This window comes from Sus scrofa, chromosome 13 (genome assembly GCF_054392235.1).
Source record: "Sus scrofa isolate SSC_HxYL_T2T_F1_AM1 chromosome 13, Sscrofa_HxYL_maternal_Yorkshire_Landrace_v2.0, whole genome shotgun sequence".
NCBI lineage: Eukaryota > Metazoa > Chordata > Mammalia > Artiodactyla > Suidae > Sus > Sus scrofa.
Window position 1 is genome coordinate 105974212 of NC_139395.1, and position 1153433 is coordinate 107127644.

Consider the following 1153433-nt stretch of genomic DNA (forward strand, 5'->3'; position numbering starts at 1 on the left):
ACCAGAGAAGTCTATGAGCAGAGTAACCTTCCCAGGCTGTAACCATGGGGAATGGCAGACACCAATTCTCTTGGCCACTTTGGGGCCAGATAAATCCCCTCTCCACACAGCCCTATCATCCTTGTCTACTCCTCAGGTCTAATCCCTTCTGCTCATCAGTCTCTGTCCATCCTACTCTGGCCTTCTCCCTCATACTTCTTTCTGCAACCTCTGCAACCCTGTTCCACAGTTAATAGCCACCACCACTCCCTTTCCCACCCATATCCTTAAATGTGTCCCAAAGATCCCATCCCTTGTCCACAATATAGCTTCATTCCAAAGGATGCTACTTGCCCCCAGGCTGCAGCCTATCTAGTAGAGACTGCCCATCTTCCAAGCCCCCAGAGCCCCTACACCATTCATCTCCACCTTCAGGGAAGTTGGGCCCACCCTAAACCTTTGAGCCTCTTGACATTTACTCTCTGGCCACACTTTACCCCCTCACTAGCCACTTTTTCACTATCTCTCACTAAAGAATGTTTCACCCAGACGTGGTTTGTATTTTTTTTTTTTTTCTATTTATGGCTGCACCTGCAGCACATGGAAGTTCCCAGGCTAGGGGTTGAATCAGAACTTCAGCTGCCAGCCTACGCCACAGCCACAGCAACACTGGATCCCAGCTGCATCTGCGACCTCTGCCGCAACTTGCAGCAATGCTAGATCCTTAACCCACTGAGCGAGGCCGGGCATTGATCCCAAATTCTCACGGTCACTGTGTTGGGTTCTTAACCTGCTGAGCCACCACAGGAACTCCTAAACAGAGTTTTATTTCCACCCTTCAGCATGTATTCAACCTGGGTGGCTTCACATCCAAATGGGTGACACTCTGATCTTGGTCACAAACTCTTCTGATTGATCACTAGCTCTACTTCCCATTTTTCCTAGACACGCATTTCCCTGCTCCCTGGCACATGGGTGTGTCCACGTGACAGAGTTCTAGCCACTGGGACTTGGGCATATATAAGCCATATAAGCTGCTTTCTTTCTGGCTTGGGGCACAAAACCTGTCTCCCACGATGCCCAGGCCTCTCCCCTCTTTTGCTGACTAGCGGGGAGATGCTCAGGGTGGCCTTGGGACCCACTGGTACAAGATTTCAGAGGCACGGGTGAAAGCAGCATGGGTCCTTGAGTGAAAAGTCACAAATTTCCCTCTTCATCTCAACCTTCTCTTACCAATATCATCAACCCTTTGGACATTTTTCTTTCGCTGGAAAAGCCTCTAGCCTGTTTGAGACCAGTTATCCACCTTTTCTGCCTTTTTACCTGGGGCTGGTGATATTGAAGAGACTCAGCCCTCATACGCCCATTATTTTGTGGGCAGTAACCGGAGCAGGCATCAGGGCCGAGTCCTGCTTTGTTTTGTTAGTCACTTCTATGCTCTGATCTCCTCAAATCTCTGACTTCGTGCCCAACCTAACCCCAGCAGTGAGGCCCCAAGCCCACACGATGTCTTCATCCTGTCCTTTTTGCCGCCTCACCACCACCTCCAAGGAAGAGCTGAGACGCCTTCTACCAAAGGCCAGTCCCTTCACTGAAGCTCCTTTTCCTCTCCTCCAGCCTCCCAGACACCCCTTCCTCTGCAATGCCCTTCCTCTGAGCTGCAAGAATTCCTTCTCTATGGGTCTCTTCCTGTTACCATGGACCAGGCTCTCCCTCCCTCCCTCTCCCCATCCTGCTCTTTATTGCTTTCTCCTTACTTCACAAGGTAAACTTCCTGCAAGGGTGCCCTCCCTCATTACCTCCCCTCCCTCGCCTCTCACTCCCTGGCCGCTGAGATCTGCCTTCACCATATCAGTGAGACTGTTATTGAGATCACCCACCTCCTACTTGTTGAGTCCAGCTTGTCAGTTCTTGTCTTATTGACCCCTCAGCAGCATTCTGAAGTGCTGGCCATTTCCTCCCTTTGAAACACTCTTTTCCCTTGGGTTCAGTGATTTCTTACTCTTCTGGTTTTCCTTTTACCTCTCTGGCTATACCTTCTCTGTTTACGTCTCCCATTAGCATCTTCTTTCATTAGATGTTCCTTTTGCCTTAAGCATTTGTATGTCTCTCTCCCTGTACAATCTTATCCACTGGACAATCTTACCCACTGCTGTATCTTCAAGGAATCTTTTATCTGATGATCCCTAAGTGAGAATATCCATCCTAGATTCTTCTTCTGAGCTAGGGGTTTGTTTTGGTCCATGTGGGCTGCTCTAATAAGATTGCTGTAGACCACACACATTTATTCTCACAGTTCTGGGTGCTGGAAGTCCAAGGTCAAGGCACCAGCAGACTGGCTGGTGAGAACCCTCTTCCTGGTTCATAGACAGCCCTGTTCTTGTGTAACCTCACGCAGTGGAAGAAGCAAGTGTGCTCTCTTGGGTCTCTTTTATAAGGATAACCCATTCATGAGGACTCTGCCCTCATGACCTTGTCACCTCCGAAGGCCCTGTTTCCAGGAGTTCCCATTGTGGCTCAGTGGTAATGAACCTGTCTAATATCCATGAGGATGCATGTTTGATCCCTGGCCTCACTCAGTGGGTTGGGGATCCAGTGTTACTGTGAGCTGTGGTATAGGTCACAGATGCAGCTCAGATCCCACGTTGCTGTGGCTGTTGTGTAGGCTGGCAGCTGCAGCTCCAATTCAACCCCTAGCCTGGGAATTTCCATATGCCCCACCCCTAAAAAAGGCTACATTTCCAAATGTCATCACATTGGGGGTTAGGATTTCAGCACATACTGGGTGGGGGGGTGCAGTCTATAGCAGAATTCATATTTACAACTTTATATGGAACATCTGTCTCCACTTGGATGTACCTATGGCACTTTCATCTCAAATTTTCCAAAGCCAAACTCATGATCTACCCTTTCTATGCCCCATAGCCTTTTATCTTTTGCTGTATCTGTCCCAGGAAACAGGCCTTTCCATCAACTCAGGACCCAGAAATTCAAGAGTTAACCTTGACTCTCCTCTCTCCCTCAGCCCCCACATCCATCTGACAGTCAGCTCTGTAGATTCTCCTCTTAAACTGCTCTTGAGTCTGTTCACATATTTCAACTCCCACTGCAACTACTCTAGTCCAGTCACCATGATATCCTGTCCTGAGTAGCCTGGCACCTTCTTAACTAGCCTTAGGGCTCTCATTTCCCCCCCTTAATAATCCATTACCCACATGGTAGAGTGATCACTTTCTCAGATATGAACATGGTGATCTCAGAGCCCCACTTAAAAGACTTCTTCCTTCCCTGAGGACCATAGTCAGTTCCTAGGCCCGACTCTGGACCAGAAAAGTTCATAAAAACTCTCATGATAGTGTTTACCTGGGGCACTTGCTAAATTAGCAGTTTCTTGGACCCATCTGGACATTCCAGTTCAGTGAGCTTGAGGTGGTTACACTGAAATGTGTGGGGGTTTTTTGTTTTGTTTTGTTTTGTTTTGTTTTTTGTTGTTGTTGGGTTTTTTTGTTTGGTTTTGGTTTTGGTTTTGGTTTCCTTCATAGGGCCGCACCCATGTCATATGGAAATTCCCAAGCTAGCGGTCTAATTGGAGCTGTAGCCTTGGGCCTACGGCGGCGCAGCCACAGCAAAGCCAGATCCGAACAGCATCTAAAACCTACACCACAGCTCACGGCAATGCCGGATCCTTAACCCACTGAGTGAGTCCAGGGATTAAACCCTCAACCTCACGGATCCTAGTTGGGTTCATTATCACTGAGCCAGGACAAGAACTCCCCAAAATGTGTGTTTTAACAAGCCCCCCACGTACTGTTGATGACCAGGAGCATTTGGAAAATACTACTCAGGCAGGTAAGTTCATAAAGGCAGGGATCCTTCCTATCCCTTAACCGTATTTGTATCTATTACATTTAGGCCCTAGCGTAATGCTGTGTGTGTTAATAGATGGGAGGAAGGAAGAGAGGGAGTGATAGACAAAATGAACATTACTTTTATAGTCATATAGTCAACTTACTGAGTTTGTAGTACAGCTTCCTGAGAGTTCAACTAGTAAAATTCAAGGCAAAAGGGATAATTAATCTACCTCCATTGGTAACCCAAATGTGTTGCTAGTAGAGAATCAAATCAAGGTAATCACTTTTTAAATGCAATTGAAATCAGCTATACCCAGTGTTTCTCAAATTTGAGTAACACGTGGAGTCCTAAACGGAAACTTTCTGATGGACCCTAGGGTTGATTGTTATTGTTTTTTTAAAATAGCCTGTCTTAAATACATGTTAAGCTATATATAAATGCTTATGCTTATAAAGTGTATATCATTATAAACCCAAATAAACAAATGAAACACAAACAAAATTGCAAAACCAATAAAATCTGTTAACAGCATTAATTTGAGGTGGCGGCTGAAATGAAATTGCTTCTGACCATATGACTATCTCAGCACCTCCTGTAGAGCAGCCTCAGTGTTTGGTTGGCCTTTTCTATCCTGTATATGATTCAGTTCTTCTGCACCTCTCACTTGTAAGGTCGCCACCCAGCTGCAACAGGATATGCTCATATTTCATTTTTTTTTTAGATTATCATCAAAATGAGAAAGTTTTAATAGAGAAAGATCCCAGCCCATAAAAGGCACCCATGGATTCCCCTTTTAGAAACACTTCTGTAAATGATGGACTGCTTTGCTGGCCTTGCCCAAACAGTGATTGTTCACACTCATGCTCCCCTACTGAACAGAAAGCTGTGAGACACCTTGGATTATCTTCTATTCCCAGAACCTAGAACAGTACTTTTCATCAGTCACTGTTTGAGTCAAATGAGTTGATTCTAGAATTGGAGAGTCCAAAATGCGAGCATGTTGGAGGGTGGGCAACCTCTGTCCAGGATACTGACCCACAGGCCTAGTGGGCTGTGCACACTTGGCTCACTAGCTTCCTGACTCTCCCCAGGAAGAGTTCTCTTGGCTGTGATTATACCAAGTATCCCTCTTTGAGTGCCCTGGCTTTCCCCAGGGGATTTGCTTCCAACAGGAGAGGATGTGCTAACCACCTCAGCCTCCTGGTAGTTTTAGTTCTCAGTCAAATTAATATATTGGCCATCTGGTGTGTGTGTGTGTGTGTGTGTGTGTGTGTGTGTGTGTGTGTGTGTGTGTTTGTGTGTGTCCCCCTTGAGAATTGAGATAACATAAATCTAACCTCAAAGGCTTCACCACCTCTGAATGGAGATAACTGTACTGCCTGCTATCGAAAGGATTAAACAAGATAGTGTTTGCACAGTGTCCATTATGCCTAAAGCAATCTCAGTGATTGGGATGTGCAGCAACCAGATCCCTCACCCTAGGCGAAAATGGCCTTTGGAGGAGAGACAGGGTTGAAGGAACAGGGCTGAGTTTATATCAATGTGTTACATAAATTTTAATTCATCTCTACTGCATTTTTAATGTGTTGGTTTTTTTTTAAAGTATACTTGGAGTCATTATTTTGTTTTTTTGGGAGAAGGCATAGAGAACAGAAAAGCATTTCAGCAGTCCCTGAGTCCTAACACCAAGCTTCAGTGGCTGCTGCCTCTGCCTACTCTCCACTGGTCCTTGGGAGCATCCTTTGGAGTTGGAAATAATTTTCCAGAAGGCCTAGACCACATGTAAGGATGCTTGACAAAACTACTCATTGAATCATAATGTTTATGTGGCAGCTGACAACAAGAAACATCAACAGTGATGCCATTTTTGTGTCATCCCTCTCCTGAGACTATCAGGAAATATATGGAATATATGCAAAGATAGAGAGTAAAGAACAAGACCTCTTTGCCTGGTTAATAATCATATTTTTCCCTGAACATCCTTACACTGTAGTATTTATAACACCTAAAACATCTAACTCTCCACAGATCATGGGAATGTTATTGTTTAAAATTTTTGCCAAAATAATTTCTAAGATATTTTCCAAGATTTTAAGGAATACCTCAAAATGCAAGCTGGGTCCAACTCTCTGCATTTTTTTTTCCCCTAGGAGCACAAATTTGCTTAGAACATCGCACACATTCTGGCCGACTCACTCTGAGCCCTTGTCATTGTTTTTCAGAGCAATTTAGCAGTCAAGGAGGACTAGCCTCCTCCTATTAGGAGAGCATGGAACCCATCCTTGGTGGTTTCCCCCCTGCACCTCTATTCAAAGTGTGTTTGCAAGATAGGCTATCAGTTCATTATTGTTTTTGTTGCTTGACTGGCAGCCCATGCTCTGAAATCAAAAGAGCTGAGGGCAAACAACAGAAGTGCACATACACACACACACTTACACAAACACATAGGAGGACAATTAATCCCATTTCTTCTCTTGTGTTCACTGTTGTTCAGTACCCACAATGTTGTGTTAGTGATCATATCCAAGTATCATATTGTAAGCTTCACTTTTTTTAGAGGCTGATGAGAACTGCTGGGAGATTTTGACTCCCATTTACTCTAGGATGCCTAGACTCAGATAAAGACCATCCCAACAGGCAGTTCAATACTGAGCACATTTAGTATCCTGTATACAGGAGATTGAATGGAGATAACAGAAGGTCAGGAGGCTTTGAGAGTTCACCAATTTTGTCAGTTGTGGAAATTCATCATTATCTTTGAGGCATGAAGCCAGTATGGGTTCACTCCATTAAGACTCACATTTGATTTGTGATCTCACTGACCCAGGGAACCAGCATGTGATCATAGGAAATACATATATGATGGAATCATTAAGATACACCATAATAAGGACTCCAATAGAGTGAGTACAAGGTGCTACAGAAGGAGAGTGGACAGAAGTGAGTGGTGTGAGTAGAGAGACAGCAAGTGGGATGAGCATTCAGTTCGCATCTGCTCATGAAATGAGCATGAGGTGATATTCTAGCTGGGCTCTACAGGACAAAGAGGAGTTGGCTAGGCAAAAGAGGGGAGAAAGCACACTTAGAGGGGAGGAAGTCTTTCAGGCCAAGACCACCTTGATGTGTAAGCTTGCATAATTCTAAGAGATGATAGAGACAAAATGGTAGAATCAAAGAGGTGAAAGGAGCTTAGATACTACCTAATCCCACCCCAATCTCCGCACTGATTTACTTGAGAACTGGAGAGGATGAACAAATTGCTCAACTCTGGAAGATCTAGGATTCCAAATCTTATGCTGAAGAGTGGTAAGTAAATGGAAATAATCAAGTTTTCATCCTGCTTTTACTAGAAAACCACACTTTAGGCATATTTATGAAACAATTGCAATATATAGATCTTGGTTAGATACTGATTTGAGCAAAATACAAAGAAAAAACAGGGTAATTTGACTCTGATTCTAATATTTGATGTTATTAACGGGTTGTTAAATTTTTGGAGTGATACTGATATTTGGTTATGTTTACAAGAAAGAATCTCATCTCTTCAAAATTTTAAAAAATGAAACTATATGCTATCTGGTATTTGCTTCAAATATTCCAGTGTGAGACAAGAAGGGGAAATTTAGATGAAACAAGTTTGACCATGAGTTGAGAACTGCTGAACCTGGGTACATAGGAGTTCATCAAACTTCCTTTACTTCTGTGCGTTTAAAATTGTCTATTATAAAATGTTAAACAAACAAACATTCAAAAGCCTGCCTGAACAATAAAAAGTCAGGACTGAAATCTCATCTTATTCCAGGGCTTTTTGCCTCTAGAACTTATAGCTACTGAGATTTATATTTATAACTAAAGTAGTTGGATTTTAAGAATTTTTACCTACTTAAAGAATACTGATGTGGACAAACAAGATCCTACTGTATAGCCCAGAGAACAATGATCAATATCCTGTGCTGAACCATAATGGGAAAGAATATGAAAGAGAATGTACATATATGTGTATAACTGTAGGAGTTCCCATTGTGGCTTAGCGGTAATGAACCTGACTGGTGTCCATGAGGGCTGTGGTTCATCCTTGGCCTTGCTCAGTGGGTGAAAGATCTGGTGTTGCCCTGAACTGCAGTGTAGTTCACAGACATGGCTCAGATTCTGTGTTGCTATGGCTCTGGTGTAGGCCGGCAGCTACAACTAGCCTGGGAACTTCCATTTGCCACAGGTGCAGCCCTAAAAAGACAAAACAATAATAATAAATGAAAAATAAAAAAATAAAAATATATGTATAACTGCATCACTCTGCTATACAGCAGAAATTAACATTTTAAATCAACTATACATCAATCAAATAAATTTTAAAGAAAAGAACACTGATGAAATAATAGCTAACATTAAGAGTATACCTGTACTTCAGAATGTTTCTGAGTGCTTTGTATGTATCAACTCATTTAATCCTCACAACAATCCTATAAGATAGTTCATTATTATTATTCCCATTTTACAGATGAGAAAAATGAGAGATATGTAAATAATTCACCCAGAGTCTCATGGGAAGGAAATGGCTAATAAATGTCTGGTTCCTGAGTCCAACACTCAATGTCTGCAGTTGTGCTTCTCAATGACATGTACATGTGGAAGAAAAAAATCCATTGGTTTTAGCTACATGTTGTATAGCTCACCTATTGTTGCACAACAAGCCACTCCAAAACCTAGTGGTTCGAAACAACAACTTTCTATTATAGCTCACAATTCTGTCAGTTGGCCAGGCATTTCTGTGTTTCACCTGGGTTATTCACAAGCCTGCATTTAGCTGGAGAGTCAGCTGGGGCTGAGCTCAACTAGGGTGGCTAGTTCTCCATGACAGAAGTTGAAAGTTCTCAGGGGGAGAAAAAAGAAAAGAAAATTCCAGAGAGCTGGGAGGTCAATGAAAGGAGAGACACTATAGATTGGATCTGATGCTTTTTAAAGCATTAATTTTAAGTTTATCAATGTTTACATGCAAATAGATTTTTAAAGATAATTACCTCTAAAAAGTTTATAATAAACCTACATGCCCTCAGTCCCTCCTTTCCCCACCAACCATTCAGCTCCCTGGAGGCAAATACTTTCAACTCTGTTAGCCTTGTCTTGTGGTTCCCCCTAGTTTTGTTTTGTTGGGGATTTTAACGGCTGCACCAGCAGCATATGAAAGTTCCTGGGCCAGGGATTGACTCTGAGCCCCAGCTGTGACCTACGGCAAAGCTGTGGCAGCACTGGATCCTTAACACATTGTGCCAGCCTGGGGATCAAACCCTTGCCTAAGCAATAACCCAAGCCACTGTAGAGAACACCAGATCCTTAACCCACTGCACCACAGCAGAAACTCCTCCCCCTAGCTTTTATTATTATTATTATTATTATTAATTTATTTATTTATTTTGTCTTTTTAGAACCGCACCCGCATATGGAGGTTCCTGGGCTAGGGGTTGAATCAGAGCTGTAGCTGCCAGCCACAGCCACAGCCACAGCAACGAGGAATCTGAGCCATGTCTACAACCTACACCACAGTTCACAGCAATGGTGGATCCTTAACTCACTGATTGAGGCCAGGGATTGAACCCCAGTCCTCATGGATACTAGTCGTGTTCGTTAACCGCTGAGGCACGACAGGAGCTCCCCCTCACCCCAGTTTTTAACATGTTCACATACACCTTCTCTTGCCTGCCCACCACTCTCATAATATAACCATATCTCTGTTTTTTAAATTGAAGCCTCACGTAGCGTTTTTACTTGTATTTTTAGCTCTTGAGCCAAGTATTGTAGTAAGATTGTACTTTCTTTCTTAAATTACTATTTTCCCAATATATAAAAATTATCTTATTTTTAAATTAATTTTCTTTTTAAAAAGTATTTGATGTCTTCCTACACATTGTAATCACATTATAAAACACCCCTTAGTAACTCTTTTCTACACAGATGAATCTGTTAGAAAATTTCTCATTCCTCCTCCTCTATTTTGTTTTGGTTTTAGTTTTTGTTGAAGAATTTCTTCCAAAGCCCTCTGTTCTGCTCTAAGTTGGGCTGATTGCTCTTTGGGTCTGTTGCCCGGCTGTAGTCCAGGGGCTTCCTTTGCCAGCATCTTGGGAATTTTCTTTGCTTCTTTGTTGCATTCTTTCCTGTTTATTTCCTCATTGCACAAGGGTGGATGTGGGTGTGTGTGTGTGTGGTGGGGATATATCCAACAGCACTGTGAGAAAGGGTGAACAAGAGAGTTTTGGCTTTGAAACTCTGTAAATCCAAAAATGTCTTTTATTCCATCCTTTTGTTTGATAGCCGGGTACAGAGTTCTAGGTTGGCAATTGTTTTTGCCTTAGTAATTTAAAACCTTCTTTCTATTCTTTGTAAACTTCTAGTCTTGCACTTGAGAGGAAAAATAATACTGTGATTCCCGACTCTTTGAATGTGGCCTATTTTTCCAGAATCTTTTAAATTCTGGTTTTCTGAAATTTCTCAATAATGTGCATCAGTATAGGTCTTTGATCATTCATTGTGTTGGGCACATGAATGGGGATTTTCTAGTCCTTAAGTTCTTTTGCTAATATCCCACCTTCCTTTCTTCTTTTCTCTTTTTCTGGAACTCCTATTATTCAGATATTCAATGTTTTAAAATGATCTTTGGATATTCTTACCTTCTCTTTCGAGTTGCACTATTCTTTTTCACCACTTTCTGGGAGATTTCCTAGACTTCATCTTTTAAGCCATATGTTAATTTTTTCTTTTCTGTGAATATGTCTTTAATTTATAAAACATTCTTATTTTCTGATTACTTCTTTTTATGGAATATTCTTATTTTATGGAAGAGTTTCTTATATCTCTCTGAGAATATTTATTGTATTTATTTTTGAGTTTCCTTCTCCTTTGAGTTTCCTCTAGATTCTTTTTCTCTTTTTAGGGCCTCAACTGCCACACATGGAAGTTCCCAGGCTAGGGGTCGAATCAGAGCTGTAGCTGCCGGCCTACACCACAGCCACAGCAATGCTAGATCTGAGGTGCATCTGTGACCTACACCACAGCTCAGGGCAATGCTGGATCCTTAACCCACTGAGTGAGGCCAGGGATCAAACCCACATCCTCATGGATGCTAGTCAGGTTTGTTACCACTGAGCCACAACAGGATCTTGTTTTTTTTTTCTTTTCCTTAATTTGTTTTGGTCTTTGTCTGTAAAAATGTCTGATGATCCTTAGCTCTGTTTTATGTTAAAGAGTCTAGCAGTTCCCCAGTGGCTCAGTGGGTTAAGGATCCAGCATTGTCCTTGCCATGGCTTGGATTGCCACTGTGGTGTGGATTCCAGCCCTGGCCCAGGAACTTCCACATGCCATGGACATGCCCCCCTCCCAAAAGGCATTTAGCAGTAGAAAAACCTGACTGGAATCTCTTGTGTATAAGTGGGAAATGACCACTGGTGAGCTTTCTACAGATGTGGGCAGGAGGTAAGCTGGAATTTTCATTGGGGAACCCTAAATATCAGTAACAGTAGTGTTTTTCACCTTCATTTATCTTGAATTCTTGAGCTTTTCTGAGACTTCCATCAAATAAATTGGCCTGTTTCTCTACCAACACTAAGGGATTTACAATTCTTCTGTCTACCTTCTCTATTCATATATTATGATAGGAAAGATGTTAACGTGGTTTAATTTTAAAAAATGGAGTTTGTGTTTCATTTTATTCTCTCTCTCTCTCTCTTTTTTTTTTTTTTTTTTTTTTTTTTTTTTTGGATGCACCTGCAGCATATAAAGGTTCCCAGGCCAGGGATCGAACCTGAGCCACAGCAATGACCTGAGCCACAGTAGTGACAATGCCACATAATTAATCCACTGAGCCACCAGGGTACTTCTCGGTTTCTTCTTCTTCTTCTTGTAGTTTGGAAGTAATTTTAAAGAGGAAAGAGGAGGGAAAACATCTTTCTCCAGAACCTAGAATTGGATTTTAGAGAAATTTTTGTGAGAGGTATAAGAAAGAGATTTTGGTGTATGGTGGGCAGGATTCTAAAGCTGTCCTCCCTAGATCCTTGTTTTCTGTTCATTTAATCAAACACTAATCTAAGTATTGCTGTGAAGGAATCTTGTAAATGGAATTAAGGATACTCATAGGGAGATTATCCTGGATTTTCTGCCTGGGCCCAATGTAATAACCTGAACAATTGAAGTCAAAAGAACCAGAGAGATGTGGCAGATGAGAAGAAGGAGAGAATAGAGAGATGTGACGCTTGAGAAGGACTTGATGCTCAGCTGTTGGCTTTGAAGACATAGGAGACCTAGAGTTAAGGAATTCAGTCACTCCTAGAACAACCCCATGTCAACCGTCATCAAAGAAACAGGGACCTCTCTCTGATAGCTCTGGAAATGAATGCTGCCAACAATCTGAATGAACCTGGAAGCAGATTCTGATCCAGACCTTCCTGATAAGATCTCAGACCAGATGACACTTTGATTTCAACCTTGTTCCCAACAAAGTACCCAGCCAAGCCTGCTGGGCTTTGGACTTTCAGCCATATGTGGCCTAAAAAACTCACTAGGTTTGTGGTCATTTGTTACAGCAGCAATAGAAAACAAATACAGGGAGATTGCTGCAGTGCAAGTGAAAGAAGCAAAAGGAAAGTTGGGAAAAATAGATACTAGGAGCTTTTGCTGTGTATTGTGAGTGGAAAACCACTTGGGTTTTTCTGGGAAGACTTCACTTAGCATGAAATGAGCCATAATAATACTCTGTGAATTTCGCCTTTGAGTTAGGAGAATGGACATTATTACCAAAGAGAAATAGTTATATTTTTTCATCTTGTGTTGAAGAGCATTATGTTAGCTGAATGACACTGCTCCCTTTCTGCCCTGCAGTTCCCCTCCCTCATTGGCTGTGGGCGTGGCCATGTGACTTGATTTGGCCAATGATAAACTAGCAAATGTGATGCAAGCACAGATTTGATGAGCTCTTGTGCTTTGGGGTTTGCCTCGTTGAAATGCTGCTGACACCTTGTGAGGAAACCTGCTGCTAGATGGATGGGGGGAGGGGAGGCCTGAGGGGCTGCAGGTAGATGATAACTCTTTAGAAATCATTGTCCTTTGATTCTGTTTTGCGTTGATATTTTAGAGGTTAATACTTTAAAAAGCACAAAATGCAGTGCACCGGACCTCTTCTTTCATTTGCCTCCCAACTCCCTGAGATTTTTGACTCTGCCCCTTGTCGCCATTATCATCACAAAAGACCCAGACTCCTCTTTAATAGACACAGCAGGGTGAGAAGGAAGATGGAGAACTTATCACATGCATATTAATTTCTCTTCTTTTATTCTGTCTCATAAGTACAAAAAATGATTCTCATTGTGGTTGAGTGAGTGGTGGTGGTTCACTTATCCATGTCTAATTTCACAAATATGTGCTTCAATTAGCTTCTGCAAATGGAATAACTAAGTCCTCATTCAATTTTCTATTTTAGAAGGACCATTAATCTGGAAAACAAATAAAAATAAATTAATTTTTAATGGCTAATGTATATTTTCTCAAAATGAGACTTATAGCATTAATAGAGCTTTAAATAGAAACTGTAAGACCTCAAACTCTTGTTTTCTAACTAGGCTAATTCTTTCATGCAGCATATCTAAGGGTCAAAGTCAAAACTAGTGAGAAGCATTCAAGGAGAAGATATGGTTTTATATTTGTCTTTTGTTTTGAAGACTGAGAGCAATCTAACCTTCCCTAAGCAGCCTGACTCTAGGATTACCTCTTTCCACCAGAAGCTATTAATAGGGAGTACCTGGACAAGAACTTTAGAAATCAAAGTGCAATCAGACCTTATTTAATGGGAATGTTCAGGGGATGCGTCAATCTGGGTAATTAAATTTTCTGGTTAACTAAAAATTTACCTGACACTCTTTGTTCAAATTTTTTCATAGAAAAATCTTTCTAAAATGCATTAGCTCCTTTAATGCTTTAGGAAGTGTAGGGTGGTAAATATAATTGAATCTTTGTTTGATGATTGAAGTCCTTGCCGTGTCCCAGAAAGATCATTATGAACATAAATACTCATTGAACTCTATGATGGATGTAGCCAGTCCAGGAGCTTGTGTTGAATGGATAATCAGCTTGAGATGAGATCTGAAAGGAAGAGAGAGAGAGAGAGAGAGAGAGAGAGAGAGAGTGTGTGTGTGTGATACATATCACATGTATTCCATTTATGTCTATGTACTTTTGTGCTTTTCTTTTGAAATAAAAATAAAAAATGATCCCACTAATCAAGTGTCTTAGTTATTTGATTTGTTATTTGTTTTTTTTTCTATATGATCATAATTATACTGCTGACAACCAACTTTAAAAGGATATGAGTGTAGGGACTTTCTGTTGTGGCTTAGTAGAAACAAATCTGACTATCCATGAGGACGCAGGTTTGATCTCTGGCCTTGCTCAGTGGGTTAAGCATTGCTGTGAGCTGTGGTGTGGGTCGCAGACGCTGCTCAGATCTGGCATAGCTGTGGCTGTGGCGTAGGCTGGCGGCTACAGCTCCAATTGCACCCCTAGCCTCGGAACCTCCATATGCTGCGGGTGTGGCCCTAAAAAAAAAAAGGCAAAAGTAAAAGGGTATGAGTGTGGTGCCCCACATTATAGAGTTGTGACACAACTGTTATTTTTCTCTAGGAAATCTTTATCTTCGCCTTTCTAGTTTTGCCTTATAAAAAGACAGTGTAACAAGTTTACAGACAGTATAACGGTACAATTATTTTCAGTTCTACACATTACCCTCTGGTCTTCACCATGTGCATGTATATTTCCACAAAGTTGTGATCGTAGTGTAGTGTAATTTTATGTCTTGCTTTATTTAATTAATGGCATATAAGAAATACTTTCAATATTGCCATACAATCTTCATATTCATTCATTTATTCATTCATTCGACAAACATTTATTGACTGCCTAAGATGTCCCAGGCACTGTTCAAGTTGCTGGGTACATGGCAGAGGGCAAAAATGACAAAAATCCCTGTCATAGAGTTTACATTGTTGAGGATTATCATTTTAAATAGCTGCATAGTTCCCTTTTGCTTTCAATGTATTTTTATACTCATTGGTGGCACCCTTTAGTCTCAGGGCCATTTGTTGTCACTATAATATTCTGTATGAAAACTAGCTCTTAGGCTTTTAGGATGCAGTGAACTCACTCACTCTAAGGTGAAAAAATAATAACAGCTAATAAAGCACTTGAACACTTCACCCTATGCCACACATCATGCTGAGCACTGTATTACACATTCGGATTGTACAGCTACCTTATGAGGTAGGTACTACAAACAGTACCATTTTTCAGAAGAGGAAATTGAGGCATAATTTAGCAAAGATATAAAGCAATATATTTGAGAAACATAATGCAATTGTTCTGGATAATAATAGCCATGGAACCTAACTTTTCTTTTGTTCCACTCAGTTTATTTCATTTTTTTGTTGAAGTATAGTTGATTTACAATATCGTGTTAGTTTTAGGTATACAGCACAGTGATTCAGTTACATGTTTGTCTATGTGTGTATATATATATATATATATATATATATATATATATTCTTTTTTATTCTTTCCAATTATAGTTTATTACAAGATATTGAATATAGTTCCCTATGCTATACAGTAAATTCTTTTTTTATCTATTTTATGCATAGTGATGTGCATCTGTTAATCCCATGTTCCTAATTTATCCCCCTTCCTTTTCCCCTTTGGTAACCATAAGTTTGTTTTCTATATCTGTGAGTCTGTTTCTTTTTTGTAAATTAGTTCATTTGTACTATTTTTTAGATTCTGCATATGTGATATCATATAATATTTGTCTTTGTCTGATTTCACCTATTATGATAATCTCTAAGTCCATCCATATTGCTGTAAATGGCATTGTTTTGTTCTTTTATGGCTAATATTCCATTGTGTATATTGATATATATATTTATCTCATATCATCACATCTTTATCCATTCATCTGTTGATGAACATTTAGTGGAATCTAATTTTCATTGAGTGGTCATTATGATCCAAGTATTGTTCTGAACTTATTAACTCATTTAATCCTCATAATAGTCTTATTTTAAAGTGAGGACTGAGGCACAATTTAGTAAATAACCTGTAAAAGTCACACAGCTAATAAATGGCAGAGATGAGGTTTGAATCCTGGCAGCCCTGCAGAGTATATGTGCTTAATTACTTGCCTCTCACAAGTCTTATTCTTCCACAGGGTGTTTGTATTATAAGAGTAGAAAGGAAAAACTATCACGTCTCTAATGTCTGACTTCTGAAGCAGGAAATTATGATCCTTCTCCATTGACAGTACCATTTGGACTCTGCTGTTTTTACCCCAAGGACAATTTGACCAGATCACTACAAACATTAGGCTTGGGAAAAATAACCAACTGACAGTGGCTAATGCTGCTCACAAAGAACATTTGTTAGAAAAGCACAAACCTAGCTGAGGAATGAGATCTTTTTAATGATACTGAAAACTGAAAATTGATGTGGAAGATTAGACTCTGAGATTATCATCACAAAATTAAAACTCCAGGATTTAGACCTTCTCATTCTGTCTAATTTAACCAATATAAAATTGGAATCAGTGAAAACTGGGCAACAAAAGAAAACACAGTGTAATAAAAATATAATCAGTAAAGTGTGATATGGATGAAAACTTGAATGGTGAATGAAACCTCTGCTGGAAAATTTTACATAGAGGACAACTGATCCCAAAGAAAATAATTTCAATGAAATAGAGATGAGAGTATCAAACAAAAATGGAAATGTTTTCACCACAATGTATAGAAAATTGATCAAACATTTACATTAGCATAATGGCATTTGCTCTGGAAAATGTGTACCAGCCTTTTCAAGGTGGAAATTCATTAATGGGAATGTCATTCTTATGACAGTATCTTATTCAAATACTTTGAGACAAAATATTCTCAGTGTTGAACGGTGGAAGCCAATCATCCTATACTAGAAATATGTTGGAGATATGGCTGAGCTTATTGGGTATCTACTCAGAATCCATTCCCCCCTTTTTGTTCAGGTATCCACTGCCAATAGCCTATGTTATACATCACTTTAAATCAGTTTAGTTCTTATAAACATTCTGGAGAAATTAGTTTGAACCTCAAACTCAATTTGCCATTTAGACGTAGAAGCAATAAACAAACACTTATTGATCATCTACTATCTGCTTCTGCTTTGTTAGCAGCTGTGGGCCTCCATCCAAGAAGACACAACCCTTGATTTCAAAGAACTCAAAAGCAAATTGGAGAATAGAGACACATGACGGCACCATTGAGAAGACAAGAGAGTGTGTGATAGATAATAAATGAGCAGCAATTCAGAATAGTGAAAACGCTCTTCTAATGGCTGCTCAGCAATCAGCCTAGGGCTGAGCCTTCAGTGAGCACTTGGCAAGTGTCTGTTAAAGGGGGTCAATGCTTGGAATTGTTTGGTTTTGAAAAATGAAAATGCTTTATGTCAGAGAGATGAGGGAAGACATTTGAGGATAAGGAGAAAAACAAGTTCCGAATTAAATGCTTCCTGCTTTGTGCTTTCATAGCACTTTCTGTCTTTCATAGCAGCTTTCCCATTGCATTATAAATACTGATATAGATAGCTGCCTCTTATCTTTGACCCACTTTGAGAGTAGAGGCTGTGTCTTACATTTCTTTGGAATCCCAGCCCTTATCCCAATACCCTCAGTGGGTACTCAATGTATATTTGATAAATTAATGAAAGACTGAATGAGTGAGGAGACAAATAGGAAAGCCCAATGGATATTCAGGGTTAGTGAATATACTAGTCTGAGATGGAAGAGGAACTAATTTGGAGGTGGTTGTCAGTCTACACTGGACTTTCTTCAGCATATAATGGAGAAACATGCTAAATTTTCAGCATGGTAATTATGAAGTGTTAAAGTGACCCTGCAAACAATAACAGCAACCCTTTATTGACTGGACTAAGTGCTCTGGGTGTGTTAACATGTTTACTCCTCTTCATTCTAAAGATTAGCTACTATTAGCTGCATTTGTGTTAACTGAATCTCTAAGAGGCTAAGGAACTTATTTAGAATCACACAGCTAGCAAACAACCTCGGCAAGATTTGAACCCTGGTGTGTTTTATTCCAATTCCCACGCCTCCTGCTATGCTGTAGTCCCTCGCTTGGAGATTCACTGGTGGTGACAGGAAGCATGGACAGGATAACACTGGACCATTTGCAGCTTGTACACTTGGGTCTCTGAAGTATAAAAAAGCAGATCTGTCATGGTGTGACTCCTGCAGAGATTCAGTGATGAAAAGAGATGGACTTTTTCTATCGTATGCTTTAAACAGTGTTTCTCCAAGCCTGGTACCTCTCCTCAGATGAATTGCTATGAATACAGGGACAGAAAATGAAGTGTCCTGTCTGTAAGATCAAGTCTGTCTTCTGTCAATTATCCTCAATCAGATAACTGTTAGGGTTTGCTCAGTGAGCCCCAAAGGAAAATTTCTGTTCCTCATCCTCTTCTGACCCTATTTAATTATCTGAATAGTTGCATTTAGTGTTTGACAGATGTTAACATCTAACTGTTGGGTGTTCATGATAGTAAACCCACAGATTCTTTCCGTCTTAAGAAAAATGAATTACTGTGAATTAATTTCAACTCTTTTCAATAGTGATGATAATATAACATTCATCTGCTGTTCTAGTAGTTATTGCCTGTATCTTGACACAGACTACTTTCTAACTCAGTCTTTATTTTCTGGTTGCCTGAAATAATAGCCTCAGTAGGTGAGCCCTTCTTCAAGAAACTGCTCCCATAAATTCTATGTTCTGATGCCAGTATATTTTCTTTGAAGCAGAATTTTAGGGGACTCATGGAAGATTTAAAAATCTCACTGGCGTGCAATGCCTCCTTGGAGAAGCTGCTAAACTCTTCAGTCCTCAGTTTCCATATCTATAAAATGGGAAAAAAAATACATCCCTCTTAGGGTTAAAATTAAGATTAAAATGGAATGTTTCCAAAGCATCCAGTAGAATGCCTGATCATGTCCATCTACTGCTGAAGTCCCAGGAACAATAATAAATGGCCATTTTTGGTAGATGATTAAAGAACAAACTGCAGCTGAGGCATTTCGTAATCACCAGGCCTAAATCATGCTATTAAATGCATTCTCAGACTGTGGGGGAAATCTTTTTCATACACAGGAAGAAAGGAGGTGAAAGAAACCAGCCTTTCATAGCCTCATGCCACAGAATAACTGTGACTGTTATCTTCCTGGGGGATCATTGACATCCTATCAAGGCTGAATTGCTGGCTTAGCTGAATGGGCCTAGGATGATGAATCCAAAATCAAATGCTGGCTGAAGAGCACAATCTATGAAGAAAAAGGTAGATGCAGTTAAACAATCAGACATGAAGGGATAGAAGTTTGGTTTATTCAGAGTTGAGAGTGACTGAATCTCCTGGTCATTTAGTGATCAATACATATTCTAGGAAAAACCATCCTGTTTCTGGTGCCTTCCAGCCTGAGGATTCAGCAAAAAATGCTCTTTTTCATATAAGCTCACCTTCTCTTACCAGCTGTCTCTAATGGAAAACTGATTCTCTACATATCTGCAAAATTTGGGGCTTAACCTTCCTGTCAATGCCAATACATTGAGGGAAACTGCTTTCCTTTAAATAATCAAGTTGTGGGTAATCCTCTTTGAATGTTCATCTTTGTGGCTCTTTGATTGCAACTCATGAACATTTCATGTTGGACCTGTCGCATTTGGAGTTGTTGTGTTGGAAGGTCTTGGGATCTGGATTCAGGCTCAGTTCTCTGGCATCTTGCATGTCCCTGGACTGGACCAGCAGCATCAGCCCCTTATAGGAGCTTATAAGACATGCAGGATCTCGGGCCCCATTCCAGCCTTACTAAATCAGAATCTGCCTTTTAACAGGATTCCCAGATGAGTCATGTGCACATGCAAATTTGAGAAGTGTTGCACTAAGCGAGGCGGGGGTGGGGTGGGATGGAGGGAATGTTGCAGGATGACTGAGGGAACATCCCAGCTCACTGGTGGGAAGATTTAGTGCAGGAAGGAAAGGAAATGTGGAACACTAGCCTGGAAACTGGGAGAAAATATTTCTCAGAAGCCAAAAAGAGAAATCCAATATGGAAAGGGCTAGAGCCTAAGGTCAAATATTACAGAAGGTTTAGGGAAGGTATATCTTGAGAACCCTACTGGTTTTGGCATGAGAGAGCTTCTTGGAGCAAAAGAGCAGTCAAATTGTGGGAAATACGATGGAGAAATAGCAACTGGAGGGTTTTCCTTGTTTGAGAAGTTAGATAGCTTCGGTGTTGAAACGAGGTGGAAAAAATGCTTTGGGGGCTAGGAGTGCCTGGTCAAGGCAAAGGGAAGGCAATGGTAAGGGAGGGATCGAAGATGCTTTTACTGAAGAGGAATCTTTCCAGTGCCGAGTGGTGGTGGGATTCACAGTACAGGTCGGGGAGAGCCTTTAACTGGAGGAGAACATGTCTTCGAGGCACAGAGGAGAGAGGCTGTGGATGGTGAGAAGATAGATGGGGAGCCTTACATTAACATAATAAGAAATCTTCTCAGTTCAGAAGGAGGGGAAAGTTCCTGTTGAGAACAGATAGGAGAACACAGAGAAGGCTGAAAAAGCTAAACAATTAATGTTTTGCTCTTTAAGGAACTCATATAGTGATGAAGGGAAACTTTACATTTAACCTCTACTTGAGGTTACAAAATATCTTTAATAAACAGTAAATTGGGCACTCGGTTAGATGCCTGGATTTTGGATTTCAGCAGGTTGGGAGCTATTGCTATGGTTGGCATATGCCATGTGTGAGCCAGCATCTGGTGTTCATGCATCCAAAGCAGCCCATTTTGTGCTACATGTCAAGTATTCCCTTCTCACATCCCAACAATTTGGTTTCTGAATCCGAGTCTATTGAATTTTTAATCTTGAATCTTCTAGTCACCCCCAATTGGACAGACCCAATGGCTTTTCTTCCAGTTATATCCTCCCTGCCTTTCTGCAACATTTGAAAGTATTGACTAGTCCCGTTTCAATCAAACTAACTAGTTTGATTTGCAATGTTGTGTTAATTTCTGCTGGACAGCAAAGTGACTCACTTATATATATGTTCTTTTTTAATATTCTTTTCTATTATGATTTATCACAGGATATTGATACAGTTCCCTGTGCTTTACAGTAGGACCTTGTTGTTTACCCACTCTATATGTACTAGGTTGCATCTGCTAACCCCAAATTCCCACTCCATCCTTCCCTGCACCCACCCCTCAGCAACCACAAGTCTGTTCTCCATGTCTGTGAGTCTGTTTCTATTCTTTTTTTTTTTTTTTACACCAAAAAGGTCTTCTTTTTTTTTTTTTTTTTTTTTTTTTTTTGTCTTTTTTTTGCTATATCTTGGGCCACTCCCGCGGCATATGGAGGTTCCCAGGCTAGGGATCTAATCGGAACTGAAGCTGCCAGCCTACGCCAGAGCCACAGCAACGCAGGATCCGAGCCGCGTCTGCGACCTACACCACAGCTCACAGCAACACCGGATCGTTAACCCACTGAGCAAGGGCAGGGATCGAACCCGCAACCTCATGGTTCCTAGTAGGATTCGTTAACCGCTGCGCCACGACGGGAACCCCCCTGTTTCTATTCTGTAGATAGTTCATTTGAGTCATATTTTAGATTTCCACCTATAAGTGATATCATATGGTATTTGTCTTTCTCTTTCTGACCTAATTCACTTAGTGTGATAATCTTTAGGTCCATCCATGTTGCTGCAAATGACAATATTTCATTCTTTTTCATGGCTGAATAACATTCATTGTATATATGTACAACATCTTTATCCATCCCTCTGTTAATGGACATTTAGGTTGCTTCCATGTCTTGGCTATTGTAAATAGTGCTGCAAAGAATCTTGAAGTGCATGTATCTTTTCAAATTATGGTTTTCTCTCAATAGATGCCCAGGAGTGAGATTGTTGGATAACATGATAGTTCTATATTTAATTTTTTAAGGAACCTCCATATTGTCCTCTATAGTGGTTGCACCAATTTATATTCCCACCAACATTGTAGGAAGGTTCCCTATTCTCCACACCCTCTCCAGCATTTATTGTTTATAGACTTTTTGATGATGGCCATTCTGACTGGTATGAGGTGAGAACTCGTAGTTTTGATTTGCATTTCTCCAATAATAACTGATGTCTAGGATCTTTTCATATAGTTTTTTTGTTTGTTTGTTTGTTTTTTGTTTTTGTTTTTGTTTTTGTTTTTTTGCCCATCTGTCTGTCTTCTTTGAAGAAATGTCTGTTTAGATCTTCTTTCTATTTTTTTGTGGGCCCTAAAAAGCAAAAAGCAAAAAAAAAAAAATCATTAATCATGAATATGAAGAACTCTCTGAGGGGCACATTCCCATGGGCTGGTCAAGTGTCAGTCATGGTTCCTTTGGAGACAGCAAGGAATAAGCAATCATACCTACTATGTTCACTCTTTTCTCCACAGGTAGCTTCTTTAAAAAATCACTTTTCCTTATTTGTAAAATGGGAAAATAAATTCATAGGGCCCTTAGGGTTGTTGTGAGAAGTAAATGAGATTTTACATGTAAAGCTTTCAGCATTATTCTTGGTACTTAGTTATGACTCAATAACTACTAGCTATTATTGGAGCATTTTCCTTTTCTGTCATATAAGGATCACAGTACCTGTGTCACTGGGTGGTTGTGTGAGAATAAAATACAAGCCTGGTAGGACATTCGCTTACACATTGGCTCTTAAATCCTCACTAACCTTGGTGCCTTCTATATCCCCATTCTCCAGAAGAAACTAGAATCAACATTTTGTTAAATATGCCTTCCACTCAACTTACTGACAATTCATTTACACTGCTTGTTCAATAAAGCAGTGAAAAAATTAACACCCTTTTCAAATCAGACATACAGAATTGTCTCCTAAATGGGTGATGACAGCAGAGTCTGTGGCAGCTGCAGTGCCTGAAGTGACTGGGAGGCTACAGCAAATTCTGGAAGGTTTACAGGTGTCGTGGCCACATGAAGCAGGGCCATCGCTCAGCCGTCCCTTTCCCCCCCCACCCCCGGGAGCATGCTTCTAAAATTAGGGTCTGTGAACATGAACCCCCTTAATTTTTACTCTTTCATTCAATGAATAGTATTTACCTTCTGGGTAGCAAACACAAGTCTAGGCACTATGGAATGAGATCCACGGAGCCTCTGCACTGTGTCTCCTGCTTTTCCTGTATTTTATGTGAAAACACTTGTTTTAAATGAAGTGCCTTTTCATTGCTAAGGGTGTTTTCAGAATATACCCCTACTGCCAAAAATTGGATATGAATAAATGACTCTTGTCTTTTACCTCAGAGTTTTTCTCTTATGTAGTTTGTATGCAACATTCCGTCATGTCCCCACCACCACTTCCAGTCTCAATTATGATTTTTCCATGTGATTAAAGTTTTGTCATAGATGTTTAGATAATTTTGCTGCAGTAGAGCAGGGATTTCTCAAACTCGTGTGGCCTCCTCTTGGTTGGTGGCTTTCCATCTTTTTGGACCGTAATCCATGGAAAGAAAGAAAAAACATTGTACACTGTGACCAAGTACTTACACGCATACCCCTAAAACAGAAGTTTCATGAAATCATATTTACTAAAATGCTATGTGGTTAGTAAATGCTATATGCTTACTAAATGCTATGTGCTGTGTTTCTCCTGGCTTTTCCCTTATGGTCCTCAAATGGCCAGTAGAGCTTGAGCCATCATCGCAGTGATGAAGATAGCTGGGTCCAAGAAGCAATCCAGGTGCTTAGAAGTCTCACCCAAGGATTTATACTTTTATCTTATTTGCCCTCTTATCTATGGAGAAGGCTGTGAAATGCAGTGTTTTAGTGAGGTACATCACTAGCCTCTATAATAGAGGGTCTTGCTAATGACAGAGGAGAATGAAAATTGCACAGCCAACCCATCTCTGCCACAGCATCGTATGGGGTAATATTTTATTTAACTGATTTCCTATGGAGGAGTACTAATTTTTTCCCCCAATTTTCACAGTTATACCAATTGCCACGGTAAGCATCTTTGTACAAACATCTCTACATATCTCTTATTACTTTTGTATGATAAATTCCCAGATGGAATTAATCATCAAATCATAGAATGAAAAATTACTTTCCAGAAAGGTTCTACCAATTATACTCTCAACAGCAACATATAAAACTGTTGGGCAGTCTTTCTGAGACTCATTCATTGAATACTTGCTTTCCATCCAACTCCAGATGGTCCCTTGTGATTCTTTTTCTGAATATTAATATCATTCACAAATGTTAGAAAATGCAATCAATCCTTAAATAGAATATGTCAAAATGGCAGTAGCTGAGCACTATGCCTTTTATTTAATTAAATGTATACCAGAAGAAAATGTCCTCGAAGGGTGAGCCTACAAGGTGACAGAGACATTTTAGTCTTATATGTTTTTGTATTTTGATTTTTGAAGAAATCCCTGAGATGGTTTTGAATCCAATAATGACATGGGGCCACAGGAGAAAGGATGACAAGGAAAAGACCCATCTCAGAAACTATCAAGATAACTAAATCAATTTAGGATCTTCAATATTAGACGCTATTATGGAATATATGAATCTTAACACAACTATAGCTATTCTGCAAACCAATGCAATTTTAGAAAAGTTCTGAGACCCCATCTATTGAATTGCATTCTAATGGAACTAATGTTAGAAACAACGTACAGCTAAGTCATTGAGCTGGATTCCCGCACAGTCCCAAGCAAGAGCCAACATTTGACATATTTAGAGGTATATATAGTTAACATGTTCCCAAAAATTTATGCTTGGAATAAATTTCTAATAAATTAAACTGAAGTTTTAAATGCACTCTGGGACTTAAATGAAAAGAACTCACAATAGTCTCTGTTCAGGTTAATGCAGTAAAATTAAAAAGCAATTGCAGCAAAACCTTTAGGAAAGAAGATCACTTTTCAAATAAGAATAAAAGTTTGATTTTGTACTTCAGTTCTTTAGAGCAAGGCTGGGCTTTAAGTCCTGTCGAAATTTCCCTGGCCTTTAGTTTTCTTGCTCAAGCAAAGATGAAAAGCTTTGGAAAAAGTGTTATTCACATGTGTGATGTTAGAATTTACAGTCTCTGAAGGTTTTGTTTGTTTGTTTGTTTGTTTGTTTGTTTTGCTTTGTTTTATTTTGTTTTTAGGGCCACACTTACAGCATATGGAAGTTCCCAGGCTAGAAGTCAAATTGGAGCTACAGATCAGCTGTCAGCCTACACCACAGCCACAGCCATAGCAACAGCAATTTGGGATCCGAGCCCTACACCACAGATTACTTGCCATAAGTAAGGATCCTTAACCCACTGAGCAAGGCCAGGGATTAAAGTGACGCCCTCATGGATACTAGTCAGGTTCGTTACCACTGGGCCACAACCCTAACTCCCAGTCTTGTGTTGTAAATAGCGCTGTGCACTAGGTCCCTGGAATGTCCCACACTTGGCTTTTTCATGTGTAATCTAGTCATTGGAGTAGATTTTTCAGGCTATGTCTTGAACCCAAGGGGCAGAAGCCACTGTTCACTCAAGTGGGCAGAGACCATACCACAAAGATGCTTCCCACTCCCTGGGGGACAGGCAGTCCCAGGGCTTAAAACTATACCTGGCACATAGTCAGAGGTCCATAAATATTTGTTGAATTTTTTTTGAATATGATGTGATCCAAATATGATTTATATCTAAATGGTAGATTACATGTGAATTTTCTCCTCTTTTGCTTTTCTATATTTTATGAATTTTCCCCAAGGCATAGCTGGGACATTTGTAATCAGGTAAAATAAAACATATGTAATTTCTTTCTTTCTTCCTTTCTTTCTTTCCTTCCTTCTTTTTTTTTTTTTTTTTTTTTTGCCTCAGTTTGTGGAAGTTCCTGGGCCAGGGATCCAACCCACACCACAGCAGTGACATCGCCAGATCCTTAATTGGTAGGCCACCAGAGAACTCCCAGATGTGTTTTCTTATAGTTGTATACAGAGCTGCACTCCAGATCATGGTTCCTAGAACATTTTTGCTAATTTTTTTAACTAGAGGAGGTAGATTATATAGTATCATGGTGAATTGAGCATCTTTATCATGTTTAACTATTTTATATTTTAAATTGGACATGAGCAACGAATTCATCTTTTATTTAGCAGTATATATTAGGTGGCAAACAGGAAAAAAAATTAGTAAATGAGTCAATCAGTTGAACTATACAATTCCCTGAATGAAGTCTTTAAAACCATCAATGGATGACAATAATGTATGAACTCTCTACCATTTTGCATTTTTTTTTTTTTTTTGTCTTTTGTCTTTTGTTGTTGTTGTTGTTGTTGTGGTTGTTGCTATTTCTTGGGCCGCTCCCACGGCATATGGAGGTTCCCAGGCTAGGGGTCGAATCGGAGCTGTAGCCACTGGCCTACACCAGAGCCACAGCAACGCGGGATCCGAGCCGCGTCTGCAACCTACACCACAGCTCACGGCAATGCCGCATCCTTAATCCACTGAGCAAGGGCAGGGACCGAACCCGCAACCTCATGGTTCCTAGTCGGATTCGTTAACCACTGCGCCACGATGGGAACTCCCCATTTTGCATTTTATACTAATATTTACATAATTAACAATTCAGAATATCACAGTTTTGTCTATATCTGTGATTTTACTATTTCTTAAGCATTTAGTTTTAGTTCATCAATATACTGCATATCATTTAAACATTTTTGATAACTTAATCATAATAAAATTTAAATTCAACTAAAATTTAATTTTTTACATATATACACATACACACTACCAAAACACTCTGTAAATTCCTCTGTCACTTTTGTTACTATAATTACAATCATTTTATTTATTAGTATTATTAGTTACTGTTTATTGTATGTTTACTGTTTACCAGGAATAATGTTAGTGGTTTTCATATAATAACTAATGTAGTTCTATAATAACTCTATGAGGTGCTTATTATTATTTTTATCTTAAGAAATAGAGACAGAAAGAGTAACCCACCCCTTGTTGAAATGACAATGTCAGAATTTGAACTTAAGCCTGCATTATCTCCTAATCCATATTTTAATCACTATCTTCTACTCTCTACCAAGTAATTTCACGTCTGTTTTCCCACTAAGATGTGCGCTAATTAATAGCAAGGACTGTGTTTCTTACTCTGGTGCCTGATCCACAGGGAGGACTCAGCAAATATTGAAATAAACTAAACTTAGACTTGAACTTTGGTCTCCAACATAAGGATAAACAACAACAACAAAAAGCCCTACAAAACTGTTTCTTCACAAGTAGTTTGCAGTTGTAGCTAACCTATAATTTTCCTGCTCTAAGTTGCTTAAGAACTTATTTTATAGCCTTATAGAAAAAGGTACAAAAGATATGAACAATTTATTTTAAAAAATAATTAAAAATACAGGGGTTCCCTTCGTGGTCGGTGGTTAACGAACCCAACTAGGATACAGGAAGACGCGGGTTCGATCCCTGGCTCACTCAGTGGGTTAAGGATCTGGCATCTAGGTCGCAGATGAGGTTCGGATCCTGGTTGCTGTGGGTGTGGTGTAGGCCTGCAGCTATAGCTCCAATTCGACCCCTAGCCTGGGAACTTTCATATGCCGTGTGTGTAGCCCTGAAAAGCAAAATAATAGTAATAGTAATAGTAATAATAATAATAATAATGACTAAACATATAAAAAGATGTTCAACTTTACTACTAACAAAATAAATTTAAATTGAAATGGCAATGAGGTGAGATTTCACAATTACGTTGACAAAAAATGAAAAGTTTGGCAACACACTTTGCTATACAGTTTGTAAGACAATAACAGGGTACTCTCATACATTGTTGGTGAAAATGCAGAATGATAAACCCCTACGAATATAAATTTGTCAAAATCTAGCAAAAGTTGTATTTACCGTTTGACTCACAAATCCAACTTGTAAGAATTTACCCCAGGAACCTCTCACTTCAGTTTTACCCCTCAGTACCTGCTCTGTGATCATGGGCTGGACTCCAGGCATTTCTATCAGACAGCATGGTGTTAAGCTTTGTCAGTAGAGGGTGCTGAAAGGACGCTGCAGGAGGAAGGGGGCTCTAGTTCTGGGATGCTTGCTTCTGCTGCAGAGTCCTTCAGTGGTATGGAGGGAGATGGGGAGAGAGGGGAGAGGGAGATGGAATCGGATGGTACAGAGTGCACCAGCCTAGGCCTTGTGACCAGCTGTGGACCTTTTGGTAGGACACCAAGTGCTCCAGGAGCACTACTCCTGTGCGCTTGCTTGTATGTCAGAAGACTGTTTCCAGAAAGTTCCCGTAGTGGCTCAGTGGAAACGAATCCGACTAGGAACCATGAGGTTTCAGGTTCAATCCCTGGCCTTGTTCAGTGGGTTAAGGATCCTGCGTTGCCATGAGCTGTTGTGTAGGCCGCAGATGTGGCTCGCATCCCGCGTTGCTGTGGCTGTGGTGTAGGCCAGCGGCTACAGCTCCGATTAGACCCCTAGCCTGGGAACCTCCATATGCCGCAGGTGCGGCCAGGAAAAGACAAAAGACAAAGAAAAGAAGAAGAAGAAGATTGTTTCCTGCTGTGGAAAATTTTGGTGCAAAGAAACAAGCAAACATGCTGCCATCTAGCAGTCTCCAACCACATCATCTCTACCTAGGTTTTAACCTCATGGGAAGGGTTAAATTTTTGTTCTTGCTTGGGTCCTCTCTCTTAGTCTTAGGGCCTCCTTTAGAGCAAGGGTTAGCAAGCTATGGTCTGCTGGCCAAATCCAGCTCACCACCTGTTTTGTAAATAAAATTTTATTGAAACACAGCCATGCCCATTTGTTTATGTATTATCTATACAATGTTGAATGATTGTGACAGAAATAGTAAGATATATGAAACCTAAAATATTTATTATTTGTCTCTTTATAGAAAAAGTTTGCTAATCCTACTTTAAAGTTCTCTTTGCATCTTTATATCATTCTCTTATCATAATTGTTAGTAGTAAACTTTCCCTATTTAAATTACTATGTGGTTTCTATTGTCAGGCAGATAATCCCTCCTACAATACAAAAATACCTGTGCACAAGGTTATTTATTGCAGCCTTACTCATAATTGCACACACACACAAAAACAATCTAAATGCCTTAACATGGAGATTGGTTTAATGAACTGTTATATCCATACAAAAAAGGGGCTCTGTAACTGAAAATAATTATGTCTCTATGAACTGGTATGGAATAAACTTTAGGGTATGATGTTAGTGGGAAAAAAAAGCACAAAAGACTATGTAAAGTATACTGTATCAGTAAGACAGTGTCTTCCTTAAAAGAAACATGGGAAAGATAAGCCAAAAATTAATAACATCATTACCTACAGATGGTGGTGGAATAGAATGAAAGGAATAAAAGAGGAACCAACACTTCTCTGCAGATACCTTTTGGTATAGTTTTGATTTTAAAAACTTCTTAATGTTTTACACATTCAAAACTGAAATTAAATCAACAAGTATGAGAAAAGAAAGAAAACTGAATGCAAACATGAAACCAATTAACAATATTTTATTTTATTTTATTTTATTTATTTATTTATTTATGTCTTTTTGCTATTTCTTGGGCCGCTCCCGCGGCATATGGAGGTTCCCAGGCTAGGGGTCGAATTGAAGCTGTAGCCACCGACCTATGCCAGAGCCACAGCAACGCGGGATCCGAGCCGTGTCTGCAACCTACACAACAGCTCACGGCAATGCCGCATCCTTAACCCACTGAGTAAGGGCAGGGACCGAACCCGCAACCTCATGGTTCCTAGTTGGATTCGTTAACCACTGCGCCACAACGGGAACTCCGCAATTAACAATATTTTAAATTAATAGCAAGACCACATGGAAGAAAAAGAAAATAATTCATTCACCCAATATCATTGATGAATATAGATGCAAAAATTCTCAACAAAATCTTAGCCAACCGAATCCAACAACATACAAAAAAAATTATACACCATGACCAGGTTGGGTTCATCCCAGGTTCACAAGGATGGTTCAACATACGCAAATCAATCAGCATCATACACCACATTAACAAAAAAAAGTCAAAAATCATATGATCATCTCAATAGATGCAGAAAAAGCATTTGACAAAGTCCAACATCCATTCATGATCAAGACCCTCGCCAAAGTGGGTATAGAGGGAACATTCCTGAATATAATCAAAGCCATTTATGAGAAACCCACAGCAAATATAATCCTCAATGGGGAAAAACTGAAAGCCTTCCCACTCAAATCTGGAACAAGACAGGGATGCCCACTCTCACCACTGCTCTTCAACATAGTTTTGGAAGTCTTAGCCACAGCAATTAGACAAACAAAAGAAATAAAAGGCATCCATATAGGAAGAGAAGAGATCAAACTGTCACTGTATGCAGATGACATGATACTATACATAGAAAACCCTAAGGACTCAACCCCAAAACTCCTTGAACTGATGAATAAATTCAGCAAAGTGGCAGGATATAAGATTAACATTCAGAAGTCAGTTGCATTTCTGTATACCAGCAATGAAACATTAGAAAAGGAATACAAAAATACGATACCTTTTAAAATTGCACCTCACAAAATCAAATACCTTGGAATACACCTGACCAAAGAGGTAAAGGACCTATATGCCGAGAACTATAAAACTTTAATCAAAGAAATCAAAGAAGATGTAAAGAAATGGAAAGATATTCCATGCTCCTGGATTGGGAAAATCAATATTGTAAAAATGGCCATACTACCCAAAGCAATCTAGATTCAATGCAATCCCTATCAGATTACCCATGACATTTTTCACAAACAATCCAAACATTTATATGGAACCACAAAAGACCCAGAATCGCCAAAGCAATCCTGAGAAACCAAAACCAAGCAGGAGGCATAACTCTCCCAGACCTCAAGAAATACTACAAAGCCACAGTCATCAAAACAGTGTGGTACTGGTATCAAAACAGACAGACAGACCAATGGAACAGAATAGAGAATCCGGAAATAAACCCTGACACCTATGGTCAATTAATCTTTGACAAGGGAGGCAAGAACATAAAATGGGAAAAAGAAAGTCTATTCAGCAAGCATTGCTGGGAAACCTGGACAGCTGCATGCAAAGCAATGAAACTAGAACACACCCTCACACCATGCACAAAAATAAACTCCAAATGGCTGAAAGACTTAAATATACGACAGGACACCATCAAACTCCTAGAAGAGAACAGAGGCAAAACACTCTCTGACATCAACATCATGAATATTTTCTCAGGTCAGTCTCCCAAAGCAATAGAAATTAGAGCAAAAATAAACCCATGGGACCTCATCAAACTGAAAAGCTTTTGCACAGCAAAGGAAACTCAAAAGAAAACAAAAAGACAACTTTCAGAATGGGAGAAAACAGCTTCAAATGATGCAACTGACAAGGGCTTAATCTCTAGAATATATAAACAACTTATACAACCCAACAGCAAAAAAGCCAATCAATCAATGGAAAAATGGGCAAAAGACCTGAATAGACATTTCTCCAAAGAAGATATACAGATGGGCAGCAAACACATGAAAAAATGCTCAACATCGCGGATTATAAGAGAAATGCAAATCAAAACTACCATGAGATATCACCTCACACCAGTCAGAATGGCCATCATTAATAAATCCACAAATAACAAGCGCTGGAGGGGCTGTGGAGAAAAGGGAACCCTCCTGCACTGTTGGTGGGAATGTCAACTGGTACAGCCACTATGGAGAACAGTTTGGAGATACCTTAGAAATCTATACATAGAACTTCCATATGACCCCACAATCCCACTCTTGGGCATCTATCCGGACAAAACTCTGCTTAAAAGAGACACATGCACCCGCATGTTCATTGCAGCACTATTCACAATAGCCAGGACATGGAAACAACCCAAATGTCCATCGACAGATGATTGGATTCGGAAGAGGTGGTATATATACACAATGGAATACTACGCAGCCATAAAAAAATGACATAATGCCATTTGCAGCAACATGGAAGAAACTAGAGAATCTCATACTGAGTGAAATGAGCCAGAAAGACAAAGACAAATACCATATGATATCACTTATAACTGGAATCTAATATCCAGCACAAATGAACATCTCCTCAGAAAAGAAAATCATGGACTTGGAGAAGAGACTTGTGGCTGCCTGATGGGAGGGGGAGGGAGTGGGAGGGATCGAGAGCTTGGGCTTATCAGACACAACCTAGAATAGATTTACAAGGAGATCCTGCTGAATAGCATTGAGAACTATGTCTAGATACTCATGTTGCAACAGAAGAAAGGGTGGGGGGAAAAATGTAATTGTAATGTATACATGTAGGAATAACCTGACCCCCTTGCTGTACAGTGGGAAAATAAAAAAAAATATTTTAAAAAAATAAATTAATTAAAAAAAAAGAAAAATAAAAAAAAGAAAGAAAATAATTCGTGTAACACTTGAACCAATACTTGGACTAAATACCTTTAGTCGCCCCCCAAAATAGTAAAAAAGATATCTTAAACTCTGCTTGATAGGTTTTTTTGGGGGGGAGGGATAAATTAGAAGTTTGGGATTAACATATACACAGTACTATTTATATAAAATAGCTAATCAACAAAGACCTACTGTGTAGCACAGGCAACTCTACCCAATATTCTGTAATAACCTATACGGGAAAAGAATCTCAAAAAGAATGGATATATTATAACTGAGTCACTTTGCTGTATACCTGAAACTAACACAACATTGTAAATCAACTGTACTTAATATAAAATAAAAATTAAACTAAAAAAATAGGTTTGGGGGTAGATTCCTCTTATAGCAATACTGCATCTATTTTGGTATACTGTAGAGTTGAGCAAATGAATAAATACATTGATGTTTTGGAAGCCAAGCTCTCACGTGGGAGAGGACTAAAAAGGGATTTGAAGCATTGGAATAAGAGTAATCCAGATAGACAGATAGACTGGTAGGTAGACAGATAAACAGAAGTAATAATACCCCAATAGCAAGAAGAAACCTATTACTCAGCTCTTAGTTTTTAAATATCACTATACTAGAAGGAACAAGGAATCCTTGAAAAGTTTGATTCCAGGGCAGGAGCTGTTAAAGTACAAGATGAGCCAGGATCATGTTATTGTGTCAGAAGATAAAAATGTGCTACAAAATCTGAGGATCTGTCTAAAGGACATGGAGCTGGTTTGGAAGGGCTTCTGCTGGTCAAACTAGAACAATGGGAGCATCAGATGAACAACAATCTTAATACATTATAGTACCATTAAGTAAGCAGATAATTCATTTATGGAATTGAAAGTAAGAGCTAAAAGAATAAAACTTCTAAAAGAAAATATTGAAGGTATTAGACTAAACAAATATTTCTCATATAGGACAAAAAAAAAAAGAGAGAAATCCCAAATGACAACTAAATGTGATCCTGGATTAGAAGGAAAATTCTGTCAAGGACACAATTGGGACAATTGGCAGATTTGAATATAGACTGTGTAGTAAGTAATAATATGATATCACTGTTAAATTCCCTAACACTGATCATTTTACTTTGGAAAAGAATACTTTTTCAGAGTTCCCTCTGTGGCACAGTGAGTTAAGAATCCAACTGCAGTGGCTCAGGTTGCTGCAGAGGCACAGGTTTGAACCCATGCCCGGCACAGTGGGTTAAAGGATCCAGCATTGCCACATCTGTGGCATAGGTCGCAGCTGTGGCTTGGATTCAATAGGATTCAGTCCTTTGCCTGGGAACTTTCATATGGCACAGGTTTGGCCACTAAAAAAAAAAAAAAAAAAAAAAGTCTTGGAGTTCCTGTCGTGGCTCAGCAGTTAACAAAACTGACTGGCATCCATGAGGATGCAGGTTCCATCCCTGGCCTCACTCAGTGGGTTAAGGATCCGGCGTTGCCGTGAGCTGTGGTGTAGATTGCAGACATGGCTCAGATCCAGAGTTGCTTCGGCTGTGGTGTAGGCCAGTAGCTACAGCTCTGAATGGACCCCCTAGCCTGGGAACCTCCATATGCCATGGGTGTGGCTCTAAAAAGAGAGAAAGACAAAAAAGAGGAAAAAAAAAAGTCTTTGCTATTAGAGGACACATACTAATGAATTTAAGAGTAAAGAGTCATAAAGACTGCAGTTTATTCTCAAATGTTTCTGCCCAAAACTGCTGCTGCTGCTGCTACAGCCAATAATAATAATAATAATAATATACATCAAATGTGTCAGAATGTTAATTGGTCGATCTAGTGAAGAAGTGTCTATGGTTCCTTTTCATTGGCTGTTTTCCACATTGTGCGCTTGCCGAGTCCTGTGACCTGTCAGGGACTCTTACATTAATCAGCCCTTGCATTTATTAGCTATGTATGAACTTATCCATTCCTTTATTTTCATCTTCTCAGGCGCTGAGCTAAGGTACCACCCAATGTTACTCTGTTTAATCTTCGCAAAAATCCCGTGAAGTAGAAATTATTTTCTTCATTTAAACAGATGAGACAGCTGAAGTTCAAAGAGGTTAAATGAGTTGCCTGAGGTCATGGTTAGTAAATTATAATGTAGTAATTCAAACCCAAGGCTCCAGGTCCAGTGTTCATTTCACCTCAGTTCAGGCCCCTGGGGCCCAACATTGTGACCATCAGCAGATGGGGCAGAATCAGGAGGACAAACAGCAGCTCTGTGAGGTTAGAAGGGAGACCTTAGAACACTGACTCTGTGGAAATTCAGTAATGAGAAACCATAACTTAATAACATGAAGACAAATGACTGTCTACAGATTTATCGTTCATATTTTTACTTCCTTAAAGGACCTGCAATTTAGGATTCTTTTCTGTTCGTCAGACTACAGGTTAGCCACACACATGCACCATTATTATTATTTCCTGAGATATATAAATGTCCTTTTCAAAATATTAATAGATATCAGGTTTTATGTATTTCCATGCTTTTAAACTTCCTGCTATATAGAAACAGAAAGAAAGAATAAAACAAAAAGTAATTCCTCTGACATGAAAAAAAGAAATATGTATATATGGTTAAAATATCTAAGTATCTTCTTCCATTTAAAATATACTTACGGAGTTCCTGTCGTGGTGCAGCATAAACGAATCTGACTAGGAACAATGAGGTTGTGGGTTTGATCCCTGGCCTCGCTCAGTGCGTTAAGGATCTGGCATTGACATGAGCTGTGGTGTAGGTCAAAGAAGAGGCTCAGATCTGGTGTTGTTGTGGCTGTGGTGTAGGCCAGAAGCTGTAGCTCTGATTGGACCTCTAGCCTGGAAACCTCCATATGCCGCGGGTAGGGCCCTGAAAAGACAAAAGACAAAAAAATAAATTAATAAATTAAATTAAATTAAATATACTTCGAACATACAGTTGGGTACCTTCTTTTTTAGCAGTTATAGGGAATTCCACTGTAATGTCGTCGTATGGGTTCACATGTGCATATGAGTGTTTATATGTGCACACATGGATGTAGATATGTCTGGATGGATTTGTGTGTGTGTAGGTTTATATCTGTGACCATCAGTGTGTGTGTTTGTACTTGCACATGGCTGTGTGTGTATGTTTATAATCACTGCCTCCTCCTGGTGACTGTCTCTTCCATGAGCTAATAAACTCCTGGAAATATAAAGATCTTATCTGATTGACTTTCAGTTCTCAGCATCTGAGCAAAGGGGCTAGAAGTCATGTTTGTCGAGACAAAATTTTATTGGCACATAGCAAATTCTTTCTATATGAAAAACAGTGGCAAAGAGCACAGGGTCAGGCTACCCAGGTTCAAATCCTGCTTGTACAACTTTCTGTGAGGACTGGGATGGTTCCTGGGAAAGTTCCTTGGCCTCCCTTTCCCTGTTTCCTCACTGGAGGTGGCATATCTATAGCACATTCCCTCGCAGCAGAATCAGAGAAAAGGCTCCGGGGGCTTGTGACTTACTCAGTCCTCTCAGGGGCCAGGCACGGAGGACAGTGGGCTAGGGCAGGGCCAAGTCAGGGTGCAATCTTAGCAGGGATCTTACTTCAGTCTGATCCCCAGGGAGCTCAAGAATTGAACCACAGAGTTAGTCCCACCTTAAGGCATGTGGCTAGATTTTTACTCCCTGTGTCCTTGTCACTGGCTGCTGAAAGTCACCCAGGGTTGGTGTGCAGTGTAACCTCCTATAGCAGCTCCTCTTGATGGAAAACAAGTCTTTGGAGAAAAAGGAGAGCTGCAAACCTTTAGCAAACCTCCCTCCCTGCAGTCGGGCCGTGGATGTGCCCACCTGGTCATAGGGTTGAGGGTACCAACCGCTGCTACTGGTCATCACCTCACCAGGTCATGATGCAGATTAAACATGATATGGCACATAAAGCACTGAGAACAATAAGAACAGGTAACTTGTATTGAGTACTTAAGTATTGTTCTAAGTGCTTTGACCCTAGAAAACTGCATCATATAAAGGAAACCCTCAGAGTTCCTGTCGTGGCTCAGTGGTAATGAGGCCGACTAGTGTCCATGAGGACGTGGGTTCAATCCCTGGCCTCACTCAGTGGGTTAAGGATCCAGCATTGATGTGAGTTGTGGAGTAGGCTGGCAGCTGCAGCTCTGATTGAACCCCTGGCCTGGGAACTTCCATATGCCACAGGTTCAGCCCTGGGAAACCAAAGAAAAGAAAAAAAAAGGAAACTCTCAAATATCAGCTAATTTTATTACCTCATTTAATAACTGACTTCCTAACACATATTAAGTATTTAATAAATAAGAGATAAAACACGTGTGGGGGAGGTGGTCTTCTCATCTCTTGGATTAGCTTCTGTGTTCCTCCCTGTTCTTATTTCATTAAGTTTTAATACAGTGTTTTGGACATTGTGTATCCTGTGGGTATTGTGTTAACATAAGATATTAGGGCATTTTAAGGACTTCCATACTTCTATTTTTATTGATGGACAAGGGGCACTGGAATAAATGTGGATGAAGTTACAGTGAGGGCCCAGGAGTGCCTGGGCCTACTTGCTAATTATCCCCATCCCCCCTGCTGTGACTCCTGAGGTGGCTGGGCAAACAGGGAAAACTAAGAGAGGACAATCATCAAGCCCTTTTAGCAGTATCTTTGTGCATCAGTCAGGGTTGGATCAGAGAAGCAGAAGCATACGAGTGCTGCTTAGTAAGGGATTTACGGAAAGGACTTGACCTGACCTAGCAGTGGAGCTGGGTCACCTGTGTGTGCTGAGGCCTTTGGCTCTGCATCTTGTGCTGAGGACAGAAACTGCAGGGCAGGCCTCAGGGAAGGGAAATTGGATGTGGAGTGGGGGAAGCCAGGAGGAGCTGGAAACCGACTAGTTTCCTGATGGCCCTAAACCTCCAAATTTGATGACAGGAGCCCTGCAGGAGCAGCTGGTTCCTGTCTCAGAGCCAAACAAGCCCCTGACTCAGGAGTCAGAGGAGTGAAGGGGGTGGGCGGCAGCTGAAGTTGCTGTGCGAGGGGCTGCGGCTCCAGGCCAACCTTGTGAGCCTCCCCACACAAGGTCTCAATAGGGTGGCTGCTGCCAAGGCATGCTCAGAGTGCACTCCCACCTTCTAAATCTTGCACAGTGTGTCTCTTTAGATCCAGGTGGACTCAGGTATGCAGGGGAATCTGGGCAACACAATTCCAGTTGAAACAGTGCAAATCGCCACACTTGTTGACAACATCAAAATGAGCTCTGCTAGAACACTGGCAGCCTAAGTGGACTTTCTTTCTATCTCTCCATCACAAACCTCTAAATCAAAGTCCTGGGAGCCTTAGAGGGAGAAGAGAGACAGAGAAAAAGAAGGAATAGGAAAGGCTCAAAGTCCATAGACCCCTGAGCTGACCTAAGGCCTAGGCCGTGTCTAACTCTGCTTAACACACTGAGAAAAGAAGTTAAATACAAGCCAGAGGGAGGGGAAATCTGTGCATGTGCTTTTATGACGTGCCCAGGAATGCCCTGGAATGCTGAAAGAGGAGCTAATAAGCTGGACTAATAAATTGGGCTGCTTATTAAGCATGTCCCCTTCTCTGCCATGCTGGAAGACATTTCTAGAGGCTTTTTGTGCTTTACAGGAAATTAGTACACTTTACATGGATGGTGCATGATTCCAGCCTCCAGGGGTTACACGGGTGTGGATGTAGCCCTATACTGTGTCTGGTTTGAAGTGTCACCTTTGAGGTCTTTTTCTGTTTGGTTGGTTGGTTGGGGTTTTATTGGCTTTTTAGGACTGCACCTGCAGCATATGGAGGTTCCCAGGCTAGGGGTCGAATCAGAACTATAACTGCCGGCCTGTGCCACAGCCACAGCAATGCAGGATCTGAGCTGCTTCTGTGACCTACACCACAGGTCATGGCAATACCAATCCTTAACCCACTGAGCGAGGCCATTGATGGAACCCGCAACCTCATGGTTCCTAGTTGGATTCATTACCACTTCACCATGACGGGAACTCCACCTTTGGGATTTTTTTAAAGTATTTGTCCTGGCTCTGGAGCCCTCAAAGACTCCTGGCCGGAAAGGAAGGTTTTAATGCCTACTGGAAGTCATCAATTACTCGTTAAGAAAAACAGAGAAGGAAAGAGGGAAGGAGATGTTTTGGTCAGAATAGGCAAGGCTGAGTTCTGGTCAGGACCCCCGAATTCAGTGGCTTTAAACTAGTGTTCTACCCCATTCAGTTTCCTTGTCTTTCACAAGACACTGGTGAGGTCTCTGCTGCTCAAGACCTCTCAAGAATCCAGGCTGAGGGAATACCACCATCATGGGGTCACCGGATGTAGTGGATGGTTACAGCAATGGCCCCAGTGTGATCACCTCCCACCACCACCACCACCACCACCACCTCCACCACATACTCACAGTTGTGTAGTTCCCTGCCATGTTCACTCATCACACCAGAAGGAAAGAGAGTCCTGAAAGGTCTCACATCTGCAATCAAAGTCATCTCTCACTACACTTGTCACCTCTTACTACCATTCTTGGGCCACAACTGGTCATACAATGCCACCTAATCAGAGAAGCTATGAATTGATCCTAACAGGTGCCCAGAAAGTCAAATATTCAGAGGGAACAACGGACTCCCACAGAGATAGGGGTGGGGAGCAGAATTCTGATTAATCAGGACCTTTGAGGTACAAATTACAATGACCAGGTTACCCTGGAGTCCTCATCATGTCGCATTCTGTACATGACAATAAATACCTCTCCCTAATGCAATGGTTCTTCAAGACAGCCTCACAGTCCAAAGTCTTCACTTGCTCCTCATCACCCACAGGATAAAATCCAAACTGCTTATGTTTGGCCATTCTAGCTGCTGCTCTAATTGTGCCCGCAGGAGGATTCAGACATTTCAGATCATGCCAGGGATACAGGTAGTGGTAGAGGCCTTGGGCCTTAGGGAGTATAAGAAGAGACATTGAGGAATTCCTGTTGTGGTTCAGTGGGTTAGGAATCCAACTAGTATCCATGAGGATGAGGGTTCAATCCTCGACTTCACTCAGTGGGTTAAGGATCCAGTGTTGCTGTGAGCTGTGGTGTAAGTCACAGATGTGGCTCAGATCTGGTGTTGCTGTGGCTGTGGTATAGGATGGCAGCCATAGCTCCAATTCAACCCCTAGCCTAGGAACTTCCATATGCTGCAGGTGGGGCCCTAAAAAGACAAAAGACAAAAAAAAAAAAAAAAGACAGAGAGAAAGGAGAGACATTGAGAGCCTTGTTAAAAGTTGGACAGTGGAAAAAAGACAACCCATGGAAGCTTGGTCCAATGTCATTGCCTAGGCACAGTACTATGCCTGTCACTGAGGTGGGCTCAGGCCAGATTTCTAGGCAAGGGGGCTGACTGCAAAGATAAGGGTTATTTTTATAAAAAACAAGCAAACAAACATATAGATGTGGGTAATACAAAGGGTGGGGAAAGAGATTGTCTTCTCCTAAAGTGGGGAACCCAGCTAGGCCTATTTGCACTGCTGTGTTATCAGGATCAATGGTAGGGCAGGCTTGGCCCCTGACGAACAAACTTGGTGCAGTGTGGTTTTGGCAGATATGAGTTGGAGATGGCACTGGGCATTTTGATAGCAAATGAAGCACCCATGGCTTGGCAGTAGTGGTGGATGTCAGAGGTGGTAGAAAGATAGAGCAGGTGAAGAGGAAAATGGGCATTCCACAAGGCAGCCAGGGAACTAGGTTCCTAGGTACACAGAAGACCGACTCTGAGAACATCCAAAAGTAAGTGATTCATCTATTCAATAGTTACTGGACACCGGCTATTTAGGTAGTATAAAAAATAAACAGAGTTCCTGACATTGTGGAGATTGTATTCCAATGGGAGATACTGGCAAAAAAAAAACGAAAAAATAATTTAACAAATATCTAAAGAGTTTAACAAATCTATAGTTTCAAATAGTATACAACATAGAGATGTATACATATATATAGATAAATATATAAATATATACGCACTTTTTTTTTTTTTTTGGTCATGCTACAGCATGCGGAAGTTCCCAGGCCAGGAATTGAACCCATACTGCAGCAGAAACCAGAGCCACAACAGTAATGATGCCAGATTCTTAACCGACTGAGCCACCAGGAAAAGTCCTACATGCACTATTTTAGTATTTGATTTTAGATAATGTATTGGGTGAAAGTCAGTTTTTCTCCAATTGTGAATCAGAGTAAAATTACATTACTGTAATCCTAATTTTTACTCCAGGGCTGTTGCAGCTAGGAGAACTTCAAGGTCATCTGCAATATGGCCACAACTCTCATAGACTCCACAGGCCTTGTGATGGATGACCAGTCCTCAGCTGATGAAGAGGGGGAGGTAGGCTGAGTTGGAGCAGGTCTAGGTCAGGGGACTAATTGCTGTTGTCACTAACAAAGGGATACAGACGCCACCACTGCAGTGGCTAAAGGGGATTTTTTTTTCATTTTTAAAATTGTTATTAAAGTGTAGTTGATTTACAATGTTTCATCCAGTTCTGATGTTCAATAAAGTGCCCCAATCATACATGTTTCCCTGTGCTGTACAGTAGGATCCCATTGCCCATCCATTCCAGATATAACAGTTTGCATCCCCCAAAACTCCCAAAATGTCCATCCCTCCCACTCCCTCTCCCCTGCCCCCCGGGGAACCCCAAGTCTGCTCTTCTTGGCCATGCTGTTTCTGTTTGTTATTTTTATATAGGATCATCTGTTCCATATTTTAGATTCCATAAATAGGTGATATCATATGGTATTTGTCTTTTTCTTTCTGGTAAAGGGACATTTGAAATCTGGTCCTAGTCCAGATTGGCATTGGTGTTCAAAGATCTATGCAGGTGTCTAACACTGGGAATCTCTGTTCACAGGTGCTCTCAGTGACAAGGGGATGAAAGGTCTTGGTTCCACGAGGGTCCATTCTGGAAGAAGAGGACCGTGCCAATGGCAGGTACCCACAGAAGCATCCAAGTTACCTGGAGGTGGGTGAGGGCTGGGTTATCACTGATCCATGATTCAGTGAATATTTACTAAGATCCGGAGCTCCCATCATGGCTCAGTGGTTAACGAGTCTGACTGGGAACCATGAGGTTGCAGGTTCAATCCCTGGCCTTCTCAGTGGGTTAAGGATCCGGCATTGCCGTGCACTGTGGTGTAGGTCGCAGATGTGGCTCAGATCTCGAGTTGCTGTGGCTCTGGTGTAGGCCGGTGACTACAGCTCCAATTTGACCCCTAGCCTGGGAACCTCTGTATGCCCCGGGAATGGCCCAAGAAATGGCAAAAAAAAAAAAAAAAAGATCCTATTGTGTGACAGGCTCAGTGCTATGCTTTAGGAATATAGTGATAAACTCTCAAAGACCTTCCCTTATGGAGCTTATATTCTGCTAGGTCTCAGCCCAGAGAGTTTTAGCTTCTAGTCCTTGCTGAGCACTATGTTGCAAACTATGAATCAGATCTCATGGTAGAGATGGGCCAGATATCCAGGGTGATATCTACAGTTTTATGGCCCCACAGAGAGATGCTGAAAACTCCATCCAGGTAAAAGAATTGAGGCAGGAGGTGAGGCTGGAGTCCTAACACCATCAGAATTGGTTTTCACTAACTCAGAGCAAGAATGGTGTGCAGGGAGTTCCCATTGTGGCTCAGTAGTAATGAACCCAACTAATATCCATGAAGTTGCGGGTTTGATCCCTGGCCTCACTCAGTGGGTTAAGGATCTGGGGTTGCCATGAGCTGTGGTGTAGGTTGCAGACATGGCTCAGAACCCCCCCCCCCCCATTGCTGTGGCTGTGATATAGACCAGTAGCTGCAGGTCTGATTCAACCCCTAGCCTGGGAACTTCCATATGCCATAGCTGAGGTGGCCCTGAAAAGAAAAAGAAAAAGAAAAGAATGGTATGCAGTCTTCAGAAAGTCTGAAATGAAAGGCCATCTACCCATGGCTGACCTGGGGGCAGTCACCGTCCTCCCAGGGTCCCTGAATATTGCAGCTCAGCCAATGCATCTGCAGCCAGTAGCCAGTGAAAAGGAATCACAGTTGCTCAGCCCCTTTGACTTTGGCTTCTTCCCTTACCCTCACGACTAGCCCCTTCTCCTCTCAAATCCACCATGGAAATGTCCCTTACTCTTGGTGACTGAATCATGCTTCTTCTGTTGGACTACTGAGGCTCTGTTGGATTTAGCTTATACTCATTCTCAGACTCTTCAGACTTTTGACCATTTGGGTTAAGTTCCTACCCTCAGTATTCTTGGCTCCAGGCTTTCATGTCCGCCCACCTGGCCTGCATCCTGGGCAAACACACAGCAGCAACCTTTAAAATAGGCCTGATCATTTTGCCATGAACCCACGGCTCCAGGGGCAAGCCTGTTGCCATAGCAACGTGGATGATCTGCCAGGCACATGCTGTCACTCTGCTTTGGGACTCTGAGGGCTCAGGGAGGGGAATACCAGCCTCCTGAGGGACATAACCACCCTTGTGGGCCAATTACCAGAGGAGAGAGCAAAATGCCTCTCCCATCCAGCCCTGGCAGGCCCTGTGGCCCACAGGCCCCAGGGCTGCTTCTATTCATGCCCCTGGAGAGATTGGAGGGAATCCAGAGAAATCTGCAGGTTTCATTATGCAGCTTTGAACCTGCATGTGGGTTCTCTAGAGATGCTGAAAGGGTGACGTTTCTCTTTCTTTGCCTAACTGAGGATGTGGAAAGGTGATGGCACCACTCACATACCTGGTGATCCCTCCAGGAAGGTAACACATGCTTTTGCCCTCAAAGAGTCTGGGAGATCAAATCCATCATGCCTCTCATTTCTGTTTTCACTGGTCAAGGTCTAAAGGGTAACCTCCACCTCCACGCCTACACAGTCATTTGATCATCATTCTCAAGAAGCTTTGTACATCCTTCTGTCCTAGGCTTCCACGCCATCTCTCCTTCTTCTTCTCCTCCACTTTGGCCTCTGGAATCCTTTCTCCATGACTAGCAAATTGCCCTACCTGCCTAATTTCTTTATACTTCTCCCTTCCCTCCTCCCTCCTCTCTTGCCGAAACTGTCCCCATCCCTGAAAACATTACTTCTCCTACAGCCCTCTCATATATCTACTTTTTCTTACCTAATTTATTGTAAATACTAGAAACTTGACTAACACTTACTTAATGAATTAGGGTTTCAAATTTCTTCATATAATCAGAAATCTGAATGTAGATGGCTGCTGGTATTAGTTTAGTGACCAGTCGTAAGACTCACAGGAGTTCCCTGGTAGCCTATGGTGAAGGATCTGGTGTCATCACTGCTGTGGCTCAGGTTACTGCTATGCTGTGGGTTTGATCCCTGGCCTGAGAGCTTACACATGCCACAGGTATAGCCAAAAAAGATAACAAGGCTCATAGCTCCGGAGTTCCCATTGAGGCTCAGAGGTAACGAACCTGACTAGTATCCGTAAGGACGTGGGTTCAATCCCTGGCCCTGCTCAGTGGGTTAAGGATCTGGCACTGCCGTCTGCTGTGGTGTGGGTCACAGATGAGGCTTGGATCTGGTGGGTGTGGCCCTAAAGAAGCAGAAAAAAAAAAAAGACTCACAGTTCTGTGATTATCTTTGCCTTTTCCTCATATTTATAATCTCTCACTCACAATATGGCTGCTTCAGCCTGGCCGTCATGTCTGAATTCCAGGCATGAAGAAAAGAGGAGTAAAGAGCTGGTACCTTCATCAGGAAAGCAAAAACATTCTCAGATTCCCTAGTGAAATTAGGTTTAAGTCCCATTGGCTGGAAGTGTGCCACATGGCTACCCTTTGATGCAAGGGAATCTAGGAAGGGAATTTATACTTGCTGGCATACTGCACTCCAGAACAATATCAGGATTTTGTTAGTAAGGAAGAAAAAGAATCAAGATATCAGTCAGAGAAAAAGCAGTGTCTGTCACAGTGTCTCTCTTACTTCTCAACATTGTATTTCCACTCTCTCGTTAAAACCCTGCTTCTTTGCACTCATGCCATTTAGATATTCTGGGCTTCACCCTCTGCTGTTGCTGTCATCTACTGGGGTGGGGGAGGCAGTCCTCTCATTCATTTTCTACATTGGCAATGGAAAGCAAGCCCACCACTCCATGGGACAAGCTAGTTACTTGCCCCCAACCTCAAGCCTTGATCAGTCTGCAAAATGACAAAGTCCAGATGGGTGCCTGTCCAGCACCATGGCCACTCAGGTGCTCACCTTCCTTTCACCTGCAGTGATTTTTTTCCACTGAGCCACCCACTCCCATGGAAAGTCCCTGGATATTATCATTACTTGTAATTCTGTTCCTCCAAAAATGCTAATTTGAAAACTCCTCTGATAACTGTAACTTCCCTTGCTTCCAGGTGTTTATTCAGTGGCTTTCCCACCAGCTCTTGTTTAGCATCCTTGGCACTGTCTGTCCTCTGCTCTCTCCCAGTTCATCAACTTTCCTCTCTCTCCTTGCTTCCTTTATGATGCAATTTCATGAGCAGTACTTTTTCTTTTCTTTCTTCTTCTTCTTCTTCTTTTTTTTTTTTTTAGAGTTGCACCCATGGTACATGGAAGTTCCCAGGCTATGGGTTGAATCAGAGCCGTAGCTGCCAGCGATGCCACAGCCACCGCAGCACCAGATCCGAGCTGCATCTGCAACCTACACCACAACTCATGGCAATGCCAGATCCCCATCCCAATGAGCAAGGCCAGGGATAAAACCTGAGTCCTCATGGATACTAGTCAGGTTTGTTAGCACTGAGCCACAACAGGAACTCCCATGAGCAGTATTTTATGATCCTCTCTCTGCCTAATGTTTCTCTACTTCCATCTCTACTCCCCTAGACCTACTTGTTCCTCTGCTGTACATTTGCCCAAGCTTCTGAACCCCGCTGTCTGTTTCTCTGTGCCTGCATCCAAGCCACTGAGCATTACCCAATGCAGCAGATTGATTCTACTGTAAGTTCAAGGTCATTAACTTGAAACGGGTCTTCACACTATGCAAAAACTTACTGCAGTTCTAGCTCTCATTTTCCAATTTTCCACAGTGACTGTCTCAAATCTTTCTCCTTTACTGAAGTCTCCAATCTCCCTTCTTTCCTTCTCTAAGCAGATACCTCCTTGTATTATGTTAGAGAGAAGGCGGGAGTTCTCACATAGAAACTTTCTTAACCTTGTGAGCATTTCTGCAGCTATACTGTGGGTCCTTCTTTCCCGTTCTAACAGCAGAGCTATTTACCTCCCATCTAAGGAGAATCCCCTTCTGCCTACCAGGAATCTTACACTATCTACTCTTTGTTTTTTCCTTCTTGTATATTCCTTTTTCTCTCACCTAAATCTTTCCTATTTTTATTTTATATATTTTATTTAAAAACAAAATAATAATCATAACAATCAGTTACTATATGACCTCACTTCTCATCTTCAGAGGCCAAATTCTGTAGAAAATTATATTTTCAGTCCCCATTTCTGTATCTTCCAGCCTCAATCTGTCTGTCTTCCAGTCCAGCCATAAGCTTTTGCTGGAATTGTAAGCTACTTTCCCACTAAAACCAGCATTTCAGTATTGCTCTTACTTGACTCTTCCCTGCCTTGGGGAAACACAATTCAGGTTTCTTCTGGCTTTCTTCCCACCTCTGCAGATGTTCCTTTTCTATCACCTTTGCAAACTCATCTATCTCTACTTGGCCAGTACATTATGGAGATCCTCAAGACATGTTTCAATAATCTCTTCTTCATTTCACACTTTCTTTTTATACCTTTAGTCTAGACTTTTCTGTGCTTCTGACCTATAACATCTAATTTTCAACTTAACATATGTTTATACAAAATACTTATCCATTTAAGTCACCTGTATAATTATCTATGGCTGTGTAACAAATTCTCCCCAAACCACAAACTACTTAAAACCACACACATGTATTATCTCACAGTGTCTGTGGGTCAGGAATCCAGGTGTGGTAGAGTGAGATCCTCTAGCTCAGACCCTCTCAAGAGGCTGGAATCAAGGTGTCAGCCACATGACTTCATATGCATTACTGTGTCTGAAATTAAATTCTTGTTCTGGGGTTTCCATTGTGACTCAGTGGTAACAAACCCGACTAGTATCCACGAGGATGCAGGTTTGATCCCTGGCCCCTCCCAATGGGCGAAGGATTGGATTGGGCTGCAGTGTGAGTGGAAAGCTCATGGCCTAGGCCAGCAGCTGTGGCTCGGATTCAACCCCTAGCCTGGGAATTTTTACTTGCAGCAGGTGCTGCTCAGAAGACCAAAAAACAAAACAAAACAGAACAAAACAAAACAAAAAAAAAAAAAAAAAAAAGGAAAACAAAAAGAAAGAAAGAAAAAGGAAGAAAGAAAGAAAGAAAAAACTTCTTGTTCTACCTACCATCCAACTCCCAACACCAGAAACGGCTCTTTCCAGTTTCTCTTTCTCAGTGACTGACACCACCATGGATCCCGTTCGGCAACCCAGAAACCTAGGAATCATTCTGGGCTACCACTTCAGTCGCACCCTCTATATCTGAGCATAACTAAATTCTGTCAGTTTATGTCTCCAATATCACTCAAATCTGATCGCATATCTCCTCCACTACCACTGTCAGCCTGATAGAAGCAACCACCATTTCCTGCTTGGACTTGCAATTACCTACTGACTGGTCCTCCCTCATCCACACTGATCACTTCCCTTCCAATGTGTGTTCAGTGTTGCCAACAAAGCGATCACTTTACCACATAAATCTGATTGTGACACTCTCCTGCTTAAAACCATTAAACAGCTTCCTGTTTCCTATTGAAGAAAGATATAACTTCTCGGTAACCTTCACTGTTCTCTATGCTCGGGTCCTCTCTAACCCCCAGCCTCCCCTTACCCTGGGCTTCCCTCTCTTTCCTCTCTCCAGGCACAGGCCTTCTTTCAGTCCTACAAGCCACAGGATCTTTGTGTATACTGTTCCTGCTTAAAATACTTTTCCCTCCTTTTTGCCTAATTAATTCTTATTCAGTTTTAGATTTCAACTCAAGCATTGCTTCTATGGGATATCCCCCTTCTAGAACCTCAGGACTCATATCCTTCTCCTTGAAGCTCAGTCACTATTGCAATTTTACACTAGTTTGCATGGTTATTTGATTATCTACCTCTTCTCTACTCTGCAAATGCCATCTACAGTCATATCATTGTTGTAGTCCCAGCATGTAGAGTACCTGGTGCCTAGTAGATACTCAATAAATCTGTGTTAAGAAAATGGAGTTTTTTGACCATAAGTCTCCCCATAGGGATGCAGCCAAAGATTTACTGGCTTGGCCTTGTGGGGAGAATGGAGCCAGTATGTGATTTGATTCCACCTGATTATTCGGGTTTCTAAAATACTCTGAGCTATAGGTCCAGATCCAGGAAAGTCTCCATACAGATTTAGAGAGGAACTGGCCCAGATCACTGATCTTGGCAGCTGAGCCCACTTAACTGACCTTTGCATCCAATTAGAGACAAAGAAGCACAGGCTATTTGGCCATACCTTCTTGCTTCCTGGACATGGCTGGATGTGGTTTGTTGTGAATGGGCCACTGGGGCTTGTTGCTTCCTTCTTTCATCATTAGGTGGGAGCAACTATGGGTCTACTGTGGCAAATATGACTATTTCCTTGTTTCATGATTTCTTTCCCCAGAAATGCCACAGCAGCTAGTAATGGGGGATTCTGGCTTTGTCCATCAATCTTGTCTGTAGCTCCTTGTAAGAATAAGGAACTCAGGCTCCGCCAGGACTGTGATGGTCCATTGTGGTGCAGATATGAAAATCCTTCTTATTCTCGCTCCTCTCTACCTATTGGTTTGTCCCAGAATGAATCAGAACATTCCAACACCCCATCTCTGGGCATCCACAATTTCATTTAAGTACAAGAGGTTGTGGAGTTTAAAGTGTCTTTTTGGTCATACTGGTTTAGACAGCTCCACATTTAGTGTATGCCCCCGCAGTCCTTCCATTGCTCAGGAATGGAATCTTCTACAACTTTAGAGAAGAGATAAAAACATCACTGGACCATAGTTCAACTGACTTCCCAAACTTAGCCCACACCAGCCCCATCCTATCAGCACATGATGGGAAAAAACCTTGATTTTTAGACTGAGAAGTCTAAATTTTATATTTAAAGTAGCAGGAATTTAGCAAAGTGGTTTTTTTTGCTTTTTTTTTTTTTAACAAGGAATGGTATCATGAAACAAGGATGTTTGAAAAATTAAACTGATAACCTTGTGCATTAGGTTTCAAAAAGAGATGTAACTGGGGCAGGGAGCCAGGTTGGGTTATATGGATAATCCAAAGCAAGGAATGTTCAGGGCTTGGAGTAAAGCTGTAGCTGAGGGATTATTGGGGACTGGGTGAATATGAGTGATTTGGGCAAGAAAGAATCATTAAGCCTTAAATGTGAATAAAGATAGAAAATAATTCTACATGGAAAAGTTGGGAAATGTCTGCCCTCTATTTGAAGGGGTACCCAAGTGCCCTGGTCTCCCACGTTTATCACACCACTTCCAATCCCCTGGACCAACAGTTCCCAACTCCTCCAAGCTTCCTTGCTTATTTGACACATTTCCATCTTCATTTGCAACTCCACACACTGCAACCATAGCCAAGAGGAGTTCTCCCTTCTCTCCTGACTGGAACCTCAGCCATCTGGTCCTGGCCTGCAAGAAGGAAACAGGAGCCAGCTAGGGATGGAGTGATGAACAAGGAAGACATTAATCTTGAGTTTGAGGAGACAGAAAAGTTCTTTTTGAGCATCAGTAAATGGAGGCTGGAGAGGCAGGCTATGAGCAGAGTCGATTGTAAAGGAGGACAAGAATTGAGATTAGCAGGTAAGGATGAAAGCAGAGAGGGAGAAGAGGGGAGGATCAAGTTTAACCAAGTTTAAGTACACAGGGGAGGCAGGAGTAGTGGACTGAGCCATTGACTTTAATTGCTTGTGGTCAGTTCTAGACTACTCAAGCCCTGGTTTTCCTGTTGGAAGACTAAGCAAGCTGCTTCTTTTCTTCTATATTCTTGCTGACATTTTTTGGCTGATTGACAGCAATTCTGCCAGAGGGTGAGCAGAAGAAATGAAGGAAGATGAAAATCAAATTGCTAAATTTTAATGTTTGTTCACAGCTTTGGGAAAAGGCACAGTGGTGAGAATGTTGGCCGATGGTTTAGCAATATTAATTTTAAAATGCTATTATATAAAGGATTCATGTAATTGATTTGTGCATGACTATTCCCCAAATGCTACTGAGACCAAAAAGTTGGCAGCATTTACTTTTTATTGCTTTGAATTTAAACTTTAGATTTAGCAAACAGTAGATACCAAACTGTCTTTGATATGTCCAGTAGATAGGGGAAGAGTTTATTCTTATATCAAATTTGATCCTGTTAATTTAGTTCATCATTTAAATCTGTCAAGACATTTTATTTCATTTATTATTATTGTGTTTTGTTTGTTTTTTAGGGCCATACCTGCAGCATACGGAAGTTGCCAGGCTAGGGGTCAAATCAGAGCTGTAGCTGCTGGCCTACACCACAGCCACAACAACACGAGGTCTGAGCCACATCTGCCACCTACACCACAGCTCCTGGCAACGCCAGATCCTTAACCCACTGAGCGAGGCCAGGGATCGAACCCACGTCCTTATGGATCTTTGTCAGGTTCATTTCCACTGAGCCACAAGGGGAACTCCCAAGATATTTTAGTAATATGCAGATTCTGCCATAGAATCTGTTTTCCATGCTTTCTTGCTCTGTGTGACTGTAGAAGGTATATAAGGAAATGCAAGAGGACATGTCTAGAACTGGGAAAAGAAAGAATTCTCTGAGAACTGAAATATTTCATAATTGATAAATATAGGTTTATAAGATTCACTTTCATCAGATGTAAGCCATCTTACATCTTATAACAGATGAGCTATAATCTGTAACTAACAAACTATGAGGACTGGATCCATGACTAATTAACAGTCAGTAACCAAATAATCATGTAATTGAACATGAATCTCTCTTTTTGTGTCTCTCTTAGCAGGAAAGTCTAAAGCCAGGCCTGTTTGGCAGAGGTCCCCATATAATAGCAGTCTCACTCATGAGCTGCAGGAACCAGGCAAGCAAGCTACCCTCTGAGGAGAGCTGCTCAGCTGGGGCTATGACCACAGGCCACACTTAAAAGGGCAGGTCTGTCTCAGCTCCTACAGATTGGTGTCCCTGGAGTATGCGGACCCAGTTCAGGCAGGTTTTTCTAGAGTCTGAAAGTGACTGTGCAAGCCCAACACAAAACCAACCAATCTAAGAAAACACGGTTGTGGACTGCCGGGAACCTCTGCTTTAAGGGTAGATGAATCTGGACAGTAACAACCTGCCCAAGGCACCACTGGGCCAAAGCGTGGCATGTGTCCTGTTCCTGTCACAAGGGAGATGAGTTCTACTGTGGGACAATTGGAGTGAACATTCCCCAGAGATTATCTAAATTTCCTTACTTTAATTTTATGCTTACCAAAAAAAAAAAAAAAAACACTTATGCTTACTAATTCGGTTTTACAACAAACTTGAAAACTTGCCAAGGGTGGGAGTGGGGGTGGGGGTGATCTGGATAAGGCACTATACCTATTTCAGTCCTTGGAAAGGACTATTCCTGTGTGTTGAATTTTCTACTGAATTCTCTCTCATGAGTGTGTTTAGCATTTGTCTGCCTTGTGGGGCTTTGAACAGCTCTGGGTAAATGAACAAAATAAGATTCTGGTGCTGAAAAAGCTGAGTATGTGACCCCGATTGACATTGCTCTGCATTTGTGTGCGGTGATCCCTCTCCAGAAATCAACCAGCCATCCTTCTTTTTGTAAATGTGGCGACACCACTTTGCTGGTGAATGAGGTTAAATCTTTAGCCTTGTCATTTTTCAGCTTTGGAACTCAAAACTCTCTTATCTCATCCTTTGATTTTCAGTCCCCAGAATTTTGTTTTCATGTCCATGTCCCCTAGCACTTCTGTCAAGCTACCAAGAGCTTTTGGGGTATCCACTGTCTTCCCAAGTTGTCTTTTCTTCTTTCTTTCTTCATCTTTCTCCTGTTTTACTCCTCTCATTACTTTTTGTTCTTTTCATTTGGAAACTCATCTGCTTCCTCAGTGATTTTTATTAAGATTCTATATGTTAGAGGTTCACTAGGACCGAAGCATCCCGGCAGAACTGAGCTGACCAATATGGTAGCCACTAGCCATGTGCCATGTCTGAACACATGAATCTTGACTGGTCTGAAATAAGATGTACTTTAAGTGTGAAATGCACATCAGATTTCCAAGACTGAGTATTAAAAAAAGAATGTAAAATACCTCATCAATACATTTTAAAAAATAGGCCACATGTTGATTTTTTGGTTATATTGGGTTAAACAAAAGTATTACTAAAATTAATTTCACCTATTTCTTTTTACCTTTTTAATGTGGCTACTAGAAAATCTAAAAGTACATATTTAGCTAGCAATATCATTCCATTGTCAATGCTGCTTTAGGGAGTCCCAATATTTTTTTTTTTTTTTTTTTTTTTTTTAGGGCTGTACCTGCAGCATATGGAAGTTCCCAGGCTAGGGGTCGAATTGGAGCTGCAGCCACAGCAATGCCAGATCCAGCTGCATCTGTGACCTATACCACAGTTCACGGCAATGCCAAATCCTTAACCTGCTGAGCAAGGCCAAGAATCAAAACTACATCCTCATGTGTACTAGTTGGGTTCGTTTCTGCTGAGCCACTACCGGAACTCCTGAATATCTGTATTCTTCACGTTTCCCTAAGCAGCCTAAAGACTATATTAAAAAATTCCATTTGGTTGGAATGTCCCCAGATGAATCCTCTGTTTTTCTTTTCTCTGTTTTGATTCCTTCTCCATCGTTCTCAACCCTTCTCCCCCTTTTTGAAAAAAGGTCTAGAATAAAGGGGGAATTTTTTATTTTTTGATCCAGAAGTAGGCACAGGACAAATACATTTGAATATAACAGGGTATAAGAAAAACTGAAAGTAAGCAAGCCTGCCTGTAGACAATCTGTTAACAAAACACAGTAATACATACACCTGGACAAGCATCAGTCCCACGGGGAAACCCAGCAACTTTAATTACTTCACCTAAAGGCACTACACTGAGAATTGTTTCTTTCCACTTGAGTGGAAGTGTGCTCTATGGCAGAGTGAGCTGTCGGGCGTTTTGCTTCTCTTATGCCAGACCTGTCTTCTAAGGTTCACTTTTATAAGTGCTATGTAAATGATAATTAATACACATAGCACACTGACAATAATGAGCATAAGTTGGAGAATCAGAGGGTTCTAGATTTGATCCCGGCTTTGCCACTTGCTCACTCAGTGGCCTTGTGCCAGTTACTTCACCTGTGGAGGCTCATGTGCTAATCGGTAAGATAGGGGATAATAGGACCTTTGCTTCTGAAGGGTCAACACTTTGTTTCTGCTCCTAGTCATTCTCTACTCTCATGTTTTGAAATCTGTTCAGCAAATATGATTGTGCCTCTGCCTTTTTCTGGAGAAAATGTATTCTCCACCTCAAACCTCATGAAAAGAGTTTTGAGGGAACCAATGGCCTGGGCACTTAACCTCTGTCTGCTGCAGTTAACATGAACCTGACCCAGACTTGAGACCTGTCAGGGTGAAGAGCCGTGGCCTGCAGAATGTGTCCATGGTGGGCCAGGAGAGATGGCTGGTGAGAAAAGGCCTGCACCAGAGTATGTGCAGGCAAAGGACATCTGTGAATTTCCTACTGACAAAACATAGGAAGAGAAAGCCAGCTGTGAGCTGTCTTAAAGGGACTTTGTCCAAGAGCACAAAAGGGGTCCCAATGATGAGAGGCTCCTTGTAGAATTTTGAAAGCCAAGGCTTGCTGACAGAACATAAGCAGCTAGGGGGGGTTCTTGTTGCGGAGGGATCTTTGAGGAGTCCTTGGGTATGAAGGACCCTAAGAAAAAGGGTCGCACCTCTTTCTACAAGCTTTTAATCACTTGTCAACCCACAAAACTGCCCTAGAGATTTAGCTCCATACTTGGAGGATAAAGTCCTAGATGCTTTAAATGGTTTAAGACTTCCTCCTTCTCTGGCTACATTTGAATCCCTTTCCCTCACCATCTGTAGTAAACTTCCATGGGTGCTTAACTCATCTCTTTTTACTGGGCTGAGGTCTAAGCTAGGGCCTCTCTGGGGAGCCTCTGGTGTTCTCTGAGTAATTTATGTTCTATGCAAACTGTTTCCAGGCCCAGGAGTGGAAGGGCAGAGAAAGTCATTAGACAGGTAAAGATAAGATGCCCCTTGTAGGCACAGTAGCAAATGAGACTCACATTACTCCATGAGAATTTAGGCCTATCTGCTGTATTAACCAGCGCTGTGAAGGAAATTCAGGCACAGCAGAGAACACGTGGCTTTATGTTAAGCTCACCATGTTAATTGGCCTTAGTGAGCTTAGAGACAGCTCTGAAATGGAAGGAGAGAAAGAGGATAAAGTGGGGATGGGGAACAAGACTATTCAGTGGGGCAAGTTTGAATGCCTGCTTATAAATGATGAGGTATTAAAAGAAGAGAGTGAACATTTCTGGAAAGATAGCCAGAGGAACCAAAAACACTAATTTGAAAAGATAACTGTACCCCCATATTCACAGCAGCACTATTTACAATAGTCAAGATATGGAGACAACCCAAGTATCCACTAATGGATGAATGGATAAAGATGTTGTAGAATATTATTCGACCATAAAAAAATGAGGAAATCCTACCATTTGTGACAATATGGATGGCCCTTGAAGGCATTTTGCTAAGTAAAATAAATCAGACAGAAAAAGACAAATAGTGTGTGATCTCACTTATATGTGGAATCTAATAACAAAAGCAAAATCAAAACAAAACCAAGCTCACAGAAAAAGATCAGACTTGTGGTTACCGGAGGCAGAGGATGAGGGACGGGGGAAATGGAGAAAGGTAGCCAAAAGATATAACTTTTGGTCATAAGATAAATTAATATAGGATGTAATGTTCAAAATGATGACTGCAGTTAACACTGCTGTATGATATATAGGAAAGTTGTTAAGAGAGTAAATCCTAAGACTTCTTATGACAAAAAGACAACATTCTTTCCTTTTTCCTTTCCTTCTTTCTTTTTATTGTATCTGTATGTGAAGATGGATGTTAGGTGAAACTATTTCAGTAACAATATTTGTAAGTGGAACCATCTTGCTGTATACCTAAACTTGTACAGTGATGGGTGTCAATTATTTCCCAATAAAACTGGTGAGAAAAAAATAAGAGAATGAAAATTAAGTGCTAAGAGTTCTAAAAGAACAAAAGGATGCTTTTGTGCCTCAAGAGTTTTTTGTGGGCTTCATTACAGAGTCCGGACTCTAAGGAATGTCCTTAGGTGGCTATCAGAAAAAAAAGGGCCTGGGAATTTCATATTTGGAAACAGGAGTGAAAGCGAACTGGGGTGAGGCATTAAGGCAAGTCGGGTTGGTAGATGATGGTGGGTTGTGAAGAGGGCAAATGCCAGGGTGAGGGAGGCAAACCCCTGGGAAGTCTAGGTAGTAAAAAGATGATTTCTGAGGAATTGTCTCAGCATACTCAAAATGTCACTTTTTCTTTTTAAATGATGAGAGGGAAAAAAATCCATGCTAGAGTGTCTCAGAACAAGGGAGGGGATTTCCTGTTGTGGCTCAGCAGTTTCCATCCCTCGCTCTTGCTCAGTGAGTTAAGGATCCCACATTGCCTCAAGATGCGGTGTAGGTCTCAGCTGCAGCTCTGATTCCACCCCTAGCTTGGGAATTTCCATATGCTGCAGGTGCTGCCTTAAAAAAAAAAAAAAAAAAGGTAGGGAATTAAGAAGGGAGACCAGCAGAAAACTGTCTTTCACTTTTACCCAAACAGTAGACACACTGCTAACTCATTTTGATTTTAAAGTCTTTATAGTTAGATAGCATTTTGAGTCCTTTACAAGTTTTTTCCTTTGTGGAGGACAATTGGAGGCCAAGATATTCTAAAGGAAGAATTTAGGTTACATCTCCCTACCAGATTTGTGTATCAGCACAAGGCATACCCAAGGTACCATCAGTGATCAATCTATCCACACACCTACTCACCCACCTAGCATCCATGCCACCAGCCAACAAGCATTTTTTTGAGAGCTCGCTATAGGCCAGGTTCCATGTTAAGTAACTATGTTGCAGCAGTGAACAATTACTGTCCCCTCCAGTGTATGTCACTGTTTCGGGGGGTGGGTGGAATTAAAAGAGAATGGCAAAACCTTGGTAATTGTCACAGATGGGAGATGAAATCTTGGGGGTTCACTATGCCATTTTTTCTGTGTAGTGTTCTGATGTATTGACAATTTTCCTAATAAAATTAGGTAACTGTCTAATTGCTGTTTCTCAAGCAAGGAATCTCGATTTGATGGATGCTTATACCCCAAGCGCAAGTTCAGCTTTGAAGTTACACCTAGGGTATAAATGGAAGAGAAATCCTTGGGGGAGGGTGCGGAGAGCTGTCAGGAAATGCCTCTTGGTGGAAGTAACTGTTTTCTAAAAGTACTTGCTCAGACTGAGTAAAGATTTCAAAAACTACAGGCCTGACTTGGCTTCAGGGAAGTGCTTTGGGAAGTGCTAATAGGTCAGAGTCGGGAATGAGGAACTAGCCTCCTACAAAGTTGCCATGCCTTATCTACCCTTTTCTCACCCCTCCCCTCCATCCTTTGCTCAAAGTCGGCAGTGTTAAGTAGATCATTAGGGTTAGCCAGCATCTCCTGAGCACCTACTATGTTCCAGGCACTGTGCAAAGGCTTTGGGTTAGATTCTGCTTCCATCATCTTATAGAGGATGGAACTAGGAGTCTGAGAAATTCCTTAAGGTGGGAGAACCTGACCTTATCGGGCAAGGGCATTTCAGGCCTTCCAATTCCAAGTCGTGGAGAACTGATCAGAAACTTAGGATCCGGCAGAGTTTGCTTTGTGGCTTTGAGCAAGCCACCAGGTCTCCCTAAGCTGACTTGATTTCTCTATCTATAAAAAGAGTACAGTAAAGCCTTGTAATTTTAAAAATTTATTTTATTTTATTTTTTTTAAGGATCAGAGACCTTTACTGCCAAGACCCTGGCACGAAGCAAGGGCTCCATAAATGGCAGCCATCATTCTTGGCCGAGCGCATCCTCCCAGGCGCGCCTCCCGTGAGGTCCCTCGGGACAGACTGGGCCCGCCTCCGCGGCTCCGGTCTAGCAGTGCTCGCGGCAGGTGGCCCAGCATCTGGGTGCCCACGCCCCAAAGCGAGCGGGGAGCGCAGGCGGATTGGATGACCAAGGTCTCCCCTGGAGGATCCCTTCCCTCCCTCCGCAAGCCCGGCGCAGGTGAGGTTTCCGGCTCAGGCCGAGGGGACAGCGACTTTAGGAAAGGTCGAGGAGGATGGCGCAGGCTGCGGCCGGGAAAGGGATCCTGGGGGCGCCCTCTCCCTTGCCCAGTTTCACCCCAGGGCCAGCTCCGTCGCCCCGGCCCGCGGGCTGCGCGCTCTGCGGCTGTGAAAACCCGGAGAGGCGGATCGGAGCGCGCTCGCAGCCAACTCCTCCGCGGTCCGGCAGCCGAGCTGGGCATGCTCAGTGCGGCCGCCGCGCCGCCGTCCGCCAACTCGGAAGCTCGCGCTCCCGGGCCGTGGGGGCGAGAACGCCGGCGGCGGCGAGCCGGCGTCGCCAGCCGCCCCCAGACAGTGGCAAACTTCGCGGCGTCCCTGGAGCTCTCCTGGCCGAGACCGATACCTTACAAATCAGATCAAAGCCAGTCCTCCCCCCATCCCAGCCCGAATCATGGAGGCTGCGGCCGCCCAAGTGCCGCCGCTGTCGGCGGCCCCTGCCCACTAGCCGGGGACCAACAGGTAAACTGTTGGGGGCGGGGGTTGGGAGGGAGGAGGAGCTGCGGCTGGGAAGAGGGCGGCTGGCAGGAGGAGCTCGAGACGCCCGCGGACTAGCTGCCCCCGTCGGCTCTCGCTGCCAATCCTCAACCCCCCTCCTTCCCCAGCCCCTGGAGGGGCAGCAAAGGGTTAAGTCGGCCCCGAGCCACCGTGAGCACGGCCCCCTCCAGCCGCCGCGACCGCCAGCAGTGCGCCTCGGCGCCTTCCCAGAGCCGCCGAGGGGACCCGAGCCGCGGATGCGCCACCGGAGCCCTGTGGGCGTCTAGGAGGCTTTGACCGCTTCCTCACCGTCCGCATCCCTGACTCCCTCATTCCCTCCAGGCCTCTCTCCTAGGCTTCCCTCCTTCCTAGCCAGGTCCGCGCCCAGGTGGCGAGGTCTGCGGGGCGCGTGGTGGCGGGGGAAGGTCTCAGCCGAAGAGCGGGGCAGGGGCGGGCCGCTCCGCATTCTCTCCCTCGGGTAGGAGGGCCACCCTTTCCTTGGGCGAGCACTTGAGCCACCCGCCTGGGGCGCCAAGAAAAGTTTTTTTTTTTTTTTCCCCCCGTGCCCTTCCCCCACCCTGCGCCGGGCTGGGTTGTGTTTGGGTCCATTGGTGAAAAAAGTCACACGTTCCCATCAGCTGCTCCTCCCCCTGGGGACTGGGTGGAGGGGACCGGGGGCGGGCGCCGCGGAGGACCCTGGCAGACCTCCAAGCCCCTCCGGTAGCGGTATGTCCCAGGGGCTCCAGCGCAGCGGGGTGCCAGCCTAAGGCTGCCCCCATCAGTGCGTGTCTGCGTGCCGGGCAGCGGCAGCATCCAACCTGCTTTATTCCTGCCTGCAGCGCCACAGCGAGCGAGCAAGGAGGGGGAGAGAGGGAGTCTGTCTGCAAAGTGCTGCTCCCTGGTGCTCAGAGGCGGCTGCTCCAGCTCCAACTCTCATTCATTTCGCCGGTTAACATGAGAGATCATGGCCGCCTTCGGGCTTCTCAGCTATGAGCAGAGACCGCTGAAACGCCCCCGGCTCGGGCCGCCCGACGTCTACCCGCAGGACCCCAAGCAGAAGGAGGTAAGGGCGCCGGCGGCCTCTCCCGCAACTGGAGCCGCGCTCCGCAGCGCTGACCCGGGGCCAAGTTGGCCCAGCGGGGCATCGCCGGCGCTGCGGGGGAAGGGTCGGCAAGCGGACTGGCGGCGGGGTCTGGGCTGGGGGCCTGGGGGACCCCCGGCAATGGAGACGGAGCAGTTGTCAGTCTCCGCGCTCCACTAGGGCGCTAGCTAGCTCTCCGGGTGCCGGGTCGCTTCCCTGTTCCCGGGCCTTGCACAGCGCAGCCGGGCGCTTCACCCGGTTCTTCCTTGCGGAAACCCTCCAGCTCCCTTTCCCCCGCTTCAGCCTGCTTTATTTTTCTCCCCGCCGCTTCGGTAAATCCTCGTAAACTTTTTGAAAAATGTTGGAATGCGGTGCATCCGACACAGGTCTTGGGATTTGCGCCAGCTGAGCAGGGAAGGGGGTGGGGTGGGAGGAAGATCCTTTCTGTTCGAATTTTCCAATTTAGAGTGGAAGTCGTTTTTATCGAAGTGATGGAATATTTACTCTTTGGACGCACTTCTGTTTCCCCTCTCCCCATAAAAAATCAATGTAAAAGGGAAACACTGATTTTCATCGCCGGGCAACTGGCTTAATTACTGGAGGCTGTTTTGTATATGTAAAAGCAGTCGGGTTACCTTGGAAGGGACTAGGTTCCTGAGCTGTTAATTTCTTTGAATGAAATTAATTGGAGAAACCTGACTCTTGCTCTAGATACACTAGCTTCAATGGCTAGAGTAACCATGACATTTTGTAGCCATGTATATGTTTGTAGTTAACAAGTAATTATGTAACAACTCTTCAGTTATAATGATCACCCCTGGCTACACAATTTGCCCAGGGATTTGCCTTTTTTTTTTTTTTTTTTTTTTTTTGAAGATCACCTGCTACCCAGCTGTGCTTTCTGAGTTTGCCAGCTGCAGCCCACCCATCCTCTGTTTTCTTGAGCTACACATGAAGTGAGCCTATTTCAGAACTTCTATTTCTGGGAATCTAAAAACCTTCTGTTAAAAGTTAACAGGCTCACTGACATCGTAGAACCAGCTTTCTGAAGAAGGCCAGGAAGGGTCCCTAAGACTTCCTGTTTGATAAATGTGTCTATTTCAATACTAGAGGAAAAATGCTTGTTTTGGTTAAACTTGGTTAATGTTTCTGAAAGATAAGGAGTGACAACTTTCAGAAGTTTAGTACATTAAACATGTTTGGGCATCTGTAGAGTAATTCAAATTGAAGCTGGGAGGGTTTTACAGGTGGTTCTCAGTGGAGCCTTCACCTAAGGATAGGAGTTTGATGAGATTTTGCAGATTTCTTCCCCATCCATTTCTCTCCCTAATACCCTGACCAAGAAAAAAGTTAATTGTTCCAGATGAAATAACACTAACAAACAAGTATAAAGAAAGTTAATAATTTAAAAATTTGTGGTAGAAAAATTCTGAAAGTTTTCCTTTGGACAGGGACATAGGCCTGTCTTTATCATCTTGTAATTAATTTCTTGTCACATCTTTCCAGAGGGTAGCATAATTGATAGCATCTTCCCAGTTAAGGGATAGTGGCCTGGGGGGCCATGTGGGATTATTTAGTATTTACTGTCATGTTGACAGTCATTTAGGATTGGGGCCTCTATGATTCTGAGAAAAAATAATTTTGGATTTCAAGGTCTTATGACATTTTCTGGAACTTTAAAGGCAAAAGTGACCTAGAGCCCACTTTCCATAACTTCCTTATGACAAACTGAAAGTGAGGCCTAGGAAAGCTTACTTAAGGTGTGTGGTAAATAAGCAGAGGAGTTGGGCTATCAAACCAGTGTCTATGTCAAGACCAATACAGTGTGAAGGATGATTTATGTTAAATTGTGTTGTTCTGATGTTATTCCATTTTCCCCGAGGCAACCAGCATTTTATCTCTCTGGAGCAGAGTCAGAGTTGTGTGTAGCTGTAGCCAAATTTGAGTACTATATGAAACAGGTGCTTGGCTGTTCTTGGGCCGTGCTGTGGTGAGCTGTATTTTATCACCTTTAGTCATTCATTGCCTCGGGATTTCTCTCCTATCTCTGCCTCACCTGTACTTTTATTCTAATGTTTCTTTAAAAATTTTTAATTTTTAAAAATTTTATTGGAGTATACTTGACTTAGAGCTAATGCTTTCTTTAAATTAACTTTTAGGAAACTTTTTATTTCCTAGGCAGTAATACACAAGATGTCATGTATTTGAGAAGGTATACACATATACACTTACATAGGTACATATATATAAATTTATATCAAATCATGTATATGTCTCATTTAAAATATTTATTTATTTGATATTATACACACACACACAATTATTTGTATTAAAACAAGACCATAGCTGCTAAAGCTAAAAAATTCACCTAAAACCACTGGTGTAGTCTGTCAGAGAGATGTGTTTCACCTTGTGGGAAATGCTGATAATGGAGGAAGTGTGGCTTCCAAGTTGGGCAGACCTGAATTTGGATTCTGGTTCAGTCTCTTTGCATTTGTGTGGCCTTGGGCAAGCTGCATAACTTCTCATTTGTAAATGAGTGTAATTGTGCTGTTCAGAAAAATTTGAGAACCCTGATTCTAAATGCATTACATTTTTGTGCTCAAAACTCCCCTCCTGGTAGAAGCTATTCTCATTAGTGTCGCTATAGCTTTTGTTGTTGTTACCCCTGTGCTAATAGTGTTCTGGAAAATAGTTCTCAGGGGATAGGTTGGAACCCTTGAATAGAGACCCCCTGCAGAGAAGTGGGGATGGGGTGGGAATTGGAAGCTTTAACCTGCTTGATTGATGAGTCTATTTGAGAGCTTACAGTGCCTCTGTGCCTCAAGGACTTGAGTATATCTTGTGTTATAATACTTTACCCTCTGTCTTCAAGACTTGACAACAGGACATCAGAAAACTGGGAGCTTTCCTTGACTCCTTCTCCCTTACATCCCGTAATACATCTATTAGCACATCTTGTCCAGTTCAGTTCCCAAATAGCCTCCCAATCCATTCACTACTTTCCTGTTTCACCAATATGCTCAACTTCCTTTCTTCCCTCTGCCCCAGGGCTCTTACACATGCTGCTCTGTCTGCCTGGACACCTGTCTGCCTCCCCCTCGTTACCACCTCGATCTTCTCATCAAAGCCTGTGGTTAGGAGGGTAGGCTGTGGAGCCTGTGTGTGTGTTTGGGTTGAATCCTGGCTTGGCCATTTGCATATGCTTTTTCTCCCTATGTCTTATTATTCCCTCCTGTAGAGTGGGGATGAGAATGTCATTTGCCCCTTAGGGCTATGGGAAGATTACATGGATAATACACGTAAAACACCTAGACCAGTGTATGGCATGGATTCAGGATCCAGGTATTTGCTGTTATAAACTACTGCCAGTAGTTTCTGCTTCTTCATCATTCACATCTCAGCCCAGTGACCTCCCCAGAGGCCTTTCTAACATAAGTATATAGTTTTAATTACATACACAGTTACATGTTCCCCCCTGCCCCGACACCCCCCACTAATGGGTTAGTTTTGAGAGGGTGGGAATGAGAACCATTTAGGAATCACTTCAATACCTGGCACCCAGTGCAGTTAGGATGCTGGGGTTATGGATATTTGTAGGAATGTATGAATGAAAGTGGGAATGGATGAATAAAGAGAGATCTGGTGACCGAGGGGTGTTAGGGAAGGTCTAGGTTAAGGCAGAAATTATCCTTGCTGTCCACCTCAGAGGACGTGAAAGCAGAATTAAACTCTAGAAGCAGGAAGGAAGAGGAGTTTTACTTCCGGGGTTGAAGCGGCCTAGACAGCTGAGTAGTAAATGTTTTCAGGAAACCAAAGTAGTTAGACAAATAGGTTGGGGCAATAGTGAGATTTCTAGGTATGAAGAGCTGGAGAACCCTATCAGCAGGGCTCTGGGGGAGGATGTCCTGGTGTGCACTGCAGAGGCTGCCCAAGGACAAGTAGAGCACAACTCGGGTGGGGGTGGGGGTGTCTGCCTGTGTATAATTGACACACCTGTAGGGCTTGTTAAAAACAGATGGCTGGGTTTTTCTGATTCAGTAGGGAGGTGGGGCCCCCATCATTTGCATTTCTAACAAGATCCAGGGTGATCTGATGCTGGTGGTCCAAGGCTTCACTTTTTGAGATCCTGACCTAGGGAGAAGGTGGCATTCAGTTCCTCAGGGGCTGGAGAGTTCTTTCTGATGCTGGCAGGGCAGGAGGAGACATTTCTATGTGGCTGAAGTTGCAGTAGTTTGGTCTAGCATCCAGCCAGGCTAGTGTTTGGTAGGTTCCCCCAGAAGTTGTGCTCTCTTTGAGCTCAGATCTAAGGGAATGAGTGGGAAGTCTAGTCCCCTCTCTATTGGCTTTCTATTACGCTGGGACTAAAACTCAAACTCCTTACCTAGGCCTTTGAGGCCCTGCTCCTCTGGCCCTTGCCCACTTCTGCAAGCACTGCCTGTAGCCAGATCACCTGGCTTTGTGCTCTGGCTGCATCCCTTACTGCCTATTTGACTCGGATCTGACAGATCTGGAATGGGGTTCTTATTTGTTCCTACTTCACAGGGTTGCTGGGAAGATAAAATGAGATTTGAAGGGTGCCTGGCTTGCAGATGGTGCCCAGTGCAGGTCAGCTACTATTAGTATAACGTCTCCTTCATTAAATGGTCCCCAGGCTTCATCGTATTTAGAATAACATCCCTAAGACCTGCCTTTGGAGATGTGGCCCCTTCCTGACCTGCTCAGCCCCTCCTGGCAGGATGGGTGGGACCAATGGCCACCTCTCTCTCCTAGCAGGCCAGCTCTTTCGTGTCTAGGTTCCTGTCCCTTGCTGCCCTTGCAGTCATGTTTCCTGTCATTTACTTGTGGAGACTCCCTGGAAAGGAGGCCTCCCTTTACCCCATCTTCTTTCATCCTTGCTAGTTCATTATCTTGTGTTAATGTGTTTTGTAGTGCTTGTCACTGTCTGAAATTCCCTTATTAGGATCTTGATTCTGTCCCTGGTCTTCCTCCCACACCAGGATGTAAGCTAAATGAGAGCAAGGGCTTGTCTGTGGCGTGCACAGTTGTGAACTGCCTAGTGTGTGGGATGAGACTAGGTGCTCAGTAAATAGTTCTCGAGCAAATTAATAAAATGCAGAAAGAACTCCTAACCAGCAATTGTGAGTATTTATAACACTTAACTGTCCCAATGCTGGTTTAACTTTGGTAATGTCTGTTTTCTTGTTAGCATCTAAAATTCTTTTTTTTTTTTTTTTTTGGCTTTGCTATTTCTTTGGGCTGCTTCCATGGCATATGGAGATTCCCAGGCTAGGAGTCGAATCAGAGCTGTAGCCACTGGCCTACGCCACAGCCACGCAGGATCCGAGCCGCGTCTGCAACCTACACCACAGCTCACGGCAACGCCGGATCGTTAACCCACTGAGCAAGGGCAGGGACCGAACCTGCAACCTCATGGTTCCTAGTCGGATTCGTTAACCACTGCACCACGACGGGAACTCCAGCATCTAAAATTCTTAACATATTAAATGCTTGTTTTAGCAACAGCTGGGGAGGTAGGGTGAGAGGACGTGAAATTTTGTTTCTTAATAAATTTTGAGAGTGTGGATATTGATAAAGTTGGCTGGGAAGAGAGGACAGTTTGACCAATTGTCCCAGGGACCAAAAGTCAGAGATGGTTAGGGAGAAAGCTGCTTCCTGAGATGAATTGGCTGGCCTCAGGGCCCCATCAGAGATCCCCCTGAATACCAGTGTTCAGGAGGGTCATTTGTATATTTAACTTATGCCTCCTGAGAATCTTAGGCCAGAACCAGTGTAAGAACCACTGGGTCAGAGGCCCTGCTTCTTCCACTGCTCACAAGAGTGTTGCCCAAACTGTGGCTGAGGCAGAGGAACTCAAGGGGTTGTCATCTCTCAGGGACTGCCAACACCTGCAGCAGCACTGTCAAAGATGCTTGTTAAAAATGCACCCATGCTACCCTGCCTCCACCCTAGACCTGCTGAATCGCAATTTCTGGGAAAGAAGTTGGGAAATTTGCATTTTGAACACACTTTGGAGGTGATTCCTAAACACATGAAGTTTTGAGAACCACTGCTTTAGTTTGTGTCTTTACTTGTAGAGACCATTGTGAATCCCCCTTATTTCACCTGCTCTTTAATATTTGATGTGTTGGAGTCTTTAGACAAATACACTACTCAAAGTATTAGTATATTCCAAATGCATTTAGCTACTTTCTCTGCTGAAGTTCTGTTCTGATACCCATAGTTCCCAGCATAGGCTTTTTTTCTGTCAGCAGTACGTGTTTTATGACAGAATAGAATTCCATGCTTGAAATATTCACAGCTCCCTTCTGCAAGCACTTCGCCGAACTGGGGTACAGGGGAGCAGTTCTTGCTTTGTCCCATGAGCATGTCCTTTGAACTTATTGGAGGCTATAGAGGTTATGTTTCACTGTGGGCCTGGGTTCTCAACCAAGCTCTTTCAGAACTCAGGTAAAACTGTTAACTTGGAGTGCAGCCACCATCCTTTAGCCTGTTGGATATTTCACTTAGACTGGCACCTGTAGAGATACAATGCGATTCTTAAGAAAATGGACGGCGAAGAAGTGAGGTCTGGAGGGCAGACTGCCTTGGGTGAGCACTGAGTGGGAGAAGATGAGGATAAAGAATCCTAGGATTTTAGTTGAACCACTTAGCAGTCATGTCATGTGTCCAGATGAGAACAAAGCAGAAGTAAAAGAATGGAGTGAGTGGAAGTTGGAAACTCCAAAGATGTTTTTCTTCTGAAACTCACTTTCTTTCTTTTTTTTTTTTTTTTTTTTTTTTTTGGTCTTTTTAGTGCTGCACCCACAGCATATGGAGGTTCCCAGGCTGGGGGTCTAATCAGAGCTGTAGCCGCCGGCCTACGCCACAGTCACAGCAGCACCACATCTGAGCTGCCTCTGTGACCTACACCACAGCTCACGGCAACACTGGATCTTTGACCCACTGAGCGAGGCCAGGGATCGAACCCACAACCTCATCGTTCCTAGTCAGATCTGTTTCCGCTGTCCCACAATGGGAACTTCTGAAACTCATGTTTAATGAGGTTCTGAACCCCAGTTGTGAGGCTTCTTAAAAGATTAGGGAGAAATTAGAGAAGGTGGAAGTGTCCATAAGAAGAGTGAACATGATTAAAGGTTCCCTTTCCTAGTGTACTCCAAGCAGTGGTGAAAGGAGCTGGTTGACTTAGCCTGGATGAGGGTCTGAGTGGGGAAAGCTAGTTGGGGGCAGAAATCCAAGGGAAGTGCAGAGAAGGTACCTGCCTCCTATGCATTCCAGTCTGAGAAGGGAACATCAAAATGCTTGGGCTTTTTACTGTCTTGAGATGATTTCTGAAGTTGGGCAATGATGGTGACAAGGGAGTTTCTTACATTATCCTGTTTTCGAAATTTTGCATTAAAAAGAAAACTGTCACTATGTTACACAGTAGCAGGATTTCTACTTTTCATATATAAAATATACATATACACATAATCTGGAAGGATTATTTACCCACATGTAAGACAATTACTATCTCGAGGATGGGTTTAGGGGTGACTTTTATTTCCTTTTTTGTACTATATTCTACACTGGAACAATAAATGTGCACACCATTGTTATTGGTAGAAATAACTTGAAGAAAAACTATTAGGTAAGTCTGATTGGGTTTACCCGAATGCATCTTTGTTGTTGATTCCAAACCAAGCTAGAGCCCTTTTAGCCAAGGATTAGGCAGAGGGACCTTGAGGGTGTAAATATAGTCACGTATGACCTGCCAAAGGTGTGACGAGGTTGGGTTAGGCTGTTCTGTGAGCATCCCACCTCTGCCACTTTGCAGTGTGATTTGGGGCACTGTGCCATTTTCCTCAGCTAGGACCTGGAGAGAATAATGCCTAATCATCTAGTGTTTTAAATGGGAAGGGTACTGTAAACTTAATTGATACCAGATGTTGAGGTATAAATTTGGTGGTGTGCTAGAGTAGGCTTGTACCAGCTGTTATTAAAATTTCAGGAATTTGGTGAGCTAATTAATAGCATGATGGTAGCTTGAAGTCTGGCATTGTGGTGTATTTACACCAAGGAAACTGCAAATGCTACAATTTTGTTTTAGCTTTTTTGAGAGCTGGTTGTTAAATATTTACCAGTGTAGTGCTAGGTATAGCTGTATGGGCCAGAGGCCTTGTTGCCTACTTCACCATCATTCTTATCCCTGCTTTCCCCTGCCTGCTTCCCATACACACACAAATTTTATTTTATTTTATTTTTGGGAGTTCCCTGGTAGTCTAGCGGGTTAATGATCTGGCGTTGTTACTGCTATGGTGCAGATTAGATTCCTGGCTGGAAAACTTATGCATGCTGCAGGCATGGCAAAAAAACCCCCAAAAAAACAAAACCAAAAAAAAAAAAAAAACCCCAAAAAACAAAACCCAAAACTTTTTGTTGTTGTTGTTGTTTAAAACCAGATCTTCACTTTCTTAGCCTCTCTTGCAGCTTGGAGTGAGCATATGACTGAGTTCTGGCTGGAGAGATTTAATGGAAATCTGCTTTGTGACTTCTGGAGAAGAATATTCCTTGCTGAAAATAGTACAGGTGCAGGGGAGAGTGCCTTCTCAATGCCCTGATAGCTCCTTAGTTTCCTGTCTTTGGAAAATTAAAAAGAGGATATGATAGTTGGAGCTAGGGCACCTGTCGTGTGACCATGAGGCAACAAGCCTGTGGATGGAAGGTGGAGATGACTGAGTGGCTTTATAAAGTTGTTAAACTACTGAACTGGCCTCAGGACTGCACCCCCCTGCCTCCCCCGACTCCTTGTTAAATAAACCAGAGAGGTCCACATGGTTTAAACCATCGTTGGACCAGTTGTCCATTTCTTGTAGCTGAAAGCTTTCTAATGTTGTCATGGTACTTCCCATTTACATTTTGGCCCCTCCAGATGATCACATAACCAGCCAGAGTTCTCCTAATCTCTGGCTTCATGGTAGGAGACCACCTGCATCTTGTCTGTTTGTCCAGCGCCTATCAGAAGCTGAGGGGAAGTGGAAACGGCTTCTTTATTTATTTCCATTTCTGGCAGAAAGAATTTTGGTGGGAGGGGAGGAAGAGAGCCCTCTTCTGTTTTATGTGGAGAGGGAGATTCTGTGGGTCAGGACTGTTTTTGGGGAGGGGGGCGTGGAAACGGGTGTGTTCTAGAGCTAGAAGGGAACTTAGAGGTGAGTTCTTCCTTCTCATTCGATATGAGCAAAAGTTTAGTCCCAGAGAGGTTAAAGTGACTGGTTAAGGCTGATCTTGGCCAAGCACTTTTGTGCACTGATTCATTCTTGCAACTTTACTTGGCGTGCCCTCTGTACACAGCCTCTGCTTCTGGTAAACACCCTCATGTTGCCTTGGCAATGGGAACTACTCATTAGGGCACCCCGTGCCTCTGTGAGGTCTAGGGACTGTTCAGCTTGCCATTTATTTGATCTTCTCAGAGCTTGCCAGACTCTTGTGTAGTGTCTCCCGGGCAGAGGGAAGAATACTCTGGAAGCTCAGGCACTCTTGGCTTCCTGTTTTGGGGTGGAAGGTTCCCAGCCCTGTCTATATCCTCTGATGTGGATAGTTCTGGCACTGGCTTGTGTGGGCTGTGTGGGGATCGAGCCTAATTTTCATTTTTTTGGTTGAGCTTCTCTTTTGTTTATGGGTAGTTCTCTTGGAGATACAAACGTACAAGCTGTGCCAGTTGTCCACTTGCAGGGAGCAGCACTTACATGGCGTTCTGTGTAAAGGGATCCCCCCTTAGATAGGAAATGCTAGGGCCTGAGAGGGGAGAAAAATTTTAGCCCCTGGGGTTTTATTTTCCATATTCTGATGGAATCATTACTATATATGTGTGTGTCTATGCCAAATAGATTCTGTCATTCAATCATGGTTATTGAGCACCTTGTTGGCACTTTGCCAGCTGTGGCTTCATGAGGACAGGGTCCAAGACTCATATTTCCTACTCTATCCCTGGCTTTGAGCACAGTGCCTGGCCCAGTCTTTCATGAATGAATGTTAAGAACATTGGGGTCCTGAACCCCCAGAGGCTTCAGTACAAAGCAGCGGTTTTCATCTGGGGTGATTCCCCCTCCCCAGGGACACTGGCAGTGTTGGAAGATATTTTGGGTTGTTACAGATATGTGCATGTGTGTGTACAGGTGTAGTGGTTGCTCCTGGCATCTAGGAGCCAGAAGCTGAGGATGTTGCTAATATTTTCCAATGCTTCAGATAGCCCTCCACAGCAAAGGATGATCTGGCCTCAAATGTCAGTGGTTCCCAGGTTGAGAAATCCTTGTCTAGAAGGAGTGACAGACCTGTAAATAAAGAATATGTGTTTCAGATATTCTTTGAGGGGAATGTATAAAGTGCCATGAAGACGAGGGAGTGACCTACCTTTTGACAGGACCTAGTGGAGGAGGAGATTTTTGAGTCTTGGGCTTGGAGGATGTGTAGAGCAGATGGGGCTGAGGATGTGGGATAAAGGGTCCCAGGCCAGGAGGAACATGGGGTGTGGTGTGGGCCTGAGGCCTGGTGTGGGGCATGCAGGTTGGAGTGGGAAGAAAGGTGGGATCAAGATACGGGGGCCCTTGCATGCTATGCCGAAGCATTTGGACACTGGTGGAGGCTGCAAGGTACCTTTCAAGGGTGTTAAGGGAATGAGATTTAAGATGACCGAGGTTTGAGGTGGCAGAGCCTTTGAGGGTCACCGTTGGTGGGCACTGACATTCCGGGCAGGGGGGTGGGTGTATTAGTTTTTCGTGGCTGCCTAACAAGGTACCACCAGGTGGCCTAAGACAATGGAGATTTATTCTCTCCTAGCTCTGGAGGCCTGATGTCACAAGGGAGCATAGGTGGGTTTGCACTCCATCTGGAGCTCAGGAGAGAATGATTCCTTTCCTCCCCTGGCCTCTTCTTTGTGGCCACTTCTGCCTCATTTCTGCCTCCATCTTTACATGGCCTTCTTCTCTGTCTGTTCTTTTCTGGGTGTGCCCTATAAGGACACTTATTGGATTTGGGGCCCACGTGAATAATCCAGGATGATCTCATCTCCAGAACTTTAACTTAATTATCTCTGCAAAGCCCCTTTTCCAAGTTAGGTAACACTCACAGCCTCCAGGATTTGATAGAGATTTCTTTGGTGGGTCCTTTTGTCCTACCAGGCTTAGGAAGAAATTGCAGGAGAGGATTTAAGACAAAGGTTACTGGGATGGCAGAATTGGCTAAGTGGATGTGTAAGGTGAGAAGGACAAGTACAAGGTTATAGGGACATTTTTAGCTTAGGTCAGCGGTTCCCAAACTTTCTGATCTTGGGACCCCTTTGTGATAAGCCTTTTTGAGGATTCCACAGGGCTTTTATGTAAGTTTATACCTCAGTATTTATCATGTTAGAAATTAGACCTGAGAAATTTTAGAAACACGTATTTATTCATTTAAAAATAATAGCCTGATTTCGTGTTTAAAATGTTTTTTATGAACAATAATTATTTTTCCAGACTCCCCCAAAAAATTAGTAGAAAGAGTGATGTTACATTTTTGCCAATTTCTTTAATGTCTGGATTCTCATCTCTAGTTCTACATTTAGTTCGTTAAAGTATGTTGTTCTGAATGAAGGAACTCCTGGGAACCACTGAGGTCTTGGAAATGGAGAAGACTGGCTTACAGGGTTCAGTAGGTGGGTGATTGATGGTGGCCCCCAAACTAACATGCCGTAGGGAACAAAAGAACTTGTTAATTTTTTAAGGTTGGGAAGGTGGGGGAGAGAAGGGTGGAGAGAATGAGCTCATTTTGTAGTAATACTTTCAATTTGAGATGCCTCTGGGGAATCCAGATTGAACTGTATACGAATAGTACAGTACAAATCTGGATTGGGGTGTGATTTGTGCATGGCTGGTTGAAGTCTGGCTATGGTCACCTGTGGAGAGTATGCGGAGAGATGGGGGAGCAGGCAGACTCTGAGGATGGAACTTTCCAGAGCTGGGCTTCCTGGACCATGGCAGCAGGAGGAAAGTTGTTAGGGAGATGGGTGTGGGGGTGACGAATGGTCCACAGGGAGAGTTAACATCTCCATTGGTCTCCGAGTTTAGCAGTTTCCCTCCCCAGGATCTCTGCATGTGGGCTTCCAGCTGCCAGGCTGCCTTCTCTTTATCACTGCACTGTGATGATTTGTTCCTCAGCACTCAGCACAATTTGTATTTGATTTCTTTGTTATCTGCTTTGTCCTCTAACCAGTGTAATTTCCATGAAGCAGGGACCATGTCCTTTTTATTACTCACTGATAACCAGAGGCAAGGAAGGGGTCTGGGATATGGTAGGGGTTAAGTTAATATTTGTTGACTGGATCTGGAAACAGGGTAGTCATTGTTAGCAAATGGTTCTTAGAAGCCCTGTACGGGGCATGGGGATGCAAGATATGGTTCTTACTCTAGAGGAACTCTGAGTAGATGGCAGGCCTTTGTGCAGGGCACCGAGTCATTAAAGGGTTCAGTGGGGGTGGTGGGAACCAATGAAGGTGGAGTCAGCTCTCTTGAGGATTAGAAAAGTCCTCAGAATTGTGGGCATTTTTCAGGTGACAAGGCCTTCTGGGCAGAGGGTATAAGCAAAGGTACAGGGATGGGAAATGGGACATAATCTTTAGAGGGATTGCAAGTAGCTCAGTAAAGCGAGAGTGTATTGAATCATAAACTTGAGCATGTCTATAGACTTTGGGGACAGTAGAGAGAGAGGAAGAGGTGGAAATTGCTGGAGCAAGGCTGACTTGTTCCTAGGGCCAGAGGACTGAGGTCTCACGGGGAGTAACATCTTGTGTATAGTATTACAGATTGCTGCCTCTGAGAAAGGATGGGAAGCAGGATGTACACAGGACTCCCTGTTTACCTTTAATTTTCTAAAAGCATTTCCAGAGTCAGTTTGAATGTACAAAGATTTTCCTCGGTAAGACTAAATTCAGCCTTCAACCCCCATCCAGTGTGCCACAGCTCAGCTATGCAAATGCCACCTTTCTGTCAATTAAAATTTGGTGGAATTTGCTGCTTTCCTTTCCCAGCCATTTCATTTATGGATTAATCTAATGAGGTTGTTGAGATTAGGATCATTTAAGGCATTGACAGCAGTGAAGAAATAATAATGTATTTTGTCTGAAATGTCATTGGAATTTGTTGCTAAGATGCTGGTTTGCATAAAGGTATAGAGGCTCTATCAAAACTATGTCCAAGGCAGTGCTAAATAATTTATATTTCTCCTGAGTTTGGAAAGGAAGGTTAATATTGACATTGCTTAGGTGGTTTTTTTTTTTTTTTTTTTTTTTTTTTAAGGTCTACACAGTACTGCTAGTAGTCAGCATGGAAAAAATATTTTTGGAGTCACAGCTGCTTTTACTCTTTGGTCAGTTTGAAACTAAGTGTCAACTCCTTGAAAAACAAAATGATTGTGAATTGGAGGGTACTATTTACATTTCGACTATTCACATGAGATCTGCTTTTAAGTCATTATTAAACAATCAACATGTTTTCGAAGTTATATTTTCATTGACTTGGCACTTGATATGTGCCTCCCACTGTCCTCGATGCTGTGGGGGTGTAGAAAAGAAATAGAAGTCTGCTTCTGTCCCCTCTGAACAGTGCTTCTCAAAATATCCGTGGTGAAGGACCAGTTTTTTAAAATTAATTTTCAATCTGTTGCAGACTGATAAAAATGTATGATAAAAATAAATTACTAGAAAAATGAAATGCTGCTTGAATGTAGCAGCAGTATCAGGTTGCTATGAAAGTTTCCAAGCACTTAACTCTCAATTTTTGCATATTCTTCTTGATGGCCGGTGGCAGTTTCAGACCACACTCTGAGTAGCACTGCTGTAGAAATTAACATCTGGTTCACTGATGCACAGAGAACAATTTTAAAGAGATGAATAATGTATTGGGTTTTGTTTATTTTAAAACTGAGGTGTGTCCTATACATTCAGTAGGGTGCTTTAAGTGCCACATTACAATCAAGACAGCCAGTGTTAATTGTGTTGGTTTTTCTGAGTGTGTTACAGGTTTGGTTTATGCCAGGCTCACAAACACCTCTTCAGTGGGTACTGTTATCTCCTTTTTTTTTACAGCTGAAGAAACTGAGGCCCAGGGCAGGCAGGGTGGGGGTTGGAGGTGGTCACTTCACTTGCTGCGTAATGATGGAGTCGGAGTTAGACTTCTGATCTCGTGCTGTAACCATTCTGCTCTATATATAGTGAGGCTAAAAATGCTGTGTGAGTTCAGAAAAGAGCAGGCTGAATACTTGGAGGTCTCCCTGGAGGATGTAGGGTGTGAGGGGGCAGGATCCGAGTGAGGGGGTACAGGTTGTACCCTTTCTTTCCTAAGAAAGAGCTGAAGGGGGGATAAGGGAGGCATGGGGGGAGGGGGCAGTGCCTGTGCAGGTTGAGCTTAGAGTCCTGGAGTCCTGGTGGGTTGGGGCGTGGGGGGCGGTGATGAGCTCATGAGGTCCTGCTGTCAGATTTATCTCACTAGCTCATGCCTGATAAATCCGGATGGCAAGAGAGTGGAGTCAGGGAGGCTGTGAGGGAGGCGGCTCTAGTAACCAAAGCTTGAGGAAAAAGAGCCTGACTGATCAGGGCTTTAAATAGGACTGGAGAAGAAGAATTGGCCGTTGGTAACAAACTGGTCAAAGGAAGTAGGAGAGGAGTGTGGAAGTGCTTTGATTTCTTGGACACTGTTCTCTTGGGATGGTAGTAGGTTCAACTCCTTAAGGATCTCAAAGCGACACAGTTTTGGTGCTCAGTCTTTAGCGATGTGACTGACAGGTATCTAGAATTACTTGATTGCTGAATTGGAAAGAATGTTTGGACCCCCTCCTCACTCACCTCTCCCTGCCCACCCCACTCACCCTGTGGTTACTTGAAGGTCTGATGACTCAAAGGGCTTTGGTTTATATCACTCGTCCCATGCTTTCAACCTTGCCTCCAAGTACCTGTCACTCCAGTACCTGCCACCTTGGTGGTGGTTAACTGTCAGGATTGCTTGGAAGGTTGGCCATGCTCCTTGGAAGAGGTGGGAATGAGGAAGTCTCCTGAAAATATAAAGGGTGGGGGTTGAGCATTGTTAACAGAAGTTGACTTTCAGTCTACATTTTCAGAGGTGGACATTTGTTTTCTTGGCTCAAAATTGCAGGTTTAGCCTCTCTATTCTGATAAACAAATGAACAACATCACTGCTACCACCAACAAAAAGGATTCCCTCTCCCAGGCAGGAAGAAGGGTGTTGTGCACTTTTACAAGATTACATCCATATCACCCAAGTTTTCCTTTTTTGTGAGTTTACAGCTCATTTGGTGGAAATCCCTCCACACACCTTCCCACAGGTGTGTGCGTCTAGCACGGGGTCAGGAATGCAGGTAGGTGCAGGTAAGAAGTAAACAGAAGGAGCCCCATTGGTTAGGGGGCAGAGTGAGTCAGTTCACCGGACAGTTCACTTCAGGGGACAGAAACCATGGCTTGAGTTTGTTTTTTCTGCCCTCAAATCACTGAGCCCTGTGGGAGGTAGATTCAGTGCTAAGTGAAAAATATGATTTACAGGAAGAGTTTACATTAAGATGTGATTGCAATGCAAGAATTGTGGGGGCAGTGACTTACCTGAGCAATGGGGGCTCCAAAGAGAAAACTGCCTTCTGAGGCTGCCTTAAATAGAGTTCTGGGCAGGATCTATTGGCTATGGACACCTTAAAGTCTCCTTTCCTGCTTTATGTTTATGCAAATCTAAAAGTTCAAGTATTTTTCTCTGGCATTTTCCTGACAGTTTTTCTGAGAGCCACATCCAGGTGTTTGATATCAAGGGTGACATGCATCTGAATGTGATTTGAATGTGAATTAATGGGCTACAATTATTTAGATAAGAGTGGAATAAATGCTAAGTATATTTGGATATAATTTGAATCAAAGTCTCTCCCACCTTCTGATGGGGGGAGGGCCCGCCTGTCTCCTGGTTAAGGATGAGGGAGGTTCTAATGGGGAATCAGTCTCTCCCCCACCCCACCCCTACCCCAAGAGCTGTGTGTGTTCAGCATGTCGTCTTTGGTGGACATTTCCATCCGCTTCAGTGGAGAGTGACTGAGTCCCTGGACGTGTGCATGGTGTGGGCCTGGATATGCTGGCTGTGCAAAAGGTCCTAATGATAATGACCATGGTGAGCGCATTTTAAAGTGCCTAGTGGAGTTCCCCTCGTGGCTCAGTGGTTGACGAATCCGACTAGTAACCATGAGAACGCAGGTTCTATCCCTGGCCCCGCTCAGTGGGTTAAGGATCCGGCATTGCCGTGACCTGTGGTGTAGGTCGCAGATGTGGTTGGATCTGGTATTGCTGTAGCTGTGGTGTAGGCCGGTGGCTACAGCTCTGATTGGACCTCTATGTGCTGCCGGTATGGCCTTAAAAAGACAAAAAGAAATTAAGAATAAAGTGCCTAGTGTGTACCTGTTACCATGCTGAGTGCCTCACATATGGTTTTCTCTTATTATTTACAATAGGCACATGAGGAATGTGGAGGTATTTCACAGAAAAGATTGGGGATCTCAGTGTAGGTTGATTGACATCATTCTGATTCCTCCAAGATCTCACCATTTTGGAGAACACACTGGACCTTCGGGGGCCTGATTCTCACATGGCCTCTTAACCAGTTCACTCTGCCCAATTCAGCCTCAGTTTCTCACCCTGTAAGTGGAGATCCATCCTGCCTGAGCCGTTTGGCTCTTACCAGGAATGGTATTCTTGTGACCATGATTTTCTTTTCTTCTCTTTTTGCCTGCCGCTCGGTACAGATGTGAAGATAGGACTTGCTGTTTTGTGTCGAGCTCATATCCTTTGGGTTGTGTCTGGGTCCCCACCGTTAGTGACTGACGGACGGCCTGCAGGTGTGGTGTGGATAGGGGTGAATATTAATAGCCATGTAGACGAGGGTGGATGTGTAAAGAGCTGAGTTTCAGATGTGGCCTTGATGCAAATGTAGCCCTGGTATGAAAGGTGTTAGTGGGGGCAGGGGAAATGCTAGGTTGCCTTTTCTTTGGAGAGTCCTGCCTCCTCCACATCAGACTGGCTGCTTCCCTTGGCTCTCTCTGCAGGAGGCTGATGGCAGTGCCTTCTCTTATCAGCATTTTGGCTGCCCCGGGGAAACAGCCCACTCCCCCGCCTCTCCCCCTGCCTTTTCTTTCTAAACTTTTCAAACATCTATTAAGTGACCTAATCAATTAGAAGAGATCCGAACAGAAATCAGCCCCTACTGCTATGATGCAGAGGGCTGGGTGTCCCCTTATACAGAGCCAGGTGATGCTGCTTTTCTCTGCCACTGTAGACTGTGCAGTGATGGTTCTCTTGCTGCTGCCAGATGGCCTGGATCCTGATTTTGGAGGGTGGTCTTGCCATGCAGGAAAGAGCAGAGCTCCTCCCTTCCCGCCTCCATGTATGCTTTACTTTCCCAGGGGTGCCTAAACAAAATACCATACCTTGGATGGCTTAAAACAATGAAAAGGTATTTTCCCACAGTTCTGGAATTAAGGCCACATCCAGACGCCCTCCTTTCCTCCTCCAGTTTCTGGTAGCCACGGGCTTTCCTGGGTTATGGCAACATAACTCCAATCTCCGCCTCCATCTTCCCCTCTGTGTCTTTTCTCTTATATGGACACTAGTTCAGCATGACCTTAACTTGGTTATATCTGATGGACCGTATTTCCAATAAAGAAGGCCACAGATGTAGAGGTTAGGACTTTGACCTATCTTTTTGGGGTGCACAATTCAGTGCCTGCAGGGTCCATCTGTAGACCCTCCTCCACATGTCTCTGGTTGGGTCTGGTACTAGACTTTGCCCTCTGGGTCCCCTCCTGTTTTCTCTGCATCTTCAAGCCATCCACCATCTCCCTTACCACCTGTTACCTAAATTCCTTCCTTCACTGAATTTCTTCTGTGCCATTAAAACATGCACTTGGCTTTCACATGTTAGGTCTCCCTCTTCCCTTTGACCCCATTTTCGCATTTCTCTCCACCTTGTTCTCCAAGCCTTCCCCCAAAGCATCTTATATGCTCACTGTCTCTTTCACCTCCCACTTCTTCCTCTGCCCCTGCCTTTTGGGCTTCTGCCCTCACCATCCCACCAAGACACCTCTCACTCAGGGTGTTTACATTTAAAACTGAACCTGTGATCTGCTTCTCTTTCCTCTAAAATACCCCCAACACTACTGTACCCTATCTTAAGTGATCTTGCTATCCCAGAAATCTGGGGGACATTCTTTTTTTTTTTTTTCTCCACTCAATGAATTTTATTGCATTTATTGTTGTACAACGATCATCACAACCCAAATGTATAGCATTTCCATCCCAAACCCGGAGGACATCCCTGATAGCCTCACTCCTTGTCATTCCATCGAGCACGTCACCAAAAGCCCTAGTGAGTGGCCTCCCTAAATATCTCTCCATGCTTCCCCTTCTGTCCTTCTATCACTGTCACTACTGTCTTGGTCCTACCTACCATCATCTGATGCCTCATCTCTTAAGAGAGCCTCTCATTGGTCCTAATCCTCTTGCCCCTGGGCCTCCTCTTTGGTCTGATTTCTCAATCCAGTGTCCACACTGTGGATTTATTAAATTTAGATCATGCCCCACTGCATAAAACCCTCTACTGTTCTTGCAAAGGCAGAGGTCCTTCATTTGGTCCACGAGACCCTCTGTATTCTGTCCCCACCCACTGCTCAGTCTGATCTTGCACCTGTGTCTCACTCTTGCTTTCATTTTCCCAGGTCCACAGCCCTTACACAGGCCCTTCCTATCTCTTTGCTTATTGGGCACATATGTGCCCATGTTGTTGTTATGTCTTCTTGATGAATTGACCCTTTCATCATTATGAAATACCCCTCTTTATCTTTGATAGTGCTCTTTATCTTGAAGTTTACTTTATCCAATATTAATATAGCCACTGCAGCCCTCTTATGTTCATCCTTTGCATGGTATATATCTCTTTCCATCCATTTACTGTCACCTTATCTGTCTTAATATATTTAATATATCAAAAGTACAGCAGGGGAGTTCCTGTTGTGGCTCAGCTGAAATGAACCCGACTAGTGTCCATGAGTTTCAATCCCTGGCCTCGCTCAATGATTTAAGGATCTGGCATTGCCATAAGCTGTGGTGTAGGTCACAGATGCGGCTCGGATCTGGTGTTGCTGAGGTGTAGGTAGGCAGCTGCAGCTCCGATTGGACCCTTAGCCTGGGAACTTCCATATGCCGCAGGTAAGGACAAAAAAAAAAAAAAAAGTACAGCGTATAGCTGGGTTTGCTTCTTTATCCTGACAATTCCTGTCTTTTTTTATTTGGATAGGCAAGAAATAGATTTATTAAGATAGGACACTTGTGAGGGATGCAAGCAGGCAGGCAAGGAGGCTCTGCCTGACAATTCCTGTCTTTTAATTGGAATCTTAGCCCATTAACATTTAATTAGCATTTAATGTAATTATTGATATGGTTGGATTTATTTACCATTTTCTGTTTTTATTAAGCTACATTAAAAGCAATTTAAATTTACCTACTGATATCTTAGTTTACCTCTTCATTTTCTCCCTTCCTTCCTTCCTAGGAGTTAGTTACATCTCTAATTTTTCAGTCTTGGTAGAGTTAATATTGTATCACTTCATGCAAAATATCAACCTTGTTGTTTTCAGGATGCTTCTCTTGATTTATAGTTAACTCCTATTTGGGACTCAGAGCTCAGCTTAAAGGCTACTTCTTCTGGGAATTTTTTCCTGACTTTTCAAATTAGGTTAAGCCCCTATCATGTGCATTCTGAGCAGATAGTACTTCTTCTTGGGGCATTTATCACACTTTTGACTTGCTCACTATGGAATTCCCAGTACTCAGCACAGTGCTGTATACTTAGTTACTAGTTCATTAAATGAAGGGTAGCCCTGAGTTGTGGTTTGAAGAAGGCAAAAGATATTACGATGTACTCCAGGGGATGGAAATGGCATTATGCAAGGCTTAGAGGTTGAAAAGACAGTGTATGTGGGAAGGAATATAATAGGTAGATTGAATGAAAGTTAAAATATAAAAATTTGAAAAAAGCTCTATTTTTTTTTTTTTAATATCAGTAGCAATCATTTATAGAGCCCTAATATGGGGCCAGGCACTGTGCCATAAACTCTGTACATTTTACCTTATGTAACCTCAGCCATGTGAGTTATTCTCCTCTCATTTCAGTAAAGAAACTGAGGTGCAGAGAGGTCAGTTACCTTGTTCCCTATCATAGGTCAGGGCTTGGCTTTCAAACTCAGATCTCCATGATTCTAACGCTTAGAGTGGAAGTGAGACAGAGCATTTAATACCCATCCTAGGTAAGTGTGTTTTGATTCAAGGCTGGAGTTAGGTGTGCAGAAGGCCCACAGATGTTATTGAGGATCTGTAGACTGTTGTGCTAGATGCTTCTATTCTTTATCTCCTTGGGGATGAGGGGGAAGCCCCTGAGCCTTTTGAATAGGGAAATGCAGAAAAGAAGCTGTTTCAGGAAGATCCATCAGGGGCCAGTGGTCAGACTGGGCTTAGACGAAGATTGGCTGGAACAGAGGAGGGGAGGTGTGTGAGGAACAGTGGCCCGGGCCTGTGGTGACAGTGGCTGCAGTTTAGAGAGATGGCTGTCTTCTTTTAAAGGAAGAACTAGCTGTGAGAAGTTTGGATAGAACTGGTTAATGATGAAGTATGAGGTCTTTTGTGTCTGCTAAGTCTGTCTTGCCTAAAGACTCTTGGATAGATCCATGATGGGTGTTATCAGAACCTTACTTCTCAAAAGGGATTTACAGACATCCTCAGGGGTCTCAGTATTCTTCTGGCAGAGGGGTGGACAAGCCTAGGAAAATAGTATGAGGCTGTTTTTAGAAGTTTTGTTTGGGGTAAGAACCTATCTAACACAGCCTATCGGGCTAGTGCGTAGAGGGACCCTTTTCTTCATCTGTGGCACCGTCATCCCTGGAGAATGTTTCTGTCCAGTCCGTTGATAGTTACTGAGTTAGTTCATTAGATTTAGCAAGTAGGTGAGTGAGGATATAGGGTACTTCTGCATGTGTTCTCTGCGGTAGCTGAGAGGTCTGGAGATTAAGTGTGTGTGTACATGCATGTGTGCACTTGTGTGTGTGTATTATCTGCTTATGAGATGGTCAGTGAAAATTGTGCTAAACTGACTCCCCCCACCCAACTTTGAGTGAGAGAGAGTTTAACCACTTTCCAAGCTAGCATCAAAATGTTTTCACTTTCCTGATGAAACACTTTATTGAAATTAAAAGATGGCTTTGAAAGTGATCCAAAACATAACATCATTTTCTGAAGTTCAGGGTAAATGTGCAAGATTTATGGAAGCATTTGGAGTTCACCCAAAGTATGGAAGGTCTGATTTTTGTATTGGTATAAAATACGAAAATCCAGGGTGAGCACTGGCCTTCTGTATGAACACAGGCCAGTTTCTAGGCTTTTGTTTCTGTTTGTCTCTGTGTACCTGTCTCCCTAAAATTGCTCTAAGGCTTATTATGTTAGTTGAAGCCAATGACAAGAGGTAGGAGAGTCCTCTTTTCTCTGTATTGAGGTTACTTTGGGATGAATTCTGTTTTAAACCAGTTGGGATCCAAATGCAGCCTGGCCTGTTGTACCGCTGCCCCAGGCCACCAGGCTAGACCATGAATTCACATTCTCAGCTAGCACCATCTCTTGGCTGAGCTGATATTAGGCTTCATGCATGTATAGTGTTTTGCCCTGTAAGCTGTTAGTGATAAACAAAAACATTTAAAACTCTCCAAGTTCATGGTTGGCACTTTTCTTTTATTCCCCACATTGTGCAATGGGAAAATCTTCAGCCTTCAATGAGGAGTTCTTTTACTGGAAAAGGTTTGGCACTAAGAACCTGATTAATGATTGGGTGTGTCCCCAAGATTTGGGGGTTTGTCTCATCTTTGTGAATAGGTGAAGTAGCAACTGATGGTTCTATTTCTTATAAGAATTGTTTACTAGGTGTTGCAAAACACATTTAAATCTCTGTAATGATTTTGATGGTTTTCCTCATTTATTTAGAAAAGTCTTTGAAAAGATTCAAGGCTAGTGAAAGAGGAAGCAATCTGTGTCCCCTGGCTTGGGGATTTAAGAGGCATGCTGTTTTAAAATCTGGACCTCTCCTTTCTATTTTTTGCTTGATTAGATGTGGCAAAAGGCCTTCAGTGCAAAGTGTCACACAAGTTTGTAGTTTGAGTTCATGTAACACGTTACATCTTGCTCTGAATCTCTTATTGCTGCCTAATGCCATTAAATACCCATGTCCTACCTCATGTCCCCAAATTGGGTTCTTCACAGGTCCTGGGGTTAGAGAAAATGTTTTTCTTTTAAAAGGGACCTGTTGGTGCATTACTGAAGTTTGAAAGACACTATCTAAACAACAGTAGTAAATACTGGAATTTGAATCTCACTCAACTCATTGTTTGGATTCTGGCCATTGACTTCTGCTGTTTTCAGAAACTTCATGAGAAAAACCATCAGGGTGCATGTTTTGGTTGTGACCCTCTGGTTTTTACTCCCTTTCCACTTAGTATCTCTTGGAGGCCGACCTAAAGTTTTGTACGAGTAAACTTGAGCAGAAGTGCCTTTCAGGCTTCTACTTTAGCTCTGTGCTTTTCTGAATAAAAAACACCTGTGGCCCTGGTGTTTTTTATTCATGGGCTTATGAGAAGTTGAAGGGGTTAAAGAGAAACCTAATGACTTGTTTTCTTCCTTGTTTGTGTGCATGCATGTAGCTTTATATTTGTGCCTGTGGAGTAGCGGTAAGGGGTGTGGCAGAAAATTATGACCAGGCTTTTCTTCTTAGGATCTCCTGTTCCTGAGCTAAAATGGAGCATCCAGTTTCCTCCAGTGAGTGGATGGGCATAGAAGCCCTGGTTTTCTAGAAAGCTACATACTCCAAATCAGTGGTTCTCAAAGTGTGGTCCCTGGATCAGCATCACCAATCTGGAAGGTTGTTAGAAATTCAAATTCTTGGGCACCACCCCCTCCTACTGAAGTGGAAACTCTAGGGAAGGGTTCCCTGGGGCTGTGTTTTAACAAACCCTTCAGGAGATTCTGATGCATGTGAAAGTTTGAGAACCAGGGCTCAAGACCAAGGTCTTTTCAATTTCTGAAGCAGACCTATTGTATTTCTGAGTGCTTATAGGAGCTCCAGGTTCTCACTTTCCTGAACCAGAAATAGGACACAAACAATAGTAGTAATGCTAATTGCTGGCCATGTTCATAGAGCGTTGGGGTTAGGAATTTGGTTTCTTTGGAGTTCTTTACCGCCGTTTGACCTTGAATACGTTAATTAACCTCTGCTCTTTTATTTCATCAACTGGGATATGGAGATAATAGTAGAAACCATGATTATCTCTGTTTCACAGATGAGGAAACTGAGGCCCAGGAATAGTTTCAGAATTTGCTTTGAGTCGCTCTTAAAATGGAGCCAGAGATTCAAGTTCCGACAGTCTGATTGCAGAGCCTGGGCCCTCTTGTCCCTCTTGTGTGCATTGTGTGACGTAGTCATCCTGACACTGGGGTCACCATGGCCTCTATCTATAACCTCAGCTGCAAGCCATAAGGGCCCTGGAGTAGCTGGAGTTGGACCCATTGTCATGGGGATACAGCAGGAGCAGGGTCCTGACAGTGCGAAGCTCAGTGTTTCTTCAGCCTGAAATCCCCTTTCCAGAAGCAGGGCTTTAAAAGGTAAAAGCAGCCCCTCTCAGTAAACTTTGGTTTTCAGGGGAGTGTTGAGGGACCCTGGGGGCAGGCGTTGGCTGTCACTGTGATTGGGGCACCACTGGTATTTAGTGGTCAGGTTCAGGTGTGTAGATGACTTCAGTAGTAGACAGCAGGGCTCAGTGAAGAATTGTCCTGCGTCCCACTGGACAGGCAAATGTACCACCAAACCTTCAATGTCATTTTCTCTCCATCCTGGGTAGGAACCTAACTCATTAAAGATCTCAAGTATTTTTTTTTTTTTTGGCGTTATTTTAATACACATTTAATATACACTGAGTCCCTGAGGAATATAGTTATTGTGTTTTAATATATGGGGGACGATTTTATTTTGTTAGTTTGATACTTTTCCCAAGAGTTTTTACCATTCAGAAAGTTCACGCCATGCTGTGCCCGGTAATTTGAAATGGCAATATAGCATGCCTGTATCAGTCTGCATTTTGCAGTGACTGCATTATGCTAATTCTAGGTATTGGAACAAACATTTACCAATTTCTTCATAACTCCTAGGGCCGCACTTCTCAAAGGTTGATGTGTAGAATTTGTTAAGTTGCAGATTGTGATTGGGGGAGGGACTGAGGTTCTGTGGCTTCTAATAAGCTCCCAGATGATGCTGGCACTGCTGGCTCATGAACCACAGTTTGTGAGTAATGGCAGTCCAGTGGTGTATGCCTGAGGGGTTTCTTTTCAAGTACGTATATTGTTATAATTTACTTTGATTTAAAAGAAATTTTAGAGTGAGGGGATTATATTGATTTAAAAAAAATCATGGTGAGTTATGGTCTATGAACTTCATTTCAGACTTGGAAAAAGGGCATTTAAAAAGATTTGCTTTTAGGGGTGCCTTGAGCTTGATGGGGTGCAAGCAAGCCATAGCTCTGAGAGTGAAGTGATTCTAGTCGTAAACCCAAACAGAATTAGGGACCCCAAAGTCCTGGGGCAGTGATTCAGAGTATGCTTATTATGTTAATTGTTCCAACCAGGTTGCCAGTCACTTATTTATTCTTTAAAAAATATTTATTGAATACCTCTGTGTGCTTTGTTCCAGCCACTGCTCCATGTTCTTGGCATGCATCTGTGAACAAAGTGAAGACCTCTTTTCTCACAGACATTACCTTCTAGGAGAGACAGGACACATTTTAAGTAAATTACATGGGGTTTTAGGTGATAAGTGCTATGTATTATTGGAAGATAGGAATGCGAGGGTGAAGGGAACGGAGTGAGCAGTTCCAATTTCGAATAGGGTCATCAGATTTCTCATTGAGAACATGAAATTTGAGCAAGGCCTTAAGGTGGTCAGGGAGTTGGCCATGTGGAAACTGGGAGAAAGGGCAATTCAGGCAGAGGGACAGACAGGGCAAGGGCCCTGAAGCTGAAGACTGTCCAGCTGGCTCTCCTGAGGAGCTGAGGGGAGGGAGACGCAGAAGGCCAGGGGGGAGTGAACCAAGGGGAGTGTGGTCAGGGATGAAGTCAGAAAAGTGTCAGGGGCCAGATCACTCAGGGACCTGGAGGACATCCTAGGGCCACTGCTTGTCTTCTCCGACGAGGAGTTACCTTGGGTTTTGAAGAATGACATGATTCACTCAGGTTTTACAAAGCTCCTTGTGGCTGCTGTGTTGAATGTGGCCCTCAGAGGGCAAAGGTAGAAGCCAGGAGGAGACCAGAGAAGAGTCAGTGCAGTGTCCAAGCAGGGGACGATGGTGGCCTTGACCCAGGGAGGGCAATCGGTGGTGGTGAGAAGTGGCCTGATTCCAGATGAATTTTCGTGAAACTTGTAGTATAAGATTGGAAAGTTTTGAGAAGTCAAGGCTCCTAGCCGTACCTGTGTGGATCCTAGTTTGAGGAAAATCTGATATGGCTGACAGACATGTAACTGTGGGTCCATGTCATTTTCCTTGGGGGAGAGACAGAGAGAGAGACAGAGGGAGAGAGAGAGACAGAGAGAGAGAGAGAGAGTGTGTGTGTTTGGGGGGGGAGCGTGTGTCTGTCCAGGCCAGTGGCTAGCAGTGAGTTATAACAAGTGGCTAGCTGAACTGCCGTTAGCTTAGAATAAAGAGTGAAGCCAGCACTAAGTGGAACTAACAGGCCTGAAAGTTTCACACATTTCCTCTTGATTAAGCCAAGGTGTATTTTTAGTAAAAACATATGCTATTACTCAATTAATGTTTCTTATATTACTCTGATGGTAAAGCAGAGATAAAAATTCAATTTTCTTGTCCCATTCCCCTCATGACCCCATGTGTTCGCCTTCTTAGACCCTGAGACTACAAAAGTTTCCTTAGCACGCTTGCTTTATTTCCACTGATTGACACCTTTCTGACTTAAAATATGCATTATGTAGTTTTGCCCTAGATTTCCCAATAATTAATTTGAAAATTCGGGAGCAGTTTGAGATGTCTTCTGATATGTGCATGCAGCTCATTTTCTGTGCAGATCATGATTCCTGTGACCTTCCGTGCTGGGAGGAGACTTGATTACCGAAGAGCTGAGTTTCCTGTAGTGGGGTCTTTTGAAAGCCCACTGAAAAACAGTGGCTCTTGAGGTATGGGGAGAGCACACGACTTTTTTTTTTTTTTTTTTTTGGGGGGTCTTTTTAGGGCTACACCCGAAGCATATGGAAGTTCCCAGGCTAGGGGTCGAATCGCAGCTGTAGCTCCTCGCCTATACCACAGCTCACGGCAATGCCAGATCCTTAACCCACCGAGCGAGGCCAGGGATGGAACCTGCGTTCTCCTGGATGCTAGTCATATTTGTTTCCTCTGAGCCATGATGGGAACTCCAAGAGAGAGGACACAATTAAGTAAAGTTACCTGGCCAGACTCCAGGAGACCCCAGTTCTCAGCCAAGCTACCCTTTCAGGTGCTCTCTGTCATTAATGATTTTGACCAAAGGCTTCTTGCCTAATCATAGCTGTGATTTGATCAGTTGATTTTTAAATTTTTCTTATTCATTTTACATTTAGAGCATATTACTTGTGAGGAATAAGTGTATATTCTTATTCTTGTGCTATGGCTACCACTATCCCGGCTGTCGCTAAGACCATTGCTCAACCTGAAGTGCAGGGAGCAGAAGGTAGTTTCATTTACTCAAACCTTTTCCTTTTATTCTTTTAAGTCTGTATCTTGGGAACTCTGACTTAGTTCTATAACTCAATGATCTGGGCAGGGCAAGGTCTTTTTTTTTTTTTTTTTTTAATGCCTTGGGCTATTTTTGATGTGACGTGACCTTGGTAAGGAGAGTTTTCCTATATCTATCCACTAGGAGGTCTTTTTAAGGAGGATAAGAATTGTGGCTATGTATTTTTAGACCACATTTTCATGTGGCATTTATACTCTGGTGCCTAGTGTCATGGAAATTTCTCTTTCTAGCCCAGGATTGAAAAGATGGTATTTCAGTGCTGGCTTTGCCCAGTTACTCTACTAGCTTCGTGACCCTCACTCTTCTCATCTGGAAACAGGCATCTGCCTCAGAATTGGTAAAGATGAAGTGAGCCAAGATATGTAAAAGAACTTGACAAGTTCTAAGCTTCCTTTCAGTTGCAGGCCGTGGTGTGTGGTTATCACAAGGCTTGTGTCCAGGAACCCTTCTTCATTTCTGACCATGACTTGCTGTGGGGTCTTGGGTAAATTGAGTGATCCAGTTCTCTTGAGCATAAACTAGAGATGTGTACAGGGCTGGCACAAAAGGGGGTGTCAAGCTGTGGGATCTTTAGAAACAGTTCTAGTTTACAAATTCTATGATTTTCTGAGGGGGGTTGCTGATTTTTTGTTTGCTTTTTGCTTTTTTTGTTCCCCCCCCTCCCCCCAGTTTATTAGTAAAGGTTTTCACCTACAGGTAAGAGTTAACAGTTTGCCACATTTGCTTTTTCTCTCTCTCCACATTTGTATATTGCTTTTTAAACCTCTATTTCTGCTTTCCTTGGTGAGCATTCAATAGTTCTTTTCTAGAGTAGAGCAAAGCTTGTCATTCCTCAGGCTGCAGGACGCTGGCTTCAGTTGGAGCTTTTACATCCTTCTGACTAATCAGTACCTTTTCTCCAACAGGATGAACTTACTGCTGTGAATGTAAAGCAAGGCTTCAACAATCAGCCAGCCTTTACTGGAGATGAACATGGCTCGGCCAGAAATATTGTAATTAACCCATCAAAGGTAATGCTAATGGTTTCCTAAAACTTCTGAAAGTATCTGTATGTGAGACCCTTGGTAGCTAATGTTGATAAATTAGTGTTATTTAAACTGCAATCCATATGCAAAATTCCCCCAAAGAGCCTTTCTGCTATCCTGCCCCAGGGTCCAGTTAAGGATCCTGCACTGCTTTTGACTGGCATGATTCTTTAGCCTATTTTAACTTAGTGCAGATTCCCTCATTTTGTTTTCATTGTCGTTGTTTTTGGGGGGAGAGGCACCCTCATAACTGCCATTTTATAAGAGTCCAGTCCAATTATTGGTCTTAGAGTCTAGTCCTATACTATAGATTTGTTTGATTGTTTCCTCACGACAGGACTGAGGTTAAATATTTTTGGTAAGAAAATTATATTGCTTATCAGGAAACATGCAGTGTTAGTTTGCCCGATTATTGGTTATTCCAAGTTTGACTGCCTGGGTGGTGACTACCATCTCTTTACATTGCAAAGATAGCAATCTTTTCTGTGCACTAATCTCTATGGGGTGATACTTTGAGACCAGAATGTCCTGTTCTCTAATAAAATCTTATCCTATGATTTTAGCATCAATTGGTAATTTCTGCCAAGTGATTTATTTTGCCGGGGGGTGCAAAACACTAGTTTTTTTTTTTTCCTGTGCGTGTGTCTTTTTTGCAAAACACTAGTTTTGCAGTTATTATTCCTCACACATTTATTACAAGGCATTTAAAAAGAAATTGTTTTTTTGTCCATACCCATGGCATGTGAAAGTTCCCAGGCCAGGGAGCAAACCCTTGCCATAGCAGTAACAAATGCTGGATGCTTAACCCTGTGCCTCCAGGGAACTCCAAGTTAGCATTTTTTGGAAAGGACACCCTACCTTTAAGTGTTACTTTGAGCTCCTGAACTGTTGTATTATCTTCACTTATTTATTTATTTATCATCACATTGTCTCACATTTTGCCAGTGGGGGCAACTTTAACCTGGTTCTTGGGTCTCTTTTTTTGGAGGGGGGGCTGCACCCAAGGCACATGGTGGTTCCCAGTCTGGAGTTGAATTGGAACTGTAGCTGCTGGCCTACACCACAGCCATAGTAACACCAGATCTTTAACCCACTGAGGGAGGCTAGGGATCGAACCCACATCCTCATGGATACTAGTCAGATTCGTTTCCACTTTGCCACGATGGGAATTCCTGGTTCTTGGGTCTTTTTGACGTCCTCACTGTTCTTTGAGCATGTCCTCACTTTTGATACAATGACATAGTCCGGGGCCATCTTGTTCTTTTCCTGCCCAATCCAGATCTGGCTGCCTTGCTTGCTCACGGCTACTCATGTCTTATAACTTCTAGGCCCTTTCAGTGGACAGAGAGGGGAGACATATTTAAGTTTCTTTTCTGTTTTATCTTCTTTCTTTTCTTTCTTCCTTCCTTCCATCCATCCGTTCTAACTTAATACCACAGGGTTTTTCTCTTACTTTTTCCTTTTCCACCATTCTATCTCCTTTCTCTCAAGGCCAGAAAGAACCCTGGGAGTTCCCGTAGTGGCTCAGTGGGTTAAGAACCTGACATAGTCTCAGTGAGGACGTGGGTGTGATCCCTGGCCTCGCCCAGTGGTTTAAGGATCAAAGCTGTGGCGTAGGTCACAGATGTGGCTCAGATCTGGTGTTGCTATGCCTGTGGTGTAGGCCAGCAGCTGCAGCTTTGATTCTACTCCTAGCCCAGGAATGTCCATATGCCACAGGTGTGGCCGTTAAAAAACAAACAAAACAGAAAGTAAAAAAAAAGCAAGAACCCTGAATCCCAACAATATCAACATATTTGTTCCTTTGCTCTAAATTAAAATATACATAAAAAGTTCCAGAATAAACTATACCAGTGCTATCCCATCAACACAATTACTATATAAAATTTACAATTATTCTACCATACTTTCTTTTTTTTGTGGGGGGGGGTGTCTTTTTGCCATTTCTTGGGCCACTCCCATGGCATATGGAAGTTCCCAGGCTAGAGGTCAAATTGGAGCTGTAGCCACTGGCCTCCGCCAGAGCCACAGCAACGCGGGATCCAAGCTGCGTCTGCAACCTATACCACAGCTCACTGCCAACCCCAGATCCTTAACCCACTGAGCAAGGCCAGGGAACGGACCCGCAACCTCATAGTTCCTAGTTGGATTCGCTTACCTCATGGTTCCTAGTTGGATTCGCTAACCACTGAGCTCCTATTCTACCATACTTTTTGTCTTTCAACTAACTTTCATTAAGAATATGTAATCAGAGGAGTTCTCGTTGTGGCTCAGTGGATTAAGAACCTGACTAGTATTCATGAGGATGTGGGTTGAGGATGCGGGTTCCATAACTGGCCCTCACTCACTGGGTTAAGGATCTGGCGTTGCCACAAGCTGTGGCGTGGAACACAGACACTGCTTGGATCTGCTGCCAGCATTTGCAGCTCTGATTTGACTTATAGCCCTGGAACTTTGATATGCCGCAGGTGCCGCCCTAAAAAAACCAGAAAAAGAAAAAAAATAGAGTTTGTAGTCAGAGCGGTCAGAGTGTTGTGTGGAAAAGTTTCTTGAATTAAGTTTTTTTCTGTGTGGTTATATTAACAATTAGAAATTGATGAAATTAGCTCTTTCTGTTTGTATTCTCTTAAGCCTTGTTTTTTTCATCCTTTTTGAGTTACAGAATTTGAATATTAAAATACTTTTACTTACTGTAAAAGGTAAAAATCATGCATACAGATAAAAAGAAATCAGACATATGTATAAGTTTCTATACTTATTTTTTTCTTCCCCAGATATAACCATTGTTAAAAGTTTGTGTAGCACTTCAGATCTCTTTTTTTGTGCACACATATCTACACAATACATGTAATTGACAATTTGCTAAACTATCAACTGAAACATTAGCTAAGTGACGTGAAAGAAAACAGCATTTTCTACAGCTTGTCCTATTGACCACCTACAGTGTTTTTAGTGTCTTTTTCCAATCATAATACCTTCTTTTAAATTTCACAACTACAATTATGTATGTGTTGTAATTTGTGGTCTACTTTTTAAAAAATTATGGTAAAATATGCATAACATAAAATTTACCATTCAAACTTCTTTAGTTCTTTGGCATTAAGTATGTTCACATTGTTGTGCAAACATTACCACCATTGATCTCTAAAACTTTAAATCTTCCTTGTATACTTAAAAAAGTAACATCATTTTGTATGTACTTTTTCTCGAGTCTGAAGTATTATATTAAAGGTAATTAATGGATAGATAACCCTACATCATTTATGTGCTGTAATAGAGTGAAACTGCTACTATATAGCAATTAGCTTATTGCCAATTTCTTCTAGTTATTTATAAAGAGGCCATAGTTGTATTTGAACACATAGCTTTTGTTCTTCAGGATAAATTCCTAGTGGCATATTACTTGGTTAGAACTCACATTAATTAGTCTACTAGGGCTTCTATGACAGAATACCCCAAACTGAATGGCTTTAACAACAGAAATGTGGTTTTCCGAGACAGTTTATTTTCTCAGGGTTCTGGAGGCTGGAAGTCCACATCAAGGTGTCAGCAGGTCTGGTTTCTCCTGAGGCCTCTCTCTTTGACGTGCAAGCCATTGCTCTCTCACTGTGACCTCACATGAGCTTTCCTCTGTGTGCAAGTACTTCTGGAGTTCTTCTTAGAGTGTCTTATTTATGACACTAGTTGTACTGGATTAGGCCCCACCCTTATGACCTCATTTAACCTTAATTACCTCGTAAAGGTTCTGTCTCCAAATAGTCACATTGGGAGTTAGAGCTTCAATATCTGAATTTTGGGGATGCAAAATTCAGCTTGTAAGAGAAAGTATGAATGTTTTATGTCTCTTGACAGGAACTACCAAAATCGGTCTCAGTTCTCTTAAGTTTTTTTATCAATTTAAATAACAGAATAAATGGAAATAGCCCCTGGTACCACTTCTGATGCTCTCACACATCCCTCCCTCCCGCCCCCATGAGATTAACTCAAGGATTCACACCTTCTGAGGGGAATTTGATCTAAGTAAATATGATATACATGAACTATAGTGTAGCCCCTAAACTTTTAAAAAAATTTTCTTACCAAATATTTGGTTTGGATGAACGGAAACAAGTTTTAATTTAAACATTTCTCAAACCTTGTCTGAGGGAGTGCAAACTGGTATAAACCTTAATGGAGAGCAGTTTGACCATGCCGATTAAAATCACAGAAGCATTGGGTTCTTGTGTGGCTCAGCGGGTTAAGGATCTGGCGTGGTCACTGCAACAGTTTGGGTCACTGCTGTGATGTGGATTCGATTCCTGGCCTGGGAACTTCTACCTTCCTCCAGCATGCCCCCTGGGCCACCACCCAAAATTGGAGTTCTTGGTGTGGCTCAGTAGGTTAAGAACCTGACTTAGTCTCTGTGAGGATGTGGGTTTGATCCCTGGCCTCATTCAGTGGGTTAAGGATCTGGCATTGATGCAAGCTGTGGCATGGGTTGCAAATGTGGCTCGGATCTGGTGTAGCTGTGGCTGTGGCTAGCAGCTGCAACTCTGATTCGACTCTCAGTCTGGAAACTTTTTAGGACCACAGGTATGGCCTAAAAAAAAAAAAAAAAAAATCACAGAAACATTGGGAGTTCCCTTGTGGCTCAGTGGGTTAAGGATCCAGTGTTGTCACTGTTATGACTCAGGTTGCTGTTGTGGCGCAGGTTCAGTCCTTGGCCCTGGAACTTCCACATGTCACAGGCATGGCCACCCATCCCCACCCCCTGAATTATAGAAGCATACAATCCGAATTCTGGAAATTTATCTGAAAACTATAGCTCTACATGTATGAAATAACAAATAGGAAAGGCTGTTCATTTTAAGGTGACTAGTAATAGCAAAAGTTTGAGACAAACACTCCAAATGTCCATTAACAGAGGCCTCATTAAATAAAATGTGGTACGTCTACATGGTACATTACTAGGTCTATAAAAATGAGTGAGGAAGCTCTCACTATGCTGATATGGAAGGCTCTCAGACATTTACTCAATGTATAATGAGGTATAGATATAAGAAAGAGAAAGATAGTATATTCATGCTTGTTCATGTGTATTCACATGAAGATACACTGTAAAGACACGTAAACTAATCAAGGCTGTTAGTTGGGGGTAGGCACTGGGGCTTGGGAATAAGGCTCATACCTTTTTTTTTTTTTTTTTTCTTTTTATGGCTGCACCCACGGCTTAATGGAAGTTCCCAGGCTAGGAGCTGAATCTGAAATGCAGCTACCAGGCTTTGCCACAGCCACAGCAATACCAGATCTGAGCTGCACCTGTGACCTATGCTGTAGCTTGCTGCAAATTGAGGCACTGCTGGATCCTTAACCTGCTGAGAAAGGCCAGGGAATGAACCTGCATCCTCACGGATACTGTGTTGGGTTCTTAACCTGCTGAGCCACAGTGGGAACTTTCGAGGCTTTTACTTTATTGATTTTGGAATAATGTGAATATATTGCTGTTATAGTAAAATTAAATGTATAATCATATTTTTATTTTATTTTTTTTGAGTCCTAATGTGCATTTTCTCTGCTCTTGCTCTTTGGGGAACTTTGTCTTTGTTTACAGTTACGTAGTTGTTCACAAAGTTTGTTGGGAAGTAAAACACATATACAGTTACTATGTTCCATTGCCATTATTCACAGAAAAGAATATAATTGAAGGGAGTTCCCATTGTGGCTCACTGGGTTATGAACCTGAATAGCATCCATGAGGATGTGGATTCAATCAGTGGGTTAAAGATCCTGCTTTGCCATGAACTGTGATGTAGGTCGCAGCCATGGCTCAGATCCCACATTGCTGTGGTTGTGGCATAGGGGTCTGATTCGACCCCTAGCCTGGGAAATTTTTAGGGCCACAAGTGTGGCCCTAAAAAGCAAAAAAAAAAAAAGAATATAATTGAAAAAGACATTGCCCAGACCTTTTTTTAAAAACAATTTTTATAAATCTCTTTAATGATTGGTTTGATTTAATTGAATAATCTTTTCAGATCACTGAGGATATTCTTCTTCTGATAGTACTCAGAGTAGGTAAAACTTTTTTTTTCTCATTTTAGGGCCGTACCTGTGGCATATGGAAGTTCCCTGGCTAGGGGTCAAATCGGAGCTGCAGCAATGGGAGAACCGAGCCTCATCCTTGACCTACACCAAGCTCATGGCAACACCAATCCCTAACCCACTGATTGAGGCCAGGGATTGAACCCTCATCCTCATGGATACTAGTCAGGTTCATTTCCACTGAACCACAATGGGAACTCCCTAAAAATTATTTTATACCGTTTTTATTATGATTAAAATTGTCACTCGTGCATAGTTGCTAGTAAGAGACCTTTAAAATATATCTACACAGGTAAGTGTTTTGTGCCGTTGGTGCAAAGACCAAATATTGATAGAGGAATTTAAAATTAAGCAATTCGTTACTCTTGGCTGCTTGTTTTCAAGCAGCTATTTTGGGCTGGATTTTTGTATTTAATTTATTCTCTGGACATTCTTCAAACTTTGCTTAAAAAAGCGTAACTATGAAGATGTTTAGGAGTTCCCTGGTGACCTGGCAGATAAGGACTTGGTGTTGTCATTGCTGTGGCTTGGGTTTCATCCCTAGCCTGGGAACTTATGCATGCCATGGGTATGGCCAAAAAAAAAAAAAAAAAAAAAAAAAAAGTACTATGAAGTTGTTTAAAAAAATAAGGCTCAGACTTCTTTTTTTCTCATTTTTATTACCACATTACAGCAACACAGCAAAACAGGCTTTTTTTTTACTTGTACGTCAATCACAAACAAGGATCAAGGAATGCCGATTCACACTAAAAAAGAAGCTTTTTACCCTGGTAGATAAACTTGGCTAATTGCTTACAACTGTGTTCCAACCTGTAGACTAATTGTTTATTGACTCATGACCATTAACTAAGGTAGTGGTTCTTATTTTGCTTCAGCGGGGTAGGTATTTTATTTTAATCATGGTTGCCATCGTCTGCTAACTTTACCGAAGATACTTATTAGAAATTGTTGTCCACGTGTGGCCAAAAAAAAAAAAAAAAGAAAAAAGAAATTGTCTACATCCTGTTATTAAAGAATTCCCAGGGGACAAAATGTGATCCTGTGAGAGGATTCTTGGAAATTCCAACAGGTTTTCTGTGGATTCATTTAATTTTCAGATATTACTCAATCCCCATCCTTCTTGTCCCTTTTCTTTCCTTTCTTCTCTTTTAATTCGGTTTGTATGAAAATGCTAGTCATTCGCAGAAGCTCCCTTTGCTAGTCTGCTCCATTCAGAGCAAGCAACTCTAGCTTTCTCTTGAAACACTTGTAACACTGGCAGCCCAATCAAAAATGTTGAATACTTAATTTAATTGAACCTTTTGTAATTTGCCATTTAAATAAATTAGATTTCTCCAGACTCTTTTTTTTTTTTTTTTTTTTTTTAAAGCACCGGGTGTAAATACTGAGCTTCCTTTCCAAAAATATGTGCTGTTAAGATGAAATGAGAAAAAGAATGATTACTGTGTGATTACTAGGCTCTGTTCTTATATGCAAAACCTCGAAGGAAAAAGATTCTCTCCAAGTGGGTGTGTACTGTGAAAAAGAGGTATAGCTGAAGATGAAAGCAGAATCCAGTCTCTTGAAATTTATTAGGGATGTAATTAATTTTGTCTTACAGAGATTTTCAAAGGCTCTTCTTTTTTCCTTGAACTACTTGTTAATCGTGAAACAAAGGTGCCGTGGGAGCTTTTGCCTTATGTTAGTGTAAGGAAATCACAACTCTTGGCTTCCAGGACTTAAATTCCCGTTTTATTTTTGGTGGGCTCTTTGAAGATTTTCAACTAAATCCACAATAAAAAAAAATAAAATACTGATATGCAGATTACTAACATAATTTGCTTATTGTCTTGCACCTTTTTTTTTTCTTTTCCTTTTTTTGTTTCCACAGATTGGCGCTTATTTCAGCAGCATATTAGCTGAGAAACTAAAGCTTAACACTTTCCAGGACACCGGGAAGAAGAAACCACAAGTTAACACTAAAGATAATTACTGGCTGGTTCCTGCTCGATCCCAGAGTGCGATTCATAGTTGGTTCTCTGACTTAGCAGGAAATAAACCACTTGCTATTTTGGCAAAAAAGGTATTAAGAATTTCTTGCATTGTTTTAATTGAGGCCTTATAGAAATGAAGACATTTGAGATGATGTTCAAGTACATATTTCTTTTCCCCAATTCTTTCCAAAACTGAAAAGTCTCATTGGCAGGTATCCCGTACCAGGTGTGTGCTGCCCATAGCTGCCTGCCCTCATTTTGGCGGCATGTGGTACTGCAACATCTAGAGACCTAACATTCCACACAGGAGGCTGCTTATGCGGATATTAGGTAGACAAGATTTTAAAATCAAGAACAGACAGTGAGACTTCAGTTATTTCTGTTGCAGGTTCAGTTTTCTTGGGCCAGGATGTCCAAAATGTGTTAAATAGAAATCCTTGCTTTAATTTATTTCCTTCCCTTGAAAAGTATTCTTCCAAATTCTCAGACCAAGTCTCCTTCTGAACAAGTGAGATAAAGGTAGTGATTCTGTGTGTGCTTGGAAAAAACGTCTTTGAAAAAGTTTCAGAGCAAACTGGGCAGGCTTATTCATAGCCCCCAGCTTTTTTAAGAGTGGGGGTGGGGGGAGGGAAGGGAAGGTTCTTCTAAAATCTTTGCCTTTGATCATTTTCCTCAAGTGGGAAATACTACACAGATTCAACAATCTTATAGCCCCCCCAATATGAAATGTCTTTTGAAATTTAGATGAGAGCTAGAAACCTCCCTCTTAATCTTGATCTCTGACTTCTTATACACATTTCAAACAATCCCCCAGGTCTTTCTCATCTCCCCTGAAACTAAAGGATTTCCGGGGCGCCCATCTTCTGTTCTTAAGTTTTCATTAGTGGCTTGATGCAGGCCCAGTTTAGAGGAGAGCTCCTTTGTGTTTATTTGCACGTTTGTTTTCTAAAGCAATTCTTTGAAAATAGTGCCTGTAGCTCCCAAGTGGCTTTATTTTGCCCTAGAATCAGCATTGCATTGCCTTTTTGTAGATTTTTATGATTAAAAGCAACAGCCTAACCCTCTCTTGCTACTAAGGTAGTGCTTCTGTCTGGCTGGACCGAATGGCATTTCTTTTCCAACAGCGAACGTTTAGCATGTGGGCCTGCCCTGGCCTTTGAATTGTATCTGAGGGCTGTGGACGGCAAAGGCTTTTAGTGTCCGGTGGCTTTCTGCCAGAAGTTCATACTGTCCATGTTGGCTAGAACCTTCAAACTCCTATGTAGCCAGCCTGGCATCTTTCTTTTCAGGTTCTCCTTTTTCATAAGCTTTTAGAATGCATTGTTTGGGGTGTTTTCTGAAAGCAAGCACTGGTGAGGAATTGCCGCCCTTGCTTTAGGGATGTAATGGTCTGTCATCTTCCAGGAGGGAGGTGAGTTTCAGTGCAGTGTATTAGCCAGTATTCTTCTCTCTTTATAAGGAGCTGCCTCTGGCCAAGTCAGGTGTCCCTCTGGGAAGCCCTGACATTAATTCTTTGCAAAGTTAAAGATGTTTTCTTCATAATGCCATTGAATATACTTGGAAGTATTCCCTTCTTAGGCATTCCAAGAGTCACTCATTCCCATCCCTTGCTCAGCATTTCATCTTGAGACGGCTAGAGCTCTTCTGAGTTGGGTAAAAGGTTGCATTCTCTGCATGTTCTTCATATTAGAAAGTTTAAAGACTTCTTTAAAAATGTCTGGTATTTATCTGTGAGGTGGCTTAATGCAGAACATCTTCATTTTCTTGCTAAGATCCTGAGTTATCTTCCAGCTCTGATCTAGAATTCAAAATAGTTTCCTGTGTGGGATGGATCAGGTTTCTGGACCTGGTTTCTGTGACTGTAAAGCTCCATGGTGCCCCAAGTATTTAGCCACAGAGAGGTCAACAATGGCCCGTGAAAAGGCCTTGTAATTCAATCACGGTCTTCACTAGGTTTGGAAAAGGAAAATTCTTGCTCCTAGGGATGTACTTCCCGCTCTTGAACAGTTCACTAGGAGTGACGTGTTCACCTCAGGTGACTTTGATGATTGTGGTCTCTGGAATTTCTCTTTGCCTCTACTGCCACTTACTCAACAGAGGATGGCTGAGGGTAATGATGGCAGGACAAGGGCAGCCCTTTTGTGGATGGAAAATCATCACATGCTAGGTGTCTTAGTTTTCTTTTGGTAGTTAGATGCAGTTCCAGCTTGATTTAGAAACCAAACAGCTGCCCGTTGGTTGCCTAGATTCAGCTACAAGTTGAAGTCTGATGGTTTCTTGGCTGAAAATGGAATCCATCACTATAGGAAGTCATACTTCAGTGTAAACATAGTTTCCGTCCTGAGTTGGCCCAAACTATAAATTTGACAAAACTGTCAAAATGTGTCTTTTTCTTTTAATTAAATAATTTTCTTCACATATGTCCTTCTGAATTCTAAAGTCTTTGATCCAAGCCAACCATTTCTCTTAGTGGTCTGCTAGTAGGGGCAGTGAACTAGAGGTTTGCCTTGTGCTGTTAATGTGAGACTCAGTTTTACATGTTCAGAATGTCTCCCTGACCCCTTCAGTTACTGTTCAAAAGAAATTCTTGGAGTTCCTGTCGTGGCGCAGTGGTTAACGAATCCGACTAGAAACCATGAGGTTGTGGGTTCGATCCCTGCCCTTGCTCAGTGGGTTAACAATCCGGCGTTGCCGTGAGCTGTGGTGTAGGTTACAGACACGGCTCGGATCCCGCGTTGCTGTGGCTCTGGCGTAGGCTAGTGGCTACAGCTCCGATTAGACCCCTAGCCTGGGAACCTCCATATGCCGCGGGAGCAGCCCAAGAAATAGCAAAAAGACAAAAAAAAAAAAAGAAAAAGAAATCTTTAGGTATCTATAAAGATGCTATGAGTAATGTTTCTTTGGAGATGCTAACTTTAGTTTTTGCATGTGCCTATTTTTTAGGCCTTGATCTTACATATAGTCTTTTGGTACCTCTGAATGAAAGGCAACCTGAACTTGCTAGCTAAGGTTCAACCCCTCGATACTAGACTTGCTGTTCTGGTGAAAAGCAGCAGCCCCAGTCTTCAACTGAACATACAAGTCTGCACTTTTCTTATCCCTGGGCCCAAACGGATAGTAAATCCAGAGCCTTGTACTCCATGAAAGATTGGGCCTTGTAAGCTAAATTTTCAGGACACTTTCATGTTAAAATGTATCACTATGGTCCACAGAGAGGAAGTTTTACAGCCTTAGCCTATGTTACTTTCACCTCCCTTTTAGTTTTGTGTGTGCATTGTAGTTGTCTCTGTCTAGGTTATGTTCTAAAGTCAGCAAGCAAGGCAGGAACTGCACATGATCAAAAGTCTATTAAGTTGCCTGTAAAAAACAGTATATGGACACACTGCATTGAAGTGTCCAACCAGGCAGCTTTCCTTCATCATTGGAGCAGCTTGATATTTCTTTGGGAAGAAATAGCCTGTTTTAAAGGGTGAGCCATGTACAAAAAAATGCTTGCTTTTTTTTGGCTCATTGCTGGTGTGGGGGGTGTGCCTCTTTCTCAGTCTCACTTTTCCCATCCTGCTGCATTGCAGCCAACATAGACTTTGTCCACTGTGTTACTCTGTATTCATAAATTGAGTGGATCATATATAGATGAATGGGCTATTCCTAGGCTATTTATAAGGAATTCTAGCAGAGTGGATTAACTGTTTCAAGCGGTTCTGCAGTACATTGGGATACTAATTGCTAAATAGTACCTTTGTGGTCTGGAAGAAATAATTAACTGCCTCAAGTGCCTACTTTCAACCAGTGGATTAATTACCCAGCTATTTCTAGCTCAGTGTTTATTAGCAGATTCACTGATCCATCATTTTAGCCTCTATTTTAAATATAGGGCTAACGGCACCTTTAGAAGCTCTGTGGAAATTGTTACTCTTATGAAATGTTATGGTCAGAAAGTTTTCACTTGATCTGTCCCTTCTAATTTTGAGTAAACTCCTTGGAGGACTATCATGAAATTATTTTCCCTATTTTGTTGATGAGTAGCTTTTGGCATCTGAAGGTTTGAAAATAATTTGTTTTTATAAATGAAAAGGTGCAGCTGATAAAACTGGGTTGCCAAGATGCTAAACATAAGTTTTGATTCTTTTTTCTTAAAATTTGCATAAAATGTTTTCTTGTAAACTGCACGTTCTGATTGAAAATCCAAGACGGATGTATTTTCTCATAGCCAGCCAGAACATGCAATCTTTTTTGTCTCTCCCCTTTAGGTTAGCCTAGCCACGAACATAATATGTGACTATTATACATACGTTATTTGTTTCTAGGTTCCCATCCTTAGTAAAAAAGAAGATGTTTTTGCGTATTTAGCTAAATATTCAGTGCCAATGGTTCGAGCAACGTGGCTGATCAAGATGACTTGTGCCTATTATTCTGCTATTTCTGAAGCAAAAATTAAGAAGCGCCAGACTACCGATCCCAATTTGGGTAAGTGAGACAATATGATATTTAAAAATTTTTTTATGTTAATTTTTTCTTTCTCGGCCACACCTGCAGCATATGGAAGTTCATAGGCCAGGGATTGAATCCTAGCCACAGCTGTGATTTACGTCACAGTTGCAGCAACGCCAGATCCTTTAACCCACTGTACCAGGCCAAGGATTGAACCTGCACTGACACAGACAACTCTGGGTCTTTAACCCACTGTGCCACAGCAGGAACTCTGACATATTGTATATTTGTCATTGATAACGTAAGTAGTTGTTGTCTGTGCATTCTGTACGCAGCCTAGCGAGGTGAGTACTGAGAAGGTCCATTAATGAGGCCAGAAGTCACTTGTGGTGTTTGGATGAGGGGCATGCTGGTCCTGTTCCCTCAGGCACAGATTCCTGATTCTGTCAGCAAGTCCTGTCGCTCTAACCCCCAAATGTGTCCTGTGTCTGAACACTTGACCACCACAGTGACTGACATGCTGCTTCAAGCCACTCCATCTCTTGGCTGGAGACAGTGGCAGCCTCCTAACTGGTCTCCCCATCTTTATTTCTGCTTCTAACGTTCTAGTCTCTCTACAACCGCCACCCTGATCGATAAGCCTAAATCAAATCGTGTCTCTGTTTATAGCTTTATACTAGTTTCTCATTATAATTAGAATAAAGATCCAGATTCTTTTCCACAGGTGTCGGTGCTGTCCGCGATCTGCCCCTTCTTCCTGGGGTGTTCTGGCTGCATGGCCTTCCTTGTGTCCCTTCAACATGCCACACTCCTTCCCTTCCAGGGACCTCTGCATTTCTTGTCTCTGTCCTTGGGTTGCTCTTCTTCAGGGTGTTTGCAGCCTTCTTCTCTTCACTGTGGCTTTGGCTCAAGTGTCATTTCCCCAGGAGATTTTCCCTGGCCACCTCGCTAAAATTGCATTCTCTCTCTTTCTCACCTTCTTTCCAGTTATGTTCTTAGGTATTGCTGTTTTATTCACAGCACATTTCTCTAACTGAAATTATCATTTAAAATTTTTGTCTGTCATCTCCTGCCAATATGTTGACCTGGGTAGGTATATATTTATTTGTTAAATGAACTGAAGGGGAACTTTTTTCAGTCAGTCTTTGCTCTTTTAGTGACTAGACAGTGACTCCTTGAGGCAGTGCTAAAATGTGCTTTGGGAAAGGTTGATGCTACTTAGAAATGTGCACAGAAAATTATATATGAAGATGTCTACTTAAGGATTAGGTTTGCAAATAATTCTTTGTGAAATGAAGACATACTTAAGATTTTATTTATTTATTTATTTTTAGGGCTGCACCTGTGGCATATGGAAGTTCCCAGGCTAGGGGTCGAATTGGAGCTGTAGCTGCCAGCCTGTGCCACAGCAATGAGGGATCCAAGCTACGTCTGCGACCTACACCATAGACCACGGCAGTGTCGGATCCTTAACCCACTGAATGAGGCCAGGGATCGAACCTTCATCCTCATGGATCCTAGTCCGGATCATTAACCACTGAGCCATGAAGGGAACTCCCCATACTTAGCATATTCTAAGGGAGACCCCCCCAATTGCAAAACTCTGAGGTACAGGGATGGAAAGTGAAAATGTCCTCAGGTACCAGTCACCATCCTAGATGAGTGAATTGGGGGTGAAGTGTTTGGGAGCAGAAGCAGGTGGGGGGGGGCAGTGACTTAAAGAACTGGACAGTTGAAAAAAAAAAAAAAGGAGTTCCCGTCATGGCGCAGTGGTTAACGAATCCGACTAGGAACCATGAGATTGCGGGTTCGGTCCCTGCCCTTGCTCAGTGAGTTAACGATCCGGCGTTGCCGTGAGCTGTGGTGTAGGTTGCAGACGCGGCTCGGATCCAGCATTGCTGTGACTCTGGCGTAGGCCAGTGGCTGCAGCTCCAATTCAACCCCTAGCCTGGGAACCTCCATATGCCGTGGGAGTGGCCCAAAGAAATAGCAAAAAGAAAAAAAGAACTGGAGAGTGGAGACACTCTTAAAAGCATGAGAATGTAAATTCAAAACAAAATAATGGTCTAATTCCACAGCTGCTACCTTTGAGTGGAGCATTGTCTCATGTGTGTTAGAACTAGCAAAAATGAACTGTACTTAAGAAAAAAACGAAACTGTGTAGTGTACATATGTAAATGTCAAGAAAAAAGTGGAAGGAAATAATCCACAAAGTTAACAGTGGTTATCTCCGAGTGCTGTTTTCATAGTAGTCTTTTATTAATTCTATATGCCTAATTTTTTTCATCAGCTTATTATTTTTTGGGGGGAAACAAAAGAAATGCTCCCTTTTTTAATTAAAGTAGTATACTCTCATTACAATATTTTCAAATGGTGCTAAAGTAGATACAGTACAGTGTTCGTTTCTTTTTCCCCTTTTCCACGTTTTCCTTCTTGAACTCTCCTTCATTCATTCACAGATGCATATGTGTGATTCTTCTCTATGTCTGTCTGTCTGTCTATCTATCTATCTATCTACATGTCTCTATTGCATTTACTAATATTTCTCCCCACAACCTGGATATCTAGTTGTTTACTAGCTCCCCTACTTTGATGAGGAATAGGCATTGGAAACCTGATATCTATCATATCAAAGTCCTCATTTCTCACCATCCCTAAACTTGCTCCATCCTCAGACTTCTCCTTAGCAAATGTTACAAGTAGTCACCAGGTAGACAAGGTTAAGAGATGTATGATCATTCTGGGCCTTTATTTTTTTCTCAAAATTCTGCATTTACTCCCTCAGCAACCCTGTTAACTTTACTTTCTTTCTTTCTTTCTTTTTTTTTTTTTTTTTTGTATGTGTGTCTTTTTAGGGCCGTGCCTGTGGCATATGGAATTTCCCAGACTAGGGGTTGAATCAGAGCTGCAGCTGCTGTCTGACACCGCCACAGCAATGCCGGATCCAAGTCATGTCTGTGACCTACGCTGCAGCTCATGGCAATGCCTGATCTTTAACCCACTGAACAGTTCTAGGGATCAAACCCACGTCCTCATAGATACTAGGCAGGTTCATTGCCACTGAGCCACAAGGGAAACTCCATAACTTTACTTTCAGAATGTAATCAGGATCCTCCTTCCACTGCCGCTACCCTGGCCCAGGGCATTATCACCACCACCACCGCCACCATTGCCTGTGCTCTTTATTGCAGGGCCTGTACCTGATCTTGTTTTTGTTTTTGCTCCTTTGATGACAACTTTCTATTTTGCAGCCAGAGTGATCTTGTTAGAACATTAAATCAAGGTCCATGCCTAGGCTCAGCATCCACTCATGGCTGCCTATCTCTCTCAGCCCAGTACCTCAGCCAGCACCAGCAACCTGTTCCTGTAGCAACTTCAGGCACTGACTTGTGGGTGCTGCTCTCCCTCCTACCCTCAGATTTCCCCTGGCCTGCTCCCTCTCCCCACAACCACTGTAGCTCAGAGCACACTTCCCAGGAGAAGCTTTCTTAACCACTCTAGCCAAAGTATCATCTCCCTGTCACTCTGTCATCTTGGCCTACTTCATTTTTCTTCATAGCTCTTAATGCCATCTGGTGTTACATTTCAATTTATTGGTCACCTATCTGTACTGACTCTCAACTATAGTGTTTCTTCATGAGAAATTTTGTCAGATTTGTTCTATGCTGGATGTCCTAGGACAGTACTTGACATACAGAAGATGCTTAGTAATTTTTAAGACAAATAAATGAATAATTAGGCTTGAAGCATTTGTGTGTGTGTGTATGTGTGCATGTATGATTTTTATTTTTTTAAATGGCCACACCCGTAGCATATGGAAGTTCCTGGCCAAGAATTGACTCCAAGCCACAGCTGTGGCAATGCCAGATCCTTTAACACACTGAACCTGGCCAGGGATCAAACCTGAGCCTCCTCAGCAACCTGAGCCTCTGCAGTTGGATTCTTAACCCACTGTGTCCTAGTGGGAACCGTGATCCCCTTCCCCCCCGCCTCCCGCTACAACCAATTTGCCCCAATTTGTAATCCTTGAAACTTAAAGCAGCACCAGCTATAATGGTGGGACTGTTCCTCCATTTCTTAGATGCTCTTCGTGTATTTTGGTAACTTGTTCCCGTTCATGTTTTCCTTAACGTTCAGTTTAATCTGATTTTCACTGTCACCAAAAGGCAAAAAAAAAAAAAAAAAAAAAAAGAGATGATACAGGAATAATTCTGCCAAATGTAAAACAATGTTAGGACAAACAGAAGTCTGATAGGCTCTCACTATTTGTGAAAATCATGTATTTAGCATTTTTAGGCATCCCGGATACGAATATATCACCAGGACCATATGATTTCCTCTACCAAACAGAGGGAAGCCTAGCTCCAGTGTCTAGACCAGAACATTGTGGGCTTCTTGTTGGATTCCTTACTCTTTGAGGGGATTACTTTCTAACCCCTGACCTCCCCTCAGCTAAAATTTCTATTATTTGCACACCCACAGCAGATGGTTGATTATCTTCACTCACTAGCTGTGTTTTCTCTTCTTTCATAAGCCATATAACATACATGATTCTGTTATTCTGCTCAGTTTTTTACAAAGTATTACATGGTCTTGATGATTATTCCTACTAAAAAGTATTAAATCCCTGAAGGTCATTTGCCTTCTACCCTTGTCTGACCTAAAAAATGCTCAAGGCTGAGAATACTTTTTTTTTTTTTTTTTTTTTTTGGCTTTTAAGGGCCACACCTGCAGCATATGGAGGTTCCCAGGCTAGGGGTTGAATGGAGCTGTAGCCGCCGGCTGGCCTACACCATAGCCACAGCACGAGGGATCTGAGCCACGTCTGCGACCTACACCATAGCTCACAGCAATGCCGGATCCTTAACCCACTGAGCAAGTCCAGGGATCAAACCTGCATCCTCGTGGATACTAGTCAGATCTGTTCCCGTCGTGCTGAGTTCCCGTCACGACGGGAACTCCCAAGGCTGATCATACTTTAAAAATGCATGAATTTTAGGAACTCACCCCTAACCTCTTAGGTCTGGCGTCTGGGCTGTACTCTTCCAGGCTCTGCCGCTGTGTGGCTGAGTGACTGAAAGCAAGTCTTTAGTCTCTCCAGACATGGTCTCCTCAACCTTAATCCACATGGCCTTTAATTATCATGTTCTTTAGCCTTTCTTTATCTTGATTTTGATGTTTTTGAAGGGAGCAAGCCAGTTCTTTTGTAGAATGTCCTTTGATTTGTGTTTGTCCAGTTGCTCCTGATTGGACTCACACTGCTCACTTGCTGGGAGGATCACAGAAATGAGGCTGTCTGTGAGCATCTCAGTACCGACCATCACGTTGTCCCATCATCAGCGGTGATAACCTTGAGCTTTTGGGTAAGGTGGCACCTACCCGATTTCTCTACTGCAAAGTTACTGTTTCACCCTTCGTAATGAATAGGTAATTTAACTTGGTAATATCCAACTGCTCTGCCTCTATTCTTATATATTTTTAAAATGCAGTTGTCGTGTACTGTTTTTACTGCCTGAAAAGAGCACGTGGTTGGTTTCAAATGTCCGATCTTGGTTTGCTAGCACTCTCTTACACCTGATCAGTCTCACTTTTTACTTTGCCTTCAGCACCTTCTTCAGCATCTTGAAGCAAATGATACAGTGCATTTGGAAGCATTTGGCTGTGTAGACACAGCCATAATGTAGCAAATTTCACACTCCAAGCAAGCTATACAGCCAAGCAAGTACACTCATATATATGTGTTGAATTGGATTAAACTGCATACACTTCAGAAGATTAACTTGCAGTAATAGTTTCTATGTTCTGGCTTTGATAGTGAAAAAGTATCATTCAGCATGTTTGGGGCAAGATTGACTATCGAGTGTCACCATTTTCTGGCATTGGTTTTATGGCTTCCATTGTCTTGATGATCGTTCTTAGGATTTGTAAAGTGTTTTCAGGAGAAATGGCCTTTATTCCTTTGTAATAGAAACATATGTTTTATTTTCAGTTCTCACATTCAGCCTTGGAACAGAGCTATAAAGCACTGCTGTTTGATTTTATTGAAGAGAGTTTTTCCTAAAGTTAAGTGGGCTAACAGCAACAAGGGAACAGACCTGTCGTGTAAATTCTTTAAATGTAGCAGCACAGAAACTCTCGCTGTCATTTTGCAGAGTTACAGATCTCAAATGGAGATTAAATGTTTTGCTGCCCTGGGGAGCTTGCAGCAGGCAAAGATGTTCCTGTGCCATGTGTATCCCAAAAATCAGAGGGGCCTTGAGTTTCTGGGTGAGGTTTCACGTGTAATTCTGCGCGGGGGGCTGGGGGGTGGGGGGAGCGCAAACAAATATTTGACTTGGATAAATCCTAACAGCAGAGTTTTAAATAGAGGTGAATTAGGGAAGCTTGGAAGATACTGTAATTCTCTATCTTCATGAGACTGAAAAAATTAAGAGGTTACAGGTGGATGTGATGTTTTGAAAATGCTGTCTAATAAGTGAGCCTTACAGACTGGCAGGAAAGAACAGCAGACCTAGTACAGAATTTGCTTTCTGATATTTTTTAGAATTGAATGAAGTTTCGGTTTAACTGAATAATTTCGAGCTCACCAGAGAAAAGCATTTAAAATGGGCTAGCTAATACTTAAAAATAGGTGAAACTTACACGAGAGTTATATAATTAAAATCTTTGAACTGATTGGGAAACAGGACTTGGTAGTGAGTGACACAGGACGTTGTAGGAATTTCCCCTGCAATAAGGAGGCTTATTGTTGCTGAGTTAACGCATTGTATCACCTCTTATGCTTGCTACCATTACTGCTATCACTGCATCAGTGAACATTTCTTGACCAGTGGTGGGATTTCCCCCTCCCTCCACCACTAGGGGGATTTGGGTGCTCCTTACACGCCTAGACTGAATCAGTTCCTGCTATGTGCAGTGAAAATGAGCTCTCCAGTCTTGGGGAGATGTCCTCCGTTTGCTGTTGGACCCTAAGGCGGGGTTTGCTGTCGTGAGAGCAGATGGCCCCTCCCCAGAGCTCCCATTTCTTAGCACTGGCCAGGCTCTATGTCTGTTTTGTCCACTCTGATTTATTATTCAGGAGCTCTATGAGGGAGATACATTGTCCCCAGTTCTCAGATGAGGACACTGATGCACAGGTGGGTGCATGGAGCCCCTCAACACTTGTGTTCAAAGTAGGCTCTGGAGCCTGTGCCAGGTGCTGTACTGGTTGGTGGGGATGGAGCGGGAGAATGCAGTCACTGCCCGCTCATGTTCACCAGCGGGGGGAGGGGGGTCTAGCCAAACAGACTAGACATCTGGGGAGGAAGGAAGAGTGAACAGTAAAGAGAATAAGATATGGAGGGAGTCCCAGGGGGCCTTGGGAAGCCCAGGCAAGTCACAGAGGAAGTGACAGTTGAACACAATTTTGGAAGAAGCAGCATTTCCTAGGAGGCCAGAGTCGGGAGCTACTGGGAGGAAAGGGCATTTCCACCAGACGAATGGTGTCTGCAGAGAAACAGGGTCATCAAGCAGTTTGACGTAGAACTGCCAGGGTTAATTTTCACCTGACACAACAGTCAGCAGTGGGGCAATGATGAAAGGCTGTGAGGAGGCTTGTCTGCCAGAGTAGGGTGTGAGGTTCTGTCTGGTGAAGGATGGGGAGCCGTGCAAGGACGTTCTGTTACTCTCATTGCTGTTACAACACTGCCCTCAGCTTCCTGTCTGTCAGATGGGTATAATCGACAGTATCTTCTGAGGATGAAATAAGCCAGTACTTCTAAAGTGTTGACAGCAGTGCCCACCACACAGTAAGTGGCCCGTAAATACAGACTGCTAATAGTATGCTCCAGCTGCTGCTAGGACTCTCTGTTAATTATGGTACGCCTTGTGCTGGACCTCTACAGACATTATTTGTAATCATCATAACATGCTTGCAGGGAAGGTTTTATTATTTCACTTTGAACATGAGAGACTTGAGCCTCAGAAGTTAAGTGACTCACTGGCACCAGTGGAGGGGGCTTACTAGAAGGGCTTTGCCCTTTCCTTCCTGCTGTGGCATGGTGGCGGCTGGGGGGATGTGCCTGTCATGGGTCAAGGCCGGGGAGGCAGGGGGGCATCGTTAGGGAGAAGGTGCTGGGAGGGAACAGGCTGCAGGACTAAGGGGCTGTGAGCAGCATCGGAGGAGCTAGATCTCTTGTTCTCACAGGTACCATGGGAAGCAGGCAGATCATAGCAGAGTGTAGGGTGCCAGAGAAAAGAGAGACAGATGAAATTGCTTGCAAGGTGAGCCACTCTAACGCTGGCTAGGAATTGCTGGGTGTTCAGTGTGGTGAAAAGTGACAAGACATATCATGGGCATGAGGCCTTTTTTCGGACAGATAGATTAGAAGAAGCTTAAAATGCTTCATGTTAAACTGCCTGGGAACTGCTATGTTTACCCACAGTGGTTTCTTCTGGACCCCTGAGGTCGCATTCAGTTGGATGAGAGACTTCTCTTGGTTGACTGTCCTCTTGGAACCACCATCCTTATCGCCCCCCAAATACATGGAAGAAACAGCTACCCTTCTTGCATAATCAGTAATTAATTTGTGACATATTCACTGAGCCATTCAGGCTGCAAAAATAAGCCCCGCCAAACACGTAATTGACAGCTCGGTTTCTTATCTAAGCCAACCAGCTTACTTTCAGTTCGGGTCCCTGAAGATGGTGCCTTCTAACATTTTTTTTGACTTCAGGACAAGCTTTTGGTTTCAAGTCAAGATTGCCTCCACATTTTCACATGTTCCTTTTATCTCATTTGTCATAAAGGAGCTATCTGCCTTGCTTACTATGAACATAACCCTGAAGGCTGGACAGATGAGCTTGTATAAGCATAATTTAAATGCATGCTTTACTTAGCCATGACATATGTAGGTTTTTAATTGGTGAGGTAACTCTGGCTACCTGGTAAAAATTACTCTCTAATAGAAGGGATAGGGCATATGGGTACAATTTTGGTGCCTACAGCAGTCCCATTGCTGAATCTTTCACTTAAAAGTTTTAGCATCTACTGATGAACCAAGTTCCAAAGTGTTATTTCACTGGGAATGTCTAGATGTTGTCATTATTCTGTAAAAATGGACTTTCCCTCATCAACTGTGATAAATCATAATTCTTTCTAAAAAGGCAGAGTAAATGCTAATTTTTTTCCTTTGATTATTGGTTTTCAGAGTAAAAATTTCTGTAATTGCAATTTTTGGCTATTGTTATAGACCATAGATATTTATTAATTCATTATTTTACAACCAGTTACACTCATTATTCATTTCAGGGTTCAAATTGACCCACGGGTGGCCAGAGAAGATGTTTCAAGCTCTTTTGTATCCTTTCCTACAACAACATCATTTGACTTAGAGCATCTCTGCTTTTGGCACAGAAAGATGTCCCAGGCTCATCTTACATTTTTTCTGCCCCAGGTCTGCAGTCAGCAGATGGACCTTGTCCATGGAACCTATTTCTTTCTTGTAGTGAATGGTATTTAGAAAGCAAGACCTGGATGCTGAAGGGGCTCAGTGCTACTAGGATGTCATGGCATCTAAGCCCTGTCAGTGGATGGATGGATATGTATATATCTGTATGTGATATATTCCAGTTTATGTTAAATGGAAATGTTAGAGATAAAGTTTTCTTATTAATTTCTTTTACGTTTATCTCACATCTGTTACATGGACAATGAAATGATTTCTGGTAATAAGGACATGGTTACTTATTTGTTTTACCCTGCCAGAGATATATACTAGCTTCAGAATTAAAATCTGCTGAATGTTAGGAAGAAAGGAAATACATAAGCACATAACCCTTTGGTGGGAGGTGAAAGAGAGCTGAGTATTGTCTTCCATGGTGGGAAGCCAGTAGATAATGCCTAAAATCAGGAAATACAACTTCAAGTATATTATTTAGAGTTAAAGAGGTAGACAAAAGAAACACCATGAATGAAAGAGTTGAAAATAATGACTTTTGGAGAATGGGAAATTGGGGGGGGGGGTGTTATGGAGAGTGGGCTGCTATTTTCATAATAAGTTACATAGAGCTATTGGTCTCTAAGACACCACAGATGTAGCATTGATATAAATAAAACATTAGCTATAAGTCTGACCTCAGCCCCAAAGTATTACTTTCTCTCTCTTATTTTTTGGTACCTTTTCTGGAAGACACCTTGCTGTTAAATGTGCTTTATGCAAAAGATTTGAAGGAATTTCAGAGAATGCATTAAAATTTTGGTTCTAAGATAATATTATAAGAGCTTACTTTTCTCTAAGTCAAGTACTTGCTACTTGGGCCTTAACAAAAATTAGAAAAATTTTACTGTTCTTCCAGGTGTATAGCTGTTCGGTTAATTGAATATGTAAAATTTACAGAGACTAAAAAATCATGGTAAAAAACACATAAAATTTATCATCTTAACCATTTTATGTATACCATACAGTCATGTTAACTATCTACACATTTTTCGGTAACAGATCTCCAGAATTTTTTTATCTTGCAAAATTGAAGCTTTATACTCATTGAATAAACTTCCCTTTCCTTCTCTCTCCTCATTGAATAAACTTCCCTTTCTCTCTCTCTCCTCCCCCAACCTCTGTCAACTGCTATTGTACTTTCCTGATTTCCATAAACTCTTAAAAGTCCTATCAAATGATATGCTGCACTCTAACTCTGTATTCCACATTGTTATCTTTTGGAAACATTTCAGCCTTTTCTAAAGTAAAAATGTTGGAGTTCCCACTGTGGCGCACTGTGATGGGCAGAGTCTTGGGAGCACTGGGATGTAGGTTTGATCCCCGGCCCCTACACAGTGGGTTAAAGATCCAGTGTTGCCAAAGCTGCAGCTTAGACTGCAGCTCGGATCTGATTCCTGGCCTGGGAACTCCATATGCTGTGGGGCAACCAAAAATGAAAAGGAAAAAAAAAAAAAAACCACAAAGTAAAAATATTATAGCCTGTTGCATGTTAGAATGCTAGAATGTGGTAGTAGTGGTGGTTGTTAGGTGTGGGTGTGTGTGTGTGTGTGAGAGAGTTTATGATTAAATTTTTAATGAAATCAAGGGTAATGTCTGCTTATGACTGCCTTTGAATTTCTTAGAGAAATGCATTCAGAAAACTTATAATATACTTCACTTGAATAAAGAGTGATTTAGTTAGAAAAAGATATATTGAGATTCTCTGCATTGGAGTAGAAGCTGTGAAGAATTCTAACCAAATGAAGACTGTGCTCTCTGCCTTCAAGGGGGCTACCTTAACGACATTTTTGTGGAAACGAGATGCATACCTAATTATGTACTGTCATTGCTTGTTTTATCTGTTATCATTTAGGAAATGGTGGGGAGACTGGAAAAATTGAGGGAGGTTTTCTGTCAGAGTTAAATATGAGCTGGGTCCTAAAGAAATTTAGTCTTTAAGTAAAAATTGGGAATTTTTTTTTTTATCTAAAAAATATTTCTTGGCCTTAAATTAGCTAATTATCCTCCTTGCTGGTAAACTGAGAGCAAAGGAGTTACGTTTATAGTTCTCTTAAGAGTACTGTATTTTGGAATTTGTTTTGGTCTTTGCCATTGTCATTTCTTCTGGTCTTGTTGGTTTGGATGAATTACCTAGTCTTGAATTTCCTGTTCAGAACCCATTGCCATTCAACAGTTTTCTCTGTTTCCTAGTCATTTTTAGTTTTGACTCCAGATTGAAGTAAGTAAGCATCTATGCTTAAATACTAATCAGAATCTCAATGTAATTAAAATTGTAGTTCTTTGCTGTTCATATCTATCAGTACATACTTGTATGTCTACACCTGGGACCTGTCAGACAACAGAAATAACCGTTTGTTAGGAGTTTTTGTAGTCTGCAGACTGGTTATATATATATACTGTTACTTGGGGGAGTCCTCATGAAATCCCTGTGAAGTAGCTGGGTATCTCCATTTTACACATGAGAGTGAGAAAATCCATGGCAATTGGGAGAACTGAGAATTCCATCCTGGGCTTTCTTGTCTGGGTCCTGTTTGCCTTACAGAGTTTGCAAGCTGCTCATGTTAGAGGAGTGCCTGTGAGACTGGGATGAAGGAGTGATGTTGGGGTGCGGTAGAAAGGGTGTTTCAAAAACTTCAGTGTAGAATGAGTTTTTATTTATCATGCATCTTGTAGACCTGTTGCTTAATGTACCAACAGGAGGGTTTTGAGAAAAGACAGCTGCTTGTGTGACTTAAACTTTCCAAAAAGTAGGTAACACATATCCATGGTAGAAAAACACAAAATATTCAGAAGGGCGTAATGAGGTTTCATCTCACTGTGCTCTCCCCACAGGACCCCTCATCACACACTTCAGAAGGAACTGCTGTTACCAGTTTCTTGTGCATCTTCTGAAAGGTGTTTTTATGTATGTCGTTAGTGCATTTTTTTTTTTTTTTTGTCTTTTTGCCATTTCTTGGGCCGCTTCCGCGGCATATGGAGGTTCCCAGGCCAGGGGTCAAATTGGAGCTGTAGCTGCCAGCCTCTGCCAGAGCCACAGCAACTCGGGATCCGAGCCGTGTCTGCAATCTACACTACAGTTCACGGCAATGCCAGATCCTTAACCCACTGAGCAAAGCCAGGGATCGAACCTCAACCTCATGGTTCCTAGTCGGATTCGTTAGCATGTTTTTATGCTTTTAGAACATTGGTACTGGCTTATACTGGGCACAGAGTGCCTTGTTCTTATAAGGGGCTCTAAGCTACTAACTTCTTAATGCCTTATAAAAACTGGACCCCTTTGCAATTTGCACTAGAATGTTAATTCCATGATGAATAGAAATCTTTTTTTTTTTTAATTAAAAAAGACCTATTCTACGTTTTAGAGTCATTTTCAAAGTCTGCATAATCTTCCAAATAAAATCCCTGTGACAAGTAAGTAGTTCTTAATGCCTGTTTCAGCTCACCATGATTTTGGATTTGAGGAATATACAGACTATATTGGCAGGATAGAAAGCACATTAAGGGTCAATAAATGGTCAGTTGGACTGTCTTTGTGAAAGTAACATGACTGAATAATAAACGCTAATAAATGAATATGTCAGTTTATTAGCCTTGGGTCTCCTGGAAAGTAAAGCCAGGTTTATTGGGAGGAGGATAAAGGGGAGGGGTCCACATGGTCTGTAATGTGTAAGCCTTTTTATGTTTTATAGCCTTTTGGTCTAGAGTTACTTGCATGGCAACACCATGTAGTATTTGTATTCATGTCCTGGTGAAAGACTTGTTTAGAATCACAAACGTCACAGCAACTGTCTTTAGGACCTAAGTGGTAAACATAGTGCTGCTTTTTAAATTTAATTTAATTTTATTTTATTTTATTTCCTTTTTAGGCCACCCACAGCATATGGAGTTCTTGGGCCAGGGATCAGATCTGACCTGCAGTTACGGTAACCTGTGTGCAGCTGTGGCAACACTGGATCCCTTTAACACACTGTCCTGGGTTGGGGATCAAACCTGTGCCCCAGTGCTGCAGAGACACAGCCAATCCTGTTGTGCCACAGCGGGAACTCCAACACTATGCTGCTTTTAGTGTAGAACTTTTACACAAAGCACAACTGGCCGTGGAATTAAATTCCACCGCAACGTGTAAAAAGAAAGTATTGTCTATTTTTGCTCTGCAAATGGCTGGGGCTTTCTTAAGCTTCCTCTGGAGGAGAAGCTGAAGGAGGAGTGAGGGTAACCAAGTGACCAAGTGGCCGGTGTAGTCATTTCAGAAGCTCTGCTGTCTCCAGTGGTTGCCTGTTTCCCCACCCTCTGCCGAGTTCCTCAGGAGAGGCCTGCCCTTTGTTCCTGAGGCTTCCAGAGTCACAGAGGTACTGTTCTGCTCACAGGGAGGCAAAGCTGTGGTCTCAGCCGCAGTCTCTTGTCTTGCCGTAGCTCTCCTCTCCAGGGGCAATGAAATCCTCAGCCTGGTCTCAGATGTGGAAGGCAGTGGGGACTTGTCCTAAGGGGTTAATTAAATGCACCAGTTTAATATTTGGAAAAATAACATCCCTGTTAGTCTGTGAGAGCAATATCTCAGCAGGGCCAAGGCCGTTGCTCACTCAGGTATGTACACAGGTCAGGAGATTTGAGAAACTTACTGTGTGATAATTTTAACATTAATTTCAAACAGCCACCTCAGCCCCCGAGAGTGGGTTGGGCCTGTTGTGGCAGGTGTTTCATATGTGCCCCCCTGTCAGGAGGATGCCCTGAAGCTGTGCTCATGCCGAGAAGATGGTGGTATGATTGATGGGCTGAATAAGAAATTCTTATTCCAGGGGCTAAAATTGAGTCCTGTGGTTGCCAAGAGCCTCGGCTTCAGATGCATTTCTGGGGTTGATAGGGGAAAAGCACATCTGGAAAAAAAAAAAAAAATCCCTAAATACAACAGTTAGCATTTATCTGCATAAGCCTGGGAGCAGGAATCAGAGACCTGACAGTGAGAAGGAAAGACCAAGGCAAGTGTCAGATGCTGTCCTCAGGTATCAGGTGCTGCCGGTACCTAGAGGGTGGGACTCTGGAGTCTCTTTTGCTCCCTCCCCATCAACCCTTCTTTCTCCTTTTACTGCCTGAGACCTTGCCACTCATTTCCTTGGTTGGCCACTTTGGTCTCTTTTTACTCTGAAATCCTTCAGCATCAACTATTTGTCAGATGATCGTACAGTTATTTATGTATTGACAGGTGAGGGCCCTTCCTTAGCTTTGGGGGTATTGTTCCTCCCTCCTCACAGGGGCTGGTGGGATCTTCATCTCTCTCCAGACTCCTCTCTGTGCCCCACCACCCTTCCCTTAAGTTCTTCAGAGAGGGGCAGACTCTGTCAGTCTCCCTCGGCCATCTGTTTGCTTCCACCACGTCAGATACCTGTACAGACCTACCTGCAGCAGCCAGTCCTCACCTGTCTTGGCCATTGGATCCTACTTTCAGCTAAGGCTGCTCGCTTCCCATCTGTGGGTGCCTACCTGCCTCACCTGCCCTGTAAACCATGCAAGTTTGCTTCCTTCTGGCCATGCCTTTCAGTTCTAAGCATCTTATGTCTCATTTAATTCTCACACTAACCCTATAGACTAGGTACACTTCTCAGCCCTGTTTTCTAGACCAATATCTGAGGCATCCAAAGGCTGAGTGACTTGCTCAAGACTCCAGAGCTTGAGCAAGTCACCAGGCCATCTGGCTTCTGAACCTGTGTTTTTCACCACCAAGCGAGTTAACGTCTGCTGAGGGCACAGGAGAGGACTGAATTAGTGCGTAGCCCATACTCTCTGCAGAATAAACCTGCCTCCACTTGGGACCATGTCTGCTGGGTATTTCTGTGGTCCTAATCCCATTGCTCAGGGCATCCAACGCACACAGGATGAAGGTGCCCATGTCTGTGTCTTCATGCTGACCTGTCTTGGAGTGTCAGACCTGTGTAGCCACTTGCCTCTGGCCTTATTTCCCCATCAGTTTCTTTGACACCTCAAAGTCAGGTGCTCAAAACTGAGCTCGAAGCTGGGAAACCTCAATAAGATCAGTGGTTTGTGTCCCTGTCAATGGGATTGTCTTAGAGTTTTGCAGGATGTTAACATTCCCAAAAAGTAGGTAAAGGGCATGTGGGGTCTCTTGTATATTATTTCTTACAACTGCATGTGAATCTATGATTATCTCCAAATGAAGTTTAATTAAAACAATAAGTTAATAAAAACACAGTGAATTTGGCCCCTTCACTCCCCCCTCCCCCCTTGCCCTCCATGCTACGTTTCATTTGATGGCACCATGACCTGCTCAGCTACTCTTACACCCCTGGGAAATCTAGAAGCTGCCTGTTCTCTCATTTTCTCTCCATTATCTGGGGAGCTGGTTACAATTCTTACCAGCCTCTCTTTTGTCCTTTCCTTAGTCACCTCCCCACTGGACTTTGCAGCCTCCTTTCAATTTGTCTCCCCCAGCCTTCTGAGAGATAGTCTTAATTTGTTTGTCATTCCTTTGCTTGAAATCCTTCAGTGGCTTTGAATCATCTGTGGCAAAACTCCATAGGTTGTCACTGCCAGGGCTACTGGTTATAATAAATGCAGATTCTGGACCCGATTTCAGACTTGCAGGGTGGAAATCTCCAAGTTGAAGCTGGATCTGCCGTGTTTAACCAGCGCCCTCTGGTGATCCTTCTGTGCACTCGCATTTGAGGACCTCTGGTCTGGGCCACCTACCAGAGGTAGGGATGCTCCACACTGCTCTTTCTCTGTGCAAGTCCTTTGTACCTCCCCTGAAGACTTGACTAAAACATCCCCTTTCTTCCTCTCCTGTGTCAGAGCACTGTCAGTCCTGTCAACATCTGTATCTCTTTGTGTCTCTCTACATCGAGGATGAGTTGCTTCAGGTGGGGACTGCTCTCTCCTCACTTTTGTAGCACCAGACCCCAGGAGAGCTTCTGGCCTATGCTCTGCTGCCAATACCCTTGTTGTTTTATTTTATCAAGTTGTTACCTTGATCCCCAAGTAACAGTACTTAGTGTCACTGCCAGTAATAAAACCCGAGAGAAATGGCTAGTTAAAAATAACGTGGTAAAATTACTCATCCAGACAAAAACAGATATTTGATATCTGCCACCGGACACCAGTGTTCCACAGGTAATTCTAAATGAGAGGAAAACCTTTTTAAAGCATAAAAAAGTTTGAGTAATTTGTAGCACCGTAGCACTCCCACCCCACCCCCATTCCCCCCTCTCCACCCTGTCCTGTTCCCCCACCCCAGCCATTTTTTCTGCTTTTCAGCCAGAGGGCCTAATTTCACTAACTGACCTTTCAGCAGAACTAACATTCCAGCCAGTGGGCTGACTTTCCATTGGTCTCATGTCGCCCCTGAGGCAGCAGTTTTCACTGGGGCTATTCTTTATCCAGGCTGCCAATCAGCACACTGATTTCCCCCTTTCATTCCCCAAGTGAGCAGTGGCTGAATAGGGGATTTCAGATTTTCCGTGAATCATTTTATAGTATATGACTGATTAACTTTTTAAAGCCTTTTATTATGGACATTTCAAACATATACAAATATGGAAGAGTGTGATAAAGTCCCTATTACCCATCACTCAGGTTTCACCCATCACTCTTGGCCACATTTGTTTCTGTCCCTTAATCTTCTCCCCAGCCACCTCTTTGTCCCCCACCTCTCAAAGTTATATTGTATCGTATTGGTTACTTTTGATCAGTGTGGGATAGTCTTTTCTTTTACTTCATGAAATGCTGATGATTTTTTATTGGTAGTGAAGTATTTTAAGAAAACATTTAAAAATCATAATAGCTTTATTGAGATATAATTCACGTTTTACAGTTCATTTTAAGTATACAATTTAGTGGGTTTTCATGTGTTCACAGAGCTGTGAAACCATCACTGCATTTTAGAGTTTCCTATCACCCTGAGGAGGATTTTGTACCCATTAGCAGTCACTCCCCATTTCTGCTCAGTCCCCCTCAGCCCTGCGGATTTGCCTATTCTGGACATTTCGTCTAGGTGGATTTATAACATGTTTGGTTCTTTGATATAAGTCTACTTTAGTTAACAAAATGTTTTCAAAGTTCATCTGTGTTGTACTCTGTATCAGTAGTTCCTGACTAATGGCAGAATAGCATTCAATTATATGCCTGTAAGACCTTTTATTTACCTATTCATCTGTTGATGGACATTTGAGTTGCTTTCACTTTGTGGCTATCATGAACCATGCTGCGACAAACATTTGTGTACAAATCTTTGTGTGGACACGTGTTTTCACTTCTCATGGGTATATAACTAGTTGTGGAATTGATGGATTATACGGTACCTCTGTGTTCAACCTTTTGAGACACTGCCAAACTGTTTTCCACAGTGGCTACATCATTCCCATCAACAATGCACAAAGATTCTAGTTCCACACATCCTCACAAAAAAAGTTGTTATTATCTGTCCTTTTGTTTATAACTGTCCTGGTGATACTTTGTTGTGGTTCTGATTTGCATTTCCCTTGTGGCTAAGGATGTTGAGCATCTTTTCATGTGCTTACTGGCCACGCGTTTATATTCTTTGGAGAAATGTCTTTTCAGATCCTTTGCCCATTTTAAAAAATGGATTATTTGTCTTTTTGTTATTGAGTTGTAATCATTCATTAGAAATTCTAGATCCAAGTCCCTTATCAGATAAATGATTTGCAGATGTTTTCTCTCAATTTGTGAGTCGTCTTTGCACATTGTTGCTGGTATCTTTTGATCAAGGAAGCATTTTAACAACAGAAAACATGAGGAAAATGGTAAAAACCATTTTGTTGGGAGTTCAGAAATGGAGGGGCAGCATCTTACATATAATGAACTCCTGCCTGCCATCGGTCTGCACCAAAGTCAGGCTGGTTAAATCCCCTACATTCTGCAGTTTTGAGAAGCAGTCTGTCCTATTGTGGCAAGGCAAGCACTTTTTATTGTAGTGGTGGTGGTGTAGTGTCAGGGGGAATTTTTGAGGATATGTTTTTCTATCAAGGAGCCTGCTTAAAGTGCTGATTCAAATGGATTACTTGAAAGATGGGCACCTTCATTTCTGGACTTGGTTGGAGGTTTTGAAAAGCAATCTTTGTTGTATCTATTTTACATAGTAGGTTACTGCTGGTTTTGAAAAAATTTAACAAGGAAAACAAGCCTTCACAAAATTAAAGGCTGTATCTCTCTATATAAGGTGTGTGTGTGTGAAATTTATATTTACACTTATATTTACTGGAGGTTGCATTGGTTATAATAAAGATAGTGTATGGGAGTTCCCTGGTGGCCGAGTGGGTTAAGGATCCAGCATTGTTACTGATGTGGCTTGAGCCACTGCTGTGGCATGGGTTCAACCCCTGGCCTAGGAACTTTCTCATGCCAAGGATGTGGCCCCCCCCCCCCCCAAAAAAAAGAGATGGACTGTATTAGAGAGGGAGTTTGGCATTTTCCATAAAGTGGTGTTTGAAACTTTTTAGGTCTGCAGTGATGAGTTTACACTAGAAAGCGAAGATGTTTGAATGAAGATTTGAGAGGCAGAATAATTGGGGAGGAACTTGATTTAATAATTTAATTTTGGAAAGATGTTATAGTGTATTGATTCAGGTCAATACTTAGATATTGAGTATGTCAGGCATAGTTTTATGGGGATGAAAGAGATGGAGGAGATTCTAATATCTCAGTCAGAGGAGAGAGAGAGATCCCTGCTAGGTGGGGTGTGGGTGTCCAGAAACTAGAGGAGGCTAAATGTGAGACATGACATTTGAATTGTGCCCCCAAATATGCCCACATATGAGCACAGGTGAGTAGGAAGGTCCCGTTGGTAGAGCATCATAGGCAGAAGAGTCAGAGAAAGCGTCTTGACTTAGTGGAGTATGTAACGGTAGACAGTATTTGACATGATTTTAATTGCCAGCTAAGGAATTTGTCCTTAATTCATTAAGGACTGCAGATTCCTTGAAGGTTTTGGAACCATTAAATTGGCATCGATTCTGTAAATACTTACTCAGAGCATTATGTTGGGCTTTGCAGCTCAGCTGAGGCAGAAGCAGGGTCTGACATCAGGGACAGACAAGGTCTAATCTTTATGCCGATATTATTGATGAAAGTGACCAGTTATTGATTGGCTTCTGCTTTGCATGCCCCAAGCTAAGGAACTCATCCTTACCATAACTCTGGCTTGTGTGTCTTGTTGATCCAAGCTGCGGAGAGGAGGAGATTGAGATGTAGTGGAGGCTAGGTACTTTGCTCATGACTGAGTGGCAGAGGTAGGATGTGGATCCAGGGTCATCATCTTCCATAGTCCATTCTGCCAGTAGCACTCAGCATGGCCCTGCATTCATTGCTTCTATGCTGTGTCACGCTGCCAGGGCGCCTTCTTCTTGAGCATTGGTGCACTTGGGGTGCTGTGAGTTTGCCCCCAGGGCAACACATCTCTGCTGAGTTCCTGTTCTCTTATTAATCCTGCAAGTATTTCAGGCCCCCAAGGGAATCATCTGTTAATGTAACTTAGCACATCTCTGTTCTCACCTATTATGTGTTTTTCAATTTCCATATTTTCATGCCCTAGAGTGGGGCATCTCACACCTGTCTGTGTACTTCTCATTTACCTCTGTGACCTTGAGTTACACCTCCAGTACCTGGATCTCTCATGTAGAGCTGCATGACCTCTGAAATTCCTTCTTTTTGAGGGCTTAGGAATTAGCAAAGAAGACTAGTGGCTACAGGATTCTCAGATGCCAGGGAGGGTGCTGCCAACGGGACCACTCCTTCTTTTTAATGCTGACCCCTGATGCCACTCTCAGTAAAATTCAGGTTCTTAACCTCCCTTGTAGTCTTTGTGGACCTTGAGTTCTCCTTGGCATCAGGGAACTAGAGATGTGACCATAGCCTATGAGTTGCCTCTGAGCTTTAGAACCCACCACTTTCAAAGCAGCCCCTTCACTTTCTGCATCAATTTCTCATCACTTTCTGCATCCTTTCTACCTTTGAACCTCCCTGCCTGCCATCTTCCCTAAACTCTCCAGCCATTTTATCACTTGGAACTGTGTCCCCACTCCAGACCATTTCAGTCAGAATCTGGTGGGGTGGGTGGTGTTTGATGAAAGCTCCCTGGGTGATCACATTTGTGTTCAGGGCTGAGAACCACTGCTTGTCTTGTCTCTGCTGCCTTCATTTCTCCCTTTTGATGACTGGTCCTAACTCAGCATGAGAGGAACCAATAAATCCTGATAATTTTAAGGAGTGGCCATTTGTTGTTTTTTGATTTTAGTTTTGACTGAGCACTTTGTGTGCATCCTAATTTTTATGTCATTTCACACTAGACTGTCCTAAGTACCAAGCTTCTGAATCAGTCTGATGGATTACTTAATGTCAGTTAAATACAGTTAAAGTTAAAATACACTCCCAAGAGGTTCTACATTTGAATTCTATTTGAATTTTAAAAAGAATTCAGAATGTAGATTTATATATTCAGTGAGTTTGTAAAAAGATATGCATATGTTTATTATATAAACAGCCAAGGACACAGAAGGAAAAAAAATGAAAAGATATAAAAAATATCTAGTGATTATGAGATTTTTTTCCCGTGTCATATCTGCATTAGAAATTTTCTATAGTGAATGTGTATTTCTTCTTTGCTTTAAAAAAGTTTTGAAAAGAAAATACACCCTAGACAAAGTAGGGGGTGTGTGAATGTGGGTGTTTATTTTTAGCTCTGGAGGCTAAAATATTCTGAGGGGGTATTGAGAATAGTACCATACTGAGAGTGAGTTAATAGCAAGGCTTGGCACACAAAAGCTCGGATTTGGATCCTTGTTATTTTTGTTTTTGCTTATTATAGCGAAGCTAAACTCGTCTCATCTGATGGCTGGCATTTTGCTTTGTTGAACAAGCGAGAGTCATGAGACCATTAGTCCATATTGGGGGCACCAGAAAATGATGACATTGATAATTCATTGTTTTGTTTGTAATGCCAATGGAGTAGTTTTAATGATGATACCTCTTATTGGTGGGTCTTTCTGAAACACGATTATACTGGGAACAAAATGTTGACCTAGTATCTGTTTATCTTCTTGGGTTGGTTTATTACTGGAGCAGTGCTTGACATGTGCATTTGGATTTCAGTTTTAACTAAGACACAATTAGAATAAGTGGTTTAGACCATAACTTAACAGTAGTTAACTCTGGGTACTGTTGTCAAGTAATTTTGGCAGTACTTAAATACAAACAGAACAATTTCTAACAGATGTTGAGTTTCTACTCTTGCTTTATCAAAATAGGTTCCTTTAAAAAAAGAAGATAGGAGAACCTATTGCTGAAGTTATGGGAAGCAGCATTGTATGGAAGTGTTTCAGTAGGATGATGTATTCTGAAACGCTTTTTCACTAATCCTTGGGGAAATTTGGCTGTGAGCATGCAATTATTGCATTTTTATCCACGGAATGGGCTAAAGTTGGCATCAGATCCCTCATGGTTGCCAAAGGCAACACACTGATTTAATTTGTGCCCCCATGGCAGATACTTTTGCATAATTTCAGTGATTTTTTTTTTTAATGCTACTTTTTCTGTTTCCTTTCCAGCCTCCTACTTTTTGTCGCTTACTCCTCTTTCTCTTGAGTTCTGAGGTATCTTGTGTTGGTTGAGGAGAGCAGAATAATAGAAGGTCCTGATGGCTATCCCCTGGCAGGGCCCGGGGAGTGCAGCTCGGAACACTGTCTGGGGTCAGCCCTGGGGGAAGCCAGCCCTCTCACAGATTGACCAAAACAGCACACATCCTAATTGGGCATGTTTGAACCCTGACTTGGAGCCTGAAAACTTTACCCTAAAAGAGGTGCATTTGGAGGGATTTTGAATTATTTTACGCTAGAATCGTGGTTTCTTGACGTGCTCACCTCCATTGTTCTATTTCCTGCTTGTGCCTCTGATGCTGTCATTACTTTTAATTGTTGTTTAACATACGGATGGGATTACCAGGTACACCTGATTCTAGTGTGGGGATCTCTTCTCTTTGGTTAGGGGTCCCAGAGGCTCCAGGGGAGGGCCGGCTGGCATCCCTACCGACTGACTGATGGATGGGGCAGACCCCGTTACAACAGTGCACATGATGGAAGGGCTCTGGGGTGGGCGTGCCTTTCTGAGTAGTGCTTGGATCTGTGTGCCAAAACCATTTTTGGGTCATAGATGTTTGTTTTAGAAATATATCCTTGCAATAAATGAAAAGAGGGAGAAAAGGTTAATTCATATATTTATCGTGTCTGGAAATGGTTTTTTTTTTTTTTTAATGCAGAGTGGACACAGATATCTACCAGGTATCTTCGAGAGCAGCTGGCTAAGATTTCCGACTTTTACCACATGGCTTCCAGCACAGGCGATGGCCCTGTCCCCGTGCCGCCAGATGTGGAACAAGCTATGCGGCAGTGGGAGTACAACGAGAAGTTGGCATTTCACATGTTTCAGGTAACCTTCCCGTGAGTCTCAAGGCTGTTTGCATGCTTTTGAGAAGAGAAGAAATTCCTTAGTTAGGTTTTGGAGGGTTAAATTATATCTTTATACGACTTAATACATTCAAAGAAAGCCATCTGACATTTCTCACATTAAATTATATTAAAGATAGCACCTTTGCCCTAGGATGACAGCTTCCTGTTATGTATATTGATCAATGATGTCAGCTGTTTTCATACCATTAATGCTTTGTAATTGCACTATTAAATAAATCCTTCCAAGCCTTTTATTTAGCAAAAATTAGAGATATTTATTCAGAAAAGTTTTTGTGCTGCTGCCTTCTGTCTTATATTAGATCTCCTTTAGAGCCTAATTATTCCAAAGAAAGGTCATCTTAATTTTGTTCTCCTCTCAACAGGGGAGGAGGGATAAGGAAGGATATTGAAGAATAATGACTAAATTCCCCTCCTGACACACTGGTGTACATCATATTGACCAGAAGAGGGCGCTTGTGCTGTTATTTGCCTCCATCTTTACTCCCTGCCAGAGGCAGGGACAAATGTACTCAGCTGAAGTTGTGTTACTAGCCTAGACTTTCACAGCCTGCTATCTTGATCCAAGAAAAAGGTGGTAGAAAGGATGTGTGGTTTCTAAATTTCCCCCTGAGAACTTTAATTATAATTTCCAGGTGGTAAGCAACCTTTCCTAGCACTCAAGGTAGGAATCGACCTCCTCCTCCTTTGGGAAGTAGCCTTGTTAGTGTTAAGTCAGTAAAAACAACTCATTTAACAGAGAACTATTTTGGTGCTTGCTCCAAGCTTTTACGACTTTTATTGAGCTGAGGATTTAGTCTGCATCTTTGAAGAAGTGTCTCTCAGCATGTTTAATATTTTTTGGAGGGATTACTTTATATAAAGAACATTGAAATTTGTGTCTCTTTTATAGGAAGCATTTAGGTTCTAAAGTGATGATTCAAACTGGGACGTTAATGTTAAAATTAAAAAATCTATTGTATTTTGGAGTTCCTGCTGTGGTGCACTGGGTTAATGATCTGGCTCGGCTCTGGTGTTGCCAGTTTGATCCCTGGCCTGGAGCAGTGGGTTAATAAAGATTCATACATTGTTGCAGCTGTGGCACAGGTTGCAGATACGGCTCAGATTTGATCCCTGGATGGGAACTTCCATATGCTGCGGGTGGGGCAGAAAAAGAAAAAAAAATACTATATTTTAATTCACCGTATTCTGAAATGTGAAACTAGTATGTTCGTGGGCAGACATGCGTGTGCAGAATTAAGGGTACAGATACGTAATAAAAGAATCTTGAGGATGGACACTGTGTAGTCCTTAGAAGTCATGCTTATGAAGATTCTCTTTTTTGGAACCTTATATTCACTATCTCTTAATCGTTAATAAAAGTTCAATTTTATTGATTTCTTTAACTTAGAATTTATGGGTCTGAAATTTTTATATTGCACTTTTTCTGTGAATTTCCCTTTTTTTTGACTATACATTTTAAAAGTTAGAAATTAGCAATAAGTAAATACTTTGCTATTATGGCATGTTGATGTAGTGTTACTGTAATATTTTAAATATAGAAACTAATTTTTTTTTTATGGCCACATCCGAGGCTTACAGAAGTTCTCAGGAAAGGGGTCAAATTGGAGCTGCAGCTGCTGGCCTACACCACAGCAACAAAGGATCCGAGCTGCATCTGCTCAGCTTTCAGCAACACTGAATCCTTAACCCACTGAGTGAGGCCAAGGATTGAACCTGCATCCTCATGGATAGCAGTCAGGTTTTTAACCCACTGAGCCATGATGGGAACTCCTAGAAATTATAATTTAGAAGTATATTTTTACAAGAATCGTTGATAACCATGCTTGTGGACCACTGGTCATACATAGCTACATCAGAGTTGCTGGGTATAAGGTAGGATTTCATATTAAATCCTAAGGTTATTATCAGAATGACCAGAAAAGTCTCAGTAGCTTTTCCAGAAAACATAGCCTTGTGTGTGTGTGTGTGTGTGTGTGTGGTTCTTTTTTTTTTTTTTTATTTAAGCTTTTTATTTATTTATTTATTTTTGTCTTTTTACTTATTTCTTGGGCCGCTCCTGCAGCATATGGAGGTTCCCAGGCTAGGGGTCAAATCGGAGCTGTAGCCACTGGCCTACACCAGAGCCACAGCAACGCGGAATCTGAGCCGCGTCTGCAACCTACACCACAGCTCACGGCAATGCCAGATTGTTAACCCACTGAGCAAGGGCAGGGACCGAACCCGCAACTCATGGTTCCCAGTCGGATTCGTTAACCACTGCGCCACGATGGGAATTCCCCTTTTTAAGCTTTTTAGAGCCACACCTGCAGCACATGGAGTTTCCCAGGCTAGTGCTCGAATCGGAGCTGTAGCTGCCAGCCACAGCCACAGCAACTCCAGATCCGGGCCTCATCTGTGACCTACACCATAGCTCATAGCAACACCGGACCCTTAACCCACTGAACGAGGCCAGGGATTGAACCTGTGTCCTCATGGATGCTAGTCAAACTCATCTCTGCTGAGCCAGGATGGGAATTCCCATAGCCTTTTGTTTTAAGATTAAAGATTCTTTTATGATGTGACTCGTGATAGAAAACTATAATATGACATTAAATATGTATGCACCTAGAATGTCGTAAAGAGTGTGTGTACTTACATGTACATATATGTATGAAGGGAAAAGATAAAAATGTTAATAGTGCTTATGTCAAGAGGGGCTATACCAAGCCTGTGGGCGGAGCATTTTGGAAATTTATGGGCATGTTACTGTTCTTAGTGTAGTTGTGTCGAGATACTTAGATATTATTTTACTATAAATTCCTTCATTTGTTTGTATTACGGTTAATTAGACCATTATATTGATTTTTAAGGTTACATTTTGTAGGTAGCTTATGGCATCTGAAATTCATTTTAGGATAGAGAAGGAGGTTACTAGGTTACTTTTTCAACCTCTTTGCAGGATGATGGCATGATGGGTGTTTTTGTTCTTTTTTCTTATTGCCGTTGGTCAGGTTCCCTCCTGTGAGTATGAGTTCATAGTACCCTGAAATCTAGCCAGGCACTTGACATGCCCTGAGAGTCTGAAAGCCTCTGAATTTTCTTTCTTATAGAAATTAAATATTTATCAATTTGGAGGGAAGCATATATGCAGAAACCATGAACAACAGCCCCAAACTCTCCAAAGCAACCATACCAAATGGCATCAGTTCTTTGCTTTGCTTAGAATTTGAACTTTGATCAATGAGACAATGTTTTACGACAATAACAAAAACATTAGTCAAAATACACTTAAGCATAAAAATAGCAGTGCTCTTTTTTGAGTTTTAGTTGGTTTTGCTTTAACACTATTAGTGTAATTTTTCTTTGTTCATTGAAGGAAGGAATGCTAGAAAAACACGAATATTTGACATGGATCTTGGACGTGTTAGAAAAGATCAGACCAATGGATGATGATCTTCTTAAACTCTTATTACCACTAATGCTGCAGGTACAGTACATGTGACCATGAGCCTTTTGACTCTGTGGGTGAGAAGTGAGTCTGATAAGAGTGAGGAGGTAAGTAGAGGAGGAGGAGGGGAAAATTCCTTTTTGAAATGGAAGGAACAGTGGTCCTGATGCCATAACACACAAGAGACTTCTCATAAGCTGTTGGGGCTTGATCCTGGCCATGTTCATAGTTTCTATCCCCATGTCCTTTTCAGGTATTCTCGCCACATCGACTCCCCCATCCCTGAGCTGAGCAAACTGCTCTTTAAATACCGTCTCCTTGTTCACACAGATTTCTGTGAAAACAAGACCAATCATCTCTTTTTAAGGCTATAGAGGGCCTTCTACATTCTTTTGATATTCTTTGAGCCACTAGGGATGGGAACTTCCTATTTTCATGATTGGTCTCAGATCTGTTATATTTTAGGCTACCTGGATGAAATTTATTTAAAAAAAAATTTTTGGAGTTCCTGTCGTGGCTCCGTGGAAATGAATCTGACTAGCAACCATGAGGTTGTGGGTTTCATCCCTGGCCTCGATCAGTGGGTTAAGTAACTTGCATTGCCACGAGCTGTGGTGTAGGTCTCAGACGAGGCTTGGATCCCACGTTGCTGTGGTTGTGGTGTAGGCCGACAGCTGTGGCTCTGATTAGACCTCTTGCCTGGGAACCTACATATGCCTCGAGTGCAGCCCTAAAAAGCAAAAAAAAAAAAAAAAAAAAAAAAAATTTCCTGGAAAGGTGATTTATCCGTTTAATGACCTAAACAATAAAAAAGCCTAGCTGGTGAAAAATAATTCTGTCTCTCACCTAGTACCCTCCCAGAGACCACACCCTACTGGAGTCCTATGTCCTTCCTGTGCTGTCCACTGTAGTAGCCACTAGGGAAATGAGACTGCTAAGCCCTTGAAATGTGACAAGTACATGTTTTGCCATATGCTCTTAGTGTAAAGTGCATGCCAGGCTTCAGACTTGGTACAGGAAAAGGAGCGGATAACATCTCATTAATGCTGTCCATGTTGTTGATACCACGTTGAAATGATAGCGGTTTTTGTTTTTTTTTACTGCGGCATGCAGCAGCTTGATGTGGGGGCTCAGTTCCCAGACCAGGGATTGAACCCTGGTCGTGCATGTTGGAAGTGCTAAATCCTAACCACTAGGCCACCAGAGAACTTTTAAAATGATAGTGTTTTAGATTTAGTTATAATAAGCCAAATATGTCATTCTCTTAATTTTGGCTGTGATTTTTTTTTTTTTTTTTTTTTAGATGGCTACTAGAAAGTTTAAAATTATGTATGTAGCTTACATTATATTCCCATCGGACAGTACCTTTGAAGTTTTGTTTGTTTGTTTGTTTATTTTTTTTCATGAGGAAAAGCCTCTGTGACAGTAGCTGCCTCATGGAGTAGCCCAAGATGGGGCTGAGGTCTCTGTCCTTGTGCTTCTCAGTATTCAGATGAGTTTGTCCAGTCGGCTTACCTGTCCCGGCGTCTCGCCTACTTCTGTGCCCGGCGTCTTGCCTTGCTGCTGAGCGACAGCCCCGGCCTCCTCGCTGCCCACTCGCCCCACGTGATGATAGGACCAAACAACGCAAGCATCGGGGCCCCCAGCCCCGGCCCCCCCGGCCCCGGAATGAGCCCCGTGCAGCTGGCCTTCTCCGACTTTCTTTCCTGTGCACAGCACGGCCCCTTGGTTTATGGACTCAGTTGTATGTTGCAGGTAAGTCCTGGCCCATCCTCTTTTATGGGAACATGCAGTGCAGGAGACAATTGAGTTGGGAATTGCATCTTATTTATTTTTTTAGCCATGCTGGCAGCATGAGGAAGTTCCTGGGCCAGGGATCAAACTTGTGCCACAGTAGTGACAACACTGGTTGGATCCTTTAACCACTAGGCCATCAGGGAACTCCGGGAGTTGCATCCTCAACTTTTTTTTAAAGGGCCAGACGCATGGCATAATGGAGGTTCCCAGGCTAGGGTTTGATTTGGAGCTATAGCTCCTAGCCTATGCAACAACCATAGCAACGAGGAATCCGAGCCGTGTCTCTGACCTACACCACAGCTCCTGGCAATGAAAGTTCTTTAACCCACTGAGTGAGGCCAGGGATCGAACCTGCAACATCATGGTTACTAGTTGGATTCATTTCTGCTGCACTGCAATGGGAACCTTGCATCTTCAACTTTCATGTCACAATTCTAATTCTTTCCAAGTAGGTGATAGATTGAAGTTTCATGTTTTCATCTCCCTATGTTGGATCAAGCCAGGGGAATTGTTTATTGCTTCTTCTAGCAGAGGGATATAGTGGTTGTTTTTTATTAGGTCTGTTAGGTAGTTCTGTGATTAGAAGTCGTTCAGGGAACCCGCAAAATAGGTCGGCTGCATTACTGGTCTTGGGGAAAGACAGCTTCTCCAGACAGCATTCTGTAACTTCCTCAGTCCGCAGCTTTACTTGGTTGCCTTCTCCCTCTGTTTAACATTCAAAAAGCTTACCAGGCTCTGCTCATCTGCCAGGTGTCCTATGCTTGGATTTCAGGGAGTGTGTAGGCTGCTGGCTGATGCTTCTGGGGTGTGAGAGACGGTCCTGCCCTCGAGGAGCTCAGAGGTCAGGGTTCGGGTCATGTTTCTTGGGCTCCTTATGTGTCCTCGTTATGGAGGGGCTTTGGGACAGGGCTGGCCATGGAGCATGGTCTCCACTCTTGTCAGGAGGATGGAACAGGCTCCTAAAAGGGCAATTCCCCTGTGCTGTGACAGGGGGCTGCCTTGTCCCCTTGGAGGGACACTCAGGGGGCTGAGGGAGCAGAGAAGTGGAATTTGTAGTCTAACTGGGAATTTAGGGGGGTTCTCTGAAGGACATGGTCCTGACTAGCTCGTGTAATATGGGTTAAAAGATAAAAAAGTGATCAGAGTGTTTGAGGCAGAGGGAACAGCGCGGGAGGAGGCCCAGAGGGTGGATCAGCCATCTCGTTGGCAGATTGGTTTTAATGGAACGTAAAGTGTGAACTCTGTTGGGGATCAGGGCCCAGAGGGGCCCCTGTGTGCCGTATGATTAGGATGTCAATGGAGGGTTTTACGTGGTCAGTTGTGTGGCTTCATTAGATTGTTTTGGCCACAGAACAGGGAAGAATTAGGGGAGTGGGAAGGTAGGGAGAAAGAGAGATGAGGCAAGAAGTCAGTTTGGAAGAGTCTAGGTGAGTTTGGACTGTTTTATCCCTTGGGATCTCCAGGTGGGTCTGTCCAAGAGGTGCTTATGTGTCTGATTCTGAAGGTGAGGGCAGACGGGGCCAGATGTGGGACACTCAGGGCCACCAGGCTGGTCAGGATCTCGGGAGGGGGTGATTACCTAAAAAGTAGTGAGAGCTGACCTGTGGAGTCTGGGGCACAAGTGGTTAAGAGGTAGTAGAGGAGAAGGTCACAGAGGTGACCAGGAAAGTGGCCAGACTGGAGAGAGAAGAACCGGCGAGAGTGTTGTACAGAACCAAAGACGATGAGAATAATATTGTCATCGTTTGATTATCATCGTATTTGTAGCATTTAGTGTGTGCTGGCCACTGTGCTAAGTTTTGGCATACCTTGAGTCCTTTAGTTCTCAGAACCATCCGGTGGAACACGAGTAATGAAAAGGGTGGCATAGGTCACACAGAAAATAAGGGGCAAAGCTGGAAATCTCACCCAGTCTGGATGCAGAGTCCACACTCTTAACCACCATGCTGGACGGCTTCTCCAGGTCCTGCAGGAAGTTTCCAGGAGGAGTTAGTAGTGGGTGGTGTCCAGTAGATTGGGGTGATCTTATAAGCAAGTGGCTGAGACTGTCTTTTTTTTTTTTTTTTTTTTTTTTTTGTCTTTTCTAAGGCCGTACCCGCAGCACATGGAGGTTCCCAGGCTAGGGGTTGAATCAGAGCTGTAGCCACTGGCCTACGCCACAGCCATAGTAACGCGGGATCCAAGACCAGACTGCAATCTACACCACAGCTCAGGGCAACGCTGGATCCTCAACCCACTGAGTGAGGCCAGGGGTCGAACCTGCAACCTCATGGTTCCTAGTTGGATTTGTTAACCACTGAGCCACGATGGGAACTTCGAGACTCTCTTTGACAACGTGGTGGTCACAGTTGATCAGTGGAAGTGAGTGAGAAGCCATATTAAGGGGCTTTGAGGAACAATGAAGAATGAGGAAAAATAATGCTACCTCTTTTGAGAAATATGCCTGTGAAGGGAAGAGATAGAAGTTACTGCTAGATGAGTGGGGATTTTAAAAAAATAAATTTCTTATTTTTTGCTGGGCAGACTTGAACATATTTCCAAGCTCAGAGTAAACTGAGAGGGGGTGAGTCTGAGCTGAGGAGTGGAGGGTGTTTGATGAATTAGTGCCCTGGGTATTGGAGGTTCTGGAATCGAGAACAGTAGGAGTTGAGAACTACACCTGCTCATGGATGGGAGGAAGGAGATGGGGATTTGGGCCAGCAGAGACGGATGCACTGGTGGGGCTCAGGGACTCATGTTCATCTCTGCCAGCTGGTTTCAATGAAGGTATCTCCAGGACCTCAGAGTCTAGTTTTTTAATACATAATTTTGCTTTTTAGAAAAGAACTATTGCATCCATCTTCTAAGCTGATATGGTTTGTGGTCAGGTGGCCCCATAGCGTCATGGGGAAGACTTCTTCTTTAGAATCATTACAGCCCTGACCTCAGTCTCCTCTCTGCCACATGGTAACTTTAACCTTGAGCCTCTGCTTCCCCATGTGTGGATGGGGGATGGTGACAGTTCTACTTCCTTATCATAAAGCGTTAAGGCAGTGATGGCTAAAAGTTTCCAGAACCATGTGCAGCGCAGAGTAAGTGTTTAATTAAATGGCAGCCATAAGAGTCATTCTGCCTTTAGGAGGCAGTGGTTCCAGGCCTGGGTGCTGAGGTCGCCTTGCGCTGCCTTGCCCGTCTCCCATGGCTCACATCCCTCTTTGGTACAGCTGGGGAACCCCACTCCTACCTCATGGGCTGGGATGGATAAGTAAGACGGTCACAGAAAGTACTGTGTACAAGCTGGTTGAATAAAAAGTTATCTACAAGGGTCCAAGGTTAGGGTAGGCATGCAGCAGCCTGTGGGTCAAGGCCAGCCCACAAGCTAAGAATAGATTTTCCATTTTCAATGCTTTATTAAATAAAAAAAGAAAGAGTATGTGACAGGAACTGTGGGTGACCTGAAGGGCTTGAGACATTTACTAACTGGCTTTTTATAGAAAAATTTGCCACCCCGGGATCCAAGGTTACTGCCTGTCCAGCATTTATGAGGCAACTCACTGCACCATTATTTGAGAGATTAAAAAAAAAAGTTCCTCTTTAGATTTTACAGCCTTAGGAATTACTATATATTCTGATTCACTCATTTTTTTTTTTTTTAATTGCATGGATATACTTGTTTTAAGTGACAGTTTTTAAGTGGTGATTACTGCATTTTTACCAACTTTTCTAGGTTTCTCGTGCTGGAATTTAGCTTATAAATTATAGCATTCCTTAATTCCTCAGTAGGTGTGTTCCCTCCTCTTCAAATGAATAATTCTTAGTTTTGTCCTGTTATTTGAGAATGGGGTAAGATAATCACATTTTAAACTTAGTGGTAAGAAGCTATAATTTAGTTATAACAAGGTGTCACTTTTTACCCTTTAGCTGTTGTTTAATCAAGATTTTCTTGCTTTATTTCCAGACTGTTACTCTCTGTTGCCCAAGTGCCTTGGTGTGGAATTATTCCACAAACGACAATAAGAGCGCGAACCCAGGCTCGCCTTTGGATCTGCTGCAAGTAGCCCCCTCCAGCCTCCCCATGCCAGGCGGGAACACGGCTTTCAACCAGCAGGTAGCCTTTCGTTATGGTGGTTTGGTGGCTCTTTTCATTCTTGAGAGGCATCACGGCACACTGGGCCAAACCTAGATTTCAGCAACCTTAGATTGTCAGGGACCATTCCCAGCTCTGCCCCCCTTTCTTCAGGTTAGATCTTGGGGAAGGATGTAGCCTCTTTGAACCACAGAAGTTCTTCACGTTGCTCCTTTTCTTCTCACCCCCTTGCTGGGCCATCCTTGCAGAGAGTTCCGCCCCATAACAGTCAATATTATGATGGTGGTTATAACACACGACCACAACACCCAGAGTTAGTAGTTTATATATTAGTACAGTATTACACTATAGTAATATACTACATCATTAGTAGTATACTAATAATATACTAGTGTATATAGTATACTAGTATAATATATGCTATACTATATATAGTATATATACTATAATACAATACCACACGATACTATAGTATATGTACTATAATAATAGTATAATAGTATATATAGTATAATATACTATAGTACTGTAGTATTAGTAGTATATATTAGTACAATATTATACTATGGAATTAGTAGTCTAGATCTTAGTATAGTCCTGTATTACAGAGTTAGTAGTCTAGGTATTTAGTAACCATTGTGTGTTTTTATTAGTGATGAGTTATTTGATTCAAAGACTGAGGAAACTTGAACTATAAGATCGTGACTAGTATTTAGAATAAGAGCTATTTTTTTTAACAAAGTAGTTTTCTTGAATTAGTAAAATGTGGCTAGTTGCTTTCATACATAGCAAAATGGCTCAAAGGTGATGCTTTAGAACTTTCGCCTTTCTGTATAGTTTCCTAAAACTATTTCACTGTAAAGATTGTTTTGATAAGCATTTATTTTTTTGTCAGCATTTTTTATTGAAAACTGGCATTGGATCAGCACTTGTAAATTTTAAAATGCACTTCTTGAGCAACAGGCTGAATTTCCTGCAATGCAGTCAATATTGTAATTCACTGTAGGGGTGCTCTGCTCATGTGGAAAAACCTGACATGATTTAGACAGCCACCGTGGCTTTCCAAGCACAAGTTAATTGGAAGCGATTATCTTTCAGGTTCGAGCAAGGATTTATGAGGTAGAACAGCAGATAAAACAAAGAGGCCGTGCAGTCGAAGTTCGGTGGTCTTTTGACAAGTGCCAAGAGTCAACAGCAGGTACAGAACGCAACAGAAGGGGCGCTTTTGAATGCTAGACTTTTTGTCGTGTTTCTGATTCTTCCAAATCAGTCCTCATACTGAATAAGGATCTTTTGGGCAGGGCTACCTCGTGAATTTTGAGGACATTCTTCAGTCTACCCCTTTTAGATCCTGGCTGTCTAGAATGTCCGGTTTGGTTTTGTTGGCAATTCTTTTATGCTAAGAATGATAAATGTCTTAAATTCCCTTTGTGCCAAAGGGTGATGATTTCACACTATGCTGTTCTGACTGTGTTTGGCTTCTTTAACTGCCTGCTTACTTTCCGCATCCAGGGGTGACCATTAGTCGGGTTTTGCACACGTTGGAGGTATTGGATCGACACTGTTTTGACCGAACTGATTCCAGCAATTCAATGGAAACACTTTATCATAAGATTTTCTGGGCAAACCAAAACAAAGATAATCAAGAGGTAGTTAATATTTCTTTTCTTCTTTTCATTTTCTATTTTCTTTGCATATTTTCTTTTTTATTCAGTGAATTCTGGCAGACCCTTTTCTATGAAGTATAATATCTTGTGAAGGCATCTATATCCTGAAGTCATTCCATTGTTGGACTAAAATAACCTGCCATTATTAAAATGAAATGTCCATTGGACTGGTCAATGTGTATGTACATATGTACATTTGTCTTTTTGGGGCCGTACCTGGGGCATATGGAGGTTCCCAGGCTAGGGGCTAAATTGGGGCTGTAACTGCTGGCCTACACCACAGCCACAGCAATGCAGGATCTGAGCCCCATCTGCGACCACACCACAGCTCACGACAACGCTGGATCCTTAACCCCACTGAGTAAGGCCAGGGATCGAACCTGTATCCTCATGGATGTTAGATTCTTTTTCACTGAGCCACAGTGAGAAATCCAAGTCTAAGTATATTGATTGAAAATTTTTTTTCTTAGTCCTTTTACCATCCATCACTCCCCACTTTTAGTTTTAGCAGAATATCCTTCATCTAGTGATTGGACTTTATATATCTATATGTTTGGCTTTAACTTGGGAATATATTTTAATATTTAGCATATCAGAAAGCAGTGAATGAATACTTGTGGTCATGGTCTTTGAAAAAAATCCATGGACAATATATTAGAATTCTCCAGAGAAACAGAACCAGTAGGGGAAAACATTACATATATATGAATGAAAACAATGAAAACATTACATATATATGAATGAAAACAAGAGAGAAGTTTATTTTAAGGAATTGGTTACATGATCGTGGGGACTGGCAAGTCTGAAATGTGCAGGGAAGGCTGGAGACCTAGGGAAAAGTTGATGTTGCAGCTTGAATCTGGAGGCAAATTCCTTCTTCCTCAGCCTTGAGGAGGTATGGGGGAGAGCAGGGAGGGAAACCTATGTTTTCGCTTAAGGCCTTCAACTGATTGGATGAGGCCCACCCACATTATGGAGGATGATCAGCTTTACTCAAAGTTTACTGATTAAAATGTTATTCATGGAATTCCCACAGTGGCTCAGCAGAAATAAATCCAACTAGTAACCATGAGGTTGTGGGTTTGATCCCTGGCCTCGCTCAGTGGGTTAAAGATCTGGTGTTGCTGTGAGCTGTGCTGTAGGTTCCAGACATGGCTGAGATCCATTATTACTGTGGCTGTGGTATAGACTGGTGGCTACAGCTCCAATTTGACCCCTAGCCTGGGAACCTCCGTATGCCATGGGTGTAGCCATAAAAAAAAAAAAAAAAAAGTTATTCACATTAAAAAAAGAAAACCACCTTTACAGCAGTATCTAGACTAGAGTTTGACCAGAAAACTGGGTACCATAACCTAATCATGTTAATGAAATAAAATTAACCATCATATTTTTTTTTCTTATGCTTTCGTAGAAGTGTTTCATTATTGAACTGTTCTGTTAACATAGAATTTTCAGTAGTACTTTCTCAGCCTTATTTTGGGAGAAATAAAAAGTTTCTCTTCTATAGCTAATCCTTGGGATAGACCATGATTAAAAATAATGTAACAAAAAAAGAGAATATGTATATATGTGTGTGTGTATGTGTGCGCGCGCGCGCACGTGTATGACTGGGTCACTGCACAGCAGAAATCGTCATAACATTGTAAATCAACTATAATCAAAAAAAATTTTTTTAAGTTTCTCTTCTTTTTACAATGGAAAGTATGTATGGTGTATCCTAGTTGTGCTAGGCACCAAGAATGCAGAGGTAATAAGTTTTAACACATATGGTACCCATTTTTGAAGGAACATTTTTATTTATTTATTTATTTATTGAAGTAGAGTTGATTGCTAATGTTAGTTTCAGGTGTACAGCACAGTGATTTAGTATTTTTATAGATTATTCTCCTTTTAAGGTTATTACAAAATAATGGCTGCTGAGACCAGCTCAGCAGGATGGGGCTGAAGAACAGGTGCTATGGAACTTAAGGAAAAAAAGTTAACATAAAACAAGACACAGAGACATTTATCTTAAGTAAAGGTGGGAACCGGGGGACTCAAGGTCTCAGGGACCAAGAGCCCTGCCTCAAGAAACCACACTGCTTTTATTGTGCTCTTGAGGATTACTTCAAGAGAAAAGGGGGTTGTAGGTGCAGGATATAGGTTTTTTTCTTATTATTTTAAAAGTCACTTAGCTGGTAAATAGTTAAACTTTTTACTATAAACTTTAGGCATTTAAGAATCATTAGCGTTTTAGTTAGCTATCTATGCATAACATTTCAGAGAATCCTCACTGGGCTTCTGTAAAGGGCATGCCTATTTGTGGTGACCCTGTGTGCATAGGTTTGCACCTTGGTTCTCTTTTCTAAAACATATTCTGTTAACGACCACTCATAAACCACTTGGTCATGAGGTTTCTCTTTCTCTTATTTAGAGGACATATCGTGCTTGTGCAAATGGTGTGCCAATCTGCACAGGCCCAGTGTGCCTAGACCATTGTATTATGTCCTCATTCAGCTGACCCCATGAATAACCCATGCCCTTAGGTCTTTGTTCTTAAGCTTAAGTCATTTACCATCACCGTGACTGTTTCTCAAGCAGGAAGATGGGACAAAGTAAGGAAGGACAAGATGGAGTTTTCAGCAAAGAGGCTAAGAAAATATTATAAAAACATGTCTTGCAACAAATGGCTGTATTTCCCTGTACTGCATAAAGGAACACTGTAGAGTTAACTGATTTTTCTTTTCAGCCACACCCCCTGGCAAGTGGAAGTTCCTAGGCCAGGGATCAAACCCACACCACAGCAGTAACCAGATTCATGGCAGTGACAGTGAGCCACTGGGGAACTCCATTAACTGATGTAAACTGTCTTTGATTTTCATACTGGCCTTGGGGAATGCATAGGTGGAAAGAAAAGATAAAATGACCGCCCCAAACCATTCCTTCTACCTTTATGTGAGCCTGTTGTGAACTTGTTCCAGGTTATTCTTTTTAAGATAATTTGTAAGTTAGCACCTTGCTTCTCAAAGATAAGGTTCAAGATTATCTATCTATATATCTGAATCACTTTGCTGTACACTTGAAACTAACAAAACATTGTAAATTAACTACACTTCAATTTAAAAAAATCAGAAAAAAAAAAAAAAAAAGATGAGGTTCGAGAGTGTTGATGCCAAATAGGAGATCAGGATGTTGAGTGAGGTACAGACTCTGAATGTGTTTTCTTATGGTGAGTCTCAGTAGAAATGCTTTGTATTTCTGTTGAGCTCATTGATTATAAGCCTACCTAATTCTTTGTGTATTGATGCAGGTTAGTGTGTTGCTGTGTTCTTTAGTGGTAGAAACCTTACAGTCTTTCTATTTGTAATAGAGACTTGCTTAGATAAAAGGCCTTAAGAGCATGAAGATTTCTTAATACGTAAATGCGAGATATCTGGAAGGACAGTAGGGGCACCCAGAATTCAAGGTGTCCCCTTGGACTGCTAAGCTCCTTACACTAAGTGTGCAGTCAAGGCAGCATGGTACCCTGGTGAGAGGTCCACCAAAGCCACTTCAGTTTACATTTGACCTGGCTGTTTAACTTCCTAGTGGATGAACTGGCCAACTTTAGGATTATTTGCTTCATTCACCCACCGAGACTGAAGTTGCTTACCAGCACCCCAAAAGGAAAACGATGAGTGTCAGGGGCAGAAACCAGATCTGATATTTTTGAATAAAATCCCACTGTGAGGTTCTCTCTAAGGCACAGTTGCCCTCAAAGTGGGTGCTTGAGATGAGACATTGGGGGAGGGCAAGAAGAAAGTATTAGAATTTATATTTAGATAACATTTCAAAAAAATATTTTACACTGTAAGCAGTTCTGTTGTGTCTAGGTTTTATAACGATCATCATTATTATGGTATTTTAGGCACAGAAGGTATAACTCAATATGTGTAGATTGAGAGTATTTACTAAAAGAAAAATAGCAAACTAAGCTGAGAGGGTTTAAGCATTGTTTGGAGCTCACTGTTCAAAGCTCCTTTAAAAGAACTTCTCGGCCGGGGCTGCAGGGAGGTGTTTGCCACTAGAGGGCGCCATGTGCCCAGGGCTGAGAGTCCTCGGTGCTCTAGTCACAGACTTCACTGGAGAAAATGTCCGTGTAGCCCATTCAAGAGTAATTATATTGAATGTTGACTCAACTCTGGAAAGATTTGATGTAAGTGAGTGGTTGCTTTGTGGTTACTATGCCTTTTTATGAGTAAGACAAAAACCACATTTTTAAACCTGTAATTCAGACTGGTCACCTTTTCTTAATCTGTCAGGAAGAGTAACTGGACATATCTTTCTGAAATATTTAACATAAGTAATTTTTACAATATTTCTGGAATTCGCTTATGAGCTGCAGAGCTGTTTTGATTCCTAATCAGTCATTCGATTTTGAGCAGGTTACAGACAAGTTACTCGTGCCTAAGTGTCCTTTCTTGTCACATTGGCATAGAACACATACTTGCCCTCTCTATCTCTAAGGAGACATGAGCACTTTGAGAATTCTAAAGCCCTATATACGTAAGTCTTAAAGAATTGTTACTGTTAATGATAATAACGTGGCAAGCATTATTAGTATTATTGTGGAAGAACCAGTCTGAGGGCATAATTCTCTGATAAGGAGTTCTATAAAGTGGTGTGGTTAGGATTCAGAAACAGCTCACTTCTTTTTAATGCACTTCCCCTTTTTTGGTTTCATAATTTGTGTTAGGACTTAGACAACACAGTAGGTAGTAGAAAAACTGACCAACCCCTGCAGTTGCAATAAGGTTGAGGTTTGTGCTTGCTGAAGACATGTTTAGGTATGCTTGGGCCCCAGACTGCAGAGTGCTTCCCACGTCTGTTTGGGAAATTTGACCTTTACCCCCTGGGTTCCCTTTTCTCTGGATAGCTAAGGGAAATCCAGTTCCCTCCATTCTCTGGTAGGGAGTGGGGAAAGCAGCTGTCTAGAGGACTCAGAAATCTAAGGTTCAGGCTGGTGTGTGTGATCATTCTCGGTATTTGGTGAAAGCCTGCTAAAACCATTGTGCATGGGCATGAAGGCATTTGAGGGCTTGGTCCTGCCCTGTGGTTGGACTGTGGCCAGCGTGAGAATAGGAGCTGGCAGTGTGCCCCCTGTGGGGTGTGCCAGGCATGCGTTCACAGCTAGCCATGGAGAATGTTATTCCATTACCTGCCCCCCCCCCCCCCCCCGAGCCAGCTACTGCTTCCAAGTGATGGGTAAGGTAGAAAGTATACATCTCAACATCCTCGATGTTTACTTATTCTAGATTTATGCTACTTGGGTTTCCATTCAGTATATGTGAGATATCAAAGTCTGTAACACTTAGAATGGGGCTCAGAGACTCCTGTCACCAGTGGCCAGGCAGGCGATATAAACTAGAGGTGGGCTGCTGTATACAGTTCCCCCAGAGGGTGAGGCCAAGGTCACTGGGAAAGGGGGCTGCCCTTTCTGCACCGGGTAGCCTTTCTTGGCTTCTGCTTGGTTTTGCAGACCCACTGTTGCCTGACCTTCCAGAATTTCAGGAGAACTTGAATGTCAGCTTTCCCAGTCTTAAACCACTCTGCCAGCCAAGCAGTGTGTCTGTGGGCCATGTCCACTCAGATGCCTGTCACTCTCCAGCTCCTGGGAGTGTTTTATGCAGCACTCACTCACGATTGGCCCGTTCAGTGTTTCAGAACCATGTCTACTCTGCGTACTAGAGGCAGAGAAGCCCAGAATCCTCATGGGGGCCTTACAGTGGGGGCCGTGGGGACCTCCGGATTCCAATCCCTGCCTGAGTCTGTTGCCTGGGACCCACAGGCAGGGGTCACCTTGCTGACCTCCTCTCTGAGCAGCAAGCCAGGGAGGTGCCCCCTCCACCTTCCAGAGCCCCCAGACCACTTCCTTCTGCTTGGCTTCTCTCCTGGTTTGTGCTGTGCTGGGCAGGAGGGAGGAAGCAGCTGTGGCTTTGGGTGCTCCCCAGGGGCATGGATAGAAGGGAAAGTTGAAAGGAAGCAGGAAGAGCTGCCTTTTCACTTCTCCCTCTGGTGCCGGAGGAGGCAGACTTTCTCCTGAGTAACAAAGGGAAAGGCCAGCCCAACTGTGCTGGTAACAGTGTGTGCCCAAACAGTGGCAGGTGTGCATTTCCTCTTTCCCTGACGGCAGATCCCAGCCACCACACACCAGACACCAGAATACCGACTGTTTATTGTTTGCATTTATTTTCTGCATAGACCATTCACAGAGTACTCCCTGGACAGGTGCAATGAGTTCATGTGAGATTTTTGACTGGAAAGTCCGGAGCAGGCCTTTCTTCCACTCTGGCCCAGGCCTCCAAGGCCAGACTAGCTCTACACCATTGTGGCCGGGGAACTCTGACCACATGATCCGCCAGGCCAAACCTCAGTTTCTTCACTGCCTCCAGCATTGAGCTGGGCCTAATGTGTCTTCCAGAGATGTTCACTGAATTGGTTTTTGGAGGCTCTTAAAAAAGCATCTGGGGAGTTCCTGTTGTCGCTCAGAGCAATGAACCCGACTAGTATTGATGAAGATGAGGATTCGATCCCTGGCTTCACTCAGTGGGTTAAGCATCCGGGATTACTGTGAGCTGTGGTGTAGGTCGAAGGTGTGGCTCGGATCCCACAGCGTTGCTGTAGCTGTGGTGTAGGCCAGCAGCTCTAGCTCTGATTGGATCCCTAGCCTGAGAACTTCCACATGCTGCAGGTGCAACCGTAAAAAGGAAGAAAAAAAAAAAAATGACTGGGTCCCTGAACTGGAAGGGGCAACCCTTCTGAAAGATCTGCCTCAGAAGGGTTGGGGTGAAGGCAGGGATGAGCTCTGTGTAATATGTCAGTTTTACCAGTGGATCAGGTCCAGATGTATAAGAGGATCTGTGCAGGTGGAAGTGGGAGGGCAGCTGACAGGAGAGGTCTTGGCAGGCAAGTCAGCAGGTTAGTGCATTTCTTGGTGGTGTTACAGACGATTCAGTCACCTGGATGAGTCTCAGTTTCTTCCTTTGTGCATGGGGCATCCTATCTCCTGATGTGGAAATGGCAGGAAACTATATGGATAAAGCATTTCAAAATTAATAGTGCCTGGCTTTAAATGGTTCTCAGTAAACACTAACTGCTACCCTTCCTGACTGATGGGTTTAGGAAGGCAGTGAGACCCTGGAGAGATGGCAGGAATGTGATCCTTTGGTTCCCTTCGGACTACTGTGGGGACACACATACATATCACACAGTCTGGTAATCCATAAAGCACAGCCTGGACCTATCAGACGTTTTACTTTCTTGGATTTTCACAGAGGCTTTACCCCCAGTAGGGGGCGGTTGGATGGGACTGGCCCACCCCAGGCCCGCTGGCTGCTACCATGTTGTAAGAGCGATCACCCTCATTTCAGTGCTTAGGTCTTTTCTGTTCTTTTTAAACATGTTTAAGAAAAAAAGAAGTCATTTTATTTTATTTTATTTTATTTTTTTTGGTTTTTACTTCTAACTTTTGAGACTTTTTTTTTTTTATTTTTTATTTTCCCACTGTACAGCAAGGGGGTCAGGTTATCCTTAGATGTATACATTGCAGTTATAGTTTTTTCCCCCACCCTTTCTTCTGTTGCGATATGAGTATCTAGACATAGTTCTTAATGCTATTCAGCAGGATCTCCTTGTAAATCTATTCTAGGTTGTGTCTGATAAGCCCAAGCTCCCGATCCCTCCCACTCCCTCCCCCTCCCATCAGGCAACCACAAGTCTCATCTCCACGTCCATGATTTTCTTTTCTGAGGAGATGTTCATTTGTGCTGGATATTAGATTCCAGTTATAAGTGATATCATATGGTATTTGTCTTTGTCTTTCTGGCTCATTTCACTCAGGATGAGATTCTCTAGTTCCATCCATGTTGCTGCAAATGGTATTATGTCCTTCTTTTTTATGGCTGAGTAGTAGTCCATTGTGTATATATACCACATCTTCCGAATCCAATCCTCTGTCGATGGACATTTGGATTGTTTCCATGTTCTGGCTATTGTGAATAGTGCTGCAATGAACATGCGGGTGCATGTGTCTCTTTTAAGCAGAGTTTTGTCCGGATAGATGCCCAAGAGTGGGATAGTGGGGTCATATGGAAGTTCTATGTATAGATTTCTAAGGTATCTCCAAACTGTTCTCCATAGTGGCTGTACCAGTTGACATTCCCACCAGCAGTGCAGGAGGGTTCCCTTTTCTCCACAGCCCCTCCAGCACTTGCCATTTGTGGATTTATTAATGATGGCCATTCTGACTGGTGTGAGGTGGTATCTCATGGTAGTTTTGATTTGCATTTCTCTTATAATCAGCGATGTTGAGCATTTTTTCATGTGTTTGTTGGGCATCTGTATATCTTCAGTCATTTTATTTTTATTGCTTTTTTTTTTTTAAGGGCTATACCCCAGGCATATGAAGATTCCCAGGCAAGGGTTCGAATCAGAACTGTAGCTGCTGGCCTACACCACAGCCACAGCAATAATACAGATCTTTAACCCACTGAGCGAAGTCTGGGATAGAACCTGCATCTTCATGGATGCTAGTCAGATTCGTTTCCACTGCACCACAATGGGAACTCCAAAAAAGTCACTCTTTAAAATGGGACTCAAGATAAGAGGGTCAAATGAGGCAGAAGTCAAGGAAACTAGGAAAGCACCCATAAGTGTCTTCCCATTGTGGTGCCTGTGAAGTTATTAATGCCGATCACAGCCCCGCCTGAGCTTCTTAGGCCTCGTGTTACTCATTTCCCCGCTGGACACCAGAGGAAGCCTTGCTAACCTTTTACAACTACTGTTTTCTTCTTTCTTAAAATAACTCTATTAGTAAAAGGGCAGTTATATTAACATGGTTGAGGGAGAAAGTGGTATGTCCAGACATTTAGACTTTGCTGTGATTGAGAAGGGCCAGTAATGAGTCCATTTCTATCATGGGTGGGCCTTTGAGTTTGTTTTTTCCTTCTTCAGCCTTTCCTTGAGTACTTCCTAGCACTAGGCCTTGTTTCAAGAAATTTTCCCTGGCTGATGAGACACACGTTTAAAAAGAGATTTTTTTGGGAGTTCATGTTATGGCTCAGCGTGTTGTGAACCAACTAGTATCTTTGAGGATGCAGGTTTGATCCCTGGCCTTGCTCAGTGGGTATGAGGATCTGGCGTTGCTGTGAACTGTGGTGTAGGTTGCAGATGTGGCTTGGATCCTGAGTTGCTGTGGCTGTGGTGTAGGCTGGCAGCTGCAGCACAGATTCAACCCCCAGCTTGGGACCGTCCATATGCTACAGGTGTGGCCCTAAAAAAAAGAAGATAGGAGAGTGTTTTAAAATATTCTACTTCACAGATGAGGAAACCAAGGTTTTGGTAGGATGAGAAAATTGTCTAAGCCTTACTAGTAGGATCTGCTTCATATGGTGGCATATGGTAAACACCAAGTAAATGCCAATTAAGTTCTTGGCTGGGCAGCTTTGGTTATCAAGTGAGAGGAACCTAGCTCCATGTTTTAGAAATTTATATTTTTCTTCTTTTCCTCTGTCTGTTTCCTTCATTCACCCTAAAGAGGCAAGCAGTCAAATTTATTGTATTATACAGCGATGACTCTTGGAAATTAAGGCTGGTGTTTTAGTTACTTTCCATATGAAAGACATGGCACTTTTCAAGGACTTTGGAGGGGTTTACTTTGTGGTTCTAATTCATCTCATAAAATGACTTCTGTTATCATGCAATTACGTATTTCTCAGAACTTTTTTACTTATTGTTGGAATGTTGATGAACTAACTGAGAGTTAAATTAATTTTTGGGCACAGTGCGAATTAATGGCAGTTGACTTAAATACGCAGAGGAATTGTTTTAATTTTTTATCTACCTCCTTTCCCTACTCAGAACTTAGAGTTGTGCTATTTTTAACTGCTGCTTTAAAGAAGAAAAGAACAAAAAATGGCAAGTCTTTTCTGCTTTCTTGGTGTATGTTTTGTTTCTTTGATGTCGTGAGACCTAAAGACCATCAACGTTGATTCTAAGGATGTGAGACAGGAAGCTGCCCTTTTACCTGTCAAAAATCAGCTGTCTCAAATATCTTTTGGAAATGTACATACGGAAACATTCGTATATACATATAAAGATTTTTTTTTTTAAGTAAGAATACTATTTATATTTAAATACTAAGTCTTCTGAGTGTGTACTTAATAAGTCATAGGCGTATTACCTTATATGGGGATTCTGCGTGTTGGAAATAGTATTTATGACTGTGTACAACAGGATTATGTTCTGTTAGCAAGTTTAGAGCAGTTTTTACCTTGCGCAACTCTTGAAGTTCATCCAGGTCTCCGCACTGTGCCTCAGGTTGCAAACCATATGACTTGCTAATATCACTACTCTACGTATTATCATATTATTTATTGGTGCTGTAATATGAATGTGTTTTATCCAGATAGGGCCATTTTGTTTAATGTTGATCAGGAATGATTAATTACATTTATAAACATGTCCTTTTAGTCTCAGATTAAAAAGCTATTGAAGAGTTTTATTCAGTATCTGATCGCAAGTCTTCTTCATTTGCTGTTGTTTACAGTAATGAGTCATTGATTTTTTCTCATCCCTTTTATGGTACTGTTTTATAATGTAGTGTACTAAGACATTTCTTCTTTTAAAATAACAAGCAGTCTCACCACGTACCTTCTAATTTCTAAAGGAAGCCTGCTTCTCAGATGTAGTTGCCAATTATTTTTCCTTCTTTATTTGTTAAAGAATAGACCCGCATTTAGTTTCTAGAGATCATTGGGTTATTGAGCAAATGAAGAAGAAATGAATTAGACATAACCTCGTTTGTGCCCACCTTCTCCTAGATAAGAAAAGTGTAACAAATGCCCCTTGTGTTGAGAATCTTTTTTTCATGTTTGGAATATCTTTATTACAGATGTATGGTAGCACCATTAATGGTGATCTGCAGGAGAATTAATAATGATTTTAGTTTACTCACTGCGGGTGGGTCCCTGTTCATGAGGTCAGATGGGCAGTGCTGGCAGTTGAAGGATCCTTCTGATTTTTGAATTTTGGGTCCATTCATCCTCTTTCCTTTGTTCTCATCTTAGAAGTTATTTTTTTCTTGTGATTTTCATACACGTAGTACATGAACACATTCCTGATATCAGGAATTCTCTATCAGCCCACAGCTCGGACCCTGTCCCACTCTTCTGCGCAGAAGAGGGCATTTTGGCACGTGTCTCTGCTGTGGGGCCAGATAGCTTAGATTTGACTCTCGGGTCTGTGACTAGTGTCTTTGACATTTAACAAGTTATTTAACTTTTGGCGTCAATTTGCTTATCAATCATAGGATTGCTGTGAAAGCATCACAATAGGGCAGACCAGATTACAAACACTCATTGTGTGTATGTGAGCAGTGATCTCTGTGCATTGTGCTCCATATACTTTGGAACACTTTCCTGGGCATTTATGTGCATATATATGAACATGTAACAACTGCAACAGGTTGGAGGACATAAATGCGATTGCCTTCTACAAAATGTTCAGCATGTTTTTTGTTTGTTTTTTTGCTGTGACTGAGGCATGTGGAAGTTCCTGGGCTAGGAATCAGACCTGCAGCACAGCAGTGACCCAAGCCCCTATAGTGACACTGCCTGATCCTTAACCCACTGGGCCACAGGAAAACTACAGTTTTTTTTGTTTTTTTTTTATGATTACTTGATATTATTCATCACTTTTTAGGTGTTTATTTTCTTTCAAGTCGTGGTATTTTCTGATTCTCTGGATTGGTAGGGTGAGATAATAATTTTATGCACACTGCAGTAATCTTGCCATAGCCATTCAAGAGTTTTTCTTTCCAGTGGCTACATCTTTCAGATTCATCCTAAATAATGGCGTTGTGACCAGCCCCTTTGATTCATTAAATTAGACCGGGGAATTCTTTTTTTCGTGTTTTTCCCTTAATCAACTGTTAGGTTTGTTGGATTAAATCAGTTGTTTTTTCCATATTAAGTAAGTGCATGTGTATGTTGGAACAAAATGTAAATCACCCCTCCCCCGTCCACCTCATTTTAACTTTTGGTTTCATGTAACTCGATATTCCTGTTACTCTTTGATTGAAAATATCTATTGAATCTACTATGTGCCAGGCACTGTAGTAGATGCTGAAAATAAAACCATGGAAAACACAGATCCCTGCTTTATATGAGCATTTGACCTAAGAAGTGTTAGAGGAGCAGGGAAATCTTTGGTGATTCACTCCTGTGGTTTCTTTTTCTGCATGTCAATTAGATTAGAAGTCTGGCTTTCCCTAGAGAGGTAGAAGTCGGGGCCACAACAGTGGGTGGCAGTAGCTGGGTGGAGTGGCACTGGGCTTTAGGCATCCTGGGATGAATGTGAATCACTTCAGAGATTTCCGTATAATCATTTAGCTCCTTGTGCTTCCAGTGATCTTGATTCGCCCATGGTTGGAGGAGCGGAAAGTATTAGGTCTCCCAATTCTGCTACTTTTTTTTTTTTTTTTTTTGTCTTTTTAAGGCTGAACCTAGGCACATGGAGGTTCCCAGGCTAGCTGTCTAATCGGAGCTATAGCTGCCGGCCTATACCACAGCCACAGCAACGCGGCATCTGAGCTGCTGTCTGTGACGTACACCACAGCTTACGGCAATGCCGGATCCTCGAACCCACGACCTCGTGGATACCAGTTGGATTCGTTTCCACTGAGCCATAATGGGAACTCCCCAGTTCTGCTCATTTTGATCACTGTGCCCTGGGCTATCTTACTTCACCTCTGAATCTCAGTTTTCCTCTCTATAAAATGGAAATAGCCACACCTCCTTCAAAGTTGGTTGTTGAGATTAGAGGTGATATATGTAAAACACTTAGTATCTGCTCAATAAGTATTTTCAGTTATTACTACTGCTATCACTGTGGTCGAGAATTTACAATTGTTAATATTATTAATACCATGCTTATGTTTTAATTTTTCTCAGGGCTAAACCCCACATTGTTGACCTCTTGGGTGGTTTGGTGCTTTTTCTCCATGCCAGGACTCAATTTCTCTCTCTTCCTCTCTGTCTCTCCTGTTCTGGTATATCCCATTTGCCTGTGTGTGTAGTTATAGGCTGGGGGGTGCATGCTGTGGATGTTCACCCACTTCTTGCTGTCTGTAATAAAGCACCGACATGAAGAGCTGCCGGTTATTGCCCCTGAAGAGTCCAGCTCTCACAGTGTTTGGGATGGTGAAGTACTTTCCTTTAATTGCTCAGGGATGTGCCTCCCTTTCCTAATGGATATTTAAAGCCGATACCTGTGAGCTAAGTTGTGAAAGATGGAAATAAGTATTACAGTGCCATGGAGGAGAATGCTTTGATGCCAGGAGCCTTGAGAGAGGAGGCAGAAGAGCTCAGAGCCTCTTGGGACCCCGTGTAGCCTGGGGGAGGATCAAGAATACCTTACAGGTTCTTTGACCTCAGGGTTGTTCTACTTCTTTAGTTCATTTCTCAAGATTTATCCTGTGGCTCAATTTCCATGAATTAGTTGGGTGATCTTGGACAAGTTATTTAACATGTCTATGCCTTGTAAAGTGGGGATAATAACAACTTAGCTCATAGGTAGTGAAAATTAAGTAATTCTGGAAACACATTTATCATAGTGTCTGACTGTAAATTGAGCAAGCAGTCAATAAATAAATGGTAATTCTCTGTATTACTATCACTTGCAGATTTGTCAGCCTTTCTTTCTTAGTGATTTTGAGAGTAATTAAGTTCAAACGAAGTTAGTTTGTCTTTTATATTTTCCATTAGAAGCAGCCGAAAAGATTTACATTTAAGGTCAGGTACTTTCAACCTTGTGTTTTGTCTGCTTCGACCAGTTAAAAGTGATAAGACTTGAGTAATGACTAGAACAAGCAGTGCATATCACAGAAAAACTATTCTGGAAAATATATTTTTGATCAGAATAGAAACAGATTGTTTTATTTGGTCAGGGCTTGTCTCTTCTATCATCCAAAATGTTTTACCAGGCTGAACATAGAGCGTGTAACACGTACCCGAAAGAGTGATTTGTTTTACCCCTTGGTTTAAAGACTTGCCCAAGGTCTTTACTGCCTGTCAGAGACCCACCTCCAGAATGGCACAGTGAAGCTGAGAGGACGGGGCACTGCAGTTAGTAACACCAGCCTTGAACCACTGGGGTGTTACCCCAGAAGAAGTAGAGCTGCTGTTCTCGGAAGAAGGGAAGGACAGTGGGTGGACAGAGCAGGCCTGTCTGAGGGTGGAGAACTTCCCTTCTTGAGAGGATTTGAGCTTTGCTGACTTCCCCTTTTCCAGGTGTGGCGAGCCTGTCCTGTCTGCCTTTCCTATTTCATTTTTTTGGGTTTTGTTTTGTTTTTAGGGCCACACCATCGGCCTATGGAAGTTCCCAGGCTAGGGGTTGAATTGGAGCTGCAGCTGCTGGCTTACACCACAGCCACAGCAATGGGGGATCCGAGCCGCATCTGTGACCTACACCACAGCTCATGGCAATGCTGGATCCTTAACCCACTGAGCGAGGCCAGGGATTGAACCCACATCCTCATGGATACTAGTCGGGTTCCTCACTGTTGAGCCACAGTGGGACCTCCTAATGCCTTTCCTTTTGCATCTTTAATTCGATATTGAAATATCACTCTTGGCCTGTAGAAAAATAGGAATAAAAACCCAGCAACCATCCCCCAAATTCCCATGGTTCCATTGCTGAAGACAGATTTTCTGGCCTAAGAATCATCTGTGTGAAAGACCTTTCTTTCCTTGTAAGGTCACCTGGTTTTCTCTGATTTGATCCTTTATGTGCCTCTTTGAACTTTCAGGAAGAGGTGCTTTGTCAGTTCTTGGGGCTGGGGGCAGTGAAGAGAGTGTCTTGGTATCATGCTCCACTGACACCTGGAAAACTCATCTTTTTATTTCAACATAATTTCCTTGGGCTATAGTCTCACTAAATTATTGGAGCAAATAACATGGACATTTTAAAGACTCTTGTTATATAGTAGAAATTACCTCCAAAAGGGAAATACAATTTTTATTTCTGCAAAGTAATGCATGAAACTGTATCTAATACCTGAAGAAGGCCTGGTGGCATTGCATATTTATTGATGAATTAATAAGTTAATGGATGAATGAAGCTACTTCCTGTTTTGTGGTACTTTGCTTCAGTGAGTTATCATTGAACTTTTCTCCTCACATTTTTTTTTTTTTTTTGTCTTTTTAGGGCCGCACCTGCGGCCTATGGAAGTTCCTAGGCTAGGGGTCTAATCTGAGATATATCTGCTGGCTTGCACCACAGCCGCATCAACATGGGATCGGAGCTGCATCTGTGACCTACACCACAGCTCTGGGCAACGCTGGATCCTTAACCCAGCAAGGCCAAGGATTGAACCTGAGTCCTCCTGGATCCTAGTCGATTTTGTTACCGCTGAGCCATGGCAGAAACTACTTTCGCCTTTTTTTTTTTTTTCTTTTTTTTTTTTTTGTGGGGGGGGGCTTTTTAGATCTCTGCTGGGGCATATGGATGTTCCCAAGCTAGGGATCAAATCGGAGCTACAGCTGCTAGCCTGTGCCACAGCCACAGCAATGTAGGATACGTGCTGCGTCTGCGACCTACACCACAGCTCATGGCAGCGCCAGATCCTTAACTCACTGAGCGAGGCCAGGGATTGAACCCGAAACTTCATGGTTACTAGTTGGATTCATTTCTGCTGCACCACAATGGGAACTCCTCTCCAGGTTTTTAATCTTGTTTTGTAGCCCTCCTATATTTTATCATTTAACCAAGCACTCCTTTGCCGTTGTATTCCTTGAAGCTCAACCACGTGTTCTGCTTTTGACGTGTTTAAAACTCCTTCAAATTAATTTCCTGTTGCTGCTGTAACAAGTTATTAGAAATTTAGTGGCTTAAAACAGTACAGATTTATGCTCCTATGGTTCTGGAGGTTATCTGGATCCTATTGGGGTATAATCAAGAGAACGTTTGGGTTGCCTTCCTTCCCCGGGCTCCAGGGAGATTTTGTTTCCTTGTATTTTCCAGCTGCCAGAGCTCGCCTACATTCTTTGGCTTGTGTCCTCTTGCTCCATCCTCACAGTCCACAGCATACCATCGTCAGATCTCTCCCTGACTCCTGCTTCCTTTGTCACATCTCTTCCTCTGACTCTCCTGCCTTCCCCTTCCCCTGATCAGCATCCCTGTGATTACATTGGGCCTTCCCCGATCCAGGGTAACCCCCCTTTCTCAAGATCCTCATGACACTCACACCTCCCACACAGTTCCTTTTGTCATTTAAAGTAACAAAATAAGAGGTCCTGGGATTAGGATGTGGATATCTTGGGGGGGAGCATAAGTCTGCCTGCCATATACTTATTTCTCCTTTTGTTCATCTCAGTCTTGAAATTTAACTCATTCTGCAACATTTTTCTTGAAAGGCACCTTCTAAAAGAAACATGTAATAATTCCCTTTAGTTGTCTCTCTCTGTTCCTCTTAAATGTTGTTGGCTTCCTGAGATCATCTTCATTTTCTTTCTTTAATGCATCCAGCTGATTTATAAACATGTATGTCTGCCCCACTTAACTGCCATCCCTGCTGTATTTCATATCTTGAGGTACTAAATGACCTTAAATTTTTACCTTGAAGTTATTTTGTTTTAAAATAATATTTATTAAATTCTGCTTAACAGTTGTTGTTTTAAAGAAAAGGAGCTTCATATTTTTAGAAATTTGTTTACAGGATGGGAATGCATTTCACCTTCCACATTTGAAGTCAGGATCTCCTGTTGACAGATATTTGAATTAATGTGTAAGATACCATCTGGCAGGCAAGTGGAAGTCATCCTTGAATAATTTTCGAAAACTTATTTAGGGCAGAGCAGTGGTAGGGAGCCGGGGGGAGGGTATGAGGCATCTGTGTGTGGGTGTCTCTGCCTGTTGAACGTGTCTGATGGGTGTACTCTGGAGGTGGTGTTTAGAGTGAAGTAAGTAGGGGATCCTCCTTAGTTTTGATGATTAGTGGAATCTAGAAAAGATCTCAGTAAAACCACTTGAAATGTGAACCAAAATTTTATAGTAAATGTAGGGGAAGGGGGAGGAGGTTTGAATGGGAAGTCATCTCAGAAATAGTGCCAAAATGGTACAAATTTACATGATAACATAATAATAAAATGCTTTATGACTCATATATATATGTGTATATATGTGTAGTTTCTCACATTGCAGATACAGTTTGCTTTGAGTTTAATGTAATCATCTGGGAAGTTATAAATGGAAAACAGCCAACTAATGTAATATCTTACTATTTCTTTTAAAATAGACACTGAACCTGTCCATTCCTCCATCCCCACCGCACCAGTACCCTAAGGAAAGAGTGGCATCATTTGGCAGGCTATTTGAGTCCACTCAGAAAGGAGTGGACTTTTGCTCTTTGGGAATCTGTCGTATTGGAAAATACTTACTGGTTGAAAATAGATTTTGAAATGTATAGCCTTTTTTTTTTTTTGGATGGGGGGAGCATGCCCACAGCATGCAGAAGTTCTCTGGTTAGAGATTGAACCTGAGCCTTATCAGTGACAATGCAGAATCCTTAACCACTAGGCCACCAGGGAACTCCTGAAAGTTTTTATAATTAATTTCGTGTATCATAACTGATATGAAGACAAGATTTCTCTGATTAAATTTTTTTTAATGATTTTTATTTTTTCCATTATAGTTGGTTTACAGTGTTCTGTCAAGATTAAAATTTTGTATTTCAAAAACTCAGTCTTTTAAGCCTTGTTTTCTTGTGTTTTTCTGCTTTCTTTCTCTCTCTCTTTTCTTTTCTTATCTTTAGGGCTGCATCTATGGCATATGGAAATTCCCAGGCTAGGGGTCTAATTGGAGCTGCAGCTGTCATCACAGCCACAGCAACAGTGGATCCTTAACCCACTGAGCGAGGCCTGGGATTGAACCCACATCCTCATGGATACTAGTCTGGTTCCTTACTACTGTGTCATGATGGGAATGCCTCTCCTGATTTTCTTAATTCACTTAATTCCTAATAATTACAAATTGAGACCACCACAACTCTAACGGGTAGACTGCAGGCCTGTCTGTCTTCAGGCTAAGATCTCGGGTGTGTATAAGCTGAGGGTAGTCAGTTCCTTATCACTTGTGTGACATGGAAGGTGCAGATGCCTAGGCTTACTTTCTCCTCTACACCTTGAGCACATCTTGTTGCTCTATGATCAGTTGACCTTTCTGCTTTTCCCTCTAGAAGGTGAACTATTTGAGAACAAGGGCCAGATCTTTAAAATGTTTGTTTCCTCAATGCCTGGCATATACTTGGTGCTTAATAAGTGCTTTTGGAAGTGAACTCTCTTTCCTAAGACTTATGTTCTGGCACATTGCTACCCAAATGAGTGGTCATATCTGGATGTGTTAAAAAGAAGTCTTTTCCTTATTCTTTTCTATGCATTTCTAGGTCAAGCAGAGCCTATTACCTAAGTTGGGTGAGTCAGTTATTCTTTGTGGCATATTTTATTTTTTATTTTTTTGATGATGCAGAGGTAATTTAAAAAAACTTTGTAAGTGTAAATGTGATGCACATTGCTGACTAATTATTAAAAACTCATGGCAGTATTTTTAAGGTAACTCCTTTTTTTCTCTTTAATATTCTAAATCTAAGCATGTGGTCTTTCACTGGACTGACTTGTATTTTAGTTTTTCTCAGGATTAGATCGCATCTAGGCACAAACTCCTCCCAGTTTGCTTTCTTTTTTAAATGTTATGTTCAGTGTTTATACATTTTCATTAAATTATTTTTCTTGTTTTAAATTGAGACCCAGAGCACCTTTTAAGATATCTGCTCCAGGTAACATTTCTTTGTTTTATCATTTAGTGGTGTTAATTTTTTCCTTTTTTTGACTGCACCTGCTGCATATGAAAGTTCCCAGGCTAGGGGTCGAATCAGAGCTGTAGCTGCCGGCCTACACCACAGCCATAGCAGCGCTAGATCTGAGCCATATTTGTGACCTATATGGCTGGATCTTTAACCCACTGAGGGAGGCCAGGATAGAACCAATATCCTCAGAGAGACAGCATTGGATTCTTAACCTGCTGAGCCACAATGAGAACTCCTGATTTATTTTTTTTAATTTTTAAAATTTATTTTTTTGGCCAAACCTGCGGCACACGGAAGTTCCCGGGTCAGATTGAACCCTCACCACAGCAGCGATCCAAGTCACAGCAATGACATTACCTGATCCTTAACCTGCTGAGCCACCATGGGGAATTCCCAACATTTCTTTGTTTTAAATCAGCATGTGTTTAACCAAAGTTAGGGTTGGAATAAACTGATTTTCATGTCTGAATTGTCTGCTGATCAGGGGGTCTTATTCCTGGAATTCTTGAATGTCTTCTGAGACTCCACAAACCTTGTGAAGTGCTGTGGTAAATGTATGTGTGTCTGTATATATTTTTTTCTGAGAGTATGCAAATAGCTGTCATAATCTTAATGGAGCTTATGGATTCTAAAAAGTTAAGAACTTCTCACATAGTGTATAAATGCCAGTACTGTGATTATCCAGTTCTTCTGGCATAATGTTTATGCAACTGGGAAGACATTAAAAACTTGGAGTTGATATTCCAGTGTTTGGCATAGATCCTCTGCAAGAAGAGGTAAGATTGCATAAAAGGACAGTCTCCTTGCTTATTTACTTCCCCAATTCATGTGGCTTGGTTTCCTGTGACCTTTCTTTGGCTAGTCCCATCCTGTCAGTGGTACCCATTTCTAGGCCATGGTAGCCACAGCCAGTGCTTTTGGGGCAGTGCTGAGCTCTACATAGACCTAGGCTACCGCCCTTTGTTAATTGGGTCAACTTGTAAGTTTTTTTTTTTCCTTCTTTAATTTAAATTATTTATTTTATTAAAGTATAGTTGATTTTACAATGTTGTGCCAATTTCTTCTGTACAGTAGAATGACTCAGATATATGTTTTCTTTGTTTATATTCTTCCCCATCACAGTCTGTCCCAGGAGATTGGATATAGTTCCCTGTGCGATACAGTAGGACCTCACTGCTTACCCTTTTTAAATGTAATAGTTTGCATCTACTAACCCCAAACTCCCAGTCCATCCCACTCCCTCTTCCCTCCCTCTGCTTGTAAGTTTTGATGGTTGGCTGTCGTTTCTCATGGGCAGTGGGTTTTGATCAGCATCCCAGCCTCCCCTCTGGTTTGTTACTTCCAATTCCTCCTTGGACTGGGCAGTTTGATAGCCTGGCTTGTTAGAATTAAGTATTGACAGAGGCTGTGAGTGGGAGCCCGAGGGGTCAGCAGTGGAGTGAAATACTTGGGCTTTGTAACAGCTGTTCTTGATATTTCGTGGTCGGTTTCCCTTTCTGTTTCCTTTGCAATTGAGTTCTGGAGGATTGATGGAGCTAGGTTATGATCCTGTGTAAGTGAAACTCAGTTCTCTTGGAATTGCTACAGGTTCAGCTGTTCTAAGTAAGTGATTCCTTTCCTTATGACTAAAGTTTTACTCTTTTATGCCTTAATTAAAATAGATTTGGGAGCACTTTCTAAAATGATAGTGATAAAATATGAGAAGAAAGCTTTAAAGCTTGACCTATTCTGTTGCTTGCATCCTAAGTCTCATTGGGTGAAGGTTGCACATGAAATGGCTGGTACCCTTTCTGCTGGTCTTTAGGTTGCCCCCAACGATGAAGCTGTGGTGACACTTCTGTGTGAATGGGCTGTGAGCTGTAAACGGTCAGGCAAGCACCGGGCGATGGCTGTGGCAAAACTTTTGGAGAAGAGGCAAGCGGAGATCGAGGCAGAGGTAGGCTTGGTTTTCTTTCTGCTTGTCGAATGCCATTACTTAAAACTTCTTCTTTGGGTAGCCTTCTGTTTGTTACATTATGTTTTTTTTCCTTGTGAAGGAAAAAGGAAGAATGTGCAGATTCACATAAGGATTCCATAGTAGGATGCCTCTAAGTGATGAAGCCAATAATTTGTATTCTGGACTAATTTGAAATTGTATCTTTGGGAGTTCCCGTCGTGGTGCAGTGGTTAACGAATCCGACTAGGAACCATGAGGTTGCAGGTTCGATCCCTGGCCTTGCTCAGTGGGTTAATGATCCGGCATTGCCATGCGCTGTGGTGTAGGTCGCAGACGCTGCTCGGATCCTGCGTTGCTGTGGTTCTGGTGTAGGCCAGTGGCTACAGCTCCGATTCGACCCCTAGCCTGGGAACCTCCCATATGCCGCGGGAGTGGCCCAAGAAATGGCAAAAAGACAAAAAAAAAAAAAAAAAAAAAGAAATTGTATCTTTAAAAATAAAACTTCAATATCTGATTTAGAACAGAAATCTCCCTTTGTGAGGTTAAGGTGCACGCACACACATACTTACATACATTTGGAGTTATATACATTCGTGTACATATATACACACAGGTAATGGATCTGGAAAAACTTCTTGAGGTGGTTGTGACTGTGAGGTTATGGATGCCAATTTGTATTTGTTTTTGAGTTTGGGTTCTAGCCCCAGAGAGAGCAGTCAAAGCCTCTAGAGTAGATTATAAAGGAATAAACAGAGCTAACCTTGTCAACATTAGCTTTGTTGAAGGAAAACTTTTTTTTTTTGGTCTTTTTAGGGCCCCACCTGGGACCTATGGAGGTTCCTAGGCTAGGGGTGAAATTCAAGCTGTAGCTACCAGCCTACACCACAGCTACAGCAATGTGGGATCCAAGCTGTGTCTGCAACCTACACCACAGCTTGTGGCAATGCTGGATCCTTAACCCACTGAGTGAGGCTAGGGATCGAACCTGCATCTTCATGGATACTAGTCAGATTCATTACCGCTGAACTACGACAGGAACTCCCGAAGGAAAATTCCTAAGTGACCTGCCTTTCTGCCTGTGGGGTCTGTTGGGTGGCTCTGGAACAGGTGTGTTAGGTGATCTGACCGGGCCTGTCACCCATCGCCTCGACCACTCAGGGGCCTCCTGGCTTGCCTCTCTGCTCCACATGGCAGCCAGAACCATATTTTCAAAATGGGAAGGGAGCATGTTGTCCCCTTCCTGAACTCCTGATGGTACCTTCCTATGACCCCCAGAGCCTCACGAGAGCTGCGCACCTGCCCTTCGCACCTCTGCTTGGCCTTCCTCCCCTGGTCACACACAGCCCCAGCTGTCCTGGTCCTCTGTCCCTACACACAACCACACTTTTCTCCTGGGGCCTTTGCTCCTGCTGTTCCTTCCAGGTGGTGTACTCTGTTCCCCCGTCTTCACTTGGCCATTCCTATTTCCGGGGATGTCACTTCCTGTCTGGTGTTCCTGGCTCAGCATGGGCTACCTCCTCAGGAAGCTCCTCCATCACCACCTTGTCTACAGTTGGCAGCACCTGCCCCTCAGCCACTCTTCCTCACATCACTCTCCTTTACTCTCCTCACTGTCGTCTTTTTTAATGTCTGTTCCCCTCTGGAATGTAAGCTTGACAGCAAGAGCCTTGCTCACCCTGTTCAGTGGTGTGTCCTTAACACCCACACTAGTGCTCAGTGCATAATAGAAGCTCAAGAAATGTCTCTTGCATGCATGGTTGAGCACTTAGCTGGCTCTCACTGATAATACACCTATTTCCTATGACACTGTGAAAAAATGAAAAGGGAAGAATATTTTCATAGACATCGCCTATTGGGAAAGTATTGTTCACCAAATACAGAAGATCATGTTGTTGACATAGGGGCTTGAAGATACTGGTGCTAAGGTGTAAATCACATGGCCCCTTTTACAGTGGGTGAATTAGGAAGAGCATTTCATTGCTCTTTTTCTATGTATTTATGAAGAGAATATTCAACAGTGAATTTCAGTGATTAAAAAATTTATTAACTAAAGTTAAATTCTTCAAATTCATTCTTCAAATCCTCCCACCTATGTGTTGCAGAATACACACACACACACAGAAACACATGTATTTACACTCAGAAGAGGTTCCCACATAGATTACTTTGTGATTTTAATAGGTGTAAATATATCTGTATCTAAAAATGTGTTTTCTCAGAGATGTTTAAGAAACTTGATTTCTGTTAATCACTCACTACTTTCAAAATTTGACCTTCTTTATAAAGAGAGAATGGATTGAGGATATATTCTATTTATATAAAGAGAATAATATTTTAATATTAAACATAGATAATGAAAATGGGATATCAAAAAGGATATCGAAAAGGGAGAGCAAAGGGATCAAAGGGATATCAAAAAGAATAGAAAATGAGGTTCTGATTGCTTCTAAACTGTTTTGGTCCTGGTCTTCTAGTAAGTTCTGACATTAAGAATGTAGAAGTTGGAGTTCCCATCGTGGCTCAGTGGTTAACGAATCCGACTAGGAACCATGAGGTTGTGGGTTCGATCCCTGGCCTTGCTCAGTGGGTCAAGGATCTGGCATTGCTGTGAGCTGTGGTGTAGGTTGGAGACTCGGCTCAGATCCCCCATTGCTGTGGTTCTGGTGTAGGCCAGAGGCTACAGGTCCGATTGGACCCCTAGCCTGGGAACCTCCATATGCTGTGGGAGCAGCCCAAGAAATGGCAAAAAAGACAAAAAAAAAAAAAAAAAAAAGAATGTAGAAGTTAAATGGCTTCTTTTGATGTGTTTCCCGAACTATGGAGATTCCAGGAGTTTCTGAGAGAGCTTATTGTTGAAGTGTGATAAGTGAAAGAATCTTGTTAGAGGAATAATGTTAGTTTTCTCATTCATACCACGCTTACCCAAACATACTCATAAATTCATTGCCTGACAAAAAGAAACACAAAAGAATCAAGCTCAGTAATACATGCCCAAATATTTCTAGGAGGGAATGCCATTAAACATGAACTATTTAAAAATGAAGACAACCTCAAATTATTTTTAGCAATTTTGCATAAGGATAATGAGTATTTATTGTACCGTGCTGCTCATTCAGTGGATATTCATACTGTGCTGTGCCGAGTTTGAATAATGTTTTTTTTTTTTTTTTTTTTTTTGTCTTTTTTTGCCATTTCTTGGGCCGCTCCCGCGGCATATGGAGGTTCCCAGGCTAGGGGTCGAATCGGAGCTGTAGCCACTGGCCTACACCAGAGCCACAGCAACGTGGGATCCGAGCCGAGTCTGCGACCTACACCACAGCTCATGGCAACGCCAGATCCTTAACCCACTGAGCAAGGCCAGGGATCGAACCCGCAACCTCATGGTTCCTAGTCGGATTCGTTAACCACTACGCCACAACAGGAACTCCTGAATAATGTTTTTTACAGATGTTTTTGAAATCATTTGAATTGTTTCGGGGCAGTTTCCCTCAACTTTTAGAAATTATATTCATCTATGATGCGTGGCCCTCTAATAAGTACAGAAATCTCAACTAAGTTTTGCATGTTTTATCCAAGAACATAAATGTTAATAAAAAACTAACATATTTCATGATCCATTGTGACTGTTCTTGTCCTCTGTAATTAATTTTGCTTGTTTATTTTTAATCTTAGAGATGTGGTGAATCAGAGGTCTTAGATGAGAAGGAGTCCATTTCTTCAGCCTCTCTTGCTGGATCTAGCTTGCCTGTTTTCCAGAATGTTCTGCTAAGGTTTTTAGATACACAGGCTCCCTCATTGTGTAAGTAAAGCTTTTCTTTTTCTTTTTAGGGCCATGCCTGTGACATATGGAGTCCCCAGGCTAGGAGTCACATCAGCGCATACTATAGCCACAGCAACATCAATACAGGATCTGAGCTTCATCTTCAACCTATAACACAGTTGTGGCAACGCCAAATCCTTAAGCAAGGTGAGGGATAGAACCCGCATCCTCATGGATACTAGTTGGGTTCTTAACCTGCTGAGCCACAACAGGAACTCTAAGCTTTTTGCTTCTACATTTTAAATAAGGGTATTGACCTTTTTAGAACTGATTCACCTCCCCCCTTATCTGTAATTTTTTCAGAAGTTCTTGGCACTGAATATAAGGCAGATTTTAGTGAGCAAAATTTTGTAGCCAATTTTGAATGGAGACTTTTTAGACAATTTTAGAATCAAACAGTCTTTATGGACTAAAAATTTCCAGAGTTATAATAATTAAAACAATAAGTCACCTGATTTCCTAGTAGTTGGTGGACTAATTTTTCCTTTCTAGATTTTTTTTACCAAAACAGGAGCTAAGATCCTTTGATGTTTACTCTAAATACATTGTGATTCTGAATTTTCTCTTTTTGTGCTGTTTTCTAAATTTCTGATTTTCTACCTTCTGATATTAAAAGGGAGGGGAAAAAAAAGTCCCTTTTAACCAGGTCTCTGATACTATTTCCTTGTAACAACAGTAAGCTGCTTGCCTACACTTTCTTGGATGTTTGTGTGCTATCAGCCCTTTTTGGGTCTTTTACTCCATTGCTTGGGGGAAGGAGAGTGGGGGGCTTGCAGAGTAAGCAGCCACCCAGTGGATGCATATTGTGGGTGGGAACTTAAAAAAATCATTTTATGTAAGCTAAGTGGGCTTGAGAGATTTTTCATATGCCAAAGTATAGCACGATAGAGGGTGATGAAACAACAGAAAAATGGCATTAAGTGAAAAATGATGGGAAGGGGAGAAAAAGAGTGAAAGGTAGAGAAGGGAGATGTCTGAGGAGAAGAGAGAGGTAAAGCAGTAGGAAATAGTGCTGCTTTGCTTCCTCTGAGGAGGGAAAGCCTTGTCTTGGACTGAGTGATTCCCGAAGTGAGGTTCTTGGCTGGTCTAGGCTAGAGGGAGAACAAGAGCCACAGCCAAACTGGTGGTTGGAGTGTAGAGAGCTGTGATGAAACTTGGAGAAAGGAGCAGGAAGAAGAAAGGACAGAAGAGATTCCAGAGAGGAGAACATACATTGTCAGGAGTGACTCATGTGGGTCCTGGGAGAGATGCCTTTTGCTTCCCTCTTCTTGTTCCCATGTCTGCTTTCTTTGGGGAAAACCTCCTCCTCCTATGCCTCGCTTGCTTTGGATCCCATTTACTGCTCTGTCAGAGAAAGCTCTTCTGCTTCTCTGCGTCGAGTCTGCTCCTCACTGAGTTTGGGGGCGGGAGAGAGCACACTAGTGGGCTTAAGGTCTAGGGCACTGAGCATAGCGTTCCCTGGATCTGTCATTTGTCTTTATCAGTGTTTGTGAGTGTGGTGGTTCCAGGGACTGAGCTTTGTAGGGTTAGTCTTAGTAGTTTAGTCTTTTTTTAACCTTCTGTCAAAGATACAGATAGAAAGTTTGAGTTTAATATTGAAGTTGCAATATTAAAAGTTGTAACATGAATTAAATAGACTGGCTATGAATTTTAAGCGATGGCAGAGCTCTGTCTTGGCGCCCTCCCCCCTTTTGTCTTTCTGTCTTTTTAGGGCTGCACCTTCGGAATATGGAGGTTCCAAGGCTAGGGGTCTAATTGGAGCTGCAGCCTCTGGCCTATACCACAGCCAGAGCAACGTCTGAGCCACGTCTGTGACCTACACCATAGCTCATGGCAATGCCGGATCCTTAACCCATCGAGCAAGGCCAGGGATTAAACCAGAAACCTCATGGTTCCTAGTTGGATTTGTTTCCGTTGTGCCACGATGGTAACTCCTTGGTGCCCTTTTCATTCCACTGTCCCCTTTTCTTTTCAGTGGATCCCACTTTCTAGTATTTTCAAATGCCACTTGAATTATGGTTTTATTGTGAAGAGTCCTTTGGAAAATGTGCCCCTCACCCCCCAGATACACAGATACAGTGTGGAGCAAACAGTCATGAGTCTTGACTCATGAACTGCTGTAATAGTAAAACCGGAGGAAAGTAGTCTAGCCCTGCTTTTTTTTTTTTTCCCTTCCCTGAAATTTTGTGTGTTTTCCTGATTATTTAAACGGTCATTCATTTGCCAGGGAGCCATGTCTTTAAACTTGAAATGTTGCTTAGGACATCAGATGCTATTTTTCAATTACAGTGGGACAATCAAAACTAGTGCCAGTTCTGCCCAAAAGCTAGAGGCTCATAGCAGGTTTTCCAATAAATCCCTTATTTTGTTAAATAAGAAAACAGAGAAAGAAAATATAGTTGAAAATTTTGTTAGGCCCTAGTCATTGGTTTTTTTCCCTACCTGGTGAAGGAAACTGAATTCTTTCTTTCTTTTTTCTTTTTTTTTTTTTTTTAAGATTTTTATTTTTTCTGTTATAGTTGAATTACGATGTTCTGTCAATTTCTGCTGTATAGCAAAGTTACCCAGTCATACACACGTATGTATACATTCTTTTACTCACATTTTCCTCCGTCATGCTCCGTCACAAGTGACTAGATGTAGTTCCCTGTGCTATACAGCAAGATCTCATTGCTTATCCACTCCAGATGCAATAGTTTGCATCTACTAACCCCAAACCTCCAGTCCATCCCACTCCCTCCCCCTCCTCCTTGGCAACCACAAGTCTGTCCCCCAAGTCCATGAATTTGAGGACACTGAATTCTTGATTTAATTTGTTTCTCTTTTTAAAAAATTTTTTTTGGTCTTTTGAGGGCCGCACCTGTAGCACATGGAGTTTCCGAGGCTAGGGGTCAAATCAGAGCTGTAGCTGCCAGCCTAAATCACAGCCACACAACACTAGATCTGAGCCATGTCTGTGACTTACACCACAGCTCACAGCAACACTGGATCCATAACCCATTGATCGAGGCCAGAGATTGAACCTGCATGACTTACACCACAGCTCACAGCAACACTGGATCCATAACCCACCGATCGAGGCCAGAGATGGAACCTGCATCCTTATGGATGCTAGTTAGATTTGTTTCTGCTGAGCCACGATGGGAACTCCCTGAATTTTTTTTTTTTTTTTTTTTTTTAACAGCGGATCCCAACAGTGAGTGTGAGAAGGTGGAATTTGTGAATCTGGTGCTGCTTTTCTGTGAGTTTATCCGACACGACGTCTTCTCCCATGATGCATACATGTGCACCCTCATCTCCCGGGGAGACCTGTCTGTCACCGCCTCTACCCGGCCACGGTCACCAGCAGGAGAAAATGCAGATGAAAACTATCCAAAGGACCATGATGTGAAAATGGAGGTATGGCCCTGGGAGGGGGGCTCCAACCCCGAGAAACTCAAACTCTGCTAGGGAACCACTTTCAGAAGGATGATGTGGTGGTACATGGGTTGTCACTTTTCAGTCATATTCTCTTGTTTCAGAGCTTTTTCGGCTCTGCTGCTCACTCACAAAGAAATTCTGGACTATAGTTTATATATCTTCTAGAATTTTCTTTTGGCTATGCTAAAACTATTAATGAAAAGATTTGACAGGTCATTATCACATTTTACATTGGACTGGAACTATATACTTCCAATTTTGTGTATTTCTAAATTTACAGTTTTCCTTTAATGCGGAGCCTCAAAATTGGGCCTGTTTTGGCCCCAAAGTCCTGACTATTTTCATTCTAAGGAGCATCTTTTCTCCAATATATCATTCATTAACATATCACTCTTTTATGCTTATGTTTTAGTCATAACACATTGTATTTTCATTTCAGTTTAGTTAAAACTTTAATGTCTGTCTCTCAAATGTTGTAGAACTGATCTTTTCAAGAAGTTACTTTATACTCTGAGTATGACTTTATAATTTTCTGCCAATTTCTGATATTTTGGACATTGTTGTAGATACTTATGGAAATTTTCAGGGCAAAAAACATGAATTTGATGATGGGAAATAATAGGAAATGGTGAGAGATTGTGACAAATTCTTACAAATAAAGCCTCATATTAGTTTTTTGAGAGTTTAACCCTATACTGTTGTGATATTTTAAAAAGAGTGGCTATACTTGTAATTTGAAAACCTGCCATTAGTTTTCATGGTTGTACTCTTAAGATTTAAAAAAATTATTTCTTTAATGTAAATACTTTTGTTTCTAAATTTGTCCTCAGTAGAACTTATAAAGAGTGAAAAATAAAGTTACTTTACCTGTTTATGCTTTTTCTATGTTTCTGCTTTTTCTTTTCTATTCCTGGAATTAAGGTGTCTTAATATCTTAAATATACTCTCAGATTTTTCTTACTAAGGAAAGTTGGTGAGTATGTGACTGGGAATAGCCCAAAGAAAGAAATTATGGTCATTTTCTTTTTAATCAGGAAGTTTGTTAAATATTTTTCATCATGAAGACAAAGCATGTGACTTTGCAAAAGCAGTACATGTCTTAACTTCCTTTTCTTTTATTGGGGAAAAAAGGACATTAAAGGGAAAAAGGACATAAGACAGTTTAAAATGTCACTGTCATGTTTTAGTTTCAGTTTCTTAATGGCCTATAGCATTTACAATGTGACTTTCTTTCTCTGGCAATTATCAGGAACAGACTCTTATGGCGCATATGGGGATTGACTCAGGAACTACTAATATTTTTGATGAAGTAGACAAGAGTGACTTTAAAACTGACTTTGGTTCGGAATTTCCAGTAGGTTCAGCCTTCAAATTTTTATTGATCATTAACCCCACCCCCACCTCCGACCCAACTCCTCTCCATCCTTCCGCCCTTGGCCCCATGTACCGAATGACCTGTGTACTTGTGATGTAAAGTCATCCTCTCCCATTCCAATCTAGGGCACAATTAATCATCTCATGCTGTTTCCTCATTTCAGCTCATCCACAGTTTTGGCTGCATTGCCTCCTTTTGAAAATTATAACATTCCAATCCTCCTGGTTGACTGTGACTCTTTTATTCATTTAGAGATCATTATCTCTCAGGAATACATGAACGTCATTTCATCAGGGGAGCCCAGGTTGTTTTTCTACATATGTGTTCAACTTCTGAATGACAGCTTTCCTGGCTTTGGACTTGTTATACATTCCTTCACTTTATCTCAGTATAAATACAAAGTGTTCTTCCTCATGGATCTCAGTGTGTGACTCTGAAACAGACTAAAATTTTTGTATCTATTACTCATTAGCTTTAGTAAGGAATTATTTCTGTGTATATGTTTTTGTAAGATAAATAGTTCTATGAGGAAAACACTTCCTTATGAGTCTGATTGCATCTCTGATCCTCTAGGGAATGTAGCTGTGCACATGTCTTACAAGAGTGTGTGGTAGTCACTTTCTCATCTTCAGAATGGGGGCTGATGCTACTGATCTGAATATGAAATTTGTAGAAATTAACACAGCTTCTTTGTTATTTTGCCCAGTGGTTAAATAAAGAAAGGATATGGCTGTGATTGTCTTGTGTGTTTGAAGTTCTATGTTTTGGTTTTGCTCTCTCTCATTTACAATCTCCAACATTTGTTTTACATGACTTAGATTTTTTCTCCCATGCCTGGAGAGTCCTGTGAGAATGCCAACCCTTCCTTGGGCAGAAGAATGTCAGTTAACGGTGAGAAGCTATTGAAGAGAGAAAAACCACGGGAGTTAATTTTTCCATCTAATTATGACCTCCTACGACACCTGCAGTATGCAACCCATTTCCCCATACCTCTGGTAAGTTGCTGCCTGTCATTGTAGGGTCACTGACCATTGATTATTTAGCGGCTTGACTGAGTAATACACGTGATAGCAGGTGAGTTTTTGCATTTGCTACTTTTGTTACAGTTCTCATCATATGACTTGAGTGCTCATGTAGTCCAAGTTTGTGGTGTGATACTACTGACTGGATAGATTTAACAGAATTTTCTCTATTAGTGCCCTTTTATCAAGAGCATTTAGGTTGCTGCAAATGATGTCTGAATGTGTTTTCTTACCTCTGTTTGCAACTCATGTACTGAGTGGCTTTTATGTGCACTGTATTGCGGTAGGTACTTTTGGTGTTATACAGACGAGTAAGAATTTTCAGGCACAGGAAAGATGAATAAGATAGAAGGGAGACAAATGTCTGCAAAATGACAAGCACCAAAATAAATGCAATAACCGAGTAAAAACCTGCTGTCTGCTGGAAGGTGACCCGTTTGACATTCCTGGGTCTCTACTACTCTTAAAGGATAAATGTTTGAGGGGAGAGAACATCTGGTTGAGAAATTGGTAAAGGCTTCCTAGGAGAGGTTGTATATGAGATGATTGGATTTTGGATTTTGGCCTGTTGAATTTAAGAACAAGATAGCACTTAGGAAATAGTTACCAGGTAATTTAGTGTTTGCGTCATAACAAGTGATGTGCTTTATTCTGAAGGAAAATGAGATTTGTATTTTGACATTTGTAATGAAAATTGCGCCAAAATCTGTAAATATTTTTTTTTTCAATTCTTAGGTTTTCTGTCTATTTTCCTGGAGTTTTAAGTGTAATTTTAATGATTTTTTTAATTGAGGATCATTATTACTATTATTTTAACAAAAATGTAATTGTAAAGTATGTATTATGTTATTTTCTGGATATCTTTGAGGAGTTTTGATCTCTAAATAGTTTCTTAAATTTTTTCTATTTTTTGGTTATTTTTGAACATCCACTGAAATGGCTTTCAAAATATCTATACCCATCTATTTTTTTCTTATTACAGTTAAGAACCCCTTGTTAATTTTTCTATGTTCAGGGGAATATCAAAAGTAGCCAAAATTTTTTTTCTTGTTCATCATTGGCTGAATATATCATTGCTTTTCAGCCACTACCTAAAGACATCACTCATTTCCCACATAATGGAATAACTTCAGAGTTTATTGAGGGCAGTAGAAAGAGTAGCCTGATGTTTTAGAGCTGTATCCTGGAGGATTCATGCGTGAGTGATTATGATGGCTGTGATTTGTTTTAAAATACAGTGAAAAAGGCTCCATATTGAAGTCCAGAGTTAATAGTAAGACCGCAGGGTTAATTTCCTAGTTTTGACAAATGTGTCAGGGTTTGTAAGGCATTAGCTTTAGGGCAAACAAGATTATTGTAGTAGTACTGTCTTAATACGTTTTCTATAAGTTTTAAATTATTCCACAATGAAAAGTTTATTTTAAAACAATGGACGGGGGAAATGACGTGAATATGGCAGAAAGTTGAAAATGGTTGCGACTGGTTAAGGGTACTGTGCTCTTTTCTTGGGTAAGCAGAACTTTATAGGTTTCCCTCACCCAGGTGTAGGTGTGAGAGCAGGAGCTGCCCAAGCCTGGACCTCTTGCTTCTGTTGTTCACGTGACCTTTGGCTACACAGTTGCATTAGCACTTAGCACTCTCAGCACTGTTCACTTCCTTAGAGGAAAGAGCATGAATGAGTCCCAGGGACTAAATAAGTCTCATGGTGAGTTATGACATAATTCAACTGTAATGTGCATTTTTTTTTTTTTTTTTTGGTCTTTTGTCTTGTTTTAGGGCTGCACTCTCAGCATATGGAGGTTCCCAGGCTAGGGATCGAATCTGAGCTATAGCTGCCAGCCTACGCCACAGCCACAGCAACTCGGGATCTGAGCCGTGTCTGTGACCTACACCACACCTCATGGCAACACTGGATCCTTAACCCACTGAGCAAGGCCAGAGATTGAACCTGCATCCTCATGGATACTGGTCGGGTTTGTTAACCACTGAGCTACAATGGGAACTCCATTGTGTGCATTCTTAAAAGAACTGCTAGAAAATTCATGTTGTGGGATACAGTTTAATAGCCTTCTCTCACCAGTTGTCCAGAAGCCCCTTCACTGTGAGTGTAATTTGGAATAAGCCATCAAAAATGGGATGTTCCCACAATGGGAACTCCCTAGAATTTTTTTTTTTTAAAGGTTTTTTTTTTTTCCCATCTTTTGTCTCTAAAATGTAGCTTTAGTAAATGAAGGCCTAGGAGAGAGGACTAAAGGGGACTGAAAGATTCAGGAAAATAAACTAGTTTTATAATGCTCTTATATGTATAATGTCTTGATCTACCCATCAGTAAAAACATGTTCTTAGACTGTCAGCAAGCACAAGTTCTAGTGTGTAGGCATTCTGCCAGCCTGTGCCACAGGTAAGTCATCTAGACCCTGTCCGTGCCAGATATATGATACCAACTTGGGGTTCGTACTGTTACTGCTAGCTAGCTGGAGTTTGTTCAGTACCTGCTGTGTTGTAAGTATAAGAGGCGCTTTCTTTGTGCATTTTCTCACTTATTCTCTTCGAACTCAGAGAATGTATTGTGAAATTGTAGATAGGAGTTGTCTTGGGTTCAAATGTCAGAAAAATGTTTTCAGGCTCAAGCTAAAAATGAGGCTGGAATCAGACCTCTTAGTTTCCAGGAACACCATTTCTTTCCCTTTCCATTTGAGATAATTTATTTATTTTTATTGTGGTAACATTGATTTATAACAGTATATAAGCTTCATGTGCCCATAACATTTCTATGTCTGTATACTCTATAGCATGGCCACCACCAGAAATTTAGTTTCCCTCTGTCACCATACAGTCAATCCCCTTTACCCATTTCATCCCTTCCTCAACCTTCTGGTAACCACTACTCTGTACTCTGTGTAATGTGTTTATTTTTGTTTGAAGAACACTATGTCATAGTCATTGCAGCTAATGCAAATGCATTACCCTTTTTTTTTTTTTTAAAGCTTTTTAGGGCTTTTCCCAAGGCATGTGGAGGTTCCCAAGGTAGGGGTTGAATTGGAGCTGTAGCTGCTGGCCTACACCACAGCCATAGCAATGCTGGATCTGAGCCAAGCGGTATTTTCAACCTACACCACAGCTCATGGCAATGCCAGATCCTTAACCCACTGAGCAAGGCCAGGGATTGAGCCTGAGTCCTCATGGATGCTAGTCAGATTTGTTTCCACTGAGCCACGATGGGAAATCCCCCACTGTTTTAATGTGGGCTTTTATTATCGAATTGAAAAAAAAATATCCATTATCTCATACATGTTTATGCAAACTCTTCCATTTTCTGTTGCCCAGATAAGTCTTTTACTTAATGCCATCTATTGACTCCTTTCTGCATTATCGGCACTCGAGAGAATGCCATCAAAGGGTTGTGATCTGGAGAGTAGAGTCACTACACTTTAAACTTCGGGGCCCCCATGGAGGTCAGACTCATCTTCAGGATGTGAGGGGTACCAGTTAGCCCAACATATGCTGAGTTTCTGCAAGGTCTTACTATGTGCAATCCTCATGTCTATTTTAAGACCATTTGGCTGGTACTGTTTTTCCATACCTTTGATGTGAGTTTATAGTTCCAAAATACTACTCTTGGCAGTTAGTATAATCTAACAACCTACCTCCCACCAAAAAAATGTTATGGGGTCTACTCCATATTACTACAAAATAAAAATAAAAACTCACTGGATCTGTCATTCCTGATGTAGAAAATCTTTATTTTTAACCTTCAGGTAGAATATAAGGATATATAGCACAATCAAAACTGTCCATGGATCTCCAAGCCTTTTTAGGAGTAAAAATTTTTAAGCTCTTGTGTTAGGAAACATTGAGATGTTAAAAATTGGAGTAGTGAGCAAAAAGCTTACCCTTTTTGAAGTGATGGATTAAAAATAAATCAGGTACATGTGGTTTCATGTAAAAAAAAAAATCATCTGGCTTTTTTTTTTTTTTTTTTTTTGGAAAGCAATCTGAAGGGCTTTAAGTTGTGTTGCTGAAGGGCTTTCTGGCAATTTACAGAGATTATTTTGCCTGTTTGTGTCAGGAAGTCAGTTCCAGGCCTTTAAATGACTACCTCTGAGTCTGTGTCTTAGAACTCATTTTACATTTCAAGGATATTGCAGGGTTATATATTGGTCCAATAAGACTTCAGCTCTTTGTACAAACAATTGGGTTAAGGAGCATCAGCAACCACAAGAGTACTTCTTGGCTTGCATTTAGAAACAGAGTTCTCAGTAAACCAAGCCACATTTGTTAGCTATCTGCATTTTTACTTACTTGAGGCACTTTTCTTCCTCCTTTCAGTAGTTTTGTACTTAATTGTCCAGTAGGGCAAGACATAATCGCATGAAAAATCCATACTTCATGCATTGTTTTCACAACTTGATTTTTCTTTCTGCACTTTGCTTTCCTTATGTGAGGCAAAAGTCTCATTGACCCTTAAACGGAAAGCTCTTGAGAGATGATAGTACAGGATCGGGTCGAAACACAGGTTGGACACAGCCAGGAGCAGTGTGGCCTCTTTGGCTCTGAAGAGTGAAATCCTGGTTGGACAGTCAGATATGACCTCTGTCTGGCTGAGGGTGTATGGGATTCGGACACTGTGATAAGGAACAAAACATATGATGTAGCCCGTTGTCACTAAAAGTATATTGATGAGAGTGCTTTTCACGTTTGGATAATTTTCATTATCCTTGTTTCTGTAGAGTTGTCGAATTACAAGGCAGTTAGATATTAAGATGATGCCTGAGAAATTTAAGAATATTGCTATGCATATGAAATTTGTCAGCAAATGCCAGTTTTTTCCAAACTCCGTTTTGAATTCCATACAACCCACGGTGGGCTTTTCCTTGATTTCTTTGATGGGAATTACCATGTTTGGCACCATTATAACAAGGACCATTAGCCACACAACGGCCGAGATCATTTTGGCAAATCCAGGTTCCTGTATTCGATAAATCTTGCAGCTATAAGTCAACTGAAGACAGCGATCAATGCTAACAAATGCTAAGAAGATAATTGATAAGTACATATTAATGTAGATGAGGCAGGCTGTTACTTGGCAGTGGAATATCTTCAACTTCCAGGGAGCCACGCCCAAGTCGACAATGATTTTCACCGGTAAGGCCAGAGTAAGCAGGAAATCTGCGGTTAGCAAATTAATCAAGTATATGCTTACACACCTATGATTTGCATTTTTCTGTAGGAAAGCCCAGGTTGCAAAACAACTGCCAATAATTCCAACAAGGAAAACCAAATAAAAAAAATACGTGAATGGCTCCAGGTCTCTGTAAACTGGGCAGAAGATAGAACTGTTTGTCATCTTGAGGGAAAGTAAGGATTACTCTTTCCAAAAAAAAAAAAAAAAAAAATCCAAAGAATCTGTTGGAAAAAAAAAAAAAAAGGAAACAGCAATTATTTTCTGTAAACACATTTGTACTCACGAAACTATAGTCCCAGTCTCTCTGCTTCTTAGAAATTCATTGAGGGACTTACTAGATCATGTGGATGGGTGGAAACATCTTATATTGTGAGGAAGCCTGGGTTTTCCATGGTCTGATTTTGTGATTTTGGGAAATCCCACATAGGTTGCTTCTAGAAGGCATATTTTTGATCTCACGGTTTTGTCTTCTGATAGCTCTTTTGTTACCAGTTGGGTTGGAAGTTAGTTTGCAGAGGAGATAAGTGAACTGAAATTCTGAGAAAAAGAGGAGAAAAGAAGTGGTTTGGCTGTGTGGCCCAGCCTGAAGACCTTTCAACGAGGCTTCCTGGCTTTCTGTTTTCATAGCGTGATAGAACTCTTCCTGCTAGAGAAGCCTGGCCTGAGAGGGGAGGTAAAGGGTGACAGAAAATTGTACTAAAATTTAAAAGCTCTTTTAAATCTTTATTGTGTAACCTACTAGAACACTTTCCAAATCAGAATTTCATTTTCTTTTTCCTTTTTTTTGGGGTGTCTTTTTAGGACCCCATTTGTGGCCTTTGGAGGTTTCCAGGCTAGGGGTCGATTTGGAGCCACAACCACAACCACAGCAACTCGGGATGCAAGCAGCATCTGTGACTTACACCACAGCTCACAGCAATGCCAGATCCTTTAATCCACTGAGCGAGGCCAGGGATTGAACCTATGTCCTCATGGATGCTAGTCAGATTCACTTCCCCTGAGCCATGACGGGAACTCCAGTTTTTCCTTTTTTAGCAGAAAATAGTTTTAGGACTGGAGTCTGATCTTGCCTTCTTGCTCTAGATTCCTGATAGTATAGACCTGCGCTATCCAGCATTGTAGACTGCAGTCGCCTGTGACCACTCATCCCTTGAAATGTGGCCAATCCAAATTGACATGTGCGCTCTAAGTGCAAAATACATGCTGGGTTTTAAAGATGTAGTGTAAAATATTGTAAAGAATAGTGCAAGGAGTAAAATTGTACTTTTTATGTAAGTAGTACAACAGTAAAATAGCTCATTAATTTTTACATTGAAGTGGGTTTGTGTGTGTGTGTGTGTGTGTGTGTGCGCTTTTTAGGGTTGCACGGGCGGCATATGAAAGCTCCCAGGCTAGGGTTCAAATGGGAGCCATAGCAACTTGGATCTGAACTGCATCTGTGACCTACACCACAGCTAACAGCAACACTGGGTCTTTAACCCAGTGAGTAAGGACAGGATCGAACCTGCATCCTTGTTACTGCTGAGCCACAAAGGGAACTCCTGAAGTGATATTTTTGATATATTATGTTAAACATATTAAAATGAATTTCTCCTGTTTCTTTTTGCTTTTTTTTTGTCTTTTTGCCTTTTCTAGGGCCACTCTCCGGCATATGGAGGTTCCCAGGCTAGAGGTCTAATCGGAGCTGTAGCCACCAGCCTACACCAGAGCCACAGCAATGCGGGATCCAAGCTGCATCTGCAACCTACAGCACAGCTCACGGCAACACAGATCCTTAACCCACTGAGCAAGGCCAGGGATTGAACCCGCAACCCCATGGTTCCTAGTTGGATTTGTTAACCACTGTGCCACGATGGGAACTCCTTTTTTTTTTTTTTTTTTTTTTTTTGTCATTTTTGCTTTTTTAAGTGTAGATGCTAGATAACTTTAAAGTACCTTTGTGGTTTACTTTATATTTCTATTGAGCAGGGCTTGTCTAGATGTTTCCATGTCAGTGTTGGTAAGAAAATTGACCAAGAATGTATTATAAGGCTTCTAGGGCAAGAATGTATGATCATTGGTTACAGAATTCTCAAAGGGAAGCTCAGTTATATAAAGAGGTAAAGTTTAACACTTGAGGGTTTTTGTTGTTGTTTCTTCTCTCATTGTGGGTTTTGGGGCTGTCACAGCCAGAAATATAAGACGCACCCTTAGAACCATTGAGATCGACAGAGATAGTGACAGAATCTCATCAGGTCCCCTCCCAATCTGGAACATGGGGTGACTTGTAGCACAAGTTAGGAGAACTGGGCTTCACTTACTTCCTTTGACCTGGTCTGGTCAAACTCATGTTCTTAGGCCCACAGGTGTTCTTCCTGGTGCTACTTCCTGACGTGCACGTCCCTCATGCCTATTAAACATCTTTCTTCTTTTAATGATCAGAAGATTGTTTTTGTGGTTTAGCAAGAAAAAATTGAAAGGAAGCTTTTTTTTTTCCTTTTTCATTACTTTTTATGACCACACCCACGGCATATGGAAGTTCCAGTGCTAGGGGTCGAATCGGAGCTGAAGCTGCCTATACCACAGTCACAGCAACACCAGATCCGAGCTATATCTGTGACTTAATGCTGCGGCTTTCGGCAACGCCAGATCCTTAACCCACTTAGTGAAGCCAGGGATTAAATCCACGTCCTCACAGAGATGATGTTGGGTCCTTAACCCACTGAGCCACAGTGGGAACTCTGAAATGCAGCTTTTAAAAATAGCAAATAGTAAATATAGTGGCTGAGAAGGCCAAACAAGCTCATTCTTTGAAACCTCCCTTTAAAAAACAAAACTTCAGAAGCCATTCTGAATCTTAGTTTTTTAAATTATTTCAGGATCCATTGTGTACATTTTAGGGTGAAACAAAATGCAAGTGTACAGATAAGTCAGATGTACATAAAGCTTTCTAAATTGAAGTGACATTTAAAGGATACATGTCCTTCCCTTTCTCCTACTTGAAGTAGGACTTCAGGGTCCATGAATAATATAATTCTGTGCTGAACTCAGTGAAAACAATCAAGCACTTACTTCATGTCTAGCACTGTGCCAAGTACTTTACATGTACTTATTGAACGTTTCATCATTCCTATCACGTGGGCATTGCTATCTCTATTTTACAGATGAGAAAACTGAGGCACCATGAGGTTAAGTAACACTCAGGATTATACAGCTGCTAAGTTATGAGACAGAATTCCCAGCCAGACAGCCTGATCTCAGGTGCTGTGTTCACGACCACTTCAAAACTTTGTCTCAGTGATAATAATAGTATAATGATGGCAGTGATTGTTATTATTACTATAGCAGCCAGCCTTCGCTAAGTGCCTACTACGTGGTAGAAACTAGATTTTAAGCAATTTTCATGTAAAAGAACAGAAATAAAATATTCATTCTTAATTTTTTTCCTGAATACTAATACAAGGTGTTTCTGCTCCATGTGTTTTAATATTTCATTTTACAATACATATATTTAAAACCCAAACCTAGCTTCTACCTTTTAAGCCTAAACCTCCTTTACTTTCAAAATTCCTGTGACCCGGTCCCTCCATGTCACCTGCACTGTCGTCCCAATTCTCTACTTTAGGTTGGTGGCATCATGACTGTTCCATGAGCTCTTCTTCCTAGCTTGGTGCTTTTCCAGGTGATAGAATTTGGGGATCATAGGACTCTATAAGGATGGAGGGGACTTTTATTAATAGCATCTGGTCCAATCTGCAGATCAGTTGAGGAGTCTGAGTTCTGGCACGTGGGTGTTGGTCAAGGTTTCTCGGCTTGTTAGATCAGGCTAGGATCGGACCTTGTCGATCATTTTCTAGACTCTCTGCCTTTCCCCTTACCCCAGTCCTGCTGATCCTAAATTCCTGGAGGGGGCTCTTCATGCCTGCAGTCTACTCCAGGCTTTACTGACTTCTCTTTGACTTGACTTTTGATGATAACCATTTATTTGGTATCTGGGCACTATGAATGTCCTTTTTTCCCTCTGGATCAGAAGCTGGTATTGGTGTAGATAGACCCTCATCTCCCACCTTTGCTCACTGTTCCTTTGCAGAGTGCTAGGAGTTTGGCCTATGCTCTTGTATTTCAGATGTAACCTTATTAGAGCCTTATTTTATAGATGAATATATGGTAAAGAGAAGGATTAGAGAATAATGTGTTTCAATCAATGAATATTTTCTGTAACTAGAACTGACCATATATACCTCCCATGGGTAATTTATTTGAAAATAGTTGCAGTGTAACTATTCATTCAATAATGCTTGAGAACCATGCAGTGCCTTGCAGTTGCTTTTCTTGAACCTCAGTCTAGATAGCAAAGAAACACACATTTCTTCATTTAAAATTTTTGGTCATGTCAGGGAGAGGTTAAATTATACTGTAATAGCAGTCTGTGTTCTCTATCATGAATTTAAAAACCGAGTGATTGATGGATATCTTTTTAACCAATTATTCGCCTGTGGAAATCTGAGGTACCCCAAAGTACTCCAGCAAAATCAAGAGATTTCAAACATCTCCTTTGTTTGTAAGGCATGTCTGTTGTTTTTTTCTGAATAAACTCATTAGTTATTTTTAATGGAAGTCACAGTGGAATTTCCTTAAAATTAACTCTCATGATTGCAGAGAAAAGTCACTTTAAGACCTGTTGCACCCTGTTGTGAAGATCTACACCATGGCCTTTATCCATCCAGTTATAAAATCAAGTTACTGAATAGTTAAGCTTACCTCCAAGGAAGTAGTAGTCAGTCTTGTGTGAATTAAGCTGTCTTTTTTGAGAAGAATGGAAGGGGTCATCAGGTAGAAGAAAATTACAGTGTAGTTCACGGTGAGAATCTATTTGAAATTTAATAATCAGTGCCTTCTTAACACAGCAACCTTATTACATGTTGGCATTTTCAACTTACATGATTTCAACACTGAAAATCATAGATTTCCCTTCCATGGAAAGACATTTGAATATATTAAAAGTACTGAAAAAGACATACCTGGGGGATATATTCTCTGAGCCTCAGTGGGCCCGGCTCCAAATCGTCAGAGAAGCATGAGCTGTTCAGCAGCTACAGCAGTAGCAGCCCCATTGCAGGACTGCCGGCTGCACTAAAAATTTCCTTTCCTTTTTGTGTGGTTTTAATAGTTTGCATATTGACGTAGGTGAAACTGTGGTTTGCAAATAGTTTAACTGTATGAAGGCTCCTCTAGAAGTTCTTTTCAATTTTTTGTAAGCTTTCTTAAATAATTCAGATTTGTCTATTATTTTAGAGGAAAGGTTTTTATTCGTCCATTGTAATACATAGTTGTTCTTTGTTTTTAAGCACCTAACATGTTTTTCATCATAATGATTTTAAAGAACATCAGTATTTTGTGCCCTGAAAGGTATTATGAATTAAAATATTGGGTGTTTAAGGAAAATTTTCTTAGTGTGCATAATGATGCTCATTAGCTTTTCAAAGTTATAACTTAAAAAATTGTTGCAATTTGTATCCTGCTGAGACATCTAACCAACAAACAAGATATGATCCAGCACAGTCTGGTAGAGTGCCGGTTTTATCTTTATCCTTTTGGTTTCATTTTAGAGAAATCTGGAGGTAGAAGAGAAAAATCATAATGTAGAGAGATAGTTACTATTAACCTTTTTTGGTGCATGTGCTTTAAAATTTTTCTATGAGTATGTATACCCCCTTAAGAATGTTACTCTGTTGTGCATACTGTTTATAGTTTGCTGTGTTTTCATTCAAGAATATATTGGATCTCTTTTTTCTAAGCCAGAGAGTAAACCTGCAATGCGCATTGGTCAATTTGGTACCGTCAGGTTAATGAATTGAGATAGATATTTAGTAATGAATTGGTTGTATATGAAGGGACCCTCTAGTGTACATTTAAATCATCAGGGCAAGTGTTCATCCTCCTGTGGGGGAGTAACTGTTGATTGAGTGTCTGATTGAGGGACCCAACAGAAAGTCACTGCCTCATCCCCTTCATCAGTCAGCTTTGTTAAGTTAGATTTCTTTTTTGTCTTTTTGTCCTTTTTAGGGCCGCACCTGTGGCATATGGAGGTTCCCGGGCTAGGGCTTGAGCCGAAACTATAGCTACCAGGCTATACCACAACCACAGCCAGGCCAGATCCGATCCACGTCTGAGTCCTAAACCATAGCTCACGGCAACACCGGATCCTTAACCCACTGAGCGAGGCCAGGGATTGAACCTGAATCCTCATGGGTCCTAGTTGGGTTCGTTAACCACTGAGCCACAACAGGAACTCCAGGTTAGATTGCTTATAGGAGGGTAGCTTTCATAAAAGGGAACATGAGCTCACATCCTAAGAATATTCTTGGGAGTTCCACGCCTGCTGGCCCAGAATTGATTTCCAAAGTTGATTTTACCTACAAGCGCAAAACCATCAGCTGGGTCAGTCAGGATCTGAGTTTTTCTATTGCTTCATTGGCCTGGTGGGTGCTTTGGTTTCATGTCTTTCTCCTAATAATTCTCCAAACAATAAAGAAAAAAGAAGAAATCTCTCCAGAATCGAAAATGCTTTTGGTATTTACTTTTTGGTATTTACTTTTCAAAAGAAAAATCTCTCCAAAGACTAGATGAGAAATGTCAACCTGGAGGGAATTTAGGGAGGATCTGGGGAACTTCTGAAAACAACAGTGTTATGATACTTATGATGCCAATATCTATTTGTTTCAGATACTCTGGTATTCTCGCTGATTTGAGTAATTACTATTATTTTGCAAAAGAAAAAAAATTTATATATTCACTTATAAATTGGAGGAGGAAAACCCAAATCTTTCTCAAACTGTATTTGATTCGAGTTAAGAACCAGTGTTAATGTTTCATCATAATAGTGCTGGGAAATGCTCTTTCTTTTAAGATTAGTGTGCCTCAAGATTTGTGATATTAGCTAGGACTCACCAAAAAATGCACTTCAGAAAAGACATGCTTGCAGACAGTCAAGTAAGTGAGCAGTTATGATCAGGTTTACATTCACTGGGGGATGAAGAGGCTGAGATGGAAGGAATTGGCTGAGATGCAGTTGGATACCACGTGAGTGGTAACTGGTTTTCAAATGATATGAAAGCACACTAGAATCAAAAGTTTTTGGTAAAATGTCTTTTTTCTTTTTTTAAGTAGGCATATTATATGTATTTTCCTGTCCACTTTGCAGTATAGGTAGAATTAAGAAATAAATTCAGGAGTTCTCTTGAGGCTCAGTGGGTTAAGGGTCTTGCATTGTCACTGCAGTGGCCTTGGTCACTGCTGTGGTGTGGGTTTGATCCCTGGCCTAGGAACTTTCACATGCCACAGGTGCAGCCAAGGGGAAAAAAAAGAAAAAGAAAAAAAAAAAAAGAAAAAAGAAAAGAAAAAAAACCCCCAAAAAAAAACAAAAAAAAGAAAAAGAAGGTAAAGAAATATATTCAACTGTTCTTAAAAATCTATGATAGCCACAGTTTTTTGCGTCTAGATTGTCAAATATAAAGAGCTAAAGTCTCCTAGTTCTCTGTGTTCTATTTCCTTTTTTTGAAGAGTGAAAAACCAGTCTTTTAATAGTGAAACTGAACCACGTTCTTCCTTCTGAGAATGAACTTGAGACAAGCTGGCGTTTTGTGGAAGTTTATTCGTGGTGGAAACAAGCTTTTTTTTTGTTTGTTTTTGGGCTACCCTCCCTCTTGTGTTTTTAACGTGAGTTCTATTTTAATTTCCGTAAGTCACTTCTTTCTGTTTCATTAAGGACAAATGTTTTTCAGAGGGTATTTTCTAAGTGTTCTAGGAAATTATACGTCACCACTAGCCTAGTATTTTAGAAACCCAAGTGGGAAGAAGTAAGGTGAAGTTGGTTTTTCGGTTTTTTTTTGGTTTTTTGTTTTTTGTTTTATCATACCTTGGTCATGGCGGTACTTTTTATTTAAGAAATGACATATTAGTTACTTTAATGGATATTTTGTATGTTTGAGAATTAAAGCTAAATTGCCCCATGAATTGAGAAAGGAAATCTTTTTTACTCAACCCCTATCCACACAAATCATGCTTTTGATTTTATTGAACACAAATACCAAACAACAGTATTTCAGAGGAATCCTTTTTAATGGGTAACATTCTTAAAATTCACTTTAAAAACATAGCACGGTAGCCCTTTGGAACTGATGAGGAAGAGGAAAATAAATGTTAGGGTAGGTAGCCCCTGCACAGCCAGAAACACAGGTCTGAGAATTTATTTTCTTTAAAGAAATCCATGAGATGGAGGAGATTCTGCTCTTTATGGGTGGGGAAACTAAGGCATGGGGGCATTGAAACCTTACCCAAAGCTGCGCAGTAAGACTCCCGGGATCCCAGTACTTAATTATGCTTCTTAAAATGAAAGTGTTGGGCAAGAACTGTGGTTATAAAGGAGGCCAGCAGATCAGTCCAGCACCCCCCTGCTCCACTCCCCTCCAGCCAACACATATACACTTAGCGTTTGCCGCTGTTTGAAATTGAGTGCCACTGGGTGGTGGGACAGTGCACCACCGTGTCCACTTTTCTCATGGAGTTTGCAACTCAGGATGCCTACAGCTCAAAATCAAAATCGTTTGCATCCTGAAGTTGTTTTGTTGTTGTTGTTGTTGTTATTGTTGTTTGTTTTTTATGGTCTTTAGTCAGGGAGCTGTCCTTTGGTCAATGAATGCAGGTGATCAGAACATTTCTCTAGCAGCTTGTGTGGCTCCAGGTCAGCCTTCTTTCTGGAGCCCTTGTGCTTTAAATTTTATGCTTTGGAAGTATTTTAGGGCACGTCATCCCCTTTCTCACCCGAATTATCCCCAAGACGTTTTTTCCAGACTGACTGAGGTTGATAGCTTAAATCTGACAGTGACTGATATGATTAGGCAGAGTAGTTTTAAAGTGAGGTCTAAACAGAGCTTCCAAGAGGTTGCTGTTTCTGCATCATTTAAACTCTTCTTAAATTTTTTCTTTTCAGTGAAACAGAGTAGAGATTTGGAAATATTTTTGAGGGCAAAGGTGTTTTGCACATTCTTGGAATATGAACTCAGCTGTAAAAGTGGCTGAGTCTTTTCTGTCGTTCTCTTGGTTAGCGCTTTTGGTTTTTGGCCTTTTTATTGATTGTACAGTGTTATCAAGTCAACATACAATGCATCTCACCTATCATTTGTGAGGTGTGACTGTGCTGTTTGATCCATGGTTGTAAAATAACTAATAGTGGGGAAATCCCTTAAAAAGAACTTTTAGAATTTATCTTTTCAAGTCTCTTTCTTCCCCCCACTTGAACGAAGAAGTTCATTTTCTTCCCCCCACTTGAGCGGTTATGGTCCATTTCTTTTGAAGTCTGAGTAACACATTTTCATAGCGTAGGACACATTTTACAAACTCTGTTGTTACTTTCCAGAAGAAAGCTTGTTTTTTGATCAAGTGGTTAAGAAAAATTCTAACGACAAAAACTTCTTGACTGCAGGCTGCCTCCTGAGTTCCCATCTTAGAGAAAATTTTTGTTGCTTTTAGAAGAATACAGCTCAGAAGGGGTGCTAAGGAGTTTGAATGACCTGCAGGATGAAGGTGAACTCTGGGCTGTTAGAGCCTGTGGGGATCCAGGAAGTGCAGTCTTCTGACCCAAGTGGGTGAAGAGCTGCTTCTAAGAGGTGAGGGAGTGGTCGAAGGCTTAGGGCCAGATGCACATAACTGGGCTGTGGGAAGGGTGTGTGGGGCCTCTCAGTCTGGCTGTGTGGAGTATGTATGCAGGATCTGTGTGACGAAAGGCAGAGACTGAATCTTAGATCCTTCTGGTCAACCTTGGATGCTTTAGTTAGTAAGCAGTGGAGAGCTCAGGAAAGTAGCTTGAGGAGAGACGCCACCGAATCTGCAGGCCTTGGAGTGTGTTGGGTTGGGAGAGAAAGCAGAAGACAAAAACCCAGTTTGGGGATAAGTGCAGTCTCCTTAGGTGAGAGGCCGTGAGGATCTGAACTTGGCTGGGAAGAGATGGGCTGTTGGGAACCACTGCAGATATAAAGTTGCTGGGCTGTGGTGTGGGGCCGGCAGGGAGCAGACTGTGGGCTTGGTTCTGGGAAGGGACGTCTGAGGAGAGAATCTGGTCTGACAGGGAAGAAGGCCAATTTGATCTATTGGCTTCTTGTGTTTTTAGAGCTCCCTCACTATTTGATATAGCATAGATTGCTTTTTACTTTATCCAAATTTCCCTACCACAAAAGGAGAGCTGACAGCTTCCTTTTATGGGTTAAAACTAACACCATAGAATACCACTAGAGAAATAATAGTACAAACCCAGCCCTGGTTATATCAGCTGAAGCTCTGCATCAGCGCTTTAACTGAAGCCACACCTGCAACTTTGAACATTCAGTCTGTCAGCTGGTAAATCTCTTTTATTGCACAAGCCCAATTTTAATTGTATTTCTTGTCATCTATAAATGAGAACATCTAGATGCATTGGCTTCACCTAAAAGATTAATCCAGAGATTCTAAAAAACACCCTTAAACTAAGCTTTGTTTCTCCTTGATGATGTTAGTAAAGGATGTGCCATTAGATTAGCTCTGTATTATGTCCTTAACCCTAGTGCTGCTACCTGTGTTGCTTTGAATATGGAGAAGAGGGGAAAAAGGAAACTGTATTAATACAGACAGTATCTATAACATCATAGAAATTATAAACATAACAGATCACCTCCGCAGAATGACACATGTTTCCTTTTGGGTAAACAGTGCCGTGAAGGTTTGTATCTTGGGGTAGGAGAGATCCGGTACTGTGTGGTCTTGAGCAGTGAAAGCTGCTGCTTCTTTTTGGTCTCCTAGGTTCCAGTGGCAAGTGGATGACCACTTCATGACAGGACAACCCCCCAGAAGAACCACTTTAACAAATACAGCTTTCCTTTCCATATGCCAGTTTTCAAAATGTTCTAACCGTTTCATAGCACTGCTTGTACAAAATGATTACATGTATTACTTGTAGCAAATATATATTACAAACCTTATTATAAACTAGCTGTAGAAAAGAAACAAATTATTCCACAAAATAATTTTAATAAATAGTACTGGTGATCTCAGAGAAGTTTCTGGATTAATCCACTCTTGCTGTTGCTCTACTATATTTTTTGTTGTGGCCCTGGACCTTAGCAAAATTTTGTTTAATGTCCATTGCTTTCATTTACTTAACTTTCCAATGTTTACATAAACTTGTTACGATGTGATTTCCAACTCTAATACCTTACTGAAATTCCTCTCACTGAAGTCTTTAAATGATCTTCAAAAATTAAATCCAAAGATTTGTTTGTAATCTTAATCCTTTTTTTAATTGAAGTATAATTGACTTATATTGTTTTCAGGTGTACAACATAGTGATGCAATGTTTATATACATTGTAAGGTGTTCACCTTGATTAGTTACTGTCTGTCACCATACCAAGTTTTTACAATATTATTGATTAGGTTCTCTATTACATTATATGCCTATGATTTATTTACTTTATGAATGAATGTTTGTACCTCTTAATCTCTCTAACCTATTTTACTGATACCCTTGTCTTCCTCCCCTCTGGAAGCCATCAGTTTGCCTTCTGTATATATGTATGTCTGTATGTGAGTATGTGTGTGTGTGTTATATGTATGTATATATCTCACATCTTCTTTATCCATTCATCTATTGATGAACATTTAGGTTGCTTCCATATCTTGACTATTGTAAATAATACTGCAATGAACATTGGGATGCATGTATTGTTTTGAATTAGTGCTTTCGTCTTAGGAAAAAATATCCAGAAGTAAAATTGCTGGAGCATATGGTATTTGTAATTTTAATTTTTTGAAGCACCTTCATGCATAATGGCTGCACCAATTTACATTCCTACCTACAATGTATAAGGGTTCCCTTTTCTCTACCTCTTCTTCAACACTTGTTATTTTCTAGTCTTTTTGGTGATAGCTTTTCTGAAAAATGTGAGGTGGTATCTCATTGTGGTTTTGATTTGCGTTTCCCTGGAGTTCCCACTGTGGCACAGTGGAAACAAATCTGACTAGGAACCGTGAGGTTGTGGGTTCGATCCCTGGCTCGCTCAGTGGATTAAGGATCTGGTGTTGCCATGAGCTGTGGTGTAGGTTGCGGACGCAGCTCAGATCTGGCATTACTGTGGCTGTGACATAGGTCGGCAGCTGTAGCTCTAATTGGACCCCTAGCCTGGGAACCTCCATATGCCATGGGTGCGGTTCTAAAAAAATAAAAAACCAAAAAAACCCACAAAACAACAACAACAAAAATCACTTGATTGTGTTTTCCTAATAATCAGTGATGTTGAACATTTTTTCTTCTGCCCATGGGCCATCTGTATGTCTTCTTTGGGAAAATGTCTATTCAGGCCTTCCGTCCATTTTTTTTTTTTTTTTTGTCTTTTTTGTCTTTTGGTCTGTTGTTGTTGTTGTTGCTATTTCTTGGGCCGCTCCTGCGGCATATGGAGGTTCCCAGGCTAGGGGCTGAATCGGAGCTATAGCCACCGGCCTACGCCAGAGCCACAGCAACGCGGGATCCGAGCCGTGTCTGCAACCTACACCACAGCTCACGGCAACGCCGGATCGTTAACCCACTGAGCAAGGGCAGGGATCGAACCCACAACCTCATGGTTCCTAGTCGGATTCGTTAACCACTGCGCCACGACGGGAACTCCCCGTCCATTTTTAAATTGAGTTTTTTGGTTTTTTTTTTTTTTTTAAGTTGAATTATATGACTTCTTTGTATATTTTGGATATTGACCCCCTTATCATATGTATTGTTTGTAGATATATTTTCCCATTCAGTAGGTGGCCTTTTAGCTTTGTGGTTACTTTCTTTAGTCGTACAAAAGCTTTTTAGTTTGATATAGCCCATTTGTTTTTTTTTTTTCTTTTGTTTCCCCTCCCTTGAGGAGACATGTCAAAAAAAAAGAAAAAGAAAAAAAATTTAAGACCACTGTCAAAGAGCATACTGTCTGTGTTTTCTTCTAGGAATTTTATGGTTTCAGGCTTTACATTTAAGTATTTAATCCATTTGAGTTTATTTTTGTATGAGAAAGTAGTCCAATTTCATTCCTTTTCATATAGCTGTCCAGTTTTCTCAATACTATTCATTGAAGAGGCTGTCTTTTCCCCATTGTATATTCTTGCCTCCTTTGTTGTAGCTTAATTGAATCTACAGGCATAAGTTCCTTTCTGGTCTCTCTGTTCTGTTCTCTTGATCTATGTGTCTTTTTTTGTGCCAGTACCATACTGTAGCTTTGTAGCATAGTCTGAGGTCAGGGAGCATGATAGTCTGAGGTCAGGGAGCATGATAGTCTGAGGTCAGGGAGCATGATACCTCTGGCTTTGTTCTTTTCTTCCTCAAGATTGTTTTGGCTCTTCAGAGTCTTTTTTTTTTTTTTTTTTTTTTTTTTTTTTTAATGAGAGTTGCAGTGTTCATTTCAGGTTCTCTCTTGTTTTCTTTTCTTTTTTTTTTTTTTTTGTATTTTTCTTTTTTGCCACACAGGCAGTGTGTGGGAATTCCCCGGTCAGGGATTCAACCCATGCCGCACAGCAGCAACCAGAGCCACCGTGGTGAGAACGCAGGAGCCTCAACCCACTAGGCCATTGGAGAACTCCCCAGAGCCTTTGTGTTTCCATACACATTTTTGAATTAATTGTTCTAGTTCTGTGAAAAATGCCATTGGTATTTTGATATGGATTCCATTGAACTTGTTGATTGCCTTGGGTAGTATGATCTCTTTAAGAATATTAGTTCTTCCAGTTAGTGAGCACCATATATCTTTCTATTTGTTTATGTCATCTTACAGTATCTTGTAGTTTTCCAAGTATGGGTCTCTTACCTTAAAAGTTCTGATATGTAGTAACTATTGCTCAGATCTTGCTTCATAATATCCGTATTTGCATTGCATGTTATTTCCTGAAAAATTTTGCTTTTCATATTTCTGATTTGCTTTGACACAGTGTTTACAAAGGCATTTCTTGGTGCTTCTCAATTTCTTCTGTACTTTCAGTTTCTCCCGTGGCCCATTAGGGGGCATATAAAACATCAGTTTTTACTAATTTGTCCTGGCCAATGAAAACTGAATAAACACAGTCACTTTCTTTTGCAAATATATTTAGTCAAACAAATGCTGTAGCTTAGTTTTGCCAAGCATGTTTATCATAGCTTGGTGAAATTTTTTTTTTTGGAGAGGATATCTGTCCCAGAGTTGGGGGCAGGGAGCTTTTATGAGGGTGGAAGGTGAACTTCCCAGCTCTTATTCAGTTTAAGATGTGTTTTCTGAGTTTTGCCTAAAATCTGATGAGGGCCTAGAACATGTGAAATAATCTGTTTTTAAAAGTCAGTGGCCAAGTACAATTAAAAAAAAAATTTTATGCCTTCTTTCTAAGTCTTCTATTAGTCTGTGTAATTGAATGTATTAAAGAAACCACTCATGTCTTAACTATGAGGAAATTTGGTGGTGTTTTTTGATATCTTGACTACTAAAAAAATTGACACTCTTAAAAAAATTTTTTATTAGTACGTATATGGTAAGGCTCAAATATATATATATATATATAAACATGGCTTACAAAAATGTTTAAGAACACTTAAAGATGGGCTAAATGTCTTCTAGCCAGTTAATAGCAGAAAAAGAATTTAGCTTTGATAACTCACAAGCTAGCAACCATGTCCCATATCTGCACATATGAAATTTGTTTTTTTAGAAAATGTGATGTATAATTTCTCATTCATTATTATAAATTTTAGATATTCTTTTTACTAAGTCCAGTTGCTTTCTTAAAAAAAAGCCTCTTTTCTCCGCTTCTAGAGGATAATATAGATTGCCAGCCTGGGGGTATTTGTGTGCGTTATGTTTTTTTCCACTCAACTATGTATTTTTTTTTTTTTTCCATGCCATTGAATAGAAGAAGTTTCCTGGAATCTATGCCAATACCTAGGGTCCCTCCTTAGAGTTCACTTAACATTCTAACACCAGCACCCCAGGCTCATTAAGTGGCTTAGCTAATCTTCATATAAATTATAAATATACCTTATATCATTCTCAAAATACTATCAGTGAAAAATTATGGTTTTTTTGCTTCAATGTACAGAATTTCTATCTGCTTTCCTTTGAAATGACATAAAACAAATCAGTTGGGGATTTCTTAAGTAATTTTTGGGTGTCTGCTTACCTTGCTTCTTCAAATCAGAGATAACTTGACTTTTTCACAATAAACAGGCCTCGGATCCTTTACCAAACTGTGCTTGCTTTTAAGTTGGACTTTAGTAACCCTGTTGAAAAAATTGCATAAATTTGCTAACTTAGTTCTTGTATTCAGAAGAAGGAAGACACCCTTGTGAATTATCTTGATTGCTTCCTATTTTCTTTACATGCTATTTAAAGTTCTGTATTAACTGACCAGACTATTGGTTGTAAATTTAACCCTTCTATTTTAATGGGATAAGATTAAAGTATTATTTTTTCTTTGATGTTACAGAAAAAGCATGGACACTTACATTTTAATTTTATTATTGTACTAAATTTGTTAGTAATGCCTAGAGATGATACTTATTATCACAGACATGCTTCTTATTCTTTCTTTCTTTCTTTCTTTTTTTTTTTTTTTTTGTAATTGAAAATGACAGTATGCTTGCACGGACTTTATTTGAATGAGGATGGGAATTCACAAAGTATCCGTGCTTTCTTGCATTATATTTCCCCTTTTAGTTTTGGAAGTTTCTAAGTCATGCTGAGCTTTTACTGGGATGTGCAATTTCTTACATAAGATTTCTCTAAATGGCTGGCATAGAAAGAAATAAATAATAGGGTCCAGGCATACATTTGCAGCCGATAGTAACAGAGCGAATTCTTTCACATAGAGCAGGATTTCTTTGGACTGGCAGCTGTAATGGGCTTCGGTTTGGCTCCGTGTGTAGGGGATTCTGGCAATGTGGTAAGGTACAAAGCAGACAAAAAACACGAACATGATGCTGAATATATTGCGACTTGATTTCTTCTTAACCGAACTGGAATTCTTTCTGGCCTTAAGGTGGGACTTAAAGATCTTCCTCGTGATAGCAGTGTAGAAGATGATTAAGGAAAGAAACACAATCCAGAAGATGCCTACAAAGATATAGTTGGAGGCCTTGTGCCAGTTGCGGCCCAGTTCATTTTTCAGTTCCACACACTTAATGCGTGTGCCCTCCCTGACGCTCTGGTTGGTCAGGATCATGTTGGGAACGGCCAACAGCAGTGTGAGGCTCCACACCAGCACCGATAGGAGTTTGCTAGAGGTCACGGACTGGACGAATGACGTCAGAAGTGGCTTTACGATCTTATAATACCTGTCGAAGCCGATGAACCCGAAGAACACGATGCTGACGTACATGTTGATGTAGAAGAGCACGGCGGAGACCCTGCACACGAACACGTTCAGCTGCCAGGGCCCGAGGCCCGAGTCGCCCAGGATCTTGAAGGGAAAAGTCAGGCTCATCAGGAAGTCAGCAACAACAATATTTTTGAGATAGACAATGAAACTCTTGGAGCTGGGCACGTAGAAAAATATCCACCCCGACACGCCATTGAGTAGGATGCCAGCCACGAAGACCACGAAGTACAGCGCGGGGATGATTTTCTGGGTGATGAGGGTGTTCTGGGGGCAGGACTCCTCGGGGGCCTGGGTGGTGGTGGCATTCATCGTCTTCTCACTTCTGAGGGCGAGACCTGGAAGGTGATGCGAAATAGTCACTCAGAAGGCCCTCACGGCCTCTAAGTCATTTGCCAAGCGGTGAAGCAAAGGGTAATAAATAAAGCCAAGCCCAGCAAGTTCTTGGGATTAAGCTTTTGCTGTGTATTTGTTACATAACTGCCCCTCCCTCCCTTCCTCTTGAAAAGGGAAGAATGGGGAAAACAGATGGCAGGAAAGAGAAAGTAGAGAAGCAGGACGGTCTGACAGCTGAGGTAACAGTATGGACCAGCGTTTCCTTAAAATGACAAGAGTTCTTGTAAAACTGCAAAGTTGCAGGAATACTCACTGAAAAACAGTTGTAAAAGGTAATAAAACTGTAAAAACAGAGACTTAGGCTGTTTTGTTTTACTCACAACTGTTTTGTATATCGGGTTTAAGAGCTATTGACGCAGACCTTACTTTTTCAAAAACCTACCCTTTCTCTGTATTAGTAGGGTGATGTCTTACAAACACACACTTCTAAATATAACTGGTATTTTGGTATAAGGTTGTGAGTACCTTTCAAAATTGAGATACTCCATGTATTTTTTTCCCATTTAAAAACTGACCTGCGTTTTTTTTTTTTTTTTTTTTAATTAGAAGACAAACACAAATGATAAAAGTGCTTTATATATTCTGAGAAATGTCTTCAAAATACATTCTAGATCTGCACTATCCAATATGGTAGCCACTAGCCATAGGTGGCTGTGGAGTTCTTGAAATAGGGCCAGTCCAGATTTAGATGTGATGTGAAATGCACATTGAATTTCATAAACTTGGTATAAAAAAAAGTGTGAAATATCTCAATATTTTTAATGTTGATTACATGTTAAAATATATTATTAATCTTAATTCCACTTAATTTTACTTTTTAAAGAATATAGCTACTAGGAGTTCCCACTTTTGCACAGTGGATTAATGATCTGGCTCATCTCTGTGGTGTTCCTTGTTTGATCCCCGGCCCACTGCAGGGGGTTAAGGATCTGATCTTGCCACAGCTGTGGTGTAGGTTGCAGATGTGGCTCAGATTTGATCCCTGGCCCAGGAACTTCCACATGCAATGAGTGAAGCTGAAAAAGGGAAAAAAAAAAAAAAAAAAAAAAAAAGAATATAGCTCCTATAAAATTTTAAATTACGTATGGGGCTCACATTATATTTTTCTTGGAGAGCACTGTGCTAGGTATTAGAACCTTCTTTTGTTAGGGAATCCAGTATATTCTTCACTAATGCTGGACATAATCATTTAGGGCATGAGGAAGATGGAACTCCTTTCAAAGATAATTTGATTCAGCAAAGAAAATTTATACTGCTCATCTTAGATGTAATGCCAACATCCTGCTTCCATACCCTTCAGCTGTTGATCCTTACCCTCATGATCAAGTCTTATCTCTTTCACCCTGAGCGATTATCCCTCCTTGTTCTGATTTCTGCTTCTTCCACCTCCAGCAATGAGTTCCTGCTGTCCTGACTCCTTCCACTTCTTTGGAGGTCTCATGATTTCTCTCACTTTGGACCTTTGCACAAACTTTGATTTGTATGGAGAACTCTTCCACTATATTCTTGGCTGGTTAGCTTCTCCTCATCCTTGAGGCCTCAGCTTGGATGCCACTTTCTTTGGGAAACTGCCCTCCCAAGCCTTGCTTCGGGTGGTTCGCGTGCTCATAGTTCTGTGCCTTTCTCCTATCACAACTCTTATCTCTCTAGCTGTGTGTTTTTTGTTTCTTCCACTACTGTAAGCTCCTTCAGAGGAGACAGAGACCATGTCATTTTTTTTTTTTGTTTGTTTGTTTTTAACTGTTGTCTTCCTAGCATTATATTTAGGACATTAGATATTTAAAATACTTGTGAAATAAATGAATATGCAATCTGGAAGTAAAGTTCATGATTCCTTGCTCTTAAGAAATTTATATCTAGCCAGGGATCATGGGAAAGAAAGAAGGTGCAGGTCAGTGGGTTCCTTGAGGCCAGAGAATGTATCTTGTTCATCTTTGTATTTCTGGTGCCAAGTATGGTGCTTCATACACAGTGAGTGAAGGGCTATGTTAGTAAAATTTAAAAAGTGTGAGAAAGTAGAATTTGGAAATGTGGAATTTGGAAATTTCAGTCACATTGCAAAAAAAAAAAAAAAAAAAAATCACGCAAACTTTGTGTGCTGCTTCGCATGCACCAATACCTTGCTTCCGTGTACTCTTCCTACATGCATATGGCAAAACTAGAATTATTTCTAGCTGCTTGATTTTACCAGTCCTTGGACTTCCTTTGGAAAGAACTCTTATCCCCTGCCCACTTGGCTCTAGTCATAATGGATTTGTAGTTAACACGCTTTTTTGTAAGTCTTCTGTGGCCTGTTTCACCTTTTAGAGGGTAGGTGAAGGGTCCACATTTTCTATTTTTAACTGTCCACTATGGCAAAGAGCCTTGTGTGTAGTAAGTAATTGATCTTGCCCCTGATAGTAAGGTGCAGCTGAGTCTAAGAGCTAGTCTTACAGAGCTTAAGAGAATCCTCCCAGGGATCCCAGTGCTGGGGCCACAGCCCCTTAGTCAGTCTGGTACAGGGACCAAGATACATATTCAGTAACTGTTGGATTCTCTAGTGTTTAAAATGTAAAATTTTTTAAAAAAAGTAGATGTTAGTACATTTTGAAGTAGAGAGAAGTATTAGCTATATAACATATAATTACATAGTGAGATAGTAAAGAATTTCCAGAAATGATTTAATGAGTACCAAATTTCTAGATGAAAATTATAGAAACCACTATAAATAGTAATAGTGAAGAATTTCCCAGAAATGATTTAGTGAGAGCCACAATTCCTTTCCTTTCTTTCTAGAAATTTGTGTGAAGACTTTTTTTTTTTCAGAGTCTTGTGACTTTCGTCCTTTTGAACTGCAGTATGTCTGCATGAAGCCTGATGATGGGGGTCCAGAACTGTGTATTCTGATTCCTTAAGGTGTCAGGAATCTGGGCACATGCGCCCTTGTGATGCTTATCACGCCTCCACCCTTCCTCGCTTTGAGGGTTTTGGAAGGGGCCGGCTGACCCGGGTGAATGTCTAGTGTGGGACTGCCTTCTGAAGTGAATACTCAAGGCTTGCTTGGGTGTTTTGGGTGTTTCTCTCCAAACATCTTCTTGGTGGTTTTAGCTTGTTTTTAAGCACTGGTGGGTAAGAGTCCTCATTTTAGGTTGTTGGTTGGGGGAAGAAGCGGATACGGCTATCTGGTTAGATACAGCAGAGGCAAATTAAAGGGACATTCTACATGAGTAACCAGCTAAAGGTAAACCCAAGATAATTTTAATGGTCATTTTCAAGCTTGTAAATCTCTTTTTCTTGAGCAGTGGTGTTGATGGCGGGGAACTCTCCTCTACGTACATAATTTAATATACTTGGCCTTGGTGTTTCAGAGTGTACAGCCTTTTCTACAGTGATAGGTGGAAAAGGAGCTCTCTTAAGGTATTCACAGCAAGTGAGGCCAATTATATATTGAGATCAAAAGGCAAGAATGTGTGTTAGAAGAATAGGACAAGATGATAACAGAGACATGTACCACTTTGACCTTGTAACATCTACCAAGTCTCCTCTCCTTATCTTAAGTCTAGAGGTGATTTAATGTCCTAATAAAGAGACTCACTAAAACTTCAAATCATCTCACAGATGGAGGGAATAGTCACATACTGATGCTGATTTTATACAGTAACGTAAAAATAAATAAGAACCAAATCAGAATGAAAGGATGTCTTTGTGTGGCCCAACAGCCCTCTGTTCCTCCTTCCAGGCTCTCAGCTGCTTTACTATTTGTAGGTAGCTTGTCCAAGCCCTGTAAAGATCAGAGATGGGCAAAGGGGGGAAACTGAAAAGGAAAAGCACCTCTGAATGATGATCTACCAGAAAAGGGGGTTTCTGGGAGGCCTGTTTGCAGAAGTGTAGCCAGCCCTGCCCATGGAAGTTACTTCTGAGATTACCGCTGAATTTCTGTAGTGAAAGTGGTCATTCTGTTTACCTTGAGGCTTCAGGAAACATAAGCAAAGCTCCCTAAATTCTTGAGACTACATTTAAGAAAGATTTCAGTATGTGGCAAACTTGTTTAAACAAGGGCTACTTAGCAGTAGGAGGCTTCTGTTTCTCTTAGGTGGAAACCTTCGTTGTTCCACAAATCCAGGTAAAGGGGAATGAAGTGACATAAAATGTTTCAGTCATTTTGGATCTTGGGTCACATAATTTTTTTTTTTCTTTTTTTTGGCTGCACCCATAGTGTATGGAAATTCCTGGGCCAGGGATCAAATCTGAGCCTCAGCTGCAACCTATGCCACAGCTGCGGCAACACCAGATCATTAACCTACTGCACCACAGTGGGAACTCCTGGTCACATAATTGAAGAACATGGTGGAATGGGATTTATGAAACCAGAAGACAGCTGTTAAAGTGTAATAGGAGCCTATGAATTGCTTTCTGTCTCTCCCCGCCCCCCCCGCCCCCGCAGCTAGCATTTCAATGGCAGAGTTTCATTTTAATCTACCTAGTGAGTGGACTGGTTCCTGGTGAAATGCTAGGTCTTGGGATTGTGCTGTATTGCTATTTTCCAGATGTAGACTATCACATATGCCTGCAGGACTCTCTTTGGGTAGAATTTAGTTGACCTCAGGGCTGTGCAAGGCCTGGAAATACATTTATGTTAATTAAAAACATGCCAAATTCTTTTATCTTCTGTGTAATTATACACAGTGACCCATTTTTCTCTTATACATAGACCACCTTCCACTGGTTAATTGTGTGCTGTAATTCTGCTTTCTCCAAAGAAGAGAAATTATTCCTTCATAATATTTTGATGAAATTAACAAAGCTTTTGATAATATTAAGTAATTTTTTTTTCAATTACCTTAAAATTTTTTTTGGTCTAAAATGAGGTTTCCTTTCAATGAAGTAATTTAGCCCGGTGAGTGCTTGTCATCTTGAAATGGCCAAAGTGTTTCTTCACCAATGATCCTGTGTTGTAGGAGAAAAATGAAGAATTAATTAAGTTAAATGAAGACCAGAATGTTTTTGTTGGAGAGGTATGTATGGTAGCACTATGTTTTTTAAATTCAGCTTGCCTAATTGTGAAATATTTCAACCCATGCATTCGTTGCTGCTTTACTGTACTTCATTTTGGTTTTCATTACTAATGATTGATTGTGGACTTGATATAAATACTTGTGGGACATTTGTAAACTCTTGAGAGACTTGAACATGAAGTATTTTTAGTTATTGATTTATTTATTTTTTTCTCTTTATGGATTTGGATTCACAAATCCATTCCTTTGAATTATGAGTTTGGGAGTTCCTGTTGTGGCTCAGTGGAAATGAATCTTGTTAGCATCCATGAGGATGCAGGTTTGATCCTGAGCCTCGCTCAGTCGGTTAAGGATTTGGCATTGCTGTGAACTGTGGTATAGGTTGCAGATGTGGCTCAGATCCCGAGTTGCTGTGGCTGTGTTGTAGGCTAACAGCTGCAGCTCTGATTGGACCCCTAGCCTGGGAACTTCCATATGCCATGGGTGTGATGCTAAAAAAAAATTAAAAATTAAAAAATTAATAAAAAAAACAAAACAAAGTGACTAAGATCTCTGTTGAGTAATATTGTATGGGATGCAGGACAGTACTGAGTATGCTGCGGTCAGGAATGATTCACTCAGGACAGTGCTTCCTGGTGCAGAGGGAAGGAAGAGCAAGGGATGGCATAGGTGGTTGGGCTTTCGCTGCATTTGTGGTATTTCATCTTTTAAATTGTGTAACAACTCTGACTAAATCTTATTATCACTGGGTGGCTGAGTGCATTTGTATTACCAATATTAGTTTCTGTACTTTTGTGTACTTGAAATAGTTTATAATTAGAAAAAAAATGTATATGGCGAAGGAATTGCTTTCACATCATACCTTAATCAGTACCTACCTATGATGGGCATTTTCCTGCCTGTTCTTTGTTCAGTTCTTGTCAAGTGACAGTCTGATGTTTTCTACTCTCTCCTTACTGTCCAGACATCAAAAGCTTTACTACAAGGTTCCCCAGATCTTTTCATATGAGATAAATATTTGTGTTCTAGATGATTCTTCTAACAATAGGGAACAGTATAGGTGTGTGTAGTCATTGTGTACATTTCTAAACTTACCAAAACCATTTCCTGACTATTGCTGCTTTTATCTCCCTTGCTGTAATGTGTGACTTTTTTTGTTTTGTTTTGTTTCCTCTTTTGGTGCCAATATGTGATATCCTAGATAGTTTCCAGAGCAGTCATAGTGGGTTAAATAGAGGGTTTATGTATGGGCTACTTACTCACTCTTATAGTCATACTTTATAATATTTTACACCTTACAACATGTTTTGTATTTTTAAAATATTTCATGCTATTAAATAATATTAATTCTAAGTCTCTCATCAAGCTTTCTGGCCTTTCTTTTTCCATCATCAATTGCATTTTTATAATTTCTTGCCTCCTGACTTTTGGTCCTGCCTCTCTCTCAACATTGCAGCTTCTTAGAAGTGGATAAACAGTGTCCTCTGCTTCTAGGTCATCGACCTGTTCAAGAGGTAGTCATTATAAGCATGCTAGTTTATTTCATAGAAGTTACTGTTTTTTGTCTCTGTAAATGACCATTCCCCCCTTGCTTCTCAGAAACCTATTTTCCACTTGTTGGCCTATCAGATTCTCACAATGGCTAGTTAACCCCTCTCCTGCTTTCCCGTGGTCTCTGTCTGGCCTACGCTCTCTCGAGGCTCAGCCAAGGGGAATCTCACTTTGTTTTGTACTTGAAAGATTGAGTTCCCCTCATTTTTCTTCATCGCCCTGAACATTTGATGTTTGGTACTCACCACACTCCTTAAAGGCTGCAGGGACCTCATTTCTAAATTAGTTGTCCCTTTCTCAGTTCTGTTTCCTGACCTCTCTGCAATAGTTGATGGTATTGATTGTTGAACTCTTCTGTTCTTAAGGTACATTGGAGAGCCTTTGGCTCGTGTATACAGCGGATCTTTCTTTGCCAAGACCTTTTGTTCATGTGCTCACTAAATCCATCAGAGCATGTTTGCCAGGCACTGCAGAGATATATAGGCCATAGGGAACTCTCAGGAGGATCTTAGTCTAGGAAAGGCAGAATAGAGTGGTGTTTCCACGTGCAACAAGGAGTTGTCTTTGAAGGAGGTGGCCAGGGACAGAGGGAGCACCTAGCACCTTCCAGCTTTAGGAATGGTGGTATCAAAGCAATCTTCTTGGGTCATGGGACAGTGAAGGTTGGCAAATGAGTTGGGTTTAGCCAGTCAAAGAAGAGGAGGGAAGGAGTGTTGGACAGAGAGAACCACTGGGCACATGCATCAAGACACACGAGAGGACAGCACAGCAGGGGGATGTTCATTGCTCAAGCTCTTGAGTAACATGATAGAATATTGTCAGTGAGATAGTGTTATCACCATTTTGCCAAAAAGGAAACCGATGCTTAAAATGGTTAAGTAACTCATGAAAGGTGACCTGGGCAGCTAACACTTGGCTAGACAGTATAGAAATTTAGGTCTGTCCGTCTCTAAGCCAGGTCTCCCCTACGCCTGAGGGAAGTCAGGGACGCATGCCTTGTATGTGTTAGTGAGCGTGTGCATGTATGCAGGCCCTTCAGCATTTTTTCTAGAGTATTGCTTTTAGGAGTCACTTATCCAGTATTTTTGAAAGGAAGGCACCCATGTACGTGTGAGTTTGTGAGGGTGTATGTCCAGTTGTTGATCTAGGTTTTAAGGGTCTCTAAGATGTGGATGCCTCAGTTTCTCCAGTTGCCTTCTGGTTACTCCAGCATCATGAACCACCATTTTATTTGCCAGTTTCTGAGAATGTTTGAAAATGAACCTGTTTCTGACTTTTGATTCTGTCTCGTGCACTGAGGTCTAAGGAGAGATCTATAATCAAACCATTACAAGGGTGATTAAATCACAAGGGTGATTAAAACAAATGACATTAATCAGTCAGTGGTGGAGTCTCTGTTGCTGGAGGAAGCCCAGATCTGCCGCTGAAGTTTGGCTGCTTCACGTGATTCCCTGGGCATGAAGAGATAAGGAGGGCTCTGCTCCTTTCTACTTCTCTCTCTCTCGCTCTCTCTTTTTTTTTTTTTGGCCATGCCCAGCCATGCCCATGGAATGTGGAAGTTCCTGGGCCAGGGATTGAACCCACGCCATAGCAGTGACAGTGTTGTATCCTTAACCTGCTACATCATCAGGGAGCTCCTTATTGCTGCTTCTCCCCATCAAGCCAGTTTTCTCTTGTATGGACATGAGCTCTTGATTAGTTCTGACTTGATTCTCCAAATTCCTGGCCATCATGGCCCATTGACTTCACCTTCAGTTAGAACCTAGGTCAGTGACAAACATGCCTTAGTTTGACTTATAATTGGATGAATGCTGGAATCTCATACTTTAATTGAGGAGCTGTGGTAATTTGTTCTCACATTAGAGATACTTGCGTGCCCTCCTTAGGCTGAATGACACAAACATCCTCTTCCACCAAAGCATAGTATAAGCTCAGCCCTGTCTTGACTGCCAGGCCTTCCTCCTGGGCCCTCCTGTTTATAGATTCCCAAACTCACAAAAACTAAAACAGTTTTTGCCTCAAACAGAGCCCACCTTCCATTATGTGAGATAACGTGTGGTGAGTTCCTGTGGCTAGTAAGCTGATTATGCACAAACTTAGTTTTTACTTTTAATCCCAACCACTTCCCTTAAAATACTTGTGGCAAAATTCAGCAAAGAGCAAGACTGGCACCTTATAGAACCCTGGTCTGTCTTCACATTTTGCACTTATGCGAGCAGATCACAAGGGTTGCAGGACTTCTGGGACACCCATCCTGAGCCTCTGTGTCAGGAACTGCACATGGCTTGTTGGGATGGATTTGGAGTGGGGGGTTTCTATCTATGGTCTTTGGCAAAGCCCAGAGTTTCTCCCCCTTGGCATTGTTGACCTTATATTGAGTGAGCCGTCTGCTGCATTGAAAAGATGTTTAGCTGCATCCCTGGCCTCTATCCACTAGGTGCCAGCAGCAGACAACCACAAATACCTCCAGACATTTCTAAATGTTCCTAGGTTGAGCTGAAATAGCCCCTTAATGATAGTTTGTATTTGTTTTCACTTTGACGTAGAAAGGAAGAGAATATAGTCACCTCTCTTATTGATGCTAAACCTTTACTATACATTGAGTAACTCAGCAGCAATAAGTAATTCAAAGCTTAGGTCTCAGACTGTGAAGTGGTTTTCTTTACTGCTCTGATGGAGTAATGGGCAGACAGCGCAGCCCATTGGTGATTCAAAGCATCAGTGTTGGATGCACTGACCCTTGGTTGGAAATAGGGCTGAAGTTGTCAACAGCTATGATTTTGGAAGAGTTACTAAGTGCCTCCTCGTTTCCTTTTTTCCATCTCTAAAAACGAGAGGGTAGTAGTTGCTACCTCACAGAGTTTCTATTCCTGTAAGAATCAAATACCTGGTGCCTGGCGGTATATGACTCAGAGGGGATGTTGGGGGTTCAGGGAGTGACTCAGCTGACAACAGAAGAGTTGATGTCTCTGGGAATTTCATTTGGCCAGGACTTCCCCTGGGTGGAGCTCCCACGGTGCCCTACTTCCCCACATTTGTTTGAAGTGGATGTTCTTCTGAACCGAAACTCCGGCTGCAGGAGGCACTGCAGATCCTTTGCACAGGGCCCCGATCCTCGGTTATCTGCCCAGCATTGTTAGCCTGGGGGAAGCTGGTAGGGGTGGGGTGTGGTGTGGTGGGAACTTTAAGGTCCCTGGGTTCTAGTCACAGGAAGCAGCACCCAGCAGCAGGGGGTATGAGTGAAGTCCAAAGCATTTTGTGCTCTTCCGCTAGATTCCTGACTTTTTTCCCCAGCCTGTTCTTCTGTAGCATTGTTTTGGAATATGGTTCTATTCCCTGGGGCCAGGCAAGGAAGTGAATCTCTGACCTCTTTTTGCTTCACTGAAATGGTGTTTGCATTTCTCAATTAGGCATGCGGTACTCAGATGTTCAGATCTTGGGGCCTCGGGCAGTAATTCATATCCCTTTGCTAGGGAGATGGGGAACAGATTTTCATTTCTGAGAAACCAGCACCTTTAACTGGTTAGCTAAATATCAACCACCAGTATGTTTGTTCAAGATTCAGGCTTACATTTCCAAAGGGAAAAAAAATAACCACAAAGGGCTTTAAATGGGAGGGTAAATACTACCGAGAAATGATTGTCATACACTTTAAAACCTAAAACTTTTGTGTTTCCTACCTGTAACCTTGGATTTAATAAAATATTCTGTGATACTAACTAATGAATCGGGAAATTCTTTAAATGAATTTGTATTTTATTTAACACAACATATGACAATGAAACAACTATATTCATTTCAAAATGACTAGGACTTAAATGTAAAAGATGCATTTTTATGAAGTGTAAAGATGGTGCTCAGAGTACATATGAAATGAAAGAGCTTTATTTTTTTATGAATCCTAGGCCCATCCCAATGGAATCCATTGTTGGATGTACGTGGCCTTTTTAGATTAATCATTTTGTGATTAGTTCACTTTTCATTTGGATTTCAATGTGAGTTAATCAAATATGTTATAAGAAGGTTATCTTACATCTTGCCATGCCGCAGTGCGAGCTATTAGATGCCATTTCCTTATCACTTCAGATACAACGTCTGAATAAATAGAATCTGATAATAAGTGCTACTTTTCAGCTATACCATAAATTGGATTTTTCGTGCTCATGACCTGCTTAGACCAAGCCCAGCTTTGTTTTAATCCATGTTTTTTGTGTTGTTGTTGTTTGTTGTTGTTGTTGTTTTTGTTTTTGTTTTTTGTTTTTTGCTTTTTAGGGCCACACTTGTGGCATATGGAGGTTAGGAGTCAAACTGGAGCTACAGCTGCCGGCCTACACCACAGCCACAGCAATATCAGATCCAAACCTCATCTGTGACCTATACCACAGCTCATGGCAAGGCTGGGTCCTTAACCCACTGAGCGAGGCCAAGGATTGAACCTACAACCTCATCGTTCCTAGTCAGATTCATTTCTGCTGCGCCATGACGGGAACTTCTTTTTCTTTTTTTTTTTTTCCAACTGACTTCCCTTCTAATCTTTTTTCCTTATATTATTGCTTTCATTTTTTTTTTTTTTTTTTTTTTTTTTGTATTTTCTGGATCTACCTAGAGGCTACTTTCCTCCAAGGTATAAACCTGCATGAGTTCTCAATAAAACAAAGTAAAAACTTGTAGGTCTTGAATTCCTGACACTTTAATAGCTACTAACTTGCTCAAGCCTTTTTCAACCTTAAATAACAAAAGGAAAAAGCCTCTTTAGGTGGAGAGTAGTGATTCCTAGTATCAGTGAGCTGATCTTGTTTCCAAGTATCCCTGCTTGCTAAAAGGAACACTTAGGCTCCTTGGAGAAGTGACTGATTTCAAATCAGGCACAGAGAAATTAGAGGTTAATTGATGACTTGTGAGCAAAAAGCAAGGATGTGATCAGACTAATGGGGAGATGTCAAACTGGGACATGGGAGCTGACTTGGTGAAACTTCTAAATTCAACAATTTGAATAGCAATAAGAATGTCAGTAATAGAGGAAAATACTTTTTTTTTTTTTTTTTTTTTTTGTCTTTTTGTCTTTTCTAGCACCGCACCTGTGGCATATGGAGATTCCCAGGCTAGGGGTCGAATCAGAGCTGTAGCCTCCAGCTACAGCCACAGCAACTCCCGGGATCTGAGCTGCGCCTGCGACCTACACCACAGCTCACGGCAACGCCAGGTCCTTAACCCACTGAGCAAGGCCAGGGATCAAACCCGAAACCTTATGGTTCCTAGTCGGATTCGTTAACCACTGAGCCACGATGGAAAAACACTTTTAAAAACAAACCAAGCTCAAGAGTTTAGTGGCTCAGCGGTAACGAACCCACCTAGTATGCATGGGGATGTGGATTTGATCCCTCCGACGTTGCTGTGAGCTGTGGTATAGGTCACAGGTGCAGCTCGGATCTGGTGTTGCTGTGGCTTTGGTGTAGGCTGGGAGCTGTGACTCTGATTGGACCCCTAGCCTGTGAACTTCCATGTGGCACAGGTGCGGCCCTAAATTAAAAAAAAAAAAAAAAGAGAGAGTTGATAGTGTTATTAAAAATACAGATTAAAAAAAGGAAGATGAAGACAGGGACAAGCTCTTCTTTACAGACTAATAAACGGTAGTAGGAATGATAGAATTAAAGTCAGCAGTTTTCAGCCTCAGTGTAATAACTGATTCAGGCAACCACCTTCAGTGGTTGTGAGAAGTCTTTCAGCGAAAGGCCACAGAGAACAGGATGTTCCAGTCTAAAAGCATCTCTCCCAGATCATTTAGAAAAACAAAGAAAAATGGTACCTTTTCAGTAGGGATAACTGCCAGTTACCAAATGATTGAACTTACCAAAATTGGGATAACTTTATATTTTGTGCCTCCCAGTATGACTCAATTAGATGTACATAAAGATACCTTGTTAAAAAGCTAATCATGAATAAACAACCAGACACATTCAGAACATGGATCATTCTATAAAACAACAGCCTAGACTTTGTAAATAAATCAAGCCCATAGAAAGCAACCAAACATGATGGGGTGGGAGGGGTCAGTTCTAGATCAAAAGAAGCCAAGGAGAGATAATGTGCCATGTTAACTGTGACTGGGGGCAGTAGAGGATAATGCTATAGAAACTATAATTTGGGACAGTTGTGTGAATCTAAATACAGACTGCTATTACTGAATTGTCTTAATTTCTTAGTTTGTCTTAATTTCTCCAGGTATAGTAATGGCATGTTCAAGTAGGAGAATAGTCTTAATTTTCAGAGATGCATGTTGAAGTATTTATGAGGGAAGGATCATGACTGTCTGCATCTTATATTTAAAATGGTTTAGTAAAAGACAGAAATTTAGTAAAAGAAATATGTGTTTATATGTGTGTATACATGTGATTTTTGTTGATATGTATCACTATACATATGCATATACATTTAGATATATGTATGTATTATCTATATGTGTTAGTTTTGAGGGAAGGGTCCCCAGCTCGGTCCCCAGCTCAGTGCCTGACATATAGCAAATGCATACCAGTCCCTTACACTTCTCTGCTACCCTCCTCAGCTTTTCCTCTCAGTCACCTTTGGGAACTTCTCCGCCTGTCCTTAAATTAGTGTTTCTTCTTCTGTTCCTGGCCATCTACTTTTCTTATTCTTCCACATTCTTCTAAGCCAAAACAATCTTTGTTTAGAGCATTGTCTAAAATTGTCATCTACCACATGTGCTTTTGGCACCTTTATCAGGCAGGATTCTAAGTGTTAGGGATCCTGCCCTCTTGGAGCCCAGAGCCTGGTGGTTCTGGCATCCTAGCAGCCTTCTCTCCCCCTCCCCTGCCGAGCACCTCTGTGTTTTCACTTCCTGCCTTTAAAAACAAATAACTTGGAGTTTCTGTCATGGCTCAGTGGTTAGCAAATCCAACTAGGAACCATGAGGTTGCGGGTTCGATCCCTGGCCTTGCTCAGTGGGTTAAGGATCTGTGAGCTGTGGTGTGGGTTGCAGACTCAGCTCGGACCCCACGTTGCTGTGGCTCTGGCATAGGCTGGCAACTACAACTCCGATTGGACCCCTAGCCTGGGAACCTCCGTGTGCCGCAGCTGCAGCCATAGAAAAGACAAAAAGACAAAAAACACAAACAGATGACTTGACTCTATATGAACATAGATTCCATTATTAAAATTATTCATGGTGTATGTAGTCTTCCAGGACTTTTTAAAATCATCAGCTCAGCATTATGGTTCTGAAGTTTATCACTTCAGAAAAGGAATTAGAAATAATTGTAAAAAACATTCTATATCTGAGCATTTTAATTCCTAAATATAGGCCCTAGAGACTCTCTTCCAGAAGTATGCCAAGTATGTACAAGGATGTATATGTACAAGGATGCTCCTAGTAACACTGAGATGGCAAAAATGTCAAAAGAGCTCAACTGATTATTGACAGGAGAATGGGTTAAAAATTTTACTGAAGTTTTGTGCAGCAGTGAACGATCTATAGCTGTGCACTTTTAAACCCTCCAGTAGACCTGATAAGACAGAAGTAATCTTGTTTAAAGTTGAGGAAACTGAAGTCTAGAGAGTTTGAATAACTTGTCCAATGTATAAGAATTAGTCTGTTGTGGAACTGACATGTGGATCCAGGTCAGTGTCATTCTAAAGCCTTAACTACTAGGGATTATTGTTTCCTGTTGAAAAGTCTTGTTTCTATTAGCTTGTCTGTTCTATTGCAAGGGGAGAGAGCTTTGTATTTTCATCTAGCTCAGCAAATGGTTCATTGTAGGAGTTGTGTCAATTTCTGATGAATGACCTAAAACATCTTTATTTTACATGGGAAGAAAGCTGTGTAAGGGAGCTTGGTGCTTTGAGCAAGTTCTGAGATGGTAACCAGAGCACCTGCCATTGGAACCCAACTCTTCTTCCAAGATCTCAGTGACTGTAGCATCTGACCTGTATATTCTTCCCTTGGTTTCATGCCTCCCCTTTAATAGGTGGCCTGGATGATATAATGTCAGCATAAATTGGATTATTACTTGGGATTATTATGACCCCAAGTTCCTTAGCCAGGGGCCCCAGCAGAGGCCTCTCTTCAGTTGTGTGGCTCTTTTACCTATAAAATGAATCTGATCAGCCTGCAGCAGCAAAAGTGCCAGCAAGCTTTCTTTTATGTCTTAAATGCAGCTGACACGATCAGCTTGTAGAAAAGTGCAGGTATGTTTATGTGGGGGTGTGGAGAAGGTAAAGGAGCTGATATTTGTTGCCCCTGGCAAGTAAACCAATATGCCTTGTAAAACTAGATTATTGTATTTCATCCCCCACCCCCATAAAATAAAAATTGGAAAGGAAAATTAAAGCTTAACTGCCTAGCTATCCCTTTGAGCTTTTCTTTGCCTTCTATCAGTGCCGGGCAAAGCTCTGAGCAGGTACATGTTTTTTCTCCATCCCAAATAAATCATGAAAGGCTTCTGTTCCTTTGTAAACTGGCGGGGGCTATTGGCAAGGATCTGCAAACACGACCAACCAGGTTTTGTCAGGCAGTGCACAGGAGTGGCAGGAGTGGCAGGAGTGCCCAGGTGAGTTTGCTTTCACACTGTTACCATGGTGATGTCGAAGCCCAGTTCTATAAAGATGAAATTCACTGGGGCAGAAGCTCTCTGAGCTCTGGCCTCTGGTGGTTTCTCTCTGTCATCTTACTGCAGCTGCCTCATGTTGGTCTTTGTTAAAATGTCACCTTCTCAGGGAGGCCCTCCCTGTTCACAACACCTGACACAGCTAAGTGTCTACCGAGAGCTTTCCAGCCTCTTGCCATGTTTTAATTTCTTCAGAGCTATGTATATATGTTATTCAATTTATTTCCTCCATCACCCCCCACCTTAAAGGTAAGAATGAACTTATTTCTCTTCTTCACGGTTAAATTAGTGCCTGACGTGTAGTAGAAGTTCAGTGGAATTGAATTTATGAATGAGTCTACCTGGACAACTTTGGTCAAACTAAGGACTTGACTTTACTTAACTGTCAAACAATGAGTCTTTTCAGGACCTCAGAGTTTTACAGTTCCTATGTGTGTAATAGGTTAAAGTGAATAGATATTTTTAAAAAATTTTTGGTGCATAAAATTGGATTAACCAGTATTTGGTTTACAGCGTATTCTATTCATGCAAGGTTGACTTTAAATTTTTTTCTGTTATTTTTAATCACTTTAATAATTTCCCTCAAACTCAATAATCAAAACAAAAGTCAATTTGTTGGACAATAATGAATAAGTTGGACAATAATGAATATGCTCCATGTGACTGCATACTCTGTCCTCTCTCCCACATACCATCTCTCTGGCCACCATTTACTTTAAGCCCCATTTTTTCTTTTTTCTATCTATCTATCTATCTATCTATCTATCTATCTATCTATCTATCTATTTATTTATTTATTGGGACTCACCCACAGCACATGGAGGTTCTCAGCCTAGGTGGGTTGAATTGGAGCTACAGCTGCCTGCCTACGCCACAGCCACGTCAGATCCAAGCTGTGTCTGAGACCTACACCACAGCTCTGAGCAACGCTGGATCCTTAACCCACTGAGTAGGGCCAGGGATTGAACCTTCGTCCTCATGGATACTAGTCAGATTTGTTTCCGCTGAGCCATGACGGGAACTCCCTAAACCCCGTTTTTTTCATTCTCTTGCTGTTTTGTTTTATATTATTTTGTAACATCTGTGTATGAGTGTCTTGTATGTATATGTGTGTATATGAAATTGTGATCTTTTATGAAACATACATAATCATTTAGTGATTTAAGTATATCATACCACGTATTGTCCATGTTATTGAATGTTGCTGTAATTAATTTGTTTTGGTGACTATAACATTACATTGTCTGATTATGTCACAGTTCATTCATTCAGTTCCCTGTGTTTGGGATATTTCCAGGTTTTTGCCTTTCTGAACCATGCTAAGGTGTATATCCTTATGTATCCTGGTGAATGTGTGAGTTTCTTGTGTGTATAACTCTAGGAATTCAATTGCTGAATAATAGGTATATAAACAGTAAACTATAGGAAACAATGCCAAGCTATTTTCTAAAGTGATTGTAAATCCTATACAAATCCTCTTCAACATTTCCTCTTCTCAGATGTAAAAGTTACCACTTGTGAAATTATATTGTGGTCCTGATTTATATTTCCAGGATCACAGTGATATGGACATCTCTTCATATGATAATTGGTTATTTCCATGAGATATCTAGTCATATCTTTTGCTCATTTTTCTATTGGATTGCCTATACTATTACTGATTTGTAGAAGTTCTTCGAATATTCTTTTTTTTAGGGCCATACTTGCCATACCTGCGGCATATGGAAGTTCCCAAGTTAGGGTTCAAATAGGAGCTATAGCTGCTGGCCTACACCACAGCCACAATAATGCCAGATCCAAGCCACATCTGAGACCTACACTACAGCTCATGGCAATGCCAGATCCCTAACCCATTGAGTGGGACCAGGGATCAAACCCACATCCTCATAGATACTAGTCAGGTTCCTAGCCCACTGAGCCACAGTGGGAACTCTTCAGATATTCTTGGTACCTGCTTTGGTGGATATCTGTTGGTTAGTAGCCTCTCCCAGTTGTAATTTGTCCTTTTACCTTTAAAGCAGATTTTTACAAACAAAAGTTACTGATTTTAATGTAATTAAATCATCATTTTTTCATTGTTTTAAATGTGATTTTTGTATCAAAAGAATATGTCAGAATCTCAGATAATTGTTTTTACAGTATGGTCTGTGGAACCATGTGATCCTTGATACTTTTTCAGAGGGTCCATGAAGTCAGCCCATTTTCAAAAGAATACTAACATGTTGTTTGCCTTTTTCACTCACTGTGCTAATATCTGTTCTAAAGGTGCAAAACCCACAGTGTGTCAAACAAACCCGCTGGTATGTCAGCACAAATCAAAGCTATGTACCCAATTGTCTGTCATGTAGTCGTTGCATACCTTACTGCCACATGGTCTTAGTAAACAAACAAAAAAAAGCCAAGTTCACTTTAGAATGACCATGATGAAATAATACATATTGTTCATTTGTTTAAATTTTAAAGTATGTATCTTTTAAGTGTTTTAATAGGAATTGTTCACAAGACATTGTTGCTGCAGATGATGGTTGTTTAGAGGAACAACACTTGAGTGAGTTTCATACTGAGTTAGATGCTTTTTCATGGAACATTATTTGTACTTGGAAAAATGATACACAAATTATAGTAATTCAGACTTGGGTATTTGGCCATCATTTTCTCAAGATTGAATGAATTGAGCCTTCAAGTCAAGGAAAACAAATGGCAGTAATTTCCAGTGTTTAGACTGAGGTCAGTTCCAATATTAATACTGTTTTTTGTTTCTTTCTTTTTTTTTTTTTGGCCTTTTTTTAGGGCTGCACCTGCAGCATATGGAAGTTCCCAGGTTAGGGGTCAAATCAGAGCTGCAGTTGCCAGCCTACACCACAGCCACAGCTGAGTAAGGCCACTGAGTAAGGCCAGGGATTGAATCTGTGTCCTCATGGATAAGTCGGGTTCATTACCACTGAGCCAAAAAGGGAACTCCAATACTAGATTTTGATACTACGTAATGAAAGGTATCTATACTTTGAAGTCCTGGATGAATGTACCTTTCTAAATGAACAATGATAATATGGTATAAAATCTGGCTGGAATAAAAGATTTCTTCAAAGACCAAGTTACATTGAAGGATTTTAATGTAACAGAAATATTCATATATGTGAACTTAGTTTCTGCTTTGCAACCAGCCTTTAAGAAACTGCCCCTTTTTGAATTTTTGTGTGGTACCAAGGAAGAAAATCCAGAAAGCTCTTGATATTTCTTCTTTGTCCCATTACATGTCTGTGAGAGAGTAGATTTTCTTCAGTGTACTTTAACTAAAACTACATTTTGAAACTGATCAAGTGCCAAAATGGGTATGAGAATTTTAGCTGTTTTCAGCCAGATGTTAAAGAGATAAGCAAAAAACGTAGAATAATACCACTTTTCTAACTAGAACTTTTTTGGAAAAATATGATTATATTTCACAAAAAAATATTATTCATGTTAATATTTGATACTATTTTTTCAATGAATTAAAAATTCTATGAATTTCACAATTTAAATTTCTAATCTATTAAACATTTCGAGGTATAACTTATGCAAAGGCTCTTTGGGCATTTTAGTAGTGTTCAAAGACTCTTGAGACCCAAAGTTTGACAATTCTTAGCTGAAATATATTTTATTCTATTTTCTAATAAGGTTTTTTGGGGGGTTTGGCTTGCTATATGTCAGCTCTTCATCCATATGTGTACTAAACAGTAATATTAACCATCTGTAAATACCAAAAAAAAGACATCAGACCTTTATGAAGAGTGATTAAATGTGTAAAACTCCCTGGTCTCTCATGGTAACTCTCACACATCAGATTTCTTTCATTTCTTTATCTTTTCTTTAATTTCCTTCCTTTTTTTTTTTTTTTTTTTTTTAAGTTCGGGTTGTTGTTTGGTTGGTTATCCATCAACCCGCCAGACAGGTGAACTAAGCAAGGAGTAACTCTCATGCCTTCCTCCTACCTCTTTCTGTATAGGACCACCACCTGTGGGGCTCATGGGTCCTGACCCAGATGTCTAGGCTCCCTTGTTGCCAGGCCCACTGTTCTGGCCTGGAAGAACCAGTCTACTTGTTTACAGTGGTCACTGAGGGTAGTTGGCACTCAGGGGGTGTGTTGATAGATACTCACCACTTGGGTACTTACAGAATGCCCAGTTTTCTGTAGAAATGATAGGAGGCAAGTTGGGAGAAGTGCTTATTTCCCCTTATTTTGTGATTTCTTACTTGGCCCTGTGAGTGTCAGAGAGCAACTGTGGGATTTTCCTCTTGCCAGTACTACCTTTAACTTAATAAGTTACTAGCAAGGTAGGGAGAGGGAATTCCATTTTTATTGAGTAGCTCCTATGTGCCAGGTACTAGCATGTCTCAGTATCTTAGTTGCTCTTTGGGGTAGTAGCTTTATTGTGATGTTTTATAAATGATGGGACAGAAGAGAGTCAGAAAGGCAAAGGAGCTGAAAAAATGTAGCTCAAGGTCAGAGTAGATTCAAATTTAGCTGTTTGTCTGCTAAGTGCCAGCTTTTTCAACCATGCAAAAATTGCCTCTCTAAAAATCTGAGTCTCAATAATATTGACTATTTTATACAATGTGCTTATTGCCATTGTTACGTAAATACCTAGTTAAGGGGCAGAGCAGCCCTGCACAATCTTACATCTCTAATTTGTTTTTATGTATAAATCAAAATTTTTATTGGACACATTTATCTCCTTAGGTCAGAGACAAGATGGAGTAGGTGAAGGGGCAGTGGACTTGAAGCCAGATGCGTTTTTCCTTTAAGTTCAGTCTTTGGCCTCTATTAGCTATTTTATCCTGTTTGAATCATTGGACCTTTCCGGACCCCTAGTTTCCTAATCAGTAACAGAGCTGGTAACAGAAGTTCTGGGAGTCCCCACTGTGGCTCAGTGTTAAAGAACACGACTAGCAGCCATGAGGATGCAGGTTCAATCCCTGGCCTCTCTCAAGCATTGCTGTGAGCTGTGGTGTAGGTCACAGACGCGGCTCAGATCTGGTGTTGCTGTGTCTGTGGTGTAGGCCGGCAGCTGTGGTTCCAATTGGACCCCTAGCCTGGGAACCTTCATATGCCACAGGTATGGCCCTAAGAAGTGGGAAAAAAAAAACTTCTTTCCTAGTGTAATGTGGCTGCTGGAAACACCCAATTTTGTTAACTGAATCTGTGCTTTAAAAGCAGAGGAGTGCCTAAGGGAATAATTATAAGTCTTAAATCTCACTGGCATATAAAAATTATGTAAGTGATCATTATTGATATTTCCTTTACCCACAGCTTCTGGGGCTGGCTTCCTCTTGAGGCTGTCTCTTCTATTTTATTGGGTTGAGTCATATAAAAATGCTGATATTTGACTATTTTTTATTTGCAAAAAATGTCAATTTCATATGAATCATGCCAATACATTTAGTAGTTATTAGTAAAATTCTACCTGAACTGTTAAAATAAAATTTATATAATTGTACCAAAGGACATATGGCAAAAAGTAAGTAAGCCTAGATGCTGGCTATGTTTTACAAGACAGACTTTTACTCTGGACTTCCTCAGGCTATCTGAGGATACTGCGTGACTCTCTAGTAGTGTTTGAAAGGTTTTGTGTTGAAGAAGCACCGAAGGCCACAAGGCATTTTCTCCAGAATGGGTGGGGCTGATGCGGAGAGTTGGCTGGAACTGAGGAAAGAGATGCTGCATATGCCAGTCTCTTCATTATAATTATGTTAGGTGTGAGACCTACCTTTATGTCTAAGTATAGATATATAGATTTTCTCTTGTGAATGCTCTCGTTAGGCAGGGAGAACAGGCAGGAAAGTGGTAGGTACGAAAATTAGTTAGAAGACTTGAGGTTGCAGTTTCTCCATGTAGAGAGTAATTTGTTAAAAAGGAAGTCATAACTTAATAAAAAAATACTAAGTTTAGTGATTTAAAAAATTTTTGTGGCAGAGGGAAGCAGGTGTTAGTTGCTGGTAACTTATGTTCTAAATCTATGCCTTCCTTCAGTTGTAGTGTTCTTACACTTTCTCCAGAAAATAAGGCTTTTTTTTTTTTTTTTAAAGATATTTTCCTTTTGGCTGGAAAATAAACTGGAATGGCTTCTAAGCATTGATTAAATTTTAAAATTATCTTTAGTTTGGATTTTTTGGAATTGACTACTGAGTTTCTAGAAAAGTAAGCAATAGAATAAGTTGTACAAAGCATGAATTAAATTTTAAAATTATCTTTAGTTTGGATTTTTTGGAATTGACTACTGAGTTTCTGGAAAAGTAAGCAATAGAATAAGTTGTACAAATTGTGTACTGTCCTTGCCTCCTACAAATTAAAACTAGAAATGCTATCCATGGTTGATATTTAAATGTTTTGTGAAATCTCAGAGGACGAAATCAGAACTTAGGAATCAAGGACATGAAAATCAAAACCTAAGAAATTAATAAAAGCTAAAATAGCAACTGTGAGGCTTATTTAATTCCTGTTTCTTTCCTTTGAAAATCAAATTGTGACTCACCGTTAAATCCAAACCAGTAGCCCAGGCATTTAGTATTTCAGAGAAGACTTAAAATTCTTCCTCGCATGAAGTATTTTGCCTTTGGTTTCAGTTTTTAGTGATGCTGTGGCCTTCTGTGCTCTTAAACCAAACCTTCTTTTTTTCCCCCCTCCAGCATTTTAGTTCTTTATTGGACTCCTTTAGCTCAGAGGTTTAATCATAACCCAGCTGTATTTGTGCTCTGTACCATATCCAAAGCTGATTTTAACTCTCTATCCACACACACACAATACTGCCATATATTTTACAAGCCGTATGATTATAGATTTTTTAAAATAGGAATTTCCAAAAGCCTTTGCTCATGAAAGAACGTCTTGCTTCATGCAATTTAAAAGAATGTTTACAGAGAAAAGTTAATTGGACTTAGTCTTTGAACCTGGAAGAGTCAAATCTCACCTGTTAATCTCACTCATCAGTCTGTTCATTAAAAAAAAAAAAAAAAAAGAATTTAGGACATTCTGAGCACAAAAGCCATTTTACATTGGAATAACAAATATTATTTAAATATACTCTACATTGGATGGACTTTTCTTACTTACCAATTTTTCCAGTGTCCTATGGTCTCTGAAGGTAAGCAACGTTGAATCAGCAGCTGAGTGTAACATCTGATGCTGAGGGAAATCTACTTTGCTTTCTGCCTGGGCTGCTCGTGTTGACCGGTGGGAAATGCTGCATTAGCTCTCAAACCAAAACATTTAAAGTGCTCTATGAAATGTTGACATCTCGCCAAAGGCTTGACTGTCAAGTACCACAGATGTCCAGTCCTCTTTGGAGCCCAGCTCTACTAAGTGCTTGTGTGAGCTAGATCTGATTTGTGCTTAAGGTGACAAATTATCAAGGCCTGACCACACAGTAACTGGTATGACACTAGGTTCTGAGGCAGAGGGAAAGAGAGAGAGAGAGAGAGAGAGAGAGGGAGAGAGAGGAGAGAGCGCTGGGGCAGGCGAGAGCTCCAGTCAGCTGGAGGCTGGATCTTTCCCATGCCTGGCTGTGTGACCTCTTCCTGGGAAGCTGTTGTAAGAATAGCTTCTGCATTTATTGGGAGGTATTTTCAAGTGGTAATTCACATGGCTCCACTAACTCCTTGAACATTGTTGGAAAACCAAAAATATGTGGGAGACCAGAACATTTCCCACCTTCAGTGCTGGGAGAAGGAGTAGGGAGGCTGTGTTAAGTACATGTTCTCCCGAGCTTCTTGGCCAGCCTAGGGCAAGAAAATCATCAGATGAGATCAGAGATGGAAAGGACCCCAAAGCTGGCTCCTTTGGACGTGGGTGATTTTCCTCTCTAGCCTCACCCTGTTCTAGGGGTGGCCTTGGTCCCTGCCCATGCCTGCTCTCCTCTGGACGTTAGCCTGACACGTAACCAACCTTGACTTGGCGCTGCTCAGTCTCCTGATCTGTCTTCAGTTTATCCCTTCTTCTTAAACTCTTGGTCTCAGTGCACCCTGTTTGACCCTAATTTCTGGATTATTTCCTTATTCAACAGGTTGTTGCTGGGATCCTTTACTTTTCTTACATAGTCCTCTGGATTAATACAGTGATAATTCATCTCTCAGGAGGAAGGCCCCGGTGTCCCATATGCTGTCTACTTCAAACTCATCTAGTTTTGGACCAGTGTCCTCACCTTAACTCATTGCGGCAGCTTCTTTCCCTTTGTCTTAAGACAGCATGTTCATTGACCAGTCATGGTTATTATCATTATCAAAATAAAACCCCTCAAAGGTCTGATTTGACTTTAAGTCCCTTTTAAACCGTTAAATTATCCTTCATCATCTTATCATTATCCATGTGGAAGTTGCAGAGGCAGGGGTCAAACCCATGCTACAACAGTGACAAAGCCAGATCCTTTACCTGCTGAGCCACCAGAGAACTCCCTGGTGATTTTTTTTAAACACCTAAATATATATTGTCTATGGTTCCTACCAAACTCAAGGTCATTTTTTGCCTATATTCCCTGCCTCCAGTCTATTTCCCACCTACAGTGTCTGCCCTCTGGTCACCCACGAATGGGATCCCTGTAAAATACAAGCATGACCATGTCCTTTTTGTGGGTTCCCTATCACCTACAAGATAAGGTCATGCTGTTTGGCAGGCTTGGTATTGTGTGATCTTACACTCCTCACTTGCTGCCACTGCTTGCCTTGAACTTTATGTCACAGCGACACTGACCTCTTTGAGCTTCAGGCAATTATCATTGGTTCTTAGGCCTCTCCCTTTGCCTGGAATAATTTTCGGGAATAATTCTCTTTTCCTTTCATCTGTTTTTTCCTGAATTTGAATTGTTTCTAAAGTTTCAGCCATTCTTGTACAGTTTTCCCTGCTGTCCAAAAGTGGAGCATTCCTATGGAATCTTTTGTAAGCCAGAATGTCATAAAGTGAAGAAGAAATTTATCTTAGGATATATCTTGCTAATGTATGCACAAAAATTGAGATAACACATAGATGCTCACAGACACTGTTCAAAGCTCTTGGGGCTTGGAGTTCCTGTTGTGGTGCAGTGGAAATGAATCTGACTAGTATCCATGAGGGTTCATCTTCTATCCCTGGCCTCTCTCTGTGGGTCGGGGATCTGGCATTGCGGTGAGCTGGGGTGTAAGTTGCAGTTTTGGCTCTGATTTGATCCCTAGCCTGGGAACCTCCATATCCTGTGGGTGCAGCCTTAAAAAGAAAAGAAAAGAAAAGAAAACAAAGCAAACCACAAAGCTTGATGCCGAGTAGTTCCCAGGGAAGAAGCCTGGTGTGCCACTCTCACTGCTTGGGGTGCACACTGCCACTCTTTGCAAAACAAATGCTAAACACTGTCTTTGCTTTTCTCCTCTTTTCATAAAAGGAAAAATCATCTTGAGATATCTTTTTTTCTTTTTCTTTTCTTTCTTTCTTTCTTTTTTTTCTTTTTAAAGTTGCGCCTGTGTCATATGGAGGTTCCCAGGCCAAGGGTCGAATTGGAGCTGCAGCTGCTGGTCTACACCACAGTGATAGCAATGCCAGATCCAAGCCATGTCTGCAACCCACACCACAGCTCACAGCAAGGCCTGATCCTTAATCCACTGAGGGAGGCCAGGGATCGAATCTGTATCCTCATGGATACTGATAGGGCTCGTTACTGCCAAGCCACCCTGGGAAGTCCTTCGGCTTTCTTTTGATTGTCAAAAACAGGTACTAACACAGGCCTTTCATAAAAGCGAAGTGATATAAAGCAAACTTTTGAGAAGAGGGGGTGGTACTTGTACTCATGTCTTATTTTTTATTAAATCCATGAGCCATCTGCTTTACTCACTAGATCCGATTTTTGTTTACATGGAGTCTTCTTATAAATTAAATGTTTAGCTTCATGCTGGGCAAAAATATCTTTGAAATTACAGATTTTATGTGCTTAATTTTTTAACTAAAAATAACTACATAACTGTTGAGTAAACTTGTCTTAGTTCACTTCTGAGTTGTTTCTTAAACCTGTGGAAACACTGCTCTCAGACATGGTTTGGCCTACCCTTCCTCTGGGAAGCTTTTCGTTCTTCTAAGTTTTACTTATAATGCTTGGTATGTTTCATAAACAAGACTTCTCAACATTGATAAAGGCCAGAGTAAAAGTTAGTGTGCTTACTTTTATTTTTGAAGACTTGGGATCCATGATATAAAAATAAATTGACTTTTATAAGTATTCAGTTGGATGGTTTGTTTGTAATCCAGTAATTCCTAGAATTAGCTCAGATCCAAAGAAAACCTTGATTCAAATGTGTTTATTTTTACTAAAACCAGTACTGGGGCTGTGCAGGTCAAACTTGGTTCTGTTTTATGGGGTTAAATAGTGATTGCAATGTTGAAAGTAAGAAGTGCTACATGAGAATGCCAAAGAGGGGGGTATTTCTTTTTTAAAGGAACTTGTACATTTATAGTGATATTCTGCTTTGTAAGCTGAAGGGAGAACTGGAAGTACCTGCAACTCAAATCTCTAAGTCTTATAAATTCAACCCTCTTGGGGGATTATAAGGAAAAAATATCAACAGACTCCACTAGCTGAGGACTTGGGGAAACCTGCAGGTGTGACAAGATCTCTAAATGATGAGATAAATATCAGTGTCTGGGATTTGAGAGTGTTCAGAGTGAAATAGGCCAGTTTCAACAAGGAGGGCGTATTCCCATAAACCAGATAACTTGAGGGGCATAGCCCCTTTTACCGTATTTTAGCTGATCATGCCTGTAGTTTTGCACTGTGCCAGAAACTACTGAGCAGTCTGTCTGTCCATCCATCTCAGGTGGCTCCCACCCCTCCCCACAGTCTCCCAAGTTGCAGTCAGGCAACAGCAGCACATGTGCATTTGGATGTGTTTGAGACTCTGTCCTTTTCCGCACACACTGCCTCTTCTCTTGGTGCTGGCCTTGCTCAGGTGGTTTGCTGGAATTGCCTCTTTCTTCCATCTCTACCTGTTGACCTCTTGTGCATCCCTTAAAACCCAGCCCAGACTCCACTGTTTATGGAACTTTTCCTTATCTTCTTACTAAGAATGAATGAATTGTTCCCCCCTTTGTTTTTTTTTTTTTGTTTGTTTGTTTTTTTCCTGCTGCCGCTGCGTATGGAGATTCCCAGGCTAGGGGTCTAGTCTGAGCTGTAGCCGCCAGCCGACGCCAGAGCCACAGCAACTCGGGATCCGAGCCGCGTCTGCGACCCACACCACAGCTCACTGCCAACGCCAGATCCTTAACCCACTGAGCAAGGCCAGGGATCGCACCTGCAACCTCATGGTTCCTAGTCGGATTCATTAACCACTGAGCCACGATAGGAACTCCCCGTTCCCCCCTCTTTGAATTCCTGTGATGCTTAGTTAGAGTTCTGATTAGGCCACTCCTCAGACCTTGAGCCATACCACTGATGTTAATGGCTGTCTCTCCTGGTTTGGGGCGAAGGTGGGTCCTTTGCTGACGCTCCCTGAGTATGTTATTCATGCAGTCACCTACCCCGTTGGGCTGGAGGAGGGCAGGTGTTTTTTCTGCAGCCTCTGTCACCACACATTGCCAGGCCGGCTTCCTGGGCTTGGCATGTTATCCCTTTGCAATCCAATACCCTCTCTCCTGAGGCTCCAGCTCAGAGAGAAAGGAAGATCATTCAGAGAAAAGAAGGTGGTTATATTTAACAAATGAGGACTCCTACTGTTTTCCCTTCTTTCTTTTCCTGGCCCAAGAAATTTAGACATCCTTTTAATTTTGATTTCTTTTTTTACTAACAAGATTGAGTTCAGATTAAATTCTTAAAAAAAATTTCTGTACCAAAGTTACACATTTATGTACTTTAAGAAATCAAATGATTTTGTAAAACTTATAGGGGAAAATAGCACTGTCCTTTTCCTATGCCCCAGTGGCCACCTCTTTCACTTTTTAAGCTCTTTTTTGGGTACCGATCCCTGTTTCCTATGTACCTGACAGTTCTTATCTTCCATTAGTGTGTGTTTTTGTCTCTGCTGGAAGATGAACATTTAGCTCCCATACGTCTCTTCACCTACATAATTATGCCCACAATTTTTGGATAAGTCAGTATCCCCTTTTCAAATAATTAGAACTGTGTCAATATTATTTATAACCAAGGCTCATCATTTACCTTTAAAGGGGTTGCAATTCCCCAGCTACCTCTAGTGACCAGGAGAAACTGTGCCCTTTTGATTTAATGAGGGCAGGCTTTTCTCTGAGTCCAGGCTGCCCATTTTCCCACTTACAGTCAGTTAAAATATATAAACAAGCTATGTAAATGTTAGCCATCGTTATCATTTCAGTATTATAATTTGAGCCAAACCTCAGTCCAGTTCTTAATTATATGTGTATGAATAAGCTTAAAAGTGTTTTTGCTAGCAGCTGTGTTTAGAGAAAATACATTGCTTCCAGGTGTATGTGTATGTAATACAACTTTTACTGGAGAGATACTCCTTAACATTATCTTAAGCAGGTAGAGGAAATGTGTGTTGACAAATCCTTGTTATTAATAGTTTTCTGCTATATTTCACTGAAGAGGCTTTCTAGCTTATCAATTTTAGGCATTTTGTTTTTGGCAGCTTGCAATTATTGCTATCTTGAAAAAGTCACATACATGACGTAAACACAATTCCAAAACTGTTTTTGTGCTTTTGTTTTTATTCTTCCTAGTTGAAACTTAACCTGCTACCAAAAGCCTAAATTGAGTTGCTGCTCTCTCTTGTAGTTTTCCCAGAAGCCTTCTATTATACTTGATAAGCAAGGCCTTTGATTTTATTCATTTAAAAATACAGACAATCACTTAACAGATAAAAGCTTCTGAGTCATAAATAGGGTAGGCTGGGGATTGGCGTATGGAGCTGATGAGACTATTGGGAGGCCAGTTTCATGTAAGAATGAGCCATCTGAGAAAAGAGGTGAGAGGTAAATAACTGGGGGAATGTGAGAGGACTCACGGGCTTTCATTCATTTGTAAAAACACTGTTTTGAGAATTCACGCTGTTAACCCTCACGTGTTAGAGCGTGACTTTAATATCTACCCAAACTTTTGTCATAGTTCCAAAGGGGAGCATCTCTAGATATGAGCATCAGTGGAGAAAAGCTCACAGTGATTAAATATTGCTGTACAGAGGGATGTGGGGTATAAGGACCTTCAGCAGTGGCTGAGCATCTGTGCTGCCTTGTGCCTTTTACAGACATTTGTGACTACTCCCCACCCCTTTTCATCCTCTCTAGGGACTTTAGAGCAATCTAACAGAACCTGCCCCATCCCTGAAATGGAAGCCTTTGGCCATCTTTGGCTAGGGGTTCACTCAGAGCAAGAATACAAGTATCACCTTCGCTTTTCAAAAAATTTACTTTACCCTGCTTCGCTTTTATCAAAGACTTATGTTAGTACCTGTTTTCAATACCCGAAAGAAATCCAAAGAGGATTTTTCCTTTTATGAAAAGAGGCGAAAAGCAAAGACAGGAGTTCCCGTTGTGGCACAGTGGTTAACGAATCCGACTAGGAACCATGAGGTTGCAGGTTCAGTCCCTGCCCTTGCTCAGTGGGTTAATGATCCGGCATTGCTGTGAGCTGTGGTATAGGTTGCAGACGTGGCTCGGATCCCGAGTTGCTGTGGCTCTGGTGTAGGCCGGGGGCTATAGCTCCGATTGGACCCCTAGCCTGGGAACCTCCATATGCTGCGGGAGCGGCCCAAGAAATAGCAAAAAGACTAAAAAAAAAAAAAAGCAAAGACAGTGTTCAGCATTTGTTTTGCAGGGAGTTCATCATGTATAGAGAGAGGCCGAGTGCACCCTAAGCAGTGAGAATAGCACCCCAGCTCCTTCCCTAGAACTACACTCAGCATCTAAGGACAAAAATGAAGAAAGAAATTACAACACAGTTGTCTACTCTAGCATGGAGACAGAGTCGAGGTTGGATTAATCTGTGTCTCTTTACGGTTAATCCTGTGTAATGTGGTTAGAGTTAACTTTGGGTACAGAAGTGAGCTCTGCCTCTTATCAGCCTGAGGACCTCGTCCTAGTTCTGTAACTTCTCTACATCTCTTTCTCCATCCCTACAAAGGGTCTAGTATCACTTACCTCATTAAAGTTGTTAGAAAGTTTAAATGGAATAATTTTCTTACTCCTGTGCTCAGCCGCAGTAGGTGGCCAATGTGGATAGTAGGCTAATTGTTGCGTTACACTTTTTTTTGAAATTGTTTTATCATTGAATATAGGGTAGAAATTGAATGCTGTGCTTTGCGTTTTTAATAAATGTTGATTTTTATGGACAGATCTAAATTTGAGCAGGACTTTGGCTCAGTAACCCTGGTTATGGGAAAGCTCTCTGATAACTTAGCCATACTTAGCCCTGGGAAAAGTATTTCCAAACTATTAATGTAATTTCAAGAAGAAATGGGCGCAATAGCCTGGGAGCCTTTAAAGATGGTGGACCTGTTGCAGTACTTCAGTGCTTTCACTTCCCTGGACCCCTGGGTGAAGAAGCCAGACATCCATCCCCTTTCCCACTCGTCGATCCTCCCCTCCTTCCACCCAGTCTCCACAAGGAGTATGAATTGAGTACGCTCCTGCTTTCTTCCCTGGAGTCAACTTGAGAAATCGGTAGGGTTCTGCTATTTTTTTCCTAATGTAGGCAAACCCTGTTTTCCAAAAATACCTCACCATTGCCAGAAATCACATCAGTCTGTTGCCCTGCAGGAAAGACTAAAGCTTATTATGCTAATGACATTATTTAGCAATGTCCAGATGAGTCTCTCTTAGTAATGGTCTAGGAGATGAAGCTAAGTAAAGGCAGAAAACATTTTTTTCTTAGGTGAGAACAAAAAGCTCATATGAGTGGAATATTTTATAAATATTTTGTTAGTTCAGCCGACTGGTTATTAATCTATTCTGGGGTTTTGTGGGAAGTGACAGAGGGTTTTTGTTTGTTTTGTTTTGTTTTTTTTTTTAAACTGGGTTATATGGGGGAGAAGTGTTTGAATTTGCTAAATAATCTCTTGCCATTTGCCAAACCAGATATCACTTGTCAACTCCCATGTATGAAGTATATACTGTTTGCCAGGGATTTGGGTGCCTACCACTCTGTTGGAAGCACTTCGTTTGAAAAAACAAAACAAAAAAGCAGCACATGATACAGCTGCTTCTGAAATATAAGAAATGGTGTGGTTTTAAAAAGGAAATGATTGTGAGAGATTGTAGATGTTTTCGATCTGTTAAGTTTTCTCACAGCCTTTTGGAATGGTTTCTGAGTGATCTTGCCTAGAAGCCTTCTTGCTGTAGATTCTTTCTCTGTAGCTCTTATTTCCAGCTTCAGTTTAATCCTCTTTTTTACTGAATGCCAGTTGGCATGTTGTACTCAGTCTAAATATTGATAGGATCTTGCCACTGCATATTTATCTTTTAGGCATTCGTAACATTTGTTGACATGTCGTTGTGAGGATGTGAGAGGCAGTGTGTCTGACTAATTGAGAGGGAGGTCTCTGGAGTGGATTGTCCTAGTTAGATGCTGGCTCAGGCTCATACTAGCTGTGAATCCCCCTGCACGTTACTTAACCTCTCTGTGCCAAGCAGCCTCATCCATGGGTTGATGTCTCCAAAAACCCATGGTAATATTTATTCAAAATATTGTGTCAGCACTCAGCCACCTAAGAGCAGAGTTAATGTTGCCTGTCATAAATATCATTTCCTTGATGGAAAACTAAAAATCTTGAAGGGTTATCTTGTGACTCACTTTATTAAGGATCTAGTGTTGTCACTGAGTCTCTGCTGTGGTGCAGGTTTGATCCCTGGTCTGGGAACTTCCACGTGCCGCAGGTGCAACCAAAAAAAAAGAAAAAAACTTGGAGGAGGTTTGTATTGTAGGGACTTTCTTATTATCTGTCAAAGATAATGATTGCTTGGAGAAAACATGATTTTAAAATTGAGCTTAAATATAGTATTTACAGATCTGTATTTTGTAATTTTCCTCTGGCCCATGTTCAGCCTGTCTTCTAAGTGTCTCTGGACCATTTGGTGTAGATGAAATTCACACAAATTTTTATATTATGGGCTTCCTCTTTAGAGATAGCATTTGGATGGTAATTAATATTTGTTACTTCCTTTTCTGTCATTTTTTTCTAACTTGCTTTAGGCATTTTGTGTGTGTAGACAACATACGAATCACTATGGTTTGGCCTTAAGTTCAATTTTTTATTTTATTTTTATTTTTTGGTATGAAGCTCTACTTTTATAAAATGATATAGTGAAGATGTAGACCCCATACTATTCCAGTCTGTATGTCCTTGTGGTGCTGAGACATATCTAGGCCAACTTTTGCGACTCATTTCCATTCAGAGGCACAAAATTGAGTTCATATACTACTTCTTTTTTTTTTTTTTTTTTTTTTTGTCTTTTTTTAGGGCCACACCCGAGGCATATGGAAAGTCCCAGGCTAGGGGTTGAATTGGAGCTACAGCTGCTGACCTACACCACAGCCACAGCAATGCAGGATCCAAGCCGCATCTGAGTCGTACACCACAGCTCACGGCAACATTGGATCCTTAACCCGCTGAGCAAGGCCAGGGGTCCAACCCGTGTCCTCATGGATACTAGTTGGGTTCGTTAATGACTGAGCCATGATGAGAACTCTCATATCTACTTAAGGCCACCTTGTGATGGATCAGAAAGATCTGGAAGCTACATGGTAACTAGCTCAGAGGCATAATCAAATACTCTAGATCCTCACCATTATAACTTCTGATATAATTTCATCATTTTCTTTAATTCTGTTTGTTGCCCAGTTGTTGACATAGAAAAAATTTAGTATGTTCCAGTATGGGTGCCATATACAAGCCGGGAGAAGAAAATTTTATTGTCTTTTTGAAGGAGGAAGAAATAGCAAAAATTGATTACTGAAATATAGTCTGGGATTGGCCTTGGGTTAAATTCCGAGGTCCCCCTGGTGGCAGGAGCATGAGGATTTTCACCTTCTAAGCTCTTTTAGTTATTTGCTTATTTATATTTTTATTTGCTTATTTATTTTGGCCATCCCTTGGCATATGGAAGTTCCCAGGACAGGGATCACAGTTGCAACCACATTGCACATCTGTGGCAATGCCAGATATTTAACCCACTGTGATGGACTGGGGATTGAACCTGTGTTCCAGTGCTCCAGAGATGCTGCCAATCCTGTTGTGCCACAGCAAGAACTCCTCTTAGCTCTTTTAGAGTCACTGTTAAATCACCAGGGTTGTGATGGGTTCCCAGGAACATGGGGATTTTGTATTTGTACCTTGGTTCACTTTAGATCTGGCATCTAAAGCTGATATGCTTGGGCCCTTTAGAGTCCTTGAGAGCAGGTCTCTGTTTCCGTCTACCATAGGATGGGGAACATGGGGCAGAAGCTCTGGAGTCAGATGTCTGTGCTGTTCTTCCCCAGGCTTCGCTTTTGCCACTTGGGAGAGGTGCTGATGATGGTGCCTCCCTGCCTAGGACACTGTTTGCATTAGGCAGAATAGGGCCCATGGAAAGCACATAGTTTGTGGCACCAGGTAGAGCTAATAAACATTAGTATTATTTCTCTTGATTTCTCCAAATTAAGATAATTTTATTGGAGTTCCCATCATGGCTCAGTGGTTAACGAATCCGACTAGGAACCATGAGGTTGCGGGTTCGATCCCTGACCTTGCTCAGTGGGTTAACGATTCGGCGTTGCCGTGAGCTGTGGTGTAGGTTGCAGACGCGGCTCGGATCCCGCGTTGCTGTGGCTCTGGCATAGGCCAGTGGCTACAGCTCCGATTAGACCCCTAGTCTGGGAACCTCCATATGCCACAGGAGCGGCCCAAGAAATGGCAAAAAGACACACACACACAAAGATAATTTAGCTGTAATCTGTTACTCCCCCATCCCCTGCACCCTTCACTCCCCAACAGGCATATCTTAGAAACAGACTCTAGGATTTTAATTCCTGGGGCATCCACCTGTATGCTATAGATGCATCTTCACTTAGAGGTTGTGCAAATAGGATCTGAATCCTTCATGTCAGTGGTGAGGTTTGGAGGACTTTGGGGAAAGGGTGGACAAAGCGGGCAAAGAGTGGGAATGGAGATGACATTGGGAGGATCATTGCTTTACTTACATGCTCAAGGGCGCTGTTAATTCCTCAACTTTAATGAAGGAATTATTTTAAAAAAATCTAAAGTCTTTTCCTCTTTCAGGCTTTTTTTGGACAGTTCTTGTAGAATCTTTCTAAAATGTTTGTTCAGGAGTTCCCTGGTGGTTCAGAGAATTCAGGAGCCAGTGTTGTCACTGCTGTGGCTCAGGTTCAGTCCCTGGCCCGGGAACTTCTGCATGACACAGCTGCAACCAATGAATGAATGAACGAATGAATAAAATGTTCAAACTCTGCTTCTAGCAACGTGTTCTAAAACTGTGTGTTGTTTTGAAGAGCAAAGCGGTAGGACCTATTTTTTTTTTTCTATTGAGATCTTAAATAGAATCCTAGTGGATAAAAATCTATGAAAGTGTACCTTTGAATGTAGAGGGGGGTGCAAGGAGCAGCCAGTCTACTTGCTCAGTCTATAACTTGTTGGCCCGAAGATGTCTATGATCCCTGGTGGCTAAGGAATGTAGTTTGGAAGCTGCGTCATTCTAGAATACTTTTGTTCTAGATTAAGCCTAATCCACAGGTTGCCACTATGGGCTTTGTAGTTATTTTAGTAATTCAAAACAGAATTAATTCTTCTAATAGGCGTTAGGAGTTGAGGTGGAAGAGTTCCTGTTGTGACTCAGTGGTGGCGAACCCAACTGGTGTCCATGAATGAGGATGTGGGTGTGATCCCTGCCCCCGCTCAGTGGATTAAGGATTCAGTGTTGAGGTGAGCTGCGGTGTAGGTCCCAGACATGGCTTGGATCTGGCTTGGCTGTGGCTGTGGCTGTGGCAGAGGCTGACAGCTGCAGCTCTGATTGGACCCCTAGCCTGGGAACTTTCATATGCTGCAGGTGTAGCCCTAAGAAAAGAAAAAAAAGAAGTCGAGGTGGAGATAATAAGGAGAATGTTGCTGATTGGATAATGCCCTTCTCCTTTGGGAAGTTTTGATATTAGGACATGCAAAACTCCAGTGAGACAATCAGTTTCCTTTCTGGCTTTAGAAGCCTCCTTTACTGACCCTTGGCTGTTGGTGCGGGGCCAGCAGGTCTGGTTGTTGTGCACTGTTGTTACTTCTCTACTCCAGCCTCCTCAGCCCCTTCCTGGGACAGCCCGAGATACTTTCTGGGTCAGATGTCTTTGGAGGCTGGAGTGTTGAAACTGGAACAACCTCCATGAAATCTAGACTGTCTAGTAACTTTGCTTTCAGTGCTGTATTTCATTGTGTCCCCCTTTTATGATAGTTGCAGTATCAATTACACACTTGAGGCATTTTTGAGATGAGCCCAGAACACAGAGCCGTTTGGCTGGTCCAGCTATTTAGATACACGTGTAACTAAAGAGCCCTGTGGAGTCAAGAGTTAGCACAGCCACCGCAGTATTTCCCTTTTCTTTGAATGACAGTGCCTTCCTGTTTTATGAGTTTTTTTGGCATGTCTGTGCATGTTTAAAAGAATTAAATTTTTTTTTTGGTGAAGATAACTTGAAGATGACTTAATTTCCCTAACTCTGACACATGTACTTAAATTACATAATTATATTAAATACATAATTATATATATTATCTAATAAATTTATCCCTTCCCCCCAGAAAAAAACCCACATTTGGTAATACTTTAGAATGGAATGACATGGAGTGAAAGGTTCATCTGAGCTGTTGAATTTGTTGAACTCTTTGCGTTTGATGACTGCTCTATAGGGCTGTGAGCAGCTCTCTTTGAGAACATTGCTCTCTGTTACAAGTTATGAACATGTATTTTTCATCTCACCTTTAGGATTGAGGAGACACTTTTTTGATCTGAGAGTGTAACTTTGCTCCAGGAAATACTTTTGAAGAGATTTCTCTTACCAAAGGCTTAACCAAAACAGATTTGGATAGGGCAATTTTGTAATTTATTATTCAAGCTGGGGCACTTTTGAGAGCAAAAGGGGAGGTTAATTAGAGTTACAGTAGGATGGTAAGAGTGAACTGGGGTCTGTCCAGGGCATGCTGGGACATATGGTCAACCTATGGTAGGTATACTTTGCGTAGTCAAAACAAAAATTTCAAATTCTTCAAATCTTTTGAAAGCCCGAGGCTTATATAAAACCTTAAAATAGATAGGCTCTATGTTATCCCTCTTTGTAGTGAATGTTGCTGTGATGTAGGGTTGGCTTCTACTATGAGTCCGTTTATTGAGCATCTACTATGTGTAAATACTTTGTGCTAGTCTTTAGGATTCTTTCATCAATCACTTAAAAGAGCTCATTGCTTTTCCAAACAAGTTTTAAGAGCCCTGGCTCACAGTTTAGCCCCAATGTATTCTTTTTCTTCTCTGTTTATTCTCTGTTCTAATCCTGATTACTTCATGGCGTCTCAATGTTAATCCACCCTGTTCTGTCCATTCTATAATCCCTATATTTTAACTCTATTTAATTCTAAGTTATTTGGCACCAAATCTCTTTTTTGTTATGTGATAAATTTCAGATTGGTAAGCATTCTAAAGGAGGAGCTCAGGGTACTTTCTGTGTTCTGGTCAGCCACAGCATTCAACTCACTGCTGGGGATCTAATGGTCCTTGCTATAATGGGTGGTGTGGCCGGAGAGTTTCCTGAGGGGTGTTGAGTAACGGCATGGGTGTGTTTCAGTTACAAAAGAATGAATGCTATTTAAAATAATGGACTTGGCATTTAAAAATGGAGAAAGGAGCCAAACATCTTCTTATCTAGCCTGATGAAATTGTTTGAGTTGATATTACCAGAACATATAATGTTTGCCTCTTATTTCCTTTGTAACCTGACTCTACTTACATCTTTTTTTGGTATATATTTAATCTGTTTTAAAAGTTTCAAGTATAGTTACATCTTTTTAAAACTAGTTTTTAATGACAGTTTACCTAAGTACAACTCAATACTGTCCTTGATGAACACTTTTCTGGGTGTGTAGGCATTAGGATCCAGTCTTAAAAGAGAATCAACTAATTTGTGTAAATGACTGTAATCATTTTCCCTTATTCAGAATACCGTTGCTACTTGTAGGTCTCACCCTAAATCATACTCAGACCTAAGGCATCTACAACAGACTCGACATTCGTATTTATGCTGAGGACAGCGCATCCATTATGCTGGCCTTCTGCTTTCCATCTCCCCAGAGCCAGTTCCTTGAGGTTGTGGACGTGTCTGACCCTTTCATTCTATGTGCAGGTCAAGCATGGACTGATGATCCCTATTAGCTACTTGACATTGGCCTTGATCCTTTTGAGGAGAGCATCTTGATCTTCAGAACCATGATTTGTTTATGTATTTAATTCTGAAATAAGAGAGGGGTGGAATTTTCTAAACTATATTATACTCTTCTTCACCCTCATTTGAAAATACCTTTGTATGAGAGAGATAAGGGAGGAATCTTGTACATATGAATATGATACGTTCTGCTCCCCGCCTCCAATAAAAAGGGTGGAGCTGGCTGCAATAGCATATTAGCAGCCACTATTATACTAATATCAAAGCTAGTTTCTAATCTACCTAATTGGATACAAGGAATTTTATAAATGTTTGCCAAATTGAATTAAATTGATAGCTACCTATAGCCTACCTAGAATTGTGGAGTTTGGGAGGATAGGTAAAGAAGAAGCCACTGAATGGCCACTGCTTGGTGGGTAGTTCACCAGTGTGTGATGGGGAAATAGCTATTAGTTTTCTTACATTGCTTCTATTAGGGAGATTGATTCTTACCTTAAGGATAAACCTAAAAATGCCCATTAATTCCTTAAAGCCAGTGGTTCTTAAAGTGTGGTTCCTGGACGTGAACCTGCAGCATCAGTATCATTTAAGAACTTGTTAGAAATGCAGTCTTTCAAGTATTACCTTCGGGTGGGCCCACAGATTTGTGTTTTAATAAATTTTGAGGATCACTAGGAAACCAGCAATTTGTAGCAGTTTTAGGTTGTGAGGGCCTTTTAGAATTTGATGAAAGTCAGAAAGCTAGAAAAATGTACAAACACATTTTATACAATACTGTGAGATTTGGGAACCCCTGATGAAGTACTCGGATGTAAACTAAGCATTTTAAAATTATTATTATTTTTATTATTGCTTTTTAGGGCCGCACCTGTGGCATATGGAAGTTCCCAGGCTAGGGGTTGAGTTGGAGCTACAGCTGCCAGCCTACACCACAGCCACAGCAACATGGGGTCTGAGTTGCATCTGCAACCTATGCCACAGCTCATGGCAGCACTGGATCCATGACCCACTGAGCCAGGCCAGGAATCAAACCCACATCCTTATGGATACTAGTTGGATTCTTGTCTGTTGCGCCACAATGGGAACTTCCTAAACTAAGCATCTTAATTTTGAGAATATATCCTCTTAGAATTAGAGTACGTCACCTGCTACTGGTTGGTGTGTTTTGAGAGTTTGATGATGATTCATCTCTAGAAGCACATGCACCCTTGGTGCATAGTTTGTCCCAAGCTTCTGTAATAGAGACCCCGTGCCCTGAGATCTCTCCAGACTTTCATCTAGGCACTGTGGCCAGTGGCAACATGGTACCTGCCTGGTGGTCAACACATGTTCCCTCTGGCCCTTTTACTTTAAATGACTTAATTGGGAGTTCCAGTTGTGGTGTAGTGGAAATGAATCTGACTAGTATCCATGAGGACTTGGGTTTGATCCCTGGCCTCGTGAAGTGGGTCGGGGATCTGGCTTTGCTGTGAGCTGTGGTATAGGTCGCAGATGTAGCTCGGATTCCACATTGCTGTGGCTGTGGTGTAGGCCAGCAGCTGTAGCTCCAATTCGACCCCTAGCCAGGGAACTTCCATATGCCATGGATGTGGCCCTAAAAAGCCATACATACATACATACATACATACATAAATGTTTTTTAGTTAATTCACTTTGATTTTTAGTGAATCCTGTTTACTTTAAAAAACTTCATTTTTTTTTAAATGAAGGAATACATGGGTATATTAGATAATATAGAAAAGTAGAGAGAAAAATTATTGGGAAATTTATCCTTGTGTCACCAGTTATTTTCTTGTAAATGGCAAAAGAGTTGAAAACAGAGTCATCTGGTGACTTTGACACTGGAGGGGAGTTTATGCCTCCAGTTACAAAAATTCAGTGTTAGGTATTATTACTGCTGTTTTTGAGGAAAACAGTAGCAATAGTAATAATACCTAACCTTAATGAATTTTTATAACATGCCAGATAATGTTGTGTCTAAATTCCCTATTCATGGTAACTCGTTAAAAATCTGATAGCTAGTATATGAGTAAGTGCTGCTGATGTACCCCTATTTAACAGGGACAATAAGGCACAGAGTGGTTAAGCATCTTGCCCAAGAACACACAGTTTGTAGGGATTTGAGGCGAGGAGTCGTCATAGTTCTCTGTCTCAAACATATACCCTCCTCTGGTCTTCCAGGATGATAGGAAGAGACTGCTGTGAATTACTGTTGGTGGTGGAGGAGACCCATGTGTGAGTGTTATGGGGTGGAGGTACGAGGAGTAGGACCTTGCTGCGTGGCTCAAATGGGTGCAGAGATGGATCAACAACTCAGGAGTGTGCACAGGTCCTATGCTTTTAGGATGGCCCAGCACCCTTTAGCAATTAGGCTAATCAACAGCATCACTTTGAAATACCTCCTGTTTCGTTGGAATGGCTAAAAGAAGGTCTGCTGATTGCAACCTTCCCAACTTACCTTAAAATGAAAGGCACCTGTTTAATTTAAAACTGGATAACATTACATTCTCTGTGCTGAACATTCACAAACAGCTGGACCCAGAAGGAATTGTGCAAATGTGTTCACAATTTTGTGAGGGCTGACAGAATTATTATAGGCCACTGAGCCTTTAATAATATTTGTAAAGTTGCCTTGTACTTGATCTTGAGTTTAATGCCAATTTGAGTCATATTGACTTTCCAAAATATCATGAGTTTTGCGTGTTTCACCATTACTTTAATTTTCGCTAAAATTATTTCCCAGAACACTAAGTGGACATTTTTTTTTCCGTAAACGAAGTGGACATTTTTTTTTTTTTCTGTAATGTTATTTAAAAGGAAGAATTCAAGAGTGAATTGATGTAATACACTTAGTGGATAAAGAATTGTCTCGGAGAGATGAGTAAAGTAGAGGCTCATAATACAGGCTCTGGGGTTGAAATTCCTGGATTCAAATCCTGCCTCCCTCACTTATCAGCTATTTGAGTCTGACTGAAATACTTAACTCATCTATTAAATGGGAGTAACTCTCTGCCTCCCATAGGATTGTTGTAAGAATTTAGTGAGATAATACTTATTATTCACAAAGCATCAGGGCAATGTCTAAAGTGCAGAAAGCCCCCAGTCAACGTTAGCCATTATTAAATCCTGGAAAAGCAGGTAACTGGACAGAGGCTGGGATTTCTTACCCCTGCTTCCAACCGCCTTTCATTTAGCAATATATCTGGATGACTTCTCCATTTCAGTACTCTTCTTTTTTCTTTTCTTTTTCTTTTTTCTTTTTTTTTTTTTTTTTTTGACTGTGGCATGTGGAAGTTCCTTTTCCTGGAGGGAGTGGGGCACATCCTCAGCAAATGGGAGTTCCCAGGCTAGGGCATTAGTCCGAGCTACAGCTGCCAGCCTATGCTGCAGCCGTAGCAATGATGGATGTGAGATGTTTCTGTGACCTATGCCATAGCTCATGGCAACGCTGATCCCCAACCCACTGAACGAGGCCAATGATTGAACCTGCATCCTCTTGCATACTAGTTGGGTTTGTTTCTGCTGCACCACAGCGGGAATTCCCCACATTCTTAAGGCTCTACATCGCACACACTTATTTCATTGCTCTCTGATATACTCCTCAAAACTTTGAAGGTTATGTTTTGAGGTTGGTCTTAAGTACCAATGCTGTAATTGTTTCTGTTAATTTGTAAACACTTGTTTGATGGGGTCTCAGGAAAAGTTTGTGTTCATCTAGCAAACAATGAAATAATTATTGGACATCTCGTCCTATAATTTGAAGAACTGAGGGCAGTAGGAGTGAGCTGTGTTGGATAAGAGAGAGGAAACTGCCTAAGAGCCTTTACTGCAAACTTCTTATGGCCTGTCTCTCAGAAATTCAAATCTAAACTCATTAGCTGGATATGTAATTGTGTAAAGTGCACATAACCCAGCATGGAGAGTGTTCTGGCTTATATTCCATGGAATGCCTTTTCTCTGAAATCATTCCTCCTCAAATTGCAGCTTAATCTGTGCATATAAAACCTTCTCTCAGTCCTAATCAATGCTGGGAAGGTGGATCCTCCTATCTGGCCTTGGTACCCTCACTCCCCTCTCCCCAAAGCCCCTCAGTCTCTTCTGCAGCCAGCTGCAAGATGAATCTATCTCTAAGGGCACAGATGGCATTGGGGTTCGCCTTTGCTCAAACCCATCCTGGGGGAGATTTTGATCCAGATTCTGATCATGGCCTGCAAGGCCCTCTGTGACTGGCTGGCCTCTGCCCAGTTCCCTCACTGCACTTCCTGTGCTCTCTGCCTCACTCCTGTCCCAGCTGCATTGATCTTCTTGCAGCTGCTCCTCCTCCTCCCCTTCCTCCCCCCATCAGTCCCACCCATCTTGGCAACTGTGCATATGCTCTTCCTCCCTTGGTCTTCTCGTGTCATTCACGTCTCCTGTGCTCATAACTCATCTTCGTTGTGACTGCCCCTGGTCATCTCACCCCCAGGACACACCCACTATGTCCTGCTCCCATTCAGCTTGGTGGTTCCTTCCTGAGGATTATAAGCTGCTGAAGTCAGGCAACTTTGTCTCATTCACTGTTGTTGTCAGCACTTAAATAGTGCCTGGCACAATGGAAGTACTCAGTAAGTACTTGTTGAGCTAGTGAAGGAAACAGGGAGGGGGAAAGACTTATAGAATATAATGTTTGATGCTGTATTTTGAGACTGTAGTCTGAATATTGATGAAAGAAACTAAGAGTAGATCTGGCATTTTAAAGACTTCAGAAGAGCTGTCAGTTCTTTCCGTTTATTTTTCAGAACATATACATGCTGAGAAATTTTCAAAAGCCAGAAGTGCCATTTATCACTTTCTCATCTTTGATCACTGTCTTCTGTATTTTGATTTTACTCTTGCATTTATATCTTTAAAAATTTTTTTTTTTTTTTTTTGCTTTTTAGGGCTGCACCTGTGGCATATGGAAGTTCCCAGGCTAGGGGTTGAATTGGAGGTACAGCTGCTGGCCTGCACCACAGCCACAGCAACTCGGGATCCGAGTTACGTCTGCGACCTACATCACAGCTCATGGCAACACCGGATCCTTTAACCCACAGAGCAGGGCCAGGGATCAGAACCACGTCCTCAGGGATACTAGTTGGGTTCCTTACCACTGAGCCACAATAGGAAGTCCACATTTATATCTTATGTCCTGAAAGCACATAAGATGAGTCTTTCTTCTCATCTTCTCAAGTGCTCACTTGCAGATGGTTTCCCCTCGTGTCCCTCGACCCCCTTCAAATTAGATGATAACCTTACAGTATTTTCAGAGTTCCTTCTATCTAGGGGACTAGGAAATATATGGCTGGCTCACCAAAGAACATTCCCCTCTATGAGGAGGTATCTGAGCCCATGGTTTCAAACTGTCTTGGCTGGCTTCTGGGCAGGGTATCCAGAGAGCCTTCCAGGGAGGCTGATGAAGTTTTGCTTCAGCCTCCAGAGCATTTATTTTCATCTGTCTGCTGTATTAGTGTTCCCTGCAAGGTTTTGTTTGAATAAAAGTTTTATTCATGAATACAACAGTGTTGGAACACTTCTGATTTAGAAGGGTCTCTTCCATTTTGCGGGAGTAATGGGAGGGCTTGGAATAGGGTCTTGTGTCCCTGAGAAGTGAAGGTGGCTGACCAAGGGCAGTCTGTTCTAGATCCAAGGAGACATTTGATTGATGTTTGTGCCTTGAACTTACTTACAGGAGTTTGTGAGCCACTGGCCCAGGTACAGGTGCCCTTGGCTTTGGTGTCACCTTACTTTGTCTCCTTTCAGTTCCTCCTTTCTCCTGAGCTTCTGTTGGTGGTACAGCATTGCTAGGGAAACTTTATGCTAATAGCTGCTCCTGGCCCTGAGTTTGAGGAGGCTCATCTGATTTCTGTTCAATGATTAAATTTCCCTTCATGTCCTCAACTTCCAAGGCGTTTAACAATCCTCCATTGAAATGCAAACATGAGCTCATCAAAGTCAAAATGTAAACAGATTTGTGAAGTGTTTAAACCTTATCATTGGGTGTGTCTGGAAATTACAAACTTCAGAAACTTTGGGGCTCATATTCATAGGACCCACCCAAATGGAAAGCAGTTTATTGTTGAATGAATTAACATTAAACATAGGTTGCCTAGACTCTAGACGTTAATACAGTTAATATTTGCTCAAAAGCACCTGTTGTATGATAGTATAATCCTTTTTGGGGGAAGGGGTGCATTTTTGACTTAGTCATAGGAGATGGGGGAGGGGTGCTGCATGTCATTTTCCTTGAATATTCTTTTATATTCTAGCACCTTGGAGATTTTGGTAAATGAAGGCATGAATGAGTAAGCAACATGGGCAAATCAGTGAAAAGTAACTCCAGCTACAAGAGAAAAGTTTTGGGACTTGGTGACTGGACACAGAGAAGAGCTCAAGTGTGTACACAGGGGCACTTGGCTCTCTGATGAGGGGAAGTCAAGAGTCAGAACAAAAAAGTGCCGTAAACATGACGTGCGTGAAGAAAGAGTGACCTCTCTTAGTCAGGAAGTGCAATCTGGTCTCTCCTAGGGTGCTTTCAATGTGATTTAAAAAGATTTTAGGGAAAACTAAGCTTTACTTCACAGCTGACACTGTATGAATTGTATCAATGCTGTAAAGTGAATTGTATCAATGCTGTAAAGCATAAGAGAACGTTTCTAATTAAATTTTGTCTGGGCAGCTCATTCTAGAGTATATTTCTTGCTTGTTGCAGTTTCTTACATTCTTTAAATGGAAAGTTTATTTTGACTATTATTGGAACCATTAAACACTTCATGGAATATGTGGCTTAAGACAGTATTTCTTACTGGGAGTTTTTTTTGCTACTTTTATTCTTTTGACCTTCAATTGTAGAAAGGATTATACGTTTAGGAAGGCATAAAAACAATGGAGTGCTATTAAGGAAGTGATGATAATTGAAATACTTGATGAGAAAAGGGATTTAAATGTATAACTTAACCAAATTCAAGTAGCTAAATACAAACCTTCTTTTCTTTTTAAAAAGAAACAATGCCAGGCATATACAGTACTTTTCTTCTATGTCAACCTAAATTCTAAGCAACTACTGTTGATTATTTCCGAGAGCTGTTAGCTTGTGAGGCCAGGTAATCATTAACACTCAGGTGCCTGGGTTATTGTTTAGAAGTAAACAGTTTTCCTATGGTACCTCAATTGTAGTGTGGAAACTTAAGCTGGGGCAGAGTAATAAGAAATGAACCTTACCAAACAGTGAGTATGTGTTGGTTTAAAACTATTAAGGAAGTAGCTGTCATAATACAGCTCTTCAAAATGGTCTCTTCATTTCTTAGTATGTAGATTGTTTTATCAACTGAATTACTAAGTACTTATGAGATGCTCTCTGCTCCTTGTTAATCTGTTAATTTCTCCAAACCCAAAAATACAGGAACAAGTTTTTTTTTTTACTATTATCAGTCCTATGTTTTCTTATTAAAATCTCAAAGAAGTAGCCTGAAATGCTCTATTTTAAGATGCATGGAGTAATAGACTATCTGAATAGCAGGAATACTTCTCTTTATTTGTTTAAGTTGACATGCTTTCCAGATGAAATAGTCATAAAACATTTTTGAAAATCATCTAAATCCTATAAAATAATGTGAGTGTTTTAAGCTATCGAAAGCCATGTCCCCTGAGAGTAACATTTTTAACATTTATTACTCACTTTAAAGTTAGGTTTCAATAGAACTACTTGAATCACACTGACTGGTTTTATGGAGCCTAGGTCATTAAAGAGAATTCAATCTACACTGATGACATGGTTACCTGGTAACTGTTCTAATGTATAGTCAAAGAAAAAGATGTTGTGAGTGAAGTCTCTCTCTCTCTCTCTTTTTTGGTGCTGGGTTACACTGCTATTTTTACAGAAATAGAAGTTTGGATTATCCCTGTCCTAGTCAAAAGCTTATCACAAGGCAGGGCCCTACCAACAGTTCTAAATGGATGCTTCCAGTGTGCTCCACTGGCCCATGCTTATGACTTTATTCCTGTCAGTAGGTTTCTATCCAAGGTGCCCCTGAGGCTGAGCATAGGCTTTCAAAATACATTTCTCTTAAACTTTGGGGCATTTAGAAATGAGTCAGCAATGTTTGTAGAGCACTTTTCTGTAGAGATCCAACACCAGATGAAATGGAGGAGTAGAAGAAGTAACTCAGGATGGATCATATACCTAAGTGTAAAACTGAAACCATAAAGCTTCCAGAGGAAAACAGAGTATGTTTCCAACATTGGTTAGGCAAGGATTTCTTAGGTTATGTACTGCACTAAATCATAGAAGAAAAATTAATATATTATACCTTATCAAAATGTAAAACTTTCCCTTTTCATTAGATGCCATTAAGAAAATGAAAGGCAAGCCATAGATTGGGAGGAAATAGTCACAATTTTATCTCTGCTAAAGGACTCAGACTACTTAAATAACTGTCATAACTCTATAATAAAAAAGAACTCAAGAAAAAAAAAAAAAAGAAGCCCAGAAGACTTAAACGAACAAGTCATGAAAGAAGATGTTTGACGAAGGAACACATGAAAAGATGCTCAGCATCATTAGTCAACAAGGAAATGTCAATTAAAATGATGAGCTACTACTTCACACTCATTAGAATGGCTGAAAAACAAAACAAAACCTCAAAAGCCAACAATACTGTTGACAAGGAAGGGGAACCATTAATATTTTCATAAATTTTTGTTTGGAGTGTAAAGTAGAAAGTTGACTTTGGAAAACAGTTTGGTAACTTATCAAGTTAAACTTGTAATTACCTATGAGCTAGTAATTGAACTCCTAAGTGTTGACCTAAGAGAAATGAAAGTGTATGTCTACAAAAATACTTACTAAAATGGTCATAGCAACTTTATTCATAATAGCCAAAAATTGAGAATGACCAATCCAGGTGTTCATCAACAGATTAAAATGAGTGAACAAATCTTGGTATGCTTATAGAATACCACTCAGTGATCAAAGGGAATGATAGATGCCAACAGTATGGATACATCTCAAAAGAGTATGTTGAGCAAAAGCAGGGAGACAAAAAGGAGTGTGTACTGTGTGAGTCTGGTTAAATGTAGTTCTACCGCAAGTAAAACCAAGCTCTTGGGACAGAAATCAAGAATGTGGACGTCAGTTACTGGAAAGGTTCACTAGAAAACTTTTGCGATGGAAAAATACTGTATGTATCATAGTAATTGGAATGGTGATTACATGATATCTAAACTCAATGAATTTACATTTAAAATGTTTTCCATTTTATTGTACATAGTTTATACCCCAGACTAAATTCAGTGGGGAAAAGAAGCTGTACAGCTTTCCCTTTGACACATGTGGTAGACTATGTGTAAATGGTTTATAACATTACCAGGATGGCAGAGATGGCAGGGCATGTGCAGCACATGAACCCTGAGAAAAAAGCAGGTCAAATGGGAAAGAGTTTCTGGGCAAGAGATGGTTTGTGTTGTGTTTTGAAGATGGAGGTTGATAAATCCTAGAGATTGGGATTGGAGGGAAAACATTCCAAACAGGCTCTGAGTCTCAGGCCAAGGGGTCAAGGCAAAAATAAAAGAAGACATGTTTTGAGGTCAATCAGCATGCTAGTTGAAGTTGTTTCCTTACTCAGTATTTCATTTCCCAGCCCCCTGTTGCTGTATCATTTTCCACTTTCAAGACTCAGCCCAATTCTATTCCTTCCATCCAATAATGCTCTAGCACACTGTGTTCTGTCCTATTTCTGAGCTCCTATTTTAACTCCATAGCGTAACACTTAAATTTTCTCAGATTATATCCTACAAGCTGAGTGTGTATCTTCTCAGAAAGTGCTTTCTGGGGGAAGGTGGCTTTTCTTTTCTTCCACTGCCCCTGGTGAGATGCTGAGTCCACAGTCAAATGCTGGTTAGGGTTCTTTGGATGGAGGTTTGATAGACGTGCAGGAGAGGACATCTGTTGACATGTAGGTTTACTGCATTAAGTGTATGTGGTAGGTTTTTATATATAGGAGTGTTAATAGCTGTAATTTTTTGACTGTCAACTACATACCAGACATTATGATAACTATGACAATAGTTACTTCTTAGGTATTTTTATTCTCTTTTCATAGCTGAATAAACTGAGCAGGCAGAGGTTAAATGACAAGCTGGACTTTGAATCTGTTTCTCTGGCTTCCACTGCTTTTGTCATCCTTGTGTTACTGAGAATTGAGATGATGACACCAGTAAACACTGATTGTACTCTTTTGTCATACTAGTCATTCTTTGGGTACTTTATGCATGTGTGCACACACACACACAAAAGCATACATACACACTTACACTTACTTTATGCATACCAATTCAGTTAACCTCCATGATAAGTAAGGGAAATGATTCATAGAGTCATTAAGTAGCCTTGTCAAGGTCATTTCAGAGTAGGTAGTGTGGAGTTAAGATTTGAACTAGTCTGATTCCAGAATACACTGTCTTTGCTCTTTATTATTATGTTGCGCTGCTTGGCTTTGCAAACATAAAGGACTGGTTGTCTCCCTTAGTGAGAACAAGGCATGTACTTTTCCTTCGGTGGGGTGGGAATAGGAATGGATTTAGATAAATGCAAGGCAGAATGTTGTTTCCATGACGTATTTAGTTAGTTTAAGATCCTCCTATTGCCATCCATCCATAAAATGTTCCTGGAAAAACTTCACTGTGTCATTCCCTTACTAGGCTAAGACAAACTCCATTCTTTTGAGGGCTTAAGAGTCTAGGTTTAGGTCTGAGTTTTTAAAATTTTTTTAAACTCACGTGGCTTCTCAATGTTTAAAAATTCTCATACTACTTGAACTAAACTAAGAAACTGGACTTGACTGGCAATGTGTTCAAGTTACAATTTATGAAGGAAAATTAGTTACAGGACGCTCACCAGCAGACCCACACTTAGGAAGAAAATCTTGCCACAGCACCAAAAGTTTAGGTAGTAAAAGCACATTATGTATTTTCAGTTAAATTAATGTATTGCAAGGAAATATTTATCTTCTTCTAAAAGTGTTTTCCTTCTTAGTCTAGTTTTTGGTTACCCAAGCTGCCTGCATCAGTGGCCCTGGCAGCAAGGACTGTGTATTCAAACTCTTCAGAGAGCCAGTGATCACAGAGTCGGCTGCTCTTACATTTTAGTTTTTTTCTTCATCTCAGAATGTTTCCTTTCCCTTCCTTTTTTCACTTCTACAAAGGTGGTACTTGCACAGATATTTATGGTAGGGAAAGAGGCAGTGAGATCCCTGCACAGAAACATAGTTGGCAGTTTCAGGGACCAGGAAAGAGAGACTATGAAACACTGTGGGCCAATTCCTAGGGTGTTTAACTGAATTTGGTATTGTCTTGGTCCATTTTTGTTGTGGTGCCTGCAGGGCTATCAGCTCTAGGATTTAAATCAAGTCAATGAATGTTGCTTGCCTTCCGATGAGATTAGGATTCCCAAATCTCTATAAAGAAAATAAAAATGTAATCTACTATGTTAAAACTTGCCCAAAGATAGCTGTCAGACTGAGTAAGTATCATATCCTAGAGGAGAAAGATTGAAGATGTAAATGTTTGTCTTTGTGCCTCTTAGAACATCAGCTTCATGAGGTGAGGGACTCTTGGAGTAAGAGTACTTCTAGTATCTAGAATTGTGGCTGCCACATGGTAAGAAATCAGTGTTTTTTGATTGAATGAGTAACTGAAGTAGCTCTAGAATGAAAAGGAGATTTTTATTCTCTCGTGTAGCAGAATGGAAACATCTTTAAATGAAGCCTCCTGTGAGCTCACTGACCAACCTTTAACCTTAGGGCTGGACACACTGGGAAGAGCCTGTAAGCAGCAGGTGGGCCCTACTTTCCAGCCAGGTATCTCTCCCACAATAAAAGAGAAACTGACCCACTTCAAGTTGGCTTGGTATAAATTGTTTTCAGAGTCCAGTGACATGATGAAAATAAGTGTGTGATCCTAGAAAATTGAGAATCAGATTCTTTTTCCTAGTTATCTCCCCAAAGTATACAGTATACAGTCTCCTTTGGGCCAAGCCAGAGAGGCCAAATAGCTGATATTTCTCTTTTTTCTTTGGGATCTTAACTTCAACAGCAGATGTTATGTAATTGAGTGGAAGCCACTGACCCCTCTCTGACTTTTATCTCAAAGATAAAGGGTCAGATCATGACGTCTAAGGCCTTTGATTCTTTCCAGAAACAGCAGATGGAAGACTTCAGTGAAGAATAAAAAGCCAGCAATTTAATTTAGGCTGAGTGAAGACAGAGATTTCAAAGGAATGGAAAATGGATCTGATCCAAAAGCATATGACCAATTATTTCACTTTGTCTTTAAAAGAACAGGTGGATTGAGAAGCTTTGTGATTTTTCTGTGAATTAATATAGCCAAGTAATTGCTACAAAAATAGGACTAGTAAATTACCTACTAGATTTGAACTTTTCTAGGGTACTCATCCAGAAAAGAAAACTCCTTGTAGAGGAACCACAAAATTTAGTGAAAAGGATTTAAAAGATGTGATGGAGGAGACTTGACTCCACATGCTAGGGATTTAAATTAGATTGTATATAGTTTGGTGGTAGGTACTTTTTTTTTTTTTTTTTGGTAACGATAGGATACCCCTTCTGAAATGAATTTCTGTATTCATGCTCCCTAGACTTTTATGAGGCAATGCATCTTTCAGCATTCAGGGCGTCTGTGGGTTTAGTAGTAACAGATGTGAAGCAAATTTAAAATCTCAAGCAGTACATGGAATCCAACCCAAGAAACCCTTATGTAGCATTCAATCTGAAGTGAAGGATGACTATATAATTTACTGTCCAAACCAGGACACCTCCGAGGTAGAAAGGGGGCACCATTTACAATTATGTCAGGAAGAAAGTGAAAATTAGAGCTGTCCCAGGACTTAGTGACACTTTACCCAGTGGAATTTAAAATTGAATGTGCAACGGAATCACCTAGAGGGCTATTAAAACACAGATTGCTGGGCTCCACCCCCAATGTTTCATACTCACTTGGTCTGGGATCAAAAATTTGCATGGCTAACAAGTTCACTAGTGGTGTTGATACAGCTTGTCTGGAGACTGCACTTTAAGAACTACTGCTCTGCCCACACAGGCTTGGCAGTCTTGTGTTGATGAAAGCAAGTCTCCTTGGGAGGTCCCTGATGGCCTAGCGGTTAAGGATCTGGCATTGTCACTGCTGTGGTGCAGATTCCATCTCTGGCCCAGGAACTTCCCCTTGCCATGGGTGCAGCCAAAAAACCCTCCTTAGTGCTCAATCCTCCTCTGCTAGACAGCTCTCTGAAAGTGAGAATACCCACGAAGAAGATGGCAGAGAAAGTTTTTGTTGCCTTCTGTCTATGTCTCTGTGGACTGGTCTCTTCTCGGCATTCCAGAGATGGCTTACCTGGTACCAACCTAACTGTCTTTTCTTTTTTCCTCCGTACCTGTAGCATATGGAAGTTGCCAGGCTAGGGGTCCAATTGAGCTGCAGCTGCCGGCCTATACCACAGCCACAGCAACGTGGATCCGAGCCGCATCCTCCAACTATGTTGCAGTGTGTGGCAGCACTGGATCCATAACCCACTGAGCAAGGTCAGAGATCAAACCTGAATCCTCATGAACACTGTGTTGTGTTCTTAACCTGCTGAGCCACAACAGGAACACCCTAACTTTCTTTTTAATTTATTTTTATCTTTTTCTTAATTTTTGGCTGCACCTGTAGCATGCGGAAGTTCCCAGGCCACCACAGCCATCTGAGTGACAGAAGTGACAACACTGGATCCTTAACCTCCTGTGTCACCAGGGAACGCCCCAACCCAACTTTCAAAGAAATGCTGAAACCAAATGGAATAACTAAGACTTCAGGTTTCTTACATAGAGACTTGGGCTTAGGGAAGCCTCAATACCTAAATTCACTCCAGACATTTTATAGAATGAACATTGTTGGGGACAACAATATTTCTCTCCTCTTCCCTTTTGCATCTGAGAAGACACCATGGGCCACCAGCAGCTCTACTGGACCCACCCATAAAAATCTGGTGAGGGTTCCTGCTCTTGGCGCATCTGTGCAAACCAGCACAGCTGTGCCCATACTGCTACCACTGGTACTTGCAGATATAGCTTTGGTACATTGGACTAAGTGAACTTCCTCAAATTAGGTAATCTAGGACATCTTATTGCAGAAACAGCACTAGCTCTTTGTACATTAAAAAATAAAACCCCAATATTCTTAAATTCAATAGTTGACTTCAGAAGTGTCTTGAACTGATGATAAATATCCTGACTCTTGTTTGTTTCTCTTTGTTCTTTTTAAATCAAGAATAATGTAATGCTTAACTATGTGGGTATTATAAGGTGCTTTTGCTTTTTAAGCATATATTGAATAATTTGCTTTCTCATTAACTGGCCTAGATTAAATGAGAATCATATGGACAGTTTTATTAGTAAGGCAGATGTGGGTGACTGGGTTTCAGTGTAGATCAGGGGTTCTTAAAATGTTGGCCCCCAGATAGCAGCATTAGTATCATCTGAGACTTTGTTTGAACTGCAGATTCTTAAGTTCCAAACCCAGTTTATTAAATCAGAAACCTTGGGGAGGAGGGCTAAGAGGTATGTTTCAACAAGCCCCACAACCCCCGCTGTAATTTTGCCGTGTAGCAAAGTTTGACAGGCACTGTTGTAAATGGTTTTATGTTATATCATGTCTATTTGTTTTGCTCTACAAAGGTATCGAAATGTCTAAGTTATGTTTTCCAGTGGTCTGATACGTAATTACATATACATCTGCTTTGATTCAGTGAGTTTTCATAATAACAGTGAAAGCAGTGATGAGGTTAGCCGACATTTACTGAACACTTTTTTTTTTCTATATTTCTCTATTAAAGCCTTTATAAAGTCTTTATAAATTTATAAATAAGGTCTGATTTAATCCTTCAGTGGTCTTGTGCTAATGTCATCACTGTTTTACAGGTAGGCGAATGGCTTCAGGAGCTTGGTAGACCAGCCTCCTAGCAGGCGGTTTCTTAGTACTTGGCTGCCTAGTGTACCCACTAGCTCTTTTAATGTCTGTCCCCTGCCCTCCCAATCCCTTCTCCTGGTTTTGAGAGGCTTTCTTTTTTGTACTCCTGTCTCCTTTCCCTTGTTGTATCCTGTTTAAACATCTCAGAGATAATTATAATTTTACATTTTCCATATAATTTTTCTCCCCCAGATAGGTACATGGTGCTAGACTGGACATTCTTCTCGTGGAGTAATTATAAATACCGTCCTACAAGTGTATGTTGGGGTTGAAAGTAGCCGAAGCAGACTGAAGGACATGATGATGGGCGATTGGCAGGGTAGGGCGGAAGGGCCAGGGGAGCGGGGTGGGGGTGGGGGTGGGGAAGCAGTGGTAAGACTGGGCTGCTGAAACCCTGAGGGGTGTGGGCTCCTGCCCTGAATGGGGTACAAGCTCCTTCCCTGTGCCCAGGGGCTCAGGCTCGCTAGATATCAGCAGGATAACCTTGGTCAGGGTGGTTGCACCCTGTCTACCTGCTTCCTCAACTTTAAAATGGGCGCTACTGCATCTCAGCAAACAGTAGTTGCTTCCCCATGCCCTGCCCCCTTTCCCTTCCTGGATCTTCAAGCTTTGGGTATCTTGGTGTGCCCGCCTTCCTTCCTTACCAAGCTACACAGACACGACAGTCTGTAGTTTATGTGTATATTACCAGTGTGTAATTGTGTGTATGTGTGCCTACTTTTATGTGTGTATGTGTAGATTTTATTGAAGTATGAAATTTATGTTTACAAATCATAAAATGTTATTTTTATATTTTACATCGAGCACATTTTTTTTAACTTACCAATGAAATTTAGAATTTTTTTTTAAATGCCACGGCTGTTTTCAAATCTGTATGTTTTAAGAAGATGAATATGCAAACTGCAGTGTATTTTTGTGATCTTTGATTCATTTTCTCTGTAGAATTAGTTGTCCTTGCTTGAAAAAAATATTTATGAACTAGATGGATTGCATGAGATTGGCTGGATCTGATGGGGTGGATCTGTGCTAATTCCCTTGTAATTTAAATTATAATGTTTAAAGTACTTTGAATAATTTAGGTAGTTTGTCCCAGACCTATATAATAAGTAGCATGTGAAGTTAAATTTTTGCTATGCATAGGATGTATTTTTTTTTTTTTCAGTTTATAGTTCTCTTTAAAGGCAAATACATAGCTTGCTAGGTATTAATAGGGATAATTTATTCCAATAAAAACAAAGGTTAAAAAACTTCTACCTATATAAGTATATATACACAAATAAATACTAATTGTGTATTTATGTACACATGAAATTGCAAACAAAAACTGACTTGTAAGTATTATTGTCATAATTGATTTTGCACTTTTTAGAGACAATTTTGGTGTGCATATATAAGCTTTAGAAATGTTCATCCTGAATGAATATCTTTTAAGCATTTTCTTTGGCATTTCCTCATCACAGATATATTTTGACAGTCACAACTGGAAATCCTAATTAATCCTCAGTGATAAAATGTTAAATTTGGATCCCCAAGCTAGCGTGAGCAAATATATTACCATGTTAACCAGTTATAGTTCTCAAGCCCAAAGTTACTTACTGAGAATGGGGACAGTCTGGTGTTACTCAGAAATCTCCTTTTCCATTCTCACACCCTGTTCACACACACTCAAGTTCTTTCATGGAAAAGCTGTTTCCTTACCTGTTTGTAGACCTTCGTCTGCGAGTCACAGCACTTATTTCAAAGTATGTCTCAGTGGACGCTCCAAATTAAGACTGTCCTTACGCAGTTCTTGCTCGTCTTCAAGAACAGATGAAAATCAGGAACTTGACAGAAACCACGAGACAGAAGGTTGACTGTCACTGCTGAATTGGTCAGTTTGAAATTGCTCAAGGTTGGGAAATGGAAACAAGGAGGGAGAGAGAGATGTTTGGATCTACGTGGATATCAGGCTGGCCTCCGTGCTAGTGCCTTTCCTTCAGTGATCAAAAAAAACAAAAAATGTGAGTTTTTTTCCTTCTTGAAATTTTCTACTATGTTCCCCCCGCCACGTCACCACATCATACGGCAAATGAACAGCCAGGCAACAACCTGAGTAGGTTTTCTTTTCAAATTTTGCCATTACCAAGTTCAACATGTGAGAGGCGGAGAGCTGGTGGGGGCACCCATCTGCCACACCCTCCTAAAAGGAAACTGTTGTAGGGGAGGAAGGAACTCCCCCCTCCACTTCTGAGCTCCTCTGGCCAATCTGAGAATAAAGTTGACATGAGACGGATTAACAGGAGAAAAGCAAACAAAAGTGTCATAACACGTATACACGGGAGAGACCCAGGAAAACTCAGTAACTCACAACGTGGCAGAAGCCACCACCTTAAATACCGTTTTCAGCTAAGGGCAAAGGAGGATGGTGGGGGGTCGTGGAATTCAAAGGGGAGGAAGGTAATGCACAGGAAGATGAGAAAGAGCAGATGGTAAACCAGTGTTTCTTGGGCCACAGGAACAATGGGACACAGAGAAACATTTTAACAAAAACGTTTGCTAGGGTCCTCCCATTGTACACCTTGTTCATGATGGCTCCCTTCCTGGGACAGGTCCTCTGTCTAAATTCTTTTAGTCAGTTAAGGGGATGGTCAAAGGTTCCTGAATCTTTGGGGCCTAGATTTTTTCCAGCTCAAAATAATGAGCAGACCAAAGAGACAGATTTGGGGGTGGCAAGGTTTGCTCCCCCTTCCTTGTCAACAGCCACCCAGTGTAACTACTGTTCACAAACAGGTGGTGACTGGGGCTACCTGGAAATGTGGAATTAGCGTTTGAGTAAAGAAGCATTTTGGCACCCCTGACCACATCTGTTAGATAAGAGGTATTATTATTGCCATTTTTTTCCACATTAATTTTTCCATATTTGAGCATTACTGACAAATAGATCATGAGTAGGGCTTCAGATTAACTCGTGTGTTAATCTTTTGCTAAGTGTGTGCTGTTAATGTTACTGTTTTGAAAGTGAGAGGCAGGACCTCTTTGTATTTCTGGTTCCTTTTCAAGTTGTATAATATAATTTATAATGTCCTGAAGGGTGCTCTCTTTCCTGCTGAATACTAGTGTGCAGTTAGAAATGGAAATACTAAATTTGGCTGCAAACCTCTCATTAAAGTGTGTGACTCAGAACCAGATAAGAAAGAAACTTTGCCCTGAAAGGCTCTTTATTAGGCTGCTACGTTGCAGGTGTGTTCACTCAGGTTGTTCCATAGCTGAATTATGGGCTCAGAGTTTATTAACGTGTCAAGTTCAGTTGGACTTAAAAGTGTACCCTACGTTTATGGTTGCAGTAGTCAGTAGTACTTATTTATGGAGATATGATATGCCAGGTCCTGTTCTAAATACTTAGTATGCACCTACTGTGTGGTAGGCAGTGTTCCAGGTACTGGAGATGAAGTAGTGACTAAATCAGATTCCAGTCCCATCCTTCACGAAGCGCATTTGCTTATTTTGAGTCTTACATACAGACATAGTCACTATTGATCCTTAGTAAACTCAGCAGAGGCCCTGGGGGACCCAGAGCTGGTTTAGGGAAGCTTCCCACTTGGCTCTGCCTGGGTGATGCAGTCCTCCTTCTTCCCAGGGCCCACTGGGTCCTGGCTGCTGCTTGGAGGCCAGGAGCACCATATGCCTGTGAACTGGAGGTTGGCAATTGCCATCTGCCTCGATGTGGACTGAATCATGAGCTACTGCAGCTGCTGATCCTGAAGGGAGCAACACCCCCTGAAGGGAGCTCAGGGTGGAGATCAAGAGTGAGGCACTCTGTGCTGGGGGTGAGGGGGGGAACTGGCAGAACAGGTCTTCAGGGAGTTAGATATTTTCAGGAGAACATTTTATGTGCCCAATTCTTGCATCTGCTCACATGTAGAAAAGCATTGAAATCCTTCACGGTGTCATCTGCGCCTCATGACTAGTAGTAATCTTCAGGACACCAGCAGCAACCCTCTGTAAAAATGTATGCTTGGTTGCATGTAGCATTCCTTCACCAAGATCACGTACATACTGATATTCTCCCCTGCCTCTTTGGAGCCCTAGCTCAGAGCTATCTGAAATGCTGCCTCCCAGGCTATGGTCCTCATTTCGCCCCAAATAAAATTTAACCCTCAACTTTTAGGTTGTGCATATTTTTAAAGTTGACATGCCTATAGAGGCTTGCTAGCTTCTGCTGCAAGGAGATCTGCCTGGTAAATATGTTTAAGCACAAATAGACAAACAGGATGAGCCTGCTTCAGAGCCTGCTTATTATCAGAGCATGCTGTAGAGTCCCTCAGATGTAAATGTTATGCTAACTAAATGGATGATTTGGCTTTCAAGACTTCCCTGATTTATTGCAGGAGGCTCTGCATTTATTCTGATGGTTTCAGAAACACCCTTTAATTGTTCCCTCGCATTCTTGCCTTCTCCGTGGGGTGCTCCTCATAGGTATGGAGCCTGTTGGGGTGAGGGGGAAGTAGACAGACATTATTATTAAATTAAGTTCACTGGAGCTGCTTGTTTTCCTCTCTGTGCCAGGAGTTGTGAAGTCCAAGGCCAAAGGGATAGCATGCAAGTGGTCTCTGATGGCAGGTCCAGATACCTGAGGTAGACCCTTAGGGGAGAAAGGAAATTGCAGAACTCATGGCCCACGGTGGGGGAGGGGGGCAGCTGCTGCCCAGCTAGAGCTTATCAGGGCCCAGCGTTGCCTCACTGTGGATGGACCAGTGTTGTCAGAACCTTGCCTGCCGATCATGTGGGCTGTTCCAGATGCTTTTTGTGTTTAAGTGTTTTAACTCATTGAGTTCTCACAACAGCTCTGTGAGCTGGGTGGCTTTCACTCCTGTCCCTCCCCCTCCCTTTCCTAAGAGTAGAGGAAGCTGAGGCACAGAGATCCTAAGTTAGGTCCCACAGCTCCTAGAGCTGGAGTTTGGATCCTGGCAAAGGCAGATCCTGGAGCCCATGCTCCTAACTTCACTTCTGTGTCTCTCCTGGTTTCATGCATTGTTGAAATCAGACACTTTGCAAACTCTTGTAGGCTTGCCGTCTGGTGGGCTGAAACAGAACCTGAGTGTGACTGTGTTTGGCTTATGGGAAGCTGGTTTGTGGCATAAGCAGGGTAGGGAGGGTATGACCAGGGTCTCGGAAGGAAATCTCATCTGCAAGGACTGGATCAAAGCATAGATGCATGTATCTCACACACTTGGTCTATGTTGACTGAAAAAAATTGCACAGCCTTAAAGTCGAGAGTTACCATTTTTTTTTTTTTTTTGGTCTTTTTAGGGCTGCACCTGCGGCATATGGAGGTTCCCAGGTTAGGGGTCCAATTGGAGCTGTAGCTGCCCACCTACACCACAGCCACAGCAATGTCAGATCCTACTTGCGTCTGTGACGTACACCACAGCGCATGGCAACGCCGGAGCCTTAACCCAATGAGCAGGCCAGGGATTGAACCCGCAACCTTATGGTTCCTAGTCAGATTAGTTTCCGCTGCGCCACGACGGGAACTCTGAGAGTTATCTTTTATTCGGGGACTTTCCGAGGACTTCGAGCCTGGAACACAGCATCTCAGATAAAGCTGAGAAACCGTTCCCAAGAGGTGGGGGGGGGGGGTGGGGTCAGGTTATATAGAAGTTTTTGTCACGAAAGACCAGGTAGTAGGAACATCAAAAGATTACTGTTAATTGAAAAAACCCAGACATGTCAAGTTAATGAATTGAGTGCTTTTCTGTATGGGAAGATGTAAAGTTGGGCTCATTGACATCATTCCTTTGATATGCATCTTAACTATCTAGGGCCTATATCCTGTGGCTGCAGCATTTGACTGCTAGATGGTGGGCCTTCTTTGTTTCCATTCTGAGTTCCTTCAGGGCTCACTGCTGTTGGGACAGCTGTACCATGATGCCTTGATGGCTGTAACATCCTTTGTTTACCGACATGGCCAGCGATATGTCTCATTCACGTTGAGCACGTTGAGTTTTTTTTTTTCTTTTTTTTTGGTATTAGATCTCTTTGCAGCCAATCTATATAGGAACCATTGGGGGGCAACTATTCCTATTTTTACAGAGGAAAAAAACAGAGCTTTGGAAAATTTAACTAAGTTATTTAAGCTAGGAAGTGGCAAGGCTGGATTGCAGCTAGAGTTTATTTTTTTAAGATTTAAAAATTTTGATTTTAATTTATTTTATGATCCAGCATATAGTCTGTCTGGTTAATAATATTGCATGTACAATTGAAAGAAATGTTTATTTTGTAGTTTTTTGGTACATGTTGATTTATGGTCTTCAGATCTTCAGTCTCTTTTCTACATTTATATCTAGTTATTTCAACTACTGAAAGAAGAACTGGAGATTTTTTTCACTTTTCCCCTTTTCTGTAACTTCATGTATTTTGAAGTTTTGCTCCTACATGCGTGCATATTTACATCTGTTATTTCTTCCTGATTAACAGACCCTTTTACTGTTATGAAATGTCCTTCTTTATTCCTGGTCATATTCCTCATCTTGAAATCAACTTTGCTTGATTAATATAGTCACTTTGACTTTCTCATGCAGAGTTTAGACTAGAGTTTAGACTCAGAGTTTAGGATTCCTTTCCCAGGTCAGTGGCTCTTTCTTAAAACCAGATGAACAGTGAACACTGATTCCTGAATTGATGAAGCACCTGAGAGCTGCATACACTATGACAGTCACTGTGGGGAACCCAGACAGAAAAAGTGTATTTTCTCATTGCGAAATGTTGGTTATATGCACACATAATATTTTAATCCAAAGGTGAGAAAGGTGAAGAGAGTATGGCAGGCAGATAGGCGGTGCAGGTGATAATCGTTGTGGTCTGTGCACGGTGGTTAGAAAAAGAATTTTACAGACTCATAGCAGGGTGAAAAGAAAGATAAGTTTACTGAGATAAGAGGCATTGCTAGCAGCAGAACGGGTTGGGTCTTTTTTTTTAAATATAGCCCTTGTTGAGAGGAGAGGTCTTAAGATAAACCTTCAGACTTGCTGATTGATTGGGGAAAGAGGGGTCTTAAGATATACTTGCTGGTAGGTTAGGGATGTATAAAGCCTATAGGGGTAGGCTGAGGAGTGGGCCACATACTTTCTTAATAGGGAGTAGGAAGGAGTAGGCCAGAGTGCTTAAGGTGGGGGGGTGGGGCATTATAATGAGACAGGTGGGGGGATGATTAGGGTCTGGTAATTATTGTCTTGGCCAGAGGCTTTGAGGTCTATCTCCTTGAAGAGGTCTTGACGTCCAACAATATGACTGTGAACCACAAGGCGAGTGGTAAAATTAGTGGTCAAGGCTGTGCTTGCCTTGTAATTGGGGAAGATGAAAACATAACCACCCAAGAAGAACTTGGTGAGTTATCTGTTCATCTTGTGTTCTCAAGATTGCATGCCTTAAGACAGACTGTCTGCCTTAGTAGAGCTTCTGGCTACAGGACCTTACTGACACTGGAGCAGGGGCAGGATTTGTGATTCCTTATTCCATGTTTGGGAGACCTTTCAGAAAAACCTGGAGCTGTTGTGCACTGCCCTCCACACACCCCCCCCCCCCGCCCTGCCCCCAACTATGAAGCAGTTCTGACTCTTAAGGCCATTGTTTATATACTTGATTGGCCATCACCACCACCTGGGGAGTTTTAATAATCCAGATTCCAGGCCCTACTTTAAGTGAGCCAATCAGAACCCTTGGGTTTTTCGGCTCTGGATTCTATATTTTCAAAAGCATCTGGGTGAGTCAGAACTGTGGCCAGGTGTGAGCATCCCTGCCTTGCTGGTTTACAACACTTGGAGGAACTTTTATCTTTTGGGTAGATGCCTGACCTCCTGTTTTGTCTAACTCACTGCAGCTGTCTGGGCCTTGTCAGTTACTGCCACAGCTTTGGATACCCATGCAGCACTGTGCCCCGAGAGCAGAAATTGCCGTGATCAGAGTAGCAGTGGGGTGGTATTAATGAGAGGAGAGATTCACAGAGATCTGGAGACAGAGGAAGGCCAGGACATCCACAGATTGGGTAAAAACCAAGAAAGAAGGAGGAATAACAACAGGGGCTCATGCAGCCAGAACAGTGAGGTCCGACTTCTCCTGGGGCCTTGAGTTTTCTTTTTCAGCCTGTCTTCTGTCATCAGTGTTTTTTCCCAGCTGGATGTCAGTGAATGATACCAGTCTGTTCGTACACTGTCATTATTACACCTTCATTTTAGCAGGGAAGTCTTAGGAGTGAAGTCCTCCTTTATTTATTTATGCACCTCACCCTGTCACCCAGATTTTGAAAACTGGCCCCAGATGTCCCAGCGTGTGGGGCTTGTGGAAACATGGGCACATTTGTGAACAACTCAGACAGACCTCAGTGCATGATGTAAAATTGGCCCTGCCACCATTTTATACTTCCTGGAGTTTTCCCTAAGCTGGGCGTTTTGTGGATATGCTTAAATGTAAAGATTAGCTTGTATGTGTTTTTCTCTATTAGAATCAGAAATAAGTATTATTGCCGAAATATTGGCTGCCTCTATACACCAATGCCAAATAGAAACACGGAGGCAGAGTTGGAGGAAACAGAAAAAGAAGCTTTAATTTCCAGGCAAAGAGGGGAACCCAGCAGGCTGATGCATCAAGGACCGTGCCCCCCCCACCCCCTTGGAGGGGGTAGTGAGGAGTCAATAGTGTTTAAGGAGCAGGGAATGATCAGTTCATGGACATTTTCCTGACTGGTGGGTGGAGAGGTAACTGGGAGTCAGTGTCATCAACCTTCTGGTTCCAAATGTCTGGGATCTATGTGCTTGTGGGCAGCACCCCGTTGACTTCTTCCACCCAGTGGGGGCTTCCACACCTGTGGAACAGTTTCAAGGACAGGACTCAGAATATTATCTGTAGTCTTTGAAGAATGGAAGGTTCCTGACTTTGTTGAATGGCTGAATTATTATTACTGTTTTCTTTTTTCTCTGTATTTTTTCACTTCTCTGATTCAATTGGTTCTTTGACTAAAGTTTTTCTATAGATAAAAATGCAGGTGGAGGACAGGAGTGTGGGTCTACTGTGGGAAGGCTTCCCAGGGTCCTACTTGGTTACAGTCTCTTAATGTTTGTAAGAATATTTTATCCTGACAAACTACTTATTACTAATAGTTTCATGTACTTTTAAAAGTAGCATTTTTTAAAAGATGATTGACAACACAAATGACTTGGGTCTTATTCAGTGGTAGACACCAGTTTCAATTCAAAATAAATAAAATGGAATTAGAATAGAATAGAATAGCAAGGCATGTTTCCTGCTTTCAGGATTCTTGCTATTAAAATAAGAAAAAGGAAAAAGATGTAATCATTGTTTTGTCTTTGATGCTTTGATTTATGCTGAATAGTACTATGTTCCCTCAACTTCTTCCCATTTCATTCTGTGGAGCCCTAAAATTAAAATACTGTGGGGTTTCATCCCGGTTAACCTCAGAATCCTCCACGTGCCCTCTGTATGACTGCTGCTCCCACCCCATCAGCTCCCCAGCGATGTTTCCAGGCTGGACTCTGCCTTGTCAGTAACAGGACTGGTTATATATAAACATCCCTTGTGTATTCATACTACAAATAGAGTGAGTGTAACACACAGAATCTTCAAATGTCTGTTATTGTTTCCAGTCAGTTTCTATCAAGCGTGTCAACTGCCTTCAAAACTGGTTTACTTACTTCTATAAATGTCTCATTTTGTTTCTTACCCCAAGAATTTTTAAAGTAAGTACAAAAAAACCTTTAATGTTATTGCCTTCTCTCTAATTTTTCCCATTGCTTCATTAGACCGTTAGGCACACTATAGGGCACTTTGCTTTTCCCCACTTGCTGTCTTGGCGACTTGTTGATGTTAGCCCTCTATAATTATAGCTTTTCTTTTCATGGCTTTATAGTAACCCATAATTTATTTAGTCAATACCTTTTGAAGGACATTTAGGTAGATGAACATTTTCAGTGAATCTATTTTATTTTATTTTATTTTATTTTTTGTCTTTTTGCTATTTCTTTGGGCCACTCCCGCGGCATATGGAGGTTCCCAGGCTAGGGGTCGAATCGGAGCTGTAGCTGCCGGCCTACACCAGAGCCACAGCAACACAGGATCCGAGCCGAGTCTGCAACCTACACCACAGCTCACGGCAACGCCGGATCGTTAATCCACTGAGCAAGGGCAGGGACTGAACCCGCAACCTCATGGTTCCCACTTGGATTCGTTAACCACTGCGCCACGACGGGAACTCCAGTGAATCTATTTTAATCATAGGAGCTATTTACTGGGTTACGTCATTTTTTAAAAAGTTAAAATAGGCTTTGCTGGCAAGTAATTTAGAAAGTGTGTGTGTGTGTTGGGAAGTGGGGAGCCATGGCTGCAGATAGGATTACATTGGACATTGAGCAATATATTGGTTTAAGAATATAAAGGTGAAGTTGCTGTCATGGCTCAGCAGAAACTAATCTGACTAGTATCCATGAGGACACAGGTTCAATCCCTGGCCTCCCTCAGTGGGTTAAGGATCTGGCATTGCCATGAGCTGTGGTGTTGGTCGCAGACGTGGCTTGGATTCCGAGTTGCTGTGCCTGGGGCTCAGGCCCTCGGCTGTGATACCTAGCATGGGAACTTCCATATGCCGTGAGTAAGACCCTAAAAAGCAAAAACAAACCCCAAAAAACCCCAACAACAAAAAAAGAATACAAAGGTTTAGTACAAGGCCCAATACAAATATTACAGGAAAATACTGAGAACTTTAGAGGAAATGAGTTTGGAAGTTGCCCTCTAAAAGGATCTGTGGGGAGTTCCCATCGTGGCTCAGTGGTTAACGGATCTGACTAGGAACTATGAGGTTGCGGGTTTGATCTCTGGCCTTGCTCAGTGGGTTAAGGATCTGGCATTGCCATGAGTTGTGGTGTAAGTCGCCGACATGGCTTGGATCTGGTGTTGCTGTGGCTGTGGGGTAGGCCGGCAGCTACAGCTCCGATTCGACCCCTAGCCTGGGAACCTTCATATGCCATGGGAGCAGCCCTAGAAAAGGCAAAAAAACAATAAATAAATAAATAAATAATTAAATAAAATAAAAGGATGTGTGAAGGAGCTGGTATCTGCAGTGGTTCTTTTGTTTCTAGAATGGGGTAAAAGTCAATCTGGGATGAAAATGATGTGGGCAAAGGCACCAGAAAAGGAAAGTCAGCAGAGGTGGGTGGGGAACAATGTTGGGATTTAATAGTCATGCTGAGGTGTTCATAATTCACTATGCCATGACGTTTTTGAGCTTTGTGGTAAAATAATTGAAGATGTGCTTTAAAAAGTATAACCTGGTATTAAAACATGGAATGCAGATGCAGACATGCCTTTTTGTGTTTCTCTATGTAAAGCATTAAATACTGCCAAATTCTGTGCATTGATTTAGAGTAGTTGAGGAGGGTGGCAGGAATTATGGCATTACAACGTAATTAGTCACTGTATTGTAAAAAAGTGCTTTATTTTTATTTTTTTTAATCTCTTAAAATGAGTGACAGGCGCAGGAATTCATTAGCAGTTGTATGTGTACCTTTATTGGACAATTATAATTGAAGAAACATGTTTGGTACAATATCTCCACCTTCTGGAAGGTTGGCAGAAGTAACCGTTTATAAAAAGAATTGTATGTACGATATTTACATATTTTGTAGCCGTCTAAGAAAACCTCACTTTGGGATAGACTCTAATATTCTGTCTTAAGTTGAATAGCTAATCTCAATTAGTTGAACTGCTCAAAGAGGTCTTCTGTGTTGCTAGTATTAGGGTGGACTTATCCTTAAGAATCAGAAGGAATGAATTTTAGTTGATATCAGCAAAGAGTCAAAATTGAGAACTTTAACAGTTGTAAAAATAAAGTCTCAGTGCATTTTTTTTCTCCTCTTTGTATATGTTTTGGAAGGATGCTTATGAATCAGAAGGCATTTCCTTTTATCCCTCCAAGTCTCCAAAATGTATCCTTTCTCGTTATCTCATCCTGCTCTCATCTGTTCTTAGGACTCACCTCAGCTGTCCTCATCCTCATATCTTGGCCTTGTCCAGATTCTTCCCACGTGGCATGTGTTTTTATATCAGTCCCAGCTGGAATGGGCAGTAGCTATCTTGGTTGCTTGTTTTGGTATCCCCAGTGTCCCACTCCTATAGCAGGCCCTCAGAAGTGTTTGTTGAATGAAACTGTATTACTTAAATAGGGAAGAGGCAGGGACTGTCCTCTAACTGTATGCTCTGGTCCTGTAGCTAAAGCTAAGTGAGATGATGGAATTAATCTGAAAACAAAGATTATTAATTTTTAACATATCATTATCCCGGTGCCATCAAATTTGTTTAAACATCTGTATCTGCACACGTTTAAGCTCCTTTTGTAGGTTTCCGGACCCCTGACCTGCATAATGATTCATTCTAAGCAAGATCCCTTGGAGAATAGCACACTGCTTTATAAGATGGTTTCTTTGCTTAGCACTGATGGCTCAGCTTTTTAGTAAATCATTAGAACAAGTTAGGGAAATGAGCCTTGAGAAGTTTTGAGCTGGAATGAGACTTAATGCAGAGAATGAATACTTCCTTTTTACTATGTTGATGAAAATCATCAATAAGCAGTCTGTAATAGGAATAGGAAAGAGATTTGAGTGAAACTGAGGACTGTAGCCTGGGAGACAGCCTCTCACATAACTCTGAGGAACTGCTCTAGAGACATGGTTTTCAGCACAGTTTTGTATCTTGTCAGAACAAAGAACATGAAACAACTCAGGGATTCATTCCTTGACTTTCAAAAGGAAGAAACACACACACACACACACACACACACACGCACACGCACACGCACACGCACACGCGCACGCGCGCACACACACACACACACACACACACAGCTTAGCACATACACAGTGAGTCAGTATAATCTTGGCACCTGGGATTCTTTTCATCAAAGCAGTACCAGCATGGATATCCCAGAAAGATGGCATTTAATCTTTATTTTTAACATGGGCTTTCTTTACTTCGGGTCAGTGTGCCCTTTTCTTTAATAATTAAAGCAGATGTGGAATGTATGATCGATAGGCCAGAAACAGGCCATTCGAGTTAGCATAAAATTCAAGTCAAGCCAGAATGTATAAGCAAGAATGATTTCCCCAAGCCTCAATATGTGAACGTTTCCTTTACCAATTAGATAAACTTTCCCAGAGTTGTTTTGATAAACAGCTGTCACTTGGGGCTGTGCGATGTGTGGGCAGAACAGGCTCTAGCAAGTCCAGGGGAAGGTTCTGTGGTATGAGACTTCAGGGAACTTATCTGAGGTTAACTGCAGTCACAGGAAATGCCGTGGGTGATCTCATGCAGTTTCTTTTTCTTTTTCAGTCTTTTTTTTTTTTTTTTTAAACCAGGGAATAAACCACACCTTAAATTTGTAGATTCAGACAAGGTCTTCTTCTCTTTCCAGCAAGCTGCTATCAGCCAAGCACACTTTGTGTGTACTTCTGGTTTGTGGGAGGGTGGTGTGGTTATTTTTGGCAATTTAATTTCCTTGGTGACTCGATTGAGACTTTTTTCATGTGGTTATAGGCAATTAGTGCTATGGAGAGCTGCATATCTCTTTAGTTAATATTTGGAGCACAGCGGTGTTTCTTAGGCTGTTTTGCATGACCAGTGGGTATAATCAGAATGAAGAATCAATGAGGCCAAGTTTTGGTGCTTAGTCTTTGAATGGGCTGTTTAGGGAGCAGCTGTGCATGTTGCCTTGTCAGATTCTCCTGGCGTGGGTTGAATGAGGACATGTGATCACGCCTATTCGGATCCCAGATTCTACTCCTCCTTAGGGAGCCTGGTAGATTGCCTGTAGGGGCAATTATCCTACCTGAGCTGTAGTTCTTTGACACCAGGAATGTCAGTTAGCCTGTTTGTTTTGTTGTCTCCAGAGAGGCCTGTGTGTGGGAAGAGTGAATGCAGCCTCCCTCTCTAAAATCCCATTGATATCTGACCAGTCATAAATTTTGTACTTAGTCATTAATAGTGTGACAAAAGATTCGTGATGGTTTTGCTGTGGAGAAGAGAGAGAATTTAAATTAGAATTTAGATTATATATTCCTTTAGGAAGCCAAGGCAAATAAAAAAGACTCCACTGGGGGTCTTTTGGCAAGAAACAAAACCACCGGCAACAAGCACTAGCCTGGAAACCACTATCCACACTCCCAGGAAACATCTGTTAAGAGATTTTTGTTTAATAGCTGCTAATCTGACATCCAGGGGCTCACAGTTTGTGTTAGTAAACTGGATGAAAAAACTTCACAGTAGGGCTTCTCATTGATGAAATGGCTGGATTCCTTGAGTCCTTTGTCCTTGTCCTAAGTTGCTTGTTTAACTGGTATGACACGCAGTCCTATCATAGACATGAATTTTCAGGTGTGTTATGAGTCCAGGTTTGACCACACTGTCTCAGTTTACACCTGTGCCAGCTCAGCAAGTGACACTGATCCAGGTTTTGATCATGAATCATATGCTCTTCTGAATTAAAATGACCAAATATACATGATTGATGGGCTTAATGTTCTCTTAGTAGTGAGCATGACCTTTCATGTGAAGTAAAGAAATTATTGAGGCTTCAATGAAGAGTGCCTCTCAACTTCAACCCCAGCTTTGCAGTGGTGAAATAGTTTGTGATCGTGGCTTTTGGTAGCATAAATAATTAGCAGGGCTTTTGGTTGTATCACTAATACCTTGAGGTGTCTGTTTCATTTCGATATTGAGTAACAATTAAAACCAAAGCTTCTGGAGCCAGGTGGCCAGTGTTTGGATCCCAGCAACAGCCTTTCTGACCTGTGTGACCTTGGAAACGTTAGGGTAATACGAGTACTTCCTCAGAGATTTGTCAGGGAGCTGAAGGGAGTTGATACAGGTCAGGTACAGAGCATGATGTCTGCTGCGTAGGGAGTCCCCGATAACAGTTGGCTATTTTTGTCTCATTAGAAAATTAGCATTCAGAGTTAAAAGTATTAGAAAAGAGTAGGAGTTCCCGTTGCAGCACAGTGGCTAATGAATCTGACTAGGAACCATGAGGTTGTGGGTTCGATCCCTGGCCTTGTTTACTGGGTTAAGGATCCTGCATTGCCACGAGCTGTGGTGTAGATCACAGATGCGGCTTGGATCCCATGTCACTGTGGCTCTGGTGTAGGCTGGCGGCTACAGCTCCAATTCGACCCTTAGCCTGGGAACCTCCATATGCTAGAAAAAGGCAAGAAGACAAAAAAAAAAAAGAAAAGAACATGTGAGGGCCTCAGACAGAATGGAAAACTCAAGGTCTTAAGCAATAATGCTGGCAGTTTAAAAATCACAGTGTGTGGAGTTCCTGTCATGGTGCAGTGGTTAACGAATCCGACTAGGAACCATGAGGTTGTAGGTTCGATCCCTGGCCTTGCTCAGTGGGTCAAGGATCCGGTGTTGCCGTGAGCTGTGGTGTAGGTTGCAGACACGGCTCGGATCCAGCGTTGCTGTGGCTCTGATTAGACCCCTAGCCTGGGAACCTCCATATGCTATGGGATTGGCCCTAGAAAAGGCAAAAAGACAAAAAATAAATAGATAAAATAAAAATCACAGTGTGGTGGGTCTGATCTCAGAGAGACAGCCATGAGTGATGGCTTGGATAAAGATCTTAATTTTCTGCTCAGGAATTAAACCTGGGCAGCCTGGTTGAAAACCAGGAATCCTAGCCACTAGATTAACAAGAGGCTAGAAGCAGAATTGCCCTGTTTCTTGTCCCCTGTTGAAAGAAAGGATGTTTCAAGGAGGCAAAGACTGTGAAAACAGATATAAAGTTTATTTTTGGAGTCACAGTACAACATGTGGGAGAGCTCGAAGAGAAGTAGTGTATTTAAGTCAGAAGCAAAGAAGTAACACACACCCTAAAGAGGAGTGCGGGTGAGGGCATCCCCCTCGATGAGAAGCGCACCAGAGAGTGATTTAAATCACTTATATAGCACGGTTCTTCTGGGTATTTGTTTGCCTTTAGTCAATTATCTTGTTTTAATTTTCATACCTGGCTGGAAATAGGACCCTCCCCAATATGCGTGTGCATCTTTTAACAAAGACGGATTCCAAAGCAAAGCATGCCGGGTTGGTATCAGGACCTATTAAGGCCTGGCAACTCCCTTGCTTTCTGATTCCTAGGAATCTTACTGCACATGTGTAATTGGGGAGGTCTCCTTGACCCCAGGAGTGATTGAAGTGGTCATCTTTCTTAGGTGAAAAATGAAACAAGGCCTAAAAGGACACAGACTCCTTATTGAACAGGCCCAAGCAATGGACCAGTTCCCAAAGACAAACTACAGACCACATGGCTCAACAAAATGACCCCTGTCTATAAGGAACCACTCACTCCCACACTCCCCTGCGGCGGGGGAGCTGGAGTGTCGCCTGCTTAGAGCTCCCAACCACTCTGTTGGTCAACAAACCCTGTTTCCAATCTCATTGCTCCAGCCTTTGCCTCCTCCTTCTTCTAATAATCTTCTCTCTCTACGCCAGCTGATCTCAGCTCCTTTAACTTTTACCTTGAAGGGTCAAAGAGAAACAAGGCCCAGTTTACTCAGCTTAACAAGTGCCAGCTGTTCCCAGCCCAGGGTCCCATCTACCTCCTACCTCAGGTCCATTTTCTCCTTTCATCTGGGCTCATGGTAGGAAGGGATTCAGGTCTGCTGTACCCCCAGATGCTTGCTGATCCAGGAGATCACACAGCCTCCATTACCCAGAGCTAAGCCCAATGCAGGGCCAGGCCAGGAGGAGGCCTAGCTTTTCCACCATATCAGAGGGTGCTTCTGCAAGATTGGGTGCAGGGTTGCTAATGGGGATGAGGGCAGGAGGGCTCATAGGATGACTCAATTTGCAGTGCAGGTTCCCGGGGTAGATGGTGGTGCTGTTAATCAAGTTCAAGGGTAAAGAGCCTCCTTGGATGAAGTAGAGAGAAGGATGCAGTCCATATTTTTATGGTACCACCCTAGCATGCACAGTGAAGTCTGTGTGAGGTTATATGATGTATGGTTTTTATATCACACATACATGTATTGAAAATATGTTGAGGGATTTCCTGTTGTGGCTCAGAAGTAGCAAACCCCGCTAGTATCCATGCTCCATAAGGATGAGGGTTCGATCTCTGGCCTCGCTCAATGGGTTAAGTATCCAGAGTTACCATGAGCTGTGGTGTAGGTTGAAGATATGGCTCAGATCCTGAGTTGCTATGGCTGTGGCACAGATTGGCAGGTGTAGCTCCGATTCGACCCCTAGCCTGGGAACTTCCATATGCTGTGGGTACAGCCCTAAAGAGCAAAAAGAAAAAAAGAAAATATGTTGAAATACGACTCACAGAAAGAGTACATTGGATTTGATGGCGTTGAGAAGCCCTGATTTAGATGACTCCAAATTTATACAGTGTAAGTGTTCTGTCCAATATTCCTTTCCTTATATATTTGTTTTCCCATTGTGTTTAATGGTGGTGTTTCAGTAGCTGCATTAAAACAATGTATAAAAATCTAAAGACACATATAATATGGTTCAGTGGTTTTGAAAAAACAGATTTTTTTTTTTTTTTTTTTTTTTTTGCTTTTTAGGGCCATACCTGCGGCATATGGAAGTTCTAGGCTAGGGATCTGATTGGAGCTACAGCTGCCAGCCTATGCCGCAACAACAGCAACTCGGGATCTGAGCCTCGTTTGCAACCTACACCACAGCTCACAGCAATGCCAGATCCTTAACCCACTGAGCGAGGCCAGGGACCGAGCCCACACCCTCATGGATCCTAGTCGGGTTCGTTAACTGCTGAGCCACGAAGGGAACTCCCTAGAGATAATTATTTTTAGATAGTTGGCAAGTGACATCAATATTGCTGAAGGTATTTTTGGTTTGGGCTAATAGTAATGATCTTAAGCATGGCCCTGTGATTTTTAAGGACTATTTAAAGACTATTATAGGTTAAGGAGCTGGGTCACATTTGTTATATTAAATCCTTCAGCCATAAGTTATATGTGCTGTATGTTTATATGTGTGTCCAGGTAAACATGTCTTGACTGTTGTTGAAAATTCTTGTCTATAACATTTAAACCTAGGCTTAGACTGGTTGGCTCTGGGCAATCTGGTGACTATTCTAAATCCTTTTTCAAAGGCATGTTGATTTAATCAAACATGTGACTCATTTCTGAGAGTTGTTGCAACCAATGGATATTCTCTGGCATTATTCAAAGAGAAATCGGCCAGTTTATTTTTGTTAAGAATGCTTGCAGAGTTCCTGTTGTGGCTCAGCAGAAACAAATCTGGCCAGTAACCTTGAGGATACTGGTTCAACCCCTGGCCTCACTCAGTGGGTTAAGGATCTGGAGTTTCTGTGAGCTGTGGTGTAGGTTGCAAACACAGCTTGGATCTGGTGTGGCTGTGGCTGTGGCGTAGCCCAGTGGCTACAGCTCTGATTCGACCCCTAGCCTGGGAACATCCATATTCCACAGGTGTGGCCCTAAAAAGACAAAAAAAAAAAAAATCAAATAAATAATAAAAGAATGCTTGCTGATGAAGCTCTTTGAAAGAAAGGAATTTCCAATTTAGTTCCATGTCTTGAGATTCCAAATGAGAAGAAGAAGCATAGGTGGTCTAATAGCCACGTTACACTATCCTTATCATTTTAGATGATTTTTTTTTTTTTTCTTTTTACGGCTGTACTTGTGGCATATGGAAGTTCCCAGGCTAGAGTTTGAATCGGAGCTACAGCTGGCAGCCTACACCACAGCCACAGCAACCCTGGATCCAAGCTGTGTCTGCGACCTACACTGCAGTTCCTGGCAACACTGGATCCTTAACCCATGGAGCGAGGCCAGGGATCAAACCTGCATCTTCATGGATACCAGTCAGGTTCGGTAACACTGAGCCACATCAGGAACTCCCTTTAGATGATTTATTATCTCATTACTGTAGCTTATAAGGAAAACTTAAGCAGACTCAAAAAATGTTGCCATTTGAATCTGATACATTTATTATGTTAAAAAATTTTTAACAGTGACAGTCTTATTCCTCGCTCTTCAACTCTAATAAGTTATTTTTGAAACCATAGGTAAATTATATTTAATTTAAAAGTGATTTGGAGTTTCCTGGTGGCCTAGTGGTTAAGGATTCAGTGTTGTGACGCTTGGGTTGGGTTGGCCTTGGGTTTTATCCTTGGCCTTGGAACTCCTGCATCCCGCAGGTGCAGCCGAAATAAAGTTTAGTATGTTAGGAAAAAACAGTCAATATTTGTTCCATTTATATATGTGAGATCATTTCTTACAAGTCTTTATTTATTTTTTTTTTTTCAAATGTTTCCGTCTTATATTTGCCTAGGTAACTCCAGGGACTGGTTCCCCCCTATTCCACAATCCAGGGCTAGTTTTTGTGTACAGTAGCACTAGAGATGATTGAAGGAAGACTGGACGAAAGTGCTTGACTATGTTATGGTATAATCACAAGCAGTAAATTTTAGCAGAAGTCCTTTTTTTACATTGTTTTGTGAATTTTACCACTAGGTGGTGCCAGATGGCTGAGGGGTAAGCTGAATCTGTATGGATCAGATGTTTGATTTACGTTGAAATTTGAAAATGTTTGATCTTAAGAAATATTTACTTTTATAATTCACATATAAATCCAAAATTGTTTTAAATGGCATGTTAGGTGTAATGTTTGTGTGTGGGTTTTTTGTTTTGTTTTGTTTTTAACATGGTCTGTACCTAGTAAGTATTTATTGACTTGAGAGCTGTCTTCTTGTGGTCTTTTGTCTGGGAGGAAAATCTCTATTTATGAGATTTAAGTGATCTCCAAGCTTTATTTTGCCCTTATTTTTTTAAATTTATTTTTTTCCTTGTATACCACTTTCCCCCACAGTTATCATAAAATTTATGTTTTAGATTGTATTGTATATGCACAATTTTGGCTTAGCTGTTTGACCTAAATTTATAAGTTTTCCTAATTACCCTTCCTTAGAAACTTAAATTGAGAAACAAAATACTGGTAAACTATTTGGAAATGAGAAGAAAATGATATGAATGGTGTAATGAATATAATAATGTAGTAATGTACACACCAAAAGATTTTCTACAAGGTCAGTTTTTTTGCATGTAAGTTTTATGAATAATAGAAAATTTTCTTTTTGAACCTACCTGGATGTTTCCCATTTGCATAAAAGAAAGAATAACTATATTATTGGTGTCTTGAGAAGTTCCTGAAATAATAAAATCCAAAACCCCATGTAAGAAATTTTAGATTTCAGTTTTAAGATTATTTCCAAACTATCAATTAATTAAAACCCAATCAAATAGAACTCTTCTTTTCTTCAGTATTAATGCAGTAGTTTGTATTACTGTTATTCCTGTTGATATTGATAAATGATTCATTCTTGATTGGCCTGGATAAGTAATTTTTGTGACCACAGTGTGAGCATTGGTGTAAAATATAAGCAGAACGATTTTGATGTTTTTGTAATACGACTTTTAAAAAATGAAGATAATGCTTTCTCTCTTTTTCTTTTTTCTTAAGTCAATGTTTAAAGATGTTCCATTGGTTTAATAATTCCATTGGTTTAATAATTAATTTCGGAGAATGAAACCACCATTACACTAAATGTACCCACTAACTCTAGAGCAATCCAATTTTAGAAACATTAAACGGCATTGAAATATTTTAAGGACCTCTTAGAATAGAGGCTTGAATTTTAGAGGATTAAATGAGGTCTGGGGTTTGGTAAATTCCAGAGCACCAAATGGACCCATTTGATGCTGTTCAAGATAGTAGTTTCTTAGTTTTTAGGTTTTAAGATAACTATGCATTTAACAGTGCTCGCACGCACTCTCACACACACACACACACACACACACACACACACACACACACACACACACACACACTGTGGTGGGTAATACTAGTTTTGACTGAGAGCGGTGGTGTGGAAAGAAATAGGAGAAGGAGATGATCCTTGACGTTGGGCTGAAGGTTTTTTCCCAGCTCCAGTACTGCCTCTGCTTTTTATGTAGGGTAGCTGTAATTCATTCTGGATTTTTATGGGGAATGTGGAGAAAGGAATTAGCCTTTGAAACTGACCCTTTGCATTACCTGGTATAAAACATGGCTGTCTTAACCTAGCTAGTGGACACAACTGGGGCTGGGGGAGCTAGGCACAGGACCAAGTAAGGCATATGTTAATTCATGTACTGGAATGCCCTGGGATTTATGGAATTAGAATCTTGATGAAGAGATGGATATTTTGATTAAGGTCCTCAGATAATTCCTTTAATTTCTTTGCTACCATCCCCTCTGCCAAACCTGACTCACCTATTAGAGCTCTGTCTCTTTTTGAACCTAACTCTGGTAATCATTGTTGGGCTAAGTTATTCTAAGTTAGTCTTTTTGTTCACTTTAGCTTTTTAGAATTTTGCAGATTGTTTACAGTAATCTAAATAAAATAAGGTATTGTTTACAATAATCTAAATAAAGTATTGTCTTGTTGTATATGTGTATATACTTTGTTTCCATCAACCACACTGTTCCTTTTTCATTGGCAAACATGTCTTCTTTTCTTCTTTTTTTTTTTTTTTTGGCTGCCCCATGGCATATGGAGTTCCTGGGTCAGGGATCAGATCCAAGCCACAGTTGTGACCTACACCACAGCTGCCCAACCCACTGTGTTGGGCCAGGGATCAAATCTTCATCCTGGTGCTGCAGAGACACTGCCAATCCCATTTCGCCTCAGCAGGAACTCCAACATGCCTTCACTTTTGTTTTTTTAATACTTGCCTGGCTCCTCATACAGTGTTAGGAACAAATCAGGCACCTAGTCTGTGGTCAAGCAGCTGAAGGCTGTGAAAAAAGAATGAAGGCTCAGGTTTATATTGAAGGGGGAGAAAATATTCTCGGATTTAAAAAGGTACTCTTAGTCTGTTTTGACCTCATTTATTGAACTCTGATCCTCAACTGAAGGTGTTATTTTTAAACTAATGATATCTTTACTAAAGAGGGATATAGTTGAAAAGGAAGACTACTTTAAAACTATAGTTTTTCTAAAATAAAGACTATTACATGGCTTTTTAATAAACTAGGTATGCTTATTAACTGAGCCTTCATATTCTCTTCATTCTTAGCACATGAAGATTCAAATGCAGCATAGATGTGTAATAATGGCAAATGTAAGTTCAGAGTGTTTTACCTCAAATCTACTTATTACTCAGTCACACTTCTTTTCCCCCTCTGAAATAGCCCAAGTTTAAAATTCATTGAATTCAATCTTTCAAATACATTGCATAAGATGATCATTCCTTTTCCTTCCTACCCCTGCACCATGAGAGTTTTTCTAATGTGCATAAGATGATAAGCAGAAGGATGATGGCTAAAGGTTGTAGATGGGTCATAGAAGTAATGACAGAAAGGCCTAGCAATCCACATTTACTCAGTTACATCTGCAATGATTGAACTGTGATGAAAACAGCATTTTCTTTCCAAGATCTTAAGGCTTAAGGTTGGATAGAGTTCTCTAAACTTCCTGACCTCTCAAAGGTGGCTTCAATGCAGCAGCATTTTCTGCGCATGCAGTCTGCTTCTCCTTAAACGTTCAGTCAGAATCCCTGCCACTCAGCCACATATTACCTCTTGTTGAGCTCTTTTTTTCAGTATGCCTGAAAGGTTTTCTCAGTTCCAAGTTATACCCCAGTTTCATACCATTTCAGATCTCTTTTCATCTGTATTTTGATGGGCTCACACAAGGATAATCAAAAGATGTTTATTTACACTTTGTACATATTGACTTCAACAAACAAGAGAAGACCTTGTGGCCTTTAACTCCTACACATCAGTGTAATCATAGTATATGCGGACCTCTGATCTTCTGACACTTTGCAGGGATCGGATGCTTTCGCTCCTTGTTCTGATATTTGATTTCTTGAATAGCCTTCTTGAAAATGAGCGACACATGAAAAAGTAAATTATTGGATCCAGGCACACATTGCATGCAGACAAGAAAAGGGTCATTTCCTTGCAGTAATACAGGATTTTGTGTGCAGAGTCATCTAAAAGTCTGTCCAAGTGACTAAAAGTAAAAGGAATCCTGCACAAGTGATAGGGTAGAAAGCAGGTAAAAAACACAGCCACAACCACTCTAATGCTCTGGTTATGTTTTCGTTTTCGGCTCGACTGGCTTATGAATTGCCTGCTGGATTTGTGGATGTACCTGGATATGGCTATGTAACATCCGATCAGTATCACCAGCACAGCTACAAACAAGCAGCTGTTGACATAAATGATGGCATTATGCCATTTCACCCCCAAGGGACTCTTAAGTTTCACGCACTCGTGGATATTTTCCCTAGTTGGTTGACCATTTGTTAGAATGATGTTTGGCAAGGACAGAACAGCCATGAGCACCCAAACGCAAATAGACAAAACCTTCGTGAAGGTTACACTGTACATGCGAGAGTCGCCAAAGGGCTTTACCACTTTCAGGTATCGATCAATGCTTATCAGCCCAAGAAACACGATGGAAGTGTACATGTTGGCGTAGAATAAAACTGAGGTGTATCTGCAGAGGATAAACTTGAAGTACCAAGGTCCAAATCCTGCATCGTGGACTATTCGAAATGGAAATGTCAGTGTCATTATGAGGTCAGCAACCACTATGTTTTTGAGATAAAATATGAAGCTGGTTTTATTCCTAATGTGGAAGAAAATCCACACTGCCAGACCATTCAGCAAGATGCTTGCCACAAATATAACGAGGTAAAGCAGAGGCAAGACGATAGTGTTGAATTCATTGTTAATAGTGGCGTTCTTTCCAGGTGCATCACTCACGTTACTTGGGGTGTGATTTCTTGGGCTGGGCAGCTCATTATCTGTAGGAGAAGCAGGGAGACATCACTTCAGTGCTTTGCATGCCCCACAGACTGCCAGGCTTCCTCACAGGCTGAACTATCCCTGTTTGGGGCTAGTTAAAAGAAAGTCTTTAGTAATTTAAAGAGTCAATTTAGTGCACTGTTAACATTTTGAGTAGCTTAAGAATTGGTGGACTCAAACAATTTGGAGCTACTGTATAGCACAGGCAACTACATTCAGTATCCTGTAATAAACCATAATGGAAAAGAATATGAAAAAGAATATATACGTATGCATAACTGAATCACTTTGCTGTGCATAAGAACTTAACACTGCATTGTAAATCAACTATAACTCAATAAACAAACAAAATATAAAAAAAACCAGTGCCCTCACCCCCCGAATCCCCCCTCCCCAAGTCTCTTGAGTAAAAGGTGATGTTTCTACTTCTCTATGCTAATCATTTGAAAGTGAAAATAAATATACTAGGGAAAATTATCCTGATTAGATTTTAATTCAGTGTCACTACAAATAGAATCAACAAAATTTGGGAGGAAACAGTTAAAATTTCATATAACAACATGGTAGCATGTAGTTTATTCTTTTAGTGCAGTCTTTGGCATGCTCTTTGAAATACCTTTTTTTTTTTTTTTTTTTTCCCTCCTTCTCTCACTTTTAGGCCCTGAGCATCAAGCAATGGGAAAGAGTAAAACTAGTGGGTCATTTTGAATTTTTTGCTCATTATTTTCCTATAGTACTTAAGAAACTTTAGGGACTGATAGAATGAAAAGGAATAATTGTCATTAAGGTTTAAATTCATTATCAAGGAGGACAATTATTAAAAATAATTGCAGGCTGGTACCTCTTTTTATTTACAAGGCTAGATTGTATCTATTATACTGAGCATATGGAAAATGTAAACTTTTTGCAATTTCGAAATTTTTAGTTCATATTTTTAAAGTCTTAGACCCTGCCACTCTTATCATTTCAGCAGTGAGTTGGCTTTTGAACATTGGATTTGCATGACATAGGTGAGAATGGGCCTTTCAGATCTCCTGCTGTGGGGATTGTAATTGATGGGTCTCCCCGCCTTCCCCTACCAGGCAGGTTTTTTCTTGTGGCGCCATGCACTAGCCATACAATAAGGAGACTAAGACAACCCTTTGCCTGGGACAGTAGAGGTTCCTCTGATGAGTGACTTTGGCTGGTGGACTTTTTCATTCATCTGGTCAAAACTGTTCAAACTGCACTGCAGTCTGAATCTTCCCACTCTGCCTCCTTGCTCCTTTCTCTCCTCCACAGGGGTGCTATGTGCATAGCCTTCTATAATCCCTGTGGGCATTCTCCTGGAGCAATCTCTTGGTCGTCCAGTTACATTTTGTCTTTTTTTTTTTTTTTTGAAACTGGAAGTAATAATTTTCAAATGAAAGTTTTGGATGCAAGTTTACAAGGAGGGTCATTTCTGCAGGTTCATGTCCCACTGATGTTTTCTATTATTACAATTATATTTTTGGAATGATTTTGTGTTACAGTGTGAATCGAACCCTAATTTCCCTTCATGGCAGGTAGAGTAGTATATGTATTGTTTCTCTTCTTTGGAGAAATGAACCAGGGAAGATGGCTTTGATGATTGTAATCCAAAAGCAGGTTCTTAAATTGCTGCCTGAAATATAAGCGGAGGCTCTGCCTGAATAACCTTGTCCTCTTTCTAGCTCTTTCCCTTTTATTCTCTGCTACTAGTATTTTTAAAAACTGGTTTTCCTGGCTTAAATATCCTTACCTAGGCTGGTAATTTATACCTGGACTAGCCTGTTAGGATGAGACCCAGAGTATTATTAAGCTTTACAAGTTTAAAATGCCTGATTCAGCTGCCATCTGTACTCCTGTTGCCAGTTTCAAATATCATCTTGAACAGTATCATTCAAGCCTATTTTGACTTAATGAAGTGTTGCAGACTTGGCTGCTCCTGCACCCCAATATTCATATCAGCACCCATGCCCTTAGAAGCTTCTTAAGACGTACAGTTTTACCTGGGTTAAGATATCTGCTTGGGAGTTCCCGTCGTGGCACAGTGGTTAACGAATCCGACTAGGAACCATGAGGTTGCGGGTTCAGTCCCTGCCCTTGCTCAGTGGGTTAACGATCCGGCGTTGCCGTGAGCTGTGGTGTAGGTTGCAGACGCAGCTCGGATCCCGCGTTGCTGTGGCTCTGGCGTAGGCCGGTGACTACAGCTCCAATTTGACCCCTAGCCTGGGAACCTCCATATGCCGCGGGAGCGGCCCAAAGAAATAGCAAAAAGACCAAAAAAAAAAAAAAAAAGATACCTGCTTGAAGAGTTCCCTTCATGGCCCAGCGTTTAAGGAACCCGACTAGGATCCATGAGAATGCCGGTTGGATCCCTGGCCTCCCTCAGTGAATTAAGGATCTGGTGTTGCCATGAGCTGTGGTGTAGGTCATAGACACTGCTCAGATCCCATGTTGCTGTGGCTGTGGCGTAGGCTGGCAGCTGTAGCTCCAGTTCGCCCCCTAGCCTGGGAACCTCCATATGCCATGGATGCAGCCGTGGAGGGGGGGGGAATCTGCTTGAGTTAATTTCCCCACTTACACTATTAACAGTCACTTTTATCAAACCCATAACGGAACCCTAAGGGAAGCGGAAAGAGGGCAAGTATGTTTTCATCAGGATAAGTGGTCTGGCTGAGAGACCCGAAAAAAGGGGCAGCTACATTATCTCCTGAAAGATGGCTAAACCTTTTAACAGTTACTAACGAATGATTTTCAGAGTCATTGGGAATGCAGACAGAATGGTTCATGAGCTATAGCACAGGATTTCAACCCCTAGTGTTGGCTCACTGGACCTGCTGTGCTTATCCTTGGTGGGATGGCAGGACATAGACTTCTCAGGATTGGTTAAGGTTTTTGAGCCTGTTCCTTACATACTTTAAAGTTTTAATTGTAGGAACAAGTACTCTTATTAAATGATTTACCAATCACTTATGGTTATCAAAGATAGTCGTAAGTCAGAATTTCAAAATTAGTCCCTATATATACTCTGACTCATAAATAATGTCAGGTCTGAGTGACCTGGTTCCACAGTGATTATTGAATGTGTTGTGGCCTTCAGACTGCTTGCTGCCCTGTTTGCTGATTGTGTCACCCTACAGTCTTTACTTCCTTGGTTTATGTATAGGGTTAATATTTTGGAATATAGGATTTCTTAATTCAAGGGAATAGGTTGGGGTTTGGTTATTACTTCATTTGCCAACGGCCACATTTACGACGCAGCTTAAACAAATTACCGGGTAAAGCCTGTTACAGCCTATTCTCTGACGTAAAATGGTAGTAGAGAGAAAAAAAAAATGGCTTCTGGGAAGCAGGAAGAGTCGTCTGTGGGTTGCTCTGGAAGGCTCAAACCTTAATATAGAGAGTTTGGGGTGACATTTATTTGTTTGTTTATTTATTTAAGAATTAAGTCTACGGCTTATTCTTTCCTGCCAGCTACCTCCGTCATTTCTTCCCTTCTGTAGGGTTGCCCCAGTTTTTCTAAAGCCTTTGACTGTGCTCGAAGGGATTTCTCTGCACGGTGTTCGTGCTCAGAAACAATGACCATTAAAAATCAGTGGCTTTCTTTACCCAGGAAGTTTTATCACATTGTTCTTTGCTGTCAGTATAAAGAACTTGGCAAAGTTAGGGAACATTTTTAATGACAGGTAGCTTAATCAATCAAGAAAAATCAGAAACTGTTTTTACAGTGTAAAGGCCATTTGGTCACATCTCACACACTCCTCATTTCCTAGGTTGTTATCCCCCGTATTGTTTAGTGCTGAGCTTGATTACAGAGTGAGAATTGAAAGGAAAAAAAAAGAAAATCCTTCTCTTCCAGCTCCTTTTTTTTTTTTTTTTTTTGGCATACCCATGGCAGGTAGAAGATGCTGAATCAGGGACTGAACCTTTACCACACCAGCTACCCAAGCTGCTGCAGTGATAATGCTGGATCCTTAATCTGCTGTGCCACAAGAGAACTCCAGTTTTTTTTGTTTTTGTTTTTGCTCCAGCTCCTTTTAAATTAACAAAGGCAGTGACATGAGAATTCAAGTTACATAGTAAAGAAAGCATCATTTTGTACCAGTGTGTGTGTGTGTTGGGGCTATGGGCTATGGTTGCCTGTGTTTGTGTACTGGGACTGTGTACCTGTGTGTGTTGCAGAAATGCATGGGCTTTGTTGTCAGATGTCTCATTAGCCACATGTGTTCCTGTGTTGGACAGTGCAGATAAAGGGCATTGCAGGAAGTCCTCTTTGATGCCAATTCAGTTACTTCATGACTTTGTAAAATGGAATAAATATTTTTTGGATCTTAAAATTTTGCTGGACCTTCTGAGAATTAAATTCTCTACAAACATTTCAAGCACAGTATCTAGTACTTGGTAGGTGTTCACTTTCTAACTTTCATGCACTAAGTTTAATTTGTCTCATCAATAGCAGACACATTCCAGATGATAAAGCGGTGAAGAATCTGGTCCTTTTGTTTTTGGTGAAGCTACATTGTTTCATTGTGGCATGTCATAGTTTGGCACAAAATGTGAATGGATCAACAGTATGTCTCTGCTCTACCTGCCAGGTGGGAATGAAATACCAAAGTCATGCAGATTATAGGGTGTCACTAGCCTAGCTCAGCTGCCCTTGCATGACTCTTTTCTAGTTACCATTAGTGTAGGTCAATGTTGTCTTTGGCCTCTTGGGGAACCTCAGTGAACCTTGATCTAGACAATTTGCATACTTTAGTTTGGGTATAAAAAACTTCCCCAGTTGTCATTAGTTTGATCATTCTTGTCCTTTTGGAGATGATTTCTATATGAAACAAAGCCTAAAATGAAGTGATAGGTTAAATTTCCCTCTTGCATGTTTGCTGTTTTACACTTATTGGAAGCCAAGGATTAATGCCAGTGTATTTTGTTATTCGATGTGGTGACTACTAAAGGCCTCCCTTCCCTGAATTGCCACACAGTATATTGATCAAATAAGACTTTCTTTTGCATGTTTCTCTACAGCTTACCTGGTAATTTTGCAAGTGTTACGTTGAGCCCCATTCTTTAGTTGTGACGGACTGTAGGCACAAATACGTGTCAGGAAACACTTGGGGAAGATGGAGGCAAGGGCTCGGCATAGGTTATTCCTGGTTTAATTTCTGGGGGCAGAAAAGAAAAAAAAAAGCAGTTGGAGAGGAATTTGAACATACAGTATTTTGATTTTTTCTTAAAATAGATAGATATACCCCCATGATTGAGAAAAGGCCTTTGAATATGCCACACAAGAGTTGTCTATTTTTGTGTGCTCTTTCAGCCTGCTCACCATCTGAATGCCACTGTGTGTCCCTGGGAAAGTTACTTAACGTCTCTGTGACTCAGTGTCCTCATCTCTGAAATGAGAATGATACTTTAGACTGTGATAAGGATTGTGACATAATCTATCAGGCGCTTATCGGAACCTGGGTCCAAGAATGTGCTCAGGACATATTAGCTTATATCTTCTCATCCCTGCTTCTACCTCTTTCTTTTTCTCCCCTCAACCTTGGCACAGTCATTTGAATGCATCTATGATGAGACTTATGTGCAATTGCACGTTGTTAAAAAAATTAAAAGTTCTAACACTGATATATGAAGAATGTCTTATAAGCTCAAACGCATTCAGTGTCCAATTCTTGTAATCTCTGGGGTTCCAGTTTTGTCTTTACCCTAACCACCTGTGTGACCTCCATTGAGTCACCTGACCTTTTGGGAATTGGACTGAAGGCCCTAAAAAATTCCCTATCAGCACTCAGATTTGCCGAGGCTTCTATATTTTCCTCAAACATAGGTTCTCATTAAGAATTTAATTTCATTTGCACATTTGTTGTGTTAAGTCCCTGTACTTCTTTGTGATAACTCTATGTCATCTAACCTCAACTTTTGGCAAGGAAGGAGTAATTAAATTGACTTCGAGTGAGTGGTGTGTGGTTTTGGCTAAATAACTCTTCTGAGCTTTAGAGTCCTCACAACCTTTTTATCATGATTACCTGAGATCCTAGGTACATGTGATGTTGCACTGAATGCTTTAAGATGTTTCCCACTTCTCCTTCAGCAGCTATGCCTTGCCCCAGTTTTCTGACTTTTCTCAGATGTTGATAAAAGAGAGATGAAGTCCTGGGAACTGTTTTGGAAAGTGCTGCTGAAGACAAATGTGTTTGTGGAACCATTCATTATAGGGGAAGTGACAGTGTTTCTCATGAAATGAAACCATGTGAGACTTTCATGTCCCTTCCCTGATATGGTTTAGATACCACAGAGCTGCAGAGACACCCCAAATAACCTCATCCCCTCCAAGCACAAAGCCATCTTCTGGCTGTGTAAGCAGTTACATTTGCTGAGTCAGCAGGGAAAGACCATGTTGGAGGCCAAAGTGTATTTAAGAATTGGGCAGCAACGATCATCACGACCCAATTTTATCTGTTGTATAACTATAAATGTAATAAAATTCATTGAGTAATTAAAAAAAAGAATCGGGCAGCAGGTGGAGGGGCACTTATATTTTTCCCTGTTACTCTGTCCGTCTCTTCTGTTGCTTAGTGCCATAGGACGTGTAGGTGCTGGATTTGGTAGTAGATGAAGAAAATAGTTTCCAAATATTCAGTGATTCCTCAAGTCCTCAGTTATCTCCTTTTAGGGTTTAGACACCCTCACTTAGAATCACTAGAGTGTGTGGTACATAGTGGGAAGTCAAAAGGTCTTTATTGGTTAATGGATCATGGACAGTGATTAGAACCTCGGAGTCCCTCATTTTAGATTTAACGTAAAACAAGGAAGTGAAATCCTGCTTTCTCTTCGTTTACCAAAGTTTACTGAGGAGAATGATTGAGGCAATTTTCTAAACTGCATAATAATGATCCTTGGATTTCAGTAAACATTTAAAAAAAAATTTTTTTTTTTTTGGCCATGCCCATGGTACGTGCAAGTTCCCAGGTCAAGGATAGAACCTGAGTGACATCAGTGATCATGCTGAATCATTAACCCACTAGGGAACTCTAAAACCTTATTTTCTTGAACCAAACTTCTCTTGGAAACATATCAAAGAGTCTACATGAAGAACACATCCTCAATTTTATTTTCCTGTGTGCACGAGTTTAGTGGTTTTCCTGTTCTTGGCTTTACTTATTCCTCACTTGATAACAAGAAGTTCAGTATAGCTTCTCCCACTGGAAAAGAAGTAGTGTCTAGAGGTGGGTGAGCCACAAGAGAGACAGCAGACAGTTAGCCATTAAGGAAGACAAAGAAAAGAGGCTGGGAGAAAATATTTGCGTATCACCTTTATGATAAAGGATTAAATTCAGAATATACAAAGAACTTTTCAACTTCCTAGTAAGACCATAAAAGGCCCAATTAAAAGGTTATCTGAAGATTTGTATAGATGTTTCACCAAGAGCACATGAAAAAATACTCAACCTTGTTAGTCATTAGGGGAATTCAAATAAAAACCACAGTGAGATACTATTTCACATGTACCAGAATGGGTATAAATAAAAAAGACAATGACAGATCTTGTGGAGGATGTGGAGAGATAGGAGCCCTTGTATGTTGCTAATGGGAATTTAAAATGACGCGGCCACTTTGCAAACAGTTTGGTAGTTTTTTTAAAAGTTTAACCTAAATTTATATTATGACCCAACAATTCCAGTCAAAGTATCTCCTCAAGAAAATGAAAACATATGCCTATGCAAAGACTTACATACAAATGCTTGTATTAGCATTATTCATAACAGCTAGGAGTTAAATCAACCCAAATGTCAACTGATGAATAGATAAACCAAAGATAGTATAGTCACATAAGTGGAGTACTATTTAACACTAAAAAGGAGTGAAATGCAGCTGTAATACAAATGAATTAAACAACATTTTGCTAGGGAAAGGAGCCAGATGCAAAAGACCAAATACCATTTAAATGAAATGTCCAGAAGAGGCAAATCTTTTTAGAGGTGCAAGGTAGTTTAGGGCTAGGGGTGGGAATGGAGATTAGCTGTAAGAGCATGAGGAGTTTTGGGGGGTGCTAAAAACTGGATAATGATGATGATGGCACAACTCTATAAATTTATTAAAAATCATTTAAAATAGGTGAAAATTATGATATGTAAATTATTATTTATTTTTATTTTTTGTCTTTTGTTTTTTAGGACCGCACCCCGTGGCATATGGAAGTTCCAAGGCTAGGGGTCTATTCGGAGCTGTAGCTGCTGACCTACACCACAGCCACAGCAACGTGGGATCTGAGTCACATCTGCGATCTATACCATGGTACATGGCAGCGCTGGATCCCCATCCCACTGAGCGAGGCCAGGGATCAAACCCGCAACCTCATGGTTACTAGTCGGGTTCATTAACCACTGAGCCACAACAGGAACTCCCCCTGATATGTAAATTATATCTCAATGAAGTTTAAAAGGAGCAAAGAGCAAAGAAAAGGAGGAGAAACAGGGTCACAACTCAACCGTACAATGACGGATGAGTTTTCAAAACCAAGGAAAAGTACCTAATAAGCACATTCCCTATCATCTCTTGAAGAAAATAGTGGAATGCCAAGTTATATTTCACCAGAGTTCCACCACTTGAGGTAGGTGAGGGGCTTTGCTCCGTGATCTGGACAATTCATTTGTCCAGAAAGAAGAAAGAAGAGTTTCTTCTTTTAGAATTGACACTCTGTGGATAACGATTTGCACTTTGGGAGGGCTCCATCTTCCCATTTTCTTAATTCCTGTTGAAGTTACATGAGAGAGTTGGGTTTGAATTAGTTCAGGAATGAAGTTTGGCTTTTCTGGAGTCTGATTTGTTTTCTAGGTCTTAGAAATGAGATGTTTCATGCTCCTCCACTGGCTTCTGAATGTTTCCTCTTTCTGTCTTCATCTCCGGATGAAATGCTTCCCAGCTTTAGGCCTCAGCTCCTCCCTCATTCTTTCATTTTCTTTTTCTCAGGAGTGTTCAGGTCCCCTTGGATGCTCGGCCGTCACCTCCCTTCCATGATCTATCTCTTCTATTCCCCAGACTTCACTTGGTGGTTGTTAGAGGTTGCCGTCTGTCTGTGTTCCTCAAACTCAAATTCTCTAAACCTGAACTGTTTTCCTTTTTTTCAGCACACACCATCCCTGTCTGTGAATATTTGCTTCCTCTCTTGGTCGAGAGAGTTTGAAACCTCAGTACTTGATGGGATAGTTCTCTTTTCCTTGACTCTCACCTAGTCAGTCCCTTGTTCAGTCTTTCTGTTGCTTCTGTTACAATATCATTCCTTTGTTTCTGTCCTCACCTTACTACCCCCAGAGCCATCTTCTAGATTGAGGCCCTCCTGGTCTTGTGTGCCAGACCTCCTCTCTGGTCTTGCTGCCTCTTGCTTCTTTCCTCTCAACTCCCTCCTGTTTCTTGCTGCTAGATTCTTCTTTCTAAATGACCCATGTACTCCTGCTCTCTAACCCTGACTATGAGATGCTACGGAAATTCTTGAATTAAAATTGCTAATGAAACATAAGGAGTTATTTTTTTAGTTTTGAAGATCAAGACATGTGGAAGCCAAAAGATGCTGGGTTCTGATAATGAAAAATTGGCATTAAACTCTGGTGAAACCTGCTTGTCCCTTTGAATTAACCCTTTGTGTTCACCTGCTTGTCCCTTTGAATTAACCCTTCGAATCAGATGACCATAATGTCCACTCTGTAGACTCATTATGAGGTTAAATTAGAATATATGTTTATAAGTTATGTGCTTTGTAAGCATACTCTTTGCTCATGTTATTTTCATTAATCCTTGCCTAAATGAAATTCAAGATCATTTTCATCCTATTCTGTATATTAACTGCTGCCTCTCAGGGCCATGTCATATATTTAGCCCCCTGCTTTTCTTTATACCTATTTCTGCTGTCACCCCTCTTTCCCTACCTTGGAAATCTCTACCTTTCCTTCAGTGTTGACCACAAACCGACATTAAGGTCATTTATTGGAAATCTACTCATGTTCCAGCCTCTGGAATTATAAAGATGAGGAGGGTACATTTCTGCCTTTTTAAGGAGTTTACAGTCCAGTTGAGGATCCAGAAGTAAACAGACCACAAAGTAGAGCGTGAGAGTTTGGGATGTTGTGGAAATCAAAGATGTCCCCAGGTGAGGAAGCAGGGATCAAGGAGGTTCCACGGCAGCTTTGATGCCTGGGTTGTGGCAGGTTTGCTAAAGGTCCGGTGAGAAAGGAGCACATGGACGTGCTGAGCGTGGCCCAAGATAACATGAGGTGACCTGCTGGGGAGGTGATGGTGGCCTTGAGTGGTGGAGAGCTGTGACAAATTTGAGGCATGTTGAGGAATTAGTGGCTGATTGATACTGGTGCAGAGGGAGGAAGAGTGTTGTGGCCTCCCAGTATTTGGCAGTGGGTATTGGCTTCTTTCACTGATGCTAGGGCCTGTGGGAGGAGCACACTATAGGATGGGTGGAGTTCAGATTTTGATTTGCTGATTTCAGAATGCCTCTGTAGTCTCCCTGTGATGTCTGCTAAGTAATTGAACAAAGATGTCTGGAGCTGAGGGAAATGCTCCTGGCTAATGATGTACATTGAAGGTCAACAGAGGATCCATGATAGAAAAAGTGATGGGAGTGAATGAATGAACCTGCCCAGTAGAGTGAGAACAGCAGAGGGCTGACGTCCAGGGAGCAGTTCTAGGAACAGGGAAGTGCCTGAAGGAGTGGTCACGAATTGAAAGGATCACCAAAAAAGATTAATGTCATGTGAGTTTAAGAGTTTAAGAAGTGAGAAGTTGTAACTAGTTTTATCCTGCAGGGCGGGGAAGCGCTGTAGCACGGACTTTAGTGACAAAGAGGTCACTGTTGGTCTTGCCAGAGCCGCCCATGTAGTGCTGTGTGTGGGTGTGTGTCGGGGGGAGTAGGGGCAGAAGCAGAGGGCTGATGAGGCTGATGACAGAGGGTTGAGTAATGCTTGTGAGGTGAGGAAGGGAGTGATTTCAGACAACTCTTTCAAAAAAAAAAAAAAAAATCATACCTGTGATGGGAAAAAGAAAAGGAGGGGGTGGGAGGTAGAGATGGATGTAGGACTGATAGAAGATTCTGCTAAGCTTCTTATTTACTGTCTTACATTTTAAAATATTTTCCTAGCTTGCCTAAAAAAACCCCCAAACAAACCAAAAAACCCCTTGCTTCTACCCTGAGCCAACTGCAGTGATGGTGTGGTGCCCATCCCAGCTCTGTTGCCCTCCACTGTTTGAGCCTTCCTCCCCTCAATGGGTGTGATGATACAGCCAGAAGCAGTGACGTTGAGAATATTTATGAAGTATCTGGCACAGTTGCACAGAGTGTGGGTTGAGTCTTATGAGTTCCTATTGCGTGTTGTAGGGACACAATTTGGTGATTGATATTTGGGTGAAACTGAGTTCTTGCCATCTCGTTTATGCTGAGGCCGTTGTGTGGTTTGTAGTTTCAGCAGCCCAGTGTGGACTCAACTGATTGAGCTTTTTGCTCCAAGAACTTCCTTTAAGTTGCCTCTATGCCACACCTGCCTGTAGTCTTTCCTCAGTAGCAGCAGCACTGAAGCTCCCCCCGCCCGTGTGGTGTACAGTGGAGCAACTTTGCACCCTCTGCTCGTCCCAGAACCTGCAGGGTGTTGCAATGAAAATTGCTTCAGCCGTAGTAATGGGCTCCGATCCAGGACTTCACTGATGGGCGGCAGTCCTGTCCTGCCACCTACTGCTCTCCCAGCCAAGAACTGACGAAACCTCTCAAGAATGTGTTGTCTGTGGCAAGCCTGAGTTTCACAGCCATTCCTGAGGTTAGATGGTTAGAGACCTTCTGTTTAGAGACCTTCTGTTTTTTTTTCCAGCCACCCATTGATATCATCCCTGGATTATTTTATTAACTGTCTTGTGATGTTGTTGGTTGTCAGCTGGCTTTTTAAATGAATAAAATGAAGTGGTAGAAAGGGATGAATGTCAATGTCTCCTTTATCTTAGGCCTTGAACTTGGCCCTTGATTTGGCATGCAACACTCAGAGCAGCCTATGCCCTAGGTGTGTTTTAGTCCCATTTTCCTCCCCAAGTGGGAAGAGCTGAGGCTCAGACATGTTAATTAACTTGGCCCTGACTCACACAGCTAGTAGTGGGTAGGGTCAGGATTCCTATCAGATATGATGGAAACTGAATCTGCAGTTCTTTCCATTATCTTGCCCTGGAGTACAAATGCAGAGCAGTTCCAGGGTTGGTTTCAGAGGAAGTGGGAGGGGGAGAATAGAGCAGAGGCGGGGTTTGTTTTCCCTGTCAAGCTCATGAAGGAACTGCTCATCTTCTCAACTGGAGAGATGGTTTTGTTTGGCCTGAACCATGTGCAAAAATCGGGAAATTTCACTTAAGAATCCATATTTGGATCGGATCTTGAACAAGGAGAAGCTCTGCCCACATGGAGTGTGAACCATCCCATGGCAGTAGCTGCCCCTTCTCTTTGGGAATGTGCTCTCCGGTCACCAGCTCACAGCATCCTCTGCTGATGTCCCTGAGCCTCCTCACTCCTCACTCAGGAGCACTGCTTTCCTGATCCTCTAGACACTCAATTTTGCAGCTCTTGGCTCATTTATCATGTCAATATTACAGATCAACCTTTGACCAGCATGGGTCAGGTGCCCTATGTTGACTGTAAGCATATCTTGCTTCCTCTAACCCCTCTCTGCCAATTGGTCTTGCTTCAGGGATTCTTAATCAGTGATTTTCCCAGTACCTCTTAGCAACCCAGAAAAAATGAAATGGCAGGAGATCTTGCTGCTTAGTGTACACCCAAGAATTAATTGTCACCAGTGAACTCTTCTCTGTGGCCAGCCCTCTCCTAAGGCCTCTAAGCAAGAACCCTACTGCTTTTGTGGTTGGGGAAAAAAATGGACATTCCAGGGTACAAGGAAGGAAAGGTTACTAATGGTGGAGCAGAGGCTTGAACCCTGGGTGTGTTAGATGCCCAGACCTCCTCAGTTTCCCTAGAAGGGAGGTGGGAAGACTGAGGAAGTGTCGGCATCCAGGGCCCCAAAGCGGCTGCCTTGTGCACCCACAGCCCTGCTGTCATAATTGGCGGTCAGATCTCAGCATGGGCGGGGAGCCACTGTTCTAGGCCAGGCTGCAGAAACTCCCTCCTTAGCAGGAAGGCCCGGCAGGTGTGCCCTCCAGGCCCTGGCAATGCTTTTCTTCTCCCTGGCTTCCCAGGGTCTCATTATTGCCCTTCTTCTGGTCAAGATTTGGAAGATAAATGCTAGTTAAATTCTTGTGCAGCTGCTCATGATTTTTGGGGGCTGATTATTTGGTGGTGGTTTTCCGATGACAGAGTTGTGGTTAATTACCTCTCTTATTTGTCCTCCACTTTCCACTTTGTTCTTTGGAAGCTGTCATCTGGAATTACAAGAATGTCCGATCTGAAGTTTTGTTTTTTTGTTGTTGTTGTGTTATTTTGGTCACTTTCCTATGGAAAAGCTGGATTAAACCAGTAGATCATATGGGAATACAGCAAATTTCAGTGGAAAGATGTAAAGTTCACAAAAGCCATCTAAAGCAAAGCTTCTGATGAAAGGCACAGCCTCTCTTGCATTTTGGAATCACCTTTAACCTAAGAATCTTTCCCAATTTAAACCAGAGGAGAGAGAGAGAGAGAGTGTATGTGTATGTGTATGTTCCAGAACTGCTAAGATAGAGCTCTGCTGAAAGCCTTGGGAAAGAAACAAGTTACCTCACTGGAGGTATAATTCTTTTTGTAATTGAATTAGGTCACTGTATTCATAAGGCACTTCATTAATGCAAGCTTGGAGTCAGTAACCCAAAGGTGCTGGAATGCAAAGCACACAGCCTTCATTCTGGTTTTTCAGGTACTCTTAAATTTCTCTTGACATTTGTAGCTTACCATTAGGCATATTTTGGTTCACATTTAGACTGAACATTTTCTTTCCCCAGGTGACCTCTGATTACCTATTGATTGGTGATTGATTGAGGGAGGGTGGTGTGAATTGGGTAGTACACTCCCTCTAGGCAAGGTTTGTGTCTAATGCTTCCTTGTAGCCCTAGCCCAGACCTGGTTACCATATAGGTGAGGGCCTCAGCAAGCTTCAGCAACTTGCCCGACATCACACAGACAGTGAGAGGCAAAGCCAGGAGATGAGCTCCCATTTCTGTGACCCCCAAGCTGGCTACTTGGCTTGATCAGTGGCACCTCAGAAGTAGCCTGGATGGTATGCTGGACTTCAGTGTGGTTGGCAGGTGTTAACGTTTTTGACTTGGTCTTTGACTCTCTGACCCTGGGCAAAGCATTTTACCTCTCAGAGCTTGAGTTGCCCATCTGAGAAATGAGTGAAATAATAACTTCCTGGCCTGGCTCCCAAAGGTGTTGTGAGAATCTGCAGAGATAATACACTAAAGTCCATTTTATATTGTAAGTGCTATAGTAATATAACTCATGGCCAAGGAAGATAATTTATGGCACATATTTCTTTCTGCTTAATAACAGAAGTCTTATTATTCCTAGAGTCAAATTTTTTTTTATCATTTCCTGAGTTGAAATGTATATATATTATGTTTTATTTACGTAGAGTCTAATTTATACATAGCCAAATTCTGGATTATTGATAATAGAGTTGGCTGGTCAGAGAGGTCACCGGCTATAGTCCCAGTAGCCAGAGTAGTGGCTTTGGATGAATATGTTGTAAGCTAAATGCATTTGAAGCAACTTCTGGTCCCTAAAAAAAAAATTCTAGGAATCTAAGACCCCAGGTAAAGACTGTAGTTCTTTGATTACTATTTATTGACCTCTTAGGAAAGGAAGAATGGTTTTTCACGGGCTTATGGATATGTTGCTCCTTATTTTAGAAGGGTTATTCCACGGCTTAAGCATTATACTTAAGGGTCATAATTGTGCTTCATGGTCATGGTAGTTAGTGGTTGTCATGGTCACCATTCTAATAAGGTCATTAGTTTGGTTTTCTGGTCTGTGGATGAGAGGTACGTATACCCAAGTCCCCTCCTAATAGAGTGGTTCAGGTTAGCTACCCTAATTTATTTATTTATTTATTTATTTATTTATTGGTCTTTTTAGGGCCACACCCTGGTATATGCTCCCCGGCTAGGGGTTGAATCAGAGCTATAGCCGCCAGCCTGTGCCACAGCCACAGCAATGCAGGATCTAAGCCATGTCTGCAACCTACATCATAGCTTACAGCAATGCCCAGATCTTCAACCCACTGAGCAAGGCCAGGGATCAAGCCTACATCTTCACAGATAACTAGTCAGATTCTTTTCTGCTGAGCCACAATGGGAACTCCACTACCCTAATTTTTGGAATCACAGTTTAACCAAACTGTTAATGCTGTTTAAATTAATGAAATAAGACTGATAACCTAAGAGACAAGTCTTCCTTCAGTGTCATCCCCTACCTTCAATGATAAGACTCTCTAGTGAGATCTTCAATACTAGCGGATTTTTTTTTTTTTTTTTTTGGTCTTTTGTCTTTTGTTGTTGTTGTTGTTGCTATTTCTTGGGCCGCTCCCGCGGCATATGGAGGTTCCCAGGCTAGGGGTCCAATCGGAGCTGTAGCCACCGGCTTATGCCAGAGCCACAGCAACGCGGGATCCAAGCCGGGTCTGCAACCTCCACCACAGCTCACGGCAACGCCGGATCGTTAACCCACTGAGCAAGGGCAGGGACCGAACCGGCAACCTCATGGTTCCTAGTCGGATTCGTTAACCACTGCGCCACGACGGGAACTCCCTTTTTTTTTTTAGAGCCACACTTGTGGCATATGGAAGTTCCCAGGCTAGGGGTCGAATTGGAGCTACAGCTGCTGGCCTACATCACAGGCACAACAACACAGGATCCAAGCTGTGTCTGTGACCTACACCACAGCTCAAGGCAACCCTGGATCCCCGACTCACTGATCGAGGTCAGGAATTGGACACATATTCTTTTGGATACTAGTCAGATTCGTTTCAGCTGTGCTACCTCAGGAACTCCTGATATTTTGCTATTTTTATCAGCATCAAACCCTCACTGTGTCTCATTTTCTTCTGTCATAAAAACAAAAAATCAATCCCCTCCCCCCCACACACTTATGTAGGAAAAGGATTGAGCATCACATATAATTTATTTTATATAATATATGTGAGTGAATATATACACACTCACACATATATAATATAACATTTTCTTTAGAGTAGTTCCTGCTATCAACTTCACTGGCATTAATTATTATTATTTTAAATAAATGAAATGAAACAGTGCAACAAGGAAAGGCTGAGAGAACAGAAATTGGCAGTGGAGCTCGTGGAAGGCATGGTCAGAGACCGAGAGGAAAGCTGATCAAACACTGGTCCTTTGATGTTTCTGAATAGCTCACTGTGAAATGAGGAGACTAAAGCGATGGACTGCAGATTCAAATAAAGCCCCATCCATATGCGGTGTCAATGAGGAAAGTGAGCTGGGTATAAGAATAAATAACCAGCAGGCCAGTGAAATACAGCTAATAGCTGAAATGCTAGGAGAGATAATCAGGATGGCTGGGCACCACAGTGCCTCTGGGTTGTTGCCACACAGGTGCATGGGTCATCTGCCACCAGACTATAAAAAGTGGATTTTTGTATAAATTGCATAAGCTTAAAATTCTGGCTTAATTTTGTTAAAACAGACCAAATGAAGCTTGTCTGTGAGTTATACTTTGTGACATCTAATTTCATGGTGGGGTTGACCCAGGTCCTTCCATGGAGTTTATGCCAATACCTTTAAGACCTGATGCCAGGTCCAAACCTGCCCCTTATTTTTACTAATTCCCCCCTGACTTGATATTTTCCTTTTTTTTACCTGAAATCGATCAGCCTGTAAGACAGGGTTTGAGATAATTAATTGGATTTAGAACTTCATGGAATATATACTTTTTCAGACGTTCTAATGTTTCTTCTTCCTTGATGCTGTTGCATTAGGCTGAACCATATGGAAATGTTTTCGTACATGAAAATGTCATTTTCATATGGTTCGACCTAATATGTCTGGCCCTTGGGAAACTTTGATGATTAGAATCAATGTACTGGGAGAAGGGGGACAAGAGGTTCCGCTAGAGTAATTATGAAGAAACAGTGGTATGATAAAGTATGTTCTCCCATCTGCCGTCGTAGAATCACTTTGCCCCAACTGAGCTTTGTGTTGATACCTTCTGACGTTCAACCCTTTCCATTGTGTCTACTCTTTGGGGATTCAACACAACTTGTTTTTCCGTGTAAGGACTCAAGAGAAAAAGTTCTAACAATAATGTTCCTTTAGGCCTTCTACTAATTTATCAAAACTGTATGAGTATGCCTTCTTCTTTCCCTGCTGGAGTTGAGATAGGAATTAATGCCTTTGGTGAACTAACCTCTCACATGGCTTTGTATTTCCCTCCATTGTTTTTCCCAGGCTTCATTTTTCTTGGTTAAGGTTCATTTGAACCTACTTCATATTAAGCATCTCTGTGAAGCACTTGAAATCTATGGGGGAGACTAGGCAAGACCTAAATAAATAGACATGTGAGTACATTAGAGGGAGTACCTATCTGGTGTGGGTTGTACTTTGCTGAAGGAAAGAGGGAGACTCGTGGGAAATGAATGCACATGGGAATGAGTGTTCTGCTGGGGGTGAGGCGGGAGGAAGGTAAGGGTAGAGAGGTGGGCTTGGCCACCTTGGTTGCAAGACAACCGATTCTTGGAGTGTCTTCCAGGATTGGGAAGGAACGGGAAGGGGGGGCATCAGAGCAAGTGTTAGGTCCCCTGGCCTTCTTATATCACATAGCTTCACTTTTGCATTCTCAAACTCCTTTCTGCATTGGCCAGTTCTTTAGTGTCTGTCTGACTTGCAGTTTCATACAGACTGTAAACTGATTCTACATAGTGCACGCACAGGGTCCCAGTATGATTTGGTACATATCAGATACTCAGTATTTCTGGGTCGTGGGATGATAAGTAGAGATAATACTTGAGGTATTGTACTGGTGGCTGTAGGCACTGTGTGGATGCTTTTTTTTCATACCGCAAAATATACATATGTGTTTGGTTTGCAACATGTAATTAGAATGAGTGTTTTAGGATAAAGAGAATATTGGCATTGAATAGATAAAAACAAAATATCTGTTGAATAGTGATCTTAATATGCTTTTTTTGTGTGTGTGTAGTTACCTTTTTTTTTTTGTTTGTTTGTTTTTGGTGGCGTGTGGAAGTTCCCTTGCCACAGCAGTGACCCAAGCTACTGCAGTGGCAATGCCAGATCCTTTTAACAGCTAGTCCATCGGGGAACTCCCATTAGTTACCTTTTTGATGGCATCCATTGTTTTTTTTCCCTCATTTTGCTATGTGTTATATGGGTTCTACATAGATAATTTTGATGCAGTGTAAGACTTTATCTTGTTTAAAGTTTTCATTTCCCAAGTTTTTAAAATGCTTGGTTCAGACAACCAAAAAATAATTGTAGCTGTGGTTATTTAAGGGTTGTGTGTTACTCTGGGCCCCACGTAGCTACATTGTACCCAGACATAATAGGAAGGACTCTCCTCTTTATAAATACAGCCAGTAAACTATTAATTTTTAGTTTTTCCAACTTTTAGTTAGTTTATCTAAGTTACTTTGAGAAGCCCCATCAATGATTTGTTTTCTGTTTCATTTCTAACCTTTGAGTTTTGCTTGTATGAGGAGGAACAGGTTTGGACAGGTAGGTCATCCACCCCAAAAAAAGTGTGGCAGGCCCTAAAATGCCTGAAACCTTGAGGCAGCTCAGGTCCACACATTAGTTTCTTGGGTCTTTTCTGTCAGCTCTCAGACCAAGAGTCACACAGCAGAGTGCTAAAGCCCACCTATTTTTCTCTGTTATTTTTTTTTTTCTTCAACTAGTTTAGAAGCTCCTGTAGTGCAGGGACCTTATGTTATTTTGTTTCTCCTGCCCTCTATGGTACTGGCATCCATTTTGGAAGCATCCAGAATCTTATTTTAGCAAAGGGTACCCTTTGGACTTAGGGACTTTAAAGTGAAATTTCAAAGCCAGTTTGAAAGTCAGTAATATCACTAACCTGAGAGCATGTTCAGGCTACAGGCAAACCCTCCCCTAGCAGCTGAAGTCTGTGTTTCTCTCTTATTAGTCATACAACAACAACAACAGTATTAATAAGAATATAGGTTCTGCCAATGCTGGCTAATATTATTTTGTGTCTAGGACTATTCTAATTTATTTAGGTAGATTTAAATTTATGAAAAAGACATTGGATTCACATTATAAGTCTGCTGTTTACTTGGGTAGCTTGTCTAACTCCTCTGTGCCTCAGTTTCCTCTTCTGTAAAACATCATTCATCATAAGATAGATTTGAGGATGGCGTGACGTCTTGTCACAGTATTATATTGTTCAGTCCTTCTAGATCTTTTATTGGAGCTTGACATCTCAGCAGAACTCACTATAGAAATGCTACCTGAGTGGGAGGAAGAGTAGTATGCCCATTTTTCAAGTGGAGAAACTGAGGTTTGCAGAGGCTCCTTCAGCAGACTGTGTTCTTGACTGCTCTGCTCATAGGTTAGTGGGCCTGGGGAGCGCAGAACCTGGATTTGAACACAGGTTGGTCTGGGCTCTCAACTGCTCTTCTGCTCCTACTTCCACACAACCTGGGGGTTCATGTGTTGCTTATAATCTGCCCTCCTTTGGGAAAACTGGGAAGTACAGTATCTCCAACTTGATTGCAGGGCATGATGTGCCCAAGACAGCCTCTTATCTATGGTAGGCACCCAGTATGGTAAATAAATTATGAATTTATATAATTGTACCTGCTAAATTACCACCACCAACCACCAACATGAACAACAACAACAAAAGGTCACAAATAGCAAATACTGAGTTTACTCAGAACTTTAAAAAGTAGTGACTTAAGAGTATGGTTGACTGCAGGCAGACTTGATTCAACGTCAGAGCTTGGCAGTGTACTTATACATCACTTAAGCCTCAGTTTGCTCAGCTGTGAAATGGAGGTAACAGCAGTATATATCTTTTTTAAAATTATTACTATTATTATTATTGTCTTTTTAGGATCGCACTCAGGGTATATGGAGGTTCCCAGGCTAGGGGTCAGATAGGAGCTATAGCCGCTGGCCTACACCACAGCCACAGCAACGCCAGATCTGAGCCACGTCTGTGACCTACACCACAGCTCATGCTAGCGGCGACTCCTTAACCTACTGAACAATGTCAGGGATCGAACCTGCGTCCTCATGGATACTAGTTGGGTTCATAAACTACTGAGCCATGACGGGAATGCCTATATCTTTTTTTTTAAAATATATGTTAAAGTATGCAGTAGTCCTGGACATATATTAAGCTATCAGTGCATGTTAACAATTACTGTTTTAGTATTAAAGTTTAGAAGGACAGTTTGTGATATATGAGTTCTATCTAATGCATTATGTAAAGTCATTTAAGGAGTTAGCATTTTCTTCCAAATTGTCAGAAATTATGATTAGAAATTGCTTTATAAGAGAAATTATGGAATCACTGATAGGTATGACTTAATGTGATGTCTTAAACTAGGTGAAACTTAGTTCTCTTGAAAATGCATTTTCATCTAAGTTTTTTTTCATATTTGATTAAAAAAATGCCAGTAAAAGATAAAATGTGCTACATTAGGTACAGGATGAAGAATAAAGTTCCCTTATTTGTCATATAAGGAGGAAGAAAATTTAGAAATTGTTGCTAGGTCAGATAGGAGCTTGGCTTTAATTATTGGCCTAAAGCAGAAGGTTTGTGTTTTGTTTCTTGTTTACCTTGTGTTTTTCCTGTGGTTTATCTCATCTAGTTTTTAACCACAAGGTCAATGTTGCCTCTGCTCTCTACTCTCTGATTTAGATAGTTACTGGCTATAGGAACTGCAATTGGCCAATGAATTTGTACTAATGCAGAACTTCCCATCCGAGGGAGCAGGAGCAGACTGTAATCATTTCAGACTTAGAAAAATCTAGGGCCAGAAGAGGCTGAGATTTGATTAATATCATGTAGCTGGCTGGGACAGGAAGGGGAGGACGAGTCCTCCTCTTCATCATTTCTAATCATAATTTCTACGCAGTGTCCCCTCTTGCATCCTTCATTTGGTCCAAGCCTTGGGTTCTTGATAACCAACCCTAGGGCTTCAGCACATCATCTGGATCATGAGAACCTAGCCAGGCAAGGGGCTCCCAAGGACCATCCAATCTAATCCCTTCATTGTACTGTGAGGGAAGGCAGTGAGCTGCTGGGGAAGTAAGAGGCTTGCCCACATCACACTGATAACTTTTGGCATCGTCAGCATCCAAACCCTAGCTGGGCTTTTGCTCTCATCCCAATTCCTGTCTTACGCCTGAGCACACAGCAGTGTCAGTCTTCAGACTGTAGGATGCTCCTAGGGGACTTTGCCCAGCTTTCACCTCCCTTCTAGCCTGCCTTTCCACCGTTCCTTTTATTGGGTTCTGAAGATATTTCATGAGTTTTCCTTGTCTTTCCATAGTTTAGAGGTGTGCAAAGAACAAAGGGCCACTGGTGTCGCCTCTGTCTTAAATTTCTGTGGCATTTTTTCAGAATACAAGGCTAAGGCTGAAATATTTTTTGTACTTAAAGGAAGTGAAACCTTAAGATATCAGGGAAGAAAGGAAAGCAGGCTCTGAAGGAGTCACGGACACCACTAACCTAAATAAAAACATCCATTCTAATTTCGATTTCTGCCTCCTACCCATATTCCTGAGTGTAATAATCCCTCTCAGCATACTCTCTCTAGCCAGGAAATTTTTCCTTTAGTCTCTTCATGAAGTAGTTAGGATTTTCTGACTAAGGACTTTTTCTTTTCTAGGCTGCATTCTTAAATATGGTATTCAGCAGTCTAACTGCTCACCCAGCCCCCTTCTCCTTCACCTCACATAATACCTGGAACACTTTTCAAATAGGTGTTGGAAACTGTAGTCTTAGAATAGGAATTTGCTGAAAGACTAAGAGACTACATCTCCTTCATCTCTAACTTCAAGGAGGAAAAGATTGTTAACTGGCAGAAATCATAATATAAATAATATAATAATACAAAATAAAAAGAGCCTGGCTATCCCACGCCCCATTTATATTTGATAACATAGAACCAAAATTTTGCTAGTAAATTGGAGTCTCTAATTAGAATTATGAAAGAAAGTTGTTATTAAAAATGTTAATATACCTCATGTAAATGCAGATCCACTTCGAGAATACGATACAAAATTCCACAGCAGACAAATTGCAACCTAATAAACCGAAAAGTCACCCTACCTTAGACTCACAGATATTTTAAAAGCCTTATTATTCCTTAGGAGAGTTCAAATCTCCTTGCCTGTTTCTTGGTTTCCTCAATGAAGTGAAAACTTCCCTAGGACTTTGAATGTGAAACAGAACTAAGCCATTTCTAAGCTGCTCTGCTCCTCAGTGGTTAGGAGTTTCCTCAGTGCCTCTCCTGACAGGTTTTAACATGATCTCTTAAGGAATCAGAATGAGGATTGCCTTGTTCTTTGTGGTACAATGAAAAGACAGAGATTCTTCTATCAAAATGAGGCAACTTAAAGAGAAAATCATTTTTTCCCCCTTTTGATCTCTTTCAAAAAATATGAGTGAAAGATTGTGAAACAAATTTCAGTTTTGGGTCTTGGAAATCAATTATAAGGGACTCTGGATTTTTACTGAACTAAAGCAAATGTGACTTAAAGCAAGTACTTAACAGAAGTGATTTCCAAAATATTTCTGCGTTTGAAGGCACAGTGCACAGTTTATATTATCTGCCTGCCTGAGCTGGAAACAGAGAAGTTCCATGAAGGACGGATGGCCCCTGTCTTGGAAAGTGGTACCTCCCAAAGAGGACTTGTGGATTGCATTCACTCAGCATTCTAATTCGTACTTTTCTTCTAGACCTTTAAGCAGAGGTGTAAGTACAGTCTTACTTAGTATGATATCACACCCTCCATGACTTTTAAGAAAATTGAAAAAACAAAAACAAACCAAAAACTTCATTTACCTTTCATTGCTGTAGCTGGCTGTCCATTCACCTGATACGGGTGTCTTCACATCCAAACAGGCTTCTCAACTCTAATTGAGAATGAGTCTCAAAACCAGGGTTGGCAGGGAAGTTGGTTTTTTGTTAAAGCCTAAAAAAAAGCATTTTTTCCCCCTCCCCTGCCGGAGAAGGTAGGTGCTCCTCTACCCGCCTAGAGATTGTCCCGTGGGGCACACTTACAAACTCTCCTGCTCAGGAATAACTGGAGCAACTTGCTCGATTGCTAATAGAAATGACTCACATTTAAGAGGAGGTGAGATTTGTAGACTGGGGAAGAGTGTTTCCTTGAACATGCGGGAATCAGACAGTGATTCACCTGAAGGGAACACAGAGGCTGGCCAGAGCACTGTTTAAGGAGGAGAGGATAAGTCTCCCCAATATTTAGGTCTATTTTTGGAGGGGGAACCCCTACTGCTAATCAGAAAATGTGCATTTACAAACCTTCCTGCTAATTAACTTTTGGATTAAAAGGAATCAGAATATCTTTTATTTATTTATTTTGTCTTTTTAAGGCTGCACTTGTGGCATATGGAGGTTCCCAGGCTAGGGATCTAACCGGAGCTGTAGTAGCTAACCTATGCCACAGCCACAGCAATGCCAGATCTACACCACAGCTCATGGCAATTGACGGATCCTTAACCCACTGAGCGAGACCAGAGATCGAACCCACAACCTCATGGTTCCTAGTCAGATTTGTTTCTGCTGTGTCACGACAGGAACTCCCCAGAATAGCTTTTATAAAAGACAAATCTTTTGTGATATTATTCTATATATTAAAGACTAAAGTTAAAATGTATTTATACTGGTGATTGGTGAGTTGAGAAACCTGTTGTCTCATTTAAGAATCTGATGAATTCTACAGACCTGTTTTTTGACATATACACAAAATTCAAAATATCTTAAATAAAGTTATTTAGGGACTGAGTTTACCTAATCTCTTGAATTCCACAAAACAACATTTATTCTTTAAAAAAAATCTCCCCATAATGATATATAATCAAGCCACTTCCCCATTTGTAATTAATTTTAAAACTTCCAAAAAATTTCCTAAAGATTTCAAGATTTTTGTAAATGCAACATTCAAACAAATAAATAAAAAAAAAATACAGTTTAACCAAATGGAATGAAAAGTTGATACTATCAGGGATGAAGATAAAAATGAATGAAAATAATTTTTGAAGTTAGTAAATCTTGGTATTACTTAGTGTTTACTTATGCCTTAAGGAAATAACATGTAGGTACTATTGTTTTTTTCTCCTGTGTTTGTTCAGAGAAACAAATGTATTTCATTTAAATACCAAAGGTTAAATATCAGAAATTTGTTTTTTCTATTGTCTTTTCCCTAATCAAGTAAAAACAGATAGCTAAAATGTAATGGTTTTCCATTCCATTCTATTTAGGGTGGGTTAAGTAAGTTGTGGATGAGTAGCTAGCCCTAGGGAAAGTCTCCAAACAAAAATTAGCCAATTTAATAATGGCTCAATCTTATAAGAACTTGTCAGATTTACAAACAATCCTTTATTTAGGTTTGGCTCTGTTTTGTTCCATTTTTGTATTTACCTGTGGATTCCCCATTTGCTTTTAGCTTTGAAGCCAGTTTTCTGCATCTTGAGGGGGAAGTTAGGTCGATCTTAGTTTGAAAGACTTGTTTTTCTTGGGTTGAATTTCTTGCCATTTTTCCCTATGCCCCACAGATAATAAATACTTGACTACTCAAAATGGAAAATCTAACTGCCAGAATAACTGCTAAGTCTTAAAAATACCAATTCAAAGGAACTCCTCCCTATCTTTAGCCTCCTTACAAGTATGTTGGGCAAAGACCACCGCTGCAGGTTCTGAAGATGACTCTCCCACATTTCCAGGGGTGGGTATGAAATCATGTGAAGGAGCTTCTGCAGACAAATATCTCACAATTTTCTGTTGAGGGAATAAAGGCTATTCTGTTATCTGCCTTAAATTTTAATACATTTATTACCTGTGTTGACTTTGTCCTGTTGGAGGCAACTAACGTAATACTGTTTTTTTCATGCTAAAAAAATTTTTTTTTTCTTTTCTTTGTGTATAGCTGCTGATAATGTTTGCTTTTCTATTTTGAATTTGAAAGGGAACTCTTTTGATAATTCAGGTGTATACATATTGACTTTGTAAGTGTTGGTTTTTTTATGAAGATTTTCATTTGGAGGTGGGGAGGAGCTGGTGTCAGTGCAGTGGGTGGCCCTCCTTTTCTCCTCTTGAGGGTGGTCTGGGCAAGGACTAGCTTTTCCTGGCCTTAGTCACATAACAGTTGGATTGTCTATTTAAAAGCTTCTTTCACTGGTGATTTAAAGTAAGTCTAGTAATGAAGAAGTTAACATGAGGCAGCCTTTATGCATTCGTCTTAGAGCACATCATGCCAGTCTCAAGTTGGGACTTGTTAAAGCTGATCTTACTTAACATTCAAAAAGGGAAGTAGTGCAGGTTTAGTCAGAAAAAAAGTGTAATGCTTTGATGAAAAGAGCAGCTAAGAACCAGTCCATAACTTTATTGTTGTTCAAATCACCAAAAGGTTAACCTGCGTAATTTTTTTTTTCTGCTGATTTTTATAGCAAGTCTCACATTTCATAAAAGCCGCAGGAGACTTTATAACAGTAATTATCTTGCTGCTTCATTGGAAGGTCCTATTAAATGCAGGGAAGCTCTTTTAATAATAATATTGTTTGGCTATTACAAATCACAAATTTATTTGGAATACAGGACGACATCCTAGGGTATGTGTTTGTGTTTCTCTACCATAATGCTTAAAAAATTTTCTTGTTTTTTACTACAGAAGATTATTTTCTACTACTGAAGATTATTTTCCTTCTATATTTATATTACTTTTAAAGATATTGAACATGCAGACAGTTGAAATTATTGTTTAATTAGATTTCATCTAGATTTTCAAATTGACATTTTCCATGTCCTCCCCTATCCCCCCAGCAAGTGTTTTTGAGGGGACCTGTTTGAAGTTGGAATCATTGCAACAAATGTCCCACCCCTAACAATCTCAGCATGTATTTCCTAAGAACAAGGAATTCTCTTACCTAATCACGAGATTGATAATCCTATTATCAATCACGAGATTATGATTGAAACAACAATATTTTAAAATATTCAATCTGGGAGTTCCCTGATGGCCTAGTTGGTTAGGGATCCAGCATTGTCACTGCTGTGGCATGGGTTCAGTCCCTGACCTGGGAACTTCCTTGTGCCATGGGCGGGCCTGACCTCCCCCCAAAAATTCTGTCTATATTTTATTATTTTCCAGTAAAATTCTTCATATTTTTTTTATGTGGAACTAATCAATAGTGACACATTGCTTTTAGTTGTACTGGTTTACTCTTTTATTCTTTAAACAATCACTCTGCTTTTTTTTCTCCTTCTTTCTTTTTCTTTAATATCCTTGGCTTTTGAAAATTGATTCGCTCTGTATTTGCTAGGTCCATCCACTTAGTAAAGAGATGCTTCTAAATGTTTCTGAGGAGTTTGGGCATATTATTAGCCTGAAGTCTATATTGGGGTTTGGGAATGTGAAAGCAAATAGGAATATCTATACTCTTGTTTTAGTCTCCTGGTTCATGGGTCACCAGTCACAGCATTTGTAGATCCATCTCACCTTTTCTTTGGGATATTGGACAACTCATCCAATTTTTCCTGGTTTCACTGTTCTTTAAAACTAAGGTTCTGGTTTAATCACAGAACTTTAGATAAGACTCTCTATAACCTTTCAAAATATATTCTTAATGAGACAGAAGCACTCAAAGGAGGGGGAATGTTTCTAATACCTTTTAAAAAATGGAAATAGTAAAGGTGTTGATAAGTCTTCCCCCCTTTCTTTCCTTTCCTTCTTTCCTCTTTCTCTCCCTCCCTTCCTTCTTTTTTCCTTCCTTCCTTCCACCTTCCCTCCCTCTCTCCTCTTCCTTTTGTCCTTTCCTTCCTCCCTCTGCCATGCCCAGGGATTCAATCCTTGAGCCACATCAGTGACAGTGTCAAGTCCTTAACCCACTGATCCACCAGGGAACTCCCCCCCCAGCCCCCTGCCCCCATTTACTGTGAGATATTGGCACACATATTGCTAAGGCTTACCTTGGTGGTCTTGTCATTTCTACTGTGCATACGACTACTTCCTCTGTCTACCCTTTCTTTGGCTTCTCTGTGTTGGTGTGGACCTGGCCATGATATCCCTTCCTCCAGCGTTGGTAGGCAGAGAACTTGTATTGTAGTTTTAATTTTCTCTGTCAGTATAAGCTCAGATGTATCCATTTCTTCTTAAAGGAAAACGCACTTATAAAAGGCCTCATAGTCCTTCTCAGTGTGCAAATTCATTATTACAAAACAGAGACAAGCAGGGATCTGATGGAAACATACTTCAAGTTGATCTGTCTGGAATGTCTGTGTCTTTTGCATGTAGCAGAACATACAACTAGGGTTGTAGTAAAATCTTCACCAGATCTTATGGTTCCATCTCTCTGTACACAGAAGGCACTCTAATTGGGGCTCACCACTCAGTAACTGGAAATTTGTGCTGAGTATAATTATTACAAGCCCTTTAATGTTTCATTGCTGAGATTCATATCTTTAGGTCCCTGTGCTTGAATTACTGTATGTAATATGTCATTTGAAATGATTTGTATCTGTTAGGTCTGCTTTAAGTAAAGCACTTACCTTTTTCTGGTATGAGAATTTCATGTGTAATGGCCGATTAAAGAGGAGGGATGATTTGGAGATTGAGTCTGGCGATATGCCTTCATCTGACTCCTGTCCTCACTCAATTGATACTCTTTTCTGTGCTTGGCTACTCGATCCATTTCTGAATTTTGGAAATCATGCTTGTGAGATTGGGTGGGGATAGGGGTCCAGTAACTGGGGCCATGTAGATACCGATGTGGATTTCAGCCTCTTCAGAGCTTTCTTACTTTGGGCAAGTTGTCATTGTACCCGAGCTTCAATTTCTTCTTCTGAAAAATGGCTACCTTGTAATAGTGTCAAATTTAAATGAGATAATATACAGATAGTTCCTACAGTGTTTGGAACTTGGTTGGTACTTAGTGAAGTGAGTGAGTGAATGAATATGAACGGGGGTGTCTTTTCCTGAATGTAAAGTTGGAATGATTAAGAATCAAAAACATTCCTCAACTAGGAAGTCAAGATAAGTACATAATATTTGGGTTGCCCTTAGAAAGCTCCTCATTTTCCTTATGATGAACTGATGGTTATTTGAAATACTTTTCATGTTCTTTTTTGTTCTTTCCCCTCTGAAAAGGAGGAAACTAGGATTAACTTTTTCAGACTATCTGAAATTGTGGGAAAGCCAAAAAGCTGAGGCCAGGCTACATGGGGCAAGAAGAGGGGGTGGTCTCTGTAGGGTCACTGAACTCGGGTTAAAGCTTCCTTCACGAGTTCGAGCATTTTTCAGTTGTAGGAAATTTCAGTGATAGGGTTAAATAGGATAAAAAAGATTAAAGAGCATAGCGTAATATATATATGTATGGTATAAATATAATGCGTAAAGCTAATATTTTAAGACATTAAAAGTATTCAGATACACATTATATAAAACTGCATAAGGTATATATCACTAAGTAAGGTCACCTGCAAGCACCTAATGTTTAAGCTGAATTTTAAGAATAATGATAGAGGGAGTTCCCATTGTGGCTCAGCAGTAACAAACATGACTAGTATCCATGAGGATGCGGGTTTGATGCCTGACCTCACTCGGTGGGTTAAGGATCTGGTGTTGCCATGAGCTGTAGTGTAGGTTGCAGGTGCAGCTTGTATCCCACATTGCTGTGTCTGGGGTATAGGCCGGTAGCTGCAGCTCTGATTTGACCCCTAGCCTGGGAACTTCCATATCCCGTGGGTGTAGCCCTAAAAAAATAAATAAATAAAAATAAAGGTAGACATTCTATTATTATGTCCCAGGGTGTTACATTTGAGTTTTATTATAGAAGTGGCAAAAGCTCCTATGCTGAGTAAGGTATTGTGCTTTTTAAGAAACTGGTTTACATGCTTTCTCTTGTATTGTTTTTTCTTTCTCTTTGATTACTCCTCCCACATCCTCAGCTCCCGTCCAGTTGTTGTCCTTGTTCCCCTTTCTTTCCCCCACCCTGTTCCCACTAGAAATACTTTATACTAGAATGAGTGAGGGCTGGGCGTCAGAAACGCAGGCATGGAGATGTCTGAAGGGTTGGCACAAACGTTTTTGCCCAGAGCTGGTTCTCTGGGTTGTATGGTTACCCCCCCCGCCCCATTTGATCTGCACCTTTGTTCTGGTGGCTGTTTCACATGGAACATAGGAAGGAGCTGCTCTACTTGTTCTTAGAAACCCTTGGGGAAAAGCTGAGCTAATAGAACAGCTGTTCTTATTTCTTCCTTGGACCTCTTGTAACCTGACTTGTCCTGCATGGCAAGATAAGAGCAGCTCGTAGTCCCTCACTTCGTGTTACAAACTGGGGCTCTGCCGCACATCCTCCTTATATGACCACTGACCCCATAGTTGTAGATTCGTCATATTTGACCTTCCCAAAGTACAGGATTCTGTTGACTGTCACTTTCTCCTTGAACCTCTCTTGGTCCTTGGTTCCCAAGGAACCTCTTGTTACTCCCTGTAGCTCATCAGCTCCTATCCCCAATCCCAGGCATCTTCACCAGTTCCTCCTTTTGTGTCTGATCTGCCCATGAGACTTGGTGCCTGGCTCCTTCCTTATTCTTTCCCTTTCTTAGAAAAGATAATTCCCTCTGCTTTGGACCTAGCCCTGTCTTCAGAGCCCTGCACCCACATTTTACCCCCACTGGCTAGATCCTTGACCCAGCTCTCTCACTGGAACTTCTCACCCAGCACAGTCATCATAATCCAGCACATCCCCCAAGCTAATGTTTTTCAAAGCAGTGAGTCTTTATCCTTTTTCTGAGATCTTGGATAAAGAAGTGGTACAAATATACAATGGAATATTACTCAGCCATAAAAAGAATGAAATAATGCCATTTGCAAAAACATGGATGGACCTAGAGATTATCATACTAAGTGAAGTAAGTCAGACAAAGACAAATATATGAGATCACTAATATCTCGAATCTAACAAAAAATTATACAAAAGAGCTCATAAAACACAAATAGACTCATGTTTCGAAACCAAATTTAGGTTACTGAAGGGGAAATGTGGTGGGGGGAGGGATAAATTAAGGGGTTGGGACTGACATATACACAGTGCTGTATATAGGTTACAAGGACCTATTGTATGATAATCAACTCAATAACCTATATGTGTAATAAACTGTATGGGAAAAGAATCTGAAGAACAGATGTATGTATAACTAATTTACTTTGCTGTACACCTGAAATTAACACAACTCCCTAAGTTGACTATATGCCAATAAAATTTATTTAAAAGAAAAAAAGCAATGAGTCTCAGTTGGAAGGGAGTGTGATGGGGATTATGGACCCCATTGAGAATATATTTTGCATGTGAATCACATACATTTTTGCATATAAATCCATACTCTCCAGGGATCTTGGACTCAAAACTTCTCTCTCTCATCTCTGTCTCTGAAAATGTCTCTAAGGTCCATGTCAGGTTTCTTTTCCCTGGGATCTTGCCTGCGTAGATGCAAGACTTCCTGACTTGACTTGACCTCCTGGCCTCAGTGGCTCCATTAATTTAGAATCATTCTCTTGCTGGCAAATTGATTTTCCTAAAGCTCAGCATAGAAAGTTGTCTTCAGTTCAGAACCCTTCAGTGGTTCACGGAGAACTCCAAACACCCCCACAACCCAACATGCTGTGTGGTAGGGGTCTCATCCCCTTCCCAGGCTCATCTTCCATATGCACATGCTACAGCCTTGGGCCCTTGGTGGCCCCTAATGCCCTGGCCACAGCACCGCAGGATTGGAAGGCTCTGTTTTATCCATCAGGGCCCAGCTCAGGCTTTCTTCTCCTGTGAGCCTCCTCCGCAGTCTCTCCATTTGGCCTTAGCTGCCTTTTCCTCTGAGCTTCTTGGGTGAGTTAATTGTGTCTCTCATTCTACATGCCCCGTCTAGATTCACAATGGTGTGTGTACAGCTTCCAGAGAGGCAAAGGGCCCAGCACAAAGGACACAATGCAGGAATGAGTGTCTGAATGAACCAGTCAATCCAGTCTTTGTGATCTTACTCCTCTTAGGAACTCTGGAGAGCTGGAGGGACCCCCGGAGCCCTCACAGGGTCCACAGTTGAATTGTTCATACACCTGAGGTTGTTGAAACTTTTCTGTGTTGAGACCTCACCTTCCCTCTTCGGGAGCCCCCCTCCTTATCATCTCATTGCTGGGGCTTGAGGTCACCTCGGAGGAATTCAGCTTGTCCTGTCAAAGAGTTGGTGGAGCAGAGCCTTGAGGTGTGGTCTTGAGGGTTCCTGGCTGGGTATCTCTCCCAGCTCTGCCTCTGCTTGCTGGGGGGTCATGTGTACTGGGGCAAGGCATCTCTTCACTTTGTGCCTCAATTTTGTTTTATTTTTTTCTCCCCACCAGGGAGCCCTATGGGCCCAATTCCCTCTCCTGGGGTGGTTGTGAGAAATAGAAAGGTGATAATCCTTGTAAAATGCATCCATAGCATGGTGTGTGGCACATAGCAAGCATTCAGTAAAGGAGCAACAGGTTCTGGGAGGTGCCTGTCATCTTCTAGGCCAAGGATAATTAACTGGCAGCATGTGGGCTATGGTGGCCCACACATGAATGTGTTGTTTTGGTGGGATCAGGGGATGGGGTAGCCAGAGAAGTCTTAAAAATAACAGAAAATGTAACAGAGGAGTCTGGATTTATGATTTTTCCTGGGAACATTAGAGAATCTTCAGTTATAAATATAGTGATTAAAATATGAGATCAGAAGCCGTAATCTGAATTAGAGTCCTAGCTTTGCTACTTATAAGCTGTGTGACTCCATGCAAGTTGCTTAACTAATCTGTTTCTTAACTTCTTTTCTCTAAAATGGAAATAACAATAACACTGGTAGCCTTCCTGGGATTATTAAATGTTACAGTATATTTAAAGTTCTTGTCACACCTGCCTGGTACATAGTAAATAGTAAATAATGTGTGCTGTTTCTGTTCTTGCTGATGCTGGCTGTACTACTGCTATTGCTACTAAGCTAGCAATCCTGGGCCCACTTCCCTCCAGTGCCAGCAGCTGGCACTGAGTTGTAGATGACCTTGTAAGCGGGACATGAACTTTCCAGGTAGCCGTAGTCTGCATTAGAGCCTGTCACCTTAGATCTGTCCTGCCTTCTAACTAACAATTTTGTTTGTCTCCTGTGGACAGATCTCACTGTTGGGCATTCATGTCCAAGAGTGCTGTGAATCAGTCTTTATGGATGTCTGAACCTCAAGCAACTTTTAGCACACTGGTTCTTAAAATGTGACCCAAATTGATAGCATCTTTGTCTCCTGGAAACTTGTTCCCAGGCTCACTCCAGCCGCACTGAATCAGAAACTCTGCGGGTGGGCTTAGCAATCTTTCCAGCTTGTTCTGATACCCAGTAAAGGTTGATAATCACTGGCTTAACACATGTGTTCTATATTTATATTACCTGTGTTTAGTTTCTATGTAAAATTGAAAATGTTGAGTTGTATTTCCAGACACTTCAAATGATTTGTAAATTCCACACTTTCCTCAATAGGGCTGCTCTCTTGCCGACGTGTATTCTCTTAGCTTAGAGACGCTGCTCGCTGTGGGTTCCTCGGCTCTAGAGGTTTTGTTCTGTTCAAATCTATGTGAACTTTGATCTATTAACTTTGGAGAAATACGGTTTGCCTGGGGTGATGGTCAGACTTTTTTAGAAGGAAGACGTCAGAAAGTTATGGAATGAGATGCTTTTAAGTAGATATGGAATATATTAAGTAATGAGCTTAATAAGATCGAATAGTTATTTTATACTCTGATGTAATGATAACTTGATCAGTCATCTAACTTCTGCGAGTTAGGAATTCACACAACTTCTCTGCCTCTTCCTTCTCCTTTTACAGTAATTTCTTTTGGTTTCTGAAGAATAATTCTGTGTGGGGCAATATCCTTTCCTACTTCCTCTGCACCCGGGGTATTCGGAAAGCCTTATCTAGTAAAAATAATTACATTTTAGCTTTTGGCAAAAGCCCTTAATTGTGCTCTGAGCTTATGCACTTTACCAAAGCTTTTTTTTTTTTTTTTAATCCTCTTGCCTCTGTTCTATGTGTCATTAATTGGCTATAGTTGCTTTTCATCCTATGAATGTGATTTTAAGATGACTGGAATATGCCTCTTCTCTAACTTCTTGGTTGATTATTTCATTCTACACATCAGGTACTTTGCGTTTGACTATAATATTATTTTAATGGAAGGAAATATTTGTGTTTATGAAGGATAGATTTTCTATTGAAATTTTATTTTGAAAGTTCTTTCTAAAAAAGGTATTCATTATCTATAGCCATTCGGTGCATATTGAAAATATTATTAGAAGTGAAAGGCATAGGTTATATCACCAAGCATAGTTTGAAGGGTGGCTTAGATGCAGTTACTTAGTAGATAGAATCTGCTTGTGATTGTGTAATGTACTCAGTAACAGTAACGTGGATTTAGTGACATCTCTAATAGTTACCATGACTTAATATTTTTATTTTAGCAAATGAAAATCAGAAGTCTAAGTACTTTCTAAAAGAGTTTTGCTGACTGTAATTTGCCACAGCTACACATCTTGCTTAACCAAAACCAACAATACATAGCTGCAGCATTTTCTTAATAGCTTTAAAACTGAAATTACCTTCTGTCATAAGCTCTTTAGTAATCTTCCTTCCTGACTATTCACTAGTGAGCCCCCAAACACCCCCACTTCCCAGGCCTGTGTGCACATGCTATAGCAGACTAACTGAAAAGAGCTTGAGCTTTCAAGAAATTTATTATTTTGATTAAAAAAAAAAATCAGTGAGAATTGGCTTCCCTGGTATGTAAAAATAAAGCTAGTTTGGTATATTTTATCAAATACTTATTTATTGCACAATGAAACACAATCTCTGCCCACCGAAGTACACATGGCTTATCAAAAGTTGGTTACATGTGTGAGCCAGTAATTACAAAGCGGCATGAGAAGTACAGTAGTTGAGGTGTGATAACATACAGATGAGGGAGTGACTGGGTTTGGGGTTGTGGTGGGAACTTAGCCAGCTGAGATTTCATGAATCAAGTGATGGCAACCTAGGCTTTCATGGATGGATATGAGTTTTCTTGGTGAGTCAGAGGGAAATTTACAAGTGCAATGACACAGGGCAAAAAGGAGCGTGGCATGTTCTGATAATTATAAACTTCTAGGAGAGTGTAAAGTTGCCAGGATGAAGAACAGTTAGGAGAAAAGGCCAGAAAGGCAGGCAAGTTCCAGGGCCTTCAGAGCCTTAGAGGCCATGGAAGGAAGCCTGGGCTTCACATTCTGATGGTTGGAGCTAGTGACACATCTATGAAGCATGACTTCCCCTTTGTATGTTTTATCTAGAGGATTCAAATCTTCATCCCCAATTCCAAAACAAAATACTTAGTGTTTTGTTTTGTTTCTAAACTACAAAGCAATTCAGGAAAAAATGTGAAGGTAAATAAGTACAAGTAGGTCACCATCCTTTAAAAGTTTCCCAGTATGAATGTTATGGATTGTAGGACATATTCTATTTTAAATGTTTGAGAGTTCCCGTCATGGCTCAACAGAAGTGAATCTGATTTGTATCCATGAGGAGGCAGGTTCCATCCCTGGCCTCGCTCAGTGGGTTAAGGATCCAGAGTTGCCCTGAACTATGGTGTGGGTTGCAGATGTGACCTAGATCTGACATTGCTGTGCTATGGTGTAGGCCAGCGGCTACAGCTCCCATCTGACCCCTAGCCTGGGAACCTCCATATGCTACGGATGTGACCCTAAAAAGCCAAAAAATAAAAGTTTGTAATTCATTGTCTGTGGGAAGTATTGTGGGATATACCAAGGAAACATATTTTTGGTCTTCAGAACATACTGTCTTTCTTAAAGAATCTGAATCACCTGTGGGGGGATGTAGTCAAGAATACAGCTAGAGAAATCTGTGTCGAGGGCCCTAAAACATAGCCAAAGAGTGAGGGAAGTAATTGTTTTCAACCCGAGATATGAGGACAGAGCATAGAGAGGCTGACCCAGGAAGGCTTCGCTGAGTAGGTAAAGTTATTTAGCTACCATTAGAGAACTGGCCAGGCAGAGGGAGGATTCCAAAAAATGAGAATACAGTATTCTTGCCCTGAAATTGCGCATACTTAGGCTGTAAGCAGAGTATTTCAGTTACAATATTTTAGATATCTTAAGCGGCTTCATATTGTTGTTTGTGCCTCCCGTGGTGTAGTGACGTGCTGTGGAAGAGGTTCTTTGTCATTATAAAGAGAAACTCCTTCCTCCTGGGTGTCAGAGGACTTTCTGACCTACTCCAGGTGCTTTACATCGAGCATCCCTTTCAACCTCAAGCTTCAGTTTTTACCAAAGGACTTTCAAGGTGGGTTTATAGTTTTTAATAAATCAGCAAGGGGGATACAAAAGCACTAGTGTTGTTTGAATTACATGTGCGAAAGAGTGGGAGTGGAGGTTTTTTGGAATATGCATTTCCCCTTAATAAATCTTTTCCAAAATATGTGAATGCTCTGGAACATATGACCTCTAGTGGCCATTTGCTTTCTACTGCCTTCCCTTACTGATATTTCATTCTGCTTATGAGTAGATCTGCATGGAATTAAAATGTCTATAATCCTTTCTGTATACCAGGATACTGAAATGTAAGAAGGCATTTGTTTTAATCCATTTTTCTTTCATTGCTTAAATTTGATTTACATACTTGTCTTTTGAAGTCTTGTCAATACATAATAATTAACCACTATAAAGTTATCACTCTAGGATTATATTGTCTGACTGACTTGTATGATTTTCTTGGGTGGATGTTGTGATCTTTCTCCCTTTCATACATGGTACCCTTTCTATGAATTTTTTACATAAGAATATATATATTAGGGGGTCCATGCAAATATTAGTTGCAGCCAAAAGTAGAGTTGATTCTTTAGCTAGAAACAATTGATTTTGCAGTCGACAGTTGGTCTTACTGTTGGTTTGACTCTGAGTGTATGGGACTCTGGCGAAATGAAATGGAGCAAAGCACACGAAGAAGACAGCCACTACAACAAATACTTTACCTTCTAGCCTTTTGTTGTTTTTGCTGTCCTTACTTTTGGCCTTCCTATAAGAATTGTATACCTTTTTTGCAATCACCACATAAAACAGAAGCATTAGGGCAAAAACAGTCCAGAAAATGAACTGGCATATGTAATTCACCACTTCATGCCATTTCAGCCCCAGAGGGCCCTTTAAAGAGGCACACTTTTTCACAGAGGATGGTGTGGCTTCCTTGTTGCTTAAGATCATATTTGGCAGGGAGATGAGGAACAAAACGAGCCAGACCAGGCTTGAGATGGCTCTTGCAAAAGCAGGTTTTTGTACGAAAAATTTTCCAAAAGGTTTGATGATCTTGAGGAACCTGTCAAAGGCGATGAGTCCCAGCAGTATGATGCCTACATACATGGTCTCATAAAAGATGACAGCAGAGAAACGACACACAAAGGCTCTGAGTTGCCAGGGTCCAAGGCGTGAGTCAGAGAGGATTTTAAATGGAAGCGTGAGCGTCATTATCAAGTCAGCCACCAAAGTGTTTTTGAGGTAGACAATGAAGGTGGAGGAGCTGGGGATGTAAATGAACACCCATAGGGCCAAAGCGTTCAGCAGGATGCCAATGAAGAAGACAGCAGTGTAGATGGCTGGGAACACCAGCTGTGCTGTCTGCATGTCCCTGGGGCACCGCTCAGACCCATTGAAACCCTTCACCACTGTGGCGTTCATGATGTCCAGTGTCAGCTGTTACAAATAGACATAGACTCGAAGTAAAACACGAAGAATTTCATGATTTCAAAATGCTCCTTGTTAAAAACAGACTTTAGGTTTGCAGCATATTAAAACTTAACATTTATTCATTTCATTCATTAGATCAGTTGAGAAGTCATACGTTGTTTCTGGTTAAAATTTTTTTTTTTTAATTTTTTTTGTCTTTTATTTTATTTTATTTTTTTTGCCATTTCTTGGGCCGCTCCCACGGCATATGGAGGTTCCCAGGCTAGGGGTCTAATCAGAGCCGTAGCCACCGGCCTACGCCAGAGCCACAGCAACGCGGGATCCGAGCCGCGTCTGCAACCTACACCACAGCTCACGGCAACGCCGGATCGTTAACCCACTGAGCAAGGGCAGGGACCGAACCCGCAACCTCATGGTTCCTAGTCGGATTCGTTAACCACTGTGCCACGACAGGAACTCCTGGTTAAAATTTTTGAAGCACAATACATTTTTGGTATTTGTAATAGTGCCATTACCTTCACACCCTGATGGAATCCAAATGACTGGTCTGCCTCATTCATAAGTGCTACTTTTAATGTGGCAGTAAAACAAAACCTGCTTAAGAGGTAATTATTCATGTCAGATTCCTCTACATTATATAACCTCTTATGCTCATAATCAATGGTTTGTAGAATGTTAACCTTAAAGCATTTCCCCCCTTGAACATATTCCATCATTTATAAACAAGCTGCTCTTAATAATAGTTGAAATTTACCTTTGTGTGCGAGGATACTCAGCTCAGTATCTTCGGATTAAGGCAGTCATTAGTTAAGCCCATGAAGAGCCTGTGAAGCAAGTGTCTGCTTTTTTATACCGAGTTTCCTTCCTCATTTCCACATACGCAGTGTGATCCATTAGAACCTCTTCATATGCAGTCCTTTGGGGTTTTTCTTATAAGGAACCTCTTTTGTGGACTGTTAATCTACAATGGCTTGGATAAATCAGTTTAGTTGCAGTTTGACAATATTGATTCTTCCAATCCAAGAACATGATATGTCTTTCCATCTGGTTGTATCATCTTTGATTTCTTTCATCCACATCTTATAGTTTTCAGAGTGCAGGTTCTTTGCCTCCTTAGGTAGGCTTATTCCTAAGGTTTTTTGTTTTGTTTTGTTTTGTTTTGATATGATGCTTAATGGGATTGTTTCCTTAATTTCTCTTTCTGATATTTTGTTATTAGTGTTTAGTAATGCAAGAAGTTTCTGTGTATTAATTTTGTATCCTGCAGCCTTACAAATTCATTGATGAGCTCTAGTAGTTTTCTGGTAGCATCTCTAGGATTTTCTATGTATAGCGTTATGTCATTTGCAAACAGTTACCATTTTACTTCTTCTTTTCAGATATATGTATATATACACACACACACACACATATATATATATATATACACATATACACACACATATACATATATATATACACACACACACATATATATATACATACTTGTCTTTTTAGGGCCACACCTGCAGCATATGGCAGTTTCCAGGGTCGAATCAGAGCTGTAACCACTGGCCTACACCACAGGCACTGCAACGTGGGATCTGAGCCTTGTCTGTGACCTGCACCACAGCTTATAGCAATGCTGGATCCTTAACCCACTGAGTGAGGCCAGGGATCAAGCCCACATCCTCATGAATCCTAGTCAGGTTTGTTACCGCTGAGCCATGATGGGAACTCCTCTTCTTTTCAAGTTTGGATTCCTTTTACTTCTTTTTCTTCTCTGATTGATGTGGCTAGGACTTCCAAAACTATGTTGAATAACAGTGGTGAGTGTGGGCATGCTTGTTTTGTTCCTCATCTTAGAGGAAATGCTATCAGCATTTCACAATTGAGAACAATGTTAGCTGCAGGTTTGTCATATATGGCCATTATTATGTTGAGGTAGGTTCCCTTTATGCCCACTTTCCAGAAAGTTTTTATCAAAAGTGGGTGTTTCTATCACTGTCTTCCAGCTCACTTTTTTTGTTCTTCTTCCTCGGTTATTCTGCTATGGATTCAGGTATTGTATTGCTCATCTTTGTTTGTTCTTTAAATCTTCTAGCTCTTTGTTAAACATTTCTTGTTATTTCTGTGCCTCCATTCTTTTTTCCAAGATCTTGGGTCATCTTTTTCAGGTAGATTGCCTGTCTCTACTTCACTTAGTTCTTCTAAGGTTTTATATTGTTTCTTTGTCTGGAACATATTTATCTACCATCTCATTTTGTTTCACTTTCTTTGTTTGTGGTCTTGTTTCCATAGGCTACAGGATCATAGTTCCTCTTGCTTCTGATGTCTTCCCCCGGTGGGTAAGGTTGGTCCAAGGGCTTGTGCAGGGCTCCTGGTGGTGGCCATGTCAAGAGGTGGCTGTGAGCTCAGTACAGCTTTAGACAGCCTGTCTGCTGATGAATGAGGCTGTGTTCCCATCCTGCTGGTTGTTTGGCCTGTGGTACATCAGCATTGGAGCCTGCAAGCTGTTGAGTAGGGCTGCATCTTGGTGCCAAAATGGTGACCTCTGGTAGAGCTCATGCCAGTCAGCATCCTGGGACCTCTACTACCTGTGTCCTTGCCCTTCCTGTGAGCCTCAGCTGCCTCCTGCCTCCCAGGAGACCCTTCAAGCCCCACTGTTAGGTCTGGCCTAAACCCCTGTGGCGTAACTGCTTTGTGCTGGTTCCCAGTGCACATGAAACCCTGTGTGCGCCCTCCAAGAGTAGAGTCTTTGTTTCCCCTAGTCCTGTGGAACTCCTGTGCTCTAGGCCTTCAAAGCCAAATGCTCTGGGGATTTTTTTTTTTTTTCCCTGATGCCAGACCTTTAAGTTGGGGAGCTGAGGTGGGGCTCAGGACTTTCATTCATTTGAAAGAACTTGTGCAATATAATTAGTTTGTAGGGCAGCCATTCAGTGGGTATATGATTTGATTACCTTGCAAAAGTGTCCCTGTTACCATCTCATTGTGGCTTCTTCATTGTCCTTGACTGTAAAATGTCTTTTTTTGTTACCTTCCAGTCTTTTTTTTTTCTTTTTTTTGTCAGTGGTTATTCAGTGGTTAGTTTTGATTTTGGTTTTTGTGGTAGAAGATGAGCCAAGTCTTTCTACTCTGCCATCTTGCCTGGAATCAAGAGGTTGCTTTTAGTTTGGATGCTTGCTGCCTCTTTTCTCAGTGTGTCCTGGCCATTATCCCTTTGCTATTGAGTGTGTAAGTGCAGTGGCTCTTGCACCCTCCTTGACAGCAGGAACAGGGCTTTGTGCCTCATTGCAGGCCCTGAAGGTGGCAGCTGGGACCTGAACACTTCCAGGACAGCGAGGGCAGTGTTTGGCTCCTGCTAGTGGGTTTCGCAGAGATTACTGAGGTTCACATGCTCCATGCCTGCCTGCAAGCCCTGCAGGGGAAGCAGGGGCTAGCATACTCCCAGGATGGCAGGTGCAGGCAGAGTCCATGGGTTTTGCAGGGATGATTAGGGTCATGCACTCCTAGGGCAGTGGGCGGAGGGCTCCACTCCAGCTTGTAGCCCCAAAAGGGTGGTCAGGGCCCACTTACTCCCAGGAGAGTGTGAGAGAGCCTGGTGCCTGCCCATGAGTCTGCAGGGGTGGCTGCTTCTGCACTTCCAAGACAGTGGGGATAGTGCCCAGTGCCCCCTCAGAGGTTTTGCAGGCATGGCTGGGGCTCACACAGTCCCAGGACAGCAGGGACAGAGCTTGGCACTTGCTTGCAGGTCTCCTATCTGTAGTCTGCCTCTGGAGCCCACTGTGGTGGAAATTTGCATCTACCCTCAGAATTTCTGTAAGCAGTGGATGTCCTGCTGCCCAAGAGCACTCACAGGGGAAGAAGCTCTTAAGGCAGTCTTGCCCCTCTCTTTTCATGCCCCAATAGTGGCAACTTGCCTGTCTGGTGGGACCAGGTTTCTTCTGAGTACACCCTCAGTTTTCACAGCCAGGCCTCTGCAGGCTGTCTCTGCATGGTCAACCCTGGGTGTCTCCCTGGGTCTGATTTCTGAAGCTTCAGCTCCCAGCCCCGACTGCAGTGATGAATGACGGTCTTAGGCTGGGCAGCACAGTGCAGTGGTGCTGACCTGTGCAGTTTACATTTTTTGCCTTTTGCAAACTGGTTGCTGTGCTCTTCTCCTAGGCTCTGAAGCTCACCCTCTGTTCAGGCTGAACCCCCCACCAGTGAGAAGATTTGCTAGGTAACGGGCACCATTTCTCCTTCACAGCTCCCTCCCTGAGTGCAGGCCTCATTCCAATTCCTTTCCCTCTTTATCTTTCTCTTTTTTTTTCTTTCTCCTTTTGTCCTACTGGATTTCATGTGGGTTTCCTTGCCCCTTTGGAAGTCTGAGGTCTTCTGTCAGTATTTGGTAGATGTTCCATGTGAATTGTGCCACTCGTAGATTTATTTTTAATATTTTTTTTGGTAGGAGGAGGTGCGTTCCATATCCTGCTCCTCTGCCATCTTGGTCCTGTCCTGGTTATGCTTATTTATGACTATGTCCTTGGCGTTAAAATCTCATCCAGCTGTTGTGACGTAATTTTGTGAAACTGGCAGACCTTTTTTTTTTCTTCTCTCGGCCAAAAGCCTCTCCACTGCTTATTCTGGGTATCTTTTCTTTTATATTTCACTGGAATTCAACTCATATGAACACCCTGTCCTGCCTTCCAATTCACTTTTTCCTCCAAGGGTGCTAACTGTGAAGTCTGCACTTCTGTCTCTGAGGGTTGCTGCCCATTGTGGCCTGAGCTCAGCGGGCCCACAGGGCCCAGGAAGCCAATCAGGAAGCCCCCATGCGGAGGCCCATAGCCACTCTTAGAATCTCTGAGATTAAATGATGTCTCTTCTAAGAGTTTAAGGCAGTTAGACCCAGATTTGGGGGGTTAGGATTCCAGAATCACCAATTATTGGGTTTGAGATAATAGACAAATGATTTAGTAGCTCTGTGTCTCCTTTTCCTCATCTGTGTAGTGGGTTTAATAAGAATATATCCCTGCGTGTTGAGAGGATGAAATGAGTACATAGAATAGAGCCGGCTACACATCAAGCACTAAAAAATGTTAACCACTCACTGTGAGTCAATTGCAAATTTAAATGGGGGTATACTATTAGAAAAGCCCCCTTAGAAATCTATTCTGATTTGCGATTGCATCCAAGTGCTGAAGACTTCAGGAATTTCACCAGTCAACCTTGGGCTAAGTTCTATAAAATTTTTGAAAGGATGTAATTGCTGCTTTTGTATAGAGAAAGTTGTTGTCTGTGAAAAAATGTTTCCCTGCCACATAGGTAAAGGGAAAGAGGAAATCAGGAAATCTTATGAGGGAATTGTGGAGTTCTTCATGGTGAGTTTCACTTCATATTTCTTGCTACACGTTTGTCCACAGAATTGAACCAGACTGTGGTTGGCTCTAATGAGAATTTTGGCTGCCGTTGCTGGAATTCTGAGAATAAAGATTTCATATCCTACTGGACATATTTTTGTGGCAATATGATACCTAAAAATTATGGTTGAAACTACCCATTAGGGGCACAGTTTGAAAAATTGGTGTTTGACCCAAATAAATCGATTCTTGGAAATACAGATTCTGGATTTTATCAGTGTTAACAGATTTGTTTGTTTGTTTACTTCATTAGAGAATAAATACAAGCAAGTTAAAAATTTAAGTTGAAGGATTAGACTTATGTAATTAAGTATAAATTTCCTGACCACTCCAAATCCATTACTTAGGTGAAGCTTTGGAATAGTTTCAATTTAAACAAAGGAAATGCTGTACAAGATAGTTTCATAATGTGAAAACTGGAAATCGCATTTTGGTAAAATTTCAAAATGCAAAAGTGTGGGAAACCTCAAAAGAGGAACTGATTTATGGTGCCATTTCTAGAGTTACAGAAGTGTCTTCTTTTAAATATGGTAGGTTTCAAAATGTTTGACCATAGTAAGTATCCTTTATGTCCATGTGCTTCATATCTATCAGCTACTGTCCCTTTGTTCACAGTGGTGCCGGTGCCAGAGAGGGGTGGGGTGGGGTGGGTGGTTCTTTCACCCTTGAAGGCATATCTGAGAGGCTCTGATGGGACAGGGGTGCTGCCTCAGGAGCCAGAGCGTCTGAGTTCAATTCCTTATTTTAGCTTTACTTTTCCCATGACTTTGGTCAAGTTATTTATGCTCTTTATGAACCCATTGCCCCGTCTTAACAATGAAAAGAAGAAATAGTGTTTGCTTGATAAGGTTGTTAAGGGGATAAAATGAGTGAATTGTTTGCCAAGTACTTTGAATAATGCCTGTCAAATGGTATGTGTTACTAAGTTTCTTTTTTAAATGAAAGTGAAATACCGTGTACACCTGTAGGGATAGTGCAGCAGCAACAGGAGAGAATAAAAAAAGGCAATTGAAAGTCCTAGAAATTATTCCAATTTGGTAAGCTCCTAAACTAAACATTTATTTTTTTACTTTTCTTTTTCTTTTTCTTTTTAGGGTCGCACCCAAGGCATATGGAGGTTCCCAGGCTAGGGGTTGAATCGGAGCTGTAGCCGCCCGCCTATACCACAGCCACAGTAATGCTGGATCTGAGCCTCGTCTGTGACCTATATCACAGCTCATGGCAATGCTGGATCTCCAAACCCACTGAGCGAAACCAGGAATCAAACCCACAACCTCATGGTTCCTAGTCAGTTTCGTTGACTGCTGAGCCACAGCGGTAACTCCTAAACTAAACATTTAAAATCTATCACACTCAAACAGAATTAATCAAAACCAATGAAATCATGCTAGCTGTACTGTTCTGATTGTGTGATCTTCCTTAATTCTTGTGACAGCCCATAGAGATCTGTCCCATTTTACAGACGAGAAAGTGGAAGCACAGAATTTAAGCATTTTGCCAAGTCCTGCAAACTAAAGCCTCCTGCAAAACTGCATAGCCTGGTTCCAGAGCTGCTGCTTGGATCCAGCCGCTCTCTCTTCTGACTGCAGAAGCCAGAGACAGGGTGAATGTGGAATTATTTAACAAATTCTGGAGTTTTTGAGCTGGGTGTTACTGAATGATGAGTGAGGAGGTACAATCAACTACAAAGTTTCACGGATTTATGGAACTCGTTGTCACAAAGTGAGATGCCAGGTTGAAAACATACATTTTTTCATACAGGAGATAATCAAATATATAATGAAAAGTCATAGAAATTAGAGGCCTGCCAAATGGGAATAGGTGAATTTTTGCATTTTTAGTCTCCCTAGGGATTTTCTTTTGGATCAGAGTTAACATTATAAAGATTTCTCTTGATGTGGTAACAAGTACCATATAAGTGATATGAGAAAGTATTTGCTTTGGTGTGGAATGAAAGTCAAAGTGAAAGCCTCACAGACGAGGCTTATACTTCCCATCAAAGGACAAAATGGAATTTTTTCATGTTATATGAAAGTGTTTAAAATCCCACACTGGATTAACCAAGTTGTCATAATGTCAAATAAATTATGCAATTTAGGGAGTTCCCACTGTGGCTCAGTGATTAAGTTGTCATAATGTCAAATAAATTATGCAATTTAGGGAGTTCCCACTGTGGCTCAGTGGCTATGAAGATGCAGGTTTGATCCCTGGCCTTGCTCAGAGGGTTAAGGATCCAGCGCTGCCATGAGTCGTGATGTAGGTTGCAGATGTGGCTCGGATCTGGCATTGCTGTGGTCGAGGCTGGCAGCTGCAGCTGTGATTTGCCCCCTAGCCTGGGAACTTCCATAGGCTGCAGGTGCAGCCCTCAAAAGAAAAAAAAATCTTGCCAGAAAGGAAGATTGTACCCATTTGTGGTCTCACTGAGTGGAATTATCCAATACTATTATTAAAAATATTTTAAATCAATTCTAAACTTATAAGTGAAACAAGCTATGTCATGTAAGTATAAATTTATTGGTTTATAGTGAGGGTATATATCTTTTCCTATTTTTATTGCCAAATTTGTGTTTCTCTTGAAAATTGATTCTTCTTGCCCTTTCCCCTCGGGGGGGGGGGGAATCAGACTTTTTCTTTATTTACTGGCTTATACGAGTATTTGTACACGTTTAGTTCCCATGTTGTCGTTGTATGGCCACCTTGGGTGTTACCAGCCAACAGTGATTACCTTGATCAACCACAGGAATCTATAAGTGTTTTCTGTTCAAAGCTGCTGACCCAGTGAACTGCAGGAAGAGAGGGTTCTTTTTCTTTGTTGGGCTTTTCTCCCTATTTTTAGAGTTCTAGTCCAGGGGTTGCCAATCTTCTAAAGAGCAAGTTAGTAAATACTTAGGTTTTGAGGCCATGTAGTCTCTGGCACCACTCCTCAATCCTGTTGTTCTAGCAGGATAGCAGCCATAGGTAAAACCTGAGTGGACATGGTTGTGTGTTAAGAAAACCTTATAGACACTGAAACTTGGATTTCGTATAACTTTAGTACAACATGAAATTCTGTTTTTCTTTTTTTCTCACAAGGATTTGGAAATGTAAAAACCATTCTTAGGTCACATGCTCCACAAAACAGGTGATGAGCTAGATTTGGCTTTCAGGCTAGAGTTTGTCACACTTGCATTTGACTGTTTATATCGGAAACTACTGAGAGAGGAGTTCCCATCGAGACGCAGTGGAAACGAATCCAACTGGGAACCGTGAGGTTGAGGGTTCGATCCCGGGCCTTGCTCAGTGGGTTAAGGATCCGGCGTTGCCTTGAGCTGTGGTGTAGGTCACAGACACAGCTTGGATCTGGCGTTGCTGTGGCTGTGGCATAGGTCGGCAGCTACAGCTCCAGTTAGACCCCTAGCCTGGGAACTTCCACATGCCTCGGGTGTGGCCCTAAAAGGACAAAAAGACCAAAAAAAAAAAAAAAAGCTACTGAGAGAAACTGCCAATTACCGTCATCCTTGGGACATGTTAGCCACCAAGACTGTGGGCAACACTGTATTTTGTTTGAATCATCTTCTGAAGCTGAGGCTACAGAATTTGGCATCTCTCTCACCCTCTTTGAAGTTATTGTGAAGTATGAGATGTATTGTGTATATTAAAATTCCCAAAGCTAGTGAAAGTGACATGTTCTATGTATAATGAATACTCTATACATATTGACCTCTCAGTCTGTCTTGAATGGATTCAGTTTGATGTTTGATATAGGAGTGTATGCTTCTAATGCCTTTGAATAGAGAATTGTCAACAGGGCATGATTTAGAGTTTAATATAAAGTATTCATATTATATGTAAAACAGATAATTCTAAACTTTTTACAGTTGTTTTTGTTTTTTTGTTTTTTGGCTGCAGCATGTAGCAGCTTGATGTTGGATCTCAGTTCCCAGACCAGGAATTGAATCTGGGCCACAACTGTAAAAGCACTAAATTCTAACTACCAGATCACCAGGAAACTCCCTACATTTTTTTTTTTTTTTTACAAAAATACTGTAATATCATTCACTTTTCTGTTTGTTTGTTTGTTTTTTTTTCTTTCTCTTGTGGAAATTGTCATCTCAATGGATTATTTTAATCCAAAATGAAAGATTACACAATGGGCAAAGACTCCCTGAATAATCTCCCAACACCTCACATGTCCCTGGCAGCATGACATACCAGCTTTAGTCCACTCTCTACCCCTGACTTGGCTGCGCTGAGGGGTGGATCTGCCCTTCATTTTTCCCATATGTGAAATAAGACATTCAAATTAGTTGATCCTTAGTTTCTTTTCCAGCTCAAACATCCTGGTATTCTTACAGAGCATGTTTACTCATATGATATTAGACTGAATTGCATTTTTCTGTGTGGCAGAAACAGCTCCTGCTGTTGCTTCCAACAGTATGTAAAAATACGCATTTGTTTTGACACGTCTCTGTGTGCATTTCCACTAACATCCAAAGCTCGATTGTGGAAGTACCAGAGAAGAAAATGTAGCCATCAGAATAGATACCATTTAGAGAGTTAAATGAATTCAACTTTGTGCTGAAATTTAACTCAGAACTTGTGGAGGGTTTGCTTAAAATCAATTATTGTTGGAGTTCAGTGAACTTCCTTTTACCTCAACCCACCCTTTTATTTCTTCTCACATTGTATTTAGATGTTGGTGTCTTGCCTTCTGTTTGAGAATCATCACATCTGAGGATCATAAATAATTGAAATAAATGATGTCAGCTTCCAAGTGTGTTGTGTATTTTGTTTATATTTTAAAAATGACTTGTGTGGAATGAGACTACGTTTTAAGTTATTTTTTTCATTCACATATGAACTAATTGATGTGAGATGTCACCTTCAAAAGAGATTCTGCCCAATAGAATGTAATAAAAAGGGTAGTGTTGGTAACTGTGCTTTCTTCATTGGGTTTGATGTTTGATATAGGAGTATATAATAGGAGATGAGTCATAATACCTAATATTTTCAAACAAAGAAATTCCAACAAAGTGTGTTTTAGAGTTTAATGTAATTTTTTTGACAAACGAAATGACAAAGAGGTAATTCCAAACATTTTCATCACTTTTTTGTTCATAGTTATACTGGACAAGTGCATCAACATATTTAATTTGATTTTTTTCATAAGGCAAGTGTGCATTTACCCAAGTCACAAATAGTTTCTAGAAGCTAGTTAATAAAAATAAGTATCAATGATGATACTGTATTTACTAAAGTTGTCAAAATATTAGTAGACTGGTTTCTCTGGTATTAAGGAAATACTCATAAGTTTTGAGTATTAGAATGTCATAAAATAACTTATTTTAATAACTTTGCTGCTTCTACTCTTTTTCTTGAGAAGGTAGTTTTTAAACCTCTATCTTCTTAGTGAAAAAAAAATTCAGTCTGATCAATTACCATTCAAATTAGTTTATCTCTTAAGTTTTTGCTTATAATTAAAAGTTAGTAGTTACTCTTCTTTGCACATCCCAGTTACTTAAATTTTTATAATGGGTAGTAGTGTTACAGTAGGCCAACATTTGGTTAAGGGACTGGGATATATATATGTGTGTTTGTGTGTGTGTGAGTGTGTGTGTGTAAGTATGTATAAGTACATATACATATATTAAGTATAATATATAGTCAAAAAGTTTTATCACATTTATTATTCTTAGTTGATTATAGCGTTGCGAGCAGTAATGTATTTAAAGAGTTACAGTAGATGTTATTATATCGTTGCCCATTTTTCTAAACCTCTGCATATGATGACTTCTGTGTAGTTTTGCTCATGGCGTGGTGATTGGTGCAGTTTGTTTTGCCGCACAGCTACATGTTAGGATACTTTTCTGCTTTTTAAGATCGCTTTCAGTATTGGACAAGTAAATGAAAGTTGCTTATGTAGTCTTCTATTACTTGTTTCAAAAGTTATTGTTACTAACTCAGCTCCTTCTTGGTATTAATATTTTCACATAGTGTTTGCCTTTTAGGAGTTCCAAACACTAATGGATTGAAATATTACCTCAGTTTGTTTACATTGGAGTCTCTTCACTTGGATCATCACCATCTTGTCCTTTTTTCCTATTTCGGTGGGTTGGGGATGATGCAGAATTGGAGCATTTCAGCATACTCATCAAGGAATTTTTGAAGGATTTGCAAAGGAAAAAGTAGATGAATGGATCCAGGCATGCATTTAGGGAAGTTAACCAGAGGGTACTCTCTTTCACATAGAACAGGGTATTCTCAGCAGAGCAGTCAAAGACATCCCGGGTTTGACTCAGGGTGTAAGGAATACGGGCAAAATGGAAAGGAACAAAACAAATAAGAAACACAGCAATGATAATGAAAACTTTGATGTTTACCTTTTTCTTGGGGACTTTGCCTACGCCCCTGGTTCTTACATATGACTTGTACAGTTCTTTTGTAATGAGCGTGTAGCATACAATGACAATTAGAAAATTAATCCAGAAAATGACTTGGCAGATGTAATTGACTATTTCATGCCAGACCAAACCAAACTCTGATTTTAGGAAAGAGCATTTCTTCACGTTGTCACTTGGCCGTCTGTTGGTCAGAATCATGTTAGGCAAGGAGAGTAAGAACATGAATGCCCAGATAACCACAGAGAGAATCTTGGCCCCCAGGAGATTGTTGGGGTTGGAGGTTTTAAATGGCCTGGTGGTTTTCTGGTAGCGATCGATGGTTATCAGTCCTAGGAATGAAATACTGATATACATTGTGAAGTAAAATATGACAGAAGTCACTTGGCACACAAAAGCTCTCAAGGGTCCTGTTCCCAGTTTGGCATCACTGAGGATTTTGAATGGAAAAGTCAGAATCATGAGAAGATCAGAAATGACTGTGTTCTTAAGGAAAATAATAAAGTTGGATTTACTGCGGATTTGAAAGAAAATTCTCATTGCCAGGCTATTTGTGATGAGTCCAACAAAAAACAGGACAGTATAGAGGAGCGGGAAGAGGACCTGGGTGATTTTGTAATCTCTGGTGCACAGGCTGCCATTCCCAGGCGCAGAGGTGAGGTTGTCCATGGCTTGTGTTTCTTTGCTCCCTAGAGAAGGAGGGAGGGGATGATTATTTTCAGTGCCAGAGAGCTGATTTTGCTCACATCTCTGCTTGTAACATTTTCGGACAGCTTCTCTAAAAATTGAGGTGTGGACGACTTTCTCTAAAAATTGAGGTGTCTGATCCTCATTGTGGCAGTTGGTAAGAACACAGAAAGTCAAATCTCTAAGTATTTCATGTTGGCAAATATCTCATCTGTGGCAAAGTAAAACAGTCTGAAGTACATTACATGAGGATATGGGTGGATACTTTGTATATATTTTTTGAATGTTTGCCTCATGATATTTTTGATCTTAGGCAAAAGTGCACATATGTAAAAATTAGAAGAGAAACATTTGGACTGTGCTTTATTCTTCTCCAGCTTCATTTCTGTGCCTTTTAACTTTTTTGTTTCTATTCACAGTCACTTTTCCTATTCCATCCATCCTCCTGGATTTCACTTACTCCAGTACCATCAAAGGGTTCTAAGGAGAAATGACTAACAATTGCCTATTAGAATTTTAAAGTAAAAAGTGAAAATAAATGTGTATAAAATCACTTGCAGAAATTTCGTAGTTAAATAAAAAGTAGAAAAAATTTTTTCCTTTATAATTGGAAGGTGTCTCTACCTCTGTATTGCTTGGTCATCTATTCAAAAATTGGCTTCACCAAGACTATTCTTTAGCGCCAAGTATTTTAGCCCATAGCTATCTCATTTCCAGCTTTGCTTAGTGTATTTTAAGGTTTTACATCCATTTCCTTGAATATCATTCTGTATAAATTTTTAAATGGTTAAAAAAAATAATGATAAGGAAATAGCTTCTATATATAGGCATCAGATGGCATTCCTCAAAACAGCCTGGGCATACTTTCTAGGTACATAGAAATATAATGTATTTTCTAGGTACATAGAAATACAATGTAGAATGTAGAAATGATAGTAAATATATAATAAATTATAGAAATTGTGAAATACCAAAACCTTGTCTTTATCTGGTTGCATAGGTTGCTATACCACAGTGGGCAACTGTAAAGGAAACTAACACTTAAATTGAATACATTATCTGACATCTTAAGTTTTGAAACTTCACATGAAATTTGTAAAATTTTAATTTATCAAAAACAAATGGAATTGATTCTACATAAAACACTGTTTCTAAATATGTCATAGTAATGTTAAAAGTACAAATACCTAAATTTTAAAAAAGCTTCCATTTAAAAGATTTAAATATGACAAATGTAGCACTAAGTTCCCCAAAATATCAATGGAATTCTTTTTTCCGTCCTTTAATTACTGAAAGTAAAACAAGTAAATATTCATGTCACAGTATGGCTTCAATTTTCAACACCTCCACACCTCTTTAACTTAAAAAATAATAATAATAAACAAATCCCAGTATTTGACACAAGAAGATTTAACCTTCCTTGCTCCTGTTATTTGTCTTTGTTTATTCCTTGATTGTCTTGAAAATTCTACTTAGGAAATGTTCATTTTGCATGGACTATAACTTATTAAATAAGTATTCTTGATATTGAGAATTTCGGCTCCCCCTGCGTATTATATAAATCTCATTTTACACTCGAGGTAAAATAAGTAAGGCCATTTGATTTTTATTTCCATGTTCTGAAAACTTTTTTTAATGAAGAAGTTAAGATTATCTGTAAAACCATTAATACAGCTCATATTTTAATTTATATTCCAAATAAGTACTTGCATTGATATTGTTATTAAAGGTTTCAACTTGAAGAAAACTTGAAAAAACTTTACACACACATCATAAGACAGATACATATACTTGTCAAACACTTCTAGGTGTAAATTTACCTGGTTCCTCTGTTGACTCTGAAGGATTTGAATATATCCAGTAAGTGGTAGTTAATACAGCCTGCAGAGTAGCGTCTGGTATTTTCCTTTTGTCCTAATCTGCCTTAGTTCAGCTCTTAACACTATTATGGAGAATCTGCTGAGCTTTCATCAGTAAGGTCTTGAGTGATCTAGAGAGAAATAGAAGGAGAGAGGAAGAGGACTGACTTTATAGTCAGAAATTACCTTCAAATGCTGTGGACCCAAAGCTCTCCAGACACTGTATTTCCGTCAGGCCGTTTTTAGGACTTCTGCTTTTATTTCCCTGGGAAATGTGGGGCAGGGTGGGTGAGAAGTCATCTTTTAAAAAGCAATTTAAAATCTTGTGGCTTTTTCCTGAAACCTGCCATAGAGTTGATGCTTTGTGCGTTCTTTGGGGTTATATCCCATGCAAATGATAAATCCAAGTTGAGATCAAGCCTTTCAACATCCACTTCCTAGAGAAGGTTACAGACTTGCTTCTCAGATAGCTGTTTACCTGAAAACATATTGTGTGCAACATTGGGTGATATATTGCCTTTTAACAAGTAATCACATTAACTCGAAATGTGTGCTTGTTGGGGATGTTAAGTCTCTTGCTCTTTGTTTTTTTCCTGGTTAATAATGTCATTATTTTAAATCTGTGTTTGATCAAGTCTTTGTAGGTGACACAGTTTCCTCCCATTAAAAATTTTAAGATTCTAAAATTACATTAGGAAAGAGAAACAGTTGTATCCATTACCAGGTTTATTACACAGTGCCTTTCATGCTTTTCTGGGCTAGAATTTAAACATAAAACAAATTACTATTATTTTTCTTTTGACTTTGTTTTTCTTTCAGGAAATAGAAAGGATTCTTATATCACTATTACCTTTATATAACTATTGTTGTGGTAACTCATGCACGTGTACACCCTCGCACAATATTTCAAACTATATGTTTGTGACCAGCAGATCCACTTGGGTAGGTGTCTTTGCTGTGAACATGTTTCAGTTATTTCTTCTGAATTTTGAGTGTGTCTGCATTTGTGTTTGTTAGATAATCTTCAACAATGGTTTTTAAAGTATGGAACAGCAGATCAGTGTAAATCGGGGAAGTCATGAGAAACGCACTTGCTTAAGCACCAGCATAGCCCCAGTGAAATCAGAAGCTCTGGGGTACACCCCTCCCCTGTAGTTTAATGAGCCTTCCAAGTGATACGCACAGACAGTAAAGTGTGAAGACCACTGATTTAAACCGTCTGAGAATTTTGTTGGCACTAAGAATGTAAAATCAAGCTAAGAGTTTAGGTGATTTCCAGTTGGAAATGTCCAGTCACATGATGGTCCCCATCTGTCCTCTATCTACAGTGGTCAGTTTGATCGTAAACTCTTGGAAAAGTAACATATTTGTCAGTTTGGAAACACAAAATACATTTTGATAAAACTTTTATACTACATGCTCTTCAGCCTAACAATAGCCAACATCTTATTTCTTATGTCATCATGAATTAACTCATGCTACAATCTCAGTTATTCTCTGAAGTATGCTTTTGTCTTATTTCCATTCTCTGGATGACTGAGGCGCAGAGCAGTGAAGTTAGAGACCCCATTCCCACCCAGGCTGTCTGATCCCAGAGCCTGCATCTGTGACCATTGTTTATAAAATCCTTCCCCATCTCATTGTCTCTGCAACCTCTCCCCAGGCCCCCACCCCCTCACTGAGGCCCAGGGGTGAGAGGTGGATGCTATGCTTGGAATGGCTGTACTTCCTTGAAGAAAATAGGAGTTATACTTGCCTTTACACCAGATTGTAAACTTGAAATGATGTTTGTGAAATGTTTCTAAAATCTTCTGATGAAAGGAGGTGTGTGGGGGAAAAAAATCATGATTATTTTCAACAAATCAACATGCCATACTAAAGGAACACTAATTCAGAGGACTTATATCATACTGCTTTATAGAGGATTTATATTTCCAAATTCCTAAAGAGCTTACAACCAGGGATGTGAGGGGTACGTGAAAGGTCTTGATATAAATTAACTTTCTCTGCCCTCTGATTTTAATTCCCAGCCACACCTGTCTGTGAAACTTCTGGTAGTATTTTCCCCTTGGAGGATGACTACCGATTACTATTTAGCCCAGTTGACCTGAATGTGACTGAAATCTTTGAGAAGTGTCTCAGGTTATATAAGTATGTTTTCATACACACAGAGGGAGGGGCAAGCATGCACTTCAGCCTCTTAGTGATTGACACCACCACCACATGCAGTTTGTGTTTGTATGGATTACCGTTGGGAACATGACTGGTTTTGACCGATAGGGTTATTGTCACCGATTGAGATGACTTTTAGGAAAGTGAGTTAATAGTATATACTCCAGAATTTTTACATGCAAGTGGTTTTATTGGTTTCTTACTGAAGGTGGTCTGTCTGCTTATCTGAAACTATGTATTTGCTTCAAATGGGATTACTGTGAACAGAGAGGGCTATGCCCTGAAGTGGTTAGGACCCTGTGGTCCTTGTGAAATCTGGTTGAGGCAGGAGGATGGCAAGGTAATGAAGCCATTGGATTAGCTCTCAAGCTATTTTAGTTCTAACAGTTTCTGGGTTTGAAATGCAGTCATGTTGACTTTAGTGAATGTTTTGATTAAGCATGTGCATTTTAGGATATTGCTAATGTCATCTAGCTTGGCTACCTGTTAGAGTACAGAAATTTAAGTTAGATGTAAGGTAAATTTCAGAAGTAAGGAGTCTTGGATATGTATATGTATATATTTGGTGATCCAGTTATTTGTCATCCTTGTCTTGAGTGTTTTGCTTGAAAGCAGAGGATTAGTATGTATAGTTTACCCACTTAAAAATCATTATGCCCCTAGGATGCTCTGAGTTTGTTGGATAAAGGCCTCATTTCTGCCATACTGTGGGCTTGAGGCTATTGAAGAGCAAAACATGCTTTTACACATCTAATTAAAGGAGTCTCTGATTTTCCTGATTTAGAAAAATTATTCCAGGTCAGATGTAGTTACTGATGAGAAGAAGCTGCTAATTTCCTGTTCCTTTTACACAGCCTCCTCATGCATGTGCACACCCATTCTCCACCCACCAGCTGAAGGCTTATTACTGATGTATCATTTATTTGAATATATTTTATTCTGGACGGAGTAATGTGGTACATTGAAAGTTTCAGCTAAAAGAAATAGTGATCGAAGGGGGAAGGAGAGTACAGTACCCACCTCTAATAATCTCCCCACCACAACACATCTTTGTGAGCACACACATGTTTTGGCAACATTTCTAATCACTTATTTTAAAGAAATGAATGTGGTTAATATCAGACTTAAGTTAACTCCAGGACACTTTGCTCAAGAGACATATTTTAATTGCTATAGTATAACAAGCCTTCCAGAGTTTTGGGATGTACATCCTCTATTTTTTTATTTTTTAATCATTATTATTATTTGGCTTTTTAGGGCCACATGTGCGGCATATGGAAGTTCACAGGCTGGGGTTTGAATCAGCTGCAGATGCTGCCCTATGCCCCAAATCCAAGCCACATCTGCAACCTACACCACAGCTCCTGATTTTTTGAAGTCGGTTAAGTCTTTATGAATGTGAGATACTAGCTGAAGAAATTAAATGATCTGGAAGATAAGATTTTCAGAATTCAGTTTACAAGGGAGGTGTTCTGTAAGGGAGGTGACCTGTTTTTGTTGGTTTGTTTGCTTTTTGTTTTGTCTTTTTAGGACTGCACCTGCTGCATATGGAAGTTCCCAGGCTAGGGGTTGAATCAGCGCTGCAGCTGCCAGCCTACACCTCAGCCACAGCAACAATAGACCTATGCCACAGCTTGTAGCCTGGGCAACTCAGGATCCTCGACTCATTGAGCAAGGCCAGGGATTGAATCACATCCTCAGAGAGACAATGTTGGGTCCTTAACCTGCTGAGCCACAGTGGGAACTTCTGGGAGGTGACTTGTTTTACCTAAGGACAGCAGCAGGCTAGTGTGAAAGGGGTACCTAGACTTCCATAGACTGTCCTATTGATTCTTTGTCCTGTCCAACAAATGTGCCCTTCAGGGTATCAATAAGAGAATAATTCTTTTGTACTGATCTTTAACAACTATGCAACTTGAGGGTGTTTTAACACCTAGATGAAGGAGTAGAACTCATTGATACCTTTGGGAATATTTGATCCATTTTCTGGCAGACCTTATTCTTACATGTAAATTGCTATTTGAAGACCTGTGCATTTTCTACAAGTACAAAAACTTGATGTTATAGGCTATTGTAAAGTAATTGTAAAATAATTGCTTTTAAAACATGTTTGCCTTTCCTCTTTGAAGATTAGTAACAGCTATCATGGTTTCCCCAAAATAATAACTGTTAGAAACACAGTCTTGACACCTTATATAGAGGTTGACCAGTGTCATTTCCGCCCCCCCAAAAAAACTGCATGCTTCTCTTGCGTTTTAATTCCATCCCCTTACTCTCACCTCACACTGCTTTGCTTCTGGCCAAATTCCCTGAACATAGCAGAGTCAATGAAGAAATACAAGCCTCCTCCGGTTCCTCATTTCTTCACCTCCAGATTTCCCTGTATTTTCACCAATTTCTTTCCTTTTTTCCTCTGTGATTAAGTAGAAGGATGTCCTTGTCTTTCTTTTGAAGTTAATCCAGACAAGAGGTCACTGTTGCCAATTTTCTTTGTCAGTTATCTGCCCTCCAATACGGATTTCCTTTATGGAGACACATTTGAAACACTACTTTGCAACAAGAATGTATCACTGATTATCCTAGTACAATGATCACTTTTCTCTAAACGATTATTGTTGTTTACACTCAACTGCTAGTAAATGTGGGTTAATTACTTCCTTCACTGTCTCAATTTCACCATCTGCTCTTACTTCAGTCTCCGGTTTCCTGCTTTCTGCCCCTACCACTCTAGAGAAACTTCTCTTTTGAGGTTCACCTGTTTGTTTGTTTGTTTAAAGAAAAAAGTCAGAGAAGCCAACATCCATTATGTTTTCTTACTGTATTCAACACTGTTGATGTTCCCTGTTGTTAACTGTCCCCGTCTCTCAACTATCTTGACCTTGACTTGTTTGCTTATTAATTATAGCAATGTGTGCATCATTTGATGGCTGATTTATCCCTTTCACTCTCTCAGCTCTCTTTTCCCCATGCCCTGCCAAAAAGAATATGAGGGTTTTGAACCCCTTCCAGTGACATATTGCTCTTAACCCTAAGCTGACACTTCTGCATTAGTCCTGTGTCCAACCACCTACTAGACATTTGTAATGTTTCCACTTACCCCTTGAATTCCTCTCACCTAAAGGTGAATTCATGAGCTCGCTGCCCTTATAACCTACACCCCCACCAACAAATTTTATCTAGTGGATCTATCTTGAAATCCAGTGAGATGCACATTCACGCAGATGTTGATCCTTTCCTAACTTTCTTCAGATACCTCTTGATTTTGCTTCTTACTTTTTATTCCCACCACTAAGACCTAGTTTACACCCAAAAACTTTTTAGTATGACTTTCTCTCTGCCCATCATTTCTCCTCTTCAATTTTGTCAACAGTAATCGGGTTAAGTTTCCTACAAAACTAGTTTTTGTTCTTCATCCTTACACCATTTTTTTGGTTACGTGTTTTTTCATTAATCCATTTCTTTATTCATTATTTCATGCAGTCAACAAATATTGAGTGCCTAGTCTGTGCCAATTAAGGAGAATGTAAGTGTGAATAAAGCAGTCCTGGGGTTCTCGCAAAATTGACGGTCTAGTGGGGAAGACAGACATTAAACAGATGACTAGAAAATAAGTGAATTACACTGTTATAAGTGCTCCAAAGGCTCTCCTGCCCACCCTTCCAGCACTGTGGTGGGGGCTTTCACTAAACTGAGTTTACAGAGGGAAGGACCAGATGCTGTCATCATGCATAGCATTTCCACAAGTACATTTGAGGCTGTTGAGAGTATTTCAGGTGGTGAGAGGAGCAACAGCAAAGAAAGGAAGTTGCCAGTGCCTCTGGGAAATGTTGAGTCCTGCAGCACAGGGTGGGTGGGATGCCTGCAGGGGAGACGTGGAGGTGCAGTAATACCATTGGACGGCAGGGGGCGCTGTGTCCGATCTGCATTTTACACTCATCTCAGTTCTCACCAAAACCTTACAAGAAAGGTAGTGTTAAGCGTTTTTCAGAGGAAGACTCTGAAAAAGGCTCACTGTGCAAGACTGTGGTGCTGGCAAGCATCCCACTCTGAACACAGTCCCAGCTTTCTCTTACCCTGAGCCTGGGCTGTAATTGGGACAGTGTGAAGCCATAGTACCCGGTGTATTTGTGATAAACACATGGATCTTTCCAGGATAGCTCCCCTTACCATCCCTTTTTGACCTCCAGGCTCTGCAGATGCTACGTGTATGATGCTGAATCAACACTCCTTAAAATCACGGACCTTCATCCTTGCATTTTCTCAGGGTTCTTCTACCTTGTCTTAAAGAGAATAGGTAGATAATCTATATACAGCTGTTGAATAACTTTGCTAACATCTTGCCATTACCCGTCACACAAAAGTTTGCATCAGAATCATTTGACAGTTGCCTTAACTGCATGACCTGCATCTGAGTTTTGTACAGTTTCCTCAGTGCCATCCTGTTCCCATTGTAGGGCTTATGTGTACACATCCTGCCAGATACAAAGTGTATCATTAGTGCTGTGTAACAACAACAAAAATTGGAGATTAACAAAGTGATTTAGTCATTGAAATATAGGGATTACTACTTATGTCAACTTTATCCTGTGTTTAGGTCTATCTTTTGAAACTTTGAGGGAGATTTGAAACTCAGGATATTAAATAACAGCTTCTAGAAAAGACTTGATCCTAGCTTTTTCTTTTTCTTTTTTTTTTTTCTTTTTAAGGGAGGCAGATTTACACACCTGAAATATTAATTATTTGAGGATGTGGTAGCAAGATAGATTGGCAGGGTATGCAAACATATGTTTCTGGTAGAATATTATAAAAAAGGAACCACCGCAAGAAGTGGTGCCTTGAGTGAAGGCAGTTGAGAGACAGAATGACAAGAGGAGACTAGGGGCAGAGACAGAGGAAACAGGCTCTTACATTAAAACTATAAGAAGCAAAATGCTACTTTGTGCAGAGTACACATGTGGAGTACTTCAAATTGAACATTGGAGTTCTCTAAGTCACAAGGATTTTGCTCGTTTTTTGTAGCCACCACTAATTTGTATGTACACAGTACAGTTCATCTTCCTGGGAACATAACTTTCCTCATGTGAGCCCTTTAGATAATGTTAGGAAGAGTAAGTACCTCACAGGGGCAAATGTGTATAAGTGGTAAGAAAAGGAGGTGAACTTAAAGATAGAGCTGGGAATTTTACTAAGAAGAAGGATGAGTATGGGCTCCAAGAGAGAAATTGAGGTAGAAAAATTCAAAACCAGGTGTAAGAAAGGATACATCTTGGACTATATAATGTTGGCTAAGGAGTGTTTTTAGAAGTGCATATGTTTTTAAGATGCTCTAAGTAATTAATTTCTTTTCCCCTGTGGGAAAAATAGTGCTTAAATTCACTGTGTCTGTGGGGCAGAGGTGCGGAGGTGGTCCAGAAAAGGATGGTGGTGTCAGAATGTATTTGCATTTCCATCTGTTTTCCTCACACCTAATGAGACCCATACTGTTTATTGTTTTGCCATTTGGAAAAAAATATACATGTTGGCAGCCATGTTGGAAGTCAAGGGAAGTTTTTTTTTTTGTTTTTGTTTTTTTTTTTTTTAAATAAAAGCACTTAAAGGATCCTAGCAAGATCTTTTTTTCTAAATACAAAATGTTTAATGATGCTGTATATATAAAGCCAAGATTACTAAGAAATAACATTTTCCATAGGGAAAAAATATAACTAGATAGTATGTAATATGATGTGAAATTAACATCATGTTAAATTTTAAACAATCAAGAGTCAAAACTTACTCTGTAAGGCACGCCCACATCAACTGCGTCTATTAAGCCTTCAGGTCAGTTGAAAATTTTTTTTTTTTTTTTTTTTTTAACTTTAGCAAGTTCCAAACTTGAAAGACAAGGGTGTTGCCAGTGGAGGTTGAGGTGAAATGAGAGGTAGGCGGGTTGCCACCACTGCACGAGCCAGCATGGAGGCGCTGCGGTTAGTGCATTTCATGTCCATGAACCCCATCCCTGTAAACAAGGGTTTCAAAATGCATTTTCTGTTTTTCAGGATGAATCTTCAAGTCATGAATGTAACCAGCGCACAATCCTTCTTTATGGAGTGGGCAAAGAGCGTGACGAAGCCAGGCATCAGCTGAAGAAGATTACCAAAGATATTTTGAAAATCCTAAATAAGAAGAGCACCACAGAGCCAGGGGGTAAAGCGCACTGATGCATTTGCCCCCATCATGCTGTCTGCTGTCTCCCCCCTTCAGCACAGTCTTTATCCAAGTCATTCTTGGTACTGTCAGCAAAGTGTTTCCTCTCCCCAATGACTGTCACATTGAAATATGAATAAGCACACTGAAATTTCATGGCCTTGGTTCCATTTATAGTAATCCTTGCATTAAAGTAGCACCTTCTTTAGGTAGATATAGGTGATTTTTATTTGCTCCTCCTTTTTTCAAATTTCCTAATTTTTTTCGTTTCTTTCTTTCTTTCTTTTTTTTTTTTTTTTTTTTTTTTTTTTTTTTTTTTTTGGTCTTTTTAGGGCCACACCCGTGGCATGTGGAAGTTCCCAGGCTAGGAGTCCAATAGGAGATGTAGTCGCTGGCCTGCACCACAGCCACAGCAATGCAGGATCTGAGCCGTGTCTGTGACCTACACCACAGCTCATGGCAGTGCCAGATCCTTAACCCACTGAGCAAGGCCAGGGATCGAACCCACAACCTCATGGATGTTAGTTGGGTTCGCTAACCCCTGAGCCACTAAGGGAACTCCCCAAAACTTCCTAAATTTTCTACAGTAGTCATAACATGAAGCACTGAAGAATGAGTTGGAAAACTCTTCTTCTGGACAAGGTTCATTTCCCCAATTATATTACTTTTCAAGTCTGTAGTTTGCTTTGGGTACTCATATTTATAGGATGATTAAAAATCATGATACTGTAGTGGCTGATCTTTCTTATGATATTCCGAAGAATGATTGTTCTAGGTAGTGGAGGATACCCACATCTCCAAAAGATTCGAGTAAAAAGGAAATTGGGTCTTTGCTCATTAATGCCAATACTTGTAATACTATGCCAATACTTGTAATACTCTTTACCCAAGCTTTTTTTTTTTTTTTTTTTTTTTTTTGTCTTTTTGCCTTTTTCTAGGGCTGCTCCCATGGCATATGGAGGTTCCCAGGCTATGGGTCTAATTGGAGCTGTAGCCATCAGCCTACACCACCGCAACTCAGGATCTGAGCCGTGTCTGCAACCTACACCACAGCTCATGGCAACGCCGGATTCTTAACCCACTGAGCAAGGCCAGGGATTGAACCCGCAACCTCATGGTTCCTAGTCGGATTTGTTAACCACTGCGCCACAACGGGAACTCCTCCCCAAGCTTTTTCCAGTGACGCTATGCCTTTATATTATGTCACTGCATTGCATAATTGGAATTTTGTAATTATCCATTTCACATTTGGCTAATTACTATTTTCAAAGTTTGTTTATTTTATTAGGCAGTCCTATGATTTAAAATATGATGTCATTGGGTATATTCCGCTACCACCCCTACTGTTTATTTCCCTATTACTTAAATAGTACAATGGGAAAAAAAGTTTGAATTTTCCTTATGCAAAGAGTACACTTCCTACACATGGCATAAACCACCTCCGGGAACCTCAACTTTGTTGTTCAGTACAAAATAAATAACTATTTTATGAACCTCTCCACAAGCGATCTGGTCTTTAAGACTTTAATTGGATGAATTACTAGAGGTGATCCATACTAGATCTTTCATGCAAAAAGATACAGGTATAACCAATGCCTATAGATTTCTTTCCTCTCCATCAGTTGTTATGCACATACAGAAATAAGGTATGAGGGTTTCAGTCTGAATAATGTCTGATGAACACAGTGGGAAGACTACCTTTGTATGATTTGCATCATATTCCCTAACTCCCTTCCGTGGTCACTTAAGGAGCTTGTGCTACACTGGCTCCATGGGCTTATGGAAGGGAAATGAAACCCTGTTGGTATTGGCCTGTCCTTGAGATTGAGGAGAGGGGAAGCAGTGCTCTAAGAGAAACTGTTGGTCTGTTTTAAGTTTCGAAGCCCTGCAGCTAGCTAGCAAAGGATGTTTGAAACTACTTTTCGCATATTGGGGAATGGAATGGGCACCAGCTCCTTTAGAAGGTTCAGTAATACCTGCTTCACCTAAATTAATTTTAGAGAGTCTTTCTAGCTCCTGTGAAAGTTTTGGGTTTTGGAAGGCTGAGAGGAGTGGGATGGGGAAGGAAGCAATGTGGTATCCTTTTCTGCTGAGTCTACTTCCTTTACAGAGAGTTTTTTTTAATGCCAGACTATTGTCTATCCTATCTTTGTTCCAGTCTCTTACATAGTCAGTTCTTGCTTGTGAACTCACCAGGAGACAGTTATTGTTGTTCCATGCTAATTTTGAGACAATGATAATAGCTGCACCACTGAGAGAGGGGCTTCTTCGGTGGAGATTTTTGTCTTTCCTACATTAGCTAAAATTCCTCAACCAGAAATAGGTTAATTTGGGATGTAGTGAGCTGCATTCTGATAAATAGTCCTAAGTTTAAATCTCTACTTAAAACCCAGTGTGCTGGTAAGGCAAGAAAACAGAGGTTTTACTAACGTGTATTTAATTTCTGGTAACACATAAAAACATGATTCTGAGGAACTTATTGGGAGTGCTCTCAGGTCAGCTAGGCCTTACGGCAGGTTGGGTGGTGGTGGGGATTTATAATCTAAAGTTGAATTAACATTTCTATTGAACATGGTCAAATCTCATTTTATGTTTACATTGAAGAGTCATCTTTGCTTGTCAGTGTTGTATCTTTTGAAAACATTAACAAAGCATACCATCACAGCAAAAGCCAAAACTTCAGGATTAGAGATTTTTTAAAAAGGAAATCCAAAATTAAGCAACAAGAGAGCCATAATACATGTTTTGAAAGCAAATTAACATAAAACAAATCTATGCATTATTAATTTGAAAGCAAATTAACAGAGGAATCTATGAATTATGGCTGTAGTGTTACTTATGTGGATGTCATTGAAATGAATATTCTCTGAGAACCATCACTAATTTCTTAGATTTTTCTTTCAAAGTGAGTGTAGATTGCCAAGATTCATTTGCATCTTTTTTATATGAGGCTATAAGAATTTGGCTATGTGTAAATAAATAGAGCCTATTTATGTAAACAAACCAAAAAAAAAAAAAAGGCATTTATGAACTCTAATGCTGCATCTACTTCCTCCAGTCTGTTACTTTTGCTTGTTTATTTGTTTTGGTCACAGGAAGGACAATAAATGCATTAATTTTGCTTGTAAAGCATATGGTACCTAAGACTTGCTGTAAACTTTCAGCCTGGGAACAATGCCATTAGTAAATGAAAAAGCAAAACTTGGATATTTTAAACATGCCCTTGAGGTGTGGGCAGCTATATTGAAGGCAAAATTCCACACACTTGTACCTTTAGACTAGGTACTGGAAAACAAATGGGTTTAAGGAACTTCTTAGTTCTTACTCTCTGCATTATATTCGGTGGTGTTTGGCAAAAGTGATATGCAATCTTATACCTTATGTTACTCAGAACCTTTTAAAGTCTAAGTTTGTTTGTTTCAGGAAGCAAAACAGCCTAGGTCTTCTGCTGGTCTTTTGCCTCTAAACCATAATTGCTTATTGTTGAAAGAGAAGTCTCTTTCCTTCTAACATTGTTTTCTGAAAACTTTACATTTGCAATTAGCAGGACCTTTGGGGTTTAGTGAAATTGTTCTTGTGTCTCTAATAGAAAAACATCTGTAAAATGACCTTTGATCTCTGAAATTAAACTTTCCCAAATAAGATGATGTGAGTGAGAGGGCTTTTGTCTCAGGAGCCTTTGAGTACTTAGGGTCAGAGTGTTGGAAATTATTATATTCTGTATAATCCAATATTTCCTTTCCGTTTTTATGCCCCGCCCTTTTTTTTTTGGCCTCGTCTGTGTCATTAGAAGCTCCCAGGTGAGGGATGGAACCCACACCACAGTAGGGACCCAAGATGCTACAGTGTCAACACTGGATCCTTAACCCACTGAGCCACAGGATGACTCCTTGTTTCTAGATTTTTGTTTGTAACACACAAATATATTAAAAAGATTTTAAAATAGGACCTCAGTATTTCTGGATCTTATCCTTAGAGCTATTAAAAGCAAGAGTCCCCCTGGGATGAGCTGTATTTATAATATTTCTTATTGGAATTTTCTTCAAACTTCTTCATGCTAAATTAATGTAGAGAGATTTAATACCTTCCTACCTAAAAAAGTTAGGGATTGTGTAAATTTCCTTTTTTACATACTAAACATTTGGGACTCTCCCAAGAAGATGCCAGTGAAACTTCCTATTACATCAGTGTGAGCCTGGGTGATTTTTTTTTTTTTTTTTTTTTTTTTTTTTTTTTTTTTGCCATTCATTGTTGATACTGAATTTAAAAAGTCAGTGGGTTAGAAATGTTTTTGGAGGGACTTCTCATTAATAGCCAAAATCTAGGCATAATACAGAAGTAGGATTTGTTGATTTTTTTAAAAAAATAAATAAACTTACAGCAACATGGATCCCTCTCACAAGCATCATATTTTTTAAAAAATTTTTTTTAAATTTTTTTTTAATATTTTTTTTTATTTTCCCGCTGTACAGCAAGGGGGTCAGTTTATCCTTACATGTATACATTACAATTACATTTTTTCCCTCACCCTTTCTTCTGTTGCAACATGAGTATCTAGACATAGTTCTCAATGCTATTCAGCAGGATCTCCTTGTAAATCTATTCTAAGTTGTGTCTGATAAGCCCAAGCTCCCGATCCCTCCCACTCCCTCCCCCTCCCATCAGGCAGCCACAAGTCTCTTCTCCAAGTCCATGATTTTCTTTTCTGAGGAGATGTTCATTTGTGCTGGATATTAGATTCCAGTTACAAGTGATATCATATGGTATTTGTCTTTGTCTTTCTGGCTCATTTCACTCAGTATGAGATTCTCTAGTTCCATCCATGTTGCTGCAAATGGCATTATGTCATTCTTTTTTATGGCTGAGTAGTATTCCATTGTGTATATATACCACTTCTTCCTAATCCAATCATCTGTCAGACATTTGGACATTTGGGTTGTTTCCATGTCCTGGCTATTGTGAATAGTGCTGCAATGAACATGCGGGTGCATGTGTCTCTTTTAAGTAGAGTTTTGTCCGAATAGATGCCCAAGAGTGGGATTGCAGGGTTATATGGAAGTTCTATGTATAGATTTCTAAGGTATCTCCAAACTGTTCTCCATAGTGGCTGTACCAGTTTACATTCCCACCAACAGTGCAGGAGGGTTCCCTTTTCTCCACAGCCCCTCCAGCACTTCACAAGCATCATATTGAGTGAAGGATGCCAGATGTAAAAATAATATATTGTATGATTCTATTTATATAAAGTTCCAAAGTGAGCAGTACTAACCTAGGCCTTCAGAGGTCAGAATCTTGGTTCACTGGGGAGGGAGGCGTGACTACAGGAAACCTGAGAGCTCTTCTGGAGTTTTGGTGTGTGATTTTTTAAATTCGAGTTTCATTACATGAATTAATTTATTTTTTTGAAATTCAGTGAGTGTGTACACATTTCCATGTGTATATGATACTTCAATTAAAAAGTATCCATTAAATTGGAGTTCCCGTAGTGGCATTGTAGAAACAAATCCGACTAGGAACCATGAGGTTGCGGGTTCGATCCCAGGCCTCACTCAGTGGGTTAAGGATCTGGTGTTGCCGTGAGCTGTGGTGTAGGCTGCAGATGCATCTCAGATCTGGTATTGCTGTGGCTCTGGCGTAGGCTGGCAGCATCAGCTCCTATTAGACCCCTAGCCTGGGAAGCTCCACATGCTGCGAATCCAGCCCTAAAAATAAAAAAAAATTAAAAAAAAGTATCCATTAAATAGTCAAGAGCTTCTATTGAATAGAATATAATGTATCTATTGTGTATTTATTTAGTTGGAGATGAAGGACAAAAAGCCCGTAAGAATAAACAGGAAGCATTTCCAACTCTGGAGACAGTGTTCACTAAACTTCAACTCCTTTCATATTTTGATCAACATCAAGTGACATCTCAGGTAGACATTGAAGCTGTTTTATTTTGCATTGGGGGTATTTCCTTAAAAATCTCTTTCATGCAGTATGTTTTCAACCTTGGTGGTTTTATTTTATGGAAGCATAACATACTACTGAGTAGCTCAGTTTTAAGTGTCAGTTGCCTTCCTCAGATGCATTAATTTTTATCATGGAAATATTTTTACCTTATGATAATAATCAACACTATATAAAATAATCTCTAATGCGGTACTTATTACATTTTAGTCCTACATTACTATTGATAACAGAGATAAAATATTATGTGATTGAGAAGAAACCAAGTCTTTTTTTTTTTTTTACAAATTCATTGGTAGTCAAATAAATGTCATCTGGAAATTAATTGGCACTTAGAGTTGTTTTGTCTTAGGTATTTAGGTCTTGATCTTAATGAAAGCTTGGTTTATTTCTTCAAATTATAGTTATTTCAAGGATATTATTTGTACATGGTTTTGTTTTCTGTATCAATATGTTTCAACTTTCTTCTAAGTAGTATCACATATAAATTCACATTTCTTACCTAAAAATTAAAATAACTTAATAAATAGCAGTTATTTGGAATATTGGTCTTACAGCTACTTTCACCTTTTATTTATGTGTTTATTTTTGGTTTATTTCTTTTTGCGTAGATCTCCAACAATGTGCTGGAACAGATCACAAGCTTTGCATCAGGAACATCCTATCATCTCCCCCTGGCTCACCATATTCAGCTCATCTTTGATCTCATGGAACCAGCACTGAATATAAATGGACTAATTGACTTTGCAATACAGGTGTCAAAGTGATCCTATTTCGCTCATTTTTAAAAAAGCAAGCCTATTAGGCATTGTGCAAGTTGTATATAGCTGTGTGTGTGTGTGTGTGTGTGTGTGTGTGTGTGTGTGTATGTATATTTATATGTGTGTGTTGTCTTTTTTGGCTACCCCATGGCATATGGAGTTCCCAGGCCAGGGATCAGATCTGAGCCACAATTGCAACCTATGATGTACCACAGTTGCAATCTATGCCATTGCTGCAGCTGTACCAGATCCTTTAATCCATTGTACCAGGCTGAGGATCGAACCTACATCCCGGTGCTGTAGAGACACCACTGGTCCCGTTACACTACAGTGGAAACTCTGGAATTATACAATTTAAATGAGCCACCAATGCATTTTTGAGTAAATGAGACAGTCTGAGTCAACAGTATTCAACTAGCATTTTAATTGCAGCTATATTCATAGTTTTTAATTAAATGCTTATAATTGGTGCTAAAATATAATAATAGTCACTTTAAAATTTGAAAGTTTTGCAGGTATTCTTTTTTGTCTTCTATATTTTGCTTAAGCAAAGGTGAATGTTTGCTGCTTCTAATAGAGTATATTTTAGGTACGATGAAAAAAAAAATGAAAGTTACTCATTGTTCCACTATTTTTCTTATACATATACTTGAGTTCACTTACTATGTTATTGGTGAATAGAAATAAAACTTGGTTTGTTTTACTTATTCTATTGGAGGTATTAGCTTTGTTAATAAAAAGAAAATAATTAACTTCCATTTTAATAAAAAGTCAGAGGTGGGGATGATCTTCCCTGAAATTATCCAGTCTAGAACTTTGGGCTACTGTAAAGTCTTGGTAACCATTTCGGTATTGGATACTTCCTGATTGCATGGACCATGATATCTAGACAGGAGAAAAACTCTTCAATTTGATAAAGGATTAAAAGTAAAAACCGGTTTGATGCTGAGATTGTAGCTATATATGTATATAGGCCTGGGGCAAGGTAAGGAAGGAGATCAAATAGTTTTAGAATGACAATATATCTGTGGTTTGTCAAAATAAATGTTGTTCCTATTTGTTTTAGCAGCTACATTTTTATTCCATTTTTTTGTCCATCGTAGCTCCTAAATGAACTGAGCGTTGTGGAAGCCGAACTGCTCCTGAAATCCTCCAGCCTGGCAGGAAGTTATACAACAGGACTGTGTGTCTGCATCGTGGCTGTTCTCAGGCGATACCACAGTTGTCTGATCCTGAATCCTGAGCAGACAGCCCAGGTGTTTGAAGGGTTGGTATATCCTAGAGTTTGTAGTTTGTGATGAAATCTTACAGTGGTTTTAAGAGAAAAAATTGCACTGTTTGTTTCATAAAATGTTATAGTTAAAGAATACCTGCCCCAGGAAATTTTTTATTAGAAAGGAGATAAAAGCACGAAAATTATCTCTGCCCACCTGCCCACTTTTCTCCCTAGTTGCTGTCATTTAAGCTACCCAGCATCCTGGCTTATTATGAATGGTGAAGATATGATTGCTTCTTTGTTCATGTAATTTCAGTTTCTATTTGGAAACTCCAATACCAAATAAGCTTTACCTACATAGCATCTTATGGATTTTTTTTTTTTTCAGTATCATTCCTTTTATAAATTAAGGAATTTTTTTTGACAAGAGTTAATCTAGAACAAATGACTTTTTCAATTGTTCATCTTTGTCAGTTTGTGTGAATTGTAGGCTAAGATTTACTCTATTACTGTTAGACAAGTTGGGCTAAGTAATTACCTAATATCACTCCCTTTAGAGGCTAAAGTTATTATACTTCTCTAGTAGAGAAGTTTATTTCTGTGCCTCTTCTCTATTTATACTCACCTTCACCCACAAATATAAATTGTTTGTATTAAATGTAAATATATTTTTTTTGTTTATATAGGTAACAACCAATTGAATCATCTACTTTTCTTAATTGCTGGAAACTTTTGCTGTAATTTACAGCTTTTAACAGTTGCCTGCATCTGCTCATGTCATTTCACAGAGCTTGGGATGCCATATTGCTGGGTTGTTTTGTTTTTTGCATCATTTCTTAGTTCTACCTCTGGTTTTTGTGTGATCCCAGTGTCCTTCTCAGCCTGGACATGTCAGGTTCCCTCCAGCTTCCCTCTGTCTCCTGAACAGTGGAGGGAGCTCTGGGTTGGGTTCTGGAGACCTAAGTTCTTCTTTTGGATCTGTTGTGTACTAGCTCTTTGCCTCGTGGGCAAGTTACATCACCCTTCTGAGCCCCCAAGCCCTCTTTCTAAAATGAGGAAATTGAATCAGATGATTTCTAAATCCCTTTTCAGCTTTAATAATCTGAGTCATCAGTGACACTAGTGCAGCAGTACTGACCGTGTAGCAGAATGCCAGATGGTAGTGAAATTAGACACACAAATAGGTGGATGGACCAAAAGTAAACAGGTGTTTACTTCTGTGTTGTATGAACTCTGGACAAAGAGGCCATTCTCTTGATTCGCAGAAAGGGGCACAGGATTAGAGTAGTAATGGTACTTTGAAACCGCAAGTTTTATAGTGAACTTAACTAAAAGAGGGATTTTAAATTCTTAAGGTAAATGAAATGTTTCTAGTTTGGATAAACAAACAGAATGTAACCTCAAAACCATGAATTCCTCAATTTCATGCTAGAACCAGCTCATGGTCTTGAAAATGAACTTCCTAGACTGACTGATATGAAGAAGTTGCTCCTTAACAAAGTGGTGGTTATAGGCCCTTCACAAATTCCCTGAATTTCTCAATCTTTTTCTTGAAGTGAGGTCCTCTCCTGCAACTTCGCTTTGGGTTCTAGTCACATAAACTTTACTGATGGATTCCTTCATACATATCTTCTATGTGGAGGAATTTCTTTCATATTGTTAATTGTATTTCTGAAGTTTTTTTTTATTTTATTTTTTAAATTTTTAAGTGATTTTTATTGTTTTCCATTATAGTTGGTTTACAGTGTTCTGTCAGTTTCTATTGTACAGCAATGTGACCCAGTCTCTCTCTCTCTCTCTCTCACACACACACACACACACACACACACACATATATATTCTTTTTCTCACATTATCCTCCATCATGTTCCATTATAAGTGACTAGATATAGTTCCCTTTGCCATACAGCAGTGAAGTTTTTTTTTTTTAATTTAGTGTTTCAGTATCATAATAGAAAACTGGTATCTTATTTAATTACTTACTATTGCTATAATGATTCGTGTCAACCGTCCTTTCTCCTTATTCAAGTAATACGTGGACATATTCTCACTCGAAGAGAGTCAGACAACATAGATATTAGCAAAATATGCACCTCATTTCTTCATATGTTTTTCTCCTTAGATTGTGTGGTGTGGTAAAACATGTTGTGAACCCCTCAGAGTGTTCTTCCCCTGAAAGATGTATCTTAGCCTACCTCTATGATCTCTACGTGTCGTGTAGCCACCTCAGAAGTAAATTTGGAGACCTCTTCAGGTGGGTAAAAGAAAGGCAAAAGAATAGGAGTAGAATGGTGCCCATATTTGTTTGTGGACTAACCAATGTTATCATCCTTTGTAATAATGAAATTTAATTCTAATTATTATCTGCCAGAATTCATATTGAATTGTCTTTCACTATAGCTATAACCTCCTCTTCCAAACTACTATGCCTGTTTAGCTCTGATTGCAATTTTAAGATAAACCTGAGGAAAGTATTCTGTATTTTGTGCTTGCTGTTACCTCCCTTGGAATACTGTTTCCCACCCTTTGCATCATTCCTTTCTCTCAGCATTTGCTTCTCTGCCTCTTTGACCATCCTATTTCAGAGAGTGTCCCTGACTCCTTGTTATTCCCTGCCTCTTAGCATATGCAACACCAACAGGTAGACAGATGCTAGAAAATCCATATTTATTTATTTAATGTTATTTGAGGAAATTTAGATGTTTAATTGTAAGTAGGGGGAGGGAGGGAAGGAGATGGTAGTAGCTGGCCAAATAAGTTTGGAATCTAGAAGCTGACAAGGAAAGAATGATCAATTGCTGTTTTCTTTGCTTTCTCATGCCTTGCATCCAGTGTGTTCTAAATGCTTTGAGCTCTGCCTTCCAGGTACATCTGGAATCTGGCCACTCTTCATTGCTTTGCCCCTCCTGCCATGTTCATCTCTTGGTTGGACCATCACCATTACCTTCTCCCAGATTTTCCCACTTGGACCCTTGACTCTCTTGAGCATATTCTCAACATATCTTCTAAAGTTACCCTTTTGAAACAAGAATAACGACGTTTTCTAATGGCTTCTCATGTACTCAGAATAAAATTCATAGTTCTTGCCTAGCCCTCAGGATCTGTTGGTTCCAGTCTTGCCTTTTGTCTCTTTCCCTCTGTTAACTTCATTTTAACTGCAGGGACCTCCTTATTGGTTTCTAGACACTGTAAGCACACTCCCATCTTGGGGCTTTTGCACGCTGTCACCTATCTGGTAATGCTTTCCCCTGTTACTTAACTTGCTCACTCCCACAGTTCATTCAGAGCTTAACTTCCCTGACCAGCTTATTTGAAATAGCATGACCCTCCTCCCACTCGCTGTCATTCTCTGAGCTTGATCATCTCCCCTCCACCCCGAACATTACATGTTTGTTTATGGTCTGGCTCTTTTCTAGAATGTAAGCTTCGCGAGAGCAGGAACTTTTTCTAATTTCTTCACTGCTCTATCCAAGTACCTTCATGAGTGTCTGGCTCATAGAAGAAACTACAAAAAATATGTTGTGTGCATGACATATGCCCCCCCCCGCAAATTCATGATATTTTTAATGCTATTGGTAGAGAGAAAATGTGAAAGTATGTCTTCATGAAATGAATTAGGTTTCACAATGATCCCTTACAGAATGAATATTTGAGTGAGTCTTAGGAAACATCTTTCTGCAGAAATGATGTAATAATAATAATACCCTGTATGCTTCTATTACTTTACAGAGAGCTCTCAGTTTCAGTTTACATTTTTCAGAGTTTTCTCATACATGATTTTGTTCTTGCAACAACCCTGCTTTTAATAGTGAACTTCTCAAGAAAACTACAGTAGCACATGTGACTTCTCATACTCCTCAGGATAGTAAATTATGTTAAATTAGTTAAATTCAAGTAACTTGCAGTGGATGTGTGGACACTTAGGAGACCAACAATGAACCGAGGGGTCACTTAGCATCAGTACATCAGTACTGTGGTGCATCACAGGGAGTGACCTGTCTAGATTTTCCTGGATTAAGGATATAGGAGGGAATTATAGTTCTCTTGGGAAACCTTCTAGTCAAGCATTATTTATATTTTGGGATTAAAAAAAAAAATGGTTAAACCAAAGCTAGATACGCAAAGAGATTCTGTTAGTATACTAATAAACCAGAATTGGTGATTGGATCTGAAACACCATCTATAAAGTTGTGTAAGAATATTATTTGGGAGAGATAGCACTAATCACATCTACTTCTGATTGAGCTGTGGCTCTGTGCCAAGTATTATGCTGGGATATTTCCATCAAGATCTTTAATCCTCTCAACAACCACAGGAAATATAAATGATTTTTTCTATCAATCATTGTTCCTCATCACACATTAATAAATGATGAAGCCTAGATTTGAGCATAAATCAATTTTAGCCTCAAGAGGTGTGTTGCTTTCATTACTCTACCAGGTTTTTCTCATGCATGCAGTTTTATTTTTTTTTAATTTATTTTTATTATTTTTTTTATTTTTGGTTTTCAGAATCATTTTATTATTCCAATTGGCACAAGAGAACTTTTCTTATCCCTTAAATGTTTTTTATTTTCCCACTGTACAGCAAGGGGATCAGGTTATCCTTACATGTATACATTGCAATTACAGTTTTTCCCCCACCCTTTCTTCTGTTGCAACATGAGTATCTAGACATAGTTCTCAATGCTATTCAGCAGGATCTCCTTGTAAATCTATTCTAGGTTGTGTCTGATAAGCCCAAGCTCCCGATCCCTCCCACTCCCTCCTCCTCCCAACAGGCAACCACAAGTCTCTTCTCCAAGTCCATGATTTTCTTTTCTGAGGAGATGCATGCAGTTTTAGAAGGAAAATGTCTGATTTTTTTTTTCTTAACTCCGTATATGTCTGCATCTGAGAGTGCTAAGAATTTGAGAGTGACCTTGATGACAGTTAATATTTTATTAAAACATAGAGCTCACCTGGAAAGACTGTCATAAGTGAAAGAGCCTCTAATGAAGGGTGTGGAGACTTCACCATGAATCACAGAGTTCAAAAAATGAGAGGAGGCAGGAGGGCATAAAGTGGAGAGAAGTCTCTATACTAATAGAAAAGTGAGGCTGCATCTTGCCAAAATTAAGGAAGAAAAGCAGACTCCTTTTGATTTTTAAAGACAGACATGGATAGATTGCTAGAATTTGGTGAAAAGTTGAATAAAAAGCTGCATTATTTGCAGAAGTCTGTTTCCTTAAACACTCAATAGTATCAGAAGGTAGAAGAAACCAGTGTCATATTAGGAAAGGAACCAGCAAAGAGTAAAATTTGTTTTGGTTTCAGTTTTAGTTGAAAAATGAAACACATTAAGAACTACTGCTAAGTGAGAGTATACGAAACATTGAGTAGAAAGCTTAGGGAAGGTTAAGACAGGGAAAGAGGGGATACTTTAAAAGCACTGAAGACTATATAATATCTATCATTTTGAATAGGTCATGACTCCAGATTGCAAACTTGTATCCTTCAGCAACCATTGTCTTTTTAGAAAAGATATCTGTGCAGAAAGAGTATAGGAGATTGTACTTGTTACCCTTTAATGGGTGGCCTTAATCCTCTCTCTCGGCCCAGTGCTTCCCAAGCATATTTGGCAATTAGTTTTACCTGGGACAGTTTTTTAAACCTACAGATTGAGTACATCTACAGTGAGGCCCAGGAATCTTTAATTTTTAACACCCTGGAGGTGATTCTGAAAGAGGAAGTCTGAAGCCACATTTTGGTAAACATTGAACTGAACAGTGTCTGTTTTCTTAAAGCAGTTGTCAGTGGTAACAGTTTAGTATAAAGAGCCTATATGCCTTTCCATTTTTGAAGAAGTGTTCTCTGGCTACTGTTTATGTAGCTACACGTAAGAGTAGGACATGTGTCCCTTTGATCACAAGTAAGTTTGCTACCAAAACTTAATCTAAAAGAAAAAGACTTTTCTGTTGCTGAAAAGAGCCCTTGAATAGAGAAGGTGAAATGTTGCTCATAGATTTGTCATCCACAGCAAGTGGGCAGGAATAGCCAAGTGTACATGGAATCTGAGCTTTTGAGATCCGATCCTCTTTCAGCCTCAGATGCAGACCAGGATTAGATGCTTTCTATTTCCTCTTGTGTACTTCCAGTATACTGTATCTTATTCAGATCGAATGCACTGAAACATGAACTATCTTCATTTGGGAGACCAGGGTCTTCAAATTCTCTACGTATTGCTGAGAAACCCAGTGTGATAAAATTGTAGGAACAACATAATAGTTTCTTTACACTTATTTGTGTATTACCTGTAAGCCCTACTAGGATTTAAGCTCCTTGAGGACAGGGAGTAAGCTCCTCTTTCACGTACCAGAGAAGCCTTGACACATGGACCTCCCCAGATACATCATAACTAGAGGAACATTTTAACAGGATGTATGGTTAGGAATAAACACCCAGTTATTCCTGATGCACAATCTAGTCCTTTTTTATTATGCTTAAGTAATAACAATCTCCAACCACTGTTCAGAGACAGTGGTTGGAAACCTTAGTAAATTATTTTTAAAGCATGTAAGAGGTAGAAAAGATTTAGAAAATAATTAATACCAAAATGTCTTATTCTTGTTTTGTTCTTCCACCCATTCAGTAACTATGTATTGAGCAACTAGAACATTCCAGGCACTGTATCCAGTGCTGATTATTAAGAAGTTGGAATCAAAACCCCATAATATGAACCTTCTCTAGGAATACATTATAATCACCGCCATTTAATCTGTCCTGGAATGGAATAACTTTCTAGTTATTTTAGTTTTGTTTTGTTTTCTAACTCTTCTTCTTGTAACCTCAGTAGTGCCTGTTCAAAAGTAAAGCAAACCATATATAATAATGTGATTCCTGCAAATTCTAACTTGCGATGGGATCCAGACTTCATGATGGATTTTATTGAGAATCCCTCAGCCCGTACCATCAACTACTCAATGCTGGGCAAGATCCTTAGTGACAACGCAGCCAATCGCTACAGCTTTGTCTGCAACACGCTCATGAATGTATGTATGGGCCATCAGGATGCTGGAAGGTGAGCTGGGGTTCATGATTAACTACATACTTGTTGCATTGGTGCCACTTGGAAATTAAGGTCTTTAATAATTTCCTAAGCTTGACATTCATCTTTCATTTATCTGTCTTTAAATCTTATTTTATTCCTGAATTTACCTCTGCTTTATTATGTGATTCTTTTACTCTGGCTTATTGCTCTAGCATGAGATGCTCCAGAGAAAATGTATCAGTTTTCTGATCCACCCACTAAAACATATATAGTAAAAATGTACATATTTTGAAAACATTGGCCTGCCTTTTAATTTTTTAATGCCCTTAAAAACATAAATTTGTAGGTCAGATTTGTTCATAGAGCTGAAAATGTTGACATCAGTATTGTTATTAGTTTTTTTGGGGGGGTTGTTTTTTTGTTTGTTTGTTTTTAGGGCCACACCTGTGGCATCTGAAGGTTCCCAGGCTAGGGGTCTAATTGGAGCTACAGCTTCCGGCCTCCGCCACAGCCACAGCAATGTGGGATCTGAGCCGCATCTCTGATCTACAGCTCATAGCAACACCAGATCCTTAATCCGCTGAGTGAGGCCAGGGATCGAACCCGCAACCTCATGGTTCCTAGTCAGATTTGTTTCTGCCGTGCCACTATGGGAAGTCCAGTATTGTTATTGGGTTTTTTGGTTTGTAGTTAGTGTTATTATTTGTTACTCAACATTAAAGATTAGAAAGCATTTAAAGACATTTCCTTTCCCTTTTGCTCCAGGTTCTACTAGGTTATTTGACAGTTGGGTTTTTATTATATCCTTGAATCCAAGAAAGGAATGCCGTGTTTGATGATATTGAAATTGTGTGTTAAATTTACCACATGTGAGTATTTCTCTTCTGTTACTTTCTCTCTTTTCCTCTTTCTAGGATTAATGACATAGCCAATTTCTCCTCCGAGCTGACAGCCTGCTGCACTGTTCTCAGTTCAGAATGGCTGGGAGTCCTGAAGGCTCTTTGCTGTTCTTCAAATCACGTGTGGGGGTTTAATGACGTACTTTGCACTGTAGATGTAAGTTTTCTTTTTCATTTAAAAATTCAAATGTGCAATCGATTATTTAGCTAGTAATTTTTTTAATTGTTTCAACCCATAACTGAAATATTGTGAATTTTTTCTTCTTTCTCTCTCTGAAAGCAATAAACCAGAGTGTGGTTGCCAAGGATGAAATAAATGAAAAAAGTCAAAATAAATAAAATAGCCCAATCTACAGCAGAGATAACAAGAGTTTCCTTGTTTGTTAGCTGACATTTTTGTATAGCATCTCCTCAGAGTGGGTTCATTTGTGGTTTTCATCAAGTACCTTGGGTTCCTCATGGCATAGGACGACATTTAACAAAAGCAGTTATATTCTGAAGACAACCACTTTGTTCTCTTAGGATAAGAAAAAAAAAAATCTAAGCTTATAAGTCATCAGGATGTCAAGGCTCAGATTCAGAGGGATGCCCAGTCTTTTTCAGTGGTAGTGTCTGGACGCTTATGAAAAGTTATCCATTATTTATCACAGATCTCCTCATATCACATCCAGGATGTGTGAATTTCTTAAGATTCCCTCTTGATTCTTTATTTCTGCCTGTCAGTTCCATCACTTCTTGGAATAATTTGTGTTGTATATTATTGTATCTCACATATAGGAGAACTTTATACATTTTAAAAACTGGCTCCTGGTTGAAGCTTTGCTTCCTAGTTCTGGTATCTCAAGACCAGGGGGGCCAATCCTACTCCATTCTGTGGGCATCTAAGATTTTATACATATCAAACTCCTATCTGTGGCCTGATCTTCCAGGCAGAAAAGACCCAACATTTTATCTTTAGCATAGTTCCTTATCATCTCAGTTGTTTTTGGTTTCACTTTACCTTCACTTTATTCCCCCATCTGTAAAGTTGGAATTAATAATCGTATGAATGTCCTGATGGTGTGCTCTTAAATGAAGTGATCTCTATAATTTGCTAACTATAGTTACTGGACAACTTAATATGGAGTCTGCTGTCATAGCTATTTTTCTTTATTTATTTTTTTTTGTCTTTTTGCTATTTCTTGGGCCGCTCCCGCGGCATATGGAGGTTCCCAGGCTATTTTTCTTAAAATTTCTCTGCCACAGTCTTTCAAGATCTCTAAAGGGTATAGGTTTCAGGCTAAAGAAAATAATTTTTCTCCCATTCTCTTCTCTTTCTTTCATTCTCTCTCTCTCTCACTCACTCATCTTCAGTCTTTCTTCTTTAAATTTGGAAGTTTGGTAAGAGTTTTCAAAGTTATTTTTAAAGATAATTTAATTATATTACACAATTGTTATTAGTGGTTCCTGAAAGGAGCTCCAGACATTATCAAGTCTTATTTTTCAATTGGGGAATTTCCTTGTTTTCCCTTGCTTCCTAAAGGTCTTACCCTGCAGTGATAGATTTACTGCATTCTGCTAAAAAGGTGAATTTATGGTATATCTTTTAGGGATTTCTTGATTTTTGTTGCTCTATTGCTTTATTTTTCAGTTATGTGCACTCAAGGTAAAACTTAATATCTTCTTAAAGCATTGGGATGTGGGTAAACCTCATCCTTTGTCTTATAAAGGAGAAGGAGGCCTGGAGGATGATAATAATAAGTTATTTCGCTCTCAATTCATTTTGGGATTTGAGATCTTATTGGTATTGCCTACATTCTCTTAGATATTAATCTTAGATACTACTTAAAAGGGTGTTAGATATTAAAACGTGTCAATGTTTTTCTTGAAGGTGAGTGACCTTTCATTCCATGATTCATTAGCTACTTTCATTGCTATTCTGATAGCACGACAGTGTTTCTCCCTGGAGGACGTCGTGCAGCACGTCGCACTTCCCTCTCTCCTAGCTGCAGGTAAGGCTGCATCCAGGAACCGTGATGTTTATTTGTTGTCTCGGTTTCTAACTATTAAAAGGCAGTGAAATTAGTATTTAAGGGAATTTGCACTAGACAGTGATATGGCATCCGGGTAGAGATGGTAGAATTATGATTCCTAGAAGTCATATGGATCTCTACAGAAAAGGTTGGAAATGACTATGTTAGTGCCTGTTTTTAAGGAAGCACTCAGGTTTCTCAGGAAAGCATAACCAGTGGATTACTTTTTTGCCATTAGGGGCATTTATTTAAATTAGTCCAGAAGATGTAGCATCATAGAAGTGCAGAAGACATGGCCAGCCTCAAATATGTTAGAAAACTTGCTTTTAAAATCCCTCTTTCCTAGCTTGTGGAGATGCCGATGCGGAGCCTGGGGCAAGAATGACATGCCGACTCCTGCTTCATCTCTTCCGAGCTCCCCAGGCCTGCCTATTACCTCAAGCAACTGGTGAGCTGACAGCTGAAAGATTTCTCATGACGTTTTCATTTGGAGCTATGTGTTTTAAATTGACCAAGTAGGCTGTCCATTCTGTAACTTCCTCCCTGATACCAGTGGGCTTGCTTCAGGTGATGAAGGAATGGGGTACAGCTGTTGAGAGCGTTGTCATCACCTTCATTTACACAATATCAGGATGTATTGAGAAACTCACATCAGGAGTTAATAAACAATAAAAATACCTCTGCTCTCCAGCCAAGCCATACTGGTGGGCAGTATGATCCTCCAGTATACTGTGTTTGTTGGTTATGAACCACACCAGAGCAGCTTAGGGCAGTGATGACTCATTTATTCTTCTACTAGGGTAAAAGGAGTAAGCTAAGAGTTCCACGGGTGTTAGTGCAGTCTGTGTCTAAAGATCATTTCCATGTATGTGTGTGAGGGAGAGAGAGAGAGAGAGAGTGTGTGTTGGGTGGGAAGAGGGAGCAGGAGAGAGGGAGAGGCAATCAGTGGAAGTGGATAAAAGTCCTTATTTTTTGATACATCTCTCTAAAGAGCACAACCATTGTCTTAATAATTAAAGAGAAAAGAAGGAATACTGGCAGAGTTTCTTAGTGAATCCATGAAGCATCAATTAAAGCTAGCTAATAACAATTAAGTGCCCAGTGTCTAACAGTGAAAGGCCCTATGACTGTAAATGGTTACAAAAGATTGTTAATGATGGTGATGAGGCTATGAAAGGTTTGTTGTTTATCTCATAGGCAAACCTTTCCCCGGAATAAGATCATCCTGCGATAGACACCTCTTGGCCGCTGCTCACAACAGCATTGAAGTGGGAGCCGTGTTTGCTGTCTTAAAAGCAATTATGATGCTTGGTAAGGCTATCCTGGCACTCAGCCTTGGTGAATCACCAGGAACTGAGGCAAAATAACTTGTATTCAGATTTAACTCTAATTAATATTCTTAGAAACATGTTTTGTTTGTTCTCCTGGAAAATGTTAGTTGGCTTTTTCCAAATTGATATTCAGATGGACTCTGAGAAGTCTGCCCCTTACTTACAATTCTGGGGGAATTTGAATATAATCCTTTTTTTGATGGCATTTTAACTGCAGATATATCCTTCTAAAGTCATATAGATCCTTAAACCTCCAGGGTTGTCTTGATGTCATTTGATGGCAAAAGTCTCACTTTGTGATGGACACAGTTGACTTGGTAATCTGTCTAAAGGTTTAAATTTTATATACTATTCCAGGACTAGAACACCAGAAAATTTGGGTTTTAGTCTCAGTTTTTCTGCTTTCATTGTGACCCTGAACCTGTTTATATTCATCTGCCTTAGTTTTTTTCATGAATCACGTAATAATTGCAACAATACAGATGTTGTTGATAAGTCCTTATTAGATATCACAATTTAAATTGTAATGTCCAAGATATCCATATGTCTTTATTGATATGTATTCTCTAGGAGGAGTAGCCCTCTCATTTCTGCTCATTTACAGTGCAATACCTTCAGACATTTTTACTCTATAAATCATTAGGTCTTGAAAGATTAGAAAGTCTTAAATTCACTCTGCCGATTTTCAACTTTGGGTACCCTCCTCTTTTGGTCTTTACTTAACAAAAGTTATCTTGCTCCAAAGAAGCTCCCTTTGACTCCAACTTAAATTACTTAGTGGATAGGAATTGTTTTAGATGAGTCTTAAACATGTTTGAGAATATATCCTGATCCTTCGTATTCCTGCTTGAGAAGTATGTGTTAGTGATAATGAGGATGGGTAAGAGGACTCCCCCCAAAACCCTTGTGAAATGCCCATGGATTGTGTAGTAGAAAGGGAAAGATAGAACCACTTGGAGGGCCACACCCTGCCCTCTGAGCATGGGAGCTTCTGTTATTATACAGCCATCATTAAAGGCTCATTTCAGTAAGATATCTTGACTGATTATGTCTGAAAGGAAAGCTGGCTGGTCACTTCTATTTAGTGTCAGGGACTCACTTTTTTACTGGTCTCTCTGGTGCCCATCAGAGCAACTAAATAGTGGGTTTTCATTAAGCTCATGTAGGTCATGTAAATGTGTAAGTGATAGACTTTTTTTTTTTATGTTTGGTAATTTTGAGAAATCATTTCAAATAGAGCATTGCTCAACTAAAAAAAATTCATAGTGGAATTTACAAAATATTTAGAACCAAACAATAATATAAATATTACATATCAAACACTTGAGGGACAGGCAAATGTGGCATTTAGAGTGAATGGATTAAGAAGATGTGGTACATATACACGGTAGAATACTACTTCAGCCATAAAAGAGAACAAAATAATGCCATTTGCAGCAATGTGGATGTAACTAGAGATTCTCATACTAAGTGAAGCAAGTCGGAGAAAGACAAATACCATATGATATCACTTATATCTGGAATATAATATATGGCACAAATGAACCTATCTACAGAAAAGAAACCAACTCATGGACATGGAGAGCAGACTTGTGGTTGCCAAGGTGGAGGGAGTGGAATGGACTGGAAGTTTGGGGTTAATAGATGCAAACTATTGCATTTGGGGTGGATAAGCAATGGGATCCTGCTGTATAGCACAGGGAACTATATCCAATCACTTGTGATGGAACATGATGGAGGATAGTGTGAGAAAAAGAATGTATATAAATCTATAACTGGGTGACTTTTCTGTATAGCAGAAATTGACAGAACAATATAAATCAACTACAATAAAAATTTTTTAAATAAATAAAAGAGCCAAGGATGGCATCTCTGAGGAGGATACTTTTGGGAAGAATCCTAGAAGAATGGAGAAAGAACATTCCAGGTAGAGGGGAGAGTAAATGCAAAGACCTTGAGGAAGAAAAACACTTGGAAGATTTAAGAAACAGATCTTGAGGTGGCCAGAGCTAAGATGGAACCACGGGGAAACATGGTAGAATATGTGAAGAAGGGTATCATTGGAGGCAAGGAGGTCAAAGAGGACTCAAAGCATTGGCTGGTTGATTTAGGTTAATGATCCCATACTTTGGTTGAGGATTTATTAATTAACTTTGAATCTAATCTTTCTTATCCTATTAATATAAAGCTCAAATGTTCACTCTGAATGCCACGTCCAACTATCCCTCAAGTGATAAACATTTTAATAGTAGAAACTAGTATGTGTATTTAGTTAATATCTAGATAATATCTAAAATATTATCCCCTTGATTCATAGGTCCAGGTCCAATCCCAAGTAAAATTTGCCAACCTCTTTAAATATCTAGATAACTATATTTTGATACCCATGCATAATCACCAGTCTGTTTTTCTTTGATTGCCTTTCCTTGACCCTTTTGATTGGCCTCAGTTCTTGGTAGGTTCTACAGCCTTCTCAGCAATGGAGGGTTTTTCAGTCTGAGAAGTCAGAATCAGGCTAGTTGAATGTCAGTAGAGCCTTGGACCAGGCAGTCCCTGAACACTGTATTTGTTCTGTTTTCTCTATGACTGGCACAGCCTTTCAGACCTTCTCTTCATCCCAACTGCTAAACTGAATGATAATCTCCTAGACAGGGACTGGCAGAGGCATATGTTTGCTTTTGCAGTTTTATTGACCTCGCCACATCATCATCAGTGTTCTCTCAGGTCCTGTCCATAGGATCTATTTGAATGAGGGAATAGGGCTCTTTTATAAAATTTGGTTTCTAATTCCTTTAGTTGTTTACCCTAAGATATAGAAATCATTGTTCATATCACCAAAGGTTGGAAAAAACATGCAGAGTTTGGTCTTTGTTTCAGGTCCTGAAGAGCTCTGTTGAATTAAACCAACTCTGTAGGTGAAGTGAACTCGGTGCTTTTTGTATGAGTATTTGAAAAATGTATGCTAATGTGTGATGAGATATTGATGAGTTTAAATGTATTGTTTATTTCTCCTCTCCTCTTATAATTTCATAAGTAAATATTCACTAAGCAATTCTGATTTCTTGAAATTTTGTCAGCAGAGTCAAACTTTTTCTTGGTTGACCTGTGGGGGTTTTTTTGGAAAAGTTTCCTCTTTTATTTATTTATTTATTTATTTTTGTCTTTTTTTTGCCTTTTCTAGGGCTGCTCCCGTGGCATATGGAGGTTCCCAGGCTAGGGGTCTAAATCGGAGCTGTAGCCGCCGGCCTACACCACAGCCACAGCAGTGTGGGATCTGAGCCTCATCTGTGACCTACACCACAGCTCACGGCAACGCCGGATCCCTAACCCACTGAGCAAGGCCAGGGATGGAACCTGCAACCTCATGGTTCCTAGTCGGATTCTTTAACCACTGAGCCACGATGGGAACTCCAGACCTGTGGGTTTTTAAAAGGCTTTTTTTTTGCACTGACCTGGGCTTGATTTCACTTACAGTAAAGTAGTGGGGGCCTCATCTAAACTCATTTGTCAGTTCCAGGAAATTTTCTTGGTCAGTGCTTATGATCCTGCGGGTAAACAGGCAAGTGTGTAGAGGCTCTATTGTCACCTGGCAATCTTTATTACCAATGTATATTAATTTCTCACTTTTATTTTATTTTATTATTTTATGTTATTTTATTTTATTATTTTATTTTTTTATTTTTTGTCTTTTTAGGGCCATACCCACAACATATGGAAATTCCCATGCTAGGGGTCTAATTGGAGCTGTTGCTGCCGGCCTATGCCAGAGCCACAGCAATGCGGGATCTGAGCCACGTCTGCAACCTACACCATAGCTCACAGCAACGCCAGATCCTTAGCCCACTGAGCAAGGCCAGGGATTGAACCCAAAACCTCGTGGTTCCTAATCGGATTCGTTTCCGCTGCGCCACAATGGGAACTCCAGTTTCTCACTTTTAAAATATGATAGTTTTTGTCTTTTCATGGCTAGAGAGTTCTTATTTCCAGATATTCTACTGTTCTTCTCAGTTCCCTCAACCCCCAGAACTTTGTTATGAGACAAACACTTTCCTTAGCTTCATTTTACTAAGTGTATTAGAGATTGATCAGGTGAGGTTTTCTAATTTGGATGTTTACAGAGAGGAAGGTGAAAGACGTGGGTTATTCAATGAATGCCCTATGTTTCAGGGCTCCCTTAGTATGCATTGCCCTTTTCCATTCCCAGGGAAATAAATCTCTCTTGTCAAGAAGTTGATAGTAAGGTGGGCTAAGGCAAAACTTTTCTCTTGACCTATGGATAGAAAATAAGTCATTGTAAGAGAAGAAATGGAAAAGGGACATCTAGAAGGGTGAGTAACCCATTTTTTTTTCCTTGTCTATAAGTCAAATGAATTTGAAAACATTCATGTTGAACTATTGGTAAATCAATGTTGTGTGATTATAAGTGTGATTCACAATGGCCTTTCCAAGTTTGGTGAAAACATATTTAATTCTGTAAACAAAATCAGTCTTCAATATATTTAAAAAATTTTTTTAAGTTGTTCCATCATGTCTGATGCAACCTCTCTGGGTTCTAGCATTTATGCTCTTGATCCATTGTCTCTATTGCTGAACAACTGACTATGCGATGATGATCCCATTCCCATACTTGCAGTCCCTAAATGCTTGCCTTGTTTCTTTCCCAAATATTTGGCAACATTTTGAACTCCTGTGATTTTGCTTTTGTGATTCTGTTATTTAGGAGATGCCAAAATTGGCAATAGCAATGTCAACTCTTTAAAGAACGATGACTTCACCATGAGGGGTTTACGGCGTGATGGGAATGCCGATGATATCTGGACTGCCTCCCAAAATCCAAAATCCTGTGGGAAAAGCATTTCCATAGAAACTGCCAATTTAAGAGAATATGCTAGATATGTGCTGAGAACTATCTGCCAACAGGTATTCTTTGGATTTAATTTGCCTTTCGCTTCAAGTACGTAACTATTCCTTTGGAGAGAAATGCCCAGTATTGTGGGAAACTTGTCTGTAGGTGATTTTCTTTTTCCTGCTAACTTTATCTTGAAATAGCTTCAAATTGGCTGAAACATTGTGATAATGACAAAGAACTCTAGTGTACTCTTTTTATAGATTCCCTAACTTCTTACATATTTACTTTATAATTCTATTTGTATACAGCAATTGTGGATACATCTACTTTTTAAAAAATTTTTTCTGAACCTTTTGAGAGTAGATGGCATATATTCTTCTTTTTATTTATTTAGTTAGTTTTTATTTTTTGCTTCCCCCCCCCTTTTTTTTTTGCTTTTTTAGGGCCACTCTTGTGGCATATGGAGGTTCCCAGGCTAGGGGTTGATTCAGAGCTGCAGCTGTTGGCCTATGGCACAGGCACAAGAACATGAGATCAGAGCCACGTCTGCAACCTATACCACAGCTCATGGCAGTGCTGAACCCTTAACCCACTGAGCAAAGCCAAGGATCAGACCCAGACTAGTCCTCATGGATACTAGTCAGGTTCATTACCCCTAAGCTACAACAGGAACTCCCTACTTATTTTTTTTTCTTTAATTTTTTTTTAATACTTCAGCATTTATTTGCTAACATAAGCAAAATACAGTTAACAAAAACCAGGAAATTTAGCATTGGGATGGTAATTTTTTTGTCACCTATAGGCCATGTTCCAGTTTTGTCACTTGTCCCAGAGAGGTTGGCTTTGTCTGAAGTTTCCTGTAGGTTAGCTTCCGATTCTGCATTCCTGGCCAGCATACTACAGAAGTATGTTATGTTCTTCTCAGATATTCACATCTGAAGGCACATGCTGTCCGTTTGCACTTCACTGTTGATGTTAACTTTGATCAAGCTGTCTCCACTTCCATTATATGGTTTTTTGATTCCTCTATTGTATAGTTATTATTTTTCCCCTTGCAGTTAATAAACAATTTTGAAGAGGCACTCTGAGACAAAGCAAGCTTTCTACTTCTCATCAAATTTCCCCACCTCCCATATAGCATCCATTATGATGCTTGTTCAGACCTGTCTTTACTGCGATGGTTGCGTGATGGCTTTTCCCAACTCCTCCACTCCTTCCACGTTTATCAATTTGCATTCCACTCTAAGGAAGAGCCTACCCTTTCCCTCTCTCCCTTCCTTTTTTTTCCTTCATCCCTTCTTGCCTTCCATTCATTCATTTTCCACATAGGTTGCAATATATTGCCCTTAGTTATTTTCAAGTTCAGATTGTTCCAGATTTGTCTGGTATCAGTCTTTTCATGCTGATTCTTGTGTTATTTTGACACATCCCACTCTTATTTTATTTTTTTTGTCTTTTTAGGGCCATACCTGTGGCATATGGAGGTTCCCAGGCTAGGGGTCCAATTGGAGTTGTAGCCACTGACCTACGCCACAGCCACAGCCACAGCCATGCCAGATCCAAGCCGTGTCTGTGACCTACACCACAGCTCATGGCAATGCCAGATCCTCAACCCACTGAGCGAGGCCAGAGATTGAACCCACAACCTCATGGTTCCTGGTCAGATTCACTTCTGCTGCACCACGACGGGAACTCCCCCATTTTTATGTATTTATTTTTAAAATATCAAGTTATTTTTTTTACTTTCTGGCCTATCTTGTACTTTCCCTGCCCTGCTCCTGGAATTACTTATTCCCTCATAGAACCCTGGTTCCATTTAGTAGCAGATGGTATTTAGAAACCAAGATCTGAGCACTATGTAGGCTTTCTGCTATGGACATTTCTAGGCCTTTTCAGTAGACAAAGCTGGGGGAATCATCCAGTTATCCAGTTATAAATAACCAGTTGTGAATATCCACATATATAACTGTATGTGTGTATAATCCTGAGTTTATATTGATACCCTCCAATTCCAATCAAACCACACAAATTTTTGTTTGCACTCCCCCCATTCCATTTGATACCACCTTCTTCCATCACAAGAACCCTGGCTACCCATAATAGCCACCATTTACTCATTTATTGAAATCTGCAATACACCTGAAATAGTTTCAGAATTACTACCCCTGTACCACTATGAAAAACAATCTCACTAAAAGGACTTGTAGCTGTTTTTTTTTCCCCCCAAGGGTTTGCAGTATTATGTTCAAAAGTTATTTGACCTTTCTTCTTCAATGTGGATATGTTATTCATTTGAAATGGAATTGATTTCACTTATTTCTGTTTGTGTTCAATTAAAATTTTTTTTTCTACCATAGCTCTGTCCTTAGAGTCACATATTCCTAAATTTTTTTTTTCTACCATAGCTCTGTCCTTAGAATCACCTAGCAAAAGGGTGAATTCAGAGATGTATACCTCCCTCCCTACTCTGTTCTGCTCTGTGTTCCTCCCTGCCCTAGGTGACCAATTTCATTATTTTCTTATCTTTCTATTTTGTATTAAATTCTCCCTCTTATCAAAAAGGCATATCGCATGTATTCTTTTTCACTTTGCTATAGACACAGTGTTAACAAGGTCATGTTTTCTTTGGGGTATATGGTAACCATGGGAAGTTAACTACTAGGAAACAGTTGTTGAGAATGTACTGTTTGTGTTGCTTTTTAACTGGGTGCCCATTGGGGTCATCTAGGGAGTTTAAAATAATTTTGATGCCTAAAAGATTACTGGTGTCTTACTGCTTTGCATTACCTGAGATTGATTTAATTGCTCTGATATGGAGCCAGGGCTTTGGAACTTTAACAAACTCTCCCGGTGATTTTAATGGACAGCCAGCATTGAGCCTCTCTCTGGTGTAGTGGTTAGGAAAGAGGTTTCATCTGAAACAGATCTGGGTTCAAACTTGACTCTAGTATGGTTCATGATTTTTTACGTCTAAACGAATTTACCCTTGAAAAAATCATGACGAAAAGCTGATAGAAATTTAAATTGGTAGAAATTCACTTAGCCAGATACATCATTAGACTTAAATTTTTACTATTCTCCTTGATCCAGCAATTGCATGTCTATGAAATTATCCTAAGAAAATAATCTCATAGAGAATAGATGTGTGCAAATATTTATTCATAATGATACCAAAAAGAAGACAATTTTCTAAATGTTATATTATGTTCTGTTTAGTGAATATAATGCATTCCATAAAAAGAATGAAGACATTATAACAGAGAATCATTACTGTCTATAGAAGTTAAAAAAATGATTACAAAACAGTACTTGGAGCAAGGCCCCATTCTCCAACTGAAAATATATATTATTTTCTTTAGCTTTTTTTTCTTTCCTTTTTTCTTCATATTTATTTTTTTGGCATTCTTTTAAGAAGCCAAAATGCTAGAAAATTTGTGTGTAAAAAAATTTGTGTGTAAGCTTTTTCTCTCCTACGTTTTTCATCTATTATTTTTTTAATAGGAAGAGTCCACCCCACTTTCCATTGTACACTGTGAGTTCAGTTTATACTATGCAGGCATATAGAAAATGTCAGTCTGTCCTACCATTGTACACTGTGAGTTCAGTTTATACTATGTAGGCATATAGAAAATGTCGGTCTGTCCATCTAACTGCTCTATTATTTTCAGGAATGGGTAGGAGAACATTGCTTGAAAGAGCCTGAAAGATTATGCACAGACAAGGAACTTATCTTGGACCCTGTGCTTTCAAATATGCAAGCACAGAAATTATTGCAGCTTATCTGTTATCCTCATGGCATTAAAGAATGTACTGAGGGGGACAACCTACAGAGACAGCATATTAAACGCATTCTTCAGGTAAGCGACAATAGTCTAAAGATTGCTTTTGTCATTTGTCACCTTTTTTGTGATTACAACAGGAGTTATTGCCTCCCTCGTTTTTGGTCGTTGCTAGCTAATTCTTTTTTTTTTTTTTTTTTATTTTGCGTTTTTAGGGCCACACATGCAGCATATGGAATTCCCAGGCTGGGGATCAGCTGCCTGCCTACAGCTGCCTGCCTATGCCACAGTCACAGCCATGCAGGATCCAAGCCGCATTTTTGACCTGCACCATAGCTCGTGACAATGCTGGGTCCTTGACCCACTGAGCAAGGCCAGGGATCGAACCTGAATCCTCCTGGATACTAGTTGGGTTTGTTACTACTGAGCCACAACAGGAACTGTACTAGCTAAATCTTAACCTCAATTCTAATTCTTATTCCCCCAATTTTCTTTTTTGCATAATTGTCATACTTCATTGCTGGGTTTATATAAGATGCTGCACATTGTATAAATCATCATATAAATGTTGATATGTTAAGCCAGTACTGTATTTACATGTGAAATATGCTTTGTAGAGGGACTGTCTTAAGTATATTATTCTCAAAATATCAAAATCATTTTGTAATGGAGTTGGATAGATTTGGGAGAAGAAATTCTTGTCTGTTTACTTCCAGTGCATAGCTGAATAAGGCACATTATTTTAATGTTGCTATTCATTTCTTTGTGTGTATAATGAACATATGTTATAGACTTGGGAGTCTTTTGATTCATATAAATCCCTTTATTGTGTGTGATTATTCTTCTGTTTTTTGAGAAAGCAAATACTGCAAGCTGTTATGATATTTTAAGACATGTTCAATATTCTTAAGGTGTTAACTCCATTTTCTCCAGAATCTTGAGCAGTGGACACTGAGGCAGTCCTGGCTGGAACTTCAGTTGATGATCAAACAGTGCTTGAAGGACCCTGTGAGTATTTACTGAAAGCCCAAAGGTGTATACAATTTCATGAAAAGCAGTGTCACGTCAGTGTTTGAAGACAAGGTAAAACACACATGTGCTGGTTTTCTCCTGTCTAACTGACTCTAGGGCTCTGGTTCAGTGGCTGAAATGAACAACCTGCTAGACAATATTGCCAAGGCAACGATAGAGGTATTCCAGCAGTCGGCCGACCTGAACAATAACTCCTCTAATTCGGGCATGGGCCTCTTCAACCCAAACGGGATCGGAAGTGCTGATGCAAGCAGCACAAGACAGAATGGAATAAAGACATTTCTAAGGTACTGTTCCTATAGTTTTATGAGGCTGTTATGAATTTTTCACATGTACCTGTATATTCTATTTGCATAGTGCAGTTATTTTTTTCATAAAGCTGCAGGAATGCGAAGAGAATAATTACTTATATGTGTCGATTATCATATTTAATAATATGTTAAAGGGTCATACTGCTGGGGTGAGTGATATTTAATCAGGCCCAGACTCCTTGGCACCACAGATGGAATTCAGGACGGATGGGTTTCTTTATTGTCCCCCGAGGCTATTCTATTCCATAGTTTTCATTATATAGAAAACACTCTTTCAGCCATCTTAATTAATTGGGAGTTTTGACCAAATGATAATCACAACAAGCAGATTGACTTGTATCTCATTATTTAGGTATAAAGTATATCTAGTGAGTTTTGAAACTTTTAAAAATTGGTTTTTTATATGCTTAAACCTTATCAGGACATTTCATATTTTAACCATGGCAGAAAAGTGTATTGCTCGCTTATTGGGCAAAAGGGCCTGTTACTGCTCAGAGAGCCAGAATCATAGAGAAACACTTTTTTGGGGGGCGAGGGATAGGGGTATGCCTGCAGCACGTGGAAATGCCAGGGCCAGGGTTCGAACCCAGCCACAGCAGTGACAGGGCCAAATCCTTAACTCACTGAGCCACCAGGGAACTCTGAAATACACTTTTATAGATTAAAGCAAAATTTAGTTACAGTATCCTCTGAGAACCCACTTTTTCTTGCCTACCATAAGTGTGACTGAAAAGTATGTATAGTAAAGAAAGAAAGGCAAATATTAGAGTAATCGGTGTATCTTGTGCCTAAAAGTCTTGCTTTGGAGTTTTGGTTATAATGGTGAGAGCAGAGCAGAAGTTTGCCTCCTTGGGTATAACACCTGTTTCTGATTTTAGTTCCTCTGAACGCAGGGGTGTATGGCTGGTGGCCCCCCTAATTGCCAGGCTGCCAACTTCTGTGCAGGGAAGAGTGTTGAAAGCTGCTGGGGAGGAGCTGGAGAAGGGACAGCACTTGGGTTCTTCTTCCAAAAAGGAGAGAGACAGACAAAAACAGAAAAGGTATGGCTGCTATAGGTGTTTCTATGTGAGTGTTTAAAGAACAGTTGAGAGAATCCAGTATCCTACAGATATACATCCTTGTTGTACCCAGAGTCTACTGAAATTTCATCTTTATATGAAATTGAAAATATTCTATTAGGCAAAGCTCTGTTTCCTAAAAGATTTCGCATTATAATACTCAGTACACTAGCTCTCCCTTCTGCCTCTGTACCCTAATCACTGCTGTGCTGTTAAAGGCTTTTTAGCCCCACTTCAGACCTACTGAATCAGCTTTGGATATCCACTTCATCCTGTATTCAACAGGTTTTTTTTTTTTTTTTTCTTATTATTTAGGTACTTAGGTTTAAAATTCATGCAATTATTTATAATTCTATCATGCTGGACCCTGAAATAGTTACTAATATTTTTAACATTTAGGGCTCTTGTTCTAGACTACACACACATTAACTTATAAGCCTCCAAGTCAAAAATTTTTTTTAAAATTTTATGCCCTAGAAAATGTTTCATATAATTATTTTGGAAAACTGACCATGTTACTGAGAAAGAACAAAAATATGCTCTAATGTGAAAGCATGTTAAATTTAGCACACCAGGAGTGAGAAGAAATTTCTAATGTTAAAAAACAAAAATTCCGATCATACAGATTTCTTGTCACCTAATTAATAGTATTTCAGTAGTTGCCATTTAATGATCCCTTATAAAATGTCAACCTATGTACCAAACTCATTATATGCATATGTGAACTTTTAAAATCTCACAGCAATCGTATTGTGGTAGATGCTCTCATTATATCCTTTTTATAGGTAAAGAAACTGAGGCACTGAAAGGTTAAGTAAATTTCTCAAGGACACATAGCTAAAGAGGTGTAAAGTTGGGATTGAAACCCAGGTGGTCTGGCCTCTGAGTCTGTGCTCTTAACTAAAGTACATTTTGTTATTTGACATAGCTTTGTGTGTATGTTGTTTGGTATCTGGTTGTTCTGTCATCTTTGCCCATATTTGTTAACCAGTGAAGTGACACAGTTTTAATTCTCAAAGTTTATCTGCTAATGGGCAATGGCATGTACTTCGCCTCACTTCCTGCAGGGAGAGCAGATGGAATTGCAGAGTTTAAAGATGGCTCTTCCCAAGCTAATCTCTCTTGGCTATGCTGGTGTAAGATGAAGCAGATTGAAACATTATGACCTCCATCTCATTTTAAGGAATTTTCTTTTCCAGTGTAGCAAAATTAGTTTATCAGCATGATTTGTCAGTTGTTCCTGATCATGGAAGAAAAAAATGCTAAAATGCCAATTTAAAATGGAGTTTTTCCCCCCAAATGTCTTTAAACTCCTTTACACGTTAAGCCTGTGGGATGTGGCAGAGTACTGGGGATCACTAGCAAGCATACTGGTTTGGAGTCCTCCTTGGAGGAGTAGATGCTAATTTTAGCTCTACCAATACCCAGCTATTTGGTCTTGAGAAATGTGCTATAAATAAATAAATAAATAAATAAGCACAGAAATCATATAAGGCCTATTTCCTGGACCCTAAAATAGTAATACTAAGTGACAGAAATTTAAAATTTTTTCATTTTTCTGTGTATGAAGTGATATTCCTCCTGATGTGTATCTTTTAATTCAGTTTACTGATAGAAACTGCAAAGTCTCTTCTTCTTGTTCCCCCTCCCCCCATACGCACTCATATGTGGTATGAATTTATGCTAATTTGGAAATGCCTTTCAGGGCAAGAAAACATATTAAATCTAGAAGCATTACAGTGGCTTTTTAATCTTATTAGTTAGAGATATGATTTAACTTTTCAAGTAGTCTTGGCTATTTACTACTCCCCTCCCTTTTCTAATAGTAAAATAAATAAGAGCCGATAACGCGAGGGCAAGAAATAAGTGTTGCACAGAAAGTAATCCATTCTTTCTAACTAGATCTCCTGTTATTACTTCCTTCGTAGTATGTCTCTTTTGAGTCAACAACCATTCCTCTCACTGGTCCTTACCTGCCTGAAGGGACAGGATGAACAACGAGAAGGCCTCCTAACATCGCTGCAGAATCAAGTTAACCAGGTAAAGTGCAGTAGAATACTAAGCCAGGCAAGTATGGTTCTAATGGCATTCATTTGTTTTCCTTTCAAACAAACTGACATTAAACTCATAAGAGTGCAATGTGTTTTGCTTAGATGCAGGAAAACAATTCCCACCCTGTTCTCCTACCTGTGTTCTTATCACCATGAGATGAATAGCAGTATAATATTAATTATGTGTTGGATAAATGTCTGTATACAAGTAACATTCTGCATATTGCACATAACTTTGTTACAAAGTTGTTGCTCCTCTCCTGCCCCTGCCTCCTGGGAAAGGTCCTAGAGGAATCAATATTGAAGGAGGCCTGGCAGTAAGACAAAAGGACCTCTTGCCAGGTCCTCCGTTGGGCTTCCACTTATCAGGAAGGGTCTCAGAGTGAGCTCTGTAAGTTCAGAAACTCATCTTAATTTTACTGCTAGAGCCAGACTGTTGCTGGTCAAGTGTACAAGATACTCATTTATGAATCAGAAGCCATTCTGGTTCATTTTCAAAGACTTTTTGAATTTTGCCTTTGCACCATCCGCAGTTCTGATTACGATTTAGAGCACAGGTATTCTGTGTACCACAAGGAAACTGAGTGATCAAATTGGAATTTGAAAGTATAGAATGGAGCAGAGTGGATAGATTGGTCATCTGGCATGTTTTATCCAGCTGTAGAGCCTAATGGAGTCTATGTGGGACTATGGTTTCAGTGACACAGTGTCTTTTCCTTGAACAGTTCTGGATGAACACGAACAAGATACTTAACTTCTTGGGGATCTCTTGTCATCTGCTACCTTCTGGATATGTGAAATCTATTCTCTATATAGTAGGCAGAATGATTGTTTTTAAGTGTAAATCACAAATTTTTCCAGTGCTCCAAATGCTGCAGTGTTTCTTACTATTCCTAGAATAATAATTCCCAGTCTGAGCCTATAAGCCCCTCCACAATTTGGCACCAGCTCCAACCTCTACCTGGTTTCCTGGCAGTCATGGGTCTGCTCATTCTACTCTTTTCACAGTGGCCATGTTGCTGTTCCATGAACTTGCCAAGCAAATTCTCACTGCAGAGGAGTTCCCGTCGTGGCGCAGTGGTTAACGAATCCGACTAGGAACCATGAGGTTGCGGGTTCGGTCCCTGCCCTTGCTCAGTGGGTTAACGATCTGGCGTTGCCGTGAGCTGTGGTGTAGGTTGCAGACGCGGCTCGGATCCCGAGTTGCTGTGGCTCTGGCGTAGGCCGGTGGCTACAGCTCCGATTCAACCCCTAGCCTGGGAACCTCCATATGCCGCGGGAGCGGCCCAAGAAATAGCAAAAAGACAAAAAAAAAAAAAAAAAAAAAAAAAAAATTCTCACTGCAGAGTCTTAGAATCTTTTCTCCCCTCCCAGGGCAGCTCCTTCACTTCCTCAGGTCTCTGCTCAGATGTCACTTCCCTAGGTGCGCCATCCCACTCCCTCATGCTCTAAAAGTAGGACCAGTCATTGTCTGTCCCCTGGTTCATGCCGCTTGTTCCACTTATTTTTATTTGCCTGATACCAGAATGTCAGCTCCATGATACTTTGTGCATTTTGCTAACTACCTTTCCCCGTTTACCTGCCTTGGGGGAGGTGCATCCCTATCTTTTGACAAGATTTGGGAAGTGCTCTCCTTTAACCTCGCAGTGACTTACAAGTCATCTCTTGGGCTCGGTTACTTCTGCAAGTGATTCATTTCAGCTCTTTTAAGATGATTCTCCTTAAGTGCCATATTTCAGGGCATGGCAGTGAGGCTTTGGTTTGTTTTTGCTCATGTCAGCTGATTGTGGGTGTTCCCTACTTGTGGTTCACCTTCCCTAAGCAACCTTTCCTTTTCTCCAACAATGGTGTGAAACAATGAGGAAGCACTTACTTAATAAATTAATATGCCACTTGACTGATATGCAAGATGTCACATTTTTCAAAATGGTTCACCTTTATCAAGGAAGACAAGGTTATCGGCTAGCAAGCTTCCCCTTCAATGAAACATCAAAATAATACATTTCCTAGGACTCACAGCATGTCCCTAGAACTATAATACAAGACTGATACAAGATATAATTCTATCTTTATATTTATCTTTTTTTTTTTTTGTCTTTTTTAGTGCTGCACCCATGGCATATGGAGGTTCCCAGGCTAGGGGTCTAATTGAAGCTGTAGCTGCTGGCCTATACCACAGCCACAGCAACGCCAGATCTGAGCCGCATCTGCGACCTACACCACAGCTCTCGGCAACACCGGATTCTTAACCCACTGAGTGAGACCAGGGATCGAACCCGCAGCCTCATGATTCCTAGTCAGATTCATTTCTGCTGCACCATGATGGGAACTTCTATATTTATCTAAGACCAGTGAAATGATGTATTTTAAGAATAATCTTTATTTCTGTTAATGCTTAACTCAATGGCATGCTAAATATTTTCTAAAACTCAGTAACAGGATGTGTGATGAGATAAGATTTTTCTTAATATGGTATATATGATTAGATAACAAACAAAGAAATAACCAGATTTCCATCTGCTTGGAGGAAGGGGGAGGAAAGCTAAAATTTTATTTTCCCCTTATTTGTTAATTTGTTAAGTGAAAAAGTTGTCTTTGTCAATAAAAAGTTCAGTTTAACCTTAAAAAGAAGAAAAATAAAATTGAATAGGGAAAACAAGTTTTGGGTTTTTATTTTTTTCGTCTATTTTCTAACTTAGATTTTAAGTAATTGGAGAGAAGAACGATACCAAGATGACATAAAAGCACGGCAGATGATGCATGAGGCATTGCAGCTCCGCCTGAATTTGGTAAGATGAGAGATGCGTCTAGTGCTTTCCCTCTGTTACACTTAGCTAAATGTGAAAATAACTCCAGCTTTCCACTCCTACTATAGTCCCCGTTATAAGATGAGGCCGTATGCTCTCTTTACTTCTTCCTTGTCTCTCAATCCTTCTGTTTCCCTGGCTGCTATCCTTCCTGTCTGGTCTGGCTTCTAGACGGCAGTAGGTATTTTCGGCATCGCTTTGCCTTCTGCACAACCACCCCCCTTCCTGCCCCCGTGACTCTCTCTCTCTTTTCCATTTGTGCCAGGAGTCGGTCTCAGAGAACTACTAATTTGAGATGAGGGTTAGCTTTTACTATACTTACTTAAAAACATTAAACTGTCCTTAGGTCAAAATTTTATCAAACTTCTCATCAAATTGATCATAAAGACAAATCCCATAGGGAGGTTCTACAGAGACTTAAAATTCCTCACCCATTGCACATTCCTTTGAATTTTCTTTTTCTCACTGCACAAGCCTCTATAAAAGCTACTCTGGTTTGCCTGGTATTTGATATAAATTCCCACAGGTGAACGAGCAGTCCTGGGGGGCGAAGCCTCCCGCTCAGCATTATGTCCATGTTACAGGCTATTTCCAAATATTATTATGACAACTCTGATAAATAGGCTTAGATTCAATAGTTGACAACACAAGTCTGAAGATAACTGAATCACATGGTTTTGACCTGTTCAGATTTAAATACACTAAAATCACATCATGAAACTGGATGTCATGAAAGCTTAGGAATAAAGGAAATCTGATGAATATTAGTATGTAAATCATTTTGATGATGTGTCCACACTTGGGTACTCCTTCTCTATCTCTCTCTCTTTTTTTTTTTTTGAATGACCAGTTCCTATGCTAATGGAACCAAAAAGAGTGGCAAAAAGGATAGTCCAGAAACTAGAGGACCTTTTTAAAAAAAATTTAAACAAATTGAAATTTGGCTGCATAAAGTGATAGGGGTGGTATTTTCTTTATTACACTATGGAGATTGTTGTTGTTGTATTTTTTATGTGCTAGGTGGGAGGAATGTTTGACACAGTGCAGAGGAGCACCCAGTGGACAACAGACTGGGCCCTCCTCCTCCTTCAGATCATTACTTCTGGAACCGTCGACATGCACACTAACAAGTATGTTCTTATCACTTCATGTTGGCTTTGCTGCATGCATTTATGCGTGTGTGCCTGCGTGGTGGAAGCTCTGATGTACTGATTACAACTTCTTCCACATCTTATATCCTTAGGTACCACTAAAAAAATTCTGTGCCCAGGAGTTTCCGCTGTGGTGCAGTGGGTTAAGAACCCGACTACAGCAGCTCAGTTTGCTGCAGCAGTGTGGGTTCAATCCCTGGCCGGGCACAGTGGGTTAGAGGATCCAGCATGGCTGCATCTGTGGCTCGGGTTCAATCCCTGGCCTGGGAACTTCCATATGCTGCAGATGTGGCCATTAAAAAAAATTAATTCTGTGCTTTATATAAAAATGCTCAGTTAAGAGTATCTTGGTTTTGGTTTTAAGGTGAAAATATTTTCTTTCTCCTCTTAGTGAATTATTCACAACAGTTCTTGATATGCTGGGTGTTTTAATCAATGGAACACTGGCCTCTGACCTATCAAATGCATCCCCAGGGGGATCTGAAGAAAACAAACGTGCATACATGAACTTAGTAAAGAAACTGAAAGTAAGTTTGTGATCTGAGCTTCTGTTGTATGTGGTTTGTTATCTAGTGCATATTGTCTTTTTTATCACTCTTTAAATCAGGTGCTATTTATTGCATTCAACTTAATACAATGTAATTATTTTGCTATCTGCTTAACTTCAGCTTCCCAGTACCCAAAAGTTGTAAGTATACATATAGCTGAAGATTGAAGATTTTTCTTAAAAAAAATTTCATAAAACATACACAATTTTTTAAGGAACTTGAGAAATCCATTATCAAATCTATAAGCAAAATACTAACATTAGATTTAGGATAAATTTGTTCTTAGACTGGCAACATGCAGTTGAAAAGTACACATTTGCATTGATATTTCTGGATTCGATTCATTTGACTAGGCACTTTTTTGACAATTTTTGAAATAACACAGTTTTTGAAATAAACTGTAAATAAACAATTCAGAAAAGAAATCAAGATATCTGATGACCTTACTAATAAAATAACCAATGGTTACCTTGTAGTCTGACCCTGGATTGGAGAACGTGTTCCATGCTGCAGCTCCTGCCTTCTGGTTGCAAATACTACTCTGGATTTTTGTCATTTCAGCACTGTGATGTTTGTTGTGTAATAAGAGGGTCTTTATACATGTTCTATTTTCTACTTAAATAGAAGAAGTGAAACACACTCACAAACTGTCAATGAGAGCTGCGCCATAGACCATGTTTAAGGTTAAAGAACATTCCAGCTATAAAAAAAGGAAATGCTTCACAGGGGAACTTCCTTATAACTTTTACCTTCATTATAATTTCTGTTCCACTTCTCTCTCTCTTTTTCTTTTTTTTAGAAAGAACTGGGAGACAAGCGGTCAGAAAGTATTGACAAAGTTCGACAGTTGCTGCCTTTGCCAAAACAGACATGTGATGTTATCACTTGTGAACCTATGGGTTCCTTGATTGACACGAAGGGAAACAAAATTGCTGGATTTGACTCCATAGATAAAAAACAGGCAAGAGTAAATGTTTGTTTCTCATATATATATATATATATATAAATACATGAACTTAAAAAAAGACAAAATACGTTTCCTTGTCTTCCTACAGGACATATAAAACATCTTAAGTTTATTATTTCTTGATTTTTTAAAACATATCCTTGTCATTTGAATGCAGTGGTCATTGACATTATTATACAAATAGGTCAGATCTTTGAAGATCTTCATTTAAAACTTTCCCTGAGTTTAAGTGAATTTCTAAAGCCCAACACGGGAAAACTAAGTACAAGCTTAGTATAAAAGAAATACGGAAGATCACGTTTGATTTTACTGCAGAACTGGAAATAGAGTACATTTAGTGAATGAGAAAATTCTTATTCTTATGTCTTGTAAGCTGTTTTGAGTAAACAATTCTTTTTAAAGTGATAGCACCTTATTTTCTTATCAAACAATATTGAATGAACACTTGATTTATATATGATATTAAACAAGTTTCTCTAAAACACAAGGAAAATGGTCTGCTATTCTTTCAGGGAACATTGAGCAACCACAGGTGTCTGAAATCACAGAGATGTAAGACAGAGCTCCTACCCTTAAGGGGAAGTAGATAGACAGTTACACTCCAGTGAGGTTTGTGTGTCCTGGTATGGAGTGCTAGGGGACAACGGGAAGAGGCCATCACACTCAGATGAGGGGTAGGTCGTCAGAGCCAGATCCTCAGGAAGACTGACACTTGAATAATTTTGGAAGTTTAAGAATTAGCCAGGAGGTAGGGCAAAGTGTGATACAGGTACAGGGAAGTGTTTTGCAAAGGCATGAGAGACTGTGTCTCGTAGGCAAATGCAGTGCTGGAGTAATTGGAGCGCCCTGAGTGCTGATAACCATATAGTTGTGGAGAGAGGATAAAGCTAGAGTCAGGGGCAAGTTGAGTTTGCAGTGTCAGTGGGCTCTCCAGTGGTGACGCATCTGGAAGCCATGCGGACATGTGGTCTTGGCACCCAGGAAAGAGGTGTAATGTCAAGAAAGATACTAAGAAACAGTCAAAATGTGGGTGAGTGGAAGAGTGTGTATGGTTAGGAAATGGGAGCGTTCATATGGAAGGCTTTGAGCAGTTATTTGCTCAAATTACTATGCCAGTGCAAGCACCAATTAATATTAAAAATAAGACACTTTTGTTTTCAGAAACAGAAAAACATTTGCTCTTCTAAACACAGTAGAGATAAGCTTGAATTGAAGGGCCTTATGTGTACCTGTTGGTACAAGTTAGTTCTATAGAATATTACTTAACTCACCAGAGACTGCCTAATTAAGGACATGAAAGGGACCTGTACTGAATCAAGTCTGTACATGTTTGGATTGAAGTTAATATGAGCCCAACTAGAGGTGGACTCTAACTTGACTCCCAAGTTTTGTTTTATCTTAAAAACATAATAAATTCCAACGGTTTTTGATTTAGTACAGTAAGATCAACTTTGTAGTGTTTTTTTAGATTTTTTTTTTTTTTTTTTTTGCCAAAAAAATCTAACTGGAAAAAAATATCATTTACAGTAAAATTACTTGACTGTCTGGTATTACAGCCTGAACAGACTGCCTTGTGGTAGAAAGGACCAGACTGCCTTGTGGTATAACTGGACTTAAGGGTCTGGATTCTAGCTGCTGCTCTCAGGGACTCATTAGGTAGCCTTTCTGCTGTGTGCTGGGGTTCTCTAAGCCCCCTGCCCCCTGCCCAAGCCAGAATGTCCTCTGAATCTGAAAAAGGTCTGAGGGTGTGGTCACAGCGCCTCATTTCACCACAGGGTCTCCAGGTCTCTACGAAACAGAAGGTGTCCCCGTGGGATTTGTTTGAGGGTCAGAAGAACCCAGCCCCTCTGTCCTGGGCCTGGTTTGGAACTGTCCGCATGGACCGGAAGGTGGTCAAGTACGAGGAGCAGCATCACCTCCTTCTGTATCACACGCACCCCATGCCCAAGCCCCGAAGTTACTACCTCGAACCGCTGCCCCTGCCTCCCGAGGAGGAAGAAGAAGAGCCCACATCTCCCATCTCTCAGGAACCAGAGAGGAAATCAGCTGAGCTATCAGATCAGGGAAAAACCGCAACAGATGAAGAGAAGAAGACAAAAGGAAGGAAGCGCAAGACGAAATCCAGCTCCAGAGTTGATGTGAGTACGGGAAGTTAGGGGATCTTGGGTGCAGTCACTTCTTGTAGATTTACTGGTTCCTGAATTACGTCCCTAAGCAACACTCCTCATTGCAGTATAAGCCTGTTTGTCAGTTATCCTAACAAAGCTCAGCTGGAATTAACAGACCAGCAACCAACAGCTACTTGTCACAGCCAATAGGATCCTAGCTTTTGATTTTTCCTCCTACTTTTCACAACTTTAACTTTAGGCTTTGATTGTGAATAATATTTATTTAATATCTCACTGCCTCAATTTCTCAAATTTGAAACTTGAATTTTTTGACCTATGAAATCTCATCCTCTTACATGTTTTTTCTCATTTTTAAAAATTTTATTGTTGATTTACATGTTAGGATAATTTCTGCTATACTAACAAAGTGATTCAGTTATATGTATACACACGTTCATTCTTTCTGAGATTCTTTCCCCACATAGATTATCACAGAATATTGTGTAGGGTTCTCTGTACTGTGTCACTGGCCAGTCATTCCATATACCTCCGTGTACATATGCCAATCCCAAACCCCCAGTCCATCCCTCCTACCCCTTTACGTATTTTTATTATGAGAAATGTCTAAAATATTTTTTGTATTTTGGGCAGTTGATATCAATAGTAAATTATCATAAAAAACTGTTTGCTTTCCCTAGACAAAGACCTATCTAATGTATTCAGTAGGACGTTTCTGAGATGTCATAGTTTACCATTCCCTCTTACTCTCCTCTATATTCTATCTCTTTACCACATTTTCAGACTTTATGAGAGATAAACAGTTTTTTGTTTCCTTTTTTGGGGGGAGGCTACGCATGACAATGCTGGATCCTTAACCTGCTAGGTCACAGGGAACTCAAAAATAAATGTAATTTAAAATAGTTTTACTTCTTGTTTCCCTGTTAGCCTTCCTTACCAAGAACAATGTTTTCTTGATGACAGAAATCTAAGAGAAATTGAGAAATAACTTTCTAGAATTTATGTGTAAAATATTTTTCCAATTAAATTCACTTGAAAAATACTCGAGAGGGTCTTTGTGACATTTTTCTAAAAATTAAGAGTGGTTTTGTTGTGCAGTAAAATAAATAGTCTCAACTTGTCATTCAGTCATCATAGCTATTGATTGTTGCTCACCTATTTTTTTTTTTAGCAGTAGGAGGAAATTTTAATTGGATATATTGCAGGGAACTTCCTTCATGCTTCAGGGCTAGACTAGAGAAGGTGGGACAGTAGGGGAATTGAGACATTCAGGTGTGATCCTTACAGACTTTGCGGCTACTCTAAAGAAGAGAAAGCCCTGGGCAAGAGGTGTGATGAGGAGACAGGGGAACAGGATAGAAGGGGAGTCTTTGGAGTGCTGTCTGTAAAAGCGTAACTAAGACACTGTCTAGGCCGGAGACCTGTTTGGAAGTGCTGTGGGCCTTCCTGGCTAATTTTCATCCAGGTCCTAGTTATCAGAAACCTTCTAAGATGAAGTGATCGGGAGACTCAGCAAATGAAGATGCTTTTTTGGCTGTGGGTGATGGTCACTCTTGGTGTTCTAAATGTGCTTTTAGTATTTTAAGTATGTTAAACCCAGAAAAGATCCTGTTCCATCTTCCCACACTGTAGCCAAGTGCCTTTTAAGTCAAGGAAGAGTTTTAACTTGACTGAGTGTTTTGCAAAGAGTATGTTGGTTCTCTTGCCCTCTGTCTTCCCGTTTGTCAAAATAAAATAGCCTTGTCTGCTGGGATAGGAGCTTTCTCAAATAATGTGACAGGAAGAATTCATATTAATTCTCTATGAGGTGCATGGTGTTAAGTAATTTTTTTTTTTTTCTTCCCGATTTATGTTGAAGGAGTATCCACAGAGCGGCATATACCGAGTGCCTCCCAATTACTCACCTATTTCCTCCCAGATGATGCATCACCCGCAGTCTGCCTTGTGGGGCTATAACCTCATGGGTCAGCCCCAGCAGCCTGGCTTTTTCCTTCAGAACCAATCTCTTCCTCCAGGTATGTGATGAGAGGGCCAAGTATGGAGACTCCAAGAGGAGAAGTAGCTTGGGGTTCTCTTTGCTTTTAACCCAAAACCTCCCCATTTCAAGAGCTGGGTGCTCAGTAGGCCTTTCTATCATTCTCTCTACTCAAGATGCTTTTTTTTCTTCCTCTAAAATAAGGTTGCAGTGACTAGTTTATGTGCTGATTTTGGAATCTTCACCCAATGTTCAAAGGAAATTAGCCACTAATGAAAATCTAAGCTGTAAGATATGAAGTTGATAAAAGTATTATGTCATGAAATTGGTGTATGCTCTTATCAGATATAATTCTTATCAGTGTTTTAAAAGATTAGACAATATTGCAGTGTCTTTTATTGTTTCCTCATGTTATGGATTTTAAATTGTTTATACCATGAAGGAGCTCAGAAATCTGGCTCAGCAAATAGATTTAGATATCAGTAAGGAAAACCACCATATTCAGAGTCAGTGTTAGTATTGCTTTGATTCAAGCCTAAGTATATTTTATATCTAGAACAAATATTTTCTAACTAAAAAATACCCTCTTAATTAGAATTTTCTTCCCTAAGTGAAGGCTTTGCCTCTTTCTGCAAAACAGTTTGAAATCTCAGTCTACATTGTTAGAATGTGCCATTCTAACAAATAATCTGTTCCTTATTGTATTCTGTGCTATATTGTGATTTTTATTTTTAGTTTGGCATTTTGAGAACTGGGGAAGATGATGTTTGGCTTACAATAGTGGAAAATCCTATCTGGTCCTCTAAATTAGTGGTTCAGAGAGCTGGTCTGAGAGTTTGGGTCTGGCTCAACCATTCCCTTATCGTGTAATCTCCAAATCTTAATTTCTCTGTGCCTCAGCTCGATCATGTATAAAGTGGATATGCTAATATATACCCTCATAGTGTGGATGATTCAGTTATTCATTCAACAGAATATATCAAGAGCTTCATTCGTCATGTGCCAGACCCTGTTTGGGTTATTAGGATGTTATAATAAACAAAATGGATAAAAATGCCCGTTCTTTTTTGAAGGATGAAATAAGGTTTATATTATATACACAGATAGACACACATATATAATGTTTTAAATTTTTATTTTATTGGAGTACAGTTGACTTAAAACGTATTAGTTTTAGGTGTACAGCAAAGTGAATCAGTCATACATATACATATATCCATTCTTTTTCTCCATATAAGTTCATATGTATAATTTAAAGTACATTTTTAAAAGCGTAGCACTTAGAACATAGCCTGACTCAGCAGATACTTTCAGTAAGTGAGCTTAGCATGCCCCCACCTCAGGGCTTTTGCACTTGCTGGCCCCTGCCCGGAGCGGTCTCCGTCAGGTATCTATGTGCTCACTGCCTGCTTCCTTTGAGTTTGGTCAGATACCACTTTCTCAGTGAGGCCTGCACTGACCATGAAGCTTTAAATTGAAAACCACACCCTTTCCCTGCCCCTTCTGTTCCCCTTCTCTTCTTCCAGTTTCTTTCTAGCATCAGCACTTGTTTGTAGACTAGATATCTTACCTACTTCCCAGTTTATTACCTGCCTTCTCCAGAACGTAAGCTCCATAAGGGCAGGTATTTTTTTCCCTTAGGTTCACTGTAGTCTTCCCAGAACTTAGAGCAGCATCTGACTTGTAGGGTTGTGGAAATAGGTTGCTGAGTGAATAAGTGTAGACAACAAAGAGCAAATGAGGCAGTAGTGAATGTGGAAAATAATACCTGCTCATCCTCTCTTTTGACTTTCTCTCTTAATTCCATGGTCCTTGTGAACTTAAACATTTTTAAACTTTTTAGGTATTGAAATCAAACATAAGGACTGTCTAAATTAAAGGCTAAGTGTTTTATAAAGAGACATACCCTTCCCCCTCAGAACACTCTAAAAAGTATTAGTTGAGTATTAGGTAAGTCTTAGGTATTATGACAGGTAAGAAAAAAATTTGAAGAAAGCAATTAATTGTGAGGATTTTAAATGTGTGAATTCATTTTCATAAAGTTATGAATCCTGTGGTGTTGAGGAAGGGTATTAAAGTATGCTTCTATTCATACATAGTTTAAAAAATATAAAGCAGTGCCCCCCCACACACACTTTTAGCAATCTCTCTCATGTGTACACAGCTGAATGGTAAAGTTATAAGGAAATGTACCTGAAAAATCAACACCATTTGCTGAGAATTGGGGAGAAAATTAATTACATAAGAATATACATAAGGCTTCAGTGTATTTATCGTATCTTATTTCTTTAGCCTGATTCAGAAGTTATGATTATAGAAAACTTAGGAAAATAAAAGAAAGTAGACCAGAGTCTAATCTTTAAAAAGAATGTCCCTTACTTATGAGTCCTTGCCTTGTTGCTAAAATTGACCTCCCACTTTTTTTCTAAATGTTCTCCAAAAGCCACTGAATGACTTCATACATCATATGGCTGATTGTGATACTGAGTCTTTAAAAGAATGCGGTTTTTTTTTTTCCCAGTGATCAGTGTTAAAAGTGTTTATTTTCCATCATACAGCTTGCTTTTTTAAAAAGATAGAACATTTGTAAGGTATTTATATAGAAGTTTTCTTACATACATTAGAGAATATAAACTATCTGGTGAGTGAAGGATTGGCACCTACTTGAAGCCAGCAAATGCTGAAATGTTTTTTTTCCCTGTTAAAGGCATTTGACAGATTATGTATACAGATATGTTAAGGTTTTCATGTGGTTTTTTAAGCATTGCTGTAATTAACATTTCTTGTTTATTTGACTTTTGCCCTTCAAAAAAGATATGTTTTGTCTTTAGAATCATGGTATGTGAAGTTTCTAAGCATTTCACCTTTTAAAATTATGTTCATGCCTCTCTACTGCAAAACAGGCATTTGTATCTTGCTGTGGTAAAGAAGCTTAAATACTGTGAACTTCAAAAGGGTTTAAAATTACAAAAGGGTCTCTGTGCCTGGCTTAGGATCCTTGGCAAAATATACCATGAAGGCAATACATTTTGTGTAAGTACCATGTTCCTCGGGGCCTGGCAAAATTTAAAACCCACATGATTCCGAAATTGTGCCAATGACTGCATCTCAGACGTTTCACTTACCCAGCTGAAGCGAGCCCTCTGTGAAGTCATTCAAATATTATCCTTCACTGAATACTGCCCTCCTCATCCTTTGGAATTTATGCAACTCTTGACAGATCTTTAACATTTGTGGAAGGTGAGGCAGTGCCCTCCTTCCCATCATGCCCCTAACATGAGCCTTAGAAGGTGAGATTCCTATGTTTTGATAAAATAAGGAAGACCCATTGCACGGACATGCGTAGAAAACCCACCCTTCTGACTGCTTTTGTAGGTGGCTCCCGACTGGACCCCACGGGCTCCTTTGTCCCCACCAACACCAAGCAAGCTCTGTCCAACATGCTACAACGGCGCTCCGGGGCTATGATGCAGCCGCCCTCCCTTCACGCCATCACGTCCCAGCAGCAGTTGATACAGATGAAGCTTCTGCAACAGCAGCAGCAACAGCGGCTTCTCAGGCAAGCCCAGACACGACCTTTCCAACAGGTTTGTCCAGATCCAGCAGTATAGTCCTGGGCCTGTCATTCCTTCCTCTAGCTTGAGAGGAGTGGGGCGTGTGCAGTGTTCTTCCTGTATGCACATCCCCTGTTTACTTGTGAGTGCAGGTGTATCTCTTTAGTATAGGTTTATCAATACTCTCCCCCTCCACTTGTGTTTTATTCTTATCATTGATCAAACAAGAACTTGAAATGTCTTAGGCTCATTAGAAGTATGCTTCGAACAAAAAGAAGAGCTAATGATTTTCTAGTCTCTGAGAAGCTGTAGGACTTGTATGCTTGAAGTGACCAGCTTTGAGCACTGATTCCCCATTATAATTATCACTACACTCTGTACTCCTTTGAGCTCTACTTTCATGTATTATTATTGGATTTATTACTTTGAGGTTTTATCTCTGAAGCCCTGATGTTCCTTAGGTTTTCTATAGTGTCCTGCACTGCTGACTTGGTTTTTAATATATACTTCATAAGATCATAGCAAAGACAAGACACGTCAAATAACAGTCTGTATATGGACATTTAATTCTTGATTTATATTATTTCTGTTTTTATGTCCTATAACCCAGTTTTCTTTAACTTTTTTAGATGAGAGTGATTGTTTAACAAAACACTGCAAGAAGTCACAGAAAACTTAGTATAGACTCATAAAACCCATGAATCTATAGAAATGCATTAAAGTAAAAAGAGGGAGGTGAGGATGTAACTTTTTCTTTCAGTTTCTGTGTACTTGTGTTTTCTAATTTTTCTTTAAAAAAAAAAAAAATGCAGAGTTCCTCTTGTGGCATAGCAGAAACGAATCTGACTAGTATCCAGGAGGACGAAGGTTCGATCCCTGGCCTCACTCAGTGGATTAAGGATCCTGCATTGCTGGGAACTGTGGTGTAGGTTGCAGATGCAGCTCAGCTCTGGTGTGGCCAGCAGCTATAGCTCCGATTTGACCCTTAGCCCAGGAACTTCCATGTGCCTTGGGTGCAGCCCTAAAAAAGAAAAAAAGAAAAGAAAAAAAAAATAGAAAACAAACCAAAAAAATTGCACCATGATGATGATAGCCACTAACACTATGAGAGCACTAACTATTTGCCAAAACACTTCTAAACCCTTTAATGTACTGATTATCTTAGATCTCACAGCATCCCTATGAGTGAGGTACTTTATGATCCTCAAAGGAAGTAGCCAATCTACAAGTGTATCCCACTCTAAGAAAAAAGCAGATTTTCAAATTAGCAAGAAATTTTAATGCTTTTAAAAATATTCTTTGTATTTTGAGTAACTTTCTAGCCATATCTGCATTGTACAAATTATGACATTTCTATATTCAGTCTACCTGGTGATTTGGGGCTTGGGAGTGGGAGGGTTAGTTATGCAGTGGTAAAAATGGCTCCTTTCTTTTTTAAAAAAAATGTTTTAGGAGCTCCCCTGGTGGTGCAGTGGGTTAAGGATTGGCATTGTCACTATAGTGGCCTGGGTTGCTGCTGTGGCATGGGCGTGATCCCTGGCCCCAGAACTTCTGCATGCTGTGGGAATAGCAAAACAACAACAACAACAACAAATTAGCCTTTAAACAAAAATCAAAATATTCTGGTTTTTAAAACAAATTTCAACACCCTGATTGTATGCATTATTTAATTTTTTTTATTTTTGGTTGATCAAGAAATCAAAAATTTTCTCTAAAAAGAAAAATTTTTTTAAACCTATGTTACGAGAAGGATAGGAGAGAGGAATCTAGTTTGAACTGCATGAGAATGCAAATAACAGCCATGCTTATCTTCCCCTGACCTGTCAGGGAGAGTCCATTGCTCTAACTCTCTGTATGTCAGGAAAGATGGGCTAAAGTTGCTGCTTACACAGAAATGATGAAGATTTGATTAAAATATTTTAAAAGCCTTGATTTTGCTTAAATAAGCAGCATGTTTGGAGTCATTTACAACTTCAGTGAGATTTTAGATCTACTTGGAGATGAATAAAAATAGTTATATCACTGTTTCCAATCCTATTACTAGATGTTGAATAACCATTCTACTAGAATGAATTCAGCTCCCTTTTAAAAGTAATTTAAGCCTAAGTAAAATTTACCTTCACATAAGTATGTGTATTTTTTCTGATTTACCTTTTTATCACAAGGCATAATTTGACTTGTTAATAGCCAATTTTCAAGCTATGACTGCTGAGTTCATGTTCGAATTTCCCTAAGTGGTTTCTCACACTGGGGAGCAGCTCAGTGGGCCATCAATAGGTAAACACCTGACCTCAAAAGTTTGCTTCCTGTTACAGTCCATGGCAAGCAATTTCCTCTCAAGCAAAAAAAAAAAAAAAAAAAAAAAGAAAAAAGAAAAAAAATATATGTATATATATTTTTGGTCTTTTTAGGGCCTCACCCATGGCATATGGAAGTTCCCAGACTAGGGGTTGAATCGGAGCTGCTTGCCTATGCCACAGCCACAGCAATGCCAGATCCGAGCCACGTCTGGGACTTATGCCACAGCTCACTGCAACGCTGGATCTTTAACCTACTGAGCAAGGCCAGGGTTCGAACTGGAGTCCTCATGGGTAGTAGTTGGGTTCATTAGTGCTGAGCTGCAACAGGAACTCCAAAAGCAAAGTTTTTTAAAGAAGGGATTCAATAGAATAATCCTCATGTATTCAAAAATGTCCTATATTTTTGGAGAAATGGATTTTTGACCTAAAATGTACCTGTAGGACCCTATTATTCACACCACTCAAAAATACCTGACTCTTCGGAGTTCCTGTTGCGACTCAGTGGGTTATGAATCCAACTAGTATCCATGAGGATTCAGGTTAGATCACTGGCCTTCCTCAGTGGTTAAGGGATCTGTTGTTGCTGCAAGCTGTGGTGTAGGTCTGCCTTCCAGGAACCTTACATTACCTACTATTTCTTTTTTCCTTCTTGTATATTCCCTTTTCTCTCACCTAAATCTTTCCCATTTTATTTATATGTCTTTTTATTTTAAAACAAAATGACAAGAATTCCCATTGTGGCTCAGCAGTAACAAACCTAACTAGTATCCATGAGGAGTCAGGTTCAATCCTTGGCCTCTCTCAGTGAGTTAAGGATCCAGTGTTGCCATGAGCTATGGTGTAGGTTGCAGATGTGGCTCAGATCTGGCATTGCTGTGGCTGTGGTGTAGGTCGGCAGCTACAGCTCTGATTTGACCTCTAGTTTTGAAACTTCCATATGCCTTGGGTGCGACCCTAAAAGGCTAAAAGATTTTTTTCAATAAAAAAAAAAATTACACTTTTGCGCACTTACTCTAGTATAGCTTAAACATAACTTTTATGTGCATTGGAAAACTGATAAACCAAGTGACTCACTTTATTGTAGCATTCGCTTTATTGAGGTGGTATGGAACTAAACCTGCACTATCTCCAAGGTGTGTCTGTATAATATTCACCTCCCTCCTCCCCTTCATTCTTTTTTAACTCTTAAAATTTGATTAAGAGTCTATGAAAGGCTTTCAGAAGCAGGTTTTTTTTTTTTTTTTTCTCCTTCATCTTTAAGTGTTGTGTAATTGAGGACAATAGAATTCTTTTAAGGAGGAGAAATGCATGCATGGTGCAGCCACAGGGTGGAGTGGTCCTCTCCATAGAGTAAAGGAGAGTTATGTGTAGCATCTTCTAGAGTGCCTGCTCCCAGGAGGTTCTGAAGGAAATGTTAGTGCTTTTCCTCTCTCAGTAGATCATGGATTAATGTCTCTTGAATCTAGCTAAATATGGTATTGTGGCAGAAAAACATTCTCCTGTGGTTATGACCTCAAAGGCAGAATTATATGGAATATAAGTGTTATTGATAAATTAGTTTAGTGTATGATTCTGAATGCAGTTAGCTGGTTTTTTGAATAAGTACTGACCCATAACCTTCATGGTAAGGAATACTGATTCTAATTTTGGCAGGAATGTTTTCTCAGGTTAAGTCAAGATTGTGATTCTCTCTAGGTATGTAAACATTTGTATTTTTTTCTTTCTTCCTTGCTCCCTTCCTCCCTCCCTTCCTCTTTCTTTCTTTCTTTCTTTCTTTCTTTCTTTCTTTCCTTCTTTCCTTCCTTCCTTCCTTCCTTCCTTCCTTCCTTCCTTCTTTCTTTCTTTCTTTCTTTCTTTCTTTCTTTCTTTCTTTCTTTCTTCCTTTCTTCCTTTCTTCCTTTCTTTCTTTCTTCCTTTCTTTCAGTTTTGGGTCTCTTATAGAGAAGATGAAATAGGTATCATTTTCCTCCTTATGCTACAAATTTTATAATTATAGAAATCCATTTTCTTAGATGTAACAAAGATACTGGATAATTTAATCATCTTAACCTTCAAAACTTACCTTGGAGTTGTAGCAGATGCTCTTAAAGACTGACTAGTTTCTCCAAGCCTTGGGTGTAACTGCTTCCTAGGCTGGTTGTTCTGTGACACCCCCTCCCCAGGTGGCCCCCTGTTCTTAGAAGTTCAGGCATTTGGTCTTATAATACTTTGTATCATCTTCCCATCTACTAAAACAGAGGGTAGAACTCTTAATGTTTATCTAATGAATTCATGTTTTGAGCAACTATTTCCAGAACCCTGGAGCTTCTTAGTGGCCTCAGTCCTCAGCAACCTGATTTATCCACAAGCTCATGTTGTAACTCTTCTATGAGTGCTTCCAGGAACACCTCTCAACAGTGACCTCTGCTGTAGTTGTTTTGAAAACCCAGATGCAGCAGGGAGAACACAGGCTCCTGGATTCTGGATATGCCTCAGACCTTGCGGAGTCACTTTAGGCTCTTTCCATCTATGAATGTAAGAATATCTGGGCTTATATGGGGCACAGTGAAAACTAGAGAATTGTTATAAAATAATTCTAATTCTGCTGCAAAGACTGAAGATTAGCTTCAGGTGGTCATGAAACTTCGTATTTGTGAACCGTCTTATATTTCCTCAGGAATGTGTTAATAATGTCTAGAAAGCAGCTGCTAAATAGCAAGGATACTGTTAGGTTGTGGGTTTTTTTTTTTTTGTTTTTTGTTTTGTTTTTTGTTTTTTTTTGCCACCCCACAGCTTATGGAGTTCCCAGGCAGGGATCAGAGCTAAGCCACAGTCATGACTTAAACTGCAGCTGCGGCGATGCCAGGTCCTCAACCCACTATGCCAGGCCAGGGATTGAACCTGCATCCCAGTGCTCCCAGGATGCTGCCGATCTTACTGTGCTATAGCGGGAACTCCAGTGTTAGGTGTTTTTAATCAAATTATTTGATGTAGTAACTGTTGTGAAAATCAAGTATATTTTCTTACAGCTTTAGTGCACATTGACATGCATAAAGTTGTTTTGGTAAGGAAACTTGTTTTCATTTTTCTCAGTTGCAGTCTTTGTCTAGGAGAGTAAAAATAATCCCCCTTCATTCCTTACTCAGTGACCCTTATTTAAATGGGGCCCAGTGTAGTCATTTTGTCACCTTTCTGTACCTCAGAGGCTCATCTCTAAAATGGAGCTTATGCAATATTTACTCCATAGGGTTCTTATGAAATTATGATTTAATTATATGATAGTCCTTAGAGCAATGGCTGGCTTACAGCATCTGGTCAACAACTGTTAGCTGCCATACTTACTGTTTTATTAGTATCATTTTATGGTTGTATTATTTCAGAGGAAATCCATGTTACATAAAATGATCTTTATTTTATTAGATATGTTAAGGATTAAAAGAGAATAAAAGCACATCAAAAGCTTTATTTGGGAGTTGCTGTTGTGGCTCAGCAGGTTAAGAATATGACACAGTGTCATTGAGGATGAGGGTTTGACTCCTGGCCTCGCTCAGTGGGTTAAGGATCTGGCATTGCTGCTAGCTGCAGCGTAGGTGGCAGATGTGGCTGGGATCCCACGTTGCTACAGCTGTGGAATTGGTCTGCTTGGACCCCTAGCCTGGGAACTTCTCTGTGATTCAGGCATAGCAATAAAAAAAAAAAAAGCTCATATAATTACATTAATTGCTCCTAATATGATTGGTGCTCAGTGGCTACCAGTAGAAGAGACCAAGAAAAAGGAATGTTTAGTTTTCCTAATAGCCATTTCAGTTTCTTAGAGCAGTATGTTTTTACTGTCTACAAACTTTAGACAGTATTTTTAACAATGATTCCAATTTCATTGTTAAAAACATTGCTTAGTATTTAATCTTCTACGTATCCCATGAAAACTATCATAAAATATACAGTATCGGTTATAATAATGTAAAATGCTGCTTAAGTCATTTTCCAGTCACCTTTTCTTCTATCCAGTATTTTTCTTCTGACAGAAGGTACCTCCTTCCCTACCCCACTTTATTAGTCTTCTAGGGAAGGGGCCTTTGAAGGAAATTTTAAGTTCTGCCACAGGACTTACTGTTGTTCCTTGATTTATGATATCAGTTTATCCTAATTTCTCCCTTTCAGGGCACAAAATCATCTTGTATTCTTTGTAATAATCAATGCTAGGCAGTCTCTTTCAAGAGTCCAAAGAAGAGCAAAAGATATGTTTAGCTTGATTTGATTGAAACAAATTTGGAAGAAAGCAATTGGCTATAGTCTACAGAGAAAGAATCAGAAAGGAATTCCCTGGTGGCATAGCAGGTTAAGGATCTGGCATTGTCACTGCAGCTCCTCAGGTTGCTACTGTGGCGCAGGTTCAACCCCTGGCCCGGGAGCTTTCACATGCCTCAGATTAAGCCAAAAAAAGAAAAAAAGAATCAGGAGGATTTTCTTAATATTAAAAAGGAAGATTTCTGACAAATAATGTGCTCAGTTATAGCTGAGGGTGATTGATAAGAGCATTTGATTATCAAACTGTGAGCAGGTGCCATCACTGTGTATCCAAGTAAGGGAATGAAGTCACTTAATGAAAGAACGATGACTGAGTCAGAGCCTTCCAAAGTTGTTACCTCCTTGGCAAAAGTGAATCTGTAACATCCTGAAAGCACGCCTCTTGGATTGATGAAGCCCATTTAAGTTGAGCAACCAGCCTTTATATCTGATAATTGATCGACCCTACAGATATTGTATCACCTTGGAATATCTGTTTCCTTCCTTTGTTCTTTCTCTCCTACTCACTCTTTAGGAGTGTATTTCAAACATAAAAGAATAGAAAATAATATAGCAAACACTAATGTACTCACTACCCAGCTTTATTAAATAATAATGTTCTGCCACTTTAGCCTTAGATCTTTATTTTTTTAATTAAACATTACAGACATGGACGAAGCCCCTTGTTTCCTTTCATTTCCTTTCTTTCCTATAAAGAAGTAGTCACCATCATGAATTTCATGTTTTTCTTTCTTATGAATGTTTTCATATTTTCACTACATATTTTTGTATCTGTTAAGAGAAACGTTATATTGTTTTTCTTTCAGATTTGAAACTTTATATAATAGTCTCACAGCTGTATTATTGTATTGTTTTGTAGCTTTTAAATTTATTGTATTGTTTTGCAGCTTTTTTATTTCGACTAATTTTGAATTATATCTACTTTGTTACACTTAGTTTTGTTTGTCCTGGTTGGAGGCAATTCCAACATGAGTATTAACATTTATCCATTCTGTTGATGGCTGTTTTAGTTATTTCCAATTTTTTGTTAACATTAACCATGCTATAGTCAACATTTTTATGCATTTCTTCTGCGTGTAGAATTTTAGGGTATGTTGGGAGTTCCCGTCGTGGCGCAGTGGTTAACGAATCCGACTAGGAACCATGAGGTTGCGGGTTCGGTCCCTGCCCTTGCTCAGTGGGTTAACGATCCGGCGTTGCCATGAGCTGTGGTGTAGGTTGCAGACGCGGCTCGGATCCCGCGTTGCTGTGGCCCTGGCGTAGGCCGGTGGCTACAGCTCCGGTTCAACCCCTAGCCTGGGAACCTCCATATGCCGCAGGAGCGGCCCAAGAAATAGCAAAAAAAAAAAAGAATTTTAGGGTATGTATTAGAAACGGAAATGCGGATTTAATTTCCAAAGTGGTGGTAATTCCTGTGAGTTGTAAATGAGTGTTTTCCTTTCTCCATATCCTCATCAACCCTTGATATTGTCAGACCTTAATTTTCTCATTTAGAGCAGGTGAAATGACCTTGTATTATAACATTTTAATTTGCCTTTTCTGATTACCTGTGAGTTTAGGTATGTCTTATAACTTTACTAGCTATTCAAGTGTTTCCTTCTATAATTTTCCTGATTGTATAATTTGAACATATTTCAAAATAATTTGGTTCTTATTTGGTAAAGTATGCGCAGTAGTCTTGTTGAAACAAATCTTGAGTTTTGACAAGTACATTTAATGCATTTACTCAGAGTTTAATTTATATGTATCTCAGCAACAAAATTGAACTTAGGAAGGCAAAAGCCCCTGAACAGTAAATATGTTCTAAACCCTATCATTTTCTTCCTTGGCCAGGAAAGTAGATGCTCTGCTTATTACTTAATATCTAATATTTCTCTATCTATTTGAATGATGAAGAAGGCACCCATTTCATTTGCTGAAATAATGGTTGTACAACTATAATGATCTTGAAGATAATATTCCCAGCTAGATTTTTATGAGCAGCGGGAAGATAGGGGTAGAGGAGCAAGAGAATGAATAAGAAGGTGGTAGTTGGATATAAAGACAAATGAATAGATGCAGTGAATTACACACCTACTCCTCAAATGGTGAGAATAAATATTATCTGCTTGGGTAATACCTCCTATGCTTTCTAGGTCTTAGTATAGTAAAATACTTTTCGATTAGAATTAAGAGGTTTTTTTGCCTCATCCCTACTTCTAGAACTCAGTGAATAGAAAAATGTTAATATCTCAGACAAAATGTCACTTAGAACCCATTAATAAATGTGATTACACAAGGGAATCATTGACCTGAGAAGAATTTTTTCCCTCAGCATGTAGTTTCCTTTTTCTAAATCAGATTCCCTGTTAGCATGTAAATACTCATGGCACTATAAATATGTGTTGTCTATTTTGGTTGATTGAATGTGTAATCAAACTGATGCTCTGTTTTCATTTCCATTTGTGGGGGTTGTCTAATGACATCCTCCAATGCTATTTGACTTATTCACTTAACATCTTGTCTGTTTAATGTGACCCAAATGTCCTGCACTCCCCTGAGGCTCTGGGCTGGGAAGAAGTCTAGCACCCTTTAGTTTACACTGGGTGCCACCATCCCTTAGTTTCTGGAAATTATCTGGGTCTGGTTGCTCCCCTCCTTCTTGTTACATGTCCACTTAATCTCCAAGTTGTGTTATTCCATTATATGACTATTGCCATGTTATTTATCTGTGTCCCAGACTGTGATGGTATTGTTTGGCACATGCACTAATAAGACCTCTTAGAGCCTGGGTTTTTAAGTCTTGATTCCCTGAAACCTTGTTTTTAAATGAACTAATTCATATGTATTTTGGCTACGCACATCATTAGGCTAAAAAATCTTATCTGTATTGTCTGCCATTTTCTTGCTGTCCCCTTTCTGTAGGACTTCTGTAACTCTGCTGTCTCCCTTCTGGAAGACTTTGACAACATAATGGTAACACCCCTGCTGTCATTCCTTTTACTTTCTTTTCTTTTCTTTTTTTAAAGTGAACTTTTGTAGCATTACTCTTTGAACATCAAAATGAGAAGCAGGTTATTCCTCTATAACTGGTGATAATTACAGTCTTCATTTTACTGTTACTCACTTGGTTTATGTTTGAGACTGTAACACACAATCATGAATGCATTGACCATGTTCAATTTAATGGAATTTATTTCTGAAAGCTGTCCCCTTTGATTGCCTCATGATGTTCATCATACATGTGTATGGTGTAGAAACCAGTGGACATTCATGGCCTGGGCTTGGGACCATAGACCAGTTCGTGTGCCTTCATCTCAGTCCCAGTCTTGAACCTGTCTATTCCCGAGCTCTTGCTGTCTCTGTGGTAACTGACATCATTAGTCGAGGAACGCATGGCATGCTGACTCATAGGCCAATGCAAGACAATGGAAACTGTGGTTATGAAACATGCCCTTCTCATCACATCCCACTCACTAGTTCCTCCTAAATTCTCAACAGAACGCATCATCTCTATTTTCTTTCCGGTATGGAGGAGATGTTTTTTTGAGCATAGGTCTTGTGCATGCATGCCATGAGACCTCATCTCTATTGCTTTGCCTGGGCTAGCTAAGAATGCATGTTTTGCATTAAATTACTTATAGGTTTCTGTATCAGGTAGCCAACCCACAACATAAACCCAAGAAGCATTAGAATAAAAAAGAGCACACATCTCAGATGTGAATGTAAGTCAACTTGTTTCACTACCAATTTAATGGGTAACATTTTTATACATTGGTGAAAATATCCTTAACTGCATATCTAAGCTTTGAAAATATTTAGGTTATAAAATACTGTTAAATAGACAATTTCTTTAATAATTCTTTCAGCAAAGGAAAGTTTGGGGACTTTTCTGGAAAAAAAATTAGTTTTTCTGTCATTTTTTCTTGATACTTTTAGTGGACAGAGAAAAGGTGAGGTTTTTGTTTAAAACTTTGAATTAAATTTATCAGATTAAAAAAATTGCAGATAGCTTATGTTTGCTTTAGGGCATTTATTGTTCTGATGATAATGTGATTCAAATAGAGTATAGTTTGCCTCTATCATTGATTTCAGTTTTTAAAAAATAGATAAAATATTTTGTTCATCAAGTATTTATAGTGAAAAGGTTATGTGATTTCTGTATTCATTCAACTACATGGAAATGTGTATATACATATCTTTGCTGTCCTTTTTACCGTTCTGATTTTCCTTTAATATTCTCCAATATTAGGAATTGAATAAATGTGTATACTCAATCAATCAATATGTTATATTCACCACTGATGGGGATGTTAATAGAATATATTGTAAGGGTTCATCATTGTATGAGGTGTGTTTATTTCAGAGTGAATCAGTTTGGAGAGCAGTTAATGTTACTGTTAACTGATTCCCTACCAAGTTAGATTTGATGTGAAAGCTTTATAAAAGAATCAAGCATAACTTGTCAACAGGACCTCTTATAACTATAGAATTTTCTGTGTATCTGTTGTCTTCAATCCAAATACACCAGTATAATGGGAGGACCATACCTTCTGATTCACACCATTTGTTATTTAGCCTTGGGCCCATTACTCAGTGCCTTCCAAACCAGAAGTCTCAAATAAAACCTTTTTTTGCTAGTTGATTCATAAAACATTACCCACTGGTTGGTGACTTTTTATTATTTATTATTCCTAAATCAGCATTTTCTGGAACAGAGTCACAAAACCTGGCAGTGGTTTTTTAGGTACAACTTGTCTCTTTGCTTGTAACCCTTAAATCCTAATGGAAAGTTACTAAAAAGGGATTTTAAAACATCATTGCTAGTGAATTGAGTGGATAGAAACTTCCTCATCCTGAAATGCTGCTGATGGCAATACTTAAATTGGAGTTAAACCAATTCCCCTTTAGAAAGAGATCCTCACATTTTCTCTGTTGACAGAGTAAACTAATGAAGAGAACAAGACCCAAAAGAATGAAAATTATCTTTGGAGATGATTCATTAAAATTTTTAACTTATTGGATGCATTAATTTTAAATTATTCAAGAGGTTTTGAGTCTACATCTCTTTGAGCTCAGTACTTCTCTTGTCTAATTAAAATAAAGCACTAAGAGAGAATTGTTCTTAGGTCAGAAATGAGTCAGTATTGAACAGCACGGCTTTTTAAAAAGTTTTTAGAAAGTGGAAGTTTTAGAAAGTAGAATGGATTTATATTTCTCACCCCAAAGCAAGCCTATAAACAAACAAGAGAGACCACACGTAGGAATTTACCTCACGTAGCAATTTGGAGATGGGTTCGTGTCACTATCAGAATCTCCCAGTTACTGTGGTACTTCCTTAGCACATGTAAGTTGGGTACACAAGCCAGGGGAGCTGGAGCTGGGGCACAAGCATGTCATATTTTCTCTCCCAGCGATGTGCTCAAAGGCATGTGGCACCTGGCTAGACACAAACATTCCGTCAAAACCAGGCTGCTGATCTGCCCTTTTATCCACAAAAATATGAAATTAATTGTTTCAGTTATGCAGAATAAATCAAGCAAGGGGAATGAGCCACACTCCAGGTACTAATGCAGACAGAAAGAAGAAATCATTAAAATAACAAATGCTAAAAATTGAATTCAAAAGTGAATTTTCAGGAAGTTTCTATTGCGGCTTAGTGGGTTAAGAACCCGACATAGTGTCCTTGAGGATGCAGGTTCAATGCCTGGCCTTGCTCGGTGGTTTAAGGATCTGGCGTTGCCCCAAGCTGCAACATAGGTTGCAGATGCGGCTTGAATCTGGCGTTGCTGTGACTGTGGCATAGGCTGGCAGCTGCAGCTCTGATTCCATCCCTAGCCTGGGAACTTCAATATGCCACAGGTATAGCCCTAAAAAAGAAAAAAAAAAATGAATTTTCAAAACATAAGATGATACTAAAAAATATGGAGCAATTGGAAGGCACTTAGTAAATTAATTTATGCTGAAATATAAATCCCAATTTACTCTGGAAGTTCTGTTTAACCAGTAAACTAAATTAAATCTTAGATGTCCTCAGTAGACATTTATTGAGCACTTATTACATGCCAGACAATGCTAGGAACTGATTTTTAAAAATCAAATAAAGCTTCGCTAGTTAGCAGAAAATAACAGATAAGTAGATTATGTATAACTAAGGTGACCATAAGTCATGATTTGCCAGGCATAGTCTCACTTTGCCCCTGTTCTCCTGGCCTGACCCAATTTGAAGGGTCTATGGTCCCTTCTTGAATGCAGCCCAGCCATCCCTACTAACATTTTAAGACTTCTACTAAATTTCAACTTTTAATTTTCTTACTCATTCCCACATTATAGTCCTCGTTTAGCATTTGTAAAATCTTTCAGGTTACTGAAGAACTTCTTGGTCATTCATTCTCTACTTAACAGATTGAACTCTTTCTACAAATTGAAATAATTTGTTCCTAGTCTTATTCTGGGAAAAACCAGAAAATAGCAGGATGTCATTTCAGTTTGGCCGAAGAGATGGATATTTTTCATTCAGGACAAATATGAACATAAAGCCCCTGAGGAGTGCTGGCCAACCTGATGTGTTTGTGATTTCCTCAGGGAGGATATTGAATATTTCTTACCTATACTACTTTAGTAGTGAGTTGAGGAGGAATTGGTGCTGAGAGGGAACTTAATATATTTACAAATAAACAGTTTACCTTTGGATTAAAAATGGTTCACAGAAGAATGCATGAATTTTAGAGTGTAAAAGCTGATTTGAAAATGTTCATCCCTTTCTCACTTTTTTTTCAGTTCTAGAGTTTTTATGTGAATGGTCATTTTGTGGTTTTAAAAATGTCGATAGTTTTTAATTCACATATCTTAAATTTCCAGTCTCAGTTGTTATTTTTTTTTTCTTTTTTTTTTTTTTTTTTTTTTTTTTGTCTTTTTGCCATTTCTTGGGCCACTCCTGTGGCATATGGAGGTTCCCAGGCTAGGGGTCGAATCGGAGCTATAGCTGCCAGCCTAGGCCAGAGCCAGAGCAACGCAGGATCCGAGCCGTATCTGTGGCCTACACCACAGCTCACGGCAACGCCGGATCCTTAACCCTCAGTTGTTATTTGTCAATAAAAGAGTGTTGCCCAGTAACTCAGGTGTTTCCCGTATTAGTGTTTTAGTTTTCCCCACACATACAAGTCGTAGTTTATTTCATAAGGTTCTTTAATAAGCAAAGGGAGAGTGATGAGTTAGAAAAGATCTGTTTTATGCATCTACATACAGCTGTCACATGCAGATCACAGTTTGTTTTCCTTTTAAGCCAAAAGATGACTACTTAGAGGAGATCTCAGGATTCTAACTCACATGAATAATTCATTTTTCTTTTCTTCTGTAAAAATGGTAATATACATATATTTGTCCCCACCAGGAAGCACAACACTTTGCTTTAGGGACTGTGGACAGTTCTTTCAGGGAGCACTGATTAGAGGAGTGACATTTAAAGATCTGCTTGATTCAATTATTCCTTGGCTTTGCGTTTGGAGGATCAAGAGTCATTTGGATACTTTGGGCCAATAACTTGTAGGCTCCAGATGGTCACTGCCATGGCATGGGCTCTCCTAGAGGAAGTTTGGACTATTTTTCTTAGATCCAAGCAAATAGAGATATAATCGCACTTAGATTAGTCAGCTCAGGGCTAAGAGTATCTTCATGGTACCCTATGCTGGAAAGTTAGATTCTTGCTGAAGCAGTTACCTACACATACCATAGTCAATGCTCTCAGAAATTCATCTTTAGCCCATGTGTGGGTAGATAGTCACTTCAGAGAGGCTGAAGTTTCTTAAATGTGCTCAAGAGATTTTATGTGGGACTCAGAGGAAAAGCTCTACCATCTAATGATTATATTTCACTTCCAAATCTCATTAACAAGTCTTAATAGAGATTCTTCTTTTGGTTTCTTACTGAGGTGAGTTTAAAAGGCTATAAGTCCCTAAAGAATAGGAATATAGTGAGATTTAAAATTTTTTCATCCTTGATATGACATGGGGAGGCATCTCGTCATAATGGAAAAAATGCTAGGGTTTGGAGGCAGATGAGATGAGTGCTAATGGCTCGGCCAGGTCTAGGGGTGTGAGCTTGCTAAGCTCTTTAGGCTTTTGAAAATGGGGATGATGTTCCCTCCCTGCAGAGTTCCCATGAAAAGAAGGGAATAAGAACAAGAAGCCCAGTCCCTGGCACATTATGGATGCTTAATAATTGTTGGTGTTCTCCCTCTTAGGCTAGATGTCTATACCTTCCTCCCTACCAAAAATATCTCTACGCTTTCCAAGAACATTAAAATTGTTTTATGTAACTACATTTTAGCACTTAAAAAAAAATGAAGACATCTATGATACAAAACAATAGTAAAATATCCTAGAATAAGCTCCATTCTTTGTAACTAGTAAGTCCTGAAAAAACCAAGGGGTGGTCGGAAGCAAGACCTCTTTCTATGATTATTACTGCAGGCTTCCATGAAACAGCTTCTGTTGCCAAAACATAAAATATATACGGCCGCTCTTAAGAATATATTTTATTTTCCTAAGGCCAAAGCATTTATTAAGACTGGTGAGCAGATGTTAATTGGTTTTACTTGATATCATAGTTGGTTGGAACTGTATTTGATATTAGCTTATTATATATTTTTATCGTTTCTATTGATTATTAGGGTCATCAGAGATACCAAATTCATCCCTTGGATACACGGCTAAATAGGCAATTTTAGGTCACTCTAAAGACACATGTAGCACATGTTCTATTTATGGGCACTGGAAGAGGCTAGTCTGTGGTTTCAGATTTCGCACGTAGAGACTTGTGCCTTTTAGCCTAGAGGGGTGTCTGTACCCTGGAGTGTACAGGAGAGCTATCTCAGAGCCTCTCTGATAAGCAGACCATTGATTATTTTGGCTTGTGTTTATGTATGTGTTGTCACTGGGGACATCGGTAGTTGTCTTTGGAAGAAATAACAAGTGCAACAATGTCTACTGTTAATAGGAAATTTATAAGGAATAGCATTTAATGAAGTTTGGAAATGTGCAAGTGCCGTTCTCATATACGAAGGTCTGTTATGAGTTTTTGTTTTGGGATTATTAGGTGAGAGCTGGAATCAAGCCTTTGCTGTTATGATCAAGAGCCACCTTGACTTTGTTTTCCAGGGCCAGCCGGGGGACCAGGCTGCTCTCTTTGCTGCTCAAGCACGGCCCTCCCCTCAGCTCCCCCAGTATCCAGGGCTGCAGCAAGCACAGGTACCCACGTTTGCTTTGTAGATGTTGCTGGGATTTTTGATGCTCTTTATTTAGGGGAAAACTAAGTATATAGGGTATCAATTCCCTTATGGGGTATAGAATTTAGTCACTTCTGCTTGTAGATTATAATTGACATTTCAGAAAAAGCTTTACCAGTGATCACTAAACATGTCTTGGGATTGATTGAAGGGCATACAATGTTTTGAATTAGAAACATATATTCAAACCTCTCTATTAATGATGATGGTAGATATTGAAATGGTTAACAGTCCCAGAGTACTTATGATATAATGTATACTGCTGTAATTCATGATTGAATTTATCATATTCAAAGATAGCTTTGAAGAGGAATCATGTTAGAATAAGAAGATAATTGGCCTCAGCATAGACCTTGACAAAAATTCCTGACAACCTGCAAGTGGTGTAACATTGTGCAAATTACTCTGTCTTGATTTCCTTCTTTGTAAAATAGAGATGAATATTGTGAGGGTTTAAGACAACCTCTGGAACTTGAGAAAAAGCACCAAATACACAGTTGGTTTTTGTTTTTTGGTTTTTTTTTTAGGGCCTCACCTGTGGCATATGGAGGTTCTAAGGCTAGGGGTCGAATTGGAGCTGTAGCGGCCGGCCTACACCAGATTCACAGCAATGCTAGATCCCAGGCAGCTCTGTGACCTACACCACAGCTCATGGCAACGCCAGATCCTTAACCCACTGAGCGAGGCCAGAGATCGAACCCACACCCTCATGAATGCTAGTCAGGTTCATTAACTGTTGAGCCACAACGGGAACTCCTACACAGTTAGTTATTAAGCAGATGATAGATTTCCCTTAATATGACGCAAATCTTGAGCTATTTTTTTTCTAATAGTTGTGTTATTTCTGCTTCCATGTCCTTTAACTCTACCCCTCTCATAACCAGGAGACTGGAGATGTTGGCAAGACCTCTTTGGGGCCAACAATTCATAATGTGTGCACAGCTGAAGGGAAGGCCGAGGCTGGCCTTCACAGGCACTGAGCCCCACAGCCTGCCTCGGTGCATGCTGCCCACAGGAAGTTCATTGTACGCTCCTCTGTCTTCCAAGTCAAGGCCATTCAAACTGCCATATAGTGTGGTGCTCTGAGGACTTGAAGAGCAGTCCTCTTCTGTTTGAATCAGCACTCTGCTTTAAAAATTGTAGGCATGCCATGGGAGCAAAAAGACCAAAAAAAAATTGTAGGCAGTGATCCAGCAGAACCTGAAGTTTTTTGTGTATATTAGGTGTCATGATTTGGAGAAACAATCACTCGTATATTAATGTTGATTAGAAAAGTTAAGTATCCTGATTATTGTATATTAGAATGCCAAAACAGGTTACAGTCCAACCAGAACTAGAGGATATAGTCTCAATGACACCCTTATTCTCTGGGTAAGGTGTTAATTGAATTTTTTTGTTGTTGTTGTTACTGGTTAATTATTACAGGCAAATTCATTAGATCCAAGGAAGTGTAGTTATATACTAGAAAAATGTGCTTCTTTAATTTGCTTTTCTGACTGATTTTGGAAACAACATAAAGGATGCTTGGGCCCTGTTGGACATTGATGTCATCTGTGCACTAAAGCTGTGGGTGTTTGCCTGATTATTTGAATTCTGAAACATGCCTTTCCTTTCCTCAAAACAAGCAACTGAATTTAAAAGTGATCTCTTAACCAAATGAGGAATTGCTTTTTTTTAAATTGGAATTTCTGGTGAAATTATATAGCCATCCTGTAACTTTCTGGCTATTCTCTGCCTCCAGAGGAGTCTTCTTCCTATTCTGACTTAACAAAGCCTTTGAGAACAGTGAATTTCAGGGGGCCCCTCCTTCCAGCTTTGTTTTTGCCCCATGTATCTCAGCGATGGGAAAGCTGGTGGTAGATGGAAACACTGACTTCCTCCCTTGTGCCTGCCTGCAGACCATGCCCCAGGGCTATACGATGTACGGAACCCAGATGCCTTTGCAGCAGACCCCTCAGCAGCAGGCTGGCAGCGTGGTCCTGTCTCCTACCTATAATTCCAGAACCTATCCGGCTGCACATTCCAACCCAGCACTAATGGAAAGACTCAGACAGATGCAGCCGCCGCCGAGTGGCTATGCGCAGCAGCAGGCATCGCCATACTTGCAGCCCTTGACTGGCTCTCAGAGGTGATATGCATGGAAATGACGATTGCAATGATGGACACTCAAATTCTTATCTCTTTGCTAAACTTCTTCTAGGGCCCTATGCTTTATAATTGTTTTTATGAGCTTTTGTATTTGCATATCATTTTTATTCTCTCATCTCTTTTTTAACAGCATCCAGGTAGTTCAAAATAAGCAACGCCACATCTTATTTATTTTGTTCAAGGCCCTATTGTTTGACTCATATTGCCTATAGCATTTGCGTAATATTTTTGATGATACTACTGTGTTAGTAGTGTTCTTTTTTTTTTTTTTTTTTTCTTCTTTCTCCTCTTTTAAAAAGTTTTTTTGGGTATAGGTACCTAAGATTTAAAAATGTTGATTATTGTTAGCAATGCTTTACTAGAATATGTTGATCGGGGCCATAAAGCCTATGGTTGTAACACTTGTGTATGGTGCCCATAAAAGTTTTTTTATGTATCTTAGTCTCTACCTTTTTCACTTCAGGAATGGATGGCAACAGGGTCATGAGAGACTTTTCCAGTTCTCGCTTTAATTGGATCTTGTAGACATAGTGTATAACCGTACTGTCCATTAGAGCAGCTACCAGCTACAAGGGCTATTTAAATTTAGATGAATTAAAGTTAAATTAAAAAATTGGGTTTCTCGGTCACACTAACCACATTTCAAGTGTTCATTAACCACATGTAGCCTGCAGGGCCAGCTTTGGTGTGTGACCTGGGCACCCACACAGGTGTGTGTAGAAGGCCTGCATGATTGATTTTAATGTTCCACTGTCATCCATTTGAAATGCCTACTAATTTTTGATCAATGAACCCTGCATTCTTATTTTGTACTAAGATCCAGAAATGATGCAGCTGGTCCTGTTGTCCCGGGGCTATGTCATTGGACAGCACAGAGGTAGAACATTTCGGTCAACTTAGAAAGTTCTGTTGGATGGCATTGGTCTAGGAGAATTCAATTGCATAAAGACTCTTGCAATGCAGTGGACAGGAGCCTGGTTCCCATATGTTACCATCAAAAACTGCAGGTCTCCTCCAGGTAGTCACTGTTTGGAAAGTTGGCAAGGTGGTTGGTGGCACCTTCAGGAATATAAATAAATTTGGAAAACATGCATTATAATTAGTATTTTTCTAATAAGTGGCAACATAGCATATCACCCAATAACTTGAATATCAGAGCCCCAGGTACTAGGTTGAAATCCCAGCTGTGCCGTTTGCTGTCTGAATACCATTGGTAACTTCTCGAGCTCTGTTTTCTCATTTTAAAAACAGGGGTAATGAAGCTGTTGACCTCAGAGGATGGCTGTGGGGGGAGTAAATGAAAAAACTCTTCTCACAGTGCCTGCTCCAGAAGAAATGCTCAGTTAATGTCACGTATTATTAAAAACTATTAAAACATTTTTGAAAATAATTTATCCATGATTGCAATTTTAGTATAAGGAGTAAGCATGCTTGCTGTCCTTTGTCAGGTGGTACCACTTGTCTCTGGGAATCCAGGTTATCTTACCCACTGGCTTTATGGCATTTGAATTGTTCAAGTGATTATTGAACACAATTGTCTCCTTCTGAATATTTGTGTTGTGCCAGTGGCACTGATTAAAAATTTGATAGCATGCTTGGGCCTCAAAACAAGTTGTGTTCTTCCTTCCCAGACTGAATCATCAGTCATTGCAGCAGAGCCCTCTGGTGGGGGGAGGAATCGATGCAGTGCTGACATCTGCACATCCAAACCTTCCCTCGGTACCCTTGCCCCAGGACCCAATGCGGTCCAGACAGCCACAGGTTCGACAGCAGCAGCGACTCCTCCAGGTATGGGGTTGGGAGTGAGTGCAATGTGTGTGGGGTCCTCAGCAGTCATGAGAAATAACAGACCCTTCAGACTTTAATTGCCAAGGTCCAAGGATTCATGTGTATTTAACACTAGCAGCTAGACTGGTGTAATTTAGTTCCAGTTTGACAAGGGTCTTCCTTTCTCTCTGCATTCTACCAGGCAGGAGAGGGCATCCTGCGGACTGTCTTTCCCCTTTCACAAAAGTTCAGGAAAGTTGCTGGATGCCTTTCCCCCTTACCCAGTCATTGTTTAACTAGAGGCCATGCTATTTAAGTTAACAACTTCTTATGTGTGGGTTTTGTTTTTTGTTTTTGTTTTTTTGTTTTTCATTTTTGGCTGCCCCGTGGCATATGGAGCTCTGGGGCCAGCAGTCAGATCTGAGCTGCAGTCAAGACTTAAGCCACAGCTGCAGCAACACACAGGATCCCTAACCCACTGTGCCAGGTGGGGGATTGAACCTGTGTCCCAGCACTCCCAAGACGACACCAATCCCGTGTGCCACGATGGGAGTGCCTGTCCAGTTTTTTATTAGATTTCTAGAGGGGTTTGTAATCCAAGAAATTTTCTGTTAAACACCTCTAGTCTGATTGGGCTGTGAAGTTAGAGTTACATGGGTAGGATATTTCAAAGGGATATTTCATCTTGTCTCTGCTAGAATCCGGAGAGCTGTCCTTCACTTATTTTTTATAAATATTTGAGTCTCCTAGATAAAGGGCTCCTCCTCTTGACACATGCTAGCCTCTACTTCCCTTGTTTAGTAAATATAGGCTATTATGTTTATCTGTTCCATTTGTCTTCATTATTATCATGTGTGTCCTATTGTTACGGGGTTTGAGGTTGCCTGATGGGTTGGTACGATGGACTATAATCTTATCAACAATCCAGAGCTTGAGATGCACTGTCTTTTTATATATTTCTAAGAAAGAAAGAAAAAAAAAAAACACCAAAAGTCGGGGAGTCTAGTAGAACTTAATGGCTATACTTTTTTGTATGTATGAGGTCAATGAGAAGTAAACCTTCATGCAGAAAAGGACAGCAATGGAACTTGTGTGTCTCATCCTTGACACTGGTTGGTTGGAGGGAAGAAAATACCTCAGCCATTAGCTCAGGTGGGTTTGAGGTCTGAGATCAGGGTGATCCAAAAAATTCTGGTTGGCAGTGTCAGCAGGTCAACAGAAGCTAACACAAATCTTCAGCAGCACTGGACTTCACAATTATAAGATGTCATGAATTGCACCTCAGTTTTCACCTGTTAAAATGTGGGGAAAACGGTATCACAAAATTGAAAAGCTTATGGTAATTGGTTTGGAGGGAGCATGGCCTGCAGATGGCCAGTCCCACTCATTGAATGTATATCATCTCCAGCATGGTCAAAAGCCCCTTATCCTTAGTTTTGTCATAAATAATATGGAAATAATTATAGTGCCTACCTCTTACATGTGTAGTGAAAATTGAATAAGAAAATGCAAGTAGGAGTTCCTTTTGTGGCTCAGCAGATTAAGAATATGGCTAGTATACCTGAGGACATAGGTTCAATCCCTGGCCTTGCTCAGTAGGTTAAAGGATCTGGCATTGCCGTGGCTATGGTATAGGCCAGCAGCCGTAGCTCCAATTCAACCCCTAGCCTGGTAACTTCCGAATGCTGCTGGTTCGGCCCTAAAAAGACCACCAACCCCCCAAAAACCAGAAAGAAAATGCAAGTAAACCACTAATTTGGTAATGTTTCCATTAATATGGCTATTAATACTCATAGTGATATTTTCTTAAAATAATTTTTCCCAAGTTCTGAGTATGTTTCAGAACTTTTAGGACTGATGTTTGTATTTCCCTCTGTTTTAAACTTTCTCATTTCCAAGTCACTCAGGAAAGTTATCACATTATTTATTTACCACTTCCTGGTTTTTTTTTTTTTTTTTTTTTTTTTTTTTTTTTTTTTTTAAGGCTGCAAATTTTAAAAACCTTCCCTGTTGGTTAATGTGTGCTTTTTATCCCACTTAACATGGTATGTCCTTCTGGTAATTTCTTCATTACCAGCACATTCCTTGGAAATAAGGAAAAATGATTTGCTTCTGCATGTGAGTTTTTTTTTTTTTTAATTAATTTATTTTTTTGTCTTTTTTTTTTTTTTTTTTGCTATTTCTTGGGCCGCTCCCACGCCATATGGAGGTTCCCAGGCTAGGGGTCTAATCGGAGCTGTAGCCACCAGCCTACACCAGAGCCACAGCAACGCGGGATCCGAGCCGTGTCTGCAACCTACACCACAGCTCATGGCAACGCCGGATCGTTAACCCATTGAGCAAGGGCAGGGACCGAACCCGCAACCTTATGGTTCCTAGTCAGATTCGTTAACCACTGCGCCACGACGGGCACTCCCTGCATGTGAGTTATAATTATTCCTTTTTTAGTGATTGATCATCATCAGAAAGAAACGGATTAATAATTATGAAATTGGATTGATTTTCCTGAAGGTGTTCACAGACAGCCCAGGGGAGAATTGGCTTCATATTGCAGTCACTGTATTTCTAGTCCAGCTTGCATTGTTCATGTTGGGACTGGCCTGCCCAGACCTCAGCTAGGATTCCAAATCCATGACCATTGTCACGTAGTGAGAAATGAAATCTGGCAATAGCTCTTGGTTACCTTGCCCTAAAAAAGACAGTGTGTATTGGGGGGGGGGGGTAATATGCAAACCAAGTTGGAAAAATACAAGGGATGAAAAGTCTGACACTGTCATCATTAAGATAAAGTGTTTGGGTGAAGGAGACGTCTTTATAGGTCATTGAGACAAACCACCTATTAATATTTTCCTCCTTTCTGTGCTCTCCTACTGGTAGATGTCTAGTCTGTATTACTTGGAAATGTTTTTCAAGAGCCATGTATTTAAGTCAGCTTTCAAGGACACAATTTATGATTTTACACTGGTAATTTATGCTAGATCTTCTCATTTTCACATCTTTCTTTAAAAAAAAAATTAAATTTGACTCCTTCTGGGTATCATAGAGAATGAAAAGATAACTACTGACTAGTCCTTGTCCAACCTGGTGTAGTATAAGATGGAATAAAATATATGGGAGAGTAAGCGACATGAAAGGAATTAAAGCATTTTAAGTATAAAGGACATCCCTGGGCAGTGTAGGGTGGTTTAGACAGTGAACACTTGACTACCAAAGAAGAGATCCTTGGAGTCAGAGGAGTCTGAGGACAATGGAGGAGAAGATTCACATCTTGCCCTTGAAGGATGAACGGTGTTTGACAGGGCAAGGATGGAGGAGGCAGGTGGATATCGTTTTTGAGGGATCAAAACAATTAGATAAAAGGTATGTGGAGGAGGAAATGGGAATTATATTAACCTCCTACTTTTAAGAGTATAATCCTTTTTGTCTCTTTCCAGATGCAGCAGCCCCAGCAGACCCCCCAGCCTCAGCAGCCCCCTCAGCCCCAACAGTCCTCGCAGCCCCAGAATCAGACCCTTGGCCTCCAAGCGATGCAGCCCCAGCAGCCTTTGGTAAGTCCTGGTGTCTTGGAACCAAATATGTGGATTTCTTCTTTCTTTTCTTTTGCCTGCCTTTCTTTCTTTCTTTCTTTCTTTCTTTCTTTCTTTCTTTCTTTCTTTCTTTCTTTCTTTCTTTTTTTTTTTTAAGGCAGATTGCATTTTTCATGTCCCACAAAACTATTAAGAACTGAAGAAGCCTAATTATATGCTAGTAGTTTCTCCCTAGAATTTTATCAGGGTAGGGTTGCATTATTGATGTAGTCAGTATACTTGTTTTCCTATAAATATATATATATATATAAATATTTGGGGTTCCATAAGTTATACCATTTTTTCTCTTCAAATTTCTTCAAACTTTTCCATGGACTAAATATTTATATTGAGGAACCAAGTTATTGTTTTTTTTCTGAATAATGTTTAACATTAACTTACTATATAGATATTTAGAAGATTATCTTACTTTGCTTTGAGTTTTGACTGTAATCTCAAAGAAGCATGAGAGTACTTTCTAGAATACTGTCTTTGCTAATGTAAAAGAAACTCCAATTTCAGCCAGTTAGTATTTGTTGCAATTTTCATGTAATTCACTTCCTGTAATTTCATGAAATGTTCATGTAATTTATATAATTCACTTCTGTAAGCTTTGAAATCAAATTTTGGAATGTATATGCATAGCATCAGTCAGCATTTTCTAAACTTCAGTAGTTAACAACAGCTTTTACTTTTGCAAGTGCCATATCCCTTTATTATTTACCTGCTATTTTTCTTTACATTGCTTCTTTTCCTATTTCCTTAAGTAAATGTATTCTAAAAAGTATTTTATCATTGCTGTCAATGGTAGTGGTCACATCACTTGCCACATATGGGAATATCTGTAAAAATAAGTACTTACTCTGCAGGTAACTCAGCAACATGAGTTGTGTGCATGAATACCACCCCAAAGATGAGCTGGCCTACTGCACAGCTCACACTTTGGAAAACACTGATGTAGATTCTTTCCAGGACAAGATTTGAAGCATGGATTGTTTTTCAATTTGTGGTGAAGAAGAAGCAGTATGGTTGGGGCTAAGTATATTAGGAGGGATCAGAGTAGATTTAGGTGGTAAAGGACCAATAATGTCCTAAAAGGACCAATAATAGAAGATAGTCAACTGGAATAGGACATCTCGAGGACACTTTATGACTCTCTGACTTGACTAGTTTGATCTTCATTTTTAAGGAAATTCTTTTTTTCATGGATCTAGTTTTTCTAGCTCTGCCGCTTCCACCTGCCCCCTCCCCCCAGTGTGTCCGTGACATTTATTGCAACCTACCTTTAAAAACCCTTTTTCTGGAGTTCCCGTCGTGGCGCAGTGGTTAAGGAATCCGACTAGGAACCATGAGGTTGCGGGTTCGGTCCCTGCCCTTGCTCAGTGGGTTAAGGATCCAGCGTTGCCGTGAGCTGTGGTGTAGGTTGCAGACACGGCTCGGATCCCGCGTTGCTGTGGCTCTGGCGTAGGCCAGTGGCTACAGCTCCAATTCAACCTCTAGCCTGGGAACCTCCATATGCCGCGGGAGCGGCCCAAGAAATAGCAAAAAGCCAAAAAAAAAAAAATCCTTTTTCAAGTAAAGACGATAGTATATAAACCTTCACGGGCTGCCTACTTTATCATCAGAGGTATATTAGCAGGGATTAGCCAACTAATACTTAGAGATGTTGTGGAAGGGACTCTCTTGGATGGGATACTGATAGCTGACTCTAATGTCCCATCAGGGACAAATAACTTTATTTTTAAATAATTTCAAATTAACAGGACAGTTGCAAGAATTATACAAAGAATTGCCAAAAGTCCATGCAGATTCACTAATTGGTAATAATTTCCCACATTTACTTTTTTTTTAATTAAAGTATAGTTGGTTTATAGTGTTGTGCCAATTTCTTCTGTACAGCAAGGTGACTGATCACATATATATATATTTATACACATATATATTATTTAAAATTTTTATTTTATTTATTTATTTACTTTTTTTTATTTTTGCTTTTTAGGGCTGCACCTGTGGCATATGGAGGTTCCTAGGCTAGGGGTCAAATTGAAGCTGTAGCTGCCAGCCTGCACCAGAGCCACAGCAACATGGGATCCAAGTCGCACCTGTGACCTACACCATAGCTCACAAAAACGCCAGATCCTCAACCCACTGAGCAAGGCCAGGGACCAAACTTGCAACCTCATGGTTCCTAGTCAGGTTCACTTCTACTGCACCACAACAGGAACTCCATATATATTCTTTTTTGTAAATACTATTTTCCATCATGGTCTATCCCAGGAGATTGGATATAGCTTCCTGTGCTAAACAGTAGGACCTTATTGACCACCCATTCAAAATGTAATGCTTTGCATCTATTAACCCAAAACTTCCAGTCCATCCCACTTTACCCATTCCTCCCCCTTGGCAACCACAAGTCTGTTCTCTACATCTGTTTTTGTTTTGTAGATAGGTTCATTTATGCCACATTTTAGATTCCACATTTAAGTGATTTTATATGGTATTTGTCTTTCACTTTCTTACTTCACTTAGTATGATAATCTCTAGATGCATCCATGATGCAGCAAATGGTGTTATTTTGTTCTTTTATATGGGCTGAGTAGTATTCCGTTGTATACATGCACCACATCTTCTTAATCCATTCATCTCTTGATGGACAGTTAGATTGTTTCCATATCTTGGCTATTGTGAATAGTGCTACAGTGAACATAGGAGTGCATGCGTCTTTCTCTCTCTATCTATGTATACATACACATACATGTATTTTTTTCTGGATCTGTGTATATGAGTAAGTTGCAGACTCATGCCTCTTTTCTCCAAATACTTCATTGTGTTTTTTCAAGAATAAGGAAGTTCTCTTAAAAAACTTGGTAAATTGTTAAAAATCAGGAAATTTAATATTAATTTACCACAATCTGTACATCATCTGTAAATTTTGTCAATTGTGCTAATAATGTCCTTTATTGCAGTATTTTCCTGATTTAGGATCACACTTTGCATTTAGCTTTCATGTCTTTTTACTTACCTTTAATCTGAAACAATTCTTCAGTCTTTTTTTTTTTTTTTTTTTGTCTTCATAACATTGACATTTTTGAAGTGTACATGGTCTTGTAGAATGTTAGTTTGAGTTATCTGATGTTTCCTAGTGATTCAGTTCAGATCGTGCATTTTGGCAGGATATGACTTTCTCACTGTACCACATTAGGATGTACATTGTTGGTGATACTGCACTAACCTCTCTGTTTAAGTGGTAGATAATAGATTACTGTAAAGTTATTGATTTTCCTTTTGTAATTAATAAATACTTTTTGGAGATAGTTTGATACAATCTAAATGAACTTTTAGTTGTCAGACCTTCATCCGCTGGTGTTAGCATCTATGAAATTATTCTTGCTGAATTCTTTTATTATGGTAGTATAAAAGTGATGATTTGCTATCTCTTTTTTTTTCTGCAATTGATATTCTATTTTAAGAATTTTGGTATTCTATTTTAAGGAAGAACTTTCCCTTCTCCTGCATTTGTCTATCTGGCTCTCCTTAAGCTATGTTTTACATATGAAGCATAACGGTTGCCTTTTAGATTTTAAAATGTACAGATTTTAAAAGCATTTAAAAATTGGGAAGCATTTAAATTCTTCCTCCAACTTTACCCAGTATTCTGTAGTTGTATATGGTATCAATTAGATAAAATCTGACAATTAAAAATTCATTTTCCACTAGGCATATTATGATATCAGGCAGTAATAAAGCTTAAAGTCACCCTACTCTTTTGTTTCTGTATATGATAAAACATTCTAGTTGTATTTATAGGAAATTAAGAAAGAAATGATAGAATATCTTCAAATTGTGTCATGTTGAGTGTTTGGAATATGTGATATTGACTAGCACATCCTTAGCCCTTTTTCTTTTTAACCTAAAAGAAAGTCTCCTTATGCTGTAATGTTCATGTTAACAGAAAAGGATTATGAAAAGAACTGGGGAAACAACTATAATATCATAATGCCTTTTCAGAGATTTAACACAGATACATAAGTGAGCACTTCAATAATAATTTTTAGGAACCCCTAAGTTCTTAGGTTAGCCTTTGATAAAAAGGAACTTGTTATATCATACCTACCCTAACAAAAAAAGCAAACATGAAACGTAGAATGCTTCAGTTACTTTTGAATATAGGACAATATGATATTGCACATTTTTAGCTCCTTTTTAACTTTTGATTCATATATATGAATACATATGGCAAATTTGCGCACAAGTGGTTCACAAGTAATCAGAACATCTCTTTATACATTTAAACTCTATATTTAAATGTATTTATGTTTAATCACACAGATGTATAACTGCCACCCTAACATTATGAGTTTTACTTTTCAAAAGTGTTGACTAATTTGTAGGCACATTTCCCAACAAAGTTGTTAATAATTTCAACAAAAAACTTAAATTGGAATGACATCTGCAATTAAGCAGACGTCAACAGTATCTTCATTAGTCTTTTTCTTTGGCCTTCCTTCACCTATTACTAAACATTATCTTGGTTTATAATGTAACATGTAGGAATATATAAAATATTAAGGGTATAAAATCAGCTTTATTCTTAGAGACTCATACTACATAAATACAAATAGATATCAGTATCAAGTACCCAAAATGTAAGACTTGGATATAGTAAAAAAATTTTTTTTAAATTTTATTACAAAGTCAAATTGATAGGCCTGGGGGGGAAATTGCCTTTAAACTTTTTAGTTGTAATTGAAAGCACAGATCAGTGTATGTAGAATTGAGAGGAGACCCTGTCCCCATATTCCACTACAATTAAAGTATATCTAATATAGCAGAATTTAATATCTTTGTACTCATGTAATAGTTTTATAAATATTTAATGTGTGTAAAGAATGTATGTTACACTCGGTTTTGATTTCTAAGATAATAGTGATGTTTTTAAATGCAGTAGGTATGTATTTCACTCACTGGCTTAAAATACTTCTGTCCTAGGACTGGGCAGATGTTCAGGTTCATGCACATGATTATTCCCAGTGTGTTCATCGGAAAGGAATTCCAGAGAAACAGAGATCTCTCTTCACAGTAACCTTAATGGATAGTAAAATCCATAGTAGGCATTTTACGGCTTTTTTTTTTTTTTTTTGCAGAAATTTTTAAAAAGCTATCTTGAGAAGCACAGTGTCTTATTTTAATGTTTGGAGCACTATATTGTAATCTAGGAGGCAGCTATTTGTACAAAGGAAGAAATGTTGTTGTGTCATAAGTCTTAAGAATGGCTATCACTCTAAATCTGGAGTGAAGGATTTCAGATTTCAGGTAGTTTCAGAATGAGAAGTTAGAGGGATGGTCCGTGATCCCAGATTCTTGAATTACTCTAAGTCATTTTTTTGGCATACTTTTATTACAGCGTACTTATTTACATATCTTTCTGAGTTTATTAATATAGTCCACATGTTTGTAATTTTAAATAGTTGTAAAGTCAGTCCATTGTATTGCTCTGCTATTAACTTGTTTAACCACCCCACCTACTGTTGAACATTTGGATTGTTTCCAATTTCAAAAACAGTGCCACTGGAGATACTTTTGATATACATTCTATTGTTCTTTTTTTTTTTTTTTGTCTTCTTACAATAAAAGAAAATAGAAGTATAAGAAAAAGTCCTAATTGTACATCTTCAGAAGAGCAATAGCGCAAAGCCTCAGTCATGTTAACAAAATTTTTATATCTCTTTTTATCTTTACGTACCATTCCTTTTCTTATTAGTTCTATGACAATTTGTTATATGTATTATAAATATATTTACATAAACATCTCCAGCAGATCCAATTCTTGTTACTGGCTAGTTTTTCTTCCCTCTCTGTTTCTGTGCTGGACACAGAGCAGTAAGCTGGCTTTTGAAGAGATGCCAGCTCTGACTCATTCAGATCTGTCATTCATGCAGTCTCAGAGGAGAAGTGATGGCCCTACCACAGCCACCACCCTCCCAATGACTTATCTTCCTGCTGTCTGGTGACTTTCACAAGTCAGAAGTGCTTACTCATATGTGTAGTCCAGGTCAGTGCTCTGCCCAAGGTCAAGGAGCACAAGATGACGTGCCATGCTTGTTCCCTTCCACCCAAGTGGCTTAGACTCATCGGAAACTACAGAATGGCACTGGGGCACCTGGAAAGTAGTAGAAGCACTAGTGAGGTTGTATTCTCTTGTTAGGGTTGCTGTAACAAGGTACCACAACGTGTGGGGCTTAAACAACAGAAATGTAGGATCTCACAGTCTGAGATCAAGGTGTTGGTAGAGCTGACTTTTCCTGAGGGCCATGAGGGGGAAATCTGCACCACGTCTCTTCCCCCAGCTTCTGGTGGTTTATTGGCCATCTTCAATGACACTTGGCACATGGTAACATCTCCCTGTGCTCTCTCTTCATCCCCTCATGGCATTCTCCTTACACGTGTGCGTTTGTGTCCAAATTTCCCGTTTTTAATGAGGACACCAGTGATACTGGATCAGGTCCAACCCTAAGATCTCATTTTAACTTGACTCTGTAAAGACTCAATCTCCAAATAAATTCACTTTCTGAGGTATTGACTCTTAGAACACTAACATATCTTTTGGGAAGAACATAATTCAACCCATAACAGAGGTTAAAAGGAGTATAAGAAGGTTGGGAAGTCTTAAAGGAGGAGGTTGAATGCAGCGGATCTGCAAGAGCATTAAGATTTGATTCACTGATTTTTGACTAGTCCCTTGTGAGTCTGTTTCTTTGTTGACAACAGCAGCTGTGCCATGTAGGCCAGTGACCATCACACCCCAAAGACAAGATGGTCACTGCCATGAAAGGTATACTAAGAGTCAAAACTAACGTAAAAGTTGGTGCTTTTTCAAAAAGTGTCATTGGAAAACAGAACTTTTCCTAGAAGGAAAAGAAAATATAAAAAAAGCCTGTGCTTACACATTAAATCTGGAGTTGTCATTTGCTTACTTAAGTCACTTGTCTTCTATGAAGGACAAGCTTCTGGTAGGAGAGTGGGTGCCCTTGCCGGAAAATTATATTTGGCATGACATCTCTAGATTTGGCCTAAGTTATGGTTCTTGATTTGAAAAATACTTTTAAACCTTTATGAAGTGTTATGATTAAACTAACCCAACTAAATATGTTAGCAGGGTATGATCTTTTCTTTTTTAAAGCTGCCTCTGGCTTTTGAGAAAAAGATGTTTATACCACCCTGCTCTGTTATTTCTTTTCATCTTAAACACAGGGTGTCCTATTTGGGTGACCAGGAAAACATGCTAACAGAAAGCTGTAGAAGGTTGGCATTTTATTTTATTTATTTTTTATTTTATTTTATTTTTGTTTATTTATTGTTCTTTAGGGCCACACCTGCAGCATATGGAAGTTCCCAGGCTAGGGGCTGAATTGGAGCTGCAGCTGCTGGCCTACACCACAGTCACAAAATGTCAGATCCAAACCGCATCTGCATACTATGTATAGAAAACCCCAAGGACTCAACCCCAAAACTACTTGAACTGATCAACAAATTCAGCAAAGTAGCAGGACATAAGATTAACATTCAGAAATCATTCACATTTCTGTACTAACAATGAAATATTAGAAAAGGAATACAAAAATACAATACGTTTTAAAATTGCACCTCAAAAAATCAAGTACCTGGGAATATACCTGAGCAAGGAGGTAAAGGACTTATATGCCAAGAACTATAAAACATTAATCAAGGAAATTAAGGAAGATGTAAAGAAATGGAAAGATATTCCATGCTCCTGGGTTGGAAAAAATTAATATTGTGAAAATGGTCATACTACCCAAAGCAATCTACAGAGTCAATGAAATCCCTATCAAATTACCCATGACATTTTTCACAGAACTAGAACAAACCATCCAAAAATTTACATGGAACCACAGAAGATCCAGAATTGCCAAAGCAATCCTGAGGAACAAAAGCCAAGCAGGAGGCATAACTCTCTCAGACTTCAAGCAATATTACAAGGCCAAAGTCATCAAAACAGTGTGGTACTGGTACCAAAACAGACATACAGACCAAAGGAACACAATAGAGAACCCAGAAATAAACCCATACACCTATGGTCAATTAATCTTTGACAAGGGAGGCAAGAACATAAAATGGGGAAAAGATAGTCTTTTCAGCAAGTATTGCTGGGAAATCTGGACAGCTGCATGCAAATCACTGAAGCTAGAACACACCCTCACACCATGCACCAAAATAAACTCAAAATGGCTGAAAGACTTAAATATAAGACAAGACACCATTAAACTCCTGGAAGAGAACATAGGCAAAACATTCTCTGACATCTACCTTACAAATGTTTTCTAGGTCAGTCTCCCAAAGCAATAGAAATAAAAGCAAAAATAGAGCAGTGGGACCTAATCAAACTGATGGGCTTTTGCACAGCAAAGGAAACCATAAGAAAAACAGACAACTTACAGAATGGGAGAAAATTGTTTCAAATGATGCAACTGACAAGGGCTTAATCTCTAAAATATACAAATAACTTATACAACTCAATAGCAAAAAGCCAACAACCCAATGGAAAAATGGGCAAAAGAGCTGAATAGACATTTCTCTGAGGAAGACATACAGATGGCCAACAAGCACATGAAAAAATGCTCAACATCATCAATTATTAGAGAAATGCAAATCAGAACTACTATGAGATACCACCTCACACCAGTCAGAATGGCCATCATTAACAAGTCCACAAATAACAAATGTTGGAGGGGGTGTGGAGAAAAGGAATCCCTCCTGCACTGTTGGTGGGAATGTAAGCTGATACAACCACTATGGAGAACAGTACGGAGGTACCTTAGAAATCTGTACATAGAACTACCATATGACCCAGCAATCCCACTCTTAGGCATATATCCAGACAAAACTTTCCTTGAAAAAGACACATGCACCTGCATGTTCATTGCAGCACTATTCACAATAGCTAAGACGTGGAAACAACCCAAATGTCCAAATGTCCATTGACAGATGATTGGATTTGGAAGATGTGGTATATATACACAATGGAATACTTCTCGGCCATAAAAAAGAACAAAACAATACCATTTGCAGCAACATGGATGGAACTAGAGACTTCATACTGAGTGAAGTAAGTCAGAAATATAAAGAGAAAGACAAATACCATATGATATTAGTTATATCTGGCATCTAATATATGGCACAAATGAACCTTTCCACAGAAAAGAAAATCATGGACTTGGAGAATAGACTTGTGGTTGCCAAGGGGGAGGAGGAGGGGAAGGGAGTGGGGTGGATGGGGTGCTTGGGATTAATGGATGCAAACTATTGCTCATGGAATGGATTTACAATGAGAGCCTGCTGTGTAGCACTGGGAACCATGTCTGGTCACTTATGATAGAGCATGATGATGTGAGAAAAAAGAATGTATACATGTATGTGTAACTGGGTCACCATGCTGTACAGTGGAAAATTGATAGGACACTGTAAACGAGCTATAATGGAAAAAATAAAAATCATTGTATAAAAAAAATAAAAATTTTAGGATACCTTCTAAAAGAACAACAACAACAACAAAAACTGCATCTGCGACCTACACCACAGTTTATGGCAATGCCTGATCCTTAATCCACTGAGGCCAGGGATTGAACCCACATCCTCATGGATACTACTCAGGTTCATAATCTGCAGAGCCACAACGGGAACTTCCAAGGTTGGCTTTTTAAATTGACTGTGTCAGTATCATGTTATATTGAACATACGCTTTAAAAAATATGCATAATTGCAGCAATTGTCACCTAATAACAATAGCATTATCTTTTAGTTAAAGATCAAGCAGGAAATTGTCATCTAGTCTTCCTGAAGGAATTTATATGTGCCAGACAGAAAAACTGGGAAATTCTTCAGAATGCCGCTGGAATTCAGAAGTAGCCAGATAAGGGAGTTCCCTGGTGATCTAGTGTTAGGACTCAGCACTTTCACTGCTGTGGCTCAGGTTCGATCCCTGGTCTGGGAATTGAGGTCCCACATCAAACCACTGAATGACTCGGCCAAATAAATATAACAACAACCAATAAAAGCAGAATTGGCCAGATAATATTCTCCTTTTCAAATGGAAGAACTTAGGTCCATTGAACTTTATTGAGCCAGGTTGCCTCCTTTGCATGAATTTGGAATTTTGTTTTATTTATTTTGTCGTTTTAGGGCCATACCCACAGCATATGGAAGTTCCCAGGCTAGGGTTTGAATTGGAACTGCAGCTGCCATCCTATACCACAGCCATAGCAACAGCATATCCAAGCTGCATCTATGACCTACACCACAACTCTCGGCAATGCAGGATCCTTAATCCACTGAGAGAGGCCAGGGATGGAACCAGTGTCCTCATGGTTGCTAGTCAGGTTTGTTACCACTAAGCCACAACAGGAATGCCCTTATTTTCTCTTTTGAAGGGAAAGGAGAACTAGTGTTTATAGCACAGTGGGGAAGACATTTGTCGGGAATTTGTGGTAACAGGATACTTTTTTTTTTTACTAAAAAACTGCAGATTTAAAAAAAAAAAACAAAACAGCTCAATGATCTTCAGGAAGTTGTCCTGCTGCTCTAGCAGCATCTCTTATCTCAATAAACTTATTCTTCTTTTCACCCTGCTTAAAAAAAATAAAAATGGCTCAGTGAAAATTACTAGTTAACTTGCAAATGAAGGCACACTAAATAGTCTAAAATCCACCAGCTGCAGGTGTCTTTGTGTGTGTACCATCTGGAACACATCCTTCCATCCAGGTGCTCAGTGGAGGGTTCTGTGCTGTGCTCCAGTCTATTCTGCTAAAGCTGGTTTAGATAAAGATTTGTGTTTTGTCCATCAGAAGAATGCAAATCTGTCTGCTGATCCTTTCAGCTGGCTGTGCAGGTTTAAACTAACTGTGTTGCCTTGGGACTTTGCTCCTTTGCCTACTGCTAGTATAGTCACAGGTGTCAGGACACAGCTGTCAGGAGTCAAGGACTGTGTTTACTCATTTTGGAGTCCCTGGGACTCAGAAAAGTACCTGGATTTGGAGAACTCATTTGCTGAATGGTATGGCCATGAAGGAAAAAACCCACATGTTATCCAGGAGCAGAGGAAAGCACAGTTCAGACGGCAAGACGTCTGCATCTGCCATGAGGCAGCGTGAGGGTCCGTCACTAACTGCATCAGCTCTGCTCGGGTCACAACTGGTCAGGGTCTGCTTCTGATGCTGAAAGGATAAGCCCGTATGAGTTAGTTGCTCTGAGACAAAAAAAGATTCAATGACATTTATTTATATAGAAATTATTATTTACTGATATGTTTTTGCCTGAATGATGATTGAAGAATTAACTATTCTTGAATAAATGCGTGTTGTCCCAATGGGGATCATTCAAAATACACCAAATACATTTTATTTTATTTTATTTATTTTATTTATTGTTTTATTTTATTTTTGCTTTTTAGGGCCACACCCTCAGCATATGGAAGTTCCCAGGCTAGGGGTCAAATTAGAGCTACAGCTGCCACCACAGCCACAGCAACTTGGGATCCAAGCCGAGTCTGCGACCTATACCATAGGTCACGGCAACGCTGGATCCATGACCCACTGAGCAAGGCCAGGGATCGAACCTGCATCCTCATAGATACTAGTCGAATTCATTTCCACTGCGCCACAACAGGAACTCCCAAATACATTTTTAAATTATTGTTTTACCTCATCAGGAACGGGCTTACTGGAGAGTGGCAGTGCCGTGGCTGGTCACACCTGACTGATGTTCGTGAACTCTGTGCTTTGTCTTGTGGTTGTGGCAGAAGTCCATCTCTGCTCTTGCCCCAAGAAGCTCAGAACCCAGAACACAAGCTAAAGCAGCAATTGCCTGTTACACATTTGCTAATACGGGCATCTACACAGGGCTAAGGGAATGACAGCAGTGATTCACTTTTCGAATGCCTGAGGGGATAGGTGAGAATATAAACTGATCTTTGCAGGAGGAACCTGTAGGGTAGGGGGATGGAAGAGTGTTCTAGGAGGGGGGATTAACGTCTGCAAAGGCACAGAGATGAGAGAAGCCATGATCACCTCTCTGGATAGAGTCTAGAAAAATCGTTCACTCTTCATTTATCACATTTAAGCAGGGAAGATTCACCAAAAGACTGATTTTTAGGCCTCTAGTGAACCTCAGTCGACCTGTTTGTTGATCTGTTTTGATTAATTAAAGTTTCAACTCCATGGAGTTCCTGTCGTGGCTCAGTGGTTAACCAACCCAACTAGGATCCATGAGGATGCGGGTTTGATCCCTGGCCTCTCTCAGTGGGTTAAAGATCTGACATTGCCATAAGCTGTGGTGTAGGTCGCAGATGTGGCTTGGATCCCGCGTTGCTACAGCTGTGGTGTATGTCAGCGGCTATAGCTCTGATTCAACCTCTAGCCTGGAACCTCCACATGCTGCGGGTGCAGCCCTAAAAAGACAAAAAGACACCCCCCCCCAAAAAAAAGGTTTCAACCCCAAAATCCAAATTCCAAAATCTAGGCAAACATCAGACCACCTGGGGGAACCATTTATAAATAGAGATTTCCCTTACATTTACCACCAGGAATTTAAATAGAAGAAGTTTGAGAAAGAGCCTGAGAATGACCCCTTAAATTTCCCCAGGTGGTTTTATGCTGCATCAGCCACATTTAGGGTCCAGATCTTTGCAGGAGGAGTTCAGTGACTTAATTTGAAATGCTTATCTGTGAGCCTTCTGAGGGATGTTGGTGGCGCACCTTGTCCTCTGGTAGCAAGTACTCCAGGGCCCAGGGAAATTGCACACAGAGTCTCTGGCCTGCTGGTGTTAATATATAGGTGAAAGCAAGTTAAAATATCATGTTGGTTTGAGAGAAACTCTCAACTTAGGTAAACACCTTAGTTGGTAAACATTACAACAAGAAGATGAGACTGTGATCTATCCCACCACTTCCTCCTGGAAAGCCTAAGGAAGCTGGGCTCAGAGTTCTTGGCCTTAGAACCCCATCCTGTTCAAAATTATTGTGAACTCAAAGAGCATGTCTTTGCATATTACTGTGTTAGAAATTAAAATATAAATATTAACAATACTTCGTCATTTTTTCTAAAATAAACTCATTACATATTAACAGAAATAAGATTTTTATGAAAAAAGTGTATATCAAAATTAAAAAGTAGTAAGAAGGACATTGTCTTACATTTTTGAAGATTTTTTTTTTAATGTATGAGTTCATAGAAGACATTCCGTTTGTTGCAGTATCACATTACATAGACACACGAGAGAATGAAAATGGGAGAAAGCAAATAATATCTTCATATTATAATTAAAATGGTTTTGACCTTGCAGATATCCTAATAGAATCTTGGCATATTATCTCTTAACACCATCGAAGAGGCCACCTGTCATCCCCCAACACACACACACACACACACACACACACACACACACACACACACACACACACACACACACACACAAGCTTCCCAGGCTCCTAGATACTGTCTTGGCTCCTCAAAATATAGAATCTGAGATTACTACATTGTTTCGTTCTGTGAATTACTCTATGTGAAAAGACTTCAAATGAACAGAAAGAAGGCAGCTAAGTATTTGTTGAATGAATAAAGGTTAAATATTTATGCACTGTGTACCTTTAATCGGCTGATAAATTAAAATTAGATATCTTTGCAGCCAACCACTTAGAAAATCTGATTATTTTCAAATAAATTAGTTTTCGAAAGCTAATAGTTCTAATTAAGGATAGCACTGGATCATGGCTAACGATCCAGAAAGGTGTCTGAATTCTAGCCCCAATACTTAAAACACAGGTCATAGGCAAGTGACAGAAGCCCTTAGAGCCTCAGTTTCCTCATCTGAAAGTAAGAATAATAGTGGTTAAGGTTCACAATCACTTATATTCATTTCCAAAATCCAAACACCTCTGAAAATGGAAATTTTACTTGGAATTCACTGAATAGGCACATCTGACCAGAATTCCTTTGGTAGTAAAAAGCTGACCAGAATGGACATGAAGCTCTTTTCATTTATCTTACCTAGTAGGATTCTTTGTGTGTTTCATGGTAGAAATTTAATATGTTTGGTTGTGGAATACTGTTGTAGACCTTGATTAGTCACTATGTTATGAATGTTTCATGGTAAATCAGATATGCATTGAATTCCGAAACACATCTGCCCTAAGGACTTTGGATGAGAGGCTGGGGCTAGGTCCTACCACAGCAGGATTAAATGGGCTGGTATAAACCTAAAATGTCTAGGACACTGCCTAGTACCTAGTGTCACATTAGGTTTTGTTAAATAAATAGGGTAATATTTCCAAATATACATAGAACCTACTGAATGGAAAAAAAAATCACTATTTATGTTACCAACAGTTCCATATGTATTTTCCTCCCGTTTTGGGCAATAGAAAAATAAAATGGAAAGGTGCTATTTTTCTGAGTTGTATCAGGGAAAATGTTAACATTGGTGGAAGTGTACCTTTCTTGTTACTTAGAAATTAAAAGAACTGTAGTCTTTCAGTTTGTTTTCACTGTGCACCTACTGTGTGCAGCTGAATACTAGGATACATTAGGAAATAAGCCCAAGTCTTTGTCCTGAAGTCACACACAGTCTAGTGGGAGAGAAACAGTTGAGCCAATTGTCTTGCCAAATATTCGGTTTTAAAGGAATTAACCTGACAACACCCTCTAATTTAGGATTGCCAAGAAAAAATGCAGCACTCCCGATTAGAGTTGCAGGTAAACAATGATTAACTCCTTAGTAGAAGCTTATCCCAAATATTGTGTGGGACATACTTATACTAAATGTGGTATTTGACCCACACAATATTTGGAACATACTTAAAACTAAAAAAGTATGTATTGCTTATCTGAAAGCATTGTGGGCATTACTTAACTGGGCATTGTGTATTTTCATTTGCTAAATCTGACAACCCCAACTACAATTCTGGGCTACTTTCAGCCATATTTGGTAAGCTCTGAGAAGGAAATAGATATTGCACTCATATTGGGTAATTGAGTTTTTAAAAGAAAACTATTCATAGAAGATTGGGCAGGGTTAAGGGAAACTAAGGATAATAAAACACCCAGGGCTGGAAGCAATTAACCCCTTGCAGTGGGGCAAGAAGAGGGAGAAAAATGGAGAGGGCTGCTGATGAGCCACAGCCATCCCAGCCTGAGGTGTGTTCCACCAGCACAAACCCAGTAGGAAGGAAATTGGCAGAAAACAAAACAAAACAATAAACAAAACCAGCTCAGGATGGGGTGGGCCTGTGGAGGTGCTGTGACATTGCACAGTTCATTCCAATGTGCATCTGATTAAGATAGCCTTGCATCAGGGCACATCATTTGTTACCTCAGCAGTAAGCCTGGGGGAAAGGAGGAGAGGGACAGGGAATAAAGAAAAGGAAGAATAGATTGGTAGCCTGAAATTGGAAGGTTAAAGAAAAAAGTAGAGCAGCACTATTGATGATTTTAATCAAAGGTAATTTTGCTTCTGCCAGATAGGTTTTTGTCCCTCCTCTTGGAAATAACCACCACAATTTCTTGTATTAACTTACTGGCTAGAACCAGGGCACAGGCCCTTATATCATGCCTGCACTTGCACCACCCTGGAAGCCAGGGCCTCTTAAAGTGTGGTCCTTGGTGCCTCACTGGGCTCCCCCTGCCCAACCTTTATCCTGCTTTGGATGACTCATCCCCTGATGAATCCTAGACCCAGGCCCCTTCTCTCCTCACTATGCTCTTGTCTTCATTCACCCTTAACCCAAGGCCAGGCCTGGGGTGCTTGCCCAAATCCTCCCACCAGACAGCTTTCAATTTGTAGATGTAAATGGCTTATAACATGGTGTGACTAACCAGTCAGTGGGTGAAGGATGAGGTCACAAGGTTACTTGAGCCACTGGACACCACTAGGCTCCTTCTGCCATGGCTCTTCCAGTAAAGGCCACGTCACCAGCCAGAGATGGGTTTTGGAAGGGATTGGGCACTTCAGATGATGACCGGGTATTGACCTGGGTGTGGCCCTGGGCACTGTTTAAAAGCACACTGCAGACTTTCTGCTCTTGTCCGTGATGGGAACTGATTTCCCTCCTTTCTCCTGATTCCAGTTTCCCAGGCAAGGCTTGCAGCAGACCCAGCAGCAGCAGCAGACGGCTGCCCTGGTGCGGCAGCTCCAGAAGCAGCTTTCTAGTAAGTACGCTCTGCTGGGAACAGACGGCTCCCAGGACATGAAAAATGAGCCATCTGGCAAAACGCAAGTGGCAGATCCTCGAAAACTACTGGCTTCCTCCATGCCATTTGCATGTTTGGTTAAGTCCAGGCTATTCTCATTTTGTCCTGTTTTGGTTTGTATGCTTCTTTTCCTGAAAGGCCCAGTCTTATGTCTTTGAGTTCAGTGACGATGTTTTCCTGTTGCTTCCATCTGAATTGAGAATGTTCCTTTCCATCTGGGGGACCCTGGTGGAATGGCAGGTGCTTTGCTCATCAAGCTGGACACCCTGGTACAACTCTGCCGACACCCTCAAGAGATATGGAGAGGCTAGTGCTAGAGAGACCCATGCCCTGGTCACTAGGGCCGAGACACTCTTACCAGGGCAACTCCTTGCCGATAGTGACTGGGAGAAACCAAAGCCTGTAACACGCTGGCAGATGGCATTGCAGGGTAGCGTTTTTCCCCAGTACTCTTGCTGCCGTGCCAGCTGCTGCCTCTCTAGGTGCATGCCCACCACCTATTTTCTTAGACCTAATCTCAGTGCCAGCTCAGCTCCCGTGAATCCCCTCACCCTGTGCTGGAGTCCCAGGGTAGGGTTCTTTTAGAAATGGGAGCAAGTCCCCAGTGATACAAAGAGTATTGGCCCAGAAATCAGAAGACCTAAATTCTAGTGCCAACTCCACTGCCATTACCTGTCATTCGTGTGGTGGGGAGCGAGACCAGAGATTCCTCTGGGGTCTTGATTCTGTGCTTCTGAAGTAGAGAGCAAAGAGCAACAAGCTCTGAGGGTGGTGGTGCAGCTCTGGTGGGAACTGTGAGGGAAGGGTGTGGTGTATGACTGAGTGGCAGCTTGGTTCTGGTCTTAGTGTCCCGCCCGGCTGCTGCCTGTGTTTTTTCCTGGGCTGAGGGAACATCTCTCATATCTTCTATCTCTCTGAGGGCATAACCAAGGTCTTTTTTTTTGTTTCCCCTGTAGAGTATTTCCCTCATTTAATTTCAGTTAATTGTGTAAAGCAATCTTTTTCCAATGACTGTTCAATCAGTATGATCTATTAAACACATGCAGTTAAAATTTCACTGTATTTCACCAATTCCAAAGTTCATATTTTTGCATGGCAATAGAATATAATTTTAAGGTAGAGACAACATGTTCTATTTTTAATTTTCTTCTAGTGATTTCAGATATGTACTTCGGATTTTAAAGGAGTTGCAGATTCCCCAAACTCACAAAATGTTTTTTTTTTTTTTTTTTTTTTTTTTTTAAACCATTATTTCTGGAGTACTTTCTTAGACCCAGGAACTATGACTTTATATGTGTTCATTCACTTCATTCCTAAACCACCCCTTGAGATGAAGAATTGTGGCTTTTCCCATACTGTAGATGAGGAAACAACTGAACAATGGGGGTGTTGACCTGTTTGCCCAGAGTGACTCAGCCAAGAGCTGGGACTTAGACCATCTCCTTCTAGACCCCATGTCTTAACCACAAGATGCTGCTGCCTCATATCAGCAGTTATGTCCGGTTTCTTTTGTTGAATAAAGGCAACCAAGCTGAGCTGCCCATTGCACAACTCCAGGGGCTCCTTTTATGCCACAGTCCATGTGCACGGGGCCTCTGGATTTGAATAGTCCCACTGGAGTTGTGCAATCAGCAGTTATTTTTAAGCCCATGTCATTTTTCTCTTTGTGTGTGCCTACACACATACATGCACACACCCACACCACACACACAGCCACTCTTTCACAAGCATACACTCTTGCACGGTTCTCTCTGATGCACCTACACCCATTTGCAGACAACTGTCCAATTTCAAGCTACCGCTCTCTTACCTAGTCTGATGTTCATGGTAAAGCAGACTCTCTGATGTGCTTTCCTAAAGTTTTGAAAACGTTCAGTGTTTTATGATACTCATAGTTCTTCTGTATATTAGTAGAGATATTTGTTAGTTCAGAGATAGAGACTTTTGATGGGCCAATTCCCTGCATCCCAAGGCTTTATGCTGCCTTGGCAGGTATGCAACTCCAATGCAGAGCCCCCCACCGCAGAATGAATTCAATAGCAGTAATAAAACTCTGGGCTAGTGTTGTACCCCCTGACCAGTCCACCTGCTCCCCTCTTCCTGAGCTTGGTACTTGAAGGCAGTGACAAGAGCATACTGTCTACCTGTGGCATAATTTTGCATCTGCAATCTTATCTGAATTTATTTTTCTCCTTAGGTAACCAGCCACAGCAAGGAGTGACTCCCTATGGGCATCCTTCACACTTCTGAATCTGGAAGAGGACAAGACTTGTTCTTATGAAGCTTTTTGTTTGCACTGGAAAATAGAAAATCAAATTGAATGCAGTAGTCATCTTTAGACATGTCCCTTTGTTCTTTCATTTATTTGAAGTTTTCCCATACTTTACGCTACGTTGCATACAAAGGTGTTTAAACAAAAAGTAAAGGAAAAGGTGCAGTTTGGTTTGGTTTCATTCAGCTTTAACATAGGTTTAAAAATGTGGATCATGTGGGCCTACTCCAGGAAGAGTTTGGTAGCAGATCTTTTGAAATTGGTGCTTTTTTTTGAATCTCATAGAAAGAATGAATTGTGGTGGATTTAAAATATTTATGTATTCATTCATGATGAAGATTTTTGTTTGTTTGTTTTTTGCAAACTGTGCCGGACCAAAACTACTGATTTGAGAGGCACGTCAGATCGTGACAGGACAGTGACCCATTCATTCTGCATTTACCTTTGGTGATGAAATGGACATTTATTTGCATTGCTCTAATTTGACATGTTTGTAATTTCATAAGCACTTTATAAACTTTGTTCTTATTTATGTAGGATTTTTCTTTGCTTCTGTTGTGGTCAAAAGGTGCTGAAACAGATTGTTGCTTAGTACTTAAACTTCCTAGACCAAGAACTTCAACTAAGGCTTCGGTGAGAGCCACCCTAAGGTATGTGGAAGCCTGTTAGAAGTAGCTGTACTGAATTTGTTTTCAGTGGAGAGCTCATTGACCAGAGTCTCTGTGAAGGTACAACATGTAAATTCTAAAGGCCTGAACGACCCACAGTGGAATTGTTCCAATTATTTATTGTCAGTTTTGGTAAAATGACCTTGTCCGGTTCTGGTTCTCCTGAACCTTATGCCAACTTGAGAAAAAAATCTTGCAGCTGGCCTGAGATTCCACAGTGCTCAAACTTGACATGGTTTCCAGAGAATCTGGCCCCCATGTCCAGACGGCTCTGGTTTTCATAAGAGATGTATTTGCTGTTTATTTTGTATGGTAAGTATTTGCTATTTTGAATTTAATTATTAATGTTGGTGTCTGTCTTGGTTGTGTATTGCATATACTGTATTTATAAATTGGTGCAAAAAGCACAAGTAAAGTAAATTATACATCAAATTTATTATAAAGAAATAGTAACTATTTTAACTTTGTTCAAGTATGTGGTAATTTGCTCCTATTAGAGTAAAAAATACAGTAAATTATTATCAGTTTGTGTAACTTAAGAGTATTCCATATAATATTTTTTTAGATTTAGAGGCATACAATTTTGAATGTGAAAATTGCAGGGCATTTTAAAACATGTGGGGGATATTTTCCCATGTTCTGTGTTAATACCTTTTCTTTTGCCACATGAATTTACACGTAATGTAGTCGAGCATACTGTGAATAGACCTGTCTATAATTAGCAAACCATGTAGAACTACTTTTTTTAAATGTAGCTGGTACAACTTTAGTAGATCATTTCCTTTGCAAATCATTATATAAATAATTTATATCTTCCTAGGTGAGTTACTCATTGCAAAGTTTGACTCATGCAAACGACCTCAAATACATGTCCGCTTACTTTGCTGTGGCAGCACCCATGTGAACTGCTTTGTACACTGTGAAACGATTTCACTCCAGCCCACTCATTTTGTGTTTACTCTGGGCTGGAAGAGACTTTGCCAAAACATTAAAGACCATTCTTTTCACTAAATTAACATATTCTATCTGCTTTCAGAAGATGAGTCTTGACATTTCAGCTGGTTTTGTATATCAGGTTGTTTTTGTTTTTGCTTTTTCCCCTCTTGAGAATCATACTTAAGAGTTCATCAAGTTATTTTTTTCTTCAGAGTAATATATAAAGACTGCCTTGGCAAAACAACCGAAATGTGAAGGTTGTGCCTAGTGAGTGAGAGTTGTGTTCTGTCCTGATTGCTGTTTTCCTTTCAAAAATTGCTGGTATTTAAAATGCCACTTTTTAGTTTGAACCATAGATATCTGTTGCTCAAGATTGCAAACAGCAGTAATACTGTTTCACAAGTGAGTGTTAAAATTGCATAGCATCTGTATGCACTTTATATTTTGCAGAAGGTAGTGAAACTAATTTATTAATCATTTTGCACATGAAAGCTCTGGGGGGTATGTACCTTTTTGTTGCTGTCTCTTTTTTTTAGGTGGGGAAGCTAAGATGTGATAAGGTCCTATCATTTGAAGATTTTGCAGAGAGTTGAGAAAAAAACCTAGAACTGGTTTTCCCCTGTGTGTTGTACAGAGAGAAACTGGAATTTTCAATCTTGTCTGATCATATTTCCTACCACTTAATCCTCTCTCCAGAGAGGCTTTTTTTTTGTTTTTTGTTTTTTTAATGCATTAATTTGCATTAAAATGATCACAGGGGAAACCCATCCTTTGGCAAAACCTGGTAATTTGCTGGGTAAGAATAGAAAAGAAATTATTTTTAGGATTAGATGAAAATTCCAGTTCTCTGTAAAGTCTCCGTAAAAGAATAGAATTGGGCATAAGAAGCCCTTAGCTATACCTGTTTATGCTTTAGATATCTCCCTAGTAGGATTACATTTGTCCTCTTATTTATTCCTCTTGGCCCAGAAGTAGAATGAGATCACTGTTAGATTGAGTATCCTCTGACCTCACGTGGCCACAGGATACTAACATCAGAGAAAGTAGCAATCAAGTCACCTCAGGTGGGACACGCTGAAAGTTGGCGTGATGGACACAGAATGAAGTGGGTCTCATCCCCCCACCATCTGTCTCAAATGATTGACAGGGGCTAACATAGCTCTTGGTTTTGTGTACTGAGATATCTGAGCAAAATCTATGGCATTCTCTCCTTTTTCATTTATTAAGGCTCCTACAATTCTTGATTATAGGCAAATATTTGAACAGATGCTGGAGAAATTACACTGGAAAATCCTAGCTTCTAGAATTAGAAAAGATGAATCATAATGTCCCCCAAATTCATTTACGTTGAATTAATAAGCATGTAGTATAAATTCAGTGATTTACAAAATGCAACACTATGTAGGGATGGTCAAATTTTAAGTGCACTGTAACTCCACTATATATTTATTCAATCTAGATTTTTCCAAATATTTCCCCATCACATAAAAGGTTATCACGTAATGGAATAAATGCTCATAAAGCAATGATTTCTCCTTAGAAAATTTTCCTTATAAACAGTTCCAGACCAGGGGTGCCTGAGCTAGATTTTGAAGCTATCAAGAAATTTCATTGTCTTTTAAAATCCTTTTTAATGGGTTTATTTGGGCAAAGATGTAATCAACTCCCTTTTCACGTTTTATGATGTGCAAGTGTTAAGTTGCTGTTTACATGTGGAAAAGTCAGCCTGTGTTTATTTTTAAATGCAGTTATTAAAACATTTTTTGTATTCTCCATCAATGAAAATTTTCAGTGTGCACAAAATGGTGAATCAAAACAATTCAATGCTTATTTTCTGCATAAAATATATTTATAAACCAACCACAATATTTATACATCAAGATGGCAAATTTACATCAAGACTGCAAATTTGTTTCCATTGTGTCTTTCCTCAGTGCCATGCTTGTGACATTGATAGATGATGGACTCTAGGCAAATGGTAGTGAAAGGAAAAAAAAAAGTCCATTCTTTAATAATGAATTCAGGTCATTAGCCATTTGTTATTTTATGGTGGACAGTTTTCTCAATGTTCATTGTTACTTGTTGGCAAAATAAAAGTGCCTTAAGTTAAAAGTTTGTTTTGAGATCCATTAAAAAAAAAAAAAAAATCAGTTCATAATGCATTATTTACAAGTCCTTTTTTTTGCATGTCTATTATAAATTTAATATTGTAAATGTATTCAAATTCATTTACATGCCTATGGCTGCCTTTGATTAAACTTCTTCCAAAAAATAAATTCTGTCCAGATGACTTTGTTCAAGCCAGTTTTCTTTTATGTCAGATTACTTGAATATAAGTTGTTGCATAATCACTGCCAAGTGGATTCTTTGCTGTGCATTTGTATATCCCAGAATCCGAGGTTTGCGGATTCTGAATGACTAGGGTGCCACGTGGGTGAAAAGACTGAATTCCACTCATCCTCCCAATGTCTGCCCCTGAGAACAGAGAGTGGTCAGGCATCTCCCATGTGACTTCTGGCCTGGGGACTCCCAAGGCCACACAGGGGAGCTGAAGAGCCACTCCTGTCCTTGTGCGGATGCTCCTGGGTAGGCGATTTGTTATTCGGGGAGGGTAGGCTACAACCATTACTGGAACAGTAATCACAGCGTGGCCAACACTATTTTGAGCCTTACAAATGTAGTTCCCTCTGTCATAAGCGGTGGCGTCTTTGATGACTAAGGTGCCGTTTTCATGAAATACGTATTTTCCATTAATTTGAGGCCTGTCTAATACATAACCACTTGGCACAGTCCATTTGATGTGTGGCTTAGGGCTTCCATTGGAGACACAGTGCAACGACAGGGAATCCCCGCTGATACAGTAAACTGTTTCTCGTGCATAAGTGAGAATAATTGGCTTCTGGCCAATTTCTAATACAATTAACTTCTCAATATAGCCAACTTTATTTCTTGCCCCACACCGATATTTTCCTGCATCATCTCGAGTTGTTTTATAAATGATAAAAGAACCATTGCTTGCTATCAGATGCTGAGAATTTGGGGGTCCATTGGGAAACTGTGTGCCATTTGGTAAAATCCAGATTATCTCAGGTGGCGGGTTTCCATCAACAGAGCAATTCAGCGCTGTGGGCTTTCCAAGCTGGGCAACTATTTTCTCATTAAATGGATTTCTGAATGTTGGTCTTCTCAGCATTTCCAGTACTTCCAGCTGTACCACCAGCACACTCTCTCCGCCTTCATTCCGAGCCACACAGGTAAAATCGGCTGAATCTGAAAGCCTCACATTCCTAATTTCCAAGGTCCCATTTTTATGGACCGTGATTCTGCTCCCATAGTATGGAGCTGTGAGGAAAATATTGTCTGGCATGATCCACATGATTTGAGGAGACGGCGTCCCTTCGGCTCTGCAGTCAAAGTGTTTTTTGGAATGCCTCACGGCCGTGGCTTTCATGACAGTCTTGTTTGTGTACAGACCGTTGATTAATGGAGGCTTGGCGACAACGTCCAGTTTGGACATTTTGGTGTCATCCCCACTGGGGTTTCGGGCCACACACACATACTCTCCGGAATCGAGCAGTTTCACTTTGCTGATGGACAAAGACCCATTGGGATGAAATGTGTACCTATCCTGAGAGAATGAAATCACATCACTGGAAGGCAGCAACCAAAAAATTTTTGGCTTGGGCTCCCCAATGACCTCACAGTCAAGGACAGCCGTGTCTCCAGCCTTGACTCTCGTGTTGGCCCTAGAACCCTGCCGGATCCGCGGGGCAGCTGTTATGACCGTTAGGTGAACTTTCATCTCATCCTTCCCTAGCGTATTCTGGGCATAGCAGGTATAATCTCCTTCCTCTGCCATACCAACTTTGTTGAAGTATAAGGTTCCGTTGTCAAAGAGGGTGAACCTCCTGTTCCTGAGGCCGCTGTCATCGGCCTGCATGGCGTTGTTTATCACCGTCCCATCGGGCAGACTCCAGGATATCTCGGGCAGTGGCGAGCCGGAAGCCTTGCAATCCACTTGGAAGTCTTTCCCGTGAAACGCTTGCTTTCTAAAATGTTGCTTGTGGTCAATTTTGGCAGGTTTCCATCTCAGGCTGACATGCATCAGGGTCAGGTCGTCCCCCATTTTGTTTCTGGCCACACACAAGTAGTCCCCACTGTCTTTTTCTGTTACTGATCCAATAAGCAGGGATCCGTTTGGATAGACATGGATTCGGCTGCCCATTCTGAGGAAAGAAGAGACTGACTGAGTACAGCTATTAGCAAGGGGCCGGTGAATTGTCTTATTTACAAAGGATTAGCTTTATGGACATTTTCATATACTATTTGCAATGAAATTAAAATCAGTACTGTCTTTCAATCTATTCTGAAAGATGAAATTAACCGAACAGGTGTAATTTAATGCAAACAAGTGGTGTTTCTTAGATGGACTTCAAATGAATCTCCTTTGCATGGCAATTAAAATTTTAATGGTGAGAAGAAAGTTAGAAATTCCAGGTCCCTAGACCCATGACTGTCTTGACCACTTTACGTATTAATTGGTCATCCTATGATATATGTCAATAAAGAGCAATTTTCATACTTGTTCCAGGAGTTCCTATTGTGGCTCAGCAGGTTAAGAACCCAACATAGTGTCTGTAAGGATGTGGGTTCGATCCCTGGCCTCGTTCAGTGGGTTACAGATCTGGCATTGCCATGAGCTGTGCCGTAGATCACAGATACAGCTCAGATCTGGCGTTGCTGTGGCTGTGATCTAGGCCAGCAGCTGCAGCTCTGATTCAACCCCTAGCCTGGGAACTTCCACATGTTGCAGATGCAGCCCTGGAAAGAAATGAGAGAAAACAAAAACAAATTTACCTGCTCAGAAAAGATACCAGGTTATATTTTTTAGATATATTAGTAATCAAACAATTAGTTGTTTGGCTAGAAAATAAGTTTTACTGTGTTATAAGGAGATAAAAATACCAAGGTAAGACTTGTTGGAAGCTTACAACAGCATCTGTCCTTTGCAGGCAACTGTACAGTGACTCCAGTCTCGGCGTTAGGTTGAACAGCACCATTTTTCTCTGAAATGCCTACACAGCCTGCCATTACCATATTGATCCACCAGATGGCAGAACTTTCCTGGTAAAACTAAATCCAGTTTTTCAGAAAGACCAATGGAAACTGAAGAGCTGCTAAAAACGCTATCAAAAACACTGATGGGTGAAAATCTCTGTACATGTTTTTATTCTAATTTTTGGCAATGTGAGCTAAGCATGTGGGTGAAATGAGAGAGAAAAGTGTGGATGACTTTTCACAGCATAACTGCTAAACAAAAACAGTCTCAAGGTTTTTTTTATCCTCCAAGCAAATGTACTGTAAGTAGAAAGAATATTTATCGTAGAACAACTTATAAATGCTAATGTTTTGTTTTATTTGGCCGCACCTGTGGCATGCAGAAGTTTCCATGCCAAAGGGATTGAATCTGAGCCACAGCAGTGACAATGCCAAATCCTTTAACCACTAGGCTACCAGGTAACTCCCTGAATTTTTGTTTGTTTTGCTTTTTAGGGCTGTATCCATGGCATATGGAAGTTCCCAGACTAGGGGTCAAATCAGAGCTACAGCTGCCGGCCTTCACCACAGCCACAACAACAGCAGATCCGAGACTCATCTGTGACCTACACCACAGCTCATGGCAACACCAGATCTCTGACCCACTGATCAAGGCCAGGGATCGAACCTGCATCCTCATGGTTCCTAGTGAGATTCGTTTCTGTTGAGCCATGACAGGAACCTCATTTTTTTCCCTGATGGTCTTTTTACTTTTTTTTTTCTCAACCTTGGAAAGAATTTGGTTTGTAAACCAAGGGAAGGTCATCATAGTGGATGCACTTATTAAAGGGAATGGAAACTCCCACGGCCGTTGCATTTATTTTATAGTCTTTAGGTAGTTCCCCACTCTATGTAGAAGCTGAGAAAACTATTTTGAGAGACTTAGTAACCTGTCCTTTTTACCATGCTACACTGCCACCTGCTACCATTCTTTCCAAATACTTTCTAAGAGCGCTGTTTCTCAAATTTGGGTGCACATTAAAATTTGAATAAAATAGTGCTGATGTATGAGTCCCATGCCCAAAATTTGACTTGGTGTGGAGTGTGACCTTAACAGCAGGACTCCTAGTTTTCCAAGTGATTCTCATATGCAGTAAAGTCTGAGAACTATTGCTCTAAATCTTGGTTCTCAATGCAGTTCCCTCATCACCTGTGTGAGAATTAGAAGGGGTCTCATCTAAGGTATGTATTTCCCAGTTTCACTGTTCAGAGATTCTGATTCATTATATCTGATCTGGAATCCAGGAAGCCACTGTTTAACTCCTCAGGTGATTCTGAACAATTAAGTTTGAGTGTGTCCTAGTCACCAGAATGGCTTTTAAGAACACGGACTGCTTGTTTTTCGTTTTATTTTTGGCCACCCTGTGGCATATGGAGCCAGCTCCCAGGCCAGGGATCAGATCTGAGCCAAGTCTTGACCCAAGCTGCAGCTTCAGCAATGCTGGACCCTTAACCCACTGTGCCAGCCCGGGGATCAAATCTGCATCCCAGTGCTCCCAAGATGCTGCTGATCCCATTGCACCATAGCAGGAACGCCCCGACGGCTTATTAAAACAAGGAATCTGATTCAAATTCTCAGGGGATGTCAGTGCTGTTGCTAGGGGAACAACCCTTTGAAAACCAGTAACTTGAAATGAATTTCCCCTTCCCCAAAATCTTATGCATCTGGAAGCTGTAGTATATAAAAAGAGACAGAAATATAGCTGTTTTCCTTTTCTAAACTTATTTTTAAGAGAAAATTTACTTTTGAAAGTGGAAGTTTTCCCTGAGTAAAAGAAAGAATTCTTTAGGAAGATCAATGCACAGGCAAGCACCTGCAGTCTAAGTAGTGCATCTTTGAGTGTATTGTGCATGTGATTCACCTAGTGTTTTTTTTTTTGTTTTGTTTTTTTCTTTTCTTTTTTGGTCGCACCCGTGACATGTGCAAGTTCCTGGGTCAGGGACTGAATCTGAGCTGCAGCTGCAACCTATGCAACAGCTGTGGTAGCACCAGATCCTTAACCCACAGCACTGGGCCAGGCATGGAACCCTTGCCACCTCAGTGACCCAAGCCTCTTCAGTCATATCCTTACCCACTGTGCCATAGCAGGAACTCCTTGGGAATCTCTATAAAGTACAGATTTTAATTCAGCCTGTCTAGGGCAGTGAGGAGTGGGTTCTGCTCTTGGAACAAGATCCCAGGTCATGAGAAGCAAGGTTCCCAAGAAGAGGAAACACAATTCTGTGCTGAACACAGGTCACATAAGTTATACTGAAAGTCATGGAGATAGACCAGTGGGCTCTGAGTCTGAGATGGTTAAGAAAGTCCAGAAAAAGCTTTCAGTTCAGTTGACAATTAGGCCTTAAGAAAGTAAAAGGTTTTGCTTATTTTGGCCATGGTGGAGTAGACTTGGATGAATATAGCTATGATGAAAGTTTGCCTTTTTGGAATCTAAAATAAATTCAAACTTCTAGAACTAAAAAGAGGGACTATAAGGACTTTCTTAACAGAAGTGCCCTTTTAATTTCTGTTGATATATAAAACATCTAAGTGAAGAGTATTCTTGCCTTTTTGAGTGAGTTCATTGCAGAATAATCACTGAAGTGTTCACTTAGCAAACAAGGTGTGGTTCATTATTTTTTTAAAAAAGTATGCCAGTACCTTTGGTGGGCTTGTGATAGCATCTGTCATCTTACACATTCTGTTGTCACGTTCACGATATGAACAATCTTCTTGTATTCTATGGTGCTTTCCTGATTTGTTGAGATGCTAATATGTTTTTTAAAGATTTTTACTTTTTCCATTATAGTTGATTTGCAGTGTTCTGTCGGTTTCTACTGTACAGAAAAATGATCCAAACATATATATATATAATGTGAGAAGAATATATATATATATATATCCTCCATCATATTCCATCAAAAGGGATCTGATGTGGTTCCCTGTGCTGTACAGCAGGATCTCATTGCTTATCCACTCCAGATGCAATAGTTTGCATCTGTTAACCCCAAACTCCCAGTCCATCCCACTCTCTCCCTCTCCCTAGGCAACCACAAGTCTGTTCTCCAAGTCCATGAGTTTCTTCCCTGTGGATAGGTTCATTTGTGCTGTATATTAGATTCCATATATAAGTGATGTCATATGGTATTTTTCTCTTTCTGACTTCACTCAGTATGAGAGTCTCTAGTTCCATCCATATTGCTGCAGGTGGCATTATTTTGTTCTTTTTTATGGTTGAGTAGTATTCCATTGTGTGTTTGTACCACATCTTCTTAATCCAGTCGTCTCTCGATGGACATTTAGGTTGTTTCCAGGTCTTGGCTATGGTGAATACTGCTGCAATGAACATATGGGTGCATGTATCTTTTTCTTTTTTTTTCCTTTTTTTTTTATTACTCAAATGAATTGGTCACATCTGTAGTTGTATAATGATCATAACAATCTGATTTCACATGAGCATGTGTCTTTTTCAATCAAAGTTTTGTCTGGACCCAGGAGTGGAATTGCTGGGTCATATGGTAGTTCTGTATTTGGTTTTCTGAGGTACCTGCATACTGTTTTCTGTGGTGGTTGTACCAAATTACATTACCACAAATAGTGTAGGAGGGTTCCCTTTTCCCCACACCCTCTCCAGCATTTTTTATTTGTTGACTTGTTAATGACAGCCATTCTGACTGGTGTGAGGTGGTACCTCATTGCAGTTTTGATTTGCATTTCTCTCATAATTAGTGATGTTGAACATTTCTTCATGTGCCTGTTGGCCATATTCCTTGGAGAAATGTCTTTTCAGGTCTTTTGCCCATTTTTCAATGGGGTTGTTGGTTTTTTTTGCTATTGAATTGTATAAGTTGTTTGTATATTTTAGAGATTAAGCCCTTGTCAGTTGCATCATTTCAAATTATTTTCTCCATTTCCTTAAGTTGTCTTTTGTTTTTCTTTTTTTTTTTTTAATGGTTTCCTTTTTTGTGCAAAAGCTTCTCAGTTTGATTAGGTCCCATTGTTTATTTTTGCTTTTATTTCTGTTGCCTTGGGAGACTGACCTAAGAAATATTTGTACAGTTGGTGTCAGAGAATGTTTTGCCTATGTTCTCTTCTAGGAGTTTTATGGTGTCATGTCTTACATTTAAGCCTTTAAGCCATTTTGAGTTTATGGGTGCATGAACATATGGGTGCATTAATCAAGGAAATTAAAGAGGATTCAAAGAAATGGAAAGATATTCCATGCTCCTGGATGGAAGAATTAGTATCATTAAAGTGGCCATACTACCCAAAGCAAACTACAGATTCAATGCAATGGTGTGAGAGTATGTTCCAGTTTCACTGATTTACATGTGACTGTTCAGTTTTCCCATCACTACTTGCAGAAAAGACTTTTTCCCATTTTATGTTCTTGCCTCCTTGAAGATTAATTGACTGTAGGTGTCTGGGTTTATTTCTGGGTTCTCTTTTCTGTTCCATTCATCTGTATGTCTGTTTTGGTACCAGTACTGCACTGTCTTGATTACTGTGGCTGTGTAATATTGTCTGAAGTCTGGAAAAGTTACACCTTCTACTTAGTATTTTCTCCTCAGATTGCTTTGGCAATTCTGGGTCTTCTATGGTCCCATATAAACTTTTGGATTGTTTGTTCTCGTTCTGTGAAAAATATCATGGGTAATTTGATCAGAGTTGCATTGAATCTGTAGATTGCTTTGGGTAGTATGGCCACTTTAATGATATTAATTCTTCCAATCCAGGAGCATGGAATATCTTTCCATTTCTTTGAATCCTCTTTAATTTCCTTGATTAATGTTTTATAGTTCTCAGCATATAGGTCTTTCACATTCTTGGTCAGGTTTATTTGTAGATATTTAATTTTTTGGTGTGTGATTTTAAAAGATATATTTTTGTATTTCTTTTCTAATATTTCATTGTCATTATACAGAAATACAACCAATTTCTGAATTTAATCTTGTGTCCTGATACATTGCTGAATTCATAGATCAGTTTGAGTAGTTTGTGTGTAGAGTCCCTAGGGTTTTCTATATATAGTATCATGTCATCTGCATACAGTGACAATTTTACCTCTTCTCTTCCAATTTGAATATTTTTTTTCATTGGTCTGATTGCTGTAGCTAGGACTTCCAATACAATGTTGACTAATAGTGGTGAGAGTGGACATCCTTGTCTTGTTCCAGATTTTAGTGGGAAAGCTTTCAGCTTTTCTCCATTGAGTATTATATTTGCTGTGGGTTTGTCATAAATGGCTTTTATTATGTTAAGGTGTGTTCCCTCTATATTCACTGTGGGATGAGTTTTTATCAAGAATGGATATTAGATTTTGTCAAATGCTTTTTCTGCATCTATTGAGATGATCATGGGGTTTTTGACTTTCTTTTTGTTAATGTGGTGTATGATGTTGATTGATTTGTATATATCGAAGCATCCTTGTGAACCTGGGATGAATCCACTTGGTTGTGGTATATGATCTTTTTTATATGTTGTTGGATTCAGTTGGCTAAAATTTTGTTGGGAATTTTTGCATCTATATTCATCAAAGATACTGGCCTATAATTTTCCTTTTTGGTAGTATCTTTGCCTGGTTTTGATATTAGAGTGATGGTGGCTTCATAGAATGTCTTGGGGAGTGTTCCTTCTTCTTCAACCTTTTGGAAAAGTTTAAGAAGGATGGGTATAAGTTCTTCCTTTTATGTTTGGGAGAATTCACCTGTGAAGCCATCTGGTCCTGGACTTTTGTTTGTAGGGAGTGTTTTTTTTTTTGTTTTGTTTTTTGTTTTTTGTGTTTTTGCCATTTTCTTGGGCCACTCTCGCGGCATATGGAGGTTCCCAGGCTAGGGGTCTAATCGGAGCTCTAGCCACAGGCCTACGCCACAGCCACAGCCACGCGGGATCCGAGCCGCATCTGCAACCTACACCACAGCTCACGGCAACGCCGGATCGTTAACCCACTGAGCAAGGGCAGGGATCGAACCTGCAACCTCATGGTTCCTAGTCGGGTTCGTTAACCACTGCGCCACAACGGGAACTCCGGGAGTGTTTTTAGTACATATTCAATTTCATTTCTATTGATTGGTCTATTAAATTGATCTATTTCTTCTTGATTCAGTTTTGGTGGGCTGTATGTCTCTAGAAAGTTTGTCTATTTCTTCTAGGTTGTCAAATTTGTTAGCATATAATTGTTCATAGTATTCGCTTATGGTTTCTTGTACCTATGCAGTATCTGTTGTGATTTCTCCTTTTTCATTTCTTATTTTGAGTTCTTCCTCTCCTCTTTTTGGTGAGTCTGGGCAGAGGTTTGTCAGTTTTGTTTACCCTTTCAATGAACCAGCTCTTAGTTTTATTGATTTTTTTTTCTATTTTTTTTTTTTGAATCTCCATTTTATTGATTTCCTGTCTGATCTTTATGATTTCATTCCTTTTGCTGACTTTGGGTTTTGTTTGTTCTTCTTTGTCTAATTCTTTTAGGTAGTAAATTAAATTTTTGATTTGAGATTTTTCTTCTTTTCTGAGGAAGGCCTGTATCTCTATGAACTTCCCTCTAAGCACTGATTATGTGACATCCCTTAGATTTTGAATGGTTGTGTTTTCATTATTATTTGTCTCAAGTTATTTTTAATTCCTTTATGATTTCTTCATTGACCCATTGGTTTTTTAGTAGCATGTTGTTTAGTCTCCATGTACTTAGTTTCTTCTCTCTTTTTTTTTTTTTTTTTTCCTGTGGCTGATTTCTAGTTTTATGCCATGGTGGTCATAGAAGATACTTGAAATAATTTCCATACTCTTAACTTTGTTGAGCTTAGTTTTGTGCCCCAGTATGTGTCAATCCTTGAGGATGTTCTTTGTGCACTTGAAAAAAAAATGTATATTCTGATTTTTTTGGATGTAATGTCCTGAAAATGTCAATTAAGTCTAACTTTTCCATTATGACATTTAGATCTCTATTGCTTTATTGATTTTCTGTCTAGAGATATGTCCATTGATGTGAGTGGGGTGTTAAAGTCTCCTACTATTATTGTATTCCCATTAATTTTTCCTTTTATGTCTGTTAGTATCTGTCATATGTATCTGGGTGTTCCTGTATTGGGGTATATATGATGATTGTAATATCCTCTTCTTGAATGGATCCTTTTATCATTAAATAGTGTCCTTCTTTGTCTGTCTTTATGGATTTCATTTTAAAGACTGTTTTGACTGATATAAGTATTGCAACTCCTGCTTTCTTGTCTTTTCCATTCATGTGAAATATCTTTTTCTATCCCTTTACTTTCAATTTATATGTGTCTTTGCCTTATGTTGAGTCTCTTGTAGACAGCATATTGTAGGCTCTTGCTTTTTTATCCAATCTGTCACTCTATATCTTTTGATTGGATCATTCAGTCCATTGACGTTTAAGGTGGTAATTGATAAATATGTATTTACTGCCATTTCAAACCTGTTTTCCAGTTGATTCTATGTTTCTTCTTTGTTCCTTTTTTTTTTTTTTTTTTTTTTGGTTGGATCATTTCCTTTTATTTTATGCTTGTGTCCTTTTTAGTTTTTACGAATGTAATGTTTGGTTTTGATTTGTGGTTGCCCTGTTTTTCAAGTATGTTAATTCCTTCCTGTATCTGCTTGCTTTAACTTGATAGTCATATAGGCTCAAACACATTCTTTTTTATTTTTTTTTATTTTATTTTCCCACTGTACAGCAAGGGGATCAAGCTATCCTTACATGTATACATTACAATTACATTTTTTTCCCCACCCTTTGTTCTGTTGCAACATGAGTATCTAGACAAAGTTCTCAATGCTATTCAGCAGGATCTCCTTGTAAATCTATTCTAAATTGTGTCTGATAAGCCCAAGCTCCCGATCCCTCCCACTCCCTCCCCCTCCCATCAGGCAGCCACAAATCTCTTCTCCAAGTCCATGATTTACTTTTCTGAGGAGATGTTCATTTGTGCTGGATATTAGATTCCAGTTATAAGTGATATCATATGGTATTTGTCTTTGTCTTTCTGGCTGATTTCACTCAGTATGAGATTCTCTAGTTCCATCCATGTTGCTGCAAATGGCATTATGTCCTTCTTTTTTATGGCTGAGTAGTATTCCACTGTGTATATATACCACTTCTTCCTAATCCAATCATCTGTCGATGGACATTTGGACATTTGGGTTGTTTCCATGACTTGGCTATTGTGAATAGTGCTGCAATGAACATGCAGGTGCATGTGTCTTTTTCAAGGAAAGTTTTGTCTGGATATATGCCCAAGAGTGGGATTGCTGGATCATATGGTAGTTCTATCTACAGATTTCTAAGGTACCTCCATACTGTTCTCCATAGTGGTTGTATCAGCTTACATTCCCACCAACAGTGCAGGAGGGTTCCCTTTTTTTTTTCATTCATTTTTTTACTATTAAATTAAATATTATTAAATTATATTTACTTTTTTGGGGGGGTTCCCGTTTCTCCACACCCCCTCCAGCACTTGTCATTTGTGGATTTATTAATGATGGCCATTCTGACTGGTGTGAGGTGGTATCTCATGGTAGTTTTGATTTGCATTTCTCTTATAATCAGCGATGTTGAGCATTTTTTCATGTGTTTGCTGGCCATCTGTATATCTTCTTTGGAGAACAGTCTATGCAGGTCTTTTGCCCATTTTTCCATTGATTGATTGGCTTTTTTGCTGTTGGGTTGTATAAGTTGTTTATATATTCTAGAGATTAACCCCTTGTCAGTTGCATCATTTGAAACTATTTTCTCCCATTCTGAAAGTTGTCTTTTTGTTTTCTTTTGGGTTTCCTTTGCTGTGCAAAAGCTTTTCAGTTCGATGAGGTCCCATGGGTTTATTTTTGCTCTAATTTCTATTGCTTTGGGAGACTGACCTGAGAAAATATTCATGATGTTGATGTCAGAGAGTGTTTTGCCTATGTTTTCTTCTAGGAGTTTGATGGTGTCCTGTCGTATATTTAAGTCTTTCAGCCATTTGGAGTTTATTTTGGTGCATGGTGTGAGGGTGTGTTCTAGTTTCATTGCTTTGCATGCTGCTGTCCAGGTTTCCCAGCAATGCTTGCTGAATAGACTTTCTTTTTCCCATTTGATGTTCTTGCCTCCCTTGTCAAAGATTAATTGACCATAGGTGTCAGGGTTTATTTCCGGGTTCTCTATTCTGTTCCATTGGTCTGTCTGTCTGTTTTGATACCAGTACCACACTGTTTTGATGACTGTGGCTTTGTAGTATTTCTTGAAGTCTGGGAGAGTTATGCCTCCTGCTTGGTTTTTGTTTCTCAGGATTGCTTTGGCGATTCTGGGTCTTTTGTGGTTCCATATAAATGTTTGGATTGTTTGTTCTAGTTCTGTGAAAAATGTCATGGGTAATTTGACAGGGATTGCATTGAATCTGTAGATTGCTTTGGGTAGTATGGCCATTTTTACAATATTGATTTTTTCAATCCAGGAACATGGAATATCTTTCCATTTCTTTACATCTTCTTTGATTTCTTTGATTAAAGTTTTATAGTTCTCGGCATATAGGTCCTTTACCTCTTTGGTCAGGTGTATTCCGAGGTATTTGATTTTGTGAGGTACAATTTTAAAAGGTATCGTATTTTTGTATTCCTTTTCTAATGTTTCATTGCTGGTATACAGAAATGCAACTGACTTCTGAATGTTAATCTTATATCCTGCCACTTTGCTGAATTTATTAATCAGTTCAAGGAGTTTTGGGGTTGAGTCCTTAAGGTTTTCTATGTATAGTATCATGTCATCTGCATACAGTGACAGTTTGATCTCTTCTCTTCCTATATGGATGCCTTTTATTTCTTTTGTTTGTCTAATTGCTGTGGCTAAGACTTCCAAAACGATGTGGAAGAGCAGTGGTGAGAGTGGGCATCCCTGTCTTGTTCCAGATTTGAGGGAGAAGGCTTTCAGTTTTTCTCCATTGAGGATTATATTTGCTGTGGGTTTATCATAAATGGCTTTGATGATATTCAGGAATGTTCCCTCTATACCCACTTTGGCGAGGGTCTTGATCATGAATGGATGTTGGACTTTGTCAAATGCTTTTTCTGCATCTATTGAGATGATCATATGATTTTTGACTTTTTTTTTTGTTAATGTGGTGTATGATGCTGATTGATTTGCGTATGTTGAACCATCCTTGTGAACCTAGGATGAACCCTACCTGGTCATGGTGTATAATTTTTTTGATATGTTGTTGGATTCGGTTGGCTAAGATTTTGTTGAGAATTTTTGCATCTATATTCATCAATGATATTGGGCGATAGTTTTCTTTTTTGGTGGTATCTCTGTCTGGTTTTGGAATGAGGGTGATGGTGGCCTCATAGAATGACTTTGGGAGTATTCCTTCTTCTTCAACCTTTTGAAAGAGTTTAAGGAGGATGGGCACCAATTCCTCTTTATATGTTTGATAGAATTCACCTGTGAAGCCATCTGGTCTGGACTTTAATTTGTAGGGAGTGTTTTTATGACCTCTTCAATTTCATTTCTAGTGATCGGTCTGTTCAGTTGGTCTGTTTCTGCTTGATTCAGTTTTGGCAGGCTGTAAGATTCTAGAAAATTGTCCATTTCTTCCAGATTGTCAAACTTGTTGCCATATAGTTGTTCATAGTATTCTCTTATGGTTTTTTGCATTTCTGCTGTATCCGTTGTGATTTCTCCTTTTTCATTTCTAATTTTGGTTATTTGGGTTCTTTCTCTCCTCTTTTTAGTGAGTCTGGCCAGGGGTTTGTCAATTTTGTTCACCTTTTCAAAGAACCAGCTCTTGGTTTTATTAATTTTCTCTATTGTTTTTTGAGTCTCTATTTTATTGATTTCTTCTTTGATCTTTATAATTTCCTTCCTTCTGCTGACTTTAGGTCTTTTTTGTTCTTCTTTTTCTAATTCGTTTAGGTGGAGGGTTAAGTTGTCAATTTGGGATCTTTCTCCTTTTTTGAGAAAGGCCTGGATTGCTATAAATTTCCCTCTGAGCACTGCTTTCGCAGCATCCCATAGATTTTGAGAGGTTGTGTCTTCATTATCATTTGTCTCAAGGTAGTTTTTAATTTCCTTCTTGATTTCCTCATTGACCCATTGGTTTTTTAGTAGCATGTTGTTTAGTCTCCACGTAGTAGGTTTTTTCTCTTTCCTTTTCCCGTGGTTGATTTCTAATTTCATGGCGTTGTGGTCAGAGAAGATACTTGAGATAATTTCTATGCTCCTAAATTTGTTGAGGTTAGCTTTGTGTCCCAATATGTGGTCGATTCTTGAGAATGTTCCATGAGCATTTGAGAAGAATGTGTATTCTGATTTTTTTGGATGTAGTGTCCTGAAGATATCAATGAAGTCTAAGTTTTCTATTGTTTCCTTTAGGATCTCTGTTGCTTTATTGGTTTTCTGTCTAGAGGATCTGTCCATTGATATGAGGGGGGTATTAAGGTCTCCTACTATGATTGTATTCCAATCAATTTCTCCCTTTATGTCTGTTAATATTTGTTGTATGTATCTGGGTGCTCCTATATTTGGGGCATATATGTTGACGATAGTAACATCCTCTCCTTGGATGGATCCCTTAATCATTAAATAGTGTCCTTCTTTGTCTTTCTTTATGTCTTCTGTTTTAAAGTCTATTTTGTCTGATATGAGTGTTGCAACTCCTGCTTTTCTGTCATGTCTATTGGCGTGAAATATTTTTCCCCACCCTTTCACTTTCAATCTATATGTATCTTTTGTTCTAAGGTGAGTTTCTTGTAGGCAGCATATTGAAGGTTTTTGCCTTTTTATCCACTTAGCCACTCTGTGTCTTTTGATTGGGGCATTCAGTCCATTGACATTTAAGGTGATAATTGATAGATGATTATTTATTCCCATTTTGAACCTCGTGTTCCAGTTGATTCTATGGTTCTCTATTCTTCTTTTTTTTTTTTTTTTTTTTTGGTTGGATGGTCTCCAGTTATTATCTGCTTGAGTGGTTTTTTTTTTTTTTTTTTTTTTTTCATTTTTTGCAAATGCAATATTTGGTTTTGGCTTGTGGTTGCCCTGTCAAACACATTCTTAAAAAAAAAAAAAGTCTAGATTTTCTTACTTTCCTTCCCCACATTTTATGATTTTGAAGTCCTTTTTTAACATCTTAATGTTTGTCCTTTTGCTGTTCCATGTGTTTATCATCACTTTTACAATAGTTTTTTTTTTTCCTTTTAGATCTGTATACTGGTTTATTTAAGTGATTGCTTTCCAGGTGTGATTTCCTCCATCCTATTTCTTATTTTTTTTTTTTATTTAGAGAAATGTTTTCAGTATTTTGAATGGGTTTAGTATTGCTGTACTTTTTTGGTTTTTGTTTGAGAAATTCTTTACCTCTCCTTGTAGTTTAAATGATGTTCTTGCTGGGGAGAGTATTTTAGGTTGCAAATTTTTCCCTTTTAGAGCTTTGAATATATCTTGCCACTTTCTTATGGCCTGTAGTGTTTCTGTAGAGAAATCCGCTGATAGCCTTATGGGGGTTCCCTTATAATCAACACTTTTTCTCCTGCTGCTTTAGAATCCTTTTAAATTTTGCCATTTTTTTTATATCTTTATTTTGGCCTTATTTGGGTTCAACCCATTTGAGGCCCTCTGTGTTTCCTGTATCTTGATATCTGTTTCCTTTAGATTTAGAAAGATTTCAAACATAATTTCTTCAAAAATATTTTCAATCCCCTTTTCTTTTTCTTCTCCTTCTGGAATCCCTATTATGTGTAGATTGGCCTGCTTTATACTATCCCATAGCTCTCTTATATTGCTTTCATGTTTTTTCATTTGGTTTTCTGTCTGCTATCCTGATTGGGTGATTTCCATTATTCTGTCTTTCAAGTCACTAATGCATTCCTCTGCATTATTCCTTCTGTTCTTTAGTGCCTTTAACTAAGTTTGCATCTCTGCAAATGAAATTTCTCATTTTTCTCACTTCCTCCTTATATTTTCTCATTCCTTTCTAAAGTAATCTGCATTACTGTTTATATGCACTCTTAATTCCTTCATAGTCACCCTTAATTCCTTCACTATTTTACCTACCTCCTTTTTGAACTCAGTGCCTCTTAAACTGCAGACATCTGTTTCACTCTGTGCTGCTTCAGGTGAATTCTCCTGTTCTTTTAACTGGGAATGGATCCTGAGCTTCTTCATTTGCTTGTATTTTTCTTATTCTGTGAGTTTAGGGAAACCACCTACTTTAGTCTTAGAGGGCTATTTCTATTCAAGAGTACCCCTTTGTGTTTTGTGGGGGGGCTATTTATTTTTGGAGTGAGTGTTTGGATATTTGCTGTCTCCTTCCTCAATATGAGCAGGCTATTATCCCCTTGATAGGGTGCTGCATGTGTTTCCAGGGAGAAGGAGGTAATAAGCAGGACTAGTAGTCAGTGCCTATTTGTTGGGCTCTTGACAGTAGCAATGACCCACTGGAAGGGGGCACAGGTTACTCCTAGTTGTAGGGCCCTGGGAAGTGGAAATGAGCCTCAGGCAGATTTAGGCAGTGCCTGCAGCATTTGGCAGTGGCAGTGGCAGTGGCAGAGTGTCTGAGTTCCCAAGGGAGTGAGAGCTACAAGGCTGGTGTTCAGTCACAATGCCCTCCTCCGTGGTACCCTCTGAGGTGACTGGGGCTGCAAGTGGTGCTTGATCACAGACTCTTAGTGGTGGCAGGCGATGCACACCTCTGGAGTTAGAGATAACTGTGGTGGTTTGCCCTGCTACCTGTAGACCATGCAAGAAACACACTGTCTTGCTTAGCCCATGCAGGAGGTGCTGCACAGGCTGCTCCTCATTGCAGGGTCCTGGGATGTGACAGTGATCAGGCATGTGTAGGTGAGGCCCAGAGCATTTGGCAGTGGCAGAAGCAGGGCAGGTGTGTTCCCAGGGGAGTGAGAGCAGCAATGGGTGGTGCATGGTTGCAGTGCCCTCTCCTTTGCTGACCTCTGAGGTGATTGGGGCTATAGGTGGAGCCTGTTCACAGATCCCTAGTGGTGGCAGGCTACATCCCCTCTGGTTTCTGAGATGACTGCTGTGGTTAGTCCCTGCTGCCTGTAGGTCATGCAAAAGGCTCTGCATCATGCTTAGCTCCCTACAGCCCTTAGCTCACTCAAGAGATGCCTGGCCACCCATAGGTTGCACAAGAGGAGTCTGGTCTCTCATATCCTGAGCAAGTGGTGCCTGCACCAGAGGCATCCCACCCTCCGAGAGTCCGTTCATGTAAGGGAAATAGATTCCTATGGCAGTCCATCCCCCTCCTCTTGCCCTCACCAACAATGGTGCCTTGCCTCTCCTATGGGGCCCAGACATCCTCTTGGGTTTTCTCAGCTGTGATGTCCACTTCCCGGCCCATGGTGCATCCTCCCTAGCCTCTCAGGCTGTCTCCACACAGCCAACCCTAGTCTTCTCCCCAGAACTGACCTATGGAGCCTGAGTCTCAGTGCCCAACCCCCAGTGAACATCTCGGGCTGTGGTGACCAGGACAGTGGTGCAGATGATCTTTGTAGCTCTCACCCTGCTTTGCCCTCCTCAGTCTAGCTGCTGCACTTTTCTCAGTGACTTTGAGGTCACTCTGTCTCAGCTGATCTTCCCATTGGTTACTTGGCTTCCCAGGGTGTGGGTTCCTTTCCCCTTTAAGAGTTCCCTCTCAGGAGGGCTGGTCCCATCCTGATTCTTTTTTCTTTTTTCTTTTATTTTACCCAGTTATGTGGAGGGTTTCTTGCCCTTTTTGGAGGTTTATGGTCTTTTGCTAGCATTCAGTAGATGTTCTGTGAATCGTTCTACACATAGATTTTTTTTTTTTTTCTCAATGTGTTTGCGGGAGAAGATGATCACCACATCTCACTCCTCTTCCATCTTGATCTTTCTCCCTCCAATATGTTTTAGACATTCCTTTGAATTAACTTTTTAAGACATTCCCTTACATTTTTTTTCCATACCTCCTGATGAAAGTTTTCCATTTTTAAAAACTGACCTAATGTTCAATAAATGTTTTGGACATTGTCTTTACAACCTAAAATTTGAACTTTGTTATTCCCATCACAAGTGTAAAGCCTTCTACACTTCTTGCACTGGTTTCTGCATGGGTACTGAAGTGTATGTAAAATTACACAGAATATTGAGAAGTCTTTGTGTAAAAGTCTAATGTACTGCAGAATTCATTTTAAATGCATTAATTTTAGAAGGGAGAAGTAGCATTCAACATTAATGAAATGCTTATAATTACTTAGAGACAAAGAGATATGCTGACATTATAATAAAAAATACAAAAACTGGTAGTGTTAAATATTTGATGCCACAAATGAATATATGTATAGTAGATAACAAGCATAAACACATGGCTGCTGAAGTTTACATTTCATAACTCAGTGTTTTTAAAGCTTAAATCTAAATTTCAATTTAACATTTAATCAATTAATTTTGATGACTTATTTGAAAAACTTAAAAATTAATATTTACTCTGGAGTTGAAAATCACAAGTTAAATTATTTAGCTACATCCATTAATAACTTATAGTTTAACACTAGAAAAAAATCTATTCTTCTAAGCATAAACTCATATATAATGTTTCCTGCATGGGTATTTTAATAAACAGACATAAAGTGGAAAGGTCCATCCCCACTGTGTGAAAAATAATTGCATGAAGTTATGTAAATGGAAAAACTAATAATTTTATAAGCTATAATTATTACTTTTTAAATCTATTTAATCTATACAGAAAACAAATATTAATATGCTGTAATAGAACATATGAGAAAGTGTGTATGTGTATATATGTGTCTGACACCATTAGAGTAACAGATTTCCTAAACACATTTCACTTTGCGCAGGCCTTAATGTTGTGACTTTCATAAAGTGCTTTGCAATTTTAGGATAGAATAAATTAAGTACAGATTGTAAAGTATAGACTATACTAGAACTTAAAATGCTGTAACAGGTGACTTTGAAGAAGGAAATAATGAAGTGTATCTTTCCAGACCTTGATTACATTACAAAACATCCTCTTATTTTCGGAGAGAGAGATTATGGATATATCTACGCAGTTACCATTTTAAAACTGTCACAAGTATATAGAAACAAATTAGGTTTTTATTCTTCTTTTAACTATATAAACTCAGTAAGAAGCTGGCCCTTAGAGCTATGCACATAAGAGTTTGGTTTTTATATAATTTGTTTATATTTATTTTAAAAGGATTAGTTCTCTTTAGAGCAAGTTCCTTTTATGTACAGAAACTGTGCTCTGTAATTCTGCTGCTAGCTCACTGTATCACTTTTTCCATTTCAGAAGTCGTACAGCTAAATATATAAAGAAGATGATCTGGACACAAAGGTATGGCTTACCTGTGCCACTGGTCAACGACAGCCTTGGATGGTAGCCTCCAGATTATTTTTGGTTTTGGTTCCCCAATGGCTGAGCAGTTCAGTAGTAGTTTGTCCCCCAAATTCACCTCAGTCCATTTCTGAGATGCAGATTCTATCCTGGGGATGGTCTCCTGGTCTTCCACTGTAAGAATTACCACCCTTCGCTCTGAGCCAGTGGAGCTGGTAGCAATGCATTCATAAGTGCCCGTATCTGAAGAGGCCATGTTTCTTATCAACAGAGTTCCATTTGAAAATAAGAACTTGGAATTGATGAACTGTAATGGTTTCACTTCAGTGCCATCAGAGAGGACCCAGTGAATACCAGGCTGAGGAGTTCCTTTTGCAGTACAGGGCAGTTTCAAACTTTTACCCCAGGCCCCTGTAATAACTTGCCTCTTCTGCTCCAGAATAACAGGTGGGGCTGCAATGACTTGTATTTTAATCAGCAGTGAATCCTGGCCCACTGGGTTGCTGGCCATGCATTTATAAAAGCCCCGGTCATAAATACTGATATTGTGGATGACCAATGTTCCATCAGACATCACCAGGGCCTGCCCATTCCCCTCGGATGATTTAGAGACCACTGTTTGGTTTGCAAGAATCCAAGAAATTGTAGGGCTTGGCCTACCTTCAACTCTGCATTTCACTTTCACTGTGCTTCTGGAATGCACTGTGATCTCTTTAGTACGTCTCTCCAGGATCCTGGGGGGATAGGAAACCACGGACAAGGTGACATGAAGGCGGTCTGTGCCAAAGCTATTGGATGCTGAGCACAGGTACTGTCCACGGTCCTGAATGTCCACCTTCTGTATGGACAGGGTGCCATTGGGGAGCACCTGGAACCTGCTATTCTCATTCCTTTTAGACAAATCAAGTCCTGATAAGGAGAAAGAAATTTATAGCCATAGGTCATCAAAGTTTAGATAGAAAATATAAATTGCTCATGTGGAAGTCTACCTTATTTTAGGCTACTGGGAACAAATATATTTAAAATTAAGATATTCTAGTCCTCAGATTGCTAAATTTATCTGGATTTTTTAACCCCCTAATTTTAATGTAAAAAACAGACGTTTCAACACAGTGACCATTCTCTTTTTTCAAACATTTCTTTGGGTGTGCTTTCAAAGCATTTCCAAAAATACAGTCTTAACATTTAAAAACCTAATGAGCAAAAAGCTATGCATATATCAATTGGGAATGTTGACAATTTGTGTCTTGGAGAAATGTGATGTTGATTCTTTGAATATACAACCCTGAAACATAACACAATGTTTTCTTTGCTTTGTAATGGAAGAAGACTATTGTGAAGAAAGAGTTTCAAATACCTGGTGAGATTTTGGTCCAGTGGATAGTGGGCTCAGGATTTCCAACAGCTTCACAAGGAAGAAAGGCATCAGAATTAGCTGGAACAGTAAAACTTGCCGCTTTTCCTCCAACTATTCTGGGCCTTTCAAATATATTCCTAGACAAAGAGTCAAAGGGAAGGAGTCTGGAAGTTATTTTTTGAACTGTTTTCCTATCACTTTTCTTTGCATTCTTCTGTATATCCCAATATGAAGGATGAGTGGTGTCCTCTGGTGTGGGCAGTATGCTCACTACTGGCTTTTTGCCCTTTTCAGCAATTTCTGGGTATGACTTGTGCCAAAAGTGGTTTTCTGACAAGGGAGAAGGAGTCAACTTAGAATTCTGTGGTTTAGCGGTTATTGGTGCTGGCATAGGAGTAGAATGTAACAGATTGGAGTAGATAAAGTGGGTGGTTCCAAGGGCAAACTTGGCATTTGGGTGAATTGGGGGAGATGTTTCTGTGATTTGCTGTGGATTAGCATTGTGCCTCAGGGATTCATGTGGCTTGACTATTGTACTTGTTGTTATCCTGAAAATGGGAGTTGCCATATTGTCAGTAACGGCAATTTGATTACTCAAGGGAGGGGAGGTGGAAATTGGCATTGGAGTGGCACTGGTGCTCAGGACAGGTGGCATGGTTGAATGTCTAATGGTTGTCTCCCTAGCCATGGTATTCTGGTGTAGTTTGCTGGACAGAGTGGTTTCAGAAGCAGTTCTGCTCTTTAAAGTCTGAGTATTCTCCTGCAGTGGTTCTTCAAGTACATCTGTCAGAGTAAAAGTTCTTGCATGAAGATCAACTGTGCTTGACGTTTCCTTTATAGTTTCTAGAGAAGAATGAGTGAAAGCAGACATACTGGGCTTGGTTGAAGTTTCAGCTGTGGTTAGAACAGGAGGTGGCATAGTGGTGGATATAATGAAGCCGGAAGTCCTATTATGAGGTTCTTTTTTCCTTTGTACTTTTTGTGTCCTAAGTCTGGCTATTTGGGTTTTAGTGATAATGACAGATGCAGGGGGAGAAGGAGTAGCTGTCAGTGTGGCTATTTGCATTGGTATGAAGTTTGTACTGGATGCTTTACTTAAGATACTAGGAGGTATAGGGTAAATGGGTGGGAAGGGCAGATCTTTCGCTGCTGGAGGACTTAGAGGACTATGTGTTTTAACGGTACTGTGATGAACTTTAGCAGATGTTACCGATGGAATCTGCATCACACTTGCTGAGAGTGTTGTAAAATGTAAGGGGGAAGCTGTGAGTAAAGCAGGAGATGTTTTAGGGAGCATCCTGTCTGTGCTTTTGTGTGAATCAAATTTATGCTGATTCCTTAGCTTTTCTCTTTGGATATGGTTATTTACAAAGATCTGATGCCAAGGAATTTTCTTTCTTGAAAATCTTGTAATGGCTATAGTAGTAGGCATAAGTGGCTTGATGGTGGGACCTGGAAGTGGAAATATAATCATTGAATCTCTTTTAGCTTCACTAGTGTTAGACACACTTGGGTAACTAATATTTGTTCCATGGGTGTTTTCCATGGATATGGCTGTTGGGGCATGAGTTGTAACTGCACTAGCTGGAATCACTTGTATACTTTCAGCATTGAAATATTTTATCGTAGGTGTTGTTTTCTCAACATCTTTATGTGGTTTGTTCTCAAATAGTAATGATGGACTGTGGACTAGAGTTGTAGATTCTTCTGCTGTGACTCTGGAAATTTTAGCTTTGGGGAGGGTAATGGGAGAAGACCTTGGAAAAGGCAATGCTGTTGCAGCAGTGGTGAACCTCTGGCTGGGAGAACAGGATGGGCATACCACATTGAGCTCTGTGGCCGAAAATGCAGTGGTGCTTTCTTCAGAAGCAGCTCTGAATGTTGGCCTCACAAAGCTGTATCTGTGCTCTCGGAGAACTGGAGTCTTATATGGGCTGATAATCCGCCCCCTGCTCCAAATTTTCCTCCGTCTTCCAAAGCGTCTGGACAGAGGAATATTGACTGTACTATTTCTAGGAATGTGTAGCTGAGAATGAGCAGTAGTGTATGGGCCTGAGTGGAGCTTAGAAGTGCTAGGTTTTTTAGTAGTGTGGGAGTGATTGCTTCTGGGATCACTAACTCCTGTTACAGATGACTGATGACTATTCGTGGCATTTACTGACCCTAAAACTGTATCAGCTTTGCCGTTGGCACTACTAAGCATTTCGACATGGATATTTTTTACTGTAGGAGCCCCTACGGTTATCGGGGGTGCACTTTGCAAGTATTTTCTTTTCCTCCCCATGTTGTCCGCATCCTGAAAGTGAGTTGCTTCAAGTGGCAGAGGAAACACACTAGATAAATTGTGGTTGGTTGTACCTTGCATTTTGCCTGATGTGGCTGGGTTTGTATTCTTTGACACAGCCTTAGTTTTAATAGTAGTAGATGGTTTGGAATTTGTTGGTTTTTCAGGTGGTAGTATCTGTGGACTCACAACTGGGGAGACTTTGGGGGCAGCAGCTATACTTGTCACAGGGCTCTCAGATGATTTGCTGGAATCAGCAGTTGCTGTCCTTGCCAGAACACCGGGAGCTTTAGCTGCCAGAACCTCCTCATCTGGAGGGAGCATGCCTGAAGAGTCTACTTCCTCACTAGGTGTTTCCAGGAGTTGGGTGACTGGTGGAAGTGGCTTTGCTGTAGTATTTTCTTGCCTCTCTGGCATGGTATTCTTTTTAGCTTTCTCCAAAAGTGCTGCCCAGTGCTGTGGGTCAATTCTCCTGGCAGAGGGAGGGAACCGCCTCCTGTGCTCCTTGGAACGGTGGCTGGTTGCCTCTCCACGCCGTTGGTGTATTAACACCCGATGCCTATGATTCTTACTTGTGCTCAAGACTTGTGTTCCAGCCTCAGCTCCTTTTGGGGCAGATGTGGGGAGTTGTGTGGCTGGTGGATCCTTAAGCTGAGCAATGGAACTGGGCTCATCAAACCCAGATCCATCCATTTCTACATTATGTTCCACTGGTCTTTGCCCTTTTACTTGGACTGAAACTTGGTTAATTAAAAAATCGACCCCTGATGGGTTGGCTGCTACACAACGATAATGACCCTGGTCTTTTTGAGTGACCTGTAATATTCTTAATGTGCCATTGTTAAGAATTTTCTTATCTCTTGAGGACTGCTGGAGCACACTGTTTCCTGGAAGAACCCAGCTTACAGAGGCATCTGGGATACCTGTAGAATGGCAGGGAAGGTCAAGTGTTTCACCACTAGGAACTATATGATGAGCCCCATTTTCCTGATAGGGTTCTATGGAGGGCTCTATCACGGTAATCCTATAGGTGAGAAAGTCTGCATCATCATAATTGGTGCTTATGCAGTGGTATATGCCTGTGTCAAAAATATCAGCCATCTGGAGTTCCAGTTTCCCACTTTTGTCTATCAGGATCCGTCCATCTTCACTAACATAAGGGGCTCTCACTTTACTTCCATCAGCTAGAAGCCACTCCAAATGTGGGGGAGGGTCTCCTTGGCCTGGGCAGTCTAGGCCAATAGTCCCACCAACCAATACAGTATGTTCCAGCTTAGTATGGTTATCCCTGGAAATCATGGTCCATTTGTATTTGTCTAGCCTCATCTCAGCCCTTGGTAAAGTGATTCGGGCCTCACTGGAGTACTGGATCTGTAATGTACTGAATGTGGTGGCAGTTCTGTTTAGCTGTAAGGAAATTTGGTCTTGCATTAACCAAGGGGGATCTGCTCTGAGATCAGCCTCTATGTTGGTAAAGATGTTTTCAGGCTTAGGAACTGCTTGTTTATATTTGTAGCAGAGTTTTGGTGTTTCTGTGAGTAAGTGGCTCCTTTCTAGTACCAGAGGAGAGTCACTGTACAAAGCCAGAACTTGCCACACTGGCTGAATGTGACTATAATCTATGTTACACACCAGAAATGTTGAAAATGATGCATTTAGTGTGATGTAGTCATTTCTTTCAGTGAATGCCATGGATGATGTCATTGAGGGCTTTTGGATACTGCAGATCATGTTAGCTTCATTTCCAGATTGGTCTGTCATATTCAAAGCCAGGGAGCCAAAGGGCGTCATGAAATCTTGGGGAGAAATGGACACAGAACCACTGTCTTCCAGAAGAGTCAGGTTCTTCGTTTTCAGGGAGTGGTCAATGATTGGCTTGGCACACAGGAAAGCTGAAGCTGGGACCATAACCAAGGGCTCATCTTTAGAGGTCCTGGGGTTCACGCAAAGTGGACATTGCTGAGGACTGGAAGGACTTCTGTCTTTTTTGCATTTTATTATATCTATAAAAATGATAATTAAATTACTGCTAGTAGGGCCTGCTTTATGAATTAACATTTGAACATTTTGAATAAATAGCATTTGCTAAAATATGAAACAATTTGGAAATTTTAGTGTTTAATAGAACGTTTCCTACTTTTTTTGTCTTTGATTTCTAAAAATGCTATCGTCTACATACCTCCCATAATATGATATCCACTGTCACAAGGATTTTATCTGTCTTATTCACTGCTATATTTCCCATGCCTAGAAAGCACCTGATATAATATTTGGTACGCAGTAAATATTAGTTGAATAGTTTCCTTATCTAGGGAAACAAAACGATAGGCCTATATTCGTCACTTTTATTAACTTATTTAGTATTTAGTTATGTTTCCCCATTTTAATGTTTTAAGACTCTGAAAACTTCATTGTCCTTTAAAAGATAATGTTTGATAAATTTCCATTTACAAGTCCTTGGATATCAATAGAAACTCAAATTTCTTTCCATAACCAAAAAAAAAAAAAAAAAAAAAAAAAAACCCACAATGATTATAAGATTTTTTGGCCTGGTCTAGCTTGGTCACAATAGCAATGGAGAGAATGAGATGGATGCAGAAGATAATGAAGCTGGAGGAACCCATCAATAAGAGGTGAGGATGTAGTTGAACAGAGAGGGTAGGGTGATTGAAAAGAAGAGTGAAGGAAGACACAGTATGACTTTGGTAACTGAGTTGATCAAAGTAGACTCAATGCAGGAGGGTTGGATTTAATGGGGAGGGAAGAACATTGTGGCCAAGCAGTGGGGCAGCACACTAAAGGTCTGATATTTTGGTGAAGTCAGAAGCCGAAAAAGTCTTATAGCTCTAGAACTACCCTAAGCCTTTCCAAATCATAGAAACCTCATCTTTCAGACATTCAGATATCACAGACCTGTACACTTAAAAATACTGCTCCGGTGAGTCTATTTAAAATGGCTAGTCATTGCAATACCTAATAAGAGGTATAGAGTTTTACAAAAATGCAGCTAAGAACTTGCATGTTGTTCCACGTAGTAGCTCTCATATCATGCATTAGGTTAGACATAGCATTTTATTTTTTATTTTTTGCAGGGCGTTGCATTTTTGTAAAAAAAGTTTTATTGGCATATTATTGATTTACAATGTGTTTTAGGTGTATAGCAAAGTGAATCATATAAATATATGTATATATCCATACATATATATATCTCCATTCTTTTTTACCATATAGGTTATTATCATATATAATCATATACATATAATCATATATGTATCCATCTCTTACCACATATAATCATATATATCTCCATTCTTTACCATATAGGTTATTACCACATATATAATCATATACATATAATCCCATATATATCCAACTATTACCATATATAATCATATATAGATATATAATCTCATATATATAATCATATATATATATACACACACACACACACACATATATATATATATCTCCATTCTTTTTTACCAATTAGGTTATTATAGAATATTGAGTAGATTTCCCTGTGCTACACAGTAGGTCCTTATTAGTTATCTATTTTATATATAGTAGTGTGTATATATTAATCTCATCTCCCTAATTGATCCATCTCCCCCACCACAGTTTCTCCTTTGGTAACTATAAATCTGATTTTGAAATCTGTGAGTTTGTTTCTGGTTTATAAAAAAGTTCTTCTGTATTATTTTTATTAGATTCCACATATAACTGATATGATATTTGTCTTTCTCTTCTAGATTCCACATATAACTGATATGATATTTGTCTTTCTCTTCTAACTTCACTTAGAATGATAAAATAATCTCTAGGTCCACCTATATTGTTGTGAATGGCATTATTTCATTCTTTTAGTAATATTCCACTGTATAACTATACCACATCTTTACCCATTCATCTGTTGCTGGACATTTAGGTTGTTTCTATATCTTAGCTGTTGTAAATAATGCTGCAATGAACATTTGAGTCCATATATCTTTTCAAATTATGGTTTTCTCTGGATATATGTCCAGCAGTTCTAAGAGGGAAGTTTATAGCAATACAAGCCTACCTCAGGAAACAAAAATCTCAAACAATCTAACTTTACACCTAAAGCAACTAGAGAAAGAAGAACAGATAAAACCCAAAGTTAATGGATCACAGCAGAAATAAATGAAACAGAAATGAAGAAAACCATAGAAAAGATCAATGAAACTAAAAGCTGGTTCTTTGAAAAGATCAACAAAATTTATTACCTCTTAGGCCAGACTCATCAAGAAAAAAAGAGAGGACTCAAATCAATAAAATTGGAAATGAAAAAGGAAAGGAGAAATTACAATTGACACCACAGAAATACAAAGGATCTTAAGAGACTTCTACAAGTAGCCATATGCCAATGTAATGGACAAACTAGAAGAAATGGAAAAATTCTTAGAAAAGTACAATCTTCCAAGACTACACCACTATGAAACAGAAAATATGAAAGGACCAGCCACAAGTACTGAAACTGAAACTGTGATTTAAAACCTTCCAACAAATGTCCAGGACCAGATGGCTTCACAGGTGAATTCTATCAAAAATTTAGAGAAGAGTTTTAACACCTTTCCTTCTGAAAATATTCCAAAAAAATTCAGAGGAAGGAACACTTCCAAACTCATTCTATGAGGCCATCATCAACCTGATACTAAAACCAAAGATACCACAAAAAAAGAAAATTATAGGCCAGTATCGCTGATGCAAAAATCCTCAACAAAATACTAGCAAACCAAATCCAACAATAAATTAAAAGGACTGTACACCATGATCAAGTCGGATTTATACCAGGGATGCAAAGAATTTTGTATACCTGCAAATGAGTTTGATGCAACATATTAACAAACTGAAGCATAAAAACCATATGATCCTCTCAGTAGATGCAGATAGAAGTTTTGACAAAATGCAACATCCATTTCTCATAAAAAAAAAATCCTCCAGAAAGTGGGCATAGAAGGAACCTACCTCAATATAATAAAGGCCATATATGACAAACCCACAGCTAACATCATTCTCAATGGTAAAAAGCTGAAAGAGTTCCCACTGAGATTAGGAACAAGACAAGGATGTCTGCTCTCACCACTGCTGTTCAACAGTTTTAGAAGCCCTAGCAATGGCAATCAGAGAAGAATAAGAAATAAAATGAACCTGAATTTGAAAGGAAGATGTAAACTATCACTGTTTGAAGATGACATGATACTATACCTAGAAAATCCTAAAGATGCTACCAGAACATTGTTAGCTCTCATCAATGAATTTGTTAAAGTTGCAGGATACAAAATTAATATATAGAAATTGACTGTATTTCTATATACTAAAAACGAAAGATCAGAGATAGAAATTTGGGAAATCATATTTACCATCACATCAAAAAATAAAATACCTAGGAATAAACCTACCTCAACAGAAAAAAGACTTGCACTAGACACTGATGAAAAAAAAAATCAAAGATGACACAAATGGATGGAAAGATATACCATGCTCTTGGATTGGAAGAATCAATATTGTCAAAATGACTACACTACCCCAGGCTATCTACAGATTCAGTGCAATCCCTATCAAATTACCAATGGCATTTTTCCACAGAACTATAACCAAATATTTTAAGGTTTGGAAGCACAAAAGACCCAGAATAGCCAAAGTCATCCTGAGAAAGAAAAATGGAGCTGGAGGAATCAGGCTTCCTGACTATACTATACTACAAAGCTACCACCATCAAAACCATACAGTACTTGCCCCCAAACAGAAATATAGATCAGTGGAATAGGATAGAAAGCCCAGAATTAAACCCATGCACCCACGGTCAACTAATTTGTGGGAAAGGAGTCAAGAATATACAATGGAGAAAAGACAGTCCCTTCAATAATTGGTTCTGGGAAAACTGGATAGCCATATGTAAAAGAATGAAATTAGAACACTCCCTAACACCATATACACAAAAATAAACTAAAAAATGGATTAAAGACATAACTATAAGACAAGATACTATAAAACTCTTGGAGTAAAACATAGGCCAAACCCTCTCTGACATAAACCACAGCTATATTTCCTCAGATCCACCTTCTAGAGAAATGAAAATAAAAACAGAGAGAGGACAAGATGGCGGAGGAGTAGGGGGACACGCTCGCCCTGTCCCACAAACACAACAAAAAAAGCACATCTACAGAATAAATGACTTGCACAGAACAGCAACCAATCGCTGGCAGAGGAACCTAAATTCCAATAACGGCAAGAAGTTCGTGACATTACTGGGCAGAACGGGAGAAAAGAGGAGAGTGAGAGAAGGTGAATCCGAGTGGGACGGGTGCTCCCGAAAGGGAACTGCAGAGGAGAAAGGGATCCCGCACCCTGGAAAGTCACCTACCGGGGGAAAGATCAAACAAACTGGAGGAATCTCCAGATGCAGAGAAGAGTGTAGCAGTAAGTTGGAGTACGGAAAAGCCGATCAAGAACCCAACGGACCATCTGAATTACAGGCACAGTCACCAAAAATTGAGATGCCTGGGTGGGGGCTGGGCACCAAATCCTCAGCTCCAGAGGTTAGTCCCCGAGAAAGGGCTGGGGGACGCCTGGGTGGGGGCTGGGCACCGAGACCTCGCCTCCGAAGGTTAGTCCCCGAGAAAGGGCGGGGGACGCCTGGGTGGGGGCTGGGCACCGAGACCTCAGCTCCAGAGGTTAGTCACGGGCTGGGGGGGCGGGGTGGAGCGGAAACTGCTTGGGAGGTCTAGAAACCATTTGACGGGGCAGAGACTGCCTGGGAGACTAGAAAACAAAGCTGTCGCAGAGGAAGGGAACAATACTCTGGGGGCGGGGAAATGGAAAGCTGCATTAGAGGGAACCTGGGAGAAAAGCCTGGTCTGCGCCCGTGCTGGGGAGGGGAGAGAAGAAGGGGTGGGTCCCCATAGAATACCCGCCATGCCACAGCAAGCTTACAGGCCCGCTAGCTAGCAGAAATCTGTGCTTCCCAGTGCATCCCCTCCCCCCACCCCTGCCACCCCCTACGCTCTCACCGGACCTGGGGCTGCCTGCCATCCAGGAGGGCTGGCCTCAACAATTGCCTGAAGCCTACCACCGCAGGGGCTGTCCCTGCACAGGCCTGCTTGCCCTTTGGAGGGGCTACACTTCCGCAGAGCAGCACCAAACACCACCAGCCCCAGAGAAAAGCCAGCCCAGAAAAGCTAGAACAAGCCTAGCCAGGCCGTGAACAGATCGGCCTAATTCTCGGATGGTTTTTCTGAGTCGGGCTGCCCCGGGGAGAAGCCTCTTGGGTTTCCAACGGCCCTGCTACCCGCCCAAGCCCCGAGGGGGTGCCCTAGTGGATCAGCTGCATAGGACTGCCAGCTCCAGGCAGGACCCCCTGCAGCCCAGAAAAGCTGCAACAAGTCTGGCCGAGTCGGGAAAAGATCTCAGACGGTCTTTCTGAGTCGGGCTGCCCTGGGGAGGAGCCTCTTGGGTCTCCAACAGCCCTGCTACACACCCAAGCCCCCAGGGGGTGCCCCACTCCAGCAGAATAGCTGCTCAGCACCACCAGTCCCCTGGAAGAGCCCCTGCAGCCCAGAAAAGCTGCAACAAGCTCGGCCAGACTGTGAAAAGATCTGCCTACATTCTCAGGCTGTCGTCCTGAGTTGGGCTGCCCTAGGGAAGAGCCTCTTAGGTTCTCAGTGACCCAGATAGCTGCTCCAGTCCCCAGGGGGTGCTGCACTCCTGAGAAACAGCTGCCCAACACCGCCAACCCCCTGCAAGAACCCCACAGCCTAAAAACACCAGAGCAAGCTCTGCATGACCAAGTGAAATCTGCTACCATCGTGGTGTGGACCTCCCAGGCCTGTCTTCCCTCAGGAAGCCCTCCTTTGCTTCAAATAAACACTGTTAGCCCCATCAACACTCCAGAAAAGCCACACTGCCTCAAAAAAGATTGACCAACAACGCCAGCCCTCAGGAAATATTCAACGGCAGTGACAAGGCAAACACTGCCTGATAACGGAGAGTACAACTCCCTCAGGAGAAAGAAAACAACAAGCAAGATGAAGAAGCTGAGAAACCACCCCCAGTCAAACCAACAGGAGAACTCACCTAAAACAGTCAACAATGAAACAGATCTCTGCAGTCAGACAGACCTGGAGTTCAAAAGAGAAATAGTGAAAATACTGAAGGAATTAAGAGAAGATATGAACAGTAATGCAGATACCCTCAGAAAGGAACTAGAAAATATAAGGAGGAGCCGAGAAAAACTAGAACATTCATTTGCAGAGATGCAAACTGACTAGGGGCAGTAAAAACCAGAATGAATAATGCAGAAGAACGAATCAGTGATACGGAAGATAGAATAATGGAAATCACTCAATCTGGTCAACAGACAGAAAACCGAATCAAAAAACTGGAAAGCAATATAAGAGACCTATGGGATAATATAAAGCGGGCCAATCTATGCATAATAGGAATTCCAGAAGGAGTAGAAAAAGATAAGGGGATGGAAAATATATTTGAAGAAATTATCGATGGAAACTTCCCAAGTCTAAAGGATACTGGGTTCAAGATACAAGAAGCACAGAGGGCCCCAAACAAACTGAACCCAAACAGACCCACACCAAGACACATCATAATAAAAATGGCAAAAGTTAGTGATAAAGAGAGGATCCTAAAGGCAGCAAGAGAAAAACAGAATGTTACCTACAAGGGAACCCCCATAAGAATATCAGCTGATTTCTCTACAGAAACTCTACACACCAGGATGGAATGGCAAGAGATATTTAAAATGCTAAAAGGAAAAAATATGCAACCTAGAATACTCTATCCAGCAAGAATATCATTTAAAATAGAAGGGGAAATAAAAATTTTTTCCAACAAACAAAAACTTAAAGAATACAGCAACACAAAACCCAGGTTAAAGGAAATATTGAAAGGGCTTCTCTAAACCAAAAAGAAAGGAAGGAAAGGGAGGAAAAAAGAAAAGAAAAAAAAAAAGAAGAACAGGAAGAACTAGGACTGAGGAAACCGCAATCAGAGAGCAGTCACTCAAATAAGCCAGCATACAGATTTAATCATGAACATGCTTCAAACAAAATAAAATTAAAAAGAAAAAATAAAAAAGAGTCATCAAAACCATAAAATGTGGGCAAGGGATGTCAGGAGGTAAATAACCCTTTTTGTTTATATGTATGTCTCTCTTCTTAATTTTAATATAGTAATGAAGTGTTTGAACTTACAGGACCATCAGGCTAAAACACACAATTATGGGAAGGATTTAGCATACTTAAAAAACAGGGCAACCACAAGCCAAAACCAAATATTGCATTTGCAAAAAATGAAAAAAAAATACACTCAAGCAGATAATAATAGGAGATCATCCAACCAAAAAAAAAAAAAAAAAAAAAAAAAAAAGAAAGGAAGAATGGAGAACCATAGAATCAACTAGAACACGAGGTTCAAAATGGGAATAAATAATCATCTATCAATTATCACCTTAAATGTCAATGGACTGAATGCCCCAATCAAAAGACACAGAGTGGCTAAGTGGATAAAAAGGCAAAAACCTTCAATATGCTGCCTACAAGAAACTCACCTTAGGACAAAAGATACATATAGATTGAAAGTGAAAGGGTGGGGAAAAATATTTCATGCCAATAGACATGACAGAAAAGCAGGAGTTGCAACACTCATATCAGACAAAATAGACTTTAAAACAGAAGACATAAAGAAAGACAAAGAAGGACACTATTTAATGATTAAGGGATCCATCCAAGGAGAGGATGTTACTATCGTCAACATGTATGCCCCAAATATAGGAGCACCCAGATACATACAACAAATATTAACAGACATAAAGGGAGAAATTGATTGGAATACAATCATAGTAGGAGACCTTAATACCCCCCTCATATCAATGGACAGATCCTCTAGACAGAAAACCAATAAAGCAACAGAGATCCTAAAGGAAACAATAGAAAACTTAGACTTCATTGATATCTTCAGGACACTACATCCAAAAAAATCAGAATACACATTCTTCTCAAATGCTCATGGAACATTCTCAAGAATCGACCACATATTGGGACACAAAGCTAACCTCAACAAATTTAGGAGCATAGAAATTATCTCAAGTATCTTCTCTGACCACAACGCCATGAAATTAGAAATCAACCACGGGAAAAGGAAAGAGAAAAAACCTACTACATGGAGACTAAATAACATGCTACTAAAAAACCAATGGGTCAATGAGGAAATCAAGAAGGAAATTAAAAACTACCTTGAGACAAATGATAATGAAGACACAACCTCTCAAAATCTATGGGATGCTGCGAAAGCAGTGCTCAGAGGGAAATTTATAGCAATCCAGGCCTTTCTCAAAAAAGAAGAAAGATCCCAAATTGACAACTTAACCCTCCACCTAAACGAATTAGAAAAAGAAGAACAAAAAAGACCTAAAGTCAGCAGAAGGAAGGAAATTATAAAGATCAAAGAAGAAATCAATAAAATAGAGACTCAAAAAACAATAGAGAAAATTAATAAAACCAAGAGCTGGTTCTTTGAAAAGGTGAACAAAATTGACAAACCCCTGGCCAGACTCACTAAAAAGAGGAGAGAAAGAACCCAAATAACCAAAATTAGAAATGAAAAAGGAGAAATCACAACGGATACAGCAGAAATGCAAAAAACCATAAGAGAATACTATGAACAACTATATGGCAACAAGTTTGACAATCTGGAAGAAATGGACAATTTTCTAGAATCTTACAGCCTGCCAAAACTGAATCAAGCAGAAACAGACCAACTGAACAGACCGATCACTAGAAATGAAATTGAAGAGGTCATAAAAACACTCCCTACAAATTAAAGTCCAGACCAGATGGCTTCACAGGTGAATTCTATCAAACATATAAAGAGGAATTGGTGCCCATCCTCCTTAAACTCTTTCAAAAGGTTGAAGAAGAAGGAATACTCCCAAAGTCATTCTATGAGGCCACCATCACCCTCATTCCAAAACCAGACAGAGATACCACCAAAAAAGAAAACTATCGGCCAATATCATTGATGAATATAGATGCAAAAATTCTCAACAAAATCTTAGCCAACCGAATCCAACAACATATCAAAAAAATTATACACCATGACCAGGTTGGGTTCATCCCAGGTTCACAAGGATGGTTCAACATACGCAAATCAATCAGCATCATACACCACGTTAACAAAAAAAAGTCAAAAATCATATGATCATCTCAATAGATGCAGAAAAAGCATTTGACAAAGTTCAACATCCATTCATGATCAAGACCCTCGCCAAAGTGGGTATAGAGGGAACATTCCTGAATATCATCAAAGCCATTTATGATAAACCCACAGCAAATATAATCCTCAATGGGGAAAAACTGAAAGCCTTCTCCCTCAAATCTGGAACAAGACAGGGATGCCCACTCACCACTGCTCTTCAACATAGTTTTGGAAGTCCTAGCCACAGCAATTAGACAAACAAAAGAAATAAAAGGCATCCATATAGGAAGAGAAGAGATCAAACTGTCACTGTATGCAGATGACATGATACTATACATAGAAAACCCTAAGGACTCAACCCCAAAACTCCTTGAACTGATTAATAAATTCAGCAAAGTAGCAGGATATAAGATTAACATTCAGAAGTCAGTTGCATTTCTGTATACCAGCAATGAAACATTAGAAAAGGAATACAAAAATACGATACCTTTTAAAATGGCACCTCACAAAATCAAATATCTCGGAATACGCCTGACCAAGGAGGTAAAGGACCTATATGCCGAGAACTATAAAACTTTAATCAAAGAAATCAAAGAAGATGTAAAGAAATGGAAAGATATTCCATGTTCCTGGATTGGGAAAATCAATATTGTAAAAATGGCCATACTACCCAAAGCAATCTACAGATTCAATGCAATCCCTATCAAATGACCCATGACATTTTTCACAGAACTAGAACAAAACAATCCAAACATTTATATGGAACCACAAAAGACCCAGAATCGCCAAAGCAATCCTGAGAAACCAAAACCAAGCAGGAGGCATAACTCTCCCAGACTTCAAGAAATACTACAAAGCCACAGTCATCAAAACAGTGTGGTACTGGTATCAAAACAGACAGACAGACCAATGGAACAGAATAGAGAATCCGGAAATAAGCCCTGACACCTATGGTCAATTAATCTTTGACAAGGGAGGCAAGAACATCAAATGGGAAAAAGAAAGTCTATTCAGCAAGCATTGCTGGGAAACCTGGACAGCAGCATGCAAAGCAATGAAACTAGAACACACCCTCACACCATGCACCAAAATAAACTCCAAATGGCTGAAAGACTTAAATATACGACAGGACACCATCAAACTCCTAGAAGAAAACATAGGCAAAACACTCTCTGACATCAACATCATGAATATTTTCTCAGGTCAGTCTCCCAAAGCAATAGAAATTAGAGCAAAAATAAACCCATGGGACCTCATCGAACTGAAAAGCTTTTGCACAGCAAAGGAAACCCAAAAGAAAACAAAAAGACAACTTTCAGAATGGGAGAAAATAGTTTCAAATGATGCAACCGACAAGGGCTTAATCTCTAGAATATATAAGCAACTTATACAACCCAACAGCAAAAAAGCCAATCAATCAATGGAAAAATGGGCAAGAGATCTGCATAGACATTTCCCCAAAGAAGATATACAGATGGCCAACAAACACATGAGAAAATGCTCAACATCGCTGATCATAAGAGAAATGCAAATCAAAACTACCATGAGATACCACCTCACACCAGTCAGAATGGCCATCATTAATAAATCCACAAATAACAAGTGCTGGAGGGGCTGTGGAGAAAAGGGAACCCTCCTGCACTGCTGGTGGGAATGTAAACTGGTACAGCCACTATGGAGAACAGTTTGGAGATACCTTAGAAATCTATACATAGAACTTCCATATGACCCAGCAATCCCACTCTTGGGCATCTCTCCGGACAAAACTCTAATTAAAAGAGACACGTGCACCCGCATGTCCATTGCAGCACTATTCACAATAGCCAGGACATGGAAACAACCCAAATGTCCATCGACAGATGATTGGATTCAGAAGAGGTGGTATATATACACAATGGAATACTACTCAGCCATAAAAAGGGATGACATAATGCCATTTGCAGCAACATGGATGGAACTAGAGAATCTCATACTGAGTGAAATGAGCCAGAAAGACAAAGACAAATACCATATGATATCACTTATAACTGGAATCTAATACCCAGCACAAATGAACATCTCCTCAGAAAAGAAAATCATGGACTTGGAGAAGAGACTTGTGGCTGCCTGATGGGAGGGGGAGGGAGTGGGAGGGATCGGGAGCTTGGGCTTATCAGACACAATTTAGAATAGATTTACAAGGAGATCCTGCTGAATAGCATTGAGAACTATGTCTAGATACTCATGTTGCAACAGAAGAAAGGGTGGGGGAAGAAATGTAATTGTAATGTATACATGTAAGGATAACCTGACCCCCTTGCTGTACAGTGGGAAAATAAAAAAAAAATTAAAAAAATAAAAAAAGAAATGTGGTGAACATCCATATGCCAAAAAAAAAAAAAAATAGAATATAGATACTCACCTGTATAATTCACAAGAACTAAACCAAAATGGATCATAGATCTAAATAAAGCCATAAATTTTGGAGAAAACATATGAGAAAATCTAGATAATCTTGGATTTGACGATGTGTTTATAGACATAATACCTGAATTATGATCTGCATAGAAATAAAACTGATAATGTGGACTTCATTAAAAAGAAAAGAAAACCAAAAATAAACAGGACCTAATTAAACTTAAAAGTTTTTGCACAGCAAAGGAAACCCTAAACAAAATGACAGCCCACAAAATGGGAGACTATTTGCAAATGAAGTGACTGACAAGAGATTACTCTCCAAAATGTATAAACACCTCCTGCAGCTCAATATAAAAAAAAAAAAAAAACCATCAAAAAATGGGCAAATCTAAACAGATAATTCTCCAAAGAAGACATACGGATGGCCAAAAAAACACATGAAATGATGTTCAACATCAGTAATTATTAGACAAATGAAAATCAAAACTACTATGAGGTACATACCACCTTACCCCAACCAGAATGGCCATCATCAAAAAGTCATCAAACAATAAATGCTAGAGAGGGTATGGAGAAAACGGAACCATCTTATATTGTTGGTGGGAATGTAAATTCGTGCAACCACTATGGAAAAAATTATGGAGATTCCTTAAAAAGCTAAAAATAGAATTACCATTTGATGCAACAATCTCACTCCTGGGCATCTATCTAGAGAAAATCATGACTGAAAAATACACATGTACCCCAATATTATTGCAGCAATATGTACAACAGCCAAGACATGGAAGCAACCTAAACGTCCATTGACAGAGGAATGGATAAAGAAGATGTGGTACAAATACACAATGGAATATTACTCAGCCATAAAAAGGAATGAAATAATGCCATTTGCAGCAACAAGGATGGATATGGAAAGTATCATGCTAAGTGAAGTTAGTCAATGAGACACAAATGTCATATGCTATAACTTATATGTGGAATCTAAAAAAAGAATAGAAGTTCCCATCGTGGCTCAGCAGACACAAATCTGACTAGTAACCATGAAGATGCAGGTTCAATCCCTGGTGAGCTGTGATATAGGTTGTAGATGTGGCTTGGATCTGGCATTGCTGTGGCATAGGCCTGCTGCTACAGATTGGAATCAACCTTTATTTATAGAACAGAAACAGAAGCAGAATAGACTTTGAAAAACATGATTACCATAAGAGACAGGTTGTGGTTGCAGGGGTGTGGGAGGGATGGGCTGGGGGTTTGGGATAGAAATGTTATAAAATTGGGTTGTGATGATGGTTGTACAACTATAAATATAAAAATTCACTGAGTTAAAAAAAAGAAGTGGAGGTCCTGTTGTGGCTCAGAAGGTTTAGAACCTGGCACAGTGTCCATGTGGATGCAAGTTCAATCCCTGGCCTTATTCAGTGGTTTAAGGATCTGACATTGCCATAGCTGTGGTATAGGTCACAGATGTGGCTCGATCCTGTGTTACTGTGGCTGTGGCTTGGGGCTGCAGCTCCAATTCAACCCCTAGCCTGGGAACTTCCATATACAGTAAGTGCGGTCATAGAAAAAGAAAAAAAAAAAGTCATATTGACATCATTCTCCCTGATATGATGCAATGAGAAGGCTCCTCTGTAGTATTCTTCCCCAAAATCCATAACTTAAGTCTAATCATGAGAACACATCAGACAAATCAAATTGTCTGAGAGTCTACAAAACAAATGACCCCTATTCTTCAAAAGTATCAAAGTCACAAAAAGCAAAGAAAGACCCAGAAATGATGACAGACTGAAAGAGACTAAGGAGACCTGACAGCTAAATGTGATGCAGTATCCTGAACTGAAACCTAGAATGGAAAAGAAAAGAAAAAAAAAGAATAATGGAAAAACTGGAGAAATTGAGTAAAATCTGCAGTTTAGTTAATGGTATTGTATCAAGGCTAATTTCTTAGCTATCGTTATATAAGATGTAACATTAAAGGAAGGCACATGAGGATTGTTTTGAAACTCTACTATCTTTGTAACCCATCTGTAAATCTAAAATTATTTCAAAATAAAAAGTAAAAAAAAAAAAAGGACCTCAGACTTCCTTTTGGCAAGAAAACCTCCACATAACTGTGTAGGACAAAAGGAAAAAGAGGAAAGGAGGGAGGGAGGGAGGCAGGGAGGGAGAGAAAAAGAAGAGGGGAGATAGGAGAAAGAAAAAAGAATCACGATGGGACCAGCATTCCTGAGAGGGAGCTGTGAAAAAGGAAAGGAATTCTCACACTGGGAAGCCACCTAACTGGTGGGGAGGTCAGCTGGGATGATGGGATGAAGGGGGAGCCTCAATGCCTTGGAGCAAAGCACAGCAGTCTGTCTGAGGAGGGCAAAGCAAAGAGAGAGCCACACAGACAACTGGTATCACTCCCCGGCAGACCCCAGTCTGCAGACTGGGTGTTGAAGCTTGGGCTCTGGAGGTCAGTCTCAGGTATAGCATTAGGATTGGCTGCATGGCAACAGCCTGAGGGGTCTAAGGAGTGGTTTCCACAACTGAGGAAGTATAGGAGGAGGCCTGGGCCTGCCAGAGAGGCAAAGCACCATTGTTGAGGAGTGTGAGGGTTGGGGCAGGACCACCACAGAAACTCTGCACATGCAGGTTTTCAGGTAGCAGGGGACCTCTTGTGTGGGTTATAAGGATGGGTACAAGCCACTGCACCATCTGAGTCTCTAGAGGTGGGTCTGGGCCTGTCACTGCATGCTGCCTCCACCACCCCAGGTACTGATGCTGCTGTGGAGGGCCCTGTCATTGGGTCCTGCCCATCACCCCCAACTCCCTGGGAATGCACATACCCTGCTGCTGCTGCTGCCAAGGACACCATGACTGGGCACCACCTCCACTTCCCAAGGGCTCACTGCCATTGCCAAGGGCCTGCAATCAGCCTACTGCCTCCACCTTCCCATGGATTGTCATCACAGCCAAGGGCCTGGTGACCAGGCAATACCCACTGCCCCTACCACCTGAAGCACACATAGGCCATGCAACTGCAAGACCCCAAGAAGGAGAGAACAGCCTAAACACTCTGAAGAAAGAGACAGCAAGCATCCAAGCCAAAAGTAGCCCTCACGCCTCAAAAAACAGTAAACCTACACAAGCTACCCAGGGATACTCCTGCATATAAATCAGCCCTCCAAGACTCAGTAGATAATTATTTCCTCTAAACTCACAGAGTTAGAAAAATATAAGGAAAATGAACAAGCACAGGAACCAATCCCAATTAAAATTGGGAATTTTAATGGAATTGTTTGCCCCTGAAGGAGCCAACAATGAAACAGACCTCTTCAGACCAAAAGACATTGAGTTCAAAAGGAGGTAATGAAAATGCTGAAGGAGTTAAGAATAATTATTGAGAGTAATGCAGATTACTGTATAAAGGAACTAGAAACTATAAGGAGAAGCCAAGAAAAATTTAAAATTCATTTGCTGAGACAAAAGCTGAGCTAAAGGCAATAAATAGAATGAATAATGCAGAGGAACCAGTAAATAACATGAAAGATAGAATAATGGAAATCAGCCAATCAAGATGGCAGACAGAAAGCCAGATGAAAAAAAAAATGAAAGCAACATGAGATCTATGGGATAATATAAATCATGACAATCTACCAAGGAGAAGAAAAAGGGGTTGAAAATATATTTGAAGAGATTATGGCTGAAAACTTTCTAAATCTAAAGAAGAAAACAGATATCCAGATATAGGAAGCACAGAGAGCCCCAAACAAGTTGAACCCAAACAGACCTACACCAAGACATATTATAGTAAAAATGGCAAAAGTTAAAGACATGGAGAGGATTCTAAAGGCTGAAAGCCTTCCTGCTAAAATCTGGAACAAGACAAGGATGCCCACTCTCACCATTTTTATTCAACATAGTATTAGATATCCTAGCCACAACAATCAGACAAAAGAAAGAAGTAAAGGTTATCCAAATTGGAAGAGAAGGGGTAAAATTGTCACTATATGCAGATGACATATTTTAAATAGAAAACCTCAAGGACTCCACAAAAAAACTACTCAATATAAAGAGGATTCAAAGAAATGGAAAGATATCCCATGCACCTGGATTGGAAGAATTAATATTGTTAAAATGGCCACACTACCCAAAGCAATCTACAGATTTAAGGCCATCCCTATCAAATTTGGGATCCCATGACAATGTTCAAGAACTATAATAATCCAAAAATCTACATAGAACCGTAAGAGAACCAGAATTGCCAAAACAGCCCCAAGAGAGGGAAAAAAAGGCATGAAGCACAACTCTCCCAGACTTCAGACAATACTACAAAGCCACAGTAATTAAGATAGTGTGATATTTGTGCAAAAACATATAGATCAATGGAAGAGAATAGAGAGCCCAGAAATAAGCCCAGACATCTATGGTCAACTAACCTTCAACAAAGGAGGAGAGAAGATAAAATGGGAAAAAGTCTCTTCAGGAAGTGGTACTTGGAAAACCAGACAGCTGCATGTAAAACTAGAACATACCCTCAAACCATGCATAAAAATGAACTCAAAATGGCTTAAATACTTAAACATAAGATACCATAAAACTCCAAGAAGAGAACATACGCAAAACATGTTCTGATATCAACCATACAAATGTTTTCTTAGGCAATAGAAATTAAAACAAAAATAAACAGATGGGACCTACTCAAACTTAAAAGCTTTTGTATAGCAGAGGAAACCATAAGCAAAATGAAGAGACAACCCACAGAATGGGAGACAACAGTTGCAAATGATGCAACCAATAAGGGCTTAATCTCCAAAACATACAAACAAGTCCTATTACCCAACAAAAACAACGACAAAACCCCATATGAAAGTGGGCAGAAGACTTAAAAAGACATTTCTCTAAAGAAGACATACAGATGGCCAGTAGTACATGAAAAGATGCTCAACATCACTAATTATTAGAGAAATGCAAGTCAAAACTACTATGAGGTACCACCTCACACCAGCCAGAATGTCCATCATAAACAAATCTACAAATAACAAATGCCAGAGAGGGTTTGAGAAAAGGGAAGCCTCCTACACTGGTGCTGGGAATGTAAGTTGGTACAACGATTATGGAAAACAGTATAGAGGTTCCTTAGGTAACTAAATATAGAACTACCATATGACCCAGCAATCCCACTCCTGGGCAGAGATCTGGACAAAACTGTAATTCACAAAGATATATTAACCTTTATGTTCACTGCAGCACTATTTACAATAGCAAAGACATGGGAAAAACCTAAATGTCTGTCAAAAGACGAATGGATTAAGAAAATGGGGTACATATGTTTAATGGACTACTACTCATTTATAACAGAAACAGACTCACAGACATAGAGAACAGATTTGTGGTTGCCATGTGGAGGGGAATTAATGGGATGGACTGGAAGTTTGGGGTTAAGAGATGTAAAGAATTACTTTTAGAATGGATAAACAACAAGGTCCTACTATATATCACAGGGAACTCTATCCAATCTCCATGATCAAGAATAATATTTTTAAAATATTTTATATTTCACTGGGTCACTTTGCTCTGCAGCAGAAATTAGCACAATACTGTAAATCAACTAAAATTTAAAAAATTCTTTTAGTACATAAAAAATTGGATGTCTTGCAGTCAGTGGCACCTGATGAAATATTAGCTGCTAACAACATATATTCATCTGATTTTATTAACAGAGCATGTAATTAGCTAAGTGGCAAGAAGGCATAAGACTTTGTAGGAACTAAACACAAAATCACTTCTCCCTGTGGGCAAATTCTTATTTCTTTTCTTCCTTCACTCTATCTTTGTCAAATGAGTTTTCTCCATTTGCTCACCATCCTTTCTCTGTAGTCCAGCTAGCAACCAAATTCTTCAGTTTCCTTTATCTTTCCATGGCTTTTGAAAATATTAAGAACCATGCCCTCCCCCAACACACATACATACACACACTCAGTTCCTACTGCCTTTTTGGTATCTGTGGAGCTGCATTCACGTGTGGTCATCTCACAGTTCAATCCTTCATTCCCTAGACATGGACCACCATAAGCACTACCTAGTTGGGTTCCCACTTCTCCCCTTCTTCCTAAGTCCATCCTGTCTGTTGCTCACAGATTGGCCATCCTTAAAAAGCATCTCATTGGAAGATCCTGTGTTCAAATCTTTCACTATAAAATCTCCCTAAATCTATAGTATAAAGTACAAAGTTTTCACCTGGCATTCAGTGCTCCCTAGAATTGGGTTCAAAAATGCCTTGCCAGTCTACAAATAATACATGTTGGAGAGAGTGTGAGGAAAAGGGAACACTCCTACACTGTTGGTGTGAATGGAAATTGGTGCAGTCACTAAAGACAATAGTATGGAGGTTCCTTAAGAAACTTAATATAGAGCTACCATATGCAGAAATCTCAATCTTGGGCATATATCCAGAGAAGAGCATAATTCAAAAAGATACATGCATCCTAATGCTCATTGCAGCACTATTCATAATAGCCAAAACATGGAAGCAACCTACATGTCCATTGACAGGAATGGATAAAGATGATGTGGTACATATACACAATGGAATATTACTCAGCTGTAAAAAATAATGAAATAATGCAGCAACATATATGGACCCAGAGATTATCATACCAAGTGAAGTCGTACAGAGAAAAACAAATCATAAGATATCACTTGTATGTGGAATCTAAATATGATGCAAATGAACTTATTTACAAAACAGAAAGTGACTCAGACATAGAAAGCAAACTTATGGTTACCAAAGGGTAAAGGTGAGGTGGGGATAAATTAGGAGTTTGGAATTAGCAGATCCAAACTACTGTATATAAAATAGATAATAATGTCCTACCATATAGCACAAGGAACTATATTCACAATCTTGTAATACACTATAATGGAAAAGGATATGAAAGAAAGCATTATATATGCATGTGTGTGTGTATACACATATTCATTATACATATATATATAAAAACCTATATATAACTGAATCATTTTTGCTGTATACCAGAAACTAACACAACACTAAAAATCAACTCTACTTCAATTAAAAAAAAAAAACACCTTGCCAGTCTGTACTGATCCCATGCCAGACAAAGTGGGCTCTTCATTGCCCTCTTCATGAGACTTATCCCATCTGCTTTTACGTACAAAGAAGTTTCTCATCCCAAATACGTTATATGAAACAGTCTAGACTTTTTTGAGTTTCTGTTTTTCTACTTTCTAGCTGTGTGGCAGTGAAAATCATAACACTTCACATTTGTTGAGTGCTCACCGATTGTGCTAAGCACTTTATATGTATCATCTGATTGTGCTGAGCACTTTACATGTATCATTTTATTTTTTTCCTATGTTACAGGTAAGAAAACTGAGGTATGAAAGACTCTAAATGACTAGCCCAAGATACCCAGCTTTTCTAAACCTCAGTTTCTTCATCTGTATTTGAGGATTATTGTGAGGATTAAATAGAAAGCATCTAGCACAATGTCAAACACAAACTTGGGTACATGGTATCCTCCTGCTTGCTCTCTATTACTCCTTCCTTCCCTTCCGATGCATCTTTTGTGCCCCAGAACAACTTACCTCCTTTTTATTCAAGGCAGAAGTAACTTTTCTTTATTCTGGCTCCTACAGAACTAAATATTCAATATAAATATTTTGATGTTTTTCATTTATAGCTTTATTGTCTTTTTATGTGTTCAGCATATTTATCTATACGGGCTCAAACTCCTAGAGAGCAAAGGTATGTCTATTGGCCTAAAGTAGTTCGCTTTGACTAAAAATATTGACGGACTACATATGTACACATACATGAATGTATATCTCTATATATACACTACATATATATATTTCACAACAGCAATTCAAACCTTTCCACTCTCTCAAGCTTCCAACCTTGACCCCTTCCTGGCATCCTCCTCAGTCACTTTTCCTACATCTTCACGAAGGAGGAAAAGCCATCAGAAAAGAAATTTCTTACTCTCCTCCACCAGGCTCAGGAACTCACTTGCCTCTGTGCCATCTCCTTTTCTCTCCTACCTCCTAAGGAAAATCCCTCCACCAATGGCTGAGTCTCTTGCCCTTCAGTCTTCTCAGGGGACTGGGTCAATTGATAATTTGTTCCTTCTGCAATGTCACTGCCTTTCCCCTCTCAACCATCTCTTCTTACTCTGAGCATGCTCATGTCTCTCTCATGCTCGAAGAGCCTTGAGTGTGGCACATTTCCACTTGGTGGCCACTAATTCTCCCCTACCTCAAATCAAACCTCTCCAGAGTCAATTGTGGCCCTGCCTCCCACCTATTCCCCAACCCCATCTCAGGTGCATAGCAGTCCATTTCCCATCAATCTTTCCAAAGAAACCCACCACCCCTCTGATGCCAAAATCAATGGGCTCCTTTAAACTTAAATTGAAATTATTATTTAGGAGTGCCCATCATGGCGCAGTGGTTAACGAATCCTACTAGGAACCATGAGGTTGCGGGTTCGATCCCTGCCCTTGCTCAGTGGGTTAACGATCCGGCATTGCCGTGAGCTGTGGTGTAGGTCGCAGACGCGGCTTGGATCCCCCGTTGCTGTGGCTCTGGCGTAGGCTGGCAGCTCAGCTCCGATTACACCCCTAGCCTGGGAACCTCCATATGCCGCAGGAGCGGCCCAAGAAATGGCAAAAAGACAAAAAAAAAAAAAAAAAATTATTATTTAATCAGATTTTAGTAACAGCACAATTAGCACAATTAGCTATTTGCCCTTTTCCCTCATAAGAATGTAAGTTCCATGTAAGCGGGAACCTTAATCTGTTTTATTTTTGGATCCCCTGTTCTCTCTGGCCTTTTGCACATAACAAGTTTACAATAACTACTTGACTGAATGGATCTTGCCCTTTTGGCAAATTCTCTTTCCCCATCAAAGCACACTTTATACTCTGATTATCTGCTTATCTTTATCCCACCAGAAATGTGGTTAGAGCAGAGACAGAGCTCTTGGTAGGTCCATCACTGCACACAGGACCTTGAATAGAACTTCAAAAAATATGTATTGACTGAAAGGACAGTAAAAAGAGGGAAGAGCTTTTATGCCTTCATGGTAAGTAGGAAAGAGAAAAACACTCGATATACTTATTTCCCAATCTTGCTAAAAGTCAGGAGTAATGATTGGATAATTGACCTGAAATAATGAAAGATTATTCAGTATTTAATTAAAAGAGTTCACTCTCACCAAATTATTAATTAGACCTCATTTTCTCTCCAGCTAAATTACCTTGGCCTCCCTACTTAATAGTAAAACACCTCTAGGAAGATTTCTTCTACTGAATTAGGATGAAGAAATAAACAGACTAGGTACCTGGCTTCTCCCGAATCCAGTTGGACAACCATTTCAAATGACAATCACAGGTCCAGGGATTCCCATGAAGATAAAGGCTTTCCAGGTCAGGCATATAGGAGACCATCTCTTGAGGGATGGAGCTCAGAAAGTTATCAGACAAGTAGAGGTACTTAATGAAAGATGTTCTAAATATCCGGAGGTAGCGCAAGGAAACAAATGTATCTGGATGAAGCTTAGTGAGCTGGTTTCCTTCTAAGTGCACCAGTCGGAGAGAGGTGAGTCCATAAAAAACCTCTGGGTTTATAAACTCAATATTGTTGTGGTCCATATGCAATCGTGTCAAGCTCCTGAGACCATAAAAAGTGTCCTTCTGAAGTTTTCGAACTTTGTTATAGCTCATTTTTAAGACCTAAGAATAAAAAGAACACATTTATCCAAGGAATTACAAGAGAGAAAAGGACATTGATAATAAAACATATGTTGAGATTAACCCAATCCAATGTGTATACCTTGTTTGGATTCTAATTCAAACAAATTAGTTGCAAATTAAATATGAGAATATCCAGGAAATGAGAACATTCATGAACAGTTGATGATATTGAGGCATTGTTGCTATGATTTTAAGACATAATAATAATATTGTGGTTTTATTTATTTATTTTATTTTTTGTCTTTTTAGGGCCGTACCTGTGGCGTATGGAGGTTCCCAGACTAGGGGATCTAATCAGAGCTACAACTGCCACCCTATGCCACTGCTACAGCAAGGGAGAATCTAAGCCACTTCTGCAGCCTACACCACAGCTCACAGCAATGCTGGATCCTTAACCCACTGAGCGAGGCCAGGGATCAAACCTGCAACCTCATGGTTACTAGTCAGGTTCCTTAACCACTGAGCCACGATGAGAACTCCCGGTACTGTAGCTATTTTTAAAAGATTCCTTAACTTTGGAGTTCCTGTCATGGCTCAGTGGTTAACAAACCTGACTAGTATCCATGAGGACATGGGTTTGATCCCTGGCCTCACTCAGTGGGTTAAGGATCCGGCATTGCCATGAGCTATGGTGTAGGTTGCAGATGTGGCTGTGTCCCAAGTTGCTGTGGCTGTGGCAAAGGCAGGCAACTATGGCTCCAATTTGACCCCTAGCCTAGGAACCTCCATATGCCATGGGTGTGGCCCTAAAAAGACAAAAAAACAAACAAAAATCCTTAACTTTGACATAGGTATTGAAGTACTTACAGAAACATTATGATATCTTGGATTTGTTTCATTAAGTAGAAAAGAAGTGGGTGGAGATACAGGTGAAACAAGACCTGTTTGGGTAACTTGTGAAGCTGGGTGTTGCTACAATGGGGTTCATTATTCTATTTTTGGATACTGTATATGTTTTAAAAACCTTATTATGGAAATGTTCAACCATATACAAGAGTATCTTGAGATTTCAAGTAAACTTAAGATTTCTATGAGTTCCCATTGTGACTCAGCAGAAACGAATCCAACTAGGAACCATGATGTTGGGGGTTTGATTCCTGGCGTCACTCAGTAGGTTAAGGATCTGGCATTGCCATGACCTGTGATATAGGTCACAGACTCGGCTTGGATCTGGCATTGCTGTGGCTGTGGTGTAGGCCGGCAGTTGTAGCTCTGATTAGACCCCTAGCCTGGGAACCTCCATGTGGTGCAGATGTGGCCCTTAAAAGCAAAAAACATACAAACGAAAAAACCCCAAAAAACAAAGATTTCTCAAATCTGAATTTTTCATAAGAAATAAGATTTTATCTTTCACATTTATAATGGCCATGCTGAGATATAGTTCACATGTCATAAATCCTTCTTTTTAAACTGTACAATTCAGTGGCTTTTAGTATATTCAGAGTTGTGCAACTATCTCCACTATCTAATTTTAGAACATTTTCATCACCCCCAAATAAAAATAAATACCCATTAGCAATCATTTTTCCCTTCTTCCTAGCCCTAGGAAACCACTAATTTACTTTGTTTCTATGGATTTACCTATTCTTAACATTTAAAATAATGGATGATACAATATGTGGTCTCTTATGTCTGGCTTTTTCCAATTAGCCTAATATATTCAAGACCCATCCTTGTTGTAGGCTATGTTAAGTCTTTCATTCCTTCTGATCGCTGACTAGTCTTCCACTATGTGCATGTAATATATTTCATTTTTTGAGTTAATGGACATTTGGGGTGTTTTCTACGTTTTAGCTAATATGTGATTTTAATTGATTTTAAATTGAAATTAAAATTTTCAATATTTAAATAGTGTGTAGATATTCTCCAACTCCTTCTCTGGTTACCAGCTGAACATATTCTTTTCTCCCAAAAAGAAAAGAAATTCTGCAAAAAACAATTATTTCTTATAGTTTGCTGATTTGACTCAATCTGTCATCTCTGTTGTGAATTTTCTGGAATGTCAAGTTCCCTAAATAAGCAAAAAAATTTTAAATTGCCAATGTGGGACAGCTTTGTCCCAAATATTATCATGCTTGGTGTTTCCCAATATCTATTGAGAACCTGGTCAAGAAAACAAATATGTGTGCATTCCATGAAGGACATGTATTCTATCTAATCCTCTAAAGACATATATTCCAAATAAAGCCTGAATAAGTCAAATCAACAGACTCATACCAGCTAGACTGAAATCTATGGCTATAAATCCCTAACACTGATTCAAAAAGGCTCTTTGCACACTGACATTTTCACTTTTCTAAGGATAGAACTGTCTTAATTTGATGACACTGTATCTGTTTTATGAGGAGCTTTGGGAGATTTCTAATTTAAAATCAGATGTGGTTTTTACATTTCCTGAACATTAGTTCTATTTTTTAATTTATTAAAAATTAAGAGACATCATAAACGGAGTTAGCATCTCAAAAGCCTCAAATCATAGTCTTGCTGCTCCTAAGATTTCTTTGTTCTTGATCCTAAGAGTTCTTCTACCTTTTACTTTCTCACTAACTGGAGTGATAATTCTTACAATATTTGATCCATTCTTGGAAGTCCCCATAACTTAAAAAATTTTTTTGAACAAGCAAAACATAATTAAATAAAATGAAACTTTAAAGGTATATTGCTATATAGAAAGCTAACTTCTGTGAAAAGATAGCAATTATTTTTAGAAACTACATTCAATTCCCAAATGTAAACCTTTCAAGATTAAATGATAATGGTTTAGTAATCCCTGGGCATTTTTTTTTCTTTCTATGAGCCTGTGGATGAGAAATATCAGAATTTTCTTATTATTCTAATTTCCACTTACTGTTGCATTAAAGAAGAAATCAGCTCTTTGACATTTTCCCTTGATGTCCACTTCTACTTTACAGAATGTTGAATGTCTCACCTTGTTAACCTGCCCTGTCCCCACGTCAGTCTCACCTGCAAAGCCTGCAAATCTGAGAAGGTCTTAGCAGGGATTGTGTGAATGCCATTGCTGTGCAGCATTAGTAACTCCAACTTGTTCAGGCCAGAAAAATCTGATTCTGTCAACCGAACCAAACTGTTGTACCTGAAATAAAAACCTCATTCTAGGCATAAATTAAGTCTATCAACTAAAGTTCAAATGTCAAAGCAAAACCCAGTGTGCACATGCACGCACACACACACACCTGAATCCTACCTCCCCTTTTTACCCTGTGCTCTAAGGAGATAAACACCTGATGTATTGTCAAAATTCATAAGACGCCACGAATTCATCAGATGTCATGAAAAGTCAACTGCCCACCCATCCCTTGCAGGCTCAGTTACAAACACCCCACTCATATTCCTGGAACATCCCTTCTCATTTTCAAACCTTTGTGCACATGCTATTCCTTCAGGTTGGAAAGCCCTTGACTATAGCTTTCCCTGTGAACAATATCAAGCCCATTCCCTCTCTGTGACACAGCTCCCTCATTCTTCCAGGTGAAATTCATCATTATGAAGCAGTGGTTAAGAAAGCTGGGCACTGAAGCCAAATGTTTTGGATACGATTATGAACTCAGGTACCTGGGAGTGAGGCCAACCCCTGTGTAAAAACAGTAAACTCTCCCTTCTTCCATTTTCTCATCTATAAAATGCAAATAATGGAACCTACACCAAAGGAGTTATAAGGATTAGATGAATGAATACCTGAACAGAGCTCAGTTCAATGCCAGAACACTGTAAGAACACAATTAATGTTAGCTCTTACTATTAGTGATTGTTCCCGAGGCACTTTGTATGTGCTATTATAGTTCTTATTAAATTGTATATTCCTTTAACAATGGCTTGTAGAAGTAAATAATACATCTTGTTCACTGTTGTATCCTTGGTGCCCATTATTGAGTTTGGCATGTAGTTAAGTGCTCATTAGTATCTAATAAATGATGTTAAGTCCACCTGCATGTGCATTCAGACACATTTTTTCATGAAGCTTTAAAATATAGTTGCCATTTGGCAGATTTAATTCTTCATTTTTAATGCTTAAAAAAATTTTTTTTTAATGGTCGATTCCATGGCATATGGAAGTTCCCAGCCAAGGACTGAATCCAAGCTGCAGCTGCGGCAATACCGGATCCTTTAACCCACTACACTGAGCTGAGGATTGAACCTGCCCCTCCACAGGAATCCAAGCCACTGCCGCTGGATTCTGAACCCACTGTACCATAGCAGGAACTCTGTCATTTTTAACACATTTTAAATAAGTCAGTTTGTATGGAAAAAATCCAAGAGCCTTAAAAAAAAAAAATCCAGCTGACTTTTCACACCTATCTTTTATATATGAGGTGTTTCCTATTGTCCTTTTATCTCCCACTGATATATCATAACTCTGACTCTTATCCAGAGCTATATTATTTTCTAGCAAATAAATATAGCCAGAATGAAGCTTTTCCTATAAGTATAGGCCTTTCAACCTACCAAGAATGACTTCAGATTCTAGGAGAACTTTCTCTCAATAAAACTTTACCAGGAAAAATTTTCTTGTTGCCCCTAGCAAGTTTAAGGTCCTCGGGTACTCATTCCAGAAGAGGAATATTGTTAAATGAATTGTGGATAAACTCCCAAAGTCACAAACATCTTGGGGACAAGTCACCAGTGTAATCAATCCCTCCTTCAGAAAGAAGACAAGGTCCCCACATACCCTAAATTGATACGTTCCACATTGGGAGGGATGCCGTCTGGGATGGAGGTCAGGTACCGAAACGTGCAGTGTACCTCTGTAGGCAGGTAACAGGCACAGCGGCGAGGACAGGCCCTGGCCCCTGGGGCCACCACCAAGCAGATCACAGTAAAAGAGACCAGTAGGTGGACTCCCCTGCCTTTCACCTTCATCCTGAAAAAACATCACACCTCAGAGGTACAAATATGCTTTGAACACAGTAGACCACACACGGTAATCTGGGAGACTCTTCTGAAAGGTCATAAGGGGCCGATTTCATTCACAACTTTTATGGTAGAGCTTACTCTTTTACAAAGCCATAGTGTATGCTGGCTCCATAGGAATCTTTGAGATCAAGTAGGATATATATTGTGAAAATTCCTTTACAGCTTTTCACTTCTTAATGAACTATAATGAAGATATCATGACAATTGAAATACATAATTCTTAATTTCCTGTTCATGTATTAGTTCTTTTAGACTAATCTTTTAAAAAACTGATTATAAAGCTAATACATGTGCAACACAGAAAATTTGGAAGCTGTAAATAAGTAGAACAAAGAAACAAAATTACTCCCACCACCCAGATACAATCAATAACATTTTGCTATATTCCTTCCAGCCTTTTACATTTTGGGTGTATATGTTTCTGTGTATATATGTGCATGATCAAATGAAATTTCATAGCACATTTTATCATCAAACATATGTTTGCTTTTTCATTTTATTAAACCTTCTTCAAAAACCTTTTTAAGAGCTGTAATAATCCACTAAAAGGATGAGTAAATCTTTTTCTAACATGTCCTCAAGTCCTTGCCAGAGGAGACACGTTGTACACTTCACTGCCAAATGATGACCCTAAGTAATAGTTACTGACTGGCTTGAGGGCTTGAGACTTGTGCTGGCGCTGCAGTGGGCCATGCTGACCCCTCACAGATGCTGTCTGCTTTTGGTCTGCTTAGAACATCCCTCTTTGTCTTTCCTTGGTCCCTTCCCCTCCTCCTCACGTCTGCATGGGGGTGGAGGAACACCCCAGGGAGGGAATATGCTCAGTTTATTGGGGAAAAAACCAGTATCTGTTACCCATATGTGGGGCAAACCTAGAAATCCAAACCTAACTTTTGCCTGAACTTCGGAACATATGAAGATTGTAATAAAATCCTTATTATGCTTTTCTAAGACAAATGACCTTCATAATTTAGAAATCCCAACATTCCTTGGAATAGAAGGTTTTATTCTGTCGGCAATCATCCTTTAGCTATAAACTATACTTAACATGAATACTGAATTGTTTGTATCTTCATATACAAGCAAGGTAGAAAGATAATGGAATTATTAGAATTTAGCCCCAATTAAAATTTAACATAGGATTAATCACATGTCCACTTTTGTCACTGTAACCATCTTATTACAAAAATTTTAAATATATGTTGTGTGACTGGAGACAATATTTTCACCTTATTAGGTGAGCAAAGAAAGGGATGGTGGGATGAAGCTAATTCTCTCGTTCAGCTAGAAAAGTGGACTTGAGAGTTATTTAAAAGAGAAAAGTCTAAAAGAACATGTGGATAGTAAAGTCCCACACTTAAACCTGAAAATGCATGTAATGAAATCAAAATTGACAATACCTGAGCTCTTCTTTCCTAGTCCTGAATCCTCTCCTGACAAAGGCAGAGACTGAAAATCTTCCCAGGAAATGGAAAATTGTATCCAAACCTGAGTGAGGAAAAGTTCTCTGCTTCCAAATTGAGCAAATATCTTGGTCTTTTTGGCTTGCAGCTCCTGAGTAACACTCTAGAGAGAGACCTGGAGGCACTTCCTCAGCTGCAGCGAAGATAACCCGAGCTCACATTAATCACAGTGTTCCTTCATAATTACTATTGTTACAGAAATAAGAAAAGCGAAGGCTTTAAAATGCCCTTTCTTCTTCAACAAGGTCCTTTAATTCCCCTTAAGGCTATCATATAAATCTATTAGCATCAGTCCATTTTTGTCCCCAAGTGCTAGGCGTTTCTCCTCACTTAGGCAAATCTGTCCTAAGTGCCCACAATAAGGGTCTCCAGCCACTGATGCATCTTTGTTCAGAGGGTGTTTTTGGCCCAGCACCAGTCACAAAGAAGTGACTTTCTCCTTTTTGCTTCAATCTTCCTGTCTCTTCGGTTCGCGCCCACCCCCACGGGACCCTCTCTTCTCCCACGGTGGGTGGTGGGTGCCCTGCCCTGGCTGGGGCTGCAAGACCAGTCGCGGTCTCGTATTAAGCCCCTCACCCACCCGCCCGAGCATCCCTACGTCCTATCTCCTTCCTGGGAAAGGACTGACTGAGCCGCTCACCTCTGCCTAGGTGACCAATGAGGTCCTGCGGCCGGCGGTGTCCGGAGTTCAGCTGCCCCGGGCGCTGGGACCATCCAGAGCTGAGGGAAGGAAGGCGAGGCGAGGCTGGGCGGGGCGACGCGTCAGGGTACTCGCCAGAGACTCCACCGCACATGGTTAATAAACGACCACCAGGCTCCTCTTTTTGAGAACGCGCGGGTGACTGCTTGCCTTCTGTCTCGTTTCCTCCTCGTTTCTAATTCCCAGGATTTCTCAGGCTCGTCCTGGCTGGTGGGCAGGGCGATTTCAGCCACAAGACCTTCACGCACGTTTACCTCCTTCACCTGTTGACAAGTGGGCCTTTTGGTTTAAGGGTTTGCATTAATTACCACGCTTGGTTCTGAGGCTCCCCAAAGTTATTTGAAGGCTATGATACCTTTGACCCCCGCGGTTTGAATTTTCTCTTTGGCACAACTGGAGAAACGTCTCTTGTGAAAGGGATCACCAGAGCACTGGATTTAAATACTTTTTTTTTTTTTTCTGTTTGTGTTGCGTCCCCCACGCCCACCCCATGTCCACCCCCGCCACCCGTGAAGTTAGCCTCCAGAATCGCCCCTAGCAACTCAGACCTAGTTTAATGGCGCCTGAAATTGTAGGCAGGGCTCTCAATATTTTGGCTTATAAACATTTAATGTAACTAAAATGACCTTTTTCACTTTATCTAGTTAACACCGCATTTAAACTTTAGATGAGAATTTGAAATGAATAGTTTCAGACAGTGATTCTCTGGGTGTGGTTCTGGGACCAGCAGCATCAACATTATCGTGAACCTTGTTGAAAACACAAATTCTCAGGCTCCATCCCAGACACACAGGTTCAGAAACCGCAAGGGAAGAGACTGGGGAAGTGGGGAGTCCCTGTGTGTTAACAAGCCTTCCAGATGATTCTCATGCAGCAATTTTTGAGAATTGCTGGTTTAAGGAAATAACTTCTTATAACGACAACAGGGTTTACTATGAGGCAATACTATCATAAATAAGCATTTTACAAATATCCACTCATTTAAACCTCACAAATCACCCAAAAAAACCTAAAAGGAAAATGGTCATGTTATTTTTATCTTGCAGCTTAGGCACATAAAGATGAGCCACTCACCCCCCCAGGTCATCACTGCCAACTTATAGAGATGCCAAAGTTGTTCAAACCCAGGCAGCCTGGCTTTCCAGACTGAACTTTTAGCTACAAAGCTGCAGCTGCCTCACTTAGCCAAACATTAAGAATGTCCCATATCCAGTAGCTAAATAGTCAAATGATTTATAGTTAGGAATAAGTATTAAATCAGTGACCATGGTCAATTGATAGAATCAGGGACTCAGAATTAGAAGTAATTCCAGAAGTATGTGTGATACAAAAACGATCTTTAGTTCTGCAGAGCTGATGTGGTTCTCTAAGTTCAAAATTCACATGTGATGTCCAAACTTAGATGCTTGATTTGGAAATATGGCACATTCATGAGCTCTTGGCATCCACAATTTTTCTTCCAAATCTCCTTGGCAACCAACCTTATGGCTTCATACTCTTTAGTCAATTTCTAACCAAGGTCTGGACTCCCATACCTCTGCAAGAATGAAATCACCATGGCACGTTATACTCCTTATTTTCTCAGAGTGGTTATATGGGGTTATTTATTTTTATTTTATTTTATTTTATTTTTGCTGTGATTTTGAAAAAGAACCCTTATTAGGAATATTTACTTGTTTTAAGAGTTTTTATGAGATATTTCTACAACTGCTTTTTATCAGAGTTCTCCATGTATTTTCTATTTAATATGCCAGAATTATTAGAAATTTGAAAGATATGTTGGAACTAATTCTAGTTAAGCTTGCCCTATTTAATAATAAGTAATTGTAACAATAATTGCTATTATTTTAGAGCATGCATATGCCAGAGACTTTATATGTGTTGTTTAATTCTCAGAAATACTCTTAAGAGGTAGATATTAAAATTATACCCATTTTCAGGTGATACAGTTAAGGATAAAGAATATTAAATAATTCAGAGCTGGAATACCATGCTGAATTAATTTAAAAACCCCAAGCTCCCTGTCCTTAAGCCTTACCTTTCCCAGATTCCTCCACTTCTGTTTACAATTTACACTATTGTAAAATTTGGAGGGTCATCTCATCAAGGATTAAAGTTTGACCATCCTCCTTTCTAACCATACTTAATAATGAAGTTTGATCCTATGGATTCTAATGGTTTACAAATCACTTTCACATTTAAATATGGCAATATTAAATGTTTACAAGAAACAAGTGAAATTCAATGATAATAACTCTTTTATAGAAGAAGAGGCTGAGGTTGACTGGGCATATGAATTGTCGAGATCTCACATTTGGGTCTAGGAATTTGGGGTTAATCTGAACTCCTAACTCCGTGCTTCCTAGACTGTAGACTGTGTTTCACCTGCACCTTCAGGATAGTTTGCCGTCTTAATTACTTCTCACCATAGTTTACCTAATATTTTTCTTTAAATTACTCATTTCTTTTTACTCTTTCCCTAATAATATCAGTAAATTCAGGTTTGATATTTTTTTTCTAGTAAACATGACAATAAATAAACATCTCTACCCTTTACATTTCCCCTCATCTCTATGTCATTGACATAGCTTGTTATCCTTTGGAATTTGTGCATTTGCTACTTCTTATCCTTAACATATCACCTGTGACACTTTCCATCTCACCTTTAAATCAGAGCGATTAATGCCAATGAAATAATTCTAAGCATTTACATCATGTATCACCTGACAATCATGACAACTCATGTATTTTAAAACTCACTCATGTGCATGTCAATGGATAAACAAATACTAAAATTATTACTTATCTTTTAATCAAGATCAATCATTACCAGGCCCATAATTTTCATATTAAGTAATAAATTAACCAAACAATCAAGTCACCTGCTTAAAATAACAGTGACTACAACAGCAGTGAAGTAGACCTAAAATGGCCACTTCTTTTATGAAATTATGGCCTCCTGGAGCAAGTGATGAGTATCATGAAGAGAAATATTGCAGAGGAAGGAGATTGAAATCAACCAATATCAGCCCTGATCCAATACAATTGCATCTCAGCCAACCAAAGTCAAGTTGCAGACCCTAAGGCACTTATTTATCAATGAACAATTAGTATTCCAGACCCCAACCCTTTAGTCATTCAGAATGCTATGTATGGGTACAATTGTGAAAGATTTAGAGTTATTTTGATGCCAGTGCATGGTTCTTTTATGAGTTTATGGGCTCCAGATTATAGGAAATAGAAAAAACTACTTAGGAGGCAATTATAATAGAACAGCCTCCAAATGATAAATTAGTGGTTTTGAGAGTAAAGAAAGATATTAAATATGAAGAGGCATTTGAACCAGAATTGTTCTTTTTTTGTTTTTCAATTTTATTGGAATATAGTTGCCTTACAAAGTTGTATTAATTTCAGGTGTAGAGCAAAGCAAATTAGTTATACATATACATATATCCATTCTTTTTCAGGTTATTTTCCCATGTAAGTTACTGAACAGTAAATTTCCCTGTGCTACACAGTAGGTCCCTGTTTCCTCTCTATTCTATATATAGTAGTGTGAATATATCAGACCTGACCCTCTAACTTATTTATCCCTCCTCCCTATATTTTCACTTTGGTAAATACAAGTTTGGTTTCAAAATCTTTGAGTCTGTTTCTGCTTTATAATTTCTATTGTATCATTTCTATGAGTTTCCACATATTAGTACTCATATATTTGTTTTTGACTTACTTCAGTTAGTATGATAATCTCTAGGTCCATCCATGTTGATACACATGGCATTATTTCATGCTTTTTTATGGCTAAGAAGAATTTGTCCATTTTTTCTAGGGTATCCATTTTATTGGCATATAGTTCCTTGTAGTAGTGTCTTACAATCCTCTGTATTTCTGCAGCGTCAGTTTCTCCTTTTTCATTTCTAATTTTATTGATTTGAGCCCTCTTCATTTTTTTCTTGGTAAATCTGGCTAAAGGTTTATCAATTTGGTTTATCTTTTCAAAGAGCCAGCTTTTAATTTCATTGATCTTGTCTCTTGCTTTCTTGGTCTCTATTTCATTTATTTCTGCTCTGATCTATGTGATTTACTTCCCTCTTCTCACTTTGGGTTTTGTTTGTTCTTCTTTAGTTGCTTTGGGTGTAAGGTTAGGTTGTTTATTTTTCTTGTTTTCTGAGGTAAGATTGTATTGCTATAACTTTTCTTATCAGAACTGCTTTTGCTGTGTCCCATAGGTTTTTGATTGTTGTGTCTTCATTGTCATTTGTTTCTATATTTTTTGATTTCCTTTTTGATTTCTTCAGTGTTCCATTGGTTGTTTAGTAGCGTATTGTTTAGCCTTCATGTATTTTTTTGCAGTTTTTTTCCTATGGTTGATTTCTAGTCTCACAGTATTGCAGTTGGAAAAATGCATATGACTTCAATTTTCTTAAATTTACTGAGTTTTGATCTATGTGATATATCCTGGAGAATGTTCTGTGTGCACTTGAAAAGAATGTGTATTCTGCTGCTTTCAGATGGAATGTTCTATAAACATTTTATCCGAAAAGGGAAAATCCAAAATGCCCTGGGTATTTATTGATTTTCTGTTTGGATGATCTGTCCATAGACAAAAGTGGGGTCTTAAAATCCCCCACTATTATTGTGTTACTATTAATTTCTCCTTTTAAGGCTGTTAGCAGTTGCCTTATATAATGCGGTACTCCTGTGTTAGGTGCATACATATTTATAGTTGTTATATCTTCTTGAATTGATCCCTTGATCATTAGGTAGTGGTCTTGTCTCTTGTAACATTCTTTATTTTAAAGTCTATTTTGTCTGATATGAGTATTACTACTCCACTTTTCTTCTGATTTCCATTTGCATGGATTATCTTCCTCTCTTTCCTCAACTTCAGTCTGTATGTATTTCCAGATCTGAAGTGGGTCTCTTGTAGATAACATATATGATTTAGTATCCATTCAGCCAGTCTGTGTCCTTTGGTTGGAACATTTAATCCATTTACATTCAAAGTAATTATTGATATATATGTACTTATTTTCATTGTCTTAATTGTTTTGGATTTGTTGATGTTGGACTTTTTTTTCCAATCTTTTTTTCTCTTATGACTTGATGACTATCTTTGGTGTTGTATTTGTATTGCTTTTTCTTTTTCTTTTTATAAATGTGTGAATTTATTGTCTTTTTCAGTTAGTGGTTCCCACAATGTTTTTATATAATATTCTGTATATATGCACAATTATTTTAAGTTACTGGTTTCTTAATTTCAAATGAATTTCCAATATCCTGCATTTGTATTTTCCTCTTCTCACAAGTGCTGATTTTGATATCATATATGTGTGTACATGACTTCCTACCTTCACCGTATGTTTGCCTTTGCTTGTGAGCTTTCACACTTATAAAATTTTCCTGCTTCTAGTTGTGGACTTTTATTTTCAACCTAGATAAACTTCTTTAGCATTTGTTGTAAATCTGGTTTGGTGGTGATGAATTCTTTTAGCTTTTGCTTGTCTGTAAGGCTTTTAATTTCTCCATCATATCTGAATGAGATCCTTGCTGAGTAGAGTATTCTTGCTTCTAGATTCCTCCCCTTCATCACCTTAATATATTTTTCCATTTCCTTCTAGCTTGCAGAGTTTCTGCTAACAAATCAGCTGTTATCTTTATGGGGTTTCCCTTGTATTTGTTGCTTTTCCCTTGTTGCTTTTAACATTTTTTTCTTTGTATTTAATTTTTGTTAGTTTGATATTAGTATGTGTCTCACTGTGTTTCTCCTTGGGTTTATCCTGTGTGGGATTCTAAGTGCTTTCTCAATGAGTGAACATTTCCTTTCCCCATTTAGGGAAGTTTTTTGGTATAATCTCTTGAAATATTTTCTCTGGCCCTTTCTCTGTCTTCTCCCTCTGGGACCCCTATGATGCAAATGTTGGTACATTTAATGTTTTCTCAGAGGTCTCTTAGACTCCCCTCAATTCTTTTCATTCTTTTTTCTTTATTCTTTTCTGTGATGGTGATTTCCACCATTCTGTCTTCCACCACACTGATTTGTTCTTCTGCCTCCATTATCCTATTGATTCCTTCTAGTGTATTCTTCATTTCAGATATTATGCTATTTATTTTAGTTTGCTTGTTCTTTAAATCTTCTAGCTCTTTAACCATTTCTTGTAATTTCTTGACCTGTGCCTCTATTCTTTTTCCTATATCTTGGATCATTTTTACTATCATTGCTCTGAATTCTTTTCCAGGTATGTTGCCTTTCTCCTCTTTGTTTAATTGTTTTTGAGTTTTTTCTTATTACTTTGTCTGTCTGAAATGTATTTCTTCATCACCTCACATTTAGCTTGTCTAACTTCCTATGTTTGTGGTCTTCTTGACAGCAGGTTTGTAGATGTGGCAGTTGGTGCCCAGTCCTAGAGTTCTCAGGGGTGGTGGTGGTGCTCACATGTAACCAGAACATTTGATGGGAGCAGCAGTATCACACTACCTCTCCTGGAGCCAGATGCCAGCTAGGGATGGGGTCTGTCATGGAGGTGGCAGTGGTTCATGGTTCATGGGACTGCTTTTGGAGTAGAGGAGTGACAGCAGCTCTCATGACCCCTTCCATTACCAGGCAGCTCTCAGGACCATTCGTGTGGCTGGCAATATCAGCAGCTGTTCCTGCAGTCCCTCTCTTTGCTAGATGGCCTGTGGGAGTGCTCTCTGTAGCCACAAGAGTAGAGCTGTCCCTACAGTCCCTCCCTTTGCCAAGAGGCTTGTGGGAGCACACTCTGAAGCTGTGATAGGGGTGGTGGCTACTCCTCACATTACCAGGAAGCAGCTACTCATGCTATGGCTCCAGCAGCTGCAGCAGGCAGTGTCCTGCCATCTGAGATTGTGTGTATGGAACAAAGCTGAAGTGGTGGATCCTGTCCGTTCTCACCACCCTCTAAACAATGGTGCCTGGCCTCCAAGCCCATCCAGGTTTCCTCAGCTTACACCCTCAAATGTGATCACCCTAGACTCTAGACCTTTCAGGCTGTTTCTGCATGGCTAATCTCAGTTTTCTCACACATAGCCAGCCCCAGTTATCTCCCTGAATATGATTTACAAAGCCTGAATTTTAGTTTCTGGTCCCTGCCTGCACCAGCAGACAGTTAAGAAGTGCAGGTGGGAGCACTGACCATTTGTGCAGGACTGTTTCTGTTTTAATAGCTTCAATATGATTGCTGTCTTCTCCTACGAAGGCTGATTGCTGTGTTCTTCTCCGCTGATACTCTAAAGTTCCTCCTCTGTCCCTGCTGATCTCCCTGCTGCTGGGGGTGGGGGACATCTCAGGGTGCAAAAGCTTTTCTTCTTTTCCAGCTCCCTCCTAGAGGTGAAGGTTTCATCCCTCTTTATTTCTCATTTTCTATTTTCCTTTTTTCTTCTTTCTTTTGTTCTACCCAGTTTCAGGAAAATTTTCTTGCTTTATCAGAATCCTGAGGTCTTTTACCAGCATTCAGCAAATGTTCTGTGTAAACTGTTCCATACGTAGATATATATTTGATGTATTTGTGGTATTAGATGAGCTTCACATCCTACTACTCTGCCATCTTCTCCTAAGGAGCCAGAATTGTTAAGAATTTATGTAGAGAATAATGGGGGAATAAAAGAAAAATAAAAGAGAAATGATGAATGACTCTTACATTTTTGGTCAATGACTTACCAGGATCCTGAGAAAAGCAGGTCTGAAGCAGGTAAAAGTGAAAACCCCACATAAGGTGCAGACCTTAGTGAAGAGGTTTTAATGAACATATTCTTAGAACAGCAATGGAAAAATGCAGAGAAAAGTCTATGATTTTAGAGCAGAGCAAGCAATTTTTTTATGCAAAGGGAAAGATAGTGAATATGTTAGGCTTTTATGGGTTATAGGGTCTCTATCACAGGTTCTCAATCCTGTCATTGTAGTGAAAGAAACCATAAACAATACGTAAATGAATGAGTATGACCATAGTCCAATAAATTGTATCTATAACTACTGAAATTTGAATTTCCTATTATTTTAATATATCACAAAATATTATTATTATTTTCATTTTGTTTTGATCATTTAAAAATATTTAAAAAAATACGTAACTTACACACTATGCAGAAACAGGCAATAGGCTGGATTTGGCCTTGGTTTGTTATTTCTGCTTTAGAGCTAAGTGTTCCCATTGGATCCTTTGTAGAGGAGACGTGATCTGGACACAGCTATTCAGTGGCATATTAAAGTATGATCTAACTTATCAAATACAAAAGGGAAGCATTTGAGGGTTTACTTTCAAAGTCTAGGATTAAATGGCCAAACATGCCTTAAGAGATTTATCTTCAGCAGTCAAAAGTCAATTTCTGGATGGATCACAACTGTTTTGTAATTTGGAATATCTTTGTGCAATATTCTGTGTTAATCTTGCCAGAATCCAACAATGACATATTCCAGCATTGTCAAGACTCTGACATAGTGCTTAAGGGATGCCTAAGTAGGCAGATAATTTAAAACTCAGCAGTTCACAAGTAAATGCCCCCTTCTTCTTCTTGGAATTCTATATTTAGGAGAGAGAGAATTTACTTCTGACCATTCTGAGAAGATAATCAAATTCAAATTCTCTACAAGAATAAATAATTTTGCATTTGAAAAGAAGGACAAGTCCTAAAAGATAAAAGGACAGCCAAGATCCATCCTTAGAGAGTGTGATATGGGAGGAAAAATTTAAGCAATAGGATGAAGTCATGGAGACAGATTTGAGTGAGATAAAGTAAAGCTCTTTCATATTAAATTGATATATGCTCAGGGAACATTAGCTTAAACCAAAAAAATATTAAGATTAAGAAAATTTAAATATTCAAGAGGAGGTATAGCAACTAAAGACAAAGAAGGAACAACAACAAGATGGGTAGGAAGACTGCAGGGATGTGATATAGTCAAAACTCATACCCCCACATGGGTGACCCACAAATGGAAGGATAATTACATTTGCAGAGGTTCTCCCCAAGTAATGAGGGTTCCAAGCCCCACACTGAGCTCTTTTAGCCTGTGGTGTCCTACACTGAGAGTATGAGTGCCAGAGCATTTGGCTTTGAAGGCCAGCAGGGCTGCTTTTGGGAGAGCCAGCAGCCTGTAGGAAATAGAAACTCCTCTTTGAAAGAATACACTCAAAGTCTTGGTGCATATTCCAAGATGCAAGGAAGAAGCAGTAATTTGGAAGAAGCCTGGCTCAGACCCACCTGCTGATCTTAGAGGGTCTTCCAGAGAGGCCAGAGACACCTGGAGCTCACTTTTCAGGACATAGATTCTGACAGTGGCCATTTTGGGGAACTCATTCTACCATGAAGACACTGGTGCTGACAAATGTATGCCATTTTGGGGTTTTCTCCCTAGTTTATTTGCACTTGCCCTGCCCACCAGTGTCAGCACAAGTGTTTGGATGTCTCAGGCCAAGCAGCTCAACAGGCAGGGATACAACCCAATCTGCCAGCAGGTAAGCTACATTAGGACACCAGGACCCCAGTTGCCACAAGGATGTGGCCTCATCCACAGAGGACCAGGAACCAGCTCTGCCCATAGTGAAATAGCACTAGTCCCAGGACCACCTATGTCCTGGCCCCACCCAACAGCAGACCAACGCCAGCTCTGGGACACTTTAGGCCCCTCAGCCAGCCACCCAAAAATCTGATCCCACACACCAATGGGTTGACACCAGCTTCAGGAACCTTGAACCCTGCATCTAGCCATATCAGGACCAGCCTACATATCAGCAGACAAAAACCCACTCTAGGACCTCTAGAGTCCTAGAGCCAAACCCCACAAAATCCAGCTTCACTCACTAATGAACTGGCACTATCTCAGGGATCCCCTTGGACTTCACGTCTAATGATTGGGCCAAAACTACAGGCTAGAATGAAGTTGCATGATATGTTAAAGGTGATGAAAGAGGAAAACTTATAACCAAGCATAATCTACCCAGCAAGGCTTTCCTTTAGATTTGAAGGAGAGATCAAAAGTTCTACAGACAAAAGCTAAAAGAGTTCAGTACCCTGAAATCAGCTTTTTAAGAAATGTTAAAGGGACTTGTTTAAGTGGGGAAAAAAAAGGCCGGAAGTAGCTACATAAAATTTATGAAGGAAAAATCTCATTGGTAAGGGCAAATGTATAGCAAAGGAAGTAAATCGACCACCTATAAAACTAGTAGGAAAGTTAAAAGACAAAAGTAGTCAATCATCTATATCCACAATAAGTAGGTTAAGGGACACATAAAACAAAAAGATATAAAATATATTGAAAATAGTAAATGTTGGTGGGGGTGGGGGGAGTAAAAATGCCAGGTTGTCAAAATACATTTGAACTTAAGGAATCAGTAAGTTAAAATAATCATAGATAGAGAGATTGCTATATATAAACCTTGTGGTAATCACAAACCAAAAATCAATAATATATGCACAGAGAAAAGAGAAAGAATCCAAACATAACACCAGAGATGGTCCTCAAATCACAAGAGAAGGGAGCAAAAGAAGAAGAAAAGAGAAAAAAGAACTCCAAAGCAACCACAAAACAATTAATAGAATGGCAGTAAGTACATTCTTATCAAAAATTACCTTATATATAGGAGTTCCCATTGTGGCGCAGTGGTTAACGAATCCGACTAGGAACCATGAGGTTGCAGGTTCGGTCCCTGCCATTGCTCAGTGGGTTAACAATCCGGCGTTGCCGTGAGCTGTGGTGTAGGTTGCAGACGCGGCTCAGATCCTGCATTGCTGTGGCTCTGGCGTAGGCCGGTGGCTACAGCTCCGATTCAACCCCTAGCCTGGGAACCTCCATATGCCGCGGGAGCGGCCCAAGAAATAGCAACAACAAAAGATAAAAAGACAAAAGACAAAAAAAAAAAAAAAAAAAAAAAAGAATAAAAAAAAAATTACCTTATATATAAATGGACTAAATGCTCCAGTCAAAAGACAGAAAATGACTGAATGGACACACACACAAAACGACTAATTTATGCTGCCTGTAAAAGACTCACTTCAGATCCAAATACACACACAGACTGAAAGTGAGAGGATGGAAAGTTACTCATGTAGATAGAAATGAAAAGAAAGCTTGGGTAGCAGTATTTATATCAGACAAAATCAACATTAAGAGAAGACAGTAACAGGAGATAAAAATGGATATGACATAATGATCAAGGGATCAACCAAGGAGAAGATATAACAATTGTAAATATATGCACCCAACATAGGAGCACTTTGATATATAAAGTAAATATAAACAGACATGAAAAGAGAAATCGACAGTAACACAATAATAGTGGGAACAAAACACATCTAACAATGGACAGATCATCTAGATAGAAAATCAATTAGGAAACACTGGCTTTAAATGACGCATCAGACAAAATGTCTGTAATATACATAGAACATTTCTTCCAAAAGCAGTAGAATACACATTCTTTTCAAGTTCATATGGAAAACTCTTCAAGATAGACTCTTGCTAAGTTATAAGCCAACTCTCAGTAATTTAAGAAAATTGAAATCATACCAAGCATTTTTTTCTGGCTAGAAGGCTATGAGATTAGAAATCAGTTACAAGGAAAAAAGCTACAAAACACACAAACATGTGGAGGCTAATTAATATGCTACTAAGCAATCATGAATCATAGAAGAAATCAAAGAAAAAATGAAAAAAATATAGACAAACGAAAACAAAAACACAACAATCCAAAATCTATGGGATACAGCAAGACATTTCTAAGAGAGAAGTTTATAGCAATAGAAGTCTAACTCAGAAAATAAGAAAATCTCTTGTTTTCTACTTAAAAGGAACTAGAGAAAGAGTAAACAAAACTGCTAGTTACCAGAAAGAAAGAATAAAGAACAGAGCAGAAATAAATGAAATAGAGATTGTTTTTATTACAGAAAAAAAAAGGTCAATGAAACTAAGAACTGATTCTTTGAAAAGATAAACAATACTGACAAAACTTTAGCCAGACTTATCAAGAAAAAAAGAAGGCCCACATCAATACAATCAGAAATGAAAAAGAAGTTACAACCAACACCACAGAAACACATTGGATCATGAGAACTTACTAAAAACAATTACACACTAATAAAAAGGACAACCTAGAAGAAATGTGCAAATTCCTAGAAATGTACACTATCCCAAGATTGATCCAGGAAGACATAGAAAATATGAAAAGACCAATTATCAGTAGTGAAATTAAATCAGGTTTTTTTCTTTTTGGGGCCACACCTGCAGCATGGGAAGTCCCCAGGATAGGGCTGAATCAAAGCTGAAGCTGCAGGCCTATGCCACAGCCATAGCAACATTGGATCCGAGCTGCTTCTGTGACCTATGCTGCAGTTTGTGGCAATGCAGGATCCTTAACCCACTAGTGAGGCCAGGGATTGAACCTGCCTCCTCACAGACACAACATTGGGTTCTAACCCACTGAGTCACAATGGGAACTCCTCAGTAATATATATTTTTTTTAATTCCTGAAAAAAAAAGTCTAGAACCAAATACTTTCACAGGTTAATTCTACCAAACATTTAGAGAAGAGTTAATTCCTATCCTTCTTGAACCATTCCAAAAAGTTTTTTAAAAATCAGAGAATAGATGTTTCTGAATTCATTCTATGAGGCCAGCATCACCCTGATACCAAAACTAGAAAAAGATATCACATGCACACACATACACAATTACAGGCCAATATTACTGAACATATGTGTAAAAAATTCTCAACAAGGTATTAGCATATAAAATTCAACAATACATTAAAACAATCATACATCATGATCAAGTGGAATTTATCAGGGATGAAAAGCTGCTTCAATACCTGCAATTCAATCAGAGTGATATACCACATCAACAAAATGAAGAATAAAGACCATGATCATTTAAATAGATGCAGAAAAAGCTTTTGACAAAATTCAACATCACTTTATGATAAAAACTTTCAACCAAGTGGGTATAGAGGGAAGGTACCTCAACATAATAAAGGCCATATATGGCAAGTCCATAACTAACATCATACTCAAAGGTGAAAAGCTGAAAACTTTGCCTCTAAGATCAGGAACAAGAAAAGGATGTCCATTTTTGATATTTTATTCAACATGTCATTGGAAGTCCTAGCCACAGAGGACAATAAAAAATAAAAGTCACCCACATCAGAAAGGAAGAAGTAAAATTGCCACTGTTTGTAGATGACATGGTACTTTACATAGTCTAAAGCCTAAAGAGGCCACCAAAAAAGTATTAGAAATCATAAATGAATTCAGTAAAGTTCTAGAATACAAAGTTAATATACAGAAATCTGTTGCATTTCTAGACACTAGCAATGCCCTATCAGAAAGAGAAATTAAGGAAAAACCCCATTTACAATTATATCAAAAAGAATAAAGTAATTGGGAATAAATCTAAGGAGGTAAAATACCTGAACTCAGAAAACTATAAGACACTGATGAATGAAATTGAAGATGACACAAAGACATAGAAAGATATACTGTGCTCATGAATTGGAAGAATTAATATTGTTAAAATGGCCATAATACTCAAGGTGATCACAGATTCAATACAATCACTATCAAAATACCAATGGTGTTTTTCACAGAACTAGGACAATTATAAAATTTATATGGAAACATTGAAGACCCAAATAGCCAAAGCAATATTTACAAAGAACAAAGCTATAGGTGTTGTGCTCCTTGACATAAAACTAAGCTGCAAAGCTACAGTAATCAAAACAGTATGATACTGGCATGAATACAGACACATACATTGATGGAATAGAATATAGAGCTCAGAAATAAACCCATGCTTATATGGACAATTAATCTATAACAAAGGAGGCAAGATACACAATGGGAGAAATATATCCTCTTCAATAAATGGTATAGGGAAAACTGTATAGCTATATGCAAAAGAATCAAACTGGACTACTTTCTCACACTGTACACAAAAATAAGTTCAAAAATGAATTAACGGCTTATGGCCCAAGAACTCCATATGCTGCAGGGCGGCCAAATAAATAAATAAATAAATAAAGCTAAAGTTTTTCCTGAATCCCTGAATTCAAACCATATTTATAAATGTATATTGCAGCTACCATATGCTTACATGGGCTTGTTGAGCTAACCTGGGAAATGTTATTGTTTTTACTGTTTTCTACAGAGAAAATATATTAAATAAAAAATGAATTAATGGCTTAAATGTAAAACTTCAAATCATAAAATGTCTGTAAGAAAACATAGGCAGTATTCTCTTTGACATTTATCTTAGTAATATTTTTTGGATATGTCTCAAGCAAAGGAAAAAATGCAAAAATAAGTAAATGGGACTACATCAAACTAAAAAGCTTTTGCACAGCAAAGGAAATTATTATCAAAACAAAAAAGCCACCTAGTGAATGGGAGAAGATATTCACATACAATAGATCCAACAAGGGATTAATATGCAAAATATACAAAGAATTCATACAACTCAACATAAAAAAAAAGCCCAATTAAAAAATGGGCTGAGGCTCTGAATAGACATGTTTATAAGGCATACAGATGGTCAGGCCATCTCAACATCACTAATTATTGTGGAAATACAAATCAAAATCACAATGAGATATCACCCCTATCTGTCAAAATGGCTATTATCAAAAAAACAAGAAATAGCAAATGTTGGCAAGGATGTAGAGAAAAGGGAATTCTCATACACTGTTGGTGGAGATCTAATTTGGTATAGCACTATGGAAAATAGTATGGAAGTTCTTCAAAAAATTAAAAATAGAACTACCAAATGATCCAGCAATTCTGGTTTTGGATATTTATTTGAAGAAAATTAAAACACTAATTATAAAAGATATATGTGCCCCTATGTTCATTGTAACATTATTTACAATAGCCAAGATATGGAGACAACCTAAGAGCCCATCAACAGAAGAATTGGTAAAGAAGACATGGGACGGTACTCAGCCATAAAAAGGAATGAAATCTTGCCATTTGCAACAACATGGACAGACCTAGAGGGTATTATGCTAAGTGAAATAATTTAGAGAAAGACAAATACTGAATGATTTCACTCATGTATGGAATTTAAAAAACACCAACAACAAATGAAGAAACATAACAAAACAGAAAGTCATAGATGCAGAGAGCAAATAGGTGGTTGCCAAAGGGGAGGAGGATGAGGCAGGAGAGAAACAGGTGAGGAAGACTAAGAGGTACGAACTTGCAGTTGCGAAGTAAATGAGTCACGGGTATGAAAAGCACAATGTGGGGATTATATTCAGTAATTAAGTACTGAGGATGTGATATGAATCTTTGCATGATGATAGATCATAACTAGACATTGTGGTAATCACTTTGAAATGGATAGACATATTGAATCACTATGTTGTATAACAGGAACTAATACACTATTGTAGGTCAGTTTTACTTCAAATCCAACCAACCAAACAAAAGAACTAATAGAAATAGAGATTAAATTTGTATTTTTTTCTATTTAATGTTGTATCTATATGAGGTGATGGATGTTCACTAATTGTGATATTTTATTTCATGAAGTATGTAAGCAAAATCACTATGCTATACACTTTAAGTTTATACATTATTGTAAGTCAATTATATTTTAATAAAACTGGAAGGAAAAAAAACCCAAAAAGCCAAGAAAAAATTCTCTTGTTTCCAATTTGCTAAGTATCTTTCATTATTTTATCTTAAACATTTAAAACTTAAACTAGGACACACAAACTGTAAAGTACACTGTGGTACCTTGCTAATGCTTCCTAAAGAATTTCCTCATCCAAATTCTCAGAACCTCTGACTGTCACCTTATTTGGAAAAAGTGTCTCTGAATACAAGATTAAGGTATGGATTTTGAGAGAGATTATCCTGGGATTATCCAGGTGGGCCTTAAATGTCATCACAGGTATCTTTATAAGAGAGAGGCAGAGAAATATTAGAATACTGAGGATGTGATGTGAATATGGAGACAGAGATTGAACCGATGAAGCCTATGCCAGGGAATGCTGGGAACCCTCAAGACCTGGAAGAGACAAAGAATGGATTTTGCTCCAGATTCTGGAGGAAGTGAATACCTGAAAAATCTTGATTTCAGATTTTTAACTTCAAAACTGTAAGAATAAATTTCTTAGCAGCCCTAAGCAACTAATACATGTACAAACTTATGTGTGCTGCTCAACAGATTATAAAAAAAATTTATAACCAACGTCTAATCAGGAAAGATTGTTAACATTAACAAGTAGAGCATAAGTCTCTATTCACTCTTCTCCTTACATTTTCATTTGTTTATTTATTCATTTATTTATTTGTTTGTTTGTCTTTTTAGGACTGCATCTGTGCACATGGAAGTTCCCAAGCTAGGATTCCAATTGGAGCTACAGCTGCCGGCCAGATCTGAGCCACGTCTGTGACCTACACAGGGAATGCTCACAGCAATGCCAGCCAGATCCTCAACCACTTGAGCAACCCGTGGATTGAACCCACAACCTCATAGTTCCCAGTTGGATTTGTTTGCGCTGCTCCACAACGGGAATTTCTTCTCCTTACATTTTCAATTCTCCCTAAATGTAACTACTACCTTGATTTCTATAACTGTAATTTATTATATATATATGCCTGTTTGAACTTTAAAGAACTCACGATTATCTTTTGTATGGTTTTTTCCTCCTTTTTATTGTAAGTTTTGTCCATGTTGCTGTAGTTACCTAACTTTATTTATTGTCGTCACAGAATATTATTCTTATTGCATGGATACACTATAATTTATCTGTTGTATTATTGAGGGGTCATTTGGGTGGTTTCCAATTTTAGGTCATCATAAACAAGGCTACTATGAACATTCTTATACATTGTTCATATGTACACCTCTTTCTTTTTTCCTTATTTTATTTATTCTCAGGCATAATTGCTGCATTATAGGGTTTGCATATGTTCAACTTTGTAGATAATGCCAAACAATGCTTTTGCATGAATTACACTCTCACAAGCCATGTGTGAGTGTTGCTGATGCTCCTATTTGGGAATTGGAATTATTAGTCTTTTACTTTCAGGCTTATTTTTTTTTTATTATAGTTGATTTACAGTGTTTTGTCAGTTTCTGCTGTACAGCAAAGTGACCCAGTTATACATATATATACATTCTTTTGCTCACATTATCCTCCATCGTGTTCCATCTCAGGTGAGTAGATATAGTTCCCTGTGCTATATGGAAAGATCTCATTGCTTATCCACTTCAAATGCAATAGCTTGCATTTACTAACCCCAAACTCCCAGTCCATTTCACTCCCTTTCCCTCTGTAACCACAAGTCTATACTCCAAGTCCATGAGTTTTGTTTCTTTTCTATAGATAGGTTCATTTGTGCCATATATTAGATTCCAGATATGTGATAATCATATGGTATTTGCCTTTCTCTTTCTGACTTGCTTCACTTAGTATGAGAGCCACTAGTTCCATTAATGTTGCTGCAAAAGGCACTATTTTATTCTTTTTTATGGCTGAGTAGTAGTCCATTGTCTATATGTACATCTTTCTAATACATTCATCTGTTAATGGATATTTAGGTTGTTTCCATGTCTTGGCTATTGAGAATAATGCTGCAGTGAACATAGGGGTACACATATATTTTTCAATGATAGTTTTGTCTGGATATATGTCCAGGAGTGGGAATGCTGGATCATATGATTGTTCTATATTTAGTTTTCTGAGGAACCTCCATACTGTTTTCCATGGTGGTTGTACCAATTTACATTTCCACCTGCAATGTATGAGGATTGCATTTTCTTCACACTCTCTAGCACTGGTATTTGTAGACTTACTAATGATGGACATTCTAACCAGTGTGAAGTTATACCTCATTGTACTTTTGATTTGCATTTCTCTCATAATTAGTGACATTGAACATTTTTTCATGTGCCTGTTGGCCATCTGTATTTCTTCAGAGAAATGTCTTTTTATAAATGTCTTCTAATTTTTCAACTTTTTTTTTTTTTTTTTTTTTTGCTGTTAAGTTGTATGAGTTGTTTGTATATTTTGGAGATTAAGCCCTTGTCAGTTACATTGTTTGCATCTATATTCTCCCATTCCATAGGTTGTCTTTTCTTTTTTTTTTTTTTAATGGTTTCCTTTGCTGTGCAAAAGCTTGTCAGTTTGATTAGGTCCCATTGGTTTATTTTTGTTTTTATTTCTATTGCTTTGGGAGACTGACCTAAGAAAACCTTTGTAGGGTTGATGTCAGAAAATGTTTTGCCTATGTTCTTTACTAGGAGTTTGATGGTATCTTGTCTTATATTTAAGTCTCTAAACCATTTTGAGTTTATTTTTTTCATTGTGTGAGGGTGTGTTCTAGTTTCATTCATTTACATGCAGCTGTCCAGTTTTCTCAGCCCCATTTGCTGAAGAGATGGTCTTTTTCCCATTTTATGTTCTTGCCTCCTTTGTCCAAGATTAATTGACCGTAGGTGTATGGGTTTATTTCTGGGTTCTTTATTTTGTTCTATTAGTCTGTATGTCTCTTTTGGTACCAGTACCACACTGTCTTGATGATTGTGGCTTTGTAATATTGCCTGAAGTCTGAGAGAGTTATGCCTCCTGCTTGGTTTTTGTTCCTCAGGATTGTTTTGGCAATTCTGGGTCTTCTATGGTCCAATATAAACTTTTGGATTGTTTGTTCCAGTTCTGTGAAAAATGTCCTGGGTAATTTGATAGGGATTTCATTGAATCTGCAGATTGCTTTGGGTAGTATGTCCATTTTAATGATATTAATTATTCCAATCCTGGAACATGGAATATCTTTCCATTTCTTTGAATACTCTTTAACTTCCTTGATTACTATATATAGAAAACCCTAAAGACTACACACAAAAACTACTTGAACTGATAAATGAATTCAGCAAATTAGCAGGATATAAGATTAACATTCAGAAATCAGTTGCATTTCCATATACTAACAATGAAATATTAGAAAAGGAATATAAAAATACAATACCTTTTAAAATTGCACCCTGAAAAATTAAATACAGAGAAATAAACCTGACCAGGGAGGTGAAAGACTTATATGTGGTTTTTTGCTTTTTTTAATTAAGCTGTTCTGTTGTAGATGTAAATGTATCTCATGTAGATTTTAATTATATGTATGTATAATCTTTCATATTAAAATAAATTAAAAAATGGAAAAATATATGTTTACAATTTGAAGAAATGAAAGTGTCTATGACAGTTTCCAAATCAAGAACATTACTAGCTTCCAAGAAGTCTTCCTTGTGATCAATGGGATTATACATTCTCTATTCCGCAAAGGCAACCAATAACAATTTCTACTCTATGAATAATTTAGCTTGTTTTAAACTTTATATTAATGAGATGACACAAAATGTATCATTGTGTGTGTGTGTTCATTGAAAGGAGCTAGAGAAAAATCACACTCCAGCAGCAGTGCTTAGACCTTAGGTTCTGAATACCATTTTCCAATATAAGGAAGCAAACCTCCTTGCAAAAATAGCTTATTCCAGAGCATGAGCAAGAAACATGCAAAATAAATCCGGATCATCTTGTTCTAGAAATTGCTTTCAAAAAGGACTTAGGAGCCAAATTTATATAACAATTAATTGTCAAAGTTGGAACAATTTGAGCAAAAAAAACTTATAGCACTGTATAATAATCCAAAGAAAAGAAGAATGTCCATGACTTAATGCTAAGATCAATAAATTTTAAAGAGGGGACATAAATAAATACATGTTGGAGAAGAGACAAATCTTTCTTAGAGAAGAAACTAAATTAAAACATTTAGAAATAATGAGGGAAATAGAAAATCTCCATTAGAATACCACAGTAACAACTGCCACAGGCAAATTCATTGATGAATGCCAGATTAGTCGATAAAATTTTTTTGGCCATGACCATAGTATGCAGAAGTTCCTGGGCCAGTGATTTAACCCAAGCAACAGCAGTGACAGTGGTGAGTCCTTAACCACTAGGCCACCAGGAACTCCCAATGGATGACATTTTAAAGAGGAACAGGATATTTGCATAGCATCCAGTATCTTCCCTGAAAATATTTTTAATTATTTTAGTAGTTTTTTTCCATCTCTCCAGGAGGTGAAAATTAATTACTCTCCTCTTGAGTGTAGTCTGGATTTAAGGACTCACTTCTAGTGGATAGAGAATTTAAAGCGAAAGGGATAAATTTATGGTGGAGAAACCTGGCACACACCACCATAATCAAATGATCAAGGTTTTCATCACCAGTGATGCCAAGTTGATAGCATGCACTCCCTGACATGATATAATGATAGGAGCTTTTCTTCTGCAACGTTCTTCTTAAAGACCACAACCTCCATCTCATAATGAGAAAACACCAGACAAATCCAAACTGAGGGATCCTACAAAATACCTGATGAGTACTTTTCAAAAGGGCTTAGGTCATGAGAGACACAGAAAGACTTATTCTCCACAGATTGGAGGAGACTAAGGAGGCATGGTGGCTAAATGCAACCTGGTATCCTGGATAGGAACTTGGAACAGAAAAATGACTTAAATAGAAAATCTAGGAAAATCTGAATAATGCCTGTAGTTTAATTTATAGGACTGTTTTTCAATTCCTAGTGTTGAGTATACCATAATTACATAGGGAAAGCTGGGTAAAGGTATGAGAACTTTCTGTAACATATATGCAGATCTCTATAAATCTAAAATGATTAAAAAATAGAGAGTTCAAAACAAAGAATCTGAACTGTGTGAAAAAAAACAACAACAACAACTGGAAACAATCCAAAAGTTCTTCAAATTCTTGGTAGATAAACTAACTGGGGAACATCCACACAGTGGAAGACTCCTCAGTAAAACAAAGGAATGAACTACTGATTCACACAAGAGCATGGATGAACTTTGAAAGCATTATGCTCAGTAAAAGAAGCCAAACTCAAAGTCATGTATGATTTTATTTTTATGATATTCTGGAAAAGGCAAAAATGTAGAGATGTAGAACAGATTAGTGGTTGTGAGTGGTAAGGGCTGGTAGAAATGTATTGACTACATTGGGGAAGCATAAAGAATTTGGGGGGTGGGGGCTGGGTAGTGGAACTGTCCTGCAGCTAGATTGTGGTAGTGTTATACAACTCCACTCATTTGTCAAAACTTACAGAACTACATAATCTAAGAAGTCAATTTTACTTTACATAAAATTTAAAATAAAATTGTTGTTTCTTTGGTTTTTTGTTTTGTTTTTGCTTTCTAGGGCCACACCTGCAGCATATGGAAGTTCCCAGGTTAGGTGTCAAATTAGAGATGAAGCTACCAGCCACAGCCACACCAGATCCCAGCCACGTCTGCAAACTACACTGCAACTCGTGGCAACACTGGATTCTTAACCCACTGAGCAAGACCAGGGATCGTACCTGCATCCTTATGGATAATAGTTAGGTTCTTTACCACCGAGCTACAATGTGAACTAAAAAATTTTAAATTAAATTTTAAAATAAAAAATTAATAGTGTTTGCTAAATATCTTGACACTAAAAATTATGTATTGCAAATGTTGATAGAAATCAATACATATAAAGTTATGTATATGTATAATATAGTGGAAATCTACTATTCATATAAAGTATATGTGTGTGTGTGTGTATATGTGTATATATATATATACTTTGTCAATAGAGTCAAAAAAGAAAACCTAAATAATGTAACAATTTAAAAAATACAACTGTAAAAATTTTCTCAAAAGAGAAATATCAGACTGTGTATTTCACCAGGGAAAGATATTCAAGCCATAAATAAACTATTACAGAATGTAGAAAAGAGAGGGAAAATTGTACTATTTTATTAAATTAACTTTGCATCAAAATCAACAAGGACAGTTTAAGAAAATTATAGATCATCTCTCATGAATAATGATACAAAATTAAACAAATACTTGGCTCAGAACTAAGCTGGATTTATCCTACAAATTCAATTTGAATTTAACATTAGCAAATTAAGTCAATAACCACATTAAAATACCAATATACTAAGGAAGAAAAGCAATCCAATCACCTCAATACAGGAACAAAAAATGTTTGAAAGCATTTAACAATTGGTCAAGACTTAAAAAAAAAACAAATTAGCAAACTAGGAATAAAAGGAAAATTATTTACTTTAATAAAGCATTCCACAAAAACCTACAGCAAACATATTGCATGGTGGTGAAGTGTTGAAGCCATTCCTTTTAAAATTAGAAATAAATCAATGACATTCATTATCCTCATTTTTGTTCAATCTCTAGCTCGTGCAGAAAAGCAAATATACATAAATTTGTGTATATGTGTGTGTGGTGTTAGGGTTTGGAAAGAAAAAAAAAAACCCTTCATTAATCTCAGATAATAAGATTGTCTACCTCAAAAATTCAAGGGATTCCAAAAAGTTATTGTTAGTAATAAACCGTTTAGCCAGTTTACTACACACAATATTAACATATGAAAATAAATTGTTTTGCTCTATATAATCAAGCACTAATTTAAAAATGTAATTTTTAAAAAATGATGCATAAAATATATAAATATCTAGGAACAATTTTAACAAAGACATACGAAACTTCAGAAAGAAGTATAAAACACTGAACTATATTGAATAAAATATTAATAAAAAGATAATAAATATTAAATAGGACAATGCAATATTGGTTCAGGAACAATCAATTAGTAGAAATTAATAGGGTCCCTTTAATAGACTCAAGCAATATGGAAACTTGATTTATGACATATATGGTGTTGATGGACTTTTCAATACACTCTCTAGGGCAGCTGCTTAGAAAAAAGTATAAAAATTTGACCTCTAACTCTGTACATAAAATAGTTAATTCAAATTAAATTATAGTCTTTTGAATCTGGCTTCATTCACTCAGCATAATGAATTCAAGATTCATGCATGTTGTTGACTACATCAGTGGTTTGTTCCACTTTTGTTGAACAATAACCCATTGTGTGAGGAACCAAGTTAGTTATTCACCCCTTGAAGCATATTTTTGTTGTTTTTAGTTTCTGGAACTTATCAATAAGGCTGCTATAAAGACTTATAAACTATGTTACATTACAAACTATAAATACTTGTTTTTCTGAAAAAATTTAGATGCTGGGAGTTCTATCATTGGGTTATAAAATCAGTATTTTTTAAATTTATTAAAAAATTCTAAAATGTTCTCCCAGGTGGTTGTACCATTTTGCATTCTCAGTAGCAATATCTGAGAATTTTATTTGCTCTGCATCTTCATCAGCACTTCTAGTGTTATTCTCTTGAATTTGGATATTCTAATAAATGAAATCTTAGGTGGCGAAATCTAATTGTTGTTTTATTTTGCAATTTCCCTAATGTCAAATAAGATTGAGCATAAATGCTTATTTTCCTTCCATATAGGTCTCTTGATGAAGCATCTGCTCAGTGTTTTTCCCATTTAAAAAACTGGGTTGTTTTCTTATTCTCAAGTCTTGAGATTTTCAGTCTTTCATGATTAAATATGAAGTTAGCTAGAGGATTTTTCTTTTTCTTTTTCTTTTTTTTTTGTAGCTGCCCCTTACCAGGTTAGGAAAGTTATTATATTCCTAGTTTAACAGTTTTTATCATGAATGAATATTTTTGAACTCTGTCAAATGCGTTTTCTGTATCTACTCATATAATCTTGTAGGTCTTTTTTAGTCAGTTATAGTCGATTTTCAAATGTTGAACCAGACTTTCATTTTCTTTGTAAATCCAAGTTGGTCATGATGTTTTATCATCTTCTAATTACTGCTGTATTTAATGAATATTTGATTTCAGAATTTTTGTGTCTATATTCAAGTGGTATACTGGCTTGGGGCTTTCTTTTATTGTCTTTGATTTTAGTATCAGGGTTATTCTGGTTTCATAAAATGAGTTGGGAAGTTTTGCCTTCTCTTCTATTTTCTGGAAGAGGTGTGATAGAACTGACAATATTTTTACCTTAAGGTATTTGTCTATTTCACCTAAATTATTATGGGCAAAGTGTTGTTCATAGTATTTTCTCACTCACTGTTTTTTAAAATGTCATATGTCTGCAGCAATGTCTCATATTTTGGAATTTTTGTAATTTGTGTCTGCTCTCTTTTTTCTTGGTCAATTTGGGTAAAGTTTTATCAATTTTATTGATCTTTTCAAAGAACTAGCTTTTTGTTTCACCAATTTTCTATATTCAATTTCATTGATTTTTCACTCTTTATTATTTCCTTCTTCCCACTTACTTTGGGCTTAATTTCCTCTTCATTTTCTAGTTACTTAAGATAAAATTTAGTTATTGATTTGAGACTTTGTCTAATAAGAATTTTTTTGTCTAATAAGCCTTTACTGCTATAAATTTCCTTGTAAACACTTCTTTAGCTATATCCCTGAAATTTTAATCAGTTGTATTTTCATTTTGTTAAAACTATTTTCCAATTTCCTTTGAGAATTCTTCTTTGATCCCAAAGTTATTTATAATTATTGTTCATTTCCAAATCTTTGAGGATTTTTCTAGTATCTCTTTTTGATTTCCAGTTTAATTCTCTGATGGTCATGTAACATATTTTGTATGATTGTCTTTCAAATTTATTGATTGGCTTTTATGGCCCAGAATTTTTTTAAATGTATATGTTTCATATACAATTAAAAAGAATGTATATTCTGCTATTGTTGGGGAGAGTGTTCATTTATAAATGTAAATTAGTTTGAGTTGGTTGATGGTGATCAGATCTTCTATATCCTTGCCATTTTCTGTATTTTTATTTTATTGCTTATTGAGAAATAAGTGTTGAAATCTCCAGCTATAATTTTGGATTTGCAATTTCTCCTCCCAGTTCTGTAAGTTTTGCTTTCATGTATTGTGAAGCTCTTATATTAATTTCCCATTATTGTTCAAAAATTATCACAAAATTAGCAGCTTAAAATAACACCCATTTATTGTTTCCCAGTTTCTGTGAATCAGGAGTCCAGGCACAGTTTAGTTGTGTCCTCAGTTTAGGGTCTCATAAGGTTGAAATCAGGATATTATCCAAGTCAGCGAGGTTATCTGAGACTCAAAGTCCTGTTCCAAGATCACTTAGGTTATTGGCATAATTTATTTTCTTGAGTTTGTCTATCTGTGGTCCCAGTTTTCTTGCTGGCTACTGACTGGGTATTACTCTCACCTTTTAGAAGCTCCCACAGTTTCTTTCATGTATTACTTCACAGGCCCTCTCACAACATGGCAGCCCACTTCTTTCAAAGCCAGCAAGAGAATTTCTTTCTTCATAAAGAGACCAATTACAACTTTTAGGACTATTTTTTTCCTAAGTCAAACCCACAAAGAAAATCTTCCTTTTGATTAACTGAAGTCAGAACTGACTGGAGAGCCTTAATTACGTTGGCCAAATCCCTTCATCTTTGCCAGGGAACATAATCTAATTCTAGCAGTGATATCCCAATGTAGTTGCAGGCCCTGGCCACAGTTGGAAGGAAGGAATTACATAGAGCATGTACACCAGATTGGGGGTTCGGGAGGAAGCATAATCCTGAAATTGTGCCTACCACAACTCTTTTGTAGGTACCTGCATATTTAGGATTGTTATGTCTTCTTGGTGAATTGACCCTTTTAACATCATCCAATATTCTCCTTTTCCCCTGGTAATTTTCATTGCCATGAAATCTTTGTCTGATTATTAATATAGCCACCACAGACTTCTTTTGATTAGTGGTTATATATAGTCTATCATTGCCATGATTTTAACTTATCTATATCATTAAATTTAAGGTAAATATATTATTAAATATAGCCAATCTGACAATTTATTTTTCACTTCGTATGTTCAGACTATTTACACTTAATGCAATAATTAGTATAATTAGATTTACCATTTTATTATTTGTTTTCTATTTGTTTCCTTTGTTTTTTGTTTCTCTTTCAACCTTCATGCCTTCTGTTGGGTTTAGTTGGTATTCCATTCAAATTTATTTATTGGGGAGTTCCCTTCAATGTGTAGCAGAAACATATCTGACTAGTATCCATGAGGATGTGGGTTTGATCCCTGGCTTGCTCAGTGGGTCAGGGATCTGGTATTGCTGTGAGTTGTGGTGTAGGTCACAGACAGGGCTCAGATCCCAGGCCAGCAGCTGTAGCTGCGATTCAACCCCTAGCCTGGGAACTTCCATGTGTCACGTGTGGGGCCCTAAAAAATTAATAAATTATCTACTGGATTTTTGCCTATACTTTTCTATTATGTTTTCAGTAGCCTATCTAGGAATTATATCTATATCTCTATCTTACCCTTACAACCTTCTTAAAGTTATACTCCTTCAATTTTAAAATGTAAAAGCATCATAATTATTTGTCTCTTTACTTTCTAGACCTTATAGTTATATGTATTTCATTTACATACACTGAAAACTCCACCAGCAAATGCTAAAATTTTTGCTTTCAATAGTCATTCATACTGAAAAAAAAATGTAAGAGGAGAAAAAATAGTCTACTTACACTGATATTTACAATTTGTTTTTCTTTTATTCTTTTTTTAAAATTTTATTTATTATTTAAAAAAATTTTTGTCTTTTGGGGGCCAAACTCTTGGTATATTGCAATTTCCAGGCTAGGGGTCAGCCACAGCAACACCAGACCTGAGCTGCATCTTCGACCTACACCACAGCTCACAGCAGTACAAGATCCTTAACCCACTGAGCAAGGCCAGGGATCAAACATACCTCCTCAAGGGTGCTAGTTGAGTTCGTTACCGCTGAGCCACGACAGGAACTCCCTCTTTTAAAGTTCCAGAGTTGCTTCTTTTATCATTTTCCTCTAGCTTGAGGAACTTTCTGTGGTGTTTCTTTTTTTCCTTTTTTTAAAGTTTTATTGAAGTGTAGTTGATTTACAATGTTGTGATAATTTCTGTTATACAACAAAGTGATTATACATGTATACACATCCATTCACTATAAAAAAGTCTGTTGAAAATAATTCTTACTTTTTCTTTGTCTGAGAATGTATTTATTCTTGAATAATATTTTCTCTGAAAATGCTTTTCTTTAAATTTATTATGTTTAGAATTTGGTGAGCTTCTTGAATCTTAAAATTTATGACTTTTATCAAATTTAGGAAGTTTTTAGCCATTCTTTCCCCACACCAATTCTTGTTTTCTCTCTTTCAAGAATCCAATGACACAAATTTTAGACATTATGTCATTTTCCCACAAGTCCCCAAAATTGTTAGTTTTTTAAACTTTTTTTCATTCTGTTCTTCAGAGTGGCTAATTTTTTTACTATTTTTAAGTTCACAGACCATTTCTTCTGTTATCTCCATTCTGCTCTTCAGGATATCCATGGAAGTTTGTATCTCAGTATCATATTTTCAGTTTTAAATATTTATTTTATTTCTACCTCTATGCTTAGAACTCTTACATTTCCATTTACTTCAAGAGTTTTCAGACTTACCTCATGGCACTTTAAAGTCTATGTCTGATATTTCTAACCTTTGAGGAATCTCAAAAATTTGTGTCTTCTAACTGGTTTTTCCATTGAGAATTGCTTATATGTTCTGTTTGTAAAAATTTTATGTCAGGTAGTTTTGAAAGTTATTATAGACACATTAAATATGTTGTGAGATTCTGGGTCCCATTAAAATTTTCCAGATAATGTTGAATGTTTTGATTTACAGGAAATTCAGTCATGTAGGTTCTGGTTGCAAGTTCTGTGTTGCTTTCTGTAGGTCTCTGTTCCAATGTGAATTCAGTTTTTTAAACTTTTTGTCATCATGTTTGGGTCTTTCTCTCAGAGGTTAGTCTGGGACATGGTGTAGTTTATGCAATAATAAATAGAATTCTCATTTGCTACGTATGCTTCTTTTGTGTCTGTTCCATTCATGTAACCAACTCATAGGTTACAAGCCTGGGGCTTGTGTCCATTCATACACAGAACTATGACATCTGCTTCTCTACCCCTCTCTCCTCACAGATTTTCCCTCACTTCGTAGATCCCAGGGGCCCCATTTCTCAATTTCTCTGAAAAGAAAAATGTCTTTCTCTCAGAGTTATAGATCTTCCCACTGTTATATAATTCTATGAGATTGGGGTTGCCCTCAGGACAAAACAATGAATTAGAAGGAAACACTAACGGATATCCCCACTCATAATCATCTTAGCACAGGAGTCTCTTTCATGGCTCCTCTGACCAGCATAGCAGATTATCTCTCAGGGTTTTAGGTGTCTGTGCCACCACGCTTGTTATGGCAGTGCAGCTCACTGTCTAGGATTCACCTGTATGATGACCTGGAGAAGGAATAGAGAAAAAAATGTGGTGGTGGGGATTTCCTTCATTTTCTCTTTGGTAAGCCATCTGCCACATCAGAAAGACATTCAAGTAACACTTTAGAGAGACTTACATGGTGATGAACTGAGGTCTCTGGCAACTGGAAATCAAACCTTTTGTCAACACAGAGTGAACTTGGGAGCAGATCCTCCAAACGTAGTCAGATCCTGCCTCTCTCAAGATGATGCAGCTTCAGCCAACATCTTGATTGCAACCCAGTGGGACACCCTGAGTCAGAATGTCCCAGCTACATGACTTCCAAATTGCTGATTCACACAAACTGTGAGATGATAAATACGTATTGTTTTAAGCTGCTACATTTTGGGAGATAATTTGTTACACAGCAGAGGACAAAACTGTAGTATAGTTAAGGTAGCATTATAAAAAAAAAAGAGACAAAAATCAGTATTTATATTGTGGCTCTGAGAGTAAGTTATTACTAATGTTTACTTTTTTTAATTTTTAAATTAAAAAAAAATTTTAGGGCCATACCTGTGGCATATGGAATTTCCCAGGCTAAGGGTCCAGTTGAAGCTTCAGCTGCCGGCCTATACCACAGCCACAGCAACATGGGATTGAAGCCGCATCTGCAACCTACACCCCAGCTCATGGCAATGCCAGATCCCTGACCCACTGAGTGAAGCCAGGGATCAAACCTTTGTCCTCATGGATACTAGTTGGATTCGTTACTGCCAAGCCACGATGGAAAATCCACTAATTTTTAATATATAAATACTTTATGAAAAAGAGAAAAACACAGAGAATTTTCTAATTTAGTAGCTTTAAGTTACCACAACGATGATGGTTTCTCCAAATTACCTTATAAGGTTTTATTCCTTGGTGAAAGATCCAGAATTCCAGGATCTTAAAAGTATTATTTTGGTTGATATAAACACTAGTTTGACTTTATTGTATAGAAAGCATTTTGGAATTAAAGAAAAAAAAGGAAGAAGAAATAATGATTTAGTTAGATTTTTTTTATGAACTTAGAGAGGAAGATGAGCTAGGCAGAAGGAAGCGGATAAGTACAAAAAGTGTCAGGCAAATCTTAAATAAGAATGGCTTCAAATTCCTATTAAAATACTAACAGCAGTAAAAAATAATCATAAAGGCAGTCTTACTATTCAAGTAACCAAAAACTTGTGCTTCTGTGTATTGTTTAGTGAGGGCTTTTCAATTTATTTATGGAAAATTGAGGTTGGTTTCATGAGCAAATAACATATAATTCAGGGATATAATTCTTTTTACTTTGGTCCAATATTTAATAATCAAGTTTTGACTATAACTATAATTAACTATACTCACAAGATAACTATTCCTTAACATTGGAAATACTGGAAAGTTTTCTTGCCCCTCTATGGTAATGAATTATATCACACCTCTGTAAAACCCATGTGCCAGTATTTGCTGGCAAAACAAGGTTATCAGCAGGGTATGTCTAACAATTGTATTTTCTTTAATGCAATGCCATTAAATCATAACCACATTTAAGGGTAAAATATTTCACATGTGTTTCAGTAGCCTTCTGGGAAGAGTTTAGTACATTTTGTAATTCAATCCTGGGGTCTTTGAGAAGCATAGAATCATTTGGGAGCACACTTGGTGTATTCATGGCAAGGAAGAACACTCTCCTTATCTGACCACACATGCTATCATGTGGAGGGAAAACACAAATGCATATGCTGAAGTTGCCTGAAGAATGGAAATGACATTCATACTTTTTAACCACAATTTAAAACATATATAAAGGTTCTTTTTCTTTCTTTCAAGAAAAATTATCCTCTGAACATAACAAATTTAGTACAGGTCACTCCAAAATTGCTGCCTCTGCAATTTACAAGTAATAATTGAAATGGCTTTCTGATCTCAAAGTACCAAATCCTAAAGATACCCTTGTATAATAACACAGAAGGTCATTGCAAAATGAAAACAGCACAAAGACAATTATGTAAAAATTAAACAGACCTTTGAAATGAAACTGTTATGACTCTCAAATATAATCTACCATGAATATCAATACATATTCATGACTTATTCAATAAAAACAAGTCAAGCTTGGAAATGGTGGCATTTGAGCAGTAACACCAATTCTATATTATCCATGAACTATTAAGGGTAAAATGAAGAAGTTATTGAGGTTGACAAATATTCCACAAATCTAATTTTCACTGTTTCCCCCATTAACCTCCCCAGGAGCTAATGCAAGCAGGCTAAATTACTAATTTGATATTCACCTCTTTTATTCCCTCTGACTACTCATAGCTGGAAATATTTCCAAGAAGTGAAATGGCCAAAAGGCATCTAGCCAGGAAAGAAGGGGGATCACAAGCCAAGGACTGTGGATTGCCCACAAATTGGATGCTTAACGACCAAGTAATATAACTTTCTAGAAACTGATGAACTGTATTTAGATGTTTGTGTGTGTGTGTGTGTGTGTGTGTGTGTGTATACATGTGTGTGTGTATTTCTACTTCCTACTTTAACTATACTAGGCTAAGTAGGACCAAAGTTTCATCTTCTACATCTGATCTTAAAGTTTCTTTGTGTTAAGATTTGATGGATTATTACCGTATTTGCTTATATATACAATGCCACTAGTCAGTATTGGTTTTGATTAAGGTTTGATCTGATGCACATGTCAAAATCTATATGATGCCATAACAGGAAAGAACTTATGTAATACTTTGAATACATGGCCCTTCCAGAAGCCAGACTTGCCCTTGAAAGACAAGATAAATTCCTTGTTGGCTTGTATGCATGCTTCCAGCGAGGTAGATATTATTTGAAGGCCGCACAACTTATCCAGTGCTATTAGCCACATAGTATTTAGGCTACATTTGATAGATAAAGCTGTAAGAGTAAGCGTCTAAATTAAACATCGAGACACATTTTAGGTTTTGATGGGAAATGAGCTAAAAAGGAGATAGCCAATCAGAAACAGAGTAAGCAAGTCATGGCAGGGGAAAACGAGGTGGGACTTTTTCCCATAATGGACCAAATGCTTTACAACGATTGCCTTTTGTATTTTCAAAAGGTCTGCTTAGACATAAACATCCTCATTATTTCAATTCCAACAGCTCTCAGTTTCCCTCAATAGGGGCTAATGTCAGTTCCAGAATGGGCTGCTAAAATGGACTTTGTAGCTCACATTGTATTGTTTTTAATAGGATTTTATCTGGAGAGATGTGTAACTAAACTATTTATGTAATATGCAAAAGGAAGCCATAAAATGCATTTACATTCAAAGTGGTGGCAAGTGATATATTTTACTTTTGTACAGGTTTTCCTGGACATCTGCAGATAATTACCTAAACATTTGTTCTAATGAGAGAAAGCATACAATTCCTCTGGCTATGTACGTCACTTGAGTTATTCATCGTGTTGAGAGAGTCAGGCAGCAAAAGCACTATACCCAAAACAATTCCTTCATTTTCTTTGACTTGAAAAAGCTTGCCAGTGCTCGCAGTAGATCTTTTGCTAAAAGGTAATGCTGACAGGGAATTGAACAAAAACATACATTTAGAATACTTAATTTCATGATGAAGTCGGCCACTGGCAGAGAACCGAGTGTATTATTTTCTGCAATAGAAAACATGTGGCAATACAAAATAAATCTTTCCAAGGATCCAGAGAACTGATTTTGCCTCTTCCCACCCAATTCTCAGTAACAGTAATTAAGGATTACATTAGTTTTTGCTCAGAGGGCAGCTAGCTGAGTTCTTTGGGGTCAGAGAATGTACTTTGAATATCTGTGGCACTCTCTATATACTCTCTGCAAACCAGGGTGCTGTGTTCATAGTAGATCCCTAATTAGCATGTTTATCTTAAATAATTTTTGGTCCTTTGAAAACTGTAGATGAGATGCTGTTTTTGGCTTATCAAGGCTCACTGGCAATGCTCTGGTCTAGCTGACATAGTGGCTTAAAGAACCCTATTCACTCCAAGGCTATGGCTTCTGAAGTGATGGAAATGCATTTAATTATGCATCTGTGATGTGAAAACCAAAGAATAAAATATGAAACTTGCAGACAAAGAAATGTACTTCTAAGGACTTGATAAGTGTGCTTACTGCCATGTTATATATAACACAAGCTATAATTAATTCCTAATTTAGTGCTGAGTAACTTGGTGCCCTTAGGTTTCGACTGGACAGAAGTTTAATTTTTTCACTTTGAATGGAAGAAATTAGTGTAAATAAGATGTGAACATCTTTTTGAAAATGTTGATCTAAAAAATTAGCATGATTATTTAATAACAATGCTATTTAATAAAAATTCTATTATTAATTACTAATAAATTTATCCATTGTAGCAGACCCAATCAGTTATCCACTTAGGAATACTACCTTAATGGTTAGAATTATTATTTTGGAAGGTAATATAACTGTATTAAAACAAAATGTATAATCCCAGCTCTGAGTTTATCCCTCAGTCTGTAAAGTTTTAATCACCACCAAAATTTAATAAATCCACTACACTATCCGCCCTTTAGGGAAAAAGACTGAATCTGTGTGTGTGCATGTGTGCATGTGTGTATTCTCTAGACACTAAATATGGTGCCTGATCCAAGACAGATAGTTATTAATGTTTAGGGAATGAACTAATGTATTTTGCTCTTATTATTTTGCCTTACAAAGATTATTTTTGCTGCCAAATTTTACAGGGAAATGTAAATATTTTAATCTTGTTAAAGGGCAGTCTACCTTAGAAAGGAGAAAGCTCAGATACACCTGATTACTCATTTAGATAAATATAAAGTTCAACCCTAGAGTGTGGGGAATAATAACTTCCAGGTAGTACACATGCCAATGTGTCTAGCTCTTTAAGTGTGTTTTCCTAGATAATTCTCCCAATGCTCACAATAGCTACAAATGGGTATTGTCATCTCATTTAACACATGAAGAAATCAAGACTCAAAAAAGCAAAAGCAATAACAAATCACTCCTAAGCTTTGTGGTTTCAACAAAGATTTCTCATTGACATTACTTGTCTATCACCTGTTTGAAGGTATATTCCACGTTATCTTTACTCTGGTACTCAGTCTTAAGGAGCAGCTCCTATCATGGATTTGCCAGGCTCATGGCAGTGATTAAAAGACATCACAGCAGATCTTGAGTTGCCTGTAAAATGGTCTGTCACTTTTTTTCCTATATTACTGGTCAATATAAATCACGTGACCAAGCTGATTTCAAGAAAGCATGAATCTATTTAATCTTCCCATGGAAAGGGTTACCTCAAAAAGGGGAATAAGGAGTTCCCATCATAGCTCAGTGAGTAAAAAAACCAACTAGTATCCACGAGGACACGAGTTCAATCCCTGGCCTTGTTCAGTGGGTTAAGGATCCGGCGTTGATGTGAGCTATGGTGTATGTTGCAGGTGTGGCAGGGATCCTGCTTTGCTGTGGCTGTGGTGAGGGAGAGCAGATGTAGTTCCAATTTGACCCCTAGCCTGGGAACTTCCATATACTGTGAGTGCAGCCCTAAAAAGACAAAAAAAAAAAAGGGGGTGGGTGGATATTTTGAACAAGAATACAATCTATCACTGTAATACTAAGAGCTGACCTATAAGGACTGGCTTATAGCAAAATAAAAAGATCCCAGTCCAGAAATGCAAGAGCTGTTTAGAGCCATGGAGATGATCCATTAGGCAATTTGAGGCCATTTTTTTTTTCTCTTTTGTTTTCTTCATAGCTTTTCTGTCTTTCCCACTTCTGTTATATGAACTAGGATTTGAATTCCAGTTCATTCCCTAGCTGAAACAAATTACTAGATTCTGAGATTCTTTTTATCTGTAAAATAGGGATCATTGTAATACCTATTTTCTAGGATGAGATATACTGAAAATAATGCACTTAGTATAAAGCCTGATATTCAGAAGGCATTTAGAACACAAAATGGTACAGAAACTACTGCCAACAAGTTAATCATTAGAAAATAGAATTTTCCTCAAATTTGAAATCCAAGAATATCATGGCAGTATAACTGTAAATCCCTTAATGTGAGAAATGTTGAGTTATCGGTTTTACCAAAATGCGTAGAATGTAAATAGATGGAATGTTAGAAAAACACAAAATGATAGTCAATAGAGCTGTGTGTTTCAGCAATGGTCACCCAAGACCTCATAGGAACATTGAGTTTGTGTAGGTAAAAAAATTTGAAAAGTACTAGTTCACAAACTTATGTTTCCTTGAACTTTTCACATATATTTTTAAAATATAATTTTAATCTTACATGGGGGAAAAAATGAGCTCTTTTGCTCTTGCCAGTAAAGTTACACAATGAGCAGTCATAACAGCTCAGCATTTATTTTTCAACATATTTCTCATTTCTTCTTTAGTTTAAGTCAGAGTCCCAGATTGGATTCGTCACTCTTTGCAGATCTAAAAACTAAGATGGTATGAAATTACTTAACAGATCCTCCTCTGCACCCCATGTATCCAGCCACATGACCACGTGTTGCTGTTTGCCTTGTCTAAGTGTTCCTATGATACTTATAACTCTCATAGCCATGCCTCATGGAGCCAAAAATTCAGGAAATTTTTTTAAATCTGTAAAGTACCAAACAAGATTTATTGAAAAATTTTTTTTCATTGTGTGAGTACGTAGACTTGACGACTTGGGCAGAAGGTTTTTCATAGCAAAAGCAAAAACAGATTCACAAGAAAAATTAACATTTTGTAAGTAAACACTTCTTTATCTGCAAATACTAATGATCTAGGAGTTTAGAGAAAGTCACTGATTCAAACATAAAGGAAGGTGCGTAGGGAGATGAATCTACAGAGTAACATGTATTTCAGTCACTCTTTGCCTAGAATCTTGGCACAGTATTCACAGGGTCCCGACTTCACTAAAAAACAAATAAACAAAGAAACAAACAAAAATGCCATGGGAGCAGCCCTAGAAAAGACAAAAAGACAATAAAATAAAATAAAATAAAACAAATAAACAAAAGCAGTCTCTATAGTTTTTGCCACGCCTACCTCCTGTTTTTAGCTAAACCTCAATGAAGAAAAATCCAGAGCATGGAGTATTTATTTCAACCTGGTTTTATTAAATGTCCCAATTCTTCATTTTAATAGCAATATTATAAAGTTATTATGTATTATTACTACTCTTCCTATTGCTTTAAAATATTTTGAGACTCGAAATAAGAATACTGTAGTTTCCAGTATTGTCAGCCTTGGTTATCTGGACCAACGTTCTTACTGAAAAGAGCTAACAAGCTCAGATAAATTATTAAAAACTATGAAGAGCTGACAATACAGTAACGAAGTACTGACCAAAAACTGAAAGGAAAACAGAACCCTAGAGAGATAAGGAAACCGGGGAGCTGGTTTTTTTTTTTTTTTTTCCTGAGGACTTTTGTGACCTTAGCAATGTAGACTTTGCTCTTGAAAGCCTCCTTATTGAGAGGGCTAGAAGTTTAATGCATCTACTAACACCAAACTTCCAATTCATCCCACTCCTTCCCCCTCCTCCTTGGTAACCACAAATTTGTTTTCCATGTCTGTGAGTCTGTTTGTGTTTTGTAGATAGGTTCATTTGTGGCACATTTTAGGTTCCACATATAAGTGATATCATATGGTATTTGTCTTTCTCTTTCTGACTTCATTTAGTATGATAATCTCTACTTGCATCTATATTGCTACAAATGGTATTTATAGGAACAAAAAGCAATACAAAATACAGATTTAAAAGTGATCCAAATAGAACTTCTAGAAATATATAATAAAAGTTAAGAATTCAATGGATAGATTGGACACAAAGAATTAGTATACAGGGAGGTTAAAGGAAATTGTACAGCATATAGCATAGAGACAAAAAAAAAAATGGAAAGAAACAGTAAAGAGTATCTGTGACATGGAGTTGGGAATGAGAGGGTCTAATATATTTCTTTAGATTTCCAGAAGATCCAGAGAGAGAATAAGGCAGATGTAATATTTGAAGAGATAATGCCTGAACATCAGCAGAATGGAGGGCTAGAACGTGGCAACACTTATCTCCTTTACCAAAAAATCAATAAGCATAAATAAAAACTAAACTAAGAAGACAGTTCAGGGAGAATTTTAGACTATAAAGAAGCAGCAGCGAAAACTCTGAAGAGCTCAAAAATTAAGGATGGTGATGTAGAATACAGGAAGTATTTTGCCCGCATCACTCTATCCCCCATTTGGGAGCTACTGGGCACTGGGAAGAATCCCCTTGGAGGAAGTCCACCAACATATGGAGAAAAGGAGAGTGGGAAAACCCTAGTAAGCTTCACCACTGTAAACGTTTGCAGCTTTTGCTACAGAGGTCTCCCACAGTCTTTATGGATGCTGATCCTCGCTAATATGACAGCCAGGGGTGACCCTCTCTGCATCTACTCCAGAGGCTGGAGCTGTTGTTAAGGTGAGACTTGCCCTCAGGGGCGCAAGTTGCTGCCATAGCACCTTACCATATACAGGATCTGGAGTTGCCACTGCTCTATGACCACCCCTGCCCCCAGATCAGGGCTTTGTCCCACAATTACCAACCTCCACTGCCCTGAACTTTGCTCCCAGGGTCCCAAGTCATGCTTTGGCTGTCATTACCTGGTGGTGCTGCCTCCCTCCTAAGTCACACCCACTGAGTTTCAGGTTGCAGCTCTGAATAGCTATAATAGCCATAGCCAGGGGCACTGATGTTGCCCTGAGATCCGTCTCCCTATCTCAGGTTAAGGCTCTGTACCATCATTGATGAGACTGGGCCTCTTCAGCTCTATAGCCTACCTCCCAAGTTCTAGGTCATGACTCTGACCCATCATTGTTGGGTGCTACTGCTCCCCATCTCAGTTGTAGCTCTGATCCCACATAGCTTTGGACTGCTACTGCCCTGTGCCTTGCCCCCAGGTAAAGGTCACAGCTCTGATCCATCAGTGCTGAGACTGTGCTGCCACTACCCTGAACCCCACCTCTAGGTTCCTGGTCCTAGGTCTCAGCTCTAACCAATTATTATGAGGGTCATGCTACCACTGCTCTGAGCCCAGCTCCCCAGGTCCCAACATGTGGAAAATTAATAGACCACCACTAGAGTCATACTGTTACTATGTTGTGTCTTCCCCCTGGATACAGAGTTGAGATCTTACCCCCCATTCTCAAGCAGTGCTACTATCCTATTCCCTAGTCCCAAGTTATAGCTGCACTTTTTCATCTCAGGGACTGTGCAACTGCTGTATCTGTCTCCCTTCAGCCTCACTTGTCAGCTGGAGTCACAGCAGTAAGCCTGAGACCTAGGTACCTGTTCCATGGTATACCTGCACATATCCATCCCCTAGACACAAGTTCCACAGCTATAACAAATGTGCCTACACCCCAGAACTCAGGGGCCATGGTAGTTCCACATGTACTTGATCCTAGGACCCTGGATCTAATACTTATATGTGTGCTCTCGAGTGTCATCATGCAAGACAAGGCACCAAGAAGTATCCCCTCAGCTAGAACTTCCTCCCATAGGCAAACAATAACACTAGGAAGAAAAGGAAGACCCAGCTGTCCTCAATTTGGATGATCACAATAATATTGGCTAGTAAAGACCCACACAGTTTGGTCAATGTCAACCTCAGCCAACAGAGTGCATGCAGACTGGACCACTATGCCTTCTCAGGAACAAAAGATGCTGCATCCTACCTGGTTGGCATCCTTACAGCCCCCTCTGGGGAAAATATTTCTCTACTGAAGCCAGTCTGAAAAAAAGAGAAGAGATGATTGTGCCCTCAAATGCACAGACATCAACACAAACCCATCAGAAAAATGAAAAGCAAGGAAGATGATACCACCAAAGGAACGCAATAATCTTCTAGTAACCAACACTAAAGAAATGAGTTATCTGAAAAAGAATTCAAAATAATTATTTTAAAGAAGTTCAGTGAGATCAAAGAGAACACAGATAGACAATAAATTTAGGAAACATGAACAAAACAAGAAATTTAACAAAAAAATAAAAATCATGAAAAATAACCAAATTCTGGAGATTAAGAATACAATGAATAAAATGAAAAATGCAATGGACAGCTTCAACAGTTAGCTCAATAGGCAGAAGAAAGAATCTATGAGCTTGAAGACAGATCTCTTGACATTATCAAGTCAGAGAAAAGCAAAGAAATGAGAATTAAAAAACGAGGAAAAAAATCTTAAGTGAAGCGAGGGATGTGATAAAAAGAAACAGTATTCACATTGCAGGATTCCTACAAGGGGAACAGAAGGAGAAGGGCTCGGAAATATTCTTTTAAAAAATATTAACTGAAAACTTCCCAAATCTGGGGAGATATATGGCCATTCAGACAGAGCAAGCTCAAGTATCCCAAACATATTCAACCCAAAGAGACTTTCATCAAGATTCATTATAACCAAGCTTTCAAAACTCAAAGATAAAATCTTGATTGTTTTTATATCTTGCTGCTTTATTACATGAATCCTAATAAAGCAACCAGTGGATTTCTCAGCAGAAACCCTGCAGGGAAGGAGAGAGTAAGATGATATATTCAAAATGCTCAAACAAACAAAAAATGCCAACTAAGAATATTTAACTCAGCAAAGCTGTCATTTAGAAATTAAGAACAAATAAGACTTTCCCATACAAACAAAAAATGATGGGCTTTTTTTTCTTTTCCTTTTTATGGCTCCACCCAGAGCATATGAAATTTCCCAGGGTTAGGAGTTGATTCAGAGCTACAGCTGAGGCCTATGCCACAGCCACAGCAACAATGGATCTGAGCTGTATCTGCAGCCTACATTGTGGTAATGCCATGTCCTTAACCCACTGAGTGAGGCCAGGGATTTGAACCCACATCCTCATGAACACTATGTCATGTTCTTAACCGGCTAAGCCACAATGAGAACTCCCCAAGGGACTTTATCACCACTAGGCTTGGGCCTATAAGAAATGCTAAAGGGAGGAGTTCTAGTCGTGGCGCAGCGGAAACAGATCCGAATAGGAACCATGAGGTGGCAGGTTCAATCCCTGGCCTTGCTCAGTGGGTCAAGGATCTAGCGTTGCCATGACCTGTGGTGTAGGTCGAAGATGCAGCTCGGATCCTGCATTGCTGTGGCTGTGGCAGAGGCCTGCAGCTGTAGTTCTGATTGGACCCCTAGCCTGGGAACCTCAGTGTGCCGCGGGTGCAGCCCTGAAAAGACAATAGACAAAAAAAAAAAAACAAAAAAAAAAAAACAAAGACTAAAGGGAGTTCTTCAAGCTGAAACAACAACAACAAAAAAACCCCACTAATTAATAATATGAAAATATATGAAAGCATGAAATTCACTGGTAAAAGTAAATATATAATCAACTTCAAAATACTCCAACATCATACAGTAGTATGTAAATTCTTTGAAATCTGGCATATAGAAACAAAAGTTTCAAAAATAACTATATGTTAATAGATGAACAATATAAAAAAGATGCAAATTGGGACATCAATATAAATCGTGAGGGGCAAATAAATGAATAGAACTTTTCTTATGCAAATGAAGTTAATCTGTGATCAGCTTAAAGGAGACAATTGCAAAAATAAGACATATTATGAAAGATAAATGGTAACCACAGAGCAAAAACCTATGAAAGATAAATGATAAAGAAAAAATAAAACTACAAAAAGACTCAACAACTCATAAAGAAAAACAGTAAGAACAAAAGAATTAAGCAACCACAAAACATCAGAAAACAATGGGAATTCCCATCATGCGCAGTGGAAACGAATCTGACTAGAAACCATGAGGTTGAGGGTTTGATCCCTAGTCTCGCTCAGTGAATTCAGGATCTGGCATTGCTGTGAGCTGTGGTGTAGGCTGCAGATGCGGCTCAGATCTGGCGTTGCTGTGGCTCTGGCTAGGCTGGCAGCTCAAGCTCCGATTAGACCCTTGGCCTGGGAAAGTTCATATGCCGCAGGTGCAGCCCTAAAAAGACAAAAGACAAAAAAAAAAAAAAAAAAAAAAAAGAAAAGAAAAAGAAAAAAGAAAAAAAAAATGAACAAAATAGCAAAAATAACTACTTACCTATCAATAATTAACTTTTTAATTAAAATAGTTGATTTATAATGTTCCTTCAATATCTGCTGTACATCAAAATGACCCAGCCATGTGTGCACATATATTCCTTTTTTTTTTCTTTCTCCACACTATCTTCTAGTATGTTCTAACCCAAGAGACTGGACACAGTTCCCTCTGCTATACAGTATGACCCCATTACATGTCATTCTAAATGTAATAGCTTACATTTAACAACCCCAGACTCACCATCCATCCCCTTCTCTCCCCTCTCCTGCATGGCAAACACAAATCTGCTGCCAGTGTCCACAATTTGTTTCTGTTTTATAGATAGGATTATTTATACCATATTTTATATTCCACATGTAAGTGATATCACATGGTATTTGTCTTTTTCTGAATTACTTCACTTAGTATGACAATCTCTAGTTCTACCATGTTGTTGCAAATGACATTATTTTGTCATTTTTTATGGCATTAGTATTCCACTGCATATATGTACCATATTTTCTTTCTTTCTTTTTTGTTTTTCTTTTTTGTCTCTTTTTTTTTTTTTGAGATCCACACCTGAGGCATATGGATGTTCCCAGGCTAGGGGTCCAATTGGAACTATAACTGTCAGCCTACGCCAGAGCCACAGCAACATGGGATCCGAGCCACATCTGTGACCTCCACTACAGCTCACAGCAACATGGGATCCTTAACCCAGTGAGCAAGGCCAGGGATCAAACCCACATCCTCATGGATGCTAGTCAGTTTCACTAACCACTGAGCCATGACAGGAACATTTTCTTAATCCACTCATCTGTCAATGGACATTTGGGTTATTTCCATGTTTCGGCTATTGTGAATAGTGCTTCAATGAACATAGGGATGCATTTATCTTTTTTCTTTTTTTTTTCTTTTTTTGTCTTTTGTCTTTTCAGGGCTGCACCCGCAGCATACGGAGGTTTCCAGGCTACAGGGTCTAATGGGAACTGTTGCTGCCAGCCTATGCAACAGCCACACCAGATCTGAGCCACGGCTGCAAGCTATACCACAGCTCATGGCAATGCCGGATCCTTAACCCACTGAGCAAGGCCAGGGATCAAGCCCGCAACCTCATGGTTCCTATTCTGATTTGTTTCCACTGTGCCACGATGGGAACTCCCATGTATCTTTTTCAATGAAAGTTTTTTCTGGATATATGCCCAGGAGTGGGATTACTGGATCATATGTTAGTTCTATATTTAGTTTTCGGGGGCACCTCTGTACTGTTTTCCATAGTTGTCATACCATTTACATTCCCGCCAACAGTGAAGGAAGGTTCCCTTTTCTCCACACCCTCTCCAGCATTTGTAATTTGTTGACTTGTTAATGATGGCCATTCTGACTGGTGTGAGGTGGAACTTCACTGAAGTCTTGATTTGCATTTCTCTAATAATTAGTGATGTTGAACATTTTTTCATATACCTGCTGGCTATCTGTATATATTCTTTGGAGAAATGTCTATTTAAGCCTTCTGCCCATTTTTCAACTGGGCTGTTGTTTTTTCGTTGTTGAGTTGTTTGTATATTTCAGAGATTAAGCCTTTGTCGGCTGCATCATTTGCAAAGATATCCATTCTGTGGGTTGTCTTAATTTTTTTAAATGGTTTCCTTTGCTGCGTAAGAGCTTTTGAGTTTAATTAGGTCCCATTGGTTTGTTTTTGTCTTTATTGTCATTATTCTAGGAGGTGGATCAAACAAGATATCACTGTAACTGATGTCAAAGAGTGTTCTGCCTATATTTTCTTCTAGGAGTTCTATAGTATCTGGATTTACATATTGGGCTTTAATTCATTTTGAGTTTATTTTTGTATATGGTATTAGAGAATGTTCTCAATCTCATTCTTTTACATGTAGTTGTCCAGTTCTCCCAGCAGCACTTACTGAAGAGACTACCTTTCCTCCACTGTATGTTCTTGCCTCCTTTGTCATACACTAATTGACCATAGGTGTTTAGGATTAATTTCTGGGCTTTCTATCCTGTTCCATTGATGTTTCTGTTTTTGTGCCAGTACCATACTGTTTTGATTACTTTAGTTTTGTAGTAGAGTCTGAAATCAGGAAGCTTGATTCTTCCATTTTCATTTTTTTTTTTTCCAGCGCTATCAGGGTCTCTTGTGTTTCCAAACAAATTTTAAAATATTATGTTCTAGTTCTGTGAAGAATTTTATTGGTAATTTGATATTGATTGCATTAAATTTGTAGATTGCCTTGGGTAGTATTGTCATTTTGATGATATTGATTTTTCCAATCCAAGAGTATGGTATATCTTTCCATCTGTTTATATAATCTTTGATTTCTTTCATCAGGAGCTTATAGTTTTCATAGTACAAGTCTTTTGTTTCTTTATGTTGATTTATTCCTAGGTGTTTTATTCTTATTTTATGCAATGATAAATGGAATTGTTTCCCTAATTTCTCTTTCTGATCTTTCATTGTTAGTATATAGAAATAGAATTGTTTCTGTGTATTAATTTTGTATCCTACAACTTTACCAAATTTATTGATGAGCTCTAACAGTTTTCTGGTACAGTCTTTAGAATTTTCTAGGAATAGTATCATGTCATCTTCAAACAGTGGTAGTTTTACTTCTTTTCCAATTTGGATTCATTTTACTTCTTTTTCTTCTCTGAATGCTGTGGCTAGGACTTCCAAAACTATGTTAAATAACAGTGGTGAAAGTGGACATCCTTGTCTTTTTCCTGATCTTAGTAGAAATGCTTTCAGTTTTTCGAGAATGTTAGCTCTGGTTTTGCCATATGTGGCTTTAATTATGTTGAGGTAGTTTCCCTCTACGCCCTCTCTCTATAGAGTTTTTTCAGGAATGGGTTTTGAATTTTGTCAAAAGCTTTTTTCTGAATCTATTGAGTTGATCAAATGGTTTTTATTTTTCAGTTGATTGATGTGATGTATCAAACTGATTTATTTGTGGATATTGAAGAATCCTTGCATCCTTGGGATAAATCCCACTTGATCATAGCATATGATCATTTAAATATATATTTTGCTAATATTTTTTGAGGATTTTTGCAACTATGTTCATCACTGATATGGCCTGTAATCTTCTTTATTATTTTTGTGTGTGTGTGTGGTATCTTTGTCTGGTTTTGATATCAGGGTGATGGTGGCTTCATAGAATGAGCTTGTGAGTGTTCCTTCCTCTGCAGTTTTCTGGAAAAGTTTCAGAAGAAGTGGTATTTACTCTTCTCTGAATGTTTGGTAGAACTCAGTTGTGAAGTCATCAGGTCCTGGAGTTTTTTGGGAAGTTTTTAAATCACATTTTCAATTTCAGTGCTTGTGATTGTTCTATTTATATTTTCTATTTCTTCCTGGTCAGTCTTGGTAAGTTGTATCTTTGTAAGAATCCTTCCATTTCTTCGTGGTTGTCCATTTTATTGGCATATAGTTGCTCATAGGAGTCTCTCATGATCCTTTGTATTTCTGCAGTGACATTGGAACTTCTCTTTCATTTCTAATTTTATTGATTTGAACCCTCTCCCTTTTTTTTTCTTGATGAGCCTTTTTAAAGGCTTATCAATTTTGTTGATCTTTTCAAAGAATGAGCTTTTGGTTTCATTGATCTTCTCAATTGTTTTCTTTGTCTCTGCTATTAATTTCTGCTCTAATCTTTATGATTTCTTTCCTTCTACTAATTTTGGGCTTTGTCTGTTTTTCCTTCGCTGGATGTTTAAGGTCTAAGGTTAGATTGTTTATTTGCAATTTTTCTTCTTTCCTGAGTTAAAATTGTATTGCTATAAACTTCTCTCTCAGAATTGCTTTTGCTGTGTCCCATAGGTTTTGGATTGTTGTATCTTCATTGCCATTTGTCTCTATGTATCTTTTAATTTCCTCTTTGATTTCTTCCATGATCCACTGGTGGCTTAGTAGCATATTGTTTAGCTTCCAAGAGTTTGTGTTTTTTGCTTTTTTTTTTTTATAGTTTATGTCTAGTCTCATGGAGTTGTGATCAGAGAAAATACTTGAAATAATTTCAATTTTTAAAAATTTCAGGGCTTGATCTGTGGCCCAAGATGTGATCTATCCTGGATAATGTTCCATGTGCACTTAAGAAGAAAGTATATTCCACTGCTTTAGGGCAAAACGTTCTACAGGTATCAGTTAAGTGTATTTGGGGTAGTGCATCATTTAAGGCCTGGGTTTCATTGCTGATTTTCTGTCTGGATGGTCTGTCCATTGCTGTAAGTGGTGGGTTAAAGTCCCCCAGTATTATTGCGTTACTGTCAACTTCCCCTTTTATGGCTGTTAGCAGTTGCCTCGTACATTGTGCTGCTCCTATGTTGGGTTCATATATGGTTTACAATTGTTATTTCTTCTTCTTGCACTGATCCTTTGATCATCATGTAATGTCCTTCTTTGTCTCTTGTGACCTTCTTTATTTTAAAATCTATTTTATCTGATATGAGTATTGCTACTTCTGCTTTTCTATGATTTCCATTTGCATGTAATATTTTATTCCATCTGCTGACTTTAAGTCTGTATGTGTCCTTAGATCTTAAGAGGGTCTCCTGTAGACAGAATATTTATGGGTCTTGCTTTTTAATCCACTCAGCTAGTCTTTTTCCTTTGGTTGGAGTGTTTATTCCACTTACATTCAGTGTAATTATGGATAAGTAGGTACTTATTGTCATTTCCTTAATTGTTTTTGGATTGCTATTTTGGGTCTTTTTTCTTCCCTTCCTCTTTTTTTTTTGTCTTTTCTTGCTATTTGCTGACTATGTTTAGTGTTATGTTTGGCTTGGTTTTTCTTTTTTATGTGTGTGACCATTGTAGTTATTTGACTAGTAGTTCCCCTTATAGTTTGATATATCCACCTATATGTGTGCACAATTGTTTCTGTTTGCTGGTCTCTTAATTTCAAAGGCATTTTCTATGTTCCCTTGTGGCTCTTACTAGTTTTTCTTTGAATTTAATTTTTGTCAGTTTTATTAGTATGTGTCTTGCTGTATTTCTTCTGGGGTTTATTTTGTATGGAATTCTCTGTGCTTCTTCCACTGGAGTGAGTGTTCCCTTTCCCAAGTAGGGAAATTTTCAGTTATAATCTTTTCACATATTTTCTCTGGCCCTTTCTCTCTTCTCCTCCTGGAACTCTATGATGCAAAAGTTTGTATGTGTAATGTTGTTCCAGATGTCTCTCAGGCTCTCCTCAGTTTTTCCACTCCTTTTTTCTTTATCCTTTTCAGTGGCAGTGATTTCCAGCACTCTGTCTTCCATCTCACTTATTCGTTTTTCTGCCTCCATTAGCCTGCTATTGGCTCTTTCTAGGTTATTTCTCATTTCAGCTATTGCACTACTCATTTTTCTCTTCAAACCCTCTAGCTCTCTGTTAAACATTTAAGTTCTTGATTTGTTTCTCAATATTATCTTTCCAAGATCTTGGATCATCTTGACTATCATCACTATGAATACTTTTTCAGGTAAATTGTCAATCTCATTATCATTTAGTTGTTTTTATGAGTTTGTGTCTTGTTCCTTTGTCTGAAAGCCTCTTCTTTGTCATCTCATAGATGACACCTTTATGTTTATCATCCCCTTGAGAGTTGGTATGTCGATATTGAAGCAGGTGCCTGGTCCTAGGGTTCTCAGGGGTTACTAGTGGTTCACACATACCCAGTGCATGTGTTAGAAGTAATGGTATCACACTTCTTCTCCTGTAGCTGGGTGGCTGCTAGGGAAAGGATAGGGTCTCTAAGGCAAGTGGCAGTAATTCACATTTCACAGGATTGCTTTTGTAGTTCTCAGGGGGTAGCAGTGTCTTTTACAGGCCCTCCTGCTAACAGGTAGATTTGAGGGCTATTTTTCACAGCTTGCAATGTCAGCGGTTTCTCCTGCCACTTCTCTCTTTCCTGGGTAGGCTCTAGGGACTGCTCTCTGTAAATATAGGAGCAGGTGCTGCTGTACTGCTGGTACTCTCCTTGCTTGGCCACTCTAGGGAACTCTCTCTAAAACCTCAGGGGTAGGGGGCTTCTCCCTAAATGTCACTCCCAGGCTCTCTCCATAGGATGTGTGTTTCTGGCAGTCCCTCCCCCTGCCTTACTGCTGGTAGGAGTGCTCTCTGTAGCCCTGCAGATTGGAATGTATGTTAAGGGGCCTCCCCTGGCTCCCTTGATGTGGAAAGAGTGCCACTGATGTGAGCCTTAACAGGGCCATTGGTGGGGTCCTGTATCTTGTGCTTTTCTCCAGTTTGGCTGCCCACAGCTCTTTCAGAGAATGGGCACTGACATCTCTTTCTTGGGAATGGGTGCTGCTGCCAGCAGCTCTTCTGGCACTGCCCTGCTGGCATGAGGTTCTGCAGATTCTCTGGGAAGAGCTGAGATGCCTATGTTTTCCCTACTTAAGCAGGTCACTGCTTTTTCAGGGAGTGGGTGCTGCCACCAGCAGCTTTTCTGGTGCAAGCCTCTGAAGATTCTCTGGGTGGAGGCAAGTTGCCTGTGTTTTCCCTCATCGACAGGGAGTGGACACTGGCAGCCCTTTGCTGGGAATGGGTGCTGCTGCACTGGCAACAGCCTCTGCATTTTCTCTGGGTGGGGCTGAGACACCTATGTTTGCTTGTGTTTATCTGGTCAAGCAGGTCACTGCTTTTGCCAGAAGTGGGTGCTGCCACCAGCAGATTTTCTGGCATTGCTTTGCTGGCAGGAGCCTATTTCAATTCTGAGTGGAAACAGAGTATTTGTGTTTTCTCTACTCTCTCAGGGGATGAGCACCACCACTGCCTACAGCTCTTCTGATGCAGGTTGGGCTCCACTAGTGCAGGGCCCCCACAGGCAGGAACCAGGTACTTGTGTTATTCCCCCAGGCAGTTACTTCACCTCTCCAAGAAGGCTGTAGCCTTAGGGGCAGGGCTGCTTCCCAGCCATTGCTAGACAGCTGCTATGGCCAAGTGGTTCCTTAGCTGAGGCAGGCAGTGTCCTGCAGCTTGAGAAACAAGGCTGTAGTAGAACAAGGCTCTAGTGGTGGATCCCACTCCTTTCTTCCAGCATCCCAAACAGTGGTGTCTAGTCTCTAAACCTGACTGGGTAGCCTCTGCTTTGATGCTCTCCAATGTGTTCGCCCCTATACGCTAGTCTCTTCAGGCTGTTTCCACATGGCCAACCCTGGGTTTTCCCCCATGTAGCCAGCCCCAGCTCCTTCTTTGGGTCTGATCTCTAAGGCCAAAGTTTGAGTTCCCAACACTTGCTGGCACCCACCTATAGATGCCCATTGCCATTTGTCTCTTTCTCAGCTGCTTCAGACTATTTGTCTAGAAGTCCTTCTCCGTTTTGGGCTGATCTCATTGCTGGTGGGGGGAACTTCCTAGGGTTCAGGATCTATTCCTCTTTCCAGTTCCCTCCTGGGAGAACAGGTCCCATTTCATTTCCTTTCAATTCTTTTGCTCTTGTTCTTATTTCTTCTTTCTTATGTCCCATCTGGTTTTGTAATGTTTTTCTGGTTCTGTCATAATCTTGAGATCTTTTGTCAGTTTTTCACAAATTTTCTGTGTGAATAGTTCCACATACAGTTGTATTTTCAATGTATTTGTGGGTGTAGATGAGCCTTACATCCTGCTACTCCAGCATCTTAGACCTCCTCCCCCCACAGGTTTGGATTATTTTATCTTTATTGTCATTTGTCTCTAAGTATCTTTTTATTTCCTCTTTGATTTCTTCAATGCTACATTGGTTTGGTAACATACTGTTTAGCTTCCAGGAGTTTGTGGGTTTTTTGCTGTTTTTTTCTTGTAGTTGATTTCTAGTCTCATGGCATGGTAGTTAGAAAAAAATATTTGGAATAATTTCAGTTGTTTTAAATTTACCAAGACTTGATCTGTGGCCCAAATGTGTTCTACCCTGGAGAATGTTCCATGTGCACTGTGTGCACATATTCTGCAGCTTTGTGGTGGAATGGTCTAAGAAATCAGTTAAGTCTATCTGGTATAGTGCGACATTTAAAACCTGTGTTTTTTGATGATTTTTTGTATGGCTGATCTGTCCATTGATGTAAGTGGGGTGTTAAAGTGCCCTGCTATTATTGTGTTGCTGCTGATTTCTCCTTTTATAGCTCTCAGCAATTGCCTTATATATTGAGGTGCTCCTATATTGGGTGCATATATAATTGTTATATCTTCTTCTTGGATTGATCCTTTGGTCATTATGTAATTCTTCTTTACCTCTTGTGACTTTATTTTAAAATCTATTTTGTCTGATATGAGCATTGCTACTCCATATTTTCTATGATTTCCATTTGCATGTAATAGTTTCTTCCATCCCCTCACTTTACGTCTGTATGTCTCCCTAGATCCGAAGTGGATTTCTTATAAATAAAATATATATGGGTCTTGTTTTTGTATCAATTCAGTCAGTCTTTTTTTTCTAGTTGGAACATTTAGTCCATTTACATTCAACGTAATGATGGATAAGTATGTACTTATGGCCATTTCTTAATCTTTTTGGATTTTTTAGGTCTTTTTTCTTCCCTCCCTCTTTTGTTGTCTTCTCTTGTGATTTGCTGACCATCTTTACTGTTGCGTTTGGATTGCATACTCTTTGTGTGTGTGTGCGCATCCATTATAGTTTTTTGATTTTCCCATTATATTTTGATATATCAATCTATGTGTGTGCAGAATTATTTCTGCTTGCTGGTCTCTTAATTTAAAATGCATTTTCAATGTTCTGCATTTGTCTTCTCATGCTTGCTAGTTTAGATATATTTATTAATGGGTGATTTCCTACTTTTATATTATCTTTGCCTTTACCAGAGAACTTTTTCATTTATAATATTCTTGTTTCTGTGGCTTTTTTCTGTTTAGAGGAGTTCCTTTAGTAGTTTATGTGGAGCTGGTTTGAAGGTACTGGATTCTCTTGGCTTTTCCTTATCTGAAAATATTTTGATCTCTCCATCAAATGTGAATGAGAGCTTTGCTTGGTACAGTATTCTTGGTTCTAGGAACTTCCCCTACATCACCTCAAATATATTTTTCCACTCCTTTCTGGCTTGTAGAGTATCTGCTGAAAAATCAGCTGTTACACTTATGGGGGTTCCCATGTATGTTATTTGTTGCTTTTCCCTTATGGCTTTTAATATTTTTCCTTTGTATTTAATTTTTGTCAATTTGATTAGTATGTGTCTCACTGTGTTTCTCCTTGGGTTTATTCCATATGGGATTTTCTGTGCTTCCTCAACTTGAGTGTTTCCTTTCCCATATTAGAGAAATTTTCAGCTAGGATCTATTTTCTCTGGCTCTTTCTCTCTTCTCCTCCTGGAAATCCTATGTTGTGAATGTTGGTACATTTAATATTGTCCCAGAGGTCTCTTTGACTCTTCCTAGTTCTTTTTATTCTTTTCTCTTCATTCTTTTCTGTGGCATTGATTCCACCACTCTGTCTTCCACCTTACTTATTTGTTCTTCTGCTTCCATTAAGCTGCTATTGAAACTTTCTAGTGTATTTTTCATTTCAGATATTGAGGTATTCATCTCACTCTTTAAATCCTCTAGATCTTTGTTAACTATTTCATTTAATTTCTGTGTCTCATTATTTTTCCCATATCTTGGATCATCTTTACTATCATTACTCTAAATTCTTTTTCAAATAGATTGCCTATTTCCTCATCATTTAGGTGTGTGTGTGTTTTTTTTGGTCTTGTTCCTTTGTCTGAAAGTTATTTCTTTACCATCTCATAATATCTACCTTTCTGTATGTTGTCTCCTTGACAGAAGGTACGTAGAAGCAGCAGAAAGTGCCCAGTCTTGGAGTTCTCAGGGGTGGTAGTTCACCTTTACTTATTGCATGGGATGGGAGCAGTGATATCACACTAACTCTCCTGGAGCTGAGTGGCTGCTAGGGATGGAGTCTGTGAGGGAGGTGGCAATGATTCACAGTTCACGGGATTGCTTTTGCAGCATGCAGGGGCAGCAGTGGCTCTTGCAGTTTCTCTGGCTACCAAGGTAGATCTCAGGATTACTTCCTGTAGCTGACAATGTCAGCAGCTGCTTCTGCAGTCCTTCCCTTTGCCAGGGAGGCTCTTGGAACTGCTCTGTGTAGCTCCAGGGGCAGGTGCTGTTCTGAAGTCACTCTCCTTGTTTGGCACTCTAGGGATCTCCCTCTGTAGCCCCAAGGATGGGAGTGCCTCCTTAACTATTGCTAAAAGGTTCTGTCTGTAGCTGCAGGACTTGCACTTCTGGCAGCCCCCGCCCCCCACCCCCTGCTGGTAGGAGTGCTCTCCATAGCCACCACAGATCAGAATGTGCATCAGTGGCCCTCTCCCAGCTCCTTTGATGTGGAAGAAGCACTGATGGTGCCAGCCCCTGCAGGGCTGCTGGCAGGAGCCAGGGACTTTTTGCTTTTTTTCCTACCAGGCAGTTTGCAGCTCCCAGAGGGAATGTGTATAGGTAGCCCTCTCATGTCTCCTTTGGTGCACTGCTGGTGTGAGCCCCTGCAGTGTGAGCACTGCTGGTGTGAGCAAGCCACTGGCAGGAGCCACAGAGCTTGTGTTATTCCCCTAGGTGGGCAGTTTTTTTGGCCTGTTCCAAGCAGCCCTAAGGGAAGGGCGGCTCCACAGCTAGGGCTAGGCAGCCGCTGCTGCTAGTTGGCTCCTAGAGCTGAAGTGGACAGTGTCCCATAGCCTGAGAGCACATGCAAGGAACAAGGCTGTACTGGTGGATCCCATCCTTCCCTCCAGCACCGCCCCCCCTCCTCCCCCACCAGACAATGGCGTCTGGCCTCTAAGCCCAACTGGGTTGCCTTAACTTCTATCCTCAAATGTGGTTGCTCTATATTCTACTCCCTCCAGGCTGTTTACATGTGGCCAACCCCAGTTTTTCCCCATGTAGCTAGCCCCAGCTCTCTAAGCCTGATCTAAGGCCAGAATTTTAGTTCCTAACACCTTCTGGCACCAGCATACATTTACCAGTTGCTGTAGCACTGACCATTTATAGAGGATTGTTTCCATTTTAACTGCTCCACACTAATTGCTGCGTTCTTCTCTAATACTCTAGAGTTCCTCCTCCATTCCGCTGATCACTGCCCTGATGAGCCTGGTGAGGGAATTTCCGAAGCACGCAGGCGCTTTTCCTCTTTCCAGCTCCCTCCTAGGGGTGCAGGTCCCACCACACTTCTTTTCTCTTCATTTTCTTCTTTTTTTTGTCCCATCCTGTTTCGAGAAGTTTTTCTTCATAACCTGAGGTCTTTTGTCAGTGTTTAGCAAATTTTTCGTGTGAACATTTTCACATGTAGATGCATTCTCAGTGTATTTGTGGGAGCCTCATATTCTACTACTCCATCTTCCTCCAAAAATCAGTCAGTAATTCCTTCAGTTGTAAATGATTTAAATTTACTAACTAAAAGACATAGAGTGGCTTAATGAATTAAAAAAAATAAGACCTATCTATATGCTGCCTACAAGAAACTCTCTTAAGCATTAAAGACACTCATAGGCTGAAAATTAATGGGTGGAAAAATTACTATAAGCAAATGGAAGCCGAAAGAGAGCAGGGATAGTTATACATATATCAGACAAAATAGATTTAAGTAAAAAATTGTAAGAAGAGACAAGGTCATCATATAATGATAAAAGCGTTAATTCCTTAAGAGGATATTCCATTATAAATATATATACATACCCAATGTTGAGGCACCTAAATGTATTAAATGATTATTAACAGATCTGAAAGGAGAAACAGAGAGCAATGCTATAGTAGTAGGGAACTTTCAACATAGGTACTTCAGACAGAAAATCAGTAAGGAAATAATGGATTTGAGAATGGACCTAACTAAATATACACAACATTCCATCCAACAGCAGCAGAATACATTTCAAGAGCACAGAGAATATCTTCCAGCATAGATCACATGATAGATAACAAAACATGTATTAGCAAATTTAAGAAGATTGAAACAATACCAAGTATCTTTTCCACCTACAATAGTATGAAACTGGAAATCAGTAACAAGAATAAAACTGGAAAATTCACAAATATATGATGATTGAACAACATATTCCTGAAAAACCAGTGGATTAAAGAAGTCAAAGGGAAATAAAGAAACCTCTTGACTTGGATTGGAATAAGATGGCTGAGGAGTAGGATGTGGAGCTCACCTTCTCCCAAAAGTATATTAAAAAATAAAAATCAGCATGTAGAATGATTCTCATTGACTATCTACTGAACACAGGCTGAAGATCCTGAAGTCTTCCAAAAGCACAAGAAAATCTCCACATAACTAGGTAGACAAAAATAAAAAATAAAAATAAAAAAAAGGAGAGAGAAGAAAAATGAATCACGAAGGAATCAACACCTCTGGAAGAGAGCTGTGGAAGAGAAAAGGTTTCTCACCCTGGGTCCCCTGACTGGCAGAAAGAAGAGCCTGGATGGAGAGGGAGCTTCAAAGCCTCAGAGAAAAGCATAGCAGTCAGTCTGAGGATGGTAATGTACAGAGAGAGAACCACAAGGATGGTCAGTGCTGCTGCCTGGCACACCCCAGCCTGAGGCTAGTCCTCTGGGACGAGTAGGGTCTGGGTACTGAAGCTTCAGTGGTCAGTCCCAGTCAGTCCCAGGGAGAGGACTAATATTGGCTGGATGGAAACACCTGGAGTGGAGGGACTATGAAGTGATACACCATAACACCAGTAGGCTAGGGAGTGCTAGAGGAGGCCTGGGCCCACTAGAGAAGGAAGGTGCCACTGTTGGGGAGTGTGAGGGGAGAAGTGGGGAGGGACTGCCATAGGAACTTCTTTGTGCACACAGGATCGCAGGCGGCAGGGCACTGCTTTCATGGGCTCATGGGTGGGCACTAGTTGCTGCAGCAATCTCAGACTCCAGAGGTGTGTGTAGCTCACTGCCATGCCCAGGGCCCCATGACTGAGCATAGCCTACCACCCCTACTTCTCCAGGGGTTGCTGCCACTGCTGAGGGCCCACAACCAGATGCTACTCATCAACCCCCACCTCCCTATGGGTTGTAGCTACTACCAAGTGCCCTGTGATGAGGTACTGCTTGCTGCCTCTACCTCCCCACAAGCATACACAGACTCCTACACATTCCTATCAAGGGGATAACAGCTTGCACATGCTAAGGAAAGAGACAGCACGCATCCAAATCAAAAGCAGACCACATACAAAAAAAAAAAAAAAAAAAATCAAATCCACAAAAGCTGCTCAGGGGATGTTCCTGCATATAAATAGCCCTCCAAAAATACAGTAGATAATGGTTTCTCCTAAACTTACAGGGTAAGAGAAATATAAGCAAATAAAAGAAGCAGGGGAAGAATTCTTTTCAAGTGCACATGGAACCTTATTTGGGATTGAATACATACTAGGGTACAAAACTAATCTCAATGCATTTACGAATATAGAAATTATTTCAAGCATCTTCTTTGACCACAATGGCATGAAACTAGAAATCAACCACAGGAAGAGAAATGAGAAAAAACTGACTACATGGAAACTAAAAAAACTGCTACTAAAACAACAACAACAACAAAAACAATGGGTTAATGAGGAAATCAAAAAGGAAATTAAAAGAATACCTTGATACAAATGATAATGAAAACACAACTATACAGTCTATGTGATGCAAAAAAAGTAGTTCTTAGAAGTCGATAGCAATATAAGCCTTCCTCAAAAAAAAAAAAAAAAAAAAAGTCTTAATTCAACAACCTATCACCTAAAAGATTTAGGAAAAAAAGAACAAAATTTAGAGTCAGTAGAAGGAAAGAAATAATAAAGATCAGAGAGGAAATAAATAAGATATTAAAAAACAATACAAAAAATAAATACCAAGAGCTTGTTCTTTGAAAGAGTAAACAAAACTGGCAAACCTCTTGCCAACCTCACCAAGAAAAGAGAAAGAACCCAAATAATCAAAATAAAACATGAAAAAGGAGAAATCTCAATTGATATTGCAGAAATACAAAAAATACACATAGAATACTATGAACAATTACATGCCAACAAATTTAACAACCTAGATGAAATGGGAAGCTTTCTAGAAACATGTCACCAAAATTGAATCAGGAACAAATAGATAATTTGAACAGACCAATCACTAAAAATGAAATAGAATGTGTAATTTAAAAAATCTCTACAAATAAAATTCCACAACTAGATGGCTTCACTAGTGAATTCTACTAAGCACAGAATTTAAATTGATCCTTCTTAAACTCTTCCATAATATTGAAGAAGGAACACTCCAAAAGAAATTCTATGAAGCTACCATCACCGTAAGACTAAAACCAAAGAAAACACAAGAAAAAGAAGATTATAGGCCAATATATTGGATGAATATAGATGCAAAAATTCTTAATAAAATTTTAGCCAACCAAATTCAACAACACATAAAGAAGATCATACACCATGACCAAGTAGGATTTTATCTCAAGTTCACAAGGACAGTTCATCATATGCAAATCAATCAATGTCATACACCACATTAATAAAAGTTAAAACCATATGATCATCTCAATAGATGCAGAAAGAATATTTGACAAAATTCAACATCCGTTCATGATAAAAATTTTACCAAAATGGGTACAGAGAGAATATACCTCAACATCATAAAACCCTTTTATGACAAACCCACAGCCAATATAATACTCAATGTAGAGAAGCTGAAAGCCTTCCTGCTAAATAAAATCTGGAACAAGACAAGGATGCCCACACTTACCACTTTTATTCCACATAGTATTACTGTCCTAGTAGAAGCAATCAGACAAACAAACAAAAAAAGGTATCCATAGTGGAAGAGAAGAGGTAAAATTGTCACTGTATGCAGATGACATTATACTATATATAGAAAACCCTAAGAACCCCACACAAAAACTACTTGAACTGATCAATGAATTTAGCAAAGTAGCAGGATATAAGATTGACGTTCAGAAATTGGTTGCATTTCTGTATAAAAGGAAATGTAAAAAACTTTTAAAATCACACCCCCCCAAATTAAATACCTAGGAATAAACTTGACCAAGGAGGTGAAAGACATATATGCTGAGAACAATAAAACATTAATCAAGGAAATTAAAGAGGACTCAAGGAAATAGAAAGATATTCCATGCTCCTGGATTGGAAGAATTAATATTGTTAAAATGTCCACACTACCCAAAGCAATCTACAAATTTAATGCAATCCCTATCAAATTACCCATGACATTTTCTACAGAACTACAACAAACAATTAAAAAATTTATATGGAAACCATAAAAGACCCAGATTTGGCAAAGCAATCCTTAGGAGGAAAAAAAAAACAAGGCAGGAGACATAACTCTCCCAGACTTCAGACAATACTATAAAGCTACAATAATTAAGATGGTGGTATATTGGTACAAAAATGACATAGGGATCAATAAAAGAGAATAGAGAGCCCAGAAATAAACCCAGACACATCTGGTCAATTAATCTTTGACAAAGGAGGCAAGAATATAAAATGGGGAAAAGAATATAAAAAGTGGTGCTGGGAAAACAAGACAGCTGCATGTAAATCAAGGAAACTAGAACACACCCTCACAGAATGCACAAAAATAAACTCAAAATTAAACTCAAAATGGCTTAAAGACTTAAACGTAAGACATGACACCATAAAACTCCTAGAAGAGAACATAGGCAAAACATTCTCTGACATAAACCTTACAAATATTTTCTTAGGTCTCCCAATGCAATAGAAATAAAACCAAAAACAAACAGATAGGACCTAATCAAATGTACAAGCTTTTGCACAGCAAAGAAAACCATAAACAAAATGAAGAGACAGCCTATAGAATGGGAGAAAATAGTTTCAAACAATGCAACTGACAAGGGCTTAATCTCCAAAATATACAAACAACTCATATTACTCACCAACCAAAAAACCCACATAACCCAATCAAAAATGGGCAGAAGACCTGAATAGACATTTCTCCAAAGAAGACATATGGATTGCCAGTAGGCATATGAAAAGTTGCTCAATATCACTAATTATTGGAGAAATGCAAAACTACAATGTGGTACCACCTCTCATTTGTCAGAATGGCCATCATTAAAAAGTCTACAAATAACAAATGCTAGAGGGAGTGTGGAAAAAATTGAACCCTCCTACATTGTTGGTGGGAATAGTGTAGCTACTATGGAAAATAGTATGGAAATAACTCAGAAAACTAAAAATAGCATAACCTGTGATCCAGCAATCCCACTCCTGGGCATGTATCTGGACAAAACCATTATTCAAAAAGATACATTCACCTCTATGTTCATTGCAGCACTGTTTACAACAGTCAAGAAATGAAAACAACCTAAATGTCCATCAACAGATGAATTGATTAAGAAAATCTGGTGTATACACACAAACACAATGGAATACTACTCATACATAAAAACGAACAAAATAATGCCATTTGCAGCAACATGGATGCAACTAATCTTTATCATGTGAAAGTCAGAAAGAGAAAGACAAATATCATATGATATCATTTATATGTGGAATCTAAAATATGCTACCAACGGACCTATCTACAAAACGTAAACAGACCCATGGACATAGAAAACAGACTTGTGATTATCAAGGGGGAGGGGGAAGGGAGTGGGATGAACTGGGAGTTTGGGGTTAATAGATGCGAACTATTACATTTAGAATGGATAGACAGTTAGGTCCTACTGTATAGCACAGAGAACTACATTTAATCTCCTGGGAAAGACCATGATGGAAAAGTACATATAAAAGAATACATATATATGTATGTATGTATAAATATATATATATATCTGATTCACTTTGCTGTACAGCAGAAATAAGCACATCGTAAATCAAATATAGTAAAAAAGTTTAAAAAGATCTTGAAACAAAAGAAAATGGAAGCACAATATATCAAAACATATAGGATACAGCAAAGTTAGTTCTAAGAGGAAAGTTTAGAGTGATAAACATGCAATAAGAAACAAGATCTTAATTTCACTTTACACTTCAAAGAACAAGAAAAAGAATGAAGTCCAAAGTTAGCATAAAGAAGGAAATAATAAGGATTGGAGCAGAAATAAATGAAAAAGAGACCAGAAAAACAATAGAAGATATGAACAAAATTAAGACCTGGTTCTTTGAAAAGAGAAACAAAATTGACAAAACTTTAGTTACATTAAGTGGAGAAAAGACCCAAGTAAAATAAAAAATAAAAAGGAGACATTACAAGTGGTACCACAGAATTACAAAGGATCATGAAAGACTTCTGTGAAAAATTATGTGCCATCAAAATGGGTAAACTAGAAAAAATGTATAAATTCCTAGATACACATGATATACCAAGAGTATATTATGAATAAATATAAAATTTAAACAGGCCAATAATAAGTTAATGAGATTGAGTCAGCACTCAAAAACCTCTCAAAACATAAAAGCTCAGGATGAGATGATTTTACTGGTAAATTCTACCAAATATCTAAAGATTTAATGTCAATTCTTCTCAAACTTTTCCAAAAACTTGAAAAGGAGGGAACATTTTCAAACTTAAGTATAATATTACCCTGATGACAAAGATGGAATGGGAAATAAAAATTATAGACCAATGTCCCTAAGGAACACAGAAGCAAAAATCCTCAACAGCAAGAAATATGAGCAAATTAAACGCACAGAACACTAAAAGAACCACTCCGTGTAAAACGGATTCTCACTTCTGAAGGGGAAAAGAGATGACCAGTTCCCAGATGTGCTACTGTATTGTGAATGATGACAAGTCACTGATACAAGGCCTTGGACCTAGTGGGCCAGCTGGCTGCTATTTGCCACTTCCTAGTGAAAGCACTGTATTAACATGGCAAGCTGAAAGATTTATGCAATGATTTTGCTGTAGCATATACTGAGGATTTTACTTTGTTTCATATTGAAATAATACTTGAACCTTTAAAGAATTCTAACAGTACTAAAGGATACAAAGTGACAATCCAGTCTTTTTTTCTTTCTTTCTTTTTACAACTGCACCTGCAACATATGGAAGTTCCCAGGTTAGGTGTTGAATTGGAGCTGCAGCTGCCAGCCTTTGCCACAGCCACTGCAATACCAGATCCTCAACCCACTGAGTGAGACCAGGGATCAAACCTGCATCCTCACAGACACTATGTCGGATTCTTAACTTGCTGAGCCATAGTGGGAGCTCCCAGTCTTTCTTTTACACTGAACTTTAGTTCACAAGATCTATTTCCTACATTTTCTCAATTTTGTATCCTTCCAATGATATCCATCTATACACAACTGACCCTTGAAAAATAAGGGGGTTAAAATAACCCCTTCAGTTATAGCTTTTTCACTCTGAAATAAATGGTCTTTGCAACACACATTTTAAATCCTTTCATTTTAAGAAAAAAACCATTGCAGTTCTAGGTGCAGTATCACATGTTCTTATTACAAACAGCTTTTCTTGACATGTTTTCAAGTAGTTCAGAGAGATACAATCAAGGCTGCATTATAGGACAAATCTCTTCTATACACACGTGTTATGTTTCAGTTCCAATTTAGTAGCTGCTCTACAGTTAGCCACAACGAAAAAGATTTTTTTTAACAATATAATAGCAACTGAGTTGCCTAATTGTATCAATTTTCTATTGCTATGTAAGAAATTGCCACAAACTTAGATGCTTAAGAATAATAACACAAATTTGTTATTTCAGTCCAGGAGTCAGGAAGAGTCTGGCCCATTTTAGCCAGATCTGCTACTAAAGGTCTCACAAGGGCTTAAATCAAGGTGTCACTCAACTGCAATCTCACTTAGAAGTTTGACTAGGGAGAAATCTGCTTCCAAGATCATTCAGATTGCTGGCAGAAGTCAGTTCTTTGTGGTTGTAGGTCAGAAGTCACTTTTCTTTCCGGCTATTGGTTGGGGACCACTCTCAGCTCCTACATACTATTCTCACGTCCTTTCCATGTCCTTGCCACATGGTTTCATCCACACACAGAGATGCCATACTCATTCACCCTTTTAACCCCTTCCTTCAGGAAGAACTCAATCCTTTTAAAAAGCTTACCTGATTAAGTCAAGCCCACCAAGGATAACTCCCTTTTGAGGAACTCAGAGTAAACTGATTTGGGACATCATTACATCTGCAAAATCCCTTCACCTTTTTTAAAATATAAAGTAACCTAATTATAGGAGTGACTGTCATATCCACAGTCTCACTGACTCTCAAAGGGAGGGCATAATACAAAGCACATAGAGCGGGGGTGGTGGGAGGAGGGAGGAAAGCTTGAGGTTAACAGAATTCTTCCTGCCATGTCAATTTTAACCCTTTGTTGTTCCAAGGCCCCTCATCACTTGAGTACCTTTGTGTTAAAGAATGAAATATCTAGTTTATGACTGTGACACTCCTGACTGTAACACTTGGCAGAGCTCAAAGGTTTGAGCTACATGTTGAAGCGTTTGGACAACAGAGTGAAATGTCTATAAATCCTGTTCTTTTCCTTCTCAGATATCTTCAGTTTTCAGATTGCATGGCTTGAAATCCTTGACCAGACCCCCAAGCTCTTCTCTCACTTCAAGATCCATACCTTTCTAATTTGGCTCACTTTGCCTTTTTGTTTCTTTCTTTTTTCAAATTGTCTAACTTGTCAATGAATTGGTAATTTTTATACATTTTTCAATTTAGACTGACATAAATTAGACTTATTTCAAACTAATGCTTTAAAAAATCTTAATATAGAATTTTTTCCTACTGTGTTGTTTTCATACTTTTTTTAAAAACTGTGAACTCTTCAAATTGGTTTCATAGTATCTACTCAATAGACTATATTATAACCACAAGTTTTATTGTCAATTGAAGTTTAGCCTCTTCCTGTAATTTTCTGATCCATGGTTTATCTGTTAATTTTTTTCCTAGATAAGTTCTGTAGGGTCTCCTAGATCCTCTAAAACTAAAAAAACCTATCATTTCTTTCCTTGACGTTATTCCTTATTTATCTCATTTTTTTTCCTCTTTAGAAACATTTGCTTCCAGATTTACTTGTCTTTCTCTCCTTCATTCTCATTGTCCTAGTTATATCTAATGAGGCTATACTTCCACACATTCACCAAGTCCCCATCAGAAGCCCTTTCTCTTACCCTCTGCATCAGATGCTTTGTGGAGGATGTGTGTGCTTTCCCGTTGCCACTACCTAGATCCAAGAATGACATGTGGAAGGAGAGAACAAATGAGTGACAAGTGAGTGGTATTAAGTCACCAATTTTGCTTTTGCTGACCTGACCTTAACCTATTTGGATCTGATCTTTTTAAGTTTTGGTAGGATTTGTAGGAAAGTCTTAAAAATGAGAAGAGCTAGCATTCCTCTTCCCACTGGCTGCAAAAACCACTACCAATTCCAGAATAGTCACTTTCCTCTCTGGAAACTTGCGTCTGTCAGGATTCCTTTGGATGTAAATGACAGAAAATCAATCCAACCTGGCTCAGGCAAATAGGAAGATTTTCATCTCACTTAGGAGAAAAGGCTCAGAGGATACTGTTGGGAGCTGGATTCACTCCTCTTTTGGATCACTGATGGTCCATGCTGCTTCCATTCTAGATAGGCAATTCTCTCATCAAAGATGGCTCTGTGAAGATATCCATTCCCAATTTAAAAAAAAAAAAAAAACACTGAAATCTCAGAGTTTCTTCTGGGGCAATTTATTTTTGAAGAGTAGATAATGGCTTCTCTATAGAACAACAAAATGAAGGATATTTAAATGTCCCTGTAAATACTTTGGAGTTTAAGGTAACTTAAGGTTACCTTAAATATAAGGTTATTTATATGGTACACACTCAATAAAAGTATGAATTGAGTAATAAAGGACCACATAAATATTTAAGTCCCAGTATTCACTGTCCCTGGGGGTACAGAAATGATTCCTAGTATAAAAGAGAGGAAGATGAATGAGAAGGAGGAAGAAGAGAAGAAAGTGTATTATTTTGGCCACCTGGGTTTGGGTTTTATCTCTAGGAATGAAGAGATGTAACCTGAACAAATTACTTGATATACATATAATTTTTTAGGGCCGCACCCATGGCATATGGAGGTTCCCAGACTGGGGGTCAAATAGGAGCTGTAGCCACCGGCCTCCACCACAGTCACAGCAACTCAGGATCCAAGCTGCATCTGCAATCCACACCTACACCACAACTCACAGAAATGCCGGATCCTTAACCCACTGAGTGAGGCCAGGGATCAAACCCACAATCATGTGGTTCCTAGTCGGATTCGTTTCCACTGAGCCATGAAGGGAACTCCAATTTCTTGATATTGTTAAGTCTCAGTTTCTTTCTGCCACGGGAACAATATTTGTAGGGTGCTTTTCTCCAAGCATCATGCTGATAAAATGCAATGCTGTACCTTAAGCTCCTTATGTAGTACTTGCATACAGAAAGCTCTTGATAAATATCAGCTACAATTATTAGCACTGAAGCTGAAACATAGTAATGGACTCTCAGACACTGGTTTCCTCCATTTTTACTCTATTTATTCTTTCCTTTGGCTGTAATTTTCACTTTTATTCTGTTAGTTTATTCCATTCAGGGACTGACCCAAGTTTTGTGGGGTCTAAATCTCATACAATTTTAAAGGGCTTTTAAGAGAAAGCATATAATATTGTATATAAAAAAAGAGACAAAGGTTAATATTTAAATTTGGAAAATTATAATAAACTATAAATAATAAATGATGGTAAATCTTGTTATAAATACCACAAATCTAGAAAATTAATATTTTCTCCTGATACACCTCAAAACTAATTTTTCTTTTTTTTGGTTGCACATACTTTGGTTGCCATATCCTATCTGTTTTATGGTATTTTCGATGAGGAGAGAATAAAAAGTAATCCAGTCTTTTCTTAGAATGTTGAGCCATTTTTTTTTTTTAATTATTGATGGTTTAACAAAGTTTCTTTTGGCTTTAGCTCATGACTGATAATGCCACACATGTAACTCTAGTTCCAATTTTGCTGAGACGGCACTACTTTCATAACAGATCTTCAGATGACTGAGGTTCTTTGATGTCAATCTGGACGTTTTTTGGTACCTTTTGGTTTCTAGGTTGGCCAAGTCCTAGCTGCTGCTATTTCTTGTTCTATCTCTGCCACTAGTCCTGGTGTGGGTGGAGGAGGAGGTGATGAAATACCATGAAGTCTATCAATGATTCTTGATCAGGAAGCAGGGTAGAATTTGATTCATGTTCTTTTTCCTTGGAAAAAGAGTCTACATACTCTATAAGGGTTGTCACTGCAGTCCAGAGGATGTGGAGGTAGGGCTAACAGCCTATAAACCTCATCTATGGATCTAAGACTACCAAGAGAGCAGAGAGGAGAATCCCTCTCCAATCCCCACCCCACCCCCCACCCCAGGCAATTTGTGGTACTGGTTCTTCCTGTGTAGGATTTAACTAGCAAGTGAAAATATAGGATGTGTGTGATATTTGGAACATATTTAACTAAAAAATAATTCACTGTTTATCTGAAATTGAAACTGAACTGGTCATCCAGTATTTTATTTGGCAGCCCGATGACTATAGCCCTAGAGAGCAGCCTTGGAAAGGATCCATGTAAATAAGATGCCCTGAAACTTAAGTTTCATCAGCCTCATTTTAAATCTGCCCTCTGACTCTAGTGTAAAGCTTAATACTTGTTCCTGTTAGATGAGATGTTGAATCTAAAGTACTGATTTGAATAGAAGCTCAAAAGAGGTTTTGTCTTTACTTTCCCCTTGCAAACTCATTTTGTTCCATTTGGCTCATTATGATCCTTTAAAGTCTTAATTCTATAGTACATCCCATTAACTATCCTTCTAGTTTTGTCTGGTCCTTAAATTGTGATAAGGCAGTCCCTTTAACATTACAACACAGGCTAATTATCCTTGTTGAAGACTGCAAGAACTGTCATTCTGGGACCTACTGCTTTTGTAAACAGCAAGCTTCATAAGGAATAGATTTCCAAACTACAGATTTTAAATTTATTCTTTTATTATGGGAATCCTTTCATAATGTATACACATATTAAACTAACACATTGTGCACATTAAATATATTACAGTTTTGTCAGTTATGCCCCAATGGCTAAAAAATAAAACACAATAAAACGAAACAGTTTGAAGCAAAAATCTATATACCTTGTTTATGTGGGATATAGTCAAGAATTATGTTCAGTTCTAGTTCTGGGTCCCAGCTTTCACTACCTCAGGCCATAAAAGAAACTAATATAGGAATGTGTTATACCACCTGGAGAGAAAAAAGCTTCTTATGTTGTATTTAAAGAAGAAATTATGTAGATTTGTACACAAAATAGCATTGCTTACAAAAATGAGAATTTTTACCATAGTCTTGAAAAAACACAAGGTTTAAAAGAACAAAAAAAATTAAATTTATTTTTTATTCTAGCATTTATCACTTTCAATAGCAATATTTGATTGGGTCTATTTGCATGTATTTAATATGGGAAGCCCCGAAGGGAAGCTTTTTGGGGTAGGCCATCTCAAAAGTAGTCTTCCCAACACCATAGGACTGAGTACACGAATAGTTGCTTTGGCTTATGCACTGTGATATTGACCAATCAGCTTCAGCTAGAGAAGGTGGTTTGGGTTTACTCAGTAGAGTACACAGAATAATCTATAGCAACTTAGGTAGCAAAGAATCAGGTTGGATAACTCTCTCATTTGTAGACAGATAGATGCTTAAAGATTTATACCTTTCACCTAAAGTCTGAGGCAGAACAACAGGCTATTGATTTTTGTCAAAATCACAGAAAAATACTGGTGAGGATGAGACAAGGAAGAGAGAACTAAAGCCTATAACTAGGTCAGTCTGCACTCTTTGGATGAGGATATCCTCATTTAATCACTTACAGCTAATTATTCTAATATCTAGTTCATTCCCCCTCCCCACCATGTACATGAGGACACAGTGGGGAGTGTTTACTCATAACTTGTTAAAATCTGGCTTATAATATGTTCTTCTACCTACCAAATTTAGTAATACTTGCAAAAACCAAGCAATGGTATCAATCTGCAGTTACTTGTTCTTGATGAAGCCATTCCAATTCTGGTCTTTACTGCTTTCTTTTCTAATTGTTCCTGTATTTTTTTTTTTTAAGAATTATTTCTTCTAAGATTTTTTGCAAGCCCTCTGATCTGTAACTCATTAAGTCTACCTTCTTCCCCTTCTAAAAACTGAAGCAACATTTTCCATTCTTCAGTCTCCTGGAACTTCTCCTGCTTTCATGGTTTTCTGATGATTACCCACAGTGGTTCAATAATTATAGCCATACGTTCTCTATGTTCCCAAGATGTAGTTTAGCCAGGCGAAGAGATTTGTAATCATCAGACCAACTGGGATTCTGCTCATGATTTCTCCTGCTTCCTGGGTTTCAAATCACTCTAATATTTACTCCCCACTTTTCCTGATCCCATGAGCTGGCATAGACAGGTACTTATGGGATCCTTAGTAGTTGCCAAAAGTTACATCTAATTCCTTGGAAGGATCTGCACCTAATCTTCAGAGGCAGAGTTAAAGCCTCATTATAAGGCACAACTGATAAACATTTAATATTATATCCTCGGAAGTTGCTCATAGTTGTGATACTCCAATTCTGTGACCACCAGAAGCACAAAAAGCATGGAAGCCCATTATAACTTCTCCTATTGCTCTTTGAGTATATTTATTTAATAATTACAAAGTAAAGCTTTAAGAACCTCATGCCTCAGTAGTTCTACTTCAGGATGGCAATGTAGGAGTATCTTCAACTGACTTCCTCCCACAGACATATCAAATCTACAGCTACATATAGAAAAATTTCCCCTGAAAGAAACTAAATGAGCAATTGCCACACATTGGGTAAATGAGAAAATCCCACGCTGAAATATGTAGAAGAGGCTGAGACACAATCTCATTGCAATCTGTACCACTGATGTGGTGATCTATAAGTCGAAGGGAACTCGCAACTCTGAGCTTCTCTCTGAGAAGCTAAAGGTTTGAACTCCACATCAAGCATCCCAACTTTTAAGACCTGATCCTAAGAGATGGGCCTCCAAAGCATGTAGCTTTGAAAGCGAAGAGGGCTTGTGTCCACAAGACCCATAAGGCTCTAGTGAACTGAGAAACAATTCTTTAAGGGCTTGTGCAGACTTACTGACTACACTCCAGGACCACAGCACAGGCAGCTGACTGAATAGTGTCCAGTCTTCTGTGAAAGAGGCCTATTTGCTTACATTTCTAACCATGGCCTGAGGGGCAGACTTCTAACTAAAAATATATCTAAGGGCTTATGATAACCCTTCAGAGACCTTGGATGGGGTGGTGGACACTATCTTCACAGACCTGGGATGGTGAGCACTATCTTCACCTTTTCCCCCTGCCTCACTCCCAGTCACTATTATTTCTTGCAAAGGAATGTGTGCACACATCTGGTGCCCTGGTGTTTTTTGTTTTTGTTTTCTTCAAGCTGCCGCCCAGGGAGCATTCCTTGATCACCTGGCTCTGTAGCCAGTAGGGCTTATGTTTGCAGGTCCCATAACTTTGCAACAAGTGGAAAAACAGTTCTTAACCAGAGCCCAGCAGACTAAAACCCACTCCCAGTCTTCCTGTGATAGCTTATCTTCTTAGTTATGGTCTGAGATTTATTATTCAAAACAGATCTGACTACAATCCTCTCCAGAGACTGGGAGGCAGATGGGTACCATCTTTGTGCTCTCCTTCTGCCCTACCCCAATATCTCTGAGAAAGGAACTTGTTTAAACATTTGCTGACCTGGTTTTTGTTGCTGCCATGCAGAAGACACATCCCTTGACAGCTTGGATCTGGTGGCTAGAGGGGCTTTGTGTTCATAGGTTCAAACTCATTTGGCTAAAAGCTTCTCTAACCTAGGGAAAGAAACAGACATCCAGATCCAGACAAGGGGAGATTCTTCAAAGCAGAAAGAGAAAAACAACTTATTATATACAAGAGAACCTCAGAAAACTATTAGCAGATTTTTTGGCAGAAATTTTGCAGGCTGGAAGAGAGTGGCACGATATATTCAAAATGCTAAAGGAGAAGACTACCAACCAATGATATTCTGCCTGGTAAAGTTGTCCATCAAAATTGAAGGAGAGATAAAGTTTTCCAGACAAGTAAAAGCTAAAGGATTTTCATCAACACTAAACTGGCTTTTTCAAGAAATATTAAAAATACTTCTTTAAATTGAAAATAAAAGGAGTTCCCTGGTAGCACAGCAGGTTAAGAATCTGGCATTGTCACTGCTGTGGGCTGGGTCACTACTGTGGTGAGGATTCCATCCCTGGCCTAGGAACTTCCACATTCTGCCAGCATGCCCAAAACATTTAAAAATAATAACTAAATAAATCAAAAATAAAGAATGTTAATTAGTAATAGGAAAATGTTTGAAAGTATAACTCTCACTGGTAAAGGTAAAAACATAGTAAAATTCAGAACAATCTAATGTTGTAAAGGTGGTGAGTTAATCCCTTCTAGTGCTAGAATGAAGGTTAAAAGATGAAAGTAATAAAAACAACTAACACTAGAAATTTGTTAATGGGCATGAAAGATAAGAAGATGTAAAATCTTGTGACATCTAAAACAAAATGTTGGGGTGGAATACAAATGTAGAGCTTTAGAATGCAGTCAAACTTGTTATAAACTTAAAAGAGACTGTTATAGACTGATTTATATAAGCCACCTGGTAACCACAAAGCAAAAACCTAGAGTAGATAAAGGAATCTAAGCATAACACTACAGAAAACCATCCATTCAAAAAGGAAGAAAGCAAGAGAAGATGGGAACAAAGGAATTACAAAATAGGGGGTTCCTATTGTGGCTCAGCAGTTAAGAACCTGACTAGTATCCATGAGGATGTGAGTTCAATCCCTGGACTCACTCAGTGGTTAAGGATCTGTCACTGCCACCAGCTGTGGTGTAGGTTATGGATGCAGCTTGGATCTGGCATTGCTCTGGCTATGGTGTAGGCCAGCAGCTATAGTTCCAATTTGACCCCTACCCTGGGAATGTCCATATGCCATGGGTGTGGTCCTGAAAAAAGAAAAAAAAAAAAGCTAGAAAATAGTTAATGAAATGAAAACAAAGACACACCTATCAACAATTATCTTAAATGTAAACGGACTAAATGGCCCAATCAAATACACATGGTGGTTTAATGACTAAAAAACACACAAAACCTTGGAGTTCCATGGTGGTCTTGTGGTTAAGGATTCGGCACTGTCACTGTTGTGGCTCAGGTTCAATCCCTGGACTAGGAACTTGCACGTGCTGCAGGTGAAGCCAAAACAAAAACAAAATCCTAAGACCCATCTGCTGCCTATCAAAGACTCATTTCAGATATTAAGGACACACAGAAACTGAAAATAAAAGGATAGAAAAAGATATTACATGCAAATGCAAACCAAAAGAGGCTAGGATAATTACGCCTGTATCAGAAAAAAAGAGGTTTAAAACAAAGACTATACGAAGAGACACAAAGCCATTCTCTAATAATAAATAGGTCAATCCAACAAGAGGCTTTAGGATTTATAAATATTTACACACCTAACTTTGGAACACTTAAATATATAAAGCGAATTATTAACATACCTAAACAGAGGCATATACAATAATACAACAATACTAGGGGGTTAATATTCCAACTTTAAAAATTATAGAGCATCCAGACTCCCCTCTGCAAAAAAAATCTCAATAAGGAAGACTGACATGTTCCTTATTGAGACATGTTATACCAGATACACTTAATGGACAGACACAGAAAATTCCACCTAAAAGCAATAGAATACCTATCTTCTCAAGAGTACATGGCACATTCTCCATATATTAGGCCACAAAAGAAATCTTAATAAATTTAAGAAGATTAAAATCATGTCAATAATCTTTTTTGACCACAACATTATGGAAATAAAAATCAATTACAAGAAGAAAAATGGAAAATTCACAAATATGTGGAGATTAAACAACATGCTATTGAATGAACAGTAGGTTAAAGAAGAGAAATGAAAACATATCTTTTAGACAAATGAAAATATAACATACCAAACTTATGGACTGAAGCAAAAGTGGTTCTAAGAGGAAAGTTTCTAGTGATAATGCCTAAATCAAGAAACCAAAAACATCTCAAATAAACAAAATAACTTTACACCTCAAAGAACAAGAAAAAGAAAACAAACCAAGCATAAAAATTAGTAGAAAAGAAAACAAAAATGGTGTGAAAATAAGTGAAATAGAGACTAAACATACACACACACACACACACACACACACACAAATCAATAAAGAACTGGCTATTTGAAAAGATAAAATAGACAAACCTTTAGCTGGACTCACTGGGGGTTCAGGGGGATGAGAGAAGGGGAGAGGGGGAGAGGATATTTGTATTTAACCCCAAAGTGAAAGAGGAGACATTACAACTGATACTACAGATACAAAGGATAGTAAAAGACTACTATGACCAATTATACAAGTTATAATTTGGTCAACCTAGAAGAAATTAATAAAAACCTAGAACCATACAACCTACTAAGTCATGAAAGACAGAAAATCTAAACAGACCAATTACTAGTAAGGATATTAGATCAGTAGTCAAAAAATATCTCAACAAAAAAAAGTCCATGACATGATGGCTTCACTGGTGAATTCTATGAAACATTTAAAGAAAAATTAATACTAACCCTTCTCAAACTTTTCCAAAAAACAGAAGAGAAGGAACAAATCTAAACTCATTTATGACGCCAGCACCACCCAGAAACCAAAAGTAGACAAAGACCTTATAAGAAAAGAAAATTAGAGGTCAGTATCCCTGATAAACAGAGGCCAACATCCTCAATAAAAAATTAGCAAACTAAATTCAATACTACGTTAAAAAGGACCATACACCACGATCAACTGGGATTTATTGTAGCAGTAATGGTTCAAAATTCACAAAAATCAGTTTGATATGCCACATTAACAAAAAGGACATAAATCATATGATCATCTCAGCAGATGCAGAATAGTTTTGACAAAATTCAACATCCATTTTATAATAAAAACTCTCAACAAAGTAGGTGAAGAGGGAATATACCTCAGTGTAATGAAGTCCATATGTGACCAAGCCCACAGCTAACAACATACTCAACAGCAATAAGATAAAAACTTTTGCTCAAGATCTGGACCAAAGCAAGGACACCATTCTCACCAGAAACTGGAACTTGTAGCCACAGCAGAGAAGAAAAAGAAATAAAAATCACCCAAATTGTAAAGAAAGAAGTAAAACGGTTGCTACCTGCAGATGAAATATATCATAGAAAACCATAAAAATACCACCAAAAAACTATTATAATAAATGAATTCAGTAAAGTTGTGGGATACAAAAATTAATAAAAACAATCAGTTGCATTTCGATACTAAGAATGAACTCAAAAAGAGAAATTAACAATCTCAGGCAGCAGTTCCCACTGTGGCTCAGTGGGCTATGAATCTGACTAGTATACATGAGAATGCTGTTGGATTCCTGGCCTCGCTCAGTGGGTTAAGGATCTGGTGTTGTTGTGGGCTGTGGTGTAGGTTGTCGACGTGGCTCAGATCACATGTGGCTGTGTTGTAGGCTGGCAGCTGCAGCTCTGATTCTGCCTCTAGCCTGGGAACATCCATATGCTGCAGGCGTGGCCATAAAAAGAAAAAAAGAAAATCTCATTTATGAATGCATTTAAAACAATAAAATACCTAGGTATAAAATTACCCAAAAAGGTGAAAGACCTGTATACTGAAAACTATAAGACTCTGATGAAAAAATTACAGATGACACAAATAAATGGAAAGATATTCCATGATCATGGATTTGGAAGAATATTGTTCAAATGTCCTTATTAGACAAATTAATAATACAGATCTAAAGCAATTCCTGTCAAAATTCCAATGTCATTTTTCACAGATTTAAATAAATAAATAAATAAAACAATCCTGAAATTTGCTTGGAACCACAAAAAAACCCCAATAGCCAAAGCAATCTTGAGAAAGAACAAAGCTGGAGGACTCATGCGCCCTGATTGCTAATTTTATTACAAACTGTAGTGATCAGAACAGAATGATGCTAACATAAAAACAGACACATAGGTCAATGAAATATAGAGCCCATAAGTAAACCCACCATTTATACAGGCAATTAATCTATGACAAAGGAGGAAAGAATATACAATACAGAGAAGACAATCTCTTCAAATAAATGATGCCGGGAAAACTGGAAAGCTATGCGAAAGAATGAAACTGGACTGCTGTCTTACACCATACACAAAAATTAACTGAAAGTGGATTAAAGACTTAAATGCAAAACATGAAACCATAAACTTCCTAAAAGAAAACATACTCAGTAAGACCCTTGATGTTGGTCTCGATGATGATTGGCACCAAAAGTAATGACAACAGTAAAAGTAAGCAAGTGGAACTGCATCAAAACTAGGAATCTCTTGCACAGCAAAGGAGACCATCAACAAAATTAAAAAGCAAGCTACAAAATGGGAGAAAATATTTGTAAATCATGTATATGACAAGATCTTAATATCCAACATATATAAAGAACTGATACAAGTCAATGGCAAAAAAAAAAAATCTGATTAAAAAACTGGCAGAGGATCTGAATAGACCTTTTTCCAAAGAAGACATACAAATGGCCAACAGATACATGAAAAGATGCTCAACATCATCAATCGTCAGAGAAATGCAAATCAAACCACAAAGAGATTATTACTTCACACATTAGAAAGGTTATTATCAATACGATAAGAAATAACAAGTGTTGGTGAGGATACAAAGAAAAGGGAATCGTCATGCACTGTTGGCGGGATTATAAATTGGTACAGCCACCTTGGAGAACAGTATGAGGTTCCTCAAAAATTAAAATTAGAACTACCATACAACCCGGCAATTCTATTTCCGGGTATTTATCTAGAGAAAATAAAAACACCAACTGGAAAATTTATCTGCACCTTTGTGCTCATTGCAGCATTATTTACAATAGCTGAGATATGGAAACAATCTGTGTCCATTGATGGATCAACTGTTAAAGAAAATGTGGTGTTTGTGTGTATGTATACATACAAACATATACATATATACAATGGATTATTCAGTCATAAATAGAATGAAATCTTGGCATTTGCAACAACACCATTGGATATTAAGGGCATTATGCAAAGTGAAATTAATCAGAGAAAGACAAATACTCTTTGTGTGATCTCACTTACATGTGAAATGCTAAACAAACAGAAACCAAAAAATAGGCTCATAGATACAAAGAAGGGATTGGTGGTTGCCAGAAGTGGTGGGTGAAGGGTGGGTAAAATAGGTGAAGGGGCCAAAAGGTACAAATTCTAGTTATAAAATAAGTCCTGGGGATGTTTTTTACAGCATAGCTACTACAGTTAATGATACTGTATCGTATACTTGAAAGTTGCTATGCCAAGAGAATAGATTTTTAAAATTCTCATCACAGAAAAAGAAAAAATTTGTAACAAGGCATAGCGATGGATGTTAACTAGCTTTATTGTAGAAATCATTTCACTGTATTAAATATTGAATGTTGTACACCTAACCCTAACTTAATGGTACAAGGCAATTAATATCTCAATTTAAAATAAAAAGTCCTGGTGCCCTTTTCTTAATGAAGAAGCCCTGAACTCTTTTTGACTGCTTGTTTGTTTGTATTCTCCCTTACTTAGTGGTTTATAATAATTAGACATCATATTCCACAATCAAGCAATAGTAAAAAAAAAACATTAATTTTACAGCCTAATCAAAATGAGAAATTGAAATTTTTGATACAATGGGAAATAAAAGTGAAAAGAGTATCTAGTTGAGTACAGCAAACAAGCCCAATTAGCACATCTTTGAAGCTGTTTTTTCCATTAATATTGCTAATGTCAGAATCTGAATTGAATTCCCACATAGACAACTTGATAAAAAAGTATCCAGGAGATAAAAATAATGCTTTAAGAACATTACTCTTCCTACCCCCCAAGTCTAACACAATGTCAAACACTTATTAGTCACGTAAAAATATTTGAATTGAATTTTCATGCTGTATGAAAAAAATGCAAGCTAAATCTTAGACTCTGAAAAATATAACAAAGAGCAAGGGTTCAGGGGCAGAGAGGGCATTAGGACTGAACACATGGGGACAGTAAGGGCAACAAATGGAAATGTGTGGCATATGAATAATAGTTTAGCTTTTATCAGCATTTGAAAGGACACAATAAAAAGTAAACTTTTTTTCTGCCAGTGTTCTTTAAAAAGGCGGGGGAGAGGAGATAACAGAAACAAAAATCTCCGGCGGATATGAGTTGAAAATCTTAGCTTCATGCCCATTGGAAAGGGGCCTTTGGATATCTGTAAGAGAGTAACTGCTGGTACAGATTCATAGAAACAGAAAATTACTAAATTCTTACCCTCTTCCAGCTGAGTTCATATGAGACTACAGAAGAATCCCAAGTCACAAGCAGTCCTCAAAGCTGGTGGCCTTCCCATGAAGGCTTGCTCCTGTAACCTCAAAGGAGAAGCAGAGTGTGAACCTCCTGATGTCTGCTCCCAAAAGGAAGGGGAGAAGAGTGGTCAGCAATGCCCTCCTGGTTCTTTAGTTCAAGCTCATCAGCAAGGTAAATCCACTCCGCCTGGAAATCTGTAGCTGAGGGCAGAGTATGAGGCTGCTGCCAAGAGAAATCCCTCCTCATGAAAACAAGAGAAGCAGAAAATGGTTTTGGCTCAAGAGTATTTTAACACTTTTTGGCTTAGAATGTGTTCACACATTCAACTCCTTCCCAAACTCTAGATGGTAAGCAGGGCACACATCATCCCTATTTTTGTAGTTAAGATATTGAGATGCCATAATGATGCCTCACAGTCACTTGAAACTCATTACACCAAGATGAATCTGACCCCTACCCTCCCCTAACACCTAACTGGTGTTCCTTCAGTAGTTAGATAATGAGGAGTAATCCTTGATGATTCTCAGGTTATAATCCTTCTACTTAAGATTATTTCAAGAGCCTTTAACCTATCTATCTATCTATCTATCTATCTATCTATCTATCTATCTATCTATCTATCATCTATTTATCTGTGGGAGAAAAGGAGCAGTGAGAGAATTTTGGAGTGAGGAACCTTTGGCAGAACCTGCATTAACTCCAGCCCAAGTAACACAAATGAGAAGTCTCTTCTCCCCTTAGCTAGTGTCATTTTTTGGGTAGAAGTGAGGAAGACTTTTTAGAAATGAATGCACACAGCATAGGCAATCCACGCAATGAATTTTTAGAAAGAAATTCCATTTGCAACAACAAAGCAGAATAGTTTAAAATTTTTAAAATAGAAGTGTAAAATAAACAGAAAAGTGTATGTATCCTATACGTTAACAGCTCAATAAATTTTCACAAACTGAACATTGTGTAACCAACAGCAGATCAAAAAAACAGAATATTACCATCTCTTCTGATCATTCCCACCCAAGGATAACTTTACCTGAACTTCTAAGAGAATATGGGATCATACAGTATGTAATTTTGTGCCCAGCTTCTTTTGCTTAACATTACTTTTGTGATATGTATCCACATTACTGTGTTTATTTGTAGATCATCTATTTTCTTAGTGTATTGTACCACACTATGTGAATATACCTGTTTAGTTATCCATTCTCCTTTTGATAACATCTGGGTAGTTTACGTTTTGGAGCTACTATTAATAGTACTGATGTGAATATTCTTATTCAATGTTTTTTGTGCACAAATGTTTTTACTTCTGGGTCTATGTCTAGAGTGGTAATACAGGCTCAGAGGCATATTAATTGTTTGGCATTTGTGGGCGATAGCTATTCTCCACAGTGTTCACTAATTCATACTCCTATTGCAATACGCAAGACTTCCAGTTGCTTCACATTCTCACAAGATGTTGTAAGGCCCCCAATATTCCACATTTTATGTCCATTGAATATGTAAATATATTAACTTTCATGGCAAAAAGAATTTTGCAGATCCATACTGAATATTGACTATTAATGCAGTTTCCTTCTGAGGATCTTCTCAGTTCTTTACTATTGAAAACTTGAATAAGCCTCCACATTTTAAGTGTGAAGATTATCAGAAAAAAAGTTATTTGAACTGCAGTGAGGAGACATCAGAGGGATTTTAGTTTCAGATAGTGGGAATCATGATGAAGTTTTTATAATGTGTGTGGAAGAAATAATTCAATTTAAGGCCGAAAAAACCAAACACTCTGAACGCCTTGGGTATATTTTAAAGTTCTTTATATCTGACATGATAAATAGAAAGTAACATTCATAAGCTATCAGTTTCTCTTACATTAGTCATTTTTTGGATGTTCTACAATTTATTCAAGTATATGTTTTATGAACCTCATGCCAGAAAGTCAGGCATGTTCATTAAAGCAGAACAATTTTTAGAGAGTATATTCTTTTTTTTTTTTTTTTTTTTTTTTTGTAGGGCCTCACTGGCAGCATATGGAGATTCCCAGGCTAGGGGGACCAATCGGAGCTGTAGCCACCATTCTACACCACAGCCACAGCAATGCTGGATGTGAGCTGCATCTGTAGTCTACACCATAGCTCATGGCAATGCTGGATCCTTAACCCACTGAGGGAGGCCAGGGATCGAACCCACATCCTCATGGATGCTAGTTGGGTTACTTAACCGCTGAGCCCTGATGGGAACTCCTAGAGTGTATGTCTTATACTGAATGGGAGGCTAACAAAATAGTGAAATCTTCAATGATACAGGACTGAGTTGAATCACATATAATCCATACTTTAGAACTTCACGTCATTGAGATTAGTTAGCTCACCAAAGTTCTTTGTTTAATTTTCCAGTCATAAATTCAGTTTTCTTATAACAATGTAGAAGGGGCTTAAACATATTGTGCATTCATTAAAATTGATGTTCTTCTTTGAGGAGAATGATGTTTCTGATTTCATATTTTCTATTTTTACCAATTGGCTTTTCTTTCTGTGCATATGTTTTAGTTCTTTTCTTCAGTGTTTATACTTCCTTATTACTTCATCTTCCTCGTATCTCCTCATGCCCTCTTCTGAAATTCATGACTATTTCTTCTGTACCCCATCTCTCAAGTATGTATAGAAAGTAGGATGGATAGATGGATGGATGGTACCCATGCTGAACCAATCAGCTGTGGAGGAGAGAGGAATTGGGGGCCAATAGGAGTCAGGCACTACAATTTATGGCTGTCCCTTAAGCAGGGTAGCTTTCTTAGAGAGAGCAGTGTATGCGAAATCTACTGTGACTGATTTCTTAACACATCCTTTGCCTTCTTCTCAATCTCTTTTCTGGTGCTGTTCCTTAAATTATTGTTGCTTTCACCAAATCCTTTCACTCTTTAAAATTTCCCTGGGTGACCTCACGGCTTTAACAGCACTTGCTCTCTCTCTTTAACTCAAATGACTTAAATAAACTCCAGATTGTGGAAATCACATAGGCTCTAAACTTAGCTTATTCCAAAAGAAACCCATGTTTCACATCTCCATGCTTCAAACTGTTCCTTTTCTTGTATATCTTATGTCAGAACTATGAAATGCATGTAAAGGTTTATTTTATTTATATATAATATTTCACATGATATACAATACATATGCTATAATTAACTTATTTTCTCACTATGGCCAAAATCTCACTTACTTGAACATAAATCTAATTAGTTCATTAGGATGTTTTAAAATAAGAGATACAAAGAAGCATATAGAGAAAAGCTAGTCTTTCATTTCTGACCTCCAGATTCCAGTTTTCTTCCTCATAGGTGAGTACTCCTCCGAATATTGGCTACATCCTTGTAAAGATATCTTTCATATAAAGTTAAATGTATGTATATTTTTCTTAAAATTTATATCCTGTTTTATATTATTTTAAATGTTTGGGGATCATTTGGGCATACTATTGTTTCCTTGCTTTTTTTTTTCTACTAACAATATAACCTGAATATTTAAGAATAAAATAAACATAGAAATGTTTAGAGTTAGAATTTATATGGGGGAAACTGCTTATGGTTTTCTCATTTGGGCTCTTAAAACTAGCTCTACTTTAATCCTGTTAAAATATATCCTTTTAAGGAGGAAGTACTTTAAGCTATTGATGATTTAAAATTTGTTTCAGGTACTTTTTATTGCTAAAATATTTTTATTAAATACATTTCTGCATGTTTTTCATCTAGTATCTAGAGGCTATACATTTTTACATTTTAGCTACTTTTCTTTTAGTATGTACAACTCTATTTCCAAACAATATGCTCATCTTTAAAAACGTGTTTTATCTTCATGAATTCTAGACATTATCTGTTTATATTGTATTTGTTAAAAAAAAATGGTTTGCCTCTCTTAAACAGTCCCTTTCTTACTAATTCCTCTACTCCAATTCTCCATGATAATTATATAAGAACTTTCATTAAGGTAGAGGGGATCCAGATGGTGGAGCAGGAGGACCCTTCTTCCCCCATGAATACATCTTTATGTGAAACAATTCTCACTGAAAACTAATGGGAGACTGCCAGAAAGACTCTTGTACAACCTAGACTGTAAGAAAAATCCACGCAGAATAAGATAGGAAGGATAAATGGTGTTAGGTTGGGACCTGTGTCCCTGGGAGGCGGCTTAGAAAAGGAGAGAGGGGAGTTCCCGTCATGGCGCAGTGGTTAACGAATCCGACTAGGAACCATGAGGTTGCGGGTTCGATCCCTGCCCTTGCTCAGTGGGTTAACGATCTGGCGTTGCCGTGAGCTGTGGTGTAGGTTGCAGACGCGGCTCGGATCCTGCATTGCTGTGGCTCTGGCATAGGCTGGTGTCTACAGCTCTGATTGGACCCCTAGCCTGGGAACCTCCATATGCCGCAGGAGCGGCCCAAGAAATGCCAAAAAGACCAAAAAAAAAAAAAAAAAAAGAAAAGAAAAGGAGAGAGATTACAAGGTGGGGATCCTCCCTGGTGAGTGAGCAGTTTGACCACATATTGGGTGTCTCAGCCCTGAGGCCCAACATTGGGAAGACAAGTACCCTTTGCTGGTTGGAAGACCAGTAGGACTAGCAGGAGTGCTATGAGAAGCTAGTACAAAGATTGAAAGACAAAAAATGCAAAATCAAGTATAACTATAAAAATCAGTAAAGGAATAAACATGAAGATATAAAATATGACATCAAAAAATACAAAATGAGGCAAAGGGAAGTAAAAAATGTAGATCCTTTAGAATGCATTTGAACTTAAATGATTATTGGTTTAAAACAAGTAGTTATAGGTCAATATATATGAACTCTGTGGTAACCACAAATCAAAAACCTAAAATAGATATACACAAACTATAGAGAAAGGAACACAAACCTTTCATTAAGAAAATCATCAAACCATAAGTGAAGAAAATAAAACAAGAAAATAACAGAACTAAAAAAAAAAAAAAACAGAAAATGAGTAACAAAATGGTAATTAGTACATACCTATCAATAATCACTTTAAAGATCAATGTATTAAATGCTTTACTCAAAAGAAATAGTGTGGCTTATTGGATAAAAAAACAAGACCCATCTATATGTTACTTACAAGAGACTCACTCCAGAGCTAAAGACACACAAACTGAAAGTGAGGGAACATAAAAAGATATTTCACACAGAAGGAAATGACAAGAAAATTGGGATAGCAATATACATATCAGATAAGGTAGACTTTAAAACTAAACAACAAGAGACAAAAAGGGAATTATATAATGATAAAGGGATTGATAAAAGAAGAGGGTATAGGAGTTCTCATCATGGCACAGTGGTTAACGAATCCGACTAGGAACCATGATGTTGCAGGTTCAATCCCTGGCCTTGCTCAGTGGGTTAAGGATCTGGTGTTGCTGTGAGCTGCAGTGTAGGTTGCAGACACAGCTCAGATCCTGCATTGCTGTGGATGTAGTGTAGGCCAGTGGCTACAGCTCCGATTCAACCCCTAGCCTGGGAACCTCCATATACCATGGGAGTGGCACAAGAAATGGCAAAAAAGACACACACCAAAAAAAAACAAGAAGAAGAAGAGGGTATAATTCTCATTCACATTGTATGCCTACTATATAGGAGCATCAAAATATATAAAGCAAATATTAACAGATATAAAGAGAGAAAATGACAATATATAATAGCATGGGACTTTAATATCCTACTTACATCAATGGATAGATCATCCAGACAGAAAATCAATAAGGAAACAATGGTCTTAAATGACACATTAGACCAGATGGATTTAAAATATATCTATAGGATCTTCAATCCCAAAATAGTATAATATATACACTTTTCAAGTGCACATGAAACATTCTCCAGGATAGATCACATGCTGTGGCACAAAACAAGTTTCAACAAATTTAAAAGGATAGAAATTACATAAAACATTTTTTTCTGACCACAAGAGTATGAAATTAGAAATCAACTATAAGAAGAAAAATGGGAAAAGCACAAACAAGTGGAAATTAAACAACATACTACTAAAAAAAAATCAATGGGCAGGAGTTCCCACCCCTGGCCTTACTCAGTGGGTTAAGGATCCAGCATTGCTGTGAACTATTGTGTAGGTCACAGATACAGCCAGGATCTGGCATTGCTGTGGCTATGGTGTAGGCTGGCAGCTACAGCTCCAATTCGACCCCTTGCCTGGGAACTTCCTTATGCCACAGGTGTGGCCCTAAAAAGACCAAAACAAAAACAAAAACAAAAACAAAAACAAAAAAAACCAACAAAACATAAAACAATGGGTCAATGAAGAATTTCAAGAGGAAATCATAAAGTGTCTCAGGACAAATAAAAATGGAAACATAATTTTCCAAAATCTATGGAATGCAACAAAAGCAGTTTTAAGAGAAAGTTTATAGCAATACAGGCCTACATTAAGAAACAAGGGAAAAAAATCTCAAATATGCAACATAATATAACACCTAAAACAATTAGAAAAACACAAAATCCAAAGTCAGGAGAAGGAAGAACATAATAAAGATCAGAGAGGAAATAAATGAAATAGACCCTCCACAAAAAAAAATAGGGAAGGTCACTGAAACTAAGAGATGGGTTTTTTAAATTTTCAATCTTTTTTCTCTTTTCTGTTCCACATTGGTAATTTCCACTAATCTGTTCTCCACCTTGATTATTCATTCTTCTGCTTCCTGTATTCTGCTGTTAGCTGCTTCTAATGAATTTTTTATTTCAGTTATTGTATTTTGCATCTCTTCTTGTTTAAGTTTTATATCTTGTTTCTCTTTGCTCAGTATTTCCTGTAAGTTATCCACCTTTGCCTCCAGTTTATTTCCAATGTCTTGCATCATCTTCAGCATCAACAGTCTAAAGTCTTTTTCCTGGAGGCTGAGAATCTCCTCATCACTTAGGTGTTTTTCTGGGGTTTTTTCTTTCTCCCCAACTGAGTTACAGTTCTCTGTCTTTTCATTTTTTATAGGTTTTTGGTGTGGTGACCTTCTTACAGATAATAGAGTTGTAGCCTCTCTTACTTCTGGTGTCTGCCCCCCTTGTGGCTGAAGTTGGTACAGGGGCTTGGTGTAGGCTTCCTGATGGGAGGGACTGATGCCTGCACACTGGTAGGTAGAGCTGATTCCTATCCCTCTGGTGGGTGGGGCTTTGTCTCTGGATGGGATTAGAGGCATGGCTGTGTGCCTGGGGGATCTTTAGGCAGCCTGTTTACTGATGGGTAGGGCTGTGATCCCACCTGGATTGTTGTTTGGCCTGGGGCTTCTCAACATTGACGGGTGAGGCCAGATTTTCCCAAAATGCCACCTCCAGAGAAAGGCACCAACTGCTGAATATTCCCAAGAGCTTTGCTTCCAGTGTCCTTCTCTCACAACAAGCCACATTTACTCCTCTTTTCCCAGGAGGTCTTCCAAGAACTGCAGTCAGGTTTGACCCAGATTCCTATATAGACTTTGCTTTGCCCTGGAACCCAGTGCACATGAAAGTCTGTGTGCGCCTTTTAAGAATGGGGTCTCCATTTCCCCCAGTCCCGTGGGGCTCCTGTGCACAAGCCCCACTGGCCTTCAATGCCAGATGCTATGGGGGCTCTTTCTCCCAGTGCAAGATCCCCACATGGGTGAGTTTGATGTGGGGCTCAGAACTCTCACTCCTGCAGGTGAGTCTCTGTGAACCAGTTACTTTCCAGTCTGTGGGGCTTGCACTCGGGAGGTATGGGGCTGCTTATATCATGTAATCACCCCTCCTACCTCTTGATGTGGCCTCCTCTTTGTCTTCTGGAGTAGGATATCTCTTTGAAAGTTTTCAGTCCATTTAGTTGAAGGTTGCTCAGCATGTAGTTGTAAATTTTGTTGTTTTTAGAAGAGAAGTTGAGCTCCAGTCCTTTTATCCCCCCATCTTGAGATGGGCTTTTTAAAAGATGAACAAAATCAATAATATTTCAGCTGGGCTCATTAAGATAAAAGAGAAAACTCAAATAAACAAAATAAGAGATGATATCACAGAGATACAAAAAAGATTATAAAAAGAAAATGATAAACAGTTACATGCAAACAAATTGGACAACCTAGAAGAAATGGACAAATTTCTAGAAAAATAAAACCTGCATGACTGAATCAAGAAGAAACAGACAATCTGAACAGACTGATCACTAGTAGAGAAACTTAATTTGTAATTAAAAAAAAAAAAAAAAACTACTAGCAAACAAGCCACCCAGAACTGGATGGCTTCATAAGGGAATTTTACCAAACATATAAAAAGGAGCTAATACCTATTCTCAAACTATTTCAGAAAAACTGAAGAGGATAGAATATTCCCAAATTCATTCAATAAGGCCACCACTACCCTGATACCAAAACTGGACGAAAATACTGCCAAAAAATAAGATAAAATTACAGATAAATATCTCCAATGAATATAGATGTAAAAATTCTCAACGAAATATTAGTAAACTAAAGCCAACAATATGTAAAATGGGTCATGCACTTCTTGGAATAAGAATTCAAGGATGGTTCAATATTTACAAATCAATCACTGTGATATACCACATTAACAAAAGGGATAAAAATCACAGGATCATCTAAACAGACAAAGCTTTTGACAAAATTCAACATTTATTCAGGATAAAGACTCTCATCAACTTGGTAGAAAGGGAACATATCTCAAATTAATAAAGGCCACTTATGACAAATCCACAACTAACATACTCAGTGGTGAAAAACTGAAAGCCTTTTCCCTAAAATCAGCAAAAAGACAAGAATGCCCACTCTTGGCACCTCTATTCAACATAGTATTGAAAGTCCTAGCTATAGTAATCAGACAAGGAAAAGAAACAAAATAAATCCCAACTGGAAGGGAAGAAGTAAAACTGTCTCTACTTGCAGACGACATGCATGATACAATATATAAAAAACCCTAAATTTCCCACCAAAAAAAGTGTTAGAACTAACAAATGAATTCAGGAAAGTAGCAGGATAGAAGATTAATCTACTGAAATCTTTTGCCTTTCTATCACCAACAATGAACTATCAGAGAAAGCAAGGAAATGATCTCATATAAAATCACATTAAAAAGAATAAATATCTTGGAATAAACTTAAACAAGGAGGTGAAGACTGCTAAAAACTATAAAACATGAATGAAAGGAACTGAATATGGTACAAAGAAATGGAATAACATTCCATGTTCTTGGATTAGAAGAACTGGTATTGTTAAAATGTCCATGCTACCCAAAGCAATATATAGTTTAATGCAACCCCTATCAAAATACTCATGACACTTTTCACAGGACTAGAACAATAATCTCTAAATTCATATGGAACTACAAAAGACCCCAAATTGCCAAAGCAATCTTGAGATAAAAGAACAAAGCTGGAGGTATCATGCTCTCTGACTTCAGATATACTACATAGTTCCAGTAATCAAGACAGCATGGTACTTGCCTGAAAATAGACCCCAAAACATAGATCAATGGAACAGAATAGAAAGCCCAGAAATAAACCCATAAATTTCTGGTCAAATAATTAGTCTACAACAAATGAGGAAAGAATATGCAATGGAGAAAAGATGGTTTCTTCAATAAGCAGTGCTAGGAAAACTGGACAGCTACATGTAAAAGAATGAAATTAGAACATTTTCTCACATATACAAAAATAAATTAAAAATGGATTAAAGACCTAAATTTAAGACTTGAAATCATGAAACTCTCAGATGGAAACACAAGTGGAATGCTCTTTGGTATAAATCATAGTAATACTTTTTTTAAGATTTTTCGCCTAAGGCAAAGGAAATAAAAGCAAAAATAAATAAATGGGACCTAATTAAACTTGAAAGCTTTTGCACAGCAAAATAAACCATCAACAAAACAAAAAGACAATCTACTAAGTGGTAGAAAACATTTGTAAATCATATGACCAATAAGGGGTAAATATTCAAAATATATTAACAGCTCACACAACTCTGTATCAAAAAAAAAAAAAAACAAAAAACAATTACCTCAATTAAAAATGGGCAGAAGACCTAAGAGACATTTTCCAAAGGAAGATACAGATGACCAATAAGCACATGAAAAAAATGCTCAACATTGCTAATTATCAGAGAAATGTAAATCAAAACTACAATGAGATATCACCTCATACCTGTCAAAATGACTATCATCAAAAAATTCTAAAAATAACAAATCTAAGAAAGGATATGGACAAAAGGTTATTGCGGTACATTGGGGAATATAAATTGGTGTGGCCACTATGGACAACAGTATGGAGGCTCCTCAAAAAGCTAAAAACAGAACTACCATATGATCCAGTAATTTCACTGGTGGGTATACATCTGAAGAAGATGAAAACACTAATTTGAAGAGGTATATGCACCCCAGTATTCATAGCAGCATTATTTACAATTGCCACGAAATGGAAGCAGTCTAAGTTTCTATTACCAGATCAATGGGTAAAGAAAATGTGGTCTGTCTATCTACAATGGAATATTAGCCATAAAAATGAAATTCTACCATTTGCAACAATGTGGATGGATGTAGAGGGTATTATGTTTAGTGAAATATGTTTGAGAAAAAAAACAAATATGCCATGTTATTTACTTGTGGAATGTAAAAAATAAAACATACAAATATATACAACAAAACAGGAAAAGAATAACAAATGTTGAGAACATACCAATGGTTTTTAGTGGAGAGAGGGGAGTGGGAGGGACAAGATAAGGATATGGAATTAAGAGTTACAAGCTGCTATGTATAAAATAAGTAATGACAAGGATATATTATATAGCACTGGAAAATATAGCCATTATTTTGTAATAAATTTAAATGGAATATAATCTGTGAAAATATTGAATCACTGTGTTACACACCTAAAAGTAGTACAATGTTGTAAATCAATTATATTTCAAATTAAAAAAAATAACACAGAGTTCCCATCATGGCATAGCAGAAACAAATCCAACTAGGAACCACGAGGTTGCAGGTTCAAGCTCTGGCCTTGCACAGTGGGTTAAGGATCCAGCCTTGCTGTGAGCTATGGTGTAGTTTACAGATGTGGCTTGGATCTGGCATTGCTGTGGCTGCAGTGTAGGCCGGTAGCTGTAGCTCCAGTTAGACCCCTAGCCTGGGAATCTCCATATGCCATGAGTGTGGCCCTAAAAAGCAAAGAGTGGAAGGAAGAAAGGAAGGAAGGAAGGAAGGAAGGAGGGAGGGAGTGAGAGAGGGAGGGAGGAAGGAAGGAAAGAAAGAAAATAAAGAAAAGAGAAAAAAGAATTCTGGTTAAATTGAAACTAAATTTTACATGATTATGACATTGTTATACTTCTCTGCTGTGCCAAGTGATGGTCTTTGATTACCATTTCCTCCCCGCCCTTGGAGCATTTAAATGTCTTTTTTTTTTTTTGTCATTTACTCTGTTTTTATGTGTCCATTGATGTTTTTCCTCCAAATGCTAAAACATAACTGTTAAATTCTGTTAATACATTCTGTCTCTCAAACACATCAAGACTATGCTTACATTACAGTACATTCTGCAAGGGCCTCTGAACTGCCCTAGGTTGCCTGCCCTTGCTCTCCAGGCTGCCACAGCATAGCAGTCTTCCTCAGATTTCCTTTATTGCTTTCCTTCATAGGTTTTTCTATTCTGTATCTCACATCTTTCTTCTTTTGATATATCAACCTCTAAACATTTTTTTGGTTTGTTTTGTTTTTTTTTTTTTTTTGTCTTTTCTAGGGCCGCACCCGCAGTGTATGGAGGTTCCTAGGCTAGGGGTCTAATCAGAGCTATAGCCGCAGGCCTATGACAGAGCCACAGCAACGCGGGATCTGAGCCGCATCTGCAACCTACACCACAGCTCACGGCAACGCTGTATCCTCAACCCATTGAGCAAGGTCAGGGATCAAATCTGCAACCTCATGGTTCCTAGTTAGATTCGTTAACCACTGAGCCATGATGGGAACTCTGAACCTTTAAACATTTTTAAGAAGTTCCCGTCATGATGCAGCAGAAACGAATCCGACTAGGAACCATGAGGTTACAGGTTCGATCCCTGGGCTCACTCAGTGGGTTAAGGATCCGGCATTGCTGTGAGCTGTGGTGTAGGTCACAGACGAGGCTCGGATCTGGCATTGCTGTGGCTCTGACGGAGACCGGCAGCCACAGCTCTGATTCGACCCCTGGCCTGGGAACCTCCATATGCTGCAGGTGCAGCCCTAAAAAGACAAAAAGAAACCAACCAAACAAACAAAAAAGCCATTTTTAAGAAAGAGTTCATGGGACATAAGCATGTTGAATATTTGCAAATATATATTCAACTCCTATGTCTATATGACAGCTTGGGTAAAACTCTTAAAGACCATATGTCGTGGAGAACTTAAAAGGCATTGCTCTATATTTCCCCTTCCTCTATATTTTAATTTTGCTGCTAAAGTCTAATGGTATTTGATTTTCCATTCCTCTGTTCAACGAGGTATTTTCTCTTCCTGAAAGGTTTGAGGGTCTTCTCTCTCTTTTTATCATATCCTGGGGTTGTAAAATTTTGCTGCCATGCACTATTTTGTGTGTAATCCATTGCACTACATATGAGATAAACTCTTTCCATCTGGAGAGTTTTGTCTCTTGATTCTGAAAATTGCCTTATATCATTTCTGTAATGATTTTTCTCTCCTTTGTTTCCTGTATATTTTCATTCTTGAACTCCTATCATTTGAGGTGTTAGGCCTTCTAGACCAATTCTCTTTCTTAAAATTTTTTTCCATCTTTTTGTTCTTGCTTTCTGAGATATTTCCACAACTTTATCTTCCAAATTTCCTATTAAATTTTTATTTTAGGAGTTCCCGTCATGGCACAGAGGAAACGAATCCAACTAGGAACCATGAGGTTATAGGTTTGATCCCTGGCCTCACTCAGTGGGTTAAAGATCCAGTGTTGCTGTGAGCCGTGGTGTAGGCTGCAGATGTGGCTCAGATCTAATGTTGCTAGGGCTCTGGTGTAGGCCAGTAGCTGCAGCTCCAATTAGACCCCTAGCTTGGGAATCTCCACATGCCACAGGTGTGATGCTAAAAAGACACAAGACAAATAAAAATCTTATGTTAGTTATTCTATGTTTAACTGTTTCAGAGTTCTTACTTGGTTCCTTTTAAATAAACTTTTATTATTGCTTCATGATTGAATACATTCCCTAATTTTTTGAGATCAGTGATATATTTTTGGAAGTTTTCTGGTGCTCCTTGCATATGCTTTGTTTTCTCTGGCCTCCATTTCTGTTATTTTTGGCCTCTTCTTACATTAGAGACTTTTCTCAAGTACATGGTTCCCCACTCATATTTAGAAAGAAACTCTAAGAAGTGAATAGAATCACTGAGTGTAAGCACAGTCAGCTTATAGACTTCACTATAGGATGAATAATAAGGCAGCAAGGTGGCCTTATTATAGGAAATATATATTCTCTTGAGCTATTCAGTTTCATAGTGAAAAATCCTATAATCCTCTGTCTTGGATTTTGAGGCAGTGAGGCAGGGCCCACAGCTCAAAAAGTAGGCTCTCTCTCACCACCTGTTGTGTGTGACTTTAGTCTTGTTTTGGCTGTGGCTTTGCCTTCAGGTCATGAGGATTTATAGGGTTCCAGAGGCCTCTTTGGCTCAATTCATACTTGCAATCCTCTTAGGAGATGCCCACATGTTAGCTTTCCCCACTTTGCTTGGTCAGGTGCCAGTTTCCAACCATTTGTTAGTCATTTTTCTTTTCCAATGATTTATTGACATTCCTTGTCTGCTGCCATAACCTCACCCTTCTCACCTTTGCCTTTTTATTTGTACCTTTTAAAATATTTTTCTGTCAATTTAAAATATTTCCAGAGGGAAAGAAAAACAAACTTCTATGGCAACATATAGTGTTTGATTAAAATGGCCGTGAACAGGGAGGAAGGGAAGGGTACTAGGCCTGAAGGATAACAGAGTAGGAATCTCGAGCAGAGGGGTCAGCAAATTACTGCCTATTGATCAAACCTGGCCAGGGCCTGCTTTCATATGGCCCATGAGCTAAGCCTAGTTTTTACATTTTTAAAGGATTGTAAAGGAAAAGAAAACATAGAGGAATATGTGATAGAGGCCATATGTGGCCAACCAAGTCTAAGTCTGGCTCTTTACAGAATAATCTTGCAGACCTGCATCTAGTGCAGTGGTTCTCTAGTAGTTCTGGGAGCCTTAGAAACATTCATAGGACTAACTCCCCCTCTGGACCATTAGCAAAAATCCCTAGGGATAAGGCTCAGGAATAGAGTGATTCTAATGTTTAGCCAGACTTGTATGGAAAGTCCCCCTACTGAAAAACATTATTGTCCACCACACTAAAATACCACCACAGCTGCCAGTAACAAAACAACTTAAGATCCTAAAAACCTCCAGAGACATATCAAACAATTTGATAAATTTCCCTGCCCCTTCACTTCTGTTTATTTCCTATTTATTTTTGGCAATATTATATGTGCACACACTTTTAAAAGCTTTTGCATAGCAAAGGAAACCACATATACACACAAAAAGACAACCTACAGAATGGGAGAAAATTGTTTCAAGTGATGCAACTGACATGGGCCTAATCTCCAAAATAGAGAAACAACTCATACAACTCAACAGCAAAAAAAAAACCCCAACCCAATTGAAAAATACATATTTTTGACCTAAATAGACATTTCTCCAAAGAAGACATAAGGATGGTAAACAGGAACATAAAAAATGCTTAATATCACTAATTATTAGAGAAATGCAAATCAAAACTACTGTGAGCTTCCACCTCACACCAGTCAGAATGGCCATCATTAACAAGTCAACAAATTACAAATGCTGGAGAGGGTGTGGAGAAAAAGGAACCCTTCTACACTGTTGGCAGGAATAGGAATGTAAACTGGTACAACCACTATGGAGAACAGTGTGGAGGTGCCTCAGAAAACTAAATAGAGAACTACCATGTGACCCAGAAATCCAAACTCCGGCATATTTCCAGACAAGTCTTTCATTGAAAAAGATACACGCACCCCTATGCTCATTGCAGCACTATTCACAATAACCAAGACATGGAAACAACATAAATATCGAAAAACAGATGAATGGATCAAGCAGTTGTGGTACATATACACAATGGAATACTACTCAGCCATAAAAATAATAAAATAATGCCATTTGCAGCAACATGGATGGAACTAGAGACTCATACTAAGGGAAGTGAGTCAGAAAGAGGAAGACAAATACCACATGATGTCACTTATATCTGGAATCTAATATATGGCACAAATGAACCTATCTCCAGAAAAGAAACAAACTCATGGACATGGAGAACAGACTTGTGGTTGCCAAGGGGGAGGGGGAAGAAGTGGGATGGACTAGGAGTCTGGGGTTAGTAGATGCAAACTATTGTATTTGGAATGGATAAGCAATGAGATCCTGCTGTATAGCATGGGGAACTATATCTAATCACTTGTGATGGAACATGATGGAAGATAATGTGAAAAAAAGAATGTCATATGTATATATATATATATATATATATATGACTGGGTCAGTTTGCTGTACAGCAGAAATTGACAGAAAATTGTAAATCGACTATAATAAACAGTTCTAAAAATTGTTTATGCAAGTTTTATTACAAAAGCAGAAATCCTCTGTGCCCCTTTTTCCCATTCTGCAGGAACAATCTCTTTTTATTTTTTGACTGATTATTTTCTCTAGATTTCTAAATAATATGCTGAAATTGCTTCTTAAAGATTTTTCGTTTTTAGGCATTTTTAAAATTAACTTCCCACCATAGAAAAAAGAGGGTATAGCTCTATTTCACACCCTCACCCTGTGTCAGGCATGAAGTCTTCCCATCCCATACCCCATTCTTTTTAATTTAAAGTTTTAGAATAATTTGCATTTTGTTAAATGTGTTCATTAGTATATAAATACTATTCACATTTGAATACACCCACTGTTGTATCCAGGGGCTGTATTCCTGCACACTCTTACGTTCTTTCTGAAGTTGGTCCTTATCTTGCTTTTTGCCTCCTCCCTTAGTTTTCCATGTACATATGTTATTTTAATACCAAATTGTTGCCAACTGAGTAAATGTGTCAGTAAAGACATGTATCCTATCAATCTCATTTTTGTGTAACAAAACCCATAGCTGTCATCCTGGATTCTCTTTTAATCTTCCTCTGGGAGTTCCTTTGTCTCAGTGTTGGGTGAAGTCCTCTGGTTTCTAGAGCCCACATTTTCCACTTTTTTTTCATTTAAGGCTTCATTTTGGAAAAATCCTGCAGCAACTTTTAGAGAAAGAGGGTATTGAAGATCTCAAATGCTTGAGATGTAATATGTCTGAAAATGTCATTATTTCTACGTTGAAATTTATTTTCCTTTATCTTTTGATGACATCCTTCCATTGTCATCCAGCTTTCAATCTTTCTATGTGGACATTCTAATTTCTTATTTTGTGGTGTGGCAGCTTTTATTTTCCAAAAATGGCTGCAAATGAAATACCTTTTCAACTCACATTTTCTTCTACAATGCAAACTTTTCACCCTCTCATTGAGATGAGTGTATTTTTCCCTTGAACTGGGGTAGTTAGTGATTTGCTTATAATAAATACAATGTGGTTGAAGTGATGTTGTGGAAACTTTGAGGCTGGGTTAGAAAAAAATGTATTCTCATTTTGTGGGGATACTCATTTGTAGAAACCCAAGTTGCACTGTAAGTGACTACCCTGGGGTGGGGAGGGCCAAGATAAGTTAGGGGATTAAGAGGTACAAACTACTATATATAAAATAAATAAGCAAAAAAGATATATTGTATACCATAAGGAATAATTTATAATAATTATAAGATTTTATAACAATTATAATCATGGTGGGAAATTATTTTATAATAACTATATTTTATAGCTTTTTTGGGTCTTTTTTTTTAAGGACTGCACCTGTGACATATGTAAATTCCCAGCCTAGGGGTCAAATCAGAGCTGCAGCTGTTGGCCTACACCACAGCCACAGCAACTCTAGATCTGAGCCACATCTGTGACCTATACCACAGCTCATGGCAATGCCAGGTCCTTAATCCACTGAGTGAGGCCAGGGATCAAATCTGCATCCTCAGGGATACTAGTCAGGTTCATTACCACTGAGCCACAATGGGAACTCCAATATAGCTAATATTTTAACTATAGCTAATGTTATAATAACTATAAATGGAATATAACCTTTAAAAATTGTGACTATGTTGTACACCTGAAACTTACATAATTTTGTACATTGACTATACCTCAATAAAATTTTAATTAAAAATAATAAAATAAAATATATAAAAAAAGGAGTTTTAATACCCTAGACACCATTCTCTAAGGAAACCCAGGGCAAATAAAGAGGTCACAGGAAGTGCTTCTGTCAACAGCTCCAGCTGAGGCTCCAGCTGACAGCATTAAATATGTGAGTGAATGAGACTTCAGATGATTCCATCCATCTGTTGGGTTATCTCTAGCTGTTGAGTCTTCCCAGCTGAAGTTGCAGATGTTGTGGAGAAGAAAGTCATTTCTATTGTACCCTGTCCAATTTTCTGACCCACAAAGTCAAACAGCATAATAAAATTGTTGTTTAAGCCACTATGTTTTGAGAAAATTTTTTGCACAACACTAGTAACTGGAAGAATATGTGACATTAAAATTTTTTTCTGGACGTTTTTAGGGTTTTATATTTGTTTTCAGCAGTCTGAAAATTTATGATGGTCATTTTACTCATTATATTGGGCACTAAGTGTGTACTTTCAAACTGAAAAAAGTTCTTATCGTTCGGTTCTCAGAAATCTTCTTGAATTGCTTCAGCAGTGATATTTTCCCTCTATTGTCTCTTTTTCTGGAACTCCTATTATTTAGATGTCAAACCTCCTGGGATTACCTTCTATTTTCTCATTTTTTATTTATTTTATTTTATTTTCCAGCTCTTAAGCTTTCTATTCTAATTCCTGGGGTACTTCCTAAACTTTGTTTTCCCTATACTTACCACAGTTCTAATTTCTAAGCCATTTTTTCAGGCATCCTATTCTTTAATCTTTTTTAAAGTTATATTTAATATCTCTTCTTATCTATATTAGGGTACCGGCAACTTTTTTGTTTGCTTTTTTTTTTTTTTCTCTTCTGCTCAAACAATCTCTGTTACCTTTTATCTGTTTATTTTGGTCTGTTTCTTTGGTATTTGTTTTGATTCTTAGTTGTTTTCCCATATTTAGGAATGGGGAAGGAGTTTCCACTGGGCATAGTGGGTTAAGACTCTGACTGCAGTGGTTTGGTTGTGGCAAAGGTGTCAGCTCAATCCCCAGCCCAGCACAGTATGATGAGGATCTGGTGTTCCCACAGCTGTGGTATAGGTCACAGCTGCAGCTTGGATTCAATCCTTGCACCAGGAACTTCCATATGTTGTTGGTACAGCCATAAAAAGAAAAAAAAAAAAGATAAAAGAATGAGGTGTTAAAATCGGGGAGAAATGGTTGATTGTGAACTTACTTCTTGGTGTCCTGGGTGGGTCATTTCTTTGGGGAAATCTTCTTGTCATTATTTTTACTTTTTTTTTTTTTGAGGAGATGGGGAAATGTCTGGTCAGATTCTAAATATCTGTCTAACTTCCTACTTGGGTGGAAAGGTGTAGCTGTCAGCGTGGGGAAGAGGGTTGAGTGACATTTCTGAGTGGCACCCTCAGCTTCACCTTTGTGGACTGTGTCTTCTGAGAATAAATCTCTAGCCTCCAGGGGAAGAGGATGGTTGTTCAGTTATGTGGAATAGGAGAGGTAACCTGGCATCTAAACTTAGATTTCAACCATCCTCCAGATTTTGCTCTACATTTTACTCTAGAAGAACTTTATGTTTTCAATTCCTATGCTTTTAAGGTTTTGCAGTATAAATTTTATTATTTCCTTGTTTTTCCTATCTGGCTTAATATTTAGCTTTTATGATTCAGTTTTACTACTGCTAAGTTAGTTATCACTTGTCCATCTCTCTTATAGCTTCTGAAATTTTTGTGACTGGTGTTTTCTTTCCTTTTCCCTTTGTCCTTGGATGATATGCTTTTTAGGCAGTTCTTTGATTTGATTTTAATGGAATCCAGGGAAGTAAAGAAAATAAGTATATGTATTTGATCTATTGTCTGAACATCTATATAAATCTGCACATTGATAGATTCTCTGCAGGAAAATTTAGGATTTATTAGTCAATCTAGATTTGTCTTATTAAGTTTATTTTCTTATAGGATTATTATACTTTTTTATGCTATAGTTTCTCTCTCTCTTTTGGCCTCCCCCAGAAGCATAAGGAAGTTCTGGGTTCAGAGATCAAATCCAAGCCACAGTTGCAGCCTACACCACAGTTGGAGCAACACAGGATCCTTAACCCACTGCACTGGGCTGGGGATTGAACCTGTGATGCCACAGAGACAATGCCAGATCCTTAACCCTCTGTACCACAGCAGGAACCCCTAGTTTCTTACTTTAATTCTAAGAAGCACTTTCAAATTAGTAAGAGCCTCTGAGGAAAAAGAATGTCTGCAATAAATATACATGTTTCTTGTAAGAAAAACTCTGATTTAAGAAAAATCAAAGTGTAAAATACTGAAAATCTTTTAATTGAGAAACTATAATAAATACAAAAATAAAGTTAGGAAAAATTTTAGCAATAAAGGGACGAGAGAAAATGACTTGTAGTTCTTCATTAACAGCTTATTGTATATATTGACTCTGCTAATAGTAAGAGAAAAATAAATAATCATGGAATTATACAAACTATAAAGTTTTATCTTAAGTAAAATTAAATCTTTTTCCATTTGATGTCTTCATTAATGTCTCAGGAATAATGAGTTTGACATTATTTATCTTGAATTCTATGTGGTCAGACATTTAGATTTTATTTCTATTTATCAAGGAGTTGGAAAGGATGACATGTTATGAAAGTTTCTTCAGTATCTTTGATAATCTTTGAGAATTTACTTTAAAATGTTACTATACATGTGCCAATATAAAAGGGCAAATTCCAAGAGCTTTGTTGTACAAGAAAAAGAGCAGGTGATGTTTCTATACATATCCTTGGGATAGAGTGAGGGAAAGCATCCAACTTGGCAAAGTTATTTCTTAAAGATTTAATTTCACGATTATTATTTAGAATGTTTCTTTTCCAGGGAGTTCCTGTTGCAGCTCAGTGGTAATGAACCAGACTAGTATCCATGAAGACGAGGATTCCATTCCTGGCCTCACTCAGTGGGTTAAGGATCTGGCATTGCGGTGAGCTGCGATATAAGTTGAAGACATGGCTCGATCTGGTGTTGCTGTGGCTGTGGTGAAGGCTGGCAGCTGCGCTCTGATTTGACCCCTAGCCTGGGAACTTCCATATGCTGCAGGTGCGGGCCATATGCCTGCCGAGTAACTCTTTTTCTACATATATTAAGAAACTTGATTTTTTAAAAGGAGGATTTTTGTTTGGGTTTATGTTTTTTTGTGTTTGTTTGCATTTTTTTTTTTTTTTTTTTTTTGCTTTTACATTTCTACCATCTGACCATGTCCTGAGCCATTAACTCAGCAAATCTGATATCTTTGATTTCATATGGCCAGCACCAAATACAATTGTGGCCATGGACCCCAGAGTTGATTCCATTATTTTCCCAATCTGGGTGCAGTCCATTTCCTGATTCTTTCCTGTTTTTGGTTTCTGACCTCTTGCCTGGTCTGCTGCCTATGATTTCAACCCCCCTCCCCTTACATCTTAGGGCTGATGTCACTCCTTTTGTGCTTACATTTGGTTCTACTCCTTAGAATGGACTTCTAAGTCCCTTGGCTATAGCCCTGCATGATTCAGTCTGGTTCCTGAAACCTCAACCCAAGATTGCCCACTTTGCTTGTGTGTGACCAGGTTTAACTTGGCTGTCTCATTAAACTCACACCACACTGGCAACTAGTCTACTACAGCCATCCTCTTCCACCTAAAGGGTCAGGAGAAACTGGTAAGCAAATGTGAAGTTCACAGTCCAGAGGTACACACTCACTAAAAGACTGAGGCATAATTACAGGACTATAGAATTCCTTCACCTTATCACCACATTACTAACGGCCCACTTAACTGCAGTTTCTTTTAATTAGAACAAGGTGTCTGGCTACCAAGATTAAAAAAAAATTACGAGGCATTCTAAGAAGTGAATAACAAAACTTAAAGGCAAAGAGCAAGCATCTGAACTGGACTCAAATATGGCAGGGATATTGGAATTATCAGACTAGGAATTTAAAACAACTAGGGGGAGTTCTCTGATGGCCTAGCGGGTTGAGGCTCCTGCATTCTCACTGCTGTGGCTCTGGTTGCTGCTGTGTGGCATAGGTTCAATCCCTGGCCCAGGAATTCCCACATACTACCTGTGTGGCAAAAAAGAAAAAAAAAATACAAAAAAAAAAAAAAAAACAAGAGAGAACCTGAAATAAACGTTGCAACTCTCATTTAAAAAAATAAAATAAAATAAAATAAAACAACTAGGACTGCTATGCTAAGGGCTCTAATGGATGAAGTAGATACTACACAAGGACAGATGAAGGCAATGTAAACAGAGAGAACAAAATATTAAGACAAAACCTAAAAGAAATACTAGAGATAAAAAAAAATGCTATAACAGAAACAAAGAATGTCTTCGATGAGCCTATTCATAGACTGGACAGGTGTGAGGAAAGAATTTCTGAATTTGCAGATATCTCAATAGAAACCTCCAAAACTGGAAAGCAAACAGAACAAAGACTGAAAGAAAAAAAAAATCCAAGGACTGCAGGACAACTTCTGCAACATAAGTGTAATGGGAATGTCAGAAGGAGAAAAGAGAAAGGAATAAAATAAATATTTGAAACAACTGAGAATTTCCGGAAATTAATGTCAGACACCAAACCACTGATTAAGGAAGTTCCAAGACCAGCAAGCAAGATAAATTCCAAAGAAAAGCTACATCTAGGTGTATTATTTTCAAAATGTAATTAATCAAAGAAAAAAATCCTGAAAGAAACTATAGGGAAAAAAAAAAAACCAAAAAACTCCACTTTATCTATCTATTGGAGAAAATATAACAACAATTATGTCAGAATTACTTCTCTTCATGCAAAACCATGCAAAAAAAAAAAAAAAAAGAGTGGAATGAAATATTTAAAGTGTAGAGAAAAGCACTCCAACCTAGAATTTTGTCCTCTGTGATATTATCCTTCGAAAGTGAGGGGGAAATAGACTTTGTCAGACAAACCAAAAGCTGAGAGAACTCCTTTGGATAAAATGTTAAAGTTTTTGGGAGAGAAGGTAAATGGTATGGTATTTCATAAATGCATTAGTTGGAGTTCCCATTGCGGCAGAGCAGAAATGAGTCCAACTAGCATCCAGGAGGATGCGGGTTAGATCCCTTGCCTCGCTCAGTGGGTTAAGGATCAATTATTGCCCATGAGCAGTGGTGTAGGTTGCAGATGTGGCTCAGATCCCGAGTAGCTCTGGCTATGGCATAGGCTGGCAGCTACAGCTCCAATTTGACCCCTAGCCTGGGAACTTCCATATGCCACAGGTGTGGCCCTAAAAAGCAAAAGCAAAAAAAAAAAAAACAAAAACAAAAACAAAAAACAAAAAAAAAACACCCCACCCACCGTTAGTTAGTTATTAATTACAGGCTGCTTGTGCAAGAGTTAATTGAGCTTGGGCAAGCCTGTATCTAAGGGTAAATCTTACAATGGAATTCAGCTGAGGCCTGTTGGCTGATTACACATGCTCCTTGGGAAGGCGTGGTTCACTCCTGGAGCAGGTTGTTCTGAAATATGTAACCAAGGCTAATCATTCTTCTTTCCCACTAACATTCTAGGTTTGCCTCAACTTTGGTGAGCACCTGGGCTGGTACAAATGACTTACCTGGTAGGGTTAGTAGATATCTATCCCTGAGTTGTCTGAACTCAGTCCCAATGTGATTCTCATAGCTGTGTTGTTGATCTGTCCCTTTATTATCCAAATTAGGTAGAGGACATGTGCCAAAAAAATCCCGTGGAGATCAACCACAAAATTGCCTGCTTCTCCTATGCAAATGCATGTTTATTTCAGCAGGTTGAATTGTTCTTGCCAGTTTGGCATCTTCTCTTTTGTTGTTCTCTTGTCAAGTAACTCAAATGGGGCTGAAGTTGAGGTTTACTGGGACGTTTATTGTCTTCTCATGTACACAGTCATCTATAGGAATCACGAGTCCCAAACCCACAAAGCCCAGAGTTGTAAGGAATGAATATATACATTTTCCAAGTAGATCACCAGGTATGATGGAAAGAGGGACTACTCCTATTTATACCTCACAGTTCTAGGAACTATAATTTTTATTTTTTAAAAATATTTATTTTATTATTAAAGGATAGTTGATTTACAATGCATCAATTTCTGCCATACAACAAAGTGACCTAGTCATATCTATCTACCTATCAATCTATCTATCCATTCCTTTTCTTATATTATCTTCCATCATGGTCTAAAGAGACTGGAAATAGTTCCCTGTGCTATACAGTAGGATCTCACTGCTTATACATTCTAAATGTAATAGTTTGCATCTACTGAACCTAAATTCCCAGTCTATCCCACTCCCTCTGTCTTGGCAACCACAAGTCTGTTCACTATGTCTGTGAATTTTTTTCTGTGTTGTAGATTGATTCATTTGCGCCATATTTTATATTCCACATATAAGTGGTATCTTGATATTTTCTCTTCTCTTTCTGACTTCACTTAGTATGATAATCTCTAGTTCCATCCACATTGGATATATGTAGTTCATCTTCTTAATACATTTATCTGTTGATGGACATTTAGATTGTCTTGGCTGTTGCAAATAGTGCTATGATGAACATATAAGTACATGGTTTTTTTGTTTTTGTTTTTGTTTTTTAATTAGTTTTGTCCAGACATATGCCCAGGAGTGGGATTGCTGGATCATATAGTAGTTCTGTATTTAGTTTTCTGAGGTAACACCATACTGTTTTTCCACAGTGGTTGTACCAATTTACATTCCCACCAACAATGTGGGAAAGTTCCCTTTTCTCCACACCCCCTCCAGCATTTGTTATTTGTAGACTTAACAATGATAGCCATTCTAACTGGTATGAGGTGGTACCTCATTGTAGCTTTGATTTGCATTTCTCTAATTAGTGGTGTTGATCATTTTTTCATGTCCCTACCAGCCATCCATATGTCCTCTTTGGAGAACTGTCTATTTAGGTCTTCTGTCCATTTTTCAATTAGATTGTTTGTTTTTGTTGTTGAGTTGTTTATATGTTTTGGAGATTAAGCCCTTATCAGTTGCATTATTTGCAACTATTTTCTCCCATTTATGACATAGAATCATGTACTAGCTATGCTTTAGGGTATATGTGTATTTTCAGTTTGGTTCCGCATCCCTGCATGGTAACTTGGGATTAGTACTTCTGATGCACTTTTAATTGACCTGATATATATACCCTTATATTTGTCATTAAATGTAGTCTTTTCTGAGAAAGGCATGCCTTGTTTGAGGGCTCTCTCTGCAGCTGAGGATAACCCTTAAATTGCTGACAGCTTGAAGCTGTCCACTGAGTCCGACTAATAGAGGGGTAAAAAGTACTTCTTTAAAGAAGAGTCTGGGGAGCATATATCTGTGTCTACTGCAGGGGGTTTGTGAGATGCAATCATTAGAAAATATTATCTGAGGCAGGGGATCTGCAGGTCCAAGTGTTCCTTATTAAGACTCTTGACAAGGTCCCCCATTTTCTCTGTTTTCACATTGAACCTTGAAACTTAACCCTGAGCTTTCCTGGGGTGCTATAAGTGAGAACTGGCTCACAACTCATGAACATCTTCTGCAGGCACAACAATTTCTGAATTTCCATTCTGCTAAGTAAACTAGCAAGAAGGGCACTGTTTATCTCCTTCGGCTCTTCGGAATATTTTCTTATCTCCATTTCACAATTATTCTCTTCTCCAATATTATTTATCTTGTTCTTTTATGATTTTAAACAACTTTTGTAGCTTTTTCCAAGAAATTGAATCTGAAGTGATTATAAGGTCATATTTAGTGTATTTCATCAAGATCTTTTGGCAGATCCAGAAAATATTGCATACAATCTTTGAATTGTTCCAGAAAATTCATCACTATAGGTATAGTTGTGACCTTACTTCCTTGGAACAAATTCAAACCATGCACAGTACAAAGCCCAAAGAATGTTTCTGAAGTTTCAGCCAGCAGTAGTTTGAATAATGAATAATTTTTTGATTTAACAAATATGTTAGTGTCAACTTCATAGGTAGTAGGGATGGCTAGCCTCTACAGAGATTTGTGAGAAAGAGTAAATGGTTGCTAGTTTAACCATTACATTTTGGGGTCATTTGTTATTCAGTACTATTGTGACAATAGATAGCTGCTAAAAAGTCAATATCCTAAAGAAGGATGCTACTATAATAAAAGCCTAAATTTGTGGCACTGCCTTCTGATTCAGGTGGCAAATATAGGCCTTAAAAGTGGCAAGGAAACTTTTTGCAAAAGCTGGAAGAGAAGTAAAGAAACTGCCACAGAAGGCTGGAAAAAGTATGTGCCATGTTGAATAGTGGCAAAACAACTTGTAAAACTGTCACCTCCAAGAACTGGAGAAATACAAAATGTACTTAATGAAATTTTGGACTTGAGCAAGGAGATTTTCACACAAAATGTTAAAATATTCAGGAATCCTTTCTTAGCGGTATACAATAAAAGAAAGAAAACACTGGCTAGTTTGTAAACAGAATTTACATAGAATGTAGAGGATTTACAGGGTTGGAAAAAAACCGTTTCCTACTGTCATCTACTTGAGTCATTAAATTATCAAAGTAATGTAGGTATTGAGGACAAACTTAAATCATGGATATGACTAAAAGAATCCTTGCTAAGACCTCTGAAAGAGGGTGCCTGGTATAACCCTGAGGCAACCACAAGGTTTCTAGGAATCATAAAGATTTTGACTCATAGCAGATTGACCTAAGCAAAGCAGTACTAATTAAGTCAAGAGAAAGGAACCTGTCTAAAAAGAACTATAAGTGAATTTTGCTAAATGAGGTATACTTTAGATTCATAAGAAACTTAACATTTTTAGGTATTCTTACAGGTAAAAGTATTACTAGTTTGGACTAAAGGGTTATGTGTGTTCAAAATGTTAAGAGGTCTTTGGAATCATAAATTTCTATGAAGAAAAAGCAGACTAAAATAATTACTTAAGCAGCATACTTTTCTTTACTCAAAGGAGTTTTGAGGAGAAAAAGGAGCAGAAATATTGTGGTGTGGAACAGATTTTCCACTTACATTGAAGTCCTGAAAAAAATGAGAAGAAAAAGACTGAACAAGATGTAAGAAAGCTTAAGAAAAATAGCAGTAAAATTGGTAGAAAAATCAATTGGTGGTGAGGAGACAGCAAACCATGGAATTTGTTTCAAAGTAAGATATTAGTAGACAACCACACTGGGGAGTAAGCAGGACTATGACACACCCCTCTCTCTAACCTTTTGAGAGAGTGATAGGGGAAATGATGGGAAGAAAGGTAAGTTCCAGCATAAAAATGTAAAGTAGTTTAAGAAGTACGTGTGTGTAGGGAGGGTGATCCTATGTTCCTATTTTTATGGACTAGTCATGGTTTATACCTAATGCTTTGAGATCCTATCTGGTTTGCCATTTGTCCTGGCTAAAATAGCTCAATTTGGACAGTAAACTTACAGTCATCTTATACAAATAGCACTTGAAAAGGCTCTTAGAGAGAGAGGGGAAGAGTGAGATTTGTGTTAGTCGAGAAAACACACATTTGTTGAATGTGTAATGAATGAGATGAAAAAAGTGGTGGGATGAAGGGAGAAGAAGGATGAAGAGAGGATCTTAAGTTCTTGGGGGTGACTCAGGTTCCTCAACATGTAAGATAAAGAAGCATTTGCTAGCTGGCTTTAAGGGTTTCATTAATCTCTTTCTGGACTGACTCAGATCTCTCTGGAAACAATTCATCTAAAATCTAAATTTATCCTGTTTCTAAAGGAATTCTAATCCATGAAGTGTGAGTACATTGCTTAGTTTCCCTGTGTGGAAATAGTGACACTCTCCTAGTTTAAGATCTTTACTTGCTAAAACTGATCTTATTACTAAGTTTAAACATTTCCCCTAAGTTTAATATTAATTCTCCTTCAGTACATCATTTGTATGTTAGAGACCTATTTACTGGTTGGAATGTAGCTTCTCTTTCTCTCTCTTTTCCTCTTCCTTCCTTCCTCACTTCCTTCCTTCCTTCCTCCCTTATTTCCTCCCTCCCTTCTTTTTTTTTTTTTTTTTTTTTCTTCATCTTTTTAGGGCCGCACCCATGGCATACAGAGGTTCCCAGGCTAGGGGTGGAATCGGAGCTGTAACCGACGGCCTATGCCACAGTCACAGCAACATGAGATCCAAGCCATGTCTATGACCTACACCACAGCTCATGGCTTTTTTCCTTCCTTCCTTTTTAAATTATAGTTTTCCAAGAGCTATATTCCATGCTTTGTTTTTACTCAATTTGAATAGATTAAAAGAAGATATGAGAGAGAGAGAGAAAGTGGTTTTATAATTTTGCCTCAGTAAGAATTACCCAGGAAGCTTGACAGGAAAATATAGAATGAAAGGCCACAAACATAGGTAATGCCACTCAAGAGGCTGCCAATAACATATTCTTTCTATACTACTGGGGCTTAATAATTGCTGTCACAGGGAGTTCCCGTGTGGCGCAGTGGTTAACGAATCCGACTAGGAACCATGAGGTTGCGGGTTCGATCCCTGCCCTTGCTCAGTGGGTTAACTATCTGGCGTTGCCGTGAGCTGTGGTGTAGGTTGCAGACGCGGCTCGGATCTGGCGTTGCTGAGGCTCTGGCGTAGGCCAGTGGCTACAGCTCCGATTCGACCCCTAGCCTGGGAACCTCCATATGCTGCGGGAGCAGCCCAATAAATAGCAAAAAAGACCAAAAATAATAATAATAATAATTGCTGTCACATTACCTTGGAAATATGCCACATGAATAAATTTTTCCTATCGACTGATGTAGAAAATGGCCTTGGCAGGTCATGAGATCCTAGAGCTTGCCAGTGAAAACGTTTGGCTTGCTCTGGCAGAACCCAGACGATGTATCATCTCTGGTGGAGTGTCCTTCTGACCTATGACCCATGTGATATCATTCCTGAGGCAGAATGAGTCGGTTAGGAGGGGTTTCAGAGAACTCCAGTGGATTGATTCTATTTTTCATGTACAGCTTTATATGCAGCCACACATTTCTCAGCTCTTGAATTTTAGGAATATAATGCTGAAGTCAGTTTTGGCCCAGCCTCATTTAAAAGATGTGAAGCATGAGAAAGAACTTCAGGCTTCAGTTACAGTAACCCAACAACAAAAAACAGTTTCCATTGCACTGAGGAGAATAAATCAAGTAATTTAAACAATTCAACTTCTAGTTTCTTTGGGCTCATTACAGTCATAAGATTGAAAGCCTTCTAGCCAGGCTAGAATAATGATGCACAGAAGGAAAAACAAAATACAACTACTAAATATTTTGGCAATATATGTGAAACTTTAAAAATGTATCTGAAGGCAGAATGGTTTTTAGTAAATGGTGACTGGCAATATACAGCAGTGATCCTTCAAGCTGTTGTGTGACATGTACAGGGAGAATTCACTAGATAAAAGATTTGGTCTCTTATAGTTTAGAATAAGAATTGGGAGTACATGACTATTGTAAAACAATGAATAAACATTATAAAGGAATTAGTGTGCTAGGAAAAAAACTACCAGGAGAATAATTGACACATGAATCTTTTAAAAACCTGGACGTTCTAGAAGACAATTAGTTTGGTTCTACAGATAACTTTGGACTTTTAGGAAAAAAATCCTTAATTTATTGAAGAAAAGTGGTAAAAATCTTTATAGGATGAAGGTAATTGTTAGGGTAAAATAAAGTCATCTTCTGATATGTAATACAGTGGTTGAGATGATATGGAGAGGAGAATTGATGTGTGTGTGTGTGTGGTGGGGGTGGTCTCAGCCTGTCCTTAACTAGGATTCAGACTCTTTGGAATAGGTTTGATGAATTTCTGTCGCCAAGAAGGCATTTGGCTGGTGGAGAAGACTTTGCATGTGTGATTAGTAGATGGAGAGTAGTTCCCATGAGGGAGTAATTTTAGTGTCTGTGCTGGACACCCCAGTTGGTCCTTGGGTCATCTGAGTTATGGGAAACAGAGCTCCAGGTAAAGGTTGTCATGTCAGTATTTATGAGGCTACGGTGAGGTGCTCAGGTGACCAAGTCTAACCCAGAGTTGAGTGAGAGTTTTGCAGGAAGTGCAAATGTATGAATGAGGCACTCTTGGGATATTTGAGGGTGACATGAGGGCTTCTTAGACTCCTGAAGGGTTGACTTATTTTGTGACAGTGGGATGTACTGATCTAGGGACTGGCAGACTGTGCTCTGCTGCAGTCTAACAAGTTTTTCTCAAGCAGTAAAAACGATAGGCTAGAGAAGAACTCATCTGAATACATGCATCATTCCCCAGGAATTTGAGGAAATGTTTCTGAGTTGGGGGCAGGTGTCCTTTTGGGGGGTGGACATGTTCCATGAAATACATGTCTTACGCAAGAAGGCCTAGAGCCAGTGAAATATAAGTCATTATGTAAAGTTGATGCCATTTATAAATACAAGCCAGTAAGTTCTGGGACTGTTCAAGTTATAGATCCATAACAAATAATGCAATGCTCTGCCTTCTGTTCCTTCCCAGTCTCTTAAGGACATTCGTTATGCTGTGTATTGCTTCATATTGACACCATCTCTTGGAATTTAACCTCTGTGGCATGTTGTTGGTTTAAACTATGAAATGTTATGAACAAATTAATCAGAAAAAAATACAACCCACGTAGGCTGTGTTCTCAACAACGTTGGCTTCTTGGCCCAACACAGTTTAAAATTAGACAGCCTCTGAATCTTAGTTTATTTGTTGGAAAGTGTTTAGAATTAACAAAACTATCTGTTGTAGTTGTTCCAAGGAAGAAAATGCTGAAATCCTTGTTTTCTTTATAAAATGAGCCAACATATTTCAGGCCGAGATATTCTGAGGATGTACATTCTTTTATAAAGTCTGGTTAACATTTCTGGAAGAAACTATCTGTTATTTCATTAATTTTGCTGAAAACAGCCCATCAGTGACAGCCGGGAATCTGAACAATGAGCAACGTCCCAAAGAGAGCTTTGGTAACTTATGACTTGTAAAGGTTTGTGATAAACTTTATCTTGAAAAAGAAAATGAAAGGGGTTTATTTTTCTGAAGTAAAGCAAGAAAAATCTAATTGAACTAGATTAAATAGTACTCTAGTTGAAAACTTAGTCTACTCTCTTAGACAAAAAGATGCTATTTCTTCTTTTTACCTCTTTTATGAAGAGTCTCATAATCCCTAGAAAACCAAGGATTTTCTTCCCTCCATCTCCACCTCATCTGTACAAAACATTGATCTTTAGTTGCAGAAGGTTACTTTGTTTATAGCAAATACCCTCCAATAGGGGAAGAGTTTTATTAATTGTTTGGAATACCATGTGGCCTTTAAAGAGAATGAAGAAGAAGCATATGTACTGATACAGACTTTATTCCAAGATACTCTTTGTTTAAACAAGGAGAATATTAATGCTTATATCTCACTACCATTTAAGGTTTAAAAAAGGGGGAGGTGTAATAATGTGGGCATATCTCTCGTGGTCTCTGAGAAGGAATCCAGGGTATGAGGAAGGCAGAGTAGGAGGAATAATTTTATTATTATTATGCAATCCTTTGTACTGTTTAAATATTTAAGCACATGATGATATTTCTTATTTAAATTAAACTAATAAATCACTGAAAATATAACCTATATGTGCAGGTTTGACCTCCTTCTGCTCTGAACAGCCCTGTCCTATCCTCCTACTCTAGTAAAAAAGGGGACATAGACTATTCAAGGGACCTTGAAGAACATCTGGTCAAACTGCCCCATTTCATGGTTCAGGTGCAGAACTCAGAGTAGGGTTACCCTATTTGGTAGGATCAAAGTTCAGACTACAGCCCTAGGCTTCAGGAAAGTGTTCTTTTCAGCCTGTGGTCCCTTAGGAGAGAGAATAAACAGCCTTGGCCTTAAGAATGAACTTCCCCTCTGTTCCTTCTCCCTGGCGCTGCTCATGAAGGTTCACACTTCTGCCTCTCATGTCCCAGGACATCCTGCTTAGCATTTAAGCATCAACCAACCAGAATAACAAAACCATAAAACTCAGGCCTCCTTAATTGGAGGTCCGTGTGTAAGCTTCGGAAGATCCTGGTATAGCACAGGGAACACTACCTAACATTCTGTGACAACCTATATGGGAAAAAGATTCTGAAAAAGAATGGATGTGTGTATATGTATATCTGAGTCACTGTGCTGTACAATATAAAGTATCACAACATTGTAAATCAACTCTACCTCAATAAAACTTTTAAAAATGCAAGGAAAAAAAAGGAAAGAAAGTTGTATGTCTATGTAAGAGCTAAGGACTCTGGGGAGAAAGCTCAGTTTTCTCAATGAGCTTCTTTACCAAGTAAGATGAAGAACACTTTTAATCCTGAACGAGGCCTCAGAAGCCATTAAGTCTAATCCTGTTGAGTCACAGCCAACAAGAATAAAATTAAATTGGACAGCCCTATTTTAAAGCATTGGAGTGAATTTGGTTCTTGGTCTTGCTGCAACCCATGTCCATTATATGTTGTCCCTACTTTGGGACCAAGGTTGATAGAGTGGCCACTCTCAGGAACATTCCATGAAAGGGACAAAAGAGAGCTTGGAGGATATCACACCAAGAAATAAATGTTCAGCCAGAAAGTGGCACACATTGTACTTTTAGCTCATTGACTAGAAAGTTTACATGACCTCAACCAACCACTGGGAGCCAGAAAGTGCTATTATATCATGTGCCTGGGAGGCAGAGCACTGGAAATATTCGGTAAGCAGCTTTCATTGCTGCCATCTTTATCCTTGAATAAATAGCCTGAAGTCCTGTCTGAGTTTTAGGAATTTCTTAAATGCCAAGAAAAATTAACCCACCTAGACATGGGAAAACTCTCAGGGCAGTAAGACATACAATTGTGGTTGGCAGTGTCTGGGTATCTGCCTCATTCTCTCCGCTTCTGTGGCAACTGTGATCCACACTCACCCCTTGCTGGAGAAGATGGTCTCTCTGGACATGTTTGTACAAGTCAACACCTTTCTCCATGACGGATTAGACTAGGGACTGACACCTATCCCAGTGGATGTCAATCTGTTGGCTAGCCTATAACCAAACATATTTTCTAAGTCACAGAATGGGGCCTATGAATTAAATGGGCCTAGGGCAGGAATTTTCAGCCATGATCATAGTCCTATGTTAATCAGTTAGAGATTGTCTGGGCAGAGAATTCAATGATCAAGGAAGATGAGCAGAATAAATGGGATACAGGATTATACGTTCTCAGAGAGGAAGAGAGAGAGAGAGAGAGGAAAATAAACTTCTTTCATCTTCTGTGGCTCCTAGATCCCAGCATCTTTTGCCAGCAGGACCATCTGTGCCTCATTTCTGTGAGGCAGCTTTATAGCTTTTTAATAAATCTTCATTTGAGCCACTTGATTATCTACATGAATGAGCTGAGAATCCTAGTCACTGTCTCTCTACCTAGACTGTCATCCTTGGCCTATGCCAGGTCTATGTAGAGATGTTGGAGTTCATGCTGGGGTTATAGTTGGGGACTAATAGAAAAGAACATCACTGTAAACCTTTACTAATTTTTGTATTTTCTACATTCTCAAAGCTCTGGCATCTGGGACTTCACTGACTCTGAAGAGATTGCTGCTCCCCGGATAACTAGTTCCTAGTGATAGCAAACACATAGCCTGGGAGTACATCTTTTGTATGAAAACAGTAAGTCCAGAGGCACCAACTCCTAACCCAACCCCTCAACTCCTCCTCTATTAGACTCTTACACTCCAGGCCAATGTTCCTCTGCCCTCATTACCCCAAAGTGAGATACCAGACAACTCAGCTCCTACACCCCAGAGCCTGCTCAAATTATTCAAACCTGGCATTCTTAAACCTGCTCATCCTGGATTCCCCTCCTTGACTATTCCTTCCCACAAAAACTACAACAAAGGCTCTTGCCCCTGCTTTCAACTCATGTCTCTGGACTCCAGATTAACCCCAGTACTCCCCTGTGTAGCTCCTCCTGCATCATGTGCCACACTTGTTTCTAGGCCTCTGTGAGTTTAAAATTTCACCCTTCATGATAGTCATTTCTGTATCTGCTTGTCTTACCATACATGATTAAAACAAATCCCAGGTATATATTAAAAGAAAACCAATTTCTGTTTTCTTCTGGGCCTCTGTCTTAGGTTACTTGTTGATATACTTGTTTGAAGAGTAAGGAAGGACCCTCTGTTCTGGCAGCTAGTCCTCTCACATATTCAAATTGTAAGCTGTTTAGGTTATAGAAACAATAGAATAAAGGAAATACTCCCCCCCCCTTAAATTTATATTTATTATTAAAATGAATCATCCTTCTCTGTAAGCATATTTTTATGTAGAAAATCAGTACTAATTATCACAGGCATGTTCTCTCTGGGACACAACTTGAAAACACACAGATACAATTGCCTCTTTTATTCCAGATACTGTGGAAATCACCATTCTTTTATTATGACAACAAAACAATGACCTCAGTTCTGTCAGAATTAAATTATTGATATTAAAATCCTCTTGTTACAGTTTTAAGGGAAAACTGGGACACTCCTCGATAGTGTTTGGCTAGGGGACACGGAAATGCTTGAATCATGATTTTGATATATCTCTCTAGGGAAAACTCATGGCACAATTCTCCTCTTTCTATAAACTCATGGCTTTGCTTCTGTTTGTAATAACCTGGCATTCAATGTATAGTGTTTGTTGAAAATATTCACCTCCCTTTGGTTCCAGAATCTCAAAAGAGTTTAGAGGAGAGCTTAGGACAGTAATATTTTCTTTATGTCCCCACTCAGTCTTGGTGTAAGAAAGGAAAGTGTATCCCAGCAGTCTTGGGTTACCAGACACTGAATTAGTTCTTTTCTCACTGAAAAAGCTTGGGGCCTGGGCTGCACAAGCTTGATGTGCTAGATAAGAACCCCTGTGATCACCCTCAGGTATATTTGTCAGGGTTTAGTCATGAAAACAAAACTACTTTAACTATTTCAGGCAGAAAGGAATTTAATATCAGAATTTAGGAGATTATACAGAAGTTCAGGAAGCTACTACTAAAGCCACAGCTACCTCATAGCCCACAGACAGAAGAATGAGAAAGGCATGTGCCGTTTGAGATAGCTTCAGCAAGCCACACTGCTGGTCTGCTACAGCATTTCTTTCTTTTTTTAAAAAAATTATATACATAATTTTAACAAAATTATATATGTATAATTATATAATTTCTTTTTAAACAAAATTATATGTTATATAAGATATTTTATATATATCTCCTTAACCTTAATTTTTTTAATTTTATTTTTTATTAAAGTATAGTTGACTTAAAATGTGCTAATTTCTGTTGTGCAGCAAAGTGGCTTAGTTATACACATAAATGCATTTTTTTTATTTTTTATTTTTTATTTTTCCCACTGTATAGCAAGGGGATCAAGTTATCCTTACATGTATACATTACAACTACATTTTTTTCCCCACCCTTTCTTCTGTTGCAACATGAGTATCTAGACAAAGTTCTCAATGCTATTCAGTAGGATCTCCTTGTAAATCTATTCTAAGTTGTGTCTGATAAGCCAAGCTCCTGATCCCTCCCACTCCCTCCCCCTCCCATCAGGCAGCCACAGGTCTCTTCTCCAAGTCCATGATTTTCTTTTCTGAGGAGATGTTCATTTGTGCTGGATATTAGATTTCAGTTATAAGTGATATCATATGGTATTTGTCTTTGTCTTTCTGGCTCATTTCACTCAGTATGAGATTCTCTAGTTCCATCCATGTTGCTGCAAATGGCATTATGTCCTTCTTTTTTATGGCTGAGTAGTATTCCATTGTGTATATATACCACATCTTCCGAATCCAATCATCTGTCGATGGACATTTTGGTTGTTTCCATGTCCTGGCTATTGTGAATAGTGCTGCAATGAACATGCGGGTGCATGTGTCTCTTTTAAGTAGAGTTTTGTCCGGCATATATACATTCTTTTACCATGGGATCTAACAACTTCACTCCTGGACATATACCTGGACAAAACAATGATTCAAAGGGATATATGCACCCCAGTGTTTACTGCAGCGCTATTCACAATAGTTAAGACTTGGAAACAACCTAAATGTCCATCAACAGATGAATGGATTAAGAAGATGGAATAATACTCAGCCATAGCAAAGAATGAAATAATGCCATTTGCAGCAGTATGGATGCAACTAGAGATTATCATACTAAGTGATGTAATACAGAATGAGAAAGACAAATACCATATGATATCACTTATATGTGGAATCTAAAATATGGCAAAATGAACCTATTTATAAAACAGAAACAGACCCAAAGGGGAAGGAGTAGGATGGATTGGGAGTTTGGGGGTCATAGACACAAACTATTACATTTAGAAAAGAATAAACAACAAGGTACTACTGTATAGCACAGGGAACTATATCTAATTTCCTGGGATAAACAATAATGCCACAGGATTTCTCATTTCCACCAATTGAGTGTCACCAATGTCTCTCATTTGTTAGCTATACTAAAGTCTGATAGGAAGGCATTATGGGAAATGTAGTTCCAAAGCTGGAAGTCCTGTGACACCAGAGAAAAGTATTAAAGGCAGAGCACTGATTCTGAGTGCTAAAACACAAATTGTCTCACCATTTTTATCACGACACTGCAACGTCTCATCACCCAGACATAAAGGATATTTCTAAAGGCCCAACAATTATTAATTAATTTATTAATTTATTTATTTTTGGCCACTCCCACAGCATGCAGAAGTTCCTGGGCCACAGATCAAACCCGCACCACAGCAGTACCCAGAACCACAGCAGTGACAATGCCAGGTTCTTAACCCACTGAGCCACCTGAGAATTCCTTGGGCCTAACAATTTAAAATGCAGTCACAAAGGCCACCCCTGGTTCAAGGGTAGGGGATACAGACACCACCTCTAGATTTAAGGAATATGAAATAATTTGTGAATATATTTTCAAATGATCATGGTACTATATCTTTAAAAAAAAAATTAAAAAGGCTAGGAGTTCCCAATGTTGTGCAGCAGAAACAAATCCGACTAGGAACCATGAGGTTGCAGGTTCCATCCCTGGCTTCACTCAGTGGGTTAAGGATCTGGCATTGCCATGAGCTGTGGTGTAGGTTGCAGATGTGGCTTGCATCTGGCATTGTTGCGGCTGTGGCATAGGCTGGCAGCTGCAGCTCCAATTTGACCCCTAGCTTAGGAACCTCCATATGCCTCAGGTACAGCCCTCAAAAGAGAAAATAAATAAATAAATAAAAATAAAATAAAAAGGGCTACATTGTAGACTTGTATATATAAATTTTCACCATTGTTCCATGTCTCTTTGAATAGAAAGCATGTTCTCTTCTACTGTGGCACAGAGTAAATATGGTTCTTTCCATATGGTCTACTTTATTGATTGCATTATTTAGAACTTTGATATATTTTCTAGTTTTTTCCACTTGACTTTGCTAGATTTGAGAGGGGAGTGTTAGTCTATTAGTTTATGTCTCTCTTTCTTTATTCATCTCCTCTAGTTTCTGCTTTATACAGTAGCTGCTATGCTATTTTTTGTATAGATATTAATAACATCTTCCATAATGCATTTTAGTCCTAGCATTATAAAGTATAATTTTGGGGTTTCATTTCATATTTGGATGGCTGAATTATGCCATGTTTGAAATAAAGATTGTGATTGCTGCTATTTTATTTATTTACATTTCTGTTTGCCATCATCCAACCTGTATCATCATCTTTGTGTCTCCTTTTTTGGATGTTTCCATAAATACAGATTAGAGTTTATCTTGTTTGGGTAGCCACTCTAAAATTTTTAATAGGTGTGATGCCATATTTACATTTAACCAAACAACCAATACGTTTGTCCCAGTTCAGTCATGTTATTTTATATTTATTATATGCATATGGTTCTATATACAGAAGTATTTATATGGACACACATACTTGCAGAAGATAGAATTGTTGCCAGTTTTGGGAGGGGTATTTCATTTGGTATTTAGGAAGATTTTAAAAAATACTTTATTTACTTTTTACAGCAGTAAAAGGTTCACAGAAAAATTGAGAAGATACAGAGATTTCCAATATACTTCCTGGCCCCACACATGCAGAGCCTCCCCCACTATCAACATCCTTCATCAGAATGTACATTTGTTATAATTGATGGACTTATATTGGCATATCATTATTACGAAAGTCCATAGTTTACAGTTCACTCCTTGTGTTGTACACTCTATGGGTCTGGACGGATGTATCTGACACATATTTACCATCACAGTACTCTGCAGAATATTCTTACTGCTCTCCCAATCACTGATTCTTTTACTGAATCCATAGTTCTGCCTTTTCAAATATGTAATATAGTTGGAATCATAGAGTATGTTGCCTTTTCAGATTGTCTTCAACTTGCTAAAATGCATTTAAGTTTCCTCCCTGTCTTTCAAGTCTTTTCATGCCTTAATAGTTCTTTTTGTGTGTGTGCATGTGTTAAATAATACTCCATTGTCTTGATTGTACAGCAGTTTATCCCTTCACCTAATGAAGGATATCTTGGTTCAAGTTTTGGCAATTATGAACAAAGCTGCTGTAAACATCTGTATTCAGGTTTTTGTGTGGAATTAAGTTTTTAATCCTTTCAGTAAATATCAAGGTGTCAGATTACTGGTGGTATGGTAAGAATATGTTTAGTTTTATAAGAAATCACCAAACTGTCTTCCAAAGTAGTTGTAGCATTTTACATTTCTGCCAGCAGTGAATAAGAGTTCATTTTGGTCCATTTTTTGGTCTGCATTTGTTCCTGTCTAAAATCATTGTTGTTCAAAGGCATGCTAATAAGTGTGTAGTGATATCTCATTGTTATTTTAATCTGCATTTCCCTTATAATATATGGCGTGGAGATTCTTTTAACTTATTTGCCATCTGTGTATCTTCTTTGGTGAGGTGTCTCTTAAAGTCTTTGGGGTATTATTTAATGTGGTCATTTGATTTCTTACTGTTGAGTTTTAAGAGTTTTTTTGGTATATTGTATAAAATTGTTCATCAGCTGTGTCTTTTGCAATTACATTCTCCCAGTCTGTGACATGTGTTCTTCTCTGACTGTCTTTCTAGAGCAGAACTTTCAAATTGTAATAAGTCCATCTTATCCATTGTTTCTTTCATGGGTCATGCTTGGAGTGATATTTAAATAGTCAACACCACACCCAAGGCAAGGTCATCTATGTTTTCTTCTATATTATCTTCTGATAGTTTTATAACTTTGCATTTTACATTTTGGTCTGTGATCCATTTAGAGTTAATTTTTATAAAGGGTATAAAGTCTATATCTACTTTTCTTTCCCATGTGGCTGTCCATTTGTTCCAGTACCCATTGTTAAAATACTATTTTTGCTTCTTTTAAAAATCAGTTGACTATATTTGTGTGGTTTATTTCTAGGCATGTATTGATCTATCTATTATTTCATTAATACAGCACTGTCTTGATTTTTGTAACTTTACTGTAAGTCTTGCAATTGGATAATGTGAGTCTTCCAACTTTGTTCTTCTTTAGTACTGTGTTGGCAATTCCGGATGTTTTCTGCATATAAACTTTGGAATCTATTTATTTATACTTTCAAACTTGCTGGGAATTTGATTGTGATTACATCGAATATATAGCTCAAATTAGAACAAATATCTTGACAGTATCAATTAGCTTGACATATCTTTCCATTTACTTAGATCTTTGATTTTGGTAATTAGTTTTACAGTTTTCCTCATACAGATTTTTTAGACTTATACCTAAGTATTTAATATTTTGGGTGAAATTTAAATGATACTGCATTTTTAATGTTAAATTCTGCTTGTTTACTGCTAGTATACAGGGAAGTAATAGAGTTTTATTTATTATTTATTAACCTTATATCCAGCAACCTTAACATAATTTCTTATTAGTTCCAAGGTTTTTTTTCTGCGTGTATGAGAATTCTTTTGAATTTTCTATATAGACGAGCTTGTTATCTGTGAACAGTTTATTTCTTCTTTCCAAGTCTGTATACTTTTAATTCCCTTTTCTTGTCTCATTGCTTTGGATAGAACTTTCCACAACATGTTGAAAGGGAGTGGTGAGAGGATTCATCCTTCTCTTGTACTTGATCTTAGTGGAGAAACTTTGAATTTCTCACCTTTATGATAATAATTATAATGGTTTTGTAGATACATCTATCAAGTTGAGGAAGTTCCCTTATATTCTATTTTACTGAAATAGTTTATCCTTAAATGGTGTACAATTTTTTCCAATTTTTTTGGATATATTGACATGATCATGTGGTTTTTCTTTTTTGTCTGTTATTTTGACAGATTACATTATTTGAGTTTTGAATGATGAACCAATCTTGCCTACCTGGAATAAATCATACATGACTGTGGTATGTAATTCTTTTTTGCACATTGTTGAATTCAATTGCCTAATATTTTGTTGATTTTTGCATCTAAGTTCAGGAGAAATATTTGTCTGTATTTTTCTTTTAATTCTTTGTAAGTTTTTTTTTTAATTAGTATAATGCTGGACTTGTAGAGTGAGTTAGAAAGTATTCTCTCTGCTTCTATCCCCTAAGGGATCTTAGAGAATTGGAATAATTTTTTTCTTAAATATTTGGTAGAATTCCCCAGTGAACCCATCTAAGACTAATGCTTTCTCTATTTGAAGATTATTATTAGTTTAATTTGTTTCACATATATATGCCTATTTAGATTGTTTATTTCTTTCTGTGTGAGTTTTGTAAGATTAGGTCTTTCAAGGATTTGGTTCACTTCACCTAGGTTATCAAATTTGTGGTCATGGAGTTTTTCATACTGCTCCTTTATTATAGTTTTAATGTCCATGGGACCCATATTGATGGCCCTCTTTCACTCTGATATTGGTAATTTGTATCCCACTTTTTAAATTAGTTAGTCTTCCTAGAACTGTGCAGATTTTATTTATCTCTTTAAAGAAAAAGATTTTTGTTTTGTTGATTTTCTTTACTGATTTTCTACTTTAAATTTGATTTCTGCTTAAATTTTTATTTCTTTTGTTCTATTTACTTTGAATTTAATTTACTCTTTTCTGTCTAGTACCCTAAGGTGGAAACTTAGATTACTGATTTTAGATCTTCTTTTCCAATATGTGTACTCAATGCTATAAATTTCCCTGTAAGTACTGATTTGCCTATATTCCACAAATTTTGGTAAGTTTTTTCTTCATTTTAATTTAGTTCAAAATATTTTACAATTTCTCTTGAGAATAGAGAAGCTACATAACAAGGCTAAGAACCAGATGATATTGAGCATGTACAGGGTAGTAGGGTCATAGACAACAAGGCCAAGAACTAGGATTTAGAATTGTAATTCACATCCTGTAGCATTTTAAGGATTCTATGTTTTAATAATAGTTACTATGCTTACAAAGCTATACAAAACTTCTCCATGGGCTAATCTTTTCCATTTTACATAAGGTTCAGAATGTGTAATTTTCTAAATTTGTCCTCAAATTTTAAAGATGTTCCCCATGATATATCTGTAGCATTTTTACACCATATTGATTATCAACTTTATGATTATTAGAATTTAAAAAACTATCATACTAACCTAAAAGTTTATTGAAGGCTTTCTACTAGATTATTAAAAACTGGGAAAAAAACATCACTTCCAATATAACAATAAGAAAAAGCCAAAAATCCATAAAATGCCAGTACTTTGACAAAATCATAATTTTTCTTCAACAAACCAGAGAAATGAGTTTCATAGAGTAACAAACATCCTGGAAACTAAGGAAAGATAGGTGGTCTTACTAAAATATGGGGAAGCGCGTTTACCTGTGGTAAAGCATAGAGGAAAAATGGGACTACCAAACAAGTGGGTAAGAAGAAATTACCTAAATTTTTAATGAGTTGCTAAGGGCTGACTGTGGACTAGTACAAGAGTATAGAACAGGGGTTGGAAAACTTATTCCTAAAAGGTCAAATAGTAAACACTGTAGGCTTTGTGGGCTATAAGGTATCTGTTGCAACTACTCACCTCTGTGTTTATAGTATAAAAATAGCTAGACCTTTTGCAAATGATTGGGTGTGGCTGCATCCCACTGAAAATGTATTTACAAATGTGTGTTTGTAACCCACAAACCCACAAACCATAGTTTTCTGGGCCCTAATATAGAATACCTGAAAATGGCAGACACAAAGGGAAACTCTTTTTCATGGACTTTTATTGGTTTCTCATGAGATACATTGGGAGCAGGGTTGTAGGCCAGAGAGAAGCCCCTGGCAATGCAGAACTGAGGTAGGAACACAGCAGTGGGGGATATAGAAACTCCTGCCTGGATAATTTTTCCTATATTTTCTATGAAACAAAATCTTTAAACCTCTGGGACACTGCAGCAAATACTGTCTTTCTCAGACAAAGTTGAAGACCCATTGGAACTAAAAATGGGAATAGAAAAGAACCTTTCAACTCCTGAGAGAAGGACAGGAATTCCCCTTGGCCCAGACCATTATAGGTCAGTTACAACTACTGGCCTGGAGGCAGAATCACTGAAAAATCCCTTTCTATGAGACCTAAGTGAGAGGTCTTCACTAAGACCGAGGATAAAGGAAGACATTGAGAATATTCCCACCTTCCACCTTGCTAACACTGAATAACAGGTAAGGGCAGTCTATCACTGGGGAAGGTGTAAGAAGACAAAGAGGGACCTCCTTGAGGTTTAGGTTCACAGAAGAGAGTAATTTTAGAGTGAAAATGGAACACTGAAAAATTCTTTGGGAACTCAACCCACACCTTAAATACAAGGTAATGCTAGAGGAATCTGAAAGTAGTAGGGTAAAGGTAAATAGAGAACCAATAAAACCCCAAACCTATGCAACTTTTGATTGGATTGACTCAAATCCCCATAGTATTATTATTATTTGTTTTTTAGGGCGGCACCTGTGGCATATGGATATTCCGAGGCTTGGGGTCCATTCAGAACTGTAGCAGCCAGCCTATGCCAGAGCCACAGCAATGTGAGATCTGAGCCACATCTGTGACCTACACCAAAGCTCATGGCAATGCCAGATCCTTATTCCACTGAGTGAGGAGAGGGATCAAACCCACATCCTCATGGATACTAGTCAGGTTTGTTAACCACTGAGCCATGATGCGAACTCCTCAACTCCCCATATTAAATGAACAGTAGAAGAAGTGTGCCCAACTCCAGGAATATGTTTATATCTATCTTGATCTTTATTGTCCCACATATGATACACATTTTTCAACCCAAAATTATGAGGTACACAAAAATTCAAGAGAAAACAACATTTTTCAAGAGATGATGCAATCTGCAGAAACTGGATGTTGGAGCTATGAGGCAGGGTATGAAAAAGAGGAAACTATGATTAATGTGTTAAAGGTTCTAGAGTTAAAGATGGATAACATCTAAGAACATATGGAAAATTTTAGCAGAGAAGTGGAAACTATAAGAAAAAATGAAACAGAAATACCAGATATAAGGATATAGTAACAAAGACAGAGATCAGTGAAAATAAGTTATCAAATCAAAACACAAAGAAAAATGTGGGGTGGAACAGCCAGCACATCCAAGAACTGTGGAACAAGGTCAAATAGTCTAATGTATGAGCAATTGGAATCCCCAAATGAAAAGAGAGAATGGGGAGGAGATATATTTGTTAATAGAATGGCTGAGCATTCCCCACAAACAATGAAAGACTTTAGAACACAGATTTGAAAAGCTCATAGGACACCAAGTAGAATAAACACTAAAAAGAGAGAAAAGAAGAAAGAAAGGATGGAGGGAAGTATATAGGAGAGAGGAAGAAAATACCCTGAGACATTATAATTATACTATCGAAAACCAAAGATTAAGATAAAATCTAGGAGTTCCTGTCGTGGCGCAGTGGTTAACGAATCCGACTAGGAACCATGAGGTTGCAGGTTCGATCCTTAGCCTTGCTCAGTGGGTTAAGGATCCGGTGTTGCTGTGAGCTGTGGTGTGGGTCGCAGATGTGGCTCAGATCCCACATTGCTGTGGCTCTGGCGTGGGCCAGTGGCTATTGCTCCGATTAGACTCCTGGCCTGGGAACCTCCATATGCCGTGGGAGCTGCTCAAGAAAAGGCAAAAAGACAGAAAAAAAAAAAAAAAAAGATAAAATCTAGAAGGCAGCCAGTGGGAAAAAAGATAATAGAGGAACAAAGATGAGAATTATAAGACTTATTAGAAGCTATCTAAGCCTGAAGACAATGGCATGGCATATTTATAGTGCTGAAAGAGAAAAAAAAACCATCATTGCTGAAATCAGTGCCCAATTAATGTATTACTGAAAATGAAAGAAAAATATACTTTATAGATGAGGAAAAACAAGAGAATTCATTATCAGCAAACTATCACTACAGGAAATGTTACAAGAGGTACTTTAGGTAGAAGGAATATGTTACCAGGCAGAAAGGGAACTACACAAAGAAAAAAAATATTGGAAATAGCAAAATTGAAGGTAAACATACAATTTATTTTTCTTATTTTTATTATACTAAAATAATTAAGAAAAATTCATAGCAATGTGTTGTTTATAAAATTAATATTTATTGAAGTCATTTCAGTATTTGAATTTGAGAAAGCCTGTCAAGTTTTGTTGTGACTCAGGACTCTTACTTATCATATCACTTATTCAACCACACACCAACCATCTAACAAAAAATCTCCAGAGTTTTTCAAACTAAAAAAAAAAAAAAAAAATCTCTAAAGTTCTATTTAAATTCTTTCCAAATTTTTGTCTAAATGGGAACTTATTACGTGAATACTTATGGATGGTTTTTCTTGTGGTTCAATTTCCAAGGAGAATCTATGGCTTTTCCCACTCTGGTATCCTTTGTGCTTTAGAGAAGAAAGAGCTGAATTGCCTAATTTGATCCCTGAAGTTTTCTCCATTTGTTTATACCAGATACTTTCCCAATAGCACACTCTAAATTTATGATATCATTTGTCTGCTATCATCCCATGCTAATTTAAATTCCATTCTGCTTTTTGCAAAATCAGATTTTATGTGTGTGAGTGAGACAGAAAAAGAGAAGGAGGAAAAGGAGAGGAGAGAGGAAAAGTCTTTTATTGTAGAAGAAAAAAATTTATTACGTATTTTTTCTTATTTTTGGTAGAAATACATTTGTAAATAAAATTCATATTTGTATATGCATGTTCATTATCTTTTTTTATGTGCATATTAATGGACTACTGTGCTTTGAGGTTAGACCAAATATTTAACTCAGTTTTCACGCTTCTCTTTTAGACTGTGGGCAAAAGAAGTCTGCCACAAAATATTTTGTGGTGCTTAGTAAATACAAATTTGATACAACCAGAAGTGATGTAATGTGGTAGATCAGAAACCTCATTTATCTTAGACCCCAACTGCTTCAACAAAAATCAGCAATTCTCACACTTTCTATTCATCCCACCAGCCTACCCAGACTCTTCATGGCCTATAATGATCTCCATCAGTATAGAAAAATGGAGAGAAGCAAGATGTTTTTAAAAACTACATTTCTTCTAGAGAAATGGTGTGCTCACTGTCATGATTAAATGGTATCTGAAGGACTATTTTTTGGTATATAACCTTTAAATTTTTTGAATTACTATATTGTACATCTGAAATATATAATATTACATATCAAATGTACTTCAAATACACACACACACATGCACACACATACTATAGAGGGAGCTGCATTTATTTTTTTAAAAAAGATGAATGAGATTACTAAAACAGTGCTGGGGTTCTCATTAGGTGAATGACTTAGCTCACCTTATTCACATTCCAAAGATTTCTGTTGTCTCCAACAGGTAATGGATCTAAATTTTACATATTTTAGGAAAAACTCCTTTCCAACACATTTTGAACACCACACTCCTAGTGTGAGAAGTAATAATGAAAACTTTAAAAGTTATCTAAAAACATTTATGATCAAGTTTATAGCTTCTCTCATTTCTCCATGTTTCATATTGTTATTAAATAGTAATTGCATTTGTACAATATAGCCATTATTATTTTTTGAGGAGCAAATATTTTAACTAGCTCTATTTATTTTTAAAAATTCTTTTCTAGGAGAAGGATCAAGATGGCAGAAGATTAAGATGTGGCACTCACCTTCTCCCATAAACACATAAAAAAATCCCCATTTCCATGTAGAACAATTCACACAGAATATCTACTGAACACTGACAAAAGACCTTAACACTTACCAAAAAGGCAAGAAACCCTCCATATAACTGGGTAGAACAAAAGGGAAAAAAAGAGAGAGAGAGAGAAAAGGAATCAGGCTGGGACTCGCACTCCTGAGAGGGAGCTCTCAAAGAGGAAAGGAAGCCACCCAACCAATGGGGAGATCAGCCAAGATGGAGGGACCTCCAAATCACAGAAAAAAGCCAGAAGCTGGACTGAGGAGGGCAAAGCAGAGTGAGAGCTGTACAGATCACCTGCACCACTGCCTCTGGACACCATGGCCTGAGACAATTGGGTGTGTGCTGGGCACTGAGACTCAGGCTCCAGAGGTCAGTTCTGGGGAGAGGACTATAGTTGGCTGTGTGGAGACAGCATGAAGTGCTAGGGAGTGTGTGCCATGGGTTGGGGAGTGGAGCATCACAGCAGAGGGAACCTTGGAGGTGGTCTGGTCCTGTAGGAGGATCAAGGTGCCACAGTTGGGGAGGGTGCCACAGTTGGGGAGGGTGAGAGGAGGAGGGAAGACAACCATAGGAATATCTTTCCCTGCACATGGTCTCTCAGAAAGCCACTAGCATGAGCTATGGGCAACAGGGTGCCTCTTGTGTAGGCTATGGGTGGTCAGGCACCTCTGGTGTGGGCTAAAGGAAGCAGGGGGCCAAGTGCAATGTGGCACCTCTTGCATGGTCTAAAGGTGGCAGGGGCAAACCTTAGCAGTCATCTCAGACACCAGAGGTGGGCATGGCCCACCACCACTCAGGGTTGTGAACAGAAGACATCTGCAGCCAGAGGCACCTCAGAGGTTGGCAAAGAAGAGGGCACTGTAACCGAGCACCACCCATTGCTGCTCTCACTACCCTGGGAATACATATGTCCTGCTGCTGCCACTGCCAAATAGCATCACCTGCAGCTGCCTGATGACTGTCACTTCCCAGGGCCCTACAACTAGAAGTTGCCTGTACCACCTTCCTATGGGTCTTGACACTGTCAAGGGCCCAGCAACCAGGCACTGTCTACTAGCCCTGCCCTTTGCTTCAATCTACCTAGAAAGCACACATAGAACCCTAAAAATAAAAAGTAAGATCTCACAAAATACCCAGGGGTGCTCACTCATATAATTAGCCCTTCAAGACTACAGTTTCCCTAAACTCAAGAATAAGAAAAATATAAGCAAAATGAAGAAGCTCAGGATCCATTCCCAGTTAAAAGAACAGGAGAATTCACTTGACATACAAACAATGAAACACACCTCTGCAGTTAAACACATACCAAGTTCAAAAAGGAGACAGTGAAAATACTGAATGAATTAAGAGTGAATATGAAAGAATTAAGAGCGGATATAAACAGGAATTCAGATTACTTTAGAAAAGAACTAGAAAATATAAGGAGGAGGCGAGAAAAGTTAGAAAAATCATTTGCAGAGACACAAGCTGAGGTAAAGGCACAGAAGAGCAGAATGAATAATGCAGAGGAATGAATCAATGACTTGGAAGATAGAATAATGGAAACCACCTAATTGGGACAGCAGACAGTAAACCAAATGAAAAAACATGAAAGCAATATAAGAAATCTATGGGATAATATAAAGCAGGCCAATCTATGCACAATAGGAATTCCAGAAGGAGAAGAAAAAGAAAAGGGAATTGAAAATACATTTGAAGAAATTATGGCTGTAAAATTCCCAAATCTGAAGGGAACAGATATCAAGATACAGGAAGCACAGGGGGCCCCAAACAAGTCGAAACCAAACAGGTCCACACCAAGACATATTATAATAAAAATGGCAAAAGTTAAAGATAAAGAGAGGATTCTAAAGGCAGAAAAAGCAAAACAAATTGTTAATTATAAGAAACCCCCATAAGGCTATCAGCTGATTTCTCTACAGAAACACTACAGGCCAGAAGAGAGTGCCAAGATATATTCAAAGTTCTAAAAGGGAAAAAAATTGCAGCCTAGAGTATTCTACCCAGCAAGAATATCACTTAAAATATAAGGAGAAATAAAGAATTTCTTCAACAAGCAGAAGCTAAAAGAGTACAGCAATGCTAAACCCATTCTAAAAGAAATGCTGAAAGGGCTCCTCTAAATAAAAAAAGAAGTAAGAAGAAATAGGATGGAGGAAACCACAATTGGAAATAAATCACTTAAATAAGCCAGTATACAGATCTAAAAGAAAAAAAAAAAAAGCCTATTGTAAAAGTAACAATAAACACATGGAACAGCAAAAGGACAAATATGAAGATGTTAAAAAAGGACTTCAAAATCATAAAATATAGGGAAGGAAAGTAAGGAAATCTGGACTCTTTTTTTTTTTAGAATGTGTTTGAGCCTATATGACTAACAGGCTAAAGCAAGCAGCTATAGGAAGGGGTTAGCATACATGAAAATCAGGGCAAACACAAATCAAAACCAAACATTACATCTACAAAGACTAAAAAGAAAAGGACACAAGCATAAAATAAAAGGAAATCATCTAACCAAAGGGAAAAAAAAAGAAAAGAAAAGAAAAAAAGGAACAAAGGAGAAACATAGAATCAACTGGAAAACATGTTTAAAATGGCAGTAAACACATGTTTATCAATTATTACCTTAAATGCCAATGGACTGAATGCTCCAATCAAAAGACATAGAGTGGCAGATTGGATTAAAAAAAAAAAAAAAAAAAAAAAAAAAAAGATCCTGCAGGAGACACACCTTAGGGTAAAGGATACATATAAATTGAGAGTGAAGGAATGGAAAAAGATATTTCATGCCAGTGGAAAAGGCAGGAAGGTAGGAGTTATAATGCTAATATCACACAAAACAGACTTTAAAACAAAGGCCCTAAAGAAAGACAAATAAGGACACTAGTAATAAAAGGATCCATTCACAAAAAGGATATTATAATCCTCAATTAATATGCCCCTTATAGGAGCACCCAGATACATACAACAAATACTAACAGACATAAAAGGAGAAACTGATGGGAATAAAATAATAGAGACTTTAACACCTCACTCGTATCAATGGACAGATCTCAGACAGAAAATCAATAAAACAACAGAGATCCTAAATTACACAATAGAAAAGTTAGACTTCATTGACATTTTCAGGATATTACATCCAAAAAAATCAGAATATACATTCTTTTCACGTGCACGTGGAACATTCTTAAGGAACGACCACACACTGGGACACAAATCTAACCTCAATAAATTTAATAGTATAGAAATATTTTGAGTATCTCCTCTGAGCACCATGGCATGAAACTAGAAATCAACCACAGGAAAAAAATGAGAAAAAACTAACTACATGGAGACTAAAAAATATGCTACTGAAAAACCAATGGGTCAATGAGAAAATCAAAAGGGAAAGTTAAAAAATACCTTAAGAAAAATGATAATGAAAACATACCATTCAAAATCTATGGGATGCTCAGAGTTCCTGTTATGGCTCAGTGGTTAACAAATCCGACCAGGAACCATGAGGTTGCAGGTTCAATCTCTGGCCTGGCTCAGTGGGTCAAAGATCTGCTATTGCAGTGAGCTGTGGTGTAGGTCGCAGACATGGCTTGGATCTGGTGTTGCTGTGGCTCTGGCGTAGGCCAGCAGCAACAGCTCCAATTAGACCCCCAGCCTGGGAGTCTCCATACGGCGCAGGTGCAGCCGTAGAAAAAGAAAAAAGAAAAAAGACCAAAAAAAAAAAAAAAATCTATGGGATGCTGCAAAAACAGTGCTTAGGAGTTCCCATCATGGCTCAGTGGTTAACGAAGCTGACTAGGAACCATGAGGTTGTGGGTTTGATCCTTGGCCTTGCTCAGTGGGTTAAGGATCTGGCATTGCCGTGAGCTGTGGTGTAGGTTGCATACGTGACTCATATCCCTCATTGCTGTGGTTCTGGTGTAGGCCAGCAGCTACAGCTCGGACTAGACCTGTACCTCCACATCCACGGGTGAGACCATAGAAAAAACAAACAAACAAAAACAGTGCTTAGAGGTAACTTCAGAGCAATACAAGCCTTCCTCAAAAAAGAAAATTCTCAAATCAACAACTTAACCCACCACCTAAAAGATTTATAAAAAAAAGAACAAATAAAATATATAAAGTCAGCAGAAGGAATAAAATCATAAAAATCAGAAAGGAAATCAATAAAATAGAGATTAAAGTAACTATAAAAAAAAAATCAATAAAACCAAGAGCTGATTCTTTGAAAGGGTTAATAAAATTGACAAACCTCTGGCCAGATTCACCAAGAAAAGTAGAGAAAGAATTTAAATAAACAAAATTAGAAATCTCAACAAATACAGTAGAAATACAAGAAGCCATAAAAGAATGCTATGAATAATTGTATGCCAACAAATTTGACAACCTAGAAAAAATGGACAATTTTATAGAGATGTACAGCCTGCCAAAACTGAATCAAGAAGAAATAGATCATTTGAACAGATCAATCACTAGAAATAAAATTGAATATATAATAAAAACACTCCCTACAAACAAAAGTCCAAGACCAGATGGCTTCACAGGAAAATTCTACCAAACATACAAAGAACTTATACACACCCTTCTAAATTATTCTAAAAGACTGAATAAGGAATACTCCCAAGATAATCTATGAAGCCACCATCACCCTAATACCAAAACCAGACAGACAATACCAAAAAAGAAAATTATAGGCAAATATGTGATTAATATAGACACAAAAATTATCAACAAAATTTTATCCAACAGAATCCTATAACATATAAAAAATATCACACACCAAGACCAAATGGGACTTATCCGAAGTTCACAAGGATGGTTCAACATATGCAAATAAATCAAAGTCATATACCATATTAATAAAAAAAGTCAAAAACCACATGATCATCTCAATAGATAAAGAAAAAGCATTTGATAAAGTCCAACATCTATTTATGTTAAATACTCTTACCAAAGTGGGTATAGAGGGAATATACCTTAACCTAATAACAGCCATTAATGACAACACCACCGCCAATATAATACTCAATGGAGAAAAGCTGAAAGCCTTCCCACTAAAATCTGGAACAAGACAAGGATACCCACTCTCACCACTTTTATTCAACGTAGTATTGGAAGTCACAGCCAAAGCAATCAGACAAACAAAAGAAATAAAAGGTATCCAAATTGGAAGAGAAGAGTTAAAATTGTCCTTCTACGCAGATTACATGATACTATACATAGAAAACCCTAAGGACTCCATAAAAAAAACTTCTTGAACTTACCAATGAATTCAGTAAAGCAGCAGGATACAAGATTAACATTCAGAAATTGGTTGCATTTCTGTATACTAACAATGAAATATTAGAAATGGAATACAAAAATACAATATCTTTTAAAATCATACCCCCAAAAGTTAAATATCTAGGAATAAACCTAAGGATGTAAAAGATTTATATACTGAGAGCTATAAAACATTAATCAAGGAAATTAAAGAGGGCTCAAAGAAATGGAAAGCTATTCCATGCTCCTGGATTGGAAAAATTAATACTGCAAAAATGCCCATCCTACCCAAAGCAATCTACACATTCAATGCAATCCCTATCAAATCAAATTATGCATGACATTTTTCACAGAACTAGAACAAATAATCCAAAAATTTATATAGAACCACAAAAGACCCAGAATTGCTAAAGCAATCCGGAGGGGGAAAAAACAAGCAGGAAGCATAATTCTCCCAGACTTTAGATAATATTAGAAAGCTACAGTAATCAAGACAATGTGGTACTGGTACTAAAACAGACATACAGACCAATAAATCAGAATAAAGAACTCAGAAATAAACCCACTACCTATGGTCAAATAATCTTTGACAAAAAGAAGTGAGAATATGAAATGAGAAAAAGTCTCTTAACCAAGTGGTGCTGGGTAAACTGGACAGCTGCATGTAAATCAATGAAACTAGAACAAACCCTCACACCATGCACAAAAATAAACTCAAAATAGATTAAAGACTTAAACATAAGACACCATCAAAATTCTAGAAGAGAACATAGGCAAAACATCCTCTGATATCAACAGTAAAAATATTTTCTTAGGTCAGTCTCCCAAGGCAACAGAAATAAAAACAATAATAAACCGATGGGACCTAATCAAACTTACAAGTTTTTTATGGTAAAGGAAATCATGGTTAAAAAAAAGGCAACCTACAGAATGGGAGAAAATAGTTTAAAAAGATGCAAGCAACAAGTGCTTATTCTCCAAAATATACAAACAACATAAACAACTCAACAGCAAAACCCCAACAACCCAATTGAAAAATGGGCAGAAGACCTGAATAGACATTTTCCAAAAGGCACATGAAAAAATGCTCAACATCACTAATTATTAGAGAAACGCAAATCAAAGCTACAATGAGGTACCACATCACACTAGTCAGAATGGCCATCATTAACAAGTAAACAAATAATAAATGCTGGGCTGGGTGTGGCATAAAGGGAACCCTCCTTCACTCTTGGTGGGAATGTAAGTTGGTACAACCACTACAGAAGACAATATGGAGGTACCTCAGAAAACTAAATATAGAACTACCATATGGCCAAGCAATTCCATGCCTGGGCATGTATCCAGACAAAGCTTTCATTGAAAAAGATACATGCATCCGTATGTTCACTGAAGCAGTATTTTCAATAGCCAAGACATGGATACAACCTAAATGTTGATCAACAGATGAATGGATTAAGAAGAGATTGTACAAATACGCAATGGAATACTACTCAGTCATAAAAAGAACAAAATAATGCCATTAGCAGCAACATGGATGGAACTAGAGACTCTCATTCTAAATGAAGGTATGACATCCCATACCTAGAGTCTAATAAATGGTACAAATGAACCTATTCACAGAAAATAAAAAAACTCATGTACTTGGAGAACAGACTTGTGGTTACCAAGGGGGAGGGGGAGGGAGTGGGATGGACTGGGAGTCTGGGGTTAATAGATGCAAATTATTTCATTTGGAGTGGATAAACAATGAGATTTTTCTGTGTAGCACAAGGAACTATATGCAATCACTTGTGATGGAACATGAAGGAGGATAATGTGAGAAAAATTATATGTATACGACTGGGTCACTGCTATACAGCAGAAATTGACACAACACTGTAAATCAACTATAATAGAAAAAATGCGAATAAGTTTTTTTTCTAGTTTATGGTAATTCCCTTCTTTTGTTAGTTTGCATTTTTTAGAAATATTTTTCTATAAAAAATCCTTTTATTCCTAGTTTGCTTAGAAGTTTGTTTTCCCCCTGTTGTCTTAACATTTTTCAAATTTTCTTTTTACATCTATTTAGACCTATAGTAATATTTCCTTCTTCAATCTTGAGATATGTTATTTGTGATTTTTCTGCTTTTTACTGTTTAATCTTGCTAGGAGATCAACATCAATTTTTTAGATTTTGCAAGTAATCAACTTTTCATTTACTGATCTTCTCTTGCATGTCTGTCATTTATTTTGTCCTTTTATTTTTTATTATCTTTATAAATACTTATCTTTATTTTTCCTTCTTTACTGTTTCTTGAATTTAATTTGGTATCTTTTTTCCTTCTTGAGAAATACCTGAACAATTGATATTCATGTTTTATTTCCTAATATATTAATTTAAGTTATAGATTTCCCTCCAAGCACAGTTATAGCTCAATTACATCTCAATATATTTCAGTTATTATTCAGTTCAAGTATTTTAATATACATTATAGTTTCATCTTCAAATCATTAGTTATGTAGAATCACGTTGCTTAATTTCTAGATGTTTGACAATGTTCTTTTTTATTGATTTCTGTTTTTATTCTATGACTGAGTAATGCATTTGAATTGTTGGAGTCCTTTAAAATTTGTTGAATTTGTCTTTTTGATCCAAAATATGGTCTATTTCTAAATATTCCACATACACTAGCCAAAATTGTATATACTGTCATTCTTTGGTGAATTCTAACAAAATAATGTATTTATTTTGTTAATGGTGTTGCTCAGATTATCTATAGCCTTATTACTTTTCTAGATTTTTTTTTAATCAGTTATCCAAAAGATGTGTTAAGTTCTTCTTCTCTAATTGGAGATTTGTATATCCTTCCTTTTAAACCCCCTTCATGATATGCTTTACATATTGTGAAGTTCTGTCAGTAGGTTTATACAATCAAATTTTTATATCTTCCAGGTAGATAGATACTTTTATTATCAGGAAATATTTCCTGCTTTAAAGTAGATCTTACGTGACATTAGTATAGCAAAATCAATTCTCTTTTGGTAAGTGTTTGTATTGTATATCTTTCCGGGTCCTTTTATATATAAGACGTATTTCTTTCTCATGAGCATATGGTTAAGCTTTCTTAAAAAATATTTTTATCGTCTATCTTTTAACTAGAATATTTAGGTGATTTATATTTTAATTTATTTGATATACTTGGGTTTATATCTACTATATTATTATTTGTTTTATTTATTTCCTTAGTTTTAGATTCCTTTGGTTCAAACTTTTGCCAAGGGTGCCAGGCCTTTTTGCCCAGTGTCAAGTCAGTCATTGCCTTTGAGTTCCTGTTGGGGCTGGGAACATAACCTCTAGGTGGAGCAGGTTCCCTAGTTGATTAAGGATAATTCTTTAGATAAGGGAAGCTGTGAGCCATTAGAAGGAAACAAACAGCTGGAGTGCAGGTGCACTGGTCAATTAAATGGGATCTGTCCAGGGTACCATCAGTATTTGTTACTCTAATTTTATTTAATCTATTTTTTTTTACATTTTTACACTTGACGACTATATTTTCTACTTTTAGTATTTTAGTGATTACTGTAAAGATCGAAAGATATTTCCTAGACTTATTAGGCCTAATATTGTTCTGTCCAACATGGTAGCCACTACTTGTGGCTTTTGAGCACTTAGACTGTGGATAGTTTGAGTTGAGATTTGCTGTAAGTATAAAATACTGAATACTGAAAATTTAGTATTTAAAAGGTAAGTAAAATATATCATTAATATTAAAAATTGACTGTATGTTGAAACTTTCATATTTTTGGTTGGATAAAAAACATTAAAATTGGAGTTCCCGTCGTGGCGCAGTGGTTAACGAATCCGACTAGGAACCATGAGGTTGCAGGTTCGGTCCCTGCCCTTGCTCAGTGGGTTAATGATCCGGCGTTGCCGTGAGCTGTGGTGTAGGTTGCAGACGCGGCTCGGATCCCGAGTTGCTGTGGCTCTGGCGTAGGCCGGTGGCTACAGCTCCGATTCGACCCCTAGCCTGGGAACCTCCATATGCCGCGGGAGCGGCCCAAAGAAATAGCAAAAAGAAAAAAAAAAATAAAATAAAATTAAAAACATTAAAATTGATATTACCTATTTTATTCTTTCTACTGTGGCCACTAGAAAATTTAAAATTATATATGTAGCTTGCATTATATATGATAGGACAATTCTGTTTGAAATAAACTGGTGCTTTTACTACTTCCCAAACAATACTATAACCTTACAATTTTTTATTTCCTCTTACATTTTGTTAATGTAATTTTATTTTATTTTATTCTACTTTTAGGGCTGTACCTGTGGCATATGAAAATTCCCAGGCTAGGTGTTGAATAAGAGCTGTAGCTGCCAGACTACACCATAGCAACACAGGATCCGAGATGTATCTGTGATCTACACTACAGATCACAGCAACCCCAGATCCTTAACCCACTGAGCAAGGCCAGGAATCAAACCTACATCCTCATGGATACTGGTTGTGTTTGTAACCTGCTGAGCCACAATGGGAACTCCAATGTTGTACACATTTAAAATTTTCTATATATTTAAACCCCATACATATCATTGCTTTTTTAAAAATATGGTTGATGGAGTTCCCGTTGTGGTGCAGCGGAAATGAATAAGACTAAGAACCATGAGGTTGCATGTTTGATCCCTGGCCTTGCACAGTGGGTTAAGGATCTGGTGTTGCCATGAGCTGTGGTGTAGGTCACAGATGTGGCTCGGATCTTGCGTTGCTGTGGCTATGGCGTAGGCCATCAGCTGTAGCTCTGATTTGACCCCTAGATTGGGAACTTACATACACCACTGGTGTGGCCCTAAAAAGCAAAAAAATAAAAATAAAATATATAAATAAATAAATAAATAAATAAAATGGTCATTATTCATTTCTATTTGCCCCTGATTTTATTTATCTTTCCATCGGTATCCATTCCTTCTGCATATTCCTATTTGTTCTGGGATGATTTTTTCTTCTGTGTGAAGAATTCCCTTTAGTATTTACTTTATTTGAGTTTTTTTGTTAATAAATTCTTCCAGTTTTTGTTTACCTGGCAATTGTTTCTCTCTCTTTTTTAAATAAGATATCCAAAGACCCATATCTTTTATTTCTTTTTGCCTCCATGCATGTGGGAGAAGAAAGTGTCATTTAACATTTTGTGACTCCAAAACTCATGAAATTTGATATGTTTTAGAACACAGTGATGTCAATTTAATACCTTTACCAGGACAACAAGTTATGGAATAAACCAATCAATCAGAATTACAAGCACTTTGGAGGTGAAAGTGTGGTTGTTGTTTTTTTTTTTTAATATTAGTCATTGCTGAGACTATTGTACAAAGTCTCTTTATTAGAATTAAATTTAACATGGACATGATGCAAAATAATGCTGCTTTTCTATAGCTTTAGTGAGAGAGGATATACATATATTTTTTTTAAATCTTGCTGGCATTTCTTCACAAACATTAGAAAAGTCTAAAGGTCTACAGTTTTAAGGCTAAGTATTATCGTTTTACTAATTAGCATTAAGAAATTAAAACTTGGAGTTCCCGGCATGACTCAGTGGTTAATGAACCTGACTAGTATCCATAAAGACATAGGTTCAACCCCTGGTCTCACTCAATGGGTTAAGGATTCAGCATTGCCATGAGCTGTGGTGTAGGTTGCAGATGCGGCTCAGATCCCATGTTGCTGTGGTTCTGGCATAGGCCAGCAGCTATAGCTCCAATTCGACCCCTAGCTTGGGAACATCCATATACCACAGTTGTGGCCCTAAAAAGACAAAAGATCAAAGAAAAAAAAAAAAGGAAAGAAAAAAGAAATCAAATCTTGACTGAGGAAAAACTGACAATAAGGGGAAAAAAGGAGAAGACAGCATATAATTAGATCAGAATACGATTTAAGCAGGGCCAATGAATCATCAGGATAAGCCTGCTGTCAGTAATTTTGGAAAAGTTTCTATTCATATCATTCTTATCTCCTCCTGAAATTATCCTGCTTGCATATAGCATTTGTAACTACCCTGGATATTTTGCTGAGCTGATGCTTATGATTTCATTGTAAAATGATACAAAATACCTAGGTTTTTGATAACCCTGTTGAAGAGCTTAATCAACCAAGCATGAAGCCTGCCCTACCTATTCGGTAAATAAAAGGTGAAATAAAATGTGTTGTTATTTAAATCTGATTTAAGAGGCTTCTGTTATTTGCCCAAATATCCAATGAAATGACATTATAAAGGAAATTTTTTTTAAAAAGTAGTAAACCCAGTGAAATTATTGGCAAAGGAAATGAGATAATATTTGAATAAATCAGGCTCTGTATTTCCCAGAGCAAGGGTTCAGTGTGCACTGGGGTAATTTACAGGGAGTGGTTAACTGAATTAAAATATGAATGCATTAGGAAGGAAAAAAGTACCAAAGTGCTTATTAGTTCATTGAGGGAATTTAAGTAAAAAAAGTCATTGAGAGAATTTTAACAGTTTTGTGGAATAGAAGTGAATTTTGGTCTGAACTGTGTAATTTTGGTTTGAATTGAACTAATGTGATGCTTTAATTTGCTTAAAAAGAATAGCTAACTTTCACTACTTTCACTACTTGGATGGGTGATTTGTTTTATGGGCATTGAATCAGATTTTCTTTTTTTCAGTTTTTGTAGGCTTATATAGGATTATAGGTTTGTTTTCAAATTGACACTTTATGCATTAGTTTTCCTGTTAACATTTGCCAAAACTCCTCTAGTGGCCTATTGTCCTCCCAAATTTCAATCTCTAAAGACCTAAGGTCATAAATCCCAGAAAACACTAAATGAATTATAATGTGGTGTGAAATAGATACATAGTTAATGTAAACTAATTTTTGAGATTCTAAAAATTGAGGATTTGGGGCTTCAGATCATAATGTATCAGCTATCGTTAGTGTTTCAGTTAGACACGTGTCAGAGACAAATAAAGGGAATTAATTTGAGCATATAAAACTATTTTGGAATTTTGTAATTTACTTCTATATATGTCTCCATCAAGATGGTGTTTTCTGTTCTGATACTGAATCTCCAGAAAACATCACTGGGGAGTATTCAGAACAGGGTGCAACAGTGTTCTTTCCTATGTTCTGTGGCTCTGTGGTTGATCCTCCCCACTGTCTTAATTCCATATGTTTCCTGGGTTAGCTGTACTTTCTCACTTTTTTTCCCCTACAACAACCATCTCTCCCCTTGAGGATTTATGAGCTATTCACAGAGTCTAACAACAGTGTGTGAAACTTATGTTGCAACATAAGGAACCTCACTGTGAGACCTTATTACAAGATTATAACCCTGTTTCTGATATGATGTACAAGTTTATGTCAGTTAGGACTTCTGTAAGTTAATCATCCATGCATTTAGTAAATATTTACTGAGGACCTACATGCATTGACCTCAGTGCTAAAAATATGATGAGGAAAACAAACTCCCTGTCCTCATGGGGTTTATATCCTAGTGAAGAGACAGAGAACTATAAGCAAATAAAACAAAACAATTATATAATATAAAATCAAGTAAGCATAATGGAGAAATTACAAAATATGGTACGGCGGGTAGAGAGTGACAGCATGTTATGGGAAAAAATCATGTGAAATAAAACAAATGCAATAACTTGTGTTTCCTTAATAATTTTTAAACTATTTTTTCTAAACTTTTATATCTTTATATCAGTAATATTGGGAATATAAGATGCAGAAATCACAACAAAATCTTTCATTAAAGATTTTTCTTTAAAAAAGAAAAAAGAAATAACGGGTAAAAGTAACATATTTTCCTGAGAAAATCAAAAGTAATCCAAAAAAATTTTTGCTAGATTTTATTCAGTAAAATTTCATGGAAAATTCAGTGAACACTTGCTGAAAGTCTCCTCGGCTCATTGTACTTTTGGCTTCTACAGAGTTAGAGATCATCTAAAGCTGGAAGAGACTCAGTTTCCACAAATGAAACCAAATGGAAATGGTGGTAGAAGCATACTGTCTTTCCACAGACCTTCTGAGAAAGGCAATGAAGTTTGGTTTTATTTAATGCAAACATATCATCACTAATTTTCTGCTGAGGATGTACTTGACAGTGGTCTTACATGCATATATACACAGATATATAGCAGTAATATATTTAACTCAGCTGACCACAGAAGCCTGTGTTTCCTTTAGAAGTGGCTGAAATACTAAGGAAATTCATAGTCGATCTTTCCATAGTAAAAATCTCCATTGCTCTTTTGGCTACAGAGGAAGGATTCACAGGCACATTTGTCTGCAGTTGTAGGCAGCAGAGTGTGCTCTCTATTATTACACAGTCTGAAATATGACAAAATATTTCACCTTTTCATGTCATGCCAGTTGGAAAAAAGGTTTTTTAATGGGAAAATCACTGCCTAAATCATTGCCAGAAGTGATGCAAATGAACCCCAGAGGACTCTGCACCATGATTGGAACTTCTAGTTATTAAAGTAAATGGCCATAGACCTGACCCTAGTTATCCCTTTATCAATTAATCTAAGGGAAGGATTTTCTTTTTTAATCATGGCAAGGAGTATTTTTTAGAACTCATGATGCATTTTCTAGAATATCCTCAATGGTGATCAACTTTTTCCCTTGGAAAGAAGACACTTCAAAAAAGAAGAAAAAAGAACAATACCTTGGAAGCTGATTTTGAGAAAGAGCATGATCATGTTGGACAAGGTTTTTTCTTTTATAAAAACCATAAGAGCTTGTAAAATAAAGTGGCTAGCTTTCTAGTGCAGCTGGGGCTAGGGTTAGAGTTAGGGGCAACTGTTACCAGGAAAGAGCCCCTGAAATATTTCAAGCAATGTGAATATTATTGGAACAGACCCTGAGGGAAACCTTTGAAAGATGACATTCAGTACAGTGCAAACATTTCAATATGCATCACAATCACGCCTCAAGTAAAAAGGGTAACAGAATAAAGTAAATCTAGCATAGTACCACAGGGAAAAAAATGTGAGATTGAAAGCAGTATTCCTGATAGATTGTTAAGAGAAGCATCATGGCCAAGATGGGTTAGATTTTGCTCTTAAAGAATACGTTAGATTTAGATGTATAGAAAAGGAACTGTATTCCACTTCATGGATGGAAAAAGAAGCAAAGAAATGCAAGGGAGATTTATGAAACAGGGAGTAGGTTAATTTGCCTGAAGTAATTTTTCATGTAGAAAAGAAGCAGCAAATAGGTGTCATTGGTTATATAGCATTAAATTTGGACTTGAGTGTCAGGATCTCGAGGAGTTCTGATTTATATTATGGTCAGCGGAGAGTTATTGAAGGTTTTCAGTAGAATTCTGGTGTAGAGAATGTAGGCTATTAGGAAGAGTCATCTGGTAATGGAATGGATTGGAGAGAGGGATGCCAGGTGTGGACTCTAAAGGCAGAAAAGATTGTGATGTGATAAAAATCTCTCTTGTGATGGCTATCATGTGCTGTTGAGTGGGAAAAAATAATGAAAATATACATTTCTCACCCCTAAAATGTCAGAACATTCATAGGTCAGTATATATATATACTGTGTATATCTTTAGATTTATATATATGCATCCTATATAGGAATATAAAGGAATAATATACCAGGAAATATATAATAGTTCAGAAAATTTTCCTGTAATTTATTTATTGTGGGAAATCATTAATTCCACTGTCAGGCAGTCACAGCAGAGATTTAAAAAATATGAATGTCTTAGTATGCTCCAAATATTCTTTGTTAAAATATTAAAAATTTCATGTTGCATTTTATTATTGAAAAATATTTTTTTATCAAATACTAAAAATGGTTTCTTAACTAGTACTTATTAACAGCTGCAAAGCATCATGCTCAAAGTTGTGAGGAAGAAAAAAGGAAACATAAGTAGAAATTAAGTCTAAGGAACTGATTCTCTAGAAGAAGAGATGAATTATACCAGGTAAGGATAATTCAAGGGCTAAGTTGCTGAGTTCCAGCTAGACAGAAAATGCTAAACAGACAGGAAAGAACATACGTATTTATTTAGGAAGACTTGTTGGGGAAATCGCACTGAAGATTGGCCTGTAAGAATGAAGCTCCGAAGAGAGGAAGAATATTGCTTTGCATATTTCTTTTTATTTACTGTTTGTTGAAAGATGCAAAAGTTCTGGGAATGTTTTGGCAGGGGTAAAAATCCTTCCACTGGCTATGCAAATATGTCATTCTGTTTCATTACATTGGGAACACTGCTTTAATATAAAAATTTTAATACACTTTTAATATAGTTTATATCGCTATGTGAAGGAATTAAAGGTCTTTTAATATGTAAAGATAAATTAAATAATATATTTCCTAAAGTGGTAACAAAGCATAGAGGTTAAAAGCATGAACTCTGGGGACAAATAGCCTGGGTTCAAATCCTAGCTCCAGCCCTTACCAGCTGTGTGACTTTGCCAAAATGATTGAACTTTTTATGTGTGTCTTGGTTTTACTATATGTAAAAAGGGGTTTAGAATAGTGTTTACCTTGTAAAATATTTTGAGATTAAATTATACACACACATATCACACATAAGGGGCTGGGATTTGATTATATAAGGGTCTGGAATTTGATTTTAACCTACTTACAAGCTGATAAGTTACAGTTATTGTTTCATGGGTGTTGGCAAAACATATAAGATTCCTGGGTCTGAGACAAAGGACTTCACCATTGATGGTCAGCAAGCAGCATAGGTACAAGGTTTGTATCAGCTCCCTGTCCTCCAATTCCAAGGGAGGTGATGCAGAGGATCCAAGTAGACATTATGCACACAGTGGGTTTATGTTGTAGCCAGGGAACCCTGAGCTTAGGGAATCCACCTGTGTTAAAACAACCAGTAAGTGGGCTTGCTCTTGGTCCTAATGGGAGATATTATCTCATTCCTCAGCATTACTTGCTGCAAATACAACCTTGAGAAATGGCTTGGGTAATGGCCTATTAAGGCCTTACATTATTGGCTAACCTAGCAAGGTATGTAGGAGCATGAAAAACTCATGAAGGACTATCTCTCTCAACTGTGTAAATATTAAAGCCTCGATAAACAACAAGGACCTACTGTATAGTACAGGAAACTATATTCAATATCTTGTAATAACCTATAATAATGAAAAAGAATATGAATATTCTTTCTCATATTCTTTTCTATTATATATTCCATTATACACCTTTTTCTATCACACCTCAAGTAAAAAGGGTAACACAGAATAAAGTATATCTAGCATAGTACCACAGGGAAAAATGTGAGAATGGAGGCAGTATTCCTGACCAAACTGTTAAGAGAAGCAACACAGCGAAGATGGGTTAGATTCTTTCTCATATTCTCATTATTTTCCATTATATATTATTTCCATATAATATATATAATGAAATTATTCTATTCCATTATATATATTATATATATAACTAAATCACTTTGCTGTACCCTTGAGACTAACTTAACATTGTAAATCAACTATACATAAATACAAAAATAAATTTAAAAAAAGACTCAGTGAATATACACTATTATCTTACTGAAGAATAGTCTATATATCCTAAAATGTAGTTCTTTGAAAGCCCAACTACTATGAAATAATCAAACTTTAATTAAAAGTTTGAGTATTGCAATATTTAGGTATAGGTATACATTCAGGTAAAAAGAATTACATAGAAATGTGTTTCATATTAACATGTATTTCTCAGAAGTGGAAAAATTTAGAAAAATTTGAAATTTTGTTTCTGACTGGTAGCACTTACCTGCTTTGGGTTCATTTGTCAGTTTGACAGAAGTTTAAACACTCTGTCAACATTTTATTAATTAACCCAAAGTATAACAATCAGAATGTAAAAATGATTAATTAATGTTATGATAGCTTTTTGTGAGAGAGCTAGAGGATATTATCACCATTTATACACAGCAAATTATGTCTGGAGTTTTTCTTTTGATTATTATGTTGCTTAGGACTTTAGATTTTTAAACTATTTCACAAATGCTTGCACATATGTAGACATGGAAAATCATCAGGAAAAAAATATATATTTTGCCTAGAATAGGACAAAGACATAGTTCCAACAAATATTTGGAAAGCAAAAGAAAGTCCCTGACCACTTAGGAAAGATGAAAAAGGAAAAAATGGCAAGTAAATGTAATATTGGTAAAGGAACAATTTTAGAATATTGAGTGTTTCAGCTATTAAATCCTAGAAAGGAATGATATAAGGGAGATTTTAACAGAAAAGACTGTTTTAACTCAAAGATTTTAACTCAAAGTTGAAAACTATAACTATGAAAGACTATTAAAATATTTCTTAAAGAGAACTTGTTTTTAAAAAACTTGAAAAGAGAAAGTCTGTTTGCACAGACTTTGATGAAAAAGTTGATAATATTAACAATAAATAGAAATTCCAGATAAATTTCATCTCAGAGAAAAAACTGAGGAACAAATAGGTTGGGGAATTAATTCGGCATATCAGATGAGACTGCTTCTTACAGGCTACCTTCAACTGGGTCAACTATACTTTGCCTCCAGTCTGCTCTGTGGTTTCAGTTCTGTCCTGTGGTTAAATTTAAGTGGCTTCTATGTGGTCTGTACCATGTTACGTGTTGAATTGATTCACCATTAATAACACTATTTGGAAGCCTTGTACTGGAACTGAAAAATCCCAATAACATGCCCAGATTGATTTTAAGTCTTGCTGGCTAAGCTACAGAAGACAGTCTGTGAGTATAATGTCACAAAGACTATTTTTTTAAAGGGAACTCTGAGTTGAGTTTCTAAGGTTCCACCATGTAACTACGTAAAAAATTCCATTCACCATTTCCATGTAAACTTGGGAGGTATTATGAGTATCAAACTAGAGAACTGGCCATGCCAACCATGTGATTCCATCCATGGTTCAGTAGGTTTTACACAGTACTTGCACTTTCTTCCCTGTTTTGTTTTAGTGCCATTCTATTTTATTTAGCTGAGCCATGAGTGACAATGAGCTTGCTATCGTTGGTTTTTAAGAAACAGTACTATAAATCAATAGGCCAAACAATGTTTTCATGGGAGAGGGCACACCATCGAAAACTCATTTACTAGATGCCTGGTAGCTCCAGTGTAAAACACTTATTAAGTTTACTTATTTTTGGATACCTTGGACAAGACAGGGCTGTGTACTTGAAAAACTTTTATTTCTGCTCTTGATAAAGGATAAACAAAAGACAAAATGATAATAATGTTTCCCATATAAAGAGGCTCAGGCTAAATTAATTCAAAACAAAGAAATCATGGGGTCTATGTGTGTGTCTGTTTTCTGCGTAAGCCCCCTTACACTTAGGCCTTGCCACAGTTGCCTATGCATTTCTCATAATCTCCATCCTCTATTGCATTAGTATCTTAGAAGACATATGTTCACAACACTGAGTGTACCTTGTGTTGTACCCCTCCCTCAGGCCACAGCTGTCTAGACCAGAATTGGATAATAGACCCAAGTTATGCTGACCAGGTTTTCTTTCCCTTCCAAGAACTGGAATGGGTCACTGAAAAGCTGACAATGAGAGGACATTAGGCATGTAAACTAAATGAACATATTAGAGTGAATGCTGGTTTAGATGCCATGACATGCAAGGCAGAACAGATGGGGAATTTGAAACCACATGTAAGGTTTGAAATCATGTGGAAAGCTGGGTAGTTTGAATAAGCTCTTACTGATTGAAAGGTAGAGATGCACTTCCAGACTGCCAGTGGTTCTTTACAGAACCCCAGATAAGTTGTGTAACTACTCTGAGTTTCTAGTTTTGGGTTGTATTTTTTTTTTTCTTCAGTAAAATAAATGAGTTGAAACTGAGGATCTCTGTGGTTCCTTCATGTTGCTAATTCTGCCCTCCAATGACAAGATTGTCTTCAATACAAACTATTTTAGAAATAGTAGTCTTCCTGTTGGGAATCAGTAACAAAATGAACCATTGGCTTCATTCACTCATTTGACAAGTATTTTTTGAGTTTATACACCTTTAGGCACAGTGTTATGGACACAATGAGGAAAATGGATACATATTCTGCCTTCATCGACCTTATAAATTAGGCACATTAATCAAATAATCATTCAAATATGTAATTTAAAGCTTTAGTAAGTGTTGTAAAGAATACGGATGGAGATTTGGGACAGGATCTAACAGAGGGCTTGGTTGCTCTGGTGTAAGGTCCAAGGCAGCTTCCCTGAAAAAGTAACGTGCAAAGCAAGCACCGAGAGTTGAAGGAAAGTATGTAAAGAACACCCAAGGAAGAAGAACACCCAAGGCACAAGGTCCAGCTTTGGCAAAGGCCATGGAACTTCTTAACAGTCATAATTAGAAAATATAATTACTTGGAAACTTTCATTGCATGCTGTTTTGTTTTAGGCTGACACACAGAAACCTACAACTGACAGGAAAGACTCTGGCATGCCAGAGTCCCCCAAATTATACATAGTAGTGACTTTATCTATATGAAGGCACAAACTAAAGTATTTTGGTGAAAAGTTCTTCCTGGAACCCATGAAGAGAACAATAGCAATAATAAAAAATTTTACTGGTGCAAATGAGAAGTGATTCTTTTTTGGAGGGTAGATGAATTCTTTAGCACTTTAAAAACATTTATTCTCAAAGGATGAAACTAGACTACTGTCTTATGCGAAAATAACTCCTAATGGATTAAAGACTTGAACGTAAGACCTAAAGCTACAAGACTCCTAGAAGAAAATATAGGTGGTAAGCTACTTGACATCAGACTTGGTGATGAGGTCTTAGATCTGACTCCAAATTCAAAGGTAACAAAAGCAAAAGTAGACAAATGAGACTACATTAAACTTTAGTTTTTCACAAGCATCTGTACAGCAAAGAGAAATGTCAACCTATTGAATGGGAAAAAATATTTGTAAATCATGTATCTGTTAAGAGTTTAATATCCAAAATACATAAAGATCCCATACAACACAACAATAATAACATATCTGATGGAAAAAATGGACAGCGAATCTGAAGAGCCATACTGGTGGCCAACAGACATATGTAAAGAAGTTCAACATCACACATTATTAGGTAAATGCAATTCAAAACCATAATGAGATATTCTCTCATGCCTGTTAGAAGGGCAACAATCAAAAGACAAGAAATAACAAGTGTTGGCGAGGATTTGGAGAAGAGGAGACCCTTGTTAGCAGTGTAAATTGGTATAGATACTATGGAAAATAGTATGGAGATTCTTCAAAAAGTTAAAAATAGAACTGCTATATGACCCAGAAATTCTACCTCAGGATATTTATCTGAAGAAAATTAAAACATTAATATAAAGAGATATATACACTTCTATATTTATATATGTATATACACACATATACATATATTCATACATATGAATACTAATCAGCTATAAAAAAGAATAAAATCATGCCATTTGCAACAACATGGATGGACCTTAAGGGAATCATACTAAATGAAATAAGTGAGACAAATACAAATACTGTATAATTTCACCTATATGTGGTGTTGAAAAAACAAATCAGGAGTTCCCACTGTGGTTCAGCAGTAACAAACCTAACTTGTATCCATGAGATGCAGGTTTGATCCCTGGCCTTGCTCAGTTTTTAATGATCCAGCTGTAGTATAGGTTGCAGATGTGGCTTGGATCTGGCATTGCTGTGGCTGCGGCATAGGCTGGCACCTGCAGCTCTGATTTGACCCCCTAGGCTGGGAAATTCCATGTGCCATGGGTTCAGCCCTAAAAAGCAACACAAAAAATATCAAAATTATAGGTCCTGAGAACATAATGGTAGTTGCCAGAGAGGGGTATTCAGAGGTGGGCAAAATATGTGAAGGGGGTCAAGAAGTAAAAACTTCCGTTATAAAAAGTATAACTTCCAGTTATAAAATAAATAAGCCAAAGGCTGTAATGTACAGCATGGTGATTATAGTCAATAATATTATAGAGCATACTTGAAAGGTGCTAAGAAAGCACATCCTAAAAGTCAAATTTGTATGGTGACAGACAATAACTAAAGTTATTATGGTAATTATTTTGCAATGTATCCAAGTATTGAATCATTATGTTATAGACGTGAAGCCAATATATTGTTATATGCCAATTATACATCAATAATTAAAAAAAAATTATTCTTAACCTTTTCTTCCCCACATCTGGGTTTAGAGTAAATTGTATAGCAGTGCTGGGGTACTAAAGCTTAAAATCTTCCTGCAAGTATTATACATTTTTATGAGAAAATTCTCATCATAGATTGCTGACTTTTGGGACTATATCTGTAAACAAGTTTTAGCCTTTAGGTAAAATAGTGCTTGCATTGTAATCTAAAGGGAGAACTCAATTGTTTGAACATGATTGACATGCTAATGCTGAATGATTTGCCTAATTATTTGATCCAAAAATACAAGTTTGGGACATTATTAACACAATATTTGCTAACTGGGTGGATGGTGGATTCATTTGTATTCATCATCAAAATTGCTATGTCATTGATAAAATCTCAGTTTAACAAAAATTATTGATTAACTGCTGTGTTCTAGGCATATTCTAGAGGCTAGACATAGATAAATTTCACATATGAAAGGCAATAGAAATCTAGTACTAATAAATACAATAGGGAGTTCCCGTCGTGGCTCAGAGGTTAACGAACCTGACTAGGAACCACGAGGTTTCGGGTTCAATCCCTGGCCTTGCTCAGTGGGTCAGGGATCCGGTGTTGCCGTGAGCTGTGGTGTAGGTTGCAGACGAGGCTCAGATCCCGCACTGCTGTGGCTCTGGCGTAGGCTTGGCAGCTACAGCTCCAATTGGACCCCTAGCCTGGGAACCTCCATATGCCGCGGGAGCGGCCCTAGAAAAGGCAAAAAAAAAAAAAAAAAAAAAAAAAAGCTACATACAATAAATGTTGACTATTCAAGAAGGAAAGTTCAGGTAAATTACAGAAGTGGTAAACTGGTTATTCTGATGTCTATTGGGTGGGGGAAGGAGCAGCCAGGCTTTCTAGAAAGGATGTATGCTGAGCAGTTTGTAGCTGTGATCTCATCAAGCAGAAAAGAAAGGGATGTGCTCCAGGAAGGAAAGCAGCAAGTAGACATAGAGAAAAGATTTTGGTTGCCAAGAAGGAGCAGGGGGGAGGAATAGGGTGGAGAGGGAATTTGGAATTGATAGATACAAACTATTACACTTAGAAGGGATAAGCAGTGATATCCTACTGTACAGCACAGGGAACAATACCTAATCTCTAAGGTTAGAACATGATGGAAGACAGTAGGAGAAAAAGAATGTATATATATGTATGCCTGAGTCCCTATGCTGTACAGCAAAAATGGTACAACACTATTAATAAACTATATCTTAATAAAAAAGTGGGATTTAAATACTCAACTATACCACATAAGGGTTTTTCCAATAACACTACTGACTCAACATAAAAAAAAAAAAAAAAAAGGCTTGCAGTGTGTCAGAACATAGTCCATCACAGAGCAAAAACTACCTATGTGTCTGGGATGAGAGAGGGGCTGAAGGCTAGAAAGGAAGGAAATGAGGCTGAGACCAGGCAAGGGGCATGCTGAAAGGACCTGGCATGATGGGCCAGAGAACATAGGTTTGTTCTTTAGTCTGAGTGGTTGGAAATTGTTGCAAGATTTAAGCAGAGAAGTGGATAGCACATTAGAGATTAGCAGTATTCCTCAGGCAGAATGGAGTCTGTTGTCAAAACACTAGAGAATAGAAGGTAGATTGGTATGTGAGAACACTGATTTTAAAATTAGGGGTGGAAAACTATTGCCCTTAGGCCAAGTCTGACTCACCACCTCTTTTTATTGGGCCCAGGAGATAAGAAAGGTTTTTACAGATAAACATTTTCAATTGACTTGATGATAGGGAACACTAATCTTCAACCCCAATTATGCAAAATTTTTGTCCCTGAAAATAATTCTATTTTTCTCATTAGTAGATCTCTGTAATAATTTTTTCTCAATCATTATTGTATCTTTAACTTAATAAAAGTGAGAAAAATTTGTTTTCTGTTTTGTCATATAAGCACATAAGGTAACATCCTCAAATTTTCCTCTTGGCTCACAATGCCTAGAATGTTTACCATCTTACTCTTTCCAGAATAAGCTGGCTAGCTCCTAGTCTAAATGAGAAATAATGAAGATAGTATGAAAGGACAGGAGGAAATGGACCAGACAGTTAGGGCCATCCAGGTGTGAGTCCCTGTAAGAGAATATTAATTTTCTGACTACGCATTGGTTGATTTGGAAAACACAAGCATGTAAAAATTATGTTTTTGCCATGTATACAGAACAATTAGTTGACTGAATTCATTATTTTCAATCAGTTGTAGTATCATGAAGTTGCAACTTAAGATCAATAATTGTGCATTTTAAAAAGGGATTTATATCATTTTTATTATGTTTAAAGCAGGTAGATAGAATTTACTCATTACACTTTAGATTACCTAGTTCCTCAGGTAGGCAGTTTTCATTAGAGGCAGTTCTTTTTGCCAGTTTCTTACACTTCATATTCATGCATATGTGACATGTATGTGTATATAATTCAATTTTCTTTTATTCATACAATAATGCACTCTACATGCTGACTTTATCTTTCTTTTTTTTTTTTTTTTTTTTTGTCTTTTTACAGCTGCAGGTGTGGCATATGGAAGTTCCCAGGCTAGGGGTCTAATTGGAGCTGTAGCTGCTGGCATATACCACAGCAACAGCAGTGCTGGATCCTTAACCCACTGAGTGAGACCAGGGATTGAACCCCAAACCTCATGGATACTAGTAAGTTTTGTTACCACTGAGCAATGTCAGGAAATACCATGTATCTTTCTTTTCCTAATTAATATAACTTAGAGTTGATTTCATATCAATTTCTATAGCTATCCCTTATTAACAGGTACATAGTATTCCAACACATGGATGCCATGGATGCTAAAGTAAATAACTGTGTACAAACAGCTCTATGCATGTGTAGCGAGACATGTTTCTACAATGTTTTCTTAGCCTCTTTGCTGAAAACTCCATCTTGTCCTGCTTTACTTTATCCCATCTTCCTGCTTGAAAAACAGTCACAGTGATGGTAAATGACTTAAGCTTAAGAACAAAGACCTAAAGGCATAAGTTATTCATAGGGTCAGCTGAATGAAGACATAATGCATTGGTCTAGGCACTCCAGACCTGTGCAGATTGGCATGCAGTTTGAACAAGCATGATATGTCCTCTAAAGAATAAAAGAAAGAGGAACCTCATAGCCAAATGGTTTTTGAGCGGGGTCCTTAGCAGAATATGCATTAGCAAAGAGAACCAAGGTGCAAACCTAGGCACATAGGGTTCCGCAAATAGGCATGCTGTTTGCAGAAGCACAGTGAGGATTCTCTGAAATGCTATGCATAGATAGCTAACTCAAATGCTAATGATTGTTAAATGCCTAAAAGTCAGGGTAAAAGCTTAACCATCTACCAGCTATGTGACTTTTAAAATAACAAAAGAATTTATAAAATAATTAAAAAAAAAAAACTATATTCTCTGCCTATAGCCCCCTCCTCACTTGACATAATCCTAAAGAGCACAATAAAAGCAGTGTGGTTTCTTAAGGCAGTGCTCTTGGTCCCTGAGACCTTGACTCCCCCGGTTGGTTCCCACCTTTACTTAAGACTTAACGTCTCTGTGTTTTGTTTTATGTTAACTTTTTTCCTTAAGTTTCACCGCACCCTTTCTTCAGCCCCATCCTGCTGAGCTGGTCTCGGCATGCATGTATTACAGGGTTTCTATTTTAAAAACTTCTGAGAATGTATTTATATGTATGACTGGGTTATTTTACTGTACAGCAGAAATTGGCACAACATTGTAAATCAATTATACTTTAACTAAAAAAAAAGAAAAAAGAAGAAAAACTCCTAGAATTTCAGTGCAGAGGATATTTGTATTTTAAACTGGTAACTATTGTCAAATTGACTTTCAAAAGTTGAACTAATTTACACCATCCCAACTAAATATCATCATTGTATGTTTTCTTATCTCTTTGTCAAAATAGAGTAATAGTCAACTTTTAAATCTTTGCCAGATTTATAGCTGAAAAAAACAAAGCATTCCCTTGAAATCCTCAAGTACATTTCTCATATGATCATGAAGTGGAACATCTTTTCATGCACCGAAGTGTCATTTCCTTTTCTTCGAATTGTCTGTTCATGTTCTTGGCTTATTCTTCTATGAATCATTTTCTGTTTTACAAATAAAACTATTCTTAAAAGTACTTTGTCAAAGAAAGAAATCCCATTCAGGCCAACCTTCATAGACGGAAAAAACCCATTTTGTTCAAAGATTTCAATTACTTTACCAGAAAACAAGAATTGTCCCAGTTAGCTTACTTTTATATCACATTCTGTGAGAGAGCCACACAAATCTAGCGATCTATAATCAATATTTTTTGTGACATTGCCTCTATAGTGAAGCAATGAACCAAAGTCTAAATGAGTAACTTGAGAAATAAAGATCCAAGGTAAAGAAAAAGTTAAGTAAAAATCCTTTTAATATAACAGAGCCACCAAGAGGACTGGAATAGTAATCAGAAGAGACTAGCCAATTTTAATTCATGCAGAACAGTTGAAAATTATGCAAAAAATACATCTGAAAGAAGAATGGAATTTGGAATTAAAGTACATATGCACACAAATTTATTTGAGTAAATTTCAGTCGTCTCACATTGCCTTGGGAAAAGATGCTTACCAAATAAAAAGCTGTTGCCTTGGCTCAAAGAACCTGTGTTAAATGAGATGGAGGTTTAATGATCAGACTGCTTTTTGGAGACCTGTGTTCTCTGCCTATGTATAAAATTTCATGAGGTTTAACAAATAGGCTAAAATCCAAAATAAAGTTCCCCAGAGGGGCGAGTTTGAGCTCAACATCCAACATAGATGCTACGATAAATAACTGTTTCTTTCGGTCAATAAGTTATTGAAAATTACAGAGATCTAAATATATATATGTACCTCCATAGACAGAGAATAAGTAACAAGACACCCAGGAACATGAGGGCATTGAACTAAATGAGCTCTGGATTCTGTGCTTACATCAGGAAGACCCTTAAGAGAAGCTCAGATCCAAGTTCTGGCATATGTTCCCTTAGGGCAGTTAACCACAGTCTTGAGAAGTTTTCTTCCTACAGGAAAAGGTGGCTAAATACCCTCTCAAATATCTTTCTTGAGGAATCATGAATGTCAAACACATGTCATCACCCAAGGAGCATTGTTATAAATCAAGTTAAAGCCTTGGAAAGAATTTCCTACTTTTATCAGTGGCATTTAACTAGCAACACTTAAAAATGAAAACAAAACTGGAGGCAGACTAGGGGCACATGTATTGTGACTTTCTCTGGTAAGGCAGGATTTATTGTGAAATTTTTTGATGTTTTCATTTAAGAATAGGAGTGGTTATTCTGATATTTTCCCCATAATAGAAATTTGATATCATTAACTACATATGGAGAATTTATTGGGTAATCCATTTATGCATTTTAAAATAAAAACATATATTGGTTCAGACTCCTTTAATGGTTTATACTTGATGCTCATGTAAATTTGGCATCAACCCACCACTTCGTTTCCTGTGCTTAATCATTCAATGCTGAGTCTAAGAAACTAAATTTTCCTTGGCAAACTGCTATTCCAAATGGCCCAACACTTCATGTGTGGCCTTTGAAAGATTCCAGATCAGAAATGAAATTCTGTCATATTTAAATTCTATTTCTTTTAAAATTTCCAAATAAGTGATGGATTTTAGTTGGTTTATCACATCCACGATGTTGGCTTATCATACTTACCTAACAGTTTATTTCATGCTCTCCTATCTCCTCTTTCCACTTTTCACCATCTACTTCATTTTTCATCATCCTCTAATCATCTTTTCCTGAGCAAGGTGGTTCCCTGCCACCCTCCTGCCTATTTCTTGTCCACCCCACACACCTTCACACACCATTTCCCCCCATCTTCGCTCTTTTAAGTGACCAGGAACTTCTGAACATTATTGTGACAGCATCCTGGATAACTGAAGTTCATGGCATTGTAATTATCCATTTAAGACTTTATATAAGTCTACAAATAACAAATGCTGAGAGGGTGTGGAGAAAAGGGAACCCTTTAACACTGTTGGTGGGAATGTAAATTTGCACAACCGCCATGGAAAACAGTATCGAGGTTCCTCAGGAAATTAAATACAGAACTACTAAGTGATCCATCAATCCCATTCCTAGGCACATATCTGGACAAAACTGCAATTCAAAAAGATGCATGCACCCATGTGTTCATAGTAGCAGCAGTACTCACAACAGTCAATACATGGAAACAACCTATAGGTTGATCTACAGATGAATGGATTCAGAAGATGTACATACACATGTACAATGGAATACTACACAGAGATAAAAAAGAATGAAATAATGCCATTTGCAGCAACATGGATACAACTAGAGATTCTCATACTAAGTGAAGTAAGTCAGAAATAGAAAGAAAAATACCATCTGATATCACTGATTTGTGGTATCTAAAATATGGCACAAATGAGCCTATCTATAGAACAGAAACAGATTCACTTGTGATAGAACATGATGGAAGATAATATAAGACAAAGAATGTATATATATGTATGACTGGGTCATTTTGCTGTTCAACATAAATTGAAAGAATATTGTAAATCAACTACACTTTAATAAAAAAAGTAAAAAAGACATTATATTAAATAGGCCAATTACTAGTACTGAAATTGAATCAGTAATTTAAAAACTCCCCAAAAGCAAAAGTCAAAGAACAGATGTTTTACCAAACATTTAGAGAAAAGTTAACATCTATCCTTCTGAAACTACTTCAAAAAATTGCAGAGGAAGAAATACTTCTGAAGTCATTCAATGAGGCCACCACTACCCTTGTACCAAAAGTAGACAAAGATACCACAAAAAAACAAGTTACAGGCCAATATCACTGATTAGTATAGATGCAAAAATATTCAACAAAATATTAGCAAGCTGATTCCAATAATACATTAAAAGGGTCACATACCATGATCAAGTGATATTCATCCCAGGGATGCAAGGATTTTCAATATCTGTAAATCAATCAATGTGATACACATTTAAAAATTGAAGAATAAAAACCATAAAATCATCTCAATAGATGTAGAAAAAAGCTTTTGATAACATTCAACACCCATTTATGATAAAAAAACACTCCAGAAACTGGGCATAGTAGGAACTTGCCTCAACATAACAAAGACCATATATGAAAAACCGACAGTTAACATCACACTCAAGGATGAAAAACTGAAAGTATTTCCTCTAGGATCAGAAATGAGACAAGCTTGTCCACTCTCACCACTTTTATTTATTGCTATGGCTTGGAAGTCCTAGCCATAGAAATTAGGGGAGAAAAAAATTAAAGGAATCCAAACTGGAAAAGAAGTAAAACTGTGACTATTTGCAGATGACATGATGTTATACATAGAAAATCCTAAAGATGCTACCAGAAAACTGTTAGAGCTGATCAGTGAATTCAGTACAGTTGTTGGATTCAAAATTAATACACAGAAATATATAGAATTTTTATACACTAACAACACAATTTCAGAAAGGTAAATTAAGGAAATAACCCCAATTACTACTGCATCCAAAATAATAAAATACGTAGGATTAAACCACCAAAGGAGATAAAAAACCTGTACTCTGAAAGCTATAAGACACTGATGAAAGAAAATAAAGATGACATAAACAGATGGAAAAGTATCATGTTCTTAGATTGGAGGAATCAATATTGTTAAATATCTGTACTACCCAAGGCAATCTATAGATCCAGTGCAACCCCTGTCAAATTACCAATGGCATTTTTCAGAGAACTAGGACAAAAAATTCCAAAATTTATATGAAAACACAAAAGACTTTGAATAGCTAAAACAATCTTCAGAAAGAAGAATGGAGCTGGAGGAATCAGGCTTCCTGGCTTAAGACTATACTATAAGGCCTCGGTCATCAAAACTGTATGGCACTAGCACAAAAGCAGACAAACAGATCAATAGAACAGGATAGAAAGCCTAGAAATTAGTCCACACACTTTGGTCAATTACTCTATGATAAAGGAGGCAATAATGTGCAATGGAGGATAGACAGTCTCTTCAACTGGTGGCACAAGGAAAACTGGACAGCCATATGTAAGACAATGAAATTAGAGCATTCTCTAACACCATACACAAAAATAAACTCAAAATGGATTAAAGGGGGTTTCTGCTGTGGCTCAGTGGTAATGAACCTGACTAGGATCCATGAGGAGGCAGGTTTGGATCCCTGGCCCTGCTCAGTAGGTTAAGAATCCAACACTGCTGTGAGCTGTAGTGTAGGTTGCAGATCCAGCTTGGACCTGATGTTGCTGTGGCTCTGGCGTAAGCCAGCAGCTGCAGCTTTGATTTGACCCCTATCCTGGGAATTTCAATATGTTGCAGGTACAGCCCTCAAAAGACATTAAAAAATGGATTAAAGACCCAAATATGAGATTGATTACTATAAGACTCCTAGAGGAAAACATAGGCAGAACACTCTGACATAAATTGCAGCAATATCTTTTTTGGGTTTTGGGGTTTTTTTTGTTGTTGTTCTTCTTCTTCTTGCCATTTTTTGGGCCGCTCCTGTGGCACATGGAAGTTCTCAGGTTAGGGGTCCAATCGAAGCTGTAGCCTATGGCCAATGCCAGAGCCACAACAATGCAGGATCTGAGCCACATCTGCAACCTACACCACATCACACAGCAATGCTGGATCCTTAACCCACTTAGCAAGGCCAGGAATCAAACCTGCAACCTCATGGTTCCTAGTCGGATTCATTAACCACTGAACCATGGCAGGAACTCCCACACCAATATCTTTTTGGATTCATCTCTTTGAGCAATGGAAATAAAAACAAAAATAAAAGAATGGGACCTAACTTAAATGTTTTTGCAAAGGAAACCATAAAACAAAAAGACAACCCACAGACTAGGAGAAAATATTTGCAAATGATGCTACTAACCAGAAATTTATTTCCAAAATGTACAAATAGCTCAGACAATTCAAAACAAAACAACCCAATCAAAAATGGGCAGAAGAGATATTTCCTTAAAAAAGAGACAGAGGAGTTCCTGTCATGGCACAGTGGTTAACAAATCCAACTAGGAACCATGAAGTTACAGGTTCGATCCCTGGCCTTGCTCAGTAGGTTAAGGATCTGGCATTGCCGTGAGCTGTGGTGTAGGTTGTGGACGTGGCTCAGATCCCGCGTTGCTGTGGCTCTGGTGAAGGCCGGTGGCTACAACTCTGATTAGAGCCCTAGCCTGGGAACCTCCATATGCCATAGGAAGCAGCCCTAGAAAAGACAAAAAATAAAAAAGAGACAGAGATGGCCAATGAAAAGATGCTTAATAGCACGAATTTTTAGAGAAACGCAAATCAAAACTACAATGAGGTACCACTTCCAGTTGTCAGAATGGCCATCATTTAAAAGTCTGCAAATAATAAATGCTGAAGAGGGTGTGGACAAAAAGGAACATTTATATACTGCCAGTGAGAATGTAAATTGATGCAACCACTATAAAGGATAGTATGTAAGTTCCTTAAAATACTAAAGATAGTTACCATATGATCTTACAATCCCACTTCTGGGCATATATCCAAAGAAAACTCTAATTCAAAAAGATACATGTACCCCAATGTCCACAGTAGCACTATTTACAATAGCCAAGACATGGGAGCAATCTAAATGTTCATCGACAGATGAATAGATGAAGAAGATGTGGTGTGTGTGTGTGTGTGTGTGTGTGTGTATGAATGAAATATTACTTAGCATAAAAAGGAATGGAATAATTCCATTTGCAGCAAATAAACGTATTTATAAAACAGAAAGAGACTCACAGACATAGAAAACAAACTTATGGTTACAAAAGGGGATAGTGAAGAGGGGTGGGGGTGAAAGACCAATTAGGAGTTTGAGATTAACATATACATACTACTATGTATAATATAGTAAAGAACAAGGACCTAATATATAGAACAAAGAACTATATTCAATATCTTATAATAATCTATAATGGAAAATAATCTGAAAAAGAATATATATATGAAATATATATACATACATATATACATTGTATAACCAAATCACTTTGCTGTATACTTGAAACTAACGAAACATTGTAAATTAACTATACTTCGATAAAAAAGAAGACATTGTGTTAAAGTTGTTTATATTCTTTGAGTTTTTGTTTTTGATATTTTCTGGAAGAATTTAAACTATTCCTAAAAATTTAATTAAAGTGATTAAAAAAGAAAATCTGGTATCAAAATGAAAATCACCTGTCTTACTACCTCCATTCCATTTTCCTTCTTACAATTATTTTATATCTATTTAAAATCTCATCTGCCACTCTTCTGCTTTAGACCTTTCTGTGGTTCCTACTGCTTTTAAGAAAAAGCTCAAATGCCTTAACAGGGCATCCAAGGTTCCCTGTGATCTGACATTTCTCTTTACCAATTCCTTATTCTCACCAGCCTCATGGAGAAGCAGAGGAGTCGTGGTTGAAAGCATGGACTCTGGAGACAGAACACTTGGCCATGGAACTTGGTTCTTCCCATTCCATCCCTATGACCTTGAGTGAGTTACTTAACCTCTCTGTGCCTCAATTTTCTCATTTTCATTTTGAGATAATAACTGAACCTACTTCATAGGTTTTTATGAAGATTCAATGAGGTAACATTTGAAAAGAACTTAAATCACTTTCTGACATACAGTAAGTATTGACTATTTGATGTAATTTTTATTTCATTTTTTTAAGATGCCCTTTGCTTCTGGGTCTCTGTACCTGCTTTTCTTTCTTCCTGGAACTTTTTTTCTTTAATTCTTATCACTATTTGTATGAGTTTCACTCCTATTTATTAGTCTGAGTTTCACAAGAGAAAGAGAACCAATAGGAAATATATGTACATATATGGATTGGCTCACCTGATTATGGAGGCTGGCAACATCCAAGATCAGCAGGGTGGTTTGGCAAACTGGAGGCCCAGAAGAGCTGATGTTTAGTCCCAGTCTGAGTCCAGAGGCCTAAAAAGAGGAGAGTTATGGTGTAGGTCCTATTAAGAGACAGCAGACTTGAGATCCAGGAAGTGTTGTAGATTTAATTTGAGTCTGAAGGCAGGAAAAAAGCTAATGCCTCAGTTTGAAGGCAATCAGGCAGAAGGAATTTTCCTTTTCTCAGGAAGGGTCAGCCTTTTTGTTTTATTCAGGCCTTCAACTGATGATATGAGGCCCACCACAATAGGGAGGACAATTTGCTTTACTCAGGCTAATGATATAAATGTTACCTAAAAACACCCTCACAGACACACCCAAATATCTAAATACCTATTGGCCCAGTAAAGATGGCATATACAATTAATCATTACATCTTTTAAGTCCCAGGTTAAAGTCATACTTCTGGAGAAGCTTGCTATGACTCTAAGGTCTCTGAGCACAGGGATGTGAATACCTTGTTTTCCATTGTATCTCTAGTACTTATCACAGTGCCTGGCCTATAATTGGCTTTTAATAAATTTTTGTTGTATTATTATTTTATAGCCTATTAAAGCCTTCTCCATTTCTGATAAGTATCAAACAAAATACTTTGAGGTATAGTTAAGTAGACTAAATAAAAGCCAATATCATCCTACTTATACTAATTGGAACTATTTAATCTTCATCACAGGCTCTGTGATTTAATCAAATCACAGATTTGAGTCTGATCCCCAAACTGCCTTGATGATAAGCCCGTAGCAGAATGTGCTGATGTTTGTTGGTAAAAGAATCATGCACTTTAAACTCAATCTGTTATTTATATCCTTTGACAAAATGGATATAAACAAGTTAGTTTTTACTTTGGTAAATACTCTACTTGGCTTAGTCAGTATATTTATATATACAATTTAGCTAGGACATAAAAGTTTAAAAATAACATCATTACATAATTTTAGACTTTAAATGTCTTCCCACTTTCAGCAAGAATCCTATCTTTAACAATTCTTGTTTTTGTTTTTCTTTTTTGCCCACCCCACACCATATGGAACTCCTGGGCCAGGAATCAGATTCAAGCTCAGCTAAGGCAAGGCCAGATTCTTAACTCACCGTGCCAGGCTGGGGATTGAACCAGTGTCCCAGTGCTGGAGAGATGCTGCCAATCTCATTTTGCCATAGCAAGAACTCCAAAAATTCTTTACACACACACACACACACACACACGGTCAGAATTAGCTAGAGGGTTGTTAAAAACACATATTTCTGGGTCCCACCCATGAGTTTCTGATTCTGTAGGTCTGGTGTGGATCCTGAGACTCTTCAGGCTGGTCTGCAGCCACTCTCACTTTGCTACTTGAACCAGTTTTACTGGAAAACACCCAGTGAGGCTGGTGAAAGAAGACAGGTTGGGCTTGCTACTCTGCTGCATTTACTAAGTTCTGCCACCTGTATAAGCATTCATGTGGAACTACTTTCTCTGTGACAGTATCCTTAATTCAGCTCAGCTTTGAGCAATTTAATTCTTAAAAATCATTTGAGAAAAAAATATCAGTGTTTCTGGCAAAGAGCTTTCAGTGTGGGACTGGGTAGGATATCAGTCTCATGATATAATGAGTCAAAGTGGAACTAACAGCTAAGATTTTATTATGCAAATTTTAGAAGTTTCATTGCTGTACTGAGCAAGGGTAAGTTTGTTGTTTAGGATTATGTATGTAGACACCACATGCCGAATTTCTGAGTCTTTCTCCCCAGATTTCTGACCAACTGTAAGGTAACCCTGTACCCATGTTTGTTCCTACCACCCAACTTTGCTCCTTTCTCATTCCTGGAAGGGGAATGGGAGGATGCCTGAGCCAAACGGCTGATCAGAGTCCTGCCCTGGGACTTTGAAACTGAGGGGTTTGTTAGATTCATTTATTTCTAGAAACTGAAGGACATGTATATGCAGGAACAGGGGTTTTTATGTACTTACCTTCATGTGCAAAGTGAAGCAGAGAAAATAGCCTGAGACACATACACACATCCACCCAGAGGGGCAGAGAATGACGGTTGGGTTCTTGCTCCTTCTCTGATTGCAGGTTTTTATTCCTAAGGAGGCCTAATGGGATATATCTAAGATGCCCCTGATTCCTTCTGAGACTCTGATTTTTGCTGGGCTGAATGAGTTTTTGGTTTTGCCCTCTATCACAGCCTAAGAGAGTTTGCTAAAGATACGTTCTTCCTTTAGCACCACCTTTCCTTAGGAATAGTGTTGTAATTTGCAAAGGATAGAGAATCAACAGTGCCGCCTCTGGGAAGATCTAGTTACTTGACCTCAGGAACATTACTTACTACCTCAAATCTGTCAACTGTAATTAGAGGAGAGTTAATTTAAATCTTTTTTAAAAGAGTCCTCCTAGCTCTATTATTCTCATGTTAAAGGAAAACAAAGAAAATGGAGGCTGCACATCCTTGGTGTGGAATTTTAAATGGAAGCCACATACCCTTGGGGCTGAGTTTGGGTGGGGGCAGCAGAGATCATGTGAAGGACTCTAAAGGGAGAACCAAAATAAGAGGAGTCAAGGGGGCTTAAACAATTACCACTAAAAATTCGGAGAAAGTTTGGATCACTCTGTGAACAGGAGTTTAGCACTTGCAATCACTTGCTATCTACCGCTACATGGATTAAATCATGAGCCACTGCAGCTGCTGATCCACAGCACCCCTTGAGCAGAGCTCAGCATAGAGACAAGGAGTAAGGCACTCTGTGCTCCGGAAAAACTGGAATAACAGGTCTTCAAATAGGTATTTTCAGAAGATTTTATGTGCCCAATTCTTGCATCTCCTCATATCTAGAAAAAAGCTAAGGAAGCTCCCATCATGGGTTAGCAGTAACAAACCCAACTAGGATCCATGAGGATGCAGGTTCGATCCCTGGCCTCACTCAGTGGGTTAAGGATCTGGCGTTGCCATGAGCTGGGGTGTAGGTCACAGATGCTGCTCGGATCCCACATTGCTGTGGGCTGTGGTGTAGGCCGGCAGCTATAGCTCTGATTCAACACCTAGCCTGGGAACTTCCACAAGCTGCAGGTGCAGCCCTAAAAAATAATAATTAAAAAAAATAGAAAAAAGCTAAAATCCTTCATGGTGATGTCTGCTCCTACCTTCACGAGACCAGCAACAAAATTTGTAAAATGTGTGCATGGATGCATGTACCTCCCCTTTTACCTTTAACACATACGCTGATATTATTTCTGTTGGGGACATGGCTTGGATCGTCAGTGTCAAAGAATTAGACACATGAACACAAGGAGATCTCAGCAAGGCTCTTTACTTCTGCAGAAGGGCACAGGTGCTCAAAAAGCATGTGCAAAGAAGAAAAGACCCTCCCTATTTATCCCTAATGCAGGTGATGTACCTGTCTCCTTCTTATTGGTCAGGTCAGGGCACACATTCTTCTCTGTTGGCTAATTTGAAACAAATTGTTACTGGGAGAAGAGGGAAAGAGGAGGGGTGTCACAGGAAGGTGTTTCAGCCAAAACCAGAGCAAAATGGAGTAACCAAGATTTCCTTTGATGGAAAAGACATTATGTTACTTTCCACATTTCCCCCTGCCTCTTTGGAATGGTATTTCAAAGCTATCTGAAATACCACCACCTGGGCTGTAGTTAAAGTCCACAAAACAAATGATGTCACAAAATTCTGCAAATGCAGCCATCTCCAAGTGTGAGCTGGTGTGCTCTGAGGGAACTCGGGAAAGAAACAAAAAATCCCTGCCATCTAACAGGCATCAGACAGAAGGCACTCCTAACAATGAGCCCTGAGGAAACTCAGGTTGTGAAAACACAGGATACTGGCCCCATAGCTGAGGCGAATACCAAAGGAATGTTTTCAGTGAGCCCAGGCCTCTTTTGTTCCTACTACCTGCTTTGTGTTGCAAAAACTCCTATATATCCTAGCTGCCCCATCACTTCCTTGGGCCGGTTTTCTCAGGGCTACCTGAGATGCTGTCTCCTGGGTTTAAGTCCTAATTTTCCCCAAATAAAACTTAACTCTTGACTTTCAGGTTGTGCATTTTTTAAAGTTGACAATTCCAAACTTCTTAAGACTTTGTGCAGGGTTTCAACATGAAGTACTTATAGGATCACCTGGGAACCGAAAAATAAAAACAAAAATAATGTTTTGCCACATTCTTGGCCAATTAAATCATGAACTCTATGTTCTAAACAGGGAGGCAGGCATTCATGATGTTAAAGCTCTCCAGGTGACTACAAGTCATACCCAAGATTGGGAACCACTGTAAATTTACATGCATGTTTGTTGACTTTAACAGGTCACAGATGAATATAAGCAGGATAAGTACTGAAGGCACTCAGGTAAAAGCAGAGTTGCTATCAATGTGAAAAAGAAACTTTAAAAAGAGTTGAGAGTCATAAAATTTCTCTGTTCCAAAGATTTTGTCATATGGCCTATATGTTTAAAGATTTTTTTAAGGCGGAGTTCCCGTCATGGCGCAGTGGTTAACAAATCCGACTAGGAACCATGAGGTTGCGGGTTCGATCCCTGCCCTTGCTCAGTAGTTTGATGATCTGGCGTTGTCATGAGCTGTGGTGTAGGTTGCAGACGCGGCTTGGATCCCGTGTTGCTGTGGCTCTGGCGCAGGCAGGCAGCTACAGCTCCCATTGGACTCCTAGCCTGGGAACATCCCTTATGCCGTGGGAGCGGCCCAAGAAATGGTAAAAAGACAAAAAGACCAAAAAAAAAAAAAAAAAAAAAAAGGAAATAGTAACAATGGTTAAAAAAAAAAAAGATTTTTTAAGAACACCAAGGTAATATAGATAGCAAAATACCTAACTTTGAAAGTCAGAGTTATCAAGACAATGCCAGTTTTTCTCCTTCACATATTTTAAAAGAAACTAAATGTGTTAGAGCACTAGGGAAAGAAAAGCAGTTGACTGGAGCAGTGTGATCTTAAGCAAGATTTATTGACCAGCAGAGTGGCTGGGAGCACCAGGCAAGAGGAACTCACAGCTCCCCCACCACTGGGAGAGAATCAGGTTGTATAGGCAGGGGGCCAAGTGCTAAGTTCTATAGGTCTGAGATGGCCTTTTAGATCGTGGTATAAAATTTAACTTTCTCCTTGGGACCGTCTTCATCCTTGGGAAGTCAACCATTTCATGGGCTTAGTTTTTACCTGTGGAGGTCTGATAGGTTAGAACTGCAAGTCTGAGTCTGGGTGGGTCAATGATCTGTGTGGGTCAAAGGGTCATGCGGACATTCTTTTTCAGGCCTTCATTTTAGTTTCCACCTAAGAAAATGTAATATATTTTTAAGAAGGCTTCTATTAAAAATAGTTTGAATAAAAAATAGGAGAGTTCCCATCATGGCTCAGTGGAAACAAATCTGACTAGTATCCATGAGGACGCAGGTTCAACCCCTGGCCTTGCTCAGTGAGTTAAGGATCCAGCATTGATACCAGAATCTGGGTTCTTGTTCCTGGCAAACAAAGAATGAACTCCAAGAACACACAGGCAGCAAGCAAGCAAAGTCTTTATTAAAGGAAAGCACAAATAGCTCCCAGGGCGGCTGGAAGAAGGGAGAAGAGCCCCCTTCTTTACTGTCCTATAGGGATATTTGTCTCTTAAATGTGGAGAGCGTCACCAACATGGGGTCCAGAAAGATGTGGTTTTCTCCCATTGGCCTTGCTCAATTACCTCTATCAGTATCAGTCCTTGTCCAATAGGGGTTTTAGGGTTGGAAATGTTTTATGGTTTCTTTGTCCTTCTCTTTCCTTAGACTATGTCACCAATCTTCTCATTCCTTTTCTGTCAGTTGAGGAGTGGGCTAGAGATTTGCATTTCCTACAGTAAACAAAACCTGTGGGGAATGGTCATTTCCTATAATAAAACAAGGTCTGTGGGGGTGTTACTTCCTGGAGCCCTTAAATCCCAAATGTTAATATCCATATCAAAGAATGTATCTGAGCCCATGCTTCTAAACTAACTATCTGAGTTATTATTCTGTCTCAGCATTGCCACAAGTGAGCTGTGGTGTAGGTCGCCAGAAGCGGCTTGGATATGGCATTGCTGTGATTGTGGTGGAGGCCAGTGGCTACAGCTCCTATTTGACCCCTAGCCTGGGAACCTCCATATGCCTCAGATGCTGCCCTAAAAAGACCAAAAAAAAAAAAAAAAAATGCTTCAAAATCTAAGGTAAGACCTCTCCATATTAAAAATCAATAGTGAGATAGCCCTCATCTAAGTGTGTCAACAAAGTAAGCATTGTTTGCATGGAACTGAGTTTGTATATAACTAAGATAATTTCAGAGCATGTCAGAGACTCACAAAAAAGGATTTAATCTTTGAACGTTCAGGTTTCATTGGAAGAGACAGTGGCCAAAGAGAGCTTTTTGTGGTCCATGGTTTATGCTCATGCTTTGCTCTCATCATTTAGCTTCTCTCTGGTTTCCTCATCTATTTTCACCACTTTCTCTCTTTCTAGATCCTCTCTTCTTGATGTATTTTCCATGCTGTCTTTCATATGCTTAAAACATCTCTATTGACCTGAAGGATCTTCAATCCTTCCTTCATTGACCTACTACTGTATGTGGGCTTTGGGTTTACAGCAGTGAATAGATAGGAAATTTCCCTGCTCTCACAGAATTAGCATGTCAGTGGAAAAAAAGATAATTAACAGGAGAACAAGTAAACAAGAGTTACTGAGTAGGATACGTATGAAGAGGCACACTAATAGATGGATATGGTGGGGGAGGAGATGGTTAGATTCTTTAGTTTGCAGATTGACAAATTGACTGCAATTAGAATCACCTGTAGGGGCTTGTTTTAACTCTGATACCAGGGTCCTACTTAGATTAATTCATAGGTGTGGGACCTGGTCAGCTGAAGTTTTTAGAAGTTTCCTAGGTGATTATGTTACATAGCGAGGACTGAGAACTGCTGTTTTAGAGGAGGACTTCTTAAGATGTTTGAGCTGTGGCCTGAAGGAAGAAAAGATAGCCAGCTGGGGGTGGGGGGAGGGGAGGAGATTGTTCCATAGAGAAGAAAGGGCAGATGCAAAGGCCTTGAGGTACTAGAGACTTTGGTGTGTGCCTGAGGAAGACAAGGGAGGGCAGCGCAGCTGGAGCATAGTAGGTGAGAGAGAGAATGGAGATGTAAAGAGGAAGGCAGAAAGTAGTTCATGCCAGAGTATGGATTTTATGTGTTTTATATGTTTGACATTGAAATGAAATGAGAAGTCACTGGAGAATTATAATCAGGTGAATGACATGATCATAAGTATTTTTTAAAAGAATATACTGACTGATCCATAGAAGAAGGCAATGGTCATGGTGGAGAGACCAGGTAAGGAGACTATCGCCTTAGGCCAGTAGAGAAGATGGTGTCTTGGATACCCTGATGGCAATGGAGTGGAAGGACAAAGAAAATATTTGGAAGAGGAACTGGTAGGACTTACTATGTATATATATCTTACCTAATCCCTAAGAAAGAAAATCAGAGTAGTGAGTCAGTCTCTAATTTGATAGAACCACTCCATTTCCATTACAGGGCACCATGTCGTCTTACAGGCTATTGGTTTTCTATGTGTCAATCAATGGTTGGTTGTCTCAGTATCTGGAGCTCAAATGAGTCATGGGCCACAATGCAGCTCATGTGGGACAGGGCAAATTAATTCATACAGAAGGAAGAGCTTTATTTGGAGAGGGGTTATTATAGGTATGATATTTTCTGACTTTCTTAAATTTCCCTTTATGATCATTTTTTAATAATATTTGTCTTCAGTGAATGACATGATCAAATACATAAATTATGAAAACACTGAACTTCTTACACAAAGGTGTGTGCAAATGTATTTTAATCAAACTCAGGTAAGACATGCATATTTTCAAGGCAAGGTGTTTTCCATTCCGCTGGCCTCTGGTTGTCCTGCTAAACTGTGACTTTGTCTAAAAAACAACCAAAAAACACACAGTAGATTGGTTATAAAGAAAAAAAAAATGTTATTGTTAGGTTGTCATAAATCTAGTTTGAGAAAAATTAAGAATATATTCTAATGTAGCTTGTCATATGTAAAAATTCACCTATGTTCAAAGAAATATTGAAAACCAGAATATCTCTATAAAAATATCAGAAACAGTCTTAAAATTTCTAGTGAAAAATTAACACCTGGAAAAAGTATCTTAATGTTCTCAATGAAAATTTACCAAATGTTTACCTTAAGTTCCCAAAATAAGAGTACTATCTGTCTTTGGGTGTTTATTATTCATACATTTTGAATGTAAAGGTCTATTACTTTTGCATGTGACCACATGGGCAAAACACACGTTTTGTGCCTGCATAGGTCTAATATCTTGATTCACTGACCTATAAAATAAGAATTTCTTGATTTTGGTTCTATAAAGAGGGATAGAGAAAACATAAAAGCCAGAACAAAAATAGTGTGTTTTAATGTTTCCTTGTGCTCATGGATTTCTCATTTCTCTGTAATGGATTCTTTCCATGAGTCCTTAAAAAGGATTTTTGTTAGCCAGAGAAACTTTCCATCATCTTTCTTGCTTGCCAAAATTATTAAGACCTCCTGACACGATATGTACTAACCCAACAATAACAAACTCTACCTCTAAAACTTGTAGAAAAGCAGATTAAATCACACCTTCATTTAGCCACTAGTATTTTAACCTGAATTCTGCCTTCCTTCCTTTTTCAAAAAATTAAGATTCATTACTTCAATAACAATGATAGGTACTAGACTGGAGAAAGAATACTCACTAGTTAACAAAATACTGTGCAGGAATTCCCTTCTAGGCTGAGCCACTGACCTTCAGTATTAAGATTATTCTGCTAGTGAATAGGAACATTGGTCAGAAGTCAAAAGTTATATAAGCTCAGATACTTTAAATAAATGTTGATACAATAGGGATATCAATAGCATTGATTATAGGACTGTTTCTTTTCTTATTCTCCACTCCTTTAGACTTCTTTCCTCATCCCCTAATGAGTGTCTTATGGTTCTTTTGTTCTGAACTCCATCTTCCATTTTCTTGTCATTTGGTCCTTTACCCAGTATTTACTTCTTATAAAGCTCTAAAAGCATCTCCTTTCTCTTTCACAAAGAGAAGCCCTGGAAATGAATTGATAAACACTTCCATTCTCATTCAACTCCCTTTGGTGCGGCCCACACACAGTGTGAATAAGATGATTTCACAGCACAATCTTAGGTGGCTCTATTCATAGAGGATGTTCAATGATGTGATACCCACATACTACAGAACCAGTGATTTCAGCATCTTGGGAAATGCTTTTTCAGGTGGTGGTTAATCTTCAAGTTTTTCTCTTCCAACATGAACCAGAAGAAAAGAGAAATAAAGGGTATAAAAAAGTGGAAAGGAAGGATCCCCTTCTCCCAAAAAACTATTTCCAGATAAAAGTTATCTGCATCCAATACTTTGCTGAGAATTTGATTGAAGGAGATACAGATACAAACAACAACAACAAAACCCAACATCTGGAGATATGGACATATAAGTGAAAGACTGAAATTTTTCTGCAATGAGTATTTAAGAACTGATATAAAGAAACAGAAATTCTGGAGTTCCTGTTGTGGCTCAATGGAAATTAATCCAACTATTATCCATGAGGGTTCAATCCCTGGTCTTGCTCATTGGGGTAAGGACCTGGCATTGCTGTGAGCTGTGGTATAGGTTGCAAACATGGCTTGGGTCCCGTATTTCTGTGGCTGTGGCATAGGGTGGAAGCTGTAGCTCCAATTCGATCCCAAGCCTGGGAATTTCCATATGCTGCAGGTGTGGCCCTAAAAAGCACAAAGAGGAAATAGAAATTCTGGAATAGATGCTCAGGACCAGTGCAGAACATAATAGAGGATAAGGAAGTCACACACAATCAATAAAGGGAAGGAAGATTTGAATTGAACCAGGGAAGATTAATTTCTTTGCTTTATTAGATTCCTATTGCTGGTGTAAAAATTATCACAAATCTAATGGCTTAATCCCATGCAAATTTATCTTATGGTTCTGGAGGTAAGAAGTCAGGAATAGTCTTACTTGGCTAAAATCAGGTGTTGGAAGGAATTCCTTTTCGTGGCTCTAGAAAAAAATCTGTTTCTCAACTTTTCCAGCTTTTAATGGTTTTTAATGACTCCTATCCTTTATTTTATTCTGTAGTCTCAGCATAGTGACTGCTATGCTTGTTGAGCAGTGGCTATGCCAGTGCATGTCATGGAATTGTAAGGAAACAATAAGAGTGAATGGAGGTGGTTGTAGAGATTATCAAAGGAGTTTAAGTACATGCAAATCATTCTCTGGGTTCTCCCAGAAATGGTTGCAAGTTACTCAGCAGAACATGGATACTATTATGGATAAAGCAGGCAAGAGTTGGTATAATTTGAGTTGATATTATTTTGCTCTTGGGTCTTGATGAAATTTGGGTTACATGTTTGTAGTACATTCCTGAATTTTGAGTTCAGGCCTACTCAGTGAACCTTTTTTAATCTCTATAAATTCTAAATTCTATAATCCAATCTAGGCAGAGGATCCCACCCTCAAGAAGTTTAGACCAATGGAGAAAAGGATATAAAATAAGTTCAATGAAATGGTTTATATAGGAAGGGAATTATTTAAAACACAATGAAATCGGAGACAATTTTTCCTCGGGAGTTGAAAGGACAAATGAGGATTAAAATATAAAGTGTCTGGATCATAACAATACTTCAGTGCTGTGAGTTTACTATTGACATTCATATATTCATATGTCTGTGACTGTCATCATCCTAAGGAACTGCATGAATGAGAGTGAAGAATGGAGGGAACAGCATGCCTCATTTTGAGGAGGATGCCTGCACCCACACTCCTCTTTTGGGTGTGTATTACTGCTTTGCTTCTGTCATAGATACATAAACTACATCTCTGTGCTCTCCCACATGTTGTACTGTGTTTCTAACAATAAACTTTATACCTGTTTTAAAAAAATGAAATGGAGGGAAGAAAAAAGGAAGAAAAAAAAACATTAAAAAGAGGAAAACACTGAAAGTGGATTAAATAATGAAAGATAAGAAATGCCTATTTTTACTTTTTTACAAGTTAATATTTCAAAATACAAAGTCAATAAAACTATTGTTTTGATATAAGTGAAATATAAATTAGTCATTTTTATCAGAAATATAGCCATTTGATCACCAGGGTGCTAACTATAAATAAAGTGAATAAGATTTCTCAGATTATCTTGCTTGGGTTTTCATCTTAATAATTGTTGGAACATACATGCCTGTACATTATAAATGTTTTATTTAATACCAGTAATCTTTTGAAATAAATTCTATCTTATGAGAGATCACATCTATTTTCTTGAATAGATTCTTAAGGTAATAAAAAAAAGTGTAGATGTTATCATTATCATTACCACTTTTATTTACTGGGTTTCCAAGGCCTGTTTAGTCCTCTGGAAAACATATTTTACTCTGCTACTTGGTTAATCATGTTTCCCCAAATGGCCATTTAAGTTATTTTGGCTTGGGATTTCCCATTGTGGCTCAGCAGTAATGAGCTCCACTAGTATCCATGAGGATGTGTATTTGATCCTGGTCTTGCTCAGGGGGTTAACTAGCCAGCATTGCCATACTCTATGGTGTAGGTCACAGGCGCAGCTCAAATTCTGCTTTGCTGTGGCTGTGGTTCTGTTTTGACCCCTAGCCTGGGAACTTCCATATGCTGCACATGCGGCCTTAAAATAAATAAATAAATTTATTTTGGCTCAGGTTGTCTTTCAAGAGAGAAACCACTTTTATCTGCCTCCAGAATACTAATAGTTTATATGTAATACATTGTTCTTCACTTCTCTTTGATCATTCAGTGACTCCAGGTATTTGTTTTCTTTCAAATTCTGCTAAGGAGGAGATGGACACTTGCCTCAAACAAATGATTTTCACTCAATTAAAAAATTATTATGACTTGGTTTTCCTTCCTGGGTGGTTTTCCAAATATTCAACTTTCATTAAACTTCTCATAACTATGACATTTTTAGAATTTATTTAATGATAAATTTTCCTTAAAAGAGGATTTTGCTCTTTTGTCTGAAAGAAACTTACCATGAAGTAATTTGCTTTTAGGGCTAAAATTTATTGTTTTGTTCTATTATATACAATGTCAAAATGGTATTTCATTAGCAAATAGGGAAGAGAATTTTTATCTTTCTCTAATAAAATGTTCATTTAAATTAAATTTGATGATATCACTTATATCAGGAATCTAATAATACACAGCACAAATGAAACTTTCCACAGAAAAGAAAATCATGGACATGGAGAACAGACTTGTGGTTGCCAAGGGGGAGCAGGAGGGAGTGGGATGGACTAGGAGTCTGGGGTTAATTGATGCAAATTATTGCCTTTGGAATGGATTAGCAATGAGATCCTGCTGTGTAGCACTGGGAACTGTATCTAGTCACTTATGATGGAGCATGATAATGTGAGAAAAAAGAATATATACATATATGTGTGACTGGGTCACCTTGCTGTACAGTAGTTGACAAAACACTATAAATCAGCTATTATGGAAAAAATAATCATTATAAGAAAGGAGGGGCAATACATAAATATTCACTTTAAAAATAAATAAACAAATAAATAAATTCAATTTGGTTTTTATTAGTTTTTCTTTTTCTTTTTAGGGCCACACCTGCAGCATATGGAGGTTCCCAGGCTACGGGTCACATCGGAGCTACAGCTGCTGGCCTACACCACAGTCACAGCAATGCAGGATCTGAGCTGCATCTGCAACCTTTATCATAGTTCATAGCAACTCTGGATCCTTAACCCACTGAGCCAGGAAGGGATCAAATCTGCATCCTCATGGATCCCAGTTGGGTTCATTAACTGCTGAGCTACAAAGGGAACTCCCACATTAGGCTTCACTTTTTTTTCTTCAGTTGGCAATGACACTCTTCAGGTGAGGCAAGAATGATGATCCAACTAGTAACACTGCAGGAAATTGTTGTTACATTTGGGAGGATACAGGGATGGGAAACCAAGCTGATGCTGCTAGCTGAACAGAAATGAAGTACACTAGTGGCAGAATTCAGAAGGCATCCCCAATGTACCTTCCTTACTCATCTATGAATAAAAGCCCCAACTCACCCAAGGCCAGATCTACAATATCCAGAAGATGCAGTTTTGATATAGCATAATACTTGAGAGATTACACATTTTCATCCAAATTTGACCTCAGAAAACTTACTTGTTTAATCTTTAAGAATTTTGCTTGGTATTAAAATAATGAAATATGTTTAGAACTCTAAAATCTAAAATAATGAAATATATTTTGTTGGCTTGATGAACATGTCATAATTAGTTCTGGGATGTGTGTGTTTTTAAAGAAAATAGTATAGCATGATAGTTAAGATAGAGAGTCTAGAGTAAGCCCTGATCTTATTTCTAGTTATTAGTTTTGTGACCTTGTGATGTCTATAAGCTTTAATACACTCATTTTTAAATGGGTAAATAGCACTGAATATAAAGAGCCTGACATAATGCTTGTAAAATTACAAGGGCAAAGTAAATGTTACACTATATGATAAAGTCACAATATATTTGTAAATGAGTAGCAAACAATAAAACACTATATAAATGCAAAGTGCTTATGCTACAAAATTTTCATAAGAAACATGTAGATTTCATGCATAGGGCTGAGATGGGGAAATTGTCAACCAGACATTGTTTGTATTTCCAGTGACTCAATCAGTGGGAGAAAGGCTTAGCTATAAGTAATAATTAAAAAAGCAGACTATTAAAGATGTGCTCAATACAAAGTTTTTATTTGTTTTTAAACTGAAAGCATGAATGAGCAACTAAGAATCAATATTTGGGAAGTGCATCAAGGGGTAAATGAATCTTAGAGGGTATGAACTTCCTGAAGCACTTCTAGTAGAGCCAAGATCTTGGGATGTACGAGGGGGCAAAGGGGTGTGAATACAAAATCCTTAGGATGATATTCAAGGCCTTCATAATTTGGTTCCTCACATCTTTCCAGGTTTTTCTTTGTATTATTTCTTTCCATATTCCATAATCTTCACCATCTCTGACCAAGTCATGAATTTGCAGGCATCTTTGTCTCTGTTTAGCCTAAAATATCTCCCATCTTTTCCTCATAATTGTATTTGACATGCTAATAATCAGCACTAGAAAATCCTGAAGGCTTTTCTAATCTCACTTTTGGAGACTGTAGACTTTTTTTTTTTTTTTTTTTCCCACTGTACAGCAAGGGGGTCAGGTTATCCTTACATGTATACATTACAATTACAGTTTTTCCCCCACCCTTTCTTCTGTTGAAGGAGACTGTAGCCTTTAACTTATATCTTCTTATCAGATTTCCTTTATCTCCATTTGTACACATGTCACTTTATTTTGAATTACATATATTTCTCTCATCTATGAATTTATCTAATTCTATCGTTGAGCCTAATTTCCTTTTAAAAGTTTCTTTATCACTTATTTATAACTAGTATGTAAAAATAATGCATTTCTTCCTTATTGTTTCATGCTGTTTTAATTATTCTACTTTTTTTTTTTTTTTACTTACACAAACTCCAAGGAAGTGAAGAAATTTGCACTAAGGGATAAATAAGAAGTTATGCTAAGCATATGAAATAAGCTTAATGAGAACCTAGAAATGTGGAATTAATAAAAAAAAAAACTTTATAAGGTCTTTATGGATCAAATAAACCTACAAAAGGGAGCACATAAGTAATGCTGAAAGGAAACAATGAAGGAAAATGGGAAATAAAATATATGGGCTATAAAAACATTGATTAAAATAGCACATAAAGGTGAGGATGAAGCTTCTGAAGGATAAAAGATAAAGAAATGTTGGCAGGTGGTAATTCTTAAAATATCAAAACATTTAAGTACTTAACAGGCAGCTGTGGCTTCTTGGAATTACATCAGTTTATAAGCATACATTTATTCATTTATTTATTTACCAAACACTTATTTTGCTATTTTTCCATTTTTGTTTCATTCATCCAACATGGATTATAGGTTTCAGAGATGATAACTGTTATAACTTAATGTAGTAAAGCAAATGATAAAATATACAATTTCAGTAAATATCTTGTAATTGAATGGTAATGGCATATTTTTCATGGACATTCATTAGGTTAAAACATTTTTAAAATGAGGCAGTAGTTTTATGTTTTGGGAATTCACTCATAGGAAATGTACATTTCCAACAATAAATACTTGGGCCCTAATAAAGCTGTTAGTCTTTATAATTGAGCCATTTGGGTTAGTTCATAGATCTATCTCCCAAAGCAAGTATTTCCTATAGCAAGCAGCTAAGTTGCTTTTGCCCAGTCCCAGTTTGGTTTAGCACAGAAACAGGAAAATATATTCAGTCTTCAAATTTTTTAGCTCCAGTGCAGTAAAGTATGATTATTTTATTCCTCACTGCAAATAACTTTAAATTCATTCAAAGACTATACAAAGACAGATATTTTTCTTTTAGGATAAACCTGCTTCTAGATCTAGTTCACACCTTCATCATGAAGGGGTCTCAAACAACTCCTGTGCTTCTCTAATTCTCTTGGTTCTTATGCTATTATATTATTTCTCCCTTTTAAATTGTCAAACTCCCATTCTTTTATTCACTTATTTGGTTGACCTCTTCTCTCTGGAGCTAGGTTTCAGGATATAAATAGGCTGGGTTTTGATGACTTTGAGTTAGGAGCCAATTCTGGGCTTCCTAGCTCCAGACTTCTCCTTATGGAAGATTTTTAAAGAACTGTCAGGTCCTAAAAATCTTGCAGAGATAAGCAGTCATTAGTGGGATGATCCCAGTACATGATTTTTATTAGATTTTCAATAAATATTTGTATAATAAATTGTTACTTAACTCATAGGGGCTTGTGGGTCAATGGGGCTAAACACAATTGTATTTGTCTGCTGGGGCTGCCATAACAAAAGGCCACAGAAAGTGTAGCTTAAAAACTAATTCATCTTCTAAAAATTCTGGAGCCTAGAAGTCAAAGATTGAGGTGTGGACAGGTTTGGTTTCTTCAAAGGCCCCTTTCCTTTTCTTGTGGATGGTCATCTTCTTGCTCTGTCCTTACCTGGCCTTTCATGAAAGTATGCATGAACATCCCTGGTGTCTCTCTACATGTGTAATCTTTTTTATAAGAACATCAGTCAAACTGGATTAGAACCCATTCAAATGGTCTCATTTGAATTTAATAACTGCTTTAAAGGCCTTGTCTCCAAATCCATCACATTCTAGGGTACTAGGTAGTTAGGGCTTCAACACAGTGAACAAGAATTGGGAAGGATACAGTTAATTTCATAACGTAATTATTATGATTTAGCAACTATTACTGCTTGTTTATTTCTTCATATGAACTTTTTGAATCAGCTTGTTTAATTCCACTGAAAATCAGTTATTATTTTTGTTGGGATGCTTAAATTTGCAGACTAATTTGGGGAAATTAACAACCTATGCTAAAAATCTTTTTAAGGACAGGTAGGTTTTCCTTTTGATCAAGCATTCTTCAGTCTCTAAGGAGCATTCTGAAGTTTTCTTAGAAGTTTTTCATTTTTCTTACTAATCATTATATAGCTATATTATCTTTGAACATACTGTATATGTTTAGTATTATGCTTTTTAAATGGATGTTTTTTATTAAGGCTATTTATATTTGTACACTTAAACTTCATATAGCTTATAATAGTTTTAATTTTGAGTCTCTTGACTTTTCAAGTTCTACAATGTGATGATGTACAAGTAATGTTAATTTTACCTTTTTCTTCCAAGTTTTACAATATACATTCCTTTTGTTTCCTTTTTTCGTCTGTGTTATCTTGAAATTATGGAGAAGCCAGTTTTTATTTTCTAGCATTTTCCTTTTAAGCTTGCTGATGGATTTTGTATGTATAAATAACTGGAAAATATTCTGACGAGACCTTCTCGTCAACCCAGGTCCCAAAGTCAGCAGTGCCGCAGATTTAAGAAAGAGGCGACAAAGAAAGAATGGGGACTGGGAGTACTGCCTTCGACAGGCAATAGCAACCCTCTGAGCCAAGTCATGATGTTTATCTGTTATTTTCTACTTCCTTGTACATACAGAATCACATATGTAATTTACAGTGTTACTGATCAAGGCTACAGATATGCAAGTCACAGACCCCTTGTATTCATAGATGCTATAAATGATTAAGCCTCCAGAGAAAGATTATATTGTTTATGCTTAAGTCTATTACGCCCTTTCCTCCAACTCCCTTAGGGTTCTGGTTATGAGAACAAGAATGTCAATGGCTTTCCATCCACGACATCTGGCGTATTTGGCAACTTGCTTTCAAGCAGCCACCATATGATGTACAATGTACAATGTACATTTCCTGTCTCACTCCCTTTCCCCCAGGGGTCTGGGAAAGTCTTATATATTTTGCAAGCCTAGATTAGCATCATTCTTCAAGTGCCATCTAGTTTCTTTGATTCACTATGGCCTGTATACATGCTTATCTAGCAAGCCTCCAATGATATTCATCTGTTCTTTTATGAATGTTTTAAACCAAGAATAGATATTAAATTGTATTGAATGTTGTTTTGGCAGCTATAGCAGTTGTGCATCAATATGGTTGCAGATCTCAAACAGTCTTTCTGTACTCAAATGGAATGTCTCTAAAATTCTGTATGAGTGGGTAGAGCTATTTCAGCTCTTACAAATGGGCAGGCAGTATGGTCGCACTTCTTGGGCTCACGTGGGGAGCCATTTCCTATTCTCTGCTACGTGTGAGGCAGATTTGACTTGAATACCTATAGTCCCTGAAGTACCATTTCTAGTACACATATGGTTACAGCTCCATCTGCATAGTAATACTTTGCTATTGCCCTGGGATCTTTCTGCTTCTACAACATGAAGATTTTCACTTTCTATTTTTGAGTGTGGTCCTATACCTCTTAATTTTTTTTAAAGTATCCCTTATTTATATTTGGTGTAGAAAGAAAGATATCTGAGTGAATAACTCCTCTATATTGACCCAGGCATTCTGTTCTCTCTGGGCATTATCAAGTCACAGAGATATTGAGAAGCTTTTATACAAAGGTGGGTTAACTGTAGTCTACCCCTAAATTATGAAAAAAAAAAATCTTTAGTTAGGCTATGTGGAATAATGAAAAGTCCCTGAGCTTTGAGTCCAGTAAGACTTGATATTGAATCTCAGCTTTGCAACTCACTTCCTTGGTAAACTATTTTAGGACAAATTATTTAACTCCCTTGATAATGAATTTACAAAATAGAGCAATGATAGCTATCATTGACTAAAGGACTAAATAAGATGATTAATGTAAAATAGTTCCCAAATTGGTAGAATTTCAATAAATTTTGTCATCAATTTTTGCTCCCCAAGAAGAATTAATTGGAGCATATATGATATTAATTGGAGTATATATGATATATAATTACATGTTAATATTACCCATTTCACATTCTTAGGCCAGTGAAAAACATTTTAAATTGGGGGGATTATAAGAAAAACACTGCTGGTCATAGGTCAGAAATTTATGCCTGATAATATTTTTTATTTTGGATAATATTCTTTGTCATCTTTTTAAAACAGAAAGCATAATTTCATTTCACTTTTTGGGAGGGAGTGATAAGTTACTATAAAAAAATCTTAACTGGGAAAATTAGCAATAGAATTGTCATATCCAATAGATACAGGCACATCATAATTTGCTCCTTCTATAGCATAGACATGTTATACTAAATGGTCCCCAAATCTCCTTTAGTTCAAATATTCTTTGATGCTTCTATGATAGTATAATTCATCCTTTAGTTCTACACAAAAAGAAACTGAGTCCTAGAGAATACAGTTTGGCCAAGACCACAGGCATTAATTTTTTTAATAGCAGAACCAAGCTGGAAGGCAGGGGTCTTAAAGCCCCAGCACATTTTGAGGTTTTTCAGAGCCAGCCGTTCTCCTGAAGACAGGAAACCCAAAATATTTGTCCACCAGAATTGGCTAAATTTTCCACCATGGAATGTCAACAGTGAACATATTTATTAGAATTGTTGGTTCTCCTATTTCTTGACATGGATATACTACAATTTATAATTCTAGGGTCACTTTTATCCAGGGATGGATGAATAGATAGATTCCAATTATTTTAGAACTTTCACAGAAAAATCTGTACTATATAATTCGATTATGATCAAGTTAAAATAAATAGTGGACTAAATATGTGGTTTGTCATCTGGTTATAAGGGCTTTTGAGAAAAGCAAACAGGGGAAGAAAGTAGACGGTGGTTGGGGAAAGATTATAGCTTTAAATAGGGTGATGGGATAAGGTGTCATTGGAAAGGTGACTTTTAGAAGAGGCTTCAAGGATGTGAGGGAGCCAGCCTTTTGGATTTTTGGGGGTAAATTGTATGAAATAGCAATAACGACAGACATTTTTCTAAACCTCTAGCCTAATTCACTTTGACAGATATGCTTTCGAGGTAATTACCAAACCATTCAAAGTTAGTTTCCTTTTCTCCAAGAGAACTGTCCGAATGAATGAGTGCTTATATATTCTTGGCACTGAAGCAAACATGAACAACATTGATGGAATTTCCACCTGTATTTCCAGAGTTGGGAATTGGGCACATCCTGACATTTAAGAACAGTAGCACTAAATATTTCTCCAGATTTTTAGACTCCATCATATTTATTTAATGTAGGTTAGAAATCCATTGTGATGATCTGCTCGTCTGAGACCATGAATTACAGCCTGAATGTCAGCCCATCAAGAGATTATCCTAAGTTTCTTTCTGGTGCCTAAGGATTACTAAGCATTTTGAGACAAATTTATATACCTCCTCAAATACATCTGACCAAAGAAAGATTAAGATGCTTGTTCCATGACCTTATTTATTTCTTCAGGAAACAATGAGAACTTTTCATTTTGTTTTGAAACTTACCATTCGAAACTTTATTATAGAGGATACTCTGTTAGCATGAGTCTGTTTCCTCCCCTTGAAAAACGATGTTCAAATAATGAACTTTTGCCATCTCTGAGGCTTTGGCATTCCTACTCTGAGTTTCCAGGAAAAGCAGTAGACACCTATGAATATTAATGGAAGAAAAACATGTGGAGATTGAATCCAGAGAAAAAGATCTGCCCTAACCAGAATTTTCCTTAGAACTACAGGAGAGACTGAACTCATTTGATGAAGGTTGAGAGGACTTCAAGGCCGTAAAAAAGTTTTACAACTGTGAGTTACTTTAATCTTCTTTATCAAATAATAAGGATTGAAAAATATAACCATCTAGAAGTTTCTGCCGATTCCTAGCCATACTAGTTCTTGCCTCCTTAAGTGGAAGGACAGCCTAAAAGACTGATAAGAATGAGCATCAAAGGAACTTTAAGTCATCACATTCTCATTTCACTGGCAGATAAAAAGGAGGCTACCTACTTCCTTCCTGTGTAAGTAAACATCCTACTAATTCAAATGCATATTTCCTCCTTTCTCCTCCAACCCTCAGACCTGGCACCAATTACTTCCTTCTGTGCCTTCATTTCCAAGGGTAGTGCTCTACTGCTTATTATCCATGAATTATGTGAGAAATTTATTATAAAATTTTATTAGGTAGGATTACAAGCCAAAATTCCTGTGCATATAACTGCAGTTTTTACAATGAGGTGAGAGGGGATTGATTTTTTTTATAATGAAAGAAATTAACAAAGTTATTTGTGATTGAACAGTGACTTTTCCCCCAGAAGCTGTATTTAAGTATTTAGCTAAGTACAATAGTAAGGTATATATAACATTTCCTATTAGGAGAAAGGAATTAAAAACTTTGAGAAAATAATACCTGAATCAAAGGTCATAGGACTTACATGTGGCAGAAATGGGACTGAACTCAAGTCCCTCCATTGGTGAAGCTTACCTGTGGCCTTTCAGGACACCTGCTGCTTCTCCTAGCCTTGACTCTTGACTTTGACATTGAAACAGTCTTTTCAAATATGCTGGTATATAAGTCTACAAAGTTTACTTGACTATTACCTTTTAACTACCTTCTGTGGGCATTTAATTTTGATACTGCCTTTCAGAAAAGTGTTATGTTATTAACAGAGGTCATAGCAAAAATAAATTAGTCTTCATTTAGTTCAGGTAACTTCCCTCCCTGACATTTAATCTTTTGGTAAAACTTCTATGTAGAGAAGAATCTAGTTCATAAGTACTTTTTATAATTAATACCCAAAGCAGAAGTGTTCAAAACCAGTGATTATTTCAATTAGTCATCATCTCCCTCCTTTATGAGGACATAAAGTTCCCTTTATGAGGTCCCTTCTCCTTTTTGACAGAAATAGCACCTCCCTCCTTGGTGCTCCTACAGCATTTCATCTTTGTTCCCATTCCATAGCAAAACCACACTGCTTTGTATTCCTCTCTCACTAAGTTATCATTTCCTTCTAGATTGTAAATTCTACACTAGATCATAAGTTTCTGCGTCCTTCATTTGTAATATCTTAAAGATGGTAGATAGTATTTATTAGCCTAATTAAATTCTATGTGCAGTATTTTAAAACTGTACCAGAACTTAATTTTAACCATATCCAAGGTGTTTTTTTTTTTTTTTTTTGTCAGATAATTCATGGATAATATAGAACATTAAAGCACTAGCCTTAGTAATGAATAGGCAAAAGGAAGGAATTTGGGGCAGAGCCAGAGGGTTGGAAAAGAGGAGAGGAAGAATGAAAAGACTTTAGAGGGGCAGGAAGTACATTTCCACAGTCTTAATTTGCTGAATGTATATTAGGAATAGGGAAGTGTAGATAATTGAATCACACTGGAGTTTTTGGTGGAACTATTAACAATTTGATAAAAATGAATTTCTGACTCATACTTCCCTTCTCTGCTTGTAGGTACATAATGGTCAGTAGAATTTATTTCTGTGGAAAAACATGTAGCCGAGTACAGCTTGTGACGTGATTGATGCATCTTTTTCTTTCTTCCATTTTTATTGCACTTGTCAATCCTGTTCTGCATTCACTGAGAATGCTCATCATGAATTTAGGTCTCTGTCTCAACTTGGATTCATCTTCTACAGTTAACAAAAAATCTCTAAAGAACATTAAGATCTTAAAGAATACCAAAAGCATTTTGCTATTTGGGGGCTATTGTTAGCAAAGAGACTCAAAGAACATATGGTGAAAAGCTGTGCCTTTTTGTACAAATTCTTAGTATGACTGGACTGGGGGAAACTGTGAGATAAAAGAAACTGGCCTGAAGATTTCTCTTAATTGCCCACTCCCAGTAGCCCAGATAGCTTTCCCCACCCCATATTCTTTTTATCCTCCATCCTCTACTCACTCCCCTCCTATCACCGCCAATGTCTTTAGGTCTAAGAAACAGATATGACAAATGTCTTCTCTCTGAGGTATCTCTGTTAGGTTGTGATACGTAAACACTATTACAGATTTTTAAAAAAAAAAAAAAAAAAAACTGATGTAAGTTTTAAGCCAACAAATGAACATCTAATTGTGGAATGTTAGCCATGAAGGAGCTAGCTGAAAGAGAATTTCTTTAAACAGTGTCAGGCTTCTCACTAAAGTTTGCCTTGATGCTAGAGGATGATGATCTGGACTTCTCTGAAGAAAATTTATAATTTAGAAACAAATTCAGAGATGATTAATTCCATATGGTAAAATTTCCAGTTGTTTTAAGTTTTCATTGTTTCTTTGATTTAATATTGTTTTCCTTGACAGTTACTTGGAGGATGTTTTATTTAGAAGGGCATCTTCATTTTTAGGATGCCTAAACCAAAATTCTCTTCAGTTAAAGATGGCTACTGTGGTTGGACTTGGGAAGGGAATAGTGGAGAGTAAGAGTGAGCTGCCTGGGGAGGAGGAACCAGAAGATATGCCATGGGTTCTCAGCTCAGGAGAAGGAAGATCAGCACAAGGAGAAGTCACAGGTGAACAAGATTATTCTCTCCACCTACCTGTGCTTCTCCAGTGCTGCCATCAATCATCTGATTTCCCCAGATAACTATACCTCTGTGGTCTAACCAAAAGTACTCTCAACAAAGGAATCTTACTCCCTCTCACATTACTTTGAAAGAATAAATTAGAATGTTTCACAAAGCCCAACTGAACAGGTAGAAAGGGCAGATATTAAGTTTAAATGCCATACATTTTTTGTTGTTTTTGTTGTTCTTAGAAGACCAAGCACATATATTTTTAGCCTTATTTGTAATATAACAACATTTCACCATCTTCTCATTGTTAATGTACTTCAAAAGATTAGGAAGAAAGATATGACCCTGCATTAAAGCTCCTTTGACATTGAACATAGCACATGTTTTCCATAAGGAAATTGACAAAATTTGGGAGTAGATTCAAATAACATTTCTTGTTCTAAAGCATCATTTAGATGACTTGAATTTATTCATTTTAAAACCTTGCCAAATCACTAGAGTCTGTACTTCTTGGTTTTTTTTCATTCATTAATTCAACAAATATTTGTTATTTAGTGTGGAACACGTACAATGATAAATTGTTGGAGATACAAATATAGCTCTGAAAACCTTCACAGTTTGGAGGGCAAGACAGTCTCATGAAGTAATAATTAGAAATACAGTGTCATTGTCACCATCAAAAGGGGTATAAATAAAGGGTGACCCCAAAGGAGACCAGGCCTTTGATGGAAAGGCAGGAGGAGCCAGAGAAGTCTTTCCTGAGGAGTCTGATGGTAAGGACATGGAAATTAGACAAGAACACAAAAGATATTCAGGCTTCAGGGCACAGACTTCATGTTGTAACATCACAGCAAATGCACACAACTGTATGTAGCAGAGTTGTACTTAGCTAATTTTGTTTCATCAGCTGGAGTAACACTGTATGGTTGTGGTGGCCTTTATACTTGACCCTATAAATTCATAAAGTTTGATGACACAGATGGTGTTTTTGCTATCCTTACTGTTTTGTTTTTTCCTTGTGGTTGAGTTGGTGGTCTCAAGTACTGACATGTGAAAGAATCAACCTGGGTTGGTTTTGTTTTTTTTTTTTAATGTGTAACCTGGGCCATATTTCCAATGGGGCCGATTCAGGAGATCTGGGTAGGGCCTAGGACCTATATTTTTAAAAGTCCTCTAGTAATTTTGACTAAAGTAGTTGGAAGATTAGGGTGTTAGAAAGTGATAAAATTTGTTTCTGATTTAGCTTTTTATTTACAGGAGAAAATAAGGGAAATAAATGATTGCTAAACAGTGTAGAAAATAGGAAAATGGGGAGTTCCCATTATTGTGCAGCTGAAAAAAATCTAACTAGTGTCCATGAGGATGAGGGTTTGGTCCCTGGCCTTGCTTAGTGGGTCGGGGATCCAGCATTGCTGTGAGCTGTGGTACAGGTCACAGATGTGTCTTGGATCCCTACATTGCTGTGGCTGCGGTATAGGCAAGCACATGTAGCTCTGATTCAACCCCTAGCCTGGGAACTTCCATATGCTGCGAGTACAGTCCTAAAAAGCAAAAAAAAAAAAAAAAAAAAGAAAAAAAAAAAGAAAGAAAAGAGAACAGGAAAATGAAGATGGTGATTATTTGATGAGGAATTGAGAGCTGTTGGCCAGCAGGGATCTAAATATTAGGAGATACATAGCTAATTATTTGAAGCTTTTAGGGGGGTTTACAGAGGAAGCGTCATACTGAAATAAAATAGCAATCATATTATTTATTGCTGTGTAAATCTCAACAGAGTAACAGGCTACAGCAATACTAAGATTAAAAACATCATTTTTAAGAAATATATTTTTTATATAATTATTTTTATTTTTTTCCATTATAGCTGGTTTACAGTGTTCTGTCAATTTTCCACTATACAGCATGGTGACCCAGTTACATATACATGTATACATTCTTTCTCTCACATTATAATGCTCCATCATAAGTGACCAGACATAGTTCCCATTGCTACACAGCAGGATCCCATTGCTAATCCATTTCAAAGGCAAGAGTCTGCGTCTGTTAACCCCAAGCAGCCCATCCATCCCACTCCCTCCCCCTCCCCCTTGGCAACAACAAGTCTGTTCTCCAAGTCCATGATTTTCTTTTCTGTGGAAAGGTTCATTTGTGCCATATATTAGATTTCATATATAAGTGATATCATATGGTATTTGTCTTTCTCTTTCTGACTTATATTAAAGAAGTGTGACCAATGACAAAGAGGAGTGTGACTAGATTGTGCTGAAATTTTATTTGGACATTAAATAAAAGGTTGGCCGCAGAAGGTTTGTTTGTGTTCAGGTACCAATCTCTGCTTGTCCATTTCTAGGGGCCAGCTCTTCATATCTATCCTCTGACCATGAGAAAAAGTAGCAAGGCTATTGTTACTCAAAATGCCATGGCTTTTTGGGATGTGTCTGCATTGAAACAATAGAGATCATTTTGCTTTTGTGTTCCTTAATATCATTTATTTAATTACTAGTTAAGCCACTGAATGATGTAGCATCATTAGTATTGTGGCTCTCATAAACATTGGCTTTCAATGACTCTTAAGCATTATCACCCTGCTCTGTGTGGTGCCACACATGTATTTGTGATGCAAGTACAAGTCTTGCCCAGAGTATTCAGAAAAATGTGAGAACAAAGCTCATTTTCTCTTCACGTTAAGTGTATTGGAATTTTACAGCGTAAACTAAAGCAACCTATCACCCAACTATGTCTTTTAACTTTTTGGTTGCAATTACTGCATTCTGAGAAAACCATCCTTGTCAATGTGGATCCCATCTATGCCTTCCATGTGCTGTTGCCCCTGGGGAGGAGAGATGTGAATCCCAAGGGCAGGGCAGACAGAGCAGTCCCACTTGCACAAGAAATGTCCATTCCTTATTTGGCATGGATTAAAACTGATCCAGGAGAGAACACTATCTATACCAATCAGAGTCAAGCAAGGACAGTGATGACAAGGCCAGCTGGCATTATGGAACCACAGTCTCTAGAATTCCCAGAGGAAAGCTGGATACATGATGTTGACACTGAGGAAGGGATGGGGTGAGCTTTCTGGGTGTCAATGGCAGGGACACACAGGGTAAAAGACTGATGCCCCCACCATCCTCAGGTACTCTAAACAGTTAAGTGACACCATGGTTCAAACACAGATAGGCAAATGATGATGCAAGGAATCACACATATGGCTCAAGGCCAAGTGTCAGCAATGGACCCTCAGTAGCCCTAAGCCTGGGACTTGGCCTGTGAGTGCAGTAAGAGTCACCAAGTCAACCACTCTTGTGGCCCAATCTCACCAGATCTCATCAAAGTCAGGGGAGTGATCCTCTTGTCCAACTGCTGTCCTGGAACCCACTTCTTGGCCATGCTCTTGTTACATCTAAGTGTGAGTTCTGAAGCTCCTCAGGATCTAGTTGATCTCAATGCAGGATAGAGAGTTGGAGAGCATTTGGAAGAGAAGAAATAGATCCAGGATCCATGTGGTCCTCCATCCAGGCTCAGGGCTTTTTGCTCAGACAGCACTGCAGGCCCAATTGGTCCCAGGCACTTGAGGGTAAGTTAGAACATTTTGAGGAAGGCATGACCAAGCATAGGCCCTCAAGTATGGGCCCTCCTTAACCAGATCTGTCTACATTCATAATCCCAATTCCACTCCTTATAAACTCTGTAATCTTAGACAAATTACTTAACTGAGCCTCAGTTTTCTCGTAAGCACAGTGGGGATAATGCCTTAAAAAGGTGAGAAAATTATATGAGCTAATTTATAAAGCACCCAACATATGGAAAATGCTTGGTAAAGTTGACTATTATTAGCAATTCTTACCTTAGCCAGGGACACAGCTGGGGTGGGACTGAGTTGTTTGGGAATATAAATAAAATCCTGCATTTAGGAAATTCTTGCATGTAAAGAGTAATATTTTTTCTCTGATTATAAAACTGATTATTTTAGAAAAAATTTAAAATATACAGAAACAGTTTATTCAATAAATCTTTATTAAGCATCTATTGTGAGTTTAGTATTGGTTTTAGACACTGGTGATCCAGAAGTGGAGAGATGTTAATAAAAATAGACATACACAGGTTATATATGTTGCATATATATATTCGTATGCACACAAATACACATAAATTATATATCGCATGTCATAATATGTCAGGTGCTGATAAGTGCAATGTAAAAAAAAAATAAAGCTGGGTGGGGAATATGGAGTTCCAGGAGGTTCCAAAGTAGCAGTTATAAGTGTGGTGGTCAGGAAAGGAGGCCTCACTGAGAAGGTAACATACGAGCGAAGTCCTAAAAATATCTAGAGGAAAAGCATTCTAGTAAGTAAGAACAGTAAGTCCATGAGTCCTGAGCAGATGTAGCTGGCATGTGTGAGGAACAGCATGGAAGCTGGTATGACTAAGATAGGGTGAATGCTTAGTAGAGAGATAGGACTTTGCAAAGGCAGAAAGACATGGGGGTGGAGGAATAGTGTAGGGCCTTGCAGATCCTTACAAAAAGACTGTGACTTTCATTCTGATTAACATATGAAGTTACTGTTGGGGGAAATTGTCTTCCATGGATCTCCTATGCTTCTATATGTTTTGGTAAGTATAGCAAGAATGCAGGGCCCTGATCACTCTTTACCCAGGCCATTTCTCGGGGCTGTGTTTGTAATAACCAACCTTGAAGGATGAAGCAATATCTTCCTCCAAGACAAAAAGCAGTTTTGCTCAATGCTTCCTATAAAACGGTGGGCTTCTTGACCTCAGTATTCCTCTGCTACAATGAGATCCATTGTCTGTGCATGTAATCTAGGCCCATTGTGTTGCCTACTTGGAACCTGGAGGATATGTGGGACTGATACAAATATGCTGATACTCATGCTGCTTGCTAAACTGTAATTAAATCCTTGTTTTGGACCCAGGAGTCTTATGTCTTCTGCCAGTATCCATGAATCAGTAATAGGCTAATTTATTAACTTGTAAAATCAGATCTTAGACTCTTCCCAATTCTTGGCAGCCATTGCAAAGTTTCAGTAAATAAGAATGACATGATCTGACTCATGTTTTAAAGGGGTCACTCTAACTACCTTATGGACTATAGACTTGTGGGGCAAGAGTGAGAATGACAACCACCAAGGAAACAAGCAATCCAGGTGAGAAAAAGGAAATAGATTGGATCAGGGTAATTTTGTGATGTGAATGAGAAGTGGTCCAATTCTGGATATATTTGGCCAAATAACATTTCAGACAGATTGGATATAGTTTGTGAGAGAAAGGAAGAAAAATGAAGACAGGATTTTGGTCCAATCATTTGCCATTTGTAAGATGATTTTTTTGTTTTGTTTTGTTTTTCTAACTAAAATTGGGGAAAATGGTGAAGGATTTTGTTGAGAGTGCCTAGAAATTAAGTGGTTGTTTTATTACATTTACATTTGAGTTGCTTATCAGACATTTAAATAGATATTGAGTAGACAGATATACAAGCCTGGAGTTTAGGACAGAGGTCAAGACATGAGATATAAAGTTTAAGAAGAAAAAATACTCCAATATTTCCACTAGCCAGAAGCAGACTGTAAACTGATGGTTTACTTCTCAGTCTTTTTGCAGAAATATTATTTGAGAAAAAAAGAATATTAGAAAAAATATAGACCTCAGCCAGAGGCAATGACATTTTATCTCTTAATTTGATTTGGAAAGACTTTGTTGAAACTCTGAAAATGATGAAGAGTCACTTTTTCACAGTGATAGAAATTGCAATGAACTGGCAGAATGTCACCTGGGGTTGCAATGCAGATGTTCTGCCAGATGAATCTGGCTGTGTCTATTGTGGCCATTCTGAAAAAGATGGGTGACTTTTTACCTGGACCAGACTCTGATTTAAAACACACTGCTAGTTGGCCAAAACCATTCCAATCAAAATTAAAAATGGGCAGATGTGGAAACCATGCTGGACAAGAAGGAAGTATATTTTTTCTCTCTAGGCCACATACTGACAGCTTGCGCCATGAACATTACCCTGTTGTGGGTTTTAAACTAAATTCTTTTTAGTAGAACTCAGAGCCTGATGGTAGAAATTCAATCCAGAATTTCTGAAACAACAGTTATTCTGAGCCTCTGGTATGAGTGGAAATTCATCAGCACAGCCTTTGTGATCTATGTACATTTGTTAACATGTTGTTCCTTCTGAGCAGGGTCGTGTGTTGCTGTGTTTCTCAAATGAGCCTGCATCAGGGTCCCCTGAAGACTTTGTTGAAATACAGATTCCTAGGCCCCACCTCCAAAGCATCAGTAGATCTGATATGATATCCAGGAATTCAAATGCCTGGGGACCACACTATGAGGATCACTAGTTTAGTGGTTAAGAACAAGTACCCTGGAGCCAGACTGCCCAGGTTCAAATCAAGACTTCATCTTGGGCAAGTTACTTTAACTCTGCATGCCTGGTTTCCAAATTGATATAATGATGGTAATGATTATATCTACCTCATAAGTTAACCGTGAGAATTAAGATAAATTGATAAATACGAAGTAGAACAGAGTTTGGTACACAGCAAACATGCTTGCTATTCTTTATTAAGACAACTTTCTTGAAAAAAGTTACAGTGATTCTCAGTTTCTGGAAAAAGCTCTCTTTTAATGTCTGTAATTTCTGGTTAATGTTTTACACTGAGAGCATAATGAGAGATATGAACAAATTGCATGAAACAAGGCAAATGGAACAAGACTTGAGGACAAGCAGCTACAAAGACATCCAGGAATGTCTATACAGAAAAGTTGAAAGATTCAAGTATAAATAAAATGAATTTGTTTCTTTTCTCACACCCAGCTCATGCTGACAACATTAGAACAACAACAACATGTACGTGTGTGCATGTCTGCACACGCTGGCGTGCTCGCACATGTGCACACACACACACATGCGCATAGATATTTCTGCCTTTTGTTTCCAAATGGTTCATATGGCAATCATTTAGTCAATTTTTTCCATAAACTTCCTTTTATCCTGTGGCTGAAGTGACTGGCTTCACTTCAAGATCAGGTTTGTTGATATTTAAGCAGTTAAGTAATTCTTTGGCTGTCCTATCCTTGAGGCCTCTGCTCAACCATCCCAAAGCCAGGAAATCTTGCACATTGAGTTACAGTGATTATTTCAGCATTTGATATTTAATGCAGTTTTATGAGTACTGCATATAGTAATAAGTTAAAACAGCTCCCAAATTTATATTCTCAGTATATATCATCTTTGTTCCCCCAATACAAATTTAAGAGTTGCTCTAATTAGAATTTTAGTGTGAACCATATTGAGAGTTTGTGTCAGAAACAATTGTCTTGATAGTTCTTCAAATCCCATGGAGATCTTCATGACTCAGGGTGTCTTTTGGTATAATTCTGAGCAAAATTCAGCACCCACAATGACATCCAATCTCTCAGGAATTATTTCAATTACCTACTTCAAGGACATTTTTCTTCATTCAATTTTAGCAAGGTATTTCATGTGAATACTTTAGCCCTTTCATCAATTTTAATTGTTTTTATCTTTGAAACCTTGAACTTTGACATTCCATCCTTTAACCAAAACTTTCAACCCACTTAATTTGCTCTTCCATTGCCTGGTGTTCTTGATTGTTACCTGCACTTGCATTTTCTCAGCTTCCTAATGCCCTTCCCTCCCCAGCTGGGACCCTGCAGTCAATCATTTTAACTTTCTTACCAATAATTCCTCAAGCCCTTTCTCATCACCACTGTGATCCTCAATTCAAAGCCTTCTGGACAATTCTTTCTCCTTGGATTGACATATGCTGAAGAAAGCACATATCTCGGCTTAACTGTGGTTTACAGTTTTGGCTGAACCCCTATTAGTATATAAATGCAGGCGTGGGCTATCAGTCATGTGAGCTGCTCGTACTCATGGGGTACAGGGGAGGAGCAGCAGGGCTTTATTTATTTAATGATGACTAATACTTCTTCAGAGGAGAGTTTTAGGGAGGCAGCTAATGGAGTAATAAAATTAGTTTCACAAGGCACAATATTTTTGGACATTTTAATAAAATTCAATGCTTTCACTGCCAAAGTTTCCTCTGCCACCACATAGGGATGTGGCAGCTGCCTTTCCAGGATTTTTTATGATGCAGGGCTCTCAGTGCTGAAACCTAGAGAGTCTTGGGGAAACCAGCATATCTTGACCCCCTGTTTATGTCCTGTTCCTCCCCATTACCCCCAAACTCACATCAGAAAAATGTTCTCATAGCATTAAAAGTAGCTTTCTCCAGGGGCCTGTCATAAGTTAGCCTGTTTTCTTATGGAGCAGTTAATTCTATAACTAAACCAGTTCTTGGTTACTCATTAGATGTGTAGTAGCAAACAATCTTTTATCAAATATTTTACTTCCTTTATGCTGGAGTACAGCTTCCCATTTAAGAGGTTGATGTTCTCATAACAAAAGTTGCATGCTCTCTGTATGCCTTCTCACCCCACCCATTCCATTCCACCCTACTTCCCCTCATTCTCTCCAATCTAAAAGGAACAAAAAAGGGTGTCAGTATGGTTTCTCCTTCAGCTCTGCTCCATGTGATATAGTATCACCCTGTGACTCTTAATCCCCATGGTCATGCCTTTATCACTCATTTTCCTATGACAGAATTATTGGATAAGCCCTACAGGGCCATGACACTTATTTTGAGGGAGAATTGTATCCTGCTCCAAGTCTGACAATTTCTTTCCTTATCCTTCACAATTTAGCAGATGTGTGTCCTGAATCAAGCATTGAAAACATGGCCATTTCCTTGACTTATTGAAGATGATGTTTCCTTCCTTATTTGTCATTGTTTTGATCTATTTAGTGGGCCTCAAGAAAAGGAGTGGAGGAAAATACCTTTATTTGCTACCTTCACAAGAAGAAAAAAATTACCAATTATACATTTTTCTATTTGTATATATTATTTTCTTTTTCCACTCTTGGGCACATGCAGTATACTGAGAATCCACAGAGACATGGAGTACTTGGGGATTTCATTGAGGGTTGTCTCATTTCAACCTGACACCCTGGAGATGGGCTAAGCATAGATTCAGTCTATTCATTTTCATTAGTTTTCATTTTTTTTTTCCATTCTACCACTTCCTTTTTCCCCATGTCAAAGAAGAATGTTATCAAATTTTATCAAAATATAAATGACACTTTGAAAATACTTTAAACATTGGTGGAGAAAGTCTTTTACAAAAGTCTTTGTAGTTTTCCATTAAATATTTTTTCCATCTCTTTTTAGAAGAGAACAGGTTAAAATCCAAGCTTCTCCTGACCCTAATGAAAACATATTGTGGAAAATCAGTAAAGTGTTTCTGTACCTGAAAAATAAAAGATGGCATTCTTTCTCTTGGAGAATCCATTTCCTCTTAAAGAATATTGTGATAATTATATTTGTTTGGTTTCCAAATAACTATTTATAAGAAAGAAATGTTCCTTGTAGTTGAATACACGTCATGAATTTAATGAAGCTGTTATAATTAAAAATCTTCATGTTCCCCTTATAAATCTGAAATTTATAGCTCTGTGTACTACCATTCTAAATGTCAAACATTATTGCACATTTATTACTACATGTAGTCACTACATGATGTAGTTCAAAAGTTGAATTCTGCTTAGTTAATAGGCCCTAAACCCATGGTTTAAGCAGTGTTAGCAGAACTGAAGGTTTGTTTTGTTTGACTGGTATTGGCATTGGGCTAGTGAGGAAAACTTTTTAAAAATGGTCTTAACTCTGAGACTGCAAACTTTGTAAACCTAGTGACATTAAAAATAAAAGGAAAGTAGTATCTTTTTTTTTTTCCTCAAAATTACTTGCCTTCCAAATGAGTCTTTCTGTGCGTTTTTTCAATGTTATTAAGCCCTTTTTAAGTGTCTACTATGTTCCAGATTCTGGGAATAAAAGGGAAACGCCTTCTTTAAAGGAACCTACTCATTATTCCCCATGTGATGATGGCCACTCTGTGCTTTAAAGTTTTTAGAATACTCTTCAGTTCTCATAAATTCAGCCATATTTTGGAAACTATGGTTACTAGATTTATGCTAGACACACAGCTTTTCATCTGAAAAATAAGACTCTGACTCATTACTTAAGACTTGAGATTCTACCCCTTGCCCTCATATTATGACAAGCATATTACATTTGATTACATTTTTATGCACTTATTTCACCAGGAGTTATTATGTAGCTTGAATTATGTTTTAGTTAGGTTGGGCTGCTCTAACAGAATGAGTAGCTTAAACAGCAAACATTTCCTTCTTACAGTACTGGTGAAAGGTATGTCTTTTGAGGTTGGAAATTCTAAGATCAAGATACCAGCAAATCCATTGTCTGATGAGGAACCCCTTTCTGGTTTGCAGATGGCTTACTTCTTTCTGTATCTTCCAGACAAGAAAGGAAAGGCAAGCTCTCATGTCTCTCATAATGTCACTATTCCCATTCATAACTCCACCCTCATGGTCTAATTACCTCCCAAAGGCTTCGACTCCTAATACCATTATATTGGGGCTTAGGACTTCAGTATATGAATTTGGGGGGGACATAAAGATTTAGTCCATAACAATATGTAAAGCTTTTAGATCTAGAGTACATATGAATCATCAATACTATTGGCTATTATATCCAAATATCCTACTTCTCTGCAGATCAAAGCATCTTAAACCCCTGCTGTCCTTCTGCCCTTTTGTGTCTTGCTTTGCCCCGTTGATCACTAAAGCACCAACTTCCATGTAGTTCTCAAGCCAGAAGCCAAGGATCATAGTCCTCCTTCATCCTTGCCCCCACTATTCCAGATGTAAGAAAATCTTAGTCTCAAAAATTTTTTTTAAATTCACCCACTTTGTTTTCACTCCCAACTCTCTGAGTACTTGTTTGCCATTCTCTAGACCTTAGCAAAAGACTTCAAACTGCCTTCACCACCTCCTCTCCTACCTCCCACCTTTTTGATCCATTGTTCATACTGTACATACCAGTACACATATCATTGCCTTGCATGAAGTTCTTCTCCTCTGAACTGAGAAGTTAACATCTATCCCTAGAGAAAAGGAGGCTGCAGGGATAGTAACTAAATTAGAGGGTGGGGTGAGGAGGTTATTGCCTTCCAGATGTGCCTAATTAATCTGTAGATGTGGGTGGAAGGGGAGTAGAAGGTGGGAAACTGAGCTGGGGCTGGGCCGAAAGGACTGTGAAGAGAAATCCAAGGCAGATAGTGGGATAAGGTACTGTTTATGTCCTTCATGGATGTAGATGAGAATGAAGTTATCACTGGAGGGAGTAAACCAGCTGACTTAGGGATTCCAGATATGCCTGCTTAAGGTAGTTAAAAAGCCAGGAGGAATGGAAATCATTTCATCCAGGAGAACTGAAAGAAGACCAGCCAACAATAATGAAGGCAGTCAACCACAGTAGCTGAGTGTGTGTAATTCAAGACTACTGTTTTAACAGGCCAATTTGGCCTTTCCTGGGCAGTTCTGCCTCGGGTATTGTCTTCTTTTTAAAGGGTCTGTGTCTTAAAAACAAACTGGTAAACCCTTGGGCAGGAGACTGATTTTGAGAGTTCTGATTCATTTTTTAAAAATTGAATAAATGTTCTAGAATATTCAAAACTGTATACAATGAACTGTAAATCTTCCTCCAACTCTTTCTCTGTAGCCACCTAATCCTTCTCCCAAGAGGAAATCACTAGTACCAATTTCATGTATATTTTGGAGCTATTCAATTTCACAAAAAAAGTATGTATGCCATGTGAAAATACATTAGCAGTATAAACACTACGTGTGGCACCTTGATTTTTCATATAACAATTTACATAGATGCACCTTGTTCTTTTAAATAGTGGCTAACTATTCCTTTGCATAGATGTGTACCCACAATTTATTTGGCTAGACCCTTTGTCACAGACATTTAGGTTGTTTTCAAACTTCTGATCTTATAGAACAATGTTACAATGAATAACTTCTGCATATATAAGTTCCCAATATAAATCAGGTTATATTTACAGAAGTAGCATTTCTGGACCAAAGGATATGCACATTTTTTATTTAAACTGCTATTGTTAAATCACCTTTCTCAGTGGATGTTTCAACTTATACTCCTACTAGTTATATATGAAAATGCCTGTTTTTTTCACACCTTGGCCAGCAATTTTTGGGTTTTTTTGGAAAATAACACTGTAATCTTGGCTAGTCTGGCAAGAGGAAAATATCCGTAGCTGCATGTGGTTAAGAGTTATCTGGGGTTTTATTTTATTAAATTGTTTTTCTTCTGCATGTGGTTCACCAAAAATTCCACTTGGGTTGTTGAATTTTTTTTTTTTTTTTACTGATTTGTAACATTGTATTATCTATTAATGAAGATAGCACATTGTGACATGAATTGTAGACATTTTATTTTGCTTTCTACAGATTTTTTTCTCAGCTTTGATAAAATTTTTGGTAGTTGAATTTATTAATTTTTATTTAACTTCTTAGTTTTGTTACAATTAGAAAGAAAATTTTTACTTCAAGTTTATTTTATTTTTTTTTTGTCTTTTTGTTGTTGTTGTTGTTGTTGTTGCTATTTCTTGGGCCGCTCCTGCAGCATATGGAGGTTCCCAGGCTAGGGGTTGAATCGGAGCTGTAGCCACCGGCCTACGCCAGAGCCACAGCAACGCGGGATCCGAGCCGCGTCTGCAACATCCACCACAGCTCACGGCAACGCCGGATCGTTAACCCACTGAGCAAGGGCAGGGACCGAACCCACAACCTCATGGTTCCTAGTCGGATTCGTTAACCACTGCGCCACGACGGGAACTCCTACTTCAAGTTTATTTTAAATGTTCCTCCCATATGTCCATCTAGTGGGTTTACATTTTTTTAATGTTGATGAATACAGCATTTACTGAATAAACTGTATTTTCTACACTGATTTGAAATAATACTTTTATTGTATATCAAATCTGTTTGTGTGTTTCACCTATTATTGGATTTCCTTTCCCACTGTCAGTATTCATAGATGATTATATGCTTTTTGTTGTAGCTTTATGACATTCATATACTTTTTTTTTTTTTTTTTTGCTTTTTAGGGCCACACTTGCGGTATATGGAAGTTCCCAGACTGGGGGTTGAATCAGAACTGTAGCTGCCAGCCTACACCACAGTCATAGCAACACAGGATCTGAGCTGCATCTGTGACCTACACCACAGCTCATGGCAACATCAGATCCTTAACCCACTGAGCAAGGCCAGGAATGGAACCCATATCCTTACGGATCCTAGTCAGGTTCGTTAACCACTGAACAACAAAGGGAACCCCCTGGCTTAATTATTACACTTGTTTTTTTTTAATGGCCTAACCCATGGCATATGGAAGTTCCTAGGCCAGAGACTAAATTTGAGCTGCTGCTGTGACCTGTGCCACAGCTGCAACAACTCTGGACACTTTAACCCACTGTGCCAGGGCTAGGGATTAGACCTGTGCCACCACAGCAACTCAAGCCACTGTAGTCAGATTCCTAACCCACTGCACCACAGTAGAAACTCCTATTATAATTTTATAATATGCTTTAACTTCTGAAAATCTGATAATCCTTCAATACTCTTCCTTTTCAGAATTTCTTTAGTGATGTTTTCTTGTTAGTTTTCTATATGAACTTCATAATCAGCTTGTTTATTTTTAAAATAGCCTGCTGAATGTTTTCATGGTGTTGATTTTTCCTTCCTGAGGACACGGATTTTCTCTTTGTTTTTGTTTTCTCTTGTGTTCAGCAGGAGAATTTTAAAGTTTCTTCTAGGGAGATCTTGAAGGCTTCTATTTAATTTTATTCCTAAATGTTTTATATTTTTGCTGATATTTTATTTGTGACTACTTTGTTAACACTGTATCTTCTTAACTGGTTGTTTTTATCCATGGGTTTTTAAAAATTTCTGTACATTAATTTTATATTCACTTACTTTGCTGAATTCTCTTATGTGTTATCCTTTTTAATTTGGTTCTCTGGATTTTTAGTAGTGCTACATTTTTAACCAAGATATATATCTGAATCCCTTGTGCTTTTATCTTTATTTTAAAATGTATACATACACTAGACATAGAAAACAAACTTGTAGGGAGGAAGAATGGATAAATTTGGGACTGTGGGATTAACAGATACTACAGATACAGATTAGCAGTGTTACTATATATAAAATACATAAACAGCAAGTATGTACCATATAGTACAAGGAACTATATTTGATATCTTGTAATAACTTATAATGGAAAAAATCTGAAAAAGAATTGTATATATCTGAATTAATTTTGCTCTACTCCTGAAACATTGTAAATTAATGACACTTCAATTAAAAATTGTTACAAAAAAAACAAACAAAAAAAAAAACCCCAAAAATACATACAAATTCTTCTTTCCTATCTCTGGAGATTCAATAATCTTGGGGTGGGTTCTGAGTATCTGCATTTTATATAGCTTTGTAGGTAATTCTCAGCCCTATCCAGGACAAAAAGTACTATTCTAAAATAAGAAAAGATTTGCTAAAAATACCAAGTCCTAGCTAGTTGATATTAGAGATAGCTGTAAAACAGGAAATTCATGGCTTTTTGAACATTAAATATGGGCACGAAATTCTGGATTACAATCATAACAGTTTACTCTTTCCTTCTTTCTTAATTCCTTGCTTCATACCTCCTTTCCGCCCTCCTTCCTGTAAAAGGGAAAAACTAATAATGGAACCTTGAGGTATGGAAATAAATGAGGGCTAGAGCACATGCTCTATTAACCTTGTTTTCACTTATTTATAATGACTACAATATGGGCTTTTTATATTGACAAATGAATTTTATGTGACAGAAAAGGAAATCTAGGTCACTCAGCTGGCTTTGGTACAGTTTCTCTTGTATTAAAAAAACCTTTAAAATTTTCTCTTTAAACATAGTTTTTTAATCAATTGCACAATTTCCTATTCAGCAAGAAATGTTCTGATTTCTGCACCTGTTTTCCCTATTCTAAAGCCCATAAAATTTACCATTCTTGCTTTCTAGGGAAGAGACTAATTGCAATTTTATTTTTTTTTAATTATTATTATTTTTTTTAATCTTTTTGCTCTTTCTTGGGCCGCCCCTGTGGCATATGGAGGTTCCCAGGCTAGGGGTCGAATCGGAGCCGTAGCCACCGGCCTACGCCAGAGCCAGAGCCACAGCAACGCAGGACCTGAGCCACATCTGCAACACACACCACAGCTCATGGCAACGCCGGATCGTTAACCCACTGAGCAAGGCCAGGGACCGAACCCGCAACCTCATGGTTCCTAGTCGGATTCGTTAACCACTGAGCCACGATGGGAACTCCATGCAATTTTATATTTGCATATAAAATGCTATAAAGAGGGTAATTATAGGGCATTAAGGATTTTTAACTCAGACCAGAAAAGTCATGAATATATTCTTGAACCCTAGTTATATCTCTCAGAGGAAAAAAATATCAAAAATAGCAAGGCAAGAAGGACACTATTTAATGATTAAGGGATCCATTTAAGAAGAGGATATTCTATCATCAACAAATATGCCCCAAACACAGGAGCACCCAGATACATACAACAAATATTAGCAGACATAAAGGGAGAAATTGATGGGAATACAATCATAGTAGGAGACTTTAATACCCCACTCACATCAATGGACAATGAAAACCAACAAAGCAACAGAGATCCTAAAGGAAACAATAGAAAAGTTAGACTTAATTAACATCGTCAGGACACTACATCCAAAAAAATCAGGATACACATTCTTCTCAAATGTACATGGAACATCCTCAAGAATCGACAACATATTGGGACATAAAGCTAACCTCAACAAATTTAGGAGCATAGAAATTATCTCAAGTATCTTTGTCCACAATGGCATGAAACTAGAAATCAACCACAAGAAACGAAATGAGAAAAAAACCTACTACATGGAGACTAAACAACATGCTAGTAAAAAACCAATGGGTCAATGAGGAAATCAAGAAGGAAATTAAAAAATACCTTGGACAAATGATAATGAAGACACAACCTCTCAAAATCTATGGGATGCTGCGAAAGCAGTGCTCAGAGGGAAATTTATAGCAATACAGGCCTTTCTCAAAAAAGAAGAAAGATCTCAAATTGACAACTTAACCCTCCACCTAAACAAATTAGAAAAAGAAGAACAAAAAAAGACCTAAAGTCAGCAGAAGGAAGGAAATTATAAAGATCAAAGAAGAAATCAATAAAATAGAGATTCAAAAAACAATAGAGAAAATTAATAAAACCAAGAGCTGGTTATTTGAAAAGGAAAACAAAATTGACAAACCCCTGGCTAGACTCACTAAGAAGAGAGAAAGAACCTAAATAAACAAAATTAGAAATGAAAAAGGAGAAATCACAATGGATACTGCAGAAATACAAAAAACCATAAGAGAATACTATGAACAACTATACGGCAACAAATTTGATAATTGGAAGAAATGGACAATTTTCTAGAATCTTACAGCCTGCCAAAACTGAATCAAGAAGAAACAAACCAACTGAACAGACCAATCACTTGAAATGAAATTGAAGAGGTCATAAAAACACTCCCTCAAATAAAAGTCTAGGACGAGACGGCTTCACAGGCAAATTCTACCAAACATATAAAGAGGATCTTGTGCCCATCCTCCTTAAACTTTTTCAAAAGGTTGAAGAAGAAGGAACACTCCCAAAGACATTCTATGATGCTACCATCACCCTAATTCCAAAACCAGACAAAAATACCACCAAAAAAGAAAACTATCAGCCAATATCTTTGATGAATATAGACGCAAAAATCCTCAACAAAATCTTAGCCAACCGAATCCAACAACATATCAAAAATATCATACACCATGACCAGGTAGGGTTCATCCCAGGTTCACAAGGATGGTTCAACATATGCAAATCAATCAACGTCATACACCACATTAACAAAAGAAAAGTCAAAAACCATATGATCATCTCAATAGACACAAAAAAAGCATTTGACAAAGTCCAACATCCATTCATGACAAAAACTCTCACCAAAGTGGGTATAGAGGGAACATTCCTGAATATAATCAAAGCCATTTATGACAAACCCACAGCAAATATAATACTCAATGGGGAAAAACTGAAAGCCTTCTCACTCAAATCTGGAACAAGACAGGGATGCCCACTCTCACCACTGCTCTTCAACATAGTTTTGGAAGTCCTAGCCACAGCAATTAGACAAACAAAAGAGATAAAAGGCATCCAAATAGGAAGAGAAGGGATAAAACTGTCACTGTATGCAGACAACATGATACTATACATAGAAAACCCTAAGGACACAACCAAAAACTATTTGAACTGATTAACAAATTCAGCAAAGTTGCAGGATATAAGATTAACATTCAGAAATCAGTCACATTTCTGTATATACCAACAATGAAATATTAGAAAAGGAATGCAGAAAAACAATACCTTTTAAAATTGCACCTCAAAAAATCAAATACCTCAGAATACACCTGACGAAGGAGGTAAAGGACTTATATGCCGAGAACTATAAAACTTTAATCAAAGAAATTAAAGAAGATGTAAAGAAATGGAAAGATATTCCATGTTCATGGATTGGAAAAATTAATATTGTAAAAATGGTCATATTACCCAAAGCAATCTACAGATTCAATGCAATCCCTATCAAATTACCCATGACATTTTTCACAGAACTAGAACAAACAATACAAACATTTATATGGAACCACAAAAGACCCAGAATCACCAAAGCAATCCTGAAAAACAGACACCCAAGCAGGGGCATAACTCTCCCAGACTTCAAGCAATATTACAAAGCCACAGTCATCAAAACAGTGTGGTATCAAAACAGACAGACCAATGGAACAGAATAGAGAACCCAGAAATAAACCCCAACACCTATGGTCAATTAATCTTTGACAAAGGAGGCAAGAGCATAATATGGGAAAAAGAAAGTCTATTCCTAGCCTGGGAACTTCTATATGCCATTGGGTGAGGCCCTAGAAAAGACAAAAAAACAAAAACAAACAAAAAATTTCAACAAATTTTTTTTCAGGTCAGTCTCCCAAGGCTACAGAAATAAAAGCAAAAATAAACCAATGGGACCTAATCAAACTGACAAGCTCTGGCACAGCAAAGGAAACCAAAAGAAAACAAAAAGACAACTTACAGAATGGGAGAAAATAGTTTCAAATGATGCAATGGACAAGGGCTTAGTGTCTAGAATATACAAGCAACTTATACAACTCAACAGCAAAAAAGCCAATCACCCAATGGAAAAGACCTGAATAGAGTGTTCTCCAAGGAAGATATACAGATGGCCAACAAGCACATGAAAAAATGCTCAACATCTCTGATTATAAGAGAAATGCAAATCAAAACTACCATGAGATACCACCTCACACCAGTCAGAACAGCCATCATTAATAAGTCCACAAATAACAAGTGCTGGAGAGGGTGTGGAGAAAAGGGAACCCTCCTGCACTGCTGGTGGGAATGTAAACTGGTACAGCCATTATGGAGAACAGTTTGGAGATACCTTAGAAATCTATACATAGAGCTACTATATGACCCCACAATCCCACTCTTAGGCATATATATGGACAAAAGTTTCCTTGAAAAAGACACATGCACCCATATGTTCATTGCAGCACTATTCACAATAGCCAAGACATGGAAACAACCCAAATGTCCATCGACAGATGATTGGATTAGGAAGATGTGGTGTATATATACACAATGGAATACTACTCTGCCGCGAAAAAGGATGACATAATGCCATCTGCAGCAACATGGATGGAACTAGAGACTCTCATACTGAGTGAAATAAGTCAGAAAGACAAGACAAATACCATATGATGTCACCCATATCCGGTATCTAATATACAGCACAAATGAACCTTTCCACAGAGAAGAAAATCATGGACTTGGAGAACAGACTTGTGGCTGCCTGGGGGGAGAGGGAGGGAGTGGGAGGGATTGGGAGCTTGGGGTTATTGGATGCAACTTGGAATGGACTTACAATGAGAGCCTGCTGAGTAGCATTGAGAACTATGTCTAGATACTTATATCGCAACAGAACAAAGGGTGGGAAAAAAAATGTATACATGTAAGTGTGACTTGGTCCCCATGCTATACAGCAGAAAAAAAAAATAACAAGGCAAAACTAAGAGAGACCCACCAATAATAAGCATATATGTATTTTGCTTTCCTGGGACTATTCTGTTGCACTGTCTCTAAATATTAATAAAGGTTTTTATCTTCTTTGACATGTGTTATCCCTTTACAGTGGTGTTTTGGAAAATATTATTTTCATATGGGAGATGGGCAATTTTGTCGGAGTTAAATAGGTCTTTTGTGTTATGGAATGAGTGAATTTTCCATGGATAGTAAGGGAGGTTGAGAAGTGGCAAGACAAGAGAGAGCTGAAATTAATTTGGGTTTTTTTCAGGTATGTCTTATTTACAAAGATTCAAGAAAACATTGTTTCTAGACTCTTCAGAGTGCATCTTTGATCTTTTTTTGATTTGCAATCTTAAGAGCTATTTTATCAGCCTTCTGTGTGAGATTGAGATCGGTGCACATAGCTCCTGGGCTTTAGGTTTTTAAAATACTTTAGCATCACTTGGAAGTCCTAGAGAACCTCTGTGCCAGGCCCCACTAAATGTATTGATATAATATTGCTACACTTTGCTGAGTAACTTAACATTCACACTGCTTTTCTCTAAAACTACTCAGTCCTGGGTTGCTCTGTAATTATCTCCAAAGTATCATTTTAAGAGACAAATGAAAGTCAGCTCTGTTTCCAGTTGTTAGGGATTAGAGTCAAATGTCATTCTTAGAGAGGGGAGGAAAAAAAGGAGGGAGGAAAAAAACTCAGAAGCATACAAACCACTTTAGCTTGAAATTTCTACTAAACCCAAACTAAATCCACATGGATTTAGTGTTCTGAAGCCCTGAAAATGGTAAAAAAACAAAAATGGGATCAAAATTACACAAAGGAAGGGGATAAGTAGACTCATTTCATGAAATAGCCCCAAGAAAGCCATTTTCAAGTGAATTTTGAAAATTTAAGTTGACTTCCATGTGTGCTTATTTTCTCTTATAATTTTTCTTTCATTTTTTCTTAGAGTATTAATTGTCCATAATCATCTATTTGGAGAAATATGGTACATTAAAAAAGTTAAATGGATGCAAATCAATTCATAACACGATATATATATAACTAATATGAATAAATCCCAAGGTTGAATTTTTTTACTTCCTGTTTTAATGAAAGTTTTCCTTCTTTTTCTTTTTGAAATTTTATGAAAATTTTCAAACAGATGAGTAAAAAGAACACAGTGATTACCTATATACTTGTTATCAAATTCAACGAGGATTAATATTTTGCATACTATTTTGTCTTTATTTTTTTAAACTTTTTAGTTTGAAAGGGATCCACAGAAAATTGCAAAGATAGTACAGAGAGGTTTAGTGTATCCTTCACTTGGGAGGTAGCAACTATTATTTTTTAAATACTATTTGCCTTTAATTAGTTTGAAAGGGCAAAATTTATTCACAAGTAATTGAGTCTTTTGGTGAAAAAAATATGCACTTTTTTCTCCAACTTTACTGAGATTCAATTGACATATAACATTGTGTAAATTTAAGGTATATAATGTGATGATCTGATACACATATATACTTTGATTTCCACAATAATCATAGTTAACACATCCATAGCCTCCCATAATTACCTTTTCTTTTTTTTTTTTTTGTATTTGTGGTGAAAATATTTAAGATCTGCTCTCTTAGCAATTTTCAAGTATATAACACAGTATTATTACCTTTAGTCACCATGGTGTATATTAGGTCTCCAGAATTTATTTGTCTTATAACTTGAAGTTAGTACATTTTGACCAACATTTCATCATTTTTCCCACCCCACCTTTTGGAAACCACCACCCTACTCTGCATGAGTTTGGATTTTTTTAGATCCCATGTATAAATATCATATAGTACTTGTCTTTCTCTGTCTTTGTCTTATTTTACTGAGCATAATGCCCTCGAGGTCAATCCATGTTGTTACAAATAGCAGGATTTCCTTTTATATGGCTGAGTAAAATGTATATAAATGTCACATTTTCTTTATCTAGTCACCTGAACACAAGTTTTTTTTCCATTTCTTAGCTATTATGAATAATGCTAAAATGAATATGGGGGTGCAAATAAGCTTTTTGAATTAGTGTCTTGATTTTGGTGGTATGTAATCAGAAGTGGAATTTCTGGATCATATAGTAATTCTATTTTTAGTTTTTTGAGGAATCTCCATACTGTTTTCTATAGTGGCTGTACCAATTTACATTTCAACCAATGAGACACAAGTGTTCCCTTTTCTCCACATTGTTGCCAACACATATTATCTCTTATCTTTTTTGATAAAAGCCATCCTAACAGGTACAAAGTGATATCTCATTGTATTTTTGATTTGCATTTCCCTGAAGATTAGTGATTTTGTGCACCTTTTCATGTAACTGTTGGTCATTTGCACATCTTTGGAAAAAATGTATATTTAGTTCCTCTGCTCATTTTTTAATTGGATTATTTTTGTTTTTGCTATTGATTTGTATGAATTTCTTATATATTTTGGATGTTAACTTCTTCTTAGAGGTCATATTTGGAAGTATTTTCTCCTAATCCATAAGTTTCTTTTCATTTTGTTGATTATTTTGCTGTACAGAAAAAGCTTTTTACTTGATATAGTTCCACTTTTTGACTTTAGCTTTTGTTGTTTGCGTTTTAGTATCATATCCAAAAAATTGTTGCCAAGACCAATGTCAACGAGTTTTTTCCCTGTTTTCTTCTAGGAGTTTTATAGTTTCAGGTCTTACATTTGAGTATTTAATCCATTTAGAGTTAATTTTATTGCATGGTTTAAGAGCCAAATCTCCTTCTTCTGCACATGAATCTCATTTTCCCAATACCGTGTATTGAAGTGATTATCCTTTCTTTTTATTTTTTTTATTAGAGTTGATTTACAATGTTGTGCCAATTTCTGCTGTACAGCAGTGATCCAGTCATACATATTCATACACACATATATATATACACATTCCTTTTGTTATATTATCTAACATCATGGTCTATTCCAAGAGATTGGATATAGTTGCCTGTGCTATACAGTTCATTGCTTATCTTTTCCAAATGTAATAGTTTTCATCTACTGACCCCAAATTGCCAGTGAATCCCACTCCCTCACCCTCCTCGCCAACCACAAGTCGGTTCTCTATGTTTGTGACTTTGTTTCTGTTTTGTACGTAGGTTCATTTGTGCCATATTTTAGATTCCACATATAAGTGACATCATATGGTATTTGCCTTTCTCTTTCTGACTTAATTCACTTAGTATAAGAATCCCTAGTTGCATCCATGTTACTGCAAATGGTATTATTTCATTTTTTTCAATTTTTACTTTTAGGGCTGCACCCACGGCAAATGGATATTTCCAGGCTAGGGGTCAAATCAGAGCTGCAGCTGCCAGCCTACACCACAGTCACAGCAATGCCAGATCTGAGATGTGTCTGTGACCTACACTGCAGCTCATGGCAATACCAGATCCTTAACCCACTGAGCGGGGCCAGGGATCAAACCTGGTTGCTAATCACGTTCATTACCACTGAGCCACAATGGGAACTACATATTTCATTATTTTTTATTGCTGAGTAGTTTCCCATTGTATATATGTTCCACATCTTCTTAATCCATTCATCTGTCAATGGACATTTAGAGTGCTTCAATGTCTTGGCTGTTGTGAATAATGCCGCAACTAACAGAGTTGTATGTTTCCTTTTGAATGAAAGTTTTGTCTGAATATATGCTCAGAAGTGGGATTGCTGGACCATATGGTAGTTCGATATTTCATTTTCTGGGGAACCTCCATACTGGTTTTACAGTGGGTTGTACCAAATTACATTCCCACGAATAGTATAGGAGGGTTCCCTTTTCACCACACCCTTTCCAGTATGTGTTATTTGTAGTTAATGATGGTCATTCTCACCAGGGTGAGATGGTATCTCATTGTAGTCTTGATTTGCATTTATGTAATAATTAGTGATGTTGAATATTTTTTTCATGTGCCTACAGGCCATCTGTATGTCTTCTTTGGAGAAAGGTCTGTTTAGCTCTTCTGCCCGTTTTCTAATTGGGTTGTTTGTTTTTTTTGATGTTGAGTTGTATGTGTTGTTTGTAATATTTTGGACCTTAAGCCAGTTGCATCATTTGCAACTGCTGTCTCCCATTCCCTAGGTTGTGTGTTTTTTTGTTTTGGTTTGGTTTGGGTTTTGGGGGGTTTTGTTTTGTTTTGTTTTGTTTTGTCTTTTTGCCTTTCTGTGGCTGCTCCCATGGCATATGGAGGTTCCCAGGCTAGGAGTCTAATCAGAGCTGTAGCCGCCAGCCTATGCCACAGCCACAGCAATGTGGGATCTGAGCTGCATCTGCAAACTACACTACAGCTCAAGGCAACGCAGGATCCTTAACCCACTGAGCAAGGGCAGGGATCGAAGCTGCAACCTCATGGTTCCTAGTCAGATTCATTAACCACTGAGCCATGACGGGAGCTTCTTCTTCTTTTTTTTTTTAATATAGTTTCCTTTGCTGTGCAAAAGCCTGTAATTTAAGTCTCATTTGTTTTTGTTTTTATTTCTATTGCCTTGAGAGACTGACCTAAGAAAACATTTGTGTGGTTGATGTCAGAGAATGTTTTGCCTGTGTTCTCTTCTAGGACTTTGATGGTTACTTGTCTTATGTGTAAGCCTAGAGGACATTTTGAGTTTACTTTTGTACATGGAGTGAGGGTTGTTCTAGTTTCATTGATTTACATGCAGCTGTCCAGTTTGTCTAGCACTGCTTGCTGAAGAGACTGTCATTTCCCATTTTATATCTTGCCTGCTTTGTCGAAGACTCCTTGACCAGTGGTATCTGGGTTTATTTCTGGCCTCTCTATTCTTTTTCCTTGATCCTTATGTCAGTTTTTTTTTTTTATAAGTACTACATTTTCTTGATTACTGTAGCTTTTAATATTGTCTGAAGTCTGGGAAAGTTATGCCTCCTGCTTTATTTTTTCCTCAGGATTCCTTTAGCAATTCTGAGTCTTTTATGGTCCCATATAAGTTTTTGGATTATTTGTTCTAGTTCTGTGAAAAGTGTCATTGGTAATTTGATAGAGATCACATTAAATCTGTAGATTGCTTTGGGTAGTATGGCCATTTTAACAAGATTAATTCTTCCTATCCAGAAGCATGGAATATCTTTCTGTTTCTTAGACTCCTCTTTAATTCCCTTTACTTATGTTTTGTAGCTCTCAGTATGCAAGTATTTTACCTCTTTGGTCAGGTTTATTTCTAGTATTTTTGGGGGTGTGATTTTAAAAGGTACTTTTTATAATCCTTTTCTAATAGTTCATTGTCTGTATACAGAAATGCCACTGATTTCTGAATGCTAATCTTATATCCCACTATTTTGCTAAAATCAGATTTTTTTTTTAATGGAGTTCTTAGTGTTTTCTATATATAGTATCATGTCATCTGCCTATAGTGATAATTTTACCCCTTCTCTTCCAATTTGGATACTTTTTATTTCTATTTTTATCTGATCACTGTGGCTAGGACATGCACTAATTGCTGAATAAAAGTGGTGAGTGTGGGCATCTTTTTCTTGTTCTAGATTTATCAGGAAGATGTTCAACTTATTTCCTTTGGGTATCATGTTGGCTGTGGGTTTGTCATAAATGGCTTTATGATGTTGAGATATGTTCCCTCCATATCCACATTGGTAAGAGTTTTTATTATAAAATGGATCCTGAATTTTGTCAAATGTTTTTTCTGCATCTATTGAGATGATCATGTGGTTTTTTAACTTTTCTTTTGTTAATGGTGTGTACTACATTGATTGATTTTTGTATATTGAACCCTCTTTGTGAATTTGGGATGAATTACACCTGGTTGTGGTGTATAATCTCTTTTATGTGTTGTTGGACTTGGTTGGCTAAAATTTTGTTAAGAATTTTTGCATCTACAGTCAACTGATATTGGCCTACAATTTTCTTTTTGAGTAGTAACTTCATCTGGTTTTGGATTAGGGTGATGATAGCTTCATAGAATGTCTTTGGGAGTATTCCCTCTTCAGTCTTTTGGAAGAATTTTAGAAGGATGGGTATAAGTTCTTCTTGTATGTTTGGTAAAATTCGCCTGAGTCCATCTGATCCTGGACTTTTGTTTGTAGGGAATTTTTTTTTTAAATTACATATTCAAATTTCATTTCTAGTGATAAGTTTGTTCAAATTACTTATTTCTTTTTAATTCAGTTTTGGTGGGTTGTATGTGTCTAGAAAACTGTCCATTTCTTCTAGGTTGTCAAATTTGTTGGCATATAATTGTTTGTAATATTCTCTTATTTTTTTTTTTTAACTTCTGTAGTATTAGTTGAGATTTCCTTTTCATTTCTTATTTTGTTTATTTGTGTTCTCCTTCTCTGCTTCTTGGTGAGTCTAGCCAGATATTTGTCAATTTTGTTTACCCTTTCAAAGAACCAGCTCTTGGTTTTATGGATTTTTTTCTGTATTTTTAAATCTCTATCTTATTAATTTCCTCTCCATTCTCTATGATCTTCTTGCATCTTCTGACTTTAGGTTTTATTTGTTCTTATTTTTCTAATTTTTTTAAGTGGTAGGTTACTTTGTTGATTTGAGATTTTTCTTCCTTTTTGCAGAAGGCCTGTATTGCTATGAACTTTCTTTAAGAATTACTTTTGTGGCATCCCATAGATTTTGTATGGTTGTGTTTTCATTGTAATTTGTCTCAAGGTATTTTTTAATTTCCTTTTTGATTTCCTCAATGACCCACTGGTTTTTTAGCAGCATGTTGTTTAGTCTCCATGTAGTCAGTTTTTTCTCATTTCTTTTCCTGTGGTTGATTTCTAGTTTCACATGATGGTAGTCAGAGAAGATGCTTGAAATAATTTCTATACTCTTAAATTTATTGAGGTTAGTTGTGCACTCCAATATTTGGTCAATCCTAGAGAATGTTCCATATGTACTTGAAAATAATGTATATTCTAGGGTTGTTGTTTTTTTTTTTTTTTTCTTTTTTAGAGCTGTACCTGCAGCAGGCTAGGGGTCTAATCCAGAGCTGCAGCTGCCAGCCTGCCAGAGGCCAGCTCCAGTGGCCAGGGAGTGCACACCCAGAAGGAGAGGAACAGCAGTGAATGCACATGAAGATAGCCTCTTTGTCCCTTCTTTCAGGGCGCTGGACTGCTCAGATTTTATTGGCATAAGTGGTTGATTATTTAGACAGTTTCTAACTACAGATTACATCATAGTGTTAAAAGTACATCGGTTAACTTTTACATGGTACAGCAGCTATACATCATGTTCTAAGATTTTTATCTTAACTAAATTTAGTGAGTACAATTTAAGGGCAATTAGGTAAAATACATCATGTGGAAAGGAGGAAACTCAGTACAAATCATCCCATGGCCAGCCAGTCTCCACAAGTTGAAGAGGTCACAGACGCAAGAATTTGGCGTTCACAAATCTTATTTTTAGACTAGTGCTTATCTTTAAAGCGTTATGGCAGGGTGACAGTGTAAGAAAATATAAATCAACTTAACTAGCTATCACTTAAAAGCTTTTAAAATCAAGGACAAAACTCACAGCTAGGTTTCATGAATAATATATGTCTAACTTCTATGAACCTCATTAAAATCCTAACTCTAAAGTTTACTATATAACTAGTTAGTAGATAAACACTATGTTTTAATTAAGTTGGATTTAAATAGGGGAAAGTCCTTCAGGATGAAATTCTTATTATATTATCATTGTAATTTTGTTAAATCACAAATCACCACAGGAAAATAAGAATGGAAAATAAGAATAATAAGCAAATAATCAGGAAAGACTGAGGAAAACTGAATAACAAGTGAATAACAGAAAAGACTAAGTCATCCATGGAACAATCCCCACTCAGCAACGCAAAATGGAAATTGTTTCTTGGAAAATTCAGTTCCCCACCAATGTCAGCAGGCGAGCCTTATGGTCTTCTAGGGCCTGTCCTCGGAATTGCGTAGTACAGGCAGACGTCTCCTTGTTTAGGAATCTGCCCTCGGAATTGCACCATTCAGGCAGGCCCCTTTTTCTGATTAGGAGCTTGCCCTCGGAACTGCACCATTCAGGCATGCTCCCTTCCTCAGCTCCTTGTATCTTCTTGGCTCCCCACACCAACCTATGCCACAGGTACAGCAATACCAAATATGAGCCATATCTGTAACCTATGCCACCACTTGTGGCAATGCCAGATCCTTAACCCACTGAGCAAGTCCAGGGATTGAACCTGCATCCTCTTTGATATTAGTCAGGTTTGTAACCTGCTGAGCCACAACAGGACCTCCTATTCTAGGTTTTTTTGTTTTGTTTTGTTTTGTTTTGTTTTAATGTAATGTCCTGAAAATATCCATTAAATCTGTTTTATTGTATCATTTAGGATCTCTGTTGCCTTACTGATTTTTGTCTAGGAGATCTATCCATTGATGTGAGTGGGATGTTAAAGTCTCTTATTACTGTATTCCCATCAATTTCTCCTTTTATGTCTGTTACTATTTGTTGTATGTATTTGGGCATATATATATATGATGAGTGTAATATCCTGTTCTTGAATTGATCCTTTTATCATTATATAATGTCCTTCTTTATTTTTCTTTATGGACTTCATTTTAAAATCTATTTGTGTGATATGAATATTGTGACTCCTGCTTTTCTGTCATTTCCATTCACATGAAATATCTTTTCCTATCCCCTTACTTTCAATTTACATGTGTTCTTTGCCCTGAGGTGGGTCTCTTGTAGGCAGCATATTGTACGCCCTTGTTTTTTAATCCAGTCTGCCACTCCATGCCTGTTGATTGGAGCATTCAGTCCATCAACATTTAAGGTACTATTGGTACATGTGTATTTATTGCCTTTTTTTTTTTTTTTTTTTTTTTTTTTTTTTGTCTTTTGAGGGCTACACCCATGGCACATGGAGGTTCCCAGGCTAGGGGTCAAATCGGAGCTATTGCCACCAGACTGTGCCAGAGCCACAGCAATGCCAGATCCGACTGTGTCTGCAACCTACACCACAGCTCACAGCAATGCTGATCCTTAACCCACTGAGAAAGGCCAGGGATCAAACCTGCAATCTCATGGTTCCTAGTCAGATTTGTTTTCACTGTGCCACAATAGGAACTACATATTTATTGCCATTTTTAACCTTTTTTTTCCCAGTTGATTCTATGTTTTTCCTTTGGTCCTTTCTTTTTCTTTTACATATTGAATGATATCCTCTTATTTTATGCTTGTGTCCTCTTCTTTTTGGTTTTTGTGAACATATTGTTTTTGATTTGTGGTTGTCCTGATTTTCAAGTATGTTAGCCCCTTCCAATATCTGCTTGCTTTAAACTGATAGTCATATAGCTAAAACACAATTTTTAAAAAAAGAGTATAGATTTTCTTACTATCACTCCCTATATTTTATGATTTTGATGTCCTTTTTTACATCTTCATGTTTATCCTTTTGCTGTTCCTTGTGTGTGCTTATCACTGCTTTCACAAACAGATTTTTTTTTCTTTTATCTATATGCTGGCTTATTTAGGTGATTACTTCCCAATTGTGATTTCCTTCATCCTATAACTCCTTAACATCTTTCCTATTTGGAGGAGATCTTTCAAAATTTACTTTGGGATAGGTTTAGTATTTCTGTACCTTTTAGTTTTTGTTTCACAAATTCCTTATTTCTCCTATTTTAAATGATAATATTGCTGGATAGAGCATGATAGGTTGCAATTTTTCTGTTTTTGAACTTTCAATATATTTTGCCACTCCCTTCTGGTCAGTAGCGCTTCTTTAGATAAATTAGCTGATAGCCTTGGGGGGGGGGTCCCTTATAATTAATTCTTTGTTTTTTTCTTGCTTCCTTTAGAGTCCTCTACTTACTTTTAACTTTTGACATTTTTCTTATAATGTGTCTTGGTGTGGGTCTGCTCATGTTCAACTTATTTGGACCCTCTGTGCTTCCTATATCTGGGTATCTATTTCTTCTTTAGATTTGGAAAGTTGTCAGCTATAATTTCTTCAAATATATTTTCAGTCCCTCTTTCTTTTTCTTCTTCTAGCATCCCTATTATGCATAGATTGGCATGTTTTTATATTATCCCATAGATCTCTTATATTGCTTTCATTTTTTTAAATTTGGATTTCTGCTGTCCTGATTGGGCTAGTTCCATTTTTATATCTTCCTAGTCACTTATTTTTTTCTCTGCATTATTAATTCTGATGTTCAATGGCTTTAGCTCAGCTTTCATCTCTGCAAATAAACTTTCTAATTTTTCTTAGCTCCTCCTTATAGTTTCTAGTTCCTTTTTAAAATCTGTGCTATTGTTGATGACTGTTCTTAATTCCTTTAGTATCTTCATTACCTCCTTTTTGAATTCAGCATCTATCAGACTGAAGAGACCTATTTCATTCTTTGCTCCTTCAAGGGAATTCTCCTGTTCTTTTAACTGGGAATGGTTCCTGTGCTTCTCCATTTTTCTTATATTTTTTCTTATTCTGTGAGTTTAGGGAAACAATTATCTATTGCAGTCTTGGAGGGCTATTTATATTCAGGAGCATCCCTGGTAGCTTGTGAGGGCTTACTATTTTTTTGGCATGAGGGCTGCTTTTAGTTTAGATGCTTGCTATCTCTTTCTTTATGTGTGCAAGCTATTATTCCCTTGATATGTGGTGTGCAGGTCTTTGGCCTGCACATATTTCAAGGAAGGTAGGGGAAATGGGCATTGCCTGCAGGTGGCATTTAGTCACTGGGCCCTTGCAGTGGCAGCAAGCCTCAGGGAGGTAGGGGTTGCCCCAGAGCCCTTGGCAGCAGCAAAGGTGGTAGGTGTGCATTCCCAAGGAGGTATGGGCAACAGGTTGGCTCAGTTGGAGAACTTTCCACAGCAGCAACCCCTGAGGCAACTGGGGCCACAGGTGGTGCTTAGTCACCAGACACTTAGTGGTGGCAAGCCACACCCACCTCTAGAACTTGAGATGGCTGCATGGTTTGCACCCTCCCCTATAGCCCACATTAGAGGTGTGCTGTCAATTAAGAGCCCACATGTGCACAAAGAAGTTCCAGTGGTGGTCCTGCCCCCCCAACACATTCCCCAACAATGTCACCTTGTTTCTCTGGAGGGCCTGGTCCTCCTGCACTCCCTGAGCTGTGGAGTACCACTCCCTACCCCCTTTAGTCTTTTTCCACACAGCCAACCCTCGTCCTCTCCCAATAGCTGACCTCTGTAGCCTGAGTTTCAGCACCCAGTCCCTACCTGAGCATCTCAGGCCATGGTGTTCCAGGCAGTGGGACCAATTGTCTGTGCAGCTTTCTCAGTCCTTTGCCCTCCCCAGACCAGCTGCTGTGCTTTTCTCCAAGGCTTTAAGGCTCCTCCTCTGTCCTGGCTGATTTCCCAGTCAGTTAGGTGGCCTCCCATTGTATGGATTCATTTCTTCTTTCACAGCTCCCTCTCAGGAGTGCTGGTCCCATTCCAATTCCTTTTTATTTTCTCCTCTATTTTTAACCCTTTTGTTTTACCCAGGTATATGGAGGGTTTCTTTCTTGCCTTTTTTGAAAGTCTAAGGTCTTCTGACTGCATTTTGTAGATATTCCCTATGAGTTGTTCTACATGTAGATTTTTTTTTTTTTTTTTTGGTCTTTTTAGGGCTGCATCCATAGCACATGGAAGTGCCCAGGCTAGGAGTAGAATCAGAGATGCAGATGCCAGCCTACACCACAGCTCATGGCAATGCCAGATCCCTAACCCACTGAGCAAGGCCATGGATTGAACCCACATCCTCATGGATACTAGTTGGGTTCATTACCACTGAGCCACAATGGGAACTTTTTTTTTTAAATGTGCTACTAGTCTGCCATTTTGAACCTGCCCTTTGGTTTCTTTATAAAGTATTCCTGGCTCCTTTATCAAGTATTAGTTGACTATAAATGCATAGGTTTATTTCTGCTTCTCAATTCTGTTCCATTTATTTATGACTCTTTGGTAGTTTTTGTTTCTGTAGCTTTGCAATATAGTTTGAAATCAGCAAGTGTGCTTTGTTTTTCTTTCTTAGGATTGCTTTGGCTGTTTGCAGTCTTTTGTGGTTTCATAAAAATTCAAGTATTTTTTTTTATTCTACTTCTGTGAAAAATAACATTGGAATTTTGATAAAGATTGTATTGAATCTATAGATGGCTTTGGGTAATATGGACATTTGAACAATATTCTTCCAATTCATAAAATGAAAACCTACCCATTTGTGTCTTCTTCAATTTCTTTCATCCATGTATTCATGTTTTGGTGTACATATTTTTTCACCTCCTTATTAAATTTACTCTAAAGAGATTTTTTTTAAAACTATTTTGAGGCTATAGTAAATGAGATGGTTTTCTTTTTCAGATTGCTTTGGTGGTGGTGGTGTGTAGAAATACAACAGATTCTTGCACACTGTTTTTATTCTGTAACCTTTCTGAATTTGGTTGATTAATTTTTGTTCTTTTTGCAGCACCTGAAGCATGCAGAATTTCCTGTGCCAGGGATCAAACCCAAACCACATCAGTGACAATACCAGATTCTTAACCACTAGGCAACCAGGGACTTTTGCTGATTAATTTTAACAGTTTGTGTGTGTGTGGAGCTTTTAGGGTTTTCTGTATTTAATATTATGTCACCTGCAGAGACAATTTGAATTTTTTCCTTTCTGATTTGAATGACTGTTCTAATATTCTTCCCTAACTCTGGCTAAGACTTCCAATACTGCCATGAATAAAAGTGGAAAGAACAAGCATCCTTGTTTCTGATTCTAGAGGAAAGATTTTTTCTTTTTATTTCTTAGGTAATCTAGCTGAATATTTGCCAATTTTATTTGCCTTCTAAAATACCAGCTCTTAGTTTTATGGATCTTTTCTCTTATTTTTCTGGTTTCCATTTAATTATGCTCTGATCTCTATTTCCTTTCTTCTCAGCTTAGGATTTAGTGTGGTTTTTTGTTTGTTTGTTTAAGGTATATAGTAATTTATGTGTAATCTTTTTTCTTAATGTACATGTTTATCCCTATGAACTTCTCTCTTAGAACTGTTTTCTTTTTTCTTGCATCCAATAAGTTTTGGTATGTTATTTTCATATGTTTAAAAATATTTTTGATTCCCCTTTTGAGTTCTTTGATACATTGGTTAATCAATAGCTTGTTGTTTAATCTCCACATATTTGAGAATTTTCCAGTTTTACTCCTGTTATTGATTTCTAGTTTCAAATCACTGTAGTCATAAAAGATACTTAATATGGTCTCAGTCTTATTAAATTTGTTAAGATTTGCTTGTGGCCTAACATATGATTTATCGCAGAGAATGGTCGTCCTTGTGTGCTTGAGAAGGATGTGTATTCTTCTGCTGTTGGATAGAATATTCTGTATATATCTGTTAGGTTTATTTGACCTAAAGTATAATTAAAGTCTAATGTTTCCTTATTAATCTCCTATCTGAATTATCTATCCATTGTTCGAAGTAGGATACTGAAGTCCCCTAATATTATTATATTGTTGTCTATTTCTCCCTTCAGAGCTGTTAGTATATGCTTAATATATTTAGCTATTCCAATGCTGAGTACATATATTTTTAGAAGTGTTATATTCTTATGATAAATTGACCCTTTTATCATTATATAATGACCCTTTTTGTCTCATTATAATTTTTGACCTAAAGCATATTTTATCTGATATAAGATTAGCTACCCCTGTTCTCTTTGGTTTCTGTTTGCATGGAATAATATTTTATACTTTCCCACTTTGATTTTTGTTTGTTTGTTTGTTTGTTGTCTTTTTCCACAGCATATGGAGGTTCCCAGGCCCGGGGTCTAATTGGAGCCAGCCTACACCACAGCCACAGCAACACCAGATCTGAGCCAAGTCTGTGACCTACACCACAGCTCATGGCAACACCAGATACTCAACCCATTGAGTGAAGCCAGGGATCGAAACTGTAACCTCATGGTTCCTAGTTGGATTCGCTTCCACTGTGCCATGAAGGGAACTCACCACTTTGAAACTATATGTGTCCTTAAAGCTGAAATGGGTCTATTATAGGCAGCATATATTTGTGTCTTATTTTTAAAATTAATTTAGCTACTCTATACCTTTTGATTGGACAGTTTAATCCATTTACATTTGAAGAAATTCTTGATAGTTAAGGACTGTCAAGCATTTTATTATTTTTTTTGACTATTTAGTAGTTCCTTGTTTCTTTCTTCCTCTCTTACTATCTTTTGTAATTTAATGATTTTCTGTAATGGTAGTCTTTGATTCTCTTCTCTTTATCTCTTGTGTATCTGTGGTAGGTTCTTTCTTTGTGGTTACCATGAGGCTGGCTTATAATATCTTATAGATAAAACAGTCTATTTTAAGGTGGTAGTAACTTAACTTTAATCTCACACAAAAACTCTACTTTGTACTTCCCTATTAAGGATTCCTGAGGCTTTCTCGGACCTCTCATATAGACATGCCTGTTCTACATTTCTTGTGCCCTCTTGAGGAGGATTTCTCAAGATTGTATGCTTTCTCTGGATCCTGCAAAGCCACGCTAGGTGCTCACAGCCTCTTGTTTGCTTTCCTTAGTGTCATGCTGAATGCTCAGGTTTGTGTATTTTTGCCTAAACCTGCAGAGTTGAGCCTCTTTTTGCACATGTTCACTAGCTTTCTGTGAAGGTTTGCTCTTACTACTATTGGGGGCGCACATAGGGAGTTGGCCACAGGGTGTATATGTGGGTGAGGGTGAAGCATGTGGGGTGTTGGAGGAGCCCATGGGTCAGTGGGAGTGGTCTGAAAGAAAAGCAACCCCAGTAGCTCATGGGTGGTCTTCCTGATGGAGTCTGCAAAGCAGTTAGTAGTATCTGTATTTCTTTGATAAGTCTCATTCCTAGCCCGAGATGCTATTCTCCCAGCTGCTCACTGCACACCACCCCCAGCTGTGTATAGTTCATGACACAATATTGTAGGTAAGGCAAGAAAGAAAGGGTGGTGACCCACACAGGTGGAGAAATCAGGTGCTCTCTCACATGTTCTCAAATTCTCCTGTGGCAGAAATCATGGGGTATCAGGCCTCTCTTGGCATTTTGTGCTACCCTGTGAGAGTAAGTAACACAGGTAAAGTAAAACTGCTCCTCTTACCCTCTTTAGTGTGTTCAATCTCAGACTTTTTTTGTTCTATTGGCATGCTGGATCTTCTCTGCTGAATTTTGGAAACACAAAAACCTCTCTCGTTTATGGATGATTGTCAAAAATCTATTTTCTTTGGGGAGGAAGATGGTATACAGACATTTTGATGATGCTACCTTATTTTATTCAATAAAAGTTTTCTCATGACTAAAAACAACTGGCTTCATAGAAAGCCAAATAACATTTGCAGTTGGCCTTTGCATGGCTAAAACTAAATTAATAGCTCTGAAATAATTTTTATTTCTTCTTATTAAGCTTTATTAAGCCTCATTTTTTTCTCTATCAACTCAAACATTTATAGGTAAAAATGGAAAATGAAGGCTGCAAGGAAGGACAGTAAACAGAATGTAAAAAAAGGGGGGGGGTTTGAAGATAAAGGGGTAATATGCTTTTGGAGCAATTTGAGGAATAGAATTAAAATTATTAAAAATAAAATGAAAACACATACCATAATTTACTCTTTTTTTTCTCTGTATCTTCCCCAGTTACCATGCCACTGAAAAGTAAACTTGTTAATAATCAAAACAAACTTTAGATCAAGCCTTGATTGTTTCCTGGTGCTCAATTTTTTAGTCTTCTTTTTTACTGGTGATAATTTATATGATCTGTTTGTGGATTTTCCAAAAATGGGTTAAACTAGCATAGGGATAGAAAGAAAAATATCTTGAGTTAAAAGATGGAATAAATACACCTAAAATTCTTTGTGCAATTTCATTGAATAGTAGCAAAATAAATACCAAGAAAACTTTGGTCTAAGTATAAGAGAACTTACTTTAAAAATTTCCCTGTAAAACAGGAAAAGTAACATATGTAAAGCTTGTATTTTGGCATCTGGCCTTTATTCAGTAAGCCCTCAACAAATTATGGAGCAAAAGCCTGTGATAAATCATAGGATAAGAGTACTCAACAGATTATGGAACAAAAGAAGGGCTTCCACATGCAGTGATGATCAGGTACAGGGTGAGGGGGAGTTATTTGTCCATTATGGGAGTATTGGAAAAGCTATTCTTGACTCTTCTTAAAACTTGGATCCTAAGTTCTGAAAAGCTATAAGCAGACTCTCTGATGTAGATGTCAAATACTGACTGATGTTTCCTTAGATTTTCTCTCTGGCAGATCATTTCATTCTTAGGCTGTTTATAGACAAACAAATAATTACAGCAAGGGCACTAAATGATGTTTTGGATCTATCATTCTCTCCATGATGGGAACAACAAAGACAGAATGCAGCTGAGTGGGATAGATGAATTACCCTATTTTGGGGTTTTTAGGGTCAGGGTTAGGGTTTAGGGTTAGGTAACTAACCTCTCTTAGTTACCTCTAACTAATTAATGCCCTAGGGTAACTAGACAAATGCCCTAGTGCAACTAGACAAGTCTGAGGACCTTGCTGGAGGTTTTTAGGGGACTTCCTAGAGATTTTTAGGAGACAGTCTTCAGAGAAATTTGAAGAAATATATAGAGCTGCTTCATCTTAAGGCAGGCATGGTTGAGGGCTGGTGGTGATGATCAATGTCTGATCTCCTCAAATGGGTAAAGTCATGAGATACAGTGAGAGCTGCCTCAGATATTTGTTCCAGCTATAGAAAGCTTCCCAGTAGAAGAGTCCTCTTTTCCCTGATTGTCTATGCAGTCTCCTCAAAGAGTATTCTTTCTTCAACTCTGGATCTACTTTTTTTTTTTTTACCCCCCTGTAGGTACAACATCAACTCTAATTTTCTCCTTAACATTTGAAGGGTGAACTTATGAGTTATATATGTGATGCATATGTGTGTATAATACATATTGTTAATAATTCAATTAACATTTTACTCTATATCTTTCACATGCATTAACTTTTTTCTCATAAAGAATAATTTCATAGTGTCCCTCTATCAGAAAAAGCATTACTACAGTCTTTCTATAAGGAATAAAAGGACATTGGTGAGTAAGGATTACTTCTCAGTCCTGTTATCTAAGGGACAATAAATAGGAATTAACAGATATATTCTAATTTATTCAATCACAAATAATCAGCAGACCTATTTAACAAACATTTATCCGCTATTACATGTAAGACACTATTACCTCCTTTTGCTCTTAACCCTACCAATACCTTTCTCTCTTTGGTGGTAAGAACACTTCGACTTACAATTAAAGGAATGTGTCCTGCTTAAAACAAAATCTTGGACTCCTCAGAGCACAATTTATGCATACCTACATTGTAAACACTCCTTATTACCCACTGTGTTGTGATGAATGGGCAAGCATTTGCATTCTAATCTAAAAGCTGAGCAAAATGTGTTTGGTCTAGAAATTGGTCAGGCTAGTTTAGTGTTTAAACCATGAAATGGTACAGAGAATTATACTTCTGTTCCAAAATGAAAAGAACAGAAGTTTAGAAAAATAATCAACAGAAATCATAACCAAGATTTTTTTAATTTGAAACATGTGTGTTTTAATCCTATATTTGGATAAAATTGTTTTTGTCAGAGAAATAGCTCCCTTTCCTATCTTTTATTTCTTTCTATTGGTGTCATTCTCCTTACTGTGATTAGCTCTAGGCTTTCAGAATATTTTTCAAAAATCCTGGGCTTGGAAGTTTATTGATAATGGAACTGTTCTTTATTTCTTGAAAATAAGAATACATATATGTCAATTTAGATATAATACTTGTAAATATTCTAATAGACACTAGCTATACTGTAATGATATGTACTGTAAATCTCCATTACTAAATTTCCTGTAATTTGATTTATACTTTTATTCCTTTATTCTTTGAAAAATCATTTGTTTTACCTTCTATGTTACTACTTACTAATTTCTATGCCAAAGTTTGGGACTGTATGAGTTAACTGAAATACTATATTCAAGCCTACTAAGAAAGAATATATGTAAACAAATATAATTGCTTATTGGCACATGGAATAACATCACCTTGATAAAGTATATTGGTACCAGAGAGGAGGAATTCATTTACTCTATTTGGAAGGGAGGAGTGAGTGAAGTCATCAAAGGAAGTGACCCTTGAACTGAGTATGAAGGACAAATAGGTAAACATTAGATAGAGATAGTGGAGAGCAGCAGTATGGTGTGGAGTCTAAAGGTTTTCTAGGCTTGTGCAAAAGACTAAGGAGAACAAAATATTATTTGTTAAGGGAAACACTCCCCTTTATTCTTTTACTTGAAAAACATTTAAGTGCCTGATTTTAACAAATGTTGTGTTAGGAGAAACAAGGATAATTAAAAAGTCTCTTTCAAGAGACAGATCAAGATGGGGAGAATAAGACTTTGTGCTCACCTTCTCCCACAAACACATCAAAAAACCACATCTACATGTAAAACGACTTGCATAGAACATCTACTGAATGCTGGCAGAACTTAAACCTCCAAAAAGGGCAAGAAACTCTTGACATAACTGGGTAGAACAAAAGAAAAACAGAGAGAGAAAAAAGGAATCAGGATGAGAGGGAGCTGTGAAGGAGAAAAGGAACCCACACTCTGGGAAGCCACCTAACCAACCGGGAGATCAGCCAAAATGGAGAGACCTCAAAGTCACTGAGAAAGTGCAGGAGCTGGACTGAGGAGGGCAAAGTAGGGTAAGAGCCACACAGATCATCTGCACTACTGTCCTGGACATCACAGCCTGAGACACTCAGGTGGGGGCTGGGTGCTGAGACTTAGGTTCTGGAAGTCAGTCCCAGGGAGACGACTAGTGTTAGCTGTGCGGGGACAGCCTAAGCAGCTAAAGAGGGGTGTGCCACAGGCTGGGGAGTGGAATGCCATGGCAGAGAGAACCTGGGAGAAGGTCTGGGCCCAAAGGAGAAGCAAGGCACTATTGTTGGAGAGTGCAAGAGCAGGAGGGGCAGACCGCAGTAGGCATCTCCCTGCACATGAGTACACTGGCTCCCAAAGGGCAGGGTGCCTCTGATGCAGGCTACAGGTGGCTGGGAGTCTCTTGTGTGGACTAAGGGGAGGCGGGGCTAAGTGTGATGTGGTGCCTCTTGTGCGATCTATAGGTAGCAGGGATGAACAATGGTGGTCTTCTTGGAAGCCAGAGGGGGACATGGCCTGCCACAACTGGGGCCTGTGAGGGGGCTCCACCAGTGGCCTCAGTCACCTCAAGGGTCACCAAAAAAACAAAAGTGCACTGCAACCAAGCACCACATGTTATTGGTCTCACCTCCCTGGGAATACACCTGCCCTGCACCTGCCACTGCCAAACACCCTGGGCAGCACCCAGATGATTGATCACTGTCCCTTCTCAGACCCTACAACTAGGAACAGCTAGTGCAGTACTTCCCATGTGGGCTAAGTGGGACAGGGTGCTTCTTGCATGGTCTACAGGTGGCGGGGGCAAACCATCACAGTTATCTCTGACACCAGATGTGGGCATGGCCCACTGCCACTTGAGATCCGTGAACAAGAACCACTTGCAACCCCAACCACCTCAGAGGGCACCACAAAAGGAACATGTGACAGAACACCACTTGTTGCTCTTGCTCCACTAGGAGCACACCTGCCCTGCTGCTGCCACTGCCAAACACTCTGGGCAGTGCCCAGATGCTTTATCACTGTCCCTTTCCAGAAACCTAGAACTAGGAGCAGCTGGTGCAGCACCTCCTATGGGGGCTAAGTGGGATGAGGTGCTTCTTGCAAGGTCTACAAGTGGTGGGGCAAACCACTGCAGTTATCTCTGACTCCAGAGGTTGAGTATGGCCCATCACAACTAGGGGTCCATGAACAGGCACCACTTGCAGCCCCAAGCACTCAAGGGTACCACAGAGGAGGGCATTGTGACTAAACACTGCATGTTGTTGCTCTTATACCTCTGGGAGTACACTGGCCTTGTTGTTGCCACTGCTGAATGCTCCAGGCAGTGCCCACACACTTGATCTCTGTCACTTTCCAGGATCCTACAACTAGGACAAGCCTGTGCAGCACCTCCTGTGTAAGCTAAGTGAGACGGGGTGCTCATTCCATGGTCTGCAGGTGTGTGTGGGGGGCAAACCACTGCAGTTATCACTGACTCCAGAGGTTGGCATGGCCCACTACCACTAGGGGTCCCTGAACAGATTCCACTTGCCCCTCCAATCACCTCAGATGAGGGCACTGCAATCAAACACTACCTGTCGTTTCTCTCACTCTCCTGGGAACTCACACACCCTTCTCCTGCCACTGCTAAATGCTCTGGGCACCTCATACATGTGCCTAGGCTCATTACCACTTCCCATGGCCCTGCAACTAGGAAGAGTCTGTGCCACCATCCTACAAGTCCTTGCTGCTGTTAAAAGCCCAGCAACCAGACACTGAATATTAGCCCTACCCATTGCCTCCTTCTCCCTGGAAGCACACTGAGCACCCTGGGGATAACAGCCTGCTCACACCGAAGAAAGAGATAGCAAGTATTCAAACTCTCATGCCAAAAATAAATAGTAACCCTCCACAAAATACAAAGGGGAGCTCTTGCACAGAATTAGCCCTTAAAGACTATAGTTTGGCTTCCCTAAACTCACAGAAAGAGAAAAACATTAGCAAGATGAAGAAGCTAAGGAACAATTCCAAGTTAAAAGAACAGGAGAACTCATCTGAATCAGCAAACAATGAAACAGACCTCTGCAGTCTGACAGACACTAAGTTCAAAAGGGAGATAGTGAAAATACTGAAGGAATTAAGGCTGAATATCAAGGAATTAAGGGTGGATGAGAACAGTAATGCAGATTCCTTTAGAAAGGAACTAGAAAATTAAGGAGGAACAAAGAAAAATTAAAAAATCCATTTGCAGAGACACAAACTGAGCTAAAGGCACTAAAGAGCAGAATGAATAATGCAGAGTAATGAATCAATGACTTGGAAGATAGAGTAATGGAAATAACCAAATCAGGACAGCAGACAGAACACCAAATGAAAAGACATGAAAACAATATGAGATCTCTGGGATAATATAAAGCAGGCCAATCTACACATAATAGGAATTCCAGAAGGAGAAGAAAAAGAAAATGGGATTGAAAACATATTTGAAGAAATTATCGCTGGAAACTTTCCAAATCTAAAGGAAACAGATATCAAGATACAGGAAGCACAGAGGGCCCCAAACAAGTTGAACCCAAACAGACTCACACCAAGACATATTATAAAAAAAATGGCAAAAGTTAAAGATAAAGAGAGGATTCTAAAGGCAACAAGAGAAAAGCAAAGCATTAATTATAAGGGAACTCCCATAAGGCTATCAGCTGATTTCTCTACAGAAACACTATAGGCCAGAAGGGAGTAGCAAGATATATTTAGAGTGCAGCCTAGAATACTCTACCCAGCAAAAATATCATTTAAAATAGAAGGGGAAATACAGAATTTCTCCAACAAACAAAAGCTAAAAGAGTATAGCAATACTAAACCCATTCTAAAAGAAAGGACTTCTCTAAATAAAAAAAAGAAGTAAGAAGAAATAGGATGGAGGAAACCACAACTGGAAAGCAATCACTTAAATAAGTCAGCATACAGATCCAAAAGAGGGAAAAAAAAACCTACTGTAAAAACTGCGATAAACACAAGGAATAGCAAAAGGACAAACATGAAGATGTTAAAAAAAAAAAAGACTTCAAAATCATAGAATGTGGGAAAGTAAGAAAATATAGATTTTTAAAATTTTAATAATGTGTTTGAGCCTATATGACTATCAGGAAGAGGTTAACATACTTAAAAAACAGAGCAAACACAAATCAAAACCAAAAATTACATCACAAAAACTGAAAAGAAAAATACTCAAGTATAAAATAAATGGAAATCATCCAACCAAATAAAGAAACAAAGGAGAAACACAGAATCAACTGGAAAACAAGGTTTAAAATGGCAAAAAATACATATTTATCAATAATTACCTTAAACCTCGATGGACTGAATGCTCCAATCAAAAGACAAAGAGTGGAAGATGGGGTGAAAAAGCAAAAACCTACAAGAGACTCACCTTAGGGCAAAGGACACATATAAGTTGAAAGTGAGGGGATGGGAAAAGATATTTCATGCCAATGGACAAGATAGAAAAGCAGGAGTTGCAATACTCATATGAGGCCATAAAGAAAGACATAGAAAGACACTATTTAATGGTAAAAGGATCCATTCAAGAAGAGGATATTACAATCGTCAATATAGTTGCCCTTAATATAGAATCACTCAGATACCTATAACAAATACTAACAGACATATAAGGAGAAATTGATGGGAATACAATACTAGTAAAAGACTTTAACACCCTACTCAAATCAATGGACAGCTCCTCTAGACAGAAAATCAATAAGACAACAGAGATCCCAAATGACACAATAGGAAAATTAGACTTAATTGACATTTTCAGGACATTAAATCCAAGAAAATCAGGATATACATTCTTCTCAAGTGCACATGAAACATTCCCAAGGATTGATCACATACTAGGGCATGAAGCTAACCTCAACAAAGTTAAGAGTATAGAATTTATTTCACGTATCCTCTCTGACCACCATGACATGAAACTAGAATTCAATGACAGGAAAAGAAATGAGAAAAATCTAACTACATTGAGACTAAACAACATGCTAAAAACCAATGGGCCAATTAGGAAATCAAGAAGGAAATTAAAAAATACCTTGAGACAAGTGATAATGAAGAAACAACCATTCAGAATCTATGCGATGCCACAAAAGCAGTGCTCAGAGGGAAATTCATAGCAATACAGGCCTTCCTCAAAGAAAAAAAAAAATCTCAAATTGACAACCTAATCCACCACCTAAATGAATTAAAAAAAGAACAAACAAAACCTAAAATCAGCAGAAGGAAGGAAATCATAAAGATCAGAGAGGAAATCAATAAAATAGAGACTCAAAAAACAATAGAAAAAAATCAATAAAACCTAGAGCTGGTTCTTTGAAAAGGAAAACAAAATTGACAAACCTCTGGCCAGACTCACCAAGAAGAGGAGACAAAAATCCCAATAAACAAAATCAGAAATGAAAAAGGAGAAATCACAACAGATACTGCAGAAATACACAAAACCGTAAGAGAATACTATGAAAAATTGAATGTTGAAAAATTTGACAACCTAGAAGAAGTGGAAAACTTTCTAGAGACATACAGCCTGCCAAAACTGAATCAAGAAGAAATAGGTCAACCAAACACATGGTTCACTAGAAATGAAATTGGATATGTGATAAAAACACTCCCTACAAATAAAAGTCCAGGACCAGATGGCTTCACAGGCAAATTCTACCAAACATATAAAGAGGATCTGGTGCCCATCCTCCTTAAACTTTTCCAAAAGGTTGAAGAAGAAAGAACACTCCCAAAGACATTCTATGATGCCACCATCACCCTAATACCAAAACAAGACAATGACACCACCAAAAAAAGAAATTCAATCAATATCTTTGATGAATATAGATGCAAAAATTCTCAACAACATTTTACCCACTGAATCCAACAATATATAAAAAAGATCATACACCAGAATCAAGCGGGCTTCATCCCAGGTTTACAGGATGGTTCAACATATGCAAATCAGTCAATGTCACACACCACATTAATCAAGGAAAAGTCAAAAATCCCATGATCACCTCAATAGATGCAGAAAAAGCATTTGACAAAGTCCAACATCCATTCATGATAAAAACTTTTACCAGTGAGTATAGAAGGAACATATCTTAACAAAATCAAAGCCATTTATGACACACCCACAGCAAATATAATTCTTAATGGAGAAAAGCTGAAAGCCTTCCCACTAAAATCTGGAACAAGACAAGGATGCCCATTCTCACTACTTTTATTCAACATAGTACTAGAAGTCCTAGCTACAGCAATCAGATGACAAAAGAAATAAAAGCTATCTAAATTGGAAGATAAGAGGTAAAATTGGCACTGTATGCAGACTACATGATACTATATATAGAAAACCTTAAGGACTCAACCCCAAAACTACACAAACTGATCAACAAATTCAGCAAAGTATCAGGATATAAGATTAACATTCAGAAATCAGTCACATTTCTGTATCCTAACAATGAAATATTAGAGAAGGAATACAAAAATACAATACGTTTTAAAATTGCAACTAAAAAATCAAATACCTGGGAATACACCTGACCAAGGAGGTAAAAGACTTATATGCTGAGAACTAGAAAACTTTAATCAAGGAAATTAAAGAGGATTCAACAAAATGGAAAGATATGCCATGCTCCTGGGTTGGAAAAATTAATATTGCAAAAATGGCCATACTACCCAAAGCAATCTACACATTCAATGCAATCCCTACCAAATTACCCTGGACATTTTTCACAGAACTAGAACAAACAATCCAAAAATTTATGTGGAACCACAAAAGACCTAGAATTGCCAAAGCAACCCTGAGAAACAAAAACCAAGCAGGAGGCATAACTCTCCCAGACTTCAGGCAATATTACAAAGCCACAGTAATCAAGACAGTGTGTAACTGGTATCAAAACAGACACACAGACCAATGGAACGGAACAGAGAACACAGAAATAACCCAGACACCTTTGGTCAATTAATCTTCAACAAAGGAGGCAAGAATATAAAATGGGGAAAAGACAGCCTTTTCACCAAATGGTGCTGGGAAAACTGGACAGCTGCATGTAAATCAATGAAACTAGAATACACCCTCGCACCACGCACAAAAATAAACTCAAAATGGCTTAAAGGCTTACGCATAAGACAAAACACCATTAAAGTCCTAGAAGAGAACTTAGGCAAACATTCTCTGACATCAACCTTACAAATGTTTTCTCAGAGTTCCCGTCATGGCTCAGTGGTTAATGAATCCAACTAGGAACCATGAGGTTGTGGGTTTGATCCTTGGCCTTGCTCAGCAAGTTAAGGATCTGGTCTTGCTGTTAGCTGTGGTGTAGGTCACCAGACACGGCTTGGATTTGGCATTGCTGTGGCTGTGGTGTAGGCCAGTGGCTACAGCTCTGATTCAACCTCTAGCCTGGGAACCTCCATATGCCACTATGGAAAACAGTATGGAGGTATCTTAGAAAACTATACATAGAACTACCATATGACCCCACGATCCCACTCTTGGGCATATATCTGGACAAAACTTTCCTTGAAAAAGACATGCACCCTCATATTCATTGTAGCACCATTCACAATAGCCAAAACATGGAAATAAAATAAATGTCCATTGACAGATGATTGGATGAAGAAGAACTGGCATATATATATATACAGTGGAATACTACTCGGTCATAAAAAGAACAAAATAATGCCATTTGCAGCAACATGGATGGAACTAGAGACTCTCATACTAAGTGAAGTCAGTCAGAAATAGAAAGACAAATACCATATGATATCACTTATATCTAGAATCTAATATAGGGCACAAATGAACCTTTCCACAGAAAAGAAACTCATGGATTTGGAGAACAGACTTGTGGTTGCCAAGGGGGAGGGAGTGGGATGGAATTTGGGGTTAATAGATGCAAACCATTGCCTTTGGAATGGATAAGCAATGAGATCCTACTGTATATCACTGGGAACCATATCTAGTTACTTATGATGGAGGATGATAATGTGAGAATGTATGTGTAACTGGGTCACCATGCTGTACAGTAGAAAATTGACAGAACACTGTAAACCAGACATAATGGAAAAATAAAAATTATTATAAAATTTAAAAAAAGTCTCTTTCCTTAAGGGAGAAAGTATCAAGAGATGTCCAAAAAAGTAAACAGGATCATGCTAAGAAAGAAATACAGACTTTATCCTGATAGTGATGAAGACTCATTGATTATACCAGCAAGGTGAGAAAGAAGAACAGAACAATATTTTCAAAAGATAATACCAGGAGCAGTATGGAGGATGGGCTAGGAGGAGGGAGGAGAAATGAAAGACATGAAGCTCCTGAGGAAGCATTTCAGGAACTGAGAAGAGATTGCTAGGGCTGAATAAAAGGTGGAATGAAGAGAAGTTATTGATATACAATTAGATGTGGAATCAATCAGGTTTGGGAAAGGGAAAGAAAGTTTTGGATTTGGAAAGTGGAATGGATAAGGCATGATATAGAAAATAGAAAATAGATGTAAGAATAAATTGAGGGATAAATTAATTATTTGGGGGCTTATTGAGTTTAAAGTTTATTTATTTATTTCTAGCCCAGACCATTCCTCTGACAGTCTGACACCTATCTGCTTTCTGGATGTCCCACAGATACTTCATACTTTCTGAGTACTTTTTGAGTACTCTAAGTATCTCATACAGTGGAGTGAGATTACTTATGCATACATATGTTGTATGCATGTTGTTGCCAAATATCCTTCCTTTTGAGGGCCAAATAACAGTCCATTGTATGCATGTGCATATTTTGCTTATCCATTCATCTTGGATTGGGTTGCTCCCATGTGAACAGCTATTAGCTATTGTGAATAATGCTGCTATGAATATGGTTATATTTTTCTCCTTGAGATCCTACTTTCATTTCTTTTCAGTTTATATCCAGGGGTGGAATTGTTAGATCATATGATAATTCCATTTTTAATTTTTTGAGGAGCTGCTATACTGGTTTCCACAGTAGGTGTAGCATTTTAAGGCAATTTACATTCCCTTCAATGGTACACTGGGTTACAGTTTCTCTACCTCCTTGCCCACACTTGGTATCTTTTTTGTTGTTGTTAAATAGTAGGCATCATAATGGGTGTGAGATGGTATTTCATGCAAATTTTGATTTGTACTAGTGATTAGTGGTGTTGAGTATCTTTTCATATGTTTATTGGACTTTTACATATATTCTCTGGAGAAAAGTCTATTCAAGTCCTTAGCCTATTTTTGAATAAGGGGCTTTTTTTTTGGTTAATTTTGAATTATAGGAGTTCTCTTATCAGATATATAATTTGCAAATATATTCTCCCATTCTGGGAGTTGCCTTTTTACTCTGTTGATATGTTTCTTTTTTTGTGCTCAAATTTTAAAATTTTCATTAAGTCCAATTTGTCTGTTTTTTTCCTTTTGACCTGCGCCTTTGGTGTGGTATTGAAGAAATGATAAAGCAATGTTTTTTTTTTTTTCCTTTTGTAAAGATATTATCCCCAAATCATCTCATAGTTGAGCAGATAATACAAATGCAACATTGTCCTTCAAATTCAAGAAATAGCTTATTTTATTAGAGTAAAATATGATTTCAATTTTCTTGAGAACTTTAAAAATATCTTTTAATACAGTCTTCCCTGAAGAGATGTTACACTATGTCTGAATCTCTTTGAGAAATCTCACATGATTAGAAAATAAGCATTTTATTCTAATTCCAAATTTTTGGTAATATTATGCAATATCATTTGAAAAATTTTTTCAGTAGCTTGGGTGAAATTTCCGCTTACATAAGCAAATAACACTCAAATATTTAGTGGTAATGGTTTTTAACATGTGTTGAATATTAGCTTTTTCCCCATATTTTTTGGTCTTTTCAACAAGTAGTCTAGTAAAGATGGTATTTTTTCAACAACTTCAAAAAAATTGGGAAATAAAAAGCTAAAGCCCATTTAGAGACTTGATATAATTTTGTGTGTAATTTTGGGATGTGGAGGGCATTAAAATTAGTATGAAGAACAGGATCCAAAACTGGCTCTGTTACATCCCATGGATCCAGTGCAAAGGCTAACTTCATAAGGTGGGCAGAGGTACACATAGGTGAGAGGTCCAGAATGCTGGAAGTCCAACAGCAAACAGTATTGATGAAAAGGGAACACTAAGAGTAAGTTGCATTGTGTATCACAGGCTAATTGCTCTTGACTACTTTTGTAGTCTTTGCTATACTTGGAAAAGCGCATGGTGGTGAGAGTCTAGGCTCCCCACTTGGCCTTTTCTGGCATGGACTGTGGTGAGCCACAGGTTTTTTTTTTTTTTTTTTTTTCTGTGTTGTTTGACTGGAGTAGAGTGATTATTATTTATACATTTACAACTTGCTAATCTTCCTCTTTCCTGGTCCCATGCTAGACAGAGCAGGTTTTTTGCTTTTGTCTGTGCCCCTTGTCTTTTCTAGGCTGCTACTTTTTTCAGCTCCAAGCCTAAGGTTTATGAGCCAAAAAGGAAAATCCAAGGAAACTCACTGTCATTAGCTCCTTAGGTCCAGAGATCTGTACCTTATCTGCCTTCTTCCCACCTTTCAAAAATTCTTCTTTTTTTTTTCCAGGCTGTACCCATGGCACATGGAAGTTCCTGGGCCAGGTGTTGAATTGGAGTTGCAGCAATGATCTATACCACTTTGGATTCTAGCTGCATCTGTGACATATGTACACCACACTCTTGTGGCAATACTGGATCCTTAACCCGCTGAGCAAGGCCAAGGATCCAGTTCTCATCCTCACAGACACTAGGCTGAGTGTTAACCACTGAGCCACACAGGAACTCATTAATTTTTTTTTTTATATGTAATGTTCAGGACTATTAACTGTACTTAGTGGGAGAAACAGGAAACTGTGTCTATTCCATCTTCCTGGAAATGGAAATCTATTTATTTTTTAGCCTCTCTGGATTACTTTGATTTAGGGTTGTCTCTTGTATACAGTATATATTTGGGTCTTATTTTGTGAGCAATGTTGAAAATTGTTTTTTTTTTTTTGTCTTTTTGCTATTTCTTGGGCAGCTCCTGGGGCATATGGAGGTTCCCAGGATAGGAGTCTAACTGGAGCTGTAGCTGCCAGCCTACGCCAGAGCCACAGCAATGCGGGATCTGAGCCTCGTCTGCGACCTACACCACAGCTCACGGCAATGCCGTTATCGTTAACCCACTGAGCAAGGGCAGGGAGCGAACCCGCAACCTCATGGTTCCTAGTCGGATTCATCAACCGCTGCGCCACGACGGAAACGCCGAAAAAAATTTTTTTTTAATAAATGAGTTAAATCCATTTATTAATACAACCAATAGATTTGGTTTCAATTGTCATATTTTGTAATTATGCATATTTTGTTGTATTTGCTATGTGGCTTTATGAGATGTATATTCTTTATGTTCTTATTTGTTCATTTATTACTTGTGTTTGGGAAGGCCTGTATTTTTGTTCTTGTGGTTACCTTTGTATTTATTTCTTTTAAAAATATATTTATGGAGTTCCCCTCATAGCGCAGTGGTTAACAAATCTGACTAAGAACAATGAGGTTGTGGGTTCGATCCCTAGCCTCGCTCAGTGGGTTAAGGATCTGGCGTTGCCGTGAGCTATGGTGTAGGTCACAGATGTGGCTTAGATCCAGCATTGCTGTGGCTCTGGTGTAGGCTGGTGGCTACAGCTCCAATTAGACCCTTAGCCTGGGAACCTCCATATGCCATGTGTGCAGCCCTAGAAAAGATAAAAAGACAAAAAATAAAATAAAAATATATTTAGTTCCATTTTTTCTTATGTAACCTTTTACCCATGTTGTTTATACTATTGTTTTTATGGCCACGCCCATGACATATGGAAGTTCCTGGGCCAGGGACTGAATCCGAGCCACAGCTGAGACCTGTGCTGCAGCTGTAGCAATGCTGGATCCTTTAATACACTGCAATAGTCTAGGAGTCAAACCTGTGCCTCTGTATTGACCCAAGCTGCTGCAGTCGGATTCTTCACCCACTGTGCCACAGCAGGAGCTCCTGGTTTATATTATTTTTTTTTTCAGCATTCTTGAGGGTTCTTTTTTTTTTCAGTATTCTTTAATGCTCACCTATTCCCTACACAAAATTAAGTTTTTTCTGATTTCCTCTTTCCTTCTTTGTTCTCCATTTTTCAGTTGCTTAATTTCTACTATGTCACAGTACATAACATTTGTAGCTTAGTCTTTCACCTTTATCCCATGTTGTTTTAGTGTTATATGTACATTTATATATTTTTAATATGCTTATTATTATTTTGATGGAAGTATCCCAATCAATTGCTTGATTGAATTCCTTCACTAGTAAATTCCTCAAGAAGGGTTTCTGGGTGCAGAATTTCCTATATTCTTTTAGAAATGACTTTACTATGCTTAATATGTGAATGATAACATGGTTGGACATAAAATCTTTTTATCACATTTTCTCTTATAGAATTTTCATAAAGATTGATTCATAGTTGTCTTGTGTTTGGTGTTTAAAGGCCTAATGTCAATGTAATTATTTTGACTTTGTAAATTATTTGAATTTTTTGCTTGGAGGTCTTGAGGATTTTAATTTTATCTTTAAAATTATTTTGACTTTGTAAATTATTTGAATTTTTTGCTTGGAGGTCTTGAGGATTTTATCTTTGAAACTAATTGTTTTACTAAGAAAATGCCTTCATCATTTTTACCAGGTACCCAGTAATATCTGTGCAGAGATTTATGTGTTTTTTTAAAAAAAATTTCCAGAACTTTTTCTTGGACTATAGTTTTAAATTATTTCTATTCCATTCTTTTTCTTTTTCAGTGACTGCTACTATGAATATTACTCCTATTTTATCTGTATTCCACTTCCACTCCTTTCTCTGAGACTCTTTTTACTTATTTCTGTCATTTTCATTCTCGTGGTCATTCCCTGCCTTTCTTCAGTGCATTTTATTACATTCTTATTATTTGACACAATTTTGTCTTATGTGCCTTATCTTATTTATCCCTGAGATAATTTTGTCCTTTTCTTCCATTTCCTTCCAGAGTTCGAGGAACTTTTTAAATCCCTTCTTTCCCATATCTCTTTCCATTTCTGATTCAGGGTAGTTTTTCTTATCCTCAAATGTTTGAGTATATTTAGTCCTCTTTCTATCTCTATCTTAATCTCTACTTACATAGAATTTTTTATGGGTTTTTATAGCCTTATCATCATGGTTTGAGGCTATCAAACTTCTTTTTCATATTTCTATAACATTTAGTGTATATTAAAATTACCCCACCTGACTTTGAAAAATATAAAATTTTCCATAGTCTTATATCTATAGACTTAGTAATCTGAATAATTATTTCTTATGAAAATGTTCAATTAGACTCTTATAAACTATATCTTAAGGAAACAAGCAAAATACTGATCATCTATAAGATTTCCTTCATCTATACATTAAACATGATGAAGGAGTATCTGTCTAGCACAGAGTTCCTCAAAGATTAATATGTTTATGAGTTAACTGGTGATCTTGTTAAAATGTATAATCTGATTCAGCACATCTGAGGTGCCTTGCAATCTGGATTTCTATAAACTCCCAAGTGATGCTCATCCTGGTCTAAAAGCCACACTTCTAGTAGCAAAATATCCATGTGGTATACTTCAGGCTTCTCTCATGCAATTGAAATTGTCACTTGTATTGTTTATTTGTCTTCAAATGATATATCTGTTACCTTTGTTCCTCTGTAATGTTTTCTGGGAAGGAAGACCTCCTTGAAGAGGTAGCATGTGAGCTGAGCTATAAGAAGTTCACAAAAATTCTATATCTCTTGCTGCTTCCTTCTTTTATCTAGATAAATTTATGGAAACTTGACCAGGCCTTTGTGTGTAAGGTCATCCTTTGGCATTTCCTGGGGCTCCACTCATCTTGAAGTTACCAAGACCCCCCAAGTCTACCTCAATTACTTATCACATTATTCTGCGGTCTCTTCACTTTAGGTCTACTTAAAAGCCTTGGACCCTGTAGTACCTACTGCCCTTCCAGCTACTACAGTAGTTGGTTTAGAGAGTCTCAGCACCATTTTCTTTCCTTCCTTCTTTCTCTTTCTTTCTTTCTTTCTTTCTTTCTTTCTTTCTTTCTTTCTCTCTCTCTCTTTCTTTTCTTTTTTTCTTTCTTTCTTTCTTTCTTTCTTTCTTTCTTTCTTTCTTTCTCTCTTTCTCTCTTTCTCTCTTTCTCTCTTTCTCTCTCTTTCTTTTCTTTCTTTCCTTCCTTCCTTCCTTCTTTCTTTTCTTATATTTTTCTTTTTAGGGTCACATGTGCGGCATGTGGAAGTTCCCAGGCTAGGGACCAAATCGGAGCTGTAGCTGCCAGCCTACGCTGCAGCCACTGCAACATAAAATCTGAGCAGCATCTGTGACCTCCACCACAGTTCACAGCAACACTGGATCCTTAACCCACTGAGCGAGGCCAGGGATTGAACTCACATCCCAATGGATACTAGTCAAGTTCTTAACCCACTGAGCCACAACAGGAACTCCATGAGCATTATTTTCAATGTGTTAGTGAGGGAGATTTACTACCTAAAAGTTTTCTACCCTGTGAGTCAAAAGTGCAATTGCCTTGGAGCTAGGTATCCAGGGTTAAATTCTGTTGCTGTATCTGTAAGTTTTACATGTAAAATTAAGTTTATATGTAATTAAATTTCACATGCAATTCCAGAAATAGTCTGACAGTGTAAAAGAAGATTATTTTTATCATGTTTGTGTCCACAATGGACCATACCACACTTCTCATATGTTGAATTAGTATTTTTACGAATCTAATTATCCTGAGAATATCACAATTATATTGTATTGTAAATTTCTGTGTTAAATGTAAACATCTAAATAAAATCTAGCTTTTACAGACTTGTTTGGGCACAGCTTCACTTATCAAAATATTCATAACTTCAACAAAAAAAGAAAAAACTGCCTCTCTCAAGCTCTGAGAAACTCTGCTCACAATGCAATTGCTATATATTTATCTTTTATACATCAACCAATATAACAGTGTAGCAGTTCCACTCTTTTTGAACTTTGATATTTGCTTTTTTCCTTGAGATAAATTAAGATTAGATAATTAAAATTATGTTTTGAGAGGGAATTGCTCAGCCATAAATCAAACTACTGGACAGCGAGTGTTAGTTTGAGATAGTACAATACTAAGAGGAAAATATAAGCTCATGAAATAGACTTAAATGCTTCTAAATGATTAAATCTCCCTTTAAAGTGGATTCAGTAATTTGATGATGTAAGTGCAAATGAATCATAACATTTGGATTTGATTTTTCCTAAATTGCACATGATTGCTGAAAAACGGAATTCTGCCTAAAATAATTTTGAATTTTAGTAATTATTTCTGGAGTTATGCCTGTGAATTATGCACATTCCTTTGATAATCATATTTGTAATGAAAGTTTATTTTCTTATATTCTCAGAACTATAAACTAAGGGTCATTTTGAGCATGAAGTTAAAGAGATTAACTTGGAAAAAAAAATCCCCTAGACATTTACTCAAGTAGCACGTCAGACAGTCAAGTAAGTTTTATATAAAAACATTCTATGTCTACTTTTTGATTTAGCAGGCTATTTTTCATGTCATTTGCTTTCTTTAAAATCCTGTGTGTGTGTTTCTTTGTGGTTTGTATATATTTACTAAATAAAAGTGTTTACATTGGAAAGAAGAAAAATGATGACATGAATTTCTTCCAGTCATTCAGTTAACCACTATTAATACTTTAATATTTTTCCTGTGTTTTTCCATGCATAATTATATCACTGAGATTATATAAACATGTTTTCATTTTAATTGTTTTCGCTTAGCATTTAACCAAATATTTTTTCATACTACTAAACATTCTTTAAAGATTTTTTTAGTGGCTATATAATATTGCATAGCTGTATCATATTTTGCTTTTGTATTCCCCTATTATTGAACTGTTTCCAGGTTTATCTTATAAATACGTCTATGATGAACATTGCACACAATAGTTTTCTTTGTATTTAAAAGAAATCTCTGTAATTAAGAAGACCAAGAAGAGTATATAAAGTTATTAAAGAATAAAAGTATTTGTCAACCTCTTGATGTGATCATTTTCTCCAAAAATTTTGCACTAATTTGCACTCATATTAGCAATGGGAATTCTTTAGTCTTCCCCACTAACAGGAAAAATGTTTTATCTCATTTAAATTTTTATCTATTTGCTTATAAATCTATTGAGATCTTAGAGCTTTCGTTTTTATTTATAGGAGCTCTTAGGAAGAATAAACTCTGTTATTTTCCATTTACTCTCTTATGTTAGATGATGTTCTCAAAGATAAAGACCAGGACTTTGGACTTTCTTGACTAAGCTATGAGGGAGAAAAGATATATGAAGAGAGGATGATTCCAGTATGAGATTCCAGTACAAGAATATTATCTTCTTATCTGGGTGTTCTTTCATTTTTTTAATAATGCTTTATAGTTTTTGTTTTATACTTCTTTGGTGTTCCTAAGTATTTCATCCTTTTTTATAAAATTTTTCTTAATTTTAGTTTTGAATTTTCATTGCTAATGTTGAAATACAACTGATTTTATATATTCATCAGGCACACTTATAATTTATTTCAACATGTTTCACCATCTTCCATATTTCCTGCAAAAGTCCTTACCAGACTCAGGTTCTGTCTCTTTGGCCATTCTGTAAGTGAGGTTGTGTTACTCCATCAGAAGACACATGCTGTCTGATTTTTGCTCTTTTTTTGTTGTTGGTAACCATTGATGCTTAATGCCTAGACCTAGTTGGGTTTGGAAAAAAAAAAAAAAAAGGTGATATTCTAATTGCATCATTTTTTTTTTCTGTAATGATTTATTATTATTAGCTGTCGTGATTTTATAAAGAGCCTTTTTTTCTTACCTACTCCTAGGTTGACCAGTAGCATAGTCTATATGGGAAAGCCAGGATAAATTCTTGATTTCTTTCCCTTTACATACAGTTTCAAGATGACAAATTGCTTCTCAGAAGGTTCCTAGTTTATTGGTTTACCTTTTTAAATATTACGAACTTACAGATTTAAACATTTTTGATGGTATTCAATCCACTGCATTTCTTCTCCATATTGAAACTTAAAACTATTCTATATTTGGTCAGTGGGAGCCCCTTGAAGTTGGCTCCTGCATCCTTTTGACATGACCCTTGTAATATTTGATAGCTTCCTTACTATCTGGTAAGACAGTATTCTTGGCTCAACTAGTATATTTCTTATACTGGAATCAGTCATTTTTCAAGATGTTCTTTTTTTCATTTTGAATTGTTATTTCATGATCACAGTCTGGATACTTAAAATGCTTACCGCTCAAGGGTTGGCTATCATTGATCATTTCTAGGCTTTTTAAGCTGACAAATATAGAAAATGTTATATGTATATGCACATACAGAATTATTTATATTTAAAGATGAAATATATTGTGGTTATACAATGACAGTTCACTTATTATTATTATTATTATTTTTAGACAGTTCACTTATTATGACTTTGTAGGTGTTTTCCCCCCTAAGAGTAGGACAGTTTATTTCTCATGATGAACCTCTTCACTATCTGAGCCTCCTCTGGCCTGATGTTTTTATTCATGCTCCTCAAAGTCTAATAGTCTCAAAGTCTCATAGTCTCAGGCTCCCAACTAGCTTAACATGAAGGAATGAAAACATAGGGAAAGACATTTTCAGGAAGTTTCCCATTTGTACAAAAGCAACACTGTTTTCATTTAAATTAGAATTGGAAACATTACAAACTTATTTTACTATTGAATATTCAATCTCTATTCAAAGGATTCTAAGTTTATTTCCTACACAGGGCCTCTGATTTAAGAGTGTCTTGAAAATAGCTATAATATTTGAAAACGTGAGTTTATAAATGTACAATAATATAAAAAAGTAGTTTTTTAAAAGGCAGTATAGATGATTCTCATCTACATGGTACATGATTTTTTTGCTCTTTTTAATGTAAAGTTCTCATGTATTATTTTCCTGATTTTGTTTGGTTGTCTGTCTATGCTCTCTTACTAGCTCATTGAACATCTTTAAGACAATTATTTTGAATTCTTTGTCAGGCAGTAAGATCTCCATTTCTTTAGGGCAGGAACTAGGGCTTTATTTTAGTTCCTTTTGGTGTTTCCCTTATTCTTTGTGATGTTTGCAGCCTGTATTGGTGTCTGTGCATTTGAGGAAGAAACACTTCTTCCCTCTTTACAGATGAACTCAATCAGGGAAAGCCCTTTTGCAGTCAGGCCAGCCAGAGATTCTTGGTGGGCTGGCTGATGGGGTCCACCAGTGTTCCAGGGTCTGCAGTCAAGTCCCTTGCTCACTTTGCTCTCCCTTTCTTCATGGGATAACTTATGGACCAAGAGGATCTATCTCGACATTGCTGATGGGTAATACAAGTAAAATGAAACTATTTCTCTTACCCTTTTCAATGCATCCTTTCCCCTGTGCCCCACCTAAGTGCTGTTACCACTCACTTGGATCCCAGAACTCTTGTGAAGGTATTTTCTTTGTGGATAGTTATAAAATTGGTGTTTCTCTATTGGGGCTGGAATCTTCTATTCCATCACCTTGCCGATATCATTCAGCATCTTTCCTGATTCTTCTTTTGGTGAAAGACACATTGGCCCAAGTCAGACTCAGATACATGAGATACTGAATCTGAATTGTTCTTTTTGTAATTGTATGTTTATTCAAAATATGTTTCATGAAATGAAGCTATTTGTTTCCATTTGTGCAAGTCCTAATCTGATAATTAATAACAGATGAGAAAGAAAGCCATTCTTTTTTGCAATAAAAATTTCAAATAGCTCTTTTAATATTTTGATCAAATTTAAAGATTCTTTATTAAAACATGTCACATTAAATGAGCTCTTCATCAGAACAATCATTGTTGCAAAAAAAAAAATCTATAGTTCACCCCCATCCCCTTAGAAGGAATGTTAAGATCCTAAAAATTACCCATAAACTCTTGATGTGTGTACTTTAATTCCTGATAAAACTTGGGCTACTTTGAATGATTTGTTGAAACTACCAGACATATTTTTATAGTGAAATATGAACTTGTGGTGTTGTGGGGTGGACAGGAATCAAAATGTATATGTCATGCAAACCGAATCAAATTAATTATATATATTCCCACCATCTCCCTTTTTTAAAACCCTAACAGTAGTATTATGGGATGTTATATAATTATCAATAAGTTGATTATAAAGAGTTAATTTCTCAGTTTAAAATAGCTTGCCAATTGGTGACAATTACAACACACATTTTACGGGATAAATTAAAAGACCCCGGAGACTTGTCAAATGACTTCACTGTCATTAATATATTCTTATTCTCTGGGTAATCATCTACTAATTGTTAAAAAGTTAATTTGTATTAAATTTCAGTAGGGGACTTTTCCATTCTTATTTTGTTAATGATTATATTAAAATAAGCAGTTTCTTTCAAACCTATAATCAAAAAGTGGCTTCTGCTTTTCATGCACACTTGCCTAAAGGCCCCTACTATGAGCTTCAGAGTGTATTGGAAGGAACATCAAAAGAATGGTGAGTTCAGTAAAGGATTTGGCCACATACTCTTAACTACTGACTTTATATGGAACAGCCCTCAGCATACACCTCCCAGGAGCAGATGCCTATCAGACAGGATTTCTAGCATTCCTGATATAGATGCAGATATGACAGTAACCTCCCAAGAAACACCAGATCAAATGAGTAAGAAGTAATTACCTCAGACTGAATGACTCCAAGAGAAAATTTAGTTATGCTTAATGTATCTTTTTTTTTTACTAAGTATGAGAACACTTTTCTTCTTCATCTATCAGTTTTAACAGGCTATCCTATTACAAACAAGAAAAATTCTTTAAATGATATCATATTTAATTGATTTCTTGGAATTCAGTAAAAGGTCTGAAAATAAAACCATTAGTATATAAAATAAACATAACTGGAAAAATTCAAGATGATTTTATAAAAATCAAAGGTATGTTATTGGTTCCTGTTGACAGAAATGCTCAGAACAATGCTTAAATATAAGGCAAAACAACTTTAAGGTATCCTGTGGCTTTTTATTGTAATGTAATTATTTGCATAGTTTCAATACAAACCTTAAGTAAGGCATAAGTCTATCAAGAAACAAATATTTTCATTTCATTTCATGTGGAAATGATGCCACAATATACTTCCTGGTTCTTGCTCTATGATTTACGAATTCTCAGACTTAAAGATAGGAAAGAATGCCACTTTCTTGCAGGACAGGAGTCTTGGAATCTTAGAGAAATACTTCTACATGTATAATTACTACAGGCAAGACTTAGTAGAGGTGCATTGGCTATTTTCTGAACCCAAGTCTTGAAATACATCATTACAAAGGCAATACAAGTACTTCTGGCAAATAAAGTGATTAAATTATTGCTCTCAGACCTTTATAAAGCCTCCAGAGAAAAATTAAATAATCAAGCTCTAGTTTCATGTGGCCCTAGTTATGTTAACCATATTAACAAGAACATTTCTATTGATTAATTACAATGAAATAAACAAATAAAACCAGATAAATAAACAAAACATCAAATTATTGATACTGAATTGGAAATAGCTACACAAACATATGCGGTCAAAGCTCTACTTGTGTGGGAATATTTGACCAGAAATAGGGACTGAGAGAGTAAAATGGATTTGCTCTGCTGTCTTTTTGACCAAGCACCTCACATAACAGAAAAAAGACAAACCTGTATCCTCAGATAAACTTAAAGCAAAAACATTCTTTTAGAGCACTGGTCTCTAAGTAAATAAGGCCTTGAGCCCTTTCTCTAAGTTGCTAACTCCCTGACTTTTGAAATACTGATGACTGGAGTTATATAATGAGCCTTGACCCTTGTAGATATGAAAATCAAATGAGCTAACTGCTATTTTCCCATCTTGAACAGACTACTTATAATTGTGGTAATATTTTCAGGCGAGTTGTTTTTACTTTAAATACTTTCTGTGTATATTTTGGATTTTTCAGATAGCTAGTTATTCTGAAGTCATTTATGCAAAACATTGCAAGAGAAAAAAATTTTACTTTTCTAAATGCTTATGCTTCTCTGAGTTTTCCTTTGCCAAAGACCATGTGGTGAGTAGCACAGTATCACCTGCACATGGAGCAGGAACCATCATGTAACCATCATTTAATCCTTTCTTCCAGGTTTTTCCACTGGACTTGTTTCCATGAAATTACTTGCTAAAAATAGGTGCTTGGCTCAAATAAGATCCTTAACAAATGTTAGATCTATTCCTGTTCCAATGATGACAAATATTCACTTTATTATCTTGTTGGGAAACCATTTCTTAGAGAAGTTTCCAATTTCCCAGGATGTATTTCCTAAATAGCTTGATTTTTAGTTGTATAGAAAAAGAACCAGTAAGAAGAATGAGATATTGCTGATGATTCTTCATCTCTTATGTGCACTAAAATCTTTGAAAATAATAGTATGCTCTGGATTCAAAAGGAAAGTTAAAACCATCTTTTCATGGGAAGAAAAGATAATTTTTGGGACTACACTGCCTCTCAGTGGTTCGTTTAATATTTTATTTTAAAATGTTTTATAAAATAAAAACTCTAAAATTTGCAGTAACAGATTTTTTGGTACTTTGACTTCAGTGAGTTCCTAAGAGTAATGGTAAATATAAATAATCTTGTATTATGTGTGTGCATATCCTCACTGACTGAACACATAGAAGTCATGATGCTGTAAAAAGAATTTCATGGTCTCCTTTTCCTGAAGCAGGAAAGAATGAGTCTATATGCAAAAGAAGAACTGATACAATATGAAAGAGACAGTCAAACCAGGCTGAGCAGAGGGCATGAGTAGTTTGGAAAATCTCACTTCTGTGAACATTCATTGTTCCAGGTCCAGGCAATACTAAGTTTTTTTTTTTAATATATATTTTGACATCCTGACAGTAAATCCTAGAAACTAGAGAGCTAAAAATTCACTATGAGAGCCCTGCCTGTTAAATTGGAGTCAGTCATAGAGCAAGAACCAGGAAGTATATTGTGGCATCACTTTCATATGAAATGAAATGAAAATATTTGTTTCTTGATTAACTTATGCCTTATTTAAGGTTTTTATTAAAATTATGCAAATAATTATATTATGACAAAAAGTCACAGGATACCTTAAAGTTATTTTGCCTTATATTTAAGCATTGTTCTGAGCATTTCTGTCAACAGGAACCAATAATGCACATTTGATTTTTTTTAAATCATCTTTATTAAATTTCTCCAGTTATGTTTATTTTATACATGGTTTTATTTTCAGAGCTCTTACTGACTAGACTCTGTGGAGTTGCTCTATATTGGATGAGGAACCATGGTGTGATATCTGAATGAGGTTTTGGAGAAATGTTTTAAATTGATTTATGACCTTAGAGGCATAATTTATTCAAGGCTGCCAATGGTTAGGAGTTCCAAAATAGACTTAAGTGAATTGTAAGAAAGCAGTATGTTGAAAGCATAATCGTATTCAACTCCTTACAATTTCACTATCAAAAAAGTTCTAGAATATCTGCCTCTGTCATCCAACATAGAACAAGGAATACCACATGGTGATGAGGGAGTGAAAAAATCAGAGAAGCAGCATCCTAATTTGACTGAGAAGCTACTCAAAAGAAAATGAATTTTTAACTGTAAATAACAGGTTTACCATGAATTAACAAAAGTAAAACTTCCCCTTATGGGCAGTTATGCAAGAATAAGAGATCAGTGACGTTTTATTATAGGAAACAAAGTTACATTCTTGAGCATTTGAGCTGTGACAATGAATTTACTTCTGCCATAAAATATCTGGATTTTTGGAAGAGGAATCAGCACATCAGTGAAGACAAAGAGCTAGATGACATCATACAAAAAGTTCGACGTAGAAGACAACTGAGTAGGAAGCAGAATCTTGGGGCTCCAAATGAAGTGGATCAGGATATACTACCCCTAAATGTGCCACTTTGGCATGAAGATTATTTTGAGTTAAAGGTAACTGAGAAACAGCAAATTCAGGTGCCTCCCCCCATCTGGCTATAATCAGGGCATACATGTCTCATGAGAAAGGTGCCCTCCCTGTACCAGGAACAGGAGAACACTCTTAGCACTGGCGATGAGTCTACATGGAGATGAGTCAGCATAAACAATCATACTATAACCTCTATCCTTCATTATTTCCCCTTTAATATATTTTAGAGTCATTTCCCCACAATTTATCAGTTCTAGAAGCTTAATTATTTGGGAACACAGTGCAATTACTAAAGCTTAAATACTAGCATGATGACATATATGTGATTTATTAAAACCCAGGAGAAATTTCTTGGGCTTTGCAAGGAAAACACTTAATTACAAATTTAGATTATTGGTCTCCAGAGTTAAGCTACTCTTTAGGCTTGGATTAATCAAGACTTCATAAGTAACTACCAAATACTTGGTTGATCATTTGAAAGTACAAACATTAACGACATCACAATTTGTAAAATTAACCTATGACCAAGAAAAAGTTGTGTGCATTACTAATTGAGAATTGCATTTAACTATTTCCCGTTGGTATGTTCCCAATCAATTTTACCTGGATGTCAAATGACACCCATGGCCATCATTAAGTATCAAATCTCATTATGACTGAAAGGTGCAGATTGAACTTCCAGTGTTGAATGTATATGGCTCTAATTAAGTCCTGAAAAACTCACCCTACAGGTCACTTTCTTTTTCCTGAATCAGGTCTATATCAATAATTATACTTTCATAATAGTTACTATATATGCATTAATGACAGGCATTTACTTTATCTAGATATCCTGGAACTGGAAAAAACTTGCATCCGAAAGTTAACACAATGAGGTTAACTTCTTTTGAAGCTCCTATCTGTAAATGGCAGATTTGTTTGTGTACTAATTCAATGATTTTCTTTTCTACATCATCTTTCCAATCAAACCAGTTAACAAAACATTTTTGTGTCAAATTTAGGGCATGAGTACTTGTGTGCATATTAGTTACTTTTACTGTATTATTATAAAAATTACTAAAAAAGATCATTCTTTTAATCTATCAATAATCAGATTGTTGAACTTATAAGTATAGACCTTGTTTTTACTGGGAGTACAATTTAGAGCTGATTGAGATTGTGGGCATCATGACTGGAAGCACCAAGGAAAAAGTAATGTGACAAATAGCATATCTGTTTTCTAGGAAATGTGATTTTAAAGTATATGAAATAACCCGACAAAGTCATTGAATAGGTCAACAAGATAGTCTATGAAATTAATAATAAGTTTTCTAGAATACCTCCTTTCAGTTGAATTCAGTACCATTATCAGTCTAAAAAACTTAAGTTTGAAGTTACTTATGGGAATGCTTCCCATGGTAAGTACAAATGCAACTGAGTGTTTTACTTTGATAGCCATGGATGATCAGCATCAGCTTGAGTGAGTCCTTCTCAGGATAGTGACAGCCCATCATTCCCCTGGAATACCTTCATGCATGTGAGCTCTCCTGGTCAATAGTATTGGGAGACTTTTTTGGGTAGGTCTTTCCAGGTCCTAATGATTTTATGTCTCAGGGTTTCTAGGAAAGAGAGAAGCCCTTTTAATTATTGGGCATGATTATGGGAGGATTCAGTTATATCAGGCACAGGATACAGTCTCAGCCTCAAATTCATAGGCATGACAATTATAGTTCAAAGGGAGAGATTCTGTGCTTGCTCTTTTAAAAAAACCTCTAATTTTTAACAAAGCTCTAGGCCTTTTTAATATAGGTAGTCACAGACTCTTTGCCAATGAATTTCTTTTAGATCTTGATTCAATCACTCTACTTGTCCAGAAGAGTGAGGCTTATAGGAATTTGCAAACATTTGTATAATTCCTGGACAGCAGTAGAAATAAATGACTCCCTATATCTAATATGTTCTGATGTGCCCAAAGTAGGAATTATGTGGTTTTTAAAATTTTTATTTATTTTTTGTCTTTTTAGGGCTGCACCCGGCAGCATATGGAGTTTCCCAGGCTAGGGATTGAATCCAAGCTGTACCTGCTGGACTACACCACAGACACAACACACAGGATCCCAGCTGTGTCTGTGACCCACACCACTGCTCACAGCAATGACGGATCCTTAACCCACTGAGCAAGGCCAGGGATCAAACCTGTGTCCTCATGGATGCTAGTCAGATTCATTTCCACTGTGCCATGATGGGAACTCTTATTTATTTTAACAGAGACTTTACTGCTGCCTGGGCCAGACATCATACCCACCATAACCAGACAGAATCATTTACCTTTTGCAGGCCTTAATTCTGTGAAATGCAACTGACACCAGGTTCCTGGAAAGCTGGTTAGGGAAAGCTTCTTGCATTTATTTTGGAAGTGGCCTCAAAGAATTCTGATAAGTAGCACATCTATTTAATATTTTAAATAATTTCACATTTTTATTAGGCACAGTAAAAGTTCCTTTTAAATCCCTCTTTTAGAACATTTCTGGGCATCCCAATAATTCTATTTGTCATCTTTTTCTGTTTGTTAGTACTCAGTGTATACTAAGTTATTCAGTATACTAAATCTACCTTCAGGTATTAAACTTATTAACAACAACAAAGCAAGTCTTACATATATGTGCGAAATTTCTCATCTACAAAGAATGTTTTTGAGACTTTTGTAGCTTCCTCAAATTACAACTCACTAAAATAAAAAGTGAGGAAATTATAAATTTACATTCTTAAATAAATGTTAGGAAAAAAATCCCAAGTTTTTAAAAAATAAAATAAAACCCCTTTTTTATTCATGTAACTCTGTTGACACAACAGTATTAACCAAATAAATAAGGACTGTATAGGAATTAATTTGTGAAATAATTCCCATAGCCCAGTCACATTTCTTTCAGCCCCTCTTCTGGTCCGTTGGTCCATTTTATTTTGTGAAACATATTTTGAAAATGAACAAAATTTTCTTACAGCATTAAAAGGGGCTTCTAAGTTTGGAGGCTGCCATAGGTTAATAGCCACTTTTGAAACTATTACCACCATTACTGCCTTTAGACATTTTGTCTTTCTGCCCTGTGTGAGTTCTACAAAAGTCACTGATATCACTTGGCAGTTGTAAAGCCTCTGCCAAAACAGCTATCAACTTACAACGGGAGGAGTTCCTGTCGTGGCTCAGTGGTTAATGAATCCCACTAGTACTTGAGGATGGAGGTTCCATCTGTAGCATGGCTCAGTGGGTTAAGGATCCCGCGTTGCCCTGAGCTGTGATGTAAGGTCGCAGACGCAGCTCGGATCCCCAGTTGCTGTGGCTCTGGAGCAGGCCGGTGGCTGTAGGTCTGATTCAACTCCTGTCCTGGGAACCTCCATGTGCCCTGGGTGCTGCCCTAAAAAAACAAAAGACCATTTCTCTCTTTAAAAAACTTACCCTGGACATCGGAGAAAGATGGCGATGGCGGATCTGAGGGGAAGAGTCAGCAGGGCGCCTTGAGGGGTGGGGCTGGTCTTTACAGCTCCACCCACTTTTTTCAGGCCATCACCTGTCCCCATTAGGCTGAGGCGCCTGAGGCCCATTTAAAAAATGTTACCCTCTTGCATGGCAAACACCAAACGTATTTATTAATTGTATACATATTCATTGTAAGTGCACAACCAATAATTACACTCTCGTAACTGCTATTAATTTAGCTGCTTGTGCAGACTTAATTTCAGACCAAATGAAACCCACCCTGAAACAGGCTTTCTTGCTTCCCTTGTTCCTGAAATTCCAGCATTCTTCAGAGTCAATTTATACTCCTCCCAACATCCTATTTTCTTGCAATAATGATATATTAGCTCTTTTCATTTTCTTCCTTTCACAGGTTGTCCAGCACAGGGGTTATTTCCTTTAGTAAAGAGTTCTGAGCATCGGACATAGTTTTTCCTTTACTCCTTTCTTCTTTATTCTTCTCCAGGTTGTCCCCCAAACCAAGTAATCATTGTTAAGATTTGAGTGGTGGTCTGTACTGTCCATTGTCTTCCCACCGGTTCTCTAATTTGAGTTTGGATAATTGGCAAAGAAGCCAAGACAAAAGAGGTTAGGGCCAGAGGGTGATTTTGATTCGTCATTGCACCCATATCAATAATTTTTGACTCAGCCTCAGTAAACCACTGATGGAAACCAGTGGGGGAATGCATCTCTCTTCTTGATTCACCACTGCAGATTTTCTGAGCTCACCTTGAAAAGAAAGGCTTCAAGTTCACCCATTAGTGGGCCCTCTTCCTGAGTCTCTAAAGTCCTTAGATCTTCCAGAGTTGTGTGTGTATGTGGGCCAGTGGACAGTTCATAGCCAGCTTCCCTTGGCTACTATACTCTGATGCTCTGATCCTCTGGATCAACTTGCACTGATAAAGGCATCTTATACACCTAGGAGAAAAGTTATGTTTCTTATGCCTCTTTTCGAAACGAATAGTTTAAAATTGAACAGCTTAGATCTCCTTGCTAGATTGCACCCTAAGCACAATCACTTGTGAGTTTAAGATTATGCAACCCTGAGCTCAATTGCCTGTGAGTTAAAGATTAAAAGCACCTGATATTTTTCAGGAGCTTTTCTACTTTGTTCTAATCTCTGATCAATATACCCTTTTCACAAGTATTATTATTCTAGGAAAAACCAAGATTTGATAAACCAGAAGACCAACACCAGGATTAGTCACCAGTTTCGATGACTAAGATTCCCCAAAAGAAAGAATGCATGTTTGCCTCAATCCTGATTCTTATCTGAAACCCTGTTTTTCCCCTTTACACTATAAAGCTCCTTGTAATTCTTTTCCAAGGGAGGGCATGGTCTTTAGGGGGCATTAGTCTGCTGTGGCCTCCTTTGCCTGGCAAATCAATAAAAGCTTTTTTTTTTTTTTTTTTTTTCTCCTTCACCCAAAACACTCTTTCCATGTTTCTATTCAACACTGATGGACAGAGGCTTAAGTTTTGGCAATAGCACCATCAAGGGAAGAAAATCATTTGGTGGCTGAATTCCCTGCTTTAGTCAGTGCACATCTCTGTGTGTGAGGTTGTAAACTTAAAACATGCTGTGGAGTAGTCTGCAAACATCTAGGGCACTGGGAAAATAGGCCCTTAAATATCAGCTGGTGAAAAAGTCATGTGTACTACTCTGGGTAGCTTCCGATGACAACAACTTTGCTGGTGATCCAAATAGGAAGGTTTGGTTTTCCCATGTTAAGACAGGAAACAATGTAAATTAGATAGCTCTTTGGTTTACTTCCTGTGTTGACATTCATCAGCTTAACACTTCGTTTGTTTACCTTTTTGCAACTGACCTTCATATACAGCCACAATGTTTCATCCAAGTTCTTGGTTATCAGGCATTTTCATCATGTCTGCTTTCTTAGCTATGATGGGGATAGAGTAGGATAGTTACACAGGTAGTTGTAGAAGTCCCAGTGGGAGACCAGGGATAGAGAGGGAAACTAGGGAACTTTGGGAGACCACTCTAAACTAATAATTACTCAATAAAGCCATCAGAACGTCATGGGACAAAGCAGACTTGCTCAACTATATAAAAGCATGAGATATGCCTCAGGTTATTAAGTGAAAGATAAAATTAGGTCTGCCTTGAAGTTCAGCAAGATAATGATCTTTAGGACAAAGGACAAGAATTTAAGGGAAAGATGACATTCCAAAGTAGGAAAGAATCATTACATGGAAACCTGAGATAACTCAATATATTTTAGCATATGTTACTACCCTTCTGATTTGAACAAGTGCCATAACAGTCCTAGTTGTTTGACCTCACAGGGTCAAATTCTCTCTAACCTGATACGAAGGAGAAACTAATGATGTAAGCCCAACATCTACTCGAGGAGTGAGGAAGAAGGCAGTCTTTTCCCGCTCCCCACTTTCCTTGGACTATAAAAATGTAACCCACCTAATCCTCGGGGCAGAGCTTCTTTGCCTGCCCGCTTGTATCTCTCACAAGTGTCCCATCTTAATAAATCTATTTCTTGCCTATCACTTTGTCCCTTGCTGAATTCCTTCAATGCTGAGACACAAAGAATCTGAACCTCAATAAGTCCAGACACCAGATGACTGATTCCAATTTAAAAACTGTAGATTCAATTCCCAATCTGGGTTCTGGCTAGAATCAAGTTAGAGGTATTTTCAGTTTCAGCTACATGGTGTGTGACTGAGAAGGGACCCATAGTGATGGATCTGAGCTAAGATGTGAGGTAGAGTCAGGCCTAGTTCACTGAGCTCACACACTGTGTCTTCAGAGAATGTAATTTATCACAGGCTAAAGAAGTTGTGCCCCATACTACCCATGCTTATTCCATAGTAAAATCTTGAATTAGGAGCAGCTGATTCAACTGACTAGTATTCCAAAAGAGCAAGAGCTAGAACAGAGACTTTTATAATTCAGAGTATCTTCTCTGACTGCTGTGTGGCCAGAAAATTTCAGCCAGTACACCTGATTCAAGAACTCCCTGACTTGTTGGAGAAATATAACTCAGACAAAATCTCCTCCTAATCCAGAAAGCCTCTCCACAACAGCAGAAGAGAAAAAAAGTTTTATTATTGACTAAGCATCAAACTGGAATGTGGCATGTATTACACACAGGCAATCTGAAAAAGGGATTGCAAACACAGAAGGAAATCTCACTCATATATAATACTATATATATTCTCAAGATAAAACAGTCCTCAAAAAGACTTGACAGAACCTTTCGTCACACAGGGCTCAACCTACATTTACCTGGTAATTGAGTTGATCATTTGTGTTAGCCAATTGGCTGTGAGAAATAAAATATCACCTGCCATATCAGTAAACAAAGGATGTCACAGTCATCAGCAATTGCAGCCATTTTGACACCTGTGAGCCCTGAGGGAACTTGGGAAGGAACAAATTTACCTGCCATCTAGCAGTCATCAGACTGCAGCCACTCCCAAGGTGAGCCCTCAGGATGTGAAAACACAGGATACAGGCCCCAGATAGCTGACCTGCATATCAAAGTAATGATTTCAGTGAGTCTAAATCCTTGCATCTTCCATACATGGCAATGTGCTAAATTGCCTAACCTGGGGTATGCAATTTTCTAGTATTAACAGTAATCTTTTGTTCAGATGACAAGCCTTTTGTGGCAAAACGCCTACATACCCTAATTCCCCCCTTGCCCCATCAGAGGCAGTTTTCTCAGGGTTACTCAATAACGCCTCACGTTTTTGTTTGTTTTTTAGGCTTGCACCTGTGGCATATGGAAGTTCCCAGGCTGGAGGTCAAATCAGAGCTGCAGTGGCCTGCCTACACCACAGCCACTGCAATGCCAGCTCCAAGCCCATCTGTGACTGACACCACAGCTAGCAGCAATGCTGGATCCTTAACTCACTTAGCAAGGCCAGGTATCAAACCCACATCCTCATGGATACTAGCTAGTCAGGTTTGTTAATGCTGAGCCACAATGAGAACTCCAAGTCCTCAGTTTTGTCTAATAAATAAAACATAATTCTCAACTTTTAGGTTGCGCATATTTTTTTAGTCAACAGCTGTCTCTAAAGGAAAAAATAAATTCTTATATCTTTAAAGGCAAGAGGTGGCTTTGGATCCAAGTGTATCAGAAACTGGGTTCCTAGTTTCCCATAGAAACTGGGGGATGGGGCACTGCCTTCCTTGCTGATTATATGTCATAGAAACCTTTCCCAGGAATTGATAAAGACCCACCCAGGTCATAAACCTGGCAAAAAGCTTAAAAGCTTATTTAGATATTTAGGTTTTAAAAAGATTTGCATATATTCCAAAGGGACCGTGAAAGAATTCACAGTTCTAAATTTTCTCAAGAAAATCCTCTGACGAGAAAGGGGTGGGGAGCAGGAGTTTTTTCGTAGGATGGGGAACAGGAATCATTTTGTAGTTGGGAGAATTACTAATTTTCCTTCTTCCACTTGTATTTACTCTTATGATATAATTCATCAAGCACCCCTAAATGTTAATATTTTATATACCCTAGTAATCAAAACCAGGAAATTAGCATTAATACAGTACTACTAACTAACCTACAGATCTTACTCAAATTTAATAAATTGTGCCATCAATCTCCTTTTCTGGTCATGATCTAATTTAAGATCATGAATGCATTTTTCAATGTCCTTTAATTTTTGACTTTTTTGGCCACACCTGTGGCATATGGAAGTTCCTGTGCCAGGGATTGAACCCTTGCCATAGCAGCCACCTGAGCCACTGCAGTGACAATGCAAGATCTTTAACCCAATGAGCCACAGGAGAATTCCAGGACATTTTCTGAATTTTTGCCTTTTATGACTTCAGAGAAAAAAAAAAAAAAAAACTTTTTAAAGCTTAATTAAGGTACAATTGACATACAGAAGATTGTACACTTTCATGTATATATCTGATGAGTTTGGACATATACACACCAGTGATACCATCACTACAACCAAGGTACTAAGTATATCTATATTTATCACCTCCAAAAATTTCCTTTTGTTCTCTTATGTGTGCCTGCCTGTGTACGTACATTCAATAAGAATACTTTTTTTTTATTACTCAAATGAATTTATCACATCTGTAGTTGTATAATGATCATAACAATCTGATTTCACAGGATTTCCATCCCGCCGCCCAAGCACATCCCCCCACCCCCCAAACTGTCTCCTCCGGAGACCATAAGTTTTTCAGTGTCTGTGAGTTAGCGTCTGTTCTGCAAAGAAGTTCATTCTGTCCTTCTTTCAGATTCCACATGTCAGTGAAAGCATTTGATGTTGGTGTCTCATTGTATGGCTGACTTCACTTAGCATGATAGTTTCTAGGTCCATCCATGTTGTTAAGAATGCCGGTATTCCGTTCTCTTTGATGGCTTAGTAATATTCCATTGTGTATATGTACCACATCTTCTGGATCCACTCCTCTGTCGATGGACATTTAGGTTGTTTCCATGACTTGGCTATTGTAAATAGTGCTTCAATGAACATCATAGTACATGTGTCTTTGTGAGTCGTGGTTTTCTCTGGATAGATGCCCAGGAGTGGGATTGCTAGATCCAATGGTAGTTCTATTTTTAGTTTTCTGAGGAATCTCCATACTGCTTTCCACAGTGGTTGCACCAATTTACAATCCCACCAACAGTGTACTAGTGTTCCTTTTTCTCCACACCCTCCCCAGACTTATTGTTTGTAGACTTTTGGATGATGGCCATTCTGGCTGGTGTAAGGTGGTACCTCAGAGTGGTTTTGATTTGCATTTCTCTAATAATGAGTGATGTTGAACATCTTTTCATGTGTCAATAAGAATACTTAACATGAGATCTAAACATATTTTAGAGTGCATAACACCATGTTATTAACCATAGATACTATGTTGCACAGTGAATCTCTAGAACTTATTCATCTTGCATTACAGAAACTTTATACTATTGAAAAACAATTCCCCATTTCCCTTTTTCCCCAGCCCCTGGCAATCCTCAGTCTAGTTTTTATTATTATGAGTATGACTTATTTTAGATGCCTCATATAAGTGGAATCAAGCAATATATTTTGAACAACAAAAGCTGGTGGTTTTGTCCCATAGACAGGTTCCTAGGGATAAATGAGAATGTCCCTCAGATTGAATTTTTCTGATGTTTCCTAGTAATTAAATCCAGGTTATTTTTTTTTTTTTGTGGGGGCAAGACATACAATAGATATGATGCTGTGTTCTTTTTCGTGAATTACTGTTCATGCCAAATGTAATTACTGGTTAAGGTGGTTGAATGGTAGCAGAATATGCCACCTCAAAATATGCCTTTTTTTCTCTTGTTATTCTGTCTTTTATTATAGGGAATCTCAGGTAAGAACTTAGAAAGGTGGAGGGAAAATTATTTTTCCTGTCCTAGACTGGTTCCATGCTTTACAAAAAGACGGGTGGAAAGACTGTAAGGTGGCATGTTACCGGCAGGGAAATGTGACAAGCACAGACCACACAACTGTTGTGGGCTCTCAGGTAAGAGCAGACATGGAGACAAACAGCACTGCATGCTATACTTAGGACTTCATCTGAGAGAACCTGGGGAAAAGTGTTTACTCTTATAAAGTTGTTAGAGGTCAAGTCCAATAGGACAGTACAGGTGCTGATAGGGTGTGTCGCCAGGGCTGAGGTGTAGGAAGGGCACTCAAGCCTCTGCAGACAGGTACTTGACATAAATACCATATGATGAGCACCTCTGGGGAGGCTGCACCCCTCCCTAAACTGTTTTCATGTTGCTTCTTAAGTTCACGCACAAAAAAGCCACAATTGTTAAACAGAGCTACCATCTACCCCAAAAAAGGCTCAGAATTCCCTTGAACTATGCAGTATTCTTTCCTTTAAGTGAGGTAACAAAGATGCTGGTAAAACTCAGCCATAGAATAAACCTGTCCCAGTTTGCAGCTGAAAAAAATAGCCACATCTACTGAGACTGGGAGAAATTAAAGTCACCCTAATTGCTTCTGTATTTTGTGCATTTGACCTTTTCTAAACATTGGTGATCCAAAGGCCTGGTACCACTACAAGTGGCACAGAATGTCTTCAGAGACACCATAGCTGAGTCCAAGACAAAAGTATAAGGTGGGTAAGTTTCTTCAAGTAACTTCCATGTGTTTGTATGCTTCTGTTTCCCAGGTTCTGGTATCTTCATGGCCTCTGCAAATTCCCTCACTACCACCCAACTCAGATCCAGCTCTTCTTGAAACACTGCTTGTTCTAGTTTTCAGCCACTATTTTTGTTGTTGTTGTTGTTGTTGTCTTTTTAGGGCCACACCCTCGGCATGTGGAGGTTCCCAGGCTGGGGGTCTAACCAGAACTACAGCCACTGGCCTATACCACAGCCAGAGCAACACTGGCTATTCAACCCACTGAGCGAGGCCAGGTATCAAACCCAAAACCTCATGGTTCCTAGTCAGATTCGTTTCCGCTGTGCCACGACGGGAACTCATTCAGCCACAATTGCTATTAGTGAATTTGAAACTTTCTCCTCTTTAGCTTCCTTACAAATTTATTAATCAATTAATTAGAATATTTACTAAATACTATAAGAAAAATGCTGTTCCAGAAACAAATATGACAAATTATCAATTAGAATGACCACAAATCCTGATTTACTCAGCTCAGACCTGGCTTATAAACATCTTCTTGGTGTGATTAACCATTTTTGTTCTAAAAGACATTCCTGTTTTGTTAAAGACTATGCGGTCACCCAATTTGTATAAGTAATTAAGATATATGGTAAGAATTCTTTGAATCATCCCTGGAAGATGAAAGTAAGACTTTCCTAAAAAGGCTGTACTAGAGGGCAGACCATATGGTGAGGACACATTTGTGCTACAGGTAGGAAACCATAGCCAAGTCCAAGGGCATAGCAGCTATAAAACATAATTCCCAGAGGACTCTATAAATTAGAGCCACCTCTCCTGATTTCAAGATCACAAGTCTGTTAACTGTTACATGACCTAAATCATAAAAGTTGCATTTCAGCCTGGCATAGCATCATCATGGTTTGTGATGTTTAAGATTTAATACCATATTACATTTATATTAGGCTTTATAATTTGAATTTTCTCCTCTCAGAGGTAGACTTTATTCCTATATACAACATCTGATTTGAGAAAATTTTAGTCCTAATTTCATTCATATTTGAAAGTCCCCTGTAATTTTTGGTGTCATGACCTAGATGAGTAAATTGATCAGACTCTCCATATGTACCTTAGTTTTGAACTTGATAGCAAATATCCAGTTCACTGTAGCCTTTAAGAGTCTCCAGGTAAGCCAATCTGGGAGAAAGACCTACCCCTGAATAGCAGGAGAAAGAGGCACATTTGCACACGATATTTCCTGTTATCTTACAACAAAAATATAGGTACAGATTTGTGATAAGGGATCCCCCTCCCCAAATGAACAAAATTGCCATGTAATGCTCTCACAAGAGAATATATAACAAAAGTACATTCAAATTCCCTAATATTGCTAGTTATTAGGGAAATACAAATTAAACAATGAGATACCATATTACACCTATTACTATGTCCCGGAGTTTTTCAAAAGAACCATACTGGGTTCCATAAGTGTCAGTGGGGGTGTGACAAAATTCTGGAATAATAGAAGCCAGGTGGAAACACTTCATCAGCATAAAGAAGAAGCACATATACCCTAATGAAAAACAAATGTCAAATTGGTCACTAGAGGGCTTTGACCCACAGAAATTAATAATAACAGCCCATAGACCAAGGATTTCTGAGATACAAAATTTTTGTGGGTAGCTCAGAGAGTTTTTCTGGATTACCTACCCAACTTCAGAAAGGATAAAGATGAAGAGAAGACTGATGTCAGTTATGCTGTAGACAACTGAGTGGAAAGATGGCATATATTGTGACAAGCATGAAGTGGCATCGATTAAGCGGGAGTTTTGTGAGTGGTTAAGTAACATGGTTACACTTGAAGTTGCATTGATCTTCTCTTACAGGCTGTGTGTGTAGATTACTTCTGTTTTATTCTGCTGGTATTTGTTTAGTGCCTTTACTATTTAATGCCTTCTTGTCCATTTTCAATTTTAAGTTGCTCAATTTTAGGGATTCTATGATTTGGATAGTAAAGGGTGTCTGACAGGCTCATTCAAAATAGGCTCCCCATAAAGGAGAAATGCAGTTAGAAATAATATTTTTGAATTCCTTAGATGTTTCAAGTTTTGATGTTATCTCACTCCATCTTACACTAGTCTCTCCATGTATTTGAAAGTTTATAGAGGAAGAAACCAAGATTCAGAAGAGATCGCAAAGCTAGAAAATGAGCCCATGTCCTTTTTGCCAAATCACCCTATTTCCTGGAGGACTTGGGGTCTTATGATTGTAATAATAGGAGACCTTGACAGGCATCTGATACCATTTAAGAGTGGGGGGGTCAGTAACTTAAGGAAAACCAGAGGGGGTCATGTACTGGTAAATGTGTAATAACTGGATCTCCAAAAAGGTCCCAACTTTTAGTTTTTCTGGTTCTGTGCGATAAACACTACAACCATGGCTGATTTCTTTTTCTTTTTTTTTTTTTTTTTGTCTTTTTGCCATTTCTTGGGCCGCTCCCGCAGCATGTGGAGGTTCCCAGGCTAGGGGTCGAATCTGAGCTGTAGCCACAGAGCCACAGCAACGCAGGATCCGAGCCGCGTCTGCAACCTACACCACAGCTCACGGCAACGCTGGATCGTTAACCCACTGAGCAAGGGCAGGGATAGAACCCGCAACCTCATGGTTCCTAGTCGGATTCGTTAACCACTGAGCCACGACGGGAACTCCTTTTTTTTTTTTTTTTTGCCATGGCTGATTTCAAATGAGCAATGTGTTATAACCAAATGCAAAATTGGGAAAGTTGGGCAGTAGCATACCATTACATATTTTTTTCCACCATGCAGATACAAGAGACATAAATAACCCTATTAGGATAGATAATTGTAAATGTAATAAAATCGGTCAGGGAGTGATCAGTTTTGAGTATTTATCACCTTTGTTTTTAATTTAGTTGTATGTTTATATAACCTAACTTTTTACAATGGCTGTATTTAACAGCTGGTCTACAAAAATAGATGAACATTTAATAATGTTATGAGTCAGTATGAGGTGGTTCCTGTACATCCTATCATTCTTCCCATAGCAGATGACAATGTATCAGTCAGATACATTAGGCACCTCCTACTAAAAGTCCAGCATCTGCTGAGTCCCTTTTCATCTAATCATTTGTACAGCCTCACATTCTTCCTATCCTTGCTTTCACTGATGCTGCTACACTTTTATTTGAAAGGGAGTGAGGAAGAAGTGGGTAAGCCGATTTACCAATATACTGGTAAATTATCTTCCCTGGTTATCTAATATAACTTCAGAGTGACTAATGTTTCTTTTTAAATTTTTAAAATAGCTTTTATTTTTTAAGGCAGTTTTACATTTACAGTGATGTTAAGAGGGATAAGGAACACATTCATGTACTCCCTGCTTCTACACACACAGTCTTCTCATTAACAACAGTCCCCCACAGTATGGTGTATTTGTTACAATTGATGAACCTACATTGACACATTAGAGCCATGCAATGTCCATAGTTTACATGAGGTTTCACTTTTGGTGTTGTACATTCAATGGCTTTGGACAAATGTTTAATGACATGTATCCATCAGTATAGTGACATAGAGAATATTTTCACTTCCCTAAAACTCCTCTGTGCCACACCTATTTATTTTCCCTGCTCCAACCCCAGCCCCTGGTAATCACTGATATTTTTTTCTGTCTCCATCTTTTTCTAGAATGTCATATAGTTGTCATTACACAGCCTTGTCAGATTGGCTTCTACAACTTAGTAAGATGCATTTAAGATTTCTCCATGTCTTTCCATGGCTTGGTATCTCTCTTTTTTTAAAATGCTGGATAATATTCCATTGTATGGATGTTTATTTATCCATTCACCTACTGAAGAACATGTTTGCTTTCAGGTTTTGCAATTATGAATACAGCTCCCTTATTTAAGTATCTGGATGAAGGTTTTTGTGTGGACATAAACTTTTAACTCCTTTGGGTAAATACCAAAAAAACCTGCAAGATCACATTGTAAGAATATGTTTAGCCATGCATTTGTTCATTTTTGACAGGTATTCAAGTCTCCAGTTTGATAGTAGATTCATCAATTTTTCTTTGCAGTTTAAAGTTTTTGCTTCATATAATTTGATGCTCTGTTTTAGGTGCATACGTGGTAAGGACTTTCATGTCTTCTGGGAGAGTTGACCCCTTTATCACTAATATGACCCTTCTTTATCCCTAATAATTTTCCTTGCTTTGATGTCTGCTCTATCTAAAATTAATATAACTATTCCTGCTTTCTTTGATTAGTATTAGCATGGTATATTTTTCCTCTATCCAATTACTTTTAGTCTAAGTGTGTCTTTATATTTAAACTGGTTTTCTTATAGTCAATATATAATTGTTTTTGATCTACTCTGACAATTTCAGTCTTTTAATTCATGCCTTTAGATCACTGACGTTCAAAGTTATTTTTATATGTTATATAGTTGTATTAATATGTACTATATCTATTATTATTTTCTATTTTTGCCCTTGTTTTATTCTTATTTTTTGTTTGTATTCTTTTCCTACCTTTTGTGGTTTTAATTGAGAATTTTTCTTTTTTTTTTTTTTTTTTTTTTTTTTTGTCTTTTGTCTTTTTTTTTTTGTTGTTGTTGTTGTTGCTATTTCTTGGGCCGCTCCCGCGGCATATGGAGGCTCCCAGGCTAGGGGTTGAATCGGAGCTGTAGCCACCGGCCTACGCCAGAGCCTCAGCAACGCCAGATCCGAGCCGCGTCTGCAACCTACACCACAGCTCACGGCAACGCCGGATCCTTAACCCACTGAGCAAGGGCAGGGACCGAACCCGCAACCTCATGGTTCCTAGTCGGATTCGTTAACCACTGCGCCACGACGGGAACTCCTGAGAATTTTTCATGACTTCATTTTCTATCATTTCTTAGCACATCAATTCTGCTGCTTCTTTTTCCTCCCCCCCCGCCCCAGTAATTGCCCAAGAGTTTGCAATATACATTTACAACTAACCCAAGTCCACTTTCAAATAACACTATACCATGTCACAGGTAGTGAGAATACCTTATAATAATAAAATAACTCTAACTCTTCCCTCTTGTTGCTTATATCCCTCCTCTCATTCATTTCACTTATATATAAGAATACATATGCATATGTACATACCTTATGTACATAACCACACATAATTGAATAATTATTATTTTTACTATTTTGAACAAAACTTTCATTTGTTAGATTAATCAAGAATAAGAAAAATCGGGAGTTCCCATCATGGCTCAGCAGTAACAAATCTGACAAGGATCCATGAGGATGTTGGTTTGATCCCTGGCCTTACTCAGTGGGGTAAGGATCCGGCATTGCCATGAGCTGTGCTGTAGGTCTTGGATGCAGCTTGGATCCTGGGTTGCTATGGCTGTGGCGTAGGCCAGCAGCTGCAGCTCTGATTCAACCCCTAGCCCGGGAACTTCCATATGCCACAGGTGCAGCCCTAAAAAAGACAAAAAAACAAAACAAACAAAAAAGAATAAGAAAAAATTAAAATTTTAATTTTATCTTCACTATCCCTTCTTCTAGGCTCTTTCTTTGTGTAGATCTGAGCTTCTGACACATATTGTTTTCCTTCTCTTTAAAGAACTTCCTTTAGCATTTCTTGCAAGGCAGCAACAGACTAGTAATGAATTCTCTCAATGTGTGTTTGTCTGAGAAAGTCTCTATTTCTCCTTCACTGTTGAAGAATAATCTCATAGAGTGCAGAATTCTCAGTTGGTGGTTTTTATTCTCTCAGCACTTTAAATAGTTCACTGAATAATTAATTACAGGGTTTCTTATTTATATCTGAAGAGAAGTCAGAAGTAAATCTTTTCTCCTCCATAGGAAAGGTGTTTTTACATTTCTTCTGGTTTCTTTCAGAAGGTTTTTTAAATGTTGTTTGATTTTCTACAGTTTGAAAATGATATACCTGAGGTGATGTTTGGGGGCATTTTTCCTGATTAGTGTTCTCTGAACTTTCTGGATTTATAGCTTGGTGTTTGACATAATTAGCTTAGGGAAATCCTCAGTCATTGTTGTTTTAAATATTTCCTCATGCTTATTTAATTATCAGTATTTGACAGTCTCAGAACATACAAATTTAAAATTCTACATTTACTTTCTAAATGATTTTTATTTTTTCCATATGTTTACTTTCTTAATTAAAAATATACTAGCGTTCACCTTGTGGCTCAGCAATAAGAAACCCAACTAGTACCCATGAGGATGCAGGTTCATCCCTAAGCCTCACTCAGTGAGTTAAGGATCCAGCATTGCCTTGAGCTGTGGTGAAGTTCACAGATGTGGCTCGGATCTGGCGTTGCTGTGGCTGTGGCGTAGGCTGGCAGCTGCAGCTCTGATTCGACCCCTAGCCTGGGAAATTCCATATGCCATACCTGTGGCCCTAAAATATATACTTAACTCTCCTTCTAGAATTAAATCATAATTATTTTTTCATTTTTTGGACTTGGCATGTGGAAGTTCCTGGGCCAAGATCAAATCCAAGCTGCATCTATGACCTATGCCACAACTGTGGCAACACCAGATCCTATGACCATGCCACAGCTGGAATTCCCAGGATTGAATTATTTACTTATTTTTTATGCTTCTGTGTATGCATAGGCCTTTCTAAAAGTAAAAACAAGAAAAGCAGAGGAATTAATTTAAAGACGTCTAATAATGGAATGGTTTTTGCTTATTCAGGACAAAATACAATTTTTTTTTTCCTCTGACTAGATAGAATTTTAGCAGCACCATTATGACTCCAGGAGAGATATTAAATCTTTTAATGTATCAGGAAATTGGAAGTAATCACAGTTCTTTTTTTTCTTTCTTGCCAAGACCAGCTCAGCAGGATGGGGCTGAAGAACGGGTTCTGTGAAACTTAAGGAAAAAGTTAACATAAAACAAGACACAGAGACATTTATCTTAAGTAAAGGTGGGAACTGGGGAACTCAAGTTCTCAGAGACCAAGAGAGCCACCTCAAGAAACCACACTGCTTTTATTGTGCTCTTTAGGATTATGTCAAGTGAGGAGTGGGCTATAGGTGCAGGATATAGTTTTTTTTAATTATTTTATAAGTTATTTTATTATTTTAAAAGTAACATAGCTAGTAGATGGTTAAGCTTTTACTCTGACATTTAGGCATTTAACAGTCATTAGCATTGAGGAAGCTTGGCCTTAGCTATCTATGCATAGCGTCTAGAGAATCATCACTGTGTTTCTGCAAACAGCATGCCTATCTGTGACAACCCACCTTGGTTCTCTTTGCTAATGCATATTCTGCTAAGGACTGCTCATAAACCCCTTGGGGCCATGAGGTTCCTCTTTCTCTTATTCTTAAGAGGACATGTCATGCTGTGCAAATGACATGCCAATCTGCACAGGTCTACAAATGAATTATGTCCTCATTCAGCTGACCCTATGAATAACTTATGCCTTTAGGTCTTTGTTCTTAAGCTTGAGTCAGTTACCAGAACTGTGACTGTTTTTCAAGCAGGAATATGGGATAAAGTAAAACAGGATAAGATGGAGTTTTCAACAAAGAGGCTAAGAAAGTATTGTAGAAACATATCTCGTGACACTTTCTTTTCTTTTTTCTTTTTTTGGCATATGGAAGTTCCCAGGCTAGGAGTCAAATTGTACCTATAGCTGCTGGCATACACCATAGCCACAACAATGCCCGAGCCACATCTGAGACCTACACCACAGCTCATGGTAATGCCAGATCCTTACCACTAAGCAAGGCCAGGGCTTGAACCTGCATCCTCATGGATGCTAGTCAGATTCGTTTCTGCTAAGCCACGAGGGGAACTCCAGTTATCACACTTCTTGATAAAGTTGTTTGAAAAAATATTCATGAGGAGGCAATGACATTTAATTTACATATTTTGTCTGTCAGAAGAAACAGTATAAACTTTGGATCCAGTCAATAGGAACTACTTAATCACTGTGTAGCTCAATTTCTTTACCTGGGAAAGAAAATGAGAAATCTGTCCAACCATGATTTTACCTCATTGCTTGTTATCTAGTAGATTGTACTGATTGCTAGCAATAGAACCTGACTGTGACTAGTTTAAGGGAAAAAAAAATACTACTCCATTTTGGTAGGACTTTGGGAATATCACAGAACTAAAAGGAAAGCCACAGTAGCACACTTTAAAATGTGTGGGAGCTGGAGCAATTTCAGAGAAGTCAGTAGAAGTAACTAGATTGACTGCCAGTGTTTAGTTACAGGAATAAATAATTGCAACCCTTCTCACACTTTTTATTTCTGTTTCAGATTGAAATCCCAGTGAGCTAGAATGTGACTCAACACTTCTCATCTATTGTGTGAAAGAGGTCAGTTTCTATCTACAGCCCTGACAGAGGCTCCATCCAAGGGGGAGTGGCTGTTCCCCAAATCAAATGAGGACAAAGTTACCGAAGGAACATTTCCATGATAAAATCTTCAGTTTCAAGTGCCAATGTGCCATACAGCTCCTTGGAGGCAACCCAGCATGTCTTTTACATTCATTATGTTTCATTCACCTTTGATAATCTGAGGTAGTCATCAAAGTAAAAGTCAAGTTTTGGTTTTTTTCTCTGAAAAGCCTTTTCCAATTTCTTTAGTCCTCATTAGTCTCTTTTTCCTTTGAATTCCTTTAGGCTCTTTCACAGAATTTAGTAATTTATTATTTATAAATATAAATATAATACATATATATTTTGACATTAAAAACTCTAATTGGAGTATAGTTGACTTACAATGTTGTGTTAGTTTCAGGTATACAGCAAAGTGAATCAAATATATAGATTATATCTATATATGTGTGTATACATATATTCATATCTATATATGTGTGTGTGTACATATGTATATATATATATATCCATTCTTTTTCAGATTCTTTTCCCATATAGGTTATTATAGAGTATTGAGTAAATTTCCCTGTGCTACAATAGGTCCTTGTTAGTTATCTACCTTTTCAAAATTAAGATATAGTTGATTTACAATGTTTCTCTAATTTCTGTCGTACAGCAAAGTGACCCAATCACACACAGATCTCTGTGCTATACAGTATGTCCCCATTGCCCATTCATTTCAAATATAACAGTTTGCATCCAAAACCCTGAAGCCCATCCCACTCCCTCCATCCTCCCCACTGAGAACCAAAAGTCTGCTCTCCTTGGCCATAATCTATTTCAGTTTTGTAGATAGAATCATCTGTGGCATATTTCAGATTCCACAAATACATGATATCATATGGTATTTCTCCTTTTCTTTTTGGCTTACTTCACCTTAGTACGAGAATCTCTCATTCCGTCCATGTTGCTGCAAATGGCATTGGTTTATCTTTTTATGGCTGAGTAGTATTCCATTGTATACATGTATCATATCTTCTTAAATCATTCATCTGTCAGTGAACATTTAGGTTGCTTCCATGTCTTGGCTATTGCAAATAGTCCTGTGATGAACATGGGGGTCCATGTATCTTTTTCAGTAAAAATTTTGTCTGGATATATGCCTAGGAGTGGGATTGCTGGGGAAGTTTACAGCGACACAATCTTATCTCAGGAAGAAGAGAAATCTCAAATAAACAACCTATCCTTACACCTAAAACAATTAGAGAAGGAAGAAGAGACAAATCCCAAAATAGAAAAATGAAAGAAATCATGAAGATCAGACCAGAAATAAAGGAAATAGAGAGAAAGAAAACAGTAGAGAAGATCAAAGAAACCAAAACATGGTTCTTCATAAGGAACGACCAAATTGATAAACCCTTAGCCAGACTCATCAAGAAAAAAAAAGGGAAACAGCTCAAATCAATAAAATTAAAAATGAAAAAGGAGAAATTACAACTGACTCCACAGAAATATAAATGATCATAATAGACTACAATAAGCAAGTATATACCAATAAAATAGACAACCTAGAAGAAATGGACAGATTCTTACAAGGGTATGACCTACCAAAACTGAACTAGGAAGAAGCTGAAAATATGAACAGACCAATCACAAGTACTGAAATTGAAAATGTGATTAAAAACTGGAGTTCCCATCATGGCTTAGTAGAAATGAATCTGACTAATATCCATGAGGACACATGTTTGATCCCTGGCTTCACTCAGTGGTTTAAGGATTTGGCATTGCCATGAGCTGTGGTGTAGGTCACAAATGTGCCTTGGACCCTGTATTGCTGTGGCTGTGGCATCAGCTGTAGCTCCAATTCAACCCCTAGCCTGGGAAGCTCCATATGCCACAGGTGTGGCACTAAAAAGACAAAAAAAAAAAAAAAAAGTGATTAAAAATCTTCCAAAAAAACAAAAGCTTAAGTCCTAATGCCTACCCATGTGAATTCTTTTTTTTTTTTTTTTAATATTTTTGCGTTTTCTTGAGCCACTCCCATGGCATATGGAGGTTCCAAGGCTAGGGGTCTAATCGGAGCTGTAGCCACCAGCCTATGCCAGAACCACAGCAACGCAGGGTCCTAGCTGTGTCTGTGACCCACACCACAGCTCATGGCAATGCCAGATCCTTAACTCACTGAGCAAGGCCTGGGATGGAACCCGCAAGCTCATGGTTCCTAGTTGGATCCATTAACCACTGTGCCTTGACGGGAACTCCCCCAGGCGAATTCTATCAAACATTCAGAGAAGAGTTAACACCTATTCTTCTGAAACTCTTTCAAAAAATAGCAGAGGAAGGAATACTCCAAAGCTCATTCTATGAGGCCATCATCACCCTGATACCAAAACCAGACAAGGATACCACAAAAAAAGAAAATTACAGACAGATATCACTGATGAACATAGATGCAAAAGTCCTCAACAAAATACTAGCAAGCTGAATCCAAATATACGTTAAAAGTATCATACACATGTTCAAGTGGGATTTATCCCAGCAATGCAAGGATTCTTCAATATTGGCAAATCAATCAATATGATACACCATATTAACAAATTGAAAATAAAAACCATATAATCATCTCAATAAATGCAGAAAAGGTTTTTGACAAAATTCAACACCCATTTCTGATAAAAACTCTCAAAAAAAAAAATGGGCATAAAAGGAACCTACCTTACCATAATAAAAACCATATATGAAAAACCCACAGCTAAAATCATTCTCAATGCTGAAAATTTGAAAATATTTCCATTAAGATCAGAAATAAGACAAGGATGTCCATTTTCACCACTGTTATTCAACAGAGTTTTAGAAGTCCTAGACATGGCAATCTAAGAAGAAAAAGAAATAAAAAGAATCCAAATTGGAAAAGAAGAAGTAAAACTATCACTGTTTGCAGATGACATGATAATATACCTAGAAAAACCTAAAGATAGCATGAGAAAACTGTTATAACTCATCAACTAATTTGGCAATGTTGCAGGCTACAAAGTTAATACACAGAAATCAATTGCATTTCTATGTGCTAACAATGTAACATCAGAAAGAGAAGTTAGAGAAATCATCCCATTTACCATTGCATTAAAAAGGATAAAACACCTAGGAATAACCTGCCTAAAGAGACAAAAGACCTATACTCTGAAAACTATAAGATGCTGATGAAAGAAATCAAAGACAACACTGATAGATAGAAAGCTATACCATGACCTTAGATTGGAAGAATCAATATTGTCAAAATGACTATACTACTCAAGCCAATCTACAGATTCAATGTAATCCCTATCAAATTATCAAGGACAGTCTTCACAGAACTAGAAAAAGAATATTTTAAAATTTGTATGGAAACACAAGAGGAATAGCCAAAGCAATACTGAAAAAGAAAAACAAAAATCAAGGTTTGTGACTTCAGACAGTACTACAAAGCTGCAGTTATCAAAAGAGTATGGTATTGGCACAAAAACAGCCCACCTATCAATAAACAGGCTGCCTAAAGACCTCCCCCCCCAGGCACACAGCCACTTCTAATCTCACCCAGAGACAAAGCCCCACCCACCAGAGGGATAAGAATCAGCTCCACCTAACAGTGGGGAGGCACCAGTCCCTCCCATCAGGAAGCCTACAGCAAGCCCCTGTACCAACTTCAGCCACAATGGGGGCAGACATCAGAAGTAAGAGAGGCTACAACTCTATTGTCTGCAAAAAGGAGACCAGATCAAAAACCTTAAAAATGAAAAGGCAGAGAACTGTAACTTAGAAAAGGGAACAAGGAAAAAAACAAAACAAAACAGAAAAACAGCCAAGTGATCTGGAGGTATCAGGAAAAATAGAGTGATGATTGTGAAGACGATGCAAGACATTAGAAATAAACTGGAGGCAAAGACTGATAATTTACAACAAACATTGGGTGAAGAAATACAAGATTTAAAACTTAAGCAAGCAGAGATGCAAAAATACAATAACCGAAATAAAAAATTCATTAGAAGCAACCAACAGCAGAATATAGCACAGACTAGTGGAAATCACTGATACAGAACAGAAAAGATAAAGAAGCTTGAAAACAAATGAAGAGAGTCTCAGAGAACTCTGGGACAACATTAAACACACCAACATCCATATTATATAGGTGCCAGAAGGAGAAGAGAGAGAAAAGGGAACAGAAAAAATATTCAAAGAGATAATAGCCAAAAAATTCCCTAACATGGGAAAGGAACCACTCACTCAAATCCAGGAAGCACAAGTACCATATAAAATAAACTCGAGAGGAACACCTCAAGACACATAATAATCAAACTGACCAAAATTAAAGACAAAGAGAAAATATTGAAAGCAGCTAGGGAAAAGAAACAAGTAACACACAAGGGAACCCTGATAAGGTTATCAGCAGATTTTTCAGCAGAAACTCTCCAGGCCAGAAGGAAATGGCAGGATATTCTTAAAGTGATAAAAGGAAAAAAAAACTCCAAACAAGATTACCTTGCCCAGCAAGGCTCTCATTCAGATTTGAAGGAGAAATCAAAAGCTTTACAGATAAGAAAAAGCTAAGAGAATTCAGCACTACTAAACCAGTTTTAAAACAAATACTGAAGGAACTTCTTTAGGCAGAAAAGAAAAGGCCACAACTAGAAACAAAAATACCACAAATGACAAGGCTCAACAGTAAAGGCATATATACAGTAAAGGTCAGAAATCATCCACACACAAATATGCTACCAAATTCAGAAATTGTGAGAAGAGGAAAATACAAATGCAGAACACTGGAGATGCACTTGCAATTAGGAGACCAACAATTTAAAAAACAATCATATATATTTCCCTATATCAAAACTTCAGAATAACTGCAAATCAAAAATCTACAATTGATACGCAAACAAATAAGAAAAATCAACTCAAATACAACACTAAAGATAGTCATCAAACCAGAAGAGGAGAGAACAAGAGAAGAAGGGAAGAAAAAAGAGCAACAAAAACAAATCCAAAAGAGTCAATTAAATGGCATCAAGAACAAACATTATCAATTATTACCTGAAATGTACATGGACTAAATGTACCAACCAAAATACATAGACTGGATGAATTGATACAAAAACAAGATCCATGTATATGCTTTCTTCAAGAGACCCACTTCACTTCTAGGGACACATACAAATTGAAAGTGAGAGGATGGAAGAAAATATTCCATGCAAATGGGAATCAAAAGAAAATGGAGTAGCATAATCATATCAGACAAAACAGACCTTAAAATAAAGAATATTATAACAGACAAAGAAGAACATTACATAATGATCAAAGGATTACTCCAATATGAAGACAAACAATTGGAAATATATACGCATCTGCGGTGAGCTGAGAAGATGCAGGGACTCGAAAAAAGGACCTTGCCTGACGGCAGAAAAACCTAAAGCCAGGTTCCTAACCAAGCAAGGGAGCTCACCTGAATGGTACAAGCCAAAGGTGGGCTTCAGGTCGGGATAAAAGCCTGCCTGAATGGTGCATGCTGAAGGTGGGCTTCTGGTCAGGATGAAAGCCTGCCTGTATGGTACAAGCCGAAGGCAGTCCTCAGGTTACACAGCTCTCATTTTGATGTTGATGTGGAAGATCTGGGGCTTTCCTGGGAAAACAATTTCCATGTTTGTGCTGGAAAACATGGATTGTTTCTCAGGTGACCTAGTCTTTCCTATTGTTTTGCTATTCAGTTTTTTCCTCAGTCTTTCCTGATTATTTACTTATTATTCTTAATTTCCATTCTTATTTTCCTGTGGTGATTTGTGATTTAACAAAATTACAATGATAATATAATAAGAATTTCATCCTGAAGGACTTTCCCCTATTTAAATCCAACTTAATTAAAAACATAGTGTTTATCTACTAACTAGTTATATAGTAAACTTTAGAGTTGGGATTTTAATGAGGTTCATAGAAGTTAGACATATATTATTCTTGATCAAAAGACACCTAGCTATGAGTTATAAAAGCTTTTAAGTGAGAGCTAGTTAAGTTGGTTTATATTTTCTTACACCGTCTCATTGCCATAATGCTTTAAAGATAAGCACCAGTCTAAAAACAAGATTTGTGAATGCCAAATTCTTGTGTCTGTGACCTCTTCAACTTGTGGAGACTGGCTGGCCATGGGATGATTTGTACTGAGTCTCCTCCTTTCCACATGATGTATTTTACTTAATTGCCCTTAAATTGTACTCACTAAATTTAAAGATAAAGATCTTAGAACGTGATGTATAGCTGCTATACCATGTAAAAGTTAACTGACGTTCTTTTAACACTATGATGTAATCTGTAGTTAGAAACTGTCTATATACTCAACCACTTATGCCAATAAAATTTGAGCAGTCCAGCACCCTGAAGGAAGGGACAAAGAGGTTGTCTCCGTGTGCATCTGCCAACGTGTGTCACTCTCCTTCGGGGAAAAGTGTACACTCCCTGGCTGCTGGAGCTGGCCTCCGGCATGCATCCAACATGGGATCACCTCAATATATAAGCCAACTACTAACAACCTTAAAAGGAGAAATTGAAAATAACACAATAATAGTGGGGGACTTTAACACCCCACTCATAGCAATGGACAGATCATCCAGACAGAAAATCAATAAGGAAACTCAGGACCTAAATGAAGCATTAGACCAGATGGATTTAATAGATATTTGTAGGACATTCCATCCAAAATAGCAGAATACACATTCTTCTCAAGTGCACACAGAACATTCCCTAGGATTGATCACATTCTGGGCCACAAATTAGGCCTCAGTGACTTTAAGAAAATTGAAATCATATCAAGCATCTTTTCCAACCACAATGCTATATGACTGGAAATCAACAAGAAAAAAACCTCAAAAAACACAAACATGTGGAGACTAAACAACATGCTACTAAACAACCAATGGATCACTGAAGAAATCAAAGAGAAAATTAAAAAATACCTAGAAGCAAATGACAACAAGGATACAACACTCGAAAACCTATGGTATGCAGCAAAAGCCATTCTCAGAGAAACATTTACAGCAATACAAGTAATACCTCAGGAAACAAGAAAAAGTTCAAATAAACAACCTAAGTTTACATCTAAAGCATCTAGAGAGGGAAGAACAAACAAGACCTAAAGTTAGCAGAATGAAAGAAATCATAAAGATCAGAGCATAAATAAATGAAATAGAAACAAAGAAAACCATAGAAAAGGTCAATGAAACTAAAAACTGGTTCTTTGAAAAGATCAACAAGATTGATAAACCCTTAGCCAGACTTATCAAGAAAAAAAGAGAGAGGACTCAAATCCATAAAATTAGAAACGAAAAAGGAGAAGTTACAATGGACATCACAGAAATTCAAAGGATCATAATAAGAGACTACTAAATGTAACTATATGCCAATAATTTAGATGATATAGACGAAATGGACAAATTCTTAGAAAAGTACAGTCTTCCAAGACTAAACAGAAAAGATGAACGGACCCATCACAAGTACTGTAATTGAAACTGTGATTAAAAATCTTCCAACAAACAAAAGTCCAGGTCCAAATGGCTCCACAGGCGAATTCTATCAAACATTTAGAGAAGAGCTAACACCTCTCCTTCTGAAACTATTTCAAAAAATTGCAGAGGTAAGAATACTCCTGAACTCATTCTATGAGGTGACCATTACCCTGACACCAAAACCAGACAAAGATACCACAAAAAAGAAAACTACAGGCCAATTTCACTGATGAACATTGATGCAAAAATCCTCAACAAAATACTAGCAAACCACATCCAATAATACAATAAAAGGATTGTACATCATGATCAAATGGGATTTATCCCAGGGATACAAGGGTTCTTCAATATCCACAAATTAATCAATGTGATACACCACGTTAACAAACTGAAGAACAAAAACCATATGACCCTCTCAATAGACACAGAAAAAGCCTTTGACAGAATTCAATACCCACTTCTGATAAAAAACCCTTCAGAAAGTGGGCATAGTGGGAACCTATCTCAACATAATAAAGGCCATATATGACAAACCCACAGCAAACATCATTCTCAATGGTGAAAAGCTGAAAGAGTTCCCACTGAGATCAGAAACAAGACAAGGATGTCCTCTCTCGCCACTACTCTTCAACATAGTTGTGGAAGTCCTAGCCACAGCAATCAGAGAACTAAAAGAAATAAAAGGAACCCAAATTGGAAAGGAAGAAGTAAAACTATCCCTATTTGCAGATGACATGATACTATACCTAGAGAATCCTAAAGACTCTACCAAAAACTGATAGAGCTCATCTATGAATTTGGCACAGTCGCAGGATACAAAACTAATACACAGAAATCGATAGCATTTCTATACACTAACAATGAAAGAGCGGAAAAAGAAATTAGGGAAGCAATCCCATTTACTATCACATCCAAAAGAATAAAATACCTAGGAATCAACCTACCTAAAGAGACAAAAGACCTGTACTCTGAAAACTATATAAGACACCGATGACAGAAATCAAAGATGACACAAATAAATGGAAACATATACCATGCTCATGTATTGGAAGAGTTAATATTCTCAAAATGACTATACTACCTAAGGCAATCTACAGATTCAATGCAATCCCTATCAAATTACCAAGGACATTTTTCACAGAACTCAAACAATATTTTCAAGTTTATTTGGAAGCACAAAAGACCCAGAATAGCCAAAGACATCCTGAAAAAGAAAAATGGAGCTGGAGGAATCAGGCTCCCAGACTTCAGACTATACTACAAAGCAACAGTCATCAAAACCGTATGGTACTGGCACAAAGACAGAAATATAGATCAGTGGAACAGGATAGGAAGCCTAGAATTAAACCCACACACCTACAACCAACTAATCTATGACAAACGAAGCAAGAATATTCAATGGAGAGAAGACAGCTTGTTCAATAAGTGGTGCTGGGAAAACTGGACAGCCACATGGAAAAGAATGAAATTAGAACACTCCCTAACACTATACTCAAAAATAAACTCCAAATGGATTAAAGACCTAGATATAAGACCAGACACTATAAAACTCTTAGAGGAAAACATAGGCCAAACACTCTCTGATGTAAACCACAGTAACATCTTCCCAGATCCACCTCCTAGAGTAATGACAGTAAAAACAAAAATAAACAAATTGAACCTAATCAAACTTAAAAGTTTCTGCACAGCAAAGGAAACCCTAAACAAAACGAAAAGACAACCCATAGAGTGGGATAAAATCTTTGCAAATGAATCAACTGACAAGGGATTAATCTCCAAAATTTATAAACACCTTCTTCAGCTCCATACCAAAAAAACACACAACCCCATTCAAAAATGGGCAGAAGATCTAAACAGACAATTCTCCAAAGAAGACATACAAATGGCCAAAAAACACATGAAAAGATGTTCAACATCACTCATTATTAGAGAAATGCAAATCAAAACCACTCTGAGGTACCACCTTACACCAGCCAGAATGGCCATCATCCAAAAGTCTACAAACAATAAGTCTGGGGAGGGTGTGGAGAAAAAGGAACACTAGTACACTGTTGGTGGGATTGTAAATTGGTGCAACCACTGTGGAAAGCAGTATGGAGATTCCTCAGAAAACTAAAAATAGAACTACCATTGGATCTAGCAATCCCACTCCTGGGCATCTATCCAGAGAAAACCACGACTCACAAAGACACATGTACTATGATGTTCATTGAAGCACTATTTACAATAGCCAAGTCATGGAAACAACCTAAATGTCCATCGACAGAGGAGTGGATCAAGAAGATGTGATACATATACACAATGGAATATTACTCAGCCATTAAAAAGAATGAAATACCAGCATTTTTAGCAACATGGATAGACCTAGAAATTATCATGCTAAGTGAAGTCAGCCATACAATGAGACACCAACATCAAATGCTTTCACTGACATGTGGAATCTGAAAGAAGGACAGAATGAACTTCTTTGCAGAACAGATACTGACTCACAGACTCTGAAAAACGTATGGTTTCCAAAGGAGACAGTTCAGGGGGAGAGGGGATGTGCTGGGTTGTGGGATGGAAATCCTATAAAATTGGATTGTAATGATCATTATACAACTATAAATGTAATAAATTCATTGAGTAATTAAAACAAACAAATAAAGTTTATGGAAAAAAAAAGTTCAAAATAGCCAAAAAAACACCTGTAAAAGAACAGTGAGAATGGAACTTGATGAGGAATCTTAACATCCAAGGTGACTAGAAGAGAACTAAACACTTTCAAAAACTAAACTATTCTGTAACTAAATTTGTTTATGTGACTGCCCCATTATAGTTTCTGTAAAAGTGGTGTTTGACATTTTCTATGCTGGTACAAACAGATAGACTAGAAAGAGTAGGTCTCTCAAAGACAGAGCATAGGAAGGCCTTGTATGGCCCAGAAAGTTGTGAATTATATTTATGTTACCATTCATGAAATTCCATGAAATGTACAGTTAAAAGTAGCTGTGGGCTACTTGTATTCTTTTTACACTTGGAAATCTAACTTCACTACATCTATTAGTTCTCAGCATTGAGGAAAGAAAATAATATGAACTAACACAACTTCTGCTGTAATTTTAGAGTCACACAGGAAATTAAGATGACTTTGCAGGTTACCTCATGTTCAGTATGAGGTCACATCTAGATGGAAAAGTAAATCTTTATATTTTCCACTTCTGAGCACTGTGAAACCAGACTTTCCCAATGAAACATGTAAGAGAAAGTGAAATTTCATGTCTTTTTTGCCATGTTGTGCACATCAGGCATTGGTACATGCTTTTACTCTGACATGCAAACACAACATCTGAACATGCTGATGGAGTGGTTTGTCCCTACAGCTTCAGGAGACACTGAAAACTTCAATTTCCAACAGGATATAGATGTTCTTCACTCCACCTGTTAGTATTTCATCAAAGAATATCTTCCACAGACCTAGATTTGGCATCCTGTGAAATGTTGCCTGGCTTCTGAAACAGAGATTATCCAAACTGTCCAATACCACACCATACAGCTGCTTATGGGTATATGTCAGAAACCTCATTTTATATAACCCACACCTTGAAACACTGAGCAAATAAAGGAATGGAAGTTGGTCCCAATGCCATGAAGAATCTAGGATGACACAGACCCTTGGTAATGTGCTTCCTGGTACATGAAGGACACATACTGAATATTATAAAATTATACGTGTAACTGTGATAGTTTCTTTACAAATTGTGTTTGACTACATGTTAACATCTAACACAGTTGTTGAAAATCTTCAATGCTTTTTGATTTATTCTATAGTACATAATCAAATCAAATCAGCTTTTGTTCAATCTGGAAAAGACAAAGAAAAGCAGTAAAGCAGAGTAGAGAATATAGAATCTCAATATACATGATAAATTAAGAGCATTCTGTAGGTTCAATTAAGTTCATATGTGGATGAAATAAAAGTGGAACCTATTTTTCTATGATAAATGAAAATAAGTTCTATAAGTCTAAAGATATGAATAATAAATTAAGAATAAAATGTTGTGAGAAACGTTAGGAGTTAGCAATTTGTCTGACTTACCCTATGGCAACAACCAGGTAGTGATTTCCACTGCTGTTCCTAAGATTGTCAATGCTCGCACAATATGAGGCCTCCTACTATTGACCTCCCAATTAAAAAGGGCCCCTGTGGGAAGATGTTATCCTCCAAGCATCTCTGAAGGGGATGGCATATGACTCATTGAGAGCCTCTTTGCACTAGGCAGCACGTTTTAGGAGGTTGTAATAAAGGATGGGGATTTTAGTGTAAGGTGGTAAGGAAAAGAGATTCTTACTGTCTCTGCATAGTGCTTTAGAACAGTGGGCACTGGCAGAGAAGGAGAGGCTATTGGCCCAAGACAGAACAGTAGATGTGGCACTTAAAAGATACCTTCACCCTGTCTATGCTTTCTCCCTCTTGCTCCCTTCCACTTACACTAACATATTAGTATCTTGGCATTGCTTCTAACTTATTTTGATTTAAAGTACAGGGGGGGGGGGGCATTGCAATTCCTACTAGAAAAACTAGTGTTGTTGATTTTAAAAACGAAACAAAACACTGTGTATTTAACTTCTGAATTTTTTCTGTATTTCAATATAATTTTGCAAGGGAAGAAAGTAGATGATGAGTTCTGCATACCTTTAGAACAAGAAGCACCTGCAAGCTCATCTTTTGGATCAGGTGTATCTACTTCTGGTATTACTGAGTAACAGAAGATTTTATATAATAAAAATCACGGCATAGATCATTATAGGGAATGAATGGTGGTTGGCCATGTGCACTGACTTAATTTTAAACTGTATAAAATACGAACATATCTTTCCATATTCAGATCATTGAACCTTTCCCATGAGTTAGTGCAATGTCTATTACAAAGACACAGGCCATCTTTATAGGCAAATGTGATTAAGCACTTAGGTTGTAGGGAAGAGACAGCAGGCAATGTTGCTGAGAGTCATCAATTTAGTGGCACCAAGAAAATTCTCACTCTCAGCCTTAACAGTGAGGGACCAGGGAAGGCTGACTCTCAACTAAGGAAAATTGCAAAGGGAAAAATAGATGTTAGGAAAAGGGATTCATTTTTTTTAAGGACTTAAAATATGTACTATTAAATGCTTGGAGCTCATCAGAAATCATTCATGTGGTGCTGTGGGGTGATTCCAGAAGGCTCAGAACAAGGGTGGCAGATACAGATGCAGTTTTGGAATGTGCTACATGCTGACTGTTCATATGGGTTAGGGATAAAAGTTTAAAACTAATGTACCACTTGATGTTGATATACGATAGCATATGACATCACATCTTAATCCAAGACTTGTTATTTCTGACTCCCCCCAGAAAGTTGCTTCTCAGAATCACTTCAGATACTATAGCCGTGGGTCATGTCCTATCCTTATTGACTGAATTTCAGAAGCTAGGAAATACATTCATTGGCCTATCACTTTAAAGCTTATACCACTATGAGTAAGAATGCAACAATATCTATGTGAGAGGCAGCATTAAGCAATATGAAACTACTAGCAGGGTCAATGTGTTGGTATTATAAGAACATAATAAACCCATTTAAAACATCAGAATTAATTACAAGGCTTAATATAAAATAAAATCAAAACATTATAACTGTAAATATTACAAACCACCAAGTTGATATGTAAATACTACAATGATTAACAAGTGATTAATGAGGAAAGGTCTGTGCCACTAAAGATAATCTTCAGACTATCAAAAATATGACTCTTGGAGCTCCCGTTGTGGCTCAGCAGGTTAAGAATCTGACTGGTATCCAGGAGGATGCAGGTTTGATCCCTGGCATTGCTCAGTGGGTTAAGGATCTGGTGTTCCTGCAAGCTGTGGCATAGGTCATGGATGTGGCTCAGTTCTGGCATTGCTGAGGCTAGGGCATAGGCCAGCAGCTGCAGCTCTGATTTGATCCCTAGCCTGGAAACTTCCCTATGCCATGGGTGAAGCCCTAAAAAGACAAAAAAAAAATTATGACTCTCATTCAGATGGAAATGTGAACACATGTTAGACTATATTTTAATTCATTCAATGAGGAAACCAGGCAGATGTTTAACTTCTTCAAAAGAGAATCCAAAGAACCAATATAATAATAAAAAAAAAGCTCAAAGACAATATGCAGTAGCAGTAGAGGGGGGGGTGCCTAATGTAGACAATACATAATTGTGAAATATTTCAAAAAGCATAAAAGACTACCCCAGATTACCTAGAGAAATATACCAATGACCCAGGGAGAGAGATCTTCTAGGCAATATAGAGATTTTCATTGAAGCACATTTTTTTTTCTATAGTGAGAAGAAATCCAAGGTGAGAATAAAACTCTCTACTCTTTAAACCACATGAAAAATTTGCTAGGTGAATTACATCTGCAGGTATATAGAGATGGATGCATGAGGAAATTAGAGAGCTTTAGGAAATATGCTTAAAGCGACAATAACAGCAATAGCAATTAGAAGTGAGACTACTGGAATTCCCATTGTGGTGCAGCAGAAACGAATATGACTAGTAACCATGAGGATACAGGTTCAATCCCTGGCCTCACTCAGTGGGTTAAGGATCCAGCATTGCCATGAGCTGTGCAGAGTCAGATGTGGCTCACTTAGATTCTGTGTTGCTGTGGCTGTGGTGTAGGCTGAAGCTATAGCTCCAACTTGACCCCTATCCTGGGAACTTCCATATGTCACTGATGTGGCCCTAAAAAGCAAAAAAGAAAAATGAAGTGAGACTACTTTGAAAATAAGATATCGGGGTTTTTTAAAGCTTAATCATCTACGGTTTAAAAGGATGGATTCAAGTCATTATAATTAGAAATGAAAAAGGAGAAGTTAAAACCAATGCCACAGCTATACAAAGGATCATAAGAGATTACTACAAGCAACTATATGCCAATAAAATGGACAACCTAGAAGAAATGGACAGGTTCTTAAAAAGGTACAACCTAGCAAGACTGAACCAGAAAGAAACTGAAAATATGAATAGACCAATCACAAGCCCTGAAATTAAAAATGTGATTAACAACTTCCAAAAAAACAAATGTCCAGGAATGGATGGCTTCTAGGCGAATTCTATCACAGTCAGAAAAGAGTTAACACCTATTATTCTGAAATTCTTCCAAAAAATGGCAGAGGAAGGAATACTCTCAAGCTTATTCTATGAGGCCACCATCACCCTGATACCAAAACCAGACAAAGATAACACACACAAAAAGAAAATTATAGGCCAATATCGCTAATGAACATAGATGCAAAAATCCTCAACAAAATATTAGCAAACCCAATCCAACTATATATTAAAAGGCTCATACACCATGATCAATCCTAGGGATGCCAGGATTCTTCAATATCCACAGATCAATCAGTGTGGTACCCACATCAACAAACTGAAAAATAAAAACCATATAATTATCTCAATAGATGAAGGAAAGGCTTTTGACAAAATTCAACACCCATTTCTGATAACAACTCTCCAGAAAGTGGGCATAGAGGGAAACTACCTCACCATAATAAAAGCCATATATGACAAACCCACAGCTAACATAATTCTCAACTGCGAAAAACTGAAAACATTTCTGTTAAGATAGACATCAAGACAGGGATGTTGACTTTCAACACCATTATTCAACATAGTTATGGAAGTCTAGCCATGACAATCAAGGAAGAAAAAGAAATAAAAGGAATCGAAATTGGAAAAGAAGTAAAACTACCACTGTTTGCAGATGACATGATGCTAAACTCAGAAAACCCTAAAGACAGCACCAGAAAACTGTTAGAACTCATCAATGAATTTGGCAAAGTTTCAGGATAAAAAATTAATACACACAAATTGATTGCATTTCTATATATTAATAATGAAGGATCAGAAAGAGAAATTCAGGAAACCATCCTATTTACCATCACAACAAAAAGAATAAAATACCTAGGAATAAACTTAACTAAAGAGACGAACAACCTTTACTCTGAAAACTATAAGACGGTGATAAAAAAAAAAAAATCAAAGATGACACAAACAGATGGAAAGATATACCATACTCTTAGATTGGAAGAATCAATATCATCAAAGTGACTATAGTACCCAAGGCAATCTACAGATTCAATCCCTATCAAATTATCAAGGACATTCTTCAATGAACTAGAATAAAACATTTTAAAATTTGTATGGAAACACAAAAGACCCCTAATAGCCAAAGTAATGTTGAAAAAAAAAAAGAAAAAGAAAATGGAGGAATCATGCTTCCTGACCTCAGACTATACTATAAAGCTACAGTTATCAAAATGGTATTATACTGGCACCAAAAGAGAAATATAGATCAATGGAACAGGAGTGAATGCCCAGAGGTAAACCCAAGCACTTATGGTCAACTAATCTATGATAAAGGAGGCAAGAACATACAGTGGAGGAAAGATGGTCTCTTCAATAAGTGGTGTGGGGAAAACTGCTACATGTAAAATAATGAAATTAGAACATACTCTAACACCATACACAAAAATAAACTCAAAGTGGATTAAAGATCTAAATATAAGGCCAGATACTATTACTTCTAGAAGAAAGCATAGGCAGAGCTCTCCTTGACATAAATCACAGCAACATCTTGTTTGATCCACCTCCTAGAATAATGACAATAAAAACAAGAATAAACCAATGGAACCTAATTAAAATCAAAAGCTTTTGCACAGCAAAGGAAACCATTAAAAAAAGAAGAAACAACCCACAAAATGGGGAGAAAATCTTTGCAAAGGATGCAACCAACCAGGGTCTAATCTCCAAAATATACAAACAGCTCATATAACAACAAAAAAACCCAAACAATCCAATTGAAAAATGGGCAGAAGACCTAAATAGACATTTCTACAAAGAAGACATACAGATGGCCAGTAGGCACATCAAAAAATGCTCAACATCACTATTAGAGAAATGCAAATCAAAGCTACTACTCATAGAAATGCAAATCACCAGTCAGAATGGCCACCATCAACAATTCAACAAATAACAAATGCTGGAGAGGATGTGGAGAAAAGGGAACCATCCTTCAATGTTGATGGGATTGTAAATTGGTACATCCACTATGGAAAATAGCATGGAGGTTCCTCAGAAAACTCAATATAGAACCACCATATGACTCAGAAATCCCACTCCTGGGCATATATCTGGACAAAACTTTCATTCAAAAAGATACAAGCCCCTCTATTTTCATTGTAGCGCTATTCACAATAGCCAGAGCATGGAAACAACCTAAATGTCCATTTACAGATGAATGGACTAATAAGATGTGGCATAAGTTTACAATGGAATACTACTCAGCCATAAAACAATGCCATTTGCAGCAATATGGATGCAACTAGAGATTCTCATACTAAATGAAGTTAGAAAGAGAAAGACAAATACTATATGATATCTCTTACTTGTGGAATCTAAAATATGGCACAAATGAACCTATCTACAAAATAGAAACAGCCTCATGGATATAGAGAATAGACTTGTGAGTGCCAAGGGGAAGGGGGAAGCCATGGGATGGACTGTGAGTTTGGGGTTGGTAGATGCAAACTCTTACATTCAGAATGGATAATCAATGAGGTCCTACTGTATAGCACAAGGAACTACATCCAATCTCTTGTGGTAGAATATGATGAAAGATAGTATGGGAAAAAGAATGTATATGTGTGTAAGACTGGGTCACTATGCTGTACAGCAGAAATTGGCACAACACTGTAAATCAACTCTAGTAAAGATTGGTTTGAATTTCAAAAGATTAAAAAAATAACTTTAAAGGGACTATAATTTTAAAAAGTATTGAATCACTATTTTGTATACTTGAAAGTAATAAAATGTTGTAAATCAACCATACTTTAATTTTTAAAAGGTGAAAAAAATGAGATGTGTGAAGTGCTGACTGTGATTATTTTAATCAGCATATACAAATTTGCCTGTGTATACATGTTCAGTCAGTCAATTTTAATTTGTAGTTACTATTATTACTGTTATTGTAAAATCAAATCAGCTGCTTTAAAGGAAAGGAAGTTTTACTTAAGAGAGGTGACTTAGGTAGTATCTGAGTACTGTGGGAAAGGGAAGATCTGAGAAGGGTGGTCACTGGAGGAATTCAGAACTTTGAAGGTGAGTGAAGGAGAGGGTGCAGAAAATGATGGAAGTTCCCTGAAGAATTTAACCCATTTTTAACTCTCTCTGGCTCATCCCTACATGCTATCCTGGTCCCCTAAGCAGCCTATGCTAATTTTAGACAAAGCCACAGAACTCACCCCTCCTCATTCCAGACTTAGTATGAGCATTTTTCTATAGACATGAGCTATCAGCCACTTTGCTTGGTGTTGGGCTTCAGCTTTTATCATTTCTCCTTCTTGTTAATATAAGTCTACAGTTCAAGTAAACAGTCAGGTTAATGGATCTGGGAGCTTAATTTGTGAATTTCTACCTTCTGGTTTCAAGCTGATGAAGTAACAGGAAGATACTTCGTATTTCACCCTCTGCCAGGGTCTCCCTCACACCCAATTCAGTGTCATCATATATTCTGTGGGTGTTTAGGTGTCTTTCCAATATCTCTTCCCTGTCAGTCTAACTACTTGAGATCAAACACGTTGTTACCTAAAAACTTCTACAGATGGATGACCAAATAATTTATTGTACAAACCAAGATGTAAATATAAAGGGGCAGGTCTAGTGGAAACAAAATCCCTCAGTGTTCATTTATTTGGGAATGTCTTAATTCCTCCCATTTTTTTGAAGAACATATTTGATGGATGTAGAATTCTCAGCTGATAGTTTTTCTTTTTTCTTTCAGTGCTTTCAGTACATCCACCCACCGACTCCTGGTTCCAAGTTTTCTGATAGAAAATTGATTAACTTATTGAAGATCTCTCTTTCTTTTTTTTTGACAAGTTTCTTCTCTCTTCTTTCAGGATACATTTTGAGATAATAGAATTGTGGTATTTATTTTATTATGATAAAATTACACAGGTGTATATGTTTGTAAAAACTGTAGTAATTTATACTTAAATGGATCAATTTTAACTCAATATTTGATTTAATTAAAAATGAAGTCTGGCATTCCCGCCATGGCTCAGTGGAAACAAATCTGACTAGCATCCATGAGGATGTAGGTTCGATCTTTGGCCTCGCTCAGTGGGTTAGTGATCCAGCTTTGTCGTGAGCTGTGGTGTAGGTCACAGACACAGCTTGGATCCTGCATTGCTGTGGCTGTGGTGTAGGCCAGTGGCAACAGCTCCAATTCGACCCCTAGCCTGGGAACCTCCACATGCTGAGGGTGTGGTCCTAAAAAGATAAAAAAAAAAAGAAGTCTGACAAGTTGTAAAACTAATGAAATCCATAAAATGAGGCAAGTAAAGATGCCTTGCTGTATTTATCATAACTACTGAAAACTGAAGTCAGAAATAACTAAACACAGAGACAAAAAGTTAGATAACCTTCAAAGAAGCAATAATCAGATGAGAGATGAACTCAAAACAGAAACAATGATAACCACATATAAGTGCTGAAAAAAACCTGTCAATGCAGAATTCTACACTCTCCACAATATTCTTCAAAAATGATGATGAAATAAAAACAATTTTATTGAAATAAAAGTGAAGAGAATTTTCATCAGCATACTAAGAGTAAGAATATATTAAAGAATGTTCTTCAGACAGAAGTAAAATATTCCCAGGTAAAAGAACAGATACAGAGTATAAATATATTTATTTTGTATATAAACAATATTATAAAATACAGTATTTATTATGTATATAAACAATAGTTACATTTTATTTGTAAGGCCTAATTGGATAATGCATTAATGTCGTTGTTTTGGGTTGTCTTAATCTATCCCAGCTGCTATAACAAAATACCACAGACCAAGTAGCTTCAACAACAATTTATTTCTCACAATTATGGAGTCAGGGAAATCCAAGATCAGAGCATCAGGAGATTTGCTGTCTGGTGAAGGACTACCTCCTAGTTCATAGACAGCCATGCTCCTGCTATGTCCTCATGTGGCAGAAGGGTAGAAGGTGCTCTCTCAGGTCTCTTTGATAAAGGCACTATTCCATTCATGAGGGCTCTGCCTCAGAACCTAATCATCTTTCTAGGGCCCCCACCTTCTAATGCCATCACCTTGGTCATTAGATGTTTAACATGTGAATTTTAGTGAGACCCAAACATTCATTGGGTAGCAGGATTCACAGAATTTGAGAAATGTCATTTAGACTCTGATTTGGGTCTTAAAAATAAATGTTTGGGGCTGATGATGGTATCAGGTGAAGAATCATGATGAGAGTTTTTAACTACATGCTAATAATACAAGACAAGAATTAATGAATTATTACGAAATCTGTCTCAGAGTCTGTGTACTTGCAGAACAAGTTTCTGCTAATGCTGTCATGTTTGAATTGAGGATTACCCTTTTGTTAAGATGATCATATTACCCAAAGACATGCCAAGTCTACACTAGTTCTGCTACATATTATTATTCAGCATTTACGGAAAAATATTAAATCTCAGCATTGTGAAGAGACTGGAAAAAAGGATGGGGCTCAAAGCTCTCCTTTTTGGGCTACTGTGTGTTCTCTTTGCCTCTCATATTTATGTACCTGTACCAGGCAACATTGAAGAATATTGGAAAGTAATGGCCTTGGATGCAATTGCTAAAACTTGTACATTTGTGGTAAGATTAACAATTTTTTTTTCTCCTGGATATTGCGACTTGTTGACAAAAAACAAGTGCTTATGAACGCTCCATTAATTACCATTTTAAAATAACCACTGCTTGTTTATTTGTTAGCCTAAATCAACCACATTAAATTAAGTAAATAAAAGTTGCTGTATCTGTGAAAAAGAGAATTTTTGCCTGCAAGGATTTTATGTCTAAATGTAAATACATCTGTATTGTGACATGCATCATAAATAAATGCTTTGAAATTTTTTGATAACTTGTCTTTGAGTTTTCAGGACATCCTAGTTCCATATTTATCCTGTAGGTTAGAGATAAGTGTCATTGATTTTTGTACCTGTTTGGTATTGATTTAGGGCTCTTACCTTTTCAATGACTTTCACTGTCCATCTTTAATTCTAAATTGCCGGATTTCAGGAATTTTCTAACCTGGAGTACTCAGGGAGGACTCAATTCAAGCAAAAATAGCTCTTTGGAAAGGGATAGATGTGGTTTGAAACTAACATTTATGAGCTTTTAAAATGTATAGGCTTTCTATAATATTTAATGCACTCATATCCCATTATCCTCCGATTATTTTACCAGTTTATAGAGGAGGAAAAAGATGCTCAGAAAAGTTCATGCAGCTAAAAAAGTGACAATTTCAGAGTTTGAATATAGGACTGCCTCATTTCAAAAGCAGTAGGAGAAAAAAACAACAACAGATGATCAGGGAAAAGAGAGTAATCCACATCGTAAGAGGGAGAAGTTGTGTCCTATGGTGCTTTGGACAACAGATGACAATTCTGTGAAACCTCAGGAACTCCTGCATGTGTCCGCTGAATCCTTATATATTTCTCTTTGATCACTTCCAGAGGTATACCTCTGCCATTACCGTCTCTTTCCCCAGCGCTTTTAAGCCTTTATTTAACATAAAGGGAAGGAATATATGAGGAAACAAGTGTCAGCTCCACACTTGTTATCTTTTCTGGTTATTTTATGAGTATTTAAAAGTCAAAGTGACTGATATTGATATTATCATCAAAATTACATTAGCAGAACATTCAACTCTAAAATTCTACTTTTTTTACCTAAAAATTATCCTCACATTGTTCAGCTGTAATAAAATTATGCACTTTATGTATTCAATATTATAAATGGATTGCCCTTTATTTTTAAAAGATAATAAGAGCCTACATATAATTAAAGATTATTTTAGAAAAAATAACAATCTTTAGCTTTTCTAGGGAAAACAATTTTATTCTTGTCAGCACTGAAATTTTGTGACTCAAAGTTGTGATACCATTAAGAAAGATTAATTTTTAACATATAAATGGGAAATAAAAATAACAGGTTTTTGATTAAGTGGCCTTGAAAAATAAATGTACTACTATGCATTTGTATGTTAAAGTGGAAGATAGATCTGGTAAAAGAAAGTTTGCCCAACACTTAAAAACTTCCTAACCCTTCATGTACTTTTTTTAACCTAGGAAATTGGAATGATAATAATACATACATTGCAGGATTGCTCTGAGAATGAAAGATTATGTATGCTTAACCTTTAATCTAGTAAAATAATCTCTAAAGTGGTATATTTTTTATTGTTCAGAAAATGCTTAAGTATCTGTTCAAAAACAGAAAACAGCTGAGGAATGAGAAACGAGGCAGTTTGTAAAAAATCTAACTTTTTACAAACCAGTTCACCAAAATGAAAAATTAGCTGAATTCATTTTTATCCAAAACTTACTTTCAGGGATATTCTACTTGATTATATTCAATTAGCATGAAAACACTCAAGAATTCTCATTAGTGAGGAATAATTAAATAATTAAATAAGACAAGATTCAATGAATACTTAGGTGTTAGGCACTCTTCCATGTGCATTAGAAGTTCTAACTTATCTACCATAAACCACTGAGGGATTTGTTATTTTTATTACAATTGTATAGATAAGGAAATTGGAGTACAGAGAGTAAACTGCTTACTCTTACAGACAGTAAGTGATGTCAGAAGAGGCCAGTCTAGAAAAATGGGCACAGGTTTGGCTTTGACATTACTGACTGCAATTTGGAGTTTTTGCATACTTCCCCATTATTAAAGTATAGGGATTAAAATGTTCTCTAAGACCCTGGATTATCTTAAACCCTTTAGAATGATTATAGTAATAACAGCTGTTTAATGTACTACTGACCATGTAATATTTCAGATTTTTCTTTTGAGTAAACTGTACAGTGTCATGTCACAAAGGTCCTAGAGAAGCTGGTTAGAAATATCAAAAATAGGAGTTCCCTGGTGGTGCAGTGGGTTAAGGATCTCAGCCTTGTCACGGCTGTGGTTTGGGTTGCTGCTGTGTTATAAGTTCAACCCCTGATTCGGGAACTTTCACATGCAGGTGTGGCCAAAACAATAAAACCAAAAAGACCTTTTTTTTTTTGCTTTTTTAGGGCCGCACCTGTGGCATATGGAGGTTTCCAGACTAGGGGTCGAATTGGAGCTGCAGCCACAGGCCTGCCACAGCCACAGCAACGTGGGATCTGAGCCAGGTCTACGACCTACATCACAGCTCATGGCAATGCTGGATTCCTGACCCACTGAGCAAGGCCAGGGGTTGAAATGAGTCTTCATGGATACTAGTCGGATTCATTTCCTCTGTGCACCACAACAGGAACTTCCCCAAAAGAGTTTGATTGAATGTGGGATTTTGGGAGTGGGAGTAAGGGATGAAGTACAGGAGTCTATTTGGAATTGAAACCCAGGACATTTGAATCCTTAGTAGTGTGACCATAAAATTTTGGTTTAAATAAAATATGCTATAAAAAGTGAAAATATGACAGCATGCCCACTAAAAAAAAGATAGTTTAAGACCTGGAAATTTTTCAGATTAAAAAAAGTACAATTAAGAAATTATTACAACAGACATAAAAAACTTGCCAGTAATTGACAGCTTTTGAATGACACAATTACTAATATAAAATACATAAAGTTGAGATTTTTAAAGGCAACAAGTTTATGCAATAAGATCTACAGAGTATTATTTTGGAAATAAATTTTACAAACTGCTTATTTTGCTTATGTTTTCTTTTTCAATTTTCTCTTTTATGCATTTAAGTTTATTTAAAGATGAAAATGTTTAATTTTGTTTTGCTCTTACAGGCTCTGTGTTTTGAAAATATAGGTATTATGAGATATGAAGAGTTTATGTCCATGATATTCAGGCTGGATTATACCCAACCACTTTCAGATGAATACATCTCTGTGACTGACACAGCATTTAATAATATCCCAGTACGCTTGTACTTGCCAAAGAGAAAGTCAGAAACCCCAAGAAGAGCTGTAATCTACATTCATGGTGGTGCATTTTGTTTTGGAAGTTTCAGTAAGTTCATCATATAAGGAAAAAGTCTAACTGGCTGTGTTTTGATTTAGGAAGTATTCAATATTTAACATAAATATATGGACATGCATACATGATATACGCATACTTATATGTGTAATATTATCTATAGCGAGAAATACTAGATAGCTAATAGAGAGATAGGCATAGACATATGTTTTGCAAAAATGTATCATGGAGATTGTGATTTCTGTTTCTGTTTTTTATTTTGGTAAGCTTTTTCTTCTCTTCAGCTTTTATATTAAGTGAACTTCTATCAAATGAAAGTAGGGCATGAGATACTCAACTAGTAAAACTTTTTATCTTTGGGATCAGAATATTTTCAGGAGCCAAAACATTGAAGCAACACAGATGTCTTAAATGTAAATCAGAAGCATACAATGGTGGTGGCTACAAGATCAAGTTTGTAAGTGTTGATAATAACAATGCTAACAGTGGTAAAGTTTAGAACAGTCGCTAGTCTCAATTCTAAATAGAAAACACAAAACAGACCCAGGTTATAATAAGCTCTTCCCATGAAATCTAGTTTGCCTACTTATCCCTGGTGGTGATTCTAAAAGGCATTTACAGCATATTCAAAGCAAAAACATGTAGAGATTTAACTTTTATGAAAACTCTGGAAAGCTATCACAGACTGGTGCTGGTAAAGACTCTTTGGGACTGTGATTTGGAAGAATTTTATAATATCCAGGTTAACAGGTTATCTGAATATTCTTTTTTTTTTTTTTTTTTGGCTTTTTGCTATTTCTTTGGGCTGCTCCCGTGGCATATGGAGGTTCCCAGCCTAGGGGTCGAATTGGAGCTGTGGCCGCCGACCTACGCCAGAGCCACAGCAACGCGGGATCTGAGCCGCGTCTGCAACTTACACCACAGCTCACGCAACGCCGGATCGTTAACCTACTGAGCAAGGGCAGGGACCGAACCCGCAACCTCATGGTTCCTAGTCAGATTCATTAACCACTGCGCCACGACGGGAACTCCGGTTATCTGTATATTCTTCAGGAATCCTCATAAAGTTTGTTTTCCTTCTCAATGATTTTGAAAGAACCTAAAAAAAATGAATTCTAAAGCATATACTATGACAGGAAAGGGAAGAACAGTCATTTTCTACTGCCTGTAAGGTATAAAGTATTAAGACAGTGCTTCTCAAATTTTAGCGCCTCAGAAACAGCTAGAAGGCTTGTTAAAATATTGTTGGGTTTCACCTGCAGAATTTTAGATTAAGTCTATGGTGGGACCTGATAATCTGCTCTTCCAATTATAAATTAGTTTCCACCTACTGCTGTGCTACTGGTACGGACACCACACTATGCTAGCCTCTTTCTGGTGGTCACTGCCACCTGTGGCCCACTCTGGCTCAGAAATCCTGTGCAGTGTGTCTGATCATCAGCTCTCTCTCTTCCTGTCAATGACTATTTTGAGTCTGTGTATCTCCAGGCTCCTAGTGCCTTCCAGTCAACTAGAGATCAAACTTATTGCTTTTTCAGAGGAAGTAGGGTATGAGGGATTATATGCTCTCAGATTTTTGCAACTTTCATCTTTAGCTCTATCCCTCTCTTCTATAAATTGATTACCAACCATACCATCTCTAACTCCCTTCCTTCTAATACTTTCAGAGGAAGAGACATCTCCTCTTTTGACAAAATTAGTCTTTCTATTTTGTTTGATATTATATGGCTCCCACACTATTATTTAGCTTCATCATAGTATTGCCATCAATTCTGTCTTATTTTTTTTAATTTTGAAATGACTCCTCCTAAACCTGTTACAGTCATTCTTAACTTGAAAAAAAGTTCCCTGCTTGACCATGAATTCCTCTCTCTGATTAGCCTCTTTTAACTGTACTTGTTGAATAAATTTCTATACATATAGGCTCTAGTCCTTGCCTCTTTCCTTGTTTTTCCACTTTTAATTAATTCCTCAAACTCAACAATCCACTGCATTTGATAAAGACTGCTATTTCTCCTCTTGGACATTCACTGCTCCTCCCTTTGTTTTCTATGACAAAATATCCCCTAGATTTCCTCTGCCAGTCATTATATTCCCAGTCTCTCTCTCTCCCACCCCTTCCTCCCCACCCTAATCTCTCATATAAAAACAAAACAAACACAATAACAGATTTTCCATATTTATTCATCAATGTTCTTGTCCCCCAGAACTCTCCCCCTCCCTTCCGGTTTAGACTCTGCACACTCTCTTTTCCAATTCCTTATCTTTTCCAAATATCCACATGCTACTGCTATGCAGTTCTGAATCTCCTTCTCTGACACTATTTCTGAGCTCTGGATCCACATATACAACTATCAATTAGACATTTACAGTTGGATGAACCACAAACCTCCCAAGCTCAATATGGCCACACACAATTCATCCTTTTATGTCCAAACAGCCTTAGACAACAAACAAATAAAAAACCACCATCCAACCAAATCACTCATCCTCTTGAATACTTTCAGTAAATAACAATTATGGTCAATAATACACTGTTCCTAGTGCTCAAATTAAATTACCATATCCCATTCATTACACTTCTGAACACCTTGACTTCATTAACACAGTTTATGTCATTTCCTGGTCCTTTACAGTACTTCTTTCTGATGCCTCCACCTATTTCCTGCTCAACTTTATTTTCTACCTTTAGCATTCTGGATCATTCTGACATGCATTAAAAGAAGGCTTCCTGGATTTCCTGTTGTAGCTCAGAGGTTAACGAACCTAACTAGCTTCATGAGCACAAGGGTTTGATCCCTGGCCTTGCTCAGTGGGTTAAGAATCCAGCATTACCATGAGCTGTGGTGTAGGTCGCAGATGCTACTCGGATCTCGTGTTGCTGTGGCTGTGGTGTAGGCTGGCAGCTACAGCTCCAATTCAATTGCTAGCCTGGGAACCTCCATATGCTGCTGGTGGGGCCCTAAAAAGACAAAAAGACCAAAAAAATTTTTTTTAAAGGAGACTTCTCTAAATTCTTCAGTGATTCTCTTCAATGAATGAAATAAATCTTTAGAAAAGCATTCAGATTTCCAGGTTCTTACACTCTTTAAAAACTTTTTCTTGGTAACTCTCTTCTCTATTGTTCCTACCACATTGAGCTGCTATAGTTCACCAAACATTCCATGTATTCTTATAAATCCTTTCCTGACTGTGCTTTTCTAGAATGCCCTTCCCACTCACTCCAAGAAAACTCTTACTTATCCTTTTATATTCAAGTAAAGTACCAGAGTGTGTGTGTGTGTGTGTGTGTGTGTGTGTGTGTGTGTGTGTGTGTGTGTGGTCTTCTGTGGCTTTAAAAGATTAACAGTGTCACTTTGCAGTTTATATATGCCTGATATCAACAAACCTTATTGTGTTTCATAACTCCCTTGTGTGTTTGTTTTAGCATTTCCCCAGTAAGTGGCATCACCTCTTGGTAGCTAGCAAAGCACTTTCCATACAATGAATGTTCAGCAAATGTGTTTTGGGAAAAAAATACACTGAATGACTGAAAAGGACTACTGTTGTTGATCTCTAGAGGGATTATTACCAAAATGTTTTCCTAGTACTATCTCATGTCATTTTCATCTCCCAAATGTTCTCAGTAAGCTAGATTTCATCTATAATTTAATTTATATCAGGCATAAGGTGGTTAGGATACCCCCCAAAATGTGCTTTCACACCACTAAAGTTTTTTAAGGTTTATGAAATATCTAAGTGTTCATAAACATATTACTTGGAACTTCAGTAACCATAAGAGAAATTCCCACAGATGGGGATTTGAAAAATTCTTAGAAGTATTCCTGAATATTAGATTGATTTCCTCTTCCTTGACAAGGTCAATGATTGTGACCAGTAATTCCTAAAATTGTGAGAATTATTTTCAGGACACAATATTCCAACATTCTGCTTAACTGAATTCCAATTGTGTCTTTTTTCTAATCTTTTCGTTTTTTGGTTTTTTGGTTTTTGTTTTTGTTTTTTTACTTTTTAGGGCTGTACTCATGGCATATGGAAGTTCCCAGGCTAAAGCTACAGCTGCCTGCCTACACTGCAGCCACAGCAATGAGGAATCCCAGCTGTGTATGTGGCCTACACCACAGCTCAAGGCATCACCCGCTCCTTAACCTACTGAGTGAAGTCAGGGATCGAACTCACATCCTCATGGATCATTGTCTGGTTCCTTACCACTGAGCCACAACAGGAACTTCCCAAGTTGTGTCTTTTTTCTATGTCTTTGTTTTATACTTGCATATTATTTGTTTGTAGGTATGCTAGAACTTATATAAGTAAACTATAAAGGACTTAGAAACTTTTTATTTTTTGACAAATCAAGACAGATACTACTCCCATTCTCTAATATTTGCAATTTTTTCTAGGCTTCTTTTTTTTTCTTCTGTAAAACTTTCCATAGTTGCTTTCAGAACTAATAAATATAAAAAATATTTCTCTAGTAAACTTTTTACATACTTTTTTTTTTAACTTATCCTATTATTTTCTTTTTTGTACCTGGGCTCCTCAAGTGATATAAATTCAATAAATGAGCATAAATGACAGAAGAACATGAGCTGACAAGTTATTATCAGAAAATACTGTTTGATTTAGGACAGTTCAAGATAATGAATGGGAAACAAAAACTTAAACTGACTTTGGTTACAAGTAAAAAATTATTGGGAGATAAAAATGAAAATAAGTTTGAAATATGTCATTGAGGGGCTTTAAATGTGAGGGTCAGAAGTCTCTTTATATCTTGTACATTTTGGTGTTCATTTATGCATTGCCTTTTCTTACAAACTGTTAACCTAATCTTTAATGAAAATACTATATTTCTACTTAACATCAGATGATTTACTTTTATATTTTCAAGGTTGTTACACACTCAGTATTTAATCAGCTTTACTTTGAAGTTTTGCTAATACGTGGGAAACACCTTAGAAAAGTTTGGAATCTGATCATGATTCTAGCATTCTCTGAATATCTAGGATCTTGTGGTAAATAAAGTAATAGCAAAATGTCACAGATTTGCCAAAGTGTTGCAGCCAGGGCAAGATAAAGGATTTGTGGGTACATAGGGAAGGAGTGTGTGTGTGTGTGTGTGTGTGTGTCCAAACTGAGGGAGAGCCAATATGAATCTAGCATGTTCGTGTATCAAGCATGCCAAATTGAATATGTACTTCTAAGGCCTCACACTCCCTTGCTAGAGGCTCTCTCAAAACCTAGTGCTTTGCATTAGACTGTCTTAAATGCCCAGGTTATTGGGCCATTTCAAAATGTGGCATTTTCAAACAATATGAAAGTTTTGAGGAACCATATTATTCAGTGTTGTGGTTTTAGAGTTAGTACGTCTATTTCTTCCCCCCTGAATTCTGCATCAGTTGAAAGACTTCACAGAAAATCCAAGTAAAGGTAAGTCAAAACATAACCATTACTTCTAAAGAAGACTTTGGAGAATGTGTATTTAGGTGTTATTATGTCACTTGACTTAGATTAACCTATCTGCAGTGCCCAAGAAACTTGCTTCCTGGAGGAGCAGAGCAGAATAGAATGCAACAGGCCACAAAATGTTCTAGGGAAGATCATTGAGTAGCAGTCAACAGGAGAAAGCCTGAACCTGGCTTCTCTTCCTCAGAACACCAATTGGCAAAGTCATCTTTTTACCCCTGGAGAGAGTGACTGAAGATACTCTTCTGCAGAGTGTGTCATGCTGATATACATACATCTGCATAGAAACTGGGGTATGAGATAAAGGTTCCTATGCAAGTCACATTTCTTTCCAAGTCCATAGCAATAAGCATATCTGTTGCTTTTTAATTACAGGAAGTACTTTGACACTAATTTCTTCATTTCAGAGCAGAAGGCTTTTGACTTCCTGAACAGATGGATGGCAAACAAACTTGATGCTGTTGTTGTGGGACTAGAGTAAGAGAATGATTTTTCTTTTTTTCTTTGGCTACTATGATTTCTCCTTTCACCAAGTAGAGAATTGATTTCCAAATCAAGTCAGCTACTCCTCAAATATAGTTTTTTAAAAGATTGATGTATTTTATTTGTCATCATTACAACACAGACCATTCCTCAAGGGGTCCTATACCTTGTTATTCGCCTATGATTGTGGGAATTTCTGAGTGACACCAGGGTTAGCATTCTTAAAAAGACTGTCACCATAAACACATCAAACTCAGGCTCCATAAGGCCCTAATTATGCCCTAAGTAACACAGAAGTAACATAGGAGGAAAGAAATAAGTTCATTAACATTGGGGGTGTTAGGCTGTATTGGGGCTAATAATAAAATGTTTTACTTTAGAATAATTCTTGTTTGAAAGTAGCAGAGGAGGTAAAGGATAGGATCATCTAAGAATTTTAAGTCATTCTCAGGAAAAATGATCTTTCATTCGTATTTTACTAGAGCATAACATAATGTCTTAGGATAGGTCAGCATTTTCTTTTTTTCTTTTCTTTTTTGCTTTTTAGGGCTGCACCAGTGACATATGGAGGTTCTCAGGCTAATTAAGGGTCGAATTGGAGCTACAGCTGCAGCAACGCAGTATCCAAGCTGCATCTGCGACCTACAACACAGCTCATGGCATGCCAGATCCTTAGCCCACTGAGGGAGACCAGGGATCAAACCCGCAATGTCATGGTTACTGGTCGGATTTGTTTCTGCTGTGCCACATCGGGAACTCCAGGTCAGCATTTTCTTACCCTGTTGGTATAGTCTGGATTTCTGAAGCCAACATTCTCAGGAGGAATTTTTTTATTCCCTTTCTTCTTTAGTCCATAGTAACAAAAACATACATTGGAAACTTCTAATCTCATAGTTCTTAGAGGACATAGTGACATAGTTGTAATTTGTTGTTGGTGTGGTAGTAATGTTTCTTTAGTTGGAAGCTATGGAACTTTAGAGAGAAAAGTAAAGTAAAAAATGGATCATCTAAACAATGATTGTCATCACTGTCATTATGGTTACTTACAGCACAAAGAAGAACTTCCTATTTTCAGGGATATTTCTAATTTATAATATTAGGAAATTCTTTTTTTTTTTACCTTCCATAGTTTTTGAAGTAAACAAAATCTTATCAATTATACATGTTTTAATATAGTGATATTTTTGTGTCTGTTTTATATAATCTAGAAAATCCTTATGATTTGTGTTGTTCTTTGCTCTAAAAAGTCTAAGTGTACTGGATTTAAAGTAATAGATACAAACATCTTTTGGGGCCATACCTATGTTTAAATTATACTTTGTTTAGGATTTTCAAAATACGATTTATAATACAAATTTAAGGATCATCTCATCAACATTTAATGTTTACCACAGATATTTACAAATTTTAACATTCTGGAGAACAAAAATAAAAGTTAGCTATAAGAACAGGCTAATAGACGTATTCTCCTGTTTTTGTTGGTTAAAAAAAAAATGGGAGGGGGAATCCATTTGTACCCATTGAAAGAATGGTGTGATAGTTTACCTTACAAATGAATTTTCCAGAAACAAGAAGGCTCCCTAGTATATTTAAATAGTATTTATATTTCAAAAATTTTATCTAGAATCAACTCCTGGGCATTACCCATGATGTGATATGTGTATTACCAGTATGTATAGTTTTTATCTAATGACCTTGAAAAAAAATAGGGCATTTGCTTGCAGTATATGCTCATCTGCTGCCTTCAAAAATCCAAAGGGCTTTTTTTTTTAGCAGTTGGATTGTTATTTATATTGAGAATAGGATATAAGCTATAGAGTATCTCTGATCTAAAATATACTTGGATTAAAATTTATGTTTACATTCCCAGGGTGTTTATAACACTCTCCTTACTCCTCACATCCAATGCCATCCATGGACCTTAGATACAAGATTGAAAATTGTATTATCAACTTTTAAGTTTTTCATAAAAGAACTAATAGAAAACTTAGATTTAATCTTTCGTAGATTAAACAATAGAATAGAGAGTGGTATTAAGTTACATCTATTTGGTATCTGAAAGCTACATGGATAGATAAAGTCATAAACAGTACTTCCAAAAATTGCTTAAATACGTTGTTCTTTTTTAAAGCTATAGACTAGCTCCTCAGTACCGCTTTCCTGCTCAGTTTGAAGATAGTATCACTGCAATCAAGTTTTTTCTTCAGGATAAAATTCTTGAAAAATATGGAGTGGATCCTGCCCGAATCTGTATTTCAGGAGATAGTTCTGGAGGAACCATAGCAGCAGCAGTGACTCAACAGGTACGTTATATTTGTCTTCATATTGGGAGGTGGAGGTCCAAGTTCACTACCCCCCCCCCCGATACCCACTTCTTTGAGCACCATACATTGAAAAGCCCATCCTTTCTCATTGGGTTATGATGATGCTTAAGTCTAAAATCAATTGACCATAATGTAACTATTTCTGACTTCTCTTTTCTGTCTATCCTTAATGCTAATATTATTGCTGACTTCAGCTTTGTGATATTTTTTCAAAATTTTTTCTAGTACTATCTTTTCTATCAAAATACTAGGATGTTTCATCAATTTCTAAAAAATAAAGGCTAATAGGATTTGTGTTTGGCATTACATCAAATCTATAAATTTGGGAAGGATTGACAGCTGAGTAATATTGAGACTTCCAATTAATGCTTATGGTCCTCTTCAATTTCCTCGGTAATATTTTACTATTTTCAGTGTAGAAGTTTAGCAAATCTTTTCTCAAATTTATTCCTGAGTTATTTTGGAAAAAAATTTCATCTAAAATAATATTTTCTAACAACAAACAACAACAACAAAAGACAAAAGACAAAAAGACAAAAAAAAATAAAATAAAATAAAATAATATTTTCTAAATGTTTATTGATGGTATATAGAAATATATTTGATTTTTATATTGCCTTTCCAACCATATCCTTGAAAGTCTCACTTATAAATTCTAGGTTTTTTAACATTCTCTAGGATTTTCTATACAATCATATCTTCTTAACTATAGACAGTTTTCATTCTTTCCTTTCACTATTAGTGCATTGGCTAGGGCTTCCAGGACAACAGTGAATATAATTATCTTGCTCTGGCTTGTAGGAAGAAATGGTTCAACAAATAATAAATATTTCACCAACAAACATCTAAAAACTTTTCACAGTTGGCTTTTGTCAAACTGGAAGTTTCTTCTGTTCCTAATTCACTGATAGTTTTTGCATAAATGGGTACTGAATTGCTAAATGTTTTTAATGTATATATTGAGATAATCATGAAAGTCTTTCTCCTATATTTTTTTAATGTGGTAAATTATGTCAATTAACTTTCAGATTTTAGTATGCTTGCCTTCCAGGCATGAGCCTCATTTGATTATGATGAATTGAAATTTTAATATACTGTTGTTTTTCATTTGCTAAAATTAAAGATTTTGTGGTTTTGAGGGATTTAGTTTTATTTATTAAAAATTCTTTGTCAGGTTTTGACATAGGCTTATATTGGCCTCATCAAATCACTTGGGAAGCAATCCAACTTCTCTAAAAGAAAAATTTTTTCCTCTTAAGTTTGAAATAAAATACTCAGACTTGGAGCACTTGGAGGAAGATTATAAATATACATGTATATTTATATTTTATATATACATAGACAGGCAAATATACCTACATACACAGAAACACACATATCTATCTATCTATCTATCTATAAATATCTATGTATATACCAATCTGTAACATCACAGACACATACAAAGCCCTATTGTGGAGCCAGAATGGCAGTGTGGCAAAGCTTCACCTTTGGCTGTGTACCCTGGGCCTTCTTTCAACCCAAGACACTCCACCTTAATCCCCTTCATGTTTAGAGTTCTATACGAATTTTCTTATGGGGAAAAAAAAGAATTTCATTGCTCAAAAGACAGTTTGCAAACCATTACCTGAGCTATCTTCCAACCTGAACTAATTTGGAGTGTATTTGAAATAATATATCACTTATTAGAAGGCTCTTGCTCAGGTGGAATGGGAAGTGTGATAGAGAATGAAAGTTGGAGACTATCTCCTCTTTGAGATTATTATACCAATTGCTATGCCAAGTCATATAGCAATCTGATCTTGAACTTTATCTAAAACTGGTTTTGTGGCTGCAGAGATTTTGAAAATTGCCCAACAATTACCTGACAATGATCAAGCAACACCTTGCCACACCTATAATTTCTGCTTGCACATTATATTGGCTTGGCTTGGTAAGTGGAGAAAGCTTTAGCAATGATAATTAGATGTAGCCATAGAGATTTTTGAAGATGTGAAGACTTGCCTTATAGCTTTCCCACTAGGCAATCCTAAATGTTAACAAAGGCACCAAAAACAGATGCAATTCTCTGTAAAATTTGTAGAGCAGTATAAATTTTCTTTTGAAGTAAACTAAAATTTGTCATTATTCTAGTCTATTAATTATACAAGAACACAGTATCTCTTTAATGTACAGATCTGTTTAAAGAGATTGCTACTGAAAATAGTGCATAAGAACTCAGAATGCTTAAATAGCATAAAATACTTTCCTATTTATTTTTATAACCATATTTTAAGTTATTTGTTCTTCATGGTCTGCTAAGCTTTCTACATGAGCTATATTTTACACAAAATTTTATTACTTGTACTAAACTTATTCTTGATCTGGGTCATCAGAATGAACTTTTACTTTGTAATTATTATCAACCTTTTTTATTTTTCGAAGTCTTAAGATCCTGTGTTTAATGGTATGTTACAGATTTATGGCTTGAAAAACTCAGTTTCAGTAAGAGATCAATATTGTTGTGTACTTGAGAAGACTTCAAGACGGTATATTAAATTAGCTTTTCCGATATGGATAAAAAGGATGACATTATTTCATATAAATATCACAATATAGGAGTTACCACTGTGGCTCAGAGAGTTAAGAACCTAACTAGTATCCATGAGGATGTGGATTTGATCCCTGGCCTTGCTCAGTGTGTTATGGATCTGGTATTGCTGTGAGGTATGATGTAGGTCACAGATGCAGCTCAGATCCAGCATTGCTGTGGCTGTGGAGTAGGCTGGCAGCTGCAGCTCCAATTCAACCCCTAGCCCGGAACTTCCATATGCCTCAAGCGCAGCCCTAAAAAGAAAAAAAAAAAAAAAATTCACAATATAAAAAGATTAGGGGGGCAAATAGATTCTAATGTAACTTTCCTTTTTGGACTTTTTCCATTTTTCATTTATATCCCCATTGTTAAAAGGGAATGAATGTCAAGACAACTTTGAGATTTTTTTGGCATTGTCACTTAATGTATCCTAAACCCACTAATGTTGCTTGCCTGTCACTTTTCTGAACATAGTCACTTAATCTTTAATTAAGAGGAACAAATATTTTAAAATGTATTCATAGCATATACATCTAATTTCATGGCCATTTCATCCATTTTTATTTTAAATAATCTATGCACTGTTTTATTTATTTAGGATCACAAATATCTTTCTAATTTTAGTACATAATATGAATCATTTTTATTTGAGGTAATTATTAAGTTAGCCCTCTTCAATTTTTAAAAAACTAATTAAGTACTTCAATATAGGTCATTTAAAAAGGAAGATGTGATATAAGGTGTTTACATTATTATTATTATTTTATCTTTTTAGTGCTGCACCCACGGCATATGGAGGTTCCCAGGCTAGGGGTGGAATCAGAGATACAGATGCTGGCCTATGCCACAGCCACAGCAATGTGGGATCTGAGCCATGTCCGCAACCTACACCACAGCTCACTGCAACACCAGATCCTTAACCCACTGAATGAGGCCAGGGATTGAACCTGCATCCTCATGGATGCTAGTCAGATTTGTTTCTGCTGAGCCACAACAGGAACTCCATAAGGCGTTTATATTAAAGTTTATAGTTGTGACTTTTCTAAATATACCATTCATACTAATTTGGATCATTTGTCAAGATATGGCCTTGTCATCTGATTTATAACAATATTTCTAAGGCCACATATGATCTTACATGTTTGACACTTAAACATCATTTAAAAAGTTTTTAGGAGTTCCCTTTGTGGCTCATTGGTAATGAATCCGACTAGTATCTGTGAGGAGGCAGGTTCAATCCCTGGCCTCGCTCAGTGGGTTAAGGATCCCCTGTTGTTGTGGCTGTGGCATAGACCTGCAGCTGCAGCTCCTATTCGACCCCTGCCTGGGAACTTCCATTCACCATAGGTGCGGCCCTAAAAAAATAAATAAATAAAAAATTTTACAAGATAGTCTTTTTTAAAAAAGTTACTGGAGTATGGTTGACTCACAATGTATTAGTTTCAGGAGTATAGCAAAGTGAATCAGTTATAAATATTCATATATCCATTCATTTTTCCCATATAGGTTATTACAGAATATTGAGAGATTTCCCCATACTGTACAGTACCTCCTTATTATCTATTTTTTTTTTTCTTTTTACTGCAGCATGTGGAAGTTCATGGGCTAGGGTTCGAATCAGAGATGCAGCTGTAGGCCTATGCCACAGCCACAGCAACAGTGGATCCAAGCCCCATCTGTGAACTACACCACTGCTTACAGCAACGCTGGATCCTTAACCCACTGAAGGAAGCCAGGGATCGAATCTGCATCCTCACAGAGACTATACTGGGTCCTTAACCCACTGAGCCACAATGGGAAATCCTAGTTATCTATTTTATGTACAATATTGTGTATATATTAATCCCATCCTCCTAATTTATCCCTTCCCCTCCCATGGTTCCCCCTTTGGTACTCATAAGTTTGATTTTTTAAATCTGTTTCTTTCTGCTTTAGCAATAAGTTCCTCTGAATCATTTTTATTAGATTCCACATATAAGTGATATCATATAATATTTGTTTTTCTTTGCCTGACTTACTTCACTTACTATGATAATCTTTAGATCCATCCATGTTGCTGCAAATGGCATTATTTTGTTCTTTTTTGTGTCTTAGTTATATATATATATATATATATATATATATATATACACACACACACACACGCATATATCTCCACATCTTCTTTATCCGTTCCTTTGTCGATGGATATTTAGGTTGCTTCCATGTCATGCTATCATAAATAGTGCTGCAATGAACACTGGGGTGTATGTATCTTTTTAGATTATGGTTTTTCTCTGGGCATATGCCCAGGAGTGGGATTGCTGGATCATATGGTAGTTCTATATTGAGTTTTTTAAGGAACTTCCATACTGTTCTCCATAGTGGTTTCACTAGCTTACATTGCCACCAACAGTGTTGGAGGGTTTCCTTTTCTCCACACTCTCCAACATTTATTGTCTGTACGCTTTTTGATGATGGCCATTCTGACTGATATGAGGTTGTACCTCATTTTAGTTTTGATTTGCATTTCTCTAATAATTAGTGATACTGAGCATCTTTTCATGTACTTTTTGGCCATTTATCAAGACAGTCTTAATAATATATATTAATTGGAAAATATAATTAATGATACAAAAAATTGACACCTGGCACCATATTTCTATCATTTTTGTTTGTTTATCTCTAAGTAATCACAACAGCTCCGTGTTACACAAATCACCTGAAATTCATTGAAAGCAGAAACACCTGTCCTGTATTACTTTGAATCTTGTATCACTATTGTACTGGAAGCTTCTATCATCTGTGCTAACCAAATCAAGAGGAATCGCAGAAGCCACTGTATAGTCCAGCACCATTTGTTAGCTCTTGAACTAAGCAACCCTCTCATATATATATCCTTCTTGGTCTGTTACTTTGTGTTCTGTCCTGGTCATTCCTTTTAACTTGCTGTGCCTAATTTGTCAATCATATTTTTTTCCCTAAATTTTTTTTGTCATTCTTTTTAATACAACTTTTTTTTCACCATTTAAAACCCTTGTTAGCTTTTGTCTTAGAAACACTTCTGATGAGGTCTATAACATCACTCTCTGTGTTCTCCTCTTACTTCTCTTCCATTCGGTTTTATGTGAGACAAACTTCTCTTTAAATTTGGTATTTCTAGGGCTCAACCTTTGGTCATTCTGTCCTTTGTCCCATTCTCTGCCAAGTCTCCTGGCTTCTGCTCTGATTCATTTGCGGAAGGCTCTGAAATCTATGCCTCCTACGGAGATCACTATCATGAGCTCAAAACCCATATATCCAAATGTATTTCTTCACCTAGATGTTCTATAAACTCCAGAAACTCTTCCAGGCAAACCTCTTCTGTACTACCTCTATTTTACCTGAAACTGTTTATATGGTTACAGGTATAGTGATTATATTATTTGTTGCATGTACATATCCCAACTGGACTCAATGTTTCAGAATCTGGGATAATACTTTTTTTTTTTTTTAGGGCCTCACCCTTGGCATATGGAGGTTCCCAGGCTAGGGGTCTAATTGGAGCTACAGCTGCCGGCCTACACCACAGCCACAGCAATGCCAGATCCGAGCCACGTCTGTGACCTACACCACACCTCACGGCAACACCGGATCCTTAACCCACTGAGCAAGTCCAGGGATCAAACCCTCAACCTCACAGTTCCTAGTTGGATTCATTTCCACTGTGCCATGATGGGAACTCCTGGGATAATACTTTAAAAAAAAATCTTTAAATTTCCCAAACCCTTGGAACAGTACCATAACCTGAGTGTAGTACCTCCTGTCTTCTACCTCCACCCTTCAGACTATCCCATGGTTTGAACTCCTCTCTTCAACCTGTTTTACCAGATTAGCTACTTTCTTTAACCTGTACCATTGTTTAATAGAACGCAATCCCTCAGATTATCTTCATTGTATCTTTGTAGAAAAAAAATTAGAGATTACATAAAGGCATTGCTGCAACAAGCAACTACTTGTTCCTTTTTGGAATCAGGTTGGTTTTGCCCTTTGCCTGAGAAGAACATGGGTGGATTAATTTTGTTTCCTTGTTTATGTGGTCACTGTTTGTTTTTTTACCTTGGCTTTTGGTCAAAAAAAAAGAAGTCCATAATGTTACCTCAGAGGTAAGAAGGAAAGTTTAGTGAGTGATGAGGTTAGAAAGGTTGGTGGGGCAAATCATGAAAGGGCCTTATGATTTGTTTCCTTGAATCCAAGTGCACTGTGAAGTCATTGAAAAGTTTCAATCACACTTGTATTTAAAAAACAAACAAACAATTGTTAGTGTTGGATTGGAATTTGATAGAGGTGAGCATAGGGAAAGAATTACAATACTTTGAGGAACGACTAGAGAATAGTAGATTAGAATAGTGGCAGTGGGAATGGAGAAAATAGATGGATTATGAAATAAAAAGACGTGGAACCAATAGGCATAGGGAACTTCAAAACTGCATTTGAAGAGCAATGAATAAAGAAGAGTCAAGGAAGTGGCTTTGGTGTTTTGTGCTATATACAAGAGGAAATTCATTATAACACACTAACCAGAATGTCTTGCTTGTGGTAAATGCTCATTGAACATTAGCAATCATGATTTTCTCAAAGAGTAGATGGGTTCTGACCCAAAGTAAATTCTGAAAGCTAGGCTTATGTTTAAAAGCGGAGATGGGGCTGGTAAAAAATGTCTATTCTAGAGAAATAAGGGAAATGAAAATAGGAGAGAATTAGGTAACAGACCAGATTAAGCAAGTGATCAAAATGGTGAAAAGAAACAATGTATGACAATGTTCCTCCATCATATAATGATACTTACACAGGGTTGGGGGAGTGTGTGTTTTTCAGAAGCTTCCCATGGTCTAAACCACAGTTTATACAGGAGTTATTAAGATGCTTGTCCAGTTCAGACACTACCTCTGCATCTTCAAACAAAATGGAGTTGAGCCAATATTTCCTATGGTTTGCCAGCAAAGGATCAACAAATATTTCCTGAAGCATTCCAAAGATAAGTTATTGGGTTCTTTGCACATTTGTTTCAATGACAATTAAAAGAATAGTTGATATTTACTGAGGGCTTTCTGTATGCTCAGAACTGTACTATGGATGTCAGGAAACTGAGGGTTTCTAAGGTTTACTATAACATGTCCAAAGTCATAGAACCAATATGTTGTAAATCCAGATGGCAAAACCAGATATTAAAATCTGAACCATTGAACAACACTGATTTTAGGCTTCCCTTTCCCAGTTGACTGAGCATTGCACCTGGACATGGTGTCACCATGAATCCAGCACTTTTAAGTCATATGCTCCCTTTTACTGTCCTACTTTTAAAACATAAATGGGAGGTGAGATTTTTGAGAGAAGAGTAAGGAACAGGAAGAGACAGGATGACTCCATAAGGAGGAGAGTACATTCATCATGGGCTCTTTAAAAGGCCTTATTTTAGTCTGTTCGAGGTGCTTTAACACAATACCACTGACTAATTTTCCAATAAACAACAGAAATTTATTTCTCAGAGTTCTGGAGGTTGGAAGTTCAAGATCAGAATGCCAGAATGATTGGATGGGGAACCTCTTCCAGCTCACAGGCTTTTCATTGTATCCTCACATGGCAGAAGTGGGGAGCTAGCTCTTTGAGGCCTCTTTTACTAGGGTATTCATCCCATTCATGAAGGTTCCACCTCATGACCTAATCACTTCTCAAATGCCCCATCTCCTAATTCTATCGCCTTGGTCAATAGATTGTCAATATATGAATTTTTGAGGAACATCAACATGTAGAGTATGGCAGGCCCAGTGTAGGAGCTCTCTGGCTTCCAGTATGGTTGGAACATGTGTCCAAGAATGAGGCCAAAAAGCCTCTAATATTGAAATTCCTTTATGGTGGTCCATAGTTCATCTAGACACTGACTCTCTGTATTTTGGTAAAATTGGGTGTGATTGGGTAGGAGTGGTCAATGGAGAGGAAAATTAGTTGGCAGGGAAGCACGCAGTTGTTGTGAAGCTAGTGCTCAGGGTTGAAAAGTTTGGTGAACAAAAAGACATCACACAAATTAATATTTCTCCTATGTCCATCTTTTTGTGAATGATAGACAGTAGATAAATTCCTGTGGATGTGTAGGAATTTGGACAACACCCATCAAACTAGGCAGCTAATGAAAGGGACCCTTGTGAACCAGTGGGTTGAGGAGCAGTGGCTGATTAGGGATTTAGTGCAAGAACTGTAATAAACTACTCTCACAATGACAATAACATCAGTGGTGTGACCTATAATTTGAACAATTCATTAGAGAGTCCAGTTGGGTAATTTAATAAAAGAGGGACAGTGTGAATAATTTACATAGGAGAATTTTACTTTAAATATCCTACATTTAGGATTAATGGTGTTTAAATATAAACGTTTAAATGCATCACATCCACTGTGCTCCCACTGAAATAATGTTGAAAAAGACTATTGAAAAAGATCAAGAGTAAGAATGGGCTTACATCTTCCATAATCACTTAATTACTGAGTTATCTGAAAGTCCTTATTTTATTGAAAAAGTAATAAAAATCAAAACAGACATTTTAAATACAGTTACTGGTGCTGGTATCTAACCTTCAAGGATATTACTGAGTTGGATATGTTCTCTCAACTTTCTTCACTTTTTACTTTCATTCTTGTCTTTTCAAAGTAATAATATCTTTTTTGTTTGTTTCTCTTTTTTTTTTACTTTATTTTTTTTATTATTCAAATGAATTTATCACATCTGTAGTTGTATAATGATCATAACAATCTGATTTCACAGGATTTCCATCCCACAGCCCAAAAGTAATAATACCTGGAAATGAATGTATTACATATATTTTTGCACTCAGGTACATATGAGCTGCCCACAAAATGAGGAATACATCTATTCATGTGATATTCATGTCAAATTCATAACACAGTCCATTCAGGGCTTTTTCACTATTCATATTTTTGGTTAAGTGTTAATGTTTATTGGTACCTTTGCACTCTGATTATCTGGTTATTCTTGAGTCCATGTGGGTCTAGAAGGAAAGAACTAAGCTACAGCTAGAGTACAATAATTCATGTTATTTTTGGGGCCTATTTGTTATATGCCTGTTACTATTTCTTACGTCCTGTGATCTCTGAGCCCAAGGATAATGTCCTCTTTTAAAATAAACTGTAGACTGAACATCGATATTTATTCATTCATTTTCTATTATTTTTTTCAAACTGTATTAACGATTTTACTATCTTAGACCCAGTAAGAGATACAATAACATATACTAAGCCAATGTTTGTGGAATTCAAAATCCAACAGAAGGATCATTATGGACATTTTTATAAGGGGAAAGTGATCACTGGCTTCAAAGTGGTAAAGGTATTTGGACTTGAAAAGGAGTTTAGAGAAAGAGAAGTTAACTTGGATCAGGTGTTTACATGCATAATCACATATATGTGGTTATAAGCATATAAAATGTATATAAAATATCCAAAAAGATTCACACAAGATATAACATAGTTGTTGAGACTACAGTAAAACTGCCAAATGTAGAGGATCTAACCAGCAGGTACTCTTCCAATGTCTTGAAGGAGGTTGACTTTGAAATGAGCTTTAAAGGACAGGCGAGGTAAGGAAAAAGTACTCAAATTGCAAAGCAAAAAGTGACATCGTAGGGACATATAGGTGGCAAATAGTGACACATTTGTGGGAAAGCAATTTATTTCATGTGACTTTCCAGAAAGGAAGCTTAGGGGCAGATAAGGGTGTTGTGGATTCTATTCTGACCCATCCCTGTGTCTCTGACTACTGTCTGTTTCTTTTCCTAAGTTTAGGATATTGAAGGTAAGATGTTGATGGTGGACCTTTGCTTAGTAAATCATCTACCTAATGGCCCCTGGGAGAGGTTTGGGATCTAGGGGAGTTTGTGTCAGGAAACTTCCTCTTGGCTTATTTTCATTCCAAATTTGTGAAGCTTCTAGCATCTTGGGAGTGCCACTGTGTAGGTGGTACGATGCCCGTTTCCTTTTCTGTTATCTATAAATTTGGCTTATTTATTTATTTTTGTCTATACACTTTTGCATTTGGATAATGTTTCTTAAAAATTACAGTATAGGGCTTAATCTCCAAAATATATAAGCAACTTGTATAACTCAACAGGAAAAAAAAAAAAAAACCCAATTGAAAAATGGGCAGAAAACCTCAACAGACATAAACATTTCTCCAAAGAAGACATAAAGATGGCCAACAGGCACATGAAAAAAATGCTCAACATCACTAATTATTAGAGAAAAGCAAATCAAAATTACAATGAATAATTTGTAATTACTCACCACAGTCAGAGTGGCTATCATTAATAAGTCCATAAATAACAAATGCTGGAGAGGGTATGGAGAAAAGGGAGCCCTCCACTGTTGATGGGAATGTAAATTGGTACAACCACTATGGAAAAAAGCATGGAGGTACCTGAGAAAACTAGATATAGAATACCATATGATCAAGCAATCCCACTACTTAGCATATACCTGGACAAAACTTCCATTCAAAAAGACACATGCACCCCTGTGTTCATTATAGCACTATTCACAAGAGCCAAGACATGGAAACAACCTAAGTGTCCATTGACAGATGAGTGGATTAAGAAGATGGGGTACATACATACAATGGAACACTACTCAGCCATAAAAAAGAATGAAAAAAATGCCATTGTAGCAACATTGATGGAACTACAAATTCTCATACTAAGTGAAGTAAATCAGAAAGAGAAAGAAAAATACCATACAATATCACTTACACGTGGAATCTAGAATATGGCACAGATTAACCTATCTACAGAACAGAAACAGACTCATGGACATAGAGAACAGACTTGTAGTTGACAATGGGGAGGGAGTGGTACGGAAGGGAGTTGGGCTTAGTAGATGCAAACTATTACATTTAGAATGGATAAGCAATGAGGTTCTACTCTATAGCACGGGGAACTATATCTAATCGCTTGTGATAGAACATGGTAAAAGGTAACATGAGAAAAAGAATGTGTATATCATGTATTACCGGGTTGCTTTGCTATGCAGCAGCAATTGACAGAACATTGTGAATCAACTATAATAAAATTTTTGAAAAATTTAAAAAATGTATGGCATGATGTTGGGAACTTTTGTTTAATAGCCAAATAATATTATTTTAAGCTTTTAAAATATTTTAGAATATTTTAACTAATATTTATTTTCAATATTATTTTAAATTTTGAAATTAAAATAAGATTATTTTAATAGTTATGTTTATTTCCCCTATACATTTTGATTACTTCCAGAATTTCTACAAACCTGTATATACTGTCAATTTACCCTAAGAATATCATATTTCCATTTGGTGATTTTTGACAAAACATCACTAGATATATGTATCTCCCGCTCTTCCTCCCCTCTTTCTTGCCTCTCTCATTCTTCCCCCCCCCTTTTCCACTGAACAGAACTCATTTTACGCACCAACTCGATTAATGATAATGCACCAATTTGCTAAAGCAAATCTACCAATAGTTTGTGCTGTTACCATGGTCATGGAGCTCACAATATCTACTGCTCCTGGTTTCCCCAACTGCTCTTAGTACAGACCAATAATGCCTCACCTCCTGCTATATGCTTTAGAGGTTTTTTTTTTTTAATTGAGATATAATTAACAAATAAGATTGTTTTAGTTAAAAATGTACAACATAATAATTATATACATACATACCATAATAAATCTACTTAACGTCCATCAACACATAAAGTATTTTTTCTTGTGATGAGAATTTTAAGATTTAGCAACTTTTAAAATATGCAATATTGTATTACTAGGTATTGCCACATGCTGTCACTATATCCCAGACTTATTTATTTTATAATTGAAAGTTTGTATCTTTCTTTCTCTTTCTCATACATACAACCAAAATTTTGGAAACTACTGTTGAAATAAGCTTGACATTTTTTTCATGCCACTGAAAGACATAAATATTGTGAAACTAATTATAGTAACCATCAATTTATATAGATTTGTTTATTTCAAGAATGCATAAATTATTAAATTTCCTCCTCCTGGTGTTTTGAAAGTCTTTGCCTTACGGGACATCATCATTTTTTTTTTTTCCAGGTGCAGAGTGATCTTGAAATAAAACATAAAATCAAGATACAAGCTCTACTTTATCCTTACTTACAGTTAATTGATTCTTATTTGCCTTCTTACCAAGAAAATGAGCACGGTATAGTTCTGACAAGGGACATAGCCCTAAAACTTGTGAGTTTATATTTAACAAAGGATGAAGAATTTCCCCAGGCAATGAGAAGAAACCAACACATGCCTCTGGAATCAAGACATCTGTTCAAGTATGTTAACTGGAGTACTCTCTTACCCAAGAAGTATAGAAAAGACCATGTTTATACTGAACCAATTCTTGGAAGATCTAGTTATTCATTGCCAGCACTTATGGACATCAGAGCATCACCATTGTTGGCTGATGACTCCCAACTACAGAATTTGCCGTTAACCTATATTCTTACCTGTGAATATGATATCCTGAGAGATGATGGGCTTATATATGTTTCAAGACTTCAAAATGTTGGAGTTCAAGTTGCTCATGACCATGTTGAGGATGGATTCCATGCAGCCTTATCATTTATGACATCACCATTCTATTTAAATCTAAGTCTCAGAATAAGAGATATGTATGTTAATTGGCTGGATAAGAATTTATAAATATACATAAAATATGTAATGGGTTATAATTTGTAATATTTTGTAGTTATAATGCAAACAATATCATTTATATTATCTAAATCTAGATTTGAATCATTTATAACATTCACTGTATTCCTTGAAATAGTTATTAATTTTTCTGATTCATAGAACCTGCATATGTAAAATGTACATAATCCTCTATTTTCTCTTTACTTACAGTTTAAGTATGTTGATTCTAATAGGGACAAATGCTTACTAAAGTATAGAAATTATAATGGTTACTGGAAAGTTAGAGAAGACTGTTTCCAGACATGCCCAGAAATTGCAGTAGTGGGAAGATGAAAAATAGGGGGGAAATTGCAAGGTAATTGTATTCATTTCCTATAGCTATTGTACTAAATTGCTACAGATTTGGTGGCTTAAAACAACAGAAATTTATTCTCTCAGAGTGCTAGGGGCCTGAGGTCCAAAAGCAGTAACGCTGGGCCAAAGTCCAGGTGCTTGAAAGAGCCATGCTCCCTCTTAATGCTCTAGCCGGACCTCATTGACTCTTCCTGTGGCTGCCAATGTTCCTCACTGTAAACAATCACTTTATTCTCCAAGGCCAGAATCTTCCAATCTCTCTCTGCTCCATCTTCACAGGGTATTCTCCTCTGTCTCCCTCTTAGAAAGATAATGTGTTTGCATTTAGGGTCCACCACAATAATCCAGGATAATCTCTTTATCTCAAGATCCTTAATTTAATTACATTTGCAGATATCCCATTTCCCCCCCATATGAGGCAACATTCATAGGGATTAGGGTTTAGGTATTTTTTAGTGTCACGAGACATGCTTCTACAATATTTTCTTAGCCTCTTTGCTGAAAACTCCATCTTGTCCTGCTTTACTTTACCCCATCTTCCTGCCTGAAAAACAGTCACAGTGATGGTAAATGACTTAAGTTTAAGAACAAAGACCTGAAGGCATAAGCTATTCATAGGGTCAGCTGAATGAGGACATAATGCGTTGGTCTATGCACACACATTGGAACACCGTTTGCACAAGCATGACATGTCCTCTAAAAATAAGAGAAAGAGGAACCTCAAGGCCAAGTGGTTTGTGAGCTGTCCTTAACAGAATATGCATCAGCAAAGAGAACCAAGGTGCAAACCTACGCATGCTGGGTTGCGGCAAATAGGCATGCCATTTGTGGAAGCACAGTGAGGATTCTCTGGAATGCTATGCATAGATAGCTAACCCAATTGCTAATGATTGTTAAATGCCTAAAGGTCTGAGCAAAAGCTTAACCATCTACCAGCTAAGTGACTTTTAAAGTAATAAAAGAACTTATAAAATAATAAACAAACCCTATATCCTCAACCCATAGCCCCCTCCTCACTTGACATAATCCTAAAGAGCACAATAAAAGCAGTGTGGTTTCCTGAGGTGGCTCTCTTGGTCCCCGAGAACTTGAGTCCCCCTGTTCCCACCTTTACTTAAGATAAATGTCTCTGTGTCTTGTTTTATGTTAACTTTTTTCCTTAAGTTTCATAGCACCCGTTCTTCAGCCCCATCCTACTGAGCTGGTCTCGGCATTTTAGGAGGTCTTTTTTTCACATTTTCAGTCAATTTTTATTTTTGAAAAGAGGCAGGAGATCAACATTATAATTCACTATAATTCAATCTAATCCAAATATACTCTGAACAGTGTAGCTCATCTGAGTGTGGAGGCTCATCCAAAAAACTATCAAATACATCATCTCAAAATGTATAAATAATAAATCACTTCTGTAAGCTTTTTGTTGAGTGGAATCATTAAGTAAAATGGAATATTTATTGCTGTAAAAACAAATCTGTACTACAAGAGCATGAATCATGGGTATTAAGTATAATCAGTTGGATCAAGTTAGAAGTTAAAAATGTAGTGAGAAGTGTGAGTGTGTGTGTGTGTGTGTGTGTGTGTGTGTGTGTATTGAGGGGGAGGGGCAAAAAAATCTACAACCCAATTACCCAAGAGCAACTAAGATATCTACCTTCTTCAGTTGAGACCAGACATTATGACCAATATACATTTTTCAGAAGACAATTAAAAATGACAATTTCAACAGTCCACAAACTACATACTCTTTTTTAATGTAGAAAGAAATTAATTATGTACAAAGAGCTACTTTTCTTCAGCTCAGTTTCAGCACTTAAAGGATAAAAACATTATTCATGACTAGCATAAATAAAAACAAAATAAAGTCATTGGAATCAGTTATTTTCTGCATTGAGGTTTATAAAATCTACATAGAAATTTGACAATATAACAAATTATATTCTCATAGTTCTGATTTAATTTTCCTTTAAACTTTTTTAAAATATATTTTTTAAATTATTGCAAAAGTATTTCTTTTTTCATAATACTGAATCTGCTTCCAGTTTTTTGTCATCATTTAGAATACTACCAGTTCTTCTCAGGAAAAACATTCTTGGAAATCTCTTCTATATGACAGCATATTCAACAAAAATAACTGATGTGCAAGCAAACCATAAGGTGTAGCTCTCCAGAAAGAACATTTTGTTGGGTGTCCTACTGTTTGAATATTCTTCACAGTGTTTTGGGGGGGTAGGGTGCTGAACCGATGGCCTATGGAAGTTCTGGGGCTAGGGGTGGAATTGGAGCTGCAGCTGTTAGCCTATGCCACAGCCACAGGCAACACAGGATCTGAGCCACATCTGTGACCTACATCAGAGCTCATGGCAATGCCAGATCCTTAACCCTCTGAGCAAGGCCAGGGATTGAGCCCATGTCCTCATGGATACTAGATGGGTTCATTACAGCTGAGTCATGACCGGAACTCCTTTACAGGGATTCTTGATGAAAGACTCTTTCAGTATTGTGAGCATTAGTGCAAGTCTCACTAGCATGTAGATTCACATCCTTGGACAAGAAGGCTGGCCCACAGCTGGAGAAACCTCAGGGAGTTTAAGCTTAAATTTCTGAAAAACTTGAGATCCCATAGAGCAGGAAAGCACTTTTCCTTTTTTATTCTTTGTTGTTATTACTAAAAATGTGGCAGATAGGGAGTTCCTGTTGTGGCTCAGTGGGTTATGAACCCCAACTCTATTGCTGAGAGCCGTGGTGTAGTCCAGCAGCTGCAGCTCCTATTCGACCCCTAGCCTGGCAACATCCATATGCCACAGGTGCTGCCCTAAATAGCAAAAAAAAAAAAAAAAAAAAAAAAAAAAAAAGAATGTGGCAGGTAGCTAAGATATGTATGCTAAAGTGGTCTAGTCAGCCATTATTTATTTATTTTGTAAATTTGATCTCAGAACACTTTTGGAAGAGAGACCTCTCAAAGGAGCCTGGACAGACTTCTATCACAATCTCTAACACTGTGTATCTGGCTATCCTCTTCCATGGTTTTATCCGCACACTGATAACATGCTTCAGGGTAGTTTCAATGAGCCATACTCCCAAAGTTGGTTGCCTTTTATGTGATGGCATTTGAGCACTGTGATCAAGCCATTAAGTTTGGAAACATCTAAGCAAAGTAATCTGTTCTATTTTTTTTACTGGCAGTATGAGGATCTGATTGCATCCATACCACAACAGCTAAAATTACCAAGCTTTTCATTATCTTCTCTAGCTATATTACTCAGATATTTATTTGTTTCATATTTTGTATGTCTTCCAAAGAGAAATAGTGATATAGAACTTGAGAATCAGTGTAACTATTCTCTAGGTAACAAGAGAAAGTTTTACATTGCAGTTTGTGTCTTAGACCAAGTCTTGATATATCTCTATTATCTACCTTTGTAACATCTGTGAATTATATAGAAGCAATTCTTTATTTCATCTATCTAACCTATGCAAGTCTTCTATTATTTTTACTGATAATCTGCCCTGTGCCTCTTAGAAATATAAAGTGTAGATTTCTAAAGCACATATCCAACATGTAAGCAAGTACCACTTTCCAAAGTATGTCAACAGTACCCAATCTTAAAGGAAATTTCTAGGTGTTCTCTAACTCAAATACTCATTCCAGAATTGTGTTAGTTTGCTAGGATTGCCATAATGAAATATCACAAATCGAGTGGCTTAATTTTTTGTCTAACAGCTCTGGAGGCCAGAAGTCTGAAATCAAAGTGTCTGCAGGGTTATGCTTCCTCTGAAGGCACTAGGGAAGAACCTATCCTATTTTCTAACTGCCAGTAAATCCTTGGCTGGTGGCAGCATAAATGCAATCACCACATGTTATTTCCCCTATATACATGTCTCTACCCAAATTTCTCTTTCTTATAAGAACACTAATCATATTGGATTAGGGCCCGCCCTAATGACCTCATTTTAAGTTGACTGCCTCTTTAAAGATCCTATTTCCAAATAAGGTCAGATTCTGAGGTATTGGGGCCTAAAATCCCAACATATCTTTTATGGGAGGGATAAAAGTCAACCCATAACAAATATCATACGTTGCAATTTCTTAAAAGTAACACTTAATGTATTGAAAAAAGATCTCCTGTGATCGATGATTTCCTGACATGAAGATTCCAAACAACTTTCCTTGTCTACTTCTCTCTGGTCAATGGGATGTCAGCAAGAACTGAGCTTCCAGTTGAATATATCACAGGTCACATGATAGCCTACCAGGTACTCAAAAGTATCCTGATCACATCAGTGATAAGACATACCACTGCTCTCCTGAGATGTTTGATTAAGGCTAAGGGAAGCTCTAGCCACCCCACTGTACACTCACAACACAAGGGATATCACTTGCCTTTTAGACACAACACTCCTTTTTAATCCAGCTCTGATCAATCCAGAACATTATTTCACTTGGATTACATGTGCTACTACTTTTAGTTTTTTCACATAACTCTCTAGAGGCCTTTTCAAAATGTCTCTCATTGATTTCAGTTACCAGGACAATTTCTTATAACACGTGCTTTGATGAGAAATTAAGGACACTTACCGATAGGAGAGTTTGTAGAAGTGTGCTCCAAGCCTCACTTCAGAACACAATCATCAGCCTCAGCCTCGGTGTAGAAAGATTATCTGGATACATCTTTTTTTTTTTTTTTTTTTTTTTTTTTTTTTTGGCGGGGGCGTTTAGGGCTGCCCCCGCGCGGCATTTGGAAGTTCCCAGGCTAGGGGTCAATCTGTAGCCTCCAGCCTATGCCACAGCCACAGCAACGCCAGATCCCAGCCAGGTCTGCAATCTACACCACAGCTCACAGCTATGCTGGATCCTTAGTCCACTGAGCGAGGCCAGAGATGGAACACACAACCTCATGGTTACTAGTCGGATTGTTTCCACTGAGCCACTACGGGAACTCCTGTGTACAACTTTGACACTATCTCCAGCAGGAAGTCCTCTCTTTTTTTTCATCGCATTTGTTAAAGTAAAGCAGCAAATACATATCCAAGAGTACCAAATCAAGGATGTGGCTGGATCCACCCAGCTAGGTGCAAATTTTCTCATCGCATTTTTTCAAATATTATAAATATATATTTAAAAATGTATATACATAGAACAATCCTCTCAGAAATTTACTTCGACATTCCCGTGCATCAGAAGTCACCCTTATAACCTAGGTATGCACGCAGCAGCAGCAGCGGCGGCAGAGGACACTCCTAGTGCCTCCATCAGCAATTTAAGGCCTCTGCCATTGCTTTGGCCCGGGAGACCTAGGAGGGTGGACCCGGCCTAGCCCCACCTCCACGGCGCATGCTGCGCAGACTGCGCAGGACCTTCCCACTTTTCTGTGAGCTGAGTTGCAGCGAGAGTGCGCAGACTTGGACGCGATGAGGTCATGCGTAGTTCAGTCTTTAGGAGGCCAGTGCGGCCAGAGCTGGAGCGTTCTGCGGCTAAGCTTTTCAGCCTACTACGGTAAGTATAAGGCTGTGTTTTGCTACATTTCAGCCTATTTATGAATCAGAAGTATTCAAGTCAACTGCTCCCTGTGTGATATATTCATCGTTTATGTAAACTCAATGAGAATATTTGCTTTCAAGTATATGACTGCCTTTTTTGGCTTCATCTCAAATCATTATGTTTTCTACTTGTCCTGCAGCTTGCACCCACTAAGGGTCTTCGGACTTTAGTCCTGAGCTACCGCCTCACTTCACAAAGGCTTTGGTTGATGTACCCTGTCTTTCCTGTTGTCACAAGGTATGGCATGCATGACAAGAGTCAAATGTGTATGATTTTATATTCCACGAGGTTTGGTGTATTTATCATTCCACCTTTTTCCATTAATGTGAATATTTGGGCATTAATTCTGTCATAAAATATGTCTGTAAAATATTTCCATAGCGACTAAGGGAAATATTAACCAAATTATGGTGTCGTAATTTTATTAATGTGTATATATTTGGATGTGTGTGTGTGCACGTGTGTGTATAACACTTGGGATATACAAAGATGTAAATAACCATTAGAATGTTTCTCCACGGTTAAAATATGGCTTATGCTTTGCCATTTATGAAAAACAAAATTGTAGATAAGTAAATCAGAAACTGGTAATTTGTGATGATCAATAAGACAAAGGACTTATGCCCAGGATCATAGACTAAAAAAAATACAATACTATGAATGAAATAGTACATAGGAAATATTAAAATAATTGTGACTGCTGAATTCCAATGAGAACAAAAGATTTAAAAACCCAGAAGGCATGGGTAAGATATAAGTATGTAAAAAAGAAAATGACCGTCAGAGTTCCCATTGTGGCCCAAGAGATTAAGAACCCCACTAGCATCCATGAGGATGCAGGTTCTATCCCTCAGAGGGTGGTGCTGTGCTATGGTGTAGGTTGAAGTGTGTCTAGGATCCAGCATTGCTGTGGCTGTGGCTGCGATTCACCTCTAGCCAGGGAACTTCCATATGCTGCCGGTGCTGCCTTAAAATGAAAAAATAAATGACCCTCAATTTGTAAAGATGGAAAAAAAATAAGAATATTAATTAGTAACATATAATTAGAGAAGATTCCAGGACCGTGTGGAGTCATAGTGTTGCAGAAACCGCAAAAACCGTGGCAATGGAAGGAGACAAACAGCACTCAGAGATATGGAAAAGCAAGGTTTATTCAGCACCGGTGCAGGCTCAGAGGAGTCACCTCCAGAGTCTGAGCACCAGGTCTTTGTTCTAAGTAACTTTTATACACTACAAGGTCTTGATTTTCCCATGTAAGCATCCCGGACCTCCCCCCATCCCCAAGCAGACAGTGTTCCTCCCTAAGAAACTGAGCAAGCAAGGTTACAGAAGCGGAACTGACAAGCAATGCTGGGTACATGATTAGCAGGGCTGCTGGCTTGGACAGAGAGCACACAGTTGTTACATTATTACAAGAAGGGTGGCATAGTGATTAGCACAGCTGGAGAGGCTTGCAGCTGCCTTCTTAGCCAAGGTGGGGGGGGGGGTTGTTCTTGAGTTAAAACTCCATTTCATTCCCCCCTCTTGATGTTCAGGGTGCATCTGCACCCTTTACAGATCATCATCAGTCATAACCCTTTGGTAGCCTCTAATAAGTAGCAGGTGTGAGGCTGTTTTTCTTTCAACCATAGTTCTTATAAAACCTTTTATAATATTTATCAGGAGAGGTACAAGGCAGGGAACAAGTAGGCACCCTGCGAGTATAACCATGACTATTCTGACCATTGTCTTAATTCCTCCCAACCAAGAGAACCATTTACCAAAGAAACTGTCTGCATCCCATCCTTTCCAAGTTTGTACAGGTACATGGGCTAGTTTAGTCATGCGGTCAGCAATTTCTTCTACCACCTTTCCGGTGTCATCTATTTGTAGACAGCAATTACTTAAGTTAAATTTTCCACAAACCCCTCCATCAGAAGCAAGTAAATAATCCAAGGCCAAGCTATTTTGGTAGATTGCACTGCGCATTTTAGTTTGTTGTTGGGCCAATATAGTCAAGGCCCTTGCAGTGTCATTTGTTATAAGTTCCAAAACTGCCTGTAGTCTGATGATGCGATTCAGCATATAGATAGGGGTGCGATATCCTCAAGAGCCATCCTTTGTCCAGGTGGCAGGTCCATAATATTGAATTATTCTTTCTGGGGGCCATTCATCATCTTTCCAGTCTCAAATTTGGAGAGCCCGGTCTCTCTGGGCACTCTGTGCCATATATATAGGAACTCCCAGTTGTTCCCCTAGTGATAGTGGGAGCAGGAAGAAGGAAGGTCTGATTGTTCCCAGTACACATGCCCCAGCCCATTTCAGGGGAAGTGTGGAATAGGCCATTTTTCCACAAATCCAATATAATCCCTTTGGTGCCCACCATTGGATATTAGCACTGATATCTTCCCATGCTTGTTGGAGGTGGGAAAAGTTGGACAGGGGATTAGGTTTGGACTCTGAGAGATTGGAGGATGGCCACCATTGAGTCTTTTGGGCAGTCAGATTATAATACCTCAGGCCTAAACATGTTAGGCTTCCCACTGAAACATTAAACTGTCCTCCCCACCTTGCAAGACAGTTTCTCCCTATGATAGCAGTTCTGAGGAGCCATACCCCATTGGTGAGTTGGGGGAATGCAGTTCTCTGGCTTGCCAAGGTGAGTGGTCTCCTGTGTTCATTCCCCTGCATACATAACAAGAGGAGATCTTGAGAGTTTGTGCAATAGTTTCTGCCAGGGCTAAGAACAAGTTCTTAGTTGTGGCCAGAATGGGAGGTGGGGTGTTTTTTATCTCTTCATAAAAGGAGTGAAAGACCCTGTGAGAGGCAGCTTGGAGCGCAAATGTGATTCTCTGGAAATGTAGCACAGCTCTAAGGTCTAGGCCTCTTCCATCAATGCGAATGCTTATTTTGAAACCCTCCTTCCATTTGGGCTCACAGGCAGCCAATTCCTCAAGCTTCAGCTGTGCATTGACCAGCTTCCGGTGTGGTCAGGGCAGGGCTTTGAGATCATTGTCTCCTCCTCTGTATTGTCAGGCGAAGAGGTCTCTCCAGATTGAGGGCAGTCTCCCACTCTCCATGGTCGTCAGCTGGGCCAGCCGGTTTAACTCTGGAATGATGGATCCAAGCATCTATTCCTGTTACTTTAAGAGCAGTGGGGGTGGTTAGAGTTACAGTATAGGGGCCCTTCCATACCGGCCTCAAAGGCTCCTTTTTTCAGTCCTTTATCCACAGCTGGTCCCCCGGCTTGTGGGGGTGTACTGTTATATCTAAGGACACAGGTATTCTGTCTGTGACCCATTTATGAATCTGAGAAATAGTGAGCCCCAGTCCTTGTAGTTGTTTATGTAATTCCAAGTCTCCCAACTCTCTGGTGTTTCCTTTTAAACTGATTAGAGGTGGTGGCCTCCCATATAAGATTTCAAATGGCGAGACTCATATTCCCACTCGGGGTGAGTATCTCACTTTTAGGAGGGCCACCAGCAACATGTCTATCCAGGGCAAGCCAGTTTCCTGACATAACTTTGCCAGTGTCTGTTTAAGGGTTCGGTTCATGCATTTTACTTTCCCTGAGCTCTGAGGGTGATAAGCAGAATGTAGTTTCCATCGGATCTGTAAAGCTTTTGCCACCTGTTGTACTGTTTCAGCCACAAATGCTGGTCCATTATCTGACCCGATGGTCAGAGGCATTTCATATCTGGGAATGATGTCTCTCAGGAGTGCCTTGGTTACTTCCCTTGTCTTTTCAGTCTGGGTAGGGAAGGCCTCTACCCATCCTGAAAAAGTACAGATAAAAACTAGTAAATATTTGTACCCTTTACTAGGGGGTGACCTCAGTGAAGTCCACTTCCATATCCTCAAATGGGGACAGTCCACAGTGTTGTGCCCCAGCTGGTGTGTGGGGTCCCTGGCGGGCATCATTCTGTAAACAGGTTATGCATCTTTGGGAGACAGAGGAGCAGAGTGCAGGAAGACAAGCAATGAGATAGTACTGGCCCAATAGGGTCTCTAAGGCAGTTTTGCCCATGTGGGTTAGCTCATGCTGTTTGTGGACTAGTTTGTAGGCCAGCTGTACTGGAACATAAACTCGGTGGTCCCGTGTGACCCACCATCCCGTTTTAGCTTTAGTTCCTCCTTCCTCCCTTATCCATTTTTCTTCCTCTGGAGAATATCTGGGGACAGCTGGCACTTCTGGGGCCAGCGAGACCTTCGGTTTGTCTGGCTGTTGTCCCCAGGCTGCCCATCTGGCAGCTGCATCAGCACTATGGTTTCCTTTTGTCACTGGGTCGTCTCCCTTTTGGTGGCCTTTACAGTGGATAACTGCAATTTCTTTAGGTTCCCATACTGCCTCTGGGAGCTTTAAGATTTTAGCCTGGTTTTTAATCCATTTTTCTTCAGCAGTGAGGAGTCGTCTTTTTTTATATAAGGTTCCGTGAACATGTAAAGTTGCAAAGGCATACCATGCATCGGTATAGATATTAACTCGCTGGTCTCTGCTGAGTTCCAGTGCTCTGATTAAGGCCCATAATTCTGCTCTCTGTGCTGACCAGCCTTGAGGAAGCTCCTCTGCTTTTATCACTTTTAAGTTAGATACCACAGCATATCCTGACATCCTTTTTCCATCCTCCATAAAGCTGTTCCCATCAGTATATAAAACCAGGTCAGGATTTTGGAGTGGTTTATCAGTCAAGTCAGGCCTGCTGGAAAACACCTCATCTAGTACCTCCAAGCAGTTATGGTCCGGGGGGTCCCGCTTCATCTGGCAGAAAAGTGGCTGGGTTCAGAGTTCATATAACCTCCAGTTTTACCCATGAATTTTCACATAGTAACCCTTGATATTGAGTCATTCATGCATGTGTGAGCCAATGGTGGCCCCTGGTATCCATCAGGGTTACAACTGAGGGGGGGACTTTAACATTGAGGTTTTATCCCAGAGTCAACTTGTCAGCCTCTCTCACCAACAAGGTGGTAGCTGCCAGCGCTTGGAGGCAGGGAGGCCATCCGGCTACAACTGAGTCAATTTGTTTGGACAGATATGCCATTGGCCTCCACCAAGGCCTAAATTTTTGAGTTAAGACTCCTAAAGCCATCCCATTTTTTTTTTATGAACAAAAAGGTTAAATTCTCTGGTTACATCAGGAAGTCCCAAGGCTGGAGCCTCAGTGAGTTTGGTTTTGATTGTCTGAAATGCTGCCTCCTGGCTTGGTCCCTATTCAAGGGGAGCCTTTTCTTCCCCTTTTAGAGCCTCATACAGAGGCCTGGCCAAGTCTGAAAACCCGGGGATCCATATCCGGCTGAATCTTGCGCCCCTAGGAACTCACAAACCTTCCTGCGGTGGTAGGGACAGGAATGGCACAAACTGCCTACTTTCTTTCAGTCCCCAGCATTCATCAGCCCTGCATGATGTTAAAGCCCAGATACTTGTTTTTCACAGATATGTGCCTTTTTTTTGATACCCGATACCCTGCCTCCATCAGTAGGGAAAGGAGAGCTCTTGTTCCCTCTAGGCACTGAGCCTCCGTGGTGCCAGCTAGTAAGAGGTCGTCAACATATTGTAGTAAAACACAGCCCAATTTTTGTCCAGAAAATTCAGCCAGGTCAGCAGCTAGGGTGCCGCTAAAAAGAGTGGGAGGGTTTTTGCATCCTTGTGGGAGTCTAGTCCAGGTGAGCTGTTCCTTTGTCCCTGTATGTGGATTTTCCCATTCAAAAGCAAACAAGGGCTGACTGGCAGGTGCCACCCAGAGGCAGAAAAAGGCATCTTTTAAGTCCAGGCAAGTAAACCACTCAGCAGTGGAGGGGATCAGCCCTAGCAGGGTATATGGGTTAGGGATGGATGGGTGTAATGTGACTGTTGCTTCGTTTATGGCTCTCAAGTCCTGTACTGGGCGGTAGTCCTGTGTTCCTGGTTTTTTCACGGGCAGTAAAGGGGTGTTCCAAGGGGACTGACATTTTATTAACAGTCCGTGCTGAAGCAGCCTATCCAGGTGAACCTGGATTCCCAGTCGAGCTTCTCTGGGAATTGAGTATTACCGTAGCTTTACCGGTTGAGCTCCAGGTTTTAGATCAATCAAGACAGGAGTGTGGCATTTTGCCAGTCCTGGTGGGTTTTCTTCAGCCCAAACCAATGGGTATTTAGTCTCTAGTTCTGGGGAAATGGTCCCCATTTCTGAAGGGGAAGAGTACAAGCGCCATTCCTCTTCCCTTTTTACAGCAAGAGCCATGATTAAAGGAGAGGGGGGTTCTGTCAATTTGAGTTGGGCCGATCCATCAGTAGAAAAGAAAATTTGTGCCCCCATTTTAGCCAGCAGGTCTCTTCCCATCAGGGGAACCGGGCAGTCAGGCAGGTCAAGAAATTCATGTATTACTTCATGGCCTCCTAACTGACATCGTCAAGGACCACAGAAGGGCCTGTGGGTTTGCTTACCTGTGGCTCCAACGATGGTGGTTTCTTTCCCCAAGAGGGGAGCTACAGGTTGTGTAACCACAGAAAGTTCGGCACCTGTGTTAACCATAAAGTCTATGGGGTGGCCCCCTACTTGAATTCTGACCATAGGCTCTCGGGGGCCCAGTTGGAGAGAACCTGGTCCCCCCAGTAAGACTCAACTAGGCCAATCAGATTGGGGCTGAATGGCTCAGATTGGTACCGGCTAGGTGGGGCCTTGGTCTTTTTCTCAGGACAGTTGGGGCATTCATTTTTCCAATGTCCCTTTTCTTTGCAGTAAGCGCATTGGTCATGTTCCAGGGCACTCCTTTTCCCTGGCCTTGGGCCTTGTCCCCTATGGGGTGGTCCCACTGGGGGCACCGGTTTTGACAGGGCGGCCACCAGAAGAGTTACTTTTTGTTTCATTCTCTTTTCCACATCACGGCGGGCCACCTGGTCTCGGTTAATAAAAACCTTGTTGGCTATTTCCAACAGTTTAGTGGCATTCTCTCCTGCAAATCCTTCTAATTTCTGTAGCTTTTTACGGATATCTGATTGGGCTTGTCCCACTAAGGCAGCATTTATCATACGTTGGTTCTCAGGGGCCTCGGGATCAAAAGGGGTGTAGATTCGGAAAGCCTCACATAGTCTCCCATAGAATTTAGCTGGGCTTTCATTTGGCTCTTGTAGTATCTCACTGATCTTAGCTATATTAGTAGGCCTTTTAGCCCCAGCTTTTGCCCCCTGTAGGAAGGCCTGCCGGTACCTCTCTAGGTTACGTTTCCCTTCTTCAGTGTCATAGTCCCAGTGGGGGTTTTCTTCTGGGAAGGCTTCCCTAACCCAGTTTGCCAAGTCTGCTCGACCCCCTGCATTGGCCTGAAGCCATTTTGGGGCTTCTGTTACAATTCGCCAGCGCTCTTCAGTGTCAGAGTAAAAAGGAGTTTCCGGCAGTCTATCCAGGTGGGACAGTGTGTCTGGAAAATGAATTCTAAGAGATCAATCAGCGCCTGAGGCTTTTCAGAATATGAGGGAGTATGGTGTTTCCAGTTGAGGAAATCGGCAGGGAAAAGGGCTGGTAATAATAAAACCGTCCCCCCTCTTGTATGGTCCCATCGGGGGCGACTTGCTGTGGTCCCCGTGTCTCCCGTAAGGGCATTTGTAATGCTGGAGTGGCTGCTCCCTGAGCTGAACGGAGATGCCTGCTCATAGGTTCTGGAGAATCTGGCTGCAGGGGTGATATCACCTCAGGAACTTCAGAAGCAGAAGGAGGAGGAGAAACAGAAGGCGGTGGGCTGTCTGGCATCTGGGGACCTTTGGCTCCCAGAGGTGGGGCCGGCAGCACATAAGGTGGTGGCATAGGGGGCAAGTCCTCAGGTTCCCCTTGATAAATAGGTGGCACCTTTTTTTGAGACAAGGTTTTCTTCTTGAACTGGGCTACTAGCACCCTACACTGTCCCTGGTCTGTGGTGCAGAACCAAACCCATGGGGGCCTCAAATAGGCAATTTCCAACCATTGATCAATATACGGAAATTCTTCTGGGTGTCCAGGGTCTCCTGTTATAACATTATATACTGCTGTAACTGTGAACACATCTAAGGTCCCTTCCGGAGGCCAGCCAACACCAAAGGAGGGCCACTCTAGGGTACAGAGGGTACACAGTTTTCCAGGACTCAGTTTAACACCATAATCTTTAGAAAATCCTTTCTTAAAATTCTTAACCATACACTGTAAGACAGTGGGCTTGGAAGCCAATTTACCCATTGTGTGAAGTCCCACCCTGTGATGGTGATGCAAGACAAAGAGTGAGGACAAGGCCTCAGGTAACAATCGCTTCCTCCGCCTGACCGCTCCCCCGGAGGAGATATTTCAGGCGCCTCTTAGCATAGGTGGGACTGTATAAACCCCAACGTCAGGATCCCCCCCGTAGAGGGCCACCATAAGCCGTATGAGGGTCGCTGCGGAACTTCAGGTTAGGACTCACTCTGGCTCTGTAGTCCAAGGACAGTGGAGCACAGGCTCTCGTTCTCTCCAGTCTCTCACACACACACACCAGAATTGACAAGCCTCCCCAAGGGAGCAAACCATGACCTGAGTGACCCCTTTGGTCACTGAGAGGTGATCAGTCTCTCCTTCTGCCGTATGGCGTGTCCTGGCTTGGGCAGATGTCCCCAGGGCACTCACCAGTTCGACGTCCTGTCCTGAAACATGTTTCTCCTTCTGAGTCCATTAGGGAAGCGGTATGAGCCAAGGCCACGGCCCGAGTGAGGGTCTGGATCTGGCAAAATGGCCAGTGCACGCTATTCACCTGTCACTGGGCCAGCAACCGTGGCCTCCCCCGGTTCCCCGACAACAGTGGCACAAGAGGCCAGCTCGGTTGTCGGCTTCCTGGCCAATGCACCAAAATATTGCAGAAACCACAAAAACCGTGGCAATGGAAGGAGACAAACAGCACTCAGAGATATGGAAAAGCAAGGTTTATTCAGCACCGGTGCAGGCTCAGAGGAGTCACCTCCAGAGTCTGAGCACCAGGTCTTTGTTCTAAGTAACTTTTATACACTACAAGGTCTTGATTTTCCCATGTAAGCATCCCGGACCTCCCCCCATCCCCAAGCAGACAGTGTTCCTCCCTAAGAAACTGAGCAAGCAAGGTTACAGAAGCGGAACTGATAAGCAATGCTGGGTACATGATTAGCAGGGCTACTGGCTTGGACATAGGGCACACAGTTGTTACATTATTACAAGAAGGGTGGTATAGTGACGAGCATAGCTGGAGAGGCTTGTGGCTGCCTTCTTAGCCAAGGGGGTGGGGGGAGATGTTCTTTAGTTAAAACTCCAGTTCAATAGTAGCAAGAATTTTAACTAAAGCTAGTTAATTCAGTATTATTGCAATCATTCCAAGTGATAGAAAAACTAAAAATCTTCCAGTTCTTTTTGGGAAGCAGTCCAGCAGTGTATCAAAAGAATGCTATCATTGGCCTAAGCAGATTTTTTTCAGGCATGCTGTAATGACTCAATACCAGCATACATATCAACGTAACTTTTTTTTTTGAAGGATATTTTATTATGATAAATTCTAGGTTTTTGTTGTTTTGACAGACTATGGATACTAGGAATTGCTTTATTTAAAATTGAGACATAGCTCTAATTGAAATTCAGATAATTCTCAAAGGCAACTACCTGCACATTAATAAATTGACTTAGTTACTTATTTTCTTCTATGAGGTGCCATGCGATAAGCATTACATTTGGATGAGAGGGTTTTAACTGGATCTTTAGCTCTGTCCTAGGCACTCAGAAGGGCACAGAAACTCTGTTTGCCTTCTTCTTGGCTTTTTCCTCCTGTTCTCCAGCTCTCTCTCTCAAAACAGTATCTTTTCTGTGAATCTATTGCAGAGTGTTATTTGCTTTTACTGTGCTTTTGTTTTACTTTTTCCTAGATACCATCTTCTGTTTTCTACCTTCTATACTCATCTTTTATTTCAATATTTAACATCTTGTCAAGTTTTTCTTAGAAATTTTGACTCTGGAAACAAATCTTCCATGCATATATCTGTAAATGTGCATTTCTTTTTCTCAGAGGTACCTAATTTCAGACTTGAAAATAATCTGGTTAGCTTTTTAAGTTTTGTTTTTTTGTTTTTTTTAGTTTAATATCTTTTCATTTATTTTTTTATTTTAAATGATTTTTATTTTTTCCATTATAGCTGGTTTACAATGTTCTGTCAATTTTCTACTATACAGCAAGGTGACCCAGTCACACATACATATATATATATATTCTTTTTCTCATACTGTCATGCTCCATCATAAGTGACTAGGTATAGTTCCCAGTGTTATACAGCAGCATCTCATTGCTTTTCCATTCCAGAGGCCATGGTTTGCATCTATTAACCCCAAATTCCCGGTCCATCCCACTCCCCCCCCGCCCCCCCCCCCGGCAACCACAAGTCTGCTCTCCAAGTCCATGATTTTCTTTTCTGTGGAAAGGTGCATTTCTGCCCTATATTAGATTCCAGATATAAGTGATATCATATGGTATTTGTCTTTCTCTTTCTGACTTACTTCACTTAGTATGAGAGTCTTTAGTTCCGTCCATTGTTGCTGCAAATGGCATTATTTTGTTATTTTTTATGGCTGATTAGTATTCCATTGTGTATATATACCATTTCTTCCTCATCCAGTCATCTGTTGATGGACATTTAGGTTGTTTCCATATCTTGGCTATCGTGAATAGTGCTACAATGAACATGCAGGTGCATGTGACTTTTTTAAGGAAAGTTTTATCCAGATATATGCTCTAGAGTGGGATTGCTAGGTCATATGGTAGTTCTATATTTAGATTTATGAGGTACCTCCATACTGTTTTCCATAGTGGTTGTACCAATTTACATTCCCACTGAGAATAGAGGGTTCCCTTTTCTCTACAGCCTCTCCAGCATTTGTTATTTGTGAACTTATTAATGATGGCTGTTCTGACTGGTCTGACTGGTGGCACCTCATGGTAGTTTTGATTTGCATTTCTCTAATGATCAGTGATATTGAGCATTTCTTCATGTGCTTATTGGCCATCTGTATAACTTCTTTGGAGGAATGTCTATTCAGGTCTTTTGCCTGTTTTTCAACTGGGTTATTGGGCTTTTTTGCTGTTGAGTTGTAAAAGTTGTTTGTATATTTTAGAGATTAAGCCATTGTCAGTTGCATCTTTTGAAACTATTTTCTCCCATTCTGTAGGTTGTCCTTTGGGTTTTTTTATGGTTTCCTTTGCTGTGCCAAAGCCTGTCCGTTTGATTACTCCCATTGGTTTATTTTTGTTTCTATTTCAGTTGCCTTGGTAGACTGACCTGAGAAAACATTTGTGTTAAGGTTGATGTCAGAGAATGTTTTGCCTATGTTCTCCTCTAGGACCTTGATATTGACTTGTCTTATCTGTAAGTCTTTTTTTTTTTTTTTTTTTTTTTTTGTCTTTTTGCCATTTCTTGGGCTGCTCCTAGGCTAGGGGTTAAATTGGAGCTGTAGCCGCTGGCCTACGCCACAGCCACAGCAACGCAGATCCGAGCCACATCTGCAACCTACACCACAGCTTACGGCAACGCTGGATCTTTAACCCACTGAGCAAGGCCAGGGGATCAAACCCGCAATCTTATCGTTCCTAGTCGGATTCGTTAACCACTGAGCCACAACGGGAACTCCTATCTGTAAGACTTTAAGCCATTTTGAGTTTATTTTTGTGCATGGCGTGAGGGTGTGTTCTAATTTCATTGGTTTACATGCAGCTGTCCAGTTTTCCCAGCACCCCTTGCAGAAAAGACTTTTTCCCATTTTATATTCTTGCCCCCTTTGTTGAAGATTAATTGACCATAGGTGTCTGGGTTTATCTGGGGGTTCTCTATTCTGTTTCTTTGGTCTGTATGTCTGTCTGGTACAATTTCCACACTGCATTAATTACTGTGGCTTTGTAATATTGTCTAAAGTCTGGGAGAGTTATGCCTCCTGCTCGGTTTTTGTTCCTCAGGATTGCTTTGGCAATTCTAAGTCTTTTGTGGTTCCATATAAATTTTTGGCTTGTTTGTTCTAGTTCTGTGAAAAATGTCATGGATAATTTGATAGGGATTGCATTGAATCTGCAGATTGCTTTGGGTAATATGACAATTTTTACAATATTAATTTTTCCAACCCAGGAGCATGGCATATCTTTCCATTTTGTTGAATCCTCTTTAACTTCCCTGATTAAAGTTTTCTAGTTCTCAGCATATAAGTCTTTTACCTCCTTGGTCAGGCATATTCCCAGGTATTTGATTTTTTGGTTGCAATTTTAAAAGGTATTGTATTTTTGTATTCCTTCTCTAATATTTCATTGTTAGGATACAGAAATGTGACTGATTTCTGAATGTTAATCTTATATCCTGATACTTTGCTGAATTTGTTGATCAGTTTGTGTAGTTTTGGGGTTGAGTCCTTAAGGTTTTCTATATATAGTATCATGTAATCTGCATTCAGTGACAATTTTACCTCTTCCAATTTGGATAGCTTTTATTTCTTTTGTGATCTGATTGCTGTAGCTAGGACTTCTAGTACTATGTTGAATAAAAGTAGTGAGAATGGGCATCCTTGTCTTGTTCCAGATTTTAGTGGGAAGGCTTTCAGCTTTTCTCCATTGAGTATTATATTGGTTGGGTATGTCATAAATGGCTTTGGTTTTGTTGAAATATGTTCCCTCTATACCTACTTTGCTAAGTATTTTGATCAAAATGATGTTGGACTTTGTCAAATGCTTTTTCTGCATATATTGAGATGATCATGGGGTTTTTGATTTGTCTTTTGTTAATGTGGTATATGACATCAATTGATTTGCATATGTTGAACCATCCTTGTGAACCTGGGATGAAGCCCGCTTGGTTCTGGTGTATGATCTTTTTTATATATTGTTGAATTCAGTTGGCTAAAATTTTGTTGAGAATTTTTGTGTCTACATTCCTCAAAGATGTTGGCCAATAATTTTCTTTTTTTGGTAGTATCTTTGTCTTCTTTTGGTATTAGGGTGATGGCAGCTTCATAGAAAGTCTTCGGGAGTGTTCCTTCTTCTTCAACCTTTTGAAAAAGTTTAAGGAGGATGGGTTTAAGCTCCTCTTTGTATGTTTGGTAGAATTTGCCTGTGAAGCCATCTGGTCCTGGACTTTTGTTTGTAGAGAGTGTTTTTATTACATACTCAATTTCATTTCTAGTGATCGGCCTGTTCAGTTGATCTGTTTCTTCTTGTTTTAGTTTTGGCAGGCGTTAATCCTCTAGAAAGTTGTCCATTTCTTCTAGGTTGTTGAATTTGTTAAATCTGCAGTATCCATTGTGACTTCTCCTTTTTCATTTCTAATTTTGTTTATTTGGGTCTTTCTCTCCTCTTCTTGGTGAGTCGGGCCAGAGGTTTGTCAATTTTGTTTATGTTTTCAAAGAACCAGCTCTTGGTTTTATTGATTTTTCTATTGTTTTTCCAATCTCTATTTTATTGATTTCCTCTCTGATCTTTATGATTTCCTTCCTTCTGCTGACTTTCGGTTTTGTTTGTTCTTTTTTCAATTCTTTTAGGTGGTGGGTTTAAGTTTCGATTTGAGATTTTTCTTCTTTTTTGAGGAAGGTTTGTGTTGCTATGAATATCTCTCTAAGCACAGATTTTTGGCATCCCATAGATTTTGAATGGTTGCATCTTCAGAATCATTTGTCTTGAGGTATTTTTTAATTTCCTTCTTGATTTCCTCATTGACCCATTGGTTTGTTTTAGTAGCATGTTGTTTAGTCTCTGTGTGGTCAGTTTTTTCTCATTTCTTTTTCTGCGATTGATTTCTAGTATCATGCCATTGTGGTCAGAGAAGATACTTGAATTAATTTCTGTACTCTTAAATTCGTTGAGATTAGTTTTGTACCCCAGTATGTGATCCATCCTTGAGAATGTTCCATGTGCATTGAGAAGAATGTATATTCTGATTTTTTGGATGTAATGTCCTGAAAATGTCAATTAAGTCTAACTTTCCTATTGTGTCATTTGGGATCTCTGTTGTCTTATTGATTTTAGTCTAGAAGATCTGTCCATTGATGTGATGCCAGTGTTAAAGTCTCCTACTATGATTGTATTCCCATCAATTTCTCCTTTTATATCTGTTAGTATTTGTTGTATGTATCTGGGTGCTCCTATATTAGGGGTATATACATTGATGATTGTAATCCTCAACAGTTGAATATCCTCCTCTTGAATCAATCCTTTTATCATTAAATAGTATCCTTCATCTTTCTTTTTGACCCTCATTTTAAAGTCTATTTTGTCTGATATGAGTATTGCAATTCCTGCTTTCTTGTCTTGTCCATTGGCATGAAATATCTTCTCCTATCCCCTCACTTTTAATCTATATGTGTCCATTGCCCTAAGGTGAGTCTTTTATAGACAGCAGATTGTAGGTTTTTCTTTTTTATCCAGTCTGCCACACTTTGTCTTTTCATTGGAGCATTCAGTCCATTGACATTTAAGGTAATTATTGATAAATATGTATTTATTGCCATTTTAAACCTTGTTTTCCGGTTGATTCTATGTTTCTCCTTTCTTCTTGTCTTTTTTTGGTTGGTTGATTTCCATTTATTTTATGCTTGTGTACTTTTCTTTTTAGTTTTTGTAAATGTAATTTTTGGTTTTGATTTGTTGTTACACTGTTTTTTTTTTTTAGATGTTAACCACTTCCTGTATCTTCTTGCTTTAGCCTGATAGTCATATAGGCTCAAACACATTATTAAAAAAAATTTTTTTTTCTCAATTTTCTTACTTTACTTCCCCACATTCTTTGATTTTGAAGTCTTTTTTTAACATCTTCATGTTTGTTCTTTTGCTGTTCCTTGTGTTTATCATCATTTTTACACTCCCCCCCCCCCGCTTTAGATCTGTATGCTGGCTTATTTAAGTGGTTTGCTCTCCAATTGTGGTTTCTTCCATTCTATTTCTTTTTACTTCTTTTTTTTGTTTAGAGAGGCTCTTTCATTATTTCTTTTAGAATGGGTTTAGCTTTGCTGTACTCTTTTAGCTTTTGTTTGTTGGAGAATTCTTTATTTCCCTTCTATTTTAAATGTTATTCTTGCTGGGTAGAGTATTCTAGGCTGCAATTTTTTTCCTTTTGGAACTTTGAATATATCTTGCCACTCCCTTTTGGCCTGTAGTGTTTCTGTAGAGAAATAAGCTGATAGCTTTATGGGGTTTCCCTTATAATTAATGCTTTGCTTTTCTCTTGCTGCCTTTAAAATCCTCTCTTTATCTTTAACTTTTGCCATTTTTATTATATGTCTTGGTGTGGGTCTGTTTGGGTTCAACTTGTTTGGGGCCCTCTGTGCTTCCTGTATCTTGATATCTGTTTCCTTTAGATTTGGAAAGGAAATCCTTTAGATTTTAGATTTGGAAAGTTTTCAGACATAATTTCTTCAAATGTATTTTCAACCCCCCTTTTTTTTTCTTTTCCTTCTGAAATTCCTATTCTGTGTGGGTTGGTCCAGTGTATATTATCCCATAGATCTCTTTATGTTACTGTCATGTTTTTTCATTTGGTTTTCTGTCTGTTGTCCTGCTTTGGTTATTTCCATTATTGTATCTTCCAAGCCACTAATTCATTCCTGTGCATTATTAATTCTGCTCTTTAGTGCCTTTAGCTCAGTTTATGTCTCTGCAAATGGATTTTCTAATTTTTCTTTGTTCCTCCTTAATTTTCTAGTTCCTTTCTAAAGGAATCTGCATTACTGTTCTTATCCACCCTAATTCCTTGATATTCAGCCTTAATTCCTTCAGTATTTTCACTATCTCCCTTTTGAACTCAATGTCTGTCAGACTGCAGAGGTCTGTTTCATTGTTTGCTGATTCAGGTGAGTTCTCCTGTTCTTTTAACTTGGAATTGTTCCTGAGCTTCTTCATCTTGCTAATGTTTTTCTTTTTCTATGAGTTTGGAGAACCCAGACTGTAGTCTTGGAGGGCTACTTCTCCAAGAGCATCCTTTTGTATTTTTGGGGGTTACTATTTATTTTTGGCATAGGAATTTGCCAAAATTTGCTGTCTCTTTCTTCGGTGTGAGCAGGCTGTTATCCCCAGGTTGCTCAGTGTGCTTCCAGGGAGAAGGAGGCAATGGGTAGGGCTAGTATTCAGTGCGTGGTTGCTGGGCTCTTAACAGTAGCAAGGACCTGCAGGAAGGTGACACAGGATCCTCCTAGTTACAGGTCTCTGGGAGTGGTAATGAACCTTAGGCACATTTATGAGGTGCCCAGAGCATTTAGCAGAGGCAGGAGAAGGGTGTGTGAGTTCCCAGGGGAGTGAGAGGAACAATAGGTAGAGTTTAGCCACAGTGCCCTCCTGGTGGTGCCCTCCAAAGTGACTGGGGATGCAACTGGTGCCTGTTCATGACCCCTAGTGGTGCCAGACCATGCACACCTATGGAGCCAGTGGTAACTGCGGTGCTTTGCCCCTGCCACCTGTAAACCATGCAAGAAGCACCCCATCCCACTTTGCCCACTTAGGAGGTGTTGCACCAGCTGCTCCTAGATGCAGGGTCTTGGGAAATAACAGTGTTCAAGGTTCGGGGCACTGCCCAGAGCATTTGGCAGTGGCAACAGCAGGGCCGGTGTCTTCACATGGGGGTGAGAGCAGCAACAGGCAGTGCTCCATTGCAGTGCCCTCTTTTTTGCTGACCTTGAGGTGACTGGGGCTGCACTGTGGTGTCTTGTTCACAGGCCCCTAGTGATGGCAGGTCACACCTCCCTCTGGCCACCTGTAGGTCACACAAGATACACCATGCTGCACTTAGCAACCCACTTTCCTTAGCCTACACAAGAGGTGCCTGGTCACCCATAGCCCACACAAGAAGGATCCAGTTCTTCTGTAGCTTGAGCAAGTGGCTTCTTGCCACCTATGGCCTGCACCAGAGTTGCCCCACCCTCTGAGAACCCATACCTGCACAGGGAGATTCCTATGTGGTCTGCCCCTCCTCCTCTCACCCTTTCTAACAATGGTGACTTGCTTCTTCTGTGGACCAAGACCTCCTCCCCAGGTTCCCTCTGCTCTGGTGTTCCACTCCCCAGACTGTAGCACATTGCTCCCCAGCCTGTGGCATACCCCTCCTTAGCTCCTCAGGCTGTCTCCACACAGCCAACCCTAATCTTCTCCCTGGAACTGACCTCTGGAGCCTGAGTCTGAGTGTTCAGCCTCAGCCTGAATGTCTCAAGCTGTGGTGTCCAGGACGGTGGTGCAGATGATCTGTGTGGCTCTCACTCTACTTTGCCCTTCTCAGTCCAGCTGCTGAGATTTTCTCAGCAACTTTGAGGTCCCTCTGTCTCAGCTGATCTCCCCATTGGTGAGGTGGCTTCCCAGGGTGTGGGTTCCTTTTCTCTTTTACAGCTCCCTCTCACAAATGCTAGTCCCATCCTGACTCCTTCTCTTTCTCTCTTTTTTTTTTCTTTTGTTCTACCCAGTTATGTTGAGAGTTTCTTGCCCTTTTTGGAGGTTTAAATTCTTCTCCCAGCATTCAGTAGATGTTCTGTGTGAATCATTCTACATGTGGATGTGTTTTTTTGATGTGTTTGTGGAAGAAGGTCAGCACCATGTCTTACTTCTTCACCATCTTGATCCTTCCCCGACATAATTTATTATATCAAAAAGTTAGCAGAAGAACCAAATCCAAAATTTGAAAAATCATCATAAAAATTAATAACTGGTCCTAATTTATATAAATCTAAAGAAAATAATAAATGAAATTTTACTAACACAATAAAGACTGAATTAGCAAACACAGCAGAAAACGTTATCATAAGTAATGAATCACTGAAACACTTTCAGTTGAGATTGTAAATAGGAAGTGATGCCTATTACCACTAACAATGTTTAGTCCTTGGATAAGGTATTTCCTGAGTTCATTCAGATATTTTCAGTTCAAAGCCTGAACTATGACATGTTTATCAACATTTTTGACGTACTTCTCTATCTCCTTTTCTTTGTGCTGAGACTCCCTGTTCTCCTGTACACTGGAGATGACAGAATTATAATATATAATTCTTCATCTGCTCTATACAACATCACATAGAAATCATTTCCAGAATAACATACCATCAGCAGCAATGTGGTTATTGAAAATAGTTAAAAATTTTTTGCATGTGCTCTCCTATTTGCTTTCCATTTTTTAAATAAATTTTTTCCTTTGAAATAATTTTAGGGTTTCAGAAAATTTGCAAAGATAGTACAGAGAAATCCTATATACTTCTCACCCATTTCCCCCATTGATATCTTATATAACCATGATTCATTTCACAAAACTAAGAAACCAACATTAGTATATTACTTTTAACTAAACTCCATACTTTATTCTGATTTCACTGGTTTTTTTTTTCAGTAATGTCTTTTTCTCTTCCAAGATATTATCTAGGATGCCATTTTGTGTTTAATTGTCTGTCTCCTCTGACTGTGATACTGTTAGTTCAGAACTTTAAGAGCTTCCTGTAATCTGAAACCCAGTCTAATCTGAAACCTGCTTCTTAAATGGAGGGCATGGAGAAACCAAAGAAACTGGTAGACCACTCTAGATTGATAGATAACAAGTTTAATAAGCAAGGAAATTTAACTTCTGAGGCTTGTTTTATGTGGCCACAAGATGAGTAGATTTCTGCACTTGCCAGCCAGAATCTTTTATTGTTTTAAAATATAGTTGATTTAGAATGTTGTGTCAATTTCTACTGTACAGTGTACTGACCCATCCATTCATACACACACACACACACAGACACACACATACATTTTTTTCCTTGTACTATCTTCCATCATGTTCTGTCCCAAGAGATTGGATATAGTTTCCTGTGCTATAAATATTTTACAGAGACTTTACATAGAGGTTTTTTTGTTTGTTTGTTTGTTTGTTTTGTCTTTTAGCCTTGTCTAAGGCCACTCCCACGGCATGTGGAATTCCCAGGCTAGAGGTCTAATTGGAGCTGTAGTCACCAGCCCACACCAGAGCCACAGCAACGTGGGATCCGAGCCACATCTGTGACCCACACCACAGCTGGCGGCAACGCCAGATCGTTAACCCACTGAGCAAGGCCAGGGATCAAACCTGCAACCTCATGGTTCCCAGTCAGATTCGTTAATCACTGCGCCACGACAGGAACTCCTACACAGAACTCTTAACTGGGTTCGATAACATACACAGCCAACACAATTCTCATTACCACATTACTGCCTCAAGTCTGTATCCTTGCTGCAGCTTCTGAAAGCAGCAAAGGCAAATGGGAAGCATATTCCAAGGACAAGGGCCTAGGTGAGGAGTCTCCATTTATCAGGGCCCAGCTTGCAGGTGAAGCCAATAGTTACATCTTCTTGATAACTTTCTCCAACAGAGTTTCTCAGTCCTTGTTTTTCACAACCTTGACAGTTTTGAGGAGTACTAGTTAAGTATTTTGTAGAATGTCCCTCAATTTCAGTGTCTCATGTTTTCTCACAATAAGTCTGGACTATGGATTTTTGGAAGGAAGATTAGAGGTGAAATATTCTTCACGTCATCATATCAGGTAGGCGTACAATGCTATCAGCATAATTCACAACTGATACTGTTAACCTTATTCATTTGGCCAAAGTAGTTTGTGTCAAATGTCTATACTGTGAAGTTATGTTTTCCTCCATTTTTCCATTCTCTATTCTTTGGAAGCAAGTCATTAAGTCTAAGAGTGTGGAGAATTAAATTCCACCTCCTACAGGGAAAGATCTGCATCTTTTATTTGGATTTTTTTCAGTAAGGAAAATTTGTCTCTTCTTTCCCATTTGTTTATAAATTCATTCATTTACTTATTATCAGTAGAGACTCATATGTGTTTGTTTTGTATTTTGGATTATAAGCTAAGTACCATGTACTTATTTAAAATTGTTCAAACTTTGGTCATTGGCAGCTATTTCAGGTTGGCTCTTGTGTGCCTTTGACATGCCTCATCCTTTTGATTTTTGAGTGCTTCCTTATTTCTGGCACTGAAGAAGCTCCTGGCTTATTTTGTATTTATCCTTCCCCAGTCCAAGAATAAACCATTTCTTCAAGGATCCTTAGTTTCTTTTATTAGATAATGATATTTAGAAATAAACATCTGGGAGTTCCCATCATGGCACAGGGGAAATGAATCCTACTAGGAACAACGATCCCTGGCCTCTCTCAGTGGGTTGAGGATCCGCCATTGCCATGAGCTGTGGTGTAGGTCACTGATGTGGCACAGATCTAGTGTTGCTGTGGCTGTGGCCTAGGCTGGCAGCAACAGCTCTGATTAGACCCCTAGCCTGGGATCCTCCGTATGCTGTGGGTGTAGCCCTAAAAAGACAGAAAAGACAAAAAAAATAAGAAATATCTGGGGTGGGTATGCTCATTGCTGGTCTTTTTTATTTTATTATTTTTTTTTTTAGTAGTAATTGTACTCTAGCTACATTTTCAGAGCATGTAGACATTATATGCTATACTCTCTCATGCTCACATTTGTTCTTAATTGCACATGTAAATGTGTACTTAATGTTCACTACCAGTTTTTGTTTTGATGTCTCTCCAGTAATTTGGCTGTCTGATCCTTTCTCAGTGTGTGATGCCTTCACATTAACATTCCAAAGGAAGAAGTCATTGGGATATTTCTTGTGTTCTTGGATATTTACAGTAGTTTCTCTTCAGCTGCTATATTTGAAATTAAATCCTACTGAATAGAAAATCATTTACACATATGTTTATATGTATATACACATGTATATATATATATAATTTTCTTTTGGCCTAAAAATTGCTATAAAATATTTGAAGACTTCTGATTTTTCTTTATAAGTTATTTGGTCTTTTTTCCTTACTGTGTAAGAGATTATTTTTTTCTTTAAAGTCTAATAATTTTTACTAGCCTATGTCTTAGTGTTGGTTATTCTGGTTCAATTTTTCCCAGGTATAACATTTATTTTATCAATATCTAGTTCAAATATATGTGTATATATATATATTACTTATTTATTTATTTATTTCAGGGACATCTTAAATTATGGTTTTTACTAATTGGTGTATTCCCTTGTTTTTCTTTATTTCATCATATCTGTATTGGGTATTCTTTCCCTGTGTTCATCATTTGTTGGTTTTAAAACATTTTAATATCATACATGATTTCTTCACATTTACTTTTTTCATATTTATGTGCTATAAAGTTCACTGTATTTGGTGTACAGTCCAGTGTGTTTTGACAGATACATACCATTGTGTAGATTTCTTTACAATGAGGCACATAACAACTTCATCATCCCCAAAATATTTCCTCCTCTTGCCCTAGCTTCTCACGGTTATTGACTTATTTTCTGTCTCTGTGAATTTACCTTTCCTAGAGTATCATATAAATGGAATCATACAGTATGTAGCCATTAAATTATTTTCTATTTTAAACTTTTTCCTAATTTTCAAGCTATATTTCTCCTGTGACATTATCTTTATTCTCTGTTCTCCCTCATGTCTATGCTAGTCTGGTCTTCATTTTTGAAATGGTGTTTTATGTTGTTTTCTGAATTATTTCTTGAGTGTTATTAACTTTTGAATTTTTATAATTCTAATTTATGTTGCTCTTTCACATTGTAGATCATTGTCATAATAGCTTTGGGTAAATTTAAAACATTAGGGTAGAGGTTTCCTCTGCTCTGTGGACAAATTTTTCTGTTATGCTGTCATTGCATGTAGAGAGGTTTGTCTGGTTCTTACTATGCTTGTTCTTATATTAATTCTGAGTGATATTTAACTCTAGTCATTTTCTGATGCTCATTTTACATGAAATTACATATCTGAAGTTTTAGAAGGGAAGGAATTTTACATTTTCTCTAACTTTATGACTCTTGAACTCCCTCTTCTGTTGCTCTTGTGAAATATTTCATAGCTTCCAACTCTTTCATCTGCATCATCTTTTTCCCTCTCCTGCTCAATTTGGGTTTTATTCCCAGCAGTGTCTTCTCATTATGGAGCTCCGTCCTGGAAGAGGCACTGATTGATTAGTGTTGGGGGTAGTAGGGTTCAGACTATTTCATCTTCTTAAAATCTAATTGCAGGTAACTAGTACTTACCTATTAATAGGTTGTACAAATTCCTGCCAGTTTCAGCTGTTTTCCAGATTTCTTGCTAAGATTTCTCGTGAATATGTATTAGACAGTCCTTAGTCCATCAAATGCTCTGTTGCTTTCCTCTGCTTCCTTCTGCACAGATGCTGATGCCACACAGGCCTTGGAGTAGGTGGTGGATTGTTCTCAGCATCCATACTTGGAGATTTGAGTGAATACTTTATACGGTGGTTTATATTTTGCTTCATGTTATGCTGTCTATAGATTTTTTACTTTATTATCCAAGTTTCTCTGAGTTCTCAGGGAGGTTCAGGGATTTTCAAAGGTTAAGGATCCACAGTGGAGGATTTTAACTTATTTTTTCAGTAACTGATGGACATTAATCACTAGAGAAGATGTCAATAACATAACTAATAAAAATGATTTAATTTACAAATATTAAGCCTAGTAACAAGTAAATGTCATAGTACACATGAAACATTGAAAATACTATTCACCATAAAGCAATTATTATCAAATTTATTTATTTATTTTTAAAAATTGTATGGCTCTACCAGTGGCATATGGAAGTTCTCAGGCCAGGGATTGAATCTGAGCCATAGCTGTGACCTACACCACAGTGGTGGCAATGCCAGATCCTTTAACCCATTGCACTGAGGTGGGGAGAAAAACCCCAAGCTCTGCAGTGACCCAAGCCATTGCAATTGGATTCTTACACCACTGTGCCATGGCAGGAACTCCCAATTATTATCAAATTTAAAGTTATTAAAACCATGTAGGAATATTCTCTGACTACAGTGGTTATGTTAGGAGCTAATAACATGGTAATTAGAAAATCCAAGATGTTTGAAAGTAATAAACAGGTAACTAAATAACATATGTTCAAAAAGATAGTTCACTATAGAAATTAGAAATGCTTTGAATTGAATGATACTGAAAAATATATATATCAAGACTTGTGGGGAATTCCCATAAGAAACAGGAAATTAAAACATAAAATTCATGCTCTGTATCCTCTTGGAAAGTAATTCATTATATTTGTAATATCAGGATAATCTCTCTGAGGGCAAAACCAAAGACTATATTGATGCATATGATTAGCTCGTGATGGTTAATTAAAGGAGCTAAAATACGGGAACCAGCCTAACTTTTCTGTGAATAACTTGATTTAGGATATTGAGATACATTCCATGGATGTAGAGAACAGATACTGTCTTTGCTTGATGAAAAATAAGAAAGAAGCACAGTCCCTGAAGGCTATTTAGATAATGGTAGATGTATATACCATCGTAGGAACCCTGCTAACTACTATACATTACTATACATTAAAATAATTCTGAATTTTTTTTGGCCACACCTATGGCATATGGAAGTTCCCAGGCCAGGGATCAAACCTGTGTCACAGCAATAACCCAAGCTGCAGCAATGACAATGTCAGATTCTTAGCCAATTGAGCCACAAGGGAACTTCCAAAATAGTTTTGAATTTGACTGGAATCCAGAACAAAACTGGCATGCATACATGATTTTGGAGGTATTCACTACTCAGACACTTGCAGATGAAACCAAGAACTGCCATCCAGTGGTGTCTTTCAGATTCAAGATCAAAATCTACTTGACGTAATAACAAAGTATTGCTTTTTTGAAGAACAGTTGCTAGTCTATTTTTGGGCTTTGGTGCAGACAGCTTCCATTACAGAAATCTAGTAGATAATCATAAAGCTGAGATACTTTTTGTGCCATAGGTAATATCAGAGAAATTTCCTAAATATGGGGCAGTAGAGCATAGCTCTTTGATGACATGGAAATTATATATACAGGACATGTCTGGAGACATTCACAATAGCCAATTCATGGAAACAATCTAAATGTCCATTGACAGATGGATGAGTATAGAAGATGTAGTACATATACACAATGGAATATTACTCAGCCATAAAAAAGAGCAAAATAATGCCATTTGCAGCAACATGGATGGAACTATAGACTCTCATACTAAGTAAAGTAAGTCAGAAAGAGAAAGACAAATACCATATGATATCACATATGTGGAATCTAATACATGGCACAAATGAACCTATCTAAAGAAAAGAAACAAACTCATGGACATGGAGAACAGACTTGTGGGTGCCAAAGGAGAAGGGGAGGGAGTGGGATGGACTGGGAGTTTGGGGTTAATACATGCAAACTATTGCCTTTGGAATGGATAAGCAATGAGATCCTGCTGTACAGCAGAGAGAACTATATCTACTGACTTGTGATAGAACATTATAGAAAATAATATAACAAATGTGTGTGTATATATATGTGTATATGACTGAGTCACTTTGCTGTACAGCAGACATTGACAGAACACTGTAAATCAAGTCTAAAAAATGTTTAAAAATTAAAAATAATAAAATAGTTTTAAATAATAAATATTGTTTAAAAAGCAAAAAAATTAAATACAAAATAATAATATTCAATAGTTAATATTGTTTAAAATAAAATGGGTTTATTATTAATCAAAATCTTAAATTGTTTAAAATTTTAAAAAAGATTTGCCCAAAAGTATATACTGCTTTTTTAGTTGGATTCTTTATTTTGTTATTGATTTGTAGCTGTTACTTATATATTTTGGATACCAGTCCTTTTGCAAGATACATGATTTGCAAATATTTTCTTCCATTCCATAAGTTGCCATTTTACTCTGATTTTTTTTCCTTTATTATGGAGAAAGTTTGATGTGGTCCCTCCTATGTTTGCTTTTGCTGCTTGTGCTCTTGTTTTAAAATCCAAAAAAAAATCATTGCAAAGACCAGTGTCAGGGAGCTTTTCTTCTGTGATTTTTTTATAGGAGTTTTACAGTTGCAGGTATTAAGTTTAAATTTTTAATCCATTTTGAGTTGATTTGTGTGTATGTTGTAAGATAGGAATCCAATTTCCTCCTTTTGCATGTGGAAATCTAATATTTGAAAGCACTATTTGTTGAAGAAACTACCCTTTTTGCACTATGTCATCATGGCACCCTTGTCAGTGACTAGTTGATTGTACACACATGGGTTTATTTCTGGGCTTTCTGTTCCATTGGTTTATATGTTTTTCTTGATGCAAACCATGCTGTTTTAATTAGCATAACTTTGCTATATATTTTGCAATCAGGAAATAGGATGCTTTCAGCTTTTTTCTTTTTCTCCCTAGATTGCTTTGGCTGTTATGGGTCTTTTATTGTTACATGTGAATTTTAATATTATTGTTCTGTTTCTATAAGGAATTCCATTGAGATTTTGATGGGAATAGCACTGACTCTATAGATCACTTTGGGTAGTATAGACATTTTAACAGTATTAACTCATTCAATCCATGAACACAGTGTATCTTCCTATTTATTTGATTCTTCCTTAATTTCTTTGATGATGTTTTCAAGCAGATTTCAGTGTATAAGTCTTTCACCTCCTTAGTTAATTTTATTGCTAAATATTTTATCCTTTTTGATGCTATTAAATGGGATTATTTTCTTAATTTTATTGTCAGATTGTTCATTCTTAGTATATAGAAACACAACTGATTTTTGTATGGTGATTTTGTAACCCGCAGCTGTACTAAATTTGAAGGTTTTTTGGAAGAGGTTTTAGAGTTTGCTAATAAGATAATCGTATGGCCAACAGGTATATGAAAATATGCTCTATATCACTAATCATCAAAGGAAAATCAAAACCACAATATCACCTCATACCTATTTTGATGGCTATTATCAAAAAAACAAAAGACAAATGTTAGCAAGGATGTGGAAAAACTGGAACCCATGTACACTGTTAGTGAGAGTGCAAAATGGTGCAGTTGCTGTGGAAACAGTATGGAAATTCCTTTAAAAAATTAAAAATAGGAGTTCTTGTCTTGGTGCAGCAGAAACAAATCCTACTAGGAACCATGAGTTTGTGGGTTTGATCCCTGGCCTTGCTTAGTAGGTTAAGGATCTGGCATTGCCCATGAGCTGTAGTGTGGGTCACAGATACAGATCAGATCTGGTATTGCTGTGGCTCTGGCATAGGCCAGCAGCAACAGCTCTGATTCAACACTTAGCCTGGGAACCTCCATATGCCACCGATGCAGCCCTAAAAAGACAAAAAAATAAAAATAAAAATAAAAATAGGAGTTCCTATTGTGGCTCAGCAGAAATGAATCTGCCTACTATCCCTGAGGATGTGGGTTTGATCCCTGGCCCTGCTCAGGGGATTGAGGATCCAGCGTTGCAGTGAGCTGTGATGCAGGTCACAGATGCAGCTCAGATCCCACATTGCTCTGGCTGTTAGGCCAGCAGCTGTAGCTCCAATTCCACCCCTAGCCTGGAATTTCCATATGCCACACCCAACAAATAAAATTAATTAAAGAAACAAAAGAAAGTTAATTAACAAACAAAAAATATTAAAAATAAAACCTACCATATGGTCTGGCATCCCACCCCTGGTTATATATTACTTGAAACCGGGATCTTGAAAAGGTATCTGCACTCCTAGGTTCATTGCAGCATTATTCACAATAGTCAAGATATAGAAACAACCCACATCCATCTACAGATGAATGGATAAAGAAAATGTGGTTATATATAAAATAGAATGTTATTCTTTCTTTAAAAAGAAGGAAATCTTGTTTTTCACAACAATAGGGATGGACCTTAGAGACATTATGCTAAGTGAAATAAATCAATGACAGTTGGACAAATACTACATGAATCTTCTTATATGAGTAAGTGTAAAATAGCCAACCTTACAGAAGCAGAGAATAGAAGAGTAGTTGCTAGAAGATGGGTGCGGGGGAAATGGGAGGTGTTGTTCAGCAAGTATAAATGTATAGTTAAACAAGACAAATTAAGTTCTAAGAATCCGTTGTATGACATAGTACCTATAGTTTAAAACATGGTATTGTCAGGAGTTCCTGTCATGGCTCAGAGAGTAATGACCCCAACTAGTATCCATGAGGATGAGGGTTCAGCCCTGGCTCCACTCAGTGGGTTAACGATCTGGTGTTGTCATGAGCTGTGGTATAGGTGGCAGACATGGTTCAGATCCTGTGTTGCTGTGGCTGTTGTCTAGGCCTGCAGCTTCAGCTCCAATTTGACCCCTAGCCTTGGAACCTCCCTATGCTGTGGGTGAGGCTCTAAAAAGACAAAAGATAAAAAACAAACAACAACAAAAAATACCATGGTGTTGTCCACTTAAAAAAATTGCTAAAAGGGTAGATCTCATTTTAAATATCCTTATCACGTGCACGCGCACGCGCGCACATACACACACACACACACACACACACACAAGCAAAAGGACACAAGGAAATACTTGGTGGTAATGGTTATGTTTATCACCTTTAATGTGATAAAGGTATCACAGGTATGTGAATAGGTCCAAACTCATCAAATTGCATATAAATATGTGCAATTTTTTGGTATTGCAACTATACCTCAGTAAAGCTGTCAGAAACAGATGCAACTTTACCATTGAATGCACTGCTTTTTTCTCCTGACCTTTACACTCCCCACCATGCTATCTCTACTCAGTATTTTCTCATAGAAGAGAAAGAAGGTGATTCTCTTTAACACCTTTTGAAGGCCTGCCTTGAGTAATTTTTTTCTGTTTGCTTTTTTAGGGCTACATCTGCAGCATGTGGAAGTTCTCAGGCTAGGTATCGAATCAGAGCCACAGCTGCCGGCCTGTGCCACAGTCACAGCAATGCCATGTCTGCTACCTACACCACAACTCATGGCAGTGGCAGTGCTGGATCCCTGACCCACTGAGCAAGGCCAGGGATCAAACACTCATCCTCATGGGTACTGGTTGGATTCATTTCCACTGTGCCACAAAAGGAACTCCACATACATTTTTTTTAATAGTACTGTTTTTCAAAAACAGGTATGTGGCCCAGGCGGACAGTGGGCAGGGATGGACCACACAATTCTTGTATATGTATAAACTGTGCTCCTTTAAATCTTAACATTCTGGAGTTCCCATTGTGGCTCAGTGGTTAACGAACCCAGCTAGCATTCATGAGGATGTGGGTTCTGTCCCCAGCCTTGCTCAGTGGGTTAAGAATCCAGTGTTGCCTTGAGCTGTGGTGTAGGTCGCAGACATAGCTCAGATTCTAAGTAGCTGTGGCTGTGGTGTAGGCTGGTGGCGATAGCTCCAATTGGACTCCTGCCCTGGGAACCTCCATATGCTGCGAGTGTAGCCCTAAAAAAGACAAGACCAAAAAAAAAAAAAAAAAATCTTAAAATTCTGCTTAGAATGACTAATTTGTGCATTATCTATTTTGCCCATTTGCAAAATTATAAAAAGATTGTTTCATAAAGATCAAAGGAAATAAGACTTGGACACTCATTATTCAGAATATCTTCTTCCAACTTCTCTTTCTGCACTATATAAACATGGCCTTTCCCAGTCTTACCACAAGTCTGAACGGCCTTATTCTTAAATGACTTATATTAAAATATTGAATTTCCAGTTACCTCAGCCCCTCTGTCTAGGCAGCATCATGGAGAGATGAAATACATAGTATGGGTTCAGATGTACCTGGGCTTGAATCTTGATTGTGTCCCTTTCTCACTTTAATAACAACAATATTAATAAAATGAACAGTAGTAATAACATTAACTATGATGTTACTGTTTTTTAATGGCTACCTATGTGTCGAAACCTGTGTGCTAAGCTCTCTTTTTTTCTGATGTGTATTCTTTTTAATTGAAATACTGTGTTAGTTTCAGGTATACAGCAGAGTGATTCAGCTATATGTGTATTTTTTTTCAGATTCTTTTAAATATAATTCCCTGTGAAATACAGTAAGTTCTTATTGTTTATCTATTTTTTTAATGTAGTAATGTGTATATATTAATCCCGAATTTATCCTCCCCCCTTTCTGCATTGGTATCCACAAGTAATTTTGTTTTGTATGCCTGCAATCTATTTCTGTTTTGTAAATAAATTCATTGATATTATGTTTTAGATTCCACATGTAAGTGAAATATAATATTTGTCTTTCTTTGTCTGACTTAGTTCACTCAGTGTGATAATCCCTAGGTCCATCCATGCTGCTGCAAATAGCAATATTTCAATCTTTTTATGGTTGAGTAATATTCCATTGTGTGTGTGTGTGTGATTGTGTATAATATATACAATGAACTATATATATGGAATATATATACAATGCAATATATTCAGTGTATGTGTGTGTGTGTATATATACATTTATATATATATATCTCTAGTATATCTAGATACATACATATACACACACACATACATATATACCACATCTTTAATCTATTCATCTGTTGGTGGATGCTTAGGTTGCTTCCATGTCTTGACTGTTGTAAATAGTGCTACTATGAACATTGTGGTACATGTATCTTTTAGAATTAGAGCTTTTCTCTTTTCCAGATATATGCCTAGGAGTGGGATGCATCATATGATAGCTTTATTTTTAATTTTTAAGGAACCTCCATACTGGTTTCCATGGTAGCTACACTAATTTACATTCCCACTCATACAGTGTAGGAGGTTCCCTTTTCTCCACACCCTCTCCATATTTAGTATTTGTAGATTTTTTGATGATGTATGCTGAGCTTTCTAATTTCATTATCAAATTTAACCCAGAGAGTAACCATGAAAGATAAGTATTAGCATGCCTGTACTCTAGATGAAGTAATTGTGTCAAGAACCTTTATTATGATCATAATCTCGCAATTATGTAAATTTCAGTTACCTCATCTATAAAATGCTCAAAATAATATTACAATGCAGTATTTTATTGTAGTTTTGTTTTAGACTGCCAAGCACATTTATTATGTGGAATAAGATGTAATGGAGGTTTATTTGGCTCTCTGGTCTTGATTTTCTTTAGAACTCAAGTTCCCTGCTTTCTAACACTGTTGGGCTGGAACTCATCTTTCTGAAAATGCTTTTTATGATTGCTGATCTTAATATTCTTTCATCATATTGCTTCTGAAATTATTGTGTTAAAAATCTCAAGTTTCTAAATTTTTAGTGTTTCTAAAAATTTAGAAACTTGAGATTTTTAACACAATAACAGAAAAAATAGACAGAAAAAATAGACCTTAAAGATGAAGAATTAAATTTTCATATTCCATTTTCCCTAGAGAATTAAATTTATAGATATCTATGTATTTCTATTCATTGTGGCATGTTTTAGACATTTTATCCTGAGTTTAAGAATTAAATTTTGTTGACATTATACTTAAGTCAAAAAGAGATGTTTTGTATTGCATTCTGAGGTATAATTGACTTAACCATATTATGTTAGTTTCAGTTGTACAGCATTGTGGTTTGACAATGTATACATTGTGAAATGGTCACCACAATAGGTCTAATTACCATCTGCAAAGTTAATACAATGTTATTGGTTATATTCTCCATACTTTACATTGCACATCATAACTTATAATTGCAGAGGAAACAAAAGCAAAAATAAACAAATGGGGCTACATCAAACTAAAGTTTCTGCACATTGAAGGAAACCATTAACAAAATAAAAAGAAATCTACTGAAAGGGAGAAAATGTTTGCAAATCCTATATTCAAAAAGAGGTTTAATATCCAGAGCATATAAAGTACTCACATAATGCAATAACCAAAAATACCCCAAGCAATTAAATTATAAAAGGGGTAGAGAATCTGAATAGATATTTTTACACTTTTTATATTTGCTGAAGTTTTTATCTCTTCCAAAATTATATCCTATTTTTTTCCCCACAAGAGGATCTACTAGAAAAACACTTAGAAACAAATTAAGATGCATTCATAGTACTTTAGGTGATTAGGAAACGTGAGGTTGTCCAAGCTTAAGGGCTTCTTTTCTTGGTGTCCATATTTCCCTTGGCAAGTTGAAGTAAGACTTCCAAAACTTTTATTTCATTTCTGCAATAACATGTTCTCAGTTAAAAACATTTCACTGATATCTTTGTACAACTTCATATTCCCCAGTTGCTTATTTAGATTTTTCACCTCCAGCAACTGGGAGTAAGAATTCACCATCCCATTCTTGCCAGATCTAAGTTAGAACTATTTAAATAAAAGTGTTTTCAGAATAGAAAGAGACTCACAGACTTTGGAGAACTTATGATCACTGAAGGGGAAAGTGTGGGGATGGGGACAGGTGGACTGGGAGTTTTGAGACTGGCATATGCACACTAAGTATATGGAATGATTGGCCAAAGGGACCTGCTGTGTAGGCCCCAATACTCAGTGATAATCAATGTGGGAAAAGAATATGAAAGAGAATGGACATGTGTACATGTATAATGAATCACTTTGTTGTACAGCAGAAATTATCACAACATTGTAAATCAACTATACTTAAATAAAAACTAAAAATGAAAGAGTGTATTCATAGAGGCAGGGCAGTATATGTTGTGATTCTTAACATTATAGAAAAGGCAGTGTTAGAATAATTTGAGATTTTAAAAAAATCTCTATGGTTACCGCACCCTCTTAATTTCACATTAAAGTTTGATGCACTGTTAAGAGATACTTAAGTTCTTAGTTGAATATGACTCCCACTGTGAATCATCACTACTAATGGAATCCTATATACTTTAACTCCATTGAGGCTGAAGGAAGATAGAAAGCCACTGACGTTAAAAGAAAAAGGAGAAATTTACGTAGTTTTACACCCTGATTCTTAGCAGAAGAGTCAAGGAGTTCCTGCTGTGGCACGACAGGATCAGCAGCGTCTCAACAGCACCAGGACACGCGTTTGATCCTTGGCCCGGCACAGGGTTAAAGGATCTGGTGTTGCTGCAGCTGCAGCAGAGGTCACAACTGTGACTCAGTTCTGATCCCTGGCAGGGTGGCCAAAAAAGAAAAAAAGGAAAGAGAAAAAAAAAAGGGTTAAGAACTAGGAAAGATTATGGTTATTTAACAGAGCTCTGCTTACTTCATGACCATGAACAAAGTCCTTATTCCTCCCTATTCTTCATTTTCCTCATTAACAAGAATTGGTAATATAATACAGAACTCATAGAGTACTTATAAAAATTGAATGAAAAAACTGTTGTAAAGCCCATAGTACAGCTCCTGGCATACTCATGGGCAATCTTCACACATTACTTCACTTTAGTCGGAATCTTAAAAAGTCATTTCATTCTGTCTACTACTCTTCCCAAGTGAACACATACACAGAAAACATGTTAAAAAGGAGGATTATTGCAAGGCAAGAATTGTACTAGGTACTTTTCTGAGAGGAAAATAGTCAAAGTTTTTAAGGGCTAGAAAGAAAGTGAATAATGGTTCTTAGAGGTAATGGTATTTAATGATTAATTAACTATTGAAAAGTAGCTAAACAATTAGGGCACATGAGTCCATAGATCTGTATGCTATTGATTAAAACAAGTCGCATTATTCCTTGGTCGGAAAAAATCTTCAACCACCTTCAGAAAGGATCTTACCTATCAAAGTTATCAAGGTCACAGTTCTTTTAGAGGATTGGCAATGGTACAGTTGATATGAAGTACAGCATTTAGCAAGTAATGATGTAAGTTGAAATTTTTCATCTTATACCACCCTTCTTTCCGTGCAGGAAGCCCCTTAGCAACGAGGAAGGAAGTGGTCATCCAACTTCTAGACAGTAAACACACACGCACACACACACTCATACACTTACAATGCTCAACCAATAAAAATCAATGCAATTAATCAGTAGCAAATAGAATACTACCAGCCACAGTTGTATATTAACTGAGATAGAACTTGATGTATGAAAGAATAGTTGATTTGACTGAGAGATTTCCCTAAAAAATTTTATTTACTCCATCTCCTTCAGTCCTCTTTATTTTAAAAGAATTTTGACTGGAAAGTGTTGCTGTTAGTAACTTACCAACTCATCAGTCTTTCCAAAATATATGGCTCATTGTAACCTTTGCCATAAACCTTTACAATTTGCACACTATTATTCATCTCTTATATTTATCTTGCTTCATGAAATATTTTGTAACCTTTTGAAGAATTCCTTTAGCCCCCCACTCCCCTCTTCAAGAGAGAGTGTTGACTTAAACATATGTTCTCTAAAAATATGAGCCTTTTGAAACCAGAAAACAGTTATTTTCATCTTTGCATTCCCAGAACCTAATACCATTTTGATCACATAGAAGGCAGGTACATTGATGTTGGCTACTGGAGAAGGATTTGGATGATCTTGAGAGAATGGAGCCTGCTTAGAATAACAAATGCAGAAATGGAAAAGAAAGTTGATCATCGTGAGCAAGTCAGAGAATTACTGAGCACCACGATCATGTTCGAGATCATCGTAGTTTTTCTCCCTAGGATTTATGAGTAAACTGTAGAAGTATAAAATTATCATAGGCGTTCTATGAGGAAAAAAAATCACATTATGTCATTTGTTCTCATTATTATTTATTATTATTTTGATTTTGTTTTTTTTTAGTTGAACTCTTTTTTAAATATGATCTTTTGTCAAATGCATATTAGCCAGAACTGATGTGCTGTCAAGTAATTGCAGTGTTGGTTAAACTTTAGGTCAGATGCCTTATTGCCCTATATACCAAAATCCTCTCAGTTTTCTTTCATTTTTTTTTTTTTAGGGCCACGCCCGTGGCATATGGTCGAATCTGAGCTGAAGCTGCTAGCCTACACCATAGCCACAATAGTGCCAGATCCAAGCAATATCTGCAACCTACTCTGCAGCTTGTGGCAACACCAGATCCTTAACCCAGTGAGTGAGGCCAGGGATTGAACCTGCGTCCTCATGGATACTAGTCAGGTTCATTACTGCTGAGCCACACTGGGAATTCCTCACTTTTCTTGAATTATTTATTCTTCCCCAAATAAATCTGTGTCCTAGATGAAACAGTATGGAAAGAGAAGCTGATGCCAGTACTTGCTCAGTGCTGAGTTACAGAGAAAAGACAAATACAGATAGGTAAAGAGGGGTACATACAAGTCCTGAAAGTTCAAGAAATTGTTCAGATAAAATTAAACAGTGACACTACATGGATGTAATAATCCATAATGCTATGGATCTCCACTTCTCATTAATTTGCAGAGATTCAGGTATAAAGACCTCAGAGCAAGAAGATCTCAGCTATAATGATAGCTTTGGAAATGGTAGCTAAAGTGATAAATGATGTGACTTCAGGAAAGAAAGATAGTCTCTCATAATATTAGTTCTTACATTCCAGGGTTGATATGATGATATGAGAATTAATACAGTCATACAGTACTTTAAGCTTTACCTGAAATTTATTTGCTTTTTATGAAAATTCTTATGGAGTTTGAGGAACTGAACCCTTGGGTCACTTAGCAATCCAAACTACCCATAATTTGTGATGCCTCTGTTTTAAAAGATAGTTTCCAGGTCTTATGAATCATAACTACTTCTGTCTAGAAGTCCATTTTTTAGGTCTCTTTGGCTAGCACTAGTCCCATAACATCACTTAACGGCAAGAGAAGGGATGTAAAAATCATAGAGGCACATGGATATTCAGGGTAGAGTAACGTTTCTGACATTTGCTACTTGGCTTTGTATGACCTACGTAATTGTTTATCTGTAATCTGAGGCTAATTAAAGACTAGGACAAGTGAGGTATTAATGTGCACTCATGGAAGACTGTTCTGGCTTCAGTCCACACTAGAGAATGAGTCTGTACAACTTTTTGAACTTTCCTCTTAGTTTCTCTCTCCCTCTTATGACAATAATTTACTTTTGAGGATTAACATTTAATTGTTTTAGTACCTTGCCTGGGGTACAGAGTAAATATTCAAAAGCTGTTAGTTATGTCCATGATTGTTGGATAATTTTATATAGTATTTTTCACTAATAAGTGTAATTTGTAGCAAGATAGTAGAGTAAAATACATATGACAGTAAGAATAATAAAGTCCATCTTATTTCATAAAAGCTCTCAATACGTTGAAAGTATTTGTTCTCCTCAGCTCTGAGATTTGTTGTTTGAAGCATACACTGAGTTTCTGGTATTTTCCTGTGGCCTTTTCTTAGTAAATTATTCTGCATCTAGCAATTGTGCAATAATAAATGGTTGTTTACTGACTGCCTAGCACCATACTGTTGTATTTGATAGAACCTGGAGATAATATAAACTATGTGTTTCAGAGAGTTCTTTGTACTTTTACTGAGTTAATGATTTGTGGATAGCCTGCAAAATGACAAATTGAGCAATGAAAGTTGTGTCCAAGAAGTTAGATAATACTTTTTGATGAGGCCAAATGGTATAAAAATGCAGCATCTGAATGTTTTAAAAGTCTACTCGATGTGTTGCCAAGTAGCAGGTACAAAAGGGAAACATCATGGGAAGAAAGACTATGTTGTTTCTGATTGTGGGGGTCCTTGGGGCATATTATTTTTATACACCTCTCCCGGATAATATTGAGGAGCCCTGGAAACTAGTGTTGTTGGCCACATATATAAACGCTATAACAGATTTGGTAAGTATAGACTTTTATTGAATGAATACTTGACAGTTTAATCAGGAGAAAAGAATTACCTTTATTATTATATTTAAAATTTTTGCTCTTTTGGATATTTTGCTTCTAAAGTTTGCTGCTTGCTTTAAAACTTTTAAAAAATATTATAACTACTCCTTAAGAGCCATAACAGAATGAAGGGGGAGGAAGTAGTCAGTTAGTTTCAATTTTAAATATTAAAAGAGGAAATGTGCTGACTGAGAAAAACAAATAAGACTTATTGTGAGTTTCATGGCATAATTGCTTCCAGAATGAAGTATTTTAAAGTATGAACTTGAGAAACAGTAAGATTGAGCATCACTATGATTAGTTACAGAATTCTATGCAATAATCTTGTATTCAGATGTACAGATGCATTCTTACTGAAATATTTGTAAACAAGTCAACTGGTAAAAAGCCAAGAGAAACTAGACTCTCATGACTTCCACTTGTACTAGGGTGAGCAGGTGAAAAACAGGGCCACTGAGTGGCTGGCCCTCCAAGACCTGTGGTTCATTTCTAATGAGGGTGATTACTTGACATTGAAGCCATGCATTAGCTCCTTTAACTCTGTAGCAAATTGCCTTTCAGAAGCAAAAGCAAAACAAAAACGATCTGAAGACAGTCTAGATATTGAACCCTTGGCTTATTTTCTTTCTTTTCTTTTGGTATTTTAATACTCTTCTGACATCCAGTGTAGCTCTAAATAAATGCAATGTGTTTCTTATTTTTATTTTCTTCTAAATGGTTTGATCATTTTTAGTAATTTTATTTGTACGTATGTTGTTGGATTTGGGTAATTTTCAGTGGAATATATCTTCAAGTCATTTTTTAAAAGTTATTCTTGAATTATACCTTTTAAGTATTTATTTTGTTAATGTTTTTATTTATTTTTGGATTAATTATGAGTATATATAGGTATCCACATTTATATCCACATGTAGTCCTTGTTTGTCTTCTCAAACGTCATTTTCTCTTTTGTACTATTAAATCTTTTTTTACATTTTTATATTTTTTACTTGTTTTTTTCTCATTTCTGTCATGTATAATACCTTGAGTTTCTTTTAATTTGGTATTTATTTCCAAAATTATTTGGTCTTTTTTTCTTATTCCTTTTCTGATTTCTACCGGTACCATTTTTAATCACCCCTTGACTACCTCCAAATATCTGCCTATGTCTTGAATATTTGTATTTCTGTTCTGTGCTGTTTCTCCTTATGTTATTCATTCTGCAATGTTGTGTAATTCGTTTCACCCACTTTGTACCAACTTTTTTCTAGTTTGTTTTCTTCATGTGTTGGAAGCTATTACTATTTTTTTTATTGTCCATAGTACCTTGCATGAAAGTTATGCATGCACCTTTTGTATTATTTCTATTTGGATGAGATGGCTTTTTTTGACAAACTGTTGTAAGAATGTACTTGGGAATAGAGGTGGGGTTGATATTTTTTTTTCTTAAATTATTTTTGTTCAGGGAATCCTATTGCTATGCATATATTTATATAAATTTATATATACATAAATATAAATTTATAGAAAAAGACAACAGATATATACTCCAAGAATAAAAGAAACTCGCCATGATCAAAGACTCCCATGAGTAGGACTGTAACATAACAAGGCTTGATTACTGGGCCCAGAACTAACTGGTATCTTTGTGATTATTTATTTCTTGTTTTTTGTCCTTGTTTTGAGTGGTTTACAACAGAAGAAAAATGTAGATTTACCAGAAAGCCTTCACCCTTTTTTTTTTAGGGAAAAAATTTAATTTGCTATAGAAGGACATCAGATTATAATATAATATAGCATATTTTCAAAACCTCTATGAATCCATCACTTGTTGAAGAAGCAGCTGGATTGTTTCTAATCCTCCTCCTCCCCTTTTTCCCTAACCCCCACCCACAAAAAAACAAACAACTTGTTTCTACTGTAGAAAAAAAAATAATGTATTTGGGAAATTAAAAAAATTAAAAAATAGAAAAAAAAATAAGATATAGGAGATCTAAAAAAAACACAACTTCTTGCTTGATTTTAATGCCATCTGGTCCTGCTTTGTGCTTTACCAGTCAATTTGAACATAAGCTAAATAATGGTAATTCAAATGTTTAATAATCCAGTGATGAAGATAAATCAAAGACATTGAATGCAATCATCTGTCAACTAATCTGTGATGCAGCGCTATCTCCTAGTATAAGAATATCAAATGTAGTTAACTAAAATGCTAACTCTGATAATCTACTCAGCATTACCCAGTAAAGTAATCTGAGACTCTTCAAGGACTCTGAGGTTTCATCCAGTCTTGGTAAGAAATAACACTGCAGTCAAATAACACTATCATACCTGTCCAAGATATGGGATTATTAGCATTTGTGGAAGCATTTTTCACCCTTACACCAGATTGCAAGGTTTTCTTTAGTTGCATTGGGACAATTTTAAGCTTTCTAGGTTTGAGGCTATTTAAATGTATATATTAGTTTTATCATCTTCTCTTATCCTTTTTCTGAATTTGCCATTGATTCTTCCAGCCCTTTTTATTTTGTTTTGCTGCTATGGCCTCGTCAAAAATACACTAGTTTGCCTCTAAAGAATGAACATTTTGAAACATGGTAATCATTTGAGTTTCCAAATTGTTCAATAACCACACTTTATATGCAAAACTTTAACTTGGGTGCAGCCAATGGCATGAACAGTTTCTTAACAGAAATTCAATTTTATTATTCTTTTTTTTTAGGTGATAGATCCTTTTATGACTGATTAAGATACAAAAAACCAATTCTGTCCTTATACTGAGGGATATACATTCCTACATTGGTTAGAATTTTCCTTGTTTAACATTTGATATTTTTAATTTACATCAAAAATTTCTTTTAGGGTATAGTGTCAGTATAAGGGGTATAAGATGATCTGAGAAGATATTTCCATGAGCTACTGCTGTAATTAATCATATTTCACCAAAGAGGAGGTCAAAGAAACCGTAAAACCCTTTTGTTCAATTCCGACTACAGGGATATTGGTTAATATTTGTAGTTCACTGGTGACTTCTTATTCTTTTTGTTATTTATTTATTACACTTCCTAATAAACTCTAAAAGCTTGTGAAATTACAGTCACTTTAAAATTTTTCATACCTAGTACTTTCTTACACAATGTATTATAATTATTGTTTTCATAAAAATACACGTCTTTAACTTGTATAACGTATACCATTTCCTATCATTTAAAAATATTTATTTGAAACTAAATTATCTTATTCTTTACAGATAAAATATTTGAGTCCAGTTGTTTATCTTTTGAAAGAGAGCTTTGTATTTTTTGTATTTAACTTTGATTAAAGCCAGACGGTCAACTAAATTAGCATAAATTACTTTCTTGGGAAAAATGTGGACACATATATCATAGGTTGTAGAAATTTTAAATTTGTTTGTTAAATAAATAAATGCTTATGACCTGACTGAAATTATTTCTACATATAACACTGTAGAAATAAAGAGGATGGAAGATGGTCTGCTGCAGGTAGGGGTCTCTACTCCTCTGTCATTGCAGAGAGGTGCAGGTAGGGGATACCACAGTGTTGGAGGCAAGGACAGCATGTGTGGAGCTGTCTGTGTGTGGAAGGGTATCCAGAATGTGGAGAAGACCTGTAGTATCTTTATAGCTAGAATAATTAGTCTCCCAAGCTTGTCAGGCACTGACCAAGCATTTGTGTTTCACTTTCACCTGCATGAAGTTCTGCTCCTTTGGCTGCAGTTGTGAGAAGACGTCAGTCATTTCTTGAAGGTTTGTGCTTTTTGTGATTTTAACACCTGAAGGCTTTTTGGATCAGCTGCTGGGCTCCAGTAAGGAGGGGAATTTTTTTGTTTCTTGAACCAGATATAGCTTGAGTAGGCTGGGAAGTGAGTTAGACCTGGGAAATACCACCATTCTTCTGGACTCAAGCAGGCCTCAAGGTGCCCTCAGAGTTAGACTTTTGTTCAGTTTCTCATACCCATGAAAGTTCTGTGAATACAGAGGGACCCTTGACTACTGTATCCACTGTCACACTCTTTCCTTTTTTTAATTGTATTTTTTAGTTAAAGTATAGTTGATTTACAATGTTATGCTGATTTCAGCTGTACAACAAAATTACCCAGTCATACATATATATATATATATATATATATATATATATATACATTCCCTTTCTTATATTATCTTCCATAATTGTCTATCCCAAGTAACTCCAATTCTCTTTCTGACTACACTTACTATGAGAATCTCTAATTGCATCCATATTGCTGCAAATGACATTATTTTTCTTTTTTGTGGCTGAATAGTATTTCACTGTGTATATGTACCACATCTTATTAATCCGTTCATCTGTCAATGGATATTTAGGTTGTTTCCATGTCTTGGCTATTGTGAATAGTGCTGCAATGAACATAAGGGTGTCACCCTCTCTCTTCAATGGGCTTTTCATAATTATGGCCACTGAGGGGCAACATATTGTCTAGTTAGGAGTGACACCTGGCTCCAGGGTCAGACCCAAGCTTGAGTCCAAATCTAGCACTTATTGTCTAGGCATGAACAGGTCTTATAACTTCTCCTATTTCAGTATACTCAATTGAAAATCTGGGAATATATTAATGTATACCATATTTTAATAAGAATTGAATGGGTACATAAATAGCATAAAATCTGGCAAAGATTATAAATATATTTATATTTATCTCCATGCATCTGCCAGTATTATTACTAGATGTTTGTGATTTTACAGCCAGATGAAATTGAATGGAAAAATTCTCAGCTGAACCTTAACAAAACTTAAAAAAATATTAAAAATAATGTCCAAGTAAACTTTGTGGAAAAATGTGTAAAGTATTATAGAGATCAATGATGAAATAAAATTTATATTTTAAGGCAGGACAAAAAAATTAAATGGTGAAGTTCTTTCTATGTTGGGCCCCTTTCCTCCCTCACTAATGCACAGTATCACTTTGATTATACATTAACTAGACCTCCTCAAAGGTGGGAGTGCCTGCTAGACTGTAAAGATCAAATTTTTTCCCTTTCTTCTGATACTAGTAAAGTAACTTCTTAAATGAATAGTATTCTTTCCCAACTCTGTGGGGGTCATGGTGACTTACTGCCCACTTTGTATGCCCTGGCTTGGACTGTGTATCCTAGGTGAACCTTTACGTAAAATATCAGTATGTCATTTTGATATACGACCTCTTGTCTCAAAAATGTGCTATGATGGTGCGTTTGACTTATAGCAAGTGGGACATTACTCAGAGCTTTCTGAGAGTCTGTCTCCTGGGTTATAACCCTCAGTTTGCTTCAAGTAAAATTCCCCCTTTTTCTTCTTAACTTGTTAATTGAATTTTTGTCAACATAAACATAGACATGGATATTGATATGCATATGAATACAGATTTTGACATGGTTTAGATATGGATATAAATAAGTATATATAACTCAACATAAATATAGACAGCATAAATGACTATATTTAATACTGTGTGTATCTTTCTGTCTAGTCATCTGCGTACCTATGTATCATCAATCTATTTGTTGCTTATATGCATCTTTTACCATTTCTTTTGACTATAACTAACTTCTTAGTTTCAGGAAAATCTAGTTACAATCCTGAGTACAGTATATGTACATGTGATAATACTGTCAATTTTGGATCAAATAGTCTGAAACATTAGACTAAAATATAGAGCATAATAACTAGAAATGGAATTAAAAATTATCAATGGAATATAGTCAGTTTAATTCTCAGATTATGTTTCACAGTGCTCACAGTTTTAAAAAAATTATGCTTTAATACAGTCAGTCCACGATTTATGTTGGCTTGACTTATGATTTTTTGACTTTACAGTGGTGATACACATTCAGTAGAAACTGTACTTTGCATTTTGAATTTTGATGTTTTCCCAGGCTAGAGATATGTAGTAGATACTCTCTCAGATGCTGGCAGGTGGCAGGGAGCTATAGCTCTCAGTCCCCTTGATCACAAGTAAACAACCTATACATTTACACTATTCTGTGCCCCTACAACCATTGTGTTTTCCACTTTCATTACAGTATTCAGTAAAATACACAAATTCAATACTTTATTATAAAGTAAATGTTGTGTTAGATGGTTTTTTCTCCACTGTAGGCTAATGTAAGTATTCTCTGAGCACATTTAAGATAGGCCAGGCTAAACTATGATGTTTGGTAGGTTAGGTGTATTTAAATGTATTTTTGACTTAAGACATTTTCAGTTTACAATGGATCGATTGATCAGGACATAACCCCATCACAAATTAAGGCAGAGAGGTAATTTCTTTGATCATTTTATTTAATGATACATATAAATATATATATCATTTATTTTGTCGTTGGCTAGTTAGAATACCTTAAATTGCTTGTTAATACTTGTACAAAGGAAAATAGACACTGTGTTCTGAAAAAACTCCCCACTGTTCAGTCTCAACAGAGCTTCCCACTATAGTTTCAACCATATAGGCCAAGGAAGTTCATTAGCTTCCAAATAAAAAGGTTTTTGTAAACCCTTTGAAATTTCTTTCCTTCAGACCTTTGATCAAGTTTTCTTGCCTTTCTGGCTAAATCTAAAAATTTTGAACAACCGTAATTTTTCAGATCTAACAGATTGAAATAAAATAGAGTACCCATCAGAAATTTTCTTCATGTTTGTCAGAATTGATCCCTCTCTTCTTATCTTGAGTAACCACCCAAGGTCTTTCTTTATTCTGCCTTTTATTAGAGCTTATTTATGTAAGTGTCTGCTTTTAGCAATAGTCCATGAAGGTTGGAAATTATGTCACAGACATCTTGCAGGTTGGGTATTATATCACAGGCGTCGAGCATTAATTACACTTTTTAGCAGTATGTTTTGAACACAGGAAAGATTCAGTTCATATTGTGAGGTCATATCATAACTCATGTACATTGAAGAGATTTGACTTCAGGGACTTCCCTGAGGTTGGCCTGAGTCCCTTCATCACTGCCTGACTCTTTGCTTTCTTCCTGCAAAGATTCCAGAGGAAATAGGGCTCTTAAAGGGGATGCTCCTCAATAATCTTGTCAATCCAATAAGCAGGCTAGAAGTAATTTCAGTGTATCTTTTCCTTTATTTTATTTTTTCATTTTTTGTCTTTTTAGGGCAGCACCTGCAGCACATGGAGGTTCCCAGGCTAGGAGTTGAATGGTTGCTGCAGCTGCTGGCCTACGCCACAGAAATGCAGGATCTGAGCCACATCTGTGACCTACACAGCAGCTCTGGGCAATGCCGGATCTTTAACCCACTGAGTGAGGAGGCCAGGGATCAAACCTGTGTCCTCATGGATACTAGTCAGGTTTGTTACAGCTGAGCCACAACAGGAACTCCTGTATCTTTTCCTTTAAAAGTCAGGAAGGCTGCAGGAAGTACAGTTTTTGTAAGAGAAAATGAACATTCAGTTGGGAGTCTTTAAAAAATAGGAAACTTTTGAACTAAACAACAACAAAAGGGTAAAATGATAAGTTTTATAATTGCTAAAAGGTAAAGGTGTGCTTATTTTAATGACTGTTTCTTTGATGCCATTTTATTTTGGTGAATTTGGAGTCCTTTGAAGGTTACATAGACAGGCGCTATGCATAAAGGAAGAAAGAAGAGACTTAGTAACTGCAACTGGGGTAAAAGAAGGAAAATAAAAGCACAGAAATATCTCAGAGCAGAACTCATCACCTGTTAAGTTTTCAAATCTTTGGTTGTGGCATGGCTCTTTCTGATTCCCTGGGATATACTCTTGCTTTTTGTTCTACTGTTTCTACATGGTCCTGACTTCCATAATAATCTCTCAACTAATGGAATAAGCAGCTAATATAAGGATACTGTCAGTTGCCAACTATATTTGTTTCAAGTATCCATTGAGAGAAACTGAAGAAATAAACAGAGCATAGATTTTCAGACCCCCTCGACCCATTTTAAGATGGAATCAGTCTAAAACCCCACTTTATAGTTGATATCCTTAAACCCCTACTCTCTTTGATGGCCATGGCTGCTTTGGAATCCACAGAAATTAATATTACTTCAGAACCAGTACTTAGTATTCTGTTTCCAAAGTTTGGGTATTCCTCTTTCTCCAATTAAGTCATCTAAGCCAAAGCTTTTGGTTCTCCGGTGAAAAGCTTGGAGGCTGACTTATGGTACATACTTGTAATCATGTCTCATGCACCTCCAGTGAGGATACCGACTTTTCCTTAATTCAAAGGGTCTGAGTCTGTGAAGAGGCTTAGCTCTGAATGTTGGATGAAAAGCCATAACAATACAGATTAAGCCTGACTTCAGTCAGTTGTCCTACCATTTCAGTCTTTTGGACATCACTTAGTTGCTGCTAGAGGACTCAGATTTTCAACACTGTTGCTCATTTCTATAACTACATAAGCATCGTATTTGATATCTGTATATCTATATATATATAGATATACATGTACAGCAATATATCTCTATCTCTGTCTATCTTTCTATCTATATCTATCTATCTGTTGTTTTTTAGGGCTGCATCCACGGCATATGGAAGTTCCCAGGCTAGGGGTCATATTGGAGCTGTAGCTGCTGGCCTACACCACAGCTCATGGCAACACCAGATCCTCGACCCACTGAGCAAGGCCAGGGATGGAACCCACATCCTCCTGGACACTAGTCAGATTCGTTTCTGCTGTGCCACAATGGTAACTCCACCTTGTATTTGATATTTAATCTCTGCTGCTTAGCCTACAACACTTTGGAATCTCATTATCTCTGTTGAAACTCTAAGTTCTTTGTCTATGTCAGAGTTTTCCCCTGTCACTTCTGGATAGCAGATGATTACCATCGTGGGTATTTTTACATCATCTAGAGCTCCACTCACTAAGATATTTCTCAATATATTGGTATAGAGAGTATCCTCTGAACTTTGCTGAAATACATAGTGTGGTGATACGTTATGAGTTAAAATAATATATTGGATCCAATATTTTTATTTGTATAGGCCTTTGGATATCTTCCTCTACAGTACCAGGGAAATTCAGCATCTAATTTTCCTCAAATGTATCCACTGCTGAAGTTGGTTGCTTTTGTTTCTGTTAGGGAATACTTAACAGATTGGGAGTTGAGGATGTTCAGAATCCATACACATGTTTCTAACTCAGTACTCAGAATGTCACTTAGATATGAAAGTAAGTCTGGGCTTTAATTTTCAACTAAGATATTTGTCAGGACTGTGACTTCACCTTGCATTTTAATTCCTCGATCTGCAAGAATAAGCATTAGTTCTACTTACAGAGATGTAAGCAATAAGCGATTTCTTTAAAAAAAAAAAAAATGGTATACAGAGCATCTGCTTTAGTTGCCATGATTTGAGCTGAAAAACTAAAGCCCCAGGGATGTAATTATTCTTTTAATAGTCTTTCAGGTACAGTCAGTGCTTGAACTAAGTATTTTCACCGTAATATTTCATTGTAGCATCTACTTGTTCTCTCAAACCTCTCCCTTATAGGGACTATTACAGGTGTTAAATTCAATAACCATTTTGCTACTACATTTCATGCATTAATATGTCACATTTGATACTGGCAGCGAGGCCATTATTATCTTTAAATGTAAGCAAGTCAGTTACCTAATTCCAGAACGTCTTAAAAGTTCTCCTTTCTGAGAATTTCCTCTAGACTACGTTCTGTCAATCATGCTTTGTTAAAATAGTCTTACTAGCTTTCCTACTTCATAGTTTTACTGCCTGCATTTCTCTGATTTTAATAGGAGTTTCCCTGTGTTTGTTCCTTTGGCCTCGAGTGAGAGTTACTCTTTTATTTGTTTGGCCAAACTCTACTCCCCTTTCAATACTCATATTAGAGTTCACCTATTATTTGAAAACCCCTCCCTGGGTCCTATGTCCAGGCAACTAGTTTATCTCCCTATTGACTTCTGTCAAAGTTCTCTGTACATGTCATGTTGTTTCATAATTGTCTGTGTATCCATTTCTTCCACTTGACCATAAGCTTATTTGGAGAATTTAACTTGCTTATCTTTTTACTCAAAGTAGAAAGCATAAAATCTGCCAAGTTGTTATACCTCAGTAAATCTTTAAATATCTTATTCTTACTTGAGGCAACTATTATAATAAGGTTTCTGAACCCATTAAAATTCACTCTTGACAGTGTGACAGAGGACCTTTAGAAGCACAAACACATATTTCTATGTTCATAAACAACATTGGCATTTGATATTTGTAATCCGGGTTTTGTTTTGTTTTGTTTTTCTTTTCCCTTCTCTCTCCCTTTAGGCTCTGTTTGTTGAACTATTGGGAATCAGTCATTTCATAAACACTGTAAATTTCTTAATGACCTTTCAAGAAGTCCCACCCACATCTGATGAAAATGTCATCGTGATGGAGACAACTTTCAACAGTGTTCCTGTCCGTACATATGTACCAAAACGAAAGTCACAGACATTAAGAAGGGGCTTATTTTATATTCATGGTGGAGGTTGGTGTTTGGGGAGTGCTGGTATGTATCCTGTGTTGAAAATTTTAATCACCTAACATACATTTTATTAAGATATTGACTCTGACGTTTCAGGAAGGCATATCTGTTAAACATTATTACAGAGAACATTTCAGCTCTCTGAAATTTATCTCTTTGGACCCATGCTGTTTAAAGGAATTATTTTAAATCTCTTTTCCAAAGTGAATAATTAATACCAAAAGCTATAGCAAGTAACAGGTAAGAAGGAAAAGTATTTCCTGAATTTATAGATTTATTATTAAACTTGTTAATTGTGGAAATGATGGAATGTTGTAATGAAAAGCAAAATGAAGTGAGTTGAATAGTAAATGAGAAGTGAGGAAATGGAGATGGTGACTCCAGTCTTTCAGTAAGCTTAGATGAAGGAAATAAAAATATGAAGGAAATAAGAAAGTGTTAGATGGAAAAGAAGCACAGAATTGAGTAAGGATATTTTATTTTTATTTTACGAAAACACATCCATTTCAGTTATTTATGTGTTTTCTATATATGTTTAATATATAACATTTTATTACATATAATTTTACTTTTATAAAATTTTATTTACATATAAATATGTATTTTACATTATATATTTTGTATTTATATATAGAAGGTCTATGAACATGTTTATAAGCTGAAGATAAAGGTGGAAGTTAATAGAGGTATGTTAGACTAATAGGGAGTGGTGGGAGTGGAAGGAAGGGATGATGTTTGCCTGACCTAGAGAATTCTAGGAGGAAACTGGACTCTCAGTGCAGAGAGGTATGACAGCATACATGAGGAGGAACATAACTTTCTCTGTGATAGGAAGAAAAGAGGTATTGATGTAAATTGGAGCAATTTCTCCTGCCTATCATTTTCTATAAATTCAGGTGGGAAAGTCATTAGCTGGCATTAAAGCAATATTTCTAAGACAAAATCTGACTATGACATGCTTCATTAGTTTTCATGAGTCCCCACTGCCCAAAGCACTTCTTGAAAAATTTTTGCATTCAGAGTATACCTGAAGAAATAGAAGTATGCTTACAAGGTAAGGGAACTTAGTAAGAATAAGCCCTGAAACAAAATAGTGTTTGACTGAGCTTTCTATTTTAAAGAAAAAGATAAAAAGATGTGTTTTAGTCCAGAATATAAGCATGACTTTTCATAGTAAATGTTAAATAAAAGTTTAAAACTTAAAGTGTATTTGACATTTTAAGAATATTCAACACTGAACTTTGAAAAATCACAAGATAATATGTATTCCGCTTTTCGTGGCCTATGTGATGTAACCTTTCTGACAGTGTCATACTGCTGGTACTTTCCCTTTAGCACTTTATGATTTCTTCCTATTGTTTCTGGCAAGTTCTATTTTATTTTCTTAAAATTTCTTACATGCAAAAGGGAGAATCTCCCCAAGCCTAATAGCAAACATGTGTAACTTATCCCCATTTCATATGCATGGCAAAAAAAAAAAACAACAAAAAATGGAAAACATATACTTTCTTGTCTGCTTTTAGAAAATATGAATACATTAATCAGGTCTCAGCTTTCCCTGCTTCTTCTTTACACTTCTTTATCTTCACCTGGTGGTTTTGATGAAGTCTAATACTATTTCCATGCAGCACTTTCTGTACCCCTCCATTTAAAAAAGTAATATTTTGAAATTCCCATTGTGGCTCAGTGGTAGCAAACCTGTTTAGTGTCCATGAGGACATGGGTTAGATCCCTGGCCCCACTCAGTGAGTTGAGAATCTGGCATTGCCGTGAGCTGTGGTATAGGTCGCAGACACAGCCTGGATCTGGCATTGCTGTGGCTGTGGTGTAGGCCAGCTGCTGCAGCTCCCATTCAACCGCTAGCCTGGGACCTTCCATATGCTGCAGGTGTGGCCCTGAAAATTAAAAAAAAAAAAAGAAAGTAATATTTTGTAATATTGCTTTTGGTATGCCTGCCCCTCCCTGTTCCTGTTTCCAGTAGACTGTGACTTCCTGGGGTTTGTCAATACATAACCCCTGCTAAATAAAGGGAGCAGGTATTTTGAAGATAATGAAGCTGGTTAAAATTATCCATTGTGAAAATGTGGGGAAGGACAATGAGCATGTAAAAGGATCACTGAGCAGAAGAATATATGTTCTGTTGCTGTGATGAAACTTTAGAAATGTTTTTCTGAGAACATTTCAATGAAGAACAATGTTAGTAGTAGGCTTTCTGCTGAAGGAAAAACCCTCCAGTTCATCTGTCAGTCTGTAATTTTATTGTCTTTTATTTCAGCTTGGTTTGATACTGACTTTTTGTCAAGACAGACTGCTGAAAGACTTGATGCCATTGTCATTTCAACCAAGTAAGAGAACTGGAATGTGTTTGGGTTTTAGCCAGGTGCCTTATCTAGTAAGATGCTCAGAGACATCTTGGTCATTCCTTGATTCTTTTGGAAGTCTTTCAAATGAAATTGAGAAGGTGAGAATAGAGAAAGTGAGCTTGAGCATGACCAGAAAAGAGTTGTATAGTTATGTCAAACAGGGATCTAAAACAGGAAGTCAAATTGTTAGAATAAAATGAAACTATTATATCTCATGGACAAATGACCTCCACTGGACTTTTAGCCTATTCTTAATTTGCAGAGTGAAGAAGGAGGGCTTCAGAATCAGAGAATGAGGTTCAAGGCCTGGCCCTAGAATTAATTAAATGACTATGCCCGGTAAATATCATTTTAGCTCCTTTTTCTAATATGTAAACTGAGAGTCATATATTTTCTATATCATTGGGTTGTTTTGAGGACTAGATGATGAAATCTTTTAGCATAGTTTATTTCATGTCTAATCCTTCATTAAAAATAGTCACCAGGAGTTCCCATCGTGGCTCAGTGGAAACGAATCCGATTAGGAACCATGAGGTTGCAGCTTCGGTCCCTGCCCTTGCTCAGTGGGTTAAGGATCTGGTGTTGCCATGAGCTGTGGTGTAGGTTGAAGACATGACTTGGATCCCGCATTGCTGTGGCTGTGGCGTTGGCCGGCAGCTGTAGCTCCAATTAGACCCCTGGCCTGGGAACCTCCATATACCGTGGGTGCAGCCCTAGAAAATACAAAAAATAAATAAATAAAATAAATAAGTAAAAATAGTCACCAAATAACATATGGGAATATAGGCAAAAAGCCATTCTCAAAAAGCATTCTAGGTCATTAATCAATAATAAACAATAAATTTAGAAAGAATAGAAAATGATAAAACAGTAGTGACTGCATGTCAACTTGATCATTAAGTTGGAATAGAATAATTCCTAAGATTTATTTGCTATTGGCTACTAATAAAGTATAATGAATACAAATTTATCACCACATTTTTGTTTGTTTGTTTGCTTGCTTTTTAGGCCTGCATCTATGGCATGTGGAAGTTTCAAGGCTAGGGGTTGAATGGGAGCTGCAGCTGCTGGCCTATGCCACAGCCACAGCAATACCAGATCCAAACCATATCTGCAACTTAAACTGCAGCTCATGGCAATGCTGGATCCTTGACCCATTGCACAGGGCCAGGGATTGAACCTGCATCTTCATGGATACTAGTTGGGTTCATAACCTGCTGAGCCACAATGGGAATTCCCACACACATTTTTAAAACAAAAATAGCTGACTTACAGAACATTGTTACTTTGCCCACAGCTACAGACTAGCACCTAAACATCATTTTCCAAATCAATTTGAAGATGTATATAATGCACTGAAGTGGTTCTTACGCCAAGATGTTCTTGACAAATATGGTGTAGATCCTGAAAGAATTGGTATTTTGGGAGACAGTGCTGGAGGGAATTTAGCTGCAGCAGTGACTCAACAGGTATGATGGTCTGATTTGTTTTGTTTTTTAAAAAAATATTCTATAGTTAAATATAGTTATTTCAAGCATAGAAATATCAATGCAATTATGTTATTGTATTAATATATGAAATTAAAGATACATAGAGATCAGTGTTAGAGAACATTATATATCTAGTGGTTTTACCCTTACTTCCTGTCATATTTTTAAAAATAAAATGATAAAATCCTCTCTAGATCATCAGTTTAAACAAAAATAATAGGTCGGCTAAGTACCATACTGCTTTGTTATATTAGGGGTTGGATTGTGAAATTAACCAGTGATATCAATCATCATAGCCATAGAGAATCAGATGATTCCAGTATTCTTCAGCAGAGTATGCTAAAACTTGCATGAAAATTGTTTTTATCAGGAAAACCTAATTGCCTATAGAGAAAAATATTAGCAGGTTCATAGATAATATTTATTTACACGAGGAATTATGATTTTCAGATATCACTTATCACACTATTTCTGTGGCATTTAACTAAAACCAGATGCCTATTAACTATCAGTTTAAAGTGTTACATTATTATAAGTCTGATAGTTTGTAAGTAAAAGTGTTTTTGACACCAAGTATCTGACCTAGGAAGTTCACAGGGCACTGATGGCTTAGAAACAATGTCCTATAGGAAAAAAATTCCTTATAGATTTTCAAATGAATGTCTGCAATTTAATAACTAACTCTAATAATAAATATTGCATGTAAATTTATTATGTGACAAAACAAACTTTGCTGTTAATTTTATTTATTTTATTATTCGTTTTATAGGAAACTTAGAGTATATAAATTTTGGCTATTGGTACCTTTAGGATAACCTTATGATTTCTAGCCAAAAGAAACATATAAATTCTCTGGTTTGTTCTAAAAGTACAGGAGAATATAAACCTGATACTTCTCAGAAATTGAGCCCTACATTGCTGTTCTGAAAGGCATCAATGCAATACAAAGAACACTTCAAGAGACAGAATTTTGTAAAAGCAGTGTCAGCTATGACATTGGGCAGACCACCTAATCTCTTCAAGCATCAATTCTTTTTACTGTGTTGTATAATGAGCCCTTCCTCTTATGTGGTTTAGGCTTCTATTAGGTGAACCAATTCTGACCCGTAATTATTAAGAAACCAGATAACCAGAAAACCCAGATAATATATTATATAGTATAGTATAATGTAATATAGTGTAATATATCATAATATTCTGGAAAGCATCGAGAAACTAATAAGATAAATTTTCAGCCAATTTTTTTTTTTAAGATTAAAACACACACACACACACACACACACAAATAAGCTGGCATTCAATGTCCTCTTTGCCCTATAGGCATATGCCAATTAAAGGCATATTCAACCAGGATGGGCTTTTGGAAGTCTTTCGGGGTATAGCATTGAAGTCAAATTCTAGGGCCCTCCAAATACAGGGATACTCATAAACCACTCCTCACTTTGAGGCCCTGAAATGATACGCTGTCAGTGTCAGGGGGACCTGATATAAAATAGATCTTATGTGTATTTAGAGCTTTGCTTCAATTCACATCGCCTAGATAGTCACAGGAAATCTCAGGCCTTGAACTTAAATTAAGGTGGTGTGAGTGGTTGATATTGGAGTGGCTTGGCAATATATACAAATTCTCCCTGAAGAAATATAGTATTATCATAGACTTTAAATTCTTGCTGCAACTATTTTTGGAAATTCAGTATCTGGCTCTGGATAAAACATATCCAGGAAAACAAGTAAACAGGAAGTCATGAAGGAAAGCGAAAAATCAATAGCCAATGGAAAGACATTCCACAAATGTAGATACTGTAGTTATCAACCACAAATATAAAATAACTCCCCTACTTTTTCAATTAATTTATAATTAAGACTGAAAATTTCAACAGAAAAGTGGTTTTGAAAAACAAAAATTCTAAAACTAGAAAATAAAATTATCAAAATCAAAACTGTCTGGAATTGCTCATGTGATTTTACACACCTGAAGAGACAATTTATAAGCTGAAAGGCAGGTCATATTGATTCAAATAAAACTGCAACCAAAGAAAAGAAAATAAAGTAAAATAAAAATAACTTCTCACCCACAATAAAATAATTATAGATAACTAACAATGATACAAAAATAAGGAAAATTTAAGACAGAGAAAAAAAGAGTACCTTCACTGAAGTACAAGTCATACAACTTACTTCTCAATAGCAAGAATGTAAATTTTAAGTCAGTGGAATGATATTATCAAAGTGCAACACAAGACAACTGTCAATCTAATTCTGTACCCCACAAAAATATTAAGAATAAGGGCAAAGTATAGACATATTCAAATAAAAAAATCAAGAGAGCTTGCTTTTAACAGAACACACTAAAAGATACTTTAAAGTGTTTCAGACAAAATGAAAATGAAGAAAGCAGAAAAGAGCAAGAATGTGGTAAGATGTGGATAAATCTTAATAAACTTGGGTAATTTAAGATAATAAGATATACAAAAATAAAATGTGAGGAAAGAGGGCAAGATAGATTTTGTTTTATAAGCTCTTTTTATTGTCTAAGAAGAAATAAAGATTAAGAATTGGCCTTTGATAAGTTCATTAGTCTTGGAGAAGTTCAGAATACACATTGTCATCCTAGAACAATCATTTAAAGAATGAAAACAGTGTATAACTTATAAACAATCACAAGGAAAAATTTGTCCAAAAGGTTGGCTGACCTGAAAGAAGGAAAAATAGAGAAAAAAAAATGCACAAAATAAGATGGTAGATTGAAACGAGTTATTTTAGTAGATAAATATTAGTGGTCTAAAAATTATCTGGTTATAGGACCAAAACTGTCAGATTAAAAACATAAGTATACAGAAAATATAAAAGTAAATAAATGGAAAAGGTGTACCCTGAAATAACATCAGAAAGAATTTTTAGGTAAAGAAGACCATATCATTACAGAAAAAGTTTAAATCACCAAGATTAGACATAACAATTGTAAATCTGTATAGAGTTAATAACATGGCTGTAAACATGAAAAAATTATTAACAAAACTACAGGGGAATACACAAGCTTACAACCACATTGAGAAATTAATTAAAAATACCTCTTACAGTAATTAAGAGAAGAGCCAGCAAAAATAATAATGCTATAAAGAACTGGAATAATAATCAATACATTTATCTCAATGGACCTACAAAGTACACAGAAACAAGCACAGGTACACATAATCACTTTTAAAAATTGACCAAGTACTGGGCCATAAAACAAGACTCAAAAAAAAAAAATCACAGAATTTAGTTCATACAACTTTTAGACTTTTACCACAGTGCAATAATATAGGAAAGCAATGAGGAAAGGATAAATAACAAAGTACCCTTCTTTGTATGGAAATTTTTAAAATAACGTATTTTTTTCATTTACTTTTCATTGTTATTTCCCCCAAGAACTCTTTTTTTTTTTCCCACTGTAAAGCATGGGGACCCAGTTACACATACATGTATACATAATTTTTTTTCCCATTGTCGTGCTCTGTTGTAAGTATCTAGACATAGTTCTCAGTGCTACACAGCAGGCTCTCATTGTAAATCCATTCCATGAGCAATAGTTTGCCATCTGTTGACTCCAAGCTCCCAATTCCTCCCACTCCCTGCCCCCCAGGCAGGCACAAGTGTCTTCTCCAAGTCCATGATTTTCTTCTCTGTGGAAAGGTTCATTTGTGCTGTATATTAGATACCAGATATGGGTGATATCATATGGTATTTGTCTTTCTCTTTCTGACTTATTTCACTCAGTATGAGAGTCTCTAGTTCCATCCATGTTGCTGCAAATGGCATTATGTCATTCTTTTTTATGGCTGAGTGGCATTCCATTGTGTATGTATACCACATCTTCCTAGTCCAATCGTCTGTCGATGGACATTTGGGTTGTTTCCAGCTCTTGGCTATTGTGAATAGAGCTGCAATGAACATGTGGGTGCATGTGTCTTTTTTAAGGAAAGTTTTGTCCAGATACATGCCCAAGAGTGGGACTGCTGGGTCATATGGTCATTCTGTGTATAGTTTCCTAAGGTACCTCCATACTGTTCTCCATAGTGGTTGTACCAGCTTACATTCCCACCAGCAGTGCAGGAGGGTTCCCTTTCCTCCACACCCCCTCCAGCACTTGTTATTTGTGGACTTATTAATGATGGCCATTCTGACTGGTGTGAGGTGGTATCTCATGGTAGTTTTGATTTGCATTTCTCTAATAATCAGGGATGTTGTGCATTTTTTCACGTGCTTATTGGCCATCTGTATATCTTCCTTGGAGAAATGTCTATTCAGGTCCTTTGCCCATTTTCCCATTGGGTGATTGGCTTTTTTGCTGTTAATTAAAGGGGTTCCCAACTGTGGCTCAACAAATTAAGAACCCAACATAGTATCTGTGAGAATGCAGTTTTGATACCTGGCTTTGCTCGGTGGATAAGGATCCTGTGTTGCCATTGCTACAACCTCTGCGACAGCCAGCAGCCACAGCTCCAATTCCTCCCCTAGCCTGGGGAACTTCCATATGACATAGGTGTGGCCCCAAAAAAGAAAAAGTATTAAGGATCAATTGGTCATTATTTAAAATAATATGTCTTTTATATGTTTTTCCCAATTAGGATGATCTTTGTAGGAAGTTGTTTTTCCTCAAAAGCTTATGTTAGAAAATGAAAAAAGCCTGAAATAAGCATTTGACTCAAGAAATCAAAGAAAGAGAATGAAGATTATTATAATAGGAATTAAGGTATTCAAAACAAGTTTACAGTAGATGTGAACAAAAATCAAAAGATTAATGTTTTTAAAGTACTAATAAAACTTTTAAATCTCTGGTAAGACAAATGCGAACAAACAGAAATTAGGTACAAATAATTATTTTCAGGATTGAAAACAGGACAATACTGCAGACCCTTCAACATGAACAAGAATTAGCCTTTGATTAGTTAAGAATGTACATTCTAATTCATGAAAGATATTTTGAAAAAAAATGAAATTAAAACATTTAATAATGTTTAAATTGACAAATTCCAAGAAAAATGTAACTTGCAAAACAAGCACAACAAGAAATAAAAATCTGAGCCATTTTATAACTATTAAATAAATTAAATCAATAGTAAAAAAAATAGTCCCAGTAAGAAACCTCACAGGTAATTTATATCAAGCATTAAAGAAGAAATAATTCCAGATAAATGAAAAATATGCCAGAGAAGAGGATAAAAGTATACACTTTCCGGTTATTTTCAGAGAAGCTTGATCTGTGTGACCAATCTGGCAAGGACAGTTTCACAAAGGAAAACAATGATCTAATCACACTCAGGAAACTAAAATATTACTATCATGAATAAAATATTAGGACAAAATATATATCAAACATACACCCTGTCCAAGTTCTTTTTTTAATTAAAGTATGTACTTGATTTACAATATTTCTTCAATTTCTGTTGTACAGCAAAGTGACCCAGTCATACACAGTTCCCTGTTCTGTACAGTAGGACCACATTGCCCATCCATTCCAAATGTAACAGTTTGCATCCAACAACCCCAAATTCCCCATCCATCCCACTCCCTCCCCTTCCCCCCCTGGCAACCACAAGTCTGCTCTCCATGGCCATGATCTATCTCTGTTTTATAGATAGGATAATTTTTGACATATTTTAGATTCCACATAAATGTGAAACCATATAGTATTTGTTTCCCTTTCTTACTTACTTCACTTAGTATGAGAATCTATAGTTGCATCAATGTTGCTGCAAATGGCATCATTTTGTCCTTTTTTATGGCTCAGTAGTGTTCCATTGTATGTATTCACCAGATCTTCTTAATCCATTCATCTCTTTATGGACATTTAGGTTTCTATCTTGGCTATTGTGAATAGTGATGTACTGAACATAGGGGTACATATCTTTTTGAATGAATGTTTTGTCCAGACTTATGCCCAAGTTGTTAATAATGCAAGGAAAGGTATAGTTTATAAAAATAACTGAATTTTGCCATGTTGATAGATTAAGAAGCAAAATCAGATCTCTTGCAGAAAAAGCATTTAAAGTCACAGTAACATTGTTTAACTGAGACTAGATGGAACATTGGTGAAATTTGCTTTTGCAGTTGTGTGTGTTTATGTGTGTGTATTGAATATTGTCATATTTATATCAAAGGAAATGTCATAGTTATGTGCTTTTTTTTCAATATTGTATAAGGTTTTTAGAAATGGGCATCAGTTTAGCTATTATACTTTACTCTCAGAAGCATATGGCATCAATAATTACTTTTTATGACTTACACCAGATCTCAAATTTTTATGTGCATCAAAATCAACTGAAAGACTTGTCAAAACTCAAATTGCTGATTCCTCTCTACCTGATTTAGTGAGTCTGGGATAGATCCTAAGAATTTTCATTTCTAACAAATCTCCAAATGATGCAGGTACTAGTGGTCCAAGGACCACAACTTTGAGAAGCTAATCTAGACACAATGGGGCCATTCCAACTAAAAGTACATTAAAAAAAATATCCTAAACTGGATCCTTAATATTACTGCTCTCCAGATATTTTTTGTCATGCATCCTACTGATAAGAAAATTTTAGTACATCCAAAATATATTAATATTAATTTACACATGAATTTGTCTTATGCACTAGAGTAACTGAATATTTAAAACACATAAACATTAAAATGGATTAAGCTTTTACCAAGGATTCATTTGTTTAGTGTCAGAGCAAAATTAGAATTCCTGGTGACATGATATTTTCCTTATATGTAAATGCCTGTTGGTATAATAATATATGTCCATAAATTTTTTACATTAAAAAATCAGTTTCCTCTTATTGCCATTTTTGCTTGTAAGAGTAGATCTTTTGCTTTTTAATCACAAATTGGATGATCTCTTTCCCCACCCATAAGTAAGTAGTACAAATAACTTTATATTCACAGTATTTAAATATATGCATCTATTCTTGGATATAATTAAAAATTGGAACATTCTTTGAAATATATTTTTGTTGTTTTTGATTATCTTTTTGAGATTGTGAATTTATCATCAGCCTATTGCTTTTGAATAAAAATATATTTTTCAATAAAAATTATTTTAGCAACTTAACTTTAAATTATTTTCAGCTCATAGATGACCCAGATGTCAAGATTAAACTCAAGACCCAGTCTTTAATTTATCCTGCCCTTCAGATTCTTGATGTGGATTTACCATCATATCGGGAAAATTCACATTTTCCAGTTCTGTCCAAATCACTCATGGTCAGGTTCTGGAGTGAATACTTTACTACAGACAGATCACTTGAAAATGCCATGTTCTTCAATCAACATGTACCAGTGGAATCAAGCCATCTATTCAAATTTGTTAATTGGAGTTCTTTGCTCCCTGAGAAGTTTAAGAAAGGGCATTTTTATAACAGTCCAACTTATGGGAGTTCTGAGCTGGCTAAAAAATATCCAGGGTTCCTAGACGTGAGGGCAGCCCCCTTGCTGGCTGATGACAGCAAGTTACATAAATTGCCCCTGACCTATGTCCTCACCTGTCAGTATGATGTCTTAAGAGATGATGGAATCATGTATGTCACCCGACTTCAGAAAGCTGGGGTTAGGGTTACCCATGACCACATTGAGGACGGATTCCATGGAGCAGTTTCCATTCAAGGATTTAAAATCAGATATAGACTAGAAAATCAACATGTGAGTTGGCTAAGTCAAAACTTATAGTAAAAATCTCAGCAGTGGTTCATAAAAGTATATGAGCTTCAGAATAGGAAACAAATTAGTGAGAATCAAAGGGTTGTGTTTGAATGTATGTTTCTCATCTGTGACCTAAGTTCCTCATAGCCATTGTATTTTGTTTGAAACTCAACATTCTTCTTTATTCCTTATTCTAAGTGTTGTTCTAACTTCTTTACCTTAGAGAATACCTATTTTCTATTTTTTTTTCTTGCTGCTGTTGCTCATTTCTTATAGCTCTAATTTATAGCCCTAGTTTTTTTTTTTTTGGTTTTTTTTTTTTTTTCCTTTTCTTTTCTTTTACTGGCTAATAGTATTACTGTTGAGAAGAAAGTTTTAAGTGAATACATCTGGCTTGCAAACAGCCAGAGCTGCAGCTGGCATGGCTTTAAAGCCTTGAAATGCTACCTTATAGGCACTAATATAAATTATATGCCAGCTTTTTTTCAGAGCACTTCACTCAGTATAATGTCACTTGTTTATCACTGCAAAATTCACTTCTTAATGCAAATCTATTCTTGTGCTGGGATACCAAAATTAATGGCAGTCATCTCATAAGACTCCATTCTTGTGACAGATTAGGGCCGTTTATGTGGGAGATGGTAGCTCTACATGTAGCAGTGGTGAGTGAAGCTCAGGACATGGAAGAAGTCACAAAACCAAATTGAAAAATTTGAATCTCTGAAAGTTCTTTTGTCCATGTGGACTCAGTAGCGGGAAAAGTACAATTAAATTTCTGTGTTCTTGGACTGTCTTAGTTTGGGTTGCTATAACCAAATACCATAGAGTTGGTGGCTTATAAACAATAGAAATTTATTTCTTACAGTTCTGGAGTTTATGGTGTCCACATGGTCAAATTCTAGTGAGAGCCCTCTTTTGCACTGCACACTGCCAACTTCTCATTATATCCTCACATGGCAGAGAAGAGGGAAGGGAGTAAGCTCTCTCATGACTCTTATTAAGGGCTAATCTCATTCATGAGAGCTACATTCTTATTACCTCATCTACTCCTAGTTACCATATAATACCATCACATTAGAAGGCAGAGTTTCAACATACAAAATTTAGGGGGACATAAATTTTCAGTCCGTAACATAGGCCATGGAGAATAAACTGTAATAACCATATTTTATGTAATATTTGGAGATAATTTTGGAGAAACATTGAGGAAATTAGCTCAGGGCTACTGTTCCCCCCAGGGAGTCTCCCCACAGCCATCAGAAATCAAGGTTTCTTTATTTTTCTGCTCAGCTATCAGAAAGAGTTGTGCGTTGGGGGAATGGGAGAATCACAATTTTTCATCTATCTTTTTAATCAAGAAAAATGATAGCATTACTAGAAGTCCCATCCAGTACATGCCTCATTTTTTGTCTCATTTTACAGAACTGTGTTTCACGTGGATACCCTTAACTATCAAGTTTCCTTAAGGAGTCATATTTTTTTAACCTGGGTATATCATCCTAAACAAAATTAGTATCTTTTCAAATAAAACCATAAGTGAGAAATAAAGAAGCAGCTAGCAGTTGGGTCACAAATTCTATAGGAATAAATGATTAAAATTACTTGTGGAAAATAAATAGGAATGTTTGTGGTCATATATTACATGGGTTGAATGTATAAATGAATCATACCTATGGTTCCCCATGGAACATCATTAGGATACTTGTGTGTTTTAATAATTGTATACTCAGTTGGAGAGGGCTTTTCATTTTTCTTTTTTACTTGCATCTCTCACTCTTTTACCTCCTTCAAACCACCTACCCATAAATCAAAATAATGTATGTTAACTACCTGGAGGACATGGTTGTAATTTGGAATAGAAGGATACATTTAAATGTGGACATGAGATATGACAGAAAGTACTTTTGAAAAATTGTACAAATAATAATGATGCAACAAACTGATATTAACTCTATGATGTTTTCCTAGAATTCTAGCCTGAATATATAGTAGAGGGAGGGAGCAATAGCTAACAAAGCAACAGCAACAATAAAATTCTCTGTTGTTTACCTTAGATTAACTTTCTAGTATAAAGTCCATCCAGACCCCTACTTTTGGTTTTTGTAAAGTAAAATAGGATAAATAATTATAGGTTTCCCTACCTTGTTGGGTGGCTTCCTGAATCCTAAGCCATCAGGTTTGGTTATTACTAGTAGGTCTTTACCCCTCTCCACATCAGTCATCACTCCTAATTACCCTTCAATCCCACATCCTAATCTTTGTAAGACATTCCCTGTCTCTGATTTTGTCCTTTCCACAACCTCTTCCTGTGGATTATCATGAGCAACATCTATAAGATGTTATAAATGAAATTAATTGCATCAAGAATAATTTAAGAACTTGCCCTTTGGTCATAGAGCTAATAATTATGTAAGTTTCAATATCTCATTTTAATATTGTAATCATAGTGTACTTATATTTTAGATAATAAATATCTTCATTAGATAGGTTATAATTGAACAGAAGAGGGTTTGCTTATTAGCATTCTGTACCTTGATTTTACTTAGAACATCAGCTTCTTGATCTCTAGCACATGGCAAAACTTTGATTACACTGGAATTGAACTGGCCTCAAAGTGATGAATGCAAGACTGAAACATGATAGAATTCTACCCAAAGTGTACTGATCCTAGTATTCTCTCTTCACATTTGGAATCCTCTGTTTCTTTTTGTGATTCTGTACATAAAACATGGATTGGTTAAATAGAATTTACGAGGGCTTCCTTCTCAAGCAGTGAAAGTTACCAGAAAGACAACCTGTCAAAATTATATTTTGAAGAGAAAGGTATACACACACACAAACATAAAGTTGGGGAGAATCCTGAAGGAGCTTCCCTTAAGTATAATCTTGGGTGGAGAAGAGCAGCACTATAGAAGAGTGGCAAAAATCCCATATCTTCTTTGCCCAAACCCAATCCTTTTTTTGATGAGAACATTTAACGCTTAGCAAAATTCAGTTATATAAGAGTGTCGTCAGCTGTAGTCATCTTGTTACATGTTAAATCTTCAAATGTTATTCATCTTATATTACTATGAATGTTTTTACCCTTTGACCAACTTCTCCCTATTTCTTCCACCCACTCCAGCTCCTGGGAGCCACTTTTCTGTTCTCAGTTTCACTTTAATAAATAAATAAATAAACAGATTCTACATGTAAATGATACCATGCAGTATCTGTCTTTTTCTGTCTGACTTGTTTTACGCAGCTTAATGCCCTCCAGGTTCAGCAATGTTCTTGCAAATAAGAGGATCTCCTTTTGTAAAGTTTAAATATGTATATTTTTTCACATTTTTTGATCCATTCATTTGTTTATAGATGCTTATTTAGGTTGTAACCACAGAACCAGAGCCCAAACTGGTTCTATATCCTGTTTCTAACAAGATAGTGAGTTGTATCTCAAAGACCACAAAACAGGACCAGATATAATGGAAAAAAAATAAAAGTCATTATACTAAAACAAACAAAACAAAAAATAAAACAGGACTACTGGTCATTCATCAAGGCATGTATAGAAGAGAAATTTTTTACTTCACCGAAGTTCTTCCCTCACACCAAACCAAAGGAATGGGAAATGACTAGAACCTGAGTGCCAGAACCCTTTCAGAAGCAAAGGAAATGTCTTAAAGATCTGATGCTGAAGCCCCTTTACCATCCTTACCATAAATGACCAAGTTCCAAAGCCCTTCAATCAAAACCTGCCCCACAGTGTTTCTGCATACTAGCTTTTATCCCCAGCCCCTTAAATTTTCCCCTGAACCCTGAATCATGAAAACAGATTTGAACCTGTCTCCTTGCCCTTCAGCCTGGCAATAAATCTTGCTCTTTCCTCAAAAACCAGTGCCATATGTTGGCTTCTATATATTTTGGGCAGCAAACGCTTTTTTTTTTTTTTTAATAATGTTTTCAATACTTTGGCTACTGTGAATAATGCTGCAGTAAGCCTGGGGGTACAAATATCTTGACATTGGTCTTGGTAATGATTCCCTGAATTTGACACCAAAAGCAAGAGCAATAATGAACAAGTGGAACTACATCAAACTGTTGAGCAACCTATTGAGCAACCTATTGAATGGGAGAAAATATTTGCAAATGACATATCAATGAAAGGTTAATATCCAAAATATATAAAGTAATCATACAAGTCATTGCAAGAAAAAAACCTTTTAAAAAATGGGCAAAAGATCTGAATAGACATTTTTCAAAGGAGACATGCAGATTGTTGATGGGAATAATTAATAAACAATCTATAATAGGAATAGAAAAGAGTTTTGCTTGAGCCAAATTGAAGACATAGCTCAGGATTCATAGATTCAGGAAGCACTTGAATCGTATTCTGCAACACTACAAAATGAAGGACGTTTGTATAAGCAAAATGCACAAAGTTAAACTTTTTGTCAGGAATTAGGATTGGAGCTGGCAAGAAGCAACGGTACTTGTTAAGCAAGGATTAATTAGGGTCGGAAATGGTTGAATAGTCACAAGGGGAGACCTTGAGGCCATGAAGTTGCACCTGGCAGCTACTAGTGAAACCAAGCAGGACCTTTAGGGGGTCTCTTAACCATCCAAGCCCCTTGTGTCTCCTGTCCCTTGATGTGAAAGGATTTGCATCAGGCCTCCCCTGAGTCTCAAACATCTGGCCCAAGATTTAATGATTACGAAAATAACCTACATGTAGCAACAAAGAATAGCTATTGGGCCAGGAAACTGGTAACACTTTAACCAGTAGATGAGCCACATAATAGAGACCTCTCTGAAGAACTTTGGTAACAATGACGCACTTTCCTAAGTTGTTCTCATGGAAACCAGACTCCTACAAACAAACTACTGAGCACAAGCAAACTGACCTCAGACTGCAAGCAAAGGACTGATGATATTAACTCCCCAAACATCACCCTGTTACCTCACCACCAACCAATCAGAAGACAATCCACAAGTTTATCAGGTACTCTACAACCCACACCCCTAATGTTGCAATTAAAAACCCTTCTCCAAAAGCTGTCAGGAAGCTTGGGTCTTTTGAGCACCAGCTGTCCATTTTCCTTTCTTGGCACCCTGCAATAAGTGCTATACTTTCCTTCACCACAGTCCAGTGTCAGTAGACTGACTTTCCTGTGTCTTGAGTGGACCTAAATTCAGGTTCAGTAACTCTTGTACACGTTTTGAGAATGGCTGGTGGTGGTCTTGAATTTTATATAGTTCAGAAACTTCAAATTCTCAGTGATGCAGGAACATGTCCAAAACCACATTCACAATGGCCACATGGTTCCATTTTGGATGCTTGAAGTACATTTTTATATTTTATCAGAAAAAAAAAGAATAAACATCAAATATGACAGGTACATTCTTTCAAGGTTTCAAAAGAGACAGAATAGCATGTACACATTGATAGCATGATGTTGGTGTCTGGGAAGAAAACCTTGTCTTCAAAGGAGTACTAGCATTAGAGACATAAGTGGGGCACTTATCCCTATGTTGAAAGTGGACATTCTAAACAATATGGTAACTACATTCATTTCTTTAATGGTTTAAACAGATATGCCCTGGATATTTGACAGGCTATAAGATAGGCTATTCTACTTAGCATAAAGTTCAAGCCAAATTGTGTAGAATCCAGAATGACTTCCCCGTAACCCAATATATGAAAATTTCTTCCATTAAAATAGCCAATAGGTACAGAAAAAGTACTCAATATCACTAGTCATCAGGAAAATACAAGTCAAAACCACAATGATACATCACCTAATATCTGTTAGGATGGCTGTTTTCAAAAAGACAAGAGGTAGATGGTAATGGGAATTTGGAGAAAAGGGAACCCTGGTACACTATTGAATGTAAACTGGTATTTCCACTAAGGAAAACAGTATGAAGGTTCCTAAAGAAGAAATTTTTTAAAAGAAGAAAAAAAGAATAAAGGTTTTTCCACCTCTCTATTTTTATCTGAGAAATATTTGCTTTTTCATAAGAAAATTATTGACTACAATTTCTATTACTTATATCTGTTACTGTGGCTTACTACTAATTTTCACCTTAATGTTGTAAAAGTTAAAGTGTATATTTTTAAGAGACTGTTGAATAAAGCAAAGAGAGAATGAATGAGAGAGAGACAGAGAAACAGAAAGAAATGTAATAGGTGATCTTTAAACATTTTCACACAGGCCTTAACCTACTATTCAATCCTATTCAATGCTTTCTCCCTACTATCAAATAATAAAACAAAGACTATGAAAACTTTTATTTTAATGCTGAGTTAATTGGCAGGCAGAGTACACATACCAGACAAGAAATTCACTGAATCATTTTCAAAGGAGGAAAAGGAGACTTTTTTTTTAAGAACTAGAGTGAAAGGGCATGCTCCACAATGGTTATGGTAATTAAGAATTGAAAACTAGCTCTCCATATAGTACTGATGAGTCAATATGTCTGTTTAAAGTCCCCTTGATCATTAACAAAAAATCTCCAGTTAGATTCAGATCAGGGTTACTTAAATCTCATGCTATTTAAGATAACTAGTATTAGAAATGTTGTAGTGAAACACAGCATTAGGTTTGTTTCTCTCCTGGGCAAGTACTGCTTGCTGTAAATTAAATTTTTTCCTTTAGGCTACCCACCCTCTATATAGGAATTCCCTTGGCAACACAGAAAAAGGAGTTATCCAAATTTTTTCTTGCTTTCTAGAAAGTAGAACATTGACAAATAAAACACTAATTTTACATAAAGTCAGCAGAATTAGCTAAAGGACACATGTAGGACATCTTCATTTCTGATAGTATTCAGTGGAGTTAATTAATAACATATCAATCGAGCTTATATATTAACCAAGATAGAATTCAAAAGAGCAAGTTATAAAACTGAGAAATGCCCTTTATAAATTGGACTTAGAAATTCTACTTCAGTGCCTTTTATTTTATACAGTCCTTTATCTTTCCCCAGTTTACCAAACAATGGTCCTAAGACTTGGCTTAGGCTTTTTCCATTATTCACTCCAAAACTACTCCAGTCACTACATAGCACTTAAGATAATCAATTTGTGTTTAATTACTTGGCTTTTATTAAAGATATGATGAAAAGATTAAAGACAAGACAGCAGAGTAGAAGGACTCAAGCTCGCCTCCTATCGTGAAAACACAAAACCACAACTAACTGCTGAACAATTGCTGAAAAAATATACTGGCAACTACTAATAAATTCTACACCCAAATACAAAAAAGAAGCCACAAAAAGACGGTAAGAGGGGCATTTTTGTACCACAAGCAAATCCCATACATATGAACAGACCAATTACAAATACTGAAAGTGAAACTGTGTTTTAAAAAATTGTGTAAAATGAAAGTCCAGGACCAGCTGGCTTCATGGATGGCTTCTAAATATTCTATCAAATATTTAGATAAGAGTTAACACATGCCCTCCTGAAACTTCCAAAAAATTCCCAAATATGAGGCCACCATCACCCTGACACCAAAGCCAGAAAAAGATACCACACAAAAAGAAAATTACAGGTCAATATCAGTGATGAATATATATGCAAAAATCCTTCACAAAATACTAGCAAACCAAATCCAACAATATATCAAAAGGATCATACTCCGTGATCAAGTGAGATTTATCATAGGGATGCAAGGATTTTTCAATATCTTCAAGTCAACCAGTATAATAGACCACATTAACAAATTGAAGAATAAAGCTCATATCATTTCAATAGATTTGGGAAAAGCTTTTGACAAAATCCAACATCCATTTCTGATTTAAAAAAAAAAAAAAAAAAAAAAAAAACCCTCCAGAAAGTGGGCATAGAGGGAACCTACTTCAACATAATAAAGACCATTTACAACAAACCCACAGCTAACATTGTTCTTAATGGTGAAAAGCTGAAAGAATTTCCATCAAGATCAGGAACAAGACAAGGATATCTACTTGACACTTTTATTCAACAAAGTTTTAGAAATTCTAGCCATAGCAATCAGAGAAGAAAAAAGAAAGGAATCTAAATGGAAAAGAAGAAGTAAAACTGTCACTGTTTTCAGAGGACATGATACTATACAGAGAAAATCCTAAAGATGTTACCAGAAAACTACTAGAGCTCATCAATGAATTCAGTAAAGTTGCAGGATACAAAATTAATACACAGAAATCTCTCACATTTCTATATACTAACAATGAAAGATAAGAAATTAAGGAAATCATACCATTTACTGTTGCATCAAAAATAATAAAATACCTAGAAATAAACCTACCTTAAGAGGAAAAGACTATAAGAAGAAGACAATAAGATGCTGTTGAAAGAAATCAAAGATGACACAAACAGTTGGAAAGATATACTGTATTCATGGATTTGAAGAATCAATATTGTCAAAATGACTATACTACCCAAGACAATCTTCAGATTCAGTGTGAATCCCTATCAAATTACCAGTGGAATTTTTCACAGAACTAGAACCAAAAAAAATAAGTAAATTTGTATGGAAATACAAAAGATGTTGAATAGGCAAAGCAATGCTGAGAAATGCAAACAGAGCTGGAAGAATCAGGGTTCCTGACTTCAAACTATACTACAATGCTACAGTCATAGAAACAAGATGGTGCTGGCACCAAAAGAGAAAGATCAATGGAACAGTACAGAGTGCCCAGAAATAAACTCACACACCTGTGATTAACTAATCTATGACAAAGGAGGCAAGAATATATCCTGAAGAAAAGATAGTGTCTTCAATAACTGGTACTGGGAAAACTGGACAGCTATATGTTAAAGAATGAAATTAGAACACTTCCTAACACCATACACAAAAATAAACTCAAAATGGATTATATGCCAAGAACTATAAATATTAATCAAGGAAATTAAAGAAGATGTAAAGAAATGGAAAGATATTCCATGTTCCTGGATTGGAAAAATTAATATTGTAAAAATGGTCATATTACCCAAAGCAATCTACAGATTCAATGCAATCCCTATCAAATTACCCAGGACATTTTTCACAGAACTAGAACAAACAATCCAAACATTTATATGGAACCACAAAAGACCCAGAATCGCCAAAGCAATCCTGAGAAACAAAAACCAAGCAGGAGGCATAACTCTTCCAGATTTCAAACAATATTACAAAGCCACAGTCATCAAAATAGTGTGGTACTGGTATCAAAACAGACAGACAGACCACTGGAACAGAATAGAGAAACCAGAAATAAACCCATACATCTATGGTCAATTAATCTTTGACAAAAGAGGCAAGAGCATAAAATGGGGAAAAGTCTATTCAGCAAGCATTGCTGGGAAACCTGGACAGCTGCATGCAAAGCAATGAAACTAGAACACACCCTCACACCATGCACAAAAATAAACTCCAAATGGCTGAAAGACTTAAATATAAGACAAGACATCATCAAACTCCTAGAAGAGAACACAGGCAAAACACTCTCTAACATCAACCTCATGAATATTTTCTCAGGTCAGTCTCCCAAAGCAACAGAAATAAAAGCAAAAGTAAACCCATGGGACCTCATCAAACTGAAAAGCTTTTGCACAGCAAAGGAAACCAAAAAGAAAACAAAAAGACAACTTACAGAGTGGGAGAAAATAGTTTCAAATGATGCAACGGACAAGGGCTTAGTCTCTAGAATATACAAGCAGTTTATACAACTCAACACCAAAAAAGCCAATCACCCAATGGGAAAATGGGCAAAGGACCTGAATAGACATTTCTCCAAGGAAAATATACAGATGGCCAATAAGCACGTGAAAAAATGCACAACATCCCTGATTATTAGAGAAATGCAAATCAAAACTACCATGAGATACCACCTCACACCAGTCAGAATGGCCATCATTAATAAGTCCACAAATAACAAGTGCTGGAGGGGGTGTGGAGGAAAGGGAACCCTCCTGCACTGCTGGTGGGAATGTAAGCTGGTACAACCACTATGGAGAACAGTATGGAGGTACCTTAGGAAACTATACACAGAATGACCATATGACCCAGCAGTCCCACTCTTGGGCATGTATCTGGACAAAACTTTCCTTAAAAAAGACACATGCACCCACATGTTCATTGCAGCTCTATTCACAATAGCCAAGAGCTGGAAACAACCCAAATGTCCATCGACAGACGATTGGACTAGGAAGATGTGGTATACATACACAATGGAATGCCACTCAGCCATAAAAAAGAATGACATAATGCCATTTGCAGCAACATGGATGGAACTAGAGACTCTCATACTGAGTGAAATAAGTCAGAAAGAGAAAGACAAATACCATATGATATCACCCATATCTGGTATCTAATATACAGCACAAATGAACCTTTCCACAGAGAAGAAAATCATGGACTTGGAGAAGACACTTGTGCCTGCCTGGGGGGCAGGGAGTGGGAGGAATTGGGAGCTTGGAGTCAACAGATGGCAAACTATTGCTCATGGAATGGATTTACAATGAGAGCCTGCTGTGTAGCACTGAGAACTATGTCTAGGTACTTACATCACAACACAACAATGGGAGGAGAAATGTATACATGTATGTATAACTGGGTTCCCATGCTTACAGTGGGGAAAAAAATTTTTTTACAAAATGGATTAAAGACCTAAATACTATAAAACTCAGAGGAAAACATAGGCAGAACACTCTCTGACATAAACTTCAGAAATGTCTTTTTGGATTCACCTTGTAGAGTAAAAAAATAAAAACATAAAAAAATCAAATGGGAGTTCCCGTCGTGGCTCAGTGGTTAAGGAATCCAACTAGGAACCATGAGGTTGCAGGTCCGATTCCTGGCCTTGCTCAGTGGGTTAAGGATCCGGCGTTGCCGTGAGCTGTGGTGTAGGTTGCAGACGCGGCTCGGATCCCACGTTGCTGTGGCTCTGGCATAGGCTGGCAGCTACAGCTCCGATTAGACCCCTAGCCTGGGAACCTCCATATGCCGCAGGAGTGGCTCAAGAAAATGGAAAAAAGACAAAAAAAAAAAAAAAAAATCAAATGAAGGAACCTAAGTAAAACTGAAAGGTTTTGCATAACAAAAGAAACGTAAATAAAAAGTCTTCCCACAGAATGAGAGAATATATTTGCAAATGAAGTGACTGACAAGGGATTAATTGCCAAAATATACAAACAACTTTTGCAGCTCAGTATCAAAAAAAAGAAAAAAATCCAATAACAAAAGGGCAGAGGATCCAAATAGACATTTCCCTGAAGAAGACATACAGATGGCAAAAAAAACCACTGAAAAGATGTTCAACATTGCTAATTATTAGAGAAATGCAAATTGAAACTATAATGAGGTATCACTTCATACCAGTTGAATAGCCAAACAATAAATGCTGGAGAGGGTGTGGAGAAAAGGAAACATTCCTGCAGTGTTGGTGGGAATGTAAGTTGGTGAAACGACTATGGAAAACAGTATGGAAGTTCCTTTAAAACCTAATTACAGAACTGCCACATGATCAAGCAATCTCACTCCTGGGTTTATATCCAGAGAAGGCCATAATTCAAAAAGATACATGCACCCCAATGTAACTGTAGCACTATTTACAATAGCTAAAAATGGAAGCAACCTAAGTGTCCACCAACATATGAATAGATAAAGAAGTGGTACAATGGAATGTTACTCAGCCATAAAAAGAGAAATAATGCCGTTTGCAACAACATGGCTAAATCTAGAGATTATTATCCTAAGTGAAATAAATCAGGCAAAAATAGGCATCATATGTTATCATTTATATGTGGCATCTAAAAATGAGACAAATGAACTTACTGAACAGACACAGACTTACAGACTTTGAAAACAAACTTACAGTTACCAAAGGAAACAGGTTGTATGAAAGGATGAATTGGAGGTTTGGAATTGGCATAGGCACACTATTGTGTAAGGAATGGAAGTTCAATGAAAACCTGCTTCATAGCACAGGGAACACTACCCAGTATTTTGTGATGACTTGTGTGGGAGAAGAATCTGTAAAAGAATGGATATGTATGTGTATGTAACTGAATCACTTTATTGTACCTCAAAAATCATCACACTGTAAATCAGCTATACGTCAATAAAACTTTAATGAAAAAAATATAGGGAGCTCCCATTGTGGCTCAGCAGGTTACTAACTCTACTAGTATCCAGGAGAATACAGGTTTGATCCCTGGCCTAACTCAGTAGGTTAAGGATCCAGAGTTGCCATGAACTGTGGTGGAGGTTGCAGACACAGCTTGGATCCCACATTGCTGTGGCTGTGGTGTATGCCAGCACCTGTGGCTTCAATTCACCGCTAGCCTGGGAACTTCCATATGCTGCAGGTGCAGCCCTAAAAAGCAAATATATCATTAATGATATTTCAAAAGTTATTTATGAATCCTTTTGTTTTCGTTTCTTTTCTTCTTGGAATGTGCTTCTACTCCATTTTCCAGGATCTTTGAAAGTAGCATACTGTTCTCCTAATTGGTATTCCACAAATATTTGGTTTGCTAGTTGTGGCAGATGTGACATGACTTTCCAGAATGTTAGTATTCTCTTTTATAAACTGCACACTGAAACTTCGGAGCTCTTACTAGAAACACTAGTCCTTATTACCTGCCATGTGACATCCTATTGTACTAATGAGGAAACTCTGTGGCCCAGAACCTTACACAATAATTCTCGGTGGGGTTTGCACCAGTGCCTATTTAGTTTCAGACATTGAAATGAGGTATAATATTGTCTTGCTTGAGAAACAGAACAGTTACAATATGGGGAAAAAAATCCTTTGGCTTTCTGATATTGGGGGTTCTCATAGCATATTACATTTATGAACCTCTCCCAGATAATGTTGAAGAACCATGGAAAATTATACTGTTTAATGCTTTTTTAAAAAACACCATTGTATTTGGTAAGTGGAAACATTTATTAATCAGAGAGGCAAATTTTCTAAGATTCTGGTTTTATTTTGTTTTTTTTCAAGTTCTACATTTCCTTTGCTTCCTATTGTCAAATTCTGACTTCTTTCTTATACCTCTGAATGATCTCAAAGCAGACCACCAACAAGGTGACCAAAGAGCCATTCAGGTTACATTTCTAAAAGAATTTATTCTAGTAGTAGTAAAGTAAAAATATATGTATGTGTATGACAATTTTTGTTGAACTTTTTCTACTCTTGTGGTTTTAAAATTTCACACAAAACTCATAAGTGATGAGTTTTGAGCTACTCTGTATTTAACTATGAGATTTAAACACTCATAATGGATTCGGAATATATACTGTGGACATGACAGTAGGCTCTTATAGTATAGACTGGCTGACTGAAGATGCCTAATAAGAACCATGAGAGGTGTGGTTAGTGGCAATGAATTACTGCCACTGGACCTATCATCTCTACTATGACTATTGCACTGGGAACCTGACCCAGTTTATTCCTCTCACCCTTTCACCACAAAATTAAGCTTCTCTGTCTCTGTCTGTCTTTCTCAATTACACACACAAATTATATATATTCATATATATTTATGTGTATGTGTATATATATATATATGTATATATATATATATGGAGAGAGAAAGGGTAGTCAGCAAAGATTGGGGTAGAGATTGGAAACTGCTAGAGTTCTGGCTGGGAGAAATTTTTGATCTCAACAAGCACATTTCCAGGAGTGGAGAGCTCGCTACCTTATGTAACATACCGCATTTTTTTTTAATAATTTTAAAGAAATTTTATTTTTTGAATAGTAGTGCATCCACATAGTTCAAAAATCAAAACAATATGAAAAATGTATACAGTGAGGCATCATGTTCCCATTCCTGTCTTTATCCATTCTATTCTCAGCTCAATTTACTGTAGAGCACCAGTTTCTTGTGATTCATACTGGGGATTCTTTATACAAGTAATACCAGTATTCTTATCCCCCTTTCATTCTTACCTAAGAAGCAACACAACAAGTGTTCTACTGAAGTTTTAACATTATTAATTTAATTATATATCCTACAGATGTGTCCACATCTTCACATATAAAGCCCTTTCATTCTTTTACATACTACAGTGGATTCATTATATGTATAAAATATAATTCACCTAATCAGGTCTATTGAGGTACAAACTTTTGTTCTTTATAGTATTTTCTTATTGCAACCAGTAAAATAATACATGAAAAGCACTTGGAGGCTGGGTTCTGTCGATGATAAATCAGTGAAGTGGGATTGTTGAGCCAGTGGGAATTTTGCTAATTATTGCAAAATTGCTCTGTAACTCTTTTCCACTACTACCAACAAAGCATGAAAATATCCATACATGTCCTGTCAGCTTCTCAACAGTGTATTGTGATTTTTCTTGATTTTTTTTTTATCAGCCATAAGTGATAAACTATATCTTAGTACAATTTTATTTTTTATTTCTCTTAGTTGTAGAATCTTCTATGTTTAAGATCATTTGAATTTCTTCTTTGAGCTACCTGGAAAGCTGCATTGTCCCAATTTTTAATTGGGTTTTTGTTCCTTCTTTATTTTCTTCTATATGAGGACATGAGACCTATGTGAGAAGAAGTGCAAATTTTATTCTCATTTTGTCATTAATATTAATATAATAAATTGGCCATGATGAAGTATTTTTATTATTCTTCATTTAAAAAAATTAAAATTAGAATTTCTGAATACTTTAATTTTATCTCCTAGACTTTGATAAGCAGTTAGAAAGATCTTGCCCAGGATTTTTCTTTTTTTTCTTTCTTTCTTTTTATTTTTTTGCTGCACCTATGGCATGTGGAAGTCCCCAAGCCAGGGACTGAACCCACACTACAGCAGTAACCAGAATTACAATGCTGGATTCTTAACCCACTGAGTCATCAGGGAATTCAATTTCCAAGGATTATAGTAATATTCACCCATAGTCTCTTCCAGTCTTTTTGCAGTTAAATCTTGTTCCAGTTGAAATTTATATTAAGAAAAAGTGAGAGATTATAGATTGAGCTTAACTTTTTTCAGCTTGCTATCCAGTATCATTCCTTTTAAAATCTCTGTTGATTTGAGATCCCTGTAAAAGATTCGTGCAGGTCAGGCCTCTGAGAAGTTGCCAAAAGGAAGTGCCTCCTACATAAGCTATCATAGTATATTAGATTAAGATAGGCAAGGTAGTACAGTGCTCTAAGAAAAAGGTTGGCATTCAAAATAAAGGGGCCACATTGCCTTAAACGAACAGCAGGTAGCCAGGATGAAAGCCAAATGTCAATCCAGAGCAGCATACACAAGAAGACTAGGAAACTGTCACAGGAGCCTACCGTGAACCCAATTTGGGATTTTTTTCCTTATATTTAAAAGTTCACTGGCACTTATAAGAATATCCACCAAGTCAGGGAATGCCTGTGACTTTCACATTTTCAGCTGTGATAAAAGTCCTCAGATTGTTCAGGGAAATATTTTTGGAATGCAAATGGTAACCAATATCTATATTTTGTATGACTCTAATAAATGCTAATGATTGTGTTTCCAAGAGCAAATCAAGTCTCTTCTCAAGAGCTTGAGAAGATATTCTAGTTTTGATTTCTATGATTCTTGCAAAATTCATCTCAGCTTGCCAACAAAGGTCTTCCTTTCTTTCCAAGAATCCTGGAATCTGCTTACAAACTTAAAATTTCAGGTTTTGATATCTCTGACATCATGGACACCAAGTAGTTCTAATTGAATAGAGGCAACAGATTTGATATACTCCATCTAGACGAAATAATCTGACCCCAAAAATGTAATTTATGAAATGTACTATAATTGGATATTGGGGAACAAAAAAGCCTACCAAGTAAACTTACCTTTTTGTTGTAGAAAAACTCTAAACCTGAACCATGACTAAACCCACCATAAATCAGTGTAGCACATCACTACAGTCACTCAAATTTAGAACAGTTTATTGACATCACTCCCTAGCATTTCTCACTGGCAGGACCAGCAGTTATATGAAGGGAAGCAGGAGAGAGCTATGAACTGGGAAGGGGCCTATTTGTTGACTTCTTGATGGGAGGGAGTCAAGGAACCCTTAGATTCTGCCTAAGAAACTCAGGAAACAGAAACTTTCTCTCCCAAAGATAATCATTTAAACTAAGTCATATTGCTACTATTATGTGACAAGTCTGGGGATGCCTGCACAAGGTTATCAGATGCCTTCACCTTTGTAACTACCAGCTTTGTTGCAGTTTTTACAGGTGCACTGGTGTTCATGATAGTGGCTGGTATATATGCTTCATTTTGGAAGCAAAAATAATAGTCTAGCCCCAATCTGTGCACCTATATCATGTACAATGTACATATCAAAGTGCATATCAGAGCTGGCCCCATCATATGTAGAGCCTAGTGTAAAATAAAAACACAAGAACACTTGTTCAAAAGGCAGGGCAAGGAGTTCCCATCGTGGTGCAGTGGTTAACGAATCCGACTAGGAACCATGAGGTTGTGGGTTCAATCCCTGCCCTTGCTCAGCGGGTTAACGATCCGGCGTTGCCGTGAGCTGTGGTGTAGGTCACAGACATGGCTCGGATCCTGAGTTGCTGTAGCTCTGGCATAGGCCGGCAGCTAGAGCTCCAATTAGACCCCTATCCTGGGAACCTCCATATGCCACGGAGTGGCCCAAGAAATGGCAAAAAGACAAAAAAAACAAAAACAAAAACAAAAACAAAAAAGTGGGTCAAAAAGTACAACAATAGCAAAACAAAGCATTTTCCTTTAAAAATATTTTATTACTCATGAAATGTAATACGGGTAACAATGATACATGAATAATAAAAAGTTACAAGTTGCAAAAAATATATAGCTTGATGTAATTTGTGTGTTATGGTAACTAATAATAATTTATTAATGTAATGTTTTTGATCATAAGATTTTTCTGGTTTGTTTTTCTATAAATTTATTGATTAGGTCAACAAAATCTATACTTTTAGCAACTTTGTTTTCAATTCATGTAATTGCAAATGAAATCAGTTGCTTTTGTCAAATACAAGATTACAATTAATTTTTAATAATCTTTGTATATTTTGGGTATTAACCCCTCAGAAGATATGCCATTTGCAAATATTTTCTCCATTCAGCAGGGAGCCTTTTCATTTTGTTGATAGTTTCCTTCAATGTGCAAAAACTTTTTAACTTAATGTAGTCTTTCTTAAATGTTTATTTTTGCTTGTTTCCTTTCCCTGAAGAGACATATCCAAAAAAAATATTGTTAAGACTGATGTCAAAGAGTGTTTTCTTTTAGGAGTCCTATGGTTTCAAGTCTTACATTTAAGTCTTTAATATATTTTGAGGGGGTTTTTTTGGTTTGTTTTTGCTGCTTTTTTTTTTTTTTTTTTGGCCATGCCTGCACTGTATGAAATTTCCTGGGCCAGGAATGAAACCCTCTCCATAGTAGTGACCCAAGCTGATGCAATGACAACACCAAATCCTCAAACCGCTACACCTTGAGATAACTCTTGAAGTTGATTTTTTTTTTTAACATGAGGAAGTTGTCTGGTTTGATTCTTAGTATGTAGCTGTCCACTTTCCTTAGCACCACAGTTCCTGTCCCAGTGCTCAGGCAAGAGATTTAATATTTGTGGCATTTGAGGATGAATTGAACAAGGCCATTTTCTGTAACAATCCCTGTGCTGTGCCCTTGCAGAACCTCTTTTTTCTCCTAGGCTCTGGCCCCAGTGAGTCGCTCCCATGCCCACTGTGCCCTACATTGCACACTCACTGGGTGCACAGGACACTTTATCTGAGCACACACTGACTGCTGCCTACAAAGCCTACCAGTCTGAGTATCCAAAATGGTGTCCTTTCATTCATTTCTGATACCGGTAAATTGCAACTTCTCTTTTTCTTCCTGATTAGTCTGACTAGAAGCAGATCCATTTTATAGTATCTGCTCAAGGAATAAATCTTTAATTTTCTTTATGTATTTTCCATTTTATTAATTTCTGTTTTTTTTTCCTTTATTTTTTCTCCATATTTTCGGTTTAATTTACTCATCTATTTCTAAATTCTTAGTGGAGGAAGCTTAGATCTCTTCCCCACTAAAATATGCACTTAAAGCTGTAAATTTTCCTCCACTCAGTGCTTTATCTGCACTCTACAAATTTTTATTATGGTATGTTTTCTTTTTTAATTGGTTCAAAATGTTTTTTCGATTTGTCTAGAGATAGCTCTTCCTTAACTAATGATTATTTAGGAGTATGTTGTTTCATTTCCCAGTATGTGGGGATTCACCATAAATCATTATGCTCTGATTTTTATTTTAATTTTAATATGAAGAGAGAACATACTTTGAATGATTGTAATCCTTTCTAATTTGTTGAGATTTTTTTCCCCCAAATTTGTCATCTAGTAGTACATCTTTGTGAAAGTTCTACATGCAATTGAAAAGATGTGTATTCTGCTGTCATTGGGTGAAATGTCCTCAATATGTCCATTAGTTCTGTTGGGTTACTAGTGTTTTTCAAATTTTCTATATGATTACTCTTTTCCTATTTACTTGCTTTATCAATTTATGAGGTAGGAGTGTCAATTTCCAACTAATAGTTTTGGATATTTCTATTTCTCCTTTCAGTTTTTTTTCAGTTCTTAATTCCTGTATTATAAAGCTCTGTTACTATGTGCATACACATCTTAGGATTAATGTTTTTTTTTTTTAAACTAGCTTTTGTCATTATGATACCTATAATATGAAATTTGAGAAGCATATATGATAATACAGTTGTCCCTCATCATCAGAGTGGACAGGGGATTGGTTGCAGGAGTCCCCTCCCCCTCAGATACAAAAATCTGTGGATGCCCAAGTCCCTTATATAAAATGGCATAGAACAATGAATATAGTCAGTCCTCCTTATCAGTGGGTTTGCATCCATTCAACTAACCACAGATCAAAATGCTAAGATATGGAGGGCTAATAGTATTTTGCTCTCTTAACACAGTTGTATTAAACTTTCTCTCCATCATTTTAATACAATTTGGAGAAATGGGGGAAGGTTAAAACAATGCTTATTCTACATCTTGTTGTATAAGCCATTCCTTTTGATTTATATACTTGAAAAATGAGTATTTTTGTTCCATGGAGCCCCAGTCATTCTAGACATTTCATGAAACAACTATTGAAGTCTTTTGTCTTTTGAATTGCAAGTGTCATTATTCACATTGTGGCTTGTATTTTCAATCACTTTAGAAGATTTTTTAATATAAATTCTTAATCTTAACCAAACTGAATTTATCAATACATTTATCATAGTGTCTGGGCTTTTGTTTTGATTTTAATATATGTAGGTGTAAATTTTATTAAATTCTTCTTAAGGACTCTTTCCTCTCATTCATCTTCATGAAGTCTGTAAGTATAGGAATAACAAATGACCTGTACTTTCTATATCACATATTTTTCCTCTAGGCTAACCTCATTTAATCTGACAAAAGGTTTTTTGCTCAGTTGATCATCCAAACTCTACTTTCCCTCCAAGTCTGAGTTCAACTACAAGTTAAAAATTCTTTTCCTTCCCCAGCATCTTTACAACTCTTCCAAAGAATTTTGCCTCTATATATAGTAAGCTGTCCTTTTATAACTTAAGTATTTCATTTGGCTCTGATTTTTTTTTTTATGGTGAAGAGTTTGCCTGGATTTGCTGGGCATTCACATTATTTAACACAAAATTGTATATATGCCATATTAGTATTCTTATTGGGTGAAAGGTGTGTATAAGTAGTAGTGTCGCTTGTAGTAATTCATCATATGGTAATATGGTATCTGAGTTTCTATATTTTCTGCTGGTATCATGGGTGATTTTTCTGAGAAAATGTAATTAAGACTTTTGGGGTCATATTGATTTTTTTTTTTTTTTTTTTTTTTTTTTTGCTTTTTAGTGCCACACCTGTGTGGCATCTGGGGTTGAATCAAAGCTGCAGCTGTACCACAGCCACAGCAACATGGGATCTGAGCTGTGTCTGTGGCCCTCACCACAGCTCCTGGCAATGCCAGATCCTTAACCCACTGAGCAAGGCCAGAGATCAAACCCACATCCTCATGGATACTAGCTAGGTTCGTTTCCACTGAGCCACAATGGGAACTCAAGGTCATATTGAATATTAATGTGCACTTCTTTGTTCAAAACCATTTTGATGCTTAAAATGTGTGTGTCTATGTATGTGTTTCATTTTAGGTCCTGTTTGATGAAGAGTTGGGACTAAACCACTTTGTGGAATCCATGATGTTCCTTTCAACCTTTTAGATGTTCCACCAACATCAGATGAAAATGTAACTGTGAAAGATACAATATTTAACAACATTCCTGTCTGTATATATGTGCCTCAATGGAAACCAAAATCATTAAGAAGGAGCTTGTTTTTTATCTACGGTAGTGGCTGGTGTTTGGGTAGTAATGGTAAGGATAATGGAAGTTCCACTTCATATATAACTATTCTAATATTGTGACGGGAACTCCTCTTTTGTCTTTTGAACTTAATAATATATTGCTAGAAATGTCTTATTTATCCTTCAAGACTCAAATGAGTCTTTCATTTCAGAGTACGCTTTCCTAAAGGCCCCAGACAGATGGAAAGACTTCACATTTCTTTAAATTAAATATTAAAGTATAGTCTGCTTAACAGTATAGGGCAAAATAATGGGTTGTCTTTTCTTTTCAATTTTTTTCTCCTACATTTCTTCCCTTTCCCAGGTCAAAATGTACTCCAGAAAGAATTTAGTTTTTGTGTTGAAATAAGACATTTAGTACCTTTTTCTCATGTAGGATATTACATAGGATAGAGTTATAGATTAAAAGTAAAAAGACTCTGTTCAAGGCTCAAGGTCCAGGGTACTGAGAGTATGGTTTTCAAGGAAAAGACATGCCACTTTGCTCTGCTGGATCTATGCCCTATGGGGACTCAGGCAACCACAGAAGTCCAAACAGTTCTTCTAAAGTATGGAGCCCGGGCAAGGCTCCAGTCCCTAGGTCTAAAGGGCATTCTGATTGCTGGTGTTCTAGGTTGGGAGACTTAGAGAGTATAGGCATGAAGCTATTTTCAAATGTCGAAGGAAGATGTGACAATCATTCCATGTGACTAAGAGTGGTCAGAGATATAAAGAAAACCTGAGAGAAGAAAACATCAGCAAAGAAGATAGAGTTAGCAGTACCAAATGCTGAAGGAATCCTGAAATGTTAAAAGAAAAAAATGCCTCGAACATTTTTTATTGATTTTGTGATAGCAGAAATTACAGAATGATAGGATGTTAGCCTAGTTATGATGAGTGAATAGTGAAAGTGATCCAAGGGCAAAGTTTTGCCAACACACAGGAGGGGCAAGTCTTGCTATGAGAGGGAAGAAATAGAAGGCTTTAGTGAAGAGATTGTATGTTGGCAGTGGGAACATAAAAAGTAATTGAGGAAGTATTGTTTAATGCTTACTATGCATAAGAGTTATTGTTAACTGCTCTAAAGTTGTGTTTCTAAAAAAAAAAAAAAGTACCACAGTTTGTCTTTCAAATGGGCCACTGCTCAAAGTTTTGCTCCTCAAACTGTTTTATTAAATTTGTACCTGTATAGGTGCCATTTCCCAAAATACACACACACAAAAACATACATACACACACTTCTCATTGAAAACATTGATGCAAACTTACAGTTTCTACTCAAATTCTTTCTAAATTCTACCCAGAACCCCAGGGAAGATTAATGAGAGATTTCTCCCAATATTTCAACACTGCTTTATACTCTTAATTAAGGCAGATGTTTTTTTGTATTTTTGTTGTTGACCTATATATGTGCCCCTATACCCCATAGAGCTCCTTAAAGTCAGCTCCTTAAAGTCTTCAAATTTGCATTCCCAGCCTCTAACTACTTGCCAGGCACTTGATAGGCAGCTAAACAAAGCCAGTTTGGAATAGTCAATTTGAAAAATTGGCAAATGGAAAGGAAAGCTGATCAAGGGCAAATAAAAAGATAATCGAAAAGAATGGGTCACATGTGAGTGAGTATATGCATTGATCAGTGTGAAACTACTATTAGATTTTTTTTCTTTAGGTAGAATTTCAAGATAAAGGGCAAAAATAAAAAGTCATCACAGTAAACTTCATTAACTTAAGAGCATCATTTTTCAGTTCTCACTAGTGGTCTAGTGTTTTTTTCTTTTATTTCAGCTTTCATTACTATGACCTTCTGTCAAGATGGACAGCAGACAGACTTGATGCAGTTGTCATATCAACCAAGTTGAGCTGTGCTGATTTGATCTGATGTCACATGCCTTACATATCAGTATACATTCAACTGCATAGAGTGTCTTATTATGCCAAAAGTTAATCAGTGCCTCTGATGACACTGACTATGGACAAACCTAAAGTTAGAGACTGTCCACTCCAGCATTGGAGAGAAAAGGTGTAAACACATATTTCAAGAAAGAACAAAGGCCAGAAAGTCAAGAAATTTTTCAAGTAAAATTAACCTACAGTATGACACAGACTTTAACTACCGTCTCTGGATTTTTTTCCCTATAAATAGCAGAGTATTAAGGATGAGGGCTTTGAAGTCAGAGGACTGGAATTAAATTAGGCTTTGCAAATTGGTAACTGTGTGATATTTTAAAAGATATTTAACTCTAAATAATAATAATTGACATATTTCAGCATTGATATAGGGGTTAGATGTTGTAATACATTTAACAATGCTTGGAATGTTCCCTAGAACTTGGTGATTCATTAATGAAAGCAGGTATTACACAAGTTAACATTAAAGTTGAGGCAGAACCTATCTCAGAAGTCCATTCTAGAGCACACTTTAGGAAGAGTTTTAAATTTTTTATAGAACACACTCTCTTTAAGAACCTACCTAACCCTTTACAAATGCAAAATTAGTGGACTAATGTAATAATAGTCATATCAAATTTAAATATTTTGATAAGGTTGGAAAAGTCATTCTGGAGAATCAAATAAGTAAAAGTAGTGACTGATTTTTCAAAAAACATTTGGCAGTTACCAAAATCAATCATTCTGTAAATATTTTTAGCTAGGAAAAGATAGCAGCTAAGGAAATCTTTCCCCAAACTGAAACAAATTTAACATTCAGACTTTAAAATTTGATTGTAAAAATGGCAATATTTACTGAATGCCAGTCAAATTTTATGATTAGGGAAAACATGTTTTCCAATTAATAGAAAACATTTAAATATCACGTGGATGACAACAAAATTTTACTTTTGATGATTTGATCCGGAGTACATACCTTGTTTTGGTATGTGACTAAAAATCAATGATTGAGGAAAGATTATTTTTCTATCTACAGCTACAGACCAGCCGCAAAGTACCATTTTTCCAGTCAGTTTGAAGATGTATACACTGCATTAAATTATACCCAGAAGTTCTCAAAAGCTATGGTGAAGATCCTGGAAGGATTGGCATCTCTGGAGACAGTGCTGGAGGGAATTTAGCTGCAGCAGTGACTCAGCAAGTAAGATGTTCAGCATTTTCACTTGCTCTGTTTTCTTTTATCTTTCATTTAATAATTTTTGATAATTTAAATTATAATGTATAAGTATTTTTTCTTTTACTTAATTAGGAAACATTGAGAAGAATAATTTCATACTTCAGTACTTCTTTTTTATGTAAAACACTGACATAATGTCCTATATATTATACTAGCCTTTTTCATGGGAGAAAAACAATAAATGATAGCAATAATAATAATTAGGACGTGAGAATATTGTATATACTCTGTGTATATTCACAATATATATTCAGAATATTATACATTATAATATATCATAATATGTGTATGTATGCTTCCTAGAAACAAATGTAGGTCATCCCTAAGAGAAGGCAACATAGACCCTAGGTTTCAGTTTATTTATAAAACTAAATTTTTATCCTGGGAATCAATAGTGAGTTGCAGGTAGCAGATACACAAAGAGGAAAAATAAGAACTAATGAACAGGAAAAAGTATCACCCAGGTTCAGATATTGTTATCATTAAGAAAAGTTTTAATAGAGTATGTTTAATGTAAATAAAAATGTATATTAAAACCTGGAAATATGCTTATAGAAAAATTATAAAAAGTAATTTGAGATATTTGAAAAATAAACATAAAACTTCAGGCACTCACGTTGTGGCTCAGCAGATTAAGAACACAACTAGTATCCATGAGCCATATGGGTTCAATCCTTGGCCTCATTCAGTGGGTTAGGAATCTGGCATTACCACAAGCTGCAGCATAGGTTGCAAATGTGGCTCGGATCTGGTGTTGCTATGTCTGGTGTAGGCCAGCAGCTGCAGCTCCGATTTGATCCCTAGCCTGAGAACGTCCATATAGCACAGATGTGACCCTAAAAAAACAAACTCAAAACCTCCAAAAAAAAAAAAAAAAACAAAAAAAACAAAAAAAAAAACCCTAAAACTTCAATAACTTAAAATATTAGCCATCAAAATTAAACACTCAATGTAGGGTTTTTTTTTAAGATTTTATATTTTAGGAGTTCCCGTTGTGGCTCAGTGGTTAACGAATCTGACTAGGAATCATGAGGTTGCAGGTTCGATCCCTGGCCTTGCTCACTGGGTTAAGGATCTGGCATTGCCGTGAGCTGTGCTGTAGGTTGCGGATGCGGCTCGGATCCCGTGTTGCTGTGGCTCTGGCATAGGCCAGTGGCTACAGCTCTGATTAGACCCCTATCCTGGGAACCTCCACATGCTGCGGGAGCGGCCCTAGAAATGGCAAAAAGACACACACACACAAAAATTATATTTTAGAGAGTTTTAGATTCACAGCAAAATTGAGAGGAAAATAAGAAATTTCTAATATACACTCTGCCCCACATACATAGCCTCCCTCATTATCAACATCCCCCACCAGAGTGGTACAGTTGTTACAGTTAATGAACTTATATTTACACATCATAATCATCCAACGTCCATAGTTTATATTAGGGTTCACTCTTGGTAGGACAATAGAGGTGTTTGTTAGCATATTGGCTGCAATACAGTAATATAGAAAATTGGAAGAAAAATCATTTGTAATATTGAACAGAGAGACTAAAGATACAAAATATAAAATAATGAGAATACACATTAAGAATATGGTGAGAAAGGCTAATATGAATATATCCTTCCAGTCTGTAGACAAAAAAAAGGACTTTTTTGACATATAAAACTCAAGAGAAATCACAACCCAGCATGCTGTCATTTTGGATTTTAAAGATTATTTCAGGTAGAAGAACATTAACTGCAGATGGAGGATCAAAAAGGCAGAAAGAAATTACATTCAGGAAAAAGTAAATATATTGACAAACCAAAATGTAAATGAACATTGACTATATAAAACAATAATAATTGAGTCTTGTCATTTAAAAATAAAAATTAATATACACAATGACAATAGCCAATATATGAAGGGACGAATCAAAATATTAAAGTATTCCAATAAAGTTCTATTGTCTAAGATTAAAAGATATAATTAATATTAGGCATTGATAAATTAATGAATTTTATCTTAATCCCTAGTATAATCTATAAAAGAATTATTTAAAAGGTACAAATAAAAAGATATCATAGGAAAATGAAATGATAAAACAATACTCCAAAAGAATATAAAATAAAGGAAAAGTAATAGAATAGGTGAGATAAACAGAATGCACAATAATAGATAAGTTTAATAATAAACAAAATATGTTAATAAAAAAACTTCAGTGTAGATGGACTTAAAATTCAGGTAGAATCAAAAAAATGGCAGACTACATAAAATTTAACAATCCAACATAAGAATAGAATGTAATAAAATATATATTGATAGGTAGAAAGAAAAAAGATAGGAAAAGATGTCATGCAAATACAGATGTCATGCAAATACTAATTATTATAATTATTTTATAATTAAATAGTTTTAGAGGAAAAACTATTACTAGAGTTAATATGCAACATTCCTAAGACAATTCCATTCAACTGGAAGATAAAAAAGTCCTATCAATTTATATGAATAAATAACATTTTCTCAAAATACACAGAGTAAAATGGATAGAAACAAAGGAAAAATTAGCAAAATAATAGCAAAAGTGGAAGAAGTTTACTAACATTTTTCAGTGATTGTTGGGACAGCATGGATAACAAATTTGTGACTAATGAATGTAAAATAATAAGCAACAGAATTCCATTCTTTTCAAACACACAAAGTATATATTTAAATAAGAATATGCAGGGTTATAGACCAAGTTTCAATCAATTCAAAGAACTGAACCCAGATAGACCCCTGCTATTCATAGCATTCTCTGCAGACTAATAACATTAGCAGCATATAGGTATGTAAAGATGCAGAATCATGAGTCTTACCACAGACTTCCTGAATAACAACATGCATATTAACAAGAAATCCAAGTCTTTTGTATGTACAATAAAATTTGAGAAATCAAATTATTTCCATTATATCTCTGTCCACAGTTAGCATAATGCTTTGGATCACTAATAAAATATCACTAAGAAAACCCCATTTTTTTTTTATAGTTTAAATAATTGTTTTTAATTGATGAAGTTTTTTTTTATGGTTGCATTTTAACTTTTTTTTATTACTCAAATGAATTTATCACATCTGTAGTTGTATAATGATCATGTTTTTAAATTAAGATACTCAGTTCCTATTTAACCCAAGTGTGAAAGAGGAAATCACAATGAAGATTTGAAAATATTTGAACTACATTGTAATGAAAATATTATAGATTATACTCTATGAAATACAACTATCTCAATATTCATAGGAAAATATAGTCAAATAAATACATAAAAATTACTAAAATTAATAAGTTGGCATCCATTCCATGAAATTAAAAAAGAAAAAGAATGTCTAAAAAGTAGAAGGAAAGATGAAATGAAAAGAAAAATACCATATGATATCACTTATATCTGGAATCTAATATATGGCACAAATGAACCTTTCCACAGAAAAGAAAATCATGGACTTGGAGAATAGACCTGTGGTTGCCAAGGGGGAAGGGGAGGGAGTAGGATGTATTGGGAGCTTGGGGTTTATAGATTTAGACTATTGCCTTTGGAATGGATAAGCAATGAGATCCTGCTGTGCAGCACTGGGAACTATGTCTGGTCACTTATGAAGGAGCCTGATAATGTGAGAAAAAAGAATGTATACATGTATGTGTAACTGGGTCACCATGCTGTACAGTTGAAAATTGACAGAACACTGTAAACCAGCTATAATGGAAAAAAATTAAAATCATTATATAATAAAAAAAGATGAAATGAGAGAAAAAAAGGAGACGAGAAAGATGAGGACATAGAAGATGAAACTGAAAACAAATATACTAGGATGAGCAACAAATGTAGTTCCTTGAAAAAAAGTAATACAATTGATTAATTGTATTAATCTCTGGTGAGACTGACCAAGATAAAAGAGGAGAGTCTGGAGTTCCCTTTGTGGCTCAGTGATTGCCGAACCCAACTAGCATCCATGAGGACACAGGTTCTATCCCAGGCCTTGCTCAGTGGGTTAAGGATCTGGCATTGCCCTGAGCTGTGGTGTAGGTCACAGACGCAGCTGAGATCCCGCATTGCTGTGTCTGTGGCGTAGGTCAGCAGCTGCAGTTCCACTTCGACCCCTAGCCTGGAAACCTCCATATGCTGCTGGTAAGGCCCTAAAAAACAAAACAAAACAAAACAAAACAAAAAAAGGAGGAATCTTAAACTAATATAAGGAATGAAAAGGGGTATATAACTAAATATCTTACAGATATTAAAAATACAGTAGTATACTTTGAACTCCTTCACTCCAATACATTTAAATTTAGATGAAATAGAAAGATTCTCTGAAAAAAGAACTGATTCTAGGACAAATGAAAATAAGATTTATCCTATTATCATAAAATAAATTGAATAGTCATTTTAATGTTTTGACACACACATACATACACTTAGGATCAAACAGTTTCAAACACAAATTCTAACAAATATTTTTAAAAGAAATATCTTTACTTCTAGAAAAAATCCAAAATGTTGGAAAAGTTGCACTTTGAGAAGCTAACATATTTTGATTCTTAGCCTGACAAGGTCAGTTTGAGAAGGGAAAATTACAAGCATTCACATTTATGAACATAGATGCAAAATCCTGAATGAAAATGCTATCAAACAAAATTAATCAATATATTAAAAACATAATACATCACTGTTATCTTGAATTTATTCTAGTAGAGTGTGATAGGTTTAACATTAAAATGACTATTAATACAATTCTCCAAATTAATAATTGAAAGAAGAAAATCATACTATTTCAATACAAATGAATTCTTTACAGATAATATTCTGTATCTATAGAGATGGAACAAATTAGCAAATTGTGAATAAAAGTGAATTTCCTAAATTAGAAAAAGTATATAAGAAAAAAACAGAAGAATCATAATTCTTAATGGGTAGTTATTAAAACTTTGCTCTTTGCAAAGAAGGACACTATTTAATGATTAAGGGATCCATCCAAGGAGAGGATGTTACTATTGTCAACATATATGCCCCAAATACAGGAGCACCCAGATACACACAACAAATATTAACAGACATAAAGGGAGATATTGATGAGAATACAATCATAGTAGGAGACCTAAATACCCCCCTCACATCAATGGACAGATCCTCTAGACAGAAAGCCAATAAAGCAACAGAGATCCTAAAAGAAACAATAGAAAAATTAGACTTAATTGATATCTTCAGGACACTACATCCAAAAAAAGCAGAATACACATTCTTCTCAAATGCTCATGGAACATTCTCAAGAATCGACCACATATTGGGACACAAAGCGAATCTCAATAAATTTAGGAGTGTAGAAATTATCTCAAGTGTCTTCTCTGACCACAATGCCATGAAATTAGAAATCAACCATGGGAAAAGCAAAGAGAAAAAACCTACTCCATGGAGACTAAACAACATGCTACTAAAAAACCAATGGGTCAATGAGGAAATCAAGAAGGAAATTAAAAACTACCTTGAAACAAATGATAATGAAGACACAACCTCTCAAAATCTATGGGATGCTGCGAAAGCAGTGCTCAGAGGGAAATTTATAGCAATCCAGGCCTTTCTCAAAAAAGAAGAAAGATCCCAAATTGACAACTTAACCCTCCACCTAAACGAATTAGAAAAAGAAGAACAAAAAAGTCCTAAAGTCAGCAGAAGGAAGGAAATTATAAAGATCAAAGAAGAAATCAATAAAATAGAGACTCAAAAAACAATAGAGAAAATTAATAAAACCAAGAGCTGGTTCTTTGAAAAGGTGAACAAAATTGACAAACCCCTGGCCAGACTTACTAAAAAGAGGAGAGAAAGAACCCAAATAACCAAAATTAGAAATGAAAAAGGAGAAATCACAACGGATACAGCAGAAATACAAAAAACCATAAGAGAATACTATGAACAACTATACGGCAACAAGTTTGACAATCTGGAAGAAATGGACAATTTTCTAGAATCTTACAGCTTGCCAAAACTGAATCAAGCAGAAACAGACCAACTGAACAGACCGATCACTAGAAATGAAATTGAAGAGGTCATAAAATCACTCCCTACAAATAAAAGTCCAGGACCAGATGGCTTCACAGGTGAATTTTATCAAACATATAAAGAGGAATTGGTGCCCATCCTCCTTAAACTCTTTCAAAAGGTTGAAGAAGAAGGAATACTCCCAAAGACATTCTATGAGGCCACCATCACCCTCATTCCAAAACCAGGCAGAGATACCACCAAAAAAGAAAACTATCGGCCAATATCATTGATGAATATAGATGCAAAAATTCTCAACAAAATCTTAGCCAACCGAATCCAACAACATATCAAAAAAATTATACACCATGACCAGGTTGGGTTCATCCCAGGTTCACAAGGATGGTTCAACATACGCAAATCAATCAGCATCATACACCACATTAACAAAAAAAAGGTCAAAAATCATATGATCATCTCAATAGACGCAGAAAAAGCATTTGACAAAGTTCAACATCCATTCATGATCAAGACCCTCGCCAAAGTGGGTATAGAGGGAACATTCCTGAATATAATCAAAGCCATTTATGAGAAACCCACAGCAAATATAATCCTCAATGGGGAAAAACTGAAAGCCTTCTCACTCAAATCTGGAACAAGACAGGGATGCCCACTCTCACCACTGCTCTTCAACATAGTTTTGGAAGTCCTAGCCACAGCAATTAGACAAACAAAAGAAATAAAAGGCATCCATATAGGAAGAGAAGAGATCAAACTGTCACTGTATGCAGATGATATGATACTATACCTAGAAAACCCTAAGGACTCCACCCAAAAACTCCTTGAACTGATTAATAAATTCAGCAAAGTGGCAGGATATAAGATTAACATTCCGAAGTCAGTTGCATTTCTGTATACCAGCAATGAAACATTAGAAAAGGAATACAAAAAAATGATACCTTTTAAAATTGTACCTCACAAAATCAAATACCTCGGAATACACCTGACCAAGGAGGTAAAGGACCTATATGCCGAGAACTATAAAACTTTAATCAAAGAAATCAAAGAAGATGTAAAGAAATGGAAAGATATTCCATGTTTCTGGATTGGAAAAATCAATATTGTGAAAATGGCCATCCTACCCAAAGCAATCTACAGATTCAATGCAATCCCTATCAAATTACCCATGACATTGTTCACAGAACTAGAACAAACAATCCAAACATTTATATGGAACCACAAAAGACCCAGAATCGCCAAAGCAATCCTGAGAAACAAAAACCAAGCAGGAGGCATAACTCTCCCAGACTTCAAGAAATACTACAAAGCCACAGTCATCAAAACAGTGTGGTACTGGTATCAAAACAGACAGACAGACCAATGGAACGGAATAGAGAATCCGGAAATAAACCCTGACACCTATGGTCAATTAATCTTTGACAAGGGAGGCAAGAGCATAAAATGGGAAAAGGAAAGTCTATTCAGCAAGCATTGCTGGGAAACCTGGACAGCTGCATGCAAAGCAATGAAACTAGAACACACCCTCACACCATGCACCAAAATAAACTCCAAATGGCTGAAAGACTTAAATATACGACAGGACACCATCAAACTCCTAGAAGAAAACATAGGCAAAACACTCTCTGACATCAACATCATGAATATTTTCTCAGGTCAGTCTCCCAAAGCAATAGAAATTAGAGCAAAAATAAACCCATGGGACCTCATCAAACTGAAAAGCTTTTGCACAGCAAAGGAAACCCAAAAGAAAACAAAAAGACAACTTACAGAATGGGAGAAAATAGTTTCAAATGATGCAACTGACAAGGGCTTAATCTCTAGAATATACAAGCAACTTATACAACTCAACAGCAAAAAAGCCAATCAATCAATGGAAAAATGGGCAAAAGACCTGAATAGACATTTCTCCAAGGAAGATATACAGATGGCCAACAAACACATGAAAAAATGCTCAACATCGCTGATTATAAGAGAAATGCAAATCAAAACTACCATGAGATACCACCTCACACCAGTCAGAATGGCCATCATTAATAAGTCCACAAATAACAAGTGCTGGAGGGGCTGTGGAGAAAAGGGAACCCTCCTGCACTGCTGGTGGGAATGTAAACTGGTACAGCCACTATGGAGAACAGTTTGGAGATACCTTAGAAATCTATACATAGAACTTCCATATGACCCTGCAATCCCACTCTTGGGCATCTATCCGGACAAAGCTCTACTTAAAAGAGACACATGCACCCGCATGTTCATTGCAGCCCTATTCACAATAGCCAGGACATGGAAACAATCCAAATGTCCATCGACAGATGATTGGATTCGGAAGGTGTGATATACATACACAATGGAATACTACTCAGCCATAAAAAAGGATGACTTAATGCCATTTGCAGCAACTTGGATGGAACTAGAGAATCTCATACTGAGTGAAATGAGCCAGAAAGACAAAGACAAATACCATATGATATCACTTATAACTGGAATCTAATATCCAGCACAAACGAACATCTCCTCAGAAAAGAAAATCATGGACTTGGAGAAGAGACTTGTGGTTGCCTGATGGGAGGGGGAGGGAGTGGGAGGGATCGGGAGCTTGGGCTTATCAGGCACAACCTAGAATAGATTTACAAGGAGATCCTGCTGAATAGCATTGAGAACTATGTCTAGATACTCATATCGCAACAGAAGAAAGGGTGGGGGAAAAAACTGTAACTGCAATGTATACATCTAAGGATAACCTGACCCCCTTGCTGTACAGTGGGAAAATAAAAAAAAATAAATAAAAAAAAAATAAAAGTTTGCTCTTTGAATTTTAATACACACTACTACTACCCAATTATACCTCGTCTTGATCAGTGCTTTAAATGACAAGCAATCAATACCATTTTTCAGTATGCTAGTCAGTTTGACTCTTCTTGAGTATGTTAGTGCTTCAGGTATATAAAAGGTAAAGGTGATAGTGTTTGGAAAAACAACCTTTTGAATGTCTAAAAATTTTAATTTACCCAAACATTACCGTTCAATAAAAAAGAAAAAAACATGGGTTACTAGATACGTATTTTATGACTGATGTAATAATCATTTTTCCCCCATAGCAGAAACACATTGCAGGAAAATTAGCTTAGAAAAAAACTATAAAATTCTAGTGTTCCTGGAAAAAAGAAGGGAACTAAACCTAGAAAAGACAAAGCAGTGCTCAAAAAATTAAAAATTAATAGTCCTACATGGTTTAGATTTATCCAGGATCAAACATCTCTTCAGTATCAGAGCTGTGTCTTTCCCTTTTCAATGCTTATTGACATACTTAGATATTTAAAATATTCTTAATAATGGAAAAGGGGATCATATATATATATAGCTTCAGATTAGAAATCCAGGTTACATAAGTATGAAATTCACATTATAATAAAAGATCCTTTTTCACATCCTATGAAGAGAGTGGTACTGAATTTTTTTTTAAAATTAAAACTTACATTTAATTTATGAACATTTAGTACTAAAAATTATTTGATATTAAGATTTTTGTTTTTATCAATGTGTTATTTTGTATTTTTAAGGATTTTAGATTTAGGAATACATTTTTTGTATTGTAGTTTTTTTTTTCATTAAAGATATTTAATTAAGCAACATATTCTGATTTTTTTTTCACTTTTAGAAGACCCCAATGTCAAGATCAAAGTCCAGTCTTTAATAAATCCTATCCTTCAGAGTTTTGATTTGGATTTACCATCATATTGAGAAAATTCCCATTTTCCAGTTCTGTCCAGATCACTCATGGTCAGATTGTGGAGTGAATATTTTACCACAGATAGATCACTTGAGAAAGCAGTGCTTTCTAACCAACACATACCTCTGGAATCAATTCATCAGTTCAGATTTGTTAATTGAAGATCTTTGCTCCCTGAGAAGTTTAAGAAAGGCCACATTTATAAGACTCCAACTCATGGTAGTTCAGAGCTAGCTAAAAAGTATCCAGGGTTCCTAGATGTGAAATCCAGGGTTCGTAGCACCTTTGCTAGCTGATGACAACAAGCTGCGTGATTTACCTCTGACCTGTCATCACTTGTAAATATGATGTCTTAGATGATGGGCTCATGTACGTTATTTGACTTCAGAATTCTGGAGTTAGGGTGGTCCTTAACCACATGGAGAGTGCATTCCAGGGAACAGTTTCTTTTCTGTTTATTAAAGTTAGTTATAAAGCAGCCAGTCAGTATCTTAGTTGGCTACATGAAAACCTATAGTAAAAATCTGATCAATGTAGAAAAACATAAGCCCCACTATTTCGGGAAAAAAGAAAATGCAATGGATTCATATTAAAAAATGTGTGTTTTATAGACAACAGTCTTCCTAAATACATATATATGTAATTGTTATTGTCAGTGAAGGAGTTTTATGCATTAGGCTCAAAGTACTTCACTCACTTTAGTATCTTAGAGAATAAAAGATTTATTTTTCTATTATGATTTTAAAATATCCAGCTTTCTTACATTCCTTTTGATTTTCTTTCTTGATAAATTTTATTTCAGCACAAAGAAATGTCTGCTTATGTAATACCAAGGATTTACTTGGATTCAGGTCCTTGGAGAAGCCCCATTTATTGCTCACATGAATGAAGTTGTTACCCTATTTTAGTCCCAGTTCAGTATCAACTGCCTACCTTTATAGAATACATTTCTTAACACACAACTCAACTCCTTAGTCCGGGGCAACAAAATCTCAATGATTATATATGAAAAATATCTAGCTCTCTTGATCTTTTGATGACAGGGTAGAGACAGCTTACTTTAGCCAGACAAAAGCAACATTTATGTTTGGTTAATCTGAGTTTTTGAGATTGGCAAAGAGTCTATATAAGAAAATAGCTACAAATATGAGTGGCTAAATGATAATGGGAGAAGCACCAAATAACCAATACATATACATATACCAAATCTCAATATACCAATAAGTATTTAATTCTAGGAAAATAAATTATTGAGTAAATAGGTTAAGTTTAAAGATGTTATATATGAAATAAATTGATTTTTAAAAATTGTATGTATGCCTCTAAATGGAGACTTTTTGAAACACTATGAATTCAATAATTTGGAGTTCCCGTCGTGGCACAGTGGTTAATGAATCTGACCAGGAACCATGAGGTTGTGGGTTCAATCCCTGCCCTTGCTCAGTGGGTTAACAATCCGGCGTTGCCCTGAGCTGTAGTGTAGGTTGCAGACGCAGCTCAGATCCCACATTGCTGTGGCTCTGGCATAGGTCGGCGGCTACAGCTCCGATTATACCCCTAGCCTGGGAACCTCCATATGCCGCGGGAGCGGCCCAAGAAATGGCAAAAAGACAAAAAAAAAAAAAAAAAAGCAATAATTATAATAATAATAGTTTGAAAAAAGTCTTTCAAAAACCTTTTGTTGAATCCTTCCATTTCTAGTGTTTACCATTATCCTCCTCATACTTCAAAGGATGCTGTAACAGAAAAATTTAGTGGATAAAGAAAACCCAGTGTTTATCAGAATTCAGCATAATCTTGTAATCTGTGAATAAAGAGAATTAAAGGAATCAATTATTCCTTTCCAATCTGTAAGGCTTTTATATCTCTTTCTTGTTTATTGCACTAAGACCTCCAGTATAACATTAATGGGGGAAAAAAGTAGTGAGAATGGATACTTCTGTGTTTCCAATGTTAGTGGAAAAGTATTCAGATTTTAGCTATTTTGATGTTTTGTTTGATATCACGTCTACATAATAGGATTGCTTCTTACCAAATGTGTATATTCTCTTCTACTTCAAGTTTGCTTGGTGACTTTGAGACAAAAAAAAAAAAAAAAAGAGAGAGAGTTGAATTTTGTCTAATATGGATGTTTTTTGTCTAATATTATTTATGGATAAACCACAAATAATATGGTTTCTTTATTTGGTTTATCTAGTTGTTTAATCTATAAGGTTAATCAGTTTTTGTTCTTCAGAGATGAGTTCCACAATAGCATGCAATACTTTGTATATATTACTTTTTCTTATTTTTTTAAGGAAAATATTTTATTCAAATTAGAGACTCAATTGTACTCCATAAGCATTCAGGGTACAAGCCAGTCACTAAATGCCTGTGTAAATTCAGCCCCACCTTTTTTTCAACTGCCCATCATGACTTCTTTGCCCTCTGCTGAAGAAAAGGAGAAAGCATTAATCAAAAGTTCTAGCAGCCAGTATAAAAATGCACAACAAAGAATATGGCATAAGTGCTCTCATTTGGCATAAGTGCTCCCCATAAGACTAGCACTGTATCATTCCATTCAATCCACTGCCAAACTGCCAAGCCGTTTTTTTTGTTTTTGTTTTTGTTTTGTTTTGTTTTGTTTTTTGGTGTGGCTGCACCCGCAGCATGCGTATGTAAGTTCCCAAGCCAGGGATTGAATCCAAACCACAGCTGGGACCTATGCTGCAGCTGCAGCAGTGCTGGATGCTTTAACCCACTGTGTTGGCCCTGGATCGAACCCACACCTCTGCAGCAACCAGAGCTGCTGTAGTTGGATTCTTAACCCACTGTGTCATGGCATGAACTCCCAAGCCTATTTATTTTGATAAAATCTTTGATAGACTCCCCCCACCCCCCACAGCTGTCCCACAGCATGTAAAGCCTCTGGAGCCTCCTTATTATTAGCATTTTTTTTTTTTTTTTTTTTGGTCTTTTGTCTTTTTAGAGCTGCGCCTGCAACATGTGGAAGTCCCCAGGAGCTATAGCCGCTGGCCTACACAATAGCCACAGCAATAACAGATCTAAGCCGCTTTTATGACCTACACCACAGCTCACGGCAATGCTAGAACCCTTAACCCACTGAGTGGGGCCATGGATTGAACCTGTGTCCTCATGGATACTGGTCAAGTTCATTTCAGCTGAGCTACAATGGGAACTTCCCTATTAGCTTTTGAAGTGTGATGATTTCTTGCTCAGCTTTGTTATTCCAGTTTGTTCTATGCTTTTCCTTTTGACTTGTTCGTCACTGATAATTTAATCATAGTTACTTCCAACAGCCTCCAGGTGTGTACCCTCCTTCATTTCTACATGTTGCAATTACCTGATATAATCTGGGCTTCTAATTTTTCTGGAGAGCATAAAATGTCAGCAGAAGCTACTCTGAAAAGTAATAAAATAAAGACGAATATCCCTACTCCACCTCTCCTAGACAAGCCTTCCACTTGGTTGCATATTTTAAAATGTTAACATATGTATTTAAAATAAATCTACATATTTTAAAGTACAGAAAAAGACAAATACTGTATGATATTTATATTTAGAATCTAACAAATACAACAAAGTAGTGAATAAAACAAAAAAGAAGCAGACTCACAGATGTAGAGAACAAACTAGTAATTATCAGTAGGGGGAGGGCAATATAGAGGCCAGGAAGTGGAAGGTGCAAACTACTGGGTGAAAGTTAGGCTATAAAGATATATTATACAACATGGGGAAGATAACCAATATTTTGTAATCATAAATAGAGTGTAACCTTTAAAAATTGCATGAAGGAGTTCCCATTGCGGTGAAGCGGAAACAAATCCAACTAGGAACCATGAGGTGGTGGGTTCAATTCCTGGCCTTGCTCAGTGTGTTAAGGATCCAGCATTGCCATGAGCCCTGGTAAAGGTCGCAGATGCAGCTCAGATCCTGTATTGCTGTGGCTGTGGTGTAGGCCAGCAGCTGTAGCTCCTATTCGACCCCTAGCCTGGGAACTTCCATATGCCACAGGTGTGGCCCTAAAAAGCAAAAATAAATAAATAAATAAATAAATAAATATATATGAAAAATTAAAACTTTTTTAAAAGGTACAATTTGAAAAATGTAAGTTTTTAGAAAAAAACAACTAAATATAATTATGTGTAGTCAAAATAGAGAAAGCTCAGTTAATATTTTCATTAGGCCACCTTTCTTTAAGATCTGGTAGTTTTTTGCTGAAAATTCTCCTCATAGTGGTTTTCCAAGAAAAATCACATTTTCCTACAGCACCTCTCTAAAAATCTTGAGTTGTCTAGGTTGAGACAGTCACTATCATACCAGAATGTCACATTTTGCTCTATTTCCTCTGCAGAAAATGAAACATTTTAAAATACTACTTTTTCTATATGAGTAATTTGCTAATATTTTGCTCAAGATTTTTATCTATGTCCATTAAGAACATTTTGGTGTATTTCTCCTTTCATTGTAATATACCCTTTCTGCTTTAGTATTGCTATAATGCTGATCTCTTAAAATGAGGAGGAGCACCATTTTGTGAGAAAGTTTATGTAGGATTCATAATATGCCTTCCTTAAGTGTTTGAAAGAACTCAAAATCAAAGCCATTTGGTACTACGGTTTTCTTTGCAAGAAGATTTTGGATTTAATTTCTGCAATAGGTATAGGACTATAAAACCTTATTTTTTTAATACCAGTGTTAGTACTTTGTGTTTTTTAAATTATGTACTTGAGAGTTCCCCAGTGGCCTAGTGGTTAAGGATCCAACATTGCAACTGCTCTGGCTTGGGTCACTGCTGTGGTGTGGGTTCACTCCGTGGCCTGGGAACTTCCACATGCTGCAGGCGTGACCAAAAAATATCATCCACTTAGTGGTAGATAGTGTGTAAAATGATTTCCCCATCACCTACTCTTCACAGACATATGTTATCTCCTCTCTTTATATGAACTGGATTTAGTGTTTTCCCTTTTAGGTATAGAATAGGGCAAGAGGGAGGGGATGGCTCTTTCAAGACTAGATTGTAAAAGACTGACTTCCCCTTTCCTGGTAGTCTTACTCAGTCTGTGTTTTTCATTCTAATGAAGCTAGTCATCATGTTGTTAGCTTTCCTGTGGAAAGGCCCTCATAGTAAGGATTTATGGACAGGCTTTCTTCAACAACCAGCATGAATCTAAGGACATTAGCCTAACAGTGAGGCTGTCTACTGTACACATGCATGCACCTATATGTGACATTATCTGCAACTATGTTTACCCTGTTATACATAGCCTATCTATATATCCTATCTATATATTGAATCCATATCCATATCATTGTCCAGGCCCATTTCTATTTAAGTGTGTGTGTGTGTGTAAAACAAAAGCATTTAAAATACTCCCCTTTGTTTACAGTGTTTTCATAGATTATAATTACACAAAATTGAAAAGAAAGGAAAATTAGGATACTAGTTATAACTGACAAATAGATGGCTGTTTTCTTGAGCAGGAACCCTGCAGTAATGTTTTTATATTTTCACAGAATGGAAAATCTACAGTAATAAACCCTACAGTTACGTTTTTATATTCCCTTAGTTAAAACCTTGCTCTTCATTGAAATGCCCTGGATAAAAAAAAAATCAACATTAAATTCATCATAGTTACAGACCAAGAAAAAGAGCAAAGTCTGCTTCTAACCAGCTGCTTCTGGCTTACTTGAAGACCTATGGATACCTGGAGAATTTGTACTCCACATTATGTCAGCACTTTTGGTGAGTAAATTTTGAAAGCAACATTAGGAAGTTTATATTTTTTGTTGTCTTTTGTTGTAACTGCTTTGAAAGAAGAGATTAAAGACACATGGAAAAAAGATTGATATAATTTTGACAAACGTATATGCAAAATGTTTACTTATTTGTATTATCAAAGTCCAGATAAGAAACTGAAATGATGCTAAGTATATCAGTCAGAGGGAATTTGATTTGGATAGGTGTTTATACAAGCATCGGAAGTTTAAACAAAAAAATTGAATCCCAGAGATTTCTAACTCCACAAAGTAGCCATCACTCTGAGGTCTGCGTGAACTCAAAGGAGGAGGGCATAATCAGAACCCAGGTGTGTAGAAGAGCAGTTGCACACCTTGGTGCTCAGACCTCTCAGAGTTGCTCCATGGCAGATACTGATACCACAGATCCTTAAACCTTTAGCAGTTTGTGGTCTTTTTCTTGCTGGGAGTTCAGAAAGGTGCTAGAGCTTATATGTCTTTCTTTGGCTATTAGAAGACTGCCAGAAGAAACCAGAAGTAGGAAGAGGAGTTTCCTTTCTTCTTACCCATCTTTCAGTCCCCTGTTAGTGCTACTGTTGGTAGAAACTAACCAGTATCCAGAGGACAAGGGAGTTTGGAAACAGTCTGCAGAAACCCAACCCTAGCATTACAGAGAGAAGTATAGAAGGTGGCCTATAATCAAAGATACAGTATTATATTGCTAACTATTATAAAAATAACTTAAATATAAAAGATTGCCACAAATTGGAACACAAATGGAAACAGTTGAACCTAATCATATATCATATTGGTAACATTACACAAAGAATGAATTTCTAGTGACTTTATTGAGTACTTGAGACAAGTGGATGAATTTAAGGTAGAAAGTACTAAAAAGAAATATAAATCATCTGTAGGTGAGTTTATTAATTGTATAACGTCATTATTAATATTTCGAGACAATTTCAGTGTAAAGTGAATATGAAATAATTATCAGCAATAAAGTTTTCAGGATAATAAAGATATGCAGGTAATGGGCGATAAACCAAATGCAAGTCCAGGCTCTCTTGCTCCAAAAAGAAAACAGGGTGAAGGTGAGCAAAGATTTCATTTATTCAGGGAGTTCCCATCGTGGCGCAGTGGTTAACAAATCTGACTAGGAACCATGAGGTTGCAGGTTCGGTCCCTGCCCTTGCTCAGTGGGTTAACGATCCGGTGTTGCCATGAGCCGGTTGCAGACGCGGCTCAGATCCCTCGTTGCTGTGGCTCTGGCGTAGGCCGGTGGCTACAGCTTCAATTGGACCCCTAGCCTGGGAACCTCCTCCATATGCCGCTGGAGCAGCCCAAGAAATAGCAAAAAAAAAAAAAAAAAAAAAAAAAACAAGAAGATTTCATTCATTTATTCACATGTAAGAAGTAGATTACTCATTAGTAATAAGAAAATATTATGGTAGAACAAGATAATTAGCTGTGTGCTTTGGTGAGTTAATTAAACTCTTGGTGTAACAATTTCCTCATTTTTAATATGTGGATAGTGTCAATTCATCAGTGCTTGTGAGGAGAATTAAATGAGAAAACTACATTGTGTCAATGATGTTAGCTATAATTAATAGTACTACTGATAACTTTGTTTACCTGAAGAAACCAAGATTTCTGGCGTGTTCCTTAAAGGAAAGACCCCAGGTGATTTCCTCAAATGGTAAAAACATAATTCCTAGGGAGGTTCAATGACATGTGAAACAAATTCAAACTATTTCAGGGTAGTAAACATCATCACAGGAAGAAAAACATCACAAGAGAGTAAAGCAAATCCTAAATTACTGAGTGTTCAAACAACCATAATCCAGGATGTGCACAAATAGAAATGTCATCAAGCCAGGTTGCTGGGTGATCACTGGTTTGCTGCAATTTTTAAAATAATATTGTTATTATGCCCAAAATGAATGCATACAAAATATCAAAAATACCTATCAAAGTTTAATTGTTCTTTTAGTATGATGCTTTCAAAGCAGTAATACTCCATGTAGTACTTTAGAGTTTTTTATTTTTCTCTTTTTGCATGTCAGTGTTTTCTAATTTTACCAAAATAAGAAACAAGATTTCAGTAATATAAAATGAAAATAAAATTCTTACTTGAAAAACTATATGGAGTTATAAAAATAAAGAAATTAAAAACAATCCTGTAGTGTTAAATTTACAGTCATTATAAACACGTATATTTTTTAATCTGTAATTTTTACCTCTGTATATTAAAATAGCCTACCATCAATGAGCATGTGCCAACTTTTTTTCTCTATTTTCATTCCCTGTTAAAGGAAACCAGGACTTCTTGAAGAATGGTTATCTCCAGGTTTCAGGCAGAAAAGATGTATGTATATAGAAAAAAGATACAGTAGGTAGGAAATACACTAATGTGTCAATGTAGTGATCTCCGCAATGTAGAGAAGTGATTTATTATTATTTTCTTCCTGATTTCCAAATATGTGTGTGTGTGTGTACATATTTCAAGAATATTTGAGTAAAAAAATGTTAGAAGTTTTAAAAAGTTTTCTATGTACATCCTTAACCACCTAGATTTTTCTGGCTCCAATATTTGATATACGACCTTGCCCAGTTTTTTAACCTTCTAAAAACTCATTTTACTCATTGATGGGAAAACAATAATGCTGGTCTCATAGATTTCTTCTTTGGACTGATTTATATGTAAATTATTAACATAAGGTAAATCAACTATACCTAAATTTAAAAAAAGGAAGAAAAGAAAGCTACACTAAATGCAAAAAAAAAAAAAAAAAAAAAAAAAATCACCAACATAGGCCCTGGATCACAGAGTAGATGATTAATAAATGTTCATCATTACTGTTATCATTACTATTGTTATTATTTCTATGACTCCCCTCTCAAAAAAACATCAGACTTAATTAGCAACATTATTGTTTCTTGCAAGATAATGTAAATTCTGTAGGGACAGAGATAACTATCTATACTAACTAACTATACTCTCCTTCTAAAAATATTTGTTTTTCCATATTCTATGATAACTTACTTTAGAACAAAGATTCTGCAGCCTGTATATTTTCTATGAACTACTTTATTACCATTAAAAGATTTTTTTCTCCAAGTTATTGCTCAATACATGTTTTGTTTGCTGGAATACAAGTAATAGCATGATAGTTGACAGAACTTTCCCAAGTTTCCTTTTACTCACTAAACCTTAAGCTTGTACTCAACATGATTATTTCTAGATGGCCAGTGAAATTTAAACCTTACTATGCCAACTCTTAAACTTAGGTGAGCAACTCTATAGTCAAAAAGTAAGATATAGCTTCTGTCTAGGTGGAGTTGAAGCATATTGACTATGCAATGTACTATTCTGGCATATCAACTACATTTACTTTCAGTGTTTCTGAAGACAGAGGAGGATGGGAACTATATCATGGAGGAGAAAATCATTATAGTTTTTAAACACGGGGATCCTTTTAGCATATTATGTTTACATATCTCTTCCAGATAATTTCATGGAGCCATGGAAAATGACATGGGTGAATACATAAGCGAAAACTACAGCACATTTGGTAAATTTTGAATTTTGTGAATTTAGATGTGTATATGCAACCATTTGATCTGGAGAAGTTTGATTGATTGATTCACTTTTAAAAAAATAAGTGCTGCATCCTTTCTGTTAGAAATTTACTGCTTAGAAATATTTCTTCTTTGTTTGTTTGCTTTCTAGTTCATTTACCAGAAAAATTATTTTAAAAATCAAGATAAATAAGCAAGGAGGCATTTGAGTAGCTTTTCCTAAAAATGCATTGTTTAGGTTGCTTTGATGTCAAGAGAGTGACAGTTGTTTGAAATTCTTACCCTAGATGTTTCTTGGTATTTAATTTCATCTACAAATCAGAGAACATATGACTGTGTTAATTATAGACTGTTATGCAATCATTTGGGTATCCAGAATGTATACTAAGGCATGTAAGGAAATTCTCAAGGAAATACTCTGTAAGGAGGCTGGTGGGCATGTACCCATGGTTAACCAGGAGACATGATATGCAGAGTTGGAAGGAAGAGAGGACTCAACAGTGTCATGGCAACTGGCTCCCTGCTAGAGCAGCTCTGATGATGGCCTGCAAAAAGGGCTCTCTCCTGCTCCTTGAGGGTGGTTGCCTATTGCTTCCTAGATTATTTTGTTCCCTTCATTTAAAAATACCTCTTTCTAGAGACTGATCTATTACTTCTCCTTTATTCAGCCATTGAACTCTTTGTTAAATTCCATCAGAAAAACAAGGAGTCTGCCCTCACAGAGCTTACATACTCTTGGTGGAAAAAAATAAAAAATTAGTGTCAAATGAATGAATAATTTAAGATCATAGGAAGTGCCTTGAAGGAGGAGGAAAGGACAGAACTTGCCCAAGTTTCCTATTACTCACTAGGATAGTGATTCGGACAGATGGCAGGGGTGGGGCTGTATGGTCAGAGAAAGCCTCTCTGAAGAGGAAACATCTCAGAGACTTCGGAGGCAAGCTCAGCAGGATGGGGCTGAAGAATGGGTGCTGTGAAACTTAAGGAAAAAAGTTAACATAAAACAAGACACAGAGACATTTATCTTAAGTAAAGGTGGGAACTGGCAGACTCAAGGTCTCAGGGACCAAGAGTGCCTCCTCAAGAAACCTCACTGATTTTATTGTGCTCTTGAGGATTACGCCAAGTAAAGAGGGGGTCATAGGTGTAAGATATAGAGTTTTTTAAGTTATTTTAAAAGTCACTTAGCCAGTTGCTGATTAAGCTTTTATTCTGACCTTTAGGCATTTAACAATCATTAGCATTTGAGGAAGCTAATCAGCTATCTATGCATAGCATCTAGAGAATCACCATTGTGCTTCTGCAGACCATCTGCAGCAACCGGGGCATGCCTAGGTTTGCACCTCGGTTCTCCTTGCTAATGCATACCCTGCTAACGACCCCTCATAAACCCCTTGGGGCCATGAGGTGCCTCTTTCTTTTATTCTTAAAAGGATGTATCATGCTGTGCAAACAGCGTGCCAATCTGCACAGGTCTGGCATGCCTAGACCAATGCATTATGTCCTCATTCAGCGGACCCTATGAATAACTTACATCTTTAGGTCTTTGTTCTTAAGCTTAAGTCATTTACCAGCACTGCGACTGTTTTCCAAGCAGGAAGATGGGGTAAAGCAGGACAAGATGGAGTTTTCAGCAAAGAGGCTAAGAAAATATTGTAGAAACATGTCTCGTGACAAGAGACCAGAATAATGAAAAAGAAACAGCCATCCTAAGTGTTGAGGACATCTTTTTCTGGCAGAACCAACAACAAAAGCAAAAGTCCCAGCTGGAAAATATCAACAGGGTTCAAGAAATCCTATGTGATATTTGGGATTCATGGGAAAGTTATAATTTAGTTTGAAGATGTTAAATAAATAGTGGTCTGTGGGCAGCAAAAGCAAGTTTTGTTTTAATTCCCTGTGTAATGTAGCTACTGAAGAGTTTCAAGAAGCAGAACAACTTTTTTTTCTCATACTACATATATGTAAGGCTAATGCATACTTGAGGGATTGGGAAAAGTAACTGGAATAATGCTTAAGGAAGGGCTTGCGGGGTACTCGCAATGTTCTATTTCATGGTATGTGTGCTGGTTATATGGCTGTGTTCAGTTTAGAAACTAAAAGAGTTGGACACTTAAGATATGTGCATATCCAGCATGTATATTATGCTTTAATAAAAAGTAAAAATATAAGCGACATGAAAACCATGTTTTCTCTCCACAACTATAGATTAGCACCTAAGTGTCATTTCCCATTTGAATTTGAAGATGTATATAATGCCTTAAGGTGGTTCTTACACAAAAAGTTTCTTGCAAAATACGTCTTGAACCCTGAGAATTGGTGTCTCTGGAGACAGTGCAGGAGGGAATTTAGCTGCAGCAGTTACTCAACAGGTAGGATGTTCATAATTTCTATGTTTGAAAAAATTAACCTGCTTACAATGTACTTTATTATTCTACTTATGTAATTTAGTACATAAAAAAAGACTGGTGCAGCTCTGTTCATATTAGCATTATTCACATTAGCAAAGAATTAAGGATGGGGGGGATTCCTTAACTTTTTGTCGTTTCCTTCTCTTAATTATCCAACAATCATAACCCCAACCTGAATAATATCTCTGCTTACTCTGCACATCAACCTATGAAGCTGAATATGGTTGAAGAAAAACAAAAAAGTATGCTAAAATTCCCCACTTTAATCAAGATTACAAACTTCGTGTGTGTCTTAATGATTCCTAGCACTCATATTGAAGTTTTCTAGTCAGTTGAGTCTTCTTTTTAACTACTCAAATCTCCCGCACTTCCTGTACCATCCTTTATCTCAGCTAGTTATCAGGCTGTTTTTACTGAGAGAACAGATGCAAATTTCCACAAGTTCTCACTCCACAGTAACCTCGCCCATATAGTCTTTCTCAGTTCCTATTACTACAGATGAAATAAAGATTCTCACTTTCAGGTATGTATTGTTTTTCTCTTTTTGTGCACTAGGTCCCATTCTCTTTTCTCAAGGGCATTACTTAAGGAGTGCTTGTCTTTTAATCCTGCATCATCAATCCCCCCCAATCATTATAATAGATACTTGTTAATAAACACACAGATATATTTCTTTTTCACTTATCTTAAAAAATAAACAAAAACCAAAAAACAACAAAACTTTCTTGACATTATTTGTCCTTCCTAGCTTCCTCGTTATTTCTCTATTTCCTTTTATATCACTATCCACAATGGAGCTGTGGGGCTTTAGGATAGAGCCAGGAACCTTGAGACTTGCCTGAGATGACCAAAGTAGTTAACAGTTTTATACTGATTCCTCCTCTCCCACTGCCCTCCCTAAGGAAGGAAGGGAAGAGTAGCTTTCCATAACCTTAAGGAATTGATGGGATAGGCTTTGAAGCTGGGCTGTCTGGTGTTGATTTCCAGCCCTTCCGTTTACTAGCCATGTGACCTGGAGAACCCATAAAATCTCTATTTCCTCCTTCTCCATCTCTGCAAAATACAAACTAATATTAACATGTACCTCATAGAGTCATGAGAACTTGAGTGTACATATGGTCACATATATTTTATATTTTATAAACACATATTTTTATATTTAAGACAAATATATAATGTTATATATTTACATGTGTATTATTTATATATATTATATAGGTACATATTATATATTATATGTATTTATATTTATAAAACACCTCACATACCTATATTTATATCTTTGTACTCCTTTAGCTCCATGATAGCCACCTAGGATAGTCTAAGTTTTCTGTCTCCTAATGTAAGATCCAACACATTTGAAGTTCCCTATTAGTCATATTCATTAACACTGAGAAATAAAATAATTTCAATAGTGTTGGACTTCTCTTTGTGACTGAGGAGCATTACTCTCTCTCTAAGGCAGTGGTATCTCTTCGCACTCCTGCACATTCAAATCTCTTAGAGAGCTTTCCAAATGCTGGTGCTTGTGTCTTGCCCCCAGAGAATCAGATTAATAGCTTGGGGTGCAGCTTAAGCAGATGATATTTTATTATTTATTTATTTATTTCTATCAAGAAATCTTTTATTCTAAAGCATCCTTTCCTTTGATATTGCCAACATAGAGTGGAATATTCATTTTGCTTCTCTTCTGAGTTTCACTGGATATACGCAGAATCCTTGAGAATTATCAGTAATATTTTAGTTTCCTAGGTGATAGTAATATGAGATAGTAATATCCTAGGAGATACTAGGAGATAGTAATAAAGTCTTCTGACTTTCCTATGTCAGAAGAAAAAAAAAGTTTGACTTCACTCTTATGCTTGAAACTTCAGGAAAGGGAAGAGGAAGACAGGGAAAGTGGCTGGTGTGAGCCACAGGTTTGTAGTAGACAGACACTTTTCCATATCACATTTTTGTATTGACAGAAGTGATTGCTCCCTTCCTCTTGAAATTCCTATGTATGTCCTTATACATTCCTCAGAGACACTCTCCTAGTTTTTATTTTCTTGCAGCTTACCAGGCTGCATGGTCTCCGTTGGGATAGTTGACTCCTCATTCTTTTCCCAACTAGTGTCACAGTGGTCCATGCACTGCACTGTGATCTTGAACAGCATGTCATGCACTGTACAGATGTGAGTAAACCTGACATGCCTCCCCAGCCTTTCAGAGCAATAATCAAAGTGTTTGGCTTGGCAGCCTAGACTCCTCATGACCTCAGTTCTCTCGCCAGCTTCCCTGCCATTCTGCTCTCCAGGGACGATGTCAAGCCATGAGATGATGTGGCTCTCCAAAGCACTGCTTCTCTTGCTTGGAAATGCCTTCCCACAACTGCCCTCTTCCCTGGAGACTGCTGTTCTTCCAAATTCAGGGCAAGTGTCAAGTCTTCTGAAGATTGACAATATACCTCCTCCACCCCTTCCACTGAACAGCAAAATCCTTCTCTGTAGTTATCAACTGAAGTAGTTAATATATTTATCTTTCTCTGTCACCAGATTGGTTTTCTATCAAAATGTTTCTTTGGAATCATTTGAGCTTCTTGGGGAGTGAAAGATCTACATGATGATACCCTAAAACTTATTCTTTAAAAGAACTCTATCGAGTGATTCATATTCGTGCTAAATTTAAAGAAACTTTGAAATCAATAGTTACTGATGTAATTCTTGGACCAGGAGTATCAGGATCACTGAGCAAATTTTTAGAAATGCAAGCTCCTATGGGTTCTTCAAAATTCAGGCCAAGGGTCAAGACTGCTGAAGGGAAACTTGAAGTCTCTTGATAGTATGGTTCTTCCCCTTTCTCCACTGTACAAAAAAAACCTCGTAATTACCAATTCAAGTTGCTGATATATTTCTCTTTCTCTGTCACCAGAATGGTTTTATTTCAAAATGTTCTTTGCTTGGAATCATGTGCTGGGCTTCTGGAAAGAAAACTCAGGGTTATATTACACTATATATTTTTTTAAAGTATAGTCTCAGATGATTTTTAATTCACACTAAATTTGGAAAAAAAAAAAAAAAAAGAAAGAAATCCGCAATCACTGATGTGTGATTGTTGGATCGAGAGTATCAGTGCCACTTGGAATTTGCTGGAAATGCAAAGACTGTGGTCTCAAACCAGACCTATTCAATCAGAAACTCTGGGTAGATCCCAGTTCTCCCTATACACAAGCTCTCTGGGTGATTTTTTTTTTTTTCTATTTTAATTTATTTTTTAAAAGGACTTCAAAGAGGATTTATCAGAATATTTAGAGAATATATTTTTGTCTTTTTAAAAAAGTTTTATTGAAGTATAGTTGATTTACAATGTTGTGTTAGGTTAAGCTGGGCATACCAGTTGAGATCATGCCATCCAAAAAGGAACTTAGTGCTACAAAAGCTGAAAGCTATATCTTTCTGCTCCTGACAGTCTCCAAAATTATGCTGCCTGGAAATCTTTTCTTCCCTTTTGGGTTAGTAGATGCAAACTATTGCATTTGGAGTAGATAAGCAATGAGATCCTGCTGTATAGCACAGGGAAATATATCTAATCACTTGTGATGGAACATGATGGAGGATAATGTGAAAAAAAGTATATATATGTATAACTGGGTCACTTTTCTATACAGCAGAAATTAACAACATTGTAAATTAACTATAATAAATTTTTTAAAAATCTCTTCTTCCCTAAAAAGTGACCAATTCTATGCCATGACCATTATCAACTTTTGTCATGGGCTTTAAAATTCTATGCCTGTGAAAGACCTGAAGTTTAGAAGTGGCATTTTCCTCTTTTTCAAATCCTTCTTCCCATTTATGGAGGGTGGGGAATCCATTCAGCAGGATGACATATGTGTTGGCCTTTCAGCTATGAACAGTTCTTTTCAGTTGCTCTTTCATTCTCTTTATCTCTACGTTGAGATGTGTGGTATATATTTAGAGATATAACCACAATTTTATAACTTTTTAAATATTTATTTTCTGAATTAAATGCCAAATTCAATGTATATATTTTTAAAATCTCAAGCAAAAGAATAGACAATGAGATTTAATTGTGACTACTTGGAGTGTAGGAGGCATTATACATGGGCTAGATCTCAAGCAGTAATTTGGAATTAAAGACAGGGACTAAGTGAAAAGGAAACTTCATATTTTATCTATAATAATTTAAATGAAAAACCTCCCTTTAATATATTGAAGTATGTCGGTATTAGATAAGTTCCGCTTTTAAATCCAGTTGAATTTAGAAATAACATAGATTAACACATTAGCTAAATCTCACTAATTTATAATAGATCACAAGGTTGACTTCATTGAAACTCTTTTCTTCATTCTAACCGTGCATTCATTCTTCATGAGCATTCAGTTAATTATTAAGGATTAAGCATGGTTTTCAATGTTTTAGCCCCATTAATTGTTACACAATAGTTAACATTTCTAGATAGAAGAACAACCGCAAATATAATACCTCCCTGAAAAAAAAAAAAAATAGCTTGTTAGAAAATATTTTTCCCAACTACTCTAATGACCTTAAAGTAAGTATAGAGGGGTATTTAAAAGATTCAGTCAAAATATGAAACTAAGTGTAACAGAAATACAAGAGTACCCAAGACATTTCTTATGAAAATACTAATCTATATAATTGGTATGAAAACAAAGGCATTAGTTATGGCTAATACTATTCCATATTTTAAAATAAAATATCATAAAGAAAATTGATTAGTGGAAAGTAATGAAATGAAAATTATGAAAATTTATTCCTCCGGAATGATTTGTGACTTCAACACAGCTCTTCTTCTATCTATCTTTTAGAAGAAAATAAGAGATACATGATGTATGGTCAACCAAATGAATTTAGAATTTTAGTGCTCAGGTTTTCAGTATTTGCAAAGAAATAGTGAAACTGCTTTCACAATCAGAAGAAAAGAAGATAAAATTCAGTAAAAGGAAATTAAAACCAGATTCATTCAGCCTGAAAGAGACATTTCACCAGAATGAGGCTACATACAGATTGTGCATTATTTTTTTAATTTGTTCTTAGTCTGCCCCCTTGTGGTCTCCAGGAAGCTGTTGCCCAGCATAAGCTAAAATGGCAAAGTTAAGTAATAATCTTATTATATATGTCCAATTGACGAAGTTTTATATCTCTTAAAGTGGTTTAGAAAAAAAGTCTCAGCCTGATCAGTGTAGCATACAAAAATTATTTAAAACTAGAAAAATACGCCTCAAAACCAACATCTTTGAATAAATTGAAGGAAGATATTTCCTTTAATTCCTAAAATTATTTCTAAGATAAAAATACTATATAAACTATACACACGTTTCAGTAATTTTAAGATTTTTATTTTTACAAATGTTGTAGAAATTTCATCTTTGAAGAAATTGTCAAAAAATGCCATAGGAAGCTGGTATTTTTGGCTGAGGGTTTTTTGGCCTTCATTCAATGTCCTGTGAATAGATTTCAAAAGCGTATCTTTATCACTTTCTTACAAAATAAACCGTGTTTTTACTGTCTGAGAGAGGAAGAGGTACATTAAATAATATGGTAGATGTTTGTCCTTAGAAATCTCTCTGATGGAGATATGACAAGCCAGAAGTGGACTTCATTGCTGATGCTATCATATTTCCTTGGTTTGCCTAAACTTTAAATGCCAATTTAAATAAATAAATAAATAAATGCCAATGTTTTTAGTTTTAAAAGGTGTCCAGTGATAACTATCTCCTGGCATATTTTGGTAAGTAATAGGTCCATATCAACATTGTAGTATAGGTTTTTAAATTTTGGCTAAACAGGTAGTCTCAACTACAATATTACTAATATTAAGCATGATGTAGTTTGTTATTCCATATCTTTCATTTTATCCTTTAGTTTACTAAGTGTTCTTCTATGATTTATGAGATTTGTCTTTGTTTTGTTTTTATGGGGCAATTGTTTTTAGCTTTCCTTGTTTTTAATGGGTAAGTGGATTCTTAAGTGAATAAAGGAAAGAATAAACACAACTATTATCATTAATTGCAGTGACATTTCCCCAAATAATGTCTAAGGTTTCAAAATGACCATAACCTTTTAGGAAAAGGGGCAGTATGTTATTTCAAGATTGAAAGGAAAGGAAAGCTAGGTAGGCACAAACTATATTATATGTACACACATTCACATGTGTGCACACAATTTTTTTATTAAGATTTCTGCTTGTAACTCTTTGGTAACCCTGAACAAGGCCTCCTTACCTATCTGGACCTAACTTCCTTGCCTGTGAAATCAGTATAGGAGCTGGTCGGTACTTTTTCAACCTGAGGTCTACATATCTATTTTTAAGTGTGCACAAGTGCTCCAGTATTTTGTTTTCATAATTATGGTAATATAAACATACATGCAAATTGTGGATAATTTAGATGACCACCTGATTGTTATCAGGTTCAAAATGAACGTATTCCAAAGGAAAAGATGGTTCAGAGAGTTTGGACTCATCAGTTGCAGTAATTCTAGATGGAAGGAAATAGGTGGTAAATAAAAAGAATAATATTTATTGGGCTTCTGGCATGTGTTTGTTTATAACTAACACCATATACAAACAAAAATGATAAGATTCAGGAGTTCTCTTGTGGCACAGTGGGTTAAGGATCTGATATTATCACTGCAGCGGCTTGGATTGCAGCTGTGGCTCAGGTTCGATCCCTGGCCCAGAACTTCCACATGCCGTGGGTGTGCCTCCCCCAAAAATGTGATAGGTTCAAATTTTGTCTCTACTAAGCAATACTTCAAGATCCTCAAATTTGTTTAGATCATTAAAAAGAGCAGTTTTCAAAACTCATCAAATACAGTATTTCTTATTTTTTAAAGTCAATGTAATTAACTACCAAACTATTTAATTACTATGTTGATGTTACTTTCCCGGTCTGATTATTTGAGTTTTATTTAGTTTGGTCTGGTAATTTGAGTATAACACAATCATGAGTCTGTTACCAAAATATTTAATGGTTAAAATTTTATCAAACAATGAAAACTAATTTAAAATTTGTAATTGAATAAGCATTATATTATAAAACATATTCTAAACTTAACTACTTTCTTAGTCACGTATATGTTTTTCTATATTATTTAGAATGGAAGGGCTATACTTTTTCTTTTTCTTTTTTTTTTTTTTTTGGTTTTTAGGGCCATACCTGAAGCATATGGAGTTTCCCAGGCTAGGGGTCAAATCAGAGCTACAGCTGCTGGCCTACACTACAGCCACAGCAACGCGGTATCTGAGCCATGTCTGCGACCTACACTATAGCTCATGGCAACGCCGGATCCTCAACCCAGTGAGTGAGCCAGGGATCGAACGCGCAACCTTATTGTTCCTAGTCAGATTCGTTTCTGCTTTGCCACGATGGGAACTCCTATACTTCTAATTAATTATGAAAGTATGGCTCTAATTTTAAAAAGCAATGCATATTTCTTCATAAAGAGAATTTATTTTAATCCTAAAGAAGATTCTTTACAGCTTTATATATTCATTCCTTATCAAATGCAGTTAAAATCAAAACAAAAATTCAGATGAAAGCAAAAACCACACATTTAAGCTGGATCTATCCCTTCTTCTATTACCAATAATGGGAAAATAACCAGCTTGAGCAACTTTGTGGAAAAGATGCTACTGACCTCAAGGTCAAAGGCAAACAGCAGTAGAAGGCATATTTTATTATGGTGCTAACACAAATAGAAGAGAAAGCAAACATCTCTGCCCCAGCTTTCATAGCACACAGGTTAAAAGCAACAGCTGGCTTTGCTTTCCTGAAGCCATCTATCATGAACATGATTGCCCAACATCAACTTAGAATGCTGTTTCATAAACCGAGTTGAAGGTGTAGGGGAGCAAAACTTGCAACCTTGCCACCCAGAATGTGTCTGGCATGCCAACTTTTTCAGGCTAAAAATAACCAAGGTCCAAAAGAGTCAGGAAGAAACTTTGACTTTCTCCCTAACTGCCTTAAAAGAATTTAGATAGCAGGCTTGTTCCTGGAATAGAGCTATTGGCAGGGAGATCTGCAAAGAATATAGGCCAGGTGTGGTGGAAGAAACTCAGGAGGGCCTAAATATCAGAGTCCACTCTTCATCGCATTGTCTCTTCAGGGCCCAGCAAACATTTATTTACCAAACATTTGCTTTTCCGGTTCCATGTGAATTGTCATTCTCCCCTGTGAAGTCCCAAACCACAGTGCCCAACATCCTCTTTTGTCTGCAGTTGGCTTTTTTGTTTTCTTTTTTAGCCACTTTGCGGCATATGGAACCCCCAGGCCAGGGATCAGTTCCAAGCCACAGTTGTGACCCAAGCCACAGCTGGGGAGATGCTGGATCCTTAATCCACTGTGCTGGACTGGGGATCAAACCCATGTCCAGCGCTCCCAAGATGCAGCTAATCCTGTTGAGCCACAGCGGGAGCTCCTGCAGATGGTATTTAAGGGGAGAGTTTCAGCCATTTTACTGAATTACTCAGTTCTTCTGGGTCTTTCCTATGTATAAATGTTATTAAACTTTGTTCTGTTAATATGTCGCGTGTCAGCGTAATACTTAGAGCAGCAGAGGAATCTAGAAGTGTAGAGGAAAAGTTCTTCTCCCCCTACAAAGGTACATGGAGAGAAAGGGCTTATAAATCTGTTCTGGAACTTCAGATGGTCCCTGTTAGATTTATAGCACACCTTCTCAGATTCTCCCCCAGCTCAGTACAGTGGCTCAACACTTTACTAGTTTGTGTAACAGTCTGGTGACTTTGCCGTTATCTCTGTGAAAACCATACTATTAATTTTCTTCATGTTTCTTAGTAGTTAGCTATTTGTAAATTAAATACATTGATTCTTAAGAAGGAAACTTTATATTATAACATAAGTAGGAAACCAGTATCACCTTTCATAAATGCAGTGAACATAGAATACTAATAAATACTATGTGAATATTCTTGCCTGTAAGTGCTCTGAGTCTGAGGCTTCATGGCCCCTTTTAAAAAGGGTAATAGTAAGTGTTAAAGAATGTTAAGTTTTAGTATTCTTTAAAATATTAAGCTTTCCTTTCATTGTATTCCAAAAGGTTGAAAGTTAACTGAAAAGGGGATGAGTCTCTCTCAGTTTGTGAGCAGATGGAAGGGTATCCCCTTAAACCACCAGGAAGAGTTCCATACTTGGGAAACAAAGGGTGAGAACCAAGTATGATGAGGCCAAGAATGATGATGGTTCAGACCCTAAACTTTATACATACTTCATAGAGAAAAATATGAATTTCATATCCAGCTCCAAGATGACTCAGCTTAGACTATCAGGCCTCCCAAGATTGGACGGGGGGTATGTTCAGCACACCAGGTTCTGCATCCTCCAAAGACTCCATGCTCTGCACCTGTCTTTTTTTCTTTTTCTTTTTCTTTTTTTTTTTTTTTTTTTTAACAGCCGCACTCGCGGCATATGGAAGTTCCTGAGTTAGGGGTCAAATGGGAGCTGCACCTGCTGGCCACAGCCATAGCTACAACAATGCCAGATCCCAGCCGTGACTGTGATCTACACTGTAGCTCACTACAAGGCCAGATCCTTAACCCACTGAGGGAGGCCAGGGATCAAACTGGAATCTTTCTGACTGGTGTGAGGTGGTATCTCATAGTAGTTTTGATTTGAATTTCTCTAAAAACCAGTGATGTTGAGCATTTTTTCACGTGCTTGTTGGCCATCTGCATATTTTTTTTTGGAGAAATGTCTACTAAGTGAAGTAAATCAGAAAGAGAAAGACAAATATCGTATGATATCATTAATATCTGGAATGTCATATATGGCACAAATGAACGTTTCCACAGAAAAGAAAATCATGGACATGGAGAACAGACTTGTGGTTGCCAAGGTAGGGGGTGGGGGAGGGTTGAGTGGTATGGTCTGGAAATTTGGGGTTAATAGATGCAGACTATTGCCTTTGGAATGGATAAGCAATGAGATCCTGCTGTGTAGCACTGGGAACTATATCTAGTCACTTATGATGGAGCATGATAATGTGAGAAAAAAGAATGTATATATGTATGTGTGACTGGGTCACCATGCTGTACAGTAGAAAATTGACAGAACACTGTAAACCAGATATAATGGAAAAAATAAAAATCGTATAGAAAAAAAATTTTAAAAAAATCCCTCTCAAAAAAACAAAAACAAAAAAACCCTCAAATCCATGTGGATACTATGTCAGGTTCTTAACCCACTGAGTCACAGTAGGAACTCCTCTGCACCTGTCCTTATCATTCCTTTATACTGAGATGCTGTGGTCTCACACCTTCTCTCCCACTGTTTTTGCTCCAAGTCAGTTGACTGTTAATGTGCACAAGCTATTAATAAGAGTCAGAGCAACTTAGGGATGGATATAAGTTAAATAGAGTAAGCTTTGGCAAAAATAAGGAGTTTGGAATGTGCTGTTGTTTCCAAATTTACTTAAGTTTTGTTTGCTTGTTTTATCCTTAGTTTTATCAATTGAGTGTTTAAGATCCATTTTTTGTTTGCCTCCAAAGTCTACCACCAATCAACTTATAATTCCATTTCTAGAAACAAATGATAAAATGTGACAAAATAAGTTATGCCCAAATTATATCAGGACTTTAGTCAATTCACATCATTTGGCTGAATGTAGTCCATTTCATTCTCCAAGGCTCAATTCAATTCAAAAACATATTTGCTTCCTTTAATTTTCCAGTAAGAACTTTACTTATTTATAATGACAGTTTCATTCTTTTTTCTTAGAAGTAGTTCACCTACTTTTCATTTGTTTCCTATTACAGTGCCTATTACAGTGTTTGTACTTAAAAACAAAGTACTTCCTGGATTAATTCATGGAATGAAAAATAGGAAGTGAATATACTCAAACAGGTCTGTATTACAGTCTTCACAAATAACATTTCAACTTTTATGAAGAGAACATCCATTATTTCTGTATAACAATATATTGAATCTATAATAAAAATGAGCTTTGAAAATATGATATTAAGGAGTCTAACTTTGTATTTTGAAATCCAATGTGTAGACTTTTTACATAAATAACAGCGTTCCAAATACAAAGGTCCTCCCCCTACCACTAAGAAGAGTGGAGAAAGTCATAGTTTTATCTTCATTTTATTTAATAGAATATATATCAGTGCTCAGATAATTGATTTCACCAATGTTTAAAATTTTTTTATAAATTGAAACTGCTGTAACTATGTGGTGTAATTTATGTTCAGTCCAAAGCTTTTAGAGTTGTTTCATAAAAGCAAAATTAACAAACTCTTTTAAAAATGTTTGCTGGAGTGCCCTGGTGGCCTAGTGGTTAAGGATCCAGCATTGTCACTGCTGTGGCTCTGGTCTCTGTTGTGGCCCAGGTTCAATCGACCCCTGCCCTGGGAACTTCTAAATGCTATTGGTGTGGCCAAAAAAATATAATATTTGGCTAGCTATAATGTATTACTGAATATGATATAAATCAAAGTTAATCATTCTGCATATTTTTATCATTTTAAAAACATGTCTGAAATGATGAATTATTTCCTCATTGGAATTTTAATTAGTGTTCTATTTTATTTTATTTATTTACTTTTTTTATGACATATGAAAGTTCCCAGGCGAGGGATTGAATCTGAGCTGTAGCTGTGACAAGGCCAGATCCTTAACTCACTAAGCCCAGCCAGGGGTTAAAATGGCACTTCTGTAGTGATCCATGACACTGCAGTTGGATTCTTTTGTTTTGTTTTGTTTTTATATAATTGTTTTCATTTTTTTCCATTATAGCTGGTTTACAGTGTTCTGTCAATTTTCAACTGTACAGCATGGTGACCCAGTTACACATACATGTATACATTCTTTTTTCTCACATTATCAGGCTCCATCGTAAGTGACCAGACATAGTTCCCAGTGCTACACAGCAAGATCTCATTGCTTATCCATTCCAAAGGCAGTAGTCTGCATCTATTAACCCCAAGCACCCCATCCATCCCACTCCCTCCCCCTCCCCCTTCCCCTCGGCAACCACAAGTCTGTTCTCCATGTCCATGATTTTCTTTTCTGTGGAAAGTTTCATTTGTGCTGTATATTAGATTCCAGATATAAGTGATATCATATGGTATTTGTCTTTCTCTTTCTGATTTACTTCACTCAGTATGAGAGTCTCTAGTTCCATCCATGTTGCTGCAAATGGCATTTCATTCTTTTTTATGGCTGAGTAGTATTCCATTGTGCATATATACCTCATCTTCCTAATCCAATCATCTGTCAATGAACACTTGGATTGTTTCCATGTCTTGGCTATTGTGAATAGTGCTGCATGCAAGTCAATGAAACTAGAACACACCCTCACGCCATGCACAAAAATAAACTCAAAATGGCTGAAAGACTTAAATATAAGGCAAGACACCATCAAACTCCTGGAAGAGAACATAGGCAAAACATTCTCTGACATCAGCCTTGCAAATGTTTTCTCAGGTCAGTCTCCCAAACCAAAAGAAATAAAAGCAAAAATAAACCAATGGGACCTAATCAAACTGACAAGTTTTGCACAGCAAAGCAAACCAAAAAGACAACTTACAGAATGGGAAAAAATAGTTTCAAATGATACAACTGACAAGGGCTTAATCTCTAAAATATACAAACAACTTACACAACTCAACAGCAAAAAAGCCAACAACCCAATTGAAAAATGGGCAAAGGACCTGAATAGACATTTCTCCAAGGAAGATACACAGATGGCCAACAAGCACATGAAAAAATGCTCAACATCACTGGTTTTTAGAGAAATGCAAATCAAAACTACCACAGGATACCACCTCACACCAGACAGAATGACCATCATTAATAAGTCCACAAATAACAAATTCAGTTGGATTCTTAACCTACTGCACCAGTGGGAACTCTACAAACCTTCTGTTTTTACTTTATTTATTCCACAAATATTTAATCTGCTCTTATGTGTTAAGCATTTCAAATATGTAATGATTAATTTGTATCCATTCTGTTTAGTTTGGGCTCTTTTGATTTAAAGTAAAAGAAAAAACAACAACACACACACACATTCAAGCCTACTAAATAGTAGAGCCATTAGTGGGGAAGAAATGAGGGAGAGGATTATTAGAGTATGCAGAATGGCTTGTAGAAAGCCAAGGGCAAGAGCTGTACAGAGCAAGAGCTCATGAGAATAGGAAGGTAACAGCCATTGGGAACCCAGTCTCTCTCCCACAGAGGGTCCCCTTCTTGCTCTGGACTTCTGATTTAAAATTGAATCAATGACACCATCCTTAACTTCATAGGAAACCATGATATATGTGTTGGCTTCTGATTGTTGGGCTGACTTTTCCAAACTCGGCCACTTAAACCAAAGGTCAAACCAGGAACAGCTGACCTTACACAAGCCTTCAGAATAAGGCCTTGCTCAGTGAGGCCTGAAGGTAAGGAAGATCCCTTAAGTATATGAGTGGGCTTTCTCACACATTGCCCTCCAAAATCTTATGATTTTATTGAGATAGGTGAGCACATCATCCAACGCTTTCTTTGCATATTCAAAGACAGAACCTGATTTTGCTTACTGTTTTGTTTTTGTTTTTGTTTTTTTCAAATAATGTGTTGACTTAAAACAGTATGTTTTTCCCTAAGTCATTCTTAACAGGTTAGAAATGAAATTCTATTTTCTAAAATATTTTCCAACACTTTATTTAAAACTTTTCCAAACTATTTCCTACGATTTAGTTTCAGCTCTGTCTATTTTCAAAATACACTAGTGCTAATATTTTCCTTTCAGTTTTGCTCTGGTCAAGAGCAAATAATTTTAAAATTATTAGTAAAAGAAACCAGGTAATAAACCATGATTTTTTATATCTTGGAGTAACACTTGTAACATAAATATCATTCATCACTAGGAAATTTTGAAAAATTCCATGTAGTTTAGTTTTGAAATGATTTCCTTTTTTCCCATAAATTCTTATTTTATTCTTATCATAGTTTATTTGATATTATCATCTTTGCCATTTTATATTTTTAAGTATAAAAGTTTTACATTTCCAGGTGGAAATAAAAATTTGTATTAGTTAAATATATTATTTCAAGTGAAATGAAAATGTGTATCCAACCCGTCCATCTTTTTTTGTTTTTTTCTGCATCTGTGGCATATGGAAGTTCCTGGGCCCTGGGCCAGGGATCGAATCCAAGATGCAGATGTGACCTTGCCAGATCCTAATCCACTGCACTGACCTGAGCTGCTGCAACGACAAGGCTGGATCCTTAACCTGCCGCACCACAGCAGGAACTCCCTCTAGTTCTTATTTTACTTAATGACGCATCATATCTTGTCTTTCATTAATACTTTGTCTACTTGAAAATTCAAATAACTTGATTTCATTTTCTTTCAATTTTTCTTAGTTTTGCTCTTTTAATATTTCCCTTTTCTAGGTTCTTTTAGATGGAGACTTAATGGTAGAAGTTACATTTTGTTTACAAACATAGACATTTAGGTCAATACATTATACCCTAAGTAAGATCTAGAGATAAGGCATACCTCCTGTGAAAGGGTATATGTTTTTGTTTTTAGTTTTTTGTCCTTTCTTTTCCAACATTTAATGTAAAAATTTTCACACATACAGAAAGGTAAAAGAATTTTATAGTGAATACTTACATAACCAGCCCCTAGATTTGATAATATACATCTCATTAACACCTGCCTCATTAGCTCTCTATTCATCTATCCATTCTCTGTCAACTCCATCAATCCAATTTATTTTTTGATACATGTCAAATTTGCAGACTCAGTGCATTCCACTCCTAAACATTTTAGTATGCATTTCACTAACCAGAGTACAGTAGTTATTTTTGGTTTTGCTTTATTTGAGACAAACTTATATATAATGAAATGCACAGATCTTAAATAGATCATCCTTTGAGTCCTGACAAATGTATATACTCAGATGAATCCTATCCCTAATAAGATAAACAGCCTTACTAGCACCCCCCGTAAAGTTTCCGCACACTTCTTCTCCAGCGAATCTCAGCCCTAGAGCCATAAGAAGCGGACTTTGTTATGATTTTTTTCCACGATAGATTTGTATCTGTGGTTGTAAGAAATCTTTTAATAAATATTCTAGCCATGTTATTTTACAGATGGGGAATCTTAGGCTGTTAGAGGTGGGAAAAACCCACTTCAGTGCAGTCAAGACTCAGTCTCAGATTTACAGACTCCAGAGCCAATACTTTTTCCCATTATTTCACAATGTATGGTTGTTCTGATTTCATAATATTATGGAATGGGAATGCACAAACTTTCCATAAAGTCTGGAAACAAGATAGTATTTAATTGTTTTAAACAGAATGAGATACATATTTTGATGCTGGAATATGCTAAAAATGATGTTTTATTTGGTGAAAATGGGAGACACGTCATATGAGGCAATACATCACAGATGCACATGCATGTTTTAGGGAATGCTCTGTGAGCACGCTGTGTTCACTATAATTTTGCACAACATCTGGAAGAAAATGTATTTTGTTGTATTGCTGGTAAGAACAACATACTGAACATATCATGTGATGTCACTGAACACACCACGCTTTGCAGTGTGATTTCAATAATTTTTTAAATGTAATTTGTATTTGTTTCTGAATTTCATAGAAACTGTAGCATTTAGGATTCTGATTATTGATTTTATACTAAGGAAAATTTTCTTCCTAGAATATGAATGTTTACTAACAATTTTTGTGAATGAAAAGAAAATTTTTCTTTATTACAACAAGATGTTTTCCTCTGTCAATTAATTCAATTTATTAACTGATCAGAGTAATACTTTGTTGTTTACATGACCTTCAGTAGCTTGGAAGCAGGGTGCTAAACAAAACTATTATATTTCTACTTTTGTCTCTTAGTAATCTCATTGTATACTTGTTTTCTAATGATGTTTAAAACAAAACTATAGTATCAAGTGATTAAGTTTTAATTTTACCATTTTCACCATTTTTGTGTTGGAGAGTGTTGGGCTGCACCTCAAAAGCCTTCAGGCCCTATACTTGCCCAGCTTCAAGACCAAAGAAAGAGCCCAGAGTCAGCAGCAGAGATATCAATGGTGTAATGGATAAGGGAGCTTATACATCTGAAGCAAGGCCTTGGAGTAACACCCCATTGTGTGTGACAGACAGCAGGTGGGGCATTGTAGCAGTCTTTGCTACCAGAAAGATGCGGGGGAGGTTATAATTATGAGGGGAATTGAAGTCAAGTCCTCAGGGAACCAGGGAAACCAGCAGAGGAGCCCAACCTCAGTGATCCTTTGATAAGCTATCATGGTAGAGATGTTTTGATCTAAAGATTAGAGCAATCACTCTCTGGGGCTGGGGGTCAAGTAGGTAGGCATTTACTGCTTAGGTTCAATGATAAAGAGGGTAGGTCAGTCAGGAGATGGTGAGACAGAGACTGGTCAAGCAGGGGGATGTACAGAGAGCAAGAGAACAGCCATCTTGAATGAACTGTTTATCACAGGGAGGAAGAAATTTTCCCCTAACCTTCTTGGTTCTTCTGACTAATTTAAGAATTAAATTGACATGAGACAGGTTAACAGGAGAAAATCAAACAAAAGTTTAGTAACACATAATCATGAGAGAGACCCCCCCAAAATGAGTAACTAGCTAAAATGGCCAAAGCCTTCACATTAAATACCATCCTCAGCTAAAGACAAAAGAGGATGTTGAGGATGTGGAGAATCAGATATGGGGGTTACTAAGAGAACCACAGTAACAAAGGATGATTGTGATACAGACCTAAGGCTTTGCCTTCTCCACTGATAAGTGTTTCTAGAGATTTTGTCATCTTCCTCTTCCATGTACCAAAAGGGAAATACCCTTAGAAATGAAGTCTTTCCCTGGTCTGCTGTTTTTCAGAAAAAAAGAGAAGAAACAAAAACAAACTTAAAACAATATGCCAGAAAGACATATCTTAGAGTGACAAATTCTGTTCCTGTACCTCATAAACTCCATTGCATCATTCAATCTGTTTAGTTCTCATATATTAAATTATTATATTGAATAAATGTTTAAGACATTTAAGCTTACCTATTGAATTACATGTGTATATCTTTTGATTTCTGGTGTGTGTCTTTAAGAGTTTTTAAATGAATTTTATTTAACTATTTTATAAGATTAATCAATCCATAATAAATTTGTATTATTTTTTATTTATAGAAATTTTTGCTTTGAGGTAGGCTTTATAATATTTAACTTTGCTTTTCTGAAATGGAATGATTTCTTCTTTAGCCTACAGACCAAATACAGTGTTAAAGAAAACTTCTAAATACAATGACTGAGAATATAATTTCAATTTAAGGTTCTTTATTTATTCAGGCCTAGAAAATAAAAACAAGGTAAAAATAAATGATAAATTTATCCAAAAAGCAAATTTCAAAAACTGCTTTTCATTCAATTTAGGATTTGGATGAGGTGATAAACTTTCCCTGAGGACCTGTGCCAGTTTCTACTTAAACAGAGCATTGATATATTTCCTTACTTCCTCAGAAAACACCACTAAAATGAGAATGAGGGGATTGGATCATGTAAATTCATAAGAAAAAAACAGAAATGGAGAAACAGAGCTCTACAAAATTTTGGAAGATAAAAAGTTTTGAAAAAGCCGAAATAGATAACCCTATGAGGATCAAGCTGATTCTGGCCATAGAAAACCAGGTAAGCTTTGAATTTGAGACACAGGTGTTTTGAAAGTCAGTGGTTAGTTGGGGATTAAAACAGAGATTTGATGAAAATCTTTATAAGGAGATTTTTTTTTAAATAGCCACATCCACGGCATATGGAAATTCCAGGCCAAGCACTGAATCCAAGCCGCAGCTGTGGCCTATGCCACAGGTGTGGGAACACCAGATCCTTTAACCCACTGAGCTAGGCCAGGGATTGAACCTGTGCCTCCGCAGTGACCTGAGCCCCTGCAATTGGATTCCTAACCCACTCTCCTTCAGTGGGAATTACTCCATAAGAAGATATTAAATTTATAGAAGACTGGATATTAATTTTTAAAATAGTCTCCAGTCTTGGTGACAGCAGGCCCATGCTTAGCGAGGAACAGAAAAATTAAATGAACTTACATACTGAATCCTGAGACCTCTAGGATATTCACACTGCTTGATACTAAGTACATTAGCATAAGGTATGCCCATTTCAGGAAAATATTAGACAATTCTTGTCTAAAATATTTAAATAACTCTAGAGAAAAGGCCAACAGTAGCATTTTTTGATCTTTCATACATGGCTTACCTGCTGCCTGCTCACACTGAACAATGAAACCCATCAATCAATTCCTTTTTTAAATAGTGCATTCTATTTAGTAAACACATTTTTAAAATGTCACTTAACATTCGAAGACACTTTCCAATAAGAAAAACAGAGACCAATAAACAAAAAAAGGAAATCAAAATTGATTTTGATAAGGAGCCATAAAAAACTTTTGCTTTCTACCATCAATACATTCATCACTATGAAAGAAAAACTAGCATGGATAAAAAAAGAACAGAATTGGAGATCCCATCATGGCTCAGCCAAAATGAATCTGACTAGGAACTATGATGTTGTGGGTTCAGTCCCTGGCCTTGCTCAGTGGGTTAAGGATCCAGAGTTGCTGTAAGCTGTGGTGCAGGTCGCAGATTCAGCTCAGATCTGGTGTTGCTGTGGCTATGGTGTAAGCTAGCAGCTGTAGCTCTGATTCAACCCCTAGCCTGGGAACCTCCATATGCCATGATTATGGCCCTAAAAAGAAAGAGAAAAAAAAGAAGAACAGGATACAATGAATAGAGAACAAGAAAAAATATCTAGGAAAATAAATTGCTGCGTAAGTAAAAATTTCAATAGAAACATTGGAATATGAACGCACCTAAATCTCACAAAAATAGATTCAGTTAAAAAGATAACTAGGTGGAGACTAGGAGATGAAATAAGAGATGACTAGAGGGTTAATTCCAAAGTTTCCAAGACCTGGACAAAAGAAATTAAAAGAAATCATAAAAAGAGATGGAGGGAGATGTATTTTTATTTCCCCTAAGGCTGCACAGACTACTACAGACTGAATGGCTTAAACAATAGAAATTAATTTTTTTCACAATTCCGGAATCAAAAAGTCTGAGATCAAGGTGTTATCCGTGTTGGTTTCTTCTGAGGGCTCTCTTCTTGGCTTATTGATGGTTGTCTTCTTTCCATGTCTTCACAAGTTCTTCCATTTGTATATGTCTATGTCGTAATTATCCTCTTTTTATAAAGATACAAGTCATATTGAATTAGAGCCCACCCTGAAAATCTCATGTTAACCTAATTACCTCCTCAAATTTCAATTGCATTCTTAGTTCCTAAATGTTAAGCCTTGGACATATGAATTTTGAGCGCACAGTCAGCCCATAACAGGAGGAAAAAATGATCAGTTAACTAATGGAAGCACATGTTTTTCTAAATCAAAGGACTCTAGAGGGGAGGAGATAAGTTGGAAGAGGAGAACACTGAGCTCACCTTCCCCAAAAATCACATCAAAAATGCATCTACAGGTAGAGTAGTTCTTACTGAAAACAAACAAGACTGGGAGAGATACTCTTCTGCAACCAAGGCTGTATAGGAAGATCCACACAGAGTCTGGTAGGAAGGAAAGAGAAAGGATCAAGTAGGCACCTGTGTCCCTAGGAGGGGACAGAGAAGAGGAGGGAAATATTATAGGCTTGGAGAGCTTCCCTGGGGAGTAAGTGGTTCTAACCACATACTGGGTACCCCAGCCCTGGGGTCTGACACTGGGAGGATGAATTCCTTTAGCTGGTTTGAAAACCAGTGGGACTTAAAGAAGAGTTGTAAGAAACTTATCCACTACTCATAAAGAGTGTATATATGCTTGCTTAGTCCTGGTAGCAAGGAAGAAGAAATAGAATGAAACCGCCTGGGGCTCTGGCTAATTAACCACTACTGCCCCAGTGTGTGCCCTGGCTTGTATCAAATGCTGGCTCCATCCTCTCTACCTCCAGAGCAACTCCCCACTAGGAGTGAATGTTGCTGTTGCTGAGGAGAGTGTGCAATTGGGGAAGATGGAGCTGGGTCAAACCCATAACTTCATCTGGACAGGGTGAGGACTGCCACTAATGGTGCTCAGAGAGGCAGTATCTTGAAAGCTGTCTGAAGGTCTGACTGGCATGCCAAGGCCATGCCAAAGTGTACTCGAGCCTGCACCAGGCACACACTCCAACTCTTCTTACTCCTCCATTGCTTCCCTCTGAGGTGAAGGTTCCATTGCTGAGAAAGAAGAGTGCACACTTAGGGGGAATAGAATCAGCTTGACCTTGACCCTCAGGGCTTCTGTTCTAGATTCTTAGGAACACTTCTCAATAGGGAAATGATGGCCACTGAGCATTGGAGAAGCTCTGGTTCACACTTGGCTCTGGCTCGAGCCCCTCCACTTCTAGCCTCACTTCCCATCAAGATGATAGTTGCCAGTACATCTTGAGGGAAGACATGACTTATGCTCATTTCAGATCTAGCTCCCTACCAAAGCCATTGAGCATACACAAATTGCACTGAGATGCTCCCACACAAGGACATCCCTTCAAGACTGGGATGAGTAACTATTTAGCATAATTTCTTAGAGACAGAGAAATTTAAACAAAATGAGAAGTCAGAGGATTGTGTTTCAAATTAAAGAAAAAGGAAAAACCCTGAAAAGGCAACTAATGAAATAGAGAAAAAAAATTTGAGAGTTCAAAGTTAAGAAGAAAGTTAGCTGACCTTGGGAAAAGAACAGATGAACACTGAGAATTTTAATAAGGATCTAGAAAATTCACAAAGTAACCATTCAGAACTAAAAAATATAAGAACTGAAATGAAAAACACTATAAAGAATTAATAGTAGATTAGGTAATACAGAAAAATGCATAAGAAGTCTGGAAGATAGAATAATAGAAATCACCCAATCAGAACAATTGATATATAACAAGTTTGGGTAGAAGTTTCTATTTGTTTTAAGAATCACTAGACAAAATTGTGGAATGCTCTAAAGTCAGTAAGGTTATCTGGCATGTGTCATATGCCCCTTATAACTCCTAAAGAATATATCCAAGAGTTTAATTCTCAAACTTGTAGAAAAAAAGAAAATATGAAACAGGAAAATAAACATAAGGTTTGATCAATCTAACGGTGCTTCCTTTTATTTCAGGTAATATTTATTGACCTCTAATTGTATGTTCTCTCTATGAGAGGTCTCTAAAACTTTAACACTGTAAATAATAAAGTAACTATACTTATACAGCAGAATGTTTTATGTGCTCTAATAAAGTTATTAAAAAAATGCCAGGGAAAGACTAAGTTTTGAATAGACTAAAGGGAAAGTTAAGAGCACAGTACAAAATAGTGGCCAATAAGGCAAAGTACATTTTCTCTAGAAAATAAATAACAGATCGCAAATCAAGGTCCTATAATGTTGAATGGAAAATTTTGTGTATATATATAATCCCAATTGTCTCTGTAAATATATTGCTGTAAAATGAATTAAAAAGTGGAACATATATAATGGTTTATAGATTTATATGTGACTCTGACCAAGAATCATTATAAAATAAATCATAGCTTTAGCCATCAATGTCATAAGAACAAATATGCAGCAATTAGATGCCTATTATTCAAGCTGAGTTAGCACCAGCCCTACTCTAGTTACACAATTTACACTCTTCCCCACCCACACTCTCAAATACACAAACATATGATGAAGACTTGGGGTACACAATTATTATGAACAAATATTTGTAAAGAATTAAGATTGTTCTGTTCTAACATTTAGGGAAAGGTTGCAATGTTTAGTCAAATCTGAAATAAAGCCCAAGTTAGATAAAGGAAGAAAATGGAAATAATAAAAATAAAATTATAAAAGGAAAGAGTTGACTCAGTTCCCTGCCCCAATCTGAAATTTCTTTAAAATATAGGAAAGATTAATAAATTGTACCCCTCTCTTTGTATTTTATTTTTAGGTAGAAGTATTATAACTTTGCTTTAAAGTTGTCCTTTCAAGACTTCATAAAACAGAGTTCCAAGAATCAAACTTAACCAGGCATTCTCAGTACCAGGATGCTGTGGAATTCTGGCTGGAAAAGAAAATGGAGGCAAGAAGTAATACAGACATAAGCATTGGGCAATCATTATTTTATCATCATCCAGCTAGCCTCCCTGAAATTAATTAAGGTAGGAATTAATCCTTAACTTTCTCATTAAATGGTTAACATTAGAAGTAAAACAACTTCAGCAAGTTCAAATTTCCCTAGCTTTCCTGTTTACAAATACTCTAACATGTCAGGCCAGGCAAGAGACTACTTACCACAGGGATATTTCTAGAGTCAGAGTTCTAGAATAAAATCTCAGTTCTGTCTTTTACTATGTAGGTCACTTTGAGTAAATTAATTAACTGCTCTAAGTCTGTTTCATCATTTATAAAATATGGATACTATATTAAATTTATACTTTTTTGAAATTAAAATAGTGTATCTAAAGTTCTGGCAAATTAATGACACATATATGTCATAAAAATCAATGAATCATCAGCCTTCAAGAGCTGATTGGATAAGTGGAGATAAGGAAGAAAAATCAATAGGTCTTCTATGCTTTTTGAATGGTTGACTAGAAGAATGATGATGTCATTCATGAAGATGGGATTACAAAGAAGATAGATATGGTGTGGATATGGATTAGGAAAGATGTGGTGAAGAGAAAGATTATTCTAGTTTTAGGTATGTTGTAATTAAGATGCCTGATTATAAGAGGTGCCCTTCGCTGCTTACTCCATCCATATCCCTTTCTATGGAAAACTATATTCAACTTATACCACTTGACCCCATGCCTTGCCTATTCCTTACCCAAGACCCATAGACCCAGCTGAAAAAGGTGAGCTTAGAAAGTTAGACATCTGATTCAAAAATTGGGAATGAGGTCATTAAGGTTATTAGGAAGTCATGCTGAAGGAAAATGCAGGTTTAGTGGCTAAGGTGACCATTTGAAACAGTAGAGAAAGACAAGATGATTGAATAAATAATGAGAGTTAATAGGTAACAGTGATGATGATGATAGGTAGATATATGGACAAATAGATATAGATAAATAGAAAGACAAATAGACTAGCTTCCACTTATTAATTGCTGACTTCTAAATTTCTAGGTTCTTGGTGAGACCTAAAAATACTTATTCATGTTATTATTATTTGTATTCTTATTTGTGAATGCATCCTTAAAATAAGCCTACTTTGCAATAGGATATGCCTTGACTAGAATACCGTGGGTGAAACCATCTACCTATTTGGTGTTTTTGTTTTTGTTTTTGTTTTTTTCCTGTAATCACCAAAGGACTCTAAAATAGTAACTACTATGCATGGTCAATAAAAAAATCATAATGTATTTTAGCAAGCTTAGAGTGATGATATTACAGAAAAGTTTATATTACGATTATGTACTCTGAACTCAACTACATATGCTCCTCATTTCACAGTTGATCTGTCATGAAGGGCCATGTTTATTTCATGTATTATGAAATGATATGTCACTTAATCTAATCCCCCTCTCAGAAACCAAGAAAATGCATCACTAAGCAACCGTTTTTGCTTCTCTGCTGTAAGCACTTCTAACATAGTCATATAAAATTTAGTAAATGAAACATAGCAAAGGATATAAAATGCAGTATACTCAAAAATCAAGAATCACATAACAATTTTACATTTTTCTAAGTCCCATATTTAGTATTCCACATGTCAATTGGTCTTTGAGGAAAGCTAGAAGACATGAAGCTTCCCATTGAGTCTAGTTATATCCTAGGTTCCAAATCTCTGTGGTTACTGATGGTTTCAAATATATTTAGGCAAGGACTTTGTTTTACTAACTATCTTTACCTGAGGACAACCTGCATAACACTTAATCATAACAGGGAAAATTTAAACACATCACTAATTTATTTCCAAATATATACAGAAGGTAGCATCTTTCTATTTCTGGAAGGTTGTATATAATATGCTGTAATTTATTATAGAAAAATTAATTTGTTTTTTAAATCACAGTTTACAATCCAAATATAATATACACCATTGAGTCACTGATTCAAGCAAGCCTTACATAGAACTCAGATTTAGGAGGATAATGGGAGCCCCAGAATTCGTGGCCATGGAAAGAAGCTGTGGGTGGAGTTCCTGTCGTGGCTCAGCACAAATGAATCTGACTAGCATCCATGAGGACACAGGTTCAAGCCCTGGCCTTGCTCAATGGGTTAAGGATCTGGTGTTGCAGGGTCCTAGGGTGCAGATGTGGCTCAGATCTAACATTGCTGTGGCTGTGGTATAGGCCAGTGGCTGCAGCTCTGATTGTCTGGGGACCTCCATATGCTGCAGAACCCTAAAGAGACAAAAAAAAAAAAAAAAAAAAAAAAAGAGAAAAGAAAAGAAAGAAAAAAAGAAGCTGTGGGGATTTAAAGACCTAAGATATACAATGTCAGGAAGCTGGATCTCATAGGACATGAGGACATAGCAACTATGAAACACAAGAGAGTAAACTTTGTGAAAGAAAAAATGTAGAGGACATAAAAAGGCAAGTGACTAAAAGATCTTTGAAACAATTATGCAAAATTTCAACTATTGATGGATGATATTACTATGTGAATGCTAATATTAAGAAAATACATGTTCTGCTATTACCAATAAAATGTTGCCCTTTCAAAATAGTCCTTTATCTTGCCTTAGCAAGAGTTGCAATTTTTAGCTGATAAACATTGTATCTCAGGGATTTTTAAATCTCAGAGGAAAATACAGGTCCAAAAAAGAAACACTGTAATTAAGTCTGTTCTATTTAGTATAATCCAGAATTTGAAAAACTCTATGCCCATGGGGCTCCTCTCTGAAGGCTTGACCTCTGGTACATGGGAACTATGCAACTGCCTCTGTGCACAGATGTGTAGACATTGCTTTAGAGAAATGTTAACTAGCTATTTTGAAATACCTTTTTAATTTATGCAAGTTCCTCTGTGTTACAACTAAATATGACCTCATTTTTGGTCATATTTGGAGAGGAAAAAGGCCATTGAGAAGTGGAGTGAGCATGTGATTCATGTTTTTACCACCTGTCACAAGACTGGCCTGAGCCATCTTGGGGGTAGGAGGCGTCATTCAATGGGATTAGAAAATTTCAAGTGTATACCTCCTTTTGCACAGAGGGCACAGGACTGTAGAATTGCTCTCATCTAAGAACATTTTCAGAATTTAACATGGAGTTAATTTCTCCCTTTAAGATAAAGAGTGCCAATTCCTCAAAATAGAACGCTCATATCTTTTGGCCCAGATTAAGCCCCAATCATTCTGACTCCCTGAGATTGTGCTGGTTTAGGTTCCTGGATATATAGAGACAAAGAGAGATATTTAAAGACCATTTCTTTCTCTCTTAGATGTTCACTTTTGTAAGAAAAGCAATGTAACATCCTTTTTCTAATTTATTTTAGTGAATACCCCATGGCATTTATAACTTTTGTGAACACTCTATAACCATTTATTGCCAAAGTTAAAACAACTCATTTTATATTTTGTTTTTTCCCTTTATGATACTTGTACAGTTTGAAATGAGATACACTAACCTAGCAGAAATTTGATATGTCAATATAGTGAACACTATCAAGAGACTATTATACTTGCTGTTATGATTGCATCTAAAGCAATATGTAACTTTAAATTAAGACAGGTGCAAACCTAGATGTACATAATTTTCCCTCTGAGGATTATATAGCAATTATTTATGTGATGATATAAATAATAGGCTTAAATATCATGATTCAAACAAGATACATAATTTCAAGTCATTTATTATTTAGCTCCTTAAAGACAATAAGACATTGAAACAGAATCATTGTCAGTTCAAACTTAATGATCCTAATCATGAATCATGTTTTCTCATTGTAAAGACATTTTGTTATTCTATATTTAACTGATAAATGCCTGAAGAAAACCAGGAATAAAATAAATCAAAATCCAACATTTATTTCCTATAGCTTTCTTTCCCTTAAGGCCTAGACCAGCGGTTTTAAGTCTTTTGATATTAGGGAATTTTAAAATGAATTGATTGTAGCCAGGAGTGAGAAGTAGGCTGTCTTCTTATTTATTGAGCTGAATGTGGTTAAAGATTATGATTTCCTTCTGTCTCAAATGTGAAACCATGAAGAAAGATTGGGGGTGCTGAGCTGGGATGCTATAAGGAAGAGAAGAAAGCAGAGTTCAGACTCCTGAATTCTTAACAGTGACTCCTCTTGATGTCCACAGTCATAATCACACAGGCCCACCTTCCCATCTTGTGCATCCAGACAGGAGAGAGTCATATCCCTTGCTTGAGAGTGGGTCCCTGCAAGAAAAGGATTCCTAGACATTTTTTGGAAGACACCATTTAGTGCTTTACATCACTACTGTTTGCTTGTAACTTCTTGCGGGGAGAGAACCTGCATGTGCTCACCAAAAGAACTAGGGGATTTTCATGCACAGTCATTTCTGTAAATATTCGTTTAATTATCAATAGTTTCCAAGAAATATGTACTCTATGACTCCAGGGGAAAAGGAGGCAAAAACGAGGGACAAAATGTCATGGTATAGTTTTTGTTTTTGTTTCAAATTAGGTACTCATGAAAATAAGGCAGGGGACTCTTTTAAGTCACTCTTATGCTTCCTAATGCACCTAGCATAGATTCTGTCAAAGAGCACTGTTAAAACACACACTGCTGGGAGTTCCTTTCGTGGCTCAGCAGTTACTAACCCAGCTAGGATCCATGAGGATGCAGGTTCGATCCCTGCCCTTGCTCCATGGGTTAATGATGTGGTGTTGCTCTGAGCTGTGCTGTAGGTTGCAGACCGGCTTGGGTCCTGTGTTGGTGTGGCTGTGGCGTAGGCAGGCATCTGTAGCTCGGATTCGACCCCTAGCCTGGGAACCTCCATATGCCATGCGTGCAGCCCTAAAAAAAGAAAATACACACACACACACTACTGGGAAGTGTAATCTTGGACTGTAGATGTGTGTGTGTGTGCATAAAATATATATATTGATATATAATTTAAAATTCCTTCTGTAGCAAATGTATATATACTTGTCATATACATATTAGCTATATATATTTGCCATATACATTTACTAAATATATATTTTATACACACACACATATGCGTATTCAGTATAAGCATGTAAGTGCCAGTTAGTAACAATGACGAATACAAGGATTTATGGAGTGGTGTGTTAGTGAATGCTTAACAACCATCTCTCTGTGAAAAATAGGAGTTGAGGGAAAGATGGTGCTGATTCAAAGGCTTTGACAATTTCCATGGTGTAAATATCCTTACTATGGCCAGATTAAAACTATTAACTTGACCTCAGCTAGCTTGAAATATTCCTGAAAATTGAACAATAGGCTCTTATGAGCTGATATGATTGAGATCTAGGACACCATTGGCTCTGTATGTATGTATCTGCTTATACATGTAAGCAGGTAGAATGTAAGGTATTTGCTCATGTGAAAATGCTATCTGAATATTAGAGGAAATTCCTTTTGTTTAACATTACTGTAGACATGATTATTCTGAATAGCCAGTGGCTTTCTGTGACCTGTATCACAATATAACAAATCATAATTATGATGACATCAAAGATGGACAGTTTATCAGTGTTCTTTCTTAGTTGGATACAACTTGTTGTACACAGTTAATATACAGACAGTAATGCATAAATTATTTATTAGAATTTTAGCCATCATATGCAGATATTTGGTTCTCAAAATCCTGTGAAAGAAATTTAATGCCAATTCATTATATGAAAGGAATTATTATTTTAGTGACACAAGAAGGTTCATTCTTTATAACTACTGTTTTCATCTTTTCTTAACATTATCTTAAGAAAAGCAGTTTATAATTCTTATTTTTAGTTTTCCTTCAAATGACCTTCGGCAAGAACAAACTTTGTAATTAAAGGTGAAAAAAAAAACCAGTTTAATGTATTTAAATTTTTCTCATGTCCAGAATAATTCTCCAGCTATGCTTGGTATATCTTTGAAATTTTTAAAAGTGCTTTTTAGATAGTTTTTTTTTTTTTTTTCTTTTTGGCCACATCCCCATGGCATGTGGAAGTTCCCAGGCCAGGGATTGAACCTGTACCACAGCAGTGATAACACTAGATCCTGCCTTGCTACCAGGGAATTTCTTAGACAGGTTTAAAGCATAATGTAAGGACAATGACAATGTCAAGCTAAAAATTAATTGAAGCTTTGAGACTCCTCCAAGTAATTTCATTCATTTCTGGTATCATTATATTCCTGCTAATTTTTGTACAAGAACAAGGCAATACTCTTTTACTTCTAATATTAAAGGAGCCACTACCCATAACTGCAGTATGGAAATACAAGACCATACATATTAACAGTGTGATTTATTCCTGTTAAAGAAACAATTATTACTTTACAATGTTTGACTTAAATCCTGTGTTAGGAGACCCCTGCTTTGGGGGAGGCAAAAGAGACATAGTTTTTCTTATTCTTTTTTCTTTTCTTTTCTTTTCTTTCTTTCCTTTAGTATTTTTTGCTTTTTAGGTCTGCACCCATGGCATATGGGAGTTCCCAGGCTAGGGGTTGAATCTGAGCTAGAGCCGCTGGCCTCTGCCACAGCCACAGCAACAAACGATCCAAGCCGTGTCTGCGACCTACACCACAGCTCACAGCAACGCGAGATCCTTAACCCACTTTCTGAGCAAGGCCAGGGATTGAACCCTCATCCTCATGGTTTTTAGTCGGGTTTTTAACCCCCTGAGCCACAATGGGAACTCCAATTTTTCCTAGTCTTGCCATTAAGTGTAAATAAAAACCTAAGAAGATTCTAAAAGAGGGAGAGAAGAAGGCAGATTAGCTGGAGTTTGGTACCCAAAGAATAACACAGGAGTGACATCTTTTGGTTGTTTTTTGTTTCTCTATTTGTTTATTTCTTTGCTGTTGTTATTGTCTTTCTCATGTATACCAGAATTGGAGCTAAAGAAGTACAACCCATAAAGGGCAACAGGCATAGACAGGAAAAAAAAAAAAAAAATCCCCAATAAATCCCTGTTCCCCATAGGCCAAGGGATAGGAAAGGGAGAGTCTAGTAATATATAAACCTTTTAAAACTGTTCTAATACCAGAGGGGTGGGGGTGGGGGGGAACAGTCTGACCCACTCCCACCGACACCAACAAAGACTGAATGAGGAACCTAGATTCCCACCCTTGTCAGTCTGTAAAGGAACCGCACATGCTCCTGTAGGGAGCCAGGACCTTCATCCCTTCCTGACAGTTAACAAGGCACTACCCTTGCCCCTACTCTGGCCTGGGGTCAGAGGAGCCCAGTGGGCAATATTCACAATACTTGCTTCGGTGTTCTGACTTAGCTGGAAACTCCCTTATAGTTTCACATTAACCTTTTCCTTGCATATGTAATATTTTCCTATTGTCTCATTTATGACGCATAATCAGATCTTTTTCTTTTCCCTTTAACTCTCAGTTTAATAGTAGGTTTTATATTACTGACTTGCTGCCTAAAAATAGAATTTTATTCTTTTTTAATTTCCCTACAATTAAAAATAATAAAATTTTATCTGTGAATTTAGAACTTTGTCTGGCAAAATACCTGTAACTAAACTCTAAAAGTTATGACCTACAAAAATTTTCAATTTTGTAAAGGCAGAGTATTCAAACTAAAATGAACAAAAACAGATTAATTCTGGCAAAATCTTCCCATCTGTGTAAATAAAACTAAACAGTTATAAAGTTAATGAATTTAGCATATTGTCATCATTAAAATAAATGTGCAACAGACCTAGTAAAGAAAAGGTAAGCCAGATTTTTTTAATTTTGAGAACTTTTACCATCAGCAGTGAATTTTCTGCTTCCTATTGGTAAAGTACTTGTTCTTCCCTTTAATTCTTTTTTTTTTCCTCTTTTAAGGCTGCACCTCTAGGATCCAAGCTGGGTCTGCGACCTACACCACCACTCACAGCAACACCAGATCCTTAACCCACTGAGCAAGGCCAGGGATTGAACTCGCAACCTCATGGTTCCTGGTCATATTTGTTTCCACTGTACCATGATGGGGATGGGAACTCCCCCATTAATTCTTGTTCTTTGACCTTGACAGGCATGTGTTTGTACTTCCAAACATTTTCCACTCTTTGATGTCCTGGATTCTAAGAGGATTTTCTCCCCATTTATATGATTGATTTTCTTCTTAAGTTCACAGAGCATGGGACTTTGTGATAGCATTTTTTTCTCCTGCATTCCTTCTTCCCACATTTAACTAAGAGGCTGGGTTTTCATTTCTCTAAGGAACAAATAATACTTAGAAACTTATTCTTGCCCCTTATCCTTCCTGCTATTTAAAAGAAGACTTGAGTAATAACCAAAAGTGGACAAAGCCATTGCATTAGTCATAAATCCATGTATTACATTTCAAACACTACATGTTCAATTCTAAATCAGCACACTAATACTCTGAATTACTTTATGTCAAAATTGATACTCTATGAATCTTGAATAAGTTTATTCAAAGAATAAACACTGAAACATTAATTCACTTTATTTATTTATTTAGTCTTGTTTTTTTAGGGCCATACCTGCAGCATATGGAAGTTCCCAGGCTAGTGGTCAAATCAGAGCTGTAGCTGCCTGGCTATACCACAGCCACAGCAAAGCAGGATCCAAGTTGTGTCTGTGACCTACACCACAGCTCGCAGCAATGCCAGATCCTTAACCCAGTGAACAAGACCAGGAATTGAACCTTCATCCTCATGGATGCCAGTTGGTAGATTTGTTAACTGCTGATCCACGACAGTAACTCCCACTTAATTATTTATAAGCTGACATTTTGCAAAAAGTATTTGAAGCAGCTTATAATAATTTTCAGATATAATAAGATGATTAAAACTAGAGTAAACAAATCTAATTCATTAACTGTGGTCACTCTCACAAACCAGAAATCTTCTAGGAGCCCAGGACAACAAGGAAACATAAAATGGCAGAAAAGATTAGAAAAAAATTTTCAGTTGGTTATTACATTTTTAAGAGGACATTATCATATGGTAGAACCAGATAATTTATACTTAAATAAGAGTTACTATATTCAGGACAAGATATACCAAGAGTGATATCTTTAATTGGTAGAGACTTCCTGGAGCACTCTGTTTTGAAATATTTTGAGGTTGAGTTTGGTCACAGCAGAAGCAAAAGCATGATTGATGTCTGCCTTATGATTTACCATTTATTACTCAGTTCACCAATTTGCTTCTTTTTTTTTTTTTTTGAGAAAATCAAGGCTCAGGTAATGATGTAAAATTTTCAAGGTCATATATTAAGTGTGTGACTTTGCAAATCAACAAAAGATTATGGAAATCTATATATTTAATAGAGTATTATAGAAATTCTATCTTGTAAGAATTCAAACAATAACAAGTATCATATTGCAGACTAGCTGAGGACAAAAAAGGAAAGCCTCATATGTGATGAGACTTTGTTGAAACTTTTAGCCAAATTTGAGAGTAAAAAATTTATAAGTTCCTTGAGGTCAGGTTTTATATCTTATTTATCCCTTTATTTCCCATATTGCTCTGAACATAGTAGGTGATCAATGCATATTTGGTGAATTCATTTTTTTATAGTAATGAAATATTAGTGTCTAAGATGGAATAGAAGTTAGGAGAGAAGAGAAATATCAGACACTGTTTTGTGAAGAGATTTTCTAATTTCTGTTATGTTATCTCCTCTCACAATGCTTTGAATTTAATATTCAAGAATCTAATGTCATTGGAAAAATTTATTTCTTTTTATTTTTCCTGTATTCTAATCTGTATGACAAATTAGCATTTCACCATTTCCATTTCCTGATAGAAAGATATATATGGAGGCCTTTAAAATATGTTGGCTGGAGTTCCGTCATGGCTCAGTGGTAATGAACCTGGCTAGGATTCATGAGAATGTGGGTTCTCTCCCTGGCCTCTCTCAGTGGGTTAAGGATCTGGCATTGCTGTACAATTGCTCTACAGCCAGCAGCTGTAGTTCCAATTCGACCCCTAGCCTGGGGACTTCCATGTGCCACATGTGGGCCCTAACTAGCAAAACAAAAAATAAAATAAAAGATGTTAGGTGAATAAGGAAAAAATGATAGAATACAGGAAAATGGCCATTTTTATTTAAAGTTTTCTTGGAGTCTTGGCGTTAAGGTCCACTCAGAAGCAAAACAAATTGATGCAGCTAGTGCATATCATTGTGGCCACAGTGTACAAATGCACAGAATTTTATTTTGAGAGAATGGTCTTTTGGCATGGGTGTTTTGCAGTTCTTTGGCAGTGAGAAGTTTCTGGCCAGCTCAGATTTGTCATGTCCCTCCCTTGAACTTAGAGGCATCAAAGAAGGTCAAATGGCTGGATCCTCTTTCTCAAACTTGCTGTTATTTTTTTTTCCTTCTTTTTTTGTTAAGATAAACAACATTAGATTCAAGTCTAGGGATGGGTCAAAGTGTGGTTTTTTCTTCCTGCAGCAGGAAACAATGATATGACTCTCAGGAAGGGCTCTTTAGCTCTCTTCCCTTCCCTGTGAAGCCTGGTATCCACTGTGCACAGAACATCTCTCCTGGTACCCAAAGTCAGCCTTTCCTATATGTGTATCCATCCTGACCTCTCTGAGCCTAATGTCCTTGTACTTGGGATGAGGGAGCTCTATGCAATGACTTCTAAGCATTTCTCCAGATCTGACAGCCCATGCTAGGAGCTTTGACCAGCAGCAATTCATGTAAATAATACAAGTGATTTGGGGTTTTAAAGTTAGGTTAACATGAAAAAAATACTACTCATAGACACATAAATGATACATACAAAGTAGGGGATATTTTAAAAGGCAATATTTGAAATATTTTCTTAACCTTCTGCATTGTTTAAATGTAATTGTCAAAACTGCTACAGTCTGAAAGTTCTTCATTTACTACATTACAAAATTGACTTAATAATGAAATCAAATTTTATTAGTCTTGTGCTGTAATAAGTCCACAAAACCATACTTTAAAATAGTAGTTGCATCGATGAGTGTGTTATAGAGGTAAACATACTAATACAAGAGAATCACATCACCAAATGTTTTATTAGTGGGAACAGGTAATTTTTAAAATTTAATTCATAACACAATCACAGAGTACTTAGCTCTCTTAATGAATGTATTTCTCATTCTCCAGGGAATTTTGAAAATCTCTCAATTCAATTACAAATGCTCAGTGAGAGTCAATCAGATTGATTTCTTGTTCTTTATTCCAAGGGTAAATAATATATTAGAACAAGCAAGGGGTGCAAGATGGAAAAAGGTTAATTAGATTCCAGTTGTGCTTATATGCACATAAAACAATGAGTAAGCTGTTTTTTATTTTGTTTCATTTTCATAAATAATGCAAAATATTCCAAGAATTAAGAAAATATGTGCAATATTATACTGTACAATAGATGTGACTGGAAAAACTGAATAGTTGGATAGCCAATTCACAAATCAATAAATTATTTCAATATTTCAGGAAAACCCTTTTTTTTTTTGTTTTTTTTTATGTCCACATGCACGGTATATGGAGGATCCCAGGCTAGGGGTCTAATCAGAGGTACAGCTGTCGGCCTACACCACAGCCACAGCAACGCAAACTCTTTTTAGTTAAAAAGGCTATACCTTAGTCAGTGATAGTTAAGAATGAAAACTGACTCCATAATTTCACATGAATGTTTAAATTTCATATCAGGAAAACAAGACAATATTATTTTGTGGAGAAACACTGATGATTAACGCTTACCGTATATTATTAAATAATCAGTTAACTGTTGAAATTTGAGCATTAATTGAAAAATAAAAAAGGGAGTGTTCTGTATTTCTAGACCATCATTAGTTCAAAGAACTTAGAATCTTTTCAGGTATAGCCAGATATTTTTAAAAAGTAACATATTTTAATTCAGCAGAAAACAATTCTTTTGAGCTATGCTGAGAAATAATAAACATGACATATTTTATTCAATGGGCTAAGAAACAGAGAAGCAGCAATGTTGTACAAATTTGCATTATTAATGTGACTCTTACATGGCAAGGATTTTTATATGAAGAGGAAACATTGGAAATCCCTTCCTCAACTGGAAGGTCCACCTTGGATGGATTACATGGTAAAGTAAATTTGGTCAATAGATGATTTGTTTGAATTTTAGAATCTGGAATTGTTTAGAGATAGTCTACACATACCCTCTATATGTCTTCTCTTTTGCTGTTCTCTTAATTTCTTTTTTTTCTTATCTCAACACATTCTTTGAATAGAGAAACAACCGGGTAACCTTGGGAAGGTCCACCAGCACAGCAACACCAAAATATCTTCTTCAATTATATTCTTGATTTATTTCAACCTCTTTGGGGTCATATTGTTATTATTATTACCCATTAGGGTTTGGGAGAAGTTCCTTGAATTGAATTAATTGTCCTCCTCTTCCCCTACTTATAATTATTCCCTTGATGATCAGTGTGACCCTTAGACCAGGTTGTTTTCCATATAGTCTTATTTGTACTGTTGAAAGAAATGTGTCATGTAAACATGCCTAGGGCTCTTGCTGGTAGAACCTTCCCATAAACACTTTCCTTATTTATTTTAAATGTGTCTGGTTGTCTGGTTTCCTATCTAAAATGTTCTATTCTATTTAGTTGGTGGATTTAAATACTTAAATTTAATACTAATTAATCAGATAACCAGTAATTAAACTTAGTGTTAATTTTAAACTTATTTTCATTAGGTTAAAACATACAGAATTTTGTGCTGTATTATATTGCCATATATAGAGTAAAAATTATCCAATGTCAGCCATGCTATGTATTTGACCTAATATTTTCTTCTTTACCATGAGAGAAACAGAACAACAATCAAAGGCATAGGTTTGGGAGTCAAACAGACGAGCCTTCAAATTACAGCGCAGTCATTTACTAGCTGTGTGATTGTAGATAATTATTTAGTCTTTGGCCTCAGTTTCTTCATCTGAAAATTAGGGCTAATAATAGTATTCACTGCATTGAATTTTTGTGTGTATTAAAGGAATTAATGCACACAGTGTTGTTATGGAGTGCTCAAAAAACATTAGTGAAAGTGATTATTAACATTGGATTTAATTAATATTTTGATTGTATTTCCCACTCTTTTCTTTTTCCTCTTGAATTTCCTCATTGGTGCTCCTGGTTTATATGCTCTTGCATTCCTAGCCCATTATATTTTCACATACTATCTCATTTGATACTATGAGCATGATGGAGTTTACTTCTATAACAGCTAGCATTTATTTAGCAACTACTATTTACCTCATACTACATGTATAAACTATGCTTCTACTATCTATGTAACAATTCCATGAGATTGGCACTCCTATTGTCCCTGATTTACAGGTAAGAAAACTGAGAGCTAGGAAGTGGTCAAGCCAAGGTCTGAAAGGAGTTAGTTTGCCTCCAGGGCTTGTGCTCTTAACCAGTACACTGTATTACCTCTTAGTCAATTATTTGGCTTTATTGCTTTCAAAGTTTCATTGCTCCTCAACCAGTAAATTTCAACATGTCACACTGTTTTTCAAAGAAAACAAAACAAGACCAGAATAAAAAACAAACAAACGCTGCTTCATTGAAATTTTATGTGCTGAATAGAAATTATTTCCTAGAATATTTGTACTCTCACAGGTAAGACTGCTACACAATTTGCAGAGTCTTGTGCAAAATAAAATTACAGGGCCCTGTATTAAAAAGTTGTTAAGAATTCTAGTGACAGTGTGACAGTAGAGCATTAAATTGAGCGTGTGGTCCTTTAGAGCAAGAGAACATGTGTGGCTAAAAGGTAGTACACCCATAACCTAAGACCTGCTTACAGGGCCCATAAACTGGCCGTGGCCCAATGCATCTATCCTTCAGTCAACCCCAGTGAAGCCTGATAATATGAATGGAACAGAAGCGCTGAAGACCTCTTATTGAGTCTGTCTCAGAATCATTCTAGTTTCTACACTGAGAGCATCTCAGCAGAAGGACCTTTAGCGGAGACTTGGGAGGGAAGCAAGGATATCAGATCTGATTACTGGTGCTGTGAAAAAGGAGAAGTATAGACCACTTTTCCTCTTAGCAGTCCAGAGTGAGATGGTGGTCAGGATGTGGGGAGAAGAAAGAGGAAGTTCTAGGGAACTCCCTCCACCCCACAAAGAGGGAATTGTCCTTGTCCCCCATCAGAATGGTGGCAGCAACCTGTGAAATATATCCATGAACGTTGTTTGTTTGGAAGGGGTCCACGTTAATTTATTTAAAATTAGTAAGCCTGGCACTTCTCATTCAAATGCTTTGCGTTTTGCACTTTTAACATTATAGACAAAAATGATGTTTTTAGTCTTCCTCCTAAAAGTAGAAAAGAGCTGCATATCTGAAAAATAGTTGTCATTAATTTTTGAGCTTTGATTCAATCTGTGGTGTATATCAAAAATATTGTTGTTCAGTCTAGTAGGCAAACAAGCATGCGAGCAGGTGCTTTTAGAATAAAAAAATATAGGTTTAAATTCAGATCCCTCTCCTTATTGACTCTATGACCTTGGGAAAGTAACTTTTCTGAGCCTCAGTTTTTTAAATTTAAAAAGTGAGAAAATTTTAGAAATAATAAACAACCTCAGATGATCTTTATAATTTTTCAGTACATAAAGGTGTTTAGTGCAATACCTGGCACATCATAAGAATTCAATAAATTATAGAGACATTATTTCATATAAATATGCATATATTTCATTTAGAGGTACATTTGTATTCATGTATGTGTATACTTTTAAGTATATAATACGGATAGGCATATGCATATGTGTATGTATGTATATTTGTGTATAAATGAGGTTTCTGAGTTTTGGGTTCTCATATATTGGAGAAGGGAAAATGCTTGGCCAGGAGGATTGGCTGCAGTAGTTTTTTGGGGGGCTTCTGCCTGTCACTGCCAATTCAACATTTAAGTTTTATGGTATTCAAATTAAATTACTACTGTCTGTACAATTAGGGACTTTCTCAGCATCATCCCTATGCTTCGAATCAGGCAGATGGAGTGTTTACTTGAATATAAATCTATATAATCCCCTGAGAAATCCAGGTGTGTTTCCTCTCTGAAATAGTGGTGATGTGCTTCCAGGTGCTATGCAGAGCATTGATTAGAATGTGTACATTGCCTTCCATCTTACTTAGACGCCATCTCTCTCCCTAATCTCTAGCCACCTGATGTATTTTTTATGTGTCTCTTGATTTTAATCACTGAGAATAAGACGGAAAATACCCGATTTCTAATATCTCTTTTGATAGCATAGTGACGGAGTATGTGTCCAAATTTGTCTCCAAAATTTCAGTTTTATTCCCTCAAATTTCTTGATAACAGTTGTTTAGTTATTATAGGCTCAATATATAATGCACCAAACTTTGTGAATCTGAAAAATGAAGAAAAGGCAGAAGCAATTGTGTACCAAACATAAACAGCGCTTACCTTGTCTTATGATTTAAATATGCAAATAAGCATGAAAATAATGAGTGCTTCTCTGTTGTTTTGCTAGTGATTGGAATAATTTCAACAGTAGTCTTTAAAAAATCTATTCATTGAATGTATTTTCCATAATGAGTAATTTGTTCTATGTCTCATTTTCTCTGAAAGTTCCCCTACTTGAACCTCTGACTTGGCAGTTTAAACTTCTCCAGAACTTTTGAATTATTAATCTTGGCTGCATGATATGCAAATCAGACTGTACTAACTGGCCAGCAGCACAGCACTGGGTCAGAAGCTGTATCAAGTTGCTGGCAAAGAATATCTGTCAAGGGATCAGGGCTTTCCAACATAATGGTAAGCTATAATGCAACTCGTGTTGCCTAGGTATATATATTAATGCCAGATATCCTGTTAGGGATTTATTTTTAAAGTCACCTGTGAGCAACTAAGGTTTTAAGTAATGTTTAAATGAACTGTCTGATCTGTCATTTATAAGTATGTGTAGAACAGCAAAAGAAACTAAAAAGAAGGCATAATCATTTCCTCTACATTTATTTTTTACTAAATTATACTTTTTGTTTTAATTGCCAAATACTAAGTTTATTTTATTAAAAGAGGTTTATTATATTTTTTAATGTCTTGGTAAGTTATATTTCAACAAAAAAGAGTAACTGGATTTACTGAATTAAATATAACTACTTATAGAATGTAATTTTAAAGTTTTTAAGTCATATGAAACAATCTACCATCTACAATATATTCTCAGAAAACAATGTGTTAGAGAAAATTTTAAGGCATTCTGAAAGAAAAAAAGATTATAAATTGTCATAAATAGCACAATTTCATTTTTGTAAAGATAAATTCAAATAAATATTAAAGTGTAGGAAGTTATCCCAATATCAGGTATGGCTGGCTTATAGATAATTTTGAATTTTTTTCTTTATTTCCCTCGCTCTTTTTTTTTTTGCCTATTTGCCTTTTCTGAGTCAGTGTTACATAATAATGTGTTTTTTAAAGTTATTCTTTAAAAAAACAATGAACCAACCACTCTGAAAAGTCATTCACTTTCCTTATTCCAGTCCTGGTATTCTTTATCCCTACTACCTATCTTAATCTCCATCCCAGTGGATGACTCAAACTAGAATTCTCTATGGCCCCTAACTTGCCTGAGTGGTAGCTATTGGCAATCTGGCTTCTAGTTATACAAGCCTTCATGAATGTATTTTCCTTCCATGGCAGTCAAACCTTTCTGCCATGTATAAGCTACTGTCATAATTCAGTACTTTTGAGAACTAACTGGACAGAAAGATAATGATCATGATTAGGAAAAGAGGAAATTCAAAAATGAAACAAAGTTCTTGTCAGAGAGAGAAAGTTCCTCTTGTCTTAATATTCATTTTAGTGCATGCAGGTGCATGCACCAAATAACAAAGTTGCCTAGAACTGAGCCCTGAGGAACTCCAATATTTGACCAAAAAGGGATTAGACCATAAAAGAGTTTATAAAGAGAGGAAGGAGGATAATGAGAAGACATTGCCATGTCAAGCCAGGGAAGGGAGAACTTCCAGAAGCTGTAGAATGGTAAGTAGCCGGGAATAGAGTAAAAAATGATATTAAAAAATATTGAAAAATTACTGTGTTTCTAAAAAATAAAGCTTATTATTTTTAAAAACATCTTTGACCTTTTGCTGTATTCCTGGAAATTTTTAATTTTTAATATTATACATGCTGATTTGGAGGAAAAAAAATGAAAGTCTAGGTAAACCAAAAAGAGAAAGGGCATGATAAAAATTATCTGGAATTCATCACTAGGGGTAAAACTATTAATACTTTCATACATGTCCTAGATGTTCTGAAGTTTATTAATTTCAGATGTAAATTTCTAATTTTTTAGTTAATTTAAAAAATTGAGCCTAGAAGATGCATATTAAATTTTACCATCTACAAATGTATGTCTGAATCACTACTACAATTGCAAAATTTGAGTATTAATCATACTATATTTAGCATCAGCTATTATAGGGAAATAGAACAAGGAACTTAGTTTGATGGACTTCCTACTTATCTGACCTTGGAGAAATATATATATATAAAGATGTTTTGTAAAGAATCAAGTATGTATATTCTTCTCTCCCCTGAGCAATCATTTACTGACCATCTACTTAACTGGTAGTTACTGAACCAGGTGTATAAGATAAACTATGAGTAAGATAAAGTTGTGTGAAATGCTAAGAAGAAGCTAAGTATATAATGGGGGTGGTGCTAATTAGATTGGGGAGTCAGAGGTCCTATCTGAAAAACCACACTTAAACTGAGGTCTGAAAGAAGTGCAGATCTGAAAGAGTATGTGAGGGGCTAGGCTCATAGAAGGGGAAGGTCAGTGAAAAAATTCAATGAGCTGAACATTAGGAAAATTCTCTGTGCAATCAAAGAAGAGGGAAAAAATGAGAAGGAGGAGAATAATACTAGGTGAAGCTGATGTCAAGTACAGGAGCCAGACCATGCAGGCCTTGAAGTCTCAGAAAAAAACTTTGGGCTTTATTCCTTAGACAGTGTAAAATCATTTAAGCATTTTGTTTGAGGAGAGCACTATGATCAGAATTTTGATTGCAGCCTTTTAGGATTGTTTAGCTATTGTGTCACATATAGATTGAAAGGGGACCAGAGAAGATGTAAAGAGACCATAGGAGGATATAGTATAGTCTGAGATAAAGATGATGGTGGCCTGGATTAGAATGGTGATAAAGGAGATGGAGCCATAGTAATGGATCTGAGAAATATCCAGCCATTATAGTAAATAATACATGGTTAGTCATCGTTACTATAGATGACTTCAAGGATGTTGCTCAGATGCTGAGGTGAACACCTGGGTACATGTGTTAGGTGGAGATACAGCAGGATTGAGAATGAGGTTGAAGAGCTTATATAGAATTCTGCAGGCAGAGGTGCCTCTGAGAGATCAATCAGTGGCAAGAGGTATAAAAAACTCAAGTTTATAAGACAAGTCTGGGCTGGGATGTAAATCTGAGAGGTTGATATGTGGATGGTCATTAAAGATAGAAAGTGTATGAAGTCAGCCAGGCAGAACATAGATAAAGGAATTCAGTACCAATCCTTGAGGAACTCCATATTTAACACCTAAGCCAAGAAAGTTTACCCCATAAGAGAGCCTGCAAAGAAAAACCAGGGAGAAAGAAGGAAAACCAGGAGATTATCATGTCACAGAAGGCAAAAGAGAGAGTGCTTCCAGAAGATATAGTATGAACAATAGCTGAGAAGTCAAGTGAGAAAATGACTGAAAAATATGCATTGGTTCAAACAACATGGAACTATTTTGGTGAAGTGGTGGGTCGGAAGACACACTGGAGAAGGATGAAGAGAGAACAGGGTGTCAAGATGTCAAAACAATTAGCGAAGATAGCTTTTTTTTATAGATCAAGGTATCACAAGGAGAAAAACATGTGAAACCAGGGAAAGTGGTTTGTGGCTTAAGTATGCCTTATTTTTAAGACTGACAAGATGAGAATGTCTAAATACTGATGGAAAGGACACAGTTGAAATGGAGAAGCTGAGCAAACGGGAAAGAGACCAGATGGATGACTCATAAAAATCTTGAGAATTTGGGCTTGAGCTGAATTCAGAGTAACCCCGGAGGAATAGATATTCTCTGTTGTCACTGGAAGTAAGGAGAGGACAGAAACAGAGGCAAGAAGCAGAGAGTGGACACCAGTGAACAGGCTCTGTCTCAGGGATTTGCAGGCAAAACCATCTGCTAATGATAAACAGAATAGAGTAGATGGAAGAGATTTGAAAAAATTGGAAAGTTAGGAAACATTGAGAAAGAATAAATTGCCAGCCATGTGAAAGAACAGTAGAATCACATAACCTCAAGGACAGAGTGAAACCGGTCTGCTTCGCTCTTTGGCAGCATTCAGAGTGTCTGTTGCCTGATAAAATTCCAATCCAACTTCTAGACTTGGACTTAATGTCAGGTTGCCACAGAAAAGACTTGAGGAGAGGCTCAGAGGAATTTTGGATGTTTTAAAGTAAGCAATCAAAAGTAACTTACTGGGAGTTCCCGTCGTGGTGCAGTGGTTAACAAATCCAACTAGGAACCATGAGGTTGCAGGTCCGATTCCTGGCCTTGCTCAGTGGGTTAATGATCTGGCATTGCCGTGAGCTGTGGTGTAGGTCGTAGATGCGGCTCGGATCCCACGTTGCTGTGGCTCTGGCATAGGCTGGTGGCTACAGCTCCGATTTGACCCCTAGCCTGGGAACCTCCATATGCCATGGGAGCGGCCCAAGAAATGGCAAAAAGACAAAAAAAAAAAAGTAACTTACCAAAATATTGCATTTACCATAGCTACAATTCTGTGACTTATCTTTGTAAATAAAACACACTCAAAGTTAGCAGTGATCTTCAACTGAAATAGAACACTTGAATTTGAAAAAAAGTAGATATAAGCTTTCCAAGATCCCTTTATTACAACGAATACTGCTCAATGTTTTCTTGTTTCCCAAGAAGAAGCAGTTCAGGTACATTTGTTCTTATTTTGCTCTGTTTATCAAAATACTACACTAAGAAAGAATCAGATTGCAAATAATATTCAGAGCACTATTTGACAGGAGATTTTTAGAAAATTTTATTTCAAGTTTACTTTTTCTTTACTAGAAATGAGTTGGATTTAATAAAGTGGCACTCCAGTACAATTTTATGAAATTTGATTCTTTAAGTATCTTATCCAGCCACAAAGAATCTAACCTCTTTATAAGAGAGAAAGTGGCAGGTGAGCAAGACATTTGAGTTTTGAATGAATCAGATTGCTTATTTTCATGGCCCCTATTCAGAAGATTTTACTCATAGTTATAATCCATTGTGTTTAGCACATAGTTCAAAGGAACTCAATAAATATTCATTAAAATATTGGTGATAAGATGTATGTAAATATGAATGTTTCTATATGCACTCCTTACTAATGTAACCAACTCTTTGCAGTTCAAATTTTAAGTGTTATTGATGATGATGATGTTCTGTACAGTTTTGTCTTTAGTCATAATCTAGTGATTTATCCTTGTATTTCTTCTCCCTTTAGGCATCAAATGCAACCTGCAAAAACTGGCAGGCAACAGAGATTGCCTTGGAAAAGTATTACCTTTCCATTTTTTATGGGATTGAGTTCATTGTGGGAGTCTTTGGGAATACTGCTGTTGTTTTCGGCTACATCTTCTGTCTGAAGAACTGGAACAGCAGTAACATCTATCTCTTTAACCTTGCTATCTCTGACTTGGCTTTTTTGTGTACCCTTCCCATGCTGATGAGAAGTTATGCCCATGGAAAATGGACATATGGACACATGCTCTGCATAAGCAACCGATACGTGCTTCATGCCAACCTCTACACCAGCATTCTTTTCCTCACTTTTATCAGCATTGATCGATACATTCTCATGAAGTATCCTTTCCGGGAACACCTCTTGCAAAAGAAAAAGCTTGCTGTCTTAATTTCTTTGGCCATTTGGGGTTTAGTAACTGTAGAGCTCCTGCCCATACTTCCTCTTATAAATCCTATGATAGCTGTGAATAGCACCAGCTGTACTGATTATGCGAGTTCTGGGGACCCCAACGTCAGCCTCACTTACAGCATGTGTCTCACTTTCTTGGGGTTTCTAATTCCTCTTTTTGTGATGTGCTTCTTTTATTTCAAGATTGCCCTTTTCCTAAAGCAGAGGAGCAGGCAGTTGGCTACCGCTCTGCCCCTTGAAAAGCCTCTCAACTTAGTCATCATGGCAGTTGTGATCTTCTCTGTGCTGTTTACTCCCTACCACATCATGCGGAACGTGAGGATCGCTTCTCGTGGGGGGACCTGGAAGCAGTCAAAGTGCACTGAGGCCATCATCAACTCCTTGTACATGGTGACTCGGCCTCTGGCCTTTTTGAACAGCGTCATCAACCCTGTCTTCTATTTCCTCGTGGGCGATCATTTCAGGGAGATGTTGATGAATAAACTGAGGAACCACTTCAAGTTCCTTACATCCTTTAGAAGATGAGCTCATGGACTAACATTTTCATTCAGGGAAAAGTGAGGTGCTTGTGTAACAGATTCTTTTACACAGGCGGCTGCAGGCCAGTTCGAGTTTGAATTCACATATGTAAATCAGAGAGATCATAGACTTGACCCAGTTTTGAAGGCATGTTGGGCCCAGGTGTGTAAGAAGAAGAGGATGGGAAGTATTTATTGGTTTCTTGACCTAAGCATTGAAAGGAGTTGGACTAGCTCTAATGTTTGGGCATGTAAGTCTCAAATCCTAGGTGTTATAGGACCTTCTCAACCAGTGTGAAAGAAATAGAAGAGAGATAAAGAAGCAAGTCATCTGTGTTTATTTTGTAAAAAAAAAAAAAAAAAAAAAAAGTTATATTAGTAATGTTCTGTATGTTATTTTTATTCATACAATCCTGTAACTTTATGTGAGAACTGAATAATAGAAGATGATATTTATGTTATTAAACATTGTTGTTAGAAGTTGTGCCCTTGAGCAAATTTAGGGTAAGCAATAACAACAATGAGCAGAAAGCAACATAATGATTTCAAAGATATCTCTATGATATTTCTTCATATTCATCATGAATTGGGGTCAATTTGTAATTATAAGTCCTTTTTGGTGATATGGTTTTTGGTGCAAAGAATCACATGAAATAGAACCTAAAAAGATAGTTCAATAATAGGAGAGATGTGGTTGAGCTTGGCTGTCAAAGGATCTAGCTGTAAGTGATTTTATTAAAATACCAGAAAGAAATACCAAGGATAGCTGCAAAAATTCCAAATTTACAGAGCACAAAGCATCTACCAGGAAGCCTAAAACAAGACAAAACAAATAAAAAATGAGTGCATTATTTTTATGATGAATGTACCTTCTGGCATTTTATAATTACAATTTGATTGTCAGTGCATAAATATATTAAGTTCATTAGACTTGCTGCTTTTGACTAAATAATAAACTTAAAAATCTATGAATATCATCAAACCAGCAAGTAAGAGGGAATGAAATGGTAATACCAGAATATGTTGAGTTAATTATTTTCCCTTTTGGAAGGAAAAAAAAAAATCACGGTTTTTCTATCCCTCCATGCCCCTCTCCCCACATTTTCTTTTGTAAGCAATGGGATAATTTACAAGGACAACTTTATCTTGAAAGAGTGACTCACATCTGGGATGAGACTTATTTTCATGGAACATTGACAATTGGAAGAAATGTTCTAGACAAAATGCACTTTATGATTTTTCAGAATATAAGGAGCATTTTTGTGCACATCAATACAGGTTATCCCAGGAGGGTTATTTAGACACCATTCCATGCCACAAAACAAATATGGGGGAGGAAATGAGTGCTGCATTAGCTTTTTAAAGTCAAGAAGTATAGGCATTCCCACTGTGGTGTAGTGGAAACAAATCTGACTGGGAATCATGAGGTCTCAGGTTTGATCCCTGGCCTTGCTCAGTGGGTTAAGGATCTGGCATTGTCATGAACTATGATGTAGGTTGTAGATGTGGCTTGGATCTTGCATTGCTGTGGCTGTGGTGTAAGCTGGCAGCAATAGCTCTGATTCGACCCCTAGCTTGGGAACCTCCGTCTGCTGCAGGTGCAGCCCTAAAAAGCAATAAATAAATAAATAAATAAATAAATAAAAAGTCAAGAAGTATCATATAATCCATTACTTATTACATGCAACAAAATATGTACATGATCATATGTCTGTGCTCCTTTCTTGAGGTCGTTAGCTATAACATGAAGGATGAAATAAGGATTATGAGAGCAAAGACGTAAAAGACCATTGTCCTTCCTGGTTCAAGATGCTCTGGTAACATTACTTTCTCTCATTCCAAAAGCCCAAAATATTCCCACTGAAATATTATAAAAACATATTCCCCAAAAAGTTTTGTTTTCTTACATATCTTTAAGCTTTAAGATATTTTTTCATGCTTTGCTTTTATTATCAATATTGTTAAAATTTCAATGTAATTTTATAACTGCCTGATTATAAACTGAAAACAGTTTTCTGAATTTTCTCATCAGAAAAGGCTGCAAAAAGAGTCTTAAGAAAAAGGTATACACTTATTTCTGCAAACTTAGCAACATATAATGTAATTGTAATTTTTATTTTATGCATTGGTTTTGAATTCGTAAAAATGAAATTAAATTTGCCCCTCCATCCAAGGAGTAGCAGGAGTAGATTCTAATAGTTCAATGAAATGTTTTGTGAAACTATAAACTCTTACATATATTTTTTAACAAAAACATTAAGTAACTTTGTGGCACACTTTTTAATTTTTTTTTTTTTTTGCTTGAATCTGTCATACGGAAACTTAATGTTTAACTGACTAAAGAGACCTGCAATGAAATTACAAGAGTTGTTCTGTTTGCTTTTTGTACTAGGTGCTTGTAAGACTCACAAACAATAAATAGTGGAAATCTTCTGGATTTGTGGTTTTCAAAGGAAATAATGTTGGGCTTTTGTATCTTGTTTTTATTGGCTCCCTAGTGCCTTCAGAATTATGTCTAAACTACTTGGTCCAGCATTTTGTAATCCGGACCCACCTATTCTTTGTATGCTCTCTCTCGCTGCTGTTGTCACAAGTAATATCTCCAGCCAGAGACAGCTACTTCATTTCATTATATTCAGAACTTTCTTTTCTTTTCTTTTTTTTCTTTTTCTTTTTTTTTTTTTTTACTGAGTACATGTGGATGCTCACCCTTGTTTTATCATGCCCACATAAAAAAAAAAAATCTAAGCATCTATTAAGGTCTATTTCATTTGTCATTCTTTCTTAAAGCCTTCCTTTTAGATCTTCTCCCTAAATATGGAAATAAATCTGTCTCCCTCTGGGGCTTCAGACTACTTTTGAATGATGTTTTTAATTAAACACATTATTTTTGGCCTTATAGTTATTCAGATTAAAGGCAACTCTAAGGTCTACAAGTGGAAAAAAATATCAATTTTTTAATCTAACTTTTATTGTCTTGGTAGCACCTAACAAGGTACATTTTAAGTTGATTTCCATTTATTGCCTTTCCTCTTAAGTATGGGTCACAATTTCCTGTCTCTTCACATCTAATAAATTTGGACTGTATTCTGAGTATTATGAATAATACATTGTGAGACTCTGGATTCTGTTATGTTCCACTGAAAAATTGATGTTATGTTCAACCAATATTTTGTTTGATGGCTGAACTCAAATTCTATGCTATTTTGGAACTTGAATAATATAGTATCCATTGGGGATGGTTGTGGCTCCCAGATGCAAATCTAAATGGAAGTGCCATTGAGCAAAGTGGTTAGTGAGGTATTTTGCATTCATCAATCTAAGTAGAATGCCATGAAAAGGCATCTTCAACAGTGGAAGAGAAGGAACCATGAGCATATTTATGAGTATGAATGAGGCACATTCCGGTGGCCTTACAAAAATACAATACCTGGGCAGGATTTTAGACCTGCTGAGTAGGTATAGCACAGTCAAGAAAAAGCATTATTATTCTATGACTCCATTTGTGCTCCCAAACTGGCAGACCTAGAGAAAGTCTTGACATACATATACAAATTTGCTATGTAGAGAGATAAACATATACATATTTAATACATGTAACAAAATAAAGCTCACTATATCAATCATGCAATCACTTAGTTTCTATGTGACATTTTCTTATTAAACTTTGTCTATATCAGGAGACTCATGAGACTTAAAATAAACCAAGATGTGCCTTGGATTTTAAGCACATTTAAAATTATAACTAAAATCATATTAGGTAAACAGGCAGAATCATGTGGCAGATTGCCACTTGTATAAAAAATATGCATATTCAACAAACATTCCCAGAAATTTATTAAGAAATTGGTTAAGCTGTGAATGACAAATATTTCTTGCCTTCAATTAGCTCACAGTCTATAGGGAAAACAGACACGTAAACCGACAGGCATAAGTGCAGGGCAAAAGTAGAGTGTGCCCAAATTGCTAAAAGTGCTTGGGATAATTCTGTCACAATAGGTTGGGGATGATTTGGAGGGGATGCTGATCCTGCTAAGGGCTGCCATGTGGAGGGGTGGGAATATAGGTCAACAGAAGGGAGAGTGAGGCATAAAGGCATATGCCTGGAAGGTATTTGCAGCCAAATCTAATGAGGGATCAATTCTGGTCTAAGTGTGCATTTTTTTTTTTCTTTTCTTTTTGCTTTTTAGGGCTGTACCTGTGACATATGGAGGTTCCCAGGCTAGGGGTTGAATCAGAGCTGTAGCTGCTGGCCTATGCCACAGTCAGGATCCAAGCCTATGCCAACACAGGATCCAAGCCTATGCCAACACAGGATCCAAGCCGTGTCTGTGACCTCCACCACAGCTCACAGCAACGCAAGATCCTTAACCCACTGATCGAGGCCAAGGATCGAACTTACGTCCTCATAGATACTAGTCGGGTTCCTTAGCCACTGAGCCACAGCGGGAACTCCTAAGTGTGCATTTTTAGATGAGATGATCTGTAGTTTCTCTGGTTGTAGAAAAACCATATATGTATGTAAAGCTCTTCAGCTTGCAATACAATATATGTGGAACCATTCAAGTATTCTCCAATGAGAACTTTTCCCAGAAGGGTTTTTTAGGGAGGCTTTAATAAAGACAAAAATAAAATTTACTAAACAGTTAAAACATTAATTTGATGTACTCTGTCCTGCTCTTCCAGCTCTATTATTCTTATTCTAGCCACCTCTTTCTTAAATATTGGTCTTCTGAGTGGTCTCTTCTTTTTCACTCTTTTTCCTCCCAGAAAAATTTGGTCTCATCCATGTCTTATCCCCAAGCTTAAATTGGTTCCTTCACCACCTATACAGGAATAGTTGATTCTTATCTTTAAATCTTATTTCAAATTTTTATAGATATCTGTCAATAAAGAGACATTTTAGAAATATTGGTATCATTAATTATGGTATCAAATAATTATATGAATGAGATAGTGTCACATTTTGTCTGTTTATAGCAATGTTTCTTATGATACATAAAAAATGCTCTCGAGAGCAACATTATTGGCAAATCTCTCAAAATATTTTTTTCAAATTCCTGAAAAATTTCAGGTCCCCTCTGAGGTGAAGGAATCTCTCACTTTGAATGTCTATTTATTTTCAAAAGACCTTCCATGTGCAGCCTCCAAATATTAATGCCAAAGTATAGAAATATCTATCCCATTACCAGTTATAGCAAGCAATCCATTTCATAACTATGGGTTCTTTTGTAGAGGTCACAGATAAAATATTCAGTATATAACATACACATTTTTTTATTTATCAGTCAAGGTGCATTTATGAGCAAAATTTATATATATTAGAGGTAGTTTATAATCTTTTTACTTTTGTTTATAATTGCTTATGAGAAGGAAAATACTTGTTTTGGTCTTGTAGCTAGTCAGAACTTTGGTGTTCATCACACTATTTCTAAATCACATAGTTCAAAATAGTTATTGGGAAATCCCATGATTTAATTTAGACAGTGTTTAAGTGTTTTAAAATATTGTTAAATCAGTGTGACAGAAATACATAGACCAAATAAGATAAATAAATGAAAGACCATACCCAGTATCAAGATTTACTAATATTTTCAATGTTATGAAAAATCAAGGAACACAAGCAAGGCAGGGAATGCTCTGGACCACTGAGAGCACCTCCCTGGGTTCTTTCTTCTCCCAGTGAACAAACCCTCGGACCCAAAGTAATAGACGAGGTACCTAAGAAATTTTGCAAAGAACTTCAATATTTAGATGCCATTCAGTGGTGTCATACGTCCTATATAGGTATAGCATATGAGATATTTCATAGAAAGCCATACTTCATAAAGCCAGATCCTAGCTTTACTTATCAGTGTCAACCCTAGACTATGGAAATTCTGCTAAAAAATATTACATAAATAAGAACTCTCTACTGAATATCATTGATCTATTCTGGTTAACATGTTTACAAAATTAGGCCAGGTCGTCATTAGCCTTTTTCTTTCCCAGGTGCCTCTTCACTTTTGAAAACAGGAGAGACTGAATTACAGGCAGCTCTTTGAAATCTTTGCTACACAATTCCTGCTAGGTGATTTGAAAAGGAGTTGTGGAGAGCCCTGGCTATTATTTTCAAATTCAGTTCCAGTAAACTCTTGCTTAGTCAGTTACAATTTGTAAATATCACCAAAACTATGTTCGGTTATCAATAAGTACTATAAACTTTTCATACTCAAATCACACATTAAATCAAGTAAGAATAAAAAATAGAATTTATTTTCAAATCAGCATTATGTAATTGCTACTGCATGAAATACTCATGACTAAATATTTTAATTTGTTAGGATATCACATTATTTTTATGATTGATTTATGTCATTTAAGGAATTATGATACAGACTCAATGAGTTGGGAAGAAATATCCATTTTAAATATTTGTCTAGTAAATAAGGAAAGCACTATTATAAAACCTTTAATTTTTTTTTCATCTCTATTTTATCATACTCTTGGAAGGTATAGTTAGCTTTTGTAGAGTAGTGGAGAGGCAGCTGATACCTAAAGGACTTATAAATGAACTCAAAGTATAAGTTATAAACAACATGTCTTGAAATTTGGATAAATAAAGTGAAGGGCAAAAATCTGAAGTGGTTGGACAATCTTGAAAATAGAATAAAAGGAATTTGTGAATTAGGCTGCAATTTGGTTATGTACAATATATGTAGGAAAAGAGGTTTAGAATTTTATTTTTTTGTTGTTGCATTCAGTTAGTTGTGATATGCTAAAAAAACAAATGATGGGTCATTTCACTAAATCACTGAATATTCAATTACTAAATAGGTAATTATAGTTTTATTTATGTTGAAATAGTTTTACTAGGAAACATCAGTCATTTACATTCTTAAGAGGTATTACCCAAAGTTTTTCAGAAAGAACAAACATCCTTGGTTTGTCATCAGGCCTTTCACAATTCAGAACTACTTCATTTTTAACAATCCTACTTCCCAAAAGTAGTATTTAAAACCATCTGTATATTAAAGAATGTTTAGGAAATATTTGCTCACAACTCTATTGTCTATAAACAATGATGAAAGACATTGAGTATTTTTTTTCAATTATTTTGAAAATTTTAACTCTATTTTAGGAAAAAAGTAAACTTATAATAAATATACAATAGTAATATGAACCCCCACTGTTCCCATTATGTAGCTGCAGTATTTATCAACTTATGAAAGACTGTTTTATAAATACTCTCACTTTATTATATTGAAGTATGCCAGGCATCATATTGTTTAATCCATAAATGTTAGTATTTATCTCTAAAAGATAGAAACTTATTTTAAAAATAATTATAAGTATATAGTAGGATGGGTTATTGTTCCTATGTCTTCACCTATACTTTATTCTAGAATTATGCATTTATGACCCGCATCACATGACATTTCTCTTCCACCCCTGTTGACAGAGATTATGTCCCCACCTGTGGATGTGAACTTAACCGTGAAAATAGCTTGGAATGTTAGTGCTCATGACATCAGAAAGACTATACAGTGCTGTGTGTTTTAAGTCTGGCCTCCGTGCTCCTGCCATCTGCCATTAGAAGAGCATATGATCTAGGGAGACTGAGAAACTCATGGAACACATTTGAACACAAGTTATGGCCTGAGGCAGAACTGCCCAGACAGTACAAAAATATTGAGGAAAAAGAAACAAGAATGTGTTAAGATTTGAGAGTTAGATGCAATTATTTCATCTAAAATTTACCTAATAGTATTTTTTTTTACTATCATTGAATATCAAATATCTAGTTTTAAACTTTCCAATTCTGTCAAAAATATGGCATATTTATTATATATATATATGTATACATACACAATGCAGTGCATGGGTGTAAACCAAATTCTTTTTCACTTTTCAAGTTAAGATTACATTACAATTAGGATTACAATTACACTGTAATTGATTAATGTTTCTAAAATCTCTAGGAATCTTCTCTACATCTTTTATTTTATTATAATTTGTTGAAGAAATTAGATTGCTCATTCTGTAGATTTTCTTGTCTGCATCTTGTTGACGTCAACCCTATGACTGCCATTTAACATGTTCTGATTACTGAATTTCTTACAAATTGGATTTTGAATCTGGAGGCTTAATCAGCTTGATGCTCACATTTTGCTTGGTCACTTTTGCAAGATTCCTTCATAAATGCTTTTTTTCTCTCATAAAGAGGTTTGTAATGCTTGGTTATCTCCATTCTGTGATGTTGGAAGCTATCAATTATGAATGAATACATTCACTAATTCTTTTTAGAATAGAAATGTGGTAAGAAATTAAATCTAATATTCTTTCTTATTAACTACAACACTTCTAAAAAGAAGCACATTACACACCTACTATATAGTTATCCAGGAATAATGAAATATACATGGAAGTTAAAGGATAAATGCTTTATCAGCTTTAAAAATAATAAGCTGGTTTCCTAGAATCCTCCAATATTGAGCTAAAAGCTTTATTATTATTATTATTATTATTATTATTATTATTATTATTGACACATATATTTAAACTAGGTGATAGAGTAAAAGTTATTGTAGTTATAGCCTTGTTTATGGTCAAATTGTCCCTCATTGGTTACTGAGAATTTCCTCAAGTGGGCTGCTGAGTACTTTTGGTATGATTTTTTTTTTGATATCTTTGATAATTGCTTTTGGTATGCCCATCTTGCATATTTATTACCACTAGAATCAGCCATTTTCCCAAGGAACTCTCATTATTTTTAGTGAGACATAATATTTCAATCGAGTGCTAATTGTGTGTTTCTTCTATATTGCTTATTTTTCCAGGAATTTTCAATGGACAATATTTTTTCAGGCAAAATATATCATAAGAAAAAATGTTGGAGTTCCCGTCGTGGCGCAGTGGTTAACGAATCCGACTAGGAACCATGAGGTTGCGGGTTCGGTCCCTGCCCTTGCTCAGTGGGTTAACGATCCGGCATTGCCCGTGAGCTGTGGTGTAGGTTGCAGACGCGGCTCAGATCCCGCGTTGCTGTGGCTCTGGTAGGTCGGCGGCTACAGCTCTGATTCGACCCTTAGCCTGGGAACCTCCATATGCCGTGGGAGCGCCCAAGAAATGTCAAAAAGACAAAAAAAAAAAAAAAGAAAAGAAAAAAATGTTAACCAAAATGCATCATGAATTTACACTTTCTTTCTCCAATGCCAAGAATCCTGATTCATAATAAGGAATGATAAATTTAAATATCATATAATTTCTTTTTTTTTTCCAGTTTATATACAAGTCCCAGATTGTCAATATCAATACTACCACAAATAATATTTCTAAAATAATATTAAAATATATGTTTTACTTTTTGGTTATTCTCTGTCCTTGAAAAATACCTACTACAGATGTATTTTTACATCTAAAAATACATACTAAAGATGTATTTTTACATCTAAAAATACATACTAAAGATGTATTATATAGTATAATCTAATTACTATTTTTTAAAATCAGTTTTGGACTAGTTTCTCTGGTGTAGCTATATTAATAATTGGATACACTTTTCAGTTCATTGTTTGCATTTTTAAAATGAACCTATATGGCAAATAGTCCTCTTTCCTCTTTCACTTTCCTCTTGAGAGGTGGAGTCTATTTCCATACACCTTGAATCTGGATCTATTTTTCAGCCTATTCTTCTCTGGTTTGGGTAAAGTAACTTTAAAAATTGTCAGACCCCGCCTGAGAACTTCTGGCTTTGTCCCCCCCCCACCCACCCACTCCTTGTATCTGGAAATTCTCTTTCTTTTATTTCCATTGCTACTGTCCTCAATTTGGATTCTAGGTTCAGAAGTTTCCCATCCTATTAGGGCTTTATCCTAGAAGACAGTTTCAGTGGACTATTAAAAAATTCACATGGCCATGAATTAATTTCTCCAGCATACCCAAACCTGACTGTGGACCCCTTGGGCTTACTCAAGACAGAACATTTGAAATGCCCTTTGGGAGTTCCCGTTGCAGCCCAGCAGGTTACCAACCGGACTAGTATGCGTGAGGATGCGGGTTGGATCCCCATCTCGCTCAATGGGTTAAGGATCCAGCATTGCAGTGAGCTGTGGCATAGGACAAAGACACATTTCCAATCTTGCCATGTGCTGGCATAGGCCAGCAGCTTCAGCTCCGATTTCACCCTTAGCCTGGGAACATCCATATGCCGCAAATGCAGCCCTAAAAAGGAAAAAAAAAAAAAAAGCACCCCTTCTCAGTTGTTGCTGCGTTCTCCAATCAGTCCATCACACTTTCAGTGAGTAATTATTGCCACTTCAGTTTTCCCCTGGTTTCAGATCCATCAGAAACCTGATTGCTTCCATCTACTTCCTCCAACTCCAGTATTGTTAACATTTTCCTGTTGTACTTTGGAGTTTGTGAGGATACTTTGTCCTACTTTGGTTGAGACGTTTTGCATGTAATTTCCGTTTTATTATCCTAGTTGCTCTATCTGTCTTTATGGGAGCAGGCTGAAGCGTTAGTACCATTCTTGATATTGTTATGTTAATTCATATCCCAAGTGAAGGAAAGGTAACAGAAGATTTAAAAGAAAATCAGAGAGACTTGGTTTATAATCTTAGTCTTGCTACTTACCAGTTATATGAATTTGCAAATTTCTTAATATCACTAAATTCAAGTTTGCTTTTATACAAAACGAGGATAACAATGGACTTTGTCCTCATAGAATTATTGTAATGGAGACAAGTGCACTTAACAGTGTAATAGGCATTCTGCGGCTTTCACCAAAATTATTACTTAGAAGTGATTGCTAATGTCTCCATGACGTTTTTTCTTCCCTGTGGCATGTGGAATTCCCGGGCCAGGGACCAGATCCAAGCCACAGTTTCAATCTACCAGTACTGTGCAAAGCCAGATCCTTTAGCTCACTGTGCCAGGCTGGGGAGTGAACCTGCGTTCTGGTGCTGCAGAGATGCTATGGATCCAATTGTGCCACAGTGGAAACTCCTATGATCTTAAAATCTAAGGTTAGACCACAGCTAGGAATAGCACAAAAACGGAAATTGTTTTACTCTTTTCCATATGTTATGCATTGAACACTTTCATCAAAGAGGGTCAAAAGTAGCAGTAGAAACATTCTATGTAAAAGAATAATTTTCAAGATAGTTATTATTATTATTGAGCATCTATGTTGTATATGGTGTTATGCACATACTCATACATTTAATCCCTAATACAATTAATCCCTAATACAATCTTTTTTTTTTTTTTCAAAGCCACACCTGCAGCATATGGAAGTTCCTGGGCTAGGGGTTGAACCAGAGCTGCAGCTTCCAGCCTACAGCCACAGCCACAGCCACGCCAGATCTGAGCCACATCTGTGACCTATACCACAGCTCACAGTAACACTGGATCCTTAACCCACTGAGCAAGGCCAGGGATTGAACCTGCATCCTCATGGATACTGGTCAGATTCTTAACCTGTTGCACCACAACAGAAACTCCACAATCTTTAAAATTAGATATTACCACTTCCATCTCCATGAGTCAGGAAAGAGGGATATAATAAATTGTCCAAATTAAGCACACGGAAATTTGATGTCCACTCTATCTGATTCCAAAGGATTCCATCCCGCTCATATACAAGTAACAGTGGAAGGTACCTTAGCTTCAAGAAAAGAGAAACTAAGCCTATCACACAGGGGAGAGGAGTAGATACAGGTAGTATTTACAAATATTTTAATAATTTTGAAAAGAAAGAGAAATTATATTTACTCTGTGATGTTTCTAGGGTTGTCCAGTGGTTAGAAAGGAATTAAAACCATGTTCAATTCCATATAAGAACAAACATGTTCCCCTATGACTGTCCAAAATTTGGATGGGCTGCCTTGAAAAGTAACGTGTTCACCTCCATTGGCTGTGCCCTGTGTTGTGGTACTACAGGAAATGTGCATGTCTTAGGATGGCCTGTATAACCAATGGGTTTCCTCCTACTTGGAGATTCTAGGACTACAGGTACTGCTCCAAGCATAATAGAGTCTTAGAAAAAAAAACTAATCCTAATCTTCAGGCACCTGAGATTAGTTTGGACAGTCATACCAAAAAAAAAACAAAAAAAACCAAAAAACAAAAAACAAAAAAACCCCCATCTTCATGTTAAAAAGCACCCTCTCTCATGTTCAAATTGCCACTGATATCCTATTCAGATTTACTCTACACTATTTAAAATTATACAGATGGAACATCAACTAGATATTGAGTGATTACTATTTACAGGATCTTGTGGTTCTGAGTCCACATGTATTAAATCATTGAATCCTCTTAATAAATTTGCAAGGCTGGTATTATTATCTTTATCTTACAAATGCAGCCATCAAGACACATCATGGTAAATATCCCACAAAGTAAATGGCGAAAGGATTTGAACCTAACAGTCCGACTCCAGAATTTATACTCTTACCATGCAATGGAGGTGAGAATGACAATAATAAATATTAGCTGCCAAGAGCCAAATTTTTCTGTGTAGAGCTAAATCCTATACTCTGCTTATAGCACTCATTTTGTTCTTTCATCTTATCCACAACCTTAGCAGATACTATGAAGTCAATAGCTGAAGAGACTGTGACATGGCACACTAATATACCCTGTCTCCACAAATGGCAAATGGATGAAGGATTTGAGCCCAGGCATGTGTAATTCTAAAATCCCAGTCTTTAAAGCTATGTTCTCTATATAATTTTGTACAGCTAAGTTATACCTGCCCCATGCCATTCTTTTCTTTTGACATGGTCCAACTCTATTTTGTTCTCTCTCTCTCCTAGGAAAACCTTTACGTTCATGCTGATGTAATGAACTGGCAACCCTCAAACAAAGCAGCACATGTGATCCTGAGTGGTGACTCTGCCTCATGGGCTCACTAAGACCACCTGCCCTGGTTCTCCTTTAAATAGCTTTGTTCCAATTACTGCGTGGCATTACCTTTGAGGGAGAGTTATTTGCACTTATTAGAATTCAAAACCCTAGCCTGAAGGGAAAACAAAGACAGTATGAGATTTTAGGCATGAGTTAATTTCTTATTATATTTTCCCAACCCCACAGAATTTATAACAAACATGTTAACATTTAGACAATTTGTTATATACAAATTTAGCTCTGACTTGAAAATTTTTTTATTGCTACCTTAATAAGACTAATAAGACGATGATATTTGTTAAATTTTGTCACTCATTTTTCCTTTTTAACATTCTTTAGCAATCAGTTTTTAATAGTCAATGCTTAGTCAAGTTAATTTAAAGGTCTACTGTCCTAATGTTGCAATTCATGAAAAAGAGTAAAAGAAAATACAGTTCTCATTTCTTTCCTTAGAGGCTCTGTAATTCCAGAGGCTAAAGTATCGATGAATCCTTGCAGGACATGCAGAGTTCCATAGAAACTCTGATGGCCAAGACAACCCTCATTCCCCGACCCACTCCATGCTAAATACTTTGACAAGGAATATTGCTGATAAGGCTTTCTGTTTTAATTTTTTTTTTCTTACTAAACTCTGATGTTGAGTAATAATCTCCTGTCTGAAAATCTTTCTGCTTGATTTTCTTCACTACATTAACCCTTCAAGGTTATGACTAATGACTTTCTCATGACCCTGAATTTCCTGGACTTGTTTACTGGGAGCAATTAAGTAGATCATTTCTACACGTATCTTAGAATCTTAATAATTAAATCCATCTCAGTTGACAGTGCCAAAGATAATGAATGAAATTGATAAGGAATATAAAAATGTGAATATATAAACATATTTCCACCATCTGTGCTACTACATGGAGCAAAAAAAAGATGAAGCAATGCCATAGGCAATGCTATTCAAATGGAATACAAATGAAATTTGAATTATATGACATTTTAACAACAGATTTTCCTTCCTTGAAAATGTCTTACTCTGATATTAAAATTAATTTGCATTCTATAAAAACAAACAGACTGGAATAGGCAGCAGTGTATTATTCTAGATGGGGATAGAAAATTGCCTTGGGATTTGTAATTTATCTTAAATAACCCACACATACATGCACCCACCTACTCTCTTGTGAAAGTCAAGAATTGCTATATTTCTTTTTCTTAGTTTATATATCATGTGTTTTAATTCCCCCATCATTATGTAAGATCAAAACCTTTTTTTTACATATATTAAAAACTCTACCTTTAGGCACACCAGCAAGAGGATATCTTAACAGTGAAACACAGACATAGGGCTCAAATTTAAGACAGGAGGAGCTAAATCACCATACTGCAGAAGAGGTTGGGGAACCTAGGAAAGGTCAGAAACCAAAGGTAAGCACTTGATTTTGAGTTAGGGAGCACTGTCACCTGCCAAAGCGCCCCAGCCATCAGAGAGCAGAAATTGGATGGGCAGCTCCCATGCAGGGTCACAGGGTGTTTACTTCAAATCCTGGCTCAGTCAGGTATACCTGTATAGCCAGAGAAGAGAGATTACATCTTTCTCAGGCTCATATTCCTCATAGTAAATAGGGATAATAATAGACCTTTGCAGGCCATTGTGAAAATTGAGTAAATGAGTTCTAAGTGCCAGATGCACTGTGGAAACTCATAATGATTATTTTCCCTTACCAAAATCAAAACAGAAGAAGCAAACTGAGTACAAATTGGGATAGAAACTTAAATTCAGCAACTTAGTGTGGAGTATTTTACAGTCTCTATGGTATTTACAACCACTTTTGTTCATCTCAAACAACCAGGTTGCCCAAAATAGCTTGTGTTCCCTGGGTGAAAGATTTTGATAGTGAGGAGTGGTGGAAGGTGGCCCCAAGGAAGGTAATGGGTATTTACAGAGTTTGGCTTATCTATCTGTTTGTTGCTTTTACTAGCAGATGGATAAAACCACATGAAGCAATGCTGTTATGTAAGAGATGAGGTTGTAAGTAACTGATATGTTTAAAGTCAAGTTAAAGACAGAGCTGGAATTGAAAAAGTTGCTCTCAAGGCATGCTGCCCCACCTCCAACATGGAAACTATAAACTATCACTCATTTTTATAAAATCATAGACCCATAAAACTTTAGAAAAGAATGTTGGAGTAACACTTCATCCCACATCCAATATCAATAACAACCAAAGGTAGCATGTTTGATTAAAATATAAATAATTAAAAATACAGAATATGAATAACTGAAAATTAAGACATCTTCACTTTTATTTTCTCTTGATGAATTTTTATTTGAATTCAGATACCTAGCTTTTTGGTTTGTTTTTTGTTTTTTGTTTTTTTTTTTGTATTTTTAGGGCCACATGTGTGGCACATGGAAGTTCCCATGCTAAGGGTCAAATCTGCAGCAACACAGGATCCTACACCACAGCACAGCAGCACAGGATCCAAGCCACATCTGTGACCTACACCACAGCTCACAGCAACGCCGGATCCTTAACCCACTGAGCAGAGCCAGGGATCGACCCCACATGCTCATAGATACTAGTCAGGTTCATGAGCACTGAGCCATGAAGCGAACTCCCAGATTATCTATATTTTTGGTTACTGATAGTTTAGTGACCTTCTCAAAGCAAGTCCACATATGACTCTTGATATCTACTAACTTAATCAGGAGCAAAGGCTCTGCTGCTCTGCAGCAGTCCTGACTTCCTCTGACAGACAGAAATTTGTTTCCAGTCCCAATCCAGCCCTATCTCGAGTCATCTCAGTCACCCTCAGTTCCCAAATCTAGCCACTCCCCTCAGATAACAGTCTTCCCAACACTTATCAAACTCTATCTGCTTTGTGTGGGAAAACACTCTGATAGCAGAAAATTTCCACTTATCCTCAAGACTCCATATTCAATAGTCTCCAGAGGCTTGGCCTTTTGTAGCTGAAAAATCCATTGTGATCTCAAAAAGCTTGGCTCCTAAATGGCTTGGCTTTCAAAATGCCTGGCTGATAGGAGTTGTAACATATCTCTGCAGGAACTCAATGGAGTTCCCTTTTCTCAGCTGCATATGTTGTCCACTGAGAGGATGAAAGCCACTTATTTGATGGGTGGAAATCAGGGCAGCAACCAGAAAGCATAGGAAGAAAAAAACAAAAAACAAAAAACAACAACCCAGTGATTATATTCCCTAAATTATATACCACAACAGAAGGAATATGGCAGAGTATCAGGTACTTGGTAGCTAAAAAGTATTCATTCTCATTTTATCCACTCCCTACTTTTCTTCAAATTACTAAATAGGACATCTGCATTCCTCTTAAGATCTCTGATGTTTACAATGAGTCAAATGCCCATCTCTTTCCTGTAGAACATTGTCCCAGGAAAGTGGGAATTTTTTTCCTACTAGAAGTCCATATATGCTAATCACACCTGTTAAGCTTATAAACAAAGAAATTAAAATCAATATCTATACAGGGTGGAAAATCAATACACATTCTAAATCCTTCAGCTTAAAAATCACAAAGCTTCTACTCCTACCATGTTTCCCAGTTTGTGTGATCCATGAGTTAGCAGACTGCTAAAGGCCACTGCATGCAAATAATATAATCTCTTTTGAGATGTGTTCTATTTCTTTCTGTCTGACAACATCATATATTTATCAGTTTTATCCAGTCCTGTCTACAGCATTCTAAACCACGTGCTTGTGGCTCTCAATCTCCCATGGTGCTACTCACTCCCACCCATCATCTAGAACAATAAAAAACTGTATCTGGTTGGCATGAGGTACAACAGGAACTATGTTGCTATAAGAAAGGGTTCAAATAGTTTTGTGATTCAAAGAAGTTTCCTTTTTTTCTTACGTGACTGACCAGCAGGAAACAGGCAAGACAATCTATGTAGGTGACTTTGCTCCATGAGACCAGGTTTCTATTTATCCCATTGCTCTACATTCAATTTGCAAATTTATCCATATCTACATGGACAAATATCATTCATAACCTCTGCCTCCATGTTATAATTTGCAAGAAGGAAAGAATGATGAGTGCAAAGATCTTCCTTTTTAAGGACACAAAGAACACATCATGTCCACACCTTTCCATTTGTTAGAATTTGGTCCTATCTTGTCTACAGGAGAGGATGAGAGTTGCAGTCTCTAGTTGGTGGTAGAGGGCCTAGCTAAAACTCAAGGTGTTCTAGTATTAAAAAAAAAAAAATTAGGGGAGAATTGCTATAGTGGGGTAAATAGTACCTCTGGCACTAGCTGTTGGTGTTAGTACCTAAAGCCCAGAAGTGTTCTTCCTTGCTCCAGCAAGCAAGAAAAAAGTCTTCGATCAGAGGAAGCTCTAGTAGTTCTCATCCTTGGTACTACTGTCATTTTGGACCAGGTAATACTTTGTTGTGGAGGGGTGGAGAGTGGGTATGTTCCAGGCACTGTAGGATGTTTAACAGCATCCCTGGCCTCTAACCACTAGATATTAGTAGCATCCTTTACCTCCAGGTGTGACAAACAAAAATGTCTCCAGGCATCGCCAACATGCCCTGGGGGACAAACTAGTCTGGATTGAGAACGGCTGCTTTACTTGTAAGGTAATATCTCAGAGAATCTCTTCTTTTAAGGTACATTCCCTATGTTTTCAAATAAGTTATCACTGAATGTCAGAATTTCCACAAGACTAATCCTAGTACCCCATCATTTTCACTCTTTTGACAAATACCTATTAATCACATACTAAATACTAAATAACAGAGACTATGCTAGTTAATAGGAAAATAGCAAAATGAATTAGGAACTATGTCCTCAGAGCTTCATAGTCTCATAAGGAAGATAAGATCCGGGCTATAAGGTATATAATAATAATACTTGAGAGGCATTGTTACCAACCCTCCCCACTCTGTCCCCAACAACCGTCCTTCTGGCTGGCGTTGCTTGTGCCAACAGTGTAAGAGTAAGTTCAGCTAGGAAGCAAAGGAAAGCTGACCAAAGACGAAGAGATGGGAGCTAGACCTATGGAATCCACAGTTTCCCAGACAGCCACCGTGCTGGGGGCGGCTTCACAGGGATCTGTCAGCAGTGGGATGGGGTGGGTTCTGTGCGCCTGGGCGCAGCTGCGCAGCATTCGGATCGCAGGCGGGGCTGGGCTCAGCATCTCTGCACGCGGCTCTCCACCCCGCCGCTGCCGCCATCTTAGATTGAGGGTTGTGCACAGCGCTTCCGCAGCCTGACGTGTCAGCCTGGCTGTTTCGCACTAGTAACCTCTGGCCTGAGGTTTCTGAGCAAGGCCTCTGCACGCAGCACTGTATGAGCAAGTGAAACTAGACGTGGCACAAAGGAGAAGAAAGAAAAGGTTAGACTTTATTTTATTACCCAAATTCTATTTTTACTTCCTGGGTATTGTTAATGGGCTCTGCTGGTGACAGATGTGAGATGTGCCACTCATATCACGGAGGTGTTCAGACTGTGCCTGCTCTCCTGTGTAGCCGCGTTGACAATTTTTATTTGCTGTCGGAATGACTGAGTTATGACTTGAACCTTGTGTTTTGCCCCCACACTTTGACCTAAAGAAGTCCTTCTAGGGAGTACCCGTCCTGGCGTAGCGGAAACGACTCTGACTAGCATCCATGAAGACACAGGTTTGATTCCTGGCCTCGCTCAGTGGGTTAAGGATCCGAGTTGCCAAGAGCTGTGGTCACAGACTCCGCTCAGATCTGGCACTGCTATAGCTGTGGTGTAGGCCAGCGAGTACAGCTCCAATTTGACCCCTAGCCTAGGAACCTCCATATGCTGCAGATGTGGCCCTAAAAAAGCAAGAAGAAGGAAAAAAAAGTCCTTCTATAGCCTTCCAGAGGCTGGTCTCGTTTCCCCAGGTGATTCCCACTTCCATTAGGTGATGACTAGACTAGGGAAAAAGTGTGGTTGTCTGCTGTTCTCCTCAGACCACAGTACTTCATATTTTAGTCTGAGGTCATTTGGTTGCAAATAACAGATTCACATAAATTACCTTAGGCAAAACTGAGAAACTTCTGAAGAAGGTGTACAATTATTTCATGGACCCCAGAGGAAAAACATTCAGATTCTGTGAGAAACCTGTCTGGTGCTTTATCCATAAAGGCTGGGAGAGGACTGGTTTCATCAGCTTTCACTGAGTTCAGTATGAGGAAATCAAGTGTTTATCTTTACAATGTGGAGATAGTATGTTTTACCTGTTTCTTCCACTGTATCATACTGATTGTTAAAATCTGAAAAAAAATCTGAAATAAAATCTTTCACTTAGTAGCAGGCTAATTTTTGTAACTGGCTATGCAAATGTTAGCTACTATAAACTTTCATTTCTCATTTTCTTTTTTATCTCTTTTACAATTCTAATCAGTGTGCTTCTGCTAATTTTGCTTATTTTATCAGATGAGCAAGTCAGGCCAGCAAAGGATTTACAGAAACCAAGGTGCAATTATTAAAGATCTACTCTGTTTTATATATCCCAGTTTCAGAGTTCTTGTGTCCTATCTTTGATGTTTATACCTTGCGAATTAGACTTTGGGAGTTTGTGCTCAGTGGTTAACAAATTTGACTAGGAACCATGAGGTTGTGGCCTTGCTCAGTGGCTTGTGGTGAGCTGTGTAGGCTGGTAGCTACAGCTCTGATTAGACCCCTAGCCTGGGAATCTCCATATGCGGCAAGGGCAGCCCTGGAAAAGACAAAAAAAAAAAAAAAAAAAAAAAAAAAATTAGACTTTGGAGGATGCTAGACATGAAATTATCTCTTTCCCCTATGTCCTACTCACACTTGATTCTCTGGTATATTTTCTGGCAGAGACAAGTGGTTCTCAATGTTAGATTAAAAGAATGGCTATTATGAGGCTAAAGGAGATGAGAGGAATTTGGTATTTATTTGTCCAGAGGAAATTTTCTCCAGATACCTGGGAGTTCCCGTCTTAGCTCAGTGGAAATGAATTTGACTAGTACCCGTGAGGATGCAGGTTGAATCCCTGGCTTCACTCAGTGGGATTGGGGATCTGCATTGCTGTGAGCTGTGGTGTAGGTTGCAGACCAGTTCGGATCTGGATGGCTGTGGCTGTGATGTAGGCCAGTGGCTACAGATCTGATTTGACGCCTAGCCTGGGAACTTCTATATGCCACAGATGCAGCCCTAAAAAGCAAAAAAAAAAAAAAAAAAAAAAAAAAGATTTCTCTAGATACCATCTACAGTACCTGGTGTGGGATGGCATTTGAAGGTATTAGAATATTTAGATGGTATGATTGTATTTAGAATGACCTAAGGAGGAAAAAACTGAGTCCTTAGCGTGTTAGTTATCTCAAGGCAGTGCAATAGAAAATGTTGCCCATGACTGTTAATTATATAGCAGACATAGTTTCTCATCAGGGGAAATTTTGTCCTTATCTGTTGGCCTTTTCCCAGTAGATTGAGAGAAGTGAAGATGCTTTGGAAGTTCAGTTTAGGGCTGTCAATCAAAGATGCCACCTGGATCCTGCATCTCTCACTGATTTGACTTGTGAGCATTTGTTAGCACTAACCTCCATCCTATCTGTAAGCTATGCCAATGGCAGCTGTGGAGAGAAAGGGCTGACTTTACCACCCCCAGGAGCAGGTGTTCTAAACCTGAGACCCATAGTTTTCAACCTTGGCTGATTTATGAGAACCTCCTAGGGAGAGTTTTAAAAATTCAGATATTCTGATTCATGTAATCTCTCATTTTAAAAGCTCCCCAGGTGAATTAAATACTTTGCAAGTGAGAACTACTGCTCGTTTTGTTTTATTGAGGTAACACTGGTTTATAATACTGTATTTTTCATGTATGTAATGTTATATTTCGACCTCTATATACTGGACCACAACATGTCCCCCACTGTAAGTCTGATTTCCATCTGTCACCTTATGGTTGATCCCTTTTACCCATTTCACCCTTTCCCATCCCCTTCCCTCTGGTAATCACTAGTTTGTTCCCTGTATCTGTGTGCCGGTTTTTCTTTAGTTTGGTTTGTTCCTTTATTTTGTTTTCTATTGTAACAGAAAAAAAAAAATTCCACATATGCATGAAATCATATGGAATTTGGCTTATTTTGCTTAGCATAATACCATCAAGGTCCATCCAGGTCCAACATCCAAGGTTGTTGCAGATGGCAAGATTTCGTCTTTTTATGACTGAGCAGTATTCCATTGTGTATACATGGCACATCTTCTTTATTCATTTACCCCTTTATGGGCACTTAGATTCCATATCTTGGCTATTGTAAATAACACCATATATTATTCATACATCTTTTAAATTAGTGTTTTTGTATTGTTCAGATAAATACCCAGAAATGAAATAGCTGGATCATATGGTAGTTCAGGACTCTACCTTGATGTAAGTGGGTGTGAAAGTTCTCTATTATAATTATGTTGCTTTGTATCTGCTAATAGCTGCTTTGTATATTCTGGTGCTCCTATGGTAGCTGCATATTTACGAGTAACTGTTATGTCTTCTTGATGAATTGTCCTCTTTAATGTCCATCTTTGTATCATTACCCTTTTTGGCTTAAAGTCTGTTTTGTCAGATGAGTATGGTTATACCTGCTTTACAGCCGGATGAGTTTCCTAGAGGCAGCATATACTTAGATCTTATTTTTAATCCATTTAGCCACCCTGTTTTGATCGGTAAATTTAATCACTTACACTTAGGAGGGCTACTGATAAATGATAGTTTAGTACAGTCATTGTATCTTTTGTTTTTTAGTTTCTTTATATCTCCATTGTTTCATTTTTCTGTTGTTTATGTCTGCTATTTTAATCTGATAGTTTTCTTTGATGTTTTTCTCAGTTTCATCTTTTAAAAAAGATATTGTGTATCTCTGCTCTAGATTTATGTTTTGTCGTTACCATAGATTTATATAAAATGTCTCAAAGGTAAAATAGTCCTTTATCTGTTGGTAAAATAGTGCTTTATCTTATCTTCATTTGCCTATATGTGTTTCATCCATTTCCTCTTCCCCTCTTATGTTTGTGTTGTCTCAAATAACCCCTTTTTATGTTGTGGGTTTGTTACCAAATTGGGGTAGCTATAGTTATTTTTACTGCTTTTTATCTTTAACTTTTATGGTATAATTGTTTAACAACCTATTTTGATATGGAGTTGCAATTTTCTGATTCTGTCTATTTATCACCTTACTCAAAATTTTTATGTTCTTTTGATTTTTTGTTTCAGGTAGTAGAACTCCTTGCAACATTTCTTGCAAAGCAGGTTTAGTGGTGATGAACTCCCTCAGCTTTTGTTTATCTGGGAAAATCTGTTTCTCCTTCATATCTGAATGGTGACTTTGCTGGATAATGTATTCTTTGCTAATAGCTTTTAGCTTTCCATATTTTGTGTAATTTCATTCTCTGCCTGCCTGTAGAGTTTCAGCTCAGAATTTGCTGATAAACCAATGGGGATTCTTTTATGGGTTATTGCCTTGTTTTCTCTAGTGGCCTTAAATGTTTTTTTGTCATTGACTTTTGATAGTTTTAATATAATGTGTCTCAGAGAAGACCATTTCACTCAGCTATTATTTCTTTAAACTTTCTATTCCTTCTTTCCTCTCTTCTTTTCCTGGGATGACCATTATCCTTATGTTGTCTTTCCTAATGAAGTCAGATAGTTCTTGTAGAATTCCCCCCCCTGCCCCCTTTTTATGTCTTAGTTATCTTTCCTTTTCTACATGAATTATTTGTAGATTTTTATCTTTGATCTTGATAATTATCTCCTCCATATAGTTTGCTCTATTTCCAATGCTGTCTAATGCATTCTTAGAAATCTATTTTTTGAGTTACTACTCTCTAGAATTTCTGTATGATTCTTTTTTTTAGAGTTTCTGTCCTTTTGTTTGTTAATTTTATTCATGGTCTCACTGAATTACCTTTCTGAGTTTTCTTGTGGCTCATTGAGCTTCTTCATGAAAACTATTTTAAATTTTCAATCAGATCATAATATTCCATTCCTTTAAGTTTGGTTTCTGGAGAATTTTTCTTTCTGAAGTACAGTATTACCATGGTTCTTCATGGTATTTGATAAGTTTTTCTGCTACTAATACTTTATTATTTGAAGTAATGAATACTTTTCTTCTTCTTCTTTTTTTTTTTTAAACTTGATTTTAACAATTCAGTAGATTGGTAATTAGAAGTCTTTCTTTTCTTTTTCAGTAGGTGGCACTATAGCACAAGTGTTTTGGTTCTTTTACCTGTGCTGCCACTGGCTGTATTTGAGAACCTGAACTTCATTTTCTGATGTCACCTGGTGCCCTCATTGTCACTGCTTGTGCCTGCAGGGTTGCTGGTGCCTTGATATTGCCAGTTTCATTGTTGTCATTGGTGTTTCTGCTGGGGGCATTGGAAGGGCATGCACTTCCGCATTTTCAGGATTGCCTGGGTTGAGAGCGCTGCCTCCATTGGGAAAGGGGGAAGGTAAGCAGGAACTGGGGTGATGGGTCCCTTTGTCATATCTGGGATTGCTGCATTCACAGATGCCCCCACTGCAGGTGGGAGTGCCAGAGTTGTTGGTTTCACTGTAGTTGGAAGGACAGAGTCACAGGCCCCACTGCTGCTGCAGCCAGTTCCCTGTGGCTGTGGTTGCTGCTATAGCCAGGAGGCTGGAGTCTGATGCACCACTTCCCTTGTTGTTACTGGGTTCTCTTGGGCTGTAGGCTTAGATGCTGTGGCAGAAAATCAGAATTTCCAGCACCAGGCCTCTGTTGTTCCCCTGGTTCTGCCACCTGTCTTTGTTCTTCCCACCCACCTTTCCATAAACAGATGTATGGAAAGCTCCAGTGTCCTGGTATGTTGGGCAGAGGAAATTTTCAGGCAATCCCTCATTTTTAATCTAGACTTTTTAGCACTGAAGTGGGCTACATTGTTATATTTAAGGTTTATATCTTTGGAGAGTCTTTTCAAGAGTAGATTGGCAACAACACTCTCACTTCTCAATTATATCTTTCCTTGCCTAAAATGGGTGACATAATACTACAAAATTAGCTAGCCATAAGAGTAAGACTTAATCACTTCCTACTGGCCAGGGTTCAGCCAGGAAAAGCAAATTCCTTGTAACACAGTTTTTACCCTCAGACCATTGACAGCTTCCACTGGGGTACAAATTAGTGGAGTCTCTCAAAGCTGGGGTGGTCAGAGACATAATAATCTGGGGCTTCCACCAGAGATTGTACCAACAGCAGCTGAAGATTATACAACTTTAAATCTGGTATCCCTCTAGGTAGAAAGGAAGAACTGAAGAATAGATCCTTTGGGAAGATATGCAGGTACAGATGAGAGTGGAGTGAGAAATGTGAGCACTACCGATATCTTTCCTAAAACTGTGAGGACTGTATTCTGAGAATGGGAGAAATTATCATTAAAGAATGATATAGGGAGTACTTACACCCAATGACTGGGCTATGGAAGCAGCTGGATGATTTCAGAAATACCACTGCCTTGTGCTGAGAGTGATGCATGATGATGTCAGTGTTCTGGGGAGGAAACATGCCAGAGCCTATCTAAAGGCACAGCTTGACTCCATTATGGAAGAGGATGTTTACACAAAATATGACTCCCTTCACCCAGTAAGTGAGCCTATCAAAATGATCAAGCCATCAAACTCTATAATCAATATGTATTAGTTTTCTTTCTTTAGTACCAGAAAGATAAAATCTGGGAAAATTTTCTAAGTTGTGAATCACTTTATAATTGCTGTGTCCCCAAAATTCCAATCTGAAATCCACCTCTGTCCCCTTGTTTCCTTTCCAACCAAGGGGGTATATTTTTTAAAAAATTTGTTGATACAAAGGTGATTTACACTGTTGTGTTAATTTTTGCTATCCAGCAAAGTAATTCAGCCATATGTACTCATGGGTATACACACACACACACACATATGGATATCAATATATATGGATATATATGTCTCCATAGACACATACATGTCCATAGCAATATATATAGATATATGGATATACATATCCATTCCCATATAGGTTATCACAGCATATTAAGTGGATTTCTCTGTGCTTATACAGCAGGTCTCCTTTGATCATCCATTCCATATGGAAAAGTGTGATTTGCCAGTCCCAAACTCCCAATCCATCCCTCTCCCCACCTTTCCTTTTTGGCAGCCATAGGTTTGTTTTCAAAGTCCATGAATCTGTTTCCATTTTGTAAATAAGTTCATTTGTATCATTTTTAAAAATTCCACATATAAGTGATATCATGTGATATTTGTCTTTCTCTGTCTAACTTACTTAGTATGATAATCTCTAGGCCCATCCATGTTTCTGCAAATGGCATTATTTCATTCTTTTTATTGCTGAGTAGTATTCCATTGTCTATATGTACTCCATCTTCTTTATCCATTCCTCTTTCAATGGACATAAAGGTTGCTTCCATGTCTTGGCTATTGTAAATAGTGCTGTAGTGAACACTGGGGAGCATGTAGCTTTTCAAATTATGTTTTTCTCTGGATATATGCCAAAGTGTGGGATTGCCCAATCATATGGTAGTAGGTAGGTATTTTTGGAGTCAATTTACATGAGAATTTTTTTTAAAAAACTTGGTGGAAATCAAAATATCATTCCCAAAGGAACTGAAAACTAAAAAGATTTAATAGGGTTTTATCAATCATACTAGGAACTCTCCAATGGGAGAAAATAAAATGGGGGCAAAAATTCCAAATTAAGATAGCTAATGTCACTAATACTGCTGCTAGAGTTCCCTCTCTGTTCATTAATGGACCAATCAGAGTCTGATACTCATCCACTTTGCTTTGTAGACTGTTTCTCATACACCAGAGGAGAAGCTAAAAATATTTGTTGACTCTAGTATTGATTCAACATTGCAAGGAGATAGAAGAAATTCAAGATGCCCTGTGTAAAGCTTTACTATGAAATTTAGTTTTGAATATGCATAAAATAGTTTGTGGGTAGAATAGAACCCTATGTCTGAAAGTATATGTGTTGGGATTTCATCCCATATATATGGTGGCGCCAAAAACTCAGAGATAGGTCGTTCTGTTAGATTCTCACAACAATCTATCAATCAGGAAGCTTCAGGGAAGAAGTTCCACAACCCCCACTCCTACCCACAAGCTCAGGAAACACACAAAATGCATGACAGAAGTTTAGCATCACCCATCTTACTTCAGAAAATTGTCTGTTTGTGTTCCCCCAGTTTCTAACTGTGAGATCCTCAAGACTGTAGGGCTGTCTCATTGAATTGCATATCAGTAGAACTTATTACTGGTTCCCACACAAAGGAGGTGTTCAAAATATTTGTTGAATGGAATTTATCTTCTCTTTTGATGAAAATGGAATTTATCTTTCCCATTGATGAAAATATTAACATCTTCATATAATTGGGCTATTTAAGATATTTCTCAAATATTTGTTTCAGAAGCTCTATTTTTTAAGTAAAATTTTGTTGAGATGAATGATGCGGCTAAGCATTATACTAGGACTCTTTTTGTCTCTGTTTCCTGAACTGCAGAATTTCCTAAAGGCTGAGAATAAAACATTAGGGAACAGAGTCTTGAAACTGCCAAAGAGAAGCTGAGCCCATTCCTCAGACCCCAAAGAGGAGGGGCTGAAAACTGAAGTTTTGACCCTAATCTTCTCCCCATCTTGAGAGTATAAAAGAATTGAGGTGAAGAAGTCAAGGAGCTACAGGAAGGATTGAGTTGTCGACAATTATCTGGAAGAGGAGGGATTTCGGGGAATACATCGAGGGCCTCAGGGGGATCTTTATCATTTAGGAACACATTAGAATTGTCTAGCTCAGTTTTGAGAAAAAAAAAAATCTCTGGGGAGAGGTTAGCCGTGATGACTTGTGGCACTAGCACAAAGGCCTGGCTTTCTGGAGCAAAGAACCTAAGTGGAGATATTGGCTTGTGTTCTCACTTCACGGAATCCTGCCCAAAGGAGTTTCCACCAGAAATATAATCTGACCAGAAAGAAGCTGAGGGGGAAGATTATAAATTGTCAGCTCAAGAAGAGGCACTGCCCTGCAACAGAGCTGAAGTTGAAGGGGCTCAGTCAGGATAAGCTTTGTAAATTGTGGGGCCCAGTGAAAAATGAAAATGTAGGGGTCTCTTGTTCAAAATTTATTAAAAATTTCAAGATGGCGACAACAAAGCATAAAACCAAGCCTGAGACCCCTGTAAGCATGTGGTCTTGAGCATTTCCATAGGGCTCACAGCAGTGAAGCCGGCCCTGGACCCAGGAGTGAGATCACACAACTCACAAAATTCCCAAAAGTTGACTCACGGAGTTGGGCATAAACTTCTGCAACAGCCAGGGAAAATCAATGTGAATTACAGTGAAATTTCAATGAAAGACACGTCTTTACCTCTCTTTCCTCTTCCTCTTTCAACCCTCCAGGGACCAGAGGCAGCCTAGTAGGCAAGAAGATGAATAGAAACCAGGTACAGAAATCAACCTGAATGTTTGTCACCACCCCACTACTTCTCCCCACTGCAGAAGCAGACAAAATGAAAGGAGAAGCCTAACTTTAGATGAAGTTTGGAATTTTAAGTATTACACAAAATTTATGTTAAAATTACTGATGAGATAATTTGAAGGGAAACAAAAGTAACTTGACAACTTTATCTGAGAAGTTATGGAACTTCTCCAAGATTTATCCAAGGTGACATGAAAAAGAGGCAGACATAAAACATAGTGGGTTTACAGGGCAGTAATGGGAAAAAGTAAAGGTACTTTATGAACATGTCTCCAAAGACTTCTACTTGTTCACTGTAATGGTTACAAATATTTTTATTTATTTACTCAACCCTTTCTGAGTAAACACAGACACACACACACGTACTACACGTACACAAACATGGGTGACCATATACATAGATGGACTTTGGGATAAACTTACATGAACCTAACAGATTATTTGAGGCAAAGAAATTGAACTTGGGACTGAATTGAGCAATGTCTCAGAATTATATCAGTTACAAGCCACAGCAAAAATGGAGCTGAAAAACAACCACAAAAATGTGTGCATTTAAAATATTTTTTGTTGTTCCACCTACATGAGAGAAATTCTCTCAGAATCTGTACCAGGAAGGTGGGGGATGACTCTAGACCAAGATAGAAGTACAAGAAAAGGCGTTTTTGGTAGTGTTTAAAGTTTTAATTAAAGTATCTGCAATATAGATGCAAGAAAGAAATGTGCTTTTACTGCCCTCAAGTGGTTTTACTTTATCACTGCAACGTCTCTATTTCAAGTGACTGTTTCCATCAAATTCACATCTTAGAAACTATTTGACACAGGAAATCTGGAACTAAGATTTTCAATTTTCAAATATTTTCCAGATAATCAAATAGATTAAGTATCTTTGTGTAGTTGTGTTGAAGTGTGTCCACGTCGCAGATTTGCAAAATTGTTGGTTTTGCCTTCATTTAAAATTAGTCTGTAATTGCTTCATGAGCGCTAAGTTAACTGGTTGGTGTTAAGGGAAGGGAAGGGTTTGGGGATAATGGTTATCTCCAAATTAAACATGCAGATAGTCTCATTTAATACAAATATTCTCAGAGAGTTTATGCTTTGATGTCTTCTAAGCGCTGTTTGTTTCCTTCCCTTTCTACCTTATAGGAAGCTCACTGTACCCACCCTGGGTGCTGGGTCTGTGCAGAACTGGCTGTTTGGGTCACGGTGTTGCTGCCTTGGCTTTTCCTTGGCTCTTTCATATGCTGACAACACCTTGAAAACACTAGTTTAATGAGGTTGCTTGCAGCTTATGCTCCCTGGGCATCTATTCTCAACCATGGGAAGGCTATTCTAAGTCTGCTGTTTTTCAGTAGGCTTCTTCTTCACATTCCCACAAAAAAATGTCTAGGTTCCCTCACATCACAGGAGACCCTGTGTCAATGCAACAGAGATGTCTTGGTTCCTCTTTTGTCTGTAACCTCCTATTCATCAAATGTTAGCTCCACCAGGATCTCCTGGAGGACTTGTTAAAAACACTGAGGTCTGGGCCCAGTCTCAGAGCTTTTGATTCAGTAGTCCTGGGGTGGATTCCAAAGACTTACATTTCTAACAGGTTCTCAGGTGATGCTGATGCTGCTGATCACAGGACCATCCTTTATGAACTGCTGACTTAAACTAGTACTTCTCCAATTGTTCACATTAAGGTACAAGTAAGAACCAATAAAGTGTATACTTCACAGGGGTCAACATAAGGGGTAAGCCTTTGCTGCGGAGAAGGTTCAGGGTGTATTTTATGTTGCCTGGTCTTCCCACCCACTCTCTCCCCAATCCTAACTAGAGCCACAGGAGATCTTTCGTAGATCTTCATCGTGAAAACCTGGTGGTAAAAGTCATGAAAGTGTTGAGGTCTCTGAGAGGTCTGAGCCCCCACCCCGCCACCCCCAGGACTTTCTCACCATTAGCTAGTCCACATTCAGCTGCCAGCAATTTGTGAAAATTAGGGTTTTGTTTTTCTTACCAGCTGATGGCTCTACTGGCTTTTGCTTTAGGTAACCTGCCCAGCTGTGACTCTCTCCATTCACTTATGTGTTATTTTCCTATTGTTACTGTAACAAGTTGCCGCAAACCTGACGTCTTAAAAACAACACAAATTTATAGTTCTGGAAGTTGAAAATTTGTATGGGTCTCACTGGGCTAAAATCAATTAGTTGATAGGGCTGCATTTCTTCTGGATGCTCTATGGGAGAATCTTTTCCCTTATTTTTTCCACCTTCTAGAACCCACTGCATTCCTGGATAGTAGTAAATCCAGTCCTCCGTCTTACAAACATTAATTCAGGGCAGAGTACTTTTTACACTGCCACTCCTGATTCTCTTCTGCCTCCCTCGTCTTTTAATTCCCCTTGTGGTTATTTTCAGCCCAATCTGTGATCTCTCTGTTTTACTATTAGTTGATTAGCAACCCTAATTCCATCTGCTACTGTAATTTCCCTTTGCTGTGTAAAGTGAACTTCTTTAGGCAGCTGTTATTTGCCTACAACCACTTGTTTCCAGATTTCAGCAGCAGTTTGCCCTACAACCTCAGTTCTCTAATATGTTTAAAAATAGTTGCTGCTTTTTTGTTGTTGTTCAGCTTTCTCTTATTTTAGCTGGACAGGAGTGATGACTTCTAAGCTCTTTACATTATCAGGGCTAACACCAGAAACAGTGAGTGCTTTTTCATACTAGATCTAGAGATCTTACATAGCAGTAACTCAGTCTCTTACTTCTTTTGTCTCTAGCGTAGACACACAAGTTTTAAGAGGAAGGATATGAAAAGAAGTTAATCTCTCCATTTTAAAGATTTTGGTTTAAATTTGAGGAATTTAGAGCAAAAGACAGAATATAAAAGATTTATGTTTCACAGAAGTCAGAGGTAGCCTTTTGAAAATGAGAGGACAACTGAAGCAGACATGAAGAAGACACATTGACATAATATGAAAGCCATGCCTTGTATTATCTTTTACATGCTTCACACTTCAGCCAAAATGTATATTCTACTCCAATTAATTGGATTAATTTGGAAAAATTTAAACCCTAGAGCACATTATTATAGGGAAATTAAAAATGTGTAGATATCACTTGAACTACTTTATCATCATAATCAAAGAGTATGTTTAAATACAACCTTAAAAGCCAAGGGTTTAATACTAATCTGTTAGAAATAGGGATAATGGTTTGGAAATTACTCACATACTGGGATGTTGCTGAAATATACCTGGAGAAGACAATTACAAAATGATATGCAGGTGTGCTAAAGGACTTAACATGATTTCATTGCAATAGGAAAGGCATTATTGCATTATTATGTATGCACTATTAATCACCAGGATCTATAATTTGATAGTAATTATGTTAACTCTTCTTTGAGTTTTTTGGGAAGTGTTGATACACATTTTTCTTTTCCCTCTGGCAAAAAGTCTTAAAACCTTCCTTCTCTTTTTTTTTTTTTTTTTTTAAGTATAACCACATAGTTTGCTGAAGACCTAGAAAATACGATAAATTGTAAGGCACCTGTTTCTTGTTTTGCTTAGTTTGGCCACTCCTGCAGCATGCGACGTTCCTGGGCCAGATATTGGAGCTTCACCACGGTGGTGACAATGCCGAATCCTTAACTGCTAGGCCACCAGGGAACTCCTGAGGCATCCATTTCTTTATCAGAGTTTGTTTCACATCCTATTATATTCTATCAGAGGGTGCAAACTGTCAGCCTCAGATAAAATTTGATCTGCAAACACATTTTCCTTGGGCCATACCTTTTTTTTTTTCCCTCTAAAAATTAAATGTTTCCAGGAGTTCCCATGGTGGTGCGCAGCAACAAACCCAACTAGTATCCATGAGGACACAGGTTCAATCCCTGGCCTTGCTCAGTGGGTTAAGGATCCAGCATTGCTGTGAGCTGTGGTATAGGTAACAAATATGGATCATGCATTGCTGGTGTCTGTGGCACAGGCCAGCAGCTGTAATTCTGATTTGACCCCTAGCCTGGGAACTTCTATATGCCTCAGGTACAGTCCTAAAAAGACAAAAATAAAAAATAAATGTTTCTTGTATTTAGCAAACAAATGACTGAAATTTAAAATTTTTGAATTTCTAGTTTTCTATTGGGATCATATTTCCCTCAATTAACAGAAAACTGATGTGAGGAGAAAGACCCTTCTTGGGTAGGGGGCCTAGAAGGCACGGGAGGACATGCCTCTTCAGTTGGCAGCATCCTACCATTCTCTACTATATTACACCCAGTCTATGCATTAATGTCCCTGTAGGCATTACAGTTTTCACCCCTGACACTTTCCTCTGCCATGTCAGTCCCTGGTGAGATCACTAATCTCTAGCAATTTCTTTACAGTGGGCATGAGGATGGAATTACATAGAAGAATCTAGACATAGATATTCCAGTTTTCATAAACAGCTGAATTGGTTCATCTGAGTTTGTAATCATTGGTATGCTCTAAAATTTGTAAACCACAGTTGAAAGGAAGTCTTGCAGCCAGATAATATCTGATTCATTTTTTGTAGCAAAATTAATTACACTATAAAAAGTATATTTAATATCCATTCAGGATTCTTTGGACTCATAAACACTGAAACCCAAATGTGTTTAAAATGAAAAGCCAACAGTAAGGGTTGGAATCTAGGAGACATTTAAGAAACTGGTAGTGAGAGCATCAGTCTGAGTACTGAGCACTCTGGACTCTTTCTCTCATTCTCTTGCAAAGTGTCCCTGCTTCAAAGCGCATTTCTTATAATGCCTCTTTTTCACCCACTTATCCTTCTTTCAATTAGTTTCCCCTCCCAATCTTAAACTTCACAATACCACACTGTGGCCACAGCAGCCCATGGTCTGTATCAGTCTCCATTGGTTTGTTCTCTGAGAAGGGGCTCTAATTGGCCTAGCTCATCTCTTGAAACCAACCACAGGAATCATAAAGCAATATGAAACTTCTGGATTGGTAGCTTTGTGCTAAGAGCATGTCTTGTCCAATCAGTCACAGCCAGTGATGTGTTAACATCATAATCATCATCACCATCATCTCTTAATCATCACAGTCAATACCATTTTGAACATTTAATGGATACTTACTGTGTGCTAGACAATCTCCTAAACACTCTAGACATGATTCATTTAATCCCAATAACCACTCGGGAGGCAGACACTCTTTTGACTGTATTTTATGGATGAGCTTGGTTGTGCGAGCTCAGCAAGCACTTGAAGGAGAGGGAAGCTTCCCTTCCAACTAGCTGAGGGTGAGACAAGCAAAAACAGTGTCTAGAACAAACTATTTTCCCTCTGGGCTTGCAAAATAGAAGGTTCACAGGGAATTACAGGGTAATCCCTTCATTGAGAAATTACTAAAACTGGTTTGCAATTTGCTTTGTTTGCACAGTTGTGCATCTCTCTCAATGTTTTACAGGCTGGTACAGTCAGCATTTGGGACAGGACAAATGCAGGGCCAGACTTTAAAGCATATAGCTTTTCTTCACTCCCGTCCCCCTTTCTGTGCTCCCCAATCCCTTGGCACTCCTTTGTTTCTTCTCTCTTACCCTTCTCTCAGTTTCTGCTGCTGCTAGTTCCTCTGAAGTTGACCTTTTAGTTAAGACTCACTCTCAGATTTAGACCACTTTGGGAACATGGGACTCAACATGTTGGGCAATGGGCAGATTGGGGTCACACTTGAGAATGAAATTTGCTGCTCTTTTGTATCATTTTTTTTTTTTTACTAGATTCCCCACATCAGTGATCTCATATGATATTTATCTTTCTCTGTCTGATTTACTTCACTTAGTGTGATAATTTCTAGGCCCACCCCTATAAAATAGATAGGTAACAGGGACCTACTGTGTAGTACAGGGTAATCTACCCAATACTGTGTAATAACCTATGTGGGAAAAGAATTTGAAAAGGAATGGATATATGTGTATGCATAACCGATTTACTTTGCTGTATGCCTGAAACTAACACAATTTTATAAGTCAACTACAATAAAATTTATTAAGAAAAAAGAAAAAAAGGAAGGAACTAAGTTAAAAAAAAAAAAAAAGGAAGTTGCTACTCAGTTTAAAACACCTCACATGTTTTCTGCAGACTTGGTGTCTAAAAGCCCATCTCAGACCCTGTGGTGAATTCCAAGAAAAAGGTAAGGCCTCAGTTGAGAATCAGCAGTCAAATATAAGTCAAAGGGCAGCAAAGTTCCTTGCTCCAAGAGAAAGGAACTAAGTAGTGGGGGGTAAGTCAAAAGCTAGAGGGAACTTTGGGGAGAATGAACACAGCAGGACCAACTTGGTCAAGAGGATATTGTGTCAGCTGTCTTATAACCACACATGCTTGAGAGTGTTAGGAATTTATCTGCACATATCACAGATAAGACTTCTTAGAGATAGCTACACACTCACTGGATTACTGAAAACCACATGCCCCAGATTTTCTGCCACAAGGTGGTCTCAACGGACCTCCTTTCATTCTTCCTTCCTTCCTCCCTCCCCCTCTTCCTTCCTTCATTTCTTTCTTCCTTTCTTCCTACATCAAATATTTATCGAGTCCTTATCATGTACCAGGCACTTTTCAGGTCCTGGAGATCTAATGGTGAATAAAACAGTAATACTCTTTTACTCCAAGAATTTCACATACCAGAGGGAAAGACAGGCAAGAAACAAAAAGTCCTACTGGGATTTCTGTTGCCAACATTTGTTTGATGTGTTCTTTGGACATCAAGCCACACCTGACCAAGGAGCCCTCATTAAGATATGTTTCCTAGCAGCCTCTCAGTGAGCCTAATGAGTAAACACCAAGCTGGCTCATAACTTCCTCCTAAACGTCTGCTTGTCCTATGTTTCTCTATGCATGAATTATGCTTCTTGCTCAATTTCCAAGATTTTTTTTTAGACTCATAGTATTCCAATGTTCTTTTCTTCTTATCCCTTGCCTCTGTATCCTAACCAGCTTTCAGAAAGTAATGTAATGTCAGCCATGTGTATTTTAATATGAATAAATCATTGCACTGCCTCTCCTACCTAGGAACATGGTCATCCTCCTTCTTAGTTTGAAAAGTTTGAATGAAAGTGGCTTTTCCCTACTAAAGAAATTTGAGAAGTCAGCTTTTCAGTGAAGTAAAGAGCAGGGAGAAAGCCTGTCCAAATACACACCTTCTTCATTACATGTAAAGCTGGCCTTCATTCACTACTTCCTCTGGTTTTAATTAGAAGCAAAAAGTACCTCACACCTTCTAAAAATGCTCAAGGGTAATGCAGAACTAAGCTGCCTTTTCCTAATACTCACAAGTTTAAATTTCCTAATGACAACTTTTTGCCAGCAGTTCTTTATTAGTACAGTGTCAGCTTTCACTAAGAGGAGAGAAGGCGGTCTTTCAGGGAGAAGAGGAGCAGCTAAAAGTCCATGACCATTCTTATTAAAGGGACACTGAAGAGATAGGGAAAGGATCCAAAATAAAGTTTAATAGCTGACAAGAGCAGTGTCTGCCATTGCCTCGTGTTGAAGCTAGGGCAGAGCACCCCTATTTATTCCTGACAATTTAAGGCCTCATAAACTAGATACTGCTTAGGGCAAATTAATTGTGTTGAAAGAGAAGCACCCATCAATGAATTAAACTGTGTCCCTATTATTAGAACCTTTACATTTTATATTCTGTGTAGGGTGGAAACAAGACCTTGCTCTATAAATTCTCAGAAAGGTACTTCTTGTGTGTTTAAATCAGACTAAAAAGTGCCCAACCAAGTACTGTTAACAACCCAGTGTCTAAAAATAAACTCCATGTCTGTTACTTAGAATACTGACTTCATTGAGAGTCTCTTTTACATGGTTTTTCCATGCCTAGAAAAAAAAGAGGTGTGGTTCTTACTGCAAACACTTTTGAAAATCTATTTGATGATTTTGTAGGACCCATAAAGTGCCTAAGGATTACTCATATATTACTGGCTTCAGAGTAACTGAAATGATTGTAGTAATTGTTTTTTAACTCCCTACAGATGTTGGAAAATTACAAATCTAGTGCTTTGTAAAAATATCACTCTACCTAAGCCTGGTTCCTTTGTTTCAATGAATGGAATTCTTTAAAAACTCAGAATTATCTGTGTTTGGTTACTCTAGGCAATAATTAAGATAAATTACTGTGCAAAGCTCCAGAAAATTGAAACTGAGTTGCTGTATTTCATGAGCTTCTATCAAAAGAAAACAAGGTAGTTTTTTTTTTTTTTTTCTGCTGCTGCTTATTTTGGAGGGTTAGGGAGAAAAGAACAGGACAAAATTTCCTGTTCCAACTTTTTCTTTTAGAATCAGATTTTGTGAAGCAAGAAGTAATATAAGATGTGATACAGCCACCTCCCTCAGGTTTTCCTTTCCCACATTTTACACAGGAGAAATTGATCCGCAGAAAGATGGAGTCATTTACAAAGGTGACAAATCAATTGAGAAAATGATAAGAATTAGGATCTATATTCTCTAGACTGCTGCTCCAGTTTTCTTGCCACTTAGGTTAGCAATGGGAAGGAGACTTTTATGACCATAACACACAATTTAGTAAATTTCTTTTGATTTGTGATGATGTATGCAATTTTTTAGCAAAGCCTTTGGAAAGCTTACATAAAGAAAAAAGAACTGAGACCAGCTCCAGAAAAAAAAGAGAAATATATTTTACTTGAAATATTTTTGCTAATTATATAGGCATATTCTGGAGAGGCTTAGAATGGACAGCTCTCACTTATTGGCAGTTGAGAAATTAAATCCAGCCTTGATGTATCTCTCTGCTAGTGAAATTGACAACAAAGAAAGCATATTCATTGGGTGCAAGATCCAGCAGGCAAAACTAACTTCTCTACTCAAGCCATGTAACTATCAGATCTCCTCTTGAAAGTAACCAGAAATAACTCTGGATGAGCTAAATCCAAAAGGAATTTCTCAAAAAGGTTATTGGATATTCACAAAATTTCCAGAAAAGCTGGAATGTTAGGCACAAAAAACAAACAGAAACCAAGAAAGCCTGAGCACCAGGAATACAGCTAAAATTACTCCTCAGGAAACATCAGGGTGAACATAATTGCCACACCTGCAGGATGCCAGATGTTGCCCCTGCCAATCTTGGACATTGCCTGCCACTGACATCCCTGCCAATGCTCACCCTGGAGCTGTTTTCTCTGCTACCTGCACCAGGACAAAACCTCCTTTGTCCCTGCATATTTGCATCCCTTGCCTTAGGATTATTGGCCAAGAGTGTCTGTCAGTGTTACAGTTATATGTCTTTATCCTGGCTGCTACAAAAGCTGTTAAAGCAAGCACCTGCCTTTTTTTTTTTTTTTTTTTTCACTTTTGTGGACATCAAGAATAGTAGGTAATTCCTTACCCTATTCCTTGCCCAAGAGGAAAAGGGCACACATAACAGGAAGTCAGCACCACTAGTGACAGCAGCTTGATAGATAGCCAGAACAAATCATGTTCATATTATTTATACGAGGGGGAAATGCCAATTTTCAACAACATCTACATAATGAACAATAAAAATGATAAAGAAGAGGAGCTGCCAAACCCAACAGATGTATAACAAAGAATCCTTCCCGCTCCAAAATCTGAACCAAGTATACCACTACCTAGTTGCATGATTTTGAAAGGTCCCTTCACCTCTCTGGTTCTGTTTCATTTTCTTATGAATAAAGGAGTTGGACAAAGTGATCTTAAGGTCTCTTCTCGCTGTGACAGTCTCTAACTCAAACCTGAGAGTATCAAAAGAGAGTGAGTGGCTTAGGGTAATGGCCTGGTAAAGCAGACCCCATTGGAAGGAACAATCATGAAGTTGAAAGCAGGTTTGTGTGGACAGACAAGAAAGAAATCTAAGGTTAATTTTTTTTTAATTCATCACTAGTGCTTTGATTCAAATAAAGAAAGATTTTAAAAATTTTCCTCAAGGGGTAAAATATTTCTATTACCAGGTAGGAAGCAGAAAATCATATGATGGAAAGGCAATTGAAATAGCTGATTTGGATTTGTTGGTGAGAATTTGTTCTGGTAAAGCAAAAAGGATATAAAAGCACTTGGTAGACCAAGTATTTGTTTCTGCATAACCAGTATCATCATTTTCAGTGTTGTAAATTTTAATGTTTATCATTGTCATCAACTGACAAGGCTTTGATTCTTATTGACCAACTTGCTAGCTACTTTCTATAACCTGAGGTTTTTTTTTTTTTCCCTTCTTCTATTTTTAAATCTTAAACTCTGAAGATGAGGCAAGTTAAAATTTCTTGGAAAAGAATTAAATATCTAGAATTTACTTTCAGAGTAATTAATAACGTATAACAGAAACCTGGTTAGGACATAAGGTTGAAGGGAGTCTTTTTATCTTTTTCCAGTCTTACCTCTATTCATCTTCCATTGTTTACAATATGAATCCTGTGACTCTCAAGAGAACATAGGGATAAGAATTATGTGACTATATTTTTATGGAAAGAACATGACTTGGAAGACTAGACTCTAATTTCATCTCTGCCCACATTCTGAAATCCTGAGTAGAATTTTCTTTAAAAGGAAAATTACCGTGGGTAGAATAGAGAAACTGTAGTGACAATTCTTGACACTCAATCCTGTAGAAAGATAACCAACCTCGAAGTTACTGTGAGGTCTTTCATAATTAGGAAGCAAGGGGATTTCCGGACAATTATGCTTTTAAACAACCTTTGCACAGTGTTCTACTTTTAATTTTCTGAGAAAAACTAGCATCAACAAAGTATAACTCGCTATGACTCTATTTTCCCCAAATGTGGAATTCACCAATTGGAGCAATCAGTCAATACACACTCTTGTGATGTGCCCAAAATCATGTACTAGTAATCAGTTTCATAATTCTGCTTATATAAATAAGCTTCCTAGAAGAAAATCTTGAAATATGGTGGGATAAAGTAGAAAATGTATGCAGAGAGTAGTTAATAGATGTATTAAACATTAAAACATTTGAAAAGATAACATATCAACTTGAAGTATGTACACTATGGACCACCTCATATTTCCTTTTATACCTTCTCATAGTAAAGGATCTCTTTTTTAAATTAATTAATTAATTTATTTTTTTATGGCCGAACATCCAGCATATGAAAGTTCCCAGTCTTGGGACTGAACACACATCTCAGCAGCAACCTGAGCTGCTACAGTCAGATTCTTAACCCACTGCATCACAGCAGGTGCTTAAATGATCTTAATAGAAAGCAATAAGTGTGAGTGGTCAGCAATATTTATGCTAATTTTTGAGGTAAAGAAATTGCTTCAAACAATTTTTGAGTAAAGGTGACTCTGCTTTCTCACTCTTTAGTCATAGGAATAAGAACACAAGGAGAATTACTTAAACAGCAGTTTATATTAAAACATTTAATTTAAAAGTCCATTAAACATTTGAATCAAAGATGTATTTGACAATCCAATTCTAGGCCAGGGAAACTGGTTTTAGTATTTCATATACCTGATAAACTACGGATAAAGGCAGTAGTTTCTTTAAAAAAAATTGTTTTTCTATTCATCCTTGGCATTTAGAGTAGATTAGCTAATTATTGGGTGTGGACATCTGTGGCTTGAGCTTTTCTCCTGAGGAATCAATATTTATTTAATGATTTATTTTTAAAGGCAAAATTGTCATCTTTTTTCAGGGTGGTCCTGGTACTTTCCAGTTGTAAAATAAATCGGCAGTTATTCAAGAAATTCGCATGGTTTAAGGTTAAATGAAGAATTTGGTTCTTTTAGAACTGAAACTTGGGCTAGTCAGAGCCTCTAATCATTTTTTTCTCCTCTAAACATTGGGTCATGTTATTCTAGAGAATAATCATTATTGACTATAAGGCAGGTTTTAATATGAGTCTTTACTCCTTCCTATTAAAACTCAAAAGGGTGTCTTTAGTTTCCCAATCTTCATTCTTCACACAATATCATATATTCTAAACCAAGATTAAGAAGGTGAATAAATGCAGCAATAACAAAATGAATCCTTTGGCCTTTGCAAAATCAAGCCAATTCATCCTGACCTAAGAATATATTTTTGTTCTGCTATATTAAGCCAGCTTTTTTCAATTATTTTAGAAATACTCCTTTAATTAGGAAAGCATAAAATTCAACTCTAAAACACTTTGTTTTTCAACAGCCAATCCATCTTTAGAAAAGTCTAAGAGAATATAAATAAGGATTATCATCCTTTATTTTACAGAGTAAAGTGATAATAATCATTCATGGACCCATTATCCATACAAAATAAAGCACTAGAGAAAAGGTTAGAATTTAGACAATCTTGGCATCTGTGGTGAGTTTAGAAAAATAGGAAAGCCACATTAAAACACAAAGAAAGAAAAGTTTTTTAAAAGCTAAAAACAGACCAGATGTTGACTGCTGGATGTCAATGGCAACAAGAGAAAACAACACATGTGGATTCAATGTTCTTTCAGCAGACAGAATCTCAGAAAAACATATTCTCTGAGAGATCTGACCAATTATGTTTGACTGTAAACCACTGTCTAACACACCCTACTGCATTCCTATGCCTGGAAAAATAAGAGAGATGGAAATAGATGGGCTTAAAAGATAGGTCCAAACTTCAAGGAGGGCAGTCAGAAAAATCACCAGTGATTAAAATAAATAAAAACTCGCAATGCATGGATGTATCTCACTGTTAGCATCAAGACACATTTTCATTTGTCTAGAGGAAAACCAGTGAGATATTTCATGACCTAGATATCAGTTAGTGGGATGTAAATGAGAAAAGGAAATCTCACACTTAATGTCAGAGAATCACCCCATCAGAAAGGTTAAAAATGGGTTTGATAATGGCAGTGTTTGCTTCAAACTTGTTTTGCTTATGCCATCTCTACCTTAATTAGGGCATTCCCAAGCAACCAGATCCTAAAACTTGTCCAGAAGTTATAAAAGAAAAAGCCCAGAATTGACTTCAGAAACTGAGAGCCTTTACTAGATTTTTTAAGTTACTGCTTCACTTCTGTATGATGCTGAAATTAAGTCCTTTGAACCTTTTGTCTCAACAGTCTTCCAATAACTGATAGTAAGGTCATGGGGTCATGATATGATCTAATAAACAAGAGTGGAAACACAGAGTCCCTTCTTAGGAGGATTTCACAGTCTAATGCAGGAAGACAGAAAGGTAATTAACTATAATTATACCGTGCAGGTAAATGCTGAGAGACAGGAATGCACAGAAAACCTTGAAAGCACAAAATATGTGCACTAACCCACCTGGGGGACACAGAAGTCCTCTTCGAAGAGGTGACCATTTTGCTGAACCTTGAAGAACTAGCGCAAGTAGAACAAGTGAAGATGTGAGGGAAAAGGTATTCTGGGCAGAATGAGTGCCTGAGCAAGAACATGGAGCCTGAGAAAGCATAGGAATTCTAGAACCTACAAGTTGTTACGTGAGAAGAGGAACTTCGTTTTATTCATTAATTTATCCCCAGTGCCTAGAAAAGTACCAGGCTCAAAAACAAAGTAGGTTCAAGGCCATGACTGATTAAATAATCCAGTCATTTATTAATAGACATTTTTGGCTGTTGAATGGAGAGGCAGTTTTAAAGGGCCGGAAGTGGGGGCACAGAGACTAGTCAGGGGATTTTGGTGTTGGTTCAGGTACAAGATGATGGAGAGTTAGACAAGGACAGTGACAGCAAAGATGAAGGAATGTGAGAGAATTTGAGGTATATTTTGGAAGTAGAGTCAAGGAACTTGGTGTTTAAAAGGATGAAGAGAGCAAGGAGCACTATCATGTGGCTAAAGGCATTCAAGAGTTGTGTTCTCTTCAAATCTAATAGTAATAATGGGGGTGAAGATAAAGCCAAGTGAGCAGTAATTATAGACCGTTAGTATTTAAATAATTGAGGTATGTAACTGGTGTTAGTGTTTCTTCTAACCTGACTCTAAGTTTGTATCATAAGGAAAATATATTTGGCTTAACAATTTCAGCAGTTATATACATATTTTAAAGAGCATAATTATATTTCTTAATGTTAAGCTCATGGATGATTTTTTGATTGAATATTTCTCAATGATCGCGTAATTAGAAGGGGGTCATATTTTACACAGTGGCTGCATCTCTGAAACTCTTGCATAACAAATACTTATAAAATTCAAAACTCATTTCAACAAAGCAATTATTTCTATTTAACACCTACAGTGGTTCCACTCTTAGTACAAACACAATTTATCATCCACTGCCATTTTAAAAATATTACTGGGGACACAAAGAGACTAATATTTAAAAATTTATGAATAAATAAAAATTTGCATTATTTTATAATAGTGAAAATTGACACAAGTCAAACACACGTAAAAGGCACCATGCTACATTTTCTCAGGAAAAATTCTATTTGCCTTTTGAATAGTTGTATATTTGAATAGAAAATAACCTCTTATCTTTGAGTCAGTATTTTTAGTTGCATGGTTTACACTCTGTTCAGGTAAGAATGCCTTTATCAAGCACCACTGTCAGTTACTGATCTATCAAATTATTAGTGAATTACCTGAAAGAAAAATAAAATCCAAAATCTGCTTGGAAAATAAAAAAATCAAGCAGACAGTCAATATTGCAGAAATCTATCTAAATTTCTAGATATGAAGCAACATAAGAATTATGATTACTTTTGTGTAATTTTCTTTAAACAAAAAATGGAATTTAAATGTTTACTGAGTCTTTAGTTCTATTATTTCTCTGTAGTTTCCATCTCATTCAATCTCTGAGAAGCCAAAAAGTCATTGAGTCTAAAATTGAAAGATGCCAGGGTCATCTCACTGGCCATCTGCTGACTGACTGTACCTTCTGCCTTCAAGAAAGGCACCCTGAAGGATCTTTATCCACCTGAATTATGAATGTGTATAGGGGAGGGGTAGGTATAGGAGGGGGGATGTAGTGGGGGTGGTTTGAACATTTCACTGAGCACACGACTGAAGGAATAAAAAAAATTAGATAATTAGATGCTGAATGAAACAAGATTCATAGATATCTACAGGTCAGACCCCTTGCCCTACTATAACACACCACACATCATACACACACACACACACACACACACACACACACACACGCACACACACACCTGGTTTCCACCTCTACTTCCTCCTTTGTTAGAACATAGAAGTCTTCTTTCTTATCCTGGTTCATAATCATCAGTCTTCTTTGACTCTTCCACTGGTAAGAAGCCTCTAGAATCTCTCTGATGAATTAAGAGTACTTAATTCTCTTTTATCTTCTTATAAAATGTTACCAATTTGGGGAGTGTCTTGAAAGAATACATGCTCTGTTCTCTAAAGTAGCCTGTGGTTTGTTTCAAGACAGAAACACTTGAGTAGAATCCTGTGAAGAGCCACCCCCTTGCACACACACATCCCTTCATGAAATGTAGGAAGGTAGGAGTCAGGAGAGGGCTTCAGAAACCTTTTTGTGAAATGGTCTATGGAATGCAGCATAGGTACACATAAACCTAGACAGACCTACAAATATATCCTTGTTTACCAAGGTTGAAATCCTGAGTTTTCTGAAGTCCACCATTCATGGGAAGGTTTTTCATTATTCATAGACTGGTTGCAAATTATGTACTTATTTTCCAGGAAATGTAAGTAGAAAAAGACATTCCCCTGGTATTAAATAGAACTCTATCTGTGAAGAAGACATTTGTGGCTCCAAAAAAATCTGACTCCTGTTTAGGTGCCAAAGCTAGTCAAAGACTGGCTTACATGCAGCATAAATACTTTTTTCTTACACCATGCTTGTATACAGTCTGATAAATAACACTGGGTGTCCGTGAGTCTTTTAACTGTATTATTATTGAACATTTGGAAAATGTACATTTTAGTATCTATTCCTTTTACATGGTATTTTATTTTCCTATTTATCTTCCAAATTTATCAAATTCTAAAATTTTAATGGGTGGAAAATGTACGTAAAAAGGTTATATCAGAGCTCCTTGATGCTTTCTTTCTGTTTGTAATCGGTGGTTTATAAGAAGAACAAGTACCCATAAATACTCATTTTTGGCTTTTTGGGAAGCATTTGTCATCATTTTCATGCTATTATGTGATTTTTAGTTTAAATGAATGAAGTCCGTTAAAGTAGTCCAGAGTGTTCAAATGCAGGTGATCTGAGTACACAGAAGTTTTTTCAGCTTCATAAATACCATACAATCATCCTTTAAACTCCCAAATTCTTTGATTTCCCTACCATAAAACATAAAAAAGAATGGGAAAATTCTTTTTTTTAATTTAACTTTTATTTTTTTAATTTTTAAAATTGTAATCAATCATTATTTCCCCAATACATTTTTTTTCTACTGTACAGCATGGAGACCCAGTTACACATACATGTATACATTTTTTTCTCATATTACCATGCTCCATCAGAGGTGACTAGACATAGTTCCCAGTGCCATACAGCAAGATCTCATTGCTAATCAATTCCGAAGGCAATATTTTGCATCTATTAACTCCAAGCTCCCAATCTATTCCACTCCCTCCCCCTCCCCCTGGGCAACCACAAGTCTATTCTCCAAGTCCTTGATTTTCTTTTCTGTGGAGAGGTTCATTTACACCATATATTAGATTCCAGATATAAGTGATATCAAATGGTATTTGTCTTTCTCTTTCTGACTTACTTCACTCAGAATGAGAGTCTCTAGTTCCATCCATGTTGCTGCAAATGGCATTATTTCATTTTTTTATGCATGAGTAGTATTCCATTGTGTATATATATGACACCTTATTACTCCATTCATCTGTCAATGGACATTTGGGTTTTTTCCATATATTAGCTCTTGTGAATAGTGCTGCAATGAACACAAGGCTGCATGTGTCTTTTTCAAGGAAAGTTTTGTCTGGATGTTTGCCCAAAAGTGGGACTGCTGGGTCATATGGTAGTTCTATGTATAGTTTTCTAAGGATTCTCCATACTGTTCTCCATAGTGGTTGAACTAGCTTACATTCCCATCAAGAGTGCAGGAAGGTCCCCATTTCTCCACACCCCCTCCAGCATTTGTTATTTGTGGACTTCTTAATCATGGCCATTCTGACTGGTATGAGGTGGTATCTCATGGTAGTTTTGATTTGCATTTCTCTAATAATCAGGGATGTTGAGCATTTTTTCATGTGCTTGTTGGCCATCTGTATATATTCCTTGGAGAAATGTCTGTTCAGGTCTTTTTTGCGTTTTTTTTTTTTTTATTTTCCCACTGTACAGCAAGGGGATCAAGTTATCCTTACATGTATACATTACAATTACATTTTTTTCCCCACCCTTTGTTCTGTTGCAACATGAGTATCTAGACATAGTTCTCAATGCTACTCAGCAGGATCTCCTTGTAAATCTATTCTAAGTTGTGTCTGATAAGCCCAAGTTCCCGATCTCTCCCACTCCCTCCCCCTCCCATCAGGCAGCCACAAGTCTTTTCTCCAAGTCTATGATTTTCTTTTCTGAGGAGATGTTCATTTGTGCTGGATATTAGATTCCAGTTATAAGTGATATCATATGGTATTTGTCTTTGTCTTTCTGGCTCATTTCACTCAGTATGAGATTCTCTAGTTCCATCCATGTTGCTGCAAATGGCATTATGTCATTCTTTTTTATGGCTGAGTAGTATTCCATTGTGTATATATACCACCTCTTCCGAATCCAATCATCTGTCGATGGACATTTGGGTTGTTTCCACGTCCTGGCTATTGTGAATAGTGCTGCAATGAACATGCAGGTGCATGTGTCTCTTTTAAGTAGAGTTTTGTCCGGTTAGATGCCCAAGAGTGGGATTGTGGGGTCATATGGAAGTTCTATGTATAGATTTCTAAGGTATCTCCAAACTGTTCTCCATAGTGGCTGAACCAGTTTACATTCCCACCAGCAGTGCAGGAGGGTCCCCTTTTCTCCACAGCCCCTCCAGCACTTGTTATTTGTGGATTTATTAATGATGGCCATTCTGACTGGTGTGAGGTGGTATCTCATAGTAGTTTTGATTTGCATTTCTCTTATAATCAGCGATGTTGAGCATTTTTTCATGTGTTTGTTGGCCATCTGTATATCTTCTTTGGAGAAATGTCTATTCAGGTCTTTTGCCCATTTTTCCATGATTGATTGGCTTTTTTGCTGTTGGGTTGTATAAGTTGTTTATATATTCTAGAGATTAAGCCCTTGTCGGTTGCATCATTTTTTTTTTTTTGTCTTTTTTTTTGTTGTTGCTATTTCTTGGGCCACTCCCACGGCATATGGAGGTTCCCAGGCTAGGGGTTGAATCGGAGCTGTAGCCACCGGCCTACGCCAGAGCCACAGCAACGCGGGATCCGAGCCGCGTCTGCAACCTACACCACAGCTCACGGCAACGCCGGATCGTTAACCCACTGAGCAAAGGCAGGGACCGAACCCACAACCTCATGGTTCCTAGTCGGAGTCGTTAACCACTGCGCCACGACGGGAACTCCGGTTGCATCATTTGAAACTATTTTCTCCCATTCTGTAAGTTGTCTTTTTGTTTTCTTTTGGGTTTCTTTTGCTGTGCAAAAGCTTTTCAGTTTGATGAGGTCCGATGGGTTTATTTTTGCTCTAATTTCTATTGCTTTGGGAGACTGACCTGAGAAAATATTCATGATGTTGATGTCAGAGAGTGTTTTGCCTATGTTTTCTTCTAGGAGTTTGATGGTGTCCTGTCGTATCTTTAAGTCTTTCAGCCATTTGGAGTTTATTTTGGTGCATGGTGTGAGGGTGTGTTCTAGTTTCATTGCTTTGCATGCAGCTGTCCAGGTTTCCCAGCAATGCTTGCTGAATAGACTTTCTTTTTTCCATTTTATGTTCTTGCCTCCCTTGTCAAAGATTAATTGACCATAGGTGTCAGGGTTTATTTCCGGGTTCTCTATTCTGTTCCATTGGTCTGTCTGTCTGTTTTGATACCAGTACCACACTGTTTTGATGACTGTGGCTTTGTAGTATTTCTTGAAGTCTGGGAGGGTTATGCCTCCTGCTTGGTTTTTGTTTCTCAAGATTGCTTTGGCGATTCTGGGTCTTTTGTGGTTCCATATAAATGTTTGGATTGTTTGTTCTAGTTCTGTGAAAAATGTCATGGGTAATTTGATAGGGATTGCATTGAATCTGCAGATTGCTTTGGGTAGTATGCCCATTTTTACAATACTGATTTTTTTCAATCCAGGAACATGGAATATCTTTCCATTTCTTTACATCTTCTTTGATTTCTTTGATTAAAGTTTTATAGTTCTCGGCATATAGGTCCTTTACCTCCTTGGTCAGGTGTATTCCGAGGTACTTGATTTTGTGAGGTACAATTTTAAAAGGTATCGTATTTTTGTATTCCTTTTCTAATATTTCATTGCTGGTATACAGAAATGCAACTGACTTCTGAATGTTAATCTTATATCCTGCTACTTTGCTGAATTTATTAATCAGTTCAAGGAGTTTTTGGGGTTGAGTCCTTAGGGTTTTCTAGGTATAGTATCATGTCATCTGCATACAGTGACAGTTTGATCTCTTCTCTTCCTATATGGATGCCTTTTATTTTGTCTAATTGCTGTGGCTAGGACTTCCAAAACTATGTTGAAGAGCAGTGGTGAGAGTGGGCATCCCTCTCTTGTTCCAGATTTGAGTGAGAAGGCTTTCAGTTGGGAAAATTCTTTAATTGGGTCTTTAATTGCATAAAAATTGTGTTTCTCCAAGAAAACAAAGCAGGATTGTTAACATACATTTTTGTTATGATTCTTCAAGCTCTCTACTAAAAATTTACTAGCAGTAAAATTTGAGGACTGCTTTTCAGACTGCATTGTTGCAACCAAATCAATATAGCATATGGTCTCATTATAATCAAAAGAAATAGAAATTGTTGATGAGATGTCATGTTATTAGAAGGATTCCAAACACTCATGAAATACCCATTGGGCAATATCCATCTATATTTTAAGTTATCAGACTTGGTTTCAATCAGAAGAAAACTTACCTTGAATCTAATTTGTTCTTATTTAGATGTAGCCATACAAAGGTAGCAAAGGAGAGATAAAGGAATATTTGATACAAATAAAGGAGTAAGTTTTCAACAGGACTTTTTTTTTTGCTTCTAAGGCTGCTCCTGTGGCATATGGAAGTTCCCAGGCTAGGGGTTGAACTGGAGCTGCAGCTGATCACCTACCCCACAGCCACAGCAATGCCAGATCTGAGCTGGGTCTGCAATGTGCACCATAGCTCATGGCAAAGCCAGATGCTTAACCTATTGAGTGGGGCCAGGGATCCTACCTGCATCCTCATGGGTACTAGTTGGGCTCCTCACCACTGAGCCACAATGGGAACTCCCAAGAAAAGGACTTTTAAATGCTCTTTACCTAACATCTCAACCACCAAACTAGAGACCAAAAGTCTATGGGAAACTGTTAATGAGAAAATAAACTATTTCAGAACTATGATTATAGTAGTCTTCCTGTTTTAAGGAAAATGTAAAAAGATAATTTTCTGTTACTATGGGAGAACAATCATCTTTGAAGTCAATTGACTGCTGGGGATTTCAGCCAGGTGCTTAGCCTGCAGCCTACCACTGGAATTCCCCAGTGCACCAGTAAGAGTCTAAATATTAGATATTTGAATGTTTGCTCAAGCTGTGCTTCAATAGTAAGAAATACACAATATTTTTTTAAAGAAACAAAGGATCTGGAAGCAGTACAGGAGTTTGATAACTAGGCATGATTCATCTTTCAGATGAACATCCAGTTTGATGTTTTTAATCAGGATGTTGTTTTTCAATAAATCAATTAAACTATACTATATAACACCAAGAAATGGTCTTCAATGTATGTTTCCTACCTTGATTATAAGTATAAATGGTGTATCAGATAGACTTTTAACTGTGCTAATGGAACACTCAAATAAAATAACACAGGATCAAATCATAAAGAAATTATTTATTTTACACACAATGAGTCTAAAAAATGATTTAGCATCACAATGGTATAAACAAAGTTTCTTTCATAGTTTGGTTTGACCACTTAAGTGTGCTATCTTTTCATTTTCATATTCATTATTTCATGGTTAAAAAGGGCTGCTGAAGCTTAAGCAATCATATTCAGCAGCAAGACAGAAAAATGAAGTGAGAATGACATTGATCCCTTCCTCTCTTATGCTTATCTCTTTTTTGTTACATTTATTTATTTTTAAAAAGACTATTTTTTAGACCAGTTTTAGGTTCATAACAAAGTCAGCAGCTGGTGCAAAGATTTTCCATATGCAACCTGCCTCCACAAATTCATAGCGTCTCCCATTATCAACATCATTCAGCACACTAGTACATTTATAACAGTTGATGAACTTCACTGACATGTCATAATTGCCCAAATTCTATACTTTACTTTAGGGTTAACTCCTGGTACTGTGAGTACTATAGGTTTAAAGAAATATGTAATGACATATATCCATCATTATGGTATCATACAAAATAGTTTTACTGCCCTAAAAACCCTTTTTGCTTTACCCATTCATCCCTCCCCTTCACCCCACCTCTGCTAACCACTGAACTTTAGTTTCTCCTTTTCCAGAATAGTTGGAATCACACAGTATGTAGCCCTTTCAGATCTGTTTCTTTCACTTAGTAATTTTTATTTAGAGTTTCTCCATTTCTTTTCATGGCTTCATAGCTCATTTCTTCTTAGCACCAAGTAATACAGTAATACAGGCTTACCTTGTTTTATTGTGCTTTGTTTTTTTTTTTTTTTGCACTTCCCAGATATTGTCTCTCCCCCTTTTAAAACAAATTGAAAGTTCCTGAGCAAATGCTGTTGGAGAAATAGCATTGATGGACTTGCAAGACAGAGGTTTACCGTAATGCTCCAATTTGTAAACTGGAGTCTCCATATACAAATTGAGTCTCAGTCTATGGCTTATCTTCTCATCCTCTTTTTTCCTCATGACGCTCTCTTTTGCAGAGCAGAAGTTTTTAATTTTATGAAGTCCAAATCATCAATTAGTTTTTTTCATAGATTGTGACTTTGGTATTGTGCCTAAAAAGGCATCACCATAGCCAAGGTCATCTAGGTTATCTCCTATGTTATCTTCTAGGATTTTTATAGTTTTGTGTCTTGCAGTTAGGTCCGTGATCCATTTTGAGTTAATTTTTGTGTTGAGTATAAGGTCTGTGTCTGGATTTATATTTTTGCTTGTGGTTGTCCAGTTATTCCAGTGTTGTTTGTTGAAGAGACTACTTTTGCCCCATTGTATTGCCCTTGCTCCTTTGTCAAAGATCAGTTGACTATATTTATGGGGATCTATTTCTGGATTCTCTATTTTGTGACATCAATCTATTTATCTCTTCTTTCACTAAAACCACATTCTCTTGAATGTGGTTTTTAGTAATTCTTAAAGTTGGATACTGTCAGTTTTCCACCTTTGTTCTTCTCCTTTAATCTTGACTTGGCTATTCTGAGTTGTTTGATTCTCCATGCTTAGCTCTTTAAAAAAACAATAAAATCAAAATTTTCCTGGAACTCGCTCCCCCAAACTCCCTTAAATTTCATTGACAGAACTATATCACATAGTCATTCCTTACTAGTATGAGGAGTTGGAAAAAATATATATCAAGTTCTTTCAGCCCCTATAGGGGAAAGAAAGGAAAGGGCAGTAGTTTTAATGGCTCTTGGATGGGCCAACCATCAGGGTCAGCTCAAGTAGGAATATGATAAATTACGATCGCCTGAGAAGTAAGGTCAGTCTTTCCTTTTAGAGTGGAAGAATTACTAAGAGCTTCTGCTACTAACTTTCTTCCAGCTCCTTTGATCCCAAGTTTTTTGCCTATTATACAGCAAGGTTTAATTCACTGACCCTCAAAGTAGTCATTTACTAAATACAATATCCTTAACATAGATATTTACTAAATATAATGTCTTTAACATAGTGTATGTAGTTATGATAGATGATGCTTTAAATCATTATTTTATATTGAACAGCAATGTGAATGAGAAAAATAGAAATATATAAATCAGCATGGATAAATTTTATAAACAAAACATTTAGTGGAAAAAGACAAATGGGTACATGCTATATATTATTGTATTTACATAAAGTTCAAATATGGGCAAACCTAATCTATGGTATTAAAAGTCAGTAACATCCTTTGGGGACTAGGTATGAGGGAAATTTCTGGGATATGGTAATATTCTGTCTCTGGATATGAGTCCTTGTTGCACAGGTGTGTTTATTTTATGAAAAGTTATTAAGCTATATACCAGCTGTATATACACACCCGTGTGTGTGTGTGTGTGTGTGTGTGTGTGTGTGTGTGTACCTCACTTTAATACAGCTTACTCAAAACAAACAATACTGCAATAATAAAGTCATTAATTTGAATTATCATGGCTTAAAATTTGACAATACATTTTCAAGATTTTGCTACTCAGACTTCATGGAACTACCTTTATGTATGTCTAATGAAATCTTCATTTATCTCAGAATCAAAGTAATTTCATCTCAATTGATTGTTCAAGATGAATGATCTGGAAGAAAGAGAAATATACACACTCAAATATTCATATGTGTATGGGGGCCTATGTAAGAATTATTAAAGTTGTGTTCTATATATTAATTCTCAAAGAATATTAATATAAAACTTAATCAAATTTAGGTTGCACATTTTAAACTTTAGCTCCAAGAAGTCTGCAAGCATATTTTCTATGTAAATTTCTACACATAGTATTAATATCTCCCATAGAAGGAATTGTGGTTTCTGCCAAGTTGAGTTAAATGGACAGAGCATGAGTTTTCAGGGAACACTGTATCTACTGTATTACTTGGTACAGGTACTGCTAGCTATATTCTCACTGCAAAATAGTCTTAATATATATTCATAACTTACATAGAAAGGGGGTAGAACTCACTAGCCCTAGCCAGTGTCAAAGTAAAAGTCCATATTCTACCATCTTATGCAAAGCAGTGATTAAATTAAATCTGCACAAAAACTTGTATGAATTTTATAGGAATGAAAGCTTAATCCTATATTTTTAGTTTTAAAGGATAGAATAGTCTTAAGGATCATGAGAAAGAAGGAAGTACTGAAATGTGAAAACATAGTGGGTTAAAGAGTTTTCTATAAAAGACATTGTGGTAGAAAATAAGTAAGTGGGATTATAATTGGTTCCCATGAACTTTATCTACTTGACCACTTAAGCTTATATTCTCATCAACTGGATAAGGATTCCTTTCTTATTAGCATCGCCCCAAATATGTCCTTGACTTATGCCAAACTGCACAAAAAGAGCAATAATGCACTGGCAATCAAGGCTTCAAAAACTGGCTGTTTTATACCTGGGTAGTATTTCCCAAAACGTGTTACAAGTACTCTGGAAGCAGTCTCCTAATTTCTGTATGAAGCAATAACACCTCTAATCTATAACCTTAGATATAGAGTTTGGTGACATGAAATAAACCTTTCTAATATTACATAAATCTATGAAGATAAATTCCTCAGTAGGAGAATATATACACGTCATGAAATTTTATTCTCTACCTCTAGCATTTGGACAATGTTATGCACTACCACAATCCAATGGTGTTCTTTTAATTGCACATACTTAAACAAAATACCATATTATCACTATATTTGGGATTAAGGAAAGTCAAGCGCTCAAAACTGGAATTTTTATTTTAATTAATTAATTTATTTTTTACTCAGTGGATTTAATTACATTCATAGTTGTACAACTGTCATCACAACCCAATTTTATACCATTTCCATTCCAAACCCCCAGAACATCCCCCTACCCAACCTGTCTTATTTGGAAACCATTAAGTTTTTCAAAATCTGTGAGTCAGTATCTGTTCTGCAAAGAAGTTCATTGTGTCCTTTTTTAGATTCCACATGTAAGTGACAGCATATGATGTTGATGTCTCACTGTCTGACTGACTTCATCTTTGCCTCCAGTTTATTTCCAATGTCTTGCACCATCTTCAGCATCATGTCTACAATCTTTTTCCTAGAGGCTGATAATCTCCAGATCATTTAGCTGTTTGTTTGTTTGTTTTTCTTTCTCCCTTATCTGAGTTATAGTTCTCTGCCTTTTCATTTTTATAGGGTTTTGGTGTGGTTTCCTTTTTGCAGACAATAGATGCAAAAAGGAAACCACTGATGTCTGCCCCTCTTGTGGCTGAAGTTGCTAGGGGGGCTTGCTCTAGGCTTCCTGATGGGAGGGTCTGGTGCCTGCCCACTGTTAGGTGGGGCTGATTCCTATCCCTCTGGTGTGTGGGGCTTTGTCTCTGGGTGAGATTAGAGGTGGTTGTGTGCCTGGGGAGTCTTTAGGAAACCTGTTTACTGATAGGTGGGGCTGTGATCCCACCTGGATTATTGTTTGGCCCAGACTTCTTAGCACTGATGGTTGGGGCCAAATTTTCCCAAAATGGCCACCTCTAGAGGAACACATGCTGATGAATATTCCTGAGACTTTTGCATCCAAATACATTCCCCCAATATGAGCCACAGTCACCCCCTGTTTTTCCAGGAGATCCTCCAAGAACTGCAGTAAGGTGCCACCCAGATTCCTATGGAGCCTCTGCTTTGCCCTGGAACCCAGTGTGTGCCTTTCAAGAGTGGGGTCTCTGCTTCCCCTAGTCCCATGGAGCTCCTGCACACAAGCCCCACTGGCCTTCAATGCCAAAAGCTCTGGGGGCTCTTCCTTCCAATTCCAGATCCCCAGGCATGGGCACCTTATGTGGGGCTTAGAACTCTCACTCCTGTAGGTGAGTCTCTAATACAGTTACTTTCAAATCTGTGGGCTGTCCAATCAGTGGATATGGGGTTGCATATATCATGTAATCTCCCCTCCTATCATCTTGATGTGGCTTCGTTTTTGACTTCTGGGGTAGGATATAATTTTGAAAGTTTCCAGTCCATGTGGTTGAAGTTTTACGATCTCATAAGAATGTATTGGGAGTTCCCAGTGTGGTTCAGCAGGTTAAGAAACTGACTAGTATCCATGAGGATGCAGGTTCAATCAATGGGTTAAGGATCTGGTGTTGCAGTGAGCTGTGGTGTTGGTTGCAGATGCAGCTTGGATCTGGCATTGCTGTGGTGTGGGCCAGCAGCTCTGATTTGACCCCTAGTCTGGTAACTTCCATATTCCACAGGTGGGGCTATAAAGAAAAAAAAAAATTTTATCATTCAGAAGAGCATGTAGATTTATGCATATTCTGGCTTAAAAAGTTTTTTTAATAAATTATGCACCTATGTGTCTGCTGCCAGCTCTTTCAAAGTTCTCTTTTTCAACACCTTCTTACCCTCTTCCCAGAGGATTTCATCATTCTGACTTTCATACTAATGATCCCATTTTCTTTTAATTTTAAATAATTTCACTGCTTATGAATACATCTCTCCCATCTTTGAAATTAATGAATATATACTTCTTTATAACATCTCCTGTGTCAAGCTTATTTCATTCAATTAATGTGAGGTTTAGGGGAGATTCATTGGCATGTAGCTGTGCCTCATTCAGTTTCCCTGCTGAATAGTATTCCGTTCTAAGACTATTATCTGTTTTACTATTGAAGGGACTTTTTGGTTTTTCTGTTATTTGTTATTAATATTCTTACTCATTTACTCCAGGAGTAAGTGAAATCCTAGGATCACACATTATGTGTATGTTCCTCTTTCCTGTGGAATGCGTCAGTTTTTGAAAATATTTGGGTGAATTTGTATAACACACCACCAGTGTGCTAAAATTCCTATTGTTCCACATATATGCCTACATGTGATAGTGTCTGGTTTTTAACTTTTTGCCTGAAAATTTGGGTAAGCATTGGTAAATCTTACCAATTTTTAATTTGCTTTACTTTTTATTGCTAATGAATTCATGTCTCTTTTCATGTTTATTGACTAATTTGCATTTCATTTTTGTATGCTGTTTAAGGCTTTTGTCTGATTTTCAATTGATTGTCATTTTCTTTAGTGATTCACGTGACAAATTTATATAATCTGGGTACTTGGTTTTTGGTCATTATAAGGAGTAAAAACTGTTTTCTCTAGTTTTTGTTTGTTTTTTACTTTCTTCATGGTGTCTTGATGAAGATAAGTTTTAAACTTTAAAGTGGATGGATATATTACTTTTTCCTGTGGGGCTTGTACATTTGCATTGTGTTTTTAAAAGTCTTTCAACTCTTATTTAAAATACCTTTACCTCAAAATCCTTAAGACATACCCCAGAATTTTCTTCTAAAAGAATATAGAATTTAGCCTTTTACTTTTAGTTCCTTTGTTCATTTGAATATTTTTGATGTATAAAGTGAGCTAGAAATTTGATTTTTTTTCTTTTTCTCATAGGATAGCCAGTCATTTCAGCACTATTTATTGCAATGTCAATTCTTTCTAAACAGAACTGTTATCCTTGTGATATACTGAGAGTTCATATATGCAAGGGTCTGTTCCTGGACTTTTTATTTGGTTGCATTTGTCTTTTGGTTTATCACATGCACATACCACATTGTCAGGACATAATTCATATCATATCTGCTAAGGAAATTTTCTCAATTTTTTTCAAGATTTTCTTAGTTATTCTTGGTAATTAGACTACCAAATAAATTTTTATAACCTGTATGTCAAATACAATAGAGAAACATTTGGCAATATGATTGGAATTGCTTGAATTTACTGATTAATTTGAGGAGCATTAACATTTTTGCCATATGTTTTCTTCTAGTCCTTGAACATGGTATATATCTAATTAGATCTCCTTTAAGTTTTCTTCACTAAGGTTTAATAATACTGTACATAATAGTCTGGCACATCCTGTGTTGGACTCATTCCTAGTTACTTTCTGTGTTGATATCATCATAAATGTTTTATTTTATGTTTTAATTAAGTATTTTAGAGTAGATTCACTTCAAAACAAAATTGAGTGGAAAGTACAGAGATTTCTCATATGTCCCCTGCCATTACACATCCATAGCCTCCCCCATCATGAACACCACTCACCAGTATGGTACATTTGTTACAGCTGATGAATCTACATTGACACATCATAATTACCCAAAGTCCATAGTTTACATTATGTTTCACTCTTCCTATTGTACATTTTGTGAGTTTGAAGGAATGTATAATGACATCTATCTATCATTATGGTATCATTCAGAATAGTTTTACTACCCTAAAAATCCTCTGCGTTCTAGTCATATCTCCTCCCAACCAAACCCTGGTAACCACTGATCTTTTTATTGTCTCCATAGTTTTATCTTTTCCAGAATGTGATGCAGTTGGAATTATACATAATATGACCTTTTTATATTGACTCCTTTCACCTAGTAATATGCATTTGATATTCTTATCTACATGTTCATGTCTTCATAATACCTCTCTGTCTAGCACTGAAGAATATCCCATTGGCTGGATAAACTTCAGTTTATTTAGCCATTCACCTTTGAAAGGACATCTTGGTTGTTTCCAAGTTTATGAATAAAGCTTCTATAGACAGCTGTGGGCAGGGTTGCATGGAAGTTAAGTTTTCACCTCCTTTGGGTAAATACCAAATAATGCATTTGCTGGATCATATAGTAATAGTATGTTTAGTTTTCTAAGAAACTGTCAAACTGTCTTCCAAAGTAGCTGTACCATTTCACATTCTCATCAGCAGTGTATGAGAGTTCCTGTTATTTCAGCTTCTCACCAGCATTTGCTGCTGTAGGTGTTCCAGATAATGACCATTCTAATAGTTTGTAGTGGTGTCTTTTTTAATTTGCATTTTCTTAATGTCTTATGATATGAAACTTCTTTTCATATGCTGATTTTAATCTGTATATCTTCTTTGGCGGGGTGTCTATTAAGGACTTCGGCCATTTTTTTAATCAGGTTATTCTTCTTATTGTTAACTTTTAAGAGTTTTTGGTATATTTTGAATACAACCCTTTATCAACTGTGACTTTTGCGAATATTTTCTCCCAGTCTGTGGTTTATCTTCTCATTCTCTTGTCATTATCTTTTACAGAGCAGATTTTAAAATTTTTTCTCTTTTACATTATAAACATTTGTTATAATAAATTCTCCTTTGAGCACTGCTTTAGCTTAATTCCATAGTGTTTGTTATGTTGCATTTTCATTTTCATTCAGTTAAAGTATTTTCTAATTTCCCTTGAGATAGTCTATTTGAAGCATAGATTACTTTGATTCATGAGCTTTAATTTTCAAGTGTTTAAGGATTTCTTGCTTTCTTTTTTGTTATTTTTAGCATAATTCCATTATGGTCAGAGAGTACACTTTATATGATTTCCACTATTATGTATTGGTCAATATGTGTCCTATAATCCAGAATGTCATTTATTTTGGTGAATATTCCCTGTGCTCCCAGAAAGAGTGTATTTTGCTGTTCCGTGGGTAGAGTTCTATAAATATCAAGTAAATGAAGTTAGCTGATATTATTACTTTGTTCAATATTCTTGCTGACTTTCTTTCAACTACTTCTACTTACTACTGAGAAAGAACTGTTCAAGTCTTCAACTATAATTTTGAATGGGTCTATATTTCCTTTTAGTGCTATAGGTTCTTTGTAATTTTGAATATCTGTTATTAAGTTCATATACATTGAGAATTATTATGGCTTTTTGGTAAATTGAAGCTTTTTTTCTTTATGTACTATCTTTATTCTTGGCAATGGTTTTTCTCTGAACTCTGCTTTGTGATATTAGTATGGTCAGTCTAGCTTTCTTTTCATTAGCTTTTGCATGGTATATCATTTTCATAATTTTTTCAACTTACCTATAGCATTATAGTTTAAGTAACTATTTTAGGCAGTATATAGTTAATTTTTAAAATCTATTCAGACCATCTTTGCCTTTTAATTGGTATCTTCAGATAATTTGTATTTAATGTAATTATCGATATGTTTACTTTTTTGTTTTTTTTTTTCTTTTTTGTCTGCCCTGTGCCATATGGAGTTACCAGGCCAGGGATAATATCCAAACTGCAGGTGTGACCTAAGCTGCAGCTACAGCAGTGCTGGATCCTTAACCCACCGTGCCAGGCAAGGGATCAAACCTACGTCCCAGCATTCCAGAGACACTGCCAATCCTGCTGCATGACTGTGAGAACTCCTATATATTTAGATTTAAAGCTATCATTTTTTGTTTTCTGTTTTTTTTCTCCCTTGTCTTACACTCCACTTTTCAAGTTTCCTTTGGGTTAAAGTACGCAAGAAGAGATCAGTCTATCACATCTCTGAAGAGATTTACTTTTTCTGTTGCTCTTCCTTCATCCTTGAAGTCCCAAGTTTTTTTCTGGAATTATTTCCCTTCTTTCTGAAAAGCTTTCTTTAGAAATTCTTTCTCAACAGATAAATACAGATTTTCTTAGTTTTCCTTCATAGGACAGTATCTTTCATTTACCTTCACTACTGCAAATATATATATATTTTTCAATGTAAAATTCTGGGTTGACGTTTTTCTTTAAACATTTTAAAAAGTTCATGCCATTTCTTCTTGCTTTCTATGGTTTCTGATAAGAAATCCTCAGTTATATAGATCATTATTCCCCTGTATTTTAGTATGGCATTTTTCTTGAAAGCTTTCAATATTTTTTCTTTGTCTTGAGTTTTTAGCAGCTTAGTATCTGGGTGCAGATTTCTCTGGGCTTACCCTATTTGGGACTTTCTTAACTTCTTGAACCTCTAGGTTTGTGGGGTTTTTTTCCCAAACTTGAGAAGTTTTCAGTCATTATTTCATTTCTTTCATCACCTCTCTATTTCTCTTGTCTTTCTGTGACTCTGTTGGCATATTGCTGTGCCTTCTGGTATTTTCCTATTGATCCCTGATATTCTATTTTTCCCAATGTTTTTCTCTCCATCATTTGACTGGATCATTTATATTGTTCAGTATTCAAGTTCACTGAATGAGTCTTTTCTCTGTTGTATACATTCAGCTACTGAGCCATTCAGTGAGATTGGGGAAGAGGTGCCTACTGTATTTTCCCATGCTAAAATTTCAGTTTGGTTCTTCTTTATATCCTCTGCTTCTTTGCTGAAACTTCTTAATATTTATTGCAAGAGTGGTCATGATTACTTCTTGAAGCATTTGTATAATAGCTACTTTAAAATTTTTGCCAGATAATTCCAACATTTGTGTCATCATAGCATCAGTATCTGTTGATTATCTTTTTCTCATGTGAATTAAATATTTGTGGTACTTTCTATGCCAAGTTGTTTTAGATATATTTTGAATTACTTTAAAGACTTTATGTCTTATTTAAATCCTATGCAGGATGTTGATATTTTTGTTTTAGTAGGTTCAGGCCGCATGTTCTAACCTATCCCCTCTATGCTATCACTTTTGTGTTAATTCAGTTTTTAAAACCTTTGTTAAGTTCTTTATTCTCTTCTGGATGTGCGCCCCAGAGTGGTCAGGCTCAGACCTACTCTGTGTTGTTAATTTAATTCTTAAAATTTGGGGGATGCTAATTAGAATCAGATCTATGCATAAACAGATTAAGGGGAAGCCCTGAATTTCCTGTATGATGTTATTGGATCACATTTTGAGCTTCCCCCTCAAATGATCTCTCCAGTATTTTGATTCCTGGGGCCTTCATTTCTTTTGCTGAGGGTCTCCTGGGAAACAACTTGTCATCTTCTGTAATGTACTTTCATGATGGGACTATGCTCTGGCCTGACAGGAATGAGGACAGAGAGGCATAAAAACAATGGCACTTATTCCCTTCTTTTGAAGTTATGGCTATAACCAAAGGAGAGGAAGATGCTTTTACTTTAGAGCTTTGGCTTTTGTAGTTTTCCATAGATCTCTCTCTCTCTCTTTCCCTGAAAAAGAATTTCCTAGGGACTGGGATCAGATAACAGGAACCTACAAAAGAGAGAAAAATGAGGAATTTCTGTACTCCCTCTCAGCATTAGGAGTTCCTGCTTCTGGTCTTCAAGACAGAAATAGAGAGCTTGTCTCTCTTGCTCTGTGCCACAGGGCCCCACTTGTGAGTTGACAGTTGCATTGAAAGAAGCCAATCCAAAATTATTACATACTGTATAATTCCAACTCTGTGAGATTCTGTAAAAGGCAAAATCATGAATATAGTAAAAAAATTTAGTAGTTGCCAGGGGTTAGGTGAGAGGAAAGGTGTATAAGCAGAGAACAGAGGATTTTTAAGCCAGTGAAACTGTCTGAAACTGTATGATACTATAATAGTGAGTACATGTCATTTTGCATTTTTCCAAACCCATAGAATATAAAATATTAAGCATGAGCTGTGATGTAAACTATGGATTTTGACGATACTGTGTCAGTGTAGGTCCATCAATTGTAACAGATATACCACTTTGTAGAGGATGTTGATATTGGGGGAGGATATGCATGTGTGGGGGAAGGAGGTATGTGGGAAAACTCCATATCATCTACTCAAATTTGCTGTGAACCTAAAAGTGCTCTGAAAGATAAAGTCCATAAAAATGAAAAAAAAGCACACACACATACACACAGATGTTATAACCACACTATTTAGATACTATCCTCAATCAGTTATTGAATAAGAAAGTGTAAGTCATGTACCATATCAGTATCTTTAAATCTAATATTAGATATCAAGAACAAAGTTTGAAGGAAAAAATCTTGCTTATCTTACTGTGTAATTATTCATTCCATCAAGAATGTAGTCTGTTCCAATTAGTAGCTAGAGATCATATAGATTAAATTGTTGTTTCTCAAATTAAAATATATGCTTACATTTATTAGTGGAATTACATAAGAGTACCAAACTTGTTTTCCTTTTTATGTTAAGTACCTGATACTTCTTATTTTATTTTATTTACTTAATTTTATTTTATTTTATGCTTTTTAGGGCCATACCTGCAGCATATGGAAATTCCCAGGCTGGGGTTGAATTGGAGCTACAGCTGCTGGCCGCAGCCACAGCAACACAGGATCTGATCCACATCTGCAACCTACACCACAGCTCATGGCAATGCCAGATCCTTAACCTGCTAAGTGAGGCTAGGGACTGAACCTGCATCCTCATGGATCCTAATTGGGTTCATTACTGTTGAGCCATGATGGGAAATCCCAGTACCTGATACTTCTTAAAATAGAAATTGTTAATTTTTTATAGCTCTGTAAAGCTATTATTAAAACTAAAGCTGTTATAAATAAAGGGATCTCTTTTTTAGACTCTACATTCTTAAATGTATTTGTAACTTCTTGTTAGTTTTAATTATATGTTCTCTCCATTTAAAATTCCTTGGTTATTAATAGGAAACCACTTCTTAGTAATTCAGGAAGGACTGAAGAATGAGTTTCTGACTTTAAATATCCAGAAAACACTAATCAGTGTTAACATATTACATGCTTATTAGTTTATTAGAATTTTTAACGTATTGGCACTCTTTCTTTTCCTTATATATTGTTTATATTACTCAGTAAACATCTCCTAATTTTGACAATTTGAAGACACTTAACTATGGAAATGCCTGAAAATCTAGAAGTGTAAGTTATCCTATAAAACATGATTTGTACTGATTGAACATATATGTATAATAAAAATGTAAAGTAGCAATTACCATGAATAACCTTTCTCAGCTTATATATGTGTATTATATGTTATATGCATTTCATAAATATACTATAATTTTATAGAAACTTCAATTAAAATTATAATTGAATATAAATATTATACCCTAACATATTATAAATATAACTATAAATTAAGATTTAACAATCAGTAGATACAGAAGCTAAAGGAATGTTGAAAACTGGTTAATTTATTGAAACTTTAGTTTGGAAAAAGCTAATGAAGTCAAGAACTCAGTACCATTTTTATGGTACAAGGACTTACAATTTAATTTATGTATTTATTGTCTTTTTTTTTTTTTTTTTTTTATGGCCACAACCATGGCATATGGAGATTCCCAGACTAGGGGTCAAATCAGAGCTGTAGCTGCCAGCCTATGCCACAGCCACAGGAACACCAGATCCAAGCCATGTCTGTGAACTATACCACAGCTCACAGCAACTCTGAATCCTTAACCCACTGAGGGAGGCCAGGGATTGAACCTGCATCCTCATGGATGCTAGTCAGATTCATTTTTGCTGAGCCACGATGGGAATTCCAGACTTACAATTTTAGTGACACATTTTAGTTTATGTACCATAAAAGTTATACCATATTAATAATTGTAGTTTCTGAATTATGATTATGATTTTAAAATAATTATTATTAGAATGTTGAATAACTATTAAGGTTATTCTGAGTTTATTATTGGTAATTATTTGTAACATATGATTATCTTTTCTTACTGTGTAATTGTAATACCATCAAGTTTATTTCTTTATTTTAATCTAAATATGGAAATTTGAGAGAAACCTAATAAAGTACTCAAAACCATAGATATCTAACATTTTAAACATATATAATAAAAAGTAGCAAAATCTCAGAGTTTAGGGATTTAGTAATATATATCTTTTTTTTGGTCTTACTATCAAAAGTGACTTTAAACTCGTAGAGGGTTTTGGTCAAAAGCACAAGAGTTTGGCAAACCAAATCCAGCAATACATTATGAGGATTATACACTGAATCAAGTAGGATTTATCTCAGGCATGCAAGAATTTTTTTAATATCTGCAAATCAATCAGTGTGATACACCACATCAACAAACTGAAGAATAAAAACCAAATGCTCATCTCAATACATGCAGAAAAAGATTTTGATGAAATTCAACACCCATTTCTGATAAAAACTCTCCAGAAAGTGGGCATAGAGGGAAACTACCTCAACAAAATAAAGCCCATAAATGACAAACCAACAGCTAACATAATTCTCAATGGTGAAAAACTGAAAGTATTCCTGCTTAGACTGGGAATAAGACAAGGATATTCACTTTCACCACTGTTATTCAACATTGTTTTGGAGGTTCCAGCCATGGCAATCAGAAAAGAAAAAAGAAATAAAAGGAATCCATATTGGAAAAGAAGTAAAACTATCACTGTTTGCATGATACCATACCTAGAAAATCCTAAAGATGCTATCATAAAACTGTTAGAGTTCATCAATGAATTTGGTAAAGTTTTAGGACACAAAATTAATATATAGAAATCATTTGAATTTCTATGTACTAACAATGAAAGACCAGGAAGAGAGATTAGGGAAACAGTACTATTACGATTGCATCATAAAGAATAAAATTTATTCCTAATAAATAGGAATAAACCTACTTAAAGAGTCAAAAGACCTGTACACTGAAAACCATAGACACTGTTGAAAGAAATCGAGAATGACACAAACAGATGGAAAGATATACTGTATTCTTGGATTGAAGGATCAATATTTTCAAAATGAGTATACTACCCAAGGGAATATATAGATTCAATCAAATCCCTATCAAGTTACCAGTGGCATTTTTCACAGAACTAGAACAAAAAATTTTTAAATTTGTATGGAAAAACAAACGACCTCGAATATCCAAAGCAATACTGAGGAAGACAGTAGAGGTGGAAGAATCAGTCATACACCTAAATATATCCATCCTTTTTTCCCATACAGGTTATTATAAACTATGAAGTATATTTTCCTGCGCTATACAGTAGATTCTCATTAATCATGTTTTACACAGTAGTGTGTATATTTTATTCCCACCCTCCCAATTCTTACCCCTTCACCATGGTTTCACCTATGGTAAACATAGGATTGATTTTGAAATCTGTGAAGTTGTTTCTGTTTTATAAATAAATTCTTTTGTATCATTTTTACTAGATTCCACATATAAGTGATATCATATGATATTTGTCTTTATCTGTCTGACTTCACTCAGTATGATAATCTCTAGGTCCATTCATGTTGCTGCAAATGGCATGATTTTATTTTTTGGTGTGTGGTTGGATAATATTCCATTATATATGTACAACATCTTCTTTATCCATTCCTCTGTCAATGGACATTTGGGTTGCTTCCATCTCTTGGCTATTATAAACATTTCTGTGGTGAACACTGGGGTGCAAGTATCTTTATGAATTATGGTTTTCTTCAGATAGATGCTCAGGAGTGGGGTTGCTGGATCATATGGTAGTTCTATACTTAGTTTTTTAAGGAACCTCCATATTGTCCTGCATAGTGGTTACACCAATTTACATTCCCACCAACAGTGTAGGATATTTTCCATCCAGGAAAGAAAATATTAAAGTATGACCCAAGTGTGATAGGTTATCTCTGTTCAAAAATATTTATCTCCAATCATAGATATCATAAAAAGCATTAGAGTTTGACCTGATAAGTGTTAAAATGACTCCTTTCTTTACGTATAATACTAATTACAAAAATAGAATATGTATTAGAGAAAAAAGAAAGGACATATATTTTAGTTAGGGACTGTGAGTTCATAGTTTTGCCAATAAAAACAAGATGCTTGTGAAAGACTGAGGAAGTGAAAGAGGGGAAAGTGATAAACTTTTCTACAGTGTTGTCATGATTTGGTTATATATAATTTCCTAGTCACTTTCTAAATTTCTACTTGGTTAAAAGAGTCAAATTTTATCCAGGGTAATATGTCCCTGGTAATATGCTTAATTTTTATCATAAAAATCAGAAAGAGTTCATATACTCAAAATTAAATTCAAGTTTAGTAGAATATGTATCTGTAAAGCATGATGTATGTGCTTTGAGAGCACAGAACATTATACCAGATGCTTGAGAGATTTTTTTTTTATAATAGAAAAAGTGTTATTCACTTGCAGTAGGTTTCTCCATTTTCAATAATTGGATCTCTGAAAAATGTCTTGTGGACCAGTAAAAGCACAAATTGAAGCAAAGCCTCATCTAATAAGTTTGTGATCTTTTGATTTTCAAACAAAATGAGAAAATGGGTTTGATAATCTTTGCAAGTGTGTCTTCCTTGTCATGGTGAACACATAGTAAATTAATCCCATCTGTCTATTTTTGAACATGTTTTACAAATATTATCTGAATCAGCTGCATATGTATAAGTAGCTTTTCTCATCTGAAAGAGGGTGCTTTTTTTCCACCTAACATAGGCAGAAACATTTATGTGAATGTGTATTTCTTCAAAGCATGTATTATGACATTTTTTCAAATTTAAAAGCTATAGAGAATACTTCATCTTAACTGTATATTATAAATATGAATATTATAAACTATAAATTATATAGTAATTATATCTTTTGATCTTCATTTTCTATTTATTCCATTTAAGTTATATATGTTTGTAATATAATATATATATTTATATCATATATAAAATCACCAAATAGCTCTGTTTTTGTTAATGTGGCTTTGTTTAACTTCATTGAAAATTTAGTTCCATCAAGAGATTATAAATAATCCCTTCCTTGCTCAAGATATTAGTTTACTGGGTCCATTTATAATCCAAAATCTTCTGAAGATTCATATATGTGGATCTTTATCAATTTTTTTCCAGAAGAAATTGTTTTCAATGTGACTAAGCATTTACATCCTGAGAATTTGCTGTTCAGCCTTATTTTTGTTTATTGTACCTAAAATCATCCTTTTTCTCTCCTGTGGCTATCATCACTTCATCAAATATTATCCTCCCAGATGCAGTAACAGAACTAAATATCTTTTATCTATACCACTAGGAAGTTTCTCTAGGTCCTAAGAGATTTCTTCAGGCCAATTAAGAGAACAGCTTCACTTTCTATCTTGCCTCTTCTGGAGCAGTACTTTTTCCTACACAATTCCTTCTGAATCCCATATGAAATTGCCTTCCAGGTATCTCCACCCAACTTTTATTTCTTTTCTACTTCTTAGAATTTAATTAGTGCAGCTGAACTGTAAGAGATACAAAGGGTGGGGGAAAATATAAAGTTAAGACAAAATGTGTTTCTCTTTATCGCAAATATTCCTAAACTGTACAGATTTCTCTCACTCTGACTTGGAAGCACCTAGAGTGCACTGAAAATCAGCTTGCTGCATTTAACCCAGAGTTGCTCATCTTCAACTCCTCATTGTCTTTAGAGCACTTGGTATTTTCTTCACTTAAGTGAAAATAATTGAGGAATTTTTCAACTCCCTTTCCCTAAGCCTTCCATCATGTCTTCAAGAGCCTTCACTTCCAAATCAGTATCATCCTCAGCAGGTCCCTTTTTCTCTCTGCTCCTGGTGTACAACCTGGTTGGTAATAAAAGGCATTAGCGAACTGACTTAAGTTGGTAAAACCTGGGGTTCAATTACCTATTTGACCCTGAACAAGTGGCCTTGACTTGTAGCACCAAGCTACAAAAACATCAGTAAAGTCTATGTTAGGCTTGTCCTTTTACCTCCAGGCCCTTTCAAGTTCCAGATATGATTTCCTTTTTGAGAGCATTTTGGAATCACTTTCCCTACTCAAAACTCTTTTTCCCCACCTTTTCCTGGTAAAGACTTTCTGATGACAGGAGTTGAGGAATTCATTGTCTTTCTTATTCTCCTTTTTAGCACTATAATCTTATGTAAATTTAATATATGGGATAATAGGGTCAGATATGGTCCAAGAAAGGGCATTCACAGTCATATCAACCTCTGTGTTCATTGCAACCTCTGTGTTCATTGCACAAAGCCCTGGACATATGATGACTCCTCAGGTGGTGATGAAGTTACGTGAGAGAGTGGAGGAAGCCCCAGTAACTGAAATACTGGTGAGCAGAAGAGAAAAGGAAAACACATCAGTTTGGGAGAGCTCAATTTAGGAGGTTTATTTTTTACTATCTATAACCAAATTGAGTTATAAAGATGGAACTTAACATTTTAACAGGGATTTTTGTCAATTTTAATACTATATATTTGATAGATGAAGTTAGAAAATAGCAGCCATTACAGCTTCAATAGACTGAGTGTAAGTAATATTATTTATTGGCTGGCCAAAGAATCCATGATTGCAAAATAAAGCACATCTCCAACCTAGAGTTTAAACTTGTGGGTTTATTTTCCTCTCTTTTTCTTTATTTGGCCAATGAAACTGCTGGATAGGTTACATTAAAGACAAGCTAATAAAAGGGCCTGGAAATCCCTGAGTAAAAATCTTTCATAGAAGGATAGTACAATGGGTTGCCCTGAAAAAAAGAGTGTGCCTTTTTAAGAGTGGTCCATTACCAGAGACTAAGGGAGAGAAGGGGTATGGGTTTATGAGGGAGTAAAAACTTTGAACAATAACCAAGAGCTCCAGAAGCGTGCTTGCTCTAGGAAGCATCCCTGCATAAGAAAGGAGAGAGCAGATTGCCAAGAGCTGCAGTGCCTTGGATTCAGACCAGTAAGATGTTAGAGAAGCCTGTTCCCCAAAAGGAATGCTGCCAAAGTCTTTGCCTCTATGCTCATAATATCTGCCATAGTACAAATTCCACATTGACCATTGCTCCAGGTATATTAAAGAACCTAAGTGTAAGACACTAAAACCTCAACCATTGTGAAGAAAAAATGGCAATTTTTGTATTCTTGATCTAAGGAAACTTGAAGACTAAAGGAATATCTATTCAAGGAAAGATCAACAAACTAGATGATGCTAATATTAAGAACTTTTGTTCCTCAAAAGACTCCACAAGGAAAGTGAGAATTTAACTGGGAGAAATTATTAGAAAAGCATATATTCCACCAAGAATTATTTTGCACAATATATAGTGAATTCCTATAAATCAGGAAAACACAGATGCAAACCAAAGGGAAAATGGACAAAAGGTATGAAAAGGAAATTCATAAAGTAGGAAAACCAATGGACTAATAAACATAGCATAAAAGATTCTCAAATTCATTGAAATGCAAGAAAATACAAATTAAAATCCAACTAGAAACTATTTCACACAAAAGATAGTATTGGTAAAAACTAAGCCGTCTTCCAATACCAAATTAATAGAAATGCACATTAATGGTAACTCTCATTAATGGTGGTGGGAATATAATCTGGGACATTTACATTGGAGCACAATTTGGGGGAATCTAGTAAAGCTGAATATATAAAGGTCTCATAAGCCAGCAATTTAACTCTTTGGTGTGTATCCCAAATGACTTCTTACATATGTGAGCAAGAAGATTTGTTTATGAAAATTTATAGCAGCATTGTTTGTAAGTACAAAACTTTGGGGGAAAACCCTAAATATCTAACTAGAAAAAATGTTTATTCAAACAGTAGAATACTACTCATCAGTAACAATGAAAACCTTTATATGTATAAATCTCACAAAACAATGTTGAAGCAAGATGTTGCAGAAGATTAGATATGGTGTTCCCATTCATAATAAGCTTAAAATATAAAAATGATAAATATATTGTTCAGGGATGCATCTGTACAAATAGAAGTCCATAAACATGTAAAGAGAAGTTGAACAAATATTTCAGGAGAACGTGTGGCTTCAAGGATCATGCAAATTATATAAAAAAGACTTCAACTCTATCAACAATGTTTCATATTTTCAGATTGAGAGTGGAAAACAAGTGTGATTGTATTCTTTTCAACTTTTTCTCTTTTATGGACAACTAGGTGGATTTTTATATTGATTCAAGATGATAATCTCTGACTTTTAATAGGTAAATACCCTGTTATTTTTTCCTTTTTGTTTTTGTTTCTGTGTTCTTTCTTCTGTTAGGGCTTCTTTGGAGTGACAAAATTTTCTAAAGACAGCCTTGCTCATTTGGAATTGGTAGGTTCTATTCTTAAATTCTTAGAAAACATTAATGACATATTTTTCTTTTCTTTTCTTTTTTTTTTTTTTTTTTTTTTTTGTCTTTTTGCTATTTCTTGGGCCGCTCCCGCGGCATATGGAGGTTCCCAGGCTAGGGGTCTAATTGGAACTGTAGCCACCGGCCTACACCAGAGCCACAGCAACGAGGGATCCAAGCCGTGTCTGCAACCTACACCACAGCTCACGGCAATGCCGGATCATTAACCCACTGAGCAAGCGCAGAGACCGAACCCGCAACCTCATGGTTCCTAGTCGGATTCGTTAACCACTGCACCACGACGGGAACTCCTAATGACATATTTTTCTAACCAAATCTTTTAATTCAATATTTCAGTCTTTCTCCTAAAGATGAAAAGGACCCTATCATATTTTAACTTACCAATTAGTAAATCCCTTATTATTCAATTATAAAGTAATTCAGCTATTTATTCATTTATTTCTATAAACAAACACTACAAAGTAGATTTTCTTAATGACAAAAATTTTGGTTTGCCGGTATAATTTATCAGTGTCTTTGCTCATTGTTTTTTTCTGTATCCCACAACTTTCTTTTCGGTTCATTTTTCTTCTTGCTTAATGTTTCAGACTATTTTATTACCCACTCAAGAACCATTTCCCCTTTCCTTAATTGCAAACATTGCCTTGATTTTTCTAGAAAGCGAAGAGGAGAGGGCAGAGGGGAGAAAGTTAGGCACCTTTCCATTTTCAGATTACAAAGTGTGATTGATTTAAGCCTGTTGGGATCATTGCATTCTCTTTGATGAATAACACAAAATTGAGCATTTGCTTTAGTTATGGAGAGAAGTATATTAGGATAATATTTAAGGAAGTCTTCCCTTTTTGGTTAAAATGGAAGTTCTCCTGAGGAAAGCCTGTACCTCTTCCTACCTCCTTCTTTCATCCAGTGAGGAAATAATTCTAGAAATGGAGCAGCCATTTTGTGGCAATGAGTGGCATATATGAGAGGGGAATCTATCTATCACCTATCAAACATGATGCTACAGACTTTGAATCCTATCATCTTCAACACATATTCAAAACCAGTAGATTCCTATCTAACATTTGTGTCAGTATTTTCATTATACTTATTTTAGATATTATCAGATGCTTAAGTATTTTATCTAGAATAACAATATTCAATTTTGTTTACTACTTTTTCTTTTTTATTGTGGCAAAATGTAGTTATTTACCATTTAAACTATTTTTATGGGTACAGTTCAGTGGCATTAACATTATTGTGCAACTATCATTACCATTCATCTTCAGAACTTTGTTTTTTCTTCTCCAACTAGACCTCTGTAGCCATAAAATACTAACCCCACATTACCACCCCCTTTCAGCCCCTGGCAACCATCATTATACTTTCTGATTCTGTAAATTTACTAGCATAGTATTTCATATAAATATAATTATATAGTATTTGTCCTTTTATGACTGCTTGATTCACTTAGCATAATGTCCTCAATTTTCATCCATGTTGCAGTATGTGTCAGAACTTCTTTCCTTTTTAAAGCTGCATGATGTTCTAATATATACCACATTTTGTTTATTTATTTAAATGTTGGACAGTTTCAACTCTTGGGTACTGTGAATAATGCTTCTGAGATCATGGGTGTACAAAAATCTGTTTGAATCCCTACTTTCAATTCTTTTCAGTATATATACCCAGCAGTGAAATTTCTGGATCATATACTAATTCTAGTTTTAATATTTTTGAGGGACTGCCATATTGTTTTACAAAGTGGTTGCACTATTTTACATTACCACCAGCAATGCACAAGTGTTCCATTCTCTCCTAACCACACTCTTTTTGCTAACAATTGTTATTTTCCTTTCTTTTTTCTTTTGGATAATGTAGCCATCCTAATTAGTGCAAATGCTCTCATACTTTCTTTCTCATGATGAGATTTCTTGTTGTGTTTTGTAATATTCACTTAGTAGGTTCATTTGGGGTGGAAAGTTATTTGGGTATTTTGGGTTTATTTTTATTTTTATATTTCACCACCATCCCTCTGCATATCTCCCCTGGCTAGCAAATGTGTTGTGGCACAGATCCAAAGTTTCTTAATTTAGGGTCAAGTCTTTGTTGTTGTTGTTGTTGTTGTCTTTTCTATGGCTGCACTTGAAGTATAGGGAGGTACCCAGGCTAGGGGTCTAATTGGAGCTGTAGCCAAGGGCCTATACCACAGCCACAGCCACACAGGATCTGAGCTGCATCTGCAGTCTACACCACAGCTCACGGCAATGCCGGATCCTTAACCCACTGAGCTGAACAAGGCCAGGGATCAAACCTGCAACCTCATTGTTCCTAGTTGGATTCCTTAACTACTGAGCATGACGGGAACTCTGAGAGCCAAGTCTTAAAATGATGACTGAGGGCACCATCCCTGGCTGAATAATCACTCATTCAGCTCAGTTATTGATAATAGGGATGAGTCGGAGTGCTTCCACTTCCCCAGGTACTTTGCTCTCTTATCAGTCAGAGCTCCAAACATACCTTCTTTTCCTTCCCCTCTAATGAATGTGAGAGCTCTACCCCACCTCTTACCATCTCCTAACTTTCACAATGACTTTGACTGTAGTTGGCTGTCTCCCATGATGAATTGAGTCATCATTATTCTGTAGGAGTTTCTGACTCAGGTATGTTACATGTTTAATGCCCCCAGTGTAAGCCAGGTCCATCCTTATACCTGCTTACTTCTTTCCCATCTCCTTTTAATATTCTCAGACATTTTATCTGTAGCCTTGTTGTGATATTTCAGTTGCCTACATTTACATACCCATTTTTACTGCATGTTTCATATGTGTACATTTGAGGGTACCTATCAAATTGTGAATTTTTTGAGCCCCTTCATGTGGAATCTCAAGATTTTAAAAATGAAATAATTCTTTGCTCTTATTAAGACTATGTTAGGGCCACTTAAATTTATCTTTCTAATTAGAGCACCCACTCACCCATATGTTCAGAGTTGGCTCTGTCAGAAAAGCAATAAAAAGCAAGGCCAGACCATTATCATTAAATATATCTTGATGCTTGAGCGTTAAATTTGGGATATTTGCTGCTTCACCCCACTATTTTGTTTCCTATGAATTTTTAAATATCTTTTAGACCTTTTTCTAATTCATTACTTTGTTTACCCTCAAAAATTTTAAAAAATTTTTATGCCTTTCTGGTTTCTAAATTATGGCTTACTCTAAGTATTAATATTCATGTATGACCTGATTTATTCTTTATGTTTTACCTTGATTTATAATATTTTTTTTCATACTCTCTACTCTAACATTTTAATTGTGCTTTTGTCTAGAATTTAGGTCCTTCTCTGCTTTTGGGTTTCCTTGTAAGTCTCAGTCCTCTCAAGTCCCTCACTTAGTGTTATGGGGCAGCAGTAAAGCAGGTTCAATGGCAGTTTAATTGCCTTTCAAGAATAGCAATAATTAAAAAGCATTTAATTTAAAAAATTTTACAAAATATTCAGTCATTTTGACTCTTTCAATGTTCATGTATATCTTTTGTTAACCATACATTAATAATTTTTGGTGAATACTTTTGAAAATAAGTTCAGTCTATAGTACACATAGTTATAAGTGCACTGTAAACTTGGGGAAAAACAACATTCTGCAAAAAAAAATGTGGAATCTAAAAAAAAAAAAAAAAAAAACCAAAAACACTAAGCTCATAGATTCAGAGAACATATCAGGATAGACAATGATGGAAGATAATATGCAGCATCCCATAGATTTGGAATGGTTGTGTCTTCATTATCATTTGCCTCCAGGTATTTTTAAATTTCCTTCTTGATTTCCTCATTGACCCATGGGTTTTTCAGTAGCATATTGTTTGGTCTCCATGTAGTCAGTTTTTTCTCATTTCTTTTCCTGTGATTGATTTCTAGTTTCATGCCATTGTGGTCAAAGAAGATACTTGCAATAATTTCTATACTGTTAAATTTGTTGAGGTTAGCTCTGTGCCCCAGTATGTGATCAGTCCTTGAGAATGTTCCAGGTACACTTGAGTAGAATGTATATTCTGATTCTTTTTGGATGTAATGTCCTGAAAATGTTGATTAAGTGTAACTTTTCTATTGTGTCCTTTAGGATCTCTGTTGCCTTATTGATTTTCTGTCTAGAGGATCTGTCCATTGATGTGAGTGGGGTGTTAAAGTCTTCTACTATGATTGTATTCCCATCAATTTCTCCTTGTATGTCTGTTAGTATTTGTTGTATGTATATGGGTGCTTCTATCATAGGGGCATATATATTGATGATTGTAATATCCTCTTTTTGAATGGATCCTTTAACCATTAAATAGTGTCTTTCTTTATGGCCTTCATTTTGTGAAAGTCTATTTTGTCTGATATGAGCATTGCAACTCTTGCTTTCCTGTATTGTCAACTGGCATGAAATGTATTTTCCCATCCCCTCACTATCAATCTATATGTGTCCATTACCCTAAGGTGAGTCTCTTATAGACAGCAGATTGTAGGTTTTTGCTTTTTATTCAATCTGCCACTTTGTGTCTTTTGATTGGAGCATTCAGTCCATTAACATTTAAGGTAATTATTGATAGATATGTGTTTATTTCCATTTTAAACTTTGTTTTTCCAGTTGATTCTATGTTTCTCCTTTCTTCCTTTCTTTTTCTGGTTGGATGATTTCCATTAATTTTATGCTCATGTACCTTTATTTTTAGTGTTTGTGAATGTAATATTTGGTTTTGATTTGTGGTTGCCCTGTTTTTTAAGTATGTTAACCCCTTTTTGTATCTGCTTACGTTAGCCTGATAGTCATATAGGCTCCAACACATTTTTTTTTAAAGCATCCAGATTTTCTTACTTTCCTTCCCCATATTCTGTGATTTTGAAGTCCTTTTTACCTTCTTCATGTTTGTCCTTTTGCTGTTCCTTGTGTTTACCATTGCTTTTATAGTAGGTTTTTTTGTTTTGTTTTGTTTTTTTTCCACTTTTAGATCTGTATACTGGCTTATGGAAGTGATTGTGGTTTCCTCCATGCTATTTCTTCTTACTTCTTTTTCACTTAGAGAAGCCTTTTCAGTATTTCTTTTGGAATGGGTTTAGTATTGCTGTACTCTTAGCTTTTGTTTGTTGGAGAAATTCTTTATTCTCCCTTCTATTTTAAATGATATGCTTGCTGGATGGAGTATTCTAGGCTGCAAATTGTTTCCTTTCAGAACTTTGAATATATCTTGCCACTCCCTTTTGGCCTATAGTGTTTCTGTAGAGAAATCAGCTCATAACCTTATTTGGATTCCCTTATAATTAACAGTTTGTTTTTCTCTTGCTGCCTTTAGAATCCTCTCTTTATCTTTAACTTTTGCCATTTTTATTATAATATGTCTTGGTGTGGGTCTATTTGGGTTCAACTTGTTTCGGGCCCTCTGTGCTTCCTGTATCTTGATATCTGTTTCCTTTAGATTTGAAAGTTTTCAACATAATTTCTTCAAATATATTTTCAATCCCCTTTTCTTTTTCTTTTCCTTCTGAAATTCCTATTATGCATATATTGGCCCAGTGTATATATCCCATAGATCTCTTATATTGCTTTTGTGTTTTTTCATTTGGTTTTCTGCCTGCTGTCCTGATTGGATGATTTCCATTATTTCATCTTCCAAGCCACTAATTCATTCCTGTGCATTATTCATTCTCCCCTATGGTGCCTTTAGCTCAGTTTGCGTCTCTGCAAATGAATTTTCTAATTTTTCTTGCATTCCTCCTTGTATTTCCTTTGTAAAGGAATCTGCATTACTGTTCTTATCCACTCTTAATTCCTTGATATTCAGCCTTAATTCCTTCAGTATTTTCACTAACTCCCTTTTGAACTCAATGTCTGTCAGACTGCAGAGGTCTGTTTCATTGTTTGCTGATTCAGGTGAGTTCTTCTATTCCTTCAACTGGGAATTGTTTCTGAGCTTCTTCATCTTGCTTATGTTTTTCTTTTTCTTTGAGTTTAGGGAAGCCAGACTGTAATCTTGGAGGGCTACTTTTATGCAAGAGCACCCCTTTGTATTTTGTGGAGGGTTACTATTTATTTTTGGTGTGGGAATTTGAATACTTGCTATCTCTTTCTTCAGTGTGAGCAGGCTGTTATCCCCAGGGTGCTGAGTGTGTTTCAGTAGCACCCTACTAGCAAAGGTACGGCTAGTATTCAGTGCCTGGTTTCTGGACTCTTAATAACAGCAAGGATCTACAGGAAGGTGGTGCAGGCTACTCCTAGTTGCAGGGCCCTGGGAAGTGGTAATGAGCCTTAGGCAAATTTACAAGGTGCCCAGAGCATTTGGCAGTGGCAGCAGCAGGGTGTGTGAGCAGGAAGTGAGAGCAACAACAGGTAGTGTTCGATTGCAGTGCCTTCCTCTGAGGTGATTGGGCCCACAAGTGGTGCCTGTTCAGGTACCCCTAGTGGTAGCGGGCCATGCCCACCTCTGCAGTCAGTGATAATTTCAGTGGTTTGCCCCCACCACCTGCAGACCATGCAAGAAGCATCCCATCCCACTCAGCCCACACAGGAGATGCTGTACAGGCTGCTCCTAATTACAGGGTCCTGGAAGGTGACAGTGATCAAGTGTCTGGGTGCTGCACAGTGTTTCATCGTGGCAGCAGCAGGGCTGTTGTGCTCCAGGGGTATGAGAAAAACAACAGGTGGTGTTCAGTTGCAGTGCCCTCCTCTGTGGTGATCTTGAGGTGATTGGGACTGCAAGTGGTGCCTGATCCTGGCTCTAGTGGTGGTGGGCAACTCCCACCTCTGGAGTCAGAGATAACTGCTGTGGTTTGCCCCTCTTCTCCACTTGTAGACCATGCAAGAAGCACTCCATCCTGCTTAGCCCCCACAGGAGGTGCTACACCAACTGCTCCTTGTTGTAGGTTCCTAGGAAGGGACAGTGATCAAGCATATGGGCACTGTGTATAGCGTTTGGCAATGGTAGCAGTAAAGTGGGTATGCTCTCAGTGGAGGAAGAGCAACAACATGTGGTATTCTGTCATGATGTCCTCATTTGTGGTGCCCTCTGAGGTGGTTGGGGCTGCAAGTGGTTCTTGTTCAGGGACCCCTGGAGGCAGTGGGCCATGCCCACCTCTTGAGTCAGAGGTTACTGTGGTGGTTTGCCCCTACCACCTGTAGATCATGCAAGAAGCACCCTGTCCCACTTAGCCCATGCATAAGGTTCTGCACCAGCTGCTCGTTGTTACAGGGTCTTGGGAAGAGACACTGATCAAGCCTCTGGGTACTTCCCAGAATATTTGGCAGTGGCAGCAGAAGGACGGGTGTTTTCCCAGAGGAGTGAGAGCAACAATGGCTGGTGCTCAGTTGCAGTGCTCTCTCTCTCTCTTTTTTTTTTTTTTTAATTTTTAATGACCCCTGAGGTGACTGGGGCTGCAGGTGTACCCCACTCACAGGCCTCTGGTGGTGGCAGGCCACGCTTCCCTCTGGCCTCTGAGATGACCACCATGGTCAGTCCTTGCCACCTATAGATCATGCAAGAAGCACCACATCGCACTTAGAACCCCCCTGCCCTTAACTCACACAAGAGGTGCCTAGCCTCCCATAGCCTGCACAAGAAGCGCCCGGTCTCCCATACCCTGAGCAAGTGGCTTCTCACCACCCGTATCCTGCACCAGAGGCGACCAGCCCTCTGAGAGCCTGTGTGTGCATGTGTACAGGGAGATTCCTATGGCAGTCTGCCCCTCCTCCTCTTGCCCTCCCCACCAATGGCACCTCACTTCTCCTCCAGGCCCAGACCTCCTCTTGAGTTCCCTCTCCCATGGAGTTCCACTCACCAGCCTGTAGCACACTGCTCCCCCACCTGTGGCAAACCGCTCCTTACCCTCTCAGGCTGTCCCCACATAGCCAACCATACTCCTTTCCCTGGAACTGACCTCTGGAGCCTGAGTCTCAGCACCCAGCCCCCACCTAAGTGTCTCAGGCTGTGGTGTCCAGGGTGTGATGCAGTGATCTGTGCAGCTCTCACTCTACTTTGACCTCCTCAGTCCTGCTGGTATGCTTATCTCAGTGACTTTGAGGTCCCTCCCTCTCAGCTAATCTCCCTGTTGGTTAGGTGGCTCCCAGGAAATGGGTTCCTTTTCTCTTTCTCAGCTCTCTTTCAAGAATGCTAGTCCCATGCTGATACCTTTTCTCTCTCTTTTTCTTTTGTTCTACACAGTTATGTCAAGAGTTTCTTGCCCTTTTTGGAGGTTTAAGTTCTTCTGACAACATTCAATAGATGTCCTGTGCAAGTCATTTTACATGTAGATATGTTTTTTTGATATGTTTGTGGGAGAAGGTGAGCATGACATCTTATTACTCTGCCATCTTGATCCTTCCCCCCCAGGTTTTTGGACTTTTGACCATAGTGATGGTGGGAAAAAAGGAGGACAGTATCCTTTTAGAATATCCAAGTGTTATAGGAAAGAGGAAGAAAAATCTAAGGCTGAGATTAAAGAAGACTATAGAAAACATTAAAAGATGGAGAAGGCACTAAAATTGTATCTTCATTGCACAATTCAGTGTCATTCCCATAAAGTCTATGAGAGTGAGGCCTTCTATAATTCTTGTATATAACCTGCATGGCTAGATGCAGTCAAGAGTAGAGAAGCCTGGTAAAAAAATGAAATTAGAACATTCACTAACATCATATACAAAAATAAACTCAAAATGGACTAAAGACCTAAATGTAAGACCAGATATTATAAAACTTCTAGAGGAAAACATAGGTATAACACATTTTGGTATAAATAGCAGCAGTATTTTTTTGGATTTATCTCATAGAGAAATGGAAACAAAAGCAAAAATAAACAAATGGGTATACAGCAAAGTAATTCAATATCTTATAATATTTATAATGGAAAAGAATCTGATAAAGAATATATGTGTGTACATATATGCGTAACTGAATTGTTTTGCTTTATACCTGAAACATTGTAAATCAACTGTACTTCAATTTAAAAAATTATTATTAAAAAAAGAGTAGAGCAGCAAAATTTTGAGGGGCTCTTGTTATAAAAACTTCATTAAAAGCATTATAAAACACAAATGCCCCTTTGAGGCATGGTGATTTAACAATGAAGAGTTTGAAAAAAGAGTAGAGAAGATGTACTCACATGTATAGTTACTGCCCAATCAGTGCACTTAAAAATTCTTCATAATGTTCAGCCACAACTCTTCCTGTTCAGGCTTAGGAACCATTTCTTTATTATCAAATTCATTCATTACTCTCAGATATGCTTTTTTGGGCTAAGGAGAAAAAGAATAATGCTCTTGTTTCTCATAATAGCATGATTTTTCCTAACCTTTTTGTATTCAGATAATAAAGATGTTCCTACCTCTTCAGTTCTTTAACACAATTTCTAAAATGCTGTTTGCATTTTTGTTCATGGGACAAAATCAACCATTGTTCCACTTGCAGATTTTTAGGCTATTAATTGTTTCAAAAGTTATTACTCTGCTTCTTTGACAATAACCACAGATGTGAATCTTACCCAAGGTATGCTGAAATATGAATGATAATTCATGTTCTTATCATGTTAAATTCATCATTCAGAAATTTATGGTATATATTTGAATAGCACATCTTCTATCTGTGCCTTCTCACAGAAAGAACTGTGAACTCTTTAGTCTATAACCTCTATATTCCTAGAGCGTGATTTCTTACATAATTGACTACACCTCTGCCTTTCGTACACCACCAGCAGCAAAGAAGATATATGAGGGGTCCATGAGCTTAAGTTAGAAGAGCAATCCCATTTTCACAAGGAATGTCCATCCTTCATGCAATATAGCTTAAGAGTGACTCAGAAGAATACAGTGTTACCGCATCAATCAGAGACAAGAGAGGACATCAGCAAGAAGGGTGCATTAGCATTGAAGAGTATGGGTTTCAAAAGCCCTTATAGGAGATAGATGCAGCTAGCTACCTCAGAGGACTGTCTGACACATGATACAGAGCCTGTGGAGAGAATGGAGTCATCCCGGGTTCTAACAATGAGGGATACACATTGTAAAGGATTCTACCACTACTCCTCAGTACTGTAGACCCAGAGGCTGCACTGTAGTGGGAACATGAGTGAGAACTAACTGAAAGATCTATATACAGGGCTCAAGCCTAAAGGTTAGAAATGAACCATTGGAAGCTGTGAGTCCTGAACAAATCCCATATCTGACATTAAGTGAGAGTCATCCCAAATCAGCATGTCAGCACCATTCCAGTACACCAATCTTGAGGAATTTTCCCATCAGGACACCCACTCAACCAATAGGCAAAATTTGCAGAGTTCTTTAGAATATCTGAGTAGAAGGCCAAGGAATGTCCCAAAGGGAAGGAACAAGAAGCTATTCTATACTTGGAGCACCTAACCCAGACTGTATTGCAGGCCTTAGACCAGGCTCATGGGCTATCAGGTCTAGGTTTAGGGAACCTCACCCAACTGGCACTGCCAATCATAGCTGGTCTCAAGCATAATGAAGGGATACTCAAAAAATATTTGAGGAAGGCCCTCAAAAGCATGGGACACCCTGAAGCATAGGTTATAGTGTAGCACACTACTTGCTAACATCTAACAGTGATTCTAATCAGTTGTATTGATTCAAAATATCTGTAGCCATGGGTAGGAATCTCGTTAGAATTGTTTTTGTACTGCAGTTAAAAGATAACAGCTACTAAGCATTTTGGATGTGCCAGATATTTTGTTAACAACCTTTAATGTACTCTCTCCTCAAATTCACAATCTCATATGGGAGTTATTGTTATTGCCTCTATCACATATAGGAGGAAATTGACTTGAGGAAATTGACTTTAGGAATTTGAGTAAACGGAGTTCTTGTTGTGGCTCAGTGGGTTGAAGACCTGCCATTGTCTCTGTGAGGATACAGGTTTTATCCCTGGCCCTAAGCAGTGGGTTAAGGAATTAAGGGTCAGGCGTTGCCATGAGCCACAGCTTAGGTTGCAGATACAGCTCAGATCTGGTGTTGCCAAGGCTGTGGTGTAGGCCACAGCTTAAGCTCTGTTTGGATCTATAGCCAAGGAATTTCCATATGCTACGGGTGCAGCCATATAAAGAAAAAAAAAATCGAGTAACCTATAAAATGTCATAAAAATAATAATTTATGGAGTCAAGAATCAAATCTGAGTCTGTGGAACATCAAAACCTATGCTCTTGAGGGTGACTCTATAAACTTCCTATTCTCTGAGGTTGGGGGTAAAAGTCATAAGTAACCCTAACTGGCTTGACTCCAGTTATGTATCTTTCTTGAATCAACCCATCTGGTAACAAAGTGGGTTGTTTGATACAATCAGAACCACTTAGGGAAATGAGAGTAGACACAATCCCAACAAATCACTCAACTGAGAAACTCACAGTGCTGTTAGAAAAAAAGGTGAAATATATAAAGAGAAATATTTTCTATATTCATAGTATTATGGAGAATCATCTTGTTTTGTGTTTTTGTTTTTTCTTATCCATGTGAGCAAGGAATAGGACTTTAATATAATATAAAATGGAAACATACATAAAACAATTTTTCAAAGTCTCACTTAAAATCCAGATTTTAGATGTCCACTTTGGAAGTAAATCTTTTTTCGCTCATTTTAAATAGCATAGCATCTGGCCTTGATTATGTAAGCCAGTTGTCTGGGGACAAAGTGGAGAGATAGGAAAACTTAGTAGTGAGGGAAAAGAAAAAAAGATAGCCTATGGCAGTAATCCAAGACTCCTCCCATTCCCACTTGTTTCTCTTGCTCCAGATTTTGGCTTTTGTGGATTTAACTTTTTCAAGTGGTAAGTAGTGTTTATGCATCTGCTATAATCTCCTCCAAGGCTGTTTTATTAATTTTTTTGGATTAAACTTCCTTTCAATGCTCTAGACCCTCATCCCTGTAGTGACTGAGTCCATTACCACTGTACCCTTCTCTGGGCAGTATTCCTGAACTCGTCTATTAACTGAGAAAGGAGTATCAAGAAGCTCTCAAGCAGAACTTATAGGTTTTCTAAAGCATTCCTCCTGCTCCCAACCATAACCACAGCTCTACACTTACCTGGTGATCAGGGTCAATTACCCCTGCCAAAGGACTTTTCTTCTTATTGCTTGGCACAAGATTCTGGGGAGTAAGTCCATGAAGCTTTTTAGACTGTTCATCTAGAAGTTGAACTCCCAGCAGGTGCCCTGAATCATCTTAAAATCTTGCAAATCCTGGGGCTTACATTGCTGCCACTCCAGTCTTGCTGTTCATTGCTATAATCGTACTCATCTCTATTCTCACACCTTGCCAGATGCCCTCTTTTGTTTCCAGTTTTTATCCCCATTGCAATTGATGAGCCCAGTTCTGTGAAATCTTCTCTTACTCTCAACCTTGACTCAGAAAGGAGAGCCTCTGCTGAACTTAACGGATGCTGAGGTTCACCCATCAGCATGTTCCTGATAATGTGTGGAATAGAGTCCTCTGTGGGGGTTTATAGCTTCATAAAGTATATCCACTCTAAAATGACTACTTATCTAGGCCTTTAAACTTCCTTCTTCATCTATCATGGTGATTTTGGAATTGCCATCTTAATGTGAGCCATCACTTTTTCCATGCTTCTAAAAGCTACCTGGATGTGTGTACCATCTCCCAATATCCTTTCTAGGGTGTAAAACTATATTCCAAAAGCATGTATGTTCCCAATTTAGTCCACCATAATACAGACCCATGAGTAATCTCTCAGCTCCTACTAATACAAAATGGCTAATTCCTGAAGTTCTTTCATCCTTTCCTTCCTTAGCTGATGCAGAATATCCACAGTCAGGTTATATTGGGACATAATGTTAGTTATTGGCCTAGTAGCCAGGAAGGGAGGCTGAAGAAAATCCTAAGGCAGGATGGGAAGAGGAAATGGAAGGCTGTTTTGGGGAAGGAAATGGGAGAGGCCCCTCAGACAACTTCAAGGGAAAGGTGAGCCACTTCTGAAGCCTTAGTGACTCCAGAGGAATCTAGGAAATCAAGATTTTTAAATGCATCAATACAGACATGACCATTTAGGTTTCCATTCTTTCTCAAACAGAACTCTGAATGTCACATAGCAAACTACATTAACTGTAACTTGAACTATTTTTGGAGCTTGACTGCTCTGAGAATTAAGACCTGGGCATTTTCTGCTATCTCAGTACAGGATATATGAGCCTCTTTATATGCTGCCACAAAGACCAGTTTTCACACTTAGAATTTAATTGCTGATTAATCACTCAGCATTTTTTTATTTTTCCCAACTTGAACTGAGTTTAACAATAGCTATTTAACTCTACCGCCCTCACATTTACTCCTTTTCTGTATCTATAGAACCACACCAGTTACTGTATCCTCAGTTGATCAAGCATCCTGGTTCACCAGTGGTGAACAATTGTATTGCTGACGTGTCCCAAGGGCTGTCTGTACTCTTTGAATAATCAGTAATGGAGTGCCTATTACCTTCTAGGCTGTTGGTGACCCACATCCAAAATCCCATTTGTTTTCTTGTACTACCTTAACATGGACCATCCCCTGTTATAAGATGAGTTTTCCAGGAAGCAGACACTGAGATGGATATTAGCATATAGCACATTAATTAAGGAGTACTCAGGATCAACACCTGTATAAGGGAGGGATGAAAGCAGGATTGGGCAGAGGGAGAATTTGAACTCTAGTAAAGTCCCACTGAAGGCCTTAACTGACTGCTTGCTCAACCCTCAAGCCAGCATGGCTCTTGAAAATCATCTTGAGTTGTAGTGAGGGGGGCCAGGCATTTGTATCTCTGAATTAATGAGCCACTATATACAGGCTTTCCTGGAAGGAAATGTTAACCTGCGTGAGGATATTGTCTTTGGCCATGGAAATTCCAAGAAGGCTAGACCATAGGGTCCATCTTCTAGTAGCAGTCTCAGGTTTTGAGGGACTAAGTGCTTCATTCTTGAAGAGAAATTTTGATGACACATCGCAGTGTGGACTCAAAATCCAAATAAAAATGTAAATGAACATTGAATTAGATGCATGGTCTTTCCACTTATGTCCTGGGCTATTGACATTTGGGAATAGGTGATGTATCACTTCTTAGTCCTTGCAACAAGAAATTCTATAAATCTAGGTTTTAGCAAGGCTCTTCACGTCTTTTCTTAACTTCCTGTAATTGAGCAATACATAGTCCAATAAATTTTTGGCTCTGTGAAGCATTAGGAATAAAATAAATTTAGATTATAAAAGATATAATATTTTTGTCTCAGAAAAAATAACCATAGGAATATGCCCAACTGGCCATGTCTTTTTTTTTCCCTAAATAAGTAAAAATCAATCAACATTGGGGAAATTTAGGGGAAAATTCATTCTATTTAAGTACTATAATATCTTCTATTTGTTATGATAAATTTTTTAATAGATAAAAAATTTAAATAGATTAACAATATAACTTTGGTCTACCATTTTTATAATTATGGCAAAAATATTAAAAAAATTAAAATACTATACAAATTCCTCTGTATTCTTTTGTATCTTCATTAAGTAGCCCCGTAATTATTGCTCCATGACCTCATGTATTTAAACCTCTCACTTTATAGTCAGTTCTTTAATAATTTAGGTGATAATTTAAAATAAATATTAACATTAAAAGGAAACAAAGAGATCATGTAATTAAAAAAAATATAAAAAAGCCAAAAGCCTCTTATCTTTCAGATTAAAAAAACTGAGATCCATTTAGGCTCTATCTAAGCTACTGGAGTAAACAAGAACTTAGAGGCAGAGCTTGGATTTAGCAGGGAAAGCAGAGAGAGTGATAGATTTACCTCTGTATATACTAATTCCTTTTCAATATAATGTTTCATATATTCTTTTCTGCTTATGTGCTAATATTGCTAAAAATGAACTTTTTGAGATAGTGAACTTTTTGAGATAGTAAACTTTTTGGACAATTGCTTAAATAAAAGAAACACAAGATTTAAAATTTAAAGGGATAGTAAAATTTTTAATAACTTTGTAAAGATCCATATTTGATCATATTTAATGGCTGATGTAATAGAGTATGCCCAACAGTGATAATAACTTTAAAGAAGGGACTCATGCTTGTCCTAAAAGAGTTAATTTTTCTTCTTGCTCATGAATTCCTTGCCTTTTCCTTTTTAATAATGCATAAGAAAATCTATTTCAGATGAAAATAGGGTCATGGAGCTCAGAAGACAACCTTCAAGGTATTCATACAACCATTTCAGGTAAAGCTGACATAACTTTGTTACATTTGTGAATTCCTTAATGGAAAAATTTTTAAGGAGTAAAAAAATTCTTATATCAATGGTAGAGTCACTCTCTATATCTAAAAAGTGAGATCCAAACATTTCAGATTTATATTTAACAAGAAATATTAAGTTTATAATATCCACAGAGGCACCAGTGTCTCTCAGAAGTAAACATTACTTAATTATTCAAGGGCTATAAAATTTTGTTGAGGAGTATAGTGCAAAGAGCAAGTTAATAAACTATCTGATAATCACTACAAACGAATATTTTGCACCTGTTTTAACATCTAATCTCCAGAGTACATGGGAACAGCAGGAAACACTGTAACTGTCTTACAATTCAGCCTCTACCATGATTTCTTCTCCCAGAACCACCCCACCCCACCCCCCGACCTGCCATTTTCCCACCCTGGCTTTCTCTGAATAGTTAGATCAGGTCCTGTTGGTTTTCTAAGGCCTTTTCTAAGTCTAATCAATTCCTTGGGTCTACTTCCTGTTTAGGCTTTATCTTTCACTTGGTCTTATTCAGTCTTCTTCACATTTCTGGGTGTCCTACCTATAATAATTTAGTCTCAACTACATTGTAAATTTTTTAAAAGTTTGTGACTATACTTTAGGCCTTTCTTGGATCTCTAATAAAACCTTTTACTGTTGCCTCACCTTCCCCCCCTCCACCCCCGTAAGATGAGAGAACATTTATATTTCCTTTTTGGTGATAACCTGTGTATTGCAAATTGAAGTCCTTCAAGTTCGAAGAAGAGGGTCCTTAGGAATAAATAACACCTAGGTCACTTACAAAACAAAAGCCTACAGGAGAGACAGCCAGTATTTCAAATTTTAATAAAAGGATATTGAGGATAAGAAATTAAAATTATTCTAGCAAAACATATTCCTATGATCATTTCATTTCACCTCAGGCTGTTTCATTCACCTTTAAATCATAAAACTCTGGTTTCCTTTCAACTGGAATAATTTTCTCATATTATTTACACAGGGTATTTGTGCATCTACTCTGGAAGAAAAAGAAAATATATATTGAAAGACCTTTATCATTAAACCAGCTATGAAGATTTAATCTATTAAAAATAGCATTTTAGTGCTGTGAATGCTTTTTATCTTTGTGTGAATTACTCTTTGGAGTGCCAAGAGCAGACATCAAAAGGACCCCAAAACTCCCCAACAGTTTAATGGCCAAGCCTCTTTGGAATTTTCTGGTAATTAGTTGATAAAAGATATGTTCAGGGTCAGGAGTTGTGAGTGTCCCAATGATGGGAAACACCTTGTACTTTGTATGCCTACTTAGAAAATCCTCTCTCATATCCTAAAGATTGCTATTCCACAGTCACTAGCAATCATCAATATCTTTATTATTATTTGTTTAGTTTGGTTCTTTCTGTCAAAATCCTCAAAGGGAATAATAAGTAGGGACTGGAAAGACTCATGTTCATAGGTTACCTAATCTGTATTGTCTCTTCTGAACATGTCAGACAAGGAAGGTTTTCCCGTAAGGGTCTATGTCTCTCCATGCATACCTTCTTTAGTGCACTTGCCTCATGTCTGTTGCTTGAAAATCAAATCACTGGATTCCACTCCATTATTAAAAAATATCGTCAAGGCAGCTCCAGTGAACCAATTCCAATATTAGCTTTATTAACAATAGCTATAAACTGGAAATTGTCCTGGATCTAACATCAGGAGAATGAATTAACAAGCTATGGTAATGCTGCAGGAGTGGCCCTAGAAAAGGCAAAAAGACGAAAAAAAATAAATAAATAAAAATAACAAGCTATAGTATATTCATACAATGTGATACTACTTGGCAATTAAAGAGAATCTGTTGCTGACATATAAAAATATGGATGAATCTAAAAATCATTATGCTGAGTGCAGCCTTACCTAAAAGACTACATACTACCTCATTACATATATATAAATTCTTGTCAAAACTAATCTGTAGCATAAAGAAATCAGAACAATATTCCCCCCAGGAAATGGTGGTAAAAATTGACTGGAAAGGGATATCAGGAGTGCTGGTAATAAGGATAAGGGTAACACAAGTGTATTTATTGTCATAAATGAATAAATTTACACCTAAGATTTGCAAATTTTATGTATGTAAGTTTTTAATAAAAGGAAAATATAAATATTTATTTCTGGCTAACAATATGTGCTATAATATGTACAGGGAAGTGTGATATTTGCTTTGAAATGTATTGAAAGGATTTGGGGGGCAGTCCCTGGTGGCTCAGTGGTTTAAGGATCCAGTATTGCCACTGCAGTGGTTTGGGTTGCTGCTGTGGTGTGGGTTTGATCCCTAGACCAGGACCTTCCACATGATACAGGTGCCACCAAAAAAAAAAAAAAAAAAAAAAAAAAAAAATTAACATTTGTTGGATTGATGGATTTTAGAAGGATAGCTAGCTAGATGTTTATGTGATGGGTAACATAAAATGTTAATGGCAAGTATAAATCTAGGTACATAGGTTTTCACTGTAAAATAATTTCAACTTTGTGGTGTGTTTGAAATTTTTCACAATATAATGATGGAGGAAAGGGGAGCACCAGCTAATTATTCTTGGTAGTTTATTCCTAATAATTCTTGTTAAATGTCCTAGAATTTGAATGTACATACTCTTTTTTTTTTTTTGCTCTCTCAGGAAAACAAGGACACTGGGTATAAGAATATAAGTCATTCTGTATTTTGCACATTTACATCTATTAAGAATAACTTCATTATGTGTTGAGTGAAAAATTCAAACATGCCTATTAAATCTAAATCAAATGGTCTGTGAATTAAATCTAATTTTCCTGATGGTTTAAAATTTACTAAACAATATGACCTAGTGCTTAAATAGGTTTTAAGATTATTACAATTATAAGCCATTAAAAAAGTAGTCTAATATTGAAGATCTTGCACCATGTGGAGTCAGAATGAATCTCATGCATTTCCCCTAGAGGGTAGAATTAACATATTGGGAGAGGGGTTATAATCTCTTTAGTCACAATCTCCTTTAATCTGTTCAATCTCATTAAAACTTCTCAAAAACTTTATGATGGACCTATTTCAATAGCTCTTAACATATCTTTTTGTTATTATTTGAAATGGAAAATTTGGTTATTTTAGAAAATTTGAAAAATATAGAGAAGAATATAAAAGAATGAAATTCATATTTTTCCAAGCAAAACCTTCAAGACACTTTTAAAACATTTTCTCCCTAAAAATATCTGTTTTTACATAGTGAAGCTTACTTTTGTGTTCAATTTTCTATCACTGATTTTTTCCTCTAAATGTTATAATCTGAATATTTTGAACATGATTATACTATTATTATTATTTATTATTATATTTCTTCAAATAACTGTACTGTCATCATTCCTCTAGAATTCACTTATTTATTCATTCAAAAAATTTACTGAGTGCTTTCATGTGCTAGAAATTATGCTAGGTGCTGAGAAAATATGGGCCAGTCAAATAGTGATGATTCTTGTCCTCATGGAATTTACTGCCTAACAGGAGTAATAGATATTTTTAAAAGATATACAAGTCAACAAATAAGCACAAATTGTGTAAGCACTATAAAGGGGAAGAACTTTATAAAGTGTTTGAGTAACTATACTGGAAGCTTTAATATTTATTTGAGTTTTAGGGTACATTACAATGAATTCAGTGCCCTCTGGATATCTCTATGTTTCTCTCTCTTATCTGTCAACAGGTATATAAACTGAGAAGTTGAAGATTTTTAGTTCATCATATTTACATTTCCATATAATGGTGAAAATAGTATCTTGAACACAGAACATGCAATGTATATGTACTTAGAAAATTACCTTCTAAAGCATTTGGTTTCCCCTTGGGGTCTTTTCTCTCTCTCTCTTTCTTTTTTGGTGGTGCCTGTTTTATTTATTTTTGTGCTCTCCTTTATTTCTTTTATCACACAGACTCAAATCTGAGTGCAACATATAAAGATAAACATAAAAGAAGACAATGTAGGAAACCTGATAGATATTGCTGAAGCCTCATTTCTTATACTTGATTTACACATTTTATTTTTCTCTATTTAATTTTTTTGTCTTTTTAGGGCTGTACCTGTGGCATATGGAGGTTCCCAGGCTAGGGGGTCTAATCAGAGCTGTTGCTGCCGGCCTACACCACAGCCACAGCAATGCGGGATCCAACCCACATCTGCAACCTACACCACGACTCAGGGCAATGTCAGATCCATAATCCACTGAGTGAGGCCAGGGATCAAACCCGCAACCTCATGGTTCCTGGTTGAGTTCATTTCCACTGCGCCACGACGGGAACTCCTCTATTTAATAATTTTTTAAGTTGTAGCAGAATTGGCTTTTGCTAGTGAGAGCACCATGGTCAATGATCTCATTATTTTCTTTCAATGTATCTATAAATGGTGTTTTAACTATGTCTTAAATAATAAGTATTCTGCATCTTTAATTACAACAGGAAGTCAAACTTGTGAGAAATCAGGGTCCCATACTTTCTGACATACACCATGTTTTGTATTTTCCTTTACTTTAGAGGATAATACACACATTCCTCAATAGCAATAAGGTTTTCAAGGGCATTCAGGGAATTTGTAAGGTAAAGAAACAGTAATAAGCAGATGACAAATATGACTGTCTTCATAATGAATTGTCACTGTTTGATCTATGTGGGTGCTGTAGGGCAATTCCAAAGATGTGATCTTTGAGAATAAAATTGGAGTTATATTTACAATGGTCTCCTCTTAAGTCTTTCCCTTCTCCAAAAACAGTGTTTCAATTAGAATGATTTTCATGGCCTTAAAGGTAAGTCATGGTACAAAATTATGTTGGGTAAGCGAGAAATATTAAAAACATCTTTCAACAATGTTGATTCACAAAGTTATTAAAGATTTTATTTCTTTAGTAACCCTCTGACATATAAGGCAGTTTGATTTATTGACATAATTTTTAAGCATATGAGAAAAGTCCTAAAAATAAAGGAAAGTCTAAATTTATTTCTCAATGTAGTTTGATATTGTAACTTCAATAATACATTGAAAGATCTTAGAAAAGTTTGTAGTTTAGTGACATATTAAAATCCCAATTTATCCATATCACAGGGGAATGAATCCTATCAGATATAAACCCTTCAAACAAAAAGACTGCTTCAAATTGATTTGTATTGATACTCAGTACATTCTACACAGAAACTACATAGTAAAAATGAGTAGATGGATGAATAAATGAATGAATGAGTGAGTGCAAAAAGACCTCCTTCATCAAACTGAATGTTCTGAGGCAGTGCTGTCTTATGTAGTTTCACAGTTCTAGTTTTGTTTTGGTTTTGTTTTTAAAATAGCACACTTAGGATTAGAGCAGAAGACGTAATGATCATAACCTTAAAATGAAATCAAAAATTGACCTTTTACAATGGTGGGCTTAAATGACACAGTATACTAGTTGGACTTAATACCTATCTATAGGACATTCCATCCAGAAACAGAAGATTGCACACTCTTTTCAAGTGCACATGGAATATTTTCCAGGATAGATCACAGGCTAGGCCACAAACAAAAAGTCTCTACAAATATAAAAGAATAGACATTATATCAAGCATTTTATTCTAAGCCACAACAGAATGAAACTAGAAGTAAATTACAGAAACAAAAATGGGAAAGACAGGGAAACATGGGGCATAAACAGCATAGTAAAAAACCAATAGGTCAATATAGAAATGAAAGAGGAAATCAGAAAACACCTTGAGAGAAATGCAAATGGAAGCACAACTTTTTAAAATCTGTAGGATCCATCAAAAATAGTCTTAAGAGGGAAGTTTATGATGATATAGTCATTTCACAAGAAACAAGAAAAATCTCAAATAACCTAACCTATCATCTAAAAAAGGAAAAAAAGAACAAGCAAAGTGTCAGCTAACATCATACTCAATGCCGAAAAGCTGAAAGCATTTCCTCTAAGATCAGGAACAGGACAAGGATGTCCATTCTCACCATTTTTTATTCAACATAGTTTTGGTAGTTCTAGCCACAGAAATCAGAGAAGAAAAAGAAATGAACTCAAATTGGAAAAGAAGTAAAACTGTCACTGTTTGCCAATGACATGATACTATACATAGAAACTCCTAAAGATGCTACCAGAAAACTACTAGGGCTCAATAATGAATTTGGTAAAGTTGCAGAGTACAGAATTAGTACACAGAAATCTCTTACATTCTGTATGCTATAATCAAAAGATCAGAAAGAGAAATTAAAAGAAACAATTATATTTACCATTGCATCAAAGAGAAAAAATACTGAGGAATAAACCTACCTAATGAGACAAAAACTTGTACTCCAAAAACTATAAGATGATAATGAAAGAAATTGAAGATGACACAAACAAATGGAAAGATGTACCATTTTTTTTGGCTTAGAAAAAAATCAGTATTGTCAAAATAACTGTACTATTTAAGGCAATCTACATATTCAATACAATCCCTATCAAATTATCAATGGCACTTTTCACAGAATTAGAACATTTTTTTTAATTTGTATGGAAACATAAAATACCTCTAATAGCCAAAGCAATCTTGAGAAAGAAAAGCAGAATTGGAGGAATTACACACCCTGATTTCAGACTATACTACAAAGCAAAAGTAATCAAAACAGTGTGGGACTGCCACAAAAAGTGAGATATAGATTAATAGAACAGAATCGAGAGCCCAAAATAACCTGTGCACCTATGGTCAATTAATCTTCAGCAAAAGTGATGAGAATATACAGTGGAGAAAAGAGAGTCTCTATAATAAATAGCACTGGGAAAACTGAACAGCCACATGTAAGACAATGAAATTAGAGCATTCTCTAACACTATACACAAAAATAAACTCAAAATAGATTAAATACCTAAATGAAAGATGGGCTTCTATAAAACCTCTTAGAGGAAAACATATGCAAAACACTCTTTTACATAAATCACAGCAGTATCTTTTTGGATGTACCTCCCAGAGTGATGAAAATAAAAACAAAAATAAACAAATGAGACCTAATTAAATTTAAAATGTTCTGCACTGCAAAGGAAACCATCAACAAATGGAAAGAAAACACAGAGAATGAGAGAAAATATTTCAACATGAAGTGACTGACAAGAGATTAATCTCCAAAATAGACAAACATCTCATGCTGTTCAGTAACAAATAAACAACCCAATCAAAAAATGGGCAGAAGATCTAACAGATGGCCAAAAAGCACATGAAAAGATGCTCAACATCACTAATTACTAGAGAAATGCAATCAAAACTACAATGAGATATTACCTCTCACCAGTCAGAATCACTATCTTCAAAAAAACTATAAATAGTAAATTCTGTAGAGGGTGTAGAGAAAAGGGAACCCTCCTACACTGTTGGTGGGAATGTAAACTGATAAACCACTAAGGAGAATAGTACAGAGGTTTCTTAAAAATCTAAAAAGAGAACTACCGTATGATTCAGAAATCCCACTCCTGGGCATATATCCAGAGAGAACCATGATTTGAAAACATACATGCACCTCAATGTTCATTTCATCCCTACGTACAAGATCCAAGACATGGAAGCAACCTAAATGTCCATCAGCAGAGGAATGGATAAAAATATGGTATATATAAACAATGGAATATTACTCAGCCATAAAAAGAGTGAAATAATGCCATTGGCAGGAACATGGATGGACCTAGAGATTATCATACTAAGTAAAGTAATCCCAGAAAGGCAAATATATGATATCACTTTCTTATAGATCTAAAAAAATGACACAAATGAACTTATTTATAAGACAGAAATAGATTTACTGACTCAAAAACAAATTTATGGTTACCAAAGGGGAAAGATAAGGGGGAGGAATAAATTAGGAGTTTGGGATTAATAGACAAACAATAGATTATACAAAGTATGTAATCAATAAGGATCTATTATATAGCACAGGGAACACTACTCAATATTCTGTAATAACCCATAATGGAAGACCAAAAAAATAAATAAATAAATAGAAAAGATCAATAAAGCAAGAAGAAAAAAGAGAGGACCCAAATAAAATAATAAGTGAAAGAGGAAAAATAACAACTTACAACACAGGTACAAAAAAAAACATGAGAATACTGTAAACAGTTATATACCAGCAAACTGGACAGCCTAGAAGAAATGGACAAATTTCTAGACAAATACAACTTGCCAAGACTTAAAAAGAAACAGTTTGTACAGACTGATAAGGAGCAGTGAAATTGAATTTGTAATTAAAAAAAAAAATTCCAGCAAACAAAAGTCCAGGACTGGGCAGCTTCACAGGATAATTCTACCAAACATATAAACAAGAGCTAATATCTATCCTTTTCAAACTATTCTAAAAAATTGAAGGCAAAAACCAAAAAAAAAAAAAAAAAAAAAATTCTTTGGAGTTCCCGTCGTGGCGCAGTGGTTAACGAATCCGACTAGGAACCATGAGGTTGCGGGTTCGATCCTGCCCTTGCTCAGTGGGTTAAGGATCCGGCATTGCCATGAGCTGTAGTGTAGGTTGCAGACGCGGCTCGGATCCTGCGTTGCTGTGGCTCTGGTGTAGGCTGGTGGCTACGGCTCCGATTGGACCCCTAGCCTGGGAATCTCCATATGCCGCGGGAGCGGCCCAAGAAATAGCAAAAAAAGACAAAAAAAAAAAAAAAATTGAAGGGATGGGATACTCCCAAATTCATTCTACAGGGCCATTATTACCCTGATACAAAAAACATAAAAAGACACTACAAAAAATAAAATTACAGGCAAATGACTGAATATAGATTAAAAAATCCTTGACAAAATATTAATAAACAATATGCAACAATATATAAAATGGATTGTGTACCATGATCAAGTGGGATTTATTCCAAGAATACAAGGAGGGGTCAGTATTCACAAATCAATCAATGTGATACACTGCAGTAACAAAAATAAAGTTAAAAATAACACGATCATCTAAACAGACACAGAAAATGCCTTAGACAAAATTCAACATCTGTTTATGATAAAAACTCTCATCAAAGTTGGCACAGAGGGAACATGTATCAACATAATAAAGGCAATTTATGATAAAGCCACAAGTAGCATCATACTCAATGTTGAAAAGCTAAAGCTTTTCCTCTAAATTTACAATCCCAAGACAAGAATGTCCACTCACCACTTCTCTTTATCATAGTATTGAAAGTCCTAGCCAGGAGTTCCCATCATGGTGCAGCAGAAATGAATCCGACTAGGAACCATGAGGTTGCAGGTTCGATCCCTGGCCTCACTAGTGGGTTAAGGATCTGGTGTTCCGTGAGCTGTGGTGTAGGCTACAGATGCAGCTCAGGTCTGTCATTGCTGTGGCTGTGGTGTAGGCTGGCAGCTGCAGCTCTGGTGGACCTCTAGCCTGGGAACCTCCATATGCCATGGGTGCGGCCCTAAAAGATAAAGAAAGTCCTAGCCAGAGCAAGTAGATAAGAAAGCAAAATAAAAAGCCTAGAATTTGGAAGGGAAGTTGTAAAACCGTCACTGTTTGCAGATGACATGATAGTATGCGTAGAAAACCCTAAAGTCTCCACAAAAAACTATTAGAACTAATAAATTTTCATGATAAAAAATTAATATTTAAAAATTGGATTTTCTATATACTTTATAATGAACTGTCAGAAAAATAAACCAAAATACAATCCAGTTTGCAATCACATCATAAAGAACAAGATACTTAGGACTAAACTTAACCAAGGAGGTGAAAGACTTATATGCTGAATACTCTAAAACATTGATGAAGATAATTGATGATGATGCAAAGAACTGGAAAGAAATCTCCTGCTCTTGGATTGGAAAAATTACTATTATTAGAAGGGTCACACTACCCAAAACAGTCTATACATCTAATGCAATTCCTATCAAAGGACCCAGGGCACTTTTTCACTGAACTAGAACAAATAATCCTAAAATTTGTGTGGAAACACAATAACCCCAAACTGCCAAAACAATCTTGGGGGGAAAAAAAAGCTGGAGATATACACCCTGACTTCAGAATATACTACAGTAATCAAAGCAGCTCGATACTGATACAAAAAGAGATACTAGATTAACAGAATAGAATAGAAAGCTCAGAAATAACCCATGCAACTATCAATTAATCTTCAGTAAAAGAGGCAAGAATATACAGTGGAGAAAAGATAGTCTCTTTAATAAATGGCACTGGAAAAACTGGACAGCCACATGTAAGAGAATGCAATTAGAACATTCTCTTATACCATATGCAAAAATAAAGATATAACTGTAAGACTGAAACCACAAAAGTCCTAGAAGAGAATATAGGCAGAGCACTCTTTGACATTAATCATAACAATATTTTATTGTATCCATCTCATAAGGAAAAATAAATAAAAGCAAAAATAAACAAATGGAACCTAGTTAAACAAAAACTTTTGCACAGCAAAAGAAACTATCAAAAAAAAAAAAAAAAAGAAAAGGCAATCTATTGAATGGGAGGAAATACTTGCAAATTATGTGACCAACAATGGGTTACTATTCTAAAATACGTAGACAGCTAGACAGCTCATGCAGCTCAATTAAAAAAAAAAAAAAAAAAAAAAAAAAAAACCATCAAAAAATGGGCAAAAGACCTGAACAGCACATTTTTCCAAAGACAAATAGATGGCTAATAGGCACAAGAAAAGATGCTCAGCATTGCTAATTATTAGACAAATATGCAAATCAAAACAACACTGAGATATCACCTCACACCAGTCAGAATGACTATTATCAAAAAGTCTAGAAATGAATGTTGGTAAGGATGTGGAGAAACAGGAATCCTCCTACGGTGTTAATAGGACTATAAGTTGGAGCAGCAACTACAGAAAACAGTATGGAACTTCCTCAAAAAATTAGTAGAACTACCTACCATATGATCCAGCAGTCCCACTTCTGGGTAAATATCTAGTTAAAATGGAAACACGAATTTGAAAGTGTGAATGTTCCCCATTGTTCATTTCAGCATTGTTTATAATTGCCAAGATATGGAAGCAACCTAAGGGTCCATCATTGCATAAAGAAGATGTGGTATATAAATCCAGTGGAATAGTACTCAACAATAAAAGAGAATGAAATTTTGTCAATTGCAAAAATAAAACAGAATGAAACTTTGTCATCCAACATGGATAGACCTGGGAGGTATTACACTTAGTGAAATAAGTCAGACAGGAAAAGAGAATGCTCTATGTTCTGACTTGTATGTGGAATCTAAAAAATGAAACAAATCAATGTGTGTAGCAAAACAGAAACAAATTCACACATACAGAGGACAATCTAGTGGTTAGCAGGGAGAGAAAAGGGAGAGGGGCAAAATAAAGGTATGGGATTAATATTTACAAAGTGTATGCAAAAATAGATAAGCAACAAGGATATAATGTATGTAACACAGGGAATTATACCCATCATTTTATAATAACTTTTAATGGAGTATAATCTATAAAAATACTGAATCGCTATGCTGCAAACCTGAAACTAATATTGTAAAGCAAGTACACCTCAATAAAATATACGTTGACTGCTTCTATTTTAAAATTATCAGAGATAATGCAAAAGTTAGGGTACAAGTCATCTTCCAATCAAATAAAATGCTTTGTTTTCCTCTTTAGCTATTATGTATTCACTTGACCCTTCTTCTGCTCTGTTGTTTTCCTCAGTTGACTTGGAGATTGTAAGTCCCCAGAAAGATCTATTTTTACCAATCTGAATGAATTATAGCTTAAGCTGTTTCCTGGCTGAGGAAGGTAGCTATTAAAATACTAACCCACTGAGGTTGGAAAGTGCCCAGTGGAAAGTGAGTGTACAGGAAAGTGAGCATACATGCTGTCAGAAAAAGGAACATTTAAATGCATTCCAGTGAGGCCAGAGATGCCACTAGAGTTTGAGTGGAAACCAGTTGTGATTAGTATCGATGACTCATGAAAACCACAATTCAGTTTACTTTTCAGCCACTGCTGCTGTTTCAGATCACTGAAGTCCTAAACTGGTTGGGAAAAGTCAGATTTTTCACATGGCCAAAGATAAGAACTGAACTAATTTCATTGGCTTTCATTTCAGTGACTTGATCATTGCTGGAGGCAATTTCATTTGCATGGGTTTGACCATCATCTGAAAAATGGAAAGTTAGGTTTAGTGACTGCTATGTCCCAATGCAGTGTGATAGCTATAAAAATAAGGCTTTCTAAAAGGGAAAAAACTTTCATAACATTTAAAATATTCCCATCAGGAGTTTCTGCTGTGGTGCAGAGGGTGAAGAATCCTACTGCAGTGGCTTGGGTCACTGCAGAGGTGTGGGTTCAATCCATGGCCCAGGACAGTGCTTAAAGGATCGGATTTAATCCCTGGCCCAGAAACTCCCATATGCTGCTGGTAGCACCATAAAAAATAAAAATAAAAAATCCCCATCATCACACCAGAACACTTCACTGTGCCTTTTAGAACACTCTTTTAAAAGAAGGTTTTCTTTACATAGATTGAGGAAGTTTGTGATGCCAGAACTACATCAGAGATTCCCAAACACTTTTTTTTTCTGTAATGGGAGAAGCAGAACAGTAAGTCTCTAAGCATTGGGAACCAGAGTTGCCAACTGGCTTCCATTCTAATGATGGCTTCTGAGGGGACAGTGGGGCCATCACAATGTAAAAATGTTTTATTTTCCATGTGGAAATTAAGTGCACAAAATTGAATTAATTATAATGGACTAATATAAATAGTTCACTGTCAGCCCATGTATGTGTGTATGTATTTATGTCTGCATGTATGTATGTATGTATTCATAGTTAGGAAAAATGAAAATTATAAACACTCAACCCAGGAACTGTAATATTACCAATAACTTATACATTCATCCTTGTATTCCTGTTCTAACCTAGATCCATACTTATGTACTAATTCTTCTGTCAGAGCTTACCACCTTCTTGAGACCTTTGGGTTTTCCAGTCCCTTATATTATAAAATTGTATACATGCTTGAAGAATATATTGTTCATTTTTATTTTTTTAATCCCCTGGGATTCCTTTCTTTTGTTGTTCAAAATACTAAGATTTGTACTTACAACTGCATTTAGCTGTAGTTCACTGAATTTTCAGTGCTGTATAATATTCCATTCTGTGAATACAGCATAATTCATTTCCTCATTCCCTAATCAAATTTTCAGTTTCCAGATTGGTTATTTTCCTGTAGCATAGAGTATTCTTGTACAGATATTAAACTCTGAGTAGAATGGCAGAGTCATGTATATATAATATGTATTTTGAACTTTAGAGACGATGCCAAATTGTTTTTCACAGAAGTTAAGTTAAACTTCCAATAGCAATGTAGAAAATATCATTTTGATCTCCATTCTCCACAACTCAATATTCTAGGACTTCTTAATTTTTTCAAGTTAGATATTGGATATACAATGGATTTATATATTCTTGATATTAATGTTCTTTAGGTTATATATGTTATAAATTTCTTCTTCTAGTTTGTATCTTTGTTTCATTTTCTTTAAGTAATCTTTAGATGAGCAATATTTGTTATTAATGTAAAATAATTTGTCAGGTTTTTGTTTTTTGTTTTTGTTTTTGTTTTCTTTCCTGGTTAGCTTTTAAATGCTTGCCCTATAAAAGATAAGAAATGTTTTACAGTATAATTTTCTCTAAAAGTCTAGAATTTTGCTTTTGACCTTAATACATGTAGAGTTTATTTTCAATTAGGTTGCATATCTTGAATAAATGCCATTTCTACCTCACTACACCAATGTGGCTAACCAGAGCTTTATTTTTCAATAGTCTTTCATTTTTCAATTTATCTCGTATGTTGCCTCTTTCACATATTAAAATTCCATTTATGCTTGGGATCTTTTCTAAGTTCTGATCCATATGTCTATCACTGCCACATACTATATTATCTTAATGACTGTACCTTTTAAAGTATTTATATCTGGTAAAACAAATCTTACTTTTTTTTTTGTCTTTTTGCCTTTCCTAGGGCCGCTCCCACAGCACATGGAGGTTCCTAGGCTAGGGGTCTAATTGGAGCTGTAGTCACTGGGCCTATGCCAGAGCCACAGCAACACGGGATCCCAGCTGCGTCTGCAACCTACACCACAGCTCATGGCAATGCCAGATCCTTAACCTGCTGAATGAGGCCAGGTATTGAACCTGCAACCTCATGGTTCCTAGTCAGATTCGTTAACCACTGAGCCACGATGGGAACTCCACAAATCTTACTTTCTCAATTTTTCTTCTTTAAAAGAATCTTGGCAATTCTTGACCCTTTTTCCTTCCATGTAAAGTTTTGAGTCATATTATTAACTTTCAAAAATATTCCTGATAGGAGTTGCATATGATCTCCAGGTCAATTAAGAAAATCACCATTTTTATAACATTGCCTTTCTATTTTAGAACATAGGATGGTTTACTGTTACTTAGATTTTCTGTAAAGTCTAATTAAACCTTTATATTTTTCTATCAATAATTCTTGCATATATGTTTGGTTATTCCTAGATACTATTGAAAATGATGTTTTAAGGTTATATCTTCTAGTTATTGTCACCATATCTAATTGTCTTCTTTTTTCAATTTTAAAGAATCTTGTCTTAAACCACTCACTCTATTGAAGCTATAATAATGAGAATTAATTTAGCTGGATCCAAATGAATAAATTAAGCTCTTTCAATCCCATATACTTCCCTTTTTTCACCATTCTATTATCCTTTTCTAATAAGACAACATCTTTGATACTCAGCAGATACTTGTTAAATGCTAGTCATTACTTCACCATGCAAACATTCTCAAATTTTTTCTAGGATCAACCTCAAACAGCAATATTTTCACCTAAAGAAGGAAAAGCCAATACTGGTCTTTCCCACTTCTTTTGCTAGAAAAAGTAACAAATATATTTCTAGTTTCCTCATGGGCAGCATATCATCCTTATACATTCCAATCCCAAATTGTACTGTGTCCCAAAAGATGTTTTAACAGTCCTGAGATAATTCAATCCGAAATAGTAAGTGGTAGGGTGATAAATTAAATTTTAAAATCTCATTTATTATAGTTTCAGCTTGGAAAGAAAAACTACAAATTATTGTGTAGGAGATCTGAGACATTTAGCCATAAGTAAATGTTTAACTTATCTAGTGTCTTCCAAACTTATTTAACAATAGAATGTTTTAACTATATATTAACATCCTTCGAGATATTCTTCAAGAAATCCAAGGGTAAGGAATGAGGAGTTTGTGTTGAACAAAATGTCAAGTTTGTTTATGATATATGAACATTAGTTCCCTGTAGTCAAGATATATTAATGCTAACATGTAATATGAAAAACCTGAATATATTTTACATTAAAATAATAGAAAATAAAATTTTCCTTTAGATACAATTTTTACTGTGGGGTGGGGGAAATAACTTGCTTCCACTTTTTTCATTACCACAAGAATATTAATGCCAGTGTATCCAAGCAACAAGATGGGAACACTTATTATCTTATCATACTTGGGTTATTAGGTTTGCTGTCATATTATAAAAAGAGATATTTTCATACCAAGAAACAGCTTTCTTACATCTAACTAGGAAAGACTATGTAAAATGGCCTCTAACCAACTATTCGGTTTTAGAGCCATACATAATAAAGAAGTGAAGTGATAAGGATCAAGTTTGACTAGATCTTCAAGGTTCTTGTTGAAGAAATAAGATCTAGAAAAAGGAAAGAGGCAGAGAGGTTGGTCCTGGAGAGAAACGAATAAAGAAACTGACATTCTTTTTAGAGTTTGTTGAGAGAAGAGGTGGTACCTAGAATTTCTAAGAGCTATATATTCCATTATATGTATATACTACATTTTATTTATTTATTGATGGATGCTTGGGTTGCTTCCACCTTTTGGCTATTGGGAATAATGCTGCTATGAATATAAATGTGTAAATATCTTAGACCCTGTTTTCAGTTCTTTAGGGTATAGAGTATATACCCAAAGGTAGAAATGCTAGATCATAAATATCTATGACCTAAAATTTAAAAAAATAAAATTTTGTGGAATTGCCACAATAATTCACATACTGATTGAGGCCATTTTACATTCCTCCCAACAGTGCAAAGGACTCCAATTTCTCCACATTCTTATCAACAATTGTTATTTTCTGTTTTTTTTATTACTCAATGAATTTATTACATTTATAGTTGTACAATGATCATCACAATCCAATTTTATAGGATTTCTATCCATCAGTGGGTTGAATTGTGCCCCCTCACCCCAAATTATATGCTGAGGCCCTAATCCCCAATACCTCAGAGTGTAACCATATTTGGAGATAAATTCTTTAAATAGGTAATGGGTTAAAATAAGGTCTTTAGGGTGAGCCCCAATCCAACATGACTGCTGTCCTTATAAGAAGAGGAAATTCAAAGACGGGCACACAGAGAGAAAAGACCATGTGAGGACACAGCAAGAAATCAGCTATTTGAGAGCCAGGGAGAGAGGCCTCAGAAGACACCCAAACTCTTAACAACTTGTAGACTTCTAGCCTCCAGAACTATGAGAAAATAAATTTCTGGGGGGTTTTGTTTGTTTGTTTGCTTGCTTGTTTTTATGGCAGCCCTTGCAAACTAATACAAGGTCTGTGGAGTTTTTTGTTTTGTTTTAGGTAAACTTTTGTTTTGAGATAATGTAGATTTGCATGCAATTGTGTATTCTTCATTAGTTTCCCCTAATGGTGACATCTTATAGAACTGAAGTACGCTATTATAAGAGGATCTTTTTTTAGGGCCTCACCTGTAGCATATGGAAATTCCTAGGCTAGGGGTCTAATCAGAACTGTAGCTGCCAGCCAACACGACAGCAACAGCAACTCTAGATACCAGCAGTATCTGTGGCCTACACCAAAGCTTATGGCAATGCCAAATCCTTAACCCACTGAGTGAAGCCAGGATTGAACCTGCATCCTCATGGATACTAGTCAGATTCATTACTGTGTAGCCACCACGGGGACTCCTATAAAAGGATCTTGGTAATGAAACAATCCAAAGTTTTTATGCGCATTTACTCTACTTTACTTTTACTTCTGTATGTCCATATTTATTTAGTTCTATACAATCTTATCACATGCCTATTATGTTCATATATCAACCACCACACTCATGATATTGACTCCCTCTTGTTTTTTTTTTTTTTTTGGTCACACCCACAGCATATTACTTCCCAGGCCAGGGATGGAATCCAAACCACAGCTGTGACCTATGCCATAGCTGCAGCTATACAGATCCTTTAACCCACTCAGCTAGGCCAGGGATCAACCTGAGCCACCACAGACACAACCCTGGATTCCTAACCCACTGCATCATAGTAGGAACTCCTTGTGTTGTCCTTTTATAACCACAAATCCTTAACTCCTGGTAACTAATAATGTATTCTCCATTTTTATAATTTTGTCATTTTAAGAATGTTATATAAATGAAATCATGTAATGTATAATCTTTGAGATTGGATTTTTCATTCAGAATAATTTGAGTGAAAATTATTTGAGATTTTAAAAATCCTTTGAGATGTTTTCAAGTTGTTGCCTCTACCAAGGCTTCATGTCTTTTTACTGGTATGTAGTATTCCGTGGTGTATCTGTACCAGAGTTTAATTAAGCATTCACCTGTTGAAGGATATATGAGCTGCTTAAAGATTTGGGACATAAGCTTAAGCATGCCATTTATTATTGCTTTCTTTTTTTTTCTCTGTTTATTTTCTTGCCTTCCTATGGGTTAATTGCTTTTTTTTTTCTTAGAATTCCATTTTTCTTTATTTTAGTAAATGTCTTTGTAGAGTTTTAACAGTTCCTCTCTATCGAGTTTTTCAAATTAATTTTTTTCGATTGTCCTTCAAGGTAAGTACTACTAGTCCTATCACAGATAAGAAAACTAAGGCTCAGAAATTATAGGTAGCATGTCTACATGACTGCTAGTAAGTAGCAGAGCTGGAATCTGAACTTAAATCTTTCTGACCCTCAAAAGCTATGGTCTTGCTACCATAATACACAGCTTGCCACTGGCCTCAGGGCAATATGGGAAATCCTTGCTTATTATGAGTCATCGTTATCAGGAAGGCAGTCCACAAGATTCAGGATCTGAAGTATCATATATGAAGACTTTTGCTCTTTTTTTTTTTTGTCTTTTCTAGTGCTGCACCCACAGCATATGTAGGTTTCCAGGCTAGGGGTCCATTTGGAGCTATAGCTGCTGGCCTATGCCAGAGCCATAGCAACACAGGATCCAAGCCACATCTGTGACCTACACCACAGCTCACGGCAAGGCCTGATCCTTAACCCACTGAGCGAGGCCAGGAATCGAACCTGTAACCTCATAGTTCCTAGTTGGATTCGTTAACTGCTGAGCCACCACGGGAACTCCAACTTTTGCTCTTATTAGTCTTTCCATCTCTGATGCCTCTTCTTTAGCCCCTTTCAACCTACCAAAACCCAGTTTACTGAAATGCTGTCACCTCCATGACTTCTTCCCTAATTGCTTACCTCTATGTAGTAGAAAGTGATTTTTTTCCATTGACTTTTCGAGAACAGTTTGTTTATACCTCTCTTCTGGCCTGGATTCTTGCTAGCTATTTATATATATTTGTCCAGTTGGAAACTCTTGGAGGAAATAAACTAAGACATAATTCATTTTTGTCATCTCTACAGTTATGATGTCTAACTTAGTTGATCTAATAAATATTTGTTGAGTTCACTAGAACTGGATTGGGGCTTAGAAGCTCTGAGTAAATATAAGTTATTTGAAGTGTATATGGGCCTTCTCAGATAATAATTTAGTTCCTTACTTAGATTATATCTTTTAAGAGAAAAATTTTAAGAGGCAAGAAGTCAGTATAAAGCAGATCAATTGGATTCATTAGTAAGTTGGCAGTTCTTCACTCCTACTAGGAACATTTCTCAGGTCACTAATAATGAAGTTCTCATTTTTAAAATTATCTGTTCAAATTGCTGGTGCTTAAAGGAAAAAAGAGAAGATGTTTTATTTTTATTTCAATTATTGATCAAATACTGCAACATCTCTTGCAGAATTGTCTCTACATTCAGGACAAGGATAAGCTAGCAAGTGTTTGCTAAGCTTGATATTTAAAACCTGCTCTGGGGGAAGAAAAATCATTTAGTTGACATAATAACCCATTTATGTGTTTAAGTAGTACTTAGCTTTATGAAGCCATAAATATATATGTATGGTAATATACTCATTTCTCGTTCTAAAACAACCACTATAAACCATGATTTGTAAGAGTTTTAAACATAACTACTTTCCTAGGAAGACATGTATACGATTTATATTGCTGTACTATTCCTTCTTAAGTGCTTCTTGAAGTCCATTTTCCTCATGAGTTATGGCTTCTCAAATAGAATGGAAGTGCTATTGAACATTGTTAATGCAATTCTATTTTTAAAAGATAAATTAATTTTGATTATTTGAATATGACCAGTCAAAAAAGGAACAATTGAATGAACCTTTGTTTTTAATAATGAATAAGTATATGCACAACAATGATTACCAATCTCTAAGCTTAAATATCATAAATCTTTTGAGTTAGAAGAAAACTTGACTATAGCTCAGAGCTTCCTGGATGAAATGGTCTGATGTAAACTGTACAGAATTGCAAAATGACCTAAGATTCAGAAGTAAAGTATGTACAGTGCTTAACACATTACATGCATATAAATAGTCATGATGGGAGACCACAGATTTGGAGACCAACAGTAGGGAGGTTATTTAATCTCTACCAATTCCATTTCCTCCTTTCTAGCACCTATTCTTCATGGTTTATTACCTATAGAGATCAATATACTATTTTCCAACATATGTCATCCTCTCTTGTCCCAGGAAACTGCCTCTGACCCCTCCTTCTACCATGAGCCTTATACTACATGGCCCATTTTCCAACTCATTCTGTTTTTTCAAAACAAATTCACTTTGCCACTTTCCATCATATGAAGGCATCCTAAGTGACAATCCAAGTCTTGTGGCTTTCAGGAAATCTAGACTACTCTAACACTTAATAAGTTCTTGTTCTCATAACTGTCACTTATTCATTCACTAAACATTTAAGTTCATAGGCACTCACAGGTTTGGGAAAAAGGGAATCCTCATACACTGTTGCAGGAATGTAATTTGGTGCAGCCACTATGGAAAATTGTATAGAGGTTTCTAGAAAACTAAAGATAGAGCTACCATGTGATTCAGTAATCCCACTCCTGGGTATATATCTGGAAAACAATGAAAACACTAATTTTAAAAGATAATACACCACAATGTTCATGGTAGAACTATGAACAATAGCCAAGACATGAAAACTACTCAAGTGCCCATCAACAGATGAATGGATAAAGAAGATGTGAGGAAAAAAAAAAGGGAGTTCCCATCGTGGCTCAGCAGTAGCAAACCTGACTAGTATCCATGAGGATGCGGGTTTGATCCCTGGCCTTGCTCAGTGGGTTAAGAATCCAGTATTGCTGTGAGCTGTGGTGTAGGTCACAGACAAGGCTTGTCCCATGTTGCTATGGTTGCGGTATAGGCCAGCAGCTGCAGCTCCAATTCGACCCCTAGCCTGAGAATTTCCATGTGCCACAGGTACAGCCCTAAAAAGCAAAAAAACGAAAAATAAAAAAGAAGATGTGATATGTATATATAGACACACACCTATGCATATACAGTGGACTATTACTCAGCCATAAAAATGAAAAATGGCTACTTGCAGCAACATGGATTGACCTAGAGAATATTATATTTATTGAAATAACACAGAGAAAGACAAATATATAATATTTGTGTGTGGAATCTAAAAAATAATGCTAATGACTCTACACAGAACAGAAATAGACTTATAGGAAACCAATTTAAGGTTATAAAAGGAGAGAGGGAGGAAGGGACAGACAAATTAGCAGTATGGGATTACCAGATATGAACTACTATATATAAAATACATACTCAACAAGGATATACTATAGCATAGGGAATTATATTCAATATCTTATAGTAATCTATAATGGAATTTAATTTGGAAAAAATAACTGAATTACTTTCTGTATACCTGAAACACAATATTGTAAATCAACTATACTTTAATAATAATAAAAAAGAGACCAAGTCTGATAGATAAATTGTAACCTTAAAGTGATGCTAGGATTACTTCACATACTTTCCAGAATATAGAAACCAAAATGAAATAAGAATATTATTGATTAAATTAATTGTCTTTCAGCAAGTCACAATTCCCTCACTGTTATAATTTAGGCTCTGTTTTCCAAGTATTATTCTTAAATAACTTCAGGTGAGGGTGTTATGTTAATATTGTGAAATTTGTTGGTTTCCAAAACATCATTCTACTATTCTGTGTGTGCTTTATCACCTATAAAATAAAAGATCTAGGTTAGAGGTTTATACTTTCATGTGAAAATCTTTGTTCTTTTTAGGTAAAATAATGCTGTAAAATGTGACCTGATTTTTATTGGGATTTATTTATTTGTTTATTTTTAGGGCCACACCCAGAGCATATGGAGGTTCCCAGGCTAGGGGTCAAATCAGAGATGTAACTAGTGCACTACACCACAGACACAGCAACACTTTTTTGGGTTTTGAATAAGATTTGAGATAACAGGAAAACACTTTTTACAATTTTAATAAAATTTCCAACTGTCTCAATTTAAAAATTGTGACAATTTTTATTTTGTGAATAATTTACAATACAAGAAAACCTAATCAACTCTATGACCTTTCGAACAAGTACTAATTAAGCATCCACTAAATGCAAGGCACAGAGAGGGAAGTGATGAATGTAAATTCACCAAATGCAGCCACTAGTAATCCTCTAAGACTAAAGGGCATCAGTTTTCTTAGGCTCACTCAATCTGTGCTCTGTTGGGAAATGTACTCATCTATTTAAAAAAAAAAAAAAAAAGAGGAGGTGGGTAGAAACTCACAGATTTGACCCCAACATAGTTATATCCTCTGTCCTTTCTCATTAGGGGTTCTGGAGTATTCCCTGTGAATGTTTAGTTCAATTTTCAGCTAATGTTTTTGGTAGAGTTAATAATCCACATTTTTGGATGTCATTACCTCTACAATTTTCTTATTGCTAAAATTATCCCTTTAAGTTCATGGCTGCTTAGAGTTCCTGTTGTGGTGCACTGGAAAAGAATCTGACTAGTAACCATGAGGATGCAGGTTCAATCCCTGGCCTCATTCAGTGGCTTAATGATCTGATGTTGTCATGAACTGTGGTATATAATTGTATATAATTCTTACATATTCTCTTTCTGCTTTTTGACTCTTTTTAAGTTTCTTTAAATGGTTGTTTTATAATATTTTATTCAATTTTTTATAATTGTAATTTCTTGGAGGTGTCATGTTACCTCTCACTCCTACCATCAATATGTGTCTTCTTTAATTTTTAATTCTATTTTGAAACAATACTTCTGGATCTCAAAGAAATGCATCTTATTTTGGAAAATATTAAAATATTATTAAAAAAGGAAAAAGCTCTCTAATGCCCACAACTGAAATATTTTTGCTAATGAGAAAAAAATGTATGCCATCATCCTTTCATAGATTAGTGAATTTCTCTAAAATTCTTAAAGTTCATTAACTCTTCTATTACTTTATATTTTATTGAATAAAAATACATTTGTATTTGGGTTTTTATTGAAACTAACCATTTCAAACATAAATTAGATAAAATATGAGTATCTTTTATGTCCTAGTGATTTACTAAATTACATATATCTATTTCATATCAATAGTATTACATGTGGAAATTCTTGCTATAAAGCTATGATTTACAGTAGCACAAGAGTTATTGCAAAAATCAAATTTACATACAAATTATGGTTGATCAGTAACTGTAAATTACTTTTAAAGACAGAATACAGAACCATTAACTATCTTTATAGTTAATTTTATATTTTAATTCTGAGGAAGAAGCGACCTTATACATTTTAATAATACTTATCTTTAATAATTGATGTTTATGAAATAAGAAAAAATGTCAGTGATGGCCTGGAAGCATTATATAAAAAAATCCATTGGGGAAACTCTTATCATTTGGGTTCTCATCACTCTTTTATTGGTCACGTTGCAAAATTTTTTTGCACTAGACTTTCATGTACTCAATAATGAAGTAAAGCTCTGTCAATATTTATAGTGGATAAGATGTGTTTCATCTCAATCCTCCTTTCTGGATATAGTATTTATTCTTCCACTTACCTAGAGTGTTGGCTGCTAATGGCCCACAGAATTGCCTTCAGCCAAAAAGATTATTCCCTATCCTGGTTCAGTCCACATCCATTGATTTGTCAATGTGTCAATGTGTAGTCCCTTCTTTTCATGTGAAAATGGCATCTGTCTCCAGAGCTCCTCCATGGAATTGTTGCAACAGAATTACAATTGAACCCCTCTCTCTCCCTAGTCCTGTTTCTCACACACCCTTATGGATGATGTTTCCAGCAGTTCTTCCCAGTAAACCCCTTACATACTAATCTTTTTCTTGGAATCTGATAACAGGGAATCCAGTCTAAGATAATAATAGTAGAAGGGATTTGAAGCCCTACATTTATTATTGAAGCTACTTATTTAATTCTTTGGGCAATTTATATAACATTGAACTTTTCATAGATTTTATGAAAAATTAGTGAGGAAATAAATGTGTAAGTAATATTGTGTATAATAGTGTCCTCAGAAATAAGACTTAAGGAAAAAAAAAATTAGGAGCTCCTGTTGTGGCTGAGCAGTAATGAGCCCAGACCAGCATCCATGAGGATGTGGGTTTAATCCCTGGCCTCATGCAGTGGGTTAAGGATCCTGTGGATCCCATGTTGTCATGAGCTATGGTGTAGGTCACAGACGTGGCTCGGATCTGGTGTGGCTGTGACTGTGGTATAGGCCAGCAGATGCAGCTCTGATTCGACCCCCAACCTGAGAATATCCATATGCTGCAGGTGTGGCCCCAAAAAGCAGAAAAAAAAAAAAAAAAGAGACAGAGAGAGCAGTAGAATTATTGAATTATAGGTTGGGTATACTGGGCAAATGAATCCCGATATAATCTGACCAGTATTAGCTAATACCTAGAAAAGTTCTTTTTCTGGGGATGTAAATGAATATACTGTATTGAATAAAAACTATATCACTACTAGTTAACGTAAAATGAAAATGTGTAACAAATTATGAAGATTAAAAGTAAAACTTATGAATATTCAACAAGGCTAATAATCAGAAGCAGAGGAAATGTCACCTAAAACATGAATGAAAAACACAATGAATTCATTTCTCTTTTTCAGTGTAGCTACCCAAGCACTGAAGAATCAGTTTAACCAGGGTTCCATCCTATATCTACCTCAGGATTGCACATCTGCCTTTAATTTACAGACTGTATACAAAAAAGATATACTGAGTATGTCTCCTCAGGTTGGCATAAAGGTTGGATCAAATAGATGAGAGCCCCCTCACTGTTTTGCCTACAGTGGCGTAGGGGTTAATGATAACAGCAAAAAGAAAAGTAAAAGTATGAAAGAATTAGGAGCTTCACTAATTAGGAGCCACCCAGTGGTACACTGAAAACATATATCCTTTTTTGCAAGATATTAATTTTTTTTTCTTTTTTAGGGCCACACCCACGGCATGTGGAAGTTTCCAAGCTAGGGGTCAAATTGTAGCTACAGCTGCTGCCCTATGCCACAGCCACAGCAACACAGGATCAGAGCCACATCTGTGACCTACACCAGAGTTCACGGCAACACTGGATCTTTAACCCACTGAGTGAGGCCAGGTATCCATAGGCCCGCATCTTCATGGATCCTAATCAGGTTCGTTACCACTGAGCCACTATGGGCACACCAAAGATCTGATTTATTTATTTATTTATTTTATTTTTTAATTTTTTTTTCTTTTTTTTTTTTGTCTTTTTGCTATTTCTTGGGCCGCTGCCTCGGCATATGGAGGTTCCCAGGCTAGGGGTCAAATCGGAGCTGTAGCCTCTGGCCTACGCCAGAGCCACAGCAACGAGGGATCCAAGCCATGTCTGCAACCTACACCACAGCTCATGGCAATGCCGGATCGTCAACCCACTGAGCAAGGGCAGGGACTGAACCCTCAACCTCGTGGTTCCTAGTCGGATTCGTTAACCACTGCTCCACGATGGGAACTCCTGATTTTTTTAAATGATAAGCAATATGAGATTTTTTTGTGGGTGTACTAGGCAAGAGGTCAGCAGGAAACAGCATGTTCAAATAGTATTATTGGAGAAAGCTTAATGAAGAGGATATTCACAAAAGTAGAGGCAGAGATAAGGAAAACCAACAAGCAAATGTAGGGAGACAGGACTAAAGGAGCCTTAGGATTGCAGTCAGCAAGCATAGGAAGTGTTGTTACCAGAATTTGGAGAAGCCAGCTCCAAAAGAACTATGGCCTTAAGTGGATGAAATCACCTATCTGGGGGCACTGTGGCAAGGAGAGAGTTGGGGAGGTAAATATTCTAATCTCATTCTCTTCCTGAGTTCTGAGCTGCTGGAGATTCCCCTTGGCAAATTGCATGTGTCAAGTCTGAATTATTTCCACAGAAAATTCTCTTAAAGCTAGCATTAATGGGTCATAGGGTATGAAATTTTAAAGATCTTTAATATGTTGTCAAATAATTTTAAGGGTGGGTTATACTAGTGTATATACCCAAGAGTATATTATGAGAGTAACTGGACAATACTGGAAAATTTTCTTTTATACTTCAGTTGCCCATTTGTTTTTCTCCTGTGAATATTTCCTGTGTTCTCGAGTTTGTACAGTACTAATATTTCCACTATTAATTTGTTAGGCTCTTTTTCTACTAAGAGTGTATAATATATGGAGTTCCCGTTGTGGCTCAGCAGGTTAGGAACACTACATGGTGTCTGTGAGGATGGGGATTTGAACCCTGGCCTTATTCAGTGGGTTAAGGATCCAGTGTTGCTGCAAGCTGCAGTGTAGGTCAAAGATGTAGCTAGGATCAAGTGTTGCAGTGACTGTGGTGTAGGCCTCAGCTGCAGCTCCAATTCAACCCCTAGTCCAGGAACTTCCATGTGCCACAGGTGTGGCTCTAAAAAGAAAAAATATATGTAGTAAAATATTATATATATGTATAAAATTTCATTTTTAGGCAAATTTGCTACTCAATGTTTTCCTTCAGATTTTTTTCTATTTTTTTAGGGCTTAGGGAGTTTTTCCACCTCCTGAAATAATTTTTAAATTATGCATTTCCTGGTTTATTGTACTATGTTTTTTTTTTTACTCAAAACTCTTTACATCTTTACTATTTTTCAACTGTTCATATGTCATTTAGAAACAAAATTTTTCTCTCCACCCATTTCTTACATCTGATACCAAAAAGGTGATACTCTTTCCTCCCTTCCTTCATTCTTTCCTCCCTTCCTTCCCTCCTTTCTTTCTCTCATTTTATAATTTTATATATAGTCTATTTTTATAGAATAGTTCCTGGCTTTTGCTTTTTGTTGTATAGAATAGAGAAAATGTGATTCATAAATTTGGTAGAAAAGATATATAGGAAACTAAAATTTTAATTTTTTTAGAGTTGCCCACTTCACAGAATTTATTTTAATTCTATGAATTTCTGTTAATTCTATTTAGTTTAATGGCTTTATAGATATTATTTATTCAAAAATAATATTTTTATTCCTTTCTGATAATGATAACTCCTTTTTTTAGGGTAAAAATCTTTTTTAAAAAAATTGAGCCAGCCAAGATATTTAGAATAATGTGAGTGATAGTGAAATTAGAATGCATATATTTAATTTATTTTATTTTTTGTTATGGGTTACCTAATAATTAAAACATGTAACTGGATATAAAATTAGGAGGGGAGAGGCTCAGTTAGTTCTTCTATCTCAAAACTTTGTTCTAATTTTTTCCCTGTATCTTTGTAATTCAAATGTTTGTTAGGATTCGTCTACCTATAATATTCTTAATTAATTTTAATACTTAAATTTTCCCTTATTTAAAAAGACAAATATTTTTCTTCTATAGATAATTTTCTTCTGAGTATATATATATATATATATATATTTGTTCATCTGTTTTATTCTTCTTAGCTTTTTTCCCATGTAACTAGTTTTCATTTTTTGTTATTTTGCTGTGCATGGCCAACAACATGGGTTTTAATTCCACTGTAAAATTTTAATTTCCTTGAAAGAGTTTGATTGGTTTTCTTTTGATCATGAGATTTTTTTTTTCTTTTAAAGCATTTGTGCTTTGTTCCATCCTAATAAGAATATGTGAAGTAACTTTCTGAAATGTATTCTGGTACCTATAATAAATAAGTTCAAGTGGAACAATTTACTTCTGAATGTCAATTATGACTTTTGCTTCTTAAATTTTTTTCCTTAGCAAGAATATTGTTAATTTTTTTCTGCCTACTGATCAACAAACAGAGACCTATCAAGGGCCAATACTTACCCAAAGAGTGTGGTTTTTATTATTCTGTTCTTAAGTGGTATTAAAAAAAATTCCTAGAAATGTATTTGGACAATAAGCCCAATTTCCAGAGTCTAATAAGTATATGTAGTTTGGAAGTAAACAGACATAAATTTTCTCTCTTAATTCTTAGTTTTCCAACACTTTAAATAAAATTTAGTTAAGTGCAAAAACAAAACCCCTGGTGTGCATGTCAACTTGGAGGCTTCCTGTTGCCTCTGTCCTCTCTCACCATCTTTTACCCATTGGTTTTGTGATAGCCCTATTTCAGAAGGGTGAAGTGGTTTTGCTAATGCAGCAAATAAAAGTTTTATTGATCAAGAATTGTGATTTCTCAATTCAGCATTATGAATCTTTCAGTGAACAGAATTGCTTCCAAGACTTCCTTTTTTAGAGTTGATGCATTCCTCTTTGTGTGTGTGTGTATATGTGTGTGGTGTGTGTGATTATTTAAAGGAACAGAGTGAAGACCATCATCAAGGAGGGTCGCCAGATATCACTTTAGCCACAATTTGTTTTTAAAGGAAGAGTAGGAATTTCCTACTCAAGGAAAAGGAGGGGAGAAAGGGAGTCATCCTCAAGAGTCAGAAATTGCTAATCAAAAAAATAAATAAAAGTTAAATGGGTAAATGGAATTCCAGGTAGAGGGAATATCAACGTGATCATCATATAATGAAATGTAGAATGGTACATTTTTTTAAACTACAAATATGCCAGAATGGTTGAAACAAAGTGTGAGAAAAAGTGCAATCAAAAACGAACCTGAAGAGGCAGGCAGAGGTCAGGATACACAGGGTTTTATAGGTCAAGTTATAGATATGGATCTTATTTCAGGAGCAACAGGAAGGCATTGAAGAATTAAATGATGATTTGTAATTTGAAAAGAATTTTTGTCTGATGAGCCCCGTCACATTTTTCACCATATTAAATAAAAGAAGCCTGCTTAGAAAGCTACTGCAATAATTCAAGAGAGAGATTTAGAAAGGTGACAGGGTGTAAAGTGAAATCAATAGATATCATGCTTATTAAACTTTCAGGAATACCCATTGATACTTCTTTTCCCACTCTAGTGAATGTTATGTAAGAATTAGGACAGTTCTGCAGATTGATAAAACCTCTCTGGGCTGAGCCAGTTCTGGGCCTATTATCATTCAGATACTTTTTTTCAGCCCTCCCCAATTTGTTTTCACAGTGCTTGATCCTAGAGATTCCAGCTGACTTTTTATTAGAATCAGGCATACAAGTATCTTGTGGGAGATTGAAGGATGAGAAAAAGAAATCAAGGAAATTTCCTTTCTCAGCCTTGGGTGATATTTCTCTTTCTTCTCATCATCTTCCTCTTTTCTTTTTCTCTTTCTCTTCCCCTCTTTCTCTGCTTTAGATGGGTCTCCAGCCATGAATATGTCTATTTCTCTAGTTCATACTAGACAGGCTTGATGTGTTTCTAATGTCCTTTAGTGACTTCAGCCCCTAGATTTCAAATATATCCTCTACAACCTAGGTTGATAGTAGTTTCCTGCTATTGCTAACTTCTGGGATGCTGAATATATTTGATGTTGAATATATCTTTGATTTCTCAGCCATCTCATCACTTATATAACCAAATCCCCTCTGGTTTGAATTCTTAGAGAGTTCTCTGTTTTCCCATTTGGACACTAAATGACATGAGCCTCAAACCCAAAATCTGGAATTAATAATTATAAACATATAAGATTGGCATTATAGGTTCGGCTCTGTCAAGAGCAGCTTCTGGGTCAATGCAAGAGGTGCTCTCTATGGATTAAGAGAAACAGTAGTGTAATAAATTAAGCACTGAACTCTTTTGTTTTCACTAGACAGTCCAGCAGCTCACAGTTTTTTTTCCAAAACAGCAATGTTTTTAAAGAGTAAAATGGTCATTTTTATATACTTAATCAGTAGGGATCCATTCAAAGGCTTGGATCTTCAAATACTGTAGCTTTATGCATGTCCTTCACAATATCCCAACTACAGACAATAGTAAATATTCTGAACCAGATGGTCAGTTTTTCTACAAGATTTTGATCTCTTTCAAAATATCTTTTTTAAAATTTGCTATTGAAAATTATCAATAATCACGTAAAATTATTTTTTTCAAAATCTGCTCTGTTAGCAATGAGGCATCTATCAAGCACCTATTAAATGAGACATGTTTTCACATATAGTAGTTTGATATCATTTCTCTTGTTTGTCACAATAAAAAAAATGTAGAAACTGATACCCAGAGAGATTAATCAAATTGCAGAAGTCATTTTAATAGAATGTGATATCTCTCTTATGAATAGCTATAGCCAGTCTATTTTATTTTTGTCATTCTTTGGACTAAAACTCTCTCTCTCTCTCTTTTTTTTTTTTTTTTTTTGGTCCACTTAGGCCAGATACTAACTAAACATCAAAGAAAAATGGCATATTAGGTCATGCAACTTGATGGAAAACAGCAATATTATAATTAAAATATTTCAACATATGGAAGTAAATGGAAGTGTCTGAGAGAATTAACATCACATTGAAAGACTAAGCCTTTCTCTATAATAAAGTCTAGCATATTGAACAAAGTGAGAAAGTTTCTGTGTCATTCAGCTTTCTAAGTGTCATGCAACAGAAAACAATTCTGGATAAATTACTAAAATAAATTTTTGAAAGGAAACAGACTTCATATGACCCCAAATAAGTCCAATTTTATTTATTTATTTATTTATTTATTGGCTTTTCTAGGGCTGCACATGTGGCACATGGAGGTTCCCAGGCTAAGGGTCTAATCAGAGCTGAAGCTGCCAGACTACACCAGAGCCACATCAATGCAGGATGCAAGCCTCATCTGCAACCTACACCACAGCTCATGGCAATGCCAGATCCTTAACCCACTGAGTGAGGCCAGGGATTAAACCCACAACCTCATGGTTCCTAGTCAGATTCATTAACCATTGAGTCATGACAGGAACTCATAAGTCCAATTTTAAAGTCATATTCAGGTGGAACAGGATGAATTTGACCAAAATCCCTAGCCAGAGAATGTTACCTCTATGGAAAAAGTATGACCTGTAATTTTCCTCTGACAACAAATCACAGTTGAAGGGGAAGGCGTTGGTGACTTAGGATCTCTGGATCAAGAGACACCAGGAATCTGTCTCAATTCAGCCATTCTGTAGACCATCTTCACCCGGAGGTAAATAATTATGTTAATGTGCTTAAAGAACTATATAATACCAGTGATAAAGAACTAATTTTCTGTGGGTGATGATCCTATGGAAGAATTGTCTACATCATGGCACCTGAAGGAACCACTCTGATATGGTCTGAACAGGAGTTTAATTACAACTAAATCTCTTCAGAATGATCAGGTTTCATCAGGGACGATTTGGAGATTATAGTAGAAGCAACAGTGCACAGAGATGACTAGTAGTGCAGGGACACTAGCCGTAAAAGGACAGGTTTCTGGTTGTCCAGGGCTTGTTTACTGGCTTCCATTGATGAGCACACAATCTTTAGCTCCTCTGAGGGTAGTCGCATCATTGATCTTCACACGTCTTTAAATATGGTTCTGATGTAATACCAGGTCTTAGGTATTTGGTGGTAGGCAGAATAATGACCCCCTAAAGATGGCCATGTCCTAATCTCTGAAACCTCTGAATATGTTACCTTACATGGCAAAAGGGATCTTGATGTGGTTAAGATCTTTGAGATTAGATGATTATCTTGGATTATACAGAAGGGTCCAATCTGATCATCGGTCATTAAAAGTAAAAACAAAACAAAAAAACCTTCCCTAACTGTGGTCAGAGACAGATATGATGACAAAGGATCAGAGTGATGCAGTGTTGCTGGCTTTTAAAGAGAGAGGAAGGCAATCATGATTCAAGAAATGTGGACAGCTTGAAGAAACCAGAAATGACAAGGAAACAGATTCACCTTTAGAATTTTCCATAAGGAATATCATCCTGCCAACTTCTTGGTTTTAACTAGTAAGACTAGTGTCAGATTTCTGATGTACAGAACTGTAAGACCATGAACTTGTGTTCTTGTAAGCCACTAAGTTTATGATAATTTGCTACAACATTGTAGTGAGTTGAAGGGTGACCTCTAAAAAATATATGTCCACATCTTAAGCCCCGGAATAACTTTCTTGGGTGGATTACCCTGGAAAGGCCAAAATGCAAAGGCACGTGCCCTAAGGGATGCTCACAACATGTAACAATACATATTTCATAGATTTACTGTGATGTTTAAAATAATGCATCTTAAGCTTTCATCACAATCATCAAGAGAACTTAAGGAAGGTCAACAACTATTAATTGTTTCCATTAATAGTAGTTACATCAGGCAGTCTTCAATAAATCAATCAGATTGTTTTTATATTTTCATTATATTATCAGAGATATTTTGATAATTACTGTAGAAGAGGTATAAGTCAAACATGTGAGAGGGAGAAGGAAACACTGGCCTTGCTTTTGCATTTTGAATACTTCTTTGGAAAAGTAGATAAGTTTTAATTCATCTTGTGATATTCTAATAATTTTAAGTCTAGTGATTTACTTTGTCTAGTGATTTAGTTCCACTGTTGCATTGCAAGTTTGTTTGCATTAGAAAGCAGAGACTGGAAGATATATTGCCTATGCACTTCTCCAGATGTTGCTTCTGCTTCTTGGACTAGAAGTCATTTCACATCACTCTCACCCTCCTGAAAAATGGAAAAGCACTAATCCAGTGGCTTTCATTTAAATACTGTCCTGTAGTAAAGCTTTCTGGATGGTTGTACTTATGCTTTATTTTACATTTACATTTATTTGTAAAAATCAATTGTTCTGTAGGAAATCTAACACCATCACCACTTTCCTTTGTCCCCCTTATAGGATAGAGGCATGAAGACATGGAACTATTTTAGGGATGATGATTACATTTGCCTATTTTCTCATTAGGTTCATCTCTGTGATGAAGAGAAAGAAATCATGGAATCATAGACCCCTACCCATTGAGCAAGATTGATTAACATGGCCCCAACCAGTGTGATTATTCATAAAAATCCTGTTCTATTTCCTAGCAAATTTAGTAATAATAAAGCTAACAAGGTGTTTTCTTATGTCACAGTGAGTTAAGAATCTGGTGTTTGTACTGCAGTGGCTTGAGTCACTGCTGTGGCGTGGGTTCAGTCCCTGGCCTAGGAATTTCCACATGCTGGGGGCATGGCCAAAAAAGGCTAATGTTTATGTAGCATTTACTATATATGCCTGGCAGCATTTTAAGTCATATTTTAACTTCACAATATAGACTTATGTATAAGTGCTACTATTATCAGTGATTTACAGATGGTCAAACTGAAACTGTGTGCTGAATGTCACACAGTTAAGTGGTAGAAATGAGATTTGAACCGGATGATCTATCTCAAGAGTCTGTACTCCAAATCCATCTGCATTATAATTCAAATTAGGAAAGTTTTTACATTTGTTCAAATCTACCTTCTTTCCAAAAATTAGTCCTTGTTATTCCCAGTGATTTGTTACAAATTAATTGCAACCCTTAACTTTTAGAATATAAAATGTTATGCTTGGAAGAGTCTTACCAAAATCAGCTGGGTTGCTAGACAAACATGATGTTATGGGAAGGGAATTTTAATCCAATGCCCATAAACTATTTAAATATTTTAATTCAGTAAATCAACTACATAATTAACTTTAAACTATCTCATTTCAAGATGGAATATTATTAGGTCTATTCACTATTTCTCCTATAAAATGGTCCCCAATTTTTCACTACTTGATTTACTCTACTCTTCACGTATAGCATTCTCAGTGTCTTTTGAAAAATGTAACACTCAGAGTAGCCCTTCCAAGATGGGTGCTTGCTTAAGGCAGTGTGGGATAATTACATCTCTAGACTCTATAATTCTGTGAATACTGACTTCATTTTCAATTGCTTTATGGTTGGGGGGGTGGCGTTGGTTGTTGATGCCAGTGAGGAAGCAATGTTAGTATTGAAGAGATAGTTTTGGTTCATAGACATCTTGAAGTCAGATGATCTTCTCCTGCTCTTGTTCCATCCTCCTTCTCCCATTTCCCTGGAGTTGTAAATCCATGCCACCCTACTTTGGCTTTATGCAACACACACATAACTCAGGGTTTTTTCCTCTTTCTTTCTTTCTTGAATTTTATCTTATATTTGACCTTTAAGAACTTTTTATTTAACATATTTTTTAGGCCATTCCAACCTGGCATTTAATAATCCTACAATTATAATAATAATAGTAATTCTCACTTAATACTTCATCAGCTGATTCCTTGAATCCCAGGTTTTTTCATATCCCTCATTTTGAGATTAATAATAGATAGCTCAGGGACCACTTCCTTAATATTTTAAAGGGCATTATCTATCAATTTCTTATTCCTAATTATTTTATTTTCTGCTTTCCTCATTGACTAAGTAACTCCCAGGTCATGTTGACATTCCTAGGGATTCTGTTCTTATTACATCTCACTTTAGTGCTTCTTATTTTTTTTTAATCTGTATCAGATAAATTTTGTTTTGATGAGTGCTTGGAGAGTATGAAAGACAACTATTTCTAAAATCTTTTCTAGTATTTAGGGAGTTCCCTTCATGGCGCAGTAGTTAATGAATCCGACTAGGAACCATGAGGTTGCAGGTTCAATCCCTGGCCTTGCTCAGTGGGTTAAGGATCCAGTGTTGCCGTGAGCTGTGGTGTAGGTTGCAGATGCAGCTCAGATCCCATGTGAACTGTGGCTCTGGCGTAGGTCGGCGGCTACAGCTCCAATTCGACCCCTAGCCTGGGAACCTACATATGCTGCAGGAGCAGCCAAGAAAATGGCAAAAAGACAAAAAATAAATAAAATAAAATATTTTCTAGTATTTTGCCAGACTTATACATTTATAGGCATCTGGGGTCAGCTTCCAGAATACCCTTTTGAAAATTCAAGGCAATATTTATAATCCCCAATATTCTGAAAAATTTCTATATATCATTATAATATGAAGATTATATTATAAGCTTATATTACAGTAGTGCTGATGATATATCTGAAAATTATTGTTGTAGACAGAGATAAAGTCTCCCTGGTTTTGAAATTTTTAGCTAATTTAAATTGGACAGGAATCAACTATTGACTTTAATTGTATATAGTAAAATAAATAAGTATAGTTTGAAAAAGAGGGCCAGGCCTCCTTACTAAGAACCTGCAAGATCACACTTGTCTTGGTGATTTTACCATCATTCAGGATCCAAACTTTAACCTTGGATAATCAGAAACATTATTAGTTAACAAACCAAGAATAACCACCAGCACAAGGTAAAAATATTAACCAACTTTACAGAAGTTTACCTGTGAAATCTGCACTCTTTGCTTCAGGGCAGATTAAACATGGAAAGAGAATAAATGTTTTAATATAGCCTATATATAATAATGTATATATATTATATAAATTATGTATTATATAAACAATATATGGGTCAAAAGTAGAGCTTCTCTGAGAACTTGGGAATTAGACATAAAAGACCAATTATACAACAAAGTTCAAAACAGATTTGAAAATTATATCAAAGACAAATGGCTTATAAGCTATCAAGATGACTTGCTTGGGCCATTTGAAACATCAACAAGTCTGATGACATTGCTTTATTGAGCTGTCTATACGGGCCTTTGTCACACTGTTACGTACTGAATTTTGTCCCCCAAATTTCCTGTGTTGAAGCTCTAACCCCCAATGTGACTGTATTTGGAGACAGGGCCCTTAGGGATGTAACCAAGGTTAAATGAGGTCAAGAGTATGGGCCAAATTTGGTACAGCTAGTGTTCTTATAAGAAGAGGAGGAGATACCAGAGATATTGCTTGCTCGCTCTCTCTCTCTCAGCAAATGCATAGAGGAAAGCCAGGAAGAGATGACTCACCAGAAATTAACCCAAATAGTGCCAGAACTGTGAGAAAATAAATTCCTGTTGTTTAAGCCACCCAGTCTATGGTATTTGTTATAGCAGCCTGAGCAGACTAATACACACTCGAAGCCTTTAAAAATCATGTCTTACTATTTGAGGTTCAGAATCAGTTGCATTTTTCAATCCTATAAAGCAGTTGATTTCTGAAATCTGTTTCAGTTCTTCCAAATTCTGTTGAAAAGCTTGGCAATTATTGCCTAAGCTCATATCTTTCTTGCAACAGCAGGCTAAAGGCCATTGTGGATCTTTCCAACTACTTTTCACATAGCTATTACTTCAGATGGCACATGGTCACTCTCCGAGATACTGTAAGTGACAGTTTTAACAATGTTTTGCTATTATGCAAAATTTGATGGACTTTTGTTTTTTCCTGTGCCCAGAGTTAGACACTATTTTCACATTCTCTCTTGCAGTTAAAGGTGGCACAGACTGAGGTCTAGGCAATAAAATGTAGACAAAAAAGACAGAAGTGTATCATTTGAGTGAAGGAAACCTCAGAAGCCTGTGTTAAAGATGATGGGGCCACATATCTTTGTCCTCAGATTACCATTTGGAGAATTTCCAGCTAACTAAAATATGCATTGAATTATTATGTGTACCAGAAAAAAAAATGTGTGTTAAAGGCACTGACTTTTGGAAGTTTTGCAGGAGTGGAAGTTATGATATCTAATATAGAAAGCAGTACTGAAAATGGATACTCCTTAATCAAAATCCTAAAGTATTTAGCATTGACCTAGTAGTTTGAAGGTGGGTGATAAGAAAACATACTTCAGGTGGAGACCCATGTTCTGCTCAAAGCTTCCTCTCCCAACAACTTGTTTGAGAAGTGTGCTGTGTGTAAGAAAGGGAAAAAAAAAAAACTGTATCAAATTGCTTATATATCTATCTATATATAGTTTTTTGTTGTTGTTTTTTTAGGGCAGCAAGTGTGGTATATGGAAGTTCCCAGGCTAGGGGTCAAATCAGAGCTACAGCTGCCAGCCTATGCCAGAGACACAGCAATGCCAGATCTGAATTGTGTCTGACCTACACCACAGCTCATGGCAACCCCAGATCCTTAACCCACTGAGCAGGGCCAGGCAATGAACCTGCATCCTCATGGATACTAGTTGGGTTTGTTACCACTGATCCACAATAGGAACACCCGAGCTACTAATATTTTAGCATTTTTATTTTCATAGCATAACCTGGCCACTTGACCAATACAAAAAAAAAAAATCTAAAAAATTCATCTTTAAGAATAAAGCAGGAGTTCCCATTATGGCTCAGTGGTTAACAAACCTGACTAGTATCCATGAGGACATGGATTCGATCCCTGGCCTTGCTCAGTGGGTTAAGGATCTGGCATTGTGTGAGCTGTGGCATAGGTTGCAGATGCGACTTGGATCCTGCATTGCTGTGGCTGTGGCGTAGGCCAGCAGCCACAGCTCTGATTTGACCCCAACCTGGGAACTTTCATATGTTGGGGTCATGGCCCTAAAAAGACATAAAATAAAACAAAAGTAATATAATCAACTTTGACCTACAAAGTAATATAATCTATGTTAAAGAAATGCCATTGAGCATCACACAAAAATAAATGAATAAATAATGACATCTGTCTAGTTCTTAGAAAGACAGCATTTTGAAGATGTTCATTGTCCCTAATCAATTTATTTTTATTCAATATCCAATAAAATGACTACCAATTTTTATTTTCAGGTAAAACAAGGACATGAAATGATGAGGAAATATAAAAATATTGAAGATGGCACAGACCTACCATTTATTAAGATATATATTTAGAATTATAATAATTAAAACAGCTTACTATAAATAAACATTCAGATTGCCAAAATCTTTGAAGAATTTAAGGTTTTACCCTATGTACAAGATAATAAGATAGGCTGTTACTGTTTCATTGATGCTGGCAGAGGACATGAAACTCCTGGGTCAGAGAAAGAGTTCATTACTCCCATTGCAACAAGAATGAATATAAGCATATTTACAGTGCTTATTCTTGTCCCTGAATTCCACCAGGATTGTGCAATGGGTACACATGACACCAGCAGAGGCAGAGTTTTATTCAAGGGAAGGAATCCAGGGCAAAGGGTTAAGCATTTTTTAGCAAGCAGTAAACATTGTAGCAAGCAATGAATAAGGCAGTCTCTCCAAGTCCCAGGAAGTGAAGAGTTATAGGGTGGATATTACTGACTTTATCAGCTGCCTATGTAGCTAGCTATAGAAACAGCTCCATATCAGGAAATATATATGCCTTTCAGCATACTCTGCAAGATTGTCAGGACCCCTCGTGGACCGCCTTTCCCTACAGAGAACAATGGAAACAGAATGTGACAAAGAACCAAATGAATGTTTTAAAAACCCTTCAGTAATTCACTAATGATAAAATGGCTTTTTAACATGATAAGAAGAAGATATATTTATACTTAGTTTGTTTAATGGTAAGGGAGCAACTGGTCAACTATTTGGAAGGGGAAAAGCTGGATTCCTATCTCCATATTTATTTCATAATTTTTGTGGACCAAAATTTAAGTATTATAAAAGTAAGCAGGGGATTTATTTTTTAAAACTTGAAGCCCTTGAAAACAGGAAGCCCTTTCTAACAGACACATTTAATTCAATATTTAAGATAGTAAAAAATATCATGAGCAAGGTCAAATAACAAAAAAAAGTTTATAAAACATGAAAAATCTTAATACATAAAGAAGTTTCATAAATCAATACAAAAAAAACAGCAAATAAAGATGGATCACAACACACAAAAGCAGTTTGCAGAGATACTACTAAAAATAGACAATGTATGAAAAATGTTCAACTGCAATTATAATTAAATCAATTCAAATTAAAACAGCAATATAGCCATTTTTTTTCCCACAGATTGTATAGGTCAAAATGTTTTGTGGTAGGATAAGGAAAGAGGCATTCTAATACTCTGTAGTAGGTTAAAATTGGACAAGATTCTTGGAGGATTGTTCAAAATATTACAAATATTTTACTGCATGTACACTGTCTCTGGTACAATATTGAGAGAGTAGACAATGTTGTCTTGTGCCTGATCTTAGGGGGAAAGCATTTAGTCTTTTACCATTGAATATGATTTTAGATGTAAGTTTTCAAGATGCCTTTTATCAGATTAAGAAAATTCTTGTCTGTTCCTAGCTTGTTGAGTTTTTTGTTTTTTTTGTTTGTTTGTTTGTTTTTTTTAATCACAAAGGGGTGTTAAATATTTTTGAACAATTTTTCTGTAGTGATTAGGATGGTCATGTGGGGTTTTTCATTCTACTGATAAGAGGTATTACATTAATTGATCTTCAGATGTCATGACCCAAAATTGAAAACTTCAAATAGTCAGATTTTGTAGGGAGAGCTTCAAAGCTCTTATCTTACGGACTTTTTGACATGGTAGGTGTATGTCTGAGCCACTGTTCTGGTCTTTCTGGCTTGCCTCTTCCAGGTTGGAACCTCTGCACCAAGTGACCTTGGTTAAGGTGGTTGGGTTTCCAGTATTCTCAGCCAAATGTACCTAGGTAAAAGCTTCTTCCTACTGGTAGAGATTTGGAGAAAAAAAAAAAAAAAAAAAATGGAGTCCCTCAACTCTTAGCTACACTCACCGTGACTTAGGCTTCTCCTACTTAGAGTTGGAGGGGATGAGAAAGGCCTGGCCATAGCCTTCTTCTCTCCTCAGTTCCCAATCACAGAAGCCCTTGATTAGGAGGGAGCTGAGGTGAGGGAACTCCTCCATCTTTGTGGCCACACCTGCCAGGAGGATAACATCTGTCATGTTGAGCTGAGGTGGAGAAGGGGGAAAGAAAGGTTTGTGCCACAAATGCCACAGATTCTCTCAGTTTTTGTCTAATTTTAGTGCATTCTCTTGAAAAAAAAAATGTTTCCTTATTTGCTGTTTGACCTTAGAGGATATTTTTATAGGCTTTAATTTTTTTTTTTCATAGTTTAGCCAACTTTGCTTGTTTTCTGGGTCATGATACAATCTTCATGATACAATCCTGAAAGTTGCATGTGATTTTATATATTTTAAAATTTGCGAGGAGGAGCAAGATAGAGACAGGGAATTAAAAAATACAAACTACTATGTATAAAATTGATAAATTACAAGGATATATTTTACAGCACAGGGAATATGATTAATATTTTATAATAACTTTATATGGAGTAAATTTATTAAAATATTGAATCACTAGGTTGTACACATGAAACTAATATAGTATTGCAAATCAAATATACTTTAATGAAAATAAGAGGAAGAAATTCTAAAAATTTCCTGATAGTAGTCTTTGAGGAGAATTGGAGGCTGAATAGGAGGGAAACTCAATCTCCATTGTTTTCTCTTGTGTACAATGAATTCATTGAATGACTAAATAAATTTTATGTATCAGTTGTTTCCTGATACAAAAATGTTTAAAGTATATAATTCTTTTTCCTGATACTTGAGTTCATTTCTCAAATAAGCACATAGTCTCCGTAATTACTGACCAAGAGGCTGTGGGTGGGACTGATTTCTTGTCATTTAGTTACCAGACTACTGAGTACTCTTCTTTTCCTGAAAGGAAAATTACACACAACTTAACATGTCAGGCAAGCCCTTCACATTGTGGCTACGATGTAAATTTTTAGCCACATTTTCTACCCAACACAGTGTGATTTCTCTTGCTGCTAAGCTCCTTTGTGACCTCACAAGTTTTCCTTTTTCTGCTCTACTCCCTTACCTCATCAAATGCTGGCTTTTGTTACTGTTTCCTCTGTGTGCCCATATTGTATTCACTGCCACCTCATCATTTTAGCTATTGACGCGTGTGTGTGTGTGTGTGTGTGTGTGTGTGTGTGTGTGTGTGTGTGTGTGCATGTGTGTGTTCTTCTTGCTAGATTGAACTCCATAAGGGCTTGTTCACATTCAGAGTCCACCCCCCCCACCAAGAGCCTAGCACCTAGTAAATGAGGAAGAATGTTGATATAGATGGACAAAAATGCAGGATTTTTAGAGAGTAAATAGGACCTACCTCATATGTCTTTGTTCTGAAAAGAATCCATTTACTTCCTGCTATGAAAATGAGCTCAAAATGATGAAATTTTTGAAGAACATGTACAAAATAGAACTGAATCAGACTGTTATGATATAAAGCTGCAGGAGAAATGAACTAAAGAATGTAAAGATATAACTGATTATATTAATATGTGCCATTTGGTTATGAGACCACTATAGTGATGAGGATGTAAAGTATGCAAAACAGAATAATTTATTATCACAGAACAGAAATATTCCTAGGAAATTTTAATTCATAGAACTGAAAAATAATCTTATAAAAATGTTAATGATAGATAAATGATAGATATAAATGATAGATATGAATGTTAATGTTATTGCTAAAGCAATATTCTCTGTATTCAGTTAACATCTACAATCAAAAGTATCTACACTGCAAATTAAGTATACTCAAGTAAAATTTTAAAAGATATAAAAAAGAAATGTAAAGATAATGTAAATAAATGGTGAAAGTCCACTAAAAATGAAAAGGAATTGTACATGTAAATTGTTCATATCCAGCCTTAGAACACAGCTGTCCTCATTCATAAACTCATCAAATAATTTAGTCATGTCTACTTCACCTGACTTCATAACCTGAGATTCTCATTACACTTAGAGCCATTGCTAATATCTTTCAAATCAAAAACAATTACTCATTCGAACTTTCACATAATAAAGCTGTTAAATTCTGTCTTATCATTTAAGTTTGCAGACCTGCATGTAGGAGATTTTGTAACCTTTAAAAAATGAAAAAAAGATATTCTTGAGCCAGAAATAAAGGACTTTTCAGAAGGGCTATAAAAGATAATATGAGAAGTTTTTCAGAAACAATCGTATTCCCATGGGTTCTAGTTGATCAGTAAACACTTTTTAAAAATTTTTATTAATAGAATTTGAGAAAATGGCTTGGCATTATATCCCATAGTTCATCTAAACCAAAATCCTCATGAGGGAAATAAAAGAGGGAAATAAATTTAGAAGATTGCAACTGAGCTAAATCCATAAAACTGGTATTGGAGCACACAGAACTGAGAGACATGTATTTCCAGTTTAGTAGGACTATTTCTATCCATTATACATATGATATTATTGTGATTTTTTTATTATTCATTCAGTATTTATGGAGTATTTAATTGGATCCATGTCCTGTTAAAGTTCGTGGGGGTGTATGAGGAACAAAACAAATTCTTACCTTCATGGAGCTGATATTCCAGTAATAATATAGAGATGATGGATGAAGAGCAAATAGAGATATGCCAAATATATTTCCTATAGAGACAAATTCAGTAGGAATGAGAAATAGAGAATGTGTGAGATGAAAATTTACTATTTTAATCCAAATTATTATAACCCACAAATTAAAATTACTTCTTTTGAAACTGATAAAACTAATATTTTAACCTGTGCATGTCCTCCTCCCTCCATCCATCCATCCATTGCTTCTTTCATTCCTTCCTTTTTTCTTTCCTTCCTTCCCTCCCTCTTCCTCCCTCCCTTGCCTGATTTTAGTAACAATTCTCTCTTTATAAACATTGTCATAACACAATAGAGGAAGCAAATTATATATGTTATGTACTGTGTTTTTTCTGACTTCTTCCAAGAAGGACACTTAGATGGTTTCAAAAACATTAATATATTATCAGAAGATAAACACCATGAGGAAATTTTCATAAAGAGAAAATAAAATGTGCTAAAATAAAATGAAAACATGCCAGAAAGCCCTATATTACTGCTGAAATTCCACCAATTTCACTCTAAGCTTCTAGCAAACAAAGAGGAAAGGGAAATCAGCTATAAAATTCAAATAACCATAGGTAAAACAAGTCAATTGATAGTGTGATATACACTTAGAGTATTGCTACTGCTGGTCCTCCTTAAGAGGACACTTCACAATTAAGTCAATAGCATCCCCACAGCATCTTTCTTCATTGGGTATTTTCTAACTTAAAGATAAAGTGTGAAGTATAACCCTATGCTACTGGGGTTCACAGTCCTCTTGAGGGTCTCTAACATACATCCAGGAAAATATTGCTACTTTTAGAGATACTGTCATATATTCATCAATATGCGCTGCATCAAAAATTAAAATTGCAAAGAAGAGAGAATTCATTGGCCTGATACAGATTTTTTATTCCCTTGGAAAGACTAATTTAAATTAAACTTTGATTTTTCTAGAACCTGTGATTAAAGGAGGAAAAACAAAAACATTATCCAAGATCCAGGTGAGGATGGCAGCATGGGAGTATAGGTAGATTTTGATGGGGCTTGTCTTGGAGACAGCTAGGAAATCATATTGATTTGATTAGGAATTTAATTTTATAAAACAGTGGGAGAAGAGATCGAGATAGAAGATGCTCCAGTTGTAGAGGATAGGTTGAAAAGCATAGATTTGGTGTTTCAAGTTTCAGGTTCTGGATTAGGAGTCATGGATATATTTTGGATGTGTATGGATGACTGGAAATTGTATATGATTATGAATGTATGCTCCATGTGAACTTCTGGAAAAAGTGCCTGTCATGTTCACAGTTTTCTGAAAGGGACCATAATCTCCTCAAACCAATGCATCCAAACAACAAAAAAGTATAAAAACATTGCCATACAATCAGTGATTAGCCATGAATGTTCTTTAATAAGGAGTGTTATCAGGCTTTAATCGAAAACTTTTGGGCTACTCCATCAAGTTGTCTGTTTCTGATAAAGATAATAAGAAAAATGTAACTAAAATACAAAATTATTGTAAGAAACTTGGCTTGGAAATTGTGAGTTGATTTACAAGCAAAGAAGAGAGCCCAGAGTTTTTTCTCCTGCTCATGTGCTAGGCAATATTGCTCATATTAAAGGCAACAACAATTCCCAAAACTTTGGCAGATCAAATTTCACATACCCTGCCCAGTCTTTCCTCCACTCAGCTTATTTTTCCAAATGGTTGATTCAAGACTTTGTAAAGTCAGTTCCAGTCTAGGAATTATGTGGTCATACTGGAATATCACCCTCAAGTTCAGGATCACACAATGGCTAATCACAACCATGATTTTCCAATCCAATGAGAATGATTTTAGTTATTACATTTGTCACAAAATGAAATTATTGCAACATAATTTATAGATCACAAACACATCTTCTACCAAGTAGAATTGAATTCTTCTTTTAGAAAGTCTAATGACCATAAGAGATGTGAAAATGCAACTTTTTAAAGGCTTTAGATATTGATGATAGCAATAAAAGGCACTAAAGTCAACATTAGGCAAACAGAAGAAATGAGCTAAAATTGTTTTTTAGAATTCAAAAAGTTCAATTTCTTGCAAACCAAAATCTCAAAGCATATAAAATTTCATGTAAATCAAAACTAATTTACTCTACCAACTGGGTTTGTTTACTTTGGGGTATTTTACAATGTTCTTCCTCATGTTTCCAATTACCAAAAAAAAAAAAAGGCTAATTATCTTTAAATTAAGGCATATATGACAGCTGATTTTGCAGTAAACTCATGAAAACAAATTTGTGTTTTCCCATGGTAATACCACAAGATATGGAATTATCATAATATTGTGGTTAGATGTAACCACATGTTCCTGTAAGATGCAAAACTTTGTCCTTCTTGACTGTACATCCCTATAAAAACTTAAATGTAATCTGTAAAACCTAGAACCTGACTGAATACATTGTTCAAAGAAGACTATTGGCTCATTTGAAATTCCCTGCTGCTTCTGTTGCCACATAAGCTTGTTAAAACAAAGTAACTGAATATATTCATTGGTTCCCCAGCCATCCAAGGCCCCTCTCCAGCAATGGCATAGTGAAACAGCTTGTGGCCAGGTGGTACTGTATGGGACTAAAACTGAATACTACTAGATCCTCTGCCCCTAGTCTGTGGCACTGTCAGTACATCAGCTAGGTGACAGTAAAAATGAATCTATTCCCTCTTACTGTATTATCCAATACAACCCCTTTTATGTTCTGCCTAAATGATAGCCTTATACTTTTATGTCTTTCCTAAATGATACTTTTATGTCTAAAACTATTATGTTTTATGTTCATTTGTTGATATTACTGGCCAAGGCCCATGATAGTTAACCTCTAGGGCATTTTGTTAATGAAATCTTTGCCCTACTTGATCAATTCAGCCATATTTTTCTTTAGGTTTTTTAGAAAACAGAGATGATGTGAAAGAAATATGTAAATAGTGGCAAACATATCCACTTATTAAATCCTATCTCTTTCTCAACATCCTTGGGAAAATACTTTGCCTTTTATGTGCCTTTTATTTTATATTTAGGGGGAAAAAAGATCTGGGGAGGGGAGAATGGGGAATTTTCATTTAATCGGTACAAAGTTCCATTTTGCAAGATGAAAGAGTTCTGTGGCTGGATATAGTGACAGCAACACAACAGCATGAATGTACTAATGCCACTGAAATGGGCACTTAAAAAAGTTAAGATGGTAAATTTTATGTTGTATATTTTATCACATTTTTTTAAACATCCATTCACTAGTCTACTCTAGCCAAATATTTCTTCTAGTACAGAAAATGTGGTTCATATTTAAGAAACCATTTTCAAAAATATTTAATGGTACCCCATGAGCAGATTAACAACAGCAATACAATGTAAATGATTTAGCATAACTTTTATTACCCTCTAGTCTGACCTCATTTCATTTCTCTGTGATCCTGTAACTCACTATTTAAGGTATAGCTCCTGGTTTCCCAAATACATATTTCATTTACTTTCGTATTACCACTCTTAGCTAGCCCATGCTCTTCCCTCTTTTTGGAAGTCTCTTCCCTGTTCTCCTCCTTCTTATAAAAATCATTCTAAACTTCCAAGAGCAAGATAAAATGTTCCTTCTGCCCTCAAGCCTTGTGGAATTCAGATAGTTCCAAATAATATCAGATTTCTATAGAAGTCCCAGATGCCACACGCATATCACCACTAGTAATTTATCTACTTTCCCCTTGCTATCATTCACTGACCAGTCACAGTGTAGCTAGGCCCTCCCTTGCCAATAGGGAAACAAGTCTATTGGAAAGCATAACCCATATAGTACTTTTCTATCTCTGTCGTTTTACCTCTTGATAGAGTGTTTTAAATATAGTACACACAGAAATGTTCGTTGACTACTTGTATAATTATATGTTGTAAATATATCAAGATTGGTAACAAAAAACCTCTTTTTAGCTACTGACTCAAGGTGCCAACCCTCATGACAGTACAGAAATTCAAAGAACAAGTATAGTAAGAATAAATGGGCTCTGTCCTATGGAAAAGGATTTTTAAAATTACTAGCTCAGGGAGTTCCTGTCGTGGCTCAGCAGAAACAAATCTGACTAGCATCCATGAGGACACAGGTCCTCCCTGGCCTTGCTCAGCGGGTTAGGGATCTGGCGTTGCCATGAGCTATGGTATAGGTCACAGATGCGGCTTGAGTCCTGCGTTGCTGTGGTTGTGGTGTAGGTCAGCAGCTACAGTTCTGATTAGACCCCTAGCCTGGGAAACTCCATATGCCATGGCCCTAAAAAAATAATTTAAAAAAAGACAAAAATAAAATAAAATTACTGGAGTTCCCGTCGTGGCACAGTGGTTAACAAATCTGACTAGGAACCATGAGGTTGCGGGTTCGATCCCTACCCTTGCTCAGTGGGTTAACGATCCGGCATTGCCATGATCTGTGGTGTAGGTCACAGATGTGGCTTGGATCCCGCAGTTGCTATGGCTCTGGCATAGGCCAGTGGCTACAGCTCCGATTAGACCCCTAGCCTGGGAACCTCCATATGCTACAGAAAGCAGCCCTAGAAAAGGCAAAAAGACAAAAATAAAATAAAATAAAATAAATAAAATAAAATAAAATAAAATAAAATAAAATAAAATAAAATAAAATAAAATAAAACAAAATAAAATTACTAATTCAATGTTAAATTACCAAATAATCCTTTTGTCAAAATAAAGGTTTTGTCAGTGTTAGACAGCTAAATACTGTATCTAGTAAAACTGGCACCATTGTTAACGGAAGGAAAAGTTGAGAATCATGGGTGGTGCTATGAGCATCCCCAAATTGATTAAATGGTTTACTTTGGCTCACGGTATTCATTCTTTGTTGCTGCTTTTCTATGTTGCTTAACCTAGGGCTTTGCATGAATATAGTAAGCTAGTTTTTATTAGAAAGTCTGATTATAAAGTCAGTAACTGCTGGAAATTTTGGCTGGTCTCTGTGGAAACCAATATATGTGACTGGCATAAGTGTTGTTAATGAATACTTCTATGAAAATTTGACATTTGGTGTGATTTTCTGGCTTGACATTAACTGAATTCAGTCCCATTCTTCTATCCCATGCTTATCATTTGCAATTTGTAAAAATAATAATCCCAGCATGCCTTCCCAATTCTCCTTCCTTTCTGGCATCAAAAGAATATATTCATCCCTTGTGCCATGTCCTCTAGGCAGAAGGCCAGGATGGAATACCTTTGTCCTTTGTTAGTAGAATGTAAAGCAGAATCTCCTTCTTTTGCATCCTTTTAGATATATCATAACACCCATTTTAACCCGAAGTTTTGGTAGGATATAATAACTTACTTAAAGAATGTTAACTGTAGCTATTGTAATAATATAATGGATTTGCATGGTATAAGAGTTTAAAGTTACAGAATGGCATTCAGTGAAAATTCTCCTTCCCAAGTAAGTGCCATCCAAATAGCCAGTTCCTCAGATGACAATACAGCTATCAATTTTCTATATAACTTTTCAATACACAAGTTAGCAAAATGTGTATATATTCTCATTTTGTCCTTTTGTTTATACCAATTAGAGCATCTTATACACTTATTCACTTAATTTATCTTGAAGATTATTCCATTTAAATATATAAACTGTCATCTCCTAGTTTTCCTCTTTCTAAATTTTAAAGTAAGGATTGTGTCTTGTGTACTTGTCACACATACATGCTTGTGTATATAAGCATATGTGTCTGTAGAGCATATGAAATGTACATAGAATAATAATAAAATGACCACTAATGCAGCTACCTTACAACTTGAAGAGTATTACCCATAAACTTAAAACCAATGTGTATCATTTTTCAATATAATTTCCTCTTTTTGATTACTGAGATTTTTTAATTGTTTTATACTTAACACTCCCTTACTTTACTGTTTTACCACAAATATGTATATATATATGATTACTTATTTTCATGTTACATGCATTTGATCAAAAATGCAAAAAGAAATTATACTGCACATATTTTTTTACAACATACTTTTTTTTTGTCTTTTGTCTTTTTAGGCTGCACCCACAGAATATGAAGGTTCCCAGGCTAGGGGTCAAATTGGAGCTGCAGCTGCCAGCCTACACCACAGCCACAGCAATGCTGGATCCAAGCCACATCTGCAACCTACACCACAGCTCACAGCAATGCCAGATCCTTAACCCACTGAGTGAAGCCAGGACTTGAACCCTCATCCTCATGGATCCTGGTAGGATTCATTAATCACTGCGCCACGACAGGAACTCCTACAACATACCTTTTACATTCAAGTGTGTGATTCATCTGTTAACGCACATGGTGAGGGCTCATTAATTTTCATCATTACGTAGAAACATCAGATTATCTGAGCTCCTATGCTAAAACATATGCATTGTTTTCAGTTTTTTGTTGTTATTAATAACAGTGCCATTAGCTTTTTTGCATGTCTCCAGTATGTGAGATGGGTTCCTCTATGAATGTACCTAATAGTGGGAATGTTAAATCATGGGCTGTGGGCATCTCAGCTTTGCTAGATGATATCAAATTGTTTTCCAAAGTGCTTATACAGATTCACACTGCTGCCATCACTTTTCTACAATCTCACAGTATTTTTTAGTTTTTGTAAATCCATAAGTGTAAAATTGCCTGTCGTTGAATTTTCTTTTCTATTATTATAAATTAGGTCAGGAATCTTGTCATTGTTTTGTTGGTCATTGTGCTTTTTTTTTTTTTCCTCTTGGAAATATATATTCATGTGCTATAACCATAGAAGAGAGTATATAAAACATGTGGGTGCAATTTAAAGCATAACTATAAAGTAGACTCTTTTGTAACTACAATTCAGGTAAAATTTTAAACATTCCTGACATTCCAGAAGCTCCCTCATGTCCACTCCCTCTTTTCCCTCATTCATCTTCTCAGAAGCAACCATTCTTTTTGACTTTCTGTTAATAATTTTCTTACTATTGTTTGCTGTTCAGTCATATATGTACTGTAATCAGCAGAGCTTAGCTGTATCTGTGTATAAATGTTATAAAAATGGAATCATACCATACACATCTTTTATTTCTTGTTTTTCACATTATAGACTTGTAAACCTTTTCACATGTAACTCCAGCTCAATCTTATTTAATGCTATACAGGATTCCACAGAAGAAGTATAGCACAATTAATTTCCCTAGGCTCTCTCTTTAGATATTTCAGTATTTTCTAGCTTTAGCTATTTCAATCCTATATGAAGAGTATTGTACATGTTTCCTGGAGTGAAGACATAAGAGATTACCTCAAACATATATTAGAAGCAGAATTGCTGGGTCTATGCTCAACTCATTTCTATAAGTCAATTGTTTTTCAAAATCAAGCATCAAAATTATACTTTTGCCAATGGTATAAGACAGTTCCTATTTCTCCAAATCTTTGCTCTTTGATTCAGTCTGTTTTTCTTTTTTTCAACCAACCTAGTAGGTGTATATAATGATATCTCACAATACTTTCCATTTTTTTTTGTCTTTTTTAATTACTACTTCATATTTTTTGATTATTTATATTTCCTTTTCTGTGAAAGGCCTTTTTGTTGAGTTATCTTTTTATCAAGGAATTTAGGAATTGTTTAAATAGTTTAGATATGAATTCCTTGTAGTTGTATATCATAAATATCTTCTCACACTCAGTAGCTTATCTTTTCATTTTCATTATGATCTCTTTGATGTATAGAGTTTTTATTTCAATACGGTAGAATCTATCAGTCTTTTAATTTATATTTAATTCTTGTTTTATACTTCATTTATATTCTTTTTTTGCTTACCTTGAGGTTATATAGTAATTGTCCTATATGGGCACATAAAATTGCCATTCACATTCTGTCTGGAATTGATTTCTATTTATGGTTTGAGGTAGGGATCAAATTTCATTCTTTTCCATTGGATACCTAATTATATGAGTGTATTTACTAAAAAAGGCCATCCTATCCCCAGTGATTTGCCATGTACTTCTGTTATATATCAAGGGTCCATAATTGTATAGGTCTGTTTGGGGACTTTCTTTTCTCTCTCAGTGATTTGTCTATTCCTTATGTATCTTAGTTTTTATTGCTCAATAAAAAACATGCTGAGACCAATTAAAGTGAAGTTTACCACTTCATTCTTCCTATAGTGTGTTTATGGCTATTTTTGGCTTTTTCATGTCCATAAATTCTTTTACAACATTACATCATCCATACACCAACACAACAATTTATTTACTTAGGTTTAGTTTCCTTCAACAATTTTTTATAAAGCTTGATGATTTTTTTCCATAAAATTGCTCAAAATTTTGTTTTATTTTTTTCCTGGGTTCTGGGTTTTTTTTAAGTTTTAAATTCAATATTTTTTAATTAAAACACTTGGTATTCAGAAAGTCAGTTGATTAACTTGCATATGATTCTAAAATAACTTTAAATTCTCTTACTAATTCAAATGACTAGGAAATTATATTGGTTTTCTTTTTTAACATAGTATATATTTTAAAATGTTAGCATTTTAGCCTTTTTTCTTCCTTTCTAAATAATGCACCCTTTGTTTATCTTATTTTATGGCATGGACACCAAGGTATATGTTGGATGTAAATAGTGAAGTGGTCATTTTCCCTTATTCCTGATTTTAAAAGGGATGCTTTCAATGTTTTATTATCAAATTGGCAGTAGATAAATTTGACAAGTTACCACAATTCAAATTTTAAATCCTATTTTATTTCTAGTTTCCCACAAATTTTTAACATGAATTGATTTTAAATGTTGATGAAGTATCACATTGTAAATCAACTATACTTCCAAAAAAAAGTTGATGAATGTTTTGCTTCATTGAGGTCATCAAATAGGTGATCACATTGTTTTTCTTCTTTAACTATTAATAAATTTATATTAAATCAATTTTTCTTCCTGGGAATATCCAACTTGCTCATATATTAACCTGGAGAAGAGATCCTCTCCCTTTTCTTCTCTTCTCATTGCTAAGATACAATAATCAACCCAGAACTACATTAAAATAAATTCTTTGCTTGAGGCATTCCAGATCTCACTGTTACTTTGAGTTTGGGGCACATACAGGAGTAAGAGCTAACTTGTGATTCCACATTCTAAGAGGTAATATTTTATCCTTTGATCCACAGCCATGGCCAGTATAGACATGTTGTCTGTTTCATGGTCTCCCCACCTCCACCCAACCCAGTAACATTTTTATTAAGGTTTTAGACCTTTAGGGTTCAATTTTTATGAAAGAGTCTCTGAATGAACTCCCCACAATGCATCCATCTGGCCTTTTCTCTTGTTTTACATGGCTCTTAATAATGAAGCTCCATGCCATTAAAGAATAGCAAGTACTTTAGGCTACCACTAGTTTTAGCATCTGCTCACTTCTAAATCGGTATTAGCTAAATTCTGGATTTTAAGGAGTTCCCTTACTATGTTGCAATCTTAGCCAAGTATATAATTCTTTTAATATCAATACATTATGTTTAATTGCTTTTAGTGGAAGGGTTTTCCTGGCTACCTGATGTACCACATTGAGGGAAATGAAAATAGATTTTTATATGATCACATAGCATTCAATTTTATATATGTAATATCATCTATGTAGCCGTATAGTTGTTGTTTCCAATGTTCATAAACAATACTATAAAAGTCATTTCACAGAATAGCAGTATATAAGTAAAGCGCTATATACTTTGGCGCCATGATAGATATTGCCAAATTGCTCTCCTTAGAGGTTGTACTACATTACATTCCAACCAGCAATGTACAAAACTAACTGTTTCTCTTCACCCAAAGAATATTTCTTATAAAACTTTTGATCTTAACCAGTCTTATAGGGATAAAAATTTGCATGTCAGTTTCTTGGTTTTATTAGGAGTTCTCATACTCAAAGTGAAGATGAAGTTTTACATATGTTTAATGACCATTTATAGCTCATTTTCTATAAATTTGATGTTGATATTTGTATTACACTCCGCTCATTATCTGTTAGATTGTTGGGTATTTTCAAATGATTTATATTTTAGCTCATTGTCTGTAATTTGGGTTGGCAGTATTATTTTTCTGTTTCTGGTGATTTGACATTGCTTTTTTTTGTCATGAAGAACTATTTTTCCTCTGGGTTGTATATCAATATTGGGAATGCATTCTAAGTTCAGGTGTTACAGATTGGCATTTTTCATTATTTACTTTTTTATAATGTTCATCGTTACTTTTGTTCCCTTCCCAGAACTTGCAAGTACATAAATATCTATAGCTATTTCCCTCATTTCCTCTGTGTCTGCTTTTGCTATCATGTGTAATTTTAGAGTACTGAATAAGATGCACTCTTATGTAACTGCACTCCAATTCTCTAATGTTTAAACACATCACAGCATTCCTGGAGAAATTGATAGTTCTTCTAATGGCATGAGTTAGATGGAAAGAATGACCACAATTTCCTGAAAATCCTATTATCGATAAATGCTCTATGATCTGAAAAATAATCTGGTACAAAAAGCATCAAGTAATAAGACAGTAATTCCCTGCCCATTCAACATGATTAGAATAAGGAATAGGCAATCAGTCAATTAATCAAAAAAGTTAAAGGGGGTTATCATTTAAAAATATATTTAGACTTTTAACCCTAAAATTATATGTATTTGAATATAGTATTTGTATATTCTATAATGAATATACAGTCATTGAATCACTTTTTAACTCTCCACCAGGGATTTTCACTTAAACATTGCTTGGTTGATTAAAATTCAGCCATCTAATTGCAGATACCATATTCCTACAACAGCATCAACATTTCCCTGTTTCTTCTACTTTAAAGTGTGTGTATGTGTGTACATGTACATGTGCATGCACATGTGTGTGGGGGGGTATGTGTCTGTGTTTTAAGCACTCTGGGTGCCAGCTTCTTTTGGAACTTTCAACTTTATTCCAATCATTTATTGTTCTTACTTTCAAAGCATTTATTTTATGCATGAGTTAAAGAGTAGCCCACTGGCTATGATCATGCAAGATTATGTAGGCATCTATCAATGTGCAATATAGGAAGAATGAAGAATGATGGTTAATTTAATGACTTGGTTAAGTGGAATAAAATTAAATACCCATCAATTGCATCTGTCATGGAGAGTGATGGTTAATTCAGTGAGTTGATTAGGTGGAGTTAGATTAAGACAGCTTAAATCACACCTCCAATTTTTACCTTTCTTAGGAGTGATAGACATATTTTCAAATCTTTTAGTTTCCCAATATTTCTTTCTTTTCTTTTTTTTTTTTTTTTGGTAAGGCATATTGTAACAATATAAAGTTTTAGATATAATCTTGTTCTGGAAAATATATTTAAAACAATGTTGGCCAAAAATAAATCTGATAAAATTATAAAATAGTTTTCCCCTTATATAATTGGCACTACTATCTGATTTAGAATGAGTTTTTCTAAATTTTTTTTTTATCTTTAGATGACCTTTAGTTATAGACAGCTTACAGAAGTTAGCACAAAGTTCCAAGTGTCTTAATCAGGCACATCACACTTCATTTGCTTTTGGTCTCATCTAGAAATCTGAGAAAACACAACCTACAGCTATAGGCCAATGGTTCCACTGAAAGAAATATGCCAGAAAACATATGCCACTTGATATCTATAAACATCATATTCATTGTCCTCTTTATCATCAGAACTATCAATTACTGAGCATACACTGTATGTCTGGCCCTGTTCTCAATGTTTTATTTGTTAAAAGCCTGTAAGGGCATTGAAAGGTTGAATTACTGTTCACATTTTGCAGATGGGGGGAGGTCAGTCAGGTATCATTTTATGAAAGGTAGACACTTAACACATTTGAAAACAAGGGTAATATTGGTCTTGTCTGTTTCCCATTCAGTAGAAACTTTTTCACCACCATACTCTCTGTAAGTCAAAACTCTGGTTTAATATAACAGAAATCAGCTTGAGTCAACTTAATCAAAAACGAGAATTAATGAGCAGGATATAAGTTCATTTCACAAGTCAGTCAGATTTACCAGACAGATGTTAGGTAGGGACTAAGATCAGCAACTGGAAAGGGAGCAGAAATCCAATCTCTGCCTCACGTCATTTTTTTGCATTTTTTACTCCATTCTCTTTCCATCTCCTACCTCCCTCTGTCCTGGAAACTTAAGAGTTTAATGGCTGTAGTTATAGCCACATGCAGAAATTATCTCTGAATCTTACATTCTAATTCCCTGGAAGGAGAATCTGAACCTGACTGGCTTGACTTATGTGTCAGGTTTCACCACTGATAAATCAGAGGGGGTGGAGAAGACACTTACACATTACTCACATAATAGGAGGGAACATGGCCATCTCTGGAAAGGCAGGGGCAATTCTCATGTAAGAGGTATAGCAAAGATTGTTAGTAGCTCACAATATTCTTAGGTGGCTGAGGTGAGAATGCTGAATCCTAACCACTTGATGTAGTCCCCAGAACTTGTCACTTTGGAGAAAAAATTTGGCAGAGACTGAGAGTACTGAGGAGAGAAGATAGGTATGGAGAAAGCATAGGAAGGCTCTGGTTGGTGGTGGGGGGAGATGGAAGGAGACAGAGACGGAGAGAGACAAAGACAGGGGGAGAGAGAGGAAGAGAGCAACACTTGCTTTGGAGTTCCTTTAAAACACTTGTATGGGGGCAGTCCGTCCAGCTTCCTCTGGCCAATTATCTTGCTTTGTCTGGCCTTGAGGCTGCATTTGGCCTGACTCAAGTCATTATTAAAATATATGAGATTATTCTAAAACAGTGAGTATACATTTTTGTACATAATTCTATACTTACGATAAATTTCAAGTTAATTTAGCACAGCCATTGTCCCAGAGGAGATTACTGTCTAATTGAACAAAAGCGAACACTACAATGATTAAAGACAATATAGTTTTTCAGGTGTCAAATACAAATATTTTGCTCATGTATTCACTTAAAAAAAAAGATTTCTAAGGTATATATCTGTATCCCACTTTATTAAAATAAGTACCTTTGGAGTTCCCGTCGTGGTGCAGTGGTTAACGAATCCGACTAGGAACCATGAGGTTGTGGGTTCGGTCCCTGCCCTTGCTCAGTGGGTTAACGATCCGGCGTTGCCGTGAGCTGTGGTGTAGGTTGCAGACGTGGCTCGGATCCCGCGTTGCTGTGGCTCTGGCGTAGGCCGGTGGCTACAGCTCGGATTCAACCCCTAGCCTGGGAACCTCCATATGCCGCGGGAGCGGCCCAAGAAATAGCAACAATAACAACAACAACAACCAAAAAGACAAAAGACAAAAAAAAAAAAAAAGTACCTTTTTAGATTAGTTATGTTATAGGTATTATTTATATAATATGCATATTTTAGATGTAATGTACACACAGGCATATACCTCAAAAATGTCTAGGGAATTAGTCTCCCAAATATTAATAGTGATTATATCATTATGATGGGATTATAATTAAATTTAATGTTTGTTTATTTCTATTCTCTATTTTTATCCTTTAACAAATTTGTATTATGTATTTAATAAAGAAAAATTTAATAGAAAAATATGTGAGCAAAGAGAGGAATTCTGTTTATTGTCTATGAGTTAATTCTAAAATATTTTAAAAAGAGAGGTCAAGGAAAATATCAAGAGGCAAGCTGTGTTTATTTTGCAATAGAGAGAAGGGGTAAAGGGAGATAAGGAAATTAATGGAACAACCACACCTAAGAACTCTTCAAATATTTGAACAGTTCTGTGAGAAGTTATTACATTCATGAATACATATTAAGATTTTAATACTAGGCTAACTGAAAAGATACTTTATTCTCAGGGAGCTGAGTTTCTTTTCACAAGTCAAATGGATCTTTTGTGTATTACTCTGGCCCAGGAGAGGGCAGACCACCACACATAAAGAAATTTCACTTGACCTTTTAAAGAACTAATGCCTATGGCATGACCAAGTCCTTACAAAAGGACATGGCAACTCATCCTCAAAATATGTGTTGTTCTTTTTTCTCAGTATTTACATTCCCATTCGTAACCATCTTCAAATACAAATGCTCCTTTCTGAATAAATTATTACTCTAATAACTTTGGTGCCAGGATTATTCTTCCTAAAAGGTCTGCATTTATTCTTAGATGAGATCTTTTCTTCTTAGTAGTGAATCTGTTTTAAAATGAAAGTTTCCTTCCTCTTATAAGAGAAACAAACAAAAAGAAAATCATGGTAACAAGGAACTGGTCTTATACTTTTAAATAAGCAACGAAATGAATGCCAAAGTTGTTTATTTAAAGGAGAGGGAATGATGGTATGAACATGAATAATCTATAGTCCACTGAAATTAAACTCCTCATAGAGAAAAGTTAACCCTATATCCAAATTATAGAATGATTTAATATTATTAAACATGCTTTAACATTTAAGTCAATTTATTTCTTTAAAAAAATTAACAGATAATTTATAACCATGTTAAATTTTTTTGAAACTACCAAATGTCTGTTAAATGTATCATAGAAGAGAACTTAAATATATGATAAAATGATTAACTAACTATATTCTATTATAATTTGGATCCTTAACTAAGATTCACTAAGAATTCATCATTATCTATTGTTCTTTTGCCATCTGGTTTAAACTGTGTTTGAGGCCAAACCCTTAAGTACAAAATGTCAGGTTGATATTTAAAATAAGTTCAAGGTCTTAAATGTTATCCAAAATCTTATTTGCCTTTGCTTTTATTATCTGTTTAATGAGCTGATATTAAAATGACCTGTTATTATTAGGTAAAGATTTAAAAATTATGAACAAATTAGCATAGAACTAAAGCCTGAAATTAATGAGAATCCAAGGAAGATTTGTTTTCAGAACATTTATTTTTCTAGAGTTATATTTTATATCTCTTCTTCTGCCAGAGAACACTAAACTAGGTACTGAAAAATGTACTCCAAAGATTTTAGGTTTCATTATGGTAATTTTCAAACAAAAGGAAAAAGTTTACAAGAACAAGTTAATATTCTCCTAAACCCCAAATAGATTTAAAATGTGTTAGGTCAATATAAAGTTTTCAGTCAGTAATTACATTGACTGAAACTGTTGTTTTCCAAAGACTGAATAAAAATTACTCTCACTCATATTCTAGAATTGTTACATATATCTCTATTATTTTATGTTATACTAGGCAATTTTAAAAATCTCATGTCCACATGATTTCATGCTTGAAAAACAAACATTTATAATTCTGATGGGAATTTTTTAAATAAACAGGATTAACTTTGAACTTCAAGTTGGAAAAATAAGCCTCAATTCAGCTATTCTCCACCTTTGGGTGTGGTTCAGAAGTCACAAGAAAAGTACAGCCAACTCAAAACCCTTGATTTATAACCTATTCAATTGATTTTTTTGGTGACTTATTTAAAACATAAAGCAAATCCTTTCATTATTTTTTCATTTAGTTTGATAGCTTTAGCAATAAAAGGAGGGATATGTGTACTAAAGCTCTCTGGAAATGCTCTTATTAGTGGGAAAAAAAGAAAGCTAAATGTCTGGTTACCAAGATTTATAGCTGATGAATTTAGCCAGTATAAAATGTTTGGCTTGTTATCCCTATTCGTGTATTTGGGAACTAGATGGTCTTTCCCCTGTCCTGTGTCCATGGAATTTAGAACATGTTACCTGTTCCACATGTTTAATCTCCCTGCATTTATTAGCAAATAATTATATCATTTTCAAATCTGAAGAAATCTTAAAGTTCCTTTCTTTCATTCTAGAAGAACATACAATTTCATTCTTTGGCCTGAACCAATAATTTTTCATATAAAATCAAATACACTAACTCAGTCATTTGCTTAGTAATAAAGAATTTAAGAAAACTTAGTATGAACACTGTCACAAGGCCAAATTATCAAGCCATAGAAAGTCAGACTTGGTTAGCCAGTCCATTAGCCATCTGGTTACCCACAAGCCCCACCCATGACAAGCCACATTCCCCAAGCTTGGGACATGTCTTGTTTCATGATGAAAGAGGAGCTGTGAGCCTAACCATCGAGCAAGTTATGGAGAAGGGCTATGGCCAGTTAATGCGTTGGAACTTCTACCCAAGCATTGTCTGAAAGAAATATTATCTGAGTCACAAATAGAATTTTAAAATTCCTTCTAGCCTCATTAAGAAAGAAAGAAATGGGTGAAAATGTGTTTTAAAATATATATTGCTTAACCCAATGAATCCAAAATATAATTATTTCAACATGCAATCATTATAAAAATTATTAATGATTTTATATTTTTTTCCATATCATCTTTAAATCCAGTATTTTATACTCACAGTTCATCTCAATTCAGACTAGCAGCTAGTGTATCATCGGACAGTTTGATACCAGCCCTCCTTCACTTAACTCTAAATAAAAAGAACCAATTAATCAGGAAATTCAAGAATAGTTTAATATGATACATACAAATAAGCTAATGGTCAGATTTTAGGCCACTAGAGTATAGCAGTTACTTGCCAGATTGCTTAAGTTTAAGACCTCCTCACTCTGCACTCATCAATTACATGTCTTTGGGCACCTGGTTAACTTCTTTGTGCTTTGATTTCCTCATCTATTAAATAGCAGAAATAAAATATTACCTACCCCATAGGGTTAGTGTGGTGTTAAAAAAGTAATATGCCTAAAGCACACAGAAGAGTGCTGGGAGATGGAACTATTCAACACATGTTGGCAGTTACTATTATTATTTCTCTAGAACAATGATTTTTCAAAATGTGTTCCATGGACCATCAACATTACCTGCAAAGTTGTTACAACCGCAAAGCTACTACTTGAGAATTTTCATTTTAACAGAATTTCCAGGTGATTTATATACACATTAAAATATGGGAAGGGATGTCCTAGAGGTTAAGAAGAGAAATTATAAAAATGACAAATATGATATCTGAGAATTATAGTTAATGCTATAATTTTCAAGGATAAAAAGTGGTTTATTAGAGTTTTCCAGAGAACTAGAACCAATAGGAGGGATAGAGAGATTTGTTAAAAGCTATTGGCTCCTGCAAGTGATTATGGAGGCTGAGAAATCCCATAGTCTGCCTTCTGCAAGCTGGAGACCCAGGAAAGCTGGTGGTATAGTTTGATGGTCTGAAAGCCCTAGAGCCAATGGTGTAGTTTCTAGTCCAGGTCTGAAGGCCTGAGAACCAGGAGCACCAAGCAAAAAAATCGATGTCTTAACTCAAGCAGTCAGGCAGAGATGGGAAGACAGAGACAGGGTTTATCCACCCTTCTCTCACCTTTTTGTTCTTCTCAGGCCTTCCCACACTGAGGAGGTCAATTCGATTTACTCAGTCTACCAATTCAGATGCTAATCTTTCCTTGAAATACCCTCCCAAATATATCCAGTGACAATGTTTAACCAGGTATCTGGGCATCCCATGGTCCAGTAAAGTTGACACATCAATTAACTGTCACACAGGAAAAAATACAGTGATTAAGCAAGTGGGTAGCTGTGAAAATATTAAAAAAGGAAATTTGGCATTCAGACAAAGTAAAAATGCAAGGAACTCCAACTATGACAATTGACTTCCTTTTTAATGATTCATTACCACCAGAAAGACAAATTCACTGTGGAAGAAGAAATCAAATGTAGAAACAGATGTTTCATGCCTGGGTCTTTCAGTGTCTCACAACCCTCCCTTGTTTGCAGAGCAATTAGTTACAGCCTCTTAACAGCCCAAATAAGATGTTAAAGCAAGTGATTTTTTTCCTCATTTGATAAATTGAGAGGCTGAGACCTGGAGAAATCATGACTTTCCTATAGTACAAAGAATTAAATGGTAGATCTAAAATTGGCATCACTGGAATTTTCTCAATCAGATCTTCATACCACATAAGTGTATATAAGATAATAATACTAGTGCTAGTAATAATAATAATAGCAACTAACTGTCATTGCTATGTGCCAGTTACTGTACCTTGGGGTTGACATATGTTTTCTCTGTCTCTCTGTCTCTCTCTCTCTTTTTTTTTTTTTTTTTTTTTTTTTTTTTTGCTTTTTAGGGCCGCACAGGAAGTTCCCAGGCTAGGGGCAGAATCAGAGCAACAGCAACATGGGATCTGAGGTGCGTCTGTGACCTATACCACAGCTCCTGGCAACTCCGGATCCCCGACCCACTGAGAGAGGCCAGTGATCGAACCTGCATCCTCATAGACACTGGTCAGATTCATTTCTGCTGTGCCACAATGGGAACTCCAAGGCTTGAAGTGTTAATCCAAACATCATAACAACCTCATGAAGCAGCTTTATTATTATTATTTTATGAATGAAGAAATCCCATTACAGATGGGATAAATTAATTATCCACATGCTCAGAGCTAAGAAGTCACTGAGTCCAGCTCAAACTCAAGAAGTCTGGCTCCTGAAACTATTAACCACTATGCCACTCTGCTTACTTAATTTATTAGTTGGGGAAAGAGATTGGTGGAGTACGGAAGACCTAGCTTCTCAATAAGGAATTGAATAATAAATTTCCAAACAGCCTTTGTCTCTAAAAAGTACTTTATTCAGAGTTTCTTTAATCCAAATATGTTTTTAACACAGAGATCTTTCAGAAAATGTCTGCTAGGTAAAGCAATATTTGGTAAATTTACTATTAATGTTAACATAGTCTAGAAAAATGAATATTAAAAAGTGTATCTTCGTGAACTATTACAGGTTTGCCTGAAGAATCTCAAGTCTGTCTCAAATCACTAATAATAATATTTATGTTGTTGGGCTCTCCTCCCCAAGAGCTAGATGTAGTAGGGGTGATAAGTGAAAAATTACCTTTGCCAGCTATCAGGTATATTCAGTCCAGTTCAGTGACCTTAAGACCTTGGTCAAGTATGTTATTACAATCTAAATCTTCTTTTGTGTACTTAATCAATCATATTACATTTTATTTTTCTCTGTCCCAGTACCTGTGCTGGTGATAAGATGCAGGTGCTCAGGAAGCACGTTGTATTAGTCTAGCACATACTTGTCAAAAGCAGAAATTAATTAATTAATGTATTTATTTATTTATTTATTGTCTTTTGCCTTTTCCTAGAGCCATACCTGCAGCATATGGAGGCTCCCAGGCTAGGGGTCCATTCAGAGCTACAGCTGCCGGCCTACACCAGAGCCACAGCAACACAGGATCCAAGCTGCGTCTGCGACCTACACCACAGCTCACGGCAACGCTGGATCCTTAACCCACTGAGTGAGGCCAGGGATCGAACCCGCAACCTCATGGTTCCTAGTCGGATTCGTTAACCCCTGAACTGCGATAGGAACTCCAATAGCAGAAATTTATAGCCTTCTTTTGATTACCACAGCTGACCTTGGATGCCACAGTGTAGTCAATGCCCATATATTAGTCCTTTTATGAACTCTACTCATTTTCTGGGTTTTCAGGGGCCTACTGATGCATTTCTTGATGTGTTTATACAGCACACCTCTTTTTCCCCCTCACTCTCCTGTGGACCATCCATTCCACTGACTCTTACTGATAACTTATTCTCATCTCTCCTTAGATAGCCATCTTGTGGTACCTGCAAGACACCTAAAGCCTCAGACACCTCGGTCATTCTCTACCCACAAGATCTCCTAGATCTATGCCACTTCAGCCCTTATGGTCTTGTACGTTGATCCAGTTTCACTACATTTTCCCTTCCCCACTTCTCTGTAACCTGCAACATCAACACTAATATCTGGTTCAGGGATAGGTAGATTTCACACCTAAACAAAGTCATTCATTGCAGATCTGGTGGCGGAATTAAAAATCTAGAAGTAAGGGGAAAGGTTTTTATTTTTCAATAATACATACTGAATTAAATACAAATATTGATAAATGAAGACTAGCATTATGCCAAGGGAAAAATTCTTTATTCATCTGATTAAAAATTCCAGTAATGAGGGAGTTTCCTTCGTGGTGCAGCAGAAACACATCCAACTAGTATCCATGAGGATGCAGATTCAATCCCTGGCCTTGCTCAGTGGGTCAAGGATCTGGCATTGCTGTGAGCTGTGGTGTAGGTCACAGACACAGCTCAGATCCTGCATTGCTATGGCTGTGGCATAGGGCAGCAGCTGTAGGTCCAATTCTATCCCTATCCTGGGAACTTCCATATGCCACGGGTGCAGCCCTAAAAGGCAAAAAAAAAAAAAAAAAAAAAAAAAAAAAATTCCAGTAATATAATTGAGAAATAAAACTAATACTCTAATCTATTTAATCTAATATAATCTAGTCTAATATTTGCTATATTCTCTTTTTTTTCACAAGGATTTGGAAAGAGGATAGAAATTCTAAAGCTAAGCAGCTACTATCATCAACTTTAGAGACTACTGTTATTATTATCTCCATTTTATAGATGAGAAATTCAGACTTTGAAGTAATATTCTTATTCAAGGATCTATGAAAAGCAGAATTTCTAGAATTATGATAATAATTGAAAGCATCTTGGTGTTGGCCATTTTAAAGATATCCATGATATTTATATAAATCTCAATTTGAATTAAAGGATACTAGTTTTTCAGTACATTTACCAAATTAGGTGATTATTTTGTTGGAGTAGCAATAGATTCAGCTACTTTTGTATGTCCAGGGTCATATGTTGTCAAAGGTCAATACCAAAGAGGATGAATTCCAAATAAAAATGGGAGGAAGCCAAGTTGGATACATTTCACAAAAGAAACCAAGCAGATTTCCTTTGTGCCAAGATATTTGATAGCCCTCCGATGCATGACTGCTTGTCTTTTCAATTTCCTCACTTCATCCAATAACGTATCGCCTTAGAAATGCCTGAAGAAGTGTCTGAGCATTAAGTTATAAATTGTAAATCAGTTCATGAGATCATTAAGACAACAGAATGGCATCCAAGCTTTTCAAGGTCTGACTCTACACTCTACGCTTAATCTCCCAGAATTAGTGTTGGCCAGCATTGGAAGTAGAGAAGAAAGGGTAAGAGTAGAGAAGAATGGAAAACAGGAAAGGAAAAGAGATAGAAGAGTAGGTGTTGGCTTTGCCTGACCAAATATGGTTCAAGGGAGAGGATATCTTCTAGGCCAACTGAACTGTAGTCTATCTGACAATAGTATCTCTTATGAAGACTGAGTCCTTAGAAAAAAAAGTCCATAATCTGTCTTTTGTAATTTGCTTCAAAGAGAATAAGTAGGTAGGACAGTACCCTGTCTTGTAATTATCATAGGTTCTTAGTAGATATAGCTCTGGTTAAATTTATTAATTGTATTCTGATTTATGTACCTCAGATATTTAAGAATTAGAGGGAATAACTAATTCTTCTGGCCATGCTAAATCTTGGACAATGATGAGAACTTATATCATATTACTAAGTATCAGGGCTGGAATCAGGTCCATTGTAAGTTCTTCCTTCTTTTTAAACTAAGGCTGATCCTGCAACAGTGGTTCCTGTTATTTTTCTTTAATTCAAGGACTTGAAAATCTAATGAAAACTAGAAGTGCACATATGCATCAACAACCCCCAAAAATGACTATCATTTCAAGAGATTTGTAACTTGAAATTTATTCATGTATTCTCATTTAAGAAATTTTCATCCTCAAAAGATTTAGAGTCTGATTTAGTAAAAGATAATCACAAAAATGTTCATAGAATAACTATAGAATGTACATGCACACACACACACACACACACACACACACACAGAAATGCCACTCAAAGGAGGAAACTGGAGGTCCCTTTTGTTTAAATAGGCACAGTGATGGTTTTATGTATATGTAAGATTGGAGATAAATTGGATTCCCCTACCCAATAAAGGAAAGAGAAATGTGAATTGCTAGAGAAGATACCTGGAAGGAAGAATCTTGATGCTATTGGCCTCTGTGAAGAAGAATAGAAAAACAGAATCCCAGGTGCATGGGGGCAGAGAAGAGGTTCTAGAGAAGAGACAGGTCCTTGATAGCATGAGCTAAGTTAGGGTGAGGTAGCACACAACTTCACAGCTCAGTGCTTTATTTTTTAATAATTTTTATTTTTTCCATTATAGTTGATTTACAACAGCTTAGTGCTTTAAGTGTCTCAACACAGTGAAGGCTTTTTGTTTGTTTTTCCCACAAATCAGCTAACAGTCTGAGCAGTTATCCAAGTCACTTGCCTTTTAAGTAGCTACTCAGCAAACCAGCCCACTTCTATCTTTTGTCTCTACCCTCCAAACCTAAGGCTTTCTCATGATTGCTATAGCTGGAGAAAAGAGAATAGAAGGCTTCATGTCTGTAATAAACACATTTTACTTCTGTCACAGCCTCTTGACTGAAACTAGTCACATGATCCCAGCCAGTGCAAGGGAGCTGGGAAGAAAGGATTTCCAGATGTCCAGAATAAGAGGAAAGCCTGATATTATTGTGCTCCACTCTAAGACGTGCCTAACAGAGGAGTCCTGCCTTGTTTGGTGGGGGTGTCCACTGTTAAAGTTCTCATTTGTCTCCCTTATAAAATCCTCACTAAAATATTCTCATTTTTTATAGGGACTCAAAGAGGTGCTGAGTTCTACATATCAGTGAAACTTGGTGCAAAAAGCCCCACCCAGTTGGTACAGTTAGAATACTGATGGTAGAGGACTGTGAGACAAGCAGCTTCCCATGGTGGAAAAGAACTGCCTAGCTTCCAATCCAGGCTACATTCTACAGTTCTGAGAAAGTTAAGTGACTTGCTCTTCTGTGCAATGAGCAAGCTCGACTCGCTAACTCTAGTGTTAAATTGTACAGTGCCGGCAATAGATGCAAAAGCAATTAAAGAAGAGAGAAATCAATTTAAGGGTAAAATTATTTTTGGCAGGTAACCTCATTTTTTAGCCTATCTGACCCATCTATTACTACCTCTGATGATCACTTCCAGTAATTAGATCTTATATCAAAAAATCTAGTTTTTTGCCATTCCTTAAATTATACACTCAGCTTAAAAAATACTCTTCAGTCAAATCAAATGGGATAATATATTGACTTTAAGTATATTTTATTTTCAAAAAAACATATCAGAATGGGTAAAGTTTGGCACAATATATTTCTCTCAATGTTTGGTGGATGCATTTAGGATAATTACATATATAAAGGTGATCATGCATCAAGGTTGGCCTGGGACAGTCACAACGAAATTATGAATAGCTCCTCATTTCATTCTCAAAAGTATCCAAGTATGAACAGTTATATGTCACCCAATGTATATGCTATATGATTTTCAGCAACTGATTTTTGTATACGCTTAATATCATGGCTCTTATTTGCTGCTGTTATAATCTAACTGCAAATTAGTCTAAAATACTGGGAGATACTTAGAATTCATGTAAAATATTAATTTATCTTTTATCTCTGAATGGGCACTCCAGATAGAAGGTTTTCCAAGTTCACATCACCAGCTAAAGCAATCAAAATGAGTGATTGTTTTCTCCTGGATCATTTACTAGAGGAAATCCTCCACTTGGGGTGAACAGTCCTTTCTGATTTCTCCAGGGTAAGCAGAAGCCAGTAATAACAAGCATTATCCCTCTATTTCAACCTTAGTCTGGACAAAATACCTCATACATAGAACACCAAGAAACATAAACACAGTCTATAGATTTTTTTGTCTCTATTATAGAGGAGCTCATACTCCTTGAGAATAAATTTTCTAACTCAAAAAAAGACACTGTTCTTATTAAACCTAATATGGATCTCCCAATGACCTTCTTATAATGCTATAAAAAAGTAATTTTAAGTTTGTTTTAGAAGAGTAATCCCTCTTTTTTGGTTTAAAACTCAAAACAGGAGTTCCCGTCGTGGCGCAGTGGTTAATGAATCCGACTAGGAACCATGAGGTTGTGGGTTCGATCCCTGGCCTTGCTCAGTGGGTTAACGATCCGGCGTTGCCGTGAGCTGTGGTGTAGGTTGCAGATGCGGCTCGGATCCCGCGTTGCTGTGGCTCTGGCGTAGGCCGGTGGCTACAGCTCCGATTCAACCCCTAGCCTGGGAACCTCCATATGCTGTGGGAGCGGCCCAAGAAATAGCAACAACAACAACAACAAAAAGACAAAAGACAAAAAAAAAAAAAAAAAAAACTCAAAGCATTTTTAATGCTCTTCTCATGTTGACTATTTTTTCCCCCCAAAGATGCTAATTACATTGTATTCCTCTCATTTACTGTGTTCCTTAAGGATCAAAGATTAGGGGAAGTAAGACCACCTAATGTTAGTTATAACTAAAAACTGATGCCAAAGTAGTGTTGCCAAGAATAGAATTTATATCATCTCTGTTTTTTGCTCCCTTAAGTCTCATAGGTTACTCTGCAAGATTCCATGGATATATAGACATTTGTTATTTCTCCCTCCCAGAATCTTAGTTGTTCTATTTCATAGGTACATAGGCTGCTTATGTTAGCATGAGCCTAATATAATGATCAGAAAAAGTAGTTATCTTTTAATTATACCTTTAGACAAATAAAAAATTGGCTGTGTGGGGGAAATTATTAGCCCCTCAGAAAATTCTGCAATATTTCCATAGCAAAATAACCCTATTTGACTTATTTTAATATCACACATTGCTGATAATGTTCTGTACAATACATAAAAATCTTCACTTACCGATCTTAACTTAGAGCTTTATATACTTCTGTTAATACTGAGTTTATTCCAATATGTTATGAAGGTTTCTAAACTAATTATCAGTGAATGCAGGAAAATATACAATGATTCCAGGAGGGACGGCATGGACAGTTTTGCAATTACAATGCAATTAATTAATGTCATAGATTAAATCTCTTTTACTGTCTCTCTCCTTGCAAATTTTTTGTTGATAAAAAGCAAGTTATGCACATTCTGCAGAACCTCCTATACCCCAAAGACATCCTATGGTGTCATTTAACATGCTTATCAACTCTTAATCTGTAACATTCATCACTCCTTGGTTAAAACTAGGTAAAATTTAATAAATTTAAAGGTTGATAAATGCTTGTTTTGTCCTTTTATTTACCTGTTTATGCTCATGCTTTGGGAACTTGGAATTGATCCCCAAACTTCCTTACTCTCAATCCAGGGTTCTTCCCAATACACTTGCAAGCATCTCTTATTGTGTACTTATTTTCTTATTCATCATTTGGATTTCATACATAGAATGACTCTGGAAAGTATCTTGAAGAATATAGCATAAGAGAGAGGATAGAACCATAGGCTGAGCCATCATAAAACAGTTCTTCACATTGGAACACAATGTGTTAGCAGTGAAAAACTCTTAATGACCACATCAATGATTTTTTCATCATCTTATAATAAAATACTGAGTCTACACCCAGTAGCAGTCTGGATAACACCCCTGAAATAGTGAGTTGCTCACAGTAATATTAGCTGTTTAACTTTGCTGCATTTTCCCCCAGACGTTATTTCATAAAACATGAACTCTTCAATGAATGAGTTTGTGTTTTGTTCTGACAATTTCTTTCTAAAATATGGCCATAGAAAAATAGAGCTAAGGCTCTCAGGCCCTAGGACTTAGACATATCATGGTTTATATGTGAAAATCTCTGATTAAAATTTATAAATTCTAGTAGATGTTGATTTGATGACTTAAGGACAGATCTTATTTATGTCCCAGCTACACAAATGGGAATAAGGCCGTACTTGTCTTTACTGTTAAATCCTCATTTTCCCCTTGGTTTGTTTGCTTAAGTTTTATTCAGTATATCAACTCTAAATAAACTGGTAGAAGTGTGAAAAAGAGCTTGAATTTATGTAATTCATATTATATAATTACAGTGATATTAGAACTTACTTTAAATAATCTAATTTTTAAATTAGAAAATAAAAAAATAATTTTTAATTATTTTGGAAAGGCCTCATTTGTCCTTAGCTATTTTAATCTGTGAAATGGAACTAATATTATCCTAGTCCTTTTCTTTTGCTGTTTACTTGAAGAAATTACTGGATCATTTGCCAAATGACCTGAGTTCTGGCTGTGATATTTACTAACTCTGGGAATATGAGAAGGTTACTTCTACTTATAATACTGTTGGGAGACAATTCTGAAATTCTGTGTGTCTAGTGAGCAGAGGCACTGTTGGTCTTTGTTGGGCCTTAAAAAGATCTTTCCGAGGCTATTTGTGGGTTAACAGCCTTGGAAGTCAGAAGAATCTTCCCTCAGAGCAGAGGACAAGTTTGTTTATTCTCCAGTATAATGAAAGTAATGTTTTCCACTGGGCAAAATTTGGGCAGGTTGCTCTGCAATCCATTAACAAATAATAGGGTTCCCTTAATTTAACCTCCTTAGCTGTGACCCAACACACTGCCCCCCCTCTTCAGCACTCTGAGGGTACAGTCTAATGCATCTCAGTATTGTCTACAGTATCCACATGATGTAAATCTGGAGCTCATGTGTCTTGTTATGTTGTAGGTAATGAATTGTTTTCTTTCTGACACAGCATGACACAGCAGTCTTACAATTTCTGACAGTTTCCATAATATGGTAGCAGGTTAGCTTGCTACCTTCCAAGAAGAGTGAAATCTTCACAGCTCTTTTTTTTTTTTTTTTGATTTAAAAAATTTAATATAGTTGATTTACAATGTTCTGTCAATTTCTGCTGTACAGCAAAGTGACCCAGTTTATATATATCTATTCTCTTTCTCATGTTATCCTCCATTTTCTATCACAAATGATTGGATATACTTCCCTGTGTTGCACAGCAGGATCTCAATGCTTATCCACTCCAAATGCAATAGTTTGCATCTACCAGCCCCAACTCCCAGTCCATTGACTCCCTCCTACTCCCCCTTGGCAACCGCAAGTCTGCTCTCCATGTCCATGAGTGTATTTCCTTTTAGTATATAGGTTCATTTGTGCCATATATTAGATTCCACATATAAGTGATATCATGTGGTATTTGTCTTTCTCATTCTGATTTACCTCACTTAGTATGAGAGTCTCTAGTTCCATCCATGTTGTTGCAAATGGCATTATTTTGTTCTTTTTTTTATGGCTAATACTACTACTCAGTATTTCATTGTGTATATATACCACTTTTTCTTAACCCATTCTTCTGTCGATAGACATTTAGGTTGATGCCATTGGCTATTGCGAATAGTACTGCAATTAAAGTAGGGGTGCATGTATCTTTTTCGAGGAAAGTTTTGTCCAGATATATGCTCAGGGACTCCTGGGTCATATTGTAGTTCTGTATTTAGTTTTCTGAGGTATATCCATACTGTTTTCCATAGCAGTTGTAACAATTTACATTCCCACCAACAGTGTAGGAGGGTTCCCTTTCTCCACACCCTCTCTGGCATTTGTTATTATATACTTATTAATAATAGCTATTCTGACCGGTGTGAGGTGGAACCTCATTGTAGTTTTGATTTACATTTCTCTAATAATTAGTGATGAATATTTTTTCATGTGCCTGTAGGCCATCCTTATGTCTTCTTTGGTGAAATGTCTATTTAGGTCTTCTTCCCATTTTTAAATTGCGTTTTGTTTTTTTTGGGGGGGGGGTGTTTTGTTTTGTTTTGTTTTTGCTGTTGAGTTGTATGAGCTCTTTCTGTATTTTGGAGAGTGAACCCTTGTCGGTTACAGCATTTGAAGCTATTTTTTCCCATTCCATAGGTTGTCTTTTTTTTTTTTTTTATGGTTCCCCTTGCTGTGCAAAAGCTTCTCAGTTTGATTAGGTCCCATTGGTTTATTTTTGTGACTATTTCTATTTCCTTGGGACACTGACCTAAGAAAACATTTGTAAAGTTGATGTCAGATGGTTTGCCTATGTTCTCTTCTAGGAGTTTTATGGTGTCTTGTCTTACATATAAGTCTTTAAGTCATTTTGAGTTTACTTTTGTGCATAATATGAGGGCATGTTCTAATTTCATTTATTTATGTGCAGCTGTCCAGCTTTCCCAGCACCACTTGCTGAAGAGATTGACTTTTCCCCATTTTATATCCTTGCCTCCTTTGTCAAAGATTAACTGGCCATCGGTGTGTGGGTTTATTTCTGGGTTCTCTCTTCTGATCCATTGGTCTCTATGTCTGTTTTTATATCAGTACCACACTGTCTTGATTACTGTAGTTTTGTAATATTGTCTGAAGTCTGTGGGGTTACGCCTCCTGCTTGTTTTATTTTCATCAGGATTGCTTTGACAATTCTGAATCTTTTATGGTTCCACATAAATTTTTGGATTGTTTGTTCTAGTTCTGTGAAAAAAATGCCATTGGTAATATGGTATGGATTATATCGAATCTGTAGATTGCTTTGGCTAGTATGGTCATTTTAACAATATTAATTCTACAAATCGGGAGCATGGAATATCTTTCCATTTCTTTTAATCCTCTTTAATCTCCTTGAATATAATGTTTTGTAGTTCTCAGCGTGTAAGTCTTTCACGTCCATGGTGATGTTTATTCCTAGGTGTTCTTTTGGGTGTGATTTTAAAAGGTATTATATTTGTATATTCCTTTTCTAATATTTCATTGTTAGTATACAGAAATGCAACAGATTTCTGAATGTTAATATTGTATCCTGGTACTTTGCTGAATTCATTAATCAGTTCAAATAGTTTTTGTGTGGAGTCCAGAGGGTTTTCTATACATAGTATCGGTTCATCTACATACAGTGACAGTTTTACCTCTTCTCTTCCAGTCTCAATACCTTTTATTTCTTTTGTTTTTCTGATTGCTTTGGTTAGGATTTCCAATATTAAGTTGAATAAAAGTGGGGAGAGTGGACAACTTGTCTTGTTCCAGATTTTAGTGGGAAGGCTTTCAGCTTTTTTTTCTGTTGAGTATTATATTGACTGTGGGTTTGTCATCAATGGCTTTTATTATGTTAAGATATATTCCCTCTATCTCACTTTGGTAAGAGTTTTTTATCATGAATGGATGTTGAATTTTATCAAATGCTTTTACTGCGTCTGTTGAGATGAATATGTGGTTTTTGACTTTTCTTAATGTGCTGTATGACATTGAGTGATTTGCATATATTGAAGCATCCTTGTGAACTTGGGGTGAATCCCACTTGATCATGGTGTATGATTTTTTTACATGTTGTTGGATTCAGTTGGCTAAAATTTTGTTGATAATTTTTGTGTCTATATTCATTAAAGATATTGGCCCATAATTTTCTTTTTTGATAGTATCTTTGTCTATTAGTGTGATGGTGGCTTCATAGAATGTCTTTGGGAGTGTTTCTTCTTCTTCAGTCTCTTGGATAAATTTATAAAAGGATGGGTAAAAGTTATTTTTTTGCTTTTTTTTTTTTTTTTTTTTTTTTTTTTTTTTGCTTTTTAGGGCTGCACCTGCAGCATATGGAAGTTCCCAGGCTAGGGTCAAATCGGAGCTAGAGCTGCTGGCCATAGCCACAGCCACAGCCACAGCAACACCAGATACAAGCCATATCTCCAAACTACATCACAGATCATGACAACACCAGGTCTTTAACCCACCAAGTGAGGCCAGGGATCAAACCCATATCTTCATGGAGACTAATCAGATTCGTTTCCACTGCACCACAGTGGGAATTTCTGTACGTTCTTCTTTGTATGTTTGGTAGAATTTGCCTGTGAAGCCATCTGGTCCTGGACTTTTTTTGTAGGGAGAGTTTTTATTATATATTCAATTTCATTTCTAGTGATTGGTCTGTTCAATTGATCTATTTCTTCTTGATTCAGTTTTGGTGGGCTGTATTTCTCTGGAAATTTGTCCATTTCTTCTAGGTTGTAAAATTTGTTTGGCATATAATTGTTCATAGTATTCTCTTATGGTTTTTTGTATTTCTGCAGTATCAGTTTGAGGTTTCTCCTTTTTCATTTCTTATTTTGTTTATTTGAGTTCTTTCTCTCCTTTTCTTGGTCTGACCAGAGGTTTGTCAATTTTGTTTACCCTTTCAAAGAGCCAACCCTTGGTTTTATTGATATTTTCCATTGTTATTTGAATCTCTATTTCATTGAGTTCCTCTATGATCTTTATAATTCCCTTCCTTCTGCTGACTTAGGTTTTGTTTGTTCTTTATCTGATTTCTTTAGGGAATAGGTTAAGTTATTGATTTGGGGTTTTTCTTCTTTTTTGAGGAAGGCCTATATAACTGTGAACTTTGCTCTAAGAACTGATTTTGCAGCAACCCATAGATTTTGAATGCTTGTGCGTTCATTATCTTTTGTCTTAAGGTATTTTTTAATTTCCCTTTTGATTTCATCATTGACCCATTTGTTTTTTTAGTAGAATGTTATTTAGACTCCATGTAGTCAGTTTTTTTCTCATTTCTTTTCATATGGTTGATGTCTAGTTTCATGCCATTGTGGTCAAAGAAGATGTTTGGAATAATTTTTATACTCTTAAATTTGTTAAGATACGTTTTGTGCCCCAATATGTGGTTAGAACTTGAAAATGTTCCATGTGCATTTGAAAAGAATGTATATTCTGTATATTTTTTTGGGGGGGGGGATGTAATGTCCTGAAAATATCAGTTAAGTCAAACTCTTCTATTATGTCATTTAGGATCTCTGTTGACTTATTGATTTTCTGTCTAGAAGATCTGTCCATTGATGTGAGTTGGGTGTTAAAATCCCCTACTATAATTGTATTCCTATCAATTTCTCCTTTTAATCTGGTAGTATTTGTTGTATGTATTTTATACTAGGGGCATACATATTGACAGGTATAATATCCTCTTCTCAAATGGATCCTTTTATCATTAAATACTGTCCGTATTTGTCTTTCTTTATGGACTATGTTTTAAAGTCTATTTTGTCTGATACGAGTATTGCAATTCCCACTTTCCTTTCTTTTTTTTTTTTTTTTTATTTTCCCACTGTACAGCAAGGGGGTCAGGTTATCCTTACATGTATACATTGCAATTACAGTTTTTTCCCCCACCCTTTCTTCTGTTGCGACATGAGTATCTAGACATAGTTCTCAATGCTATTCAGCAGGATCTCCTTGTAAATCTATTCTAAGTTGTGTCTGATAAGCCCAAGCTCCCAATCCCTCCCACTCCCTCCCCCTCCCAACAGGCAACCACAAGTCTCTTCTCCAAGTCCATGATTTTCTTTTCTGAGGAGATGTTCATTTGTGCTGGATATTAGATTCCAGTTATAAGTGATATCATATGGTATTTGTCTTTGTCTTTCTGGCTCATTTCACTCAGTATGAGATTCTCTAGTTCCATCCATGTTGCTGCAAATGGCATGATATCATCCTTTTTTATGGCTGAGTAGTATTCCGTTGTGTATATATACCACCTCTTCCGAATCCAATCATCTGTCGATGGACATTTGGATTGTTTCCATGTCCTGGCTATTGTGAATAGTGCTGCAATGAACATGCGGGTGCACGTGTCTCTTTTAAGTAGAGCTTTGTCCGGATAGATGCCCAAGAGTGGGATTGCAGGGTCATATGGAAGTTCTATGTATAGATTTCTAAGGTATCTCCAAACTGTTCTCCATAGTGGCTGTACCAGTTTACACTCCCACCAGCAGTGCAGGAGGGTCCCCTTTTCTCCACAGCCCCTCCAGCACTTGTTATTTGTGGATTTATTAATGATGGCCATTCGGACTGGTGTGAGGTGGTATCTCATGGTAGTTTTGATTTGCATTTCTCTTATAATCAGCGATGTTGAGCATTTTTTCATGTGTTTGTTGGCCATCTGTATCTTTTTTGGAGAAATGTCTATTCAGGTCTTTTGCCCATTTTTCCATTGATTGATTGGCTTTTTTGCTGTTGAGTTGTATAAGTTGCTTGTATATTCTAGAGATTAAGCCCTTGTCAGTTGCATCATTTGAAACTATTTTCTCCCATTCTGTAAGTTGTCTTTTTGTTTTCTTTTGGGTTTCCTTTGCTGTGCAAAAGCTTTTCAGTTTGATGAGGTCCGATGGGTTTATTTTTGCTCTAATTTCTATTGTTTTGGGAGACTGACCTGAGAAAATATTCATGATGTTGATGGTCAGAGAGTGTTTTGCCTATGTTTTCTTCTAGGAGTTTGATGGTGTCCTGTCGTATCTTTAAGTCTTTCAGCCATTTGGAGTTTATTTTGGTGCATGGTGTGAGGGTGTGTTCTAGTTTCATTGCTTTGCATGCAGCTGTCCAGGTTTCCCAGCAATGCTTGCTGAATAGACTTTCTTTTTTCCATTTTATGTTCTTGCCTCCCTTGTCAAAGATTAATTGACCATAGGTGTCAGGGTTTATTTCCGGGTTCTCTATTCTGTTCCATTGGTCTGTCTGTCTGTTTTGATACCAGTACCACACTGTTTTGATGACTGTGGCTTTGTAGTATTTCTTGAAGTCTGGGAGGGTTATGCCTCCTGCTTGGTTTTTGTTTCTCAGGATTGCTTTGGCGATTCTGGGTCTTTTGTGGTTCCATATAAATGGTTGGATTGTTTGTTCTAGTTCTGTGAAAAATGTCATGGGTAATTTGATAGGGATTGCATTGAATCTGTAGACTGCTTTGGGTAGTATGGCCATTTTCACAATATTGATTTTCCCAATCCAGGAACATGGAATATCTTTCCATTTCTTTACATCTTCTTTGATTTCTTTGATTAAAGTTTTATAGTTCTCGGCATATAGGTCCTTTACCTCTTTGGTCAGGTGTATTCCGAGGTATTTGATTTTGTGAGGTGCAATTTTAAAAGGTATCGTATTTTTGTATTCCTTTTCTAATGTTTCATTGCTGGTACACAGAAATGCAACTGACTTCTGAATGTTAATCTTATATCCTGCTACTTTGCTGAATTTATTAATCAGTTCAAGGAGTTTTTGGGGTTGAGTCCTTAGGGTTTTCTAGGTATAGTATCATGTAATCTGCCTACAGTGACAGTTTGATCTCTTCTGTTCCTATATGGATGCCTTTTATTTCTTTTGTTTGTCTAATTGCTGTGGCTAGGACTTCCAAAACGATGTTGAAGAGCAGTGGTGAGAGTGGGCATCCCTGTCTTGTTCCAGATTTGAGTGAGAAGGCTTTCAGTTTTTCCCCATTGAGGATTATATTTGCTGTGGGTTTCCAATAAATGGCTTTGATGATATTCAGGAATGTTCCCTCTATACCCACTTTGGCGAGGGTCTTGATCATGAATGGATGTTGAACTTTGTCAAATGCTTTTTCTGCGTCTATTGAGATGATCATATGATTTTTGACCTTTTCTTTTGTTAATGTGGTGTATGATGCTGATTGATTTGCGTATGTTGAACCATCCTTGTGAACCTGGGATGAACCCAACCTGGTCATGGTGTATAATTTTTTTGGTATGTTGTTGGATTCGGTTGGCTAAGATTTTGTTGAGAATTTTTGCATCTATATTCATCAATGATATTGGGCGATAGTTTTCTTTTTTGGTGGTATCTCTGCCTGGTTTTGGAATGAGGGTGATGGTGGCCTCATAGAATGTCTTTGGGAGTATTCCTTCTTCTTCAACCTTTTGAAAGAGTTTAAGGAGGATGGGCACCAATTCCTCTTTATATGTTTGATAAAATTCACCTGTGAAGCCATCTGGTCCTGGACTTTTATTTGTAGGGAGTGATTTTATGACCTCTTCAATTTCATTTCTAGTGATCGGTCTGTTCAGTTGGTCTGTTTCTGCTTGATTCAGTTTTGGCAGGCTGTAAGATTCTAGAAAATTGTCCATTTCTTCCAGATTGTCAAACTTGTTGCCATACAGTTGTTCATAGTATTCTCTTATGGTTTTTTGTATTTCTGCTGTATTCGTTGTGATTTCTCCTTTTTCATTTCTAATTTTGGTTATTTGGGTTCTTTCTCTCCTCTTTTTAGTGAGTCTGGCCAGGGGTTTGTCAATTTTGTTCACCTTTTCGAAGAACCAGCTCTTGGTTTTATTAATTTTCTCCATTGTTTTTTGAATCTCTATTTTATTGATTTCTTCTTTGATCTTTATAATTTCCTTCCTTCTGCTGACTTTAGGACTTTTTTGTTCTTCTTTTTCTAATTCGTTTAGGTGGAGGGTTAAGTTGTCCATTTGGGATCTTTCGTCTTTTTTGAGAAAAGCCTGTATTGCTATAAATTTCCCTCTGAGCACTGCTTTCGCAGCATCCCATAGATTTTGAGAGGTCCACTTTCCTTTCTTTTCCTTTTGCATAAAACATCTTTTTTCCATCCCCTCACTTTCAATTTATATGTGTCCTTTGCCCTAAGGTGAGTCTCTTGAAAGTAGCATATTGTAGGCTCTTCTTTTTTTTTCTTTTTTCTTTTCTTTTTTCTTTTTTTTTTTTAATAATGGCAGCCACTCTATGTCTGTTGATTGAAGCATTCAGTCCATTGAAATTGAAGGTAATTATTGATAAATATGTATTCATTGCCATTTTAAACTTTGTTTTCCAGTTGATTATATGTTTCCTTTTGTTCCTTTCTTTTTCTTTTCAGAAGGGTTGGATGATGTCCTCTTATTTTTTGCTTGTGTTCATTCTTTTTAGTTTATGTGAATGTATTGTTTGGCTTTGATTTGTGGTTGCCCTGTTTTTCAAATATGTTTACCCCTTCCTATATCTGCTTGCTCTAGCCTGATAGTCATATAGGCTCAAACATATTATTAAAAAAAAAAAAAAAGAGTTTAGTTTTTTTTTACTTTCCTTCCCCACATTTTATATTTTTGATGTCCTTTTTTAAATCTTCATGTTGATCCTTTTGCTGTTCATTATGTCTCTCATCACTTTTACAAAAAGATTTTTTTTTCCTTTTAGACCTGTATACTGGCTTATTTAAATGATTACTTTCCAATTGTGATTTCCTCCATCCTATATTTTCTTACATCTTTCCTGTTTAGAGGGGACCTTTTCATATTCCTTTTAGAATGGGTTTAGTATTGCTATATTCTTGTAGTTTTTGTTTGTTAGAGAAATTCCTTATCTCTCCTATTTTAAATACTATTCTTTCTGGGTAGAGTATTCTATGCTGTAAAATTTTCCGTTTTAGAATGTTGAATATATCTTGCCGTTCTCTTCTGTCCTGCATATTTCTGTAGAGAAATCAACTGATAGTCTTATGGGGATTCCTTTATAATTAACTTTTTGTTTTTCTATTGCTGCCTTTGGAATCCTCTCCTTATCTTTAACTTTTGCCATTTTTATTATAATATGTCTTGGTGTGGGCCTTTTTGGGTTCAACTTATTTGGAGTCCTCTGTGCTTCATCTATCTTGGCATCTGTTTCCATTAGATTTGGAAAGTTTTCAGCCATAATTAAAATATATTTTCAATCGCCTTTTCTTTTTCTTTTCCTTCTAGAATGCCTATTAATGTGTAGATTGGCCTGCTTTATACTATCCATACATCTCTCATATTGCCTTCATGTTTTTTCATTTGGTTTTCTGTTTGCTGTCTTGATTGAGTGATTTCCATTACCTATCTTCCAAGTCACTAATTCCTCTGCATTATTCATTCTACTCTTCAGTGCCTTTAATTCAGCTTGCATCCTGCAAATGAATTTTCTAATTTTTCTTCGTTCCTCCTTATATTTTCTATTTGCTTTCTAAAGTAATCTGTATTACTGTTCATATCTGCTCTTAATTCCTTCATATTCACTCTTAATTTCCTTAGTATTTTCACTATCTCCTTTTCAAACTTGGTATCTGTTAGACTGCAGAGGTCAGTTTCATTATTTTTTCCTTCAAAGGAATTCTTCTATTCTTTTAACTGGCAGTGGTTCCTGAGCTTCTTCATTTTGCTTATATTTTTCTTATTCTCTGAGTTTAAGAAAAATAACTGTCATTTTGGAAGTCTATATATATATATATATATATATATATATATATATTTTTTTTTTTTTTTTGGCTTGTGGGCTGCTTTTGGTTTGGATGCTTGCTGTCTCTTTCCTCAGTGCTTGCAGGCTGTTATCTCCTTGATAGTGGGTATGCTGTTGTACAGCCTGCCCATGCTTCCAGGAAGATGGAGGCAATGAGTAGGGCTAGTAGCCAGTCTCTGGTTGCTGGCCCCTTAACAGCAGGTGAAGACCTGCTGCTCCTGGTTGCAGGGCCCAGGGAAATAGAAGTGACCCTCAGGCAAGTGTAGGCAGTGCCTGGGGCCTTTGGCAGTGCAGCAGCAGGTATGTGCATTCCCAGGGAATTGAGGACAACAATGAGTGGTGCTCAGTTGCAGTGCCATCCTCTTCACTGACCCCTGAGATGATTGGAGCCACAGGTGGTGCCCATTCATGGATTCCCAGTGATGGCAGACCATGTGCTCTCTGGAGTCTGAGATGGCTGTGGCAGTTTGCCCCCACCACCTGTATCCCCTGCTGCCTATGGCCTGTGCAAAAGGTGGCCCACCCTCCATATCCCACAGCAAAGGCATCACATCGGCCAAGAGCCCATGCATGTGCAGAGAAAGAGATTCCTATGGGGGTCCTGCCCCTCCTCCTTTTGCCCTCCCTGACAATAGCATCTTGCTTCTCCTTAGCATCCAGGCCTCCTCCTCAGTTCCCTCAGCTGTGGTTCTCTGCTTCCCAGCCCATGGTGCACCACTCCCTAGACCCCCAGGCTGTCTCCATTTGCCAACCCTAGTCCTCTCCCAGGAACTGGCCTCTGGAACCTGAGTTTCAGTGCCCAGCCCCTACCCAAACATCTTAGTCTGTGCTGTCTGGGGGTGGTGGTACTGATGTGAGAGTTTATATGGCTCTCTCTCTGTTGTTCCCTCCCCCTTCTGGGTGTTGCACTTTTCTCTGAGGCTTTTTTTTTGGTGGGGGGGTCTTTTGTCTTTATAGGGCTGCACCCATGGCATATGTAGGTTCCCAGGCTAGGGGTCTAATTTGAGCTGCAGCCACCAGCCTAAGCCAGAGCCACAGCAACATGAGATCTGAGCCGAGTCTGTGACCTACACCACAGCTCACAGCAATGCCGGATCCTTAACCTGCTGAACGAGACCAGGGATCGAACCTGCAACCTCATGGTTCCTAGTCAGATTCATTAGCCACTGAGCCATGATGAGAACTCCTTCTCTGAGTCTTTGAGGTAACTCCATCTTGGCTGATCTCTCTGTCAGTTAGATGGCCTCCCAGGGTGCAGTGACAAAACATAAAACAGGATGGAGAGATGAGATTTCTTTTCTCTTGTTCACAGAATAGCTCAGTTTGATACATCATAGTGTTGTCTTGAGTAGTTGCATCAGACCAGCCACAGAGACCATGCTACTCAGCAGGAGACCAACATTCATGGTACTGGTAATACCCTGGTATAAGAGAGTGGATGTCATTTGTAGAACCAGCTTCTAAGTCTATGTGAAGCAACCCTGGGTATACTAGCAATTGTTGATAGGCAACTCCCAGAGTACTGGGTTATTACTTGAGAAGATTGGGACAAAACCTAAAACATTTTTGGTCATTATAATTCATTTTTACTCATTATCAGCCATTTGTGTCCATGATTAATGAGGCATGAAGAAACAGGTTACACAATAAATACAGTGAAATGTGAAATATTACAGTGTTGTTACAAAGCTCGATATGGAAAAACAGAACAGAAAATATTTTGGCTAGATCTTGAGGGATAAATAGACTTTCGCTAAGATAAAATAAAGACAATCCTTTACAAAGAAAACTATTGCAAAAACAATAGTTTTGGATTATAAAGTTCATGTTGAATTTTTAAATTTTGATTTAAAAGAACCAAATTGTCAATATTTTCAAGATTTAATTATAAATGCCCACTAACAGCAAGGAAAAATATTCAAAAGATACATCTTACATATACAAATTCAAATTCTCACTTCAAAAAATTATCTACAGTGGTAATGCTCCGTGCTTTGCAAACTCAAATTCTGTTGATAAAATGCTCTTCAGTTACATTCTTGAGTAGTGTCCATCCCTATTATATTATGATATATATGTGCCAGTTTGCCAAAAAGTGTAGTCTTCAATTTCCCCCAAAATGCCATATATCTCCTTAATACTTTATTTTCTAATTAGTGTTTAGTCAATAATTGATTTAAGTAAAATGAAATATATGTATAAGTCTTTAAAGTTGTAACTCCTTACCTATAAAATACCTCTATTTTCAACTTCTACTCATCAACCAAGTCCAGTTAGGATAGGTTTAAGGAGTGCACATTTGAAGATCCACATTTTTAGGCAGGAGGAGAAATATCTCCAAACAGTTTGTGCATTGTATATGAAATAGAATATGGTATGGATGAAAAATGATTTGACTGGTCTTTATGGCTTGATGTCTTAAATTTTTTTTTTTTTTGGTCTCATAGTGATTTAGAAAATCAAAGTACAATATAATTTAGAAAAGTGAGGTATTACTATGTTTGAAAATTCTAAAAGTTTTCTTTTGATTTCCCATACCTTCTTTGATTTTTTATTTCGGGGTTTTCAAGTCTTATTTGTTTACTATAGGTGTTACAACATTATGTAAATGACACAACAAATTACACCTTAAATTTATTATGAAGGTAATTTTGATATATTAAATCACCCTGTTCAATTGAAATGAATTTTCCTTCCTAAAAAGTGATATGACTTTAAAACTAGCTTTAAAATATCCGGAAATATAAATTTTTGTCTTTTTAGTGAGACTAGTGATCCATTATATCCTATAGTCCATCTTTGACATTGACACCTTAGTTGCTTTGAAACCACCTCCTCTGCTACTCCCCATTGACACCATAATTCAAGGTAAGATACAGGTGGAAGATGTGAACAATATCTCCCATTCCACCTGCTCTTCTTACTATGTGGCTTTGACACTCCCTTAATTATTATGTAAGGTCTATATTTATTTATTTTGAATCTGGGAAAGCTCGTGAATACAGTGGAAGCAAGGATACGTGCTTTCTGAGACTAGATTTTTTTTAAAGGCCATACACTTTTTCCTCTTTCTTTTGGGATACTAACTCTTGGAATGTGGTTACCATACTGTGAGGAAGTGCAGGCAGCCACACTGAGAGGTGCAGCTGAGATTTCAATAGACAGCATCCATACAGCAATTATATGAATTAGGACTCTTCAGATGATTTCAATCTATCACTCTCAAGTTATTTCCAGCCTTGAAAACTTTCTAGATTAGAAATTAGACATGGAGCCAAGTCGAGTTCTTCTCACTGAACCATTTTAAAATTCCTGACCCACACAAATCATGAGCATAATAAAATATTTGCTTTATATCACTACATTCAAAATGGTGTATTATGCAACCATCATAACTGGAACAATATATTGTCCTTAAAATCCTAATTTCCCTCTAATAACTCATGACCAATCAATCTGTATTATTTTGCATTAACTTTTTTTTAATGTTGAAATTTTTGACCTGTATGACATGTACTAAAATATATTTTCTTTAATTTGACTTAAGTTATTTTTCATGGCCATGGCCAAGTTTCATAGTAATCCTAAGTAAGAATATTCAGAGGGAGAGAACTGCAAGTACAAACACCTGAATGTTTAGAAAGCAGACACACCTAGAATGTAGGGAGAGAAGGAAGCAGTGGTAATGTTGTTCCTTGTTCCAGATACATCTCTTATGGCATAACATGGGTCAATGTGAAGAGTTTGTATTTTATTCTAAGAACTCTAGAAGATTTTACACAGGACAGTCATGTGCTTTGATTGACATTTTGTAAGATGACTGAAGCACGGAGAATGGTTTGTAGCCTTCAATGGAAGTAGCACAGCAAAGCAGGGGCTAAAGCAGGAATGTTGACAGGAGTAGGGGTAGTAACAGCAAATCTGGAGAAAAGATCCCATATTTGGGATAGATTTTGGAGATAGAAATGACAGAAACATAACATTTCATGACTGGGTTTGAGACAAGGAAATGAATTAGGGATTACACCTATTATGTGGCTGGAGTAACTGATTTGGGAGGAAAAAACCAAATTGGAAAAGGATATAGCAAGAGAAGAGGGTTGAAGTAGCTATAATCAAGAGTTAAGTTTGAGATATGTTTGTCAATTCTGCTTTTAAGTCCTAATGAAAGCAACCAAAAAGCAGACAGCATTATGGTACAAGCTAATGGGTTGATCTGGTCAAAGTCAGGACTATGCAAAAAGAAGAAAATATACTTTTCTGAACCAGCTGCAATTTTCCAGGTAGGAAAGATAGATATTACTTATTCTAGTTTCTAACATCAATAGGCTAGATGAGTAGACCAAATTTTAATTCAAAATCATATTTTTCTGGTATTTTTATCTGATGTATGCCTCACTTTTCATCAACTGGATTTCCTTTCTCTACCATACAGTGATAGAATGATGAATTAGATTATATAATGCCCAATAATCTTGGAAAAAACATCAAGGCTGATTACCTGTTAAAAGCCTTTGGCAAATTTGGGAGGGAGTGTTCGAAGTTGCTAAGGTCAGAAACCTTGGCCAGGTAATGAAACTCTAGACAGTTAAAGAGCTATTTTTCATATCAGTGAATAGAATATGGGTAACTCATAAATGGGAGCTGCCTCTCTAAAGAATTTTATTCTTTGGCATCCTTTTGTTGGAAAAACTAGATACATAGGCATGCATCCTTAAAAACTACTTAAATCTTCCATTCGTAGAAAGTTTTGTAGTACTTGTTGCAAATAATTACCCTTAAGTGGTGGAAAAAATGTGTATATATAGTTCTCATTGATGTTTAAAAATAAATAAAACTAATAAAAACTAACAATACCAGTGTGATCTAACAATACCTACCTTACTTTGTCTAAGAGGAAGATGTTTAAGGCTATTATTATGTGGTTCAATTGTCAAGTAAGAATAAGAATTCACTCTTAACAATAGATAAGGGAACGGTGCCCCCAGATAGGTTGTTGCTGCACGTTATATAGTGGATTAGCACTGGTAAGTGTAGATGGTTTATGGATACAAACAAACTGTTGTTACAGTGCTGATTGTTTTAGACAAACTAGTTGTTTCAACTTTGACTTTATGCAATGTGTGTGTGTGTGCGTGCACATGCGCACCCATGCTCACAAACCTGTGTATGCAGGCAAATGCACAGGCATAAGAAATTGATGTGTTTTTTAGACATCAAATACAACATGACCACATAACTCTTGAGGAGTAGAAAGCATTTTTCCCTAGCCCTCTCTTTCAGCACTTTGGATTATGAGTTTCCCCCTGTAGACTATAAATTGTTGCAGGCAGAAATTGTATCCACCTTAGCATTTAGTTTAACTTTGTAACTAGCACATACATTTGGAAGTAAACATTTGTCAAATTAAATGTAATTGTTTCTTCCGACTGCTGCTTTTTTCTTTTCTATGCCTTCACACATCTTGCAACAGCAATCTGCTTTCATTCATTATTTATCCTCATTTTAGGCAACATCCTTCTCGTTCTATTGAAACTGTTTACATCTAACAAAAGTGAACAGTAATCACTTGTTTGCTAAATTCAATAGCTTCTTATTAGTCCTCATCCTGTTAGACTTCTTTGCAATATTTAGGGAATTATCCACACCTCATATTTGAAATTTCTTTGGCTTTTGTTGACCTGCTTCACCTTTTCCTCTTGCCATCTACAAAAATTCTCCCTCTTTGTGTTTACCACTAAATTGGTAATGTTAGGAAAGTTTTGCCCTCAGATCTATTCTCTTTTCACTCAGCTTGCTCTTTTGGACATTTTCATTCACACTTAAGGCTTCAGCTCCCAAATATATGTTGATGAGGTCTAAATCTATGTGCAATTCTCAATATAATTTTCTGAATATTTTTCTTTGCATATTGAACATCCCCATTCAGACATAGTATAATACAACTTTAGCTTAAAAAAAAAAAAAAAAGACAGAAATGGACTATGGCTGGCTTAGTCAAAAATAAAGGAAGAAAGGGTTGCTTCCTGGAGTGATTACTAAAGAATTCCAGGAGCCCAAGGGATGGGATATATGGCTGCTACAGGGAGCCAGTGTCCTGAGAGGAAATCAGGAATATTCTTTCTCTTTCTCTTCCTTGCACTTCTCTCTGAGTATCTCTTTATGCCTCTCTCACACTGGAATTAACTTCTGTATTTTTTAGTCCACTTGTTGGAATGTGCCAGCTAATAGTCACCACATTTACATATCCTCAGTTTCAGACATCCAGAGAGGGATGAATTTTGCTTTTTCCATTTCAGTTTAATAATTGGAGTCAAGGACTCTTAGTGATCCATTCTAGGAAGGTATTATCCCCTACCAATTCATTCCAGCCACAGGAAATGTCCCTTGTACAAAGGATGGCTACTTCAAAACCATGTGAAGGAAGAAGAGACATGTCTCAAGAACAGATAAGAGATAAGAGCTTAGCTAGAATAAATAATAAGTTTTCATTACAATGTCCCATAGGCACAGTAAATTCTTGTGCCAAACTCATCATTATCTACCAACCCAGCCTCACCTCCTGAAAGAAAGTGATCTCCAGATTCCTTCAATAAGAGGATATAACCCTGCCCAGGTGTTCAAAGTAGAAAAGACTGATTGTCTTGGACTCCACTCCTACCACCTACATTCAAGCATTTTCTGGTCTGTCTGTTCTGACACTGAATGGTCCCATGGCTTTCTATTTTGAAGCCGTATCGCCGTTGTCTTCCCACAGCCTCTTATCTCCTGACCCCTCCTTGGTCTCTATGACCCTATTATTTGCTTCTCTAGTGTTTGTCCATATTAGTCTAGCAAGTTATACCACATCATTTACTTACTTAAAAACCATCACAACCTGTAGAGTAAAACACAAATGAAGCAGCTTTATATCTGCCCCTCTTCATTCAGAGGATCCCACTATCTCCATAGGTATCCCTTATTCAATTTCATAAACTGTATTATTTACTCAATCTCCTGGACTTTTGTATATGTCAATTTCTAACCCTGAAATTGCCTTGCCTTCTTGGTTTATTTGGGAAAATATTTCTCATCCTTCTGGATTTACCTCAAGACCAAGTTCAAATATCATCCTCTCTGAGAAGGCTGTCTTGACATTTCACATCACTAAGGAAATAATCGTTTTTACCTGAACTTAACTTAGTACCATACTTTTGGCATCTCTTAGTTTTTCTACAGTTTGTTTGTTTCATGTATTAGCTTTTGGACAATCTAATGCATTTTATATTTTTCCTTTGCCTTTAGAACCTCATACAGGGTTTGGTGTGTGGAAAGAATACATGAATATTCATGAATAAAAATATGAATATTTTCATTATCCACCATGAATTTTAAATGGGCTCCTTTTTTGGTATGTAAATCTTTAAATTGTGAGGATGTAGGATGTCTTATACAGAATTATTCAACTTAAAAATTGTTAGCGAATTCTATGTGATCTATGGTACTGCTAAAATAGCGCCACCGCCAAACAATTTGCTCTGTAGGACTGAGAATGACAGATAAACAAATAACAATATTACAGATCAGATTGTAAATGCTAGAGGTACAAAAACATGCCTACAGGAAAAAAGGTAAAGGAAAGTTTAATTTTGGTTGGAAACTAGGTTTACAAATGAAACCATATAAAGCAGAGGGGAACATAGCCTCAAATGGCACCCAAAATGGTCAACAAAATGAACACAGTGTTTTTTTAAAAATTCTGCATAAATGTGGTACATAGTGTACAAATTCTGTTCTCTAACTACTAAATTACTTTTGTTAATTTACAACTGCAGTAATGATTTATAATGCCTGTAAAAACCAGCCTAAAACAAACATTCTCAAACACACAAACACTTACCCATACAGGATTGCCAAAGGTGGTAATTTCATTGGCTGAGCTTTCAGCTCTACATTTGAGTTAAAAGCAAAGATTAACATGGTTAAAGTGAGGGTTTGCTAAGGCTTAACTATGGGTGTTAGATTTCCTATATTAAGCAGTAAGTCAAATACTAAGCCAAGACAAAAGTGTTTGTTCTTCACTTAAGCTTCCAACCCCAGGCATCATGCATTTAAGAGCAAGCATAAAGGCAAGCCCTTGGAGAATACAGCATAAAGTTGGCAAGCAAGTCATTCCCAATTAAGCAAACTACATCTTGGAAACGAAACTATAATAAATGGTCAGAGAATTTAAGAGAACAAAGCTCAATGTGCGATGACGCCTTGTTTTTCTCATTTCATTGCTTTCTTCTCTGTCCCTCTCATTAAGAATTGGCATGAAATGCTCTGTGGGATCAGATCAGAAGTGCACAGAGGATTTAGGCCTGCTGTAAGAGTACTTACCTTGCAGCCTCCTTAGATTTAGTAGCTGTTTGAATGAGCAGTCCTTACGATTTTAGGAAAGGTTAAGGAAATTCTAGTGGTGCATGTAGGTCTTATGCATGTATCAACTCATGTAGTAAATGTTACTTCAGGGAACAGAGAGAACATCTTCATCTTTAGTTGGCTAGACTTGAAAATTTTTTAATTTTACTTTAAAAGAACAAAAAAAAAAATACATCTTTTCAGGCTGTCACAGTTGACTACCAAAATAAGTAATTGCATTAGATTGATTTTTCCATCAAATATTTGATAAATGACACTTCAATTTCTTATTCAAATTTCCCATTACTGGGCTCTATTATTTTCATTTGTATTATTTGGAAACCACATTTTTAGTTCATACATAATGAATGAGTGACTAATAATATACAGATATATTCCTAAGTGCTTTTATTCTCGATTATTCATGACATCTAGTTCTTATTCATCTGGCAGGGTAAAGAGCTCTGGGGAACAAAATGACCTTTTCATCCATGACCAGAAAAAGATGGAAATGCATTTTATATGAGTAATCTCTCTATTGATCTAGATTCTATCAAGGATCATCCCAGATGAATGATTGTTGTTTGGCCAGTATGGCATAGAGGTCAACATCTGTTTTGATTATTCAGTGCCCCACTGAATAGATATAGATGAGTATACATATGTGAAAGTTATTTGTCTCACATTACACTGTGCCTTTTCATGTTTTATGTAAACTTATGTTCAAGGATAACTGAAAGACCATTTGGAAGTAATACTCATATACTATGGGCACTAATAGATTTTACTTTTTGAGCCTACTTCTCTACCCCTGCCCCCATGCCATTACCCACCCTGTCATTCTGATATGTGCTCTTCCCCATCAGTTCTCAGAAGCAGATTTCATATGTCATTTATTTTACTAAATTGGTTTAAAAAAATAGCAAATAGCACATTTTTCTTCTTTAATACTGATTTTTATTTTTTCCATTGTAGCTGGTTTACAGTGTCCTATCAATTTTCTATTGTACAGCAAGATGACCCAGTCACACATACATGTATGCATTCTTTTTTCTCACATTATCATGCTCCATCATAAGTGACTAGACATAGTTCCCAGTGCTATACAGCAGGATCTCGTTGTTTATCCATTCCAAAGGCAATAGTTTTCATCTATTAACCCCAAATTCCCATCCATCCCACTCCCTCCCCCTCTCTCTTGGTAACCACAAGTCTGTTCTCCATGTCCATGATTTTCTTTTCTGTGGAAAGGTTCATTTGTGCCATATATTAGATTTTGGATATGTGATATCGTATGGTATTTGGCTTTCCCTTCTGACTTACTTCACTTAGTATGAGAGTCTCTAGTTCCATCCACGTTGCTGCAAATGGCATTACTTTGTTCTTTTTTAAGGCTGTATATCTATATGCCACATGAGAGAACATAGGCAAAACATTCTCTGATATCAACCTTACAAATGTTTTCTCAGGTCAGTTTCCCAAAGCAACAGAAATAAAAGCAAAAATAAACCAAAGAGACCTAATCAAACTGACAAGCTTTTGCACAGCAAAGGAAATCATAAAAAACTTTTTTTATATTTCACATTTAAAAAAATAAAAATGGGAGTTCCCGTCGTAGCGCAGTGGTTAACGAATCCGACTAGGAACCATGAGGTTGCGGGTTGGGTCCCTGCCCTTGCTCAGTGGGTTAACGATCCGGCGTTGCCGTGAGCTGTGGTGTAGGTTGCAGACGCGGCTCGGATACTGCGTTGCTGTGGCTCTGGCGTAGGCCAGTGGCTACAGCTCCGATTAGACCCCTAGCCTGGGAACCTCCATATGCCGCGGGAGCGGCCCAAAGAAATAGCAAAAAGACAAAAAAATAAAAATAAAAAATAAATAAATAAAATAAAAATATATCTGCAACCTTCAGAAAAGATGCAAGTGCCAGTAAGCTGTAGGCAAAGTGGTATATTTGGTTAGTTATTCAATTCACATATGTCGAGGCTCTACTCTGAGCCATGAACAAATAGAAGTATGGTAGCAGGTTGAAAGAAACAGGCTGGGTACTATCACCTGGATTATAGTAGAATCTTAAGGATTGAGTTAACTGTTTTATTTTAATAGGAGCTCTATTTAATCTATTTTGGGAAATCAGGAAATGTTGACTATAACACTACCTTCATAACTTTCAAGTTTAAGGTATTTTGTTCCCTTTACCTTTATACTTTTTCATAGGATGGTAAGTCTGACAGCAGCCTATTATGTCATTTCTCAACACGGTACTTTATCTGATGTTAACTCTTGGTACATACCATTCTGCAATCCGTTAATAAAAATCACCAAGAATATGAATTCCCACAGTAAAATCATCAATGCCATCTCTACTTTATTGATGGAGTCACAACCCAGGGACTTTATAACCTTCCTAGGGCCTCACATCTATTAGCCTTAGACCTGACATTCTTATTCTGTTAGATACTTGACTAGAATGAGTCAGAATTAATATTCAAGGACCATTTTTTGGTCTATTTGGTTCATATTAATTAAGCTATTATTAATTGATTAATTAGAATAATATTGATTACTTTATCTTCTCATTATTAAAATAAATTTTATTAATGTATATAAATTTATCCTATTCCTAGGATTACACAGCCGCCATGCTCTAATATTCAGGCGAATGATATTTACTTCCTGTGTGTACTCCATAATCATAATATTTCTTATGTAGATATAGGCAAAAATATGCACTTCTAGATGATGGGGCTCAGAGAAGACAAGATTGAATGAAAACTTGATAATTAAAAATTCTTTATATATTCCCCAAAATATTGATCTTAACAATCTGTATTTTAAGAAATAAGAAGAGTGACTGATGTCAAATATTTAATTTTCCTCCAGAACTAGAATTTTTAAATTCAGAGACTATTTAAGAATGAATGCTGGTTCCTGTTGCTTACCAGACTACTTGAATATATCCTTTATACTTCCTACTTTTGTTTTATTAATGACTTACTATCCTTTTGCCAGAAAATGTAATGCTTTATGTTAGAATAACAAACAGAAGAGGAACTAGTTTCAGCAACCATTCATTATTGCTCAAAACGTTATAATTAACCATACTCCATTTGTTCTCATATATAAACGTAATAGAAGGGACAGCTAATGACACCTCAAAGGAACAAATAATTCAAAACTGCACCTAATAATTTATTGGTGTAAGTAGTTTAACTGCAAGGGAACCATCATTTAGTGCTTGCTTGAAAATATTTAACCTCTAGATTGCAGAGAAAGAACGCTAAAGGAAAGAGGGACCATAAGCAAATAATATTGTAGGATTCTGTATTTTTTTAACAGACTTAATTTTTTAGAGAGTTTTTAGGTTCATAGCAAATTTGACCAGAAGATACAAAGATTTCTCATATATCTCCTCCCCTATACATGCATAGCTTCCCCTATCATGTACATCTCCCACCAGAGTGGTACATTCATTACAACTAATGAACCTATGGACTTAATGTCAGTTGTTTGCATTAGGATTAATTCCTTGTGCTGTATATTCTGTGGGCTCAGAAAATGTATAATGATGTATATCTACCATTATAGTATCCTACAGAGTAGTTTCATCCCCATAAAAATCTGTGCTCCACTTATCCATACCTCCCAAATCCTTAACCCCTGAAAACCACTGATCATTTCACTGACTCCATAGTTTTGCCTTTTCCAGAATGTTGAATACTTGGAATCACATAGTATGTAGCTTTTCATATTGGCTTCTTTCACTTAGTAATGTACATTTAAGTTTATTTTATGTCTTTTCATATCTTAATAGTGCAGTTCTCTATAAAACTGTATTCCATTGTCTGGGTGTACCACAGGTTTTTTAATCCATTCACCTGCTGAAGGACATCTCAGTTGCTTCCAAGTTTTGGCAATTTCTAATAAAGCTGCTATAAACATCCCTTGCAGGTTTTTATGTGAACAAAACTTTAAGCTCCCTTGGATAAATAATAAGGAGCATGATTACTGAATAGGGTTCTGTTTTTTAACTAAGAGGATTTAGATGCTCAGTGGGAAAAAAAAAGACTCACAGTTTACAGAGACCTCATTCTTCATTGCTTCTATAAAATTCTTGGAGAAAATAATGTTGTCTCTCATTTCCCAAGCCATCTGCCTGAAAGTCACAAGCACTATTTGTAGCCAAGCCTACCTGCCAGAGGTTTTCTGTCTGCCATTTTTCTACAGAGCCCCACACATTTCCCACAAGTCAGTGCTTCTCATATGGAACTCTCTGATGACTCTACCTCTTGAGGACAACATTCTATGCATCTTCCCTTTCCCATATCATCTAGATATGTTACAATAAGACTAATATGTGCTTTTTTAATTACTAGAGCAGTAAACACTGTCTTCTCCAACATCATTACCATTATTTTAAACCACCGAAGGAATTATTTTATGTTTTAAAGATAGAACAATAAATATTTTTTCTCACCAAAAAATTAATTTCTATATCCATTTAATTTATCATAATGAATAAATAGTCAAATGTTTGTATACTTTGTTCACACAATGCAGCTTTTAGTTTGTGAGAGTATATTTGATCAATTGATTAATGGGAAATAAAACAGGAAGGTTTAAGAAACATCTCTAGGATATTAGAGATGATTATATCTACCTTTTTTTCTTTTAACTCAAGATATAATTCAGATCCAAATTGGAGTACATAAAATAAAAAGTGATAGAAAGAAAGGAAAGTTGTTATATAGTGAAGACTATTTGACAAAGTCAACTTATGTGAACCATTGCTGTTTAAGATCTATGGTAATAAATTCTATTGTAATTCACAGACTTCTACAAATTGATATGCTGCATTAAGCTCTTGCTCTGTGTTAAAGATATACACACACACAGTTATGAGATTTGGTGTTCATAATGAATTCATCAAGATGGCTCAATAGAATTCCAGATCGGAAAAACCTATTCCTCTACTAATTCATTAATCCATTATTTCAGAGTATGTTATTGTGTTAGGCACAGGAATTGCAAAGCCCTGCCAACATTAAGATATGTCAATTTGGATTATCACCTAGACTATTGCAGCAAACCCTTAACTGGATTCCTTTCTTCTACTCCTTCTTAATATAACCTATTTTTCGCATTGAAGTTAAACTGATTTTTTTCTAAAATCTGGTTCTAATAATTATACTCAAACATTAACCAGTAAAGGACATCCTGTTGAACTTAGGATACAATGTAAAATCATTAACTTGGTCATCCAGGTTCTTTATGGTCTGACCCCAGCTTCCTCAAACCTCACTACCATGTGATCTCCCTTTCTGCTCACTATACCATAGCCTCTGACTGTGGACCTGGCTCTTTTGTTCTTTGAGTCTTTGTTTTTGCCTGACATGCTCACTTTCACATTCTCAGCTTGGCAAACTCCTGCTTATCCTCATCTCTCATTTTAAAGACATCCATCGAAGCAACATTCCTCTGAATTAGATCCTCCTCATATATTCTTTCATCAGAATCTTCATTTGTAGTTATTATAGGTATCTCTGTTGTTATTTAATAGAGGACTCTCTCAAGAGACCATAATTCTATGAGTGCACAATGTGTCTATCATATTTACCATAATGCCTATGGTATTTAGCATAATACCTGGGTATATAAAACATGTTCTCAAAAATGAATTATTAATGTTTGAGCAAATGAGTGTGTGATTGCTCTAATGGTACCTAGACACATGCAAGCTTCTCCTTTAAACAAATTAAAATTAATATACCCATCTTTAATCTGCATGTCCAATTTCTAAATTGAAATGTGTGAAAATAACTAAAAGAGGGGACTTTTAGAAACATTAGCATAAAGATTTTACAATCTAAAGTAGAGGTGAGTAAAAGAGCAAAAGAGAAAAAAAATCAAAAGAAATTATTGGAAAAATGAGTTAAAGTGAGGAAAAGTGGAGGACTAATTTTATTTTAATAGCCATGCTTGTAAATCATATTAAAAAATCATATTTTTTTAATACCCTAGATTTTTCTGGGAAGTAGACCATCCTTCCTTCCAAAAAAAAAACAACATACAAAGTGTCTTTTATTTCATACTCTAGGGTCCAAGGTTTTCATTAGGCTCAATAATTAGAAATCCAAATTCACCCTCTAGGTGTTGAGATAAGTGTAGAATCAGAGACACTCTTGCCCATGTAAATTCATTTACTACTTAATCTTTAATCCATTTTACTTCTTCATTAAGAATTTTCTTTTCTGCAGAACTTCTGAGAATTGAGAACATTTTTCTCATGTTACATGTCATGGAAAGTTGCACTAAAAGATTAAATTAAAAAACCAAATTACGTAGGTGTGTGTTTTCTAAGCCTGATCTGAACTAAAAGTACTCTAGCTTTGAAGTAGATACCAAAATATAAGTTCTAATTTTACAGATACAATTTTAACAGAAGGCCAAATTAATTTGGATCATTATAGTTAAAATATGTAATTTTATTTTCTAGATGAAAGAATAAAAACCACTTTGTTATCTCATTTATAATTATGTTAAAGTTTAGCTGATTTTGGTACTATGATGCCAAATCAAAGTTAAAAATATTTTTTTTGGAGTTCCCTTTGTGGCACAGCAGAAACAAATCTGACTAGAATCCATGAGGATGCAGGTTCGATCCCTGGCATCACTCAGTAGGTCGGGGGTCTGGCGTTGCTGTTACTGTGGTATAGGTCACAGACACGGCTTGGATCCCATTTTATTGTGGCTGTGGCAGAGGCCCGGTTCCTTCAGCTCTGATTCAACTCCTAGACTGGGAACCTTCATATGCTGCCACAGGTGCAGCCCTAAAATGCAGAAGAAGAAAAAAAGACTATTTTGGAGTTCCCATCATGGCTTAGTGGAAATGAGTCTGACTAGCATCCATGAGCATGCAGGAGGTTCAATCCCTGGCCTCACTCAGTAGATTAAGGATCTGGATTTGCTGTGAGCTGTGGTGTAGTTATCAGACATGGTTCACATTGGGCATTGCTGTGGCTGTGGTATAGGCACACCTCCAATATGACACCTGGAAACTTCCATATGCCATGAGTGTGGCCCTAAAAAGACCAAAAAAAAAAAATTTCTAGTAGTTCCCACTGTGGATTAGAAGGTTAAGAACCCAACATAGTATCTGTGAGGATACAGGTTTGATCCCTGGCCTTACTCAGTGGGCTAGGGATCTGGCATTGCCTAAAGTTGTGACATAGGTCAAAGATATGGCCTAGATCCAGCATCACTGTGGCTGCAGTATAGGCTGGAGCCTGCAGCTCTGATTTGACTCCTAACTCAGAAACTTACCTATGCCATAGGCATAGTCCTAAAAAATATATCAATATCAAAAAAACAACCTAATCAATAATGGGCAGAAGATATCAATAGACATTTATTTCTCCAAAGCAGATATACAGATGGCCAAAATACACATGAAAAACACTCAACATCATTAATTATCAGAGATATGCAAATCAAAACTACAGTGAGATACCACCTTACACCAGTCAGAATTGGCCATCATCAAAAAGTCTACAAATAATAAATTCTGGAAAAGGTGTGGAGAAGAGAGAACCCTCTTACACTGTTGGTGGGAATGTACATTGGTGCAACCACTATGGAAAACAGTATGGAGGTTCCTCAAAAAAAAAAAAAAACTAAAAATAGAACTAGATACCCACTCCTGAGTATCTATCCAGAGAAAACCATAATTTGATAAGATACATGCACCCCAATGTTCACTGCAGCACTATTTACAATAGCCAAGACATGAAACAACCTAAATGTCTATCAACAGAGGAATGGGTAAAGAAGGTGTGGTACATATATACAACAGAATATTAGCCATAAAAAAGAATGAAATAATGCCATTTGCAGCAACATGGTTGCACCTAGAAACTGTAATACTAAATGAAGTTATTCAGACAGTGAAAGATAAACATGTGATAATATGATATCACATATATGTGGATTCTAAAAAAAAAAAAAGATACAAATGAGCTTATTTGCAGAATAAAAACAGATTCACAGACTTTAAAAAACTTATGGTTACCAAAGGGGACAGGTGGGGAGTGGAAGGGATGGACTGGGGGGTTGGAATTGGCATATGCAGACTGAGGTATATGGAATGATTGGGCAAAGAGAACCTGCTGTATAGCACAGAGAACTCTACCCACTATTCTGTGATGATATATGTGGGAAAAGAATCTGAGAGAGAATGGATATGTGTGTATGTATGACTGGGTCACTTTGTTGTATAGCAGAAATTATCATAACATTGTAAATTAGCTATATTTCAATAAAACTTTAAAAAAAAAACAACACCACCACCACCAACAACAAAATATATTGATTTTTTTTTTCTTTTTATGGCCACACCTGTGGCATATGGGAGTTTCCGAGCGAGGGGTCAAATTGGAACTGCACCTGGGGTTTAAACCATAGCCACAGCAATACCATATCTCAGCCACATCTGCAACCTATACCACAGCTTACAGCAAATTCTGGATCCTTTAACCCAGTGAGTGAGGCCAGGGATTGAACCTTCATTCTCACAGAGACAATGTCTGGTCCTTAACCCACTGAGCCACAGTGAGAATGCCTATATTTTTTTCTGATTAATGCATTTAAAAATGACCAAATTGATATTTTAAATTAAATATTTTAATTTCATGAGAAATTAATACAAATGTGTCTTTTCTGTCATAATTCAACAAGGTCATAAAGTAACACTACTTTAATTTACCATTTAAATTATTTAATTCTTTCTTTCCTTAAGGATCTATTTATTTATTTTTATAATGATTTTTATTTTTTCCATTATAGCCAGTTTACAGTGTTCTGTCAATTTTCTACTGTACAGCAAGGTGACCCAGTCACACATACATGTATACATTCTTTTTTCTCACATTATCATGCTCTATCATAAGTGACTAGATATAGTTCCCAGTGCTATACAGCAGGATCTCATTGCTTATCCATTCTGAAGGCAATAGTTTTCATCTATTAACCCCAAATTCCCATTTCATCCCACTTCTTCCTCCCTCCCCCACTTGGCAACCACAATTCTGTTCTCCAAGTCCATGAGTTTCATTTCTGTGGAAAGTTTCATTTGTGCTGTATATTAGATACCAGACATAAGTGATATCATATGGTATCTCTCTTTCTCTTTCTGACTTACTTCATTTAGTATGAGAGTCTCTAGTTCCATCCAGGTTGCTGCAAATGGCATTATTTTGGTTTTCTTTATGACTGAATAGTATTCCATTGTGTATGTGTACCACTTCTTCTTCATCCAATCATCTGTCAGTGGACATTTAGGTTGTTTCCTTGTCTTGGCTATTGTGAATACTGTTGCAATGAACATATGAGTGCATGTGTCTTTTTCAAGGAAGGTTTTGTCCAGATAGATGCCCAGGTGAGGGATTGCTGTGTTATATGGTAGTTCTATGTATAGTTTTCTAAGGTATCTCCATACTGTTTTCCATAGTAGTTATACCAATTTACATTCCCACCAACAGTGTAGGAGGGTTCCCTTTTTTCCACAGCCTCTCCAGCACTTGTTATTTGTGGACTTATTAATGATGGCCATTCTGACTGGTGTGAGGTGGTATCTCATGGTAGTTTTGATTTGCATTTCTCTAATAATCAGGGATGTTGAGCATTTTTTCATGTGCTTGTTGGCCATCTATATATCTTCTTTGGAGAAATGTCTATTCTGGTCTTTTGCCCATTTTTCAGTTGGGTTGTTGGCTTCTTTGCTGTTGAGTTGTATAAGTTGTTTGTATATTTTACAGATTAAGCCCTTGTCAGTTGCATTGTTTGAAACTATTTTCTCCCATCCTGTAAGTTGTCTTTTGGGGTTTTTTTATGGTTTCCTTTACTATGCAAAAGCTTGTCAATTTGATTAGGTCCTATTGGTTTATTTTTGCTTTTATTTCTATTACTTTGGGAGACTGACTTGAGAAAATATTTGTGAGATTGATGTCAGAGAATGTTTTGCCTATGTTCTCTTCTAGGAGTCCGACGGTGTCTTGTCTTACGTTTAAGTCTTTAATCTATTTTGAGTTCATTTTTGTGCACGGCATGAGGGTGCATTCCAGTTTTATTGATTTACATACACCTGTCCAGTTTTCCCAGCACCACTTACTGAAAAGACTGTCTTTTCCCCATTTTATATTCTTGCCTTCTTTGTCAAAGATTAATTGACCATAGGTGTCAGGTTTTATTTCTGGGTTCTCTATTCTGTTTCATTGGTCTCTATATCTGTTTTGGTGCCAGAGCCACACTCTTTTGTTTACCATGGCTTTATAATATTGCCTGACGTCTGGGAGAGTTGTGCCTCCTGCTTGGTTTTTGTTCCTCAGGATTTCTTTGGCAATTTTGGGTCTTTTGTGGATCCATATAAATTTTTGGATTGTTTGTTGTAGTTCTGTGAAAAATGTCATAGGAAATTTGATAGAGATTGCATTGAATCTGTCTTATGGTTTACCAAGTATTTCTTAGCATTTTTAGCTATGTACTTATACTGCCAGCAAATAATTTTAATTAAATTTTCTCCTTTTCACTTCTTATACCACTTTTCTCTTTTCTAATTAAATTGGACATTAAATTTCTTGGTACTATTGATGGAAGTGCCTCTAGTACTTTACAGTTAAGCATAATTCCATATTTCTTAGAAATATTTTTTGTCATGTTAAGAAAATATTCATCTCTGTTAATTAAAAATTTCTACCAGGAAGCAACTTGAATTCTATCAAATGCCTCTTTAGTTGCAATCATTGATGTGAGATAATAAAGAAAATTAATTATTTTAAATATTAGCCATCCTTGCATTCCTGAGATCAAATACAATTGGCTGGATTATGTAGCTCAATTAATATGCTGCTACATTCTACATGGGATTAACTTCTTTAACATTTTCATTACTATCTGTAAGAATTACTTCGAATTTTTTCAGTACCTACCAGAATGTTAAAACTGACATTTTTGACAAAGCACCAAGATTACATTTTATAACTCATATAAGATTTATAATGAAAATGTACCTAAACTGGCAATACAAATCTTAACGCCCTATACTTCTTAAAAAATATAAGTGGTTGAGAGCTGATATTAGAGAGAAGTTTCTGTTAAAAGAAAATTTGAGAGCATCACTAGTGCACTAAGAATCTCAATCCCAAAGCAGAGAAGCCTTTAGTTTTGCTTTGGTTCTTATTTCAAGTGTGATAAAAGAAGTTTAAGGAGGGGCTCTTTAAAAACTGTTATTTGTGTCCCTCCAAAGTTTGTGACTCATCCCTGAAAAAGTTCAAATGATCTTTGAATGAAGACTAGAACTGGGAAATTACTTCTTTCTCTCCAAGACTGAGTCAAATGAGAGTTAATCATGGTGACCAATTACGATTTCCCCTGTAGAAATGTCATTCTGGGATTATTTTAAGTATAATCTTACCCTAGGAGAGTTGCCTTTTAGGGTGAGGAGTATCAGCTGGAAAAGGATGCAGGGTACCCATGGAGAAGAAAATTCTCTATGAGTGGAGACAGACTTGAAAAAGCAAAGACCCTGCTCATGTCACAGGAGTTTTAGAAAAAGGCCTTCCAAGGAGGAGTCCTCAGAAACCCACAAAAGTGCTCAACAAGTGAAAAATTTAGCTTTAAATATCTGCAATGTCCAGTAATCATGAAGATATTTCAGATACATGGAGAAAGCCAAATATGAGCTTTCCTAATTGCCTTATCTCGTCCCTCACACTTAAGTCTTCTCCCAGTGCCCCCAACTTTGATTCTGATGGTGTTGGATTAAGAGGTACCAAGTGGAACAAGAGTCCCAGTATTATTTAACATTAAGAAATAGATTTGTGTAGGTCCAGTTCTCAAATTTTGTTCAATCCCACAGATTCAACTCGTAGAAAGGGAAGCCTCTTAAACTAATAAGAAGGAGCTCGTATGCCCTTAAAGATTATGCTTCATTGAAAAAAACACACAGAAATATAAGGTAGCATAAGATCTGTTCAATCAGCTGCACATTGACAAAAGTCTCAGGACTCCTGGGTTTCATAAATGACTTTAGAAATATCTTCTCATGTGCCAAAGACAATACCCTCAGCCTAAGAAGCATAACTTTTCGTTGACTGAGAATTTATCCTTTTTACAAAAAGAGAATTGAATTGACTGAGTTATTTGTCTCTATTGCTTCCATGAAGAGCATCTATTGGGAGAATTCTTGCCAATCTTTTCAGAAATAATTGCCCCCGCTTACTAAGTCCATACCTAAGCTTGATGAAAAAGAAAAAAATTAAGAGAATAAAAACAAAATAATTCCTCAAATGTATAATGAAATTATGTCATTAAATCATGAAATCTAAATCTCAACTCAGTGTTCCTGAAATAAAATAAAAATCACAAACTTTTCATCAAGATAGAAATGGAAAGCTACCACCACTGAGTCTATCATTTAAATTGCCGTTCTTGATATTTTGGTTATACTATGCCTATGGTACATGCCCCCATTTCTGATTCAAGAGGCTGTGGTCAGGGGAGCTGTGTTCCTTTCATCTACAGGGCCAAAGCTAGAGCCATAACATCTAATAAAGTATCAGGACCATATTCTAAAGACAGTTTCTGAGAAACTGAGACTTTAGGACCAAATCTGTTTAGTATACAAAGTTTTCAAAGGAAACATATCTACTCTGTATTGCAAAACTGCCCTTCTGTAAATTTGCCATAAAGTATTCAATAGGACATTGTCCACAGATCTTAAAAAAGATACACAATTCAGGTGAGACCCACATGCTAAATTATACTCAAAACCCTGCAAATTAATAATGCTAAATTATCCTACATTCATAAAAACATGTTTATTTATTTAAACATTAATCAACATGAATCTACTGTTCATTGAAAGTGTTGTTTAAAGAAATTTAAAAGCATTTTATGTGACATTTAATATTTACCTCAAGTCACATTTATCTTCTTAAACTTCTCACCCTGAATCACAAGTCATATTACAAATATATACTTGATAATTTGTCCATTCATCCAGTACAGGGTTTCATAATAGCAGTGCTACTGATATTGTGGGCTGGATAATTATGTGGTGTAGGGAGATGTTCTATGCATTGTAAGATGTTTACCAATGTAGTAGAAGTCAGTGACAACTGCCCCCCTCCACACACACACACACACACACACACACACACACTCATACCAGTTATGAAAACCATTTATCCAGAGATTGTCAGATACACTGAGGTGTGGAGTGGTGGGGGGAGAAACCACTTCCAGTTGAGAGCCACTACCATATAGCATTAAGGTTTGCCAGTTTGCATGGTCTTACAGCAGTTGCTTTCTCAGTGCTAGGGAGCCCATTGATTATCATCGATAATATTTAAGCTAATTGATTCATAGTTTACCTTTACAACCTCTGCCATACTCAGACACAACAGGAAAGAAAAAATTAGGGGGTTGAGATACCACCAGGAGCATCCTTATATGTTTTTTTCAGTTAAAATGTGTTATTTTCCTGCCAGAAGACTTAGCTCAATACTGTCTTATTCCCTTTAGAATCAGTTATGCTTTATACATTACTGTTCTGTGGCAGTTTCCAATAGCAAGATCCCAGTAACCAAGTCTAATCTGCATAAAATGCTGTTTTCAATAAACTGTGTCTTAATGCAAAACAAACCATCCTGAATACAATAAAAGCATTATTTTTGAATTGAAATTTATCTTGGTTTCATGAGAGGCTGCTATTGGAAAATAATGACTGCTGTTCACTGTAGACTGAACTGTTAGTCAGAAAGAGTCACGAATTTCCCATTTTCCATTCTCTGAGTGCTTCCCTCACTCCCATGGGGGTGATTTATGCAATGGCAGAGTGGGTCTGATTTTCCTCTTGCTTCACTTTCAAATTGCTGTGTGAATTATCAGATCTTGATTGGTGGTTCATGAAAATTGTACTTAGTTTCTTATTTCAGAAAGATCTTTCATTGAAATGTTTAGCTTTTATCTTGCACGACTTCACATTTTCAGCTTGTTTAGTAGTATCTGTATACATTTATAAGAGAGGGGACTTGAAGAGAAAAGAGATAGGTAGCAACCATAGGCATAGCTCTCCAATGGGCTAAATGTCTCTCTGCTATCAAAAACTAAATCTACAGTGTAATTTCTTTGAGATATATTTCACGTTAATAAGTGAAGTGTGATGGAAGGAAGAGTACCTGTAATAGACTAGCAACAAACTTGGCTTCATCCCCTTAAGACATTTAATGTCCCTTTGTTTGATCTGTTCATAAATAAAGGTAAATATTTTTCATTAATTTATTCAATAAGAACTTATTGTACACTTAATATGTGCCAGACATTATATTTTGTGCTTAGAACATGAAGTGAATTGAAAGACTTCTAGGTTGCCTACATTAATATGATGATGTTAATATTCAAAAAGAACTCATTTGATAATGTTATGCAAATAAAGCTTGGAATAGAAAATATAAATCAAAACATGAGAGTTTAGAACTAATAACAACATTCTGTGAATATAAATTATATAGGATTATGCAAATTTATGTGCTCTATTTGTATACATAAGCCTTGCTAAAATAACATAAAAGACAACCTGAATAAATGGTGAGAAATATCCTTCCATAGGAAGGCTTAATATTATATAGCCCCGCATCAATTTATACAGTTCAAGTAAATAAAAATTACTAAGGAACAGAGAAGTAAGGTTTCTAATGCTTTGGTTATATTCAGTGCAATACTAATTCAAGAATATTCTAGAAATATTTATTAAACCTAAAATATTGTATACTTGACATAGCATTTTTCACTTCTAGATATTTATCCTCCAGAAATAAGCGCCAAGGTATAATAATATATATCTATAAGAAATATTCACATATGCTTTGTTTTGATAGCTGAGAACTCAGATTTCCATCAGTAGGGGGAAAACTATAATAGACTCATTTAATAGAGTAGCATGAAGCCATTAAAAAGAATGAGATACAGCTAAATTTAGCATTATGAAAAAGGTTCAAAACATATGGCTGAATGGAAAAAGTCAAATTTAGGAGAAGAATGTATTTTCTATAAAAAATAGGACAATAAAAATATTAGCAAATGTACAGAAAAAAAGCTGGAGCATATAACCAGCAATGAAAGTAGTGAGATTAGGGAGGATTTTAATCATTTTATTAATTGCCTTAACATTTGAATTTTAACTTTTTCTTGCTTTCATAGTTAGGCAAAATTAACTATGTCTAATATGTTAATGATAATAACATTGTCAATAACATTGTCTTCACCACAATTTGACATTAGAAAAATTATATATCAGTTTTGCTTGTTCTGTTTTTACACCAGTTAGAACTTCTAAACTGAGGAGCATTAACACTGCTCAACATTGCTATCTCAGTCATTCCTTAAATAGTCTTTAATTAGTTTTTCCTTGGTGAAAACATGAACTGCTACAGAGTAAATTTGTCTAAACAAAAATGATTTAAGAACTCACATCATAAGGCTTACACTCAGGAAGTATTTGACATCTTTTTCTGCAAGTTTACCAGGAGTTAACATTTTTCAATTTCATTTTTTAATGCTAGTATTTGTGTATAATTGCATTGTAAATGTCTCTGATGAATTACTAGAAATTATTCCTCAGCTTCCTCTGTGTTTTTTTCCCCCACTGAATTTTTATATCTTTGAACTAATTAGGTTGGAAACAGAACACATGAAACCCTAATGTAGTTAGGTGGTTGCTCTACCAATTACAGGATGAAAAATATTAATTATAATCACTTCACCTCAAAAAATGCTAAAAATGAGACAGCCTTATATGTCAGTCAAAACGCCAGGTTCAGAAATCTTTTAAAAATCTTTATACATCTCCAAAATGTCAGTCAAGGTGTATTTCCAAGTAGAATACATGGTGACATCAACATTTCTTTAGCCTTTATTACAAGTTCAGAATGGATTGAACACAGAATTCTACATTTTTTGATTAATCTATTGTATTTCCATAAAGTAAAAATAAGATTATAAATTTACATTTTCATTTTTTATTTCCTGAAACCATAAGAATTTTAATTTCAAATATAGTTTGCTGCTGTATTGAGCAATTATTACAACTGTTCTTAGGAAAACAGTAGCAAAATAATGTGTTGATAATTGTTTTCCTTCAGGGAGGGGTCAGGGAAAATAGTGATTACATTTAAACTGTGCTCAATCCAGAGAATGGGTAGGCATTAAGAGCTGGAGATAGAGTATGTATTAATTTCCTGGGGCTGCTGTAACAAAATATTAAAAATTGGGTAGTTTAAAACAATTATTCTTTCAAATTTCTGGAGGCTGTAAGTCCAAAATTAAGATGTCACCAGGGTTGATTTCTTCTGAGGTCTGTGAGAGGGAATCTGTCCCAACACCCCTGGCTTCTGATGATGGTCAATAATCCTTGTAGATACATCACCTTAGTCTTCACATGGCATTTCTCCCTGTGTGCTTGTCTCCATGTAACAATCTCCTATAAGTAGGCACAGGTCATATTGGATTAGTGGCCCACTCTACTCCAAAATGACCTTATCTTAATTAATTATATATGCATTGACCTTATTTCAAAATAAGGTCACATTCTGAGGTACTAAGGGTTACAACTTCAAAATATCTTTTTTGGGGGAACACAATTCAGTTCATAATAGAGGAAGAATTTATGAAAAAAAAATGGATGCTTAAAACTAAGAAATTTCAGTAAACTGTTGTGATTGGAACTTCAGGTGAGAGAACAGAAATGGAGAATTTACGTAAGACATGGAATTTACATAAGACCATTATGATTAGGAATGCAACAGTGGTGCCTGTGGGCTTGATGTAACGGGGAGCCATTAAAGTGCTGTTTGCAGAGAATACGGTCTGTGTTTACTTCTGCAGGATTAGATATTGGGGAAAGGGACTGGAGAAGAGTCAATTAATACTGCTTTTTATTTTTCAAATTTCCTTAAAATCAGGCCTATCTACAATACTTTTTATACCTTTTTTAAAAGTTCTATATTTCCAATGATATTAATGTTGAAACATAAATTTCTCCTGAGTGTTCCTGCTTTAGAATCCTAGACTTCCTTTTCTAAGAGAATAATACAAAAGATCAGTGCTGCTTCCATGTTTCTGTTTTTTAAACATTAAATTCAGCAATGCAAAGAAAGAAAAATTATATGAAGATACTATAGCTTTTTGAGGAAAACTTTGTTTATTTACTCAAATATCATTAGATACATAGAAAATCAATACTGATTACTTAAAACTATAGTTATAATATGTAAACAAATTTAAGTTACAGTGCAAATGTATTAATAGTAGTATTATTTTACATTAGTATTATAGCACTATATTCACCTTTTATAATTATAAAAGTTTTAAAAATGTATCCTTTATAATCTTGGAGCAAAGACATTAAAAAAAAAACAACTAAGAAATACCCATGAACATATTGTTGCTCCAAATTAATTTCAGTAAATAGATATATGGCAATGGGTTCCAAGTGCCTTGAGTGTCCATAGAGTGATAGTTTATGGTCACAACTTGCTGGTGATTGGTCTGTGAGTTAAAATACAGGAAAACATGATCAAACGTGGCTTAATTGGTATCTTGGAGAGGAACTACTCTCGTGAGCTTTGATGTCTCTCCACTCATACTCTCCTAAGTCAGTCAACTCAGTAGGAAACAGGAGTGTCTGATGTCTAGGCATGGTCTGGTTTACAAGTACTAACAATGAAATCAAAGAAATGGACTTGGTATTCAAAGGGCTAATCCACATGTGAGCTTGGCTGGCACAATAAGAAAGGAGCCATTTCCATATCATCACAGGACCAGGAACAGCCAGCATTTGACAGGGCATTGAAATGTGAGGCATCTTGCTGATATCCATTCTACTCTTGTCACAGACATTGAAGCCAGTGCTTGGATAAATACAAAACTGGGCTTCATGTGGGGCTCCTCCATGACACATATGATAATATGTGGAGGTTTCTACCTAAGAGGAAACCGTGAAAAATGGAAATTCAACATATGGTCAATGAGGGCTGCAGAGCCATGGAAAAGAACCATTCCTCTCCTGAGGCTTTCAGTGGCACTCTTAGATAATTGCTTAATTGAAATTTTATTCCTTTCATTGAACCTCACACCAGGAGTGAACCTACAATTATAAAGCAAGTTTTGATATTTTATTCCTGCCCTTTATACCAATGTCAGTGAAGAATGGGCATTAATTAAGGGATAGCTACAAAACAAATTGCTCTGGAGGGGAAGAAAAGGAAGAGGTATGAGATTGTGTGGATATAAGTGAAAGGGAGGAGATCAGAAGCAAAAGAGAAGAATTTTCTTTTCCCATAGAATTGGTAACAGCAACAGTTTTTACAGGAAAATAATTTTACTGAAAAAGAGTTTATCCTTTATGGGTGGATAAGAAGGGCAATAATTATAACAAAAAAAAAATTTTAATCAGTCATAGTCCAAATTTTGTTATTTACAGGCCAAGTGACTTTACCTGTAAATTTAGGGGTAATTCACTTTACTCCTAAGAGCCTCAACTATCTTTAAAATAGGAATAATAACTGCAAATTGTTTACTTTATACAATGGTTATGAAAATAAAGCGAGTTATTACATGGGAAAGCATGTTGTAAATTGTAAAGCTACTCTACTTGGGAAATTGAATAATTAATTTAGAGAAGAAATTAACTATTGATTTATTTTCTAATAGTGTGAGAGAGGGAAGTAGGAGCTAGGAAGCAATTAATATATTCTTATTAAGACTTTAACAGAATTTAACTTTACAAAACTGCTGGTATGTAAGAGATACTCAGTCCCTTTTCTGCCAGTAATTAGCCACAGGAAAGAATTACAATAGAATTGAAACTTTAAGGTGCTTATGGAGCTTATTTACATATGTCCTTAACATGAACAACTGAAATAGAGTTGAGTTGACAGTACCTCATGCCAACTCTATGCCTCTTAGACTATTAAGAACATAAATTTATTAATTTTATTTGTAAATAATCCTATGAAATTATTGTCCAACTCTCATTAGTTCTTAAATGTTCAAAGGCAGCATATGCAAGTAGTTCTGCAGATGAATGCAGATGAGTAGAGTTTAGGGTTTAAATAATTTTCACAGTTCTAGGCAAAATAAAATAAAATTAAAAAAAATATATATATATGTATATACACACACACACACACACATATATATGCTTTTAGGGAATGGAGCAAAATAAAAGTGGCTTTAGATGAACAATAACAAATAGGGCCACCTAGGAGAAAACAGATTTTCTTAGCCAACCTGAGTTTTTTATTTCTTCTCATCATTATAAATATATCTATGGTTTGAAGACCATAAGAAGCAGATAATTGTAAAATAATAAACACAACACTGAGCTAATTAGAATTCCACTGACATATGATATTGAGTAATATTTTATTAAAAGAACCATGTTCACATATTTCTATTCATGACAAAGCCAATTGGATCCCTGCATGCTATCCATTCTCCCCTTCTGCTTTAGGAACAAACAAACCAGTGCTATTTGGAACAGTGATATGCCTGATAAATATGTCTTATTTGCCAATCTTCCTTTCAGCTACTTCTTTTAGTATAACTGAGTCTGTCACTATGAGTTATAAGTGGAAGTTTTGGAAAGGAACTCCTAGAAAAATTCCTTAAGGAGTAATAGTTCCCTTTTGCTTTTTTCCCCTTCCCCTTTCTTGCTGTCTGGTAATGAATGTGAAGGCTGGTGCCCAAGAAGCTGTTTTGAACAGTGAATCAATTTGAGGATGTAAGCTATTTACTATGTGACTGTAGAGAAAAAATACAGATGGAGAATGAACATGGTGATTCTGGAATCAATCATGCCAGTAATAGGTTGTATTCAGCTTTATTTTATATATATATATTTTATGTTAGAGGGGAAAATGTGGATTTTTCTCATCTTTTTAAACATTTTTAATGCAGGCAACCTAATCTTAACTGATATATAATAAACAGCATGTAAGTTCCTTGAAAGCAGAGATGTTAATAGAGACTAAAAAATATTTGTTAAATCTGAACACCTAAATCTAATCCTTTTCTTTGTATATTGTTTGAATAACTCTCCTCTCTGCCTCTTCTTCTCTTTTCTACTTTTCCCACATAATTTCTCAAATTATTTCCTCTACTTTATGTTTACGCTTCTACAAACTTTGCTCCTAAAATTGATCATTGTAGTTATCTTGTCCCTCCTTATTTAGATGAGTCTGCTGCAATGAAAAATGAGTGAAATATAAATCCAAAGGACGTGACAATTCTTCTTTGTTATTTTCTTTCAAATTTGCTTTAAATAGAGATCAGGATGACGGGTCACTATATTATTCTTTAAGAATGTCCCCACTTAAGAAAGTATAGTTCTGTCTTTCCAGATGTAAATTAATTATTTCATACATTCTTATAAATATTTTATAATGGACATGACCTGAAAAAGATTCAAAATCATAGTGGCTATGAATTAAATTTGAAAACAGCAAAATTTATACATTGTGTGGTCAGTGGGGGATATATTTGCAAGAAAGTCTGAATAGCTCATGGGAAAATAACAAATCAAGTTGGAGAGTTGGTCCAAATATTAAAATTCCTAGTCAATCAGGATAAAAAGAATTACCTTCTAATTTCCAAGTAAAATTACAAATGAGGAAAGAATTCCTGCTGGAAAAGGGGAAATGAAATAAGCACCCTTGGCTGATTTTAAAAGAAGTGTAACCCTCTTTCATTCAAATTGCCTGGCCCTATGCACTTGTCTTTGCATTTTTTTTAACATGTCCCTAGGATAAGGGATCACAGAATGAATTAAATTAGAGAAATACATCACTATAAGAATGTAAGAAAATGAAGAAATGAGGGTTACTGTGAATCTTAAAATTCATTGTGGCTTTTTTTTTCTTTATTCTATTTGGTTTTAAGATTTTTTTTCTTTAAATTTTTTCCTTGGATTTAATACAGTGTGCCTAGCTTTGATATTTTTGATATTAATAATTTCAGGGAATAGTAGTGCTTTATAAAACTGTATTTTATTATCTTTGTTCTGCTCTAGAAAATATTTTGCCAACTTCTATTCAACTACTGCTTCAGAACGATTCTCTCTGCCCTCTTTTTCTCTCCTACACATGTTATGTCATTTCCAATATCCCTTACCTCTCCTAATCTCTTTATTTATTCTTCATCCTTTTTTCTCCTTGTATTTTAGTCTGGTTATTTTATACTGACCTACATTTCTATTTTCTGGTGTCTAATCTGCTGGTAATTTAATCACTGAGTGCTGAATTTCACTTATTGTATCCTTCAGTTCTAGAATTTCAATTATTTTATATATGTATTTTCATACTTTCTGAAACTTTCCATCTTGCCTTCTATTTTATTGAATATAGCAATTATAGTCATTTTTAAGGCTATGTTTTATTATTTCAATAAATAGATTATCTGTGGATCTGTTTCTAGTACCTATTTCTTCTCTTGTTTTTTGGTCATTTGTTACTGTTCTCTCTGTCCCATTTGTGGTAGTGGTGGTTGTTTTAATTGAATGCTGAGCACTGAATAACTGCCAAGGTAAGAAGCTCTGGATGACGTTATATTCCTTAAAGAAAATCTAATTATTCTAGCCAGGAGTTAGATAGAGTAAGGGCAGATTCTCTTAGTCTAATCAGGGATAGATAGAGACTGAGAATCTCTCTATATCTAGGTTTCAGATTTCATGAGAACTAACATATTTTCAATTTGCTTGTTTTACTGAAAACCTGTAGTGTCCCCATTGCCTCTCTTCCTCAGCAGATTCTAATTTCCAATTTGTATTCCTCCAGTGTTGTGAGACTGCTAAAATTTATTTTAGCCTTTTGGCTTGCTTTCTTAGTTTCTCAGTCTCTTATACTCTGGAAGTTTAATGTTGATCAGTGCCTCAAGGAAAAGAATGTTGGCCTCATTTTTCTACAAATCCATTTTCTTCAGATCTTGGTCATTTGGGTCTAGCCTACCTTCATAGACATTATGTTTCCATCTCCTCATCCTAAGAGCTTGACTAAAATTCTGTATGGATACTTTCTGTTTAAACTCTGCCTTAAACTATGAAATGGCAGATAGCATCAAACTCTTTCATGGGAAAAAGCAGCTAAACAAGTATAGCTTCTATCAATGTGTTTCCTTTCTCTTTTGGATCTCTTTTGTATCTCAAAAATTGGAGATCCAAATTTGGAAATCCAAGTTGCCTTGACCTCTAATGCCTAAATAAGCTAAAAAAAAAAATTTAACTGAGCTGCTTTTAAATGGAATATTTGTGTGATACAAGCTAATCCATCAGAGCTGGAAGATATTTGGAACCAATTTCTTGACCTTTGGTTTTCCCACTAGTCCTGACTTTTGGTTATGTGGATTACATTGTGCCAATTTGAAGTTTTTCATAATATACTAACATTTTCTTATATAACATTTTAGAAATACTGGTATATTTATATGAAAATATGTGCGACTTAGTTTCTTTGTCTCTAATCAAAAAGGAAGAAGTTGAGAAGAGAGACATGAATTTATCCCTGTGGGATAAATTGTTTTTATTACTTCTGTGCCTAGAAGGGAGTATATAAGAGAATTTGCTAAAATGGAGCATTTTGTTTTGTTTTCCTTAAATAACAATCCCAAAAGAATTAAATTGTATTTTGGCTAGCTTGTTAAATTTATTTGCCAATGGACAAGTCCAAATATGAAGGAATTTTCTTTTTATTTGGACTGATATAATTAGCCTGTCTATAAATAGATTATTTATACAGTCATATCTCAAAGATATTGTGGATTCAATTCCAGATCACTACAATAAAGCAAATATCACAATAAAGTGTGTCACACAAATTCTGCTTTCCCAGTCCATATGAAAGTTATGTTTATACTACACTGTAGTCTATAATGTGTGTAATAGCATTATGTCTAAAATATATATATATACCTTAATTAAAAGTACTTTGTTGTGGGTGACAAATTGTGGTGCAGAAGAAACAAATCCAACTAGCATCCATGAGTATGTGAGTTCAATCCCTGGCCTCGCTCACTGGGTCGAGGATCCAGCATTGCTGTGAGCTGTGGTGTAGGTCACAGATCTGGCTCAGATCCCTCATTGCTGTGGCTGTGGCATAGGCCAGCAGCTGTAGCTCTGATTCAGCCCCTAACCTGGGAACTTCCATATGATGTGGGTGCAGCCCTAAAAATTTAAAAATATATATATTGTTAACAAACACTAACCCTGAGCTCTCAATGAGTCTTAATAGTTTTGCTGGTGAGGGTACTGCTTAATAGTTTTGCTTGCCTCGGTATTGATGGCTAATGACTAATCAGGGTAGTGATTGCTGAAGGTTGGGGTGGTTGTGGCAATTTCCTAAAATAAGACAATGATGAAATTTGCCACATTGATTGACTCTTCATTTCATGAAAGATTTCTCTGTGCCATGCAATGACATTTGAAAGCATTTTACCACAGTAGAACTTCTTTTGAAAATGGAGTTGATCTTAAACCCTGCTGCTGCTTTATCAAGTAAGTTTATTAAGATTCTAAATCCTTTACTGTCATTTCAATAATCTTTAAAACATCTTCATCAGGAGTATATGCCATCCCAAGAAATCATTTTCTTTGATCACCTGTAAGAAGCATCCCTGTGCTTCTTACGATGAGATTAGAGTAATGTGGGTACATCTTCAGGCACCACTTCCAATTCTGGTTCTCTTGCTAGCTCCAGCACATCTGCAGTTACTTCCTACACTGAGGTCTTAAACCCCTCAAAGTGAGGGTTGGAATCAACTTCTTCCAAACCCCTGTTAATGTTGATATTTTAATCTCTTCCCATGGATCACAAATGTTCTTCATGGCATATAGAGTGGTGAATCCTATCCAGAAAGTTTTCAATTGACTTAACCCAGACTCATCAGAGGAATCACTATCTGTGGCAACTGTAGATTGCCTTACAAAATATATTTCTTTCTTCCTTTTTTTTTTTTTTTTTTTTTTTTTTTTTTTTTTTTTTTGCCATACCAATGGCATGTGGAATTTCCCTGGCCAAGGGTCAAACCCATGTCACAGCCTCAACCTAAGCTCTGCAGAGACATTGTCAAATCCTTAACCTACTATGCCACAAGGGAACTCTCCAAAATGTATTTCTTAAATTATAAGACTTAAAAGTTAAAATTACTCCTTGACCTATGGGCTACAGGATGGATGTTGTTTTTGCAGGCATGAAAACATCATTAATCTCATTGGACATCTTCATCAGAGCTCTTGGGTGACCAAGTACATTGTCAATGAGCAGTAATATTTTGAAAGGAATCTTTTTCTTCTGAGCAGTAGGTCTCAACAGTGGGCTTAAAATACTTCGTAAACCACATTGTTAACAGATGTGCTGTCATCCAGGCTTTGTTGTTTGATTTATAGAGCACAGGCAGAATGTTAGATTTAGCATAATTCTTAAGGAGCTATGATTTTCAGAATGGTGAATGAGCAATTACTTCATCTTAAAGTTACCAGCTGCATTAGCCCTTAACAAGAGAGTTAGCCTGTCCTTTGAAGATTTGAAGCTTTGAAACCAGGCATTGACCTCTCCTCTCTAGCTAAGAAAGTCTTAGGTGGCATCCTCTTCCAACATAAGACTGTTTGTCTATACTGAAAATTTATTGTTTAGTATAGACACCCTCATTAATTACCTTAGATAGATTTTTGGATAACTTCCTGCAGCTTCTACATCAAAACCTGCTTCTTAACCTTGTACTTTTATGTGATGGAGATGGCTTATTCTCTTAGACTTTATGAATGTGCTAGCTTCAAAATTTCTCCTGCATCTTTCTCACGTCTCTTGGACATCATAGAATTGAAGAGTATTAGGGCCTTTCTCTGGATTAAGTTTTGGCTTAAGGGAATATTGTGGCTGGTTTGATCTTCTAGCAAGACTACTAAAACTTTCTCCATATCAGCAGTAATGTTGTTTCGCCTTCTTATCATTCTTATGTTAACTGGAATAGCAATTTTAATTTCTTTCGAGAACTTTTCCTTTATATTCATAACTTATCTAACTGTTAATACAATAAGCCTAGTTTTCAACATGCCTTCCTCACTAAGCTTAATCATTTCTGGCTTTTGATATAAAGTGAGACATGTGACTCTTCTATTTACTTAAGCATTTAGAGGCCATTGTAGGATTATTAATTGGCTTAATTTCAAAACTGCGTCTTATGGAATAGGGAGGTCCATAAGAAGAAGGAGAGCTGAAACTGCCAGTCAGTAGAACAGTCAGAATACACACGTTTATCAATTAAGTTTAGTGTCTTATGGGCACACTTCGCCATGCCCCCAAACAATTACAACAGTAAGATCAAAGATCACTGATCACAGATCACCATAACAAATAATAGTAATACTGAAAAAGTTTGAAATATTTCTAGAATTACCAAAGTGTGACACAGATACAAAGTGAACAAATGCTGTTGGAAAAATTGTGCTGATGGACTTGCTCGATTTAAGGTTGTCATGGATCTTCAATTTGTAAAAACTGCAATATCTACAAAGCACAATTAAAGAAAGTATAATCAAAATGAGGTATGCCTGTATCTATGTATTATAGCTAATGACTTGTCTTATAGAAGATATATCCTTATTGACCAGAGTATTAAAGAGAAGACTCAAAGGAGGCAAAATTAGTTTCTGTAGTATACAAACAATACCAGGACAGATAGGGGAGGGGGAGAAGAATGCACATACAAACTGTGCAGTCTCAAAACCAACATGCATTACAAAATGAGTAATCATGAAACACACATTAGAAGAAAAACCATTCAAAGACAGAAGTACGAAAGAAGAATATAAAACAAGATAAATAGTTTACTAGAATTTTAGGAGTAAAAGTTTTATGTATGCTTTTTCTTGATTTTAACTTAGATATGAGAATATAGTTTTATAGTGTTTATGAAATGGGTATATTTACTGCTTTAGTCCTATGCAACCCAACTGAAATGACAAATGTGGTATTTGTGGCTTAATTGAAGAACATAATGCCCATTATAGTTGTTGCAGAAGTCCTTTAATATTTTATATTATGCTGACAATACTAAGGTATTTAAATGACTGTATTTTGATATATTTATTGACTTTCCCCTCAATAATTGTATTTATTTGTTTGTTTGTTTTTTTGTTTATTTTGCCTTTTGCCTTTTCTAGGGCTGCACCTGAGGCATATGGAGGTTCCCAGGCTAGGGGTCTAATTGGAGCTGTAGCCTTGGCTTATGCCAGAGCCAGAGCAACTTGGGATCCGAGCCGCATCTGCAACCTACACCACAGCTCACGGCAACACCGGATCCTTAACCCACTCAGCAAGGCCAGAGATCGAACCTGCAACCTCATGGTTCCTAGTCAGATTTGTTAACCACTGTGCCAAGACAGAAACTCCAACTTTCCCCTCAATAATTTTAAATGGAGAGATATAGAAAAGAAATTTCACTGTTTTTTGTCCTCACTATGATAACTGTTAAGGTGAGACACAAAGAGTGTATTCAAAATATACGGTCTCAGTGACACATGAAGATCATGCCTATCTTCCTGGCAACAGTCAAATTCTAATTAAAAATACTTTAATTAAAAATGTCATGTGTAGTAGTTTGAAATAAGGCATTATATCTAGCTTTGCATATCAATTTTATGTTCTTTTAACATTAAAAATCTATCAGAGGGATTTCTCCTTTTAAGCCTTAGAAGCTTCTAGAGGCTTATTATTTCCTCATAATTAACCTGATGATACTTGAGAATTGACTGGAATGTGTCTCAGTTTTTAGTTTGTAATCTACTGTCCTCTTTCTAAATTCTACAGAATTTGTTATTTAGCAAGAGAAAGTCAACCAAAAACAGGTCTTTGATATACCTACTAGTTTAGTCAAACTTGCTCTGAAATGCAAGAATAATAAAAATTATGATTTCATTTTTTTCTCATCATCTATTGATGAATTGTTAGTATAATTTCTGATCAATGAGAACATTTGTCTTCTTTTTGCTCATATGGACTGATCAGGAAAATAGTGATGCAGAGTGGATGGTTACCTACTGTAATAGCAGTACTTAATCTAACATAATGTTTATATATTCTCCAAAGACTCTCACAAGGATGTATACATCTAGATGGATACAAAATTAATTGTTAAAAGAGAGAAAATGAAAGACTATAAAACACAAAATGAAGAGATATGGCTGAGGTATATGTGAAAAATCACAGAGAATTTTCAATTTCATTTTCAATCAGTCAGGAAGGCTGTATAAAACAGGTGGCATTTCTTACAGAAGAAAAATAGGTATTTTGATCATCTGGCAAAGCGAAGCCATTTTAAAAGCAATTTTGATTCATTTGCAGACTTAGACTCTCTGTATTTTTCAATTTGCTGGTAAAGTATAATTAGAAACGAATATAAATTTTCTCCTCTGCTTTAAGGCCCTTGACATTTAGCACTTCATTTTAACAATACCTTTCTTACGGTGTCATTTCCTTTTATAATCATTAGACATTAACATGTTTTTTCTGCTTTCACAGAAAAAAAAAAAAAACTATTACAATAACTGACAAATCAAAGGCAACAAAGGAGCCCCAAATTGCAGATAGCTAAATAAGCACAAAAGGAAAGTTACATACTTCTAAGAAAAATTAAATTATAGCTGTAAAAATACAAATGGCTCAGTCTGTATTATCTTTTGTTGATCCAACAGCTTGTTGCTATAAAAATACTGACAATTATAAATGTAGTCCTTTCCTTTCTGCCAATGAAACTATCATATCTTCCTATGAAAGTCATAAGTGAGGTTTGAATTTGACATCCTGGGTAGGATATTGAATAGAAGCAAGAAATCAAGTAGAAATTCTCCCCTGACTCTCACAGGATCACATGAAAGTGACTTCCATGATGTCAAGATTTTCCGAGAACATTAAATTAGAATGTTAAGGACATGTTTATTTCAAATCAATATGACTCAAGAGATTTTTAAAAATCATGCCTTTCAGATTAATGCATAGTGTTATTCTTAATAGGTAAGCCATACTTATGGAATGTCCCAAAGAACAAAGAATAGAACAGGAGGAAATATTAAATTCACTTTTATTATGAAATCTTTCCAGATTTTAACTTAATTTAAAATTAAAATAACTCCATCTTCATTATTTTTGATAATCATTGCTGAATGTTTATTGAGTGCTTTCCAAGGACAAAAAGCAGAGAATTAAGTGTTGCCAGCCCTAGGAGATAATTATGGTCTCTACCCGCAGGGGCACACTATCTGGATGGAAAAGAGTCAGATAGGTTTCAGTCGACAGATGTTCCTATTACCTATATTACTCTCTTGTCCTCTTTGGAGCCATATGATTAAAATAATTCTTTGAGCTTTCATTTATTATAGATTTTAATTTTTTCTTCTTAGGACAAGACAAGACAATGAAAATTTTGGAAAAATCTACCTCAAATTTCAATGCCTTAAACTCCACTGTGTCCTCAGCAAGGACTCCAGGTATCAGCAACTCCCTGCTAAAATCACAAATTAATGGCCAAAGTGTTTTGATTTAAATTTGTGCTATAGTATTAGAAGTCTCAAACATTGAATCATTAGGAAAAAGAGGAAAATACTTTAAATAAAACCTAGCGTATTTTTAAAAAGCTATATCATTTGTAGAATATGAATCACACTGTAGTCACCTAGCAACTATTTATTTGATATGAGATTTTAACCTAAAATGGACATTTTTTTCCCATGACTAAATTCTATTTCAAATGCATCGTGTCTGATTAATTTTCATGTGGATGCCCTGATAGAAACCATCATAACCTAAACTAGAACAGGCAGGAGACAAGTCTAGTCATAGCACAAGCTGCAGCAGGGACCGTAGCACCAGATGCTGGGTCAAACTAGCTGACTCTGGACAAGGTAAGGATATTATTTCATGGACCATGTTCAGAATGAGAAGGAAATTCACAGGAAAAGTTACTGGATTAATAAGAGAAAGATGTGATGTATCATTCTTTGTCCTTGACTTTTCTGGGCTTCCCTGAGATACAGCACTTTTGCATTTTATTGTAATGATTTGTTTTTGGTTTTGTTTTTCTACCCAACTAAAGTATAGGCTCTTTAAGTGAGTAGAGTCTCTAATACTTATGAAAAGGTAGGCAAAGAGCTTAGATCATAGTAGATCTCAAAAATGCTTAAATGGATGGATAAAATGAGAATCTAAGATATTATGATAGCTATCAGAGAAAATAATGAGAAAGTAGTAAATAACATCATACGATCTTGAGACCCATGACTTTATACAGCCTGGCATAATTAAGGAACAAGAAGTGTAGAAGCCTGGTATTCACCTAGAGTTGGAAAATTACTGGCCATGATCTTGAAATTTGTTGAATAAGTATTTCATGAATTTTAAAGAAAGAATGAGCAATTCCCAAGCAACACTGACATTCATGATTCAGAGTTACTTGAAATTTTGCTCCATCACAAATTTGAATCTCATGCATTCTGAATGAGCTAGTGAATCACTTAGCTGGTGATGGAGCCTATCCTTGAACACCCCAGCTGATTTTTTGTCATAGCTGTGAGCCTTGAAAATTTAGCCATCTCAGCTTGTAGGCTATAATATTTTATATGTCCTAAGACAAGAAAAGAGAGAAAACACAAACTTAGTCATTTGTTTATCATCTACCTTCAGAGAAACTTTTATTTTATTTACACATAATTACTTACAACAACAACCCTCACACAGGGGTGGAAAACTTCCTATCAGTGTACAAACTGCAGTGTATGAAAATTTTCATGAAAGTTAAAAAGGTTGTATGTGATAAGAAGAGGAAACATTATTCCTTGGAAATAGCATTAGGTGAAAGCAAGGAGCCTGCCCAAACATTGTGGTATACATACACTTCAGGTTTCAAGGAAATGTTACGATTTATCTTTTTCATGAATTTTACAAACTTGGTGTTCATGAAAGAATAAAGAACACTTGGGAAACAGAGGAAATGTATTTAATGAGTACCCACATCAAGGTCTCCTATGATGCATTTGTCTTGCAAAGGAAGTGGTAATTTAACCAAGTTCAGAAAATCTGACTCTTTTCCCAAAGTACAATAAGCAAGAGGTCTGTTTTGGTTGAGATGAAACCAGTCGAAGAAAAGATAATGTAACTGACACAAAATTTCTAAATATAGAAAAGTTACGAAAGGTAGAAATTACGAAGTGATAAAAGATACAAATTCAGAGATAAAACCAAAAACAGTGAAAGTTTAAATAGAAAAGAGTGTTATAGTCATTAGAATTTTCTATTAGAATTGTCTATTAGACTTGCGAAAATTATATGAGAAATTGTCATTGGATTTGAAGGCACATACAAGTCCAAACAAGTAACAAAATTATATGCCTTTTCTTCAAAGATATGAATATTATACTTGTGCTGCTCATCAATAATATTTATAGTCTCCTTCAGGACACTTGTCATAATTGTGCTTTATTATTTAAACAATTGTTTGTATAAGGACAGTTTTCCAAATAGAAAACTCCAAGAGGTAAAGACCATGACTGACTTGCTCACCATTGAATCGCCAGGGCCTAATACTGGGTGTGACCCAAGGGAGGCGCTTAAACAAATACTTTATTGAACTTGTGATCTATATTGGTTCTATGAGGATTTAAGTGTAAACAATGTTATCTTGGACTATTATTAAATATTTTAAATTTGAAAAGTAGACAGAGTTGTGACTCCTAGGCCTACAAAATATGTTTGCTTTGAGCCCAAGAGATCTAGGAAACAGGAAGGGAGTGATAAGCATCTGGCAGGAGTGTTCCCCCTTGGCTGCTCAGATGCTGGCTTGTTCTCTGCTAATAGGCAGATTTAAATCCAAACCTAGCAGAAAAATTAAATTCCACTGAAAGAAAGACTTATTTTTCTTTCAATCTAGGGCATTTCTCTTAGTGGTTCTCAAGGTGTGGTTGCTCATGCAACAATAGCAGCATTACCTATAAACTTGGTAGAGATGCATATTTTTTCAGCCCCAGACCAGACTACTCATTCAGAAACTGAGAATGTGGCTCAGCAACCTGTGTTTAACAAACTTCCAGGTTATTCTAAGGCAAGGTAAAGCTTAAGAAATTTCCAGTATGAGGTGAAGTGAGGATAGTTGTAAATATAGTATTTTATAACTATCATCCCACATCTCTTGTTAGGGAATCCATAATAAGCAATGTTGTAACCCTGGCTATGGTGGTCCCTGCTGCATCTGGGCTCCAAGACTTTCAAGGGCTACTTGAGTAACAACTACAATTGTGTTTCTTTGTTTTCAGAAGACAGACAGAACTTTAAAGTGTTGTAGGTTGCATATATACTAGATCTAATAACCTATGCTATTTGCAAATACTTTTAAGGATAAAAGAAATGTATTAGTAAGAAAAAAGAAATACGACTTTACCAGTTCTACCTATAACCCCATTAGACCTTTGTTCTCTCCAGATTCCTCATTTTTAGCAACATATTGCGCATATTTAAAGTATACAATTTGATTAGTTTTCACATATGTACACACCATGAACCACAACTATAATCAAGATAATGAATATATCAATAACTCCCAAAGGGGCCTTATAATCATTCCCATCCAGCTTTCCCAGTCCTTCTATTTCTAGGCAACCATTGATAGAGTTTTCTCTCTATATTTTTCATGTTCTGGATTTTATATAACTGAAATTATACAGTATATATTCTTTCTTGTCTTGATTCTATCATTCAGCATAATAATTTTGAGATTATTCATTTTGTAGCATGTCTCAAGGTTCATTCCTTTTTAATGCTGAGAAGTACTCCATTATATGAACTTGCAACAGTTTGCTAATGTAGTCACCCATTAATAGGCATTTTGGTCATTTCTAGTTTGGAATATTACAAATAAAGCTACTATGAGAATTAATGTACAATTCTTTGTGTGGACATATGTTCTCATTTTTCTCGAGAAACTGTCAGTCTCTCAACATAGTTATATAATTTGACATTCCCAGGAGCAGTATATAAAATTTCTAGTTTCTCTGCTTCATTGCCAACATTTGGTATGGTCAATCTTTTTAGTTTCATCCATTCTAACAGTATTTCATTGTGGTTTTTAATTCCATTTCTCTGTTGATTAATGATGTTGAATTTCTTTTCAAGGACTTAATTGCTATATCTTTTTTGGTCAAATGTTCAAATATTTTGCCTATATTTTATTTTTTTAATCTCTTAACTACTAAATTTGAGAGTTCTTAATAAAGCCAGAATATAAGTCCTTTACTACATATGTAATTGCTAATATTTTCTCCATTCCATGGCTCATTTTTATGTCTTCTATGTCCTGTGAAGGATAGATTTTAATTTTGATGAAGTCCAAATTATTTATGAAACTTACTATTGGTTCAATATCTAGTCAGTATTACCTAACCCAAGATCACAAATGCTTTCTTCTGCATATATTTCCAGGGCTTTATAATTTTAGATTTTACCCTTTGCTCTATTATTTATTATGAGCTAATTTTTATATAGTGCAAGGTATAGATTAAAGTACTTTTTTGTATATGGATACCCAATTGTTTTGGCAACTTTTGTTGAAAAAACTATCCTTTTTGCATTGAATTGCCTCTTAACCATGTATAGGGTCTATTTCTATGTTACCTGTTCTTTTTAACTGATCTATTTATCTATATTGATGCCAATAACATCCATTTTTATTATCAGCTTTATAATAAGTATTAAAACCAGACAGTGTTAGTTCTTCAAATTTTCTTCTCTTTTTCAAAGTCATTTTTGTTGTCCTAGCTTCTTTGCATTTCGTGATGAATTACAGAATGACTTTGTCAGTTTTTCTATAACAACAAAAAAAAGCCTGTTGGGATTTTGATTGGGATTGCATTGAGTAAAATATATATACATACTCTCTCTCTCTCTCTCTCTCTCTCTCACACACACACACACACACACACACGTATGCATGTATGTATTCACATACAAATCAATTAAGGGAGAATTGATATCTTAACAAAATCAAGCCTTCATACCCATGAACATGGTTTATCTCCATTTTTTTTAGGCATTCTTAAATTTCTCTCAGTAATGTTTTGTAGTTTTCTTTGTAGAGGATTTGAACATCCTTTGTTGAGTTTATAACTAAGTAGCATATATTTGTATGTTATTATAAATGTATTCTTTTTTAAATTTTATTTTCTGAATGTTTATTGCTATGGCAAAGAAATAGATGTTTGTATATTAATCTTTTATTCTGCAACCTTGATAAACTCATTTAACTATTGTAGTACATTATTGTATATTCTATCAGATAAATATTATTATATTCTCTTGAATTGACCTCTTTACTATTATGAAATGAACATTTTAATGCCTGTGATAGTAATCAGAACTCTACTTTGTCTAATATATGGATATTCTAGCATTCTCTAGTTTGCTATAGTATATATGGTATGGTATTTTCCTCATTTGTGTCTTTCTTTTTGAACTATATATCATATGTATAAGATATATATAGAAGTATTTTGTTCTTCTAATCCCTAAAGTCATTTCTCCATTTTCTTCTCATTTACATTGTTTTTTACTGCTGTTATTTTAGAGAAATTTTCTGTCATTATCTTTGTTCTTCTGTATGCAGTTTGGGTTTTCTCTGGTTGTTATTAAGTTTCTTACTTTATCACTGGTCTTGAAGATTTTTATTATGATGTTCCTTGATAGAGTTTTCTTCATGTTTCTTGTGCTGTTGCTTCACTAAACTTGTACCTGAGAGTTCTGAAAAAGTTTAGTCACATTTTTCTTCAAACAATTGCATCTTCTTCATTGATTCTAATTACATCTTAGTAGACCCTTATGGGTTGCCCAAAAAGATCACTGACTCTTTGTAATTTATTATTATTATCCTCTTTTCTCCTAGTGTTTCACTTTGGACAGTTTCTATTGCTATGTCTTCAAGTTTTCTAATATTTCTTTTCAGAATTTTTAATTTGCTTAATATTACCCAAAGTTTTTTTCATCTCACACATAGGGTTTTATATTTAGAAGTCCAAATTGGATGGTTTTTGTATTTTCCATATCTCTAATTTTTTGTACATACGTAATATAATTATAAAAACAGTATTAATGTTCTTGTTTGCTAACTTTAACTTCTATATCAGATCTAAACCAACTTCAATGTATTGCTTTTCTCTTCAGTGTTTCATATTTCTTAACTCCTTGCAGATCTGTATTGCTTTTGTTTTTGTTTTTTACCCATTGTGAATTTTAACCTGAGTTCTAGATAGTATGGTTTTTATGTAGAAATTTGTGATCTTGGTTCCATAATGCAGTTAAGTTACTTGCAAATAGTTTATTCCTTTTAGGTCTTGCTTTTGTATTTGTTAAGCAGAATCAGAGCATTGTTTAGCTGAGACCAAATATTTCTACTATTTAGGCAAGTTTTGTTTTTTGTGGGGTTTTTTTGTTTGTTTGTTTGTTTTTGTTTTTTTGGTTTTTTTGTGTGTGTGTGCTCTACCCAATGCCCTTTAAATCATGAGATTTTTCAATTTGGCTGATGGTAACAGGCATGACTCCCAGTCCTGTGTGAGTACTAGGCACTATTACTTCTAATATTAACAGGTGTTTCTTTCCTCAACCTGGGGCATACTCTCCTTGCATGCATGTGTCAGTTAGTATTCAGCTACATACTCAAGAATTATCTTTGCCAGTTTGCTGGAGCTCTCCTTTTGTGTTGCCTTTTTCTTTCTGATACTTGGTACTATAGACTCTAGTTACCTCAGTCTACCCACACTCACAGCTCCATCTCTTCATGTAGTGAGTCTGCTTGGCTCTTGTCTCCCTTGGCTTGGAACATCTGAAGGTAGTAGGTAGCATTCACTGGACTCACATTTTTTGCTTCCTATTTCTCAGGTACCCTTAATTGTTGGATCTGTAGTGGTCTTGAAGACTGTATATGTATATATGCACTTTTTTGGAAATCATTTCAAATGGGAAGTTAAATCCAGTCCCTATTAATCTATCTTAACTGAAAACAGAAATAGCTCCTTATATTTTAAACTCACACTTGGAATAAGTGATCTGTAAAGATCAACCCAGTTGTAAAAATCAGTGATTCTTTCACAGGACAGATTATCCATAGCTGTGTTGGTTCACCAGATACAGTTATGTGCTGCCCAATAGGCTCCTTGACTTCTACTCTCCAGATATCAACTACTTGCCTTTGTTCTTGCCCTGAGCAATCTTAGCTTTGACTCACACAGTTTGGGGGATTATAAAGTCCAGTCACAGCCATGATCACTACAGATCTAGATGCCCCCAACTGATAAGTAAAGACCACTGTCCCTAACCACTGGCCAGATTGGACTTCTCCATCAGGTTTGAAAAAGGTGGGTTGTACAACCCAGGAGTGTGGAGAATTCATGGCCCTGGGGGTGAACTTGATCGATGAGGGACCATGGAGTCATAAGATGAATTACTTACTCTTCTACCTCAACCCTATCCAAACCTAAGAGAGAGCTCCCAGATGTAGTGATTTCATGAAGCTTTTCCAGAGAGACCTCATATGACTAAACAACTGACTACCTTTTCTTGTGAAATAACAGAGAGCCGGATTCATTTCCACTCCCCTTTCCTGCTTCATTTCTCTTTTTCCTTCATTTTCACTTTCCACACAGCCATCCCACCCCTACCAAAAAGCATTGGTGTGTACATTATGGTTCAGACTCTATTACCTGGGCTACTCCATCTGAGAGAATGGGGAAATAAAATAATATAAGAAAAATAATCATTCTATTATGTAATATCTACTTGTTCCATTTATATACAAAATTTTAAAAATCCTTTCTGAATATTTTGAATGAAAAAACAAAATTTAATGTGATGAAAATTTAACCCAACTTTACACAGCTGGGAGAAGTACTATCAAGAACAACTAGTCTTGCTAAAGAAAAATAACAAAACTTGAATGCTTAGCACTACACCAAATTCCAACCAGCATAGGAAAGAATTCCATATGCAGGTGCAAATGTCACTGTGAAAGCTGGAATTTCAGAGCTCTTATCTGAAATATGTTTTGGAAGGTTTGTGGGAGAATGATGATCTAAACAGTGGAAGCAACGTGTAGTTTGCCTGCATTTGTAAATACCAGCATTACTTTAAATAGAAGAAGCTAAAAATGTTTTTGCCTTGGTGCTCTGTCCTGTGTCATGGCTTTGTGATTTGTTTAAACAGGTTTCTTCAGCACAGTGGAGTGATATTAAACATGTAACACCTAACCCAAGTTACAGACTGTGCATTAGTAGAAGAAAAGATCAGCTGATAGTATGAATTAGAAAATGAGTAAATGAATTTCAATAGTTTATATAGACAATACATTTCTAGTAAGAAGTGTGTGATAATGTGAGATTTATTCATGAAATACTGGATTAGCACAGTGGGAGTTCAAACCAAACTATGATTTTTTTTTAATTTTTTTATAAATTAATCTTGTTCATTCATAGGAACGAATAAAGTAAAGTACTGGGAGCTAGAAGAAAGTTCTTCCCATTTTTTTGGAGGTTCTTCCTGTTTTAATGCAATTTTTTTTTTTTTTTGGAGGAATCCTAAGACCTAGTATTATGGGTTGGATTATGTTCCCCAAGATATTCTGAAATTCTACGTTGGTACCCATGCGTGTGACCTTGTTTGGAAATAGAGTCTTTGCAGATCTAATGAAGTTAAAATGAGTCCAGACTGGATCAGGTTGGGCCCTAATCTAGTGACCTGTGTTCCTATAAGATGAGGGAAATTTGGATACTGACACAAAAAGGAAACACTGCATAAAGACATAGAAGACACAAGAAGAATGTCATATGACAACAAAGGCATAGACTGGAGAGATCCATCTCTAAGCTAAGGAGTGCCAAGGATTGTCAGCAAGCACATGCAGCAAGGAAGAGAGAAAAATACCTTCTCCTTGAACCTTTAGAGAGACTTTCCATGGCCCCACTGACACCTTGATTTCAGACTTCAAGCCCTCTAAAACTGTGAGAGAATAAATTTCCATTGTTTTTAAGCCATCCATTTTGTGGCAATTTGTTACAGCAGCCCTAGAAAACTAATATACTTGGTTACAATTTTTAAAAAGTCTTTTTTTCGTCTTAGATGATAAGATTTATAAAATTCAAATAAAGTTAATGAAGATTTTTTTTTCTGTTATTATTACAAATCACATCAAGTTAAGGAATCTTTAAGGCTTTTATTTGAACTCTATATAGATAATTTTATTGAAAAAAATTTCTTTCCCATTAAGAATTTCATATAAGTCCTATTCAGTATAATTTAACTGGTTGTTTGCAATTACCTATATGTGAAGAGCACTGTTTTTTGTTGTTTTTTTTTTTTTTTCCGTAGGACTTGCAAACAGGATGGCTTGTTTGAAAGTCTTAAGGTTTATATGGAGAGAAAGGTTATGTGCATACTTGTAGTGAGTTGAATAACATCCCTTCAAAATTCATGTTCACCTCGGACCTCAGAACATGACCGTATTTTGAAAAAAGGTCTTTTCAAAATGTAATTAGTTAAGAAGTCATATGGATTGTGATGGCTCCTAAATCCAATGACTGATGTATTTGTAAGAAGAAAGCGGGACATACAGAGACAGAGGGAAAGGCCATGTGATAATGAAGGCAGAGACTGCAGTGATTCATCTAAAGTCAAGGAATGTCAAGAATGGCCAGCAACCACCGGAAGCTGGGAAAGAGGCACCGAACAGATTCTCCCAGAGCCTCCATAAGGAGCCAACTCTGCCAATACCTTGACTTCAGACTTCTGGCCTCTCAAACTGTGAGAGGATACATTCCTGTTGTTCTAAGCCACCTAATTTATTGTATTTTTTTATGGGAGCTCTAGAAATCTAACACAGTACCGAACACATCAGGATCTTATGTAGAGTCAAAAAATATTTTTGTAAATTCTCAAGGCTAATGGGCTATAATTCTTAAGATTTTTTAGGATAAAGTCCCCACTTATACAACCTCATTTAATTCTAATTAACTCCATAAAGACCCTATATCCAAATACAGCCATTGGAGTGTTGGGGCTTTGACATAAATTTTGATGGGTCACAGTTCAGTCCATAATATTGTGCTTGTTTTTATTTGTTTATATGTATTTTTAATTTCTGTCTTTCCATAATATGGCCCCTTCTTCCTGTAACCTTTTCCTTTTTGGAATCAGATCTCCCTACCATACTTTGTTCATATGATTCATGTAGGGGTAACTACAGCCCAGCATCAGGAATGGCACATGCCATAATCCTAACCATTCAGTACTCTTTATCTTTCTAGCCAGAAATGAGCAAAAAACCTAATGAAAGCTCTTATTTTGACACAAAAAGAGGTAATGGCCACTACACATCATTTTATCCTTGTATTGCCAGAATTAATTTATACAACATGGAGTAAGCCAGCCAGAAAATAAAGCCACATAAAGGAAAGTAAGGCCAGACAGATTATTCGAACATTCAATACAGTCTGTCAGGAGCTAGACCCATACATAGATATTTGTGTTATTTGAGGCAATAAATTTCCTGTTTTTGTTTAAGCCAAATTAAATTGACATTCTGTTAGTTGATACTAGAACTCTGACAATAACAATTCTAGAGTTATAGAAAACTTGAAAATATATATCATAATTCTCTATTTCCAGAATGACAATGTTAAATTACATGATACAGGGTTTCGTTGGCCTACACCACAGCAATGCAGGATCCTAGCTAATTGTTGACCTACACCACAGCTCACAGCAACGCCAGATTCTCGACCCACTGAGCAAGGCCAGGGATCAAACCCGCATCCTCATGGATACTAGTTGGATTTACTTCTGCTGCTTCACAACTGGAACTCCACATGATAGAGTTTTTAAGATAGTCTACAGTGATCCTTATCTTCTGATGTAAGATGTAATCTCCCCTTAAGATGGATTTACTGATTAGTTTTTAATGAACAGAATATAACATGAGATGGGATCTCACTTCTCAGATTAAGTTACAAAAGGTTGCACCTTTTGATGCTTTTTCTTGTACCCTATTGATCATTTACCCTGAGTGGAACCAGACACATGACATGAGGAGCACTGGTGAGAGACCACATGAGTGAGCCTGGAAGAAAATCTTCTCACTATTCTCCAAACAACTGAGCCTTCAGATAAAACCACAGCCTCAATTTTAAAGCTTGACTGCAATCTCATGAGAGACTTTGAGCCAGAGAAAGCCAGTTGGGCCAGGCTTAAATTACCAATGCATAGCAACTGTGAGATTATAATTGTTTTAAGCTGCTGTGTTTTAGAGCAATTTGCTATACAGTAACAGATTGCTAATACAAACCATTGCAAAAGTAATAAAGCATTAAAGCTGTTTTAAATAAATATATAGCATATTATAATATGCCACAATATACTGCCCATGAGAAAAAGCTATTGACTGTCTATGAGTTGTTTTCTAGATAGGACAGTAATATTCATTAACACTGAGGATTTCACCCTTATAATCTTAGTAACAGAAATGAAGTACCTAAGTACAGTATGAAGAGAACAATTTGTGCTTCAAAAAGTTGTGTTTGAATATTAAGTCAACACAACTGAGTTGTCATGGGATAAGTCATTTAAAACTGTGTGCCTCAGCTTCCTCTATTGTGTGATGGAGATTAAAAAAAAATCTACCAAAAAGAGTTTTTTGAGGATTGAAAATAATATATGTAGAATAGTGAAAGCTTGAGTGAGCATAGAGGATTGGAGCTCAGTAACAGATGGTAATTATTTCTTTGACTAGCAGCATTCATCTTCAAGATGAAAGATCAAAAAAGAATAGAAATGCCTGTCTTTGATACTGGCATGGTGCTTAGATGTGGACCCAAGTTGTGACTATTAGCTTGTTAGCATTAGGTTCTAATTGGCTGGCCCCAGACCCTAGACCTTATCAGAGATCATACAAAGCAAGTATAGGAGGGAGTGATATGCTATCACACAGTTTAGGTTCTCTCATATAAAGTTACTTATGGTTCTTCTTTAAAACTTGCTGGGAAATTATAATGTGCTGAGCAGAAAGCATACATTTATTCAATGTGTGAGTAAATTAGTTTTTCCCCATAATCGGACTTTTCTATTGTCAATATTAATCAAGTGTCCCCAGATCTCTTTGATATGCCCTATACCCTAAAATTGCTAAAGCATTTCATGACTTTTTTTTACCTGTTTATGTCATAGTTGAGTCTAAAATTTTCTTTTAGTCTAAACTATATCAATCTTTACCATATCCCAGAGACCCTTTAGGCAGGTTTACATCTTACCAGTTTGTGAATGGGAAAATCGGTAATAAAGAGGTCAAAACCATTGGTAATCCAGAAAAATCAAAGCCTGTTATTGATTTGAAAAAGTCCCAGGAGAATCCCGATTTCTTTATAGTTTAGGAATTTGTGAAATAAAAATTATACATTACATCAACTGAATCATTTTAATAAACATGGGATTATTTCTCCGTATCATCAAGTCTGGCCAGATCTTTATTAGAGAATAGTGCACAGTTTGGCAATCCATGAATAAAGAAAATCCCTCAAGTAGTGTTGACTAATAAAAGAAAAATTAATAATGAGTGTTAAATGAAGCATAGCCTCAGAATTGTCTTGAAGGTGATATTTGAGTACATTAGGTGGGGGCTATTTCTAATATATATATATTAGATATTGTTTATAAACCCAGTGTATGGTGTTTATTTTAATAGATCAATAGATAAGAGCATTGAAATTATAGAATATTTTTTTCTGATTCCAACATTATGCTCTCATTATAGAAGAAGAAAATGGGAAAAAGCAAGAAAAATTTCTAACTCATAATCCAAACCCAAAGATAATTTATTACAATTCTACATATATCTCTATAATCTTTCTAAGTGCGTACTATATATATTCATTGAAATCTATTAACCATATATTTGGGATTATACAAAAGATATAGTTTTGTGTGAATACTAATTTTTTAGTTAACTGTAATTAGTGTTAAATCTGATTTAATGTGTAATATGTCATTAAACTAGAGTATTATATACACAAGTATAGGCTGGGCACTGCACAGTTCTAAAAAACGTCATTCACATGGACTATGACACATTTCCTGGAGTATAACATGACAGCCTATATAAAGCATTCTTAGAAAACATTTGAAATGGGCACACAATTGTTCAGTCTTTACTATTTGTTTAGTGTTGGATGTTTAACTTGCTTCCATTCTTGTTGTTATAAATAATGATATATTAAATTACCCATGCAAAAATATTTGTATTCCCTGCTCATTCGTTTAAAGACTATCCTTAAAAGTAGACTATATATAAGCCAAAGGATAGGCACATTTTAAAGATTCTCCACACATATTGAAATGTATGTTAAATGCTTTAGGCTAATTTCTGTGGACACTTACTTTCTTTTTGCTTAATCCTGCATGTCCGTCATAATTCCCTTGGTTTCAAATAAAAGAAAGTTATTTCAGTTTAGAAGAAAAATTTATATCTGTAAGTGTGTGTGTGTGTTTGAAACATATAAGGAAATATCCCAGAACCCAAGGCATTCAAGTATCATAAAGAAATGGAACCAGGAATTCAAAAGCCATTAGGAAATTAAGCAGTACTAAAATCTCAACTGTCTCTGCATTTGCTTTTTATTCCCCTCTCTTTCTACCTTCCTTGTTTTGGAATTTTCCATCGTCAAAAATATGCACATCACAGCTCATTTTGTATCTCCACTCAGTTGGTCAGACCAGTTCAAAACAGCAGTTTGAATCTATGTTACATGTTCCTAGGAGTAAACCTGATTAGCTTTTTAGGATTATTGTTTCTTCTCATTCAGCTTATGACAACAAAGACTGAAGAGCCATGTGGCACAATTATATTATGGACTGTTATAGACCATCACAAAATGGAATTTCTAAGAGAAAGTCAAGCACTCTGATATGGACACACACTATAAAATATGACCACACTGCCCTAATCAATAATCTGATTGACAGAACTGTGGGTTCCAAAATGATAGAACACTGAAAATAGTTCAGTGGCTTCAAATTATCTTCAGTTCAGCTCTTGGCATTCCACATAAGAACCACAGATGCCAATACAGTAAGAGGATAAGTGGAGACTGGATAAATTGACCCTGGGTCTGGGACCCTTATTTCAACTACAGCTGTCCACTTGTATATGTTTTACATATGGGCTTTTCTTATAAACTTTCAGAGAAAGAGAGAATGGGAAAGAAAAAAAAAGTGGGGGTAATGGAGAAAAGGGAAGGGGAGGAAAGGAAGAGAGAATTTTGTGGCTGAAAATCATCTGAAATCACTTATGCTATCCATCCTCTCTGTTTTTTATAAACAGGATATTTTCCTTAAAGGGGAAGTGGATCTAGAATATGGATATATAGATACCCAGTATCACATTTGTTTTATTACAGGATGCCAACTCTCACAGTTTCTTGAATTTCCGTTGATCTTACCTTAAAGTTTTTCCTATTGGAAACATGTTTTGGATACTCTTTTTTAAGACTAACCCTCATTTATGGAATCCCCAGAATAATTCTGAAACTATCCAGGAATTTTAAAGAGCAATACATTGCTATTCAGCCAATGTAGGAATTTTTCTGCTTCTCCTTGAACTATCTTGGTCCTCTACTTTAGTAACCTCACCTTTGATAGCCCATCTTCTCTTCGCTTCTCTCCCTGAAGCAGCACCATCAACTAGTCACCATCAATCCCTTCTGTTGTGTTGCAATTTCATAGCATAGGCATTACATAGCACTGGCTTATCTCTTCCATGTAGAATAAGGGTGAGTCTCATAGTCTCATGTTTGTTTTCCCCTCAGAAAATAGTGGTGTGACCATTGGTTGCCTGGATGATGAAAGGAGAGCTAGAAAGACAATGGTATTTTCCATTCTGTGGTGTATTTAATATTCTCTTATCATCTCTAAAACCAAAACAAAAATTTCTCTGAATGCATACTTCCCTGAGAGAAATTGGCCTTTTCCACTATCTTAATGTTGGTTATTTCATGTAAACTAATACCTGAGCTTTCTGTATTAAAGACTATTTACCCATTGCCTACAGCTCAAAGTTACTGAAAGTATCTTCCATTAACTTGACAATAAAAAAAAATCATCATTAAATAAACTATTTCTCACTAATCTGGGAGGCTAACTATGATTTTATTTCCTCACCTTGGAATAATTAATATGCTTAATATAGGGAGAAAAGGCACTTAAATCCACTTTAAATTGGCACCACAAATTCATTTTTAAAAATAGAGGAAAATATTTTGATTAGAACTTTATTTTTTAAAATGAAAACAAAATTATAAAAATGTGATACAATATAATCTAATATTTAACTAAAATTTAGTTTATAATTGCATATCTTTTACTGACAACTTGTACTGCTATATAATACTGTATTCTATGTAAAACATTTTCTTTTTTAGGCATAATGATAAGGAGGATTATTTTTGCCAATATGAATATGCTTATCAGTTTTTTCAAAGATCTCTTTTAATTTAAGCCTTTGATTTTTATTTTATTTTATTTTATTTTTGTCTTTTTGCCATTTCTTGGGCCGCTCCTGCAGCATATGGGAGGTTCCCAGGCTAGGGGTCTAATTGGAGCTGTAGCCACCAGCCACAGCAACGCGGGATCTGAGCTGTGTCTGCAACCTACACCACAGCTCACTGCAACGCCGGATCATTAACCCACTGAGCAAGGGCAGGGATCGAACCCGAAACCTCATGGTTCCCAGTCGGATTTGCCAACCACTGCGCCACGAGGAGAACTCCCAAGCCTTTGATTTTTAAAACATTCCTTTTCAACTCCTATCCTGTCCTCATCCTTGTTAACTTTTCTTTCTCCCATTGTTAGGGGCTAACTTGCCAATGGCATCAAGTGAGATCTAAGTATTTCTCTAATAACACTTTCGTGGTCTCCATGGAATCCTGTATCTTTTGCAAAGCTTGAAGTTTCATTTGACAATACATTTGCAATACAGTGGCCTTGAAAACATCCAAGAATGGAGGCAGGCCAAACCACAAAGGAAGGGAAGTTGCAGGAGAGAGCTAAATAGATTTTACTATTAAAGAAAGATGGAGGTTAAAGGATGTTTGAGGGGAAACTAAATTTTCATGTAATTTGTTCATTCATGAATTTTTTGATTATCTGTGTAATTTTATAATGCAAGTCCTGAAAAACAAACACAAAGATGGAAAGGAACCCTGTATATAAGAAAAATGAGGTACCATTCAATTCAATTAACCACCCAAGATCCCTTAGAGAATTAAGAAGAAAAAACAACCAGCTCCACATTCCTTAGTTTAACCTAGCTTTACAAACCTTGATAGATTCATATAGATTATGCCATCAAAATTCCTGTGAACTAATTTATAAAATGATAGTCTACGCAGTCAAATATATCTGTATTGTACTCTAAGTACTATTCAGGCTGGTTTCAGGCAAAGCTGAGATGCAAAATGAGAAGATATTGGTGCTTGCCATCCTCAATTCCTGTTAGGTAATTTTCTTAGGTGCTTCAGTACTTGGTCTCTTTCTTATCTACCCTTCCAATCCTGCTTTTCTGGTTATCACTGGTAGCATAACAAACCTCACCACAACTTAGTGGCTTCAAACAGTAACGTATTATTATCTCTCATGATTCTATAGCTTTATTGACTCCAACTGGGTAAGTGTCACTTTGCAGGCTTATATATAGTTATGGGCAGATGTCAGCTGGGGCTACAGTCACCTAAGTTTCTATTGCCTAGACATCCAAAATGACTCATTCACACAGTTGGTAATTAATGATGGCTGTCAGCGGGAAGCTCATCTGGGACCATTGAGCAGAAGACCTACTCTTGCCCTCTCTGTGTTGTTGAGGCCTATAACCATGGTTTCTTCTAGGAAACCAAAACTACTGGAATGTTGCCTAACATTGATGAAGTATTTGTCTTCCAACAGTTTTCTTGCGTCAAATGAGTTAACTCAAAATAATTATATGAAAAGAGAAATATAGGGAAGTTTCAAAATGTACCACAAATGGCAAATGGTTCCTTAAGGGCTGTATGGTAAGCTCAGTGTTATACACATAGTGACTCATTTAATATTCGCAGCAGGCTTATGAGTTAGGTATTAATCTGTATATCCATTTTACAGATAAAGAAGTTAATGCTTAGAGGCAGTAAAGGACTTGAAGAATGTTTCAGAATTTCTTGGATTTCTTCCCAGATGTGTATGATATCCAGTAGTTGCTCTCAACCACAAAGAATACTGCCTCCCAGGCTTACAAAATCTGTGTCCATTCCTAAGAATATAGAGACATTCTGAATTTCTTTTTCTCCTCTTGTTTCAAAAGCCATTGAACTTTCATCATTTTATGAGATTATCAAATAAGATGTAAAATGTAATTTACCTTAACCTGCCCCTCATGGCAGACACAGTGGGAGATATGACAGTGAGATGGGGAAAAGGTGAAATAGGTTCATTATATGTATTATTTGGTCATAATATAATACATTTATATTATGCATGCACAAACACAGCATGTACACAAACACATTTTAGAAAACATTAAGCAGAACCTTTACATTTGGAGGCTGTAGAATTATCCCAGTTCAGTCAGAGCAGTTTCTCTATTTTACTCAAATTATAAACCTAGCAATTTGAACCAGGGCTCAAAAATTAGACTCAAGTTGAACTATAAACTGGTCCCATTGATATTTCCTTACTGAGAAGTACAAGAGGGAATTCCCATTGTGGCTCAGTGGGTTATGAACCCAACTAGTATCCATGAGGATGCAGGTTGGATCCCTGGCCTCACTCAGTGGGTTAAGGATTCAGCATTGCCATGAGCTGTGGTGTAGGTCTCAGATGTGGCTTGGACCCCACATTGTTGTGTCTGTGGCATAGGCCCAGCAGCTGCAGCTCTGATTCAGCCCCTAGCCTGGGAACTTCCGCATGCCACAGGTATGGCCCTAAAAAGAAAAAAGTATGAGAGAAAAATAAAATAAATAAGAAATTTCAAATATGTCCAGAATCTTAAAGGAAATTCTCTGTTCTATTGATATGTTTTATATTTATTACTGTCTAGCAGTTACTCTGCTCTCACTCTCAGTCTATATGGTTTAGGTGCTACTGACCCACTCTTCAGTTCTAGAGGTAAAACATGACATGGCACTTTCTGAAAAAAATGACTGTTTCCATGGCTCCAATAATCAATTCACAGATAGGCATGTGACAAAACCCCAACAATCAGAGTTCTCACAAAGATTTTTGCAAGAACTCTTTAGTTGAAAGCACTCTTTCTTTGTCTGAGAAAGCTAATTATGAGGTTGTAAATCAAGGCTTACCCTAGGCTATCACTAAGCAATAGAAATTGTTCTCATTAAATCCTCTCAACGCTATCTGTGTGCCCTTTGCAATGTGACTTTGCTATTTCTTCTATCAAGAGATAAGGTCTTTTAAAACTATGTATAAAGAGTCTGCATCCATTAAGAGTAAAGAAAAAATTGGAGTTCCCATCATGGCATGGTAGAAAGGAACCTGACTAAGAACCATGAGGTTGTGGGTTCCATCCCTGGCATCACTCAGTGGGTTAAGAATCTGGCATTGCCATGAGCTGTAGTGTGGGCTGCAGACCTGGCTTGGATCTGATGTTGCTGTGGCTATGGCACAGGTCAGCAGCTGTAACTCTGATTAGACCCCCAAACTGGGAACCTCCCTGTGCCGTGGGTGTGGCCCCAAAAAGACAAAAAAAAAAAAGAAAAAATAGATAAGGAGAAAGAGAGAGACAAAGAAAGTAAGATAACTAACAACTTCGAAGTCCTTTATCTAGCCTTGCATGAAGTCCATCCCTGGATTTTATAGATATATGCGTAGATAAAATCTATTTTCACTTAAACTATTTGAAATGAGGTTTTTGTCATATGTGCCCCAATAGATCTTGGCTTACTCTCCAAATTATGTGTTCTTAACAACCTCAATTTAAAATTGCAGAATTCATTTAAGACATGGAAACATATTTAGATAAGCTTCAAGCAGTAATTACTATCTATATATACATTAACTATTAAGTGAAATAGTTAATATTTATATATAACACATGGATAACTAAAAATTATATCGGTAGATATAGAGATATGGATCTATAATACTTTTTCTGGTATTAGTAGATTAATGAACTTTATAGCTAGTATCCTCAAATTCCAAACACATAATATTTGTAGTTACTGTATGCCCAACTTCTTGACCCATCTTCAACAATTGCAGTACACCTAAATTACGGAAATTCATACTTTGCCTACTTCAAGTATATTAAATACGGCTTTTTACAAATTTTGATTCTTAAATACATTTATATATGTTCAGTCATTCAACAAATATTCCATTGAGTATACTATTTATTGAGTATATATCATGTGCTAGACACAATTCAAGTGCTAGAAATTTCTTCATGAATAACATATAAAGTCCATTTTCTCACAGAGCTGATGTTTTATTGGGGATAAGAGACAATAAGCAAATAAATGACTAATTTATACATTTTGATAAGTGTTAGGAAGAACAAGAAAATAAAGTAAGAGAAAGAGAGGTGGCATTCAGGGTAGCCAAAGAAGATTTCCTGACATGGTGACATTTTAGCAACATAGATCTGAAAGAATTGTGTGAAGGAGCCAGCTATGAAAATATCTGGTTAAATGTGTTTCAGGAAAAGAAACAACAATTTGTCATTTATATTAAAATAAAAATATATGCATAGATAAATTCTGCATATAGAAGCACATAAAATTTTCATCACTTTCATCTTTTTAAAAAGTGTTATATTTTAAATATATACAATGTGAAACAACCTAATTGTCCATCAACTGATAAATGGATTAAGATGTGGTCCATATACACAATGGAATATATATTTCTCAGCCATAAACAAGACAAACTAATTCAATTTGCAGGAAAATGGATGGAACTAGAAATTGTCATGCCAAATGAAGTAAGCCAGAAAGAAAAAGACAAATACCATATGATATACCTTATTTGTAGAATCTAAAATATGGAACAGATGATCCCATCTAATCAATCAAACAAACAAAAAAACAAAATAGAAACATATCATGGTCAAGGAGAGCAGACTTGGGATTCCCAGGGGTGAAGGGAGAGGGAATGGGATAGATGGGCATTTGGGGGTTTTTTTGGATGCAAACTGTTATGTTTGGAATGGATGGGCAATGGGGCCCTACTGTACAGCACAGGGAACTGTGTGTGATTGGGTCACTTTGCTGTACAACAGAACTTGAAGAAACATTGTAAATTAACTATACTTTAATAAAAATACATACAATGTGAAGTACAATGCGATTAGACAGTACTCCAAGATATTACTGTTGCTGAAACTTGTCCTCTGTCTGCCAGTGCTGAATACAAAAAAAGAGACAGAGTTTGGGGTGAGGGAGAAAAAGATAGCTTTATTGCTTTGCCAGTCAATAGGGGCCACAGTAGGCTAATGCCTTAAAGACTGTGCCCTCTTTGAAAGAGATTAGGAGGCAGTTTTATAGTTTGTGGAGTGGAAAATAGGACCTTAGATAAGGATCAGGGTAGAGGCAAGCTTGCACTGTTTTTCAAAGCTAGTGTTTGGTGGCCCCAGGAATGGTTCTGGTGGTCTTCCTTCTTTCCAAATGAAAAATGCTTCATCAAGTAGTTCTTCCATTTGTTGGGAGTTTTAGTTCCGCAAAAAGGCTCAAAGATATTGTTATGTATATTCCTTGAGGAGGAACCAGGACCCTGCCCCAAGGCTGCACTATTGTCTCTTGACTCCTTCTCCCTGGTCTCTGCATAGCCTCCCTGCCCTGATTAGCAACTGTTTGAACCTACCCTTTGGAACTCCAGGAAGGTTATGGAGTCTGAAGCTTATTCCTTTAAAACAAGAAATGGAGTACACAGAAAGGCTTGTGTGTCTAGGGGCCCCACAGGGCTCTTCTCTTTTACATTACCACTGGGTTACTGTTTAATAACATTATATAGGAAGTATTGAAACTGACAGTACTAATGGCCTGAACCTAGCTAGAACACAGATTGGGACTTTAACCCACAGTTTTAAATTAGAATCAGAATCACTCACCCAGTGTCTGGAGTTACTGAGGTTTGGTTCTTCATTCCTCCTTGCAGAAGGAATTCAGTAAGAGACAAAGTGATAGGCAAGAAATAGACTTATTATGATAGGATGCTTGTGACAGATGCAAGAGGGCAGGCAAGGAGGATCTGCCCCCAGGATCTGGTGGGCTACAGTTTTATTATCCAAGGAGAGTGGCAGTTGGAAAAGACTTCTTCTTCCTCTTTCTTCAAGCAGTAGCTCTTTTTTAGTATCCAATAAGGAATGTATTCAAATCAGTGGAAGGGCGGTCCTCAAACTCCTGCCCTGGGTCTGAATCTGAATGCAGGCCTCATCCCATCCCCACCCAATGACCTGAGGCAATTCTCACACCTCCACCTTTTCCTGATGGCTTTCTTGAGCAATTATTAACATTCCCAACATTCCCTAGGTTTCCCTCTCAATCTATGGTCCGTTATTGTGACTTCTACAACTACCTGTGTCTACTCCATCCTTATCAGTATCATGGCACTGTGGAAATGAAAGATCTGTTTTAATATAATTTTAGGCAGGAAATAAATCTTCCTATTTAAAGAATTGTATAAGTACTCACCTTCATGATCATCACAGAGGCCCCATCCATTGAAAAGAATTCTGTTGCCTCAGGGGGAAATAAGCATCAAAAGGATTGAAGGAAAAATTATGCAAATTAAGATGCATTTCCTTTTCCTACTCTTCCTTTTCCCTCCTGAACAAGTCTGTAGAAAATCCATTAGGTAGTGCCCAGCAAGGTAAACACAGGGGCCAGGGTGTCAGAGCCCAATAATATTAAGGAAGTCATCTATGAGAAGGGAAGATGACAATTTGAGCCTTACTGAGTGAGAGGTACATTCGTCTGCTCTGGCTGTTATGACAAAATACTCTGGACTGGGTGGCTTAAACAACAGATATTTATTGCTCATAGTTCTAGATGCTGAGAAGTCCAACATCAAGATGTCAGCCTTGTGAAGACACTTCCTGGCTTGCAGATAGCCACCTTCGCACTATGTCCTCACATGGCAGAGAGAGTGATTTCACTCTTGCTCGCTCTTTCTCATCTTATAAAGTCACTAATCTGTTCCTGAGGGCCCCACCTTCATGACCTCATCTAACCATAATTATCCCCTGAAGGTCCTGTCTCCAAATGTCATCACATTGGAGGTTGGAGCTTCAACCTATGAATTTTGAGGGGACACAATTCACTTCATAGCAAGAGGATATCTACAAAGGGTGAGCTATAGGGGAAAGAGCAGCCCAATTTAGGGTAACAGAACACCCAAACAGTAAGCAGTTTTTCCTCATAGTGGGTAAGGGTAGTGTCCCATTATGTGGTGTTAATGTTCAAGCAGATTCAGGAGTGTGTGCCCATGGGAAAGAAGGGCAGCCTACTGCTGGTTGTTCATTCTCAAGAAGGATGGGGAGGGCATACCCTTAGGAGACAGTCCTGACATAGGGTCAGAAGCCAGACAGTTTGAGGAGAGCATCTGTCCAAGAATGATAGTGGCAGCCTGATAGGAGGTATTGACATCTGAATAGAGTGAGCAGAATATCTGCATAGGGAAAGGACCTGTATCAGTGATGGCTTTTCCCAGCATGTTAGAAACCAACATAAGTGACAAGGCATGCAGAAAGGAAGTGGAAGTGTGACACTGAGAGATTAGATATGTAAGAATAACTGATCTGGAGTTCCTGCTGTGGCTCAGTGGTAACCAATGTGACTAGTATATCCATGAGGATGCTGGTTCGATCCCTTGCCTTGTTCTGTGGGTTAGGGATCCAGTGTTGCCATGAACTGTCGTGTAGGTCACAGACATGGCTCAGATATCCTGTGTTGCTGTAGCTGTGGCTTAGGCCAGCAACTGTAGCTCTGATTTGACCTGTAGCCGGGGAACTTGAATATGCTGCATGTGCAACCCATAAAACTAAAAAAAGAAAAAATAAAAAAAGAATAATTAATCAAATAGAATATATTGAGGATAATGAAAGCCTAGTTTCTCAATGTCATACAAAAAGTTACAAATAAGAAAAAGGAGAAGACTAGAATTAACTCTGTACTGTTGCATTTGAAGTGGAATATTGATGTGAACTATTAATATTCAAGATATATAGATAAATTACTTATGGATGTAAATATAAATAAATATGTAAATATATATCCCTACCAAACTACCATAAACATTTCTATTTTTACTTACTATGGAGAGCCTCCCTAGCTCTCTCCACTGAAAAACTTGGAATCCGCAATTTCTAATAAAAATGAGCACACCTAGCACTCAAATCTTGGTTACTAAATACCATTGTCTCCTTAAGAGACGCACAGGTCCTTGGACAAATGATTCAGTCTATGATTAGGCAGGAAAATTAGATGAGCCTGTGAAATCTTTTTGCATCAGAAAGAAGGAAATTCTCAGAAAATGATGGAGAAATATCAAAAAGACAAGGTAACTTCAAAGGGGAGCCAATAAGCAAATCTGGGACAATTTTAACATTAAAATAAACAAGATAATATTATACTTCAACCTATTAAATAAACAAGAATCTATCAATCCATACTGATATCAATAAATAAATTAAAATTTTGATGAAAAGTGGAATCTTTACCTAGTTCAAATTATCTCCCCCACAAAATACTTATTAGTTATAAAGAGGAGGGAAAGTAACTTTACGGTAAAAAACCTGGCAGATACCACCTGAATCAAGTGATCAAAGTTAATGGAGCAAATCAAACCCATCTGTCATCTGATGGGATGAAAGGAGAAGAATGCAGGGTCACTTTCGGGATTTGCCAGCCCAAGTTGCATAACTTCAGTTTAATCATGAGGAAACTGACAAACCCAACTGTCAGACATTCCTCCAAATATCAAGCCTATAATCTTCAAAAATCCATTGTTGTAAAAATCAAGAAGAGACCAAAGAACTATTGCAGACTCAAGGAGTTTAAAGGATTGTGACAACAAAATATCATGCATGATTCTGATTCTGGATTCTTTTCTTATAAAGAATTATAGAGACTCTTGGCAAAACTTGAATGGAATCTGAGGATTAGATGGTAGTAATGTATCAATATCAATTTCCTGGATGACTCTAGTGTAATTATGTAGGAAAATGTCTTTATTCTATACTAATGTATTCAGGGATGATGGGGTATAATGTTCGTCTCTCATCTCAAATAGCTCAGGAAAATATTATTTGGATTATTCCTGAAATTTTTATAAGTTGATATCATTTAAAAATAAAAACTTTTTTTTTTTTTTTTTTGGTCTTTTTGCTATTTCTTTGGGCCGCTCCCACGGCATATGGAGGTTCCCAGGCTAGGGGTCGAATCGGAGCTTAGCCACCGGCCTACGCCAGAGCCACAGCAACGTGGGATCCGAGCCGCATCTGCAACCTACACCACAGCTCACGGCAACGCTGGATCGTTAACCCACTGATCAAGGCCAGGGATCGAACCCGCAACCTCATGGTTCCTAGTCGGATTCGTTAACCACTGCGCCACGGCGGGAACTCCTAAAAACATTTTTTAAAAACATCAAGTGACAATGTAAAACTATTCAGCAACACCCAATGATAACAAAATTAAGAGAAGCACAGGTCCTTGGACAAATAAGTAAGAATCGTAATTAGTAATTAGAGCTAGGCAACATCAAGAAATTATCTCAGGTAGTTCCCATTGTGGCTCAGCAGGTTATGAACCTGAATAGTATCCATGAAGATATGGGTTTTATCCCTGATCTCACTCAGTGGGTGGAGGATCTGGAGTTGCCATGAGCTGTAGTGCGGGTAGCAGACAAAACTCGGATCCTGCATTTCTGAGGCTGTGGTGTAGGCCAGAAGCTGGGGCTACAATTCAACTCCTAGTCTTAGAATGTCCATGTGCTGGAGTTTTGGCCATAAAAAGAAAGAAAAAAAGAAAAAAGGAAAGGAAAAGAAAGAAAAGGAAATGAAAAGAAAGGAGAAACCATCTCAGCACAAACCACAGAATAGCAATACAAAGACCATCAGAGATCGAAGTAGAAGAGCCCACTGACAGGATCACACTCATCTGTACTGGTTTAAGTTGTCCCCAGGAGGCCCTTAATCTTCCATGTGGAGGTAATGGAAATTAATATCAGATCCTACCATAAAGATTTTGGACTTCTTATACATTTTATATTGTTCTCCTAAAGTATGCAGTACAGTGATTATAAATCACATTTTTATTTTTTAAAATCCTCAGCCCTCCATGAAACCACTAGGTTTACACATTACAATTTTATATGTGAAAGAGGTTCATACAATGAGCTCCAAGTGGATAAAACTAGGAAAGTGTTTCCCTAGGTAGAATTTTGCCTTTTTTTTGATTGTTGGTTTTTTTGCTTTTTTTGGCTACGCCTGTGGCATGTAGAAGTTTCCTGGGCCAGGAATCAAACCTGTGCTGCAGAAGCAATCCAACTATAGCGACAACACTGGATCCTTAACCCTCTGGACCACCAGGGAACTCCTAGAATTTTGTCTTAATACGTATTCATTCTAACTTTGCAATCTATGATATGATATTGAAAAATACTCAGCTAAATTGAATGGCTATACATATTTACACAATAAAATTCCCAAACTATGTCTACAAAACTTAATTATAAATGAAGATCTAATGTAAACATTCTCTGTATTTTAGTGTAGGATTAGTGCTCCTATGTAGACTTAAGGATAAGAGGAAAGTAATTAATAATAAATCACTATCCTCAAGAGTATAAATCTATTTACACCTGAAAATCTCCATTCTTCTAAACTACATCTTAATGTTTCTTTGGAAAGTGGCAAACTTTACATAAAACTAGGGATTAAGTCTTCTTGACTCAATTTTTTTTTTTTTTTTTTTTTGTCTTTACGAGGCCACACCTGCAGCATATGGAGGTAACCAGGCTAGGGGTCTAATCGGAGCTGTTGCTGCCAGCCTACACCACAGCCACAGCAACGCAGGATCCGAGTCGTGTCTGTGACATACACCACAGCTCATGGCACCACCGGATCCTCAACCCACTGAGCAAAGCCAGGGATCAAACCCACAACCCCATTGTTCTTAGTCAGATTTGTTTCTGCTGTGCCAGGACAGGAACTCCACCTTGACTCAATTTTGCTCTCCTAGAAAGTGGAAGTTATCAAGTTTATTTGGAGCACAGACTAATGGAGGGATTAATTCTTGTTTGTCTACTCCTTTGAAGATTAAGCATTACCTAAATACAAAATCATTATGCTTTATTCATCACTCTTAAAAGCCCAGCATATCATAAAACCCCCAGGAGTTCCCGTTGTGGCGCAGTGGTTAACGAATCCGACTAGGAACCATGAGGTTGCGGTTTCGGTCCCTGCCTTTGCTCAGTGGGTTAAAGATCCCGCATTGCCGCGAGCTGTGGTGTAGATTGCAGACGCGGCTCGGATCCCGCGTTGCTGTGGCTCTGGCATAGGCCAGAGGCTACAGCTCCAATTTGACCCCTAGCCTGGGAACCTTCATATGCGGCGGGAGTGGCCCAAGAAATAGAAAAATAAAAGACAAAAAAACAAACAAACCCCAATCATTCACTTACAACTAGAACCAAGTTAATTCTATTAACAGAAATTGAAATAAAATGTAAGATTCCAATAACCTCCTATATAATAGGAGCAATCAGAATCAATGATTATGACAAACATATATAATACCACAGTCCCTGGTAAGTTGTTTTATCTAGAAATATTATATGCATTGCGAAATAAGCCAAAATCTATCAGATTTGCTGCTTATTTTATACTGATATAATACTGTGTTGTTTTTCCTAACTCATCCATAAATATAAATTAATGCTTAAACTGAACACAACTTCTTGAAGCTTCCAAAGTTTATATCAATTAATAGAATCTTCCTCTTAAATTAATTTTTGCTTTGGTTTAATTTTTAAAATTTATTTGGAGACATTGGGGGAAATTTTACCTATACATGCTGGTACTTTTCAAAATAATCTCTAAATATTGCCCCACGATAGCATATTTCTTGGTCTACCATGACAGTGGGTAAAATTCCACATAGACTCATGAACCATGATGTGCCCTTGGAATAGTGCTAAACACATTTGTCAAAGAAGCAAGCCAATGCTATTTAAAGTAGCCATGTGATACCTCTTATTTTATTTTAGATATTCACAGGACTATGTAAACTAAATGACAATTTATTTTATTTAAGACCAAACTGAATTCTTGGCTCCTTTCAGTGGAATTTCATATGATATTTGAGTATATCTGCTGACTCACAGACCAGTCATACAAATGTTTATTGAATGTCTTTCATAATCTCAACTCACTGTTAGATGTTGGGCAGGAGAGAAGAGAATTTTAAACACATCACTGCTTTCCAAAAAGGATTCAAAATGCTATAGATGAATAAATAAAAAGCAAGTTAGGATGAAATAAAAATAAATGAAGAAATATATTAACAAGGGCAGAAACACAAGATGCTATAAAATCAAGTGCAAAAATGTAAACTTCCTCCCCAACCTCAGCCCATGCACTTGTTCCCTTATTTACTCACTCTAGTCACACCAGTCTCACTTCAGACTTGACAACTTACCAGCTCTTGGAACTTGCTCTTCCCTTTGCTATGTTCCTCCCACTTGTAATGCTGACCCTCTCAACCACAACAGTGCTCTACATTTATTCTATTTATTATTCTTCATGACAGTTTTCAAAGCACTTACCACTTTGTGAAATTATCATGTATTTGATAGTATGTGTGTTTATTGTCTGGTGAACCCATCAGAATGTTGCTCCATAATGATGGGAACTCCCCTTTCTATTACTCTACGTTCAGCACTTAGCACAAAGTCTAGCACATCATGGGTGCTTAATAGACATTTTTTGAATAAATGGACTAAATACAGAACCCTATTAGTATGTCACTCCTCTGTTCAAAGTACGGAAAATCGGGTAACAAAGAAACCAGAGACATTGTAGAAATGGGCCAGTATGGCTGGACTTTATGTCAAGTTCTAGTTTTATTCTCATTTTGCTTGGTTTTACTCTTGATTTTATTTCACAGTAAATATAGGCATTCTGTTCAGGACATTTATTTTCTAAGCTACCTCCAAGTTTAAAAAGGAAAACATGTTCCTAAATATGACTTGATATATGTTTCACCAGAAACATTAAATATTTTTTCTCACTTGAAGCAATAACATATTTTTAAATTTGCAGTCCAATCCATCAATAAACAAGTAATTTTTAAACAATGTAGGTAAATTGAGTTAAGCCATAGCAGGTTCAAATGGAAAAACAAAATAAAAGTAACTTTTGTCATCAAAGAGTTTTTAATTACCTTATTTAATTATATAAACAGCTTTTTTGGTATTACATTAATCTCACTTTATAGAAAAGAAAACTGATAATTTATGACACTGAGAAAGGAATCTGAGGAGTTCCCCAGTGGCCTTAGCCATATGTTATTGAATTTGCTCCTCTCAAAATCTCATGAAGTGGTGACTATCATTGTCTCCAATTGCAGAGGCAGGAATCAAGTTCATACTACTTGTTCACTGGATTGGAGAGCCAGTGCTCAAGCCCAGATTTGCCTGACTCTCTAACATTCACTCTTTCCTACTATATTGTAAACTTCACTAAAATTAATAGCCTGTAGGAAGGCCTTGGTGCTGGAGTACAAAATTATAGCTCATGCATCACCTCAATGCTACACAGGTGAGTTCCTTACCAACTCTAATCACCATTGCTCAGTAACAAGGAATTAAAGATATTTAGCATGTATTAAAATAAACACCAATAAATTCCGTTTCTCTTTTTTTTTGTCTAAACCGTTTAAAGTATCTACACTGTGCTAGGCTGTGTGCCTCATCCCTAGTTCTTTTCATAAGAGGGTGGAAGTAAGAAGTAAGACATTAGTGAGAAATGAGAGTTTATTTTTCTCTGGTTTTCCTCAGCTTCTGGTTAAATCCCATTTAGATATTTTGAGGTAAATTCATTCCTTTCCTAGCCTTCAGATGGTGAGCTTTTTAGTCATCGTTTTTAAAGGCCAACACATTTGTTAACTGGAGCAGTCATAGCGAGGCCAAGAGCAATAACTCTTATCATTTTATTCTGAGGGAGTGAATCTATTTTATACCATCTTTGGATGCAATGTAAAGCTCAGAGAGAATCAGACGCTAGTCTGTGTTTGAATGAATTAACTTCATACTGAAGTCACCATGACACGTTGAGCCATAAATTAAGCTGATTTAAAAGAGTTCAACAGAACATTCCATACATGGTTATGGAACCAAAGAAAAGACTGGGATCTTTTACTTTTAAAGGAAGTAATTTCTGATAACATAAGCTAATAAAGTTTATAGTTTTATTATTAGTATAGTGTGCTTTAGAGCCCCAACAATAAGGGAAAACAATACGACCATTATTAGCACACTGTAGTAATCTTACTTACTAAGAGCACATTGAAGACACTTTTTCCCTTCGAAGTTTCTGTGAGAAGAACTGAAGATGATATTTTCTCCTGAAATAATAAAATATAGGGGCATAAACTTTTTTGTATTAGAAAAAACTAGAATAATAATACACATGTATTTATTTTAGGTAGTTTATTATAGACCTGTCTCTTATAATTGGGATTGTGTTATTCAAGTCTATTAATAAAAATTTTCTTATTAGTTTTAACTTGGCTCTCAGGTATAGAAAATATATGCATTCACAGACTGCTTTATATGTACTTTACATACATTATCATGTTTTCTTAAGACAACCCTAGGGAATAGATATTAACTATTAACCCCACCCAATAAAGAAACTAAGGTTCAGAGGAATCATCATTTGCTCAAGATCACTCAACTTGTAAGAGGCCCAGCAGGCATTCAAACCTGCTTAACTGCTTGGCAAAGTTACTGTGTTTCTATTTTTTAATTAACTTTTTTGAAGTATAATTTACATATGATGAATGATACATGCTTTAAGTGTACAATTCAATGAGTTTTGACAAGTGGATGCACCATTACAAGAAAGATATAGAATATTTATACTATCCCCAAGGCTTCCATTTCTGCCAACGTCCCACCTCTTTTTCCTCCCTGACAATCACTGATCTGCTTTATATCTCTAGAAATATTTTTCCCATTTCATTGCAAATATGTTCGTTTAGTGAGACAGTTTTACACATAATACTAAATGGGTATTTCTTCATCTTTTGTGATAATTTGAAATGACATGGTCCTTCTTTTACTATCTGTTAATATTGCCAAATCTAAGTTCTAAACAGATGATGGCAATTATTTAAGGTTTAATGGCAACAAGGAGGGGAAGAAAAGAGACTTTACGTTTATTTTGCAAAATTGACTGAATGAAAAATTAGTTCAAGAAATAATAAATTTAATACAGTCTTATGTACACCAAAGTGATGGTAACTTGGAGGCATGATCCCTAGGTCCAGATAGACTAGTCTTCAGAGTTATAGAATCTCTTCTTTCTATCAGACATTGTACTTCCCATCTCCTTTACTCTCCTCCCTTTCTATCAGCTCCTCCACTGCCTTCCTCATAGGGTACATTAGACTCACCAGACATCCTTCATCTTGGGCCCTGAATCACATGTTCTGATCTGTGATCCAGGCAGCAAATGAGAAAACCAAGTTTCTACAAGGCTCGATAATCCAGGATGAGAACTTTTTAGTCTTTTATGATATGATTGGTGTGTTTTAATCAAAAGACATAAATATTAACATAAGTGGATGAAGCACTTTGAGTGTAAATAGAAAAGTTCTAACAATAGTCAGATATTCAAAGCAAATGCAGTTTTATTTTCTATGACTGATGTGATTTTCCTTTGAGAGCCTCATCTCTGAGTAATAAAAGGAAAAACCAAACACTCTTTAAAATTCCTAAACTATTATATCTCATGTCTTCTCCATTAATCCGTCTCTTCTAGATAGGTTCTCTCTTTTTTGAGTGAGTCTTTTAGGAACCTCTCTTTCTCCATGTGTTTTGGAGACATTCTGTCTGCATGTAAATGAGCTTTTATAGCTGGATGGAGTTAGCAGGGAAGGAAGCCCAAGGCCATAACATTGTCAGGAAAGTGTCTCTCCACAATAGATCTTTTCTCTTAGGACCAGGTATGTCTCCTCTTTCCATAGTCTGATGGAGCACTTAGGTTGGGCTCTTACTTCTTCCCAGGGAACTTAACCTCAAAACAGAATTCATTCCACACTGGGGAGTAAGTGCTAGAATCTAATCAGACCACTGGCTCCAGGTCCCTGTGGAAGTTTTAGAAATTTAGAAATTCCTTTTATATTGCAGCAACATTAATATTTTAAGGCTATTGTCTTGCTAAGGACACAAAAATACAATTTTGCAATTCAAAACTTGGTACTAATGTTCTTCTTTGTCTCACTCTTTTGTTATTTTAATTCTCTGATGTAGCAATACTAATCTTCCTTGAGGCAGAAAGAAGCAATTCAGAGGCAATATGAAGGATGATCCTTCATAATATACCAGGAACATTAAAAAGAAAAAATCATATTAATAAACATATTTAAATTTATTACCATTATTTCATTTATAAAGGTCATGGAAAAAAAGAAAAAAAGAAGAAAATAATATATCTTTGTTATGATTATAATATATTAATCATTCTATAGTATCCTTTTCTTACAGGATCAAAACTTTACAGGTAAGTATTCAGAATTTTCCATAAAATTATCTGTTTTACCTTGTGCTATTATTTTTAAACACATATTAAACACATGTACAAAGCACAGCAGATTAGTCCTTATTTCTCAAAATAATGTCTACTTTTCTGTGTCTATATCTTTGCTTAAATGTCCTGTTCTTTTTCTTTTTTTTTTTTTTTCTTTTCTTTTTTTTTTTTTTTTTTTTTTTTTTTTTTTTTTGCTTGCTTGCTTTTTAGGGCCACACCTAAAGCATATGGAAGTTCCAGGCTAGGGGTCAAATTGGAGCTGTAGCCACCAGCCTACACCACAGCCTCAGCAAGGAGGAATTTAAGCCACATCTGCAACCTATACCACAACTCACAGCAACACCAGATCCTTAGCCCACTGAGCAGGGCCAGGAATTAAACCTGCATCCTCATGGATCCTAGCTGGGTTCATTTCTGCTATACCACAGTGGGAACTCCCTAAATATCCTTTTCTGATAAATATACTTGGAAGTCTTTTTCATTCATTTGGGTCTAACTCAAACCTCATCACTGCCATGAAGTTAGGCATTATTGATAAATCTCCATCTCGTATTCCTGCATAATTCTATAATATATTGTACATCCATTATGATAATTTCTCTTTTTCTGATATATATTAGAGATTCTTTTTAAAATTTTTTTTCCTATTATGCTTTACAGGATATTGACTATAGTTCCCTGTTCTATATAATAGGATCTAGTTATTTATCCATTCTATGTATAATAATTTGCATCTGCTAATCCCAGAAATTCTTTTTAAAAAAAATTTATTGAAGTATAGTTGACTTAGCAGATATTCTTAATTAGTCTATCTCCCACACTAAAATGAGTTGCTGTAGGGTAGGAACTGAGACCAATTCACCCTGGTTTCACCCATAGTACCAGCAAGGTGCCTAATATATTGTACATGATATGTGGTATGCAGTCATACATATCTGTGATGTTGGTTCAATGCAAATGAAGGGGAAAAATTCTTCTACTTCTTTATTTCTTATAGAATTCAAAAGAATATGCCTGGCCTTTTGAATTAAAAAGAAGTTAATATAGAAATTCTCCCTACTGTCTATATGACAGAGAGGACATTAAAAAAAGAGAATTTCTTATAATACTTTCCTATCAGACTAACAGATTGAGAGTCTACTCAGAAATTTTACTTTAAAATCTCTACATTTTTCTGGAGGCAGAATCAAGATAGTGGAGTAGGAAGCACACAAGTCCTACAATCTCCCCACATGAACACATCAAAGCTATAGAGCAACTCTCACTGAGAATGACCTGAAGACTAGCAGAATGGATTTTCTACAACCAAGGATACAAGTAAAACCACATGGATTGGGTTGTGATGATCATTGGACAACTATAAATGTAATAAAACTCATTAAAAAAAGAAAACACATGGACTATGGTAGGAGGGAAGGAGAAGTAATTGAGTTAGGACCTGCACCCATAGCAGGTGACCAAAAAGAGGAGGGAAGTGTGAGAAGTTTGAACCACACATTAGGCACTCCATCCCTGGGGTCTGACACCAGGAAGATGAGCCACCCTACTAGGTTTAAAAGCCAATGAGGCTTACCAGAGGGCTGTAAGAAACTGAGATTCCATTCTTGAAGAGCACACACAGATTTGCTTGCTCCCTGTCCCAGTGCAAAGGCAGTAGATTGATAACCGCCTGGTGCTCTGGCCAGCCTTCCAGGACTGCCCCAGTAGACTCCCCCAGCCTGGAAAATGCGCCTCCTTCAGCGCCACTGGCCCTGGTACTGTTCCCTGCTAAAGCAGAGTCCTCCATTACCAGCATATGTGTCTTCACCAGGAAAGGAAAAGAGCCTGTCCATCCCTGGCCCTGACTCTAGCCAAGGGCCATTGTTGTAGCACTTGCACACTAGAGAAACAGGACCAGCTTGGTAGTATAGCTCTAAATACTCCGGTCCCAGCCTCACCTCTAATCAAGACACACACACTGGGGAAAAGTGGAATCAGCTCAGAAGTGCAGCCCCAAGCCTTCTGATCCTGGCCACATCTCCAATCAAGGCAGAGACTGCCATAATACCAAGAAGAATCCCAATATCCTCAGGGCTTCTGCTCCAAACCTACAGGCCCCTGCCATTTCCCAATAGGGTGGCAACAACCATTAAGCATAGGAGAAACTCCAGAAGACACCTCTGTTTCTAATCCCTTGCACTTAAGTGGTGGCTGCCAGAAGAAGCAGCAGCCTGTGCTCACTTCAGATCCAGCTCTCTCACCAAAGCTACTGGGCACACACAGATTGCATAGGGACACGTCCACATAAGGACCTGCCTACAAGACCAAGATAGGTAACTATTTCACATAATTATATAGTGACAGAGAAAGTTAAACAAAATGAGAAAGCAGATGAACATGTTTCAAATTAAAAGAACAAGATAAAACCCCAGGAAAACCCCCTACTGAAATAGAGACGAATAATTTACCTGATAAAAGAGTTCAAATCAATAGTAATTTTAAAAAAATCCTAATTGGACTCAGGAAAAGAATAGATGAGTACAATGGGAAATTCAAGGAAGAAGTAGAAAATATTTAAAAAAGTAATCAGTGCTGAAGAATACAATAACTAAAATTTTAAAATACCCTAGAAGAAATTAGTAGCAGATTAGGTAACATAGAAGAACACATAAGTGATGTGGAATATAGAATAGTGGAAATCACCAGGTCAGAACAGCAAAATGGAAAAAAAAACTTAATGATAATTTAATGGAACTCTGGGTCACCATCAAACACAATAACATTTGCATTATAAGGGTCACAGAAGGAGAAGAGAGAGAAAAGGATAGAAAAAAAAGTTGGTGAAATTATGGCTGAAACTTCCCAAAGCTGAAGAAGGAAACAGATATCCAGGTTTAGGAAGTACAGAGAATCCCAAATAACTTGAACAAAAAAAGGCCCACACCAAGACATATCATAATTAAAATGGCAAAAGTTAAAGTAGAGAATTTTAAAGGCAGCAAGAGAAAAACAGTCATATACAAAGGAACTACCATAAGGCCATCAGGTAATTTTTCAGCAGGAACTTTGCAGGCCAGAAGAAAGCGGCATGATATATTTAAAGTGCTGAAAAAGAAAAACCTACAACATAGGACAAGCTATGCAGCAAGATTATCATTCAGGAATAAAGGAAAGATAAAGAGTTTCTCAGACAAGAGTTCACATAATGGGTTAGTGGTAATGAACCTGACTAGGATCCATGAGGATACGAATTCAATCCCTGGCCTTGCTCAGTGGGTTAAGGATTTGGCATTGCTGTGGCTGTGGTGTAGGCCAGCAGATGCAGCTCCAATTCAACCCCTAGCCTGGGAACCTCCATATGCTGCAAGTGCAGCCAAAAATAAATAAATGAAAGAGAGAGAGATAGTTTCACAGAGAAGCAAAAACTAAAAGAGTTTATCACCACGAAACCAACCTTACAAAAAATGTTAAAGAATCTTCTTCAAGTTAAAAATAATAGGCTATAACAAAAAATAAGAAGATACAGGAAGAGAAAAACCACACTAGTAAAGGCAAATAAAGTGTAAAGGCAGTGAATAAACCACTTAAATAAGCTAGAAAAAAATTGAAAAACAAAAACTGTAAAATCAATGATAACTACAAAAATGGTTAAGGGATATATATATACAGATGTAAAAAATATGACATTAAAAATACAAAACATAACAGGAAAAAATATAGATCTCTTAGAATACATTTGAATTTAAATCACTATCAGTTTAAAACAAGTATGTATACTTATAAGTCAACATATATGAACTCCATGGTAACCACAAGTCAAAAACCCATAAAGATATGCAAAAATAAGAAAGAAAGGAACACAAACATAACACTAAAGAAAATCATCAAACCACAAGGGAAGAGACTAAAAGTAGAAGAGGAGAACTACAAAAAACAACCAGAAAACAAGTGACAAATGTCAATAAGCAAACTATCAATAATCAATTTAAATGTCAGTGACCAAATGCTCTGGTCAAAAGATATAGGGTGGCTGATTGGATACAAAAACAATATCTATATATATGCTTCCTCCAAGAGACTCTCTTCAGAGCTAAAGATACACAGAAACTGAAAGTGAGGAGGTGGAAAACATGTCATGCAAATGAAAGTAAAAACAAAATACATAACAATACTCATATCAGACAAAGTAAACTTTAAAACAAATTAGATGGGTGTTCCATCATGGCTCAGTGGAAATGAATCTGATTAGTATCCATGAGGATGTAGGTTCAATGCCTAGCCTCAGTGGGTTAAGGATCTGTCATTTCCATGAGCTGTAGTGTAAGTCACAGATGTGGCTCAGATCCTGTATTGCTGTGGCTGTGGTGTAGGCCAGCAGCTACAGCTCTGATTTGACCCCTATCCTGGAAACCTCCATATGCTGTGGGTGTGGCCCTAAAAAGCAAAGAAAAAAGAAAGAAAACAAAATCTATTACAAAAGATAAGGATAAAGAAAGGCATTGTATAATAATAAAGGCATCAATACAAGTTGAGATTATAACATACATTAACATATATGTACATGATATTGGTGCACCTAAGTATATAAAATAAATATTAAACACAAAGTAAGAAATTAACTATAAGATAATAAATTTAGGAGATTTTAAAAGCACAATTACATCAATGGATAGATTATCCAGGCAGAAAATAAATTAGAAATCAGTGGCTTTAAATGAAACATTAGACCAGAAGGATTTAATATATATCTATAGGACATTTCATCCAAAGACAGCAGAATACACATTCTTTTCTAGTACACATGGAATGTTCTCCAAGGTAGATCATGTGCTAGGCCACAAAATAAGTCGCAATGAATTTAAGAAAATTGAAATTATATCAAGCATATTCTCTCACCATAACACTATGAAACTAAAAATCAATTAAAGGAAGAAAGTGAAAAAAAAAAAAGCAAAACAAACACAAACACATGAAGACCAAACAACATGCTACCAAAAAAAAAAAAAAAAAAAAAAATGGGGCAGTGGAGAAATCAAAGATGAAAACAGAAATACCCTAAGACAAATGAAAATAAAAACACAATTTTGCAAATTTTATGTGAAGCAACAAAAGCATATTTAAGATGGAACTTTATAGTGATACAAGCCTACTTCAAGAAATAATAGAAATATTATTAAATATAAGCTAAACAACCTATCATCTAATTAGAAAAAGAAAGACAAATAAAGCCCCAAGTCTGTAGAAAGAAGAAAATAGTAAATATCAGAGCAGAAATGAATTAAATAAAATCTCCCTCCTCCCCAAAATAGAAAGACCAATGAAATAAGAGCTGGTTTTTTGAAAAGATAAACAAAATTGATAAACCTTTAGCTATGCTCATTAAGAAAAAAGAGAGGGCTCAAACAAAATTAATTATGAAATAGAAGTTAAAACAAATACAAAGAAATACAAACAACAATAAGAGAATACTACAAATAACAAATAAATAGGATAACCTAAAAGCAATGGGTAAATTGCTAGAAATACACAATCTTCCAAGACTAAATCAGGAAGAAATAAACAATCTGAACAGAATAATTATCAGTATTGAATCATTAACTGAATTCTCCAAATAACCAAAAGCCCATAATTTACAAGGGAATTATACCAAATGTTTAAAAAGTTGATACCTAACCTCCTCAAAGCATTCCAAAAAACTGAAGAGGTACTACTCCTAAACTCATTCAATGAGGTTAGCATTAGACTGATCCCCAAATCAAAACACTACACGTAAAGAAAATTACAAACCAGTATCCCTGGTGAACATAAATGCAAGAATGCTCAACAAAATGTTAGCAAACCAAATTCAAAAATACATAAAAATACCTAAAGTACATAAAAATACATGACTATATATCATGGTAAAGTGGGATTTGTTCCAGGGATGAAATGATGGTTTGATATCTACAAATCAATCAATAGTATGGACTACATTAACAAAATGAAGGATAAAAACCATATGATCATCTTGGTAGATGCAAGCTTTTAATAAAATTCAACATCATTCATGATAAAAACTCTCAACAAGGTTGGTATACAAGGAACATATTTTAATACGCACACACATACACAAAAGGCCACTTATGAAGAACATCATACTCAGTGGTGAAAAGCTGAATGTTTTTCCTCTGAAATCAGGAATGTCACAAGGACGTCTATTCTATTTAACATAGTATCAGAAGTCCTAGTCACATCAATCAGACAATAAAAATAATTAAAAGGCATCCAAATTGGAAGGGAAGAATTAAAACTGTCACTATTTTTGGATGACAAGATACTATATAAAGAAAAACCTAAAGATGCCATCAAAAAAACTGTTAAGACTAATAAATGAATTTTGTAAATTTGAAAGATACAAGATTAATATACAAAATCTGTTTCTTTTCTATGCACTAATAATGAACTCTCAGAGAGAGCAAGAAAGCAATCCCATTTACGAGTGCATCAAAGAGAATAAAATTCCTAGAAATAAATTTAACCAAGGAGCTAAAAGACTTACACTCTGAGAACTATAAAATATTGATGAAAGAAACTGAAGATGATACAAAGTAATAGAGCCTGTGTTCATGAATAGAAAGAATTAATATTGTTAAAATGTCCATGCTACCCATATTAAATATGCAAATCTAATATAATCCCTATCTAAATACCTATGACATTTTACACAAGACTAGAACAAATAATGCTAAAGATGTATGGGACCACAAAATACCTCAAATAGCAAAAGCAATCTTGAGAAAAAAAGAACAAATTGGAGGTATTACATTTCCTGACTTCAGACTATATGATAAAGATACAATAATCAAAATAGTATGGTACTGGCACAAAAATAGACATAAATTAATGGAACAGAATAGAGATCCCAGAAATAAACTCTTGTACTTAATGGTCAATGATTTATGGCAAATGAGGCAAGAATATATAATGGGAGAAAGACAATTTTTTCAATAAGTGATGTTGGGAAAACTGGACAGCTACATGTGAAAGAATGCAATTATGACATTTCATCACACCATCTACAAACATAAACTCAAAAGCATAAATGCAATATGTGAAACTGTAAAACACTCCTAGAAGAAAACATAGGCAGTATGCTCTTTGACATAAGTCTTAGCAATATCTTTTGGATATATCTTTTCAGATAAGGGAAACAAAAGCAAAAAATAAAAAAATGAGATGTAATCAAACTTAAAAGCATTTCACAGTAAAGGAAACCATCACCCAAACAAAAAGCCAAAGTACTGAATGAAAGAAGATATTTGCAAATGATATGTTGGATAAGGGATTAATATTCAAAATATGTAAAGCACTTATACAATTCAATATCAAAAAAAATCTCATTAAAAATGTTTAGAGGGCCTAAATAGACATTTTTCCAAAGAAAACATGCAGATGCCAATAGGCACAAGAAAAAATGCTCAACATCACTTATTATCAGGGAACTGCAAGTCAAAACCACAATGAGATATCACCTCACACTTACTGGAATGGCTGTAGTCAAAAAGACAAGAAATAACAAGTATTGGTGAGGATGTGGAGAAAGGGAGCCCTTTACAATCCCAAGGGTGGGATTGTAAATTGGTGCAGCCACTATGGAAAACCATATAGATGTTCCTCAAAAAGTGAAAAATAGAGCTACCATGTGATCTATCAATTCCAATCCTGGGTATATATCTGAAGAAGATGAATAATAATTGGAAAAAACACAAGAAGCCCAATGTTCATAGCAGCATTACTTATAATAGCCAAGGAATGGAAGAAACCTGAGTGAACATAAGAAATAATGAATAGGGAGTTCCTACTGTGGGTTAGTGGAAATGAACCCAGCTAGTATCCATGAGGATGTGGGTTTGATCCCTGGCCTCACTCACTGGGTCAGGGATCTGGCATTGCTGTGAGCTGTGGTGTAGGTTGCAGACACAGTTCTGTTCTGCGTTGCTATGGCTCTAGCATAGGCTGCAGCTCCAATTCGACCCCTAGCCAGGGAACTTCCATATGCCATGGGTGTAGCCCTAAAAAGCCAAAAAAAAAAAAATGAATAAAGAAGAAAAGGGCGTGTGTGTGTTTGTGCATGTGCGTGTGCTTATTCTGCGGAATATTGCTCAACCATAAAAATGAATAAAGAATAAAATTTTGCCTTTTGCAACAAAATGGATGGACTTGAAGAGTGTTATGCTAAGTGAAATAAGTCATACAGGAAAGACAAATACTATGTTTTCATTTATATGTGGAATCTAAAAATTTTTAAAGATGAACATAATAGAATAGAAACAGACTCACAGATACAGAGAACAAACTCGTGGTTACCATTGGAGCGAGGGGTATGGGGAGGGGCAAAATAGGGGAAAGAGATAAGTATACACAAACTACTAGGTATAAAATAAATAAGCTATAAGAATATAATATATGGCAGAAGGAATATAGCTAATATTTGTAATGACTTTATAAGGAGTATAAACTAAAAAAAATCAAATAACTGGGTTGTACACTTTAAACCATTGTAATAAATCAACTGCACATTAATGTCTAAAGCTCTACATTTTTTACAAATAATAATGCATTTCTCAATTCAATAAGAAATTTACATGAAATTAGGTATTTCAATCTCAAGATCCAAATATTGAAACAATACAGATTTTTGCAATTTCAGAAGAGCATCTACAGTATTTATTGGGCCAAGGATTAGCAATTCAAGGGAAATTTAAGAATTAATTGTTAAATGTTCATGTTAATTTAAAAAATAACATACTAATTAACGCCTAAAAAGTTCAACTTAAAGTATATTAACATATTTAAAGAGGGGGAAGGTAAAAGAAGAAACTTTTTTATAAGATAATTAGGAATGACTCAACTAGCCAAAAATGATGAATTTGGAAGAAAGTAATGACAGCATTTTTTTTTTTTATGGTTAGGTAGGATGAAGGCAGAGAAAATATGCTTAACAGAATACATCATCTTCAAGAAATACACTGACATTACTGTTGGCATAGTGACAACCAGCATGACTGGATGGGCACAGTGCCTCTCAATTTCTACAGATCTGTAGATAAAAACCTATGGAAAATTGGGAGTTCCCATTGTGGTGCAGTGGAAATGAATTCGACTAGTATCCATGAGGATGTGGGTTCGATCCCTGATCTTACTCAATCGGTGAGGGATCATGCATTGCTGTGTCTGTGGCACAGGCCAGCAGCTGCAGCTCTGACTGGAACCCTAGCCTGGGAACTTCCATACGCCTCAGGTACAGTCCTAAAAAAATAAAAAAATAAAAAAACCTAAAGAAAATAAAACATGAATTATAAAGAAATTTTGAAGAGGAACAACACATAGCTCTGAAGTCATAAAAGCATTAATACAATTTTGTTATAAAAGAAATACTTTTTCAAGTTGTAATGCACATTAGCCAAATCATTCACAAATATTGTCATTACTCATTACTTTACATGATCTATCCAAAGCAGCATATGGAAGACTGTTCTGCATCAGACCATTTAGCCAGAAATGCTCTCTCTGACAGCAGTGCCAAGGGATATCTTATTGATGGATATAATCAATCACAAAGTCCTCTGTTCCCACATCATGCTTCATCCAATCATGAAATATTATCTGTAATTTTATGTACAAAACTTCCTTCAAATTTCCATATTCTAGGAGACTGAGTCATAAAACCTACTTCTATGAGACTACAATCCGCTCTAGAAGACCTCCAGACACCTCTACTGTAGGACAAGACATAAATAACACCAGAATTTCTTTTAGGATTTCATAGAAATGAGATTATCAAATATTCTAGCTCAGTGCCTTGTGTATAATCAATATTTGTCAAATGGACAAATGAATGAATTAATTATAATTCCAAGAATTTACCTGATTTTATATAACTGTATTTGAGATTTTTCAGCCTTTGTCATGTCTGAAACACAAGATTTAGTGTTAGCTCTACATCATGTTCATATATGTTCATAAAAATGATGTCATGCAAACTTCTAAGAATAACACTGCTTTTATGATACTTGGGAAAATTACTAAATGTGAGCACCACATGTGTGATTTTATTCACTTTGACCACAAGTTAGCTTTAATTACCTATGACTTTAAATGTCCTAATTTTCCCTTATTTTCTTCAAAGCTTCTCCTACCTCCTAGTTGTCTTTCTACCCTTCTGGCCTCCTGTTTTTGGTATCTTTATGGCCTTCCCTCTTCTACATGTGCTTTCTACATTTTTTTTCTTGCTAGGGTTCTGGCTTTGACTTTTTACTCTCTTCATTGTGCATTTGCTCTAAGTGAAATATACAGCCCCATACTTCAATTACCCACTGTCCTTTTACCATTTCCACATCAAGTTTCCCAG

General features: G+C 37.8%; 12 protein-coding genes, 4 long non-coding RNA genes and 2 pseudogenes across 70 annotated transcripts; 7 read left to right on the forward strand and 11 right to left on the reverse strand.

The window, feature by feature from the left end:
* Window positions 1-56997: 56997 nt before the first annotated feature.
* Window positions 56998-411397, forward strand: MED12L (mediator complex subunit 12L). Of its 35 annotated transcripts, none has more exons than XR_014824163.1 (46): window positions 56998-57276; window positions 58131-58354; window positions 86213-86317; window positions 94281-94472; window positions 98691-98850; window positions 121570-121739; window positions 125136-125246; window positions 126693-126962; window positions 130942-131091; window positions 132169-132268; window positions 132583-132719; window positions 153419-153550; window positions 157223-157349; window positions 160555-160769; window positions 162040-162144; window positions 162984-163160; window positions 320103-320250; window positions 326047-326165; window positions 326811-326954; window positions 328064-328227; window positions 330299-330430; window positions 335008-335235; window positions 336120-336261; window positions 337975-338095; window positions 338463-338564; window positions 339314-339427; window positions 344168-344367; window positions 347965-348153; window positions 349009-349083; window positions 349204-349394; window positions 350297-350458; window positions 352405-352516; window positions 355227-355316; window positions 356355-356464; window positions 356877-357012; window positions 357833-358000; window positions 359776-360138; window positions 361985-362141; window positions 365477-365688; window positions 381380-381469; window positions 383406-383635; window positions 385287-385443; window positions 388857-388970; window positions 405122-405203; window positions 407443-408167; window positions 409006-411397. XR_014824163.1 is itself a non-coding variant. In XM_084990033.1 (46 exons), the coding sequence occupies exons 2-46, from the start codon at window positions 58256-58258 to the stop codon at window positions 407493-407495; spliced, it is 6606 nt and encodes a 2201-aa protein (XP_084846159.1). In that variant the 5' UTR covers window positions 56998-57276; window positions 58131-58255; the 3' UTR covers window positions 407496-411397. The 35 variants fall into 35 exon arrangements, 26 of the variants coding, with proteins under 26 accessions (XP_084846159.1, XP_084846160.1, XP_020925266.1 ...); XR_014824164.1 differs by having other exon boundaries at window positions 357833-357994; XM_084990033.1 differs by adding an exon at window positions 375147-375197 and having other exon boundaries at window positions 407443-411397.
* On the reverse strand, window positions 166910-173495 carry GPR171 (G protein-coupled receptor 171). Of its 7 annotated transcripts, XM_021069626.2 has the most exons (4): window positions 173373-173480; window positions 173113-173220; window positions 168708-168909; window positions 166910-168593 (listed from the first exon to the last, which is right to left on the reverse strand). In XM_021069626.2, the coding sequence occupies exon 4, from the start codon at window positions 168532-168534 to the stop codon at window positions 167575-167577; it is 960 nt and encodes a 319-aa protein (XP_020925285.1). In that variant the 5' UTR covers window positions 168535-168593; window positions 168708-168909; window positions 173113-173220; window positions 173373-173480; the 3' UTR covers window positions 166910-167574. The 7 variants fall into 7 exon arrangements, with proteins under 7 accessions (XP_020925285.1, XP_020925286.1, XP_020925287.1 ...); XM_021069627.2 differs by lacking the exon at window positions 168708-168909 and having other exon boundaries at window positions 173373-173491; XM_021069628.2 differs by lacking the exon at window positions 173113-173220 and having other exon boundaries at window positions 173373-173486.
* On the reverse strand, window positions 175500-181317 carry LOC146397536 (uncharacterized). The gene is made up of 2 exons (XR_014824195.1): window positions 180995-181317; window positions 175500-180335 (listed from the first exon to the last, which is right to left on the reverse strand). It is a non-coding gene; the product is annotated as an uncharacterized LOC146397536 (long non-coding RNA).
* P2RY14 (purinergic receptor P2Y14) lies at window positions 181761-238476 on the reverse strand. Of its 3 annotated transcripts, XM_021069621.2 has the most exons (4): window positions 238401-238476; window positions 207398-207501; window positions 189961-190067; window positions 182868-185083 (listed from the first exon to the last, which is right to left on the reverse strand). In XM_021069621.2, the coding sequence occupies exon 4, from the start codon at window positions 185055-185057 to the stop codon at window positions 184044-184046; it is 1014 nt and encodes a 337-aa protein (XP_020925280.2). In that variant the 5' UTR covers window positions 185058-185083; window positions 189961-190067; window positions 207398-207501; window positions 238401-238476; the 3' UTR covers window positions 182868-184043. The 3 variants fall into 3 exon arrangements, with proteins under 3 accessions (XP_020925279.2, XP_084846190.1, XP_020925280.2); XM_021069620.2 differs by lacking the exon at window positions 207398-207501 and having other exon boundaries at window positions 181761-185083; XM_084990064.1 differs by lacking the exon at window positions 238401-238476 and having other exon boundaries at window positions 181761-185083; window positions 207398-207529.
* Window positions 259471-283845, reverse strand: GPR87 (G protein-coupled receptor 87). The gene is made up of 3 exons (XM_003132489.4): window positions 283643-283845; window positions 265622-265753; window positions 259471-260587 (listed from the first exon to the last, which is right to left on the reverse strand). Exons 2-3 carry the CDS (start codon window positions 265653-265655, stop codon window positions 259545-259547), a joined length of 1077 nt encoding a protein of 358 aa, XP_003132537.1. The 5' UTR covers window positions 265656-265753; window positions 283643-283845; the 3' UTR covers window positions 259471-259544.
* P2RY13 (purinergic receptor P2Y13) lies at window positions 294668-298431 on the reverse strand. The gene is made up of 2 exons (XM_021069623.2): window positions 298346-298431; window positions 294668-297597 (listed from the first exon to the last, which is right to left on the reverse strand). Exon 2 carries the CDS (start codon window positions 297580-297582, stop codon window positions 296581-296583), a length of 1002 nt encoding a protein of 333 aa, XP_020925282.1. The 5' UTR covers window positions 297583-297597; window positions 298346-298431; the 3' UTR covers window positions 294668-296580.
* Window positions 307986-357571, reverse strand: P2RY12 (purinergic receptor P2Y12). 6 transcript variants are annotated; one of them, XM_084987214.1, is made up of 4 exons: window positions 319841-320033; window positions 316347-316589; window positions 312082-312160; window positions 307986-310038 (listed from the first exon to the last, which is right to left on the reverse strand). In XM_084987214.1, exon 4 carries the CDS (start codon window positions 310016-310018, stop codon window positions 309002-309004), a length of 1017 nt encoding a protein of 338 aa, XP_084843340.1. In that variant the 5' UTR covers window positions 310019-310038; window positions 312082-312160; window positions 316347-316589; window positions 319841-320033; the 3' UTR covers window positions 307986-309001.
* IGSF10 (immunoglobulin superfamily member 10) lies at window positions 410952-465046 on the reverse strand. Of its 6 annotated transcripts, XM_084990030.1 has the most exons (9): window positions 464990-465046; window positions 464575-464897; window positions 463872-464067; window positions 462227-462418; window positions 460504-460633; window positions 457128-457518; window positions 431869-436155; window positions 430523-431420; window positions 410952-413347 (listed from the first exon to the last, which is right to left on the reverse strand). In XM_084990030.1, the coding sequence occupies exons 2-9, from the start codon at window positions 464726-464728 to the stop codon at window positions 411439-411441; spliced, it is 8157 nt and encodes a 2718-aa protein (XP_084846156.1). In that variant the 5' UTR covers window positions 464729-464897; window positions 464990-465046; the 3' UTR covers window positions 410952-411438. The 6 variants fall into 6 exon arrangements, with proteins under 6 accessions (XP_084846156.1, XP_020925264.2, XP_020925262.2 ...); XM_021069605.2 differs by having other exon boundaries at window positions 463872-463959; window positions 464575-465046; XM_021069603.2 differs by having other exon boundaries at window positions 464575-465046.
* On the forward strand, window positions 440147-902927 carry LOC146397537 (uncharacterized). Its single transcript, XM_084990069.1, has 5 exons — window positions 440147-440895; window positions 883685-883822; window positions 887919-888086; window positions 892397-892607; window positions 900381-902927. Exons 1-2 carry the CDS (start codon window positions 440245-440247, stop codon window positions 883796-883798), a joined length of 765 nt encoding a protein of 254 aa, XP_084846195.1. The 5' UTR covers window positions 440147-440244; the 3' UTR covers window positions 883799-883822; window positions 887919-888086; window positions 892397-892607; window positions 900381-902927.
* LOC110256258 (uncharacterized) lies at window positions 595539-616533 on the reverse strand. Its single transcript, XR_014824199.1, has 4 exons — window positions 616263-616533; window positions 615108-615206; window positions 611152-611197; window positions 595539-598935 (listed from the first exon to the last, which is right to left on the reverse strand). It is a non-coding gene; the product is annotated as an uncharacterized LOC110256258 (long non-coding RNA).
* Window positions 622987-701541, reverse strand: LOC146397538 (uncharacterized). The gene is made up of 4 exons (XR_014824184.1): window positions 701472-701541; window positions 691679-691804; window positions 635111-635253; window positions 622987-623094 (listed from the first exon to the last, which is right to left on the reverse strand). It is a non-coding gene; the product is annotated as an uncharacterized LOC146397538 (long non-coding RNA).
* Window positions 736999-763889, forward strand: AADACL2 (arylacetamide deacetylase like 2). The gene is made up of 5 exons (XM_084990063.1): window positions 736999-737251; window positions 740390-740612; window positions 746450-746519; window positions 748657-748828; window positions 761533-763889. The coding sequence occupies exons 1-5, from the start codon at window positions 737114-737116 to the stop codon at window positions 762133-762135; spliced, it is 1206 nt and encodes a 401-aa protein (XP_084846189.1). The 5' UTR covers window positions 736999-737113; the 3' UTR covers window positions 762136-763889.
* On the reverse strand, window positions 765437-767149 carry LOC110256336 (polypeptide N-acetylgalactosaminyltransferase 1 pseudogene; annotated as a pseudogene).
* On the reverse strand, window positions 769153-776683 carry LOC146397539 (uncharacterized). Its single transcript, XM_084990693.1, has 2 exons — window positions 776602-776683; window positions 769153-772757 (listed from the first exon to the last, which is right to left on the reverse strand). The coding sequence occupies exon 2, from the start codon at window positions 772755-772757 to the stop codon at window positions 771819-771821; it is 939 nt and encodes a 312-aa protein (XP_084846819.1). The 5' UTR covers window positions 776602-776683; the 3' UTR covers window positions 769153-771818.
* On the forward strand, window positions 803271-828685 carry LOC100623616 (arylacetamide deacetylase). Of its 3 annotated transcripts, none has more exons than XM_021069630.2 (5): window positions 803271-803454; window positions 813764-813986; window positions 816238-816307; window positions 817623-817794; window positions 824917-828685. In XM_021069630.2, exons 1-5 carry the CDS (start codon window positions 803317-803319, stop codon window positions 825511-825513), a joined length of 1200 nt encoding a protein of 399 aa, XP_020925289.1. In that variant the 5' UTR covers window positions 803271-803316; the 3' UTR covers window positions 825514-828685. The 3 variants fall into 3 exon arrangements, with proteins under 3 accessions (XP_020925289.1, XP_084846184.1, XP_020925290.1); XM_084990058.1 differs by lacking the exon at window positions 824917-828685 and adding an exon at window positions 818685-824882; XM_021069631.2 differs by lacking the exon at window positions 803271-803454 and adding an exon at window positions 805896-807248.
* LOC110256337 (arylacetamide deacetylase-like) lies at window positions 838184-859178 on the forward strand (annotated as a pseudogene).
* A 5206-nt stretch (window positions 902928-908133) lies between the features above and the next one.
* SUCNR1 (succinate receptor 1) lies at window positions 908134-914189 on the forward strand. The gene is given in 3 exon segments (XM_013982123.3): window positions 908134-908227; window positions 908229-908313; window positions 913053-914189. Coding segments are annotated over 3 exon segments (1104 nt in total). The 5' UTR covers window positions 908134-908198; the 3' UTR covers window positions 914043-914189.
* A 17950-nt stretch (window positions 914190-932139) lies between these two features.
* Window positions 932140-1124505, forward strand: LOC146397540 (uncharacterized). The gene is made up of 3 exons (XR_014824206.1): window positions 932140-932260; window positions 1111599-1111685; window positions 1119702-1124505. It is a non-coding gene; the product is annotated as an uncharacterized LOC146397540 (long non-coding RNA).
* The last annotated feature ends 28928 nt before the right edge of the window (window positions 1124506-1153433 follow it).

Excerpts from the sequence above, each read along its gene's own strand:
- MED12L (XM_084990033.1), top strand. The coding sequence starts at position 58,256 with ATGGCCGCCTTCGGGCTTCTCAGCTATGAGCAGAGACCGCTGAAACGC. Across the intron at positions 326,955-328,063 it reads TAATTGACTTTGCAATACAG|CTCCTAAATGAACTGAGCGT; the intron begins GTGTCAAAGTGA and ends TGTCCATCGTAG. Across the intron at positions 383,636-385,286 it reads CCCTTGACTGGCTCTCAGAG|ACTGAATCATCAGTCATTGC; the intron begins GTGATATGCATG and ends CTTCCTTCCCAG.
- GPR171 (XM_021069629.2), bottom strand. The coding sequence starts at position 168,534 with ATGACAAACAGTTCTATCTTCTGCCCAGTTTACAGAGACCTGGAGCCA.
- P2RY14 (XM_021069620.2), bottom strand. The coding sequence starts at position 185,057 with ATGAATGCCACCACCACCCAGGCCCCCGAGGAGTCCTGCCCCCAGAAC.
- GPR87 (XM_003132489.4), bottom strand. The coding sequence starts at position 265,655 with ATGGGGCTCAACGTAACACTTGCAAAATTACCAG. Across the intron at positions 260,588-265,621 it reads AACACTTGCAAAATTACCAG|ATAATGAGCTGCCCAGCCCA; the intron begins GTAAGCTGTAGA and ends CTTCTCCTACAG.
- P2RY13 (XM_021069623.2), bottom strand. The coding sequence starts at position 297,582 with ATGAACGCCACAGTGGTGAAGGGTTTCAATGGGTCTGAGCGGTGCCCC.
- P2RY12 (XM_084987212.1), bottom strand. The coding sequence starts at position 310,018 with ATGGACAACCTCACCTCTGCGCCTGGGAATGGCAGCCTGTGCACCAGA.
- LOC146397537 (XM_084990069.1), top strand. The coding sequence starts at position 440,245 with ATGAAAATAAAAACAGAGAGAGGACAAGATGGCGGAGGAGTAGGGGGA. Across the intron at positions 440,896-883,684 it reads GAGCGGAAACTGCTTGGGAG|GAAACCATGATATATGTGTT; the intron begins GTCTAGAAACCA and ends TTAACTTCATAG.
- IGSF10 (XM_084990030.1), bottom strand. The coding sequence starts at position 464,728 with ATGTGCGGTGGAGTCTCTGGCGAGTACCCTGACGCGTCGCCCCGCCCA. Across the intron at positions 462,419-463,871 it reads ACTAGGAAAGAAGAGCTCAG|GATGAAGGTGAAAGGCAGGG; the intron begins GTATTGTCAATT and ends ATGTTTTTTCAG. Across the intron at positions 436,156-457,127 it reads CTGGATTCGGGAGAAGCCAG|ATATAATAAAATGCAAAAAA; the intron begins GTACCTAGTCTG and ends TCATTTTTATAG.
- AADACL2 (XM_084990063.1), top strand. The coding sequence starts at position 737,114 with ATGGGGCTCAAAGCTCTCCTTTTTGGGCTACTGTGTGTTCTCTTTGCC. Across the intron at positions 746,520-748,656 it reads GCTGTTGTTGTGGGACTAGA|CTATAGACTAGCTCCTCAGT; the intron begins GTAAGAGAATGA and ends TCTTTTTTAAAG. Across the intron at positions 748,829-761,532 it reads CAGCAGCAGTGACTCAACAG|GTGCAGAGTGATCTTGAAAT; the intron begins GTACGTTATATT and ends TTTTTTTTCCAG.
- LOC146397539 (XM_084990693.1), bottom strand. The coding sequence starts at position 772,757 with ATGAAGCGGGACCCCCCGGACCATAACTGCTTGGAGGTACTAGATGAG.
- LOC100623616 (XM_021069630.2), top strand. The coding sequence starts at position 803,317 with ATGGGAAGAAAGACTATGTTGTTTCTGATTGTGGGGGTCCTTGGGGCA. Across the intron at positions 803,455-813,763 it reads TAAACGCTATAACAGATTTG|GCTCTGTTTGTTGAACTATT; the intron begins GTAAGTATAGAC and ends CTCTCCCTTTAG. Across the intron at positions 817,795-824,916 it reads CTGCAGCAGTGACTCAACAG|CTCATAGATGACCCAGATGT; the intron begins GTATGATGGTCT and ends AATTATTTTCAG.